The sequence below is a fragment of the Scyliorhinus torazame genome, chromosome 7, assembly GCF_047496885.1.
Source record: "Scyliorhinus torazame isolate Kashiwa2021f chromosome 7, sScyTor2.1, whole genome shotgun sequence".
Classification (NCBI taxonomy): domain Eukaryota; kingdom Metazoa; phylum Chordata; class Chondrichthyes; order Carcharhiniformes; family Scyliorhinidae; genus Scyliorhinus; species Scyliorhinus torazame.
This window is the reverse complement of record NC_092713.1, coordinates 1-1,017,054: the sequence shown is the minus strand read 5'-3', so window position 1 is coordinate 1,017,054 and position 1,017,054 is coordinate 1. Positions and strand designations below refer to the sequence as shown.

At 55.8% G+C, this 1,017,054-nt stretch overlaps 3 protein-coding genes across 6 annotated transcripts; 1 reads left to right on the top strand and 2 right to left on the bottom strand.

Annotated features, from left to right (window-relative positions):
- Positions 1-3,693: 3,693 nt before the first annotated feature.
- Positions 3,694-147,620, top strand: henmt1 (HEN methyltransferase 1). 2 transcript variants are annotated; one of them, XM_072510273.1, is made up of 7 exons: positions 3,694-3,780; positions 4,984-5,098; positions 39,236-39,348; positions 89,770-89,904; positions 99,877-100,059; positions 125,815-125,986; positions 146,863-147,620. In XM_072510273.1, the coding sequence occupies exons 2-7, from the start codon at positions 5,012-5,014 to the stop codon at positions 147,280-147,282; spliced, it is 1,110 nt and encodes a 369-aa protein (XP_072366374.1). In that variant the 5' UTR covers positions 3,694-3,780; positions 4,984-5,011; the 3' UTR covers positions 147,283-147,620. The 2 variants fall into 2 exon arrangements, with proteins under 2 accessions (XP_072366374.1, XP_072366375.1); XM_072510274.1 differs by lacking the exons at positions 3,694-3,780; positions 4,984-5,098 and adding an exon at positions 31,342-31,463.
- Positions 147,621-163,641: 16,021 nt separating this feature from the next.
- On the bottom strand, positions 163,642-278,111 carry LOC140426003 (mitochondrial adenyl nucleotide antiporter SLC25A24-A-like). The gene is made up of 10 exons (XM_072510272.1): positions 277,943-278,111; positions 269,775-269,901; positions 262,864-262,951; positions 227,091-227,202; positions 206,661-206,819; positions 203,267-203,419; positions 198,922-199,029; positions 191,927-192,094; positions 177,704-177,854; positions 163,642-168,236 (listed from the first exon to the last, which is right to left on the bottom strand). Exons 1-10 carry the CDS (start codon positions 278,081-278,083, stop codon positions 168,052-168,054), a joined length of 1,392 nt encoding a protein of 463 aa, XP_072366373.1. The 5' UTR covers positions 278,084-278,111; the 3' UTR covers positions 163,642-168,051.
- Positions 278,112-294,429: 16,318 nt separating this feature from the next.
- LOC140426002 (noelin-3-like) lies at positions 294,430-998,399 on the bottom strand. 3 transcript variants are annotated; one of them, XM_072510271.1, is made up of 7 exons: positions 998,310-998,388; positions 620,599-620,734; positions 617,744-617,887; positions 553,803-553,958; positions 540,451-540,670; positions 302,224-302,330; positions 294,430-295,773 (listed from the first exon to the last, which is right to left on the bottom strand). In XM_072510271.1, the coding sequence occupies exons 4-7, from the start codon at positions 553,947-553,949 to the stop codon at positions 295,078-295,080; spliced, it is 1,170 nt and encodes a 389-aa protein (XP_072366372.1). In that variant the 5' UTR covers positions 553,950-553,958; positions 617,744-617,887; positions 620,599-620,734; positions 998,310-998,388; the 3' UTR covers positions 294,430-295,077. The 3 variants fall into 3 exon arrangements, with proteins under 3 accessions (XP_072366372.1, XP_072366370.1, XP_072366371.1); XM_072510269.1 differs by lacking the exon at positions 620,599-620,734 and having other exon boundaries at positions 998,310-998,399; XM_072510270.1 differs by lacking the exons at positions 553,803-553,958; positions 620,599-620,734 and having other exon boundaries at positions 998,310-998,399.
- Between the last annotated feature and the right edge of the window lie 18,655 nt (positions 998,400-1,017,054).

Genomic DNA, 1,017,054 nt, shown 5'->3' with positions numbered 1-1,017,054 from the left:
CTCCAAATCAAGCCGGAGTGTCTGCAACTCAGCCCCCATGCGGCAAACTCAGCGGCAACCTTCAAGCACTGGCTAGCGTGTTTCAATGGATATCTCAGGACGGCCACGACTACACCCACGGAGGACCAGAAAATGCAAGTTCTGCACTCGAGGGTGAGCCCAGAGATCTACACTCTCATCGAGGACACGGACGATTTCGAGGCCGCAATGAACCTGCTGAAAGGACACCATATTCGCCCTGTAAACCAGGTCTACGCCCGACATCTAACTAGCGACGAGGCAACAAATCCCTGGGGAATCGCTGGAGGAGTTATACCGTGCGCTCCTGGTGTTGGGGAGGAACTATAACTGCCCGCAAGTTTCGGCCAGGGACCATACAGAACTTTTGATCCGGGACGCATTTGTTGCAGGTATGCTGTCCTCCCAAATCCGCCAGCGATTGCTGGAGAAAGAGACATGAGGCCTCAAGGAGGCACGGGCACTTGCTAGCTCCCTGGATGTGGCCTCCAGATACGCCCGCGCTTATGTCCCCGACCGCGCGGCAACCCCTTGGGCAGCATGGAACCCCCCCACGACTGACTCCGATGCATCCTCCCACAGGCTTGTGCTGCGAGACTGCCAGGCAACCCCAGGGGGCCCCGCTGCTATTTTTGCGGGCAAGCCAAGCCTCCCCGACAGCGCTGTCCGGCCCGCTCATCCCTCTGCAAAGGATGCAGCAAAAAGGGCCACTTTGTGTCGATATGCCAGGCCCGGGCGGTCGCTGCAGTCTCCGGAGGCGAATCGGGACCGCCACCACAACCCTCTCCACGGGCCACGTGCGGCCAGCTGACGCCACCATCTTCCTCCTTCAGGGTCACGTGTGGCCTCCGGGCGCCGCCATCTTGTCTCTCGGACACCACGTATGATGGATGGGCGCCGCCATCTTGTGCACTCCCAGCCATGTGCGACCAGTGGGCGCCGCCATCTTGGCTGGACTCTCAGGATCCCGACTCGGATGACCACACAACGCCCGAGGAGAACATCTAACTTCTGCCACGACTAGCCTCGGTGACCCTGGACCAGTCTCGGCCCCGAACACTCGACTGCAACGATGACCGTGCTCATCAGTGGGCACGAAACATCCTGTCTGATCGACTCTGGGAGCACGGAGAGCTTCATACACCCCAAGACGGTAAGGCGCTGTTCTCTCCCCGTTCACCCAGTTAACCAAAAAATCTCCCTGGCCTCCGGGACTCATTCAGTGGAGATCAAGGGGTTCTGCATAGCAAACCCCACGGTCCAGGGAAGGGAGATTAAAATTACCGGCTCTACGTCCTTCCCCACCTCTGCGCTGCCACACTCCTAGGGTTAGATTTTCAATGCAACCTCCAAAGCTTAACCTTTAAATTCGGCGGCCCTATACCCCCCTCACTGTCTGCAGCCTCGCAACCCCTCAAGGTCGATCCGCCTTCCCTGTTTGCGAACCTCACCCCAGATTGCAAACCAGGGGCAGACGGTACAGTGCCCAGGACCGGACCTTTATTAGGTCGGAGGTCCAGCGATTACTGAGGGAAGGTGTCATTGAGGCTAGCAACAGTCCCTGGAGAGCCCAAGTGGTGGTTGTAAAGACCGGGGAGAAGCATAGGATGGTCATCGATTATAGCCAGACCATCAACAGGTATACGCAGCTGGACGCGTACCCTCTCCCCCGCATATCAGATCTGGTCAATAGGATCGCACAATACAAGGTCTTTTCCACGGTGGATCTAAAGTCCGCCTACCACCAGCTCCCCATCCACCCTAGCGACCGCAAATACACTGCTTTCGAAGCAGATGGGTGGCTCTACCACTTCGTAAGGGTTCCCTTCGGTGTCACTAATGGAGTCTCAGTCTTCCAACGAGCGATGGATCAAATGGCTGACCAGTACGATTTGCGTGCCACGTTTCCGTACCTCGATAATGTCACCATCTGCGGCCACGACCAGCAGACCACGACACCACCTCCGAAAATTCCTCGATACCGCACAAATCCTTAATCTCACATATAACAAGGATAAATGCATGTTCAGCACCGACTGTCTAGCCATCCTCAGCTACGTAGTGCATGATGGAGTTATAGGCCCAGACCTTGAACGCATGCGCCCCCTCGTGGAGTTCGCCCTCCCTCACTGCTCCAAGGCCCTGAAACACTGCCTGGGATTTTTCTCTTATTGTGCCCAGTGGGTCCCCAACTACGCGGACAAGGCCCGCCCGCTAATCCAATCCACGTTTTTCCCCTGTTGACAGTGGCCCGCCAGGCCTTCAGCCGCATAAAAGTGGACATCCCAAAGGCCACGATGCACGCCATCGACTCTTCCAAGTTGAGAGCGACGTGTCCGACGTAGCTCTGGCGGCCACCCTCAACCAAGCGGGCAGACCCGTGGCTTTCTTCTCACGCACCCTCCACGCTTCAGAAATCCGCCACTCCTCAGCTGAAAAGGAGACCCAGGCCATTGGAGGCATTACGTGGCCAGCAGGAGATTCACTCTCACGGACCAACGGTCGGTGGCCTTCATGTTTGATAATGCGCAGCGGGGCAAGTTAAAGAACGACAAGATCTTATGGTGGAGGATCGAACTCTCCACCTACAACTATGAGATCTTGTATCGTCCCGGGAAGCTTAACGAGCCTCCTGATGCCCTATCATGTGCCAACGCACAAGTGGACCGTCTCCGAGCCCTCCACGAGGACCTCTGCCACCCTGGGGTCACTTGATTATTCCATTTCATTAAAACCCGCAACCTGCCCGACTCCATCGAAGGAGGTCAAGACGGCCACCAGGAATTGCCAAATCTGCGCGGAGTGCAAGCCGCACTTCTACAGGCCAGAGAAAGCACACCTGACAAAGTCTTCCCGTCCCTTTGAAAGCATCAGTATGGACTTCAAAGGGCCCCTCCCCTCCACCGACCGCAACACGTACTTCCTGAACGTGATTGACGAATATTCCTGGTTCCCATTCGCCATTCCCTGCCCCAACATAACCGCAGCCACCGTCATAAAAGCCCTCCACAGTATCTTTACGCTTCGGTTTCCCCGCCTACATACACAGCGATAGGGGGTCCTCCTTTATGAGCGATGAACTGCGTCAATTCCTGCTCAGCAAGGGCATTGCCTCGAGCAGGAGGACCACTTACAACCCCCGGGGAAACGAACAGGTAGAGAGGGAGAACGGAATGGTCTGGAAGACTGTCCTACTGGCCCTACGGTCCAGGAATCTCCCAGTCTCCCGCTGGCAGGAGGTCCTCCTGGATGCCCTCCACTCCATCCGGTCACTGCTGTGTACCACGACCAACCAAACACCTCACGAACGTCTCCTTGTCATCCCGAGGAAGTCCTCCGGGACCTCGCTCCCAACCTGGCTGGCAGCTCCTGGACCCATCCTGCTCCGCAAACACGTGCGGGCGCACAAGTCGGACCCATTGGTCAAGAGGGTCCATCTCCTCCACGCTAACCCTCTACGCCTACGTGGTGTACCCCGACGGCCGACAGGATACAGTCTCCCGACAGGACCTGGCGCCCACTGGATCCCCACACATACCCCCACCACCAATCCCACCCTCCCTCCCACCGGCGAACCCCACAGCCACCCCATTCCCAGGTGGATCGGTCCTCCCACCGGTCCCGTCTAAGGGTGATGAAGAAGCTGAAGCCACGCCCCCGGAGCCACAGATGTCCGAGTCGGCGCCTGCATCACCACCGAAGCTACGACGATCGCAGAGGACGACCATGGCTCCCGATCGACTAATTGCTTCATTCTGAACTGTAAATACATTTTGTAAATAGTTGCGATGTAACGAGGCAAAACCACTGTACTGATGTGTACCAGGTACCTCCTTAACCTCTACCACTGTGTAACGCGAGGCCACCACCCCCACGCGACTTTTTTTTTAAACGGGGTGAATGTGGTAGTCGGTATTAGAGGTATTATGGTACCCTGTAATGCTGTAAGACCATTGGTGTAGGAGGTACAGTTTTCATTGGTTAAGCCTGCCTGCTGGTTCCGCCCAGTAAGGCGGAGTATAAGAGCCCGTGTCTCCCCAGCAGCTGCCTTCTGTACCTGCGCTGCTGGGGGAAACATCTAGTGTAATAAAGCCTTCAATTGTCTCCAATCTCACTTCTGGAGTTATTGATCGAGCATCAGTGATACAAGGAAAGATGGGAGAAATTGGGCTTGTTTTCCTTGGAGCAGAGAGATTAAGAGACGACCTTATTGAGGTGTTCAAAATTCTGAACAATTTTGAAAGGGGAAAGCAGGATATTCTGCTTCCACTAGTTGGTATGTCAGTGACCAGGGGTCAGAATTTCAAGATGGTCAACAAGAGAGCTGGGAGTGAGATGAGGAGAAACCTCTTTACTCAGAGAGAGTTGTTGGGGTTTGGAATGCGCTGCCTGGGAGAGTGGTGGAGGCGGATTCCAAGGAGGTTTCAAAAGAACTGCATATATATTTGAAAGTGATGAATTTAGAGGTTTACAGAGATGGGGCTGGGGAATGGGACTAACCGGGTAGCTCTTTTGAGAGCTGATTAAGATTCTTTTATGGTATGCACAAATTGGCTGCCACACCTCTGCATTGCAACAGTGACCACACTTCAAAAGTACTTGATTGGCTGTAAAGTGCTTTAGGACATTCAGCAATTGTGAAAGGCACTGTAGAAATGCAAATCTTTCTCAAAATATGTGCATTTTTTCTGGATGTGAGGAACATTGTTATATAATGTGTGGTAATGACCTGGAACTCTCTGCCTGCGAGGGTGTTGGAAGCAGAGACAATAAATGATTTCAAAAGGAAGTTGGGTGGGCATTTGAGGGAAATAAACTTTCAGGGATATGAGGAAAGAATGGGGGAATGGGTCTGTTCATTGCTTGACAGAGAGCTGGCATGGACTCAATGGGCTGAATGGTTTTCTGTATCGTAGTGACTGACTCTAATGAACATATGGATGTTTGGCTTGTGTGATTGAACAGGTTTTCAACAGGTGATGAAACCAACAGAATGGAGACCATGAACTTCACACCACCATTGTATAAACAACGATACCAGCTGGTGTCTGAACTGGTGGAGAAATATAGAGCAAGGAAAGTAAGTGGATAATCACAATGTGGGAAAGACTTAATATCGTTATAACATGAAAAATGAAAATCGCTTATTGTCACAAGTAGGCTTCAATGAAGTCACTGTGAAAAGCCCCTAGTCGCCACATTCCAGCGCCTGTTCGGGGAGGCTGTTACGGGAACATGCATCAAAGGGTTATTTTGGTTGTACTAGTTATAAATTCTGGTTAAATGCAGTAGGTGCAGTGGAGGGTGCTTCAGTTAAAAACCTGGACGAATATGTTTTTAGAAGACTTGTAATCGCGATAAGTTATGTTCCCTTATCCATGACAAGTTGGAAATTTCATTTTCCTCGAGATTCTCTGAGGACTTTGAGAAATTAAAAATAAAACCAAAAAAACGCGGCAAATACTCTGCAGAATGGACAGTATCTGTGGGTGAGAAACAGAGGTGACATTTCTAGTTGATGAGAAGTGTGTTATGATTGAGGGTTGGAGACTTTCGGTGGCGGACATGGAGTAGGAGATTGCACATTTGGTAGCTCCCGCTTGTGACGAAACGTTTGGACCTTTTCTCCCGGTTTTTTGAAATTTTATTGGTTAAATCGGTGGAGAGTGAGACTGTGAGGATAAATCCCCCACCAGAGTATGGAGCAGTGGACTGGAAGTGGCTGTGTAAGGAGATATATTCAAGCAAGGAAGACGCGTGCAGAGCCGGTGATATGGTCAAATACGTTTCTGTGTTTTGAATATGCAGTGCTCTCTGTAACAAAGGGTTATTGTTGTTTCTTATTCCCTTTTTTTTCCTTTGGTTGCTTTTGCCCCTTCCTTTTTTCTTTGGTTTTCGCTGTGATAAGATGTTTGAGCAACTGCTCAGAAATGTAAAGATAACTCTGTTCCATTGGAAGTTGGTGGAGGGATTTTTTTCTCCTGTTTGTTTACTGGGGACTGTGATGCTTTGAATATGTATGTCCAAGCGGGGAGGAGGAGGGAGAACAATGGGGAGATAGGCTGTCTGGTGCCATGGGCGGGAGCTGCCAGGCTAGCTAGGTTAGCTAGCTCACGGAGGTGCAGTGGGGGGTGAGCAGGTGATAAGTTTGATATGGGGGGGTTGAGTTTCTGGTGCTGTTACTAGGGGGTATGGAGGAGTGTGGGGGAGCTGCTCTGCTGACGGGAGGAACTGTTGCGAGGGGACAAAGGGGAGGTCGAGGACGGCGGATGCCCGAGGGACGCGAGCTGGCGGCTGGCCTAAGAAGGATGATGGCTAATCGGTGGGGGGGGGGGGGGGGGGCGGGGGCAGGGGCAGGGGGGGGGGAAGAGAGAGAGAGAGAGCCCCCCCCCCCAACTAGGCTGATTACTTGGAACATCAGAGGGCTAAATGGACCGGTTAAGGTAGCTCATGTGTTCACGCATCTGAGGGGATTGAAGGTGGCAACGTTACAAGAGACACGCCTAAAGGTTAAAGACCAGACCAGATTGAGGAAGGGGTGGGTCGGCCAGGTATTTCATGCACAGCTGGACTAACAAACGAGTGGCATTTGAGGCAGTGTCAGACGTGGGGGGCACGTATATTATGGTGAGTGGGAAGCTTGAGGGGATGCGGATGGTACTCGTGAATGTATATGCACCAAACTGGGATGATGTGGAGTTTATCAGGCGGGTGTTCGGTAAGATCCCGGACCTAGAGTCACACAATCTGATCATGGGGGGAGATTTCAATACAGTCATTGATCCAGGATTAGAGCAGTCAAAATATAGGACAGGGAGGGTGCCAGCCGTAGCGAAGGAATTAAAGGGGTTTATGGAGCAGATGGGGGAAGTAGACCCATGGAGGTTTGGACGGCCAAGAGTGAAGGAGTTTTCTTTTTTCTCCCATGTCCACAAGGTATACTCTCAGATTGACTATTTTATCCTGAGCAGGGCTCTACTGCCGGGGTGGTTGATACCGAGTACTCGGCAATTGCGGTGTCGGATCATGCCCCACATTGGGTGGATCTACGGGCTAGTATGGAAAGAGGGCAGCGCCCGTTATGGAGGTTGGATGTGGGACTATCAGCAGATGAGAGGGTATGTGGGCGGCTGAGCAAGTCCATCCAGAACTATTTGAAAATAAATGATTCGGGCGAGGTCTCGGCAGCAACCGTGTGGGAAGCTCTGGAGGCAGTGGTTAGAGGGGAGTTAATTTTGATACGGGCCATAAGGAAAAGGTGGAATGAACAGAGGGATAGGTTGGTTGGCGGGATACTCCAGGTGGATAGGAGATATTCGGAAGCCCTGACGCGGGGCTACTGGAGTGAAAGGAGTGGCGGATGTTACAGGTGGAGTTTGGGCTGTTATCGACAGGGAAGGCGATGGAACATCTGAGGAAGGCAAGGGGAACGGGTGTATGAGTATGGGGAAAAGGCCAGTAAAATGCTAGCCCACTGGCTGAGGAAAAAGGTGGCCAGGGAGAGTAAAGAACAGAGATGGGAATGCGGTCCTGGACCCAGTGAGGATGAATGAGGTGTTTAAGGACTTTTATAGCAAGTGTCATGTGAGGGTACCTTTAAGACATGGATGTTTAAGCAATGTACCTTTAAGAAAACAGTGATGTCAAAGAGTGGGTGGAGCTGAGGTCAGGTCAGCCATTTTGCAGGTTGGTTTTGCAGTTTGAAAAGTGCCTGGCTGGTTTTGCTGAGAGCCGCTAAAAAGTGCCTGGCTGGTTTTGCTGAGAGCCGTTTAAAAGTAAAAAGCCAGTTTGAGACTGCAGCTTGAGAAGTTCTGGTTTGCTGTGATCTACTTGAAGGGAGAAAGCCAGGTTTGAGAAAGCAGCGTGGGTGTGTCTGTGGGTTTCCAGAGAGCTGCATGAAGAAAGCAAGGTGCTGGAGCTGAAGTCACCCAAGCTAATATATCTCTGCCATTCTACAGAAAATATATATATCCTTTAACCTGATGTGATTTTGTTTAAAGGTGTCAAGTCTCTTGGGAGTTTGAAGGAACATTTTAAGGAGTTATTTACTGTTGCAATATTTTCTGAATTATCTTTGAAGTAAGGGTGTTAAGAGATCCAATGTTTATTTCAGATGTTAAGTTGAGTTCATGGAATAAGCAGTGTTTTGTGTTTAAAAACCCACGTGTCCATAATTGTAATCCCACACCTACGGAAAAACCGTATGCTAGGAAAAGCAACAAATCCATTAAAGGGAGAGGTTGGTTGAACTCCATGATACATTTTGGAGTTCTGAAAACGCCTCGCCCATAACAATTGGGGGCTCGAGGGAGATAAAAGTCTTATCTATTGGATTGGCTTTTGTGAACAGTGAAGGATTGTTGCTTTTCCGGTGTGGTATTTTAGTTTAAGTGGGGAGAGTGTTGTGAACAATGGCTCTTTCAGGGGCTCAGAAGTTTTTGGGGGTGGAGAATGTTACACATAGTACCTTACGGACAGAAACGAAAAGCAGACTGTTAGATTTGGCAAGAACATTGCAGTTAACATCTGACAAAATGCGAAAAGATTAGGTAATTATGATGGTGGTTAAGCATTTAAAGTTGCCTGAGATAGAGTTTGACTCATTGGAAAAGGCAAAAATTCAGTTGCAAATTAAACAAATGGAACATGAGAAAGAATTAAAGCGGCTGGCATATGAAAGAGAGAGAGAGGAAAAAGAAAGAGAAAGAGAGAGAGAGGAAAAAGAAAAGGAGGGAGAAGAAAGGAGAAAAGAAAGAATAGCCCTAGCAGAAAAAAAAGAAAGGGAGATACAGATCAGGGAAAAAGATAAAGAGAGGGAGTTTGAACTTCAGAAAATAGCCATGAAACATGACAATCAGTTAAAATTGGCAGACGTAAAGGGAAACGTACAGTTGGATGATAGTGAGGATAGTGAGAAAGAGCGTCATAGTCGAAGGCTTGGTGGGAATCTATTTAAATATGTCCAAGCATTGCCAAGGTTTGACGAGAAGGAAGTGGAAGCCTTTTTCATTTAATTTGAGAAGGTAGCTAAACAAATGAAATGGCCACAGGACATGTGGGTGTTACTGATTCAAACAAAGCTGGTAGGTAGAGCTAGTGAAGTGTTTGCATCCCTACCGGAGGAGGTATCTGGAACGTATGAGGAGGTGAAGAAATCCATCTTAAGGGCTTATGAGCTAGTACCTGAAGCTTACAGACAAAGGTTTAGAAATTTAAGGAAAGAATTTGGTCAAACATACATGGAGTTTGAAAGGCTCAAACAGAGTAATTTTGATAGGTGGATAAGGGCTTTGAAAATAGACCAAACGTATGAAGCTCTCAGAGAAATTATACTTTTGGAGGAGTTTAAAAATTCAATTCTTGATGTAGTGAGAACTCGTGGAAGAACAGAGGGTTAAAACTGCGAGATTAGCAGCAGAAATGGCAGATGATTATGAATTAGTTCATAAATCAAAGATTGGTTTCCGACATCAGTTTCAGCCGGTGAGGGATAGAAACTGGGGACATGAGAAATACTCAAATGGTAAAGGTAAAGGTGATCTGATGGGAGACAATAAAGAGAGTGTACCTCAGATTAAAAAAGTAATCCAGGAGGGTGGAAAAGAAATGAAAAGTTTCAGATGTTTTCACTGTAATAAACTTGGCCATGTAAAATCACAGTGTTGGTGGTTGAAGAAAAGCACAGGGAAGGCTGATGTGGTAACACAGGATAAGACTGGGGTTTGTTAGAGTGGTAAAGGAAAGCCCAAGGGAAGCGAAGGAGGTGCAAATGATTGTACAGCCTGTTCAAGAAGTAATTGTTAAGAAGGTGCCAGATATCTTTAAAGAATTTACTTGTGTGGGTAAAGTTTACTCATGTGTATCAGGAGGAGCAGGTAAATAAGTCACAATTTTAAGAGATACAGGGGCTAGTCAATCTTTAATGGTAAGAGAATGGTAGTCCTTTAGAGGATGAGAAGGGAGATTTCGTAATGGGAGATGAGGAAATGGCTGAGGAACTGAACAGGTTTTTTGGGTCGGTCTTCACAGTGGAAGACACAAATAACATGCCAGTGACTGATGGAAATGAGGCTATGACAGGTGAGGACCTTGAGAGGATTGTTATCACCAAGGAGGTAGTGATGGGCAAGCTAATGGGGCTAAAGGTAGACAAGTCTCCTGGACCTGATGGAATGCATCCCAGAGTGCTAAAAGAGATGGCTAGGGAAATTGCAAATGCACTAGTGATAATTTACCAAAATTCACTAGACTCTGGGGTGGTCCCAGCGGATTGGAAATTAGCAAACGTGACACTACTGTTTAAAAAAGGAGGTAGGCAGAAAGCGGGTAATTATAGGCCAGTGAGCTTAACTTTGGTAGTAGGGAAGATGCTGGAATCTATTATCAAGGACGAAATAGCGAGGCATCTGGATGGAAATTGTCCCATTGGACAGACGCAGCATGGGTTCATAAAGGGCAGGTCGTGCCTAACTAATTTAGTGGAATTTTTTGAGGACATTAACAGTGCGGTAGATAACGGGGAGCCAATGGATGTGGTATATCTGGATTTCCAGAAAGCCTTTGACAAGGTGCCACACAAAAGGTTGTTGCATAAGATAAAGATGCATGGCATTAAGGGGAAAGTAGTAGCATGGATCGAGGATTGGTTAATTAATAGAAAGCAAAGAGTGGGGATTAATGGGTGTTTCTCTGGTTGGCAATCAGTAGCTAGTGGTGTCCCTCAGGGATCAGTGTTGGGCCCACAACTGTTCACAATTTACATAGCTGATTTGGAGTTGGGGACCAAGGGCAATGTGTCCAAGTTTGCAGATGACACGAAGATAAGTGGTAAAGCAAAAAGTGCAGAGGATACTGGAAGTCTGCAGAGGGATTTGGATAGGCTAAGTGAATGGGCTAGGGTCTGGCAGATGGAATACAATGTTGACAAATGTGAGGTTATCCATTTTGGTAGGAATAACAGCAAAAGGGATTATTATTTAAATGATAAAATATTAAAACATGCTGCTGTGCAGAGAGACCTGGGTGTGCTAGTGCATGAGTCGCAAAAAGTTGGTTTTCAGGTGCAACAGGTGATTAAGAAGGCAAATGGAATTTTGTCCTTCATTGCGAGAGGGATGGAGTTTAAGACTAGGGAGGTTCTGCTGCAATTGTATAAGGTGTTAGTGAGGCCGCACCTGGAGTATTGTGTTCAGTTTTGGTCTCCTTACTTGAGAAAGGACGTACTGGCACTGGAGGGTGTACAGAGGAGATTCACTAGGTTAATCCCAGAGCTGAAGGGGTTGGATTACGAGGAGAGGTTGAGTAGACTGGGACTGTACTCGTTGGAATTTAGAAGGATGAGGGGGAATCTTATAGAAACATAAGATTATGAAGGGAATAGATAGGATAGATGTGGGCAGGCTGTTTCCACTGGCGGGTGAAAGCAGAACTAGGGGGCATAGCCTCAAAATAAGGGGAAGTAGATTTAGGACTGAGTTTAGGAGGAACTTCTTCACCCAAAGGGTTGTGAATCTATGGAATTCCTTGCCCAGTGAAGCAGTAGAGGCTCATTCATTAAATGTTTTTAAGATAAAGATAGATAGTTTTTTGAAGAATAAAGGGATTAAGGGTTATGGCGTTCGGGCCGGAAAGTGGAGCTGAGTCCACGAAAGATCAGCCATGATCTCATTGAATGGCGGAGCAGGCTCGAGGGGCCAGATGGCCTACTCCTGCTCCTAGTTCTTATGAGGAATTATGGAGTTTGGGAAGAATGTTGCCAGAAAAGGTGGTGATATGTGGAATTCAGGGTGAGAGGAGTAGCGTTCCATTATATAAGGTAAGGTTGGAAAGTCCAGTTAAGAGTGGTGAAATGGTAGTAGGAGTAATAGATAAACTATCTTGTCCAGGCATACAGTTTATCTTGGATAATGATATAGCTGGATCGCAGGTGGGAGTGATGCCTACTGTGGTTGATAAGCCAGTGGAAAATCAGTCAACTGAAGTGTTGAAGGACGAATCTGGGATTTTTCTGGATTGTGTAGTAACAAGGTCGCAAAGTCATAGGTTAAGACAAGAGGAGAAATCAAAGAGTGAAGATGAAGTTGAAGTGCAATTATCAGAAACAATTTTTGATCAGATGGTTAAAAAAGAACAAGAACAGGTGGAGGATGAGGCGGATATTTTTAGTTCAGTGAAATTGGCGGAGTTACAACAGAAAGATGTAGAAATAAACCAGATATATCAGAAAGCATATACGGAAGAGGAATCTGAGAATATACCAGCGTGTTACTACCGTAAAAATGATGTCTTTATGAGAAAATGGAGACCTGTACGTATGCAGGCAGATGAAAAGTGGGCAGAAGTTCATCAAGTAGTATTGCCGGTAGGGTATAGAAAGGAGGTGTTGCGAGTTGCACATGAGGTACCAGTGGGAGGTCATTTTGGAATAAGGAAAACTCAAGCTAAAATCCAGAAACATTTTTATTGGCCTGGACTACATAAAGATGTAGTTACATTTTGTCAATCATGTCACACATGTCATGTGATAGGGAAACCTCAAGCAGTGATAAAACCAGCGCCCGTAATACCCATTCCAGCATTTGAGGAACCTTTTACGAGGGTCCTAATCGATTGTGTAGGACCGTTTCCTAAAACAAAAAGTGAGAATCAATATTTTTTGACTGTAATGGATGTGTCTGCTAGGTTTCCAGAGGCCATTCCAGTACGTAATATTACAGCTAAAAGGATTGTGGAGGAATTACTTAAATTCTTTACTAGATATGGGCTACACACAGAAATTCAATCGGATCAAGGAACAAATTTTACTTCAAAGTTATTCAAAGAAGTTATGAATAGCTTAGGAATAAAACAATTTAAGTCAACTGCGCACCATCCAGAATCGCAGCGAGCATTAGAAAGGTGGCATCAGACATTAATGACAATGTTGAGGGCGTATTGTCAAGATTATCCAGAAGATTGGGATAAAGGAATTCCATTTGTATTGTTTGCAATTAGGGATGCACCTAATGAGTGTACCAAATGTAGTCCTTTTGAACTCATTTTTGGTCATGAGGTAAGAGGACCACTTAAATTGATTAAGGAAAAATTGGGGGGTGAGAAATCGGAAATTACACTATTGGATTACGTGTGAAATTTTAGGGAACGATTAAATAGAGCAGGTGAATTGGCTAGACAACATTTGAAAGTTACACAAAATGTGATGAAACGGGTAGCGGACAAGAAATCCAAAGTTCGTAGTTTTGCCAGTGGGAATAAAGTTTTCGTGTTGTTACCAGTGGTAGGGGAGCTTTTAAAAACTAGGTTTTGTGGACCGTATCAGATTGAAAGGAAATTAAGTGAGGTGAATTATGTGGTAAAAACACCAGATAGAAGGAAGACTCACCGAGTGTGTCATGTGAATATGCTTAAAAGGTACTTTGAAAGGGAAGGAGAGAAAAAGGAGGTTTTAATGATTCTAACTCAAAGTGACAAACCAAATCCAGATGACTGTGAATTTGACATGCCTCAAATTAAATTGGAAAATGAGGATGTTCTTAAAAATTGGGATGAATTGTTAAGTTACCTTCCAGAGGAAAAACAAACTGACCTGAAAGAGTTATTGATATCAATGGGCAAGTTTGTAGAGATAAATTGGGAAGTACTAAAATGGCTATACCTGATGTAGATGTGCGAAATGCTGTTCCTATCAAACAACATCCATATAGACTTCATCCTTTAAAATTGGCACAGGTTAACAGGGAGATTGAGAGTATGCTGAAGAATGGCATAATTGAAGTGGGTTGCAGCCAATGGAGCTCACCCATAATGATGGTACCGAAACCAGAAGGTACCCTACTGGTTGTGTGTGGACTATAGAAAGGTGAATGCAATTATAGGAACGGACTCTTATCCTGTCCCACCACTGAAGGATTCCCAACTAGGGAAGGGGCGGTACTGGACCTGGTATTGGGGAATGAGCCCGGCCAGGTGGTAGATGTTTCAGTAGGGGAGCATTTCGGTAACAGTGACCACAATTCAGTAAGTTTTAAAGTACTGGTGGACAAGGATAAGAGTGGTCCTAGGATGAATGTGCTAAATTGGGGGAAGGCTAATTATAACAATATTAGGCGGGAACTGAAGAACATAGATTGGGGGCGGATGTTTGAGGGCAAATCAACATCTGACATGTGGGAGGCTTTCAAGTGTCAGTTGAAAGGAAGTCAGGGCCGGCATGTTCCTGTGAGGAAGAAGGATAAATACGGCAATTTTCGGGAACCTTGGATAACGAGAGATATTGTAGGCCTCGTCAAAAAGAAAAAGGAGGCATTTGTCAGGGCTAAAAGGCTGGGAACAGACAAAGCCTGCGTGGAATATAAGGAAAGTAGGAAGGAACTTAAGCAAGGAGTCAGGAGGGCTAGAAGGGGTCACGAAAAGTCATTGGCAAATAGAGTTAAGGAAAATCCCAAGGCTTTTTACACGTACATAAAAAGCAAGAGGGTAGCCAGGGAAAGGGTTGGCCCACTGAAGGATAGGCAAGGGAATCTATGTGTGGAGCCAGAGGAAATGGGCGAGGTACTAAATGAATACTTTGCATCAGTATTCACCAAAGAGAAGAAATTGGTAGATGTTGAGTCTGGAGAAGGGTGTGTAGATAGCCTGGGTCACATTGAGATCCAAAAAGACGAGGTGTTGGGTGTCTTAAAAAATATTAAGGTAGATAAGTCCCCAGGGCCTGATGGGATCTACCCCAGAATACTGAAGGAGGCTGGAGAGGAAATTGCTGAGGCCTTGACAGAAATTTTTGGATCCTCACTGTCTTCAGGGGATGTCCCGGAGGACTGGAGAATAGCCAATGTTGTTCCTCTGTTTAAGAAGGGTAGCAAGGATAATCCAGGGAACTACAGGCCGGTGAGCCTTACTTCAGTGGTAGGGAAATTACTGGAGAGAATTCTTCGAGACAGGATCTACTCCCATTTGGAAGCAAATGGACGTATTAGTGAGAGGCAGCGTGGTTTTGTGAAGGGGAGGTCGTGTCTCACTAACTTGATAGAGTTTTTCGAGGAGGTCACTAAGATGATTGATGCAGGTAGGGCAGTGGATGTTGTCTATATGGACTTCAGTAAGGCCTTTGACAAGGTCCCTCATGGTAGACTAGTACAAAAGGTGAAGTCACACGGGATCAGGGGTGAGCTGGCAAGGTGGATACAGAACTGGCTAGGTCATAGAAGGCAGAGAGTCGCAATGGAAGGATGCTTTTCTAATTGGAGGGCTGTGACCAGTGGTGTTCCACAGGGATCAGTGCTGGGACCTTTGCTCTTTGTAGTATATATAAATGATTTGGAGGAAAATGTAACTGGTCTGATTAGTAAGTTTGCAGACGACATAAAGGTTGGTGGAATTGCGGATAGCGATGAGGACTGTCAGAGGATACAGCAGGATTTAGATTGTTTGGAGACTTGGGCGGAGAGATGGCAGATGGAGTTTAATCTGGACAAATGTGAGGTAATGCATTTTGGAAGGGCTAATGCAGGTAGGGAATATACAGTGAATGGTAGAACCCTCAAGAGTATTGAAAGTCAAAGAGATCTAGGAGTACAGGTCCACAGGTCATTGAAAGGGGCAACACAGGTGGAGAAGGTAGTCAAGAAGGCATACGGCATGCTTGCCTTCATTGGCCGGGGCATTGAGTATAAGAATTGGCAAGTCATGTTGCAGCTGTATAGAACCTTAGTTAGGCCACACTTGGAGTATAGTGTTCAATTCTGGTCGCCACACTACCAGAAGGATGTGGAGGCTTTAGAGAGGGTGCAGAAGAGATTTACCAGAATGTTGCCTGGTATGGAGGGCATTAGCTATGAGGAGCGGTTGAATAAACTCGGTTTGTTCTCACTGGAACGAAGGATGTTGAGGGGAGACTTGATAGAGGTACACAAAATTATGAGGGGCATAGACAGAGTGGATAGTCAGAGGCTTTTCCCCAGGGTAGAGGGGTCAATTACTAGGGGGCATAGGTTTAAGGTGAGAGGGGCAAGGTTTAGAGTAGATGTACGAGGCAAGTTTGTTACGCAGAGGGTAGTGGGTGCCTGGAACTCGCTACCGGAGGAGGTGGTGGAAGCAGGGACGATAGTGACATTTAAGGGGCATCTTGACAAATCCATGAATAGGATGGGAATAGAGGGATACGGACCCAGGAAGTGTAGAAGATTGTAGTTTAGTCGGGCAGCATGGTCGGCACGGGCTTGGAGGGCCGAAGGGCCTGTTCCTGTGCTGTACATTTCTTTGTTCTTTGTTTGATTGCATGGAGAAAGTGGGACAATCTGCTTTTATTTCCAACTTCCAGACATGGAAAGAACATTTAAATCATCGTATGGAGTTCTTCGATCGACTTCAGGAAGCGGGTTTGGTGATGAACCTAGCCGAAAGTGAATTTAGAGAAGCTCGAATCACTTTCCGTGCGGAGTTTCCGTTATTCTCAAGACGAAGGGAGGCAATGCGATATCTTAACATGAGTGGCTTTGATCGAACAGTTGTGCAAAGGTTTTGTGGCGTGATTACTCCACTGATGGACTTGCTAAAGAAATGTCAAAAATTTCAATAGACAGCAGACAGGCATTTGACTGCCTGAAAGCTGTGATCACCAATGCTCCTGTATTGGAGAATTGCTAGGGACTCTGTGGTCAGATTGAACTAAAGTATCTCATTCTAAAGAGAAATGCCGAGGAGTAGAGGAATGGATGGATCGTGCAGAGACATTGTTCAAAGAGACTGTCAATCGAGAAGGATTTTGGTTGGAGGAAGAAGAACAAAGAAAAATGGACTATATTATTATACCTGTTTGCATGTGTTGGTTTTTTTAAAAAAACGAAAAGGCATATTTACTGTGTACATTTCTTAGTGGATGGTGCAAAAGTGAAAAATGAAACCATCTTGAAGTTGAAGGTTTATTTATTTTTCTTGGGGAGAGGTGTCATGTGAGGGGACCTTTAAGACATGGATGTTTAAGCAATGTACCTTTAAGAAAACAGTGATGTCAAAGAGTGGGTGGAGCTGAGGTCAGGTCAGCCATTTTGCAGGTTGGTTTTGCAGTTTGAAAAGTGCCTGGCTGGTTTTGCTGAGAGCCGCTAAAAAGTGCCTGCCTGGTTTTGCTGAGAGCAGTTTAAAAGTAGAAAGCCAGTTTGAGACTGCAGCTTGAGAAGTTCTGGTTTGCTGTGATCTGCTTGAAGGGAGAAAGCCAGGTTTGAGAAAGCAGCGTGGGTGTGTCTGTGGGTTTCCAAAGAGCTTCATGAAGAAAGCAAGGTGCTGGAGCTGATGTCACCCAAGCTAATATATCTCTGCCATTCTGCAGAAAATATATATATCCTTTAACCTGATGTGATTTTGTTTAAAGGTGTTAAGTCTCTTGGAAGTTTGAAGGAACATTTTAAGGAGTTATTTACTGTTGCAATATTTTCTGAGTTATCTTTGAAGTAAGGGGTGTTAAGAGATCCAATGTTTATTTAAGATGTTAAGTTGCGTTCATGGAATAAACAGTGTTTTGTTTTTTAAAACCCACGTGTCCATAATTGTAATCACACATCTCGGGAAAAGCCGTGTGCTCGGAAAAGCAACAAATCCATTAATGCGAGAGGTAGGTTGAACTCCACGATACCACAGCATAGAGGCGATCAGCTGGTTTATGATGAGAACTCGACCCCTGTGGGACAGCACCCGGAGCAGTCCTGTCCAGCGTCCCAGGCGAGTGGTGACCTTGGTCTCCAGCTCCTGCCAGTTCGCCGGCCAGGCTTCCTCTGCCGGGCAAAGATGGACTCCCAAGTAGAGGATGTTGGTCCGACTCCAGCTGAAGGGCGTGAGCTCCTCCGGGAGGGGGTCCATCTGCCACGGACTGACCAGGAGTCCGGAAAATTTAGCCCAGTTGATCCTAGCAGAGGACGCGGCCTCGTACACAGACTGGCACTCTTGCATCCTCTGCAGGTCACCGGGGTCAGTGAACGTGAGGAGCACGTCATCAGCGTAAGCCGAGAGGACCACCGCCATGCCCGGCTCACGCAGAACCAGCCCCGACAACCTCCTCCGCAGGAGGCGCAGGAAAGGCTCCACGCACACAGAATAAAGTTGGCCGGACAAGGGGCAGCCCTGACGCACCCCTCTCACAAAGCGAAGGGGTGCCGTCAGGGACCCGTTAACCTTAATCAGACACTCTGAGGCGGCGTACAATAATCGGAACCGGGCGACGAACTGCATCCCGTACCCAAAAGCTCCCAGAGTCCCGAGCAAATACTCGTGCCCCATCCTGTCGAACGCCTTCTCCTGGTCAAGAGACAGGAAGGTGCTCGACATACCAGTCCTCTGGGTAAAATGAATAATGCCCCGGACCAGATAGATGTTATCATAAATGGTTCGGTCCGGGACTGTGTCGGACTGGTCAGGGTGAATCATGTGGTCCAGCACGGGGCCAAGGCGTAAAGATATCGCCTTGGCAAAGATTTTGTAGTCCGTGCTGAGGAGGGAGACCGGTCGCCAATTTTTAAGTAGGCGGAGATCCCCCTTCTTGGGCAGCAGGGCAATGACGGCCCTGCGCCACGATAGGGGCATCTCCCCGGTCGCAATACATTCCCCCAGGACCCCCGCATAGTCGCTCCCCAGGACGTCCCAAAACGCCCTGAAGAACTCCACGGTCAGCCCGTCCAGCCCTGGGGATTTGCCACGTGAGAGGCTGTCCAGGGCACCGGTCAGCTCTTGGAGGTTGATGATTTGATCGAGCCTCCCGGCGTCCTCCGGGCCGACCTGCGGCAGGTCCTCCCACAGAACTCTGCAAGCGTCCTCGCTGGACGGATCCGGTGAGAAGAGGTCGGAGTAAAAATCCCTGATCAGGGTCCTGACCCCCTCCGGATCAGAGACAAGGGACCCGTCGTCAGCCAGCAGCATAGAAATCTGCCGACGGGCCCCGCGTCCTCTTTCCAGCGAGTAGAAGAAGGGGGAGCCGCGGTCCATGTCCGTCAGGAGACGGATGCGCGACCGCACGTATACGCCGCGGGACCCGGTAAGCTGCAGGTCCCGCAGCGCGCCCTTCTTCTCTCTGTACACCCGCCCCAGAGCCGGGTCCTCATCGGGCTGAGCAAGACGTGACTCCAGATCAAAGAGTTCCTCAGCCAATTTGGCGATCGTGGAGTTCCGCCCCGCCGTAGACCCCTTTGTGTACCCCTGACAGAAGGCACGGACGTGAGTCTTGCCCATGTCCCACCATAGCCTCAAGGAGGGGAAGCCACCCCGCTTCCTTCTCTAGCCGGCCCAGAAATGGCGAAACGAGTCCAGGAACCGCTCGTCCTCCAGCAGCAGGTTGTTAAAGTGCCAGTACGCGGACCGTGTCTGAGCGGGGACGGGGCGAGCCCCGCCCACACCAAGTGGTGATCTGAGCACGGCACCTGCTCCATGGAGGCCGTCGGAACGCTGGGCAAGTGCATCTTGGAAATGTAAAGACGATCGATTCTGGACGCTCTGAACGGAGGGCGCACAAAGGTGTACACCCGCAATTCAGGATGGAGAGTCCGCCAGACGTCCACCAAGTCGAAGAACCTAACCAGGTCCCTCAACTTCACCACCGCCGGCGAGCTGCGCTGGACTCCACAACGGTCCTTGTCCTGGCGGGTGCAATTAAAATCCCCTCCCAGGACGATGCACTCACCCACCGGGATTGTGCCTAGAAGAGTGGACACTTTTTCATAGAAAGTCGCCTGCTGCGGCCCGACCAGGGGAGCGTAGACCTTCACAAAGTGAAGCACCACATCCCCTGGCTCCTTGACCCCCAAGATCTCCGGCTGAAAATGTGGAGCCAACAAGATAGCCACCTCGCCCGAACGTGGGGCCAAGTGACTCATGAAGACTCCCCCTTGCCCCTCCAGGGTCCACTGAGCTTCGTCACCCGGAATGGCGTGGGTTTCCTGCAGGAAGCACACCCCGTACTTTCCGTCCCGAAGGATAGAGAAGGCGATGTGCGTCCTTGCTGCGTTGATGTTGAGGCTATGGTTACCTCCATGTCAGTAGTGGTGTGTATCCGTCACCAATCACCTCAGTGCACAGAGGGAGTGGAGGTTCAACTCCCTCAGGAGCCCCGCAAGGAACAGAACAGCTCGGCGCTGCTCCCCCTGGTCCTGATTGAACTCCCGCGCCTCTCTGGCATAGACGCGGGCCGACTCGAGGAGCAGTCCCAGATTTCCCCAGCTGTCCAGGGCCAGCCGCACACAGTCCTGGTGACCGTGATGCATTTACAAAACTGCTCAGAGTTCTCCCGAGGAGATGAGGGGAGACTTGGTGCCGGGTGTGAGGGCGCCCTCTGCCTCGCTGCAGAGAGCGTCTAAATCCTCCTCCTCACTGTCACCGAGCAGCCTTCCTCCTCCGAGCGGTCACCACCTGAGCCCGAGTCTCCCGCCACATGGAGTGTGGCGGGCAACACGGGTCCACCGGCTCGCCCCAGGCCCGAGTCGATCCCACCCCCAGGATCATCCTCAGGCGGGTCCTTCGCAGGCTCCCCCTGCGATTCAGGGTCCTCGGTGAGACCCGGGAAAACCCCCGGGAACAGCTCCGGGATGGAACCTGTGCTCCCTGGCATCGTCTGCTTGGGTGTTGTGAGCGGGGAGCCTTCCTCGCCGTCGCCCGCCCACGACCCGAATATATAGGGGATCTGGTGGCTGCCGCCGACTCCTTGCGATGAACAAAAGGAGATGACCGGGGAGTAAAACTCCACCGGGCAGAACGAGCCCTCGGGGGTAACGTCTCCGCCCGACAACGGGCCTCCCTGCTCGAGGGACGATGGCAGCTCGGACGCCTGGGCGGCCTTGGAGACCGCCCTGGCTTTCTTTTTAACGGGGTTGGGCGTCAGGGTGATGGGAATAAACACCGGAGACATCCAACCCCGCTCGCCCGGGGGCTTGAACTGTCGACGCTTGCGGGGTCAGTCTCATCTTGCTGCAGGGCCTCCACCGCTGGAAGGCCCTCGGCAGCGTCGCCCCCCCCCCCCCCCCCCCCCCCCCCCGCATCGCCCAGCTCCTGGGGCTGTGGCGAGGCCGGAACAGCCTCCAGCTCAGGGCCAAACACTTGCTCCGCACTGCCCCACGGAGCCCGTGAGGGGGTCTCTCCGGGCCCCTCGTGTTGCTGTGACGCGGCGATGGTATCCCTAGGTGAGGCTGCCGCCTCGGAATTGGGTGAAACGGGCACGGGATCAGTATCCGTGATGGGGCCAAGATGTGAATGGGCCCGGTCCCATCGCCGTGCCGTCTTTTTAGGCTGCCTCTGGTCCAGCGGAGGCTCCCTCTCCCCCCCCCCCGGCAGCCGCGGTGTTATTGGGGGCCGGCTGCTGGGCAGACGATGAGATGGCAGAGGAGAGGGGGGGCAGTGCCAGCCGCAGCCGCCGCGGAGGTGATGTTGGCGGCGGCCGTTAGAGTGGGGCAGTTCCGGCGAATATGCCCCAGCTCTCTGCAGGTCCGCCGACCAAAATACCTTGTGGTCCTCCCCTTGGTAGGAGACTTGGTAAGGGCAGCACGGTAGCATTGTGGTTAGCACAATTGCTTCACAGCTCCAGGGTCCCAGGTTCGATTCCGGCTTGGGTCACTGTCTGTGCGGAGTCTGCACGTTCTCCCCGTGTGTGCGTGGGTTTCCTCCGGCTCCTCCGGTTTCATCCCACAGTCCAAAGATGTGCAGGTTAGGTGGATTGGCCAATGATAAATTGCCCTTAGTGTTGGGTGGGGTTACTCGGTTATGGGGATAGGGTGGAGGTGTTGACCTTGGGTAGGGTGCTCTTTCCAAGAGACGGTGCAGACTCGATGGGCCGAATGGCCTCCTTCTGCACTGTAAATTCTATGATAATCTATGAAAACCTCCCTCCGTGGTCACCTCCCGGGTCAGGCGGATAAAAACCTGTCGCCGGAAGGAGTATACATGGCGGAGGGAGGGGTCCCGAAGGCCGAGCGTCAGCGGCGCCACCCCGGACCTGACCTCCCCCAATAGATTGAGATGGGGAGGAGGAATTCGGTGGGAAGGTAGGGTGTGACGTTTGAAAGAACGACAAGCTCGGCGGTGGCCTCCAGCGGGTCCACCGCCACGTGCGTCCCGCCCACCGTGAGCCCCGTTTCCAGGGCCCGGTGAACAGCCTGCTCGGCCCGCAGGAAGAACACGGCTTTGCCGTACATCCGCGAGGTGGCTACGATGGCCGAGGGGCCGACGACCCCAGCCATCGCACGAGTGCACGCCTCGATGGTCATGGTGGGGTGGGCATAACACTTGACCCCAAGTTGCCGCGTTAGTAAGCGGAAGGGCGTGGGGACCGCGGAGGCTGCGGAAGGTCGAGAGGCTGCCGTCCCCGCATAAATTTTTGGCCGCCCTGCCCCCGGCAGAGTGGAGGATGCCCTTGAGGTGCTGTCCATGCGCAACCCTGGTACGGCCCCGCCATGCAACTGAGATCGGGGTAGTAAGGGGAAGGGTAGGTGTCTGGGGGTTTGATGTATGTCGCACCACAACATTAGGTGCCACAAAGGAAAGGTGCTGCAGGGCAACAGCAGAGCGGGGCAGCGGTCTTCAGCCCTGTAGGGGCCCGAAACAAAGTCTTTTGCCGCAGTCCCAGGTGGTCCCACTCCCACCTCAGGCAGAGGGGTGGGAGGACAGAAGGCTGGCAGCAGGGTCTTCACCCCAGGAGGGGGGCACAGCACCAGGCCCCAGGTGGTCCCACTCCCAACTCAGGCAGAGGGGTGGGAGGACAGAAGGCTGGGCCTGCAGCCCTGGATGGTCCCACTCCCACCCAGGTAGAGGGGTGGGAGGACAGAGGCAGGCAGCAGGGTCTTCACCCCATGAGGGGGCCTGCAGCAATAGGCCTCAGGTGGTCCCACTCGCACCTCAAGCAGAGAGGTGAAAGGACAGAGGCAGGCAGCAGGACCTTCACCCCAGGAGGGGGCCTGCAGCAATAGGCCTCAGGTGGTCCCACTCCCGCCTCAGGCAGAGGGCTGGGAGGACAGAAGGTAGGGCAGGTAAAGGTTGGGGATTGGGAAAGGAGACTGTGGAGCTTCACCTACAAGTTGTTTGTTTAGGCGAGGTTAATTTTCAATCAGCTTTAAACAAAGGTTCTACTTGGTGCTGGAGCTTGTTAATTAGTTAATTGGATGAGGCCAGTTTTCAGAGGCTAGATTCACAGTATAAAAATAAGCCAGCTACAGTGCAGACTTTGTTTGCACTGAGTGCTGAATTTGGGTGCTATGTTGAGAGTTTGGTGACTGAGGGAGTTAGTTGAGGAGGGAGTAAGGTGCAACTTTAATTTCATTTCCTACATTTCCTCAAAGAGTGTGAAGGGAGCCGGGAGTTTACAGAGAGTGCAGCTGACTGGGAGCAGAGTCGGAGGGTGGAGTTCCAGTTGGCCCACAGTGCAGCTATATTCTGTAAGGTAAGAGGGGATGGAGGCTAGGGCAGTTGCATGCTCCTCCTGTAGGATGTGGGTGGTGAGGGATACCACCGGTGTCCCCGCTGACTATACCTGTGGGAAGTGCACCGAACTCCAGCTCCTCTGAGACCGTGTTAGGGAACTGGAGCTGGATGAACTTCGGATCATCCGGGAGGCAGAGGGGGTAATAGACAAAAGAGTTACAGGGAGGTAACCACACCCAAGGTACAGGACAAGAGTAGCTGGGTTACTGTCAGGGGAAAGAAAACGAATGTGCAGACAGTGCAGGGATCCCTCGTGGCCGTTCCCCTTCAAAACAAGTATACCGTTTTGGATGCTGTTGGGGGGGATGACCTACCGGGGGAAGGCCCGAGCGACCAGGTCTCTGGCACTGAGTCTGGCTCTGGGGTTCAGAAGGGAAGAGGGGAGAATAGAAAAGCAATAGTGATAGGAGAGTCAATGGTTAGAAGAAAGAACAAAGAAAATTACAGCACAGGAACAGGCCCTTCGGCCCTCCCAGCCTGCGCTGAACCAGATCCTTTATCTAAACCTGTCTTCTATTTTCCAAGGATCTACTTCCCCCTGTTCCCCACCCGTTCATATATCTGTCTAGATGCATCTCAAATGATGCTAACGTGCCCGCCTCTACCACCTTCGCTGGCAAAGCGTTCCAGGCACCCACCACCCTCTGCGTAAAAAACTTTCCACGCACATCTCCCTTAAACTTTCCCCCTCTCACCTTGAAATCGTGACCCCTTGTAATTGACACCCCCACTCTTGGAAAAAGCTTGTTGCTATCCACCCTGTCCATACCTCTCATAATTTTGCTCAGACCTCAATCAGGTCCCCCATCAACCTCCACCTTTCCAACCAAAACAATCCCGATCTAGTCAACCTTTCTTCATAGTTAGCACCCTCCACACCAGGCAACATCCTGGTGAACCTCCTCTGCACCCTCTCTAAAGCATCCACATCCTTCTGGTAATGTGGCGACCAGAACTGCACGCAGTATTCCAAATGTGGCCTAACCAAAGTCCTATACAACTGTAACATGACCTGCCGACTCTTGTACTCAATATCCCGTCCGATGAAGGCAAGCATGCTGTATGCCTTCCTGACCACCCTATCGACCTGAGTTGCCACCTTCAGGGTACAATGGACCTGAACTCCCAGATCTCTCTGTACATCAATTTTCCCCAGGACTCTTCCATTGACCGTATAGTCCGCCCTTGAATTAGATCTTCCAAAATGCATCACCTCGCATTTGCCTGGATTGAACTCCATCTGCCATTTCTCTGCCCAACTCTCCAATCTATCTATATTTTGTTGTATTCTCTTGACAGTCCTCCTCGCTATCTGCAACTCCACCAATCTTAGTATCATCTGCAAACTTGCTAATCAGACCACCTATACCTTCGTCCAGATCATTTATGTATATCACAAACAACAGTGGTCCGAGCATGGATCCCTGTGGAACACCACTAGTCACCTTTCTCCATTGTGAGACACTCCCTTCCACCACTACTCTCTGTCTCCTGTTGCCCAGCCAGTTCTTTATCCATCTAGCCAGTACACCCTGAACCCCATACGACTTCACTTTTTCCATCAACCTGCCATGGGAAACTTTATCAAACGCCTTACTGAAGTCCATGTATATGACATCTACAGCCCTTCCCTCATCAATTAACTTTGTCACTTCCTCAAAAAATTCTATTAAGTTTGTAAGACATGACCGTCCCTGCACAAAACCATGCTGCCTATCACTGATGTCTATTTTCTTCCAAATGTGAATAGATCCTATCCCTCAGTATCTTCTCCAACAGTTTGCCTACCACTGACGTCAAGCTCACAGGTCTATAATTCCCTGGATTATCCCTGCTACCCTTCTTAAACAAAGGGACAATATTAGCAATTCTCCAGTCCTCCGGGACCTCACCCGTGCTCAAGGATGCTGCAAAGATATCTGTTAAGGCCCCAGCTATTTCGTCCCACGCTTCCCTCAGTAACCTGGGATAGATCCCATCTGGACCTGGGGACTTGTCCACCTTAATGCCTTTTAGAATACCCAAAACTTCCCCCTTCCTTATGCCGACTTGACCTAGAGTATTTAAACATCCATCCCTAGCCTCAACATCCGTCATGTCCCTCTCCTTGGTGAATACCGATGCAAAGTACTCATTAAGAATCTCACCCATTTCCTCTGACTCCACGCATAAATTCCCTCTTTTGTCTTTGAGTGGGCCAATCCTTTCTCTAGTTACCCTCTTGCTCCTTCTATACGAATAAAAGGCTTTGGGATTTTCCTTAACCCTGTCAGCCAAAGATATTTCATGACCCCTTTTAGCCCTCTTTATTGCGCGTTTGAGATTTGTCCTACTTTCCTGATATTCCTCCAAAGCTTCATCAGTTTTAAGTCACCTAGATCTTATGTATGCTTCCTTTTTCATCTTAGCTAGTCTGACAATTCCACCCGTCATCCATGGTTCCCTAATCTTGCCATTTCTATCCCTCATTTTCACAGGGACATGTCTGTCCTGCACTCTAATCAACCTTTCCTTAAAAGACTCCCACATTTCAAACGTGGATTTACCCTTAAACAGCTGCTCCCAATCCACATTCCCTAGCTCCTGCCGAATTTTGTTATACTTGGCCTTTCCCCAATTTAGCACTTTTCCTTTAGGACCACTCTCGTCTTTGTCCATGAGTATTCTAAAACTTACGGAATTGTGATCGCTATTCCCAAAGTAATCACCTTTACTTTGATTAGTAAAGAAAATTACTTTACTAATTTTCTTTTAGTAAATTCTATGGGAAGCAAAAAATGAAATTGCAGAGCCGTTGGCAATGATCTTTTCGTCCTCACTGTCAACGGGTGGTACCAGGGGATTGGAGAGTGGCGAATGTCGTGCCCCTGTTCAAAAAAGGGAATAGGGATAACCCTGGGAATTACAGGCCAGTTAGTCTTACTTCGGTGGTAGGCAAAGTAATGGAAAGGGTACTGAAGGATAGGATTTCTGAGCATCTGGAAAGACACAGCTTGATTAGAGATAGTCAGCACGGATTTGTGAGGGGTAGGTCTTGCCTCACAAGTCTTATTGAATTCTTTGAGGAGGTGACCAAGCATGTGGATGAAGGTAAAGCAGTGGATTAGTGTACATGGATTTTAATAAGGCATTAGATAAGGTCCCCCATGGTAGGCTAATGCAGAAAGTAAGGAGGCATGGGATAGTGGGAAACTTGGCCAGTTGGATAACGAACTGGCTGACCGATAGAAGTCTAAGAGAGTGGTGGTGGATGGCAAATATTCAGCCTGGATCCCAGTTACCAGTGGCGTACCGCAGGGATCAGTTCTGGGTCCTCTGCTGTTTGTGATTTTCATTAATGACTTGGATGAGGGAGTTGAAGGGTGGGTCAGTAAATTGTAGACGATACGAAGATTGGTGGAGTTGTGGATAGTGAGGAGGGCTGTTATTGGCTGCAAAGAGACATAGATAGGATGCAGAGCTGGGCTGAGAAGTGGCAGATGGAGTTTAACCCTGAAAAGTGTGAGGTTGTCCATTTTGGAAGGACAAATATGAATGCGGAATACAGGGTTAACGGTCGGGTTCTTGGCAATGTGGAGGAGCAGAGAGATCTTGGGGTCTATGTTCATACATCTTTGAAAGTTGCCACTCAAATGGATAGAGCTGTGAAGAAGGCCTATGGTGTTTTGAGCGTTCATTAGCAGAGGGATTGAATTTAAGAGCCGTGAGGTGATGATGCAGCTGTACAAAACTTTGGTAAGGCCACATTTGGAGTACTGTGTACAGTTCTCGTCGCCTCATTTTAGGAAGGATGTGGAAGCTTTGGAAAAGGTGCAAAGAAGATTTACCAGGATGTTGCCTGGAATGGAGAGTAGGTCTTACGAGGAAAGGTTGAGGATACTAGGCCTTTTCTCATTAGAACAGAGAAGGATGAGGGGCGACTTGATAGAGGTTTATAAGATGATCAGGGGAATAGATAGAGTAGACAGTCAGACTTTTCCCCCGGGTGGAACAAACCATTACAAGGGGACATAAATTTAAGGTGAGTGGTGGAAGATATAGGGGGGATGTCAGAGGTAGGTTCTTTACCCAGAGCCTAGTGGGGGCATGGAATGCACTGCCTGTGGAAGTAGTTGAGTCGGAAACATTAGGGACCTTCAAGCGGCTATTGGATAGGCACATGGATTACGGTAGAATGATGGGTGTAGACTAATTTGTTCTTAATCTAGGGCAAAAGTTCGGCCAACATCGTGGGCTGAAGGGCCTGTTCTGTGCTGTATTTTTCTACGTTCTATGTTCTACTCACTTATATACACTTCAACAGGACCTGAATAAAACTTAGAAATGAAATATCAAACAATACATAAAAGTCAAGCACATGGCAAAAGTATAAAGCACAAAAAAAAAATCACAAAACACAAACAGATCGATAATTCAAGAATTCAGGAACAAAGAAACTTGCCACAATGTCCTATCTTTAAGGGAATTCTTATCTCTGGTTTAGGGCAGCATGGTAGCATAGTGGTTAGCACAGTTGCTTCACAGCTCCAGGGTCCCAAGTTTAATTTCCGGCTTGGGTCAGTGTCTGTGCGGAGTCTGCATGTTCTCCCCATGTCTTCATGGGTTCCTCCGGGTGCTCCGGTTTCCTCCCACAAGTCCAGAAAGACGTGCTTGTTAGGTGAATTTGACATTCTGAATTCTCCCTCTGTGTACCTGAACAGGCGCTGGAATGTGGCGATCAGGGGATTTTCACAGTAACTTTTGCAGTGTTAATGTAACCCACTTGTGACAATAATAAAGATTGTTACTATTATTTTTAAAAATTAATTTAGAGTCCCCAATTCAGTTTTCCAATAAGGGGCAATTTAGCGTGGCCAATCCACCTACCCTGCACATCTTTGTGTTGTGGAGGCGAAACCCACGCAAACACGGGGAGAAGGTGCAAAAAGATTATTATTATTAAGTGTGCATGGCCTTGCAGAAAATCATTTGTGGAACCATAGAAATGACAGCACAGAATAGGGCCATTCGGCCCATCTTGTCGATGTCGGTCCAAAGGCACCCAAGTGCCCTTTTTAATCGCACCTTCCTGCACAAGACCCATAGCCCTGAAGCTTGCAGCACTTTAGGTGCCGATCCAGGTACCTATTCCAGACACCACCACCCTCTGCTTAAAAACACCTTTCCTCGTGTCCCCTCTAATCCTGCCACTGAGCTTGAATCTATGATCCCTGGTTTTTGAATGCTTTGCCAAGGGAAACGGGTTCCTCCTATCTACTCTATCTCTACCCCTCACAATTTTGTAAACCTCAGTAATGTCACCCCTCAGCCTTCTCTGTTCCAAGAAAACAACCCCAACCTCTCCGATGACTCCTCGTAGCTACAATTCTCCTGGCAACATTCTAATTAATCATCTCTGCAGAGAAATTACGTCCTTCCTGTAATGTGGTGGCCAGAACTGCACACAATGTTCCAGTTCGGACCTCACCAGTGTTTTAAACAATTCTTTTTTAAATTCAGCTTATGGGATGTAGGTGTCACTGGGTAGGCCAGCATTTATTGCCCATCCCTAGTTGTCCTTCAGAAGGTAGTGGTGAGTTGCCTTCTTGAACAGCTGCAGTCTCTGAGGTGTAGGTACATCCACTGTGCTGTTAGGGAGGGAGTTCCAGGATGTTGCGCCAGCGACAGTGAAGGAACGGCCAATTATATTTCCAAGTCAGGGTGGTGAGTGACTTGGAGGGGAACCTCCAGGTGGTGGGGTTCCCAGGTATCTGCTACTCTTGTCCTTCCAGATGGTAGTGGTCATGGGTTCGGAAGGTGTTGTCTAAGGAACCTTGGTGAGTTACTCCATCATTATATCTCTACTTTTGTTTTCTATACCTCCGGTAATGACAGAGAACATTCTAATTTTGGATTTGGGTTGATTGTCATGTGTACCAAGGTGAAAAGAATTGTTCTGCGTTAAGTCCAAACAGATCGTTCCTTACAAGACAGGTTTAGATAAAGGATGTGGATCGGCGCAGGCTGGGAGGGCAGAAGGGCCTGTTCCTGTGCTGTAATTTTCTTTGTTCTTCTTTGTTCTTTGTACAAGAAAAAATAGGACATACGATAAATAGACAGACAATGTAAATACAAAGACGCAGACATCGGGTGAAGCATACGGAGTATAGTACTACTCAGTAGAGAAGATCTGTGGAGAGATCAGTTCAGTCGATAAGAGGGTCATTCGGGAGTCTGAAAACAGACTCTTTTTGAATCTACTGCCGATGAACGTGGTTAGGACTCTTTTCTGTTGGGTGGGAGGGTCTTTGATTATGCTGCCCGCTTTCCCAAGTCAATGGGAAGTGTAAACAGAGTCAATGGATGGGAGGCAGGTTTGTGTGATGGACTGGGCTGTGTTCACGACTCTCTGAAGTTTCTTATGGTCCTGGGCCGAGCAGTTGCCATACCAGGCTGTGATGCAGCCCGATAGGGTGCTTTCTATGGTGCATCTGTAAAAATCGGTAAGAGTCAATGTGGACATGCCGAATTTCCTTAGTTTCCTGAGGAAGAATAGGCCCTGTTGTGCTTTCTTGGTCGTAGCGTCGACGTGGGTGGACTAGGACAGATTGTTGACCGAAGAATTTGAAGCTGTCAAGCATCTCCATCTGGGCCCCGTTGATGCAGACAGGGGTGTGTATGGACAGGGATGTGTACGATACTTTTCTTCCTGAAGTCAATGGCCAGCTCCTTAGTTTGGCTGACGTTGAGGGAGAAATTGTTGTTTTTATACCATGCCACTAGATTCTCTAGCTCCCTCCTGTACTCTGACTCATCGTTGTTTGAGATCCGACCCACTATGGTCATGTCATCAGCAAACTTGTAGGTGGAGTTGGAGCCAGATTTTGCCACACATTTGTGTGTCTACAGGGAATATAGTAGGGGGCTAAGTACGCAGCCTTGCGGGGCCCGGGTATTGAGGACTATCATGGAGGAGGTGTTGTTGTTTAACCTTGCTGATTGTGATCTACAGGTCAGGAAGTCGAGGATCCAGTTGCACAGGGAGGAGCCAAGTCCTAGGTTTTGGAGTTTTGCTATGAGCTTGGCTGGGGTTATGGTGTTGAAGGCAGAGCTGTCGTCAATGAATAGGGATCTGACGGAGGAGTCCTTATTGCCAAGATGCTCCAAGGATGAGTGTTGGGCCAGGGAGATAGCGTCTGCTGTGGACCCTTCTTTACAACCTTATCGACCCATACTGCTACCTTTAGGGACCTGTATATATGCATGCAGGGCAGCACGGTAGCATAGTGGTTAGCACAATTGCTTTACAGCTCCAGAGTCCCAGGTTCGATTCCCGGCTGGGTTACTGTCTGTGCGGAGTCTGCACATCCTCCCCTTGTGTGCGTGGGTTTCCTCCGGGTGCTCCGGTTTCCTCCCACAGTCCAAAGATGTGCAGGTTAGGTGGATTGGCCATGCTAAATTGCCCTTAGTGTCCAAAATTGCCCTTCGTGTTGGTTGAATGGGGTTACTGGGTTATGGGGATAGGGTGGTGTGGGCTTGGGTAGGGTGCTCTTTCCAAGAGCCGGTGCAGACTCGATGGGCCAAATGGCTTCCTTTTGTACTGTAAATTCTATGATTCTATGCCAAGATCTCTCATTTAATTTACTCCTTTCAGTATATTCCCATTTATTGTGTGTTCTCTTTTACTGTTTGACCTCCCTAAATGTTTAACCTCACATTTATCAGAGTTTAACTCCATCTGCCACTTTCTTGCCCACTCCACCAATCATTCTGGAGCTTATTTCTAATTGGAGGGCTGTGACCAGTGGTGTTCCACAGGGATCAGTGCTGGGACCTTTGCTCTTTGTAGTATATATAAATGATTTGGAGGAAAATGTAACTGGTCTGATTAGTAAGTTTGCAGACGACACAAAGGTTGGTGGAATTGCGGATAGCGATGAGGACTGTCTGAGGATACAGCAGGATTTAGATTGGAGACTTGGGCGGAGAGATGGCAGATGGAGTTTAATCCGGACAAATGTGAGGTAATGCATTTTGGAAGGGCTAATGCAGGTAGGGAATATACAGTGAATGGTAGAACCCTCAAGAGTATTGAAAGTCAAAGAGATCGAGGAGTACAGGTCCACAGGTCATTGAAAGGGGCAACACAGGTGGAGAAGGTAGTCAAGAAGGCATACGGCATGCTTGCCTTCATTGGCCGGGGCATTGAGTATAAGAATTGGCAAGTCATGTTGCAGCTGTATAGAACCTTAGTTAGGCCACACTTGGAGATAGTGTTCAATTCTGGTCGCCACACTACCAGAAGGATGTGGAGGCTTTAGAGAGGGTGCAGAAGAGATTTACCAGAATGTTGCCTGGTATGGAGGGCATAAGCTATGAGGAGCGATTGAATAAACTCGGTTTGTACTCACTGGAACGAAGGAGGTTGAGGGGCGACCTGATAGAGGTATACAAAATTATGAGGGGCATAGACAGAGTGGATAGTCAGAGGCTTTTCCCCAGGGTAGAGGGGTCAATTACTAGGGGGCATAGGTTTAAGGTGAGAGGGGCAAGGTTTAGAGTAGATGTACGAGGCAAGTTTTTTACGCAGAGGGTAGTGGGTGCCTGGAACTCACTACCGGAGGAGGTAGTGGAAGCAGGGACGATAGGGACATTTAAGGGGCATCTTGACAAATATATGAATAGGATGGGAATAGAAGGATACGGACCCAGGAAGTGTAGAAGATTGTAGTTTAGTCGGGCAGTATGGTCGGCACGGGCTTGGAGGGCCGAAGGGCCTGTTCCTGTGCTGTACATTTCTTTGTTCTTTGTAAAGCTATCCTCTACACAATCAGGGCCAATTTTTGTGATAACTGCAAATTTCAAAACCACGTCCCACATTCCACTCCAAATCGTTCACATAAACACAAAGAGCAGAGGTCTGAACACCAAGCTCCGCGGAACACCTCTTTAAACGGCTTTCCATTTGTAAGGGCAGCCATCAACCGTTACACTTTGCTTCCTGTTACGAAGCCAACTTTGGATGCAATTTGCCACATTACCCTGTATCTGATGGACTTTTACTTTTTTGACCAGTCTGCCACGTGGAGCCTTGTCAAATGCCATAGTAGAATCATAGAATTTACAGTGCAGAAGGAGGCCATTCGGCCCATCGAGTCTACACCGGGTCTTGGAAAGAGCACCCTACTTAAGCCCAAACCTCCACCCTATCCCTGTAACCCAGTAACCCCACCTCACCTCACCTTTTTTGGACACTAAGGGCAATTTATCATGGCCAATCCACCTAATCTGCACATCTTTGGACTGTGGTAGAAAACCGGAGCACCCGGAGGAAACCCACGCAGACATGGGGTGAACGTGCAGAATCCTTGCACACAACATCCACTGCACCACCCTCATCGATCCTTCTTGTCACTTCCTCAAAGAATTCAATTAAATTTCTACGGTATGTCCTTCCCTTAACAAAGCCATGCTGACTATCCCTGCCTACTCCATACTATTCCAAGTGACAGATTATCTGATCTCTCAGGATTGATTCTAACAATTTTCCCATCACCAAAGTAAAACTAACTGGCCTATAATTGTTTGGTATTTCTTTTGTACCCTTTTTAAACAACAGAACCACATTTACAATCCTCCAGTCCTCCGGCATTTCCCCTGTATCTAGTGAAGATTGGAAAATAATCCTCAGAGCACCTGCTACTTCATCCCTGACCTCCTTCAACATCCTAGGAACAGTCCACCTGGCCCTGGCGATTTATCCATTTTCAAGGATGTCAACTTCTCTAACACTTCCTCTCTCATTATGATTATTTTATCCAATGTTGCACTGCTCCTCTTGGATTGCTATATCTGCATCATCCCTCTCCTTTTACAGCACAGAAGGAGGCCATTCGGCCCATTGTGCCCACACTGGCTCCTAAATCATAGAGGTATGTGATAGAAGTATTAGAATTGTCAAAATCTGACAACCTGGAAAATCGCTGAGTCTCCTCTTGCAATTTCAATGGGGGCAATTTGCAGTGTGGCGATGCTGCCGCTAGTGGTCACCATTGCGCATATTTGCTGAAAGTGCCACTTACTCCTGGTGGTAGTAAATATGTATTTCTTCTGCTCTTTTGAATAAAAAATTCGGTCTGCTCAAAGCTTTCCATTACTCTTACGTTTCTTGCTGGTGTACAGTTCCACGGCTAATGGTTACCCTCCAGTAAACCACCTAACTGGTCATAATTCACATCTGAACATGTTCCCTTTCCTACCGGGTGGCTATTCCTGGAAGGAGCAGTTACAAACAGGACCGGGCCAGAGCTGGACTTTGACCATTGCTGTGATCCTGGCCCAGTTTCACCCAAGTGACCTCTTCAGGCGTTGCTACCCCTGAAGGAGAGGTCGGGGCCACACGAGCCTGACGCTTTGAGCAGGTAAGCAAGCCATCAATCAGGACACTTGGTATGTGGGGAGATCTCTAGTCGGTTTCGTCCTCTACTTGTCTTCAGGCAGTCTCTTCGCTACCCACGCACAGCAGCAACTTGCACAACGCAATCTCAGAGCGGCAATCATAAAACGACAGGAAGCTGAGCCCCATTTCCCCCGCATCCCAGGCGGTATAGAGTGGAAGGAGACTGCAGGACTGAGTGGTTTTCTTCAGTCTCCGCAGATTTGGGACAGTATAACAGGAGAATCCAAGCCAGAATGTTCGCAGAGCCTAGCACATCTGAGCCTGATGTTAATCACTCAATCTCCAGCAACAGGAGGAAACATCACTGATTCTCTTTCATGATATACCCAGCTGGTCCCATTCCCCAGCCTTATCTCCAGAGCCCTCTGAATTAATCACTTTCAAATATATATCCAGCTTGCTTCTGAAACCTCATACATAATCCATCTCCACCACTCTCCCAGGCAGCACATTCCAAACCCCAACTCTGAGTAAAGAAGTTGCTCCTCATCTCACTCATAGCTCTCTTGCTGACTATCTCGAAGTTGTGACCCCTAGTCACTGACATACCAACTAGTGGAAACTGAAAATCCTTCTTTAACCTGTCAAAATTGAACACCTCAAAAAGGTCACCTCTTAACCTTCTCTGCTCCAAGGAGAAGCCCAATTTCTCCAATTTTTCCTTCCATCAAAAATTCTTCATTTCTAGTATCATTCTAGTGAATCTCCTCTGCACTCTCTCCAGGGCTTTAATATCCTCTTTTAAATAAGGTGCCCAGAACTGAACACATACTCCAAATGTGGTCTGACCAATGATTTGTAGAGGTGTGGCATCACTTCCTTGCTTTTATACACTATGCCTCTATTTATAAACCCAAGGATGCTATAAGCCTTCTTAACAACTGTTTCAACTTACCTGGCCACCTTCAGAGAATTGAACGCCGAGGCCCCTCTGCTCCTGTACTCCCCTCAAGGTTGTACCATTGAGCCTATATTGTCTCCCCATGTTTCATCTCCCAAAATGCATAACACCACATTTCGCTGCCTTGACATTCATCTGCCAGGTGTCTGCCCATTTGTCCAACTTGTTAATGTCCCTCTGAAGCCGCTCAGCGTCATCCTCACAATTCACTATTCTCCCTAGCTTAGTATCATCTGGAAATTTAGAGATTTTGCCCCCAACACCCACTTCTAAATCATTTATATAAATCAGAAAAAGCAAGGGTCCCAACACTGAGCCCTGGGGGACACCACTTTCAACTCGTCTCCAGTCTGAGAAATGCCCATCTATACCTACCCTCTGTTTAATATCTCTCAGCCAACTTCTAATCCATGCTGCCAAGAACCCATCAATCCCGAACAATTGTAATTTTCGAACCAACCCGCCATGTGGCACTGTATCAAATACTTTCTGAAAGACCAAATATACAACATCTACGGCACTACCCTCAACCACTGCCTGTGTCACCTCATCAAAGAACTCAATTAAATTTGTCAGGTATGACCTGCCCATGTTGTCTGTCTAGTATTAACTTATTTTTCTCTAAGTGTATATTTATCTCATCCCGTATTCTGGCCTCCATCAGTTTTCCCACTATTGATGTCAAGCTGACAGGTCTGTAGTTTCCTGGGTGATTCTTTGCCCCTTTCTTAGACAACAGCGTCACTTTTACAATCCTCCAGTCACCCGAGACTAATCCTGTGTTTAGAGAGGCCTGGAAAATTTCTGTCAACGGCTCTGCAATATGCTCCCTTACCTCTCTCAGTAATCTAGGATGCATCCCATCTGGGCCTGGCAACCTCTCTACCTGAAATGCTGCCAGCCTTTTTAGCACCTTTTCTTTATCGATCACTATACTACTCAGTTGCTCAACACCCACATTTTCAATTGGGCCATTTTCACTATCTTCTAATTTGGTAAAGACAGAAGCAAAGTACTCATTTAGTACCACTGTCATACCCTCCGCTTCAGTGAGCAGTTTATCCTCCTTGTCCTTTCTGGGCCCCACTCTATCCTTCATTAATCTTTTACCATTAATATGTTTGAAGAATATTCTGCTTTTTGTTTCAACACAACCTGCAATCCTTTCCTCATGTTTCCACTTAACCTTCCTTATCCCAGCCTTAGCCTCTCTCCTGCATTTACAAAGAGAACAAAGAACATTACAGCACAGGACCAGGCCCTTTGGCCCACCAAGCCTGCGCCGTTACACATTCCTTATTTAGACGTACTGCATTCCCCGCCCGTTCATGTGTCTATGAGCCTTCCGGTCTCAACATCGAATTCAACAATTTCAGATGATTAGCTCTACCCCACCTCGATCCATTTGTTTTCACCCATTTCATTTTAACTGTTTTTTACCATTTCTTTCTCTCTTCGCTTTCTTTTTAGATATTCACCCTTCCCATCTTATCCACCTTTCGTTACCCTTTCTCCCCTTTGCTTCTCCCTTCCCCTCCCCTCACAGCTACATCTGTCACAGTTTACCCTCTGACGTGAGTTTCTCTGCAGTTTGGCCTTTCGCACATTTGTTCTCTCTGGGGACTGCCAATAGCACTCTTTCCCCTTGCTTTCTGTGGTTATTAGCACCCCATTTTCCTGGGTTTCTGTGGCTATGGCTCATCTTTCAATCTCACTCCACAGTATAAATATTTCCCACTTTCTCTGTCTGTTAGCTTTGACAAAGGGTCATCTGGACTCGAAACGTTAGCTCTTTTCTCTCCCTACAGATGCTGCCAGACCTGCTGAGATTTTCCAGCACTTTCTTTTTGGTCCAGTGTATTCAATCTCTCCTCATAGCTAATACCCTCCATACCAGCCATCACCCTGGTAAAACGTTTCTGTACTCTGTCCAAAGCCTCCACGTCCTTCTGGTAGTGTAGTGACCAGAATTGGACACAGTATTCCAAATGTGGCCTAACCAACGTTTTGTATAATTGTAACATAATGTTCGAGCTTTTATACTCGATATTCCATCCTATGAAGGCAAGCATGCCATATGCTTTCTTTACCACCATTTCCACCTGTGCTGCCACTTTTAAGGATCTGTGGACCTGCACACCCAGATCTCTGTGTCTCTCTGCTCCTGATGGTTCTGACATTTATTTTATAGCTCCCACTTGAATTGGATCTATCAAAATGCATCATCTCTCATTTGTCCGGGTTAAATTCCATCTGCCATTTCTCTGCCCAATTTTGCAGCCTATCTATATCTGACAGTCTCTGTATTCTTTGACAGTCAATCTTCATCACTATCCGCAACTCCTGCAATCTTAATATCATCCAGAAACTTGCTAATCAGACCCGCTACATTTTGCTCCAAGTGATTTATATATATTACAAAGAGCAGAGGTCCCAAAACTGATCCCTGCGGAACACCCCTAGTTACAGACCTCCATTCGGAAAAACACCCTTCCACTGCTACCCTCTGTTTTCTATGGCCAAGCCCGTTCTGGATCCATCCAGCTAGTTCACCCTTGACCCCATGTGATTTAATCTTTTGCACCAGCCAGCCATGAGGGACCGTATCAAATGCTTTACTAAAGTCCATGTAGACAACATCCACAGCCCTTCCCTCATCAATCATTTTTGTCACCTCCTCAAAAAATTCAATCAAATTAGTGAGACATGACCTCCCTCGTACAAAACCATGCTGTCTGTCACTAATAAGACCATTTGTCGCTAATAAGACCATTCACTTCCAAATGTGCATAGATCCTATCTCTGAGAATCTTTTCCAACAATTTCACTATCACTGACGTCAAGCTCACTGGCCTATAATTACCCGGATTATCCTTGCAACCCTTCTTAAATAACGGTAAAACATTGGCTATCCTCCAATCCTCTGGGATCTCACCTGTGGCCAATGAGGACACAAAGATTTCTGTCAGAGGCCCAGTGATTTCATCTCTCATCTCCCTCAGTAATCTGGGATAGATGTCATCTGGTCCTGGGGATTTGTCTACATTAATGTTTTTTTTTTGTTTTAAAAAATAAATTTAGAGTACCCAATTCTTTTTTTCCAATTAAGGGGCAATTTAGCGTGGCCAATCGACCTACCCTGCCCATCTTTGGGTTGTGGGGGTGAGACCCACGCAGACACGGGGAGAATGTGCAAACTCCACACGGACAGTGACCCGGGGCCGGGATCGAATCTGGGTCCTCAGCGTCGTGAGGCAGCAGTGCTAACCACTGCACCACCGTGCTGCCCCTACCTTAATGCTTTTTAACACTGCAACACTTCCTCCCTCGTAATAACGATTTGTTCTAAAGTGTTTACACATCCCTCTGAGACACCACCAATCAACGTGTCCCTCTCCTTTGTGAATGCCGATGCAAAATACTCATTAAGGACTTCACTTACTTTCTCTGGTTCTACACATAATTTCTCTCCTCTGTCCTTGAGTGGGCCAACTCTTTCTCTAGCTACCCTCATGTTCCGAATATACGTATAAAATGCCTTATGATTCTCCTTAATCCTGTCTGCCAAGGATGTTTCGTGACCCCGTTTTGTCCTCCTAACTCCCTGCTTGAGCTCTTTTCTACTTTCCTTGTATTCCTCAAGTGCTTCACCTGTTTTTAGTTGCCTGTACCTTGCGGATGCATCTTTTTTCTTTTTGACAAGATTCTCAATTTCCCTGGTCATCCATAGTTCCCGAATCCTGCCTTTCCTGTCCTTCCTTTTTACCGGAACATGCCTATCTTGCACTCCCACCAATTACTCCTTAAAAGACTCCCACATGCCAAATGTGGATTTACCCTCAAACAGCCTCTCCCAAACACCAGCCTCCAAATCCAGCCTAATCTGGTTGTAGTTAGCCTTCCGTAGCCTTCCCCCAATTTAGCACCTTAACCCGAGGACAACACTCGTCCTTTACCATGAATATCTGAAAACTTAAGGAATTGTGGTCACTGTTCGCCACATGTTCTCCCACTGCAACTTTGATGACCTGGCCGGGCTCGTTCCCTAGTACTAAGTCCAATATAGCAACTTCTCTAGTCGCACTATCCACATATTGTTCCAAAAAACCTATGATTGTGTCTGGCCTGATTTTGCTGATAGTCATTGAGAAACTGTAAAATGTCTGTTCTTTTGACATGATGGAAACGTAAACATGCAGCAAGAAGATGCAAACCTTGTGTCTCTTCCATGGAGAGAAACAATATAAATACAGAACCTGGGGCAAACTCCGATATAACAACTTACATTTGTTACCGCTCGTAACAAAATAACTGATAGGAGAACCAGTTTTGCTTTTTGGAGTATGTAGGTGAAATGATTGATCTAATAATAGCTAGTTCTGTAAAATGTCAATTATGGGCAGTTAGTTAATAAATTGCTTCTTTATTATTTCCAGGTCGCAGATTTGGGATGTGCTGAATGCACACTACTGTCACGCTTAAAATTCTGCAGCTGCATTGAACTTCTTGTTGGAGTGGATACAGACCTGGAACTGCTGAAGGAAAATATGTAATGTATTTTAGATAAATGTTGATTTAAAAGTTTCCACCAATGGAGAGCTGTTGCAGAGACGATGGCCTGCCCTACAATGTAACAATCCTGAGATTCTATGTTAGGATAGGTATTCTGTTAATTCCCTTTGTCCTGTTTAGAAAATGCTTTGTATAACTTCTTAAACTTGGACCTGTGCCAGTTGTTTATAGGGGGTTTATGGTTTAGTGAATGATTCATGAAATTAGTGACTGTAGGATGTGGTAACTAATGAGTGCTGTGTCAGAATGATGAAATGGACCTCACTCTGACCCAAACATCTTAATGTATCTGTTGTGTTATGTACTCTGGGATAACACAGGCTGCAACTCGATGCAGCTTTGACCAAAAGATACTCCAGACTTTGAAGTAAGTTCAATGTGATTTATTGAACCATTAGCACAGTTCTCTATGAGTTCGACTCTCCTACTAATCTTGGTATAATAACTCAGTCTAACTAACCAGTCTGCTCTAAGCCACGTGTTGGATGTGATGTGTCTCAATCAACCCTGTCCTTACTCTCTAAATGTCGCCTGTGGAAAGAGAAAGAGCATGCGTGCCCTGTCCTTATATATGGGTTGTGTAAAGCCCCCTTGTGGTAGTGTCACCTCTGGGTGTTTTGACTGCCCATTGGTCGTGTCCTATTCTATGTGTTGATCAGCTGTATGTCTGCATGTAATGATTTCCCTGGTGCTCCCTCTAGTGTTTACTTAGTCATAGTGCATTTACATTAACCCCTTGTGTATTTACAGTGATGCATATCACCACAGTATCTTGACTTATTATTGAATATTTTGGATAGGTAATTGTTACAATTGTGAGATTTATAAGATCGTTGTGTTTTACGGTGTATTATTTGGTTTATAAAATTCCTATATTTTGGGATGTAGTTTCAATGTTAGGTGACAGGGGTCATGTGAACTGCACTGGAAGTTGCCTGATAGTCAGTCTGAGTAGTTTAATTGTTAGAGATCAGAGGAAGACTTGTTTATTGAGGGCGAAGTGCAAGGTATTTTGCTTGGAGACAGTGACAGCTGTCGACAATGAACAAACAAAGAACAAAGAAATGTACAGCACAGGAACAAGCCCTTCGGCCCTCCAAGCCCGTGCCGACCATACTGCCCGACTAAACTACAATCTTCTACACTTCCTGGGTCCGTATCCTTCTATTCCCATTCTATTCATATATTTGTCAAGATGCCCCTTAAATGTCCCTATCGTCCCTGCTTCCACTACCTCCTCCGGTAGCGAGTTCCAGGCACCCACTACCCTCTGCGTAAAAAACTTGCCTCGTACATCTACTCTAAACCTTGCCCCTCTCACCTTAAACCTATGCCCCCTAGTAATTGACCCCTCTACCCTGGGGAAAAGCCTCTGACTATCCACTCTGTCTATGCCCCTCATAATTTTGTATACCTCTATCAAGTCTCCCCTCAACCTCCTTCGTTCCAGTGAGAACAAACCGAGTTTATTCAATCGCTCCTCATAGCTTATGCCCTCCATACCAGGCAACATTCTGGTAAATCTCTTCTGCACCCTCTCTAAAGCCTCCACATCCTTCTGGTAGTGTGGCGACCAGAATTGAACACTATACTCCAAGTGTGGCCTAACTAAGGTTCTATACAGCTGCAACATGACTTGCCAATTCTTATACTCAATGCCCCGGCCAATGAAGGCAAGCATGCCGTATGCCTTCTTGACTACCTTCTCCACCTGTGTTGCCCCTTTCAATGACCTGTGGACCTGTACTCCTAGATCTCTTTGACTTTCAATACTCTTGAGGGTTCTACCATTCACTGTATATTCCCTACCTGCATTAGCCCTTCCAAAATGCATTACCTCACATTTGTCCGGATTAAACTCCATCTGCCATCTCTCCGCCCAAGTCTCCAGACAATCTAAATCCTGCTGTATCCTCCGACAGTCCTCATCGCTATCCGCAATTCCACCAACCTTTGTGTCGTCTGCAAACTTACTAATCAGACCAGTTACATTTTCCTCCAAATCATTTATATATACTACAAACAGCAAAGGTCCCAACACTGATCCCTGTGGAACACCACTGGTCACAGCCCTCCAATTAGAAAAGCATCCCTCCATTGCTACCCTCTGCCTTCTATGGCCTAGCCAGTTCTGTATCCACCTTGCCAGCTCACCCCTGATCCCGTGTGACTTCACCTTTTGTACTAGTCTACCATGAGGGACCTTGTCAAAGGCCTTACTGAAGTCCATATAGACAACATCTACTGCCCTACCTGCATCAATCATCTTAGTGACCTCCTCGAAAAACTCTATCAAGTTAGTGAGACACGACCTCCCCTTCACAAAACCGTGCTGCCTCTCACTAATACGTCCATTTGCTTCCAAATGGGAGTAGATCCTGTCTCGAAGAATTCTCTCCAGTAATTTCCCTACCACTGAAGTAAGGCTCACCGGCCTGTAGTTCCCGGGATTATCCTTGCTACCCTTCTTAAACAGAGGAACAACATTGGCTATTCTCCAGTCCTCCGGGACATCCCCTGAAGACAGCGAGGATCCAAAGATTTCTGTCAAGGCCTCAGCAATTTCCTCTCCAGCCTCCTTCAGTATTCTGGGGTAGATCCCATCAGGCCCTGGGGACTTATCTACCTTAATATTTTTTAAGACACCCAACACCTCGTCTTTTTGGATCACAATGTGACCCAGGCTATCTACGCACCCTTCTCCAGACTCAACATCTACCAATTCCTTCTCTTTGGTGAATACTGATGAAAAGATCCTGTGTCTTCCAAAGCCCAAGAAAGGTGATGCAGGTATCAAGCTGTAAACAGCTGTACTGTAAACTATCCATTTACTTATAAGGTGGAAGGTAGTTGGGATCAAGGATAATCAATGAGCATTTCTACTTGGATACAAGGCTAACTTGTTTACCGTTTCTAAGGGAAAGAGGGTAGAGGAAGACATTTTGGATTAATTTATAGGCTGCCCTATAAATCCAGGAATATTGTCTTCAAGAGTATGAGGGGCATGGATAGAGTGGATGGGCAGGCACTCTTTCCCAGGTTGGAGGGGTCAGTCACCAGGGGGCATAGGTTTGAGGTCCGTGGGGCAAAGTTTAGAGGAGATATGCGAGGCAGGTTTTTTACACAAAGGGTGGTGAGTGCCTGGAACGCGTTGCCAGGGGAGGTTGTGGAAGCAGATACATTAACGGAGCTCAAAAAGCATCTCGACAAACACATAGATAGGATGGGTATAGAGGGATACGGCACTAGGAAGTGCTGAGGGTTTTGGCAAAGGTTGGTATCATGACCGGTACAGGCTTGGAGGGCCGAAGGGCCTGTTCCTGTGCTGTATTGTTCTTTGTTGTATTACAGGTGGCATTTGCACTTTTCTATTCCATGGTCTGAGAGGTAGAAAGAGCAAAAGATAGAAGCAGCCAGTCTTACAGCTTAAGCAGAGAAAATGCAAACGTGGATGTCAGGTGGCTACAAAGCCACAGATGGGTTAAGTGAGTGGGCAAAAATCTAGCAAATGGAGAATAATGTGGAAAAATGTGAAATTGCCCATTTTGGCAGGAAGAATAATGAAGGCGTGTATTATATAAACGGTGAGAGATTGCAGAGCTTTGCGTCGCAGAGGGATTTGGGTGTCATAGCGCATGAATCACAAAAAGGTGAGTACACAGCTACAGCAAGTAATTCGGAAAGCTAATAGAATGCTTTTTATTATTTTCTGGGTATTTTGGCATGGCTGGTTAGGCCAGCATTTATTACCCATCACTCAGTCATTGCCCTTCAGAAGATGGGAGAGAAAAATAGGAGCCGAAGTGTTGTGTTATGTACTCTGGGATAACACAGGCTGCAACTGGATGCAGCTTTAACCAAAAGATACTCCAGACCTTGAAGTTAGTTGAATCTGATTTATTGAACCAGTAGCACAGTTAGCACAGTTCTCTATGAGTTCGACTCTCTGCTAACCTAAGTGTGGTTACTCTCTGTCTGACTGAACCAGACTAGCTCTTAGCCACGTGCTGGAGGTGTGATACTGTACATACACCCTGACTCACTCTGTAGATGTTTATCAGTGGACAGAGGCGGAGTGTGAGTGCCTCGTGCCTTTTATAGTGAAGTACCCCCGCTGAGTGTCCTGCCTGCTCATTGGTCATGTCCTGTTCTCTGTGTTCATTAGCTGCCTGTCTGTATATCATTATCTGCGTGTCAGCATATCATGACATCTCCCCTTTTTTTTCATGTTTTGTTGGCATATGGGAACATACTTACATGTGGTGGCATATATTAACATATTTACAAGCGGCAGCATATGTGAACGTATTTACATGTGAAGACAGCTGTCGAATGTGAGAAAACAGAACATAGCAAACAAAACAAATGTTCATAAGTCCAGTCTCTGGGGCTTGCGTCTGATCCTTGTCGACCACCGGAGAGGTGGTGGTGCCTTGACAGGTGGGATGGAAGCCTGACTGGTGGCCTCGTAGTTCGAGGTATCAGGAGGTGGCAAAACAACGGACGGAAAGGGAGAAGAAAGAAAGTGGTTGCGGGCAGGCAACTTTGCGCAGTGCCCGTCTGTTTCGTCGCACAACAGAACCATCAGCCATACGTACAACATATGAGCAGGGCACAGCCTGTCGAACAACGACAGCTGGAGCAGACCAGTCACCAGCCACGGTATCTTGATCCTGACAGTGTCTGCTGGGGATAACACGGGCAAATCGGTGGCATGAGCATCATAGCCCTGCTTTTGCTGGTTTTGGAGCTGCTGCACCTTCTGCAGCACCGGGAGGCGATCCAGGTTGGGCAAGTGTCTGGCTGGAAGTGTCGTCCGCAGGTCCCTGTTCATCAGGAGTTGAGCCGGCGACATGCCAGTGGACAGTGGGGTCGCCCTGTATGCAAGCAGTGCGAGATAGATGTCAGAAGCAGAAGCCTTGCAGATGAGCTGTTTCACAATGTGCACCCCTTTTTCACCTTTCCCATTGGACTGCGGATAGTGTGGGCTGGAAGTGACATGTTTGAAATGGTATGACTTGGCAAACATAGACCACTCGTGGCTGTTGAAGCACGGGCCATTGTGCACTGTAAATTCTATGAAAAAAGTCACTCATGACAGTGAGTGGGATACCATGCCTGGAGAATGTCTCCTTACAGGCCTTGATGACGGTCCGCGATGTGAGGTCTGAGAGCTTCACGACTTCAGGGTAGTTGGAGAAATAGTCAATAATCAACACGTAGTCACGACCATTCGCATGAAAGAGGTCGATGCCAACCTTGGGCCATGGGGAGGTCTCGATTTCATGCTGCTGGAGCGTCTCCTTGCTCTGCGCTGGCTGGAAGCGTTGACAGGTCGCACAGTTACATAGAACATAGAACGATACAGCGCAGTACAGGCCCTTCGGCCCACGATGTTGCACCGAAACAAAAGCCATCTAACCTACACTATGCCATTATCATCCATATGCTTATCCAATAAACTTTTAAATGCCCTCAATGTTGGCGAGTTCACTACTGTTGCCGGTAGGGCATTCCACGGCCTCACCACTCTTTGTATAAAGAACCTACCTCTGACCTCTGTCCTATATCTATTACCCCTCAGTTTAAAGCTATGTCCCCTCGTGCCAGCCATTTCCATCCGCGGGAGAAGGCTCTCACTGTCCACCCTATCTAACCCCCTGATCATTTTGTATGCCTCTATTAAGTCTCCTCTTAACCTTCTCTCCAACGAAAACAACCTCAAGTCCATCAGCCTTTCCTCATAAGATTTTCCCTCCATACCAGGCAACATCCTGGTAAATCTCCTCTGCACCCGCTCCAAAGCCTCCACGTCCTTCCTATAATGCGGTGACCAGAACTGTACGCAATACTCCAAATGCGGCCGTACCAGAGTTTTGTACAGCTGCAACATGGCCTCCTGACTCCGGAACTCAATCCCTCTACCAATAAAGGCCAACACTCCATTGGCCTTCTTCACAACCCTATCAACCTGGGTGGCAACTTTCAGGGATCTATGTACATGGACACCTAGATCCCTCAAACCATGTTCGAGATGTCCTGGCTAATACCGGGCCAGTAGACAGCCTGCCTGGCTCTGCGTCTGCACTTCTCAACGTCCAGGTGTCCCTCATGGATTTGTCGGAGTACCAAGCTCTGGAGACTGAGTGGAATGACAATCCGGTCCAGCTTGAGGAGGATACCATCAATCACCGTCAGGTCGTCCTTTACATTGTAAAATTGAGGGCACTGCCCTTTCTGTCAGCCATTGGTGAGGTGGAGCATGACACACTGCAAGAGGGGTTCTTTGGCTGTCTCCTCGCGGATACGAACCACCTTCTCATCAGACGCCGGGAGGGTGCTAGCACACAGCTGCACCTGTGATTCAATCTGCCGGATGATTTCCAGCGGTTCACTAGGCAAGGTGATGGAGCGGGACAATGCATCAGCGATGATGAGCTCCTTGCCAGGCGTGTACACAAAGTCAAAGTCATACCTTCTGAGTTTGAAGAGGATGCGCTGCAACCGAGGCGTCATGTCGTTCAGGTCCTTGTGGATAATGTGGACCAGAGGCCTATGATCCATCCCGACAGTGAATATCGGCAGGCCGTAGATATAGTCGTGAAACTTGAGAATGCCAGTGAGAAGACTCAGGCATCCCATCTCTGTTTGCGCATACCTTGTTTCGGTGGGCGACATTGCCCTCGATGCGTAGGCTACCGGTGCCCAGGATGAAGTGTCATCACGTTGAAGCAGCACCGCACCGATGCTATCCTGGCTCGCAACTGTCGAGATGTTTGTCTCCCTGTCTGGGTCGCAAAATGCCAAGACTGGTGCAGTGGTGAGCTTGGCTTTCAGCTCCAACCACGCTGCCTGATGAGCTGCCTTCCACTCAAAGGCAGTGGACTTTTTCACCAGGTTTCGTAGGGCCGTGGTGTGTGAGGCCATGTTTGGGATGAACTTGCCCAGAAAATTGACCATGCCCAGGAAGCGCAACACCGCCTTCATGTCTTCAGGGACCTTCATGGCTTCGATGGCCTTGACCTTGTCTGGGCGCACGCCCTGCTGAGAGATCTGGTCACCTAGGGACTTGAGTGTCGACATGCCAAAGCAACATTTGGATCTGTTCAGCTTCAGGCCATTGGCATGGACACGGCGGAATACTTGCTGGAGATGGGAAACATGCTCTTCAGGAGTCGTGGACCATATGTTGATGTCGTCCATGTACACACGAACCCCTTCAGTGCCCTCCATCATCTGCTCCATGATGCAATGGAAGATCTCCGATGCCGAGACAATGCCAAACGGCATGCGATTATAGCAGTATCTGCCAAACGGTGTGTTGAAGGTGCAGAGCCTTCTGCTGGACGCATCCAGCTGGATTTGCCAAAATCCATGTGACGCATCTAACTTGGTGAAGAAACGTGCGTGTGCCATCTCACTGGTGAGTTCCTCCCACTTCGGGATGGGGTAGTGTTCTCGCATTATATTCTTATTGAGATCCTTGGGATCAATGCAGATGCGCAAGTCTCCCGAAGGCTTTTTAACACATACCATCGAGCTGACCCAGTCAGTCGGTTCGGTTACCTTGGAAATGATGAAGATCCTTGAGCAGTGCCTTCAGGCGCTCCCTCAGCGAAGCCGGGACCCGGCGCGGTGCGTGGACCACTGGCTTGGCATCAGGTCATAGCAGAATCTTGTCTCGATATGGCAGCTTGCCCATCCCGTCGAACACATCCGGATACTGAGCGAGGATGTTGTCAATGCCGGCCTGAAGATCCACATTGGAGGATGTCGTTGTGTGGTTCAGCGGCTTGCAGGCATGCGCGCCAAATAGGGATGCCCTGTCTGGCTTGACAATTTCAAAACGTAACCGTGCATGGGTGCTCCGGTTGGAGACGAGTAGATGGCAGGATCCCAGTGCCGTGATGGCATTTCCGTTGTAGTCCAGGAGCCTGCAGACTGCTGGAAGGACCTTGGGGGGCATTTTGATGCGTTTGAAATCTGCCTGTGAGAGGAGGTTGGCAGAAGCACCTGTGTCCAGCTTAAACTGGATGGAGCAGTGGTTGACCTGCATCACCGCACGCCATTCATCCTCCGAATCCACAGCGAGGATGGATTGAATTTGTGATGAGTTGGATGTGGCATATTCACATTTGGTAACGATCCCCACACAGTAGGCGGAGTCCAGGCATCCTTCCTCTGGATCCGTTGTGCTGCCAGGATCAGAATCCTGTAATCGTTGTTGCACACTCTGAACGTGCCGCCGTCGGAATTGGGAGCGCTGGCTCCTGACTGGTGGTGCAGACCTGCACAAGGCTGCATAGTGTCCAGGCTTCCCGCAGTTTAAACATTGCAGGGCAGTGTTTTTTTAAGTGGGCGTTGCCACAGTTCAAGCACGACATGACGTCGGCATCGTCGCCGCACATGCGCAGTGCGGGTGTCAGCCGCTTTGTTATCTCGTTCGCATCGCGCATGCGTGGGTCCCCTGGAAAAGCGCGTGAAATGGCTGCTTTCATCAATGCTAAGGCGCTGCATCCGGGAGATGGCCTGCACATTCTCTGCCTCGTGGGAGGCAAGTTTCTCATTTTCAGCCGATTTGTACTGGGCATAACGATTTTTGGCGTGCTCATGCACTGTGCATGTTTCAATCGCGACTGGCAGGGTCATCTGCTTGATTTTCAGTAGCTGCTCTCTCAGAGGATCAGAGTGAACTCCAAAAACGATTTGGTCTCTGATCATGGAGTCAGCAATATCACCAAAGTTGCAGGACAGCGCTAGCAGGCGGAGGTTAGTTAAGAAGGAGTTGAAAGATTCATCTTTACCTTGTAGATGCTGTTTGAATATGTAGCGCTCGAAGATTTCATTGGTGTCCATTTCATAGTGACTGTCAAACTTGTCCAGGATGGTCTGAAACTTTGCCTTGTCCTGGCACAGTTCTCTATGAGTTCGACTCTCTGCTAACTTAAGTGTGGTTACTCTCTGTCTGACTGAACCAGACTAGCTCTTAGCCACGTGCTGGAGGTGTGATACTGTACATACGCCCTGACTCGCTCTGTAGATGTTCATCAGTGGAAAGAGGCGGAGTGTGAGTGCCTCGTGCCTTTTATAGTGAGATACCACCCTTGAGTGTCCTGCCTGCTCATTGGTCGTGTCCTGTTCTCTGTGTTCATTAGCTGCCTGTCTGTGCCTGTCTACATATCATTATCTGCATGTCTGCATATCATGACACGAAGGACGCCATCCGGCCCTACAAGGCGTTTTCTTTGTTCGGATTTCCCCCGTTATAAATGGTGGGGTATTTTCCACATCCCTTAAATTTGGAAATCTTCCAATCCTCGATTAATCTTCTTCTTCTTGGGCAGTTTCTCAGGGTCGAGGGTAACTTGCTTCCACTCGGGTGGTGAGTCCTGAGGTGACTGAATAGTCAGATCCTGGATCCGCAGACGCTGCCACTGGTTTGGCAGGTGGTGCTTGATGAGGTGGGTGGGTGGGATTCTCTGGATTCTGCGCTGTCCTTCCGCAGTTTACACTTGGCCTCCCCGTGCTCCAACCTGTGACGCTTGAGGTGATTGACATCGTCGTGATTGTTTTTTCTCCAATTTGTGCAGCGATTCCCACGTGTCAGCGGGGATGTTGCATTTATTTAGGGCGGCTTTCAGAGTGTCCTTGTTTTTTTCCTTTATATTTGTAAATTTAAATTACCTAATACGTTGTCCAATTAAGGGGCAATTTAGGCGCTGTGCGACAGCAGTGCTAACCACTGCGCCACCATGCTGCCTTTCAGAGTGTCCTTTTAGCGTTTCCTCTGCCCTCCTAGTGATCGGTTGTCATTGCGGAGCTCCGAGTAGAGCACTTGTCGGGCATGTGGGCAATGTGACCTGTCCATCACAGCTGGTCAAGCTTGACAGTGGCTCGATTGTGGGGATATTGGCCTGCGATAGGACACTCGCGTTGGTATGTCTATCCTGCCAGTGGATTTGCAAGATTTTGCGGAGGTTGCTTTGATGATATCACTCCAGGGGTTTGAGATGTCTGATGTACGTTGTCCATGTTTCTGATGCATACAGGAGGGCGGGGACCACGGCTGCTCTGGAGACCGTGAGCTTGGTGCTGGGTTTGAGGTCTCAGTCGTCGAATACTCTGCTCCTCAGGCGTCTGAAGACTGCACTGGCAGATTGGGGTTGATACTGGATTTCATCGTTAATGACTGCTTGCACAGAGAGGAGGTTCCCGAGGTCTGGGAAATGATCCACATTGTCCAGAGGCTCACAGTGGATCTTGATGGTCGGGGGTCAGTTTTGTGTGGCCGGAGCGAGCTGGTAGAGAACCTTTGTTTTCCAGATGTTTAGTCAGAGTTCCATTCCCTATATCTCTCGGTGAGTGTGGCGACGATGGTTTGTAGCTGGGCCTCTGAATGTGCGCACACACAGGCAACCGCGATAACAGAGGTCGGGGTGGTCTTGGTTCTGGCCAGGAGGTGCTGGAGGTTGAACAGTTTCCCACTTGTCCGGTAGGTTAGCTCCACTCTATCGGGAGTGACGGGATGGAGTGTTGCTGTGAGGAAGATGGAGAAGAGCGTTCGTGAGATGACGCAGCCCTGTTTGACCCCAGCTTGCACATATAGTGGGTCTGTGGTGGTTCCGTTGGTGAGGATCACGGCTTGCATGCCATCGTGGATCAGGCAGAGAATAGTGACGAATTTCTACGGGCAGCCGAATTTGAAGAGGATGTTCCACAATCCCTCACGGTTGACAGAGTCGATGGCATTTGCAAGATAGAAGAAGGCCATGTACAGCGGTTGATGCTGCTCCCTGAACTTTTCCTGGATTTGTCCCGTGCTAATGAATGTCCATTGAGCCTCTTGTTGGGCGGAAGCCGCACTGAGACTCAGGGAGGAGCTCTTCAGGCACTGCGAGGAGGCGGGTGAGGTGTATTCTCACAATGATCTGTCCCATGGCGGAGAGTAGGGAAATCCCTCTGTAATTTCCACAGTCGGATCTGTCTCCTTTCTTGAAGATGGTCACTATAAAAGCATCTCTGAGATCACCCAGCATGCTCTCTTCCTTCAGACAAAGAACAAAGAAAAGTACAGCACAGGAACAGGCCCTTCGGCCCGCCAGGCCTGCGCCGACCATGCTGCCTGACTAAACTACAATCTTCTACACTTCCTGGGTCTGTATCCGTCTATTCCCATCCTATTCATGTATTTGTCAAGATGCCCCTTAAATGTCACTATCGTCCCTGCTTCCACCACCTCCTCCGGTAGCGAGTTCCAGGCACCCACTACCCTCTGTGTAAAAAAACTTGCCTCGTACATCTCCTCTAAACCTTGCCCTCCATACCAGGCAACATTCTGGTAAATCTCTTCTGCACCCTCTCTAAAGCCTCCACATCCTTCTGGTAGTGTGGCGACCAGAATTGAACACTATACTCCAAGTGTGGCCTAACTAAGGTTCTGTACAGCTGCAACATGACTTGCCAATTCTTATACTCTAATGCCCCGACCAATGAAGGCAAGCATGCCGTATGCCTTCTTGACTACCTTCTCCACCTGTGTTGCCCCTTTCAGTGACCTGTGGACCAAGGGTGATGAAGTGGTGGATTATTGTCAAGAGTGCCTCTCTGCCGCATTTTTGTACTTCTGCAGGGATTCCATCGGCGGCAGAGGCCTTGTTGTTCAACTGTCAGGTGGCTTCTTTGACCTCACGATGAGCTGTGGTTGCACTGAGATGGTGGTGGCTAGCATATTGTGGGATGGTGTCGAGGGCACTTGCGTTGAAGCCCGTGTCTTGGTTGAGGAGGTCGGCGAAGTGCTCTCTCAAGCGGGCATTGGCTACCTCTCTATGTCTTTGATGAGCATCTCTGTTTCTCGCTCTCTGTGGGGTAGGTCTCTGGGTACTCGGACCGTAGATGGTTTTGAGCGTTGAAGAAGTCGCTGACATCGTGGTTGTCGGTGAGTTGCTGAGTTTCCTGCGCTCTTTCCACCCACCATCTATTTTTTAGGGCGGCACGGTAGCACAGTGGTTAGCACTGTTGCTTCACAGCGCAGGGTCCCGGCTTGGGTCACTGTCTGTGCGGCGTCTGTCCTCCCCGTGTGTGCGTGGGTTTCCTCCGGGTGCTCCGGTTTCCCCCCACAAATCCCGAAAGACGTGCTGTTAGGTGAATTGGCATTCTGAATTCTCCCTCCGTGTACCTGAACAGGCACCGGACTGTGGCGACTAGGGGCTTTTCACAGTAACTTCATTGCAGTGTTAATGTAAGCCTACTTGTGACAATAATAAAGATTGTTATCAAACCTGCCAATTACTGGAAGTTTGGAACTCGTACTTCCCGACTGACTCATTCTACGTGTCTGTCGTGCCAGCCCCTGGCCAACTCGCCTTTCAGGATCGGCTAGTGATGGGGCGGGACATTCTGGTGTCCCCCAGCCACAGCCGGACCCAGAGCCCGAGTGCTGAGCAGCGAGCATGTCCGAGCCTCAGGAGCCCCCCGGAGCTCGAGTCCGATGTTGACACAGATTTCCCATCACAGCTGTCTCCAACACCCTCCCCCATCCCAGAGACACTCACCGCGGTTGGGCATGTTAGTGAAAAGGCTCCTGGGACACCGTCTGGTGCGCCCCACACAGCTGCTCCAGTACAGCAGGTGGAGGTAGGAACCCCTGAGGGGGTGGACGGTTGGAGGGCGGCCTGGCCCCAGAGACTAGTTGTCTAGACTGGGTCGGGCTTCTGGAACGGTCAGTCCCATCGATTGTGGAGATGCAGTCGCAGAGCTAGGGGCTACAGGAGGGGTTGTCGGCGAACATCCAGCACCTGCAGGTGCAGCTGGAGGAGTCCAACCGCGTGCAGGAGCAGGAGGTGGTGCCGACGATGCCTGCGGCCAAGGCCACCCAGAACTCGAAGCGGCGATCCTGAGTGTGGCCAGTCACAGCGGGCCATGGCTGGGATCGTGGGTGGCATTACCCAGACACTGGCCGACGCGGTGCAGACACAGAGGGAGGAGGCCCAGTCCCAGAGGGAGATGGCCCACTCATTATGCTCCATGGCTGTGAGAATGCAGATCCTGTTCAAGATGGCAGTGGGACTCCAGGAATGGCTGCGGTAGGTGGCGGGGGTGCCTCAGGGGATATTTCCACACGCACCCCGTGCCAGTGACTCCTGCTGGGGAGTTGCCGGAACAGCGCAGCATATCAGACTTTTCCCCCACCCCACCCCTCCTCGTCCTGTCCCTTGTGCATCTGGTGGGCAGCGGGCGGAACAGGGTGGCACCACGCCACCTGGGACACCTGAGCAGCAGCTGGGCACATCCTGGCCCAGTCGCCCCAGAAGACGGCAGCCTTAGGGGATCCAGGTCGCAGGGCAGGAATCACAGCAGGCCACCTCCACTCCTGCTGTACCGTCTGGGGAACCACCAAGACTTAGCGTTGGGACCCGTAAGGCCAGAAAGTTACACACCAGTTAACTTGGTACGGGTGCAAGGCACAGTTTAGTTATAGGGGCTGGGACACGTAGCTGTACATGTGTTTGCACAGCAAACACCGCGGTGTTCTGTCAGAAGTATGTGAGAGTGGACTGGTCTGGGCTGACCGCAGAGGGAGCGCGGGTGGTGGGGAATTGCCGGACATTGGGGTGGGCTTGGCTCAGGGGCAGCAGTTCAGCCGCCCCTCACCGCGCCGCTGTCCCACCCCAATCCTGCCACCCCAGGGATCCGATGGGACCATGTACTGGAATGTCCAGCTCGCATGCAGGGATCACCCAGGTGGACGATGCTACTGTGGGCATGAGTCAGACATTGTCAAACGATGTGGAGCACCAGAGCTCATCGCATCTGGTGAGCGATGAGATGCTCAGCTGATGGTCATACCAGCTACACGATCGAGTGGAACCCCTTTCGGTTTGTGAAGACCGGCCTGTTATGTGCAGGTGCCCGTAGGGCGACATGCATCCCGTCGATCACCCCCTGGACCCGGGGCATCTCGTCGATGGCGGCGAATCCCGCTGCCCGGGCATCCTGGTGGGTTCGGTCCACACTGAAATGCCTGTATTGAGCCGCCTGGGCATGTAGGGCATCCTTGATGGCACGGATGCACCTGTGCACCGAGGTCTGTGAGATCCCGGACACGTCTCCACTCCACGACCGGAAGGACCCCGCCGCGTAGAGGTTCAGCTCGACTGTCACCTTGACGGCCATTGGGAGTGGGTGTCCTCCCCCATTCTCCCACGGTTTATATTTAGATTTATTGTCACGTGTACCGAGGTACAGTGAAAAGTATTGTCTGCGTACAGTCCAGACAGATCGCTCCATACATTAAAAACATAGGACTTACGATAAATACACAATGTAAATATATAGGCACAGCCATCGGGTGAAGCATACGGAGTGTAGTACTGCTCAGTAGAGAAGATGTGTGAAGAGATCAGTTCAGTCCAGAAGAGGGTCATTCAGGATCTGGTAACAATGGGGAAGAAGCTGTTTTTGAATCTGTTATTGTGTGTTCTCAGACTTTTGTATCTTCTGCCCGATGGAAGAGGATGTAAGAGAGAATAACCCGGCTAGAAGCGGTCTTTGATTATGCTGCCCACTTTCCCCAGGCAGCGGGAAGTGTAGACAAAGTCAATGGATGGAAGGCATGTTTGTGTGTTGGACTGGGCTGTGTTCACGACTCTCTGTAGTTTCTTACATCTTGAGCCGAGCAGTTGACATACCAGGCTGTGATGCAGACAGATAGGATGCTTTCTATGGTGTATCTGTAAAAATTGGTAAGAGTCAGTGTAGACATGCCGAATTTCCTTAGTTTCCTGAGGAAGTATAGGCGCTGTTGTGCTTTCTTGGTGGTAGCGTCGACGTGGGTGGACCAGGACAGATTATTGGTGATGTGCACCCCTAGGAATTTGAAGCTGTCAACTATCTCCACCTCTGCCTCGTTGATGCTGACAGGGGTGTGTACAGTACTTTGCTTCCTGAAGTCACTGACCAGCTCTTTAGTTTCGCTGACACTGAGGGAGAGATTGTTGTTGTTACACCACTCCACTAGGTTCTCTCTCCTGTACTCTGACTCATCGTTCTTCGAGATCCGACCCACTATAGTTGAGACACCAGCAAACCTGTAGATAGAGTTGGAGCCAAATTTTGCCATCCAGTCATGTGTTTATAGGGAGTATATTAGGGGGCTAAGTACGCAGCCTTGCGGGGCTGTGGTATTGAGGATATCGTGGAGGAGTTGTTACTTATTCTTACTGATTTTGGTCTTTGGGTCAGAAAGTCGAGGATCCAGTTGTGGAGTGAGGAGCCAAGTCCTCGGTTTTGGAGTTTGGATATGAGCTTTGTGATTTTCTTTGCTTTATGGATGGAGATGGCTTCGAAGTGTAGTGTCTCACAAAGAACATCAAGCTCTGTTTTTAACAAAGCTAATTTATTAATACTACAATTAAACAGGTTCAAATCACCACCGGCAGCAACCAAACCACCCCCGGTGCCACAGTAGAAAACAATACAGGGAAATCTATTGTCAACTTGTCAGACTACACCCTTCAACCAGACGAAATCGAAGTCCTCAGCAGAGGGCTCAATTTCTGCACCACCACCAAAATGGACCCCATCAGTCTCGCGGCAGACACGGAGGAATTCATCAGGCGAATGAGGCTCCGGGAATTCTTACACAGACCCCAAGAGGCCAACAGCGAACCCAAGCAGACTTCCAATGAACCGGAACAGCAGACCGAGAGATCTGCGGTGCGGCAACCGAAGAGGAAAGAGTCGAATTGGACCCCTCCGGAAGGCCGCTGCCTTAGACTCGACATGTATGCTCAAGCCGTCAGGAGTCGCGTCAATGCCAGATTCATCAGTCGCATTCACAAGACAACCCCGAACGTCACCCAAGCACAACGCAGTGCCATCCGCGCTCTCAAGACCAACCGCAGCATCATCATCAAACCAGCAGACAAAGAAAGGGGCCACTGTCGTACTGAACAGAACGGACTACTGCAAAGAAGTATACCGACAACTGAACAACCAAGAACACTACAGACAGTTACCCGCAGATCCGACCAAGGAACACATCTGCCAACTTAACAGACTGATCAAGACCTTGGATCCAGATCTTCAGAGTGCCCTAAGCGCTCTCATCCCACGTGCTCTCCGCATTGGAGATCTCTGCTGCCTCCCGAAAATACATAAGGCCAACACACCAGGCCGCCCTATCGTTTCAGGCAATGGGACCTTGTGTGAGAACCTCTCTGGCTACATCGAGGGCATCTTGAAACCCATCGTACAAGGTACGCCCAGCTTCTGTCACGACACGACGGACTTCCTACACAAACTCAGCAACCATGGACCAGTTGAACCAGGAACATTCCTCGTCACAATGGACGTCTCGGCACTCTACACCAGCATCCCCCATGACGACGGCATTGCTGCAACAGCCTCAGTACTCAACACCGATAACTGCCAATCTCCAGATGCAATTCTGCAACTCATCCGCTTCATTCTGGATCACAACGTCTTCACCTTCGACAACGAGTTCTTCATCCAGACGCACGGAACAGCCATGGGGACCAAATTCGCACCCCAATATGCCAACATCTTCATGCACAAGTTTGAACAGGACCTACTCACCACACAGGACCTTCAACCGACGTTATACACCAGATACATCGATGACATGTATTAGTGAGAGGCAGCACGGTTTTGTGAAGGGAAGGTCAAAGAACAAAGAACAAAGAAATGTACAGCACAGGAACAGGCCCTTCGGCCCTCCAAGCCCGTGCCGACCATACTGCCCGACTAAACTACAATCTTCTACACTTCCTGGGTCCGTATCCTTCTATTCCCATCCTATTCATATATTTGTCAAGATGCCCCTTAAATGTCCCTATCGTCCCTGCTTCCACTACCTCCTCCGGTAGTGAGTTCCAGGCACCCACTACCCTCTGCGTAAAAAACTTGCCTCGTACATCTACTCTAAACCTTGCCCCTCTCACCTTAAACCTATGCCCCCGAGTAATTGACCCCTCTACCCTGGGGAAAAGCCTCTGACTATCCACTCTGTCTATGCCCCTCATAATTTTGTATACCTCTATCAGGTCGCCCCTCAACCTCCTTCGTTCCAGTGAGAACAAACCGAGTTTATTCAATCGCTCCTCATAGCTTATGCCCTCCATACCAGGCAACATTCTGGTAAATCTCTTCTGCACCCTCTCTAAAGCCTCCACATCCTTCTGGTAGTGTGGCGACCAGAATTGAACACTATACTCCAAGTGTGGCCTAACTAAGGTTCTATACAGCTGCAACATGACTTGCCAATTCTTATACTCAATGCCCCGGCCAATGAAGGCAAGCATGCCGTATGCCTTCTTGACTACCTTCTCCACCTGTGTTGCCCCTTTCAATGACCTGTGGACCTGTACTCCTAGATCTCTTTGACTTTCAATACTCTTGAGGGTTCTACCATTCACTGTATATTCCCTACCTGCATTAGCCCTTCCAAAATGCATTACCTCACATTTGTCCGGATTAAACTCCATCTGCCATCTCTCCGCCCAAGTCTCCAGACAATCTAAATCCTGCTGTATCCTCCGACAGTCCTCATCGCTATCCGCAATTCCACCAACCTTTGTGTCGTCTGCAAACTTACTAATCAGACCAGTTACATTTTCCTCCAAATCATTTATATATACTACAAAGAGCAAAGGTCCCAGCACTGATCCCTGTGGAACACCACTGGTCACAGCCCTCCAAGTAGAAAAGCATCCCTCCATTGCTACCCTCTGCCTTCTATGGCCTAGCCAGTTCTGTATCCACCTTGCCGGTTCACCCCTGATCCCGTGTGACTTCACCTTTTGTACTATTCTACCATGAGGGACCTTGTCAAAGGCCTTACTGAAGTCCAAAAACTCTATCAAGTTAGTAAAATGGTGCCCGGTCCGTTAATAGGATGCACATGGGTCTGAATGACACATTTGCATCATCCCGCTGGTGCGGGGCACGAACCTCGATCCCGATGCCAGCGGGGGACCGGAGCATTGAAACCCGCCGATCCCATTTTTTGCCCAATGCTGGAATCTAAGCTACATCGTGTCTCACTAACTTGATAGAGTTTTTCGAGGAGGTCACTAAGATGATTGATGCAGGTAGGGCAGTGGATGTTGTCTATATGGACTTCAGTAAGGCCTTTGACAAGGTCCCTCATGGTAGACTAGTACAAAAGGTGAAGTCACACGGGATCAGGGGTGAGCTGGCAAGGTGGATACAGAACTGGCTAGGCCATAGAAGGCAGAGAGTAGCAATGGAAGGATGCTTTTCTAATTGGAGGGCTGCGACCAGTGGTGTTCCACAGGGATCAGTGCTGGGACCTTTGCTCTTTGTAGTATATATAAATGATTTGGAGGAAAATGTAACTGGTCTGATTAGTAAGTTTGCAGACGACACAAAAGTTGGTGGAATTGCGGATAGCGATGAGGACTGTCGGAGGATACAGCAGGATTTAGATTGTTTGGAGACTTGGGCGGAGAGATGGCAGATGGAGTTTAATCCGGACAAATGTGAGGTAATGCATTTTGGAAGGTCTAATGCAGGTAGGGAATATACAGTGAATGGTAGAACCCTCAAGAGTATTGAAAGTCAAAGAGATCTAGGAGTACAGGTCCACAGGTCATTGAAAGGGGCAACACAGGTGGAGAAGGTAGTCAAGAAGGCATACGGCATGCTTGCCTTCATTGGCCGGGGCATTGAGTATAAGAATTGGCAAGTCATGTTGCAGCTGTATAGAACCTTAGTTAGGCCACACTTGGAGTATAGTGTTCAATTCTGGTCGCCACACTACCAGAAGAATGTGGAGGCTTTAGAGAGGGTGCAGAAGAGATTTACCAGAATGTTGCCTGGTATGGAGGGCATTAGCTATGAGGAGCGGTTGAATAAACTCGATTTGTTCTCACTGGAACGAAGGAGGTTGAGGGGAGACCTGATAGAGGTATACAAAATTATGAGGGGCATAGACAGAGTGGATAGTCAGAGGCTTTTCCCCAGGGTAGAGGGGTCAATTACTAGGGGGCATAGGTTTAAGGTGAGAGGGGCAAGGTTTAGAGTAGATGTACGAGGTAAGTTTTTTACGCAGAGGGTAGTGGGTGCCTGGAACTCACTACCGGAGGAGGTGGTGGAAGCAGGGACGATAGTGACATTTAAGGGGCATCTTGACAAATACATGAATAGGATGGGAATAGAGGGATACGGACCCAGGAAGTGTAGAAGATTGTAGTTTAGTCGGGCAGCATGGTCGGCACGGTCTTGGAGGGCCGAAGGGCCTGTTCCTGTGCTGTACATTTCTTTGTTCTTTGACATTTTTTTCCTTTGGACCCACGGCGAAGAATCACTGAAACGACTACACGATGACGTTAATAAGTTCCATCCAACCATCAGACTCACCATGGACTACTCTCCAAAATCAGTTGCATTCTTGGACACACTCGTCTCCATCAAGGATGGTCACCTCAGCAATTCGCTTTACCGCAAACCCACGGATAACCTCACGATGCTCCACTTCTCCAGCTTCCACCCTAAACACATTAAAGAAGCCATCCCCTATGGACAAGCTCTCCGTATACACAGGATCTGCTCAGACGAGGAGGAGCGTAACAGACATCTACAGACGTTGAAAGATGCCCTCGTACGAACGGGATATGGCACTCGACTCAACGGTCGACAGTTCCAAAGCGCCACAGCGAAAAACCGCACCGACCTCCTCAGAAGACAAACATGGGACAAACCGACAGAATACCCTTCGTCGTCCAGTACTTCCCCGGAGCGGAGAAACTACGTCATCTTCTTCACAGCCTTCAACACGTCATTGATGACGATGAACATCTTGCCAAGGTCATCCCCACACCCCCACTACTTGCCTTCAAACAACCGCGCAACCTCAAACAAACCATTGTTTGCAGCAAACTACCCAGTATTCAGAACAGTGACCACGACACCACACAACCCTGCCATGGCAATCTCTGCAAGACGTGCCAGATCATCGACATGGGTACCACTATTACACGTGAGAACACCACCCACCAGGTACACGGTACATACTCGTGCGACTCGGCCAACGTTGTCTACCTCATACGCTGCAGGAAAGGATGTCCCGAAGCGTGGTACATTGGCGAGACCATGCAGATGCTGCGACAACGAATGAACGGACATCGCGCGACAATCACCAGGCAGGAATGTTCCCTTCCAGTCGGGGAACACTTCAGCAGTCAAGGGAATTCAGCCTCTGATCTCCGGGTAAGCGTTCTCCAAGGCGGCCTTCAGGACGCGCGACAACACAGAATCACCGAACAGAAACTTATAGCCAAGTTCCGCACACATGAGTGCGGCCTCAACCGGGACCTGGGATTCATGTCGCATTACATTCATCCCCCACCATCTGGCCTGCGAAATCCTACCAACTGTCCTGGCTTGACCCAATTCACACCTCTTTAACCTGGGGTTACCCCATCTCTGGATCTGTAAAGATTTAATCACCTGCTAATGGTCGCATTCCAAGCATTGTTTGGCATCTTTGAATTTGTCTATATATATGTTTCTGGAACATACCTCTTCATTCACCTGAGGAAGGAGCAGCGCTCAGAAAGCTAGTGACATCGAAACAAACCTGTTGGACTTTAACCTGGTGTTGTAAGACTTCGTACTGTGCTCAGCCCAGTCCAACGCCGGCATCTCTACATTATGATTGTATCTGCAGAGCTTCTGAACACATCACTAGTCTCTAACCCGCCTAATCACCTATTCTCCGAATCAAGGGTATCACGTGATCCACGTGTATCCTCTTGATCACCATCTAGTGGTTGGATGCATTCACATTAAATTGTTACCCCTTAATTTACCATACAATAGACATATTGTCACAAGCTTGACTGGGATTATGGTGTTAAAGGAGAAGCTGCCATTGAACAGGAGTCTTGACGTAGGAGTCCTTCTTGTTGAGATGCTCCAGGGACAGGGGGATGTGTAGGGCCAGGGAGATGGCATCTGCTGTGGACCAGTTGCAGCAGTATGCGAATTGCAGTGGATCAAGGTGTTCTGGGAGTATGGAGGTGATGCGCTTCATGACCAACCTCTTGAATCACTTCATTACGACTGAAGTCAGGGCCACCGGACGGTAGTTATTGAGGCACGTTGGTCTTATTGAAGCAGGTGGGAACCTCAGAACGGAGTCGGGACAGGTTAAAGATGTCCGTGAACACACCTGCCAGTTGGTCCGTGCAGGATCTGAGTGCATATCCAGGGACTCCGTCAGGACCTGTCGCTTTCCGTGGGTTCACTTTCAAGAAGGCCGATCTGACCTCTGAGGCTGTGACGGTCGGTATGGGTTGTCCAAGGTGCTGGGGCAGTTTGTTGGCTTCATGTTTGAAACGAGCAGAGAATGCATTGAGTTCATCAGGAGGGTGTTCTGTTGCCAGGGATCCAACTTGGCTCTGTTTTGTAGCCCATTTTATTGTTTAAGCCTTGCCACAACCGACGAGAGTCCGTGGTGTTAGTCTGGGACTCGAGCTCTGGTATTAGACCCGGGGGCTAGTTTAGTACAGGGCTAAATCGCTGGCTTTGAAAGCAGACCAAGGCAGGCCAGCAGCACGGTTCAATTCCCGTACCAGCCTCCCAGAACAGGCGCCGGAATGTGGCGACTAGGGGCTTTTCACAGTAACTTCATTTGAAGCCTACTTGTGACAATAAGCGATTTTCATTTCATTTCATTTCACTATGGGTGATGACAACTTTTTTTTTAAACTTAGAGTACCCAATTATTTTTTTTCCAATTAAGGGACAATTTAGCTTGGAAGTGCATGGTAAAATAGGACTGAGTCAGCACGGCTTCCTCAAGGGGAGGTAATGTCAGACAGGGCGGGGAACAGAGGGAAGTAGATCCTTGGAAAATAGGCGACAGGTTTAGATTCAGGATCTGGATCGGCGCAGACTGGGAGGGCCGAAGGGCCTGTTCCTGTGCTGAAATTTTTTTTGTTTTTGTTCTTTGTAAATCTGTTAGAGTTCTTTGAGGAGGTAACAAGCAAGGTAGACAAAGGAGAACCAGTGGATGTGATTTATTTAGATTTCCAGAAGGCCTTTGACAAGGTGCCGCATAAGAGACAGTTAAATCAGTTAAGAGCTCATGGTGTTCAGGGTAAGATCCTGGCATGGATAGAGGATTGGCTGACTGGCAGAAGGCAAAGAGTGGGGATAAAGGGGTCTTTTTCAGGATGGCAGCCCGTGACTAGTGGTGTGCCTCAGGGGTCTGTGCTGGGACCACAACTTTTTACAATATACATTAATGATCTGGAAGAAGGAACTGAAGGCACTGTTGCTAAGTTTGCAAATGATATAAAGATCTGTAGAGGGACAGATAGTATTGAGGAAGCAAGGGAGCTGCAGAAGACTAGGAGAGTGGGCAATGAAGTGGCAAATGAAATACAATGTGGAAAAGTGTGAGGTTATGCACTTTGGAAGGAGGAATCTAGGCATAGACTATTTTCTAAATGGGGAAATGCTTCGGAAAGCAGAAGCACAAAGGGACTTGGGAGTCCTTGTTCACGATTCTTTTAATGTGCAGGTTCAGTCGGCAGTTAAGAAGGCAAATGCAATGTTAGCATTCATGTCAAGAGGGCTAGAATACAAGACCAGGGATGTACTGCTGAGGCTGTAAAAGGCTCTGGTCAGACCCCATTTGGAGTATTGTGAGCAGTTTTGGGCCCATATGTAAGGAAGGATGTGCTGGCCTTGGAACGGGTCCAGAGGAGGTTCACAAGAATGATCCCTGGAATGAAGAACTTGTCATATGAGGAACGTTTGAGGACTCTGGGTCTGTACTCGTTGGAGTTTGGAAGGATGCGGGGGGATCTTATTGAAACTTACAGGATACTGCGAGGCCTGGATAGAGTGGACGTGGAGAGAATGTTTCCACTTGTGGGAAAAACTAGAACCAGAGGACACCATCTCAGACTAAAGGGACGATCCTTTAAAACAGAGATGAGGAGGAATTTCTTCAGCCGGAGGGTGGTGAATCTGTGGAACTCTTTGCCGCAGAAGGCTGTGGAGGCCAAATCACTGAGTGTCTTTAAGACAGAGATAGATAGGTTCTTGATTAATAAGGAGATCGGGGGTTATGGGGAGAAGGCAGGAGAATGGAGATGAGAAAATATCAGCCATGATTGAATGGCGGAGCAGACTCGATGGGCCGAGTGGACTAATTCTGCTCCTATGTCTTATGGTCTTAGCGTGGCCAATCCACCTAACCAGAACGTCTTTGGGTTGTGGGAGTGAAACCCACGCAGACACGTGAAGAACGTGCAAACTCCACACGGAAAGTGACCCAGGGCCGAGATTCGAACCCGGGTCCTCAGCGCCGTAGTCCCAGTGCTAACCACTGCGCCACCATGCTGCCCAGGTGATGACAGCTGTGAAGCGTTTCCTTTGTTCAGAGTTAATTGGACCAGACACCCCATTGTGATGATCATTGCTACCAGCATGATGGCATTGTGGTTAGCACAGTTGCTTCACAGCTCTAGGGTCCCAGGTTCGATTCCCGGCTGGGTCACTGGCTGTGCAAAGTCTGCATGTTCTCCCCGTGTGTGCGTGGGTTTCCTCCGGGTGCTCCAGTTTCCTCCCACAGTCCAAAGATGTGCAGGTTAGGCAGATTGGCCATGATAAATTGCCCTTAGTGTCCAAAAGCGCCCTTAGTGTTGGGTGGGGTTACTGGGTTATGGGGATATGGTGGAGGTGTTGACCTTGGGTAGGGTGCTCTTTCCAAGAGCCGGTGCAGACTCGATGGGCCGAATGGCCTCCTTCTGCACTGTAAATTCTATGATAATCTATGATAATCCACCCCGATACGGTAAGGCGCTGCTCCCTCACGGTACACCCCATTAACCAGAGAATCTCCCTGGCCTCCAGATCCCACTCCCTGGAGATCCGGGGGTACTGCACCGCCACCCTCACCATCCAGGGCGTAGAGTTTAGCGACTTCCAGCTCTACGTCCTCCCCAACCTCTGCGCCGCCTTGCTACTTGGCCTGGACTTCCAGTGCAACCTCCAAAGTCTCACCTTGAAATTCGGCGGGCCCCTACCACCCCTTACTGTTTGTGGTCTCACGACCCTTAAGGTCGACCCGCCTTCTTTGTTTGCAAACCTCACCCCGGATTGCAAACCCGTTGCCACCAGGAGCAGACGGTACAGTGTCCAGGACACCACCTTCATCAGGTCTGAGGTCCAGTGGCTGCTGCGGGAAGGCATCATCGAGGCCAGCAACTGCCCCTGGAGAGCCCAAGTGGTAGTTGTGAAAACTATGGAGAAAAACAGGATGGTCAGACCATCAATCGGTACATGCAGCTCGACGCGTACCCACTCTCACCCATATCTGATATGGTCAATCAGATTGCACAGTACCGGGTCTTCTTGACAGTGAACCTGAAATCTGCATCCCACCAGCTCCCCATCCGCCTTTACCACTTCCTTAGGGATCTCTTCGGTGTCACTAACGGAGTCTCGGTCTTCCAACGGGAGATGGACCGAATGGTGACTGGTATGGACTGCGGGCCACCTTCCCGTACCTGGATAACGTCACCATCTGCGGCCACGACCAGCAGGACCACGACGCTAGCCTTTCCAAATTCCTCCACACCGCCAAACTCCTTAACCTAACGTACAACAAGGAGACGAACGTGTTCAGCACCAACCGCTTAGCCATCCTCGGCTATGTGTTGCAAAATGGAGTCCTAGGGCCCGACCCCGACCGCATACGCCCCCTCATGGAACTCCCCCTCCCCCACTGCCCCAAGGCCCTCAAACGATGCTTGGGGTTCTTTTCATATTTCGGCCAGTGGGTCTCTAACTATGCGGACAAGGCCCGACCACTCATTCACTCCACCGTTTTCACCCTGACGGCCGAGGCTCACCAGGCCTTCAACCGTATCAAGGCCGACATCGCCATGGCTGTGATGCACACGGTCGATGAGACGCTCCCCTTCCAAGTCGAGAGCGATGCATCAGACGTCGCTCTGGCCGCCACCCTCAACCAGGCAGGCAGGCCCGTGGCATTCTTTTCACGCACCCTCCATGCCTCCGGAATTCGGCACTCCTCCATTGAAAAGGAGGCCCAAGCCATCGTAGAAGCTGTGTGGCATTGGAGACATTAACTGGCCGGCAGGAGATTCACTCTCCTCACTGACCAACAGTCGGTTGTCTTCATGTTCAATAATACACAGCGGGGCAAGATCAAAAATGATAAAATCTTGAGGTGGAAAATTGAGCTCTCCACCTACAATTACGAGATTTTGTATCACCCCAGTAAGCTCAACGAAACCCCCGATGCCCTCTCCCGAGGTACATGTGCTGTTGCTCGTTTTAGCCTTAGTTTGCTTATTCTTATTCTGTCACCTTTGCTCATGAGTCGCCAGGTATCTTTCTGATACCGCCACGTGGTTCAAGTCCAAGTAATGATTAATAATGCAACACACCGCTTAGTAAGAGTAAAATCAACGCTCATTTATTATATACAGCAATTAATACTTATACAATAATCCTACTTCTAGACTACTACCTACCACTAAAGGCCAATACTTAACTTTGGAAATGGCCCACCAGGTCAGGGAAATGAATGGTCTTTCGAATTGGTTCTGAGCCTGCGGGATTCAAAAGCTGGTACAAGTCGATAGTCAGGAGCGCCTATCTGGTAGCGATCGCTGGAGTAAGACTTCCAGTTTTCTTGTAGAATGGTCTCGAAGGTTGCGAGCAGGAAGAGAAGGGTCGAGTTGAACTTGTCCCCTATTCTTATGGTCCCCAGGGGCTTCCCGCCTCTCGGGGCGGACCTTGTACCTGGTTCCAAGTGATTGGACTTGGTGCCAATCACTGGGTTCGATATGCTCCAATAATGGGGCGATTCCTTGATCGGGGGGTGGTCGTCTACCTTCCTTTGTGTCAGCCTCTGCTGGCGCCGAGAGGTCTGGATCGGCTTTATGTTGCTAATGTGTAGCAATTGTTCCCGGGGATGGCTGCTTAATATGCAGATGGCTGGGGTGTTGTGATGTTGATGGCTGCAGGTATCGGTCTGGGCTGACTTACCCAGAGGCGAATACACTGTTTTACCTGCAGCTGTCCGTTTGAGTCCTGTTGGTTGATTTTCCCATCAGCCTCTTTCGTTCGCCATTTTAGATCGAGGTTTGACCATTCTAATCGGGAGTCAGCCATTTTAGGTGGCTACATTCCGTCCTTGTGATCCTAACGCGAAGCGTGAAGGATCACATAAATTTTGTTCTTTCCATTCCCTGACCTGGGTGGACACCTCCTACATGGCCTCTGCTCTGACCCTAGCTATGCACAAACATTTTTACCTATCAATTCTAAGGGCGCTATGTTAGGCAGGGACATGCATTTACAAAATAACAAACTTGGAACCTCTATTTTAACCTTATTACACTATATTCACTAAACATTGCATTATCCTATCTTCCTAAAACATACAACAAAATCACATTATTCCATCATCTTTCCTGGCTTGGCAGTCAAGCTCAGGATCATACAGTATTTTTTTTCATGAAAAATTTGTACATTTGTTTATTCACAGTAATAACGCAAGTGAATGCTCTTTATTATTTTGTTATAGATCGCGGGGGTCGGGGGTCTGGTCGTAACCGAATATAGGGGATCTGATCCGATATACCGGGGTTCGAGCGCGGTACACTCTCCTCCATTTACGTAGGCGCATAGTCTGCACTGCACAGCAGAGTATCGCCAACGCTAACAGTGCTTCTATCACGTAGGACAGGGAGTACCAGGTTATGAACCTGGCACACCAGGAAGATGCAGTTTCGCTGGTGACTGGGCTCTGGGTACTGCGGGTCAGTGAAACATTAACGGCAGGGAGGTTTGAAGTAATGGGGTTCGCGTTCCCGCGCAACCAAATGTCCACAAAAAGAATGTTGAGTACGATGAAGGAAGTCCTCATGGCTGTCCTGGCTGTCCTCTTTCCTTTTCGTTCTGTGTGTTATCTTGTATTTTCTCGTGTTCTGGAGTTCTGTAAAAACAAGCATAGTATCTGTAACTACCTTGGTTCAATATCCGGTATGCTGGTGTATCTGTCCTTTGGGGCCAATTATTCCCTTATAATTGGTCACTATGTGTGACTCCCTCATTTTTTTTCCAAAACAACTTTTAGGACACGGCACACTTCCCAATGACAGACCAGTGCTGATTTACCATCCGAATGTTCCAGGATGTAAATAGCAGATGGCAGCAACCTAAAGGTCGCCTAAACAAATAAAAACTTTTTGAAATGAAAGAATGTCAAATGAGGTGCGTATGGGCCGCGACGGGTAAGATTTGAATGGAGTCCCTGGGTAGGAAGGCTACCAATGCCGTATCTCCCCTACCCGAGCATGTTTGACCAATGGGGGTTCCCCAGGCAGGGCAGGTCTCACGCCGTTTCTCCACTGCCTGAGCAACCGACAAGAACGGGCAAAAATGTAGTCATTATGGTGGGGCTGCTATAGTGATTCTATCCTTGAATCAGAAGAGCAGTTACGATCGGGCGTCTGATACCCAGACCAGTATCATCTGAAAAGCTAGTTCCACTGAACAAGCGTGTGGTCTCTTGACCAGTGTCTGCAGACAAGCTAGTTCCGCTGAACAAGCGTCTGCTCTGTTGACCAGGTATCAGCAGATAAGTTGGTACCGCTGAACAAGCGGCTGGAAAAAAATTCTCCTGTCGGACGAACAACACAAAACAAACGTACGAACAACATAAACCATCCTGCAGGTTCCGTCAGGAAGGACAACACTTCTCTCAAGCGTTTCCTTTGAACATCATGTGGACACCTCAGTTCTCTGTTGTGAACAGGGTCGCAAAGGGGTTGGTGGCTTGGGAGTCAGACTCAAGGTCGTCCCCTTCTCCCGGGTGCCAAACTCTGGAGTGGGTTAGGGCTGAAAGGGCTCCTTGGTGTGAGTTGGGGTTGCTCTCGTCGTTGCGGCCGAGTCTGTAGGAGTTGTCGCGGTGCCAATGAGTTGTGTCGAGTTGTGTGGGGACAAAGTTGGGGTCGTCCGTGTGGTTCGGTGGTCGGTGGTGGGATTTATTTAGCAAAGTGATCAGGAAGGGATCACTGGGATCGTAGTCGGAGTCGCTGGGTGTGGGTCCGGTTGTATGGGGATAGTAGGGAGGCGTGCTGTGGCTATCGTCTGAGTCACAGTCGCTGTCTCTGCTGCTGCAGTCTGTGGGCGTTCCGGGGCGGAGTGTATATTTTGGGGGTGTAGTCGAGGTCGAGTCCGTGGCTGGGCTGGACGTGGTGGGGGTTGGTCGGGTTACGTTGGCTGTGGGCGGGGTGTGGTCTGCTGCGTCAAGCATGACGTGGTGGGCATGGTTTGACTGTGTTCCATAAGCCTTTAACTGGTTTATATGAAACCACGTAGTCTTACCATTTGGGTATTTTATTTTGTATACTGATGGGCTTACTTTATCCGGAATGGAGTACGGACCCGAGTATTTTGGAGACAGGAATGTGCTGTGGTTATATACAGACAACATCACTTGCTGTCTGATATCATACTCCGTTGCATGCACTGCCTTATCGAAACAGGCCTTGCTCTGTTTCTTTTTGGTGCCCAGTTTTACTGCAACTGCTAACTGAGCCGTTTTTACATTAGCAACTAATTGCTGCACGGCTTTCTCGTGAGTGAGGGCCGTAACTTCAGGGCTGGTCAGATCTAAACCTAACAAGTATTCTGTCCCTTTCATGGGGCGTCTGGTCATGAGAGTGTGTGGGGTGTAACCTGTGGAGGTGGAAACAGTGTTACGCAAAAACATCAGCGCAAAAGGGAGGATTGAGTCCCAAGTGGTGTTGTTCTGCTGGACCATTTTTCGGAGGGTGGTTTTTAGGGTCCGATTCATGTGCTCCACTATACCACTCGACTATGGGTGGGACGCAATGTGGAATTTTTGGGTGATGCCAAATATCGTGAGGACGTTCTGCATGACCCGTCCCGTAAAGTGAGAACCTTGGTCCGATTCAATACTGTGGGGGAGTCCCCATCTTGTAAAGATGTGGTGGGTTAGGAGTGTCTATGACCACCAGAACATATTTATAGCCATTCCTGCAAGGGGGCAATGGACCTATAAAATCAATCTGGAGGTTAGTCCAGGGGCCGTTAACGGGTCGGGTGTGGCTGAGTTGAGCCTTTTTGGCATATCTATCTGGGTTGTTCTGTGCGCAGATGAGGCAATTCTCAATGTAATAGCTTACATCTTCCTTGATATTTGGCCACCAACAAAGCTGTTTGAGGTGGGCTGTAGTGGGATCGATTCCTTGGTGTCCATGACCATCATGGAAAAAAAAAATTAATTGGTTCCTATCCTGCTCAGGAACTACATAAAGGGTGTCCTTTAACACCACACCGTCATGTGTGGTTAGTGTATTTCTGAACCTCTCGTAGGAGGCTGGAAACTTCCCTTTCACAATCTCAGTGAGAGCGCTATCCTGCTTCTGGGCCTCTACTAGATCCTCGATCCTAGTCTGCGTGACCTGAACTGCACTCACTGGCGCGCTTTCGGGGGCTTTCCAAAAGTACCCATGCCTGGATCCTGCCTTAGCCAGTGCGTCGGTTTTTACATTTCCAGGGGGGGAGGAACGATGGTGGCTGCGGACTTTTATGATGCCAAAAGTCCTGTTCTGGGCTTTTTGTAAAATGTGGTGGAGTAATGGGGCTGAGGGGCGGGGTTTACCATCCGCGGAAACAAATCCTCTTGTTTCCCACAGGGGCAGAAATTCTGTAAGGTTGTTACAGACATATAGGCTGTCTGAGTATATTTCTGCTGGGCTGGGGAAGGAATCTGGGTGCTCTACAATGTACGCGATGGCCGCAAGCTCTGCTGCCTGCGCGCCTAAGTGTCCGGGGAGTTTTAATGCTATTTCCTGGAGGGCGCGTCCCTGCGCGTCCTCAACATAAATCCCGCAACCTGTTATGCGTTGCCCATCTAAGACTGTGGAAGATCCATCCACATAAATCCTAATGGGTTCACACGTGTCCGAGGGAGGGGGGCTCTGAGATGAATTTCCTATTTTTCTGGGGGGTGTTTTTGCTATAAAGGGGCCTGTATTATGATGTGGAGAGATGATTTCACATTCATGGGGGGTTCCGGGGTACTGTAAATTGTCCGTGAAGTATGTGTGAGTCTTTGTCCGTTTTACTGTGATGTCCCGTCCTTGCAAGAGAAGGGTCCACCTAGCTGCGCGGATTTGGCTGACGGTACCGTCCTTAAGTCGTCCGTCCAGTAAAAGTTGGGTGGGGGTGTGCTCGGTCAGAATGGTGATGGGGTTCAGTCCGGTAATGTATGAAAAGTACTGGACTGCCCAGAAAACTGCGAGCAGGTGCCTCTCACAGGCTGAAAATCCCAGCTCCACAGCATCTAAAAGTCGGGAAGCATAAGCTACGGGTCTTAGCTGGTCGTGCCATTCCTGCAGGAGCACGGCTGAAAGGGTGCGGTCTGTGGTCGCTACCTCTATTGCGTAAGGGGAAAGCGGGTCTGGAACTTGTAGTGCGGGGGCGGCTATGAGCGCCTGTTTTAATGATTCCACAGCATCCGTATGCTGCGGAAGCCATTCCCAGGGGGCTCTTTTCTTTTGGAGGTCTGAGAGGGGCGCTGCCTTGCTGGCGAAACCCTCAATATGGTTTCGGCAGTAGCCAACCAGTCCTAAAAACGACCGGAGGGCTGAAACGTTCTGGGGAAGGGGCAATTTAGCGATCGAGTCAATTCTTTTATGCTCGATCTCGCGTTTGCCGTGTGCGATAATTGTACCCAAATATACCACTTTTTCTTCCAATACCTGGGCCTTTTTGGGGTTGACTTTACAACCAATGTAATGTAATAATTCCAGGAGTTCGGACAGAAGCTCAATGTGCTCTTCCTTTGTGTCTGTCTGCAGTAGTAGGCCGTCTACATACTGTACCAGACATTCGGGGCGAGAAAACTTTGCTAGTCCATTTGCCAGCTGTCGGTGGAAAATGGAGGGGAGTTGTGGAAGCCTTGTGGCAGGCATGTCCACGTGTACTGCTGCGCTCTAAAAGTGAAGGCAAATTTGTACTGGCACGCCTTTGCCAATGGAATGGACCAGAATCCATTACTGATGTCCAGAACTGTGAAATAGCGGGAATTGAGTCCCTGTTTGAGCATGGTCTCGGGACTTGTTGCTACGGTGGGGGCTGCTGCGGGGGTGACTTTATTGAGTTCCCGATAATCAATGGTCAGGCGCCATGATCCGTCGGGCTTTCTTACTGGCCAAATCGGGGCATTATTAGCAGAGGCTACTGATCTTAGTATGCCCTGCTCTAATAAGCTTTCTATAACTTTTAGGATTTCTCCCTCTGCTTCTAGGGGGAATCCTAGGGGGAATTCTTGAAATCCCTTCTGGACAGAAAGCAGTGACTGCAGGTCTGCAATTTGCTTCCGGCACTTCGCATGGTCTATTGTGCTCTGTCTTTGTTCTGTGGTTGCAGCGTGGAGCGCTCTCAAGGCTGCCTTGAGATCACTACATTGCTTCTGTAGCGTCTCCACCTGCTTCTCTGTTTCTTTCCTCAGCAGGACTGCACGCTGCGTGTCCTGATAAGCCTTTTCGTACTGGGCCTGGAAACTACTCAAATGCGCCAGACAAGAACATAGAACATAGAACAATACAGCGCAGTACAGGCCCTTCGGCCCACGATGTTGCACCGAAACAAAAGCCATCTAACCTACACTATGCCATTATCATCCCTATGTTTATCCAATAAACTTTTAAATGCCCTCAATGTTGGCGAGTTCACTACTGTAGCAGGTAGGGCATTCCACGGCCTCACTACTCTTTGCGTAAAGAACCTACCTCTGACCTCTGTCCTATATCTATTACCCCTCAGTTTAAAGTTATGTCCCCTCGTGCCAGCCATATCCATCCGCGGGAGAAGGCTCTCACTGGCCACCCTATCCAACCCCCTGATCATTTTGTATGCCTCTATTAAGTCTCCTCTTAACCTTCTTCTCTCCAACGAAAACAACCTCAAGTCCGTCAGCCTTTCCTCATAAGATTTTCCCTCCATACCAGGCAACATCCTGGTAAATCTCCTCTGCACCCGCTCCAAAGCCTCCACGTCCTTCCTATAATGCGGTGACCAGAACTGTACGCAATACTCCAAATGCGGCCGTACCAGAGTTCTGTACAGCTGCAACATGACCTCCCGACTCCGGAACTCAATCCCTCTACCAATAAAGGCCAACACTCCATAGGCCTTCTTCACAACCCTATCAACCTGGGTGGCAACTTTCAGGGATCTATGTACATGGACACCTAGATCCCTCTGCTCAGCCACACTTTCAAGAACTTTACCATTAGCCAAATATTCCGCATTCCTGTTATTCCTTCCAAAGTGAATCACCTCACACTTCTCTACATTAAACTCCATTTGCCACCTCTCAGCCCAGCTCTGCAGCTTATCTATATCCCTCTGTAACCTGCTACATCCTTCCACACTATCGACAACACCACCGACTTTAGTATCGTCTGCAAATTTACTCACCCACCCTTCTGCGCCTTCCTCTAGGTCATTGATAAAAATGACAAACAGCAACGGCCCCAGAACAGATCCTTGTGGTACTCCACTTGTGACTGTACTCCATTCTGAACATTTCCCATCAACCACCACCCTCTGTCTTCTTTCAGCTAGCCAATTTCTGATCCACATCTCTAAATCACCCTCAATCCCCAGCCTCCGTATTTTTTGCAATAGCCTACCGTGGGGAACCTTATCAAACGCTTTGCTGAAATCCATATACACCACATCAACTGCTCTACCCTCGTCTACCTGTTCAGTCACCTTCTCAAAGAACTCAATAAGGTTTGTGAGGCATGACCTACCCTTCACAAAGCCATGCTGACTATCCCTGATCATATTATTCCTATCTAGATGATTATAAATCTTGTCTCTTATAATCCCCTCCAAGACTTTACCCACTACAGACGTGAGGCTCACCGGTCTATAGTTGCCGGGGTTGTCTCTGCTCCCCTTTTTGAACAAAGGGACCACATTTGCTGTCCTCCAGTCCTCTGGCACTATTCCTGTAGCCAATGATGACATAAAAATCAAAGCCAAAGGTCCAGCAATCTCTTCCCTGGCCTCCCATAGAATCCTAGGATAAATCCCATCAGGTCCCGGGGACTTATCTATTTTCAGCCTGTCCAGAATTGCCAACACCTCTTCCCTACGTACCTCAATGCCATCTATTCTATTAGCCTGGGGCTCAGCATTCTCCTCCACAACATTATCTTTTTCCTGAGTGAATACTGACGAAAAATATTCATTTAGTATCTCGCCTATCTCTTCAGACTCCACACACAATTTCCCATCCCTGTCCTTGACTGGTCCTACTCTTTCCCTAGTCATTCGCTTATTCCTGACATACCTATAGAAAGCTTTTGGGTTTTCCTTGATCCTTCCTGCCAAATACTTCTCATGTCCCCTCCTTGCTCGTCTTAGCTCTCTCTTTAGATCCTTCCTCGCTACCTTGTAACTATCCATCGCCCCAACCGAAACCTCACACTTCATCTTCACATAGGCCTTCTTCTTCCTCTTAACAAGAGATTCCACTTCCTTGGTAAACCACGGTTCCCTCGCTCGACGCCTTCCTCCCTGTCTGACCGGTACATACTTATCAAGAACACGCAGTAGCTGATCCTTGAACAAGCCCCACTTATCCAGTGTGCCCAACACTTGCAGCCTACTTCTCCACCTTATCCCCCCCAAGTCACGTCTAATGGCATCATAATTGCCCTTCCCCCAGCTATAACTCTTGCCCTGCGGTGTATACTTATCCCTTTCCATCATTAACGTAAACGTCACCGAATTGTGGTCACTGTCCCCAAAGTGCTCTCCTACCTCCAAATCCAACACCTGGCCTGGTTCATTACCCAAAACCAAATCCAACGTGGCCTCGCCTCTTGTTGGCCTGTCAACATATTGTTTCAGGAAACCCTCCTGCACACACTGTACAAAAAACGACCCATCTATTGTACTCGAACTATATATTTTCCAGTCAATATTTGGAAAGTTAAAGTCTCCCACAATAACTACCCTGTTACTTTCGCTCATATCCAGAATCATCTTCGCCATCCTTTCCTCTACATCCCTAGAACTATTAGGAGGCCTATAAAAAACTCCCAACAGGGTGACCTCTCCTTTCCTGTTTCTAACTTCAGCCAATACTACCTCGGAAGAAGAGTCCCCATCTAGCATCCTCTCCGCCACCGTAATACTGCTCTTGACTAGCAGCGCCACACCTCCCCCTCTTTTGCCTCCTTCTCTGAGCTTACTAAAACACCTAAACCCCGGAACCTGCAACATCCATTCCTGTCCCTGCTCTATCCATGTCTCCGAAATGGCCACAACATCGAAGTCCCAGGTACCAACCCACGCTGCCAGTTCCCCTACCTTGTTTCGTATACTCCTGGCATTGAAGTAGACACACTTCAAACCACCTACCTGAACGCTGGCCCCCTCCTGCGACGTCAAATCTGTGCTCCTGACCTCTATACTCTCATTCTCCCTTACCCTAAAACTACAATCCAGGTTCCCATGCCCCTGCTGCATTAGTTTAAACCCCCCCAAAGAGCACTAACAAATCTCCCCCCCAGGATATTTGTGCCCCTCAGGTTCAGATGTAGACCATCCTGTCTGTAGAGGTCCCACCGTCCCCAGAAAGAGCCCCAGTTATCCAAAAATCTGAAACCCTCCCGCCTGCACCATCCCTGTAGCCACGTGTTTCAATGCTCTCTCTCCCTATTCCTCATCTCACTATCACGTGGCACGGGCAACAACCCAGAGATAACAACTCTGTTTGTTCTCGTTCTGAGCTTCCATCCTAGCTCCCTGAAAGCCTGCCTGACATCCTTGTCCCCTTTCCTACCTATGTCGTTGGTGCCAATGTGGACCACGACTTGGGGCTGCTCCCCCTCCCCCCTAAGGACCCGGAAAACACGATCCGAGACATCACGTACCCTTGCACCTGGGAGGCAACATACCAAACGTGAGTCTCTCACGCTCCCACAAAATCTCCTATCTGTGCCCCTGACTATAGAGTCCCCAATTACTAATGCTCTGCTCCTCTCCCCCCTTCCCTTCTGAGCAACAGGGACAGACTCCGTGCCAGAGGCCCGTACCCCATGGCTTACCCCTGGTAAGTCCCCCCCCCCACAAGTATCCAAAGCGGTATACTTGTTTCTCAGGGGAACGACCGCAGGGGATCCCTGCACTGACTGTTTTTTCCCAGTCCCTCTTACAGTTACCCACCTATCTCCAATCTTTGGTGTAACTAATTCCCTGAAGCTGTTATCTATGACCCCTTCTGCCTCCCGAATGATCCGAAGTTCTTCCAACTCCAGCTCCAGTTCCCTAACTCGGTCTTGGAGGAGCTGGAGATGGCAGCACTTCCTGCAGGTAAAATCAGCAGGGACACTAACTGCATCCCTCACCTCAAACATCCTGCAGGAGGAACATTGCACTCCCTTCCCTGCCATTCCTCTAACTTTCTACCAAAATCTGGCTAACAACTAAATTAAATTTTTATAAAAAATAATAATAATATAATAAAAATATGGTATTTACCTCAGACCAATGGGTTTTATTATTAGGTTAGAGGAGGAGAAGACTGGTGACCCCGTTTGGCGTCAGCCACCTCTTCGTCCTTTGCTGCTAATTTCCTCCTTAGTTCCAGATTCTCTTTATCAACCTCGCATACATCGACTTTACTCATACGATGTATGCCCTCTACTTCTTTGCGGAGCATCTTGACGACCTCCTCTGTGCCTCGCAATTGTGCCAGACAGGACACAATTGCCATCGGCTTGCGAGCTTTTGCTAAGTTCTTTTTATGGACCTCACTCGTGTTCTCCCACCAAGTATGCCCTATACTTCCGGGACCTGATTCTTCATTATCGCAGAAATCATTCCACATGGGCCATCCTTTGCCCTTGAGGTATTTCCGAATTTCCTCTTCCCAAATGGGACACTGTCCCACTCCACTGCTGCTGGTCGCTGCGACCGCAAATTCCTCGGGGTTCATGAGGCGCTGCATTGCCTGCATGGCCATCTTTCCTATCCGCTTGCTTCGTTTAAATTTGGACAGGGGGCTAAGGCGGTGTCGTAGATGTAGGTACGGCTTGCGCTAATTTCCGAAAATACAGACTTCCGACAGTTTTTACGCAAGAAAAATCTATCAGTTTTACCTTATAACCCTGTTAGTTACGCATGCATACACACACTTCCGAATTATGACTATTAATCAGAACCGCTTGAACACTTGTGGTTTTCTGTTTCCATTTGGATTCTAATTCAAAATTTCTTGGGTTCTCCCGGAGTGGTTTTCCACTTCTAGATCGGGTCCCGTCAGGAGGTCGCCAAAATGTTGTTCGTTTTAGCCTTAGTTTACTTATTCTTATTCTGTCACCTTTGCTCATGAGTCGCCAGGTATCTTTCTGATACCGCCACGTGGTTCAAGTCCAAGTAATGATTAATAATGCAGCACACCGCTTAGTAAGAGTTAAATCAACGCTCATTTATTATATACAGCAATTAATACTTATACAATAATCCTACTTCTAGACTACTACCTACCACTAAAGGCCAATACTTAACTTTGGAAATGGCCCGCCAGGTCAGGGAAACGAATGGTCTTTCGAATTGGTTCTGAGCCTGCGGGATTCAAAAGCTGGTACAAGTCGATAGTCAGGAGCGCCTATCTGGTAGCGATCGCTGGAGTAAGAACAAAGAACAAACAAAGAACAAAGAAATGTACAGCACAGGAACAGGCCCTTCGGCCCTCCAAGCCCATGCCGACCATGCTGCCCGACTAAACTACAATCTTCTACACTTCCTCGGTCCGTATCATAGAACATAGAACAATACAGCGCAGTACAGGCCCTTCGGCCCACGATGTTGCACCGAAACAAAAGCCATCCAACCTACACTATGCCATTATCATCCATATGTTTATCCAATAAACTTTTAAATGCCCTCAATGTTGGCGAGTTCACCACTGTAGCAGGTAGGGCATTCCACGGCCTCACTACTCTTTGCGTAAAGAACCTACCTCTGACCTCTGTCCTATATCTATTACCCCTCAGTTTAAAGTTATGTCCCCTCGTGCCAGCCATATCCATCCGCGGGAGAAGGCTCTCACTGTCCACCCTATCCAACCCCCTGATCATTTTGTATGCCTCTATTAAGTCTCCTCTTAACCTTCTTCTCTCCAACGAAAACAACCTCAAGTCCATCAGCCTTTCCTCATAAGATTTTCCCTCCATACCAGGCAACATCCTGGTAAATCTCCTCTGCACCCGCTCCAAAGCCTCCACGTCCTTCCTATAATGCGGTGACCAGAACTGTACGCAATACTCCAAATGCGGCCGTACCAGAGTTCTGTACAGCTGCAACATGACCTCCCGACTCCGGAACTCAATCCCTCTACCAATAAAGGCCAACACTCCATAGGCCTTCTTCACAACCCTATCAACCTGGGTGGCAACTTTCAGGGATCTATGTACATGGACACCTAGATCCCTCTGCTCATCCACACTTTCAAGAACTTTACCATTAGCCAAATATTCCGCATTCCTGTTATTCCTTCCAAAGTGAATCACCTCACACTTCTCTACGTTAAACTCCATTTGCCACCTCTCGGCCCAGCTCTGCAGCTTATCTATATCCCTCTGTAATCTGCTACATCCTTCCACACTATCGACAACACCACCGACTTTAGTATCGTCTGCAAATTTACTCACCCACCCTTCTGCGCCTTCCTCTAGGTCATTGATAAAAATGACAAACAGCAACGGCCCCAGAACAGATCCTTGTGGTATTCCACTTGTGACTGTACTCCATTCTGAACATTTCCCATCAACCACCACCCTCTGTCTTCTTTCAGCTAGCCAATTTCTGATCCACATCTCTAAATCACCCTCAATCCCCAGCCTCCGTATTTTTTGCAATAGCCTACCGTGGGGAACCTTATCAAACGCTTTGCTGAAATCCATATACACCACATCAACTGCTCTACCCTCGTCTACCTGTTCAGTCACCTTCTCAAAGAACTCAATAAGGTTTGTGAGGCATGACCTACCCTTCACAAAGCCATGCTGACTATCCCTGATCATGTTATTCCTATCTAGATGATTATAAGTATCCCTCTATTCCCATCCTATTCATGTATTTGTCAAGGTGCCCCTTAAATGTTACTATCGTCCCTGCTTCCACCACCTCCTCCAGTAGCGAGTTCCAGGCACCCACTACCCTCTGCGTAAAAAAACTTGCCTCGTACATCTACTCGAAACCTTGCCCCTCTTACCTTAAACCTATGCCCCCTAGTAATTGACCCCTCTACCCTGGGGAAAAGCCTCTGACTATCCACTCTGTCTATGCCCCTCATAATTTTGTATACCTCTATCAGGTCTCCCCTCAACCTCCTTCGTTCCAGTGAGAACAAACCGAGTTTATTCAACCGCTCCTCATAGCTTATGCCCTCCATACCAGGCAACATTCTGGTAAATCTCTTCTGCACCCTCTCTAAAGCCTCCACATTCTTCTGGTAGTGTGGCGACCAGAATTGAACACTATAATCCAAGTGTGGCCTAACTAAGGTTCTGTACAGCTGCAACATGACTTGCCAATTCTTATACTCAATGCCCCGGTCAATGAAGGCAAGCATGCCGTATGCCTTCTTGACTACCTTCTCCACCTGTGTTGCCCCTTTCAATGACCTGTGGACCTGTACTCCTAGATCTCTTTGACTTTCAATACTCTTGAGGGTTCTACCATTCACTGTATATTCCCTACCTGCATTAGACCTTCCAAAATGCATTACCTCACATTTGTCCGGATTAAACTCCATCTGCCATCTCTCCGCCCAAGTCTCCAAACAATCTAAACCCTGCTGTATCCTCAGACAGTCCTCATCGCTATCCGCAATTCCACCAACTTTTGTGTCGTCTGCAAACTTACTAATCAGACCAGTTACATTTTCCTCCAAATCATTTATATATACTACAAAGAGCAAAGGTCCCAGCACTGATCCCTGTGGAACACCACTGGTCACAGCCCTCCAATTAGAAAAGCATCCTTCCATTGCTACTCTCTGCCTTCTATGACCTAGCCAGTTCTGTATCCACCTTGCCAGCTCACCCCTGATCCCGTGTGACTTCACCTTTTGTACTAGTCTACCATGAGGGACCTTGTCAAAGGCCTTACTGAAGTCCATATAGACAACATCCACTGCCCTACCTGCATCAATCATCTTAGTGACCTCCTCGAAAAACTCTTATCAAGTTAGTGAGACACGACCTTCCCTTCACAAAACCGTGCTGCCTCTCACTAATACGTCCATTTGCTTCCAAATGGGAGTAGATCCTGTCTCGAAGAATTCTCTCCAGTAATTTCCCTACCACTGAAGTAAGGCTCACCGGCCTGTAGTTCCCTGGATTATCCTTGCTACCCTTCTTAAACAGAGGAAGAACATTGGCTATTCTCCAGTCCTCCGGGACATCCCCTGAAGACAGCGAGGATCCAAAGATTTCTGTCAAGGCCTCAGCAATTTCCTCTCCAGCCTCCTTCAGTATTCTGGGGTAGATCCCATCAGGCCCTGGGGACTTATCTACCTTAATATTTTTCAAGACACCCAACACCTCGTCTTTTTGGATCTCAATGTGACCCAGGCTATCTACACACCCTTCTCCAGACTCAACATCTACCAATTTCTTCTCTTTGGTGAAAAGTGATGCAAAGTATTCATTTAGTACCTCGCCCATTTCCTTTGGCTCCACACATAGATTCCCTTGCCTATCCTTCAGTGGGCCAACCCTTTCCCTGGCTACCCTCTTGCTTTTTATGTACGTGTAAAAAGCCTTGGGATTTTCCTTAACCCTATTTGCCAATGACTTTTCGTGACCCCTTCTAGCCCTCCTGACTCCTTGCTTAAGTTCCTTCCTACTTTCCTTATATTCCACGCAGGCTTCGTCTGTTCCCAGCCTTTTAGCCCTGACAAATGCCTCCTTTTTCTTTTTGACGAGGCCTACAATATCTCTCGTTATCCAAGGTTCCCGTAAATTGCCGTAGTTATCGTTCTTCCTCACAGGAACATGCCGGTCCTGAATTCCTTTCAACTGCCACTTGAAAGCCTCTCACATGTCAGATGTTGATTTGCCCTCAAACATCTGCCCCCAATCTATGTTCTTCAGTTCCCGCCTAATATTGTTATAATTAGCCTTCCCCCAATTTAGCACATTCATCCTAGGACCACTCTTATCCTTGTCCACCAGTACTTTAAAACTTACTGAATTGTGGTCACTGTTACCGAAATGCTCCCCTACTGAAACATCTGCCACCTGGCCGGGCTCATTCCCCAATACCAGGTCCAGTACCGCCCCTTCCCTAGTTGGACTGTCTACATATTGTTTTAAGAAGCCCTCCTGGATGCTCCTTACAAACTCCGCCCCGTCTAAGCCCCTGGCACTAAGTGAGTCCCAGTCAATATTGGGGAAGTTGAAGTCTCCCATCACCACAACCCTGTTGTTTTTACTCTTTTCCAAAATCTGTCTACCTATCTGCTCCTCTATCTCCCGCTGGCTGTTGGGAGGCCTGTAGTAAACCCCCAACATTGTGACTGCACCCTTCTTATTCCTGATCTCTACCCATATAGCCTCACTGCCCTCTGAGGTGTCCTCCCGCAGTACAGCTGTGATATTCTCCCGAACCAGTAGCGCAACTCCGCCTCCCCTTTTACATCTCCCTCTATTCCGCCTGAAACATCTAAATCCTGGAACGTTTAGCTGCCAATCCTGCCCTTCCCTCAACCAGGTCTCTGTAATGGCAACAACATCATAGTTCCAAGTACTAATCCAAGCTGTAAGTTCATCTGCCTTACCCGTAATACTTCTTGCATTGAAACATATGCACTTCAGGCCACCAGACCCGCTGTATTCAGCAACTTCTCCCTGTCTGCTCTGCCTCAGAGCCACACTGTCCCTATTCCCTAGTTCTCCCTCAATGCTCTCACCTTCTGACCTATTGCTCCCGTGCCCACCCCCCTGCCATACTAGTTTAAACCCTCCCGTGTGACACTAGCAAACCTCGCGGCCAGGGTATTTATGCCTCTCCGGTTTAGATGCAACCCGTCCTTCTTATACAGGTCACACCTGCCCCGGAAGAGCTCCCAGTGGTCCAGATAATGGAAACCCTCCCTCCTACACCAGCTGTTTAGCCACGTGTTTAGCTGCTCTATCTTCCTATTTCTAGCCTCACTGGCACGTGGCACAGGGAGTAATCCCGAGATTACAACCCTCGAGGTCCTGTCTTTTAACTTTTGCCTAGCTCCCTGAACTCCTGCTGCAGGACCTCATGCCCCTTCCTGCCTATGTCGTTAGTACCAATATGTACAACAACCTCTGCCTGTTTGCCCTCCCCCTTCAGGATGCCCTCTACCCGTTCGGAGACATCCTGGACCCTGGCACCAGGGAGGCAACATACCATCCTGGAGTCTCTTTCACGTCCACAGAAGCGCCTTACAGTAAGACTTACAGTTTTCTTGTAGAATGGTCTCGAAGGTTGCGAGCAGGAAGAGAAGGGTCGAGTTGAACTTGTCCCCTATTCTTATAGTCCCCAGTGGCTTCCCGCCTCTCGGGGCGGACCTTGTACCTGGTTCCAAGTGATTGGACTTGGTGCCAATCACTTGGTTCGATATGCTCCAATAATGGGGCGATTCCTTGATCGGGGGGTGGTCGTCTACCTTCCTTTGTGTCAGCCTCTGCTGGCGCCGAGAGGTCTGGATCGGCTTTATGTTGCTAATGTGTAGCAATTGTTCCCGGGGATGGCTGCTTAATATGCAGATGGCTGGGTTGTTGTGCTGTTGATGGCTGCAGGTATCGGTCTGGGCTGACTTACCCAGAGGCGAATACACTGTTTTACCTGCAGCTGTCCGTTTGAGTCCTGTTGGCTGATTTTCCCATCAGCCTCTTCCGTTCGCCATTTTAGATCGGGGTTTGACCATTCTAATCGGGAATCAGCCATTTTAGGTGGCTACAGTGCGAGCGCACAAGTGGACCAACTGCGGACCCTACACGACGCTCTCTGTCACCCAGGGGTCACACGGTTCTTTCACTTTATAAAGTCCCGCAATCTGCCCTACTCCATCCCTACTATCACCAGAGACTGCCAGGTCTGCGCGGAGTGCAAACCGCACTTCTACCGGCCAGACCGCGCATATCTAGTGAAGGCCTCCCGCCCCTTTGAACGCCTCAGCGTGGATTTCAAAGGGCCCCTCCCCTCCACCGACCGAAACACGTACTTCCTTAACGTGGTCGACGAATACTCCAGATTCCCCTTCGCCGTCCCATGCCCCGATATGACGTCTGCCACCGTCATCAAAGGACTCAACACCATTTTCGCCCTGTTCGGTTCCCCTGCCTGCATCCACAGCGACTGGGGATCCTCATTTATGAGCGATGAGCTGCATCAGTACCTGCTCAGCAAGGGCATTGCCTCGAGCAGGACGACCAGCTACAACCCCCGGGGAAATGGGCAGGTGGAGCGGGAGAATGGAACGGTCTGGAAGGCCGTCCAGCTGGCCCTACGGTCCAAAAATATCCCGGTCTCCCGCTGGCAGGAGGTCCTCTCCAATGCCCTTCACTCCATTGGGTCGCTACTTTGCATTGCGACTAATGCAACTCCCCATGAGCATCTTCTTTCCTTCCCCAGGAAGTCCACCTCCGGGATTTCGCTCCCAACGTGGCTGGCAGCTCCAGGACCCGTTCTCCTTCGAAAGCATGTGCGGCTCCACAAGGCGGACCCATTGGTCGAGAAGGTACAGCTACTCCATGCAAACCCGCAGTACGCCTATGTTCCGTACCCCGACGGCCGCCAAGACACAGTCCCCCTCAGGGACCTGGCACCAGCTGGGTCCCCCCCACCCCCCTCTGTGTCGGTGCCACCCTTCCTCCCCCCAGCACACCCCACCACAGCCCCCGCTCCAGGATGATCTGTCCTCCCTTTGGTCCCACCCGGGGATGAAGATGAGGTCTACACGCTCCCGGATTCACCGACGACCAAGCCAACGCCAGCATCGCCACCGGGACTGCGGCGCTCACAACGGAGGATCGAGGCACCCGGTCGGCTGAATTTGTGAACTTTCCCCAAAATGTTTACCTTAAAATGCATGTAAGTAGATTTCCACCACCCCCGCTGGACTCTTTTTTTAACAGGGGGTTAATGTGGTAGTCACCACTGTTGTATATATCACATACGAGATGTAATACGGTAAGGCTCCTGTACCACAGGTACGGGGGTAGATCCCTGCCTGCTGGCTCCGCCCAGTAGGCGGAGTATAAATGTGTGTGCTCACCGAGCTGCAGCCATTTCGGCAGCAGCTGTAGGAGGCCACACATCTCTGTGTAATAAAGCCTCGATTACTCTCTACTCTCATCTCATCGTAATTGATAGTGCATCAACCCATTTTAGCCCTCCTGACTCCTTGCTTAAGTTCCTTCCTACGTTCCTTATATTCCACACAGGCTTTGTCTGTTCCCAGCCTTCTAGCCCTGACAAATGCCTGCTTTTTATTTTTGACGAGGCTTACAATATCTCTCGTTATCCAAGGATCGAGAAATTTTACCATATTTATCCCTCTCCCTCACAGGAACATGCCGGTCCTGAATTTCTTTCAAATGACATTTGAAAGCCTCCCACATGTCAAATGTTGATTTACCCTCAAACATCCGCCCCCAATCTATGTTCTTCAGTTCCCACCTAATATTGTTATAATTAGCCTTCCCCCAATTTAGCACATTCACCCTAGGACCACTCTTATCCTTGTCCACCAGCACTTTGAAACTTGCTGAATTGTGGTCACTGTTCCCGAAATGCTCCCCTACTGAAACTTCTTGCCCCTGGCTGGGCTCATTCCCCAATACCAGATCCAGTATAGCCCCTTCCCTAGTTGGACTATCTACATATTGTTTTAAGTAGCCCTCCTGGATGCCCCTTACAAACTCTGCCTCGTCCAAGCCCTGAGCACTAAGTGAGTCCCAGTCAATATTGGGGAAGTTAAAGTCTCCCATCACAACAACCCTGTTGCTTTTACTCCTTTCCAAGACGGGGAGCATGGTCGGCGCAGGCGAGGAGGGCCGAAGGGCCTGTTCCTGTGCTGTACTTTTCTTTGTTCTTTGTTTTATGACGGGGATGGGAACCTCTGCAAGGAGTCAGAGGAGGAGGAAATAAGGACAAAAACAAAAGACAGAAAGGGGAACAAGAGAAGTGATAGGCAGATAAGCCAAGAGCCAGATTCAAACAGGGCCACAGTGAAAAATATTGGGAGAAGCACTATTAAAGTTAAAAAGATAAGCTTCAAGGCTTTATCCCTTAACGCGTGGAGCATTCGCAATAAAGTGGATGAATTAATCGCACAAATAGATGTCAACGGGTATGATATAGCCGGGATTATGGAGACATGGCTGCAGGGTGACCAGGGATGGGAACTGAATGTCCAGGGGTGTTCAGTATTTAGGAAAGACGGTCAAAAAGGAAAAGGCGGTGGGGTTGCATTGCTGGTCAAGGAGGAAATTAACACAATAGTGAGGGAGGATATTAGTTCCGACAATGTGGAATCTGTATGGGTCGAGCTGAGAAACAGCCTGGGACAAAAACCGTTTTTGGCCGTCATATATATACCTCCAAACTGCAGCGATGTTGTTGGGAATGGCATTAAACAGGAAATTAGAATTGCGCGTAATAAAAGAACAACTCTTAATTATGGGTGATTTTAATCTGTATATAGATTGGGAAAATCAAATTAGCCACAATACCGTAGAGGAGGAATTCCTGGAGTGTATGTGGAATGGTGTTCTGGAGCAATATGTTGAGGAGCCAACTAGAGAACAGGCCACCCTAGATTGGGTACTGTGTAATGAGAACGGAATCATTGGCAATCTAGCTGTCCTAGACCCCTTGGGGATGAGCGACCATAACATGATAGAATTTTTCATCAAGATGGAGAGTGATGGAGTTGATTCTGAGACTGGGGTCCTGAATCTTAACAAAGGAAATGAGGCGTGAGTTGTCTATGATCGATAGGGGGAATGTTGCTGAAAGGGATGACAGTGGATTGGCTATGGCAAACATTCTAAGAATGCTTGGAGGAACATAAGAACATAAGAACTGGGAGCAGGAGTCGGCCATCTGGCCCCTCGAGCCTGCTCCACCATTCAATGAGATCATGGCTGATCTTTTGTGGACTCAGCTCCACTTTCCGGCCCGAACACCATAACCCTTAATCCCTTTATTCTTCAAAAAACTATCTATCTTTATCTTAAAAACATTTAATGAAGGAGCCTCTACTGCTTCACTGGGCAAGGAATTCCATAGATTCACAACCCTTTGGGTGAAGAAGTTCCTCCTAAACTCAGTCCTAAATCTACTTCCTCTTATTTTGAGGCTATGGCCCCTAGTTCTGCTTTCACCCGCCAGTGGAAACAACCTGCCCGCATCTATCCTATCTATTCCCTTCGTAATCTTATATGTTTCTATAAGATCCCCCCTCATCCTTCTAAATTCCAATGAGTACAGTCCCAGTCTACTCAACCTCTCCTCGTAATCCAACCCCTTCAGCTCTGGGATTAACCTAGTGAATCTCCTCTGCACACCCTCCAGTGCCAGTACGTCCTTTCTCAAGTAAGGAGACCAAAACTGAACACAATACTCCAGGTGTGGCCTCACTAACACCTTATACAATTGCAGCAGAACCTCCCGAGTCTTAAACTCCATCCCTCTAGCAATGAAGGACAAAATTCCATTTGCCTTCTTAATCACCGGTTGCACCTGAAAACCAACTTTTTGCGACTCATGCACTAGCACACCCAGGTCTCTCTGCACAGCAGCATGTTTTAATATTTTATCATTTAAATAATAATCCCTTTTGCTGTTATTCCTACCAAAATGGATAACCTCACATTTGTCAACATTGTAATCCATCTGCCAGACCCTAACCCATTCACTTAGCCTATCCAAATCCCTCTGCAGACTTCCAGTATCCTCTGCACTTTTTGCTTTACCACTTATCTTAGTGTCGTCTGCAAACTTGGACACATTGCCCTTGGTCCCCAACTCCAAATCAGCTATGTAAATTGTGAACAGTTGTGGGCCCAACACTGATCCCTGAGGGACACCACTAGCTACTGATTGCCAACCAGAGAAACACCCATTAATCTCCACTCTTTGCTTTCTATTAATTAACCAATCCTCTATCCATGCTACTACTTTCCCCTTAATGCCATGCATCTTTATCTTATGCAACAACCTTTTGTGTGGCACCTTGTCAAAGGCTTTCTGGAAATCCAGATATACCACATCCATTGGCTCCCCGTTATCTACAGCACTTTTAATGTCCTCAAAAAATTCCACTAAATTAGTTTGGCACGACCTGCCCTTTATGAACCCATGCTGCGTCTGTCCAATGGGACAATTTCCATCCAGATGCCTCGCTATTTCGTCCTTGATGATAGATTCCAGCATCTTCCCTACTACCGAAGTTAAGCTCACTGGCCTATAATTACCCGCTTTCTGCCTACCTCCTTTTTTAAACAGTGGTGTCACGTTTGCTAATTTCCAATCCGCCGGGACCACTCCAGAGTCTAGTGAATTTTGGTAAATTATCACTAGTGCATTTGCAATTTCCCTAGCCATCTCTTTTAGCACTCTGGGATGCATTCCATCAGGTCCAGGAGACTTGTCTACCTTTAGCCCCATTAGCTTGCCCATCACTACCTCCTTGGTGATAACAATCCTCTCAAGGTCGTCACCTGTCATAGCCTCATTTCCATCAGTCACTGGCATGTTATTTGTGTCTTCCACTGTGAAGACCGACCCAAAAAACCTGTTCAGTTCCTCAGCCATTTCCTCATCTCCCATTATTAAATCTCCCTTCTCATCCTCTAAAGGACCAATATTTACCTTAGCCACTCTTTTTTGTTTTATGTAACTGCAACAATTGTTCATTCCTGTCTGGCACAAAGTAAAACGGGAAAGGTGGCCAATCCCTGGTTTACAAGAGAAATTACGGATAGTAGTCGATCTAAGGAAGTAGCATATAAATTGGCCAAGAAAAACAACAGGTCTGAGAATTGGGAGCTGTTTAGAATTCAGCAAAGAAGGACCAAGGGATTGATTAAGAAGGGAAAAGTAGAGTACGAAAGTAAGCTTGCAGGGAACATAAAAGCTGACTGTAAAAGTTTCTATAGTTACGTGAAGAGAAAAAGATTGGTGAAGACAAATGTAGGTCCCTTACAGTTAGAAACAGGGGAATGGCTGAGCAACTAAATACATACTTTGTTTCTGTCTTCACAAATGAGGACAAAAATAAGATACCAGAAATGTTGGGGAACGGAGGGTTTAGTGAGAAGGAGGAACTGAAGGAGATCAATATTAGTGGAACATAGAACAGTACAGCACAGTACAGGCCCTTCGGCCCATGATGTTGTGCCGACCATTTATCCTAATCTAAGATCAACCTAACCTACACCCCTTCAATTTACTGCTGTCCATTTGCCTGTCCAAGAGTCGCTTAAATGTCCCGAATGACTCTGACTCCACCACCTCCGCCGGCTGTGCATTCCACACACCCACCACTCTCTGTGTAAAGAACCTACCTCTGACATCTCCCCTATACCTTCCTCCAATCACCTTAAAATTATGTCCCCTCGTGACAGCCATTTGCACCATACAACATAGAAAAATACAGCACAGAACAGGCCCTTCGGCCCACAATGTTGTGCCGAACCTTTGTCCTAGATTAATCATAGATTATCATAGAATTTGCAGTGCAGAAGGAGGCCACTCGGCCCACCGAGTCTGCACCGGCCCTTGGAGAGAGCACCCTACCCAAGGTCAATACCTCCACCCAACACTAAGGGCAATTTTGGACACTAAGGGCAATTTATCATGGCCAATCCACCTAACCTGCACATCTTTGGACTGTGGGAGGAAACTGGAGCACTCGGAGGAAACCCACGCACACATGGGGAGGATGTGCAGACGCCGCACAGACAGTGACCCAAGCCGGAATCGAACCTGGGACCCTGGAGCTGTGAAGCAATTGTGCTATCCACAATGCTACCGTGCTGCCCTTAAGAACAAATTAATCTACACTACATCATTCTACCGTAATCCATGTACCTATCCAATAGCTGCTTGAAGGTCCCTAATGTTTCCGACTCAACTACTTCCACAGGCAGTGCATTCCATGCCCCCCACTACTCTCTGGGTAAAGAATCTACCTCTGACCTCCCCATTCTTCCACCATTCACCTTAAATTTATGTCCCCTTGTAATGGTTTGTTCCACCTGGGGAAAAAGTCTCTGACTGTCTACTCTATCTATACCCCTGATCATCTTATAAACCTCCATCAAGTCGCCCCTCATCCTTCTCCGTTCTAATGAGAAAAGGCCTAGCACCCTCAACCTTTCCTTGTAAGACCTACTCTCCATTCCAGGCAACATCCTGGTAAATCTCCTTTGCATCTTTTCCAAAGCTTCTACATCCTTCCTAAAATGAGGCGACCAGAACTGTACACAGTACTCCGAATGTGGCCTTACCAAAGTTTTGTACAGCTGCATCATCACCTCACGGCTCTTAAATTCAATCCCTCTGTTAATGAACGCTAGCACACCATAAGCCTTCTTCACAGCTCTATCCACTTGAGTGGCAACTTTCAAAGATGTATGAACATAGACCCCAAGATCTCTCTGCTCCTCCACATTGCCAAGCACTCTACCGTTAACCCTGTATTCCGCATTCATATTTGTTCTTCCAAAATGGATAACCTCACACTTTTCAGGGTTAAACTCCATCTGCCACTTCTCATCCCAGCTCTGCATCCTATCTATGTCTCTTTGCGGCCAATAACAGCCCTCCTCACTATCCACAACTCCACCAATCTTCGTATCGTCTGGAAATTTACTAACCCATCCTTCAACTCCCTCATCCAAGTCATTAATGAAAATCACAAACAGCAGAGGACCCAGAACTGATCCCTGCGGTACGCCACTGGTAACTGGGATCAAGACTGAATATTTGCCATCCACCACCACTCTCTGACTTCTATCGGTTAGCCAGTTCGTTATCCAACTGGCCAGATTTCCCACTATCCCATGCCTCCTTACTTTCTGCATAAGCCTACCATGGGGAACCTTATCAAATGCCTTACTAAAATCCATGTACACTACATCCACTGCTTTACCTTCATCCACATGCTTGGTCACCTCCTCAAAGAATTCAATAAGACTTGTAAGGCAAGACCTACCCCTCACAAATCCGTGCTGACTATTCCTAATCAAGCAGTGTCTTTCCAGATGCTCAGAAATCCTATCCTTCAGATCCCTTTCCATGACTTTGCCTACCACCGAAGTAAGACTAACTGGCCTGTAATTCCCAGGGTTATCCCTAGTCCCTTTTTTGAACAGGGGCACGACATTCGCCACTCTCCAATCCCCTGGTACCACCCCTGTTGACAGTGAGGACGAAAAGATCATTGCCAATGGCTCTGCAATTTCATCTCTTGCTTCCCATAGAATCGTTGGATATTTCCCGTCAGTCCCAGGGGATTTGTCTATCCTCAGGTTTTTCAAAATGCCCACCACATCTTCCTTCCTAACAAGTATTTCCTCGAGCTTACCAGTCTGTTTCACACTGTCCTCTCCAACAATATGGCCCCTCTCATTTGTAAATACAGAAGAAAAGTACTCGTTCAAGACCTCTCCTATCTCTTCAGACTCAATACACAATCTCCCGCTACTGTCCTTGATCGGACCTACCCTCTCTCTAGGCTTTTCCCCAGGGTAGAGGGGTCAATTACTAGGGGGCATAGGTTTAAGGTGAGAGGGGCAAGGTTTAGAGTAGATGTACGAGGCAAGTTTTTTACGCAGAGGGTAGTGGGTGCCTGGAACTCGCTACCGGAGGAGGTGGTGGAAGCAGGGACGATAGTGACATTTAAGGGGCATCTTGACAAATACATGAATAGGATGGGAATAGAAGGATACGGACCCAGGAAGTGTAGAAGATTGTAGTTTAGTCGGGCAGCATGGTCGGCACGGGCTTGGAGGGCCGAAGGGCCTGTTCCTGTGCTGTACATTTCTTTGTTCTTTGCACATTCAAATTTTACTTTTACTCAACAATTAAGCATCTGCAGCTCTGGTGTAAAGAAAATTCCAAATATCCATTTGTAATAGCAAAATAAAATTATTTGTTTGAAAATGGGGTGTTATCTTGTACTTTATATACTAATATCATCCTGCTCCTGAAACATGAGTAAAAGATTTACATGCACTTGCTTCCTTGGTAGGTATCGTCTTTCTCCCCTTCCGTGCGAGTATCTCCAACCCAGGCCTTCCCTGTTAACAGTGATGTTGTACCATGGATCAGCAACTGTAAAGGACCCTCGTATGTTGGATTGTGACTTTGTTTCCTGTGTTGAATTGTAAGTATTTATTGTAACAAAAGGAATAATGGTCACGTGACCTGGTTTTACTTGCTATAGTGTACGATAAAGGTTCACCAAACTAATTCCAGGGATTGAGGAATTCGATGAGGAGAGATTAATTAGGCTGGGTCTTTATTCTCTGGAACTCTTACAGGGCTCGAGAGAGAGAGAGAGAGTCGATGCTGGAAGGATGTTTCTCCTGTCCTTGGGGGGGTAGGGAGCGAGAGGGGGGTGGGGGGGCGCTAGAACCAGGGGACATTCCCAGAGTAAGGGCTAGGCCATTTAGGAGTGAGCTGAGGAGGAATTCCTTCTCTCAAAAGGTGGAGAATCTTTGGAATTCTCTGCCCCAGAGGGTTGTGGAGGTTCAGTAACTGAGTATGTTCTCGTCTGAAATCGATAGCTTTCAACAGATTAAAAATATTGAGGGATAATTCAGAAAATGATGTTGAAGAAGATCAGTCCGTGCATTGAGGAGAGGCTCGAGTGGCTGTGTGGCCCACTCATGCTCCTGTTTTCCATGTTCTTGATCTTTGTTTGTTTGTTTAGCAGTTGAAATGAATGGTGTGGTGAAATGGATGGCGCACAGGTGGAATGAAATGAGGGTGTACAAGTGCAATGAGTGGAATCGATGATGTACGAATGTCGTGTTACGATCCCAGCTGATGCTATAACTGGATAGGAAGATCCCAGAGTGGAACCCTGGATCAAAAGACAGTAAAAAAAATTAAAACACAGAGGAACAGAGTAACAGGACTGCGAATTAATTTCAACAAGAAAAAAAACATTTATTAAAAATGGAAAAATTGAATTAAAGTGCAATAATATAATACAATAATATAATGTAATACAATAATATAATGTAATACAATAATATAATGTAATACAATACTCCTTTACAGCCCGCTTGACCGCTGCCCCTTCCACAAACGTTCAAATCCTCCACTACTGGCGAATAGTGGCAGCCGTGTGTACCATCTACAAGATGCTCTGCAGGGACTCACCAAGGCTAACCAGCGATGCCCACATCCCATAAATTAATTACAAAAAACTCCCTTCCCTTAGCTTAACAAAGACACACAGATTTAAAGATTAATATGAATTACAAAGTACATCTTATTCCACAATGGTCTCATTAACACAAAAAGTCCCTTTTAAGCAGACAAAATGACTGGTGAAATAAAGCAGGATCCACTCTGAACTCAAGTTAGTGTCTGTGGATTTTGCCTCAGAACACCCCAGAAGTTGATTCCTTTTAAAAAAAAAGATATTTTACTGAGGCATTTATATATTTACACATCCAACATAACTACAAAACAGAACACGCCAACAGGGCTGCAAGTAACCTAATCAACTAAATACCCCACACACCCAGTTCCCCTACCTCCACAATTCCACCCCCCCCCACCTGCTGACATCCTAACTGTTCTCAAAGAAGTCGCTGAACACTGCCATCTCCGGGCATACCCCTCCACAGACCTCTCAAGGTGAACTTTATATTTTCCAGCCTGAGGAACTCTGCCAGGTCGCTCACCCACATCCCCGGTTTCGAGGGCCCCGGGTCCCTCCATTCACCAGGGTGGCAAAGGCCAGGACATCGGCCTCTCTCGTTCCCTGGACTCCCGGGTCTTCTGACAGTCCAAAGATCGCCACTTCTGGTCTTGCGACCACCTTCACCCTCAGAATCTCCAACATGACGTCAGCAAACCCCTGCCAGACTCCTCCAAGCTTCGGACAGGCCCAAAACATGTGGACATGATTTGCGCGCCCACCCACTCACCGCCACACCTACCCTCCCCCCCCCCCCCCCCCCCCCCCCCTTCCAAAAACCTGCTCATGTGCCCTGTGGATCACCTTAAACTGGATAAGGCTGAGCCTAGCGCAGGACGAGGATGCATTCACTCGCCTCAAAGCCTCTTCCCATAACCCAGCCTCCACCTCCCCAACTCTTCCTCCCACTTCCGCTTCACTATCCCTGTCGGGGCTCCCTCCCAACCCATCAGCTACTTGTAAATCTCTGACACTTTACCCTCTCCTACACCTGTTTTTCACACCACCTTGTCCTGCGGCCCCTGGGGCGGCAGGTGGTGAAAGGATGGTACCTGCTTCCTGACAAATACTCATCTACAAATACCGCAACCCATTCCTGGCGGATAACTTAAATTCCTCCACCGACACCTCCAAGCTCGAATAGACCCCCAAACCGCTCAATCCCCATCCATTGCCACCCCGGAAACACCCAGTCCAGACCCGCACGGGACAAACCGATGATTCCGCAGATCGGTGCCCAAACCGAGGCCCCCTCTAACCTCACTTGCTGCTGCCACTGTCCCCCCACCCTCAGGGCTGCCACGGGCTTGTGGAGTATCGAGCCGGCGAGAACAGTCCTCCCAAACTGGAGTCTTTACAAGAGGCTGCCCCCACCCGCTCCCAAACCGACCCCCTCCCCACCCACACCTCCCCCTCCCCCATCCACACCGACCCCTCCCCCATCCACACCGACCCCTCCCCACCCACACCGACCCCTCCCCACCCACACCGACCCCTCCCCACCCACACCGACCCCTCCCCACCCACACCGACCCCTCCCCCATCCACACCGACCCCTCCCCCATCCACACCGACCCCCCCCCATCCACACTGACCCCTCCCCCATCCACACTGACCCCTCCCCATCCACACGACCCCTCCCCCATCCACACCGACCCCTCCCCCATCCACACCGACCCCTCCCCATCCACGCCGACCCCTCCCCATCCACACTGACCCCCATCCCCATCCACACCGACTACTCCCCCACCCGCTCCCAAACCAACCCCTCCCCCACTGACCACTCCCCCATCCACACCGACCCCTCCCCCATCCACACCGACCCCTCCCCCATCCACACCGACCCCTCCCACACCTCCCCTCCCCCATCCACACCGACCCCTCCCCATCCACACCAGCCCCTCCCCCACCCGCTCCCACACCGACCCCTCCCCCATCCACACCGGCCCTTCCCCCATCCGCACCAACCCCTCCCCCATCCACACCGACTCCTCCCCCATCCACACCGGCCCCTCCCCATCCGCACCAACCCATCCCCCATCCACACCGACCCCTCCCCCATCCGCACCAACCCCTCCCCCATCCACACTGACCCCTCCCCCACCCGCTCCCAAACTGACCCCTCCCCACCGACACCGACCCCTCCTCCCCCACACCGACCCCTCCCCCATCCACACCGACCCCTCCCCCATCCACACCGACCCCTCCCCCGTCCACACCGACCCCATCCCCGTCCACACCGACCCCATCCCCGTCCACACTGACCCCTCCCCCACCCGCTCCCAAACCGACCCCTGCCCACCCACACCGACCCCTCCCCCAACCACACCGACTACTCCCCCACCCACTCCCAAACCAACCCCTCCCCCACTGACCACACCCCCATCCACACCGACCCCATCCCCGTCCACACCGACCCCTCCCCCATCCACACCGACCCCTCCCCCATCCACACCGACCCCTCCCCCATCCACACCGACCCCTCCCCATCCACACCAACCCTCTCCCACGCCTCCGCTCCCCCATCCACACCGACCCCTCCCCCATCCACACCAGCCCCTCCCCACCTGCTCCCACACCGACCCCTCCCCCATCCACACCGGCCCCTACCCCATCCGCTCCCACACCGACCCCTCCCCCATCCACACCGGCCCCTCCCCCATCCGCTCCCACACCGACCCCTCCCCCATCCGCTCCCAAACCGACCCCTCCCGCACCCAAACCGACCCCTCCCCCATCCGCTCCCAAACTGACCCCCTCCCCCACCCCCCCATCCACACCAACCCCTCCCCCACCTGCTCTCTCTGTCACTCTGCACTCGCTCCTCTCTCTCCGTCACTCGGCTCTCTCCGTCACTCCGTTCTCTCTCCATCACTCCGCGCTCGCTCCGCTCCCTCCGTCACTCCGCTCTCTCTCCGTCACTCCGTTGTCTCTCTGTCACTCCGCGCTCGCTCCGCTCTCTCTATCACTCCTCTCTCTCTCCGTCTCTCCGCGTTCCCCCTTCTCTCTCTGTCACTCCGTTCTCTCTCCGTCACTCCGCGCTCGCTCCGCTCTCTCCGTCACTCCATTCTCTCTCCGTCACTCCGTTCTCTCTCCATCACTCCGCGCTCGCTCCGCTCCCTCCGTCACTCCGCTCTCTCTCCGTCACTCCGTTGTCTCTCTGTCACTCCGCGCTCGCTCCGCTCTCTCTATCACTCCTCTCTCTCTCCGTCTCTCCGCGTTCCCCCTTCTCTCTCTGTCACTCCGTTCTCTCTCCGTCACTCCGCGCTCGCTCCGCTCTCTCCGTCACTCCATTCTCTCTCCGTCACTCCGTTGTCTCTCTGTCACTCCGCGCTCTCTCCGTCACTCCGCTCTCTCCGTCACTCCGCTCTCTCCGTCACTCCGCGCTCGCACCGCTCTCTCCATCACTCCGCTCTCTCCGTCACTCCGCACTCGCTCCGCTCTCTCCGCGCTCGCTCCGCTCTCTCCGTCACTCCGCGCTCGCTCCGCTCTCTCCGTCACTCCGCGCTCGCTCTGCTCTCTCCGTCACTCCGCGCTCGCTCCGCTCTCGCCGTCACCCCGCTCTTTCCGTCGCTCCGCTCTCTCCGTCACTCCGCGCTCGCTCCGCTCTCTCCGTTACTCCGCTCTCTCCGTCACTCCGCGCTCGCTCCGCTCTCTCTGTCACCCCGCTCTCTCTGTCACCCCACTCTCTCCGTCACCCCGCCCTCTCCGTTACTCCGCGCTCGCTCTGCTCTCTCCGTCGCTCCTTCGATCTCACTGGGTTGAAATCCTGGAATTCCCTCCTGTGGTAGTATGTATTGGGGGTCATGTGGGACTGGAAGCCCTAATGTCATTGGCTGACAGATCCCGGGTCCTGGTTGGCCGTTGACCTCATGCTCCGCCCTGAAGGCGAAGTATAAGAAGCCGGTGCCTTCCCCCGCAGGCCAGTTTACTATCGGGCTGCTGGGGAACAGACACGCTTAATAAAGCCTCATCGACTTCACTCTATTCGTCTCACGGAGTCTTTGTGCGCCACAATTTATTAAGCGTGCCTAAAAAGGACTATGGAGCTCAGGATCATTCCAGAATGCCTGAGGATCAGCCCCCACGCAGTGAATGCGGCAGCAGCCTTCAAACACTGGCAGACTTGCTTCGAGGCCTACATCAGATCGACCACAGGCCGAGTCTCAGACGAACAAAAACTGCAGGTCCTGCACTCGAGGGTGAGCACGGAGATTTTCACCCTCATTGAAGACACCCACGATTTCCAGGCGGCGTTCACAGCACTGAGAAGTCTCTACGTTCGCCCAGTTAACCAAATCTACGCTCGCTACCAGCTCGCGACAAGACGGCAAGCTCCCGGAGAATCGATGGACGAGTTCTACGCCGCGCTGCTGATTTTGGGAAGAGCCTGCAGCTGCCCGTCGGTGAATGCAAACGAACATACGGACATGTTAATGCGCGACGCTTTTGTGGCAGGTATGCAATCCTCCCAAATCCGCCAAAGACTTCTAGAAAAAGAGTCGCTAGGACTCTCAGAGGCACGGGCCCTGGCAGCCTCGCTGGACGTAGCCGCGCGTAATACCCGCGCCTACGGCCCCGACCGCGCGGCAGGCCATTGGGCCCCGTACGTACCCGCCGCGGCAAACCCCCTACCCCCCCCCCCCCGGACACCCCACAGGCTTGCGCAGTCCAAACGCCGAGTCCCACCAGGGGCGCCCGCTGTTATTTCTGCGGCCAGGCGAAGCACCCCCGACAACGCTGTCCGGCCCGCGCAGCCCTCTGCAAAAGCTGCGGGAAAAAGGGCCATTATGCGGTGGTGTGCCGATCCCGCGAGGTCGCCGCCGTCCCGGGGCCACAGGGAGCCCTACAGGCAGTCTATGCGTCCCAACCCCCCCAGCACGCCATGTGCGACCCGCAGACGCCGCCATTTTGGGTCCCGACCACCGCGGTCCCGGGAGAACTGGGAGCCCTGCACGCCGCCTACGCTCCCCAACCCCCCTCCCCGCAGCCCATGTACGACCCGCCGCCGGCGCTCCCGATTTGGGTGCCGGCCAACACTCTCCACGGAGAGGAGGGGGTTTTTCGCGTCCCGAACGCCACCCTCACCCCCCTCCCGCGCCCCACGCCTGACCCGCCGGCGCAACCTACCTGGACCCCGACCACCGCTGTCCCTGGCGAGGGAGCTCCGCACGGTCCCAGCGCTCGCGGCCCCACGACTGACCCGCTGGCCTGGGCCCCGACCACCGCTGTCCCCGGCGAGGGAGCTCCGCGCGGTCCTAGCGCCCGCGGCCCTGGCGCTCACAATGCAGGAACTCCGCGCGGTCCTAGCGCTCCCCAGACCCCCCAGCACACCATGTGCGACCCGCAGACGCCGCCATTTTGGGTCCCGACCACCACGAGGGGAGGAGGGGCGCCGCCATCTTGGACCGCCCCCGACCTGTACGATGCATGGGGGCGGCCATTTTGTCCACCCCCGACGCCATCTTGGACGGCAACAACGGACCCCACCCCACTACTACAACCACGGCTCGCTTCGGTTACGCTCGATCAGGCTCGGCCCCGGACTCTCCAGACGACGACGACAACGGTCCTAATTAACGGCCACGAGACGCCATGCCTAGTTGACTCCGGGAGCACGGAAAGTTTTATACATCCCGACACGGTAAGACGCTGTTCCTTAACTACCTTCCCCAGCGCACAAAAGATTTGCCTAGCTGCAGGATCCCACTCCGTACAGATCCAGGGATTCTGCATAGTTACCCTAACGGTACAGGGGAGGAAATTCAAAAACTACAAACTTAACGTCCTTCCCCAACTCTGTGCCCCCACCTTGCTGGGCTTAGATTTTCAATGTAACCTACAGAGCCTTACGTTTAAATTCGGCGGCCCCATACCCCCACTCACTATCTGCGGCCTCGCCACCCTCAAGGTGCAACCCCCGTCCTTGTTTGCGAACCTCACCCCGGATTGCAAACCCGTCGCCACTAGGAGCAGACGGTACAGCGCCCAGGACCGGACCTTCATTCGCTCCGAAGTCCAGCGGCTACTAAAGGAGGGCATAATCCAGGCCAGCAATAGTCCCTGGAGAGCGCAGGTGGTAGTAGTGAAGACGGGAGAAACAAAGGATGGTCATAGACTATAGCCAGACCATCAACAGGTACACACAACTAGACGCGTACCCTCTCCCCCGCATATCCGACATGGTCAATCGGATTGCCCAGTATAAAGTCTTCTCCACCGTGGACCTCAAGTCCGCCTACCATCAGCTCCCCATCCGCCCAAGTGACCGCAAGTACACAGCCTTCGAGGCAGACGGGCGATTATACCATTTCCTACGGGTCCCTTTTGGCGTCACAAACGGGGTCTCGGTCTTCCAACGGGAGATGGACCGAATGGTTGATCAACATGGGTTACGGGCCACGTTCCCGTACCTCGACAATGTAACCATCTGCGGCCACGATCAGCAGGACCACGACGCCAACCTCCAGAAATTCCTCCAGACTGCCAAAGCCTTGAACCTCACGTACGACGAGGACAAGTGCGTTTTTAGCACCGATCGGCTAGCCATTCTGGGCTACATAGTGCGCAATGGGATAATAGGCCCCGACCCCGAACGTATGCGCGCACTCATGGAATTTCCCCTCCCGCACTGCCCAAAAGCCCTGAAACGCTGCCTGGGGTTCTTTTCATACTACGCCCAGTGGGTCCCCCAGTACGCAGACAAGGCCCGCCCCCTAATACAGACCACGACTTTCCCGCTGTCGACAGAGGCTTGCCAGGCTTTCAGCCGCGTCAAAGCGGACATCGCAAAGGCCACGATGCGCGCCATCGACGAGTCCCTCCCCTTCCAGGTCGAGAGCGACGCCTCTGACGTAGCTCTAGCGGCCACCCTTAATCAAGCGGGCAGACCCGTGGCCTTCTTCTCCCGAACCCTCCACGCCTCAGAAATCCACCACTCCTCAGTGGAAAAGGAAGCCTAAGCCATAGTGGAAGCTGTGCGACATTGGAGGCATTACCTGGCCGGCAGGAGATTCACTCTCCTCACTGACCAACGGTCGGTAGCCTTCATGTTCGATAATGCACAGCGGGGCAAGATCAAGAACGACAAGATCTTGCGGTGGAGGATCGAACTCTCCACCTTCAACTATGAGATCTTGTAAAGCCCGGAAAGCTGAACGAGCCGTCCGATGCCCTATCCCGCGGCACATGTGCCAACGCACAAATTGACCGCCTCCAAGCCCTCCACGAGGACCTCTGCAACCCGGGGGTCACTCGGTTTTACCACTTCATCAAGTCCTGCAATCTCCCATACTCCTTAGAGGAGGTCCGTACAGTCACAAGGGACTGCCACATCTGCGCAGAATGCAAACCGCATTTTTTCAGGCCAGATGGAGCGCACCTGATTAAGGCTTCCCGCCCCTTTGAACGCCTCAGTCTCGATTTCAAAGGGCCCCTCCCCTCCACCGACCGCAACGCGTATTTCCTTAATGTAGTGGACGAATACTCCCGCTTCCCTTTTGCCATTCCCTGCTCCGACATGACCGCGGCCACAGTCATTAAAGCCCTGAACAGCATCTTCACGCTGTTCGGTTACCCCGCATACGTCCACAGCGACAGGGGGTCCTCTTTCATGAGAGACGAGCTGCGCCAGTTCCTGCTCAGCAAGGGCATAGCTTCAAGCAGGACGACCAGCTACAACCCCCGGGGGAACGGGCAAGTAGAAAGGGAGAACGGCACTGTCTGGAAGGCCGGCCTACTGGCCCTACGGTCCAGGGATCTCCCAGTTTCACGGTGGCAGGAGGTCCTCCCGGACGCTCTCCATTCCATCCGGTCGTTATTATGTACAAGCACTAATCAAACGCCTCACGAGCGTCTCCTTGTCTTCCCTAGGAGGTCCTCCTCTGGAACGTCGCTGCCGACCTGGCTGGCGGCCCCAGGATCCATCCTGCTCCGAAAGCACGTGCGGGCACATAAGGCGGACCCGTTGGTCGAAAGGGTTCACCACCTCCACGCAAACCCCCAGTACGCCTACGTGGAGTACCCCGACGGCTGACAGGACACGGTCTCCCTGCGGGATCTGGCGCCCACCGGCACCACGCACACCCCCCCGACACCATCAACCCAACCGCCCCCCTTCCTGCCACCGCCGCACCCCGCGACCGCCCCCTTCCCAGGAGGATCAGTCCCCCTCCCCTTTGCACCGACAGCTGAAACCGTGCGGCTCCCGGAGGCGACAATGCTGGTACAAGCACCACCACCACCGCCGGGGCCGAGGCGATCGACACGGACGACCAGACCGCCCAACCGACTCGTGACGTCGATGTAAAACAAAGATGGACTATCCAATGAACATTTTGTTTTTCCTATTTCCTCTGTAAATAGTTGTAACAGGACGATACTGTCCAATACTGTACTACCATGTAACTGTTCTATCCTCCCAGGACCAGCCCTGTAAACCCTTACCACCATACGAAGCATCACCCCGCCGGGTTCATTTTTGACAAGGGGTGAATGTGGTAGTATGTATTGGGGGTCATGTGGGACTGGAAGCCCTAATGTCATTGGCTGACAGATCCCGGGTCCTGGTTGGCCGTTGACCTCATGCTCCGCCCTGAAGGCGAAGTATAAGAAGCCGGTGCCTTCCCCCGCAGGCCAGTTTACTATCGGGCTGCTGGGGAACAGACACGCTTAATAAAGCCTCATCGACTTCACTCGATTCGTCTCACGGAGTCTTTGTGCGCCACACCTCACGAACAGCACTGTGGGTCTACCTACACCACGGGGCATGCAGCGGTTCAAGGGCAATTAGGGATGAGCAACAAATGTAATCCTCATATTCTATGAAGGAATAAAAAACACATTTCTTAGATTAACTGTTTACAAAGATATTTATGTTAAATATAAATTCAATTAGTCTGACATTTCCTGTTTCAATTTTAGAATAGAACATCTCGATGCGCCTGAACTCGAGAGGTTTCCAGAGGTGGTGTTTGGATATATGAATCCAGCAGTCGTTGTAATTACAACGCCAAATTCAGACTTCAATCCCTTACTTCCCGGAATAATCCGATTCAGACACTGGGACCATCGGTTTGAATGGAGCAGAGCAGAATTTGAAGCTTGGTGAGTGCAACAGACTGTTATTGTAAATTAACAAGTGGAGAATTGGGGAGAACATGCTGGGATAAGCAGCTGATAAGCTAGCTAGTAATATAAAGGAAGATAGGATGAGTTCTTTTCAATCCATAAAAGGTAAGAGAGAGGCAAAAATAGACATTGGACTACTGGAAAATGTGGCTGGAGAAGTAATAATAGGAAATACAGAAATGGCAGACGAACTGAATAGTTACTTTGCATTAGTCTTCACGGTGGAAGACACCAGTGGGATGCAAGAGCTCTAGGAGAACCAGGGGGCAGAGGTGAATGCAGTGACCATTACTAAGGAGAAGGTTCTGCGGACAATGAAAGGTCTGAAGGTGGATAAATCACCTGGACCGATGGACTACACCCCAGGGTCCTAAAAGAGATAGCTGAGGAAATTGTGAAGGCATTAGTGATGATCTTTCAGGAATCACTGGAGGCAGGAAGGGTCCCAGAGGACTGGAAAGTGGCTCATGTAACACCAATGTTTAAGAAGGGAGGAAGGCAGAAGAAGGGAAATTATTGGCCGGATAGCCTGACTTCGATCATTGGTAAGATTTTAGAGTCTGTTATTAAAGATGAGGGGTGAAATTCTCCGGTATCGGCGCGATGTCCGCCGACTGGCGCCCAAAACGGCGCAAATCAGTCGGGCATCGTGCCGCCCCAATGGTGCGGAATGCTCCGCATCTTTGGGGGCCGAGCCCCAACCTTAAGGGGCTAGGCCCGCGCCGGACGAAGTTCCGCCCCGCCAGCTGGCGCGGAAATGACATCTCCGGGCGGCGCGGGAGCGTTAGCGTCAGCTGACGGCATTCCCGCGCATGCGCAGTGGAGGGAGTCTCTTCCGCCTCCGTCATGGTGGAGACCGTGGCGAAGGCGGAAGGGAAAGAGTGCCCTCACGGCACAGGCCCGCCCGCGGATCGGTGGGCCCCGATCGCGGGCCAGGCCACCATGGGGGCACCCCCCGGGGCCAGATCGCCCCGCGCCCCCCCAGGACCCCGGAGCCCGCCCGCACCGCCTTGTCCCGCCAGTACGGTAGGTGGTTTAATCTACGCCGGCGGGACAGGCATTTTAGCAGCGGGACTTCGGCCCATCCAGGCCGGAGAATCGCACGGGGGGTCCGCCAACCGGCGCGGCGCGATTCCCGCCCCCGCCGAATATCCGGTGCCGGAGAATTCGGCAACCGGTGGGGGCGGGATTCACGCCAGCCACCGGTGATTCTCCGACCCGGCAGGGGGTCAGAGAATCTCGCCTGAGATCACTGAGTACTTGGAAGTGCATGGTAAAATAGGACTGAGTCAGCACGGCTTCGTCAAGGGACAAATTTGTTAGCGTTCTTCGAGGAGGTAACAAGGAAGTTAGACAAAGAAGAACCAGTGAACATGATTTATTTAGATTTCATGAAGGCCTTTGATAAGGTGCTACATAAGAGGCTGTTAAATAAGTTAAGAGCCCATGGTGTTAAGGGTAAGATCCTGGCATGGATAGAGGATTGGCTGACTGGCAGAAGGCAGAGAGCGGGGATAAAGGGGTCTTTTTCAGGATGGCAGCTGGTGATTAGTGGTGTGCCTCAGGGGTCGGTGCTGGGACCACAACTTTTCACAACATACATTAATGATCTGGAAGAAGGTACTGAAGGCACTGTTGCTAAGTTTGCAGATGATACAAAGATCTGTAGAGGGACAGGTAGTATTGAGGAAGCAAGGGGGCTGCAGAAGGACTTGGACAGGATAGGAGAGTGGGCAATGACGTGGCAGTTGGATTACATTGTGGAAAAGTGTGAGGTTATGCACTTTGGAAGGAGGCATAGAGGCATAGACTATTTTCTAAATGGGAAAATGCTTAGGAAATCAGAAGCACAAAGGGACTTGGGACCTTGTTCACGATTCTCTTCAGGTTAATGTGCAGGTTCAGTCGGCAGTTAGGAAGGCAATTGCAATGTTAGCATTCATGTCGAGAGGGCTAGAATACAAGACCAGGGATGTACTTCTGAGGCTGTATCAAGCTGTGGTCAGACCCCATTTGGAGTATTGTGAGCAGTTTTGGGCCCCGTATCTATGGAAGGATGTGCTGGCCTTGGAAAGGGTCCAGAGGAGGTTCACAAGAATGATCCCTGGAATGAAGAGCTTGTCGTATGAGGAGCGGTTGAAGACTCTGGGTCGGTACTCGGAGTTTAGAAGGATGAGGGGGGGGTCTTATTGAAACTTACAGGATACTGCGAGGCCTGGATAGAGTGGACGTGGAGAGGATGTTTCCACTAGTAGGAAAAACTAGAACCAGAGGAGACAATCTCAGACTAAAGGGACGATCCTTTAAAACAGAGATGAGGAGGAATTTCTTCAGCCAGAGGGTGGTGAATCTGTGGAACTCTTTGCCGCAGAAGGCTGTGGAGGCCAAATCACTGAGTGTCTTTAAGACAGAGATAGATAGGCTCTTGATTAATAAGGGGATCAGGGTTATGGGGAGAAGGCAGGAGAAGGGGCAGAGAAAGATATCAGCCATGATTGAATTGAGCAGACTCGATGGGCCGAGTGGCCTAATTCTGCTCCTATGTCTTATGGTCATAGAATCATAGAGTGGTCCGAGGATGAATGTGCTAAATTGGGGGAAGGCTAATTATAACAATATTAGGCGGGAACTGAAGAACATAGATTGGGGGCGGATGTTTGAGGGCAAATCAACATCTGACATGTGGGAGGCTTTCAAGTGTCAGTTGAAAGGAATACAGGACCGTCATGTTCCTGTGAGGAAGAAAGATAAATACGGCAATTTTCGGGAACCTTCTGTGCTGTATTTTCTAAAAAAAAAAACCTTGGATGACGAGTGATATTGTAGGCCTCGTCAAAAAGAAAAAGGAGGCATTGGTCAGGGCTAAGAGGCTGGGAACAGACGAAGCCTGTGTGGCATATAAGGAAAGTAGGAAGGAACTTAAGCAAGGAGTCAGGAGGGCTAGAAGGGGTCACGAAAAGTCATTAGCAAATAGGGTTAAGGAAAATCCCAAGGCTTTTTACACGTACATAAAAAGCAAGAGGGTAGCCAGGGAAAGGGTTGGCCCACTGAAGGATAGGCAAGGGAATCTATGTGTGGAGCCAGAGGAAATGGGCGAGGTACTAAATGAATACTTTGCATCAGTATTCACCAAAGAGAAGGAATTGGTAGATGTTGAGTCTGGAGAAGGGGGTGTAGATAGCCTGGGTCACATTGTGATCCAAAAAGACGAGGTGTTGGGTGTCTTAAAAAATATTAAGGTAGATAAGTCCCCAGGGCCTGATGGGATCTACCCCAGAATACTGAAGGAGGCTGGAGAGGAAATTGCTGAGGCCTTGACAGAAATCTTTGGATCCTCGCTGTCTTCAGGGGATGTCCCGGAGAATAGCCAATGTTGTTCCTCTGTTTAAGAAGGGTAGCAAGGATAATCCCGGGAACTACAGGCCGGTGAGCCTTACTTCAGTGGTAGGGAAATTACTGGAGAGAATTCTTAGAGACAGGATCTACTCCCATTTGGAAGCAAATGGACGTATTAGTGAGAGGCAGCACGGTTTTGTGAAGGGGAGATCGTGTCTCACTAACTTGATAGAGTTTTTCGAGGCGGTCACTAAGATGATTGATGCAGGTAGGGCAGTAGATGTTGTCTATATGGACTTCAGTAAGGCCTTTGACAAGGTCCCTCATGGTAGACTAGTACAAAAGGTGAAGTCACACGGGATCAGGGGTGAACTGGCAAGGTGGATACAGAACTGGCTAGGCCATAGAAGGCAGAGGGTAGCAATGGAGGGATGCTTTTCTAATTGGAGGGCTGTGACCAGTGGTGTTCCACAGGGATCAGTGCTGGGACCTTTGCTCTTTGTAGTATATATAAATGATTTGGAGGAAAATGTAACTGGTCTGATTAGTAAGTTTGCAGATGACACAAAGGTTGGTGGAATTGCGGATAGCGATGAGGACTGTCTGAGGATACAGCAGGATTTAGATTGTCTGGAGACTTGGGCGGAGAGATGGCAGATGGAGTTTAATCCGGACAAATGTGAGGTAATGCATTTTGGAAGGTCTAATGCAGGTAGGGAATATACAGTGAATGGTAGAACCCTCAAGAGTATTGAAAGTCAAAGAGATCTAGGAGTACAGGTCCACAGGTCATTGAAAGGGGCAACACAGGTGGAGAAGGTAGTCAAGAAGGCATACGGCATGCTTGCCTTCATTGGCCGAGGCATTGAGTATAAGAATTGGCAAGTCATGTTGCAGCTGTATAGAACCTTAATTAGGCCACACTTGGAGTATAGTGTTCAATTCTGGTCGCCACACTACCAGAAGGATGTGGAGGCTTTAGAGAGGGTGCAGAAGAGATTTACCAGAATGTTGCCTGGTATGGAGGGCATAAGCTATGAGGAGCGATTGAATAAACTCGGTTTGTTTTCACTGGAACGAAGGAGGTTGAGGGGCGACCTGATAGAGGTATACAAAATTATGAGGGGCATAGACAGAGTGGATAGTCAGAGGCTTTTCCCCAGGGTAGAGGGGTCAATTACTAGGGGGCATAGGTTTAAGGTGAGAGGGGCAAGGTTTAGAGTAGATGTACGAGGCAAGTTTTTTACGCAGAGGGTAGTGGGTACCTGGAACTCGCTACCGGAGGAGGTAGTGGAAGCAGGGACGATAGGGACATTTAAGGGGCATCTTGACAAATATATGAATAGGATGGGAATAGAAGGATACGGACCCAGGAAGTGTAGAAGATTGTAGTTTAGTCGGGCAGTATGGTCGGCACGGGCTTGGAGGGCTGAAGGGCCTGTTCCTGTGCTGTACATTTCTTTGTTCTTTGTTATTTGAATGTCCAGTGCAGAAGGAAGCCAATTGGCCCACCGGGTCTGCACTGGCCCTTGGAAAGTGCACCCTACTAAAGCCCATGTCTCCACCCTATCCCAGTAACCGCACTTAACCTTTTTGGACACGAAGTGCAATTTATCATGGCCAATAAACCTAACCTGCACATCTTTGGATTGTGGAAGGAAACCGGAGCACCCGGAGGGAACTGAGGAGAAACTGAAGGTGATCATAGATTGTCATAGAATTTACAGTGCAGAAGGAGGCCACCCGGCCCATCGAGTCTGCACCGGCTCTTGGAAAGAGCACCCTACCCAAGGTCAACACCTCCACCCTATCCCCATAACCCAGTAACCCCACCCAACACTAAGGGCAATTTATCACGGCCAATCCACCTAACCTGCACATCTTTGGACTGTGGGAGGAAACCGGAGCACCCGGAGGAAACCCACGCACACACGGGGAGGATGTGCAGACTCCGCACAGACAGTGACCCAGCCAGGAATCGAACCTGGGACCCTGGAGCTGTGAAGCAATTATGCTAGCCACAATGCTACCGTGCTGTATCAGTAGCGAAATGGTGTTGGGGAAAATGACGGGATTGAAGGCCGATAAATCCCCAGGGCCTGATTATCTACTTCCCGGGGTCCTGAAGGAAGTGGCTCTAGAAATAGTGGATGCATTGGTGGCCATCTTCCAGGATTCTATAGACTCTGGAACAGTTCCTGCAGATTGGAGGGTAGCTAATGTAACCCCACTATTTAAAAAGGGAGATAGAGAGAAAGCAGGGAATTATAGACCAGTAAGCCTAACATCGGTAGTGGGGAAAATTCTAGAATTCATTATCAAAGATTTTATAGCAGAACATTTAGAAAGCAGTAGCAGGATCGGACAGAATCAGCCTGGATTTATGGAGGGGAAAGCATGCTTGACAAATCTACTAGAATTCTTTGAGGATGTAACTAGTAGAAGTGATGAAGGGGAAGTCAGGATAGAAATGGGAGGGTAGTGCAGCTAAACATGAAAAATGAAAATGAAATGAAAATCGCTTGTTGTCACAAGTAGGCTTCAAATGAAGTTCCTGTGAAAAGCCCCTAGTCGCCACATTCCGGCGCCTGTTCGGGGAGGCTGGTATGGGAATTGAACCGTGCTGCTGGGCTGCCTTGATCTGCTTTCAAAGCCAACGATTTAGCCCTGTGCTAAACCAGCCCCTATGGCTAAACTGGTGGTATAGGAGGGAGGGTTTCAGATATCTGGACCAATGGGATCTCTTCCAGGGCAGGTGGGACCTGTACAAGAAGGACAGGTTGCATCTAAACTCGAGGGGACCAATACCCTGGCCGGGAGGTTTGCTAGTGTCACCTGGGAGGATTTAAACTAGTTTGGCAGGAGGGTGGGAACGGGAGCAATAGGTTAGATGGTGAAATAACTGAGGGGGAACTAAAGAATAAGGCCAGTAAGATTCAGAGGAAGAGCAGACATGGAGATGTTGCTGAACACAGCGGGACTGGTGGACTGAAGAGCATTTGTTTAAATGCGAGAAGTGTAACAGGTAAGGCAGATGAACTTAGAGCTTGGGTGTAACCACTCTCTAAAACTCCCGTCTATGGCGCTTTCTGCGACCTGCATGCTCCTAAGTTCATCAACTGCTGCTCCAACCGAACCACGTGGTCTGTGAGGATCTGCAAATGGGTGCACTTCCTGCAGATATTTTGTGGAATGCTGGAAGCTTCACCGACCTCCCACATCTCACAAGCGAAGCATTTTACCCCTCTAACTCCCATTTTGAGAACTAATTAATAAATTAATTAAAAAATAAATACTTATTAAATTAAAATAAGTTTAAGTTAACTATGTGCTTCCTAGCACTAGATTTCTACTACAAATGTAAAATGCTAAATGTAAAACTTAAAATGATTTTTCAAAGTTGCACAGATTTCTTATAAGCCAATCAAATTACAACCTTCCTGTGATGTCACTTTTCAGTGTTTTTCCCCCAGTCGGAACACTCGGTCAGTGAATCAGTGAAACAACTGACCTCTCCCGGCCTCCGTCCGAAAATCTCCCGCTCAGCCCTGCTCTCGTTCAGTGAATCAGTGAAACAACTAACCTCCCCCGGCCTCTGTCCGAAAATCTCCCGCTCAGCCCTGCACTCGGTCAGTGAATCAGTGATACCTTCCCGGCCTCTGTCCGAAAATCTCCCGCTCAGCCCTGCACTCGGTCAGTGAATCAGTGAAACCTTCCCTGGCCTCTGTCCAAAAATCTCCCGCTCTGCTCTGCTCCCGGTCAGTGAATCAGTGAAACCTTCCCTGGCCTCTGTCCGAAAATCTCCCGCTCAGCTCTGCTCTCGGTCAGTGAATCAGTGAAACCTTCCCCGGCCTCTGTCCGAAAATCTCCCGCTCTGCTCTGCTCCCGGTCAGTGAATCAGTGAAACCTTCCCCGGCCTCTGTCCGAAAATCTCCCGCTCTGCTCTGCTCCCGATGTTTCAGCTTCACCTTCTCCCAGTTTCACCTAAATCCCTGTTTTAACTCCAAAGCACTCTTGTCCAGCCAAGCAGTACTCACAGTGCTGGACTGCAATGTTTTCATTAGGACGCCTGCATCTTGGAAGCTCTCTTGTCCTGTCCAGTGTCTCTTGGCAGATGTGAGAGCTGTTCATTCCCAAGTGTCCTGTCTCGCACTGCTCCGGTTTACAGTTAAAAATAAGAACAAAGGGAAGCCCTTCCCTCTGGAAAGTGGCCTCCTGTTGCTAAGCAATGACTTACTTCTATTTACTCTTCACACCATAACCCTCTCTCAGCACAATAGAATTTAACCAACTCTCACACGTGCAAACATCTTTCTCCAGCCTGAATCTAACTAAAGGTTTTACCCATCCAGGCACAGAAACATTAAATTAAACCCACTTAAAACTGTACCTGATTTCCAAGATTTACCAATGCAAACATTAATCCCTGAAAACTACCTTTGTTTTCCCAACAATACTGCACCCCTCACAAGTGCCGAGGTTCTGTGGCCTCAGCTCACCTCAACGGATGGTTAGAAATGTAGAAAACAGGGGCAGACCATTCAGCTCATTGAGCCAGTGCCACTCATTATCATCATGGTTGATCATCCAACTCAGTGACAAGTTTCCACTTTCCCCGCATTTCCTTTGATCCCTTTAGGCCCGAGAGCGATATCTAACTGCTTCTTGGAAGTGTACAATGATTTGGCTTCAGATTGTTTCTGTGGTAGCGAATTCCACAGGCAGACCACTCTCTGGTGTGGAAAATTGTCTTCATCACAGTCCTAAAGGGTGATATAATAATAATAATCGCTTATTGTCATAAGTCGGCTTCAATGAAGTTACTGTGAAAAGCCCCTAGTCGCCACATTCCGGCGCCTGTTCGGGGAGGCCGGTACGGGAATTGAACCCGCGCTGCTGGCATTGTTCTGCATTACAAGCCAGCTGTTTAGCCCACTGTGCTAAACTAGCCCTGTATCCTCAGACTGTGCCCCCTGGTTCTAGACTCCCCACCTTCAGGAACATCGTTCCTGCATCTACCCTGTCTCGTCCTTTTAGAATTTTATAGATTGCTTGGTGACCAGGGCTATCCCTTGAAAAGGTGGCTGATGACGTGTCTCAGGCCCTCGAGGACAGAGGCAGGGGAGAGATGCAATCACTGCCATGTCTCCACACGTTCCGATGCTTGGACCACTCCGGGGAGCGTTGCTTTATCCGCCAGAGCAAGTGTCACTCATTATTGTTGGCTGCTCCTTTCTTGCACAATCTTGCTCTCTGTAAGTGGGAGCCACTTGACCAGGAGGCCCCTGAGGCAGGTGTACCTGTATCAGAGGAGGAATCCAATGAAGTGTAGCACAGTGGCACAGTGATAGCACTGCTGCCTCACAGTCCCAGGGACCCAGGTTTGATTCTGGCCTTGGGTGTCTGTGCGGAGTATGCACGTTCTCCTCGTGTGTGCGTGGGTTTCCTCCGGGTGCTCCGGCTTCCTCTCACAGTCCAGAGATGTACAGGTTAGGTTGATTGGCCATGCTAAATTGCCCTTCCTGTCCAAAAAGTTTAGATGGGGTTACTGGGTTACCGGGATAAGATGGAGGTGTGGGCTTAAGTGGGGTGCTCTTTCCAAGGGTCGGTACAGACTCAATGGATCGAATGGCCTCCTTCTGCATTCTAAATTCTATGACCAGGTAAGGACGGCAGATTTCCTTCCCTAAAGGACATTCGTGAACTAGATGGGATTTTACGATAATCGACAATGGTTTCATGGTCATCATTAGACTTTTAAAAAAATATATATTTTATTGAAATTTTTTTTCCCTGAGCAACATTTTTCCCGCTTACAAAGCAAGCGAAACGATAACAATAACAAAACAGAAATTTTTAAACTTTTTAACAATAATAATAATAATAATAATAATATACAAGTAACAAAACCTTGTACTCTATTGGCCTATACTCAACTAAGCCCCCCGCCCCCCCCCCCTCCCCCCTGGGTTGCTGCTGCTGGTCATCGTCTTCCCTCTAACGTTCCCCTAGGTGATCAAGAAATGGCTGCCACTGCCTGGTGAACCCTTGAGCCGATCCTCTCAGGGCAAACTTTATCTGCTCCAGTTTAATAAACCCCGCCATATCGTTTACCCAGGCCTCCAGTCCGGGGGGTTTCGCCTCCTTCCACATGAGTAGGATCCTGCGCCGGGCTACGAGGGACGCAAAGGCCACGACATCGGCCTCTTTCGCGTCCTGCACTCCCGGCTCTTCCGCAACTCCAAATAGAGCTAACCCCCAGCCTGGTTTGACCCGGGCCTTCACCACCTGCGAAATCACTCCCGTCACTCCCTTCCAATACCCTTCCAGTGCCGGGCACGCCCAAAACATATGTGCGTGGTTTGCCGGGCTCCCGCCACACCTCCCACATTTGTCCTCCACTCCAAAGAACCTGCTCAATCTTGCCCCCGTTATGTGTGCTCTATGTAGCACCTTAAATTGAATCAGGCTAAGCCTGGCGCATGAGGAAGAGGAATTTACCCTGCTTAGGGCATCCGCCCACATACCCTCCTCTATCTCCTCCCCTAATTCTTCTTCCCACTTTCTTTTTAGTTCGCCCACCGACTCCTCCCCCTCTTCCCTCATCTCTCTATAAATCTCTGACACCTTGCCCTCTCCGACCCACACCCCTGAAAGCACCCTGTCCTGTATCCCCTGTGTCGGGAGCCGTGGAAATTCCCTCACCTGTTGTCTAGTAAACGCCCTCACCTGCATATATCTCAAGAAATTCCCCCGGGGTATCTTATACTTTTCCTCCAGTGCTCCCAAGCTCGCAAAAGTCCCATCTATGAATAAATCTCCCACCTTCCTAATTCCCAACTGGTACCAGCTCTGAAATCCTCCATCCATTCTTCCTGGGGCGAACCTATGGTTGTTCCTGATAGGGGACCCCACCAGGGCTCCCCGCACCCCTCTCTGTCGCCTCCACTGTCCCCATATGTTCAGTGTTGCCGCCATCACCGGGTTCGTGGTGTACTTTTTCGGTGAGAACAGTAGCGGCGCCGTCACCAGCGCCTCTAGACTCGTCCCTTTACAGGACCTTCTCTCCAGCCTTTTCCACGCCGCTCCCTCACCCTCCATCATCCATCTACGTATCATTGCCACATTGGCGGCCCAATAATAATCTCCCAAGTTCGGTAGTGCCAGTCCTCCTCTGTCCCTACTGCGCTGAAGGAACCCCCTCCTTGCTCTCGGAACTTTCCTGCCCACACAAAGCTCGTAATGCTCCTATCTATTTTATTAAAAAAGGTCCTGGTGATTAAAATAGGGAGACATTGAAATACAAATAAGAACCTCGGGAGGACCATCATCTTAATTGCTTGCACCCTGCCCGCCAGCGATAAAGGCTGCATGTCCCACCTCTTAAAGTCCTCCTCCATTTGTTCTACCAGCCGTGTCAGATTAAGTCTGTGCAAGGTTCCCCAGCTCCTAGCGATCTGAATCCCCAAGTATCGGAAGTTTCTTTCCACTTTCCTTAGCGGTAAACCTTCTATCTCTCTACTCTGGTCCCCTGGATGTATCACATATAATTCACTCTTCCCCATGTTTAACCTATACCCCGAAAATTCCCCGAACCTCCTCAAGATTTGCATAACCTCTATCATCCCCCCCGCTGGGTCCGACACGTATAGCAATAGGTCATCCGCATATAACGAGACTCTGTGTTCTTCTCCCCCTCTAGTCACCCCTCTCCATTTCCTGGAGTCTCTCAGCGCCATGGCCAGAGGTTCAATTGCCAGCGCAAACACAATGGAGACAGCGGGCATCCCTGTCTTGTTCCCCTATATAATCGGAAATACTCCGATCTATGTCGACCTGTAACTACGCTTGCCGTTGGTGCCCCATAAAGTAGTCTAACCCAGCGAATAAATCCGTTCCCAAACCCAAACCTCCTTAACACTTCCCATAAATACTCCCACTCCACCCTATCAAATGCCTTCTCTGCGTCCATTGCCGCCACTATCTCTGCCTCCCCCTCCACTGAGGGCATCATTATCACCCCTAATAGCAGTCGCACGTTAACATTCAGTTGTCTCCCTTTTACGAACCCTGTCTGGTCTTCGTGCACCACCCCCGGGACACAGTCCTCTATCCTCGATGCCAGCACCTTTGCTAGCAGTTTGGCGTCCACATTCAATAGTGAAATAGGTCTATAGGACCCACACTGCATCGGATCTTTGTCCCTCTTCAAAATTAGCGATATCGTGGCCTCCGACATTGTCGGGGGTAGAGTCCCCCCTTTCCTGGCCTCATTGAACGTCCTCGCCAACAACGGGGCCAACAAGTCCACATATTTTCTGTAGAATTCCACCGGGAACCCGTCCGGCCCCGGGGCCTTCCCTGCTTGCATGCTTCCCAGTCCCTTAATAACCTCGTCCACCTCAATCGGCGCCCCCAGGCCTGCCACCGCCTGCTCCTCCACTTTCGGGAACCTCAACTGGTCCAGGAACTGCCGCATCCCCTCCTCTCCCTCAGGGGGCTGAGACCTATACAGTTCTTCATAAAAGGTCTTAAACACCTCATTTATCTTTCCTGCCCTTCGCACAGTGTCTCCCCTTTCACCCCTAATTCCTCCTATCTCCCTCGCTGCTGCCCTCCTTCGCAGTTGGTGCGCCAACAGGCGACTAGCCTTTTCCCCATATTCATACCTCCTCCCCTGTGCCTTCCTCCACAGTACCTCCGCCTTTCTGGTGGTCAGAAGGTCAAACTCGGCCTGGAGTCGTCTCCTCTCCCTGTACAGCTCCTCTTCCGGGGTCTCTGCAAATTCCCTGTCCACCCTTAAAATCTCCCCCAGTAGTCTATCCCTTTCCTTGGCCTCTGTTTTCCTTTTGTGGGCCCCAATAGAAATCAGCTCTCCTCTGACCACCGCTTTTAGTGCTTCCCAGACCACTCCCACAGGGACCTCGCCGTCGTCATTGACCTCCAGGTATCTCTCGATACACCCCCTCACTCTTGCACACACTCCCTCATCCGCCATCAGTCCCACATCTAATCGCCAGAGTGTTCTCTGCTCCCTGTCCTCTCCTACTTCCAGGTCCACCCAATGTGGGGCATGATCCGAAACCGCTATGGCTGAATACTCAGCTTCTTCCACCCTAGAGATCAGCGACCTTCCTAAAACAAAAAAATCTATCCGGGAGTACACTTTATGGACGTGGGAGAAGAAGGAATACTCCCTAGCCCTGGGTCTAAGAAATCGCCATGGATCCACTCCCCCCATTTGGTCCATAAACCCCTTAAGTACCTTGGCCGCTGCCAGCCTTCTTCCAGTCCTTGAGCTGGATCTATCTAGCCCCGGGTCCAGCACCGTATTGAAGTCCCCTCCTAAAATCAAATTTCCTGCCTCCAGGTCCGGAATACGCCCCAGCATCCGTCTCATGAACCCCGCATCGTCCCAATTTGGGGCATACACATTAACCTCCATTCCCTCCAGCCTACCACTCACCATTACATATCTACCTCCACTATCTGCTACGATGTTCTTTGCTTCAAATGCTACCCGTTTCCCCACCAAAATGGCCACCCCTCTGGTCTTTGCGTCCAGTCCTGAGTGGAACACCTGTCCCACCCATCCTTTCCTTAGCCTAACTTGGTCCGCCACCTTTAGGTGCGTCTCTTGGAGCATAACCACGGCTGCCCTTAGTCCTTTCAAATGCGCGAGCGCTCGGGCCCTTTTTATCGGTCCATTCAGGCCTCTCACGTTCCACGTGATCAGCCTCACTGGGGGGCTACCTGCCCCCCCTCCCGTGTCAACTAGCCATTACCTTCTCTAGGCCAGTCCCATATCCCGCCTCCGCGCTCCCGCTCGCTCCCCCAGCGTCGCATTCCGCCCCCGACCACCCTCTCTTTAGCCATTTCCTTTTGGATTTCCGCAGCAGCAACCCAGTTGTCCCCCCGCTAGATCCCTATCGAGCTTGATTGCTCCCCCCATATCACTTCCGTAAGTCAGCTGACTTCAACTGACCCCGGCTACTCCTGCTCGCTCCTCGACCCCCCCGGTGTGAGGGAACTCCCATCCGCCTTGCGCCTGTTTTCCCGCCTTATTCTTTCTGGCGCGGGAACATCCCTTTACCTGACCCGCCTCTTATGGCGCAGCTCCCTTTCCCCTCCCCCTCTCCTTCCCCATTCTCCGACTATGACCAGCCTCTCCCCCCTCACCGGCGCCCACATTTCCCCAGTGTCCCCCCCCTTCCCTGTTTACTTCTCGATTAACTTTCACCATCCCATTAACAAAAACAATAATAACAACAATAACAGTTCCCTGCAGCATCAGTCCCTCAGTTCCGGTCCAGTTTCTCTTCATTGATGAAGGACCATGCTTCCTCCGCCGTCTCAAAATAATAGTGTCTCTCCTGATGCGTGACCCATAGTCTTGCCGGCTGCAGCATCCCAAACTTCACCTTCCTTTTGTGCAAAACCTCTTTGGCTCGGTTGAAGCTCGCCCTCCTTCTCGCCACCTCCGCACTCCAATCCTGGTAGATCCTTACCACCGCATTCTCCCATCTGCTACTCCGCACCTTTTTAGCCCATCTCAGGACCTCTTCTCTGTCCTTAAGGCGGTAGAATCGCACGATTATCGCGCTCGGTGGTTCTCCCGCTTTTGGTCTTCTCGCCGGGATCCGATTTGCCCACTCCACCTCCATGGGGCCCGCAGGGGCCTCAGCACCCATCAGTGAGCTCAGCTTCTTACTTGCGTACGCTCTACAGTCCACTCCTTCCACACCCTCCGGGAGACCTAGTATGCTAAGGTTCTTCCTTCGCGCTCCATTTTCAAGGGCCTCAATCCTGTCAGCACACTTTTTATGAAGTGCCTCGTGCGTCTGAGTCTTGACCGCCAGGCCCAGGACCTCGTCCTCAATACCTGACACCTTCTGCTCCACCACGCGAAGTTCCGTCTCCTGGGTCTTTAAAGTCTCCTTAAGCCCCTCAATTGCCTGTAACAACGGGGTCATTACCTCCTTCTTCAGCAGGTCCACGCACCGTCTCACCACCTCGTCCTGCTCAGGCCCCCATGTCACCTGTGGTTTCTCCGCCGCCATTTTGTTCCACTCCCTCTGACCTTCTGGTTGCAGATTCTTCGGGCTGCAGCCGCCGCCGCCGGTTTTTCCCTCCGTCGTTCGGGGGGGACTCCCTTCCCTTGCGCCTCGCACCGGGTTTTTCGGCCGTCAAAGTCCCCGTTGGGGCTCTTAAAAGAGCCCGAAGTTCCGTCGGAGCTGGAGCCGCTGAAACGTGCGGCTAGCTCATCCCTGCCGCAACCGGAAGCGTGATCATTAGACTTTTAATTCCAGAGTTTTATTGAATTCAAATTTCACCATCTGCCGTGGTGGCATTTGAATCCAGGTCCCCAGAACATTACCCTGGGCCTCCGGATTACTAGCCTAGCGACAATACCACTACAGCACTGCCTCCCCCTGTGCTGTCCTGTTGGTGTGGATGACCTTGGTAGCTGTCCTCTGGCAGGCAGGGCCTGTGTAAGCTGCGCCTGAGAGGATGTTCTCAACGACATGACTGGATGCTCCCGAGTGGGCACAGACATTAAGGATGGCACAGTGACTGGCAGAGAGGCAAAGGAGCTGCTGCCCTTGTCTGGGCCACCTTGAGAGGAGCCCACACATACAACAGGAAGCTCATCACCATTACAAGGTGTGTCTGGGCCTCCGTGCTACCGTGCCCTTCTCCCACACTGGCAGTAACACGCTGAGGTCATTGCCTGTTTGAAGTCTTGCAGATCCAACCTTAACCCCTGGAACCCCTTATTCAGTCCCTGGGGCTGTCTCTCCATGAGAATTGCCACTCTCAAAGAATGAAGCTGTGCACTCATAGCTAAGGGTCAACGCAGTGCTCACATTCCGCCTGGGCCCTGCCTTCATGTCCGTTCAAACGATCGACATGTGCCCTCGCCGCTATGTATCACCAACTGAACTGACAGATTGTTGCCCAGTGTCTGCATTGTGCTGGTGCTGGGAGAGGGTGTGTTGTGAGTATCTGCTATTGGCGCCTGCTCTGGTGTTCATCGAGGCTGGTCATGTTCCCAGCTGGCTCTGATGGATGGCTCATCTAAACAATATTTGTTTTCAATCAGTCAGTACTATTAGTCATATCACAGAGTCAGTTGTCCATGATATGCGGCCCGTTATAAGTGGCTCAGTGATTGTTGCATCACCAAAGTCTTTGTGAGGGATAAGATGCCCTAACATTCTTTTATCCCTCCACCTGTCTTGCTTCTGCCAGTGGGCTGTTAACCTTCCTCAGAGATGCCAGCCTCTCTGTGACCTGAGGACACAATCTCAGACTAAAGGGACGATCATTTAAAACAGATGAGGAGGAATTTCTTCAGCCAGAGGGTGGTGAATCTGTGGAACTCTTTGCCGCAGAAGGCTGTGGAGGCCAAATCACTGAGTGTCTTTAAGACAGAGATAGATAGGTTCTTGATTAATAAGAGGATCAGGGGTTATGGGGAGAAGGCTGGAGAATGGGGATGAGAAAATATCAGCCATGATTGAATTGCGGAGCAGACTCGATGGGCCGAGTGGCCTAATTCTGCTCCAATGTCTTATGGTCTTATCTTCCTCCTCACTTGCGCTGGAGCTCCAGGGCTCCCAGCACATAGCTAGTAAGGAATTCCAGGTTAACCATCCTACCACGAGTGGTAGATCTTTCATTGTTGTCATTTCTACTGTAAATGCAAAGCTCCATTCAGTACTCAGCCCTCCACCTCCAGCACCAGATCTTGCTAGCCCCCATTCACTTCAGCTGGAAAACCATGTGCACGTCCCCTTTCACACCTGACCCTTTGATGGACCGAGGGCTTCAGATCTTCTTTCCAGCATAAACACATGTGATAGAGGGCTGTTTAGCACAGGGCTAAATCGCTGGCTTTGAAAGCAGACCAAGGCAGGCCAGCAGCACGGTTCGATTCCCATACCAGCCTCCCCGAACAGGTGCCGGAATGTGGCGACTAGGGACTTTTCACAGTAACTTCATTTGAAGCCTACTTGTGACAATAAGCGATTTTCATTTCATTTCATTTCATTTTTCATTCGAGACTCCCTGCATCCTACACCCATGAGCACAACTAAGGACAGCCAGCCTTCCTCAATTCTCCACAATGGACAATACCACCCTTGCTGAGGGTGGCATTGTCATTTTTGGGATGTGGGTTTCGCTGGCTAGGCCCAACATTTATTGCTCATCTCTAGTTGCCCTTGAGAAGGTGGTGGTGAGCTACCTTCTTGAACTTTTGCAGTCCCTAAGGTGTACAACCACAGTTAGGGAGGGAATTCCAGGATTTTGACTCAGCGACAGTGAAGGAATGGTGACTGCGCAGCTCGGTGGGAACCTCCAGGTGGTGGGGTTCCCACATATCCGCTGCTCTTGTCCTTCAACATGGTGGTGGTCGTGGGTTTGGAAGGTGCTGTCTAAGGAACCTTGGTCAGTTACTGCAGTGAATCTTGTAGATGGTACACACGGCTGCCACTGTTCATCAGTGATGGAGCTATTAATTTTGTTAAAATTCATTTTTTATGCGATGTGGGCTTCGCTGGGAGGCCTGTCCCTAATTTCCCTTGTAAAGGAGGTGGTGAGCTGCCTTCTTTAACCGTTGCAGCCCGTGCAGTATAGGTACACCCACTGTGCTGTTTATGGGGAAGCGGTGGAGTTGTGATGTTGTCACTGGACTAGAAATCCAGAGACCCAGGATAATGATCAGGGACCCGGGTTCTACCACAGCAGATGGTGTAATTTAAACACGATAAAATAGCTGGAATTAAAAACCTAATGATGGCCATGAAACCAGTCGATTGTCGTAAAGATCACTTATATTGAGGAAGCAGGCGGGCTGCAGAAGGACTTGGACAGGCTAGGAGAGTGGGCAATTATCCCTGCTTCTGTACTCGAAATCGCTCGCAATGAAGGCCAACATACCATTAGCCTTCTTTACCGCCTGCTGCACCTGCATGCTTACCTTCAGCGACTGGTGCACAAGGACACCCAGGACCCGCTGCACACTCCCCTCTCCCAATTTACAACCATTCAGGTAGTTTTTGCTTCCAAAGTAAATAAACTCACACTTATCCAAATTATACTGCATCTGCCATTGAGTTGCCCTCTCGCCCAACCTGTCCAGATCTTGCTGTAAGATGCTGTAAGATCTCTGCATCCTTGTCACAATTCACTCTCCCACCCAACTTGGTGTCATCTGCAAACTTTGAGATGCTATATTTTTTTCCCCTCATCCAAATCATTAATATATATTGTGAATAGCTGGGGTCCCAGCACAGATCCCTGTGGTACCCCACTGGTTACTGCCTGCCAATTTGAAAAGGACCCATTAACCCCTGTTTCCTCTCTGCCAATTGTGGTGGTATGTATTAGGGGTCATGTGGGACTGTGAAGCCGTGATGCTATTGGCTGACAGATCCCGGGTCCTGGTTGGCTGTTGACCCCTGGCTCCGCCCTGAAGGCGGAGTATAAGAACCCGTGCTTCTTCCCGCAGCTCCATTCTGTTGCTGAACTGCTGGGAACAAGTCACGCTTAATAAAGCCTCATCGACTTCATCTCTACTCGTCTCTCTCGTAAGTCATTGTGCGCTACAATTTATTAAGCGTGCTTAAAGGACTATGGAGCTCCGGATCGCCCCGGAATGCCTGCGGATCAGCCCCCACGCAGTGAACTCGGCAGCAGTCTTTAAACACTGGCAAGCTTGTTTCGAAGGCTACCTCCGAACGGCCCCCGGCCGGATCACAGAAGACCAGAAACTGCAGGTCCTACACTCAAGGGTAAGTCCGGAAATTTACCCTCTCATAGAAGACACAGAGGATTTCCCGACGGCGCTCGCAGCACTGAAGAGCATCTACGTTCGCCCCGTGAACCAGGTCTACGCACGCTACCAACTCGCAACGAGACGGCAAAGTCCCGGAGAATCGTTAGAGGAATTCTACGCCGCGCTGCTAATTTTGGGACGGGGCTGCAGCTGCCCGCCGGTGAACGCGATTAAACACACGGACATGTTAATTCGCGATGCGTTTGTGGCAGGTATGAACTCTCCCCAAATCCGCCAAAGACTTTTAGAAAAAGAGTCGCTAGGACTCTCAGAGGCACGGGCCTCCCTAGATGTGGCCTCGCAAAACGCCCGCGCCTACGGCCCCGACCGCGCGGCAGCCCCTTGGGCTCCGTGGACCCCCGTCGCGTCAATCCCCCCCCCTCCCTCCCTCACAGGCTTGCGCGGTTAAAGCGCCGGATCATCCCGGGGGGGCCCGCTGCTATTTCTGCGGGCAAGCGAAACACCCCCGGCAGCGCTGCCCGGCCCGCGCAGCTATTTGCAAGAGCTGCGGCAAAACGGGCCATTTCGCGGCTGTGTGCCGGTCCCGGGGGGTCGCCGCGATCCCCGGAGAAGAACGAGCCCAGCACATCCCAAACGTTCCCCAAACCCCCCCCCCCCCCCAGCGCCCCATGTGCAACCCGCGGGCGCCGCCATTTTGGGTCCCGGCCACCACGAGCGGAGGATGGCCGCCATCTTGTGACTCCCCAGTCACGTGCGATGCATGGGGCGGCCATTTTGTCCACCCCCGACCACGTGCGATCCATGGGGGCGGCCATTTTGTCCACCCCCGGCCGCGTGCGATTCATGGACGCCGCCATCTTGGTTGACAACAAAGGACCCCAGCATCGACGGCTCCACGGGGTCCGAAGAAGACGCCGAGACACTACGACCACGACTGGCCTCGGTGACGCTGGATCAATCACGGCCCCGGATGCTCCAGACGACGACAACAACGGTGCTGATCAACGGACACGAGACACCATGCCTGATCGACTCCGGGAGCACCGAAAGTTTCATCCACCCCGACACGGTAAGATGCTGTTTTTTGACCATCCATCCAAGTACGCAAAAGATTTCCCTAGCTGCAGGATCCCACTCTGTAGAGATCAAAGGGTTCTGCATCGCGAACCTAACGGTGCAAGGGAGGGAGTTTAAAAACTACAGGCTCTACGTCCTTCCCCAACTCTGCGCGCCCACATTACTGGGATTAGATTTCCAGTGCAACCTGCAGAGCCTAACGTTTCAATTCGGCGGCCCAATACCCCCACTCACTATCTGCGGCCTCGCAACTCTCAAAGTTGAACCGCCGTCCTTGTTTGCAAACCTCACCCCGGATTGCAAACCCGTCGCCACTAGGAGCAGACCGTACAACGCCCAGGACCGGATATTTATTCGGTATAATCCAGGCCAGCAATAGTCCCTGGAGAACGGGGAGAAGCAAAGGATGGTCATAGACTATAGCCAGACCTTCAACAGGTACACACAGCTGGATGCGTACCCTCTCCCCCGCATATCCGACATGGTAAATCGGATTGCCCAATATAAGGTTTTCTCCACCGTGGACCTCAAGTCCGCCTACCACCAGCTCCCCATCCGCCCAAGTGACCGCAAGTACACAGCCTTCGAGGCAGACGGGCGTCTATACCACTTCCTAAGGGTCCCATTTGGCGTCACGAACGGGGTCTCGGTCTTCCAATGGGAGATGGACCGAATGGTTGACCAACACGGGTTGCAGGCCACGTTCCCGTATCTCGACAACGTAACCATCTGCGGCCACGATCAGCAGGACCACGACGCCAACCTCCAAAAATTCCTCCAGACCGCAAACGCCTTGAACCTCACATACGACGAGGAAAAGTGCGTTTTTAGCACAAACCAGCTGGCCATTCTGGGATACGTAGTGCGCAATGGGATAATAGGCCCCGACCCCGAACGCATGCGCCCCCTTATGGAATTTCCCCTCCCCCACTGCTCCAAAGCCCTGAAACGTTGCCTGGGGTTCTTTTCATATTACGCCCAGTGGGTCCCCCAGTATGCAGACAAGACCCGCCCGCTAATACAGACCACTACCTTCCCCCTGTCGACAGAGGCTCGCCAGGCCTTCAGCCGCATCAAAGCGGATATCGCTAAGGCCACGATGCGCGCTATCGACGAGTCCCTCCCCTTCCAGGTCGAGAGCGACGTATCCGACGTCGCTCTGGCGGCCACCCTTAACCAAGCGGGCAGACCCGTGGCCTTTTTCTCCCGAACCCTCCACTCCTCAGAAATCCGCCACTCCTCAGTGGAAAAGGAAGCCCAAGCCATAGTGGAAGCCGTGCGACACTGGAGGCATTACCTGGCCGGCAGGAGATTCACTCTCCTCACTGACCAACGGTCGGTAGCCTTCATGTTCGATAATGCACCGCGGGGCAAAATTAAAAATGACAAGATCTTAAGGTGGAGGATCGAGCTCTCCACCTTCAACTACGAGATCTTGTACCGTCCCGGAAAGCTGAACGAGCCGTCCGATGCCCTATCCCGCGGCACACGTGCCAACGCACAAATAGACCGTCTCCAAGCCCTCCACGAGGACCTCTGCCACCCGGGGGTCACTCGGTTCTACCATTTTATAAAGTCCCGCAACCTCCCCTACTCTGTGGAGGAGGTTCGTACAGTCACCAGGAACTGCCACATCTGCGCAGAGTGCAAACCGCACTTTTTCAGGGCGGATAGAGCGCACCTGATCAAGGCTTCCCGCCCCATTGAACGCCTCAGTTTGGATTTCAAAGGGCCCCTCCCCTCCACCGACCGCAACACATACTTCCTGAACGTGGTGGACGAGTACTCCCGTTTCCCCTTCGCCATCCCCTGCCCCGACATGACAGCGGCCACAGTCATCAAAGCCCTTAGCACCATATTCACACTGTTCGGTTGCCCCGCATATATCCATAGCGACAGGGGGTCCTCCTTCATGAGTGACGAGCTGCGTCAGTTCCTGCTCAGCAAGGGTATAGCCTCGAGCAGGACGACCAGCTACAACCCCCGGGGCAACGGGCAAGTAGAGAGGGAGAACGGCACGGTCTGGAAAACCGTCCTACTGGCCCTACGGTCCAGGGATCTCCCAGTTTCCCGGTGGCAGGAGGTCAGGAGGCTCTCCACTCCATCCAGTCGCTGCTGTGTACCACCACTAACCAAACGCCTCATGAGCGCCTCCTTGTCTTCCCCAGGAAGTCCTCCTCCGGAACGTCGCTGCCGACCTGGCTGGCGGCCCCAGGACCCATCTTGCCCCGAAAACATGTGCGGGCGCACAAGTCGGACCTGTTGGTCGAGAAAGTTCACCTCCTCCACGCGAACCCGCAGTACGCCTACGTGGCGTACCCCGACGGCCGACAGGACACGGTCTCCCTGCGAGACCTGGCGCCCGCCGGCAACACACACACCCCCCCGACACCGATCATCCCCTCCCTGCCACCAGCGCACCCCGCGACCGCCCCCTTCCCGGGAGGATCGGTCCTCCTTCCGTGTCCGACCAGGAGTGAAACAGAAACAAACAACGAAACGCTCCCGGAGACGACAACGCGGGAACAAGCACCTGCACCACCACCGGGGCTGAGGCGATCGACGAGGAAGACCAGACCGCCCGCTCGACTCGTGGCATCGGTGTGACATCAAGAATGTTGTTGGGACTGTAACGAAAATGTTCTTTTCTCTTACGAATATTGTAAATAGTTCACAAACCTTGTACATAGCCCAGTGTAGGGCTAAAATTGTAATGACATGCCCTAAGTTTTCCTCCCAGGACCAGCCTTGTAAACCCCTACCACCATGCGAACCACCACCCCGCCGGGTTCATTTTTAACAAGGGGTGAATGTGGTGGTATGTATTAGGGGTCATGTGGGACTGTGAAGCCGTGATGCTATTGGCTGACAGATCCCGGATCCTGGTTGGCTGTTGACCCCTGGCTCCGCCCTGAAGGCGGAGTATAAGAACCCGTGCTTCTCCCCGCAGCTCCATTCTGTTGCTGAACTGCTGGGAACAAGTCACGCTTAATAAAGCCTCATCGACTTCATCGCTACTCGTCTCTCTCGTAAGTCATTGTGCGCTACACCAACCAGTTTTCTATCCACCTCAATACATTTCCCCCAACCCCATGCGCTTTAATTTTGCACAATAATCTCTTATGCAGGACTTTGTCAAACACCTCCTGAAAGTCCAAATCGACTGGCTCCCCCTTGTCGACTGTACTGGTTACCTCTTCAAAGAATTCCAACAGATTTGTCAAGCATGATTTTCCGTTCATAAATCCATGCTGACTCTGACTGATCCTGCCGCTGCTTTCCAAATGTTCCGCGATAAAGTCTTTGATAATGGATTCAAGAATTTTCCCCACTACCGATATTAGGCTTACTGGTCTATAATTCCCTGCTTTCTCCCTATCTCCCTTTTTGAATATCGGAGTGACGTGAGCTACCCTCCAATCTGCAGGGACAGTTCCAGAGTCTATAGAATCCCGGAAGATGACCACCAATGCATCCACTACTTCCAGAGCCACCTCCTTAAACACTCTGGGATGCAGATTCTCAGGCCCTGGGGATGTATCCGCCTTCAATCCCATCAATTTTCCCAGCAAAATTTCTCTACTAATATTGATCTCCCTCAGTTCTTCCCTCTCACTAAACCTTTCATTCTCCAACATTTCTGGTATCAGATTTGTGTCCTCATTTGTGAAGACAGAATGAAAGTATGTGTTCAATTGCTCAGCCATTTCTTTGTCCCTTATTATGCATTCCCCTGTTTCTGTCTGTATGGAGCCCACATTTCTCTTTACTAATCTCTTTCTCTTCACATATCTATAGAAACACTTAGTGTCAGTCTTTATGCCCCCTGTCATCATATTTTCCAGTCATATCTTTTACTTATTATTTTCACCTTGATGTGAGGTGATAGGTTCTGTGACCCCTGCCCTATTTCTCCTAGTCTGGGTCTCCTCACTGGATTGGCCTCGAGTTATCCTGCCAGGAGGGTTGTGGTGGAGATGCTCACATTGTTCAGCCTATTGTCTTCATGCTCAGAGCCTGAGGGTAAGAGCTGGTCCTACAAACAAGGGTGAGGGAGGGATGTGTGTGTTTGCTGCGACCTTAGCTGCAGTGTGATTTGGAGCCTGGTTTTATACACAGATTGTGACAGGGAGCTGGTCAGGTTTCCTGGCCAGGGGTGGGATGGACGAGATCACGGGTGCAGTGGACAGGCAGAGCTTGGGGACAGCTCCTTATTCTCAGCGGTGGGTTAGCTAATAGTCACTGGTGAGGCTTTTACTCAGAGAGGGCTGTCACCAGGGAGGGTTCAAATGGGCGTGCTGCATGTGGGATGAGCTCTGCTGTTCCTCTGCTTCCTCGGCTGTGGGGTTGAGCTCCTGAGGAGCGGCAATGCCTGGTAGGCCGGTGATTGAGGCTGGCCACACCCATCCCCTTGATGATGCTGCTGGGGTCTGGGGGTGTCCAGAGGGACGGGCTGGGTGGCGAGGCACGTGACCAGAAGCACTCCGCATATCCAGGATACAGTCAGCAGTGTGAACAGCAGGAGCCTGGGGGGGGGAAATTAATTTATGCAGCAATGGAGACTGAGCCCGGCCACCCCGATCCCGAGGGGGGTCCCCGGTCCCGAGGGGGGGACCCCGATCCCGAGGGGGGGACCCCGATCCCGAGGGGGGGGGGACACCCTGAGTCCAGGCACCTGCCACCAATTTGTTCCCTGCTACTCTGAAAGGCCCAGGCAGACACCCCCTAACAAGCCTGAAAAGTTTGTTTACCTCCTTGCTCCCCCTGAACGGCCATGACAGCTGGGCCCAGCTTGTGAATACGGCATCAAATCGTCCCGCGTAACTCCCGGCCTTGAGGGTTGGCGCAAGACGGGGGTCGGGATGGGGGGGCGGGGGGGCGGATTCTGGCCTCCAGCCCATCAATCATATTTAAATCCATGCAAATGGTGGTTCTGCTTCGCACCGCCGGCGCAAGGCGGGTAGTTCGCTGAGGTCAGTGGGGGGGAGATGGGCAGTGGGTCGGGGGGGATGGGCAGTGGGTCGGGGAGATGGGCAGTGGGTCGGGGGGGATGGGCAGTGGGTCGGGGGGATGGGCAGTGGGTCGGGGGGGGTGGGCAGTGGGTCGGGGGGGTGGGCAGTGGGTCGGGGGAGATGGGCAGTGGGTCGGGGGGATGGGCAGTGGGTCGGGGGGGATGGGCAGTGGGTCGGGGGGGATGGGCAGTGGGTCGGGGGGGATGGGCAGTGGGTCGGGGGGGATGGGCAGTGGGTCGGGGGAGATGGGCAGTGGGTCGGGGAGATGGGCAGTGGGTCGGGGGGATGGGCAGTGGGTCGGGGGGATGGGCAGTGGGTCGGGGAGATGGGCAGTGGGTCGGGGGGTGGGCAGTGGGTCGGGGGGATGGGCAGTGGGTCGGGGGGGTGGGCAGTGGGTCGGGGGGGTGGGCAGTGGGTCGGGGGGGTGGGCAGTGGGTCGGGGGGTGGGCAGTGGGTCGGGGGAGATGGGCAGTGGGTCGGGGGGGAGATGGGCAGTGGGTCGGGGGAGATGGGCAGTGGGTCGGGGGGGATGGACAGTGGGTCGGGGGGGTGGGCAGTGGGTCGGGGAGATGGACTGTGGGTCGGGGGGGATGGGCAGTGGGTCGGGGAGATGGACTGTGGGTCGGGGGGGGCAGTGGGTCGGAGGGGGTGGGCAGTGGGTCGGGGGGGGAGATGGGCAGTGGGTCGGGGGGAGATGGGCAGTGGGTCGGGGGGGAGATGAGCAGTGGGTCGGGGGGAGATGGGCAGTGGGTCGGGGAGAGATGGGCAGTGGGTCGGGGGGAGATGGGCAGTGGGTCGGGGAGAGATGAGCAGTGGGTCGGGGGGAGATGGGCAGTGGGTCGGGGGGAGATGGGCAGTGGGTCGGGGGGAGATGGGCAGTGGGTCGGGGGGATGGGCAGTGGGTCGGGGGGAGATGGGCAGTGGGTCGGGGGGATGGGCAGTGGGTCGGGGGGAGATGGGCAGTGGGTCGGGGGGGAGATGGGCAGTGGGTCGGGGAGAGATGAGCAGTGGGTCGGGGGGATGAGCAGTGGGTCGGTGGGGGAGATGGGCAGTGGGTCGGGGGGATGGGCAGTGGGTCGGGGAGATGGGCAGTGGGTCGGGGGGATGGGCAGTGGGTCGGTGGGGGAGATGGGCAGTGGGTCGGGGGGGAGATGGGCAGTGGGTCAGGGGGGGGAGATGGGCAGTGGGTCGGGGGGGAGATGGGCAGTGGGTCAGGGGGGGAGATGGGCAGTGGGTCGGGGGGGAGATGGGCAGTGGGTCGGGGGGGGAGATGGGCAGTGGGTCGGGGGGGTGGGCAGTGGGTCGGCGGGTGAGGCGACAGTCGCGGAGGGTACAGGACCTCCATCAGCGAGGGATTCCCTCCAGCCAAGCTTTACAAAAATGAAGGTTTGGTTTGACTTGTAAAAACTGTTATTGTGAAGTTGGAAGTTAAACTTTAACAAATTGAAATGAGAAGTTGTGTTTGTTGCAGCGTTTCATTGAAACTTTCTGTCTCACATTCAGGTCTTTGAACATTGGAAATAAATATGGTTACAGAGTGGAATTCACTGGTGTTGGGAAAGGACCTCCGGGGTCAGAGGACCTGGGTTTCTGCACACAAATTTCAATATTCCTGAGAGAACTTTCAAAAACAACTCAAACTGAGTCTAAAGATTCAGACACATTATATAAACTGGTGAGTGTTTTAATCAGGAACTATCACAAATTATTAAGAAATCAGTCTGTAAATGTTCTGTTTCATGTTAATTGTTCCCGGGCAGCAGTGCAGATTAATTGTGTAGAATTTTTATTTTATCATAATGCTTATTCATGAATTCCACAGTAATGAATCTTCATTAATCAATTCTGTATCAACATATGAATCAGCCCATCAACCCACGGTGTTCAATAAGATCATGGCTGGTGTGATTATAGCCTCAGCTCCACAACCCTGCCGACCCCTGATAACCTTCCACCCTCGTGTTTATCAAGAATCCAGCTACCTCTGCCTTAAAATATTGAAAGTCTCTGCTTCCACAATATTTTAATTCTGTTACAAAGAATATCCGTACAGACCATTAATGTAAAAATGTTGCCCCTTTTTCTCCCTCTCTCCTCCCCACCCCCATGACAAACAGTTCCTTAAACATGGATACGATACTATCGCTCACAAAACACTTCCTCAAACCCCCTTGGGGCAAAATTAATCTCCAGTCTCAGAAATCCCCGTACGTCCCCATCCTCGTTACCGCCACTGGCGGTGCTGCCGACTGCCAGTCCGGCATATCCCTTAGCCTGGCAATCGAGGAGGCGAGGCCACCACATCGTCCTCCTTCCCAACACATACACCCACCCCCCAACCCTACACCCCCCCCCACCCCTACACACACACACACCCCTACACCCCCCCCACCCCTACACACCCCCCCACCCCTACACCCCCCCTACCCCTACACCCCCCCCACCCCTACACACCCCCACCACCCCTACACACCCCCACACACCCCCACCCCTACACCCCCCCCCACCCCTACACACCCCCACCCCTACACCCCCCACCCACCCCTACACACCCCCACCCCTACACCCCCCACCCACCCCTACACACCCCCACCCCTACACACCCCTACACACACACACACACACACACACACACACCCACCCCTACACACACAAATTCCCCCCCCCCCCCCCCAACAGCTCCAGCATTCTGACACCCCAAATATCGCCCCCAAGGATACGGCACTACCCCAAACCCCAGTATCTCCAACAGAGCCTTAAATCCCCCTCCAAAACCCCTCCAGTCTCTCAGACACCCAGAACATATGGGCGGGGTTCACCAGCCCCCTCCCACACTGCTCACACCGACCTTCTAACCCCGGAAATAATCCATTCATCCCGACTCGCGTCATGTGCACCCTGTGCACCACCTTAAATGGTATCAGACTCTCCTCACGTACGAGGAGGTTGTGTTAACTCGGCGCAGAACCTCGCTCCATATTCCACTGGTTTTCACTGGAGTGCTGACTTTGGGTTGCATTAGAGTGCTAAAGTGGGAGTTTTGTGACTGAGAGAGTTCGGTGAGGAGGGAGGCAGGTGCTCTTTTCATTTCCCACCTGTCCTCAAAGAGCATGCAGGGAGCTGGGAGTTTACAAAGTGCTCAGCTAACTATTTCGGAGCGGTGAGTAAATAAAGAACAAAGAACAAAGAAATGTACAGCACAGGAACAGGCCCTTCGGCCCTCCAAGCCCGTGCCGACCATGCTGCCCGACTAAACTACAATCTTCTACACTTCCTGGGTCCGTATCCCTCTATTCCCATCCTATTCATGTATTTGTCAAGATGCCCCTTAAATGTCACTATCGTCCCTGCTTCCACCACCTCCTCCGGTAGCGAGTTCCAGGCACCCACTACCCTCTGTGTAAAAAAAACTTGCCCCGTACATCTACTCTAAACCTTGCCCCTCTCACCTTAATAATTGACCCCTCTACCCTGGGGAAAAGCCTCTGACTATCCACTCTGTCTATGCCCCTCATAATTTTGTATACCTCTATCAGGTCTCCCCTCAACCTCCTTCGTTCCAGTGAGAACAAACCGAGTTTATTCAATCGCTCCTCATAGCTAATGCCCTCCATACCAGGCAACATTCTGGTAAATCTCTTCTGCACCCTCTCTAAAGCCTCCACATCCTTCTGGTAGTGTGGCGACCAGAATTGAACACTATACTCCAAGTGTGGCCTAACTAAGGTTCTATACAGCTGCAACATGACTTGCCAATTCTTATACTCAATGCCCCGGCCAATGAAGGCAAGCATGCCGTATGCCTTCTTGACTACCTTCTCCACCTGTGTTGCCCCTTTCAATGACCTGTGGACCTGTACTCCTAGATCTCTTTGACTTTCAATACTCTTGAGGGTTCTACCATTCACTGTATATTCCCTACCTGCATTAGACCTTCCAAAATGCATTACCTCACATTTGTCCGGATTAAACTCCATCTGCCATCTCTCCGCCCAAGTCTCCAGACAATCTAAATCCTGCTGTATCCTCTGACAGTCCTCATCGCTATCCGCAATTCCACCAACCTTTGTGTCGTCTGCAAACTTACTAATCAGACCAGTTACATTTTCCTCCAAATCATTTATATATACTACAAAGAGCAAAGGTCCCAGCACTGATCCCTGTGGAACACCACTGGTCACAGCCCTCCAATTAGAAAAGCATCCCTCCATTGCTACTCTCGGCCTTCTATGGCCTAGCCAGTTCTGTATCCACCTTGCCAGCTCACCCCTGATCCCGTGTGACTTCACCTTTTGTACTAGTGTACCATGAGGGACCTTGTCAAAGGCCTTACTGAAGTCCATATAGACAACATCTACTGCCCTACCTGCATCAATCATCTTAGTGACCTCCTCGAAAAACTCTATCAAGTTAGTGAGACACGACCTCCCCTTCACAAAACCGTGCTGCCTCTCACTAATACGTCCATTTGCTTCCAAATGGGAGTAGATCCTGTCTCGAAGAATTCTCTCCAGTAATTTCCCTACCACTGAAGTAAGACTCACCGGCCTGTAGTAACTGTAACTTGGTGATTAGAACATAGAACAATACAGCGCAGTACAGGCCCTTCGGCCCACGATGTTGCACCGAAACAAAAGCCATCTAACCTACACTATGCCATTATCATCCATATGTTTATCCAATAAACTTTTAAATGCCCTCAATGTTGGCGAGTTCACTACTGTTGCAGGTAGGGCATTCCACGGCCTCACTACTTTGCGTAAAGAACCTACCTCTGACCTCTGTCCTATATCTATTACCCCTCAGTTTAAAGTTATGTCCCCTCGTGCCAGCCATTTCCATCCGCGGGAGAAGGCTCTCACTGTCCACCCTATCTAACCCCCTGGTCATTTTGTATGCCTCTATTAAGTCTCCTCTCAACCTTCTCTCCAATGAAAACAACCTCAAGTCCATCAGCCTTTCCTCATAAGATTTTCCCTCCATACCAGGCAACATCCTGGTAAATCTCCTCTGCACCCGCTCCAAAGCCTCCACGTCCTTCCTATAATGCGGTGACCAGAACTGTACGCAATACTCCAAATGCGGCCGAACCAGAGTTCTGTACAGCTGCAACATGACCTGACTCCGGAACTCAATCCCTCTACCAATAAAGGCCAACACTCCATAGGCCTTCTTCACAACCCTATCAACCTGGGTGGCAACTTTCAGGGATCTATGTACATGGACACCTAGATCCCTCTGCTCATCCACACTGTCAAGAACTTTACCATTAGCCAAATATTCCGCATTCCTGTTATTCCTTCCAAAGTGAATCACCTCACACTTCTCTACATTAAACTCCATTTGCCACCTCTCAGCCCAGCTCTACAGCTTATCTATATCCCTCTGTAACCCAAATTTACTCACCCACCCTTCTGCGCCTTCCTCTAGGTCATTGATAAAAATGACAAACAGCAACGGCCCCAGAACAGATCCTTGTGGTACTCCACTTGTGACTGAACTCCATTCTGAACATTTCCCATCAACCACCACCCTCTGTCTTCTTTCAGCTAGCCAATTTCTGATCCACGTCTCTAAATCACCCTCAATCCCCAGCCTCCGTATTTTCTGCAATAGCCTACCGTGGGGAACCTTATCAAACGCTTTGCTGAAATCCATATACACCACATCAACTGCTCTACCCTCATCTACCTGTTCAGTCACCTTCTCAAAGAACTCAATAAGGTTTGTGAGGCATGACCTACCCTTCACAAAGCCATGCTGACTATCCCTGATCATATTATTCCTATCTAGATGATTATAAATCTTGTCTCTTATAATCCCCTCCAAGACTTTACCCACTACAGACGTGAGGCTCACCGGTCTATAGTTGCCGGGGTTGTCTCTGCTCCCCTTTTTGAACAAAGGGACCACATTTGCTATCCTCCAGTCCTCTGGCACTATTCCTGTAGCCAATGATGACATAAAAATCAAAGCCAAAGGTCCAGCAATCTCTTCCCTGGCCTCCCAGAGATTCACGGCCTAGTCTCCAGGTAACAATCTTGGGCGGCGTATCGGAACGGTAAGTATCGGGGATGTCACAGGAAAGCTGTAACCTGATTGGCTGGTAGAAAATCTGTGCTAAATTTGAAAAAAGATTGCAAAACTAGAATAAAGTAATTAACTAAGTAGAGTTGGCTGGGCAGGCGAAGTGCTGTAGCTGCAGGATGTGGGAGCTGGGCAGACGATGTGCTGTAGCTGCAGGATGTGGGAGCTGGGCAGACGATGTGCTGTAGCTGTATGATGTGGGAGCAGAGCAGGTGATGTGCTGTAGCTGCAGGATGTGGGAGCTGGGCAGACGATGTGCTGTAGCTGTATGATGTGGGAGCAGAGCAGGTGATATGCTGTAGCTGCAGGATGTGGGAGCTGGGCAGAAGATGTGCTGTAGCTGTGTGATGTGGGAGCTGGGCGGGCGATGTGCTGCAGCTGCAGGATGTGGGAGCTGGGCAGGCGATGTGCTGTAGCTGCAGGATGTGGGAGCTGGGCAGGCGATGTGCTGCAGGATGTGGGAGCTGGGCAGGCAATGTGCTCCAGCTGTAGGATGTGGGAGCTGGGCAGGCGATGTGCTGTAGCTGCAGGATGTGGGAGCTGGGCAGGCGATCGACTGCAGCTGCAGGATGAGGGAGCTGGGCAGGCGAAGTGCTGTAGCTGCAGGATGTGGGAGCTGGGCAGGCGATGTGCTGTAGCTGCAGGATGTGGGAGCTGGGCAGGCGATGTGCTGTAGCTGCAGGATGTGGGAGCTGGGCAGGCGATGTGCTGTAGCTGTATGATGTGGGAGCTGGGCAGGCGATGTGCTGCAGCTGTATGATGTGAGAGCAGGGCAAGCGATGTGCTGCAGCTGCAGGATGTGGGAGCAGGGCAGGCGATCAACTGCAGCTGCAGGATGTGGCCGCTGGGCAGGCGATCGGCTGCAGCTGCAGGATGTGGGAGCTGGGCAGGTGATGTGCTGTAGCTGTATGATGTGGGAGCTGGGAAAGTGATGTGCTGTAGCTGCAGGATGTGGGAGCTGGGCGTGCGATGTGCTGTAGCTGCAGAATGTGAGAGCTGGGCAGGCGATGTGCTGCAGGGTGTTGGGCAGACGATGTGCTGTAGCTGTGGGATGTGGGAGCTGGGCAGGTGATGTGCTGTAGCTGTGGGATGTGGGAGCTGGGCATGCGATGTGCTGCAGCTGCAGGATGTGGGAGCTGGGCAGGCAATGTGCTCTAGCTGCAGGATGTGGGAGCTGGGCATGTGATGTGCTGCAGCTGCAGGATGTGGGAGCTGGGCAGGTGATGTGCTCTAGCTGCAGGATGTGGGAGCTGGGCATGCGATGTGCTGTAGCTGCAGGATGTGGGAGCTGGGCAGGTGATGTGCTGCAGCTGCAGGATGTGGGAGCTGGGCAGGTGATGTGCTCTAGCTGCAGGATGTGGGAGCTGGGCATGCGATGTGCTGTAGCTGCAGAATGTGAGAGCTGGGCAGGCGATGTGCTGCAGGGTGTTGGGCAGACGATGTGCTGTAGCTGTGGGATGTGGGAGCTGGGCAGGTGATGTGCTGTAGCTGTGGGATGTGGGAGCTGGGCATGCGATGTGCTGCAGCTGCAGGATGTGGGAGCTGGGCAGGCAATGTGCTCTAGCTGCAGGATGTGGGAGCTGGGCATGTGATGTGCTGCAGCTGCAGGATGTGGGAGCTGGGCAGGTGATGTGCTCTAGCTGCAGGATGTGGGAGCTGGGCATGCGATGTGCTGTAGCTGCAGGATGTGGGAGCTGGGCAGGCGATGTGCTGTAGCTGCAGTATGTGGCACATTGCCCGCCCAGCTCCCACACCTGCAGCTACAGCACATCGCCTGCCCAGCTCCCACATCATACAGCTACAATACTTCGCCTGCCCAGCTCACACATCCTGCAGCTACAGCACATCGCCTGCCCAGCTCACACATCCTGCAGCTACAGCACATCGCTTGCCCGGCTCCCACATCATACAGCTACAGCACATCACCTGCCCAGCTCCCACATCCTGCAGCTACAGCACATCGCTTGCCCAGCTCCCACATCCTGCAGCTACAGCACATCGCCTGCCCAGCGGCCACATCCTGCAGCTGCGGCACATTGCCTGCCCAGCTCCCACATCCTGCAGCAACAGCACATCGCCTGCCCAGCTCCCACATCCTGCAGCAACAACACTTCGTCTGCCCAGCTCCCACATCATACAGCTACAGCACATTGCCTGCCCAGCTCCCACATCCTGCAGCTAGAGCACATCACCTGCCCAGCTCCCACATCCTGCAGCTACAGCACATCACCTGCCCAGCTCCCACATCCTGCAGCTGCAGCACATCGCATGCCCAGCTCCCACATCCTGCAGCTAGAGCACATCACCTGCCCAGCACCCACATCATACAGCTACAGCACATCGTCTGCCCAACACCCAGATCCTGCAGCACATCGCCTGCCCAGCTCCCACATCCTGCAGCTACAGCACATCACCTGCCCAGCTCCCACATCCTGCAGCTGCAGCACATCGCCTGCCCAGCTCCCACATCCTGCAGCTACAGCACATCACCTGCCCAGCTCCCACATCCTGCAGCTGCAGCACATCGCATGCCCAGCTCCCACATCCTGCAGCTAGAGCACATCACCTGCCCAGCTCCCACATCATACAGCTACAGCACATCGTCTGCCCAACACCCAGATCCTGCAGCACATCGCCTGCCCAGCTCCCACATCCTGCAGCTACAGCACATCGCCTGCCCAGCTCCCACATCCTGCAGCTGCGGCACATCGCCTGCCCTGCTCCCACATCCTGCAGCTACAGCACATTGCCTGCCCAGCTCCCACATTATACAGCTGCAGCACATCGCATGCCCAGCTCCCACATCCTGCAGCTAGAGCACATTGCCTGCCCAGCTCCCACATCCTGCAGCTGCAGCATATCGCATGCCCAGCTCCCACATCCCACAGCTACAGCACATCACCTGCCCAGCTCCCACATCCCACAGCTACAGCACATCGTCTGCCCAGCTCCCATATCCTGCAGCTACAGCACATCACCTGCCCTGCTCCCACATCCTGCAGCTACAGCACATCGCCTGCCCTGCTCCCACATCCTGCAGCTGCAGCACATCGCTTGCCCAGCTCCCACATCATACAGCTGCAGCACATCGCCTGCCCAACTCCCACATCCTGCAGCTACAGCACATCGCCTGCCCAACTCCCACATACTGCAGCTACAGCACATCGCTTGCCCAGCTCCCACATCATACAGCTGCAGCACATCGCCTGCCCTGCTCCCACATACTGCAGCTACAGCACATCGCCTGCCCAACTCCCACATACTGCAGCTACAGCACATCGCCTGCCCAACTCCCACATACTGCAGCTACAGCACATCGCCTGCCCAGCTCCCACATCCTGCAGCTGCAGCCGATTGCCTGCCCAGTGGCCACATCCTGCAGCTGCAGTCGATCGCTTGCCCAGCTCCCACATCCTGCAGCTACAGCACATCGCCTGACCAGCTCCTACATCCTGCAGCTAGAGCACATCGCCTGCCCAGCTCCCACATCCTGCAGCTACAGCACATCGTCTGCCCAGCTCCCACATCCTGCAGCTGCAGCACATCGCCTGCCCAGCTCCCACATCCTGCAGCTACAGCACATCATCTGCCCAGCTCCCACACCTGCAGCTACAGCACATCGCCTGCCCAGCTCCCACATCCTGCAGCTACAGCACATCGCCTGCCCAGCTCCCACATCACACAGCGACAGCACATCGCCTGCCCAGTGCCCACATCATACAGCTACAGCACATCGCCTGCCCAGTGCCCACATCATACAGCTACAGCACATCGCCTGCCCAGTGCCCACATCATACAGCTACAATACTTCGCCTGCCCAGCTCACACATCCTGCAGCTACAGCACATTGCTTGCCCGGCTCCCACATCATACAGCTACAGCACATTGCCTGCCCAGCTCCCACATCCTGCAGCTACAGCACATCGCCTGCCCAGTGGCCACATCATACAGCTACAATACTTCGCCTGCCCAGCGGCCACATCCTGCAGCTGCGGCACATCGCCTGCCCAGCTCCCACAACCTACAGCTACAGCACATCGCCTGCCCAGTGCCCACATACTGCAGCTACAGCACATCACCTGCCCAGCTCCCACATCCTGCAGCTACAGCCCATCGCTTGCCCAGCTCCCACATCCTGCAGCTACAGCACATCGCCTGCCCAGCGGCCACATCCTGCAGCTGCGGCACATCGCCTGCCCAGCTCCCACAACCTACAGCTACAGCACATCGCCTGCCCAGTGCCCACATACTGCAGCTACAGCACATCACCTGCCCAGCTCCCACATCCTGCAGCTACAGCACATCGCTTGCCCAGCTCCCACATCCTGCAGCAACAGCACATCGCCTGCCCAGCTCCCACATCCTGCAGGAACAACACTTCGTCTGCCCAGCTCCCACATCATACAGCTACAGCACATTGCCTGCCCAGCTCCCACATCCTGCAGCTAGAGCACATCACCTGCCAAGCTCCCACATCCTGCAGCTGCAGCACATCGCCTGCCCAGCTCCCACATCCTGCAGGAACAACACTTCGTCTGCCCAGCTCCCACATCATACAGCTACAGCACATTGCCTGCCCAGCTCCCACATCCTGCAGCTAGAGCACATCACCTGCCCAGCTCCCACATCCTGCAGCTGCAGCACATCGCCTGCCCAGCTCCCACATCCTGCAGCTACAGCACATCACCTGCCCAGCTCCCACATCCTGAAGCTGCAGCACATCGCATGCCCAGCTCCCACATCCTGCAGCTAGAGCACATCACCTGCCCAGCTCCCACATCATACAGCTACAGCACATCGTCTGCCCAACACCCAGATCCTGCAGCACATCGCCTGCCCAGCTCCCACATCCTGCAGCTACAGCACATCATCTGCCCAGCTCCCACATCCTGCAGCTGCAGCACATCGCCTGCCCAGCTCCCACATCCTGCAGCTACAGCACATCACCTGCCCAGCTCCCACATCCTGAAGCTGCAGCACATCGCATGCCCAGCTCCCACATCCTGCAGCTAGAGCACATCACCTGCCCAGCTCCCACATCATACAGCTACAGCACATCGTCTGCCCAACACCCAGATCCTGCAGCACATCGCCTGCCCAGCTCCCACATCCTGCAGCTACAGCACATCGCCTGCCCAGCTCCCACATCCTGCAGCTGCGGCACATCGCATGCCCAGCTCCCACATCCTGCAGCTAGAGCACATTGCCTGCCCAGCTCCCACATCCTGCAGCTGCAGCATATCGCATGCCCAGCTCCCACATCCCACAGCTACAGCACATCACCTGCCCAGCTCCCACATCCCACAGCTACAGCACATCGTCTGCCCAACACCCTGCAGCACATCGCCTGCCCAGCTCCCACATCCTGCAGCTACAGCACATCGCGTGCCCAGCTCCCACATCATACAGCTACAGCACATCACCTGCCCAGCTCCCACATCCTGCAGCTACAGCACATCACCTGCCCTGCTCCCACATCCTGCAGCTACAGCACATCACCTGCCCAGCTCCCACATCCTGCAGCTACAGCACATCGCCTGCCCAGCTCCCACATCCTGCAGCTACAGCACATCGCATGCCCAGCTCCCACATCCTGCAGCTACAGCACATCACTTGCCCAGCTCCCACATCATACAGCTACAGCACTTTGCCTGCCCAGCTCCCACATCATACAGCTACATCACATCACCTGCCCAGCTCCCACATCCTGCAGCTACAGCACATCACCTGCCCAGCTCCCACATCCTGCAGCTACAGCACATCGCCTGCCCAGCTCCCACATCCTGCAGCTACAGCACATCGCATGCCCAGCTCCCACATCCTGCAGCTACAGCACATCACTTGCCCAGCTCCCACATCATACAGCTACAGCACATCACCTGCCCAGCTCCCACATCCTGCAGCTACAGCACATCACCTGCCCTGCTCCCACATCCTGCAGCTACAGCATATCGCCTGCCCTGCTCCCACATCCTGCAGCTGCAGCACATCGCTTGCCCAGCTCCCACATCATACAGCTGCAGCACATCGCTTGCCCAGCTCCCACATCATACAGCTGCAGCACATCGCTTGCCCAGCTCCCACATCATACAGCTGCAGCACATCGCCTGCCCAGCTCCCACATCCTGCAGCTGCAGCACATCGCCTGCCCAGCTCCCACATCCTGCAGCTGCAGCCGATTGCCTGCCCAGTGGCCACATCCTGCAGCTGCAGTCGATCGCTTGCCCAGCTCCCACATCATACAGCTAGAGCACATCGCTTGCCCAGCTCCCACATCCTGCAGCTACAGCACATCGCCTGACCAGCTCTTACATCCTGCAGCTAGAGCACATCGCCTGCCCAGCTCCCACATCCTGCAGCTACAGCACATCGCCTGACCAGCTCTTACATCCTGCAGCTAGAGCACATCGCCTGCCCAGCTCCCACATCCTGCAGCTACAGCACATCGTCTGCCCAGCTCCCATATCCTGCAGCTGCAGCACATCGCCTGCCCAGCTCCCACATCCTGCAGCTACAGCACATCATCTGCCCAGCTCCCACATCCTGCAGCTACAGCACATCGCCTGCCCAGCTCCCACATCACACAGCTACAGAACGTCGCCTGCCCAGCTCCCACATCCTGCAGCTACAGCACTTCGCCTGCTCTGCTCCCACATCCTGCAGCTACAGCACTTCGCCTGCCCAGCTCCCACATCCTGCAGCTACAGCACTTCCTGCTCTGCTCCCACATCCTGCAGCTACAGCACATCACCTGCCCAGCTCCCACATCCTGCAGCTACAGCACATCATCTGCCCAGCTCCCACATCCTGCAGCTACAGCACATCGCCTGCCCAGCTCCCACATCCTGCAGCTACAGCACATCACCTGCTCTGCTCCCACATCATACAGCTACAGAACTTCGCCTGCCCAGCTCCCACATCCTGCAGCTGCAGCACTTCGCCTGCCCAGCTCCCATATCCTGCAGCTACAGCAATTCGCCTGCCCAGCCAACTCTACTTAGTTAATTACTTAATTCTAGTTTTGCAATCTTTTTTCAAATTTAGCACAAATTTTCTACCAGCCAATCAGGTTACAGCTTTCCTGTGACATCCCCGATACTTACCGTTCCGATACTCCGCCCAAGATTGTTACCTGGAGACTAGGCCGTGAATCTCTGGGAGGCCAGGGAAGAGATTGCTGGACCTTTGGCTTTGATTTTTATGTCATCATTGGCTACAGGAATAGTGCCAGAGGACTGGAGGACAGCAAATGTGGTCCCTTTGTTCAAAATGGGGAGCAGAGACAACCCCGGCAACTATAGACCGGTGAGCCTCACGTCTGTAGTGGGTAAAGTCTTGGAGGGGATTATAAGAGACAAGATTTATAATCATCTAGATAGGAATAATATGATCAGGGATAGTCAGCATGGCTTTGTGAAGGGTAGGTCATGCCTCACAAACCTTATTGAGTTCTTTGAGAAGGTGACTGAACAGGTAGATGAGGGTAGAGCAGTTGATGTGGTGTATATGGATTTCAGCAAAGCGTTTGATAAGGTTCCCCACGGTAGGCTATTGCTGAAAATACGGAGGCTGGGGATTGAGGGTGATTTAGAGATGTGCATCAGAAATTGGCTAGCTGAAAGAAGACAGAGTGTGGTGGTTGATGGGTAATGTTCCGAATGGAGTTCAGTTACAAGTGGTGTACCACAAGGATCTGTTCTGGGGCCGTTGCTGTTTGTCATTTTTATCAATGACCTAGAGGAAGGCGCAGAAGGGTGGGTGAGTAAATTTGCAGACGATACTAAAGTCGGTGGTGTTGTCGATAGTGTGGAAGGATGTAGCAGGTTACAGAGGGATATAGATAAGCTGCAGAGCTGGGCTGAGAGGTGGCAAATGGAGTTTAATGTAGAGAAGTGTGAGGTGATTCACTTTGGAAGGAATAACAGGAATGCGGAATATTTGCCAATGGTAAAGTTCTTGGAAGTGTGGATGAGCAGAGGGATCTAGGTGTCCATGTACATAGATCCCTGGAAGTTGCCACCCAGGTTGATAGGGTTGTGAAGAAGGCCTATGAAGTGTTGGCCTTTATTGGTAGAGGGATTGAGTTCCGGAGTCAGGAGGTCATGTTGCAGCTGTACAGAACTCTGGTACGGCCGCATTTGGAGTATTGCGTACAGTTCTGGTCACCGCATTATAGGAAGGACGTGGAGGCTTTGGAGCGGGTGCAGAGGAGATTTACCAGGATGTTGCCTGGTATGGAGGGAAAATCTTATGAGGAAAGGCTGATGGACTTGAGGTTGTTTTCGTTGGAGAGAAGAAGGTTAAGAGGAGACTTAATAGAGGCATACAAAATGATCAGGGGGTTAGATAGGGTGGACAGTGAGAGCCTTCTCCCGCGGATGGAAATGGCTGGCACGAGGGGACATAGCTTTAAACTGAGGGGTAATAGATATAGGACAGATGTCAGAGGTAGGTTCTTTACGCAAAGAGTAGTGAGGCCGTGGAATGCCCTACCTGCAACAGTCGTGAACTCGCCAACATTGAGGGCATTTAAAAGTTTATTGGATAAACATATGGATGATAATGGCATAGTGTAGGTTAGATGGCTTTTGTTTCGGTGCAACATCGTGGGCCGAAGGGCCTGTACTGCGCTGTATCGTTCTATGTTCTATTGTCTAGGTACGGGGAAGTGGCCCGCACCCTGTACCGGTCGACCATTCAGTCCATTTCCCGTTTGAAATCCGAGACCCCGTTGGTGACGCCGAAGAGAACCCTAAGGAAATGGAAGAGGCGGCCATCTGCCTCGAAGGCAGTGTATGGGCGGTCCGCCTTATGGATGGGGAGCTGGTGGTAGGCGGATTTTAGGTCCACGGTTGAGAAGACCCGGTACTGTGCAATCTGATTGACCATATCAGATATGCGTGGGAGGGGGTACGCGTCGAGCTGCGTGTACCGATTGATGGTCTGGCTGTAGTCCACGACCATTCTGTGTTTCTCCTCGGTTTTCACCACTACCACTTGGGCTCCCCAGGGGCTGTTGCTGGCCTCGATGATGCCTTCCCGAAGCTGCCGCTGGACCTTGGACCTGATGAAGGTCCTGTCCTGGGCGCTGTACCGTCTGCTCCTGGTGGCGACGGGTTTGAAATCTGGGGTTAAGTTTGCGAATAGGGAAGGTGGGCCGACCTTTACGGTCGCGAGGCCGCACACAGTAAGGGGTGGTAGGGGCCCGCCGAATATCAATGTTGGGCTCTGGAGGTTGCACTGGAAGTCCAGGCCGAGTAGTAAGGCAGCGCAGAGGTTGGGGAGGACGTAGAGGCAGAAGCCGCTAAACTCCACGCCCCGGACAGTGAGAGTGGCGATGCAGTACCCCCGGATCGCCACGGAGTGGGACCCGGAGGCCAGGGAGATTCTCTGATTGGCGGGGTGTACCGCGAGGGAGCAGCACCTTACCGTATCGGGATGGCTGAAGCTCTCGGTGCTCCCAGAGTCCAGCAGGCAGGACATCTCGTGCTCATCGATTTTCACGCTTGTAGAGGCGGTTGCTAGGTTGTGTGGGCGAGACTGGTCAATCGTGACCAAGGCGAGATGCGGCTGGTCGTCGATTGTGGCAGACGATGGGGTGCCGGGGGGCACGGGTCCTGGTACGATGGCGGCGCCCATGGGCCGCGAGTGGTCCAAGGAGGGGAAGATGGCGGCACCCACTGGTCGTACGTGGGGGGGGGGGGGTCGGAACAATAGCGGCGACTGAGAGGGCCTGGCATACCGCAGCGAAGTGCCCCTTGCCACAGGCCTTGCAAAGGGCGCTCCGGGCCGGGCAGCGTTGGCGGGGGTGTTTTGGCTGCCCACAGAAGTAACATCTTGGGCCCCCGGGGTTGGTTGGCTGGCGTGCGGCACAGTGGGGTCCCCGATGGGGCGGCCGTCTGCGGAGTCCACGATGCGTAGGAGGGGTGGGCCGCGCGGCCGGGAGTGTAGGCCTGGATGTTGCGCGAGGCGACCGTCAGCGATAGCGATAGCTTTTTGGTTGCCGCATGGTCGAGCGTGGCCCCTTCTAAAAGGCGCTGGCGGATGTAATTTGACCCTATCCCCGTAACAAAAGCGTCTGTCATGAGCCAAGTTCGAGTGTTCCGTGGCCGTGAAGGCATGACAGTCACAGAGGGGAATTAGAGCACGCCAGAAATCTTCTACTGACTCACAAGGAAGTTGACTACGAGTGGAGACGAGTTTGGCATAAAGCCAGACACAGTTAGTCCGCTGAGCGCAGTTTTCTTTCAGTAGCGCCATGGCGTCATTGTAGTTCGGCGCGTCCTGGATAAGCGGAAAGACGTTGGAGCTCAGCCGCGTGCAGAGGATCTGGATCTTCTGAGCTTCCGGAATTGGGTCTGATGCAGACCTGATGTAAGCTTCGAAACAGGCTAGCAAATATTCAAAGTCCTTTTTGGCGTTGCCTGATTGCGGATCCAGCTGCAGGCGATCCGGCTCGATGCGGAGGTCCATTTCCTGAAAACTTTAGTGTAATAAATTGATGCATGATCAATTACACAAAGATGAGTGTTAAATGCAACTGAGGCTTTATTACACTCACTGTCAACAGGGGTGGTACCAGGGGATTGGAGAGTGGCGAATGTCATGCCCCTGTTAAAAAAAGGGAATTGGGATAACCCTGGGAATTACAGACCAGTTAGTCTTACTTTGGTGGTAGGCAAAGTAATGGAAAGGGTACTGAGGGATAGGATTTCTGAGCCTCTGGAAAGACACTGCTTGATTAGGGATAGTCAGCACGGATTTGTGAGGGGTAGGTCTTGCCTTACTAGTCTTATTGAATTCTTTGAGGAGGTGACCAAGCATGTGGATGAAGGTAAAGCAGTGGATGTAGTGTACATGGATTTTAGTAAGGCATTTGATAAAGTTCCCCATGGTAGGCTTCTGCAGAAAGTAAGGAGGCATGGGATAGTGGGAAATTTGGCCAGTTGGATAACGAACTGGCTAACCGATAGAAGTCAGAGAGTGGTGGTGGATGGCAAATATTCAGCCTGGATCCCAGTTACCAGTGGCGTACCGCAGGGATCAGTTCTGGGTCCTCTGCTGTTTGTGATGTTCATTAATGACTTGGATGAGGGAGCTGAAGGGTGGGTCAGTAAATTTGCAGACGATACGAAGATTGGTGGAGTTGTGGATAGTGAGGGGGGCTGTTGTCAGCTGTAAAGAGACATAGATAGGATGCAGAGCTGGGCTGAGAAGTGGCAGATGCAGTTTAACCCTGAAAAGTGTGAGGTTGTCCATTTTGGAAGGACAAATATGAATGCGGAATACAGGATTAACGGTAGGGTTCTTGGCAATGTGGAGGAGCAGAGAGATCTTGGGGTCTATGTTCATACATCTTTGAAAGTTGCCACTCAAGTGGATAGAGCTGTGAAGAATGCCTATGGTGTGCTAGCGTTCATTAACAGAGGGATTGAATTTAAGAGCCGTAAGGTGATGATGCAGCTGTACAAAACTTTGGTAAGGCCACATTTGGAGTTCTGGTCGCCTCATTTTAGGAAGGATGTGGAAGCTTTGGAAAAGGTGCAAAGGAGATTTACCAGGATGTTGGATTGCCTGGAATGGAGAGTAGGTCTTATGAGGAAAGGTTGAGGGTGCTAGGCCCTTTCTCATTAGAACGGAGAAGGATGAGGGGCAACTTGATAGAGATTTATAAGATGATCAGGGGAATAGATAGAGTAGACAGTCAGAGACTTTTTCCCCGGGTGGAACAAACCATTACAAGGGGACATAAATTTAAGGTGAATGGTGGAAGATATAGGGGGGATGTCAGAGGTAGGTTCTTTACCCAGAGAGTAGTGGGGGCATGGAATGCACTGCCTGTGGAAGTAGTTGAGTCGGAAACATTAGGGACCTTCAAGCAGCTATTGGATAGGTACATGGATTACGGTAGAATGATATAATGCAGATTAATTTGTTCTTAAGGGCGGCATGGTAGCATTGTGGATAGCACAATTGTTTCACAGCTCCAGGGTCCCAGGTTCGATTCCGGCTTGGGTCACTGTCTGTGTGGAGTCTGCACATCCTCCCCGTGTATGCGTGGGTTTCCTCCAGGTGCTCCGGTTTCCTCCCACAATCCAAAGATGTGCAGGTTAGGTGGATTGGCCATGATAAATTGCCCTTAGTGTCCAAAATTGCCCTTAGTGTTGGGTGGGGTTACTGGGTTATGGGGATAGGGTGGAGGTATTGACCTTGGGTAGGGTGCTCTTTCCAAGAGGCGGTACAGACTTGATGAGCCGAATGGCCTCCGTCTGCACTGTAAATTCTATGATAATCTATGATTAATCTAGGACAAAGGTTCGGCACAACATCGTGGGCCGAAGAGCCTGTTCTGTGCTGTATTTTTCTATGTTCTACACTAAGATGTGTGGCCTCCTACAGCAGCTGGCGAAATGACTGCTGTATGGGGAGCTCACATATTTATACCCCGCCTACAGAGCGGAACCAGCAGGCAGTGAACTACCCCCGTACCTGTCGTACAGAGCCTTACCACAAATCACCTAATATATCCATCAGTGATGACTACCACATTGGGTCCGTATCCCTCTATTCCCATCCTATTCATGTATTTGTCAAGATGCTCCTTAAACGTCACTATCGTCCCTGCTTCCACCACCTCCTCCGGCAGCGACTACCCTCTGTAAAAAAACTTGCCTCGTACATCTCCTCTACACCTTGCCCCTCGCACCTTAAACCTATGCCCCCTAGTAATTGACCCCTCTACCCTGGGAAAAAGCCTTGATTATCCACTCTGTCTATGCCCCTCATAATTTTGTAGACCTCTATCAGGTCACCCCTCAACCTCTGTCGTTCCAGTGAGAAAAAACCGAGTTTATTCAACCGCTCCTCATAGCTAATGCCCTCCTTACCAGGCAACATTCTGGTAAATCTCTTCTGCACAATCTCTAAAGCCTCTACATCCTTCTGGTAGTGTGGCGACCAGAATTGAACACTATACTCCAAGTGTGGCCTAACTAAGGTTCTATACAGCTGCAACATGACTTGCCAATTCCTATACTCAGTGCCCCAGCCAATGAAGGCAAGCATGCTGTATGCCTTCTTGACTACCTTCTCTACCTGTGTTGCCCCTTTCAGTGACCTGTGGACCTGTACACCTAGATCTCTCTGACTTTCAATACTCTTGAGGGTTCTACCATTCACTGTATATTCCCTACCTGCATTAGACATTCCAAAATGCATTACCTCACATTTGTCCGGATTAAACTCCATCTGCCATCTCTCCGCCCAAGTCTCTAAATGATCTAAATCCTGCTGTATCCTCTGACAGTCCTCATCGCTATCCGCAATTCCACCAACCTTTCTGTCGTCTGCAAACTTACTAATCAGACCAGTCACATTTTCCTTCAAATCATTTATATGTACTACGAACAGCAAAGGTCCCAGCACTGATCCCTGTGGAACACCACTAGTCACAGCCCTCCAACTAGAAAAGCATCCTTCCATTGCTACTCTCTGCCTTCTATGACCTAGCCAGTTCTGTATCCATCTTGCCAGCTCACCCCTGATCCCGTGTGACTTCACCTTTTGTACCAGTCTACCATGAGGGACCTTATCAAAGGCCTTACTGAAGTCCATATAGACAACATCCATTGCCCTACCTGCATCAATCATCTTTGTGACCTCTTCGAAAAACTCTATCAAGTTAGTGAGACACGACCTCCCCTTCACAAAACCATGCTGCCTCTCACTAATACGTCCATTTGCTTCCAAATGGGAGTAGATCCTGTCTCGAAGAATTCTCTCCAGTAATTTCCCTACCACTGATGTAAGGCCCACTGGCCTGTAGTTCCCTGGATTATCCTTGCTACCCTTCTTAAACAAAGGAACAACATTGGCTATTCTCCAGTCCTCCGGGACATCACCTGAAGACAGTGAGGATCCAAAGATTTCTGTCAAGGCCTCAACAATTTCCTCTCCAGCCTCCTTCAGTATTCTGGGGTAGATCCCATCAGGCCCTGGGGACTTATCCACCTTAATATTTTTTAAGACGCCCAACACCTCGTCTTTTTGGATCTCAATGTGACCCAGGCTATCTACACACCCTTCTCCAGACTCAACATCTACCAATTCCTTCTCTTTGGTGAATACTGATGCAAAGTATTCATTTAGTACCTCGCCCATTTCTTCTGACTCCACACATAGATTCCCTTGCCTGTCCTTCAGTGGGCCAACCCATTCCCTGGCTACCCTCTTGCTTTTTATGTACGTGATAAATCTAAATCTAATTTTCAGATCCATTGGCCCTCCCAAGTACAGTCTCTCGTCGGTCTTGCCCACCTCAAGATCCGCTCCTTTCCTGTAATCACTGTTCTCACAATCACTGCCCTCGTAGCTCCCCCGCTCTCGGCCTCTGCCTTCGTCATTGATGTGTCTGATCAACCGCGGGGCCTTTTCACAGACCCCCTCATCTACCAAATTCGCCAACATCTTCCACACACAGGCCGTGACACTCGTTCTCTCATTACCTCCAAGGCCGTGACACTCGTTCTCTCGTTACCTCCAAGGCCGTGACACTCGTTCCCTCCAAGGCCGTGACACTCGTTCCCTCGTTCCCTCCAAGGCCGTGACACTCGTTCCCTCCGAGGCCTAGACACCCGTTCCCTCCACTCCCTCCGAGGCCGTGGCTCTTGTTCCCCCCACTCCCTCCGAGGCAGTGGCACTCATTCCCACCACTCCATCCGAGGCTGTGACACTCATTCCCTCCGGGCCGTGGCTCTCGTTCCCTCCACTCTATCCGAGGCTGTGATACTCGTTCCCTCCACTCCCTCCGAGGCAGTGGCACTCGTTCCCTCCACCTCCCCGGTAGGCCTACAATACGTCGATTTTGTCGCCTGGACCGAATTACCTGGTCGGCCACCTTTATTTTCAGCTCCTTGCAGACCGCTCCCAGCATCCCCACCTCCGCCTCCAGCTTCACACTCCGATCACTGTGGCCTCTGCACACCCTTTCCACCTCTTGGATCATCACAACTTGCGACTCCAGGCAGTCCTCCACCTGCTCCATGACCTCACAAGGAGGGACAACCCCTTCCTCAATCACCCTCGACCAATCCTCCAACCCCTCCCTCAATCACCCTCGACCAATCCTCCAACCCCTCCCTCAATCACCTTCGACCAATCCTCCAACCCCTCCCTCAATCACCCTCGACCAATCCTCCAACCCCTCCCTCAATCACCCTCGACCAATCCTCCAACCCCTCCCTCAATCACCCTCGACCAATCCTCCTGCATTTCAAACTGATGCTGTTGAAGTTTGCCTTTATCAACCCCATCAATTGCTCCAGCGGCAATGGGGGTGCACGATGGTGACGCTTCAAACCTCCACCATATCTTCTGTAACTTCTGCCACGCAGACCCTCCACTCCCAACACCTTGCCTTATTCGACCTCTATGGGGTGCAGTAACCCACTGACATTCCATCTCAGGAGAATTCACTTCCCACCACTTATTCCACAAATTTTCCAACCAAAGCGCCTGTTAATGAGGCAGAAAGAGCCAAAACCGAAACCTTCAAGCAAGTGCTATTTGTGTATGCCCGATCAGCACAGGGCCCCCCCTGGATCAGCACAGGGCCCCCCCCCACAGATCAGCACAGGGCCCCCCCTGGATCAGCACAGGGCCCCCCCCCCCGGATCAGCACATAGCCCCCCCCTCCCCCCGGATCAGCACAGGGCCCCCCCTGGATCAGCACAGGGCCCCCCCCCCGGATCAGCACATAGCACCCCCCCCCCCCCCCCCGGATCAGCACAGTGCCCCCCCCCCCCCGGATCAGCACATAGCCCCCCCCCCCTGGATCAGCACAGGGCCCCCCCCCCCCCGGATCAGCACATAGCCCCCCCCCCCCCCCCCCGGATCAGCACAGGGCCCCCCCTGGATCAGCACAGCCCCCCCCCCCTGGAACAGCACAGGGCCCCCACTGGATCAGGACAGCCCCCCCCCCCCCTGGAACAGCACAGGGCCCCCTCCTGGAACAGCACAGGGCCCCCTCCTGGATCAGCACAGGCCCCCCCCTGGATCAGCCCAGCCACCACCCCCGCCCCCTGGATCAGCACAGGCCCCCCCGGATCAGCACAGGCCCCCCCCTCTGAATCAGCACAGCCCCCCCCCCCCCCCCCCCCCTGGATCAGCACAGCCCCCCCCCCCCCCGGATCAGCACATAGCCCCCTCCTGGATCAGCACATAGCCCCCCCCCGGATCAGCACAGCCCTCCCCCACCCCCCGGATCAGCACATAGCCCCCCCTGGATCAGCACAGCACCCCCGCTGGATCAGCACAGTCCCCCCCCGTAGATCAGCACAGGGCCCCCCTAGATCAGCACAGCCCCCCCCCCCGGTTCAGCACATGACCGTACTGGAATTCCGCACACTGCATAATTCCTCAACAGATTCTGTACCCATTTATAAATTTCCTTCCTTTATTTTCAAGGTGTATGAAATTGTTTACCCTAGTCTGAAAGATAAGAACATCCTACAGGATATTGTACTTAATGAAGTGATCTACGCAGCAGAATGTGAGAGAAGGCATCTTATCACCAGTCAGTGTGATGATATAGAGCAGGAAGCTGAGAATTGCAGCCACAATGAGAGGGAATCGCTGCCAACTGAGGACAACAAATCTGCAAAAGCCAGTTTTAAACCAAAAAAGAGTGAGAGGCTGGAAGTGTGCAAAATTGGTGGTAAACTTCGCATTCCCTTGATCAATTTATTCTCCATACCCAAAGTGCAGCAACTCAGTGGCTCCCTCCAACAGCTGCAAGACATCCTGCAGGCGACTGACCGAGTGATGCTCAGTGCCTGTGGCTCCTCAGTCCTGTATCCCGCCGACGACCACATCAATGATGATTAATTGATGGAGTCTTGCCAACAGTGGATAGCAGCCAAAATATCACAAAAATAAATGATAAACATATTGAAATCAAAGTGCAGAGCGTGTTACAGACTTAAAGAAGAGACTCAGTTCCAGCTGCTGAATAAAGAATCCGGACAATCAATAAAACATTGACAAGTTATTCAGTTTATAGCATCTTGTAAAATAGTCCTTACTTTGTTCTAACTGAACTTGGAGATTGTTTGTGTTTAACTAATACTGTGGTTTTGATGAAGGTTGATTGTGTTAAATAGTAAAATGGAACAGTAATGCTATCTCACTGTTGATGCAATTAAACCCTTTCTAATTCAGCCACATGCATTTGCTCAAACTTGTATCTTTGGAAAGTAAAAGAGGATTGAGTGCACGTTACGGACAGGGATGGGACTGGTTGAGGATTACAGTAATAGGATTGGAGGAAGGTTATAGCAACAGGGATGGGATTGGGGGAACAAGAATAATATTTCTGTAGTGTCTTTAATGCGATAAAACGTCCCAAGGTACTATATTGGTACTAACGACTTCGGCAGAAAGGGGGATGAGGTTCAGGGAGCTAGGCAGAAAGTTTTTAAAATAATTTTTATTAAAGTTTTCACAAAATATCAACAACAAATTGTAAAAGGAACCCAATAGAATTAAATACAAAACAAAACAACCCCGTGCCCCCCTCCCCCTATACATAAATAATAAATTAACACCCGCCGAAACACATAGCAAATATATACACCCCCTCCGATCCCCCAGTATAGACAAACAAAAATAAAATAGAATCCTCCCCCCGCCCCCCCGGGTTGCTCCTGGTGTCCAAGAACGCCTGAAATGCCCTTGCACCGATCCCCTTAAGGCAAATTTCACCCTCTCCAATTTAATAAACCCCGCCATATCGTTGATCCAGGATTCCACGCTTGGGGGCCTCGCATCCTTCCACTGAAGAAGAATCCTTCGCTGGGCTACCAGGGACGCAAAGGCCAGAATTCCGGCCTCTTTTGCCTCCTGCACTCCCGGCTCCTCTGCAACCCCAAATATTGCGAGCCCCCAGCCCGGTTTGACCCTGGATCCTACCACCCTCGACACCGTCCTCGCTACGCCCTTCCAAAATTCCTCCAGCGCTGGGCATGCCCAGAACATATGGGTGTGGTTTGCTGGGCTCCCTGAGCACCTAACACAGCTGTCCTCACCCCCAAAAAACTGGCTCATCCTTGTCCCGGTCATGTGTGCCCTGTGCAGCACCTTAAACTGTATGAGGCTGAGCCTCGCGCGCAAAGAGGAAGAGTTCATCCTCCCTAGGGCATCTGCCCACGTCCCCTCCTCGACCTCCTCCCCCAAATCCTTCCACTTGCCTTTCAGCACCTCCACCGAGGCCTCCTCCTCCTGCATCACCTGGTATGTTGCCGAGATCTTACCTCTCCAACCCATGCCCCCGAGAGCACCCTGTCCTGTACCATGCATGGCGGCAGCAGCGGGAATTCCACCACTTGCCGCCTGGCAAACGCCCTTACCTGTAGATACCCAAAGGTATTTCCCGGGGGGAGCCCGTACTTCTCCTCCAGCTCACCCAGGCTCGCGAACTTCCCATCCACAAACAGGTCCCCCAACATTCTTATCCCTGCCCTGTGCCACCCTGAAAACCCTCCATCTATTCTCCCTGGAACTAACCGGTGGTTCCCTCGTATCGGGGTCCACACCGAGGCCCCCACTTTCCCCCTGTGCCGCCTCCATTGCCCCCAAATTTTGAGGGCAACCGCCACCACCGGGCTCGTGGTATACCTCATTGGAGGGAGTGGCAGCGGCGCCGTTGCCAGCGCCTCCAGACTCGTACCCTCACAAGACGCTGTCTCCAGCCTCCCCTCCATCACCCACTTGCGCACCATCGCCGCATTGCTGGCCCAGTAGTACCCACAGAGGTTGGGCAGCGCCAGCCCCCCCCCCCCCCCCCCCCCATCCCTACTCCACTCCAGGAACACCCTTCTCATCCTCGGAGTCCCTCGCGCTCACACCCCGTTAAGCTCCTGTTGACCCGCCTAAGGAAGGCCTTCGGGATAAGAATGGGGAGGCACTGGAACAAGAACAAAATCATTGGGAGCACCGTCATCTTGACTGACTGCACCCTACCCGCCAGGGACAGCGGCAACACGTCCCACCTCCATTTGTTCCGCCAGCCTCGTGAAATTAAGGGCCCCCAGCTCCTGGCAACCTGGACCCCCAAATACCTGAAGCTCCTCTCTGCCTTTTTAGTGGGAGCTCACCAATCCCCCTCTCCTGGTCCCCTGGGTGAGCCACAAACAACTCGCTCTTCCCCATGTTGAGCTTGTACCCTGAGAAATCCCCGAACTCCCTGAGGATCCTCATTACCTCCGGCATTCCCCCCACCGGGTCCGCCACATATAGCAGCAAGTCGTCCGCATAAAGTGACACCCTATGCTCCTCCCCATCCCGCACCAGCCCGCTCCAGTTCCTCGACTCCCTCAGTGCCATAGCCAGGGGTTCAATCACCAGCGCGAAGAGCAGGGGGGACAAGGGATACCCCTGCCTCGTCCCTCGATGCAACTGAAAGTACTCAGACCTCCTCTTGTTCGTGGCCACACACGCCATCGGGACCTCGTACAACAGCCTAACCCACTTGACGAACCCCTCTCCAAACTCTAACCTCATCAGCACCTCCCACAAGTACCCCCACTCTAGCCTATCGAAGGCCTTCTCAGCGTCCATCGCCACCACTATCTCCGCCTCCCCCTCCCTCGCCGACATCATAATAACGTTCAGGAGTCTCCGCACATTCGCGTTCAACTGCCTCCCCTTCACGAACCCCGTCTGGTCTTCGTGGATGACCTGCGGCACACAATCCTCAACTCTCGTGGCTAAGACCTTCGCCAGCACCTTGGCATCTACATTTAACAACGAAATCGGCCTGTAAGACCCACACTGCAGGGGATCCTTGTCCCGCTTCAGGATCAAGGGGATCAGTGCCCGGGACATCGACAGGGGCAAAGCCCCCCCCCCCCCTCCCTTGCCTCATTGAACGTCCTAACCAGCAACGGGCCCACATTTTTTGTAAAATTTGACCGGGAAACCGTCCGGCCCGGTGCCTTCCCCGCCTGCATGCTCCCTATCCCTTTGGCCAGCTCCTCCAACCCAATTGGGGCTCCTAATCCCGCCACCAGTCACTCCTCCACCTTCGGGAACTTCAGTTGGTCCAGAAAGCGGCCCATCCCTCCCTCCTCCAGTGGGGGCTCGGACCGATAGTTCCTCATAAAAGTTCCTGAAGACTCCATTGATGCCAACCCCACTCCGCACCACACTCCCCCCTCTCCCCCCCCCCCCCCCCCCATCCTTAACTCACCCAATCTCCCTAGCTGCATCCCGCTTCCAAAGCTGATGCGCCAGCATCCAACTTGCCTTTTCCCCATGTTCATAAATCGCCCCCTGGGCCTTCCTCCACTGCGCCTCCACCGTCCTGGTGGTCAACAGGTCAAATTCAGTCTGGAGGCTACGCCTCTCCCTCAACAGTCCCTCCTCCGGCACCCCCGCATACCTCCTGTCTACCCTCACCATCTCCCCCACCAGCCTCTCCCTCTGCTCTCTCCTCTCCTTGTGGGCCCTAATGGAGATCAGCTCTCCCCTAACCACCGCCTTCAGTGCCTCCCAGACCATCTCCACTCGGACCTCCCTGTTATCGTTGGCCTCCAGGTATCTCTCTATGCTTCTTCGGACCCGCTCGCTCACCTCGTCCGCCAACAGCCCCACCTCCAAGCGCCACAACGGGTGCTGGTCCCTCTCCTCCCCCAGCTCTCGGTCTACCCAATGCGGGGCGTGATCCGAAATGGCTATCGCCGAGTACTCGGTATCCTCTACTCTCGCAATCAGCGCCCTGCTCAGAACAAAAAAGTCGATCTGGGAATAGGCCTTATGAACGTGCGAGAAGAATGAAAATTCCCTAGCCCCCGGACTTGCAAATCTCCAAGGGTCCACCCCTCCCATCTGGCCCATAAACCCCCTCAGCACTTTAGCCCCCGCCGGCCTCCTACCCGTTCTAGACCTGGAACGATCCAGTGCCGGATCCAACACCATGTTAAAGTCCCCCCCCTCCCATTATCAGGCCCCCCCACTTCCAAGTCTGGTATCCGACCCAACATGCGCCGCATAAAACCCGCATCGTCCCAGTTCGGGGCGTACACATTGACCAGCACCACCCTTTCCCCTTGCAGCTTCCCACTTACCATTACGTACCTGCCGCCATTGTCTGTCACAATGCTCGACACCTCGAACGACACCCTCTTTCCCACCAAGATCGCCACCCCCCGATTTTTGGCATCCAGCCCCGAATGAAACACCTGGCCTACCCACCCCTTCCTCAATCTTACCTGGTCTGCCACCTTCAGGTGTGTCTCCTGGAGCAGTGATGCACGATCAATTGCACAAAGACTAAAGTTGGGTACAACTGTAGCTTTATTACAGTCAGGTGCGAGGCCTCCTGCTGCAGCTGGTGAAATGGCAGGGCACTGGAGGTCATGCATATTTATACAGTTCTCCGTGGGCGGAGCCAGCCGGCAGGAGCTACCGGCGAACCTGTAGTGCAGGTCCTACCTTACATCCCCTATTACAGTGGTTCACCACATTCACCCCCTGTTAAAAATGAGTTTGGCGGGGGTGACGTGCAACTATATACAATTAATGCAATTATGTACAGTGGTAGGGAAAGAAAAGTCCATGTTGACGGTCCGGAGTCCGTCAAAGGTTCAGCTGATCCGGTGCTTTGGTGCTTCGTTGGGAGCGGCGTAACGGTGGCGGCGAAGTCGGTGCTGGCGGTGGTGGAGGTGGCACCGATGGCGGTGGTGGCGGTGCTGATGCTAGCCAGTCATCGGGGAACTCTTGTGCGCAAAAGGGGAGTGGGGGGTGCTCTGGTGGGGTCAATATTGGTGGCGCGGTGGGGGGGGGGGGTGTTGGGGTGGAACCTGACGGTGCCAGGTCCCTGAGTGAGACAGTATCTTGGCGGCCGTCGGGGAACTCAACGTAGGCATATTGAGGGTTGGCGTGGAGCAGGTGAACCCTGTCCACCAAGGGGTCCGCCTTGTGGAGTTGGACCTGTCTACGGAGAAGGACCGGTCCTGGAGCAGCGAGCCAAGTCGGGAGCGACACCCCGGATGTGGACTTCCTGGGGAAAGTAGAAACACGTCCATGGGGTGTGTTATTAGTGGCGGTGCACAATAGTGACCGGATGGAGTGCAGAGCGTCAGGGAGGACCTCCTGCCAGCGAGAGGCTGGGAGGTTCCTGGGCCGTAGGGCCAGCTGGACGGCCCTCCAAACCGTCCCATTCTCCCGTTGTACTTGCCCGTTCCCCCGGGGGTTGTAGCTGGTCGTCCTGCTGGAGGCTATACCCCTGCTGAGCAGGAACTGACGCAGCTCATCGCTCATGAATGAGGATCCCCTGTCACTGTGGATGTAGGCGGGGAAACCGAACAGAGCAAAGTTGGTGCTGAGGGTCTTGATGACGGTGGCAGACGTCATATCGGGGCATGGGATGGCGAAGGGGAATCTGGAGTACTCATCAACCACACTGAGAATGTCCGTGTTACGGTCGGTGGAGGGGAGGGGCCCTTTGAAATCCACGCTGAGGCGTTCAAAGGGGCGGGAAGCCTTCACCAGGCGCACACGGTCTGGCTGGTAGACGTGCGGCTTGCACTCCGCACAGACCTGGCAGTCCCTGGTGACTGTCCTTACTTCCGCGACGGAGTAGGGCAGATTGCGAGCTTTGACCAGATGGTACAATCATAGATTATCATAGAATTTACAGTGCAGAAGGAGGCCATTCGGCCCATCGAGTCTGCACCGGCTCTTGGAAAGAGCACCTTACCCAAGGTCAACATCTCCACCCCATCCCCATAACCCAGTAACCCCACCCAACACTAAGGGCAATTTTGGACACAAAGGGCAATTTAGCATGGCCAATCCACCTAACCTGCACAATCGAGTGACCCCCGGGTGACAAAGGCTGTCGTGTATGGCCTGGAGTTCGTCCACTTGTACACTGGCACATGTACCTCGGGAGAGGGCGTCTGGGGGCTCGCTGAGTTTACCGGGGTGATACAAGATCTCGTAATTATAGGTGGCGAGCTCGATTCTCCACCGCAAGATTTTATCATTTTTGATCTTGCCCCGCTGTGTGTTATTGAACATGAAGGCTACCGACCGTTGGTCCGTAAGGAGAGTGAATCTCTTACCGGCCAGGTAATGCCTCCAATGCCGTACAGCTTCAACGATAGCTTGGGCCTCCTTTTCGACGGATGAGTGTCGAATTTCAGAGGCATGAAGGGTGCAGGAAAAAAATGCCACGGGTCTGCCTGCCTGGTTTAGAGTGGCAGCAAGGGCGACGTCTCAAGCGTCGCTTTCTACTTGGAAAGGCAGTGACTCGTCCACTGCGCGCATCCCGGCCTTGGCGATGTCTGCTCTGATGCGGGCGAAAGCATGTTGTGCTTCGGCCGCGAGGGGAAATTGAGTGGACTGGGTGAGTGGGCGGGCCTTGTCCGCATAGTTTGGGACCGACTGAGTGTAGTAGGAAAAGATCCCCAGGCAGCGTTTGAGGGCCTTGGGGCAGTGGGGGAGCGGAAGTTCCATGCGGTCGGAGTCGGACCCGAGAAGTCCGTTTTGGACTATATAGCCGAGAATGGCTAACCGGGTCGTGCTGAACACACACTTCTTTTTGCTGTAGGTCAGGTTGAGAAGAGTGGCAGTGCGGAGGAATTTATCGAGGTTGGCATTGTTGTCCTGCTGGTCATGGCTGCAGATGGTGACATTATCTAAGTACGGAAAGGTGGCCTGCAAACTGTACTGCTCGACCATTTGGTCCATCTCTCTTTGGAAGACCAAGACCCCATTTGTGACACCGAAAGGAACCCGAAGGAAGTGGTAGAGGCGACCGTCCACCTCGAAGTGTATGGCCGATCCAACGTCCGGATGGGGAGCTGGTGGTAGGCGGATTTCAGGTCAATTGTACAAAAGCCTCGGATCAGGTCGGAGTGGGATCCGGAGGCGAGGGAGATCCTTTGATTGGCAGGATGGACCGCGAGGGAGCAGCGCCTTACCGTATCTGGGTGAACAAAGCTTTCGGTGCTCCCGGAGTCCAGCAGGCACGAGGTCGCGTGGCCGTTGATTTTAACCGTCGTCGACGCGGTGGCCAGGTTGTGCAGGCGAGATTGGTCCAGCGTCATCGAAGCGAGGTGCAGGTAGCCATCGGATGCTTCGGGTGGCGAGCGTGTGCGGTTCCGATGTTGGGAGGTCCGGGGACCCTGTGGGGAACAAGATGGCGGCGCCCATGTTGCGCACATTGCGAGGTCGGGAAAAGATGGCGGCACTCATTGGTCGAACATGGACCCGGGAGGAACATAGCACACAGAACACAGAACATAGAACATTACAGCGCAGTACAGGCCCTTCGGCCCTCGATGTTGCGCTGACCTGTGAAACCACTCTAAAGCCCATCTACACTATTCCCTTATCGTCCATATGTCTATCCAATGACCATTTGAATGCCCTTAGTGTTGGCGAGTCCACTACTGTTGCAGGCAGGGATTTCCACGCCCTCTGAGTAAAGAACCTACCTCTGACATCTGTCCTATATCTATCTCCCCTCAATTTGAAGCTATGTCCCTCGTGCTAGACATCACCATCTGAGGAAAAAGGTTCTCACTGTCCACCCTATCAAATCCTCTGATCATCTTGTATGCCTCAGTTAAGTCACCTCTTAACCTTCTTCTCTCTAACGAAAACAGCCTCAACTCTCTCAGCCTTTCCTCAGAAGATCTTCCCTCCATACCAGGCAACATTCTGGTGAATCTCCTCTGCACCCTTTCCAATGCTTCCACATCCTTCCTATAATGCGGCGACCAGAATTGGACGCAATACTCCAAATGCGGCCGCACCAGAGTTTTGTACAGCTGCATCATGACCTCATGGCCCCGAAACTCAATCCCTCTACCAATAAAAGCTAACACACCGTATGCCTTCTTAACAACCCTCTCAACCTGGGTGGCAACTTTCAGGGATCTATGTACATGGACACTGAGGTCTCTCTGCTCATCCACACTGCCAAGAATCTTACCATTAGCCCAGTACTCTGTCTTCCTGTTATTCCTTCCAAAATAAATCACCTCGCACTTTTCTGCATTAAACTCCATTTGCCACCTCTCAGCCCAGCGCTGCAGCTTATCTATGTCCTTCTGTAACTTGTAACATTCTTCCGCACTGTCCACAACTCCACCGACTTTAGTGTCATCTGCAAATTTACTCACCCACCCTTCTGCGCCCTCCTCTAGGTCATTGATAAAAATGACAAACAGCAACGGCCCCAGAACAGATCCTTGTGGTACACCACTTGTAACTGAACTCCATTCTGAACATTTCCCATCAATCACCACCCTCTGCCTTCTTTCAGCTAGCCAATTTCTGATCCACATCTCTAAATCACCCTCAATCCCCAGCCTCCGTATTTTCTGCAACAGCCTACCGTGGGGAACCTTATCAAACGCTTTACTGAAATCCACATACACCATATCAACTGCTCTACCCTCGTCTACCTGTTCAGTCACCTTCTCAAAGAACTCGATAAGGTTTGTGAGGCATGACCTACCCTTCACAAAGCCATGCTGACTATCCCGAATCATATTATTCCTATCTAGATGATTATAAATCTTGTCTCTTATAATCCCCTCCAAGACTTTACCCACAACAGACGTGAGGCTCACCGGTCTATAGTTGCCGGGGTTGTCTCTACTCCCCCTCTTGAACAAAGGGACCACATTTGCTATCCTCCAGTCCTCTGGCACTATTCCTGTAGCCAATGATGACATAAAAATCAAAGCCAAAGGCCCAGCAATCTCTTCCCTGGCTTCCCAGAAAATCCTAGGATAAATCCCATCAGGCCCTGGGGCTTATCTATTTTCAGCCTGTCCAGAATTGCCAACACCTCTTCCCTACATACCTCAATGCCATCTATTCTAATAGCCTGGGTCTCAGCATTCTCCTCCACAACATTATCTTTTTCCTGAGTGAATACTGATGACAAATATTCATTTAGTATCTCGCCTATCTCTTCAGACTCCACACACAACTTCCCATCCCTGTCCTTGACTGGTCCTGCTCTTACCCTAGTCATTCTTTTATTCCTGACATACCTATAGCAAGCTTTTGGATTTTCCTTGATCCTAGTTGCCAAATACTTCTCATGTCCCCTCCTTGCTCGCCTTAGCTCTCTCTTTAGATCCTTCCTCGCTACCTTGTAACTATCAAGCGCCCCAGCTGAAACTTCACTCCTCATCTTCACATAGGCCACCTTCTTCCTCTTAACAAGAGATTCCACTTCTTTGGTAAACCACGGTTCCCTTGCTCGACGCCTTCCTCCCTGCCTGATCGGTACATACTTATCAAGAACACGCAGTAGCTGTTCCTTAAACGAGCTCCACATATCCAGTGTGCCCAACACTTGCAGCCTACTTCTCCAACCTATCCCCCCCCAAGTCATGTCTAATGGCATCATAATTGCCCTTCCCCCAGCTATAACTCTTGCCCTGCGGGGTATACTTATCCCTTTCCATCACTAACGTAAATGTCACCGAATTGTGGTCACTGTCCCCAAAGTGCTCACCTACCTCCAAATCTAACACCTGGCCTGGTTCATTACCCAAAACCAAATCCAATGTGGCCTCCCCTCTTGTTGGCCTGTCAACATATTGTGTCAGGAAACCCTCCTGCACACATTGTACAAAAAACGATCCATCTAATGTACTCGAACTATATCTTTTCCAGTCAATATTTGGAAAGTTAAAGTCTCCCATAATAACTACCCTGTTACTTTCGCTCTTATCCAGAATCATCTTCGCCATCCTTTCCTCTACATCCCGATAACTATTTGGAGGCCTATAGAAAACTCCCAACAGGGTGACCTCTCCTTTCCTGTTTCTAACCTCAGCCCATACTACCTCGGAAGAAGAGTCCCCATCTAGCATCCTCTCCGCCACCGTAATACTGTTTTTGACTAGCAGCGCCACACCTCCCCCTCTTTTGCCTCCTTCTCTGAGCTTACTAAAAAACCTAAACCCCGGAACCTGCAACAACCATTCCTGTCCCTGCTCTATCCATGTCTCTGAAATGGCCACAACATCGAAGTCCCAGGTACCAACCCATGCTGCCAGTTCCCCTACCTTATTTCGTATACGTCTGGCATTGAAGTAGACACACTTCAAACCACCTACCTGAACACTGGCCCCCTCCTGCGAAGTCAATTCTGTGCTCCTGACCTCTATACTCTCAATCTCTCGTACCCTAAAACTACAATCCAGGTTCCCATGCCCCTGCTGTATTAGTTTAAACCCCCCCAAAGAGCACTAACAGATCTCCCCCCCAGGGTATTTGTGCCCCTCAAGTTCAGATGTAGTCCATCCTGTCTGTAGAGGTCCCACCTTCCCCAGAAAGAGCCCCAGTTATCCAGAAATCTGAATCCCTCCCGCCTGCACCATCCCTGTAGCCACGTGTTTAATTGCTCAACATTGTTGGACTTTACTACAGGCTACAATACTCATGGACAAAGACGAGAGTGGTCCTAAAGGAAGAGTGCTAAATTGGGGAAAGGCCAAGTATAACAAAATTCGGCAGGAGCTAGGGAATGTGGATTGGGAGCAGCTCTTTAAGGGTAAATCCACATTTGAAATGTGGGAGTCTTTTAAGGAAAGGTTGATTAGAGTGCAGGACAGACATGTCCCTGTGAAAATGAGGGATAGAAATGGCAAGATTAGGGAACCATAGATGATGGGTGGAATTGTGAGACTAGCTAAGATGAAAAAGGAAGCATACATAAGATCTAGGCAATTTAAATCTGATGAAGCTTTGGTGGAATATCGGGAAAGTAGGACAAATCTCAAACGCGCGATAAAGAGTGCTAAAACGGGGTCATGAAACAACTTTGGCTAACAGGGTTAAGGAAAATCCCAAAGCCTTTTATTCATATATAAGGAGCAAGACGGTAACTAGAGAAAGGATTGGCCCACTCAAAGACAAAAGGGAATTTATGCGTGGAGTCAGAGGAAATTGGTGAGATTCTTAACGAGTACTTTGCATCGGTATTCACCAAGGAGAGGGACATGATGGATATTGAGGCTAAGGATGGATGTTTAAATACTCTCAGTCAAGTCGGCATAAGGAAGGGGGAAGTTTTGGGTATTCCAAAAGGCATTAAGGTGGACAAGTCCCCAGGTCCGGATGGGATCTATCCCAGGTTACTGAGGGAAGCGAGGGAAGAAATAGCTGGGGCCTTAACAGATATCTTTGCAGCATCCTTGAGCACGGGTGAGGTCCCGGAGGACTGGAGAATTGCTAATGTTGTCCCTTTGTGTAAGAAGGGCAGCAGGGATAATCCAGGGAATTATAGACCTGTGAGCTTGACGTCAGCGGTAGGCAAACTGTTGGAGAAGATACTGAGAGATAGGATCTATTCACATTTGGAAGAAAATAGACTTATCAGTGATAGGCAGCATTCGTTTTGTGCAGGGAAGGTCATGTCTTACAAACCTAATAGAATTCTTTGAGGAAGTGACAACGTTAATTGAGGAGGGAAGGGCTGTAGATGTCATATACATGGACTTCAGTAAGGCGTTTGATAAAGTTTCTCAAGGCAGGTTGATGGAAAAAGTGAGGTCGTATGGGGTTCAGGGTGTACTGGCTAGATGGATAAAGAACTGGCTGGGCAGCAGGAGACAGAGAGTAGTAGTGGAAGGGAGTGTCTCAAAATGGAGAAAGGTGACTAGTGGTGTTCCACAGGGATCCGTGCTCGGACCACTGTTGTTTGTGATATACATAAATGATCTGGACGAAGGTATAGGTGGTCTGATTAGCAAGTTTGCAGATGATACTAAGATTGGTGGAGTTGCAGATAGCGAGGAGGACTGTCAGAGAATACAACAAAATATAGATAGATTGGAGAGTTGGACAGAGAAATGGCAGATGGAGTTCAATCCAGGCAAATGCGAGGTGATGCATTTTGGAAGATCCAATTCAAGAGCGGACTATACGGTTAATGGAAGAGTCCTGGGGAAAATTGACGTACAGAGAGATCTGGGAGTTCAGGTCCATTGTACCCTGAAGCTGGCAACGCAGGTCGATAGAGTGGTCAAGAAGGCATACAGCATCCTTGCCTTCATCGGACGGGGTACTGAGTACAAGACTCGGCAGGTCATGTTACAGTTGTATAGGACTTTGGTTAGGCCACATTCGGAATACTGCGTGCAGTTCTGGTCGCCACATTACCAGAAGGATGTGGATGCTTTCGAGAGGGTGCAGAGGAGGTGCACCAGGATGTTGCCTGGTGTGGCGGGTGCTAGCTATGAAGACAGGTTGAGTAGATTAGGATTGTTTTCGTTGGAAAGACGGAGGTTGAGGGGGGACCTGATTAAGGTCTACAAAATTATGAGAGGTATGGACAGGGTGGATAGCAACAAGCTTTTTCCAAGAGTGGGGGTGTCAATTACAAGGGGTCACGATTTCAAGGTGAGAGGGGGAAAGTTTAAGGGAGATGTGCGTGGAAAGTTTTTTACGCAGAGGGTGGTGGGTGCCTGGAACGCTTTGCCAGCGGAGGTGGTAGAGGCGGGCACGATAGCATCATTCAAAATGCATCTTGACAGATATATGAACGGGTGGGGAACAGAGGGAAGTAGATCCTTGGAAAATAGGTGACAGGTTTAGATAAAGGATCTGGATCGGCGCCGGCTGGGAGGGCCGAAGGGCCTGTTCCTGTGCTGTAATTTTCTTTGTTCTATACCTGTGTCTGTGAGTATGCGTCCATACCTGTGTATGAGTCTGCATTCATACCTGTGTGTATGAGTCTGCGTTCATACCTGTGTCTGTGAGTCTGCGTTCATACCTGTGTATGAGTCTGCATTCATACCTGTGTGTATGAGTCTGCGTTCATACCTGTATTGAGGAATGAGCCCGGCCAGGTGGTAGAAGTTTCAGTAGGGGAGCATTCCGGTAACAGTGACCACAATTCAGTAAGTTTTAAAGTGCTGGTGGACAAGGATAAGAGTGGTCCTAGGGTGAATGTGCTAAATTGGGGGAAGGCTAATTATAACAATATTAGGCGGGAACTGAAGAACCTAGATTGGGGGCAGATGTTTGAGGGCAAATCAACATCTGACATGTGGGAGGCTTTCAAGTGCCAGTTGAAAGGAATTCAGGACCGGCATGTTCCTGTGAGGAAGAAGGATAAATACGGCAATTTTCGGGAACCTTGGATAACGAGGGATATTGTAGGCCTCGTCAAAAAGAAAAAGAGGCATTTGTCAGGGCTAAAAGGCTGGGAACAGACGAAGCCTGTGTGGAATATAAGGAAAGTAGGAAGGAACTTAAGCAAGGAGTCAGGAGGGCTAGAAGGGGTCACGAAAAGTCATTGGCAAATTGGGTTAAGGAAAATCCCAAGGCTTTTTACACGTACATAAAAAGCAAGAGGGTAGCCAGGGAAAGGGTTGGTCCACTGAAGGATAGGCAAGGGAATCTATGTGTGGAGCATCAGTATTCACCAAAGAGAAGGAATTGGTAGATGTTGAGCCTGGAGAAGGGTGTGTTGATAGCCTGGGTCACATTGAGATCCAAAAAGACGAGGTGTTGGGCGGCTTAAAAAATATTAAGGTAGATAAGTCCCCAGGGCCTGATGGGATCTACCCCAGAATACTGAAGGAGGCTGGAGAGGAAATTGCTGAGGCCTTGACAGAAATCTTTGGATCCTCACTGTCTTCAGGTGATGTCCCGGAGGACTGGAGAATAGCCAATGTTGCTCCTCTGTTCAAGAAGGGTAGCAAGGGTAATCCAGGGAACTACAGGCCGGTGAACCTTACTTCAGTGGTAGGGAAATTACTGGAGAGAATTCTTCGAGACAGGATCTACTCCCATTTGGAAGCAAATGGACGTATTAGTGAGAGGCAGCATGGTTTTGTGAAGGGGAGGTCGTGTCTCACTAACTTGATAGAGTTTTTCAAGGAGGTCACAAAGATGATTGATGCAGGTAGGGCAGTGGATGTTGTCTATATGGACTTCAGTAAGACCTTTGACAAGGTCCCTCTTGGTAGACTAGTACAAAAGGTGAAGTCACACGGGATCAGGGGTGAGCTGGCAAGGTGGATACAGAACTGGCTAGGTCATAGAAGGCAGAGAGTAGCAATGGAAGGATGCTTTTCTAATTGGAGGGCTGTGACCAGTGGTGTTCCACAGGGATCAGTGCTGGGACCTTTGCTGTTTGTAGTATATATAAATGTTTTGGGGGAAAATGTAACTGGTCTGATTAGTAAGTTTGCAGACGACACAAAGGTTGGTGGAATTGCAGATAGCGATGAGGACTGTCAGAGGATACAGCAGGAATTAGATTGTTTGGAGGCTTAGGCGGAGAGATGGCAGATGGGAGTTTAATCTGGACAAATGTGAAGTAATGCATTTTGGAAGGTCTAATGCAGGTAGGGAATATACAGTGAATGGTAGAACCCTCAAGAGTATTGAAAGTCAAAGAGATCTAGGAGTACAGGTCCACAGGTCACTGAAAGGGGCAACACAGGTGGAGAAGGTAGTCAAGAAGGCATACGGCATGCTTGCCTTCATTGGCCGGGGCATTGAGTATAAGAATTGGCAAGTCATGTTGCAGCTGTATAGAACCTTAGTTAGGCCACACTTGGGGTATAGTGTTCAATTCTGGTCGCCACACTACCAGAAGGATGTGGAGGCTTAAGAGAGGGTGCAGAAGAGATTTACCAGAATGTTGCCTGGTATGGAGGGCATTAGCTATGAGGAGCGGTTGAATAAACTTGGTTTGTTCTCACTGGAACGACGGAGGTTGAGGAGCGACCTGATAGAGGTATACAAAATTATGAGGGGCATTGAGAGAGTGGATAGTCAGAGGCTTTTTCCCAGGATAGAGGGGTCAATTACTAGGTGGCATAGGTTTAAGGTGAGAGGGGCAAGGTTTAGAGTAGATGTACGAGGCAAGTTTTTTACGCAGAGGATAGTGGGTGCCTGGAACTCGCTACCGGAGGAGGTGGTGGAAGCAGGGACGATAGTGACATTTAAGGGGCATCTTTACAAATACATGAATAGGATGGGAATAGAGGGATACGGACCCAGGAAGTGTAGAAGATTGTAGTTTAGTCGGGCAGCATGGTCGGCACGGGCTTGGAGGGCCGAAGGGCCTGTTCCTGTGTTGTACATTTCTTTGTTCTTTGTTCTGTGTGTATGAGTCTGCGTTCATACCTGTGTGTATGTGATCATTCATAGGAGTGTAGCCACCTGAGTTGGCCACTTCCTGACTTAAAATGGAGAACCGCAAAGGCTGAAGGGAAATTCAGCCAACACAGGCAAAGACTAGCAAATACAGAGATCATGTATATTGGAACCTGCAAAACAACCAGGCAGCACCGAAACCAGCAGCCGTCTACATAGTAATGTAGCAGCCATCTGCATAGTAATGCATCAGCCATCTACATAGTAATGTGCGATCCCCAGGCACAATGGCAACAGTTCAGGTAAACAAAGCCAAGCCAGACTCCTCGGCGCCAGCAGGAGCCAAGACAAAGGAAGGCCAACGGACATTTAGGGCCCGTAGCGATCAGGGAACCGCTCCAGCATTGGAGAAATCGATCCAAGTGATCAGAAAGTAGTACAATCACTTGGAACCAGGTACGGGGTCCGCCCCGAAGGGCGGGAAGCCCCTGGGGACTATAAAGTAAGGCCCCCAAGTCCTTCTTTGGCAGGGTCACTCAGCAACTTGAACCAACCCTTGACAGTGACCTGCCTCGCTGCCATCAACCAAGTAAGTCTCGAGTCAACGCTCGCTACGAGATAGGCGCTCCGAGCTACCAGTCCATACCAGCTTTGAATCCTGCAGACTCAGGACCTGAACAAAAGGCCATTTGTCCCCCTGACCTGGTGGGCCAATTCCGAAGCTAAGTATAGGCCTTTTAGTGATAGGAATAGCCTAGAAAGTGGAGTTTATGCACGAGTAGTGATTTACTGTGCATAATAAATGTGCTTTGATTTGAATCTTACTAATTGGTGTGTTGAGTTATTGATCATTACTTGAACTTGAACCTCGTGGCAGTATCATAAAGATACCTGGTGACTCGAGAGCAAAGGTTAAACAAACAGAGCAAATTACGAATTAAGAGCCAACCAAAAGTTAGCAACAGGAACTGGGTCGATGAATTATACCTTTAACCTGTTAATTAGCTGATGTGCGATGACAGACTGGGCCCCTCCCTGTGTCACAGAGGGCAAGGATGAATAAACAGGGCTGACATATTAACACATTGCTACAAATTTACAAATGAATCATAGCAATTTATTGATTAAAAAATTCATGCAAGGCTTGTAAAATACAAGTACAGGAGGGAAACCGACTTAACTCAAAGCTGCTCATTAAACTTTAATCAGACTCAAAACATTCCTTAAACTAGACCCATTATTTATTTAAGACATAATTGGCGGAGTCACGTTCAAAGTACAACACAGCGATCATCAGCAGACTGTTCAGCGGCACGGTAATCACTCACAGTAATGTGACCCAATAGAAAGGCACAGGCTCCAGACAAGACACTGAGTAAATATAACAATTAGGGTTTGGACTTTATTTGGTAGAAGCAAAAGACATTTCGAACTTCCAGAACCAAAACTGCAAACAATTGATGAGCTTTATTCCCAGAGTCGGAATGATTTAGTAAATAATCGATCCGACTCCATGAAAATTTGTCTGTGGATAGAAGGTAAAAAATGTGCGTATTTCTCAAAACGTTTTTTTGTGTGAATCACACCTGAGACAGACCCAAAAATCACAGCCAAACCAGATTAATTCATGGCATGTTGGTTGGGTCAGCATTTATTATCCATCCCTGAGAGCATTTCAGAGTCAACCACATTGCAGTGGGTTTGGAGTCACAGGGAGGCCAGACCGGGGAAGGACGGCAGATTTCCTTCCCTCAAGGACATTAGTGAAACAGATGGTATTTTTTTACAACAATTGACACTGGTTTCATGGTCACCACTAGACTTTTAATTCCAGATTGTTTTTTATTGATTTCAAATTCCAACATCTGCCCTGGTGAGATTCAAACCCTGGGTCCCTGGTTTACTAGTCCAGTGACAATACCACTGCCACACCGTGAGCTTCTGTGTAAACTGGAGCAATTGAGCAGAATCATGCACATTTCAACAGCGTTGAGGTCATGCCCCAGGCCATTGAGGTCCAGGGCCACCCTGAGGTCAAAGCCCAATGTCAGGCTCACTCTGAGACAGTGATCAAGGCCGTGGGTCACGGAGATTGGGCTGGAAGCTGTACTCCAAACTTTGGGATTCAGGGATTTGTGTCACCAGTTTCGAGAATCAAGTTCTGTAATTCCCTAAATTTTATTTAGCCTTGGAATCGGGAATAGCAGAACAGGAGGCCATTCAGCCCCTCAAACCTCCACCAATCAATGAGATCATGGCTGATCTGTATTTTAACTCCATTTACCTGCTTCAGCATCATATTCTTCATACATAAAGGACAGAAGAATGACTAGGGAGAGGGAGGGGCCTCTGAAGGATAAACAAGGTCCACAGGGGATGGGAGAGGTCCTAAATGAATATTTCTCGTCAGTATTTACTGTTGAGAAAGGCACGAATGTTAGGCAAATTGGGGAAATAAAAAGTGATGTCTTGAGGAGCGTCCATATTACAGAGAAGGAGGCGCTGGAGGTATTAAAGCGAATCAAGATAGATAAATCCCCGGGACCTGATGAAATGTATCCCAGGACGTTGTGGGAGGCTAGGGAGGGAATTGCCAGCCCCCTAGCTGAGATATTTGAATCGTCGACAGCCACAGTCGAGGTGCCTGAAGATTGGAGGGTGGCGAATGTTGTGCCCATGTTTATGAAGGGCTGCAGGGATAAGCCTGGGAACTACAGACCGGTGAGCCTAACGTCTGTGGTGGGCACGTTGTTAGAAGGTATTCTGAGGGACAGGATCTACAGGCATTTAGACAGGTAAGGGCTAATTAGGGACAGTCAGCATGGCTTTGTAAGGGGAAAGTCACGTCTCACCAATGAGTTTTTTGATGGGGTAATCAAGTAGGTAGATGAGGGCAGTGCGGTCGATATTGTCTACATGGACTTTAGCAAGGCCTTTGACAAGGTACCGCATGGTAGGTTGTTGCAGAAGGTTAAATCTCACAGATTCCAGGGTGAAGTCGCCAATTGGCGACCGAAGCCAAAGGGAGGTTGTAGAGGGTTGTTTTTCAGACTGGAGGCCTGGGACCAGTGGTGTGCCTCGGGATCGGTGCTGGGTCCACTGTTATTTGTGATTTATATTAATGATTTGGATGAGAATGTAGGAGGCATGGTTAGTAAGTTTGCAGATGACACCAAGATTGGTGGCACAGTGGATAGTGAAGAAGGTTATCTAGGATTGCAACGGGATCTTGTTCAATTAGGCCAGTGGGCCGACGAATGGCAGATGGAGTTTAATTTGGATAAATGTGAGGTGATGCATTTTGGCAGATCGAATCAGGCCAGGACCTACTCAGTTAATGGTAGGGAGTTGGGGAGAGTTACAGAACAAAGAGATCTAGGGGTGCAGGTTCATAGCTCCTTGAAGGTGGAGTCGCAGGTGGACAGGGTGGTGAAGAAGGCATTCAGCATGCTTGGATTCATTGGTCAGAACATTGAATACAGGAGTTGGGACGTCTTGTTGAAGTTGTACAAAACATTGGTACGGCCACACATGGAATACTGTGTTCAGTTCTGGTCACCCTATGATATGGACGTGATTTATTTAGATTTCCAAAAAGCCTTTGACAAGGTGCCGCATAGGAGACTGTTCAATAAGTTCAGAGCCCACGGTGTTCAGGGTAAGATCCTGGCATGGATAGAGGATTGGCTGACTGGCAGAAGGCAGAGAGTGGGGACAAAGGGGTCTTTTTCATGGTGGCAGCTGGTGACTAGTGGTGTGCCTCAGGGGTCTGTGCTGGGACCACAACTTTTCACAATGTACATTAATGATCTGGAAGAAGGAACTGAAGGCACTGCTGCTAAGTTTGCAGATGATACAAAGGTCTGTCGAGGGACAGGTAGTATTGAACAAGCAAGGGGGCTGCAGAAGGATTTGGACAAGCTAGGAGAGTGGGCAATGAAGTGGCAGATGGAATACAATGTTGAAAAGTGTGAGGTTATGCACTTTGGAAGGAGGGATCTAGGCATAGACTATTTTCTAAATGGGGAAATGCTTAGGAAATCAGAAGCACAAAGGGACTTGGGAGTCCTTGTTCACGATTCTCTTAAGGTTAATGTCAGGAGTTAGGAAGGCAAATGCAATGTTAGCATTCATGTCAAGAGGGCTAGAATACAAGACCAGGGATGCACTTCCGAGGTTGTATAAGGCTCTGATCAGACCCCGTTTGGAGTATTGTGAGCAGTTTTGGGCCCCGTATCTAAGGAAGGATGTGCTGGCCTTGGAAAGGGCCCAGAGGAGGTTCCCAAGATTGACCCCTGGAATGAAGAACTTGTCGTATGAGGAACGGTTGAGGACTCTGGGTCTGTACTCCGAGTTTAGAAGGATGAGGGGGGATCTTATTGAAACTTACAGGATACTGCGAGGCCTGGATAGAGTGGACATGGAGAGAATGTTTCCACTTGTGGGAAAAACTAGACCCAGAGGACACCATCTCAGACTAAAGGGACGATCCTTTAAAACAGAGATGAGGAGGAATTTCTTCAGCCGGAGGGTGGTGAATCTGTGGAACTCTTTGCCGCAGAAGGCTGTGGAGGCCAAATCACTGAGTGTCTTTATATCAGAGATAGATAGGTTCTTGATTAATAAGGAGATCGGGGGTTATGGGGAGAAGGCAGGAGAATGGGGATGAGAAAATATCAGCCATGATTGAATGGCGGAGCAGACTCGATGGGCCGAGTGGCCTAATTCTGCTCCTATGTCTTATGGTCTATTTTGAAGGTCACTCTATTATAGGAAGGATATTGTTAAACTAGAAAGAGTGCAGAAGAGATTTACGAGGATGTTACCGGGATTCGATGGTCTGAGTTATAAGGAGAGTCTGGATAGGCTGGGACATTTTTCCCTGGAGTGTAGGAGGCTTAGGGGTGCTCTTAGAGAGGTCTATAAAATAATGAGGAGCATCGATAAGGTAGATAGTCAACATCTTTTCCCAAAGGTAGAGAAGTTTAGAACTAAAGGGCACAGGTTTAAGGTGAGAGGAGAGAGATACAATACAGACCAGAGGGGAAATGTTTTCACACAGAGGGTGGTGAGCGTCTGGAACGAGCTGCCAGAGGCAGTGGTAGAGACGGGTACAATTTCTTCCTTTAAAAAGCAGTTAGTTACATGGGCAGGGTGGGTATAGAGGGATACGGGCCAAATGCGGGCAAGTGGGACTAGTTTAGTGATAGAAACTGGGCAGCATGGATAAGCTGGGCCGAAGGGCCTGTTTCCATGCTGTAAACATCTCTGACTCTGTACATTGGTTAGCAAACATTTATCAATCTAGATTTAAAATCATTAATTCAGTCCAACATCTATGTCGCTTTGTGGGAGAGAGTTCCAAAGTTCTAACATCCTTTGTGTGAAATGTTTCCTCGCGTCACTGCTGAATGGACTCTGAGCCTGGGGCCTGGGTATTAATCTTCGCCAATCTGTATCGGAAGCGGGGTTCAGATCTGGATCCCGGAGTGGACGTGGCCAGTTTTAGCTGGATTGGATTCCCAGAGCCGTCTTCATGCGTTCATACACCACATAGCTGATGCTGACAGCAGGAATCACCTTCATGAAGTTGGGGGCCAGACCCCTGTAAAGACCAAACGGTCCCTCTTTCGCCACAATCTTTCGGAACAGACCCATCATGTTTAGCTGCTGCGATCCCTCCAGTGAAGCTGCAAAAACATCATTTTTCTGTTAATGTCAGAATCAAATGAAGCAAACTGTGAATCTCAGGTTAGGTGCCAAGCCTGTGGTGTGGGCATCACGAGCAAGGCTTGGGCATCTGTCCCCAGAGGGTGATCTGCTGAGTGGCAAAAGCCGCTGCCTGGGGCGTGCTCTGCTCTTTCCTTGCTCCCCCTGCGATGGGGTAGTGTGTCAGATGGGGGCAGTGAGGGGCATGTTTTGCACATTTATGGGTCACAGTGGGCAGGTGGCTGCCTTGCAGGCTGCGGACTGGTGGTCGGAGCCCTCTGCCCAAGGGCTGTCTTCTGGTCTGTCTTCTGTCTTCGGGGGTTCGGGGTGTGGGGGTTCGGGGTGCAGCGTGTGGGGGTTCGGGGTGTGGGGGTTCAGGTTGCGGGGGTGCGAGATGTGGGGGTTCGGGTTCGGGGTGTGGGGGTTCGGGTTCGGGGGTGCGGGGTTCGGGGTGTGGGGTTTGGGGAGCGAGGGTTCGGGGGGCGAGGGTTCGGGGGCGAGGGTTCGGGGGCGAGGGTTCGGGGGGCGAGGGTGTGTGGGTTTGGGGTGCAGGATTTCGGGTTTGTTGGGGTTCGGGGGTTAGGGGTGCGGGGGTGTGGGTTCGGGGTGCGGGGGTTCGGGGTGCGGGGGTTCGGGGTGCGGGGGTTAGGGGTGCGGGGGTTAGGGGTGCGGGGGTTAGGGGTGCGGGGGTTAGGGGTGCGGGGGTTAGGGGTGCGGGGGTGCGGGGGTTAGGGGTGCGGGGGTTAGGGGTGCGGGGGTTTGGGGTGCGGGGGTTTGGGGTGCGGGGGTTCGGGGGTGCGGGGGTTCGGGGTGCGGGGGTTCGGGGTGCGGGGGTTCGGGGTGCGGGGTGCGGGGGTTCGGGGGTTCGGGGTGCGGGGGTTCGGGGTGCGGGGGTTCGGGGTGCGGGGGTTCGGGGTGCGGGGGTTCGGTGGTGTGGGGGTTTGGGGTGCGGGGGTTCGGGGTGCGGGGGTTCAGGGGTTCGGGGTGCGGGGGTTCGGGGTGCGGGGTGAATGCCGTTCATGATCTGCTTCCACAACATCCCCTGGCAACGCGTTCCAGGCACTCACCACCCTCTGTGTAAAAAACCTGCCTCGCACATCTCCTCTAAACTTTGCCCCACGAACCTGAAACTTATGCCCCGGATGACTGACCCCTCCACCCTGGGAAAGAGTGCCTGCCCATTCACTCTATCCGTGCCCCTCATAATCTTGTAGACCTCTATCAGGTCACCCCTCAACCTCCGTCTTTCTAATGAAAACAGTCCGAGTCTATTCAGCCTCTCCACATAGCTAACATCCTCCAGACCAGGAAACATTCTGGTAAACCTCCTCTGCACCCTCTCCAAAGCCTCCACATATTTCTGGTAGTGTGGCGACCAGAATTGTGCGCAATATTCCAAGTGCGGCCTTACCAAGGTTCTATACAACTGTAGCATGACTTGCCAGTTTTTATACTCGATGCCCCCGTCCAATGAAGGCAAGCATTCCGTCTGCTTTCTTGACTACCTTGTCCACTTGTGTTGCCACTTTCAAAGATCTGTGGACCTGCACGCCCAGATCTCTCTGACTGTCTATATTCCTAAGAGTTTTGCCATTTACGGTATATTTCCGCTCTATGTCAGACCTACCAAAATGCATTACCTCACATTTGTCCGGATTAAACTCCATTTGCCATTTCTCTGCCCAAGTCTCCAACCTATCTATGTCCTGCTGTATCCTCTGACAATCCTCAACACTATCGGCCACTCCACCAACCTCGGTGTCATCCGTGAACTTACTAATCAGACCGGCTACATTTTCCTCCAAATCGTTTATGTACAAACAACAGAGGCCCCAGCACCGATCCCTGTGGAACACCACTCGTCACAACCTTCCATTCAGAAAAACACCCGTCTACTTTGCCTTCTGTGACCAAGTCAGTTCTGTATCAATCTTACCACCTCACATCTGATCCCGTCTGACTTCACCTTTTGTACCAGTCTGCCATGAGGCACCTTGGATTGGATTGGATTTGTTTATTGTCACGTGTACCGAGGTACAGTGAAAAGTATTTTTCTGCGAGCAGCTCAACAGATCATTAAGTACATGGGAAGAAAAGGGAATAAAAGAAAATACATAATAGGGCAACACAACATATACAATGTAACCTTGTCAAAGGCTTTACTTTGATGAAGTTGAAGATTGGGTGGGAAAATTTGCTGACGACACCAAGATTGGTGGAGTAGTGGATGAGGAGGAGGGCTGTTGTAGGCTGCAAAGAGACATTGATAGGATGCAGAGCTGGGCCGAAAAATGGCAGATGGAGTTTAACCCTGATAAGTGCGAGGTGATTCATTTTGGTAGAAAAAATTTGAATGCGGATTACAGGGTCAACGGCAGGGTTCTGAGGAATGTGGAGGAACAGAGAGATCTTGGAGTTCATGTCCACAGATCTCTGAAAGTTGCCACTCAAGTGGATAGAGCCGTGAAGAAAGCCTATAGTGTGTTAGCGTTTATTAACAGGGGGATTGAGTTTAAGAGCCGTGAGGTTATGCTGCAACTGTACAAGACCTTGGTTAGACCACATTTGGAGTATTGTGTGCAGTTCTGGTCACTTCATTATAGGAAGGATGTGGAAGCATTGGAAAGGGTTGAAAGGAGATTTACCAGGATGCTGCCTGGATTGGAGGGTAGGTCTTATGAGGAAAGGTTGAGGGAGCTAGGGCTTTTCTCATTGGAGCAAAGGAGGATGAGAGGCGACTTAGTAGAGGTTTATAAGATAATGAGGGGGATAGATAGAGTGGACGTTCAGCGACTTTTTCCTCGGGTGGATGTAGCCGTTACAAGGGGGCATAACTATAACACCCTCCAGACCAGGAAACAGATGGTGGAAGATATCGGAGGGATGTCCGAGGTAGGTTCTTTACTCAGAGAGTGGTTGGGTCGTGGAACGCACTCCCAGGTAAGGGAGTGGAGTCGGACACTTTAGGAACTTTCAAGTGGTTATTGGATAGGCATGTGGAGTGCACTAGAATGACAGGGAGTAGGTTGATTTGATCTTAGTTTCAGTCTAGTTCAGCACAACATCGTGGGCCGAAGGGCCTGTACTGTGCTCTATGTTCTTACTGAAGTCCATGTAAACAACATCCACTGCCCTCCCCGCATCAATCATCTTTGTCACCTCCTCAAAAACTCAATCAAGTTAGTGAGGCACGACCTCCCCTTCACAAAACCAAGCTGTCTATCGCTAATGAGTCCATTTGTTTCCAAATGGGTATAAATCCTGTCCTGAGAATTCTCTCCAATAATTTACCGACTACCGACGTGAGGCTCACTGGCCTATAGTTTCCTGGATTATCCCTGCTACCTTTCTTAAACAGCGGGACCACATTAGCTATTCTCCAGTCCTCCAGGATCTCACCGGTAACCAATGAGGATACAAAGATGTCAGTCAAGGCCCCAGCAATTTCCTCCCTTGTTTCCCTCAGACTCCTGGGATAAATCCCATCCGGCCCAGGAGACTTATCTACCCTAATATCTTCTAAAAGACCCAATACCGCCTCCTTTTCGATATTGACATGATCCAGTCTGTCCACACACCCTACCCAAGAGTCAACTTCCACAAAGTCCCTTTCTCTGGTGAACACTGATGCAAAGTATTCATTTAGTACCTCGCCCATTTCCTCTGGCTCAACACATAGATTCCCCCACTGTCCTTAAGTGGTCCAATCCTTTCCCTGGCCACCCTCTTGGTTTTTACATATGAATAAAAAGCTTTGGGATTCACCTTAATCCCACTTGCCAAGGACTTTTCATGACACCTCCTAATTTCTTGCTTCAGTACCTTCCCACTTTCTTTATACTCCTCAAGGTTTTGACTGTCCCCGCCCCTGTAGACCGTACAAAACCCTCCTTTTTCTTTTTGACAAGGTTCACAATATCCCTCATTGTCCAAGGCTCCCTAAACTTCCCATACTTATCCTTCGTTCTCTCTGGAATGTGACTTTCCTGAATCCTAATCAACTGTCGCTTTAAAGACTCCCACATTTCCGATGTTGATTTACCCTCCAACAGCCGCACCCAATCCAAATTCTTCAATTCCTGTCTAATGTTATCGGAATTTACCTTTCCCCAGTTTAGCACCTTAACACGAGGGTAACTCTCATCCCTGTCCATAAGTACCCTAAAACTTACAGAATTGTGGTCACTACACCCAAAATGTTCCCCTACTGAAACCTCAACCACCTGTCCAGGCCCCTTCCCTTGTTGGACTATCTTCACATTGCATCAAGAAGGCTTCCTGAATACACCTTACAAACTCTGCCCCATCCAAACCCCTAGCGCTAAGTGAGTCCCAGTCAATGTGAGGGGAAGTTAAAATCCCCGACCACAACAACTCTGTTACTTTTGCATCTTTCCAAAATCTCTCTACCTAGAGGCAGCTAGATATAGCACTTGGGAAGAATGGGACCAAAGGCTATGGGGAGGAAGCAGGATTAGGCTATTGAGTTGGATGATCAGCCATGATCGTGATGAATGGCGGAGCAGGCTCGAAGGGCCAAAAGGCGTCCTCCTGCTCCTATCTTCTATGTATCTATCTGCTCCTCTATCTCTCGCTGGTAGTTGGGGGGCCTGTAATAAACGCCAACATTGTGATGGCCCCCTTCCTGTTCCTGAGCTCTACCCAGATTGCCTCATCCTATGAGCAGTACGGCTATAATATTTTCCTTAATCAGTAATGCTACTCCCCCACACCTTTTACAATCCCCTCTATCTCTCCTAAAACATCTATATCCTCCAATGTCCAGCTGCCAATCTTGCCCTTTAACCATGTTTCTGTGATAGCCAAGTACTAATCAGTGCTCGAAGTTCATCTGCCTTACCCTTTATATTTCTGGCGTTGAACCAAATACACTTCAAACCGCTGCGTTTGAGCAGACAGGGTGATGTTGGTCTCTTATTTTGGATCTCTGTTTCTCCTTCAGTCATTACATCTTCTAAGCTAACACTCTGGTACCCACCCCCCTGCCATACTAGTTGAAATCCTCCCGAGTGACACTAGCAAACCTCCCAGCCAGGATATCGGTGCCCCTCCAGTTTAGATGTAACCCGTCCTTGTACAGATCACATCTGCCCCGGAAGAGATCCCAATGGTCCAGAAATCTGAAACCCTCACTCCTACACCACCAGTTTAGCCACGTGTTTAGCTGCTCTACCCTCCTATTTCTAGCCTCACTGGCACGTGGCACAGGGAGTAAGCCTGAGATTACAACCCTAGTGCTTTTGAGCTTACTGTCTAACTCCCTGAACTCCTTCTGCAGGACCTCATCACTCTTCCTGACTATGTCGTTAGTACCTATATGTACTACGACCTGTGGCTGTTCATCCTACCCCTTCAGGGTGTCCTGTGTTTGTTCAGAGACATCCTTGACCCTGGCACCAGGGAGGCAACACACCATCCTGGAGTCCCTTTCCCGTCCATAGAAGCGCCGATCTGTGCCCCTTACTTTAGAGTCCCCTGTAACTATCACTCTCCTGCACTTTTCCCTCCCCGCTGAGTAACAGAGCCAGTTGTGGTGCCACTGTTCTGGCTGCTGTTGTTTTCCACTGATAGGCTGTCCCCCCAACAGCATCGAAAACGGTATACCTGTTAGAGAGGGGGACAGCCACAGGGGATTCCTGCACTGCCTGCCTGCCCTTTCTTGCGGTCACCCATCTGTCTGCCTGCACCTTGGGTGTGACCACGTCTCTATATGTCCTATCTATGATGCTTTCCACCACCTGCATGCTCTTAAGTGCATCCAACTGCTGCTCCAACTGAACCACGTGGTCTGTGAGGAACTGTTCAGACTGGAGACCAGTTACTAGTGGTGTACCACAAGGATCGGTTTTGGGGCCACTGCTGTTTGTCATTTTTATAAATGACCTGGAGGAGGGCGTAGAAGGATGGGTGAGTAAATTTGCAGATGACACTAAAGTCGGTGGAGTTGTGGACAGTGCGGAAGGATGTTACAAGTTACAGAGGGACATAGATAAGCTGCAGCGCTGGGCTGAGAGGTGGCAAATGGAGTTTAATGCAGAAAAGTGTGAGGTGATACATTTTGGAAGGAATAACAGGAAGACAGAGTACTGGGCTAATGGTAAGATTCTTGGCAGTGTGGATGAGCCGAGAGATCTCGGTGTCCATGTACATAGATCCCTGAAAGTTGCCACCCAGATTGAGAGGGTTGTTAAGAAGGCGTACAGTGTGTTAGCTTTTATTGGTAGAGGGATTGAGTTTCGGAGCCATGAGGTCATGATGCAGCTGTACAAAACTCTGGTGCGGCCGTATTTGGAGTATTGCGTGCAATTCTGGTTGCCGCATTATGGGAAGGATGTGGAAGCATTGGAAAGGGTGCAGAGGAGATTTACCAGAATGTTGCCTGGTATGGAGGGAAGATCTTATGAGGAAAGGCTGAGGGACTGGAGGCTGTTTTCGTTAGAGAGAAGGTTAAGAGGTGACTTAATTGAGGCATACAAGATGATCAGAGGATTGGATAGGGTGGACAGTGAGAGCCTTTTTCCTCGGATGGTGATGTCTAGCACGAGGGGACATAGCTTTAAATTGAGGGGAGATAGATATAAGACAGTTGTCAGAGGTAGGTTCTTTACTCAGAGAGTAGTAAGGGCGTGGAATGCCCTGCCTGCAACAGTAGTGGACTCGCCAACACTAAGGGCATTCAAATGGTCATTGGATAGACCTATGGACGATAAGGGAATAGTGTAGATGGGCTTTAGGGTGGTTTCACAGGTTGGCGCAACATCAAAGAACAAAGAACAAAGAACAAAGAAATGTACAGCACAGGAACAGGCCCTTCGGCCCTCCAAGCCCGTGCCGACCATACTGCCCGACTAAACTACAATCCTCTACACTTCCTGGGTCCGTATCCTTCTATTCCCATCCTATTCATATATTTGTCAAGATGCCCCTTAAATGTCCCTATCGTCCCTGCTTCCACTACCTCCTCCGGTAGTGAGTTCCAGGCACCCACTACCCTCTGCGTAAAAAACTTGCCTCGTACATCTACTCTAAACCTTGCCCCTCTCACCTTAAACCTATGTCCCCTAGTAATTGACCCCTCTACCCTGGGGAAAAGCCTCTGACTATCCACTCTGTCTATGCCCCTCATAATTTTGTATACCTCTATCAGGTCGCCCCTCAACCTCCTTCGTTCCAGTGAGAACAAACCGAGTTTATTCAATCGCTCCTCATAGCTTATGCCCTCCATACCAGGCAACATTCTGGTAAATCTCTTCTGCACCCTCTCTAAAGCCTCCACATCCTTCTGGTAGTGTGGCGACCAGAATTGAACACTATACTCCAAGTGTTGCCTAACTAAGGTTCTATACAGCTGCAACATGACTTGCCAATTCTTATACTCAATGCCCCGGCCAATGAAGGCAAGCATGCCGTATGCCTTCTTGACTACCTTCTCCACCTGTGTTGCCCCTTTCAATGACCTGTGGACCTGTACTCCTAGATCTCTTTGACTTTCAATACTCTTGAGGGTTCTACCATTCACTGTATATTCCCTACCTGCATTAGCCCTTCCAAAATGCATTACCTCACATTTGTCCGGATTAAACTCCATCTGCCATCTCTCCGCCCAAGTCTCCAGACAATCTAAATCCTGCTGTATCCTCAGACAGTCCTCATCGCTATCCGCAATTCCACCAACCTTTGTGTCGTCTGCAAACTTACTAATCAGACCAGTTACATTTTCCTCCAAATCATTTATATATACTACAAAGAGCAAAGGTCCCAGCACTGATCCCTGTGGAACACCACTGGTCACAGCCCTCCAATTAGAAAAGCATCCCTCCATTGCTACCCTCTGCCTTCTATGGCCTAGCCAGTTCTGTATCCACCTTGCCAGTTCACCCCTGATCCCGTGTGACTTCACCTTTTGTACTAGTCTACCATGAGGGACCTTGTCAAAGGCCTTACTGAAGTCCATATAGACAACATCTACTGCCCTACCTGCATCAATCATCTTAGTGACCTCCTCGAAAAACTCTATCAAGTCTATCAAGCCCTCTATCATCGAGGGCCGAAGGGCCTGTACTGCGCTGTAATGTTCTATGTTCTAGCTGCCATTGGGTACACTTGCTGCAGATGTAGTTGACCGGAACGCTGGAAGCGTCACAGTTCTGCCACATCTCAGTTAGAGCACTGCACCCCGCTGAGTCACATTTAAGCTCTAGGTAAAATAAAGGAAAATCCTAAGTTATTTTACAAGCACATTAAGGGTGAAAGGATAACTAGGGAAAGAGTAAGACTCAAGGGCCAGAGCGGTAATTTGTGAGCTGAACCAGAGGATGTACGAGGGGTTCTAAATGTCTGCATGGGTTTCCTCCGGGTGCTCCAGTTTCTTCCCACAGTCCAATGATGTGCAGGTTAGGTGGATTGGTCATGCTAAATTGCCCCTAGGTGAGGTTACGGGGATAGGGTGAGGAGGTTTGGGCCTAGGTAAGATGTTCTTTCAGATGATTGGTGCAGAATCAATGGACCGAATAGCATCTTTCGGCACTGTAGGGATTCTGTGATTTGACATAGTCTACTTGAAATGAAATGAAAATCGCTTATTGTCACGAGTAGGCTTCAATGAAGTTACTGTGAAAAGCCCCTAGTCGCCACATTCCGGCGTCTGTTCAGGGAGGCTGGTACGGGAATTGAACCGTGCTGCTGGCCTGCCTTGGTCTGCTTTCAAAGTCAGCGATTTAGCCCAGTGTGCTAAACCAGACCTCAGCAAGGTTTTTGATAAGGTTCCATATGGGAGAGTGAGCATAGAATTTACAGTGCTGAAGGAAGCCATTCGGCCCATCGAGACTGCACCGGCCCTTGTAAAGAGAACCCCACCCAAGCCCACGCCTCCACCCTATCCCTGCAACCCAGTAACCCCACTTAACCTTTTTGGACACTAAGGGCAATTTAGCATGGCCAATCCACCTAACCCGCACATCTTTGGACTGTGGGAGGAAACCGGAGCACCCGGAGGAAACCCACGCAGACACGGGGAGAACGTGCAGACTCCGCACAGGCAGTGACCCAAGCCGGGAATCGAACCTGAGACCCTGGAGCTATGAAGCAACAGTGCTAACCACTGTGCTACCTGAAAGTAACAGCCTAATGGATCCAAGGAAATTTGGCAAATTGGATCCAGAATTGGCTGAGTGATAGGAAGCAGAGGGTGATGGTCGAGGGGTGTTTTTCTGACTGGAAGCCTGAGTCCAGTGGGGTCGCACAGGGATCAGTGTTGGGCCCTTGCTGTTTGTGGTTTACAGAAAGGATTTAAACATTAGTGTTGGATCAGTAAGTTTGTGAATGATGCTGGTAGCTGATACTGAGTGGAGTGAGGTACATAGGAGACAGTCTACACTCTTTAATTACAAAGGCATGAACAAGACAGTCTGAAATATTAGCATCTTACCCTGTGCCTGCATCCGTGTCCTGACCAGGGCCAGTGGGTAGCTGGCCAACTGCCCACACGTACTAGATATAGTGCCACAGGCCAACAGGACCAATATTCCGGGATTAGCAGAATCCTGGGCATATTTATTTAACCAGGCTTTCTTCAATGTCTGAAAGGGAACAAGAGAATTCAGAATAATGAGCAGAGATGACAAGCTCCAAGCAAGAAAGCAATCGCTAAACAGAAACAGGCCATTCAGCCCAACGAGCCCATGCTGCAGTTCCACCTCCACACAAGCCTCCTCCCATCCCTCTTCACCTCATCCTATCAACATATCCAATTTTCTCTCTCATGAGATTCTCTTTTCTCCGTGTCCTAGATTATTGTTTGGAAAAGTTTCCCCAAAGTCCAGGTTCAAGTGATGGGCCTGTTTCTGGCCGTTTCCTCGCACTCTTTTTAAACAAGGGTGTAATTCTGTACTCCTTTCCCACCTGTACCAAAGGAGGTTTGGAAAATTATGACTAGGGCTTTCCCCATTTTCACTCTTACTTCCCTCCGGATCTATGGATGCACCTCGCCTGATCCCGATGGCTGCTGAATTCTCCAGTTCCGTAGGCAGCGGGATTCTATCTTCCTGATGATTGTCAACGGAATTTTCCATTGTGACCATCCCACACTGCCAGGAAACCTGCTGGCGAGGGTACGCTGCCAGCAGGAAAATGGAATCTCAACGAGCGGAGTATTCCGACTCTCATCTTTCACCATAACTTTGGCATCTTCTTCCTCATTAAACACAGCTGCAAAGTATCGATTTAGTATCTCGCCCTCTGCCTCCACGTGTAAATCCCCTGTGATCCCGAATTGGCCCCACCGTTACCCTTCCCACCATTTGACTATCTGCCTATCGACGACTTGTGCAGATCTCCTTCCTAGTCAGCAGCAAGTCTCGCTCTCTCTCCTTCCCTTTTTCACTTCCCCACTTCCTGCTTAACTTTCCATATTCAGTCTGGTTGTCTTCAAATTGTAGAATTAGGACCAGGAGGGGAAACAGCATCTACCCTGCCCAGAATCTGATAGGTTTAATACGATCACCTCTCATTCTTCTAAACTCCAATGAGTAGATCCCACCCTGCTCACTCTTTCCTCGAAGACAACCCCTTCACCCCAGGAATCAGCATAGTGAACATTCTCTGAACTGCTTCCAATGTAAGTCTATCCTCTTTAAGTAAGGAGACCAGAACTGGTCACTGTACACTAGGTGTGGTCTCACCAATGCCATGTACAGTTGGAGTAAAACTTCATTATTTTATACTCCATCCCCCTAGTAACAGAGGCAGAGTGGAGCTTGCACACAGAGTGAGCAGATACAAATGTAGTCATTGGGATTTCAAATATCAATATATATATATTAAATATCTGGCCTACAGTTTGCATTTACCATAGAATCCCGACAGTGAAGACAGGTGCCATTCGGCCCATCGAGTCTGAATGTGCAAACACCACACGGACAGTGACCTGGGGCCAGGATCGAATCCGGGTCCTCGGTGCTGTGAGGTATCAGTGCCAACCAACCCGTCACTGTGCCGCCCTTCGTCGGAGAAGCTAGAACCCGAGGGCACTTTTCGGGTGAAGATCTGAAGGTATGCTTGGAAAATAACGCTGTATGTACGTGGCGATCCCAGGAAAGGTAGATCAGAAGGAGAAATTGAAACACTGGATATGGATTCTTGTTGAAGGGGTCTGACCAGAGCCTTATAAAGCCTCAGAACTACAACTCTGCTCTTGTATTCTAGCCCTCTTGACATGAATGCTAACATTGTATTTGCCTTCCTAACTGCCAACTGAACCTACACGTTAATCTTAAGAGAATCGTGAACAAGGACTCCCAAGTCCCTTTGTGCTTCTGATTTCCTAAGCGTTTCCCCATTTAGAAAATAGTCTATGCCCCATTTCTCGGAGTACAGACCCAGAGTCCTCAACCGTTCCTCATACGACAAGTTCTTCATTCCAGGAGTCAATCTTGGGAACCTCCTCTGGACCCTTTCGAAGGCCAGCACATCCTTCCATAGATACGGGGCCCAAAACTGCTCACAATACTCCAAACGGGGTCTGATCAGAGCCTTATACAACCTCGGAAGTGCATCCCTGGTCTTGTATTCTCGGCCTCTTGACATGAATGCTAACATTGCATTTGCCTTCCTAACTCCCAACATTAACCTTAAGAGAATCGTGAACAAGGACTCCCAAGTCCCTTTGTGCTTCTGATTTCCGAAGCATTTCCCCATTTAGAAAATAGTCTATGCCTAGATTCCTCCTTCCAAAGTGCATGACCTCACACTTTTCCACATTGTATTCCATCTGCCACTTCATTGCCCACTCTCCTAGCTTGTCCAAGTCCTTCTGCAGCCCCTTTGCTTCCTCAATACTACCTGCCCCTCTACAGATCTTTGTATCATCTGCAAACTTAGCAACAGTGCCTTCAGTTCCTTCTTCCAGATCATTTTGTGAAAAGTTGTGGTCCCAGCACCGACCCCTGAGGCACACCACTAGTCACCGGATGCCATCGTATTTTTTTTTTTTTCCTTTCTTTTAACATTTAGAGTACCCAATTATTTTTTTCCCCCAATTAAGGGACAATTTAGTGTGGTCAATCCACCTAATGTGGTTGTGGGGGTGAAATCCACGTAGACACGGGGAGAATGTGCAAACTCCACACGGACAGTGACCCATAGCCGGGATCGAACCTGGGACCTCGGTGGAATGAGGCAGCAGTGCTAACCACTGTGCCACCGTGCTGCCCTGTCTTCCTGAGCACCAAGCCAGTTTACTGCTTCAACATCTGACCAGCAGGCCACACAAAAGCTTCTCTGGCCAGTTTGGACACCTGGCCCCAACCAGCCTGCATCTGCTTAAGGTTCTGTACCATCGTCTCCAAACTGACATCTCCCTTTGTCTGGAACACCTCGGGAAGTCACCGCCACCAGAAAAAACAATTTTAATTCACCGATTTTCAGCCCACTGACTTCTGTGAAGGAATCCCTCCTGGGACTTTGATCCTAGAGCTCACACCAATCAACATTTATCTTCTCTGTGGACTCGGTCCAGTACAAAGAACAGAGACAAAGAACAATACAGCACAGAAACAGGCCCTTCGGCCCTCCAAGCCTGTACCGGTCATGATACCAACCTTGACCAAAACCCTCACCACTTCCTAGTGCCGTATCCCTCTATACCCATCCTATCCATGTGTTTGTCAAGATGCCTTTTGAGCTCCGTTAATGTATCTGCTTCCACAGCCTCCCCTGGCAACGCGTTCCAGGCACTCACCACCCTCTGTGTAAAAAAACCTGCCTCGCACATCTCCTCTAAACTTTGCCCCACGGACCTTAAACCTCTGCCCCCTGGTGACTGACCCCTCCACCCTGGGAAAGAGTGCCTGCCCAGCCACTCTATCCATGCCCCTCATAATCGTGTGGACCTCTATCAGGTCGCCCCTCAACCTCCGTCTTTCTAATGAAAACAGTCCGAGTCTATTCAGCCTCTCCACATAACTAACACCCTCCAGACCAGGCAACATCCTGGTAAACCTCCTCTGCACCCTCTCCAAAGCCTCCACATCCTTCTGGTAGTGTGGTGACCAGAATTGTGAAACAAATGAAATGAAAAATGAAATGAAAATTGTCACAAGTAGCGGGAGAGGCTGCGCCGATCGGTTCCGATCTAACCGGCCCCCTCCCGTTGGCGAGATGAGGATCCCGCCGCAATTGCGGGAAGGACCCCCTATCGAACGGCCTCCCGTGATCTAACCGCCTCCCAGCGAGCGATCACATGGACATTATTTAGTGCCCCTTTTTAAAATGTGACGCTGGCGGAGGAGCTTCTGTGGAGATCCAAGGAGGCGAGGGGCCAACTTCAGAATCGGGCAGTCAGGCTGGGCCTCGAGGCTGCTGCTCCAGGTTGGGAAGGGGGGAGTACTTCCCCGAGCAGGGGGCTGCACCCAGCATATCACCTCCCGGGTTGTGTCTACCCTATGGGCTCCAGCTGCTGCCCGTCCATCCCACCGGACACCCCTGTGACAGAGCCCCATCCATGGTGAGGCGGTGCTGGTCACGTTAACTCCCACTGACCGTGGCGGTCGCTGGATGGACAGCTGCAGACTATTGCCGATGGGGAATTGGCAATTTTAGCAACAGGAGCACCTCAGTCCCCAGTGGGTCGCCGTGGGGAGACTTGCCATGAAGCAGGCGGTTGTTAAAGCCTAGCTGCCCAATCAGATTGTGAAGCCTGGACACTCTGCCCAAACCAGAGGCAGCGGCCAACATCCCAACACCCAGGGGCTGGGCCTCAGCACCGGGACATACCCGGGACCAGAGGGTGGGTGTGTGTACCGGGAAGGGAACCCGGCCGGTCTAGGTCACGTTCCCAGCGGATGTCTGTGGTCAGGGGCCCGGAGGGACCCCGCTGCGGCCGGGATGTGCGTGCAGGGCAGATTGGGTGGCACCGTAAGGGATGGCAGGGAATGACGGTGGGGGAGGTCAAGGGGCCTGTGGAACCGGGGTGAAGCCTTAGCTGATAGTCTGTCCCGGTCTCCAATTCCTTACAGATATGACATTGTGGATGACATTGTGGATCCCGGTAAGCTGCCATCGCGGTGCAGCTGGCACGCCAGGCAGTCAGGCGCTGGAGAGGACGGTGGCAGCAGCATCGACAGAGGCTCGAGGCCCCCCCACATACCCTGAGGACCCGGCCTCAACAAGTGGACAGTGCGGCACCTTGCGGATATGGCACCACGTGGAGAGGAGGATACCTGCCCCTGGTGGCCTTCAAGGTCACTGCAGCCCTGAACTTCTACGATTCAGGGTCATTCTAGGGCTCGAGCGGGGACTTGTGTGGCATGGAACAGTCGCTGACGGTTGGCGTGCGTGTACAGCAGGTGGCGAGGAAAGCTAATGGCACGCTGGCCTTCATAGCGAGAGGATTTGAGTATAGGAGTGGGGATGTCTTGCTGCAGTTAGACAGGGCCTGGGTGAGGCCACACCTTGAGTATTGTGGCAGTTTTGGTCTCCTAGTTTGAGGAAGGACATTCTTGCTGTTGAGGGTGTCCAGCGAAGGTTCACCGGACTAATTCCTGGGGTGGCAGGACTGACACATGAAGAAAGATTGGATCGACTGGGCTTATACTCACTGGAGTTTAGAAGAATGAGAGGGGATCTCATAGAAACTTATAAAATCCTGATGGGTCTGGACAGCCTAGATGTGAGAATATTCCAGATACTGGGGACGTCCAGAACTAGGGGTCACAGCCGGAGAATAAGGGGTCAGCCATTCAGGACTGAGATGAGGAAGAACTTCTCTCAGAGAGTTGGGAACTTGTGGAATTCTCTCCCACAGGAAGCTGCTGGGGCCGGTTCGTTGGATATATTCAAGCGGGAACTGGACGTGGCCCTTGCGGCTAAAGGGATCAAGGAGTATGGCGAGAAAGCGGGAGTAGTACTGAATTTGCACGATCAGCCACGATCATATTGAATGGTGGTGCAGGCTCGAAGGGCCGAATGGCCTCCTGCACCTATTCTCTATGATTCTATGTTTCGAGAATCTCAACCAACAGCCCACAATTTTGATCAGGGAATCAATTACAGCAGCAAGGAGGGACGACATCTTAGAACACTCTTCAACTAAAGTCATATAGGTAGAAGCCAAAAAGGAGCAATCACATTGCTGGGAGTGTTCTATAGGCCCCCTAACAGTTTGAGAGAAATAGAAGAGCAGATATGGAGTCAAATTTCAGAGAAGTGTAAATGTAATGGGCCGGCGGTAGTGGGGATTTCAACTTTCCCAATGTTAACTGGGATAGCCATAGTTTGAAATCATAGAATTTACAATGCAGTAGGGGTCCATTCGGCCCATCACGTCTGCACCGGGAGTGTGACCAGCTGCATCTCCTCACAGACCGCAGTTCGATTGGAGCAGCGGCTGGACTCATTGCGGAGCATAAAGGGGGCAGAGAGTGTGATAGACACTAGCTTCAGGGAGGTGGTCACACCACAGGTTCAGACAGGTAGATGGGTGACCGCCAGGAGAGGCAGGCAGGTAAGGCAGGAGCCCCCTATGGCTATTCCCCTCTCAAACAGGTATACCGTTTTGGATACTGTTGCGGGGGGCGGGGGGCAGCCTCTCAGGGGAAGATGCCGGCAGCAGCCAGGCCTGTGGCACCACAACTGGTTCTGCTGGAGAGCAGGGTCAGGCCAAGTCCAAGCGAGTGATAGTAGTCGGAGACTTGATAGACAGGGGCACAGACGGGACTCTCACATGGTGTGTTGCCTTCCTGTTGCCATGGTCCTGGATATCTCTACCCAGCTGTGTTTGTGAACCTGCCTCCACCTCACCTGATGAAGGAGCAGCGCTCCAAAAGCTTGTGATTTCAAATAAACCTGTTGATCTTTAACCTGGTGTTGTCAGACTTCTTGCTGTCGAGCATCGGCACCTCCACATCACGTTTCCTTTTAGTTAGGGCACCATGATCGAGGGCTCGGAGGGCCGAAGGGCCTGTTCCTGTGCTGTACTTTTCTTTGTTCTTTGTGATTGTCATGGGTTGTTTTTCTGACTGGAAGCCTGTGTCCAGTGTGGTGTCGCAGGGATCAGTGTTGGGGCCCTTGCTATTTGTGGTTTATATAAATGGTTTAGATCTGAATGTAGGAGGGTTGATCAGTCGGATGATATGAAAATTGGTTGGGTGCACACATCCACTCACGATGCTGACATCGGGCTCCAGGCTCTCCACTGCGATCGCCACCCGACGAGTGTTGGCCTCAGTGCCACACATTGCCGGCACCACCTCCTGCGCCCTTAACCTTTGGACTTCTCCAATCGGCGATGGACCAGCCGGAGTGCGGCTGACATCCCCTCCTAATCTCACGGCCTCACCTTATCGTCTCCATCAGCTCCGGGTAAGGACTTTAGTAAGGCCTTTGACAAGGTCCCTCATGGCAGACTGGTACAAAAGGTGAAGTCACACGGGATCAGGGGTGAGCTGGCAAGGTGGATACAGAACTGGCTAGGTCATAGAAGGCAGAGAGTAGCAATGGAAGGATGCTTTTCTAATTGGAGGGCTGTGACCAGTGGTGTTCCACAGGGATCAGTGCTGGGACCTTTGCTGATTGTAGTATATATAAATGATTTTGAGGAAAGTGTAACTGGTTTGATTAGTAAGTTTGCGAATGACACAAAGGTTGGTGGAATTGCGGATAGCGATGAGGACTGTCGGAGGATACAGCAGGATTTAAATGGTTTGAAGACTTGGGCGGAGAGATGGCAGATGGAGTTTAATCCGGACAAATGTGAGGTAATGCATTTTGGAAGGTCTAATGCAGGTAGGGAATATACAGTGAATGGCAGAATCCTCAAGAGTATTGAAAGTCAGAGAGATCTAGGTGTACAGGTCCACAGGTCACTGAAAGGGGCAACACAGGTGGAGAAGGTAGTCAAGAAGGCATACGGCATGCTTGCCTTCATTGGCCGGGCATTGAGTATAAGAATTGGCAAGTCATGTTGCAGCTGTATAGAACCTTAGTTAGGCCACACTTGGAGTATAGTGTTCAATTCTGGTCGCCACACTACCAGACGGATGTGGAGGCTTTCGAGAGGGTGCAGAAGAGATTTACCAGGATGTTGCCTGGTATGGAGGGCATTAGCTATGAGGAGCGGTTGAATAAACTCGGTTTGTTCTCACTGGAACGACGGAGGTTGAGGGGCGACCTGATAGAGGTCTACAAAATTATGTGGGGCATAGACAGGGTGGATAGTCAGAGGCTTTTCCCCGGGGCAGAGGGGTCAATTACTAGGGGGCATAGGTTTAAGGTGAGAGGGGCAAGGTTTAGAGTAGATGTACGAGGCAAGTTTTTTACGCAGAGGGTAGTGGGTGCCTGGAACTCGCTACCGGAGGAGGTGGTGGAAGCAGGGACGATAGTGACATTTAAGGGGGCATCTTGACAAATACATGAATAGGATGGGAATAGAGGGATACGGACCCCAAAAATGTAGACGATTGTAGTTTAGACGGGCAGCATGGACGGCACGGGCTTGGAGGGCCTGTTCCTGTGCTGTACTTTTCTTTGTTCTTTGGGTAACCCTGGTTCCAGAGGCTCAGCATCTGACTGGGACCCAACAGACCTCCTGTCTCGTCTGGGGGTTCCTGCCTCCACCTGGTGTGCATCTGCAACTGTGTGGTGCTCACCCTCACCAGATTGTGCCCCAGAAGCCTAGCCACTACTTTCGCCCTGACTCTGTCTCTGCGCTGGTGGAGGTGGGGTGACAGCTGTGACGCCTTGACGGTGGCATCCTCGGAGCTCTCCTCCGAGGTGTTCTGATGGAAAGCTGGGGGGGAGGGGGGGGGGACCACCCCGGATAGGCCCCCACTGCCGGTTTGTGATCCTGCAGGAGAATGGACATGTGGTCAGTGACAGAGAAGGATCATCGTTCTGGCATCAACAACTCACATGTGACTGGTCATCTGGGTGGGGACTGGTGGGTCCTCACCTCCGCAGAGTAGGCCCATCACCCCTACTACCTCCCGTCGGTTGTGGGCCAACTTCTCCTGCAGGGACAGAGAGCCACATGCTTCATGCATACTGGGTGGGGGCGGGGATGACAGGGGAAGGCGTGGGCACTACTGGGCATGGGTGGGGGTGGTGGTGGAGGCCAGGATGTGCTGGGGTATCTGGCGGTGTTGTGCTGGGCGGGGCAGGTGCAGGCGTGAGGTCGTTGGGGCGTCCCGGGGCTGACAGGCAGGATCGGTGCCAGGGGGCTGGTGCCAACTCACCCAATGCGGCCCGGTTGAGGTCGTTGAGCTTCATGCAGCACTGGGTGACGGTCCTTGCCACTGCCTCCCAGGTCGCACTGGCTGCCCTGTGGCCTACCCTCCGACCCCCTCGGGCGAACAGGGTGTCCAGTCCCGACTCCATCCCATGAGCCTGGCCAGGTCGGTATCCCTGAATAGCAGCCCTGGTCTCAAAGAATCATAGAATTTATAGTGCGGAAGGAGGCCATTCGGCCCATCGAGTCTGCACCAGCTCTTGGAAAGAGCACCCTACCCAAGGTCAACACCTCCACCCCATCCCCATAACCCAGTAATCCCACCCAACACTAAGGGCAATTTATCATGGCCAATCCACCTAACCTGCACATCTTTGCACTGTGGGAGGAAACCGGAGCACCCGGAGGAAACCCACGCAGACACGGGGAGGATGTGCAGACTCCGCACAGACAGTGACCCAGCCGGGAATCGAACCTGGGACCCTGAAGCTGTGAAGCAATTGTGCTAACCACCATGCTACCGTGCTGCCCCTCCTTGGTGGCATGGTTGGGTGCTGCCTGGGGTTTGCTCTCAGGACTGGATTACACGCTGCTCCCCGGGTGCAGTCCCGGCAAATCAGCTGGCGAGACAGTCATTTGTGGCGAAAAGCCCGTGGGCCCTTGTTCAGTGGTCTAATTAACGTCAGATATCGGTGACGGCCTCGCCAGGCTGCCCGGCATTTCCCGCTCGCTGCCACACTGAGAACGAATTTGGTTAGATCACGCCCGTCATCTTTCGGTATGTCTGATGCTGCTCCTGGCCTGCCCTCCTGCTTCATTGAACCAGACCAGGGTCGGTTGCCTGATTTGATGGTCATGCTGAAGTGAGAGATTTGCCAGGCCATGAGGTTACAGACTGTGGTTGAATATAATTATGGCCACAGCATTTCACGGATGCCCAATTTTGAGTGGCTAGATTTGTTCCGCATCTATCCTATTTAGTTCACTGGTGATGCCACGATAGAGCGTATCCTCAGTGTGAAGATGAGGATTTGTCTCCACAAGGACTGTGCGGTGGTCACTAGAACTGGTACTCTCATGGACAGATGCATCTGCAACAGGTAGACTGGTGAGGACAAGGTCAAGTGCATTTTTCCTTCTTGTTGACTCACTTCCTACCTACTGCAGGCCCAGTATGGCAGGTAAGTCCTTTAGGACCTGGCCAGCTCGGTTAGTAAACATTCTACCATCGGGCAGGAGATTGCGCACAAGCAGATTCAAAAACAGCTTCTTCCCCGCTGTTACCAAACTCCTGAACGACTCTCTTATGGACTGAACTGATCTCTTCACACATCTTCTCTACTGAGTAGTACTACACTCCTGTAATGCTTCACCCGTGGCCTCTGCCATGTATTTACATTGTGTATTTATGTATTTTATGTTTGCCCTATTGTTGTTAAGTAATGGGTTAAGAGACATTGCAATTAAGTTGTCTCATTTATGTTAAGTATCCATTAATTGACACTGATATGTAAAGGGGCTTCAGGTGACCTCTGTCAGGTGGTGTGTTGATAAGAGTTTTGTGCAGAGGCTGTGGAAGTGAAATAAATGGGTTTTGGTGAAAAGGAACAAGAACTTTAGACTCTTCATTTCACAGCAACTAAAACGTCTATAACACTGGGAGCAGAGGGTGGTTGCTGTGCAAATGTGAAGGTTTGAAAGATGAAAAATGAAAAATGAAAATCGCTTATTGTCACAAGTAGGCTTCAAATGAAGTTACTGTGAAAAGCCCCTAGTCGCCACATTCCGGCGCCTGTTCGGGGAGGCTGGTACGGGAATTGAACCGTGCTGCTGGCCTGCCTTGGTCTGCTTTCAAAGCCAGCGATGTAGCCCAGTGTGCTAAACCAGCCCCTTTTCCTGATCAAACCAAGAAGTAGAGTGGTTAAGGATGTGTTAATGGCAGTTGAAAATGGGACTTTAGTTGATAAAAAGCTTGTGGTATTTAAACTGCATCGGCAATTTGTAACCCTACCTTTGGCCAGGGATTTTAACGACATTGTGGCCATGGACCTTAAAATCTGGGATAAAGCAAATAATATATTTATTTTGCATTTTGTAGATTTAGCAACCAGATTTAGTCAATCAACGATTGTACGAAGTAAAGAAAAGAGAGTAATTCTGGATCAAATCGTGGAAAAATGGATAGGGACAGGAATGGGTCCATCGGCAAAATTCCTTACGGACAATGGGGGAGAATTTGCTAATGATGAGTTTAGGGATATGTGTGAAAACATGAATATCAGAGTTATGAATACGGCTGCAGAAAGCCCATTTAGTAATGGTGTCTGTGAAAGAAATCATGCTGTCATCGATGACATACTTCGGAAAATTTTGGCAGATCGACCAAATTGCAGGCTAAATTCAGCTTTCGCATGGGCAGTACATGCAAAGAATTCATTGCAGATGGTTGGGGGCTATAGTCCTTATCAATTAGTGTTTGGTGGAAATCCTAAAATTCCGTCCATTTTGGATGACCAGCCTCCAGCTTAGGAGGGGACTACAATTAGCTCTGGTTTTGCTGAACATTTAAATGCATTACATAGTATTAGAAAAGCTTTTTTGGAAGCAGAAGTCTCTGAAAGAATTCGCAGAGCTTTAAGACATAATGTACGGCCACCAGATGCCATTTTTCAGCAAGGAGACATGGTATACTATAAGAGAGACAATTCTAATGAATGGAAAGGCCCAGGGAAGATCATAGGCATAGATGGCAAAACAATTATTTTGCAACATGGTAATCAAACTGTTAGGGTCCATTCATCAAGGATAATGGGTACAGATTACAATTTTTCAAATTTAGATAGAGCAGACATGACGAGGAACCAGAGTCATCTGGTACGCATGTGTTACAGAACTATGAGGACCAATTAACTGATATAGACAGGGTTTCTGTGGAGGAACACAACACTTCTGGTGAATTAAAACAGGCCATTTTTCCAAAAGGGCAACTGCCAAAAGTTGGTACAAAAGTGACATACTTGCCTGAAGGGTCTAGTCAATGGAAGGATGCAACTGTTATTAGTAGAGCAGGGAAGGCCACTGGAAAGTATAAACATTGGTTGAATGTACAGCATTCAGGGGAAGGAGTCAAGACAATGGATTGGGAAAACAAAGTTCAAAAATGGAGGGCACAGAAACACAGTGCCAGTTCAGATAGTACATTAGATAGTGAACAGGTCCGCAGGAAAAGGTCGAGAACTATTGAAAGGACATCCCACAGCAGAAAGGAAAGATCAAGCAGTAGCAGTACAGAACGAGATACCAGGCGGGAGTGGGGACGTAATTTGTCAAGATCTCGGAACATGAGTAAGACTACGAATACTAATAGGAGTAGAAGCCCACATGCACGTGAGATTTTGGTGGAAAAAGTTATTAAAGAAGCTAAACAGCAAGAATTGCATAGTTGGAGTGAATTTGGGGTATACACGGAAGTACCGGATAGGGGACAAAGAGCTCTATTCCGCAGATGGATTTGCACGGAAAAGGTTCTTCCGGATGGAACTTATAAGGCAAAGGCCAGGCTTGTGGCAAGGGGATTTGAAGAAAACTTAGAAGATCAGGATTTAAGGGTAGATTCACCTACAGCAGGAAAGGTTATTTTAAAGATCTTCTTGGCTCTATTAGCCACAAAGGCATGGGAATGAAAATCTATAGATATAAAAACTACCTTTTTGCAGGGGCATCAGCTTCAGAGAGACTTTTTTCTCCGTCCTCCTAAAGAAGCAGCTAACACAGAAGGGGTACTTTGGAAGTTGAACAAATGTGTATATGGATTAAATGATGCATCTAGAGTCTGGTATTTTTCGGTAAGGTCAGTTTTGTTAAAGTTAGGCTGTTGCCAGTTGAAAGCAGATCCTGCAATGTTTTACTGGCACCAAAAAGGAAATCTTTCTGGCATTTTTATGATGCATGTCGATGATTTTTTGTGGGGTGGGACTAGTGATTTTGAAGCTATTGTAATCTCTGGTTTGAGGAAAGAATTCAGGGTTGGAAGTCAGGCTTCCGGTGCATTTAAATATATTGGACTGGAAATTGGACAGACTAAGTTCGGGGCAACTTTACGTCAGTAATCTTATTTGGAAAGCATCACCCCAATAGCAATTAGTCGTGGCCGAGTTTCACAAAAAGACGCAATGGTTTCAAAGATAGAAAAAGAGCAACTGCGAAGTTTAATTGGGCAACTGAACTGGTTAGGTAGACAGACTAGACCGGACGTGAGTTTTGATGTCTTAGAGTTGAGTACAAAAATGAATGATCCCAAAGTGGAAGACATAATAAGCGCAAATAAAGCGTTGGCCAAACTAAAAATGCAGGAGTGTGTTTTGAAGTTCCCGGTTTTAGGTGACTGCAAGCACTTGAAACTCATAGTTTATAGTGATGCGTCCTACGCAAATTTATGTGATGGGGTTTCAAGCGCAGGAGGTTTTATAATTTTCCTTTTGGGGAACAATGGTAAATGTTGCCCACTTGTGTGGGGAACAAAAAAAATAAGGAGAGTGGTAAAAAGCACTTTGGCTGCTGAGACGTTAAGCCTTGTAGAGGCGGGGGATATGGCCTTTTATACAAGTATGATATTGACAGAAATTTTGGGATTAGGGGATTTGGGTAATATACCTATTGACTGTCACATTGACAATAAATCCCTGTGGGAAGATGTGCTCTCTACAAAAAGTGTCAATGAAAAGAGGTTACGGATAGACATCGCAAGTTTGAAGCAGATGTTGGACAGAGGGGATATAACAAAAATTAAATGGGTCGACAGAAGCTATCAACTGTCAGTCTGTTTTACGAAAAGAGGGGTGAGTTCACAGAAACTTTTGGATATTGTTAATGAAGGGCGCTTGTTTCCGTGGCTGATTTTTTTTCTTTCTCGTCCAAACAAAAAAAAAGGGGGGGACATCATGTGTGTGTTTTTGAGTTTCTTGAAATTTTGTTTTCACCCAATTATTTTTTTCTCCAAGGAAAGGGAGACTGTTCAGTAATGGGTTAAGAGACATTGCAATTAGTTGTCTCATTTATGTTACGTATCCATTAATTGACACTGATATGTAAAGGGGCTTCAGGTGGCCTCTGGCAGGTGGTGTGTTGTTAAGAGTTTTGTGCAGAGGCTGTGGAAGTGAAATAAATGGGTTTTGGTGATAAGGAATGAGAACTTTAGACTCTTTATTTCACAACAACTAAAACGTCTAACAATTGTGTATTTTCATGTATGGAATGATCTGTCTGGACTGTACACAGATCGATACTTTTCAATGTACCTCGGTACACGTGACAATAAACCAATCCAATCCAATCGGGTGTATGGAACAGTGAGGGACAGACAAGATTGATCACTGGCCCACCTCTCCTTAAACAACAAACAACATTCAAGGTTTTCTTTTAAGAACCTACCTCATAGATAGCAAGGTCAATTCCAGCGTATGGTATAATACCCAGAATGTTTGGAATGTAACCTTTGTAAAATGCAATCAATCCTTCGTGCTTGATAATTTTCTTGACGCAGTCCCCTACCCCCGAGTATTGTCCTGTCTTTCGCAAAGCCATTCTGGTCTTCATCACCTTGCAAACACCAGCGAAACAGAAGAAGAATAGTTAGCATTTAGACTGAAGCAGAGCTCAATCTCCCCACCATTAAATGGTGAATTCCTGAATAACTTCCCCACAGCAAGGCTCCACAGCTAAACACAGTGGTCAATGTTTGATCAGCGATCACGTTCTTCACACTCTGAGTGTTCACATGGTGTCAGGAGCATTATTCTGGCTAACTCATTGCTACAGGAGTGGCTAAGACCTCAAACCCATGGAATGTAACACTTCTTGCATTGTAGAAACATTCCAGCCAACACAAGAGATCAGCAGACGAAATGTCTGACCCAGCCAACTATGGACAAAGGCAGCTATTTGTGAACCCTAATCTCCAATGTGGTGCTAATGGCCCCATTGATAACTGCTCCAAAGCACAATGGGCGGGATTCTCCGCGGGCCGGATGCTCCATTTTGCCGGCAGCCCAGGCGTTGGGCTGCCCCACAATAGGAAATCCCATTGACCAGCTGGCGTACGGAGCATCCCGCCAGCGGGATGAAACAGAAATGAGGCAGGGCGGGGCAGAGAAATCAGCCCAATGAGTTTTGACCAGGGGCCTCGCGAGTTGAATAACTCTAAAGCCTCCACATCCTTCTGTAGTGTGGCGACCAGAATTGAACACAATACTCCAAGTGTGGCCTAAATAAGGTTCTATACAGCTGCAACATGACTTGCCAATTCTTATACTCAATGCCCCGGCCAATGAAGGCAAGCATGCCGTATGCCTTCTTGACTACCTTCTCCACCTGTGTTGCCACTTTCAGTGACCTGTCCCTCCACCTGTCAATACACTTAAGGGTTCTGCCATTTACGGTATATTTTCCACCTGTAATAGACCTTCCAAAATGCATTACCTCACATCTGTCTGGACTAAGCACCCTTCCTCCGCTACCCTGTCTTCTATGATCGAGCCAGTATCCACCTTGCCAGCTCATCTCCTTTTGGACCAGTCTGCCATGAGGGGCCTTGTCAAAGGCTTTACTGAAGTGCATGTAGACAACATCCATTGCCCTACCTTCCTCAATCATCCTAGACACCTCCTCAAAAGACCCAATCAAGTTAGTGAGACACAACCTCCCCTTCACAAAACCATGCTGTTCATCAAGATCAGATAGATGTAAAGGGATATGATATAGTTGGGATTACAGCGACATGGCTCCAAGGTGACCGAGGATGGGAACTAAACATTGAGGCTGTTCAGTTTTTAGGAAGGAAAGACAGAAAGGAAAAGGTGGTGGAGTTGCATTGCTGATTAAAGAAGATATTGATACAATATTGAGGAAAGATATTAGTGCAGATGATGTGGAATCTGTGTGGATTGCTTTATCCTGGATGGTGCGGGCATCTGGAGTGTTGTTGGAGCTGCACGCATCGAGGCAAATGAAATGAAATGAAAATCGCTTATTGTCACAAGTAGGCTTCAAATGAAATTACTGTGAAAAGCCCCTAGTCGCCGGATTCCGGCGCCTGTTCGGGGAGGCTGGTACGGGAATTGAACCGTGCTGCTGGCCTTGGTCTGCTTTACAAGCCAGCTATTTAGCCCACTGTGCTAAACCAGCCCCTAATGGAGAGTATTCCAACACACTCCTGACTTGTGTGTCTTGTCGATGGGAGACAGGCTTTGGGGAGTCAGGAGATGAGTCACTCACCACAGGATTCCCAGCCTTTGTCCTGATCTGATACCCACAGGATTTAGATGGCTATTCCAGCTCAGTTTCTAGTCAATGGTAACCCCAGTAAATTGATAGTAGGGGATTCAGCAATGGTAATGCCAATGAATGTCAAGGGGCAATGGTTAGATCTCTCTTCGTGGAGATGGTCACTGCCTGGCACTTGTGTGGCGTGAATGTTACTTGTCACTTGTCACCTCAAGCCTGGATATGGGCAGCATGGTAGCACAGTGGTTAGCACATTGCTTCACAGCGCCAGGGTCCCAGGTTCGATTCCCGCTGGGACACTGTCTGTGCGGAGTCTGCACGTTCTCCCCATGTCTGCGTGGGTTTCCTCTGGGTGCTCCGGTTTCCTCCCACAAGTCCCGAAAGATGTGATATTAGGTGAATTGGACATTCTGAATTCTCCCTGTGTACCTGAACAGGCGCCGATAAAGGATAAAATCTATTCTGTTTGAGTTAATAAACAATGGAGGTACCATTACAGCACTGGGTGTATTCTACTCGGCCATCAACTATTGGAAAAAGTATAGAGGAACAAATTTGCAGGGCAATTACAGAAAGAGACAACAACTAGGGCAGTTGTAATGTTGGACGTTCATTATCCTAATGGAGACCCAGATTGTAAAGGGCACAGAGATAAAGATTTTCTGAAGCATGTTCAGGAGAATTTTCTACATCAATATGTTTCCGGCCCAAAGAGGAAGGAGGCATTACAGTATTTGGTTCTGAGGTGGATCAAGTAAGTCAACAGGAGAACAGTTCGGGATAGTGATCATTGTATCAGAAGGTTCAGGTTAGATTTGGAAAAGACAACAAGCAACCTGAATACTAAAAATAATTAATTCGAGAAAGACCAACTTCAGTGGGGTGAGAATGGACCTGACCTGGGTAAACTGGAATGAAAGATTGGCAGGCAAAACTATCATTGAACAGCAGGCTCTCTTTAAAGAGAAGATAATTCAGGTACAGTCAAGGTACATTTCCACAAAGGGGAAAGTCAGGAAAACCAGAGCCAGAGCTCCCTGGATGGTGGATGAGGGCACCTCTGACCAAGCCAACATTTTTATGAATGTTTCCTCTTGTGGGAGAATCCAAAACTAGGGGGGGGGCTGTTTATTAATAAGGGGTTCCCATTCAAGGCAGATGAGGAGAATTTCTTTCCTCTCTGAGGGTTTTGTGGAGATCTCTTCCTCAAAAGGCAGTAGAAGCAGATTCTTTGAGTATTTATAAGGCAGAGCCCGATAGATTCTTTATTCACAAGGGGGGGGGTGAAAGGTTATTGGGGAGTCAGCAGGAATGTGGAGTGCAGGTTAGCCATGATCTTACTCAATGGCAGAGCAGGCTCCAGGGGTGAATGGTCTACTCCTGCTCCTTGTTCCTATGTTCGTGTTGGTGATGCTGGGGAGTTGCCTTCTGATGCAGTCCTTTTGGGTAGATACATCCACAATGCTGTTAGGGAGGGAGTTCCTGGATTCTGACCCAGTGACAGTGAAGGAAGAAGTCAGGATGATGTGTGGTTTGGAGGGGAACTTACAGGTGATGGTGTTCCCGTGCATCTGCCTTCTAGTTAGTAGAGATTGTGGGTTTAGAAGGTGCTGTTAAAGGAGACTTGGTGAATTGCTGATAAAAGAGTTAAAGTAAGATGAAGGAAAAAAAGGGTCAAATAATTATAATAGAGAACCAGGCTGAATATAGAACATTCAGACGACAGGAAGAGATTTGCAGTAAACAGAAAAGGGAATGCAAATGAACATATAAATAGTAAAAAGGTGTTTAGAGGTAGAGTGGGGTCAATTAAAGCCAAACTAATCAGATGTATGGGTGGAGGCATAGCTCAGGTATTAAATGAGTACTTTGCATCTGTCTTTATGAAAGAAAAGATGCTGCGCAAGTTGTTGTGAAAGAGGAGGTCGTAAAGACACTGGATGGAGTAAAGGTTTTACAAGTTGAGGTATTATAAAGGCTGTCTGTAATTCACGTGGATTATTGAACCAGGACCCAGATGTGGCGCGGCCCAGCATACCGAGGGGAGTAAGGGAGGAAATTGCGAAAGTACCGGTCATAATCTTCGATACTTCCTCACTCGGGCTAGAGGACTGGAGAATTGCATAAGTTACAGACTTGTTCAAAACGGATGCAAGATAAATCCAGCAACTACAGGCCCGCCAGGTGGGACAATAATCCGGAACAAAATTAGCAAATCACTTGTATAAGGATAGATTAATCTAGGAAAACCAGCACAAATTTCTTAATCAAGTTAGTTAAGCACAATTTTGCCTTTGCGTTTGTTGGTGAGGTGACAGAGAGGGTCCAGGGAGGTGGTGGCATCGTGATATTGTCACTGGATTAGTAAACCAGAGACCCAGTGTAGCAACATGGATACAAAACTGGCTGAGTGATCGGAAACAGAGTCATGGCAATGGCTGTTTTTCCAGTTGGAAGGAGGTTTACATGGAGCTTCTCAGGGGCTGGAACTAGCTATTATTGAACTCTATTAATGACCTTGCCGTGGGTGCACAGGGCACAATTAAAAAAATTGTAGATGATAGAAAACCTGGACAGTGAAGAGGGTGGTGAAAACATCAGGAAAACATCAGGCAAATTGGTGGAATTGGCAGATACGTGGCAATCAAATGCAGAGAAAAGTGAAGGAATGTATTTTAGCAAGAGCAACAAGAGCAAGGAAAAGCAATAAAAATAAAGGGTGTAACAGTAGAGGGGATGCAGGAACAGGGGGCTGGATTTTCCACAGACCCATGCAGAAATCGCGGGCCTGGCGTCGGTTCGGCGATTCTCCGGGACCCGAGAATCGGCGTTTCGCGGAGTACTCAGTACAGTTGGGGGCCCATTGCCAAAGGCCCGCCCAGCGATTCTCCGCCCCCAACCGGCCGAGATCCCGAAGGCGTGGTTCTAACCACTTACTGCCGTTCGGGAAGCTCATGTGGCGGCTGCGGACTCAGTCCACGGCCACCCTGGTGGGGGGCGGGGGTCAGACACCGGGGGGGGGGGGGGGGGGGGGGGGCTTATGGACGGCGGGGGACAGATCCGGGCTGGTCGGATCTTCAGGAGCGCGGCTGATCGGGGGGGGGGGGGGCTACTTCTTGCAGCTGCCTCCGCAGTCCGAGTCCGCCATGGAGCTCGGTGCGGCCGCTGGAGGCCTCTGCCATGCGCACGCGCAGATTCGAAACTGGAAGTGCGGGGGCCGTATCCGCAGCTAAAGCTGCGGGAATCACCCTTGGTCCCTGCTAGCCCCCTGCAGGGCACTGAATCGGCTCAAACTCTCTTCAGGAATCTGTGGAGTGAAGCGCCAGCGTTTTTACGTTGCCGTGGGGACATAGCCCCATTTTGGAGAATCCAACCAGGGAGTCTGCTATATATGTGCACAAGACACTGTCGGTAGCAGGGTAGGTTTAGGAAGGGGTCAATAAGCCATCTTGGCTTTAAAAATACAGGCAATAGATACAAATGCAAGGAAATGATAATGACCTTTCTAAAACAATGTTGTGGCCACAAGGGGGGCAGTGTGTCTAATTCTGGATACTGCACTTTTGGAAGAATGTGCAGGCTTTAGAGAGGGTGCAGAAAATATTGAGGAGAATGGTTGAAGGAATGTGGAAATTCAGTTACGTGGATAGAGTGGCAAAGCATGGTTTTGTGAAAGGAAAATTTATTAGAGTTCTTTGAGGAAGCAATGTGGATAAAGGGGAACCTGTGGATGTGCTGTACTTAGATTTCCAAAAGACATCTGACAAGGTCCCACATCACAGATCACACAGTGCAGAAGGGGCCCTTTGGCCCATGGATTCTGCTCCGCCGCATGAAAAACACCTGACCTGTGACCTCATTTTTATTTGCCAGCACTTGGCCATAGCCTTGAATGCGATGAACCCTAACCCTAACCCTAATCCAGGTACCTTTTAAAGGTTATTACATAAAATAGAGCTCATGGTTAGGTAGGAAGACTAAGGGGCAACTTTGGTAGGAAGACTAAGGGGCAACTTTGGTAGGAAGACTAAGGCGGCCATATATTCCTCAGAAAATTAGTGCCAAAATGTGCTTGAGGAATAGAGGGATCTGAGGATGTTAATACTCAAATTATTTAAAGTAGCAATACAGGTCAACAGGCTAAAACAAGCAGTGATTTAAGAGTGATAGAATTGATCAGCAAAACAGTTACATTTAACTTGAATAGAACTTCTATTTACTCTTGGACCACTGTGAAGTTCTTGTCTCCACACTATACAATACTGAGGCACTGGTGAAGATACAAAACATTCACAAGAATGAGACCAGGACTGAGAGTTAACCATCAGGAAAGATGGAGCAAGCGGTGACACTTTCCTCTTTTCCAGAGATTGACAGCTGAGCAGACAGAGGTCTTTAGACCATAAGACATAGGAGCAGAAGTAGGCCCATCGAGTCTGCTTGCCATTCAATTAAGCCATGACTGATCTGGTGTGAGAATCCTCAACTTCACTTTCCCAACTTATCCCCAAAGCCCTGGATTACCTCACTGAATACAAATCTGTCTGTCTCAGCCTTGAACATATTTAATGACTTAATCTCTACAGCTCTCTGCGGTAAAGAATTCTATTTACTACTCTCAGAGAAGGATTCTGGTAGGGTTCAGAGAGAGAAAATGCTTCCACTTTCAGGGGAAACCAGAACTATGGTGTCGCACATAAATCCAGTGTGGAATTCTGGAGAAATGTATTTATGTGGAACCTTCCAGAATAGGCAGTGGTTGAGATGTATACAAATACAGATGTATTTAAGTGGAACAAGGGAAAAGGGAATGGGAGGTTGTACTGACAAAGTCAGGTGCAGTGGAGGTGACAGGAGAAGATTTTCTAGAACATAATATTAATTTTTATTGTCACAAGCAGGCTTAGATTAACACTGCAATGAAGTTACTGTGAAAAGCCCCTAGTCGCCACATTCCGGCGCCTGTTCGGGTACACAGAGGGAGAATGCGGATGGCCAATTCACTGAACATCACGTCTTCGGGACTGTCAAGGGCCTGTTGAGCTGACGACTGATTCTCTGCAGTAAATGTTTGCTAACTGCCCTAGATTTAGCTCCTGAATATCAGTGCCGGATTTTGGGTGTTTCATTAAATCCAAACCTACCTCCATCGGATAAATAATGGTTTGAGCTGTGGCGCCAGCCAGGGATCCTGAGAGGAATCGCTCAGCAGTTGTGATGTTTTGCTTGTCCCTCGCAAACAATTTCTTATACTGCAGAAAATGGAAGAAAGGTCAAATGCTGGAAATTCAGAAGCAAGGAAACCATTTTCTATTACCTCACCCTGCGGAACCAACCCGACTCCCAGAACCAACACAGACCCGACTCCCAGAACCAACACAGACCCTCCCACAACCCACACAGACCCGACTCCCAGAACCAACACAGACCCGACTCCCAGAACCAACACAGACCCTCCCACAACCCACACAGACCCGACTCCCAGAACCAACACAGACCCGACTCCCAGAACCAACACAGACCCGACTCCCAGAACCAACACAGACCCGACTCCCAGAACCAACACAGACCCGACTCCCAGAACCAACACAGACCCTCCTGGAGCCAACACAGACCCGACTCCCAGAAACAACACAGACCCGACTCCCAGAACCAACACAGACCCTCCCGGAGCCAACACAGACCCGACTCCCAGAAACAACACAGACCCGACTCCCAGAACCAACACAGACCCTCCTGGAGCCAACACAGACCCTCCTGGAGCCAACACAGACCCGACTCCCAGAACCAACACAGACCCGACTCCCAGAACCAACACAGACCCGACTCCCAGAACCAACACAGACCCGACTCCCAGAACCAACACAGACCCTCCTAGAACCAACACAGACCCTCCCGGAACCAACACAGACCCGACTCCCAGAACCAACACAGACCCGACTCCCAGAACCAACACAGACCCGACTCCCAGAACCAACACAGACCCTCCCAGAACCAACACAGACCCTCCCGGAACCAACACAGACCCGACTCCCAGAACCAACACAGACCCGACTTCCAGAACCAACACAGAACTGACTCCCAGAACCAACACAGACCCGACTCCCAGAACCAACACAGACCCTCCCGGAGCCAACACAGACCCGACTCCCAGAACCAACACAGACCCTCCCAGAACCAACACAGACCCGACTCCCAGAACCAACACAGACCCGACTCCCAGAACCAACACAGACCCGACTCCCAGAACCAACACAGACCCTCCCAGAACCCACACAGACCCGACTCCCAGAACCAACACAGACCCGACTCCCAGAACCAACACAGACCCGACTCCCAGAACCAACACAGACCCGACTCCCAGAACCAACACAGACCCGACTCCCAGAACCAACACAGACCCGACACCCGACTCCCAGAACCAACACAGACCCGACTCCCAGAACCAACACAGACCCGACTCCCAGAACCAACACAGACTCGACTCCCAGAACCAACACAGACCCGACTCCCAGAACCAACACAGACTCGACTCCCAGAACCAACACAGACTCGACTCCCAGAACCAACACAGACCCGACTCCCAGAACCAACACAGACTCGACTCCCAGAACCAACACAGACCCGACTCCCAGAACCAACACAGACTCGACTCCCAGAACCAACACAGACCCGACTCCCAGAACCAACACAGACTCGACTCCCAGAACCAACACAGACCCGACTCCCAGAACCAACACAGACTCGACTCCCAGAACCAACACAGACCCGACTCCCAGAACCAACACAGACTCGACTCCCAGAACCAACACAGACTCGACTCCCAGAACCAACACAGACCCGACTCCCAGAACCAACACAGACTCGACTCCCAGAACCAACACAGACCCGACTCCCAGAACCAACACAGACTCGACTCTCGGAGCCAACACAGACCCGAATCCCAGAACCAACACAGACCCGACTCCCAGAACCAACACAGACCCGACTCCCAGAACCCACACAGACCCGACTCCCAGAACCCACACAGACAATCCCGGAATCCACACAGACCCGACTCCCAGAACCGGAGTTGACACCGATCCGGCTCTCAGAGCAGACGCCGATCCGGCTCCGGGAGTAGACACTGATCCGGATTCCAGAGCTGACACCGATCCATCTCCCAGAGTCGACGTTGATCCATCTCCTCGGAGTCGACGCCGATTCGTCTCCTCAGAGCCGACACCGAACCGACTCCCGGAGTTGACACCGAACCGACTCCCGGAGCCGACGCCGATCCGTCTCCTCGGAGTTGACGCCGATCCGTCTCCCGGAGTCGACGCCGATTCCGTCTCCCGGAGTCGACGCCGATCCCTCTCCCGGAGTCGACGCCGATCCATCTCCCGGAGCCGACGCCGATCCGTCTCCTCGGAGTTGACGCCGATCCGTCTCCCGGAATCGACGCCGATCCGTCTCCCGGAGCCGACGCCGATCCGTCTCCTCAGAGTCAACGCCGATCCGGCTCCCGGAGCCGACGCCGATCCGACTCCCGGAGTTGACACCGATCCGGCTCCCGGAGGAGACACTGATCCGGATTCCAGAGCCGACACCGATCCATCTCCCGGAGTCCACGCCGATCTGGCTCCCGGAGTCAACACCGATCCGGATTCCAGAGCCGACACCGATCCGTCTCCCGGAGTCGACGTGATCCGTCTCCCGGAGTCGACGCCGATCCGTCTCCCGGAGCCGACGCCGATCCGTCTCCCGGAGTCGACGTGATTCGTCTCCCGGAGTCGACACCGATCCGTCTCCAGGAGTCGACGTGATTCGTCTCCCGGAGTCGACGCCGATCCGTCTCCCGGAGTCGACGCCGATCCGTCTCCCGGAGTCGACGTGATTCGTCTCCCGGAGTCGACGCCGATCCGCCTCCTGGAGTCGACGCCGATCCGTCTCCCGGAGTCGACGCCGATCCGTCTCCCGGAGTCGACGCCGATCCGTCTCCCGGAGTCGACGTGATCCGTCTCCCGGAGTCGACGTGATCCGTCTCCCGGAGTCGACGTGATTCGTCTCCCGGAGTCGACGCCGAACCGTCTCCCGGAGTCGACGTGATTCGTCTCCCGGAGTCGACGTGATACGTCTCCCGGAGTCGACGTGATACGTCTCCCGGAGTCGACGTGATACGTCTCCCGGAGTCGACGTGATTCGTCTCCCGGAGTCGACGTGATTCGTCTCCCGGAGTCGACGCCGATCCGTCTCCCGGAGTCGACGTGATCCGTCTCCCGGAGTCGACGCCGATCCGTCTCCCGGAGTCGACGTGATCCGTCTCCCGGAGTCGACGCCGAACCGTCTCCCGGAGTCGTCGTGATTCGTCTCCCGGAGTCGACGTGATTCGTCTCCCGGAGTCGACGTGATTCGTCTCCCGGAGTCGACGCCGATCCGTCTCCCGGAGTCGACGTGATTCGTCTCCCGGAGTCGACGCCGAACCGTCTCCCGGAGTCGACGTGATTCGCCTCCCGGAGTCGATGTGATCAGTCTCCCGGAGTCGACGCCGATCCGTCTCCCGGAGTCGACGCCGATCCGTCTCCCGGAGTCGACGCCGTTCCGTCTCCCGGAGTCGACGCCGATCCGTCTCCTGGAGTCGACGCCGATCCGTCTCCCGGAGTCGACGCCGATCCGTCTCCCGGAGTCGACGCGATCCGTCTCCCGGAGTCGACGCCGATCCGTCTCCCGGAGTCGACGCCGATCCGTCTCCCGGAGTCGACGCCGATCCGTCTCCCGGAGTCGCGCCGATCCGTCTCCCGGAGTCGACGCCGATCCGTCTCCCGGAGTCGACGCCGATCCGTCTCCCGGAGTCGACGCCGATCCGTCTCCCGGAGTCGACGCCGATCCGTCTCCCGGAGTCGACGCCGATCCGTCTCCCGGAGTCGACGCCGATCCGTCTCCCGGAGTCGACGCCGATCCGTCTCCCGGAGCCGACGCCGATCCGTCTCCCGGAGTCGACGCCGATCCGTCTCCCGGAGTCGACGCCGATCCGTCTCACCGGAGCCGACGCCGATCCGTCTCCCGGAGTCGACGCCGATCCGTCTCCCGGAGTCGACGCGATTCGTCTCCCGGAGCCGACGCCGATCCGTCTCACCGGAGCCGACGCTGATCCGTCTCCCGGAGCCGACGCCGATCCGTCTCACCGGAGTCAACGCTGATCCGTCTCCCGGAGTCGACGCCGATCCGTCTCCCGGGGCCGACACCGATTGGAGTGTTGATCCTGTTCCTGGAACTGGCATCACTCCTAATACTGATCCAGATGTTAATGGCCGCTCACACTTGCCAATATTTCTGAACCCCTCTCTCTTGCTTTCCAGCGGCTGTGTCACTGCAACGATGAACCCTCATCCAGTGACAATCTCCACAAACACAAATTACTCGGTTATTATTCACTGAGCAACATTTACTCCCTCAGCAAAATCTGCTTTTATGCAAAATTAGAACAAGTCCTTCCAAACTCCCCCGTACCTGCTCATACGCCATGAATTTAATGGCTGTTTCTGGCGCTATTTTCACCACATTCATCCCATTTCCTCGCCACAAAGACACCACCCCTCCTTCTTTAAGCATCTGCTTGAATCCACTGAATATATTCATTTGGTTTGATTTGGAAGCATGGACCTAGTTTGAAAACAATATAAACTTGTTAAAATATCAAGTAAATACCCAAGTGTACAATACAATAGGCACAGTGCAGAAACAGGGATTTTGATTTTTAATCTTTCCTTGGCTATGGGCGTGGCAGAGTGTGGCTGAGACGTGGCTGGGAGTGGCTGGGAGTGGCTGAGACGTGGCTGAGACGTGGCTGGGAGTGGCTGAGACGTGGCTGAGGCGTGGCTGGGAGTGGCTGAGACGTGGCTGAGGCGTGGCTGGGAGTGGCTGAGGCATGGCTGAGACGTGGCTGAGGCGTGGCTGGGAGTGGCTGAGACATGGCTGAGACGTGGCTGAGGCGTGGCTGGGAGTGGCTGAGACGTGGCTGAGGCGTGGCTGGGAGTGGCTGAGGCGTGGCTGAGACGTGGCTGAGACGTGGCTGGGAGTGGCTGAGACGTGGCTGAGGCGTGGCTGGGAGTGGCTGAGACGTGGCTGGGGCGTGGCTGGGATTTGGCTGAGACGTGGCTGAGACGTGGCTGGGAGTGGCTGAGACGTGGGTGAGGCGTGGCTGAGACGTGGCTGGGGCGTGGCTGGGATTTGGCTGAGACGTGGCTGAGACGTGGCTGGGAGTGGCTGAGACGTGGGTGAGGCGTGGGTGAGGCGTGGCTGAGGCGTGGCTGGGAGTGGCTGAGGCGTGGCTGAGACGTGGCTGAGGCGTGGCTGGGAGTGGCTGGGCCAGCCTGTATTACTCATCTCTAACTGAGTGTCTCACTTGGCAATTTCAGAAAAGATTTAAGAGTCAACCACACTGCTGTGGGCCTGGAGTCACGTGGAGGCCAGGCTGGGGAAGGACGGCAGATTTCCTACCCTAAAGGGATGGATTTTTACAATAATCGACTCTGGTTTCATGGTCACATCACAAATAACCAGCTTTCAATTTGAGATTTATTGATTGAGTTTTGGGGAGGGGGTGGCGCAGAGGCATTGTGGTTGGAAGAGTAATCCAGTGACCCAGGGTAACGCTCTGAGACCCAGGGTAACACTCTGAGACCCAGGGTAACGCTCTGAGACCCAGGGTAACGCTCTGGGACCCAGGGTAACACTCTGAGACCCAGGGTAACGCTCTGAGACCCGGGGTAACGCTCTGGGACCCGGGGTAACGCTCTGGGGACCCAGGGTAACGCTCTGGGACCCAGGGTAACGCTCTGGGGACCCAGGGTAACGCTCTGGGACCCAGGGTAACGCTCTGAGACCCAGGGTAACGCTCTGGGGACCCAGGGTAACACTCTGGGACCCAGGGTAATGCTATGGGGACCCAGGGTAACGCTCTGGGACCCAGGGTAACGCTATGGGGACCCAGGGTAACGCTCTGGGGACCCAGGGTAACGCTCTGGGGACCCAGGGTAACGCTCTGGGACCCGCGGTAACGCTCTGGGACCCAGGGTAACGCTCTGGGACACAGGGTAACGCTCTGGGACCCTGGGTAACGCTCTGGGGACCCAGGGTAACGCTCTGAGACCCAGGGTAACGCTCTGGGACCCAGGGTAACGCTCTGGGACCCTGGGTAACGCTCTGGGGACCCAGGGTAACGCTCTGGGGACCCAGGGTAACGCTCTGGGGACCCAGGGTAATGCTCTGGGACCCGGGGTAACGCTCTGGGACCCGGGGTAAACCTCTGGGACCCGGGGTAAACCTCTGGGACCCGGGGTAACGCTCTGGGGACCCAGGGTAACGCTCTGGGACCCAGGGTAACGCTCTGGGGACCCAGGGTAACGCTCTGGGACCCAGGGTAACGCTCTGAGACCCAGGGTAACGCTCTGGGGACCCAGGGTAACACTCTGGGGACCCAGGGTAACACTCTGGGACCCAGGGTAACGCTATGGGGACCCAGGGTAACGCTCTGGGACCCAGGGTAACGCTATGGGGACCCAGGGTAACGCTCTGGGGACCCAGGGTAACGCTCTGGGGACCCAGGGTAACGCTCTGGGGACCCAGGGTAACGCTCTGGGACCCGCGGTAACGCTCTGGGACCCAGGGTAACGCTCTGGGACCCAGGGTAACGCTCTGGGACCCAGGGTAACGCTCTGGGACCCAGGGTAACGCTCTGAGACCCAGGGTAACGCTCTGAGACCCACACCCACATCTCGTGAACGAATAAAAAGAAAAGTTGCTGTGTTGGGATTTCAGACCATAGCCCCAGAGCCTGGGTTCCTGGATTCCAATACAGCTACACTCTGACCAGGCCTCCATCTCACTGCTGTTGGTATCTTTCTAAACTAGAATGTGGCACTTTATCAAATGGAAGGTGACACAATTTTTCAGAAACCTAAAGGCCCCACATGAGGAGAATGATAACAGACGGGCCGCGTATCTAAGGAAGGATGTGCTGGTCTTGGAAATGGTCCAGAGGAGGTTCACGAGAAAGTCCCAGGAATGAAGAGCTTGTCATGTGAGGAACGGTTGAGGACTCTGGGTCTGTACTTGTTGGAGTTTTGAAGGATGAGAGGGGATCTTATTGAAACTTACAGGATACTGGGAGGCCTGGATAGAGTGGGCGTGGAGAGGATGTTTCCACTTGTAGGAAAAACTAGATCCAGAGGAGACAATCTCAGACTAAAGGGACGATCCTTTAAAACAGAGATGAGGAGGAATTTCTTCAGCCAGAGGGTGGTGAATCTGTGGAACTCTTTGCCGCAGAATGCTATGGAGGCCAAAGCACTGAGTGTCTTTAAGACAGAGATAGATAGGTTCTTGATTAATAAGGGGATCAGGGGTTATGGGGAGAAGGCAGGAGAATGGGGATGAGAAAATACCAGCCATGATTGAATGGCGGAGCAGACTCGATGGGCCGAGTGGCCTAATTCTGCTCCTATGTCTCATGGTCTTATGAAATAGGTTGACTGGACAAACCGTGATGTTTCTTAAATGGCATTAACATGACCCAAGTAACTGAGTTTCCAGCCAGTAAGAACCTAACCACCTTTATTTAACCTGTGCATTGATCTCTATCACACACATACCCTCATTAAGCAAGAAGATTAATCCTGCCTTGAGTTGCGAGGCTAAATTACCTGTCGTACTTTACTGTCTAACAAAATACAGACACTTAGTTTACAGATTATTCTACAAAAACATTCAGTTATGATAGTCCAAAAGGTGTAGAGACAGATTTTACAAAATGAGAATTTAATTATCTATTGTGGGCAGTGTAGGCTTTGTTTAGCTTTACAGCTACCAGCAGACACAAAGCGGATTGTATTTTATGAAGTACCTGCATGAGGACTTTGAGTCGATCGAGAGGGGCAGTGCCAGTACGGGACACAGCACCAGCCATGGCTCCAGACAGCAGCTGTTTCCACCACATACCCGACATCCTCTCCTCCTCTGTGAACTCATCAGGAATGGTCAAACTGTCACCAATGTCCAAAACCTGCAGGTGGTAAGTGTGTTACATTTACAATGTCTAATTGTGGCAGCATTTCACAGCGAGTTTGTACCGTCCCTCCGGGGGTCTGACCCACTGACCCGGCTCTGACCCACTGACACCGCTCTGACCCACTGACCCCGCTCTGACCCACTGACCCCGCTCTGACCCATTGACCCCGCTCTGACCCACTGACCCCGCTCCAGCTAACTGACCCAGCTCTGACCCACTGACACCGCTCTGACCCACTGACCCCGCTCCGGCTAACTTACCCTGCTCTGACCCACTGACCCCGCTCTCACCAACTGGCCCTGCTCTGACCCACTGACCCTGCTCTGACCCGTTGACCATGCTCTGACCCGCTGACCCCGCTCTGACCGGCTGACCCCGCTCCGACCCACTGACCCCGCTCCGACCCACTGACCCCGCTCCGACCCACTGACCCCGCTCCGACCCACTGACCCCGCTCCGACCCACTGACCCCGCTCCGACCCACTGACCCCGCTCCGACCCACTGACCCCGCTCTGACCCACTGACCCCGCTCCAGCTAACTGACCCAGCTCTGACTCACTGACCCTGCTCTAGCTAACTGACCCCGCTCTGACCCACTGACCCCGCTCCAGCTAACTGGCCCAGCTCTGACCCCGCTCTGACCCACTGACCCTGCTCTGACCCACTGACCCTTCTCTGACCCACTGACCCCGCTCTGACCCACAGACCCCGCTCTGACCCGCTGACCCCGCTCTGACCCGCTGATCCCGCTCCGACCCGCTGATCCCGCTCCGACCCGCTGACCCCGCTCCGACCCACTGACCCCGCTCCGACCCACTGACCCCGCTCTGACCCGCTGACCCCGCTCTGACCCGCTGACCACGCTCCGACCCGCTGACCCCGCTCCGACCCGCTGACCCCGCTCCGACCCGCTCCGACCCACTGACCCCGCTCCGACCCACTGACCCCGCTCCGACCCACTGACCCCGCTCTGACCCACTGACCCCGCTCTGACCCACTGACCCCGCTCCAGCTAACTGACCCAGCTCTGACCCACTGACCCCGCTCTGACCCACTGACCCCGCTCCGGCTAACTGACCCAGCTCTGACCCACTGACCCCGCTCTGACCAACTGGCCCTGCTCTGACCAACTGACCCTGCTCTGACCAACTGACCCTGCTCTGACCCCGCTCTGACCGGCTGACCCCGCTCCGACCCGCTGACCCCGCTCCGACCCGCTGACCCCGCTCCGACCCACTGACCCCGCTCCGACCCACTGACCCCGCTCCGACCCACTGCCCCCGCTCCGACCCGCTGACCCCGCTCCGACCAGCTGACCCCGCTCCGACCCGCTGACCCCGCTCCGACCCGCTGACCCCGCTCCGACCCGCTGACCCCGCTCCGACCCACTGACCCCGCTCCGACCCACTGACCCCGCTCTGACCCACTGACCCCGCTCTGACCCACTGACCCCGCTCTGACCCACTGACCCCGCTCCAGCTAACTGACCCAGCTCTGACCCACTGACCACACTCTGACCCACTGCCCCCGCTCCGGCTAACTGACCCAGCTCTGACCCACTGACCCCGCTCTGACCAACTGGCCCTGCTCTGACCCACTGACCCTGCTCTGACCCGCTGACCCCGCTCTGACCGGCTGACACCGCTCCGACCCGCTGACCCCGCTCCGACCCACTGACCCCGCTCCGACCCACTGACCCCGCTCCGACCCACTGACCCCGCTCTGACCCACTGACCCCGCTCCAGCTTACTGACCCAGCTCTGACTCACTGACCCTGCTCTAGCTAACTGACCCCGCTCTGACCCACTGACCCCTCTCCAGCTAACTGGCCCAGCTCTGACCCCGCTCTGACCCACTGACCCTGCTCTGACCCACTGAACCTTCTCTGACCCACTGACCCCGCTCTGACCCACTGACCCCGCTCTGACCCGCTGATCCCGATCCGACCCGCTGACCCCGCTCCGACCCACTGACCCCGCTCCGACCCACTGACCCCGCTCCGACCCACTGACCCCGCTCCGACCCACTGACCCCGCTCTGACCCACTGACCCCGCTCCGGCTAACTGACCCAGCTCTGACCCACTGACCCCGCTCTGACCAACTGGCCCTGCTCTGACCCACTGACCCTGCTCTGACCCCGCTCTGACCGGCTGACCCTACTCCGACCCACTGACCCCGCTCCGACCCACTGGCCCCGCTCCGACCCACTGGCCCCGCTCCGACCCACTGGCCCCGCTCCGACCCACTGCCCCCGCTCCGACCCACTGCCCCCGCTCCGACCCACTGCCCCCGCTCCGACCCACTGCCCCCGCTCCGACCCGCTGACCCCGCTGACCCCGCTCCGACCCACTGACCCCGCTCCGACCCACTGACCCCGCTCCGACCCACTGACCCCGCTCTGACCCATTGACCCCGCTCTGACCCGCTGACCCCGCTCCGACCCACTGACCCCGCTCCGACCCACTGCCCCCGCTCCGACCCACTGACCCCGCTCTGACCAACTGGCCCTGCTCTGACACACTGACCCTGCTCTGACCCCGCTCTGACCCACTGACCCCGCTCTGACCAACTGGCCCTGCTCTGACACACTGACCCTGCTCTGACCCCGCTCTGACCGGCTGACCTCACTCCGACCCGCTGACCCCGCTCCGACACACTGACCCCGCTCCGACCCACTGACCCCGCTCCGACCCACTGCCCCCGCTCCGACCCACTGCCCCCGCTCCGACCCACTGCCCCCGCTCCGACCCACTGCCCCCGCTCCGACCCACTGCCCCCGCTCCGACCCACTGCCCCCGCTCCGACCCACTGACCCCGCTCCAACCCGCTGACCCCGCTCCGACCCGCTGACCCCGCTCTGACCCACTGACCCCGCTCTGACCCACTGACCCCGCTCCAGCTAACTGACCCAGCTCTGACCCACTGACCACGCTCTGACCCACTGACCCCGCTCCGGCTAACTGACCCAGCTCTGACCCACTGACCCCGCTCTGACCAACTGGCCCTGCTCTGACCCACTGACCCTGCTCTGACCCGCTGACCCAGCTCTGACCGGCTGACCCCGCTCCAACCCGCTGACCCCGCTCCGACCCACTGACCCCGCTCCGACCCACTGACCCCGCTCCGACCCACTGACCCCGCTCCGACCCACTGACCCCGCTCCGACCCACTGACCCCGCTCCGACCCACTGACCCCGCTCCGACCCACTGCCCCCGCTCCGACCCACTGCCCCCGCTCCGACACACTGACCCCGCTCCGACACACTGACCCCGCTCCGACCCACTGACCCCGCTCCGACCCACTGACCCCGCTCTGACCCACTGACCCCGCTCCAGCTAACTGACCCAGCTCTGACCCCGCTCTGACCCACTGACCCTGCTCTGACCCACTGACCCTTCTCTGACCCACTGACCCCGCTCTGACCCGCTGACCCCGCTCTGACCCGCTGATCCCAATCCGACCCGCTGACCCCGCTCCGACCCACTGACCCCGCTCCGACCCACTGACCCAGCTCTGACCCAGCTCTGACCCATTGACCCCGCTCCGACCCGCTGACCGCGCTCCGTCCCGCTGACCCCGCTCCGACCCACTGACCCCGCTCCGACCCACTGACCTCGCTCCGACCCACTGACCCCGCTCTGACCCCGCTCCAGCTAACTGACCCAGCTCTGACCAACTGACTGCTCTGACCCACTGACCCTGCTCTGACCCACTGACCCCGCTCTGAGCAACTGACCCCGCTCTGACCCCCTGACCCCGCTCTGACCCACTGACCCTGCTCTGACCCCGCTCTGACCTGCTGACCCCGCTCTGACCCGCTGACCCCGCTCCGACCCGCTGACCCCGCTCCGACCCGCTGACCCCGCTCTGACCCACTGACCCAGCTTTGACCCACTGGCCCCGCTCTGACCCCGCTCTGACCCACTGACCCCACTCTGACCCGCTGACCCCACTCCGACCCACTGACCCCGCTCTGACCCACTGACCCCACTCTGACCCACTGACCCCGCTCCGACCCACTGACCCCGCTCTGACCCAATTACCCCGCTCTGACCCACTTACCCCGCTCTAACCCGCTGACCCCGCTCCGACCCGCTGACCCCGCTCTGACCCACTGACCCGCTCTGACCCACTGAACCCGCTGACCAATTGACCCCGCTCTGGCTGACCCAGATCTGACCCCGCTCTGACCCACTGACACTGACCCGGCTCTGACCCACTGACACCGCTCTGACCCCGCTCTGACCCGCTGACCCCGCTCTGTCCCGCTGACACCACTCTGTCCCGCTGACACCGCTCTGACCCGCGGACCCCGCTCTGACCCGCTGACCCCGCTCTGACCCGCTGACCCCGCTCTGACCCGCTGACCCCGCTCCGACCCGCTGGCCCCGCTCCGACCCACTGGCCCCGCTCCGACCCACTGGCCCCACTCTGACCCACTGACCCCGCTCTGACCCACTGACCCCGCTTTGACCCACTGACCCCGCTCTGACCCACTGACCCCGCTCCAGCTAACTGACCCAGCTCTGACCCACTGACCCCGCTCTGACCCACTGACCCCGCTCCAGCTTACTGACCCCGCTCTGACTCACTGACCGTGCTCTAGCTAACTGACCCCGCTCTGACCCACTGACCCCTCTCCAGCTAACTGGCCCAGCTCTGACCCCGCTCTGACCCACTGACCCTGCTCTGACCCACTGACCCTTCTCTGACCCACTGACCCCGCTCTGACCCCGCTCTGACCCGCTGATCCCGCTCCGACTCGCTGACCCCGCTCCGACCCACTGACCCCGCTCCGACCCACTGACCCCGCTCCGACCCACTGACCCCGCTCTGACCCACTGACCCCGCTCTGACCCACTGACCCCGCTCCGGCTAACTGACCCAGCTCTGACCCACTGACCTCACTCTGACCAACTGGCCCTGCTCTGACCCACTGACCCTGCTCTGACCCCGCTCTGACCGGCTGACCCCACTCCGACCCACTGACCCCACTCCGACCCACTGGCCCCGCTCCGACTCACTGACCCCGCTCCGACCCACTGCCCCCGCTCCGACCTACTGCCCCCGCTCCGACCCACTGCCCCCGCTCCGACCCACTGCCCCCGCTCCGACCCGCTGACCCCGCTCCGACCCACTGACCCCGCTCCGACCCACTGACCCCGCTCCGACCCACTGACCCCGCTCTGACCCACTGACCCCGCTCTGACCCATTGACCCCGCTCTGACCCGCTGACCCCGCTCCGACCCACTTCCCCCGCTCCGACCCACTGACCCCGCTCTGACCCACTGACCCCGCTCCGGCTAACTGACCCAGCTCTGACCCACTGACCCCGCTCTGACCAACTGGCCCTGCTCTGACACACTGACCCTGCTCTGACCCCGCTCTGACCGGCTGACCCCGCTCCGACCCACTGACCCCGCTCCGACCCACTGACCCCGCTCCGACCCACTGACCCCGCTCCGACCCACTGACCCCGCTCCGACCCACTGACCCCGCTCCGACCCACTGACCCCGCTCCGACCCACTGACCCCGCTCCGACCCACTGACCCCGCTCCGACCCACTGACCCCGCTCCGACCCACTGACCCCGCTCCGAACCACTGCCCCCGCTCCGAACCACTGCCCCCGCTCCGACCCACTGACCCCGCTCCGACCCGCTGACCCCGCTCCGACCCACTGACCCTGCTCTGACCCACTGACCCCGCTCCAGCTAACTGACCCAGCTCTGACCCACTGACCACGCTCTGACCCACTGACCCCGCTCCGGCTAACTGACCCAGCTCTGACCCACTGACCCCGCTCTGACCAACTGGCCCTGCTCTGACCCACTGACCCTGCTCTGACCCGCTGATCCAGCTCTGACCGGCTGACCCCGCTCCGACCCACTGACCCCGCTCCGACCCACTGACCCCGCTCCGACCCACTGACCCCGCTCCGACCCACTGACCCCGCTCCGACCCACTGACCCCGCTCCGACCCACTGCCCCCGCTCCGACCCACTGACCCCGCTCCGACCCACTGACCCCGCTCCGACCCACTGACCCCGCTCCGACCCACTGACCCCGCTCCAGCTAACTGACCCAGCCCTGACTCACTGACCCTGCTCTAGCTAACTGACCCCGCTCTGACCCACTTACCCCTCTCCAGCTAACTGGCCCAGCTCTGACCCCGCTCTGACCCACTGACCCTGCTCTGACCCACTGACCCTTCTCTGACCCACTGACCCCGCTCTGACCCGCTGATCCCGATCTGACCCACTGACCCCGCTCCGACACACTGACCCCGCTCCGACACACTGACCCCGCTCTGACCCACTGACCCCGCTCTGACCCGCTGACCCCGCTCCGACCCGCTGACCCCGCTCCGACCCGCTGACCCCGCTCCGACCCACTGACCCCGCTCCGACCCACTGACCCCGCTCCGACCCACTGACCCCGCTCCGACCCACTGACCTCGCTCTGACCCACTGACCCCGCTCTGACCCCGCTCCAGCTAACTGACCCAGCTCTGACCAACTGACTCTGCTCTGACCCACTGACCCTGCTCCGACCCACTGACCCCGCTCTGACCCACTGACCCCGCTCTGACCCCGCTCTGACCCGCTGATCCCGATCCGACCCACTGACCCCGCTCCGACCCACTGACCCCGCTCCGACCCACTGACCCCGCTCTGACCCACTGACCCCGCTCTGACCCATTGACCCCGCTCCGACCCGCTGACCCCGCTCCGACCCGCTGACCCCGCTCCGACCCACTGACCCCGCTCCGACCCACTGACCTCGCTCTGACCCACTGACCCCGCTCTGACCCCGCTCCAGCTAACTGACCCAGCTCTGACCAACTGACTCTGCTCTGACCCACTGACCCTGCTCTGACCCACTGACCCCGCTCTGACCCACTGACCCCGCTCTGACCCCCTGACCCCGCTCTGACCCGCTGACCCCGCTCTGACCTGCTGACCCCGCTCTGACCCGTTGACCCCGCTCCGACCCGCTGACCCCGCTCTGACCCACTGACCCCGCTCTGACCCACTGACCCCGCTCTGACCCACTGACCCCGCTCTGACCCACTGACCCCACTCTGACCCGCTGACCCCGCTCCGACCGGCTGACCCCGCTCTGACCCACTGACCCCGTTCCGACCCACTGACCCCGCTCCGACCCACTGACCCCGCTCCGACCCACTGACCCCGGCCTGACCCATTGACCCTGCTCTGGCTAACTGTCCCAGCTCTGACCCCGCACTGACCCACTGACCCCGCTCTGACCCACTGACCCCGCTCTGACCTGCTGACCCCGCTCTTATCCGTTGACCCCGCTCCGACCCGCTGACCCCGCTCTGACCCACTGACCCCGCTCTGACCCACTGACCCCGCTCTGACCCACTGACCCCACTCTGACCCGCTGACCCTGCTCCGACCGGCTGACCCCGCTCTGACCCACTGACCCCGTTCCGACCCACTGACCCCGCTCCGACCCACTGACCCCGCTCCGACCCACTGACCCCGGCCTGACCCATTGACCCTGCTCTGGCTAACTGTCCCAGCTCTGACCCCGCACTGACCCACTGACCCCGCTCTGACCCACTGACCCTACTCTGACCCACTGACCCCGCTCTGACCCACTGACCCCGCTCTGACCCACTGACCCCGCTCTGACCCACTGACCCCGCTCTGACCCACTGACCCCGCTCTGACCCACTGACCCAGTTCCGACCCACTGACCCCGCTCCGACCCACTGACCTCGCTCTGACCCACTGACCCCGCTCTGACCCACTGACCCCGCTCTGACCCGCTGACCCCGCTCTGACCCCGCTCTGACCCGCTGACCCCGCTCCGACCCACTGACCCCGCTCTGACCCACTGACCCCGCTCTGACCCATTGACCCCGCTCTGGCTGACCCAGCTCTGACCCACTGACCCCGCTCTGACACTGACCCGGTTCTGACCCACTGACCCCGCTCTGACCCACTAACCCCGCTCTGATACACTAACCCCGCTCTGACCCACTGACCCTGCTCTGACCCTGCTCTGACCCACTTACCCTGCTCCAGCTAACTGACCCTGCTGACCTCACTCTGACCCAGCTCCAGCTAACTGACCCTGCTCTGACCCACTGACCCCGCTCCAGCTAACTGACCCTGCTCTGACCTGCTGACCCCGCTCGTGCCATTGCCCAATGTTGAACGTTCTGACCAATTGACCGGCCCAGTAAGATGGTCAGGGTGTCAGCAATACTGCACTTGTTTCCTCCAACACCTTACAGCTTCATAAGACTCATCTCCCCTCCCACTCCCTCCCTCGCCTCCCCCCATCCTCTCCAGCGCTCTGCGCTAGCCCACGCTGGTTGGGATCTGTACTTCTTGCTGAAGATACACAGAAACATACATAGAAAATATAAGCAGGAGGAGGCCATTAATAGAGAGGAGGAATTTCTTCAGCCAGAGGGTGGTGAATCTGTGGAACTCTTTGCCGCAGAAGGCTGTGGAGGCCAAATCACTGAGTGTCTTTAAGACAGAGATAGATAGGTTCTTGATTAATAAGGAGATCGGGGGTTATGGGGAGAAGGCAGGAGAATGGGGATGAGAAAATATCAGCCATGATGGAATGGCGGAGCAGACTCGATGGGCCGAGTGGCCTAATTCTGCTCCTAGGTCTATGGTCTCATGGCCATTCGAGCCTGTTCCGCCATTCATTATGATGAATGCTGATCATCACGTTCAATACCCTGATGCCGCCTTCCCCCCATATCCCTCGATCCCTTTAACCCCAAGAGCGATATCTAATTCCTTCTTGAAATTCCACAACGTTTTGGCATCAACTACCTTCTGTGGGAGAGAATTCCACAGATTCACCGCTCTCTGGGTGAAGACATTTCTCCTCACCTCAGTCCTAAAAGGTTTACCCCTTATCCTCAAACTGTGACCCCTAGTTCTGGACTCCCCCATCATCGGGGACATTCTTTCTGAATCTACCCTGTCCGATCCTGTTAGAATTTTATAAGTTCCATGAGATCCCCTCTCACTCTTCTAAAGTCCAATGAATATCATAGAATTTACATTCGGCCCATCGAGTCTGCACCGGCCCTTGGAAAGAGCACCCCACTTAAGTTTAAGCCCACACCTCCACCCTATCCCCGTAACCCCACCTAATCTTTGGACACTAAGGGCAATTTATCACGGCCAATCCACCTAACCTGCACGTCTTTGGATTGTGGGAGGAAACCGGAGCACCCGGAGGAAACCCACGCAGCCACGGGGAGAACGTGCCGACTCCGCACAGACAGTGACCCAATTGAACCCGGGACCCTGGAGCAATAATCCTGAGTGCTGAATTTGGTGCATTTTGAGTGCTATAGTAAGAGTTTGGTGACTGAGGGAGTTAGGTGAGGAGGGAGTAAGGTGCTGCTTTCATTTTGTTTCCGACATTTCCGCAAAGAGTGAGAAGAGAGCCAGGAGTTTACAGAAAGCGTAGCTGACTGGGAGCTGAGTCGGAGGGCGGAGATCTAGTTAGTCCACACGGCAGCTATATTCTGTCAGGTAAGAGGGGATGGAGGCTAGGCCAGTTGCATGCTCCTCCAGAGTCTGGCTCTGGGGCTCAGAAGGGAAGGGGGGAGAATAGAAAAGCAATAGTTGTAGGAGATTCAATGGTTAGGGGAATAGATAGGTGATTCTGTGGTCGCGAGCGAGACTCCCGGAAGGTATGTTGCCTCCCGGGTGCCAGGGTCAGGGATGTCTCGGATCGTGTCTTCAGGATCCTTAAGGGGGAGGGTGAGCAGCCAGAAGTCGTGGTGCACATTGGTACCAACGACATAGGTAGGAAAAGGGGTGTGGAGGTAATAAACAAGTTTAGGGAGTTAGGCTGGAAGTTAAAAGCCAGGACAGACAGAGTTGTCATCTCTGGCTTGTTGCCGGTGCCACGTGATAGCGAGGCTAGGAATAGGGAGAGAGTGCAGTTGAACACGTGGCTGCAGGAATGGTGTAGGAGGGAGGGCTTCAGGTATTTGGATAATTGGAGCGCATTCTGGGGAAGGTGGGACCTGTACAAGCAGGACGGGTTGCATCTGAACCAGAGGGGCACCAATATCCTGGGAGGGAGGTTTTCTAGTACTCTTCGGGAGGGTTTAAACTAATTTGGCAGGGGAATGGGAACCGGATTTGTAGTCCAGCAACTAAGGTAGCCGATATTCAGGACGCCAAAGCGTGTAATGAGGCAGTGGGGAAGGGAACACTGACAAAGGAGAGTACTTGCAGGCACGGAGATGGGTTGAAGTGTGTATACTTCAACGCAAGAAGCATCAGGAATAAGGTGGGTGAACTTAAGGCATGGATCGGTACTTGGGACTACGATGTGGTGGCCATCACGGAAACTTGGATAGAAGAGGGGCAGAAATGGTTGTTGGAGGTCCCTGGTTATAGATGTTTCAATAAGATTAGGGAGGGTGGTAAAAGAGGTGGGGGGGGTGGCATTGTTAATTAGAGATAGTATAACAGCTGCAGAAAGGCAGTTCGAGGAGTATCACCCTAATGAGGTAGTATGGGTTGAAGTCAGAAATAGGAAAGGAGCAGTCACCTTGTTAGGAGTTTTCTATAGGCCCCCCAATAGTAGCAGAGATGTGGAGGAACAGATTGGGAAACAGATTTTGGAAAGGTGCAGAAGTCACAGGGTAGTAGTCATGGGTGACTTTAACTTCCCAAATATTGAGTGGAAACTCTTTAGATCAAATAGTTTGGATGGGGTGGTGTTTGTGCAGTGTGTCCAGGAAGCTTTTCTAACACAGTATGTAGATTGTCCGACCAGAAGAGGGGCAATATTGGATTTAGTACTGGGTAATGAACCAGGGCAAGTGATAGATTTGTTAGTGGGGGAGCATTTTGGAGATAGTGACCACAATTCTGTGACTTTCACTTTAGTAATGGAGAGGGATAGGTGCGTGCAACAGGGCAAGATTTACAATTGGGGGAAGGGTAAATACGATGTTGTCAGACAAGAATTGAAGTGCATAAGTTGGGAACATAGGCTGTCAGGGAAGGACACAAGTGAAATGTGGAACTTGTTCAAGGAACAGGTACTACGTGTCCTTGATATGTATGTCCCTGTCAGGCAGGGAAGAGATGGTCGAGTGAGGGAACTATGGTTGACAAGAGAGGTTGAATGTCTTGTTAAGAGGAAAAAGGAGACTTATGTAAGGCTGAGGAAACAAGGTTCAGACAGGGCATTGGAGGGATACAAGATAGCCAGGAGGGAACTGAAGAAAGGGATTAGGAGAGCGAAGAGAGGGCATGAACAATCTTTGGCGGGTAGGATCAAGGAAAACCCCCAAGGCCTTTTACACATATGTGAGAAATATGAGAATGACTAGAGCGAGGGTAGGTCCGATCAAGGACAGTAGCGGGAGATTGTGTATTGAGTCTGAAGAGATGGGAGAGGTCTTGAACGAGTACTTTTCTTCTGTATTTACAAATGAGAGGGGCCATATTGTTGGAGAGGACAGTGTGAAACAGACTGGTAAGCTCGAGGAAATACTTGTTAGGAAGGGAGATGTGTTGGGCATTTTGAAAAACTTGAGGATAGACAAGTCCCCCGGGCCTGACGGGATATATCCAAGGATTCTATGGGAAGCAAGAGATGAAATTGCAGAGCCGTTGGCAATGATCTTTTTGTCCTCACTGTCAACAGGGGTGGTACCAGGGGATTGGAGAGTGGCGAATGTTGTGCCCGTGTTCAAAAAAGGGACTTGGGATAACCCTGGGAATTACAGGCCAGTTAGTCTTACTTCGGTGGTAGGTAAAGTAATGGAAAGGGTACTGAAGGATAGGATTCCTGAGCATCTGGAAAGACACTGCTTTATTAGGGATAATCAGCACGGATTTGTGAGGGGTAGGTCTTGCCTTACAAATCTTATTGAATTCTTTGAGGAGGTGACCAAGCATGTGGATGAAGGTAAAGCAGTGGATTTAGTGTACATGGATTTTAGTAAGGCATTTGATAAGGTTCCCCATGGTAGGCTTCTGCAGAAAGTGCACCCAACTGGAGCTCCTCACAGACCGCATGGTTCGGTTGGAGCAGCAATTGGATGCACTTAGGAGCATGCAGGTGGCGGAAAGCGTCATAGATCGCAGTTATGTAAATGTGGTCACACCCAAGGTGCAGGCAGAGAAATGGGTGACCACCAGAAAGGGCAGGCAGTCAGTGCAGGAATCCCCTGTGGTTGTCCCCCTCTCGAACAGATATACCCCTTTGGATACTGTCGGGGGGGATAGCCTATCAGGGGAAAACAGCAGCAGCCAGAGCAGTGGCACCACGGCTGGCTCTGATGTTCAGAAGGGAGGGTCAAAGCGCAGAAGAGTAATAGTAATAGGGGACTCTATAGTCAGGGGCACAGATAGGCGCTTCTGTGGACGTGAAAGAGACTCCAGGATGGTATGTTGCCTCCCTGGTGCCAGGGTCCAGGATGTCTCCGAACGGGTAGAGGGCATCCTGAAGGGGGAGGGCAAACAGGCAGAGGTCGTTGTACATATTGGTACTAACGACATAGGCAGGAAGGGGCATGAGGTCCTGCAGCAGGAGTTCAGGGGGCTAGGCAGAAAGTTAAAAGACAGGACCTCGAGGGTTGTAATCTCGGGATTACTCCCTGTGCCACGTGCCAGTGAGGCCAGAAATAGGAAGATAGAGCAGCTAAACACGTGGCTAAACAGCTGGTGTAGGAGGGAGGGTTTCCATTATCTGGACCACTGGGAGCTCTTCCGGGGCAGGTGTGACCTGTATAAGAAGGACGGGTTGCATCTAAACCGGAGAGGCATAAATATCCTGGCCGCGAGGTTTGCTAGTGTCACACGGGAGGGTTTGAACTAGTATGGCAGGGGGGTGGGCACGGGAGCAAAAGGTCAGAAGGTGAGAGCATTGAGGGAGAACTAGGGAATAGGGACAGTGTGGCTCTGAGGCAGAGCAGACAGGGAGAAGTTGCTGAACACAGCGGGTCTGGTGGCCTGAAGGGCATATGTTTTAATGCAAGGAGCATTACGGGTAAGGCAGATGAACTTAGAGCTTGGATTAGTACTTGGAACTATGATGTTGTTGCCATTACAGAGACCTGGTTGAGGGAAGGGCAGGATTGGCAGCTAAACGTTCCAGGATTTAGATGTTTCAGGCAGGATAGAGGGGGATGTAAAAGGGGAGGCGGAGTTGCGCTACTTGTTCGGGAGAATATCACAGCGGTACTGCGAGAGGACACCTCAGAGGGCAGTGAGGTTATATGGGTAGAGATCAGGAATAAGAAGGGTGCAGTCACAATGTTGGGGGTATACTACAGGCCTCCCAACAGCCAGCGGGAGATAGAGGAGCAGATAGGTAGACAGATTTTGGAAAAGAGTAAAAACAACAGGGTTGTGGTGATGGGAGACTTCAACTTCCCCAATATTGACTGGGACTCACTTAGTGCCAGGGGCTTAGACGGGGCGGAGTTTGTAAGGAGCATCCAGGAGGGCTTCTTAAAACAATATGTAGACAGTCCAACTAGGGAAGGGGCGGTACTGGACCTGGTATTGGGGAATGAGCCCGGCCAGGTGGTAGATGTTTCAGTAGGGGAGCATTTCGGTAACAGTGACCACAATTCAGTAAGTTTTAAAGTACTGGTGGACAAGGATAAGAGTGGTCCGAGGATGAATGTGCTAAATTGGGGGAAGGCTAATTATAACAATATTAGGCGGGAACTGAAGAACATAGATTGGGGGCGGATGTTTGAGGGCAAATCAACATCTGACATGTGGGAGGCTTTCAAGTGGCAGTTGAAAGGAATACAGGACCGGCATGTTCCTGCGAGGAAGAAAGATAAATACGGCAATTTTCGGGAACCTTGGATGACGAGTGATATTGTAGGCCTCGTCAAAAAGAAAAAGGAGGCATTTGTCAGGGCTAAAAGGCTGGGAACAGACGAAGCCTGCGTGGAATATAAGGAAAGTAGGAAGGAACTTAAGCAAGGAGTCAGGAGGGCTAGAAGGGGTCACGAAATGTCATTGGCAAATAGGGTTAAGGAAAATCCCAAGGCTTTTTACACGTACATAAAAAGCAAGAGGGTAGCCAGGGAAAGGGTTGGCCCACTGAAGGATAGGCAAGGGAATCTATGTGTGGAGCCAGAGGAAATGGGCGAGGTACGAAATGAATACTTTGCCTCAGTATTCACCAAAGCGAAGGAATTGGTAGATGTTGAGTCTGGAGAAGGGGGTGTAGATAGCCTGGGTCACATTGTGATCCAAAAAGACGAGGTGTTGGGTGTCTTAAAAAATATTAAGGTAGATAAGTCCCCAGGGCCTGATGGGATCTACCCCAGAATACTGAAGGAGGCTGGAGAGGAAATTGCTGAGGCCTTGACAGAAATCTTTGGATCCTCACTGTCTTCAGGGGATGTCCCGGAGGACTGGAGAATAGCCAATGTTGTTCCTCTGTTTAAGAAGGGTAGCAAGGATAATCCCGGGAACTACAGGCCGGTGAGCCTTACTTCAGTGGTAGGGAAATTACTGGAGAGAATTCTTCGAGACAGGATCTACTCCCATTTGGAAGCAAATGGACGTGAGAGGCAGCACGGTTTTGTGAAGGGGAGGTCGTGTCTAACTAACTTGATAGAGTTTTTCGAGGAGGTCACTAAGATTATTGATGCAGGTAGGGCAGTAGATGTTGTCTATATGGACTTCAGTAAGGCTTTTGACAAGGTCCCTCATGGTAGACTATTACAAAAGGTGAAGTCACACGGGATCAGGGGTGAGCTGGCAAGGTGGATACAGAACTGGCTAGGCCATAGAAGGCAGAGAGTAGCAATGGAGGGATGCTTTTCTAATTAGAGGGCTGTGACCAGTGGTGTTCCACAGGGATCAGTGCTGGGACCTTTGCTCTTTGTAGTATATATAAATGATTTTGAGGAAAATGTAACTGGTCTGATTAGTAAGTTTGCAGATGACACAAAGGTTGGTGGAATTGCGGATAGCGATGAGGACTGTCGGAGGATACAGCAGGATTTAGATTGTCTGGAGACTTGGGCGGAGAGATGGCAGATGGAGTTTAATCCGGACAAATGTGAGGTAATGCATTTTGGAAGGTCTAATGCAGGTAGGGAATATACAGTGAATGGTAGAACCCTCAAGAGTATTGAAAGTCAAAGAGATCTAGGAGTACAGGTCCACAGATCACTGAAAGGGGCTACACAGGTGGAGAAGGTAGTCAAGAAGGCATACGGCATGCTTGCCTTCATTGGCCGGGGCATTGAGTATAAGAATTGGCAAGTCATGTTGCAGCTGCATAGAACCTTAGTTAGGCCACACTTGGAGTATAGTGTTCAATTCTGGTCGCCACACTACCAGAAGGATGTGGAGGCTTTAGAGAGGGTGCAGAAGAGATTTACCAGAATGTTGCCTGGTATGGAGAGCATTAGCTATGAGGAGCGGTTGAATAAACTCGGTTTGTTCTCACTGGAACGAAGGAGGTTGAGGGGAGACCTGATAGAGGTATACAAAATTATGAGGGGCATAGACAGAGTGGATAGTCAGAGGCTTTTCCCCAGGGTAGAGGGGTCAATTACTAGGGGGCACAGGTTTAATGTGAGGGGGGCAAGGTTTAGAGTAGATGTACGAGGCAAGTTTTTTACGCAGAGGGTAGTGGGTGCCTGGAACTCGCTACTGGAGGAGGTAGTGGAAGCAGGGACGATAGGGACATTTAAGGGGCATCTTGACAAATATATGAATAGGATGGGAATAGAAGGATACGGACCCAGGATGTGTAGAAGATTGTAGTTTAGTCGGGCAGTATGGTCGGCACGGGCTTGGAGGGCCGAAGGGCCTGTTCTTGTGCTGTACATTTCTTTGTTCTTTGTTCTTTGTTCTTCTTTGCATGGGATAGTGGGAAATTTGGCCAGTTGGATAACGAACTGGCTAACCGATAGAAGTCAGAGAGTGGTGGTGGATGGCAAATATTCAGCCTGGATCCCAGTTACCAGTGGCGTACCGCAGGGATCAGTTCTGGGTCCTCTGCTCTTTGTGATTTTCATTGATGACTTGGATGAGGGAGTTGAAGGGTGGGTCAGTAAATTTGCAGACGATACGAAGATTGGTGGAGTTGTGGATAGTAAGGAGGGCTGTTGTCGGCTGCAAAGAGACATAGATAGGATGCAGAGCTGGGCTGAGAAGTGGCAGATGGAGTTTAACCCTGAAAAGTGTGAGGTTGTCCATTTTGGAAGGACAAATATGAATGCTGAATACAGGGTTAACGGTAGAGTTCTTGGCAATGTGGAGGAGCAGAGAGATCTTGGGGTCTATGTTCATACATCTTTGAAAGTTGCCACTCAAGTGGATAGAGCTGTGAAGAAGGTCTGTGGTGTGCTCGCGTTCATTAACAGAGGGATTGAATTTAAGAGCCGTGAGGTGATGATGCAGCTGTACAAAACTTTGATAAGGCCACATTTGGAGAACTGTGTACAGTTCTGGTCACCTCATTTTAGGAAGGATGTGGAAGCTCTGGAAAAGGTGCAAAGAAGATTTACCAGGATGTTGCCTGGAATGGAGAGTAGGTCTTACGAGGAAAGGTTGAGGGTGCTAGGCCTTTTCTCATTAGAACGGAGAAGGATGAGGGGCGACTTGATAGAGGTTTATAAGATGATCAGGGGAATAGATAGAGTAGACAGTCAGAGACTTTTTCCCCGGGTGGAACAAACCATTACAAGGGGACATAAATTTAAGGTGAAAGGTGGAAGATATAGGAGGGATATCAGAGGTAGGTTCTTTACCCAGAGAGTAGTGGGGGCATGGAATGCACTGCCTGTGGAAGTAGTTGAGTCGGAAACATTAGGGACCTTCAAGCTACTATTGGATAGGTACATGGATTACGGTAAAATGATATAGTGTAGATTTATTTGTTCTTAAGGGCAGCACGGTAGCATTGTGGATAGCACAATTGCTTCACAGCTCCAAGGTCCCAGGTTCGATTCCGGCTTGGGTCACTGTCTGTGCGGAGTCTGCACATCCTCCCCGTGTCTGCGTGGGTTTCCTCCGGGTGCTCCGGTTTCCTCCCACAGTCCAAAGATGTGCAGGGTAGGTGGATTGGCCATGATAAATTGCCCTTAGTGTCCAAATTTGCCCTTGGTGTTGGGTGGAGGTGTTGAGTTTGGGTAGGGTGCTCTTTCCAAGAGCCGGTGCAGACTCAGGGGGCCGAATGGCCTCCTTCTGCACTGTAAATTCAATGATAATCTATGATTAATCTAGGACAAAGGTTCGGCACAACATCGTGGGCCGAAGGGCCTGTTTCATAGATTATCATAGAATTTACAGAGCAGAAGGAGGCCATTCAGCCCATCGAGTCTGCACCGGCTCTTGGAAAGAGCACCCTACCCAAGGTCAACACCTCCACCCTATCCCCATAACCCAGTAACCCCACCCAACACTAAGGGCAATTTTGGACGCTAAGGGCAATTTATCACAGCCAATCCACCTAACCTGCACATCTTTGGACTGTGGGAGGAAACCGGAGCACCCGGAGGAAACCCACGCACACACGGGGAGGATGTGCAGACTCTGCACAGACAGTGACCCAAGCCAGAATCGAACCTGGGACCCTGGAGCTGTGAAGCAATTGTGCTATCCACAAGGCTACCGTGCTGCCCGTTCTGTGCTGTATTTTCTATGTTCTATGTTCTATGATTTAGTGTCTCCTCATATGACAGTCCCGCCATCCCAGGAATCAGCCTGGTAAACCTTCGCTGCACTCCCTCCAGAGCAAGAACATCCTTCCTCAGATAAGGACACCAAAACTGCCCACAATACTCCAGGTGCAGCGTCACCAATGCCCTGTACAATTGCAGTAAAACATCCCTATTCCTATACTCAAATCCTCTCGCTATGAAGGCCAACATACCATTTGCCTTCTTTACTGCCTGCTGCACCTGCGCGATTACTTTCAGCGACTGATGCACGAGGACACCAAGGTCTCACTGAGTATCCGCCTCTCTCAATTTACACTCATTCAATAATAATATGATTTCCTATTTTTGCTACTGAGGCGGATAACCTCACATTTATCCACATTATACTGCAGCTGCCATGTATGCGCCCACTCACTCAGCCTGTCCAAATCCCACTGAAGCATCTCTGCATCCTCCTCACAGCTCACCCTCCCACCCAACTTTGTATCATTTGCAAATCTGGAGATAATACAAAGGCTGTAATAGTCTGAGAGGGCCGGGGCCAGCCGCATGCAGAGGCACGGGGGGGGCAAGGAACAGGGGGTGGGGGGGGTAGATAGAAAGGTGGGTTTAAATTGGGGATTCCAACTGTTGGGGAAGTTGTTCCACAGTGAGCAGGCCGGTGTGCGGGGACACAGTAAGGAGATTACAGATAGCTGCAAGAAAATAGGGTGGTAATAGTAGGGGACTTTAACTTTCCCAACATTGACTGGGATAGCCATAGCATTAGGGGCTTGGATGGAGGGAAATTTGTTGAGTGTATTCAGGAGGAATTTCTCATTCAGTATGTGGATGGACCGACTAGAGAGGGGGCAAAACTTGACCTCGTCTTGGGAAATAAGGAAGGGCAAGTGACAGAAGTGTTAGTGAGGGATCACTTTGGGACAAGTGATCATAACTCCTTTAGTTTTAAGATAGCTATGGAGAATGATAGGTCTGGCCCAAGAGTTAAAATTCTTAATTGGGGCAAGGCCAATTTTGATGGTATCAGACAGGAACTTTCAGAGGTAGATTGGGGGAGACTGTTGGCAGGCAAAGGGACGGCTGGTAAATGGGAGGCTTTTAAAAATGTGTTAACCAGGGTTCAGGGTAAGCACATTCCCTTTAGAGTGAAGGGCAAGGCTGGTAGAAGAAGGGAACCCTGGATGACTCGAGATATTGAGACTCTGGTCAAAAAAAAGGAGGCATATGACGTACATAAACAACTGGGATCAAGTGGATCCCTTGAAGAGTATAGAGATTGTCGAAATAGAGTTAAGAGGGAAATCAGGAGGGCAAAAAGGGGACATGAAATTGCATTGGCAAATAATGCAAAGGAGAATCCAAAGAGCTTCTACAGATACATAAAGGGAAAAAGAGTAACGAGGGACAGAGTAGGGCCTCTTAAGGATCAACAAGGACATCTATGTGCAGAGCCACAAGAGTTGGGTGAGATCCTGAATGAATATTTCTCATCGGTATTCACGGTGGAGAAAGGCATGGATGTTAGGAAACTAAGGGAAATAAATAGTGATGTCTTGAGAAGTGTGCATATTACAGAGGAGGAGGTGCTGGAAGTCTTAAAGTGCATCAAGACATTGGTACGGCCACACTTGGAATACTGTGTGCAGTTCTGGTCACCCTATTATAGAAAGGATATTATTAAACTAGAAAGAGTGCAGAAAAGATTTACTAGGATGTTGCCGGGACTTGATGGTTTGAGTTATAAGGAGAGGCTGGATAGACTAGGACTTTTTTCCCTGGAGCGTAGGAGGCTTAGGGGTGATCTGATAGAGGTCGATAAAATAATGAGGGGCATAGATAAGGTAGATAGTCAACATCTTTTCCCAAAGGTAGGGGAGTCTAAAACTAGAGGGCATAGGTTTAAGGTGAGAGGGGAGAGATTCAGAAGGGCCCAGAGGGGCAATTTCTTCACTCAGAGGGTAGTGAGTGTCTGGAATGGGCTGCCAGAGGTAGTAGTAGAGGCGGGTACAATTGTGTCTTTTAAAAAGCATTTAGATAGTTACATGGGTAAGATGGGTATAGAGGGTTATGGGCCAAGTGCGGGCAACTGGGACTAGCTTAATGGTAAAAACTGGGCGGCATGGACTGGTTGGGCCGAAGGGCCTGTTTCCATGCTGTAAACTTCTATGATTCTATGAAATAAAAAACCACGTGAGGGTACAACACATGGATGTGAGAAAATGAAGTCAGTTCATTCCAAGTGGCTAAAAGTGAGAAACTTTTAAGAGGCGAAAAGTGGCAAAATTCCCCAAACCCGATGGGCTGAAAGGGATTGGAGCAGAGTGGTCAGGAATTTTCACAATTCAACTTTTTTCCCCAGGACCCATGTTTCGGCCGGACCCAGGCCGCTGACCTTCCCGGCCGACCTTCGCGACCCACACCTGGGTTGTGCGGGCACACGTAAAATTCTCCCTGGGTGTTTCGATTAATTTTGCTACCCAGAGTGATTTGACGGTGATTCCTGATTTGACGGTGATTCCTGATTTGATGTACTCTCAGTTTATAAATATGAAATACAATTTCCCACTGCTCACCGTTGAGTGTTTCCAGAAGTGGATGATTTGCTGCAGGTCCGTTGCTGGATTAAACAGGAAGTGATCCCGCCATTCGTTCCAGTCCACCGTCATCGTCCTGTCTTCATCCATACTGTACCAAGGAGAGCAAACAATACGGGTTAGAGGTGAAACTGTCCACCACATTCTCCATCTCCTTGCAGACAATAATATACTGACTAAACCTGGTTGCATTAACCTCTAGAAATATTTTTAAAATTATTCATGAATGGAATGTGACCATCGCTGGCGAGTCCAGCATTGATGGTCCATCTATAATACCCTTGAGAAGGCGGTGTTGACCATTGAATTCCATGTGGTGTAGGTCCACCCACAGTGCTATTAGGAAGGGAGTTTCAGGACTTTGAGCCAGTGGCAGTGAATGAATGGCAGCTATATTTCCAAGTCAGGATGGTGTGTGGCATAATAATAATAATCGCTTATTGTCACGAGTCGGCTTCAATGAAGTTACCAAATTCCGGCGCCTGTTCGGGGAGACTGGTACGGGAATTGAACCCGCGCTGCTGGCATTGTTCTGTATTACAAGCCAGCGATTTAGCCCACTGTGCTAAACCAGCCCCTAGCATGGATTGGAACATACAGCTCGTAGTTTTCTGATGGAAATGTCAGCATTGTCCTTTGTCATTGTGGAGGTTGCAGGTTTGGGAGGTGCTGTCACAGGAGCCTGGGTCAATTGTTGCACCACCCGCCAGATGTACAGCACTTGGCTGCTTCTGTGCATCGGTGGTGGAGGGAGTGAATTTAAAGGGTTGGCAAGGGGACAAATCAAGCAGGCTTCTTTGCCTTGTATGCTGTTGAGTTTCCTGCTGTTGGAGCTGCACTCATCCAGGCAAATGGAGACTAGTCCATTCTTAACTTGTGCCTTGTAGATGGTGGACAAGCGTTGGAAAGTCAGGAGGTGAGTTACTCGCCGCAGAATTCCCAGCCTCTGACCTGCTCGTGTCGCCACAGTGTGAATGGGGCTGGTTCAGTTCGGTTTCTGGTCAATGGCGACCCCAGGATGTTGGGGATTCAGTGATATTGGCAAAAATAAGAAGGGAGACTATTATCTGAATGGCCATAAATTAGGAGCGAGGAATGTGCAACAAAACCTGTGTAATCTCGTACACAATAATAATAATAATCTTTATAGTCACAAGTAGGCTTACATTAACACTGCAATGAAGTTACTGTGAAAATCCCCTAGTCGCCACACTCCACCTGTTCGTGTACACAGAGGGGGAATTCAGAATGTCCAAATTACCTCACAGCACGTCTTTTGTGACTTGTGGGAGGAAACCGGAGCACCCGGAGGAAACCGACGCAGACACGGGGAGAACGTGCAGACTCCGCACAGACAGTGACCAGGAATTGAACCTGGGACCATGGCGCTGTGAAGCAACAGTGCTAACCACTGTGCTACCGCGCTGCCCTAGGTTACAATCAAATCAGCCATGATCTTATTGAATGGCACTGACTCGAGGGGCCGAATGTCCTCCTCCTGCCCCTACTTCATCTGTTGGGATGTAAAAAGAAACAATCACTACTTGCAAATCCGCCAAATACATGGGTGGGATTCTCAGTCAGCTGACGCCGGATTCAGGAAATGCGATTGGGCGGAGAATCGCACGTCAGCCTATAGGGATAGGGCTGTGGTGTTGGGGTGACCCCGGGGACCGGACTGCCATTGCCGCAGCCTGCAAGTAGCCATCTTGCTGCCCACCCCACTGACTGCCCACCGTCGCCCGTGGGCGTATAGAGCAACACCGGCCGTGTGGGTGCCCCCCCCCCAAATCTCCCTCCACCCCACCAACCCGCCCCCCCCGCCAATGCACAAATGGGCACCACCCATCCGCAAGGCATCACATGGCCCATCCAAGGGCAACACCCATGTAAGCCCCTACAGGAGGGCCCCCGACGGGAGCCGCAGAGTGTATTCCTGCCATGGGTAGCGCCAGCCACTGGTGCCACTGACAGCAGGGACAGGTGCTGGCCCAGAGGCCCCCACCGTGCCGGCCACCAATGGGGGCAAGGGTACGGTACGGATGGCAGAGTGCGAGGGGGAATGGCCGTGGGGTGGGGTTGGGGATGTGGGAGGAGGGGGACATGCGGGGGCAGGGGCTGCAGGGCAGGCTGGGGCCACAGTGTAGCTCGGTGGACCGGGTTGGACATGGGGGTTACGCACCATGCTAACAGTCTGCTTTTCATCCCCTGCAGACAATTGCTATCGGAATGCAAGCCACCATCCTGGCCGCCGCAGCCCTGGGGGATGCACTGAGGCTGTGCGAGCAGGAGCTGCTCAGGGAGGACCCTGCAGCTGTGGAGGCTGTCCCAGAGGAACAGGAGAGCCGGCTACCCAACAGGCCAAGGAGGAGGTGGGAAGGAGGCGCTGAATTCGGCCTCGTGTGTACCCGCAGTGCCCGTCATTCGAGGACCTGCCAGAACAGGCTCGTCACGCTGAGCAGGGCGATCGTACGGCATATCTGCTGGTTACGGCACATCTGGAACTGCGGGGGTGTGGCCAGAGCGAGCTGCAGGGGGTTTCCCCGCCACCTCGACTAGAGTCTCGATGTGCGCGGAGCGGAGTGTGTGCGGAGCGGAGTGTGTGCGGAGCGGAGTGTGTGCGGGGAGTGTGTGTGTGGGGAGTGTGTGCGGGGAATGTGTATGTGGGGAGTGTGTGTGTGGGGCGGAGTGTGTGTGGGGCGGAGTGTGTGTGGGGCGGAGTGTGTGGGGAGCGGAGTGTGTGCGGAGCGGAGTGTGTGCGGGGACTGTGTGTGTGGGGAGTGTGTGTGCGGGGAGTGTGTGTGCGGGGAGTGTGTGTGCGGGGAGTGTGTGTGCGGGGAGTGTGTGTGTGGGGAGTGTGTGCGGGGAATGTGTATGTGGGGAGTGTGTGTGTGGGGCGGAGTGTGTGTGGGGCGGAGTGTGTGTGGGGCGGAGTGTGTGGGGAGCGGAGTGTGTGCGGAGCGGAGTGTGTGTGCGGGGAGTGTGTGTGCGGGGAGTGTGTGTGCGGGGAGTGTGTGTGCGGGGAGTGTGTGTGTGGGGAGTGTGTGTGTGGGGAGTGTGTGTGTGGGGAGTGTGTGCGGGGAGTGTGTGCGGGGAGTGTGTGTGTGGGGAGTGTGTGTGTGGGGAGTGTGTGTGTGGGGAGTGTGTGTGCGGGGAGTGTGTGTGTGGGGAGTGTGTGTGTGGGGAGTGTGTGCGGGGAGTGTGTGTGTGGGGAGTGTGTGTGTGGGGAGTGTGTGTGTGGGGAGTGTGTGTGTGTGTGGGGAGTGTGTGTGTGGGGAGTGTGTGCGGAGCGGAGTGTGTGCGGGGAGTGTGTGCGGAGCGGAGTGTGTGCGGGTAGTGTGTGCGGGGAGTGTGTGCGTGGGGAGTGGGGTGCTTATATGCGACTGCAGCTTGTCAGCCACTCCAGTGCCAATCCTGACCCCGGCTAATCGGACATCATTTTTCATTGGAATTGCTCTAGTTCTAGCCCATTAACGGATCGTGAATACCCGAGATCGTGCACAGTGCAGGATTAGGCCACTCGGCCCATCGAGTCTGCTCTGCCATTCATTCATGGCTGATATTTTCTCATCACCATTCTCCTGCCTTCTCCCCATAACAACAACAACAAACAAAGAACAAAGAAATGTACAGCACAGGAACAGGCCCTTCGGCCCTCCAAGCCCGTGCCGACCATACTGCCCGACTAAACTACAATCTTCTACACTTCCTGGGTCCGTATCCTTCTATTCCCATCCTATTCATATATTTGTCAAGATGCCCCTTAAATGTCCCTATCGTCCCTGCCTCCACTACCTCCTCCGGTAGTGAGTTCCAGGCACCCACTACCCTCTGCGTAAAAAACTTGCCTCGTACATCTACTCTAAACTTTGCCCCTCTCACCTTAAACCTATGCCCCCTAGTAATTGACCCCTCTACCCTGGGGAAAAGCCTCTGACTATCCACTCTGTCTATGCCCCTCATAATTTTGTATACCTCTATCAGGTCGCCCCTCAACCTCCTTCGTTCCAGTGAGAACAAACCGAGTTTATTCAATCGCTCCTCATAGCTTATGCCCTCCATACCAGGCAACATTCTGGTAAATCTCTTCTGCACCCTCTCTAAAGCCTCCACATCCTTCTGGTAGTGTGGCGACCAGAATTGAACACTATACTCCAAGTGTGGCCTAACTAAGGTTCTATACAGCTGCAACATGACTTGCCAATTCTTATACTCAGTAACCCCTAACAGCCTTCTGCGATAAAGTGTTCCACAGATTCACCACCCTCTGGCTGAAGAAATTCCTCCTCGTCTGTTTTGTTCCTTTAGTCTGAGGCTGTGCCCTCAGGTTCTAGTTTTTCCTACAAGTGGAAACATCCTCTCCACATCCACTCTATCCAGGCCTCGCAGTATCCTGTAAGGTTCAATAAGATCCCCCCTCATCCTTCTAAACTCCAACGAGTAAACACCCAGAGTCCTCAACCGTTCATCATACAACAAGCTCTTCATTCCAGGGCTCTTCATTCCAGGGATCATTCTTGTGAACCTCTGAACCAATGCCTCAGCGATCTCCTTCAGGACCCTGGGGTATAGTCCATCTGATCCAGGTGATTTATCCACCTTCAGACCTTTCAGTTTCCTCAGAACCTTCTCCTCAGGGTTGGCCACTTCACTCACCTCTGCCCCGGACTTTCCTGAAGTTGTGGTGTGCCACTGGGGTCTTCCCCCGTGAAGACTGATGCAGATACCGATTCAGTTCCTCTGCTATTTCTTTGTTCCCTATTACTACATCTCCAGCCTCATTTTCCAGTGATCCAATCTTCTGTGATGATTGTGGAAATCTCTGAGATATTGTATTGTATGTATTTGGTGCTCAAAGCCTGGGTTAGTGTGTTTAACTGCTGCAGTCATGTTTTAAAATAAATCCTAGTTAGAACATAGGACATTACAGCGCAGTACAGGCCCTTTGGCCCTCGATGTTGCGCCGACCTGTGAAACTCTAAACCCCATTTAGACTCTAAAGCCCATCTACACTATTCCCTTATCGTCCATATGTCTATCCAATGACCATTCGAATGCCCTTAGTGTTGGCGAGTCCACTACAGTTGCAGGCAGGGCATTCCACACCCTTACTACTCTCTGAGTAAAGAACCTACCTCTGACATCTGTCTTATATCTATCTCCCCTCAATTCAAAGCTATGTCCCCTCGTGCTAGACATCACCATCCGAGGAAAAAGGCTCTCACTGTCCACCCTATCCAATCCTCTGATCATCTTGTCTGCCTCAATTAAGTCACCTCTTAACCTTCTTCTCTCTAACGAAAACAGCCTCAAGTCCCTCAGCCTTTCCTCATAAGATCTTCCCTCCATACCAGGCAACATTCTGGTAAATCTCCTCTGCACCCTTTCCAACGCTTCCACATCCTTTGTACAATGTGGTGACCAGAATTGCACGCAATACTCCAAATGTGGCCGCACCAGAGTTTTATACAGCTGCATCATGACCTCATGGCTCCGAAACTCAATCCCTCCACCAATAAAAGCTATACACCGTACGCCTTCTTAACAACCCTCTCAATCTGGGTGGCAACTTTCAGGGATCTATGTACATGGACACTGAGATCTCTCTGCTCATCCACACTGCCAAGAATCTTACCATTAGCCCAGTACTCTCTTCCTGTTATTCCTTCCAAAATGAATCACCTCACACTTTTCTGCATTAAACTCCATTTGCCACCTCTCAGCCCAGCGCTGCAGCTTATCTATGTCCCTCTGTAACTTGTAACATCCGTCCGCACTGTCCACAACTCCACCGACTTTAGTGTCATCTGCAAATTTACTCACCCATCCTTCTACGCCCTCCTCCAGGTCATTTATAAAAATGACAAACAGCAATGGCCCCAAAACAGATCCTTGTGGTACACCACTAGTAACTGGACTCCAGGCTGAACATTTCCCATCAACCACCGCCCTTTGTCTTCTTCCAGCTAGCCAATCTCTGATCCAAACTGCTAAATCACCCTGAATCCCATGCCTCCGTGTTTTCTGCAGTAGCCTATCATGGGGAACCTTATCAAACGCTTTACTGAAATCCATATACACATCAACTGCTTTACCCTCATCCACCTGTTTGGTCACCTTCTCAAACAACTCAATAAGGTTTGTGAGGCACGACCTACCCTTCACAAAACCCTGGTGACTATCTCTAATCAAATTATTCCTTTCCAGATAGTTTGAAAGGCAAGTATATTTTGGGAGTCACGTGCAATTAAAGTATTGTAAAAAGTTGGGCGAATGGAATTTTGTTTTGATTCAAGGGATTCCCTGCGGAATTAATTAGATTTCAGCTGAGTAAGATGATGCTGTTGCCGGGTGGAGCTAAGGCATCAGGCATTTTATGTGAAAAGTGGGTCAGTGCAGTTCTGCCCCACATCCTGACTCCTGCTCGGGGGCCTGTACATAACTCCCATCAGGGTCTTTTTTCTTTTGCGATTCCTCAACTCTACCCACAGAGATTCTATGCCTTCTGATCCTATATCGCTCCTTGCTATCGATTTAACTTCATTCCTTACTAACAATGCAACCCCGCCCCCTTTGCCCATCTGCCTGTCCTTTCGATAGGACATATATCCTTGGATATTTAGATCCCAGCCCTGATCCCCTTACAGCCACGTCTCTGTGATGCTCTGTAGCCATGTAAAATGGCTAACTCCAGATTAGAATGGCCAAACCCCGATTTAAAATGGCGAACGAAAGAGGCTGATGGGAAAATCAGCCACCAGGACTCAAACAGACAGCTGCAGGTAAAACAGTGGATTCGCCTCTGGGGAAGCCAGACCGAATCGATACCCGCAGCCATCAACATAACAACACCCCAGCCTTCTGCATATTAATCAGCCATCCCCGGGAACAATTGATACAAAATAGACACACAAAGCCGACCCAGACCTTTCGGCGCCAGCAGGAGCTGACACAAAGAGAGGTAAACGACCACCCCTCGATCAAGGAATCGCTCCAGTATTGGAGCATATCGAACCAAGTGATTGGCACCAAGTCCAATCACTTGGAACCAGGTACAAGGTCCGCCCCGAGAGGCGGGAAGCCACTGGGGACTATAAGAATAGGGGCTAAGTTCAAATCGACCCTTCTTCTCCTCTCCGCACCCTTCGAGACCCTTCTGCAAGAGAACGTAAGTTTTACTCCAACGATCGCTACCAGATAGGCGCTCCTGACTATCGACCTGTACCAGCTTTTGAATCCCGCAGGCTCAGAACCCATTCGAAAGGCCATTCATTTCCCTGACCTGGTGGGCCATTTCCAAAGTTAAGTATTGGCCTTTAGTGGTAGGAAGTAGCTTAGAAGTAGAATTAATGGAAAAGTATTAATTGCTGTACATAATAAATGAGCGTTGATTTAACTCTTACTAAACGGTGTGTTGGATTATTGATCATTACTCGGACTTGAACCACGTGGCGGTATCAGAAAGATACCTGGCGACTCAAGAGCAAAGGTGACAGAACAAGAGCAATTAAACTAAGGCTAAAACGAGCAACAATTCCCTTCATGATTTTATATGTTTCTATAAGATCCCCCCTCATCCTTCTAAATTCCAACGAGTACAGTCCCAGTCTACTCAACTTATCCTCGTTCTCCAACCCCTTCAGCTCTGGGATTAACCTAGTGAATCTCCTCTGCACACCCTCCAGTGCCAGTACGTCCTTTCTCAAGTAAGGAGACCAAAACTGAACACAATACTCCAGGTGTGGCCTCACTAACACCTTATACAATTGCAGCATAACCTCTCTACTCTTAAACTCCATCCCTCTAGCAATGAAGGACAAAACTCCATTCGCATTCTTAATCACCTGTTGTACCTGTAAACCAGCTTTTTGCGACTGTATGAGGCTCTGGTCAGACCCCATTTGGAGTATTGTGAGCAGTTTTGGGCCCCATATCTAAAGAAGGATGTACTGGCCTTGGAAAAGGTCCAGAGGAGGTTCACAAGAATGAAACCTGGAACCTTTGTTGTATGAGGAGCGGTTGAAGACTCGGGTCTGTACTCGTTGGGAGTTTAGAAGGATGAGGGGGGGGGATCTTATTAAAACTTACAGGATAGTGCGAGGCCTGGATAGAGTGGACGTGGAGAGGATGTTTCCACTTGTAGGAAAAACTAGAAGCAGAGGACACAATCTCTGACTAAAGGGACAATATTTTAAAACAGAGATGAGGAGGAATTTCTTCAGCCAGAGGGTGGTGAATCTGTGGAACTCTTTGCCGCAGAAGGCTGTGGAGGCCAATTCACTGAGTGTCTTTAAGACAGAGATAGATAGGCTCTTGATTAATAAGGGGATCAGGGGTTATGGGGACAAGGCAGGAGAATGGAGATGAGAAAATATCAGCCATGATTGAATGGCGGAGCAGACTCGATGGGCCGAGTGGCCTAATTTTGCTCCTATATCTTCTGGTCTAATGGACTCTTAACTGCCCCCTCAAGGGCAATTATGGGTGGGAATAAGTGCTGGCACATCCTGATACACCTACAGCACTGACCGTCTGACAGTATAGCACTCCCTCAGTACTGACCCTCTGACAGTGCAGCACTCCCTCAGTACTGACCCTCTGACAGTGCAGCACTCCCTCAGTACTGAACCTCTGACAGTGCAGCACTCCCCTCAGTGCTGACCTTCGAACAGTGCAGCATTAGACGAGGAGAATGCTGAGCCCCAGGCTAATAGAACAGATGGCATTGAGGTACGTAGGGAAGAGGTGTTGGCAATTCTGGACAGGCTGAAAATAGATAAGTCCCCGGAACCTGATGGGATTTATCCTAGGATTCTCTGGGAGGCCAGGGAAGAGATTGCTGGACCTTTGGCTTTGATTTTTATGTCATCATTGGCTACAGGAATAGTGCCAGAGGACTGGAGGATAGCATATGTGGTCCCTTTGTTCAAGAAGGGGAGTAGAGACAACCCCGGCAACTATAGACCGGTGAGCCTCACGTCTGTAGTGGGTAAAGTCTTGGAGGGGATTATAAGAGACAAGATTTATAATCATCTAGATAGGAATAATATGATCAGGGATAGTCAGCATGGCTTTGTGAAGGGTAGGTCATGCCTCACAAACCTTATTGAGTTCTTTGAGAAGGTGACTGAACAGGTAGACGAGGGTAGAGCAGTTGATGTGGTGTATATGGATTTCAGCAAAGCGTTTGATAAGGTTCCCCACGGTAGGCTATTGCAAAAAATACGGAGGCTGGGGATTGAGGGTGATTTAGAGATGTGGATCAGAAATTGGCTAGCTGAAAGAAGACAGAGGGTGGTGGTTGATGGGAAATGTTCAGAATGGAGTACAGTCACAAGTGGAGTACCACAAGGATCTGTTCTGGGGCTGTTGCTGTTTGTCATTTTTATCAATGACCTAGAGGAAGGCGCAGAAGGGTGGTTGAGTAAATTTGCAGACGATACTAAAGTCGGTGGTGTTGTCGATAGTGTGGAAGGATGTAGCAGGTTACAGAGGGATATAGATGAGCTGCAGAGCTGGGCTGAGAGGTGGCAAATGGAGTTTAATGTAGAGAAGTGTGAGGTGATTCACTTTGGAAGGAATAACAGGAATGCGGAATATTTGGCTAATGGTAAAGTTCTTGAAAGTGTGGATGAGCAGAGGGATCTAGGTGTCCATGTACATAGATCCCTGAAAGTTGCCACCCAGGTTGATAGGGTTGTGAAGAAGGCCTATGGAGTGTTGGCCTTTATTGGTAGAGGGATTGAGTTCCGGTGTCGGGAGGTCATGTTGCAGCTGTACAGAACTCTGGTACGGCCGCATTTGGAGTATTGCGTACAGTTCTGGTCACCGCATTATAGGAAGGACGTGGAGGCTTTGGAGCGGGTGCAGAGGAGATTTACCAGGATGTTGCCTGGTATGGAGGGAAAATCTTACGAGGAAAGGCTGATGGACTTGAGGTTGTTTTCGTTGGAGAGAAGAAGGTTAAGGGGAGACTTAATAGAGGCATACAAAATGATCAGGGGGTTGGATAGGGTGGACAGTGAGAGCCTTCTCCCGCGGATGGATATGGCTGGCACGAGGGGACATAACTTTAAACTGAGGGGTAATAGATATAGGACAGAGGTCAGAGGTAGGTTCTTTACGCAAAGAGTAGTGAGGCCGTGGAATGCCCTACCTGCTACAGTAGTGAACTCGCCAACATTGAGGGCATTTAAATGTTTATTGGATAAACATATGGATGATAATGGCATAGTGTAGGTTAGATGGCTTTTGTTTCGGTGCAACATCGTGGGCCGAAGGGCCTGTACTGCGCTGTATTGTTCTATGTTCTATGACCTTCGAACAGTGCAGCAGTCCCTCAGTACTGACCCTCTGACAGTGCAGCACTCCCTCAGTACTGACCTTCGAACAGTGCAGCACTCCCTCAGTACTGAACCTCTGACAGTGCAGCACTCCCTCAGTACTGAACCTCTGACAGTGCAGCACTCCCACAGTACTGACCCTCTGACAGTGCAGCACTCCCTCAGTACTGACCCTCTGACAGTGCAGCACTCCCTCAGTACTGACCCTCTGACAGTGCAGCACTCCCTCAGTACTGAACCTCTGACAGTGCAGCACTCCCTCATTACTGACCCTCTGACAGTGCAGCGCTCCCTCAGTACTGACCCTCTGACAGTGCGGCACTCCCTCAGTACTGATCCTCTGACAGTGCGGCACTCCCTCAGTACTGATCCTCTGACAGTGCAGCACTCCCTTAGTAATTTAAATTTTCTTTTTACAGTACCCAATTGATATTATTCCCAATTAAGGGGCAATTTAGCGTGGCCAATCCACCTACCCTGCACATCTTTTGGTTTGTGCGGGCGAAACCCACGAAAACACAGGGAGAATGTGCAAACTCCACACGGACAGTGACGTAATCACTCCCTCAGTACTGATCCTCTGACAGTGCGGCACTCCCTCAGTACTGACCCTCTGACAGTTCAGCACTCCCTCAGTACTGACCCTCTGACAGTTCAGCACTCCCTCAGTACTGACCCTCTGACAGTGCGGCACTCCCTCAGTATTGACCCTCTGACAGTGCGGCACTCCCTCTGTACTGACCCTCTGACAGTGCAGCACTCCCTCTGTACTGACCTTCTGACAGTGCGGCATTCCCTCAGTACTGACCCTCTGACAGTGCCGCACTCCCTCAGTACTGACACTCTGACAGTGCGGAACTCCCTCAGTACTGACACTCTTGACAGTGCAGCACTCCCTCAGTACTGACCCTCTGACAATGCAGCACTCCCTCAGTACTGACCCTCTGACAGTGCAGCACTCCCTCAGTACTGACCCTCTGACAGTGCAGCACTCCCTCAGTACTCCTTGTTGCAGTAAGGCTACATTGCACTAACAGCTGTTCCAGTACAGCTACAAATGGCATTTACCAATAAAGTGGAAAATTGTCACATATCCTGCCCACAAAAAGCAAAACAAATTGAATCTGGACAATCAGTGCCCCATCAGTCTGCTCTCAATCATCAGCAAAGTGCTGGATAATGTCGATGGCGCTGTTATTAAGTCGCACTTACATAGCAATTATCTACTGATGAAAGCTCAGTCTGGGTTCTGACAGACCTTATTACAACCTTGATCAAAACATGGAGAAAAATGGTACATCCTGAGATGAGAGTGAGTGCCTTTCGGAACAGGAGGAGGCCCATTTAGCCCCTTGAACCTGTTTTACAACAGATGAGATCATGTCTGATCTGAATCTTAACTCTAATCACCTGCTTCAAATTCTGCTATATCCTTTTTCAGCAAAGATCAATGAATCTCTGATTTAAATTATTAATTGAGTGAGCATTTCTTGTTTTTATGTGAGAGTTTCCCATTTCTACCATTCTTTGTGCAAGGGAATATTTTCGAATTGCTCTCATGACGGTCCTGGCTCTGATTTTAAGCGTCTCTTCTCTTGTTCGAGTCTCCCCCCAACCAATGGAAATGCTTCTCACTCTCTACCCCATCAATTCATGTCAAAATCCTAAAATGCTCAATCAGATCATCACATAACATTTTTTATTCCGGGGGATACAACACAACTTGATGTAATCGCTCCACACAATCAAACGGTTTCATTCTGCTGATTCAGTACTGCACGCCTGGCAAGGTCAGAATATCCAATCAGAGGGACAGTTCCCAGAACTGTATAAAATATTCCAGATGTGGTCAAAAAACTGTTCGGATTCCGGACCTCGAATTATGTCAGGAAACCGGACGAGAAACCCCAACAATTTGCAAAACTGTAAGGAAACATTCTTCACCCTCGGAGTGTTGACTCTGAACAATGGGTATCTTTTATGTTAAAACAAACTTTAATTTAAACAGTATTATTCAAATTCACATCAAATAAATAGTTTTACAATTAACAGTTTAATCATTCTTAAATAAAAGGAAAACCTTTAACTTCTGCCCGACACCTTCACTATAACTATTCCAACCAAGCAACCCCAATACAGTTCAAATACCTCTTATAAATAAAGTTAACAAAACAGGTTTACTTGCTGTCCTCTGTGCAGACCTTTTGGAGAGAGACCCTTTCAAGAGCAGATCCAGAACACTTCGGTCTTGTCAGATCCTTCTGCTCAACCGAACAGTATTTGGCAAAACTGCAAACTACAGACAAACCTGGCTCCTTCCATTAATTACATCATCTGTATCCCACTAAGATGTCCCATGGCCTGCTCAGCTTGGACTAAACACAATCTTTCAAATTATCTATACGTGAAGAAATCTTCAGCAATCAAAACAATATCCCATTAGCCATCTATATGTGAACAAATAATTGGTTAGAAACCACGGTTACCTCAATTGTTAATGACACCTTAATTACAGCTTTAACAGGCACACGGTCCGAATACCTTAACCTCGATTCTTTAATGATATTACTGCAGCAAATATATACAAGGTGCCACACAAAAGGTTGCTGCATAAGATAAAGATGCATGGCATTAAGGGGAAAGTAGTAGCATGGATAGAGGATTGGTTAATTAATAGAAAGCAAAGAGTGGGGATTAATGGGTGTTTCTCTGGTTGGCAATCAGTAGCTAGTGGTGTCCCTCAGGGATCAGTGTTGGGCCCACAACTGTTCACAATTTACATAGCTGATTTGGAGTTGGGGGCCAAGGGCAATGTGTCCAAGTTTGCAGACGACACGAAGATAAGTGGTAAAGCAAAAAGTGCAGAGGATACTGGAAGTCTGCAGAGGGATTTGGATAGGCTAAGTGAATGGGCTAGGGTCTGGCAGATGGAATACAATGTTGACAAATGTGAGGTTATCCATTTTGGTAGGAATAACAGCAAAAGGGATTATTATTTAAATGATAAAATATTAAAACATGCTGCTGTGCAGAGAGACCTGGGTGTGCTAGTGCACGAGTCGCAAAAAGTTGGTTTACAGGTGCAACAGGTGATTAAGAAGGCAAATGGAATTTTGTCCTTCATTGCTAGAGGGATGGAGTTGAAGACTCGGGAGGTTATGCTGCAATTGTATAAGGTGTTAGTGAGGCCACACCTGGAGTATTGTGTTCAGTTTTGGTCTCCTTACCTGAGAAAGGACGTACTGGCACTGGAGGGTGTGCAGAGGAGATTCACTAGGTTAATCCCAGAGCTGAAGGGGTTGGATTACGAGGAGAGGTTGAGTAAACTGGGACTGTACTCGCTGGAATTTAGAAGGATGAGGGGGGAGCTTATAGAAACATATAAAATTATGAAGGGAATAGATAGGATGGATGCGGGCAGGTTGTTTCCACTGGCGGGTGAAAGCAGAACTAGGGGGCATAGCCTCAAAATAAGGGGAAGTAGATTTAGGACTGAGTTTAGGAGGAACTTCTTCACCCAAAGGATTGTGAATCTATGGAATTCGTTGCCCAGTGAAGCAGTAGAGGCTCCTTCATTCAATGTTTTTAAGATAAAGATAGATAGTTTTTTGAAGAATAAAGGGATTAAGGGTTATGGTGTTCGGGCCGGAAAGTGGAGCTGAGTCCACAAAAGATCAGCCATGATCTCATTGAATGGCGGAGCAGGCTCGAGGGGCCAGATGGCCGACTCCTGCTCCTAGTTCTTATACCGTAACCCAGGCTTTTAATAACATTCATACAACAGATATAAAATACAATATATATAACAATTTATTACACTTATCACACAAAGTTTAATGAGCTTGTCATCACCCGTTACAATGTGAAGAATCTTGGATGTAAGGTTCTGTTTTGTGCTATCACAGTCATTTGTAAATTCAGCCCTAGGCCAGATCCCGGACTTCACGGCAGCATTTGACTGAGTGTGGCACATGGGAACTGTAGCCACCTAAAATGGCTGATCCCCGAGTAAAATGGCCAACCCCCGATTTTAAATGGTGAACTAAAAAGGCTGATGGGAAAATCAGCCAACAGGACTCAAAACGGACAGCTGCAGGCAGAACAGTGTATTCGGCTCTGGGGAAGTCGGCCCAGACCGATACCTGCGACCATTAGCAGCACATCAACCCAGACATCGGCAGTTTAATCGGCTATCCCCGGGAACAATTGCTACAAATTAGCAATTGAATGCCGATCCAAACCTCTCGGCGCCAGCAGTGGCTGAGACAAAGAAAGGTGGACGTCCACCCCCCGATCAAGGAATCGCCCCATTATTGGAGCATATCGAACCCAGTGATTGGGACCAAGTCCAATCACTTGGGACCAGGGTCAAGGTCCGCCCCGAGAGGCGGGAAGCCCCTAGGGACTATAAAAATCGGGGCTAAGTTCAGATCGACCCTTCTTCTCCTACTCGCAACCTTCGAGAGACCCTTCGACGAAGAACCAAGTAAGTCTTACTCCAGCGATCGCTACCAGATAGGTGTTCCAAACTATCGACCCGTACCAGCCTTTTTGAATCCCGCAGGCCAGACCCCATTCGATAGACCATTCGTTTCCCTGACCTGGAGGGCCATCACCAAAGTTAAGTATTGGCGTTTAGTGATAGGTAATAGTCTAGAGGTAGTATTATTGTATAAGTATTTATTGCTGTATATAATAAATGATCGTTGATTTAACTCTTACTAAGCGGTGTGCTGCATTATTAATCATTACTTGAGCTTGAACCACGTGGCGGTATCAGAAAGATACCTGGCGACTCGTGAGCAAAGGTGACAGAATTAGAGCTAATAAAACTAAGGCTAATAAGAGCAACATTTTGGCGACATCCTGACGGGACCCGATCTAGAAGTGGAAAACCACTCCGGGAGAACCCAAGAAATTTTGAATTAGAATCCAATTGGAAACAAAAAAACCACAAGTGTTCAAGCGGTTCTGATTAATAATTCATAATTCGGAAGTGTGTGTATGCATGCGTAACTAACAGGGCTATAAGGTAAAACTGATAGATTCCTCTGTAATCTGCTACATCCTTCCACACTATCGACAACACCACCGACTTTAGTATCGTCTGCAAATTTACTCACCCACCCTTCTGCGCCTTCCTCTAGGTCATTGATAAAAATGACAAACAGCAACGGCCCCAGAACAGATCCTTGTGGTACTCCACTTGTGACTGTACTCCATTCTGAACATTTCCCATCAACCACCACCCTCTGTCTTCTTTCAGCTAGCCAATTTCTGATCCACATCTCTAAATCACCCTCAATCCCCAGCCTCCGTATTTTTTGCAATAGCCTACCGTGGGGAACCTTATCAAACGCTTTGCTGAAATCCATATACACCACATCAACTGCTCTACCCTCGTCTACCTGTTCAGTCACCTTATCAAAGAACTCAATAAGGTTTGTGAGGCATGACCTACCCTTCACAAAGCCATGCTGACTATCCCTGATCATATTATTCCTATCTAGATGATTATAAATCTTGTCTCTTATAATCCCCTCCAAGACTTTACCCACTACAGACGTGAGGCTCACCGGCCTATAGTTGCCGGGGTTGTCTCTGCTCCCCTTTTTGAACAAAGGTACCACATTTGCTGTCCTCCAGTCCTCTGGCACTATTCCTGTAGCCAATGATGACATAAAAATCAAAGCCAAAGGTCCAGCAATCTCTTCCCTGGCCTCCCATAGAATCCTAGGATAAATCCCATCAGGTCCCGGGGACTTATCTATTTTCAGCCTGTCCAGAATTGCCAACACCTCTTCCCTACGTACCTCAATGCCATCTATTCTATTAGCCTGGGGCTCAGCATTCTCCTCCACAACATTATCTTTTTCCTGAGTGAATACTGACGAAAAATATTCATTTAGTATCTCGCCTATCTCTTCAGACTCCACACACAATTTCCCATCCCTGTCCTTGACTGGTCCTACTCTTTCCCTAGTCATTCGCTTATTCCTGACATACCTATAGAAAGCTTTTGGGTTTTCATTGATCCTTCCTGCCAAATACTTCTCATGTCCCCTCCTTGCTCGTCTTAGCTCTCTCTTTAGAACCTTCCTCGCTACCTTGTAACTATCCATCGCCCCAACCGAAACTTCACACTTCATCTTCACATAGGCCTCCTTCTTCCTCTTAACAAGAGATTCCACTTCCTTGGTAAACCACGGTTCCCTCGCTCGACGCCTTCCTCCCTGTCTGACCGGTACATACTTATCAAGAACACGCAGTAGCTGATCCTTGAACAAGCCCCACTTATCCAGTGTGCCCAACACTTGCAGCCTACTTCTCCACCTGTTCCAAATTTAACCGAAGCAAGCAGATAGGAGAGATGGCCATGCAGGCAATGCAATGCCTCATGAACCCTGAGGAATTTGCGGTCGCAGCGACCAGCAGCAGTAGAGTGGGACAGTGCCCCACTTGGGAAGAGGAAATTCGGAAATACCTCAAGGGCAAAGGATGGCCCATGTGGAATGATTTCTGTAATAATGACGACTCAGGTCCCGGAAGTATAGGGCATACTTGGTGGGCGAACATGAGTGAAATCCACAAAAAGAATTTAGCAAAAGCTCGCAAGCCGATGGCAATTGTGTCCTGTTTGGCACAATTGCGAGGCACAGAGGAGGTTGTCAGGACGCTCCGCAAAGAAGTAGAGGGCATACATCGTATGAGTAAAGTCGATGTATGCGAGGTGGAGAAAGAGAATCTGGAATTAAGGCGGAAATTAGCAGCAAAGGACGAAGAGGTAGCTGACGCCAAACGGGGTCACCAGTCTTGTCTGGCGCATTTGAGTAGTTTCCAGTCCCAGTACGAAAAGGCTTATCAGGACACGCAGCGTGCAGTCCTGGTAAAGAAAGAGACAGAGAAGCAGGTGGAGACGCTACAGAAGCAATGTAGTGATCTCCAGGCAGCCTTGAGAGCGCTCCACGCTGCAACCACGGAACAAAGGCAGAGCACCATAGACCATGCAAAGTGCCGGAAGCAAATTGCAGACCTGCAATCACTGCTTTCTGTCCAAAAGGGATTCCAAGAAACCTTTGGGGAAAGTTTAGACCAGGAAGACGGCCCTGATTGGGAAGAATTACAGGAAACAGCGCAGAGATATGTTCAGGGAACATGTGCGCAGGGAAAGCCCCAAAGGAGAAAAGCACCCCCACCCCCCACACAGCAGGTAGTTCAGGCTCCGATGAACCCTGTAACAACCCACTGCACAACCACATCAGACGAGGCGGAATTCCTATATTCCACCCCCCTCACAGTGACCCAATTACGGGACGCGTGTGCAAAGATCACACCGTTCCTCCCCGCCGCAGACCCCCACCATTTCTTTGCCACCGTCAAACATCAGGCGACCATGTACGGCCTGGATGAGAGAGAGCATGTAAAGCTCATGGTTCTAAGCTTAGACCCATCGGTAGCAGCAGCCCTTCCCGACCCACAGAATGTAGGAGGAGGCACCCTTGCAGAAATGCATACCGTGATCCTGGATGCGATCGGGTATTACCAGGGTGACCCCGTAGATGGCCTAAATAAGTGTAGGCAGAAGAAGTCTGAACACCCCACAGCGTTCGCAGGACGCCTGTGGATTCACTTCGAAGCCGTTTTTGGAGACGTAGACCGTGCCCATTTGTCCCCAGACAATATGGCCAAATAGACCCGCACCCTTACCTCCCATGCCACAGAGGCAGGACAGAATGCCTGCAGTAGTTATGATCCCTCGGAGGAGGCTCATAACGAGAAGTGGGTGGTTAAAAGATTGTCCTGCGTTTGGGAGCAGTCTGTTCACAATCGACCCGCCGCTAAAACCACAGAGGAAAAGCAAGCCGCCATAGACATGCTGGCAGTAAAAGCCACACCTCACAAGCCCGCCTGGGTAAATGAGGGAAAGAACAGCCCTCCAACAAAACCGCAAGAATGTTACAACTGCGGACAGTTGGGACATTTTGCAAAAGAATGCAATGGCCCCTAAAAAGCCACCGAGAGCCCAACAGACAGGCACTCTGAGTAAGAAAAAGGCAGAGCCCATACATAGCGTTAGTGCCCGTTCGAATCAGACGGACTTGACCGGAACGGACTGACGGTGTGCAGTTGGGTCTGCGATACCCTTTGGGATAGGTCAGGACGACCCGTAGTCGCAGCGAAAATTCGGGAACAGCCTATCGAGTTTCTTTGGGACACAGGAGGGCCCCGCACCACCATAAACTCCTCCACCCTTTGTCAGGACACGTGGCCCACCACAACAGCCACTATCACCCTCAGCGGCTTTACAGGGCACTCTCAGCAGGGACACATCACAGCCCCTGTACCCATCCAAATTGGTAACATAACCACAAAACACCCCGTAGTTTTAGTCGACCTGCCCCACAGAGCAGAACACATTCTGGGAATCGACTTTATGAATTCCCACCACCTATTCTTCAATCCAGTCAACCAGTGTGTCTGGAAGATGGCGAAATCCGCTAGAGCCCCCGCAACGCTCAACATTGGGGACTATATGAACAAAATTAGCGCAGTAGGCAAGTTTTGGTTCAACCCCATCACACTCAGCACGGTCCGGCAGGTTAGGGCAGTCCTGCAAAAGAACAGGGCAGCATTCGCGACCCACAATCACGACTGTGGACGAATGACTGGATCGGGACCGGACCCTAGACCCCAGAAACAGTACGGATTCCCCCTAGAAGCAGAGGGACAAATCCTAAAAGTTATAGAGAGCTTATTAGAGCAGGGCGTACTAAGCCCGGTAGCCTCTACTAATAATGCCCTGATTTGGCCAGTGAGAAAGCCCGACGGATCATGGCTCTTGACCATTGATTATCGGGAACTCAATAAAGTCACCCCCGCAGCAGCCCCCACCGTAGCAACAAGTCCCGAGACCATGCTCAAACAGGGACTCCATGCCCGATATTTCACGGTTTTGGACGTCAGTAATGGGTTCTGGTCCATTCCATTGGCAAAGGCGTGCCAGTACAAATTTGCCTTCACTTTCCGAGCGCAGCAGTACACGTGGACATGCCTGCCACAAGGCTTCCACAACTCCCCCTCCATTTTCCACCGACAGCTGGCAAATGGATTAGCAAAATTTTCTTGCCCCGAATGTCTGGTACAGTATGTAGACGGCCTACTACTGCAGACAGACACTAAGGAAGAGCACATTGAGCTTCTGTCCGAACTCCTGGAATTATTACATTCCATTGGCTGTAAAGTAAACCCCAAAAAGGCCCAGATTTTGGAAGAAAAAGTGGTATATTTGGGTACAATTATCACACACGGCAAACGCGAGATCGGGCATAAAAGAATTGACTCGATCGCTAAATTGCCCCTTCCCCAGAACGTTTCAGCCCTCCGGTCGTTTTTAGGACTGGTTGGCTACTGCCGAAACCACATTGACGGTTTCGCCAGCAAGGCAGCGCCCCTCTCAGACCTCCAAAAGAAAGGAGCTCCCTGGGAATGGCTTCCGCAGCATACGGATGCTGTGGAATCATTAAAACAGGCGCTCATAGCTGCCCCCGCACTACAAGTTCCAGACCCGCTTTCCCCTTACGCAATAGAGGTAGCGACCGACCACAGACCGCACCCTTTCAGCCGTGCTCCTGCAGGAACGGCACGACCAGTTAAGACTCGTAGCTTATGCCTCCCGAATTTTAGATGCTGTGGAGCAGGGATTTTCAGCCTGTGAAAAGCACCTGCTCGGTTTTCTGGGCAGTCCAGTACTTTCCTATATTACCGGACTGAACCCCATCACCATTTTGACCGAACACCCCCCCACCCAACCTTTACTGGACGGACGACTTAAGGATGGTACCGTCAGCCAAATACGCGCAGCTAGATGGACCCTTCTCTTGCAAGGACGGGACATCACAGTCAAACGGACAAAGACCCACACATACATAGCGGACAATTTACAGTACCCCGGAACCCCCTATGAATGTGAAATCATCTCTCCACACCATAATACAGGCCCCTTTATAGCTAAAACACGCCCCAGAAAATTAGCAAATCCATCTCAGAGCCCCCCTCACCCGGACACGTGTGCCCCCATTAAGATTTATGTGAATGGATCTTCCACAGTCTTAGATGGGCAACGCATAACAGGTTGCAGGATTTATGTTGAGGACGCGCAGGGACGCGCCCTCGAGGAGATAGCATTAAAACTCCCCGGACACTTAGGCGCGCCGGCAGCAGAGCTTGCGGCCATCGCGTACATAGTAGAGCACCCAGATTCCTTCCCCAGCCCAGCAGAAATATACTCAGACAGCCTCTATGTCTGCAACAGCCTTACAGAATTTCTGCCCCTGTGGGAAACAAGAGGATTTGTTTCCACGGATGGGAAACCCCTCCCCTCAGCCCCATTACTCCGCCATATTTTACAAAAAGCCCAGAACAGGACTTTTGGCATTATAAAAGTCCGCAGCCACCATCGTTCCTCCCCCCCTGGAAATGTAAAAACCGACGCACTGGCGAAGGCAGGATCCAGACACGGGTATTTATGGAAACCCCCCGAAAGCGTGCCAGTGAGTGCGCCAGTGAGTGCAGTTCAGGTCACGCAGACTAGGATCGAGGATCTAGTAGAGGCCCAGAAGCAGGATAGCGCTCTCACTGAGATTGTGAAAGGGAAGTTTCCAGCCTCCTACGAGAGGTTCAGAAATACGCTGACCACACATGACGGTGTGGTGTTGAAGGACACCCTTTATGTAGTTCCTGAGCAGGATAGGAACCAATTAATTTGTCTATTCCATGATGATCATGGACACCAGGGAATCGATCCCACCACAGCCCACCTCAAACAGCTTTGTTGGTGGCCAAATATCAAGGAAGATGTAAGCCATTACATCGAGAATTGCCTTATCTGTGCGCAGAACAACCCAGATAGATATGCCAAAAAGGCCCAACTCAGCCACACCCGACCCGCTAACGGCCCCTGGACTAACCTCCAGATTGATTTTATAGGTCCATTGCCCCCTTGCAGGAATGGCTATAAATATGTTCTGGTGGTCATAGACACTTTTACAAAGTGGGTGGAAGCATTTCCAGCCCGCACCAACACCGCGAAAACCACAGCCACAATCCTAACCCACCACATCTTTACAAGATGGGGACTCCCCCGCAGTATTGAATCGGACCAAGGTTCTCACTTTACGGGACGGGTCATGCAGAACGTCCTCACGATATTTGGCATTACCCAAAAATTCCACATTGCATCCCACCCACAGTCGAGTGGTATAGTGGAGCGCATGAATCGGACCCTAAAAACCACCCTCCGAAAAATGGTCCAGCAGAACAACACCACCTCCCTTTTGCGCTGATGTTTTTGCGTAACACTGTTTCCACCTCCACAGGTTACACCCCACACACTCTTATGACCAGATGCCCCATGAAAGGGACAGATTACTTGTTAGGTTTAGACCTGACCAGCCTGAAGTTACGGCCCTCACCCACGAGAAAGCCATCGAGCAATTAGTTGCGAATGTAAAAACGGCTCAGTTAGCAGCCGCAGTTAAATTGGGCACCAAAAAGAAACAGAGCAAGGCCTGTTTTGATAAGGCAGTGCATGCAACGGAGTATGATATAGGACAACAAGTGATGTTGTCTGTGTATAACCCCAGCACATTCCTGTCTCCGAAATACTCGGGTCCGTACTCCATTACGGATCAAGTAAGCCCATCGGTATACAAAATAAAATACCCGAATGGTAAGACTGCGTGGTTTCATATAAACCAGTTAAAGGCTTATGGAGCCCAATCAAACCACGCCCACCACGTCATGCTTGACGCAGCAGACCACACCCCGCCCACAGCCAACGTAACCAGACCAACCCCACCACGTCCAGCCCCGACCAACCCCCACCACGTCCAGCCCAGACACGGACTCGCCCTCGACTCCGCCCCCAAAATCTACACTCCGCCCCGGAACGCCCACAGACTGCAGCAGCAGAGACAGTGACTGTGACTCGGACGATAGCCACAGCACGCCTCCCTACTATCCCCATACAACCGGACCCACACCCAGCGACTCCGATTTCGACTCCACTGATCCCTTCATGATCACTTTTCTAAACAAACCCCACCACCGACCACCGAACCACACGGACGACCCTGGCTGTCCCCACACAACTCGACACAACTCATTGGCACCGCGACAACTCCTACAGACTCGGCCGCAACGACGAGAGCAACCCCAACTCGCACCAAGGAGCCCTTTCAGCCTTAATTCACTCCAGAGTTTGGCACCCGGGAGAAGGGGACGACCTCGAGTCAGACCCCCAATCCGCCAACCCCTTTGCGACCCTGTTCGCACCAGAGAACTGAGGTGTCCACATGATGTTTAAAGGAAACGCTTGGGAGAAGTGTTGTCCTTCCTGATGGAACCTGCAGGATGGTTTATGTTGTTTGTACGTTTGTTTTGTGCTGTTCGTCCGACAGGAGAATTCTCTCACTGTCACACACCCATTCACCTGAAACTTCTGAGCTCTTGCCCTCAGAGACCCACCGCGGCCAGACGCTTGTTCAGCGGAACCAACTTGTCTACAGACACTGGTCAACAGACCACACGCTTGTTCAGTGGAACTAGCTTTTCGGCAGATACCTTCTCACCAGACGCATGATCATAACTGCTCTTCTGATTCAAGGATAGAATCACTGTAGCAGCCCCACCATGATGACTACATTTTTGCCCGTTCTTGTGCTCAGGCAGTGGAGAAACGGCGCGAGACCCGCCCTGCCTGGGGGCCCCCCCGTTGGTCAAACACGCTCGGGTAGGGGAGATACGGCATTGGTAGCCGTCCTACCCGGGGACTCCATCCAAATCTTACCCGTCACAGCCCATACGCACCTCATTTGGCATTTTTCATTTCAAAAAGTTTTTATTTGTTTAGGCGACCTTTAGGTTTCTGCCATCTGCTATTTATATCCTGGAACATTCGGATGGTAAATCAGCACTGGTCCGTCATTGGGAAGTGTGCCGTGTCCTAAAATTTGTTTTTGAAAAAAAAATGAGGGAGTCACTCATTGTGACCAATTATAAGGGAATAATTGGCCCCAAAGGACAGACACACTAACACACCGGATATTAAACCAAGGTAGTTACAGATACTATGCTTGTTTTTACAGAATTCCAGAGGCTCCAGAACCGGAGAAAACAAAAGACCACGAGAAGGAAAAGGAAAGAGGACAGCCAGGACAGCCATGAGGACTCCCTTCATCGTGCTCAACACTCTTTTTATGGACCTTTGGTTGCGCGGGAACACGGACCCCATTACTTCAAACCTCCCTGCCATTAATGTTTCACTGCCCCGCAGTACCCAAAGCCCAGTCACCAGCGACACTGCATCTTCCTGGTGTGCCAGGTTCATAACCTGGTACTCCCTGTCCTACGTGATCGAAGCACTGTTAGCGTTGGCGATACTCTGCTGTGTAGTGCAGACTATGCGCCTCCGCAAATGGAAAAGGAGAGCGTACCGCGCTCGAACCCCGGTATATCGGATCAGATCCCCTATATTTGGTTATGACCAGACCCCCGACACCTATAACACAATAATAAAGAACATGCACTTGCATTTTTACTATAAATAAAAAAGATGTACAAAACTTTTCATGAACAAAAAATGTATGATCCTGAGCTTGACTGCCAAGCCAGGAAAGAGTATATTAAATGTTGTGATTATTGTTGTATGTTTTAGGAAGATAGGATAATGCAATGTTTAGTGAGTATAGTGTATTTAGGTAAAATTAGAGGTTCCAAGTTTTTTTATTTTGTAAATGAGCATTTTGTAAATTTTGCCTGACATAGCACCCTTAGAATTGTTTAGGTAAAAAATGTTTGTGCATAGCTAGGGTCAGAGAAGTGGCCATGTAGGAGGTGTGTCCCCCGGTCAGGGAATGGAAAGAACAAAATTTATGTGATCCTTCACGCTTCGCGTTAGGATCACAAGGAGGGTGGGTAGCCACCTAAAATGGCTGATCCCAGAGTAAAATGGCTAAACCCCGATTTTAAATGGTGAACTAAAAAGGCTGATGGGAAAATCAGCCAACAGGACTCAAAACGGACAGCTGCAGGCAGAACAGTGTATTCGGCTCTGGGGAAGTCGGCGCAGACCGATACCTGCTACCATTAACAGCACACCAACCCAGCCATCAGCAGTTTAATCGGCTATCCCCGGGAACAATTGCTACAAATTAGCAATTGAAAGCCGATCCAGACCTCTCGGCGCCAGCAGTGGCTGAGACAAAGAAAGGTGGATGTCCACCCCCCGATCAAGGAATCGCCCCATTATTGGAGCATATCGAACCCAGTGATTGGGACCAAGTCCAATCACTTGGGACCAGGGTCAAGGTCCGCCCCGAGAGGCGGGAAGCCCCTAGGGACTATAAAAATAGGGGCCAAGTTCAGATCGACCCTTCTTCTCCTACTCGCAACCTTCGAGAGACCCTTCGACGAAGAACCAAGTAAGTCTTACTCCAGCGATCGCTACCAGATAGGTGTTCCAGACTATCGACCCGTACCAGCCTTTTGAATCCCGCAGGCCAGACCCCATTTGATAGACCATTTGTTTCCCTGACCTGGTGGGCCATCACCAAAGTTACGTATTGGCCTTTAGTGGTAGGTAATAGTCTAGAAGTAGGATTATTGTATAGGTATTTATTGCTGTATATAATAAATGATCGTTGATTTAACATTTACTAAGCGGTGTGCTGCATTATAAATCATTACTTGAGCTTGAACCACGTGGCGGTATCAGAAAGATACCTGGCGACTCGTGAGCAAAGGTGACAGAATTAGAGCTAATAAAACTAAGGCTAAGAAGAGCAACAGAACCAAAACAAAACTGGAGTCAATGGGAATCAGGGGAAAACACTGCTGGTTGGAGTCATTCCTGGCACAAAGGAAGATGGTTGTGGTGCTTTGAGGTCAATCATCTCAGTCACAGGACATCACTGCAGGAGTTGCTCAGGGTAGAGTCCTCGGACCAACCATCTTCAACTGATTCATCAATCACCGTCCTTCTATTATAAGTGGCAGATAACTGTACAATGTTCAGCACCATTTGCAATTCCTCAGATAATGTAGTTCATGTACAAATGCAGCAAGATCTTGCAACATTCTGGCGTAGCTCACAAGAAAACAACACAAGAACACACGTGCTGGGAGCATGAAGAAATCTTTAATTTATAGGGATCTTAACCTGTCGAACTACGCCAAGTTTGGGGGAAGCTTAGTTGATGAATCAAGTCCTGGCGCAATACGACAAGTTGTAAGATTTGTAATATTTGTAGACTGTGTTAAGTTGTTCGATTCCTTGTATTATTCGACTGTGTAAAGTTGAAGGAATTTATATAATCTCTGCTATTCGGTTATCAGTAGCACTTTGCGAATACTGGAACTCAGCAGAAATTTGCAGTATAAACTCCTCAGGTGCCAAAAATAATTGTTTTATTTGTAGTCGCTTGATTACAATTTGAAAGTCATTTAAAAGGCAATTCGTAGACAATTCGAAGCTTTCAGAGAATTACAGACATTATCTTTCTTTGCTTAGGCAGACAGCTCGAAAGTAACTTTTTAAAAGGTCAAAGTCTGGCAATGAAACATGAAGAGAGAGAGAGAGAGCTAATCTTCAGCTAAACTCAAACTCAAAGTCAAAAGTGGACTAACATCACTGACACAGACTGTTAAACTGACAACCCCCAAAAGACATAAACTAAAATGGAGACTAGAATCAAAGGCAAAAAACACTAAACTAACAGAAAGACAACACAGCACAACACACCCCCAAAGACAATACACCACAGACAACACATTTAAAACTAAACCTAACCTAAAATGGCCGGGAGAAACTTTTCAGTTATACACTTTCATATCTGTCTTAAGTCGTCTAATTACTCCCCAATATAATCCTAATTGGTTTGGGTTAGACTCAAACACATTTGATTTGATGGCAAGCCGTCCATCTTCAATGTGCAACATCAGCTTTTCTGACCTAGCTGTTATCTGCATTGTGAACAATGGTGCCTTCATGTTGCTGTGTATTCAATCCCTTGACCTTGACAATTAGCACAAGACAGTGTCAAATTATCTTGCAACTGTGCTTTTTTTTAATGTCACACTGTCTTTGAAAATATGCATTTGCCAGAACAACGGACTTCAGTATAAGTGAATTATGCTGTATAAATGGGTATTAAAACTGGGGCTCAACATTTATGCTTAAACAGCTATCTTTTACCCATACTAGTTGTATTCGAAATACCTGGCTTCTACAGAGCAGGAATGGATCTTATGGTCCTTTGAGTTGGCTCCGTCATTCCACTCGATCGTGGCTAAACGTGAGCTTCAGCTCCACTTTCCGGCTCATTCCTCAAATTCCTTGATGCCCGAGACCAGAGATTTGTCTGTCTCAGCCTGGAATCTACGCAATGATGATCACCCACAACTCTGTGGGGCAGAGAATCCAAATGATTTACAAACCTTTGAGTGAATAAATTTCTCTTTATCTCAGTGTAAACTACCCCCTCCTCTGAGTTTATGACCCTGTGTTCCAGACGCCCCAATCAGGGTAATTACCATCTGTGTCATGTCCCTTCAGAATCTTATATATTTCAATGTGATCACCTCTCATTTTACCAAAACTCCAGAGATTAGAAGCCCAATTTACTCAGCCGATCATCCTCTAAAGTCCGCTCATCCCAGGAACCACTTTTGACCCAGCTCTGTCCCCAGAGGCAGGTCCAGCTCAGAGGCAGGTCCATGCTCAGAGACAGGTCCAGCTCAGAGACAGGTCCAGCTCAGAGGCAGGTCCAGCTCAGAGGCAGGTCCAGCTCAGAGGCAGGTCCAGCTCAGAGGCAGGTCCATGCTCAGAGGCAGGTCCAGCTCAGAGGCAGGTCCAGCTCAGAGGCAGGTCCAGCTCAGAGGCAGGTCCAGCAATGCCAGCTTCCTTGGTGGGCCCAAACACCAAGAAAACGGCTCTGAACACATGTCAGAAACTGTATGCCCACATTTTCCTTTACACCATTACTATCCTAAATGGTTGTTGGAGGTCCCTGGTTATAGATGTTTCAATAAGATTAGGGAGGGTGGTAAAAGAGGTGGGGGGGTGGCATTATTAATTAGAGATAGTATAACAGCTGCAGAAAGGCAGTTCGAGGAGTATCACCCTATTGAGGTAGTATGGGTTGAAGTCAGAAATAGGAAAGGAGCAGTCACCTTGTTAGGAGTTTTCTATAGGCCCCCCAATAGTAGCAGAGATGTGGAGGAACAGATTGGGAAACAGATTTTGGAAAGGTGCAGAAGTCATAGGGTAGTAGTCATGCGTGACTTTAACTTCCCAAATATTGAGTGGAAACTCTTTAGATCAAATAGTTTGGATGGGGTGGTGTTTGTGCAGTGTGTCCAGGAAGCTTTTCTAACACAGTATGTAGATTGTCCGACCAGAGGAGGGGCAATATTGGATTTAGTACTGGGTAATGAGCCAGGGCAAGTGATAGATTTGTTAGTGGGGGAGCATTTTGGAGATAGTGACCACAATTCTGTGACTTTCACTTTAGTAATGGAGAGGGATAGGTACGTGCAACAGGGCAAGGTTTACAATTGGGGGAAGGGTAAATACGATGTTGTCAGACAAGAATTGAAGTGCATAAGTTGGGAACATAGGCTGGCAGGGAAGGACACAAGTGAAATGTGGAACTTGTTCAAGGAACAGGTGCTACGTGTCCTTGATATGTATGTCCCTGTCAGGCAGGGAAGAGATGGTCGAGTGAGGGAACCATGGTTGACAAGAGAGGTTGAATGTCTTCGGATCATCCGGGAGGCAGAGGGGGTGATTGAGAAGAGTTACAGGGAGGTAACCACACCCAAGGTACAGGACAAGAATAGCTGGGTTACGGTCAGGGGGAAAAAAACAAACAGGCAGACAGTGCAGGGATCCCTCGTGGCCGTTCCCCTTCAAAACAAGTATACCGTTTTGGATGCTGTTGGGGGGGATGACCTACCGGGGGAAGGCCCTAGCGGCCAGGTCTCTGGCACTGAGTCTGGCTCTGGGGCTCAGAAGGGAAGGGGGGAGAATAGAAAAGCAATAGTTGTAGGAGATTCAATGGTTAGGGGAATAGATAGGAGATTCTGTGGTCGCGAGCGAGACTCCCGGAAGGTATGTTGCCTTCCGGGTGCCAGGGCCAGGGATGTCTCGGATCGTGTCTTCAGGATCCTTAAGGGGGAGGGGGAGCAGCCAGAAGTCGTGGTGCACATTGGTACCAACGACATAGGTAGGAAAAGGGGTGTGGAGGTAATAAACAAGTTTAGGGAGTTAGGCTGGAAGTTGAAAGCCAGGACAGACAGAGTTGTCATCTCTGGTTTGTTGCCGGTGCCACGTGATAGCGAGGCTAGGAATAGGGAGAGAGTGCAGTTGAACACGTGGCTGCAGGAATGGTGTAGGAGGGAGGGCTTCAGGTATTTGGATAATTGGAGCGCATTCTGGGGAAGGTGGGACCTGTACAAGCAGGACGGGTTGCATCTGAACCAGAGGGGCACCAATATCCTGGGAGGGAGGTTTGCTAGTACTCTTCGGGGGGGTTTAAACTAATTTGGCAGGGGAATGGGAACCGGATTTGTAGTCCAGCAACTAAGGTAGCCGATATTCAGGACGCCAAAGCGTGTAATGAGGCAGTGGGGAAGGGAACACTGACAAAGGAGAGTATTTGCAGGCACGGAGATGGGTTGAAGTGTGTATACTTCAACGCAAGAAGCATCAGGAATAAGGTGGGTGAACTTAAGGCATGGATCGGTACTTGGGACTACGATGTGGTGGCCATCACGGAAACTTGGATAGAAGAGGGGCAGAAGTGGTTGTTGGAGGTCCCTGGGTATAGATGTTTCAATAAGATTAGGGAGGGTGGTAAAAGAGGTGGGGGGGTAGCATTATTAATTAGAGATAGTATAACAGCTGCAGAAAGGCAGTTCGAGGAGTATCACCCTATTGAGGTAGTATGGGTTGAAGTCAGAAATAGGAAAGGAGCAGTCACCTTGTTAGGAGTTTTCTATAGGCCCCCCAATAGTAGCAGAGATGTGGAGGAACAGATTGGGAAACAGATTTTGGAAAGGTGCAGAAGTCATAGGGTAGTAGTCATGGGCGACTTTAACTTCCCAAATATTGAGTGGAAACTCTTTAGATCAAATAGTTTGGATGGGGTGGTGTTTGTGCAGTGTGTCCAGGAAGCTTTTCTAACACAGTATGTAGATTGTCCAACCAGAGGAGGGGCAATATTAGATTTAGTACTGGGTAATGAACCAGGGCAAGTGATAGATTTGTTAGTGGGGGAGCATTTTGGAGATAGTGACCACAATTCTGTGACTTTCACTTTAGTAATGGAGAGGGATAGGTACGTGCAACAGGGCAAGGTTTACAATTGGGGGAAGGGTAAATACGATGTTGTCAGACAAGAATTGAAGTGCATAAGTTGGGAACATAGGCTGGCAGGGAAGGACACAAGTGAAATGTGGAACTTGTTCAAGGAACAGGTGCTACGTGTCCTTGATATGTATGTCCCTGTCAGGCAGGGAAGAGATGGTCGAGTGAGGGAACCATGGTTGACAAGAGAGGTTGAATGTCTTGTTAAGAGGAAAAAGGAGACTTATGTAAGGCTGAGGAAACAAGGTTCAGACAGGGCATTGGAGGGATACAAGATAGCCAGGAGGGAACTGAAGAAAGGGATTAGGAGAGCTAAGAGAGGGCATGAACAATCTTTGGCGGGTAGGATCAAGGAAAACCCCAAGGCCTTTTACACATATGTGAGAAATCTGAGAATGACTAGAGCGAGGGTAGGTCCGATCAAGGACAGTAGCGGGAGATTGTGTATTGCGTCTGAAGAGATAGGAGAGGTCTTGAATGAGTACTTTTCTTCTGTATTTACAAATGAGAGGGGCGATATTGTTGGAGAGGACAGTGTGAAACAGATTGGTAAGCTCGAGGAAATACTTGTTAGGAAGGAAGATGTGTTGGGCATTTTGAAAAACTTGAGGATAGACAAGAGCCCCGGGCCTGACGGGATATATCCAAGGATTCTATGGGAAGCAAGAGATGAAATTGCAGAGCCGTTGGCAATGATCTTTTCGTCCTCACTGTCAACAGGGGTGGTACCAGGGGATTGGAGAGTGGCGAATGTCGTGCCCCTGTTCAAAAAAGGAACTAGGGATAACCCTGGGAATTACAGGCCAGTTAGTCTTACTTCGGTGGTAGGCAAAGTAATGGAAAGGGTACTGAAGGATAGGATTTCTGAGCATCTGGAAAGACACTGCTTGATTAGGGATAGTCAGCACGGATTTGTGAGGGGTAGGTCTTGCCTTACAAATCTTATTGAATTCTTTGAGGAGGTGACCAAGCATGTGGATGAAGGTAAAGCAGTGGATGTAGTGTACATGGATTTTAGTAAGGCATTTGATAAAGTTCCCCATGGTAGGCTTCTGCACAAAGTAAGGAGGCATGGGATAGTGGGAAATTTGGCCAGTTGGATAACGAACTGGCTAACCGATAGAAGTCAGAGAGTGGTGGTGGATGGCAAATATTCAGCCTGGATCCCAGTTACCAGTGGTGTACCGCAGGGATCAGTTCTGGGTCCTCTGCTGTTTGTGATTTTCATTAATGACTTGGATGAGGGAGTTGAAGGGTGGGTCAGTAAATTTGCAGACGATACGAAGATTGGTGGAGTTGTGGATAGTAAGGAGGGCTGTTGTCGGCTGCAAAGAGACATAGATAGGATGCAGAGCTGGGCTGAGAAGTGGCAGATGGAGTTTAACCCTGAAAAGTGTGAGGTTGTCCATTTTGGAAGGACAAATATGAATGCGGAATACAGGGTTAACGGTAGAGTTCTTGGCATTGTGGAGGAGCAGAGAGACCTTGGGGTCTATGTTCATACATCTTTGAAAGTTGCCACTCAAGTGGATAGAGCTGTGAAGAAGGCCTATGGTGTGCTCGCGTTCATTAACAGAGGGATTGAATTTAAGAGCCGTGAGGTGATGATGCAGCTGTACAAAACTTTGGTAAGGCCACATTTGGAGTACTGTGTACAGTTCTGGTCGCCTCATTTTAGGAAGGATGTGGAAGCTCTGGAAAAGGTGCAAAGAAGATTTACCAGGATGTTGCCTGGAATGGAGAGTAGGTCTTACGAGGAAAGGTTGAGGGTGCTAGGCCTTTTCTCATTAGAGCGGAGAAGGATGAGGGGCGACTTGATAGAGGTTTATAAGATGATCAGGGGAATAGATAGAGTAGACAGTCAGAGACTTTTTCCCCAGGTGGAACACACCATTACAAGGGGACATAAATTTAAGGTGAAAGGTGGAAGATATAGGAGGGATATCAGAGGTAGGTTCTTTACCCAGAGAGTAGTGGGGGCATGGAATGCACTGCCTGTGGAAGTAGTTGAGTCAGAAACATTAGGGACCTTCAAGCAGCTGTTGGATAGGTACATGGATTACGGGAAAATGATATAGTGTAGATTTATTTGTTCTTAAGGGCAGCACGGTAGCATTGTGGATAGCACAATTGCTTCACAGATCCATGGTCCCAGGTTCGATTCCGGCTTGGGTCATTGTTTGTGCGGAGTCTGCACGTCCTCCCCGTGTCTGCGTGGGTTTCCTCCGGGTGCTCCGGTTTCCTCCCACAGTCCAAAGATGTGCGGGTTAGGTGAATTGGCCAATGATAAATTGCCCTTAATGTCCAAATTGCCCTTGGTGTTGGGTGGAGGTGTTGAGTTTGGGTAGGGTGCTCTTTCCAAGAGCTGGTGCAGACTCGGGGGGCCGAATGGCCTCCTTCTGCACTGTAAATTCAATGATAATCTATGATTAATCTAGGACAAAGGTTCGGCACAACATCGTGGGCCGAAGGGCCTGTTCTGTGCTGTATTTTCTATGTTCTATGTCTTGTTAAGAGGAAAAAGGTGACTTATGTAAGGCTGAGGAAACAAGGTTCAGACAGGGCATTGGAGGGATACAAGATAGCCAGGAGGGAACTGAAGAAAGGGATTAGGAGAGCTAAGAGAGGGCATGAACAATCTTTGGCGGGTAGGATCAAGGAAAACCCCAAGGCCTTTTACACATATGTGAGAAATCTGAGAATGACTAGAGCGAGGGTAGGTCCGATCAAGGACAGTAGCGGGAGATTGTGTATTGAGTCTGAAGAGATAGGAGAGGTCTTGAACGAGTACTTTTCTTCTGTATTCACAAATGAGAGGGGCGATATTGTTGGAGAGGACAGTGTGAAACAGATTGGTAAGCTCGAGGAAATACTTGTTAGGAAGGAAGATGTGTTGGGCATTTTGAAAAACTTGAGGATAGACAAGTCCCCCGGGCCTGACGGGATATATCCAAGGATTCTATGGGAAGCAAGAGATGAAATTGCAGAGCCGTTGGCAATGATCTTTTCGTCCTCACTGTCAACAGGGGTGGTACCAGGGGATTGGAGAGTGGCGAATGTCGTGCCCCTGTTCAAAAAAGGAACTAGGGATAACCCTGGGAATTACAGGCCAGTTAGTCTTACTTCGGTGGTAGGCAAAGTAATGGAAAGGGTACTGAAGGATAGGATTTCTGAGCATCTGGAAAGACACTGCTTGATTAGGGATAGTCAGCACGGATTTGTGAGGGGTAGGTCTTGCCTTACAAATCTTATTGAATTCTTTGAGGAGGTGACCAAGCATGTGGATGAAGGTAAAGCAGTGGATGTAGTGTACATGGATTTTAGTAAGGCATTTGATAAAGTTCCCCATGGTAGGCTTATGCAGAAAGTAAGGAGGCATGGGATAGTGGGAAATTTGGCCAGTTGGATAACGAACTGGCTAACCGATAGAAGTCAGAGAGTGGTGGTGGATGGCAAATATTCAGCCTGGATCCCAGTTACCAGTGGCGTACCGCAGGGATCAGTTCTGGGTCCTCTGCTGTTTGTGATTTGCATTAATGACTTGGATGAGGGAGTTGAAGGGTGGGTCAGTAAATTTGCAGATGATACGAAGATTGGTGGAGTTGTGGATAGTAAGGAGGGCTGTTGTCGGCTGCAAAGAGACATAGATAGGATGCAGAGCTGGGCTGAGAAGTGGCAGATGGAGTTTAACCCTGAAAAGTGTGAGGTTGTCCATTTTGGAAGGACAAATATGAATGCTGAATACAGGGTTAACGGTAGAGTTCTTGGCAATGTGGAGGAGCAGAGAGATCTTGTGGTCTATGTTCATACATCTTTGAAAGTTGCCACTCAAGTGGATAGAGCTGTGAAGAAGGCCTATGGTGTGCTCGCGTTCATTAACAGAGGGATTGAATTTAAGAGCCGTGAGGTGATGATGCAGCTGTACAAAACTTTGGTAAGGCCACATTTGGAGTACTGTGTACAGTTCTGGTCGCCTCATTTTAGCAAGGATGTGGAAGCTTTGGAAAAGGTGCAAAGAAGATTTCCCAGGATGTTGCCTGGAATGGAGAGTAGGTCTTACGAGGAAAGGTTGAGGGTGCTAGGCCTTTTCTCATTAGAACGGAGAAGGATGACTTGATAGAGGTTTATAAGATGATCAGGGGAATAGATAGAGTAGACAGTCAGAGACTTTTTCCCCGGGTGGAACAAACCATTACAAGGGGACATAAATTTAAGGTGAAAGGTGGAAGATATAGGAGGGATATCAGAGGTAGGTTCTTTACCCAGAGAGTAGTGGGGGCATGGAATGCACTGCCTGTGGAAGTAGTTGAGTCGGAAACATTAGGGACCTTCAAGCAGCTATTGGATAGGTACATGGATTACGGTTAAATGATATAGTGTAGATTTATTTGTTCTCAAGGGCAGCACGGTAGCATTGTGGATAGCACAATTGCTTCACAGCTCCAGGGTCCCAGGTTCGATTCCGGCTTGGGTCACTGTCTGTGCGGAGTCTGCACGTCCTCCCCGTGTCTGCGTGGGTTTCCTCCGGGTGCTCCGGTTTCCTCCCACAGTCCAAAGATGTGCGGGTTAGGTGAATTGGCCAATGATAAATTGCCCTTAATGTCCAAATTGCCCTTGGTGTTGGGTGGAGGTGTTGAGTTTGGGTAGGGTGCTCTTTCCAAGAGCCAGTGCAGACTCAAAGGGCCGAATGGCCTCCTTCTGCACTGTAAATTCAATGATAATCTATGATTAATCTAGGACAAAGGTTCGGCACAACATCGTGGGCCGAAGGGCCTGTTCTGTGCTGTATTTTCTATGTTCTATCCTATTTTGTGGCTGGAACATGCTTGAGGAGAATGCAATTTGTCATTGGCATGAATTCAATACTGGAAATCTAATGATAATGACGGAGGAAACCAGGCAGAAAGTAGAACTGCTGAAAGGAAATGAGCAACAGCACGGACTGCAGACCGTACCGGAACCAATCTCATTCACACAAACCGAGAAGGAAATAAGAACGGAGATCGATGTCACAGACTCACAGAATCATACAGCGCAGAAAAGGCCCTTCGGCCCATCCAGTCAGCACCGGCGCATGGAAGACACCTGACCTGCCGCCCTAATCCCATTGGCTAGCCCTTGGCCCATAGCCTTGAATGTTGCAAAATCAGGGCTGGTTTAGCTCAGTGGGCTAGACAGCTGGTTTGTGATGCACAACAAGGCCAGCAGCGCGGGTTCAATTCCCGTACCAGCTGAGAATTCGGAATTCTCCTTCTGCGTACACGAACAGGCGCCGGAATGTGGCGACTAGGGGCTTTTCACAGTAACTTCATACTTGTGACAATAAAAAAAAAGGTTATTTACATTGTGCTTCATCAGAGGTAAAGAGAATTTAATTTTACCCAGCAGGTGTGATCTGGAGCCGCTGTCTGAAGAAGTGATGGAAACAGGTTCATAAAAGCATTCAAAAAGGAACTGAATAAATATTTAAAGGAGGGAATATTGGAAGACTATGGGAAAGAGCAGGGGAGTGGCACTACATTGAATATTGGAAGACTATGGGAGAGAGGAGGGGAGTGGCACTATGGGAGGGCACTATGCGAGAGAGGAGGGGAGTGGCACTATGCGAGAGAGCAGGGGAGTGGCACTACATTGAATGGCTGCTACAGGAGGCTGACACGGGCACAAGGGACCAAGTGGCCTCTTTCTGTGTAGAGTGAATCTGTGCTCCAATCACCACAGTTCGAAAGACAGCTTCCCACAACTGATCAGTAAAACTTGAGATGGGCAACGAATGTTGGCATTGCTGATTTTCCCCAGATCCTGAGAATGAATAATAAATAATACAATCTTTTAACAAATAAAGATAAAATTTACCAATGATTAAAATAAGGGTGTGTTCCTGACTCATTGGAGAGCTCGCAAACAGGACTCAGTCATGAGGGAAATACAATGGGCACATCACATGAATAATTAGAAAGAGAATGTTTACCATACTGCTCACCTCTGAAGGATCTTTTCTGCTGCCTTAATGTCGATGCGCATTCCCAGTGATCGAAGAGACTCGACAATCTCATTGGCATCAATCCTGCCTAAAATAATAAAACTACGGTTCATTGAAATGCTCCGATAACAATAAGTGATCAACCACAATGAGCAGGACTGTGTGTACAACATGTGACACTGAGCAGGACTGTGTGTACAACATGTGACCCTGAGCAGGACTGTGTGTACAACGTGTGACCCTGAGCAGGACTGTGTGTACAACGTGTGACATTGCACAGGAGACTGTGTGTACAACGTGTGACATTGCGCAGGACTGTGTGTATAACGTGAGACCCTGAGCAGGACTGTGTGTACAACGTGTGACCCTGAGCAGGACTGTGTGTACAACGTGTGACATTGCACAGGAGACTGTGTGTACAACGTGTGACATTGCGCAGGACTGTGTGTATAACGTGAGACCCTGAGCAGGACTGTGTGTACAACATGTGACATTGCACAGGACCGTGTGTATAACGCGTGACATTGCGCAGGACTGTGTGTACAACATGTGACACTGAACAGGACTGTGTGTACACCGTGAGACACCGAGGACTGTGTGTACAACGATGTGGAGATGCCGGCGTTGGACTGGGGTGAGCACAGTAAGAAGTCTTACAACACCAGGTTAAAGTCCAACATGTTTGTTTCGATGTCACTAGCTTTCGGAGCACTGCTCCTTCCTCAGGTGAATGAAGAGGTCTGTTCCAGAAACACATATATAGACAAATTCAAAGATGCCAAACAATGCTAGGAATGCGAGCATTAGCAGGTGATTAAATCTTTACAGATCCAGAGATGGGGTAACCCCACTCATGTGTGCGGAACTTGGCTATAAGTTTCTGCTCGGCGATTCTGCGTTGTCGCGGGTCCTGAAGGCCGCCTTGGAGAACACTTACCCGGAGATCAGAGGCTGAATGCCCTTGACTGTTGAAGTGTTCCCCGACTGGAGGGGAACATTTCTGCCTGGTGATTGTTGCGCGATGTCCGTTCATTCGTTGTCGCAGCGTCTGCATGGTCTCGCCAATGTACCACGCTTCGGGACATCCTTTCCTGCAGCGTATGAGGTAGACAACGTTGGCTGAGTCACACGAGTATGTACCGCGTACCTGGTGGGTGGTGTTCTCACGTGTAATAGTGGTATCCATGTCGATGATCTGGCACGTCTTGCAGAGATTGCCATGACAGGGTTGTGTGGTGTCGTGGTCACTGTTCTGAAGACTGGGTAGTTTGCTGCAAACAATGGTTTGTTTGAGGTTGCGCGGTTGTTTGAAGGCAAGTAGTGGGGGTGTGGGGATGACCTTGGCAAGATGTTCATCGTCATCAATGACGTGTTGAAGGCTGTGAAGAAGATGACGTAGTTTCTCCGCTCCAGGGAAGTACTGGACGACGAAGGGTATTCTGTCGGTTGTGTCCCATGTTTGTCTTCTGAGGAGGTCGGTCCGGTTTCTCGCTGTGGCGCGTTGGAACTGTCGATCGATGAGTCGAGTGCCATATCCCGTTCGTACGAGGGCATCTTTTAACGTCTGTAGATGTCTGTTACGCTCCTCCTCGTCTGAGCAGATCCTGTGCATACGGAGCGCTTGTCCATAGGGGATGGCTTCTTTAATGTGTTTAGGGTGGAAGCTGGAGAAGTGGAGCATCATGAGGTTATCCGTGGGTTTGCGGTAAAGCGAAGTGCTGAGGTGACTGTCCTTGATGGAGTCTAGTGTGTCCAAGAATGCAACTGATTTTGGAGAGTAGTCCATGGTGAGTCTGATGGTTGGATGGAACTTATTAATGTCATCGTGTAGTCGTTTCAGTGATTCTTCGCCGTGGGTCCAAAGGAAAAAAATGTCATCGATGTATCTGGTGTATAACATCGGTTGAAGGTCCTGTGCGGTGAGTAGGTCCTGTTCAAACTTGTTCATGAAGATGTTGGCGTATTGGGGTGCGAATTTGGTCCCCATGGCTGTTCTGTGCGTCTGGATGAAGAACTTGTTGTCGAAGGTGAAGACGTTGTGATCCAGAATGAAGCGGATGAGTTGCAGAATTGCGTCTGGAGATTGGCAGTTGTCGGTGTTGAGTACTGAGGCTGTTGCAGCAATGCCGTCGTCATGGGGGATGCTGGTGTAGAGTGCCGAGACGTCCATTGTGACGAGGAATGTTCCTGGTTCAACTGGTCCATGGGTGCTGAGTTTCTGTAGGAAGTCCGTCGTGTCGCGACAGAAGCTGGGTGTACCTTGTACAATGGGTTTCAAGATGCCCTCGATGTAGCCAGAGAGGTTCTCACACAGGGTCCCATTGCCTGAAACGATAGGGCGGCCTGGTGTGTTGGCCTTATGTATTTTCGGGAGGCAGTAGAGATCTCCAATGCGGGGAGTACGTGGGATGAGAGCACGTAGGGTGCTCTGAAGATCTGGTTCCAAGGTCTTGATCAGTCTGTTAAGTTGGCGGATGTGTTCCTTGGTCGGATCTGCGGGTAACTGTCTGTAGTGTTCTTGGTTGTTCAGTTGTCGGTATACTTCTTTGCAGTAGTCCGTTCTGTTCAGTACGACAGTGGCCCCCCCTTTTGTCAACACCGACAACTGCCAATCTCCAGATGCAATTCTGCAACTCATCCGCTTCATTCTGGATCACAACGCCTTCACCTTCGACAACAAGTTCTTCATCCAGACGCACGGAACAGCCATGGGGACCAAATTCGCACCCCAATACGCCAACATCTTCATGCACAAGTTTGAACAGGACCTACTCACCGCACAGGACCTTCAACCGATGTTATACACCAGATACATCGATGACATTTTTTTCCTTTGGACCCACGGCGAAGAATCACTGAAACGACTACACGATGACATTAATAAGTTCCATCCAACCATCAGACTCACAATGGACTACTCTCCAAAATCAGTTGCATTCTTGGACACACTAGTCTCCATCAAGGACAGTCACCTCAGCACTTCGCTTTACCGCAAACCCACGGATAACCTCATGATGCTCCACTTCTCCAGCTTCCACCCTAAACACATTAAAGAAGCCATCCCCTATGGACAAGCGCTCCGTATACACAGGATCTGCTCAGACGAGGAGGAGCGTAACAGACATCTACAGGTGCTCAAATATGCCCTCTTCCGAACGGGATATGGCACTCGACTCATCGATCGACAGTTCCAACGCGCCACAGCGAAAAACCGGACCGACCTCCTCAGAAGACAAACATGGGACACAACCGACAGAATACCCTTCGTCGTCCAGTACTTCCCCGGAGCGGAGAAACTACGTCATCTTCTTCACAGCCTTCAACACGTCATTGATGACGATGAACATCTTGCCAAGGTCATCCCCACACCCCCACTACTTGCCTTCAAACAACCGCGCAACCTCAAACGAACCATTGTTTGCAGCAAACTACCCAGCCTTCAGAACAGTGACCACGACACCACACAACCCTGTCATGGCAATCTCTGCAAGACGTGCCAGATCATCGACATGGATACCACTATTACACGTGAGAACACCACCCACCAGGTACGCGGTACATACTCGTGCGACTCGGCCAACGTTGTCTACCTCATACGCTGCAGGAAAGGATATCCCGAAGCGTGGTACATTGGCGAGACCATGCAGACGCTGCGACAACGAATGAACGGACATCGCGCAACAATCACCAGGCAGGAATGTTCCCTTCCAGTCGGGGAACACCTCAGTAGTCAAGGGCATTCAGCCTCTGATCTCCGGGTAAGCGTTCTCCAAGGCGGCCTTCAGGACCCGCGACAACGCAGAATCGCCGAGCAGAAACTTATAGCCAAGTTCCGCACACGAGTGCGGCCTCAACCGGGACCTGGGATTCATGTCGCATTACATTCATCCCCCACCATCTGGCCTGCAAAATCCTACCAACTGTCCTGGCTTGGTACAATTCACACCTCTTTAACCTGGGGTTACCCCATCTCTGGATCTGTAAAGATTTAATCACCTGCTAATGCTCGCATTCCTAGCATTGTTTGGCATCTTTGAATTTGTCTATATATGTGTTTCTGGAACAGACCTCTTCATTCACCTGAGGAAGGAGTAGCGCTCCGAAAGCTAGTGACATCGCAACAAACCTGTTGGACTTTAACCTGGTGTTGTAAGACTTCGTACTGTGTGTACAACGTGTGACATTGCGCAGGACTGTGTGTATAACGTGTGACCCTGAGCAGGACTGTGTGTACAACGTGTGACACTGAGCAGGACTGTGTGTACACCGTATGGCACTGAACAGGACTGTGTGTACAACGTGTGACACTGAACAGGACTGTGCGTACAACATGTGGCACTGAACAGGACTGTGTGTACAACATGTGGCACTGAACAGGACTGTGTGTACAATGTGTGACACTGAACAGGACTGTGTGTACAACGTGTGACATTGCGCAGGACTGTGTGTATAACATGTGACCCTGAACAGGACTGTGTACAACGTGTGACACTGAACAGGACTGTGTGTACAACATGTGACACTGAACAGGACTGTGTGTACAACGTGTGACATTGCGCAGGACTGTGTGTATAACGTGTGACACTGAACAGGACTGTGTGTACAACGTGTGACATTGCGCAGGACTGTGTGTATAACGTGTGACCCTGAACAGGACTGTGTGTACAACGTGTGACACTGAACAGGGCTGTGTGTACAACGTGTGCCATTGCGCAGGACTGTGTGTACAACGTGTGACACTGAACAGGACTGTGTGTACAACGTGTGACACTGAACAGGACTGTGTGTACAATATGTGGCACTGAACAGGACTGTGTGTACAACGTGTGACACTGAACAGGACTGTGTGTACAATGTGTGACATTGCGCAGGATGTGTGTATAACGTGGGACCCTGAACAGGACTGTGTGTACACACTGTGACACTGAACAGGACTGTGTGTACAACGTGTGACATTGCGCAGGACTGTGTGTATAACGTGTGACCCTGAACAGGACTGTGTGTACAACGTGTGACACTGAACAGGACTGTGTGTACAACGTGTGACATTGCGCAGGACTGTGTGTATAACGTGTGACCCTGAACAGGACTGTGTGTACAACGTATGACACTGAACAGGACTGTGTGTACAACGTATGACACTGAACAGGACTGTGTGTACACACTGTGACACTGGACAGGACTGTGTACACACTGTGACACTGAACAGGACTGTGTGTACACCGTGTAACCATGAACAGGATTGTGTGTACACACTGTGACACTGGACAGGACTGTGTGTACACACTGTGACACTGGACAGGACTGTGTGTACACACTGTGACACTGAACAGGACTGTGTGAGCACCGTGTGCCCCTGAACAGGACTGTGGGTACAACGTGTGACATTGGGCTGGACTGTGGGTGCAACGTGACAAGTTGGATGGTATTTATTTTAAGGCAGGGAGTCTGACGAACAAATTAAACATGGGGTATGATGTCATTGCTGTCACTGAGACATGGTTGAGAAAGGGGCCGGATTGGCAGGTCAATATTCCAGGAATCTGGATCTTCAGGCAAGATGGGGAAGGAGGTAAAAGAGGAGGAAGTGTTGCAATTTGACCAGGGAATCAATTACAGCAGGAAGGTAGGATTACATCTTAGACGGCTTTTCAATTGAAGCCATATGCGGAGAACTTAAAAACCAAAAAGGAGCAATCACATTGCTGGGAGTGTGCTATAGGCCCCCTAACAGTCCGAGAGAACTAGAAGAGCAGATATGTAGGAAACTATCAGAGAAGTGTAGAAGTAATAGGGTAATGATAGTGGGGGGGGAATTTCAACTTCCCCAATATTAACTGGGGAAGCCATAGTGTGACAAGTTCAGAGGGAGTGAATTCTTAAACTGTATCCAGGAGAACATTTTACACCAATATATAGAAAGTCCTACAGGAGAAGGGGCTTAATTTTCGGTTACGAAGCTGGGCAAGTGGTTGAAGAATCAGCGGGGGAGCATTTTGCAGACAGTGATCGTAACTCCGTTAGATTCAAGATTGTTACGGAAAAGGGCAACGATGGGCCTGAGATCAAATTTCTAAACAGGGGGAAAGATGATTTTAATAAGATCAGATATGACTTGGCCAGAGTGGACTGGAAGCAGACACTTTTAGGTAAATTTGTGACAGAACAATGGGACGCATTCAAGAAGGAAACAGGGAGAGTGCAGGGCCAACATGTTCCAAGAAAAAGGGTGGGATCAACCAATCCAGTGAACCTTGGATAGCGAGGGATATGCAATCCCTGGGTGTTCACACCCAGTTGCTACACATGCACATGTACTACAGCGGTTCTGCTGTACAGAACTCTGGTCCGGCCGCATTTGGAGTATTGCGTACAGTTCTGGTCATCGCATTATAGGAAGGACGTGGAGGCTTTGGAGCGGGTGCAGAGGAGATTTACCAGGATGTTGCCTGGTATGGAGGGAAAATCTTATGAGGAAAGGCTGACGGACTTGAGGTTGTTTTCGTTGGAGAGAAGAAGGTTAAGAGGAGACTTAATAGAGGCATACAAAATGATCAGGGGGTTGGATAGGGTGGACAGTGAGAGCCTTCTCCCGCGGATGGATTTGGCTGGCACAAGGGGACATAACTTTAAACTGAGGGGTAATAGATATAGGACAGAGGTCAGAGGTAGGTTCTTTACGCAAAGAGTAGTGAGGCCGTGGAATGCCCTACCTGCTACAGTAGTGAACTCGCCAACATTGAGGGCATTTAAAAGTTTATTGGATAAACATATGGATGATAATGGCATAGTGTAGGTTAGATGGCTTTTGTTTCGGTGCAACATCGTGGGCCGAAGGGCCTGTACTGCGCTGTATTGTTCTATGTTCTATGTTCTATTTTAGATTATTGCTGAGGTCCGGTAATACTGACCATCGTTATTTTTATCCAGACTCTTGAAGGCCAGTTTAAGTTTCTTCTCGTGGTTTCGGAGGTATTCGCTAAACTCTCCGAAGTCCAGCTGCTCATTCTTGTCACTGTCCGCAGATTGAAATATTTTCTGTTTTAAGGCAAAATTTAATCAACTGGTAAATGAAAACTGTAAAATGAAATGTCTCACAGACAGTACAACATAGGAACAGTCATGCTTCCCAGTGTCTGTACAGATTTCTGGAGGGTAAATGATACAGCACACCCAAGAAACCATTAGGCCCATCATCTCCGTGCCAGCTCTTTGAAACAGCTGTCCCGTTAGACCCGGTCCTCTGCTCTTTCCTCAGTAGCCCTGGAAGAAGTCTTACAACATCAGGTTGGGGAGGAGTCTGGGGGAGGGAGGAACAGGCTCCAGTGATACAGGGTTGAGGGAGGGAAGGTCTTGGGTAGTTGGAGGATGAGGAGATGTTGGAAGGATAGAGGGTGAGCAAAGGTTTCGGGAGAGTGATGCAAGGGTTGGTGGAGGGAGGGCAAGGGGAATTTTTGGATTAGGGTTAGGGTTAGGGTTAGGCTAATGGTAAGTTAGGGTTAGAGTACTGGGCTAATGGTAAGATTCTTGGCAGTGTGGATGAGCAGAGAGATCTCGGTGTCCATGTACATAGATCCCTGAAAGTTGCCACCCAGGTTGAGAGGGTTGTTAAGAAGGCGTACGGTGTGTTAGCTTTTATTGGTAGAGGGATTGGGTTTCGGAGCCATGAGGTCATGTTGCAGCTATACAACATTCTGGTGCGGCCGCATTGGAAAGGGTGCAGAGGAGATTTACCAGAATGTTGCCTGGTATGAAGGGAAGATCTTATGAGGAAAGGCTGAGGGACTTGAGGCTGTTTTCGTTAGAGAGAAGAAGGTTAAGAGGTGACTTAATTGAGGCATACAAGATGATCAGAGGATTGGATAGGGTGGACAGTGAGAGCCTTTTTCCTCGGATGGTGATGTCTAGCACGAGGGGACATACTTTTAAATTGAGGGGAGATAAATATAAGACAGATGTCAGAGGTAGGTTCTTTACTCAGAGAGTAGTAAGGGTGTGGAATGCCCTGCCTGCAACAGTAGTGGATTTGCCAACACTAAGGACATTCAAATGGTCATTGGATAGACATATGTACGATAAGGGAATAGTGTAGATGGGTTTTAGGGTGGTTTCACAGGGCGGCGCAAAATCGAGGGCCGAAGGGCCTGTACTGCGCTGTAATGTTCTATGTTCTACATGAATAGGATGGGAATAGAGGGATACGGACCCAGGAAGTGTAGAAGATTGTAGTTTAGTCGGGCAGCATGGTCGGCACGGGCTTGGAGGGCCGAAGGGCCTGTTCCTGTGCTGTACTTTTCTTTGTTCCCCCTCATTCTTCTGAACTCCAGCGAGAACAAACCTAACCGATTCAATCTCTCCTCATATGACAGTCCCGCCATCCCAGGAGTCAGTCTGGTAAACCTTTGGTGCACTCGCTCTATAGCTACAACATCCTTCCTCAGATAAGGAGACCAAAAGGGGGATGGGAACCAAATGAGGAGGTTAGTGGACAGTAAGGAGGTAGTAACTAAAGCCTGTAAGGAACTAGATCATGAAGTCAGCGTGACTAAGGGGAAGAGTAGGCAGGGAGCAGAAGATGAACGCAAAGGGACTGGTGGTCTGAGGTGCATTTGTTTTAATGCAAGAAGCGTAGTAGGTAAGGCAGATGAACTTAGGGCTTGGATTAGTACCTGGGAGTATGATGTTATTGCTACTACTGAGACTTGTTGAGGGAAGGGCATGTTTGGCAACTAAATATCCCAGGATATCGATGCTTCAGGCGGGATAGAGAGGGGGGTAAAAGGGGTGGAGGAGTTGCATTACTGGTGAGAGAGAATATCACAGCTGTGCTGAAGGAGGGCACTATGGAGGACTCGAGCAGCGAGGCAATGTGGGCAGAGCTCAGAAATAGGAAGGGTGCGGTAACAATGTTGGGGCTGTACTATAGACCTCCCAACAGCGAGCGTGAGATAGAGGTACAAATATGTAAACAGATTATGGAAAGATGTAGGAGCAACAGGGTGGTGGTGATAGGAGCTTTTAATTTTCCCAACATTGACTGGGATACACTTAGTGCCAGAGGTCTAGATGGAGCAGAATTTGTAAGGAGCATCCAGGAGGGTTTTCTAGAGCAGTATGTAAATAGTCCAACTCGGGAAGGGGCCATACTGGACCTGGTGTTGGGGAATGAGCCCAGCCAGGTAGCTGAAGTTTCAGTTGGGGATTACTTTGGGAATAGTGATCACAATTCCGTAAGTTTTTGAATACTCATGGACAAAGACGAGAGTGGTCCTAAAGGAAAAGTGCTAAATTGGGGGAAGGCCAACTATACCAAAATTCAGGAGCTGGAGAATGTGGATTGGGAGCAACTGTTTGAAGGTAAATCTACATTTGATATGTGGGAGTCTTTTAAGGAAAGGTTGATTAGAGTGCAGGACAGACATGTCCCTGTGAAAATGAGGATAGAAATGGCAAGATTAAGGAACCATGGATGACAGGTGAAATTGTAAGACTATCTAAGAGGAAAAAGGAAGCATACATAAGGTCTAGGCCACTGAAGACAGAAGAAGCTTTGGAAGAATATGAGGAATGTAGGACCAATCTGAAACGAGGAATCAAGACGGCTAAAAGGGGTCATGAAATATCTTTAGCAAACAGTGTTAAGGAAAATCCCAAAGCCTTTTATTCATATATCAGGAGCAAGAGGGTAACTAGAGAAAGGGTTGGCCCACTCAAGGACAAAGGAGGAAAGTTATGCGTGGAGTCAGAGGAAATGGGTGAGATTCTTAATGAGTACTTTGCATCGGTATTCACCGAGGAGAGGGACATGACGGATGTTGAGGTTAGGGATAGATGTTTGATTACTCTAGGTCAAGTCGGCATAAGGAGGGAGGATGTGTTGGGTATTCTAAAAGGCATTAAGGTGGACAAGTCCCCAGGTCCCGATGGGATCTATCCCAGGTTACTGAGGGAAGTGAGAGAGGAAATAGCTGGGGCCTTAACAGATATCTTTGCAGCATCCTTGAACACGGGTGAGGTACTGGAGGACTGGAGAATTGCTAATGTTGTCCCCTTGTTTAAGAAGGGTAGTAGGGATAATTCAGATAATTATCAACCGGTGAGCCTGACATCAGTGGTAGGGAAGCTGCTGGAGAAGATGCTGAGGGATAGGATCTATTCACATTTGGAAGAAAATGGACTTATCAGTGACAGGCAACATGGTTTTGTGCAGGGAAGGTCATGTCTTACCAACTTAATAGAATTCCTTGAGGAAGTGATTGATGAGGTAAGGGCTGTAGATGTCATATACATGGACTTCAGTAAGGCATTTGATAAGGTTCCCCATGGTAGGCTGATGGAGAAAGTGAAGTTTCATGGGGTCCAGGGTGTACTAGCTAGATGGATAAAGAACTGGCTGGGCAACAGGAGACAGAGAGTAGTAGTGGAAGGGAGTTTCTCAAAATGGAGAACTGTGACCAGTGGTGTTCCACAGGGATCGGTGCTGGGACCACTGTTGTTTGTGATATACATAAATGATCTGGAGGAAGGTAGAGGTGGTCTGACCAGCACGTTTGCAGATGACACTAAGATTGGTGGAGTTGCAGATAGTGAAGGGGACTGTCAGAGAATACAGCAGAATACAGATAGATTGGAGAGTTGGGCAGAGAAATGGCAGATGGAGTGGCAAATACATGAATAGGATGGGAATAGAGGGATACGGACCCAGGAAGTGTAGAAGATTGTAGTTTAGTCGGGCAGCATGGTCGGCACGGGCTTGGAGGGCCGAAGGGCCTGTTCCTGTGCTGTACATTTCTTTGTTCTTTGTTTTGTTCAATCCGGGCAAATGCGAGGTGATGCATTTTGGAAGATCCAATTCAAGAGCAAACTATACGGTAAATGGAAGAGTCCTGGGGAAAATTGATGTGCAGAGAGATCTGGTTGTTCAGGTCCATTGTACCCTGAAGGTGGCTGTGCAGGTCGATAGAGTGGTCAAGAAGGCAGACGGCATGCTTTCCTTCATCGGAAGGGGTTTGGAGTACAAGAGTTGGCAGGTCATGTTACAGCTGTATAAGACTTTGGTTCGGCCACATTTGGAATACTGCGTAGTCTGGTCGCCACATTACCAAAAGGATGTGGATGCTTTGGAGAAGTTGTAGAGGAGGTTCAAAGAACAAAGAACAAAGAAATGTACAGCACAGGAACAGGCCTTTCGGCCCTCCAAGCCCGTGCCGACCATACTGCCCGACTAAACTACAATCTTCTACACTTCCTGGGTCCGTATCCTTCTATTCCCATCCTATTCATATATTTGTCAAGATGCCCCTTGAATGTCCCTATCGTCCCTGCTTCCACTACCTCCTCCGGTAGTGAGTTCCAGGCACCCACTACCCTCTGCGTAAAAAACTTGCCTCGTACATCTACTCTAAACCTTGCCCCTCTCACCTTAAACCTATGCCCCCTAGTAATTGACCCCTCTACCTTGGGGAAAAGCCTCTGACTATCCACTCTGTCTATGCCCCTCATAATTTTGTATACCTCTATCAGGTCGCCCCTCAACCTCCTTCGTTCCAGTGAGAACAAACCGAGTTTATTCAATCGCTCCTCATAGCTTATGCCCTCCATACCAGGCAACATTCTGGTAAATCTCTTCTGCACCCTCTCTAAAGCCTCCACATCCTTCTGGTAGTGTGGCGACCAGAATTGAACACTATACTCCAAGTGTGGCCTAACTAAGGTTCTATACAGCTGCAACATGACTTGCCAATTCTTATACTCAATGCCCCGGCCAATGAAGGCAAGCATGCCGTATGCCTTCTTGACTACCTTCTCCACCTGTGTTGCCCCTTTCAATGACCTGTGGACCTGTACTCCTAGATCTCTTTGACTTTCAATACTCTTGAGGGTTCTACCATTCACTGTATATTCCCTACCTGCATTAGCCCTTCCAAAATGCATTACCTCACATTTGTATGCATTACCTCACATTTGTATGCATTACCTCACATTCACCAGGATGTTCCCTGGTATGGAGGGCGCTAGCTATGAAGAGCGGTTGGGTAGATTAGGATTATTTTCATTAGAAAGACGGAGGTTGAGGGGGGACCTCATTGAGGTCTACAAAAATCATGAGAGGTATACAGGGTGGATAGCAAGAAGCTTTTTCCCAGAGCAGGGGACTCAATTACTCGGGGTCACGAGTTCAAGGTGAGAGGGGAAAAGTTTAAGGGAGATATGCGTGGAAAGTTCTTTACGCAGAGGGTGGTGGGTGCCTGGAATGCATTGCGGGCATGATCGCGTCATTTAAGATGTATCTAGACAGATACATGAATGGTCAGGGAGCAGAGGGATACAGATCCTTAGAAAATAGGCGACAGTTTTACAGAGAGGATCTGGATCGGCGCAGGCTTGGAGGTCCGAAGGGCCTGTTCCTGTGCTGTAATTTTTCTTTGTTCTTTGTTCAAAACTGCACACAATATTCTAGGTGTGACCTCACCAAGGCCCTGTATAATTGCAGCAAGACACCCCTGCTCCAGTACTCAAATCCTCTCGCAATGGAGGCCAACATCCATTTGCCTTCTTTACCATCTGCTGTACCTGCATGCTTACCTTCAGTGACTGGTGTACGAGGACACCCAGGTCTTGTTACACGTTCCCCTCTCCTAAATTATGGCCATTCAGATAATAGTATGCCTTCTCGTTTTTGCTACCAAATTCGATAACCTCGCATTTATCCAAATTATACCGCATCTGTGATTCATTTGCCCCTCACTCAACTTGCCCAGCCTTGCGTCATGTGCAAATTTGGAGGTGATGCGCTGCTTTCTCAAACTTTTACAGTCCGTGTGATGTAGGTACACCCACAGCGCTGTTAGGGAGGGAGTTCCAGATGTTGCCCCAGCGACAGTGAAGGATATATTTCCAAGTCAGGGTGGTGAGTGACTTGGAGGGGAACCTCCAGGTGGTGGGGTTCCCAGGTATCTGCTGCTCTTGTCCTTCGACATGGTGGTGGTCGTGGGTTTGGAAGGTGCTGTCTAAGGAACCTTGGTGAGTTCCTGCAGAGCATCTTGTAGACGGTGCACACGGCTGCCACTGTTCGGCAGTGGTGGAGGGTTTGAATGTTTGTGGAAGGGTTGTCAACCAAGCGGGGCTGCTTTGTCCTGGATGGTGTCCTGCTTCTTGAGTGTTGTTGGAGCTGAATTTAACCAGGCAAGTGAAGGCACTTCCCCCTATAGCCCACTGCTGGACACGAGCCCCACCCAGCCCACTGCACAACACTGACCCTGCCCAGTCCCGGGGCCGGACACGGGCCCCCAACCCGAACACGAGCCCCCACCCCAGATACGAGCCCCCACCCGAGACACGAGCCCCAGGCCTCGCCCCAGACACGAGCCCCCACCCCAGACACGAGCCCCAGGCCTCAGACACGAGCCCCTACCCCAGACACGAGCCCCAGGCCTCGCCCGACACGAGCCCCCGCCCCAGACACGAGCCCCCGCCCCAGACACGAGCCCCAGGCCTCAGACACGAGCCCTCGCCCCAGACACGAGCCCCAGGCCTCAGACACGAGCCCTCGCCCCAGACACGAGCCCCAGGCCTCAGACACGAGGCCCCACCCCAGACACGAGCCCCCACCCCAGACACGAGCCCCAGGCCTCAGACACGAGCCCCCGCCCCAGACACGAGCCCCCGCCCCAGACACGAGCCCCAGGCCTCAGACACGAGCCCCCGCCCCAGACACGAGCCCCCGCCCCAGACACGCCCATTGCTTTGCAGTGACTCCGCCCTATTCTGATTGGACAGGATAACGGACCAATCAGCATCAGCTCAATGCATTCAGCCCCAACTGTCAGAAACTGTCAAAAATTAGCTGCTGGTTTCCAGACCCCCCCTGCCCTGTTTCAAGGCCCCTCCAACCCCCCTGGTTTCAAGGTCACCCCCCCCTTCCCTGGTTTCCAGGCTCCCCCCCCACTGGTTTCAAGGACCCCTCACCTCTAGTTTCAAGGACCCCTCACCTCTAGTTTCAAGGCCCCCCTCACCTCTAGTTTCAAGGCACCCCTCACCTCTAGTTTCAAGGCACCCCTCACCTCTAGTTTCAAGGCCCCCCTCCCTCCGTGGTTTCAAGGCCCCTCCCTTAGTGGTTTCAAGGCCCCCCCCCCTCCCTTAGTGGTTTCAAGGCCCCCCCTCCCTCCGTGGTTTCAAGGCCCGCCCACCCACCCACCCCGGTTTCAAGGCCCCCCACCAAACCCCGGTTTCAAGGCCCCCCCACCCCGGTTTCAAGGCACACCCCCCCCCCGACGCACCCGGTTTCAAGCCCCCCCCCCACCCCGGTTTCAAGCCCCCCCCCCCCCCACCCCGGTTTCAAGCCCCCCCCCCCCCCACCCCGGTTTCAAGCCCCCCCCCCCCAACCCCGGTTTCAAGCCCCCCCCCCCCAACCCCGGTTTCAAGCCCCCCCCCCCACCCCGGTTTCAAGCCCCCCCCCCCCACCCCGGTTTCAAGCCCCCCCCCCCCACACACCCCGGTTTCAAGCCCCCCACACCCCGGTTTCAAGCCCCCCCCCCCCACACCCCGGTTTCAAGCCCCCCCCCCCCCCACACCCCGGTTTCAAGCCCCCCCCCCCCCCACACCCCGGTTTCAAGCCCCCCCCACAACACCCCGGTTTCAAGCCCCCCCCCCCAACACCCCGGTTTCAAGCCCCCCCCCCCAACACCCCGGTTTCAAGCCCCCCCCCCCAACACCCCGGTTTCAAGCCCCCCCCCCAACACCCCGGTTTCAAGCCCCCCCCCCCCCCCCAACACCCCGGTTTCAAGCCCCCCCCCCCCCCCCAACACCCCGGTTTCAAGCCCCCCCCCCCCAACACCCCGGTTTCAAGCCCCCCCCCCCCCCCAACACCCCGGTTTCAAGCCCCCCCCCCACACCCCGGTTTCAAGCCCCCCCCCCCACACCCCGGTTTCAAGCCCCCCCCCCCACACCCCGGTTTCAAGCCCCCCCCCCCCACACCCCGGTTTCAAGGCCCCCCCCCCACACCCCGGTTTCAAGGCCCCCCCCCACACCCCGGTTTCAAGGCCCCCCCCCCACACCCCGGTTTCAAGGCCCCCCCTACCTGCTGGGCCTCGGGCTGTAGTTGGAGGCCTCGGTCCCGCAGCGCCGCCCGGAGCTCGGCCACATCCAGGCGGCCGTCCCGGTTCACATCCAACTGGGAGAAAAGCTGCGAGTATCGGCGCTGCGCGTCCGGGCCCGACATCGGCGGCGGAGCGGGAGCGGGATCCGGGAATGGGAATGGGAGCGGGATCCGGGATCCGGGAGCCGGGAGGGAGCGGGGTGGGAGCGGGAATGGGAATGGGAGCGGGATCCGGGTGTCCGGGAGCCGGGAGGGAGCGGGAATGGGATCCGGGAGCCGGGAGGGAGCGGGAATGGGGAATGGGAGGGCGGGGCGGCGGGTTCCGCTCCCGGTTCCCGGGGACCTTTTTCCGGTTAAATTCCTCTCAACATTTTTACACAATTTACAAGAGGCCATTCAGCCCATCGAGTCCGCACCGACCCCTGGGACAGACCCGCTGACCCCTCAACCCCAACCCCATAACCCCCCCCCCCCAGTGAGAGGGTCTGGGTGTCGGGGATGAGGTCAGTGAGAGGGTCTGGGTGGTGGGGATGAGGTTAGTGAGAGGGTCTGGGTGGTGGCGATGAGGTCAGTGAGAGGGTCTGGGTGTTGGGGATGAGGTCAGTGAGAGGGTCTGGGTGGTGGGGATGAGGTCAGTGAGAGGGTCTGGGTGTCGGGGATGAGGTCAGTGAGAGGGTCTGGGTGGTGGGGATGAGGTTAGTGAGAGGGTCTGGGTGGTGTGGATGAGGTCAGTGAGAGGGTCTGGGTGTTGGGGATGAGGTCAGTGAGAGGGTCTGAGTGTTGGGGATGAGGTCAGTGAGAGGGTCTGGGTGGTGGCGATGAGGTCAGTGAGAGGGTCTGGGTGTTGGGGATGAGGTCAGTGAGAGGGTCTGGGTGTTGGGGATGAGGTCAGTGAGATGGTCTGGGTGTTGGGGATGAGGCCAGTGAGAGGGTCTGGGTGTTGGGGATGAGGTCAGTGAGAGTGTCTGGGTCGTGGCGATGAGGTCAGTGAGAGGGTCTGGGTGGTGTGGATGAGGTCAGTGAGAGGGTCTGGGTGGTGTGGATGAGGTCAGTGAGAGGGTCTGGGTGGTGGGGATGAGGTCAGTGTGAGGGTCTGGGTGGTGGGGATGAGGTCAGTGAGAGGGTCTGGGTGGTGGGGATGAGGTCAGTGAGAGGGTCTGGGTGGTGTGGATGAGGTCAGTGAGAGGGTCTGGGTGTTGGGGATGTGGTCAGTGACAGGGTCTGGGTGGTGGCGATGAGGTCAGTGAGAGGGTCTGGGTGGTGGGGATGAGGTCAGTGAGAGGGTCTGGGTGGTGGGGATGAGGTCAGTGAGAGGGTCTGGGTGGTGGGGACAAGGTCAGTGAGAGGGTCTGGGTGTCGGGGATGAGGTCAGTGAGAGGGTCTGGGTGGTGGGGATGAGGTTAGTGAGAGGGTCTGGGTGGTGTGGATGAGGTCAGTGAGAGGGTCTGGGTGTTGGGGATGTGGTCAGTGACAGGGTCTGGGTGGTGGCGATGAGGTCAGTGAGAGGGTCTGGGTGGTGGGGATGAGGTCAGTGAGAGGGTCTGGGTGGTGGGGATGAGGTCAGTGAGAGGGTCTGGGTGGTGGGGACAAGGTCAGTGAGAGGGTCTGGGTGTCGGGGATGAGGTCAGTGAGAGGGTCTGGGTGGTGGGGATGAGGTTAGTGAGAGGGTCTGGGTGGTGTGGATGAGGTCAGTGTGAGGGTCTGGGTGGTGGCGATGAGGTCAGTGAGAGGGTCTGGGTGTTGGGGATGAGGTCAGTGAGAGGGTCTGGGTGGTGGGGATGAGGTCAGTGAGAGGGTCTGGGTGTTGGGGATGAGGTCAGTGAGAGGGTCTGGGTGTTGGGGATGAGGTCAGTGAGAGGGTCTGAGTGTTGGGGATGAGGTCAGTGAGAGGGTCTGGGTGTCGGGGATGAGGTCAGTGAGAGGGTCTGGGTGTCGGGGATGAGGTCAGTGAGAGGGTCTGGGTGGTGGGGATGAGGTCAGTGAGAGGGTCTGGGTGTTGGGGATGAGGTCAGTGAGAGGGTCTGGGTGTCGGGGATGAGGTCAGTGAGAGGGTCTGGGTGTCGGGGATGAGGTCAGTGAGAGGGTCTGGGTGGTGGGGATGAGGTTAGTGAGAGGGTCTGGGTGGTGGGGATGAGGTCAGTGAGAGGGTCTGGGTGTTGGGGATGAGGTCAGTGAGAGGGTCTGGGTGTTGGGGATGAGGTCAGTGAGAGGGTCTGGGTGGTGGGGATGAGGTCAGTGAGAGGGTCTGGGTGTCGGGGATGAGGTCAGTGAGAGGGTCTGGGTGGTGGGGATGAGGTTAGTGAGAGGGTCTGGGTGGTGTGGATGAGGTCAGTGAGAGGGTCTGGGTGTTGGGGATGAGGTCAGTGAGAGGGTCTGAGTGTTGGGGATGAGGTCAGTGAGAGGGTCTGGGTGGTGGCGATGAGGTCAGTGAGAGGGTCTGGGTGTTGGGGATGAGGTCAGTGAGAGGGTCTGGGTGTTGGGGATGAGGTCAGTGAGATGGTCTGGGTGTTGGGGATGAGGCCAGTGAGAGGGTCTGGGTGTTGGGGATGAGGTCAGTGAGAGTGTCTGGGTCGTGGCGATGAGGTCAGTGAGAGGGTCTGGGTGGTGTGGATGAGGTCAGTGAGAGGGTCTGGGTGGTGTGGATGAGGTCAGTGAGAGGGTCTGGGTGGTGGGGATGAGGTCAGTGTGAGGGTCTGGGTGGTGGGGATGAGGTCAGTGAGAGGGTCTGGGTGGTGGGGATGAGGTCAGTGAGAGGGTCTGGGTGGTGTGGATGAGGTCAGTGAGAGGGTCTGGGTGTGGGGGATGAGGTCAGTGTGAGGGTCTGGGTGGTGGGGATGAGGTCAGTGAGAGGGTCTGGGTGTTGGGGATGAGGTCAGTGAGAGGGTCTGGGTGGTGGGGATGAGGTCAGTGAGAGGGTCTGGGTGTTGGAGATGAGGTCAGTGAGAGGGTCTGGGTGGTGGGGATGAGGTCACTGAGAGGGTCTGGGTGTTGGGGATGAGGTCAGTGAGAGGGTCTGGGTGGTGGCGATGAGGTCAGTGAGAGGGTCTGGGTGGTGGCGATGAGGTCAGTTAAAGGGTCTGAGTGGTGGGGATGAGGTCAGTGAGAGGGTCTGGGTGTTGGGGATGAGGTCAGTGCGAGGGTCTGGGTGTTGGCGATGAGGTCAGTGAGAGGGTCTGGGTGGTGGCGATGAGGTCAGTGAGAGGGTCTGGGTGTTGGGGATGAGGTCAGTGAGAGGGTCTGGGTGTTGGGGATGAGGTCAGTGAGAGGGTCTGGGTGTTGGAGATGAGGTCAGTGAGAGGGTCTGGGTGTCAGGGATGAGGTCAGTGAGAGGGTCTGGGTGGTGGCGATGAGGTCAGTGAGAGGGTCTGGGTGGTGGGGATGAGGTCAGTGAGAGGGTCTGGGTGTTGGGGATGTGGTCAGTGAGAGGGTCTGGGTGTTGGGGATGAGGTCAGTGAGAGGGTCTGGGTGGTGGGGATGAGGTCAGTGAGAGGGTCTGGGTGGTGGGGATGAGGTCAGTGAGAGGGTCTGGGTGGTGGCGATGAGGTCAGTGAGAGGGTCTGGGTGGTGGGGATGAGGTCAGTGAGAGGGTCTGGGTGTTGGGGATGAGGTCAGTGAGAGGGGCTGGGTGGTGGGGATGAGGTCAGTGAGAGGGTCTGGGTGTTGGGGATGAGGTCAGTGAGAGGGTCTGGGTGGTGGGGATGAGGTCAGTGAGAGGGTCTGGGTGTTGGGGATGAGGTCAGTGAGAGGGTCTGGGTGGTGGGGACAAGGTCAGTGAGAGGGTCTGGGTGTTGGGGATGTGGTCAGTGACAGGGTCTGGGTGGTGGGGATGAGGTCAGTGAGAGGGTCTGGGTGTTGGGGATGAGGTCAGTGAGAGGGTCTGGGTGGTGGGGATGAGGTCAGTGAGAGGGTCTGGGTGGTGGGGATGAGGTCAGTGAGAGGGTCTGGGTGTTGGGGATGAGGTCAGTGAGAGGGTCTGGGTGGTGGGGACAAGGTCAGTGAGAGGGTCTGGGTGTTGGGGATGAGGTTAGTGAGAGGGTCTGGGTGTTGGGGATGAGGTCAGTGAGAGGGTCTGGGTGGTGGCGATGAGGTCAGTGAGAGGGTCTGGGTGTTGGGGATGAGGTCAGTGCGAGGGTCTGGGTGTTGGGGATGAGGTTAGTGAGAGGGTCTGGGTGTTGGGGATGAGGTCAGTGAGAGGGTCTGGGTGTTGGGGATGAGGTCAGTGAGAGGGTCTGGGTGTTGGGGATGAGGTCACTGCGAGGGTCTGGGTGGTGGCGATGAGGTCAGTGAGAGGGTCTGGGTGTTGGGGATGAGGTCAGTGCGAGGGTCTGGGTGGTGGCGATGAGGTCAGTGAGAGGGTCTGGGTGTTGGGGATGAGGTTAGTGAGAGGGTCTGGGTGTTGGGGATGAGGTCAGTGAGAGGGTCTGGGTGGTGGGGATGAGGTCAGTGAGAGGGTCTGGGTGGTGGGGATGAGGTCAGTGAGAAGGTCTGGGTGGTGGGGATGACTGAAACATTCTGGCAGGAGGACCACCACTGGCAGTTGAATGTCCCAGTGTATTCCCTATTCCCAAAGGATAGACTGGATGGAGCAAAAGGCGAGTTCTTTATTAGTTAAAGATGTCATCAAGGCTGTATTAAGAAATGATATTGGCATTGAGGGCCAAGATGTCGAATCGAACTAGCGATATAAAAAACACGGGGAAAAACTCCTTGAGAGTAATTTACAGGCCCCCCCCAAGCAATACTTGCAAAGTGGGGCGTAATAAAACCAAATAATAATGAGTGCTTGTGAGCAGGATACAACGGTAATCATGGGTGATTTAAATATGCATATTGATTGATCAAATTGGCAAGTGTTGCCTCGAGGGAGATTTCATAGAGTGTAAGCTCAGAACAATGCATCATGGAGCCAATGAGGGAGCAGGATATCTTAGGTTCAGTATTATGTAACAAAGAAGGGTCATAAATAATCTTGTAGTTAAGGATCCTCTTGGAATGAGTGATCACAGCATGCTAGAGTTTAAAATTCAGATTGAGCGAGAGGACAGAGTGCCATACTCGGGTTTTAGTGTTGGGCAGAGGTAATAATAATAACCGCTTATTGTCACAAGTACGCTTCAATGAAGTTACTGTGAAAAGCCCCTAGTCGCCACATTCCGGCGCCTGTTCGGGGAGGCTGGAATGGGAATTGAACCCGTTGTACCATTGAGCCTGTATTGTCTCCGTGTTTCTTCTGCCAAAATGTATTACCTCACATTTCACTGCGTTGAAGTTCATCTGCCAGGTGTCTGCCCATTTGGCCAACTTGTCAATGTCCCTCTGAAGTCGCTCGGTGTCATCCTCACAATTCACTATTCTCCCTAGCGCAGTATCATCTGGAAATTTAGGGATTTTGCCCCCAACACCCACTTCTAAATCATTTCTATAAATCAGAAAAAGCAAGGGTCCCAACACTGAGCCCTGGGGGACACCACTTTCAACTCGTCTCCAGTCTGAGAAATAGCCATCTCTATACTGACCCTCTGTTTAATATCTCTCAGCCAACTTCTAATCCATGCTGCCAAGGACCCATCAATCCCAAACATTTTTAATTTGCTAACCAACCTACCTCTCAAATACTTTCTGAAAGTCTAAATATACAACATCCATGATGCCTGTGTCACCTCATCAAAGATCTCAATTAAATGAGTTCCCACACCCCCATTACTTGTCTTCAAACAATCGTGCAACCTCAAGCAAACCATTGTTTGCAGCAAACTACCCAGTCTTCAGAACAGTGACCACGACACCACACAACCCTGCCATGGCAATCTCTGCAAGACGTGCCAGATCACCGAAATGGGTACCACCATTACACGTGAGAACACCACCCACCAGGTACGCGGTACATATTTGTGCGACTCGGCCAACGTTGTCTACCTCATATGCTGCAGGAAAGGATGTCCCGAAGTGTGGTACATTGGCGAGACCATGCAGACGCTGCGACAATCACCAGGCAGGAATGTTCCCTTCCAGTCAGGGAACACTTCAGCAGTCAAGGGCATTCAGCCTCTGATCTCCGGGTAAGCGTTCTCCAAGGCGGCCTTCATGACATGCGACAACGCAGAATCGCTGAGCAGAAACTTATAGCCAGGTTCCGCACACATGAGTGCGGCCTCAACCGGGACCTGGGATTCATGTCGCATTACATTCACTTCCCACCATCTGGTCTGGCCTTGCGAAATCCTACCAGCTGTCCTGGTTTGAGACAATTCCCATCTCTTTAACCAGGGATTACCCCTCTCGCTGGATCTGTAAAGACTTAATTACCTGGAAATGCTCGCATTCAAAGTATCGTATTGTATCTTTGACTTTGTCTATATCTATGTTTCTGTAAGCTACCTCTTCATTCACCTGAGGAAGGAGCAGTGCTCCGAAAGCTAGTGATTTGAAACAAACCTGTTGGACTTTAACCTGGTGCTGTAAGACTTCTTACTCTGCCCACCCCAGTCCACCGCCGGCATCTCCACATCATGGCGACCATCGACACCGCAAACTGCCGGCTCAAAGTGGAGAGGATCTCTAGGAAGATCGCGCATATAGACACTGACATTAAGTTTCTACAAAGGTGCACGAAAGCAGACAAGATCCCGAAAGGCTACAGATCACAAACCCACTCAAGTCGACCTACGACACAGACTACGCTGAGAGACTCTGCCTTTGCACCTCTCTCACACTCCTCAACCACCTCGTACGCCAGCTCTACAGCAGACGACGCAACCTGGAAACCAAGATCGAGTCCATATTCTCAACTTGCGCTCAGGACGCAGCAGACCAGCTGCGGAACACCGCCAAACAGATGGGACAACAATACTGTGCCACCTATATGCACACCAAGAACAGGAAGCTTGAGAAACTCGGCATCACCACCAGCAGTAACCAAGCCTCCAACAGGGAAATCTGTTGTCAACTTGTCAGACTACACCCTTCAACCAGACGAAATCGAAGTCCTCAGCAGAGGGCTTAATTTCTGCACCACCACCAAAATGGACCCCATCAGTCTCGCGGCAGACACGGAGGAATTCATCAGGCGAATGAGGCTCCGGGAATTCTTCCACAGACCCCCCAAGAGGCTGACAGCGAACCCAATGAGACAAGCAATGAACCGGAACAGCAGACCGAGAGATCTGCGGTGCGGCAACCGAAGAGGAAAGAGTCGAATTGGACCCCTCCGGAAAACCGCTGCCTTAGACTCGACATGTATGCTCAAGCCGTCAGGAGTCGTGTCAATGCCAGATTCATCATTCGCATTCACAAGACAGCCCCGAACGTCACCCAAGCACAACGCAATGCCATCCGCGCTGTCAAGACCAATCGCAACATAGTTATCAAACCATCAGACAAAGAAAGGGACCACTGTCATACTGAACAGAACGGACTACTGCAAAGAAGTATACCGACAACTGAACAACCAAGAACCCTACAGACAGTTGCCAGCAGATCCGACCAATGAACACATCCGCCAACTCAACAGACTGATCAAGACCTTGGATCCAGACGTCAGAGCACCCTACGTGCTCTCATCCCACGTTATCCCCGCATTGGAGATCTCTACTGCCTCCCGAAAATACATAAGGCCAACACACCAGGCCGTCCTATCGTTGCAGGCAATGGGACCCTGTGTGAGAACCTCTCTGGCTACATCGAGGGCATCTTGAAACCATCGTAAAGGTACGCCCAGCTTATGTCGCAATACGACGGAATTCTTACAGAAACTCAGCACCCATGGACCAGTTGAACCAGGGACATTCCTCGTCACGATGGACGTCTCGGCACTCTACACCAGCATCCCCCATGACGACGGCATTGCTGCAACAGCCTCAGTACTCAACACCGACAACTGCCAATCTCCAGACGCAATTCTGCAACTCATCCGCTTCATTCTGGATCACAACAAAGAACAAAAGAACAAAGAAATGTACAGCACAGGAACAGGCCCTTCGGCCCTCCAAGCCCGTGCCGACCATACTGCCCGACTAAACTACAATCTTCTACACTTCCTGGGTCCGTATCCTTCTATTCCCATCCTATTCATATATTTGTCAAGATGCCCCTTAAATGTCCCTATCGTCCCTGCCTCCACTACCTCCTCCGGTAGTGAGTTCCAGGCACCCACTACCCTCTGCGTAAAAAACTTGCCTCGTACATCTACTCTAAACTTTGCCCCTCTCACCTTAAACCTATGCCCCCTAGTAATTGACCCCTCTACCCTGGGGAAAAGCCTCTGACTATCCACTCTGTCTATGCCCCTCATAATTTTGTATACCTCTATCAGGTCGCCCCTCAACCTCCTTCGTTCCAGTGAGAACAAACCGAGTTTATTCAATCGCTCCTCATAGCTTATGCCCTCCATACCAGGCAACATTCTGGTAAATCTCTTCTGCACCCTCTCTAAAGCCTCCACATCCTTCTGGTAGTGTGGCGACCAGAATTGAACACTATACTCCAAGTGTGGCCTAACTAAGGTTCTATACAGCTGCAACATGACTTGCCAATTCTTATACTCAATGCCCCGGCCAATGAAGGCAAGCATGCCGTATGCCTTCTTGACTACCTTCTCCACCTGTGTAGCCCCTTTCAGTGGTCTGTGGACCTGTACTCCTAGATCTCTTTGACTTTCAATACTCTTGAGGGTTCTACCATTCACTGTATATTCCCTACCTGCATTACCTACACTGTATATTCCCTACCTACAACGTCTTCACCTTCGACACAAAGTTCTTCACCCAGACGCACGGAACAGCCATTGGGACCAAATTCGCACCTTAATATGCCAACATCTTCATGCACAAGTTTGAACAAGACCTCCTCACCGCACAGGATCTTCAACCGACATTATACGCAAGATACATCGATGACATTTTTTTCCTTTGGACCCACAGTGAAGAATCACTGAAACGACTACACGATGACATTAATAAGTTCCATCCAACCATCAGACTCACCATGGACTACTCTCCAAAATCAGTTGCATTCTTGGGCACACTCATCTCCATCAAGGACGGTCACCTCAGCACTTCACTTTACCGCAAGCCCATGGATAACCTCATGATGTTCCACTTTTCCATCTTCCATCCTAAACACATTAAATAAGCCATCCCCAATGGAGAAGCCCTCTGTATACACAGGATCTGCTCAGAGGAGGAGGAGGAGCGTAACAGACATCTACAGACGCTGAAAGATGCTCTTGTGCGAACGGGATATGGCGCTCGACTCATCAATCGATAGTTCCAACGCGACACAGCAAAAAACGCACCGACCTCCTCAGAAGACAAACACGGGACACAACCGACAGAGTACCCTTCGTCATCCAGTACTTTCCCGGAGCGGAGAAACTACGACATCTTCTTTGCAGCCTTCAACACGTCATCGATGAAGACTAACATCTTGCCAAGGTCATCCCCACACCCCCACTAATTGTCTTCAAACAACCGCGCAACCTCAAACAAACCATTGTTTGCAGCAAACTACCCAGCCTTCAGAACAGTGACCACGACACCACACAACCCTGCCATGGCAATCTCTGCAAGACGTGCCAGATCACCGAAATGGGTACCACCATTACACGTGAGAACACCACCCACCAGGTACGCGGTACATACTCGTGCGACTCGGCCAATGTAGTCTACCTCATACGCTGCAGGAAAGGATGTCCCGAAGCGTGGTACATTGGCGAGACCATGCAGACGCTGCGACAACGAATGAACGGACATCGCGCAACAATCACCAGGCAGGAATGTTCCCTTCCAGCCGGGGAACACTTCAGCAGTCAAGGGCATTCAGCCTCTTATCTATGTCGCGTTTGATGAGGTTCCCCATGGTAGGCTTCTGCAGAAAATACGGTGGCATGCGATTCAGGGTGATTTAGCAGTTTAGATCAGAAATTGGCTAGCTGGAAGAAGACAAAGGGTGGTGGTTGATGGGAAATATTCAGACTGGAGTCCAGTTACTAGTGGTGCACCACAAGGATCTGTTTTGGGGCCACTGCTGTTTGTCATTTTTATAAATGACCTGGAGGAGGGCGTAGAAGGATGGGTGAGTAAATTTGCAGATGACACTAAAGTCGGTGGAGTTGTGGACAGTGCGGAAGTAACTTTTCCACCAGTAGTAACCGGACTCCAGTCTGAACATTTCCCATCAACCACCACCCTTTGTCTTCTTCCAGCTAGCCAATTTCTGATCCAAACTGCTAAATCTCTCTGAATCCCATGCCTCCGTATTTTCTGCAGTAGCCTACCGTGGGGAACCTTATCAAACGCTTTACTGAAATCCATAGACACCACATCAACTGCTTTTGCCCACAATAGAACTAAGGCTCACTGGTCTATAGTTACCGGGGTTGGCTCCACTCCCCTTCTTGAACAAAGGGGACAACATTTGCTATCCTCCAGTCTTCTGGCACTATTCCTGCAGACAAAAATGACTTAAAGATCAAAGTCAAAGGCTCAGCAATCTCCTCCCTAGTTTCCCAGAGAATCCTAGGGTAAGTCCCATCCGGCCCAGGGGACTTCTCTATTTCCACACTTTCCAGAATTGCTAACACCTCCTCCTTATTAACCTCAAGCCCTTCTTCTAGTCTAGTAGCCTGATTCTCAGTATTCACCTCGACAACATTGTCTTTTTCCTGTGTGATTACTGATGAAAAATATTCATTTAGCACCTCTCCTATCTCCTCGGACTCCAAGTACAACTCCCCACTACTGTCCTTGACTGGCCCTACTCTTACCCTAGTCATTCTTTTAGTCCTGACATATCTATAGAAAGCTTTAGGGTTATCCTTGATCCTACCTGTCAAAGACTTCTCATGTCCCCTCCTGGCTCTTTTTAGCTCTCTCTTTAGGTCCTTCCTAGCTAACTTGTAACTCTCGAGAGCCCTAACTGAACCTTCATGTCTCATCTTTACATAAGCCTCCTTCTTCCTCTTAACAAGTGTTTCGACTGCCTTAGTAAACCACGGTTCCCTTGCTCGACCACTTCCTCCCTGCCTGACAGGTACATACTTATCAAGGACACGCAGTAGCTGTTCCTTGAACAAGCTCCATATTTCCATTGTACCCATCCCCTGCAGTTTTCCTCTCCATCCGATGCAACCTAAGTCTTGCCTCATCACATCATAATTGCCTTTCCCCCAGATATAACTCTTGCCCTGCGGTATAAACCGATCCCTTTCCATCACTAAAGTAAACTTAATCGAATTGTGGTCACTATCACCAAAGTGCTCACCTACCTCCAAATCTAACACCTGTCCTGGTTCATTACCCAGTACTAAATCGAATATGGCCTCGCCTCTCGTTGGCCTATCTACGTACTGTGTCAAGTAACCCTCCTGCACACATTGGACAAAAACGGACCCATCTAAAGTACTCAAACTATAGCGTTTCCAGTCAATATTTGGAAAGGTAAAGTCCCCCATAACAACTACCCTGTTGCTTTAGCTCCTATCCAGAATCACCTTTGCAATACTTTCCTCTACATCTCTGGAACTTTTTGGAGGCCTATAGAAAACCCCTAACAGGGTGACCTCTCCTTTCCTGTTTCTAACCTCAGCCCATACTACCTCAGTAGACAAGTCCTTATCAAACGTCCTTTCTGACACCGTAATACTGTCCTTGACTAACAATGCCACCCCTCCCCCTCTTTTACCACCTTCCCTGAGCTTACTGAAATATCTAAACCCCGGCACCTGCAACAACCATTCCAGACCCTGCTCTATCCATGTCTCCGAAATGGCCACAACATCGAAGTCCCAGGTAGCAACCCATGCTGCAAGCTCACCCACCTTATTTCGGATGCTCCTGGCATTGAAGAAGACACACTTTAAACCACCTTCCTGCCTGCCGGTACACTCCTGCAACCTTGAAACGTTACTCATGACCTCACTACTCTCAAATTCCGGGACCCACTTTTACCAACTGACCTACCTTCGTGACCCACACCGATGACCTTTGCGACCCACGCGAAGTGCAGAGTAATGAGTGAATGGAGTGGAGTGCATCAGGGAGGATCTCCTGCCTGCGGGAGGCCGGGAGGTTTCTGGACCATAGGACCAGCTGGACAGCCCTCCATACTGTTCCATTCTCCCTTTCTCCCTGTCTGTTTCCCCGGGGGTTGTAGCTTGTTGTTCTGCTGGAGGCGATACCCCTGCTGAGCAGGAACTGACGCAGCTCATCACTCATGAATGAGGATCCCCAATCACTGTGGATGAAGGCGGGGAAACCGAACAGAGTGAAGATTGTGTTGAGGGTTTTAATGACGGTGGCAGACGTCATGTCGGGGCAAGGGATGGCAAAAGGGAATCTGGAGTATTCGTCGATCACACTGAGAAAATATGTGTGACGGTCGGTGGAGGGGAGGGGGCCTTTGAAGTCCACGCTGAGGCGTTCAAAGGGGCGGGAGGCCTTCAGGCGCGCGCGGTCCGGCCGGTAGAAGTGCGGCTTGCACTCCGCACAGACATGGCAGTCCCTGGTGATTGTCCTTACTTCCTCGACGGAGTACGGCAGATTTTGTGCCTTAACGAAGTGGTACAACCGAGTGACCCCTGGGTGACAAAGGCTGTCGTGTAGAGCCCGGAGTTGGTCCACTTGTGCGCTGGCACATGTACCTCGGGATAGGGCGTCTGGGGGCTCGTTGAGTTTGCCGGGGAGATACATAATCTCGTAATTGTAGGCGGAGAGCTCGATTCTTCACCGCAAGAGTTTATCATGTTTGATCTTGCCCCGCTGTGTGTTGTTGAACATGAAGGCTACCGACCGTTGGTCAGTGAGGAGAATTAATCTCCTGCTGGCCAGGTAATGCCTCCAATGCCGCACAGCTTCAACGATAGCTTGGGCCTCCTTTTCGACGGAGGAGTGCCAAATGTCTGAGGCATGAAGGGTGTGGGAAAAGAATGCCACGGGCCTGCCTGCCTGATTGAGGGTGGCGGCAAGGGTAACGTCTGATGCGTCGCTTTCTACTTGGAAAGGCAGCGTCTCGTCTACAGTGTGCATTGTGGCCTTGGCAATATCAGCTCTGATCCGGGCGAAGGCCTGTTGGGCCTCGGCCGCCAGGGGAAAGTGGGTGGACTGTATGAGTGGGCGGGCCTTGTCCGCATAGTTTGGGACCCATTGAGCGTAATACGAAAAGAACCCCAGACAGCGTTTGAGGGCCTTGGGGCAGTGGGGGAGGGGGAGCTCCATGAGGGGGCGCATGCGATCGGGATCGGGCCCCAGAACTCCGTTCTGGACCACATAGCCGAGAATGGCTAAGCGGTTCGTGCTGAACACGCACTTCTCCTTGTTGTAAGTGAGGTTTAGGAGAGTAGTGGTGTGGAGAAATTTAGCAAGGTTGGCGTCGTGGTCCTGCTGGTCATGGCCGCAGATGGTGACATTGTCTAGGTACGGGAAGGTGGCCCGCAAACCGTACTGGTTGACCATTCGGTCCATCTCCCTTTGGAAGACCGAGACCCCGTTTGTGATGCCGAAGGGGACCCTAAGGAAGTGGTATAGGCGGCCGTCTGCCTCGAAGGCGGTGTATGGCCGGTCCGATTTACAGATGGGGAGCTGGTGGTAGGCGGATTTCAGGTCTACCGTTGAGAAGACCCAGTACTACGCAATCTGGTTAACCATGTCAGATATGCGTGGGAGGGGGTACGCGTCGAGCTGCGTGTACCTGTTGATGGTCTGGCTGTAGTCCACGACCATTCAGTGTTTCTCCCCAGTTTTAACTACTACCACTTGGGCTCTCCAGGGGCTGTTGCTGGCCTCGATGATGCCTTCCCGAAGCAGCCGCTGGACTTTGGACCTGATGAAGGTCTTATCCTGGGTGCTGTACTGTCTGCTCCTGGTGGCGACGGGTTTGCAATCTGGAGTTAGATTGGCAAAGAGGGAAGGTGGGTCGACCTTTAGGGTCTCGAGGCCGCACAGAATAAGGGGTGGTAAGGGCCCGCCGAATTTCAGAGTTAGGCTCTGGAGGTTGCACTGGAAGTCCAGGCCGAGGATTAATGCAGCGCGGAGGTTAGGGAGGATGTAGAGGCGGAAGTCGCTGAATTCTACACCCTGGACCGTGAGCGTGACCGTACTGTACCCCCGGATCGCTGCGCAATGGGATCCGGAGGCCAGGGAGATTTTTTGGTTGGCGGGGTGTACCGCGAGGGAGCAGCGCCTTACCGTATCTGGGTGTATGAAGCTTTCGGTGCTCCCGGAGTCCAGCAGGCAGGAGGTTACATGTCCGTCGACTTTCACGCTGGTGGATGCATTTGTCAGGTTATGCGGACGAGACTGGTCGATTGACATGGAGGCGAGTCTTGGTTGGTCGTCGGGTAATGGGGCGGCTGGTGAGCCCGGGTCCTGGAACGCTGGTGGAGCCCATGTGCTGAGGGGTGGACAAGATGGCGGCGCCCGAAGATCTTGAGGGTTACAAAATGGCGGCACCCATGGAACGCACGTGTTGCACGGAGGGGAAGATGGCGGCACCCACTGGCCGCACGCGGTCTGAGGAGGGGGGGATGGCGGCACCCATTGTCCGTGACCGAGGGGGGTGGGGGCGATAGCGGCTACTGAGCGGGCCTGGCACACCACGGCGAAGTGGACCTTCTTCCCGCAAGCTTTACAAAGGGCAGCGCGGGCTGGGCAGCGTTGGCGGGGGTGCTTCTGTTGGCCACAAAAATAGCATCGGGGGCCCCCGGGGTTCGCTGGCTGGTGTGCAGCGCAGGCATATTGGGTGGGCAGTGCCCCCGCTGGGGCGGCTGCCTGGGGTCCACGAAGCATAGGAGGGGTGGGCCGCGTGGCTGGGGGTGTAGGACTGGACGTTGCGCAGGGTGACCGTCATGGAGAGCGCTAGCGTTTTAGTCTCTGCGAGGTCGCACGTGGCCTCTTCTAGGAGCCGCTGGCGTATGAGATCTGACCCAATTCCAGTCACAAAAGCGTCCCGCATAAGGAGGTCTCAGTGTTCCGTGGCCGTAACGCCCTGACAGTCACAGTCCCGGACTAGGGCCCGCCAGAGGTCTTCTATGGACTCACCAGGGAGTTGAGAGCGAATGGCGAGCGGGTGCCGGGCGAAGAGCGTGTTTGTCTTCTGCTCGTAGTTGTCCTTGAGTCGAGTCATGGCTTTGGCGTAATTCGGCGCGTCCTGGATTAACGGAAAGCGCAACCTGGAATATAAAATCTGAATCTTCTGAGCCTCCGGAACAGGGGTTGGTGCCGCGTTGATATACACTTCGAAGCAAGCTAGCCAGTGCTGGAAGTCCTTTCTGGCGTCGCTTGAGTGAGGATCCAGCTGCAGGCGATCCGGTTTGACACGGAGGTCCATCCTTAGAAACTGATAGCAATAGATTGAGGCACGATCAATTGGACAAAGACGATAGTTGAATCCAACTGAGGCTTTATTGCTATCAGGCGTGTGGCCTCCCACAGCAGCTGGCGAAATGGTTGCTGGCTGGAGGACACGCATATTTATACAGGCAGGGACTACCGGCAAACCTGTAGTACAGGTCCACCGTACATCACCTAATACAGGTGCAACAGTGGTTTACCACAACTTCTTAGTTAACCAGGGATGGGGCATTAAAGAGTAACGGGCAGATTCTCCTTTCCTGACGCCGGGGCAAAACTAGCGCTGCGCCTGGACCGATTCAGTGACCTTTATGGGGATAGCATTGGCACCACGAGGAATACAATCGATTCCAATGGGAAATGGTGCCGGATTCTCACGTTTTGGTTCTCATGGGGCTGGTTTAGCACACTGGGCTAAATCGCTGGCTTTTAAAGCAGACCAAGGCAGGCCAGCAGCACGGTTCGATTCCCGTACCAGCCTCCCCGAACAGGCGCTGGAATGTGGCGACTAGGGGCTTTTCACAGTAACTTCATTGAAGCCTACTCGTGACAATAAGTGATTTTCATTTTGTGATTGACACTCGGGAGGCTGACAAGCTGCAGCATCACATACACACTGCACTCCCCACACACACCATCCCAGCCAGCAAGATGGCAGCAAGGAGAGCGGTTCCACGCTTTACCAACGCTGAGCTGGAGACATTCCTGGACACAGTGGAGGAGAGGCGGGCGACCCTGTACCCCAGCCTGGGAAGGAGGCTGCCAATCGCCATCATCCACGGCGCCACAGCCAGTTTTGCTGTCGTGGAACTCCATGAATCTTGCATCGGCATCAACATTTAGTCAAATGAACGAGAATCCCGCCGATGGAATTACTCTCATACATAGTCTGACACACTTACTCTTACACACCTGCAGTGTTACCTATAGCCACACACACAATTTGTATAGATATTAATTTTAAAGAGCTTTTAAAAAGATCCCTCTGTTTCAGTGTGCTCAGTCACATCTCTCGCTTTCTCCCTCTGCTGGTATCCCTTTATCCAGAGTCAATAAGCCCATTATTCAGACCCTGCAAAATAGTCAGACAACAACCAAGATCTTGCACTCAAAACTCCAACACAGTTTTAGAACTTTTCTTTTTAATCTTGCCATTTAAGAAATATGATGATTGCTGATACATTTTTATCAAATAAATGAATTAACTCTGACACAACAATACAGTTACATCATAGTGCAGCGTTAGAACTTACACACATCAAATACACTGATCAAATACTGCGAAGAATTGAAATCTGCGTCTTCCTGGTCAAAATACTGATGGAATTAGACCAGAAATGTACAGGTTGCATTGGACCCAGTCTAAACAGCTGTGCAAGCAATGGATAAAGGAAAAAATACCTTTTACTAATAGCAATTTAACTCCAATGTCCAGTTCCCCCCACATAACTATTCTTTCTGTGATTATAAAGTTATACAAAAGTTAGTTTATATAAAGAAAACACTTGATTGTTTAAAAAAACAAAAGAACAAAGAGTAACAGATTCATGCAGCTCATTTTCCTGAAGCCTCTGATTTTGATGACAAGGCAAATGGACAGATTTTAGACAATAATTGGTTGTGCTGTATTTATGTACAGACTCAGACCAGAATCCTGGAACCATACAAGACCTGCATTACTTTCACTAGACACATGTCCCAAAAAGGAAGGTGAAAGAATCACTTCAAGAGGAAGTTTGTTGCTCAATAGACGGGTTGGAAGTTTGTCCATAACTATTGCTGTCCTGGAGATTCTGGGTCCTCTTGGGTCTGAATGACATGGAACAAGGTGACATTGAATAGGACTTGATGGCCGTTGTTCCAGGCATATAGCATCTGGTCTCTGGCATTGTAATCCAGCATAGAAATGTGAAAGTATTGGTTATGGAAAGGGATATCCGTGTACTCATAGCTCGAGGTCTTGGTGGAATAGGCAAAGTAGACCTTGGCCCCGGTCAGATGGGAGTTGGTGACATACAAGGTGCCACAAATCATGAAGGCCTCACCAGCACTTCTCTTGGGATAGCCGGTGTTCCAACTTCTCTGGACCTCCAGGGTCTGCTCATCCAGCTCGCTGATGACAATATTGCCTGCATTCTGATTGGTGGCATAGACAGCCCAGATTCCACCCTCATCAGCCATGAGGTCAATGTCGGAGAAACCGCCCCAGGTATAGGGGTAGATATTATTGAAGCCAGCATACTCCAGGCTGCGTTGGGCCATCACTGAGCCTGTCTCAAAGTTGTATTTGACCAGCGTGTTGCTCTGGTACTTGTTAAAATAGAGGGAGCCATTATACACCAGATGATTGGTTCCTGCCCAAGGGTAGGGCAGGCGGTACAGCCTGTAGTCCTCTCCACTCACAAAAGCTGCCACAGATTTGTACTCGCGGACCACTTTACTGCTCGTGTAACCATCCATATACCACACCTGTTGGAGAAAAATACAGGCGCGGTCAGGCTTCAGACACCAACACGAAATGTACAGAGTTCCTGAATGAGAGATTGGATTCGATTGGATTTGTTTATTGTCACGTGTACCGAGGTACAGGGAAAAGTATGTTTCTGCGAGCAGCTCAACAGATCATTAAGTACATGAAAAAAAAGGAAATAAAAGAAAATACATAATAGGGAAGATAAATAAAAAGAGGATGTGTTAGGGCGAGCTCGCAGGGAGTCACCTTGCTCTGGCGCCAACTTGCTGTATTTGAAATAAAGACAGGCTGGAATTCTCTGGTTATTGGGATTCACTTTTCCCTCCAGCAGTTCAGCCTCGCCCACGGGGTTCCTGGCTTTGTGGGAGGGGGGGGGGTTACAAGGGAAATCCCATTGACAAGCAGCAGGAAGAGAGAATCCCGCTGCCAGAGAATGGCGCGCGGCCGAGAGAGATGTGGCTGGGGAAGCGGAGAATCTTTCACAACCTCAGAACATCCTGAAGCACTTCACAGCCGCATGAACCTGGATGTGGCTGCTGTAACGAAGACTGGGACGAAAAGGGACAGGACTGGCAGCTAAATATTCCGGGATACAGGTGTTTTAGGCAATTCAGGGAGGAAGGTAAAAGAGGTGCGGGAGTTGCAATATTACATATTACAGCTGTACAGAGGGAGGACGCCATGGAAAAACCAAGTAACGAGGCACTGTGGGTAGAGGTCAGAAACAGGAAGGGGGCAGTCACTATGATGGGGGTGCACTACAGGCCTCCCAACAGCACACGGGAAGTTGAAGAACAAGTATGTGAGCAGATTCTGGATAGATATAGAAATAATAGGGTTGTTGCAGTGGGGGAGTTTAATTTTCCTCATATTGACTGGAAATCCCTTGAGGCTAAGGGTCTGGATGGTGAGGAATTTGTTTAAGTGTGTCCAGGAAGGTTTTTTGGAAAATATGTGGATAATTCAACTAGAGAGGGGGCTATATTGGACCTCGTACTAGGGAACGAGCCCAGCCAGGTCATCAAAGTTGCATTGGGGGAACATGGGGCGAACAGTGACCACAATTCTTTCGGATATTCATGGAAAAGGACAAGTGTTGTCCTCGGTTTAAGGTGCTAAATTGGGGGAAGGCTACGGAAGGCTAACTACAACCAGATTTGACAGGATTTGGAGGCTGGTGTTTGGGAGAGGCTGTTTGAGGGTAAATCCACATTTGGCATGTGGGAGTCTTTTAAGGAGCAGTTGATGGGAGTGCAGGACAGGCATGTGCTGGTAAAAAGGAAGGACAGGAAAGGCAAGTTTCGGGAACCATGGATGACCAGGGAAATTGTGAATCTTGTCATAAAGAAAAAAGATGCGTACGTGAGGTACAGGCAACTAAAAACAGATGAAGCACTTGAGGAATACAAGGAAAGTCGGAAAGAGCTCAAGCAGGGAGTTAGGAGGGCAAAACGGGGTCACAAAACATCCTTGGCAGACAGGATTAAGGAGAATTCCAAGGCATTTTAAACGTATATTAGGAACAAGTATTTTGCATTAGTATTCACAAAGGAGAGGGACATGTTGATTGGTGGTGTCTCAGAGGGATGTGGAAACACTAGGAGAGTGGGCAAAGAAGTGGCAGACAGAGTACAATATGAAAAAATGTGGAGTTATGCACTTTGGTAGGAAGAATGGAGGCATAGACTATTTTCTCAATGGGAAAAGGCTTAGGAAATCAGAAGCACAAAGGGACTTCGGAGTCTGAGTTCAAGATTCCCTGATTTTGAAAAATGAAATGAAAATCGCTTATTGTCACAAGTAGGCTTCAAATGAAGTTACTGTGAAAAGCCCCTAGTTGCCACATTCCGGCGCCTGTTCGGGGAGGCTGGTACAGGAATTGAACCGTGCTGCTGGCTTGCCTTGGTCTGCTTTCAAAGCCAGCGATTTAGCCCTGTGCTAAACAGCCCCAACGGTATTCACATAGGAGAGGGACATGTTGACTGGTGGTGTCTCAGAGGGATGCAAACACGTTAGAACAGGTCGTTATTATGAGGGAGGAAGTGTTAGGTGTGTTAAAAAGCATTAAGGTAGACAAATCCCCAGGGCCAGATAGCATCTATCTCAGATTACTGAGGGAGATAAGAGATGAAATCGTTGGCCCGCGAACAGAAATCTTTGTAAGAAGTCTTACCAAACCAGGTTTAGTCCAACAGGTTTGTTTCAAACACTAGCTTTCGGAGCACTGCTCCTTTCTCAGGTGAATGAAGAGATGGGTTCCAGAAACATTTATATAGACAGTCAAAGATGCAAGACGATACTTTGAATGCGAGTCTTTGCAGGTAATTAAGTCTTTACAGGTCCAAACGGAGCAACTGTAGAGAGGGGTAATCACAGGTTAAAGAGGTGTGAATTGTCTCAAGCCAGGACAGTTGGTAGGATTTTGCAAGCCCAGGGCAGATGGTGGGGGGTGAATGTAATGCAACATGAATCCAAGATCCCGGTCGAGGCCGTACTCATGTGTGAGGAACTTGGCTATAAGTTTCTGCTTGGCGATCCTGCGTTGTCGCGCGTCCAGCAAAACTAAAGAGCTGGTAATTGACTTCAGGAAGCAAAGTACTGTACACACCCCTGTCAGCATCAACGGGGCCGAGGTAGAGATGGTTAGCAGTTTCAAATTCCTAGGGGTGCACATCTCCAAAAATCTGTCCTGGTCCACCCACGTCGACGCTACCACCAAGAAAGCACAACGGTGCCTATATTTCCTCAGGAAACTAAGGAAATTTGGCATGTCCACATTGACTCTTACCAACTTTTACAGATGCACCATAGAAAGCATCCTATCAGGCTGCATCACAGCCTGGTATGGCAACTGCTCGGCCCAGGACCGCAAGAAACTTCAGAGAGTCGTGAACACCGCCCAGTCCATCACACGAACCTGCCTCCCATCCATTGACTCCATCTACATCTCCCGCTGCCTGGGGAAAGCGGGCAGTATAATCAAAGATCCCTCCCACCCGGCTTACTCACTCTTCCAACTTCCATCGGGCAGGAGATACAGAAGTCTGAGAACACGCACGGACAGACTCAAAAACAGCTTCTTCCCCACTGTCACCAGACTCCTAAATGACCCTCTTATGGACTGATTTCATTAACACTACACCCTGTATGCTTCATCCGATGCCAGTGCTTATGTAATTACATTGTATATGTTGTGTTGCCCTATTATGTATTTTCTTTTATTCCCTTTTCTTCTCATGTACTTAATGATCTGTTGAGCTGCTCGCAGAAAAATACTTTTCACTGTACCTCGGCACACGTGACAATAAACAAATCCAATCCAATCCAATCCTGAAGGCCGCTTTGGAGAGTGCTTACCCGGAGATCAGAGGCTGAATGCCCTTGACCGCTGAAGTGTTCCCCGACTGGAAGGGAACATTCCTGCCTGGCGATTGTAGCGTGATGTCCGTTCATTCGTTGTCGCAGCGTCTGCATGGTCTCGCCAATGTACCGTGCTTCGGGACATCCTTTCCTGCAGCGTATGAGGTTGACAACGTTGACCGAGTCGCACGAGTATGTACCGCGTACCTGGTGGGTGGAGTTCTCGCGTGTAATGGTGGTACCCATGTCGATGATCTGGAACGTCTTGCAGAGATTCCCACGGCAGGGCTGTGTGGTGTCGTGGTCACAGTTCTGAAGGCTGGGTAGTTTGCTGCAAACAGTGGTTTGTTTGAGGTTGCACGGTTGTTTGAAGGCAAGTAGTGGGGGTGTGGCGTTGACCGTGGCAAGATATTCGTCTTCATCGATGACATGTTGAAGGCTGTGAAGAAGATGTTGTAGTTTCTCCGCTCCGGGAAAGCACTGGATGACGAAGGGTATTCTGTCGGTTGTGTCCCGTGTTTGTCTTCTGAGGAGGTCGGTGCGGTTTTTTCTGTGGCGCAATGGAACTGTCGATCGTACAAGAGCATCTTTCAGCATCTGTACATGTCTGTTAAGCTCTTCCTCGCCTGAGCAGATCCTGTGTATAGAGAGGGCTTGTCCATTGGGGATGGCTTCTTTAATTTAGTGTACCCAATTAATTTTTTCCAATTAAGGTACAATTTAGCGTGGCCAATCCACCTAGCCTGCACATCTTTGGGTTGTGTGGGTGACAGTGACCCAGAGCCGGGATCAAACCTGGGACCTCGGCACCGTGAGACAGCAGGGCTAATCCACTGCGCCACCAAGCTGCCCTCGGATGGCTTCTTTGATGTGTTTAGGGTGGAAGCTGGAGAAGTGGAGCATCGTGAGGTTATCCGTGGGCTTGCGGTAAAGCGAAGTGCTGAGGTGACCGTCCTTGATGGAGATGAGTGTGCCCAAGAATGCAACCGATTCTGGAGAGTAGTCCATGGTGAGTCTGATGGTTGGATGGAACTTATTGATGTAATCGTGCAGTCGTTTCAGTGATTCTTCGCCGTGGGTCCAAAGGAAAAAAATGTCATCGATGTATCTGGTGTATAACGTTGGTTGAAGGTCCTGTGCCGTGAGGAGGTCCTGTTGAAACTTGTGCATGAAGATGTTGACATATTGAGGTGCGGATTTGGTCCCCATGGCTGTTCCGGGCGTCTGGATGAACAACTTGTTGTCGAAGGTGAAGACGTTGTGATCCAGAATGAAGCGGATGAGTTGCAGAACTGCAGCTGGAGATTGGCAGTTGTCGGTGTTGAGTACTGAGGCAGTTGCAGCAATGCCGTCGTCATGAGGGATGCTGGTGTAGAGTGCCGAGACGTCCATCGTGACGAGGAATGTTCCTGGTTCAACTGGTCCATGGGTGCTGAGTTTCTGTAAAAGGTTTCTGTCACGATACGACGTATCGTATTGCATCTTTGACTCTGTCTATATAAATGTTTCTGGAGCCCACCTCTTCATTCACCTGAGGAAGGAGCAGTGCTCCGAAAGCTAGTGATTCGAAACAAACCTGTTAGACTTTAACCTGGTGTTGTAAGACTTCTTACTGTGCTCACCCTAGTCCAACGCCGGCATCTCCATATCCGTCTCTCTGGGGAGAACAATCCCAGTTTATTCAATCTCTCCTCATAGCTAATATCCTCCATACCAGGTAACATCCTGATAAACCTTTTCTGTACTCCCTCCGAAGCCTCCACGACCTTCTGGTCGTGCGGTGACCAGAATTGGACTCAGTATTCTAAATGTGGCCTAACCAACGTTCTACATAATTCTAACATAATTTTCGAGCTTTTATACTCGATACCCCGTCCTATGAAGGCAAGCATGCCGTATGCTTTCTTTACCACCATTTCCACCTGTGCTGCCACTTTTAAGGATCTGTGGACCTGCACACCCAGATCTCTGTGTCTCTCTGCTCCTGATGGTTCTGACATTTATTTTATAGCTCCCACTTGAATTGGATCTACCAAAATGCATCACCTCACATTTGTCCGGGTTAAACTCCATCTGCCATTTCTCTGCCCAATTTTGCAGCCTATCTATATTCTGCTGTATTCTCTGACAATCTTCATCACTATCCGCAACTCCTGCAATCTTAGTATCATCCACAAACTTGCTAATCAGACCTGCTACGCTTTCTTCCAAGTTATTTATTTATTACATTTTTGAGTACCCAATTAATTTTTTTTCCAATTAAGGGGCAATCCACCTAACCTGCACATCTTTGGGTTGTGGGGGTGAAACCCATGCAGACAAGGGGAGGATGTGCAAACCCCACACGGACAGTGACCCAGGGCTGCGATTCGAACCCGGATCCTCAGTGCCATAGGCAGCAGTGCTAACCACTGTGTCACATGCCGCCCTCTTCCAAGTCATTTATATATATTACAAAGAGCAGAGGTCCCAGTACTGATCCCTGCGGAACACCGCTAGTTACAGATCTCCATTCGGAAAAACACCCTTCCACTGCTACCCTCTGTCTTCTATGGCCAAGCCAGTTCTGGATCCATCCAGCTAGTTCACCCCTGACCCCATGTGATCTAATCTTTTCCCAGGGTGGAAATGACAATTACAAGGAGACACAAGTTCAAGGTGAGGGGGAAAGGTTCAGTGGAGATGTGCGGGGGAAGGTTTTTACACAGAGGGTGGTGGTGGCCTGGAATGCACGGCCAAGTGAGGCGGTTGAGGCAGATACATTAGCCACCTTTAAGACGTATCTGGATAGGCACATGAACACACGGGGTATAGAGGATTCAGGAGCTTGGTCTGGATAGGACACGTGATCGGCGCAGACTTGGAGGGCCGAAGGGCCTGTTCCTGTGCTGTATTGTTCTTTGTTCTTTGTTCTTTGTTCTATCCTGATTTGGTGTCAATCACAGATTGCAAAATTGTTGTTTTTGTAAATGGTGAGCAACATCAATCCTTGTGGAACAAAACATCCCACTTTTGGACAATCCAACTAACCACCTTTAACCCCTTCCTACTTTGCAGGAGATTTGCACTCCCATGATCCCACAAACCTTGTTGTCTTTCTCTGTCGCAAGGGGGTCCACCATCCACGCTCCAAACCTGGTCCCCGAGGTCTTCACTGTGATGGGGAGGCTGATTTTCATCAATTTGCCACAGGCTGGAAGAACAATTAACCAACATATCACTGAGGGTTATCGTACAAATGGCTTCTGCTTTTCAAATGGGGGTAAATTCAAAATTCAATTAGTAAGTCATCAACCTTTAGAACAGGCTGGAGCTGGAGCTGGAGTTGGAGCTGGAGCTGGAGCTGGAGCTGGAGCTGGAGTTGGAGCTGGAGCTGGAGCTGGAGCTGGAGCTGGAGCTGGAGCTGGAGCTGGAGCTGGAGCTGGAGCTGGAGCTGGAGCTGGAGCTGGAGCTGGAGCTGGAGCTGGCAGTGGTATTGTTGCTGGATTAGTAATCCAGAGACCCAGGATAATGATCTGGGGACCCGGGCTCAAATCCCACCATGGTAGTAGGTGGAATTTAGGACATAATATCAGGAATTAAAAATCTAATGATGACCATGGGCAGCACGGTAGCCTTGTGGATAGCACAATTGCTTCACAGCTCCAGGGTGCCAGGTTCGATTCCCGGCTTGGGTGACTGTCTGTGCGGAGTTTGCACATCTTCCCCGTGTGTGCGTGGGTTTCCTCCGGGTGCTCAGGTTTCCTCCCACAGTCCAAAGACGTGCAGGTTAGGTGGATTGGCCATGCTAAATTGCCCTTAGTGTCCAAAAAGGTTGGGTAGGGTTGCTGGGTTATGGGGATAGGGTGAAGGTGTGGGTTTATAAATGACTTGGATGAGGAAGTGGAAGGGTGGGTGAGTAAGTTTATGGTGTGGGTTTAGTTGGGCTGCTCTTTCCAAGGGCTGGTGCAGACTCGATGGGCCGAATGGCCTCCTGCACTGTAAATTCTATGATTTATGATCATTGTTGATTGTTGTAAAACCCCATCTGATTCACAAGTGCTTTTCACAGTAACTTCATTGCAGTGTTAATGTAAGCCTACTTGTGATGATAAACATTATTAAGTTAGTGCCACTTGGGGAATCGGCCACACTGCTCTGGCCGACATGTGTCAATGCGATTGACTTTTAAATGGACTCAACTGTATTCAACTGCTACAAAAACACCAAACGGGACGGACCACCAGGTATTGACCCAGGCACTGGAAATTACAATGACAAACCCAGCCCTGCCAACACTGCAAACTCCTTCCTACTAACACCCGGGGGCTTGTGCCAAAGTTGGGCGAGCTGTCTCACAGACTGGTCCAGCAACAGCCTGACATAGCCACACTCACAGAATCATACATAGAACATAGCACAGTACAACACAGTACAGGCCCTTCAGCCCACAATGTTGTGCCGACCATTTATCCTAATCTAAGATCAACCTAACCTACACCCTTCCAATTTGAATGAGAATGACTAGAGCGAGGGTAGGTCCGATCAAGGACAGTAGCGGGAGATTGTGTATTGAGTCTGAAGAGATAGGAGAGGTCTTGAACGAGTACTTTTCTTCTGTATTTACAAATGAGAGGGACGATATTGTTGGAGAGGACAGTGTGAAACAGATTGGTAAGCTCGAGGAAATACTTGTTAGGAAGGAAGATGTGTTGGGCATTTTGAAAAACTTGAGGATAGACAAGTCCCCCGGGCCTGACGGGATATATCCAAGGATTCTATGGGAATCAAGAGATGAAATTGCAGAGCCGTTGGCAATGATCTTTTCATCCTCACTGTCAACAGGGGTGGTACCAGGGGATTGGAGAGTGGCGAATGTCGTGCCCCTGTTCAAAAAAGGGACTAGGGATAGCCCTGGGAATTACAGGCCAGTTAGTCTTACTTCGGTGGTAGGCAAAGTAATGGAAAGGGTACTGAGGGATAGGATTTCTGAGCATCTGGAAAGACACTGCTTGCTTATGGATAGTCAGCATGGATTTGTGAGGGGTAGGTCTTGCCTTACAAGTCTTATTGAATTCTTTGAGGAGGTGACCAAACAGGTGGATGAAGGTAAAGCAGTGGATGTAGTGTACATGGATTTTAGTAAGGCATTTGATAAGGTTCCCCATGGTAGGCTTCTGCAGAAAGTAAGGAGGCATGGGATAGTGGGAAATTTGGCCAGTTAGATAACAAACTGGCTAACCGATAGAAGTCAGAGAGTGGTAGTGGATGGCAAATATTCAACCTGGATCCCAGTTACCAGTGGCATACCGCAGGGATCAGTTCTGGGTCCTCTGCTGTTTGTGATTTTCATTAATGACTTGGATGAGGGAGTTGAAGGGTGGGTCAGTAAATTTGCAGACGATACGAAGATTGGTGGAGTTGTGGATAGTGAGGAGGGCTGTTATCGGCTGCAAAGAGACATAGATAGGATGCAGAGCTGGGCTGAGAAGTGGCAGATGGAGTTTAACCCTGAATAGTGTGAGGTTGTCCATTTTGGAAGGACAAATATGAATGCGGAATACAGGGTTAACGGTAGAGTTCTTGGCAATGTGGAGGAGCAGAGAGATCTTGGGGTCTATGTTCATACATCTTTGAAAGTTGCCACTCAAGTGGATAGAGCTGTGAAGAAGGCCTATGGTGTGCTCGCGTTCATTAACAGAGGGATTGAATTTAAGAGCCGTGATGTAATGATGCAGCTGTACAAAACCTTGGTCAGACCACATTTGGAGTACTGTGTACAGTTCTGGTCACCTCATTTTAGGAAGGATGTGGAAGCTTTGGAAAAGGTGCAAAGGAGATTTACCAGGATGTTGGATTGCCTGGAATGGAGAGTAGGTCTTATGAGGAAAGGTTGAGGGTGCTAGGCCCTTTCTCATTAGAACGGAGAAGGATGAGGGGCAACTTGATAGAGATTTATAAGATGATCAGGGGAATAGATAGAGTAGACAGTCAGAGACTTTTTCCCCGGGTGGAACAAACCATTACAAGGGGACATAAATTTAAGGTGAATGGTGGAAGATATAGGGGGGATGTCAGAGGTAGGTTCTTTACCCAGAGAGTAGTGGGGGCATGGAATGCACTGCCTGTGGAAGTAGTTGAGTCGGAAACATTAGGGACCTTCAAGCAGCTATTGGATAGGTACATGGATTACGGTAGAATGATATAGTGTAGATTAATTTGTTCTTAAGGGCAGCACAGTAGCATTGTGGATAGCATAATTGCTTCACAGCTCCAGGGTCCCAGGTTCGATTCCGGCTTGGGTCACTGTCTGTGCGGAATCTGCACATCCTCCCCGTGTATGCGTGGGTTTCCTCCGGGTGCTCCGGTTTCCTCCCACAGTCCAAAGATGTGCAGGTTAGGTGGATTGGCCATGATAAATTGCCCTTAGTGTCCAAAATTGCCCTTAGTGTTGGGTGAGGTTCCTCGGTTATGGGGATAGGTTGGAGGTGTTGACCTTGGGTAGGGTGCTCTTTCCAAGAGCCGGTGCAGACTCGATGGGCCGAATGGCCTCCTTCTGCACTGTAAATTCTATGATAATTCTATGATAATCTTCACCGACAATCCCAGATCATCCAATCCAGAATTCAGCCGTGATATTGGATAGGTCACACCAGAACTGCAAAGCCCCTGACTGACTTTCCGATAGTGAAGACATTATTTATATTGTATTCCTGTCCTGATTGGAACACTTCTCTCCCCTCAAATTTCAAACCCCAGAGTGTTCCTATCAGCCTTTTTCCCTTCTGAGCATGTGTGGGCTTGGGGGAGAGGTTTCAGAGAATCCTGCAAGGGCACCTCTGTCCTAGTGCTCCTGGTTTCCTTTGTTACGACTGTTTTGTCAAACTTTGTTATTTATTTGTACAAAAGAGTCCTTATTTTGACAACGTATTCAACCACCTTGTTTGTGGACTCAAGCTACCACAAACATGAAAATGTTATCATTGCTCAAAAGGGAATGAGAATTTGAGAACAAAAATTATAAAAAGATAAGGGGATTGACAAACAAATGGGATTAAACAGAGTGGTTATGGCTGACTTGATGGGCAAGTGGCCAATCCTGCGATTTCCAAGATTATGAAATGCCACAGAGACGCCACGGCACAGTGGAAATGCCACAGAGACGCCACGGCACAGAGGAAATGCCACAGACGCCACGGCACAGCGGAAATGCCACAGACGCCACGGCACAGCGGAAATGCCACAGAGACGCCACAGCACAGTGAAAACGCCACAGAGACGCCACGGCACAGTGGAAATGCCACAGATGCCACGGCACAGTGGAAATGCCACAGAGACGCCACGGCACAGTGGAAATGCCACACACGCGCCATGGCACAGTGGAAATGCCACAGAGATGCCATGGCACAGTGGAAATGGCACAGAGACGCCATGGCACAGTGGAAATGCCACAGAGACGCCACGGCACAGTGGAAATGCCACAGATGCCACGGCACAGTGGAAATGCCACAGACGCCACGGCACAGTGGAAATGCCACAGATGCCACGGCACAGTGGAAATGCCACAGAGACGCCACGGCACAGTGGAAATGCCACAGAGACGCCATGGCACAGTGGAAATGCCACAGAGATGCCATGGCACAGTGGAAATGGCACAGAGATGCCATGGCACAGTGGAAATGCCACAGAGACGCCACTGCACAGTGGAAATGCCACAGATGCCACGGCACAGTGGAAATGCCACAGACGCCACGGCACATTGGAAATGCCACAGAGACGCCACGTCACATTGGAAATGCCACAGAGACGCCATGGCACAGCGGAAATGCCACAGAGACGCCATGGCACAGCGGAAATGCCACAGACGCCACGGCACATTGGAAATGCCACAGAGACGCCACGGCACAGCGGAAATGCCACAGAGACACCATGGCACAGTGGAAATGCCACAGACGCCACGGCACAGCGGAAATGCCACAGACGCCACGGCACAGTGGAAATGCCACAGAGACGCCACGGCACAGTGGAAATGCCACAGACGCCACAGCACAGCGGAAATGCCACAGAGGGCACGGCACAGCGGAAATGCCACAGAGGCCACGGCACAGCGGAAATGCCACAGGCACCACGGCACAGCGGAAATGCCACAGAGACGCCACGGCACAGTGAAAATGCCACAGAGACGCCACGGCACAGTGGAAATGCCACAGACTCCACGGCACAGCGGAAATGCCACAGAGATGCCACGGCACAGTGGAAATGCTACAGAGATGCCACGGCACAGTGGAAATGCCACAGACTCCACGGCACAGTGGAAATGCCACAGACTCCACGGCACAGCGGAAATGCCACAGAGACGCCACGGCACAGCGGAAATGCCACAGACGCCACGGCTCACCGGAAATGCCACAGAGATGCCACGGCACAGCGGAAATGCCACAGACGCCATGGTACAGCGGAAATGCCACAGACTCCACGGCACAGTGGAAATGCCACAGACGCCACGGCACAGCGGAAATGCCACAGACGACACGGCACAGCGGAAATGCCACAGACGCCACGGCACAGCGGCAATGCCACAGAGACGCCACGGCACAGCGGAAATGCCACAGAGATGCCACGGCACAGCAGAAATGCCACAGATGCCACGGCACAGTGGAAATGCCACAGAGACGCCACGGCACAGTAGAAATGCCACAGGCACCACGGTACAGCGGAAATGCCACAGAGACGCCACGGCACAGTGGAAATGCCACAGAGACGCCACGGCACGGTGGAAATGCCACAGATGCCACGGCACAGCGGAAATGCCACAGACGCCACGGCACAGCGGAAATGCCACAGAGATGCCACGGCACAGTGGAAATGCCACAGAGACGCCACGGCACAGTGGAAATGCCACAGACTCCACGGCACAGCGGAAATGCCATCCGAGACGCCACGGCACAGCGGACATGCTACAGACGCCACGGCACAGCGGAAATGCCACAGAGATGACACGGCACAGCGGAAATGCCACAGAGATGCCACGGCACAGCGGAAATGCCACAGAGATGCCATCGCACAGCGGAAATGCCACAGAGACGCCAAGGCACAGTGGAAATGCCACAGACGCCACGGCACAGCGGAAATGCCACAGACACCACGGCACAGCAGAAATGCCACAGACGCCACGGCACAGCCGAAATGCCACAGAGACGCCACGGCACAGTGGAAATGCCACAGAGACGCCACGGCGCAGTGTAAATGCCACAGACGCCACGGCACAGTGGAAATGCCACAGACGCCACGGCACAGTGGAAATGCCACAGAGACGCCATGGCACAGTGGAAATGCCACAGAGATGCCATGGCACAGTGGAAATGGCACAGAGATGCCATGGCACAGTGGAAATGCCACAGAGACGCCACTGCACAGTGGAAATGCCACAGATGCCACGGCACAGTGGAAATGCCACAGACGCCACGGCACATTGGAAATGCCACAGAGACGCCACGTCACATTGGAAATGCCACAGAGACGCCATGGCACAGCGGAAATGCCACAGAGACGCCATGGCACAGCGGAAATGCCACAGACGCCACGGCACATTGGAAATGCCACAGAGACGCCACGGCACAGCGGAAATGCCACAGAGACACCATGGCACAGTGGAAATGCCACAGACGCCACGGCACAGCGGAAATGCCACAGACGCCACGGCACAGTGGAAATGCCACAGAGACGCCACGGCACAGTGGAAATGCCACAGACGCCACAGCACAGCGGAAATGCCACAGAGGGCACGGCACAGCGGAAATGCCACAGAGGCCACGGCACAGCGGAAATGCCACAGGCACCACGGCACAGCGGAAATGCCACAGAGACGCCACGGCACAGTGAAAATGCCACAGAGACGCCACGGCACAGTGGAAATGCCACAGACTCCACGGCACAGCGGAAATGCCACAGAGATGCCACGGCACAGTGGAAATGCTACAGAGATGCCACGGCACAGTGGAAATGCCACAGACTCCACGGCACAGTGGAAATGCCACAGACTCCACGGCACAGCGGAAATGCCACAGAGACGCCACGGCACAGCGGAAATGCCACAGACGCCACGGCTCACCGGAAATGCCACAGAGATGCCACGGCACAGCGGAAATGCCACAGACGCCATGGTACAGCGGAAATGCCACAGACTCCACGGCACAGTGGAAATGCCACAGACGCCACGGCACAGCGGAAATGCCACAGACGACACGGCACAGCGGAAATGCCACAGACGCCACGGCACAGCGGCAATGCCACAGAGACGCCACGGCACAGCGGAAATGCCACAGAGATGCCACGGCACAGCAGAAATGCCACAGATGCCACGGCACAGTGGAAATGCCACAGAGACGCCACGGCACAGTAGAAATGCCACAGGCACCACGGTACAGCGGAAATGCCACAGAGACGCCACGGCACAGTGGAAATGCCACAGAGACGCCACGGCACGGTGGAAATGCCACAGATGCCACGGCACAGCGGAAATGCCACAGACGCCACGGCACAGCGGAAATGCCACAGAGATGCCACGGCACAGTGGAAATGCCACAGAGACGCCACGGCACAGTGGAAATGCCACAGACTCCACGGCACAGCGGAAATGCCATCCGAGACGCCACGGCACAGCGGACATGCTACAGACGCCACGGCACAGCGGAAATGCCACAGAGATGACACGGCACAGCGGAAATGCCACAGAGATGCCACGGCACAGCGGAAATGCCACAGAGATGCCATCGCACAGCGGAAATGCCACAGAGACGCCAAGGCACAGTGGAAATGCCACAGACGCCACGGCACAGCGGAAATGCCACAGACACCACGGCACAGCAGAAATGCCACAGACGCCACGGCACAGCCGAAATGCCACAGAGACGCCACGGCACAGTGGAAATGCCACAGAGACGCCACGGCGCAGTGTAAATGCCACAGACGCCACGGCACAGTGGAAATGCCACAGACGCCACGGCACAGTGGAAATGCCACAGAGTCGCCACAGCACAGTGGAAATGCCACAGAGACGCCACGGCACAGCGGAATTGCCACAGAGACGCCACGGTACAGTGGAAATGCCACAGACACGCCACGGCACAGCGGACATGCCACAGAGACGCCACGGCACAGAGGAAATGCCACAGACGCCACGGCACAGCGGAAATGCCACAGACGCCACGGCACAGCGGAAATGCCACAGAGACGCCACAGCACAGTGAAAACGCCACAGAGACGCCACGGCACAGTGGAAATGCCACAGATGCCACGGCACAGTGGAAATGCCACAGAGACGCCACGGCACAGTGGAAATGCCACACACGCGCCATGGCACAGTGGAAATGCCACAGAGATGCCATGGCACAGTGGAAATGGCACAGAGACGCCATGGCACAGTGGAAATGCCACAGAGACGCCACGGCACAGTGGAAATGCCACAGATGCCACGGCACAGTGGAAATGCCACAGACGCCACGGCACAGTGGAAATGCCACAGATGCCACGGCACAGTGGAAATGCCACAGAGACGCCACGGCACAGTGGAAATGCCACAGAGACGCCATGGCACAGTGGAAATGCCACAGAGATGCCATGGCACAGTGGAAATGGCACAGAGATGCCATGGCACAGTGGAAATGCCACAGAGACGCCACTGCACAGTGGAAATGCCACAGATGCCACGGCACAGTGGAAATGCCACAGACGCCACGGCACATTGGAAATGCCACAGAGACGCCACGTCACATTGGAAATGCCACAGAGACGCCATGGCACAGCGGAAATGCCACAGAGACGCCATGGCACAGCGGAAATGCCACAGACGCCACGGCACATTGGAAATGCCACAGAGACGCCACGGCACAGCGGAAATGCCACAGAGACACCATGGCACAGTGGAAATGCCACAGACGCCACGGCACAGCGGAAATGCCACAGACGCCACGGCACAGTGGAAATGCCACAGAGACGCCACGGCACAGTGGAAATGCCACAGACGCCACAGCACAGCGGAAATGCCACAGAGGGCACGGCACAGCGGAAATGCCACAGAGGCCACGGCACAGCGGAAATGCCACAGGCACCACGGCACAGCGGAAATGCCACAGAGACGCCACGGCACAGTGAAAATGCCACAGAGACGCCACGGCACAGTGGAAATGCCACAGACTCCACGGCACAGCGGAAATGCCACAGAGATGCCACGGCACAGTGGAAATGCTACAGAGATGCCACGGCACAGTGGAAATGCCACAGACTCCACGGCACAGTGGAAATGCCACAGACTCCACGGCACAGCGGAAATGCCACAGAGACGCCACGGCACAGCGGAAATGCCACAGACGCCACGGCTCACCGGAAATGCCACAGAGATGCCACGGCACAGCGGAAATGCCACAGACGCCATGGTACAGCGGAAATGCCACAGACTCCACGGCACAGTGGAAATGCCACAGACGCCACGGCACAGCGGAAATGCCACAGACGACACGGCACAGCGGAAATGCCACAGACGCCACGGCACAGCGGCAATGCCACAGAGACGCCACGGCACAGCGGAAATGCCACAGAGATGCCACGGCACAGCAGAAATGCCACAGATGCCACGGCACAGTGGAAATGCCACAGAGACGCCACGGCACAGTAGAAATGCCACAGGCACCACGGTACAGCGGAAATGCCACAGAGACGCCACGGCACAGTGGAAATGCCACAGAGACGCCACGGCACGGTGGAAATGCCACAGATGCCACGGCACAGCGGAAATGCCACAGACGCCACGGCACAGCGGAAATGCCACAGAGATGCCACGGCACAGTGGAAATGCCACAGAGACGCCACGGCACAGTGGAAATGCCACAGACTCCACGGCACAGCGGAAATGCCATCCGAGACGCCACGGCACAGCGGACATGCTACAGACGCCACGGCACAGCGGAAATGCCACAGAGATGACACGGCACAGCGGAAATGCCACAGAGATGCCACGGCACAGCGGAAATGCCACAGAGATGCCATCGCACAGCGGAAATGCCACAGAGACGCCAAGGCACAGTGGAAATGCCACAGACGCCACGGCACAGCGGAAATGCCACAGACACCACGGCACAGCAGAAATGCCACAGACGCCACGGCACAGCCGAAATGCCACAGAGACGCCACGGCACAGTGGAAATGCCACAGAGACGCCACGGCGCAGTGTAAATGCCACAGACGCCACGGCACAGTGGAAATGCCACAGACGCCACGGCACAGTGGAAATGCCACAGAGTCGCCACAGCACAGTGGAAATGCCACAGAGACGCCACGGCACAGCGGAATTGCCACAGAGACGCCACGGTACAGTGGAAATGCCACAGACACGCCACGGCACAGCGGACATGCCACAGAGACGCCACGGCACAGTGGAAATGCCACAGAGACGCCACGGCACGGAGAAATGCCACAGATGCCACGGGACAGCGGAAATGCCACAGATGCCACGGCACAGTGGAAATGCCACAGAGACGCCACGGCACAGCGGAAATGCCACAGACGCCACGGCACAGCGGAAATGCCACAGACGCCACGGCACAGTGGAAATGCCATAGACGCCACGGCACAGCGGAAATGCCACAGACGCCACGGCACAGCGGAAATGTCACAGAGACGCCACGGCACAGCGGAAATGCCACTGATATGCCACGGCACAGCGGAAATGCCACAGAGATGCCACGGCACAGCGGAAATGCCACAGACGCCACGGCACAGCGGAAATGTCACAGAGACGCCACGGCACAGCGGAAATGCCACAGATATGCCACGGCACAGCGGAAATGCCACAGAGATGCCACGGCACAGTGGAAATGCCACAGAGACGCCACGGCACAGTGGAAATGCCACAGGCACCACGGTATCGCGGAAATGCCACAGAGACGCAACGGCACAGCGGAAATGCCACAGAGACGCCACGGCACAGTGGAAATGCCACAGACGCCACGGCGCAGCGGAAATGCCACAGACACCACGGCACAGCAGAAATGCCACAGACGCCACGGCACAGCCAAAATGCCAAAGAGACGCCACGGCACAGTGAAAATGCCACAGAGACGCCACGGCACAGTGTAAATGCCACAGACACGACGGTACAGCGGAAATGCCACAGCGACGCCACGGCACAGTGGAAATGCCACAGAGACACGACGGCACGGTGGAAATGCCACAGATGCCACGGGACAGCGGAAATGCCACAGATGCCACGGCACAGTGGAAATGCCACAGAGACGCCATGGCACAGCGGAAATGCCACAGACGCCACGGCACAGCGGAAATGCCACAGACGCCACGGCACAGTGGAAATGCCATAGACGCCACGGCACAGCGGAAATGCCACAGACGCCACGGCACAGCGGAAATGTCACAGAGACGCCACGGCACAGTGGAAATGCCACAGATATGCCACGGCACAGCGGAAATGCCACAGAGACGCCACGGCACAGTGGAAATGCCACAGAGACTCCACGGCACAGTGGAAATGCCACAGGCACCACGGTATCGCGGAAATGCCACAGAGACGCAACGGCACAGTGGAAATGCCACAGAGACGCCACGGCACAGCGGAAATGCCACGGACACCATGGCACAGTGGAAATGCCACAGAGACGCCACGGCACAGCTGAAATGCCACAGAGACGTCACGGCACAGCGGAAATGCCATCAGAGACGCCACGGCACAGCGGACATGCTACAGACGCCACGGCACAGCGGAAATGCCACAGAGATGACATGGCACAGCGGAAATGCCACAGAGACGCCACGGCACAGCGGAAATGCCACAGAGATGCCACTGCACAGCGGAAATGCCACAGAGACGCCACGGCACAGTGGAAATGCCACAGACGCCACGGCACAGTGGAAATGCCACAGACGCCACGGCGCAGCGGAAATGCCACAGACACCACGGCACAGCAGAAATGCCACAGACGCCACGGCACAGCCAAAATGCCACAGAGACGCCACGGCACAGTGAAAATGCCACAGAGACGCCACGGCACAGTGTAAATGCCACAGACGCCACGGCACAGTGGAAATGCCACAGACGCCACAGCACAGTGGAAATGCCACAGAGTCGCCACAGCACAGTGGAAATGCCACAGAGACGCCACGGCAGAGTGGAAATGCCACAGACGCCACGGCACAGTGTAAATGCCACAGGCGCCACGGCACAGCGGAAATGCCACAGAGACGCCACGGCACAGTGGAAATGCCACAGAGACGCCACGGCACAGCGGAAATGCCACAGAGACGCCATGGTACAGTGGAAATGCCACAGACACGCCACGGCACAGCGGAAATGCCACAGAGACGCCACGGCACAGTGGAAATGCCACAGAGACGCCACGGCACAGTGGAAATGCCACAGGCACGACGGTACAGCGGAAATGCCACAGCGACGCCACGGCACAGTGGAAATGCCACAGAGACACGACGGCACGGTGGAAATGCGACAGATGCCACGGCACAGTGTAAATGCCACAGAGATGCCACAGCACAGCGGAAATGCCACAGACGCCATGGCACAGTGGAAATGCCATAGACGCCACGGCACAGCGGAAATGCCACAGACGCCACGGCACAGCGGAAATGTCACAGAGACGCCACGGCACAGCGGAAATGCCACAGAGATGCCACGGCACAGCGGAAATGCCACAGAGACGCCACGGCACAGTGGAAATGCCACAGAGACGCCACGGTACAGTGGAAATGCCACAGGCACCACGGTATAGCGGAAATGCCACAGAGACGCAACGGCACAGCGGAAATGCCACGGACACCATGGCACAGTGGAAATGTCACAGAGACGCCACGGCACAGCTGAAATGCCACAGAGACGCCACGGCACAGCGGAAATGCCACAGAGACGCCACGGCACAGCGGAAATGCCACAGACGCCACGGCACAGTGGAAATGCCACAGACGCCACAGCACAGCGGAAATGCCACAGAGACGCCATGGCACAGTGGAAATGTCACAGAGACGCCAAGGCACAGCGGACATGCCACAGAGACGCCACGGCACTGTGGAAATGCCACAGAGATGCCACGGCACATTGCAAATGCCACAGAGATGCCACGGCACAGTGCAAATGCCACATAGACACCACGTCACAGTGGAAATGCCACAGACGCCACGGCACAGCGGAAATGCAACAGAGACGCCACTGCACAGCGGAAATGCCACAGATGCCATGGCACAGTGGAAATGCCACAGATGCCACGGCACAGTGGAAATGCCACAGACGCCACGGCACATTGGAAATGCCACAGAGACGCCACGGCACAGTGGAAATGCCACAGATGCCACGGCACAGTGGAAATGCCACAGACGCCACGGCACAGCGGAAATGCCACAGACGCCACGGCACATTGGAAATGCCACAGAGATGCCACGGCACAGTGGAAATGCCACAGACGCCACGGCACAGTGGAAATGCCACAGACACCATGGCACAGTGGAAATTCCACAGAGACGCCACGGCACAGCGGAATTGCCACAGACGTCACGGCACAGTGGAAATGCCATAGAGGCCACGGCACAGCGGAAATGGCACAGAGACGCTGCGGCACAGTGGAAATGCCACAGAGACGTCATGGCACAGCGGAAATGCCACAGAGACGCCACGGCACAGCGGACATGCTACAGACGCCATGGCACAGCGGAAATGCCATCAGTGACGCCACGGCACAGCGGAAATGCCACAGAGACGCCACGGCACAGCGGAAATGCCACAGAGATGCCACGGCACAGTGGAAATGCCACAGACGCCACGGCACAGTGGAAATGCCACAGACGCCACGGCACAGCGGAAATGTCACAGAGATGCCACGGCACAGCGGAAATGCCACAGAGATGCCACGGCACAGCGGAAATGCCACAGAGACGCCACGGCACAGTGGAAATGCCACAGAGACGCCACGGCACAGTGGAAATGCCACAGGCACCACGGTATAGCGGAAATGCCACAGAGACGCAACGGCACAGCGGAAATGCCACAGAGACGCCACGGCACAGCGGAAATGCCACGGACACCATGGCACAGTGGAAATGTCACAGAGACGCCACGGCACAGCTGAAATGCCACAGAGACGCCACGGCACAGCGGAAATGCCACAGAGACGCCACGGCACAGCGGAAATGCCACAGACGCCACGGCAGAGTGGAAATGCCACAGACGCCACAGCACAGCGGAAATGCCACAGAGACGCCATGGCACAGTGGAAATGTCACAGAGACGCCACTGCACAGCGGAAATGCCACAGATGCCATGGCACAGTGGAAATGCCACAGATGCCACGGCACAGTGGAAATGCCACAGACGCCACGGCACATTGGAAATGCCACAGAGACGCCACGGCACAGTGGAAATGCCACAGATGCCACGGCACAGTGGAAATGCCACAGACGCCACGGCACAGCGGAAAAGCCACAGACGCCACGGCACATTGGAAATGCCACAGAGATGCCACGGCACAGTGGAAATGCCACAGACGCCACGGCACAGTGGAAATGCCACAGACACCATGGCACAGTGGAAATTCCACAGAGACGCCACGGCACAGCGGAATTGCCACAGACGTCACGGCACAGTGGAAATGCCACAGAGGCCACGGCACAGCGGAAATGGCACAGAGACGCCGCGGCACAGTGGAAATGCCACAGAGACGCCATGGCACAGCGGAAATGCCACAGACGCCACGGCACAGCGAAAATGCCACAGATGCCATGGCACAGTTGAAATGCCACAGACGCCACGGCACAGCGGAAATGCCACAGAGATGCCACGGCACAGTGGAAATGCCACAGAGACGCCACGGCACAGCGGACATGCTACAGACGCCATGGCACAGCGGAAATGCCATCAGAGACGCCACGGCACAGCGGAAATGCCACAGAGATGCCACGGCACAGCGGAAATGCCACAGAGACACCACGGCACAGTGGAAATGCCACAGACGCCACGGCACAGTGGAAATGCCACAGACGCCACGGCGCAGCGGAAATGCCACAGACACCACGGCACAGCAGAAATGCCACAGACGCCACGGCACAGCCGAAATGCCACAGAGACGCCACGGCACAGTGGAAATGCCACAGAGACACCACGGCACAGTGTAAATGCCACAGACGCCACGGCACAGTGGAAATGCCACAGAGACGCCACGGCACAGAGGAAATGCCACAGACGCCACGGCACAGCGGAAATGCCACAGACGCCACGGCACAGCGGAAATGCCACAGAGATGCCACGGCACAGTGGAAATGCCACAGAGACGCCACGGCACAGTGTAAATGCCACAGGCGCCACGGCACAGCGGAAATGCCACAGAGACGCCACGGCACAGTGGAAATGCCACAGAGACACCACGGCACAGCGGAAATGCCACAGAGACGCCATGGTACAGTGGAAATGCCACAGACACGCCACGGCACAGCGGAAATGCCACAGAGACGCCACGGCACAGTGGAAATGCCACAGAGACGCCACGGCACAGTGGAAATGCCACAGGCATGACGGTACAGCGGAAATGCCACAGCGACGCCACGGCACAGTGGAAATGCCACAGAGACACGACGGCACAGTGGAAATGCGACAGATGCCACGGCACAGTGGAAATGCCACAGAGATGCCACAGCACAGCGGAAATGCCACAGACGCCATGGCACAGTGGAAATGCCATAGACGCCACGGCACAGCGGAAATGCCACAGACGCCACGGCACAGCGGAAATGTCACAGAGACGCCACGGCACAGCGGAAATGCCACAGAGATGCCACGGCACAGCGGAAATGCCACAGAGACACCACGGCACAGTGGAAATGCCACAGAGACGCCACGGTACAGTGGAAATGCCACAGGCACCACGGTATAGCGGAAATGCCACAGAGACGCAACGGCACAGCGGAAATGCCACGGACACCATGGCACAGTGGAAATGTCACAGAGACGCCACGGCACAGCTGAAATGCCACAGAGACGCCACGGCACAGCGGAAATGCCACAGAGACGCCACGGCACAGCGGAAATGCCACAGACGCCACGGCACAGTGGAAATGCCACAGACGCCACAGCACAGCGGAAATGCCACAGAGACGCCATGGCACAGTGGAAATGTCACAGAGACGCCACGGCACAGCGGACATGCCACAGAGACGCCACGGCACTGTGGAAATGCCACAGAGATGTCACGGCACATTGCAAATGCCACAGAGATGCCACGGCACAGTGCAAATGCCACATAGACACCACGTCACAGTGGAAATGCCACAGACGCCACGGCACAGCGGAAATGCAACAGAGACGCCACTGCACAGCGGAAATGCCACAGATGCCATGGCACAGTGGAAATGCCACAGATGCCACGGCACAGTGGAAATGCCACAGACGCCACGGCACATTGGAAATGCCACAGAGACGCCACGGCACAGTGGAAATGCCACAGATGCCACGGCACAGTGGAAATGCCACAGACGCCACGGCACAGCGGAAATGCCACAGACGCCACGGCACATTGGAAATGCCACAGAGATGCCACGGCACAGTGGAAATGCCACAGACGCCACGGCACAGTGGAAATGCCACAGACACCATGGCACAGTGGAAATTCCACAGAGACGCCACGGCACAGCGGAATTGCCACAGACGTCACGGCACAGTGGAAATGCCATAGAGGCCACGGCACAGCGGAAATGGCACAGAGACGCCGCGGCACAGTGGAAATGCCACAGAGACGTCATGGCACAGCGGAAATGCCACAGACGCCACGGCACAGCGGAAATGCCACAGAAATGCCACGGCACAGTGGAAATGCCACAGAGATGCCACGGCACAGTGGAAATACCACAGATGCCATGGCACAGTGGAAATGCCACAGAGACGCCATGACACAGCGGAAATGCCACAGACGCCACGGCACGGTGGAAATACCACTGATGCCACGGCACAGCGGAAATGCCACAGATGCCACGGCACAGTGGAAATGCCACAGAGACGCCACGGCACAGCGGAAATGCCACAGAGACGCCACGGCACAGTGGAAATGCCACAGACGCCACGGCACAGCGGAAATGCCACAGAGATGCCACGGCACAGTGGAAATGCCACAGAGACGCCACGGCACAGCAGACATGCTACAGACGCCATGGCACAGCGGAAATGCCATCAGTGACGCCACGGCACAGCGGAAATGCCACAGAGACGCCACGGCACAGCGGAAATGCCACAGAGATGCCACGGCACAGTGGAAATGCCACAGACGCCACGGCACAGTGGAAATGCCACAGAGACGCCACTGCACAGCGGAAATGCCACAGATGCCGTGGCACAGTGGAAATGCCACAGAGACGCCACGGCACAGTGGAAATGCCACAGAGACGCCACGGCACAGTGGAAATGCCACAGGCACCACGGTATAGCGGAAATGCCACAGAGACGCAACGGCACAGCGGAAATGCCACAGAGACGCCACGGCACAGCGGAAATGCCACGGACACCATGGCACAGTGGAAATGTCACAGAGACGCCACGGCACAGCTGAAATGCCACAGAGACGCCACGGCACAGCGGAAATGCCACAGAGACGCCACAGCACAGCGGAAATGCCACAGAGACGCCATGGCACAGTGGAAATGTCACAGAGACGCCACTGCACAGCGGAAATGCCACAGATGCCATGGCACAGTGGAAATGCCACAGATGCCACGGCACAGTGGAAATGCCACAGACGCCACGGCACATTGGAAATGCCACAGAGACGCCACGGCACAGTGGAAATGCCACAGATGCCACGGCACAGTGGAAATGCCACAGACGCCACGGCACAGCGGAAAAGCCACAGACGCCACGGCACATTGGAAATGCCACAGAGATGCCACGGCACAGTGGAAATGCCACAGACGCCACGGCACAGTGGAAATGCCACAGACACCATGGCACAGTGGAAATTCCACAGAGACGCCACGGCACAGCGGAATTGCCACAGACGTCACGGCACAGTGGAAATGCCACAGAGGCCACGGCACAGCGGAAATGGCACAGAGACGCCGCGGCACAGTGGAAATGCCACAGAGACGCCATGGCACAGCGGAAATGCCACAGACGCCACGGCACAGCGAAAATGCCACAGATGCCATGGCACAGTTGAAATGCCACAGACGCCACGGCACAGCGGAAATGCCACAGAGATGCCACGGCACAGTGGAAATGCCACAGAGACGCCACGGCACAGCGGACATGCTACAGACGCCATGGCACAGCGGAAATGCCATCAGAGACGCCACGGCACAGCGGAAATGCCACAGAGATGCCACGGCACAGCGGAAATGCCACAGAGACACCACGGCACAGTGGAAATGCCACAGACGCCACGGCACAGTGGAAATGCCACAGACGCCACGGCGCAGCGGAAATGCCACAGACACCACGGCACAGCAGAAATGCCACAGACGCCACGGCACAGCCGAAATGCCACAGAGACGCCACGGCACAGTGGAAATGCCACAGAGACACCACGGCACAGTGTAAATGCCACAGACGCCACGGCACAGTGGAAATGCCACAGAGACGCCACGGCACAGAGGAAATGCCACAGACGCCACGGCACAGCGGAAATGCCACAGACGCCACGGCACAGCGGAAATGCCACAGAGATGCCACGGCACAGTGGAAATGCCACAGAGACGCCACGGCACAGTGTAAATGCCACAGGCGCCACGGCACAGCGGAAATGCCACAGAGACGCCACGGCACAGTGGAAATGCCACAGAGACACCACGGCACAGCGGAAATGCCACAGAGACGCCATGGTACAGTGGAAATGCCACAGACACGCCACGGCACAGCGGAAATGCCACAGAGACGCCACGGCACAGTGGAAATGCCACAGAGACGCCACGGCACAGTGGAAATGCCACAGGCATGACGGTACAGCGGAAATGCCACAGCGACGCCACGGCACAGTGGAAATGCCACAGAGACACGACGGCACGGTGGAAATGCGACAGATGCCACGGCACAGTGGAAATGCCACAGAGATGCCACAGCACAGCGGAAATGCCACAGACGCCATGGCACAGTGGAAATGCCATAGACGCCACGGCACAGCGGAAATGCCACAGACGCCACGGCACAGCGGAAATGTCACAGAGACGCCACGGCACAGCGGAAATGCCACAGAGATGCCACGGCACAGCGGAAATGCCACAGAGACACCACGGCACAGTGGAAATGCCACAGAGACGCCACGGTACAGTGGAAATGCCACAGGCACCACGGTATAGCGGAAATGCCACAGAGACGCAACGGCACAGCGGAAATGCCACGGACACCATGGCACAGTGGAAATGTCACAGAGACGCCACGGCACAGCTGAAATGCCACAGAGACGCCACGGCACAGCGGAAATGCCACAGAGACGCCACGGCACAGCGGAAATGCCACAGACGCCACGGCACAGTGGAAATGCCACAGACGCCACAGCACAGCGGAAATGCCACAGAGACGCCATGGCACAGTGGAAATGTCACAGATACGCCACGGCACAGCGGACATGCCACAGAGACGCCACGGCACTGTGGAAATGCCACAGAGATGTCACGGCACATTGCAAATGCCACAGAGATGCCACGGCACAGTGCAAATGCCACATAGACACCACGTCACAGTGGAAATGCCACAGACGCCACGGCACAGCGGAAATGCAACAGAGACGCCACTGCACAGCGGAAATGCCACAGATGCCATGGCACAGTGGAAATGCCACAGATGCCACGGCACAGTGGAAATGCCACAGACGCCACGGCACATTGGAAATGCCACAGAGACGCCACGGCACAGTGGAAATGCCACAGATGCCACGGCACAGTGGAAATGCCACAGACGCCACGGCACAGCGGAAATGCCACAGACGCCACGGCACATTGGAAATGCCACAGAGATGCCACGGCACAGTGGAAATGCCACAGACGCCACGGCACAGTGGAAATGCCACAGACACCATGGCACAGTGGAAATTCCACAGAGACGCCACGGCACAGCGGAATTGCCACAGACGTCACGGCACAGTGGAAATGCCATAGAGGCCACGGCACAGCGGAAATGGCACAGAGACGCCGCGGCACAGTGGAAATGCCACAGAGACGTCATGGCACAGCGGAAATGCCACAGACGCCACGGCACAGCGGAAATGCCACAGAAATGCCACGGCACAGTGGAAATGCCACAGAGATGCCACGGCACAGTGGAAATACCACAGATGCCATGGCACAGTGGAAATGCCACAGAGACGCCATGACACAGCGGAAATGCCACAGACGCCACGGCACGGTGGAAATACCACTGATGCCACGGCACAGCGGAAATGCCACAGATGCCACGGCACAGTGGAAATGCCACAGAGACGCCACGGCACAGCGGAAATGCCACAGAGACGCCACGGCACAGTGGAAATGCCACAGACGCCACGGCACAGCGGAAATGCCACAGAGATGCCACGGCACAGTGGAAATGCCACAGAGACGCCACGGCACAGCAGACATGCTACAGACGCCATGGCACAGCGGAAATGCCATCAGTGACGCCACGGCACAGCGGAAATGCCACAGAGACGCCACGGCACAGCGGAAATGCCACAGAGATGCCACGGCACAGTGGAAATGCCACAGACGCCACGGCACAGTGGAAATGCCACAGAGACGCCACTGCACAGCGGAAATGCCACAGATGCCGTGGCACAGTGGAAATGCCACAGAGACGCCACGGCACAGTGGAAATGCCACAGAGACGCCACGGCACAGTGGAAATGCCACAGGCACCACGGTATAGCGGAAATGCCACAGAGACGCAACGGCACAGCGGAAATGCCACAGAGACGCCACGGCACAGCGGAAATGCCACGGACACCATGGCACAGTGGAAATGTCACAGAGACGCCACGGCACAGCTGAAATGCCACAGAGACGCCACGGCACAGCGGAAATGCCACAGAGACGCCACGGCACAGCGGAAATGCCACAGACGCCACGGCAGAGTGGAAATGCCACAGACGCCACAGCACAGCGGAAATGCCACAGAGACGCCATGGCACAGTGGAAATGTCACAGAGACGCCACTGCACAGCGGAAATGCCACAGATGCCATGGCACAGTGGAAATGCCACAGATGCCACGGCACAGTGGAAATGCCACAGACGCCACGGCACATTGGAAATGCCACAGAGACGCCACGGCACAGTGGAAATGCCACAGATGCCACGGCACAGTGGAAATGCCACAGACGCCACGGCACAGCGGAAAAGCCACAGACGCCACGGCACATTGGAAATGCCACAGAGATGCCACGGCACAGTGGAAATGCCACAGACGCCACGGCACAGTGGAAATGCCACAGACACCATGGCACAGTGGAAATTCCACAGAGACGCCACGGCACAGCGGAATTGCCACAGACGTCACGGCACAGTGGAAATGCCACAGAGGCCACGGCACAGCGGAAATGGCACAGAGACGCCGCGGCACAGTGGAAATGCCACAGAGACGCCATGGCACAGCGGAAATGCCACAGACGCCACGGCACAGCGAAAATGCCACAGATGCCATGGCACAGTTGAAATGCCACAGACGCCACGGCACAGCGGAAATGCCACAGAGATGCCACGGCACAGTGGAAATGCCACAGAGACGCCACGGCACAGCGGACATGCTACAGACGCCATGGCACAGCGGAAATGCCATCAGAGACGCCACGGCACAGCGGAAATGCCACAGAGATGCCACGGCACAGCGGAAATGCCACAGAGACGCCACGGCACAGTGGAAATGCCACAGACGCCACGGCACAGTGGAAATGCCACAGACGCCACGGCGCAGCGGAAATGCCACAGACACCACGGCACAGCAGAAATGCCACAGACGCCACGGCACAGCCGAAATGCCACAGAGACGCCACGGCACAGTGGAAATGCCACAGAGACACCACGGCACAGTGTAAATGCCACAGACGCCACGGCACAGTGGAAATGCCACAGATGCCATGGCACAGTGTAAATGCCACAGGCGCCACGGCACAGCGGAAATGCCACAGAGACGCCACGGCACAGTGGAAATGCCACAGAGACGCCACGGCACAGCGGAAATGCCACAGAGACGCCACGGTACAGTGGAAATGCCACAGACACGCCACGGCACAGCGGAAATGCCACAGAGACGCCACGGCACAGTGGAAATGCCACAGAGACGACACGGCACAGTGGAAATGCCACAGGCACGACGGTACAGCGGAAATGCCACAGCGACGCCACGGCACAGTGGAAATGCCACAGAGACACGACGGCACGGTGGAAATGCCACAGATGCCACGGGACAGCGGAAATGCCACAGATGCCACGGCACAGTGGAAATGCCACAGAGACGCCACGGCACAGCGGAAATGCCACAGTGACGCCACGGCACATTGGAAATGCCACAGACGCCACGGCACAGCGGAAATGCCACAGACGCCACGGCACAGCGGAAATGCCACAGACGCCACGGCACAGTGGAAATGCCATAGACGCCACGGCACAGCGGAAATGCCACAGACGCCACGGCACAGCGGAAATGTCACAGAGACGCCACGGCACAGCGGAAATGCCACAGAGATGCCACGGCACAGCGGAAATGCCACAGAGACGCCACGGCACAGTGGAAATGCCACAGAGACGCCACGGCACAGTGGAAATGCCACAGGCACCACGGTATAGCGGAAATGCCACAGAGACGCAACGGCACAGCGGAAATGCCACAGAGACGCCACGGCACAGCGGAAATGCCATGGACACCATGGCACAGTGGAAATGCCACAGAGACGCCACGGCACAGCTGAAATGCCACAGAGACACCACGGCACAGCGGAAATGCCACAGAGATGCCACGGCACAGCGGAAATGCCACAGACGCCACGGCACAGTGGAAATGCCACAGACGCCACAGCACAGCGGAAATGCCACAGAGACGCCATGGCACAGTGGAAATGTCACAGAGACGCCACGGCACAGCGGAAATGCCACAGAGACGCCACGGCACTGTGGAAATGCCACAGAGATGCCACGGCACAGTGTAAATGCCACAGAGACGCCACGGCACAGTGCAAATGCCACAGAGACACCACGTCACAGTGGAAATGCCACAGACGCCACGGCACAGCGGAAATGCAACAGAGACGCCACTGCACAGCGGAAATGCCACAGATGCCATGGCACAGTGGAAATGCCACAGATGCCACGGCACAGTGGAAATGCCACAGACGCCACGGCACATTGGAAATGCCACAGAGACGCCATGGCACAGTGGATATGCCACAGATGCCACGGCACAGTGGAAATGCCACAGACGCCACGGCACAGCGGAAATGCCACAGACGCCACGGCACATTGGAAATGCCACAGAGATGCCACGGCACAGTGGAAATGCCACAGACGCCACGGCACAGTGGAAATGCCACAGACACCATTGCACAGTGGAAATTCCACAGAGACGCCACGGCACAGCCGAATTGCCACAGACGTCACTGCACAGCGGAAATGCCACAGATGCCATGGCACAGTGGAAATGCCACAGATGCCACTGCACAGTGGAAATGCCACAGACGCCACGGCACATTGGAAATGCCACAGAGACGCCACGGCACAGCGGACATGCTACAGACGCCATGGCACAGCGGAAATGCCATCAGAGACGCCACGGCACAGCGGAAATGCCACAGAGACGCCACGGCACAGCGGAAATGCCACAGAGACGCCACGGCACAGTGGAAATGCCACAGACGCCACGGCACAGTGGAAATGCCACAGACGCCACGGCGCAGCGGAAATGCCACAGACACCACGGCACAGCAGAAATGCCACAGACGCCACGGCACAGCCGAAATGCCACAGAGACGCCACGGCACAGTGGAAATGCCACAGAGACACCACGGCACAGTGTAAATGCCACAGAGACGCCACGGCACAGAGGAAATGCCACAGACGCCACGGCACAGCGGAAATGCCACAGACGCCACGGCACAGCGGAAATGCCACAGAGATGCCACGGCACAGTGGAAATGCCACAGAGACGCCACGGCGCAGTGTAAATGCCACAGGCGCCACGGCACAGCGGAAATGCCACAGAGACGCCACGGCACAGTGGAAATGCCACAGAGACACCACGGCACAGCGGAAATGCCACAGAGACGCCATGGTACAGTGGAAATGCCACAGACACGCCACGGCACAGCGGAAATGCCACAGAGACGCCACGGCACAGTGGAAATACCACAGAGACGCCACGGCACAGTGGAAATGCCACAGGCACGACGGTACAGCGGAAATGCCACAGCGACGCCACGGCACAGTGGAAATGCCACAGAGACACGACGGCACGGTGGAAATGCAACAGATGCCACGGCACAGTGGAAATGCCACAGAGATGCCACAGCACAGCGGAAATGCCACAGACGCCATGGCACAGTGGAAATGCCATAGACGCCACGGCACAGCGGAAATGCCACAGACGCCACGGCACAGCGGAAATGTCACAGAGACGCCACGGCACAGCGGAAATGCCACAGAGATGCCACGGCACAGCGGAAATGCCACAGAGACACCACGGCACAGTGGAAATGCCACAGAGACGCCACGGTACAGTGGAAATGCCACAGGCACCACGGTATAGCGGAAATGCCACAGAGACGCAACGGCACAGCGGAAATGCCACGGACACCATGGCACAGTGGAAATGTCACAGAGACGCCACGGCACAGCTGAAATGCCACAGAGACGCCACGGCACAGCGGAAATGCCACAGAGACGCCACGGCACAGCGGAAATGCCACAGACGCCACGGCACAGTGGAAATGCCACAGACGCCACAGCACAGCGGAAATGCCACAGAGACGCCATGGCACAGTGGAAATGTCACAGAGACGCCACGGCACAGCGGACATGCCACAGAGACGCCACGGCACTGTGGAAATGCCACAGAGATGTCACGGCACATTGCAAATGCCACAGAGATGCCACGGCACAGTGCAAATGCCACATAGACACCACGTCACAGTGGAAATGCCACAGACGCCACGGCACAGCGGAAATGCAACAGAGACGCCACTGCACAGCGGAAATGCCACAGATGCCATGGCACAGTGGAAATGCCACAGATGCCACGGCACAGTGGAAATGCCACAGACGCCACGGCACAGTGGAAATGCCACAGATGCCACGGCACAGTGGAAATGCCACAGACGCCACGGCACAGCGGAAATGCCACAGACGCCACGGCACATTGGAAATGCCACAGAGATGCCACGGCACAGTGGAAATGCCACAGACGCCACGGCACAGTGGAAATGCCACAGACACCATGGCACAGTGGAAATTCCACAGAGACGCCACGGCACAGCGGAATTGCCACAGACGTCACGGCACAGTGGAAATGCCATAGAGGCCACGGCACAGCGGAAATGGCACAGAGACGCCGCGGCACAGTGGAAATGCCACAGAGACGTCATGGCACAGCGGAAATGCCACAGACGCCACGGCACAGCGGAAATGCCACAGAAATGCCACGGCACAGTGGAAATGCCACAGAGATGCTACGGCACAGTGGAAATACCACAGATGCCATGGCACAGTGGAAATGCCACAGAGACGCCATGACACAGCGGAAATGCCACAGACGCCACGGCACGGTGGAAATACCACTGATGCCACGGCACAGCGGAAATGCCACAGATGCCACGGCACAGTGGAAATGCCACAGAGACGCCACGGCACAGCGGAAATGCCACAGAGACGCCACGGCACAGTGGAAATGCCACAGACGCCACGGCACAGCGGAAATGCCACAGAGATGCCACGGCACAGTGGAAATGCCACAGAGACTCCACGGCACAGCGGACATGCTACAGACGCCATGGCACAGCGGAAATGCCATCAGTGACGCCACGGCACAGCGGAAATGCCACAGAGACGCCACGGCACAGCGGAAATGCCACAGAGATGCCACGGCACAGTGGAAATGCCACAGACGCCACGGCACAGTGGAAATGCCACAGACGCCACGGCACAGCGGAAATGTCACAGAGATGCCACGGCACAGCGGAAATGCCACAGAGATGCCACGGCACAGCGGAAATGCCACAGAGACGCCACGGCACAGTGGAAATGCCACAGAGACGCCACGGCACAGTGGAAATGCCACAGGCACCACGGTATAGCGGAAATGCCACAGAGACGCAACGGCACAGCGGAAATGCCACAGAGACGCCACGGCACAGCGGAAATGCCACGGACACCATGGCACAGTGGAAATGTCACAGAGACGCCACGGCACAGCTGAAATGCCACAGAGACGCCACGGCACAGCGGAAATGCCACAGAGACGCCACGGCACAGCGGAAATGCCACAGACGCCACGGCAGAGTGGAAATGCCACAGACGCCACAGCACAGCGGAAATGCCACAGAGACGCCATGGCACAGTGGAAATGTCACAGAGACGCCACTGCACAGCGGAAATGCCACAGATGCCATGGCACAGTGGAAATGCCACAGATGCCACGGCACAGTGGAAATGCCACAGACGCCACGGCACATTGGAAATGCCACAGAGACGCCACGGCACAGTGGAAATGCCACAGATGCCACGGCACAGTGGAAATGCCACAGACGCCACGGCACAGCGGAAAAGCCACAGACGCCACGGCACATTGGAAATGCCACAGAGATGCCACGGCACAGTGGAAATGCCACAGACGCCACGGCACAGTGGAAATGCCACAGACACCATGGCACAGTGGAAATTCCACAGAGACGCCACGGCACAGCGGAATTGCCACAGACGTCACGGCACAGTGGAAATGCCACAGAGGCCACGGCACAGCGGAAATGGCACAGAGACGCCGCGGCACAGTGGAAATGCCACAGAGACGCCATGGCACAGCGGAAATGCCACAGACGCCACGGCACAGCGAAAATGCCACAGATGCCATGGCACAGTTGAAATGCCACAGACGCCACGGCACAGCGGAAATGCCACAGAGATGCCACGGCACAGTGGAAATGCCACAGAGACGCCACGGCACAGCGGACATGCTACAGACGCCATGGCACAGCGGAAATGCCATCAGAGACGCCACGGCACAGCGGAAATGCCACAGAGATGCCACGGCACAGCGGAAATGCCACAGAGACGCCACGGCACAGTGGAAATGCCACAGACGCCACGGCACAGTGGAAATGCCACAGACGCCACGGCGCAGCGGAAATGCCACAGACACCACGGCACAGCAGAAATGCCACAGACGCCACGGCACAGCCGAAATGCCACAGAGACGCCACGGCACAGTGGAAATGCCACAGAGACACCACGGCACAGTGTAAATGCCACAGACGCCACGGCACAGTGGAAATGCCACAGATGCCATGGCACAGTGTAAATGCCACAGGCGCCACGGCACAGCGGAAATGCCACAGAGACGCCACGGCACAGTGGAAATGCCACAGAGACGCCACGGCACAGCGGAAATGCCACAGAGACGCCACGGTACAGTGGAAATGCCACAGACACGCCACGGCACAGCGGAAATGCCACAGAGACGCCACGGCACAGTGGAAATGCCACAGAGACGACACGGCACAGTGGAAATGCCACAGGCACGACGGTACAGCGGAAATGCCACAGCGACGCCACGGCACAGTGGAAATGCCACAGAGACACGACGGCACGGTGGAAATGCCACAGATGCCACGGGACAGCGGAAATGCCACAGATGCCACGGCACAGTGGAAATGCCACAGAGACGCCACGGCACAGCGGAAATGCCACAGTGACGCCACGGCACATTGGAAATGCCACAGACGCCACGGCACAGCGGAAATGCCACAGACGCCACGGCACAGCGGAAATGCCACAGACGCCACGGCACAGTGGAAATGCCATAGACGCCACGGCACAGCTGAAATGCCACAGACGCCACGGCACAGCGGAAATGTCACAGAGACGCCACGGCACAGCGGAAATGCCACAGAGATGCCACGGCACAGCGGAAATGCCACAGAGACGCCACGGCACAGTGGAAATGCCACAGAGACGCCACGGCACAGTGGAAATGCCACAGGCACCACGGTATAGCGGAAATGCCACAGAGACGCAACGGCACAGCGGAAATGCCACAGAGACGCCACGGCACAGCGGAAATGCCATGGACACCATGGCACAGTGGAAATGCCACAGAGACGCCACGGCACAGCTGAAATGCCACAGAGACACCACGGCACAGCGGAAATGCCACAGAGATGCCACGGCACAGCGGAAATGCCACAGACGCCACGGCACAGTGGAAATGCCACAGACGCCACAGCACAGCGGAAATGCCACAGAGACGCCATGGCACAGTGGAAATGTCACAGAGACGCCACGGCACAGCGGAAATGCCACAGAGACGCCACGGCACTGTGGAAATGCCACAGAGATGCCACGGCACAGTGTAAATGCCACAGAGACGCCACGGCACAGTGCAAATGCCACAGAGACACCACGTCACAGTGGAAATGCCACAGACGCCACGGCACAGCGGAAATGCAACAGAGACGCCACTGCACAGCGGAAATGCCACAGATGCCATGGCACAGTGGAAATGCCACAGATGCCACGGCACAGTGGAAATGCCACAGACGCCACGGCACATTGGAAATGCCACAGAGACGCCATGGCACAGTGGATATGCCACAGATGCCACGGCACAGTGGAAATGCCACAGACGCCACGGCACAGCGGAAATGCCACAGACGCCACGGCACATTGGAAATGCCACAGAGATGCCACGGCACAGTGGAAATGCCACAGACGCCACGGCACAGTGGAAATGCCACAGACACCATTGCACAGTGGAAATTCCACAGAGACGCCACGGCACAGCCGAATTGCCACAGACGTCACTGCACAGCGGAAATGCCACAGATGCCATGGCACAGTGGAAATGCCACAGATGCCACTGCACAGTGGAAATGCCACAGACGCCACGGCACATTGGAAATGCCACAGAGACGCCACGGCACAGCGGACATGCTACAGACGCCATGGCACAGCGGAAATGCCATCAGAGACGCCACGGCACAGCGGAAATGCCACAGAGACGCCACGGCACAGCGGAAATGCCACAGAGACGCCACGGCACAGTGGAAATGCCACAGACGCCACGGCACAGTGGAAATGCCACAGACGCCATGGCGCAGCGGAATTGCCACAGACACCACGGCACAGCAGAAATGCCACAGACGCCACGGCACAGCCGAAATGCCACAGAGACGCCACGGCACAGTGGAAATGCCACAGAGACACCACGGCACAGTGTAAATGCCACAGACGCCATGGCACAGTGGAAATGCCACAGATGCCATGGCACAGTGTAAATGCCACAGGCGCCACGGCACAGCAGAAATGCCACAGAGACGCCACGGCACAGTGGAAATGCCACAGAGACGCCACGGCACAGCGGAAATGCCACAGAGACGCCACGGTACAGTGGAAATGCCACAGACACGCCACGGCACAGCGGAAATGCCACAGAGACGCCACGGCACAGTGGAAATGCCACAGAGACGCCACGGCACAGTGGAAATGCCACAGGCACGACGGTACAGCGGAAATGCCACAGCGACGCCACGGCACAGTGGAAATGCCACAGAGACACGACGGCACGGTGGAAATGCCACAGATGCCACGGGACAGCGGAAATGCCACAGATGCCACGGCACAGTGGAAATGCCACAGAGACGCCACGGCACAGCGGAAATGCCACAGTGACGCCACGGCACATTGGAAATGCCACAGACGCCACGGCACAGTGGAAATGCCACAGACGCCACGGCACAGCGGAAATGCCACAGACGCCACGGCACAGTGGAAATGCCATAGACGCCACGGCACAGCGGAAATGCCACAGACGCCACGGCACAGCGGAAATGTCACAGAGACGCCACGGCACAGCGGAAATGCCACAGAGATGCCACGGCACAGCGGAAATGCCACAGAGACGCCACGGCACAATGGAAATGCCACAGAGACGCCACGGCACAGTGGAAATGCCACAGGCACCACGGTATAGCGGAAATGCCACAGAGACGCAACGGCACAGCGGAAATGCCACAGAGACGCCACGGCACAGCGGAAATGCCACGGACACCATGGCACAGTGGAAATGCCACAGAGACGCCACGGCACAGCTGAAATGCCACAGAGACACCACGGCACAGCGGAAATGCCACAGAGATGCCACGGCACAGCGGAAATGCCACAGACGCCACGGCACAGTGGAAATGCCACAGACGCCACAGCACAGCGGAAATGCCACAGAGACGCCATGGCACATTGGAAATGTCACAGAGACGCCACGGCACAGCGGAAATGCCACAGAGACGCCACGGCACTGTGGAAATGCCACAGAGATGCCACGGCACAGTGTAAATGCCACAGAGACGCCACGGCACAGTGCAAATGCCACAGAGACACGACGGCACGGTGGAAATGCCACAGATGCCACGGGACAGCGGAAATGCCACAGATGCCACGGCACAGTGGAAATGCCACAGAGACGCCACGGCACAGCGGAAATGCCACAGTGACGCCACGGCACATTGGAAATGCCACAGACGCCAAGGCACAGCGGAAATGCCACAGACGCCACGGCACAGCGGAAATGCCACAGACGCCACGGCACAGTGGAAATGCCATAGACGCCACGGCACAGCGGAAATGCCACAGACGCCACGGCACAGCGGAAATGTCACAGACGCCACGGCACATTGGAAATGCCACAGAGATGCCACGGCACAGTGGAAATGCCACAGACGCCACGGCACAGTGGAAATGCCACAGACACCATTGCACAGTGGAAATTCCACAGAGACGCCACGGCACAGCCGAATTGCTACAGACGTCACTGCACAGCGGAAATGCCACAGATGCCATGGCACAGTGGAAATGCCACAGATGCCACTGCACAGTGGAAATGCCACAGACGCCACGGCACATTGGAAATGCCACAGAGACGCCACGGCACAGCGGACATGCTACAGACGCCATGGCACAGCGGAAATGCCATCAGAGACGCCACGGCACAGCGGAAATGCCACAGAGACGCCACGGCACAGCGGAAATGCCACAGAGACGCCACGGCACAGTGGAAATGCCACAGACGCCATGGCGCAGCGGAATTGCCACAGACACCACGGCACAGCAGAAATGCCACAGACGCCACGGCACAGCCGAAATGCCACAGAGACGCCACGGCACAGTGGAAATGCCACAGAGACACCACGGCACAGTGTAAATGCCACAGACGCCATGGCACAGTGGAAATGCCACAGATGCCATGGCACAGTGTAAATGCCACAGGCGCCACGGCACAGCGGAAATGCCACAGAGACGCCACGGCACAGTGGAAATGCCACAGAGACGCCACGGCACAGCGGAAATGCCACAGAGACGCCACGGTACAGTGGAAATGCCACAGACACGCCACGGCACAGCGGAAATGCCACAGAGACGCCACGGCACAGTGGAAATGCCACAGAGACGCCACGGCACAGTGGAAATGCCACAGGCACGACGGTACAGCGGAAATGCCACAGCGACGCCACGGCACAGTGGAAATGCCACAGAGACACGACGGCACGGTGGAAATGCCACAGATGCCACGGGACAGCGGAAATGCCACAGATGCCACGGCACAGTGGAAATGCCACAGAGACGCCACGGCACAGCGGAAATGCCACAGTGACGCCACGGCACATTGGAAATGCCACAGACGCCACGGCACAGTGGAAATGCCACAGACGCCACGGCACAGCGGAAATGCCACAGACGCCACGGCACAGTGGAAATGCCATAGACGCCACGGCACAGCGGAAATGCCACAGACGCCACGGCACAGCGGAAATGTCACAGAGACGCCACGGCACAGCGGAAATGCCACAGAGATGCCACGGCACAGCGGAAATGCCACAGAGACGCCACGGCACAATGGAAATGCCACAGAGACGCCACGGCACAGTGGAAATGCCACAGGCACCACGGTATAGCGGAAATGCCACAGAGACGCAACGGCACAGCGGAAATGCCACAGAGACGCCACGGCACAGCGGAAATGCCACGGACACCATGGCACAGTGGAAATGCCACAGAGACGCCACGGCACAGCTGAAATGCCACAGAGACACCACGGCACAGCGGAAATGCCACAGAGATGCCACGGCACAGCGGAAATGCCACAGACGCCACGGCACAGTGGAAATGCCACAGACGCCACAGCACAGCGGAAATGCCACAGAGACGCCATGGCACATTGGAAATGTCACAGAGACGCCACGGCACAGCGGAAATGCCACAGAGACGCCACGGCACTGTGGAAATGCCACAGAGATGCCACGGCACAGTGTAAATGCCACAGAGACGCCACGGCACAGTGCAAATGCCACAGAGACACGACGGCACGGTGGAAATGCCACAGATGCCACGGGACAGCGGAAATGCCACAGATGCCACGGCACAGTGGAAATGCCACAGAGACGCCACGGCACAGCGGAAATGCCACAGTGACGCCACGGCACATTGGAAATGCCACAGACGCCAAGGCACAGCGGAAATGCCACAGACGCCACGGCACAGCGGAAATGCCACAGACGCCACGGCACAGTGGAAATGCCATAGACGCCACGGCACAGCGGAAATGCCACAGACGCCACGGCACAGCGGAAATGTCACAGAGACGCCACGGCACAGCGGAAATGCCACAGAGATGCCACGGCACAGCGGAAATGCCACAGAGACGCCACGGCACAGTGGAAATGCCACAGAGACGCCACGGCACAGTGGAAATGCCACAGGCACCACGGTATAGCGGAAATGCCACAGAGACGCAACGGCACAGCGGAAATGCCACAGAGACGCCACGGCACAGCTTAAATGCCACGGACACCATGGCACAGTGGAAATGCCACAGAGACGCCACGGCACAGCTGAAATGCCACAGACGCCACAGCACAGCGGAAATGCCACAGAGACGCCATGGCACAGTGGAAATGTCACAGAGACGCCACGGCACAGCGGAAATGCCACAGAGACGCCACGGCACTGTGGAAATGCCACAGAGATGCCACGGCACAGTGTAAATGCCACAGAGACGCCACGGCACAGTGCAAATGCCACAGAGACACCACGTCACAGTGGAAATGCCACAGACGCCACGGCACAGCGGAAATGCAACAGAGACGCCACTGCACAGCGGAAATGCCACAGATGCCATGGCACAGTGGAAATGCCACAGATGCCACGGCACAGTGGAAATGCCACAGACGCCACGGCACATTGGAAATGCCACAGAGACGCCATGGCACAGTGGATATGCCACAGATGCCACGGCACAGTGGAAATGCCACAGATGCCATGGCACAGTGGAAATGCCACAGACGCCACGGCACAGCGGAAATGCCACAGACGCCACGGCACATTGGAAATGCCACAGAGATGCCACGGCACAGTGGAAATGCCACAGACGCCACGGCACAGTGGAAATGCCACAGACACCATGGCACAGTGGAAATTCCACAGAGACGCCACGGCACAGCGGAATTGCCACAGATGTCACTGCACAGCGGAAATGCCACAGATGCCATGGCACAGTGGAAATGCCACAGATGCCACGGCACAGTGGAAATGCCACAGACGCCACGGCACATTGGAAATGCCACAGAGACACCATGGCACAGTGGATATGCCACAGATGCCACGGCACAGTGGAAATGCCACAGACGCCACGGCACAGCGGAAATGCCACAGACGCCTCGGCACATTGGAAATGCCACAGAGATGCCACGGCACAGTGGAAATGCCACAGACGCCACGGCACAGTGGAAATGCCACAGACACCATGGCACAGTGGAAATTCCACAGAGACGCCACGGCACAGCGGAATTGCCACAGACGTCACAGCACAGTGGAAAAGCCACAGAGGCCACGGCACAGCGGAAATGGCACAGAGGCGCCGCGGCACAGTGGAAATGCCACAGAGACGCCATGGCACAGCGGAAATGCCACAGACGCCACGGCACAGCGGAAATGCCACAGACGCCATGGCACAGTTGAAATGCCACAGACGCCACGGCACAGCGGAAATGCCACAGAGATGCCACGGCACAGTGGATATGCCACAGAGATGCCACGGCACAGTGGAAATGCCACAGATGCCATGGCACAGTGGAAATGCCACAGAGACGCCATGACACAGCGGAAATGCCACAGACGCCACGGCACGGTGGAAATACCACAGATGCCATGGCACAGCGGAAATGCCACAGATGCCACGGCACAGTGGAAATGCCACAGATACGCCACGGCACAGCGGAAATGCCACAGAGACGCCACGGCACAGTGGAAATGCCACAGACGCCACGGCACAGCGGAAATGCCACAGAGATGCCACGGCACAGTGGAAATGCCACAGAGACGCCACGGCACAGCGGACATGCTACAGACGCCATGGCACAGCGGAAATGCCATCAGAGATGCCACGGCACAGCGGAAATGCCACAGAGATGCCACGGCACAGCGGGAATGCCATAGAGACGCCACGGCACAGTGGAAATGCCACAGACGCCACGGCACAGTGGAAATGCCACAGACACCACGGCGCAGCGGAAATGCCACAGACACCACGGCACAGCAGAAATGCCACAGACGCCACGGCACAGCCGAAATGCCACAGAGACGCCACGGCACTGTGGAAATGCCACAGAGACACCACGGCACAGTGTAAATGCCACAGACGCCACGGCACAGTGGAAATGCCACAGATGCCACGGCACAGTGTAAATGCCACAGGCGCCACGGCACAGCGGAAATGCCACAGAGACGCCACGGCACAGTGGAAATGCCACAGAGACGCCACGGCACAGCGGAAATGCCACAGAGACGACACGGTACAGTGGAAATGCCACAGACATGCCACGGCACAGCGGAAATGCCACAGAGACGCCACGGCACAGTGGAAATGCCACAGAGACGCCACGGCACAGTGGAAATGCCACAGGCACGACGGTACAGCGGAAATGGCACAGCGACGCCACGGCACCGTGGAAATGCCACAGAGACACGACCGCACGGTGGAAATGCCACAGACGCCACGGGACAGCGGAAATGCCACAGATGCCACGGCACAGTGGAAATGCCACAGAGACGCCACGGCACAGCGGAAATGCTACAGTGATGCCACGGCACATTGGAAATGCCACAGACGCCACGGCACAGCGGAAATGCCACAGACGCCATGGCACAGTGGAAATGCCACAGAGACACCACGTCACAGTGGAAATGCCACAGATGCCACGGCACATTGGAAATGCCACAGAGACGCCACGGCACAGCGGAAATGCCACAGAGACGCCACGGCACAGCGGACATGCTACAGGCGCCATGGCACAGCGGAAATGCCATCAGAGATGCCACGGCACAGTGGAAATGCCACAGACGCCACGGCACAGTGGAAATGCCACAGACACCATGGCACAGTGGAAATTCCACAGAGACGCCACGGCACAGCGGAATTGCCACAGATGTCACGGCACAGTGGAAATGCCACAGAGGCCACGGCACAGCGGAAATGGCACAGAGACACCGCGGCACAGTGGAAATGCCACAGAGACGCCATGGCACAGCGGAAATGCCACAGACGCCACGGCACAGCGGAAATGCCACAGACGCCATGGCACAGTTGAAATGCCACAGACGCCACGGCACAGAGGAAACGCCACAGAGATGCCATGGCACAGTGGAAATGCCACAGAGATGCCACGGCACAGTGGAAATGCCACAGAGATGCCACGGCACAGTGGAAATGCCACAGATGCCATGGCACAGCGGAAATGCCACAGAGATGCCACGGCACAGTGGAAATGCCACAGAGACACCACGGCACAGCGGACATGCTACAGACGCCATGGCACAGCGGAAATGCCATCAGAGACGCCACGGCACAGCGGAAATGCCACAGAGACGCCACGGCACAGCGGAAATGCCACAGAGACGCCACGGCACAGTGGAAATGCCACAGACGCCACGGCACAGTGGAAATGCCACAGACGCCACGGCGCAGCGGAAATGCCACAGACACCACGGCACAGCAGAAATGCCACAGACGCCACGGCACAGCCGAAATGCCACAGAGACGCCACGGCACAGTGGAAATGCCACAGAGACACCACGGCACAGTGTAAATGCCACAGACGCCACGGCACAGTGGAAATGCCACCGATGCCACGGCACAGTGTAAATGCCACAGGCGCCACGGCACAGCGGAAATGCCACAGAGACGCCACGGCACAGTGGAAATGCCACAGAGACGCCACGGCACAGCGGAAATGCCACAGAGACGCCACGGTACAGTAGAAATGCCACAGACACGCCACGGCACAGCGGAAATGCCACAGAGACGCCACGGCACAGTGGAAATGCCACAGAGACGCCACGGCACAGTGGAAATGCCACAGGCACGACGGTACAGCGGAAATGCCACAGCGACGCCACGGCACAGTGGAAATGCCACAGAGACACGACGGCACGGTGGAAATGCCACAGATGCCACGGGACAGCGGAAATGCCACAGATGCCACGGCACAGTGGAAATGCCACAGAGACGCCACGGCACAGCGGAAATGCCACAGTGACGCCACGGCACATTGGAAATGCCACAGACGCCACGGCACAGCGGAAATGCCACAGACGCCACGGCACAGTGAAAATGCCACAGAGACACCACGTCACAGTGGAAATGCCACAGACGCCACGGCACATTGGAAATGCCACAGAGACGCCACGGCACAGCGGAAATGCAACAGAGACGCCACTGCACAGCGGAAATGCCACAGATGCCATGGCACAGTGGAAATGCCACAGACGCCACGGCACAGTGGAAATGCCACAGACGCCACGGCACATTGGAAATGCCACAGAGATGCCACGGCACAGTGGAAATGCCACAGACGCCACGGCACAGTGGAAATGCCACAGACACCATGGCACAGTGGAAATTCCACAGAGACGCCACGGCACAGCGGAAATGCCACAGACGTCACGGCACAGTGGAAATGCCACAGAGGCCACGGCACAGTGGAAATGCCACAGAGACACCACGTCACAGTGGAAATGCCACAGACGCCACGGCACATTGGAAATGCCACAGAGACGCCACGGCACAGCGGAAATGCAACAGAGACGCCACTGCACAGCGGAAATGCCACAGATGCCATGGCACAGTGGAAATGCCACAGATGCCACGGCACAGTGGAAATGCCACAGACGCCACGGCACATTGGAAATGCCACAGAGATGCCACGGCACAGTGGAAATGCCACAGACGCCACGGCACAGTGGAAATGCCACAGACACCATGGCACAGTGGAAATTCCACAGAGACGCCACGGCACAGCGGAAATGCCACAGACGTCACGGCACAGTGGAAATGCCACAGAGGCCACGGCACAGCGGAAATGGCACAGAGACGCCACGGCACAGTGGAAATGCCACAGAGACGCCACGGCACAGTGGATATGCCACAGAGACGCCACGGCACAGCGGAAATGCCACAGAGACGCCACGGCACAGTGGAAATGCCACAGACGTCACGGCACAGCGGAAATGCCACAGAGATGCCACGGCACAGTGGAAGTGCCACAGACGCCACGGCACAGTGGAAATGCCACAGACGCCACGGCACAGCGGAAATGCCACAGACGCCACGGCACAGCAGAAATGCCACAGACGCCACGGCACAGCGGAAATGCCACAGAGATGCCACGGCACAGCGGAAATGCCACAGAGATGCCACGGCACAGTGGAAATGCCACAGAGACGCCACGGCACAGTGGAAATGCCACAGACGCCACAGCACACTGGAAATGCCACAGACGCCACGGCGCAGCGGAAATGCCACAGACACCACAGCACAGCAGAAATGCCACAGACGCCACGGCACAGCCGAAATGCCACAGAGACGCCACGGCACAGTGGAAATGCCACAGAGACACCACGGCACAGTGTAAATGCCACAGACGCCACGGCACAGTGGAAATGCCACAGATGCCACGGCACAGTGTAAATGCCACAGGCGCCACGGCACAGCGGAAATGCCACAGAGACGCCACGGCACAGTGTAAATGCCACAGAGACGCCACGGCACAGCGGAAATGCCACAGAGACGCCACGGTACAGTGGAAATGCCACAGACACGCCACGGCAGAGCGGAAATGCCACAGAGACGCCACGGCACAGTGGAAATGCCACAGAGACGCCACGGCACAGTGGAAATGCCACAGGCACGACGGTACAGCGGAAATGCCACAGCGACGCCACGGCACAGTGGAAATGCCACAGAGACACGACGGCACGGTGGAAATGCCACAGATGCCACGGGACAGCGGAAATGCCACAGATGCCACGGCACAGTGGAAATGCCACAGAGACGCCACGGCACAGCGGAAATGCCACAGTGACGCCACGGCACATTGGAAATGCCACAGACGCCACGGCACAGCGGAAATGCCACAGACGCCACGGCACAGTGGAAATGCCACAGAGACACCACGTCACAGTGGAAATGCCACAGACGCCACGGCACAGCGGAAATGCCACAGAGACGCCACGGCACAGCGGAAATGCAACAGAGACGCCACTGCACAGCGGAAATGCCACAGATGCCATAGCACAGTGGAAATGCCACAGACGCCACGGCACAGTGGAAATGCCACGGACGCCACGGCACATTGGAAATGCCACAGAGATGCCACGGCACAGTGGAAATGCCACAGACGCCACGGCACAGTGGAAATGCCACAGACACCATGGCACAGTGGAAATTCCACAGAGACGCCACGGCACAGCGGAAATGCCACAGACGTCACGGCACAGTGGAAATGCCACAGAGGCCACGGCACAGCGGAAATGCCACAGAGACGCCACGGCACAGTGGAAATGCCACAGACGTCACGGCACAGCGGAAATGCCACAGAGATGCCACGGCACAGTGGAAGTGCCACAGACGCCACGGCACAGTGGAAATGCCACAGACGCCACGGCACAGCGGAAATGCCACAGACTCCACGGCACAGCAGAAATGCCACAGACGCCACGGCACAGCGGAAATGCCACAGAGATGCCACGGCACAGCGGAAATGCCACAGAGATGCCACGGCACAGTGGAAATGCCACAGAGACGCCACGGCACAGCGGACATGCTACAGACGCCATGGCACAGCGGAAATGCCATCAGAGACGCCACGGCACAGCGGAAATGCCACAGAGACGCCACGGCACAGCGGAAATGCCACAGAGACGCCACGGCACAGTGGAAATGCCACAGACGCCACGGCACAGTGGAAATGTCACAGACGCCACGGCGCAGCGGAAATGCCACAGACACCACAGCACAGCAGAAATGCCACAGACGCCACGGCACAGCCGAAATGCCACAGAGACGCCACGGCACAGTGGAAATGCCACAGAGACACCACGGCACAGTGTAAATGCCACAGACGTCACGGCACAGCGGAAATGCCACAGAGATGCCACGGCACAGTGGAAGTGCCACAGACGCCACGGCACAGTGGAAATGCCACAGACGCCACGGCACAGCGGAAATGCCACAGACTCCACGGCACAGCAGAAATGCCACAGACGCCACGGCACAGCGGAAATGCCACAGAGATGCCACGGCACAGCGGAAATGCCACAGAGATGCCACGGCACAGTGGAAATGCCACAGAGACGCCACGGCACAGCGGACATGCTACAGACGCCATGGCACAGCGGAAATGCCATCAGAGACGCCACGGCACAGCGGAAATGCCACAGAGACGCCACGGCACTGCGGAAATGCCACAGAGACGCCACGGCACAGTGGAAATGCCACAGACGCCACGGCACAGTGGAAATGCCACAGACGCCACGGCGCAGCGGAAATGCCACAGACACCACAGCACAGCAGAAATGCCACAGACGCCACGGCACAGCCGAAATGCCACAGAGACGCCACGGCACAGTGGAAATGCCACAGAGACACCACGGCACAGTGTAAATGCCACAGACGCCACGGCACAGTGGAAATGCCACAGAGATGCCATGGCTCAGTGGAAATGCCACAGAGACGCCATGACACAGCGGAAATGCCACAGAGATGCCACGGCACAGTGGAAATGCCACAGAGATGCCACGGCACAGTGGAAATGCCACAGATGCCATGGCACAGCGGAAATGCCACAGAGATGCCACGGCACAGTGGAAATGCCACAGAGACGCCACGGCACAGCGGACATGCTACAGACGCCATGGCACAGCGGAAATGCCATCAGAGACGCCACGGCACAGCGGAAATGCCACAGAGACGCCACGGCACAGCGGAAATGCCACAGAGACGCCACGGCACAGTGGAAATGCCACAGACGCCACGGCACAGTGGAAATGCCACAGACGCCACGGCGCAGCGGAAATGCCACAGACACCACGGCACAGCAGAAATGCCACAGACGCCACGGCACAGCCGAAATGCCACAGAGACGCCACGGCACAGTGGAAATGCCACAGAGACACCACGGCACAGTGTAAATGCCACAGACGCCACGGCACAGTGGAAATGCCACCGATGCGACGGCACAGTGTAAATGCCACAGGCGCCACGGCACAGCGGAAATGCCACAGAGACGCCACGGCACAGTGGAAATGCCACAGAGACGCCACGGCACAGCGGAAATGCCACAGAGACGCCACGGTACAGTAGAAATGCCACAGACACGCCACGGCACAGCGGAAATGCCACAGAGACGCCACGGCACAGTGGAAATGCCACAGAGACGCCACGGCACAGTGGAAATGCCACAGGCACGACGGTACAGCGGAAATGCCACAGCGACGCCACGGCACAGTGGAAATGCCACAGAGACACCACGGCACAGTGTAAATGCCACAGACGCCACGGCACAGTGGAAATGCCACAGATGCCACGGCACAGTGTAAATGCCACAGGCGCCACGGCACAGCGGAAATGCCACAGAGACGCCACGGCACAGTGTAAATGCCACAGAGACGCCACGGCACAGCGGAAATGCCACAGAGACGCCACGGTACAGTGGAAATGCCACAGACACGCCACGGCAGAGCGGAAATGCCACAGAGACGCCACGGCACAGTGGAAATGCCACAGAGACGCCACGGCACAGTGGAAATGCCACAGGCACGACGGTACAGCGGAAATGCCACAGCGACGCCACGGCACAGTGGAAATGCCACAGAGACACGACGGCACGGTGGAAATGCCACAGATGCCACGGGACAGCGGAAATGCCACAGATGCCACGGCACAGTGGAAATGCCACAGAGACGCCACGGCACAGCGGAAATGCCACAGTGACGCCACGGCACATTGGAAATGCCACAGACGCCACGGCACAGCGGAAATGCCACAGACGCCACGGCACAGTGTAAATGCCACAGAGACACCACGTCACAGTGGAAATGCCACAGACGCCACGGCACAGCGGAAATGCCACAGAGACGCCACGGCACAGCGGAAATGCAACAGAGACGCCACTGCACAGCGGAAATGCCACAGATGCCATGGCACAGTGGAAATGCCACAGACGCCACGGCACAGTGGAAATGCCACGGACGCCACGGCACATTGGAAATGCCACAGAGATGCCACGGCACAGTGGAAATGCCACAGACGCCACGGCACAGTGGAAATGCCACAGACACCATGGCACAGTGGAAATTCCACAGAGACGCCACGGCACAGCGGAAATGCCACAGACGTCACGGCACAGTGGAAATGCCACAGAGGCCACGGCACAGCGGAAATGCCACAGAGACGCCACGGCACAGTGGAAATGCCACAGACGTCACGGCACAGCGGAAATGCCACAGAGATGCCACGGCACAGTGGAAGTGCCACAGACGCCACGGCACAGTGGAAATGCCACAGACGCCACGGCACAGCGGAAATGCCACAGACTCCACGGCACAGCAGAAATGCCACAGACGCCACGGCACAGCGGAAATGCCACAGAGATGCCACGGCACAGCGGAAATGCCACAGAGATGCCACGGCACAGTGGAAATGCCACAGAGACGCCACGGCGCAGCGGACATGCTACAGACGCCATGGCACAGCGGAAATGCCATCAGAGACGCCACGGCACAGCGGAAATGCCACAGAGACGCCACGGCACAGCGGAAATGCCACAGAGACGCCACGGCACAGTGGAAATGCCACAGACGCCACGGCACAGTGGAAATGTCACAGACGCCACGGCGCAGCGGAAATGCCACAGACACCACAGCACAGCAGAAATGCCACAGACGCCACGGCACAGCCGAAATGCCACAGAGACGCCACGGCACAGTGGAAATGCCACAGAGACACCACGGCACAGTGTAAATGCCACAGACGTCACGGCACAGCGGAAATGCCACAGAGATGCCACGGCACAGTGGAAGTGCCACAGACGCCACGGCACAGTGGAAATGCCACAGACGCCACGGCACAGCGGAAATGCCACAGACTCCACGGCACAGCAGAAATGCCACAGACGCCACGGCACAGCGGAAATGCCACAGAGATGCCACGGCACAGCGGAAATGCCACAGAGATGCCACGGCACAGTGGTAATGCCACAGAGACGCCACGGCACAGCGGACATGCTACAGACGCCATGGCACAGCGGAAATGCCACAGAGACACCACGGCACAGTGTAAATGCCACAGACGTCACGGCACAGCGGAAATGCCACAGAGATGCCACGGCACAGTGGAAGTGCCACAGACGCCACGGCACAGTGGAAATGCCACAGACGCCACGGCACAGCGGAAATGCCACAGACTCCACGGCACAGCAGAAATGCCACAGACGCCACGGCACAGCGGAAATGCCACAGAGATGCCACGGCACAGCGGAAATGCCACAGAGATGCCACGGCACAGTGGTAATGCCACAGAGACGCCACGGCACAGCGGACATGCTACAGACGCCATGGCACAGCGGAAATGCCATCAGAGACGCCACGGCACAGCGGAAATGCCACAGAGATGCCATGGATCAGTGGAAATGCCACAGAGACGCCATGACACAGCGGAAATGCCACAGAGATGCCACGGCACAGTGGAAATGCCACAGAGATGCCACGGCACAGTGGAAATGCCACAGATGCCATGGCACAGCGGAAATGCCACAGAGATGCCACGGCACAGTGGAAATGCCACAGAGACGCCACGGCACAGCGGACATGCTACAGACGCCATGGCACAGCGGAAATGCCATCAAAGACGCCACGGCACAGCGGAAATGCCACAGAGACGCCACGGCACAGCGGAAATGCCACAGAGACGCCACGGCACAGTGGAAATGCCACAGACGCCACGGCACAGTGGAAATGCCACAGACGCCACGGCGCAGCGGAAATGCCACAGACACCACGGCACAGCAGAAATGCCACAGACGCCACGGCACAGCCGAAATGCCACAGAGACGCCACGGCACAGTGGAAATGCCACAGAGACACCACGGCACAGTGTAAATGCCACAGACGCCACGGCACAGTGGAAATGCCACCGATGCGACGGCACAGTGTAAATGCCACAGGCGCCACGGCACAGCGGAAATGCCACAGAGACGCCATGGCACAGTGGAAATGCCACAGAGACGCCACGGCACAGCGGAAATGCCACAGAGACGCCACGGTACAGTAGAAATGCCACAGACACGCCACGGCACAGCGGAAATGCCACAGAGACGCCACGGCACAGTGGAAATGCCACAGAGACGCCACGGCACAGTGGAAATGCCACAGGCACGACGGTACAGCGGAAATGCCACAGCGACGCCACGGCACAGTGGAAATGCCACAGAGACACGACGGCACGGTGGAAGTGCCACAGATGCCACGGGACAGCGGAAATGCCACAGATGCCACGGCACAGTGGAAATGCCACAGAGACGCCACGGCACAGCGGAAATGCCACAGTGACGCCACGGCACATTGGAAATGCCACAGACGCCACGGCACAGCGGAAATGCCACAGACGCCACGGCACAGTGAAAATGCCACAGAGACACCACGTCACAGTGGAAATGCCACAGAGACGCCACGGCACAGCGGAAATGCAACAGAGACGCCACTGCACAGTGGAAATGCCACAGATGCCATGGCACAGTGGAAATGCCACAGACGCCACGGCACAATGGAAATGCCACAGACGCCACGGCACATTGGAAATGCCACAGAGATGCCACGGCACAGTGGAAATGCCACAGACGCCACGGCACAGTGGAAATGCCACAGAGACGCCACGGCACAGCGGAAATGCCACAGATGCCACGGCACAGTGGAAATGCCACAGAGACGCCACGGCACAGCGGAAATGCCACAGTGACGCCACGGCACATTGGAAATGCCACAGACGCCACGGCACAGCGGAAATGCCACAGACGCCACGGCACAGTGGAAATGCCACAGAGACACCACGTCACAGTGGAAATGCCACAGACGCCACGGCACAGCGGAAATGCCACAGAGACGCCACGGCACAGCGGAAATGCAACAGAGACGCCACTGCACAGCGGAAATGCCACAGATGCCATGGCACAGTGGAAATGCCACAGACGCCACGGCACAGTGGAAATGCCACGGACGCCACGGCACATTGGAAATGCCACAGAGATGCCACGGCACAGTGGAAATGCCACAGACGCCACGGCACAGTGGAAATGCCACAGACACCATGGCACAGTGGAAATTCCACAGAGACGCCACGGCACAGCGGAAATGCCACAGACGTCACGGCACAGTGGAAATGCCACAGAGGCCACGGCACAGCGGAAATGCCACAGAGACGCCACGGCACAGTGGAAATGCCACAGACGTCACGGCACAGCGGAAATGCCACAGAGATGCCACGGCACAGTGGAAGTGCCACAGACGCCACGGCACAGTGGAAATGCCACAGACGCCACGGCACAGCGGAAATGCCACAGACTCCACGGCACAGCAGAAATGCCACAGACGCCACGGCACAGCGGAAATGCCACAGAGATGCCACGGCACAGCGGAAATGCCACAGAGATGCCACGGCACAGTGGAAATGCCACAGAGACGCCACGGCACAGCGGACATGCTACAGACGCCATGGCACAGCGGAAATGCCATCAGAGACGCCACGGCACAGCGGAAATGCCACAGAGACGCCACGGCACAGCGGAAATGCCACAGAGACGCCACGGCACAGTGGAAATGCCACAGACGCCACGGCACAGTGGAAATGTCACAGACGCCACGGCGCAGCGGAAATGCCACAGACACCACAGCACAGCAGAAATGCCACAGACGCCACGGCACAGCCGAAATGCCACAGAGACGCCACGGCACAGTGGAAATGCCACAGAGACACCACGGCACAGTGTAAATGCCACAGACGTCACGGCACAGCGGAAATGCCACAGAGATGCCACGGCACAGTGGAAGTGCCACAGACGCCACGGCACAGTGGAAATGCCACAGACGCCACGGCACAGCGGAAATGCCACAGACTCCACGGCACAGCAGAAATGCCACAGACGCCACGGCACAGCGGAAATGCCACAGAGATGCCACGGCACAGCGGAAATGCCACAGAGATGCCACGGCACAGTGGTAATGCCACAGAGACGCCACGGCACAGCGGACATGCTACAGACGCCATGGCACAGCGGAAATGCCATCAGAGACGCCACGGCACAGCGGAAATGCCACAGAGACGCCACGGCACAGCGGAAATGCCACAGAGACGCCACGGCACAGTGGAAATGCCACAGACGCCACGGCACAGTGGAAATGCCACAGACGCCACGGCGCAGCGGAAATGCCACAGACACCACAGCACAGCAGAAATGCCACAGACGCCACGGCACAGCCGAAATGCCACAGAGACGCCACGGCACAGTGGAAATGCCACAGAGACACCACGGCACAGTGTAAATGCCACAGACGCCACGGCACAGTGGAAATGCCACAGAGATGCCATGGATCAGTGGAAATGCCACAGAGACGCCATGACACAGCGGAAATGCCACAGAGATGCCACGGCACAGTGGAAATGCCACAGAGATGCCACGGCACAGTGGAAATGCCACAGATGCCATGGCACAGCGGAAATGCCACAGAGATGCCACGGCACAGTGGAAATGCCACAGAGACGCCACGGCACAGCGGACATGCTACAGACGCCATGGCACAGCGGAAATGCCATCAGAGACGCCACGGCACAGCGGAAATGCCACAGAGACGCCACGGCACAGCGGAAATGCCACAGAGACGCCACGGCACAGTGGAAATGCCACAGACGCCACGGCACAGTGGAAATGCCACAGACGCCACGGCGCAGCGGAAATGCCACAGACACCACGGCACAGCAGAAATGCCACAGACGCCACGGCACAGCCGAAATGCCACAGAGACGCCACGGCACAGTGGAAATGCCACAGAGACACCACGGCACAGTGTAAATGCCACAGACGCCACGGCACAGTGGAAATGCCACCGATGCGACGGCACAGTGTAAATGCCACAGGCGCCACGGCACAGCGGAAATGCCACAGAGACGCCATGGCACAGTGGAAATGCCACAGAGACGCCACGGCACAGCGGAAATGCCACAGAGACGCCACGGTACAGTAGAAATGCCACAGACACGCCACGGCACAGCGGAAATGCCACAGAGACGCCACGGCACAGTGGAAATGCCACAGAGACGCCACGGCACAGTGGAAATGCCACAGGCACGACGGTACAGCGGAAATGCCACAGCGACGCCACGGCACAGTGGAAATGCCACAGAGACACAACGGCACGGTGGAAGTGCCACAGATGCCACGGGACAGCGGAAATGCCACAGATGCCACGGCACAGTGGAAATGCCACAGAGACGCCACGGCACAGCGGAAATGCCACAGTGACGCCACGGCACATTGGAAATGCCACAGACGCCACGGCACAGCGGAAATGCCACAGACGCCACGGCACAGTGAAAATGCCACAGAGACACCACGTCACAGTGGAAATGCCACAGAGACGCCACGGCACAGCGGAAATGCAACAGAGACGCCACTGCACAGTGGAAATGCCACAGATGCCATGGCACAGTGGAAATGCCACAGACGCCACGGCACAATGGAAATGCCACAGACGCCACGGCACATTGGAAATGCCACAGAGATGCCACGGCACAGTGGAAATGCCACAGACGCCACGGCACAGTGGAAATGCCACAGACACCATGGCACAGTGGAAATTCCACAGAGACGCCACGGCACAGCGGAAATGCCACAGACGTCACGGCACAGTGGAAATGCCACAGAGGCCACGGCACAGTGGAAATGCCACAGAGACACCACGTCACAGTGGAAATGCCACAGATGCCACGGCACATTGGAAATGCCACAGAGACGCCACGGCACAGCGGAAATGCAACAGAGACGCCACTGCACAGCGGAAATGCCACAGATGCCATGGCACAGTGGAAATGCCACAGACGCCACGGCACAGTGGAAATGCCACAGACGCCACGGCACATTGGAAATGCCACAGAGATGCCACGGCACAGTGGAAATGCCACAGACGCCACGGCACAGTGGAAATGCCACAGACACCATGGCACAGTGGAAATTCCACAGAGACGCCACGGCACAGCGGAAATGCCACAGACATCACGGCACAGTGGAAATGCCACAGAGGCCACGGCACAGCGGAAATGGCACAGAGACGCCACGGCACAGTGGAAATGCCACAGAGACGCCACGGCACAGTGGATATGCCACAGAGACGCCACGGCACAGCGGAAATGCCACAGAGACGCCACGGCACAGTGGAAATGCCACAGACGTCACGGCACAGCGGAAATGCCACAGAGATGCCACGGCACAGTGGAAGTGCCACAGACGCCACGGCACAGTGGAAATGCCACAGACGCCACGGCACAGCGGAAATGCCACAGACGCCACGGCACAGCAGAAATGCCACAGACGCCACGGCACAGCGGAAATGCCACAGAGATGCCACGGCACAGCGGAAATGCCACAGAGATGCCACGGCACAGTGGAAATGCCACAGAGACGCCACGGCACAGTGGAAATGCCACAGACGCCACAGCACAGTGGAAATGCCACAGACGCCACGGCGCAGCGGAAATGCCACAGACACCACAGCACAGCAGAAATGCCACAGACGCCACGGCACAGCCGAAATGCCACAGAGACGCCACGGCACAGTGGAAATGCCACAGAGACACCACGGCACAGTGTAAATGCCACAGATGCCACGGCACAGTGGAAATGCCACAGATGCCACGGCACAGTGTAAATGCCACAGGCGCCACGGCACAGCGGAAATGCCACAGAGACGCCACGGCACAGTGGAAATGCCACAGAGACGCCACGGCACAGCGGAAATGCCACAGAGACGCCACGGTACAGTGGAAATGCCACAGACACGCCACGGCAGAGCGGAAATGCCACAGAGACGCCACGGCACAGTGGAAATGCCACAGAGACGCCACGGCACAGTGGAAATGCCACAGGCACGACGGTACAGCGGAAATGCCACAGCGACGCCACGGCACAGTGGAAATGCCACAGAGACACGACGGCACGGTGGAAATGCCACAGATGCCACGGGACAGCGGAAATGCCACAGATGCCACGGCACAGTGGAAATGCCACAGAGACGCCACGGCACAGCGGAAATGCCACAGTGACGCCACGGCACATTGGAAATGCCACAGACGCCACGGCACAGCGGAAATGCCACAGACGCCACGGCACAGTGGAAATGCCACAGAGACACCACGTCACAGTGGAAATGCCACAGACGCCACGGCACAGCGGAAATGCCACAGAGACGCCACGGCACAGCGGAAATGCAACAGAGACGCCACTGCACAGCGAAAATGCCACAGATGCCATGGCACAGTGGAAATGCCACAGACGCCACGGCACAGTGGAAATGCCACGGACGCCACGGCACATTGGAAATGCCACAGAGATGCCACGGCACAGTGGAAATGCCACAGACGCCACGGCACAGTGGAAATGCCACAGACACCATGGCACAGTGGAAATTCCACAGAGACGCCACGGCACAGCGGAAATGCCACAGACGTCACGGCACAGTGGAAATGCCACAGAGGCCACGGCACAGCGGAAATGGCACAGAGACGCCACGGCACAGTGGAAATGCCACAGAGACGCCACGGCACAGTGGATATGCCACAGAGACGCCACGGCACAGCGGAAATGCCACAGAGACGCCACGGCACAGTGGAAATGCCACAGACGTCACGGCACAGCGGAAATGCCACAGAGATGCCACGGCACAGTGGAAGTGCCACAGACGCCATGGCACAGTGGAAATGCCACAGACGCCACGGCACAGCGGAAATGCCACAGACTCCACGGCACAGCAGAACTGCCACAGACGCCACGGCACAGCGGAAATGCCACAAAGATGCCACGGCACAGCGGAAATGCCACAGAGATGCCACGGCACAGTGGAAATGCCACAGAGACGCCACGGCACAGCGGACATGCTACAGACGCCATGGCACAGCGGAAATGCCATCAGAGACGCCACGGCACAGCGGAAATGCCACAGAGACCACACGGCACAGCGGAAATGCCACAGAGACGCCACGGCACAGTGGAAATGCCACAGACGCCGCGGCACAGTGGAAATGCCACAGACGCCACGGCGCAGCGGAAATGCCACAGACACCACAGCACAGCAGAAATGCCACAGACGCCACGGCACAGCCGAAATGCCACAGAGACGCCACGGCACAGAGGAAATGCCACAGAGACACCACGGCACAGTGTAAATGCCACAGACGCCACGGCACAGTGGAAATGCCACAGATGCCACGGCACAGTGTAAATGCCACAGGCGCCACGGCACAGCGGAAATTCCACAGAGACGCCACGGCACAGTGGAAATGCCACAGAGACGCCACGGCACAGCGGAAATGCCACAGAGACGCCACGGTACAGTGGAAATGCCACAGACACGCCACGGCACAGCGGAAATGCCACAGAGACGCCATGGCACAGTGGAAATGCCACAGAGACGCCACGGCACAGTGGAAATGCCACAGGCACGACGGTACAGCGGAAATGCCACAGCGACGCCACGGCACAGTGGAAATGCCACAGAGACACGACGGCACGGTGGAAATGCCACAGATGCCACGGGACAGCGGAAATGCCACAGATGCCACGGCACAGTGGAAATGCCACAGAGACGCCACGGCACAGCGGAAATGCCACAGTGACACCACGGCACATTGGAAATGCCACAGACGCCACGGCACAGCGGAAATGCCACAGACGCCACGGCACAGCGGAAATGCCACAGACGCCACGGCACAGTGGAAATGCCATAGACGCCACGGCACAGCGGAAATGCCACAGACGCCACGGCACAGCGGAAATGTCACAGAGACGCCACGGCACAGCGGAAATGCCACAGAGATGCCACGGCACAGCGGAAATGCCACAGAGACGCCACGGCACAGTGGAAATGCCACAGAGACGCCACGGCACAGTGGAAATGCCACAGGCACCACGGTATAGCGGAAATGCCACAGAGACGCACCGGCACAGCGGAAATGCCACAGAGACGCCACGGCACAGCGGAAATGCCACGGACACCATGGCACAGTGGAAATGCCACAGAGACGCCACGGCACAGCTGAAATGCCACAGAGACTCCACGGCACAGCGGAAATGCCACAGAGACGCCACGGCACAGCGGAAATGCCACAGACGCCACGGCACAATGGAAATGCCACAGACGCCTCAGCACAGCAGAAATGCCACAGAGACGCCATGGCACAGTGGAAATGTCACAGAGACGCCACGGCAGAGCGGAAATGCCACAGAGATGCCACGGCACAGTGGAAATGCCACAGAGACGCCACGGCACAGCGGACATGCTACAGACGCCATGGCACAGCGGAAATGCCATCAGAGACGCCACGGCACAGCGGAAATGCCACAGAGACGCCACGGCACAGCGGAAATGCCACAGAGACGCCACGGCACAGTGGAAATGCCACAGGCGCCACGGCACAGTGGAAATGCCACAGACGCCACGGCGCAGCGGAAATGCCACAGACACCACAGCACAGCAGAAATGCCACAGACGCCACGGCACAGCCGAAATGCCACAGAGACGCCACGGCACAGTGGAAATGCCACAGAGACACCACGGCACAGTGTAAATGCCACAGACGTCACGGCACAGCGGAAATGCCACAGAGATGCCACGGCACAGTGGAAGTGCCACAGACGCCACGGCACAGTGGAAATGCCACAGACGCCACGGCACAGCGGAAATGCCACAGACTCCACGGCACAGCAGAAATGCCACAGACGCCACGGCACAGCGGAAATGCCACAGAGATGCCACGGCACAGCGGAAATGCCACAGAGATGCCACGGCACAGTGGAAATGCCACAGAGACGCCACGGCACAGCGGACATGCTACAGACGCCATGGCACAGCGGAAATGCCATCAGAGACGCCACGGCACAGCGGAAATGCCACAGAGACGCCACGGCACAGCGGAAATGCCACAGAGACGCCACGGCACAGTGGAAATGCCACAGACGCCACGGCACAGTGGAAATGCCACAGACGCCACGGCGCAGCGGAAATGCCACAGACACCACAGCACAGCAGAAATGCCACAGACGCCACGGCACAGCCGAAATGCCACAGAGACGCCACGGCACAGTGGAAATGCCACAGAGACACCACGGCACAGTGTAAATGCCACAGACGCCACGGCACAGTGGAAATGCCACAGAGATGCCATGGCTCAGTGGAAATGCCACAGAGACGCCATGACACAGCGGAAATGCCACAGAGATGCCACGGCACAGTGGAAATGCCACAGAGATGCCACGGCACAGTGGAAATGCCACAGATGCCATGGCACAGCGGAAATGCCACAGAGATGCCACGGCACAGTGGAAATGCCACAGAGACGCCACGGCACAGCGGACATGCTACAGACGCCATGGCACAGCGGAAATGCCATCAGAGACGCCACGGCACAGCGGAAATGCCACAGAGACGCCACGGCACAGCGGAAATGCCACAGAGACGCCACGGCACAGTGGAAATGCCACAGACGCCACGGCACAGTGGAAATGCCACAGACGCCACGGCGCAGCGGAAATGCCACAGACACCACGGCACAGCAGAAATGCCACAGACGCCACGGCACAGCCGAAATGCCACAGAGACGCCACGGCACAGTGGAAATGCCACAGAAACACCACGGCACAGTGTAAATGCCACAGACGCCACGGCACAGTGGAAATGCCACCGATGCGACGGCACAGTGTAAATGCCACAGGCGCCACGGCACAGCGGAAATGCCACAGAGACGCCACGGCACAGTGGAAATGCCACAGAGACGCCACGGCACAGCGGAAATGCCACAGAGACGCCACGGTACAGTAGAAATGCCACAGACACGCCACGGCACAGCGGAAATGCCACAGAGACGCCACGGCACAGTGGAAATGCCACAGAGACGCCACGGCACAGTGGAAATGCCACAGGCACGACGGTACAGCGGAAATGCCACAGCGACGCCACGGCACAGTGGAAATGCCACAGAGACACGACGGCACGGTGGAAATGCCACAGATGCCACGGGACAGCGGAAATGCCACAGATGCCACGGCACAGTGGAAATGCCACAGAGACGCCAGGGCACAGCGGAAATGCCACAGTGACGCCACGGCACATTGGAAATGCCACAGACACCACGGCACAGCGGAAATGCCACAGACGCCACGGCACAGTGAAAATGCCACAGAGACACCATGTCACAGTGGAAATGCCACAGAGACGCCACGGCACAGCGGAAATGCAACAGAGACGCCACTGCACAGCGGAAATGCCACAGATGCCATGGCACAGTGGAAATGCCACAGACGCCACGGCACAGTGGAAATGCCACAGACGCCACGGCACATTGGAAATGCCACAGAGATGCCACGGCACAGTGGAAATGCCACAGACGCCACGGCACAGTGGAAATGCCACAGACACCATGGCACAGTGGAAATTCCACAGAGACGCCACGGCACAGCGGAAATGCCACAGACGTCACGGCACAGTGGAAATGCCACAGAGGCCACGGCACAGTGGAAATGCCACAGAGACACCACTTCACAGTGGAAATGCCACAGACGCCACGGCACATTGGAAATGCCACAGAGACGCCACGGCACAGCGGAAATGCAACAGAGACGCCACTGCACAGCGGAAATGCCACAGATGCCATGGCACAGTGGAAATGCCACAGACGCCACGGCACAGTGGAAATGCCACAGACGCCACGGCACATTGGAAATGCCACAGAGATGCCACGGCACAGTGGAAATGCCACAGACGCCACGGCACAGTGGAAATGCCACAGACACCATGGCACAGTGGAAATTCCACAGAGACGCCACGGCACAGCGGAAATGCCACAGACGTCACGGCACAGTGGAAATGCCACAGAGGCCACGGCACAGCGGAAATGGCACAGAGACGCCACGGCACAGTGGAAATGCCACAGAGACGCCACGGCACAGTGGATATGCCACAGAGACGCCACGGCACAGCGGAAATGCCACAGAGACGCCACGGCACAGTGGAAATGCCACAGACGTCACGGCACAGCGGAAATGCCACAGAGATGCCACGGCACAGTGGAAGTGCCACAGACGCCACGGCACAGTGGAAATGCCACAGACGCCACGGCACAGCGGAAATGCCACAGACGCCACGGCACAGCAGAAATGCCACAGACGCCACGGCACAGCGGAAATGCCACAGAGATGCCACGGCACAGCGGAAATGCCACAGAGATGCCACGGCACAGTGGAAATGCCACAGAGACGCCACGGCACAGTGGAAATGCCACAGACGCCACAGCACAGTGGAAATGCCACAGACGCCACGGCGCAGCGGAAATGCCACAGACACCACAGCACAGCAGAAATGCCACAGACGCCACGGCACAGCCGAAATGCCACAGAGATGACACGGCACAGTGGAAATGCCACAGAGACACCACGGCACAGTGTAAATGCCACAGATGCCACGGCACAGTGGAAATGCCACAGATGCCACGGCACAGTGTAAATGCCACAGGCGCCACGGCACAGCGGAAATGCCACAGAGACGCCACGGCACAGTGGAAATGCCACAGAGACGCCACGGCACAGCGGAAATGCCACAGAGACGCCACGGTACAGTGGAAATGCCACAGACACGCCACGGCAGAGCGGAAATGCCACAGAGACGCCACGGCACAGTGGAAATGCCACAGAGACGCCACGGCACAGTGGAAATGCCACAGGCACGACGGTACAGCGGAAATGCCACAGCGACGCCACGGCACAGTGGAAATGCCACAGAGACACGACGGCACGGTGGAAATGCCACAGATGCCACGGGACAGCGGAAATGCCACAGATGCCACGGCACAGTGGAAATGCCACAGAGACGCCACGGCACAGCGGAAATGCCACAGTGACGCCACGGCACATTGGAAATGCCACAGACGCCACGGCACAGCGGAAATGCCACAGACGCCACGGCACAGTGGAAATGCCACAGAGACACCACGTCACAGTGGAAATGCCACAGACGCCACGGCACAGCGGAAATGCCACAGAGACGCCACGGCACAGCGGAAATGCAACAGAGACGCCACTGCACAGCGAAAATGCCACAGATGCCATGGCACAGTGGAAATGCCACAGACGCCACGGCACAGTGGAAATGCCACGGACGCCACGGCACATTGGAAATGCCACAGAGATGCCACGGCACAGTGGAAATGCCACAGACGCCACGGCACAGTGGAAATGCCACAGACACCATGGCACAGTGGAAATTCCACAGAGACGCCACGGCACAGCGGAAATGCCACAGACGTCACGGCACAGTGGAAATGCCACAGAGGCCACGGCACAGCGGAAATGGCACAGAGACGCCACGGCACAGTGGAAATGCCACAGAGACGCCACGGCACAGTGGATATGCCACAGAGATGCCACGGCACAGCGGAAATGCCACAGAGACGCCACGGCACAGTGGAAATGCCACAGACGTCACGGCACAGCGGAAATGCCACAGAGATGCCACGGCACAGTGGAAGTGCCACAGACGCCACGGCACAGTGGAAATGCCACTGACGCCACGGCACAGCGGAAATGCCACAGACTCCACGGCACAGCAGAAATGCCACAGACGCCACGGCACAGCGGAAATGCCACAGAGATGCCACGGCACAGCGGAAATGCCACAGAGATGCCACGGCACAGTGGAAATGCCACAGAGACGCCACGGCACAGCGGACATGCTACAGACGCCATGGCACAGCGGAAATGCCATCAGAGACGCCACGGCACAGCGGAAATGCCACAGAGACGCCACGGCACAGCGGAAATGCCACAGAGACGCCACGGCACAGTGGAAATGCCACAGACGCCACGGCACAGTGGAAATGCCACAGACGCCACGGCGCAGCGGAAATGCCACAGACACCACAGCACAGCAGAAATGCCACAGACGCCACGGCACAGCCGAAATGCCACAGAGACGCCACGGCACAGAGGAAATGCCACAGAGACACCACGGCACAGTGTAAATGCCACAGACGCCACGGCACAGTGGAAATGCCACAGATGCCACGGCACAGTGTAAATGCCACAGGCGCCACGGCACAGCGGAAATGCCACAGAGACGCCACGGCACAGTGGAAATGCCACAGAGACGCCACGGCACAGCGGAAATGCCACAGAGACGCCACGGTACAGTGGAAATGCCACAGACACGCCACGGCACAGCGGAAATGCCACAGAGACGCCACGGCACAGTGGAAATGCCACAGAGACGCCACGGCACAGTGGAAATGCCACAGGCACGACGGTACAGCGGAAATGCCACAGCGACGCCACGGCACAGTGGAAATGCCACAGAGACACGACGGCACGGTGGAAATGCCACAGATGCCACGGGACAGCGGAAATGCCACAGATGCCACGGCACAGTGGAAATGCCACAGAGACGCCACGGCACGGTGGAAATGCCACAGACACGCCACGGCACAGCGGAAATGCCACAGAGACGCCACGGCACAGTGGAAATGCCACAGAGACGCCACGGCACAGTGGAAATGCCACAGGCACGACGGTACAGCGGAAATGCCACAGCGACGCCACGGCACAGTGGAAATGCCACAGAGACACGACGGCACGGTGGAAATGCCACAGATGCCACGGCACAGCGGAAATGCCACAGACGCCACGGCACAGCGGAAATGCCACAGACGCCACGGCACAGTGGAAATGCCATAGACGCCACGGCACAGCGGAAATGCCACAGACGCCACGGCACAGCGGAAATGTCACAGAGACGCCACGGCACAGCGGAAATGCCACAGAGATGCCACGGCACAGCGGAAATGCCACAGAGACGCCACGGCACAGTGGAAATGCCACAGAGACGCCACGGCACAGTGGAAATGCCACAGGCACCACGGTATAGCGGAAATGCCACAGAGACGCACCGGCACAGCGGAAATGCCACAGAGACGCCACGGCACAGCGGAAATGCCACGGACACCATGGCACAGTGGAAATGCCACAGAGACGCCACGGCACAGCTGAAATGCCACAGAGACTCCACGGCACAGCGGAAATGCCACAGAGACGCCACGGCACAGCGGAAATGCCACAGACGCCACGGCACAATGGAAATGCCACAGACGCCTCAGCACAGCAGAAATGCCACAGAGACGCCATGGCACAGTGGAAATGTCACAGAGACGCCACGGCACAGCGGAAATGCCACAGAGACGCCACGGCACTGTGGAAATGCCACAGAGATGCCACGGCACAGTGTAAATGCCACAGAGACGCCACGGCACAGTGCAAATGCCACAGAGACACCACGTCACAGTGGAAATGCCACAGACACCACGGCACAGCGGAAATGCAACAGAGACGCCACTGCACAGCGGAAATGCCACAGATGCCATGGCACAGTGGATAATGCCACAGATGCCACGGCACAGTGGAAATGCCACAGACGCCACGGCACATTGGAAATGCCACAGAGACGCCACGGCACAGTGGAAATGCCACAGATGCCACGGCACAGTGGAAATGCCACAGACGCCACGGCACAGCGGAAATGCCACAGACGCCACGGCACATTGGAAATGCCACAGAGATGCCACGGCACAGCGGAATTGCCACAGACGTCACGGCACAGCGGAAATGCCACAGAGGCCACGGCACAGCGGAAATGGCACAGAGACGCCGCGGCACAGTGGAAATGCCACAGAGACACCATGGCACAGCGGAAATGCCACAGACGCCACGGCACAGCGGAAATGCCACAGACACCATGTCACAGTTGAAATGCCACAGACGCCACGGCACGGTGGAAATACCACAGATGCCACGGCACAGCGGAAATGCCACAGATGCCACGGCACAGTGGAAATGCCACAGACGCCACGGCACAGTGGAAATGCCACAGACACCATGGCACAGTGGAAATTCCACAGAGACGCCACGGCATATCGGAATTGCCACAGACGTCACTGCACAGCGGAAATGCCACTGATGCCATGGCACAGTGGAAATGCCACAGATGCCACGGCACAGTGGAAATGCCACAGACGCCACGGCACATTGGAAATGCCACAGAGACGCCACGGCACAGCGGACATGCTACAGACGCCATGGCACAGCGGAAATGCCATCAGAGACGCCACGGCACAGCGGAAATGCCACAGAGATGCCACGGCACAGCGGAAATGCCACAGAGACGCCACGGCACAGTGGAAATGCCACAGACGCCACGGCACAGTGGAAATGCCACAGACGCCACGGCGCAGCGGAAATGCCACAGACACCACGGCACAGCAGAAATGCCACAGACGCCACGGCACAGCCGAAATGCCACAGAGACGCCACGGCACAGTGGAAATGCCACAGAGACACCACGGCACAGTGTAAATGCCACAGACGCCACGGCACAGTGGAAATGCCACAGATGCCATGGCACAGTGGAAATGCCACAGGCGCCACGGCACAGCGGAAATGCCACAGAGACGCCACGGCACAGTGGAAATGCCACAGAGACGCCACGGCACAGCGGAAATGCCACAGAGACGCCACGGTACAGTGGAAATGCCACAGACACGCCACGGCACAGCGGAAATGCCACAGAGACGCCACGGCACCGTGGAAATGCCACAGAGACGCCACGGCACAGTGGAAATGCCACAGGCACGACGGTACAGCGGAAATGCCACAGCGACGCCACGGCACAGTGGAAATGCCACAGAGACACGACGGCACGGTGGAAATGCCACAGAGACGCCACGGCACAGCGGAAATGCCACAGTGACGCCACGGCACATTGGAAATGCCACAGACGCCACGGCACAGCGGAAATGCCACAGACGCCACGGCACAGCGGAAATGCCACAGACGCCACGGCACAGTGGAAATGCCATAGACGCCACGGCACAGCGGAAATGCCACAGACGCCACGGCACAGCGGAAATGTCACAGAGACGCCACGGCACAGCGGAAATGCCACAGAGATGCCACGGCACAGCGGAAATGCCACAGAGACGCCACGGCACAGTGGAAATGCCACAGAGACGCCACGGCACAGTGGAAATGCCACAGGCACCACGGTATAGCGGAAATGCCACAGAGACGCAACGGCACAGCGGAATTGCCACAGAGACGCCACGGCACAGCGGAAATGCCACGGACACCATGGCACAGTGGAAATGCCACAGAGACGCCACGGCACAGCTGAAATGCCACAGAGACACCACGGCACAGCGGAAATGCCACAGAGATGCCACGGCACAGCGGAAATGCCACAGACGCCACGGCACAGTGGAAATGCCACAGACGCCACAGCACAGCGGAAATGCCACAGAGACGCCATGGCACAGTGGAAATGTCACAGAGACGCCACGGCACAGCGGAAATGCCACAGAGACGCCACGGCACTGTGGAAATGCCACAGAGATGCCACGGCACAGTGTAAATGCCACAGAGACGCCACGGCACAGTGCAAATGCCACAGAGACACCACGTCACAGTGGAAATGCCACAGACGCCACGGCACAGCGGAAATGCAACAGAGACGCCACTGCACAGCGGAAATGCCACAGATGCCATGGCACAGTGGAAATGCCACAGATGCCACGGCACAGTGGAAATGCCACAGACGCCACGGCACATTGGAAATGCCACAGAGACGCCATGGCACAGTGGATATGCCACAGATGCCACGGCACAGTGGAAATGCCATAGACGCCACGGCACAGCGGAAATGCCACAGACGCCACGGCACATTGGAAATGCCACAGAGATGCCACGGCACAGTGGAAATGCCACAGACGCCACGGCACAGTGGAAATGCCACAGACACCATGGCACAGTGGAAATTCCACAGAGACGCCACGGCACAGCGGAATTGCCACAGGCGTCACTGCACAGCGGAAATGCCACAGATGCCATGGCACAGTGGAAATGCCACAGATGCCACGGCACAGTGGAAATGCCACAGACGCCACGGCACATTGGAAATGCCACAGAGACGCCATGGCACAGTGGATATGCCACAGATACTACGGCACAGTGGAAATGCCACAGACGCCACGGCACAGCGGAAATGCCACAGACGCCACGGCACATTGGAAATGCCACAGAGATGCCACGGCACAGTGGAAATGCCACAGACGCCACGGCACAGTGGAAATGCCACAGACACCATGGCACAGTGGAAATTCCACAGAGACGCCACGGCACAGCGGAATTGCCACAGACGTCACGGCACAGTGGAAATGCCACAGAGGCCACGGCACAGCGGAAATGGCACAGAGGCGCCGCGGCACAGTGGAAATGCCACAGAGACGCCATGGCACAGCGGAAATGCCACAGACGCCACGGCACAGCGGAAATGCCACAGACGCCATGGCACAGTTGAAATGCCACAGACGCCACGGCACAGCGGAAATGCCACAGAGATGCCACGGCACAGTGGATATGCCACAGAGATGCCACGGCACAGTGGAAATGCCACAGATGCCATGGCACAGTGGAAATGCCACAGAGACGCCATGACACAGCGGAAATGCCACAGACGCCACGGCACGGTGGAAATACCACAGATGCCACGGCACAGCGGAAATGCCACAGATGCCACGGCACAGTGGAAATGCCACAGAGACACCACGGCACAGCGGAAATGCCACAGAGACGCCACGGCACAGTGGAAATGCCACAGACGCCACGGCACAGCGGAAATGCCACAGAGATGCCACGGCACAGTGGAAATGCCACAGAGACGCCACGGCACAGCGGACATGCTACAGACGCCATGGCACAGCGGATATGCCATCAGAGATGCCACGGCACAGCGGAAATGCCACAGAGATGCCACGGCACAGCGGGAATGCCATAGAGACGCCACGGCACAGTGGAAATGCCACAGACGCCACGGCACAGTGGAAATGCCACAGACACCACGGCGCAGCGGAAATGCCACAGACACCACGGCTCAGCAGAAAAGCCACAGACGCCACGGCACAGCCGAAATGCCACAGAGACGCCACGGCACAGTGGAAATGCCACAGAGACACCACGGCACAGTGTAAATGCCACAGACGCCACGGCTCAGTGGAAATGCCACAGATGCCACGGCACAGTGTAAATGCCACAGGCGCCACGGCACAGCGGAAATGCCATAGAGACGCCACGGCACAGTGGAAATGCCACAGAGACGCCACAGCACAGCGGAAATGCCACAGAGACGACACGGTACAGTGGAAATGCCACAGACATGCCACGGCACAGCGGAAATGCCACAGAGACGCCACGGCACAGTAGAAATGGCACAGAGACGCCACGGCACAGTGGAAATGCCACAGGCACGACGGTACAGCGGAAATGGCACAGCGACGACACGGCACCGTGGAAATGCCACAGACACACGACGGCATGGTGGAAATGCCACAGATGCCACGGGACAGCGGAAATGCCACAGATGCCACGGCACAGTGGAAATGCCACAGAGACGCCACGGCACAGCGGAAATGCCACAGTGACGCCACGGCACATTGGAAATGCCACAGACGCCACGGCACAGCGGAAATGCCACAGACGCCACGGCACAGTGGAAATGCCACAGAGACACCACGTCACAGTGGAAATGCCACAGACGCCACGGCACATTGGAAATGCCACAGAGACGCCACGGCACAGCGGAAATGCAACAGAGACGCCACTGCACAGCGGAAATGCCACAGATGCCATGGCACAGTGGAAATGCCGCAGATGCCATGGCACAGTGGAAATGCCGCAGATGCCATGGCACAGTGGAAATGCCACAGACGCCACGGCACAGTGGAAATGCCACAGACACCATGGCACAGTGGAAATTCCACAGAGACGCCACGGCACAGCGGAAATGCCACAGGTGTCACGGCACAGTGGAAATGCCACAGAGGCCACGGCACAGCGGAAATGGCACAGAGATGCCACGGCACAGTGGAAATGCCACAGAGACGCCACGGCACAGTGGATATGCCACAGAGACGCCACGGCACAGCGGAAATGCCACAGAGACGCCACGGCACAGTGGAAATGCCACTGACGTCACGGCACAGCGGAAATGCCACAGAGATGCCACGGCACAGTGGAAGTGCCACAGACGCCACGGCACAGTGGAAATGCCACAGACGCCACGGCACAGCGGAAATGCCACAGACGCCACGGCACAGCAGAAATGCCACAGACGCCACGGCACAGCCGAAATGCCACAGAGACGCCACGGCACAGCGGAAATGCCACAGAGATGCCACGCCACAGTGGAAATGCCACAGAGACGCCACGGCACAGCGGACATGCTACAGACGCCATGGCACAGCGGAAATGCCATCAGAGATGCCACGGCACAGCGGAATTGCCACAGAGACGCCACGGCACAGCGGAAATGCCACGGACACCATGGCACAGTGGAAATGCCACAGAGACGCCACGGCACAGCTGAAATGCCACAGAGACACCACGGCACAGCGGAAATGCCACAGAGATGCCACGGCACAGCGGAAATGCCACAGACGCCACGGCACAGTGGAAATGCCACAGACGCCACAGCACAGCGGAAATGCCACAGAGACGCCATGGCACAGTGGAAATGTCACAGAGACGCCACGGCACAGCGGAAATGCCACAGAGACGCCACGGCACTGTGGAAATGCCACAGAGATGCCACGGCACAGTGTAAATGCCACAGAGACGCCACGGCACAGTGCAAATGCCACAGAGACACCACGTCACAGTGGAAATGCCACAGACGCCACGGCACAGCGGAAATGCAACAGAGACGCCACTGCACAGCGGAAATGCCACAGATGCCATGGCACAGTGGAAATGCCACAGATGCCACGGCACAGTGGAAATGCCACAGACGCCACGGCACATTGGAAATGCCACAGAGACGCCATGGCACAGTGGATATGCCACAGATGCCACGGCACAGTGGAAATGCCATAGACGCCACGGCACAGCGGAAATGCCACAGACGCCACGGCACATTGGAAATGCCACAGAGATGCCACGGCACAGTGGAAATGCCACAGACGCCACGGCACAGTGGAAATGCCACAGACACCATGGCACAGTGGAAATTCCACAGAGACGCCACGGCACAGCGGAATTGCCACAGGCGTCACTGCACAGCGGAAATGCCACAGATGCCATGGCACAGTGGAAATGCCACAGATGCCACGGCACAGTGGAAATGCCACAGACGCCACGGCACATTGGAAATGCCACAGAGACGCCATGGCACAGTGGATATGCCACAGATACTACGGCACAGTGGAAATGCCACAGACGCCACGGCACAGCGGAAATGCCACAGACGCCACGGCACATTGGAAATGCCACAGAGATGCCACGGCACAGTGGAAATGCCACAGACGCCACGGCACAGTGGAAATGCCACAGACACCATGGCACAGTGGAAATTCCACAGAGACGCCACGGCACAGCGGAATTGCCACAGACGTCACGGCACAGTGGAAATGCCACAGAGGCCACGGCACAGCGGAAATGGCACAGAGGCGCCGCGGCACAGTGGAAATGCCACAGAGACGCCATGGCACAGCGGAAATGCCACAGACGCCACGGCACAGCGGAAATGCCACAGACGCCATGGCACAGTTGAAATGCCACAGACGCCACGGCACAGCGGAAATGCCACAGAGATGCCACGGCACAGTGGATATGCCACAGAGATGCCACGGCACAGTGGAAATGCCACAGATGCCATGGCACAGTGGAAATGCCACAGAGACGCCATGACACAGCGGAAATGCCACAGACGCCACGGCACGGTGGAAATACCACAGATGCCACGGCACAGCGGAAATGCCACAGATGCCACGGCACAGTGGAAATGCCACAGAGACACCACGGCACAGCGGAAATGCCACAGAGACGCCACGGCACAGTGGAAATGCCACAGACGCCACGGCACAGCGGAAATGCCACAGAGATGCCACGGCACAGTGGAAATGCCACAGAGACGCCACGGCACAGCGGACATGCTACAGACGCCATGGCACAGCGGATATGCCATCAGAGATGCCACGGCACAGCGGAAATGCCACAGAGATGCCACGGCACAGCGGGAATGCCATAGAGACGCCACGGCACAGTGGAAATGCCACAGACGCCACGGCACAGTGGAAATGCCACAGACACCACGGCGCAGCGGAAATGCCACAGACACCACGGCTCAGCAGAAAAGCCAGAGACGCCACGGCACAGCCGAAATGCCACAGAGACGCCACGGCACAGTGGAAATGCCACAGAGACACCACGGCACAGTGTAAATGCCACAGACGCCACGGCTCAGTGGAAATGCCACAGATGCCACGGCACAGTGTAAATGCCACAGGCGCCACGGCACAGCGGAAATGCCACAGAGACGCCACGGCACAGTGGAAATGCCACAGAGGCGCCACGGCACAGCGGAAATGCCACAGAGACGACACGGTACAGTGGAAATGCCACAGACATGCCACGGCACAGCGGAAATGCCACAGAGACGCCACGGCACAGTAGAAATGGCACAGAGACGCCACGGCACAGTGGAAATGCCACAGGCACGACGGTACAGCGGAAATGGCACAGCGACGCCACGGCACCGTGGAAATGCCACAGAGACACGACGGCATGGTGGAAATGCCACAGATGCCACGGGACAGCGGAAATGCCACAGATGCCACGGCACAGTGGAAATGCCACAGAGACGCCACGGCACAGCGGAAATGCCACAGTGACGCCACGGCACATTGGAAATGCCACAGACGCCACGGCACAGCGGAAATGCCACAGACGCCACGGCACAGTGGAAATGCCACAGAGACACCACGTCACAGTGGAAATGCCACAGACGCCACGGCACATTGGAAATGCCACAGAGACGCCACGGCACAGCGGAAATGCAACAGAGACGCCACTGCACAGCGGAAATGCCACAGATGCCATGGCACAGTGGAAATGCCGCAGATGCCATGGCACAGTGGAAATGCCGCAGATGCCATGGCACAGTGGAAATGCCACAGACGCCACGGCACAGTGGAAATGCCACAGGCACCATGGCACAGTGGAAATTCCACAGAGACGCCACGGCACAGCGGAAATGCCACAGACGTCACGGCACAGTGGAAATGCCACAGAGGCCACGGCACAGCGGAAATGGCACAGAGATGCCACGGCGCAGTGGAAATGCCACAGAGACGCCACGGCACAGTGGATATGCCACAGAGACGCCACGGCACAGCGGAAATGCCACAGAGACGCCACGGCACAGTGGAAATGCCACTGACGTCACGGCACAGCGGAAATGCCACAGAGATGCCACGGCACAGTGGAAGTGCCACAGACGCCACGGCACAGTGGAAATGCCACAGACGCCACGGCACAGCGGAAATGCCACAGACGCCACGGCACAGCAGAAATGCCACAGATGCCACGGCACAGCCGAAATGCCACAGAGACGCCACGGCACAGCGGAAATGCCACAGAGATGCCACGCCACAGTGGAAATGCCACAGAGACGCCACGGCACAGCGGACATGCTACAGACGCCATGGCACAGCGGAAATGCCATCAGAGATGCCACGGCACAGCGGAAATGCCACAGAGATGCCACGGCACAGCGGGAATGCCATAGAGACGCCACGGCACAGTGGAAATGCCACAGACGCCACGGCACAGTGGAAATGCCACAGACACCACGGCGCAGCGGAAATGCCACAGACACCACGGCTCAGCAGAAAAGCCACAGACGCCACGGCACAGCCGAAATGCCACAGAGACGCCACGGCACAGTGGAAATGCCACAGAGACACCACGGCACAGTGTAAATGCCACAGACGCCACGGCTCAGTGGAAATGCCACAGATGCCACGGCACAGTGTAAATGCCACAGGCGCCACGGCACAGCGGAAATGCCACAGAGACGCCACGGCACAGTGGAAATGCCACAGAGACGCCACGGCACAGCGGAAATGCCACAGAGACGACACGGTACAGTGGAAATGCCACAGACATGCCACGGCACAGCGGAAATGCCACAGAGACGCCACGGCACAGTAGAAATGGCACAGAGACGCCACGGCACAGTGGAAATGCCACAGGCACGACGGTACAGCGGAAATGGCACAGCGACGCCACGGCACCGTGGAAATGCCACAGAGACACGACGGCATGGTGGAAATGCCACAGATGCCACGGGACAGCGGAAATGCCACAGATGCCACGGCACAGTGGAAATGCCACAGAGACGCCACGGCACAGCGGAAATGCCACAGTGACGCCACGGCACATTGGAAATGCCACAGACGCCACGGCACAGCAGAAATGCCACAGACGCCACGGCACAGTGGAAATGCCACAGAGACACCACGTCACAGTGGAAATGCCACAGACGCCACGGCACATTGGAAATGCCACAGAGACGCCACGGCACAGCGGAAATGCAACAGAGACGCCACTGCACAGCGGAAATGCCACAGATGCCATGGCACAGTGGAAATGCCGCAGATGCCATGGCACAGTGGAAATGCCGCAGATGCCATGGCACAGTGGAAATGCCACAGACGCCACGGCACAGTGGAAATGCCACAGACACCATGGCACAGTGGAAATTCCACAGAGACGCCACGGCACAGCGGAAATGCCACAGACGTCACGGCACAGTGGAAATGCCACAGAGGCCACGGCACAGCGGAAATGGCACAGAGATGCCACGGCACAGTGGAAATGCCACAGAGACGCCACGGCACAGTGGATATGCCACAGAGACGCCACGGCACAGCGGAAATGCCACAGAGACGCCACGGCACAGTGGAAATGCCACTGACGTCACGGCACAGCGGAAATGCCACAGAGATGCCACGGCACAGTGGAAGTGCCACAGACGCCACGGCACAGTGGAAATGCCACAGACGCCACGGCACAGCGGAAATGCCACAGACGCCACGGCACAGCAGAAATGCCACAGACGCCACGGCACAGCCGAAATGCCACAGAGACGCCACGGCACAGCGGAAATGCCACAGAGATGCCACGCCACAGTGGAAATGGCGCAGAGACGCCACGGCACAGCGGACATGCTACAGACGCCATGGCACAGCGGAAATGCCATCAGAGATGCCACGGCACAGTGGAAATGCCACAGACGCCACGGCACAGTGGAAATGCCACAGACACCATGGCACAGTGGAAATTCCACAGAGACGCCACGGCACAGCGGAATTGCCACAGATGTCACGACACAGTGGAAATGCCAGAGGCCACGGCACAGCGGAAATGGCACAGAGACGCCGCGGCACAGTGGAAATGCCACAGAGACGCCATGGCACAGCGGAAATGCCACAGACGCCACGGCACAGCGGAAATGCCACAGACGCCATGGCAAAGTTGAAATGCCACAGACGCCACGGCACAGCGGAAATGCCACAGAGATGCCACGGCACAGTGGAAATGCCACAGAGATGCCACGGCACAGTGGAAATGCCACAGATGCCATGGCTCAGTGGAAATGCCACAGAGACGCCATGACACAGCGGAAATGCCACAGAGATGCCACGGCACAGTGGAAATGCCACAGAGATGCCACGGCACAGTGGAAATGCCACAGATGCCATGGCACAGCGGAAATGCCACAGAGATGCCACGGCACAGTGGAAATGCCACAGAGACGCCACGGCACAGCGGACATGCTACAGACGCCATGGCACAGCGGAAATGCCATCAGAGACGCCACGGCACAGCGGAAATGCCACAGAGACGCCACGGCACAGCGGAAATGCCACAGAGACGCCACGGCACAGTGGAAATGCCACAGACGCCACGGCACAGTGGAAATGCCACAGACGCCACGGCGCAGCGGAAATGCCACAGACACCACGGCACAGCAGAAATGCCACAGACGCCACGGCACAGCCGAAATGCCACAGAGACGCCACGGCACAGTGGAAATGCCACAGAGACACCACGGCACAGTGTAAATGCCACAGACGCCACGGCACAGTGGAAATGCCACAGATGCCACGGCACAGTGTAAATGCCACAGGCGCCACGGCACAGCGGAAATGGCACAGAGACGCCACGGCACAGTGGAAATGCCACAGAGACGCCACGGCACAGCGGAAATGCCACAGAGACGCCACGGTACAGTAGAAATGCCACAGACACGCCACGGCACAGCGGAAATGCCACAGAGACGCCACGGCACAGTGGAAATGCCACAGAGACGCCACGGCACAGTGGAAATGCCACAGGCACGACGGTACAGCGGAAATGCCACAGACGCCACGGCACAGTGGAAATGCCACAGAGACACCACGTCACAGTGGAAATGCCACAGACGCCACGGCACAGCGGAAATGCAACAGAGACGCCACTGCACAGCGGAAATGCCACAGATGCCATGGCACAGTGGAAATGCCACAGACGCCACGGCACAGTGGAAATGCCACAGATGCCACGGCACATTGGAAATGCCACAGAGATGCCACGGCACAGTGGAAATGCCACAGACGCCACGGCACAGTGGAAATGCCACAGACACCATGGCACAGTGGAAATTCCACAGAGACGCCACGGCACAGCGGAAATGCCACAGACGTCACGGCACAGTGGAAATGCCACAGAGGCCACGGCACAGCGGAAATGGCACAGAGACGCCACGGCACAGTGGAAATGCCACAGAGACGCCACAGCACAGTGGATATGCCACAGAGACACCACGGCACAGCGGAAATGCCACAGAGACGCCACGGCACAGTGGAAATGCCACAGACGTCACGGCACAGCGGAAATGCCACAGAGATGCCACGGCACAGTGGAAGTGCCACAGACGCCACGGCACAGTGGAAATGCCACAGACGCCACGGCACAGCGGAAATGCCACAGACGCCACGGCACAGCAGAAATGCCACAGACGCCACGGCACAGCGGAAATGCCACAGAGATGCCACGGCACAGCGGAAATGCCACAGAGATGCCACGGCACAGTGGAAATGCCACGGCACAGTGGAAATGCCACAGAGACGCCACGGCACAGCGGACATGCTACAGACGCCATGGCACAGCGGAAGTGCCATCAGAGACGCCACGGCACAGCGGAAATGCCACAGAGACGCCACGGCACAGCGGAAATGCCACAGAGACGCCACGGCACAGTGGAAATGCCACAGACGCCACGGCACAGCCGAAATGCCACAGAGACGCCACGGCACAGCGGAAATGCCACAGAGATGCCACGCCACAGTGGAAATGGCGCAGAGACGCCACGGCACAGCGGACATGCTACAGACGCCATGGCACAGCGGAAATGCCATCAGAGATGCCACGGCACAGTGGAAATGCCACAGACGCCACGGCACAGTGGAAATGCCACAGACACCATGGCACAGTGGAAATTCCACAGAGACGCCACGGCACAGCGGAATTGCCACAGATGTCACGACACAGTGGAAATGCCAGAGGCCACGGCACAGCGGAAATGGCACAGAGACGCCGCGGCACAGTGGAAATGCCACAGAGACGCCATGGCACAGCGGAAATGCCACAGACGCCACGGCACAGCGGAAATGCCACAGACGCCATGGCAAAGTTGAAATGCCACAGACGCCACGGCACAGCGGAAATGCCACAGAGATGCCACGGCACAGTGGAAATGCCACAGAGATGCCACGGCACAGTGGAAATGCCACAGATGCCATGGCTCAGTGGAAATGCCACAGAGACGCCATGACACAGCGGAAATGCCACAGAGATGCCACGGCACAGTGGAAATGCCACAGAGATGCCACGGCACAGTGGAAATGCCACAGATGCCATGGCACAGCGGAAATGCCACAGAGATGCCACGGCACAGTGGAAATGCCACAGAGATGCCACGGCACAGCGGACATGCTACAGACGCCATGGCACAGCGGAAATGCCATCAGAGACGCCACGGCACAGCGGAAATGCCACAGAGACGCCACGGCACAGCGGAAATGCCACAGAGACGCCACGGCACAGTGGAAATGCCACAGACGCCACGGCACAGTGGAAATGCCACAGACGCCACGGCGCAGCGGAAATGCCACAGACACCACGGCACAGCAGAAATGCCACAGACGCCACGGCACAGCCGAAATGCCACAGAGACGCCACGGCACAGTGGAAATGCCACAGAGACACCACGGCACAGTGTAAATGCCACAGACGCCACGGCACAGTGGAAATGCCACAGATGCCACGGCACAGTGTAAATGCCACAGGCGCCACGGCACAGCGGAAATGGCACAGAGACGCCACGGCACAGTGGAAATGCCACAGAGACGCCACGGCACAGCGGAAATGCCACAGAGACGCCACGGTACAGTAGAAATGCCACAGACACGCCACGGCACAGCGGAAATGCCACAGAGACGCCACGGCACAGTGGAAATGCCACAGAGACGCCACGGCACAGTGGAAATGCCACAGGCACGACGGTACAGCAGAAATGCCACAGACGCCACGGCACAGTGGAAATGCCACAGAGACACCACGTCACAGTGGAAATGCCACAGACGCCACGGCACAGCGGAAATGCAACAGAGACGCCACTGCACAGCGGAAATGCCACAGATGCCATGGCACAGTGGAAATGCCACAGACGCCACGGCACAGTGGAAATGCCACAGACGCCACGGCACATTGGAAATGCCACAGAGATGCCACGGCACAGTGGAAATGCCACAGACGCCACGGCACAGTGGAAATGCCACAGACACCATGGCACAGTGGAAATTCCACAGAGACGCCACGGCACAGCGGAAATGCCACAGACGTCACGGCACAGTGGAAATGCCACAGAGGCCACGGCACAGCGGAAATGGCACAGAGACGCCACGGCACAGTGGAAATGCCACAGAGACGCCACAGCACAGTGGATATGCCACAGAGACACCACGGCACAGCGGAAATGCCACAGAGACGCCACGGCACAGTGGAAATGCCACAGACGTCACGGCACAGCGGAAATGCCACAGAGATGCCACGGCACAGTGGAAGTGCCACAGACGCCACGGCACAGTGGAAATGCCACAGACGCCACGGCACAGCGGAAATGCCACAGACGCCACGGCACAGCAGAAATGCCACAGACGCCACGGCACAGCGGAAATGCCACAGAGATGCCACGGCACAGCGGAAATGCCACAGAGATGCCACGGCACAGTGGAAATGCCACGGCACAGTGGAAATGCCACAGAGACGCCACGGCACAGCGGACATGCTACAGACGCCATGGCACAGCGGAAGTGCCATCAGAGACGCCACGGCACAGCGGAAATGCCACAGAGACGCCACGGCACAGCGGAAATGCCACAGAGACGCCACGGCACAGTGGAAATGCCACAGACGCCACGGCACAGTGGAAATGCCACAGACGCCACGGCGCAGCGGAAATGCCACAGACACCACAGCATAGCAGAAATGCCACAGATGCCACGGCACAGCCGAAATGCCACAGAGACACCACGGCACAGTGGAAATGCCACAGAGACACCACGGCACAGTGTAAATGCCACAGACGCCACGGCACAGTGGAAATGCCACAGATGCCACGGCACAGTGTAAATGCCACAGGCGCCACGGCACAGCGGAAATGCCACAGAGACGCCACGGCACAGTGGAAATGCCACAGAGACGCCACGGCACAGCGGAAATGCCACAGAGACGCCACGGTACAGTGGAAATGCCACAGACACGCCACGGCAGAGCGGAAATGCCACAGAGATGCCACGGCACAGTGGAAATGCCACAGAGACGCCACGGCACAGTGGAAATGCCACAGGCACGACGGTACAGCGGAAATGCCACAGCGACGCCACGGCACAGTGGAAATGCCACAGAGACACGACGGCACGGTGGAAATGCCACAGATGCCACGGGACAGCGGAAATGCCACAGATGCCACAGCACAGTGGAAATGCCACAGAGACGCCACGGCACAGCGGAAATGCCACAGTGAAGCCACGGCACATTGGAAATGCCACAGACGCCACGGCACAGCGGAAATGCCACAGACGCCACGGCACAGTGGAAATGCCACAGAGACACCACGTCACAGTGGAAATGCCACAGACGCCACGGCACATTGGAAATGCCACAGAGACGCCACGGCACAGCGGAAATGCAACAGAGACGCCACTGCACAGCGGAAATGCCACAGATGCCATGGCACAGTGGAAATGCCACAGACGCCACGGCACAGTGGAAATGCCACAGACGCCACGGCACATTGGAAATGCCACAGAGATGCCACGGCACAGTGGAAATGCCACAGACGCCACGGCACAGTGGAAATGCCACAGACACCATGGCACAGTGGAAATTCCACAGAGACGCCACGGCACAGCGGAAATGCCACAGACGTCACGGCACAGTGGAAATGCCACAGAGGCCACGGCACAGCGGAAATGGCACAGAGACGCCACGGCACAGTGGAAATGCCACAGAGACGCCACGGCACAGTGGATATGCCACAGAGACGCCACGGCACAGCGGAAATGCCACAGAGACGCCACGGCACAGTGGAAATGCCACAGACGTCACGGCACAGCGGAAATGCCACAGAGATGCCACGGCACAGTGGAAGTGCCACAGACGCCACGGCACAGTGGAAATGCCACAGACGCCACGGCACAGCGGAAATGCCACAGACGCCACGGCACAGCAGAAATGCCACAGACGCCACGGCACAGCGGAAATGCCACAGAGATGCCACGGCACAGCGGAAATGCCACAGAGATGCCACGGCACAGTGGAAATGCCACAGAGACGCCACGGCACAGCGGACATGCTACAGACGCCATGGCACAGCGGAAATGCCATCAGAGACGCCACGGCACAGCGGAAATGCCACAGAGACGCCACGGCACAGCAGAAATGCCACAGAGACGCCACGGCACAGTGGAAATGCCACAGACTCCACGGCACAGTGGAAATGCCACAGACGCCACGGCGCAGCGGAAATGCCACAGACACCACAGCACAGCAGAAATGCCACAGACGCCACGGCACAGCCGAAATGCCACAGAGATGCCACGGCACAGTGTAAATGCCACAGAGACACCACGGCACAGTGTAAATGCCACAGACGCCACGGCACAGTGGAAATGCCACAGATGCCACGGCACAGTGTAAATGCCACAGGCGCCACGGCACAGCGGAAATGCCACAGAGACGCCACGGCACAGTGGAAATGCCACAGAGACGCCACGGCACAGCGGAAATGCCACAGAGACGCCACGGTACAGTGGAAATGCCACAGACACGCCACGGCACATCGGAAATGCCACAGAGACGCCACGGCACAGTGGAAATGCCACAGAAACGCCACGGCACAGTGGAAATGCCACAGGCACGACGGTACAGCGGAAATGCCACAGCGACGCCACGGCACAGTGGAAATGCCACAGAGACACGACGGCACGGTGGAAATGCCACAGATGCCACGGGACAGCGGAAATGCCACAGATGCCACGGCACAGTGGAAATGCCACAGAGACGCCACGGCACAGCGGAAATGCCACAGTGACGCCACGGCACATTGGAAATGCCACAGACGCCACGGCACAGCGGAAATGCCACAGACGCCACGGCACAGCAGAAATGCCACAGACGCCACGGCACAGTGGAAATGCCATAGACGCCACGGCACAGCGGAAATGCCACAGATGCCACGGCACAGCGGAAATGTCACAGAGACGCCACGGCACAGCGGAAATGCCACAGAGATGCCACGGCACAGCGGAAATGCCACAGAGACGCCACGGCACAGTGGAAATGCCACAGAGACGCCACGGCACAGTGGAAATGCCACAGGCACCACGGTATAGCGGAAATGCCACAGAGACGCAACGGCACAGCGGAAATGCCACAGAGACGCCACGGCACAGCGGAAATGCCACGGACACCATGGCACAGTGGAAATGCCACAGAGACGCCACGGCACAGCTGAAATGCCACAGAGACTCCACGGCACAGCGGAAATGCCACAGAGACGCCACGGCACAGCGGAAATGCCACAGACGCCACGGCACAATGGAAATGCCACAGACGCCTCAGCACAGCGGAAATGCCACAGAGACGCCATGGCACAGTGGAAATGTCACAGAGACGCCACGGCACAGCGGAAATGCCACAGAGACGCCACGGCACTGTGGAAATGCCACAGAGATGCCACGGCACAGTGTAAATGCCACAGAGACGCCACGGCACAGTGCAAATGCCACAGAGACACCACGTCACAGTGGAAATGCCACAGACGCCACGGCACAGCGGAAATGCAACAGAGACGCCACTGCACAGCGGAAATGCCACAGATGCCATGGCACAGTGGATAATGCCACAGATGCCACGGCACACTGGAAATGCCACAGACGCCACGGCACATTGGAAATGCCACAGAGACGCCACGGCACAGTGGAAATGCCACAGATGCCACGGCACAGTGGAAATGCCACAGACGCCACGGCACAGCGGAAATGCCACAGACGCCACGGCACATTGGAAATGCCACAGAGATGCCACGGCACAGTGGAAATGCCACAGACGCCACGGCACAGTGGAAATGCCACAGACACCATGGCACAGTGGAAATTCCACAGAGACGCCACGGCACAGCGGAATTGCCACAGACGTCACGGCACAGTGGAAATGCCACAGAGGCCACGGCACAGCGGAAATGGCACAGAGACGCCGCGGCACAGTGGAAATGTCACAGAGACGCCATGGCACAGCGGAAATGCCACAGACGCCACGGCACAGCGGAAATGCCACAGACACCATGTCACAGTTGAAATGCCACAGACGCCACGGCACGGTGGAAATACCACAGATGCCACGGCACAGCGGAAATGCCACAGATGCCACGGCACAGTGGAAATGCCACAGACGCCACGGCACAGCGGAAATGCCACAGAGATGCCACGGCACAGTGGAAATGCCACAGAGACGCCACGCCAAGCGGACATGCTACAGACGCCATGGCACAGCGGAAATGCCATCAGAGACGCCACGGCACAGCGGAAATGCCACAGAGACGCCACGGCACAGCGGAAATGCCACAGAGACGCCACGGCACAGTGGAAACGCCACAGACGCCACGGCACAGTGGAAATGCCACAGACGCCACGGCGCAGCGGAAATGCCACAGACACCACGGCACAGCAGAAATGCCACAGACGCCACGGCACAGCCGAAATGCCACAGAGACGCCACGGCACAGTGGAAATGCCACAGAGACACCACGGCACAGTGTAAATGCCACAGGCGCCACGGCACAGTGGAAATGCCACAGAGGCCACGGCACAGTGTAAATGCCACAGGCGCCACGGCACAGCGGAAATGCCACAGAGACGCCACGGCACAGCGGAAATGCCACAGAGACGCCACGGTACAGTGGAAATGCCACAGACACGCCACGGCACAGCGGAAATGCCACAGAGACGCCACGGCACAGTGGAAATGCCACAGAGACGCCACGGCACAGTGGAAATGCCACAGGCACGACGGTACAGCGGAAATGCCACAGCGACGCCACGGCACAGTGGAAATGCCACAGAGACACGACGGCACGGTGGAAATGCCACAGATGCCACGGGACAGCGGAAATGCCACAGATGCCACGGCACAGTGGAAATGCCACAGAGACGCCACGGCACAGCGGAAATGCCACAGTGACGCCACGGCACATTGGAAATTCCACTGACGCCACGGCACAGCGGAAATGCCACAGACGCCACGGCACAGTGGAAATGCCACAGAAACACCACGTCACAGTGGAAATGCCACAGACGCCACGGCACATTGGAAATGCCACAGTGACGCCACGGCACAGCGGAAATGCAACAGAGACGCCACTGCACAGCGGAAATGCCACAGATGCCATGGCACAGTGGAAATGCCACAGATGCCACGGCACAGTGGAAATGCCACAGACGCCACGGCACATTGGAAATGCCACAGAGATGCCACGGCACAGTGGAAATGCCACAGACGCCACGGCACAGTGGAAATGCCACAGACACCATGGCACAGTGGAAATTCCACAGAGACGCCAGGGCACAGCGGAAATGCCACAGACGTCACGGCACAGTGGAAATGCCACAGAGGCCACGGCACAGCGGAAATGGCACAGAGACGCCACGGCACAGTGGATATGCCACAGAGACGCCACGACACAGCGGAAATGCCACAGAGACGCCACGGCACAGTGGAAATGCCACAGACGTCACGGCACGGCGGAAATGCCACAGAGATGCCACGGCACAGTGGAAGTGCCACAGACGCCACGGCACAGTGGAAATGCCACAGACGCCACGGCACAGCGGAAATGCCACAGACGCCACGGCACAGCAGAAATGCCACAGACGCCACGGCACAGCCGAAATGCCACAGAGACGCCACGGCACAGTGGAAATGCCACAGAGATGCCACGGCACAGCGGAAATGCCACAGACGCCACGGCACATTGGAAATGCCATTGACGTCACGGCACAGCGGAAATGCCACAGAGATGCCACGGCACAGTGGAAGTGCCACAGACGCCACGGCACAGTGGAAATGCCACAGACGCCACGGCACAGCGGAAATGCCACAGACGCCACGGCACAGCAGAAATGCCACAGAGACGCCACGGCACAGCGGAAATGCCACAGAGATGTCACGCCACAGTGGAAATGCCACAGAGACGCCACGGCACAGCGGACATGCTACAGACGCCATGGCACAGTGGAAATGCCATCAGAGATGCCACGGCACAGTGGAAATGCCACAGGCGCCACGGCACAGTGGAAATGCCACAGACACCATGGCACAGTGGAAATTCCACAGAGACGCCACGGCACAGCGGAATTGCCACAGATGTCACGGCACAGTGGAAATGCCACAGAGGCCACGGCACAGCGGAAATGGCACAGAGACGCCGCGGCACAGTGGAAATGCCACAGAGACGCCATGGCACAGCGGAAATGCCACAGATGCCACGGCACAGCGGAAATGCCACAGACGCCATGGCACAGTTGAAATGCCACAGACGCCACGGCACAGCGGAAATGCCACAGAGATGCCACGGCACAGTGGAAATGCCACAGAGATGCCACGGCACAGTGGAAATGCTACAGATGCCATGGCACAGTGGAAATGCCACAGAGACGCCATGACACAGCGGAAATGCCACAGAGATGCCACGGCACAGTGGAAATGCCACAGAGATGCCACGGCACAGTGGAAATGCCACAGATGCCATGGCACAGCGGAAATGCCACAGAGATGCCACGGCACAGTGGAAATGCCACAGAGACGCCACAGCACAGCGGACATGCTACAGACGTCACGGCACAGTGGAAATGCCACAGAGGCCACGGCACAGCGGAAATGGCACAGAGACGCCGCGGCACAGTGGAAATGCCACAGAGACGCCATGGCACAGCGGAAATGCCACAGATGCCACGGCACAGCGGAAATGCCACAGACGCCATGGCACAGTTGAAATGCCACAGACGCCACGGCACAGCGGAAATGCCACAGAGATGCCACGGCACAGTGGAAATGCCACAGAGATGCCACGGCACAGTGGAAATGCTACAGATGCCATGGCACAGTGGAAATGCCACAGAGACGCCATGACACAGCGGAAATGCCACAGAGATGCCACGGCACAGTGGAAATGCCACAGAGATGCCACGGCACAGTGGAAATGCCACAGATGCCATGGCACAGCGGAAATGCCACAGAGATGCCACGGCACAGTGGAAATGCCACAGAGACGCCACGGCACAGCGGACATGCTACAGACGCCATGGCACAGCGGAAATGCCATCAGAGACGCCACGGCACAGCGGAAATGCCACAGAGACGCCACGGCACAGCGGAAATGCCACAGAGAAGCCACGGCACAGTGGAAATGCCACAGACGCCACGGCAGAGTGGAAATGCCACAGACGCCACGGAGCTGCGGAAATGCCACAGACACCACGGCACAGCAGAAATGCCACAGACGCCACGGCACAGCCGAAATGCCACAGAGACGCCACGGCACAGTGGAAATGCCACAGAGACACCACGGCACAGTGTAAATGCCACAGACGCCACGGCACAGTGGAAATGCCACCGATGCCACGGCACAGTGTAAATGCCACAGGCGCCACGGCACAGCGGAAATGCCACAGAGACGCCACGGCACAGCGGAAATGCCACAGAGACGCCACGGTACAGTAGAAATGCCACAGACACGCCACGGCACAGCGGAAATGCCACAGAGATGCCACGGCACAGTGGAAATGCCACAGAGACGCCACGGCACAGTGGAAATGCCACAGGCATGACGGTACAGCGGAAATGCCACAGCGACGCCACGGCACAGTGGAAATGCCACAGAGACACGACGGCACGGTGGAAATGCCACAGATGCCACGGGACAGCGGAAATGCCACAGATGCCACGGCACAGTGGAAATGCCACAGAAACGCCACGGCACAGCGGAAATGCCACAGTGACGCCACGGCACATTGGAAATGCCACAGACGCCACGGCACAGCGGAAATGCCACAGACGCCACGGCACAGTGGAAATGCCACAGATGCCACGGCACATTGGAAATGCCACAGAGATGCCACGGCACAGTGGAAATGCCACAGACGCCACGGCATAGTGGAAATGCCACAGACACCATGCCACAGTGGAAATTCCACAGAGACGCCACGGCACAGCGGAAATGCCACAGACGTCACGGCACAGTGGAAATGCCACAGAGGCCACGGCACAGCGGAAATGGCACAGAGACGCCACGGCACAGTGGAAATGCCACAGAGACGCCACGGCACAGTGGATATGCCACAGAGACGCCACGGCACAGCGGAAATGCCACAGAGACGCCACGGCACAGTGGAAATGCCACAGACGTCACGGCACAGCGGAAATGCCACAGAGATGCCACGGCACAGTGGAAGTACCACAGACGCCACGGCACAGTGGAAATGCCACAGACGCCACGGCACAGCGGAAATGCCACAGACGCCACGGCACAGCCGAAATGCCACAGAGACGCCACGGCACAGCAGAAATGCCACAGAGATGCCACGGCACAGTGGAAATGCCACAGAGACGCCACGGCACAGCGGACATGCTACAGAACCATGGCACAGCGGAAATGCCATCAGAGACGCCACGGCACAGCGGAAATGCCACAGAGACGCCACGGCACAGCGGAAATGCCACAGAGACGCCACGGCACAGTGTAAATGCCACAGGCGCCACGGCACAGCGGAAATGCCACAGAGACGCCACGGCACAGTGGAAATGCCACAGAGACGCCACGGCACAGCGGAAATGCCACAGAGACGCCACGGTACAGTGGAAATGCCACAGACACGCCACGGCACAGCGGAAATGCCACAGAGACGCCACGGCACAGTGGAAATGCCACAGAGACGCCACGGCACAGTGGAAATGCCACAGGCACGACGGTACAGAGGAAATGCCACAGCGACGCCACGGCAGAGTGGAAATGCCACAGAGACGCCATGGCACAGCGGAAATGCCACAGATGCCACGGCACAGCGGAAATGCCACAGACGCCATGGCACAGTTGAAATGCCACAGACGCCACGGCACAGCGGAAATGCCACAGAGATGCCACGGCACAGTGGAAATGCCACAGAGATGCCACGGCACAGTGGAAATGCTACAGATGCCATGGCACAGTGGAAATGCCACAGAGACGCCATGACACAGCGGAAATGCCACAGAGATGCCACGGCACAGTGGAAATGCCACAGAGATGCCACGGCACAGTGGAAATGCCACAGATGCCATGGCACAGCGGAAATGCCACAGAGATGCCACGGCACAGTGGAAATGCCACAGAGACGCCACAGCACAGCGGACATGCTACAGACGTCACGGCACAGTGGAAATGCCACAGAGGCCACGGCACAGCGGAAATGGCACAGAGACGCCGCGGCACAGTGGAAATGCCACAGAGACGCCATGGCACAGCGGAAATGCCACAGATGCCACGGCACAGCGGAAATGCCACAGACGCCATGGCACAGTTGAAATGCCACAGACGCCACGGCACAGCGGAAATGCCACAGAGATGCCACGGCACAGTGGAAATGCCACAGAGATGCCACGGCACAGTGGAAATGCTACAGATGCCATGGCACAGTGGAAATGCCACAGAGACGCCATGACACAGCGGAAATGCCACAGAGATGCCACGGCACAGTGGAAATGCCACAGAGATGCCACGGCACAGTGGAAATGCCACAGATGCCATGGCACAGCGGAAATGCCACAGAGATGCCACGGCACAGTGGAAATGCCACAGAGACGCCACGGCACAGCGGACATGCTACAGACGCCATGGCACAGCGGAAATGCCATCAGAGACGCCACGGCACAGCGGAAATGCCACAGAGACGCCACGGCACAGCGGAAATGCCACAGAGACGCCACGGCACAGTGGAAATGCCACAGACGCCACGGCAGAGTGGAAATGCCACAGACGCCACGGAGCTGCGGAAATGCCACAGACACCACGGCACAGCAGAAATGCCACAGACGCCACGGCACAGCCGAAATGCCACAGAGACGCCACGGCACAGTGGAAATGCCACAGAGACACCACGGCACAGTGTAAATGCCACAGACGCCACGGCACAGTGGAAATGCCACCGATGCCACGGCACAGTGTAAATGCCACAGGCGCCACGGCACAGCGGAAATGCCACAGAGACGCCACGGCACAGCGGAAATGCCACAGAGACGCCACGGTACAGTAGAAATGCCACAGACACGCCACGGCACAGCGGAAATGCCACAGAGATGCCACGGCACAGTGGAAATGCCACAGAGACGCCACGGCACAGTGGAAATGCCACAGGCATGACGGTACAGCGGAAATGCCACAGCGACGCCACGGCACAGTGGAAATGCCACAGAGACACGACGGCACGGTGGAAATGCCACAGATGCCACGGGACAGCGGAAATGCCACAGATGCCACGGCACAGTGGAAATGCCACAGAAACGCCACGGCACAGCGGAAATGCCACAGTGACGCCACGGCACATTGGAAATGCCACAGACGCCACGGCACAGCGGAAATGCCACAGACGCCACGGCACAGTGGAAATGCCACAGAGACACCACGTCACAGTGGAAATGCCACAGATGCCACGGCACATTGGAAATGCCACAGAGACGCCACGGCACAGCGGAAATGCAACAGAGGCGCCACTGCACAGCGGAAATGCCACAGATCCCATGGCACAGTGGAAATGCCACAGACGCCACGGCACAGTGGAAATGCCACAGATGCCACGGCACATTGGAAATGCCACAGAGATGCCACGGCACAGTGGAAATGCCACAGACGCCACGGCATAGTGGAAATGCCACAGACACCATGCCACAGTGGAAATTCCACAGAGACGCCACGGCACAGCGGAAATGCCACAGACGTCACGGCACAGTGGAAATGCCACAGAGGCCACGGCACAGCGGAAATGGCACAGAGACGCCACGGCACAGTGGAAATGCCACAGAGACGCCACGGCACAGTGGATATGCCACAGAGACGCCACGGCACAGCGGAAATGCCACAGAGACGCCACGGCACAGTGGAAATGCCACAGACGTCACGGCACAGCGGAAATGCCACAGAGATGCCACGGCACAGTGGAAGTACCACAGACGCCACGGCACAGTGGAAATGCCACAGACGCCACGGCACAGCGGAAATGCCACAGACGCCACGGCACAGCCGAAATGCCACAGAGACGCCACGGCACAGCAGAAATGCCACAGAGATGCCACGGCACAGTGGAAATGCCACAGAGACGCCACGGCACAGCGGACATGCTACAGAACCATGGCACAGCGGAAATGCCATCAGAGACGCCACGGCACAGCGGAAATGCCACAGAGACGCCACGGCACAGCGGAAATGCCACAGAGACGCCACGGCACAGTGGAAATGCCACAGACGCCACGGCACAGTGGAAATGCCACAGACGCCACGGCGCAGCGGAAATGCCACAGACACCACAGCACAGCAGAAATGCCACAGACACCACGGCACAGCCGAAATGCCACAGAGACGCCACGGCACAGTGGAAATGCCACAGAGACACCACGGCACAGTGTAAATGCCACAGACGCCACGGCACAGTGGAAATGCCACAGATGCCACGGCACAGTGTAAATGCCACAGGCGCCACGGCACAGCGGAAATGCCACAGAGACGCCACGGCACAGTGGAAATGCCACAGAGACGCCACGGCACAGCGGAAATGCCACAGAGACGCCACGGTACAGTGGAAATGCCACAGACACGCCACGGCACAGCGGAAATGCCACAGAGACGCCACGGCACAGTGGAAATGCCACAGAGACGCCACGGCACAGTGGAAATGCCACAGGCACGACGGTACAGAGGAAATGCCACAGCGACGCCACGGCAGAGTGGAAATGCCACAGAGACACGACGGCACGGTGGAAATGCCACAGATGCCACGGGACAGCGGAAATGCCACAGATGCCACGGCACAGTGGAAATGCCACAGAGACACCACGGCACAGCGGAAATGCCACAGACACGCCACGGCACAGCGGAAATGCCACAGAGACGCCACGGCACAGTGGAAATGCCACAGAGACGCCACGGCACATTGGAAATGCCACAGATGCCACGGCACAGCGGAAATGCCACAGACGCCACGGCACAGCGGAAACGCCACAGATGCCACGGCACAGTGGAAATGCCATAGACGCCACGGCACAGCGGAAATGCCACAGACGCCACGGCACAGAGGAAATGTCACAGAGACGCCACGGCACAGCGGAAATGCCACAGAGATGCCACGGCACAGCAGAAATGCCACAGAGACGCCACGGCACAGTGGAAATGCCACAGAGACGCCACGGCACAGTGGAAATGCCACAGGCACCACGGTATAGCGGAAATGCCACAGAGACGCAACGGCACAGCGGAAATGCCACAGAGACGCCACGGCACAGCGGAAATGCCACGGACACCATGGCACAGTGGAAATGCCACAGAGACGCCACGGCACAGCTGAAATGCCACAGAGACTCCACGGCACAGTGGAAATTCCACAGAGACGCCACGGCACAGCGGAATTGCCACAGATGTCACGACACAGTGGAAATGCCAGAGGCCACGGCACAGCGGAAATGGCACAGAGACGCCGCGGCACAGTGGAAATGCCACAGAGACGCCATGGCACAGCGGAAATGCCACAGACGCCACGGCACAGCGGAAATGCCACAGACGCCATGGCAAAGTTGAAATGCCACAGACGCCACGGCACAGCGGAAATGCCACAGAGATGCCACGGCACAGTGGAAATGCCACAGAGATGCCACGGCACAGTGGAAATGCCACAGATGCCATGGCTCAGTGGAAATGCCACAGAGACGCCATGACACAGCGGAAATGCCACAGAGATGCCACGGCACAGTGGAAATGCCACAGAGATGCCACGGCACAGTGGAAATGCCACAGATGCCATGGCACAGCGGAAATGCCACAGAGATGCCACGGCACAGTGGAAATGCCACAGAGACGCCACGGCACAGCGGACATGCTACAGACGCCATGGCACAGCGGAAATGCCATCAGAGACGCCACGGCACAGCGGAAATGCCACAGAGACGCCACGGCACAGCGGAAATGCCACAGAGACGCCACGGCACAGTGGAAATGCCACAGACGCCACGGCACAGTGGAAATGCCACAGACGCCACGGCGCAGCGGAAATGCCACAGACACCACGGCACAGCAGAAATGCCACAGACGCCACGGCACAGCCGAAATGCCACAGAGACGCCACGGCACAGTGGAAATGCCACAGAGACACCACGGCACAGTGTAAATGCCACAGACGCCACGGCACAGTGGAAATGGCACAGAGACGCCGCGGCACAGTGGAAATGCCACAGAGACGCCATGGCACAGCGGAAATGCCACAGACGCCACGGCACAGCGGAAATGCCACAGACGCCATGGCAAAGTTGAAATGCCACAGACGCCACGGCACAGCGGAAATGCCACAGAGATGCCACGGCACAGTGGAAATGCCACAGAGATGCCACGGCACAGTGGAAATGCCACAGATGCCATGGCTCAGTGGAAATGCCACAGAGACGCCATGACACAGCGGAAATGCCACAGAGATGCCACGGCACAGTGGAAATGCCACAGAGATGCCACGGCACAGTGGAAATGCCACAGATGCCATGGCACAGCGGAAATGCCACAGAGATGCCACGGCACAGTGGAAATGCCACAGAGACGCCACGGCACAGCGGACATGCTACAGACGCCATGGCACAGCGGAAATGCCATCAGAGACGCCACGGCACAGCGGAAATGCCACAGAGACGCCACGGCACAGCGGAAATGCCACAGAGACGCCACGGCACAGTGGAAATGCCACAGACGCCACGGCACAGTGGAAATGCCACAGACGCCACGGCGCAGCGGAAATGCCACAGACACCACGGCACAGCAGAAATGCCACAGACGCCACGGCACAGCCGAAATGCCACAGAGACGCCACGGCACAGTGGAAATGCCACAGAGACACCACGGCACAGTGTAAATGCCACAGACGCCACGGCACAGTGGAAATGCCACAGATGCCACGGCACAGTGTAAATGCCACAGGCGCCACGGCACAGCGGAAATGGCACAGAGACGCCACGGCACAGTGGAAATGCCACAGAGACGCCACGGCACAGCGGAAATGCCACAGAGACGCCACGGTACAGTAGAAATGCCACAGACACGCCACGGCACAGCGGAAATGCCACAGAGACGCCACGGCACAGTGGAAATGCCACAGAGACGCCACGGCACAGTGGAAATGCCACAGGCACGACGGTACAGCGGAAATGCCACAGACGCCACGGCACAGTGGAAATGCCACAGAGACACCACGTCACAGTGGAAATGCCACAGACGCCACGGCACAGCGGAAATGCAACAGAGACGCCACTGCACAGCGGAAATGCCACAGATGCCATGGCACAGTGGAAATGCCACAGACGCCACGGCACAGTGGAAATGCCACAGACGCCACGGCACATTGGAAATGCCACAGAGATGCCACGGCACAGTGGAAATGCCACAGACGCCACGGCACAGTGGAAATGCCACAGACACCATGGCACAGTGGAAATTCCACAGAGACGCCACGGCACAGCGGAAATGCCACAGACGTCACGGCACAGTGGAAATGCCACAGAGGCCACGGCACAGCGGAAATGGCACAGAGACGCCACGGCACAGTGGAAATGCCACAGAGACGCCACAGCACAGTGGATATGCCACAGAGACACCACGGCACAGCGGAAATGCCACAGAGACGCCACGGCACAGTGGAAATGCCACAGACGTCACGGCACAGCGGAAATTCCACAGAGATGCCACGGCACAGTGGAAGTGCCACAGACGCCACGGCACAGTGGAAATGCCACAGACGCCACGGCACAGCGGAAATGCCACAGACGCCACGGCACAGCAGAAATGCCACAGACGCCACGGCACAGCGGAAATGCCACAGAGATGCCACGGCACAGCGGAAATGCCACAGAGATGCCACGGCACAGTGGAAATGCCACAGAGACGCCACGGCACAGCGGACATGCTACAGACGCCATGGCACAGCGGAAGTGCCATCAGAGACGCCACGGCACAGCGGAAATGCCACAGAGACGCCACGGCACAGCGGAAATGCCACAGAGACGCCACGGCACAGTGGAAATGCCACAGACGCCACGGCACAGTGGAAATGCCACAGACGCCACGGCGCAGCGGAAATGCCACAGACACCACAGCACAGCAGAAATGCCACAGATGCCACGGCACAGCCGAAATGCCACAGAGACACCACGGCACAGTGGAAATGCCACAGAGACACCACGGCACAGTGTAAATGCCACAGACGCCACGGCACAGTGGAAATGCCACAGATGCCACGGCACAGTGTAAATGCCACAGGCGCCACGGCACAGCGGAAATGCCACAGAGACGCCACGGCACAGTGGAAATGCCACAGAGACGCCACGGCACAGCGGAAATGCCACAGAGACGCCACGGTACAGTGGAAATGCCACAGACACGCCACGGCAGAGCGGAAATGCCACAGAGATGCCACGGCACAGTGGAAATGCCACAGAGACGCCACGGCACAGTGGAAATGCCACAGGCACGACGGTACAGCGGAAATGCCACAGCGACGCCACGGCACAGTGGAAATGCCACAGAGACACGACGGCACGGTGGAAATGCCACAGATGCCACGGGACAGCGGAAATGCCACAGATGCCACAGCACAGTGGAAATGCCACAGAGACGCCACGGCACAGCGGAAATGCCACAGTGAAGCCACGGCACATTGGAAATGCCACAGACGCCACGGCACAGCGGAAATGCCACAGAGATGCCACGGCACAGTGGAAATGCCACAGAGACGCCACGGCACAGTGGAAATGCCACAGGCATGACGGTACAGCGGAAATGCCACAGCGACGCCACGGCACAGTGGAAATGCCACAGAGACACGACGGCACGGTGGAAATGCCACAGATGCCACGGGACAGCGGAAATGCCACAGATGCCACGGCACAGTGGAAATGCCACAGAAACGCCACGGCACAGCGGAAATGCCACAGTGACGCCACGGCACATTGGAAATGCCACAGACGCCACGGCACAGCGGAAATGCCACAGACGCCACGGCACAGTGGAAATGCCACAGAGACACCACGTCACAGTGGAAATGCCACAGATGCCACGGCACATTGGAAATGCCACAGAGACGCCACGGCACAGCGGAAATGCAACAGAGGCGCCACTGCACAGCGGAAATGCCACAGATCCCATGGCACAGTGGAAATGCCACAGACGCCACGGCACAGTGGAAATGCCACAGATGCCACGGCACATTGGAAATGCCACAGAGATGCCACGGCACAGTGGAAATGCCACAGACGCCACGGCATAGTGGAAATGCCACAGACACCATGCCACAGTGGAAATTCCACAGAGACGCCACGGCACAGCGGAAATGCCACAGACGTCACGGCACAGTGGAAATGCCACAGAGGCCACGGCACAGCGGAAATGGCACAGAGACGCCACGGCACAGTGGAAATGCCACAGAGACGCCACGGCACAGTGGATATGCCACAGAGACGCCACGGCACAGCGGAAATGCCACAGAGACGCCACGGCACAGTGGAAATGCCACAGACGTCACGGCACAGCGGAAATGCCACAGAGATGCCACGGCACAGTGGAAGTACCACAGACGCCACGGCACAGTGGAAATGCCACAGACGCCACGGCACAGCGGAAATGCCAGAGACGCCACGGCACAGCCGAAATGCCACAGAGACGCCACGGCACAGCAGAAATGCCACAGAGATGCCACGGCACAGTGGAAATGCCACAGAGACGCCACGGCACAGCGGACATGCTACAGAACCATGGCACAGCGGAAATGCCATCAGAGACGCCACGGCACAGCGGAAATGCCACAGAGACGCCACGGCACAGCGGAAATGCCACAGAGACGCCACGGCACAGTGGAAATGCCACAGACGCCACGGCACAGTGGAAATGCCACAGACGCCACGGCGCAGCGGAAATGCCACAGACACCACAGCACAGCAGAAATGCCACAGACGCCACGGCACAGCCGAAATGCCACAGAGACGCCACGGCACAGTGGAAATGCCACAGAGACACCACGGCACAGTGTAAATGCCACAGACGCCACGGCACAGTGGAAATGCCACAGATGCCACGGCACAGTGTAAATGCCACAGGCGCCACGGCACAGCGGAAATGCCACAGAGATGCCACGGCACAGTGGAAATGCCACAGAGACGCCACGGCACAGCGGAAATGCCACAGAGACGCCACGGTACAGTGGAAATGCCACAGACACGCCACGGCACAGCGGAAATGCCACAGAGACGCCACGGCACAGTGGAAATGCCACAGAGACGCCACGGCACAGTGGAAATGCCACAGGCACGACGGTACAGAGGAAATGCCACAGCGACGCCACGGCAGAGTGGAAATGCCACAGAGACGCCATGGCACAGCGGAAATGCCACAGATGCCACGGCACAGCGGAAATGCCACAGACGCCATGGCACAGTTGAAATGCCACAGACGCCACGGCACAGCGGAAATGCCACAGAGATGCCACGGCACAGTGGAAATGCCACAGAGATGCCACGGCACAGTGGAAATGCTACAGATGCCATGGCACAGTGGAAATGCCACAGAGACGCCATGACACAGCGGAAATGCCACAGAGATGCCACGGCACAGTGGAAATGCCACAGAGATGCCACGGCACAGTGGAAATGCCACAGATGCCATGGCACAGCGGAAATGCCACAGAGATGCCACGGCACAGTGGAAATGCCACAGAGACGCCACAGCACAGCGGACATGCTACAGACGTCACGGCACAGTGGAAATGCCACAGAGGCCACGGCACAGCGGAAATGGCACAGAGACGCCGCGGCACAGTGGAAATGCCACAGAGACGCCATGGCACAGCGGAAATGCCACAGATGCCACGGCACAGCGGAAATGCCACAGACGCCATGGCACAGTTGAAATGCCACAGACGCCAGGGCACAGCGGAAATGCCACAGAGATGCCACGGCACAGTGGAAATGCCACAGAGATGCCACGGCACAGTGGAAATGCTACAGATGCCATGGCACAGTGGAAATGCCACAGAGACGCCATGACACAGCGGAAATGCCACAGAGATGCCACGGCACAGTGGAAATGCCACAGAGATGCCACGGCACAGTGGAAATGCCACAGATGCCATGGCACAGCGGAAATGCCACAGAGATGCCACGGCACAGTGGAAATGCCACAGAGACGCCACGGCACAGCGGACATGCTACAGACGCCATGGCACAGCGGAAATGCCATCAGAGACGCCACGGCACAGCGGAAATGCCACAGAGACGCCACGGCACAGCGGAAATGCCACAGAGACGCCACGGCACAGTGGAAATGCCACAGACGCCACGGCAGAGTGGAAATGCCACAGACGCCACGGAGCTGCGGAAATGCCACAGACACCACGGCACAGCAGAAATGCCACAGACGCCACGGCACAGCCGAAATGCCACAGAGACGCCACGGCACAGTGGAAATGCCACAGAGACACCACGGCACAGTGTAAATGCCACAGACGCCACGGCACAGTGGAAATGCCACCGATGCCACGGCACAGTGTAAATGCCACAGGCGCCACGGCACAGCGGAAATGCCACAGAGACGCCACGGCACAGCGGAAATGCCACAGAGACGCCACGGTACAGTAGAAATGCCACAGACACGCCACGGCACAGCGGAAATGCCACAGAGATGCCACGGCACAGTGGAAATGCCACAGAGACGCCACGGCACAGTGGAAATGCCACAGGCATGACGGTACAGCGGAAATGCCACAGCGACGCCACGGCACAGTGGAAATGCCACAGAGACACGACGGCACGGTGGAAATGCCACAGATGCCACGGGACAGCGGAAATGCCACAGATGCCACGGCACAGTGGAAATGCCACAGAAACGCCACGGCACAGCGGAAATGCCACAGTGACGCCACGGCACATTGGAAATGCCACAGACGCCACGGCACAGCGGAAATGCCACAGACGCCACGGCACAGTGGAAATGCCACAGAGACACCACGTCACAGTGGAAATGCCACAGATGCCACGGCACATTGGAAATGCCACAGAGACGCCACGGCACAGCGGAAATGCAACAGAGGCGCCACTGCACAGCGGAAATGCCACAGATCCCATGGCACAGTGGAAATGCCACAGACGCCACGGCACAGTGGAAATGCCACAGATGCCACGGCACATTGGAAATGCCACAGAGATGCCACGGCACAGTGGAAATGCCACAGACGCCACGGCATAGTGGAAATGCCACAGACACCATGCCACAGTGGAAATTCCACAGAGACGCCACGGCACAGCGGAAATGCCACAGACGTCACGGCACAGTGGAAATGCCACAGAGGCCACGGCACAGCGGAAATGGCACAGAGACGCCACGGCACAGTGGAAATGCCACAGAGACGCCACGGCACAGTGGATATGCCACAGAGACGCCACGGCACAGCGGAAATGCCACAGAGACGCCACGGCACAGTGGAAATGCCACAGACGTCACGGCACAGCGGAAATGCCACAGAGATGCCACGGCACAGTGGAAGTACCACAGACGCCACGGCACAGTGGAAATGCCACAGACGCCACGGCACAGCGGAAATGCCACAGACGCCACGGCACAGCCGAAATGCCACAGAGACGCCACGGCACAGCAGAAATGCCACAGAGATGCCACGGCACAGTGGAAATGCCACAGAGACGCCACGGCACAGCGGACATGCTACAGAACCATGGCACAGCGGAAATGCCATCAGAGACGCCACGGCACAGCGGAAATGCCACAGAGACGCCACGGCACAGCGGAAATGCCACAGAGACGCCACGGCACAGTGGAAATGCCACAGACGCCACGGCACAGTGGAAATGCCACAGACGCCACGGCGCAGCGGAAATGCCACAGACACCACAGCACAGCAGAAATGCCACAGACGCCACGGCACAGCCGAAATGCCACAGAGACGCCACGGCACAGTGGAAATGCCACAGAGACACCACGGCACAGTGTAAATGCCACAGACGCCACGGCACAGTGGAAATGCCACAGATGCCACGGCACAGTGTAAATGCCACAGGCGCCACGGCACAGCGGAAATGCCACAGAGACGCCACGGCACAGTGGAAATGCCACAGAGACGCCACGGCACAGCGGAAATGCCACAGAGACGCCACGGTACAGTGGAAATGCCACAGACACGCCACGGCACAGCGGAAATGCCACAGAGACGCCACGGCACAGTGGAAATGCCACAGAGACGCCACGGCACAGTGGAAATGCCACAGGCACGACGGTACAGAGGAAATGCCACAGCGACGCCACGGCAGAGTGGAAATGCCACAGAGACACGACGGCACGGTGGAAATGCCACAGATGCCACGGTACAGCGGAAATGCCACAGATGCCACGGCACAGTGGAAATGCCACAGAGACACCACGGCACAGCGGAAATGCCACAGACACGCCACGGCACAGCGGAAATGCCACAGAGACGCCACGGCACAGTGGAAATGCCACAGAGACGCCACGGCACATTGGAAATGCCACAGATGCCACGGCACAGCGGAAATGCCACAGACGCCACGGCACAGCGGAAACGCCACAGACGCCACGGCACAGTGGAAATGCCATAGACGCCACGGCACAGCGGAAATGCCACAGACGCCACGGCACAGAGGAAATGTCACAGAGACGCCACGGCACAGCGGAAATGCCACAGAGATGCCACGGCACAGCAGAAATGCCACAGAGACGCCACGGCACAGTGGAAATGCCACAGAGACGCCACGGCACAGTGGAAATGCCACAGGCACCACGGTATAGCGGAAATGCCACAGAGACGCAACGGCACAGCGGAAATGCCACAGAGACGCCACGGCACAGCGGAAATGCCACGGACACCATGGCACAGTGGAAATGCCACAGAGACGCCACGGCACAGCTGAAATGCCACAGAGACTCCACGGCACAGTGGAAATTCCACAGAGACGCCACGGCACAGCGGAATTGCCACAGATGTCACGACACAGTGGAAATGCCAGAGGCCACGGCACAGCGGAAATGGCACAGAGACGCCGCGGCACAGTGGAAATGCCACAGAGACGCCATGGCACAGCGGAAATGCCACAGACGCCACGGCACAGCGGAAATGCCACAGACGCCATGGCAAAGTTGAAATGCCACAGACGCCACGGCACAGCGGAAATGCCACAGAGATGCCACGGCACAGTGGAAATGCCACAGAGATGCCACGGCACAGTGGAAATGCCACAGATGCCATGGCTCAGTGGAAATGCCACAGAGACGCCATGACACAGCGGAAATGCCACAGAGATGCCACGGCACAGTGGAAATGCCACAGAGATGCCACGGCACAGTGGAAATTCCACAGATGCCATGGCACAGCGGAAATGCCACAGAGATGCCACGGCACAGTGGAAATGCCACAGAGACGCCACGGCACAGCGGACATGCTACAGACGCCATGGCACAGCGGAAATGCCATCAGAGACGCCACGGCACAGCGGAAATGCCACAGAGACGCCACGGCACAGCGGAAATGCCACAGAGACGCCACGGCACAGTGGAAATGCCACAGACGCCACGGCACAGTGGAAATGCCACAGACTCCACGGCGCAGCGGAAATGCCACAGACACCACGGCACAGCAGAAATGCCACAGACGCCACGGCACAGCCGAAATGCCACAGAGACGCCACGGCACAGTGGAAATGCCACAGAGACACCACGGCACAGTGTAAATGCCACAGACGCCACGGCACAGTGGAAATGGCACAGAGACGCCGCGGCACAGTGGAAATGCCACAGAGACGCCATGGCACAGCGGAAATGCCACAGACGCCACGGCACAGCGGAAATGCCACAGACGCCATGGCAAAGTTGAAATGCCACAGACGCCACGGCACAGCGGAAATGCCACAGAGATGCCACGGCACAGTGGAAATGCCACAGAGATGCCACGGCACAGTGGAAATGCCACAGATGCCATGGCTCAGTGGAAATGCCACAGAGACGCCATGACACAGCGGAAATGCCACAGAGATGCCACGGCACAGTGGAAATGCCACAGAGATGCCACGGCACAGTGGAAATGCCACAGATGCCATGGCACAGCGGAAATGCCACAGAGATGCCACGGCACAGTGGAAATGCCACAGAGACGCCACGGCACAGCGGACATGCTACAGACGCCATGGCACAGCGGAAATGCCATTAGAGACGCCACGGCACAGCGGAAATGCCACAGAGACGCCACGGCACAGCGGAAATGCCACAGAGACGCCACGGCACAGTGGAAATGCCACAGACGCCACGGCACAGTGGAAATGCCACAGACGCCACGGCGCAGCGGAAATGCCACAGACACCACGGCACAGCAGAAATGCCACAGACGCCACGGCACAGCCGAAATGCCACAGAGACGCCACGGCACAGTGGAAATGCCACAGAGACACCACGGCACAGTGTAAATGCCACAGACGCCACGGCACAGTGGAAATGCCACAGATGCCACGGCACAGTGTAAATGCCACAGGCGCCACGGCACAGCGGAAATGGCACAGAGACGCCACGGCACAGTGGAAATGCCACAGAGACGCCACGGCACAGCGGAAATGCCACAGAGACGCCACGGTACAGTAGAAATGCCACAGACACGCCACGGCACAGCGGAAATGCCACAGAGACGCCACGGCACAGTGGAAATGCCACAGAGACGCCACGGCACAGTGGAAATGCCACAGGCACGACGGTACAGCGGAAATGCCACAGACGCCACGGCACAGTGGAAATGCCACAGAGACACCACGTCACAGTGGAAATGCCACAGACGCCACGGCACAGCGGAAATGCAACAGAGACGCCACTGCACAGCGGAAATGCCACAGATGCCATGGCACAGTGGAAATGCCACAGACGCCACGGCACAGTGGAAATGCCACAGACGCCACGGCACATTGGAAATGCCACAGAGATGCCACGGCACAGTGGAAATGCCACAGACGCCACGGCACAGTGGAAATGCCACAGACACCATGGCACAGTGGAAATTCCACAGAGACGCCACGGCACAGCGGAAATGCCACAGACGTCACGGCACAGTGGAAATGCCACAGAGGCCACGGCACAGCGGAAATGGCACAGAGACGCCACGGCACAGTGGAAATGCCACAGAGACGCCACAGCACAGTGGATATGCCACAGAGACACCACGGCACAGCGGAAATGCCACAGAGACGCCACGGCACAGTGGAAATGCCACAGACGTCACGGCACAGCGGAAATGCCACAGAGATGCCACGGCACAGTGGAAGTGCCACAGACGCCACGGCACAGTGGAAATGCCACAGACGCCACGGCACAGCGGAAATGCCACAGACGCCACGGCACAGCAGAAATGCCACAGACGCCACGGCACAGCGGAAATGCCACAGAGATGCCACGGCACAGCGGAAATGCCACAGAGATGCCACGGCACAGTGGAAATGCCACAGAGACGCCACGGCACAGCGGACATGCTACAGACGCCATGGCACAGCGGAAGTGCCATCAGAGACGCCACGGCACAGCGGAAATGCCACAGAGACGCCACGGCACAGCGGAAATGCCACAGAGACGCCACGGCACAGTGGAAATGCCACAGACGCCACGGCACAGTGGAAATGCCACAGACGCCACGGCGCAGCGGAAATGCCACAGACACCACAGCACAGCAGAAATGCCACAGATGCCACGGCACAGCCGAAATGCCACAGAGACACCACGGCACAGTGGAAATGCCACAGAGACACCACGGCACAGTGTAAATGCCACAGACGCCACGGCACAGTGGAAATGCCACAGATGCCACGGCACAGTGTAAATGCCACAGGCGCCACGGCACAGCGGAAATGCCACAGAGACGCCACGGCACAGTGGAAATGCCACAGAGACGCCACGGCACAGCGGAAATGCCACAGAGACGCCACGGTACAGTGGAAATGCCACAGACACGCCACGGCAGAGCGGAAATGCCACAGAGATGCCACGGCACAGTGGAAATGCCACAGAGACGCCACGGCACAGTGGAAATGCCACAGGCACGACGGTACAGCGGAAATGCCACAGCGACGCCACGGCACAGTGGAAATGCCACAGAGACACGACGGCACGGTGGAAATGCCACAGATGCCACGGGACAGCGGAAATGCCACAGATGCCACAGCACAGTGGAAATGCCACAGAGACGCCACAGCACAGCGGAAATGCCACAGTGAAGCCACGGCACATTGGAAATGCCACAGACGCCACGGCACAGCGGAAATGCCACAGACGCCACGGCACAGTGGAAATGCCACAGAGACACCACGTCACAGTGGAAATGCCACAGACGCCACGGCACAGCGTAAATGCCACAGAGACGCCACGGCACAGCGGAAATGCAACAGAGACGCCACTGCACAGCGGAAATGCCACAGATGCCATGGCACAGTGGAAATGCCACAGACGCCACGGCACAGTGGAAATGCCACAGACGCCACGGCACATTGGAAATGCCACAGAGATGCCACGGCACAGTGGAAATGCCACAGACGCCACGGCACAGTGGAAATGCCACAGACACCATGGCACAGTGGAAATTCCACAGAGACGCCACGGCACAGCGGAAATGCCACAGACGTCACGGCACAGTGGAAATGCCACAGAGGCCACGGCACAGCGGAAATGGCACAGAGACGCCACGGCACAGTGGAAATGCCACAGAGACGCCACGGCACAGTGGATATGCCACAGAGACGCCACGGCACAGCGGAAATGCCACAGAGACGCCACGGCACAGTGGAAATGCCACAGACGTCACGGCACAGCGGAAATGCCACAGAGATGCCACGGCACAGTGGAAGTGCCACAGACGCCACGGCACAGTGGAAATGCCACAGACGCCACGGCACAGCGGAAATGCCACAGACGCCACGGCACAGCAGAAATGCCACAGACGCCACGGCACAGCGGAAATGCCACAGAGATGCCACGGCACAGCGGAAATGCCACAGAGATGCCACGGCACAGTGGAAATGCCACAGAGACGCCACGGCACAGCGGACATGCTACAGACGCCATGGCACAGCGGAAATGCCATCAGAGACGCCACGGCACAGCGGAAATGCCACAGAGACGCCACGGCACAGCAGAAATGCCACAGAGACGCCACGGCACAGTGGAAATGCCACAGACTCCACGGCACAGTGGAAATGCCACAGACGCCACGGCGCAGCGGAAATGCCACAGACACCACAGCACAGCAGAAATGCCACAGACGCCACGGCACAGCCGAAATGCCACAGAGATGCCACGGCACAGTGTAAATGCCACAGAGACACCACGGCACAGTGTAAATGCCACAGACGCCACGGCACAGTGGAAATGCCACAGATGCCACGGCACAGTGTAAATGCCACAGGCGCCACGGCACAGCGGAAATGCCACAGAGACGCCACGGCACAGTGGAAATGCCACAGAGACGCCACGGCACAGCGGAAATGCCACAGAGACGCCACGGTACAGTGGAAATGCCACAGACACGCCACGGCACATCGGAAATGCCACAGAGACGCCACGGCACAGTGGAAATGCCACAGAAACGCCACGGCACAGTGGAAATGCCACAGGCACGACGGTACAGCGGAAATGCCACAGCGACGCCACGGCACAGTGGAAATGCCACAGAGACACGACGGCACGGTGGAAATGCCACAGATGCCACGGGACAGCGGAAATGCCACAGATGCCACGGCACAGTGGAAATGCCACAGAGACGCCACGGCACAGCGGAAATGCCACAGTGACGCCACGGCACATTGGAAATGCCACAGACGCCACGGCACAGCGGAAATGCCACAGACGCCACGGCACAGCAGAAATGCCACAGACGCCACGGCACAGTGGAAATGCCATAGACGCCACGGCACAGCGGAAATGCCACAGATGCCACGGCACAGCGGAAATGTCACAGAGACGCCACGGCACAGCGGAAATGCCACAGAGATGCCACGGCACAGCGGAAATGCCACAGAGACGCCACGGCACAGTGGAAATGCCACAGAGACGCCACGGCACAGTGGAAATGCCACAGGCACCACGGTATAGCGGAAATGCCACAGAGACGCAACGGCACAGCGGAAATGCCACAGAGACGCCACGGCACAGCGGAAATGCCACGGACACCATGGCACAGTGGAAATGCCACAGAGACGCCACGGCACAGCTGAAATGCCACAGAGACTCCACGGCACAGCGGAAATGCCACAGAGACGCCACGGCACAGCGGAAATGCCACAGACGCCACGGCACAATGGAAATGCCACAGACGCCTCAGCACAGCGGAAATGCCACAGAGACGCCATGGCACAGTGGAAATGTCACAGAGACGCCACGGCACAGCGGAAATGCCACAGAGACGCCACGGCACTGTGGAAATGCCACAGAGATGCCACGGCACAGTGTAAATGCCACAGAGACGCCACGGCACAGTGCAAATGCCACAGAGACACCACGTCACAGTGGAAATGCCACAGACGCCACGGCACAGCGGAAATGCAACAGAGACGCCACTGCACAGCGGAAATGCCACAGATGCCATGGCACAGTGGATAATGCCACAGATGCCACGGCACACTGGAAATGCCACAGACGCCACGGCACATTGGAAATGCCACAGAGACGCCACGGCACAGTGGAAATGCCACAGATGCCACGGCACAGTGGAAATGCCACAGACGCCACGGCACAGCGGAAATGCCACAGACGCCACGGCACATTGGAAATGCCACAGAGATGCCACGGCACAGTGGAAATGCCACAGACGCCGCGGCACAGTGGAAATGCCACAGACACCATGGCACAGTGGAAATTCCACAGAGACGCCACGGCACAGCGGAATTGCCACAGACGTCACGGCACAGTGGAAATGCCACAGAGGCCACGGCACAGCGGAAATGGCACAGAGACGCCGCGGCACAGTGGAAATGCCACAGAGACGCCATGGCAGAGCGGAAATGCCACAGACGCCACGGCACAGCGGAAATGCCACAGACACCATGTCACAGTTGAAATGCCACAGACGCCACGGCACGGTGGAAATACCACAGATGCCACGGCACAGCGGAAATGCCACAGATGCCACGGCACAGTGGAAATGCCACAGACGCCACGGCACAGCGGAAATGCCACAGAGATGCCACGGCACAGTGGAAATGCCACAGAGACGCCACGCCAAGCGGACATGCTACAGACGCCATGGCACAGCGGAAATGCCATCAGAGACGCCACGGCACAGCGGAAATGCCACAGAGACGCCACGGCACAGCGGAAATGCCACAGAGACGCCACGGCACAGTGGAAACGCCACAGACGCCACGGCACAGTGGAAATGCCACAGACGCCACGGCGCAGCGGAAATGCCACAGACACCACGGCACAGCAGAAATGCCACAGATGCCACGGCACAGCCGAAATGCCACAGAGACGCCACGGCACAGTAGAAATGCCACAGAGACACCACGGCACAGTGTAAATGCCACAGACGCCACGGCACAGTGGAAATGCCACAGAGGCCACGGCACAGTGTAAATGCCACAGGCGCCACGGCACAGCGGAAATGCCACAGAGACGCCACGGCACAGTGGAAATGCCACAGAGACGCCACGGCACAGCGGAAATGCCACAGAGACGCCACGGTACAGTGGAAATGCCACAGACACGCCACGGCACAGCGGAAATGCCACAGAGACGCCACGGCACAGTGGAAATGCCACAGAGACGCCACGGCACAGTGGAAATGCCACAGGCACGACGGTACAGCGGAAATGCCACAGCGACGCCACGGCACAGTGGAAATGCCACAGAGACACGACGGCACGGTGGAAATGCCACAGATGCCACGGGACAGCGGAAATGCCACAGATGCCACGGCACAGTGGAAATGCCACAGAGACGCCACGGCACAGCGGAAATGCCACAGTGACGCCACGGCACATTGGAAATTCCACTGACGCCACGGCACAGCGGAAATGCCACAGACGCCACGGCACAGTGGAAATGCCACAGAAACACCACGTCACAGTGGAAATGCCACAGACGCCACGGCACATTGGAAATGCCACAGTGACGCCACGGCACAGCGGAAATGCAACAGAGACGCCACTGCACAGCGGAAATGCCACAGATGCCATGGCACAGTGGAAATGCCACAGATGCCACGGCACAGTGGAAATGCCACAGACGCCACGGCACATTGGAAATGCCACAGAGATGCCACGGCACAGTGGAAATGCCACAGACGCCACGGCACAGTGGAAATGCCACAGACACCATGGCACAGTGGAAATTCCACAGAGACGCCAGGGCACAGCGGAAATGCCACAGACGTCACGGCACAGTGGAAATGCCACAGAGGCCACGGCACAGCGGAAATGGCACAGAGACGCCACGGCACAGTGGATATGCCACAGAGACGCCACGACACAGCGGAAATGCCACAGAGACGCCACGGCACAGTGGAAATGCCACAGACGTCACGGCACGGCGGAAATGCCACAGAGATGCCACGGCACAGTGGAAGTGCCACAGACGCCACGGCACAGTGGAAATGCCACAGACGCCACGGCACAGCGGAAATGCCACAGACGCCACGGCACAGCAGAAATGCCACAGACGCCACGGCACAGCCGAAATGCCACAGAGACGCCACGGCACAGTGGAAATGCCACAGAGATGCCACGGCACAGCGGAAATGCCACAGACGCCACGGCACATTGGAAATGCCATTGACGTCACGGCACAGCGGAAATGCCACAGAGATGCCACGGCACAGTGGAAGTGCCACAGACGCCACGGCACAGTGGAAATGCCACAGACGCCACGGCACAGCGGAAATGCCACAGACGCCACGGCACAGCAGAAATGCCACAGAGACGCCACGGCACAGCGGAAATGCCACAGAGATGTCACGCCACAGTGGAAATGCCACAGAGACGCCACGGCACAGCGGACATGCTACAGACGCCATGGCACAGTGGAAATGCCATCAGAGATGCCACGGCACAGTGGAAATGCCACAGACGCCACGGCACAGTGGAAATGCCACAGACACCATGGCACAGTGGAAATTCCACAGAGACGCCACGGCACAGCGGAATTGCCACAGATGTCACGGCACAGTGGAAATGCCACAGAGGCCACGGCACAGCGGAAATGGCACAGAGACGCCGCGGCACAGTGGAAATGCCACAGAGACGCCATGGCACAGCGGAAATGCCACAGATGCCACGGCACAGCGGAAATGCCACAGACGCCATGGCACAGTTGAAATGCCACAGACGCCACGGCACAGCGGAAATGTCACAGAGATGCCACGGCACAGTGGAAATGCCACAGAGATGCCACGGCACAGTGGAAATGCTACAGATGCCATGGCACAGTGGAAATGCCACAGAGACGCCATGACACAGCGGAAATGCCACAGAGATGCCACGGCACAGTGGAAATGCCACAGAGATGCCACGGCACAGTGGAAATGCCACAGATGCCATGGCACAGCGGAAATGCCACAGAGATGCCACGGCACAGTGGAAATGCCACAGAGACGCCACAGCACAGCGGACATGCTACAGACGTCACGGCACAGTGGAAATGCCACAGAGGCCACGGCACAGCGGAAATGGCACAGAGACGCCGCGGCACAGTGGAAATGCCACAGAGACGCCATGGCACAGCGGAAATGCCACAGATGCCACGGCACAGCGGAAATGCCACAGACGCCATGGCACAGTTGAAATGCCACAGACGCCACGGCACAGCGGAAATGCCACAGAGATGCCACGGCACAGTGGAAATGCCACAGAGATGCCACGGCACAGTGGAAATGCTACAGATGCCATGGCACAGTGGAAATGCCACAGAGACGCCATGACACAGCGGAAATGCCACAGAGATGCCACGGCACAGTGGAAATGCCACAGAGATGCCACGGCACAGTGGAAATGCCACAGATGCCATGGCACAGCGGAAATGCCACAGAGATGCCACGGCACAGTGGAAATGCCACAGAGACGCCACGGCACAGCGGACATGCTACAGACGCCATGGCACAGCGGAAATGCCATCAGAGACGCCACGGCACAGCGGAAATGCCACAGAGACGCCACGGCACAGCGGAAATGCCACAGAGACGCCACGGCACAGTGGAAATGCCACAGACGCCACGGCAGAGTGGAAATGCCACAGACGCCACGGAGCTGCGGAAATGCCACAGACACCACGGCACAGCAGAAATGCCACAGACGCCACGGCACAGCCGAAATGCCACAGAGACGCCACGGCACAGTGGAAATGCCACAGAGACACCACGGCACAGTGTAAATGCCACAGACGCCACGGCACAGTGGAAATGCCACCGATGCCACGGCACAGTGTAAATGCCACAGGCGCCACGGCACAGCGGAAATGCCACAGAGACGCCACGGCACAGCGGAAATGCCACAGAGACGCCACGGTACAGTAGAAATGCCACAGACACGCCACGGCACAGCGGAAATGCCACAGAGACGCCACGGCACAGTGGAAATGCCACAGAGACGCCACGGCACAGTGGAAATGCCACAGGCATGACGGTACAGCGGAAATGCCACAGCGACGCCACGGCACAGTGGAAATGCCACAGAGACACGACGGCACGGTGGAAATGCCACAGATGCCACGGGACAGCGGAAATGCCACAGATGCCACGGCACAGTGGAAATGCCACAGAAACGCCACGGCACAGCGGAAATGCCACAGTGACGCCACGGCACATTGGAAATGCCACAGACGCCACGGCACAGCGGAAATGCCACAGACGCCACGGCACAGTGGAAATGCCACAGAGACACCACGTCACAGTGGAAATGCCACAGATGCCACGGCACATTGGAAATGCCACAGAGACGCCACGGCACAGCGGAAATGCAACAGAGGCGCCACTGCACAGCGGAAATGCCACAGATCCCATGGCACAGTGGAAATGCCACAGACGCCACGGCACAGTGGAAATGCCACAGATGCCACGGCACATTGGAAATGCCACAGAGATGCCACGGCACAGTGGAAATGCCACAGACGCCACGGCATAGTGGAAATGCCACAGACACCATGCCACAGTGGAAATTCCACAGAGACGCCACGGCACAGCGGAAATGCCACAGACGTCACGGCACAGTGGAAATGCCACAGAGGCCACGGCACAGCGGAAATGGCACAGAGACGCCACGGCACAGTGGAAATGCCACAGAGACGCCACGGCACAGTGGATATGCCACAGAGACGCCACGGCACAGCGGAAATGCCACAGAGACGCCACGGCACAGTGGAAATGCCACAGACGTCACGGCACAGCGGAAATGCCACAGAGATGCCACGGCACAGTGGAAGTACCACAGACGCCACGGCACAGTGGAAATGCCACAGACGCCACGGCACAGCGGAAATGCCACAGACGCCACGGCACAGCCGAAATGCCACAGAGACGCCACGGCACAGCAGAAATGCCACAGAGATGCCACGGCACAGTGGAAATGCCACAGAGACGCCACGGCACAGCGGACATGCTACAGAACCATGGCACAGCGGAAATGCCATCAGAGACGCCACGGCACAGCGGAAATGCCACAGAGACGCCACGGCACAGCGGAAATGCCACAGAGACGCCACGGCACAGTGGAAATGCCACAGACGCCACGGCACAGTGGAAATGCCACAGACGCCACGGCGCAGCGGAAATGCCACAGACACCACAGCACAGCAGAAATGCCACAGACGCCACGGCACAGCCGAAATGCCACAGAGACGCCACGGCACAGTGGAAATGCCACAGAGACACCACGGCACAGTGTAAATGCCACAGACGCCACGGCACAGTGGAAATGCCACAGATGCCACGGCACAGTGTAAATGCCACAGGCGCCACGGCACAGCGGAAATGCCACAGAGACGCCACGGCACAGTGGAAATGCCACAGAGACGCCACGGCACAGCGGAAATGCCACAGAGACGCCACGGTACAGTGGAAATGCCACAGACACGCCACGGCACAGCGGAAATGCCACAGAGACGCCACGGCACAGTGGAAATGCCACAGAGACGCCACGGCACAGTGGAAATGCCACAGGCACGACGGTACAGAGGAAATGCCACAGCGACGCCACGGCAGAGTGGAAATGCCACAGAGACACGACGGCACGGTGGAAATGCCACAGATGCCACGGGACAGCGGAAATGCCACAGATGCCACGGCACAGTGGAAATGCCACAGAGACACCACGGCACAGCGGAAATGCCACAGACACGCCACGGCACAGCGGAAATGCCACAGAGACGCCACGGCACAGTGGAAATGCCACAGAGACGCCACGGCACATTGGAAATGCCACAGATGCCACGGCACAGCGGAAATGCCACAGACGCCACGGCACAGCGGAAACGCCACAGACGCCACGGCACAGTGGAAATGCCATAGACGCCACGGCACAGCGGAAATGCCACAGACGCCACGGCACAGAGGAAATGTCACAGAGACGCCACGGCACAGCGGAAATGCCACAGAGATGCCACGGCACAGCAGAAATGCCACAGAGACGCCACGGCACAGTGGAAATGCCACAGATGCCACGGCACAGTGGAAATGCCACAGACGCCACGGCACATTGGAAATGCCACAGAGATGCCACGGCACAGTGGAAATGCCACAGACGCCACGGCACAGTGGAAATGCCACAGACACCATGGCACAGTGGAAATTCCACAGAGACGCCAGGGCACAGCGGAAATGCCACAGACGTCACGGCACAGTGGAAATGCCACAGAGGCCACGGCACAGCGGAAATGGCACAGAGACGCCACGGCACAGTGGATATGCCACAGAGACGCCACGACACAGCGGAAATGCCACAGAGACGCCACGGCACAGTGGAAATGCCACAGACGTCACGGCACGGCGGAAATGCCACAGAGATGCCACGGCACAGTGGAAGTGCCACAGGCGCCACGGCACAGTGGAAATGCCACAGACGCCACGGCACAGCGGAAATGCCACAGACGCCACGGCACAGCAGAAATGCCACAGACGCCACGGCACAGCCGAAATGCCACAGAGACGCCACGGCACAGTGGAAATGCCACAGAGATGCCACGGCACAGCGGAAATGCCACAGACGCCACGGCACATTGGAAATGCCATTGACGTCACGGCACAGCGGAAATGCCACAGAGATGCCACGGCACAGTGGAAGTGCCACAGACGCCACGGCACAGTGGAAATGCCACAGACGCCACGGCACAGCGGAAATGCCACAGACGCCACGGCACAGCAGAAATGCCACAGAGACGCCACGGCACAGCGGAAATGCCACAGAGATGTCACGCCACAGTGGAAATGCCACAGAGACGCCACGGCACAGCGGACATGCTACAGACGCCATGGCACAGTGGAAATGCCATCAGAGATGCCACGGCACAGTGGAAATGCCACAGACGCCACGGCACAGTGGAAATGCCACAGACACCATGGCACAGTGGAAATTCCACAGAGACGCCACGGCACAGCGGAATTGCCACAGATGTCACGGCACAGTGGAAATGCCACAGAGGCCACGGCACAGCGGAAATGGCACAGAGACGCCGCGGCACAGTGGAAATGCCACAGAGACGCCATGGCACAGCGGAAATGCCACAGATGCCACGGCACAGCGGAAATGCCACAGACGCCATGGCACAGTTGAAATGCCACAGACGCCACGGCACAGCGGAAATGTCACAGAGATGCCACGGCACAGTGGAAATGCCACAGAGATGCCACGGCACAGTGGAAATGCTACAGATGCCATGGCACAGTGGAAATGCCACAGAGACGCCATGACACAGCGGAAATGCCACAGAGATGCCACGGCACAGTGGAAATGCCACAGAGATGCCACGGCACAGTGGAAATGCCACAGATGCCATGGCACAGCGGAAATGCCACAGAGATGCCACGGCACAGTGGAAATGCCACAGAGACGCCACAGCACAGCGGACATGCTACAGACGTCACGGCACAGTGGAAATGCCACAGAGGCCACGGCACAGCGGAAATGGCACAGAGACGCCGCGGCACAGTGGAAATGCCACAGAGACGCCATGGCACAGCGGAAATGCCACAGATGCCACGGCACAGCGGAAATGCCACAGACGCCATGGCACAGTTGAAATGCCACAGACGCCACGGCACAGCGGAAATGCCACAGAGATGCCACGGCACAGTGGAAATGCCACAGAGATGCCACGGCACAGTGGAAATGCTACAGATGCCATGGCACAGTGGAAATGCCACAGAGACGCCATGACACAGCGGAAATGCCACAGAGATGCCACGGCACAGTGGAAATGCCACAGAGATGCCACGGCACAGTGGAAATGCCACAGATGCCATGGCACAGCGGAAATGCCACAGAGATGCCACGGCACAGTGGAAATGCCACAGAGACGCCACGGCACAGCGGACATGCTACAGACGCCATGGCACAGCGGAAATGCCATCAGAGACGCCACGGCACAGCGGAAATGCCACAGAGACGCCACGGCACAGCGGAAATGCCACAGAGACGCCACGGCACAGTGGAAATGCCACAGACGCCACGGCAGAGTGGAAATGCCACAGACGCCACGGAGCTGCGGAAATGCCACAGACACCACGGCACAGCAGAAATGCCACAGACGCCACGGCACAGCCGAAATGCCACAGAGACGCCACGGCACAGTGGAAATGCCACAGAGACACCACGGCACAGTGTAAATGCCACAGACGCCACGGCACAGTGGAAATGCCACCGATGCCACGGCACAGTGTAAATGCCACAGGCGCCACGGCACAGCGGAAATGCCACAGAGACGCCACGGCACAGCGGAAATGCCACAGAGACGCCACGGTACAGTAGAAATGCCACAGACACGCCACGGCACAGCGGAAATGCCACAGAGACGCCACGGCACAGTGGAAATGCCACAGAGACGCCACGGCACAGTGGAAATGCCACAGGCATGACGGTACAGCGGAAATGCCACAGCGACGCCACGGCACAGTGGAAATGCCACAGAGACACGACGGCACGGTGGAAATGCCACAGATGCCACGGGACAGCGAAAATGCCACAGATGCCACGGCACAGTGGAAATGCCACAGAAACGCCACGGCACAGCGGAAATGCCACAGTGACGCCACGGCACATTGGAAATGCCACAGACGCCACGGCACAGCGGAAATGCCACAGACGCCACGGCACAGTGGAAATGCCACAGAGACACCACGTCACAGTGGAAATGCCACAGATGCCACGGCACATTGGAAATGCCACAGAGACGCCACGGCACAGCGGAAATGCAACAGAGGCGCCACTGCACAGCGGAAATGCCACAGATCCCATGGCACAGTGGAAATGCCACAGACGCCACGGCACAGTGGAAATGCCACAGATGCCACGGCACATTGGAAATGCCACAGAGATGCCACGGCACAGTGGAAATGCCACAGACGCCACGGCATAGTGGAAATGCCACAGACACCATGCCACAGTGGAAATTCCACAGAGACGCCACGGCACAGCGGAAATGCCACAGACGTCACGGCACAGTGGAAATGCCACAGAGGCCACGGCACAGCGGAAATGGCACAGAGACGCCACGGCACAGTGGAAATGCCACAGAGACGCCACGGCACAGTGGATATGCCACAGAGACGCCACGGCACAGCGGAAATGCCACAGAGACGCCACGGCACAGTGGAAATGCCACAGACGTCACGGCACAGCGGAAATGCCACAGAGATGCCACGGCACAGTGGAAGTACCACAGACGCCACGGCACAGTGGAAATGCCACAGACGCCACGGCACAGCGGAAATGCCACAGACGCCACGGCACAGCCGAAATGCCACAGAGACGCCACGGCACAGCAGAAATGCCACAGAGATGCCACGGCACAGTGGAAATGCCACAGAGACGCCACGGCACAGCGGACATGCTACAGAACCATGGCACAGCGGAAATGCCATCAGAGACGCCACGGCACAGCGGAAATGCCACAGAGACGCCACGGCACAGCGGAAATGCCACAGAGACGCCACGGCACAGTGGAAATGCCACAGACGCCACGGCACAGTGGAAATGCCACAGACGCCACGGCGCAGCGGAAATGCCACAGACACCACAGCACAGCAGAAATGCCACAGACGCCACGGCACAGCCGAAATGCCACAGAGACGCCACGGCACAGTGGAAATGCCACAGAGACACCACGGCACAGTGTAAATGCCACAGACGCCACGGCACAGTGGAAATGCCACAGATGCCACGGCACAGTGTAAATGCCACAGGCGCCACGGCACAGCGGAAATGCCACAGAGACGCCACGGCACAGTGGAAATGCCACAGAGACGCCACGGCACAGCGGAAATGCCACAGAGACGCCACGGTACAGTGGAAATGCCACAGACACGCCACGGCACAGCGGAAATGCCACAGAGACGCCACGGCACAGTGGAAATGCCACAGAGACGCCACGGCACAGTGGAAATGCCACAGGCACGACGGTACAGAGGAAATGCCACAGCGACGCCACGGCAGAGTGGAAATGCCACAGAGACACGACGGCACGGTGGAAATGCCACAGATGCCACGGGACAGCGGAAATGCCACAGATGCCACGGCACAGTGGAAATGCCACAGAGACACCACGGCACAGCGGAAATGCCACAGACACGCCACGGCACAGCGGAAATGCCACAGAGACGCCACGGCACAGTGGAAATGCCACAGAGACGCCACGGCACATTGGAAATGCCACAGATGCCACGGCACAGCGGAAATGCCACAGACGCCACGGCACAGCGGAAACGCCACAGACGCCACGGCACAGTGGAAATGCCATAGACGCCACGGCACAGCGGAAATGCCACAGACGCCACGGCACAGAGGAAATGTCACAGAGACGCCACGGCACAGCGGAAATGCCACAGAGATGCCACGGCACAGCAGAAATGCCACAGAGACGCCACGGCACAGTGGAAATGCCACAGAGACGCCACGGCACAGTGGAAATGCCACAGGCACCACGGTATAGCGGAAATGCCACAGAGACGCAACGGCACAGCGGAAATGCCACAGAGACGCCACGGCACAGCGGAAATGCCACGGACACCATGGCACAGTGGAAATGCCACAGAGACGCCACGGCACAGCTGAAATGCCACAGAGACTCCACGGCACAGCGGAAATGCCACAGAGACGCCACGGCACAGCGGAACTGCCACAGACGCCACGGCACAATGGAAATGCCACAGACGCCTCAGCACAGCGGAAATGCCACAGAGACGCCATGGCACAGTGGAAATGTCACAGAGACGCCACGGCACAGCGGAAATGCCACAGAGACGCCACGGCACTGTGGAAATGCCACAGAGATGCCACGGCACAATGTAAATGCCACAGAGACGCCACGGCACAGTGCAAATGCCACAGAGACACCACGTCATAGTGGAAATGCCACAGACGCCACGGCACAGCGGAAATGCAACAGAGACGCCACTGCACAGCGGAAATGCCACAGATGCCATGGCACAGTGGAAATGCCACAGATGCCACGGCACAGTGGAAATGCCACAGACGCCACGGCACATTGGAAATGCCACAGAGACGCCACGGCACAGTGGAAATGCCACAGATGCCACGGCACAGTGGAAATGCCACAGACGCCACGGCACAGTGGAAATTCCACACAGACGCCACGGCACAGCGGAAATGCAACAGAGACGCCACTGCACAGCGGAAATGCCACAGATGCCATGGCACAGTGGAAATGCCACAGAGACGCCACGGCACAGTGGATATGCCACAGAGACGCCACGGCACAGCGGAAATGCCACAGAGACGCCACGGCACAGTGGAAATGCCACAGACGTCACGGCACAGCGGAAATGCCACAGAGATGCCACGGCACAGTGGAAGTACCACAGACGCCACGGCACAGTGGAAATGCCACAGACGCCACGGCACAGCGGAAATGCCACAGACGCCACGGCACAGCCGAAATGCCACAGAGACGCCACGGCACAGCGGAAATGCCACAGAGATGCCACGGCACAGTGGAAATGCCACAGAGACGCCACGGCACAGCGGACATGCTACAGAACCATGGCACAGCGGAAATGCCATCAGAGACGCCACGGCACAGCGGAAATGCCACAGAGACGCCACGGCACAGCGGAAATGCCACAGAGACGCCACGGCACAGTGGAAATGCCACAGACGCCACGGCACAGTGGAAATGCCACAGACGCCACGGCGCAGCGGAAATGCCACAGACACCACAGCACAGCAGAAATGCCACAGACGCCACGGCACAGCTGAAATGCCACAGAGACGCCACGGCACTGTGGAAATGCCACAGAGACACCACGGCACAGTGTAAATGCCACAGACGCCACGGCACAGTGGAAATGCCACAGATGCCACGGCACAGTGTAAATGCCACAGGCGCCACGGCACAGCGGAAATGCCACAGAGACGCCACGGCACAGTGGAAATGCCACAGAGACGCCACGGCACAGCGGAAATGCCACAGAGACGCCACGGTACAGTGGAAATGCCACAGAGATGCCACGGCACAGTGGAAATGCTACAGATGCCATGGCACAGTGGAAATGCCACAGAGACGCCATGACACAGCGGAAATGCCACAGAGATGCCACGGCACAGTGGAAATGCCACAGAGATGCCACGGCACAGTGGAAATGCCACAGATGCCATGGCACAGCGGAAATGCCACAGAGATGCCACGGCACAGTGGAAATGCCACAGAGACGCCACAGCACAGCGGACATGCTACAGACGTCACGGCACAGTGGAAATGCCACAGAGGCCACGGCACAGCGGAAATGGCACAGAGACGCCGCGGCACAGTGGAAATGCCACAGAGACGCCATGGCACAGCGGAAATGCCACAGATGCCACGGCACAGCGGAAATGCCACAGACGCCATGGCACAGTTGAAATGCCACAGACGCCACGGCACAGCGGAAATGCCACAGAGATGCCACGGCACAGTGGAAATGCCACAGAGATGCCACGGCACAGTGGAAATGCTACAGATGCCATGGCACAGTGGAAATGCCACAGAGACGCCATGACACAGCGGAAATGCCACAGAGATGCCACGGCACAGTGGAAATGCCACAGAGATGCCACGGCACAGTGGAAATGCCACAGATGCCATGGCACAGCGGAAATGCCACAGAGATGCCACGGCACAGTGGAAATGCCACAGAGACGCCACGGCACAGCGGACATGCTACAGACGCCATGGCACAGCGGAAATGCCATCAGAGACGCCACGGCACAGCGGAAATGCCACAGAGACGCCACGGCACAGCGGAAATGCCACAGAGACGCCACGGCACAGTGGAAATGCCACAGACGCCACGGCAGAGTGGAAATGCCACAGACGCCACGGAGCTGCGGAAATGCCACAGACACCACGGCACAGCAGAAATGCCACAGACGCCACGGCACAGCCGAAATGCCACAGAGACGCCACGGCACAGTGGAAATGCCACAGAGACACCACGGCACAGTGTAAATGCCACAGACGCCACGGCACAGTGGAAATGCCACCGATGCCACGGCACAGTGTAAATGCCACAGGCGCCACGGCACAGCGGAAATGCCACAGAGACGCCACGGCACAGCGGAAATGCCACAGAGACGCCACGGTACAGTAGAAATGCCACAGACACGCCACGGCACAGCGGAAATGCCACAGAGACGCCACGGCACAGTGGAAATGCCACAGAGACGCCACGGCACAGTGGAAATGCCACAGGCATGACGGTACAGCGGAAATGCCACAGCGACGCCACGGCACAGTGGAAATGCCACAGAGACACGACGGCACGGTGGAAATGCCACAGATGCCACGGGACAGCGAAAATGCCACAGATGCCACGGCACAGTGGAAATGCCACAGAAACGCCACGGCACAGCGGAAATGCCACAGTGACGCCACGGCACATTGGAAATGCCACAGACGCCACGGCACAGCGGAAATGCCACAGACGCCACGGCACAGTGGAAATGCCACAGAGACACCACGTCACAGTGGAAATGCCACAGATGCCACGGCACATTGGAAATGCCACAGAGACGCCACGGCACAGCGGAAATGCAACAGAGGCGCCACTGCACAGCGGAAATGCCACAGATCCCATGGCACAGTGGAAATGCCACAGACGCCACGGCACAGTGGAAATGCCACAGATGCCACGGCACATTGGAAATGCCACAGAGATGCCACGGCACAGTGGAAATGCCACAGACGCCACGGCATAGTGGAAATGCCACAGACACCATGCCACAGTGGAAATTCCACAGAGACGCCACGGCACAGCGGAAATGCCACAGACGTCACGGCACAGTGGAAATGCCACAGAGGCCACGGCACAGCGGAAATGGCACAGAGACGCCACGGCACAGTGGAAATGCCACAGAGACGCCACGGCACAGTGGATATGCCACAGAGACGCCACGGCACAGCGGAAATGCCACAGAGACGCCACGGCACAGTGGAAATGCCACAGACGTCACGGCACAGCGGAAATGCCACAGAGATGCCACGGCACAGTGGAAGTACCACAGACGCCACCGCACAGTGGAAATGCCACAGACGCCACGGCACAGCGGAAATGCCACAGACGCCACGGCACAGCCGAAATGCCACAGAGACGCCACGGCACAGCAGAAATGCCACAGAGATGCCACGGCACAGTGGAAATGCCACAGAGACGCCACGGCACAGCGGACATGCTACAGAACCATGGCACAGCGGAAATGCCATCAGAGACGCCACGGCACAGCGGAAATGCCACAGAGACGCCACGGCACAGCGGAAATGCCACAGAGACGCCACGGCACAGTGGAAATGCCACAGACGCCACGGCACAGTGGAAATGCCACAGACGCCACGGCGCAGCGGAAATGCCACAGACACCACAGCACAGCAGAAATGCCACAGACGCCACGGCACAGCCGAAATGCCACAGAGACGCCACGGCACAGTGGAAATGCCACAGAGACACCACGGCACAGTGTAAATGCCACAGACGCCACGGCACAGTGGAAATGCCACAGATGCCACGGCACAGTGTAAATGCCACAGGCGCCACGGCACAGCGGAAATGCCACAGAGACGCCACGGCACAGTGGAAATGCCACAGAGACGCCACGGCACAGCGGAAATGCCACAGAGACGCCACGGTACAGTGGAAATGCCACAGACACGCCACGGCACAGCGGAAATGCCACAGAGACGCCACGGCACAGTGGAAATGCCACAGAGACGCCACGGCACAGTGGAAATGCCACAGGCACGACGGTACAGAGGAAATGCCACAGCGACGCCACGGCAGAGTGGAAATGCCACAGAGACACGACGGCACGGTGGAAATGCCACAGATGCCACGGGACAGCGGAAATGCCACAGATGCCACGGCACAGTGGAAATGCCACAGAGACACCACGGCACAGCGGAAATGCCACAGACACGCCACGGCACAGCGGAAATGCCACAGAGACGCCACGGCACAGTGGAAATGCCACAGAGACGCCACGGCACATTGGAAATGCCACAGATGCCACGGCACAGCGGAAATGCCACAGACGCCACGGCACAGCGGAAACGCCACAGACGCCACGGCACAGTGGAAATGCCATAGACGCCACGGCACAGCGGAAATGCCACAGACGCCACGGCACAGAGGAAATGTCACAGAGACGCCACGGCACAGCGGAAATGCCACAGAGATGCCACGGCACAGCAGAAATGCCACAGAGACGCCACGGCACAGTGGAAATGCCACAGAGACGCCACGGCACAGTGGAAATGCCACAGGCACCACGGTATAGCGGAAATGCCACAGAGACGCAACGGCACAGCGGAAATGCCACAGAGACGCCACGGCACAGCGGAAATGCCACGGACACCATGGCACAGTGGAAATGCCACAGAGACGCCACGGCACAGCTGAAATGCCACAGAGACTCCACGGCACAGCGGAAATGCCACAGAGACGACACGGCACAGCGGAACTGCCACAGACGCCACGGCACAATGGAAATGCCACAGACGCCTCAGCACAGCGGAAATGCCACAGAGACGCCATGGCACAGTGGAAATGTCACAGAGACGCCACGGCACAGCGGAAATGCCACAGAGACGCCACGGCACTGTGGAAATGCCACAGAGATGCCACGGCACAATGTAAATGCCACAGAGACGCCACGGCACAGTGCAAATGCCACAGAGACACCACGTCATAGTGGAAATGCCACAGACGCCACGGCACAGCGGAAATGCAACAGAGACGCCACTGCACAGCGGAAATGCCACAGATGCCATGGCACAGTGGAAATGCCACAGATGCCACGGCACAGTGGAAATGCCACAGACGCCACGGCACATTGGAAATGCCACAGAGACGCCACGGCACAGTGGAAATGCCACAGATGCCACGGCACAGTGGAAATGCCACAGACGCCACGGCACAGTGGAAATTCCACACAGACGCCACGGCACAGCGGAAATGCAACAGAGACGCCACTGCACAGCGGAAATGCCACAGATGCCATGGCACAGTGGAAATGCCACAGAGACGCCACGGCACAGTGGATATGCCACAGAGACGCCACGGCACAGCGGAAATGCCACAGAGACGCCACGGCACAGTGGAAATGCCACAGACGTCACGGCACAGCGGAAATGCCACAGAGATGCCACGGCACAGTGGAAGTACCACAGACGCCACGGCACAGTGGAAATGCCACAGACGCCACGGCACAGCGGAAATGCCACAGACGCCACGGCACAGCCGAAATGCCACAGAGACGCCACGGCACAGCGGAAATGCCACAGAGATGCCACGGCACAGTGGAAATGCCACAGAGACGCCACGGCACAGCGGACATGCTACAGAACCATGGCACAGCGGAAATGCCATCAGAGACGCCACGGCACAGCGGAAATGCCACAGAGACGCCACGGCACAGCGGAAATGCCACAGAGACGCCACGGCACAGTGGAAATGCCACAGACGCCACGGCACAGTGGAAATGCCACAGACGCCACGGCGCAGCGGAAATGCCACAGACACCACAGCACAGCAGAAATGCCACAGACGCCACGGCACAGCTGAAATGCCACAGAGACGCCACGGCACTGTGGAAATGCCACAGAGACACCACGGCACAGTGTAAATGCCACAGACGCCACGGCACAGTGGAAATGCCACAGATGCCACGGCACAGTGTAAATGCCACAGGCGCCACGGCACAGCGGAAATGCCACAGAGACGCCACGGCACAGTGGAAATGCCACAGAGACGCCACGGCACAGCGGAAATGCCACAGAGACGCCACGGTACAGTGGAAATGCCACAGACACGCCACGGCACTGCGGAAATGCCACAGAGACGCCACGGCACAGTGGAAATGCCACAGAGACGCCACGGCACAGTGGAAATGCCACAGGCACGACGGTACAGAGGAAATGCCACAGCGACGCCACGGCAGAGTGGAAATGCCACAGAGACACGACGGCACGGCGGAAATGCCACAGATGCCACGGGACAGCGGAAATGCCACAGATGCCACGGCACAGTGGAAATGCCACAGAGACACCACGGCACAGCGGAAATGCCACAGACACGCCACGGCACAGCGGAAATGCCACAGAGACGCCACGGTACAGTGGAAATGCCACAGAGACGCCACGGCACATTGGAAATGCCACAGATGCCACGGCGCAGCGGAAATGCCACAGACGCCACGGCACAGCGGAAACGCCACAGACGCCACGGCACAGTGGAAATGCCATAGACGCCACGGCACAGCGGAAATGCCACAGACGCCACGGCACAGAGGAAATGTCACAGAGACGCCACGGCACAGCGGAAATGCCACAGAGATGCCACGGCACAGCGGAAATGCCACAGAGACGCCACGGCACAGTGGAAATGCCACAGAGACGCCACGGCACAGTGGAAATGCCACAGGCACCACGGTATAGCGGAAATGCCACAGAGACGCAACGGCACAGCGGAAATGCCACAGAGACGCCACGGCACAGCGGAAATGCCACGGACACCATGGCACAGTGGAAATGCCACAGAGACGCCACGGCACAGCTGAAATGCCACAGAGACTCCACGGCACAGCGGAAATGCCACAGAGACGCCACGGCACAGCGGAAATGCCACAGACGCCACGGCACAATGGAAATGCCACAGACGCCTCAGCACAGCGGAAATGCCACAGAGACGCCATGGCACAGTGGAAATGTCACAGAGACGCCACGGCACAGCGGAAATGCCACAGAGACGCCACGGCACTGTGGAAATGCCACAGAGATGCCACGGCACAATGTAAATGCCACAGAGACGCCACGGCACAGTGCAAATGCCACAGAGACACCACGTCATAGTGGAAATGCCACAGACGCCACGGCACAGCGGAAATGCAACAGAGACGCCACTGCACAGCGGAAATGCCACAGATGCCATGGCACAGTGGAAATGCCACAGATGCCACGGCACAGTGGAAATGCCACAGACGCCACGGCACATTGGAAATGCCACAGAGACGCCACGGCACAGTGGAAATGCCACAGATGCCACGGCACAGTGGAAATGCCACAGACGCCACGGCACAGTGGAAATTCCACACAGACGCCACGGCACAGCGGAAATGCAACAGAGACGCCACTGCACAGCGGAAATGCCACAGATGCCATGGCACAGTGGAAATGCCACAGATGCCACGGCACAGTGGAAATGCCACAGACGCCACGGCACATTGGAAATGCCACAGAGATGCCACGGCACAGTGGAAATGCCACAGACGCCACGGCACAGTGGAAATGCCACAGACACCATGGCACAGTGGAAATTCCACAGACACGCCACGGCACAGCGGAAATGCCACAGAGACGCCACGGCACAGTGGAAATGCCACAGAGATGCCACGGCACAGTGGAAATGCCACAGGCACGACGGTACAGAGGAAATGCCACAGCGACGCCACGGCAGAGTGGAAATGCCACAGAGACACGACGGCACGGTGGAAATGCCACAGATGCCACGGGACAGCGGAAATGCCACAGATGCCACGGCACAGTGGAAATGCCACAGAGACACCACGGCACAGCGGAAATGCCACAGACACGCCACGGCACAGCGGAAATGCCACAGAGACGCCACGGCACAGTGGAAATGCCACAGAGACGCCACGGCACATTCGAAATGCCACAGATGCCACGGCACAGCGGAAATGCCACAGACGCCACGGCACAGCGGAAACGCCACAGATGCCACGGCACAGTGGAAATGCCATAGACGCCACGGCACAGCGGAAATGCCACAGACGCCACGGCACAGAGGAAATGTCACAGAGACGCCACGGCACAGCGGAAATGCCACAGAGATGCCACGGCACAGCGGAAATGCCACAGAGACGCCACGGCACAGTGGAAATGCCACAGAGACGCCACGGCACAGTGGAAATGCCACAGGCACCACGGTATAGTGGAAATGCCACAGGGACGCAACGGCACAGCGGAAATGCCACAGAGACGCCACGGCACAGCGGAAATGCCACGGACACCATGGCACAGTGGAAATGCCACAGAGACGCCACGGCACAGCTGAAATGCCACAGAGACTCCACGGCACAGCGGAAATGCCACAGAGACGCCACGGCACAGCGGAAATGCCACAGACGCCACGGCACAATGGAAATGCCACAGACGCCCCAGCACAGCGGAAATGCCACAGAGACGCCATGGCACAGTGGAAATGTCACAGAGACGCCACGGCACAGCGGAAATGCCACAGAGACGCCACGGCACTGTGGAAATGCCACAGAGATGCCACGGCACAATGTAAATGCCACAGAGACGCCACGGCACAGTGCAAATGCCACAGAGACACCACGTCATAGTGGAAATGCCACAGACGCCACGGCACAGCGGAAATGCAACAGAGACGCCACTGCACAGCGGAAATGCCACAGATGCCATGGCACAGTGGAAATGCCACAGATGCCACGGCACAGTGGAAATGCCACAGACGCCACGGCACATTGGAAATGCCACAGAGACGCCACGGCACAGTGGAAATGCCACAGATGCCACGGCACAGTGGAAATGCCACAGACGCCACAGCACAGTGGAAATTCCACACAGACGCCACGGCACAGGTGAAATGCAACAGAGACGCCACTGCACAGCGGAAATGCCACAGATGCCATGGCACAGTGGAAATGCCACAGATGCCACGGCACAGTGGAAATGCCACAGACGCCACGGCACATTGGAAATGCCACAGAGATGCCACGGCACAGTGGAAATGCCACAGACGCCACGGCACAGTGGAAATGCCACAGACACCATGGCACAGTGGAAATTCCACAGAGACGCCAGGGCACAGCGGAAATGCCACAGACGTCACGGCACAGTGGAAATGCCACAGAGGCCACGGCACAGCGGAAATGGCACAGAGACGCCACGGCACAGTGGATATGCCACAGAGACGCCACGACACAGCGGAAATGCCACAGAGACGCCACAGCACAGTGGAAATGCCACAGACGTCACGGCACGGCGGAAATGCCACAGAGATGCCACGGCACAGTGGAAGTGCCACAGACGCCACGGCACAGTGGAAATGCCACAGACGCCACGGCACAGCGGAAATGCCACAGACGCCACGGCACAGCAGAAATGCCACAGACGCCACGGCACAGCCGAAATGCCACAGAGACGCCACGGCACAGTGGAAATGCCACAGAGATGCCACGGCACAGCGGAAATGCCACAGACGCCACGGCACATTGGAAATGCCATTGACGTCACGGCACAGCGGAAATGCCACAGAGATGCCACGGCACAGTGGAAGTGCCACAGACGCCACGGCACAGTGGAAATGCCACAGACGCCACGGCACAGCGGAAATGCCACAGACGCCACGGCACAGCAGAAATGCCACAGAGACGCCACGGCACAGCGGAAATGCCACAGAGATGTCACGCCACAGTGGAAATGCCACAGAGACGCCACGGCACAGCGGACATGCTACAGACGCCATGGCACAGTGGAAATGCCATCAGAGATGCCACGGCACAGTGGAAATGCCACAGACGCCACGGCACAGTGGAAATGCCACAGACACCATGGCACAGTGGAAATTCCACAGAGACGCCACGGCACAGCGGAATTGCCACAGATGTCACGGCACAGTGGAAATGCCACAGAGGCCACGGCACAGCGGAAATGGCACAGAGACGCCGCGGCACAGTGGAAATGCCACAGAGACGCCATGGCACAGCGGAAATGCCACAGATGCCACGGCACAGCGGAAATGCCACAGACGCCATGGCACAGTTGAAATGCCACAGACGCCACGGCACAGCGGAAATGCCACAGAGATGCCATGGCACAGTGGAAATGCCACAGAGATGCCACGGCACAGTGGAAATGCTACAGATGCCATGGCACAGTGGAAATGCCACAGAGACGCCATGACACAGCGGAAATGCCACAGAGATGCCACGGCACAGTGGAAATGCCACAGAGATGCCACGGCACAGTGGAAATGCCACAGATGCCATGGCACAGCGGAAATGCCACAGAGATGCCACGGCACAGTGGAAATGCCACAGAGACGCCACAGCACAGCGGACATGCTACAGACGTCACGGCACAGTGGAAATGCCACAGAGGCCACGGCACAGCGGAAATGGCACAGAGACGCCGCGGCACAGTGGAAATGCCACAGAGACGCCATGGCACAGCGGAAATGCCACAGATGCCACGGCACAGCGGAAATGCCACAGACGCCATGGCACAGTTGAAATGCCACAGACGCCACGGCACAGCGGAAATGCCACAGAGATGCCACGGCACAGTGGAAATGCCACAGAGATGCCACGGCACAGTGGAAATGCTACAGATGCCAGGGCACAGTGGAAATGCCACAGAGACGCCATGACACAGCGGAAATGCCACAGAGATGCCACGGCACAGTGGAAATGCCACAGAGATGCCACGGCACAGTGGAAATGCCACAGATGCCATGGCACAGCGGAAATGCCACAGAGATGCCACGGCACAGTGGAAATGCCACAGAGACGCCACGGCACAGCGGACATGCTACAGACGCCATGGCACAGCGGAAATGCCATCAGAGACGCCACGGCACAGCGGAAATGCCACAGAGACGCCACGGCACAGCGGAAATGCCACAGAGACGCCACGGCACAGTGGAAATGCCACAGACGCCACGGCAGAGTGGAAATGCCACAGACGCCACGGAGCTGCGGAAATGCCACAGACACCACGGCACAGCAGAAATGCCACAGACGCCACGGCACAGCCGAAATGCCACAGAGACGCCACGGCACAGTGGAAATGCCACAGAGACACCACGGCACAGTGTAAATGCCACAGACGCCACGGCACAGTGGAAATGCCACCGATGCCACGGTACAGTAGAAATGCCACAGACACGCCACGGCACAGCGGAAATGCCACAGAGACGCCACAGCACAGTGGAAATGCCACAGAGACGCCACGGCACAGTGGAAATGCCACAGGCATGACGGTACAGCGGAAATGCCACAGCGACGCCACGGCACAGTGGAAATGCCACAGAGACACGACGGCACGGTGGAAATGACACAGATGCCACGGGACAGCGGAAATGCCACGGCACAGTGGAAATGCCACAGAAACGCCACGGCACAGCGGAAATGCCACAGTGACGCCACGGCACATTGGAAATGCCACAGACGCCACGGCACAGCGGAAATGCCACAGACGCCACGGCACAGTGGAAATGCCACAGAGACACCACGTCACAGTGGAAATGCCACAGATGCCACGGCACATTGGAAATGCCACAGAGACGCCACGGCACAGCGGAAATGCAACAGAGGCGCCACTGCACAGCGGAAATGCCACAGATGCCATGGCACAGTGGAAATGCCACAGACGCCACGGCACAGTGGAAATGCCACAGATGCCACGGCACATTGGAAATGCCACAGAGATGCCACGGCACAGTGGAAATGCCACAGACGCCACGGCATAGTGGAAATGCCACAGACACCATGGCACAGTGGAAATTCCACAGAGACGCCACGGCACAGCGGAAATGCCACAGACGTCACGGCACAGTGGAAATGCCACAGAGGCCACGGCACAGCGGAAATGGCACAGAGACGCCACGGCACAGTGGAAATGCCTAAGAGACGCCACGGCACAGTGGATATGCCACAGAGACGCCACGGCACAGCGGAAATGCCACAGAGACGCCACGGCACAGTGGAAATGCCACAGACGTCACGGCACAGCGGAAATGCCACAGAGATGCCACGGCACAGTGGAAGTACCACAGACGCTACGGCACAGTGGAAATGCCACAGACGCCACGGCACAGCAGAAATGCCACAGACGCCACGGCACAGCCGAAATGCCACAGAGACGCCACGGCACAGCGGAAATGCCACAGAGATGCCACGGCACAGTGGAAATGCCACAGAGACGCCACGGCACAGCGGACATGCTACAGAACCATGGCACAGCGGAAATGCCATCAGAGACGCCACGGCACAGCGGAAATGCCACAGAGACGCCACGGCACAGCGGAAATGCCACAGAGACGCCACGGCACAGTGGAAATGCCACAGACGCCACGGCACAGTGGAAATGCCACAGACGCCACGGCGCAGCGGAAATGCCACAGACACCACAGCACAGCAGAAATGCCACAGACGCCACGGCACAGCCGAAATGCCACAGAGACGCCACGGCACAGTGGAAATGCCACAGAGACACCACGGCACAGTGTAAATGCCACAGACGCCACGGCACAGTGGAAATGCCACAGATGCCACGGCACAGTGTAAATGCCACAGGCGCCACGGCACAGCGGAAATGCCACAGAGACGCCACGGCACAGTGGAAATGCCACAGAGACGCCACGGCACAGCGGAAATGCCACAGAGACGCCACGGTACAGTGGAAATGCCACAGACACGCCACGGCACAGCGGAAATGCCACAGAGACGCCACGGCACAGTGGAAATGCCACAGAGGCACGACGGTACAGAGGAAATGCCACAGCGACGCCACGGCAGAGTGGAAATGCCACAGAGACACGACGGCACGGTGGAAATGCCACAGATGCCACGGGACAGCGGAAATGCCACAGATGCCACGGCACAGTGGAAATGCCACAGAGACACCACGGCACAGCGGAAATGCCACAGACACGCCACGGCACAGCGGAAATGCCACAGAGACGCCACGGCACAGTGGAAATGCCACAGAGACGCCACGGCACATTGGAAATGCCACAGATGCCACGGCACAGCGGAAATGCCACAGATGCCACGGCACAGCGGAAATGCCACAGAGATGCCACGGCACAGCGGAAATGCCACAGAGACGCCACGGCACAGTGGAAATGCCACAGAGACGCCACGGCACAGTGGAAATGCCACAGGCACCACGGTATAGCGGAAATGCCACAGAGACGCAACGGCACAGCGGAAATGCCACAGAGACGCCACGGCACAGCGGAAATGCCACGGACACCATGGCACAGTGGAAATGCCACAGAGACGCCACGGCACAGCTGAAATGCCACAGAGACTCCACGGCACAGCGGAAATGCCACAGAGACGCCACGGCACAGCGGAAATGCCACAGACGCCACGGCACAATGGAAATGCCACAGGCGCCTCAGCACAGCGGAAATGCCACAGAGACGCCATGGCACAGTGGAAATGTCACAGAGACGCCACGGCACAGCGGAAATGCCACAGAGACGCCACGGCACTGTGGAAATGCCACAGAGATGCCACGGCACAATGTAAATGCCACAGAGACGCCACGGCACAGTGCAAATGCCACAGAGACACCACGTCATAGTGGAAATGCCACAGACGCCACGGCACAGCGGAAATGCAACAGAGACGCCACTGCACAGCGGAAATGCCACAGATGCCATGGCACAGTGGAAATGCCACAGATGCCACGGCACAGTGGAAATGCCACAGACGCCACGGCACATTGGAAATGCCACAGAGACGCCACGGCACAGTGGAAATGCCACAGATGCCACGGCACAGTGGAAATGCCACAGATGCCACGGCACAGTGGAAATGCCACAGACGCCACGGCACAGCGGAAATGCCACAGACGCCACGGCACATTGGAAATGCCACAGAGATGCCACGGCACAGTGGAAATGCCACAGACGCCACGGCACAGTGGAAATGCCACAGACACCATGGAACAGTGGAAATTCCACAGAGACGCCACGGCACAGCGGAATTGCCACAGACGTCACGGCACAGTGGAAATGCCACAGAGGCCACGGCACAGCGGAAATGGCACAGAGACGCCGCGGCACAGTGGAAATGCCACAGAGACGCCATGGCACAGCGGAAATGCCACAGACGCCATGTCACAGTTGAAATGCCACAGACGCCACGGCACAGCAGAAATGCCACAGAGATGCCACGGTACAGTGGAAATGCCACAGAGATGCCACGGCACAGTGGAAATGCCACAGATGCCATGGCACAGTGGAAATGCCGCAGAGACGCCATGACACAGCGGAAATGCCACAGACGCCACGGCACGGTGGAACTACCACAGATGCCACGGCACAGCGGAAATGCCACAGATGCCACGGCACAGTGGAAATGCCACAGAGACGCCAAGGCACAGCGGAAATGCCACAGAGATGCCACGGCACAGTGGAAATGCCACAGACGCCACGGCACAGCGGTAATGCCACAGAGATGCCACGGCACAGTGGAAATGCCACAGAGACGCCACGGCACAGCGGACATGCTACAGACGCCATGGCACAGCGGAAATGCCATCAGAGACGCCACGGCACAGCGGAAATGCCACAGACACCACGGCACAGCAGAAATGCCACAGAGACGCCACGGCACAGCCGAAATGCCACAGAGACGCCACGGCACAGTGGAAATGCCACAGAGACACCACGGCACAGTGTAAATGCCACAGACGCCACGGCACAGTGGAAATGCCACAGATGCCACCTCACAGTGTAAATGCCACAGGCGCCACGGCACAGCGGAAATGCCACAGAGACGCCACGGCACAGTGGAAATGCCACAGAGACGCCACGGCACAGCGGAAATGCCACAGAGACGCCACGGTACAGTGGAAATGCCACAGACACGCCACGGCACAGCGGAAATGCCACAGAGACGCCACGGCACAGTGGAAATGCCACAGAGACGCCACGGCACAGTGGAAATGCCACAGGCACGACGGTACAGCGGAAATGCCACAGCGACGCCACGGCACAGTGGAAATGCCACAGAGACACGACGGCACGGCGGAAATGCCACAGATGCCACGGGACAGCGGAAATGCCACAGATGCCACGGCACAGTGGAAATGCCACAGAGACGCCACGGCACAGCGGAAATGCCACAGTGACGCCACGGCACAGCGGTAATGCCACAGACGCCACGGCACAGTGGAAATGCCACAGACGCCACGGCACAGTGGAAATGCCACAGAGACACCACGTCACAGTGGAAATGCCACAGACGCCACGGCACATTGGAAATGCCACAGAGACGCCACGGCACAGCGGAAATGCAACAGAGACGCCACTGCACAGCGGAAATGCCACAGATGCCATGGCACAGTGGAAATGCCACAGATGCCACGGCACAGTGGAAATGCCACAGACGCCATGGCACATTGGAAATGCCACAGAGATGCCACGGCACAGTGGAAATGCCACAGACGCCATGGCACAGTGGAAATGCCACAGACACCATGGCACAGTGGAAATTCCACAGAGACACCACGGCACAGCGGAAATGCCACAGACGTCACGGCACAGTGGAAATGCCACAGAGGCCACGGCACAGCGGAAATGGCACAGAGACGCCACGGCACAGTGGAAATGCCACAGAGACGCCACGGCACAGTGGAAATGCCACAGGGACGCCACGGCACAGCGGAAATGCCACAGAGACGCCACGGCACAGTGGAAATGCCACAGACGTCACGGCACAGCGGAAATGCCACAGAGATGCCACGGCACAGTGGAAATGCCACAGACGCCACGGCACAGTGGAAATGCCACAGACGCCACGGCACAGCGGAAATGCCACAGACGCCACGGCACAGCCGAAATGCCACAGAGACGCCACGGCACAGTGGAAATGCCAGAGACGCGACGGCACAGTGGAAATGCCACAGGCACCACGGTACAGTGGAAATGCCACAGAGACGCAACGGCACAGTGGAAATGCCACAGTGACGCCACGGCACGGTGGAAATGCCACAGATGCCACGGCACAGCGGAAATGCCACAGAGACGCCACGGCACAGCGGAAATGCCACAGAGATGCCACGGCACAGTGGAAATGCCACAGAGATGCCACGGCACAGTGGAAATGCCACAGATGCCATGGCACAGTGGAAATGCCACAGAGACGCCATGACACAGCGGAAATGCCACAGACGCCACGGCACGGTGGAACTACCACAGATGCCACGGCACAGCGGAAATGCCACAGATGCCACGGCACAGTGGAAATGCCACAGAGACGCCACGGCACAGCGGAAATGCCACAGAGATGCCACGGCACAGTGGAAATGCCACAGACGCCACGGCACAGCGGTAATGCCACAGAGATGCCACGGCACAGTGGAAATGCCACAGACGCCACGGCACAGTGGAAATGCCACAGAGACACCACGTCACAGTGGAAATGCCACAGACGCCACGGCACATTGGAAATGCCACAGAGACGCCACGGCACAGCGGAAATGCAACAGGGACGCCACTGCACAGCGGAAATGCCACAGATGCCATGGCACAGTGGAAATGCCACAGATGCCACGGCACAGTGGAAATGCCACAGACGCCATGGCACATTGGAAATGCCACAGAGATGCCACAGCACAGTGGAAATGCCACAGACGCCACGGCACAGTGGAAATGCCACAGACACCATGGCACAGTGGAAATTCCACAGAGACGCCACGGCACAGCGGAAATGCCACAGACGTCACGGCACAGTGGAAATGCCACAGAGGTCACGGCACAGCGGAAATGGCACAGAGACGCCACGGCAGAGTGGAAATGCCACAGAGACGCCACGGCACAGTAGATATGCCACAGAGACGCCACGGCACAGCGGAAATGCCACAGAGACGCCACGGCACAGTGGAAATGCCACAGACGTCACGGCACGGCGGAAATGCCACAGAGATGCCACGGCACAGTGGAAGTGCCACAGACGCCACGGCACAGTGGAAATGCCACAGACGCAACGGTACAGCGGAAATGCCACAGACGCCACGGCACAGCAGAAATGCCAAAGACGCCACGGCACAGCCGAAATGCCACAGAGACGCCACGGCACAGTGGAAATTCCACAGAGATGCCACGGCACAGCGGAAATGCCACAGATGCCACGGCACATTGGAAATGCCACAGAGATGCCACGGCACAGTGGAAATGCCACAGACGCCATGGCACAGTGGAAATGCCACAGACACCATGGCACAGTGGAAATTCCACAGAGACACCACGGCACAGCGGAAATGCCACAGACGTCACGGCACAGTGGAAATGCCACAGAGGCCACGGCACAGCGGAAATGGCACAGAGACGCCACGGCACAGTGGAAATGCCACAGAGACGCCACGGCACAGTGGAAATGCCACAGGGACGCCACGGCACAGCGGAAATGCCACAGAGACGCCACGGCACAGTGGAAATGCCACAGACGTCACGGCACAGCGGAAATGCCACAGAGATGCCACGGCACAGTGGAAATGCCACAGACGCCACGGCACAGTGGAAATGCCACAGACGCCACGGCACAGCGGAAATGCCACAGACGCCACGGCACAGCCGAAATGCCACAGAGACGCCACGGCACAGTGGAAATGCCAGAGACGCCACGGCACAGTGGAAATGCCACAGGCACCACGGTACAGTGGAAATGCCACAGAGACGCAACGGCACAGTGGAAATGCCACAGTGACGCCACGGCACGGTGGAAATGCCACAGATGCCACGGCACAGCGGAAATGCCACAGATGCCACGGCACAGTGGAAATGCCACAGAGACGCCACGGCACAGCGGAAATGCCACAGAGACGCCACGGCACAGAGGAAATGCCACAGACGCCACGGCACAGCGGAAATGCCACAGAGATGCCACGGCACAGTGGAAATGCCACAGAGACGCCACGGCACAGTGGAAATGCCACAGGCGCCACGGCACAGCGGAAATGCCACAGAGACGCCACGGCACAGTGGAAATGCCACAGAGACGCCACGGCACAGCGGAAATGCCACAGAGACGCCACGGTACAGTGGAAATGCCACAGACACGCCACGGCACAGCGGAAATGCCACAGAGATGCCACGGCACAGCAGAAATGCCACAGACGCCACGGCACGGTAGAAATGCCACAGACGCCACGGCACAGCGGAAATGCCACAGAGACGCCACGGCACAGTGGAAATGCCACAGATGCCACGGCACAGTGGAAATGCCACAGAGACGCTACGGCACAGTGGAAATGCCACAGAGACGCCACGGCACAGCGGAAATGCCAAAGACGCCACGGCACAGCCGAAATGCCACAGAGACGCCACGGCACAGTGGAAATGCCACAGAGATGCCACGGCACAGCGGAAATGCCACAGACGCCACGGCACATTGGAAATGCCACAGAGATGCCACGGCACAGTGGAAATGCCACAGACGCCATGGCAGAGTGGAAATGCCACAGACACCATGGCACAGTGGAAATTCCACAGAGACACCACGGCACAGCGGAAATGCCACAGACGTCACGGCACAGTGGAAATGCCACAGAGGCCACGGCACAGCGGAAATGGCACAGAGACGCCACGGCACAGTGGAAATGCCACAGAGACGCCACGGCACAGTGGAAATGCCACAGAGACGCCACGGCACAGCGGAAATGCCACAGAGACGCCACGGCACAGTGGAAATGCCACAGACGTCACGGCACAGCGGAAATGCCACAGGCACCACGGTACAGTGGAAATGCCACAGAGACGCAACGGCACAGTGGAAATGCCACAGTGACGCCACGGCACGGTGGAAATGCCACAGATGCCACGGCACAGCGGAAATGCCACAGATGCCACGGCACAGTGGAAATGCCACAGAGACGCCACGGCACAGCGGAAATGCCACAGAGACGCCACGGCACAGAGGAAATGCCACAGACGCCACGGCACAGCGGAAATGCCACAGAGATGCCACGGCACAGTGGAAATGCCACAGAGACGCCACGACACAGTGGAAATGCCACAGGCGCCACGGCACAGCGGAAATGCCACAGAGACGCCACGGCACAGTGGAAATGCCACAGAGACGCCACGGCACTGCGGAAATGCCACAGAGACGCCACGGTACAGTGGAAATGCCACAGACACGCCACGGCACAGCGGAAATGCCGCAGAGATTCCACGGCACAGCGGAAATGCCACAGACGCCACGGCACGGTAGAAATGCCACAGACGCCACGGCACAGCGGAAATGCCACAGAGACGCCACGGCACAGTGGAAATGCCACAGATGCCACGGCACAGTGGAAATGCCACAGAGACGCCACGGCACAGCGGAAATGCCACAGAGATGCCACGGCACAGCGGAAATGCCACAGACGCCACGGGACACCGGAAATGCCACAGAGATGCCACGGCACAGCGGAAATGCCACAGACGCCATTATACAGCGGAAATGCCACAGACTCCACGGCACAGTGGCAATGCCACAGATGCCACGGCACAGCGGAAATGCCACAGATGCCACGGCACAGCGGAAATGCCACTGATGCCACGGCACAGTGGAAATGCCACAGAGACGCCACGGCACAGCGGAAATGCCACAGAGACGCCACGGCACAGAGGAAATGCCACAGACGCCACGGCACAGCGGAAATGCCACAGAGATGCCACGGCACAGCGGAAATGCCACAGACGCGACGGCACGGTAGAAATGCCACAGACGCCACTGCACAGCGGAAATGCCACAGAGACGCCACGGCACAGCGGAAATGCCACAGAGACGCCACGGCACAGCGGAAATGCCACAGAGACGCCACGGCACAGCGGAAATGCCACAGACGCCACGGCACACCGGAAATGCCACAGAGATGCCACGGCACAGCGGAAATGCCACAGACGCCATTATACAGCGGAAATGCCACAGACTCCACGGCACAGTGGCAATGCAACAGACGCCATGGCACAGTGGAAATGCCACAGGCACCACGGTACAGTGGAAATGCCACAGAGACGCAACGGCACAGTGGAAATGCCACAGTGACGCCACGGCACGGTGGAAATGCCACAGATGCCACGGCACAGCGGAAATGCCACAGATGCCACGGCACAGTGGAAATGCCACAGAGACGCCACGGCACAGCGGAAATGCCACAGAGACGCCACGGCACAGAGGAAATGCCACAGACGCCACGGCACAGCGGAAATGCCACAGAGATGCCACGGCACAGTGGAAATGCCACAGAGACGCCACGGCACAGTGGAAATGCCACAGACACGCCACGGCACAGCGGAAATGCCACAGAGATGCCACGGCACAGCGGAAATGCCACAGACGCCACGGCACGGTAGAAATGCCACAGACGCCACGGCACAGCGGAATTGCCACAGAGACGCCACGGCACAGTGGAAATGCCACAGATGCCACGGCACAGTGGAAATGCCACAGAGAGGCCACGGCACAGCGGAAATGCCACAGAGACGCCACGGCACAGCGGAAATGCCACAGAGATGCCACGGCACAGCGGAAATGCCACAGACGCCATTATACAGCGGAAATGCCACAGACTCCACGGCACAGTGGCAATGCCACAGATGCCACGGCACAGCGGAAATGCCACAGATGCCACGGCACAGCGGAAATGCCACTGATGCCACGGCACAGTGGAAATGCCACAGAGACGCCACGGCACAGCGGAAATGCCACAGAGACGCCACGGCACAGAGGAAATGCCACAGACGCCACGGCACAGCGGAAATGCCACAGAGATGCCACGGCACAGCGGAAATGCCACAGACGCGACGGCACGGTAGAAATGCCACAGACGCCACGGCACAGCGAAAATGCCACAGAGACGCCACGGCACAGCGGAAATGCCACAGAGACGCCACGGCACAGCGGAAATGCCACAGAGACGCCACGGCACAGCGGAAATGCCACAGACGCCACGGCACATCGGAAATGCCACAGAGATGCCACGGCACAGCGGAAATGCCACAGACGCCATTATACAGTGGAAATGCCACAGACTCCACGGCACAGTGGCAATGCAACAGACGCCACGGCACAGCGAAAATGCCACAGACGCCACGGCACAGCGGAAATGCCACAGACGCCACGGCACAGCGGCAATGCCACAGAGAGGCCACGGCACAGCGGAAATGCCACAGAGATGCCACGGCACAGCGGAAATGCCACAGACGCCACGGCACGGTAGAAATGCCACAGACGCCACGGCACAGCGGAAATGCCACAGAGACGCCACGGCACAGTGGAAATGCCACAGATGCCACGGCACAGCGGAATTGCCACAGATGCCACGGCACAGTGGAAATGCCACAGAGACGCCACGGCACAGCGTAAATGCCACAGAGATGCTACGGCACAGTGGAAATGCCACAGATGCCACGGCACAGTGGAAATGCCACAGAGACGCCACGGCACAGCGGAAATGCCAAAGACGCCACGGCACAGCCGAAATGCCACAGAGACGCCACGGCACAGTGGAAATGCCACAGAGATGCCACGGCACAGCGGAAATGCCACAGACGCCACGGCACATTGGAAATGCCACAGAGATGCCACGGCACAGTGGAAATGCCACAGACGCCATGGCACAGTGGAAATGCCACAGACACCATGGCACAGTGGAAATTCCACAGAGACACCACGGCACAGCGGAAATGCCACAGACGTCACGGCACAGTGGAAATGCCACAGAGGCCACGGCACAGCGGAAATGGCACAGAGACGCCACGGCACAGTGGAAATGCCACAGAGACGCCACGGCACAGTGGAAATGCCACAGAGACGCCACGGCACAGCGGAAATGCCACAGAGACGCCACGGCACAGTGGAAATGCCACAGACGTCACGGCACAGCGGAAATGCCACAGAGATGCCACGGCACAGTGGAAATGCCACAGACGCCACGGCACAGTGGAAATGCCACAGACGCCACGGCACAGCGGAAATGCCACAGACGCCACGGCACAGCCGAAATGCCACAGAGACGCCACGGCACAGTGGAAATGCCAGAGACGCCACGGCACAGTGGAAATGCCACAGGCACCACGGTACAGTGGAAATGCCACAGAGACGCAACGGCACAGTGGAAATGCCACAGTGACGCCACGGCACGGTGGAAATGCCACAGATGCCACGGCACAGCGGAAATGCCACAGATGCCACGGCAGAGTGGAAATGCCACAGAGACGCCATGGCACAGCGGAAATGCCACAGAGACGCCACGGCACAGAGGAAATGCCACAGACGCCACGGCACAGCGGAAATGCCACAGAGATGCCACGGCACAGTGGAAATGCCACAGAGACGCCACGGCACAGTGGAAATGCCACAGGCGCCACGGCACAGCGGAAATGCCACAGAGACGCCACGGCACAGTGGAAATGCCACAGAGACGCCACGGCACAGCGGAAATGCCACAGAGACGCCACGGTACAGTGGAAATGCCACAGACACGCCACGGCACAGCGGAAATGCCACAGAGATGCCACGGCACAGCGGAAATGCCACAGACGCCACGGCACGGTAGAAATGCCACAGACGCCATGGCACAGCGGAAATGCCACAGAGACGCCACGGCACAGTGGAAATGCCACAGATGCCACGGCACAGTGGAAATGCCACAGAGACGCCACGGCACAGTGGAAATGCCACAGAGACGCCACGGCACAGCGGAAATGCCAAAGACGCCACGGCACAGCCGAAATGCCACAGAGACGCCACGGCACAGTGGAAATGCCACAGAGATGCCACGGCACAGCGGAAATGCCACAGACGCCACGGCACATTGGAAATGCCACAGAGATGCCACGGCACAGTGGAAATGCCACAGACGCCATGGCACAGTGGAAATGCCACAGACACCATGGCACAGTGGAAATTCCACAGAGACACCACGGCACAGCGGAAATGCCACAGACGTCACGGCACAGTGGAAATGCCACAGAGGCCACGGCACAGCGGAAATGGCACAGAGACGCCACGGCACAGTGGAAATGCCACAGAGACGCCACGGCACAGTGGAAATGCCACAGAGACGCCACGGCACAGCGGAAATGCCACAGAGACGCCACGGCACAGTGGAAATGCCACAGACGTCACGGCACAGCGGAAATGCCACAGAGATGCCACGGCACAGTGGAAATGCCACAGACGCCACGGCACAGTGGAAATGCCACAGACGCCACGGCACAGCGGAAATGCCACAGACGCCACGGCACAGCCGAAATGCCACAGAGACGCCACGGCACAGTGGAAATGCCAGAGACGCCACGGCACAGTGGAAATGCCACAGGCACCACGGTACAGTGGAAATGCCACAGAGACGCAACGGCACAGTGGAAATGCCACAGTGACGCCACGGCACGGTGGAAATGCCACAGATGCCACGGCACAGCGGAAATGCCACAGATGCCACGGCAGAGTGGAAATGCCACAGAGACGCCACGGCACAGCGGAAATGCCACAGAGACGCCACGGCACAGAGGAAATGCCACAGACGCCACGGCACAGCGGAAATGCCACAGAGATGCCACGGCACAGTGGAAATGCCACAGAGACGCCACGGCACAGTGGAAATGCCACAGGCGCCACGGCACAGCGGAAATGCCACAGAGACGCCACGGCACAGTGGAAATGCCACAGAGACGCCACGGCACAGCGGAAATGCCACAGAGACGCCACGGCACAGCGGAAATGCCACAGAGATGCCACGGCACAGCGGAAATGCCACAGATGCCACGGCACGGTAGAAATGCCACAGACGCCACGGCACAGCGGAAATGCCACAGAGACGCCACGGCACAGTGGAAATGCCACAGATGCCACGGCACAGTGGAAATGCCACAGAGACGCCACGGCACAGCGGAAATGCCACAGAGGCGCCACGGCACAGCGGAAATGCCACAGAGATGCCACGGCACAGCGGAAATGCCACAGACGCCACGGCACACCGGAAATGCCACAGAGATGCCACGGCACAGCGGAAATGCCACAGACGCCACGGCACGGTAGAAATGCCACAGACGCCACGGCACAGCGGAATTGCCACAGAGACGCCACGGCTCAGTGGAAATGCCACAGATGCCACGGCACAGTGGAAATGCCACAGAGACACCACGGCACAGCGGAAATGCCACAGAGACGCCACGGCACAGCGGAAATGCCACAGAGATGCCACGGCACAGCGGAAATGCCACAGACGCCATTATACAGCGGAAATGCCACAGACTCCACGGCACAGTGGCAATGCCACAGATGCCACGGCACAGCGGAAATGCCACAGATGCCACGGCACAGCGGAAATGCCACTGATGCCACGGCACAGTGGAAATGCCACAGAGACGCCACGGCACAGCGGAAATGCCACAGAGACGCCACGGCACAGAGGAAATGCCACAGACGCCACGGCACAGCGGAAATGCCACAGAGATGCCACGGCACAGCGGAAATGCCACAGACGCGACGGCACAATAGAAATGCCACAGACGCCACGGCACAGCGAAAATGCCACAGAGACGCCACGGCACAGCGGAAATGCCACAGAGACGCCACGGCACAGCGGAAATGCCACAGAGACGCCACGGCACAGCGGAAATGCCACAGACGCCACGGCACAGTGGAAATGCCACAGAGATGCCACGGCACAGCGGAAATGCCACAGACGCCACGGCACATTGGAAATGCCACAGAGATGCCACGGCACAGTGGAAATGCCACAGACGCCATGGCACAGTGGAAATGCCACAGACACCATGGCAAAGTGGAAATTCCACAGAGACACCACGGCACAGCGGAAATGCCACAGACGTCACGGCACAGTGGAAATGCCACAGAGGCCGCGGCACAGCGGAAATGGCACAGAGACGCCACGGCACAGTGGAAATGCCACAGAGACGCCACGGCACAGTGGAAATGCCACAGAGACGCCACGGCACAGCGGAAATGCCACAGAGACGCCACGGCACAGTGGAAATGCCACAGACGTCACGGCACAGCGGAAATGCCACAGAGATGCCACGGCACAGTGGAAATGCCACAGACGCCACGGCACAGTGGAAATGCCACAGACGCCACGGCACAGCGGAAATGCCACAGAGATGCCACGGCACAGCGGAAATGCCACAGAGACGCCACGGCACAGTGGAAATGCCACAGAGACGCCACGGCACAGTGGAAATGCCACAGAGAGGCCACGGCACAGCGGAAATGCCACAGATGCCACGGCAGAGTGGAAATGCCACAGAGACGCCACGGCACAGCGGAAATGCCACAGAGACGCCACGGCACAGAGGAAATGCCACAGATGCCACGGCACAGCGGAAATGCCACAGATGCCACGGCAGAGTGGAAATGCCACAGAGACGCCACGGCACAGCGGAAATGCCACAGAGACGCCACGGCACAGAGGAAATGCCACAGACGCCACGGCACAGCGGAAATGCCACAGAGATGCCACGGCACAGTGGAAATGCCACAGAGACGCCACGGCACAGTGGAAATGCCACAGGCGCCACGGCACAGCGGAAATGCCACAGAGACGCCACGGCACAGTGGAAATGCCACAGATGCCATGGCACAGTGGAAATGCCACAGATGCCACGGCACAGTGGAAATGCCACAGACGCCACGGCACAGCGGAAATGCCACAGAGACGCCACGGCACAGTGGAAATGCCACAGATGCCACGGCACAGCGGAATTGCCACAGATGCCACGGCACAGTGGAAATGCCACAGAGACGCCACGGCACAGCGTAAATGCCACAGAGATGCTAAGGCACAGTGGAAATGCCACAGATGCCACGGCACAGTGGAAATGCCACAGAGACGCCACGGCACAGCGGAAATGCCAAAGACGCCACGGCACAGCCGAAATGCCACAGAGACGCCACGGCACAGTGGAAATGCCACAGAGATGCCACGGCACAGCGGAAATGCCACAGACGCCACGGCACATTGGAAATGCCACAGAGATGCCACGGCACAGTGGAAATGCCACAGACGCCATGGCACAGTGGAAATGCCACAGACACCATGGCACAGTGGAAATTCCACAGAGACACCACGGCACAGCGGAAATGCCACAGACGTCACGGCACAGTGGAAATGCCACAGAGGCCACGGCACAGCGGAAATGGCACAGAGACGCCACGGCACAGTGGAAATGCCACAGAGACGCCACGGCACAGTGGAAATGCCACAGAGACGCCACGGCACAGCGGAAATGCCACAGAGACGCCACGGCACAGTGGAAATGCCACAGACGTCACGGCACAGCGGAAATGCCACAGAGATGCCACGGCACAGTGGAAATGCCACAGACGCCACGGCACAGTGGAAATGCCACAGACGCCACGGCACAGCGGAAATGCCACAGACGCCACGGCACAGCCGAAATGCCACAGAGACGCCACGGCACAGTGGAAATGCCAGAGACGCCACGGCACAGTGGAAATGCCACAGGCACCACGGTACAGTGGAAATGCCACAGAGACGCAACGGCACAGTGGAAATGCCACAGTGACGCCACGGCACGGTGGAAATGCCACAGATGCCACGGCACAGCGGAAATGCCACAGATGCCACGGCAGAGTGGAAATGCCACAGAGACGCCATGGCACAGCGGAAATGCCACAGAGACGCCACGGCACAGAGGAAATGCCACAGACGCCACGGCACAGCGGAAATGCCACAGAGATGCCACGGCACAGTGGAAATGCCACAGAGACGCCACGGCACAGTGGAAATGCCACAGGCGCCACGGCACAGCGGAAATGCCACAGAGACGCCACGGCACAGTGGAAATGCCACAGAGACGCCACGGCACAGCGGAAATGCCACAGAGACGCCACGGTACAGTGGAAATGCCACAGACACGCCACGGCACAGCGGAAATGCCACAGAGATGCCACGGCACAGCGGAAATGCCACAGACGCCACGGCACGGTAGAAATGCCACAGACGCCATGGCACAGCGGAAATGCCACAGAGACGCCACGGCACAGTGGAAATGCCACAGATGCCACGGCACAGTGGAAATGCCACAGAGACGCCACGGCACAGTGGAAATGCCACAGAGACGCCACGGCACAGCGGAAATGCCACAGACGCCACGGCACAGTGGAAATGCCACAGACGCCACGGCACAGCGGAAATGCCACAGACGCCACGGCACAGCCGAAATGCCACAGAGACGCCACGGCACAGTGGAAATGCCAGAGACGCCACGGCACAGTGGAAATGCCACAGGCACCACGGTACAGTGGAAATGCCACAGAGACGCAACGGCACAGTGGAAATGCCACAGTGACGCCACGGCACGGTGGAAATGCCACAGATGCCACGGCACAGCGGAAATGCCACAGATGCCACGGCAGAGTGGAAATGCCACAGAGACGCCACGGCACAGCGGAAATGCCACAGAGACGCCACGGCACAGAGGAAATGCCACAGACGCCACGGCACAGCGGAAATGCCACAGAGATGCCACGGCACAGTGGAAATGCCACAGAGACGCCACGGCACAGTGGAAATGCCACAGGCGCCACGGCACAGCGGAAATGCCACAGAGACGCCACGGCACAGTGGAAATGCCACAGAGACGCCACGGCACAGCGGAAATGCCACAGAGACGCCACGGCACAGCGGAAATGCCACAGAGATGCCACGGCACAGCGGAAATGCCACAGACGCCACGGCACGGTAGAAATGCCACAGACGCCACGGCACAGCGGAAATGCCACAGAGACGCCACGGCACAGTGGAAATGCCACAGATGCCACGGCACAGTGGAAATGCCACAGAGACGCCACGGCACAGCGGAAATGCCACAGAGGCGCCACGGCACAGCGGAAATGCCACAGAGATGCCACGGCACAGCGGAAATGCCACAGACGCCACGGCACACCGGAAATGCCACAGAGATGCCACGGCACAGCGGAAATGCCACAGACGCCACGGCACGGTAGAAATGCCACAGACGCCACGGCACAGCGGAATTGCCACAGAGACGCCACGGCTCAGTGGAAATGCCACAGATGCCACGGCACAGTGGAAATGCCACAGAGACGCCACGGCACAGCGGAAATGCCACAGAGACGCCACGGCACAGCGGAAATGCCACAGAGATGCCACGGCACAGCGGAAATGCCACAGACGCCATTATACAGCGGAAATGCCACAGACTCCACGGCACAGTGGCAATGCCACAGATGCCACGGCACAGCGGAAATGCCACAGATGCCACGGCACAGCGGAAATGCCACTGATGCCACGGCACAGTGGAAATGCCACAGAGACGCCACGGCACAGCGGAAATGCCACAGAGACGCCACGGCACAGAGGAAATGCCACAGACGCCACGGCACAGCGGAAATGCCACAGAGATGCCACGGCACAGCGGAAATGCCACAGACGCGACGGCACAATAGAAATGCCACAGACGCCACGGCACAGCGAAAATGCCACAGAGACGCCACGGCACAGCGGAAATGCCACAGAGACGCCACGGCACAGCGGAAATGCCACAGAGACGCCACGGCACAGCGGAAATGCCACAGACGCCACGGCACAGTGGAAATGCCACAGAGATGCCACGGCACAGCGGAAATGCCACAGACGCCACGGCACATTGGAAATGCCACAGAGATGCCACGGCACAGTGGAAATGCCACAGACGCCATGGCACAGTGGAAATGCCACAGACACCATGGCAAAGTGGAAATTCCACAGAGACACCACGGCACAGCGGAAATGCCACAGACGTCACGGCACAGTGGAAATGCCACAGAGGCCACGGCACAGCGGAAATGGCACAGAGACGCCACGGCACAGTGGAAATGCCACAGAGACGCCACGGCACAGTGGAAATGCCACAGAGACGCCACGGCACAGCGGAAATGCCACAGAGACGCCACGGCACAGTGGAAATGCCACAGACGTCACGGCACAGCGGAAATGCCACAGAGATGCCACGGCACAGTGGAAATGCCACAGACGCCACGGCACAGTGGAAATGCCACAGACGCCACGGCACAGCGGAAATGCCACAGAGATGCCACGGCACAGCGGAAATGCCACAGAGACGCCACGGCACAGTGGAAATGCCACAGAGACGCCACGGCACAGTGGAAATGCCACAGGCACCACGGTATAGCGGAAATGCCACAGTGACGCAACGGCACAGCGGAAATGCCACAGAGACGCCACGGCACAGCGGAAATGCCACGGACACCATGGCACAGTTGAAATGCCACAGAGACGCCACGGCACAGCTGAAATGCCACAGAGACTCCACGGCACAGCGGAAATGCCACAGAGACGCCACGGCACAGCGGAAATGCCACAGACGCCACGGCACAATGGAAATGCCACAGACGCCTCAGCACAGCGGAAATGCCACAGAGACGCCATGGCACAGTGGAAATGTCACAGAGACGCCACGGCACAGCGGAAATGCCACAGAGACGCCACGGCACTGTGGAAATGCCACAGAGATGCCACGGCACAGTGTAAATGCCACAGAGACGCCACGGCACAGTGCAAATGCCACAGAGACACCACGTCACAGTGGAAATGCCACAGACGCCACGGCACAGCGGAAATGCAACAGAGACGCCACTGCACAGCGGAAATGCCACAGATGCCATGGCACAGTGGAAATGCCACAGATGCCACGGCACAGTGGAAATGCCACAGACGCCACGGCACAGCGGAAATGCCACAGAGACGCCACGGCACAGTGGAAATGCCACAGATGCCACGGCACAGCGGAATTGCCACAGATGCCACGGCACAGTGGAAATGCCACAGAGACGCCACGGCACAGCGTAAATGCCACAGAGATGCTACGGCACAGTGGAAATGCCACAGATGCCACGGCACAGTGGAAATGCCACAGAGACGCCACGGCACAGCGGAAATGCCAAAGACGCCACGGCACATTGGAAATGCCACAGAGACGCCACGGCACAGTGGAAATGCCACAGAGATGCCACGGCACAGCGGAAATGCCACAGACGCCACGGCACATTGGAAATGCCACAGAGATGCCACGGCACAGTGGAAATGCCACAGACGCCATGGCACAGTGGAAATGCCACAGACACCATGGCACAGTGGAAATTCCACAGAGACACCACGGCACAGCGGAAATGCCACAGACGTCACGGCACAGTGGAAATGCCACAGAGGCCACGGCACAGCGGAAATGGCACAGAGACGCCACGGCACAGTGGAAATGCCACAGAGACGCCACGGCACAGTGGAAATGCCACAGAGACGCCACGGCACAGCGGAAATGCCACAGAGACGCCACGGCACAGTGGAAATGCCACAGACGTCACGGCACAGCGGAAATGCCACAGAGATGCCACGGCACAGTGGAAATGCCACAGACGCCACGGCACAGTGGAAATGCCACAGACGCCACGGCACAGCGGAAATGCCACAGACGCCACGGCACAGCCGAAATGCCACAGAGACGCCACGGCACAGTGGAAATGCCAGAGACGCCACGGCACAGTGGAAATGCCACAGGCACCACGGTACAGTGGAAATGCCACAGAGACGCAACGGCACAGTGGAAATGCCACAGTGACGCCACGGCACGGTGGAAATGCCACAGATGCCACGGCACAGCGGAAATGCCACAGATGCCACGGCAGAGTGGAAATGCCACAGAGACGCCATGGCACAGCGGAAATGCCACAGAGACGCCACGGCACAGAGGAAATGCCACAGACGCCACGGCACAGCGGAAATGCCACAGAGATGCCACGGCACAGTGGAAATGCCACAGAGACGCCACGGCACAGTGGAAATGCCACAGGCGCCACGGCACAGCGGAAATGCCACAGAGACACCACGGCACAGTGGAAATGCCACAGAGACGCCACGGCACAGCGGAAATGCCACAGAGACGCCACGGTACAGTGGAAATGCCACAGACACGCCACGGCACAGCGGAAATGCCACAGAGATGCCACGGCACAGCGGAAATGCCACAGACGCCACGGCACGGTAGAAATGCCACAGACGCCATGGCACAGCGGAAATGCCACAGAGACGCCACGGCACAGTGGAAATGCCACAGATGCCACGGCACAGTGGAAATGCCACAGAGACGCCACGGCACAGTGGAAATGCCACAGAGACGCCACGGCACAGCGGAAATGCCAAAGACGCCACGGCACAGCCGAAATGCCACAGAGACGCCACGGCACAGTGGAAATGCCACAGAGATGCCACGGCACAGCGGAAATGCCACAGACGCCACGGCACATTGGAAATGCCACAGAGATGCCACGGCACAGTGGAAATGCCACAGACGCCATGGCACAGTGGAAATGCCACAGACACCATGGCACAGTGGAAATTCCACAGAGACACCACGGCACAGCGGAAATGCCACAGACGTCACGGCACAGTGGAAATGCCACAGAGGCCACGGCACAGCGGAAATGGCACAGAGACGCCACGGCACAGTGGAAATGCCACAGAGACGCCACGGCACAGTGGAAATGCCACAGAGACGCCACGGCACAGCGGAAATGCCACAGAGACGCCACGGCACAGTGGAAATGCCACAGACGTCACGGCACAGCGGAAATGCCACAGAGATGCCACGGCACAGTGGAAATGCCACAGACGCCACGGCACAGTGGAAATGCCACAGACGCCACGGCACAGCGGAAATGCCACAGACGCCACGGCACAGCCGAAATGCCACAGAGACGCCACGGCACAGTGGAAATGCCAGAGACGCCACGGCACAGTGGAAATGCCACAGGCACCACGGTACAGTGGAAATGCCACAGAGACGCAACGGCACAGTGGAAATGCCACAGTGACGCCACGGCACGGTGGAAATGCCACAGATGCCACGGCACAGCGGAAATGCCACAGATGCCACGGCAGAGTGGAAATGCCACAGAGACGCCACGGCACAGCGGAAATGCCACAGAGACGCCACGGCACAGAGGAAATGCCACAGACGCCACGGCACAGCGGAAATGCCACAGAGATGCCACGGCACAGTGGAAATGCCACAGAGACGCCACGGCACAGTGGAAATGCCACAGGCGCCACGGCACAGCGGAAATGCCACAGAGACGCCACGGCACAGTGGAAATGCCACAGAGACGCCACGGCACAGCGGAAATGCCACAGAGACGCCACGGCACAGCGGAAATGCCACAGAGATGCCACGGCACAGCGGAAATGCCACAGACGCCACGGCACGGTAGAAATGCCACAGACGCCACGGCACAGCGGAAATGCCACAGAGACGCCACGGCACAGCGGAAATGCCACAGACGACACGGCACAGTGGAAATGCCACAGAGATGCCACGGCACAGCGGAAATGCCACAGACGCCACGGCACATTGGAAATGCCACAGAGATGCCACGGCACAGTGGAAATGCCACAGACGCCATGGCACAGTGGAAATGCCACAGACACCATGGCAAAGTGGAAATTCCACAGAGACACCACGGCACAGCGGAAATGCCACAGACGTCACGGCACAGTGGAAATGCCACAGAGGCCACGGCACAGCGGAAATGGCACAGAGACGCCACAGCACAGTGGAAATGCCACAGAGACGCCACGGCACAGTGGAAATGCCACAGAGACGCCACGGCACAGCGGAAATGCCACAGAGACGCCACGGCACAGTGGAAATGCCACAGACGTCACGGCACAGCGGAAATGCCACAGAGATGCCACGGCACAGTGGAAATGCCACAGACGCCACGGCACAGTGGAAATGCCACAGACGCCACGGCACAGCGGAAATGCCACAGAGATGCCACGGCACAGCGGAAATGCCACAGAGACGCCACGGCACAGTGGAAATGCCACAGAGACGCCACGGCACAGTGGAAATGCCACAGGCACCACGGTATAGCGGAAATGCCACAGTGACGCAACGGCACAGCGGAAATGCCACAGAGACGCCACGGCACAGCGGAAATGCCACGGACACCATGGCACAGTTGAAATGCCACAGAGACGCCACGGCACAGCTGAAATGCCACAGAGACTCCACGGCACAGCGGAAATGCCACAGAGACGCCACGGCACAGCGGAAATGCCACAGACGCCACGGCACAATGGAAATGCCACAGACGCCTCAGCACAGCGGAAATGCCACAGAGACGCCATGGCACAGTGGAAATGTCACAGAGACGCCACGGCACAGCGGAAATGCCACAGAGACGCCACGGCACTGTGGAAATGCCACAGAGATGCCACGGCACAGTGTAAATGCCACAGAGACGCCACGGCACAGTGCAAATGCCACAGAGACACCACGTCACAGTGGAAATGCCACAGACGCCACGGCACAGCGGAAATGCAACAGAGACGCCACTGCACAGCGGAAATGCCACAGATGCCATGGCACAGTGGAAATGCCACAGATGCCACGGCACAGTGGAAATGCCACAGACGCCACGGCACATTGGAAATGCCACAGAGACGCCACGGCACAGTGGAAATGCCACAGATGCCACGGCACAGTGGAAATGCCACAGACGCCACGGCACAGCGGAAATGCCACAGACGCCACGGCACATTGGAAATGCCACAGAGATGCCACGGCACAGTGGAAATGCCACAGACGCCACGGCACAGTGGAAATGCCACAGACACCATGGCACAGTGGAAATTCCACAGAGACGCCACGGCACAGCGGAATTGCCACAGACGTCACGGCACAGTGGAAATGCCACAGAGGCCACGGCACAGCGGAAATGGCACAGACGCCATGTCACAGTTGAAATGCCACAGACGCCACGGCACAGCGGAAATGCCACAGAGATGCCACGGCACAGTGGAAATGCCACAGAGATGCCACGGCACAGTGGAAATGCCACAGATGCCATGGCACAGTGGAAATGCCACAGAGACGCCATGACACAGCGGAAATGCCACAGACGCCACGGCACGGTGGAACTACCACAGATGCCACAGCACAGCGGAAATGCCACAGATGCCACGGCACAGTGGAAATGCCACAGAGACGCCACGGCACAGCGGAAATGCCACAGAGATGCCACGGCACAGTGGAAATGCCACAGACGCCACGGCACAGCGGAAATGCCACAGAGATGCCACGGCACAGTGGAAATGCCACAGAGACGCCACGGCACAGCGGACATGCTACAGACGCCATGGCACAGCGGAAATGCCATCAGAGACGCCACGGCACAGCGGAAATGCCACAGAGACGCCACGGCACAGCGGAAATGCCACAGAGACGCCACGGCACAGTGGAAATGCCACAGACGCCACGGCGCAGCGGAAATGCCACAGACACCACGGCACAGCAGAAATGCCACAGACGCCACGGCACAGCCGAAATGCCACAGAGACGCCACGGCACAGTGGAAATGCCACAGAGACACCACGGCACAGTGTAAATGCCACAGACGCCACGGCACAGTGGAAATGCCACAGATGCCACGGCACAGTGTAAATGCCACAGGCACCACGGCACAGCGGAAATGCCACAGAGACGCCACGGCACAGTGGAAATGTCACAGAGACGCCACGGCACAGCGGAAATGCCACAGAGACGCCACGGTACAGTGGAAATGCCACAGACACGCCACGGCACAGCGGAAATGCCACAGAGACGCCACGGCACAGTGGAAATGCCACAGAGACGCCACGGCACAGTGGAAATGCCACAGGCACGACGGTACAGCGGAAATGACACAGCGACGCCACGGCACAGTGGAAATGCCACAGAGACACGACGGCACGGTGGAAATGCCACAGATGCCACGGGACAGCGGAAATGCCACAGATGCCACGGCACAGTGGAAATGCCACAGAGACGCCACGGCACAGCGGAAATGCCACAGTGACGCCACGGCACATTGGAAATGCCACTGACGCCACGGCACAGCGGAAATGCCACAGACGCCACGGCACAGTGGAAATGCCACAGAGACACCACGTCACAGTGGAAATGCCACAGACGCCACGGCACATTGGAAATGCCACAGAGACGCCACGGCACAGCGGAAATGCAACAGAGACGCCACTGCACAGCGGAAATGCCACAGATGCCATGGCACAGTGGAAATGCCACAGATGCCACGGCACAGTGGAAATGCCACAGACGCCATGGCACATTGGAAATGCCACAGAGATGCCACGGCACAGTGGAAATGCCACAGACGCCACGGCACAGTGGAAATGCCACAGACACCATGGCACAGTGGAAATTCCACAGAGACGCCACGGCACAGCGGAAATGCCACAGACGTCACGGCACAGTGGAAATGCCACAGAGGCCACGGCACAGCGGAAATGGCACAGAGATGCCACGGCACAGTGGAAATGCCACAGAGACACCACGGCACAGTAGATATGCCACAGAGACGCCACGGCACAGCGGAAATGCCACAGCGACGCCACGGCACAGTGGAAATGCCACAGACGTCACGGCACGGCGGAAATGCCACAGAGTTGCCACGGCACAGTGGAAGTGCCACAGACGCCACGGCACAGTGGAAATGCCACAGACGCCACGGTACAGCGGAAATGCCACAGACGCCACGGCACAGCAGAAATGCCAAAGACGCCACGGCACAGCCGAAATGCCACAGAGACGCCACGGCACAGTGGAAATGCCACAGAGATGCCACGGCACAGCGGAAATGCCACAGATGCCACGGCACATTGGAAATGCCACAGAGATGCCACGGCACAGTGGAAATGCCACAGACGCCATGGCACAGTGGAAATGCCACAGACACCATGGCACAGTGGAAATTCCACAGAGACACCACGGCACAGCGGAAATGCCACAGACGTCACGGCACAGTGGAAATGCCACAGAGGCCACGGCACAGCGGAAATGGCACAGAGACGCCACGGCACAGTGGAAATGCCACAGAGACGCCACGGCACAGTGGAAATGCCACAGAGACGCCACGGCACAGCGGAAATGCCACAGAGACGCCACGGCACAGTGGAAATGCCACAGACGTCACGGCACAGCGGAAATGCCACAGAGATGCCACGGCACAGTGGAAATGCCACAGACGCCACGGCACAGTGGAAATGCCACAGACGCCACGGCACAGCGGAAATGCCACAGACGCCACGGCACAGCCGAAATGCCACAGAGACGCCACGGCACAGTGGAAATGCCAGAGACGCCACGGCACAGTGGAAATGCCACAGGCACCACGGTACAGTGGAAATGCCACAGAGACGCAACGGCACAGTGGAAATGCCACAGTGACGCCACGGCACGGTGGAAATGCCACAGATGCCACGGCACAGCGGAAATGCCACAGATGCCACGGCACAGTGGAAATGCCACAGAGGCGCCACGGCACAGCGGAAATGCCACAGAGACGCCACGGCACAGAGGAAATGCCACAGACGCCACGGCACAGCGGAAATGCCACAGAGATGCCACGGCACAGTGGAAATGCCACAGAGACGCCACGGCACAGTGGAAATGCCACAGGCGCCACGGCACAGCGGAAATGCCACAGAGACGCCACGGCACAGTGGAAATGCCACAGAGACGCCACGGCACAGCGGAAATGCCACAGAGACGCCACGGTACAGTGGAAATGCCACAGACACGCCACGGCACAGCGAAAATGCCACAGAGATGCCACGGCACAGCGGAAATGCCACAGACGCCACGGCACGGTAGAAATGCCACAGACGCCACGGCACAGCGGAAATGCCACAGAGACGCCACGGCACAGTGGAAATGCCACAGATGCCACGGCACAGTGGAAATGCCACAGAGACGCCACGGCACAGCGGAAATGCCACAGAGACGCCACGGCACAGCGGAAATGCCACAGAGATGCAACGGCACAGCGGAAATGCCACAGACGCCACGGCACACCGGAAATGCCACAGACGCCATTATACAGCGGAAATGCCACAGACTCCATGGCACAGTGGCAATGCCACAGATGCCACGGCACAGTGGAAATGCCACAGATGCCACGGCACAGCGGAAATGCCACTGATGCCACGGCACAGTGGAAATGCCACAGAGACGCCACGGCACAGCGGAAATGCCACAGAGACGCCACGGCACAGAGGAAATGCCACAGAGACGCCACGGCACAGTGGAATTGCCACAGAGATGCCACGGCACAGCGGAAATGCCACAGATGCCACGGCACATTGGAAATGCCACAGAGACGCCACGGCACAGCGGAAATGCCACAGACGCCACGGCACACCGGAAATGCCACAGACGCCACGGCACACCGGAAATGCCACAGACGCCATTATACAGCGGAAATGCCACAGACTCCATGGCACAGTGGCAATGCCACAGATGCCACGGCACAGTGGAAATGCCACAGATGCCACGGCACAGCGGAAATGCCACTGATGCCACGGCACAGTGGAAATGCCACAGAGACGCCACGGCACAGCGGAAATGCCACAGAGACGCCACGGCACAGAGGAAATGCCACAGACGCCACGGCACAGCCGAAATGCCACAGAGACGCCACGGCACAGTGGAATTGCCACAGAGATGCCACGGCACAGCGGAAATGCCACAGATGCCACGGCACATTGGAAATGCCACAGAGACGCCACGGCACAGCGGAAATGCCACAGACGCCACGGCACACCGGAAATGCCACAGAGATGCCACGGCACAGCGGAAATGCCACAGACGCCATTATACAGCGGAAATGCCACAGACTCCACGGCACAGTGGCAATGCCACAGACGCCATGGCACAGTGGAAATGCCACAGACACCATGGCACAGTGGAAATTCCACAGAGACACCACGGCACAGCGGAAATGCCACAGACGTCACGGCACAGTGGAAATGCCACAGACGTCACGGCACAGTGGAAATGCCACAGAGGCCACGGCACAGCGGAAATGGCACAGAGACGCCACGGCACAGTGGAAATGCCACAGAGACGCCACGGCACAGTGGAAATGCCACAGAGACGCCACGGCACAGCGGAAATGCCACAGAGACGCCACGGCACAGTGGAAATGCCACAGACGTCACGGCACAGCGGAAATGCCACAGAGATGCCACGGCACAGTGGAAATGCCACAGATGCCACGGCACAGTGGAAATGCCACAGACGCCACGGCACAGCGGAAATGCCACAGACGCCACGGCACAGCCGAAATGCCACAGAGACGCCACGGCACAGTGGAAATGCCAGAGACGCCACGGCACAGTGGAAATGCCACAGGCACCACGGTACAGTGGAAATGCCACAGAGACGCAACGGCACAGTGGAAATGCCACAGTGACGCCACGGCACGGTGGAAATGCCACAGATGCCACGGCACAGCGGAAATGCCACAGATGCCACGGCACAGTGGAAATGCCACAGAGGCGCCACGGCACTGCGGAAATGCCACAGAGACGCCACGGCACAGAGGAAATGCCACAGACGCCACGGCACAGCGGAAATGCCACAGAGATGCCACGGCACAGTGGAAATGCCACAGAGACGCCACGGCACAGTGGAAATGCCACAGGCGCCACGGCACAGCGGAAATGCCACAGAGACGCCACGGCACAGTGGAAATGCCACAGAGACGCCACGGCACAGCGGAAATGCCACAGAGACGCCACGGTACAGTGGAAATGCCACAGACACGCCACGGCACAGCGAAAATGCCACAGAGATGCCACGGCACAGCGGAAATGCCACAGACGCCACGGCACGGTAGAAATGCCACAGACGCCACGGCACAGCGGAAATGCCACAGAGACGTCACGGCACAGTGGAAATGCCACAGATGCCACGGCACAGTGGAAATGCCACAGAGACGCCACGGCACAGCGGAAATGCCACAGAGATGCCACGGCACAGCGGAAATGCCACAGAGATGCCACGGCACAGCGGAAATGCCACAGACGCCACGGCACACCGGAAATGCCACAGACGCCATTATACAGCGGAAATGCCACAGACTCCATGGCACAGTGGCAATGCCACAGATGCCACGGCACAGCGGAAATGCCACAGATGCCACGGCACAGCGGAAATGCCACTGATGCCACGGCACAGTGGAAATGCCACAGACGCCACGGCACAGCCGAAATGCCACAGAGACGCCATGGCACAGTGGAATTGCCACAGAGATGCCACGGCACAGCGGAAATGCCACAGATGCCACGGCACATTGGAAATGCCACAGAGACGCCACGGCACAGCGGAAATGCCACAGACGCCACGGCACAGCGGAAATGCCACAGACGCCATTATACAGCGGAAATGCCACAGACTCCACGGCACAGTGGCAATGCAACAGACGCCACGGCACAGCGGAAATGCCACAGACGCCACGGCACAGCGGAAATGCCACAGACGCCACGGCACAGCGGCAATGCCACAGAGAGGCCACGGCACAGCGGAAATGCCACAGAGATGCCACGGCACAGCGGAAATGCCACAGACGCCACGGCACGGTAGAAATGCCACAGACGCCACGGCACAGCGGGAATGCCACAGAGACGCCACGGCACAGTGGAAATGCCACAGATGCCACGGCATAGCGGAATTGCCACAGATGCCACGGCACAGTGGAAATGCCACAGAGACGCCACGGCACAGCGGAAATGCCACAGAGACGCTACGGCACAGTGGAAATGCCACAGATGCCACGGCACAGTGGAAATACCACAGACGCCACGGCACAGCGGAAATGCCACAGTGACGCCACGGCACGGTTGAAATGCCACAGATGCCACGGCACAGCGGAAATGCCACGGATGCCACGGCACAGTGGAAATGCCACAGAGACGCCACGGCACGGCGGAAATGCCACAGAGACGCCACGGCACAGAGGAAATGCCACAGACGCCACGGCACAGCGGAAATGCCACAGAGACGCCACGGCACAGCGGACATGCTACAGACGCCATGGCACAGCGGAAATGCCATCAGAGACGCCACGGCACAGTGGAAATGCCACAGATGCCATGACACAGCGGAAATGCCACAGACGCCACGGCACGGTGGAAATACCACAGATGCCACGGCACAGCGGAAATGCCACAGATGCCACGGCACAGTGGAAATGCCACAGTGACGCCACGGCACAGCGGAAATGCCACAGAGATGCCACGGCACAGTGGAAATGCCACAGACGCCACGGCACAGCGGAAATGCCACAGAGATGCCACGGCACAGTGGAAATGCCACAGAGACGCCACGGCACAGCGGACATGCTACAGACGCCATGGCACAGCGGAAATGCCATCAGAGACGCCACGGCACAGCGGAAATGCCACAGAGACGCCACGGCACAGCGGAAATGCCACAGAGACGCCACGGCACAGTGGAAATGCCACAGACGCCACGGCACAGTGGAAATGCCACAGACGCCACGGCGCAGCGGAAATGCCACAGACACCACGGCACAGCAGAAATGCCACAGACGCCACGGCACAGCCGAAATGCCACAGAGACGCCACGGCACAGTGGAAATGCCACAGAGACACCATGGCACAGTGTAAATGCCACAGACGCCACGGCACAGTGGAAATGCCACAGATGCCACGGCACAGTGTAAATGCCACAGGCGCCACGGCACAGCGGAAATGCCACAGAGACGCCACGGCACAGTGGAAATGCCACAGAGACGCCACGGCACAGCGGAAATGCCACAGAGACGCCACGGTACAGTGGAAATGCCACAGACAAGCCACGGCACAGCGGAAATGCCACAGAGACGCCACGGCACAGTGGAAATGCCACAGAGACGCTACGGCACAGTGGAAATGCCACAGGCACGACGGTACAGCGGAAATGCCACAGCGACGCCACGGCACAGTGGAAATGCCACAGAGACACGACGGCACGGTGGAAATGCCACAGATGCCACGGGACAGCGGAAATGCCACAGATGCCACGGCACAGTGGAAATGCCACAGAGACGCCACGGCACAGTGGAAATGCCACAGAGACACCACATCACAGTGGAAATGCCACAGACGCCGCGGCACATTGGAAATGCCACAGAGACGCCACGGCACAGCGGAAATGCAACAGAGACGCCACTGCACAGCGGAAATGCCACAGATGCCATGGCACAGTGGAAATGCCACAGATGCCACGGCACAGTGGAAATGCCACAGACGCCACGGCACATTGGAAATGCCACAGAGATGCCACGGCACAGTGGAAATGCCACAGACGCCACGGCACAGTGGAAATGCCACAGACACCATGGCACAGTGGAAATTCCACAGAGACGCCACGGCACAGCGGAAATGCCACAGACGTCACGGCACAGTGGAAATGCCACAGAGGCCACGGCACAGCGGAAATGGCACAGAGACGCCACGGCACAGTGGAAATGCCACAGAGACGCCACGGCACAGTGGATATGCCACAGAGACGCCACGGCACAGCGGAAATGCCACAGAGACGCCACGGCACAGTGGAAATGCCACAGACGTCACGGCACGGCGGAAATGCCACAGAGATGCCACGGCACAGTGGAAGTGCCACAGACGCCACGGCACAGTGGAAATGCCACAGACGCCATGGCACAGCGGAAATGCCACAGACGCCACGGCACAGCAGAAATGCCACAGACGCCACGGCACAGCCGAAATGCCACAGAGACGCCACGGCACAGTGGAATTGCCACAGAGATGCCACGGCACAGCGGAAATGCCACAGATGCCACGGCACATTGGAAATGCCACAGAGATGCCACGGCACAGTGGAAATGCCACAGACGCCATGGCACAGTGGAAATGCCACAGACACCATGGCACAGTGGAAATTCCACAGACACACCACGGCACAGCGGAAATGCCACAGACGTCACGGCACAGTGGAAATGCCACAGAGGCCACGGCACAGCGGAAATGGCACAGAGACGCCACGGCACAGTGGAAATGCCACAGAGACGCCACGGCACAGTGGAAATGCCACAGAGACGCCACGGCACAGCGGAAATGCCACAGAGACGCCACGGCACAGTGGAAATGCCACAGACGTCACGGCACAGCGGAAATGCCACAGAGATGCCACGGCACAGTGGAAATGCCACAGACGCCACGGCACAGTGGAAATGCCACAGACGCCACGGCACAGCCGAAATGCCACAGAGACGCCACGGCACAGTGGAAATTCCAGAGACGCCACGGCACAGTGGAAATGCCACAGGCACCACGGTACAGTGGAAATGCCACAGAGACGCAACGGCACAGTGGAAATGCCACAGTGACGCCACGGCACGGTGGAAATGCCACAGATGCCACGGCACAGCGGAAATGCCACAGATGCCACGGCACAGTGGAAATGCCACAGAGACGCCACGGCACGGCGGAAATGCCACAGAGACGCCACGGCACAGAGGAAATGCCACAGACGCCACGGCACAGCGGAAATGCCACAGAGATGCCACGGCACAGTGGAAATGCCACAGAGACGCCACGGCACAGTGGAAATGCCACAGGCGCCACGGCACAGCGGAAATGCCACAGAGACGCCACGGCACAGTGGAAATGCCACAGAGACGCCACGGCACAGCGGAAATGCCACAGAGACGCCACGGTACAGTGGAAATGCCACAGACACGCCACGGCACAGCGGAAATGCCACAGAGATGCCACAGCACAGCGGAAATGCCACAGACGCCACGGCACGGTAGAAATGCCACAGACGCCACGGCACAGCGGAAATGCCACAGAGACGCCACGGCACAGTGGAAATGCCACAGATGCCACGGCACAGCGGAATTGCCACAGATGCCACGGCACAGTGGAAATGCCACAGAGACGCCACGGCACAGCGCAAATGCCACAGAGACGCCACGGCACAGCGGAAATGCCACAGAGATGCCACGGCACAGCGGAAATGCCACAGACGCCACGGCACACCGGAAATGCCACAGAGATGCCACGGCACAGCAGAAATGCCACAGACGCCATTATACAGCGGAAATGCCACAGACTCCACGGCACAGTGGCAATGCCACAGATGCCACGGCACAGCGGAAATGCCACAGATGCCACGGCACAGCGGAAATGCCACTGATGCCACCGCACAGTGGAAATGCCACAGACTCCACGGCACAGTGGAAATGCCACAGAGATGCCACGGCACAGCGGAAATGCCACAGAGATGCCACGGCACAGCGGAAATGCCACAGACGCCACGGCACGGTAGAAATGCCACAGACGCCACGGCACAGCGGAAATGCCACAGAGACGCCACGGCACAGTGGAAATGCCACAGATGCCACGGCACAGCGGAATTGCCACAGATGCCACGGCACAGTGGAAATGCCACAGAGACGCCACGGCACAGCGGAAATGCCACAGAGACGCCACGGCACAGCGGAAATGCCACAGACGCCATTATACAGCGGAAATGCCACAGACTCCACGACACAGTGGCAATGCCACAGACGCCACGGCACAGCGGAAATGCCACAGACGCCACGGCACAGCGGAAATGCCACAGACGCCACGGCACAGCGGCAATGCCACAGAGAGGCCACGGCACAGCGGAAATGCCACAGAGATGCCACGGCACAGCGGAAATGCCACAGACACCACGGCACGGTAGAAATGCCACAGACGCCACGGCACAGCGGAAATGCCACAGAGACGCCACGGCACAGTGGAAATGCCACAGATGCCACGGCACAGCGGAATTGCCACAGATGCCACGGCACAGTGGAAATGCCACAGAGACGCCACGGCACAGCGGAAATGCCACAGAGACGCTACGGCACAGTGGAAATGCCACAGATGCCACGGCACAGTGGAAATGCCACAGGCGCCACGGCACAGCGGAAATGCCACAGAGACGCCACGGCACAGTGGAAATGCCACAGAGACGCCACGGCACAGCGGAAATGCCACAGAGACGCCACGGTACAGTGGAAATGCCACAGACACGCCACGGCACAGCGGAAATGCCACAGAGATGCCACGGCACAGCGGAAATGCCACAGACGCCACGGCACGGTAGAAATGGCACAGACGCCACGGCACAGCGGAAATGCCACAGAGACGCCACGGCACAGTGGAAATGCCACAGATGCCACGGCACAGCGGAATTGCCACAGATGCCACGGCACAGTGGAAATGCCACAGAGACGCCACGGCACAGCGGAAATGCCACAGAGACGCCACGGCACAGCGGAAATGCCACAGAGACGCCACGGCACAGCGGAAATGCCACAGACGCCACGGCACACCGGAAATGCCACAGAGATGCCACGGCACAGCGGAAATGCCACAGACGCCATTATACAGCGGAAATGCCACAGACTCCACGGCACAGTGGCAATGCCACAGACACCATGGCACAGTGGAAATTCCACAGAGACGCCACGGCACAGCGGAAATGCCACAGACGTCACGGCACAGTGGAAATGCCACAGAGGCCACGGCACAGCGGAAATGGCACAGAGACGCCACGGCACAGTGGAAATGCCACAGAGACGCCACGGCACAGTGGATATGCCACAGAGACGCCACGGCACAGCGGAAATGCCACAGAGACGCCACGGCACAGTGGAAATGCCACAGACGTCACGGCACGGCGGAAATGCCACAGAGATGCCACGGCACAGTGGAAGTGCCACAGACGCCACGGCACAGTGGAAATGCCACAGACGCCATGGCACAGCGGAAATGCCACAGACGCCACGGCACAGCAGAAATGCCACAGACGCCACGGCACAGCCGAAATGCCACAGAGATGCCACGGCACAGTGGAATTGCCACAGAGATGCCACGGCACAGCGGAAATGCCACAGATGCCACGGCACATTGGAAATGCCACAGAGATGCCACGGCACAGTGGAAATGCCACAGACGCCATGGCACAGTGGAAATGCCACAGACACCATGGCACAGTGGAAATTCCACAGACACACCACGGCACAGCGGAAATGCCACAGACGTCACGGCACAGTGGAAATGCCACAGAGGCCACGGCACAGCGGAAATGGCACAGAGACGCCACGGCACAGTGGAAATGCCACAGACGTCACGGCACAGCGGAAATGCCACAGAGATGCCACGGCACAGTGGAAATGCCACAGACGCCACGGCACAGTGGAAATGCCACAGACGCCACGGCACAGCCGAAATGCCACAGAGACGCCACGGCACAGTGGAAATGCCAGAGACGCCATGGCACAGTGGAAATGCCACAGGCACCACGGTACAGTGGAAATGCCACAGAGACGCAACGGCACAGTGGAAATGCCACAGTGACGCCACGGCACGGTGGAAATGCCACAGATGCCACGGCACAGCGGAAATGCCACAGATGCCACGGCACAGTGGAAATGCCACAGAGACGCCACGGCACGGCGGAAATGCCACAGAGACGCCACGGCACAGAGGAAATGCCACAGACGCCACGGCACAGCGGAAATGCCACAGAGATGCCACGGCACAGTGGAAATGCCACAGAGACGCCACGGCACAGTGGAAATGCCACAGGCGCCACGGCACAGCGGAAATGCCACAGAGACGCCACGGCACAGTGGAAATGCCACAGAGACGCCACAGCACAGCGGAAATGCCACAGAGACGCCACGGTACAGTGGAAATGCCACAGACACGCCACGGCACAGCGGAAATGCCACAGAGACGCCACGGCACAGTGGAAATGCCACAGATGCCACGGCACAGCGGAATTGCCACAGATGCCACGGCACAGTGGAAATGCCACAGAGACGCCACGGCACAGCGGAAATGCCACAGAGACGCCACGGCACAGCGGAAATGCCACAGAGATGCCACGGCACAGCGGAAATGCCACAGACGCCACGGCACACCGGAAATGCCACAGAGATGCCACGGCACAGCGGAAATGCCACAGACGCCATTATACAGCGGAAATGCCACAGACTCCACGGCACAGTGGCAATGCCACAGATGCCACGGCACAGCGGAAATGCCACAGATGCCACGGCACAGCGGAAATGCCACTGATGCCACCGCACAGTGGAAATGCCACAGACTCCACGGCACAGTGGAAATGCCACAGAGACGCCACGGCACAGCGGAAATGCCACAGAGATGCCATGGCACAGCGGAAATGCCACAGACGCCACGGCACGGTAGAAATGCCACAGACGCCACGGCACAGCGGAAATGCCACAGAGACGCCACGGCACAGTGGAAATGCCACAGATGCCACGGCACAGCGGAATTGCCACAGATGCCACGGCACAGTGGAAATGCCACAGAGACGCCACGGCACAGCGGAAATGCCACAGAGACGCCACGGCACAGCGGAAATGCCACAGACGCCATTATACAGCGGAAATGCCACAGACTCCACGGCACAGTGGCAATGCCACAGACGCCACGGCACAGCGGAAATGCCACAGACGCCACGGCACAGCGGAAATGCCACAGACGCCACGGCACAGCGGCAATGCCACAGAGAGGCCACGGCACAGCGGAAATGCCACAGAGATGCCACGGCACAGCGGAAATGCCACAGACACCACGGCACGGTAGAAATGCCACAGACGCCACGGCACAGCGGAAATGCCACAGAGACGCCACGGCACAGTGGAAATGCCACAGATGCCACGGCACAGCGGAATTGCCACAGATGCCACGGCACAGTGGAAATGCCACAGAGACGCCACGGCACAGCGGAAATGCCACAGAGACGCTACGGCACAGTGGAAATGCCACAGATGCCACGGCACAGTGGAAATGCCACAGGCGCCACGGCACAGCGGAAATGCCACAGAGACGCCACGGCACAGTGGAAATGCCACAGAGACGCCACGGCATAGCGGAAATGCCACAGAGACGCCACGGTACAGTGGAAATGCCACAGACACGCCACAGCACAGCGGAAATGCCACAGAGATGCCACGGCACAGCGGAAATGCCACAGACTCCACGGCACGGTAGAAATGGCACAGACGCCACGGCACAGCGGAAATGCCACAGAGACGCCACGGCACAGTGGAAATGCCACAGATGCCACGGCACAGCGGAATTGCCACAGATGCCACGGCACAGTGGAAATGCCACAGAGACGCCACGGCACAGCGGAAATGCCACAGAGACGCCACGGCACAGCGGAAATGCCACAGAGACGCCACGGCACAGCGGAAATGCCACAGACGCCACGGCACACCGGAAATGCCACAGAGATGCCACGGCACAGCGGAAATGCCACAGACGCCATTATACAGCGGAAATGCCACAGACTCCACGGCACAGTGGCAATGCCACAGATGCCACGGCACAGCGGAAATGCCACAGATGCCACGGCACAGCGGAAATGCCACTGATGCCACGGCACAGTGGAAATGCCACAGAGACGCCACGGCACAGCGGAAATGCCACAGAGACGCCACGGCACAGTGGAAATGCCACAGAGACGCTACGGCACAGTGGAAATGCCACAGGCACGACGGTACAGCGGAAATGCCACAGCGACGCCACGGCACAGTGGAAATGCCACAGAGACACGACGGCACGGTGGAAATGCCACAGATGCCACGGGACAGCGGAAATGCCACAGATGCCACGGCACAGTGGAAATGCCACAGAGACGCCACGGCACAGCGGAAATGCCACAGTGACGCCACGGCACATTGGAAATGCCACTGACGCCACGGCACAGCGGAAATGCCACAGACGCCACGGCACAGTGGAAATGCCACAGAGACACCACATCACAGTGGAAATGCCACAGACGCCACGGCACATTGGAAATGCCACAGAGACGCCACGGCACAGCGGAAATGCAACAGAGACGCCACTGCACAGCGGAAATGCCACAGATGCCATGGCACAGTGGAAATGCCACAGATGCCACGGCACAGTGGAAATGCCACAGACGCCACGGCACATTGGAAATGCCACAGAGATGCCACGGCACAGTGGAAATGCCACAGATGCCACGGCACAGTGGAAATGCCACAGATGCCACGGCACAGTGGAAATGCCACAGACGCCACGGCACATTGGAAATGCCACAGAGACGCCACGGCACAGCGGAAATGCCACAGACGCCACGGCACACCGGAAATGCCACAGAGATGCCACGGCACAGCGGAAATGCCACAGACGCCATTATACAGCGGAAATGCCACAGACTCCACGGCACAGTGGCAATGCAACAGACGCCACGGCACAGCGGAAATGCCACAGACGCCACGGCACAGCGGAAATGCCACAGACGCCACGGCACAGCGGCAATGCCACAGAGAGGCCACGGCACAGCGGAAATGCCACAGAGATGCCACGGCACAGCGGAAATGCCACAGACGCCACGGCACGGTAGAAATGCCACAGACGCCACGGCACAGCGGGAATGCCACAGAGACGCCACGGCACAGTGGAAATGCCACAGATGCCACGGCATAGCGGAATTGCCACAGATGCCACGGCACAGTGGAAATGCCACAGAGACGCCACGGCACAGCGGAAATGCCACAGAGACGCTGCGGCACAGTGGAAATGCCACAGATGCCACGGCACAGTGGAAATACCACAGACGCCACGGCACAGCGGAAATGCCACAGTGACGCCACGGCACGGTTGAAATGCCACAGATGCCACGGCACAGCGGAAATGCCACGGATGCCACGGCACAGTGGAAATGCCACAGAGACGCCACGGCACGGCGGAAATGCCACAGAGACGCCACGGCACAGAGGAAATGCCACAGACGCCACGGCACAGCGGAAATGCCACAGAGACGCCACGGCACAGCGGACATGCTACAGACGCCATGGCACAGCGGAAATGCCATCAGAGACGCCACGGCACAGTGGAAATGCCACAGATGCCATGACACAGCGGAAATGCCACAGACGCCACGGCACGGTGGAAATACCACAGATGCCACGGCACAGCGGAAATGCCACAGATGCCACGGCACAGTGGAAATGCCACAGTGACGCCACGGCACAGCGGAAATGCCACAGAGATGCCACGGCACAGTGGAAATGCCACAGACGCCACGGCACAGCGGAAATGCCACAGAGATGCCACGGCACAGTGGAAATGCCACAGAGACGCCACGGCACAGCGGACATGCTACTGACGCCATGGCACAGCGGAAATGCCATCAGAGACGCCACGGCACAGCGGAAATGCCACAGAGACGCCACGGCACAGCGGAAATGCCACAGAGACGCCACGGCACAGTGGAAATGCCACAGACGCCACGGCACAGTGGAAATGCCACAGACGCCACGGCGCAGCGGAAATGCCACAGACACCACGGCACAGCAGAAATGCCACAGACGCCACGGCACAGCCGAAATGCCACAGAGACGCCACGGCACAGTGGAAATGCCACAGAGACACCATGGCACAGTGTAAATGCCACAGACGCCACGGCACAGTGGAAATGCCACAGATGCCACGGCACAGTGTAAATGCCACAGGCGCCACGGCACAGCGGAAATGCCACAGAGACGCCACGGCACAGTGGAAATGCCACAGAGACGCCACGGCACAGCGGAAATGCCACAGAGACGCCACGGTACAGTGGAAATGCCACAGACAAGCCACGGCACAGCGGAAATGCCACAGAGACGCCACGGCACAGTGGAAATGCCACAGAGACGCTACGGCACAGTGGAAATGCCACAGGCACGACGGTACAGCGGAAATGCCACAGCGACGCCACGGCACAGTGGAAATGCCACAGAGACACGACGGCACGGTGGAAATGCCACAGATGCCACGGGACAGCGGAAATGCCACAGATGCCACGGCACAGTGGAAATGCCACAGAGACGCCACGGCACAGTGGAAATGCCACAGAGACACCACATCACAGTGGAAATGCCACAGACGCCACGGCACATTGGAAATGCCACAGAGACGCCACGGCACAGCGGAAATGCAACAGAGACGCCACTGCACAGCGGAAATGCCACAGATGCCATGGCACAGTGGAAATGCCACAGATGCCACGGCACAGTGGAAATGCCACAGACGCCACGGCACATTGGAAATGCCACAGAGATGCCACGGCACAGTGGAAATGCCACAGACGCCACGGCACAGTGGAAATGCCACAGACACCATGGCACAGTGGAAATTCCACAGAGACGCCACGGCACAGCGGAAATGCCACAGACGTCACGGCACAGTGGAAATGCCACAGAGGCCACGGCACAGCGGAAATGGCACAGAGACGCCACGGCACAGTGGAAATGCCACAGAGACGCCACGGCACAGTGGATATGCCACAGAGACGCCACGGCACAGCGGAAATGCCACAGAGACGCCACGGCACAGTGGAAATGCCACAGACGTCACGGCACGGCGGAAATGCCACAGAGATGCCACGGCACAGTGGAAGTGCCACAGACGCCACGGCACAGTGGAAATGCCACAGACGCCATGGCACAGCGGAAATGCCACAGACGCCACGGCACAGCAGAAATGCCACAGACGCCACGGCACAGCCGAAATGCCACAGAGACGCCACGGCACAGTGGAATTGCCACAGAGATGCCACGGCACAGCGGAAATGCCACAGATGCCACGGCACATTGGAAATGCCACAGAGATGCCACGGCACAGTGGAAATGCCACAGACGCCATGGCACAGTGGAAATGCCACAGACACCATGGCACAGTGGAAATTCCACAGACACACCACGGCACAGCGGAAATGCCACAGACGTCACGGCACAGTGGAAATGCCACAGAGGCCACGGCACAGCGGAAATGGCACAGAGACGCCACGGCACAGTGGAAATGCCACAGAGACGCCACGGCACAGTGGAAATGCCACAGAGACGCCACGGCACAGCGGAAATGCCACAGAGACGCCACGGCACAGTGGAAATGCCACAGACGTCACGGCACAGCGGAAATGCCACAGAGATGCCACGGCACAGTGGAAATGCCACAGACGCCACGGCACAGTGGAAATGCCACAGACGCCACGGCACAGCCGAAATGCCACAGAGACGCCACGGCACAGTGGAAATTCCAGAGACGCCACGGCACAGTGGAAATGCCACAGGCACCACGGTACAGTGGAAATGCCACAGAGACGCAACGGCACAGTGGAAATGCCACAGTGACGCCACGGCACGGTGGAAATGCCACAGATGCCACGGCACAGCGGAAATGCCACAGATGCCACGGCACAGTGGAAATGCCACAGAGACGCCACGGCACGGCGGAAATGCCACAGAGACGCCACGGCACAGAGGAAATGCCACAGACGCCACGGCACAGCGGAAATGCCACAGAGATGCCACGGCACAGTGGAAATGCCACAGAGACGCCACGGCACAGTGGAAATGCCACAGGCGCCACGGCACAGCGGAAATGCCACAGAGACGGCACGGCACAGTGGAAATGCCACAGAGACGCCACGGCACAGCGGAAATGCCACAGAGACGCCACGGTACAGTGGAAATGCCACAGACACGCCACGGCACAGCGGAAATGCCACAGAGATGCCACGGCACAGCGGAAATGCCACAGACGCCACGGCACGGTAGAAATGCCACAGACGCCACGGCACAGCGGAAATGCCACAGAGACGCCACGGCACAGTGGAAATGCCACAGATGCCACGGCACAGCGGAATTGCCACAGATGCCACGGCACAGTGGAAATGCCACAGAGACGCCACGGCACAGCGGAAATGCCACAGAGACGCCACGGCACAGCGGAAATGCCACAGAGATGCCACGGCACAGCGGAAATGCCACAGACGCCACGGCACACCGGAAATGCCACAGAGATGCCACGGCACAGCGGAAATGCCACAGACGCCATTATACAGCGTAAATGCCACAGACTCCACGGCACAGTGGCAATGCCACAGATGCCACGGCACAGCGGAAATGCCACAGATGCCACGGCACAGCGGAAATGCCACTGATGCCACCGCACAGTGGAAATGCCACAGACTCCACGGCACAGTGGAAATGCCACAGAGACGCCACGGCACAGCGGAAATGCCACAGAGATGCCACGGCACAGCGGAAATGCCACAGACGCCACGGCACGGTAGAAATGCCACAGACGCCACGGCACAGCGGAAATGCCACAGAGACGCCACGGCACAGTGGAAATGCCACAGATGCCACGGCACAGCGGAATTGCCACTGATGCCACGGCACAGTGGAAATGCCACAGAGACGCCACGGCACAGCGGAAATGCCACAGAGACGCCACGGCACAGCGGAAATGCCACAGACGCCATTATACAGCGGAAATGCCACAGACTCCACGGCACAGTGGCAATGCCACAGACGCCACGGCACAGCGGAAATGCCACAGACGCCACGGCACAGCGGAAATGCCACAGACGCCACGGCACAGTGGCAATGCCACAGAGAGGCCACGGCACAGCGGAAATGCCACAGAGATGCCACGGCACAGCGGAAATGCCACAGACACCACGGCACGGTAGAAATGCCACAGACGCCACGGCACAGCGGAAATGCCACAGAGACGCCACGGCACAGTGGAAATGCCACAGATGCCACGGCACAGCGGAATTGCCACAGATGCCGCGGCACAGTGGAAATGCCACAGAGACGCCACGGCACAGCGGAAATGCCACAGAGACGCTACGGCACAGTGGAAATGCCACAGATGCCACGGCACAGTGGAAATGCCACAGGCGCCACGGCACAGCGGAAATGCCACAGAGACGCCACGGCACAGTGGAAATGCCACAGAGACGCCACGGCACAGCGGAAATGCCACAGAGACGCCACGGTACAGTGGAAATGCCACAGACACGCCACGGCACAGCGGAAATGCCACAGAGATGCCACGGCACAGCGGAAATGCCACAGACGCCACGGCACGGTAGAAATGGCACAGACGCCACGGCACAGCGGAAATGCCACAGAGACGCCACGGCACAGTGGAAATGCCACAGATGCCACGGCACAGCGGAATTGCCACAGATGCCACGGCACAGTGGAAATGCCACAGAGACGCCACGGCACAGCGGAAATGCCACAGAGACGCCACGGCACAGCGGAAATGCCACAGAGACGCCACGGCACAGCGGAAATGCCACAGACGCCACGGCACACCGGAAATGCCACAGAGATGCCACGGCACAGCGGAAATGCCACAGACGCCATTATACAGCGGAAATGCCACAGACTCCATGGCACAGTGGCAATGCCACAGACACCATGGCACAGTGGAAATTCCACAGAGACGCCACGGCACAGCGGAAATGCCACAGACGTCACGGCACAGTGGAAATGCCACAGAGGCCACGGCACAGCGGAAATGGCACAGAGACGCCACGGCACAGTGGAAATGCCACAGAGACGCCACGGCACAGTGGATATGCCACAGAGACGCCACGGCACAGCGGAAATGCCACAGAGACGCCACGGCACAGTGGAAATGCCACAGACGTCACGGCACGGCGGAAATGCCACAGAGATGCCACGGCACAGTGGAAGTGCCACAGACGCCACGGCACAGTGGAAATGCCACAGACGCCATGGCACAGCGGAAATGCCACAGACGCCACGGCACAGCAGAAATGCCACAGACGCCACGGCACAGCCGAAATGCCACAGAGATGCCACGGCACAGTGGAATTGCCACAGAGATGCCACGGCACAGCGGAAATGCCACAGATGCCACGGCACATTGGAAATGCCACAGAGATGCCACGGCACAGTGGAAATGCCACAGACGCCATGGCACAGTGGAAATGCCACAGACACCATGGCACAGTGGAAATTCCACAGACACACCACGGCACAGCGGAAATGCCACAGACGTCACGGCACAGTGGAAATGCCACAGAGGCCACGGCACAGCGGAAATGGCACAGAGACGCCACGGCACAGTGGAAATGCCACAGAGACGCCACGGCACAGTGGAAATGCCACAGAGACGCCACGGCACAGCGGAAATGCCACAGAGACGCCACGGCACAGTGGAAATGCCACAGACGTCACGGCACAGCGGAAATGCCACAGAGATGCCACGGCACAGTGGAAATGCCACAGACGCCACGGCACAGTGGAAATGCCACAGACGCCACGGCACAGCCGAAATGCCACAGAGACGCCACGGCACAGTGGAAATGCCAGAGACGCCACGGCACAGTGGAAATGCCACAGGCACCACGGTACAGTGGAAATGCCACAGAGACGCAACGGCACAGTGGAAATGCCACAGTGACGCCACGGCACGGTGGAAATGCCACAGATGCCACGGCACAGCGGAAATGCCACAGATGCCACGGCACAGTGGAAATGCCACAGAGACGCCACGGCACGGCGGAAATGCCACAGAGACGCCACGGCACAGAGGAAATGCCACAGACGCCACGGCACAGCGGAAATGCCACAGAGATGCCACGGCACAGTGGAAATGCCACAGAGACGCCACGGCACAGTGGAAATGCCACAGGCGCCACGGCACAGCGGAAATGCCACAGAGACGCCACGGCACAGTGGAAATGCCACAGAGACGCCACGGCACAGCGGAAATGCCACAGAGACGCCACGGTACAGTGGAAATGCCACAGACACGCCACGGCACAGCGGAAATGCCACAGAGATGCCACGGCACAGCGGAAATGCCACAGACGCCACGGCACGGTAGAAATGCCACAGACGCCACGGCACAGCGGAAATGCCACAGAGACGCCACGGCACAGTGGAAATGCCACAGATGCCACGGCACAGCGAAATTGCCACAGATGCCACGGCACAGTGGAAATGCCACAGAGACGCCACGGCACAGCGGAAATGCCACAGAGACGCCACGGCACAGCGGAAATGCCACAGAGATGCCACGGCACAGCGGAAATGCCACAGACGCCACGGCACACCGGAAATGCCACAGAGATGCCACGGCACAGCGGAAATGCCACAGACGCCATTATACAGCAGAAATGCCACAGACTCCACGGCACATTGGCAATGCCACAGATGCCACGGCACAGCGGCAATGCCACAGATGCCACGGCACAGCGGAAATGCCACTGATGCCACCGCACAGTGGAAATGCCACAGACTCCACGGCACAGTGGAAATGCCACAGAGACGCCACGGCACAGCGGAAATGCCACAGAGATGCCACGGCACAGCGGAAATGCCACAGACGCCACGGCACGGTAGAAATGCCACAGACGCCACGGCACAGCGGAAATGCCACAGAGACGCCACGGCACAGTGGAAATGCCACAGATGCCACGGCACAGCGGAATTGCCACAGATGCCACGGCACAGTGGAAATGCCACAGAGACGCCACGGCACAGCGGAAATGCCACAGAGACGCCACGGCACAGCGGAAATGCCACAGACGCCATTATACAGCGGAAATGCCACAGACTCCACGGCACAGTGGCAATGCCACAGACGCCACGGCACAGCGGAAATGCCACAGACGCCACGGCACAGCGGAAATGCCACAGACGCCACGGCACAGCGGCAATGCCACAGAGAGGCCACGGCACAGCGGAAATGCCACAGAGATGCCACGGCACAGCGGAAATGCCACAGACACCACGGCACGGTAGAAATGCCACAGACGCCACGGCACAGCGGAAATGCCACAGAGACGCCACGGCACAGTGGAAATGCCACAGATGCCACGGCACAGCGGAATTGCCACAGATGCCACGGCACAGTGGAAATGCCACAGAGACGCCACGGCACAGCGGAAATGCCACAGAGACGCTACGGCACAGTGGAAATGCCACAGATGCCACGGCACAGTGGAAATGCCACAGGCGCCACGGCACAGCGGAAATGCCACAGAGACGCCACAGCACAGTGGAAATGCCACAGAGACGCCACGGCACAGCGGAAATGCCACAGAGACGCCACGGTACAGTGGAAATGCCACAGACACGCCACGGCACAGCGGAAATGCCACAGAGATGCCACGGCACAGCGGAAATGCCACAGACGCCACGGCACGGTAGAAATGGCACAGACGCCACGGCACAGCGGAAATGCCACAGAGACGCCACGGCACAGTGGAAATGCCACAGATGCCACGGCACAGCGGAATTGCCACAGATGCCACGGCACAGTGGAAATGCCACAGAGACGCCACGGCACAGCGGAAATGCCACAGAGACGCCACGGCACAGCGGAAATGCCACAGAGACGCCACGGCACAGCGGAAATGCCACAGACGCCACGGCACACCGGAAATGCCACAGAGATGCCACGGCACAGCGGAAATGCCACAGACGCCATTATATAGCGGAAATGCCACAGACTCCACGGCACAGTGGCAATGCCACAGATGCCACGGCACAGCGGAAATGCCACAGATGCCACGGCACAGCGGAAATGCCACTGATGCCACGGCACAGTGCAAATGCCACAGAGACGCCACGGCACAGCGGAAATGCCACAGAGATGCCACGGCACAGTGGAAATGCCACAGAGACGCTACGGCACAGTGGAAATGCCACAGGCACGACGGTACAGCGGAAATGCCACAGCGACGCCACGGCACAGTGGAAATGCCACAGAGACACGACGGCACGGTGGAAATGCCACAGATGCCACGGGACAGCGGAAATGCCACAGATGCCACGGCACAGTGGAAATGCCACAGAGACGCCACGGCACAGCGGAAATGCCACAGTGACGCCACGGCACATTGGAAATGCCACTGACGCCACGGCACAGCGGAAATGCCACAGACGCCACGGCACAGTGGAAATGCCACAGAGACACCACATCACAGTGGAAATGCCACAGACGCCACGGCACATTGGAAATGCCACAGAGACGCCACGGCACAGCGGAAATGCAACAGAGACGCCACTGCACAGCGGAAATGCCACAGATGCCATGGCACAGTGGAAATGCCACAGATGCCACGGCACAGTGGAAATGCCACAGACGCCACGGCACATTGGAAATGCCACAGAGATGCCACGGCACAGTGGAAATGCCACAGACGCCACGGCACAGTGGAAATGCCACAGACACCATGGCACAGTGGAAATTCCACAGAGACGCCATGGCACAGCGGAAATGCCACAGACGTCACGGCACAGTGGAAATGCCACAGAGGCCACGGCACAGCGGAAATGGCACAGAGACGCCACGGCACAGTGGAAATGCCACAGAGACGCCACGGCACAGTGGATATGCCACAGAGACGCCACGGCACAGCGGAAATGCCACAGAGACGCCACGGCACAGTGGAAATGCCACAGACGTCACGGCACGGCGGAAATGCCACAGAGATGCCACGGCACAGTGGAAGTGCCACAGACGCCACGGCACAGTGGAAATGCCACAGACGCCATGGCACAGCGGAAATGCCACAGACGCCACGGCACAGCAGAAATGCCACAGACGCCACGGCACAGCCGAAATGCCACAGAGACGCCATGGCACAGTGGAATTGCCACAGAGAGCCACGGCACAGCGGAAATGCCACAGATGCCACGGCACATTGGAAATGCCACAGAGATGCCACGGCACAGTGGAAATGCCACAGACGCCATGGCACAGTGGAAATGCCACAGACACCATGGCACAGTGGAAATTCCACAGACACACCACGGCACAGCGGAAATGCCACAGACGTCACGGCACAGTGGAAATGCCACAGAGGCCACGGCACAGCGGAAATGGCACAGAGACGCCACGGCACAGTGGAAATGCCACAGAGATGCCATGGCGCAGTGGAAATGCCACAGAGACGCCACGGCACAGCGGAAATGCCACAGAGACGCCACGGCACAGTGGAAATGCCACAGACGTCACGGCACAGCGGAAATGCCACAGAGATGCCATGGCGCAGTGGAAATGCCACAGAGACGCCACGGCACAGCGGAAATGCCACAGAGACGCCACGGCACAGTGGAAATGCCACAGACGTCACGGCACAGCGGAAATGCCACAGAGATGCCACAGCACAGTGGAAATGCCACAGACGCCACGGCACAGTGGAAATGCCACAGACGCCACGGCACAGCCGAAATGCCACAGAGACGCCACGGCACAGTGGAAATGCCAGAGACGCCACGGCACAGTGGAAATGCCACAGGCACCACGGTACAGTGGAAATGCCACAGAGACGCAACGGCACAGTGGAAATGCCACAGTGACGCCACGGCACGGTGGAAATGCCACAGATGCCACGGCACAGCGGAAATGCCACAGATGCCACGGCACAGTGGAAATGCCACAGAGACGCCACGGCACGGCGGAAATGCCACAGAGACGCCACGGCACAGAGGAAATGCCACAGACGCCACGGCACAGCGGAAATGCCACAGAGATGCCACGGCACAGTGGAAATGCCACAGAGACGCCACGGCACAGTGGAAATGCCACAGGCGCCACGGCACAGCGGAAATGCCACAGAGACGCCACGGCACAGTGGAAATGCCACAGAGACGCCACGGCACAGCGGAAATGCCACAGAGACGCCACGGCACAGTGGAAATGCCACAGATGCCACGGCACAGCGGAATTGCCACAGATGCCACGGCACAGTGGAAATGCCACAGAGACGCCACGGCACAGCGGAAATGCCACAGTGACGCCACGGCACATTGGAAATGCCACTGACGCCACGGCACAGTGGAAATGCCACAGAGACGCCACGGCACAGCGGAAATGCCACAGAGACGCCACGGCACAGTGGAAATGCCACAGACGTCACGGCACAGCGGAAATGCCACAGAGATGCCACGGCACAGTGGAAATGCCACAGACGCCACGGCACAGTGGAAATGCCACAGACGCCACGGCACAGCCGAAATGCCACAGAGACGCCACGGCACAGTGGAAATGCCAGAGACGCCACGGCACAGTGGAAATGCCACAGGCACCACGGTACAGTGGAAATGCCACAGAGACGCAACGGCACAGTGGAAATGCCACAGTGACGCCACGGCACGGTGGAAATGCCACAGATGCCACGGCACAGCGGAAATGCCACAGATGCCACGGCACAGTGGAAATGCCACAGAGACGCCACGGCACGGCGGAAATGCCACAGAGACGCCACGGCACAGAGGAAATGCCACAGACGCCACGGCACAGCGGAAATGCCACAGAGATGCCACGGCACAGTGGAAATGCCACAGAGACGCCACGGCACAGTGGAAATGCCACAGGCGCCACGGCACAGCGGAAATGCCACAGAGACGCCACGGCACAGTGGAAATGCCACAGAGACGCCACGGCACAGCGGAAATGCCACAGAGACGCCACGGTACAGTGGAAATGCCACAGACACGCCACGGCACAGCGGAAATGCCACAGAGATGCCACGGCACAGCGGAAATGCCACAGACGCCACGGCACGGTAGAAATGCCACAGACGCCACGGCACAGCGGAAATGCCACAGAGACGCCACGGCACAGTGGAAATGCCACAGATGCCACGGCACAGCGAAATTGCCACAGATGCCACGGCACAGTGGAAATGCCACAGAGACGCCACGGCACAGCGGAAATGCCACAGAGACGCCACGGCACAGCGGAAATGCCACAGAGATGCCACGGCACAGCGGAAATGCCACAGACGCCACGGCACACCGGAAATGCCACAGAGATGCCACGGCACAGCGGAAATGCCACAGACGCCATTATACAGCAGAAATGCCACAGACTCCACGGCACATTGGCAATGCCACAGATGCCACGGCACAGCGGCAATGCCACAGATGCCACGGCACAGCGGAAATGCCACTGATGCCACCGCACAGTGGAAATGCCACAGACTCCACGGCACAGTGGAAATGCCACAGAGACGCCACGGCACAGCGGAAATGCCACAGAGATGCCACGGCACAGCGGAAATGCCACAGACGCCACGGCACGGTAGAAATGCCACAGACGCCACGGCACAGCGGAAATGCCACAGAGACGCCACGGCACAGTGGAAATGCCACAGATGCCACGGCACAGCGGAATTGCCACAGATGCCACGGCACAGTGGAAATGCCACAGAGACGCCACGGCACAGCGGAAATGCCACAGAGACGCCACGGCACAGCGGAAATGCCACAGACGCCATTATACAGCGGAAATGCCACAGACTCCACGGCACAGTGGCAATGCCACAGACGCCACGGCACAGCGGAAATGCCACAGACGCCACGGCACAGCGGAAATGCCACAGACGCCACGGCACAGCGGCAATGCCACAGAGAGGCCACGGCACAGCGGAAATGCCACAGAGATGCCACGGCACAGCGGAAATGCCACAGACACCACGGCACGGTAGAAATGCCACAGACGCCACGGCACAGCGGAAATGCCACAGAGACGCCACGGCACAGTGGAAATGCCACAGATGCCACGGCACAGCGGAATTGCCACAGATGCCACGGCACAGTGGAAATGCCACAGAGACGCCACGGCACAGCGGAAATGCCACAGAGACGCTACGGCACAGTGGAAATGCCACAGATGCCACGGCACAGTGGAAATGCCACAGGCGCCACGGCACAGCGGAAATGCCACAGAGACGCCACAGCACAGTGGAAATGCCACAGAGACGCCACGGCACAGCGGAAATGCCACAGAGACGCCACGGTACAGTGGAAATGCCACAGACACGCCACGGCACAGCGGAAATGCCACAGAGATGCCACGGCACAGCGGAAATGCCACAGACGCCACGGCACGGTAGAAATGGCACAGACGCCACGGCACAGCGGAAATGCCACAGAGACGCCACGGCACAGTGGAAATGCCACAGATGCCACGGCACAGCGGAATTGCCACAGATGCCACGGCACAGTGGAAATGCCACAGAGACGCCACGGCACAGCGGAAATGCCACAGAGACGCCACGGCACAGCGGAAATGCCACAGAGACGCCACGGCACAGCGGAAATGCCACAGACGCCACGGCACACCGGAAATGCCACAGAGATGCCACGGCACAGCGGAAATGCCACAGACGCCATTATATAGCGGAAATGCCACAGACTCCACGGCACAGTGGCAATGCCACAGATGCCACGGCACAGCGGAAATGCCACAGATGCCACGGCACAGCGGAAATGCCACTGATGCCACGGCACAGTGCAAATGCCACAGAGACGCCACGGCACAGCGGAAATGCCACAGAGATGCCACGGCACAGTGGAAATGCCACAGAGACGCTACGGCACAGTGGAAATGCCACAGGCACGACGGTACAGCGGAAATGCCACAGCGACGCCACGGCACAGTGGAAATGCCACAGAGACACGACGGCACGGTGGAAATGCCACAGATGCCACGGGACAGCGGAAATGCCACAGATGCCACGGCACAGTGGAAATGCCACAGAGACGCCACGGCACAGCGGAAATGCCACAGTGACGCCACGGCACATTGGAAATGCCACTGACGCCACGGCACAGCGGAAATGCCACAGACGCCACGGCACAGTGGAAATGCCACAGAGACACCACATCACAGTGGAAATGCCACAGACGCCACGGCACATTGGAAATGCCACAGAGACGCCACGGCACAGCGGAAATGCAACAGAGACGCCACTGCACAGCGGAAATGCCACAGATGCCATGGCACAGTGGAAATGCCACAGATGCCACGGCACAGTGGAAATGCCACAGACGCCACGGCACATTGGAAATGCCACAGAGATGCCACGGCACAGTGGAAATGCCACAGACGCCACGGCACAGTGGAAATGCCACAGACACCATGGCACAGTGGAAATTCCACAGAGACGCCATGGCACAGCGGAAATGCCACAGACGTCACGGCACAGTGGAAATGCCACAGAGGCCACGGCACAGCGGAAATGGCACAGAGACGCCACGGCACAGTGGAAATGCCACAGAGACGCCACGGCACAGTGGATATGCCACAGAGACGCCACGGCACAGCGGAAATGCCACAGAGACGCCACGGCACAGTGGAAATGCCACAGACGTCACGGCACGGCGGAAATGCCACAGAGATGCCACGGCACAGTGGAAGTGCCACAGACGCCACGGCACAGTGGAAATGCCACAGACGCCATGGCACAGCGGAAATGCCACAGACGCCACGGCACAGCAGAAATGCCACAGACGCCACGGCACAGCCGAAATGCCACAGAGACGCCATGGCACAGTGGAATTGCCACAGAGAGCCACGGCACAGCGGAAATGCCACAGATGCCACGGCACATTGGAAATGCCACAGAGATGCCACGGCACAGTGGAAATGCCACAGACGCCATGGCACAGTGGAAATGCCACAGACACCATGGCACAGTGGAAATTCCACAGACACACCACGGCACAGCGGAAATGCCACAGACGTCACGGCACAGTGGAAATGCCACAGAGGCCACGGCACAGCGGAAATGGCACAGAGACGCCACGGCACAGTGGAAATGCCACAGAGATGCCATGGCGCAGTGGAAATGCCACAGAGACGCCACGGCACAGCGGAAATGCCACAGAGACGCCACGGCACAGTGGAAATGCCACAGACGTCACGGCACAGCGGAAATGCCACAGAGATGCCATGGCGCAGTGGAAATGCCACAGAGACGCCACGGCACAGCGGAAATGCCACAGAGACGCCACGGCACAGTGGAAATGCCACAGACGTCACGGCACAGCGGAAATGCCACAGAGATGCCACAGCACAGTGGAAATGCCACAGACGCCACGGCACAGTGGAAATGCCACAGACGCCACGGCACAGCCGAAATGCCACAGAGACGCCACGGCACAGTGGAAATGCCAGAGACGCCACGGCACAGTGGAAATGCCACAGGCACCACGGTACAGTGGAAATGCCACAGAGACGCAACGGCACAGTGGAAATGCCACAGTGACGCCACGGCACGGTGGAAATGCCACAGATGCCACGGCACAGCGGAAATGCCACAGATGCCACGGCACAGTGGAAATGCCACAGAGACGCCACGGCACGGCGGAAATGCCACAGAGACGCCACGGCACAGAGGAAATGCCACAGACGCCACGGCACAGCGGAAATGCCACAGAGATGCCACGGCACAGTGGAAATGCCACAGAGACGCCACGGCACAGTGGAAATGCCACAGGCGCCACGGCACAGCGGAAATGCCACAGAGACGCCACGGCACAGTGGAAATGCCACAGAGACGCCACGGCACAGCGGAAATGCCACAGAGACGCCACGGCACAGTGGAAATGCCACAGATGCCACGGCACAGCGGAATTGCCACAGATGCCACGGCACAGTGGAAATGCCACAGAGACGCCACGGCACAGCGGAAATGCCACAGTGACGCCACGGCACATTGGAAATGCCACTGACGCCACGGCACAGCGGAAATGCCACAGACGCCACGGCACAGTGGAAATGCCACAGAGACACCACATCACAGTGGAAATGCCACAGACGCCACGGCACATTGGAAATGCCACAGAGACGCCACGGCACAGCGGAAATGCAACAGAGACGCCACTGCACAGCGGAAATGCCACAGATGCCATGGCACAGTGGAAATGCCACAGATGCCACGGCACAGTGGAAATGCCACAGACGCCACGGCACATTGGAAATGCCACAGAGACGCCACGGCACAGTGGAAATGCCACAGATGCCACGGCACAGTGGAAATGCCACAGATGCCACGGCACAGTGGAAATGCCACAGACGCCACGGCACATTGGAAATGCCACAGAGACGCCACGGCACAGCGGAAATGCCACAGACGCCACGGCACACCGGAAATGCCACAGAGATGCCACGGCACAGCGGAAATGCCACAGACGCCATTATACAGCGGAAATGCCACAGACTCCACGGCACAGTGGCAATGCAACAGACGCCACGGCACAGCGGAAATGCCACAGACGCCACGGCACAGCGGAAATGCCACAGACGCCACGGCACAGCGGCAATGCCACAGAGCGGCCACGGCACAGCGGAAATGCCACAGAGATGCCACGGCACAGCGGAAATGCCACAGACGCCACGGCACGGTAGAAATGCCACAGACGCCACGGCACAGCGGGAATGCCACAGAGACGCCACGGCACAGTGGAAATGCCACAGATGCCACGGCATAGCGGAATTGCCACAGATGCCACGGCACAGTGGAAATGCCACAGAGACGCCACGGCACAGCGGAAATGCCACAGAGACGCTACGGCACAGTGGAAATGCCACAGATGCCACGGCACAGTGGAAATACCACAGACGCCACGGCACAGCGGAAATGCCACAGTGACGCCACGGCACGGTTGAAATGCCACAGATGCTACGGCACAGCGGAAATGCCACGGATGCCACGGCACAGTGGAAATGCCACAGAGACGCCACGGCACGGCGGAAATGCCACAGAGACGCCACGGCACAGAGGAAATGCCACAGACGCCACGGCACAGCGGAAATGCCACAGAGACGCCACGGCACAGCGGACATGCTACAGACGCCATGGCACAGCGGAAATGCCATCAGAGACGCCACGGCACAGTGGAAATGCCACAGATGCCATGACACAGCGGAAATGCCACAGACGCCACGGCACGGTGGAAATACCACAGATGCCACGGCACAGCGGAAATGCCACAGATGCCACGGCACAGTGGAAATGCCACAGTGACGCCACGGCACAGCGGAAATGCCACAGAGATGCCACGGCACAGTGGAAATGCCACAGACGCCACGGTACAGCGGAAATGCCACAGAGATGCCACGGCACAGTGGAAATGCCACAGAGACGCCACGGCACAGCGGACATGCTACTGACGCCATGGCACAGCGGAAATGCCATCAGAGACGCCACGGCACAGCGGAAATGCCACAGAGACGCCACGGCACAGCGGAAATGCCACAGAGACGCCACGGCACAGTGGAAATGCCACAGACGCCACGGCACAGTGGAAATGCCACAGACGCCACGGCGCAGCGGAAATGCCACAGACACCACGGCACAGCAGAAATGCCACAGACGCCACGGCACAGCCGAAATGCCACAGAGACGCCACGGCACAGTGGAAATGCCACAGAGACACCATGGCACAGTGTAAATGCCACAGACGCCACGGCACAGTGGAAATGCCACAGATGCCACGGCACAGTGTAAATGCCACAGGCGCCACGGCACAGCGGAAATGCCACAGAGACGCCACGGCACAGTGGAAATGCCACAGAGACGCCACGGCACAGCGGAAATGCCACAGAGACGCCACGGTACAGTGGAAATGCCACAGACAAGCCACGGCACAGCGGAAATGCCACAGAGACGCCACGGCACAGTGGAAATGCCACAGAGACGCTACGGCACAGTGGAAATGCCACAGGCACGACGGTACAGCGGAAATGCCACAGCGACGCCACGGCACAGTGGAAATGCCACAGAGACACGACGGCACGGTGGAAATGCCACAGATGCCACGGGACAGCGGAAATGCCACAGATGCCACGGCACAGTGGAAATGCCACAGAGACGCCACGGCACAGTGGAAATGCCACAGAGACACCACATCACAGTGGAAATGCCACAGACGCCACGGCACATTGGAAATGCCACAGAGACGCCACGGCACAGCGGAAATGCAACAGAGACGCCACTGCACAGCGGAAATGCCACAGACGCCATGGCACAGTGGAAATGCCACAGATGCCACGGCACAGTGGAAATGCCACAGACGCCACGGCACATTGGAAATGCCACAGAGATGCCACGGCACAGTGGAAATGCCACAGACGCCACGGCACAGTGGAAATGCCACAGACACCATGGCACAGTGGAAATTCCACAGAGACGCCACGGCACAGCGGAAATGCCACAGACGTCACGGCACAGTGGAAATGCCACAGAGGCCACGGCACAGTGGAAATGGCACAGAGACGCCACGGCACAGTGGAAATGCCACAGAGACGCCACGGCACAGTGGATATGCCACAGAGACGCCACGGCACAGCGGAAATGCCACAGAGACGCCACGGCACAGTGAAAATGCCACAGACGTCACGGCACGGCGGAAATGCCACGGAGATGCCACGGCACAGTGGAAGTGCCACAGACGCCACGGCACAGTGGAAATGCCACAGACGCCATGGCACAGCGGAAATGCCACAGACGCCACGGCACAGCAGAAATGCCACAGACGCCACGGCACAGCCGAAATGCCACAGAGACGCCACGGCACAGTGGAATTGCCACAGAGATGCCACGGCACAGCGGAAATGCCACAGATGCCACGGCACATTGGAAATGCCACAGAGATGCCACGGCACAGTGGAAATGCCACAGACGCCATGGCACAGTGGAAATGCCACAGACACCATGGCACAGTGGAAATTCCACAGACACACCACGGCACAGCGGAAATGCCACAGACGTCACGGCACAGTGGAAATGCCACAGAGGCCACGGCACAGCGGAAATGGCACAGAGACGCCACGGCACAGTGGAAATGCCACAGAGACGCCACGGCACAGTGGAAATGCCACAGAGACGCCACGGCACAGCGGAAATGCCACAGAGACGCCACGGCACAGTGGAAATGCCACAGACGTCACGGCACAGCGGAAATGCCACAGAGATGCCACGGCACAGTGGAAATGCCACAGACGCCACGGCACAGTGGAAATGCCACAGACGCCACGGCACAGCCGAAATGCCACAGAGACGCCACGGCACAGTGGAAATTCCAGAGACGCCACGGCACAGTGGAAATGCCACAGGCACCACGGTACAGTGGAAATGCCACAGAGACGCAATGGCACAGTGGAAATGCCACAGTGACGCCACGGCACGGTGGAAATGCCACAGATGCCACGGCACAGCGGAAATGCCACAGATGCCACGGCACAGTGGAAATGCCACAGAGACGCCACGGCACGGCGGAAATGCCACAGAGACGCCACGGCACAGAGGAAATGCCACAGACGCCACGGCACAGCGGAAATGCCACAGAGATGCCACGGCACAGTGGAAATGCCACAGAGACGCCACGGCACAGTGGAAATGCCACAGGCGCCACGGCACAGCGGAAATGCCACAGAGACGCCACGGCACAGTGGAAATGCCACAGAGACGCCACGGCACAGCGGAAATGCCACAGAGACGCCACGGTACAGTGGAAATGCCACAGACACGCCACGGCACAGCGGAAATGCCACAGAGATGCCACGGCACAGCGGAAATGCCACAGACGCCACGGCACGGTAGAAATGCCACAGACGCCACGGCACAGCGGAAATGCCACAGAGACGCCACGGCACAGTGGAAATGCCACAGATGCCACGGCACAGCGGAATTGCCACAGATGCCACGGCACAGTGGAAATGCCACAGAGACGCCACGGCACAGCGGAAATGCCACAGAGACGCCACGGCACAGCGGAAATGCCACAGAGATGCCACGGCACAGCGGAAATGCCACAGACGCCACGGCACACCGGAAATGCCACAGAGATGCCACGGCACAGCGGAAATGCCACAGACGCCATTATACAGCGTAAATGCCACAGACTCCACGGCACAGTGGCAATGCCACAGATGCCACGGCACAGCGGAAATGCCACAGATGCCACGGCACAGCGGAAATGCCACTGATGCCACCGCACAGTGGAAATGCCACAGACTCCACGGCACAGTGGAAATGCCACAGAGACGCCACGGCACAGCGGAAATGCCACAGAGATGCCACGGCACAGCGGAAATGCCACAGACGCCACGGCACGGTAGAAATGCCACAGACGCCACGGCACAGCGGAAATGCCACAGAGACGCCACGGCACAGTGGAAATGCCACAGATGCCACGGCACAGCGGAATTGCCACAGATGCCACGGCACAGTGGAAATGCCACAGAGACGCCACGGCACAGCGGAAATGCCACAGAGACGCCACGGCACAGCGGAAATGCCACAGACGCCATTATACAGCGGAAATGCCACAGACTCCACGGCACAGTGGCAATGCCACAGACGCCACGGCACAGCGGAAATGCCACAGACGCCACGGCACAGCGGAAATGCCACAGACGCCACGGCACAGTGGCAATGCCACAGAGAGGCCACGGCACAGCGGAAATGCCACAGAGATGCCACGGCACAGCGGAAATGCCACAGACACCACGGCACGGTAGAAATGCCACAGACGCCACGGCACAGCGGAAATGCCACAGAGACGCCACGGCACAGTGGAAATGCCACAGATGCCACGGCACAGCGGAATTGCCACAGATGCCGCGGCACAGTGGAAATGCCACAGAGACGCCACGGCACAGCGGAAATGCCACAGAGACGCTACGGCACAGTGGAAATGCCACAGATGCCACGGCACAGTGGAAATGCCACAGGCGCCACGGCACAGCGGAAATGCCACAGAGACGCCACGGCACAGTGGAAATGCCACAGAGACGCCACGGCACAGCGGAAATGCCACAGAGACGCCACGGTACAGTGGAAATGCCACAGACACGCCACGGCACAGCGGAAATGCCACAGAGATGCCACGGCACAGCGGAAATGCCACAGACGCCACGGCACGGTAGAAATGGCACAGACGCCACGGCACAGCGGAAATGCCACAGAGACGCCACGGCACAGTGGAAATGCCACAGATGCCACGGCACAGCGGAATTGCCACAGATGCCACGGCACAGTGGAAATGCCACAGAGACGCCACGGCACAGCGGAAATGCCACAGAGACGCCACGGCACAGCGGAAATGCCACAGAGACGCCACGGCACAGCGGAAATGCCACAGACGCCACGGCACACCGGAAATGCCACAGAGATGCCACGGCACAGCGGAAATGCCACAGACGCCATTATACAGCGGAAATGCCACAGACTCCATGGCACAGTGGCAATGCCACAGACACCATGGCACAGTGGAAATTCCACAGAGACGCCACGGCACAGCGGAAATGCCACAGACGTCACGGCACAGTGGAAATGCCACAGAGGCCACGGCACAGCGGAAATGGCACAGAGACGCCACGGCACAGTGGAAATGCCACAGAGACGCCACGGCACAGTGGATATGCCACAGAGACGCCACGGCACAGCGGAAATGCCACAGAGACGCCACGGCACAGTGGAAATGCCACAGACGTCACGGCACGGCGGAAATGCCACAGAGATGCCACGGCACAGTGGAAGTGCCACAGACGCCACGGCACAGTGGAAATGCCACAGACGCCATGGCACAGCGGAAATGCCACAGACGCCACGGCACAGCAGAAATGCCACAGACGCCACGGCACAGCCGAAATGCCACAGAGATGCCACGGCACAGTGGAATTGCCACAGAGATGCCACGGCACAGCGGAAATGCCACAGATGCCACGGCACATTGGAAATGCCACAGAGATGCCACGGCACAGTGGAAATGCCACAGACGCCATGGCACAGTGGAAATGCCACAGACACCATGGCACAGTGGAAATTCCACAGACACACCACGGCACAGCGGAAATGCCACAGACGTCACGGCACAGTGGAAATGCCACAGAGGCCACGGCACAGCGGAAATGGCACAGAGACGCCACGGCACAGTGGAAGTGCCACAGAGACGCCACGGCACAGTGGAAATGCCACAGAGACGCCACGGCACAGCGGAAATGCCACAGAGACGCCACGGCACAGTGGAAATGCCACAGACGTCACGGCACAGCGGAAATGCCACAGAGATGCCACGGCACAGTGGAAATGCCACAGACGCCACGGCACAGTGGAAATGCCACAGACGCCACGGCACAGCCGAAATGCCACAGAGACGCCACGGCACAGTGGAAATGCCAGAGACGCCACGGCACAGTGGAAATGCCACAGGCACCACGGTACAGTGGAAATGCCACAGAGACGCAACGGCACAGTGGAAATGCCACAGTGACGCCACGGCACGGTGGAAATGCCACAGATGCCACGGCACAGCGGAAATGCCACAGATGCCACGGCACAGTGGAAATGCCACAGAGACGCCACGGCACGGCGGAAATGCCACAGAGACGCCACGGCACAGAGGAAATGCCACAGACGCCACGGCACAGCGGAAATGCCACAGAGATGCCACGGCACAGTGGAAATGCCACAGAGACGCCACGGCACAGTGGAAATGCCACAGGCGCCACGGCACAGCGGAAATGCCACAGAGACGCCACGGCACAGTGGAAATGCCACAGAGACGCCACGGCACAGCGGAAATGCCACAGAGACGCCACGGTACAGTGGAAATGCCACAGACACGCCACGGCACAGCGGAAATGCCACAGAGATGCCACGGCACAGCGGAAATGCCACAGACGCCACGGCACGGTAGAAATGCCACAGACGCCACGGCACAGCGGAAATGCCACAGAGACGCCACGGCACAGTGGAAATGCCACAGATGCCACGGCACAGCGAAATTGCCACAGATGCCACGGCACAGTGGAAATGCCACAGAGACGCCACGGCACAGCGGAAATGCCACAGAGACGCCACGGCACAGCGGAAATGCCACAGAGATGCCACGGCACAGCGGAAATGCCACAGACGCCACGGCACACCGGAAATGCCACAGAGATGCCACGGCACAGCGGAAATGCCACAGACGCCATTATACAGCAGAAATGCCACAGACTCCACGGCACAGTGGCAATGCCACAGATGCCACGGCACAGCGGCAATGCCACAGATGCCACGGCACAGCGGAAATGCCACTGATGCCACCGCACAGTGGAAATGCCACAGACTCCACGGCACAGTGGAAATGCCACAGAGACGCCACGGCACAGCGGAAATGCCACAGAGATGCCACGGCACAGCGGAAATGCCACAGACGCCACGGCACGGTAGAAATGCCACAGACGCCACGGCACAGCGGAAATGCCACAGAGACGCCACGGCACAGTGGAAATGCCACAGATGCCACGGCACAGCGGAATTGCCACAGATGCCACGGCACAGTGGAAATGCCACAGAGGCGCCACGGCACAGCGGAAATGCCACAGAGACGCCACGGCACAGCGGAAATGCCACAGACGCCATTATACAGCGGAAATGCCACAGACTCCACGGCACAGTGGCAATGCCACAGACGCCACGGCACAGCGGAAATGCCACAGACGCCACGGCACAGCGGAAATGCCACAGACGCCACGGCACAGCGGCAATGCCACAGAGAGGCCACGGCACAGCGGAAATGCCACAGAGATGCCACGGCACAGCGGAAATGCCACAGACACCACGGCACGGTAGAAATGCCACAGACGCCACGGCACAGCGGAAATGCCACAGAGACGCCACGGCACAGTGGAAATGCCACAGATGCCACGGCACAGCGGAATTGCCACAGATGCCACGGCACAGTGGAAATGCCACAGAGACGCCACGGCACAGCGGAAATGCCACAGAGACGCTACGGCACAGTGGAAATGCCACAGATGCCACGGCACAGTGGAAATGCCACAGGCGCCACGGCACAGCGGAAATGCCACAGAGACGCCACAGCACAGTGGAAATGCCACAGAGACGCCACGGCACAGCGGAAATGCCACAGAGACGCCACGGTACAGTGGAAATGCCACAGACACGCCACGGCACAGCGGAAATGCCACAGAGATGCCACGGCACAGCGGAAATGCCACAGACGCCACGGCACGGTAGAAATGGCACAGACGCCACGGCACAGCGGAAATGCCACAGAGACGCCACGGCACAGTGGAAATGCCACAGATGCCACGGCACAGCGGAATTGCCACAGATGCCACGGCACAGTGGAAATGCCACAGAGACGCCACGGCACAGCGGAAATGCCACAGAGACGCCACGGCACAGCGGAAATGCCACAGAGACGCCACGGCACAGCGGAAATGCCACAGACGCCACGGCACACCGGAAATGCCACAGAGATGCCACGGCACAGCGGAAATGCCACAGACGCCATTATATAGCGGAAATGCCACAGACTCCACGGCACAGTGGCAATGCCACAGATGCCACGGCACAGCGGAAATGCCACAGATGCCACGGCACAGCGGAAATGCCACTGATGCCACGGCACAGTGGAAATGCCACAGAGACGCCACGGCACAGCGGAAATGCCACAGAGATGCCACGGCACAGTGGAAATGCCACAGAGACGCTACGGCACAGTGGAAATGCCACAGGCACGACGGTACAGCGGAAATGCCACAGCGACGCCACGGCACAGTGGAAATGCCACAGAGACACGACGGCACGGTGGAAATGCCACAGATGCCACGGGACAGCGGAAATGCCACAGATGCCACGGCACAGTGGAAATGCCACAGAGACGCCACGGCACAGCGGAAATGCCACAGTGACGCCACGGCACATTGGAAATGCCACTGACGCCACGGCACAGCGGAAATGCCACAGACGCCACGGCACAGTGGAAATGCCACAGAGACACCACATCACAGTGGAAATGCCACAGACGCCACGGCACATTGGAAATGCCACAGAGACGCCACGGCACAGCGGAAATGCAACAGAGACGCCACTGCACAGCGGAAATGCCACAGATGCCATGGCACAGTGGAAATGCCACAGATGCCACGGCACAGTGGAAATGCCACAGACGCCACGGCACATTGGAAATGCCACAGAGATGCCACGGCACAGTGGAAATGCCACAGACGCCACGGCACAGTGGAAATGCCACAGACACCATGGCACAGTGGAAATTCCACAGAGACGCCACGGCACAGCGGAAATGCCACAGACGTCACGGCACAGTGGAAATGCCACAGAGGCCACGGCACAGCGGAAATGGCACAGAGACGCCACGGCACAGTGGAAATGCCACAGAGACGCCACGGCACAGTGGATATGCCACAGAGACGCCACGGCACAGCGGAAATGCCACAGAGACGCCACGGCACAGTGGAAATGCCACAGACGTCACGGCACGGCGGAAATGCCACAGAAATGCCACGGCACAGTGGAAGTGCCACAGACGCCACGGCACAGTGGAAATGCCACAGACGCCATGGCACAGCGGAAATGCCACAGACGCCACGGCACAGCAGAAATGCCACAGACGCCACGGCACAGCCGAAATGCCACAGAGACGCCATGGCACAGTGGAATTGCCACAGAGAGCCACGGCACAGCGGAAATGCCACAGATGCCACGGCACATTGGAAATGCCACAGAGATGCCACGGCACAGTGGAAATGCCACAGACGCCATGGCACAGTGGAAATGCCACAGACACCATGGCACAGTGGAAATTCCACAGACACACCACGGCACAGCGGAAATGCCACAGACGTCACGGCACAGTGGAAATGCCACAGAGGCCACGGCACAGCGGAAATGGCACAGAGACGCCACGGCACAGTGGAAATGCCACAGAGATGCCATGGCGCAGTGGAAATGCCACAGAGACGCCACGGCACAGCGGAAATGCCACAGAGACGCCACGGCACAGTGGAAATGCCACAGACGTCACGGCACAGCGGAAATGCCACAGAGATGCCACAGCACAGTGGAAATGCCACAGACGCCACGGCACAGTGGAAATGCCACAGACGCCACGGCACAGCCGAAATGCCACAGAGACGCCACGGCACAGTGGAAATGCCAGAGACGCCACGGCACAGTGGAAATGCCACAGGCACCACGGTACAGTGGAAATGCCACAGAGACGCAACGGCACAGTGGAAATGCCACAGTGACGCCACGGCACGGTGGAAATGCCACAGATGCCACGGCACAGCGGAAATGCCACAGATGCCACGGCACAGTGGAAATGCCACAGAGACGCCACGGCACGGCGGAAATGCCACAGAGACGCCACGGCACAGAGGAAATGCCACAGACGCCACGGCACAGCGGAAATGCCACAGAGATGCCACGGCACAGTGGAAATGCCACAGAGACGCCACGGCACAGTGGAAATGCCACAGGCGCCACGGCACAGCGGAAATGCCACAGAGACGCCACGGCACAGTGGAAATGCCACAGAGACGCCACGGCACAGCGGAAATGCCACAGAGACGCCACGGTACAGTGGAAATGCCACAGACACGCCACGGCACAGCGGAAATGCCACAGAGATGCCACGGCACAGCGGAAATGCCACAGACGCCACGGCACGGTAGAAATGCCACAGACGCCACGGCACAGCGGAAATGCCACAGAGACGCCACGGCACAGTGGAAATGCCACAGATGCCACGGCACAGCGGAATTGCCACAGATGCCACGGCACAGTGGAAATGCCACAGAGACGCCACGGCACAGCGGAAATGCCACAGAGACGCCACGGCACAGCGGAAATGCCACAGAGATGCCACGGCACAGCGGAAATGCCACAGACGCCACGGCACACCGGAAATGCCACAGAGATGCCACGGCACAGCGGAAATGCCACAGACGCCATTATACAGCGTAAATGCCACAGACTCCACGGCACAGTGGCAATGCCACAGATGCCACGGCACAGCGGAAATGCCACAGATGCCAGGGCACAGCGGAAATGCCACTGATGCCACCGCACAGTGGAAATGCCACAGACTCCACGGCACAGTGGAAATGCCACAGAGACGCCACGGCACAGCGGAAATGCCACAGAGATGCCACGGCACAGCGGAAATGCCACAGACGCCACGGCACGGTAGAAATGCCACAGACGCCACGGCACAGCGGAAATGCCACAGAGACGCCACGGCACAGTGGAAATGCCACAGATGCCACGGCACAGCGGAATTGCCACAGATGCCACGGCACAGTGGAAATGCCACAGAGACGCCACGGCACAGCGGAAATGCCACAGAGACGCCACGGCACAGCGGAAATGCCACAGACGCCATTATACAGCGGAAATGCCACAGACTCCACGGCACAGTGGCAATGCCACAGACGCCACGGCACAGCGGAAATGCCACAGACGCCACGGCACAGCGGAAATGCCACAGACGCCACGGCACAGTGGCAATGCCACAGAGAGGCCACGGCACAGCGGAAATGCCACAGAGATGCCACGGCACAGCGGAAATGCCACAGACACCACGGCACGGTAGAAATGCCACAGACGCCACGGCACAGCGGAAATGCCACAGAGACGCCACGGCACAGTGGAAATGCCACAGATGCCACGGCACAGCGGAATTGCCACAGATGCCGCGGCACAGTGGAAATGCCACAGAGACGCCACGGCACAGCGGAAATGCCACAGAGACGCTACGGCACAGTGGAAATGCCACAGATGCCACGGCACAGTGGAAATGCCACAGGCGCCACGGCACAGCGGAAATGCCACAGAGACGCCACGGCACAGTGGAAATGCCACAGAGACGCCACGGCACAGCGGAAATGCCACAGAGACGCCACGGTACAGTGGAAATGCCACAGACACGCCACGGCACAGCGGAAATGCCACAGAGATGCCACGGCACAGCGGAAATGCCACAGACGCCACGGCACGGTAGAAATGGCACAGACGCCACGGCACAGCGGAAATGCCACAGAGACGCCACGGCACAGTGGAAATGCCACAGATGCCACGGCACAGCGGAATTGCCACAGATGCCACGGCACAGTGGAAATGCCACAGAGACGCCACGGCACAGCGGAAATGCCACAGAGACGCCACGGCACAGCGGAAATGCCACAGAGACGCCACGGCACAGCGGAAATGCCACAGACGCCACGGCACACCGGAAATGCCACAGAGATGCCACGGCACAGCGGAAATGCCACAGACGCCATTATACAGCGGAAATGCCACAGACTCCACGGCACAGTGGCAATGCCACAGATGCCACGGCACAGCGGAAATGCCACAGATGCCACGGCACAGCGGAAATGCCACTGATGCCACGGCACAGTGGAAATGCCACAGACGCCACGGCACGGTAGAAATGCCACAGACGCCACGGCACAGCGGAAATGCCACAGAGACGCCACGGCACAGTGGAAATGCCACAGATGCCACGGCACAGCGGAATTGCCACAGATGCCACGGCACAGTGGAAATGCCACAGAGACGCCACGGCACAGCGGAAATGCCACAGAGACGCCACGGCACAGCGGAAATGCCACAGACGCCATTATACAGCGGAAATGCCACAGACTCCACGGCACAGTGGCAATGCCACAGACGCCACGGCACAGCGGAAATGCCACAGACGCCACGGCACAGCGGAAATGCCACAGACGCCACGGCACAGTGGCAATGCCACAGAGAGGCCACGGCACAGCGGAAATGCCACAGAGATGCCACGGCACAGCGGAAATGCCACAGACACCACGGCACGGTAGAAATGCCACAGACGCCACGGCACAGCGGAAATGCCACAGAGACGCCACGGCACAGTGGAAATGCCACAGATGCCACGGCACAGCGGAATTGCCACAGATGCCGCGGCACAGTGGAAATGCCACAGATGCCACGGCACAGTGGAAATGCCACAGGCGCCACGGCACAGCGGAAATGCCACAGAGACGCCACGGCACAGTGGAAATGCCACAGAGACGCCACGGCACAGCGGAAATGCCACAGAGACGCCACGGTACAGTGGAAATGCCACAGACACGCCACGGCACAGCGGAAATGCCACAGAGATGCCACGGCACAGCGGAAATGCCACAGACGCCACGGCACGGTAGAAATGGCACAGACGCCACGGCACAGCGGAAATGCCACAGAGACGCCACGGCACAGTGGAAATGCCACAGATGCCACGGCACAGCGGAATTGCCACAGATGCCACGGCACAGTGGAAATGCCACAGAGACGCCACGGCACAGCGGAAATGCCACAGAGACGCCACGGCACAGCGGAAATGCCACAGAGACGCCACGGCACAGCGGAAATGCCACAGACGCCACGGCACACCGGAAATGCCACAGAGATGCCACGGCACAGCGGAAATGCCACAGACGCCATTATACAGCGGAAATGCCACAGACTCCACGGCACAGTGGCAATGCCACAGATGCCACGGCACAGCGGAAATGCCACAGATGCCACGGCACAGCGGAAATGCCACTGATGCCACGGCACAGTGGAAATGCCACAGAGACGCCACGGCACAGCGGAAATGCCACAGAGATGCCACGGCACAGTGGAAATGCCACAGAGACGCCACGGCACAGTGGAAATACCACAGACTCCATGGCACAGTGGAAATGCCACAGAGACGCCACGGCACAGCGGAAATGCCACAGAGATGCCACGGCACAGCGGAAATGCCACAGACGCCACGGCACGGTAGAAATGCCACAGACACCACTGCACAGCGGAAATGCCACAGAGACGCCACGGCACAGTGGAAATGCCACAGATGCCACGGCACAGCGGAATTGCCACAGATGCCACGGCACAGTGGAAATGCCACAGAGACGCCACGGCACAGCGGAAATGCCACAGAGACGCCACGGCACATCGGAAATGCCACAGACGCCATTTTACAGCGGAAATGCCACAGACTCCACGGCACAGTGGCAATGCCACAGACGCCACGGCACAGCGGAAATGCCACAGATGCCACGGCACAGCGGAAATGCCACAGACGCCACGGCACAGCGGCAATGCCACAGAGAGGCCACGGCACAGCGGAAATGCCACAGAGATGCCACGGCACAGCGGAAATGCCACAGACGCCACGGCACGGTAGAAATGCTACAGACGCCACGGCACAGCGGAAATGCCACAGAGACGCCACGGCACAGTGGAAATGCCACAGATGCCACGGCACAGCGGAATTGCCACAGATGCCACGGCACAGTGGAAATGCCACAGAGACGCCACGGCACAGCGGAAATGCCACAGAGACGCTACGGCACAGTGGAAATGCCACAGATGCCACGGCACAGTGGAAATACCACAGACGCCACGGCACAGCGGAAATGCCACAGACGCCACGGCACATTGGAAATGCCACAGAGATGCCACGGCACAGTGGAAATGCCACAGACGCGACGGCACAGTGGAAATGCCACAGACACCATGGCACAGTGGAAATTCCACAGACACCATGGCACAGTGGAAATGCCACAAAGACGCCACGGCACAGCGGACATGCTACAGACGCCATGGCACAGCGGAAATGCCATCAGAGACGCCACGGCACAGCGGAAATGCCACAGAGACGCCACGGCGCAGCGGAAATGCCACAGAGACGCCACGGCACAGTGGAAATGCCACAGACGCCACGGCACAGTGGAAACGACAGACGCCACGGCGCAGCGGAAATGCCACAGACACCACAGCACAGCAGAAATGCCACAGACGCCACGGCACAGCCGAAATGCCACAGAGACGCCACGGCACAGTGGAAATGCCACAGAGACGCCACGGCACAGTGGAAATGCCACAGAGACGCCACGGCACAGTGGAAATGCCACAGAGACGCCACGGCACAGTGGAAATGCCATAGGCACCACAGTACAGTGGAAATGCCACAGAGACGCAACGGCACAGTGGAAATGCCACAGAGACGCCACGGCACGGTGGAAATGCCACAGATGCCACGGCACAGCGGAAATGCCACAGATGCCATGGCACAATGGAAATGCCACAGAGACGCCACGGCACAGCGGAAATGCCACAGAGACGCCACGGCACAGAGGAAATGCCACAGACGCCACGGCACAGCGGAAATGCCACAGAGATGCCACGGCACAGTGGAAATGCCACAGAGACACCACGTCACAGTGGAAATGCCACAGACGCCACGGCACATTGGAAATGCCACAGAGACGCCACGGCACAGCGGAAATGCAACAGAGACGCCACTGCACAGCGGAAATGCCACAGATGCCATGGCACAGTGGAAATGCCACAGATGCCACGGCACAGTGGAAATGCCACAGACGCCACGGCACATTGGAAATGCCACAGAGACGCCACGGCACAGTGGAAATGCCACAGATGCCACGGCACAGTGGAAATGCCACAGAGACGCCACGGCACAGTGGAAATGCCACAGATGCCACGGCACAGTGGAAATGCCACAGAGATGCCACGGCACAGTGGAAATGCCACAGACGCCATGGCACAGTGGAAATGCCACAGACACCATGGCACAGTCGAAATTCCACAGAGACGCCACGGCACAGCGGAAATGCCACAGACGCCACGGCACAGTGGAAATGCCACAGAGGCCACAGCACAGCGTAAATGCCGCAGAGACGCCATGGCACAGTGGAAATGTCACAGAGACGCCACGGCACAGCGGAAATGCCACAGAGACGCCACGGCACTGTGGAAATGCCACAGAGACGCCACGGCACAGTGTAAATGCCACAGAGACGCCACGGCACAGTGGAAATGCCACAGAGACGCCACGGCACAGTGGAAATGCCACAGACGCCACGGCACATTGGAAATGCCACAGAGACGCCACGGCACAGCGGAAATGCCACTGAGACGCCACTGGACAGCGGAAATGCCACAGACGCCGCGGCATGGTGGAAATACCACAGATGCCACGGCACAGCGGAAATGCCAAAGATGCCACAGCACAGCGGAAATGCCACAGGCGCCACGGCACAGTGGAAATGCCACAGAGACACCACGTCACAGTGGAAATGCCACAGACGCCACGGCTCATTGGAAATGCCACAGAGACGCCACTGCACAGCGGAAATGCCACAGATGCCATGGCACAGTGGAAATGCCACAGATGCCACGGCACAGTGGAAATGCCACAGACGCCACGGCACATTGGAAATGCCACAGAGACGCCACGGCACAGTGGAAATGCCACAGATGTCACGGCACAGTGGAAATGCCACAGACGCCACGGCACAGCGGAAATGCCACAGACGCCACGGCACATTGGAAATGCCACAGAGATGCCACGGCACAGTGGAAATGCCACAGACGCCATGGCACAGTGGAAATGCTACAGAGGACACGGTACAGCGGAAATGGCACAGAGACGCCACGGCACAGTGGAAATGCCACAGAGACGCCATGGCACAGTGGAAATGCCACAGAGACGCCACGGCACAGCGGAAATGCCACAGACGTCACGGCACAGTGGAAATGCCACAGAGGACACGGCACAGCGGAAATGGCACAGAGACGCCACGGCACAGTGGAAATGCCACAGAGACGCCATGGCACAGTGGAAATGCCACAGAGACGCCACGGCACAGCGGAAATGCCACAGAGACGCCACGGCACAGTGGAAATGCCACAGACGTCACGGCACAGCGGAAATGCCACAGAGATGCCACGGCACAGTGGAAATGCCACAGACGCCACGGCACAGTGGAAATGCCACAGATGCCACAGCACAGCGGAAATGCCACAGACGCCACGGCACAGCCGAAATGCCACAGAGACGCCACGGCACAGTGGAAATGCCAGAGATGCCACGGCACAGTGGAAATGCCACAGGCACCACGGTACAGTGGAAATGCCACAGAGACGCAACGGCACAGTGGAAATGCCACAGAGATGCCACGGCACGGTGGAAATGCCACAGATGCCACGGCACAGCGGAAATGCCACAGATGCCACGGCACAGTGGAAATGCCACAGAGACGCCACGGCACAGCGGAAATGCCACAGAGACGCCACGGCACAGAGGAAATGCCACAGACGCCACGGCACAGCGGAAATGACACAGAGATGCCACGGCACAGTGGAAATGCCACAGAGACGCCACGGCACAGTGGAAATGCCACAGGCGCCACGGCACAGCGGAAATGCCACAGAGACACCACGGCACAGTGGAAATGCCACAGAGACGCCACGGCACAGCGGAAATGCCACAGAGACGCCACGGTACAGTGGAAATGCCACAGACACGCCACGGCACAGCGGAAATGCCACAGAGATGCCACGGCACAGCGGAAATGCCACAGACGCCACGGCACGGTAGAAATGCCACAGACGCCACGGCACAGCGGAAATGCCACAGAGACGCCACGGCACAGTGGAAATGCCACAGATGCCATGGTACAGCGGAATTGCCACAGATGCCACGGCACAGTGGAAATGCCACAGAGACGCCACGGCACAGCGGAAATGCCACAGAGACGCCACGGCACAGCGGAAATGCCACAGAGACGCCACGGCACAGTGGAAATGCCACAGACGCCACGGCACACCGGAAATGCCACAGAGATGCCACGGCACAGCGGAAATGCCACAGACGCCATTATACAGCGGAAATGCCACAGACTCCACGGCACAGTGGCAATGCCACAGATGCCACGGCACAGCGGAAATGCCACAGATGCCACGGCACAGTGGAAATGCCACAGAGACGCCACGGCACAGCGGAAATGCCACAGACGCCACGGCACAGCGGAAATGCCACAGAGATGCCACGGCACAGTGGAAATGCCACAGAGACGCCACGGCACAGTGGAAATGCCACAGACTCCACGGCACAGTGGAAATGCCACAGAGACGCCACGGCACAGCGGAAATGCCACAGAGATGCCACGGCACAGCGGAAATGCCACAGACGCCACGGCACGGTAGAAATGCCACAGACGCCACGGCACAGCGGAAATACCACAGAGACGCCACGGCACAGTGGAAATGCCACAGATGTCACGGCACAGCGGAATTGCCACAGATGCCACGGCACAGTGGAAATGCCACAGAGATGCCACGGCACAGCGGGAATGCCACAGAGACGCCACGGCACAGCGGAAATGCCACAGAGACGCCACAGCACAGCGGAAATGCCACAGACGCCACGGCACACCGGAAATGCCACAGAGATGCCACGGCACAGCGGAAATGCCACAGACGCCATTATACAGCGGAAATGCCACAGACTCCACGGCACAGTGGCAATGCCACAGATGCCACGGCACAGCGGAAATGCCACAGATGCCACGGCACAGTGGAAATGCCACAGAGACGCCACGGCACAGCGGAAATGCCACAGGCGCCACGGCACAGCGGAAATGCCACAGAGATGCCACGGCACAGTGGAAATGCCACAGAGACGCCACGGCACAGTGGAAATGCCACAGACTCCACGGCACAGTGGAAATGCCACAGAGACGCCACGGCACAGCGGAAATGCCACAGAGATGCCACGGCACAGCGGAAATGCCACAGACGCCACGGCACGGTAGAAATGCCACAGACGCCACGGCACAGCGGAAATACCACAGAGACGCCACGGCACAGTGGAAATGCCACAGATGCCACGGCACAGCGGAATTGCCACAGATGCCACGGCACAGTGGAAATGCCACAGAGATGCCACGGCACAGCGGAAATGCCACAGAGACGCCACGGCACAGCGGAAATGCCACAGAGACGCCACAGCACAGCGGAAATGCCACAGACGCCACGGCACACCGGAAATGCCACAGAGATGCCACGGCACAGCGGAAATGCCACAGACGCCATTATACAGCGGAAATGCCACAGACTCCATGGCACAGTGGCAATGCCACAGACGCCACGGCACAGCGGAAATGCCACAGACTCCACGGCACAGTGGAAATGCCACAGAGACGCCACGGCACAGCGGAAATGCCACAGAGATGCCACGGCACAGCGGAAATGCCACAGACGCCACGGCACGGTAGAAATGCCACAGACGCCACGGCACAGCGGAAATGCCACAGAGACGCCACGGCACAGCGGAAATGCAACAGAGACGCCACTGCACAGCGGAAATGCCACAGATGCCATGGCACAGTGGAAATGCCACAGATGCCACGTCACAGTGGAAATGCCACAGACGCCACGGCACATTGGAAATGCCACAGAGACGCCACGGCACAGCGGAAATGCAACAGAGACGCCACTGCACAGCGGAAATGCCACAGATGCCATGGCACAGTGGAAATGCCACAGATGCCACGGCACAGTGGAAATGCCACAGACGCCACGGCACATTGGAAATGCCACAGAGACGCCACGGCACAGTGGAAATGCCACAGATGCCACGGCACAGTGGAAATGCCACAGAGACGCCACGGCACAGTGGAAATGCCACAGATGCCACGGCACAGTGGAAATGCCACAGAGATGCCACGGCACAGTGGAAATGCCACAGACGCCATGGCACAGTGGAAATGCCACAGACACCATGGCACAGTGGAAATTCCACAGAGACGCCACGGCACAGCGGAAATGCCACAGATGCCACGGCACAGTGGAAATGCCACAGAGGCCACAGCACAGCGTAAATGCCGCAGAGACGCCATGGCACAGTGGAAATGTCACAGAGACGCCACGGCACAGCGGAAATGCCACAGAGACGCCACGGCACTGTGGAAATGCCACAGAGACGCCACGGCACAGTGGAAATGCCACAGACGCCACGGCACATTGGAAATGCCACAGAGACGCCACGGCACAGCGGAAATGCCACTGAGACGCCACTGGACAGCGGAAATGCCACAGACGCCACGGCATGGTGGAAATACCACAGATGCCACGGCACAGCGGAAATGCCAAAGATGCCACAGCACAGCGGAAATGCCACAGACGCCACGGCACAGTGGAAATGCCACAGAGACACCACGTCACAGTGGAAATGCCACAGACGCCACGGCACATTGGAAATGCCACAGAGACGCCACTGCACAGCGGAAATGCCACAGATGCCATGGCACAGTGGAAATGCCACAGATGCCACGGCACAGTGGAAATGCCACAGACGCCACGGCACATTGCAAATGCCACAGAGACGCCACGGCACAGTGGAAATGCCACAGATGTCACGGCACAGTGGAAATGCCACAGACGCCACGGCACAGCGGAAATGCCACAGACGCCACGGCACATTGGAAATGCCACAGAGATGCCACGGCACAGTGGAAATGCCACAGACGCCATGGCACAGTGGAAATGCTACAGAGGACACGGCACAGCGGAAATGGCACAGAGACGCCACGGCGCAGTGGAAATGCCACAGAGACGCCACGGCACAGTGGAAATGCCACAGAGACGCCACGGCACAGCGGAAATGCCACAGACGTCACGGCACAGTGGAAATGCCACAGAGGACACGGCACAGCGGAAATGGCACAGAGACGCCACGGCACAGTGGAAATGCCACAGAGACGCCATGGCACAGTGGAAATGCCACAGAGACGCCACGGCACAGCGGAAATGCCACAGAGACGCCACGGCACAGTGGAAATGCCACAGACGTCACGGCACAGCGGAAATGCCACAGAGATGCCACGGCACAGTGGAAATGCCACAGACGCCACGGCACAGTGGAAATGCCACAGATGCCACGGCACAGCGGAAATGCCACAGACGCCACGGCACAGCCGAAATGCCACAGAGACGCCACGGCACAGTGGAAATGCCAGAGATGCCACGGCACAGTGGAAATGCCACAGGCACCACGGTACAGTGGAAATGCCACAGAGACGCAACGGCACAGTGGAAATGCCACAGAGATGCCACGCCACGGTGGAAATGCCACAGATGCCACGGCACAGCGGAAATGCCACAGATGCCACGGCACAGTGGAAATGCCACAGAGACGCCACGGCACAGCGGAAATGCCACAGAGACGCCACGGCACAGAGGAAATGCCACAGACGCCACGGCACAGCGGAAATGACACAGAGATGCCACGGCACAGTGGAAATGCCACAGAGACGCCACGGCACAGCGGAAATGCCACAGACGTCACGGCACAGTGGAAATGCCACAGAGGACACGGCACAGCGGAAATGGCACAGAGACGCCACGGCACAGTGGAAATGCCACAGAGACGCCATGGCACAGTGGAAATGCCACAGAGACGCCACGGCACAGCGGAAATGCCACAGAGACGCCACGGCACAGTGGAAATGCCACAGACGTCACGGCACAGCGGAAATGCCACAGAGATGCCACGGCACAGTGGAAATGCCACAGACGCCACGGCACAGTGGAAATGCCACAGATGCCACGGCACAGCGGAAATGCCACAGACGCCACGGCACAGCCGAAATGCCACAGAGACGCCACGGCACAGTGGAAATGCCAGAGATGCCACGGCACAGTGGAAATGCCACAGGCACCACGGTACAGTGGAAATGCCACAGAGACGCAACGGCACAGTGGAAATGCCACAGAGATGCCACGCCACGGTGGAAATGCCACAGATGCCACGGCACAGCGGAAATGCCACAGATGCCACGGCACAGTGGAAATGCCACAGAGACGCCACGGCACAGCGGAAATGCCACAGAGACGCCACGGCACAGAGGAAATGCCACAGACGCCACGGCACAGCGGAAATGACACAGAGATGCCACGGCACAGTGGAAATGCCACAGAGACGCCACGGCACAGTGGAAATGCCAGAGGCGCCACGGCACAGCGGAAATGCCACAGAGACACCACGGCACAGTGGAAATGCCACAGAGACGCCACGGCACAGCGGAAATGCCACAGAGACGCCACGGTACAGTGGAAATGCCACAGACACGCCACGGCACAGCGGAAATGCCACAGAGATGCCACGGCACAGCGGAAATGCCACAGACGCCACGGCACGGTAGAAATGCCACAGACGCCACGGCACAGCGGAAATGCCACAGAGACGCCACGGCACAGTGGAAATGCCACAGATGCCATGGCACAGCGGAATTGCCACAGATGCCACGGCACAGTGGAAATGCCACAGAGACGCCACGGCACAGCGGAAATGCCACAGAGACGCCACGGCACAGCGGAAATGCCACAGAGACGCCACGGCACAGCGGAAATGCCACAGACGCCACGGCACACCGGAAATGCCACAGAGATGCCACGGCACAGCGGAAATGCCACAGACGCCATTATACAGCGGAAATGCCACAGACTCCACGGCACAGTGGCAATGCCACAGATGCCACGGCACAGCGGAAATGCCACAGATGCCACGGCACAGCGGAAATGCCACTGATGCCACGGCACAGTGGAAATGCCACAGACGCCACGGCACAGCGGAAATGCCACAGAGATGCCACGGCACAGTGGAAATGCCACAGAGACGCCACGGCACAGTGGAAATGCCACAGACTCCACGGCACAGTGGAAATGCCACAGAGACGCCACGGCACAGCGGAAATGCCACAGAGATGCCACGGCACAGCGGAAATGCCACAGACGCCACGGCACGGTAGAAATGCCACAGACGCCACGGCACAGCGGAAATGCCACAGAGACGCCACGGCACAGTGGAAATGCCACAGATGCCACGGCACAGCGGAATTGCCAGAGATGCCACGGCACAGTGGAAATGCCACAGAGATGCCACGGCACAGCGGAAATGCCACAGAGACGCCACGGCACAGCGGAAATGCCACAGAGACGCCACGGCACAGCGGAAATGCCACAGACGCCACGGCACACCGGAAATGCCACAGAGATGCCACGGCACAGCGGAAATGCCACAGACGCCATTATACAGCGGAAATGCCACAGACTCCATGGCACAGTGGCAATGCCACAGACGCCACGGCACAGCGGAAATGCCACAGACTCCACGGCACAGTGGAAATGCCACAGAGACGCCACGGCACAGCGTAAATGCCACAGAGATGCCACGGCACAGCGGAAATGCCACAGACGCCACGGCACGGTAGAAATGCCACAGACGCCACGGCACAGCGGAAATGCCACAGAGACGCCACGGCACAGCGGAAATGCCACAGACGCCACGGCACACCGGAAATGCCACAGAGATGCCACGGCACAGCGGAAATACCACAGACGCCATTATACAGCGGAAATGCCACAGACTCCACGGCACAGTGGCAATGCCACAGATGCCACGGCACAGCGGAAATGCCACAGATGCCACGGCACAGCGGAAATGCCACTGATGCCACGGCACAGTGGAAATGCCACAGAGACGCCACGGCACAGCGGAAATGCCACAGAGACGCCACGGCACAGAGGAAATGCCACAGACGCCACGGCACAGCGGAAATGCCACAGAGATGCCACGGCACAGTGGAAATGCCACAGAGACGCCACGGCACAGTGGAAATGCCACAGACTCCACGGCACAGTGGAAATGCCACAGAGACGCCACGGCACAGCGGAAATGCCACAGAGATGCCACGGCACACCGGAAATGCCACAGACGCCACGGCACGGTAGAAATGCCACAGACGCCACGGCACAGCGGAAATGCCACAGAGATGCCACGGCACAGTGGAAATGCCACAGATGCCACGGCACAGCGGAATTGCCACAGATGCCACGGCACAGTGGAAATGCCACAGAGATGCCACGGCACAGCGGAAATGCCACAGAGACGCCACGGCACAGCGGAAATGCCACAGAGACGCCACGGCACAGCGGAAATGCCACAGACGCCACGGCACACCGGAAATGCCACAGAGATGCCACGGCACAGCGGAAATGCCACAGACGCCATTATACAGCGGAAATGCCACAGACTCCATGGCACAGTGGCAATGCCACAGACGCCACGGCACAGCGGAAATGCCACAGACGCCACGGCACAGCGGCAATGCCACAGAGAGGCCACGGCACAGCGGAAATGCCACAGAGATGCCACGGCACAGCGGAAATGCCACAGACGCCACGGCACGGTAGAAATGCCACAGACGCCACGGCACAGCGGAAATGCCACAGAGACGCCACGGCACAGTGGAAATGCCACAGATGCCACGGCACAGCGGAATTGCCACAGATGCCACGGCACAGTGGAAATGCCACAGAGACGCCACGGCACAGTGGAAATGCCACAGATGCCACGGCACAGCGGAATTGCCACAGATGCCACGGCACAGTGGAAATGCCACAGAGACGCCACGGCACAGCGGAAATGCCACAGAGACGCCACGGCACAGCGGAAATGCCACAGAGACGCCACGGCACAGCGGAAATGCCACAGACGCCACGGCACACCGGAAATGCCACAGAGATGCCACGGCACAGCGGAAATGCCACAGACGCCATTATACAGCGGAAATGCCACAGACTCCACGGCACAGTGGCAATGCCACAGATGCCACGGCACAGCGGAAATGCCACAGATGCCACGGCACAGCGGAAATGCCACTGATGCCACGGCACAGTGGAAATGCCACAGAGACGCCACGGCACAGCGGAAATGCCACAGAGATGCCACGGCACAGTGGAAATGCCACAGAGACGCCACGGCACAGTGGAAATACCACAGACTCCATGGCACAGTGGAAATGCCACAGAGACGCCACGGCACAGCGGAAATGCCACAGAGATGCCACGGCACAGCGGAAATGCCACAGACGCCACGGCACGGTAGAAATGCCACAGACACCACTGCACAGCGGAAATGCCACAGAGACGCCACGGCACAGTGGAAATGCCACAGATGCCACGGCACAGCGGAATTGCCACAGATGCCACGGCACAGTGGAAATGCCACAGAGACGCCACGGCACAGCGGAAATGCCACAGAGACGCCACGGCACATCGGAAATGCCACAGACGCCATTTTACAGCGGAAATGCCACAGACTCCACGGCACAGTGGCAATGCCACAGACGCCACGGCACAGCGGAAATGCCACAGATGCCACGGCACAGCGGAAATGCCACAGACGCCACGGCACAGCGGCAATGCCACAGAGAGGCCACGGCACAGCGGAAATGCCACAGAGATGCCACGGCACAGCGGAAATGCCACAGACGCCACGGCACGGTAGAAATGCTACAGACGCCACGGCACAGCGGAAATGCCACAGAGACGCCACGGCACAGTGGAAATGCCACAGATGCCACGGCACAGCGGAATTGCCACAGATGCCACGGCACAGTGGAAATGCCACAGAGACGCCACGGCACAGCGGAAATGCCACAGAGACGCTACGGCACAGTGGAAATGCCACAGATGCCACGGCACAGTGGAAATACCACAGACGCCACGGCACAGCGGAAATGCCACAGACGCCACGGCACATTGGAAATGCCACAGAGATGCCACGGCACAGTGGAAATGCCACAGACGCGACGGCACAGTGGAAATGCCACAGACACCATGGCACAGTGGAAATTCCACAGACACCATGGCACAGTGGAAATGCCACAAAGACGCCACGGCACAGCGGACATGCTACAGACGCCATGGCACAGCGGAAATGCCATCAGAGACGCCACGGCACAGCGGAAATGCCACAGAGACGCCACGGCACAGCGGAAATGCCACAGAGACGCCACGGCACAGTGGAAATGCCACAGACGTCACGGCACAGTGGAAACGACAGACGCCACGGCGCAGCGGAAATGCCACAGACACCACAGCACAGCAGAAATGCCACAGACGCCACGGCACAGCCGAAATGCCGCAGAGACGCCACGGCACAGTGGAAATGCCACAGAGACGCCACGGCACAGTGGAAATGCCACAGAGACGCCACGGCACAGTGGAAATGCCACAGAGACGCCACGGCACAGTGGAAATGCCATAGGCACCACAGTACAGTGGAAATGCCACAGAGACGCAACGGCACAGTGGAAATGCCACAGAGACGCCACGGCACGGTGGAAATGCCACAGATGCCACGGCACAGCGGAAATGCCACAGATGCCATGGCACAATGGAAATGCCACAGAGACGCCACGGCACAGCGGAAATGCCACAGAGACGCCACGGCACAGAGGAAATGCCACAGACGCCACGGCACAGCGGAAATGCCACAGAGATGCCACGGCACAGTGGAAATGCCACAGAGACACCACGTCACAGTGGAAATGCCACAGACGCCACGGCACATTGGAAATGCCACAGAGACGCCACGGCACAGCGGAAATGCAACAGAGACGCCACTGCACAGCGGAAATGCCACAGATGCCATGGCACAGTGGAAATGCTACAGATGCCACGGCACAGTGGAAATGCCACAGACGCCACGGCACATTGGAAATGCCACAGAGACGCCACGGCACAGTGGAAATGCCACAGATGCCACGGCACAGTGGAAATGCCACAGAGACGCCACGGCACAGTGGAAATGCCACAGATGCCACGGCACAGTGGAAATGCCACAGAGATGCCACGGCACAGTGGAAATGCCACAGACGCCATGGCACAGTGGAAATGCCACAGACACCATGGCACAGTGGAAATTCCACAGAGACGCCACGGCACAGCGGAAATGCCACAGACGCCACGGCACAGTGGAAATGCCACAGAGGCCACAGCACAGCGTAAATGCCGCAGAGACGCCATGGCACAGTGGAAATGTCACAGAGACGCCACGGCACAGCGGAAATGCCACAGAGACGCCACGGCACTGTGGAAATGCCACAGAGACGCCACGGCACAGTGTAAATGCCACAGAGACGCCACGGCACAGTGGAAATGCCACAGAGACGCCACGGCACAGTGGAAATGCCACAGACGCCACGGCACATTGGAAATGCCACAGAGACGCCACGGCACAGCGGAAATGCCACTGAGACGCCACTGGACAGCGGAAATGCCACAGACGCCGCGGCATGGTGGAAATACCACAGATGCCACGGCACAGCGGAAATGCCAAAGATGCCACAGCACAGCGGAAATGCCACAGGCGCCGCGGCACAGTGGAAATGCCACAGAGACACCACGTCACAGTGGAAATGCCACAGACGCCACGGCTCATTGGAAATGCCACAGAGACGCCACTGCACAGCGGAAATGCCACAGATGCCATGGCACAGTGGAAATGCCACAGATGCCACGGCACAGTGGAAATGCCACAGACGCCACGGCACATTGGAAATGCCACAGAGACGCCACGGCACAGTGGAAATGCCACAGATGTCACGGCACAGTGGAAATGCCACAGACGCCACGGCACAGCGGAAATGCCACAGACGCCACGGCACATTGGAAATGCCACAGAGATGCCACGGCACAGTGGAAATGCCACAGACGCCATGGCACAGTGGAAATGCTACAGAGGACACTGTACAGCGGAAATGGCACAGAGACGCCACGGCACAGTGGAAATGCCACAGAGACGCCATGGCACAGTGGAAATGCCACAGAGACGCCACGGCACAGCGGAAATGCCACAGACGTCACGGCACAGTGGAAATGCCACAGAGGACACGGCACAGCGGAAATGGCACAGAGACGCCACGGCACAGTGGAAATGCCACAGAGACGCCATGGCACAGTGGAAATGCCACAGAGACGCCACGGCACAGCGGAAATGCCACAGAGACGCCACGGCACAGTGGAAATGCCACAGACGTCACGGCACAGCGGAAATGCCACAGAGATGCCACGGCACAGTGGAAATGCCACAGACGCCACGGCACAGTGGAAATGCCACAGATGCCACGGCACAGCGGAAATGCCACAGACGCCACGGCACAGCCGAAATGCCACAGAGACGCCACGGCACAGTGGAAATGCCAGAGATGCCACGGCACAGTGGAAATGCCACAGGCACCACGGTACAGTGGAAATGCCACAGAGACGCAACGGCACAGTGGAAATGCCACAGAGATGCCACGGCACGGTGGAAATGCCACAGATGCCACGGCACAGCGGAAATGCCACAGATGCCACGGCACAATGGAAATGCCACAGAGACGCCACGGCACAGCGGAAATGCCACAGAGACGCCACGGCACAGAGGAAATGCCACAGACGCCACGGCACAGCGGAAATGACACAGAGATGCCACGGCACAGTGGAAATGCCACAGAGACGCCACGGCACAGTGGAAATGCCACAGGCGCCACGGCACAGCGGAAATGCCACAGAGACACCACGGCACAGTGGAAATGCCACAGAGACGCCACGGCACAGCGGAAATGCCACAGAGACGCCACGGTACAGTGGAAATGCCACAGACACGCCACGGCACAGCGGAAATGCCACAGAGATGCCACGGCACAGCGGAAATGCCACAGACGCCACGGCACGGTAGAAATGCCACAGACGCCACGGCACAGCGGAAATGCCACAGAGACGCCACGGCACAGTGGAAATGCCACAGATGCCATGGTACAGCGGAATTGCCACAGATGCCACGGCACAGTGGAAATGCCACAGAGACGCCACGGCACAGCGGAAATGCCACAGAGACGCCACGGCACAGCGGAAATGCCACAGAGACGCCACGGCACAGTGGAAATGCCACAGACGCCACGGCACACCGGAAATGCCACAGAGATGCCACGGCACAGCGGAAATGCCACAGACGCCATTATACAGCGGAAATGCCACAGACTCCACGGCACAGTGGCAATGCCACAGATGCCACGGCACAGCGGAAATGCCACAGATGCCACGGCACAGTGGAAATGCCACAGAGACGCCACGGCACAGCGGAAATGCCACAGACGCCACGGCACAGCGGAAATGCCACAGAGATGCCACGGCACAGTGGAAATGCCACAGAGACGCCACGGCACAGTGGAAATGCCACAGACTCCACGGCACAGTGGAAATGCCACAGAGACGCCACGGCACAGCGGAAATGCCACAGAGATGCCACGGCACAGCGGAAATGCCACAGACGCCACGGCACGGTAGAAATGCCACAGACGCCACGGCACAGCGGAAATACCACAGAGACGCCACGGCACAGTGGAAATGCCACAGATGCCACGGCACAGCGGAATTGCCACAGATGCCACGGCACAGTGGAAATGCCACAGAGATGCCACGGCACAGCGGGAATGCCACAGAGACGCCACGGCACAGCGGAAATGCCACAGAGACGCCACAGCACAGCGGAAATGCCACAGACGCCACGGCACACCGGAAATGCCACAGAGATGCCACGGCACAGCGGAAATGCCACAGACGCCATTATACAGCGGAAATGCCACAGACTCCACGGCACAGTGGCAATGCCACAGATGCCACGGCACAGCGGAAATGCCACAGATGCCACGGCACAGTGGAAATGCCACAGAGACGCCACGGCACAGCGGAAATGCCACAGACGCCACGGCACAGCGGAAATGCCACAGAGATGCCACGGCACAGTGGAAATGCCACAGAGACGCCACGGCACAGTGGAAATGCCACAGACTCCACGGCACAGTGGAAATGCCACAGAGACGCCACGGCACAGCGGAAATGCCACAGAGATGCCACGGCACAGCGGAAATGCCACAGACGCCACGGCACGGTTGAAATGCCACAGACGCCACGGCACAGCGGAAATACCACAGAGACGCCACGGCACAGTGGAAATGCCACAGATGCCACGGCACAGCGGAATTGCCACAGATGCCACGGCACAGTGGAAATGCCACAGAGATGCCACGGCACAGCGGAAATGCCACAGAGACGCCACGGCACAGCGGAAATGCCACAGAGACGCCACAGCACAGCGGAAATGCCACAGACGCCACGGCACACCGGAAATGCCACAGAGATGCCACGGCACGGCGGAAATGCCACAGACGCCATTATACAGCGGAAATGCCACAGACTCCATGGCACAGTGGCAATGCCACAGACGCCACGGCACAGCGGAAATGCCACAGACTCCACGGCACAGTGGAAATGCCACAGAGACGCCACGGCACAGCGGAAATGCCACAGAGATGCCACGGCACAGCGGAAATGCCACAGACGCCACGGCACGGTAGAAATGCCACAGACGCCACGGCACAGCGGAAATGCCACAGAGACGCCACGGCACAGCGGAAATGCAACAGAGACGCCACTGCACAGCGGAAATGCCACAGATGCCATGGCACAGTGGAAATGCCACAGATGCCACGTCACAGTGGAAATGCCACAGACGCCACGGCACATTGGAAATGCCACAGAGACGCCACGGCACAGCGGAAATGCAACAGAGACGCCACTGCACAGCGGAAATGCCACAGATGCCATGGCACAGTGGAAATGCCACAGATGCCACGGCACAGTGGAAATGCCACAGACGCCACGGCACATTGGAAATGCCACAGAGACGCCACGGCACAGTGGAAATGCCACAGATGCCACGGCACAGTGGAAATGCCACAGAGACGCCACGGCACAGTGGAAATGCCACAGATGCCACGGCACAGTGGAAATGCCACAGAGATGCCACGGCACAGTGGAAATGCCACAGACGCCATGGCACAGTGGAAATGCCACAGACACCATGGCACAGTGGAAATTCCACAGAGACGCCACGGCACAGCGGAAATGCCACAGATGCCACGGCACAGTGGAAATGCCACAGAGGCCACAGCACAGCGTAAATGCCGCAGAGACGCCATGGCACAGTGGAAATGTCACAGAGACGCCACGGCACAGCGGAAATGCCACAGAGACGCCACGGCACTGTGGAAATGCCACAGAGACGCCACGGCACAGTGGAAATGCCACAGACGCCACGGCACATTGGAAATGCCACAGAGACGCCACGGCACAGCGGAAATGCCACTGAGACGCCACTGGACAGCGGAAATGCCACAGACGCCACGGCATGGTGGAAATACCACAGATGCCACGGCACAGCGGAAATGCCAAAGATGCCACAGCACAGCGGAAATGCCACAGACGCCACGGCACAGTGGAAATGCCACAGAGACACCACGTCACAGTGGAAATGCCACAGACGCCACGGCACATTGGAAATGCCACAGAGACGCCACTGCACAGCGGAAATGCCACAGATGCCATGGCACAGTGGAAATGCCACAGATGCCACGGCACAGTGGAAATGCCACAGACGCCACGGCACATTGCAAATGCCACAGAGACGCCACGGCACAGTGGAAATGCCACAGATGTCACGGCACAGTGGAAATGCCACAGACGCCACGGCACAGCGGAAATGCCACAGACGCCACGGCACATTGGAAATGCCACAGAGATGCCACGGCACAGTGGAAATGCCACAGACGCCATGGCACAGTGGAAATGCTACAGAGGACACGGCACAGCGGAAATGGCACAGAGACGCCACGGCACAGTGGAAATGCCACAGAGACGCCATGGCACAGTGGAAATGCCACAGAGACGCCACGGCACAGCGGAAATGCCACAGACGTCACGGCACAGTGGAAATGCCACAGAGGACACGGCACAGCGGAAATGGCACAGAGACGCCACGGCACAGTGGAAATGCCACAGAGACGCCATGGCACAGTGGAAATGCCACAGAGACGCCACGGCACAGCGGAAATGCCACAGAGACGCCACGGCACAGTGGAAATGCCACAGACGTCACGGCACAGCGGAAATGCCACAGAGATGCCACGGCACAGTGGAAATGCCACAGACGCCACGGCACAGTGGAAATGCCACAGATGCCACGGCACAGCGGAAATGCCACAGACGCCACGGCACAGCCGAAATGCCACAGAGACGCCACGGCACAGTGGAAATGCCAGAGATGCCACGGCACAGTGGAAATGCCACAGGCACCACGGTACAGTGGAAATGCCACAGAGACGCAACGGCACAGTGGAAATGCCACAGAGATGCCACGCCACGGTGGAAATGCCACAGATGCCACGGCACAGCGGAAATGCCACAGATGCCACGGCACAGTGGAAATGCCACAGAGACGCCACGGCACAGCGGAAATGCCACAGAGACGCCACGGCACAGAGGAAATGCCACAGACGCCACGGCACAGCGGAAATGACACAGAGATGCCACGGCACAGTGGAAATGCCACAGAGACGCCACGGCACAGCGGAAATGCCACAGACGTCACGGCACAGTGGAAATGCCACAGAGGACACGGCACAGCGGAAATGGCACAGAGACGCCACGGCACAGTGGAAATGCCACAGAGACGCCATGGCACAGTGGAAATGCCACAGAGACGCCACGGCACAGCGGAAATGCCACAGAGACGCCACGGCACAGTGGAAATGCCACAGACGTCACGGCACAGCGGAAATGCCACAGAGATGCCACGGCACAGTGGAAATGCCACAGACGCCACGGCACAGTGGAAATGCCACAGATGCCACGGCACAGCGGAAATGCCACAGACGCCACGGCACAGCCGAAATGCCACAGAGACGCCACGGCACAGTGGAAATGCCAGAGATGCCACGGCACAGTGGAAATGCCACAGGCACCACGGTACAGTGGAAATGCCACAGAGACGCAACGGCACAGTGGAAATGCCACAGAGATGCCACGCCACGGTGGAAATGCCACAGATGCCACGGCACAGCGGAAATGCCACAGATGCCACGGCACAGTGGAAATGCCACAGAGACGCCACGGCACAGCGGAAATGCCACAGAGACGCCACGGCACAGAGGAAATGCCACAGACGCCACGGCACAGCGGAAATGACACAGAGATGCCACGGCACAGTGGAAATGCCACAGAGACGCCACGGCACAGTGGAAATGCCAGAGGCGCCACGGCACAGCGGAAATGCCACAGAGACACCACGGCACAGTGGAAATGCCACAGAGACGCCACGGCACAGCGGAAATGCCACAGAGACGCCACGGTACAGTGGAAATGCCACAGACACGCCACGGCACAGCGGAAATGCCACAGAGATGCCACGGCACAGCGGAAATGCCACAGACGCCACGGCACGGTAGAAATGCCACAGACGCCACGGCACAGCGGAAATGCCACAGAGACGCCACGGCACAGTGGAAATGCCACAGATGCCATGGCACAGCGGAATTGCCACAGATGCCACGGCACAGTGGAAATGCCACAGAGACGCCACGGCACAGCGGAAATGCCACAGAGACGCCACGGCACAGCGGAAATGCCACAGAGACGCCACGGCACAGCGGAAATGCCACAGACGCCACGGCACACCGGAAATGCCACAGAGATGCCACGGCACAGCGGAAATGCCACAGACGCCATTATACAGCGGAAATGCCACAGACTCCACGGCACAGTGGCAATGCCACAGATGCCACGGCACAGCGGAAATGCCACAGATGCCACGGCACAGCGGAAATGCCACTGATGCCACGGCACAGTGGAAATGCCACAGACGCCACGGCACAGCGGAAATGCCACAGAGATGCCACGGCACAGTGGAAATGCCACAGAGACGCCACGGCACAGTGGAAATGCCACAGACTCCACGGCACAGTGGAAATGCCACAGAGACGCCACGGCACAGCGGAAATGCCACAGAGATGCCACGGCACAGCGGAAATGCCACAGACGCCACGGCACGGTAGAAATGCCACAGACGCCACGGCACAGCGGAAATGCCACAGAGACGCCACGGCACAGTGGAAATGCCACAGATGCCACGGCACAGCGGAATTGCCAGAGATGCCACGGCACAGTGGAAATGCCACAGAGATGCCACGGCACAGCGGAAATGCCACAGAGACGCCACGGCACAGCGGAAATGCCACAGAGACGCCACGGCACAGCGGAAATGCCACAGACGCCACGGCACACCGGAAATGCCACAGAGATGCCACGGCACAGCGGAAATGCCACAGACGCCATTATACAGCGGAAATGCCACAGACTCCATGGCACAGTGGCAATGCCACAGACGCCACGGCACAGCGGAAATGCCACAGACTCCACGGCACAGTGGAAATGCCACAGAGATGCCACGGCACAGCGGAAATGCCACAGAGATGCCACGGCACAGCGGAAATGCCACAGACGCCACGGCACGGTAGAAATGCCACAGACGCCACGGCACAGCGGAAATGCCACAGAGACGCCACGGCACAGCGGAAATGCCACAGACGCCACGGCACACCGGAAATGCCACAGAGATGCCACGGCACAGCGGAAATACCACAGACGCCATTATACAGCGGAAATGCCACAGACTCCACGGCACAGTGGCAATGCCACAGATGCCACGGCACAGCGGAAATGCCACAGATGCCACGGCACAGCGGAAATGCCACTGATGCCACGGCACAGTGGAAATGCCACAGAGACGCCACGGCACAGCGGAAATGCCACAGAGACGCCACGGCACAGAGGAAATGCCACAGACGCCACGGCACAGCGGAAATGCCACAGAGATGCCACGGCACAGTGGAAATGCCACAGAGACGCCACGGCACAGTGGAAATGCCACAGACTCCACGGCACAGTGGAAATTCCACAGAGACGCCACGGCACAGCGGAAATGCCACAGAGATGCCACGGCACAGCGGAAATGCCACAGACGCCACGGCACGGTAGAAATGCCACAGACGCCACGGCACAGCGGAAATGCCACAGAGACGCCACGGCACAGTGGAAATGCCACAGATGCCACGGCACAGCGGAATTGCCACAGATGCCACGGCACAGTGGAAATGCCACAGAGATGCCACGGCACAGCGGAAATGCCACAGAGACGCCACGGCACAGCGGAAATGCCACAGAGACGCCACGGCACAGCGGAAATGCCACAGACGCCACGGCACACCGGAAATGCCACAGAGATGCCACGGCACAGCGGAAATGCCACAGACGCCATTATACAGCGGAAATGCCACAGACTCCATGGCACAGTGGCAATGCCACAGACGCCACGGCACAGCGGAAATGCCACAGACGCCACGGCACAGCGGCAATGCCACAGAGAGGCCACGGCACAGCGGAAATGCCACAGAGATGCCACGGCACAGCGGAAATGCCACAGACGCCACGGCACGGTAGAAATGCCACAGACGCCACGGCACAGCGGAAATGCCACAGAGACGCCACGGCACAGTGGAAATGCCACAGATGCCACGGCACAGCGGAATTGCCACAGATGCCACGGCACAGTGGAAATGCCACAGAGACGCCACGGCACAGCGGAAATGCCACAGAGATGCTACGGCACAGTGGAAATGCCACAGATGCCACGGAACAGTGGAAATACCACAGACGCCACGGCACAGCGGAAATGCCACAGATGCCACGGCACATTGGAAATGCCACAGAGATGCCACGGCACAGTGGAAATGCCACAGACGCCACGGCACAGTGGAAATGCCACAGACACCATGGCACAGTGGAAATTCCACAGACACCATGGCACAGTGGAAATGCCACAGAGATGCCACGGCACAGTGGAAATGCCACAGAGACGCCACGGCACAGCGGACATGCTACAGACGCCATGGCACAGCGGAAATGCCATCAGAGACGCCACGGCACAGCGGAAATGCCACAGAGACGCCACGGCACAGCGGAAATGCCACAGAGACGCCACGGCACAGTGGAAATGCCACAGACGCCACGGCACAGTGGAAATGCCACAGACGCCACGGCGCAGCGGAAATGCCACAGACACCACAGCACAGCAGAAATGCCACAGACGCCACGGCACAGCCGAAATGACACAGAGATGCCACGGCACAGTGGAAATGCCACAGAGACGCCACGGCACAGTGGAAATGCCACAGAGACGCCACGGCACAGTGGAAATGCCATAGGCACCACAGTACAGTGGAAATGCCACAGAGACGCAACGGCACAGTGGAAATGCCACAGAGACGCCACGGCACGGTGGAAATGCCACAGATGCGACGGCACAGCATAAATGCCACAGATGCCATGGCACAGTGGAAATGCCACAGAGACGCCACGGCACAGCGGAAATGCCACAGAGACGCCACGGCACAGAGGAAATGCCACAGACGCCACGGCACAGCGGAAATGCCACAGAGATGCCACGGCACAGTGGAAATGCCACAGAGACACCACGTCACAGTGGAAATGCCACAGACGCCACGGCACATTGGAAATGCCACAGAGACGCCACGGCACAGCGGAAATGCAACAGAGACGCCACTGCACAGCGGAAATGCCACAGATGCCATGGCACAGTGGAAATGCCACAGATGCCACGTCACAGTGGAAATGCCACAGACGCCACGGCACATTGGAAATGCCACAGAGACGCCACGGCACAGCGGAAATGCAACAGAGACGCCACTGCACAGCGGAAATGCCACAGATGCCATGGCACAGTAGAAATGCCACAGATGCCACGGCACTGTGGAAATGCCACAGACGACACGGCACATTGGAAATGCCACAGAGACGCCACGGCACAGTGGAAATGCCACAGATGCCACGGCACAGTGGAAATGCCACAGACGCCACGGCACAGCGGAAATGCCACAGACGCCACGGCACATTGGATATGCCACAGAGATGCCACGGCACAGTGGAAATGCCACAGGCACCACGGTACAGTGGAAATGCCACAGAGTCGCAACGGCACAGTGGAAATGCCACAGAGACGCCACGGCACGGTGGAAATGCCACAGATGCCACGGCACAGCGGAAATGCCACAGACGTCACGGCACAGTGGAAATGCCACAGAGGCCACGGCACAGCGGAAATGGCACAGAGACGCCGCGGCACAGTGGAAATGCCACAGAGACGCCACGGCACAGCGGAAATGCCACGGACACCATGGCACAGTGGAAATGCCACAGAGACGCCACGGCACAGCAGAAATGCCACAGAGACGCCACGGCACAGTGGAAATGCCACAGATGCCACGGCACAGCGGAATTGCCACAGATGCCATGGCACAGTGGTAATGCCACAGAGACGCCACGGCACAGCGGAAATGCCACAGAGACGCCACGGTACAGCAGAAATGCCACAGACGCCACGGCACAGTGGAAATGCCACAGACACCACAGCACAGCGTAAATGCCGCAGAGACGCCATGGCACAGTGGAAATGTCACAGAGACGCCACGGCACAGCGGAAATGCCACAGAGACGCCACGGCACTGTGGAAATGCCACAGAGACGCCACGGCACAGTGTAAATGCCACAGAGACGCCACGGCACAGTGGAAATGCCACAGAGACGCCACGGCACATTGGAAATGCCACAGAGACGCCACGGCACAGCGGAAATGCCACTGAGACGCCACTGGACAGCGGAAATGCCACAGATGCCATGGCACAGTGGAAATGCCACAGATGCCACGGCACAGTGGAAATGCCACAGACGCCACGGCACATTGGAAATGCCACAGAGACGCCCTGACACAGCGGAAATGCCACAGACGCCACGGCACAGTGGAACAGAGACTCCATGGCACAGTGGAAATGCCACAGAGACGCCACGGCACAGTGTAAATGCCACAGACGCCACGACACAGTGGAAATGCCATAGACGCCACGGCACAGTGGGAATGCCATAGAGACGCCACGCCACAGTGGAAATGCCACAGAGACGCCACGGCACAGTGGAAATGCCACAGACGCCACGGCACAGTGTAAATGCCACAGGCGCCACGGCACAGCGGAAATGCCACAGGCACCACGGTACAGCGGAAATGCCACAGAGACGCCACGGCACAGTGGGAATGCCAAAGAGACGCCACAGCACAGCGGAAATGCCACAGAGAGGCCACGGCACAGTGGAAATGCCACAGAGACGCCACGGCACAGCGGAAATGCCACAGAGACGCCACGGCACAGTGGAAATGCCACAGAGACGCCACGGCACAGTGGAAATGCCACAGGCACCACGGTACAGCGGAAATGCCACAGAGATGCCACGGCACAGTGGAAATGCCACAGAGACACCACGGCACGGTGGAAATGTCACAGATGCCACGGCACAGCGGAAATGCCACAGATGCCACGGCACAGTGGAAATGCCACAGAGACGCCATGGCACAGCGGAAATGCCACAGACGCCACGGCACAGTGGAAATGCCACAGGCACCACGGTATAGCGGAAATGCCACAGAGACGCAACGGCACAGTGGAAATGCCACAGAGACGCCACGGCACAGCGGAAATGCCACGGACACCATGGCACAGTGGAAATGCCACAGGCACCACGGTATAGCGGAAATGCCACAGAGACGCAACGGCACAGCAGAAATGCCACAGAGACGCCACGGCACAGTGGAAATGCCACAGATGCCACGGCACAGCGGAAATGCCACAGAGACGCCACGGTACAGCGGAAATGCCACAGACGCCACGGCACAGCGGAAATGCCACAGACGCCACGGCACAGCGGAAATGTCACAGAGACGCCACGGCACAGCGGAAATGCCACAGAGATGCCACGGCACAGCGGAAATGCCACAGAGATGCCACGGCACAGTGGAAATGCCACAGAGACGCCACGGCACAGCGGAAATGCCACAGAGACGCCACGGCACATCGGAAATGCCACAGAGACACCACCGCACAGTGGAAATGCCACAGAGATGCCACGGCACAGCGGAAATGCCACAGATGCCACGGCACAGCGGAATTGCCACAGATGCCACAGCACAGTGGAAATGCCACAGAGACGCCACGGCACAGCGGAAATGCCACAGATGCCACGGCACAGTGGAAATGCCACAGACGCCACAGCAGAGCGGAAATGCCACAGAGACGCCATGGCACAGTGGAAATGTGACAGAGACGCCACGGCACAGCGGAAATGCCACAGAGATGCCACGGCACAGCGGAAATGCCACAGAGATGCCACGGCACAGTGGAAATGCCACAGAGACGCCACGGCACAGTGCAAATGCCACAGATGCCACGGCACAGTGGAAATGCCACAGATGCCATGGCACAGTGGAAATGCCACAGAGACGCCCTGACACAGCGGAAATGCCACAGACGCCACGGCACAGTGGAACAGAGACTCCATGGCACAGTGGAAATGCCACAGAGACGCCACGGCACAGTGTAAATGCCACAGACGCCACGACACAGTGGAAATGCCATAGACGCCACGGCACAGTGGGAATGCCATAGAGACGCCACGCCACAGTGGAAATGCCACAGAGACGCCACGGCACAGTGGAAATGCCACAGACGCCACGGCACAGTGTAAATGCCACAGGCGCCACGGCACAGCGGAAATGCCACAGGCACCATGGTACAGCGGAAATGCCACAGAGACTCCACGGCACAGTGGAAATGCCACAGAGACGCCACGGCACAGCGGAAATGCCACAGAGACGCCACGGCACAGTGGAAATGCCACAGAGACGCCAGGGCACAGTGGAAATGCCACAGGCACCACGGTACAGCGGAAATGCCACAGAGACGCCACGGCACAGTGGAAATGCCACAGAGACACCACGGCACGGTGGAAATGTCACAGATGCCACGGCACAGCGGAAATGCCACAGATGCCACGGCACAGTGGAAATGCCACAGAGACGCCACGGCACAGCGGAAATGCCACAGGCGCCACGGCACAGTGGAAATGCCACAGGTACCACGGTATAGCGGAAATGCCACAGAGACGCAACGGCACAGCGGAAATGCCACAGAGACGCAACGGCACAGCGGAAATGCCACGGACACCATGGCACAGTGGAAATGCCACAGAGACGCAACGGCACAGCGGAAATGCCACAGAGACGCCACGGCACAGTGGAAATGCCACAGATGCCACGGCACAGCGGAATTGCCACAGATGCCACGGCACAGTGGAAATGCCACAGAGACGCCACGGCACAGCGGAAATGCCACAGAGACGCCACGGTACAGCGGAAATGCCACAGACGCCACGGCACAGCGGAAATGCCACAGACGCCACGGCACAGCGGAAATGTCACAGAGACGGCACGGCACAGCGGAAATGCCACAGAGATGCCACGGCACAGCGGAAATGCCACAGAGACGTCACGGCACAGTGGAAATGCCATAGAGACGCCAAGGCACAGTGGAAATGCCACAGGCACCACGGTATAGCGGAAATGCCACAGAGACGCAACGGCACAGCGGAAATGCCACAGACGCCATTATACAGCGGAAATGCCACAGACTCCACGGCACAGTGGCAATGCCACAGACGCCACGGCACAGCGGAAATGCCACAGACGCCACGGCACAGCGGCAATGCCACAGATAGGCCACGGCACAGCGGAAATGCCACAGAGATGCCACGGCACAGCGGAAATGCCACAGACGCCACGGCACGGTAGAAATGCGACATACGCCACGGCACAGCGGAAATGCCACAGAGACGCCACGGCACAGTGGAAATGCCACAGATGCCATGGCACAGTGGAAATTCCACAGACACCATGGCACAGTGGAAATGCCACAGAGATGCCACGGCACAGTGGAAATGCCACAGAGACGCCACGGCACAGCGGACATGCTACAGACGCCATGGCACAGCGGAAATGCCATCAGAGACGCCACGGCACAGCGGAAATGCCACAGAGACGCCACGGCACAGTGGAAATGCCACAGACGCCACGGCACAGTGGAAATGCCACAGACGCCACGGCGCAGCGGAAATGCCACAGACACCACAGCACAGCAGAAATGCCACAGACGCCACGGCACAGCCGAAATGCCACAGAGACGCCACGGCACAGTGGAAATGCCACAGAGACGCCACGGCACAGTGGAAATGCCACAGAGACGCCACGGCACAGTGCAAATGCCACAGAGACGCCACGGCACAGTGGAAATGCCACAGGCACCACAGTACAGTGGAAATGCCACAGAGACGCAACGGCACAGTGGAAATGCCACAGAGACACCACGGCACGGTGGAAATGCCACAGATGCCACGGCACAGCGGAAATGCCACAGATGCCATGTCACAGTGGAAATGCCACAGAGACGCCACGGCACAGCGGAAATGCCACAGAGATGCCACGGCACAGAGGAAATGCCACAGACGCCACGGCACAGCGGAAATGCCACAGAGATGCCACGGCACAGTGGAAATGCCACAGACGCCACGGCACAGCGGAAATGCCACAGAGACACCACGTCACAGTGGAAATGCCACAGACGCCACGGCACATTGGAAATGCCACAGAGACGCCACCGCACAGCGGAAATGCAACAGAGACGCCACTGCACAGCGGAAATGCCACAGATGCCATGGCACAGTGGAAATGCCACAGATGCCACGTCACAGTGGAAATGCCACAGACGCCACGGCACATTGGAAATGCCACAGAGACGCCACTGCACAGCGGAAATGCCACAGATGCCATGGCACAGTGGAAATGCCACAGATGCCACGGCACAGTGGAAATGCCACAGACGACACGGCACATTGGAAATGCCACAGAGACGCCACGGCACAGTGGAAATGCCACAGATACCACGGCACAGTGGAAATGCCACAGGTGCCACGGCACAGCGGAAATGCCACAGACGTCACGGCACAGTGGAAATGCCACAGAGGCCATGGCACAGCGGAAATGGCACAGAGACGCCGCGGCACAGTGGAAATGCCACAGAGACGCCACGGCACAGCGGAAATGCCACGGACACCATGGCACAGTGGAAATGCCACAGAGACGCCACGGCACAGCAGAAATGCCACAGAGACGCCACGGCACAGCGGAAATGCCACAGAGACACCACGGCACAGTGGAAATGCCACAGATGCCACGGCACAGTGGAAATGCCACAGAGACGCCACGGCACAGCGGAAATGCCACAGAGACGCTACGGCACAGTGGAAATGCCACAGATGCCACGGCACAGTGGAAATACCACAGACGCCACGGCACAGCGGAAATGCCACAGATGCCACGGCACATTGGAAATGCCACAGAGATGCCACGGCACAGTGGAAATGCCACAGACGCCACGGCACAGTGGAAATGCCACAGACACCATGGCACAGTGGAAATTCCACAGACACCATGGCACAGTGGAAATGCCACAGAGATGCCACGGCACAGTGGAAATGCCACAGAGACGCCACGGCACAGCGGACATGCTACAGACGCCATGGCACAGCGGAAATGCCATCAGAGACGCCACGGCACAGCGGAAATGCCACAGAGACGCCACGGCACAGTGGAAATGCCACAGACGCCACGGCACAGTGGAAATGCCACAGACGCCACGGCGCAGCGGAAATGCCACAGACACCACAGCACAGCAGAAATGCCACAGACGCCACGGCACAGCCGAAATGCCACAGAGACGCCACGGCACAGTGGAAATGCCACAGAGACGCCACGGCACAGTGGAAATGCCACAGAGACGCCACGGCACAGTGGAAATGCCACAGAGACGCCACGGCACAGTGGAAATGCCACAGGCACCACAGTACAGTGGAAATGCCACAGAGACGCAACGGCACAGTGGAAATGCCACAGAGACGCCACGGCACGGTGGAAATGCCACAGATGCCACGGCACAGCGGAAATGCCACAGATGCCATGTCACAGTGGAAATGCCACAGAGACGCCACGGCACAGCGGAAATGCCACAGAGATGCCACGGCACAGAGGAAATGCCACAGACGCTACGGCACAGCGGAAATGCCACAGAGATGCCACGGCACAGTGGAAATGCCACAGACGCCACGGCACAGCGGAAATGCCACAGAGACACCACGTCACAGTGGAAATGCCACAGACGCCACGGCACATTGGAAATGCCACAGAGACGCCACCGCACAGCGGAAATGCAACAGAGACGCCACTGCACAGCGGAAATGCCACAGATGCCATGGCACAGTGGAAATGCCACAGATGCCACGTCACAGTGGAAATGCCACAGACGCCACGGCACATTGGAAATGCCACAGAGACGCCACTGCACAGCGGAAATGCCACAGATGCCATGGCACAGTGGAAATGCCACAGATGCCACGGCACAGTGGAAATGCCACAGACGACACGGCACATTGGAAATGCCACAGAGACGCCACGGCACAGTGGAAATGCCACAGATACCACGGCACAGTGGAAATGCCACAGATGCCACGGCACAGCGGAAATGCCACAGACGTCACGGCACAGTGGAAATGCCACAGAGGCCATGGCACAGCGGAAATGGCACAGAGACGCCGCGGCACAGTGGAAATGCCACAGAGACGCCACGGCACAGCGGAAATTCCACGGACACCATGGCACAGTGGAAATGCCACAGAGACGCCACGGCACAGCAGAAATGCCACAGAGACGCCACGGCACAGCGGAAATGCCACAGAGACACCACGGCACAGTGGAAATGCCACAGATGCCACGGCACAGCGGAATTGCCACAGATGCCACGGCACAGTGGTAATGCCACAGAGACGCCACGGCACAGCGGAAATGCCACAGAGCCGCCACGGTACAGCAGAAATGCCACAGACGCCACGGCACAGTGGAAATGCCACAGACACCACAGCACAGCGTAAATGCCGCAGAGACGCCATGGCACAGTGGAAATGTCACAGAGATGCCACGGCACAGCGGAAATGCCACAGAGACGCCACGGCACTGTGGAAATGCCACAGAGACGCCACGGCACAGTGTAAATGCCACAGAGACGCCACGGCACAGTGGAAATGCCGCAGAGATACCACGGCACAGTGGAAATGCCATCGACGCCACGGCACATTGGAAATGCCACAGAGACGCCACGGCACAGCGGAAATGCCACTGAGACGCCACTGGACAGCGGAAATGCCACAGATGCCATGGCACAGTGGAAATGCCACAGATGCCACGGCACAGTGGAAATGCCACAGACGCCACGGCACATTGGAAATGCCACAGAGACGCCACGGCACAGCGGAAATGCCACAGACGCCATGGTACAGCGGAAATGCCACAGACTCAACGGCACAGTGGAAATGCCACAGAGGCCACGGCACAGTGGAAATGCCACAGACGCCACGGCACAGCGGAAATGCCACAGACGCCACGGCACAGTGTAAATGCCACAGAGACGCCACGGCACAGCGGAAATGCCACGGACACCATGGCACAGTGGAAATGCCACAGAGACGCCACGGCACAGCAGAAATGCCACAGAGACGCCACGGCACAGCGGAAATGCCACAGAGACGCCACGGCACAGTGGAAATGCCACAGATGCCACGGCACAGCGGAATTGCCACAGATGGCACGGCACAGTGGTAATGCCACAGAGACGCCACGGCACAGCGGAAATGCCACAGAGACGCCACGGTACAGCAGAAATGCCACAGACGCCACGGCACAGCGGAATGCCGCAGAGACGCCATGGCACAGTGGAAATATCACAGAGACGCCACGGCACTGTGGAAATGCCACAGAGACGCCACGGCACAGTGTAAATGCCACAGAGACGCCACGGCACAGTGGAAATGCCACAGAGACGCCACGGCACAGTGGAAATGCCACAGACGCCACGGCACATTGGAAATGCCACAGAGACGCCACGGCACAGCGGAAATGCCACAGAGACGCCACGGCACAGTGGAAATGCCACAGATGCCACGGCACAGCGGAATTGCCACAGATGGCACGGCACAGTGGAAATGCCACAGACGCCACAGCACAGCGGAATGTCACAGAGACGCCATGGCACAGTGGAAATATCACAGAGACGCCACGGCACTGTGGAAATGCCACAGAGACGCCACGGCACAGTGTAAATGCCACAGAGACGCCACGGCACAGTGGAAATGCCACAGAGACGCCACGGCACAGTGGAAATGCCACAGACGCCACGGCACATTGGAAATGCCACAGAGACGCCACTGGACAGCGGAAATGCCACAGATGCCATGGCACAGTGGAAATGCCACAGATGCCACGGCACAGTGGAAATGCCACAGACGCCACGGCACATTGGAAATCCCACAGAGACGCCACGGCACAGTAGAAATGCCACGGGACAGTGGAAATGCCACAGACGCCACGGCACAGTGGAAATGCCACAGACACCATGGCACAGTGGAAATTCCACAGAGCCGCCATGGCACAGCGGAAATGTCACAGACGTCACGGCACAGTGGAAATGCCACAGAGGCCACGGCACAGCGGAAATGGCACAGAGACGCCACGGCACAGTGGAAATGCCACAGAGACACCATGGCACAGCAGAAATGCCACACACGCCACGGCACAGCGAAAATGCCACAGACGCCATGGCACAGTTGACATGCCACTGACGCCACGGCACAGCGGAAATGCCACAGAGACGCCACGGCACAGTGGAAATGCCACAGAGACGCCCTGACACAGCGGAAATGCCACAGACGCCACGGCACAGTGGAACAGAGAATCCATGGCACAGTGGAAATGCCACAGAGACGCCACGGCACAGTGTAAATGCCACAGACGCCACGACACAGTGGAAATGCCATAGACGCCACGGCACAGTGGGAATGCCATAGAGACGCCACGCCACAGTGGAAATGCCACAGAGACGCCACGGCACAGTGGAAATACCACAGACGCCACGGCACAGTGTAAATGCCACAGGCGCCACGGTACAGCGGAAATGCCACAGAGACGCCACGGCACAGTGGGAATGCCAAAGAGACGCCACAGCACAGCGGAAATTCCACAGAGATGCCACGGCACAGTGGAAATGCCACAGAGACGCCACGGCACAGCGGAAATGCCACAGAGACGCCACGGCACAGTGGAAATGCCACAGAGACGCCACGGCACAGCGGAAATGCCACAGAGACGCCACGGCACAGTGGGAATGCCAAAGAGACGCCACAGCACAGCGGAAATTCCACAGAGATGACACGGCACAGTGGAAATGCCACAGAGACGCCACGGCACAGCGGAAATGCCACAGAGACGCCACGGCACAGCGGAAATGCCACAGATGCCACGGCACAGTGGAAATGCCACAGAGACGCAACGGCACAGCGGAAATGCCACAGACGCCACGGCACAGTGGAAATGCCACAGGCACCACGGTATAGCGGAAATGCCACAGAGACGCAACGGCACAGCGGAAATGCCACAGAGACGCCACGGCACAGCGGAAATGCCACGGACACCATGGCACAGTGGAAATGCCACAGAGACGCAACGGCACAGCGGAAATGCCACAGAGACGCCACGGCACAGTGGAAATGCCACAGATGCCACGGCACAGCGGAAATGCCACAGAGACGCCACGGTACAGCGGAAATGCCACAGACGCCACGGCACAGCGGAAATGCCACAGACGCCACGGCACAGCGGAAATGTCACAGAGACGCCACGGCACAGCGGAAATGCCACAGAGATGCCACGGCACAGCGGAAATGCCACAGAGATGCCACGGCACAGTGGAAATGCCATAGAGACGCCACGGCACAGTGGAAATGCCACAGGCACCACGGTATAGCGGAAATGCCACAGAGACGCAACGGCACAGCAGAAATGCCACAGAGACGCCACGGCACAGCGGAAATGCCACGGACACCATGGCACAGTGGAAATGCCACAGAGACGCCACGGCACAGCGGAAATGCCACAGAGACGCCACGGCACAGCGGAAATGCCACAGAGACACCACCGCACAGTGGAAATGCCACAGAGATGCCACGGCACAGCGGAAATGCCACAGATGCCACGGCACAGCGGAATTGCCACAGATGCCACAGCACAGTGGAAATGCCACAGAGACGCCACGGCACAGCGGAAATGCCACAGATGCCACGGCACAGTGGAAATGCCACAGACGCCACAGCACAGCAGAAATGCCACAGAGACGCCATGGCACAGTGGAAATGTGACAGAGACGCCACGGCACAGTGGAAATGCCACAGATGCCACGGTACAGCGGAAATGCCACAGAGACGCCACGGTACAGCGGAAATGCCACAGGCGCCACGGCACAGCGGAAATGCCACAGACGCCACGGCACAGCGCAAATGTCACAGAGACGCCACGGCACAACGGAAATGCCACAGAGATGCCACGGCACAGCGGAAATGCCACAGAGATGCCACGGCACAGTGGAAATGCCATAGAGACGCCACGGCACAGTGGAAATGCCACAGGCACCACGGTATAGCGGAAATGCCACAGAGACGCAACGGCACAGCGGAAATGCCACAGAGACGCCACGGCACAGCGGAAATGCCACGGACACCATGGCACAGTGCAAATGCCACAGAGACGCCACGGCACAGCGGAAATGCCACAGAGACGCCACGGCACAGCGGAAATGCCACAGAGATGCCACGGCACAGCGGAAATGCCACAGATGCCACGGCACAGCGGAATTGCCACAGATGCCACAGCACAGTGGAAATGCCACAGAGACGCCACGGCACAGCGGAAATGCCACAGATGCCACGGCACAGTGGAAATGCCACAGACGCCACAGCACAGTGGAAATGTGACAGAGACGCCACGGCACAGCGGAAATGCCACAGAGACGCCACGGCACAGCGGAAATGCCACAGAAACGCCCTGACACAGCGGAAATGCCACAGACGCCACGGCACAGTGGAACAGAGACTCCATGGCACAGTGGAAATGCCACAGAGACGCCACGGCACAGTGTAAATGCCACAGACGCCACGACACAGTGGAAATGCCATAGACGCCACGGCACAGTGGGAATGCCATAGAGACGCCACGCCACAGTGGAAATGCCACAGAGACGCCACGGCACAGTGGAAATGCCACAGACGCCACGGCACAGTGTAAATGCCACAGGCGCCACGGCACAGCGGAAATGCCACAGGCACCATGGTACAGCGGAAATGCCACAGAGACGCCACGGCACAGTGGGAATGCCAAACAGACGCCACATCACAGCGGAAATGCCACAGAGATGCCACGGCACAGTGGAAATGCCACAGAGACGCCACGGCACAGCGGAAATGCCACAGAGACGCCACGGCACAGTGGAAATGCCACAGAGACGCCACGGCACAGTGGAAATGCCACAGGCACCACGGTACAGCGGAAATGCCACAGAGACGCCACGGCACAGTGGAAATGCCACAGAGACACCACGGCACGGTGGAAATGTCACAGATGCCACGGCACAGCGGAAATGCCACAGATGCCACGGCACACTGGAAATGTCAATGAGACGCCACTGCACAGCGGAAATGCCACAGGCGCCACGGCACAGTGGAAATGCCACAGGCACCACGGTATAGCGGAAATGCCACAGAGACTCAACGGCACAGCGGAAATGCCACAGAGACGCCACGGCACAGCGGAAATGCCACGGACACCATGGCACAGTGGAAATGCCACAGAGACGCAACGGCACAGCGGAAATGCCACAGAGACGCCACGGCACAGTGGAAATGCCACGGCACAGCGGAATTGCCACAGATGCCACGGCACAGTGGAAATGCCACAGAGACGCCACGGCACAGCGGAAATGCCACAGAGACGCCACGGTACAGCGGAAATGCCACAGACGCCACGGCACAGCGGAAATGCCACAGACGCCACGGCACAGCGGAAATGTCACGGAGACGGCACGGCACAGCGGAAATGCCACAGAGATGCCACGGCACAGCGGAAATGCCACAGAGACGCCACGGCACAGTGGAAATGCCATAGAGACGCCAAGGCACAGTGGAAATGCCACAGGCACCACGGTATAGCGGAAATGCCACAGAGACGCAACGGCACAGCGGAAATGCCACAGAGACGCCACGGCACAGCGGAAATGCCACGGACACCATGGCACAGTGGAAATGCCACAGAGACGCCACGGCACAGCGGAAATGCCACAGAGACGCCACGGCACAGCGTAAATGCCACAGAGACGCCACGCACAGCGGAAATGCCACAGAGACGCCACGGCACAGTGGAAATGCCACGGGACAGTGGAAATGCCACAGAGATGCCACGGCACAGCGGAAATGCCACAGACGCCATGGTACAGCGGAAATGCCACAGACGCCACGGCACAGTGGAAATGCCACAGACGCCACGGCACAGTGGAAATGCCACAGATGCCACGGCACAGCGGAATTGCCACAGACGCCACGGCACAGTGGAAATGCCACAGAGACGCCACGGCACAGCGGAAATGCCACAGAGACGCCACGGTACAGCAGAAATGCCACAGACGCCACGGCACAATGGAAATGCCACAGACGCCACAGCACAGCGGACTGCCACAGAGACGCCACGGCACAGTGGAAATGTCACAGAGACGCCACGGTACTGTGGAAATGCCACAGAGACGCCACGGCACAGTGTAAATGCCACAGAGACGCCACGGCACAGCGGAAATGCCACAGAGACGCCACGGCACAGCGGAAATGCCACAGAGACGCCACTGGACAGCGGAAATGCCACAGATGCCATGGCACAGTGGAAATGCCACAGATGCCACGGCACAGTGGAAATGCCACAGACGCCACGGCACATTGGAAATGCCACAGAGACGCCACGGCACAGCGGAAATGCCACAGACGCCACGGCACAGTGTAAATGCCACAGAGACGCCACGGCACAGCGGAAATGCCACGGACACCATGGCACAGTGGAAATGCCACAGAGACGCCACGGCACAGCAGAAATGCCACAGAGACGCCACGGCACAGCGGAAATGCCACAGAGACGCCACGGCACAGTGGAAATGCCACAGATGCCACGGCACAGCGGAATTGCCACAGATGGCACGGCACAGTGGTAATGCCACAGAGACGCCACGGCACAGCGGAAATGCCACAGAGACGCCATGGTACAGCAGAAATGCCACAGACGCCACGGCACAGCGGAATGCCGCAGAGACGCCACGGTACAGCGGAAATGCCACAGAGACGCCACGGCACAGTGGGAATGCCAAACAGACGCCACATCACAGCGGAAATGCCACAGAGATGCCACGGCACAGTGGAAATGCCACAGAGACGCCACGGCACAGCGGAAATGCCACAGAGACGCCACGGCACAGTGGAAATGCCACAGAGACGCCACGGCACAGTGGAAATGCCACAGGCACCACGGTACAGCGGAAATGCCACAGAGACGCCACGGCACAGTGGAAATGCCACAGAGACACCACGGCACGGTGGAAATGTCACAGATGCCACGGCACAGCGGAAATGCCACAGATGCCACGGCACACTGGAAATGTCAATGAGACGCCACTGCACAGCGGAAATGCCACAGGCGCCACGGCACAGTGGAAATGCCACAGGCACCACGGTATAGCGGAAATGCCACAGAGACTCAACGGCACAGCGGAAATGCCACAGAGACGCCACGGCACAGCGGAAATGCCACGGACACCATGGCACAGTGGAAATGCCACAGAGACGCAACGGCACAGCGGAAATGCCACAGAGACGCCACGGCACAGTGGAAATGCCACGGCACAGCGGAATTGCCACAGATGCCACGGCACAGTGGAAATGCCACAGAGACGCCACGGCACAGCGGAAATGCCACAGAGACGCCACGGTACAGCGGAAATGCCACAGACGCCACGGCACAGCGGAAATGCCACAGACGCCACGGCACAGCGGAAATGTCACGGAGACGGCACGGCACAGCGGAAATGCCACAGAGATGCCACGGCACAGCGGAAATGCCACAGAGACGCCACGGCACAGTGGAAATGCCATAGAGACGCCAAGGCACAGTGGAAATGCCACAGGCACCACGGTATAGCGGAAATGCCACAGAGACGCAACGGCACAGCGGAAATGCCACAGAGACGCCACGGCACAGCGGAAATGCCACGGACACCATGGCACAGTGGAAATGCCACAGAGACGCCACGGCACAGCGGAAATGCCACAGAGACGCCACGGCACAGCGTAAATGCCACAGAGACGCCACGCACAGCGGAAATGCCACAGAGACGCCACGGCACAGTGGAAATGCCACGGGACAGTGGAAATGCCACAGAGATGCCACGGCACAGCGGAAATGCCACAGACGCCATGGTACAGCGGAAATGCCACAGACGCCACGGCACAGTGGAAATGCCACAGACGCCACGGCACAGTGGAAATGCCACAGATGCCACGGCACAGCGGAATTGCCACAGACGCCACGGCACAGTGGAAATGCCACAGAGACGCCACGGCACAGCGGAAATGCCACAGAGACGCCACGGTACAGCAGAAATGCCACAGACGCCACGGCACAATGGAAATGCCACAGACGCCACAGCACAGCGGACTGCCACAGAGACGCCACGGCACAGTGGAAATGTCACAGAGACGCCACGGTACTGTGGAAATGCCACAGAGACGCCACGGCACAGTGTAAATGCCACAGAGACGCCACGGCACAGCGGAAATGCCACAGAGACGCCACGGCACAGCGGAAATGCCACAGAGACGCCACTGGACAGCGGAAATGCCACAGATGCCATGGCACAGTGGAAATGCCACAGATGCCACGGCACAGTGGAAATGCCACAGACGCCACGGCACATTGGAAATGCCACAGAGACGCCACGGCACAGCGGAAATGCCACAGACGCCACGGCACAGTGTAAATGCCACAGAGACGCCACGGCACAGCGGAAATGCCACGGACACCATGGCACAGTGGAAATGCCACAGAGACGCCACGGCACAGCAGAAATGCCACAGAGACGCCACGGCACAGCGGAAATGCCACAGAGACGCCACGGCACAGTGGAAATGCCACAGATGCCACGGCACAGCGGAATTGCCACAGATGGCACGGCACAGTGGTAATGCCACAGAGACGCCACGGCACAGCGGAAATGCCACAGAGACGCCATGGTACAGCAGAAATGCCACAGACGCCACGGCACAGCGGAATGCCGCAGAGACGCCATGGCACAGTGGAAATATCACAGAGACGCCACGGCACTGTGGAAATGCCACAGAGACGCCACGGCACAGTGTAAATGCCACAGAGACGCCACGGCACAGTGGAAATGCCACAGAGACGCCACGGCACAGTGGAAATGCCACAGACGCCACGGCACATTGGAAATGCCACAGAGACGCCACGGCACAGCGGAAATGCCACAGAGACGCCACGGCACAGTGGAAATGCCACAGATGCCACGGCACAGCAGAATTGCCACAGATGGCACGGCACAGTGGAAATGCCACAGACGCCACAGCACAGCGGAATGTCACAGAGACGCCATGGCACAGTGGAAATATCACAGAGACGCCACGGCACTGTGGAAATGCCACAGAGACGCCACGGCACAGTGTAAATGCCACAGAGACGCCACGGCACAGTGGAAATGCCACAGAGACGCCACGGCACAGTGGAAATGCCACAGACGCCACGGCACATTGGAAATGCCACAGAGACGCCACTGGACAGCGGAAATGCCACAGATGCCATGGCACAGTGGAAATGCCACAGATGCCACGGCACAGTGGAAATGCCACAGACGCCACGGCACATTGGAAATCCCACAGAGACGCCACGGCACAGTAGAAATGCCACGGGACAGTGGAAATGCCACAGACGCCACGGCACAGTGGAAATGCCACAGAAACCATGGCACAGTGGAAATTCCACAGAGCCGCCATGGCACAGCGGAAATGTCACAGACGTCACGGCACAGTGGAAATGCCACAGAGGCCACGGCACAGCGGAAATGGCACAGAGACGCCACGGCACAGTGGAAATGCCACAGAGACACCATGGCACAGCAGAAATGCCACACACGCCACGGCACAGCGAAAATGCCACAGACGCCATGGCACAGTTGACATGCCACTGACGCCACGGCACAGCGGAAATGCCACAGAGACGCCACGGCACAGTGGAAATGCCACAGAGACGCCCTGACACAGCGGAAATGCCACAGACGCCACGGCACAGTGGAACAGAGAATCCATGGCACAGTGGAAATGCCACAGAGACGCCACGGCACAGTGTAAATGCCACAGAGCCACGACACAGTGGAAATGCCATAGACGCCACGGCACAGTGGGAATGCCATAGAGACGCCACGCCACAGTGGAAATGCCACAGAGACGCCACGGCACAGTGGAAATACCACAGACGCCACGGCACAGTGTAAATGCCACAGGCGCCACGGCACAGCGGAAATGCCACAGGCACCACGGTACAGCGGAAATGCCACAGAGACGCCACGGCACAGTGGGAATGCCAAAGAGACGCCACAGCACAGCGGAAATTCCACAGAGATGCCACGGCACAGTGGAAATGCCACAGAGACGCCACGGCACAGCGGAAATGCCACAGAGACGCCACGGCACAGTGGAAATGCCACAGAGACGCCACGGCACAGCGGAAATGCCACAGAGACGCCACGGCACAGTGGGAATGCCAAAGAGACGCCACAGCACAGCGGAAATTCCACAGAGATGACACGGCACAGTGGAAATGCCACAGAGACGCCACGGCACAGCGGAAATGCCACAGAGACGCCACGGCACAGCGGAAATGCCACAGATGCCACGGCACAGTGGAAATGCCACAGAGACGCAACGGCACAGCGGAAATGCCACAGACGCCACGGCACAGTGGAAATGCCACAGGCACCACGGTATAGCGGAAATGCCACAGAGACGCAACGGCACAGCGGAAATGCCACAGAGACGCCACGGCACAGCGGAAATGCCACGGACACCATGGCACAGTGGAAATGCCACAGAGACGCAACGGCACAGCGGAAATGCCACAGAGACGCCACGGCACAGTGGAAATGCCACAGATGCCACGGCACAGCGGAAATGCCACAGAGACGCCACGGTACAGCGGAAATGCCACAGACGCCACGGCACAGCGGAAATGCCACAGACGCCACGGCACAGCGGAAATGTCACAGAGACGCCACGGCACAGCGGAAATGCCACAGAGATGCCACGGCACAGCGGAAATGCCACAGAGATGCCACGGCACAGTGGAAATGCCATAGAGACGCCACGGCACAGTGGAAATGCCACAGGCACCACGGTATAGCGGAAATGCCACAGAGACGCAACGGCACAGCAGAAATGCCACAGAGACGCCACGGCACAGCGGAAATGCCACGGACACCATGGCACAGTGGAAATGCCACAGAGACGCCACGGCACAGCGGAAATGCCACAGAGACGCCACGGCACAGCGGAAATGCCACAGAGACACCACCGCACAGTGGAAATGCCACAGAGATGCCACGGCACAGCGGAAATGCCACAGATGCCACGGCACAGCGGAATTGCCACAGATGCCACAGCACAGTGGAAATGCCACAGAGACGCCACGGCACAGCGGAAATGCCACAGATGCCACGGCACAGTGGAAATGCCACAGACGCCACAGCACAGCAGAAATGCCACAGAGACGCCATGGCACAGTGGAAATGTGACAGAGACGCCACGGCACAGTGGAAATGCCACAGATGCCACGGTACAGCGGAAATGCCACAGAGACGCCACGGTACAGCGGAAATGCCACAGACGCCACGGCACAGCGGAAATGCCACAGACGCCACGGCACAGCGCAAATGTCACAGAGACGCCACGGCACAACGGAAATGCCACAGAGATGCCACGGCACAGCGGAAATGCCACAGAGATGCCACGGCACAGTGGAAATGCCATAGAGACGCCACGGCACAGTGGAAATGCCACAGGCACCACGGTATAGCGGAAATGCCACAGAGACGCAACGGCACAGCGGAAATGCCACAGAGACGCCACGGCACAGCGGAAATGCCACGGACACCATGGCACAGTGGAAATGCCACAGAGACGCCACGGCACAGCGGAAATGCCACAGAGACGCCACGGCACAGCGGAAATGCCACAGAGATGCCACGGCACAGCGGAAATGCCACAGATGCCACGGCACAGCGGAATTGCCACAGATGCCACAGCACAGTGGAAATGCCACAGAGACGCCACGGCACAGCGGAAATGCCACAGATGCCACGGCAAAGTGGAAATGCCACAGACGCCACAGCACAGTGGAAATGTGACAGAGACGCCACGGCACAGCGGAAATGCCACAGAGACGCCACGGCACAGCGGAAATGCCACAGAGACGCCCTGACACAGCGGAAATGCCACAGACGCCACGGCACAGTGGAACAGAGACTCCATGGCACAGTGGAAATGCCACAGAGACGCCACGGCACAGTGTAAATGCCACAGACGCCATGACACAGTGGAAATGCCATAGACGCCACGGCACAGTGGGAATGCCATAGAGACGCCACGCCACAGTGGAAATGCCACAGAGACGCCACGGCACAGTGGAAATGCCACAGACGCCACGGCACAGTGTAAATGCCACAGGCGCCACGGCACAGCGGAAATGCCACAGGCACCATGGTACAGCGGAAATGCCACAGAGACGCCACGGCACAGTGGGAATGCCAAACAGACGCCACATCACAGCGGAAATGCCACAGAGATGCCACGGCACAGTGGAAATGCCACAGAGACGCCACGGCACAGCGGAAATGCCACAGAGACGCCACGGCACAGTGGAAATGCCACAGAGACGCCACGGCACAGTGGAAATGCCACAGGCACCACGGTACAGCGGAAATGCCACAGAGACGCCACGGCACAGTGGAAATGCCACAGAGACACCACGGCACGGTGGAAATGTCACAGATGCCACGGCACAGCGGAAATGCCACAGATGCCACGGCACACTGGAAATGTCAATGAGACGCCACTGCACAGCGGAAATGCCACAGGCGCCACGGCACAGTGGAAATGCCACAGGCACCACGGTATAGCGGAAATGCCACAGAGACTCAACGGCACAGCGGAAATGCCACAGAGACGCCACGGCACAGCGGAAATGCCACGGACACCATGGCACAGTGGAAATGCCACAGAGACGCAACGGCACAGCGGAAATGCCACAGAGACGCCACGGCACAGTGGAAATGCCACAGATGCCACGGCACAGCGGAATTGCCACAGATGCCACGGCACAGTGGAAATGCCACAGAGACGCCACGGCACAGCGGAAATGCCACAGAGACGCCACGGTACAGCGGAAATGCCACAGACGCCACGGCACAGCGGAAATGCCACAGACGCCACGGCACAGCGGAAATGTCACGGAGACGGCACGGCACAGCGGAAATGCCACAGAGATGCCACGGCACAGCGGAAATGCCACAGAGACGCCACGGCACAGTGGAAATGCCATAGAGACGCCAAGGCACAGTGGAAATGCCACAGGCACCACGGTATAGCGGAAATGCCACAGAGACGCAACGGCACAGCGGAAATGCCACAGAGACGCCACGGCACAGCGGAAATGCCACGGACACCATGGCACAGTGGAAATGCCACAGAGACGCCACGGCACAGCGGAAATGCCACAGAGACGCCACGGCACAGCGGAAATGCCACAGAGACGCCACGCACAGCGGAAATGCCACAGAGACGCCACGGCACAGTGGAAATGCCACGGGACAGTGGAAATGCCACAGAGATGCCACGGCACAGCGGAAATGCCACAGACGCCATGGTACAGCGGAAATGCCACAGACGCCACGGCACAGTGGAAATGCCACAGACGCCACGGCACAGTGGAAATGCCACAGATGCCACGGCACAGCGGAATTGCCACAGACGCCACGGCACAGTGGAAATGCCACAGAGACGCCACGGCACAGCGGAAATGCCACAGAGACGCCACGGTACAGCAGAAATGCCACAGACGCCACGGCACAATGGAAATGCCACAGACGCCACAGCACAGCGGACTGCCACAGAGACGCCACGGCACAGTGGAAATGTCACAGAGACGCCACGGTACTGTGGAAATGCCACAGAGACGCCACGGCACAGTGTAAATGCCACAGAGACGCCACGGCACAGCGGAAATGCCACAGAGACGCCACGGCACAGCGGAAATGCCACAGAGACGCCACTGGACAGCGGAAATGCCACAGATGCCATGGCACAGTGGAAATGCCACAGACGCCACGGCACAGCGGAAATGCCACAGACGCCACGGCACAGCGGAAATGTCACAGAGACGGTACGGCACAGCGGAAATGCCACAGAGATGCCACGGCACAGCGGAAATGCCACAGAGACGCCACGGCACAGTGGAAATGCCATAGAGACGCCAAGGCACAGTGGAAATGCCACAGGCACCACGGTATAGCGGAAATGCCACAGAGACGCAACGGCACAGCGGAAATGCCACAGAGACGCCACGGCACAGCGGAAATGCCACGGACACCATGGCACAGTGGAAATGCCACAGAGACGCCACGGCACAGCGGAAATGCCACAGAGACGCCACGGCAAATCGGAAATGCCAAAGAGACGCCACGGCACAGCGGAAATGCCACAGAGACGCCACGGCACAGTGGAAATGCCACAGACACGCCACGGCACAGCGGAAATTCCACAGAGGCGCCACGGCACAGTGGAAATGCCACAGATGCCACGGCACAGTGGAAATGCCACAGAGATGCCACGGCACAGCGGAAATGCCACTGAGACGCCACGGTACATCGGAAATGCCACAGACGCCACGGCACAGTGGAAATGCCACAGACGCCACAGCACAGCGGAAATGCCACAGAGACGCCATGGCACCGTTGAAATGTCACAGAGACGCCACGGCACAGTGGAAATGCCACAGAGACGCCACGGCACAGTGGAAATGCCACAGAGACGCCACGGCACAGTGGAAATGCCACAGACGCCACGGCACATTGGAAATGCCACAGAGACGCCACGGCACAGCGGAAATGCCACAGAGACGCCACTCCACAGCGGAAATGCCACAGACGCATGGCACAGTGGAAATGCCACAGATGCCACGGCACAGTGGAAATGCCACCGACGCCACGGCCCATTGGAAATGCCACAGAGACGCCACGGCACAGTGGAAATGCCACAGATGCCACGGCACAGTGGAAATGCCACAGACGCCATGGCACAGCAGAAATGCCACAGACCCCACGGCACAGTGGAAATGCCACAGAGATGCCACGGCACAGCGGAAATGCCACGGAGATGCCACGGCACAGTGGAAATGCCACAGAGATGCCACGGCACAGTGGAAATGCCACAGATGCCACGGCACAGTGGAAATGCCACAGAGACGCCATGGCACAGCGGAAATGCCACAGATGCCACTGCACAGTGGAAATGCCACAGAGACTCCATGACACAGCGGAAATGCCACAGAGATGCCATGGCACAGTGGAAATGCCACAGAGACGCCACGGCACAGTGGAAATGCCACAGACTCCACGGCACAGCGGAAATGCCACAGAGACGCCACGGCACAGCGGAAATGCCACAGACGCCACGGCACAGCGGAAATGCCACAGAGATGCCACGGCACAGCGGAAATGCCACAGACGCCACGGCACAGTGGAAATGCCACAGACGCCACGGCACAGCGGAAATGCCACAGAAACGCCACGGCACAGTGGAAATGCCACAGAGACGCCGCGGCACAGTGGAAATGCCACAGAGACGCCACAGCACAGCGGAAATGCCACAGAGACGCCACGGCACAGTGGAAATGCCACAGAGATGCCACGGCACATTGGAAATGCCACAGAGACGCCACGGCACAGTGGAAATGCCACAGGCACCACGGTACAGCGGAAATGCCACAGAGACGCCACGGCACAGTGGAAATGCCACAGAGATGCCACGGCACATTGGAAATGCCACAGAGACGCCACGGCACAATGGAAATGCCACAGGCACCACGGTACAGCGGAAATGCCACAGAGACGCCACGGCACAGTGGAAATGCCACAGAGATGCCACGGCACATTGGAAATGCCACAAAGACACCACGGCACTGTGGAAATGCCACAGAGACGCCACGGCACAGCGGAAATGCCACAGACACCACGGCACAGCGGAAATGCCACAGACGCCATGGCACAGTTGAAATGCCACAGACGCCACGGCACAGCGGAAATGCCACAGAGATGCCACGGCACAGTGGAAATGCCACAGAGATGCCACGGCACAGTGGAAATGCCACAGATGCCACGGCACAGTGGAAATGCCATAGAGATGCCATGGCACAGTGGAAATGCCACAGATGCCACGGCACAGTGGAAATGCTACAGAGACTCCATGACACAGCGGAAATGCCACAGAGATGCCATGGCACAGTGGAAATGCCACAGAGACGCCACGGCACAGTGGAAATGCCACAGACGCCACGGCACAGTGGAAATGCCACAGACGCCACGGCACAGTGGAAATGCCACAGAGACGCCACGGCACAGTGGAAATGGCTCAGAGACGCCACGGCACAGCGGAAATGCCACAGACGCCATGGCACAGTTGAAATGCCATAGACGCCACGGCTCAGCGGAAATGCCACAGAGATGCCACGGCACAGTGGAAATGCCACAGAGATGCCACGGCACAGTGGAAATGCCACAGATGCCACGGCACAGTGGAAATGCCATCGAGATGCCATGGCACAGCGGAAATGCCACAGATGCCACGGCACAGTGGAAATGCCACAGAGACTCCATGACACAGTGGAAATGCCACAGAGACGCCATGGCACAGTGGAAATGCCACAGAGATGCCATGGCACAGTGGAAATGCCACAGAGACGCCATGGCACAGTGGAAATGCCACAGACGCCACGGCACAGTGGAAATGCCACAGACGCCACGGCACAGTGGAAATGCCACAGAGACGCCACGGCACAGTGGACATGCCACAGAGACGCCACGGCACAGTGGAAATGCCACAGACGCCACGGCACAGTGTAAATGCCACAGGCGCCACGGCACAGCGGAAATGCCACAGAGACGCCACGGCACAGCGGAAATGCCACAGAGACGCCATGGTGCAGTGGAAATGCCACAGACGCCACGGCACAGTGGAAATGCCACAGACGCCATGGCACAGTGGAAATGCCACAGACGCCACGGCACAGCAGAAATGCCACAGAGACGCCACGGCACAGTGGAAATGCCACAGGTGCCACGGCACAGCGGAAATGCCACAGACGCCATGGCTCAGTGGAAATGCCACAGATGCCACGGCACAGCGGAAATGCCACAGAGACGCCACGGCACAGCGGAAATGCCACAGACGCCACGGCACAGCGGAAATGCCACAGAGACGCCACGGCACAGTGCAAATGCCACAGACGACACGGCACAGCGGAAATGCCACAGAGACGCCACGGCACATCGGAAATGCCACAGAGACGCCACGGCACAGCGGAAATGCCACAGAGACGCCACGGCACAGCGGAAATGCCACAGAGACGCCACGGTGCAGTGGAAATGCCACAGACACCACGGCACAGTGGAAATGCCACAGATGCCACGGCACAGCAGAAATGCCACAGAGACGCCACGGCACAGCGGAAATGCCACAGACGCCACGGCACAGCGGAAATGCCACAGACGCCATGGCACAGTGGAAATGCCACAGACGCCACGGCACAGCGGAAATGCCACAGACGCCACGGCACAGCGGAAATGCCACAGACGCCACGGCACAGCGGAAATGCCACAGAGACGCCACTGCACAGCGGAAATGCCACAGAGACGCCACGGCACAGCGGAAATGCCACAGAGACACCACGGCACAGCGGAAATGCCACAGAGACGCCATGGTGCAGTGGAAATGCCACAGATGCCCCGGCACAGTGGAAATGCCACAGACGCCACGGCACAGCAGAAATGCCACAGAGACGCCACGGCACAGTGGAAATGCCACAGACGCCACGGCACAGCGGAAATGCCACAGAGATGCCATGGCACAGTGGAAATGCCACAGATGCCACGGCACAGCGGAATTGCCACAGATGCCACGGCACAGTGGAAATGCCACAGAGATGCCACGGCACAGCGGAAATGCCACTGAGACGCCACGGTACATCGGAAATGCCACAGACGCCACGGCACAGTGGAAATGCCACAGACGCCACAGCACAGCGGAAATGCCACAGAGACGCCATGGCACCGTTGAAATGTCACAGAGACGCCACGGCACAATGGAAATGCCACAGAGACGCCACGGCACAGTGGAAATGCCACAGAGACACCACGGCACAGTGGAAATGCCACAGACGCCACGGCACATTGGAAATGCCACAGAGACGCCACGGCACAGCGGAAATGCCACGGACACCATGGCACAGTGGAAATGCCACAGAGACGCAACGGCACAGCGGAAATGCCACAGAGACGCCACGGCACAGTGGAAATGCCACAGATGCCACGGCACAGAGGAATTGCCACAGATGCCACGGCACAGTGGAAATGCCACAGAGACGCCACGGCACAGCGGAAATGCCACAGAGACGCCACAGTACAGCGGAAATGCCACAGACGCCACGGCACAGCGGAAATGCCACAGACGCCACGGCACAGCGGAAATGTCACAGAGACGGTACGGCACAGCGGAAATGCCACAGAGATGCCACGGCACAGCGGAAATGCCACAGAGACGCCACGGCACAGTGGAAATGCCATAGAGACGCCAAGGCACAGTGGAAATGCCACAGGCACCACGGTATAGCGGAAATGCCACAGAGACGCAACGGCACAGCGGAAATGCCACAGAGACGCCACGGCACAGCGGAAATGCCACGGACACCATGGCACAGTGGAAATGCCACAGAGACGCCACGGCACAGCGGAAATGCCACAGAGACGCCACGGCACAGCGGAAATGCCACAGAGACGCCACGGCACAGCGGAAATGCCACAGAGACGCCACGGCACAGTGGAAATGCCACAGACACGCCACGGCACAGCGGAAATTCCACAGAGGCGCCACGGCACAGTGGAAATGCCACAGATGCCACGGCACAGTGGAAATGCCACAGAGATGCCACGGCACAGCGGAAATGCCACTGAGACGCCACGGTACATCGGAAATGCCACAGACGCCACGGCACAGTGGAAATGCCACAGACGCCACAGCACAGCGGAAATGCCACAGAGACGCCATGGCACCGTTGAAATGTCACAGAGACGCCACGGCACAGTGGAAATGCCACAGAGACGCCACGGCACAGTGGAAATGCCACAGAGACGCCACGGCACAGTGGAAATGCCACAGACGCCACGGCACATTGGAAATGCCACAGAGACGCCACGGCACAGCGGAAATGCCACAGAGACGCCACTCCACAGCGGAAATGCCACAGACGCATGGCACAGTGGAAATGCCACAGATGCCACGGCACAGTGGAAATGCCACCGACGCCACGGCCCATTGGAAATGCCACAGAGACGCCACGGCACAGTGGAAATGCCACAGATGCCACGGCACAGTGGAAATGCCACAGACGCCATGGCACAGCAGAAATGCCACAGATGCCACGGCACAGTGGAAATGCCACAGAGATGCCACGGCACAGCGGAAATGCCACGGAGATGCCACGGCACAGTGGAAATGCCACAGAGATGCCACGGCACAGTGGAAATGCCACAGATGCCACGGCACAGTGGAAATGCCACAGAGACGCCATGGCACAGCGGAAATGCCACAGATGCCACTGCACAGTGGAAATGCCACAGAGACTCCATGACACAGCGGAAATGCCACAGAGATGCCATGGCACAGTGGAAATGCCACAGAGACGCCACGGCACAGTGGAAATGCCACAGACTCCACGGCACAGCGGAAATGCCACAGAGACGCCACGGCACAGCGGAAATGCCACAGACGCCACGGCACAGCGGAAATGCCACAGAGATGCCACGGCACAGCGGAAATGCCACAGACGCCACGGCACAGTGGAAATGCCACAGACGCCACGGCACAGCGGAAATGCCACAGAAACGCCACGGCACAGTGGAAATGCCACAGAGACGCCGCGGCACAGTGGAAATGCCACAGAGACGCCACGGCACAGCGGAAATGCCACAGAGACGCCACGGCACAGTGGAAATGCCACAGAGATGCCACGGCACATTGGAAATGCCACAGAGACGCCACGGCACAGTGGAAATGCCACAGGCACCACGGTACAGCGGAAATGCCACAGAGACGCCACGGCACAGTGGAAATGCCACAGAGATGCCACGGCACATTGGAAATGCCACAGAGACGCCACGGCACAATGGAAATGCCACAGGCACCACGGTACAGCGGAAATGCCACAGAGACGCCACGGCACAGTGGAAATGCCACAGAGATGCCACGGCACATTGGAAATGCCACAAAGACACCACGGCACTGTGGAAATGCCACAGAGACGCCACGGCACAGCGGAAATGCCACAGACACCACGGCACAGCGGAAATGCCACAGACGCCATGGCACAGTTGAAATGCCACAGACGCCACGGCACAGCGGAAATGCCACAGAGATGCCACGGCACAGTGGAAATGCCACAGAGATGCCACGGCACAGTGGAAATGCCACAGATGCCACGGCACAGTGGAAATGCCATAGAGATGCCATGGCACAGCGGAAATGCCACAGATGCCACGGCACAGTGGAAATGCTACAGAGACTCCATGACACAGCGGAAATGCCACAGAGATGCCATGGCACAGTGGAAATGCCACAGAGACGCCACGGCACAGTGGAAATGCCACAGACGCCACGGCACAGTGGAAATGCCACAGACGCCACGGCACAGTGGAAATGCCACAGAGACGCCACGGCACAGTGGAAATGGCTCAGAGACGCCACGGCACAGCGGAAATGCCACAGACGCCATGGCACAGTTGAAATGCCATAGACGCCACGGCTCAGCGGAAATGCCACAGAGATGCCACGGCACAGTGGAAATGCCACAGAGATGCCACGGCACAGTGGAAATGCCACAGATGCCACGGCACAGTGGAAATGCCACAGAGACTCCATGACACAGTGGAAATGCCACAGAGACGCCATGGCACAGTGGAAATGCCACAGAGATGCCATGGCACAGTGGAAATGCCACAGAGACGCCATGGCACAGTGGAAATGCCACAGACGCCACGGCACAGTGGAAATGCCACAGACGCCACGGCACAGTGGAAATGCCACAGAGACGCCACGGCACAGTGGACATGCCACAGAGACGCCACGGCACAGTGGAAATGCCACAGACGCCACGGCACAGTGTAAATGCCACAGGCGCCACGGCACAGCGGAAATGCCACAGAGACGCCACGGCACAGCGGAAATGCCACAGAGACGCCATGGTGCAGTGGAAATGCCACAGACGCCACGGCACAGTGGAAATGCCACAGACGCCATGGCACAGTGGAAATGCCACAGACGCCACGGCACAGCAGAAATGCCACAGAGACGCCACGGCACAGTGGAAATGCCACAGGCGCCACGGCACAGCGGAAATGCCACAGACGCCATGGCTCAGTGGAAATGCCACAGACGCCACGGCACAGCGGAAATGCCACAGAGACGCCACGGCACAGCGGAAATGCCACAGACGCCACGGCACAGCGGAAATGCCACAGAGACGCCACGGCACAGTGCAAATGCCACAGACGCCACGGCACAGCGGAAATGCCACAGAGACGCCACGGCACATCGGAAATGCCACAGAGACGCCATGGCACAGCGGAAATGCCACAGAGACGCCACGGCACAGCGGAAATGCCACAGAGACGCCACGGTGCAGTGGAAATGCCACAGACACCACGGCACAGTGGAAATGCCACAGATGCCACGGCACAGCAGAAATGCCACAGAGACGCCACGGCACAGCGGAAATGCCACAGACGCCACGGCACAGCGGAAATGCCACAGACGCCATGGCACAGTGGAAATGCCACAGACGCCACGGCACAGCGGAAATGCCACAGACGCCACGGCACAGCGGAAATGCCACAGACGCCACGGCACAGCGGAAATGCCACAGAGACGCCACTGCACAGCGGAAATGCCACAGAGACGCCACGGCACAGCGGAAATGCCACAGAGACACCACGGCACAGCGGAAATGCCACAGAGACGCCATGGTGCAGTGGAAACGCCACAGATGCCCCGGCACAGTGGAAATGCCACAGACGCCACGGCACAGCAGAAATGCCACAGAGACGCCACGGCACAGTGGAAATGCCACAGACGCCACGGCACAGCGGAAATGCCACAGAGATGCCATGGCACAGTGGAAATGCCACAGACGCCACGGCACAGCGGAAATGCCACAGACGCCATGGCACAGTGGAAATGCCACAGACGCCACGGCACAGCAGAAATGCCACAGAGACGCCACGGCACAGTGGAAATGCCACAGACGCCACGGCACAGCGGAAATGCCACAGAGATGCCATGGCACAGTGGAAATGCCACAGACGCCACGGCACAGCGGAAATGCCACAGACGCCATGGCACAGTGGAAATGCCACAGACGCCGCGGCACAGCGGAAATGCCACAGAGATGCCACGGCACAGCGGAAATGCCACTGACGCCACGGCGCAGCGGAAATGCCACAGAGACGCCACGCACAGTGGAAATGCCACAGATGCCACGGCACAGCGGAAATGCCACAGACGCCATGGCACAGTGGAAATGCCACAGACGCCACGGCACAGTGGAAATGCCACAGACGCCACGGCACAGCGGAAATGCCACAGACGCCACGGCACAGCGGAAATGCCACAGACGCCATGGCATAGTGGAAATGCCACAGACGCCACGGCACAGCGGAAATGCCACAGACGCCACGGCACAGCGGAAATGCCACAGACGCCATGGCACAGCGGAAATGCCACAGATGCCACGGCACAGTGGAAATGCCACAAGACGCCATGGCACAGTGGAAATGCCACAGAGATGCCACGGAGCAGTGGAAATGCCACAGACGCCACGGCACAGCGGAAATGCCACAGACGCCATGGCACAGTGGAAATGCCACAGACGCCACGGCACAGCGGAAATGCCACAGACGCCACGGCACAGCGGAAATGCCACAGAGACACCACGGCACAGCGGAAATGCCACAGAGATGCCACGGCACAGCGGAAATGCCACAGAGACGCCACGGCACAGCGGAAATGCCACAGAGACGCCACGGCACAGTGGAAATGCGACAGAGACGCCACGGCACAGCGGAAATGCCACAGAGATGCCACGGCACAGCGGAAATGCCACAGAGACGCCACGGCACAGCGGAAATGCCACAGAGACGCCACGGCACAGCTGATTCCACATTGAAGTTCGGGTTGACTGTTAGACATTCAAAGGTTTCGGGTTTGTGTCCTGGCAGGATCATTAATTTGGAGGGGCGGCACAGTGGTTAGCACTGTTGCCTCACAGAGCCAGGGATGCGGGATCAATTCCGGCCTTGGGGGTCATTGTCTATGCGGATTTTGCACTTTCTCCCCCTGTCTGTTTGGATTTCCTCCCAGTGCTCCGGTTTAAGAGCATAGAACATAGAAAATACAGCACAGAACAGACTCTTCGGCTCACGATGTTGTGCCAAACTTTTGTCCTAGATTAAGAACAAATAAATCTTCACTATATCATTCCACCGTTATCCATGTACCTATCCAATAGCTGCTTGAAGGTCCCTAATGTTTCTGACTCAACTACTTCCACAGGCAGTGCATTCCATGCCCCCACTACTCTCTGGGTAAAGAACCTACCTCTGATATCCCTCCTATATCTTCCACCATTCACCTTAAATTTATGTCCCCTTGTAATGGTTTGTTCCACCCGGTTTCCTCCCACAGTCCAAGTGTGTGCAGGTTAGGTGGATTGGCCATGATCAAGGGATCAAGGGGAAGGGTGGGAGATTGGGCCTATGTAAACCGCTCTGTCAGAGCGTCATTGTGGACTCGACGGGCTGAATGGTGTCCTCCGGGCTGCAGTGATTCTGTACTGTATGGCTATATTTAGCAGTCACGTTAGGGTCAGTTACTTTTTCTCAGAAATTCAAGTTGCAACATTATTCCAAATATTATAAACTTACAGAGTTTCTTCATGCAGTCGTGCAGTCTGCTCTCCAGGTTAAGGACTCTCTGCTGTAGCTCGTCATAGTCATAAGCCCCGATTTCCTCCTGGATCTCAGTCAGCACTGCAGACAGATTCCTCACCTCATCTTTGAACTGAATGATCAGTTTGCTGTCAGTTTTGTATTGTTCCAGGACAGGGATCAGTGGGAGTAACTCTTCCATCTTTTCTTTCAGCTCCTAAAAAGTTCCACAAGTCAAAGTCCCAGATTCACCTTTTGTTTTTCACTCAAGGGAAATAGAGAACAAAAATAAGAGACCAACATCACCCTGTCTGCTCAAACGCAGCGGTTTGAAGTGTATTTGTTTCAATGCCAGAAGTATAATGGGTAAGGCAGATGAACTTAGAGCACTGTGGCAGGGGGATGGGAACCAAATGAGGAGGTTAGTGGACAATAAGGAGGTAGTAACTAAAGCCTGTAAGGAACTAGATCATGATGTCAGCGTGGCTAAGGGGAAGAGTAGGCAGGGAGCAGAGGATGAACGCAAAGGGACTGGTGGTCTGAGGTGCATTTGTTTTAATGCAAGAAGTGTAGTAGGTAAGGCAGATGAACTTAGGGCTTGGATTAGTACCTGGGAGTATGATGTTATTGCTATTACTGAGACTTGGTTGAGGGAAGGGCTTGATTGGCAACTAAATATCCCAGGATATCGATGCTTCAGGCGGGATAGAGAGGGGGGTAAAAGGGATGGAGGAGTTGCATTACTGGTGAGAGAGAATATCACAGCTGTGCTGAAGGAGGGCACTATGGAGGACTCGAGCAGCGAGGCAATGTGGGCAGAGCTCAGAAATAGGAAGGGTGCGGTAACAATGTTGGGGCTGTACTACAGGCCTCCCAACAGCGAGCGTGAGATAGAGGTACAAATATGTAAACAGATTATGGAAAGATGTAGGAGCAACAGGGTGGTGGCGATAGGAGATTTTAATTTTCCCAACATTGACTGGGATACACTTAGTGTCAGAGGTCTAGGTGGAGCAGAATTTGTAAGGAGCATCCAGGAGGGTTTTCTAGAGCAGTGTGTAAATAGTCCAACTCGGGAAGGGGCCATACTGGACCTGGTGTTGGGGAATGAGCCCGGCCAGGTGGTTGAAGTTTCAGTCGGGGATTACTTTGGGAATAGTGATCACAATTCCGTAAGTTTTAGAATACTTATGGACAAAGACGAGAGTGGTCCTAAAGGAAGAGTGCTAAATTGGGGGAAGGCCAACTATACCAAAATTCGGCAGGAGCTAGGGAATGTGGATTGGGAGCAGCTGTTTAAGGGTAAATCCACATTTGATATGTGGGAGGCTTTTAAAGAGAGGTTGATTAGAGTGCAGGACAGACATATCCCTGTGAAAATGAGGGATAGAAATAGCAAAATTAGGGAACCATGGATGACAGGTGAAATTGTGAGATTAGCTAAGAGGAAAAAGGAAGCATACATAAGGTCTAGGCGACTGAAGACAGAAGAAGCTTTGGAAGAATATCGGGAATGTAGCAACCAATCTGAAACGAGGAATCAAGAGGGGTAAAAGGGGTCATGAAATATCTTTAGCAAACAGGGTTAAGGAAAATCACAAAGCCTTTTATTCATATATAAGGAGCAAGAGGGTAACTAGAGAAAGAGTTGGCCCACTCAAGGACAAAGGAGGAAAGTTATGCGTGGAGTCAGAGAAAATGGGTGAGGTTCTTAACGAGTACTTTGCATCGGTATTCACCGAGGAGAGGGACATGACGGATGTTGAGGTTAGGGATAGATGTTTGATTACTCTAGGTCAAGTTGGCATAAGGAGGGAGGATGTGTTGGGTATTCTAAAAGGCATTAAGGTGGACAAGTCCCCAGGTCCGGATGGAATCTATCCCAGGTTACTGAGGGAAGTGAGAGAGGAAATAGCTGGGGCCTTAACAGATATCTTTGCAGCATCCTTGAACATGGATGAGGTACCGGAGGACTGGAGAATTGCTAATGTTGTCCCCTTGTTTATGAAGGGTAGCAGGGATAATCCAGGTAATTATAGACCTGTGAGCCTGATGTCAGTGGTAGGGAAGCTGCTGGAGAAGATACTGAGGGATAGGATCTCGTCCCATTTGGAAGAAAATGGGCTTATCAGTGATAGGCAGCATGGTTTTGTGCAGGGAAGATCATGTCTTACCAACTTAATAGAATTCTTTGAGGAAGTGACATAGTTGATTGATGAGGGAAGGGATGTAGATGTCATATGGAGTCCAGTAAGGTGTTTGATAAGGTTTCCCATGGTAGGCTGATGGAGAAAGTGCCAACCATGCTGCCCGACTAAACTACAATCTTCTACACTTCCTGGGTCCGTATCCCTCTATTCCCATCCTATTCATGTATTTCTCAAGATGCCCCTTAAATGTCAAAATCGTCCCTGCTTCCACCACCTCCTCCGGTAGCGAGTTCCAGGCACCCACTACCCTCTGTGTAAAGAAACTTGCCTCGTACATCTACTCTAAACCTTGCCCCTCACACCTTAAACCTATGCCCCCTAGTAATTGACCCCTCTACACTGGGGAAAAGCCTCTGACTATCCACTCTGTCTATGCCCCTCATAATTTTGTAGACCTCTATCAGGTCGCCCCTCAACCTCCTTCGTTCCAGTGAGAACAAACCGAGTTTATTCAACCGCTCCTCATAGCTAATGCCCTCCATACCAGACAACATTCTGGTAAATCTCTTCTGCACCCTCTCTAAAGCCTCCACATCCTTCTGGTAGTGTGGCGACCAGAATTAAACACTATACTCCAAGTGTGGCCTAACTAAGGTTCTATACAGCTGCAACATGACTTGCCAATTCGTATACTCAATGCCCCGGCCAATGAAGGCAAGCATGCCGTATGCCTTCTTGACTACCTTCTCCACCTGTGTTGCCCCTTTCAGTGACCTGTGGACCTGTACTCCTAGATCTCTCTGACTTTTAATACTCTTGAGGGTTCTACCATTCACTGTATATTCCCTACCTGCATTAAACCTTCCAAAATGCATCACCTCACATTTGTCCGGATTAAGCTCCATCTGCCACCTCTCCGCCCAAGTCTCCAAACAATCTAAATCCTGCTGTATCCTCAGACAGTCCTCATCGCTATCCGCAATTCCACCAACCTTTGTGTCGTCTGCAAACTTACTAATCAGACCAGTTACATTTTCCTCCAAATCATTTATAAAAACTACAAACAGCAAAGGTCCCAGCACTGATCCCTGTGGAACACCACTGGTCACAGCCCTCCAATTAGAAAAGCATCCTTCCATTGCTACTCTCTGCCTTCTATGACCTAGCCAGTTCTGTATCCACCTTGCCAGCTCACCCCTGATCCCGTGTGACTTCACCTTTTGTACTAGTATACCATGAGGGACCTTGTCAAAGGACTTACTGAAGTCCATATAGACAACATCCACTGCCCTACCTGCATCAATCATCTTAGTGACCTCCTCGAAAAACTCTATCAAGTTAGTGAGACATGACATCCCCTTCACAAAACCGTGCTGCCTCTCACTAATACGTCCATTTGCTTCCAAATGGGAGTAGATCCTGTCTCGAAGAATTCTCTCCAGTAATTTCCCTACCACTGACGTAAGGCTCACCGGCCTGTAGTTCCCTGGATTATCCTTGCTACCCTTCTTAAACAGAGGAACAACACTGGCTATTCTCCAGTCCTCCGGGACATCACCTGAAGACAGTGAGGATCCAAAGATTTCTGTCAATAGAGATAGAGGAGCAGATAGGTGGAGATTTTGGATAGGTGCAAAGATAACAGGGTTGTTGTGGTCAGGGATTTTAGCTTCCCCTATATTGACTGAGACTCAGCTAGTGCTCGGGGCTTGGATGGGGCAGAGTTTGTCAGGTGTATCCATGAAGCCCCTCTTGATGCAATGTGTAGATAGTCCAACAAGGGAAGGGGCAGTACTGGACCTGGTATTGGGGAATGAGCCTGGACAGGTGGTTGAGATTTCTGTAGGGGAACATTTTGGGAGTAGTGACCACAATTCCGTAGGTTTTGGGGTACTTTTGGACAGGGATGAGGGTAACCCTTGGGTTTAGGTGCTAACCTGGGGAAAGGCAAATTCCAATAACATTAGACAGGAATTGAAGAATTTGGATTGGGTGCGGCTGTTGGAGGGTAAATCATCATCGGAAATGTGGGAGTCTTTCAAGCGACAGTTGATTAGGATTCAGGAAAGTCACGTTCCTGAGAGAACAAAGGATAAGGATGGGAAGTTTAGGGAGCCTTGGATAACGAGGGATATTGTGAACCTCGTCAAAAAGAAAAAGGAGGCGTTTGAACGGTCTAGAAAGGTGGGGACAGTGGAAACCCTTGAGGAATATAAAGAAAATAGGAAGGTACTGAAGCGGGAAATTAGGAGAGCGAGGAGGGGTCATGAAAAGTCATTGGCAGGTAATATTAAGGTGAATCCCAAAGCTTTTTATTCATATGTAAAAATCAAGAGGGTGGCCAGGGAAAGGATTGGACCACTTAAGGACAGTGGGGGGAATCTATGTGTTGAGCCAGAGGAAATGGGCGAGGTACTAAATGAATACTTTGCATCAGTGTTCACCAAAGAATGGAGGAGGTACTGGGAGTTTTAAAAGACATTCAGGTAGACAGGTCTCCTGGGTCAGATGGGATTTATCCCAGAATACTGAGGGAAGCAAGGGAGGAAATTGCTGGGACCTTGACTGACATCTTTATATCCTCATTGGCTACAGGTGAGATCCCAGAGGACTGGAAAATAGCCAATGTGATACCGCTGTTTCTGAAAGGTAGCAGGGATAATCCTGGAAACTGTTGGCTAGTGAGTCTCACGTCGGTAGTCGGTAAATTATTGGAGAGAATTCTCAGGGACAGGATTTATACCCATTTGGAAACAAATGGACTGATTAGCGATAGACAGCATGGTTTTGTGAAGGGGAGGTCGTGCCTCACTAACTTGATTGAGTTTCTTGAGGAGGTGACAAAGATGATTGATATTGGGAGGGCAGTGGATGTTGTTTACATGGACTTCAATGAAGCCTTTGACAAGCTAGAGGTCAACAGCCAACCAGGACCCGGGATCTGTCAGCCAATGACATCACGGCTTCACAGTCCCACATGACCCCTAATGCATACTACCACATTCACCCCTTGTTAAAAATGAACCCGGCGGGGTGGTGCTTCGTATGGTGGTAAGGGTTTACAAGGCTGGTCCTGGGAGGAAAACTTTTGCATGTACAGAGGTTTTTTTTTTTTGTTTTGAACTATTTACAGTAAAAGGAGGAAAACGAAAACGTTCTCGTTACAGTCCACAATATAGTAGTGTTACATTGATGCCACAAGTCGGTCGGTCGGTCTGGTCGTCCTCGTCGGTCGCCTCGGCCCCGGTGGTGGTGCTTGTTCCTGTGTTGTCGTCTCCGGGAGCCTTACGGTTTCTGCTTCCGCTTCACTTCTGGTCGGACCTGGGAGGAGGACCGATCCCCCCGGGAAGGGGGCGCTCGCGGGGTGCGCCGGTGGTAGGGAGGGGGTGATTGGTGTTGGGGGGGTGTGCGTGTTGCCGGCGGGCACCAGATCTCACAGGGAGACCGTGTCCTGTCGGCCGTCGGGGTACTCCACGTAAGCGTACTGCGGGTTTGCGTGGAGGAGGCGAACCCTCTCGACCAACGGGTCCGACTTGTGCGCCCGCACATGTTTTCGGAGCAGGATGGGTCCTGGGACCGCCAGCCAGGTCGGCAGCGACGTTCCAGAGGAGGACTTCCTGGGGAAGACAAGGAGGCGCTCATGAGGCGTTTGGTTGGTGCTAGTACACAGTAGCGACCGGATGGAGTGGAGAGCGTCCGGGAGGACCTCCTGCCACCGTGAAACTGGGAGATCCCTGGACCGTAGGGCCAGTAGGACGGTCTTCCAGACCGTGCCGTTCTCCCTCTCTACTTGCCCGTTCCCCCGGGGGTTGTAGCTGGTCGTCCTGCTCGAGGCTATACCGTTGCTGAGCAGGAACTGGCGCAGCTCGTCACTCATAAAGGAGGATCCCCTGTCGCTATGGACGTATGCGGGGCAACAGTATGAATATGGTGTTAAGGGCTTTAATGACTGTGGCCGCTGTCATGTCAGGGCAGGGGATGGCGAAGGGGAAACGGGAGTACTCATCCACCACGTTCAGGAAGTATGTGTTGCGGTCGGTGGAGAGGAGGGGCCCTCTGAAATCCAGCCCAAGGCGTTCAAAGGGACGGGAAGCCTTGATCAGGTGCGCACCATCCGGCCTGAAAAAGTGCGGTTTGCACTCTGCGCAGATGTGGCAGTTCCTTGTGACTGTACGGACCTCCTCCACAGAGTAGGGGAGGTTGCGGGACTTTATAAAGTGGTAGAACCGAGTGACCCCCGGGTGGCAGAGGTCCTCGTGGAGGGTTTGGAGGCGGTTAATTTGTGCGTTGGCACATGTGCCGCGGGATAGGGCGTCGGACGGCTCGTTCAGCTTTCCGGGACGGTACATGATCTCATAGTTGAAGGTGGAGAGCTCGATCCTCCACCTTAAGATCTTGTCATTCTTAATTTTGCCCCGCTGTGCATTATCGAACATGAAGGCTACCGACCGTTGGTCCGTGAGGAGAGTGAATCTCCTGCCGGCCAGGTAATGCCTCCAATGTCGCACAGCTTCCACTATGGCTTGGGCTTCCTTTTCCACTGAGGAGTGGTGGATTTCTGAAGCGTGGAGGGTTCGGGAGAAAAAGGCCACGGGCCTGCCCGCTTGGTTAAGGGTAGCCGGTTTGTGCTAAACACGCACTTGTCCTCGTTGTATGTGAGGTTCAAGGCTTTAGCTGTCTGGTGGACTTTTTGGAGGTTGGCGTCGTGGTCCTGCTGATCGTGGCCGCAGATGGTCACGTTGTCGAGGTACGGGAACGTGGCCTGCAACCAGTGTTGATCAACCATTCGGTCCATCTCTCGTTGGAAGACCGAGACCCCGTTTGTGACGCCAAATGGGACCCTTAGGAAGTGGTATAATCGCCCGTCTGCCTCGAAGGCTGTGTACTTGCGGTCACTTGGGCGGATGGGGAGCTGATGGTAGGCGGACTTGAGGTCCACGGTGGAGAAGACCTTATATTGGGCAATCCGATTGACCATGTCGGATATGCGGGGGAGAGGGTACGCATCTAGTTGTGTGTACCTGTTGATGGTCTGGCTATAGTCTATGACCATCCTTTGCTTCTCCCCTGTCTTTACTACTACCACTTGTGCTCTCCAGGGACTATTGCTGGCCTGGATTATGCCTTCCTTCAGTAGCCGCTGGACTTCGGACCGAATGAATGTCCGGTCCTGGGCGCTGTACCATCTGCTCCTAGTGGCGACGGGTTTGCAATCCGGGGTGAGGTTTGCAAACAAGGATGGGGGCTCAACCTTGAGGGTTGCGAGGCCGCAGATAGTGAGTGGGGGTATTGGGCCGCCGAATTGAAACGTTAGGCTCTGCAGGTTGCACTGGAAATCTAATCCCAGTAATGTGGGCGCGCAGAGTTGGGGAAGGACGTAGAGCCTGTAGTTTTTGAACTCCCTCCCTTGCACCATTAGGGTCACTATGCAGAAGCCTTTAATCTGTACGGAGTGGGATCCTGCAGCTAGGGAGATCTTTTGCGCACTGGGACGGATGGTCAAAAAACAGCGTCTTACCGTGTCGGGGTGGATGAAGCTTTCTGTGCTCCCGGAGTCGACCAGGCATGGTGTCTCCTGCCTGTTTATCAGCACCGTTGTTGTCGTCGTCTGGAGCGTCCGGGGCCGTGCTTGGTCCAGCGTCATTGAGGCCAGACGTGATCGTAGTGTTTGAGCGTCTTCCTCGAACCCTGTGGAGCTGTCGACACTGGGGTCCGTTGTTGCCGTCCAAAATGGCGGCGGGGGTGAACAAAATGGCCGTCCCCATGCGTCGCACAGGTCTGGGGGATCCCAAGATGGCGGCGCCCCTCCTCCCCTCGTGGTGGCCGGGACCCAGAATGGCGGCGCCTGCGGGTCGCACATGGGGCGCTGGGGGGGTTGGGGAGCGTTAGAAGCGCGCAGGAATCCTTGTTCGCCGGGGACAGCGGCGATCTCCCGGGACCGGCACACAGCCGCGAAATGGCCCTTTTTCCCGCAGCTCTTACAAGTCGCTGCGCGGGCCGGGCAGAAATAGCAGCGGGTTCCCCCGGGACGACTTGGTGTCTGAACCGCGCAAGCCTGTGGGGTGGGGGGGAGGGGGGGGTTTGTCGCGACGGGGGTCCACGGAGCCCAAGGGGCTGCCGCGCGGTCGGGGCCGTAGGCGCGGGCGTTTTGCGCGGCCACATCTAGTGAGGCTGCAAGGGCCCGTGCCTCTGAGAGTCCTAGCGACTCTTTTTCTAAAAGTCTTTGGCGGATTTGGGAAGAGTTCATACCAGCCACAAAAGCACCACGCATCAACATAGATTATCATAGATTTTACAGTGCAGAAGGAGGCCATTCGGCCCATCGAGTCTGCACCGGCTCTTGGAAAGAGCACCCTACCCAAGGTCAACACTGCCACCCTATCCCCATAACCCAGTAACCCCACCCAACACTAAGGGCAATTTTGGACACTAAGGGCAATTTTGGACACTAAGGGCAATTTATCATGGCCAATTCACCTAACCTGCACATCTTTGGACTGTGGGAGGAAACCGGAGCACCCGGAGGAAACCCATGCACACACGGGGAGGATGTGCAGACTCCGCACAGACAGTGACCCAAGCTGGAATCGAACCTGGGACCCTGGAGCTGTGAAGCAATTGTGCTATCCACAAGGCTACCGTGCTGCCCCGTGTGTTCCATCGCGTTTACCGGCGGGCAGCTGCAGGCCCGTCCCAAAATTAGTCGCGCGGCGTAGAATTCATCTATCGATTCTCCGGGACTTTGCCGTCTCATTGCGAGTTGGTAGCGTGCGTAAATCTGGTTCACTGGGCGAACATAGATGCTTTTTAGTGCTGCGAACGCTGTCTGGAAATCCTCTGTGTCTTCGATGAGAGGGAAAATTTCCGGGCTTACCCTCGAGTGCAGAACCTGTAGTTTCTGGTCTTCTGTTACCCGGCCGGGGGCCGTTCTGAGGTAGGCCTCGAAACAAGTCTGCCAGTGTTTGAAAACTGCTGCTGAGTTCACTGCGTTGGGGCTGATCCGCAGGCATTCTGGGATGATCCTGAGCTCCATAGTTCTTTTAAGCACGCTTAATAAATTGTAGCGCACAAAGACTCACGAGAGACGAATAGAGATGAAGTCGATGAGGCTTTATTAAGCGTGACTTGTTCCCCGCAGTTCAGTAGCTGACTGGCCTGCGGGGGAGAACTCCAGGTTCTTATACTCCGCCTTCAGGGTGGAGCTGGAGGTCAACAGCCAACCAGGACCCGGGATCTGTCAGCCAATGACATCACGGCTTCACAGTCCCACATGACCCCTAATGCATACTACCACACAAGGTGCCTCATGGCAGACTGGTATGAAAGGTGAAGTCACACGGGATCAGAGGTGAGGTGGTAAGATGGATACAGAACTGGCTCGGGCACAGAAGGCAAAGGGTAGCAGTAGAAGGGTGTTTGTCTGAATGGAAGGTTGTGATTGGTGGGGTTCCACAGATTTCGGTGCTGGGGCCTCTGTTGTTTGTACACAAACGATTTGGAGGAAAATGTAACTGGTCTGATTAGTAAGTTCGCGGATGACACCAAGGTGGGTGGAGTGGCAGATAGTGTTGAGGATTGTCAGAGGATACAGCAGGACAGAGATAGGTTGGAGACTTGGGCAGAGAAATGGCAAATGGCGTTTAATCTGGAAAAATGTGAGGTAATGCTGTTTGGTAGGTCTAACATAGAGGGGAAATATATCGTAAATGGTAAAACTCTTCGGAATTTAGAAAGTCAGAGAGATCTGGGCGTGCAGGTCCACAGATCTTTGAAAGTGGCAACACAAGTGGACAAGGTAGTGAAGAAAGCAGACGGAATGCTTGCCTTCATTGGACAGGGTATCGAGTATAAACACTGGCAAGTCATGCTACAGTTGTATAGAACCTTGATAAGGCCGCACTTGGAATATTGCGCACAATTCTGGTCGCCACACTACCAGAAGGTTGTGGAGGCTTTGGAGAGAGTGCAGAGGAGGTTTACGAGGATGTTGTCTGGTCTGGAGGATGTTAGCTATGTGGAGAGGCTGAATAGACTCAGACTGTTTTCATTAGAAAGACGGAGGTTGAGGGCTAACCTGATAGAGGTCTACAAGATTATGTGGGGCATGGATAGAGTGGCTGGGCAGGCACTCTTTCCCAGGGTGGAGGAGTCAGTCACCAGGGGGCAGAGGTTTAAGGTCCGTGGGGCAAAGGTTATCAGGCGGGATAGAGGGGGATGTAAAAGGGGAGGCGGAGTTGCGCTACTGGTTCGGGAGAATATCACAGCTGTACTGCGGGAGGACACCTCAGAGGGCAGTGAGGCTATATGGGTAGAGATCAGGAATAAGAAGGGTGCAGTCACAATGTTGGGGGATTACTACAGGCCTCCCAACAGCCACCACCGGGAGATAGAGGAGCAGATAGGTAGACAGATTTTGGAAAAGAGTAAATACAACAGGGTTGTGGCGATGGGAGACTTCAACTTCCCCAATATTGACTGGGACTCACTTAGTGCCAGGGGCTTAGACGGGGCTGAGTTTGTAAGGAGCATCCAGGAGGGCTTCTTAGAACAATATGTAGACAGTCCAACTAGGGAAGGGGCGGTACTGGACCTGGTATTGGGGAATGAGCCCGGCCAGGTGGTAGATGTTTCAGTAGGGGAGCATTTCGGTAACAGTGACCACAATTCAGTAAGTTTTAAAGTACTGGTGGACAAGGATAAGAGTGGTCCTAGGATGAATGTGCTAAATTGGGGGAAGGCTAATTATAACAATATTAGGCGGGAACTGAAGAACCTAGATTGGGGGCGGATGTTTGAGGGCAAATCAACATCTGACATGTGGGAGGCTTTCAAGTGTCAGTTGAAAGGAATTCAGGACCGGCATGTTCCTGTGAGGAAGAAAGATAAATACGGCAATTTTCGGGAACCTTGGATAACGAGAGATATTGTAGGCCTCGTCAAAAAGAAAAAGGAGGCATTTGTCAGGGCTAAAAGGCTGGGAACAGACGAAGCCTGCGTGGAATATAAGGAAAGTAGGAAGGAACTTAAGCAAGGAGTCAGGAGGGCTAGAAGGGGTCACGAAAAGTCATTGGCAAATAGGGTTAAGGAAAATCCCAAGGCTTTTTACACGTACATAAAAAGCAAGAGGGTAGCCAGGGAAAGGGTTGGCCCACTGAAGGATAGGCAAGGGAATCTATGTGTGGAGCCAGAGGAAATGGGCGAGGTACTAAATGAATACTTTGCATCAGTATTCACCAAAGAGAAGAAATTGGTAGATGTTGAGTCTGGAGAAGGGGGTGTAGATAGCCTGGGTCACATTGAGATCCAAAAAGACGAGGTGTTGGGTGTCTTAAAAAATATTAAGGTAGATAAGTCCCCAGGGCCTGATGGGATCTACCCCAGAATACTGAAGGAGGCTGGAGAGGAAATTGCTGAGGCCTTGACAGAAATCTTTGGATCCTCACTGTCTTCAGGGGATATCCCGGAGGACTGGAGAATAGCCAATGTTGTTCCTCTGTTTAAGAAGGGTAGCAAGGATAATCCAGAGAACTACAGGCCGGTGAGACTTACTTCAGTGGTAGGGAAATTACTGGAGAGAATTCTTCGAGACAGGATATACTCCCATTTGGAAGCAAATGGACGTATTAGTGAGAGGCAGCATGGTTTTGTGAAGGGGAGGTCGTGTCTCACTAACTTGATAGAGTTTTTCGAGGAGGTCACTAAGATGCTTGATGCAGGTAGGGCAGTGGATGTTGTCTATATGGACTTCAGTAAGGCCTTTGACAAGGTCCCTCATGGTAGACTAGTACAAAAGGTGAAGTCACACGGGATCAGGGGTGAGCTGGCAAGGTGGATACAGAACTGGCTAGGTCATAGAAGGCAGAGAGTAGCAATGGAAGGATGCTTTTCTAATTGGAGGGCTGTGACCAGTGGTGTTCCACAGGGATCAGTGCTGGGACCTTTGCTCTTTGTAGTATATATAAATGATTTGGAGGAAAATGTAACTGGTCTGATTAGTAAGTTTGCAGACGACACAAAGGTTGGTGGAATTGCGGATAGCGATGAGGACTGTCAGAGGATACAGCAGGATTTAGATTGTTTGGAGTCTTGGGCGGAGAGATGGCAGATGGAGTTTAATCCAGACAAATGTGAGGTAATGCATTTTGGAAGGTCTAATGCAGGTAGGGAATATACAGTGAATGGTAGAACCCTCAAGAGTATTGAAAGTCAAAGAGATCTAGGAGTACAGGTCCACAGGTCATTGAAAGGGGCAACACAGGTGGTGAAGGTAGTCAAGAAGACATACGGCATGCTTGCCTTCATTGGCCTGGGCATTGAGTATAAGAATTGGCAAGTCATGTTGCAGCTGTATAGAACCTTAGTTAGGCCACACTTGGAGTATAGTGTTCAATTCTGGTCGCCACACTACCAGAAGGATGTGGAGGCTTTAGAGAGGGTGCAGAAGAGATTTACCAGAATGTTGCCTGGTATGGACGCATTAGCTATGAGGAGCGGTTGAATAAACTCGGTTTGTTCTCACTGGAACGAAGGAGGTTGAGGGGCGACCTGATAGAGGTCTACAAAATTATGAGGGGCATAGACAGAGTGGATAGTCAGAGGCTTTTCCCCAGGGTAGAGGGGTCAATTACTAGGGGGCATAGGTTTAAGGTGAGAGGGGCAAGGTTTAGAGTATATGTACGAGGCACGTTTTTTACGCAGAGGGTAGTGGGTGCCTGGAACTCGCTACCGGAGGAGGGACGATAGTGACATTTAAGGGGCATCTTGACAAATACATGAATAGGATGGGAATAGAGGGATAAGGACCCAGGAAGTGTAGAAGATTGTAGTTTAGTCGGGCAGTATGGTCGGCACGGGCTTGGAGGGCCGAAGGGCCTGTTCCTGTGCTGTACATTTCTTTGTTCTTTGTTTGTTCTTTAGAGGAGATGTGCGAGGCAGGTTTTTTACACAGAGGGTGGTGAGTGCCTGGAACGCGTTGCCAGGGGAGGCTGTGGAAGCAGGTACATTAACGGCGTTCAAAAGGCACCTTAACAAATACATGGATAGGACGGGTATAGAGGGATACGGCACAAGGAAGTGCTGAGGAGTTTGGCAAAGGCTGGTATCATGACCGGTGCAGGCTTGGAGGCCGAAGGGCCTGTGCCTGTGCTGTATTGTTCTTTGTTCTTCTTTGTACACTGATAGTGAAATATTGAGTCCTACCTGGAAATGTTTTGTGAGGAGTGTCTTCCGGTCATCTTCAATTTGTCGAAATTTCCCCTTCAGACCCTTCATTTGTGTTTCCATTTTTAACACATACTGAAAGTCTCTCTGTGTCCTCAGGTTCAGCACCTCAATAGATTGGGACATGTTCTGCACCTTTGGCCAACAATAAACAAGGAGAAGCTCACCACAACACAAACTTTAAAAAGAGGGTCAATGCCAAAGATCCCACCGCACTGGAGTTTTTCCCAGTGTCTGACCAATGTGACTGAACGAGAACAAGCTCAGAACGAGAACAAACAGAGTTGTTATCTCTGGGTTGTTGCCCGTGCCACGTGATAGTGAGATGAGGAATAGGGAGAGAGAGCATTTAAACACGTGGCTACAGGGAAGGTGCAGGCGGGAGGGATTCAGATTTCTGGATAACTGGGGCTCTTTCTGGGGAAGGTGGGACCTCTACAGACAGGATGGTCTACATCTGAACATGAGGGGCACAAATATCCTGGGGGGGAGATTTGTTAGTGCTCTTTGGGGGGGTTTAAACTAATACAGCAGGGGCATGGGAACCTGGATTGTAGTTTTAGGGTACAAGAGATTGAGAGTATAGAGGTCAGGAGCACAGAATTGACTTCGCAGGAGGGGGCCAGTGTTCAGGTAGGTGGTTTGAAGTGTGTCTACTTCAATGCCAGGAGTATACGAAAAAAGGTAGGGGAACTGGCAGCATGGGTTGGTACCTGGGACTTCGATGTTGTGGCCATTTCGGAGACATGGATAGAGCAGAGACAGGAATGGTTGTTGCCGGTTCCAGGGTTTAGGTGTTTTAGTAAGCTCAGAGAAGGAGGCAAAAGAGGGGGAGGTGTGGCGCTGCTAGTCAAGAGCAGTATTACGGTGGCGGAGAGGATGATAGATGGGGACTCATCTTCCGAGGTAGTATGGGCTGAGGTTAGAAACATGAAAGGAAAGGTCACATTGTTGGGAGTCTTCTATAGGCCTCCTAATAGTTCTAGGGATGTAGAAGAAAGGATGGCGAAGATGATTCTGGATAAGAGCGAAAGTAACAGGGTAGTTATTATGGGAGACTTTAACTTTCCAAATATTGACTGGAAAAGATATAGTTCGAGTACATTAGATGGGTCATTTTTTGTACAATGTGTGCAGGAGGGTTTCCTGACACAATATGTTGACAGGCCAACAAGAGGAGAGGCCACATTGGATTTGGTTTTGGGTAATGAACCAGACCAGGTGTTAGATTTGGAGGTAGGTGAGCACTTTCGGTGACGTTTACGTTAGTGATGGAAAGGGATAAGTATACCCCGCAGGGCAAGAGTTATAGCTGGGGGAAGGGCAATTATGATGCCATTCGACATGACTTGGGGGGGATAGGTTGGAGAAGTAGGCTGCAAGTGTTGGGCACACTGGATATGTGGAGCTTGTTTAAGGAACAGCTACTGCGTGTTCTTGATAAGTACGTACCGGTCAGGCAGGGAGGAAGGCGTCAAGCGAGGGAACCGTGGTTTACCAAAGAAGTGGAATCTCTTGTTAAGAGGAAGAAGGAGGCCTATGTGAAGATGAGGAGTGAAGTTTCAGTTGGGGCGATGGATAGTTACAAGGTAGCGAGGAAGGATATAAAGAGAGAGCTAAGACGAGCAAGGAGGGGACATGAGAAGTATTTGGCAGGTAGGATCAAGGAAAACCCAAAAGCTTTCTATAGGTATGTCAGGAATAAGCGAATGACTAGGGTAAGAGTAGGACCAGTCAAGGACAGGGATGGGAAGTTGTGTGTGGAGTCTGAAGAGATAGGCGAGATACTAAATGAATATTTTTCGTCAGTATTCACTCAGGAAAAAGATAATGTTGTGGAGGAGAATGCTGAGACCCAGGCTATTAGAATAGATGGCATTGAGGTACGTAGGGAAGAGGTGTTGGCAATTCTGGACAGGCTGAAAATAGATAAGTCCCCGGGGCCTGATGGGATTTATCCTAGGATTCTCTGGGAGGCCAGGGAAGAGATTGCTGGGCCTTTGGCTTTGATTTTTATGTCATCATTGGCTACAGGAATAGTGCCAGAGGACTGGAGGATAGCAAATGTGGTCCCTTTGTTCAAGAAGGGGAGTAGAGACAACCCCGGCAACTATAGACCGGTGAGCCTCACATCTGTTGTGGGTAAAGTCTTGGAGGGGATTATAAGAGACAAGATTTATAATCATCTAGATAGGAATAATATGATTAGGGATAGTCAGCATGGCTTTGTGAAGGGTAGGTCATGCCTCACAAACCTTATCGAGTTCTTTGAGAAGGTGACTGAACAGGTAGACGAGGGTAGAGCAGTTGATGTGGTGTATATGGATTTCAGTAAAGCGTTTGATAAGGTTCCCCACGGTAGGCTATTACAGAAAATACGGAGGCTGGGGATTGAGGGTGATTTAGAGATGTGGATCAGAAATTGGCTAGCTGAAAGAAGACAGAGGGTGGTGGTTGATGGGAAATGTTCAGAATGGAGTTCAGTTACAAGTGGCGTACCACAAGGATCTGTTCTGGGGCCATTGCTGTTTGTCATTTTTATCAATGACCTAGAGGAGGGCGGATGAGTAAATATGCAGACGACACTAATGTCGGTGGTGTTGTCGACAGTGCGGAAGGATGTAGCAGGTTACAGAGGGACATAGATAAGCTGCAGAGCTGGGCTGAGAGGTGGCAAATGGAGTTTAATGTAGAGAAGTGTGAGGTGATTCACTTTGGAAGGAATAACAGGAATGCGGAATATTTGGCTAATGGTAAAGTTCTTGGAAGTGTGGATGAGCAGAGGGATCTAGGTGTCCATGTACATAGATCCCTGAAAGTTGCCACCCAGGTTGATAGGGTGGTGAAGAAGGCCTATGGAGTGTTGGCCTTTATTGGTAGAGGGATTGAGTTCCGGAGTCGGGAGGTCATGTTGCAGCTGTACAAAACTCTGGTACGGCTGCATTTGGAGTATTGCGTACAGCTCTGGTCACCGCATTATAGGAAGGACGTGGAAGCTTTGGAGCGGGTGCAGAGGAGATTTACCAGGATGTTGCCGGGTATGGAGGGAAAATCTTATGAGGAAAGACTGATGGATTTGAGGTTGTTTTCGTCAGAGAGAAGAAGGTTAAGAGGAGACTTAATAGAGGCATACAAAATGATCAGGGGGTTAGATAGGGTGGACAGTGAGAGCCTTCTCCCGCGGATGGAAATGGCTAGCACGAGGGGACATAGCCTTAAACTGAGGGGTAATAGATATAGGACAGAGGTCAGAGGTAGGTTCTTTACGCAAAGAGTAGTGAGGCCGTGGAATGCCCTACCTGCTACAGTAGTGAACTCGCCAACATTGAGGGCATTAAAAAGTTTATTGGATAAACATATGGATGATAATGGCATAGTGTAGGTTAGATGGCTTTTGTTTTGGTGCAACATCGTGGGCCGAAGGGCCTGTACTGCGCTGTATCGTTCTATGTTCTATGTTCTATTTGGAAATACAAAGCTCAATCCACCATTGTCAGCCTGGTTTGATGAAGGGTAAGTTATTCTTGACAAACTTGCTTGGGTTCTTTGAGGATGTAACTAGCAAGGTGGATAATGGGGAACCTGTGGATGTGGTGTATCTAGACTTCCAGAAGGCATTTGTCAAGGTGCCGCATAAAAGACTGATCCAGAAGGTGAGATCGCAGGGGATTAGGGTAGAGTACTAGATTGGATTGTGGATTGGTTGACTGACAGAGAGTAGAGGGTCAGGTTAAATCATAGAATTTACAGTGCAGAAGGAGGCCATTCGGCCCATCGAGTCTGCACCAGCTCTTGGAAAGTGCACCCTACCCAAGCCCACACCTCCACACTATCCCCGTAACTCAGTAACCCCACCCAACACTAAGGGCAATTTTGGACACTAAGGGCAATTTAACATGGCCAATCCACCTAACCTGCACATCTTAGGACTGTGGGAGGAAACCGGAGCACCCGGAGGAAACCCACGTAGACACGGGGAGAACGTGCAGACTCCGCACAGACAGTGACCCAAGCCGGGAATCGAACCTGGGACCCTGGAGCTGTGAAGCAATTGTGCTAACCACTGTGCTACCATGCAGCCCACGGTCCTTCTCTGGCTGGCGAACGGTAACTAGCGGGGTGTCGCAGTGGTCAGTCCTCGGACCCCAACTGTTTACAATTTATATATAAATGATTTGCAAGCAGGGACAGAGCGTAACATAGCAAAATTTCCGGATGATACTAAAATAGATGGGAAAGCAGGCAGTGAAGAGGAGAGTGCTGGTTGGCTGAGTGAGAGTGCTTTCGGAGTTGGGTGGAAACAGGGAGTTAGGTGGAACTGGGAGAAGAAGCAAGAAGAGAGAGAGAGCTGATTGGTAAGTAGTGGGTAAGGTTGATGAATCTTTACAACTTCTATCACTTTTATGGTTTGAAAATCCGTTGTGTGGTTCATAATCTGCAAGGGCTATAATTGGTAGTCACGAGGATAAGGAAAGAAGGGCCGGAGAGAATTGGATATAATCTGATAGTAGCATCTTCCAAAGGTTTAATTTAAGGGTTACGTCGTGGCAGCAGATCGCCAAGCTTCAGTTTGCTCCTCTTACTGTATGTGGGAGATTGGGAACATTTCCAGTACACAGGACCAGCATCTGTGCAGGAAATGCTCCAGTTCCTGGAAGCCCGGGTTTCGGAGCTGGAACGGCGGCTGGGGACACTGTGGAGCATCCGTGAGGCAGAGAGTGTCATGGACAGCACGGAGAGAGAGGCGGTCACACCGCAGGCTCAGGCTCCGCAGGCAGGAAGGGAATGGGTGACCACCAGACAGAGCAAGAGAGCGAGGCAGCTAGTGCAGGAATCTCCTGTGGCCATTCCCCTGCAGAACAGATATACCGCTTTGGATACTGTTGAGGGGAATGGCCTCTCAGGGGAAAACAGCAACAGCCAAACTCGTGGCACCACGGTTGGTTCTGCTGCAGAGGGGAGGGGGGATAAGTGTGACAGTGCAATAGTTATCGGGGATTCAATTGTAAAGGGAATAGACAGGCGTTTCTGTGGACTCAAACGAGACTCCAGGATGGTGTGTTGCCTTCCTGGTGCTAGGGTCAAGGATGTCTTGGAGCGGGTACAGGACATTCTGGAGGGGGAAGGTGAACGGCCAGTGGTCGTGGTGCACATCGGTACAAACGACATAGGGAACAAAAGGGATGAGGTTCTAAAAGCAGAATACAGGGAGCTAGGAAGGAAGTTAAGAAATCGGACCTCGAAGGTTGTGATCTCAGGATTACTACCAGTGCCACGTGCTGGTCAGAGTAGAAATGACAGGATATATAGGATGAATACGTGGCTGAAGGGATGGTGTGAGGGGGAGAGTTTCAGATTCCTGGGGCATTGGGACCAGCTCTGGGGGAGGTGGGACCTGTACAAACTGGACGGGTTATGTCATGATAGCCACATCAGCGTATCACGGTGCGATCACACACACACTGATGGACAGGTCGACGGACCAACCAACACACACACAACATCGCAGCCAATCACCAGTGAGAGCACACGCACTATAAAACAGGGAACACCACAGCTCCCGCTCATTCTACCAGGAGATAGCTCAGAGCTCAGAGCTCACAGCGTGCCACTCAGACATACACCATGTGCTGAGTGCCTCACCAAGAAAGTGCAAGGGCTGGGTCCACAGGTTAGCTGGTGAAGCACAAACCTCAGCCAGCAGTTATTAGTTGTTATTGTTCAAGACAATAAAACAGAGTTGTACCATCTACAACCGTGTTGGTTCATTTGTGCATCGGAACCCCCAACACGACAGGTTACACCTGGGCAGGACTGGAATTGGTGTCCTCGGGGGGAGGGGGGGGGTGGGGGGGAGAGGTATTTATTAGAGTGGTTGGGGCGGGTAATATGGCCGGGGGATGGGAACCTTTGCAAGGAGTCAGAGGAGGAGGAAATAATGACAAAAACAAAAGACAGAAAGGGGAACAAGAGAAGTGATAGGCAGATAAGCCAAGAGCCAGATTCAAACAGGGCCACAGTGAAAAATATTGGGCGTGGGACAAGCAATGTTAAAAAGACAAACTTAGTGCAGCACGTGGCCCAGTGCTTAGCACTGCTGCCTACGGCGCTGAGGACCCGGGTTCGAATCCAGGCTCTGGGTCGCTGTCCATGTGGAGTTTGCACATTCTCCCCGTTTTTGTGTGGGTTTCGCCCCCACAACCCAAAGATGTGCAGGTTAGGTAGATTGGCCGCGCTAAATTGCCCCTTAATTGAAAACAAAATAATTGGGTACTCTAAATTTTAAAAAAGACAAACTTTAAAGGCTTTGTGCCTTAATCCAGCCCCATATCTCCAAATTTGCAGATGACATCAGGTTGTGTGGGAGGGTGAGCTGTGAGGAGGATGCAGAGATCGTTCAGTGTAATTTGGACAAGTTGAGTGAGTGGGTAAATAAATGGCAGATGCAGTATAATTTGGATAAATGTGAGGTTATCCACTTTGGCAGCAAAAACAAGAAGGCAGACTGTTATCTGAATGGCCATAAATTAGGAGAGGGGAATGTGCAACAAAACCTGTGTGTCCTCGTACACCAGTCGCTGAAGGTAAGCATGCAGGTACAGCAGGCGGTAAAGAAGGCAAATGGTATACTGGCCTTCATTGCGAGAGGTTTCGAGTACAGAAGCAGGGATGTGTTGCTGCAATTGTACAGGGTCTTGGTGAGGTCACACCTGGGGTATTGTGGGCAGTTTTGGTCTCCTTCTCTGAGGAAGGATGTTCTTGCTCTCGAGGGAGAGCAGCGAAGGTTTACCAGACTGATTCCAGGGATGGCGGGACTGACGTATGAGGAGAGATTGAATGGGTTGGGATTGTTCTCGCTGGAGTTCAGAAGAGTGAGCGAGGATCTCATAGAAACCTATAAAATTCTAACAGGACTGGACAGGGTCGATGCAGGAAGGATGTTCCCGATGGTGGGAGTGTCCAGAACTAGGGGTCACAGTTTGAGGATACGGGGGAGACCATTTAGAACTGAGATGAGGAGAAAGTTCTTCACCCAGAGAGTGGTCGGCCTGTGGAAAGTAGTTGAGTCCAAAACATTGTATGTTTTCAAGAAGCAGTTAGAAATAGCACTGAGGGTGAAGGGGATCAAAGGATATGGGGGGAAGGCGGGATTAGGCTATTGAGTTGGGATGATCAGCCATGATCATAATGAATGGCAGAGCGGGCTCGAAGGGCCGAATGGCCTCCCCCTGCTCCTATTTTCTATGTTTCTATAACGATTTTACAGGAGGTTATAAACAAGCTAGGAGAATGGACCAAAGTTTGGCAGATGGAGTTTAGTGTGGATAAATGTGAAGTTATCAATTTTGGCCAAACAAATAGTCAGGCAAATTATTATCTAAATAAAAAGCAGATTCAGAATGTATCTGGACAGAGGGATCTAAGCGACTTTGTTCATGGATCACAGAAAGTCAGTCTGCAGCTACAGCATAAACAAAGAACAAAGAACAGTACAGCGCAGAAACAGGCCCTTCGGCCCTCCAAACCGGCACCGACTATGCTGCCCGTCGAACCTAAAACCTCTACCCTTCTGGGGTTTAGCACAGTGGGCTAAACATCTGGCTTGTAATGCAGAACAATGCCAGCAGTGTGGGTTCAATTCCCGGAGCGGCCTCTCCGAATAGGTGCCAGAATGTGGCGACTAGCGGCTTTTCACAGTAACTTCATTGAAGCCTACTTGTGACAATAAGCGATTATTATTATTATCATTGTACCAGTCTGCCATGAGGGACTTTGTCAAAGGCCTTACTGAAGTCCGTTTAGACAGCATCCACTGCCCTACCTTCATAAATCATCTTAGTGACCTCCTCGAAAAACTCTATCAAGTTAGTGAGACACGACCTCCCCTTCACAAAACCGTGCTGCCTCTCACTAATACGTCCATTTGCTGCCAAATGGGAGTAAATCCTGTCTCGAAAAATCCTCTCCAGTAATTTCCCTACCACTGACCTAAGGCTCACCGGCCTGTAACTTCCTGGATTATCCTTGCTACTCTTCATAAGCAAAGGAACAACATTAGCTATTCTCCAGTCCTCTGTAATTAATGTAATTTAAAAGGCAAATGGAATGTTAATGATTAGTCCAAAAAAATTGGCGTATAAAAGTAGAGAAGTGTTGTTGTAATTGTATAGGGTGTTGGTGAGACCACATCTGGAGTATTGTGTCCAGTTTTGGTCTCCTTATTGAGGAAGGATGTGGTGGCATCGGAGGCAGTTCAGAGGAGGTTCACCAGATTGATTCCGGGGGTGAAAGGGTTGACGTGTGAGGAGAGATGAAACAGTTTGGGCTCAGACTCGCTGGAGAAGGATGAGAGGGGATCTGATTGGGATGTACAAGACACTAACAGGGATTCACCGGTCATGATACCAACCTTTGCCAAAACCCAATTCTCTCTATTCCCGTCCTATCCATGTGTTTGTCAAGATGCCTTTGAGCTCCGTTAATGTATCTGTTTCCACAGCCTCCCCTGGCAACGCGTTCCAGGCACTCACTACCCTCTGTGTAAAAAACCTCCCTCGCACATCTCCTCTAACCTTTGCTCCACGGACCTTAAACCTCTGCCCCCTGGTGACTGACCCCTCCACCCTGGGAAAGAGTGCCTGCCCATCCACTCTCTCAATGCCCCTCATAATCCTGCAGACCTCTATCAGGTCACCCCTCAACCTCCATCTTTCTAATGAAAACAGTCCGAGTCTATTCAGCCTCTCCACACAGCCAACACCCTCCAGACCAGGCAACATCCTGGTAAACCTCCTCTGCACCCTCTCCAAAGCCTCCACATCTTTCTGGTAGTGTGGTGACCAGAATTGTGCGCAATATTCCAAGTGCGGCCATACCAAGGTTCTATACAACTGTAGCATGACTTGCCAGTTTTTATACTCGATGCCCTGTCCAATGAAGGCAAGCATTCCGTATGCTTTCTGACTACCTTGTCCACTTGTGTTGCCACCTTCAAAGATCTGTGGACCTGCACGCCCAGATCTCTCTGACTTTCTATATTCCGAAGAGTTTTACCATTTATGGTAATTTTCCCCTCTTTGTTAGACCTACCAAACAGCATTACCTCACATTTGCCTGGATTAAACACCATTTGCCATTTCTCTGCCCAAGTCTCCAACCTATCGATGTCCTGCTGTATCCTCAGACAATCCTCAACACTATCGGCCACTCCACCAACCTTGGAGTCATCCGTGAACTTACTAATCAGACCGGCGACATTTTCCTCCAAATCGTTTATGTACAAACAACAGAGGCCCCAGCACAGATCCCTGTGGAACACCACTCGTCACAACCTTCCATTCAGAAAAACACCCGTCTATTGCTACCCTTTGTCTTCTGTGACTGAGCCAGTTCTGTATCCATCTTACTACCTCACCTCTGATCCCGTGTGACTTCACCTTTTGTACCAGTCTGCCATGAGGCACCTTGACAAAGGCTTTACTGAAGTCCATGTAAACAACATCCATTGCCCTCCCCTCATCAATCATCTTTGTCACCTCCACAAAAAACGTGATCAAGTTAGTGAGACAAGATCTCACAATCGTACACACTCATAATTGTATACCCTCACAATCAAAGAACAAAGAACAATACAGCACAGGAACAGGCCCTTCGGCCCTCCAAGCCTGCGCCGATCATGGTATCTGCCTAAACTGCACTTACGGAGTGTGGTAGTATGTATTGGGGGTCATGTGGGACTGGAAGCCCTAATGTCATTGGCTGACAGATCCCGGGTCCTGGTTGGCCGTTGACCTCTAGCTCCGCCCTGAAGGCGGAGTATAAGAAGCCGGAGTCCTCCCCCGCAGGCCATTCTACTATCGAGCTGCGGGGGAACAGACACGCTTACTAAAGCCTCATCGACTTCACTCTGTTTGTCTCACGGAGTCTTTGTGCGCTACAATTTATTAAGCGTGCCTAAAAAGGACTATGGAGTTCAGGATCATTCCGGAATGCCTGAGGATCAGCCCCCACGCAGTGAACGCGGCAGCAGCCTTCAAGCACTGGCAGACTTGTTTCGAGGCCTACCTCAGAACGGCCACCGGCCGGGTCACAGAAGACCAAAAACTACAGGTCCTGCACTCGAGGGTGAGCACGGAGATCTTCTCCCTCATCGAAGACGCGGAGGATTTCCAGACGGCGTTCGCAGCACTGAAAAGTCTCTATGTCCGCCCAGTTAACCAAATCTACGCTCGCTACCAGCTCGCGACGAGACGGCAAGGTCCCGGAGAATCGATGGACGAATTCTACGCTGCGCTGCTGATTTTGGGACGAGCCTGCAGCTGCCCGTCGGTGAACGCAAATGAACACACGGACATGTTAATGCGCGATGCTTTTGTGGCAGGTATGATTCCTCCCAAATCCGCCAAAGACTTCTAGAAAGAGAGTCGCTAGGACTCTCAGAGGCCCGGGCCCTAGCAGCCTCCCTAGACGTGGCCACGCGTAATACCCGCGCCTACGGCCCCGACCACGCGGCAGCCCATTGGGCTCCGTACGTACCCGTCGCGACAAACCCACCCCCCCCCCGGACACCCCACAGGCTTGCGCGGTCCAAACGCCAAGTCGCACCGGGGGCGCCCGCTGCTTTTTCTGCGGCCAGGCGAAACACCCCCGGCAGCGCTGCCCGGCCCACGCAGCAATCTGTAAGAGCTGCGGGAAAAAGGGCCATTTCGCGGTTGTGTGCCGGTCCCGCGAGGTCGCCGCTGTCCCGGGAGAACAGGGAGCCCTGCAAGCCGTTTACGCTCCCCAACCCCCCCCCCAGCGCCCCATGTACGACCCGCATCCGCAGCCGCTCTGGGTCCCGACCACCGCGGTCCCGGGAGAACAGGGAGCCCTGCACGCCGCTTACGCTCCCCAACCCCCCCCCCGTCCCCACGTATGACCCGCCGGCGCTTCCACTTTGGGTCCCGACCACCACTCTCCCCAGAGAAGAGGGAGTTCTGCGCGTCTCTAACGCCCCCCAAACACCCCCCCCCGCGCCCCACGTCTGACCCGCCGGCGCTACCAACTTGGGTCCCGACCACCGCTGTCCCCAGAGATGAGGGAGCCCCGCGCAGTCCTAACGCTCCCCAACCCCCCCAGCGCCCCATGTGCGACCCGCAGACGCCGCCATTTTGGGTCCCGGCCACCACGAGGGGAGGAAGGGCGCCGCCATCTTGGACCACCCCAGACCTGTACGACGCGTGGGGGCGGCCATTTTGTCCACCCCCGCCGCCATCTTGTGACCCCCCAGACATGTGCGATGTATGGGGGCGGCCATTTTGTTCATCCCCGACGGCATCTTGGACGGCAACAACGGACCCCACTCCACTACTACAACCACGTCTCGCTTCAATTACACTCGATCAAGCTCGGCCCCGGACACTCCAGACGACGACGACAACGGTGCTAATAAACGGCCACGAGACACCATGCCTAGTCGACTCCGGGAGCACGGAGAGCTTTATCCACCCCGACACGGTAAGACGCTGTTCCTTGACCACCTATCCCAGCGCACAAAAGATTTCCCTAGCTGCAGGATCCCACTCCGTACAGATCCAAGGATTATGCATAGTTACCCTAACGGTGTAGGGGAGGGAGTTCAAAAACTACAAACTAAACGTCCTTCCCCAACTCTGCGCCCCCACCTTACTGGGATTAGATTTCCAATACAATCTACAGAGCCTTACGTTCAAATTCGGCGGCCCAATACCCCCACTCACTATCTGCGGCCTCGCAACCCTCAAGGTGCAACCCCCGTCCTTGTTTGCGAACCTCACCCCGGATTGCAAACCCGTCGCCACTAGGAGCAGATGGTACAGCGCCCAGGACCGGACCTTCATTCGGTCCGAAGTCCAGCGGCTACTAAAGGAAGGCATAATCCAGGCCAGCAATAGTCCCTGGAGAGCGCAGGTGGTAGTAGTGAAGGCCGGGGAGAAACAAAGGATGGTCATAGACTATAGCCAGACCATCAACAGGTACACACAACTAGGCGCGTACCCTCTCCCCCGCATATCCGACATGGTCAATCGGATTGCCCAATATAAAGTCTTCTCCACCGTGGACCTCAAGTCCGCCTACCATCAGCTCCCCATCCGCCCAAGTGACCGCAAGTACACAGCCTTCGAGGCAGACGGGCGATTATACCATTTCCTAAGGGTCCCATTTGGCGTCACAAACGGGGTCTCGGTCTTCCAACAGGAGATGGACCGAATGGTTGATCAACATGGGTTGCGGCCACGTTCCCGTATCTCGACAATGTAACCATCTGCGGCCACGACCAGCAGGAGCACGACGCCAACCTCCAAAAATTCCTCCAGACCGCCAAAGCCTTGAACCTCACGTACAACGAGGACAAGTGCGTTTTTAGCACCAATCGGCTAGCCATTCTGGGCTACGTAGTGCGCAATGGGATAATAGGCCCCGACCCCGAACATATGCGCGCCATCATGGAATTCCCCCTCCCGCACTGCCCAAAAGCCCTGAAACGCTGCCTGGGGTTTTTTTCATACTACGCCCAGTGGGTCCCCCAGTACGGAGACAAGGCCCGCCCCCTAATACAGACCACGACCTTCCCTCTGTCGACAGAGGCTTGCCAGGCCTTCAGCCGCATCAAAGCGGATATCGCAAAGGCCACGATGCGCGCCATCGACGAGTCCCTCCCCTTCCGGGTCGAGAGCGACGCCTCCGACGTAGCTCTAGCGGCCACCCTTAACCAAGCGGGCAGACCCGTGGCCTTTTTCTCCCGGACCCTCCACGCCTCAGAAATCCGCCACTCCTCAGTGGAAAAGGAAGTCCAAGCCATAGTGGAAGCTGTGTGACATTGGAGGCATTACCTGGCCGGCAGGAGATTCACTCTCCTCACTGACCAACGGTCGGTAGCCTTCATGTTCGATAATGCACTGCGGGGCAAAATCAAAAACGACAAGATCTTAAGGTGGAGGATCGAGCTCTCCACCTTCAACTACGAGATTTTGTATCGTCCCGGAAAGCTGAACGAGCCGTCCGATGCCCTATCCCGCGGCACATGTGCCAACGCACAAATTAACCGCCTCCAAACCCTCCACGAGGACCTCTGCCACCCGGGGGTCACTCGGTTTTTCCACTTTATCAAGTCCCGCAATCTCCCATACTCTTTAGAGGAGGTCCGTACAGTCACAAGGGAATGCCACATCTGCGCAGAATGCAAACCGCATTTTTTCAGGCCGGATGGTGCGCACCTGATTAAGGCTTCCCGCCCCTTTGAACGCCTTAGTCTCGATTTCAAAGGGCCCCTCCCCTCCACCGACCGCAACACATACTTTCTTAGTGTGGTGGACGAATACTCCCGCTTCCCATTCGCCATTACCTGCTCTGACATGACCGCGGCCACAGTCATTAAAGCCCTGAACACCATCTTCACACTGTTCGGTTGCCCCGCATACGTCCACAGCGACAGGGGGTCCTCATTCATGAGTGACGAGCTGCGCCAGTTCCTGCTCAGCAAGGGCATAGCCTCAAGCAGGACGACCAGCTACAACCCCCGGGGGAACGGGCAAGTAGAGCGGGAGAACGGCACGGTCTGGAAGGCCGTCCTACTGGCCCTACGGTCCAGGGATCTCCCAGTTTCACGGTGGCAGGAGGTCCTCCTGGACGCTCTCCACTCCATCCGGTCGTTATTATGTACGAGCACTAATCAAACGCCTCATGAGCGTCTCCTTGTCTTCCTTAGGAGGTCCTCCTCTGGAACGTCGCTACCGACCTGGCTGGCGGCCCCAGGACCCATCTTGCTCCGAAAGCATGTGCGGGCACATAAGGCGGACCCGTTGGTCGAAAGGGTTCACCTCCTCCACGCGAACCCGCAGTACGCTTACGTGGGGTACCCCGACGGCCGACAGGACACGGTCTCCCTGCGGGATCTGGCTCCCGCCGGCAACACACCCCCCCCCCCCCGACACCATTCACCCAACCCCCCCCCTTCCTGCCACCGCCGCACCCCGCGACCGCCCCCTTCCCAGGAGGATCGGTTCCCCTCCCCTCAGGCCCGACCAAGAATAAAGCCCAAGCTGAAACCGTAAGGCTCCCGGAGACGACAACACCGGTACAAGCACCACCACCACCGCCGGGGCCGAGGCGATCGACACGGACGACCAGACCGCCCGACCGACTCATGGCGTCGATCTAAATCAAAATATGGACTTTTCACAAGAACATTTTGCTTTTCTCCCGATACCTTCTGTAAATAGTTGAAACAGGACAAAATTGTACAATACTGTATTGCCATGTGAATGTTTTCCTCCCAGGACCAGCCCTGTAAACCCTTACCACCATACGAAGCATCACCCCGCCGGGTTCATTTTTGACAAGGGGTGAATGTGGTAGTATGTATTGGGGGTCATGTGGGACTGGAAGCCCTAATGTCATTGGCTGACAGATCCCGGGTCCTGGTTGGCCGTTGGCCTCTAGCTCCGCCCTGAAGGTGGAGTATAAGAAGCCGGAGTCCTCCCCCGCAGGCCATTCTACTATCGAGCTGCGGGGGAACAGACACGCTTAATAAAGCCTCATCGACTTCACTCTATTCGTCTCACGGAGTCTTTGTGCGCTACACGGAGTCCATACCCTTCCATTCCCACCCTATTCACATATTTGTCTAGATGCCCCTTAAATGCCGCTATCGTACCTGCTCCCACCCCCTCCCCAGGCAGCACGTTCCATATATTTACCGCCCTCTGCGTAAAAAACTTGCCGGGAGATTTTAATACGGTGTTGGAACCAGGGCTGGATAGGTCGAAGTCCAGGACTGGAAGGAGGCCGGCAGCAGCCAAGGTGCTTAAAGATTTTATGGAGCAGATGGGAGGTGTAGACCCGTGGAGATTTAGCAGACCTAGGAGTAAGGAGTTCTCGTTTTTCTCCTATGTCCATAAAGTCTACTCGCGAATAGACTTTTTTGTGCTGGGTAGGGCATTGATCCCGAAGGTGAGGGGAACGGAGTATACGGCTATAGCCATTTCGGATCACGCTCCACACTGGGTGGACTTGGAGATAGGGGAGGAAACAGGAGGGCGCCCACCCTGGAGAATGGACATGGGACTAAAGGCAGATGAGGGGGTGTGTCTAAGGGTGAGGGGGTGCATTGAAAAGTACTTGGAACTCAATGATAATGGGGAGGTCCAGGTGGGAGTGGTCTGGGAGGCGTTGAAGGCGGTGGTTAGAGGGGAGCTGATATCAATAAGGGCACATAAAGGGAAGCAGGAGAGTAAGGAACGGGAGCGGTTGCTGCAAGAACTTTTGAGGGTGGACAGACAATATGCGGAAGCACCGGAGGAGGGACTGTACAGGGAAAGGCAAAGGCTACATGTAGAATTTGACTTGCTGACTACAGGCACTGCAGAGGCACAATGGAGGAAGGCACAGGGTGTACAGTACGAATATGGGGAGAAGGCGAGCAGGTTGCTGGCACACCAATTGAGGAAAAGGGGAGCAGCGAGGGAAATAGGGGGAGTGAGGGATGAGGAAGGAGAGATGGAGCGGGGAGCGGAGAGAGTGAATGGAGTGTTCAAGACATTTTATAAAAAATTATATGAAGCTCAACCCCCGGATGGGAGGGAGAGAATGATGGGCTTCTTGGATCGGCTGGAATTTCCCAAGGTGGAAGAGCAGGAAAGGGTGGGACTGGGAGCACAGATCGAGGTAGAAGAAGTGGTGAAAGGAATTAGGAGCATGCAGGCGGGAAAGGCCCCGGGACCGGATGGATTCCCAGTCGAATTCTATAGAAAATATGTGGACTTGCTCGCCCCGGTACTGACGAGGACCTTTAATGAGGCAAAGGAAAGGGGACAACTGCCCCCGACTATGTCTGAAGCAACGATATCGCTTCTCTTAAAGAAGGCAAAGGACCCGCTACAATGCGGGTCCTATAGACCTATTTCCCTCCTAAATGTAGATGCCAAGGTCCTGGCCAAGGTAATGGCAATGAGAATAGAGGAATGTGTCCCGGGGGTGGTCCACGAGGACCAAACTGGGTTTGTGAAGGGGAGACAGCTGAACACGAATATACGGAGGTTGTTAGGGGTAATGATGATGGCCCCACCAGAGGGAGAAACGGAGATAGTAGTGGCGATGGATGCCGAGAAAGCATTTGATAGAGTGGAGTGGGATTATTTGTGGGAGGTGTTGAGGAGATTTGGTTTTGGAGAGGGGTATGTTAGATGGGTGCAGCTGTTGTATAGGGCCCCAGTGGCGAGCGTGGTCACGAATGGACGGGGATCTGCATATTTTCGGCTCCATAGAGGGACAAGGCAGGGATGCCCTCTGTCCCCATTATTGTTTGCACTGGCGATTGAGCCCCTGGCGATAGCATTGAGGGGTTCCAAGAAGTGGAGGGGAGTACTTAGGGGAGGAGAAGAGCACCGGTATCTTTGTATGCGGACGATTTGCTACTATACGTGGCGGACCCGGCGGAGGGGATGCCAGAAATAATGCGGATACTTGGGGAGTTTGGGGATTTTTCAGGGTATAAATTGAACATGGGGAAAAGTGAGTTGTTTGTGGTGCATCCAGGGGAGCAGAGTAGAGAAATAGAGGACCTACCGTTGAGGAAGGTAACAAGGGACTTTCGTTACCTGGGGATCCAGATAGCTAAGAATTGGGGCACATTGCATAGGTTAAATTTAACGCGGTTGGTGGAACAGATGGAGGAGGATTTCAAGAGATGGGATATGGTATCCCTGTCAATGGCAGGGAGGGTGCAGGCGGTTAAGATGGTGGTCCTCCCGAGATTCCTCTTTGTGTTTCAGTGCCTCCCGGTGGTGATCACGAAGGCTTTTTTTAAAAGGATTGAAAAGAGCATCATGGGTTTTGTGTGGGCCGGGAAGACCCCGAGAGTGAGGAAGGGATTCTTACAGCGTAGCAGGGATAGGGGGGGGCTGGCACTACCGAGCCTAAGTGAGTATTATTGGGCCGCTAATATTTCAATGGTGAGTAAGTGGATGGGAGAGGAGGAGGGAGCGGCGTGGAAGAGATTAGAGAGGGCGTCCTGTAGAGGGACTAGCCTACAGGCTATGGTGACAGCCCCATTGCCGTTCTCACCGAGGAACTACACCACAAGCCCGGTGGTGGTGGCTACACTGAAGATTTGGGGACAGTGGAGACGGCATAGGGGAAAGACTGGAGCCTTGGGGGGGTCCCCGATAAGAAACAACCATAGGTTTGCCCCGGGGGGAATGGATGGGGGATATGGAATGTGGAAAAGAGCAGGAATAACGCAACTGAAAGATCTGTTTGTGGATGGGAAGTTTGCGAGTCTGGGAGCGCTGACCGAGAAATATGGGTTGCCCCAAGGGAATGCATTCAGGTATATGCAACTGAGGGCTTTTGCGAGGCAACAGGTGAGGGAATTCCCGCAGCTCCCGACACAAGAGGTGCAGGACAGAGTGATCTCAAAGACATGGGTGGGGGATGGTAAGATGTCAGATATATATAGGGAAATGAGGGACGAAGGGGAGACTATGGTAGATGAACTAAAAGGGAAATGGGAAGAAGAGCTGGGGGAGGAGATCGAGGAGGGGCTGTGGGCAGATGCCCGAAGCAGGGTAAACTCGTCGTCCTCGTGTGCCAGGCTAAGCCTGATTCAGTTTAAGGTATTACACAGGGCACATATGACTGGAGCACGGCTCAGTAAATTTTTTGGGGTGGAGGATAGGTGTGCGAGGTGCTCGAGAAGCCTAGCGAATCATACCCATATGTTTTGGTCATGCCCGGCACTACAGGGGTTTTGGATGGGGGTGACAAAGGTGCTTTCAAAAGTAGTAGGAGTCCGGGTCGAACCAAGCTGGGGGTTGGCTATATTTGGGGTTGCACAAGAGCCGGGAGTGCAGGAGGCGAGAGAGGCCGATGTTTTGGCCTTTGCGTCCCTAGTAGCCCGGCGCAGGATATTGCTAATGTGGAAAGAAGCCAAGCCCCCGGGGGTGGAGACCTGGATAAATGACATGGCGGGGTTTATAAAGCTAGAGCGGATTAAGTTCGTCCTAAGGGGGTCGGCTCAAGGGTTCACCAGGCGGTGGCAACCGTTCGTCAAATACCTCGCAGAAAGATAGACGGAATGGGAAAAAGAAGGCAGCAGCAGCAGCCCAGGATCGGGGGGGGGGGGGGGGGGGGGGAGAGGTGGGGGGGGGGGGGGGAGGAGGAACCAGAAGGACTCTCAGGGTTGTTAATATATACTGTATAGTATGTATAGGTCGTTGCTACAGATAATTATATATTGGACTGTTAAATTATATTTTTGGAGAGTGTTACTTGTGACAAGGCAGTTGCCAATTAGGGCTAGTTTCCATTTTTGTTATTTATTATTTATTCATTTTTTGTTTATAAAATAGGTCATTGTTATTTGTGTTGTTATAATATTGTGTAAAGAATGCACAATGTACTGTGTTGGTTGACCAAAAATTTTCAATAAAATATTTAATTAAAAAAAAACTTGCCTCGCACATCTGTTCTAAACTTTTCCCCATGCACTTTAAACCTATGTTCCCGAGTACTTGACTCTCCTACCCCAGGAAAGAGCATCTGACTGTCCACTCTGTCCAGGCCATTCATAATCTTGTAGACCTCTATCAGGTCGCCCCTCAACCTCCGTCATTCCAGTGAGAACAAACCAAGTTTATTCAAACGCTCCTCATCGCTAATGCCCTCCATACCAGGCAACATCCTAATAAATCGCTTCTGTACCCTCTCCAAAGCATCCACATCCTTCTGGTAATGTGGCGACCAGAATTGTGCGCAATATTCCAGATGAGGCCTAACTAAGGTCCTGTACAGCTGCAACATGACTTTCCAATTTTTATATTCAGTGCCCCGACCGATGAAGGTCAGTGTGCCGTTTGCCTTCTTGACCACGATTACGGCGGCGCGGCGTACTCCCCAGTGACGCCGGTTTTCGGTGCCTGGAGAATCTGCGAGCCGGCGCCGAGCCCGATTTCGGGGTCGGGCTGCGGATAATCCAGCCCAGGCTCTATGCATATTTGGAAGTGAATGGTCTTATTAGCGACACACAGTTCCCATGTGACTTCATCTTTTGTACCAGTCTGTCATGGGGTACCTTGTCAAAGGCTTTGCTGAAGTCCATGTAAACAACATCTACCACCTCTCCCTCATCTATCATCTTTGTCATTTTCTTGAAAAACTCAATCAAATTAGGAGGCACGATCTCCCCTTCACAAAACCACGCTGTCTATCACTAATAAGTCCATTTGTTTCCAAATCTGAGTAAATCCTGTCTCTAAGAAACTTTTCCAATAATTTCCCCACCACTGACGTAAAGCTCACCGGCCTATAATTTCCTGGATTATCTCTGCTGCCCTTCTTAAACAATGGAACAACATTGGCTACTTTCCAGTTCTCTGGAACTTCCCTGCAGCCAATGAGGATACAAAGATTACTGTCAAGGCCCCAGCAATTTCCTCCCTTGCCTCCCGCAGTATTCCGGGATACACCCCATCAGGCCCTGGGCACCTATCTACTTTAATGCTTTTTAACACCTCCTCTTTATTAATATCAACATGACTCAGAATATTAAATAATCGCATACCCTCACAATCCTATATCCTCATAATCGTAAACCCTCACAATCCTATATCCTCATAATCGTAAACCCTCACAATCGTATACCCTGACAATCGTATACACTGACAATCATATACCCTGACAATCGTATACCCTGACAATCGTACACCCTCACAATCGTATACCCTGACAATCGTATACACTGACAATCATATACCCTCACAATCGTATACCCTGACAATCGTATACCCTGATAATCGTATACACTGACAATCATATACCCTCACAATCGTATACCCTGACAATCGTATACCCTGACAATCGTATACCCTGACAATCGTACACCCTCACAATCGTATACCCTGACAATCGTATACCCTGACAATCGTACACCCTCACAATCGTATACCCTGACAATCGTATACACTGCCAGCTGTATACCTTCATAATTGCATACTTTCACAATCATAAACCCTCACAATCGTAAATTCTCACAATCATAAACCCTCACAATCGTAAATTCTCACAATCGTAAACCCTCACAATCGTAAACCCTCACAATCATAAACTCTCACAATCGTAAACTCTCAATCGTAAACCCTCACAGCTATATACCTTCATTAAAAAAAAAATTTAAATATATTTTATTAAATTTTTCAAACAAAATTTTTCCATTTTTATAAATCAACATAAAAATAATACAATAACTGGTAAATAACATTATTTAAATAATATAGTGAACTAACAAAGTGACAAAATATAGTGCCCCCCCCTCTCCCCCCCCTCCCCCCATTTCCCTCCCCCCTTTCCCTCCCACCCCCTCCCCCCCTCCCCCTCCCCCTCCCCCCTCCTCCCCCCTTCCCTCCCCTCCCCCCCCTCCCCCCCCCCCCCCCCCCCCCCTGGGTTGCTGCTGCTGTCAATCTATTTTCCCTTAACGTTCCACGAGATAGTCGAGGAACGGTTGCCACCGCCTGGAGAACCCCTGAGCCGATCCTCTCAGTGCAAATTTTATTCGTTCCAGCTTTATGAACCCTGCCATGTCGTTTATCCAGGCCTCCACGCCCGGGGGGTTTCGCTTCCTTACCACATAAGTAGGATCCTTCGCCGGGCTATCAGGGACGCAAAGGCCAGAACATCGGCCTCTTTCGCCTCCTGCACTCCCGGCTCTTCCGCTATCCCAAATATCGCTAACCCCCAGCCTGGCTTGACCCGGACCTTCACCGCCTTTGAGATCACCTTTGCCACTCCCCACCAGTACTCATCCAGTGCCGGACACGACCAGAACATGTGTGTGTGGTTCGCCGGGCTTCCCGAGCACCTCCCGCACCTGTCCTCCACCCTGAAGAACCTGCTCATTCTTGCTCCCGTCATATGTGCTCTGTGTAGAACCTTAAATTGAATCAGGTTAAGCCTGGCACACGAAGACGAGGAATTTACCCTACTTAGGGCATCAGCCCACAGCCCCTCCTCAATCTCCTCTCCCAGCTCTTCTCATTTTCCCTTCAGCTCCTCTACCAGCTCCTCCCCCTCGTCTCTCATCTCCTGATATATTTCGGACACTTTGCCCTCCCCGACCCATACCCCCGAAATCACTATCCTGGATCCCCTGTGTCGGGAGCAGTGGAAATTCCCTCACCTGTTGCCTCGTAAACGCCCTCACTTGCATATATCTGAAGATACTCCCCTGGGGCAACTCATATTTTTCCTCCAGCGCTCCCAGGCTCGCAAACGTCCCGTCTATAAACAGGTCCCTCAGTTTCCTAATTCCTGCCCGTTGCCAGCTCTGGGACCCTCCGTCCATCCTTCCTGGGACAAACCTGTGGTTATTCCTGATCAGGGACCACACCGAGGCACCCGTCACCCCCCTGTGTCGCCGCCACTGCCCCCAGATCCTCAAGGTTGCCACCACTACTGGGTTTGTGGTGTACCTTTTCGGGGAGAACGGTAGCGGCGCCGTCACCAGCGCCTTTCGGCTCGTTCCTTTACAGGACGCCATCTCCAGCCTCTTTCACGCCGCCCCCTCTCCCTCCCTCATCCACTTACGAACCATCGCCACATTGGCGGCCCAGTAGTAGTCGTTCAGGCTCGGCAGCGCCAGTCCCCCTCTATCCCTACTGCGCTGCAGGAACCCCCTCTTTACCCTCGGGGTCTTCCCTGCCCACACAAAGCTCATAATGCTCCTGTCTATTTTTTTGAAAAAGGCCTTTGTGATCAGAATGGGGAGACACTGAAACACGAAAAGAAACCTCGGGAGGACCATCATTTTTACCGCCTGCACTCTGCCCGACAATGAGAGTGGCAATTATCCCACCTCTTGAAGTCCTCCTCCATCTGCTCCACCAGTCGCGTCAGATTAAGTCTGTGTAGAGTTCCCCAGTTCCTGGCTACCTGGATCCCCAAGTATCGGAAGCTCCTTTCCACTTTCCTTGACGGCAGGGCGTCTATTCCTCTTCTCTGGTCCCCGGGGTGTAATACAAAAAGCTCGCTCTTCCCCATATTTAGCCTGTATCCCGAGAAATCTCCAAACTCCCTCAGTATCTGCATAACCTCTGTCATCCCCTCTACAGGGTCCGCAACATATAGCAGTAAGTCATCAGCGTAGAGTGACACTCGATGTTCCTCTCCCCCTCTAACCACCCCCCTCCATTTCTTAGAGTCCCTCAATGCTATGGCCAGTGGTTCAATTGCCAACGCGAATAGTAATGGGGACAGGGGACACCCCTGCCTTGTTCCCCTGTGTAGCCAAAAATACCCCGATCTTTGCCGGTTTGTGACTACACTTGCCACTGGGGCCCCATAGAGGAGTCTGACCCATCTGACAAGCCCCTCCCCGAACCCAAACCTCCCTCAGCACCTCCCACAAATACTCCCACTCCACCCTATCTCTGCCTTCTCCGCATCCATTGCCGCCACTATCTCTGCCTCCCCCTCCGCTGGGGCCGTCATCATCACCCCCAGCAGCCGTCGAACGTTGACATTCAGTTGTCTCCCCTTTACAAACCCTGTCTGCTCTTCATGCACCAACCCCGGGACGCAATCTTCTATCCTCGTCGCCAGCACTTTTGCCAGCAGCTTGGCGTCTACATTTAGGAGTGAGATAGGCCTGTATGACCCGCATTGCAGCGGATCTTTTTCCCGCTTCAGAATTAATGATATCGTCGCCTCCGACATTGTCGGGGGTAGTATCCCCCCTTCCCTCGTTAAAGGTTCTCGCCAGCAGCGGGGCCAACAGGTCCACATATTTCCTGTAGAATTCCACCGGCAACCCGTCTGGTCCCAGGGCCTTCCCTGCCTGCATGTTCCCCAGTCCCTTAGTCACCTCGTCCACCTCGATTGATGCCCCCAGACCTGCCACCTCCTGCTCCTCCACCCTCGGGAACCTTAGTTGGTCCAGAAAATGTAGCATTCCCTCTTTTCCCCCCCGGGGGTTGGGACTTATATAGCCTCTCATAAAAGGTCTTAAACACCTCATTTACCTGCCCTGCTCTCTGCTCCATAGTTCCCGTTTATCCCTAACTCCCCCAATCTCTCTCGACGCTATCCTCTTACGGAGTTGGTGGGCCAGCAGCCGGCTCGCCTTTTCCCCATACTCATATCGCATCCCCTGTGCCTTCCTCCACTGTGCCTCTGCCTTTACTGTGGTCAGCAGGTCAAACTCCGTCTGAAGTCTTCGCCTTTCTCTACATAGTCCTTCGTCTGGGGCCTCCGCATATCTTTTATCCACCCTCAAAATCTCCCCCACTAATCTCTCCCTTTCTTTGCCCTCTTGTTTCTCCTTCTGGGCTCTAATGGAGATCAGCTCTCCTCTAACCACCGCCTTCAGCGCTTCCCATACTACCCCCACCTGAACCTCACCATCGTCATTGACCTCCAGGTATCTCTCAAACACCCCCGCACCCTTCCACAGACCCCCTCATCCGCCAATAGTCCCACATCCAGTCGCCAGAGTGGGCGCTGCTCCCTCTCCTCTCCTAATTCCAGATCCACCCATTGCGGGGCGTGGTCTGAAACGGCTATGGCCGAGTACTCCGTTCCTGCCACCTTCGAGATCAGTGCCCTACTCAGAACAAAGAAATCTATTCGGGAGTATACCTTGTGGACGTGGGAGAAAAAGGAGAACTCTTTGGCCAACGGCCTGGCAAACCTCCACGGATCCACTCCCCCCATTTGTTCCATAAATCCCCTAAGCACCTTGGCCGCTGCCAGCCTTCTTCCGGTCCTGGATCTAGACCGGTCTAGCCCTGGATCCAGCACAGTATTGAAGTCCCCCCCCCCCCTATTACCAGGCTTCCCACCTCCAGGTCCGGGATACGTCCCAGCATCCGCTTCATAAATCCTGCACCATCCCAGTTCGGGGCATATACATTTACCAGCACGACCGCCTCTTCCTGCAATCTACCACTCACCATCACATATCTGCCCCCGTTATCCACCACTATATTCCTAGCCTCGAACGACACCCATTTCCCCACCAGTATCGCCGCCCCCCTGTTTTTCGCATCCAACCCTGAGTGGAATACCTGTCCCACCCATCCTTTTCTTAACCTAACCTGATCCGCCACCTTCAGGTGCGTCTCCTGGAGCATGACTACGTCCGCCTTCAGTCTTTTTAAGTGTGCAAACACCCGGGCCCTCTTAATCAGCCCATTTAGGCCTCTCACATTCCACGTGATCAGCCGGATTGGGGGGGGGGCACTCGCCGCCCCCCCCCCCGACTAGCCATCCCCTTTTCTGGGCCAGCCCCCCATCCAGGTCCCGCGCACCAACCTGTTGGGGGGCCGCCCGCCCCCCCCCCCCCCCGCCCCCCCGACTAGCCATCCCCTTTTCTGGGCCAGCCCCCCGTCCAGGTCCCGCGCACCAACCTGTTGGGGGGGCCGCCCGCCCCCCCCCCCCGACTAGCCATCCCCTTTTCTGGGCCAGCCCCCCATCCAGGTCCCGCGCACCAACCTGTTGGGGGGCCGCCCGCCCCCGCCCCCCCCCCATCCCCCCCCGACTAGCCATCCCCTTTTCTGGGCCAGCCCTCCGTTCAGGTCCCGCGCACCAACCTGTCCCCCAGGCGGCGCCTTCCCATCCCGACCACATCTACTTTTGCCAGCTCCCCCTTGCACTCAGCAGCAGCAACCCAGTTAATCCCCCCCCTCCCCGGCTAGATCCCCCTCTAGCATGGTTACTCCCCCCATAATGCTTCCGAAAGTCAGCTTACTCTGGCTGACCCCGGTTCCCCCATTCTCTCTTTGACCCCCCTGCGTGTGGGGCTCTCTTCCTTCCTGCGCCTATCTTCCCGCCATCATGGGTAGCACGGTAGCATTGTGGATAGCACAATTGCTTCGCGGCTCCAGGGTCCCAGGTTCGATCCCGGCTTGAGTCACTGTCTGTGCGGAGTCTGCACATCCTCCCCGTGTCGGCGTGGGTTTCCTCCGGGTGCTCCGGTTTCCTCCCACAGTCCAAAGATGTGCAGGTTAGGTGGATTGGCCATGATAAATTGCCCTTAGTGTCCAAAATTGCCATTAGGGGTGGGGTTACTGGGTTATGGGGATGGGGTGCAGGTGTTGACCTTGGGTAGGGTGCTCTTTCCAAGAGCCGGTGCAGACTCAATGGGCCGAATGGCCTCCTTCTGCATTGTAAATTCTATAATCTCCATAGCGCGGGAAAACCGCATGCTTTCCTATCGGCCCCACCCCCCATGGCGCAGCTCCCTCATTCCCCATCCCCCCTCTCAGTCCCTTTTCCCACCGACGCCCACATTTCTTCGTGTCCCCCCATCAAGGGGAGAGAAATTCCCCATCCAACATTGCTGTATAATAAACCTCCCATTTCCCAATTTACATTCCTGTACCACCACCTCGTTGTTTCCCCCCCAACATCAAACTCTCAGTTCTAGTCCAGTTTCTCTTCTTGAATGAAGGTCCATGCCTCATCCGCCGTTTCGAAGTAGTGGTGCTTGCCCTGATGCGTGACCCACAATCGCGCCGGCTGCAGCCTCCCGAATTTTATTTTCTTCCTGTGTAGCACCGCCTTGGCCCGATTAAAGCTCGCCCTCCTTCTCGCCACCTCCGCACTCCAGTCCTGATACACTCGTATCACCGCATTCTCCCACTTGCTACTCCGTACCTTCTTGGCCCAGCTCAAAACAGCCTCTCTGTCCGTGAAGCGGTGAAATCTCACCACTATCGCCCTTGGTATTTCACCCGCCTTTGGTCTTCTCACAAGGACCCGGTACGCTCCTTCCACCTCCAGGGGGCCCGTTGGGGCCTCAGCTCCCATTAGCGTATGGAGCATCGTGCTCACATAAGCCCCAGCATCAGCTCCCTCTGTTCCTTCGGGGAGACCCAGAATCCAGAGGTTCTTTCTCCTCAAGCTGTTCTCCAGGACTTCCAGCCTTTCGATACACCTCTTATGTAGCGCCTCATGCGTCTCCATTTTTACCACCAGGCCCTGTATCTCATCCTCATTTTCGGCTGCCTTTGCCTTCACCCCACGGAGCTCTATCGCTTGGACCTTTTGTGTTTCCTTCAGTCCATCGATTGCCAATAGCATCAGCGCCAGCACCTCCTTCTTTAGTTCCTCCACACACCGTCGGAGGAATTCCTGCTGGTCCGGGCCCCATGTCGTCAGGGCTCCATCCGCCGCCATCTTGCTTCTTCCTTCTCTTCTCTGCCGCTGCTCCAGAGGATCCTTCGCAATCTGGCCACTACCACTGGTCCTTTCCATGCACACCCGGGGGGGCACCTTCCTTCGTCACCCCACACTGGGTTTGGTCTGAAAAAATTTCCGTTGGGGCTCCCGAAAAGAGCCCAAAGGTCCGTTAGAACGGGAGTTGCCGAAACGTGCGCGTTGGCAATGCATCGTCGCAACCAGAAGTCTCGCTGTATACCTTCATAATTGCATACTCTCACAATCATAAACTCTCACAATCATAAACTCTCACAATCATAAACTCTCACAATCATAAACTCTCACAATCGTAAACTCTCACAATCATAAACTCTCACAATCATAAACTCTCACAATCATAAACTCTCACAATCGTAAACTCTCACAATCGTAAACTCTCACAATCATAAACTCTCACAATCATAAACTCCCACAATCATAAACTCTCACAATCGTAAACTCTCACAATCATAAACTCTCACAATCATAAACTCTCACAATCGTAAACTCTCACAATCGTAAACTCTCACAATCATAAACTCCCACAATCATAAACTCTCACAATCGTAAACTCTCACAATCGTAAACCCTCACAATCGTAAACTTTCACAATCATAAACTCTCACAATCGTAAACTCTCACAATCGTAAACTCTCAAAATCGTAAACTCTCACAATCGTAAACTCTCACAATCGTAATCCCTCACAATCGTAAACTCTCACAATCATAAACTCTCACAATCGTAATCCCTCACAATCGTAAACTCTAACAATCGTAAACTCTCAAAATCGTAAACCCTCACAATCGTAAACTCTCACAATCGTAAACCCTCACAATCAGAAACTCTCACAATCATAAACCCTCACAATCATAAACCCTCACAATCAGAAACTCTCACAATCATAAACTCTCACAATCATAAACCCTCACAACCGTAAACTCTCACAATCGTAAACTCTCACAAGCATAAACCCTGACAATCGTAAACCCTCACAATCATAAACACTCACAATCATAAACCCTCACAATCATAAACTCTCACAATCATAAACTCTCACAATCATAAACCCTCACAATCATAAACTCTCACAATCATAAACCCTCACAATCATAAACTCTCACAATCATAAACCCTCACAATCGTAAACTCTCACAATCGTAAACCCTCACAATCGTAAACTCTCACAATCATAAACCCTCACAATCGTAAACCCTCACAATCGTAAACCCTCACAATCTTAAACTCTCACAATCGTAAACTCTCACAATCATAAACACTCACAATCGTAAACTCTCACAATCGTAAACTCTCACAATCGTAAACTCTCACAATCACAAACTCTCACAATCGTAAGGTCTCACAATCGTAAACTCTCACAATCGTAAACCCTCACAATCATAAACTCTCACAATCGTAAACCCTCACAATCATAAACTCTCACAATCGTAAACTCTCACAATCATAAACTCTGACAATCGTAAACCCTCACAATTGTAAACTCTCACAATCGTAAACTCTCACAACCATAAACCCTCACAATCGTAAACTCTCACAATCATAAACCCTCACAATCATAAACACACACAATCATAAACTCTCACAATCATAAACCCTCACAATCATAAACTCTCACAATCATAAACCCTCACAATCATAAACTCTCACAATCATAAGCCCTCACAATCGTAAACTCTCACAATCGTAAACCCTCACAATCGTAAACTCTCACAATCATAAACCCTCACAATCGTAAACCCTCACAATCGTAAACCCTCACAATCTTAAACTCTCACAATCGTAAACTCTCACAATCATAAACACTCACAATCGTAATCTCTCACAATCGTAATCCCTCACAATCGTAAACTCTCACAATTGTAAACTCTCACAATCGTAAACTCTCACAATCGTAATCCCTCACAATCGTAATCTCTCACAATCGTAATCCCTCACAATCGTAAACTCTCACAATCGTAAACTCTCACAATCGTAAACCCTCACAATTGTAAAATCTCTCAATCGTAAACTCTCACAATCATAAACCCTCACAATCGTAAACTCTCACAATCATAAACCCTCACAATCATAAACCCTCACAATCATGAACTCTCACAATGATAAACCCTCACAATCGTAAACTCTCACAATCATAAACACTCACAATCATAAACCCTCACAATCATAAACTCTCACAATCCTAAACTCTCACAATCATAAACCCTCACAATCCTAATCTCTCACAATCATAAACCCTCACAATCATAAACCCTCACAATCGTAAACTCTCACAATCATAAACCCTCACAATCGTAAACTCTCACAATGGGAAACCCTCACAATCGTAAACTCTCACAATTGTAAACCCTCACAATCGTAAACTCTCACAATCGTAAACCCTCACAATCGTAAACTCTCACAATCATAAACCCTCACAATCATAAACTCTCACAATCATAAACCCTCACAATCATAAACTCTCACAATCATAAGCCCTCACAATCGTAAACTCTCACAATCGTAAACCCTCACAATCGTAAACTCTCACAATCATAAACCCTCACAATCGTAAACCCTCACAATCGTAAACCCTCACAATCTTAAACTCTCACAATCGTAAACTCTCACAATCATAAACACTCACAATCGTAATCTCTCACAATCGTAATCCCTCACAATCGTAAACTCTCACAATTGTAAACTCTCACAATCGTAAACTCTCACAATCGTAATCCCTCACAATCGTAATCTCTCACAATCGTAATCCCTCACAATCGTAAACTCTCACAATCGTAAACTCTCACAATCGTAAACCCTCACAATTGTAAACTCTCTCAATCGTAAACTCTCACAATCATAAACCCTCACAATCGTAAACTCTCACAATCATAAACCCTCACAATCATAAACCCTCACAATCATGAACTCTCACAATGATAAACCCTCACAATCGTAAACTCTCACAATCATAAACACTCACAATCATAAACCCTCACAATCATAAACTCTCACAATCCTAAACTCTCACAATCATAAACCCTCACAATCCTAATCTCTCACAATCATAAACCCTCACAATCATAAACCCTCACAATCGTAAACTCTCACAATCATAAACCCTCACAATCGTAAACTCTCACAATGGGAAACCCTCACAATCGTAAACTCTCACAATCGTAAACCCTCACAATCGTAAACTCTCACAATCGTAAACCCTCACAATCGTAAACTCTCACAATCATAAACCCTCACAATCGTAAACTCTCACAATCGTAAACCCTCACAATCGTAAACTCTCACAATCGTAAACCCTCACAATCATAAACTCTCACAATGATAAACCCTCACAATCGTAAACTCTCACAATCATAAACACTCACAATCATAAACCCTCACAATCGTAAACTCTCACAATCGTAATCCCTCACAATCGGAAACTCTCACAATCATAAACTCTCACAATCGTAAACCCTCACAATCGTAAACCCTCACAATCGTAAACCCTCACAATCGTAAACTCTCACAATCGTAATCCCTCACAATCGGAAACTCTCACAATCATAAACTCTCACAATCGTAAACTCTCACAATCGTAATCCCTCACAATCGGAAACTCTCACAATCATAAACCCTCACAATCGTAAACCCTCACAATCGTAAACTCTCACAATCGTAATCCCTCACAATCGGAAACTCTCACAATCATAAACTCTCACAATCGTAAACTCTAACAATCGTAAACTCTCAAAATCGTAAACCCTCACAATCGTAAACTCTCACAATCGTAAACCCTCACAATCAGAAACTCTCACAATCATAAACCCTCACAATCGTAAACCCTCACAATCAGAAACTCTCACAATCATAAACCCTCACAATCATAAACCCTCACAATCAGAAACTCTCACAATCATAAACTCTCACAATCATAAACCCTCACAACCGTAAACTCTCACAATCGTAAACTCTCACAAGCATAAACCCTGACAATCGTAAACCCTCACAATCATAAACACTCACAATCATAAACCCTCACAATCATAAACTCTCACAATCATAAACTCTCACAATCATAAACCCTCACAATCATAAACTCTCACAATCATAAACCCTCACAATCATAAACTCTCACAATCATAAACCCTCACAATCGTAAACTCTCACAATCGTAAACCCTCACAATCGTAAACCCTCACAATCGTAAACTCTCACAATCATAAACCCTCACAATCGTAAACCCTCACAATCGTAAACCCTCACAATCTTAAACTCTCACAATCGTAAACTCTCACAATCATAAACACTCACAATCGTAAACTCTCACAATCGTAAACTCTCACAATCGTAAACTCTCACAATCACAAACTCTCACAATCGTAAGGTCTCACAATCGTAAACTCTCACAATCGTAAACCCTCACAATCATAAACTCTCACAATCGTAAACCCTCACAATCATAAACTCTCACAATCGTAAACTCTCACAATCATAAACTCTGACAATCGTAAACCCTCACAATCATAAACACACACAATCATAAACTCTCACAATCATAAACCCTCACAATCATAAACTCTCACAATCATAAGCCCTCACAATCATAAACTCTCACAATCATAAGCCCTCACAATCGTAAACTCTCACAATCATAAACCCTCACAATCATAAACACACACAATCATAAACTCTCACAATCATAAACCCTCACAATCATAAACTCTCACAATCATAAACCCTCACAATCATAAACTCTCACAATCATAAGCCCTCACAATCGTAAACTCTCACAATCGTAAACCCTCACAATCGTAAACTCTCACAATCATAAACCCTCACAATCGTAAACCCTCACAATCGTAAACCCTCACAATCTTAAACTCTCACAATCGTAAACTCTCACAATCATAAACACTCACAATCGTAATCTCTCACAATCGTAATTCCTCACAAACGTAATCTCTCACAATCGTAATCGCTCACAATCGTAAACTCTCTCAATCGTAAACTCTCACAATCGTAAACTCTCACAATCGTAATCCCTCACAAACGTAATCTCTCACAATCGTAATCCCTCACAATCGTAAACCCTCACAATCGTAAACTCGCACAATCATAAACCCTCACAATCGTAATCCCTCACAATCGTAAACTCTCACAATCGTAAACTCGCACAATCGTAAACTCTCACAATCGTAATCCCTCACAAACGTAATCTCTCACAATCGTAATCCCTCACAATCGTAAACCCTCACAATCGTAAACTCTCTCAATCGTAAACTCTCACAATCATAAACCCTCACAATCGTAAACTCTCACAATCATAAACCCTCACAATCATAAACCCTCACAATCATGAACTCTCACAATGATAAACCCTCACAATCGTAAACTCTCACAATCATAAACACTCACAATCATAAACCCTCACAATCATAAACTCTCACAATCCTAAACTCTCACAATCATAAACCCTCACAATCCTAATCTCTCACAATCATAAACCCTCACAATCATAAACCCTCACAATCGTAAACTCTCACAATCATAAACCCTCACAATCGTAAACTCTCACAATGGTAAACCCTCACAATCGTAAACTCTCACAATCGTAAACCCTCACAATCGTAAACTCTCACAATCGTAAACTCTCACAATCGTAATCCCTCACAATCGTAAACTCTCACAATCGTAAACTCTCACAAGCGTAAACTCTCACAATCGTAAACCCTCACAATCGTAATCTCTCACAATCGTAATCCCTCACAATCGTAAACTCTCACAATCGTAAACTCTCACAATCATAAACCCTCACAATCATAAACCCTCACAATCATGAACTCTCACAATGATAAACCCTCACAATCGTAAACTCTCACAATCATAAACACTCACAATCATAAACCCTCACAATCATAAACTCTCACAATCCTAAACTCTCACAATCATAAACCCTCACAATCCTAATCTCTCACAATCATAAACCCTCACAATCATAAACCCTCACAATCGTAAACTCTCACAATCATAAACCCTCACAATCGTAAACTCTCACAATGGTAAACCCTCACAATCGTAAACTCTCACAATGGTAAACCCTCACAATCGTAAACTCTCACAATCGTAAACTCTCACAATCGTAATCCCTCACAATCGTAAACTCTCACAATCGTAAACTCTCACAAGCGTAAACTCTCACAATCGTAAACCCTCACAATCGTAATCTCTCACAATCGTAATCCCTCACAATCGTAAACTCTCACAATCGTAAACTCTCACAATCGTAAACCCTCACAATTGTAAACCCTCACAATCGTAAACTCTCACAATCATAAACCCTCACAATCGTAAACTCTCACAATCATAAACCCTCACAATCGTAAACTCTCACAATCGTAAACCCTCACAATCGTAAACTCTCACAATCATAAACCCTCACAATCATAAACTCTCACAATGATAAACCCTCACAATCGTAAACTCTCACAATCATAAACACTCACAATCGTAAACCCTCACAATCGTAAACTCTCACAATCGTAAACTCTCACCATCATAAACCCTCACAATCGTAAACCCTCACAATCATAAACCCTCACAATCGTAAACTCTCACAATCGTAAACTCTCACAATCGTAAACTCTCACAATCGTAATCCCTCACAATCATAAACTCTCACAATCAGAAACTCTCACAATCATAAACCCTCACAATCATAAACTCTCACAATCAGAAACTCTCACAATCATAAACTCTCACAATCATAAACCCTCACAACCGTAAACTCTCACAATCGTAAACTCTCACAAGCATAAACCCTGACAATCGTAAACCCTCACAATCATAAACACTCACAATCATAAACCCTCACAATCATAAACTCTCACAATCATAAACTCTCACAATCATAAACCCTCACAATCATAAACTCTCACAATCATAAACCCTCACAATCATAAACTCTCACAATCATAAACCCTCACAATCGTAAACTCTCACAATCGTAAACCCTCACAATCGTAAACTCTCACAATCATAAACCCTCACAATCGTAAACCCTCACAATCGTAAACCCTCACAATCTTAAACTCTCACAATCGTAAACTCTCACAATCATAAACACTCACAATCGTAAACTCTCACAATCACAAACTCTCACAATCGTAAGGTCTCACAATCGTAAACTCTCACAATCGTAAACCCTCACAATCATAAACTCTCACAATCGTAAACCCTCACAATCATAAACTCTCACAATCGTAAACTCTCACAATCATAAACTCTGACAATCGTAAACCCTCACAATTGTAAACTCTCACAATCGTAAACTCTCACAACCATAAACCCTCACAATCGTAAACTCTCACAATCATAAACCCTCACAATCATAAACACACACAATCATAAACTCTCACAATCATAAACCCTCACAATCATAAACTCTCACAATCATAAACCCTCACAATCATAAACTCTCACAATCATAAGCCCTCACAATCGTAAACTCTCACAATCGTAAACCCTCACAATCGTAAACTCTCACAATCATAAACCCTCACAATCGTAAACCCTCACAATCGTAAACCCTCACAATCTTAAACTCTCACAATCGTAAACTCTCACAATCATAAACACTCACAATCGTAATCTCTCACAATCGTAATCCCTCACAATCGTAAACTCTCACAATCGTAAACTCTCACAATCGTAAACTCTCACAATCGTAATCCCTCACAATCGTAATCTCTCACAATCGTAATCCCTCACAATCGTAAACTCTCACAATCGTAAACTCTCACAATCGTAAACCCTCACAATTGTAAACTCTCTCAATCGTAAACTCTCACAATCATAAACCCTCACAATCGTAAACTCTTACAATCATAAACCCTCACAATCATAAACCCTCACAATCATGAACTCTCACAATGATAAACCCTCACAATCGTAAACTCTCACAATCATAAACACTCACAATCATAAACCCTCACAATCATAAACTCTCACAATCCTAAACTCTCACAATCATAAACCCTCACAATCCTAATCTCTCACAATCATAAACCCTCACAATCATAAACCCTCACAATCGTAAACTCTCACAATCATAAACCCTCACAATCGTAAACTCTCACAATGGTAAACCCTCACAATCGTAAACTCTCACAATCGTAAACCCTCACAATCGTAAACTCTCACAATCGTAAACCCTCACAATCGTAAACTCTCACAATCGTAAACCCTCACAATCATAAACTCTCACAATGATAAACCCTCACAATCGTAAACTCTCACAATCATAAACACTCACAATCATAAACCCTCACAATCATAAACTCTCACAATCGTAAACTCTCACAATCATAAACCCTCACAATCGTAAACCCTCACAATCATAAACCCTCACAATCGTAAACTCTTACAATCGTAAACTCTCACAATCGTAAACTCTCACAATCGTAATCCCTCACAATCGTAAACTCTCACAATCGTAAACCCTCACAATCGTAATCTCTCACAATCGTAATCCCTCACAATCGTAAACTCTCACAATCGTAAACTCTCACAATCGTAAACCCTCACAATTGTAAACCCTCACAATCGTAAACTCTCACAATCATAAACCCTCACAACCGTAAACTCTCACAATGGTAAACCCTCACAATCGTAAACTCTCACAATCGTAAACCCTCACAATCGTAAACTCTCACAATCATAAACCCTCACAATCGTAAACTCTCACAATCATAAACCCTCACAATCGTAAACTCTCACAATCGTAAACCCTCACAATCGTAAACTCTCACAATCATAAACCCTCACAATCATAAACTCTCACAATGATAAACCCTCACAATCGTAAACTCTCACAATCATAAACACTCACAATCATAAACCCTCACAATCGTAAACCCTCACAATCGTAAACTCTCACCATCATAAACCCTCACAATCGTAAACCCTCACAATCATAAACCCTCACAATCGTAAACTCTCACAATCGTAAACTCTGACAATCGTAATCCCTCACAATCATAAACTCTCACAATCGTAAACACTCACAATCGTAAACTCTCACAATCGTAAACCCTCACAATCGTAATCTCTCACAATCGTAATCCCTCACAATCGTAAACTCTCACAATCGTAAACTCTCACAATCGTAAACCCTCACAATTGTAAACTCTCACAATCGTAAACTCTCACAATCATAAACCCTCACAATCTTAAACTCTCACAATCATAAACCCTCACAATCATAAACCCTCACAATCATGAACTCTCACAATGATAAACCCTCACTATCGTAAACTCTCACAATCATAAACACTCACAATCATAAACCCTCACAATCATAAACTCTCACAATCCTAAACTCTCACAATCATAAACCCTCACAATCCTAATCTCTCACAATCATAAACCCTCACAATCATAAACCCTCACAATCGTAAACTCTCACAATCATAAACCCTCACAATCGTAAACTCTCACAATGGTAAACCCTCACAATCGTAAACTCTCACAATCGTAAACCCTCACAATCGTAAACTCTCACAATCATAAACCCTCACAATCGTAAACTCTCACAATCATAAACCCTCACAATCGTAAACTCTCACAATCGTAAACCTTCACAATCGTAAACTCTCACAATCATAAACCCTCACAATCATAAACTCTCACAATGATAAACCCTCACAATCGTAAACTCTCACAATCATAAACACTCACAATCATAAACCCTCACAATCATAAACTCTCACAATCCTAAACTCTCACAATCATAAACCCTCACAATCCTAATCTCTCACAATCGTAAAGTCTCACAATCGTAAACCCTCACAATCGTAAACTCTACAATCATAAACCCTCACAATCGTAAACCCTCACAATCATAAACTCTCACAATCATAAACCCTCACTATCGTAAACCCTCACAATCGTAAACTCTCACAATCGTAAACCGTCACAATCATATACCCTCACAATCGTAAACCCTGACAATCGTAAACTCTCACAATCGTAAACTCTCACAATCGTAAACCCTCACAATCATAAACCCTCACAATCGTAAACCCTCACAATCGTAAACTCTCACATTCGTGAACACTCACAATCGTAAACCCTCACAATCGTAAACCCTCACAATCGTAAACTCTCACAATCGTAAACTCTCACAATCGTAAACTCTCACAATCGTAAACCCTCACAATCGTAAACTCTCACAATCGTAAACTCTCACAATCGTAAACTCTCACATTCGTGAACACTCACAATTATAAACCCTCACAATCGTAAACCCACACAATCATAAACTCTCACAATCGTAAACCCTCACAATCGTAAACTCTCACATTCGTGAACACTCACAATCGTAAACCCTCACAATCGTAAACCCTCACAATCGTAAACTCTCACAATCGTAAACTCTCACAATCGTAAACTCTCACAATCGTAAACCCTCACAATCGTAAACCCTCACAATCGTAAACCCTCACAATCGTAAACCCTCACAATCATAAACTCTCACAATCGTAAACCCTCACAATCGTAAACCCTCACAATCTTAAACCCTCACAATCGTAAACCCTCACAATCGTAAACTCTCACAATCATAAACCCTCACAATCGTAATCCCTCACAATCGTAAACTCTCACAATCGTAAACTCTCACAATCGTAAACTCTCACAATCGTAATCCCTCACAATCGTAATCTCTCACAATCGTAATCCCTCACAATCGTAAACTCTCACAATCGTAAACTCTCACAATCGTAAACCCTCACAATTGTAAACTCTCTCAATCGTAAACTCTCACAATCATAAACCCTCACAATCGTAAACTCTTACAATCATAAACCCTCACAATCATAAACCCTCACAATCATGAACTCTCACAATGATAAACCCTCACAATCGTAAACTCTCACAATCATAAACACTCACAATCATAAACCCTCACAATCATAAACTCTCACAATCCTAAACTCTCACAATCATAAACCCTCACAATCCTAATCTCTCACAATCATAAACCCTCACAATCATAAACCCTCACAATCGTAAACTCTCACAATCATAAACCCTCACAATCGTAAACTCTCACAATGGTAAACCCTCACAATCGTAAACTCTCACAATCGTAAACCCTCACAATCGTAAACTCTCACAATCGTAAACCCTCACAATCGTAAACTCTCACAATCGTAAACCCTCACAATCGTAATCTCTCACAATCGTAATCCCTCACAATCGTAAACTCTCACAATCGTAAACTCTCACAATCGTAAACCCTCACAATTGTAAACCCTCACAATCGTAAACTCTCACAATCATAAACCCTCACAACCGTAAACTCTCACAATGGTAAACCCTCACAATCGTAAACTCTCACAATCGTAAACCCTCACAATCGTAAACTCTCACAATCATAAACCCTCACAATCGTAAACTCTCACAATCATAAACCCTCACAATCGTAAACTCTCACAATCGTAAACCCTCACAATCGTAAACTCTCACAATCATAAACCCTCACAATCATAAACTCTCACAATGATAAACCCTCACAATCGTAAACTCTCACAATCATAAACACTCACAATCATAAACCCTCACAATCGTAAACCCTCACAATCGTAAACTCTCACCATCATAAACCCTCACAATCGTAAACCCTCACAATCATAAACCCTCACAATCGTAAACTCTCACAATCGTAAACTCTCACAATCGTAAACTCTGACAATCGTAATCCCTCACAATCATAAACTCTCACAATCGTAAACACTCACAATCGTAAACTCTCACAATCGTAAACCCTCACAATCGTAATCTCTCACAATCGTAATCCCTCACAATCGTAAACTCTCACAATCGTAAACTCTCACAATCGTAAACCCTCACAATTGTAAACTCTCACAATCGTAAACTCTCACAATCATAAACCCTCACAATCTGAAACTCTCACAATCATAAACCCTCACAATCATAAACCCTCACAATCATGAACTCTCACAATGATAAACCCTCACTATCGTAAACTCTCACAATCATAAACACTCACAATCATAAACCCTCACAATCATGAACTCTCACAATGATAAACCCTCACTATCGTAAACTCTCACAATCATAAACACTCACAATCATAAACCCTCACAATCATAAACTCTCACAATCCTAATCTCTCACAATCATAAACCCTCACAATCATAAACCCTCACAATCGTAAACTCTCACAATCATAAACCCTCACAATCGTAAACTCTCACAATGGTAAACCCTCACAATCGTAAACTCTCACAATCGTAAACCCTCACAATCGTAAACTCTCACAATCATAAACCCTCACAATCGTAAACTCTCACAATCATAAACCCTCACAATCGTAAACTCTCACAATCGTAAACCTTCACAATCGTAAACTCTCACAATCATAAACCCTCACAATCATAAACTCTCACAATGATAAACCCTCACAATCGTAAACTCTCACAATCATAAACACTCACAATCATAAACCCTCACAATCATAAACTCTCACAATCCTAAACTCTCACAATCATAAACCCTCACAATCCTAATCTCTCACAATCGTAAAGTCTCACAATCGTAAACCCTCACAATCGTAAACTCTACAATCATAAACCCTCACAATCGTAAACCCTCACAATCATAAACTCTCACAATCATAAACCCTCACTATCGTAAACCCTCACAATCGTAAACTCTCACAATCGTAAACCGTCACAATCATAAACCCTCACAATCGTAAACCCTGACAATCGTAAACTCTCACAATCGTAAACTCTCACAATCGTAAACCCTCACAATCATAAACCCTCACAATCGTAAACCCTCACAATCGTAAACTCTCACATTCGTGAACACTCACAATCGTAAACCCTCACAATCGTAAACCCTCACAATCGTAAACTCTCACAATCGTAAACTCTCACAATCGTAAACTCTCACAATCGTAAACCCTCACAATCGTAAACTCTCACAATCGTAAACTCTCACAATCGTAAACTCTCACAATTATAAACCCTCACAATCGTAAACCCACACAATCATAAACTCTCACAATCGTAAACCCTCACAATCGTAAACTCTCACATTCGTGAACACTCACAATCGTAAACCCTCACAATCGTAAACCCTCACAATCGTAAACTCTCACAATCGTAAACTCTCACAATCGTAAACTCTCACAATCGTAAACCCTCACAATCGTAAACCCTCACAATCGTAAACCCTCACAATCGTAAACCCTCACAATCATAAACTCTCACAATCGTAAACCCTCACAATCGTAAACCCTCACAATCTTAAACCCTCACAATCGTAAACCCTCACAATCGTAAACTCTCACAATCATAAACCCTCACAATCATAAACCCTCACAATCGTAAACTCTCACAATCATAAACCCTCACAATCGTAAACTCTCACAATCGTAAACCTTCACAATCGTAAACTCTCACAATCATAAACCCTCACAATCATAAACTCTCACAATGATAAACCCTCACAATCGTAAACTCTCACAATCATAAACACTCACAATCATAAACCCTCACAATCATAAACTCTCACAATCCTAAACTCTCACAATCATAAACCCTCACAATCCTAATCTCTCACAATCGTAAAGTCTCACAATCGTAAACCCTCACAATCGTAAACTCTACAATCATAAACCCTCACAATCGTAAACCCTCACAATCATAAACTCTCACAATCAAAAACCCTCACTATCGTAAACCCTCACAATCGTAAACTCTCACAATCGTACACCCTCACAATCGTAAACCCTCACAATCGTAAACCCTCACAATCGTAAACCCTCACAATCATAAACTCTCACAATCGTAAACCCTCACAATCGTAAACCCTCACAATCGTAAACTCTCACAATCGTACACTCTCACAATCTTAAACCCTCACAATCGTAAACCCTCACAATCGTAAACTCTCACAATCATAAACCCTCACAATCATAAACCCTCACAATCGTAAACTCTCACAATCATAAACCCTCACAATCGTAAACTCTCACAATGGTAAACCCTCACAATCGTAAACTCTCACAATCGTAAACCCTCACAATCGTAAACTCTCACAATCGTAAACCCTCACAATCGTAAACTCTCACAATCGTAAACCCTCACAATCGTAAACCCTCACAATCATAAACTCTCACAATCGTAAACCCTCACAATCGTAAACCCTCACAATCGTAAACCCTCACAATCGTAAACTCTCACAATCATAAACCCTCACAATCATAAACCCTCACAATCGTAAACTCTCACAATCGTAAACCCTCACAATCGTAAACTCTCACAATGGTAAACCCTCACAATCGTAAACTCTCACAATCGTAAACCCTCACAATCGTAAACTCTCACAATCATAAACCCTCACAATCGTAAACTCTCACAATCGTAAACCCTCACAATCGTAAACCCTCACAATCGTAAACCCTCACAATCGTAAACCCTCACAATAGTAAACCCTCACAATCGTAAACCCTCACAATCGTAAACTCTCACAATCGTAAACTCTCACAATCGTAAACCCTCACAATCATAAACCCTCACAATTGTAAACTCTCACAATCGTAAACCCTCACAATTGTAAACTCTCACAATCGTAAACCCTCACAATCGTAAAGTCTCACAATCGTAAACCCTCACAATCGTAAACTCTACAATCATAAACCCTCACAATCGTAAACCCTCACAATCATAAACTCTCACAATCATAAACCCTCACAATCGTAATCTCTCACAATCGTAAACTCTCACAATCGTAAACCCTCACAATCATAAACCCTCACAATCGTAAACCCTCACAATCGTAAACCCTCACAATCGTAAACTCTACAATCATAAACCCTCACAATCGTAAACCCTCACAAGCATAAACTCTCACAATCATAAACCCTCACAATCGTAAACTCTCACAATCATAAACCCTCACAAACATAAACCCTCACAATCGTAAACTCTCACAATCATAAACCCTCACAATCGTAAACTCTCACAATGGTAAACCCTCACAATCGTAAACTCTCACAATCGTAAACCCTCACAATCGTAAACTCTCACAATCATAAACCCTCACAATCGTAAACTCTCACAATCATAAACCCTCACAATCGTAAACTCTCACAATCGTAAACCCTCACAATCGTAAACTCTCACAATCATAAACCCTCACAATCGTAAACCCTCACAATCGTAAACGCTCACAATCGTAAACTCTCACAATCGTAAACCCTCACAATCGTAAACCCTCACAATCGTAAACTCTCACAATCGTAAACTCTCACAATCGTAAACCCTCACAATCGTAAACTCTCACAATCATAAAACCTCACAATCATAAACCCTCACAATCGTAAACTCTCACAATCATAAACCCTCACAATCGTAAACTCTCACAATCGTAAACCCTCACAATCGTAAACTCTCACAATCGTAAACCCTCACAATCGTAAACTCTCACAATCGTAAACCCTCACAATCGTAAACCCTCACAATCATAAACTCTCACAATCGTAAACCCTCACAATCGTAAACTCTCACAATGGTAAACCCTCACAATCGTAAACTCTCACAATCGTAAACCCTCACAATCGTAAACTCTCACAATCAGAAACCCTCACAATCGTAAACTCTCACAATCGTAAACCCTCACAATCGTAAACTCTCACAATCATAAACCCTCACAATCATAAACTCTCACAATGATAAACCCTCACAATCGTAATCTCTCACAATCATAAACTCTCACAATCGTAAACTCTCACAATCGTAAACCCTCACAATCATAAACCCTCACAATCGTAAAGTCTCACAATCGTAAACCCTCACAATCGTAAACTCTACAATCATAAACCCTCACAATCGTAAACCCTCACAATCATAAACTCTCACAATCATAAACCCTCACAATCGTAAATCCTCACAATCGTAAACTCTCACAATCGTAAACCGTCACAATCATAAACCCTGACAATCGTAAACCCTGACAATCGTAATCTCTCACAATCGTAAACTCTCACAATCGTAAACCCTCACAATCATAAACCCTCACAATCGTAAACCCTCACAATCGTAAACCCTCACAATCGTAAACCCTCACAATCGTAAACTCTACAATCATAAACCCTCACAATCGTAAACCCTCACAAGCATAAACTCTCACAATCATAAACCCTCACAATCGTAAACTCTCACAATCATAAACCCTCACAAACATAAACCCTCACAATCGTAAACTCTCACAATCATAAACCCTCACAATCGTAAACTCTCACAATGGTAAACCCTCACAATCGTAAACTCTCACAATCGTAAACCCTCACAATCGTAAACTCTCACAATCATAAACCCTCACAATCGTAAACTCTCACAATCATAAACCCTCACAATCGTAAACTCTCACAATCGTAAACCCTCACAATCGTAAACTCTCACAATCATAAACCCTCACAATCGTAAACCCTCACAATCGTAAACGCTCACAATCGTAAACTCTCACAATCGTAAACCCTCACAATCGTAAACCCTCACAATCGTAAACTCTCACAATCGTAAACTCTCACAATCGTAAACCCTCACAATCGTAAACTCTCACAATCATAAAACCTCACAATCATAAACCCTCACAATCGTAAACTCTCACAATCATAAACCCTCACAATCGTAAACTCTCACAATCGTAAACCCTCACAATCGTAAACTCTCACAATCGTAAACCCTCACAATCGTAAACTCTCACAATCGTAAACCCTCACAATCGTAAACCCTCACAATCATAAACTCTCACAATCGTAAACCCTCACAATCGTAAACTCTCACAATGTTAAACCCTCACAATCGTAAACTCTCACAATCGTAAACCCTCACAATCGTAAACTCTCACAATCATAAACCCTCACAATCGTAAACTCTCACAATCGTAAACCCTCACAATCGTAAACTCTCACAATCATAAACCCTCACAATCATAAACTCTCACAATGATAAACCCTCACAATCGTAATCTCTCACAATCATAAACACTCACAATCATAAACCCTCACAATCATAAACTCTCACAATCGTAAACTCTCACAATCATAAACCCTCACAATCGTAAACCCTCACAATCATAAACCCTCACAATCGTAAACTCTTACAATCGTAAACTCTCACAATCGTAAACTCTCACAATCGTAATCCCTCACAATCGTAAACTCTCACAATCGTAAACTCTCACAAGCGTAAACTCTCACAATCGTAAACCCTCACAATCGTAATCTCTCACAATCGTAATGCCTCACAATCGTAAACTCTCACAATCGTAAACTCTCACAATCGTAAACCCTCACAATTGTAAACCCTCACAATCGTAAACTCTCACAATCATAAACCCTCACAACCGTAAACTCTCACAATGGTAAACCCTCACAATCGTAAACTCTCACAATCGTAAACCCTCACAATCGTAAACTCTCACAATCATAAACCCTCACAATCGTAAACTCTCACAATCATAAACCCTCACAATCGTAAACTCTCACAATCGTAAACCCTCACAATCGTAAACTCTCACAATCATAAACCCTCACAATCATAAACTCTCACAATGATAAACCCTCACAATCGTAAACTCTCACAATCATAAACACTCACAATCATAAACCCTCACAATCGTAAACTCTCACAATCGTAAACTCTCACCATCATAAACCCTCACAATCGTAAACCCTCACAATCATAAACCCTCACAATCGTAAACTCTCACAATCGTAAACTCTCACAATCGTAAACTCTCACAATCGTAATCCCTCACAATCATAAACTCTCACAATCGTAAACACTCACAATCGTAAACTCTCACAATCGTAAACCCTCACAATCGTAATCTCTCAGAATCGTAATCCCTCACAATCGTAAACTCTCACAATCGTAAACTCTCACAATCGTAAACCCTCACAATTGTAAACTCTCACAATCGTAAACTCTCACAATCATAAACCCTCACAATCTTAAACTCTCACAATCATAAACCCTCACAATAGTAAACTCTCACAATCGTAAACCCTCACAATCGTAAACTCTCACAATCATAAACGCCCACAATCATAAACTCTCACAATGATAAACCCTCACAATCGTAAACTCTCACAATCATAAACACTCACAATCATAAACCCTCACAATCATAAACACTCACAATCCTAAACTCTCACAATCATAAACCCTCACAATCCTAATCTCTCACAATCGTAAAGTCTCACAATCGTAAACCCTCACAATCGTAAACCCTCACAATCATAAACTCTCACAATCATAAACCCTCACAATCGTAAACTCTCACAATCGTAAACCGTCACAATCATAAACCCTCACAATCGTAAACCCTGACAATCGTAAACTCTCACAATCGTAAACTCTCACAATCGTAAACCCTCACAATCATAAACCCTCACAATCGTAAACCCTCACAATTATAAACCCTCACAATCGTAAACCCTCACAATCATAAACTCTCACAATCGTAAACCCTCACAATCGTAAACTCTCACATTCGTGAACACTCACAATCGTAAACCCTCACAATCGTAAACCCTCACAATCGTAAACTCTCACAATCGTAAACTCTCACAATCGTAAACTCTCACAATCGTAAACTCTCACAATTATAAACCCTCACAATCGTAAACCCTCACAATCATAAACTCTCACAATCGTAAACCCTCACAATCATAAACTCTCACATTCGTGAACACTCACAATCGTAAACCCTCACAATCGTAAACTCTCACAATCGTAAACTCTCACAATCGTAAACTCTCACAATCGTAAACCCTCACAATCGTAAACTCTCACAATCGTAAACCCTCACAATCGTAAACCCTCACAATCATAAACTCTCACAATCGTAAACCCTCACAATCGTAAACCCTCACAATCTTAAACCCTCACAATCGTAAACCCTCACAATCGTAAACTCTCACAATCATAAACCCTCACAATCATAAACCCTCACAATCGTAAACTCTCACAATCGTAAACCGTCACAATCGTAAACTCTCACAATCGTAAACCCTCACAATCGTAAACTCTCACAATCGTAAACCCTCACAATCGTAAACCCTCACAATCATAAACTCTCACAATCGTAAACCCTCACAATCGTAAACCCTCACAATCGTAAACCCTCACAATAGTAAACCCTCACAATCGTAAACTCTCACAATCATAAACCCTCACAATCATAAACCCTCACAATCGTAAACTCTCACAATCATAAACCCTCACAATCGTAAACTCTCACAATGGTAAACCCTCACAATCGTAAACTCTCACAATCGTAAACCCTCACAATCATAAACTCTCACAATCATAAACCCTCACAATCGTAAACTCTCACAATCGTAAACCCTCACAATCGTAAACTCTCACAATCATAAACCCTCACAATCGTAAACCCTCACAATCGTAAACCCTCACAATCGTAAACCCTCACAATAGTAAACCCTCACAATCGTAAACCCTCACAATCGTAAACTCTACAATCATAAACCCTCACAATCGTAAACCCTCACAATCATAAACTCTCACAATCATAAACCCTCACAATCGTAAACCCTCACAATCGTAAACTCTCACAATCGTAAACCGTCACAATCATAAACCCAGACAATCGTAAACCCTGACAATCGTAAACTCTGACAATCGTAAACTCTCACAATCGTAAACCCTCACAATCATAAACCCTCACAATCGTAAACCCTCACAATCGTAAACCCTCACAATCGTAAACCCTCACAATCGTAAACTCTCACAATCGTAAACCCTCACAATCGTAAACTCTCACAATCGTAAACTCTCACAATCGTAAACCCTCACAATCATAAACCCTCACAATCGTAAAGTCTCACAATCGTAAACCCTCACAATCGTAAACTCTACAATCATAAACCCTCACAATCGTAAACCCTCACAATCATAAACTCTCACAATCATAAACCCTCACAATCGTAAACTCTCACAATCATAAACCCTCACAAACATAAACCCTCACAATCGTAAACTCTCACAATCATAAACCCTCACAATCGTAAACTCTCACAATGGTAAACCCTCACAATCGTAAACTCTCACAATCGTAAACCCTCACAATCGTAAACTCTCACAATCATAAACTCTCACAATCGTAAACCCTCACAATCGTAAACTCTCACAATCGTAAACCCTCACAATCGTAAACTCTCACAATCGTAAACCCTCACAATCGTAAACCCTCACAATCATAAACTCTCACAATCGTAAACCCTCACAATCGTAAACCCTCACAATCGTAAACCCTCACAATAGTAAACCCTCACAATCGTAAACTCTCACAATCATAAACCCTCACAATCATAAACCCTCACAATCGTAAACTCTCACAATCATAAACCCTCACAATCGTAAACTCTCACAATGGTAAACCCTCACAATCGTAAACTCTCACAATCGTAAACCCTCACAATCGTAAACTCTCACAATCATAAACCCTCACAATCGTAAACTCTCACAATCGTAAACCCTCACAATCGTAAACTCTCACAATCATAAACCCTCACAATCGTAAACCCTCACAATCGTAAACCCTCACAATCGTAAACTCTCACAATCGTAAACTCTCACAATCGTAAACCCTCACAATCATAAACCCTCACAATCGTAAAGTCTCACAATCGTAAACCCTCACAATCGTAAACTCTACAATCATAAACCCTCACAATCGTAAACCCTCACAATCATAAACTCTCACAATCATAAACCCTCACAATCGTAAACTCTCACAATCATAAACCCTCACAAACATAAACCCTCACAATCGTAAACTCTCACAATCATAAACCCTCACAATCGTAAACTCTCACAATGGTAAACCCTCACAATCGTAAACTCTCACAATCGTAAACCCTCACAATCGTAAACTCTCACAATCATAAACCCTCACAATCGTAAACCCTCACAATCGTAAACCCTCACAATCGTAAACTCTCACAATCGTAAACCCTCACAATCGTAAACCCTCACAATCGTAAACCCTCACAATCGTAAACTCTCACAATCATAAACCCTCACAATCATAAACCCTCACAATCGTAAACTCTCACAATCGTAAACTCTCACAATGGTAAACCCTCACAATCGTAAACTCTCACAATCGTAAACCCTCACAATCGTAAACTCTCACAATCGTAAACCCTCACAATCGTAAACTCTCACAATCGTAAACCCTCACAATCGTAAACCCTCACAATCATAAACTCTCACAATCGTAAACCCTCACAATCGTAAACCCTCACAATCGTAAACTCTCACAATCGTAAACCCTCACAATCGTAAACCCTCACAATCATAAACTCTCACAATCGTAAACCCTCACAATCGTAAACCCTCACAAGCGTAAACCCTCACAATCGTAAACCCTCACAATCGTAAACTCTCACAATCATAAACCCTCACAATCATAAAACCTCACAATCGTAAACTCTCACAATCATAAACCCTCACAATCGTAAACTCTCACAATGGTAAACCCTCACAATCGTAAACTCTCACAATCGTAAACCCTCACAATCGTAAACTCTCACAATCATAAACCCTCACAATCGTAAACTCTCACAATCGTAAACTCTCACAATCGTAAACCCTCACAATCGTAAACTCTCACAATCGTAAACCCTCACAATCGTAAACCCTCACAATCATAAACTCTCACAATCGTAAACCCTCACAATCGTAAACTCTCACAATGGTAAACCCTCACAATCGTAAACTCTCACAATCGTAAACCCTCACAATCGTAAACTCTCACAATCATAAACCCTCACAATCGTAAACTCTCACAATCGTAAACCCTCACAATCGTAAACTCTCACAATCATAAACCCTCACAATCATAAACTCTCACAATGATAAACCCTCACAATCGTAAACTCTCACAATCATAAACACTCACAATCATAAACCCTCACAATCATAAACTCTCACAATCGTAAACTCTCACAATCATAAACCCTCACAATCGTAAACCCTCACAATCATAAACCCTCACAATCGTAAACTCTTACAATCGTAAACTCTCACAATCGTAAACTCTCACAATCGTAATCCCTCACAATCGTAAACTCTCACAATCGTAAACTCTCACAAGCGTAAACTCTCACAATCGTAAACCCTCACAATCGTAATCTCTCACAATCGTAATGCCTCACAATCGTAAACTCTCACAATCGTAAACTCTCACAATTGTAAACCCTCACAATCGTAAACTCTCACAATCATAAACCCTCACAACCGTAAACTCTCACAATGGTAAACCCTCACAATCGTAAACTCTCACAATCGTAAACCCTCACAATCGTAAACTCTCACAATCATAAACCCTCACAATCGTAAACTCTCACAATCATAAACCCTCACAATCGTAAACTCTCACAATCGTAAACCTTCACAATCGTAAACTCTCACAATCATAAACCCTCACAATCATAAACTCTCACAATGATAAACCCTCACAATCGTAAACTCTCACAATCATAAACACTCACAATCATAAACCCTCACAATCGTAAACTCTCACAATCGTAAACTCTCACCATCATAAACCCTCACAATCGTAAACCCTCACAATCATAAACCCTCACAATCGTAAACTCTCACAATCGTAAACTCTCACAATCGTAAACTCTCACAATCGTAATCCCTCACAATCATAAACTCTCACAATCGTAAACGCTCACAATCGTAAACTCTCACAATCGTAAACCCTCACAATCGTAATCTCTCACAATCGTAATCCCTCACAATCGTAAACTCTCACAATCGTAAACTCTCACAATCGTAAACCCTCACAATTGTAAACTCTCACAATCGTAAACTCTCACAATCATAAACCCTCACAATCTTAAACTCTCACAATCATAAACCCTCACAATAGTAAACTCTCACAATCGTAAACCCTCACAATCGTAAACTCTCACAATCATAAACGCCCACAATCATAAACTCTCACAATGATAAACCCTCACAATCGTAAACTCTCACAATCATAAACACTCACAATCATAAACCCTCACAATCATAAACACTCACAATCCTAAACTCTCACAATCATAAACCCTCACAATCCTAATCTCTCACAATCGTAAAGTCTCACAATCGTAAACCCTCACAATCGTAAACTCTACAATCATAAACCCTCACAATCGTAAACCCTCACAATCATAAACTCTCACAATCATAAACCCTCACAATCGTAAACCCTCACAATCGTAAACTCTCACAATCGTAAACCGTCACAATCATAAACCCTCACAATCGTAAACCCTGACAATCGTAAACTCTCACAATCGTAAACTCTCACAATCGTAAACCCTCACAATCATAAACCCTCACAATCGTAAACCCTCACAATTATAAACCCTCACAATCGTAAACCCTCACAATCATAAACTCTCACAATCGTAAACCCTCACAATCGTAAACTCTCACATTCGTGAACACTCACAATCGTAAACCCTCACAATCGTAAACCCTCACAATCGTAAACTCTCACAATCGTAAACTCTCACAATCGTAAACTCTCACAATCGTAAACCCTCACAATCGTAAACTCTCACAATTATAAACCCTCACAATCTTAAACCCTCACAATCATAAACTCTCACAATCGTAAACCCTCACAATCATAAACTCTCACATTCGTGAACACTCACAATCGTAAACCCTCACAATCGTAAACTCTCACAATCGTAAACTCTCACAATCGTAAACCCTCACAATCGTAAACTCTCACAATCGTAAACCCTCACAATCGTAAACCCTCACAATCATAAACTCTCACAATCGTAAACCCTCACAATCGTAAACCCTCACAATCGTAAACTCTCACAATCATAAACTCTCACAATGATAAACCCTCACAATCGTAAACCCTCACAATCGTAAACCCTCACAATCATAAACCCTCACAATCGTAAACTCTCACAATCGTAAACCCTCACAATCGTAAACTCTCACAATCGTAAACCCTCACAATCGTAAACTCTCACAATCATAAACCCTCACAATCGTAAACCCTCACAATCGTAAACCCTCACAATCGTAAACCCTCACAATAGTAAACCCTCACAATCGTAAACCCTCACAATCGTAAACTCTCACAATCGTAAACTCTCACAATCGTAAACCCTCACAATCATAAACCCTCACAATCGTAAAGTCTCACAATCGTAAACTCTCACAATCGTAAACCGTCACAATCATAAACCCAGACAATCATAAACTCTCACAATGGTAAACCCTCACAATCGTAAACTCTCACAATCGTAAACCCTCACAATCGTAAACTCTCACAATCATAAACCCTCACAATCGTAAACTCTCACAATCGTAAACCCTCACAATCGTAAACTCTACAATCATAAACCCTCACAATCGTAAACCCTCACAATCATAAACTCTCACAATCATAAACCCTCACAATCATAAACCCTCACAATCGTAAACCCTCACAATCGTAAACTCTCACAATCGTAAACCCTCACAATCGTAAACTCTCACAATCGTAAACCCTCACAATCGTAAACTCTCACAATCGTAAACTCTCACAATCGTAAACTCTCACAATCATAAACCCTCACAATCGTAAACCCTCACAATCGTAAACTCTCACAATCGTAAACCCTCACAATCGTAAACCCTCACAATCATAAACCCTCACAATCGTAAAGTCTCACAATCGTAAACCCTCACAATCGTAAACTCTACAATCATAAACCCTCACAATCGTAAACCCTCACAATCATAAACTCTCACAATCATAAACCCTCACAATCGTAAACTCTCACAATCATAAACCCTCACAAACATAAACCCTCACAATCGTAAACTCTCACAATCATAAACCCTCACAATCGTAAACTCTCACAATGGTAAACCCTCACAATCGTAAACTCTCACAATCGTAAACCCTCACAATCGTAAACTCTCACAATCATAAACCCTCACAATCGTAAACTCTCACAATCATAAACCCTCACAATCGTAAACTCTCACAATCGTAAACCCTCACAATCGTAAACTCTCACAATCATAAACCCTCACAATCGTAAACCCGCACAATCGTAAACCCTCACAATCGTAAACCCTCACAATCATAAACTCTCACAATCGTAAACCCTCACAATCGTAAACTCTCACAATCGTAAACCCTCACAATCGTAAACTCTCACAATCATAAACCCTCACAATCGTAAACCCGCACAATCGTAAACCCTCACAATCGTAAACCCTCACAATCATAAACCCTCACAATCGTAAACCCTCACAATCGTAAACCCTCACAATCGTAAACTCTCAGAATTGTAAACTCTCACAATCGTAAACCCTCACAATCGTAAACTCTCACAATCATAAACCCTCACAATCATAAACCCTCACAATCGTAAACTCTCACAATCGTAAACTCTCACAATGGTAAACCCTCACAATCGTAAACTCTCACAATCGTAAACCCTCACAATCGTAAACTCTCACAATCGTAAACCCTCACAATCGTAAACTCTCACAATCGTAAACCCTCACAATCGTAAACCCTCACAATCATAAACTCTCACAATCGTAAACCCTCACAATCGTAAACCCTCACAATCGTAAACTCTCACAATCGTAAACCCTCACAATCGTAAACCCTCACAATCATAAACTCTCACAATCGTAAACCCTCACAATCGTAAACCCTCACAAGCGTAAACCCTCACAATCGTAAACCCTCACAATCGTAAACTCTCACAATCATAAACCCTCACAATCATAAACCCTCACAATCGTAAACTCTCACAATCATAAACCCTCACAATCGTAAACTCTCACAATGGTAAACCCTCACAATCGTAAACTCTCACAATCGTAAACCCTCACAATCGTAAACTCTCACAATCATAAACCCTCACAATCGTAAACTCTCACAATCGTAAACCCTCACAATTGTAAACTCTCACAATCATAAACCCTCACAATCATAAACCCTGACAATCGTAAACCCTGACAATCGTAAACTCTCACAATCGTAAACTCTCACAATCGTAAACCCTCACAATCATAAACCCTCACAATCGTAAACCCTCACAATCGTAAACCCTCACAATCGTAAACCCTCACAATCGTAAACTCTCACAATCGTAAACCCTCACAATCGTAAACTCTCACAATCGTAAACTCTCACAATCGTAAACCCTCACAATCATAAATCCTCACAATCGTAAAGTCTCACAATCGTAAACCCTCACAATCGTAAACTCTACAATCATAAACCCTCACAATCGTAAACCCTCACAATCATAAACTCTCACAATCATAAACCCTCACAATCGTAAACTCTCACAATCATAAACCCTCACAAACATAAACCCTCACAATCGTAAACTCTCACAATGGTAAACCCTCACAATCGTAAACTCTCACAATCGTAAACCCTCACAATCGTAAACTCTCACAATCATAAACCCTCACAATCGTAAACTCTCACAATCATAAACCCTCACAATCGTAAACTCTCACAATCGTAAACCCTCACAATCGTAAACCCTCACAATCGTAAACTCTTACAATCGTAAACTCTCAATCGTAAACCCTCACAATCAGAAACTCTCACAATCATAAACTCTCACAATCATAAACCCTCACAACCGTAAACTCTCCCAATCGTAAACTCTCACAAGTATAAACCCTGACAATCGTAAACTCTCAATCGTAAACCCTCACAATCGTAAACCCTCACAATCATAAACACTCACAATCATAAACCCTCACAATCATAAACCCTCACAATCGTAAACTCTACAATCATAAACCCTCACAATCGTAAACCCTCACAATCGTAAACTCTACAATCATAAACCCTCACAATTATAAACCCTCACAATCGTAAACCCTCACAATCGTAAACCCTCACAATCGTAAACTCTCACAATCGTAAACCGTCACAATCATAAACCCTGACAATCGTAAACCCTGACAATCGTAAACTCTCACAATCATAAACCCTCACAATCGTAAACCCTCACAATCATAAACTCTCACAATCATAAACCCTCACAATCGTAAACTCTCACAATCGTAAACCCTCACAATCATAAACCCTCACAATCGTAAACCCTCACAATCATAAACTCTCACAATCGTAAACTCTCACAATCGTAAACCCTCACAATCATAAACCCTCACAATCGTAAACCCTCACAATCGTAAACTCTCACAATCGTGAACACTCACAATCGTAAACCCTCACAATCGTAAACTCTCACAATCGTAAACCTTCACAATCGTAAACCCTCACAATCACAAACCCTGACAATCGTAAACCCTCACAATCGTAAACTCTACAATCATAAACCCTCACAATCGTAAACCCTCACAATCGTAAACCCTCACAATCGTAAACCCTCACAATCATAAACCCTCACAATCGTAAACTCTCACAATCGTAAACCCTCACAATCGTAAACTCTCACAATCGTAAACCCTCACAATCGTAAACTCTCACAATCGTAAACCCTCACAATCATAAACTCTCACAATCGTAAACCCTCACAATCGTAAACTCTCACAATCGTAAACCCTCACAATCGTAAACCCTCACAATCGTAAACTCTCACAATCGTAAACCCTCACAATCGTAAACCCTCACAATCATAAACTCTCACAATCGTAAACCCTCACAATCGTAAACCCTCACAATCGTAAACCCTCACAATTGTAAACCCTCACAATCATAAACCCTCACAATCGTAAACTCTCACAATCGTAAACCCTCACAATCGTAAACTCTCACAATCGTAAACCCTCACAATCGTAAACTCTCACAATCGTAAACCCTCACAATCATAAACTCTCACAATCGTAAACCCTCACAATCGTAAACTCTCACAATCGTAAACTCTCACAATCATAAACCCTCACAATCGTAAACTCTCACAATCGTAAACCCTCACAATCGTAAACTCTCACAATCGTAAACCCTCACAATCATAAACTCTCACAATCGTAAACCCTCACAATCGTAAACTCTCACAATCGTAAACCCTCACAATCGTAAACCCTCACAATCGTAAACTCTCACAATCGTAAACCCTCACAATCGTAAACCCTCACAATCATAAACTCTCACAATCGTAAACCCTCACAATCGTAAACCCTCACAATCGTAAACCCTCACAATTGTAAACCCTCACAATCATAAACCCTCACAATCGTAAACTCTCACAATCGTAAACCCTCACAATCGTAAACTCTCACAATCGTAAACCCTCACAATCGTAAACTCTCACAATCGTAAACCCTCACAATCATAAACTCTCACAATCATAAACCCTCACAATCGTAAACTCTCACAATCGTAAACCCTCACAATCGTAAACTCTCACAATCGTAAACCCTCACAATCGTAAACTCTCACAATCGTAAACCCTCACAATCATAAACTCTCACAATCGTAAACCCTCACAATCGTAAACTCTCACAATGGTAAACCCTCACAATCGTAAACTCTCACAATCGTAAACTCTCACAATCGTAAACCCTCACAATCGTAAACTCACAATCGTAAACCCTCACAATCGTAAACCCTCACAATCGTAAACCCTCACAATCGTAAACTCTCACAATCGTAAACCCTCACAATCGTAAACCCTCACAATCGTAAACTCTACAATCGTAAACTCTCACAATCGTAAACCCTCACAATCGTAAACTCTCACAATCGTAAACCCTCACAATCGTAAACTCTCACAATCGTAAACCCTCACAATCGTAAACTCTCACAATCGTAAACTCTCACAATCGTAAACCCTCACAATCGTAAACTCTCACAATCGTAAACCCTCACAATCGTAAACTCTCACAATCGTAAACTCTCACAATCGTAAACCCTCACAATCGTAAACTCTCACAATCGTAAACTCTCACAATCGTAAACCCTCACAATCGTAAACTCTCACAATCGTAAACCCTCACAATCGTAAACCCTCACAATCGTAAACCCTCACAATCGTAAACCCTCACAATCGTAAACCCTCACAATTATAAACCCTCACAATCGTAAACCCTCACAATCGTAAACTCTCACAATCGTAAACCCTCACAATCATAAACTCTCACAATCGTAAACCCTCACAATCGTAAACCCTCACAATTGTAAACCCTCACAATCATAAACCCTCACAATCGTAAACTCTCACAATCGTAAACCCTCACAATCGTAAACCCTCACAATCGTAAACTCTCACAATCGTAAACCCTCACAATCGTAAACTCTCACAATCGTAAACTCTCACAATCGTAAACTCTCACAATCATAAACCCTCACAATCGTAAACCCTCACAATCGTAAACCCTCACAATCGTAAACTCTCACAATCATAAACTCTCACAATCGTAAACCCTCACAATCGTAAACCCTCACAATTGTAAACCCTCACAATCATAAACCCTCACAATCGTAAACTCTCACAATCGTAAACCCTCACAATCGTAAACTCTCACAATCGTAAACCCTCACAATCGTAAACCCTGACAATCGTAAACTCTCACAATCGTAAACTCTCACAATCGTAAACTCTCACAATCATAAACTCTCACAATCATAAACCCTCACAATCGTAAACCCTCACAATCGTAAACCCTCACAATCATAAACTCTCACAATCATAAACCCTCACAATAGTAAACTCTCACAATCGTAAACTCTCACAATCGTAAACTCTCACAATCATAAACCCTCACAATCGTAAACTCTCACAATCATAAACTCTCACAATCATAAACCCTCACAATAGTAAACTCTCACAATCGTAAACTCTCACAATCGTAAACTCTCACAATCGTAAACTCTCACAATCGTAAACCCTCACAATCGTAAACTCTCACAATCATAAACCCTCACAATCGTAAACTCTCACAATCGTAAACTCTCACAATCGTAAACTCTCACAATCGTAAACCCTCACAATCGTAAACTCTCACAATCGTAAACCCTCACAATCGTAAACTCTCACAATCGTAAACCCTCACAATCGTAAACCCTCACAATCATAAACCCTCACAATCATAAACCCTCACAATCGTAAACTCTCACAATCATAAACTCTCACAATCATAAACCCTCACAATCATAAACACTCACAATCATAAACCCTCACAATCGTAAACCCTCACAATCATAAACCCTCACAATCATAAACCCTCACAATCGTAAACCCTCACAATCGTAAACCCTCACATTCGTGAACACTCACAATCGTAAACCCTCACAATCGTAAACATACGACTATTAGGCAGAAGAGGCTGGTTATCTTGACTTCGGTCATTGATAAGATTTGGAGTCCGTTATTAAAGATGAGATCGCGGAGTACTTGGAAGTGCATGATAGATAAAATAGGACTGAGTCAGCACGGCCGCGTCAAGGGGAGGTCACGTCTGACAAATCTGTTAGAGTTCTTTGAGGAGATAACAAAGAAGCTAGACAAAGGAGAACCAATGGACGTGATTTATTTAGATTACCAGGAGGCCTTTGACAAGGTGCCAAATAGGAGACTATTAAATAAGTTAAGAGCCCATGGTGTTCAGGGTAAGATCCTGGCATGGATAGAGGATTGGCTGACTGGCAGAAGGCAGAGAGTGGTCTCTTTTGGCGTCAGGCTGCGGAGAATCCCGCCCAGGATCTATGCACATTTGGAAGTGAATGGTCTTATTAGTGACAGACTGCATGGTTTTGTACGAGGGAGGTCATGTCTCACTAATCTGATTGGCGTTTTTGAGGAGGTGACAAAAATGATTGACGAGGGAAGGGCTGTGGATGTTGTCTACGTGGACTTTAGTAATGCATCTGATCAGGTCCCTCGTGGCAGGCTGGTGCAAAAGATTAGATCACATGGGGTCAGGGGTGAACTAGCTGGATGGATCCAGAACTGGCTTGGACATAGAAGACAGAGGGTAGCAGTGGAAGGGAGTTTTTCCGAATGGAGGTCTGTAACTAGTGGTGTTCCACAGGGATCAGTACTGGGATCTCTGCTCTTTGGAATATATATAAATGACTTGGAATAAAACGTAGTGAGTCTGATGAAGATTGTCAGAGAATACAACAGGATATAGATAGGCTGCAAAATTGGGCAGAGAAATGGCAGATGGAATTTAACCCGGACAAATGCGAGGTGATGCATTTTGGTCGATCCAATTCAGGTGGGAGCTATAAAATAAATGGCAGAACCATCAGGAGCATAGAGACACAGAGAGATTATCACAGAATTTACAGTGCAGAAGGAGGCGATTCGGCCCATTGAGTCTGCACCGGCTCTTGGAAAGAGCACCCTACCCAAACTCAACACCTTCACCCAACACTAAGGGCAATTTTGGACACTAAGGGCAATTTATCATGGCCAATCCACCTAACCTGCACATCTTTGGACTGTGGGAGGAAACCGGAGCACCCGGAGGAAACCCACGCACACACGGGGAGGATGTGCAGACTCCGCACAGACAGAGACCCAAGCTGGAATCGAACCTGGGACCCTGGAGCTGTGAAGCAATTGTGCTATCCACAATGCTACCGTGCTGCCCTCTGGGTGTGCAGGTCCACATATCCTTAAAAGTGGCAGCACAGGTGGAAATGGCGGGAAAGAAAGCATACGGCATGCTTGCCTTCATAGGACGGGGTATCGAATATAAAAGCTCGAAAATTATGTTACAGTTATATGGAACGTTGGTGGGGCCACATTTGGAATACTGTGTCCAATTCTGGTCACCACACTACCAGAAGGACGTGGAGGCTTTAGAGAGAGTGCAGAAAAGGTTCACCAGGATGTTGCCTGGTATGGAGGGTATTAGCTAGGAGGAGAGATTGAATAAACTGGGATTGTTCTCCCTAGAGGGGCGACTTAGAACATAGAACATAGAACATAGAACGATACAGCGCAGTACAGGCCCTTCGGCCCACGATGTTGCACCGACATGGGGAGTCAAAAAACAAAAGCCATCTAACCTACACTATGCCATTATCATCCATATGCTTATCCAATAAACTTTTAAATGCCCTCAATGTTGGCGAGTTCACTACTGTTGCAGGTAGGGCAATCCACGGCCCCACTACTCTTTGCGTAAAGAACCTACCTCTGACCTCTGTCCTATATCTATTACCCCTCAGTTTAAGGCTATGTCCCCTCGTGCTAGCCATTTCCATCCGCGGGAGAAGGCTCTCACTGTCCACCCTATCTAACTCCCTGATCATTTTGTATGCCTCTATTAAGTCTCCTCTTAACCTTCTTCTCTCTAACGAAAACAACCTCAAGTCCATCAGCCTTTCCTCATAAGATTTTCCCTCCATACCAGGCAACATCCTGGTAAATCTCCTCTGCACCCGCTCCAAAGCTTCCACGTCCTTCCTCTAATGCGGTGACCAGAACTGTACACAATACTCCAAATGCGGCCGTACCAGAGTTTTGTACAGCTGTAACATGACCTCATGACTCCGGAACTCAATCCCTCTACCAAAAAACAAAATACAAAGAACAAAGAACAAAGAACAAAGACATGTACAGCACAGGAACAGGCCCTTCGGCCCTCCAAGCCCGTGCCGACCATGCTGCCCGACTAAACTACAATCTTCTACACTTCCTGGGTCCGTATCCCTCTATTCCCATCCTATTCATGTATTTGTCAAGATGCCCCTTAAATGTCCCTATCGTCCCTGCTTCCACTACCTCCTCCGGTAGTGAGTTCCAGGCACCCACTACCCTCTGCGTAAAAAACTTGCCTCGTACATCTACTCGAAACCTTGCCCCTCTCACCTTAAACCTATGCCCCCTAGTAATTGACCCCTCTACCCTGGGGAAAAGCCTCTGACTATCCACTCTGTCTATGCCCCTCATAATTTTGTAGACCTCTATCAGGTCTCCCCTCAACCTCCTTCGTTCCAGTGAGAACAAACCGAGTTTATTCAACCGCTCCTCATAGCTAATGCCCTCCATACCAGGCAACATTCTGGTAAATCTCTTCTGCACCCTCTCTAAAGCCTCCACATCCTTCTGGTAGTGTGGCGACCAGAATTGAACACTATACTCCAAGTGTGGCCTAACTAAGGTGCTATACAGCTGCAACATGACTTGCCAATTTTTATACTCAATGCCCCGGCCAATGAAGGCAAGCATGCCGTATGCCTTCTTGACTACCTTCTCCACCTGTGTTGCCCCTTTCAATGACCTGTGGACCTGTACTCCTAGATCTCTTTGACTTTCAATACTTACTAATCAGACCAGTTACATTTTCCTCCAAATCATTTATATATCCTACAAAGAGCAAAGGTCCCAGCACTGATCCCTGTGGAACACCACTGGTCACAGCCCTCCAATTAGAAAAGCATCCTTCCATTGCCACTCTCTGCCTTCTATGACCTAGCCAGTTCTGTATCCACCTTGCCAGCTCACCCCTGATCCCGTGTGACTTCACCTTTTGTACTAGTCTACCATGAGGGACCTTGTCAAAGGCCTTACTGAAGTCCATATAGACAACATCCACTGCCCTACCTGCATCAATCATCTTATTGACCTCCTCGAAAAACTCTATCAAGTTAGTGAGACACGACCTCCCCTTCACAAAACCATGCTGCCTCTCACTAATACGTCCATTTGCTTCCAAATGGGAGTAGATCCTGTCTCGAAGAATTCTCTCCAGTAATTTCCCTGCCATTGAAGTAAGGCTCACCGGCCTGCAGTTCCCTGGATTATCCTTGCTACCCTTCTTAAACAGAGGAACAACATTGGCTATTCTCCAGTCCTCTGGGACACCCCCTGAAGACAGTGAGGATCCAAAGATTTCCGTCAAGGCCTCAGCAATTTCCTCTCCAGCCTCCTTCAGTATTCTGGGGAAGATCCCATCAGGCCCTGGGGACTTATCTACCTTAATATTTTTTAAGACACCCAACACCTCGTCTTTTTGGATCTCAATGTGACCCAGGCTATCTACACACCCTTCTCCGGACTCAACATCTACCAATTTCTTCTCTTTGGTGAATACTGATGCAAAGTATTCATTTAGTACCTCGCCCATTTCCTCTGGCTCCACACATAGATTCCCTTGCCTATCCTTCAGTGGGCCAACCCTTTGCCTGGCTACCCTCTTGCTTTTTATGTACGTGTAAAAAGCCTTGGGATTTCCTTAACCCTATTTGCCAATGACTTTTCGTGACCCCTTCTAGCCCTCCTGACTCCTTGTTTAAGTTCCTTCCTACTTTCCTTATATTCCACGCAGGCTTCGTCTGTTCCCAGCCTTTTAGCCCTGACAAATGCCTCCTTTTTCTTTTTGACGAGGCCTACAATATCTCTCGTTATCCAAGGTTCCTGAAAATTGCCGTATTTATCCTTCTTCCTCACAGGAACATGACGGTCCTGAATTCCTTTCAACTGACACTTGAAAGCCTCCCACATGTCAGATGTTGATTTGCCCTCAAACATCCGCCCCCAATCTATGTTCTTCAGTTCCCGCCTAATATTGTTATAATTAGCCTTCCCCCAATTTAGCACATTCATCCTAGGACCACTCTTATCCTTGTCCACCTGTACTTTAAAACTTACTGAATTGTGGTCACTGTTACCGAAATGCTCCCCTAATGAAACATCTACCACCTGGCCGGGCTCATTCCCCAATACCAGGTCCAGTACCGCCCCTTCCCTAGTTGGACTGTCTACATATTGTTTTAAGAAGCCCTCCTGGATGCTCCTTACAAACTCCGCCCCGTCTAAGCCCCTGGCACTAAGTGAGTCCCAGTCAATATTGGGGAAGTTGAAGTTTCCCATCACCACAACCCTGTTGTTTTTACTCTTTTCCAAAATCTGTCTCCCTATCTGCTCCTCTATCTCCCGCTGGCTGTTGGGAGGCCTGTAGTAAACCCCCAACATTGTGACTGCACCCTTCTTATTCCTGATCTCTACCCATATAGCCTCACTGCCCTCTGAGGTGTCCTCCCGCAGTACAGCTGTGATAGGCCTTCTTCACAACCCTATCAACCTGGGTGGCAACTTTCAGGGATCTATGTACATGGACACCTAGATCCCTCTGCTCATCCACACTTCCAAGAACTTTTACATTAGCCAAATATTCCGCATTCCTGCTATTCCTCCCAAAGTGAATCACCTCACACTTCTCTACATTAAACTCCATTTGCCACCTCTCAGCCCAGCTCTGCAGCTTATCTATGTCCCTCTGTAGCCTGCTACATCCTTCCGCACTGTCGACAACACCACCGACTTTAGTGTCGTCTGCAAATTTACTCACCCACCCTTCTGCGCCCTCCTCTAGGTCATTGATAAAAATGACAAACAGCAACGGCCCCAGAACAGATCCTTGTGGTACGCCACTTGTAACTGAACTCCATTCTGAACATTTCCCATCAACCACCACTCTCTGTCTTCTTTCAGCTAGCCAATTTCTGACCCACATCTCTAAATCACCCTCAATCCCCAGCCTCCGTATTTTCTGCAATAGCCTACCATGGGGAACGTTATCAAACGCTTTACTGAAATCCATATACACCACATCAACTGCTCTACCCTCGTCTACCTGTTCAGTCACCTTCTTAAAGAGCTCGATAAGGTTTGTGAGGCATGACCTACCCTTCACAAAGCCATGCTGACTATCCCTAATCATATTATTCCTATCTAGATGATTATAAATCTTGTCTCTTATAATCCCCTCCAAGACTTTACCCACAACAGACGTGAGGCTCACCGGTCTATAGTTGCCGGGGTTGTCTCTACTCCCCTTCTTGAACAAAGGGACCACATATGCTATCCTCCAGTCCTCTGGCACTATTCCTGTAGCCAATGATGACATAAAAATCAAAGCCAAAGGCCCAGCAATCTCTTCCCTGGATTCCCAGAGAATCCTAGGATAAATCCCATCAGGCCCCGGGGACTTATCTATTTTCAGCCTGTCCAGAATTGCCAACACCTCTTCCCTACGTACCTCAATGCCATCTATTCTAATAGCCTGGGTCTCAGCATTCTCCTCCACAACATTATCTTTTTCCTGAGTGAATACTGACGAAAAATATTCATTTAGTATCTCGCCTATCTCTTCAGACTCCACACGCAACTTCCCATCCCTGTCCTTGACTGGTCCTACTCTTTCCCTAGTCATTCGCTTATTCCTGACATACCTATAGAAAGCTTTTGGGTTTTCCTTGATCCTTCCTGCCAAATACTTCTCATGTCCCCTCCTTGCTCGTCTTAGCTCTCTCTTTAGATCCTTCCTCGCTACCTTGTAACTATCCATCGCCCCAACTGAAACTTCACACCTCATCTTCACATAGGCCTCCTTCTTCCTCTTAACAAGAGATTCCACTTCCTTGGTAAACCACGGTTCCCTCGCTCGACGCCTTCCTCCCTGCCTGACCGGTACATACTTATCAAGAACACGCAGTAGCTGATCCTTGAACAAGCCCCACTTATCCAGTGTGCCCAACACTTGCAGCCTACTTCTCCACCTTATCCCCCCCAAGTCACGTCTAATGGCATCATAATTGCCCTTCCCCCAGCTATAACTCTTGCCCTGCGGGGTATACTTGATAGAAGTGTATAAAATTATGAGGGGTATAGAGAGGGTGGACAGTTGGAGGCTTTTTCTCAGGGCGGAAATGATAATTACAACAGGGCACAGGTTCAAGGTGAGGGGGGAAAGATTCAGTGGAGATGTGCGGGGGAAGTTTTTTACACAGAGGGTGGTGGTGGCCTGGAATGCACGGCCCAGTGAGGTGGGTGGGGCAGATACGTTAGCGACCTTTAAGACTTATCTGGATAGGCACATGAACAGACAGGGATACAGGCGGTTGGTCTGGATAGGACACGTGATCGGCGAAGGCTGGCAGGGGCGAAGGACCGGTTCCTGTGCTGTATTGTGTATCTGCAGATTTCCTCCGGGTGCTCCGGTTTCTTCCCACAGTCCAAAGATGTGCAGGCTAGGTGGGGTTACGGGGATAGTGGTGGAGTGGGTACAGGTAGGTTGCTGTTGCAGAGGGTCAGTGCAGACATGATGGGCCGAAAGGCCTCCTTCTACACCATAGGGATTCTATTTGAATTCTGTACACATTCAATGTGAGTTGGAGCTGTTCTCTATAATTTCCAGCCCCTCGGTGAACTATGACTGAGAGGTCTTCGACAGAAAACATACCCCATCCCCCCCACCCCATCCCCGAAGATAATTGGTTTCAAACAACCACAATCTGTGTTGAAATGAGTAGCAAAATTCACTGCAGGAACTCACCAAGGTTCCTCAGACAACACCTTCCAAACCCACGACCACTGCCATCTAGAAGGACAAGAGCAGCAGATACCTGGGAACCCCACCAGCTGGAGGTTCCCCTCCAACTCACTCACCACCCTGACTTGGAAATATATCGGCCGTTCCTTCACTGTCGCTGGGGCAACATCCTGGAACTCCCTCCCTAACAGCACTGTGGGTGTACCTACACCTCAGGGACTGCAGCGGCTCAAGAAGGCAGCTCACCACCACCTGCCGAAGAGTAATTAGGGATGGGCAATTGATGCTGGCCTAACCAGCGACACGCACATCCTGTGAATCAACAAAAGAATATTTACCTTCTCCAGTAGCTGTCGGAGTTGTCTACTCCGAGCATCCCTTGAACACAGATTCTGCTCAGGAGCCACCACTGTACAAATGCATCGCCCATCGGGATCCTGGGCAGAGCTGTACACTTGCCAGCCATCCTTCGGACTGATGGCCTGAGGGAACAAAGGATAAAGGTTGGAGAAACTACCAAAATTCAACATTCCTCATAGAGCTTATCTGACATGATGCTGTTAATGTTTCATTTAATTCCTGAGGAGTTCACAGGAGCCATTCAGCCCCTCATTCTGTGAGATCATGGTCTATCTGTCGATGAACTCCAATGCCCACAATTCTCCAGTCCCCGAAATACCCATTACCCAATTGTAGTTTAGTCGGGCAGCACAGTCGGCATGGGCTTGGAGGGCCGAAGGGCCTGTTCCTGTGCTGTACTTTTCTTTGTTCTTTGTTAACTAGGAATCTTTCTGTAGTTTTTGAAAGTTTGCTGATGTTGGAAAATATGAGACTTCAAACCCTCTCACTGATCAATTTTGATAAAATGCTGCTATAAATATGGAGATATTAGATTAACAAAAATGATTTTCATATGAAGTTGGGATGAAACATTAAAAACACTGAACAAAAATTCAAGAACTTTATGAACATAAATAAAAACAGAAAATGCTGTGTAAATGTAGCGGGTCGGCAGCATCTGTGGAGAGAATCAGAGGCTGAATTCTCCGCTTGTAAAGCGGCAAAATCGTGAAACACGATTGGCCGGAGAATAGCTTCCAACGCCGAAATCGGGGTAGACGCCGGTACGATGCCAAATTGGGATTCTCCAGCCCGTTTCCCCAAAACGGCGTGAATGCACAGCCTGAAAGCAGAATAGACACTTCGTTAGTGGCCCTGACGGCCGATACTCCGGTCCGATAGGCCGAGTTCCCGACAGCGCGGTTCACTTGTGGTTATAAACATTTTGAAGCTGGCACCCCGGCTGCTGAGCGAGAGAGAGGAGGTAGGAAATGGTGTGGAGCGACTGAGGGATGCCGGCTTGGAAACATGTTGGCCGTTCACCCCCTGCAGACAATGGCATTCGGACACCAACCCGCAATGCTGGCCACCGTGGTGATGGCCACAGCCCTGCAAGGTACCCTGCAGTCATGTGAGCGAAGGCCGCTCAGAGAGGAGGCGGAGGCTGCAACAGCAGAGGAGTGGGCTGCAGAGGGGCGGGCTGCAGAGGAGGGGGCTGCAGAGGGGCGGGCTGCAGAGGACCGGGCTGCAGAGTGGCGGGCTGCAGTGTACCGGGCTGCAGAGGGGCGGGCTGCAGAGGAGGGGGCTGCAGAGGGGCGGGCTGCAGAGGACTGGGCTGCAGAGGAGGGGGCTGCAGAGGAGGGGGCTGCAGAGGGGCGGGCTGCAGAGGGGCGGGCTGCAGAGGAGGGGGCTGCAGAGGGGCGGGCTGCAGAGGGGCGGGCTGCAGAGGAGGGGGCTGCAGAGGAGGGGGCTGCAGAGGAGGGGGCTGCAGAGGGGCGGGCTGCAGAGGGGCGGGCTGCAGAGGAGGGGGCTGCAGAGGAGGGGGCTGCAGAGGAGGGGGCTGCAGAGGAGGGGGCTGCAGAGGAGGGGGCTGCAGAGGGGCAGGCTGCAGAGGAGGGGGCTGCAGTGTACCGGGCTGCAGAGTGGCGGGCTGCAGTGTACCGGGCTGCAGAGGGGCGGGCTGCAGAGGAGGGGGCTGCAGAGGAGGGGGCTGCAGAGGAGGGGGCTGCAGAGGGGCAGGCTGCAGAGGAGGGGGCTGCAGTGTACCGGGCTGCAGTGTACCGGGCTGCAGAGTGGCGGGCTGCAGTGTACCGGGCTGCAGAGGGGCGGGCTGCAGAGGACCGGGCTGCAGAGGGGCGGGCTGCAGAGGGGCAGGCTGCAGAGGAGGGGGCTGCAGAGGAGGGGGCTGCAGAGGAGGGGGCCGCCCGCCCAATAGGCCGAGGAGGAGGAGGAACGGGACGGGAAGGAGGAGGTGCCAAGGGGGCGCCGAGTGAGGCCTCGAATGTACCGCAACCGCATGTCGTTCGAGAACCTGCTGGACCGGGCATGGCGACGGAGAATGAGGATGATGATCTGCCATATGGTGGCACACCTGGCACTGCAGGGGTAAGGGGGAGGACACCCGCTCCTGGTGGCCATCAAGGTGACGGTCGCCCTCAACGTTCATGCCACGGGGTCCTTCCAGTCGCCGAGTGGGGACCACTGGTACATCCAGTACCATGCGGACCGAGCCCACCTGGTGCCTGGGGTTCGCGGCCATCGCCGGGGTGACCCCGGGTCCAGGGGGTGATCGATGGGATGCATGACCGAGGGGGGAGCCCGAGGTGCTGCGCTGTTCCGGCACCTTCCCTGCGGGAGTCACCGGCACGGGCCCATCACCTCCTCCCTCGGGGTGTCCAATGGTCCTCAGGCTAGTCTATGGGACGCGGGTGTGAGCGGAGCCATCCCGAGGCCCCCCCGCCACCTGAAGCTGCCAGTCCTGGAGGCCGTTCTGGTCTTGACCAAGGTCCATGGAGCACAGGGAGTGGGCCATCTCCCTCTGATCCTGTGCAATGCCAGCCAGCGGCTGGGAAACGCTGACGACATTCTCAGCCTTGGCCTGCTGTGACTGAGGACTGTGACTGTGTTCGGGCTGCTCTCCCCGTCAGTACTCGGCTGTCTGGGGGGCACCGGCTCTGGCTGGAGCCGTGGGGCCCCGGAGGGGGGTGAGGGTGGGGGAGGGGGTTGTGGGCGGGGTAAGGGGGTGAAGGGTTTGGGGGGGGTGAGGGGGTGATGGGGTGAGGGGCATGGAGGGTGTGGGGTGGGAGGTCCACACTTGTGTCATGAGGATCCGCAACTAGGCAGGGGGTCTCACAGGCTTGTCCGCCGGACCGCTCGTCCGGGCCGCCGACCACGTCCAGTGCCCTCTGCTCGGGCACGGTGAGGGGCCGCAGGTCTGGTGGTCCCGCTCCGATCATCTACCGCTCCCGGCGGTTGTTTGCGACCTTTTCCTGGGCGGGGCAAAACACAAACAACGACAGTGTTAGACGTTCTGACGCATGCAGCCCAGGGGTTAGGTAGATGATGGCATCAGTGGCCGGGCATCCGACCATTGCAGCTGGCATGGGTGCTGGCATGTGGGGCAGGGTTGGGGTCTGGTCGTCCCCCGGGGAAGAGGGTCTGGGTTACGGGTGTGTGGGGGCATCGGGGCACAGCGCTGCCCACTCACCCTGCAGCCCTGAGGAGATGCTGGAGTTTCTGCCTGCACTGGTTGCCAGTCCAGACGACATTGCCCACGGTGCTGACCACGTCTGCCACCTGCGCCCAGGCACAGCGAACGGCGGTGCCTGGTGACCTTCCTCCCGGGTTGGGGTACAGAGTCATCCGCCTCTCCTCCACGGCGCCCAGGAGGGTGTCCAGCTCAGCGTCCCTGAACATTGTTTTTCAAACTGGAGGCCTGGGACCAGTGGTGTGCCTCAGGGATCGGTGCTGGGTCCACTGTTATTTGTGATTTATATTAATGATTTGGATGAGAATTTAGGAGGCATGGTTAGTAAGTTTGCAGATGACACCAAGATTGGTGGCACAGTGGATAGTGAAGAAGGTTATCTAGGATTGCAACGGGATCTTGATCAATTAGTCCAGTGGGCCGACGAATGGCAGATGGAGTTTAATTTAGATAAATGTGAGGTGATGCATTTTGGCAGATCGAATCAGGCCAGGATCTACTCAGTTAATGGTATGGCGTTGGGGAGAGTTATAGAACAAAGAGATCTAGGAGTACAGGTTCATAGCTCCTTGAAGGTGGAGTCGCAGGTGGACAGGGTGGTGAAGAAGGCATTCGGCATGCTTGGTTTCATTGGTCAGAACATTGAATACAGGAGTTGGGACGTCTTGTTGAAGTTGTACAAGACATTGGTACGGCCACACTTGGAATACTGTGTGCAGTTCTGGTCACCCTATTATAGAAAGGATATTATTAAACTAGAAAGAGTGCAGAAAAGATTTACTAGGATGTTACCGGGACTTGATGGTTTGAGTTATAAGGAGAGGCTGGATAGACTGGGACTTTTTTCCCTGGAGCGTAGGAGGCTTAGGGGTGATCTTATAGAGGTCTATAAAATAATGAGGGGCATAGATAAGGTAGATAGTCAACATCTTTTCCCAAAGGTAGGGGAGTCTAAAACTAGAGGGCATAGGTTTAAGGTGAGAGGGGAGAGATTCAGAAGGGCCCATAGGGGCAATTTCTTCACTCAGAGGGTAGTGAATGTCTGGAATGGGCTGCCAGAGGTAGTAGTAGAGGCAGGTACAATTGTGTCTTTTAAAAAGCATTTAGATAGTTACATGGGTAAGATGGGTATAGAGGGTTATGGGCCAAGTGCGGGCAACTGGGACTAGCTTAATGGTAAAAACTGGGCGGCATGGACTGGTTGGGCCGAAGGGCCTGTTTCCATGCTGTAAACTTCTATGATTCTATGATTCTATGATTGTGTTGGCTGGGACGGTGTGTGTGGCGGATGGATCGTTTTAAGTGCGGCTGCGGCGTGTGAGTCTCATGTGCGCCAATCACGGTCCCGGCAAATCCGGCGCGGTTTTGCATGGAATCGGTTGCGAACCGCATGGCGATGCTGCGAGCCCATTTAGAGTTGCTGAATCGGGGCAGCTGTAAAACACCACTGTTCCCACGCCAGCACTTGGTCGCAAAATCGGGTAATCCAGCCCCATGTTTCACATCTAATTATTCTTCTACAGACGTTTACAAAGATGCCTGGGATTAATTCAGGACAACAACTTTGACATAGAAAATGGTACATCCTCTAACACGGGCAGTTCCTGAAAAATATTGTTAAAAACCATAATCTAACATAATCTAAAATATCCTGTAATCAGAATCCTGGAAACTGTATAGTGACCAATCGCGGCACCTTTCATTATCCTGTTTGCTTGAAGGATGTTGACTTAAATGAAGGATGTTGACAAAAAGAGTGGATGTCATCCAGCATAAGTGCTCAACATGCTTCCTGCTGGGTCAGTTCTTTAATGGTATAAATACTGGATTTTCAGATTTGGGGGATTCACTTTAGCGTCTCTCAAGGTAAAGACAAAGATGCCCGGATGGGACAGATGAAAGTTCTTCTCTTCAATGGAATAGAGGTAACTTTCCATTCTGAGATTTAAGGTAAATATTACTTTAAATATTGATTAATATCTTAAATATCCCTCTATAACATTAATAACACTTGGGTTCGCTATTAGAAACAAGATTAACTTATGTTTCCTCGAATCATCAATGAGTAATTCACACCAAAACGGAATTGAAAACTCAGGGGCTGGATTCTCTGCACCCTGATGCCGAAATTGTGGCCGGCGCCGGGGCAGAGAATCCAGTTTGACGCCGAAATCGGCGATTCTCCAGGCACCGAAAAGTGGTGTCACCGGGGGGGGGGGGGGCCATTGCGAGAGGCCCGCTCTGACATTCTCCGCCTCTGACCGGCCGAAATCCCAACGGCGTGGAACTAACCACCTATTGCCGGTCGGGACGCTGGCGTGGAGGCTGCGGACTCAGTCCGCGACCGCCCTGGTTGGGGGCGGGTCGATCGGAGGCCGGGGGGGGGGCCTTATAGGCGGCCGGGGAGTGATCGTGTGGGGGTTGAGGGTCGGGCACGCGGCCGTACGGGGACCTTTTTTTCGGGTTGAGCTCTGCGGTCCGAGTCCGCCAGGGAGCTCGGCGTGCCCACTGGAGGCCACCGCCCTGCACGGCCTCGGACCCAAAAGTGCGGGGCCCGTATCTGCAGTAAAAGCTGCGAGATTTACTCCGGGACCCTGCTCGCCCCCTGCAGGGCTGGGAATTCGTATCCCTTTAATCCAGGATTTTCAGGAGTATAACTCCACGGTTTTGACGCTGGCGTGGGGGCATGGTCCCAATAACCGAGAATCCAGCCCCTGTTCTCTTATATCATTTAGAAAATATATAATCTCATCCAGTCTTCTGTATCCAAACCCAAAAACCCAATTCCATCCACTCCTAAACGGGGCAGGAGGGGGCACATTGTTGAGGAGAGATGTCCGGATTCTTACATTTTTCCGGGTTATTCTAATGTCGCTAAAACTTGTTAAAAGTGCTAAATGGAGGATGTTAATATTCTCCGATGGCTCCTTTCCTTCAGGAAGAGGGAGATTAATTCTCGGGACCTATTTGAGTGTCTGTGAGGTCCGCCTTTCTCAATGTTAGAGACAGATCATCCAAGTATCCGGAATTGTCCCAAAAAGGGACTTGGCTTATAATCCACTTCACAATGTCACAGAAATAACTAATAGAGAAATATTTACACTTTTGTTCCATTAGCTGCAGGGCCTGATGGTGTTGCTATAATTAGTGGCTAATTTCTCACAACTTCCCTTCAAATATCCAGCCTCTCAGCTCCCAAACCCCATCGAGGATCAATTAACTCTCGCATCATTAATTTGGGGCAATTTTGTTCTCATCTAAATCACATGAAAAAATTCAAATTGTTTTGTTCTTTAATCTATTCACATCGATCCACGCCCAAGTCAGGAATTCAATCTGAACAAACAATACAATACGCGACAAGTTACGATCAGCTTGTTCAAAGCTGAAAGCAGATGGATTATAAAGGGTTAAAGATGCCATGTGTCAGCACGGCAGCACGGTAGCACAGTGGTTAGCACAGCTGCCTCACAGCTCCTGGGTCCCAGGTTCGATTCCGGCTTGGGTCACTGTCTGTGCGGAGTCTGCACATCCTCCCCGTGTGTGCGTGGGTTTCCTCCGGGTGCTCCGGTTTCCTCCCACAGTCCAAAGATGGGCGGGTTAGGTGGATTGGCCATTCCAAATTGCCCTTAGTGTCCAAAAAGGTTGGGTGGGGTTACTGGTTTAGGGTGGAGGTGTGGGCTTGGATGGGGTTCCTGGGTTAGGGTGGAGGTGTGGGCTTGGGTGGGGTTCCTGGGTTAGGGTGGAGGTGTGGGCTTGGGTGGGGTGCTCGTTCCAAGGGTCGCTGCAGACTCGATGGGGACTATTATTCACTGAAAATGTACCCGTGGCTGCCACAAGGCTGCAGCATTGCAGCTAAACCAGCAACACGGCAAATCCAGCCTCGCATTTCCACTGCCAGATAGATCCTAGGACGAAGTCACTTGGCGCCTGTGCAAACTCAGGTTTCTATTACCCAGCCAGATAGATTGAAGGACAAATTGTGAAATAATCTTTAAATGCATTTGCTCGTCCACTTTAAAATATCGATTTGATCGGATGTCATTAACCGTTGTTAACAATCTTTATTATCACAAGTAGGCTCACATTAACACTGCAATGAGGTTACTGTGAAAAGCCCCTAGTCGCCACATTCCGGCGCCTGTTCGGGTCACAGAGGGAGAATTCAGAATGTGCAATTCACCCAACACGCATGTCTTTCAGGACTTGTGGGAGGAAACCGGAGCACCCGGAGGAACCCCACGCACACACGGGGAGAACGTGCAGACTCCGCACAGACAGTGACCCAAGCCGGAATCGAACCTGGGACCCTGGAGCTGTGAAGATTGGCAGCACTGACCGCCTCAGCCACCTCCTCCCAGGCCTGGCTCATGATGGCACACTGGAGCCTCCAGACACCCTGTGGAATTGGGTGCCCCGCATTCCACTCACTTCATCCAACATTCCATCCAGACCAGTGTCCAGAAATCATGACGCTGGTCTCCACAGGGCCATCATCATGGCTGCAATGAGGGTGTGTGGGAGTGGAGGGTTGGAGTGAGGGAGTGGGAGTGGAGGGTTGAGTGAGGGAGTGGGAGTGGAGGGTTGGAGTGAGGAAGTGGGAGTGGAGTGAGGGAGTGGGGGTGGAGGGTTGGAGTGAGGGAGTGGGAGTGGAGGGTTGGAGTGAGGAAGTGGGAGTGGAGGGTTGGAGTGAGGAAGTGGGAGTGGAGTGAGAGAGTGGGGGTGGAGGGTTGGAGTGAGGGAGTGGGAGTGGAGGGTTGGAGTGAGGAAGTGGAGTGGAGGGTGGGAATGAGGGAGTGGGAGTGGAGGGTTGGAGTGAGGGAGTGGGAGTGGAGGGTTGGAGTGAGGAAGTGGGAGTGGAGTGAGGGAGTGGGGGTGGAGGGTTGGAGTGAGGGAGTGGGAGTGGAGGGTTGGAGTGAGGAAGTGGAGTGGAGGGTGGGAGTGAGGGAGTGGGGGTGGAGGGTTGGAGTGAGGGAGTGGGAGTGGAGGGTGGGAGTGAGGAAGTGGAGTGGAGGGTGGGAGTGAGGGAGTGGGAGTGGAGGGTTGGAGTGAGGGAGTGGGAGTGGAGGGTTGGAGTGAGGAAGTGGGAGTGGAGTGAGGGAGTGGGGGTGGAGGGTTGGAGTGAGGGAGTGGGAGTGGAGGGTAGGAGTGAGGAAGTGGAGTGGAGGGTGGGAGTGAGGGAGTGGGGGTGGAGGGTTGGAGTGAGGGAGTGGGAGTGGAGGGATGGAGTGAGGGAGTGGGAGTGGTGGGTGGGAGTGAGGGAGTGGGAGTGGAGGGTGGGAGTGAGGAAGTGGAGTGGAGGGTGGGAGTGAGGAATTGGAGTGGAGGGTTGGAGTGAGGGAGTGGGAGTGGAGGGTGGGAGTGAGGTAGTGGGAGTGGAGGGTGGGAGTGAGAGAGTGGGAGTGGAGGGTTGAGTGAGGGAGTGGGAGTGGAGGGTGGGAGTGATGTAGTGGGAGTGGAGGGTTGAGTGAGGGAGTGGGAGTGGAAGGTGGGAGTGAGGGAGTGGGAGTGGAGGGTTGGAGTGAGGAAGTGGAGTGGAGGGTGGGAGTGAGGGAGTGGGAGTGGAGGGTTGGAGTGAGGGAGTGGGAGTGGAGGGTTGGAGTGAGGAAGTGGGAGTGGAGTGAGGGAGTGGGGGTGGAGGGTTGGAGTGAGGGAGTGGGAGTGGAGGGTTGGAGTGAGGAAGTGGGAGTGGAGGGTTGGAGGGAGGAAGTGGGAGTGGAGTGAGAGAGTGGGGGTGGAGGGTTGGAGTGAGGGAGTGGGAGTGGAGGGTTGGAGTGAGGAAGTGGAGTGGAGGGTGGGAATGAGGGAGTGGGAGTGGAGGGTTGGAGTGAGGGAGTGGGAGTGGAGGGTTGGAGTGAGGAAGTGGGAGTGGAGTGAGGGAGTGGGGGTGGAGGGTTGGAGTGAGGGAGTGGGAGTGGAGGGTTGGAGTGAGGAAGTGGAGTGGAGGGTGGGAGTGAGGGAGTGGGGGTGGAGGGTTGGAGTGAGGGAGTGGGAGTGGAGGGTGGGAGTGAGGAAGTGGAGTGGAGGGTGGGAGTGAGGGAGTGGGAGTGGAGGGTTGGAGTGAGGGAGTGGGAGTGGAGGGTTGGAGTGAGGAAGTGGGAGTGGAGTGAGGGAGTGGGGGTGGAGGGTTGGAGTGAGGGAGTGGGAGTGGAGGGTAGGAGTGAGGAAGTGGAGTGGAGGGTGGGAGTGAGGGAGTGGGGGTGGAGGGTTGGAGTGAGGGTGTGGGAGTGGAGGGATGGAGTGAGGGAGTGGGAGTGGAGGGTGGGAGTGAGGTAGTGGGAGTGGAGGGTGGGAGTGAGAGAGTGGGAGTGGAGGGTTGAGTGAGGGAGTGGGAGTGGAGGGTGGGAGTGATGTAGTGGGAGTGGAGGGTTGAGTGAGGGAGTGGGAGTGGAGGGTTGGAGTGAGGGAGTGGGAGTGAGGGTTGAGTGAGGGAGTGGAAGTGGAGGGTTGGAGTGAGGGAGTGGGAGTGGAGGGTTGAGTGAGGGAGAGGGAGTGGAGGGTTGAGTGAAGGAGTGGGAGTGAGGGTTGGAGTTAGGGAGTGGGAGTGGAGGGTGGGAGTGAGGGTGTGGGAGTGGAGGGTTGAGTGAGGGAGTGGGAGTGGAGGGTGGGAGTGAGGGTGTGGGAGTGGAGGGTGGGAGTGAGGTAGTGGGAGTGGAGGGTGGGAGTGAGGTAGTGGGAGTGGAGGGTGGGAGTGAGGGAGTGGGAGTGGAGGGTGGGAGTGAGGGAGTGGGAGTGGAGGGTGGGAGTGAGGTAGTGGGAGTGGAGGGTGGGAGTGAGGGTGTGGGAGTGGAGGGTGGGAGTGAGGGAGTGGGAGTGGAGGGCTGAGTGAGGGAGTGGGAGTGAGGGTTGGAGTGAGGGAGTGGGAGTGGAAGTCTGGCAATATCTGGTCTGAGAGAGATTCCACAAAGGGTTAACAGCAGCTCAGACAGCGAGTTCCTGATTCCCACCACCCTCTCAGACAGCGAGTTCCCGATTCCCACCCTCTCGGACAGTGAGTTCCTGATTCCCACCCTCTCAGACAACGAGTTCCCGATCCCCACCCTCTCAGACAGCGAGTTCCCAACTCCCACCCTCTCAGACAGCGAGTTCCCAACTCCCACACTCTCAGACAGCGAGTTCCCGACTCCCACCCTCTCAGACAGCGAGTTCCCGATTCCCACCCTCTCAGACAGCGAGTTCACGATTCCCACCCTCTCAGACAGCGAGTTCCCGATTCCCACCCTCTCAGACAGCGAGTTCCCGATTCCCACCCTCTCAGACAGCGAGTTCCCGATTCTCACCCTCTCAGACAGCGAGTTCCCCATTCCCACCCCCCTCTCAGACAACGAGTTCCCGATTCCCACCCTCTCAGACAGCGAGTTCCCGATTCCCACCACCCTCTCAGACAGCGAGTTCCCCATTCCCACCCCCCTCTCAGACAGCGAGTTCCCGATTCCCACCCCCCTCTCAGACAGCGAGTTCCCCATTCCCACCCCCCTCTCAGACAGCGAGTTCCCCATTCCCACCACCCTCTCAGACAGCGAGTTCCCCATTCCCACCACCCTCTCAGACAGCGAGGTCCCGATTCCCATCACCCTGTCAGACAGCGAGGTCCCGATTCCCATCACCCTGTCAGACAGCGCGTTCCCGATTCCCACCACCCTCTCAGACAGCGAGTTCCCGATTCCCACCCTCTCAGACAGCGAGTTCCCGATTCCCATCCTCTCAGACAGCGAGTTCCCGATTCCCACCCTCTCAGACAGCGAGTTCCCGATTCCCACCCTCTCAGACAGCGAGTTCCCGATTCCCACCCTCTCAGACAGCGATTTCCCGATTCCCACAACCGTCTCAGGCAGCGAGTTCCCGTTTCCCAGCCTCTCAGACAGCGAGTTCCCGATTCCCACCACCGTCTCAGACAGCGAGTTCCCGATTCCCACCACCCTCTCAGACAGCGAGTTCCCGATTCCCACCCTCTCACACAGCGAGTTCCCCATTCCCACCCTCTCAGACAGCGCGTTCCCGATTCCCACCCTCTCAGACAGCGAGTTCCTGATTCCCACCCTCTCAGACAGCGAGTTCCCGATTCCCACCCTCTCATACAGCGAGTTCCCGATTCCCACCCTCCCAGACAGCGAGTTCCCGATTCCCACCCTCTCACACAGCGAGTTCCCCATTCCCACCCTCTCAGACAGCGCGTTCCCGATTCCCACCCTCTCAGACAGCGAGTTCCTGATTCCCACCCTCTCAGACAGCGAGTTCCCGATTCCCACCCTCTCAGACAGCGAGTTCCCGATTCCCACCCTCTCAGACAGCGAGTTCCCGATTCCCACCCTCTCAGACAGCGAGTTCCCAATTCCCACCACCCTCTCAGACAGCGAGTTCCCGATTCCCAACCTCTCTCAGACAGCGAGTTCCCGAGTCCCACCCCCCTCTCAGACAGCGAGTTTCCGATTCCCACCCCCCTCTCAGACAGCGATTTCCCCATTCCCACCCCCTCTCAGACAGCGAGTTCATGATTCCCACACTCTCAGACAGCGAGTTCCCGATACTCACCCTCTCAGACAGCGAGTTCCCGATTCCCACCCCCCTCTCAGACAGCGAGTTCCCCATTCCCACCCCCCTCTCAGACAACGAGTTCCCGATTCCCACCCTCTCAGACAGCGAGTTCCCGATTCCCACCCCCTCTCAGACAGCGAGTTCCCGATTCCCACCACCCTCTCAGACAGCGAGTTCCCCATTCCCACCCCCCTCTCAGACAGCGAGTTCCCGATTCCCACCCTCTCAGACAGCGAGTTCCCGATTCCCACCCTCTCAGACAGCGAGTTCCCGATTCCCACCACCCTCTCAGACAGCGAGTTCCCGATTCCCAGCATCTCAGACAGTGAGTTCCCGATTCCCACCCCCCTCTCAGACAGCGAGTTCCCGATTCCCACCACCCTCTCTGACAACGAGTTCCCGATTCCCACCCTCTCAGACAGCGAGTTCCCGATTCCCACACTCTCAGACAGCGAGTTCCCGATTCTCACCCTCTCAGACAGCGAGTTCCCCATTCCCACCACCCTCTCAGACAGCGAGTTCCCCATTCCCAACCCCCTCTCAGACAGCGAGTTCCCGATTCCCACCCTCTCAGACAGCGAGTTCCAGATTCCCACCCTCTCAGACAGCGAATTCCCGATTCCCACCCTCTCAGACAGCGAGTTCCCGATTCCCACCCTCTCAGACAGCGAGTTCCCGATTCCCACCCCCCTCTCAGACAGCGAGTTCCCGATTCCCACCACCCTCTCAGACAGCGAGTTCCCCATTCCCACCCCCCTCTCAGACAGCGAGTTCCCGATTCCCACCCTCTCAGACAGCGAGTTCCCGATTCCCACCCTCTCAGACAGCGAGTTCCCGATTCCCAGCCTCCTAGACAGCGAGTTCCCGATTCCCACCACCCTCTCTGACAGCGAGTTCCCGATTGCCACCCTCTCAGACAGCGATTTCCCGATTCCCACCCTCTCAGACAGCGAGTTCCCGATTCCCCCCCTCTCAGACAGCGATTTCCCGATTCCCACAACCGTCTCAGGCAGCGAGTTCCCGTTTCCCAGCCTCTCAGACAGCGAGTTCCCGATTCCCACCACCGTCTCAGACAGCGAGTTCCCGATTCCCACCCTCCCAGACAGCGAGTTCCCGATTCCCACCCTCTCACACAGCGAGTTCCCCATTCCCACCCTCTCAGACAGCGCGTTCCCGATTCCCACCCTCTCAGACAGCGAGTTCCTGATTCCCACCCTCTCAGACAGCGAGTTCCCGATTCCCACCCTCTCAGACAGCGAGTTCCCGATTCCCACCCTCTCAGACAGCGAGTTCCCGATTCCCACCCTCTCAGACAGCGAGTTCCCGATTCCCACCACCCTCTCAGACAGCGAGTTCCCGATTCCCAACCCCTCTCAGACAGCGAGTTCCCGAGTCCCACCCCCCTCTCAGACAGCGAGTTTCCGATTCCCACCCCCCTCTCAGACAGCGATTTCCCCATTCCCACCCCCTCTCAGATAGCGAGTTCATGATTCCCACACTCTCAGACAGCGAGTTCCCGATACTCACCCTCTCAGACAGCGAGTTCCCGATTCCCACCCCCCTCTCAGACAGCGAGTTCCCCATTCCCACCCCCCTCTCAGACAACGAGTTCCCGATTCCCACCCTCTCAGACAGCGAGTTCCCGATTCTCACCCTGTCAGACAGCGAGTTCCCCATTCCCACCACCCTCTCAGACAGCGAGTTCCCCATTCCCAACCCCCTCTCAGACAGCGAGTTCCCGATTCCCACCCTCTCAGACAGCGAGTTCCTGATTCCCACACTCTCAGACAGCGAGTTCCAGATTCCCACCCTCTCAGACAGCGAATTCCCGATTCCCACCCTCTCAGACAGCGAGTTCCCGATTCCCACCCTCTCAGACAGCGAGTTCCCGATTCCCACCCCCCTCTCAGACAGCGAGTTCCCGATTCCCACCACCCTCTCAGACAGCGAGTTCCCCATTCCCACCCCCCTCTCAGACAGCGAGTTCCCGATTCCCACCCTCTCAGACAGCGAGTTCCCGATTCCCACCCTCTCAGACAGCGAGTTCCCGATTCCCAGCCTCCTAGACAGCGAGTTCCCGATTCCCACCACCCTCTCAGACAGCGAGTTCCCGATTCCCAGCATCTCAGACAGCGAGTTCCCGATTCCCACCCCCCTCTCAGACAGCGAGTTCCCGATTCCCACCACCCTCTCTGACAACGAGTTCCCGATTCCCACCCTCTCAGACAGCGAGTTCCCGATTCTCACCCTCTCAGACAGCGAGTTCCCCATTCCCACCACCCTCTCAGACAGCGAGTTCCCCATTCCCAACCCCCTCTCAGACAGCGAGTTCCCGATTCCCACCCTCTCAGATAGCGAGTTCCCGATTCCCACCCTCTCAGACAGCGAGTTTCAGATTCCCACCCTCTCAGACAGCGAATTCCCGTTTCCCACCCTCTCAGACAGCGAGTTCCCGATTCCCACCCTCTCAGACAGCGAGTTCCCGATTCCCACCCCCCTCTCAGACAGCGAGTTCCCGATTCCCACCACCCTCTCAGACAGCGAGTTCCCCATTCCCACCCCCCTCTCCGACAGCGAGTTCCCGATTCCCACCCTCTCAGACAGCGAGTTCCCGATTCCCACCCTCTCAGACAGCGAGTTCCCGATTCCCAGCCTCCTAGACAGCGAGTTCCCGATTCCCACCACCCTCTCAGACAGCGAGTTCCCGATTCCCAGCATCTCAGACAGCGAGTTCCCGATTCCCACCCTCTCAGACAGCGAGTTCCCGATTCCCACACTCTCAGACAGCGAGTTCCCGATTCTCACCCTCTCAGACAGCGAGTTCCCCATTCCCACCACCCTCTCAGACAGCGAGTTCCCCATTCCCAACCCCCTCTCAGACAGCGAGTTCCCGATTCCCACCCTCTCAGACAGCGAGTTCCCGATTCCCACCCTCTCAGACAGCGAGTTCCAGATTCCCACCCTCTCAGACAGCGAATTCCCGATTCCCACCCTCTCAGACAGCGAGTTCCCGATTCCCACCCTCTCAGACAGCGAGTTCCCGATTCCCACCCTCTCAGACAGCGAGTTCCCGATTCCCACCCCCCTCTCAGACAGCGAGTTCCCGATTCCCACCACCCTCTCAGACAGCGAGTTCCCCATTCCCACCCCCCTCTCAGACAGCGAGTTCCCGATTCCCACCCTCTCAGACAGCGAGTTCCCGATTTCCACCCTCTCAGACAGCGAGTTCCAAATTCCCAACCTCCTAGACAGCGAGTTCCCGATTCCCACCACCCTCTCAGACAGCGAGTTCCCGATTCCCAGCATCTCAGACAGCGAGTTCCCGATTCCCACCCTCTCAGACAGCGAGTTCCCGATTCCCACCACCCTCTCTGACAACGAGTTCCCGATTCCCACCCTCTCAGACAGCGAGTTCCCGATTCCCACCCTCTCAGACAGCGTGTTCCCGATTCCCACCCTCTCAGACAGCGAGTTCCCGATTCCCACCACCCTCTCAGACAGCGAGTTCCCGATTCCCAACCCCTCTCAGACAGCGAGTTCCCGAGTCCCACCCCCCTCTCAGACAGCGAGTTTCCGATTCCCACCCCCCTCTCAGACAGCGATTTCCCCATTCCCACCCCCTCTCAGACAGCGAGTTCATGATTCCCACACTCTCAGACAGCGAGTTCCCGATACTCACCCTCTCAGACAGCGAGTTCCCGATTCCCACCCCCCTCTCAGACAGCGAGTTCCCCATTCCCACCCCCCTCTCAGACAACGAGTTCCCGATTCCCACCCTCTCAGACAGCGAGTTCCCGATTCTCACCCTATCAGACAGCGAGTTCCCCATTCCCACCACCCTCTCAGACAGCGAGTTCCCCATTCCCAACCCCCTCTCAGACAGCGAGTTCCCGATTCCCACCCTCTCAGACAGCGAGTTCCCGATTCCCACCCTCTCAGACAGCGAGTTCCAGATTCCCACCCTCTCAGACAGCGAATTCCCGATTCCCACCCTCTCAGACAGCGAGTTCCCGATTCCCACCCTCTCAGACAGCGAGTTCCCGATTCCCACCCCCCTCTCAGACAGCGAGTTCCCGATTCCCACCACCCTCTCAGACAGCGAGTTCCCCATTCCCACCCCCCTCTCAGACAGCGAGTTCCCGATTCCCACCCACTCAGACAGCGAGTTCCCGATTCCCACCCTCTCAGACAGCGAGTTCCCGATTCCCAGCCTCCTAGACAGCGAGTTCCCGATTCCCACCACCCTCTCAGACAGCGAGTTCCCGATTCCCAGCATCTCAGACAGCGAGTTCCCGATTCCCACCCCCCTCTCAGACAGCGAGTTCCCGATTCGCACCACCTTCTCTGACAACGAGTTCCCGATTCCCACCCTCTCAGACAGCGAGTTCCCGATTCCCACCCTCTCAGACAGCGAGTTCCCGATTCCCACCACCCTCTCAGACAGCGAGTCCCGATTCCCACCACCCTCTCAGACAGCGAGTTTCCGATTCCCACCCTCTCTGACAGCGAGTTCCCGATTCCCACCCTCTCAGACAGCGAGTTCCCGATTCCCACCCCCCTCTCAGACAGCGAGTTCCCGATTCCAACCCTCTCAGACAGCAAGTTCCCGATTCCCACCCTCTCAGACAGCGAGTTCCCCATTCCCACCCCCCTCTCAGACAACGAGTTCCCGATTCCCACCCTCTCAGACAGCGAGTTCCCGATTCTCACCCTATCAGACAGCGAGTTCCCCATTCCCAACCCCCTCTCAGACAGCGAGTTCCCGATTCCCACCCTCTCAGACAGCGAGTTCCCGATTCCCACCCTCTCAGACAGCGAGTTCCAGATTCCCACCCTCTCAGACAGCGAATTCCCGATTCCCACCCTCTCAGACAGCGAGTTCCCGATTCCCACCCTCTCAGACAGCGAGTTCCCGATTCCCACCCCCCTCTCAGACAGCGAGTTCCCGATTCCCACCACCCTCTCAGACAGCGAGTTCCCCATTCCCACCCCCCTCTCAGACAGCGAGTTCCCGATTCCCACCCTCTCAGACAGCGAGTTCCCGATTCCCACCCTCTCAGACAGCGAGTTCCCGATTCCCAGCCTCCTAGACAGCGAATTCCCGATTCCCACCACCCTCTCAGACAGCGAGTTCCCGATTCCCAGCATCTCAGACAGCGAGTTCCCGATTCCCACCCCCCTCTCAGACAGCGAGTTCCCGATTCCCACCACCCTCTCTGACAACGAGTTCCCGATTCCCACCCTCTCAGACAGCGAGTTCCCGATTCCCACCCTCTCAGACAGCGAGTTCCCGATTCCCACCCCCCTCTCAGACAGCGAGTTCCCGATTCCCACCCTCTCAGACAGCAAGTTCCCGATTCCCACCCTCTCAGACAGCGAGTTCCCGATTCCCACCACCCTCTCAGACAGCGAGTTTCCGATTCCCACCCTCTCTGACAGCGAGTTCCCGATTCCCACCCTCTCAGACAGCGAGTTCCCGATTCCCACCCCCCTCTCAGACAGCGAGTTCCCGATTCCCACCCTCTCAGACAGCAAGTTCCCGATTCCCACCCTCTCAGACAGCGAGTTCCCGATTCCCACACTCTCAGACAGCGAGTTCGCGATTCACACCACCCTCTCAGACAGCGAGTTCGCGATTCACACCACCCTCTCAGACAGCGAGTTCCTGATTCCCACCCTCTCAGACAGCGAGGTCCCGATTCCCACCCTCTCAGACAGCGAGTTCCCGATTCCCACCCTCTCAGACAGCGAGTTCCCGATTCCCACCACCCTCTCTGACAGCGAGTTCCCGATTGCCACCCCCCTCTCAGACAGCGAGTTCCCGATTCCCCCCCTCTCAGACAGCGATTTCCCGATTCCCACAACCGTCTCAGGCAGCGAGTTCCCGTTTCCCAGCCTCTCAGACAGCGAGTTCCCGATTCCCACCACGTCTCAGACAGCGAGTTCCCGATTCCCACCCTCCCAGACAGCGAGTTCCCGATTCCCACCCTCTCAGACAGCTAGTTCCCGATTCCCACCCTCTCAGACAGCGAGTTCCCGATTCCCACCCTCTCAGACAGCGAGTTCCTGATTCCCACCCTCTCAGACAGCGAGTTCCCGATTCCAACCACCCTCTCAGACAGCGAGTTCCCGATTCCCACCCTCTCAGACAGCCAGCTCCTGATTCCCACCCTCTCAGACAGCGAGGTCCCTATTCCCACCACCCTCTCTGACAGCGAGTTCCTGATTCCCACCCCCCTCTCAGACAGCGAGTTCCCGATTCCCAACCTCTCAGACAGCGAGCTCCGGATTCCCACCCCCTCAGACAGCGAGTTCCCGATTCCCACCACCCTCTCAGACAGCGAGTTCCCGATTCTCACCCTCTCAGACAGCGAGTTCCCGATTCCCACCCTCTCAGATAGCGAGTTCCCGATTCCCACCCTCTCAGACAGCGAGTTCCCGATTCCCACCCTCTCAGACAGCGAGTTCCCGATTCCCACCACCCTCTCAGACAGGGAGTTCCCGATTCCCACTCTCTCAGACAGCGAGTTCCCGATTCCCACCCTCTCAGACAGCGAGTTCCCGATTCCCACCCTCTCAGTCAGCGAGTACCCGTTTTGCACCCTCTCAGACAGCGAGTTCCCGATTCCCACCCTCTCAGACAGCGAGTTCCCGATTCCCTCCACCCTCTCAGACAGCGAGTTCCCGATTCCCACCCTCTCAGACAGCGAGTTCCCGATTCCCACCACCCTCTCAGGCAGCGAGTTCACGATTCCCACCACCCTCTCAGACACCAAGTTCCCGATTCCCACCCTCTCAGACAGCGAGTTCCCGATTCCCATCCTCTCAGACAGCGAGTTCCCGATTCCCAACTCCCTCTCAGACAGCGAGTTCCCGATTCCCACCACCCTCTCAGACAGCGAGTTCCCGATTCCCACCCTCTCAGACAGCGAGTTCCCGATTCCCACCCTCTCAGACAGCGAGTTCCCGATTCCCACCCTCTCAGACAGCGAGTTCCCGATTCCCACCACCCTCTCAGACAGCGAGTTCCCGATCCCCACCCTCTCAGACTGCGAGTTCCCGAATCCCACCCTCTCAGACAGCGAGTTCCTGATTCCCACCCTCACAGACAGCGAGTTCCCGATTCCCACCACCCTCTATGACAGCGAGTTCCCGATTCCCAACCCCCTCTCAGACAGTGAGCTCCCGATTCCCCCCCTCTCAGACAGCGATTTCCCGATTCCCACCACCGTCTCAGACAGCGAGTTCCCGATTCCCACCCTCTCAGACAGCGAGTTCCAGATTCCCAGCCTCTCAGACAGCGAGTTCCCGATTCCCACCACCGTCTCAGACAGCGAGTTTCCGATTCCCACCCTCTCAGACAGCGAGTTTCCGATTCCCACCCTCTCACACAGCGAGTTCCCCATTCCCACCCTCTCAGACAGCGGGTTCCCGAATCCCACCCTCTCAGGCAGCGAGTTCCCGATTCCCACCCTCTCAGACAGCGAGTTACCGATTCCCACCCTCTCAGACAGCGAGTTCCTGATTCCCACCCTCACAGACAGCGAGTTCCCGATTCCCACCACCCTCTCTGACAGCGAGTTCCCGATTCCCAACCCCCTCTCAGACAGTGAGCTCCCGATTCCCCCCCTCTCAGACAGCGATTTCCCGATTCCCACCACCGTCTCAGACAGCGAGTTCCCGATTCCCACCCTCTCAGACAGCGAGTTCCCCATTCCCACACTCTCAGACAGCGAGTTCGCGATTCACACCACCCTCTCAGACAGCGAGTTCGCGATTCACACCACCCTCTCAGACAGCGAGTTCCTGATTCCCACCCTCTCAGACAGCGAGTTCCCGATTCCCACCCTCTCAGACAGCGAGTTCCTGATTCCAACCACCCTCTCAGACAGCGAGTTCCCGATTCCCACCCTCTCAGACAGCCAGCTCCTGATTCCCACCCTCTCAGACAGCGAGTTCCCTATTCCCACCACCCTCTCTGACAGCGAGTTCCTGATTCCCACCCCCCTCTCAGACAGCGAGTTCCCGATTCCCACCCTCTCAGACAGCGAGCTCCTGATTCCCACCCTCTCAGACAGCGAGTTCCCGATTCCCACCCTCTCAGACAGCGAGTTCCCGATTCCCACCCTCTCAGACAGCGAGTTCCCGATTCTCACCCTCTCAGACAACGAGTTCCCGATTCCCACCCTCTCAGATAGCGAGTTCCCGATTCCCACCCTCTCAGACAGCGAGTTCCCGATTCTCACCCTCTCAGACAGCGAGTTCCCGATTCCCACCCTCTCAGATAGCGAGTTCCCGATTCCCACCCTCTCAGACAGCGAGTTCCCGATTCCCACCCTCTCAGACAGCGAGTTCCCGATTCCCACCACCCTCTCAGACAGGGAGTTCCCGATTCCCACTCTCTCAGACAGCGAGTTCCCGATTCCCACCCTCTCAGACAGCGAGTTCCCGATTCCCACCCTCTCAGTCAGCGAGTACCCGTTTCCCACCCTCTCAGACAGCGAGTTCCCGATTCCCACCCTCTCAGACAGCGAGTTCCCGATTCCCACCACCCTCTCAGACAGCGAGTTCACGATTCCCACCACCCTCTCAGACACCAAGTTCCCGATTCCCACCCTCTCAGACAGCGAGTTCCCGATTCCCACCCTCTCAGACAGCGAGTTCCCGATTCCCACCACCCTCTCAGACAGCGAGTTCCCGATCCCCACCCTCTCAGACTGCGAGTTCCCGAATCCCACCCTCTCAGACAGCGAGTTCCTGATTCCCACCCTCTCAGACAGCGAGTTCCCGATTCCCACCACCCTCTCTGACAGCGAGTTCCCGATTCCCAACCCCCTCTCAGACAGTGAGCTCCCGATTCCCCCCCTCTCAGACAGCGATTTCCCGATTCCCACCACCGTCTCAGACAGCGAGTTCCCGATTCCCACCCTCTCAGACAGCGAGTTCCAGATTCCCAGCCTCTCAGACAGCGATTTCCCGATTCCCACCACCGTCTCAGACAGCGAGTTTCCGATTCCCACCCTCTCAGACAGCGAGTTTCCGATTCCCACCCTCTCACACAGCGAGTTCCCCATTCCCACCCTCTCAGACAGCGCGTTCCCGATTCCCACCCTCTCAGGCAGCGAGTTCCCGATTCCCACCCTCTCAGACAGCGAGTTACCGATTCCCACCCTCTCAGACAGCGAGTTCCCGATTCCCACCCTCTCAGACAGCGAGTTCCCGATTCCCACCATCCTCTCAGACAGCGAGTTCCCGATTCCCACCCTCTCAGACAGCGAGTTTCCGATTCCCACCACCCTGTCAGGCAGCGAGTTCCCGATTCCCACCCTCTCAAACAGCGAGTTCCAGATTCCCAGCCTCTCAGACAGCGAGTTCCCGATTCCCACCACCGTCTCAGACAGCGAGTTTCCGATTCCCACACTCTCAGACAGCGAGTTTCCGATTCCCACCCTCTCACACAGCCAGCTCCTGATTCCCACCCTCTCAGACAGCGAGTTCCCTATTCCCACCACCCGCTCTGACAGCGAGTTCCTGATTCCCACCCCCCTCTCAGACAGCGAGTTCCCGATTCCCACCCTCTCAGACAGCGAGCTCCTGATTCCCACCCTCTCAGACAGCGAGTTCCCGATTCCCACCCTCTCAGACAGCGAGTTCCCGATTCCCACCCTCTCAGACAGCGAGTTCCCGATTCTCACCCTCTCAGACAACGAGTTCCCGATTCCCACCCTCTCAGATAGCGAGTTCCCGATTCCCACCCTCTCAGACAGCGAGTTCCCGATTCTCACCCTCTCAGACAGCGAGTTCCCGATTCCCACCCTCTCAGACAGCGAGTTCCCGATTCCCACCACCCTGTCAGGCAGCGAGTTCCCGATTCCCACCCTCTCAAACAGCGAGTTCCCAATTCCCACCGTCTCAGACAGCGAGTTCCCGATTCCCACCCTCTCAGACAGCGAGTTCCCGATTCCCACCCTCTCAGACAGCGGGTTCCCGATTCCCACCCTCTCAGACAGTGAGTTCCCGATTCCCACCACCCTGTCAGACAGCGAGTTCCCCATTCCCACCCCCTCTCAGACAGCAAGTTCCCGATTCCAACCCTCTCAGACAGCGAGTTCCCCATTCCCACCACCCTCTCAGACAGCGAGTTCCTGATTCCCACCCTTTCAGACAGCTAGTTCCCGATTCCCACCCTCTCAGACAGCGAGTTCCCGATTCCCACCCTCTCAGACAGCGAGTTCCTGATTCCCACCCTCTCAGACAGCGAGTTCCCGATTCCAACCACCCTCTCAGACAGCGAGTTCCCGATTCCCACCCTCTCAGACAGCCAGCTCCTGATTCCCACCCTCTCAGACAGCGAGTTCCCTATTCCCACCACCCTCTCTGACAGCGAGTTCCTGATTCCCACCCCCCTCTCAGACAGCGAGTTCCCGATTCCCACCCTCTCAGACAGCGAGCTCCTGATTCCCACCCTCTCAGACAGCGAGTTTCCGATTCCCACCACCCTGTCAGGCAGCGAGTTCCCGATTCCCACCCTCTCAAACAGCGAGTTCCAGATTCTCACCCTCTCAGACAACGAGTTCCCGATTCCCACCCTCTCAGATAGCGAGTTCCCGATTCCCACCCTCTCAGACAGCGAGTTCCCGATTCTCACCCTCTCAGACAGCGAGTTCCCGATTCCCACCCTCTCAGATAGCGAGTTCCCGATTCCCACCCTCTCAGACAGCGAGTTCCCGATTCCCACCCTCTCAGACAGCGAGTTCCCGATTCCCACCACCCTCTCAGACACGGAGTTCCCGATTCCCACTCTCTCAGACAGCGAGTTCCCGATTCCCACCCTCTCAGACAGCGAGTTCCCGATTCCCACCATCCTCTCAGACAGCGAGTTCCCGATTCCCACCCTCTCAGACAGCGAGTTTCCGATTCCCACCACCCTGTCAGGCAGCGAGTTCCCGATTCCCACCCTCTCAAACAGCGAGTTCCAGATTCCCAGCCTCTCAGACAGCGAGTTCCCGATTCCCACCACCGTCTCAGACAGCGAGTTTCCGATTCCCACCCTCTCAGACAGCGAGTTTCCGATTCCCACCCTCTCACACAGCGAGTTCCCCATTCCCACCCTCTCAGACAGCGCGTTCCCGATTCCCACCCTCTCAGGCAGCGAGTTCCCGATTCCCACCCTCTCAGACAGCGAGTTACCGATTCCCACCCTCTCAGACAGCGAGTTCCCGATTCCCACCCTCTCAGACAGCGAGTTCCCGATTCCCACCATCCTCTCAGACAGCGAGTTCCCGATTCCCACCCTCTCAGACAGCGAGTTCCCGATTCCCACCACCCTGTCAGGCAGCGGGTTCCCGATTCCCACCCTCTCAAACAGCGAGTTCCCAATTCCCACCGTCGCAGACAGCGAGTTCCCGATTCCCACCCTCTCAGACAGCGAGTTCCCGATACCCACCCTCTCAGACAGCGGGTTCCCGATTCCCACCCTCTCAGACAGTGAGTTCCCGATTCCCACCACCCTGTCAGACAGCGAGTTCCCCATTCCCACCCCCTCTCAGACAGCGAGTTCCCGATTCCAACCCTCTCAGACAGCGAGTTCCCCATTCCCACCACCCTCTCAGACAGCGAGTTCCTGATTCCCACCCTCTCAGACAGCTAGTTCCCGATTCCCACCCTCTCAGACAGCGAGTTCCCGATTCCCACCCTCTCAGACAGCGAGTTCCTGATTCCCACCCTCTCAGACAGCGAGTTCCCGATTCCAACCACCCTCTCAGACAGCGAGTTCCCGATTCCCACCCTCTCAGACAGCCAGCTCCTGATTCCCACCCTCTCAGACAGCGAGTTCCCTATTCCCACCACCCTCTCTGACAGCGAGTTCCTGATTCCCACCCCCCTCTCAGACAGCGAGTTCCCGATTCCCACCCTCTCAGACAGCGAGCTCCTGATTCCCACCCTCTCAGACAGCGAGTTCCCGATTCCCACCCTCTCAGACAGCGAGTTCCCGATTCCCACCCTCTCAGACAGCGAGTTCCCGATTCTCACCCTCTCAGACAACGAGTTCCCGATTCCCACCCTCTCAGATAGCGAGTTCCCGATTCCCACCCTCTCAGACAGCGAGTTCCCGATTCTCACCCTCTCAGACAGCGAGTTCCCGATTCCCACCCTCTCAGACAGCGAGTTCCCGATTCCCACCACCCTCTCAGACAGCGAGTTCCCGATTCCCACACTCTCAGACAGCGAGTTCCCGATTCCCACCACCCTCTCAGACAGGGAGTTCCCGATTCCCACTCTCTCAGACAGCGAGTTCCCGATTCCCACCCTCTCAGACAGCGAGTTCCCGATTCCCACCCTCTCAGTCAGCGAGTACCCGTTTCCCACCCTCTCAGACAGCGAGTTCCCGATTCCCACCCTCTCAGACAGCGAGTTCCCGATTCCCACCACCCTCTCAGACAGCGAGTTCACGATTCCCACCACCCTCTCAGACACCAAGTTCCCGATTCCCACCCTCTCAGACAGCGAGTTCCCGATTCCCACCCTCTCAGACAGCGAGTTCCCGATTCCCACCACCCTCTCAGACAGCGAGTTCCCGATCCCCACCCTCTCAGACTGCGAGTTCCCGAATCCCACCCTCTCAGACAGCGAGTTCCTGATTCCCACCCTCTCAGACAGCGAGTTCCCGATTCCCACCACCCTCTCTGACAGCGAGTTCCCGATTCCCAACCCCCTCTCAGACAGTGAGCTCCCGATTCCCCCCCTCTCAGACAGCGATTTCCCGATTCCCACCACCGTCTCAGACAGCGAGTTCCCGATTCCCACCCTCTCAGACAGCGAGTTCCAGATTCCCAGCCTCTCAGACAGCGAGTTCCCGATTCCCACCACCGTCTCAGACAGCGAGTTTCCGATTCCCACCCTCTCAGACAGCGAGTTTCCGATTCCCACCCTCTCACACAGCGAGTTCCCCATTCCCACCCTCTCAGACAGCGCGTTCCCGATTCCCACCCTCTCAGGCAGCGAGTTCCCGATTCCCACCCTCTCAGACAGCGAGTTACCGATTCCCACCCTCTCAGACAGCGAGTTCCCGATTCCCACCCTCTCAGACAGCGAGTTCCCGATTCCCACCATCCTCTCAGACAGCGAGTTCCCGATTCCCACCCTCTCAGACAGCGAGTTTCCGATTCCCACCACCCTGTCAGGCAGCGAGTTCCCGATTCCCACTCTCTCAAACAGCGAGTTCCAGATTCCCAGCCTCTCAGACAGCGAGTTCCCGATTCCCACCACCGTCTCAGACAGCGAGTTTCCGATTCCCACCCTCTCAGACAGCGAGTTTCCGATTCCCACCCTCTCACACAGCGAGTTCCCCATTCCCACCCTCTCAGACAGCGCGTTCCCGATTCCCACCCTCTCAGGCAGCGAGTTCCCGATTCCCACCCTCTCAGACAGCGAGTTACCGATTCCCACCCTCTCAGACAGCGAGTTCCCGATTCCCACCCTCTCAGACAGCGAGTTCCCGATTCCCACCATCCTCTCAGACAGCGAGTTCCCGATTCCCACCCTCTCAGACAGCGAGTTCCCGATTCCCACCACCCTGTCAGGCAGCGAGTTCCCGATTCCCACCCTCTCAAACAGCGAGTTCCCAATTCCCACCGTCTCAGACAGCGAGTTCCCGATTCCCACCCTCTCAGACAGCGAGTTCCCGATTCCCACCCTCTCAGACAGCGGGTTCCCGATTCCCACCCTCTCAGACAGTGAGTTCCCGATTCCCACCACCCTGTCAGACAGCGAGTTCCCCATTCCCACCCCCTCTCAGACAGCGAGTTCCCGATTCCAACCCTCTCAGACAGCGAGTTCCCCATTCCCACCACCCTCTCAGACAGCGAGTTCCTGATTCCCACCCTCTCAGACAGCTAGTTCCCGATTCCCACCCTCTCAGACAGCGAGTTCCCGATTCCCACCCTCTCAGACAGCGAGTTCCTGATTCCCACCCTCTCAGACAGCGAGTTCCCGATTCCAACCACCCTCTCAGACAGCGAGTTCCCGATTCCCACCCTCTCAGACAGCCAGCTCCTGATTCCCACCCTCTCAGACAGCGAGTTCCCTATTCCCACCACCCTCTCTGACAGCGAGTTCCTGATTCCCACCCCCCTCTCAGACAGCGAGTTCCCGATTCCCACCCTCTCAGACAGCGAGCTCCTGATTCCCACCCTCTCAGACAGCGAGTTCCCGATTCCCACCCTCTCAGACAGCGAGTTCCCGATTCCCACACTCTCAGACAGCGAGTTCCCGATTCTCACCCTCTCAGACAACGAGTTCCCGATTCCCACCCTCTCAGATAGCGAGTTCCCGATTCCCACCCTCTCAGACAGCGAGTTCCCGATTCTCACCCTCTCAGACAGCGAGTTCCCGATTCCCACCCTCTCAGATAGCGAGTTCCCGATTCCCACCCTCTCAGACAGCGAGTTCCCGATTCCCACCCTCTCAGACAGCGAGTTCCCGATTCCCACCACATTCTCAGACACGGAGTTCCCGATTCCCACTCTCTCAGACAGCGAGTTCCCGATTCCCACCCTCTCAGACAGCGAGTTCCCGATTCCCACCCTCTCAGTCAGCGAGTACCCGTTTCCCACCCTCTCAGACAGCGAGTTCCCGATTCCCACCCTCTCAGACAGCGAGTTCCCGATTCCCACCTCCCTCTCAGACAGCGAGTTCCCGATTCCCACCCTCTCAGACAGCGAGTTCCCGATTCCCACCACCCTCTCAGGCAGCGAGTTCCCGATTCCCACCACCCTCTCAGACACCAAGTTCCCGATTCCCACCCTCTCAGACAGTGAGTTCCCGATTCCCATCCTCTCAGACAGCGAGTTCCCGATTCCCAACTCCCTCTCAGACAGCGAGTTCCCGATTCCCACCACCCTCTCAGACAGCGAGTTCCCGATTCCCACCCTCTCAGACAGCGAGTTCCCGATTCCCACCCTCTCAGACAGCGAGTTCCCGATTCCCACCCTCTCAGACAGCGAGTTCCCGATTCCCACCACCCTCTCAGACAGCGAGTTCCCGATCCCCACCCTCTCAGACAGCGAGTTCCCGATTCCCACCCTCTCAGATAGCGAGTTCCCGATTCCCACCCTCTCAGACAGCGAGTTCCCGATTCCCACCACCCTCTCAGACACGGAGTTCCCGATTCCCACTCTCTCAGACAGCGAGTTCCCGATTCCCACCCTCTCAGATAGCGAGTTCCCGATTCCCACCCTCTCAGACAGCGAGTTCCCGATTCCCACCCTCTCAGACAGCGAGTTCCCGATTCCCACCACCCTCTCAGACACGGAGTTCCCGATTCCCACTCTCTCAGACAGCGAGTTGCCGATTCCCACCCTCTCAGACAGCGAGTTCCCGATTCCCACCCTCTCAGTCAGCGAGTACCCGTTTCCCACCCTCTCAGACAGCGAGTTCCCGATTCCCACCCTCTCAGACAGCGAGTTCCCGATTCCCACCACCCTCTCAGACAGCGAGTTCCCGATTCCCACCCTCTCAGACAGCGAGTTCCCGATTCCCACCACCCTCTCAGGCAGCGAGTTCCCGATTCCCACCACCCTCTCAGACACCAAGTTCCCGATTCCCACCCTCTCAGACAGCGAGTTCCCGATTCCCATCCTCTCAGACAGCGAGTTCCCGATTCCCAACTCCCTCTCAGACAGCGAGTTCCCGATTCCCACCACCCTCTCAGACAGCGAGTTCCCGATTCCCACCCTCTCAGACAGCGAGTTCCCGATTCCCACCCTCTCAGACAGCGAGTTCCCGATTCCCACCCTCTCAGACAGCGAGTTCCCGATTCCCACCACCCTCTCAGACAGCGAGTTCCCGATCCCCACCCTCTCAGATTGCGAGTTCCCGAATCCCACCCTCTCAGACAGCGAGTTCCTGATTCCCACCCTCACAGACAGCGAGTTCCCGATTCCCACCACCCTCTCTGACAGCGAGTTCCCGATTCCCAACCCCCTCTCAGACAGTGAGCTCCCGATTCCCCCCCTCTCAGACAGCGATTTCCCGATTCCCACCACCGTCTCAGACAGCGAGTTCCCGATTCCCACCCTCTCAGACAGCGAGTTCCAGATTCCCAGCCTCTCAGACAGCGAGTTCCCGATTCCCACCACCGTCTCAGACAGCGAGTTTCCGATTCCCACCCTCTCAGACAGCGAGTTTCCGATTCCCACCCTCTCACACAGCGAGTTCCCCATTCCCACCCTCTCAGACAGCGCGTTCCCGATTCCCACCCTCTCAGGCAGCGAGTTCCCGATTCCCACCCTCTCAGACAGCGAGTTACCGATTCCCACCCTCTCAGACAGCGAGTTCCCGATTCCCACCCTCTCAGACAGCGAGTTCCCGATTCCCACCATCCTCTCAGACAGCGAGTTCCCGATTCCCACCCTCTCAGACAGCGAGTTTCCTATTCCCACGACCCTGTCAGGCAGCGAGTTCCCGATTCCCACCCTCTCAAACAGCGAGTTCCCGATTCCCACCGTCTCAGACAGCGAGTTCCCGATTCCCACCCTCTCAGATAGCGAGTTCCCGATTCCCACCCTCTCAGACAGCGAGTTCCCGATTCCCACCCTCTCAGACAGCGAGTTCCCGATTCCCACCACCCTCTCAGACACGGAGTTCCCGATTCCCACTCTCTCAGACAGCGAGTTCCCGATTCCCACCCTCTCAGACAGCGAGTTCCCGATTCCCACCCTCTCAGTCAGCGAGTACCCGTTTCCCACCCTCTCAGACAGCGAGTTCCCGATTCCCACCCTCTCAGACAGCGAGTTCCCGATTCCCACCACCCTCTCAGACAGCGAGTTCCCGATTCCCACCCTCTCAGACAGCGAGTGCCCGATTCCCACCACCCTCTCAGGCAGCGAGTTCCCGATTCCCACCACCCTCTCAGACACCAAGTTCCCGATTCCCACCCTCTCAGACAGCGAGTTCCCGATTCCCATCCTCTCAGACAGCGAGTTCCCGATTCCCAACTCCCTCTCAGACAGCGAGTTCCCGATTCCCACCACCCTCTCAGACAGCGAGTTCCCGATTCCCACCACCCTCTCAGGCAGCGAGTTCCCGATTCCCACCACCCTCTCAGACACCAAGTTCCCGATTCCCACCCTCTCAGACAGCGAGTTCCCGATTCCCATCCTCTCAGACAGCGAGTTCCCGATTCCCAACTCCCTCTCAGACAGCGAGTTCCCGATTCCCACCACCCTCTCAGACAGCGAGTTCCCGATTCCCACCCTCTCAGACAGCGAGTTCCCGATTCCCACCCTCTCAGACAGCGAGTTCCCGATTCCCACCCTCTCAGACAGCGAGTTCCCGATTCCCACCACCCTCTCAGACAGCGAGTTCCCGATCCCCACCCTCTCAGACAGCGAGTTCCCGATTCCCACCCTCTCAGATAGCGAGTTCCCGATTCCCACCCTCTCAGACAGCGAGTTCCCGATTCCCACCACCCTCTCAGACACGGAGTTCCCGATTCCCACTCTCTCAGACAGCGAGTTCCCGATTCCCACCCTCTCAGATAGCGAGTTCCCGATTCCCACCCTCTCAGACAGCGAGTTCCCGATTCCCACCCTCTCAGACAGCGAGTTCCCGATTCCCACCACCCTCTCAGACACGGAGTTCCCGATTCCCACTCTCTCAGACAGCGAGTTGCCGATTCCCACCCTCTCAGACAGCGAGTTCCCGATTCCCACCCTCTCAGTCAGCGAGTACCCGTTTCCCACCCTCTCAGACAGCGAGTTCCCGATTCCCACCCTCTCAGACAGCGAGTTCCCGATTCCCACCACCCTCTCAGACAGCGAGTTCCCGATTCCCACCCTCTCAGACAGCGAGTTCCCGATTCCCACCACCCTCTCAGGCAGCGAGTTCCCGATTCCCACCACCCTCTCAGACACCAAGTTCCCGATTCCCACCCTCTCAGACAGCGAGTTCCCGATTCCCATCCTCTCAGACAGCGAGTTCCCGATTCCCAACTCCCTCTCAGACAGCGAGTTCCCGATTCCCACCACCCTCTCAGACAGCGAGTTCCCGATTCCCACCCTCTCAGACAGCGAGTTCCCGATTCCCACCCTCTCAGACAGCGAGTTCCCGATTCCCACCCTCTCAGACAGCGAGTTCCCGATTCCCACCACCCTCTCAGACAGCGAGTTCCCGATCCCCACCCTCTCAGATTGCGAGTTCCCGAATCCCACCCTCTCAGACAGCGAGTTCCTGATTCCCACCCTCACAGACAGCGAGTTCCCGATTCCCACCACCCTCTCTGACAGCGAGTTCCCGATTCCCAACCCCCTCTCAGACAGTGAGCTCCCGATTCCCCCCCTCTCAGACAGCGATTTCCCGATTCCCACCACCGTCTCAGACAGCGAGTTCCCGATTCCCACCCTCTCAGACAGCGAGTTCCAGATTCCCAGCCTCTCAGACAGCGAGTTCCCGATTCCCACCACCGTCTCAGACAGCGAGTTTCCGATTCCCACCCTCTCAGACAGCGAGTTTCCGATTCCCACCCTCTCACACAGCGAGTTCCCCATTCCCACCCTCTCAGACAGCGCGTTCCCGATTCCCACCCTCTCAGGCAGCGAGTTCCCGATTCCCACCCTCTCAGACAGCGAGTTACCGATTCCCACCCTCTCAGACAGCGAGTTCCCGATTCCCACCCTCTCAGACAGCGAGTTCCCGATTCCCACCATCCTCTCAGACAGCGAGTTCCCGATTCCCACCCTCTCAGACAGCGAGTTTCCTATTCCCACCACCCTGTCAGGCAGCGAGTTCCCGATTCCCACCCTCTCAAACAGCGAGTTCCCGATTCCCACCGTCTCAGACAGCGAGTTCCCGATTCCCACCCTCTCAGATAGCGAGTTCCCGATTCCCACCCTCTCAGACAGCGAGTTCCCGATTCCCACCCTCTCAGACAGCGAGTTCCCGATTCCCACCACCCTCTCAGACACGGAGTTCCCGATTCCCACTCTCTCAGACAGCGAGTTCCCGATTCCCACCCTCTCAGACAGCGAGTTCCCGATTCCCACCCTCTCAGTCAGCGAGTACCCGTTTCCCACCCTCTCAGACAGCGAGTTCCCGATTCCCACCCTCTCAGACAGCGAGTTCCCGATTCCCACCACCCTCTCAGACAGCGAGTTCCCGATTCCCACCCTCTCAGACAGCGAGTGCCCGATTCCCACCACCCTCTCAGGCAGCGAGTTCCCGATTCCCACCACCCTCTCAGACACCAAGTTCCCGATTCCCACCCTCTCAGACAGCGAGTTCCCGATTCCCATCCTCTCAGACAGCGAGTTCCCGATTCCCAACTCCCTCTCAGACAGCGAGTTCCCGATTCCCACCACCCTCTCAGACAGCGAGTTCCCGATTCCCACCCTCTCAGACAGCGAGTTCCCGATTCCCACCCTCTCAGACAGCGAGTTCCCGATTCCCACCCTCTCAGACAGCGAGTTCCCGATTCCCACCACCCTCTCAGACAGCGAGTTCCCGATCCCCACCCTCTCAGACTGCGAGTTCCCGAATCCCACCCTCTCAGACAGCGAGTTCCTGATTCCCACCCTCACAGACAGCGAGTTCCCGATTCCCACCACCCTCTCTGACAGCGAGTTCCCGATTCCCAACCCCCTCTCAGACAGTGAGCTCCCGATTCCCCCTCTCTCAGACAGCGATTTCCCGATTCCCACCACCGTCTCAGACAGCGAGTTCCCGATTCCCACCCTCTCAGACAGCGAGTTCCAGATTCCCAGCCTCTCAGACAGCGAGTTCCCGATTCCCACCACCGTCTCAGACAGCGAGTTTCCGATTCCCACCCTCTCAGACAGCGAGTTCCCGATTCCCACCACCCTCTCAGACAGTGAGTTCCCGATTCCCACCCTCTCAGACAGCGCGTTCCCGATTCCCACCCTCTCAGGCAGCGAGTTCCCGATTCCCACCCTCTCAGACAGCGAGTTACCGATTCCCACCCTCTCAGACAGCGAGTTCCCGATTCCCACCCTCTCAGACAGCGAGTTCCCGATTCCCACCATCCTCTCAGACAGCGAGTTCCCGATTCCCACCCTCTCAGACAGCGAGTTTCCTATTCCCACCACCCTGTCAGGCAGCGAGTTCCCGATTCCCACCCTCTCAAACAGCGAGTTCCCGATTCCCACCGTCTCAGACAGCGAGTTCCCGATTCCCACCCTCTCAGACAGCGAGTTCCCGATTCCCACCCTCTCAGACAGCGGGTTCCCGATTCCCACCCTCTCAGACAGTGAGTTCCCGATTCCCACCACCCTGTCAGACAGCGTGTTCCCGATTCCCACCCTCTCAGACAGCGGGTTCGCGATTCCCATCCTCTCAGACAGTGAGTTCCCGATTCCCACCACCCTGTCAGACAGCGAGTTCCCGATTCCCACCCTGTCAGACAGCGAGTTCCTGATTCCCACCCTCTCAGACAGCGAGTTCCCGATTCCCACCGTCTCAGACAGCGAGTTCCCGATTCCCAGCCTCTCAGACAGCGAGTTCCCGATTCCCACCCTCTCAGACAGCGAGTTCCCGATTCCCATCCTCTCAGACAGCGAGTTCCCCATTCCCAACCCCCTCTCAGACAGCGAGTTCCCGATTCCCACCCTCTTAGACAGCGAGTTCCCGATTCCCACCCTCTCAGACAGCGAGTTCCAGATTCCCACCCTCTCAGACAGCGAATTCCCGATTCCCACCCTCTCAGACAGCGTGTTCCCGATTCCCACCCTCTCAGACAGCGAGTTCCCGATTCCCACCCCCCTCTCAGACAGCGAGTTCCCGATTCCCACCACCCTCTCAGACAGCGAGTTCCCCATTCCCACCCCCCTCTCAGACAGCGAGTTCCCGATTCCCACCCTCTCAGACAGCGAGTTCCCGATTCCCACCCTCTCAGACAGCGAGTTCCCGATTCCCAGCCTCCTAGACAGCGAGTTCCCGATTCCCACCACCCTCTCAGACAGCGAGTTCCCGATTCCCAGCATCTCAGACAGCGAGTTCCCGATTCCCACCCCCTCTCAGACAGCGAGTTCCCGATTCCCACTACCCTCTCTGACAACGAGTTCCCGATTCCCACCCTCTCAGACAGCGAGTTCCCGATTCCCACACTCTCAGACAGCGAGTTCCCGATTCTCACCCTCTCAGACAGCGAGTTCCCCATTCCCACCACCCTCTCAGACAGCGAGTTCCCCTTTCCCAACCCCCTCTCAGACAGCGAGTTCCCGATTCCCACCCTCTCAGACAGCGAGTTCCCGATTCCCACCCTCTCAGACAGCGAGTTCCAGATTCCCACCCTCTCAGACAGCGAATTCCCGATTCCCACCCTCTCAGACAGCGAGTTCCCGATTCCCACCCTCTCAGACAGCGAGTTCCCGATTCCCACCCCCCTCTCAGACAGCGAGTTCCCGATTCCCACCACTCTCTCAGACAGCGAGTTCCCGATTCCCACCCCCCTCTCAGACAGCGAGTTCCCGATTCCCACCCTCTCAGACAGCGAGTTCCCGATTCCCACCCTCTCAGACAGCGAGTTCCCGATTCCCAGCCTCCTAGACAGCGAGTTCCCGATTCCCACCACCCTCTCAGACAGCGAGTTCCCGATTCCCAGCATCTCAGACAGCGAGTTCCCGATTCCTACCCCCCTCTCAGACAGCGAGTTCCCGATTCCCACCACCCTCTCTGACAACGAGTTCCCGATTCCCACCCTCTCAGACAGCGAGTTCCCGATTCCCACACTCTCAGACAGCAAGTTCCCGATTCTCACCCTCTCAGACAGCGAGTTCCCCATTCCCACCACCCTCTCAGACAGCGAGTTCCCCATTCCCAACCCCCTCTCAGACAGCGAGTTCCCGATTCCCACCCTCTCAGACAGCGAGTACCCGATTCCCACCCTCTCAGACAGCGAGTTCCAGATTCCCACCCTCTCAGACAGCGAATTCCCGATTCCCACCCTCTCAGACAGAGAGTTCCCGATTCCCACCCTCTCAGACAGCGAGTTCCCGATTCCCACCCCCCTCTCAGACAGCGAGTTCCCGATTCCCACCACCCTCTCAGACAGCGAGTTCCCCATTCCCACCCCCCTCTCAGACAGCGAGTTCCCGATTCCCACCCTCTCAGACAGCGAGTTCCCGATTCCCACCCTCTCAGACAGCGAGTTCCCGATTCCCAGCCTCCTAGACAGCGAGTTCCCGATTCCCACCACCCTCTCAGACAGCGAGTTCCCGATTCCCCCCTCTCAGACAGCGATTTCCCGAATCCCACAACCGTCTCAGGCAGCGAGTTCCCGTTTCCCAGCCTCTCAGACAGCGAGTTCCCGATTCCCACCACCGTCTCAGACAGCGAGTTCCCGATTCCCACCCTCCCAGACAGCGAGTTCCCGATTCCCACCCTCTCACACAGCGAGTTCCCCATTCCCACCCTCTCAGACAGCGCGTTCCCGATTCCCACCCTCTCAGACAGCGAGTTCCTGATTCCCACCCTCTCAGACAGCGAGTTCCCGATTCCCACCCTCTCAGACAGCTAGTTCCCGATTCCCACCCTCTCAGACAGCGAGTTCCCGATTCCCACCCTCTCAGACAGCGAGTTCCCGATTCCCACCACCCTCTCAGACAGCGAGTTCCCGATTCCCAACCCCTCTCAGACAGCGAGTTCCCGAGTCCCACCCCCCTCTCAGACAGCGAGTTTCCGATTCCCACCCCCCTCTCAGACAGCGATTTCCCCATTCCCACCCCCTCTCAGACAGCGAGTTCATGATTCCCACACTCTCAGACAGCGAGTTCCCGATACTCACCCTCTCAGACAGCGAGTTCCCGATTCCCACCCTCTCAGACAGCGAGTTCCCCATTCCCACCCCCCTCTCAGACAACGAGTTCCCGATTCCCACCCTCTCAGACAGCGAGTTCCCGATTCTCACCCTGTCAGACAGCGAGTTCCCCATTCCCACCACCCTCTCAGACAGCGAGTTCCCCATTCCCAACCCCCTCTCAGACAGCGAGTTCCCGATTCCCACCCTCTCAGACAGCGAGTTCCCGATTCCCACCCTCTCAGACAGCGAGTTCCAGATTCCCACCCTCTCAGACAGCGAATTCCCGATTCCCACCCTCTCAGACAGCGAGTTCCCGATTCCCACCCTCTCAGACAGCGAGTTCCCGATTCCCACCCCCCTCTCAGACAGCGAGTTCCCGATTCCCACCACCCTCTCAGACAGCGAGTTCCCCATTCCCACCCCCCTCTCAGACAGCGAGTTCCCGATTCCCACCCTCTCAGACAGCGAGTTCCCGATTCCCACCCTCTCAGACAGCGAGTTCCCGATTCCCAGCCTCCTAGACAGCGAGTTCCCGATTCCCACCACCCTCTCAGACAGCGATTTCCCGATTCCCAGCATCTCAGACAGCGAGTTCCCGATTCCCACCCCCCTCTCAGACAGCGAGTTCCCGATTCCCACCACCCTCTCTGACAACGAGTTCCCGATTCCCACCCTCTCAGACAGCGAGTTCCCGATTCCCACACTCTCAGACAGCGAGTTCCCGATTCTCACCCTCTCATACAGCGAGTTCCCCATTCCCACCACCCTCTCAGACAGCGAGTTCCCCATTCCCAACCCCCTCTCAGACAGCGAGTTCCCGATTCCCACCCTCTCAGACAGCGAGTTCCCGATTCCAACCCTCTCAGACAGCGAGTTCCAGATTCCCACCCTCTCAGACAGCGAATTCCCGATTCCCACCCTCTCAGACAGCGAGTTCCCGATTCCCACCCTCTCAGACAGCGAGTTCCCGATTCCCACCCCCCTCTCAGACAGCGAGTTCCCGATTCCCACCACCCTCTCATACAGCGAGTTCCCCATTCCCACCCCCCTCTCAGACAGCGAGTTCCCGATTCCCACCCTCTCAGACAGCGAGTTCCCGATTCCCACCCTCTCAGACAGCGAGTTCCCGATTCCCAGCCTCCTAGACAGCGAGTTCCCGATTCCCACCACCCTCTCAGACAGCGAGTTCCCGATTCCCACCACCCTCTCTGACAACGAGTTCCCGATTCCCACCCTCTCAGACAGCGAGTTCCCGATTCCCACACTCTCAGACAGCGAGTTCCCAATTCTCACCCTCTCAGACAGCGAGTTCCCCATTCCCACCACCCTCTCAGACAGCGAGTTCCCCATTCCCAACCCCCTTTCAGACAGCGAGTTCCCGATTCCCACCCTCTCAGACAGCGAGTTCCCGATTCCCACCCTCTCAGACAGCGAGTTCCAGATTCCCACCCTCTCAGACAGCGAATTCCCGATTCCCACCCTCTCAGACAGCGAGTTCCCGATTCCCACCCTCTCAGACAGCGAGTTCCCGATTCCCACCCCCCTCTCAGACAGCGAGTTCCCGATTCCCACCACCCTCTCAGACAGCGAGTTCCCCATTCCCACCCCCCTCTCAGACAGCGAGTTCCCGATTCCCACCCTCTCAGACAGCGAGTTCCCGATTCCCACCCTCTCAGACAGCGAGTTCCCGATTCCCAACCTCCTAGACAGCGAGTTCCCGATTCCCACCACCCTCTCAGACAGCGAGTTCCCGATTCCCAGCATCTCAGACAGCGAGTTCCCGATTCCCACCCCCGTCTCAGACAGCGAGTTCCCGATTCCCACCACCCTCTCTGACAACGAGTTCCCGATTCCCACCCTCTCAGACAGCGAGTTCCCGATTCCCACCCTCTCAGACAGCGAGTTCCCGATTCCCACCCTCTCAGACAGCGAGTTCCCGATTCCCACCACCCTCTCAGACAGCGAGTTCCCGATTCCCAACCCCTCTCAGACAGCGAGTTCCCGAGTCCCACCCCCCTCTCAGACAGCGAGTTTCCGATTCCCACCCCCCTCTCAGACAGCGATTTCCCCATTCCCACCCCCTCTCAGACAGCGAGTTCATGATTCCCACACTCTCAGACAGCGAGTTCCCGATACTCACCCTCTCAGACAGCGAGTTCCCGATTCCCACCCCCCTCTCAGACAGCGAGTTCCCCATTCCCACCCCCCTCTCAGACAACGAGTTCCCGATTCCCACCCTCTCAGACAGCGAGTTCCCGATTCTCACCCTATCAGACAGCGAGTTCCCCATTCCCACCACCCTCTCAGACAGCGAGTTCCCCATTCCCAACCCCCTCTCAGACAGCGAGTTCCCGATTCCCACCCTCTCAGACAGCGAGTTCCCGATTCCCACCCTCTCAGACAGCGAGTTCCAGATTCCCACCCTCTCAGACAGCGAATTCCCGATTCCCACCCTCTCAGACAGCGAGTTCCCGATTCCCACCCTCTCAGACAGCGAGTTCCCGATTCCCACCCCCCTCTCAGACAGCGAGTTCCCGATTCCCACCACCCTCTCAGAAAGCGAGTTCCCCATTCCCACCCCCCTCTCAGACAGCGAGTTCCCCATTCCCAACCCCCTCTCAGACAGCGAGTTCCCGATTCCCACCCTCTCAGACAGCGAGTTCCCGATTCCCACCCTCTCAGACAGCGAGTTCCAGATTCCCACCCTCTCAGACAGCGAATTCCCGATTCCCACCCTCTCAGACAGCGAGTTCCCGATTCCCACCCTCTCAGACAGCGAGTTCCCGATTCCCACCCCCCTCTCAGACAGCGAGTTCCCGATTCCCACCACCCTCTCAGACAGCGAGTTCCCCATTCCCACCTCCCTCTCAGACAGCGAGTTCCCGATTCCCACCCTCTCAGACAGCGAGTTCCCGATTCCCACCCTCTCAGACAGCGAGTTCCCGATTCCCAGCCTCCTAGACAGCGAGTTCCCGATTCCCACCACCCTCTCAGACAGCGAGTTCCCGATTCCCAGCATCTCAGACAGCGAGTTCCCGATTCCCACCCCCCTCTCAGACAGCGAGTTCCCGATTCCCACCCCCCTCTCAGACAGCGAGTTCCCGATTCCCACCACCCTCTCTGACAACGAGTTCCCGATTCCCACCCTCTCAGACAGCGAGTTCCCGATTCCCACACTCTCAGACAGCGAGTTCCCGATTCCCACCCTCTCAGACAGCGAGTTCCCCATTCCCAACCCCCTCTCAGACAGCGAGTTCCCGATTCCCACCCTCTCAGACAGCGAGTTCCCGATTCCCACCCTCTCAGACAGCGAGTTCCAGATTCCCACCCTCTCAGACAGCGAATTCCCGATTCCCACCCTCTCAGACAGCGAGTTCCCGATTCCCACCCTCTCAGACAGCGAGTTCCCGATTCCCACCCTCTCAGACAGCGAGTTCCAGATTCCCACCCTCTCAGACAGCGAATTCCCGATTCCCACCCTCTCAGACAGCGAGTTCCCGATTCCCACCCTCTCAGACAGCGAGTTCCCGATTCCCACCCCCCTCTCAGACAGCGAGTTCCCGATTCCCACCACCCTCTCAGAAAGCGAGTTCCCCATTCCCACCCCCCTCTCAGACAGCGAGTTCCCCATTCCCAACCCCCTCTCAGACAGCGAGTTCCCGATTCCCACCCTCTCAGACAGCGAGTTCCCGATTCCCACCCTCTCAGACAGCGAGTTCCAGATTCCCACCCTCTCAGACAGCGAATTCCCGATTCCCACCCTCTCAGACAGCGAGTTCCCGATTCCCACCCTCTCAGACAGCGAGTTCCCGATTCCCACCCCCCTCTCAGACAGCGAGTTCCCGATTCCCACCACCCTCTCAGACAGCGAGTTCCCCATTCCCACCTCCCTCTCAGACAGCGAGTTCCCGATTCCCACCCTCTCAGACAGCGAGTTCCCGATTCCCACCCTCTCAGACAGCGAGTTCCCGATTCCCAGCCTCCTAGACAGCGAGTTCCCGATTCCCACCACCCTCTCAGACAGCGAGTTCCCGATTCCCAGCATCTCAGACAGCGAGTTCCCGATTCCCACCCCCCTCTCAGACAGCGAGTTCCCGATTCCCACCCCCCTCTCAGACAGCGAGTTCCCGATTCCCACCACCCTCTCTGACAACGAGTTCCCGATTCCCACCCTCTCAGACAGCGAGTTCCCGATTCCCACACTCTCAGACAGCGAGTTCCCGATTCCCACCCTCTCAGACAGCGAGTTCCCCATTCCCAACCCCCTCTCAGACAGCGAGTTCCCGATTCCCACCCTCTCAGACAGCGAGTTCCCGATTCCCACCCTCTCAGACAGCGAGTTCCAGATTCCCACCCTCTCAGACAGCGAATTCCCGATTCCCACCCTCTCAGACAGCGAGTTCCCGATTCCCACCCTCTCAGACAGCGAGTTCCCGATTCCCACCCCCCTCTCAGACAGCGAGTTCCCGATTCCCACCACCCTCTCAGACAGCGAGTTCCCCATTCCCACCCCCCTCTCAGACAGCGAGTTCCCGATTCCCACCCTCTCAGACAGCGAGTTCCCGATTCCCACCCTCTCAGACAGCGAGTTCCCGATTCCCAACCTCCTAGACAGCGAGTTCCCGATTCCCACCACCCTCTCAGACAGCGAGTTCCCGATTCCCAGCATCTCAGACAGCGAGTTCCCGATTCCCACCCCCCTCTCAGACAGCGAGTTCCCGATTCCCACCACCCTCTCTGACAACGAGTTCCCGATTCCCACCCTCTCAGACAGCGAGTTCCCGATTCCCACCCTCTCAGACAGCGAATTCCCGATTCCCACCCTCTCAGACAGCGAGTTCCCGATTCCCACCCTCTCAGACAGCGAGTTCCCGATTCCCACCCCCCTCTCAGACAGCGAGTTCCCGATTCCCACCACCCTCTCAGAAAGCGAGTTCCCCATTCCCACCCCCCTCTCAGACAGCGAGTTCCCCATTCCCAACCCCCTCTCAGACAGCGAGTTCCCGATTCCCACCCTCTCAGACAGCGAGTTCCCGATTCCCACCCTCTCAGACAGCGAGTTCCAGATTCCCACCCTCTCAGACAGCGAATTCCCGATTCCCACCCTCTCAGACAGCGAGTTCCCGATTCCCACCCTCTCAGACAGCGAGTTCCCGATTCCCACCCCCCTCTCAGACAGCGAGTTCCCGATTCCCACCACCCTCTCAGACAGCGAGTTCCCCATTCCCACCTCCCTCTCAGACAGCGAGTTCCCGATTCCCACCCTCTCAGACAGCGAGTTCCCGATTCCCACCCTCTCAGACAGCGAGTTCCCGATTCCCAGCCTCCTAGACAGCGAGTTCCCGATTCCCACCACCCTCTCAGACAGCGAGTTCCCGATTCCCAGCATCTCAGACAGCGAGTTCCCGATTCCCACCCCCCTCTCAGACAGCGAGTTCCCGATTCCCACCCCCCTCTCAGACAGCGAGTTCCCGATTCCCACCACCCTCTCTGACAACGAGTTCCCGATTCCCACCCTCTCAGACAGCGAGTTCCCGATTCCCACACTCTCAGACAGCGAGTTCCCGATTCCCACCCTCTCAGACAGCGAGTTCCCCATTCCCAACCCCCTCTCAGACAGCGAGTTCCCGATTCCCACCCTCTCAGACAGCGAGTTCCCGATTCCCACCCTCTCAGACAGCGAGTTCCAGATTCCCACCCTCTCAGACAGCGAATTCCCGATTCCCACCCTCTCAGACAGCGAGTTCCCGATTCCCACCCTCTCAGACAGCGAGTTCCCGATTCCCACCCCCCTCTCAGACAGCGAGTTCCCGATTCCCACCACCCTCTCAGACAGCGAGTTCCCCATTCCCACCCCCCTCTCAGACAGCGAGTTCCCGATTCCCACCCTCTCAGACAGCGAGTTCCCGATTCCCACCCTCTCAGACAGCGAGTTCCCGATTCCCAACCTCCTAGACAGCGAGTTCCCGATTCCCACCACCCTCTCAGACAGCGAGTTCCCGATTCCCAGCATCTCAGACAGCGAGTTCCCGATTCCCACCCCCCTCTCAGACAGCGAGTTCCCGATTCCCACCACCCTCTCTGACAACGAGTTCCCGATTCCCACCCTCTCAGACAGCGAGTTCCCGATTCCCACCCTCTCAGACAGCGAGTTCCCGATTCCCACCCTCTCAGACAGCGAGTTCCCGATTCCCACCACCCTCTCAGACAGCGAGTTCCCGATTCCCAACCCCTCTCAGACAGCGAGTTCCCGAGTCCCACCCCCCTCTCAGACAGCGAGTTTCCGATTCCCACCCCCCTCTCAGACAGCGATTTCCCCATTCCCACCCCCTCTCAGACAGCGAGTTCATGATTCCCACACTCTCAGACAGCGAGTTCCCGATACTCACCCTCTCAGACAGCGAGTTCCCGATTCCCACCCCCCTCTCAGACAGCGAGTTCCCCATTCCCACCCCCCTCTCAGACAACGAGTTCCCGATTCCCACCCTCTCAGACAGCGAGTTCCCGATTCTCACCCTATCAGACAGCGAGTTCCCCATTCCCACCACCCTCTCAGACAGCGAGTTCCCCATTCCCAACCCCCTCTCAGACAGCGAGTTCCCGATTCCCACCCTCTCAGACAGCGAGTTCCCGATTCCCACCCTCTCAGACAGCGAGTTCCAGATTCCCACCCTCTCAGACAGCGAATTCCCCATTCCCACCCTCTCAGACAGCGAGTTCCCGATTCCCACCCTCTCAGACAGCGAGTTCCCGATTCCCACCCCCCTCTCAGACAGCGAGTTCCCGATTCCCACCACCCTCTCAGACAGCGAGTTCCCCATTCCCACCCCCCTCTCAGACAGCGAGTTCCCGATTCCCACCCTCTCAGACAGCGAGTTCCCGATTCCCAACCTCCTAGACAGCGAGTTCCCGATTCCCACCACCCTCTCAGACAGCGAGTTCCCGATTCCCAGCATCTCAGACAGCGAGTTCCCGATTCCCACCCCCCTCTCAGACAGCGAGTTCCCGATTCCCACCACCCTCTCTGACAACGAGTTCCCGATTCCCACCCTCTCAGACAGCGAGTTCCCGATTCCCACCCTCTCAGACAGCGAGTTCCCGATTCCCACCCTCTCAGACAGCGAGTTCCCGATTCCCACCACCCTCTCAGACAGCGAGTTCCCGATTCCCAACCCCTCTCAGACAGCGAGTTCCCGAGTCCCACCCCCCTCTCAGACAGCGAGTTTCCGATTCCCACCCCCCTCTCAGACAGCGATTTCCCCATTCCCACCCCCTCTCAGACAGCGAGTTCATGATTCCCACACTCTCAGACAGCGAGTTCCCGATACTCACCCTCTCAGACAACGAGTTCCCGATTCCCACCCTCTCAGACAGCGAGTTCCCGATTCTCACCCTATCAGACAGCGAGTTCCCCATTCCCACCACCCTCTCAGACAGCGAGTTCCCCATTCCCAACCCCCTCTCAGACAGCGAGTTCCCGATTCCCACCCTCTCAGACAGCGAGTTCCCGATTCCCACCCTCTCAGACAGCGAGTTCCAGATTCCCACCCTCTCAGACAGCGAATTCCCGATTCCCACCCTCTCAGACAGCGAGTTCCCGATTCCCACCCTCTCAGACAGCGAGTTCCCGATTCCCACCCCCCTCTCAGACAGCGAGTTCCCGATACCCACCACCCTCTCAGACAGCGAGTTCCCCATTCCCACCCCCCTCTCAGACAGCGAGTTCCCGATTCCCACCCTCTCAGACAGCGAGTTCCCGATTCCCACCCTCTCAGACAGCGAGTTCCCGATTCCCAGCCTCCTAGACAGCGAGTTCCCGATTCCCACCAACCTCTCAGACAGCGAGTTCCCGATTCCCAGCATCTCAGACAGCGAGTTCCCGATTCCCACCCCCCTCTCAGACAGCGAGTTCCCGATTCGCACCCCCCTCTCAGACAGCGATTTCCCCATTCCCACCCCCTCTCAGACAGCGATTTCATGATTCCCACACTCTCAGACAGCGAGTTCCCGATACTCACCCTCTCAGACAGCGAGTTCCCGATTCCCACCCCCCTCTCAGACAGCGAGTTCCCCATTCCCACCCCCCTCTCAGACAACGAGTTCCCGATTCCCACCCTCTCAGACAGCGAGTTCCCGATTCTCACCCTATCAGACAGCGAGTTCCCCATTCCCACCACCCTCTCAGACAGCGAGTTCCCCATTCCCAACCCCCTCTCAGACAGCGAGTTCCCGATTCCCACCCTCTCAGACAGCGAGTTCCCGATTCCCACCCTCTCAGACAGCGAGTTCCAGATTCCCACCCTCTCAGACAGCGAATTCCCGATTCCCACCCTCTCAGACAGCGAGTTCCCGATTCCCACCCTCTCAGACAGCGAGTTCCCGATTCCCACCCCCCTCTCAGACAGCGAGTTCCCGATTCCCACCACCCTCTCAGACAGCGAGTTCCCCATTCCCACCCCCCTCTCAGACAGCGAGTTCCCGATTCCCACCCTCTCAGACAGCGAGTTCCCGATTCCCACCCTCTCAGACAGCGAGTTCCCGATTCCCAGCCTCCTAGACAGCGAATTCCCGATTCCCACCACCCTCTCAGACAGCGAGTTCCCGATTCCCAGCATCTCAGACAGCGAGTTCCCGATTCCCACCCCCCTCTCAGACAGCGAGTTCCCGATTCCCACCACCCTCTCTGACAACGAGTTCCCGATTCCCACCCTCTCAGACAGCGAGTTCCCGATTCCCACCCTCTCAGACAGCGAGTTCCCGATTCCCACCCTCTCAGACAGCGAGTTCCCGATTCCCACCACCCTCTCAGACAGCGAGTTCCCGATTCCCACCACCCTCTCAGACAGCGAGTCCCGATTCCCACCACCCTCTCAGACAGCGAGTTTCCGATTCCCACCCTCTCTGACAGCGAGTTCCCGATTCCCACCCTCTCAGACAGCGAGTTCCCGATTCCCACCCCCCTCTCAGACAGCGAGTTCCCGATTCCCACCTTCTCAGACAGCGAGTTCCTGATTCCCACCACCCTCTCAGACAGCAAGTTCCCGATTCCCACCCTCTCAGACAGCGAGTTCCCGATTCCCACCCTCTCAGACAGCGAGTTCCCGATTCCCACCCTCTCAGACAGCGAGTTCCCGATTCCCACCACCCTCTCAGACAGCGAGTTCCCGATTCCCACCCTCTCAGACAGCGAGGTCCCGATTCCCATTCTCTCAGACAGCGAGTTCCCGATTCCCACCCTCTCAGACAGCGAGTTCCCGATTCCCACCCTCTCAGACAGCGAGTTCCCGATTCCCACCCTCTCAGACAGCGATTTCCCGATTCCCACAACCGTCTCAGGCAGCGAGTTCCCGTTTCCCAGCCTCTCAGACAGCGAGTTCCAGATTCCCACCCTCTCAGACAGAGAATTCCCGATTCCCACCCTCTCAGACAGCGAGTTCCCGATTCCCACCCTCTCAGACAGCGAGTTCCCGATTCCCACCGCCCTCTCAGACAGCGAGTTCCCGATACCCACCACCCTCTCAGACAGCGAGTTCCCCATTCCCACCCCCCTCTCAGACAGCGAGTTCCCGATTCCCACCCTCTCAGACAGCGAGTTCCCGATTCCCACCCTCTCAGACAGCGAGTTCCCGATTCCCAGCCTCCTAGACAGCGAGTTCCCGATTCCCACCACCCTCTCAGACAGCGAGTTCCCGATTCCCAGCATCTCAGACAGCGAGTTCCCGATTCCCACCCCCCTCTCAGACAGCGAGTTCCCGATTCGCACCACCTTCTCTGACAACGAGTTCCCGATTCCCACCCTCTCAGACAGCGAGTTCCCGATTCCCACCCTCTCAGACAGCGAGTTCCCGATTCCCACCACCCTCTCAGACAGCGAGTCCCGATTCCCACCACCCTCTCAGACAGCGAGTTTCCGATTCCCACCCTCTCTGACAGCGAGTTCCCGATTCCCACCCTCTCAGACAGCGAGTTCCCGATTCCCACCCCCCTCTCAGACAGCGAGTTCCCCATTCCCACCCTCTCAGACAGCAAGTTCCCGATTCCCACCCTCTCAGACAGCGAGTTCCCGATTCCCACCCTCTCAGACAGCGAGTTCCCGATTCCCACCACCCTCTCAGACAGCGAGTTCCCGATTCCCAACCCCTCTCAGACAGCGAGTTCCCGAGTCCCACCCCCCTCTCAGACAGCGAGTTTCCGATTCCCACCCCCCTCTCAGACAGCGATTTCCCCATTCCCACCCCCTCTCAGACAGCGATTTCATGATTCCCACACTCTCAGACAGCGAGTTCCCGATACTCACCCTCTCAGACAGCGAGTTCCCGATTCCCACCCCCCTCTCAGACAGCGAGTTCCCCATTCCCACCCCCCTCTCAGACAACGAGTTCCCGATTCCCACCCTCTCAGACAGCGAGTTCCCGATTCTCACCCTATCAGACAGCGAGTTCCCCATTCCCACCACCCTCTCAGACAGCGAGTTCCCCATTCCCAACCCCCTCTCAGACAGCGAGTTCCCGATTCCCACCCTCTCAGACAGCGAGTTCCCGATTCCCACCCTCTCAGACAGCGAGTTCCAGATTCCCACCCTCTCAGACAGCGAATTCCCGATTCCCACCCTCTCAGACAGCGAGTTCCCGATTCCCACCCTCTCAGACAGCGAGTTCCCGATTCCCACCCCCCTCTCAGACAGCGAGTTCCCGATTCCCACCACCCTCTCAGACAGCGAGTTCCCCATTCCCACCCCCCTCTCAGACAGCGAGTTCCCGATTCCCACCCTCTCAGACAGCGAGTTCCCGATTCCCACCCTCTCAGACAGCGAGTTCCCGATTCCCAGCCTCCTAGACAGCGAATTCCCGATTCCCACCACCCTCTCAGACAGCGAGTTCCCGATTCCCAGCATCTCAGACAGCGAGTTCCCGATTCCCACCCCCCTCTCAGACAGCGAGTTCCCGATTCCCACCACCCTCTCTGACAACGAGTTCCCGATTCCCACCCTCTCAGACAGCGAGTTCCCGATTCCCACCCTCTCAGACAGCGAGTTCCCGATTCCCACCCTCTCAGACAGCGAGTTCCCGATTACCACCACCCTCTCAGACAGCGAGTTCCCGATTCCCACCACCCTCTCAGACAGCGAGTCCCGATTCCCACCACCCTCTCAGACAGCGAGTTTCCGATTCCCACCCTCTCTGACAGCGAGTTCCCGATTCCCACCCTCTCAGACAGCGAGTTCCCGATTCCCACCCCCCTCTCAGACAGCGAGTTCCCGATTCCCACCCTCTCAGACAGCAAGTTCCCGATTCCCACCCTCTCAGACAGCGAGTTCCCGATTCCCACCCTCTCAGACAGCGAGTTCCCGATTCCCACCCGCTCAGACAGCGAGTTCCCGATTCCCACCCTCTCAGACAGCGAGTTCCCGATTCCCACCACCCACTCAGACAGCGAGTTCCCGATTCCCACCACCCTCTCAGACAGCGAGTTCCCGATTTCCACCCTCTCAGACAGCGAGGTCCCGATTCCCATCCTCTCAGACAGCGAGTTCCCGATTCCCACCCTCTCAGACCGCGAGTTCCCGATTCCCACCCTCTCAGACAGCGAGTTCCCGATTCCCACCCTCTCAGACAGCGAGTTCCCGATTGCCACCCTCTCAGACAGCGATTTCCCGATTCCCACAACCGTCTCAGGCAGCGAGTTCCCGTTTCCCAGCCTCTCAGACAGCGAGTTCCCGATTCCCACCACCGTCTCAGACAGCGAGTTCCCGATTCCCACCCTCCCAGACAGCGAGTTCCCGATTCCCACCCTCTCACACAGCGAGTTCCCCATTCCCACCCTCTCAGACAGCGCGTTCCCGATTCCCACCCTCTCAGACAGCGAGTTCCTGATTCCCACCCTCTCAGACAGCGAGTTCCCGATTCCCACCCTCTCAGACAGCGAGTTCCCGATTCCCACCCTCTCAGACAGCGAGTTCCCGATTCCCACCCTCTCAGACAGCGAGTTCCCGACTCCCACACTCTCAGACAGCGAGTTCCCGATTCCCACCCTCTCAGACAGCGAGTTCCCGATTCCCACCCTCTCAGACAGCGAGTTCCCGATTCCCACCCTCTCAGACAGCGAGTTCCCGACTCCCACCCTCTCAGACAGCGAGTTCCCGATTCCCAACACCCTCTCAGACAGCGAGTTTCCGATTCCCACCCCCCTCTCAGACAGCGAGTTTCCGATTCCCACCCCCCTCTCAGACAGCGAGTTCCCCATTCCCACCCCCCTCTCAGACAGCGAGTTCCCGATTCCCACCCTCTCAGACAGCGAGTTCCCGATTCCCACCCTCTCAGACAGCGAGTTCCCGATTCCCAGCCTCCTAGACAGCGAATTCCCGATTCCCACCACCCTCTCAGACAGCGAGTTCCCGATTCCCAGCATCTCAGACAGCGAGTTCCCGATTCCCACCCCCCTCTCAGACAGCGAGTTCCCGATTCCCACCACCCTCTCTGACAACGAGTTCCCGATTCCCACCCTCTCAGACAGCGAGTTCCCGATTCCCACCCTCTCAGACAGCGAGTTCCCGATTCCCACCCTCTCAGACAGCGAGTTCCCGATTACCACCACCCTCTCAGACAGCGAGTTCCCGATTCCCACCACCCTCTCAGACAGCGAGTCCCGATTCCCACCACCCTCTCAGACAGCGAGTTTCCGATTCCCACCCTCTCTGACAGCGAGTTCCCGATTCCCACCCTCTCAGACAGCGAGTTCCCGATTCCCACCCCCCTCTCAGACAGCGAGTTCCCGATTCCCACCCTCTCAGACAGCAAGTTCCCGATTCCCACCCTCTCAGACAGCGAGTTCCCGATTCCCACCCTCTCAGACAGCGAGTTCCCGATTCCCACCCTCTCAGACAGCGAGTTCCCGATTCCCACCCTCTCAGACAGCGAGTTCCCGATTCCCACCACCCACTCAGACAGCGAGTTCCCGATTCCCACCACCCTCTCAGACAGCGAGTTCCCGATTTCCACCCTCTCAGACAGCGAGGTCCCGATTCCCATCCTCTCAGACAGCGAGTTCCCGATTCCCACCCTCTCAGACAGCGAGTTCCCGATTCCCACCCTCTCAGACAGCGAGTTCCCGATTCCCACCCTCTCAGACAGCGAGTTCCCGATTGCCACCCTCTCAGACAGCGATTTCCCGATTCCCACAACCGTCTCAGGCAGCGAGTTCCCGTTTCCCAGCCTCTCAGACAGCGAGTTCCCGATTCCCACCACCGTCTCAGACAGCGAGTTCCCGATTCCCACCCTCCCAGACAGCGAGTTCCCGATTCCCACCCTCTCACACAGCGAGTTCCCCATTCCCACCCTCTCAGACAGCGCGTTCCCGATTCCCACCCTCTCAGACAGCGAGTTCCTGATACCCACCCTCTCAGACAGCGAGTTCCCGATTCCCACCCTCTCAGACAGCGAGTTCCCGATTCCCACCCTCTCAGACAGCGAGTTCCCGATTCCCACCCTCTCAGACAGCGAGTTCCCGACTCCCACACTCTCAGACAGCGAGTTCCCGATTCCCACCCTCTCAGACAGCGAGTTCCCGATTCCCACCCTCTCAGACAGCGAGTTCCCGATTCCCACCCTCTCAGACAGCGAGTTCCCGACTCCCACCCTCTCAGACAGCGAGTTCCCGATTCCCAACACCCTCTCAGACAGCGAGTTTCCGATTCCCACCCCCCTCTCAGACAGCGAGTTTCCGATTCCCACCCCCCTCTCAGACAGCGAGTTCCCGAGTCCCACCCCCCTCTCAGACAGCGAGTTTCCGATTCCCACCCCCCTCTCAGACAGCGATTTCCCCATTCCCACCCCTTCTCAGACAGCGAGTTCATGATTCCCACACTCTCAGACAGCGAGTTCCCGATGCTCACCCTCTCAGACAGCGAGTTCCCGATTCCCAACCCCCCTCTCAGACAGCGAGTTCCCCATTCCCACCCCCCTCTCAGACAACGAGTTCGCGATTCCCACCCTCTCAGACAGCGAGTTCCCGATTCTCACCCACTCAGACAGCGAGTTCCCCATTCCCACCACCCTCTCAGACAGCGAGTTCCCCATTCCCAACCCCCTCTCAGACAGCGAGTTCCCGATTCCCACCCTCTCAGACAGCGAGTTCCCGATTCCCACCCTCTCAGACAGCGAGTTCCAGATTCCCACCCTCTCAGACAGCGAATTCCCGATTCCCACCCTCTCAGACAGCGAGTTCCCGATTCCCACCCTCTCAGACAGCGAGTTCCCGATTCCCACCCCCCTCTCAGACAGCGAGTTCCCGATTCCCACCACCCTCTCAGACAGCGAGTTCCCCATTCCCACCCCCCTCTCAGACAGCGAGTTCCCGATTCCCACCCTCTCAGACAGCGAGTTCCCGATTCCCACCCTCTCAGACAGCGAGTTCCCGATTCCCAGCCTCCTAGACAGCGAGGTCCCGATTCCCACCACCCTCTCAGACAGCGAGTTCCCGATTCCCAGCATCTCAGACAGCGAGTTCCCGATTCCCACCCCCCTCTCAGACAGCGAGTTCCCGATTCCCACCACCATCTCTGACAACGAGTTCCCGATTCCCACCCTCTCAGACAGCGAGTTCCTGATTCCTACCCTCTCAGACAGCGAGTTCCCGATTCCCACCCGCTCAGTCAGCGAGTTCCCGATTCCCACCCTCTCAGTCAGCGAGTTCCCGATTCCCACCCTCTCAGACAGCGAGTTCCCGATTCCCACCACCCTCTCAGACAGCGAGTTCCCGATTCCCACCCTCTCAGACTGCGAGTTCCCTATTCCGACCCCCCTCTCAGATAGCAAGTTCCCGATTCCCACCACCCTCTCTGACAGCGAGTTCCCGATTCCCACCACCCTCTCAGACAGCGAGATCCCGATTCCCACCCTCTCAGACAGCGAGTTCCCGACTCCCACCCTCTCAGACAGCAAGTTCCTGACTCCCACCCTCTCAGACAGGGAGTTCCCGATTCCCACTCTCTCAGTCAGCGAGTTGCTGATTCCCACCCTCTCAGTCAGCGAGTTCACGATTCCCACCCTCTCAGTCAGCGAGTTCACGATTCCCACCCTCTCAGACAGCGAGTTCCCGATTCCCACCCTCTCAGACAGCGAGTTCCCGATTCGCACCCTCTCAGACAGCGAGTTCCCGATTCCCACCCTCTCAGTCAGCGAGTTCACGATTCCCACCCTCTCAGTCAGCGAGTTCCCGATTCGCACCCTCTCAGACAGCGAGTTCCCGATTCCCACCACCCTCTCAGACAGCGAGTTCCCGATTCCCACCCTCTCAGACAGCGAGTTCCCAATTCCGACCACCCTCTCAGACAGCGAGTTCCCGATTCCCACCACCCTCTCAGACAGGGAGTTCCCGATTCCCACTCTCTCAGTCAGCGAGTTGCTGATTCCCACCCTCTCAGTCAGCGAGTTCACGATTCCCACCCTCTCAGTCAGCGAGTTCACGATTCCCACCCTCTCAGTCAGCGAGTTCCCGATTCGCACCCTCTCAGACAGCGAGTTCCCGATTCCCACACTCTCAGGCAGCGAGTTCCCGATTCCCACCCTCTCAGACAGCGAGTTCCCGATTCCCACCACCCTCTCAGACAGCCAGTTCCCGATTCCCACCACCCTCTCAGACAGCGAGTTCCCGATTCCCACCCTCTCAGACAGCGAGTTCCCAACTCCCACCCTCTCAGACAGCGAGTTCCCAACTCCCACACTCTCAGACAGCGAGTTCCCGACTCCCACCCTCTCAGACAGCGAGTCCCCGATTCCCACCCTCTCAGACAGCGAGTTCCCGATTCCCACCCTCTCAGACAGCAAGTTCCCGATTCCCACCCTCTCAGACAGCGAGTTCCCGATTCCCACCCTCTCAGACAGCGAGTCCCCGATTCCCACCCTCTCAGACAGCGAGTTCCCGATTCCCACCACCCTCTCAGACAGCGAGTTCCCGATTCCCACCCTCTCAGACAGCGAGTTCCCGATTCCCACCCTCTCAGACAGCGAGTTCCCGATTCCCACCACCCTCTCAGACAGCGAGTTCCCGATTCCCACCACCCTCTCAGACAGCGAGTTCCCGATTCCCAACCCCCCTCTCAGACAGCGAGTTCCCCATTCCCACCCCCCTCTCAGACAACGAGTTCGCGATTCCCACCCTCTCAGACAGCGAGTTCCCGATTCTCACCCACTCAGACAGCGAGTTCCCCATTCCCACCACCCTCTCAGACAGCGAGTTCCCCATTCCCAACCCCCTCTCAGACAGCGAGTTCCCGATTCCCACCCTCTCAGACAGCGAGTTCCCGATTCCCACCCTCTCAGACAGCGAGTTCCAGATTCCCACCCTCTCAGACAGCGAATTCCCGATTCCCACCCTCTCAGACAGCGAGTTCCCGATTCCCACCCTCTCAGACAGCGAGTTCCCGATTCCCACCCCCCTCTCAGACAGCGAGTTCCCGATTCCCACCACCCTCTCAGACAGCGAGTTCCCCATTCCCACCCCCCTCTCAGACAGCGAGTTCCCGATTCCCACCCTCTCAGACAGCGAGTTCCCGATTCCCACCCTCTCAGACAGCGAGTTCCCGATTCCCAGCCTCCTAGACAGCGAGGTCCCGATTCCCACCACCCTCTCAGACAGCGAGTTCCCGATTCCCAGCATCTCAGACAGCGAGTTCCCGATTCCCACCCCCCTCTCAGACAGCGAGTTCCCGATTCCCACCACCCTCTCTGACAACGAGTTCCCGATTCCCACCCTCTCAGACAGCGAGTTCCTGATTCCTAACCTCTCAGACAGCGAGTTCCCGATTCCCACCCGCTCAGTCAGCGAGTTCCCGATTCCCACCCTCTCAGTCAGCGAGTTCCCGATTCCCACCCTCTCAGACAGCGAGTTCCCGATTCCCACCACCCTCTCAGACAGCGAGTTCCCGATTCCCACCCTCTCAGACTGCGAGTTCCCTATTCCGACCCCCCTCTCAGATAGCAAGTTCCCGATTCCCACCACCCTCTCTGACAGCGAGTTCCCGATTCCCACCACCCTCTCAGACAGCGAGATCCCGATTCCCACCCTCTCAGACAGCGAGTTCCCGACTCCCACCCTCTCAGACAGCAAGTTCCTGACTCCCACCCTCTCAGACAGGGAGTTCCCGATTCCCACTCTCTCAGTCAGCGAGTTGCTGATTCCCACCCTCTCAGTCAGCGAGTTCACGATTCCCACCCTCTCAGTCAGCGAGTTCACGATTCCCACCCTCTCAGACAGCGAGTTCCCGATTCCCACCCTCTCAGACAGCGAGTTCCCGATTCGCACCCTCTCAGACAGCGAGTTCCCGATTCCCACCCTCTCAGTCAGCGAGTTCACGATTCCCACCCTCTCAGTCAGCGAGTTCCCGATTCGCACCCTCTCAGACAGCGAGTTCCCGATTCCCACCACCCTCTCAGACAGCGAGTTCCCGATTCCCACCCTCTCAGACAGCGAGTTCCCAATTCCGACCACCCTCTCAGACAGCGAGTTCCCGATTCCCACCACCCTCTCAGACAGGGAGTTCCCGATTCCCACTCTCTCAGTCAGCGAGTTGCTGATTCCCACCCTCTCAGTCAGCGAGTTCACGATTCCCACCCTCTCAGTCAGCGAGTTCACGATTCCCACCCTCTCAGTCAGCGAGTTCCCGATTCGCACCCTCTCAGACAGCGAGTTCCCGATTCCCACACTCTCAGGCAGCGAGTTCCCGATTCCCACCCTCTCAGACAGCGAGTTCCCGATTCCCACCACCCTCTCAGACAGCCAGTTCCCGATTCCCACCACCCTCTCAGACAGCGAGTTCCCGATTCCCACCCTCTCAGACAGCGAGTTCCCAACTCCCACCCTCTCAGACAGCGAGTTCCCAACTCCCACACTCTCAGACAGCGAGTTCCCGACTCCCACCCTCTCAGACAGCGAGTCCCCGATTCCCACCCTCTCAGACAGCGAGTTCCCGATTCCCACCCTCTCAGACAGCAAGTTCCCGATTCCCACCCTCTCAGACAGCGAGTTCCCGATTCCCACCCTCTCAGACAGCGAGTCCCCGATTCCCACCCTCTCAGACAGCGAGTTCCCGATTCCCACCACCCTCTCAGACAGCGAGTTCCCGATTCCCACCCTCTCAGACAGCGAGTTCCCGATTCCCACCCTCTCAGACAGCGAGTTCCCGATTCCCACCACCCTCTCAGACAGCGAGTTCCCGATTCCCACCACCCTCTCAGACAGCGAGTTCCCGATTCCCACCCTCTCAGACAGCGAGTTCCCAATTCCGACCACCCTCTCAGACAGCGAGTTCCCGATTCCCACCACCCTCTCAGACAGGGAGTTCCCGATTCCCACTCTCTCAGTCAGCGAGTTGCTGATTCCCACCCTCTCAGTCAGCGAGTTCACGATTCCCACCCTCTCAGTCAGCGAGTTCACGATTCCCACCCTCTCAGTCAGCGAGTTCCCGATTCGCACCCTCTCAGACAGCGAGTTCCCGATTCCCACACTCTCAGGCAGCGAGTTCCCGATTCCCACCCTCTCAGACAGCGAGTTCCCGATTCCCACCACCCTCTCAGACAGCGAGTTCCCGATTCCCACCACCCTCTCAGACAGCGAGTTCCCGATTCCCACCCTCTCAGACAGCGAGTTCCCAACTCCCACCCTCTCAGACAGCGAGTTCCCAACTCCCACACTCTGAGACAGCGAGTTCCCGACTCCCACCCTCTCAGACAGCGAGTCCCCGATTCCCACCCTCTCAGACAGCGAGTTCCCGATTCCCACCCTCTCAGACAGCAAGTTCCCGATTCCCACCCTCTCAGACAGCGAGTTCCCGATTCCCACCCTCTCAGACAGCGAGTCCCCGATTCCCACCCTCTCAGACAGCGAGTTCCCGATTCCCACCACCCTCTCAGACAGCGAGTTCCCGATTCCCACCCTCTCAGACAGCGAGTTCCCGATTCCCACCCTCTCAGACAGCGAGTTCCCGATTCCCACCACCCTCTCAGACAGCGAGTTCCCGATTCCCACCCTCTCAGACAGCGAGTTCCCGATTCACATCACCCTATCAGACAGCGCGTTCCCGATTCCCACCACCCTCTCAGACAGCGAGTTCCCGATTCCCACCCTCTCAGACAGCGAGTTCCCGATTCCCATCCTCTCAGACAGCGAGTTCCCGATTCCCACCCTCTCAGACAGCGAGTTCCCGATTCCCACCCTCTCTGACAGCGAGTTCCCGATTCCCACCCTCTCAGACAGCGAGTTCCCGATTCCCATCCTCTCAGACAGCGAGTTCCCGATTCCCCCCCTCTCAGACAGCGATTTCCCGATTCCCACAACCGTCTCAGGCAGCGAGTTCCCGTTTCCCACAACCGTCTCAGGCAGCGAGTTCCCCATTCCCACCCTCTCAGACAGCGAGTTCCCGATTCCCACAACCGTCTCAGGCAGCGAGTTCCCCATTCCCACCCTCTCAGACAGCGAGTTCCCGATTCCCACCCCCTCTCAGACAGCGAGTTCCCCATTCCCACCCCCCTCTCAGACAACGAGTTCCCGATTCCCACCCTCTCAGACAGCGAGTTCCCGATTCTCACCCTCTCAGACAGCGAGTTCCCCATTCCCACCACCCTCTCAGACAGCGAGTTCCCCATTCCCAACCCCCTCTCAGACAGCGAGTTCCCGATTCCCACCCTCTCAGACAGCGAGTTCCCGATTCCCACCCTCTCAGACAGTGAGTTCCAGATTACCACCCTCTCAGACAGCGAATTCCCGATTCCCACCCTCTCAGACAGCGAGTTCCCGATTCCCACCCTCTCAGACAGCGAGTTCCCGATTCCCACCCCCCTCTCAGACAGCGAGTTCCCGATTCCCACCACCCTCTCAGACAGCGAGTTCCCCATTCCCACCCCCCTCTCAGACAGCGAGTTCCCGATTACCACCCTCTCAGACAGCGAGTTCCCGATTCCCACCCTCTCAGACAGCGAGTTCCCGATTCCCAGCCTCCTAGACAGCGAGTTCCCGATTCCCACCACCCTCTCAGACAGCGAGTTCCCGATTCCCAGCATCTCAGACAGCGAGTTCCCGATTCCCACCCCCCTCTCAGACAGCGAGTTCCCGATTCCCACCACCCTCTCTGACAACGAGTTCCCGATTCCCACCCTCTCAGACAGCGAGTTCCTGATTCCTACCCTCTTTGACAGGGAGTTCCCGATTCCCACACTCTCAGTCAGCGAGTTGCTGATTCCCACCCTCTCAGACAGCGAGTTCCCGATTCCCACCCGCTCAGTCAGCGAGTTCCCGATTCCCACCCTCTCAGTCAGCGAGTTCCCGATTCCCACCCTCTCAGACAGCGAGTTCCCGATTCCCACCACCCTCTCAGACAGCGAGTTCCCGATTCCCACCCTCTCAGACTGCGAGTTCCCTATTCCGACCCCCCTCTCAGATAGCAAGTTCCCGATTCCCACCACCCTCTCAGACAGCGAGTTCCCGATTCCCACCACCCTCTCAGACAGCGAGTTCCCGATTCCCACCCTCTCAGACAGCGAGTTCCCGATTCACATCACCCTATCAGACAGCGCGTTCCCGATTCCCACCACCCTCTCAGACAGCGAGTTCCCGATTCCCACCCTCTCAGACAGCGAGTTCCCGATTCCCATCCTCTCAGACAGCGAGTTCCCGATTCCCACCCTCTCAGACAGCGAGTTCCCGATTCCCACCCTCTCTGACAGCGAGTTCCCGATTCCCACCCTCTCAGACAGCGAGTTCCCGATTCCCATCCTCTCAGACAGCGAGTTCCCGATTCCCCCCCTCTCAGACAGCGATTTCCCGATTCCCACAACCGTCTCAGGCAGCGAGTTCCCGTTTCCCACAACCGTCTCAGGCAGCGAGTTCCCCATTCCCACCCTCTCAGACAGCGAGTTCCCGATTCCCACAACCGTCTCAGGCAGCGAGTTCCCCATTCCCACCCTCTCAGACAGCGAGTTCCCGATTCCCACCCCCTCTCAGACAGCGAGTTCCCCATTCCCACCCCCCTCTCAGACAACGAGTTCCCGATTCCCACCCTCTCAGACAGCGAGTTCCCGATTCTCACCCTCTCAGACAGCGAGTTCCCCATTCCCACCACCCTCTCAGACAGCGAGTTCCCCATTCCCAACCCCCTCTCAGACAGCGAGTTCCCGATTCCCACCCTCTCAGACAGCGAGTTCCCGATTCCCACCCTCTCAGACAGTGAGTTCCAGATTACCACCCTCTCAGACAGCGAATTCCCGATTCCCACCCTCTCAGACAGCGAGTTCCCGATTCCCACCCTCTCAGACAGCGAGTTCCCGATTCCCACCCCCCTCTCAGACAGCGAGTTCCCGATTCCCACCACCCTCTCAGACAGCGAGTTCCCCATTCCCACCCCCCTCTCAGACAGCGAGTTCCCGATTACCACCCTCTCAGACAGCGAGTTCCCGATTCCCACCCTCTCAGACAGCGAGTTCCCGATTCCCAGCCTCCTAGACAGCGAGTTCCCGATTCCCACCACCCTCTCAGACAGCGAGTTCCCGATTCCCAGCATCTCAGACAGCGAGTTCCCGATTCCCACCCCCCTCTCAGACAGCGAGTTCCCGATTCCCACCACCCTCTCTGACAACGAGTTCCCGATTCCCACCCTCTCAGACAGCGAGTTCCTGATTCCTACCCTCTTTGACAGGGAGTTCCCGATTCCCACACTCTCAGTCAGCGAGTTGCTGATTCCCACCCTCTCAGACAGCGAGTTCCCGATTCCCACCCGCTCAGTCAGCGAGTTCCCGATTCCCACCCTCTCAGTCAGCGAGTTCCCGATTCCCACCCTCTCAGACAGCGAGTTCCCGATTCCCACCACCCTCTCAGACAGCGAGTTCCCGATTCCCACCCTCTCAGACTGCGAGTTCCCTATTCCGACCCCCCTCTCAGATAGCAAGTTCCCGATTCCCACCACCCTCTCTGACAGCGAGTTCCCGATTCCCACCACCCTCTCAGACAGCGAGATCCCGATTCCCACCCTCTCAGACAGCGAGTTCCCGACTCCCACCCTCTCAGACAGCAAGTTCCTGACTCCCACCCTCTCAGACAGGGAGTTCCCGATTCCCACTCTCTCAGTCAGCGAGTTGCTGATTCCCACCCTCTCAGTCAGCGAGTTCACGATTCCCACCCTCTCAGTCAGCGAGTTCCCGATTCCCACCCTCTCAGTCAGCGAGTTCCCAATTCGCACCCTCTCAGACAGCGAGTTCCCGATTCCCACCCTCTCAGTCAGCGAGTTCACGATTCCCACCCTCTCAGTCAGCGAGTTCCCGATTCGCACCCTCTCAGACAGCGAGTTCCCGATTCCCACCACCCTCTCAGACAGCGAGTTCCCGATTCCCACCCTCTCAGACTGCGAGTTCCCAATTCCGACCCCCCTCTCAGACAGCAAGTTCCCCATTCCCACCACCCTCTCAGACAGCGAGTTCCCGATTCCCACCACCCTCTCAGACAGCGAGTTCCCGATTCCCACCCTCTCAGACAGCGAGTTCCCAACTCCCACCCTCTCAGACAGCGAGTTCCCAACTCCCACACTCTCAGACAGCGAGTTCCCGACTCCCACCCTCTCAGACAGCGAGTTCCCGATTCCCACCCTCTCAGACAGCGAGTTCACGATTCCCACCCTCTCAGACAGCGAGTACCCGATTCCCACCCTCTCAGACAGCGAGTACCCGATTCCCACCCTCTCAGACAGCGAGTTCCCGATTCTCACCCTCTCAGACAGCGAGTTCCCGATTCCCACCCTCTCAGACAGCGAGTTCCCGATTCCCACCCTCTCAGACAGCGAGTTCCCGATTCCCACCACCCTCTCAGACAGCGAGTCCCGATTCCCACCACTCTCTCAGACAGCGAGTTTCCGATTCCCACCCTCTCTGACAGCGAGTTCCCGATTCCCACCCTCTCAGACAGCGAGTTCCCGATTCCCACCCCCCTCTCAGACAGCGAGTTCCCGATTCCCACCCTCTCAGACAGCAAGTTCCCGATTCCCACCCTCTCAGACAGCGAGTTCGCGATTCAGACCACCCTCTCAGACAGCGAGTTCCCGATTCCCACCACCCTCTCAGACAGCGAGTTCCCGATTCCCACCCTCTCAGACAGCGAGTTCCCGATTCCCACCCTCTCAGACAGCGAGTTCCCGATTCCCACCACCCTCTCAGACAGCGAGTTCCCGATTCCCACCCTCTCAGACAGCGAGTTCCCGATTCCCATCACCCTGTCAGACAGCGCGTTCCCGATTCCCACCACCCTCTCAGACAGCGAGTTCCCGATTCCCACCCTCTCAGACAGCGAGTTCCCGATTTCCATCCTCTCAGACAGCGAGTTCCCGATTCCCACCCTCTCAGACAGCGAGTTCCCGATTCCCACCCTCTCAGACAGCGAGTTCCCGATTCCCACCACCCTCTCAGACAGCGAGTTCCCGATTCCCACTCTCTCAGGCAGCGATTTCCCGATTCCCCCCCTCTCAGACAGCGAGTTCCCGATTCCCCCCCTCTCAGACAGCGATTTCCCGATTCCCACAACCGTCTCAGGCAGCGAGTTCCCGTTTCCCAGCCTCTCAGACAGCGAGTTCCCGATTCCCACCACCGTCTCAGACAGCGAGTTCCCGATTCCCACCCTCCCAGACAGCGAGTTCCCGATTCCCACCCTCTCACACAGCGAGTTCCCCATTCCCACCCTCTCAGACAGCGCGTTCCCGATTCCCACCCTCTCAGGCAGGGAGTTCCCGATTCCCACCCTCTCAAACATCGAGTTCCCGATTCCAACCACCCTGTCAGACAGCGAGTTCCCGATTCCCACCCTCTCAGACAGCGAGTTCCCAACTCCCACCCTCTCAGACAGCGAGTTCCCCACTCCCACCCTGTCAGACAGCGAGTTCCCGATTCCCACCCTCTCAGACAGCGAGTTCCTGATTCCCACACTCTCAGACAGCGAGTTCCCGATTCCCACCCTCTCAGACAGCGAGTTCCCGATTCCCACCCTCTCAGATAGCGAGTTCCCGATTCCCACCCTCTCAGACAGCGAGTTCCCGATTCCCACCACCCTCTCAGACAGCGAGTTCCCGATTCCCAACCCCTCTCAGACAGCGAGTTCCCGAGTCCCACCCCCTCTCAGACAGCGAGTTTCCGATTCCCACCCCCCTCTCAGACAGCGATTTCCCCATTCCCACCCCCTCTCAGACAGCGAGTTCATGATTCCCACCCTCTCAGACACCGAGTTCCCGATACTCACCCTCTCAGACAGCGAGTTCCCGATTCCCACCCCCCTCTCAGACAGCGAGTTCCCCATTCCCACCCCCCTCTCAGACAACGAGTTCCCGATTCCCACCCTCTCAGACAGCGAGTTCCCGATTCTCACCCTCTCAGACAGCGAGTTCCCCATTCCCACCACCCTCTCAGACAGCGAGTTCCCCATTCCCAACCCCCTCTCAGACAGCGAGATCCCGATTCCCACCCTCTCAGACAGCGAGTTCCCGATTCCCACCCTCTCAGACAGCGAGTTCCAGATTACCACCCTCTCAGACAGCGAATTCCCGATTCCCACCCTCTCAGACAGTGAGTTCCCGATTCCCACCCTCTCAGACAGCGAGTTCCCGATTCCCACCCCCCTCTCAGACAGCGAGTTCCCGATTCCCACCACCCTCTCAGACAGCGAGTTCCCCATTCCCACCCCCCTCTCAGACAGCGAGTTCCCGTTTCCCACCCTCTCAGACAGCGTGTTCCCGATTCCCACCCTCTCAGACAGCGAGTTCCCGATTCCCAGCCTCCTAGACAGCGAGTTCCCGATTCCCACCACCCTCTCAGACAGCGAGTTCCCGATTCCCAGCATCTCAGACATCGAGTTCCCGATTCCCACCCCCCTCTCAGACAGCGAGTTCCCGATTCCCACCACCCTCTCTGACAGCGAGTTCCCGATTCCCACCCTCTCAGACAGCGAGTTCCTGATTCCTACCCTCTTAGACAGGGAGTTCCCGATTCCCACACTCTCAGTCAGCGAGTTGCTGATTCCCACCCTCTCAGACAGCGAGTTCCCGATTCCCACCACCCTCTCAGACAGCGAGTTCCCGATTCCCACCCTCTCAGACTGCGAGTTCCCTATTCCGACCCCCCTCTCAGTTAGCAAGTTCCCGATTCCCACCACCCTCTCTGACAGCGAGTTCCCGATTCCCACCACCCTCTCAGACAGCGAGATCCCGATTCCCACCCTCTCAGACAGCGAGTTCCTGACTCCCACCCTCTCAGACAGCAAGTTCCTGACTCCCACCCTCTCAGACAGGGAGTTCCCGATTCCCACTCTCTCAGTCAGCGAGTTGCTGATTCCCACCCTCTCAGACAGCGAGTTCCCGTTTCCAACCCTCTCAGTCAGCGAGTTCACGATTCCCACCCTCTCAGTCAGCGAATTCCCGATTCGCACCCTCTCAGACAGCGAGTTCCCGATTCCCACCACCCTCTCAGACAGCGAGTTCCCGATTCCCACCCTCTCAGACAGCGAGTTCCCGATTCCCACCCTCTCAGACAGCGAGTTCCCCATTCCCACCACCCTCTCAGACAGCAAGTTCCCAATTCCGACCCCCCTCTCAGACAGCAAGTTCCCCATTCCCACCACCCTCTCAGACAGCGAGTTCCCGACTCCCACCACCCTCTCAGACAGCGAGTTCCCGATTCCCACCCTCTCAGACAGCGAGTTCCCAACTCCCACCCTCTCAGACAGCGAGTTCCCGATTCCCACCCTCTCAGACAGCGAGTTCCAGATTCCCACCCTCTCAGACAGCGAATTCCCGATTCCCACCCTCTCAGACAGCGAGTTCCCGATTCCCACCCTCTCAGACAGCGAGTTCCCGATTCCCACCCCCCTCTCAGACAGCGAGTTCCCGATTCCCACCACCCTCTCAGACAGCGAGTTCCCCATTCCCAACCCCCTCTCAGACAGCGAGTTCCCGATTCCCACCCTCTCAGACAGCGAGATCCCGATTCCCACCCTCTCAGACAGCGAGTTCCAGATTCCCACCTTCTCAGACAGCGAATTCCCGATTCCCACCCTCTCAGACAGCGAGTTCCCGATTCCCACCCTCTCAGACAGCGAGATCCCGATTCCCACCCCCCTCTCAGACAGCGAGTTCCCGATTCCCACCACCCTCTCAGACAGCGAGTTCCCCATTCCCACCCCCCTCTCAGACAGCGAGTTCCCGATTCCCACCCTCTCAGACAGCGAGTTCCCGATTCCCACCCTCTCAGACAGCGAGTTCCCGATTCCCAGCCTCCTAGACAGCGAGTTCCCGATTCCCACCACCCTCTCAGACAGCGAGTTCCCGATTCCCAGCATCTCAGACAGCGAGTTCCCGATTCCCACCCCCCTCTCAGACAGCGAGTTCCCGATTCCCACCACCCTCTCTGACAGCGAGTTCCCGATTCCCACCCTCTCAGACAGCGAGTTCCTGATTCCTACCCTCTTAGACAGGGAGTTCCCGATTCCCACACTCTCAGTCAGCGAGTTGCTGATTCCCACCCTCTCAGACAGCGAGTTCCCGATTCCCACCCGCTCAGTCAGCGAGTTCCCGATTCCCACCCTCTCAGTCAGCGAGTTCCCGATTCCCACCCTCTCAGACAGCGAGTTCCCGATTCCCACCACCCTCTCAGACAGCGAGTTCCCGATTCCCACCCTCTCAGACTGCGAGTTACCTATTCCGACCCCCCTCTCAGATAGCAAGTTCCCGATTCCCACCACCCTCTCTGACAGCGAGTTCCCGATTCCCACCACCCTCTCAGACAGCGAGATCCCGATTCCCACCCTCTCAGACAGCGAGTTCCCGACTCCCACCCTCTCAGACAGCAAGTTCCTTACTCCCACCCTCTCAGACAGGGAGTTCCCGATTCCCACTCTCTCAGTCAGCGAGTTGCTGATTCCCACCCTCTCAGTCAGCGAGTTCACGATTCCCACCCTCTCAGTCAGCGAGTTCCCGATTCGCACCCTCTCAGACAGCGAGTTCCCGATTCCCACCACCCTCTCAGACAGCGAGTTCCCAATTCCCACCCTCTCAGACTGCGAGTTCCCAATTCCGACCCCCCTCTCAGACAGCAAGTTCCCCATTCCCACCACCCTCTCAGACAGCAAGTTCCCGATTCCCACCCTCTCAGACAGCGAGTTCCCAACTCCCACCCTCTCAGACAGCGAGTTCCTAACTCCCACCCTCTCAGACAGCGAGTTCCCGACTCCCACCCTCTCAGACAGCGAGTTCCCGCTTCCCACCCTCTCAGACAGCGAGTTCACGCTTCCCACCCTCTCAGACAGCGAGTTCCCGATTCCCACCCTCTCAGACAGCGAGTTCCCGATTCCCACCCTCTCAGACAGCGAGTTCCCGATTCCCAGCCTCCTAGACAGCGAGTTCCCGATTCCCACCACCCTCTCAGACAGCGAGTTCCCGATTCCCAGCATCTCAGACAGCGAGTTCCCGATTCCCACCCCCCTCTCAGACAGCGAGTTCCCGATTCCCACCACCCTCTCTGACAGCGAGTTCCCGATTCCCACCCTCTCAGACAGCGAGTTCCTGATTCCTACCCTCTTAGACAGGGAGTTCCCGATTCCCACACTCTCAGTCAGCGAGTTGCTGATTCCCACCCTCTCAGACAGCGAGTTCCCGATTCCCACCCGCTCAGTCAGCGAGTTCCCGATTCCCACCCTCTCAGTCAGCGAGTTCCCGATTCCCACCCTCTCAGACAGCGAGTTCCCGATTCCCACCACCCTCTCAGACAGCGAGTTCCCGATTCCCACCCTCTCAGACTGCGAGTTACCTATTCCGACCCCCCTCTCAGATAGCAAGTTCCCGATTCCCACCACCCTCTCTGACAGCGAGTTCCCGATTCCCACCACCCTCTCAGACAGCGAGATCCCGATTCCCACCCTCTCAGACAGCGAGTTCCCGACTCCCACCCTCTCAGACAGCAAGTTCCTTACTCCCACCCTCTCAGACAGGGAGTTCCCGATTCCCACTCTCTCAGTCAGCGAGTTGCTGATTCCCACCCTCTCAGTCAGCGAGTTCACGATTCCCACCCTCTCAGTCAGCGAGTTCCCGATTCGCACCCTCTCAGACAGCGAGTTCCCGATTCCCACCACCCTCTCAGACAGCGAGTTCCCAATTCCCACCCTCTCAGACTGCGAGTTCCCAATTCCGACCCCCCTCTCAGACAGCAAGTTCCCCATTCCCACCACCCTCTCAGACAGCGAGTTCCCGATTCCCACCCTCTCAGACAGCGAGTTCCCAACTCCCACCCTCTCAGACAGCGAGTTCCTAACTCCCACCCTCTCAGACAGCGAGTTCCCGACTCCCACCCTCTCAGACAGCGAGTTCCCGCTTCCCACCCTCTCAGACAGCGAGTTCACGCTTCCCACCCTCTCAGACAGCGAGTTCCCGATTCCCACCCTCTCAGACAGCGAGTTCCCGATTCCCACCCTCTCAGACAGCGAGTTCCCGATTCTCACCCTCTCAGACAGCGAGTTCCCGATTCCCACCCTCTCAGACAGCGAGTTCCCGATTCCCACCCTCTCAGACAGCGAGTTCCCGATTCCCACCACCCTCTCAGACAGCGAGTCCCGATTCCCACCACCCTCTCAGACAGCGAGTTTCCGATTCCCACCCTCTCTGACAGCGAGTTCCCGATTCCCACCCTCTCAGACAGCGAGTTCCCGATTCCCACCCCCCTCTCAGACAGCGAGTTCCCGATTCCCACCCTCTCAGACAGCAAGTTCCCGATTCCCACCCCCCTCTCAGACAGCGAGTTCCCGATTCCCACCCTCTCAGACAGCAAGTTCCCGATTCCCACCCTCTCAGACAGCGAGTTCCCGATTCCCACCCTCTCAGACAGCGAGTTCGCGATTCACACCACCCTCTCAGACAGCGAGTTCCCGATTCCCACCCTCTCAGACAGCGAGTTCCCGATTCCCACCCTCTCAGACAGCGAGTTCCCGATTCCCACCACCCTCTCAGACAGCGAGTTCCCGATTCCCACCACCCTCTCTGACAGCGAGTTCCCGATTCCCACCCTCTCAGACAGCGAGTTCCTGATTCCTACCCTCTTAGACAGGGAGTTCCCGATTCCCACACTCTCAGTCAGCGAGTTGCTGATTCCCACCCTCTCAGACAGCGAGTTCCCGATTCCCACCCGCTCAGTCAGCGAGTTCCCGATTCCCACCCTCTCAGTCAGCGAGTTCCCGATTCCCACCCTCTCAGACAGCGAGTTCCCGATTCCCACCACCCTCTCAGACAGCGAGTTCCCGATTCCCACCCTCTCAGACTGCGAGTTCCCTATTCCGACCCCCCTCTCAGATAGCAAGTTCCCGATTCCCACCACCCTCTCTGACAGCGAGTTCCCGATTCCCACCAGCCTCTCAGACAGCGAGATCCCGATTCCCACCCTCTCAGACAGCGAGTTCCCGACTCCCACCCTCTCAGACAGCAAGTTCCTGACTCCCACCCTCTCAGACAGGGAGTTCCCGATTCCCACTCTCTCAGTCAGCGAGTTGCTGATTCCCACCCTCTCAGACAGGGAGTTCCCGATTCCCACTCTCTCAGTCAGCGAGTTGCTGATTCCCACCCTCTCAGACAGCGAGTTCCCGTTTCCCACCCTCTCAGTCAGCGAGTTCCCGATTCCCACCACCCTCTCAGACAGCGAGTTCCCGATTCCCACCCTCTCAGACAGCGAGTTCCCGATTCCCACCCTCTCAGACAGCGAGTTCCCCATTCCCACCACCCTCTCAGACAGCGAGTTCCCAATTCCGACCCCCCTCTCAGACAGCAAGTTCCCCATTCCCACCACCCTCTCAGACAGCGAGTTCCCGATTCCCACCACCCTCTCAGACAGCGAGTTCCCGATTCCCACCCTCTCAGACAGCGAGTTCCCAACTCCCACCCTCTCAGACAGCGAGTTCCCGACTCCCACCCTCTCAGACAGGGAGTTCCCGATTCCCACTCTCTCAGTCAGCGAGTTGCTGATTCCCACCCTCTCAGTCAGCGAGTTCACGATTCCCACCCTCTCAGACAGCGAGTTCCCGATTCGCACCCTCTCAGACAGCGAGTTCCCGATTCCCACCACCCTCTCAGACAGCGAGTTCCGAATTCCCACCCTCTCAGACTGCGAGTTCCCAATTCCGACCCCCCTCTCAGACAGCAAGTTCCCCATTCCCACCACCCTCTCAGACAGCGAGTTCCCGATTCCCACCACCCTCTCAGACAGCGAGTTCCCGATTCCCACCCTCTCAGACAGCGAGTTCCCAACTCCCACCCTCTCAGACAGCGAGTTCCCAACTCCCACCCTCTCAGACAGCGAGTTCCCGACTCCCACCCTCTCAGACAGCGAGTTCCCGCTTCCCACCCTCTCAGACAGCGAGTTCACGATTCCCACCCTCTCAGACAGCGAGTTCCCGATTCCCACCCTCTCAGACAGCGAGTTCCCGATTCCCACCCTCTCAGACAGCGAGTTCCCGATTCTCACCCTCTCAGACAGCGAGTTCCCGATTCCCACCCTCTCAGACAGCGAGTTCCCGATTCCCACCCTCTCAGACAGCGAGTTCCCGATTCCCACCACCCTCTCAGACAGCGAGTTTCCGATTCCCACCCTCTCTGACAGCGAGTTCCCGATTCCCACCCTCTCAGACAGCGAGTTCCCGATTCCCACCCCCCTCTCAGACAGCGAGTTCCCGATTCCCACCCTCTCAGACAGCAAGTTCCCGATTCCCACCCTCTCAGACAGCGAGTTCCCGATTCCCACCCTCTCAGACAGCGAGTTCGCGATTCACACCACCCTCTCAGACAGCGAGTTCCCGATTCCCACCACCCTCTCAGACAGCGAGTTCCCGATTCCCACCCTCTCAGACAGCGAGTTCCCGATTCCCACCCTCTCAGACAGCGAGTTCCCGATTCCCACCACCCTCTCAGACAGCGAGTTCCCGATTCCCACCACCCTCTCTGACAGCGAGTTCCCGATTCCCACACTCTCAGACAGCGAGTTCCTGATTCCTACCCTCTTAGACAGGGAGTTCCCGATTCCCACACTCTCAGTCAGCGAGTTGCTGATTCCCACCCTCTCAGACAGCGAGTTCCCGATTCCCACCCGCTCAGTCAGCGAGTTCCCGATTCCCACCCTCTCAGTCAGCGAGTTCCCGATTCCCACCCTCTCAGACTGTGAGTTCCCTATTCCGACCCCCCTCTCAGATAGCAAGTTCCCGATTCCCACCACCCTCTCTGACAGCGAGTTCCCGATTCCCACCACCCTCTCAGACAGCGAGATCCCGATTCCCACCCTCTCAGACAGCGAGTTCCCGACTCCCACCCTCTCAGACAGCAAGTTCCTGACTCCCACCCTCTCAGACAGGGAGTTCCCGATTCCCACTCTCTCAGTCAGCGAGTTGCTGATTCCCACCCTCTCAGACAGCGAGTTCCCGTTTCCCACCCTCTCAGTCAGCGAGTTCACGATTCCCACCCTCTCAGTCAGCGAGTTCCCGATTCGCACCCTCTCAGACAGCGAGTTCCCGATTCCCACCCTCTCAGGCAGCGAGTTCCCGATTCCCACCACCCTCTCAGACAGCGAGTTCCCCATTCCCACCACCCTCTCAGACAGCGAGTTCCCGATTCCCACCACCCTCTCAGACAGCGAGTTCCCGATTCCCACCCTCTCAGACAGCGAGTTCCCAACTCCCACCCTCTCAGACAGCGAGTTCCCGATTCCCACCCTCTCAGACAGCGAGTTCCAGATTCCCACCCTCTCAGACAGCGAATTCCCGATTCCCACCCTCTCAGACAGCGAGTTCCCGATTCCCACCCTCTCAGACAGCGAGTTCCCGATTCCCACCCCCCTCTCAGACAGCGAGTTCCCGATTCCCACCACCCTCTCAGACAGCGAGTTCCCCATTCCCAACCCCCTCTCAGACAGCGAGTTCCCGATTCCCACCCTCTCAGACAGCGAGATCCCGATTCCCACCCTCTCAGACAGCGAGTTCCAGATTCCCACCTTCTCAGACAGCGAATTCCCGATTCCCACCCTCTCAGACAGCGAGTTCCCGATTCCCACCCTCTCAGACAGCGAGTTCCCGATTCCCACCCCCCTCTCAGACAGCGAGTTCCCGATTCCCACCACCCTCTCAGACAGCGAGTTCCCCATTCCCACCCCCCTCTCAGACAGCGAGTTCCCGATTCCCACCCTCTCAGACAGCGAGTTCCCGATTCCCACCCTCTCAGACAGCGAGTTCCCGATTCCCAGCCTCCTAGACAGCGAGTTCCCGATTCCCACCACCCTCTCAGACAGCGAGTTCCCGATTCCCAGCATCTCAGACAGCGAGTTCCCGATTCCCACCCCCCTCTCAGACAGCGAGTTCCCGATTCCCACCACCCTCTCTGACAGCGAGTTCCCGATTCCCACCCTCTCAGACAGCGAGTTCCTGATTCCTACCCTCTTAGACAGGGAGTTCCCGATTCCCACACTCTCAGTCAGCGAGTTGCTGATTCCCACCCTCTCAGACAGCGAGTTCCCGATTCCCACCCGCTCAGTCAGCGAGTTCCCGATTCCCACCCTCTCAGTCAGCGAGTTCCCGATTCCCACCCTCTCAGACAGCGAGTTCCCGATTCCCACCACCCTCTCAGACAGCGAGTTCCCGATTCCCACCCTCTCAGACTGCGAGTTACCTATTCCGACCCCCCTCTCAGATAGCAAGTTCCCGATTCCCACCACCCTCTCTGACAGCGAGTTCCCGATTCCCACCACCCTCTCAGACAGCGAGATCCCGATTCCCACCCTCTCAGACAGCGAGTTCCCGACTCCCACCCTCTCAGACAGCAAGTTCCTGACTCCCACCCTCTCAGACAGGGAGTTCCCGATTCCCACTCTCTCAGTCAGCGAGTTGCTGATTCCCACCCTCTCAGTCAGCGAGTTCACGATTCCCACCCTCTCAGTCAGCGAGTTCCCGATTCGCACCCTCTCAGACAGCGAGTTCCCGATTCCCACCACCCTCTCAGACAGCGAGTTCCCAATTCCCACCCTCTCAGACTGCGAGTTCCCAATTCCGACCCCCCTCTCAGACAGCAAGTTCCCCATTCCCACCACCCTCTCAGACAGCGAGTTCCCGATTCCCACCCTCTCAGACAGCGAGTTCCCAACTCCCACCCTCTCAGACAGCGAGTTCCTAACTCCCACCCTCTCAGACAGCGAGTTCCCGACTCCCACCCTCTCAGACAGCGAGTTCCCGCTTCCCACCCTCTCAGACAGCGAGTTCACGCTTCCCACCCTCTCAGACAGCGAGTTCCCGATTCCCACCCTCTCAGACAGCGAGTTCCCGATTCCCACCCTCTCAGACAGCGAGTTCCCGATTCTCACCCTCTCAGACAGCGAGTTCCCGATTCCCACCCTCTCAGACAGCGAGTTCCCGATTCCCACCCTCTCAGACAGCGAGTTCCCGATTCCCACCACCCTCTCAGACAGCGAGTCCCGATTCCCACCACCCTCTCAGACAGCGAGTTTCCGATTCCCACCCTCTCTGACAGCGAGTTCCCGATTCCCACCCTCTCAGACAGCGAGTTCCCGATTCCCACCCCCCTCTCAGACAGCGAGTTCCCGATTCCCACCCTCTCAGACAGCAAGTTCCTGATTCCCACCCCCCTCTCAGACAGCGAGTTCCCGATTCCCACCCTCTCAGACAGCAAGTTCCCGATTCCCACCCTCTCAGACAGCGAGTTCCCGATTCCCACCCTCTCAGACAGCGAGTTCCCGATTCACATCACCCTATCAGACAGCGCGTTCCCGATTCCCACCACCCTCTCAGACAGCGAGTTCCCGATTCCCACCCTCTCAGACAGCGAGTTCCCGATTCCCATCCTCTCAGACAGCGAGTTCCCGATTCCCACCCTCTCAGACAGCGAGTTCCCGATTCCCACCCTCTCTGACAGCGAGTTCCCGATTCCCACCCTCTCAGACAGCGAGTTCCCGATTCCCATCCTCTCAGACAGCGAGTTCCCGATTCCCCCCCTCTCAGACAGCGATTTCCCGATTCCCACAACCGTCTCAGGCAGCGAGTTCCCGTTTCCCACAACCGTCTCAGGCAGCGAGTTCCCCATTCCCACCCTCTCAGACAGCGAGTTCCCGATTCCCACAACCGTCTCAGGCAGCGAGTTCCCCATTCCCACCCTCTCAGACAGCGAGTTCCCGATTCCCACCCCCTCTCAGACAGCGAGTTCCCCATTCCCACCCCCCTCTCAGACAACGAGTTCCCGATTCCCACCCTCTCAGACAGCGAGTTCCCGATTCTCACCCTCTCAGACAGCGAGTTCCCCATTCCCACCACCCTCTCAGACAGCGAGTTCCCCATTCCCAACCCCCTCTCAGACAGCGAGTTCCCGATTCCCACCCTCTCAGACAGCGAGTTCCCGATTCCCACCCTCTCAGACAGTGAGTTCCAGATTACCACCCTCTCAGACAGCGAATTCCCGATTCCCACCCTCTCAGACAGCGAGTTCCCGATTCCCACCCTCTCAGACAGCGAGTTCCCGATTCCCACCCCCCTCTCAGACAGCGAGTTCCCGATTCCCACCACCCTCTCAGACAGCGAGTTCCCCATTCCCACCCCCCTCTCAGACAGCGAGTTCCCGATTACCACCCTCTCAGACAGCGAGTTCCCGATTCCCACCCTCTCAGACAGCGAGTTCCCGATTCCCAGCCTCCTAGACAGCGAGTTCCCGATTCCCACCACCCTCTCAGACAGCGAGTTCCCGATTCCCAGCATCTCAGACAGCGAGTTCCCGATTCCCACCCCCCTCTCAGACAGCGAGTTCCCGATTCCCACCACCCTCTCTGACAACGAGTTCCCGATTCCCACCCTCTCAGACAGCGAGTTCCTGATTCCTACCCTCTTTGACAGGGAGTTCCCGATTCCCACACTCTCAGTCAGCGAGTTGCTGATTCCCACCCTCTCAGACAGCGAGTTCCCGATTCCCACCCGCTCAGTCAGCGAGTTCCCGATTCCCACCCTCTCAGTCAGCGAGTTCCCGATTCCCACCCTCTCAGACAGCGAGTTCCCGATTCCCACCACCCTCTCAGACAGCGAGTTCCCGATTCCCACCCTCTCAGACTGCGAGTTCCCTATTCCGACCCCCCTCTCAGATAGCAAGTTCCCGATTCCCACCACCCTCTCTGACAGCGAGTTCCCGATTCCCACCACCCTCTCAGACAGCGAGATCCCGATTCCCACCCTCTCAGACAGCGAGTTCCCGACTCCCACCCTCTCAGACAGCAAGTTCCTGACTCCCACCCTCTCAGACAGGGAGTTCCCGATTCCCACTCTCTCAGTCAGCGAGTTGCTGATTCCCACCCTCTCAGTCAGCGAGTTCACGATTCCCACCCTCTCAGTCAGCGAGTTCCCGATTCCCACCCTCTCAGTCAGCGAGTTCCCAATTCGCACCCTCTCAGACAGCGAGTTCCCGATTCCCACCCTCTCAGTCAGCGAGTTCACGATTCCCACCCTCTCAGTCAGCGAGTTCCCGATTCGCACCCTCTCAGACAGCGAGTTCCCGATTCCCACCACCCTCTCAGACAGCGAGTTCCCGATTCCCACCCTCTCAGACTGCGAGTTCCCAATTCCGACCCCCCTCTCAGACAGCAAGTTCCCCATTCCCACCACCCTCTCAGACAGCGAGTTCCCGATTCCCACCACCCTCTCAGACAGCGAGTTCCCGATTCCCACCCTCTCAGACAGCGAGTTCCCAACTCCCACCCTCTCAGACAGCGAGTTCCCAACTCCCACACTCTCAGACAGCGAGTTCCCGACTCCCACCCTCTCAGACAGCGAGTTCCCGATTCCCACCCTCTCAGACAGCGAGTTCACGATTCCCACCCTCTCAGACAGCGAGTACCCGATTCCCACCCTCTCAGACAGCGAGTACCCGATTCCCACCCTCTCAGACAGCGAGTTCCCGATTCTCACCCTCTCAGACAGCGAGTTCCCGATTCCCACCCTCTCAGACAGCGAGTTCCCGATTCCCACCCTCTCAGACAGCGAGTTCCCGATTCCCACCACCCTCTCAGACAGCGAGTCCCGATTCCCACCACTCTCTCAGACAGCGAGTTTCCGATTCCCACCCTCTCTGACAGCGAGTTCCCGATTCCCACCCTCTCAGACAGCGAGTTCCCGATTCCCACCCCCCTCTCAGACAGCGAGTTCCCGATTCCCACCCTCTCAGACAGCAAGTTCCCGATTCCCACCCTCTCAGACAGCGAGTTCGCGATTCAGACCACCCTCTCAGACAGCGAGTTCCCGATTCCCACCACCCTCTCAGACAGCGAGTTCCCGATTCCCACCCTCTCAGACAGCGAGTTCCCGATTCCCACCCTCTCAGACAGCGAGTTCCCGATTCCCACCACCCTCTCAGACAGCGAGTTCCCGATTCCCACCCTCTCAGACAGCGAGTTCCCGATTCCCATCACCCTGTCAGACAGCGCGTTCCCGATTCCCACCACCCTCTCAGACAGCGAGTTCCCGATTCCCACCCTCTCAGACAGCGAGTTCCCGATTTCCATCCTCTCAGACAGCGAGTTCCCGATTCCCACCCTCTCAGACAGCGAGTTCCCGATTCCCACCCTCTCAGACAGCGAGTTCCCGATTCCCACCACCCTCTCAGACAGCGAGTTCCCGATTCCCACTCTCTCAGGCAGCGATTTCCCGATTCCCCCCCTCTCAGACAGCGAGTTCCCGATTCCCCCCCTCTCAGACAGCGATTTCCCGATTCCCACAACCGTCTCAGGCAGCGAGTTCCCGATTCCCATCACCCTCTCAGACAGCGAGTTCCCGATTCCCACCACCCTCTCAGACAGCGAGTTCCCGATTCCCACTCTCTCAGGCAGCGATTTCCCGATTCCCCCCCTCTCAGACAGCGAGTTCCCGATTCCCACCCCCCTCTCAGACAGCGAGTTCCCGATTCCCACCCTCTCAGACAGCAAGTTCCTGATTCCCACCCCCCTCTCAGACAGCGAGTTCCCGATTCCCACCCTCTCAGACAGCAAGTTCCCGATTCCCACCCTCTCAGACAGCGAGTTCCCGATTCCCACCCTCTCAGACAGCGAGTTCCCGATTCACATCACCCTATCAGACAGCGCGTTCCCGATTCCCACCACCCTCTCAGACAGCGAGTTCCCGATTCCCACCCTCTCAGACAGCGAGTTCCCGATTCCCATCCTCTCAGACAGCGAGTTCCCGATTCCCACCCTCTCAGACAGCGAGTTCCCGATTCCCACCCTCTCTGACAGCGAGTTCCCGATTCCCACCCTCTCAGACAGCGAGTTCCCGATTCCCATCCTCTCAGACAGCGAGTTCCCGATTCCCCCCCTCTCAGACAGCGATTTCCCGATTCCCACAACCGTCTCAGGCAGCGAGTTCCCGTTTCCCACAACCGTCTCAGGCAGCGAGTTCCCCATTCCCACCCTCTCAGACAGCGAGTTCCCGATTCCCACAACCGTCTCAGGCAGCGAGTTCCCCATTCCCACCCTCTCAGACAGCGAGTTCCCGATTCCCACCCCCTCTCAGACAGCGAGTTCCCCATTCCCACCCCCCTCTCAGACAACGAGTTCCCGATTCCCACCCTCTCAGACAGCGAGTTCCCGATTCTCACCCTCTCAGACAGCGAGTTCCCCATTCCCACCACCCTCTCAGACAGCGAGTTCCCCATTCCCAACCCCCTCTCAGACAGCGAGTTCCCGATTCCCACCCTCTCAGACAGCGAGTTCCCGATTCCCACCCTCTCAGACAGTGAGTTCCAGATTACCACCCTCTCAGACAGCGAATTCCCGATTCCCACCCTCTCAGACAGCGAGTTCCCGATTCCCACCCTCTCAGACAGCGAGTTCCCGATTCCCACCCCCCTCTCAGACAGCGAGTTCCCGATTCCCACCACCCTCTCAGACAGCGAGTTCCCCATTCCCACCCCCCTCTCAGACAGCGAGTTCCCGATTACCACCCTCTCAGACAGCGAGTTCCCGATTCCCACCCTCTCAGACAGCGAGTTCCCGATTCCCAGCCTCCTAGACAGCGAGTTCCCGATTCCCACCACCCTCTCAGACAGCGAGTTCCCGATTCCCAGCATCTCAGACAGCGAGTTCCCGATTCCCACCCCCCTCTCAGACAGCGAGTTCCCGATTCCCACCACCCTCTCTGACAACGAGTTCCCGATTCCCACCCTCTCAGACAGCGAGTTCCTGATTCCTACCCTCTTTGACAGGGAGTTCCCGATTCCCACACTCTCAGTCAGCGAGTTGCTGATTCCCACCCTCTCAGACAGCGAGTTCCCGATTCCCACCCGCTCAGTCAGCGAGTTCCCGATTCCCACCCTCTCAGTCAGCGAGTTCCCGATTCCCACCCTCTCAGACAGCGAGTTCCCGATTCCCACCACCCTCTCAGACAGCGAGTTCCCGATTCCCACCCTCTCAGACTGCGAGTTCCCTATTCCGACCCCCCTCTCAGATAGCAAGTTCCCGATTCCCACCACCCTCTCTGACAGCGAGTTCCCGATTCCCACCACCCTCTCAGACAGCGAGATCCCGATTCCCACCCTCTCAGACAGCGAGTTCCCGACTCCCACCCTCTCAGACAGCAAGTTCCTGACTCCCACCCTCTCAGACAGGGAGTTCCCGATTCCCACTCTCTCAGTCAGCGAGTTGCTGATTCCCACCCTCTCAGTCAGCGAGTTCACGATTCCCACCCTCTCAGTCAGCGAGTTCCCGATTCCCACCCTCTCAGTCAGCGAGTTCCCAATTCGCACCCTCTCAGACAGCGAGTTCCCGATTCCCACCCTCTCAGTCAGCGAGTTCACGATTCCCACCCTCTCAGTCAGCGAGTTCCCGATTCGCACCCTCTCAGACAGCGAGTTCCCGATTCCCACCACCCTCTCAGACAGCGAGTTCCCGATTCCCACCCTCTCAGACTGCGAGTTCCCAATTCCGACCCCCCTCTCAGACAGCAAGTTCCCCATTCCCACCACCCTCTCAGACAGCGAGTTCCCGATTCCCACCACCCTCTCAGACAGCGAGTTCCCGATTCCCACCCTCTCAGACAGCGAGTTCCCAACTCCCACCCTCTCAGACAGCGAGTTCCCAACTCCCACACTCTCAGACAGCGAGTTCCCGACTCCCACCCTCTCAGACAGCGAGTTCCCGATTCCCACCCTCTCAGACAGCGAGTTCACGATTCCCACCCTCTCAGACAGCGAGTACCCGATTCCCACCCTCTCAGACAGCGAGTACCCGATTCCCACCCTCTCAGACAGCGAGTTCCCGATTCTCACCCTCTCAGACAGCGAGTTCCCGATTCCCACCCTCTCAGACAGCGAGTTCCCGATTCCCACCCTCTCAGACAGCGAGTTCCCGATTCCCACCACCCTCTCAGACAGCGAGTCCCGATTCCCACCACTCTCTCAGACAGCGAGTTTCCGATTCCCACCCTCTCTGACAGCGAGTTCCCGATTCCCACCCTCTCAGACAGCGAGTTCCCGATTCCCACCCCCCTCTCAGACAGCGAGTTCCCGATTCCCACCCTCTCAGACAGCAAGTTCCCGATTCCCACCCTCTCAGACAGCGAGTTCGCGATTCAGACCACCCTCTCAGACAGCGAGTTCCCGATTCCCACCACCCTCTCAGACAGCGAGTTCCCGATTCCCACCCTCTCAGACAGCGAGTTCCCGATTCCCACCCTCTCAGACAGCGAGTTCCCGATTCCCACCACCCTCTCAGACAGCGAGTTCCCGATTCCCACCCTCTCAGACAGCGAGTTCCCGATTCCCATCACCCTGTCAGACAGCGCGTTCCCGATTCCCACCACCCTCTCAGACAGCGAGTTCCCGATTCCCACCCTCTCAGACAGCGAGTTCCCGATTTCCATCCTCTCAGACAGCGAGTTCCCGATTCCCACCCTCTCAGACAGCGAGTTCCCGATTCCCACCCTCTCAGACAGCGAGTTCCCGATTCCCACCACCCTCTCAGACAGCGAGTTCCCGATTCCCACTCTCTCAGGCAGCGATTTCCCGATTCCCCCCCTCTCAGACAGCGAGTTCCCGATTCCCCCCCTCTCAGACAGCGATTTCCCGATTCCCACAACCGTCTCAGGCAGCGAGTTCCCGTTTCCCAGCCTCTCAGACAGCGAGTTCCCGATTCCCACCACCGTCTCAGACAGCGAGTTCCCGATTCCCACCCTCCCAGACAGCGAGTTCCCGATTCCCACCCTCTCACACAGCGAGTTCCCCATTCCCACCCTCTCAGACAGCGCGTTCCCGATTCCCACCCTCTCAGGCAGGGAGTTCCCGATTCCCACCCTCTCAGACAGCGAGTTCCTGATTCCCACACTCTCAGACAGCGAGTTCCCGATTCCCACCCTCTCAGACAGCGAGTTCCCGATTCCCACCCTCTCAGATAGCGAGTTCCCGATTCCCACCCTCTCAGACAGCGAGTTCCCGATTCCCACCACCCTCTCAGACAGCGAGTTCCCGATTCCCAACCCCTCTCAGACAGCGAGTTCCCGAGTCCCACCCCCTCTCAGACAGCGAGTTTCCGATTCCCACCCCCCTCTCAGACAGCGATTTCCCCATTCCCACCCCCTCTCAGACAGCGAGTTCATGATTCCCACCCTCTCAGACACCGAGTTCCCGATACTCACCCTCTCAGACAGCGAGTTCCCGATTCCCACCCCCCTCTCAGACAGCGAGTTCCCCATTCCCACCCCCCTCTCAGACAACGAGTTCCCGATTCCCACCCTCTCAGACAGCGAGTTCCCGATTCTCACCCTCTCAGACAGCGAGTTCCCCATTCCCACCACCCTCTCAGACAGCGAGTTCCCCATTCCCAACCCCCTCTCAGACAGCGAGTTCCCGATTCCCACCCTCTCAGACAGCGAGTTCCCGATTCCCACCCTCTCAGACAGCGAGTTCCAGATTACCACCCTCTCAGACAGCGAATTCCCGATTCCCACCCTCTCAGACAGTGAGTTCCCGATTCCCACCCTCTCAGACAGCGAGTTCCCGATTCCCACCCCCCTCTCAGACAGCGAGTTCCCGATTCCCACCACCCTCTCAGACAGCGAGTTCCCCATTCCCACCCCCCTCTCAGACAGCGAGTTCCCGTTTCCCACCCTCTCAGACAGCGTGTTCCCGATTCCCACCCTCTCAGACAGCGAGTTCCCGATTCCCAGCCTCCTAGACAGCGAGTTCCCGATTCCCACCACCCTCTCAGACAGCGAGTTCCCGATTCCCAGCATCTCAGACATCGAGTTCCCGATTCCCACCCCCCTCTCAGACAGCGAGTTCCCGATTCCCACCACCCTCTCTGACAGCGAGTTCCCGATTCCCACCCTCTCAGACAGCGAGTTCCTGATTCCTACCCTCTTAGACAGGGAGTTCCCGATTCCCACACTCTCAGTCAGCGAGTTGCTGATTCCCACCCTCTCAGACAGCGAGTTCCCGATTCCCACCACCCTCTCAGACAGCGAGTTCCCGATTCCCACCCTCTCAGACTGCGAGTTCCCTATTCCGACCCCCCTCTCAGTTAGCAAGTTCCCGATTCCCACCACCCTCTCTGACAGCGAGTTCCCGATTCCCACCACCCTCTCAGACAGCGAGATCCCGATTCCCACCCTCTCAGACAGCGAGTTCCTGACTCCCACCCTCTCAGACAGCAAGTTCCTGACTCCCACCCTCTCAGACAGGGAGTTCCCGATTCCCACTCTCTCAGTCAGCGAGTTGCTGATTCCCACCCTCTCAGACAGCGAGTTCCCGTTTCCCACCCTCTCAGTCAGCGAGTTCACGATTCCCACCCTCTCAGTCAGCGAATTCCCGATTCGCACCCTCTCAGACAGCGAGTTCCCGATTCCCACCACCCTCTCAGACAGCGAGTTCCCGATTCCCACCCTCTCAGACAGCGAGTTCCCGATTCCCACCCTCTCAGACAGCGAGTTCCCCATTCCCACCACCCTCTCAGACAGCAAGTTCCCAATTCCGACCCCCCTCTCAGACAGCAAGTTCCCCATTCCCACCACCCTCTCAGACAGCGAGTTCCCGACTCCCACCACCCTCTCAGACAGCGAGTTCCCGATTCCCACCCTCTCAGACAGCGAGTTCCCAACTCCCACCCTCTCAGACAGCGAGTTCCCGATTCCCACCCTCTCAGACAGCGAGTTCCAGATTCCCACCCTCTCAGACAGCGAATTCCCGATTCCCACCCTCTCAGACAGCGAGTTCCCGATTCCCACCCTCTCAGACAGCGAGTTCCCGATTCCCACCCCCCTCTCAGACAGCGAGTTCCCGATTCCCACCACCCTCTCAGACAGCGAGTTCCCCATTCCCAACCCCCTCTCAGACAGCGAGTTCCCGATTCCCACCCTCTCAGACAGCGAGATCCCGATTCCCACCCTCTCAGACAGCGAGTTCCAGATTCCCACCTTCTCAGACAGCGAATTCCCGATTCCCACCCTCTCAGACAGCGAGTTCCCGATTCCCACCCTCTCAGACAGCGAGATCCCGATTCCCACCCCCCTCTCAGACAGCGAGTTCCCGATTCCCACCACCCTCTCAGACAGCGAGTTCCCCATTCCCACCCCCCTCTCAGACAGCGAGTTCCCGATTCCCACCCTCTCAGACAGCGAGTTCCCGATTCCCACCCTCTCAGACAGCGAGTTCCCGATTCCCAGCCTCCTAGACAGCGAGTTCCCGATTCCCACCACCCTCTCAGACAGCGAGTTCCCGATTCCCAGCATCTCAGACAGCGAGTTCCCGATTCCCACCCCCCTCTCAGACAGCGAGTTCCCGATTCCCACCACCCTCTCTGACAGCGAGTTCCCGATTCCCACCCTCTCAGACAGCGAGTTCCTGATTCCTACCCTCTTAGACAGGGAGTTCCCGATTCCCACACTCTCAGTCAGCGAGTTGCTGATTCCCACCCTCTCAGACAGCGAGTTCCCGATTCCCACCCTCTCAGACAGCGAGTTCCCGATTCCCACCCTCTCAGACAGCGAGTTCCCGATTCCCACCACCCTCTCAGACAGCGAGTCCCGATTCCCACCACTCTCTCAGACAGCGAGTTTCCGATTCCCACCCTCTCTGACAGCGAGTTCCCGATTCCCACCCTCTCAGACAGCGAGTTCCCGATTCCCACCCCCCTCTCAGACAGCGAGTTCCCGATTCCCACCCTCTCAGACAGCAAGTTCCCGATTCCCACCCTCTCAGACAGCGAGTTCGCGATTCAGACCACCCTCTCAGACAGCGAGTTCCCGATTCCCACCACCCTCTCAGACAGCGAGTTCCCGATTCCCACCCTCTCAGACAGCGAGTTCCCGATTCCCACCCTCTCAGACAGCGAGTTCCCGATTCCCACCACCCTCTCAGACAGCGAGTTCCCGATTCCCACCCTCTCAGACAGCGAGTTCCCGATTCCCATCACCCTGTCAGACAGCGCGTTCCCGATTCCCACCACCCTCTCAGACAGCGAGTTCCCGATTCCCACCCTCTCAGACAGCGAGTTCCCGATTTCCATCCTCTCAGACAGCGAGTTCCCGATTCCCACCCTCTCAGACAGCGAGTTCCCGATTCCCACCCTCTCAGACAGCGAGTTCCCGATTCCCACCACCCTCTCAGACAGCGAGTTCCCGATTCCCACTCTCTCAGGCAGCGATTTCCCGATTCCCCCCCTCTCAGACAGCGAGTTCCCGATTCCCCCCCTCTCAGACAGCGATTTCCCGATTCCCACAACCGTCTCAGGCAGCGAGTTCCCGATTCCCATCACCCTCTCAGACAGCGAGTTCCCGATTCCCACCACCCTCTCAGACAGCGAGTTCCCGATTCCCACTCTCTCAGGCAGCGATTTCCCGATTCCCCCCCTCTCAGACAGCGAGTTCCCGATTCCCACCCCCCTCTCAGACAGCGAGTTCCCGATTCCCACCCTCTCAGACAGCAAGTTCCTGATTCCCACCCCCCTCTCAGACAGCGAGTTCCCGATTCCCACCCTCTCAGACAGCAAGTTCCCGATTCCCACCCTCTCAGACAGCGAGTTCCCGATTCCCACCCTCTCAGACAGCGAGTTCCCGATTCACATCACCCTATCAGACAGCGCGTTCCCGATTCCCACCACCCTCTCAGACAGCGAGTTCCCGATTCCCACCCTCTCAGACAGCGAGTTCCCGATTCCCATCCTCTCAGACAGCGAGTTCCCGATTCCCACCCTCTCAGACAGCGAGTTCCCGATTCCCACCCTCTCTGACAGCGAGTTCCCGATTCCCACCCTCTCAGACAGCGAGTTCCCGATTCCCATCCTCTCAGACAGCGAGTTCCCGATTCCCCCCCTCTCAGACAGCGATTTCCCGATTCCCACAACCGTCTCAGGCAGCGAGTTCCCGTTTCCCACAACCGTCTCAGGCAGCGAGTTCCCCATTCCCACCCTCTCAGACAGCGAGTTCCCGATTCCCACAACCGTCTCAGGCAGCGAGTTCCCCATTCCCACCCTCTCAGACAGCGAGTTCCCGATTCCCACCCCCTCTCAGACAGCGAGTTCCCCATTCCCACCCCCCTCTCAGACAACGAGTTCCCGATTCCCACCCTCTCAGACAGCGAGTTCCCGATTCTCACCCTCTCAGACAGCGAGTTCCCCATTCCCACCACCCTCTCAGACAGCGAGTTCCCCATTCCCAACCCCCTCTCAGACAGCGAGTTCCCGATTCCCACCCTCTCAGACAGCGAGTTCCCGATTCCCACCCTCTCAGACAGTGAGTTCCAGATTACCACCCTCTCAGACAGCGAATTCCCGATTCCCACCCTCTCAGACAGCGAGTTCCCGATTCCCACCCTCTCAGACAGCGAGTTCCCGATTCCCACCCCCCTCTCAGACAGCGAGTTCCCGATTCCCACCACCCTCTCAGACAGCGAGTTCCCCATTCCCACCCCCCTCTCAGACAGCGAGTTCCCGATTACCACCCTCTCAGACAGCGAGTTCCCGATTCCCACCCTCTCAGACAGCGAGTTCCCGATTCCCAGCCTCCTAGACAGCGAGTTCCCGATTCCCACCACCCTCTCAGACAGCGAGTTCCCGATTCCCAGCATCTCAGACAGCGAGTTCCCGATTCCCACCCCCCTCTCAGACAGCGAGTTCCCGATTCCCACCACCCTCTCTGACAACGAGTTCCCGATTCCCACCCTCTCAGACAGCGAGTTCCTGATTCCTACCCTCTTTGACAGGGAGTTCCCGATTCCCACACTCTCAGTCAGCGAGTTGCTGATTCCCACCCTCTCAGACAGCGAGTTCCCGATTCCCACCCGCTCAGTCAGCGAGTTCCCGATTCCCACCCTCTCAGTCAGCGAGTTCCCGATTCCCACCCTCTCAGACAGCGAGTTCCCGATTCCCACCACCCTCTCAGACAGCGAGTTCCCGATTCCCACCCTCTCAGACTGCGAGTTCCCTATTCCGACCCCCCTCTCAGATAGCAAGTTCCCGATTCCCACCACCCTCTCTGACAGCGAGTTCCCGATTCCCACCACCCTCTCAGACAGCGAGATCCCGATTCCCACCCTCTCAGACAGCGAGTTCCCGACTCCCACCCTCTCAGACAGCAAGTTCCTGACTCCCACCCTCTCAGACAGGGAGTTCCCGATTCCCACTCTCTCAGTCAGCGAGTTGCTGATTCCCACCCTCTCAGTCAGCGAGTTCACGATTCCCACCCTCTCAGTCAGCGAGTTCCCGATTCCCACCCTCTCAGTCAGCGAGTTCCCAATTCGCACCCTCTCAGACAGCGAGTTCCCGATTCCCACCCTCTCAGTCAGCGAGTTCACGATTCCCACCCTCTCAGTCAGCGAGTTCCCGATTCGCACCCTCTCAGACAGCGAGTTCCCGATTCCCACCACCCTCTCAGACAGCGAGTTCCCGATTCCCACCCTCTCAGACTGCGAGTTCCCAATTCCGACCCCCCTCTCAGACAGCAAGTTCCCCATTCCCACCACCCTCTCAGACAGCGAGTTCCCGATTCCCACCACCCTCTCAGACAGCGAGTTCCCGATTCCCACCCTCTCAGACAGCGAGTTCCCAACTCCCACCCTCTCAGACAGCGAGTTCCCAACTCCCACACTCTCAGACAGCGAGTTCCCGACTCCCACCCTCTCAGACAGCGAGTTCCCGATTCCCACCCTCTCAGACAGCGAGTTCACGATTCCCACCCTCTCAGACAGCGAGTACCCGATTCCCACCCTCTCAGACAGCGAGTACCCGATTCCCACCCTCTCAGACAGCGAGTTCCCGATTCTCACCCTCTCAGACAGCGAGTTCCCGATTCCCACCCTCTCAGACAGCGAGTTCCCGATTCCCACCCTCTCAGACAGCGAGTTCCCGATTCCCACCACCCTCTCAGACAGCGAGTCCCGATTCCCACCACTCTCTCAGACAGCGAGTTTCCGATTCCCACCCTCTCTGACAGCGAGTTCCCGATTCCCACCCTCTCAGACAGCGAGTTCCCGATTCCCACCCCCCTCTCAGACAGCGAGTTCCCGATTCCCACCCTCTCAGACAGCAAGTTCCCGATTCCCACCCTCTCAGACAGCGAGTTCGCGATTCAGACCACCCTCTCAGACAGCGAGTTCCCGATTCCCACCACCCTCTCAGACAGCGAGTTCCCGATTCCCACCCTCTCAGACAGCGAGTTCCCGATTCCCACCCTCTCAGACAGCGAGTTCCCGATTCCCACCACCCTCTCAGACAGCGAGTTCCCGATTCCCACCCTCTCAGACAGCGAGTTCCCGATTCCCATCACCCTGTCAGACAGCGCGTTCCCGATTCCCACCACCCTCTCAGACAGCGAGTTCCCGATTCCCACCCTCTCAGACAGCGAGTTCCCGATTTCCATCCTCTCAGACAGCGAGTTCCCGATTCCCACCCTCTCAGACAGCGAGTTCCCGATTCCCACCCTCTCAGACAGCGAGTTCCCGATTCCCACCACCCTCTCAGACAGCGAGTTCCCGATTCCCACTCTCTCAGGCAGCGATTTCCCGATTCCCCCCCTCTCAGACAGCGAGTTCCCGATTCCCCCCCTCTCAGACAGCGATTTCCCGATTCCCACAACCGTCTCAGGCAGCGAGTTCCCGTTTCCCAGCCTCTCAGACAGCGAGTTCCCGATTCCCACCACCGTCTCAGACAGCGAGTTCCCGATTCCCACCCTCCCAGACAGCGAGTTCCCGATTCCCACCCTCTCACACAGCGAGTTCCCCATTCCCACCCTCTCAGACAGCGCGTTCCCGATTCCCACCCTCTCAGGCAGGGAGTTCCCGATTCCCACCCTCTCAGACAGCGAGTTCCTGATTCCCACACTCTCAGACAGCGAGTTCCCGATTCCCACCCTCTCAGACAGCGAGTTCCCGATTCCCACCCTCTCAGATAGCGAGTTCCCGATTCCCACCCTCTCAGACAGCGAGTTCCCGATTCCCACCACCCTCTCAGACAGCGAGTTCCCGATTCCCAACCCCTCTCAGACAGCGAGTTCCCGAGTCCCACCCCCTCTCAGACAGCGAGTTTCCGATTCCCACCCCCCTCTCAGACAGCGATTTCCCCATTCCCACCCCCTCTCAGACAGCGAGTTCATGATTCCCACCCTCTCAGACACCGAGTTCCCGATACTCACCCTCTCAGACAGCGAGTTCCCGATTCCCACCCCCCTCTCAGACAGCGAGTTCCCCATTCCCACCCCCCTCTCAGACAACGAGTTCCCGATTCCCACCCTCTCAGACAGCGAGTTCCCGATTCTCACCCTCTCAGACAGCGAGTTCCCCATTCCCACCACCCTCTCAGACAGCGAGTTCCCCATTCCCAACCCCCTCTCAGACAGCGAGTTCCCGATTCCCACCCTCTCAGACAGCGAGTTCCCGATTCCCACCCTCTCAGACAGCGAGTTCCAGATTACCACCCTCTCAGACAGCGAATTCCCGATTCCCACCCTCTCAGACAGTGAGTTCCCGATTCCCACCCTCTCAGACAGCGAGTTCCCGATTCCCACCCCCCTCTCAGACAGCGAGTTCCCGATTCCCACCACCCTCTCAGACAGCGAGTTCCCCATTCCCACCCCCCTCTCAGACAGCGAGTTCCCGTTTCCCACCCTCTCAGACAGCGTGTTCCCGATTCCCACCCTCTCAGACAGCGAGTTCCCGATTCCCAGCCTCCTAGACAGCGAGTTCCCGATTCCCACCACCCTCTCAGACAGCGAGTTCCCGATTCCCAGCATCTCAGACATCGAGTTCCCGATTCCCACCCCCCTCTCAGACAGCGAGTTCCCGATTCCCACCACCCTCTCTGACAGCGAGTTCCCGATTCCCACCCTCTCAGACAGCGAGTTCCTGATTCCTACCCTCTTAGACAGGGAGTTCCCGATTCCCACACTCTCAGTCAGCGAGTTGCTGATTCCCACCCTCTCAGACAGCGAGTTCCCGATTCCCACCACCCTCTCAGACAGCGAGTTCCCGATTCCCACCCTCTCAGACTGCGAGTTCCCTATTCCGACCCCCCTCTCAGTTAGCAAGTTCCCGATTCCCACCACCCTCTCTGACAGCGAGTTCCCGATTCCCACCACCCTCTCAGACAGCGAGATCCCGATTCCCACCCTCTCAGACAGCGAGTTCCTGACTCCCACCCTCTCAGACAGCAAGTTCCTGACTCCCACCCTCTCAGACAGGGAGTTCCCGATTCCCACTCTCTCAGTCAGCGAGTTGCTGATTCCCACCCTCTCAGACAGCGAGTTCCCGTTTCCCACCCTCTCAGTCAGCGAGTTCACGATTCCCACCCTCTCAGTCAGCGAATTCCCGATTCGCACCCTCTCAGACAGCGAGTTCCCGATTCCCACCACCCTCTCAGACAGCGAGTTCCCGATTCCCACCCTCTCAGACAGCGAGTTCCCGATTCCCACCCTCTCAGACAGCGAGTTCCCCATTCCCACCACCCTCTCAGACAGCAAGTTCCCAATTCCGACCCCCCTCTCAGACAGCAAGTTCCCCATTCCCACCACCCTCTCAGACAGCGAGTTCCCGACTCCCACCACCCTCTCAGACAGCGAGTTCCCGATTCCCACCCTCTCAGACAGCGAGTTCCCAACTCCCACCCTCTCAGACAGCGAGTTCCCGATTCCCACCCTCTCAGACAGCGAGTTCCAGATTCCCACCCTCTCAGACAGCGAATTCCCGATTCCCACCCTCTCAGACAGCGAGTTCCCGATTCCCACCCTCTCAGACAGCGAGTTCCCGATTCCCACCCCCCTCTCAGACAGCGAGTTCCCGATTCCCACCACCCTCTCAGACAGCGAGTTCCCCATTCCCAACCCCCTCTCAGACAGCGAGTTCCCGATTCCCACCCTCTCAGACAGCGAGATCCCGATTCCCACCCTCTCAGACAGCGAGTTCCAGATTCCCACCTTCTCAGACAGCGAATTCCCGATTCCCACCCTCTCAGACAGCGAGTTCCCGATTCCCACCCTCTCAGACAGCGAGATCCCGATTCCCACCCCCCTCTCAGACAGCGAGTTCCCGATTCCCACCACCCTCTCAGACAGCGAGTTCCCCATTCCCACCCCCCTCTCAGACAGCGAGTTCCCGATTCCCACCCTCTCAGACAGCGAGTTCCCGATTCCCACCCTCTCAGACAGCGAGTTCCCGATTCCCAGCCTCCTAGACAGCGAGTTCCCGATTCCCACCACCCTCTCAGACAGCGAGTTCCCGATTCCCAGCATCTCAGACAGCGAGTTCCCGATTCCCACCCCCCTCTCAGACAGCGAGTTCCCGATTCCCACCACCCTCTCTGACAGCGAGTTCCCGATTCCCACCCTCTCAGACAGCGAGTTCCTGATTCCTACCCTCTTAGACAGGGAGTTCCCGATTCCCACACTCTCAGTCAGCGAGTTGCTGATTCCCACCCTCTCAGACAGCGAGTTCCCGATTCCCACCCGCTCAGTCAGCGAGTTCCCGATTCCCACCCTCTCAGTCAGCGAGTTCCCGATTCCCACCCTCTCAGACAGCGAGTTCCCGATTCCCACCACCCTCTCAGACAGCGAGTTCCCGATTCCCACCCTCTCAGACTGCGAGTTACCTATTCCGACCCCCCTCTCAGATAGCAAGTTCCCGATTCCCACCACCCTCTCTGACAGCGAGTTCCCGATTCCCACCACCCTCTCAGACAGCGAGATCCCGATTCCCACCCTCTCATACAGCGAGTTCCCGACTCCCACCCTCTCAGACAGCAAGTTCCTTACTCCCACCCTCTCAGACAGGGAGTTCCCGATTCCCACTCTCTCAGTCAGCGAGTTGCTGATTCCCACCCTCTCAGTCAGCGAGTTCACGATTCCCACCCTCTCAGTCAGCGAGTTCCCGATTCGCACCCTCTCAGACAGCGAGTTCCCGATTCCCACCACCCTCTCAGACAGCGAGTTCCCAATTCCCACCCTCTCAGACTGCGAGTTCCCAATTCCGACCCCCCTCTCAGACAGCAAGTTCCCCATTCCCACCACCCTCTCAGACAGCAAGTTCCCGATTCCCACCCTCTCAGACAGCGAGTTCCCAACTCCCACCCTCTCAGACAGCGAGTTCCTAACTCCCACCCTCTCAGACAGCGAGTTCCCGACTCCCACCCTCTCAGACAGCGAGTTCCCGCTTCCCACCCTCTCAGACAGCGAGTTCACGCTTCCCACCCTCTCAGACAGCGAGTTCCCGATTCCCACCCTCTCAGACAGCGAGTTCCCGATTCCCACCCTCTCAGACAGCGAGTTCCCGATTCCCAGCCTCCTAGACAGCGAGTTCCCGATTCCCACCACCCTCTCAGACAGCGAGTTCCCGATTCCCAGCATCTCAGACAGCGAGTTCCCGATTCCCACCCCCCTCTCAGACAGCGAGTTCCCGATTCCCACCACCCTCTCTGACAGCGAGTTCCCGATTCCCACCCTCTCAGACAGCGAGTTCCTGATTCCTACCCTCTTAGACAGGGAGTTCCCGATTCCCACACTCTCAGTCAGCGAGTTGCTGATTCCCACCCTCTCAGACAGCGAGTTCCCGATTCCCACCCGCTCAGTCAGCGAGTTCCCGATTCCCACCCTCTCAGTCAGCGAGTTCCCGATTCCCACCCTCTCAGACAGCGAGTTCCCGATTCCCACCACCCTCTCAGACAGCGAGTTCCCGATTCCCACCCTCTCAGACTGCGAGTTACCTATTCCGACCCCCCTCTCAGATAGCAAGTTCCCGATTCCCACCACCCTCTCTGACAGCGAGTTCCCGATTCCCACCACCCTCTCAGACAGCGAGATCCCGATTCCCACCCTCTCAGACAGCGAGTTCCCGACTCCCACCCTCTCAGACAGCAAGTTCCTTACTCCCACCCTCTCAGACAGGGAGTTCCCGATTCCCACTCTCTCAGTCAGCGAGTTGCTGATTCCCACCCTCTCAGTCAGCGAGTTCACGATTCCCACCCTCTCAGTCAGCGAGTTCCCGATTCGCACCCTCTCAGACAGCGAGTTCCCGATTCCCACCACCCTCTCAGACAGCGAGTTCCCAATTCCCACCCTCTCAGACTGCGAGTTCCCAATTCCGACCCCCCTCTCAGACAGCAAGTTCCCCATTCCCACCACCCTCTCAGACAGCGAGTTCCCGATTCCCACCCTCTCAGACAGCGAGTTCCCAACTCCCACCCTCTCAGACAGCGAGTTCCTAACTCCCACCCTCTCAGACAGCGAGTTCCCGACTCTCACCCTCTCAGAAAGCGAGTTCCCGCTTCCCACCCTCTCAGACAGCGAGTTCACGCTTCCCACCCTCTCAGACAGCGAGTTCCCGATTCCCACCCTCTCAGACAGCGAGTTCCCGATTCCCACCCTCTCAGACAGCGAGTTCCCGATTCTCACCCTCTCAGACAGCGAGTTCCCGATTCCCACCCTCTCAGACAGCGAGTTCCCGATTCCCACCCTCTCAGACAGCGAGTTCCCGATTCCCACCACCCTCTCAGACAGCGAGTCCCGATTCCCACCACCCTCTCAGACAGCGAGTTTCCGATTCCCACCCTCTCTGACAGCGAGTTCCCGATTCCCACCCTCTCAGACAGCGAGTTCCCGATTCCCACCCCCCTCTCAGACAGCGAGTTCCCGATTCCCACCCTCTCAGACAGCAAGTTCCCGATTCCCACCCCCCTCTCAGACAGCGAGTTCCCGATTCCCACCCTCTCAGACAGCAAGTTCCCGATTCCCACCCTCTCAGACAGCGAGTTCCCGATTCCCACCCTCTCAGACAGCGAGTTCGCGATTCACACCACCCTCTCAGACAGCGAGTTCCCGATTCCCACCCTCTCAGACAGCGAGTTCCCGATTCCCACCCTCTCAGACAGCGAGTTCCCGATTCCCACCACCCTCTCAGACAGCGAGTTCCCGATTCCCACCACCCTCTCTGACAGCGAGTTCCCGATTCCCACCCTCTCAGACAGCGAGTTCCTGATTCCTACCCTCTTAGACAGGGAGTTCCCGATTCCCACACTCTCAGTCAGCGAGTTGCTGATTCCCACCCTCTCAGACAGCGAGTTCCCGATTCCCACCCGCTCAGTCAGCGAGTTCCCGATTCCCACCCTCTCAGTCAGCGAGTTCCCGATTCCCACCCTCTCAGACAGCGAGTTCCCGATTCCCACCACCCTCTCAGACAGCGAGTTCCCGATTCCCACCCTCTCAGACTGCGAGTTCCCTATTCCGACCCCCCTCTCAGATAGCAAGTTCCCGATTCCCACCACCCTCTCTGACAGCGAGTTCCCGATTCCCACCAGCCTCTCAGACAGCGAGATCCCGATTCCCACCCTCTCGGACAGCGAGTTCCCGACTCCCACCCTCTCAGACAGCAAGTTCCTGACTCCCACCCTCTCAGACAGGGAGTTCCCGATTCCCACTCTCTCAGTCAGCGAGTTGCTGATTCCCACCCTCTCAGACAGGGAGTTCCCGATTCCCACTCTCTCAGTCAGCGAGTTGCTGATTCCCACCCTCTCAGACAGCGAGTTCCCGTTTCCCACCCTCTCAGTCAGCGAGTTCCCGATTCCCACCACCCTCTCAGACAGCGAGTTCCCGATTCCCACCCTCTCAGACAGCGAGTTCCCGATTCCCACCCTCTCAGACAGCGAGTTCCCCATTCCCACCACCCTCTCAGACAGCGAGTTCCCAATTCCGACCCCCCTCTCAGACAGCAAGTTCCCCATTCCCACCACCCTCTCAGACAGCGAGTTCCCGATTCCCACCACCCTCTCAGACAGCGAGTTCCCGATTCCCACCCTCTCAGACAGCGAGTTCCCAACTCCCACCCTCTCAGACAGCGAGTTCCCGACTCCCACCCTCTCAGACAGGGAGTTCCCGATTCCCACTCTCTCAGTCAGCGAGTTGCTGATTCCCACCCTCTCAGTCAGCGAGTTCACGATTCCCACCCTCTCAGACAGCGAGTTCCCGATTCGCACCCTCTCAGACAGCGAGTTCCCGATTCCCACCACCCTCTCAGACAGCGAGTTCCGAATTCCCACCCTCTCAGACTGCGAGTTCCCAATTCCGACCCCCCTCTCAGACAGCAAGTTCCCCATTCCCACCACCCTCTCAGACAGCGAGTTCCCGATTCCCACCACCCTCTCAGACAGCGAGTTCCCGATTCCCACCCTCTCAGACAGCGAGTTCCCAACTCCCACCCTCTCAGACAGCGAGTTCCCAACTCCCACCCTCTCAGACAGCGAGTTCCCGACTCCCACCCTCTCAGACAGCGAGTTCCCGCTTCCCACCCTCTCAGACAGCGAGTTCACGATTCCCACCCTCTCAGACAGCGAGTTCCCGATTCCCACCCTCTCAGACAGCGAGTTCCCGATTCCCACCCTCTCAGACAGCGAGTTCCCGATTCTCACCCTCTCAGACAGCGAGTTCCCGATTCCCACCCTCTCAGACAGCGAGTTCCCGATTCCCACCCTCTCAGACAGCGAGTTCCCGATTCCCACCACCCTCTCAGACAGCGAGTTTCCGATTCCCACCCTCTCTGACAGCGAGTTCCCGATTCCCACCCTCTCAGACAGCGAGTTCCCGATTCCCACCCCCCTCTCAGACAGCGAGTTCCCGATTCCCACCCTCTCAGACAGCAAGTTCCCGATTCCCACCCTCTCAGACAGCGAGTTCCCGATTCCCACCCTCTCAGACAGCGAGTTCGCGATTCACACCACCCTCTCAGACAGCGAGTTCCCGATTCCCACCACCCTCTCAGACAGCGAGTTCCCGATTCCCACCCTCTCAGACAGCGAGTTCCCGATTCCCACCCTCTCAGACAGCGAGTTCCCGATTCCCACCACCCTCTCAGACAGCGAGTTCCCGATTCCCACCACCCTCTCTGACAGCGAGTTCCCGATTCCCACACTCTCAGACAGCGAGTTCCTGATTCCTACCCTCTTAGACAGGGAGTTCCCGATTCCCACACTCTCAGTCAGCGAGTTGCTGATTCCCACCCTCTCAGACAGCGAGTTCCCGATTCCCACCCGCTCAGTCAGCGAGTTCCCGATTCCCACCCTCTCAGTCAGCGAGTTCCCGATTCCCACCCTCTCAGACTGTGAGTTCCCTATTCCGACCCCCCTCTCAGATAGCAAGTTCCCGATTCCCACCACCCTCTCTGACAGCGAGTTCCCGATTCCCACCACCCTCTCAGACAGCGAGATCCCGATTCCCACCCTCTCAGACAGCGAGTTCCCGACTCCCACCCTCTCAGACAGCAAGTTCCTGACTCCCACCCTCTCAGACAGGGAGTTCCCGATTCCCACTCTCTCAGTCAGCGAGTTGCTGATTCCCACCCTCTCAGACAGCGAGTTCCCGTTTCCCACCCTCTCAGTCAGCGAGTTCACGATTCCCACCCTCTCAGTCAGCGAGTTCCCGATTCGCACCCTCTCAGACAGCGAGTTCCCGATTCCCACCCTCTCAGGCAGCGAGTTCCCGATTCCCACCACCCTCTCAGACAGCGAGTTCCCCATTCCCACCACCCTCTCAGACAGCGAGTTCCCGATTCCCACCACCCTCTCAGACAGCGAGTTCCCGATTCCCACCCTCTCAGACAGCGAGTTCCCAACTCCCACCCTCTCAGACAGCGAGTTCCCGATTCCCACCCTCTCAGACAGCGAGTTCCAGATTCCCACCCTCTCAGACAGCGAATTCCCGATTCCCACCCTCTCAGACAGCGAGTTCCCGATTCCCACCCTCTCAGACAGCGAGTTCCCGATTCCCACCCCCCTCTCAGACAGCGAGTTCCCGATTCCCACCACCCTCTCAGACAGCGAGTTCCCCATTCCCAACCCCCTCTCAGACAGCGAGTTCCCGATTCCCACCCTCTCAGACAGCGAGATCCCGATTCCCACCCTCTCAGACAGCGAGTTCCAGATTCCCACCTTCTCAGACAGCGAATTCCCGATTCCCACCCTCTCAGACAGCGAGTTCCCGATTCCCACCCTCTCAGACAGCGAGTTCCCGATTCCCACCCCCCTCTCAGACAGCGAGTTCCCGATTCCCACCACCCTCTCAGACAGCGAGTTCCCCATTCCCACCCCCCTCTCAGACAGCGAGTTCCCGATTCCCACCCTCTCAGACAGCGAGTTCCCGATTCCCACCCTCTCAGACAGCGAGTTCCCGATTCCCAGCCTCCTAGACAGCGAGTTCCCGATTCCCACCACCCTCTCAGACAGCGAGTTCCCGATTCCCAGCATCTCAGACAGCGAGTTCCCGATTCCCACCCCCCTCTCAGACAGCGAGTTCCCGATTCCCACCACCCTCTCTGACAGCGAGTTCCCGATTCCCACCCTCTCAGACAGCGAGTTCCTGATTCCTACCCTCTTAGACAGGGAGTTCCCGATTCCCACACTCTCAGTCAGCGAGTTGCTGATTCCCACCCTCTCAGACAGCGAGTTCCCGATTCCCACCCGCTCAGTCAGCGAGTTCCCGATTCCCACCCTCTCAGTCAGCGAGTTCCCGATTCCCACCCTCTCAGACAGCGAGTTCCCGATTCCCACCACCCTCTCAGACAGCGAGTTCCCGATTCCCACCCTCTCAGACTGCGAGTTACCTATTCCGACCCCCCTCTCAGATAGCAAGTTCCCGATTCCCACCACCCTCTCTGACAGCGAGTTCCCGATTCCCACCACCCTCTCAGACAGCGAGATCCCGATTCCCACCCTCTCAGACAGCGAGTTCCCGACTCCCACCCTCTCAGACAGCAAGTTCCTGACTCCCACCCTCTCAGACAGGGAGTTCCCGATTCCCACTCTCTCAGTCAGCGAGTTGCTGATTCCCACCCTCTCAGTCAGCGAGTTCACGATTCCCACCCTCTCAGTCAGCGAGTTCCCGATTCGCACCCTCTCAGACAGCGAGTTCCCGATTCCCACCACCCTCTCAGACAGCGAGTTCCCAATTCCCACCCTCTCAGACTGCGAGTTCCCAATTCCGACCCCCCTCTCAGACAGCAAGTTCCCCATTCCCACCACCCTCTCAGACAGCGAGTTCCCGATTCCCACCCTCTCAGACAGCGAGTTCCCAACTCCCACCCTCTCAGACAGCGAGTTCCTAACTCCCACCCTCTCAGACAGCGAGTTCCCGACTCCCACCCTCTCAGACAGCGAGTTCCCGCTTCCCACCCTCTCAGACAGCGAGTTCACGCTTCCCACCCTCTCAGACAGCGAGTTCCCGATTCCCACCCTCTCAGACAGCGAGTTCCCGATTCCCACCCTCTCAGACAGCGAGTTCCCGATTCTCACCCTCTCAGACAGCGAGTTCCCGATTCCCACCCTCTCAGACAGCGAGTTCCCGATTCCCACCCTCTCAGACAGCGAGTTCCCGATTCCCACCACCCTCTCAGACAGCGAGTCCCGATTCCCACCACCCTCTCAGACAGCGAGTTTCCGATTCCCACCCTCTCTGACAGCGAGTTCCCGATTCCCACCCTCTCAGACAGCGAGTTCCCGATTCCCACCCCCCTCTCAGACAGCGAGTTCCCGATTCCCACCCTCTCAGACAGCAAGTTCCTGATTCCCACCCCCCTCTCAGACAGCGAGTTCCCGATTCCCACCCTCTCAGACAGCAAGTTCCCGATTCCCACCCTCTCAGACAGCGAGTTCCCGATTCCCACCCTCTCAGACAGCGAGTTCGCGATTCACACCACCCTCTCAGACAGCGAGTTCCCGATTCCCACCACCCTCTCAGACAGCGAGTTCCCGATTCCCACCCTCTCAGACAGCGAGTTCCCGATTCCCACCCTCTCAGACAGCGAGTTCCCGATTCCCACCACCCTCTCAGACAGCGAGTTCCCGATTCCCACCACCCTCTCTGACAGCGAGTTCCCGATTCCCACCCTCTCAGACAGCGAGTTCCTGATTCCTACCCTCTTAGACAGGGAGTTCCCGATTCCCACACTCTCAGTCAGCGAGTTGCTGATTCCCACCCTCTCAGACAGCGAGTTCCCGATTCCCACCCGCTCAGTCAGCGAGTTCCCGATTCCCACCCTCTCAGTCAGCGAGTTCCCGATTCCCACCCTCTCAGACAGCGAGTTCCCGATTCCCACCACCCTCTCAGACAGCGAGTTCCCGATTCCCACCCTCTCAGACTGCGAGTTCCCTATTCCGACCCCCCTCTCAGATAGCAAGTTCCCGATTCCTACCACCCTCTCTGACAGCGAGTTCCCGATTCCCACCACCCTCTCAGACAGCGAGACCCCGATTCCCACCCTCTCAGACAGCGAGTTCCCGACTCCCACCCTCTCAGACAGCAAGTTCCTGTCTCCCACCCTCTCAGACAGGGAGTTCCCGATTCCCACTCTCTCAGTCAGCGAGTTGCTGATTCCCACCCTCTCAGACAGGGAGTTCCCGATTCCCACTCTCTCAGTCAGCGAGTTGCTGATTCCCACCCTCTCAGACAGCGAGTTCCCGTTTCCCACCCTCTCAGTCAGCGAGTTCCCGATTCCCACCACCCTCTCAGACAGCGAGTTCCCGATTCCCACCCTCTCAGACAGCGAGTTCCCGATTCCCACCCTCTCAGACAGCGAGTTCCCCATTCCCACCACCCTCTCAGACAGCGAGTTCCCAATTCCGACCCCCCTCTCAGACAGCAAGTTCCCCATTCCCACCACCCTCTCAGACAGCGAGTTCCCGATTCCCACCACCCTCTCAGACAGCGAGTTCCCGATTCCCACCCTCTCAGACAGCGAGTTCCCAACTCCCACCCTCTCAGACAGCGAGTTCCCGACTCCCACCCTCTCAGACAGGGAGTTCCCGATTCCCACTCTCTCAGTCAGCGAGTTGCTGATTCCCACCCTCTCAGTCAGCGAGTTCACGATTCCCACCCTCTCAGTCAGCGAGTTCCCGATTCGCACCCTCTCAGACAGCGAGTTCCCGATTCCCACCACCCTCTCAGACAGCGAGTTCCCAATTCCCACCCTCTCAGACTGCGAGTTCCCAATTCCGACCCCCCTCTCAGACAGCAAGTTCCCCATTCCCACCACCCTCTCAGACAGCGAGTTCCCGATTCCCACCACCCTCTCAGACAGCGAGTTCCCGATTCCCACCCTCTCAGACAGCGAGTTCCCAACTCCCACCCTCTCAGACAGCGAGTTCCCAACTCCCACCCTCTCAGACAGCGAGTTCCCGACTCCCACCCTCTCAGACAGCGAGTTCCCGCTTCCCACCCTCTCAGACAGCGAGTTCACGATTCCCACCCTCTCAGACAGCGAGTTCCCGATTCCCACCCTCTCAGACAGCGAGTTCCCGATTCCCACCCTCTCAGACAGCGAGTTCCCGATTCTCACCCTCTCAGACAGCGAGTTCCCGATTCCCACCCTCTCAGACAGCGAGTTCCCGATTCCCACCCTCTCAGACAGCGAGTTCCCGATTCCCACCACCCTCTCAGACAGCGAGTTTCCGATTCCCACCCTCTCTGACAGCGAGTTCCCGATTCCCACCCTCTCAGACAGCGAGTTCCCGATTCCCACCCCCCTCTCAGACAGCGAGTTCCCGATTCCCACCCTCTCAGACAGCAAGTTCCCGATTCCCACCCTCTCAGACAGCGAGTTCCCGATTCCCACCCTCTCAGACAGCGAGTTCGCGATTCACACCACCCTCTCAGACAGCGAGTTCCCGATTCCCACCACCCTCTCAGACAGCGAGTTCCCGATTCCCACCCTCTCAGACAGCGAGTTCCCGATTCCCACCTTCTCAGACAGCGAATTCCCGATTCCCACCCTCTCAGACAGCGAGTTCCCGATTCCCACCCTCTCAGACAGCGAGTTCCCGATTCCCACCCCCCTCTCAGACAGCGAGTTCCCGATTCCCACCACCCTCTCAGACAGCGAGTTCCCCATTCCCACCCCCCTCTCAGACAGCGAGTTCCCGATTCCCACCCTCTCAGACAGCGAGTTCCCGATTCCCACCCTCTCAGACAGCGAGTTTCCGATTCCCAGCCTCCTAGACAGCGAGTTCCCGATTCCCACCACCCTCTCAGACAGCGAGTTCCCGATTCCCAGCATCTCAGACAGCGAGTTCCCGATTCCCACCCCCCTCTCAGACAGCGAGTTCCCGATTCCCACCACCCTCTCAGACAGCGAGTTCCCGACTCCCACCCTCTCAGACAGCGAGTTCCCGCTTCCCACCCTCTCAGACAGCGAGTTCACGCTTCCCACCCTCTCAGACAGCGAGTTCCCGATTCCCACCCTCTCAGACAGCGAGTTCCCGATTCCCACCCTCTCAGACAGCGAGTTCCCGATTCTCACCCTCTCAGACAGCGAGTTCCCGATTCCCACCCTCTCAGACAGCGAGTTCCCGATTCCCACCACCCTCTCAGACAGCGAGTCCCGATTCCCACCACCCTCTCAGACAGCGAGTTTCCGATTCCCACCCTCTCTGACAGCGAGTTCCCGATTCCCACCCTCTCAGACAGCGAGTTCCCGATTCCCACCCCCCTCTCAGACAGCGAGTTCCCGATTCCCACCCTCTCAGACAGCAAGTTCCTGATTCCCACCCCCCTCTCAGACAGCGAGTTCCCGATTCCCACCCTCTCAGACAGCAAGTTCCCGATTCCCACCCTCTCAGACAGCGAGTTCCCGATTCCCACCCTCTCAGACAGCGGGTTCGCGATTCACACCACCCTCTCAGACAGCGAGTTCCCGATTCCCACCACCCTCTCAGACAGCGAGTTCCCGATTCCCACCCTCTCAGACAGCGAGTTCCCGATTCCCACCCTCTCAGACAGCGAGTTCCCGATTCCCACCACCCTCTCAGACAGCGAGTTCCCGATTCCCACCACCCTCTCAGACAGCGAGTTCCCGATTCCCACCACCCTCTCAGACAGCGAGTTCCCGATTCCCACCCTCTCAGACAGCGAGTTCCCGATTCCCACCACCCTCTCAGACAGCGAGTTCCCGATTCCCACCACCCTCTCTGACAGCGAGTTCCCGATTCCCACCCTCTCAGACAGCGAGTTCCTGATTCCTACCCTCTTAGACAGGGAGTTCCCGATTCCCACACTCTCAGTCAGCGAGTTGCTGATTCCCACCCTCTCAGACAGCGAGTTCCCGATTCCCACCCGCTCAGTCAGCGAGTTCCCGATTCCCACCCTCTCAGACAGCGAGTTCCCGATTCCCACCACCCTCTCAGACAGCGAGTTCCCGATTCCCACCCTCAGACTGCGAGTTCCCTATTCCGACCCCCCTCTTAGATAGCAAGTTCCCGATTCCCACCACCCTCTCTGACAGCGAGTTCCCGATTCCCACCACCCTCTCAGACAGCGAGATCCCGATTCCCACCCTCTCAGACAGCGAGTTCCCGACTCCCACCCTCTCAGACAGCAAGTTCCTGTCTCCCACCCTCTCAGACAGGGAGTTCCCGATTCCCACTCTCTCAGTCAGCGAGTTGCTGATTCCCACCCTCTCAGACAGGGAGTTCCCGATTCCCACTCTCTCAGTCAGCGAGTTGCTGATTCCCACCCTCTCAGACAGCGAGTTCCCGTTTCCCACCCTCTCAGTCAGCGAGTTCCCGATTCCCACCACCCTCTCAGACAGCGAGTTCCCGATTCCCACCCTCTCAGACAGCGAGTTCCCGATTCCCACCCTCTCAGACAGCGAGTTCCCCATTCCCACCACCCTCTCAGACAGCGAGTTCCCAATTCCGACCCCCCTCTCAGACAGCAAGTTCCCCATTCCCACCACCCTCTCAGACAGCGAGTTCCCGATTCCCACCACCCTCTCAGACAGCGAGTTCCCGATTCCCACCCTCTCAGACAGCGAGTTCCCAACTCCCACCCTCTCAGACAGCGAGTTCCCGACTCCCACCCTCTCAGACAGGGAGTTCCCGATTCCCACTCTCTCAGTCAGTGAGTTGCTGATTCCCACCCTCTCAGTCAGCGAGTTCACGATTCCCACCCTCTCAGTCAGCGAGTTCCCGATTCGCACCCTCTCAGACAGCGAGTTCCCGATTCCCACCACCCTCTCTGACAGCGAGTTCCCAATTCCCACCCTCTCAGACTGCGAGTTCCCAATTCCGACCCCCCTCTCAGACAGCAAGTTCCCCATTCCCACCACCCTCTCAGACAGCGAGTTCCCGATTCCCACCACCCTCTCAGACAGCGAGTTCCCGATTCCCACCCTCTCAGACAGCGAGTTCCCAACTCCCACCCTCTCAGACAGCGAGTTCCCAACTCCCACCCTCTCAGACAGCGAGTTCCCGACTCCCACCCTCTCAGACAGCGAGTTCCCGCTTCCCACCCTCTCAGACAGCGAGTTCACGATTCCCACCCTCTCAGACAGCGAGTTCCCGATTCCCACCCTCTCAGACAGCGAGTTCCCGATTCCCACCCTCTCAGACAGCGAGTTCCCGATTCTCACCCTCTCAGACAGCGAGTTCCCGATTCCCACCCTCTCAGACAGCGAGTTCCCGATTCCCACCCTCTCAGACAGCGAGTTCCCGATTCCCACCACCCTCTCAGACAGCGAGTTTCCGATTCCCACCCTCTCTGACAGCGAGTTCCCGATTTCCACCCTCTCAGACAGCGAGTTCCCGATTCCCACCCCCCTCTCAGACAGCGAGTTCCCGATTCCCACCCTCTCAGACAGCAAGTTCCCGATTCCCACCCTCTCAGACAGCGAGTTCCCGATTCCCACCCTCTCAGACAGCGAGTTCGCGATTCACACCACCCTCTCAGACAGCGAGTTCCCGATTCCCACCACCCTCTCAGACAGCGAGTTCCCGATTCCCACCCTCTCAGACAGCGAGTTCCCGATTCCCACCTTCTCAGACAGCGAATTCCCGATTCCCACCCTCTCAGACAGCGAGTTCCCGATTCCCACCCTCTCAGACAGCGAGTTCCCGATTCCCACCCCCCTCTCAGACAGCGAGTTCCCGATTCCCACCACCCTCTCAGACAGCGAGTTCCCCATTCCCACCCCCCTCTCAGACAGCGAGTTCCCGATTCCCACCCTCTCAGACAGCGAGTTCCCGATTCCCACCCTCTCAGACAGCGAGTTCCCGATTCCCAGCCTCCTAGACAGCGAGTTCCCGATTCCCACCACCCTCTCAGACAGCGAGTTCCCGATTCCCAGCATCTCAGACAGCGAGTTCCCGATTCCCACCCCCCTCTCAGACAGCGAGTTCCCGATTCCCACCACCCTCTCTGACAGCGAGTTCCCGATTCCCACCCTCTCAGACAGCGAGTTCCTGATTCCTACCCTCTTAGACAGGGAGTTCCCGATTCCCACACTCTCAGTCAGCGAGTTGCTGATTCCCACCCTCTCAGACAGCGAGTTCCCGATTCCCACCCGCTCAGTCAGCGAGTTCCCGATTCCCACCCTCTCAGTCAGCGAGTTCCCGATTCCCACCCTCTCAGACAGCGAGTTCCCGATTCCCACCACCCTCTCAGACAGCGAGTTCCCGATTCCCACCCTCTCAGACTGCGAGTTACCTATTCCGACCCCCCTCTCAGATAGCAAGTTCCCGATTCCCACCACCCTCTCTGACAGCGAGTTCCCGATTCCCACCACCCTCTCAGACAGCGAGATCCCGATTCCCACCCTCTCTGACAGCGAGTTCCCGACTCCCACCCTCTCAGACAGCAAGTTCCTGACTCCCACCCTCTCAGACAGGGAGTTCCCGATTCCCACTCTCTCAGTCAGCGAGTTGCTGATTCCCACCCTCTCAGTCAGCGAGTTCACGATTCCCACCCTCTCAGTCAGCGAGTTCCCGATTCGCACCCTCTCAGACAGCGAGTTCCCGATTCCCACCACCCTCTCAGACAGCGAGTTCCCAATTCCCACCCTCTCAGACTGCGAGTTCCCAATTCCGACCCCCCTCTCAGACAGCAAGTTCCCCATTCCCACCACCCTCTCAGACAGCGAGTTCCCGATTCCCACCCTCTCAGACAGCGAGTTCCCAACTCCCACCCTCTCAGACAGCGAGTTCCTAACTCCCACCCTCTCAGACAGCGAGTTCCCGACTCCCACCCTCTCAGACAGCGAGTTCCCGCTTCCCACCCTCTCAGACAGCGAGTTCACGCTTCCCACCCTCTCAGACAGCGAGTTCCCGATTCCCACCCTCTCAGACAGCGAGTTCCCGATTCCCACCCTCTCAGACAGCGAGTTCCCGATTCTCACCCTCTCAGACAGCGAGTTCCCGATTCCCACCCTCTCAGACAGCGAGTTCCCGATTCCCACCCTCTCAGACAGCGAGTTCCCGATTCCCACCACCCTCTCAGACAGCGAGTCCCGATTCCCACCACCCTCTCAGACAGCGAGTTTCCGATTCCCACCCTCTCTGACAGCGAGTTCCCGATTCCCACCCTCTCAGACAGCGAGTTCCCGATTCCCACCCCCCTCTCAGACAGCGAGTTCCCGATTCCCACCCTCTCAGACAGCAAGTTCCTGATTCCCACCCCCCTCTCAGACAGCGAGTTCCCGATTCCCACCCTCTCAGACAGCAAGTTCCCGATTCCCACCCTCTCAGACAGCGAGTTCCCGATTCCCACCCTCTCAGACAGCGAGTTCGCGATTCACACCACCCTCTCAGACAGCGAGTTCCCGATTCCCACCACCCTCTCAGACAGCGAGTTCCCGATTCCCACCCTCTCAGACAGCGAGTTCCCGATTCCCACCCTCTCAGACAGCGAGTTCCCGATTCCCACCACCCTCTCAGACAGCGAGTTCCCGATTCCCACCACCCTCTCTGACAGCGAGTTCCCGATTCCCACCCTCTCAGACAGCGAGTTCCTGATTCCTACCCTCTTAGACAGGGAGTTCCCGATTCCCACACTCTCAGTCAGCGAGTTGCTGATTCCCACCCTCTCAGACAGCGAGTTCCCGATTCCCACCCGCTCAGTCAGCGAGTTCACGATTCCCACCCTCTCAGTCAGCGAGTTCCCGATTCCCACCCTCTCAGACAGCGAGTTCCCGATTCCCACCACCCTCTCAGACAGCGAGTTCCCGATTCCCACCCTCTCAGACTGCGAGTTCCCTATTCCGACCCCCCTCTCAGATAGCAAGTTCCCGATTCCCACCACCCTCTCTGACAGCGAGTTCCCGATTCCCACCACCCTCTCAGACAGCGAGATCCCGATTCCCACCCTCTCAGACAGCGAGTTCCCGACTCCCACCCTCTCAGACAGCAAGTTCCTGTCTCCCACCCTCTCAGACAGGGAGTTCCCGATTCCCACTCTCTCAGTCAGCGAGTTGCTGATTCCCACCCTCTCAGACAGGGAGTTCCCGATTCCCACTCTCTCAGTCAGCGAGTTGCTGATTCCCACCCTCTCAGACAGCGAGTTCCCGTTTCCCACCCTCTCAGTCAGCGAGTTCCCGATTCCCACCACCCTCTCAGACAGCGAGTTCCCGATTCCCACCCTCTCAGACAGCGAGTTCCCGATTCCCACCCTCTCAGACAGCGAGTTCCCCATTCCCACCACCCTCTCAGACAGCGAGTTCCCAATTCCGACCCCCCTCTCAGACAGCAAGTTCCCCATTCCCACCACCCTCTCAGACAGCGAGTTCCCGATTCCCACCACCCTCTCAGACAGCGAGTTCCCGATTCCCACCCTCTCAGACAGCGAGTTCCCAACTCCCACCCTCTCAGACAGCGAGTTCCCGACCTCCACCCTCTCAGACAGGGAGTTCCCGATTCCCACTCTCTCAGTCAGCGAGTTGCTGATTCCCACCCTCTCAGTCAGCGAGTTCACGATTCCCACCCTCTCAGTCAGCGAGTTCCCGATTCGCACCCTCTCAGACAGCGAGTTCCCGATTCCCACCACCCTCTCAGACAGCGAGTTCCCAATTCCCACCCTCTCAGACTGCGAGTTCCCAATTCCGACCCCCCTCTCAGACAGCAAGTTCCCCATTCCCACCACCCTCTCAGACAGCGAGTTCCCGATTCCCACCACCCTCTCAGACAGCGAGTTCCCGATTCCCACCCTCTCAGACAGCGAGTTCCCAACTCCCACCCTCTCAGACAGCGAGTTCCCAACTCCCACCCTCTCAGACAGCGAGTTCCCGACTCCCACCCTCTCAGACAGCGAGTTCCCGCTTCCCACCCTCTCAGACAGCGAGTTCACGATTCCCACCCTCTCAGACAGCGAGTTCCCGATTCCCACCCTCTCAGACAGCGAGTTCCCGATTCCCACCCTCTCAGACAGCGAGTTCCCGATTCTCACCCTCTCAGACAGCGAGTTCCCGATTCCCACCCTCTCAGACAGCGAGTTCCCGATTCCCACCCTCTCAGACAGCGAGTTCCCGATTCCCACCACCCTCTCAGACAGCGAGTTTCCGATTCCCACCCTCTCTGACAGCGAGTTCCCGATTCCCACCCTCTCAGACAGCGAGTTCCCGATTCCCACCCCCCTCTCAGACAGCGAGTTCCCGATTCCCACCCTCTCAGACAGCAAGTTCCCGATTCCCACCCTCTCAGACAGCGAGTTCCCGATTCCCACCCTCTCAGACAGCGAGTTCGCGATTCACACCACCCTCTCAGACAGCGAGTTCCCGATTCCCACCACCCTCTCAGACAGCGAGTTCCCGATTCCCACCCTCTCAGACAGCGAGTTCCCGATTCCCACCCTCTCAGACAGCGAGTTCCCGATTCCCACCACCCTCTCAGACAGCGAGTTCCCGATTCCCACCACCCTCTCTGACAGCGAGTTCCCGATTCCCACCCTCTCAGACAGCGAGTTCCTGATTCCTACCCTCTTAGACAGGGAGTTCCCGATTCCCACACTCTCAGTCAGCGAGTTGCTGATTCCCACCCTCTCAGACAGCGAGTTCCCGATTCCCACCCGCTCAGTCAGCGAGTTCCCGATTCCCACCCTCTCAGTCAGCGAGTTCCCGATTCCCACCCTCTCAGACTGTGAGTTCCCTATTCCGACCCCCCTCTCAGATAGCAAGTTCCCGATTCCCACCACCCTCTCTGACAGCGAGTTCCCGATTCCCACCACCCTCTCAGACAGCGAGATCCCGATTCCCACCCTCTCAGACAGCGAGTTCCCGACTCCCACCCTCTCACACAGCAAGTTCCTGACTCCCACCCTCTCAGACAGGGAGTTCCCGATTCCCACTCTCTCAGTCAGCGAGTTGCTGATTCCCACCCTCTCAGACAGCGAGTTCCCGTTTCCCACCCTCTCAGTCAGCGAGTTCACGATTCCCACCCTCTCAGTCAGCGAGTTCCCGATTCGCACCCTCTCAGACAGCGAGTTCCCGATTCCCACCCTCTCAGGCAGCGAGTTCCCGATTCCCACCACCCTCTCAGACAGCGAGTTCCCGATTCCCACCCTCTCAGACAGCGAGTTCCCGATTCCCACCCTCTCAGACAGCGAGTTCCCCATTCCCACCACCCTCTCAGACAGCGAGTTCCCAATTCCGACCCCCCTCTCAGACAGCAAGTTCCCCATTCCCACCACCCTCTCAGACAGCGAGTTCCCGATTCCCACCACCCTCTCAGACAGCGAGTTCCCGATTCCCACCCTCTCAGACAGCGAGTTCCCGATTCCCACCACCCTCTCTGACAGCGAGTTCCCGATTCCCACCCTCTCAGACAGCGAGTTCCTGATTCCTACCCTCTTAGACAGGGAGTTCCCGATTCCCACACTCTCAGACAGCGAGTTCCCGATTCCCACCCTCTCAGACAGCGAGTTCCCGATTCCCACCCCCCTCTCAGACAGCGAGTTCCCGATTCCCACCACCCTCTCAGACAGCGAGTTCCGCATTCCCAACCCCCTCTCAGACAGCGAGTTCCCGATTCCCACCCTCTCAGACAGCGAGATCCCGATTCCCACCCTCTCAGACAGCGAGTTCCAGATTCCCACCCTCTCAGACAGCGAATTCCCGATTCCCACCCTCTCAGACAGCGAGTTCCCGATTCCCACCCTCTCAGACAGCGAGTTCCCGATTCCCACCCCCCTCTCAGACAGCGAGTTCCCGATTCCCACCACCCTCTCAGACAGCGAGTTCCCCATTCCCACCCCCCTCTCAGACAGCGAGTTCCCGATTCCCACCCTCTCAGACAGCGAGTTCCCGATTCCCACCCTCTCAGACAGCGAGTTCCCGATTCCCAGCCTCCTAGACAGCGAGTTCCCGATTCCCACCACCCTCTCAGACAGCGAGTTCCCGATTCCCAGCATCTCAGACAGCGAGTTCCCGATTCCCACCCCCCTCTCAGACAGCGAGTTCCCGATTCCCACCACCCTCTCTGACAGCGAGTTCCCGATTCCCACCCTCTCAGACAGCGAGTTCCTGATTCCTACCCTCTTAGACAGGGAGTTCCCGATTCCCACACTCTCAGTCAGCGAGTTGCTGATTCCCACCCTCTCAGACAGCGAGTTCCCGATTCCCACCCGCTCAGTCAGCGATTTCCCGATTCCCACCCTCTCAGTCAGCGAGTTCCCGATTCCCACCCTCTCAGACAGCGAGTTCACGATTCCCACCACCCTCTCAGACAGCGAGTTCCCGATTCCCACCCTCTCAGACTGCGAGTTCCCTATTCCGACCCCCCTCTCAGATAGCAAGTTCCCGATTCCCACCACCCTCTCTGACAGCGAGTTCCCGATTCCCACCACCCTCTCAGACAGCGAGATCCCGATTCCCACCCTCTCAGACAGCGAGTTCCCGACTCCCACCCTCTCAGACAGCAAGTTCCTGTCTCCCACCCTCTCAGACAGGGAGTTCCCGATTCCCACTCTCTCAGTCAGCGAGTTGCTGATTCCCACCCTCTCAGACAGGGAGTTCCCGATTCCCACTCTCTCAGTCAGCGAGTTGCTGATTCCCACCCTCTCAGACAGCGAGTTCCCGTTTCCCACCCTCTCAGTCAGCGAGTTCCCGATTCCCACCACCCTCTCAGACAGCGAGTTCCCGATTCCCACCCTCTCAGACAGCGAGTTCCCGATTCCCACCCTCTCAGACAGCGAGTTCCCCATTCCCACCACCCTCTCAGACAGCGAGTTCCCAATTCCGACCCCCCTCTCAGACAGCAAGTTCCCCATTCCCACCACCCTCTCAGACAGCGAGTTCCCGATTCCCACCACCCTCTCAGACAGCGAGTTCCCGATTCCCACCCTCTCAGACAGCGAGTTCCCAACTCCCACCCTCTCAGACAGCGAGTTCCCGACTCCCACCCTCTCAGACAGGGAGTTCCCGATTCCCACTCTCTCAGTCAGCGAGTTGCTGATTCCCACCCTCTCAGTCAGCGAGTTCACGATTCCCACCCTCTCAGTCAGCGAGTTCCCGATTCGCACCCTCTCAGACAGCGAGTTCCCGATTCCCACCACCCTCTCAGACAGCGAGTTCCCAATTCCCACCCTCTCAGACTGCGAGTTCCCAATTCCGACCCCCCTCTCAGACAGCAAGTTCCCCATTCCCACCACCCTCTCAGACAGCGAGTTCCCGATTCCCACCACCCTCTCAGACAGCGAGTTCCCGATTCCCACCCTCTCAGACAGCGAGTTCCCAACTCCCACCCTCTCAGACAGCGAGTTCCCAACTCCCACCCTCTCAGACAGCGAGTTCCCGACTCCCACCCTCTCAGACAGCGAGTTCCCGCTTCCCACCCTCTCAGACAGCGAGTTCACGATTCCCACCCTCTCAGACAGCGAGTTCCCGATTCCCACCCTCTCAGACAGCGAGTTCCCGATTCCCACCCTCTCAGACAGCGAGTTCCCGATTCTCACCCTCTCAGACAGCGAGTTCCCGATTCCCACCCTCTCAGACAGCGAGTTCCCGATTCCCACCCTCTCAGACAGCGAGTTCCCGATTCCCACCACCCTCTCAGACAGCGAGTTTCCGATTCCCACCCTCTCTGACAGCGAGTTCCCGATTCCCACCCTCTCAGACAGCGAGTTCCCGATTCCCACCCCCCTCTCAGACAGCGAGTTCCCGATTCCCACCCTCTCAGACAGCAAGTTCCCGATTCCCACCCTCTCAGACAGCGAGTTCCCGATTCCCACCCTCTCAGACAGCGAGTTCGCGATTCACACCACCCTCTCAGACAGCGAGTTCCCGATTCCCACCACCCTCTCAGACAGCGAGTTCCCGATTCCCACCCTCTCAGACAGCGAGTTCCCGATTCCCACCCTCTCAGACAGCGAGTTCCCGATTCCCACCACCCTCTCAGACAGCGAGTTCCCGATTCCCACCACCCTCTCTGACAGCGAGTTCCCGATTCCCACCCTCTCAGACAGCGAGTTCCTGATTCCTACCCTCTTAGACAGGGAGTTCCCGATTCCCACACTCTCAGTCAGCGAGTTGCTGATTCCCACCCTCTCAGACAGCGAGTTCCCGATTCCCACCCGCTCAGTCAGCGAGTTCCCGATTCCCACCCTCTCAGTCAGCGAGTTCCCGATTCCCACCCTCTCAGACTGTGAGTTCCCTATTCCGACCCCCCTCTCAGATAGCAAGTTCCCGATTCCCACCACCCTCTCTGACAGCGAGTTCCCGATTCCCACCACCCTCTCAGACAGCGAGATCCCGATTCCCACCCTCTCAGACAGCGAGTTCCCGACTCCCACCCTCTCAGACAGCAAGTTCCTGACTCCCACCCTCTCAGACAGGGAGTTCCCGATTCCCACTCTCTCAGTCAGCGAGTTGCTGATTCCCACCCTCTCAGACAGCGAGTTCCCGTTTCCCACCCTCTCAGTCAGCGAGTTCACGATTCCCACCCTCTCAGTCAGCGAGTTCCCGATTCGCACCCTCTCAGACAGCGAGTTCCCGATTCCCACCCTCTCAGGCAGCGAGTTCCCGATTCCCACCACCCTCTCAGACAGCGAGTTCCCGATTCCCACCCTCTCAGACAGCGAGTTCCCGATTCCCACCCTCTCAGACAGCGAGTTCCCCATTCCCACCACCCTCTCAGACAGCGAGTTCCCAATTCCGACCCCCCTCTCAGACAGCAAGTTCCCCATTCCCACCACCCTCTCAGACAGCGAGTTCCCGATTCCCACCACCCTCTCAGACAGCGAGTTCCCGATTCCCACCCTCTCAGACAGCGAGTTCCCGATTCCCACCACCCTCTCTGACAGCGAGTTCCCGATTCCCACCCTCTCAGACAGCGAGTTCCTGATTCCTACCCTCTTAGACAGGGAGTTCCCGATTCCCACACTCTCAGACAGCGAGTTCCCGATTCCCACCCTCTCAGACAGCGAGTTCCCGATTCCCACCCCCCTCTCAGACAGCGAGTTCCCGATTCCCACCACCCTCTCAGACAGCGAGTTCCGCATTCCCAACCCCCTCTCAGACAGCGAGTTCCCGATTCCCACCCTCTCAGACAGCGAGATCCCGATTCCCACCCTCTCAGACAGCGAGTTCCAGATTCCCACCCTCTCAGACAGCGAATTCCCGATTCCCACCCTCTCAGACAGCGAGTTCCCGATTCCCACCCTCTCAGACAGCGAGTTCCCGATTCCCACCCCCCTCTCAGACAGCGAGTTCCCGATTCCCACCACCCTCTCAGACAGCGAGTTCCCCATTCCCACCCCCCTCTCAGACAGCGAGTTCCCGATTCCCACCCTCTCAGACAGCGAGTTCCCGATTCCCACCCTCTCAGACAGCGAGTTCCCGATTCCCAGCCTCCTAGACAGCGAGTTCCCGATTCCCACCACCCTCTCAGACAGCGAGTTCCCGATTCCCAGCATCTCAGACAGCGAGTTCCCGATTCCCACCCCCCTCTCAGACAGCGAGTTCCCGATTCCCACCACCCTCTCTGACAGCGAGTTCCCGATTCCCACCCTCTCAGACAGCGAGTTCCTGATTCCTACCCTCTTAGACAGGGAGTTCCCGATTCCCACACTCTCAGTCAGCGAGTTGCTGATTCCCACCCTCTCAGACAGCGAGTTCCCGATTCCCACCCGCTCAGTCAGCGAGTTCCCGATTCCCACCCTCTCAGTCAGCGAGTTCCCGATTCCCACCCTCTCAGACAGCGAGTTCCCGATTCCCACCACCCTCTCAGACAGCGAGTTCCCGATTCCCACCCTCTCAGACTGCGAGTTACCTATTCCGACCCCCCTCTCAGATAGCAAGTTCCCGATTCCCACCACCCTCTCTGACAGCGAGTTCCCGATTCCCACCACCCTCTCAGACAGCGAGATCCCGATTCCCACCCTCTCAGACAGCGAGTTCCCGACTCCCACCCTCTCAGACAGCAAGTTCCTGACTCCCACCCTCTCAGACAGGGAGTTCCCGATTCCCACTCTCTCAGTCAGCGAGTTGCTGATTCCCACCCTCTCAGTCAGCGAGTTCACGATTCCCACCCTCTCAGTCAGCGAGTTCCCGATTCGCACCCTCTCAGACAGCGAGTTCCCGATTCCCACCACCCTCTCAGACAGCGAGTTCCCAATTCCCACCCTCTCAGACTGCGAGTTCCCAATTCCGACCCCCCTCTCAGACAGCAAGTTCCCCATTCCCACCACCCTCTCAGACAGCGAGTTCCCGATTCCCACCACCCTCTCAGACAGCGAGTTCCCGATTCCCACCCTCTCAGACAGCGAGTTCCCAACTCCCACCCTCTCAGACAGCGAGTTCCCAACTCCCACCCTCTCAGACAGCGAGTTCCCGACTCCCACCCTGTCAGACAGCGAGTTCCCGCTTCCCACCCTCTCAGACAGCGAGTTCACGATTCCCAACCTCTCAGACAGCGAGTTCCCGATTCCCACCCTCTCAGACAGCGAGTTCCCGATTCCCACCCTCTCAGACAGCGAGTTCCCGATTCTCACCCTCTCAGACAGCGAGTTCCCGATTCCCACCCTCTCAGACAGCGAGTTCCCGATTCCCACCCTCTCAGACAGCGAGTTCCCGATTCCCACCACCCTCTCAGACAGCGAGTCCCGATTCCCACCACCCTCTCAGACAGCGAGTTTCCGATTCCCACCCTCTCTGACAGCGAGTTCCCGATTCCCACCCTCTCAGACAGCGAGTTCCCGATTCCCACCCCCCTCTCAGACAGCGAGTTCCCGATTCCCACCCTCTCAGACAGCAAGTTCCCGATTCCCACCCTCTCAGACAGCGAGTTCCCGATTCCCACCCTCTCAGACAGCGAGTTCGCGATTCACACCACCCTCTCAGACAGCGAGTTCCCGATTCCCACCACCCTCTCAGACAGCGAGTTCCCGATTCCCACCCTCTCAGACAGCGAGTTCCCGATTCCCACCCTCTCAGACAGCGAGTTCCCGATTCCCACCACCCTCTCAGACAGCGAGTTCCCGATTCCCAACCTCTCAGACAGCGAGTTCCCGATTCCCACCACCCTGTCAGACAGCGCGTTCCCGATTCCCACCACCCTCTCAGACAGCGAGTTCCCGATTCCCACCCTCTCAGACAGCTAGTTCCCGATTCCCATCCTCTCAGACAGCGAGTTCCCGATTCCCAACTCCCTCTCAGACAGCGAGTTCCCGATTCCCACCCTCTCAGACAGCTAGTTTCCCATTCCCACCACCCTCTCAGACAGCGATTTCCCCATTCCCACCCTCTCAGACAGCGAGTTCCCGATTCCCACCCCACTCTCTGACAGCGAGTTCCCGACTCCCACCCTCTCAGACTGCGAGTTCCTGATTCCCACCCTCTCAGTCAGCGAGTTCCCGATTCCCACCCTCTCAGACAGCGAGTTCCCGATTCCCACCCTCTCAGACAGCGAGTTCCCGATTCCCACCACCCCCTCAGACAGCGAGTTCCCGATTCCCACCACCCTCTCAGACAGCGAGTTTCCGATTCCCACCCTCTCAGACAGCGAGTTCCCGATTCCCACCCTCTCAGACAGCGAGTTCCCGATTCCCACCCTCTCAGACAGCGAGTTCCCGATTCCCACCACCCTCTCAGACAGCGAGTTCCCGATTCCCACCACCCTCTCAGACAGCGAGTTCCCGATTCCCACCCTCTCAGACAGCGAGCTCCCGATTCCCACCCTCTCAGACAGCGAGTTCCCGATTCCCACCCTCTCAGACAGCGAGTTCCCGATTCCCACCCTCTCAGACAGCGAGTTCGCGATTCACACCACCCTCTCAGACAGCGAGTTCCCGATTCCCACCACCCTCTCAGACAGCGAGTTCCCGATTCCCACCCTCTCAGACAGCGAGTTCCCGATTCCCACCCTCTCAGACAGCGAGTTCCCGATTCCCACCACCCTCTCAGACAGCGAGTTCCCGATTCCCACTCTCTCAGACAGCGAGTTCCCGATTCCCACCCTCTCAGACAGCGAGTTCACGATTCCCAACCTCTCAGACAGCGAGTTCCCGATTCCCACCCTCTCAGACAGCGAGTTCCCGATTCCCACCCTCTCAGACAGCGAGTTCCCGATTCTCACCCTCTCAGACAGCGAGTTCCCGATTCCCACCCTCTCAGACAGCGAGTTCCCGATTCCCACCCTCTCAGACAGCGAGTTCCCGATTCCCACCACCCTCTCAGACAGCGAGTCCCGATTCCCACCACCCTCTCAGACAGCGAGTTTCCGATTCCCACCCTCTCTGACAGCGAGTTCCCGATTCCCACCCTCTCAGACAGCGAGTTCCCGATTCCCACCCCCCTCTCAGACAGCGAGTTCCCGATTCCCACCCTCTCAGACAGCAAGTTCCCGATTCCCACCCTCTCAGACAGCGAGTTCCCGATTCCCACCCTCTCAGACAGCGAGTTCGCGATTCACACCACCCTCTCAGACAGCGAGTTCCCGATTCCCACCACCCTCTCAGACAGCGAGTTCCCGATTCCCACCCTCTCAGACAGCGAGTTCCCGATTCCCACCCTCTCAGACAGCGAGTTCCCGATTCCCACCACCCTCTCAGACAGCGAGTTCCCGATTCCCAACCTCTCAGACAGCGAGTTCCCGATTCCCACCACCCTGTCAGACAGCGCGTTCCCGATTCCCACCACCCTCTCAGACAGCGAGTTCCCGATTCCCACCCTCTCAGACAGCTAGTTCCCGATTCCCATCCTCTCAGACAGCGAGTTCCCGATTCCCAACTCCCTCTCAGACAGCGAGTTCCCGATTCCCACCCTCTCAGACAGCGATTTCCCCATTCCCACACTCTCAGACAGCGAGTTCCCGATTCCCACCCCACTCTCTGACAGCGAGTTCCCGACTCCCACCCTCTCAGACAGCGAGTTCCTGATTCCCACCCTCTCAGTCAGCGAGTTCCCGATTCCCACCCTCTCAGACAGCGAGTTCCCGATTCCCACCCTCTCAGACAGCGAGTTCCCGATTCCCACCACCCCCTCAGACAGCGAGTTCCCGATTCCCACCACCCTCTCAGACAGCGAGTTTCCGATTCCCACCCTCTCAGACAGCGAGTTCCCGATTCCCACCCTCTCAGACAGCGAGTTCCCGATTCCCACCCTCTCAGACAGCGAGTTCCCGATTCCCACCACCCTCTCAGACAGCGAGTTCCCGATTCCCACCACCCTCTCAGACAGCGAGTTCCCGATTCCCACCCTCTCAGACAGCGAGCTCCCGATTCCCACCCTCTCAGACAGCGAGTTCCCGATTCCCACCCTCTCAGACAGCGAGTTCCCGATTCCCACCCTCTCAGACAGCGAGTTCGCGATTCACACCACCCTCTCAGACAGCGAGTTCCCGATTCCCACCACCCTCTCAGACAGCGAGTTCCCGATTCCCACCCTCTCAGACAGCGAGTTCCCGATTCCCACCCTCTCAGACAGCGAGTTCCCGATTCCCACCACCCTCTCAGACAGCGAGTTCCCGATTCCCACTCTCTCAGACAGCGAGTTCCCGATTCCCACCACCCTCTCAGACAGCGCGTTCCCGATTCCCACCACCCTCTCAGACAGCGAGTTCCCGATTCCCACCCTCTCAGACAGCGAGTTCCCGATTCCCATCCTCTCAGACAGCGAGTTCCCGATTCCCAACTCCCTCTCAGACAGCGAGTTCCCGATTCCCACCCTCTCAGTCAGCGAGTTCCCCATTCCCACCCTCTCAGACAGCGAGTTCCCGATTCCCACCCTCTCAGACAGCGAGTTCCCGATTCCCACCCACTCAGACAGCGAGTTCCCTATTCCCACCACCCACTCAGACAGCGAGTTCCCGATTCCCACCACCCTCTCAGACAGCGAGTTCCCGATTCCTACCCTCTCAGACAGCGAGTTCCCGATTCCCACCCTCTCAGACAGCGAGTTCCCGATTCCCACCCTCTCAGACAGCGAGTTCCCGATTCCCACCACCCTCTCAGACAGCGAGTTCCCGATTCCCACCACCCTCTCAGACAGCGAGTTCCCGATTCCCACCCCCCTCTCAGACAGCGAGTTCCCGATTCCCACCCCCCTCTCAGACAGCGAGTTCCCCATTCCCACCCCCCTCTCAGACAGCGAGTTCCCGATTCCCACCCTCTCAGACAGCGAGTTCCCGATTCCCACCCTCTCAGACAGCGAGTTCCCGATTCCCACCACCCTCTCAGACAGCGAGTCCCGATTCCCACCACCCTCTCAGACAGCGAGTTTCCGATTCCCACCCTCTCTGACAGCGAGTTCCCGATTCCCACCCTCTCAGACAGCGAGTTCCCGATTCCCACCCCCCTCTCAGACAGCGAGTTCCCGATTCCCACCCTCTCAGACAGCAAGTTCCCGATTCCCACCCTCTCAGACAGCGAGTTCCCGATTCCCACCCTCTCAGACAGCGAGTTCGCGATTCACACCACCCTCTCAGACAGCGAGTTCCCGATTCCCACCACCCTCTCAGACAGCGAGTTCCCGATTCCCACCCTCTCAGACAGCGAGTTCCCGATTCCCACCCTCTCAGACAGCGAGTTCCCGATTCCCACCACCCTCTCAGACAGCGAGTTCCCGATTCCCAACCTCTCAGACAGCGAGTTCCCGATTCCCACCACCCTGTCAGACAGCGCGTTCCCGATTCCCACCACCCTCTCAGACAGCGAGTTCCCGATTCCCACCCTCTCAGACAGCTAGTTCCCGATTCCCATCCTCTCAGACAGCGAGTTCCCGATTCCCAACTCCCTCTCAGACAGCGAGTTCCCGATTCCCACCCTCTCAGACAGCTAGTTTCCCATTCCCACCACCCTCTCAGACAGCGATTTCCCCATTCCCACCCTCTCAGACAGCGAGTTCCCGATTCCCACCCCACTCTCTGACAGCGAGTTCCCGACTCCCACCCTCTCAGACTGCGAGTTCCTGATTCCCACCCTCTCAGTCAGCGAGTTCCCGATTCCCACCCTCTCAGACAGCGAGTTCCCGATTCCCACCCTCTCAGACAGCGAGTTCCCGATTCCCACCACCCCCTCAGACAGCGAGTTCCCGATTCCCACCACCCTCTCAGACAGCGAGTTTCCGATTCCCACCCTCTCAGACAGCGAGTTCCCGATTCCCACCCTCTCAGACAGCGAGTTCCCGATTCCCACCCTCTCAGACAGCGAGTTCCCGATTCCCACCACCCTCTCAGACAGCGAGTTCCCGATTCCCACCACCCTCTCAGACAGCGAGTTCCCGATTCCCACCCTCTCAGACAGCGAGCTCCCGATTCCCACCCTCTCAGACAGCGAGTTCCCGATTCCCACCCTCTCAGACAGCGAGTTCCCGATTCCCACCCTCTCAGACAGCGAGTTCGCGATTCACACCACCCTCTCAGACAGCGAGTTCCCGATTCCCACCACCCTCTCAGACAGCGAGTTCCCGATTCCCACCCTCTCAGACAGCGAGTTCCCGATTCCCACCCTCTCAGACAGCGAGTTCCCGATTCCCACCACCCTCTCAGACAGCGAGTTCCCGATTCCCACTCTCTCAGACAGCGAGTTCCCGATTCCCACCCTCTCAGACAGCGAGTTCACGATTCCCAACCTCTCAGACAGCGAGTTCCCGATTCCCACCCTCTCAGACAGCGAGTTCCCGATTCCCACCCTCTCAGACAGCGAGTTCCCGATTCTCACCCTCTCAGACAGCGAGTTCCCGATTCCCACCCTCTCAGACAGCGAGTTCCCGATTCCCACCCTCTCAGACAGCGAGTTCCCGATTCCCACCACCCTCTCAGACAGCGAGTCCCGATTCCCACCACCCTCTCAGACAGCGAGTTTCCGATTCCCACCCTCTCTGACAGCGAGTTCCCGATTCCCACCCTCTCAGACAGCGAGTTCCCGATTCCCACCCCCCTCTCAGACAGCGAGTTCCCGATTCCCACCCTCTCAGACAGCAAGTTCCCGATTCCCACCCTCTCAGACAGCGAGTTCCCGATTCCCACCCTCTCAGACAGCGAGTTCGCGATTCACACCACCCTCTCAGACAGCGAGTTCCCGATTCCCACCACCCTCTCAGACAGCGAGTTCCCGATTCCCACCCTCTCAGACAGCGAGTTCCCGATTCCCACCCTCTCAGACAGCGAGTTCCCGATTCCCACCACCCTCTCAGACAGCGAGTTCCCGATTCCCAACCTCTCAGACAGCGAGTTCCCGATTCCCACCACCCTGTCAGACAGCGCGTTCCCGATTCCCACCACCCTCTCAGACAGCGAGTTCCCGATTCCCACCCTCTCAGACAGCTAGTTCCCGATTCCCATCCTCTCAGACAGCGAGTTCCCGATTCCCAACTCCCTCTCAGACAGCGAGTTCCCGATTCCCACCCTCTCAGACAGCGATTTCCCCATTCCCACACTCTCAGACAGCGAGTTCCCGATTCCCACCCCACTCTCTGACAGCGAGTTCCCGACTCCCACCCTCTCAGACAGCGAGTTCCTGATTCCCACCCTCTCAGTCAGCGAGTTCCCGATTCCCACCCTCTCAGACAGCGAGTTCCCGATTCCCACCCTCTCAGACAGCGAGTTCCCGATTCCCACCACCCCCTCAGACAGCGAGTTCCCGATTCCCACCACCCTCTCAGACAGCGAGTTTCCGATTCCCACCCTCTCAGACAGCGAGTTCCCGATTCCCACCCTCTCAGACAGCGAGTTCCCGATTCCCACCCTCTCAGACAGCGAGTTCCCGATTCCCACCACCCTCTCAGACAGCGAGTTCCCGATTCCCACCACCCTCTCAGACAGCGAGTTCCCGATTCCCACCCTCTCAGACAGCGAGCTCCCGATTCCCACCCTCTCAGACAGCGAGTTCCCGATTCCCACCCTCTCAGACAGCGAGTTCCCGATTCCCACCCTCTCAGACAGCGAGTTCGCGATTCACACCACCCTCTCAGACAGCGAGTTCCCGATTCCCACCACCCTCTCAGACAGCGAGTTCCCGATTCCCACCCTCTCAGACAGCGAGTTCCCGATTCCCACCCTCTCAGACAGCGAGTTCCCGATTCCCACCACCCTCTCAGACAGCGAGTTCCCGATTCCCACTCTCTCAGACAGCGAGTTCCCGATTCCCACCACCCTCTCAGACAGCGCGTTCCCGATTCCCACCACCCTCTCAGACAGCGAGTTCCCGATTCCCACCCTCTCAGACAGCGAGTTCCCGATTCCCATCCTCTCAGACAGCGAGTTCCCGATTCCCAACTCCCTCTCAGACAGCGAGTTCCCGATTCCCACCCTCTCAGTCAGCGAGTTCCCCATTCCCACCCTCTCAGACAGCGAGTTCCCGATTCCCACCCTCTCAGACAGCGAGTTCCCGATTCCCACCCACTCAGACAGCGAGTTCCCTATTCCCACCACCCCCTCAGACAGCGAGTTCCCGATTCCCACCACCCTCTCAGACAGCGAGTTCCCGATTCCTACCCTCTCAGACAGCGAGTTCCCGATTCCCACCCTCTCAGACAGCGAGTTCCCGATTCCCACCCTCTCAGACAGCGAGTTCCCGATTCCCACCACCCTCTCAGACAGCGAGTTCCCGATTCCCACCACCCTCTCAGACAGCGAGTTCCCGATTCCCACCCCCCTCTCAGACAGCGAGTTCCCGATTCCCACCCCCCTCTCAGACAGCGAGTTCCCCATTCCCACCCCCCTCTCAGACAGCGAGTTCCCGATTCCCACCCTCTCAGACAGCGAGTTCCCGATTCTCACCCTCTCAGACAGTGAGTTCCCGATTCCCACCCCCCTCTCAGACAGTGAGTTCCGCATTCCCACCCCCTTCTCAGACAGCGAGTTCCCGATTCCCACCCTCTCAGACAGCGAGTTCCCGATTCCCACCCTCTCAGACAGCGAGTTCCCGATTCCCACCCTCTCAGACAGCGAGTTCCTGATTCCCACCCTCTCAGACAGCGAGTTCCCCTTTCCCACTACCCTCTCAGACAGCGAGTTCCGCATTCCCACCCCCCTCTCAGACAGCGAGTTCCTGATTCCCACCCTCTCAGACAGCGAGTTCCCGATTCCCACCCTCTCAGACAGCGAGTTCACCTTTCCCACCACCCTCTCAGACAGCGAGTTCCCCATTCCCACCCCCCTCTCAGACAGCGAGTTCCCGATTCCCACCCTCTCAGATAGCGAGTTCCAGATTCCCACCCTCTCAGACAGCGAGTTCCCGATTCCCACCCTCTCAGACAGCGAGTTCCCGATTCTCACCCTCTCAGACAGCGAGTTCCCGATTCCCACCCCCCTCTCAGACAGCGAGTTCCCGATTCCCACCCCCTTCTCAGACAGCGAGTTCCCGATTCCCACCCTCTCAGACAGCGAGTTCCCGATTCCCACCCTCTCAGACAGCGAGTTCCCGATTCCCACCCTCTCAGACAGCGAGTTCCTGATTCCCACCCTCTCAGACAGCGAGTTCCCCTTTCCCACTACCCTCTCAGACAGCGAGTTCCGCATTCCCACCCCCCTCTCAGACAGCGAGTTCCTGATTCCCACCCTCTCAGACAGCGAGTTCCCGATTCCCACCCTCTCAGACAGCGAGTTCACCTTTCCCACCACCCTCTCAGACAGCGAGTTCCCCATTCCCACCCCCCTCTCAGACAGCGAGTTCCCGATTCCCACCCTCTCAGATAGCGAGTTCCAGATTCCCACCCTCTCAGACAGCGAGTTCCCGATTCCCACCCTCTCAGACAGCGAGTTCCCGATTCCCACCCTCTCAGACAGCGAGTTCCCGATTCCCACCACCCTCTCTGACAGCGAGTTCCCGATTCCCACCCCCCTCTCAGACAGCGAGTTCCCGATTCCCCCCCTCTCAGACAGCGATTTCCCAATTCCCACAACCGTCTCAGACAGCGAGTTCCCGATTCCCACCACCGTCTCAGACAGCGAGTTCCCGATTCCCACCCTCCCAGACAGCGAGTTCCCGATTCCCACCCTCTCACACAGCGAGTTCCCCATTCCCACCCTCTCAGACAGCGCGTTCCCGATTCCCACCCTGTCAGGCAGCGACTTCCCGATTCCCACCCTCTCAAACATCGAGTTCCCGATTCCCACCACCCTGTCAGACAGCGAGTTCCCGATTCCCACCCTCTCAGACAGCGAGTTCCCGATTCCCACCCTCTCAGACAGCGAGTTCCCGATTCCCACCACCCTCTCAGACAGCGAGTTCCCCATTCCCACCCCCCTCTCAGACAGCGAGTTCCCGATTCCAACCCTCTCAGACAGCGAGTTCCCCATTCCCACCACCCTCTCAGACAGCGAGTTCCTGATTCCCACCCTCTCAGACAGCGAGTTCCCGATTCCCACCCTCTCAGACAGCGAGTTCCCGATTCCCACCCTCTCAGACAGCGAGATCCCGATTCCCACCCTCTCAGACAGCGAGTTCCCGATTCCAACCACCCTCTCAGACAGCGAGTTCCCGATTCCCACCCTCTCAGACAGCGAGCTCCTGATTCCCACCCTCTCAGACAGCGAGTTCCCGATTCCCACCACCCTCTCTGACAGCGAGTTCCCGATTCCCACCCCCCTCTCAGACAGCGAGTTCACGATTCCCACCCTCTCAGATAGCGAGTTCCCGATTCCCACCCTCTCAGACAGCGAGTTCCCGATTCCCACCCTCTCAGACAGTGAGTTCCCGATTCCCACCACCCTCTCAGACAGCGAGTTCCCGATTCCCACCCTCTCAGTCAGCGAGTTCCCGTTTCCCACCCTCTCAGACAGCGAGTTCCCGATTCCCACCCTCTCAGACAGCGAGTTCCCGATTCCCACCACCCTCTCAGACAGCGAGTTCCCGATTCCCACCCTCTCAGACAGCGAGTTCCCGATTCCCACCACCCTCTCAGACAGCGAGTTCACGATTCCCACCACCTTCTCAGACACCGAGTTCCCGATTACCACCCTCTCAGACAGCGAGTTCCCGATTCCCATCCTCTCAGACAGCGAGTTCCCGATTCCCAACTCCCTCTCAGACAGCGAGTTCACGATTCCCACCACCCTCTCAGACAGCGAGGTCCCGATTCCCACCCTCTCAGACAGCGAGTTCCCGATTCCCACCCTCTCAGACAGCGAGATCCCGATTCCCACCCTCTCAGACAGCGAGTTCCCGATTCCAACCACCCTCTCAGACAGCGAGTTCCCGATTTCCACCCTCTCAGACAGCGAGCTCCTGATTCCCACCCTCTCAGACAGCGAGTTCCCGATTCCCACCACCCTCTCTGACAGCGAGTTCCCGATTCCCACCCCCCTCTCAGACAGCGAGTTCACGATTCCCACCCTCTCAGATAGCGAGTTCCCGATTCCCACCCTCTCAGACAGCGAGTTCCCGATTCCCACCCTCTCAGACAGCGAGTTCCCGATTCCCACCCTCTCAGACAGCGAGTTCCCGATTCCCACCACCCTCTCAGACAGCGAGTTCCCGATTCCCACCACCCTCTCAGACAGCGAGTTCCCGATTCCCACCCTCTCAGACAGCGAGCTCCCGATTCCCACCCTCTCAGACAGCGAGTTCCCGATTCCCACCCTCTCAGACAGCGAGTTCCCGATTCCCACCCTCTCAGACAGCGAGTTCGCGATTCACACCACCCTCTCAGACAGCGAGTTCCCGATTCCCACCACCCTCTCAGACAGCGAGTTCCCGATTCCCACCCTCTCAGACAGCGAGTTCCCGATTCCCACCCTCTCAGACAGCGAGTTCCCGATTCCCACCACCCTCTCAGACAGCGAGTTCCCGATTCCCACTCTCTCAGACAGCGAGTTCCCGATTCCCACCCTCTCAGACAGCGAGTTCACGATTCCCAACCTCTCAGACAGCGAGTTCCCGATTCCCACCCTCTCAGACAGCGAGTTCCCGATTCCCACCCTCTCAGACAGCGAGTTCCCGATTCTCACCCTCTCAGACAGCGAGTTCCCGATTCCCACCCTCTCAGACAGCGAGTTCCCGATTCCCACCCTCTCAGACAGCGAGTTCCCGATTCCCACCACCCTCTCAGACAGCGAGTCCCGATTCCCACCACCCTCTCAGACAGCGAGTTTCCGATTCCCACCCTCTCTGACAGCGAGTTCCCGATTCCCACCCTCTCAGACAGCGAGTTCCCGATTCCCACCCCCCTCTCAGACAGCGAGTTCCCGATTCCCACCCTCTCAGACAGCAAGTTCCCGATTCCCACCCTCTCAGACAGCGAGTTCCCGATTCCCACCCTCTCAGACAGCGAGTTCGCGATTCACACCACCCTCTCAGACAGCGAGTTCCCGATTCCCACCACCCTCTCAGACAGCGAGTTCCCGATTCCCACCCTCTCAGACAGCGAGTTCCCGATTCCCACCCTCTCAGACAGCGAGTTCCCGATTCCCACCACCCTCTCAGACAGCGAGTTCCCGATTCCCAACCTCTCAGACAGCGAGTTCCCGATTCCCACCACCCTGTCAGACAGCGCGTTCCCGATTCCCACCACCCTCTCAGACAGCGAGTTCCCGATTCCCACCCTCTCAGACAGCTAGTTCCCGATTACCATCCTCTCAGACAGCGAGTTCCCGATTCCCAACTCCCTCTCAGACAGCGAGTTCCCGATTCCCACCCTCTCAGACAGCGATTTCCCCATTCCCACCCTCTCGGACAGCGAGTTCCCGATTCCCACCCCACTCTCTGACAGCGAGTTCCCGACTCCCACCCTCTCAGACAGCGAGTTCCTGATTCCCACCCTCTCAGTCAGCGAGTTCCCGATTCCCACCCTCTCAGACAGCGAGTTCCCGATTCCCACCCTCTCAGACAGCGAGTTCCCGATTCCCACCACCCCCTCAGACAGCGAGTTCCCGATTCCCACCACCCTCTCAGACAGCGAGTTTCCGATTCCCACCCTCTCAGACAGCGAGTTCCCGATTCCCACCCTCTCAGACAGCGAGTTCCCGATTCCCACCCTCTCAGACAGCGAGTTCCCGATTCCCACCACCCTCTCAGACAGCGAGTTCCCGATTCCCACCACCCTCTCAGACAGCGAGTTCCCGATTCCCACCCTCTCAGACAGCGAGCTCCCGATTCCCACCCTCTCAGACAGCGAGTTCCCGATTCCCACCCTCTCAGACAGCGAGTTCCCGATTCCCACCCTCTCAGACAGCGAGTTCCCGATTCACACCACCCTCTCAGACAGCGAGTTCCCGATTCCCACCACCCTCTCAGACAGCGAGTTCCCGATTCCCACCCTCTCAGACAGCGAGTTCCCGATTCCCACCCTCTCAGACAGCGAGTTCCCGATTCCCACCACCCTCTCAGACAGCGAGTTCCCGATTCCCACTCTCTCAGACAGCGAGTTCCCGATTCCCACCACCCTCTCAGACAGCGCGTTCCCGATTCCCACCACCCTCTCAGACAGCGAGTTCCCGATTCCCACCCTCTCAGACAGCGAGTTCCCGATTCCCATCCTCTCAGACAGCGAGTTCCCGATTCCCAACTCCCTCTCAGGCAGCGAGTTCCCGATTCCCACCCTCTCAGTCAGCGAGTTCCCCATTCCCACCCTCTCAGACAGCGAGTTCCCGATTCCCACCCTCTCAGACAGCGAGTTCCCGATTCCCACCCTCTCAGACAGCGAGTTCCCTATTCCCACCACCCCCTCAGACAGCGAGTTCCCGATTCCCACCACCCTCTCAGACAGCGAGTTCCCGATTCCTACCCTCTCAGACAGCGAGTTCCCGATTCCCACCCTCTCAGACAGCGAGTTCCCGATTCCCACCCTCTCAGACAGCGAGTTCCCGATTCCCACCACCCTCTCAGACAGCGAGTTCCCGATTCCCACCACCCTCTCAGACAGCGAGTTCCCGATTCCCACCCCCCTCTCAGACAGCGAGTTCCCGATTCCCACCCCCCTCTCAGACAGCGAGTTCCCCATTCCCACCCCCCTCTCAGACAGCGAGTTCCCGATTCCCACCCTCTCAGACAGCGAGTTCCCGATTCTCACCCTCTCAGACAGCGAGTTCCCGATTCCCACCCCCCTCTCAGACAGTGAGTTCCGCATTCCCACCCCCTTCTCAGACAGCGAGTTCCCGATTCCCACCCTCTCAGACAGCGAGTTCCCGATTCCCACCCTCTCAGACAGCGAGTTCCCGATTCCAACCCTCTCAGACAGCGAGTTCCTGATTCCCACCCTCTCAGACAGCGAGTTCCCCTTTCCCACTACCCTCTCAGACAGCGAGTTCCGCATTCCCACCCCCCTCTCAGACAGCGAGTTCCTGATTCCCACCCTCTCAGACAGCGAGTTCCCGATTCCCACCCTCTCAGACAGCGAGTTCCCCTTTCCCACCACCCTCTCAGACAGCGAGATCCCCATTCCCACCCCCCTCTCAGACAGCGAGTTCCCGATTCCCACCCTCTCAGATAGCGAGTTCCAGATTCCCACCCTCTCAGACAGCGAGTTCCCGATTCCCACCCTCTCAGACAGCGAGTTCCCGATTCCCACCACCCTCTCTGACAGCGAGTTCCCGATTCCCACCCCCCTCTCAGACAGCGAGTTCCCGATTCCCACCCTCTCAGACAGCGATTTCCCAATTCCCACAACCGTCTCAGACAGCGAGTTCCCGATTCCCACCACCGTCTCAGACAGCGAGTTCCCGATTCCCACCCTCCCAGACAGCGAGTTCCCGATTCCCACCCTCTCACACAGCGAGTTCCCCATTCCCACCCTCTCAGACAGCGCGTTCCCGATTCCCACCCTGTCAGGCAGCGACTTCCCGATTCCCACCCTCTCAAACATCGAGTTCCCGATTCCCACCACCCTGTCAGACAGCGAGTTCCCGATTCCCACCCTCTCAGACAGCGAGTTCCCGATTCCCACCCTCTCAGACAGCGAGTTCCCGATTCCCACCACCCTCTCAGACAGCGAGTTCCCCATTCCCACCCCCCTCTCAGACAGCGAGTTCACGATTCCCAACCTCTCAGACAGCGAGTTCCCCATTCCCACCCTCTCAGACAGCGAGTTCCCGATTCCCACCCTCTCAGACAGCGAGTTCCCGATTCTCACCCTCTCAGACAGCGAGTTCCCGATTCCCACCCTCTCAGACAGCGAGTTCCCGATTCCCACCCTCTCAGACAGCGAGTTCCCGATTCCCACCACCCTCTCAGACAGCGAGTCCCGATTCCCACCACCCTCTCAGACAGCGAGTTTCCGATTCCCACCCTCTCTGACAGCGAGTTCCCGATTCCCACCCTCTCAGACAGCGAGTTCCCGATTCCCACCCCCCTCTCAGACAGCGAGTTCCCGATTCCCACCCTCTCAGACAGCAAGTTCCCGATTCCCACCCTCTCAGACAGCGAGTTCCCGATTCCCACCCTCTCAGACAGCGAGTTCGCGATTCACACCACCCTCTCAGACAGCGAGTTCCCGATTCCCACCACCCTCTCAGACAGCGAGTTCCCGATTCCCACCCTCTCAGACAGCGAGTTCCCGATTCCCACCCTCTCAGACAGCGAGTTCCCGATTCCCACCACCCTCTCAGACAGCGAGTTCCCGATTCCCAACCTCTCAGACAGCGAGTTCCCGATTCCCACCACCCTGTCAGACAGCGCGTTCCCGATTCCCACCACCCTCTCAGACAGCGAGTTCCCGATTCCCACCCTCTCAGACAGCTAGTTCCCGATTACCATCCTCTCAGACAGCGAGTTCCCGATTCCCAACTCCCTCTCAGACAGCGAGTTCCCGATTCCCACCCTCTCAGACAGCGATTTCCCCATTCCCACCCTCTCGGACAGCGAGTTCCCGATTCCCACCCCACTCTCTGACAGCGAGTTCCCGACTCCCACCCTCTCAGACAGCGAGTTCCTGATTCCCACCCTCTCAGTCAGCGAGTTCCCGATTCCCACCCTCTCAGACAGCGAGTTCCCGATTCCCACCCTCTCAGACAGCGAGTTCCCGATTCCCACCACCCCCTCAGACAGCGAGTTCCCGATTCCCACCACCCTCTCAGACAGCGAGTTTCCGATTCCCACCCTCTCAGACAGCGAGTTCCCGATTCCCACCCTCTCAGACAGCGAGTTCCCGATTCCCACCCTCTCAGACAGCGAGTTCCCGATTCCCACCACCCTCTCAGACAGCGAGTTCCCGATTCCCACCACCCTCTCAGACAGCGAGTTCCCGATTCCCACCCTCTCAGACAGCGAGCTCCCGATTCCCACCCTCTCAGACAGCGAGTTCCCGATTCCCACCCTCTCAGACAGCGAGTTCCCGATTCCCACCCTCTCAGACAGCGAGTTCCCGATTCACACCACCCTCTCAGACAGCGAGTTCCCGATTCCCACCACCCTCTCAGACAGCGAGTTCCCGATTCCCACCCTCTCAGACAGCGAGTTCCCGATTCCCACCCTCTCAGACAGCGAGTTCCCGATTCCCACCACCCTCTCAGACAGCGAGTTCCCGATTCCCACTCTCTCAGACAGCGAGTTCCCGATTCCCACCACCCTCTCAGACAGCGCGTTCCCGATTCCCACCACCCTCTCAGACAGCGAGTTCCCGATTCCCACCCTCTCAGACAGCGAGTTCCCGATTCCCATCCTCTCAGACAGCGAGTTCCCGATTCCCAACTCCCTCTCAGACAGCGAGTTCCCGATTCCCACCCTCTCAGTCAGCGAGTTCCCCATTCCCACCCTCTCAGACAGCGAGTTCCCGATTCCCACCCTCTCAGACAGCGAGTTCCCGATTCCCACCCTCTCAGACAGCGAGTTCCCTATTCCCACCACCCCCTCAGACAGCGAGTTCCCGATTCCCACCACCCTCTCAGACAGCGAGTTCCCGATTCCTACCCTCTCAGACAGCGAGTTCCCGATTCCCACCCTCTCAGACAGCGAGTTCCCGATTCCCACCCTCTCAGACAGCGAGTTCCCGATTCCCACCACCCTCTCAGACAGCGAGTTCCCGATTCCCACCACCCTCTCAGACAGCGAGTTCCCGATTCCCACCCCCCTCTCAGACAGCGAGTTCCCGATTCCCACCCCCCTCTCAGACAGCGAGTTCCCCATTCCCACCCCCCTCTCAGACAGCGAGTTCCCGATTCCCACCCTCTCAGACAGCGAGTTCCCGATTCTCACCCTCTCAGACAGCGAGTTCCCGATTCCCACCCCCCTCTCAGACAGTGAGTTCCGCATTCCCACCCCCTTCTCAGACAGCGAGTTCCCGATTCCCACCCTCTCAGACAGCGAGTTCCCGATTCCCACCCTCTCAGACAGCGAGTTCCCGATTCCCACCCTCTCAGACAGCGAGTTCCTGATTCCCACCCTCTCAGACAGCGAGTTCCCCTTTCCCACTACCCTCTCAGACAGCGAGTTCCGCATTCCCACCCCCCTCTCAGACAGCGAGTTCCTGATTCCCACCCTCTCAGACAGCGAGTTCCCGATTCCCACCCTCTCAGACAGCGAGTTCCCCTTTCCCACCACCCTCTCAGACAGCGAGATCCCCATTCCCACCCCCCTCTCAGACAGCGAGTTCCCGATTCCCACCCTCTCAGATAGCGAGTTCCAGATTCCCACCCTCTCAGACAGCGAGTTCCCGATTCCCACCCTCTCAGACAGCGAGTTCCCGATTCCCACCCTCTCAGACAGCGAGTTCCCGATTCCCACCACCCTCTCTGACAGCGAGTTCCCGATTCCCACCCCCCTCTCAGACAGCGAGTTCCCGATTCCCACCCTCTCAGACAGCGATTTCCCAATTCCCACAACCGTCTCAGACAGCGAGTTCCCGATTCCCACCACCGTCTCAGACAGCGAGTTCCCGATTCCCACCCTCCCAGACAGCGAGTTCCCGATTCCCACCCTCTCACACAGCGAGTTCCCCATTCCCACCCTCTCAGACAGCGCGTTCCCGATTCCCACCCTGTCAGGCAGCGACTTCCCGATTCCCACCCTCTCAAACATCGAGTTCCCGATTCCCACCACCCTGTCAGACAGCGAGTTCCCGATTCCCACCCTCTCAGACAGCGAGTTCCCGATTCCCACCCTCTCAGACAGCGAGTTCCCGATTCCCACCACCCTCTCAGACAGCGAGTTCCCCATTCCCACCCCCCTCTCAGACAGCGAGTTCCCGATTCCAACCCTCTCAGACAGCGAGTTCCCCATTCCCACCACCCTCTCAGACAGCGAGTTCCTGATTCCCACCCTCTCAGACAGCGAGTTCCCGATTCCCACCCTCTCAGACAGCGAGTTCCCGATTCCCACCCTCTCAGACAGCGAGATCCCGATTCCCACCCTCTCAGACAGCGAGTTCCCGATTCCAACCACCCTCTCAGACAGCGAGTTCCCGATTCCCACCCTCTCAGACAGCGAGCTCCTGATTCCCACCCTCTCAGACAGCGAGTTCCCGATTCCCACCACCCTCTCTGACAGCGAGTTCCCGATTCCCACCCCCCTCTCAGACAGCGAGTTCACGATTCCCACCCTCTCAGATAGCGAGTTCCCGATTCCCACCCTCTCAGACAGCGAGTTCCCGATTCCCACCCTCTCAGACAGTGAGTTCCCGATTCCCACCACCCTCTCAGACAGCGAGTTCCCAATTCCCACCCTCTCAGTCAGCGAGTTCCCGTTTCCCACCCTCTCAGACAGCGAGTTCCCGATTCCCACCCTCTCAGACAGCGAGTTCCCGATTCCCACCACCCTCTCAGACAGCGAGTTCCCGATTCCCACCCTCTCAGACAGCGAGTTCCCGATTCCCACCACCCTCTCAGACAGCGAGTTCACGATTCCCACCACCCTCTCAGACACCGAGTTCCCGATTACCACCCTCTCAGACAGCGAGTTCCCGATTCCCATCCTCTCAGACAGCGAGTTCCCGATTCCCAACTCCCTCTCAGACAGCGAGTTCACGATTCCCACCACCCTCTCAGACAGCGAGGTCCCGATTCCCACCCTCTCAGACAGCGAGTTCCCGATTCCCACCCTCTCAGACAGCGAGATCCCGATTCCCACCCTCTCAGACAGCGAGTTCCCGATTCCAACCACCCTCTCAGACAGCGAGTTCCCGATTTCCACCCTCTCAGACAGCGAGCTCCTGATTCCCACCCTCTCAGACAGCGAGTTCCCGATTCCCACCACCCTCTCTGACAGCGAGTTCCCGATTCCCACCCCCCTCTCAGACAGCGAGTTCACGATTCCCACCCTCTCAGATAGCGAGTTCCCGATTCCCACCCTCTCAGACAGCGAGTTCCCGATTCCCACCCTCTCAGACAGTGAGTTCCCGATTCCCACCACCCTCTCAGACTGCGAGTTCCCAATTCCGACCCCCCTCTCAGACAGCAAGTTCCCCATTCCCACCACCCTCTCAGACAGCGAGTTCCCGATTCCCACCACCCTCTCAGACAGCGAGTTCCCGATTCCCACCCTCTCAGACAGCGAGTTCCCAACTCCCACCCTCTCAGACAGCGAGTTCCCAACTCCCACCCTCTCAGACAGCGTGTTCCCGACTCCCACCCTCTCAGACAGCGAGTTCCCGCTTCCCACCCTCTCAGACAGCGAGTTCACGATTCCCACCCTCTCAGACAGCGAGTTCCCGATTCCCACCCTCTCAGACAGCGAGTTCCCGATTCCCACCCTCTCAGACAGCGAGTTCCCGATTCTCACCCTCTCAGACAGCGAGTTCCCGATTCCCACCCTCTCAGACAGCGAGTTCCCGATTCCCACCCTCTCAGACAGCGAGTTCCCGATTCCCACCACCCTCTCAGACAGCGAGTTTCCGATTCCCACCCTCTCTGACAGCGAGTTCCCGATTCCCACCCTCTCAGACAGCGAGTTCCCGATTCCCACCCCCCTCTCAGACAGCGAGTTCCCGATTCCCACCCTCTCAGACAGCAAGTTCCCGATTCCCACCCTCTCAGACAGCGAGTTCCCGATTCCCACCCTCTCAGACAGCGAGTTCGCGATTCACACCACCCTCTCAGACAGCGAGTTCCCGATTCCCACCACCCTCTCAGACAGCGAGTTCCCGATTCCCACCCTCTCAGACAGCGAGTTCCCGATTCCCACCCTCTCAGACAGCGAGTTCCCGATTCCCACCACCCTCTCAGACAGCGAGTTCCCGATTCCCACCACCCTCTCTGACAGCGAGTTCCCGATTCCCACCCTCTCAGACAGCGAGTTCCTGATTCCTACCCTCTTAGACAGGGAGTTCCCGATTCCCACACTCTCAGTCAGCGAGTTGCTGATTCCCACCCTCTCAGACAGCGAGTTCCCGATTCCCACCCGCTCAGTCAGCGAGTTCCCGATTCCCACCCTCTCAGTCAGCGAGTTCCCGATTCCCACCCTCTCAGACTGTGAGTTCCCTATTCCGACCCCCCTCTCAGATAGCAAGTTCCCGATTCCCACCACCCTCTCTGACAGCGAGTTCCCGATTCCCACCACCCTCTCAGACAGCGAGATCCTGATTCCCACCCTCTCAGACAGCGAGTTCCCGACTCCCACCCTCTCAGACAGCAAGTTCCTGACTCCCACCCTCTCAGACAGGGAGTTCCCGATTCCCACTCTCTCAGTCAGCGAGTTGCTGATTCCCACCCTCTCAGACAGCGAGTTCCCGTTTCCCACCCTCTCAGTCAGCGAGTTCACGATTCCCACCCTCTCAGTCAGCGAGTTCCCGATTCGCACCCTCTCAGACAGCGAGTTCCCGATTCCCACCCTCTCAGGCAGCGAGTTCCCGATTCCCACCACCCTCTCAGACAGCGAGTTCCCGATTCCCACCCTCTCAGACAGCGAGTTCCCGATTCCCAACCTCTCAGACAGCGAGTTCCCCATTCCCACCACCCTCTCAGACAGCGAGTTCCCAATTCCGACCCCCCTCTCAGACAGCAAGTTCCCCATTCCCACCACCCTCTCAGACAGCGAGTTCCCGATTCCCACCACCCTCTCAGACAGCGAGTTCCCGATTCCCACCCTCTCAGACAGCGAGTTCCCGATTCCCACCACCCTCTCAGACAGCGAGTTCACGATTCCCACCACCCTCTCAGACACCGAGTTCCCGATTACCACCCTCTCAGACAGCGAGTTCCCGATTCCCATCCTCTCAGACAGCGAGTTCCCGATTCCCAACTCCCTCTCAGACAGCGAGTTCACGATTCCCACCACCCTCTCAGACAGCGAGGTCCCGATTCCCACCCTCTCAGACAGCGAGTTCCCGATTCCCACCCTCTCAGACAGCGAGATCCCGATTCCCACCCTCTCAGACAGCGAGTTCCCGATTCCAACCACCCTCTCAGACAGCGAGTTCCCGATTTCCACCCTCTCAGACAGCGAGCTCCTGATTCCCACCCTCTCAGACAGCGAGTTCCCGATTCCCACCACCCTCTCTGACAGCGAGTTCCCGATTCCCACCCCCCTCTCAGACAGCGAGTTCACGATTCCCACCCTCTCAGATAGCGAGTTCCCGATTCCCACCCTCTCAGACAGCGAGTTCCCGATTCCCACCCTCTCAGACAGTGAGTTCCCGATTCCCACCACCCTCTCAGACTGCGAGTTCCCAATTCCGACCCCCCTCTCAGACAGCAAGTTCCCCATTCCCACCACCCTCTCAGACAGCGAGTTCCCGATTCCCACCACCCTCTCAGACAGCGAGTTCCCGATTCCCACCCTCTCAGACAGCGAGTTCCCAACTCCCACCCTCTCAGACAGCGAGTTCCCAACTCCCACCCTCTCAGACAGCGAGTTCCCGACTCCCACCCTCTCAGACAGCGAGTTCCCGCTTCCCACCCTCTCAGACAGCGAGTTCACGATTCCCACCCTCTCAGACAGCGAGTTCCCGATTCCCACCCTCTCAGACAGCGAGTTCCCGATTCCCACCCTCTCAGACAGCGAGTTCCCGATTCTCACCCTCTCAGACAGCGAGTTCCCGATTCCCACCCTCTCAGACAGCGAGTTCCCGATTCCCACCCTCTCAGACAGCGAGTTCCCGATTCCCACCACCCTCTCAGACAGCGAGTTTCCGATTCCCACCCTCTCTGACAGCGAGTTCCCGATTCCCACCCTCTCAGACAGCGAGTTCCCGATTCCCACCCCCCTCTCAGACAGCGAGTTCCCGATTCCCACCCTCTCAGACAGCAAGTTCCCGATTCCCACCCTCTCAGACAGCGAGTTCCCGATTCCCACCCTCTCAGACAGCGAGTTCGCGATTCACACCACCCTCTCAGACAGCGAGTTCCCGATTCCCACCACCCTCTCAGACAGCGAGTTCCCGATTCCCACCCTCTCAGACAGCGAGTTCCCGATTCCCACCCTCTCAGACAGCGAGTTCCCGATTCCCACCACCCTCTCAGACAGCGAGTTCCCGATTCCCACCACCCTCTCTGACAGCGAGTTCCCGATTCCCACCCTCTCAGACAGCGAGTTCCTGATTCCTACCCTCTTAGACAGGGAGTTCCCGATTCCCACACTCTCAGTCAGCGAGTTGCTGATTCCCACCCTCTCAGACAGCGAGTTCCCGATTCCCACCCGCTCAGTCAGCGAGTTCCCGATTCCCACCCTCTCAGTCAGCGAGTTCCCGATTCCCACCCTCTCAGACTGTGAGTTCCCTATTCCGACCCCCCTCTCAGATAGCAAGTTCCCGATTCCCACCACCCTCTCTGACAGCGAGTTCCCGATTCCCACCACCCTCTCAGACAGCGAGATCCCGATTCCCACCCTCTCAGACAGCGAGTTCCCGACTCCCACCCTCTCAGACAGCAAGTTCCTGACTCCCACCCTCTCAGACAGGGAGTTCCCGATTCCCACTCTCTCAGTCAGCGAGTTGCTGATTCCCACCCTCTCAGACAGCGAGTTCCCGTTTCCCACCCTCTCAGTCAGCGAGTTCACGATTCCCACCCTCTCAGTCAGCGAGTTCCCGATTCGCACCCTCTCAGACAGCGAGTTCCCGATTCCCACCCTCTCAGGCAGCGAGTTCCCGATTCCCACCACCCTCTCAGACAGCGAGTTCCCGATTCCCACCCTCTCAGACAGCGAGTTCCCGATTCCCAACCTCTCAGACAGCGAGTTCCCCATTCCCACCACCCTCTCAGACAGCGAGTTCCCAATTCCGACCCCCCTCTCAGACAGCAAGTTCCCCATTCCCACCACCCTCTCAGACAGCGAGTTCCCGATTCCCACCACCCTCTCAGACAGCGAGTTCCCGATTCCCACCCTCTCAGACAGCGAGTTCCCAACTCCCACCCTCTCAGACAGCGAGTTCCCGATTCCCACCCTCTCAGACAGCGTGTTCCAGATTCCCACCCTCTCAGACAGCGAATTCCCGATTCCCACCCTCTCAGACAGCGAGTTCCCGATTCCCACCCTCTCAGACAGCGAGTTCCCGATTCCCACCCCCCTCTCAGACAGCGAGTTCCCGATTCCCACCACCCTCTCAGACAGCGAGTTCCGCATTCCCAACCCCCTCTCAGACAGCGAGTTCCCGATTCCCACCCTCTCAGACAGCGAGATCCCGATTCCCACCCTCTCAGACAACGAGTTCCAGATTCCCACCCTCTCAGACAGCGAATTCCCGATTCCCACCCTCTCAGACAGCGAGTTCCCGATTCCCACCCTCTCAGACAGCGAGTTCCCGATTCCCACCCCCCTCTCAGACAGCGAGTTCCCGATTCCCACCACCCTCTCAGACAGCGAGTTCCCCATTCCCACCCCCCTCTCAGACAGCGAGTTCCCGATTCCCACCCTCTCAGACAGCGAGTTCCCGATTCCCAGCCTCCTAGACAGCGAGTTCCCGATTCCCACCACCCTCTCAGACAGCGAGTTCCCGATTCCCAGCATCTCAGACAGCGAGTTCCCGATTCCCACCCCCCTCTCAGACAGCGAGTTCCCGATTCCCACCACCCTCTCTGACAGCGAGTTCCCGATTCCCACCCTCTCAGACAGCGAGTTCCTGATTCCTACCCTCTTAGACAGGGAGTTCCCGATTCCCACACTCTCAGTCAGCGAGTTGCTGATTCCCACCCTCTCAGACAGCGAGTTCCCGATTCCCACCCGCTCAGTCAGCGAGTTCCCGATTCCCACCCTCTCAGTCAGCGAGTTCCCGATTCCCACCCTCTCAGACAGCGAGTTCCCGATTCCCACCACCCTCTCAGACAGCGAGTTCCCGATTCCCACCCTCTCAGACTGCGAGTTACCTATTCCGACCCCCCTCTCAGATAGCAAGTTCCCGATTCCCACCACCCTCTCTGACAGCGAGTTCCCGATTCCCACCACCCTCTCAGACAGCGAGATCCCGATTCCCACCCTCTCAGACAGCGAGTTCCCGACTCCCACCCTCTCAGACAGCAAGTTCCTGACTCCCACCCTCTCAGACAGGGAGTTCCCGATTCCCACTCTCTCAGTCAGCGAGTTGCTGATTCCCACCCTCTCAGTCAGCGAGTTCACGATTCCCACCCTCTCAGTCAGCGAGTTCCCGATTCGCACCCTCTCAGACAGCGAGTTCCCGATTCCCACCACCCTCTCAGACAGCGAGTTCCCAATTCCCACCCTCTCAGACTGCGAGTTCCCAATTCCGACCCCCCTCTCAGACAGCAAGTTCCCCATTCCCACCACCCTCTCAGACAGCGAGTTCCCGATTCCCACCACCCTCTCAGACAGCGAGTTCCCGATTCCCACCCTCTCAGACAGCGAGTTCCCAACTCCCACCCTCTCAGACAGCGAGTTCCCAACTCCCACCCTCTCAGACAGCGAGTTCCCGACTCCCACCCTCTCAGACAGCGAGTTCCCGCTTCCCACCCTCTCAGACAGCGAGTTCACGATTCCCAACCTCTCAGACAGCGAGTTCCCGATTCCCACCCTCTCAGACAGCGAGTTCCCGATTCCCACCCTCTCAGACAGCGAGTTCCCGATTCTCACCCTCTCAGACAGCGAGTTCCCGATTCCCACCCTCTCAGACAGCGAGTTCCCGATTCCCACCCTCTCAGACAGCGAGTTCCCGATTCCCACCACCCTCTCAGACAGCGAGTCCCGATTCCCACCACCCTCTCAGACAGCGAGTTTCCGATTCCCACCCTCTCTGACAGCGAGTTCCCGATTCCCACCCTCTCAGACAGCGAGTTCCCGATTCCCACCCCCCTCTCAGACAGCGAGTTCCCGATTCCTACCCTCTCAGACAGCAAGTTCCCGATTCCCACCCTCTCAGACAGCGAGTTCCCGATTCCCACCCTCTCAGACAGCGAGTTCGCGATTCACACCACCCTCTCAGACAGCGAGTTCCCGATTCCCACCACCCTCTCAGACAGCGAGTTCCCGATTCCCACCCTCTCAGACAGCGAGTTCCCGATTCCCACCCTCTCAGACAGCGAGTTCCCGATTCCCACCACCCTCTCAGACAGCGAGTTCCCGATTCCCAACCTCTCAGACAGCGAGTTCCCGATTCCCACCACCCTGTCAGACAGCGCGTTCCCGATTCCCACCACCCTCTCAGACAGCGAGTTCCCGATTCCCACCCTCTCAGACAGCTAGTTCCCGATTCCCATCCTCTCAGACAGCGAGTTCCCGATTCCCAACTCCCTCTCAGACAGCGAGTTCCCGATTCCCACCCTCTCAGACAGCTAGTTTCCCATTCCCACCACCCTCTCAGACAGCGATTTCCCCATTCCCACCCTCTCAGACAGCGAGTTCCCGATTCCCACCCCACTCTCTGACAGCGAGTTCCCGACTCCCACCCTCTCAGACAGCGAGTTCCTGATTCCCACCCTCTCAGTCAGCGAGTTCCCGATTCCCACCCTCTCAGACAGCGAGTTCCCGATTCCCACCCTCTCAGACAGCGAGTTCCCGATTCCCACCACCCCCTCAGACAGCGAGTTCCCGATTCCCACCACCCTCTCACACAGCGAGTTTCCGATTCCCACCCTCTCAGACAGCGAGTTCCCGATTCCCACCACCCTCTCAGACAGCGAGTTCCCCATTCCCACCCCCCTCTCAGACAGCGAGTTCCCGATTCCCACCCTCTCAGACAGCGAGTTCCCGATTCCCAGCCTCCTAGACAGCGAGTTCCCGATTCCCACCACCCTCTCAGACAGCGAGTTCCCGATTCCCAGCATCTCAGACAGCGAGTTCCCGATTCCCACCCCCCTCTCAGACAGCGAGTTCCCGATTCCCACCACCCTCTCTGACAGCGAGTTCCCGATTCCCACCCTCTCAGACAGCGAGTTCCTGATTCCTACCCTCTTAGACAGGGAGTTCCCGATTCCCACACTCTCAGTCAGCGAGTTGCTGATTCCCACCCTCTCAGACAGCGAGTTCCCGATTCCCACCCGCTCAGTCAGCGAGTTCCCGATTCCCACCCTCTCAGTCAGCGAGTTCCCGATTCCCACCCTCTCAGACAGCGAGTTCCCGATTCCCACCACCCTCTCAGACAGCGAGTTCCCGATTCCCACCCTCTCAGACTGCGAGTTACCTATTCCGACCCCCCTCTCAGATAGCAAGTTCCCGATTCCCACCACCCTCTCTGACAGCGAGTTCCCGATTCCCACCACCCTCTCAGACAGCGAGATCCCGATTCCCACCCTCTCAGACAGCGAGTTCCCGACTCCCACCCTCTCAGACAGCAAGTTCCTGACTCCCACCCTCTCAGACAGGGAGTTCCCGATTCCCACTCTCTCAGTCAGCGAGTTGCTGATTCCCACCCTCTCAGTCAGCGAGTTCACGATTCCCACCCTCTCAGTCAGCGAGTTCCCGATTCGCACCCTCTCAGACAGCGAGTTCCCGATTCCCACCACCCTCTCAGACAGCGAGTTCCCAATTCCCACCCTCTCAGACTGCGAGTTCCCAATTCCGACCCCCCTCTCAGACAGCAAGTTCCCCATTCCCACCACCCTCTCAGACAGCGAGTTCCCGATTCCCACCACCCTCTCAGACAGCGAGTTCCCGATTCCCACCCTCTCAGACAGCGAGTTCCCAACTCCCACCCTCTCAGACAGCGAGTTCCCAACTCCCACCCTCTCAGACAGCGAGTTCCCGACTCCCACCCTCTCAGACAGCGAGTTCCCGCTTCCCACCCTCTCAGACAGCGAGTTCACGATTCCCAACCTCTCAGACAGCGAGTTCCCGATTCCCACCCTCTCAGACAGCGAGTTCCCGATTCCCACCCTCTCAGACAGCGAGTTCCCGATTCTCACCCTCTCAGACAGCGAGTTCCCGATTCCCACCCTCTCAGACAGCGAGTTCCCGATTCCCACCCTCTCAGACAGCGAGTTCCCGATTCCCACCACCCTCTCAGACAGCGAGTCCCGATTCCCACCACCCTCTCAGACAGCGAGTTTCCGATTCCCACCCTCTCTGACAGCGAGTTCCCGATTCCCACCCTCTCAGACAGCGAGTTCCCGATTCCCACCCCCCTCTCAGACAGCGAGTTCCCGATTCCTACCCTCTCAGACAGCAAGTTCCCGATTCCCACCCTCTCAGACAGCGAGTTCCCGATTCCCACCCTCTCAGACAGCGAGTTCGCGATTCACACCACCCTCTCAGACAGCGAGTTCCCGATTCCCACCACCCTCTCAGACAGCGAGTTCCCGATTCCCACCCTCTCAGACAGCGAGTTCCCGATTCCCACCCTCTCAGACAGCGAGTTCCCGATTCCCACCACCCTCTCAGACAGCGAGTTCCCGATTCCCAACCTCTCAGACAGCGAGTTCCCGATTCCCACCACCCTGTCAGACAGCGCGTTCCCGATTCCCACCACCCTCTCAGACAGCGAGTTCCCGATTCCCACCCTCTCAGACAGCTAGTTCCCGATTCCCATCCTCTCAGACAGCGAGTTCCCGATTCCCAACTCCCTCTCAGACAGCGAGTTCCCGATTCCCACCCTCTCAGACAGCTAGTTTCCCATTCCCACCACCCTCTCAGACAGCGATTTCCCCATTCCCACCCTCTCAGACAGCGAGTTCCCGATTCCCACCCCACTCTCTGACAGCGAGTTCCCGACTCCCACCCTCTCAGACAGCGAGTTCCTGATTCCCACCCTCTCAGTCAGCGAGTTCCCGATTCCCACCCTCTCAGACAGCGAGTTCCCGATTCCCACCCTCTCAGACAGCGAGTTCCCGATTCCCACCACCCCCTCAGACAGCGAGTTCCCGATTCCCACCACCCTCTCACACAGCGAGTTTCCGATTCCCACCCTCTCAGACAGCGAGTTCCCGATTCCCACCCTCTCAGACAGCGAGTTCCCGATTCTCACCCTCTCAGACAGCGAGTTCCCGATTCCCACCACCCTCTCACACAGCGAGTTCCCGATTCTCACCCTCTCAGGCAGCGAGTTCCCGATTCCCACCCTCTCACACAGCGAGTTTCCGATTCCCACCCTCTCAGACAGCGAGTTCCCGATTCCCACCCTCTCAGACAGCGAGTTCCCGATTCCCACCACCCTCTCAGACAGCGAGTTCCCGATTCCCACCACCCTCTCAGACAGCGAGTTCCCGATTCCCACCCTCTCAGACAGCGAGCTCCCGATTCCCACCCTCTCAGACAGCGAGTTCCCGATTCCCACCCTCTCAGACAGCGAGTTCCCGATTCCCACCCTCTCAGACAGCGAGTTCGCGATTCACACCACCCTCTCAGACAGCGAGTTCCCGATTCCCACCACCCTCTCAGACAGCGAGTTCCCGATTCCCACCCTCTCAGACAGCGAGTTCCCGATTCCCACCCTCTCAGACAGCGAGTTCCCGATTCCCACCACCCTCTCAGACAGCGAGTTCCCGATTCCCACTCTCTCAGACAGCGAGTTCCCGATTCCCACCCTCTCAGACAGCGAGTTCACGATTCCCAACCTCTCAGACAGCGAGTTCCCGATTCCCACCCTCTCAGACAGCGAGTTCCCGATTCCCACCCTCTCAGACAGCGAGTTCCCGATTCTCACCCTCTCAGACAGCGAGTTCCCGATTCCCACCCTCTCAGACAGCGAGTTCCCGATTCCCACCCTCTCAGACAGCGAGTTCCCGATTCCCACCACCCTCTCAGACAGCGAGTCCCGATTCCCACCACTCTCTCAGACAGCGAGTTTCCGATTCCCACCCTCTCTGACAGCGAGTTCCCGATTCCCACCCTCTCAGACAGCGAGTTCCCGATTCCCACCCCCCTCTCAGACAGCGAGTTCCCGATTCCCACCCTCTCAGACAGCAAGTTCCCGATTCCCACCCTCTCAGACAGCGAGTTCCCGATTCCCACCCTCTCAGACAGCGAGTTCGCGATTCACACCACCCTCTCAGACAGCGAGTTCCCGATTCCCACCACCCTCTCAGACAGCGAGTTCCCGATTCCCACCCTCTCAGACAGCGAGTTCCCGATTCCCACCCTCTCAGACAGCGAGTTCCCGATTCCCACCACCCTCTCAGACAGCGAGTTCCCGATTCCCAACCTCTCAGACAGCGAGTTCCCGATTCCCACCACCCTGTCAGACAGCGCGTTCCCGATTCCCACCACCCTCTCAGACAGCGAGTTCCCGATTCCCACCCTCTCAGACAGCTAGTTCCCGATTCCCATCCTCTCAGACAGCGAGTTCCCGATTCCCAACTCCCTCTCAGACAGCGAGTTCCCGATTCCCACCCTCTCAGACAGCTAGTTCCCCATTCCCACCACCCTCTCAGACAGCGATTTCCCCATTCCCACCCTCTCAGACAGCGAGTTCCCGATTCCCACCCCACTCTCTGACAGCGAGTTCCCGACTCCCACCCTCTCAGACAGCGAGTTCCTGATTCCCACCCTCTCAGTCAGCGAGTTCCCGATTCCCACCCTCTCAGACAGCGAGTTCCCGATTCCCACCCTCTCAGACAGCGAGTTCCCGATTCCCACCACCCCCTCAGACAGCGAGTTCCCGATTCCCACCACCCTCTCAGACAGCGAGTTTCCGATTCCCACCCTCTCAGACAGCGAGTTCCCGATTCCCACCCTCTCAGACAGCGAGTTCCCGATTCCCACCCTCTCAGACAGCGAGTTCCCGATTCCCACCACCCTCTCAGACAGCGAGTTCCCGATTCCCACCACCCTCTCAGACAGCGAGTTCCCGATTCCCACCCTCTCAGACAGCGAGCTCCCGATTCCCACCCTCTCAGACAGCGAGTTCCAGATTCCCACCCTCTCAGACAGCGAGTTCCCGATTCCCACCCTCTCAGACAGCGAGTTCGCGATTCACACCACCCTCTCAGACAGCGAGTTCCCGATTCCCACCACCCTCTCAGACAGCGAGTTCCCGATTCCCACCCTCTCAGACAGCGAGTTCCCGATTCCCACCCTCTCAGACAGCGAGTTCCCGATTCCCACCACCCTCTCAGACAGCGAGTTCCCGATTCCCACTCTCTCAGACAGCGAGTTCCCGATTCCCACCACCCTCTCAGACAGCGCGTTCCCGATTCCCACCACCCTCTCAGACAGCGAGTTCCCGATTCCCACCCTCTCAGACAGCGAGTTCCCAATTCCCATCCTCTCAGACAGCGAGTTCCCGATTCCCAACTCCCTCTCAGACAGCGAGTTCCCGATTCCCACCCTCTCAGTCAGCGAGTTCCCCATTCCCACCCTCTCAGACAGCGAGTTCCCGATTCCCACCCTCTCAGACAGCGAGTTCCCGATTCCCACCCTCTCAGACAGCGAGTTCCCGATTCCCACCCTCTCAGACAGCGAGTTCCCGATTCCCACCACCCTCTCAGACAGCGAGTTTCCGATTCCCACCCTCTCTGACAGCGAGTTCCCGATTCCCACCCTCTCAGACAGCGAGTTCCCGATTCCCACCCCCCTCTCAGACAGCGAGTTCCCGATTCCCACCCTCTCAGACAGCAAGTTCCCGATTCCCACCCTCTCAGACAGCGAGTTCCCGATTCCCACCCTCTCAGACAGCGAGTTCGCGATTCACACCACCCTCTCAGACAGCGAGTTCCCGATTCCCACCACCCTCTCAGACAGCGAGTTCCCGATTCCCACCCTCTCAGACAGCGAGTTCCCGATTCCCACCCTCTCAGACAGCGAGTTCCCGATTCCCACCACCCTCTCAGACAGCGAGTTCCCGATTCCCACCACCCTCTCTGACAGCGAGTTCCCGATTCCCACCCTCTCAGACAGCGAGTTCCTGATTCCTACCCTCTTAGACAGGGAGTTCCCGATTCCCACACTCTCAGTCAGCGAGTTGCTGATTCCCACCCTCTCAGACAGCGAGTTCCCGATTCCCACCCGCTCAGTCAGCGAGTTCCCGATTCCCACCCTCTCAGTCAGCGAGTTCCCGATTCCCACCCTCTCAGACTGTGAGTTCCCTATTCCGACCCCCCTCTCAGATAGCAAGTTCCCGATTCCCACCACCCTCTCTGACAGCGAGTTCCCGATTCCCACCACCCTCTCAGACAGCGAGATCCCGATTCCCACCCTCTCAGACAGCGAGTTCCCGACTCCCACCCTCTCAGACAGCAAGTTCCTGACTCCCACCCTCTCAGACAGGGAGTTCCCGATTCCCACTCTCTCAGTCAGCGAGTTGCTGATTCCCACCCTCTCAGACAGCGAGTTCCCGTTTCCCACCCTCTCAGTCAGCGAGTTCACGATTCCCACCCTCTCAGTCAGCGAGTTCCCGATTCGCACCCTCTCAGACAGCGAGTTCCCGATTCCCACCCTCTCAGGCAGCGAGTTCCCGATTCCCACCACCCTCTCAGACAGCGAGTTCCCGATTCCCACCCTCTCAGACAGCGAGTTCCCGATTCCCAACCTCTCAGACAGCGAGTTCCCCATTCCCACCACCCTCTCAGACAGCGAGTTCCCAATTCCGACCCCCCTCTCAGACAGCAAGTTCCCCATTCCCACCACCCTCTCAGACAGCGAGTTCCCGATTCCCACCACCCTCTCAGACAGCGAGTTCCCGATTCCCACCCTCTCAGACAGCGAGTTCCCAACTCCCACCCTCTCAGACAGCGAGTTCCCGATTCCCACCCTCTCAGACAGCGAGTTCCAGATTCCCACCCTCTCAGACAGCGAATTCCCGATTCCCACCCTCTCAGACAGCGAGTTCCCGATTCCCACCCTCTCAGACAGCGAGTTCCCGATTCCCACCCCCCTCTCAGACAGCGAGTTCCCGATTCCCACCACCCTCTCAGACAGCGAGTTCCGCATTCCCAACCCCCTCTCAGACAGCGAGTTCCCGATTCCCACCCTCTCAGACAGCGAGATCCCGATTCCCACCCTCTCAGACAACGAGTTCCAGATTCCCACCCTCTCAGACAGCGAATTCCCGATTCCCACCCTCTCAGACAGCGAGTTCCCGATTCCCACCCTCTCAGACAGCGAGTTCCCGATTCCCACCCCCCTCTCAGACAGCGAGTTCCCGATTCCCACCACCCTCTCAGACAGCGAGTTTCCCATTCCCACCCCCCTCTCAGACAGCGAGTTCCCGATTCCCAGCCTCCTAGACAGCGAGTTCCCGATTCCCACCACCCTCTCAGACAGCGAGTTCCCGATTCCCAGCATCTCAGACAGCGAGTTCCCGATTCCCACCCCCCTCTCAGACAGCGAGTTCCCGATTCCCACCACCCTCTCTGACAGCGAGTTCCCGATTCCCACCCTCTCAGACAGCGAGTTCCTGATTCCTACCCTCTTAGACAGGGAGTTCCCGATTCCCACACTCTCAGTCAGCGAGTTGCTGATTCCCACCCTCTCAGACAGCGAGTTCCCGATTCCCACCCGCTCAGTCAGCGAGTTCCCGATTCCCACCCTCTCAGTCAGCGAGTTCCCGATTCCCACCCTCTCAGACAGCGAGTTCCCGATTCCCACCACCCTCTCAGACAGCGAGTTCCCGATTCCCACCCTCTCAGACTGCGAGTTACCTATTCCGACCCCCCTCTCAGATAGCAAGTTCCCGATTCCCACCACCCTCTCTGACAGCGAGTTCCCGATTCCCACCACCCTCTCAGACAGCGAGATCCCGATTCCCACCCTCTCAGACAGCGAGTTCCCGACTCCCACCCTCTCAGACAGCAAGTTCCTGACTCCCACCCTCTCAGACAGGGAGTTCCCGATTCCCACTCTCTCAGTCAGCGAGTTGCTGATTCCCACCCTCTCAGTCAGCGAGTTCACGATTCCCACCCTCTCAGTCAGCGAGTTCCCGATTCGCACCCTCTCAGACAGCGAGTTCCCGATTCCCACCACCCTCTCAGACAGCGAGTTCCCAATTCCCACCCTCTCAGACTGCGAGTTCCCAATTCCGACCCCCCTCTCAGACAGCAAGTTCCCCATTCCCACCACCCTCTCAGACAGCGAGTTCCCGATTCCCACCACCCTCTCAGACAGCGAGTTCCCGATTCCCACCCTCTCAGACAGCGAGTTCCCAACTCCCACCCTCTCAGACAGCGAGTTCCCAACTCCCACCCTCTCAGACAGCGAGTTCCCGACTCCCACCCTCTCAGACAGCGAGTTCCCGCTTCCCACCCTCTCAGACAGCGAGTTCACGATTCCCAACCTCTCAGACAGCGAGTTCCCGATTCCCACCCTCTCAGACAGCGAGTTCCCGATTCCCACCCTCTCAGACAGCGAGTTCCCGATTCTCACCCTCTCAGACAGCGAGTTCCCGATTCCCACCCTCTCAGACAGCGAGTTCCCGATTCCCACCCTCTCAGACAGCGAGTTCCCGATTCCCACCACCCTCTCAGACAGCGAGTCCCGATTCCCACCACCCTCTCAGACAGCGAGTTTCCGATTCCCACCCTCTCTGACAGCGAGTTCCCGATTCCCACCCTCTCAGACAGCGAGTTCCCGATTCCCACCCCCCTCTCAGACAGCGAGTTCCCGATTCCTACCCTCTCAGACAGCAAGTTCCCGATTCCCACCCTCTCAGACAGCGAGTTCCCGATTCCCACCCTCTCAGACAGCGAGTTCGCGATTCACACCACCCTCTCAGACAGCGAGTTCCCGATTCCCACCACCCTCTCAGACAGCGAGTTCCCGATTCCCACCCTCTCAGACAGCGAGTTCCCGATTCCCACCCTCTCAGACAGCGAGTTCCCGATTCCCACCACCCTCTCAGACAGCGAGTTCCCGATTCCCAACCTCTCAGACAGCGAGTTCCCGATTCCCACCACCCTGTCAGACAGCGCGTTCCCGATTCCCACCACCCTCTCAGACAGCGAGTTCCCGATTCCCACCCTCTCAGACAGCTAGTTCCCGATTCCCATCCTCTCAGACAGCGAGTTCCCGATTCCCAACTCCCTCTCAGACAGCGAGTTCCCGATTCCCACCCTCTCAGACAGCTAGTTTCCCATTCCCACCACCCTCTCAGACAGCGATTTCCCCATTCCCACCCTCTCAGACAGCGAGTTCCCGATTCCCACCCCACTCTCTGACAGCGAGTTCCCGACTCCCACCCTCTCAGACAGCGAGTTCCTGATTCCCACCCTCTCAGTCAGCGAGTTCCCGATTCCCACCCTCTCAGACAGCGAGTTCCCGATTCCCACCCTCTCAGACAGCGAGTTCCCGATTCCCACCACCCCCTCAGACAGCGACTTCCCGATTCCCACCACCCTCTCACACAGCGAGTTTCCGATTCCCACCCTCTCAGACAGCGAGTTCCCGATTCCCACCCTCTCAGACAGCGAGTTCCCGATTCCCACCCTCTCAGACAGCGAGTTCCCGATTCCCACCACCCTCTCAGACAGCGAGTTCCCGATTCCCACCACCCTCTCAGACAGCGAGTTCCCGATTCCCACCCTCTCAGACAGCGAGCTCCCGATTCCCACCCTCTCAGACAGCGAGTTCCCGATTCCCACCCTCTCAGACAGCGAGTTCCCGATTCCCACCCTCTCAGACAGCGAGTTCGCGATTCACACCACCCTCTCAGACAGCGAGTTCCCGATTCCCACCACCCTCTCAGACAGCGAGTTCCCGATTCCCACCCTCTCAGACAGCGAGTTCCCGATTCCCACCCTCTCAGACAGCGAGTTCCCGATTCCCACCACCCTCTCAGACAGCGAGTTCCCGATTCCCACTCTCTCAGACAGCGAGTTCCCGATTCCCACCCTCTCAGACAGCGAGTTCACGATTCCCAACCTCTCAGACAGCGAGTTCCCGATTCCCACCCTCTCAGACAGCGAGTTCCCGATTCCCACCCTCTCAGACAGCGAGTTCCCGATTCTCACCCTCTCAGACAGCGAGTTCCCGATTCCCACCCTCTCAGACAGCGAGTTCCCGATTCCCACCCTCTCAGACAGCGAGTTCCCGATTCCCACCACCCTCTCAGACAGCGAGTCCCGATTCCCACCACTCTCTCAGACAGCGAGTTTCCGATTCCCACCCTCTCTGACAGCGAGTTCCCGATTCCCACCCTCTCAGACAGCGAGTTCCCGATTCCCACCCCCCTCTCAGACAGCGAGTTCCCGATTCCCACCCTCTCAGACAGCAAGTTCCCGATTCCCACCCTCTCAGACAGCGAGTTCCCGATTCCCACCCTCTCAGACAGCGAGTTCGCGATTCACACCACCCTCTCAGACAGCGAGTTCCCGATTCCCACCACCCTCTCAGACAGCGAGTTCCCGATTCCCACCCTCTCAGACAGCGAGTTCCCGATTCCCACCCTCTCAGACAGCGAGTTCCCGATTCCCACCACCCTCTCAGACAGCGAGTTCCCGATTCCCAACCTCTCAGACAGCGAGTTCCCGATTCCCACCACCCTGTCAGACAGCGCGTTCCCGATTCCCACCACCCTCTCAGACAGCGAGTTCCCGATTCCCACCTTCTCAGACAGCTAGTTCCCGATTCCCATCCTCTCAGACAGCGAGTTCCCGATTCCCAACTCCCTCTCAGACAGCGAGTTCCCGATTCCCACCCTCTCAGACAGCTAGTTCCCCATTCCCACCACCCTCTCAGACAGCGATTTCCCCATTCCCACCCTCTCAGACAGCGAGTTCCCGATTCCCACCCCACTCTCTGACAGCGAGTTCCCGACTCCCACCCTCTCAGACAGCGAGTTCCTGATTCCCACCCTCTCAGTCAGCGAGTTCCCGATTCCCACCCTCTCAGACAGCGAGTTCCCGATTCCCACCCTCTCAGACAGCGAGTTCCCGATTCCCACCACCCCCTCAGACAGCGAGTTCCCGATTCCCACCACCCTCTCAGACAGCGAGTTTCCGATTCCCACCCTCTCAGACAGCGAGTTCCCGATTCCCACCCTCTCAGACAGCGAGTTCCCGATTCCCACCCTCTCAGACAGCGAGTTCCCGATTCCCACCACCCTCTCAGACAGCGAGTTCCCGATTCCCACCACCCTCTCAGACAGCGAGTTCCCGATTCCCACCCTCTCAGACAGCGAGCTCCCGATTCCCACCCTCTCAGACAGCGAGTTCCAGATTCCCACCCTCTCAGACAGCGAGTTCCCGATTCCCACCCTCTCAGACAGCGAGTTCGCGATTCACACCACCCTCTCAGACAGCGAGTTCCCGATTCCCACCACCCTCTCAGACAGCGAGTTCCCGATTCCCACCCTCTCAGACAGCGAGTTCCCGATTCCCACCCTCTCAGACAGCGAGTTCCCGATTCCCACCACCCTCTCAGACAGCGAGTTCCCGATTCCCACTCTCTCAGACAGCGAGTTCCCGATTCCCACCACCCTCTCAGACAGCGCGTTCCCGATTCCCACCACCCTCTCAGACAGCGAGTTCCCGATTCCCACCCTCTCAGACAGCGAGTTCCCAATTCCCATCCTCTCAGACAGCGAGTTCCCGATTCCCAACTCCCTCTCAGACAGCGAGTTCCCGATTCCCACCCTCTCAGTCAGCGAGTTCCCCATTCCCACCCTCTCAGACAGCGAGTTCCCGATTCCCACCCTCTCAGACAGCGAGTTCCCGATTCCCACCCTCTCAGACAGCGAGTTCCCGATTCCCACACTCTCAGACAGCGAGTTCCCTATTCCCACCACCCCCTCAGACAGCGAGTTCCCGATTCCCACCACCCTCTCAGACAGCGAGTTCCCGATTCCTACCCTCTCAGACAGCGAGTTCCCGATTCCCACCCTCTCAGACAGCGAGTTCCCGATTCCCACCCTCTCAGACAGCGAGTTCCCGATTCCCACCACCCTCTCAGACAGCGAGTTCCCGATTCCCACCACCCTCTCAGAAAGCGAGTTCCCGATTCCCACCCCCCTCTCAGACAGCGAGTTCCCGATTCCCACCCCCCTCTCAGACAGCGAGTTCCCCATTCCCACCCCCCTCTCAGACAGCGAGTTCCCGATTCCCACCCTCTCAGACAGCGAGTTCCCGATTCTCACCCTCTCAGACAGCGAGTTCCCGATTCCCACCCCCCTCTCAGACAGTGAGTTCCGCATTCCCACCCCCCTCTCAGACAGCGAGTTCCCGATTCCCACCCTCTCAGACAGCGAGTTCCCGATTCCCACCCTCTCAGACAGCGAGTTCCCGATTCCCACCCTCTCAGACAGCGAGTTCCTGATTCCCACCCTCTCAGACAGCGAGTTCCCCTTTCCCACCACCCTCTCAGACAGCGAGTTCCGCATTCCCACCCCCCTCTCAGACAGCGAGTTCCTGATTCCCACCCTCTCAGACAGCGAGTTCCCGATTCCCACCCTCTCAGACAGCGAGTTCCCCTTTCCCACCACCCTCTCAGACAGCGAGTTCCCCATTCCCACCCCCCTCTCAGACAGCGAGTTCCCGATTCCCACCCTCTCAGATAGCGAGTTCCAGATTCCCACCCTCTCAGACAGCGAGTTCCCGATTCCCACCCTCTCAGACAGCGAGTTCCCGATTCCCACCCTCTCAGACAGCGAGTTCCCGATTCCCACCACCCTCTCTGACAGCGAGTTCCCGATTCCCACCCCCCTCTCAGACAGCGAGTTCCCGATTCCCCCCCTCTCAGACAGATATTTCCCAATTCCCACAACCGTCTCAGACAGCGAGTTCCCGATTCCCACCACCGTCTCAGACAGCGAGTTCCCGATTCCCACCCTCCCAGACAGCGAGTTCCTGATTCCCACCCTCTCACACAGCGAGTTCCCCATTCCCACCCTCTCAGACAGCGCGTTCCCGATTCCCACCCTGTCAGGCAGCGACTTCCCGATTCCCACCCTCTCAAACATCGAGTTCCCGATTCCCACCACCCTGTCAGACAGCGAGTTCCCGATTCCCACCCTCTCAGACAGCGAGTTCCCGATTCCCACCCTTTCAGACAGCGAGTTCCCGATTCCCACCACCCTCTCAGACAGCGAGTTCCCAATTCCCACCCCCCTCTCAGACAGCGAGTTCCCGATTCCAACCCTCTCAGACAGCGAGTTCCCCATTCCCACCACCCTCTCAGACAGCGAGTTCCTGATTCCCACCCTCTCAGACAGCGAGTTCCCGATTCCCACCCTCTCAGACAGCGAGTTCCCGATTCCCACCCTCTCAGACAGCGAGATCCCGATTCCCACCCTCTCAGACAGCGAGTTCCCGATTCCAACCACCCTCTCAGACAGCGAGTTCCCGATTCCCACCCTCTCAGACAGCGAGCTCCTGATTCCCACCCTCTCAGACAGCGAGTTCCCGATTCCCACCACCCTCTCTGACAGCGAGTTCCCGATTCCCACCCCCCTCTCAGACAGCGAGTTCACGATTCCCACCCTCTCAGATAGCGAGTTCCCGATTCCCACCCTCTCAGACACCGAGTTCCCGATTCCCACCCTCTCAGACAGTGAGTTCCCGATTCCCACCACCCTCTCAGACAGCGAGTTCCCGATTCCCACCCTCTCAGACAGCGAGTTCCCGATTCCCACCCTCTCAGACAGCGAGTTCCCGATTCCCACCCTCTCAGTCAGCGAGTTCCCGTTTCCCACCCTCTCAGACAGCGAGTTCCCGATTCCCACCCTCTCAGACAGCGAGTTCCCGATTCCCACCACCCTCTCAGACAGCGAGTTCCCGATTCCCACCCTCTCAGACAGCGAGTTCCCGATTCCCACCACCCTCTCAGACAGCGAGTTCACGATTCCCACCACCCTCTCAGACACCGAGTTCCCGATTACCACCCTCTCAGACAGCGAGTTCCCGATTCCCATCCTCTCAGACAGCGAGTTCCCGATTCCCAACTCCCTCTCAGACAGCGAGTTCACGATTCCCACCACCCTCTCAGACAGCGAGGTCCCGATTCCCACCCTCTCAGACAGCGAGTTCCCGATTACCACCCTCTCAGACAGCGAGATCCCGATTCCCACCCTCTCAGACAGCGAGTTCCCGATTCCAACCACCCTCTCAGACAGCGAGTTCCCGATTCCCACCCTCTCAGACAGCGAGCTCCTGATTCCCACCCTCTCAGACAGCGAGTTCCCGATTCCCACCACCCTCTCTGACAGCGAGTTCCCGATTCCCACCCCCCTCTCAGACAGCGAGTTCCCGATTCCTACCCTCTCAGATAGCGAGTTCCCGATTCCCACCCTCTCAGACAGCGAGTTCCCGATTCCCACCCTCTCAGACAGTGAGTTCCCGATTCCCACCACCCTCTCAGACAGCGAGTTCCCGATTCCCACCCTCTCAGACAGCGAGTTCCCGATTCCCACCCTCTCAGACAGCGAGTTCCCGATTCCCACCCTCTCAGTCAGCGAGTTCCCGTTTCCCACCCTCTCAGACAGCGAGTTCCCGATTCCCACCCTCTCAGACAGCGAGTTCCCGATTCCCACCACCCTCTCAGACAGCGAGTTCCCGATTCCCACCCTCTCAGACAGCGAGTTCCCGATTCCCACCACCCTCTCAGGCAGCGAGTTCACGATTCCCACCACCCTCTCAGACACCGAGTTCCCGATTACCACCCTCTCAGACAGCGAGTTCCCGATTCCCATCCTCTCAGACAGCGAGTTCCCGATTCCCAACTCCCTCTCAGACAGCGAGTTCCCAATTCCCACCACCCTCTCAGACAGCGAGGTCCCGATTCCCACACTCTCAGACAGCGAGTTCCCGATTCCCACCCTCTCAGACAGCGAGTTCCCGATTCCCACCCTCTCAGACAGCGAGTTCCCGATTCCCAACACCCTCTCAGACAGCGAGTTCCCGATTCCCACCCTCTCAGACAGCGAGTTCCCGATTCCCACCACCCTCTCTGACAGCGAGTTCCCGATTCCCAACCCCCTCTCAGACAGTGAGCTCCCGATTCCCCCCCTCTCAGACAGCGATTTCCCGATTCCCACCACCGTCTCAGACAGCGAGTTCCCGATTCCCACCCTCTCAGACAGCGAGTTCCCGATTCCCACCCTCTCAGACAGCGAGTTACCGATTCCCACCCTCTCAGACAGCGAGTTCCCGATTCCCACCCTCTCAGACAGCGAGTTCCCGATTCCCACCATCCTCTCAGACAGCGAGTTCCCGATTCCCACCCTCTCAGACAGTGAGTTCCCGATTCCCACCACCCTCTCAGACAGCGAGTTCCCGATTCCCACCCTCTCAGACAGCGGGTTCCCGATTCCCACCCTCTCAGACAGCGAGTTCCCGATTCCCACCCTCTCACACAGCGGGTTCCCGATTCCCAACCTCTCAGACAGCGAGTTCCCGATTCCCACCACCCTGTCAGACAGCGAGTTCCTGATTCCCACCCACTCAGACAGCGAGTTCCTGATTCCCACCCTCTCAGACAGCGAGTTCCCGATTCCCACCATCTCAGACAGCGAGTTCCCGATTCCCACCACCCTCTCTGACAGCGAGTTCCCGATTCCCACCACCCTCTCAGACAGCGAGTTCCCGATTCCCACCTCTCAGACAGCTAGTTCCCGATTCCCATCCTCTCAGACAGCGAGTTCCCGATTCCCAACTCCCTCTCAGACAGCGAGTTCCCGATTCCCACCCTCTCAGACCGCTAGTTCCCCATTCCCACCACCCTCTCAGACAGCGATTTCCCCATTCCCATCCTCTCAGACAGCGAGTTCCCGATTCCCACCCCACTCTCTGACAGCGAGTTCCCGACTCCCACCCTCTCAGACAGCGAGTTCCCGATTCCCACCCTCTCAGACAGCGAGTTCCCGATTCCCACCCTCTCAGACAGCGAGTTACCGATTCCCACCCTCTCAGACAGCGAGTTCCCGATTCCCACCCTCTCAGACAGCGAGTTCCCGATTCCCACCATCCTCTCAGACAGCGAGTTCCCGATTCCCACCCTCTCAGACAGTGAGTTCCCGATTCCCACCACCCTCTCAGACAGCGAGTTCCCGATTCCCACCCTCTCAGACAGCGGGTTCCCGATTCCCACCCTCTCAGACAGCGAGTTCCCGATTCCCACCCTCTCACACAGCGGGTTCCCGATTCCCAACCTCTCAGACAGCGAGTTCCCGATTCCCACCACCCTGCCAGACAGCGAGTTCCTGATTCCCACCCTCTCAGACAGCGAGTTCCTGATTCCCACCCTCTCAGACAGCGAGTTCCCGATTCCCACCATCTCAGACAGCGAGTTCCCGATTCCCACCACCCTCTCTGACAGCGAGTTCCCGATTCCCACCCCCCTCTCAGACAGCGAGTTCCCGATTCCCCCCCTCTCAGACAGCGATTTCCCAATTCCCACAACCGTCTCAGACAGCGAGTTCCCGATTCCCACCACCGTCTCAGACAGCGAGTTCCCGATTCCCACCCTCCCAGACAGCGAGTTCCCGATTCCCACCCTCTCACACAGCGAGTTCCCCATTCCCACCCTCTCAGACAGCGCGTTCCCGATTCCCACCCTGTCAGGCAGCGAGTTCCCGATTCCCACCCTCTCAAACATCGAGTTCCCGATTCCCACCACCCTGTCAGACAGCGAGTTCCCGATTCCCACCCTCTCAGACAGCGAGTTCCTGATTCCCACCCTCTCAGACAGCGAGTTCCCGATTCCCACCAACTCAGACAGCGAGTTACCGATTCCCACCCTCTCAGACAGCGAGTTCCCGATTCCCACCCTCTCAGACAGCGAGTTCCCGATTCCCACCATCCTCTCAGACAGCGAGTTCCCGATTCCCACCCTCTCAGACAGTGAGTTCCCGATTCCCACCACCCTGTCAGGCAGCGAGTTCCCGATTCCCACCCTCTCAAACAGCGAGTTCCCGATTCCCACCGTCTCAGACAGCGAGTTCCCGATTCCCACCCTCTCAGACAGCGAGTTCCCGATTCCCACCCTCTCAGACAGCGGGTTCCCGATTCCCACCCTCTCAGACAGCGAGTTCCCGATTCCCACCCTCTCACACAGCGGGTTCCCGATTCCCAACCTCTCAGACAGCGAGTTCCCGATTCCCACCACCCTGTCAGACAGCGAGTTCCTGATTCCCACCCTCTCAGACAGCGAGTTCCTGATTCCCACCCTCTCAGACAGCGAGTTCCCGATTCCCACCATCTCAGACAGCGAGTTCCCGATTCCCACCACCCTCTCTGACAGCGAGTTCCCGATTCCCACCCCCCTCTCAGACAGCGAGTTCCCGATTCCCACCCTCTCACACAGCGAGTTCCCGATTCCCACCCTCTCAGACAGCGAGTTACCGATTCCCACCCTCTCAGACAGCGAGTTCCCGATTCCCACCCTCTCAGACAGCGAGTTCCCGATTCCCACCATCCTCTCAGACAGCGAGTTCCCGATTCCCACCCTCTCAGACAGTGAGTTCCCGATTCCCACCACCCTGTCAGGCAGCGAGTTCCCGATTCCCACCCTCTCAAACAGCGAGTTCCCGATTCCCACCGTCTCAGACAGCGAGTTCCCGATTCCCACCCTCTCAGACAGCGAGTTCCCGATTCCCACCCTCTCAGACAGCGGGTTCCCGATTCCCACCCTCTCAGACAGCGAGTTCCCGATTCCCACCCTCTCACACAGCGGGTTCCCGATTCCCAACCTCTCAGACAGCGAGTTCCCGATTCCCACCACCCTGTCAGACAGCGAGTTCCTGATTCCCACCCTCTCAGACAGCGAGTTCCTGATTCCCACCCTCTCAGACAGCGAGTTCCCGATTCCCACCATCTCAGACAGCGAGTTCCCGATTCCCACCACCCTCTCTGACAGCGAGTTCCCGATTCCCACCCCCCTCTCAGACAGCGAGTTCCCGATTCCCACCCTCTCACACAGCGAGTTCCCGATTCCCACCCTCTCAGACAGCGAGTTACCGATTCCCACCCTCTCAGACAGCGAGTTCCCGATTCCCACCCTCTCAGACAGCGAGTTCCCGATTCCCACCATCCTCTCAGACAGCGAGTTCCCGATTCCCACCCTCTCAGACAGTGAGTTCCCGATTCCCACCACCCTCTCAGACAGCGAGTTCCCGATTCCCACCCTCTCAGACAGCGGGTTCCCGATTCCCACCCTCTCAGACAGCGAGTTCCCGATTCCCACCCTCTCACACAGCGGGTTCCCGATTCCCAACCTCTCAGACAGCGAGTTCCCGATTCCCACCACCCTGCCAGACAGCGAGTTCCTGATTCCCACCCTCTCAGACAGCGAGTTCCTGATTCCCACCCTCTCAGACAGCGAGTTCCCGATTCCCACCATCTCAGACAGCGAGTTCCCGATTCCCACCACCCTCTCTGACAGCGAGTTCCCGATTCCCACCCCCCTCTCAGACAGCGAGTTCCCGATTCCCCCCCTCTCAGACAGCGATTTCCCAATTCCCACAACCGTCTCAGACAGCGAGTTCCCGATTCCCACCACCGTCTCAGACAGCGAGTTCCCGATTCCCACCCTCCCAGACAGCGAGTTCCCGATTCCCACCCTCTCACACAGCGAGTTCCCCATTCCCACCCTCTCAGACAGCGCGTTCCCGATTCCCACCCTGTCAGGCAGCGAGTTCCCGATTCCCACCCTCTCAAACATCGAGTTCCCGATTCCCACCACCCTGTCAGACAGCGAGTTCCCGATTCCCACCCTCTCAGACAGCGAGTTCCTGATTCCCACCCTCTCAGACAGCGAGTTCCCGATTCCCACCCTCTCAGACAGCGAGTTCCCGATTCCCACCCTCTCAGACAGCGAGTTCCCGATTCCCACCCTCTCAGACAGCGAGTTCCCGATTCCCACCATCCTCTCAGACAGCGAGTTCCCGATTCCCACCCTCTCAGACAGTGAGTTCCCGATTCCCACCACCCTGTCAGGCAGCGAGTTCCCGATTCCCACCCTCTCAAACAGCGAGTTCCCGATTCCCACCGTCTCAGACAGCGAGTTCCCGATTCCCACCCTCTCAGACAGCGAGTTCCCGATTCCCACCCTCTCAGACAGCGGGTTCCCGATTCCCACCCTCTCAGACAGCGAGTTCCCGATTCCCACCCTCTCACACAGCGGGTTCCCGATTCCCAACCTCTCAGACAGCGAGTTCCCGATTCCCACCACCCTGTCAGACAGCGAGTTCCTGATTCCCACCCTCTCAGACAGCGAGTTCCTGATTCCCACCCTCTCAGACAGCGAGTTCCCGATTCCCACCATCTCAGACAGCGAGTTCCCGATTCCCACCACCCTCTCTGACAGCGAGTTCCCGATTCCCACCCCCCTCTCAGACAGCGAGTTCCCGATTCCCCCCCTCTCAGACAGCGATTTCCCAATTCCCACAACCGTCTCAGACAGCGAGTTCCCGATTCCCACCACCGTCTCAGACAGCGAGTTCCCGATTCCCACCCTCCCAGACAGCGAGTTCCCGATTCCCACCCTCTCACACAGCGAGTTCCCCATTCCCACCCTCTCAGACAGCGCGTTCCCGATTCCCACCCTGTCAGGCAGCGAGTTCCCGATTCCCACCCTCTCAAACATCGAGTTCCCGATTCCCACCACCCTGTCAGACAGCGAGTTCCCGATTCCCACCCTCTCAGACAGCGAGTTCCTGATTCCCACCCTCTCAGACAGCGAGTTCCCGATTCCCACCCTCTCAGACAGCGAGTTCCCGATTCCCACCCTCTCAGACAGCGAGTTCCCGATTCCCACTCTCTCAGACAGCGAGTTCCCGATTCCCACCACCCTCTCAGACAGCGTGTTCCCGATTCCCAACCCCTCTCAGACAGCGAGTTCCCGATTCCCACCCCCCTCTCAGACAGCGAGTTCCCGATTCCCACCACCCTGTCAGACAGCGCGTTCCCGATTCCCACCACCCTCTCAGACAGCGAGTTCCCGATTCCCACCTCTCAGACAGCTAGTTCCCGATTCCCATCCTCTCAGACAGCGAGTTCCCGATTCCCAACTCCCTCTCAGACAGCGAGTTCCCGATTCCCACCCTCTCAGACAGCTAGTTCCCCATTCCCACCACCCTCTCAGACAGCGATTTCCCCATTCCCACCCTCTCAGACAGCGAGTTCCCGATTCCCACCCCACTCTCTGACAGCGAGTTCCCGACTCCCACCCTCTCAGACAGCGAGTTCCCGATTCCCACCCTCTCAGACAGCGAGTTCCCGATTCCCACCCTCTCAGACAGCGAGTTACCGATTCCCATCCACTCAGACAGCGAGTTCCCGATTCCCACCCTCTCAGACAGCGAGTTTCCGATTCCCACCACCCTCTCAGACAGCGAGTTCCCGATTCCCACCGTCTCATACAGCGAGTTCCCGATTCCCACCCCCTCTCAGACAGCGGGTTCCCGATTCCCACCCTCTCAGACAGCGAGTTCCCGATTCCCACCCTCTCAGTCAGCGAGTTCACGATTCCCACCACCTTCTCAGACAGCGAGTTCCCGATTCCCACCCTCTCAGACAGCGAGTTCCCGATTCCCATCCTCTCAGACAGCGAGTTCCCGATTCCCAACTCCCTCTCAGACAGCGAGTTCCTGATTCCCACCACCCTCTCAGACACCGAGCTCCCGATTCCCACCCTCTCAGACAGCGAGTTCCCAATTCCCACCCTCTCAGACAACGAGTTCCTGATTCCCCCCCTCTTAGACAGCGAGTTCCCGATTCCCACCACCCTCTCAGACACCGAGCTCCCGATTCCCATCCTCTCAGACAGCGAGTTCCCAATTCCCACCCTCTCAGACAGCGAGTTCCGGATTCCCACCCTTTCAGACAGCGCGCTCCCGATTCCCACCCTCTCAGACAGCGAGTTCCCGATTCCCACCCTCTTAGACAGCGAGTTCCCGATTCCCACCCTCTCAGACAGCGAGTTCCCGATTCCCACCGTCTCAGAAAGCGAGTTCCCGATTCCCAACTTCTCAGACAGCGAGTTCTTGATTCCCACCCTCTCAGACAGCGAGTTCCCAATTCCCACCCTCTCAGACAGCGAGTTCCCGATTCCCACCCTCTCAGACAGCGAGTTCCTGATTCCCACCCTCTCAGACAACGAGTTCCCGATTCCCCCCCTCTTAGACAGCGAGTTCCCGATTCCCACCACCGTCTCAGACAGCGAGTTCCCGATTCCCAGCCTCTCAGACAGCGAGTTCCCGCTTCCCACCCTCTCAGACAGCGAGTTCCCGATTCCCACCCTCTCAGACAGCGCGTTCCCGATTCCCACCCTCTCAGACAGTGAGTTCCCGATTCCCACCCTCTTAGACAGCGAGTTCCCGATTCCCACCCTCTCAGACAGCGAGTTCCCGATTCCCACCGTCTCAGGCAGCGAGTTCCCGATTCCCAACTTCTCAGACAGCGAGTTCTTGATTCCCACCCTCTCAGACAGCGAGTTCCCAATTCCCACCCTCTCAGACAGCGAGTTCCCGATTCCCACCCTCTCTGACAGCGAGTTCCCGATTCCCACCACCCTCTCAGACAGCGAGTTCCCCATTCCCACCCCCCTCTCAGACAGCGAGTTCCCGATTGCAACCCTCTCAGACAGCGAGTTCCCCATTCCCACCACCCTCTCAGACAGCGAGTTCCTGATTCCCACCCTCTCAGACAGCGAGTTCCCGATTCCCACCCTCTCAGACAGCGAGTTCCCGATTCCCACCCTCTCAGACAGCGAGTTCCCGATTCCAACCACCCTCTCAGACAGCGAGTTCCCGATTCCCACCCTCTCAGACAGCGAGCTCCTGATTCCCACCCTCTCAGACAGCGAGTTCCCGATTCCCACCACCCTCTCTGACAGCGAGTTCCCGATTCCCACCCCCCTCTCAGACAGCGAGTTCACGATTCCCACCCTCTCAGATAGCGAGTTCCCGATTCCCACCCTCTCAGACAGCGAGTTCCCGATTCCCACCCTCTCAGACAGTGAGTTCCCGATTCCCACCACCCTCTCAGACAGCGAGTTCCCGATTCCCACCCTCTCAGACAGCGAGTTCCCGATTCCCACCCTCTCAGACAGCGAGTTCCCGATTCCCACCCTCTCAGTCAGCGAGTTCCCGTTTCCCACCCTCTCAGACAGCGAGTTCCCGATTCCCACCCTCTCAGACAGCGAGTTCCCGATTCCCACCACCCTCTCAGACAGCGAGTTCCCGATTCCCACCCTCTCAGACAGCGAGTTCCCGATTCCCACCACCCTCTCAGACAGCGAGTTCACGATTCCCACCACCCTCTCAGACACCGAGTTCCCGATTACCACCCTCTCAGACAGCGAGTTCCCGATTCCCATCCTCTCAGACAGCGAGTTCCCGATTCCCAACTCCCTCTCAGACAGCGAGTTCCCGATTCCCACCACCCTCTCAGACAGCGAGGTCCCGATTCCCACCCTCTCAGACAGCGAGTTCCCGATTCCCACCCTCTCAGACAGCGAGTTCACGATTCCCACCACCCTCTCAGACACCGAGTTCCCGATTACCACCCTCTCAGACAGCGAGTTCCCGATTCCCATCCTCTCAGACAGCGAGTTCCCGATTCCCAACTCCCTCTCAGACAGCGAGTTCCCGATTCCCACCACCCTCTCAGACAGCGAGGTCCCGATTCCCACCCTCTCAGACAGCGAGTTCCCGATTCCCACCCTCTCAGACAGCGAGTTCCCGATTCCCACCCTCTCAGACAGCGAGTTCCCGATTCCCAACACCCTCTCAGACAGCGAGTTCCCGATTCCCACCCTCTCAGACAGCGAGTTCCCGATTCCCACCACCCTCTCTGACAGCGAGTTCCCGATTCCCAACCCCCTCTCAGACAGTGAGCTCCCGATTCCCACCACCCTCTCAGACAGCGATTTCCCGATTCCCACCACCGTCTCAGACAGCGAGTTCCCGATTCCCACCCTCTCAGACAGCGAGTTCCAGATTCCCAGCCTCTCAGACAGCGAGTTCCCGATTCCCACCACCGTCTCAGACAGCGAGTTCCCGATTCCCACCCTCTCAGACAGCGAGTTCCAGATTCCCAGCCTCTCAGACAGCGAGTTCCCGATTCCCACCACCGTCTCAGACAGCGAGTTCCCCATTCCCACCCTCTCAGACAGCGCGTTCCCGATTCCCACCCTCTCAGGCAGCGAGTTCCCGATTCCCACCCTCTCAGACAGCGAGTTACCGATTCCCACCCTCTCAGACAGCGAGTTCCCGATTCCCACCCTCTCAGACAGCGAGTTACCGATTCCCACCATCCTCTCAGACAGCGAGTTCCCGATTCCCACCCTCTCAGACAGCGAGTTCCCGATTCCCACCATCCTGTCAGGCAGCGAGTTCCCGATTCCCACCCTCTCAAACAGCGAGTTCCCGATTCCCACCGTCTCAGACAGCGAGTTCCCGATTCCCACCCTCTCAGACAGCGAGTTCCCGATTCCTACCCTCTCAGACAGCGGGTTCCCGATTCCCACCCTCTCAGACAGCGAGTTCCCGATTCCCACCCTCTCACACAGCGGGTTCCCGATTCCCAACCTCTCAGACAGCGAGTTCCCGATTCCCACCACCCTGTCAGACAGCGAGTTCCTGATTCCCACCCTCTCAGACAGCGAGTTCCTGATTCCCACCCTCTCAGACAGCGAGTTCCCGATTCCCACCATCTCAGACAGCGAGTTCCCGATTCCCAGCCTCTCAGACAGCGAGTTCCCGATTCCCACCCTCTCAGACAGCGAGTTCCCGATTCCCACCCCCCTCTCAGAATACGTGTTCCCGATTCCCACCCTCTCAGACAGCGAGTTCACGATTCACACCCTCTCAGACAGCGAGTTCCCGATTCCCACTCTCTCAGTCAGCGAGTTGCTGATCCCCACCCTCTCTGACAGCGAGTTCCCGATTCCCACTCTCTCAGTCAGCGAGTTCCCGAATCCCACCCTCTCAGACAGCGAGTTCCCGATTCCCAGCCTCTCAGACAGCGAGTTCCCGATTCCCACCCTCTCACACAGCAAGTTCCCCATTCCCACCCTCTCAGACAGCAAGTTCCCAATTCAAACCCCCTTCTCAGACACCGAGTTCCCGATTCCCACACGCTCAGACAGCGAGTTCCCGATTCCCACCCTCTCAGACAACGAGTTCCCGATTCCCCCCCTCTTAGACAGCTAGTTCCCGATTCCCACCACCCTCTCAGACAGCGAGTTCCCGATTCCCAGCCTCTCAGACAGCGAGTTCCCGCTTCCCACCCTCTCAGACAGCGAGTTCCCGATTCCCACCCTCTCAGACAGCGCGTTCCCGATTCCCACCCTCTCAGACAGCGAGTTCCCGATTCCCACCCTCTTAGACAGCGAGTTCCCGATTCCCACCCTCTCAGACAGCGAGTTCCCGATTCCCACCCTCTCAGACAGCGAGTTCCCGATTCCCACCCTCACAGACAGCGAGTTCCCGATTCCCACCCTCTCAGACAACGAGTTCCCGATTCCCCCCCTCTTAGACAGCGAGTTCCCGATTCCCACCACCGTCTCAGACAGCGAGTTCCCGATTCCCAGCCTCTCAGACAGCGAGTTCCGGCTTCCCACACTCTCAGACAGCGAGTTCCCGATTCCCACCATCCTCTCAGACAGCGAGTTCCCGATTCCCACACTCTCAGACAGCGAGTTCCCGATTCCCACCACCCTGTCGGGCAGCGAGTTCCCGATTCCCACCCTCTCAAACAGCGAGTTCCCGATTCCCACCGTCTCAGACAGCGAGTTCCCGATTCCCACCCTCTCAGACAGCGAGTTCCCGATTCCCACCCTCTCAGACAGCGGGTTCCCGATTCCCACCCTCTCAGACAGCGAGTTCCCGATTCCCACCCTCTCACACAGCGGGTTCCCGATTCCCAACCTCTCAGACAGCGAGTTCCCGATTCCCACCACCCTGTCAGACAGCGAGTTCCTGATTCCCACCCTCTCAGACAGCGAGTTCCTGATTCCCACCCTCTCAGACAGCGAGTTCCCGATTCCCACCATCTCAGACAGCGAGTTCCCGATTCCCAGCCTCTCAGACAGCGAGTTCCCGATTCCCACCCTCTCAGACAGCGAGTTCCCGATTCCCACCCCCCTCTCAGAATACGTGTTCCCGATTCCCTCCCTCTCAGACAGCGAGTTCACGATTCACACCCTCTCAGACAGCGAGTTCCCGATTCCCACTCTCTCAGTCAGCGAGTTGCTGATCCCCACCCTCTCAGACAGCGAGTTCCCGAATCCCACCCTCTCAGACAGCGAGTTCCCGATTTCCAGCCTCTCAGACAGCGAGTTCCCGATTCCCACCACCGTCTCAGACAGCGAGTTCCCGATTCCCACCCTCTCAGACAGCGAGTTCCCGATTCCCACCCTCTCACACAGCAAGTTCCCCATTCCCACCCTCTCAGACAGCAAGTTCCCAATTCCGACCCCCTTCTCAGACACCGAGTTCCCGATTCCCACACTCTCAGACAGCGAGTTCCCGATTCCCACCCTCTCAGACAACGAGTTCCCGATTCCCCCCCTCTTAGACAGCGAGTTCCCGCTTCCCACCCTCTCAGACAGCGAGTTCCCGATTCCCACCCTCTCAGACAGCGCGTTCCCGATTCCCACCCTCTCAGACAGCGAGTTCCCGATTCCCACCCTCTTAGACAGCGAGTTCCCCATTCCCACCCTCTCAGACAGCGAGTTCCCGATTCCCACCCTCTCAGAGAGCGAGTTCCCGATTCCCACCCTCACAGACAGCGAGTTCCCGATTCCCACCCTCTCAGACAACGAGTTCCCGATTCCCCCCCTCTTAGACAGCGAGTTCCCGATTCCCACCACCGTCTCAGACAGCGAGTTCCCGATTCCCAGCCTCTCAGACAGCGAGTTCCGGCTTCCCACACTCTCAGACAGCGAGTTCCCGATTCCCACCCTCTCAGACAGCGCGTTCCCGATTCACACCCTCTCAGACAGCGAGTTCCCGATTCCCACCCTCTTAGACAGCGAGTTCCCGATTCCCACCCTCTCAGACAGCGAGTTCCCGATTCCCACCGTCTCAGACAGCGAGTTCCCGATTCCCAACTTCTCAGAATGCGAGTTCTTGATTCCCACCCTCTCAGACAGCGAGTTCCCAATTCCCACCCTCTCAGACAGCGAGTTCCCGATTCCCACCCTCTCAGACAGCGAGTTCCCGATTCCCACCCTCTCAGACAGCGAGTTCCCAATTCCCACCATCCTCTCAGACAGCGAGTTCCCGATTCCCACCACCCTCTCAGACAGCGAGTTCCCCATTCCCACCCCCCTCTCAGACAGCGAGTTCCCGATTCCAACCCTCTCAGACAGCGAGTTCACCATTCCCACCACCCTCTCAGACAGCGAGTTCCTGATTCCCACCCTCTCCGACAGCTAGTTCCCGATTCCCACCCTCTCAGACAGCGAGTTCCCGATTCCCAACTTCTCAGACAGCGAGTTCTTGATTCCCACCCTCTCAGACAGCGAGTTCCCAATTCCCACCCTCTCAGACAGCGAGTTCCCGATTCCCACCACCCTGTCAGACAGCGAGTTCCTGATTCCCACCCTCTCAGACAGCGAGTTCCTGATTCCCACCCTCTCAGACAGCGAGTTCCCGATTCCCACCATCTCAGACAGCGAGTTCCCGATTCCCAGCCTCTCAGACAGCGAGTTCCCGATTCCCACCCTCTCAGACAGCGAGTTCCCGATTCCCACCCCCCTCTCAGAATACGTGTTCCCGATTCCCACCCTCTCAGACAGCGAGTTCACGATTCACACCCTCTCAGACAGCGAGTTCCCGATTCCCACTCTCTCAGTCAGCGAGTTGCTGATCCCCACCCTCTCTGACAGCGAGTTCCCGATTCCCACTCTCTCAGTCAGCGAGTTCCCGAATCCCACCCTCTCAGACAGCGAGTTCCCGATTCCCAGCCTCTCAGACAGCGAGTTCCCGATTCCCACCACCGTCTCAGACAGCGAGTTCCCGATTCCCACCCTCTCAGACAGCGAGTTCCCGATTCCCACCCTCTCACACAGCAAGTTCCCCATTCCCACCCTCTCAGACAGCAAGTTCCCAATTCAAACCCCCTTCTCAGACACCGAGTTCCCGATTCCCACACGCTCAGACAGCGAGTTCCCGATTCCCACCCTCTCAGACAACGAGTTCCCGATTCCCCCCCTCTTAGACAGCTAGTTCCCGATTCCCACCACCCTCTCAGACAGCGAGTTCCCGATTCCCAGCCTCTCAGACAGCGAGTTCCCGCTTCCCACCCTCTCAGACAGCGAGTTCCCGATTCCCACCCTCTCAGACAGCGCGTTCCCGATTCCCACCCTCTCAGACAGCGAGTTCCCGATTCCCACCCTCTTAGACAGCGAGTTCCCGATTCCCACCCTCTCAGACAGCGAGTTCCCGATTCCCACCCTCTCAGACAGCGAGTTCCCGATTCCCACCCTCACAGACAGCGAGTTCCCGATTCCCACCCTCTCAGACAACGAGTTCCCGATTCCCCCCCTCTTAGACAGCGAGTTCCCGATTCCCACCACCGTCTCAGACAGCGAGTTCCCGATTCCCAGCCTCTCAGACAGCGAGTTCCGGCTTCCCACACCCTCAGACAGCGAGTTCCCGATTCCCACCATCCTCTCAGACAGCGAGTTCCCGATTCCCACCCTCTCAGACAGCGAGTTCCCGATTCCCACCACCCTGTCGGGCAGCGAGTTCCCGATTCCCACCCTCTCAAACAGCGAGTTCCCGATTCCCACCGTCTCAGACAGCGAGTTCCCGATTCCCACCCTCTCAGACAGCGAGTTCCCGATTCCCACCCTCTCAGACAGCGGGTTCCCGATTCCCACCCTCTCAGACAGCGAGTTCCCGATTCCCACCCTCTCACACAGCGGGTTCCCGATTCCCAACCTCTCAGACAGCGAGTTCCCGATTCCCACCACCCTGTCAGACAGCGAGTTCCTGATTCCCACCCTCTCAGACAGCGAGTTCCTGATTCCCACCCTCTCAGACAGCGAGTTCCCGATTCCCACCATCTCAGACAGCGAGTTCCCGATTCCCAGCCTCTCAGACAGCGAGTTCCCGATTCCCACCCTCTCAGACAGCGAGTTCCCGATTCCCACCCCCCTCTCAGAATACGTGTTCCCGATTCCCTCCCTCTCAGACAGCGAGTTCACGATTCACACCCTCTCAGACAGCGAGTTCCCGATTCCCACTCTCTCAGTCAGCGAGTTGCTGATCCCCACCCTCTCAGACAGCGAGTTCCCGAATCCCACCCTCTCAGACAGCGAGTTCCCGATTCCCAGCCTCTCAGACAGCGAGTTCCCGATTCCCACCACCGTCTCAGACAGCGAGTTCCCGATTCCCACCCTCTCAGACAGCGAGTTCCCGATTCCCACCCTCTCACACAGCAAGTTCCCCATTCCCACCCTCTCAGACAGCAAGTTCCCAATTCCGACCCCCTTCTCAGACACCGAGTTCCCGATTCCCACACTCTCAGACAGCGAGTTCCCGATTCCCACCCTCTCAGACAACGAGTTCCCGATTCCCCCCCTCTTAGACAGCGAGTTCCCGCTTCCCACCCTCTCAGACAGCGAGTTCCCGATTCCCACCCTCTCAGACAGCGCGTTCCCGATTCCCACCCTCTCAGACAGCGAGTTCCCGATTCCCACCCTCTTAGACAGCGAGTTCCCGATTCCCACCCTCTCAGACAGCGAGTTCCCGATTCCCACCCTCTCAGACAGCGAGTTCCCGATTCCCACCCTCACAGACAGCGAGTTCCCGATTCCCACCCTCTCAGACAACGAGTTCCCGATTCCCCCCCTCTTAGACAGCGAGTTCCCGATTCCCACCACCGTCTCAGACAGCGAGTTCCCGATTCCCAGCCTCTCAGACAGCGAGTTCCGGCTTCCCACACTCTCAGACAGCGAGTTCCCGATTCCCACCCTCTCAGACAGCGCGTTCCCGATTCACACCCTCTCAGACAGCGAGTTCCCGATTCCCACCCTCTTAGACAGCGAGTTCCCGATTCCCACCCTCTCAGACAGCGAGTTCCCGATTCCCACCGTCTCAGACAGCGAGTTCCCGATTCCCAACTTCTCAGAATGCGAGTTCTTGATTCCCACCCTCTCAGACAGCGAGTTCCCAATTCCCACCCTCTCAGACAGCGAGTTCCCGATTCCCACCCTCTCAGACAGCGAGTTCCCGATTCCCACCCTCTCAGACAGCGAGTTCCCAATTCCCACCATCCTCTCAGACAGCGAGTTCCCGATTCCCACCACCCTCTCAGACAGCGAGTTCCCCATTCCCACCCCCCTCTCAGACAGCGAGTTCCCGATTCCAACCCTCTCAGACAGCGAGTTCACCATTCCCACCACCCTCTCAGACAGCGAGTTCCTGATTCCCACCCTCTCCGACAGCTAGTTCCCGATTCCCACCCTCTCAGACAGCGAGTTCCCGATTCCCAACTTCTCAGACAGCGAGTTCTTGATTCCCACCCTCTCAGACAGCGAGTTCCCAATTCCCACCCTCTCAGACAGCGAGTTCCCGATTCCCACCCTCTCAGACTGCGAGTTCCCGATTCCCACCCTCTCAGACAGCGAGTTCCTGATTCCCACCCTCTCAGACAACGAGTTCCCGATTCCCCCCCTCTTAGACAGCGAGTTCCCGATTCCCACCACCGTCTCAGACAGCGAGTTCCCGATTCCCAGCCTCTCAGACAGCGAGTTCCCGCTTCCCACCCTCTTTGACAGCGAGTTCCCGATTCCCACCCTCTCAGACAGCGAGTTCCCAATTCCCACCCTCTCAGACAGCGAGTTCCCGATTCCCACCCTCTCAGACAGCGAGTTCCCGATTCCCAGCCTCTCAGACAGCGAGTTCCCGATTCCCACCATCCTCTCAGACAGCGAGTTCCCGATTCCCACCACCCTCTCAGACAGCGAGTTCCCCATTCCCACCCCCCTCTCAGACAGCGAGTTCCCGATTCCAACCCTCTCACACAGCGAGTTCCCCATTCCCACCACCCTCTCAGACAGCGAGTTCCTGATTCCCACCCTCTCAGACAGCTAGTTCCCGATTCCCACCCTCTGAGACAGCGAGTTCCCGATTCCCAATTTCTCAGACAGCGAGTTCCCGATTCCCACCCTCTCAGACAGCGAGTTCCCGATTCCCACCCTCTCAGACAGCGAGTTCCCGATTCCCACCCTCTCAGACAGCGAGTTCCCGATTCCCACCCTCTCAGACAGCGAGTTCCCGATTCCCACCCTCTCAGACAGCGAGTTCCTGATTCCCACCCTCTCAGACAACGAGTTCCCGATTCCCCCCCTCTTAGACAGCGAGTTCCCGATTCCCACCACCGTCTCAGACAACGAGTTCCCGATTCCCCCCCTCTTAGACAGCGAGTTCCCGATTCCCACCACCGTCTCAGACAGCGAGTTCCCGATTCCCAGCCTCTCAGACAGCGAGTTCCGGCTTCCCACACTCTCAGACAGCGAGTTCCCGATTCCCACCCTCTCAGACAGCGCGTTCCCGATTCACACCCTCTCAGACAGCGAGTTCCCGATTCCCACCCTCTTAGACAGCGAGTTCCCGATTCCCACCCTCTCAGACAGCGAGTTCCCGATTCCCACCGTCTCAGACAGCGAGTTCCCGATTCCCAACTTCTCAGAATGCGAGTTCTTGATTCCCACCCTCTCAGACAGCGAGTTCCCAATTCCCACCCTCTCAGACAGCGAGTTCTCGATTCCCACCCTCTCAGACAGCGAGTTCCCGATTCCCACCCTCTCAGACAGCGAGTTCCCAATTCCCACCATCCTCTCAGACAGCGAGTTCCCGATTCCCACCACCCTCTCAGACAGCGAGTTCCCCATTCCCACCCCCCTCTCAGACAGCGAGTTCCCGATTCCAACCCTCTCAGACAGCGAGTTCACCATTCCCACCACCCTCTCAGACAGCGAGTTCCTGATTCCCACCCTCTCCGACAGCTAGTTCCCGATTCCCACCCTCTCAGACAGCGAGTTCCCGATTCCCAACTTCTCAGACAGCGAGTTCTTGATTCCCACCCTCTCAGACAGCGAGTTCCCAATTCCCACCCTCTCAGACAGCGAGTTCCCGATTCCCACCCTCTCAGACTGCGAGTTCCCGATTCCCACCCTCTCAGACAGCGAGTTCCTGATTCCCACCCTCTCAGACAACGAGTTCCCGATTCCCCCCCTCTTAGACAGCGAGTTCCCGATTCCCACCACCGTCTCAGACAGCGAGTTCCCGATTCCCAGCCTCTCAGACAGCGAGTTCCCGCTTCCCACCCTCTTTGACAGCGAGTTCCCGATTCCCACCCTCTCAGACAGCGAGTTCCCAATTCCCACCCTCTCAGACAGCGAGTTCCCGATTCCCACCCTCTCAGACAGCGAGTTCCCGATTCCCAGCCTCTCAGACAGCGAGTTCCCGATTCCCACCATCCTCTCAGACAGCGAGTTCCCGATTCCCACCACCCTCTCAGACAGCGAGTTCCCCATTCCCACCCCCCTCTCAGACAGCGAGTTCCCGATTCCAACCCTCTCACACAGCGAGTTCCCCATTCCCACCACCCTCTCAGACAGCGAGTTCCTGATTCCCACCCTCTCAGACAGCTAGTTCCCGATTCCCACCCTCTGAGACAGCGAGTTCCCGATTCCCAACTTCTCAGACAGCGAGTTCCCGATTCCCACCCTCTCAGACAGCGAGTTCCCGATTCCCACCCTCTCAGACAGCGAGTTCCCGATTCCCACCCTCTCAGACAGCGAGTTCCCAATTCCCACCCTCTCAGACAGCGAGTTCCCGATTCCCACCCTCTCAGACAGCGAGTTCCTGATTCCCACCCTCTCAGACAACGAGTTCCCGATTCCCCCCCTCTTAGACAGCGAGTTCCCGATTCCCACCACCGTCTCAGACAGCGAGTTCCCGATTCCCAGCCTCTCAGACAGCGAGTTCCCGATTCCCACCACCGTCTCAGACAGCGAGTTCCCGCTTCCCACCCTCTCAGACAGCGAGTTCCCGATTCCCACCCTCTCAGACAGCGCGTTCCCGATTCCCACCCTCTCAGACAGTGAGTTTCCGATTCCCACCCTCTTAGACAGCGAGTTCCCGATTCCCAGCCTCTCAGACAGCGAGTTCCCGATTCCCACCGTCTCAGGCAGCGAGTTCCCGATTCCCAACTTCTCAGACAGCGAGTTCTTGATTCCCACCCTCTCAGACAGCGAGTTCCCAATTCCCACCCTCTCAGACAGCGAGTTCCCGATTCCCACCCTCTCAGACAGCGAGTTCCCGCTTCCCACCCTCTCAGACAGCGAGTTCCCGATTCCCACCACCCTCTCAGACAGCGAGTTCCCCATTCCCACCCCCCTCTCAGACAGCGAGTTCCCGATTCCAACCCTCTCACACAGCGAGTTCCCCATTCCCACCACCCTCTCAGACAGCGAGTTCCTGATTCCCACCCTCTCAGACAGCTAGTTCCCGATTCCCAGCCTCTGAGACAGCGAGTTCCCGATTCCCAACTTCTCAGACAGCGAGTTCCCGATTCCCACCCTCTCAGACAGCGAGTTCCCGATTCCCACCCTCTCAGACAGCGAGTTCCCGATTCCCACCCTCTCAGACAGCGAGTTCCCGATTCCCACCCTCTCAGACAGCGAGTTCCTGATTCCCACCCTCTCAGACAACGAGTTCCCGATTCCCCCCCTCTTAGACAGCGAGTTCCCGATTCCCACCACCGTCTCAGACAGCGAGTTCCCGATTCCCAGCCTCTCAGACAGCGAGTTCCCGATTCCCACCACCGTCTCAGACAGCGAGTTCCCGCTTCCCACCCTCTCAGACAGCGAGTTCCCGATTCCCACCCTCTCAGACAGCGCGTTCCCGATTCCCACCCTCTCAAAGAACAAAGAACAAAGAAATGTACAGCACAGGAACAGGCCCTTCGGCCCTCCAAGCCCGTGCCGACCATACTGCCCGACTAAACTACAATCTTCTACACTTCCTGGGTCCGTATCCTTCTATTCCCATCCTATTCATATATTTGTCAAGATGCCCCTTAAATGTCCCTATCGTCCCTGCCTCCACTACCACCTCCGGTAGTGAGTTCCAGGCACCCACTACCCTCTGTGTAAAAAACTTGCCTCGTACATCTACTCTAAACTTTGCCCCTCTCACCTTAAACCTATGCCCCCTAGTAATTGACCCCTCTACCCTGGGGAAAAGCCTCTGACTATCCACTCTGTCTATGCCCCTCATAATTTTGTATACCTCTATCAGGTCGCCCCTCAACCTCCTTCGTTCCAGTGAGAACAAACCGAGTTTATTCAATCGCTCCTCATAGCTTATGCCCTCCATACCAGGCAACATTCTGGTAAATCTCTTCTGCACCCTCTCTAAAGCCTCCACATCCTTCTGGTAGTGTGGCGACCAGAATTGAACACTATACTCCAAGTGTGGCCTAACTAAGGTTCTATACAGCTGCAACATGACTTGCCAATTCTTATACTCAATGCCCCGGCCAATGAAGGCAAGCATGCCGTATGCCTTCTTGACTACCTTCTCCACCTGTGTAGCCCCTTTCAGTGATCTGTGGACCTGTACTCCTAGATCTCTTTGACTTTCAATACTCTTGAGGGTTCTACCATTCACTGTATATTCCCTACCTGCATTAGCCCTTCCAAAATGCATTACCTCACATTTGTCCAGGTTAAACTCCATCTGCCATCTCTCCGCCCAAGTCTCCAGACAATCTAAATCCTGCTGTATCCTCAGACAGTCCTCATCGCTATCCGCAATTCCACCAACCTTTGTGTCGTCTGCAAACTTACTAATCAGACCAGTTACATTTTCCTCCAAATCATTTATATATACTACAAAGAGCAAAGGTCCCAGCACTGATCCCTGTGGAACACCACTGGTCACAGCCCTCCAATTAGAAAAGCATCCCTCCATTGCTACCCTCTGCCTTCTATGGCCTAGCCAGTTCTGTATCCACCTTGCCAGTTCACCCCTGATCCCGTGTGACTTCACCTTTTGTACTAGTCTACCATGAGGGACCTTGTCAAAGGCCTTACTGAAGTCCATATAGACAACATCTACTGCCCTACCTGCATCAATCATCTTAGTGACCTCCTCGAAAAACTCTATCAAGTTAGTGAGACACGACCTCCCCTTCACAAAACCGTGCTGCCTCTCACTAATACGTCCATTTGCTTCCAAATGGGAGTAGATCCTGTCTCGAAGAATTCTCTCCAGTAATTTCCCTACCACTGAAGTAAGGCTCACCGGCCTGTAGTTCCCGGGATTATCCCTGCCACCCTTCTTAAACAGAGGAACAACATTGGCTATTCTCCAGTCCTCCGGGACATCCCCTGAAGACAGCGAGGATCCAAAGATTTCTGTCAAGGCCTCAGCAATTTCCTCTCCAGCCTCCTTCAGTATTCTGGGGTAGATCCCATCCGGCCCTGGGGACTTATCTACCTTAATATTTTTTAAGACACCCAACACCTCGTCTTTTTGGATCACAATGTGACCCAGGCTATCTACACCCCCTTCTCCAGACTCAACATCTACCAATTCCTTCTCTTTGGTGAATACTGATGCAAAGTATTCATTTAGTACCTCGCCCATTTCCTCTGGCTCCACACATAGATTCCCTTGCCTATCCTTCAGTGGGCCAACCCTTTCCCTGGCTACCCTCTTACTTTTTATGTAAGTGTAAAAAGCCTTGGGATTTTCCTTAACCCTATTTGCCAATGCCTTTTCATGACCCCTTCTAGCCCTCCTGACTCCTTGCTTAAGTTCCTTCCTACTTTCCTTATATGCCACACAGGCTTCGTCTGTTCCCAGCCTTTTAGCCCTGACAAATGCCTCCTTTTTCTTTTTGACGAGGCCTACAATATCACTCGTCATCCAAGGTTCCCGAAAATTGCCGTATTTATCTTTCTTCCTCACAGGAACATGCCTGTCCTGTATTCCTTTCAACTGACACTTGAAAGCCTCCCACATGTCAGATGTTGATTTGCCCTCAAACATCCGCCCCCAATCTATGTTCTTCAGTTCCCGCCTAATATTGTTATAATTAGCCTTCCCCCAATTTAGCACATTCATCCTCGGACCACTCTTATCCTTGTCCACCAGTACTTTAAAACTTACTGAATTGTGGTCACTGTTACCGAAATGCTCCCCTACTGAAACATCTACCACCTGGCCGGGCTCATTCCCCAATACCAGGTCCAGTACCGCCCCTTCCCTAGTTGGACTGTTTACATATTGTTTTAAGAAGCCCTCCTGGATGCTCCTTACAAACTCTGCCCCGTCTAAGCCCCTGGCACTAAGTGAGTCCCAGTCAATATTGGGGAAGTTGAAGTCTCCCATCACCACAACCCTGTTGTTTTTACTCATTTCCAAAATCTGTCTACCTATCTGCTCCTCTATCTCCCGCTGGCTGTTGGGAGGCCTGTAGTATACCCCCAACATTGTGACTGCACCCTTCTTATTCCTGATCTCTACCCATATAGCCTCACTGCCCTCTGAGGTGTCCTCTCGCTGTATAGCTGTGATACTCGACAGTGAGTTCCCGATTCCCACCCTCTCAGACAGCGAGTTCCCGATTCCCACCGTCTCAGGCAGCGAGTTCCCGATTCCCAACTTCTCAGACAGCGAGTTCTTGATTCCCACCCTCTCAGACAGCGAGTTCCCAATTCCCACCCTCTCAGACAGCGAGTTCCTGATTCCCACCCTCTCAGACAGCGAGTTCCCGATTCCCACCACCCTCTCAGACAGCGAGTTCCCCATTCCCACCCCCTTCTCAGACAGTTCCCGATTCCAACCCTCTCAGACAGCGAGTTCACCATTCCCACCACCCTCTCAGACAGCGAGTTCCTGATTCCCACCCTCTCAGACAGCGAGTTCCCGATTCCCACCCTCTCAGACAGCGAGTTCCCGATTCCCACCCTCTCAGACAGCGAGATCCCGATTCCCACCCTCTCAGACAGCGAGTTCCCGATTCCAACCACCCTCTCAGACAGCGAGTTCCCGATTCCCACCCTCTCAGACAGCGAGCTCCTGATTCCCACCCTCTCAGACAGCGAGTTCCCGATTCCCACCACCCTCTCTGACAGCGAGTTCCCGATTCCCACCCCCCTCTCAGACAGCGAGTTCACGATTCCAACCCTCTCAGATAGCGAGTTCCCGATTCCCACCCTCTCAGACAGCGAGTTCCCGATTCCCACCCTCTCAGACAGTGAGTTCCCGATTCCCACCACCCTCTCAGACAGCGAGTTCCCGATTCCCACCCTCTCAGACAGCGAGTTCCCGATTCCCACCCTCTCAGACAGCAAGTTCCCGATTCCCACCCTCTCAGTCAGCGAGTTCCCGTTTCCCACCCTCTCAGACAGCGAGTTCCCGATTCCCACCCTCTCAGACAGCGAGTTCCCGATTCCCACCACCCTCTCAGACAGCGAGTTCCCGATTCCCACCCTCTCAGACAGCGAGTTCCCGATTCCCACCACCATCTCAGACAGCGAGTTCACGATTCCCACCACCCTCTCAGACACCGAGTACCCGATTCCCACCCTCTCAGACAGCGAGTTCCCGATTCCCATCCTCTCAGACAGCGAGTTCCCGATTCCCAACTCCCTCTCAGACAGCGAGTTCCCGATTCCCACCACCCTCTCAGACAGCGAGGTCCCGATTCCCACCCTCTCAGACAGCGAGTTCCCGATTCCCACCCTCTCAGACAGCGAGTTCCCGATTCCCACCCTCTCAGACAGCGAATTCCCGATTCCCACCACCCTCTCAGACAGCGAGTTCCCGATCCCCACCCTCTCAGACTGCGAGTTCCTGATTCCCACCCTCTCAGACAGCGAGTTCCTGATTCCCACCCTCTCAGACAGCGAGTTCCCGATTCCCACCACCCTCTCTGACAGCGAGTTCCCGATTCCCAACCCCCTCTCAGACAGTGAGCTCCCGATTCCCCCCCTCTCACACAGCGATTTCCCGATTCCCACCACCGTCTCAGACAGCGAGTTCCCGATTCCCACCCTCTCAGACAGCGAGTTCCAGATTCCCAGCCTCTCAGACAGCGAGTTCCCGATTCCCACCACCGTCTCAGACAGCGAGTTTCCGATTCCCACCCTCTCAGACAGCGAGTTTCCGATTCCCACCCTCTCACACAGCGAGTTCCCCATTCCCACCCTCTCAGACAGCGCGTTCCCGATTCCCACCCTCTCAGGCAGCGAGTTCCCGATTCCCACCCTCTCAGACAGCGAGTTACCGATTCCCACCCTCTCAGACAGCGAGTTCCCGATTCCCACCCTCTCAGACAGCGAGTTCCCGATTCCCACCATCCTCTCAGACAGCGAGTTCCCGATTCCCACCCTCTCAGACAGCGAGTTCCCGATTCCCACCACCCTGTCAGGCAGCGAGTTCCCGATTCCCACCCTCTCAAACAGCGAGTTCGCGATTCCCACCGTCTCAGACAGCGAGTTCCCGATTCCCACCCTCTCAGACAGCGAGTTCCCGATTCCCACCCTCTCAGACAGCGGGTTCCCGATTCCCACCCTCTCAGACAGTGAGTTCCCGATTCCCACCACCCTGTCAGACAGCGAGTTCCTGATTCCCACCCTCTCAGACAGCGAGTTCCTGATTCTCACCCTCTCAGAGAGCGAGTTCCCGATTCCCACCATCTCAGACAGCGAGTTCCCGATTCCCAGCCTCTCAGACAGCGAGTTCCCGATTCCCACCCTCTCAGACAGCGAGTTCCCGATTCCCACCCCCCTCTCAGAATACGTGTTCCCGATTCCCACCCTCTCAGACAGCGAGTTCACGATTCACACCCTCTCAGACAGCGAGTTCCCGATTCCCACTCTCTCAGTCAGCGAGTTGCTGATCCCCACCCTCTCAGTCAGCGAGTTCCCGATTCCCAGCCTCTCAGACAGCGAGTTCCCGATTCCCACCACCGTCTCAGACAGCGAGTTCCCGATTCCCACCCTCTCAGACAGCGAGTTCCCGATTCCCACCCTCTCACACAGCAAGTTCCCCATTCCCACCCTCTCAGACAGCAAGTTCCCAATTCCGACCCCCTTCTCAGACACCGAGTTCCCGATTCCCACACTCTCAGACAGCGAGTTCCCAATTCCCACCCTCTCAGACAGCGAGTTCCCGATTCCCACCCTCTCAGACAGCGAGTTCCCGATTCCCACCCTCTCAGACAGCGAGTTCCCGATTCCCACCATCCTCTCAGACAGCGAGTTCCCGATTCCCACCACCCTCTCAGACAGCGAGTTCCCCATTCCCACCCCCCTCTCAGACAGCGAGTTCCCGATTCCAACACTCTCAGACAGCGAGTTCCCCATTCCCACCACCCTCTCAGACAGCGAGTTCCTGATTCCCACCCTCTCAGACAGCTAGTTCCCGATTCCCACCCTCTGAGACAGCGAGTTCCCGATTCCCAACTTCTCAGACAGCGAGTTCCCGATTCCCACCCTCTCAGACAGCGAGTTCCCGATTCCCACCCTCTCAGACAGCGAGTTCCCGATTCCCACCCTCTCAGACAGCGAGTTCCCGATTCCCACCCTCTCAGACAGCGAGTTCCAGATTCCAACCCTCTCAGACAACGAGTTCCCGATTCCCCCCCTCTTAGACAGCGAGTTCCCGATTCCCACCACCGTCTCAGACAGCGAGTTCCCGATTCCCAGCCTCTCAGACAGCGAGTTCCCGATTCCCACCACCGTCTCAGACAGCGAGTTCCCGCTTCCCACCCTCTCAGACAGCGAGTTCCCGATTCCCACCCTCTCAGACAGCGCGTTCCCGATTCCCACCCTCTCAGACAGTGAGTTCCCGATTCCCACCCTCTTAGACAGCGAGTTCCCGATTCCCACCCTCTCAGACAGCGAGTTCCCGATTCCCACCGTCTCAGGCAGCGAGTTCCCGATTCCCAACTTCTCAGACAGCGAGTTCTTGATTCCCACCCTCTCAGACAGCGAGTTCCCAATTCCCACCCTCTCAGACAGCGAGTTCCCGATTCCCACCCTCTCAGACAGCGAGTTCCCGATTCCCACCACCCTCTCAGACAGCGAGTTCCCCATTCCCACCCCCCTCTCAGACAGTTCCCGATTCCAACCCTCTCAGACAGCGAGTTCACCATTCCCACCACCCTCTCAGACAGCGAGTTCCTGATTCCCACCTTCTCAGACAGCGAGTTCCCGATTCCCACCCTCTCAGACAGCGAGTTCCCGATTCCCACCCTCTCAGACAGCGAGTTCCCGATTCCCACCCTCTCAGACAGCGAGCTCCTGATTCCCACCCTCTCAGACAGCGAGTTCCCGATTCCCACCACCCTCTCTGACAGCGAGTTCCCGATTCCCACCCTCTCAGACAGCGAGTTCCCGATTCCCACCCTCTCAGTCAGCGAGTTCCCGTTTCCCACCCTCTCAGACAGCGAGTTCCCGATTCCCACCACCCTCTCAGACAGCGAGTTCACGATTCCCACCACCCTCTCAGACACCGAGTACCCGATTCCCACCCTCTCAGACAGCGAGTTCCCGATTCCCATCCTCTCAGACAGCGAGTTCCCGATTCCCAACTCCCTCTCAGACAGCGAGTTCCCGATTCCCACCACCCTCTCAGACAGCGAGGTCCCGATTCCCACCGTCTCAGACAGCGAGTTCCCGATTCCCACCCTCTCAGACAGCGAGTTCCCGATTCCCACCCTCTCAGACAGCGAGTTCCCGATTCCCACCACCCTCTCAGACAGCGAGTTCCCGATCCCCACCCTCTCAGACTGCGAGTTACTGATTCCCACCCTCTCAGACAGCGAGTTCCTGATTCCCACCCTCTCAGACAGCGAGTTCCCGATTCCCACCACCCTCTCTGACAGCGAGTTCCCGATTCCCAACCCCCTCTCAGACAGTGAGCTCCCGATTCCCCCCCTCTCAGACAGCGATTTCCCGATTCCCACCACCGTCTCAGACAGCGAGTTCCCGATTCCCACCCTCTCAGACAGCGAGTTCCAGATTCCCAGCCTCTCAGACAGCGAGTTCCCGATTCCCACCACCGTCTCAGACAGCGAGTTTCCGATTCCCACCCTCTCAGACAGCGAGTTTCCGATTCCCACCCTCTCACACAGCGAGTTCCCCATTCCCACCCTCTCAGACAGCGCGTTCCCGATTCCCACCCTCTCAGGCAGCGAGTTCCCGATTCCCACCCTCTCAGACAGCGAGTTACCGATTCCCACCCTCTCAGACAGCGAGTTCCCGATTCCCACCCTCTCAGACAGCGAGTTCCCGATTCCCACCATCCTCTCAGACAGCGAGTTCCCGATTCCCACCCTCTCAGACAGCGAGTTCCCGATTCCCACCACCCTGTCAGGCAGCGAGTTCCCGATTCCCACCCTCTCAAACAGCGAGTTCGTGATTCCCACCGTCTCAGACAGCGAGTTCCCGATTCCCACACTCTCAGACAGTGAGTTCCCGATTCCCACCCTCTCAGACAGCGGGTTCCCGATTCCCACCCTCTCAGACAGTGAGTTCCTGATTCCCACCACCATGTCAGACAGCGAGTTCCTGATTCCCACCCTCTCAGACAGCGAGTTCCTGATTCCCACCCTCTCAGAGAGCGAGTTCCCGATTCCCACCATCTCAGACAGCGAGTTCCCGATTCCCAGCCTCTCAGACAGCGAGTTCCCGATTCCCACCCTCTCAGACAGCGAGTTCCCGATTCCCACCCCCCTCTCAGAATACGTGTTCCCGATTCCCACCCTCTCAGACAGCGAGTTCACGATTCACACCCTCTCAGACATCGAGTTCCCGATTCCCACTCTCTCAGTCAGCGAGTTGCTGATCCCCACCCTCTCAGACAGCGAGTTCCCGATTCCCACCATCGTCTCAGACAGCGAGTTCCCGATTCCCACCCTCTCAGACAGCGAGTTCCCGATTCCCACCCTCTCACACAGCAAGTTCCCCATTCCCACCCTCTCAGACAGCAAGTTCCCAATTCCGACCCCCTTCTCAGACACCGAGTTCCCGATTCCCACACTCTCAGACAGCGAGTTCCCGATTCCCACCCTCTCAGACAACGAGTTCCCGATTCCCCCCCTCTTAGACAGCGAGTTCCCGATTCCCACCACCCTCTCAGACAGCGAATTCCCGATTCCCATCCTCTTAGACTGCGAGTTCCCGCTTCCCACCCTCTCAGACAGCGAGTTCCCGATTCCCACCCTCTCAGACAGCGCGTTCCCGATTCCCACCCTCTCAGACAGCGAGTTCCCGATTCCCACCCTCTTAGACAGCGAGTTCCCGATTCCCACCCTCTCAGACAGCGAGTTCCCGATTCCCACCCTCTCAGACAGCGAGTTCCCGATTCCCACCCTCTCAGACAGCGAGTTCCCGATTCCCACCCTCTCAGACAACGAGTTCCCGATTCCCCCCCTCTTAGACAGCGAGTTCCCGATTCCCACCACCGTCTCAGACAGCGAGTTCCCGATTCCCAGCCTCTCAGACAGCGCGTTCCCGATTCACACCCTCTCAGACAGCGAGTTCCCGATTCCCACCCTCTTAGACAGCGAGTTCCCGATTCCCACCCTCTCAGACAGCGAGTTCCCGATTCCCACCGTCTCAGACAGCGAGTTCCCGATTCCCAACTTCTCAGAATGCGAGTTCTTGATTCCCACCCTCTCAGACAGCGAGTTCCCAATTCCCACCCTCTCAGACAGCGAGTTCCCGATTCCCACCCTCTCAGACAGCGAGTTCCCGATTCCCACCCTCTCAGACAGCGTGTTCCCGATTCCCACCATCCTCTCAGACAGCGAGTTCCCGATTCCCACCACCCTCTCAGACAGCGAGTTCCCCATTCCCACCCCCTCTCAGACAGCGAGTTCCCGATTCCAACCCTCTCAGACAGCGAGTTCCCCATTCCCACCACCCTCTCAGACAGCGAGTTCCCGATTCCCACCCTCTCAGACAGCGAGTTTCCGATTCCCACCCTCTCACACAGCGAGTTCCCCATTCCCACCCTCTCAGACAGCGCGTTCCCGATTCCCACCCTCTCAGGCAGCGAGTTCCCGATTCCCACCCTCTCAGACAGCGAGTTACCGATTCCCACCCTCTCAGACAGCGAGTTCCCGATTCCCACCCTCTCAGACAGCGAGTTCCCGATTCCCACCATCCTCTCAGACAGCGAGTTCCCGATTCCCACCCTCTCAGACAGCGAGTTTCCGATTCCCACCACCCTGTCAGGCAGCGAGTTCCCGATTCCCACCCTCTCAAACAGCGAGTTCCCGATTCCCACCGTCTCAGACAGCGAGTTCCCGATTCCCACCCTCTCAGACAGCGAGTTCCCGATTCCCACCCTCTCAGACAGCGGGTTCCCGATTCCCACCCTCTCAGACAGTGAGTTCCCGATTCCCACCACCCTGTCAGACAGCGAGTTCCCGATTCCCACCCTGTCAGACAGCGAGTTCCTGATTCCCACCCTCTCAGACAGCGAGTTCCCGATTCCCACCGTCTCAGACAGCGAGTTCCCGATTCCCAGCCTCTCAGACAGCGAGTTCCCGATTCCCACCCTCTCAGACAGCGAGTTCCCGATTCCCATCCTCTCAGACAGCGAGTTCCCGATTCCCAACTCCCTCTCAGACAGCGAGTTCCCGATTCCCACCACCCTCTCAGACAGCGAGTTCCCGATTCCCACCCTCTCAGACAGCGAGTTCCCGATTCCCACCCTCTCAGACAGCGAGTTCCCGATTCCCACCCTCTCAGACAGCGAGTTCCCGATTCCCACCACCCTCTCAGACAGCGAGTTCCCGATCCCCACCCTCTCAGACTGCGAGTTCCCGAATCCCACCCTCTCAGACAGCGAGTTCCTGATTCCCACCCTCACAGACAGCGAGTTCCCGATTCCCACCACCCTCTCTGACAGCGAGTTCCCGATTCCCAACCCCCTCTCAGACAGTGAGCTCCCGATTCCCCCTCTCTCAGACAGCGATTTCCCGATTCCCACCACCGTCTCAGACAGCGAGTTCCCGATTCCCACCCTCTCAGACAGCGAGTTCCAGATTCCCAGCCTCTCAGACAGCGAGTTCCCGATTCCCACCACCGTCTCAGACAGCGAGTTTCCGATTCCCACCCTCTCAGACAGCGAGTTTCCGATTCCCACCCCCTCACACAGCGAGTTCCCCATTCCCACCCTCTCAGACAGCGCGTTCCCGATTCCCACCCTCTCAGGCAGCGAGTTCCCGATTCCCACCCTCTCAGACAGCGAGTTACCGATTCCCACCCTCTCAGACAGCGAGTTCCCGATTCCCACCCTCTCAGACAGCGAGTTCCCGATTCCCACCATCCTCTCAGACAGCGAGTTCCCGATTCCCACCCTCTCAGACAGCGAGTTTCCGATTCCCACCACCCTGTCAGGCAGCGAGTTCCCGATTCCCACCCTCTCAAACAGCGAGTTCCCGATTCCCACCGTCTCAGACAGCGAGTTCCCGATTCCCACCCTCTCAGACAGCGAGTTCCCGATTCCAACCCTCTCAGACAGCGGGTTCCCGATTCCCACCCTCTCAGACAGTGAGTTCCCGATTCCCACCACCCTGTCAGACAGCGAATTCCCGATTCCCACCCTGTCAGACAGCGAGTTCCTGATTCCCACCCTCTCAGACAGCGAGTTCCCGATTCCCACCGTCTCAGACAGCGAGTTCCCGATTCCCAGCCTCTCAGACAGCGAGTTCCCGATTCCCACCCTCTCAGACAGCGAGTTCCCGATTCCCATCCTCTCAGACAGCGAGTTCCCGATTCCCAACTCCCTCTCAGACAGCGAGTTCCCGATTCCCACCACCCTCTCAGACAGCGAGTTCCCGATTCCCACCCTCTCAGACAGCGAGTTCCCGATTCCCACCCTCTCAGACAGCGAGTTCCCGATTCCCACCCTCTCAGACAGCGAGTTCCCGATTCCCACCACCCTCTCAGACAGCGAGTTCCCGATCCCAACCCTCTCAGACTGCGAGTTCCCGAATCCCACCCTCTCAGACAGCGAGTTCCTGATTCCCACCCTCTCAGACAGCGAGTTCCCGATTCCCGCCACCCTCTCTGACAGCGAGTTCCCGATTCCCAACCCCCTCTCAGACAGTGAGCTCCCGATTCCCCCCCTCTCAGACAGCGATTTCCCGATTCCCACCACCGTCTCAGACAGCGAGTTCCCGATTCCCACCCTCTCAGACAGCGAGTTCCAGATTCCCAGCCTCTCAGACAGCGAGTTCCCGATTCCCACCACCGTCTCAGACAGCGAGTTTCCGATTCCCACCCTCTCAGACAGCGAGTTTCCGATTCCCACCCTCTCACACAGCGAGTTCCCCATTCCCACCCTCTCAGACAGCCCGTTCCCGATTCCCACCCTCTCAGGCAGCGAGTTCCCGATTCCCACCCTCTCAGACAGCGAGTTACCGATTCCCACCCTCTCAGACAGCGAGTTCCCGATTCCCACCCTCTCAGACAGCGAGTTCCCGATTCCCACCATCCTCTCATACAGCGAGTTCCCGATTCCCACCCTCTCAGACAGCGAGTTCCCGATTCCCACCACCCTGTCAGGCAGCGAGTTCCCGATTCCCACCCTCTCAAACAGCGAGTTCCCGATTCCCACCGTCTCAGACAGCGAGTTCCCAATTCCCACCCTCTCAGACAGCGAGTTCCCGATTCCCACCCTCTCAGACAGCGGGTTCCCGATTCCCAAACTCTCAGACAGTGAGTTCCCGATTCCCACCACCCTGTCAGACAGCGAGTTCCCGATTCCCACCCTGTCAGACAGCGAGTTCCCGATTCCCACCCTCTCAGACAGCGAGTTCCCGATTCCCACCCTCTCAGACAGCGAGTTCCCGATTCCCACCATCCTCTCAGACAGCGAGTTCCCGATTCCCACCCTCTCAGACAGCGAGTTCCCGATTCCCACCACCCTGTCAGGCAGCGAGTTCCCGATTCCCACCCTCTCAAACAGCGAGTTCCCGATTCCCACCGTCTCAGACAGCGAGTTCCCGATTCCCACCCTCTCAGACAGCGAGTTCCCGATTCCCACCCTCTCAGACAGCGGGTTCCCGATTCCCACCCTCTCAGACAGTGAGTTCCCGATTCCCACCACCCTGTCAGACAGCGAGTTCCCGATTCCCACCCTGTCAGACAGCGAGTTCCCGATTCCCACCACCCTCTCAGACAGCGAGTTCCCGATTCCCACCCTCTCAAACAGCGAGTTCCCGATTCCCACCGTCTCAGACAGCGAGTTCCCGATTCCCACCCTCTCAGACAGCGAGTTCCCGATTCCCACACTATCAGACAGCGAGTTCCCGATTCCCACCCTCTCAGACAGCGAGTTCCCGATTCCCACCCTCTCAGACAGCGAGTTCCCGATTCCCACCATCCTCTCAGACAGCGAGTTCCCGATTCCCACCCTCTCAGACAGCGAGTTTCCGATTCCCACCACCTTGTCAGGCAGCGAGTTCCCGATTCCCACCCTCTCAAACAGCGAGTTCCCGATTCCCACCGTCTCAGACAGCGAGTTCCCGATTCCCACCCTCTCAGACAGCGAGTTCCCGATTCCCACCCTCTCAGACAGCGGGTTCCCGATTCCCACCCTCTCAGACAGTGAGTTCCCGATTCCCACCACCCTGTCAGACAGCGAGTTCCCGATTCCCACCCTGTCAGACAGCGAGTTCCTGATTCCCACCCTCTCAGACAGCGAGTTCCCGATTCCCACCGTCTCAGACAGCGAGTTCCCGATTCCCAGCCTCTCAGACAGCGAGTTCCCGATTCCCACCCTCTAAGACAGCGAGTTTCCGATTCCCATCCTCTCAGACAGCGAGTTCCCGATTCCCAACTCCCTCTCAGACAGCGAGTTCCCGATTCCCACCACCCACTCAGACAGCGAGTTCCCGATTCCCACCCTCTCAGACAGCGAGTTCCCGATTCCCACCCTCTCAGACAGCGAGTTTCCGATTCCCACCACCCTGTCAGGCAGCGAGTTCCCGATTCCCACCCTCTCAAACAGCGAGTTCCCGATTCCCACCGTCTCAGACAGCGAGTTCCCGATTCCCACCCTCTCAGACAGCGAGTTCCCGATTCCCACCCTCTCAGACAGCGGGTTCCCGATTCCCACCCTCTCAGACAGTGAGTTCCCGATTCCCACCACCCTGTCAGACAGCGAGTTCCCGATTCCCACCCTGTCAGACAGCGAGTTCCTGATTCCCACCCTCTCAGACAGCGAGTTCCCGATTCCCACCGTCTCAGACAGCGAGTTCCCGATTCCCAGCCTCTCAGACAGCGAGTTCCCGATTCCCACCCTCTCAGACAGCGAGTTCCCGATTCCCATCCTCTCAGACAGCGAGTTCCCGATTCCCAACTCCCTCTCAGACAGCGAGTTCCCGATTCCCACCACCCTCTCAGACAGCGAGTTCCCGATTCCCACCCTCTCAGACAGCGAGTTCCCGATTCCCACCCTCTCAGACAGCGAGTTCCCGATTCCCACCCTCTCAGACAGCGAGTTCCCGATTCCCACCACCCTCTCAGACAGCGAGTTCCCGATCCCCACCCTCTCAGACTGCGAGTTCCCGAATCCCACCCTCTCAGACAGCGAGTTCCTGATTCCCACCCTCACAGACAGCGAGTTCCCGATTCCCACCACCCTCTCTGACAGCGAGTTCCCGATTCCCAACCCCCTCTCAGACAGTGAGCTCCCGATTCCCCCCCTCTCAGACAGCGATTTCCCGATTCCCACCACCGTCTCAGACAGCGAGTTCCCGATTCCCACCCTCTCAGACAGCGAGTTCCAGATTCCCAGCCTCTCAGACAGCGAGTTCCCGATTCCCACCACCGTCTCAGACAGCGAGTTTCCGATTCCCACCCTCTCAGACAGCGAGTTTCCGATTCCCACCCTCTCACACAGCGAGTTCCCCATTCCCACCCTCTCAGACAGCGCGTTCCCGATTCCCACCCTCTCAGGCAGCGAGTTCCCGATTCCCACCCTCTCAGACAGCGAGTTACCGATTCCCACCCTCTCAGACAGCGAGTTCCTGATTCCCACCCTCTCAGACAGCGAGTTCCCGATTCCCACCATCCTCTCAGACAGCGAGTTCCCGATTCCCACCCTCTCAGACAGCGAGTTTCCGATTCCCACCACCCTGTCAGGCAGCGAGTTCCCGATTCCCACCCTCTCAAACAGCGAGTTCCCGATTCCCACCGTCTCAGACAGCGAGTTCCCGATTCCCACCCTCTCAGACAGCGAGTTCCCGATTCCCACCCTCTCAGACAGCGGGTTCCCGATTCCCACCCTCTCAGACAGTGAGTTCCCGATTCCCACCACCCTGTCAGACAGCGAGTTCCCGATTCCCACCCTGTCAGACAGCGAGTTCCTGATTCCCACCCTCTCAGACAGCGAGTTCCCGATTCCCACCGTCTCAGACAGCGAGTTCCCGATTCCCAGCCTCTCAGACAGCGAGTTCCCGATTCCCACCCTCTCAGACAGCGAGTTCCCGATTCCCATCCTCTCAGACAGCGAGTTCCCGATTCCCAACTCCCTCTCAGACAGCGAGTTCCCGATTCCCACCACCCTCTCAGACAGCGAGTTCCCGATTCCCACCCTCTCAGACAGCGAGTTCCCGATTCCCACCCTCTCAGACAGCGAGTTCCCGATTCCCACCCTCTCAGACAGCGAGTTCCCGATTCCCACCACCCTCTCAGACAGCGAGTTCCCGATCCCAACCCTCTCAGACTGCGAGTTCCCGAATCCCACCCTCTCAGACAGCGAGTTCCTGATTCCCACCCTCTCAGACAGCGAGTTCCCGATTCCCGCCACCCTCTCTGACAGCAAGTTCCCGATTCCCAACCCCCTCTCAGACAGTGAGCTCCCGATTCCCCCCCTCTCAGACAGCGATTTCCCGATTCCCACCACCGTCTCAGACAGCGAGTTCCCGATTCCCACCCTCTCAGACAGCGAGTTCCAGATTCCCAGCCTCTCAGACAGCGAGTTCCCGATTCCCACCACCGTCTCAGACAGCGAGTTTCCGATTCCCACCCTCTCAGACAGCGAGTTTCCGATTCCCACCCTCTCACACAGCGAGTTCCCCATTCCCACCCTCTCAGACAGCGCGTTCCCGATTCCCACCCTCTCAGGCAGCGAGTTCCCGATTCCCACCCTCTCAGACAGCGAGTTACCGATTCCCACCCTCTCAGACAGCGAGTTCCCGATTCCCACCCTCTCAGACAGCGAGTTCCCGATTCCCACCATCCTCTCAGACAGCGAGTTCCCGATTCCCACCCTCTCAGACAGCGAGTTCCCGATTCCCACCACCCTGTCAGGCAGCGAGTTCCCGATTCCCACCCTCTCAAACAGCGAGTTCCCGATTCCCACCGTCTCAGACAGCGAGTTCCCGATTCCCACCCTCTCAGACAGCGAGTTCCCGATTCCCACCCTCTCAGACAGCGGGTTCCCGATTCCCACCCTCTCAGACAGTGAGTTCCCGATTCCCACCACCCTGTCAGACAGCGAGTTCCCGATTCCCACCCTGTCAGACAGCGAGTTCCCGATTCCCACCACCCTCTCAGACAGCGAGTTCCCGATTCCCACCCTCTCAGACAGCGAGTTTCCGATTCCCACCCTCTCACACAGCGAGTTCCCCATTCCCACCCTCTCAGACAGTGAGTTCCCGATTCCCACCACCCTGTCAGACAGCGAGTTCCCGATTCCCACCCTGCCAGACCGCGAGTTCCCGATTCCCACCACCCTCTCAGACAGCGAGTTCCCGATTCCCACCCTCTCAGACAGCGAGTTCCCGATTCCCACCCTCTCAGACAGCGAGTTCCCGATTCCCACCCTCTCAGACAGCGAGTTCCCGATTCCCACCACCCTCTCAGACAGCGAGTTCCCGATCCCCACCCTGTCAGACTGCGAGTTCCCGAATCCCACCCTCTCAGACAGCGAGTTCCTGATTCCCACCCTCTCAGACAGCGAGTTCCAGATTCCCAGCCTCTCAGACAGCGAGTTCCCGATTCCCACCACCGTCTCAGACAGCGAGTTTCCGATTCCCACCCTCTCAGACAGCGATTTCCCGATTCCCACCACCGTCTCAGACAGCGAGTTCCCGATTCCCACCCTCTCAGACAGCGAGTTCCAGATTCCCAGCCTCTCAGACAGCGAGTTCCCGATTCCCACCACCGTCTCAGACAGCGAGTTTCCGATTCCCACCCTCTCAGACAGCGAGTTTCCGATTCCCACCCTCTCACACAGCGAGTTCCCCATTCCCACCCTCTCAGACAGCGCGTTCCCGATTCCCACCCTCTCAGGCAGCGAGTTCCCGATTCCCACCCTCTCAGACAGCGAGTTCCCGATTCCCACCATCCTCTCAGACAGCGAGTTCCCGATTCCCACTCTCTCAGACAGCGAGTTCCCGATTCCCACCACCCTGTCAGGCAGCGAGTTCCCGATTCCCACCCTCTCAAACAGCGAGTTCCCGATTCCCACCGTCTCAGACAGCGAGTTCCCAATTCCCACCCTCTCAGACAGCGAGTTCCCGATTCCCACCCTCTCAGACAGCGGGTTCCCGATTCCCACCCTCTCAGACAGTGAGTTCCCGATTCCCACCACCCTGTCAGACAGCGAGTTCCCGATTCCCACCCTGTCAGACAGCGAGTTCCCGATTCCCACCCTCTCAGACAGCGAGTTCCCGATTCCCACCCTCTCAGACAGCGAGTTCCCGATTCCCACCATCCTCTCAGACAGCGAGTTCCCGATTCCCACCCTCTCAGACAGCGAGTTCCCGATTCCCACCACCCTGTCAGGCAGCGAGTTCCCGATTCCCACCCTCTCAAACAGCGAGTTCCCGATTCCCACCGTCTCAGACAGCGAGTTCCCGATTCCCACCCTCTCAGACAGCGAGTTCCCGATTCCCACCCTCTCAGACAGCGGGTTCCCGATTCCCACCCTCTCAGACAGTGAGTTCCCGATTCCCACCACCCTGTCAGACAGCGAGTTCCCGATTCCCACCCTGTCAGACAGCGAGTTCCCGATTCCCACCACCCTCTCAGGCAGCGAGTTCCCGATTCCCACCCTCTCAGACAGCGAGTTCCCGATTCCCACCCACTCAGACAGCGAGTTCCCGATTCCCACCACCCTCTCAGACAGCGCGTTCCCGATCCCCACCCTGTCAGACTGCGAGTTCCAGAATCCCACCCTCTCAGACAGCGAGTTCCTGATTCCCACCCTCTCAGACAGCGAGTTCCCGATTCCCACCACCCTCTCTGACAGCGAGTTCCCGATTCCCAACCCCCTCTCAGACAGTGAGCTCCCGATTCCCCCCCTCTCAGACAGCGATTTCCCGATTCCCACCACCCTCTCAGACAGCGAGTTCCTGATTCCCACCCTCTCAGACAGCGAGTTCCAGATTCCCAGCCTCTCAGACAGCGAGTTCCCGATTCCCACCACCGTCTCAGACAGCGAGTTTCCGATTCCCACCCTCTCAGACAGCGAGTTTCCGATTCCCACCCTCTCACACAGCGAGTTCCCCATTCCCACCCTCTCAGACAGCGCGTTCCCGATTCCCACCCTCTCAGGCAGCGAGTTCCCGATTCCCACCCTCTCAGACAGCGAGTTACCGATTCCCACCCTCTCAGACAGCGAGTTCCCGATTCCCACCCTCTCAGACAGCGAATTCCCGATTCCCACCATACTCTCAGACAGCGAGTTCCCGATTCCCACCCTCTCAGACAGCGAGTTCCCGATTCCCACCACCCTGTCAGGCAGCGAGTTCCCGATTCCCACCCTCTCAAACAGCGAGTTCCCGATTCCCACCCTCTCAGACAGCGAGTTCCCGATTCCCACCCTCTCAGACAGCGGGTTCCCGATTCCCACCCTCTCAGACAGTGAGTTCCCGATTCCCACCACCCTGTCAGACAGCGAGTTCCCGATTCCCACCCTGTCAGACAGCGAGTTCCCGATTCCCACCACCCTCTCAGACAGCGAGTTCCCGATTCCCACCCTCTCAGACAGCGAGTTCCCGAATCCCACTCTCTCAGACAGCGAGTTCCTGATTCCCACCCTCTCAGACAGCGAGTTCCCGATTCCCACCACCCTCTCTGACAGCGAGTTCCCGATTCCCAACCCCCTCTCAGACAGTGAGCTCCCGATTCCCCCCCTCTCAGACAGCGATTTCCCGATTCCCACCACCGTCTCAGACAGCGAGTTCCCGATTCCCACCCTCTCAGACAGCGAGTTCCAGATTCCCAGCCTCTCAGACAGCGAGTTTCCGATTCCCACCACCGTCTCAGACAGCGCGTTCCCGATTCCCACCCTCTCAGGCAGCGAGTTCCCGATTCCCACCCTCTCAGACAGCGAGTTACCGATTCCCACCACCCTCTCTGACAGCGAGTTCCCGATTCCCAACCCCCTCTCAGACAGTGAGCTCCCGATTCCCCCCCTCTCAGACAGCGATTTCCCGATTCCCACCACCGTCTCAGACAGTGAGCTCCCGATTCCCCCCCTCTCAGACAGCGATTTCCCGATTCCCACCACCGTCTCAGACAGCGAGTTCCCGATTCCCACCCTCTCAGACAGCGAGTTCCAGATTCCCAGCCTCTCAGACAGCGAGTTCCCGATTCCCACCACCGTCTCAGACAGCGAGTTTCCGATTCCCACCCTCTCAGACAGCGAGTTTCCGATTCCCACCCTCTCACACAGCGAGTTCCCCATTCCCACCCTCTCAGACAGCGCGTTCCCGATTCCCACCCTCTCAGGCAGCGAGTTCCCGATTCCCACCCTCTCAGACAGCGAGTTACCGATTCCCACCCTCTCAGACAGCGAGTTCCCGATTCCCACCCTCTCAGACAGCGAGTTCCCGATTCCCACCATCCTCTCAGACAGCGAGTTCCCGATTCCCACCCTCTCAGACAGCGAGTTCCCGATTCCCACCATCCTCTCAGACAGCGAGTTCCCGATTCCCACCACCCTCTCAGACAGCGAGTTCCCGATTCCCACCCTCTCAGACAGCGAGTTCCCGATTCCCACCCACTCAGACAGCGAGTTCCCGATTCCCACCACCCTCTCAGACAGCGCGTTCCCGATCCCCACCCTGTCAGACTGCGAGTTCCCGAATCCCACCCTCTCAGACAGCGAGTTCCTGATTCCCACCCTCTCAGACAGCGAGTTCCCGATTCCCACCACCCTCTCTGACAGCGAATTCCCGATTCCCAACCCCCTCTCAGACAGTGAGCTCCCGATTCCCCCCCTCTCAGACAGCGAGTTCCCGATTCCCACCACCCTCTCAGACAGCGAGTTCCTGATTCCCACCCTCTCAGACAGCGAGTTCCAGATTCCCAGCCTCTCAGACAGCGAGTTCCCGATTCCCACCACCGTCTCAGACAGCGAGTTTCCGATTCCCACCCTCTCAGACAGCGAGTTTCCGATTCCCACCCTCTCACACAGCGAGTTCCCCATTCCCACCCTCTCAGACAGCGCGTTCCCGATTCCCACCCTCTCAGGCAGCGAGTTCCCGATTCCCACCCTCTCAGACAGCGAGTTACCGATTCCCACCCTCTCAGACAGCGAGTTCCCGATTCCCACCCTCTCAGACAGCGGGTTCCCGATTCCCACCCTCTCAGACAGTGAGTTCCCGATTCCCACCACCCTGTCAGACAGCGAGTTCCCGATTCCCACCCTGTCAGACAGCGAGTTCCCGATTCCCACCACCCTCTCAGACAGCGAGTTCCCGATTCCCACCCTCTCAGACAGCGAGTTCCCGAATCCCACTCTCTCAGACAGCGAGTTCCTGATTCCCACCCTCTCAGACAGCGAGTTCCCGATTCCCACCACCCTCTCTGACAGCGAGTTCCCGATTCCCAACCCCCTCTCAGACAGTGAGCTCCCGATTCCCCCCCTCTCAGACAGCGATTTCCCGATTCCCACCACCGTCTCAGACAGCGAGTTCCCGATTCCCACCCTCTCAGACAGCGAGTTCCAGATTCCCAGCCTCTCAGACAGCGAGTTCCCGATTCCCACCACCGTCTCAGACAGCGCGTTCCCGATTCCCACCCTCTCAGGCAGCGAGTTCCCGATTCCCACCCTCTCAGACAGCGAGTTACCGATTCCCACCACCCTCTCTGACAGCGAGTTCCCGATTCCCAACCCCCTCTCAGACAGTGAGCTCCCGATTCCCCCCCTCTCAGACAGCGATTTCCCGATTCCCACCACCGTCTCAGACAGTGAGCTCCCGATTCCCCCCTCTCAGACAGCGATTTCCCGATTCCCACCACCGTCTCAGACAGCGAGTTCCCGATTCCCACCCTCTCAGACAGCGAGTTCCAGATTCCCAGCCTCTCAGACAGCGAGTTCCCGATTCCCACCACCGTCTCAGACAGCGAGTTTCCGATTCCCACCCTCTCAGACAGCGAGTTTCCGATTCCCACCCTCTCACACAGCGAGTTCCCCATTCCCACCCTCTCAGACAGCGCGTTCCCGATTCCCACCCTCTCAGGCAGCGAGTTCCCGATTCCCACCCTCTCAGACAGCGAGTTACCGATTCCCACCCTCTCAGACAGCGAGTTCCCGATTCCCACCCTCTCAGACAGCGAGTTCCCGATTCCCACCATCCTCTCAGACAGCGAGTTCCCGATTCCCACCCTCTCAGACAGCGAGTTCCCGATTCCCACCATCCTCTCAGACAGCGAGTTCCCGATTCCCACCACCCTCTCAGACAGCGAGTTCCCGATTCCCACCCTCTCAGACAGCGAGTTCCCGATTCCCACCCACTCAGACAGCGAGTTCCCGATTCCCACCACCCTCTCAGACAGCGCGTTCCCGATCCCCACCCTGTCAGACTGCGAGTTCCCGAATCCCACCCTCTCAGACAGCGAGTTCCTGATTCCCACCCTCTCAGACAGCGAGTTCCCGATTCCCACCACCCTCTCTGACAGCGAATTCCCGATTCCCAACCCCCTCTCAGACAGTGAGCTCCCGATTCCCCCCCTCTCAGACAGCGATTTCCCGATTCCCACCACCGTCTCAGACAGCGAGTTCCTGATTCCCACCCTCTCAGACAGCGAGTTCCAGATTCCCAGCCTCTCAGACAGCGAGTTCCCGATTCCCACCACCGTCTCAGACAGCGAGTTTCCGATTCCCACCCTCTCAGACAGCGAGTTTCCGATTCCCACCCTCTCACACAGCGAGTTCCCCATTCCCACCCTCTCAGACAGCGCGTTCCCGATTCCCACCCTCTCAGGCAGCGAGTTCCCGATTCCCACCCTCTCAGACAGCGAGTTACCGATTCCCACCCTCTCAGACAGCGAGTTCCCGATTCCCACCCTCTCAGACAGCGAGTTCCCGATTCCCACCATCCTCTCAGACAGCGAGTTCCCGATTCCCACCCTCTCAGACAGCGAGTTCCCGATTCCCACCACCCTGTCAGGCAGCGAGTTCCCGATTCCCACCCTCTCAGACAGCGGGTTCCCGATTCCCACCCTCTCAGACAGTGAGTTCCCGATTCCCACCACCCTGTCAGACAGCGAGTTCCCGATTCCCACCCTGTCAGACAGCGAGTTCCCGATTCCCACCACCCTCTCAGACAGCGAGTTCCCGATTCCCACCCTCTCAGACAGCGAGTTCCCGATTCCCACCCTCTCAGACAGCGAGTTCCCGATTCCCACCCTCTCAGACAGCGAGTTCCCGATTCCCACCACCCTCTCAGACAGCGAGTTCCCGATCCCCACCCTGTCAGACTGCGAGTTCCCGAATCCCACCCTCTCAGACAGCGAGTTCCTGATTCCCACCCTCTCAGACAGCGAGTTCCCGAATCCCACCCTCTCAGACAGCGAGTTCCTGATTCCCACCCTCTCAGACAGTGAGTTCCCGATTCCCACCATCCTCTCAGACAGCGAGTTCCCGATTCCCACCCTCTCAGACAGCGAGTTCCCGATTCCCACCACCCTGTCAGGCAGCGAGTTCCCGATTCCCACCCTCTCAAACAGCGAGTTCCCGATTCCCACCGTCTCAGACAGCGAGTTCCCAATTCCCACCCTCTCAGACAGCGAGTTCCCGATTCCCACCCTCTCAGACAGCGGGTTCCCGATTCCCACCCTCTCAGACAGTGAGTTCCCGATTCCCACCACCCTGTCAGACAGCGAGTTCCCGATTCCCACCCTGTCAGACAGCGAGTTCCCGATTCCCACCCTCTCAGACAGCGAGTTCCCGATTCCCACCCTCTCAGACAGCGAGTTCCCGATTCCCACCATCCTCTCAGACAGCGAGTTCCCGATTCCCACCCTCTCAGACAGCGAGTTCCCGATTCCCACCACCCTGTCAGGCAGCGAGTTCCCGATTCCCACCCTCTCAAACAGCGAGTTCCCGATTCCCACCGTCTCAGACAGCGAGTTCCCGATTCCCACCCTCTCAGACAGCGAGTTCCCGATTCCCACCCTCTCAGACAGCGGGTTCCCTATTCCCACCCTCTCAGACAGTGAGTTCCCGATTCCCACCACCCTGTCAGACAGCGAGTTCCCGATTCCCACCCTGTCAGACAGCGAGTTCCCGATTCCCACCACCCTCTCAGACAGCGAGTTCCCGATTCCCACCCTCTCAGACAGCGAGTTCCCGATTCCCACCCACTCAGACAGCGAGTTCCCGATTCCCACCACCCTCTCAGACAGCGCGTTCCCGATCCCCACCCTGTCAGACTGCGAGTTCCCGAATCCCACCCTCTCAGACAGCGAGTTCCTGATTCCCACCCTCTCAGACAGCGAGTTCCCGATTCCCACCACCCTCTCTGACAGCGAGTTCCCGATTCCCAACCCCCTCTCAGACAGTGAGCTCCCGATTCCCCCCCTCTCAGACAGCGATTTCCCGATTCCCACCACCCTCTCAGACAGCGAGTTCCTGATTCCCACCCTCTCAGACAGCGAGTTCCAGATTCCCAGCCTCTCAGACAGCGAGATCCCGATTCCCACCACCGTCTCAGACAGCGAGTTTCCGATTCCCACCCTCTCAGACAGCGAGTTTCCGATTCCCACCCTCTCACACAGCGAGTTCCCCATTCCCACCCTCTCAGACAGTGAGTTCCCGATTCCCACCACCCTGTCAGACAGCGAGTTCCCGATTCCCACCCTGTCAGACCGCGAGTTCCCGATTCCCACCACCCTCTCAGACAGCGAGTTCCCGATTCCCACCCTCTCAGACAGCGAGTTCCCGATTCCCACCCTCTCAGACAGCGAGTTCCCGATTCCCACCCTCTCAGACAGCGAGTTCCCGATTCCCACCACCCTCTCAGACAGCGAGTTCCCGATCCCCACCCTGTCAGACTGCGAGTTCCCGAATCCCACCCTCTCAGACAGCGAGTTCCTGATTCCCACCCTCTCAGACAGCGAGTTCCAGATTCCCAGCCTCTCAGACAGCGAGTTCCCGATTCCCACCACCGTCTCAGACAGCGAGTTTCCGATTCCCACCCTCTCAGACAGCGATTTCCCGATTCCCACCACCGTCTCAGACAGCGAGTTCCCGATTCCCACCCTCTCAGACAGCGAGTTCCAGATTCCCAGCCTCTCAGACAGCGAGTTCCCGATTCCCACCACCGTCTCAGACAGCGAGTTTCCGATTCCCACCCTCTCAGACAGCGAGTTTCCGATTCCCACCCTCTCACACAGCGAGTTCCCCATTCCCACCCTCTCAGACAGCGCGTTCCCGATTCCCACCCTCTCAGGCAGCGAGTTCCCGATTCCCACCCTCTCAGACAGCGAGTTCCCGATTCCCACCATCCTCTCAGACAGCGAGTTCCCGATTCCCACCCTCTCAGACAGCGAGTTCCCGATTCCCACCACCCTGTCAGGCAGCGAGTTCCCGATTCCCACCCTCTCAAACAGCGAGTTCCCGATTCCCACCGTCTCAGACAGCGAGTTCCCAATTCCCACCCTCTCAGACAGCGAGTTCCCGATTCCCACCCTCTCAGACAGCGGGTTCCCGATTCCCACCCTCTCAGACAGTGAGTTCCCGATTCCCACCACCCTGTCAGACAGCGAGTTCCCGATTCCCACCCTGTCAGACAGCGAGTTCCCGATTCCCACCCTCTCAGACAGCGAGTTCCCGATTCCCACCCTCTCAGACAGCGAGTTCCCGATTCCCACCATCCTCTCAGACAGCGAGTTCCCGATTCCCACCCTCTCAGACAGCGAGTTCCCGATTCCCACCACCCTGTCAGGCAGCGAGTTCCCGATTCCCACCCTCTCAAACAGCGAGTTCCCGATTCCCACCGTCTCAGACAGCGAGTTCCCGATTCCCACCCTCTCAGACAGCGAGTTCCCGATTCCCACCCTCTCAGACAGCGGGTTCCCGATTCCCACCCTCTCAGACAGTGAGTTCCCGATTCCCACCACCCTGTCAGACAGCGAGTTCCCGATTCCCACCCTGTCAGACAGCGAGTTCCCGATTCCCACCACCCTCTCAGACAGCGAGTTCCCGATTCCCACCCTCTCAGACAGCGAGTTCCCGATTCCCACCCACTCAGACAGCGAGTTCCCGATTCCCACCACCCTCTCAGACAGCGCGTTCCCGATCCCCACCCTGTCAGACTGCGAGTTCCCGAATCCCACCCTCTCAGACAGCGAGTTCCTGATTCCCACCCTCTCAGACAGCGAGTTCCCGATTCCCACCACCCTCTCTGACAGCGAGTTCCCGATTCCCAACTCCCTCTCAGACAGTGAGCTCCCGATTCCCCCCCTCTCAGACAGCGATTTCCCGATTCCCACCACCGTCTCAGACAGCGAGTTCCTGATTCCCACCCTCTCAGACAGCGAGTTCCAGATTCCCAGCCTCTCAGACAGCGAGTTCCCGATTCCCACCACCGTCTCAGACAGCGAGTTTCCGATTCCCACCCTCTCAGACAGCGAGTTTCCGATTCCCACCCTCTCACACAGCGAGTTCCCCATTCCCACCCTCTCAGACAGCGCGTTCCCGATTCCCACCCTCTCAGGCAGCGAGTTCCCGATTCCCACCCTCTCAGACAGCGAGTTCCCGATTCCCACCCTCTCAGACAGCGAGTTCCCGATTCCCACCATCCTCTCAGACAGCGAGTTCCCGATTCCCACCCTCTCAGACAGCGAGTTCCCGATTCCCACCACCCTGTCAGGCAGCGAGTTCCCGATTCCCACCCTCTCAAACAGCGAGTTCCCGATTCCCACCGTCTCAGACAGCGAGTTCCCGATTCCCACCCTCTCAGACAGCGAGTTCCCGATTCCCACCCTCTCAGACAGCGGGTTCCCGATTCCCACCCTCTCAGACAGTGAGTTCCCGATTCCCACCACCCTGTCAGACAGCGAGTTCCCGATTCCCACCCTGTCAGACAGCGAGTTCCCGATTCCCACCACCCTCTCAGACAGCGAGTTCCCGATTCCCACCCTCTCAGACAGCGAGTTCCCGATTCCCACCCACTCAGACAGCGAGTTCCCGATTCCCACCACCCTCTCAGACAGCGCGTTCCCGATCCCCACCCTGTCAGACTGCGAGTTCCCGAATCCCACCCTCTCAGACAGCGAGTTCCTGATTCCCACCCTCTCAGACAGCGAGTTCCCGATTCCCACCACCCTCTCTGACAGCGAGTTCCCGATTCCCAACTCCCTCTCAGACAGTGAGCTCCCGATTCCCCCCCTCTCAGACAGCGATTTCCCGATTCCCACCACCGTCTCAGACAGCGAGTTCCTGATTCCCACCCTCTCAGACAGCGAGTTCCAGATTCCCAGCCTCTCAGACAGCGAGTTCCCGATTCCCACCACCGTCTCAGACAGCGAGTTTCCGATTCCCACCCTCTCAGACAGCGAGTTTCCGATTCCCACCCTCTCACACAGCGAGTTCCCCATTGCCACCCTCTCAGACAGCGCGTTCCCGATTCCCACCCTCTCAGGCAGCGAGTTCCCGATTCCCACCCTCTCAGACAGCGAGTTACCGATTCCCACCCTCTCAGACAGCGAGTTCCCGATTCCCACCCTCTCAGACAGCGAGTTCCCGATTCCCACCATCCTCTCAGACAGCGAGTTCCCGATTCCCACCCTCTCAGACAGCGAGTTCCCGATTCCCACCACCCTGTCAGGCAGCGAGTTCCCGATTCCCACCCTCTCAAACAGCGAGTTCCCGATTCCCACCCTCTCAGACAGCGAGTTCCCGATTCCCACCCTCTCAGACAGCGGGTTCCCGATTCCCACCCTCTCAGACAGTGAGTTCCCGATTCCCACCACCCTGTCAGACAGCGAGTTCCCGATTCCCACCCTGTCAGACAGCGAGTTCCCGATTCCCACCACCCTCTCAGACAGCGAGTTCCCGATTCCCACCCTCTCAGACAGCGAGTTCCCGAATCCCACTCTGTCAGACAGCGAGTTCCTGATTCCCACCCTCTCAGACAGCGAGTTCCCGATTCCCACCACCCTCTCTGACAGCGAGTTCCCGATTCCCAACCCCCTCTCAGACAGTGAGCTCCCGATTCCCCCCCTCTCAGACAGCGATTTCCCGATTCCCACCACCGTCTCAGACAGCGAGTTCCCGATTCCCACCCTCTCAGACAGCGAGTTCCAGATTCCCAGCCTCTCAGACAGCGAGTTCCCGATTCCCACCACCGTCTCAGACAGCGCGTTCCCGATTCCCACCCTCTCAGGCAGCGAGTTCCCGATTCCCACCCTCTCAGACAGCGAGTTACCGATTCCCACCACCCTCTCTGACAGCGAGTTCCCGATTCCCAACCCCCTCTCAGACAGTGAGCTCCCGATTCCCCCCCTCTCAGACAGCGATTTCCCGATTCCCACCACCGTCTCAGACAGTGAGCTCCCGATTCCCCCCCTCTCAGACAGCGATTTCCCGATTCCCACCACCGTCTCAGACAGCGAGTTCCCGATTCCCACCCTCTCAGACAGCGAGTTCCAGATTCCCAGCCTCTCAGACAGCGAGTTCCCGATTCCCACCACCGTCTCAGACAGCGAGTTTCCGATTCCCACCCTCTCAGACAGCGAGTTTCCGATTCCCACCCTCTCACACAGCGAGTTCCCCATTCCCACCCTCTCAGACAGCGCGTTCCCGATTCCCACCCTCTCAGGCAGCGAGTTCCCGATTCCCACCCTCTCAGACAGCGAGTTACCGATTCCCACCCTCTCAGACAGCGAGTTCCCGATTCCCACCCTCTCAGACAGCGAGTTCCCGATTCCCACCATCCTCTCAGACAGCGAGTTCCCGATTCCCACCCTCTCAGACAGCGAGTTCCCGATTCCCACCATCCTCTCAGACAGCGAGTTCCCGATTCCCACCACCCTCTCAGACAGCGAGTTCCCGATTCCCACCCTCTCAGACAGCGAGTTCCCGATTCCCACCCACTCAGACAGCGAGTTCCCGATTCCCACCACCCTCTCAGACAGCGCGTTCCCGATCCCCACCCTGTCAGACTGCGAGTTCCCGAATCCCACCCTCTCAGACAGCGAGTTCCTGATTCCCACCCTCTCAGACAGCGAGTTCCCGATTCCCACCACCCTCTCTGACAGCGAATTCCCGATTCCCAACCCCCTCTCAGACAGTGAGCTCCCGATTCCCCCCCTCTCAGACAGCGATTTCCCGATTCCCACCACCGTCTCAGACAGCGAGTTCCTGATTCCCACCCTCTCAGACAGCGAGTTCCAGATTCCCAGCCTCTCAGACAGCGAGTTCCCGATTCCCACCACCGTCTCAGACAGCGAGTTTCCGATTCCCACCCTCTCAGACAGCGAGTTTCCGATTCCCACCCTCTCACACAGCGAGTTCCCCATTCCCACCCTCTCAGACAGCGCGTTCCCGATTCCCACCCTCTCAGGCAGCGAGTTCCCGATTCCCACCCTCTCAGACAGCGAGTTACCGATTCCCACCCTCTCAGACAGCGAGTTCCCGATTCCCACCCTCTCAGACAGCGAGTTCCCGATTCCCACCATCCTCTCAGACAGCGAGTTCCCGATTCCCACCCTCTCAGACAGCGAGTTCCCGATTCCCACCACCCTGTCAGGCAGCGAGTTCCCGATTCCCACCCTCTCAAACAGCGAGTTCCCGATTCCCACCCTCTCAGACAGCGAGTTCCCGATTCCCACACTCTCAGACAGCGGGTTCCCGATTCCCACCCTCTCAGACAGTGAGTTCCCGATTCCCACCACCCTGTCAGACAGCGAGTTCCCGATTCCCACCCTGTCAGACAGCGAGTTCCCGATTCCCACCACCCTCTCAGACAGCGAGTTCCCGATTCCCACCCTCTCAGACAGCGAGTTCCCGAATCCCACTCTCTCAGACAGCGAGTTCCTGATTCCCACCCTCTCAGACAGCGAGTTCCCGATTCCCACCACCCTCTCTGACAGCGAGTTCCCGATTCCCAACCCCCTCTCAGACAGTGAGCTCCCGATTCCCCCCCTCTCAGACAGCGATTTCCCGATTCCCACCACCGTCTCAGACAGCGAGTTCCCGATTCCCACCCTCTCAGACAGCGAGTTCCAGATTCCCAGCCTCTCAGACAGCGAGTTCCCGATTCCCACCACCGTCTCAGACAGCGAGTTTCCGATTCCCACCCTCTCAGACAGCGAGTTTCCGATTCCCACCCTCTCACACAGCGAGTTCCCCATTCCCACCCTCTCAGACAGCGCGTTCCCGATTCCCACCCTCTCAGGCAGCGAGTTCCCGATTCCCACCCTCTCAGACAGCGAGTTACCGATTCCCACCCTCTCAGACAGCGAGTTCCCGATTCCCACCCTCTCAGACAGCGAGTTCCCGATTCCCACCATCCTCTCAGACAGCGAGTTCCCGATTCCCACCCTCTCAGACAGCGAGTTCCCGATTCCCACCATCCTCTCAGACAGCGAGTTCCCGATTCCCACCACCCTCTCAGACAGCGAGTTCCCGATTCCCACCCTCTCAGACAGCGAGTTCCCGATTCCCACCCACTCAGACAGCGAGTTCCCGATTCCCACCACCCTCTCAGACAGCGCGTTCCCGATCCCCACCCTGTCAGACTGCGAGTTCCCGAATCCCACCCTCTCAGACAGCGAGTTCCTGATTCCCACCCTCTCAGACAGCGAGTTCCCGATTCCCACCACCCTCTCTGACAGCGAATTCCCGATTCCCAACCCCCTCTCAGACAGTGAGCTCCCGATTCCCCCCCTCTCAGACAGCGATTTCCCGATTCCCACCACCGTCTCAGACAGCGAGTTCCTGATTCCCACCCTCTCAGACAGCGAGTTCCAGATTCCCAGCCTCTCAGACAGCGAGTTCCCGATTCCCACCACCGTCTCAGACAGCGAGTTTCCGATTCCCACCCTCTCAGACAGCGAGTTTCCGATTCCCACCCTCTCACACAGCGAGTTCCCCATTCCCACCCTCTCAGACAGCGCGTTCCCGATTCCCACCCTCTCAGGCAGCGAGTTCCCGATTCCCACCCTCTCAGACAGCGAGTTACCGATTCCCACCCTCTCAGACAGCGAGTTCCCGATTCCCACCCTCTCAGACAGCGAGTTCCCGATTCCCACCATCCTCTCAGACAGCGAGTTCCCGATTCCCACCCTCTCAGACAGCGAGTTCCCGATTCCCACCACCCTGTCAGGCAGCGAGTTCCCGATTCCCACCCTCTCAAACAGCGAGTTCCCGATTCCCACCCTCTCAGACAGCGAGTTCCCGATTCCCACACTCTCAGACAGCGGGTTCCCGATTCCCACCCTCTCAGACAGTGAGTTCCCGATTCCCACCACCCTGTCAGACAGCGAGTTCCCGATTCCCACCCTGTCAGACAGCGAGTTCCCGATTCCCACCACCCTCTCAGACAGCGAGTTCCCGATTCCCACCCTCTCAGACAGCGAGTTCCCGAATCCCACTCTCTCAGACAGCGAGTTCCTGATTCCCACCCTCTCAGACAGCGAGTTCCCGATTCCCACCACCCTCTCTGACAGCGAGTTCCCGATTCCCAACCCCCTCTCAGACAGTGAGCTCCCGATTCCCCCCCTCTCAGACAGCGATTTCCCGATTCCCACCACCGTCTCAGACAGCGAGTTCCCGATTCCCACCCTCTCAGACAGCGAGTTCCAGATTCCCAGCCTCTCAGACAGCGAGTTCCCGATTCCCACCACCGTCTCAGACAGCGCGTTCCCGATTCCCACCCTCTCAGGCAGCGAGTTCCCGATTCCCACCCTCTCAGACAGCGAGTTACCGATTCCCACCACCCTCTCTGACAGCGAGTTCCCGATTCCCAACCCCCTCTCAGACAGTGAGCTCCCGATTCCCCCCCTCTCAGACAGCGAGTTCCAGATTCCCAGCCTCTCAGACAGCGAGTTCCCGATTCCCACCACCGTCTCAGACAGCGAGTTTCCGATTCCCACCCTCTCAGACAGCGAGTTTCCGATTCCCACCCTCTCACACAGCGAGTTCCCCATTCCCACCCTCTCAGACAGCGCGTTCCCGATTCCCACCCTCTCAGGCAGCGAGTTCCCGATTCCCACCCTCTCAGACAGCGAGTTACCGATTCCCACCCTCTCAGACAGCGAGTTCCCGATTCCCACCCTCTCAGACAGCGAGTTCCCGATTCCCACCATCCTCTCAGACAGCGAGTTCCCGATTCCCACCCTCTCAGACAGCGAGTTCCCGATTCCCACCACCCTGTCAGGCAGCGAGTTCCCGATTCCCACCCTCTCAAACAGCGAGTTCCCGATTCCCACCGTCTCAGACAGCGAGTTCCCAATTCCCACCCTCTCAGACAGCGAGTTCCCGATTCCCACCCTCTCAGACAGCGGGTTCCCGATTCCCACCCTCTCAGACAGTGAGTTCCCGATTCCCACCACCCTGTCAGACAGCGAGTTCCCGATTCCCACCCTGTCAGACAGCGAGTTCCCGATTCCCACCCTCTCAGACAGCGAGTTCCCGATTCCCACCCTCTCAGACAGCGAGTTCCCGATTCCCACCATCCTCTCAGACAGCGAGTTCCCGATTCCCACCCTCTCAGACAGCGAGTTCCCGATTCCCACCACCCTGTCAGGCAGCGAGTTCCCGATTCCCACCCTCTCAAACAGCGAGTTCCCGATTCCCACCCTCTCAGACAGCGGGTTCCCGATTCCCACCCTCTCAGACAGTGAGTTCCCGATTCCCACCACCCTGTCAGACAGCGAGTTCCCGATTCCCACCCTGTCAGACAGCGAGTTCCCGATTCCCACCACCCTCTCAGACAGCGAGTTCCCGATTCCCACCCTCTCAGACAGCGAGTTCCCGATTCCCACCCACTCAGACAGCGAGTTCCCGATTCCCACCACCCTCTCAGACAGCGAGTTCCCGATCCCCACCCTGTCAGACTGCGAGTTCCCGAATCCCACCCTCTCAGACAGCGAGTTCCTGATTCCCACCCTCTCAGACAGCGAGTTCCCGATTCCCACCACCCTCTCTGACAGCGAGTTCCCGATTCCCAACCCCCTCTCAGACAGTGAGCTCCCGATTCCCCCCCTCTCAGACAGCGATTTCCCGATTCCCACCACCGTCTCAGACAGCGAGTTCCCGATTCCCACCCTCTCAGACAGCGAGTTCCAGATTCCCAGCCTCTCAGACAGCGAGTTCCCGATTCCCACCACCGTCTCAGACAGCGAGTTTCCGATTCCCACCCTCTCAGACAGCGAGTTTCCGATTCCCACCCTCTCACACAGCGAGTTCCCCATTCCCACCCTCTCAGACAGCGCGTTCCCGATTCCCACCCTCTCAGGCAGCGAGTTCCCGATTCCCACCTTCTCAGACAGCGAGTTACCGATTCCCACCCTCTCAGACAGCGAGTTCCCGATTCCCACCCTCTCAGACAGCGAGTTCCCGATTCCCACCATCCTCTCAGACAGCGAGTTCCCGATTCCCACCCTCTCAGACAGCGAGTTCCCGATTCCCACCACCCTGTCAGGCAGCGAGTTCCCGATTCCCACCCTCTCAAACAGCGAGTTCCCGATTCCCACCCTCTCAGACAGCGAGTTCCCGATTCCCACCCTCTCAGACAGCGGGTTCCCGATTCCCACCCTCTCAGACAGTGAGTTCCCGATTCCCACCACCCTGTCAGACAGCGAGTTCCCGATTCCCACCCTGTCAGACAGCGAGTTCCCGATTCCCACCACCCTCTCAGACAGCGAGTTCCCGATTCCCACCCTCTCAGACAGCGAGTTCCCGAATCCCACTCTCTCAGACAGCGAGTTCCTGATTCCCACCCTCTCAGACAGCGAGTTCCCGATTCCCACCACCCTCTCTGACAGCGAGTTCCCGATTCCCAACCCCCTCTCAGACAGTGAGCTCCCGATTCCCCCCCTCTCAGACAGCGATTTCCCGATTCCCACCACCGTCTCAGACAGCGAGTTCCCGATTCCCACCCTCTCAGACAGCGAGTTCCAGATTCCTAGCCTCTCAGACAGCGAGTTCCCGATTCCCACCACCGTCTCAGACAGCGCGTTCCCGATTCCCACCCTCTCAGGCAGCGAGTTCCCGATTCCCACCCTCTCAGACAGCGAGTTACCGATTCCCACCCTCTCAGACAGCGAGTTCCCGATTCCCACCCTCTCAGACAGCGAGTTCCCGATTCCCACCATCCTCTCAGACAGCGAGTTCCCGATTCCCACCCTCTCAGACAGCGAGTTTCCGATTCCCACCACCCTGTCAGGCAGCGAGTTCCCGATTCCCACCATCTCAAACAGCGAGTTCCAGAATCCCAGCCTCTCAGACAGCGAGTTCCCGATTCCCACCACCGTCTCAGACAGCGAGTTTCTGATTCCCACCCTCTCAGACAGCGAGTTTCCGATTCCCACCCTCTCACACAGCGAGTTCCCCATTCCCACCCTCTCAGACAGCGCGTTCCCGATTCCCACCCTCTCAGGCAGCGAGTTCCCGATTCCCACCCTCTCAAACAGCGAGTTCCCGATTCCCACCCTCTCAGACAGCGAGTTCCCGATTCCCACACTCTCAGACAGCGGGTTCCCGATTCCCACCCTCTCAGACAGTGAGTTCCCGATTCCCACCACCCTGTCAGACAGCGAGTTCCCGATTCCCACCCTGTCAGACAGCGAGTTCCCGATTCCCACCACCCTCTCAGACAGCGAGTTCCCGATTCCCACCCTCTCAGACAGCGAGTTCCCGAATCCCACTCTCTCAGACAGCGAGTTCCTGATTCCCACCCTCTCAGACAGCGAGTTCCCGATTCCCACCACCCTCTCTGACAGCGAGTTCCCGATTCCCAACCCCCTCTCAGACAGTGAGCTCCCGATTCCCCCCCTCTCAGACAGCGATTTCCCGATTCCCACCACCGTCTCAGACAGCGAGTTCCCGATTCCCACCCTCTCAGACAGCGAGTTCCAGATTCCCAGCCTCTCAGACAGCGAGTTCCCGATTCCCACCACCGTCTCAGACAGCGCGTTCCCGATTCCCACCCTCTCAGGCAGCGAGTTCCCGATTCCCACCCTCTCAGACAGCGAGTTACCGATTCCCACCACCCTCTCTGACAGCGAGTTCCCGATTCCCAACCCCCTCTCAGACAGTGAGCTCCCGATTCCCCCCCTCTCAGACAGCGAGTTCCAGATTCCCAGCCTCTCAGACAGCGAGTTCCCGATTCCCACCACCGTCTCAGACAGCGAGTTTCCGATTCCCACCCTCTCAGACAGCGAGTTTCCGATTCCCACCCTCTCACACAGCGAGTTCCCCATTCCCACCCTCTCAGACAGCGCGTTCCCGATTCCCACCCTCTCAGGCAGCGAGTTCCCGATTCCCACCCTCTCAGACAGCGAGTTACCGATTCCCACCCTCTCAGACAGCGAGTTCCCGATTCCCACCCTCTCAGACAGCGAGTTCCCGATTCCCACCATCCTCTCAGACAGCGAGTTCCCGATTCCCACCCTCTCAGACAGCGAGTTCCCGATTCCCACCACCCTGTCAGGCAGCGAGTTCCCGATTCCCACCCTCTCAAACAGCGAGTTCCCGATTCCCACCGTCTCAGACAGCGAGTTCCCAATTCCCACCCTCTCAGACAGCGAGTTCCCGATTCCCACCCTCTCAGACAGCGGGTTCCCGATTCCCACCCTCTCAGACAGTGAGTTCCCGATTCCCACCACCCTGTCAGACAGCGAGTTCCCGATTCCCACCCTGTCAGACAGCGAGTTCCCGATTCCCACCCTCTCAGACAGCGAGTTCCCGATTCCCACCCTCTCAGACAGCGAGTTCCCGATTCCCACCATCCTCTCAGACAGCGAGTTCCCGATTCCCACCCTCTCAGACAGCGAGTTCCCGATTCCCACCACCCTGTCAGGCAGCGAGTTCCCGATTCCCACCCTCTCAAACAGCGAGTTCCCGATTCCCACCCTCTCAGACAGCGGGTTCCCGATTCCCACCCTCTCAGACAGTGAGTTCCCGATTCCCACCACCCTGTCAGACAGCGAGTTCCCGATTCCCACCCTGTCAGACAGCGAGTTCCCGATTCCCACCACCCTCTCAGACAGCGAGTTCCCGATTCCCACCCTCTCAGACAGCGAGTTCCCGATTCCCACCCACTCAGACAGCGAGTTCCCGATTCCCACCACCCTCTCAGACAGCGAGTTCCCGATCCCCACCCTGTCAGACTGCGAGTTCCCGAATCCCACCCTCTCAGACAGCGAGTTCCTGATTCCCACCCTCTCAGACAGCGAGTTCCCGATTCCCACCACCCTCTCTGACAGCGAGTTCCCGATTCCCAACCCCCTCTCAGACAGTGAGCTCCCGATTCCCCCCCTCTCAGACAGCGATTTCCCGATTCCCACCACCGTCTCAGACAGCGAGTTCCCGATTCCCACCCTCTCAGACAGCGAGTTCCAGATTCCCAGCCTCTCAGACAGCGAGTTCCCGATTCCCACCACCGTCTCAGACAGCGAGTTTCCGATTCCCACCCTCTCAGACAGCGAGTTTCCGATTCCCACCCTCTCACACAGCGAGTTCCCCATTCCCACCCTCTCAGACAGCGCGTTCCCGATTCCCACCCTCTCAGGCAGCGAGTTCCCGATTCCCACCTTCTCAGACAGCGAGTTACCGATTCCCACCCTCTCAGACAGCGAGTTCCCGATTCCCACCCTCTCAGACAGCGAGTTCCCGATTCCCACCATCCTCTCAGACAGCGAGTTCCCGATTCCCACCCTCTCAGACAGCGAGTTCCCGATTCCCACCACCCTGTCAGGCAGCGAGTTCCCGATTCCCACCCTCTCAAACAGCGAGTTCCCGATTCCCACCCTCTCAGACAGCGAGTTCCCGATTCCCACCCTCTCAGACAGCGGGTTCCCGATTCCCACCCTCTCAGACAGTGAGTTCCCGATTCCCACCACCCTGTCAGACAGCGAGTTCCCGATTCCCACCCTGTCAGACAGCGAGTTCCCGATTCCCACCACCCTCTCAGACAGCGAGTTCCCGATTCCCACCCTCTCAGACAGCGAGTTCCCGAATCCCACTCTCTCAGACAGCGAGTTCCTGATTCCCACCCTCTCAGACAGCGAGTTCCCGATTCCCACCACCCTCTCTGACAGCGAGTTCCCGATTCCCAACCCCCTCTCAGACAGTGAGCTCCCGATTCCCCCCCTCTCAGACAGCGATTTCCCGATTCCCACCACCGTCTCAGACAGCGAGTTCCCGATTCCCACCCTCTCAGACAGCGAGTTCCAGATTCCTAGCCTCTCAGACAGCGAGTTCCCGATTCCCACCACCGTCTCAGACAGCGCGTTCCCGATTCCCACCCTCTCAGGCAGCGAGTTCCCGATTCCCACCCTCTCAGACAGCGAGTTACCGATTCCCACCCTCTCAGACAGCGAGTTCCCGATTCCCACCCTCTCAGACAGCGAGTTCCCGATTCCCACCATCCTCTCAGACAGCGAGTTCCCGATTCCCACCCTCTCAGACAGCGAGTTTCCGATTCCCACCACCCTGTCAGGCAGCGAGTTCCCGATTCCCACCATCTCAAACAGCGAGTTCCAGAATCCCAGCCTCTCAGACAGCGAGTTCCCGATTCCCACCACCGTCTCAGACAGCGAGTTTCCGATTCCCACCCTCTCAGACAGCGAGTTTCCGATTCCCACCCTCTCACACAGCGAGTTCCCCATTCCCACCCTCTCAGACAGCGCGTTCCCGATTCCCACCCTCTCAGGCAGCGAGTTCCCGATTCCCACCCTCTCAGACAGCGAGTTACCGATTCCCACCCTCTCAGACAGCGAGTTCCCGATTCCCACCCTCTCAGACAGCGAGTTCCCGATTCCCACCATCCTCTCAGACAGCGAGTTCCCGATTCCCACCCTCTCAGACAGCGAGTTCCCGATTCCCACCACCCTGTCAGGCAGCGAGTTCCCGATTCCCACCCTCTCAAACAGCGAGTTCCCAATTCCCACCGTCTCAGACAGCGAGTTCCCGATTCCCACCCTCTCAGACAGCGAGTTCCCGATTCCCACCCTCTCAGACAGCGGCTTCCCGATTCCCACCCTCTCAGAGAGTGAGTTCCCGATTCCCACCACCCTGTCAGACAGCGAGTTCCCCATTCCCACCCCCTCTCAGACAGCGAGTTCCCGATTCCAACCCTCTCAGACAGCGAGTTCCCCATTCCCACCACCCTCTCAGACAGCGAGTTCCTGATTCCCACCCTCTCAGACAGCTAGTTCCCGATTCCCACCCTCTCAGACAGCGAGTTCCCGATTCCCACCCTCTCAAACAGCGAGTTCCTGATTCCCACCCTCTCAGACAGCGAGTTCCCGATTCCAACCACCCTCTCAGACAGCGAGTTCCCGATTCCCACCCTCTCAGACAGCCAGCTCCTGATTCCCACCCTCTCAGACAGCGAGTTCCCTATTCCCACCACCCTCTCTGACAGCGAGTTCCTGATTCCCACCCCCCTCTCAGACAGCGAGTTCCCGATTCCCACCCTCTCAGACAGCGAGCTCCGGATTCCCACCCTCTCAGACAGCGAGTTCCCGATTCCCACCACCCTCTCAGACAGCGAGTTCCCGATTCTCACCCTCTCAGACAGCGAGTTCCCGATTCCCATCCTCTCAGATAGCGAGTTCCCGATTCCCACCCTCTCAGACAGCGAGTTCCCGATTCCCACCCTCTCAGACAGCGAGTTCCCGATTCCCACCACCCTCTCAGACAGGTAGTTCCCGATTCCCACTCTCTCAGACAGCGAGTTCCCGATTCCCACCCTCTCAGACAGCGAGTTCCCGATTCCCACCCTCTCAGTCAGCGAGTACCCGTTTCCCACCCTCTCAGACAGCGAGTTCCCGATTCCCACCCTCTCAGACAGCGAGTTACCGATTCCCACCCTCTCAGACAGCGAGTTCCCGATTCCCACCCTCTCAGACAGCGAGTTCCCGATTCCCACCATCCTCTCAGACAGCGAGTTCCCGATTCCCACCCTCTCAGACAGCGAGTTCCCGATTCCCACCACCCTGTCAGGCAGCGAGTTCCCGATTCCCACCCTCTCAAACAGCGAGTTCCCGATTCCCACCCTCTCAGACAGCGAGTTCCCGATTCCCACCCTCTCAGACAGCGGGTTCCCGATTCCCACCCTCTCAGACAGTGAGTTCCCGATTCCCACCACCCTGTCAGACAGCGAGTTCCCGATTCCCACCCTGTCAGACAGCGAGTTCCCGATTCCCACCACCCTCTCAGACAGCGAGTTCCCGATTCCCACCCTCTCAGACAGCGAGTTCCCGAATCCCACTCTCTCAGACAGCGAGTTCCTGATTCCCACCCTCTCAGACAGCGAGTTCCCGATTCCCACCACCCTCTCTGACAGCGAGTTCCCGATTCCCAACCCCCTCTCAGACAGTGAGCTCCCGATTCCCCCCCTCTCAGACAGCGATTTCCCGATTCCCACCACCGTCTCAGACAGCGAGTTCCCGATTCCCACCCTCTCAGACAGCGAGTTCCAGATTCCTAGCCTCTCAGACAGCGAGTTCCCGATTCCCACCACCGTCTCAGACAGCGCGTTCCCGATTCCCACCCTCTCAGGCAGCGAGTTCCCGATTCCCACCCTCTCAGACAGCGAGTTACCGATTCCCACCCTCTCAGACAGCGAGTTCCCGATTCCCACCCTCTCAGACAGCGAGTTCCCGATTCCCACCATCCTCTCAGACAGCGAGTTCCCGATTCCCACCCTCTCAGACAGCGAGTTTCCGATTCCCACCACCCTGTCAGGCAGCGAGTTCCCGATTCCCACCATCTCAAACAGCGAGTTCCAGATTCCCAGCCTCTCAGACAGCGAGTTCCCGATTCCCACCACCGTCTCAGACAGCGAGTTTCCGATTCCCACCCTCTCAGACAGCGAGTTTCCGATTCCCACCCTCTCACACAGCGAGTTCCCCATTCCCACCCTCTCAGACAGCGCGTTCCCGATTCCCACCCTCTCAGGCAGCGAGTTCCCGATTCCCACCCTCTCAGACAGCGAGTTACCGATTCCCACCCTCTCAGACAGCGAGTTCCCGATTCCCACCCTCTCAGACAGCGAGTTCCCGATTCCCACCATCCTCTCAGACAGCGAGTTCCCGATTCCCACCCTCTCAGACAGCGAGTTCCCGATTCCCACCACCCTGTCAGGCAGCGAGTTCCCGATTCCCACCCTCTCAAACAGCGAGTTCCCAATTCCCACCGTCTCAGACAGCGAGTTCCCGATTCCCACCCTCTCAGACAGCGAGTTCCCGATTCCCACCCTCTCAGACAGCGGCTTCCCGATTCCCACCCTCTCAGAGAGTGAGTTCCCGATTCCCACCACCCTGTCAGACAGCGAGTTCCCCATTCCCACCCCCTCTCAGACAGCGAGTTCCCGATTCCAACCCTCTCAGACAGCGAGTTCCCCATTCCCACCACCCTCTCAGACAGCGAGTTCCTGATTCCCACCCTCTCAGACAGCTAGTTCCCGATTCCCACCCTCTCAGACAGCGAGTTCCCGATTCCCACCCTCTCAGACAGCGAGTTCCTGATTCCCACCCTCTCAGACAGCGAGTTCCCGATTCCAACCACCCTCTCAGACAGCGAGTTCCCGATTCCCACCCTCTCAGACAGCCAGCTCCTGATTCCCACCCTCTCAGACAGCGAGTTCCCTATTCCCACCACCCTCTCTGACAGCGAGTTCCTGATTCCCACCCCCCTCTCAGACAGCGAGTTCCCGATTCCCACCCTCTCAGACAGCGAGCTCCGGATTCCCACCCTCTCAGACAGCGAGTTCCCGATTCCCACCACCCTCTCAGACAGCGAGTTCCCGATTCTCACCCTCTCAGACAGCGAGTTCCCGATTCCCATCCTCTCAGATAGCGAGTTCCCGATTCCCACCCTCTCAGACAGCGAGTTCCCGATTCCCACCCTCTCAGACAGCGAGTTCCCGATTCCCACCACCCTCTCAGACAGGTAGTTCCCGATTCCCACTCTCTCAGACAGCGAGTTCCCGATTCCCACCCTCTCAGACAGCGAGTTCCCGATTCCCACCCTCTCAGTCAGCGAGTACCCGTTTCCCACCCTCTCAGACAGCGAGTTCCCGATTCCCACCCTCTCAGACAGCGAGTTCCCGATTCCCACCACCCTCTCAGACAGCGAGTTCCCGATTCCCACCCTCTCAGACAGCGAGTTCCCGATTCCCACCACCCTCTCAGGCAGCGAGTTCACGATTCCCACCACCCTCTCAGACACCAAGTTCCCGATTCCCACCCTCTCAGACAGCGAGTTCCCGATTCCCATCCTCTCAGACAGCGAGTTCCCGATTCCCAACTCCCTCTCAGACAGCGAGTTCCCGATTCCCACCACCCTCTCAGACAGCGAGTTCCCGATTCCCACCCTCTCAGACAGCGAGTTCCCGATTCCCACCCTCTCAGACAGCGGGTTCCCGATTCCCACCCTCTCAGACAGTGAGTTCCCGATTCCCACCACCCTGTCAGACAGCGAGTTCCCAATTCCCACCCCCTCTCAGACAGCGAGTTCCCGATTCCAACCCTCTCAGACAGCGAGTTCCCCATTCCCACCACCCTCTCAGACAGCGAGTTCCTGATTCCCACCCTCTCAGACAGCGAGTTCCCGATTCCCACCCTCTCAGACAGCGAGTTCCCGATTCCCACCCTCTCAGACAGTGAGTTCCCGATTCCCACCACCCTGTCAGACAGCGAGTTCCCGATTCCCACCCTGTCAGACAGCGAGTTCCTGATTCCCACCCTCTCAGACAGCGAGTTCCCGATTCCCACCGTCTCAGACAGCGAGTTCCCGATTCCCAGCCTCTCAGACAGCGAGTTCACGATTCCCACCCTCTCAGACAGCGAGTTCCCGATTCCCATCCTCTCAGACAGCGAGTTCCCGATTCCCAACTCCCTCTCAGACAGCGAGCTCCCGATTCCCACCCTCTCAGACAGCGAGTTCCCGATTCCCACTCTCTCAGACAGCGAGTTCCCGATTCCCATCCTCTCAGACAGCGAGTTCCCGATTCCCAACTCCCTCTCAGACAGCGAGTTCCCGATTCCCACCACCCTCTCAGACAGGGAGTTCCCGATTCCCACTCTCTCAGACAGCGAGTTCCCGATTCCCACCCTCTCAGACAGCGAGTTCCCGATTCCCACCCTCTCAGTCAGCGAGTACCCGTTTCCCACCCTCTCAGACAGCGAGTTCCCGATTCCCACCCTCTCAGACAGCGAGTTCCCGATTCCCACCACCCTCTCAGACAGCGAGTTCCCGATTCCCACCCTCTCAGACAGCGAGTTCCCGATTCCCACCACCCTCTCAGGCAGCGAGTTCACGATTCCCACCACCCTCTCAGACACCAAGTTCCCGATTCCCACCCTCTCAGACAGCGAGTTCCCGATTCCCACCACCCTCTCAGGCAGCGAGTTCACGATTCCCACCACCCTCTCAGACACCAAGTTCCCGATTCCCACCCTCTCAGACAGCGAGTTCCCGATTCCCAACTCCCTCTCACACAGCGAGTTCCCGATTCCCACCACCCTCTCAGACAGCGAGTTCCCGATTCCCACCCTCTCAGACAGCGAGTTCCCGATTCCCACCCTCTCAGACAGCGGGTTCCCGATTCCCACCCTCTCAGACAGTGAGTTCCCGATTCCCACCACCCTGTCAGACAGCGGGTTCCCCATTCCCACCCCCTCTCTGACAGCGAGTTCCCGATTCCAACCCTCTCAGACAGCGAGTTCCCCATTCCCACCACCCTCTCAGACAGCGAGTTCCTGATTCCCACCCTCTCAGACAGCGAGTTCCCGATTCCCACCCTCTCAGACAGCGAGTTCCCGATTCCCACCCTCTCAGACAGTGAGTTCCCGATTCCCACCACCCTGTCAGACAGCGAGTTCCCGATTCCCACCCTGTCAGACAGCGAGTTCCTGATTCCCACCCTCTCAGACAGCGAGTTCCCGATTCCCACCGTCTCAGACAGCGAGTTCCCGATTCCCAGCCTCTCAGACAGCGAGTTCACGATTCCCACCCTCTCAGACAGCGAGTTCCCGATTCCCATCCTCTCAGACAGCGAGTTCCCGATTCCCAACTCCCTCTCAGACAGCGAGTTCCCGATTCCCACCCTCTCAGACAGCGAGTTCCCGATTCCCACCATCCTCTCAGACAGCGAGTTCCCGATTCCCACCCTCTCAGACAGCGAGTTCCCGATTCCCACCACCCTGTCAGGCAGCGAGTTCCCGATTCCCACCCTCTCAAACAGCGAGTTCCCAATTCCCACCGTCTCAGACAGCGAGTTCCCGATTCCCACCCTCTCAGACAGCGAGTTGCCGATTCCCACCCTCTCAGACAGCGGCTTCCCGATTCCCACCCTCTCAGAGAGTGAGTTCCCGATTCCCACCACCCTGTCAGACAGCGAGTTCCCCATTCCCACCCCCTCTCAGACAGCGAGTTCCCGATTCCAACCCTCTCAGACAGCGAGTTCCCCATTCCCACCACCCTCTCAGACAGCGAGTTCCTGATTCCCACCCTCTCAGACAGCTAGTTCCCGATTCCCACCCTCTCAGACAGCGAGTTCCCGATTCCCACCCTCTCAGACAGCGAGTTCCTGATTCCCACCCTCTCAGACAGCGAGTTCCCGATTCCAACCACCCTCTCAGACAGCGAGTTCCCGATTCCCACCCTCTCAGACAGCCAGCTCCTGATTCCCACCCTCTCAGACAGCGAGTTCCCTATTCCCACCACCCTCTCTGACAGCGAGTTCCTGATTCCCACCCACCTCTCAGACAGCGAGTTCCCGATTCCCACCCTCTCAGACAGCGAGCTCCGGATTCCCACCCTCTCAGACAGCGAGTTCCCGATTCCCACCACCCTCTCAGACAGCGAGTTCCCGATTCCCATCCTCTCAGATAGCGAGTTCCCGATTCCCACCCTCTCAGACAGCGAGTTCCCGATTCCCATCCTCTCAGATAGCGAGTTCCCGATTCCCACCCTCTCAGACAGCGAGTTCCCGATTCCCACCCTCTCAGACAGCGAGTTCCCGATTCCCACCACCCTCTCAGACAGGTAGTTCCCGATTCCCACTCTCTCAGACAGCGAGTTCCCGATTCCCACCCTCTCAGACAGCGAGTTCCCGATTCCCACCCTCTCAGTCAGCGAGTACCCGTTTCCCACCCTCTCAGACAGCGAGTTCCCGATTCCCACCCTCTCAGACAGCGAGTTACCGATTCCCACCCTCTCAGACAGCGAGTTCCCGATTCCCACCCTCTCAGACTGCGAGTTCCCGATTCCCACCATCCTCTCAGACAGCGAGTTCCCGATTCCCACCCTCTCAGACAGCGAGTTCCCGATTCCCACCACCCTGTCAGGCAGCGAGTTCCCGATTCCCACCCTCTCAAACAGCGAGTTCCCGATTCCCACCCTCTCAGACAGCGAGTTCCCGATTCCCACCCTCTCAGACAGCGGGTTCCCGATTCCCACCCTCTCAGACAGTGAGTTCCCGATTCCCACCACCCTGTCAGACAGCGAGTTCCCGATTCCCACCCTGTCAGACAGCGAGTTCCCGATTCCCACCACCCTCTCAGACAGCGAGTTCCCGATTCCCACCCTCTCAGACAGCGAGTTCCCGAATCCCACTCTCTCAGACAGCGAGTTCCTGATTCCCACCCTCTCAGACAGCGAGTTCCCGATTCCCACCACCCTCTCTGACAGCGAGTTCCCGATTCCCAACCCCCTCTCAGACAGTGAGCTCCCGATTCCCCCCCTCTCAGACAGCGATTTCCCGATTCCCACCACCGTCTCAGACAGCGAGTTCCCGATTCCCACCCTCTCAGACAGCGAGTTCCAGATTCCTAGCCTCTCAGACAGCGAGTTCCCGATTCCCACCACCGTCTCAGACAGCGCGTTCCCGATTCCCACCCTCTCAGGCAGCGAGTTCCCGATTCCCACCCTCTCAGACAGCGAGTTACCGATTCCCACCCTCTCAGACAGCGAGTTCCCGATTCCCACCCTCTCAGACAGCGAGTTCCCGATTCCCACCATCCTCTCAGACAGCGAGTTCCCGATTCCCACCCTCTCAGACAGCGAGTTTCCGATTCCCACCACCCTGTCAGGCAGCGAGTTCCCGATTCCCACCATCTCAAACAGCGAGTTCCAGATTCCCAGCCTCTCAGACAGCGAGTTCCCGATTCCCACCACCGTCTCAGACAGCGAGTTTCCGATTCCCACCCTCTCAGACAGCGAGTTTCCGATTCCCACCCTCTCACACAGCGAGTTCCCCATTCCCACCCTCTCAGACAGCGCGTTCCCGATTCCCACCCTCTCAGGCAGCGAGTTCCCGATTCCCACCCTCTCAGACAGCGAGTTACCGATTCCCACCCTCTCAGACAGCGAGTTCCCGATTCCCACCCTCTCAGACAGCGAGTTCCCGATTCCCACCATCCTCTCAGACAGCGAGTTCCCGATTCCCACCCTCTCAGACAGCGAGTTCCCGATTCCCACCACCCTGTCAGGCAGCGAGTTCCCGATTCCCACCCTCTCAAACAGCGAGTTCCCAATTCCCACCGTCTCAGACAGCGAGTTCCCGATTCCCACCCTCTCAGACAGCGAGTTCCCGATTCCCACCCTCTCAGACAGCGGCTTCCCGATTCCCACCCTCTCAGAGAGTGAGTTCCCGATTCCCACCACCCTGTCAGACAGCGAGTTCCCCATTCCCACCCCCTCTCAGACAGCGAGTTCCCGATTCCAACCCTCTCAGACAGCGAGTTCCCCATTCCCACCACCCTCTCAGACAGCGAGTTCCTGATTCCCACCCTCTCAGACAGCTAGTTCCCGATTCCCACCCTCTCAGACAGCGAGTTCCCGATTCCCACCCTCTCAGACAGCGAGTTCCTGATTCCCACCCTCTCAGACAGCGAGTTCCCGATTCCAACCACCCTCTCAGACAGCGAGTTCCCGATTCCCACCCTCTCAGACAGCCAGCTCCTGATTCCCACCCTCTCAGACAGCGAGTTCCCTATTCCCACCACCCTCTCTGACAGCGAGTTCCTGATTCCCACCCCCCTCTCAGACAGCGAGTTCCCGATTCCCACCCTCTCAGACAGCGAGCTCCGGATTCCCACCCTCTCAGACAGCGAGTTCCCGATTCCCACCACCCTCTCAGACAGCGAGTTCCCGATTCTCACCCTCTCAGACAGCGAGTTCCCGATTCCCATCCTCTCAGATAGCGAGTTCCCGATTCCCACCCTCTCAGACAGCGAGTTCCCGATTCCCACCCTCTCAGACAGCGAGTTCCCGATTCCCACCACCCTCTCAGACAGGTAGTTCCCGATTCCCACTCTCTCAGACAGCGAGTTCCCGATTCCCACCCTCTCAGACAGCGAGTTCCCGATTCCCACCCTCTCAGTCAGCGAGTACCCGTTTCCCACCCTCTCAGACAGCGAGTTCCCGATTCCCACCCTCTCAGACAGCGAGTTCCCGATTCCCACCACCCTCTCAGACAGCGAGTTCCCGATTCCCACCCTCTCAGACAGCGAGTTCCCGATTCCCACCACCCTCTCAGGCAGCGAGTTCACGATTCCCACCACCCTCTCAGACACCAAGTTCCCGATTCCCACCCTCTCAGACAGCGAGTTCCCGATTCCCATCCTCTCAGACAGCGAGTTCCCGATTCCCAACTCCCTCTCAGACAGCGAGTTCCCGATTCCCACCACCCTCTCAGACAGCGAGTTCCCGATTCCCACCCTCTCAGACAGCGAGTTCCCGATTCCCACCCTCTCAGACAGCGGGTTCCCGATTCCCACCCTCTCAGACAGTGAGTTCCCGATTCCCACCACCCTGTCAGACAGCGAGTTCCCAATTCCCACCCCCTCTCAGACAGCGAGTTCCCGATTCCAACCCTCTCAGACAGCGAGTTCCCCATTCCCACCACCCTCTCAGACAGCGAGTTCCTGATTCCCACCCTCTCAGACAGCGAGTTCCCGATTCCCACCCTCTCAGACAGCGAGTTCCCGATTCCCACCCTCTCAGACAGTGAGTTCCCGATTCCCACCACCCTGTCAGACAGCGAGTTCCCGATTCCCACCCTGTCAGACAGCGAGTTCCTGATTCCCACCCTCTCAGACAGCGAGTTCCCGATTCCCACCGTCTCAGACAGCGAGTTCCCGATTCCCAGCCTCTCAGACAGCGAGTTCACGATTCCCACCCTCTCAGACAGCGAGTTCCCGATTCCCATCCTCTCAGACAGCGAGTTCCCGATTCCCAACTCCCTCTCAGACAGCGAGCTCCCGATTCCCACCCTCTCAGACAGCGAGTTCCCGATTCCCACTCTCTCAGACAGCGAGTTCCCGATTCCCATCCTCTCAGACAGCGAGTTCCCGATTCCCAACTCCCTCTCAGACAGCGAGTTCCCGATTCCCACCACCCTCTCAGACAGGGAGTTCCCGATTCCCACTCTCTCAGACAGCGAGTTCCCGATTCCCACCCTCTCAGACAGCGAGTTCCCGATTCCCACCCTCTCAGTCAGCGAGTACCCGTTTCCCACCCTCTCAGACAGCGAGTTCCCGATTCCCACCCTCTCAGACAGCGAGTTCCCGATTCCCACCACCCTCTCAGACAGCGAGTTCCCGATTCCCACCCTCTCAGACAGCGAGTTCCCGATTCCCACCACCCTCTCAGGCAGCGAGTTCACGATTCCCACCACCCTCTCAGACACCAAGTTCCCGATTCCCACCCTCTCAGACAGCGAGTTCCCGATTCCCATCCTCTCAGACAGCGAGTTCCCGATTCCCAACTCCCTCTCAGACAGCGAGTTCCCGATTCCCACCACCCTCTCAGACAGCGAGTTCCCGATTCCCACCCTCTCAGACAGCGAGTTCCCGATTCCCACCCTCTCAGACAGCGGGTTCCCGATTCCCACCCTCTCAGACAGTGAGTTCCCGATTCCCACCACCCTGTCAGACAGCGAGTTCCCCATTCCCACCCCCTCTCAGACAGCGAGTTCCCGATTCCAACCCTCTCAGACAGCGAGTTCCCCATTCCCACCACCCTCTCAGACAGCGAGTTCCTGATTCCCACCCTCTCAGACAGCGAGTTCCCGATTCCCACCCTCTCAGACAGCGAGTTCCCGATTCCCACCCTCTCAGACAGTGAGTTCCCGATTCCCACCACCCTGTCAGACAGCGAGTTCCCGATTCCCACCCTGTCAGACAGCGAGTTCCTGATTCCCACCCTCTCAGACAGCGAGTTCCCGATTCCCACCCTCTCAGTCAGCGAGTACCCGTTTCCCACCCTCTCAGACAGCGAGTTCCCGATTCCCACCCTCTCAGACAGCGAGTTCCCGATTCCCACCACCCTCTCAGACAGCGAGTTCCCGATTCCCACCCTCTCAGACAGCGAGTTCCCGATTCCCACCACCCTCTCAGGCAGCGAGTTCACGATTCCCACCACCCTCTCAGACACCAAGTTCCCGATTCCCACCCTCTCAGACAGCGAGTTCCCGATTCCCATCCTCTCAGACAGCGAGTTCCCGATTCCCAACTCCCTCTCAGACAGCGAGTTCCCGATTCCCACCACCCTCTCAGACAGCGAGTTCCCGATTCCCACCCTCTCAGACAGCGAGTTCCCGATTCCCACCCTCTCAGACAGCGGGTTCCCGATTCCCACCCTCTCAGACAGTGAGTTCCCGATTCCCACCACCCTGTCAGACAGCGAGTTCCCCATTCCCACCCCCTCTCAGACAGCGAGTTCCCGATTCCAACCCTCTCAGACAGCGAGTTCCCCATTCCCACCACCCTCTCAGACAGCGAGTTCCTGATTCCCACCCTCTCAGACAGCGAGTTCCCGATTCCCACCCTCTCAGACAGCGAGTTCCCGATTCCCACCCTCTCAGACAGTGAGTTCCCGATTCCCACCACCCTGTCAGACAGCGAGTTCCCGATTCCCACCCTGTCAGACAGCGAGTTCCTGATTCCCACCCTCTCAGACAGCGAGTTCCCGATTCCCACCGTCTCAGACAGCGAGTTCCCGATTCCCAGCCTCTCAGACAGCGAGTTCACGATTCCCACCCTCTCAGACAGCGAGTTCCCGATTCCCATCCTCTCAGACAGCGAGTTCCCGATTCCCACCCCCCTCTCAGACAGCGAGTTCCCGATTCCCACCCTCTCAGACAGCGAGCTCCGGATTCCCACCCTCTCAGACAGCGAGTTCCCGATTCCCACCACCCTCTCAGACAGCGAGTTCCCGATTCTCACCCTCTCAGACAGCGAGTTCCCGATTCCCATCCTCTCAGATAGCGAGTTCCCGATTCCCACCCTCTCAGACAGCGAGTTCCCGATTCCCACCCTCTCAGACAGCGAGTTCCCGATTCCCACCACCCTCTCAGACAGGTAGTTCCCGATTCCCACTCTCTCAGACAGCGAGTTCCCGATTCCCACCCTCTCAGACAGCGAGTTCCCGATTCCCACCCTCTCAGTCAGCGAGTACCCGTTTCCCACCCTCTCAGACAGCGAGTTCCCGATTCCCACCCTCTCAGACAGCGAGTTCCCGATTCCCACCACCCTCTCAGACAGCGAGTTCCCGATTCCCACCCTCTCAGACAGCGAGTTCCCGATTCCCACCACCCTCTCAGGCAGCGAGTTCACGATTCCCACCACCCTCTCAGACACCAAGTTCCCGATTCCCACCCTCTCAGACAGCGAGTTCCCGATTCCCATCCTCTCAGACAGCGAGTTCCCGATTCCCAACTCCCTCTCAGACAGCGAGTTCCCGATTCCCACCACCCTCTCAGACAGCGAGTTCCCGATTCCCACCCTCTCAGACAGCGAGTTCCCGATTCCCACCCTCTCAGACAGCGGGTTCCCGATTCCCACCCTCTCAGACAGTGAGTTCCCGATTCCCACCACCCTGTCAGACAGCGAGTTCCCAATTCCCACCCCCTCTCAGACAGCGAGTTCCCGATTCCAACCCTCTCAGACAGCGAGTTCCCCATTCCCACCACCCTCTCAGACAGCGAGTTCCTGATTCCCACCCTCTCAGACAGCGAGTTCCCGATTCCCACCCTCTCAGACAGCGAGTTCCCGATTCCCACCCTCTCAGACAGTGAGTTCCCGATTCCCACCACCCTGTCAGACAGCGAGTTCCCGATTCCCACCCTGTCAGACAGCGAGTTCCTGATTCCCACCCTCTCAGACAGCGAGTTCCCGATTCCCACCGTCTCAGACAGCGAGTTCCCGATTCCCAGCCTCTCAGACAGCGAGTTCACGATTCCCACCCTCTCAGACAGCGAGTTCCCGATTCCCATCCTCTCAGACAGCGAGTTCCCGATTCCCAACTCCCTCTCAGACAGCGAGCTCCCGATTCCCACCCTCTCAGACAGCGAGTTCCCGATTCCCACTCTCTCAGACAGCGAGTTCCCGATTCCCATCCTCTCAGACAGCGAGTTCCCGATTCCCAACTCCCTCTCAGACAGCGAGTTCCCGATTCCCACCACCCTCTCAGACAGGGAGTTCCCGATTCCCACTCTCTCAGACAGCGAGTTCCCGATTCCCACCCTCTCAGACAGCGAGTTCCCGATTCCCACCCTCTCAGTCAGCGAGTACCCGTTTCCCACCCTCTCAGACAGCGAGTTCCCGATTCCCACCCTCTCAGACAGCGAGTTCCCGATTCCCACCACCCTCTCAGACAGCGAGTTCCCGATTCCCACCCTCTCAGACAGCGAGTTCCCGATTCCCACCACCCTCTCAGGCAGCGAGTTCACGATTCCCACCACCCTCTCAGACACCAAGTTCCCGATTCCCACCCTCTCAGACAGCGAGTTCCCGATTCCCATCCTCTCAGACAGCGAGTTCCCGATTCCCAACTCCCTCTCAGACAGCGAGTTCCCGATTCCCACCACCCTCTCAGACAGCGAGTTCCCGATTCCCACCCTCTCAGACAGCGAGTTCCCGATTCCCACCCTCTCAGACAGCGGGTTCCCGATTCCCACCCTCTCAGACAGTGAGTTCCCGATTCCCACCACCCTGTCAGACAGCGAGTTCCCCATTCCCACCCCCTCTCAGACAGCGAGTTCCCGATTCCAACCCTCTCAGACAGCGAGTTCCCCATTCCCACCACCCTCTCAGACAGCGAGTTCCTGATTCCCACCCTCTCAGACAGCGAGTTCCCGATTCCCACCCTCTCAGACAGCGAGTTCCCGATTCCCACCCTCTCAGACAGTGAGTTCCCGATTCCCACCACCCTGTCAGACAGCGAGTTCCCGATTCCCACCCTGTCAGACAGCGAGTTCCTGATTCCCACCCTCTCAGACAGCGAGTTCCCGATTCCCACCCTCTCAGTCAGCGAGTACCCGTTTCCCACCCTCTCAGACAGCGAGTTCCCGATTCCCACCCTCTCAGACAGCGAGTTCCCGATTCCCACCACCCTCTCAGACAGCGAGTTCCCGATTCCCACCCTCTCAGACAGCGAGTTCCCGATTCCCACCACCCTCTCAGGCAGCGAGTTCACGATTCCCACCACCCTCTCAGACACCAAGTTCCCGATTCCCACCCTCTCAGACAGCGAGTTCCCGATTCCCATCCTCTCAGACAGCGAGTTCCCGATTCCCAACTCCCTCTCAGACAGCGAGTTCCCGATTCCCACCACCCTCTCAGACAGCGAGTTCCCGATTCCCACCCTCTCAGACAGCGAGTTCCCGATTCCCACCCTCTCAGACAGCGGGTTCCCGATTCCCACCCTCTCAGACAGTGAGTTCCCGATTCCCACCACCCTGTCAGACAGCGAGTTCCCCATTCCCACCCCCTCTCAGACAGCGAGTTCCCGATTCCAACCCTCTCAGACAGCGAGTTCCCCATTCCCACCACCCTCTCAGACAGCGAGTTCCTGATTCCCACCCTCTCAGACAGCGAGTTCCCGATTCCCACCCTCTCAGACAGCGAGTTCCCGATTCCCACCCTCTCAGACAGTGAGTTCCCGATTCCCACCACCCTGTCAGACAGCGAGTTCCCGATTCCCACCCTGTCAGACAGCGAGTTCCTGATTCCCACCCTCTCAGACAGCGAGTTCCCGATTCCCACCGTCTCAGACAGCGAGTTCCCGATTCCCAGCCTCTCAGACAGCGAGTTCACGATTCCCACCCTCTCAGACAGCGAGTTCCCGATTCCCATCCTCTCAGACAGCGAGTTCCCGATTCCCAACTCCCTCTCAGACAGCGAGTTCCCGATTCCCACCACCCTCTCAGACAGCGAGTTCCCGATTCCCACCCTCTCAGACAGCGAGTTCCCGATTCCCACCCTCTCAGACAGCGAGTTCCCGATTCCCACCCTCTCAGACAGCGAGTTCCCGATTCCCACCACCCTCTCAGACAGCGAGTTCCCGATCCCAACCCTCTCAGACTGCGAGTTCCCGAATCCCACCCTCTCAGACAGCGAGTTCCTGATTCCCACCCTCTCAGACAGCGAGTTCCCGATTCCCAACCCCCTCTCAGACAGTGAGCTCCCGATTCCCCCCCTCTCAGACAGCGATTTCCCGATTCCCACCACCGTCTCAGACAGCGAGTTCCCGATTCCCACCCTCTCAGAAAGCGAGTTCCAGATTCCCAGCCTCTCAGACAGCGAGTTCCCGATTCCCACCACCGTCTCAGACAGCGAGTTTCCGATTCCCACCCTCTCAGACAGCGAGTTTCCGATTCCCACCCTCTCACACAGCGAGTTCCCCATTCCCACCCTCTCAGACAGCGCGTTCCCGATTCCCACCCTCTCAGGCAGCGAGTTCCCGATTCCCACCCTCTCAGACAGCGAGTTACCGATTCCCACCCTCTCAGACAGCGAGTTCCCGATTCCCACCCTCTCAGACAGCGAGTTCCCGATTCCCACCATCCTCTCAGACAGCGAGTTCCCGATTCCCACCCTCTCAGACAGCGAGTTCCCGATTCCCACCCTCTCAGACAGCGGGTTCCCGATTCCCACCCTCTCAGACAGTGAGTTCCCGATTCCCACCACCCTGTCAGACAGCGAGTTCCCGATTCCCATCCTCTCAGACAGCGAGTTCCCGATTCCCAACTCCCTCTCAGACAGCGAGTTCCCGATTCCCACCACCCTCTCAGACAGCGAGTTCCCGATTCCCACCCTCTCAGACAGCGAGTTCCTGATTCCCACCCTCTCAGACAGCGGGTTCCCGATTCCCACCCTCTCAGACAGTGAGTTCCCGATTCCCACCACCCTGTCAGACAGCGAGTTCCCCATTCCCACCCCCTCTCAGACAGCGAGTTCCCGATTCCAACCCTCTCAGACAGCGAGTTCCCCATTCCCACCACCCTCTCAGACAGCGAGTTCCTGATTCCCACCCTCTCAGACAGCGAGTTCCCGATTCCCACCCTCTCAGACAGCGAGTTCCCGATTCCCACCCTCTCAGACAGTGAGTTCCCGATTCCCACCACCCTGTCAGACAGCGAGTTCCCGATTCCCACCCTGTCAGACAGCGAGTTCCTGATTCCCACCCTCTCAGACAGCGAGTTCCCGATTCCCACCGTCTCAGACAGCGAGTTCCCGATTCCCAGCCTCTCAGACAGCGAGTTCACGATTCCCACCCTCTCAGACAGCGAGTTCCCGATTCCCATCCTCTCAGACAGCGAGTTCCCGATTCCCAACTCCCTCTCAGACAGCGAGTTCCCGATTCCCACCACCCTCTCAGACAGCGAGTTCCCGATTCCCACCCTCTCAGACAGCGAGTTCCCGATTCCCACCCTCTCAGACAGCGAGTTCCCGATTCCCACCCTCTCAGACAGCGAGTTCCCGATTCCCACCACCCTCTCAGACAGCGAGTTCCCGATCCCAACCCTCTCAGACTGCGAGTTCCCGAATCCCACCCTCTCAGACAGCGAGTTCCTGATTCCCACCCTCTCAGACAGCGAGTTCCCGATTCCCACCACCCTCTCTGACAGCGAGTTCCCGATTCCCAACCCCCTCTCAGACAGTGAGCTCCCGATTCCCCCCCTCTCAGACAGCGATTTCCCGATTCCCACCACCGTCTCAGACAGCGAGTTCCCGATTCCCACCCTCTCAGAAAGCGAGTTCCAGATTCCCAGCCTCTCAGACAGCGAGTTCCCGATTCCCACCACCGTCTCAGACAGCGAGTTTCCGATTCCCACCCTCTCAGACAGCGAGTTTCCGATTCCCACCCTCTCACACAGCGAGTTCCCCATTCCCACCCTCTCAGACAGCGCGTTCCCGATTCCCACCCTCTCAGGCAGCGAGTTCCCGATTCCCACCCTCTCAGACAGCGAGTTACCGATTCCCACCCTCTCAGACAGCGAGTTCCCGATTCCCACCCTCTCAGACAGCGAGTTCCCGATTCCCACCATCCTCTCAGACAGCGAGTTCCCGATTCCCACCCTCTCAGACAGCGAGTTCCCGATTCCCACCACCCTGTCAGGCAGCGAGTTCCCGATTCCCACCCTCTCAAACAGCGAGTTCCCGATTCCCACCGTCTCAGACAGCGAGTTCCCGATTCCCACCCTCTCAGACAGCGAGTTCCCGATTCCCACCCTCTCAGACAGCGGGTTCCCGATTCCCACCCTCTCAGACAGTGAGTTCCCGATTCCCACCACCCTGTCAGACAGCGAGTTCCCGAATCCCACCCTGTCAGACAGCGAGTTCCCGATTCCCACCACCCTCTCAGACAGCGAGTTCCCGATTCCCACCCTCTCAGACAGCGAGTTCCCGATTCCCACCCTCTCAGACAGCGAGTTCCCGATTCCCACCCTCTCAGACAGCGAGTTCCCGATTCCCACCACCCTCTCAGACAGCGAGTTCCCGATCCCCACCCTGTCAGACTGCGAGTTCCCGAATCCCACCCTCTCAGACAGCGAGTTCCTGATTCCCACCCTCTCAGACAGCGAGTTCCCGATTCCCACCACCCTCTCTGACAGCGAGTTCCCGATTCCCAACCCCCCCTCAGACAGTGAGCTCCCGATTCCCCCCCTCTCAGACAGCGATTTCCCGATTCCCACCACCGTCTCAGACAGCGAGTTCCCGATTCCCACCCTCTCAGACAGCGAGTTCCAGATTCCCAGCCTCTCAGACAGCGAGTTCCCGATTCCCACCACCGTCTCAGACAGCGAGTTTCCGATTCCCACCCTCTCAGACAGCGAGTTTCCGATTCCCACCCTCTCACACAGCGAGTTCCCCATTCCCACCCTCTCAGACAGCGCGTTCCCGATTCCCACCCTCTCAGGCAGCGAGTTCCCGATTCCCACCCTCTCAGACAGCGAGTTACCGATTCCCACCCTCTCAGACAGCGAGTTCCCGATTCCCACCCTCTCAGACAGCGAGTTCCCGATTCCCACCATCCTCTCAGACAGCGAGTTCCCGATTCCCACCCTCTCAGACAGCGAGTTCCCGATTCCCACCACCCTGTCAGGCAGCGAGTTCCCGATTCCCACCCTCTCAAACAGCGAGTTCCCGATTCCCACCGTCTCAGACAGCGAGTTCCCGATTCCCACCCTCTCAGACAGCGAGTTCCCGATTCCCACCCTCTCAGACAGCGGGTTCCCGATTCCCACCCTCTCAGACAGTGAGTTCCCGATTCCCACCACCCTGTCAGACAGCGAGTTCCCGATTCCCACCCTGTCAGACAGCGGGTTCCCGATTCCCACCCTCTCAGACAGCGAGTTCCCGATTCCCACCCTCTCAGACAGCGAGTTCCCGATTCCCACCATCCTCTCAGACAGCGAGTTCCCGATTCCCACCCTCTCAGACAGCGAGTTCCCGATTCCCACCACCCTGTCAGGCAGCGAGTTCCCGATTCCCACCCTCTCAGACAGCGAGTTCCCGATTCCCACCACCCTCTCAAACAGCGAGTTCCCGATTCCCACCCTCTCAGACAGTGAGTTCCCGATTCCCACCACCCTGTCAGACAGCGAGTTCCCCATTCCCACCCCCTCTCAGACAGCGAGTTCCCGATTCCAACCCTCTCAGACAGCGAGTTCCCCATTCCCACCACCCTCTCAGACAGCGAGTTCCTGATTCCCACCCTCTCAGACAGCGAGTTCCCGATTCCCACCCTCTCAGACAGCGAGTTCCCGATTCCCACCCTCTCAGACAGTGAGTTCCCGATTCCCACCACCCTGTCAGACAGCGAGTTCCCGATTCCCACCCTGTCAGACAGCGAGTTCCTGATTCCCACCCTCTCAGACAGCGAGTTCCCGATTCCCACCGTCTCAGACAGCGAGTTCCCGATTCCCAGCCTCTCAGACAGCGAGTTCACGATTCCCACCCTCTCAGACAGCGAGTTCCCGATTCCCATCCTCTCAGACAGCGAGTTCCCGATTCCCAACTCCCTCTCAGACAGCGAGTTCCCGATTCCCACCACCCTCTCAGACAGCGAGTTCCCGATTCCCACCCTCTCAGACAGCGAGTTCCCGATTCCCACCCTCTCAGACAGCGAGTTCCCGATTCCCACCCTCTCAGACAGCGAGTTCCCGATTCCCACCACCCTCTCAGACAGCGAGTTCCCGATCCCAACCCTCTCAGACTGCGAGTTCCCGAATCCCACCCTCTCAGACAGCGAGTTCCTGATTCCCACCCTCTCAGACAGCGAGTTCCCGATTCCCAACCCCCTCTCAGACAGTGAGCTCCCGATTCCCCCCCTCTCAGACAGCGATTTCCCGATTCCCACCACCGTCTCAGACAGCGAGTTCCCGATTCCCACCCTCTCAGAAAGCGAGTTCCAGATTCCCAGCCTCTCAGACAGCGAGTTCCCGATTCCCACCACCGTCTCAGACAGCGAGTTTCCGATTCCCACCCTCTCAGACAGCGAGTTTCCGATTCCCACCCTCTCACACAGCGAGTTCCCCATTCCCACCCTCTCAGACAGCGCGTTCCCGATTCCCACCCTCTCAGGCAGCGAGTTCCCGATTCCCACCCTCTCAGACAGCGAGTTACCGATTCCCACCCTCTCAGACAGCGAGTTCCCGATTCCCACCCTCTCAGACAGCGAGTTCCCGATTCCCACCATCCTCTCAGACAGCGAGTTCCCGATTCCCACCCTCTCAGACAGCGAGTTCCCGATTCCCACCCTCTCAGACAGCGGGTTCCCGATTCCCACCCTCTCAGACAGTGAGTTCCCGATTCCCACCACCCTGTCAGACAGCGAGTTCCCGATTCCCATCCTCTCAGACAGCGAGTTCCCGATTCCCAACTCCCTCTCAGACAGCGAGTTCCCGATTCCCACCACCCTCTCAGACAGCGAGTTCCCGATTCCCACCCTCTCAGACAGCGAGTTCCTGATTCCCACCCTCTCAGACAGCGGGTTCCCGATTCCCACCCTCTCAGACAGTGAGTTCCCGATTCCCACCACCCTGTCAGACAGCGAGTTCCCCATTCCCACCCCCTCTCAGACAGCGAGTTCCCGATTCCAACCCTCTCAGACAGCGAGTTCCCCATTCCCACCACCCTCTCAGACAGCGAGTTCCTGATTCCCACCCTCTCAGACAGCGAGTTCCCGATTCCCACCCTCTCAGACAGCGAGTTCCCGATTCCCACCCTCTCAGACAGTGAGTTCCCGATTCCCACCACCCTGTCAGACAGCGAGTTCCCGATTCCCACCCTGTCAGACAGCGAGTTCCTGATTCCCACCCTCTCAGACAGCGAGTTCCCGATTCCCACCGTCTCAGACAGCGAGTTCCCGATTCCCAGCCTCTCAGACAGCGAGTTCACGATTCCCACCCTCTCAGACAGCGAGTTCCCGATTCCCATCCTCTCAGACAGCGAGTTCCCGATTCCCAACTCCCTCTCAGACAGCGAGTTCCCGATTCCCACCACCCTCTCAGACAGCGAGTTCCCGATTCCCACCCTCTCAGACAGCGAGTTCCCGATTCCCACCCTCTCAGACAGCGAGTTCCCGATTCCCACCCTCTCAGACAGCGAGTTCCCGATTCCCACCACCCTCTCAGACAGCGAGTTCCCGATCCCAACCCTCTCAGACTGCGAGTTCCCGAATCCCACCCTCTCAGACAGCGAGTTCCTGATTCCCACCCTCTCAGACAGCGAGTTCCCGATTCCCACCACCCTCTCTGACAGCGAGTTCCCGATTCCCAACCCCCTCTCAGACAGTGAGCTCCCGATTCCCCCCCTCTCAGACAGCGATTTCCCGATTCCCACCACCGTCTCAGACAGCGAGTTCCCGATTCCCACCCTCTCAGAAAGCGAGTTCCAGATTCCCAGCCTCTCAGACAGCGAGTTCCCGATTCCCACCACCGTCTCAGACAGCGAGTTTCCGATTCCCACCCTCTCAGACAGCGAGTTTCCGATTCCCACCCTCTCACACAGCGAGTTCCCCATTCCCACCCTCTCAGACAGCGCGTTCCCGATTCCCACCCTCTCAGGCAGCGAGTTCCCGATTCCCACCCTCTCAGACAGCGAGTTACCGATTCCCACCCTCTCAGACAGCGAGTTCCCGATTCCCACCCTCTCAGACAGCGAGTTCCCGATTCCCACCATCCTCTCAGACAGCGAGTTCCCGATTCCCACCCTCTCAGACAGCGAGTTCCCGATTCCCACCACCCTGTCAGGCAGCGAGTTCCCGATTCCCACCCTCTCAAACAGCGAGTTCCCGATTCCCACCGTCTCAGACAGCGAGTTCCCGATTCCCACCCTCTCAGACAGCGAGTTCCCGATTCCCACCCTCTCAGACAGCGGGTTCCCGATTCCCACCCTCTCAGACAGTGAGTTCCCGATTCCCACCACCCTGTCAGACAGCGAGTTCCCGAATCCCACCCTGTCAGACAGCGAGTTCCCGATTCCCACCACCCTCTCAGACAGCGAGTTCCCGATTCCCACCCTCTCAGACAGCGAGTTCCCGATTCCCACCCTCTCAGACAGCGAGTTCCCGATTCCCACCCTCTCAGACAGCGAGTTCCCGATTCCCACCACCCTCTCAGACAGCGAGTTCCCGATCCCCACCCTGTCAGACTGCGAGTTCCCGAATCCCACCCTCTCAGACAGCGAGTTCCTGATTCCCACCCTCTCAGACAGCGAGTTCCCGATTCCCACCACCCTCTCTGACAGCGAGTTCCCGATTCCCAACCCCCCCTCAGACAGTGAGCTCCCGATTCCCCCCCTCTCAGACAGCGATTTCCCGATTCCCACCACCGTCTCAGACAGCGAGTTCCCGATTCCCACCCTCTCAGACAGCGAGTTCCAGATTCCCAGCCTCTCAGACAGCGAGTTCCCGATTCCCACCACCGTCTCAGACAGCGAGTTTCCGATTCCCACCCTCTCAGACAGCGAGTTTCCGATTCCCACCCTCTCACACAGCGAGTTCCCCATTCCCACCCTCTCAGACAGCGCGTTCCCGATTCCCACCCTCTCAGGCAGCGAGTTCCCGATTCCCACCCTCTCAGACAGCGAGTTACCGATTCCCACCCTCTCAGACAGCGAGTTCCCGATTCCCACCCTCTCAGACAGCGAGTTCCCGATTCCCACCATCCTCTCAGACAGCGAGTTCCCGATTCCCACCCTCTCAGACAGCGAGTTCCCGATTCCCACCACCCTGTCAGGCAGCGAGTTCCCGATTCCCACCCTCTCAAACAGCGAGTTCCCGATTCCCACCGTCTCAGACAGCGAGTTCCCGATTCCCACCCTCTCAGACAGCGAGTTCCCGATTCCCACCCTCTCAGACAGCGGGTTCCCGATTCCCACCCTCTCAGACAGTGAGTTCCCGATTCCCACCACCCTGTCAGACAGCGAGTTCCCGATTCCCACCCTGTCAGACAGCGGGTTCCCGATTCCCACCCTCTCAGACAGCGAGTTCCCGATTCCCACCCTCTCAGACAGCGAGTTCCCGATTCCCACCATCCTCTCAGACAGCGAGTTCCCGATTCCCACCCTCTCAGACAGCGAGTTCCCGATTCCCACCACCCTGTCAGGCAGCGAGTTCCCGATTCCCACCCTCTCAGACAGCGAGTTCCCGATTCCCACCACCCTCTCAAACAGCGAGTTCCCGATTCCCACCACCCTCTCAAACAGCGAGTTCCCGATTCCCACCGTCTCAGACAGCGAGTTCCCGATTCCCACCCTCTCAGACAGCGAGTTCCCGATTCCCACCCTCTCAGACAGCGAGTTCCCGATTCCCACCACCCTCTCAGACAGCGAGTTCCCGATTCCCACCCTGTCAGACAGCGAGTTCCCGATTCCCACCACCCTCTCAGACAGCGAGTTCCCGATTCCCACCCTCTCAGACAGCGAGTTCCCGATTCCCACCCTCTCAGACAGCGAGTTCCCGATTCCCACCACCCTCTCAGACAGCGAGTTCCCGATCCCCACCCTGTCAGACTGCGAGTTCCCGAATCCCACCCTCTCAGACAGCGAGTTCCTGATTCCCACCCTCTCAGACAGCGAGTTCCCGATTCCCACCACCCTCTCTGACAGCGAGTTCCCGATTCCCAACCCCCTCTCAGACAGTGAGCTCCCGATTCCCCCCCTCTCAGACAGCGATTTCCCGAATCCCACCACCGTCTCAGACAGCGAGTTCCCGATTCCCACCCTCTCAGACAGCGAGTTCCAGATTCCCAGCCTCTCAGACAGCGAGTTCCCGATTCCCACCACCGTCTCAGACAGCGAGTTTCCGATTCCCACCCTCTCAGACAGCGAGTTTCCGATTCCCACCCTCTCACACAGCGAGTTCCCCATTCCCACCCTCTCAGACAGCGCGTTCCCGATTCCCACCCTCTCAGGCAGCGAGTTCCCGATTCCCACCCTCTCAGACAGCGAGTTACCGATTCCCACCCTCTCAGACAGCGAGTTCCCGATTCCCACCCTCTCAGACAGCGAGTTCCCGATTCCCACCATCCTCTCAGACAGCGAGTTCTCGATTCCCACCCTCTCAGACAGCGAGTTCCCGATTCCCACCACCCTGTCAGGCAGCGAGTTCCCGATTCCCACCCTCTCAAACAGCGAGTTCCCGATTCCCACCCTCTCAGACAGCGAGTTCCCGATTCCCACCCTCTCAGACAGCGGGTTCCCGATTCCCACCCTCTCAGACAGTGAGTTCCCGATTCCCACCACCCTGTCAGACAGCGAGTTCCCGATTCCCACCCTGTCAGACAGCGAGTTCCCGATTCCCACCACCCTCTCAGACAGCGAGTTCCCGATTCCCACCCTCTCAGACAGCGAGTTCCCGAATCCCACTCTCTCAGACAGCGAGTTCCTGATTCCCACCCTCTCAGACAGCGAGTTCCCGATTCCCACCACCCTCTCTGACAGCGAGTTCCCGATTCCCAACCCCCTCTCAGTGAGCTCCCGATTCCCCCCCTCTCAGACAGCGATTTCCCGATTCCCACCACCGTCTCAGACAGCGAGTTCCCGATTCCCACCCTCTCAGACAGCGAGTTCCAGATTCCCAGCCTCTCAGACAGCGAGTTCCCGATTCCCACCACCGTCTCAGACAGCGCGTTCCCGATTCCCACCCTCTCAGGCAGCGAGTTCCCGATTCCCACCCTCTCAGACAGCGAGTTACCGATTCCCACCCTCTCAGACAGCGAGTTCCCGATTCCCACCCTCTCAGACAGCGAGTTCCCGATTCCCACCATCCTCTCAGACAGCGAGTTCCCGATTCCCACCCTCTCAGACAGCGAGTTTCCGATTCCCACCACCCTGTCAGGCAGCGAGTTCCCGATTCCCACCCTCTCAAACAGCGAGTTCCAGATTCCCAGCCTCTCAGACAGCGAGTTCCCGATTCCCACCACCGTCTCAGACAGCGAGTTTCCGATTCCCACCCTCTCAGACAGCGAGTTTCCGATTCCCACCCTCTCACACAGCGAGTTCCCCATTCCCACCCTCTCAGACAGCGCGTTCCCGATTCCCACCCTCTCAGGCAGCGAGTTCCCGATTCCCACCCTCTCAGACAGCGAGTTACCGATTCCCACCCTCTCAGACAGCGAGTTCCCGATTCCCACCCTCTCAGACAGCGAGTTCCCGATTCCCACCATCCTCTCAGACAGCGAGTTCCCGATTTCCACCCTCTCAGACAGCGAGTTCCCGATTCCCACCACCCTGTCAGGCAGCGAGTTCCCGATTCCCACCCTCTCAAACAGCGAGTTCCCAATTCCCACCGTCTCAGACAGCGAGTTCCCGATTCCCACCCTTTCAGACAGCGAGTTCCCGATTCCCACCCTCTCAGACAGCGGGTTCCCGATTCCCACCCTCTCAGACAGTGAGTTCCCGATTCCCACCACCCTGTCAGACAGCGAGTTCCCCATTCCCACCCCCTCTCAGACAGCGAGTTCCCGATTCCAACCCTCTCAGACAGCGAGTTCCCCATTCCCACCACCCTCTCAGACAGCGAGTTCCTGATTCCCACCCTCTCAGACAGCTAGTTCCCGATTCCCACCCTCTCAGACAGCGAGTTCCCGATTCCCAACCTCTCAGACAGCGAGTTACTGATTCCCACCCTCTCAGACAGCGAGTTCCCGATTCCAACCACCCTCTCAGACAGCGAGTTCCCGATTCCCACCCTCTCAGACAGCCAGCTCCTGATTCCCACCCTCTCAGACAGCGAGTTCCCTATTCCCACCACCCTCTCTGACAGCGAGTTCCTGATTCCCACCCCCCTCTCAGACAGCGAGTTCCCGATTCCCACCCTCTCAGACAGCGAGCTCCGGATTCCCACCCTCTCAGACAGCGAGTTCCCGATTCCCACCACCCTCTCAGACAGCGAGTTCCCGATTCTCACCCTCTCAGACAGCGAGTTCCCGATTCCCACCCTCTCAGATAGCGAGTTCCCGATTCCCACCCTCTCAGACAGCGAGTTCCCGATTCCCACCCTCTCAGACAGCGAGTTCCCGATTCCCACCACCCTCTCAGACAGGGAGTTCCCGATTCCCACTCTCTCAGACAGCGAGTTCCCGATTCCCACTCTCTCAGACAGCGAGTTCCCGATTCCCACCCTCTCAGTCAGCGAGTACCCGTTTCCCACCCTCTCAGACAGCGAGTTCCCGATTCCCACCCTCTCAGACAGCGAGTTCCCGATTCCCACCACCCTCTCAGACAGCGAGTTCCCGATTCCCACCCTCTCAGACAGCGAGTTCCCGATTCCCACCACCCTCTCAGGCAGCGAGTTCACGATTCCCACCACCCTCTCAGACACCAAGTTCCCGATTCCCACCCTGTCAGACAGCGAGTTCCCGATTCCCACCCTGTCAGACAGCGAGTTCCCGATTCCCACCACCCTCTCAGACAGCGAGTTCCCGATTCCCACCCTCTCAGACAGCGAGTTCCCGAATCCCACTCTCTCAGACAGCGAGTTCCTGATTCCCACCCTCTCAGACAGCGAGTTCCCGATTCCCACCACCCTCTCTGACAGCGAGTTCCCGATTCCCAACCCCCTCTCAGTGAGCTCCCGATTCCCCCCCTCTCAGACAGCGATTTCCCGATTCCCACCACCGTCTCAGACAGCGAGTTCCCGATTCCCACCCTCTCAGACAGCGAGTTCCAGATTCCCAGCCTCTCAGACAGCGAGTTCCCGATTCCCACCACCGTCTCAGACAGCGCGTTCCCGATTCCCACCCTCTCAGGCAGCGAGTTCCCGATTCCCACCCTCTCAGACAGCGAGTTACCGATTCCCACCCTCTCAGACAGCGAGTTCCCGATTCCCACCCTCTCAGACAGCGAGTTCCCGATTCCCACCATCCTCTCAGACAGCGAGTTCCCGATTCCCACCCTCTCAGACAGCGAGTTTCCGATTCCCACCACCCTGTCAGGCAGCGAGTTCCCGATTCCCACCCTCTCAAACAGCGAGTTCCAGATTCCCAGCCTCTCAGACAGCGAGTTCCCGATTCCCACCACCGTCTGAGACAGCGAGTTTCCGATTCCCACCCTCTCAGACAGCGAGTTTCCGATTCCCACCCTCTCACACAGCGAGTTCCCCATTCCCACCCTCTCAGACAGCGCGTTCCCGATTCCCACCCTCTCAGGCAGCGAGTTCCCGATTCCCACCCTCTCAGACAGCGAGTTACCGATTCCCACCCTCTCAGACAGCGAGTTCCCGATTCCCACCCTCTCAGACAGCGAGTTCCCGATTCCCACCATCCTCTCAGACAGCGAGTTCCCGATTCCCACCCTCTCAGACAGCGAGTTCCCGATTCCCACCACCCTGTCAGGCAGCGAGTTCCCGATTCCCACCCTCTCAAATAGCGAGTTCCCAATTCCCACCGTCTCAGACAGCGAGTTCCCGATTCCCACCCTCTCAGACAGCGAGTTCCCGATTCCCACCCTCTCAGACAGCGGGTTCCCGATTCCCACCCTCTCAGACAGTGAGTTCCCGATTCCCACCACCCTGTCAGACAGCGAGTTCCCCATTCCCACCCCCTCTCAGACAGCGAGTTCCCGATTCCAACCCTCTCAGACAGCGAGTTCCCCATTCCCACCACCCTCTCAGACAGCGAGTTCCTGATTCCCACCCTCTCAGACAGCTAGTTCCCGATTCCCACCCTCTCAGACAGCGAGTTCCCGATTCCCACCCTCTCAGACAGCGAGTTACTGATTCCCACCCTCTCAGACAGCGAGTTCCCGATTCCAACCACCCTCTCAGACAGCGAGTTCCCGATTCCCACCCTCTCAGACAGCGAGTTCCCGATTCCCACCACCCTGTCAGGCAGCGAGTTCCCGATTCCCACCCTCTCAAACAGCGAGTTCCCAATTCCCACCGTCTCAGACAGCGAGTTCCCGATTCCCACCCTCTCAGACAGCGAGTTCCCGATTCCCACCCTCTCAGACAGCGGGTTCCCGATTCCCACCCTCTCAGACAGTGAGTTCCCGATTCCCACCACCCTGTCAGACAGCGAGTTCCCGATTCCCACCCCCTCTCAGACAGCGAGTTCCCGATTCCAACCCTCTCAGACAGCGAGTTCCCCATTCCCACCACCCTCTCAGACAGCGAGTTCCTGATTCCCACCCTCTCAGACAGCTAGTTCCCGATTCCCACCCTCTCAGACAGCGAGTTCCCGATTCCCAACCTCTCAGACAGCGAGTTACTGATTCCCACCCTCTCAGACAGCGAGTTCCCGATTCCAACCACCCTCTCAGACAGCGAGTTCCCGATTCCCACCCTCTCAGACAGCCAGCTCCTGATTCCCACCCTCTCAGACAGCGAGTTCCCTATTCCCACCACCCTCTCTGACAGCGAGTTCCTGATTCCCACCCCCCTCTCAGAAAGCGAGTTCCCGATTCCCACCCTCTCAGACAGCGAGCTCCGGATTCCCACCCTCTCAGACAGCGAGTTCCCGATTCCCACCACCCTCTCAGACAGCGAGTTCCCGATTCTCACCCTGTCAGGCAGCGAGTTCCCGATTCCCACCCTCTCAGACAGCGAGTTCCCGATTCCCACCACCCTCTCAAACAGCGAGTTCCCGATTCCCACCACCCTCTCAAACAGCGAGTTCCCGATTCCCACCGTCTCAGACAGCGAGTTCCCGATTCCCACCCTCTCAGACAGCGAGTTCCCGATTCCCACCCTCTCAGACAGCGAGTTCCCGATTCCCACCACCCTCTCAGACAGCGAGTTCCCGATTCCCACCCTGTCAGACAGCGAGTTCCCGATTCCCACCACCCTCTCAGACAGCGAGTTCCCGATTCCCACCCTCTCAGACAGCGAGTTCCCGATTCCCACCCTCTCAGACAGCGAGTTCCCGATTCCCACCACCCTCTCAGACAGCGAGTTCCCGATCCCCACCCTGTCAGACTGCGAGTTCCCGAATCCCACCCTCTCAGACAGCGAGTTCCTGATTCCCACCCTCTCAGACAGCGAGTTCCCGATTCCCACCACCCTCTCTGACAGCGAGTTCCCGATTCCCAACCCCCTCTCAGACAGTGAGCTCCCGATTCCCCCCCTCTCAGACAGCGATTTCCCGAATCCCACCACCGTCTCAGACAGCGAGTTCCCGATTCCCACCCTCTCAGACAGCGAGTTCCAGATTCCCAGCCTCTCAGACAGCGAGTTCCCGATTCCCACCACCGTCTCAGACAGCGAGTTTCCGATTCCCACCCTCTCAGACAGCGAGTTTCCGATTCCCACCCTCTCACACAGCGAGTTCCCCATTCCCACCCTCTCAGACAGCGCGTTCCCGATTCCCACCCTCTCAGGCAGCGAGTTCCCGATTCCCACCCTCTCAGACAGCGAGTTACCGATTCCCACCCTCTCAGACAGCGAGTTCCCGATTCCCACCCTCTCAGACAGCGAGTTCCCGATTCCCACCATCCTCTCAGACAGCGAGTTCTCGATTCCCACCCTCTCAGACAGCGAGTTCCCGATTCCCACCACCCTGTCAGGCAGCGAGTTCCCGATTCCCACCCTCTCAAACAGCGAGTTCCCGATTCCCACCCTCTCAGACAGCGAGTTCCCGATTCCCACCCTCTCAGACAGCGGGTTCCCGATTCCCACCCTCTCAGACAGTGAGTTCCCGATTCCCACCACCCTGTCAGACAGCGAGTTCCCGATTCCCACCCTGTCAGACAGCGAGTTCCCGATTCCCACCACCCTCTCAGACAGCGAGTTCCCGATTCCCACCCTCTCAGACAGCGAGTTCCCGAATCCCACTCTCTCAGACAGCGAGTTCCTGATTCCCACCCTCTCAGACAGCGAGTTCCCGATTCCCACCACCCTCTCTGACAGCGAGTTCCCGATTCCCAACCCCCTCTCAGTGAGCTCCCGATTCCCCCCCTCTCAGACAGCGATTTCCCGATTCCCACCACCGTCTCAGACAGCGAGTTCCCGATTCCCACCCTCTCAGACAGCGAGTTCCAGATTCCCAGCCTCTCAGACAGCGAGTTCCCGATTCCCACCACCGTCTCAGACAGCGCGTTCCCGATTCCCACCCTCTCAGGCAGCGAGTTCCCGATTCCCACCCTCTCAGACAGCGAGTTACCGATTCCCACCCTCTCAGACAGCGAGTTCCCGATTCCCACCCTCTCAGACAGCGAGTTCCCGATTCCCACCATCCTCTCAGACAGCGAGTTCCCGATTCCCACCCTCTCAGACAGCGAGTTTCCGATTCCCACCACCCTGTCAGGCAGCGAGTTCCCGATTCCCACCCTCTCAAACAGCGAGTTCCAGATTCCCAGCCTCTCAGACAGCGAGTTCCCGATTCCCACCACCGTCTCAGACAGCGAGTTTCCGATTCCCACCCTCTCAGACAGCGAGTTTCCGATTCCCACCCTCTCACACAGCGAGTTCCCCATTCCCACCCTCTCAGACAGCGCGTTCCCGATTCCCACCCTCTCAGGCAGCGAGTTCCCGATTCCCACCCTCTCAGACAGCGAGTTACCGATTCCCACCCTCTCAGACAGCGAGTTCCCGATTCCCACCCTCTCAGACAGCGAGTTCCCGATTCCCACCATCCTCTCAGACAGCGAGTTCCCGATTTCCACCCTCTCAGACAGCGAGTTCCCGATTCCCACCACCCTGTCAGGCAGCGAGTTCCCGATTCCCACCCTCTCAAACAGCGAGTTCCCAATTCCCACCGTCTCAGACAGCGAGTTCCCGATTCCCACCCTCTCAGACAGCGAGTTCCCGATTCCCACCCTCTCAGACAGCGGGTTCCCGATTCCCACCCTCTCAGACAGTGAGTTCCCGATTCCCACCACCCTGTCAGACAGCGAGTTCCCCATTCCCACCCCCTCTCAGACAGCGAGTTCCCGATTCCAACCCTCTCAGACAGCGAGTTCCCCATTCCCACCACCCTCTCAGACAGCGAGTTCCTGATTCCCACCCTCTCAGACAGCTAGTTCCCGATTCCCACCCTCTCAGACAGCGAGTTCCCGATTCCCACCCTCTCAGACAGCGAGTTACTGATTCCCACCCTCTCAGACAGCGAGTTCCCGATTCCAACCACCCTCTCAGACAGCGAGTTCCCGATTCCCACCCTCTCAGACAGCCAGCTCCTGATTCCCACCCTCTCAGACAGCGAGTTCCCTATTCCCACCACCCTCTCTGACAGCGAGTTCCTGATTCCCACCCCCCTCTCAGACAGCGAGTTCCCGATTCCCACCCTCTCAGACAGCGAGCTCCGGATTCCCACCCTCTCAGACAGCGAGTTCCCGATTCCCACCACCCTCTCAGACAGCGAGTTCCCGATTCTCACCCTCTCAGACAGCGAGTTCCCGATTCCCACCCTCTCAGATAGCGAGTTCCCGATTCCCACCCTCTCAGACAGCGAGTTCCCGATTCCCACCCTCTCAGACAGCGAGTTCCCGATTCCCACCACCCTCTCAGACAGGGAGTTCCCGATTCCCACTCTCTCAGACAGCGAGTTCCCGATTCCCACTCTCTCAGACAGCGAGTTCCCGATTCCCACCCTCTCAGTCAGCGAGTACCCGTTTCCCACCCTCTCAGACAGCGAGTTCCCGATTCCCACCCTCTCAGACAGCGAGTTCCCGATTCCCACCACCCTCTCAGACAGCGAGTTCCCGATTCCCACCCTCTCAGACAGCGAGTTCCCGATTCCCACCACCCTCTCAGGCAGCGAGTTCACGATTCCCACCACCCTCTCAGACACCAAGTTCCCGATTCCCACCCTGTCAGACAGCGAGTTCCCGATTCCCACCCTGTCAGACAGCGAGTTCCCGATTCCCACCACCCTCTCAGACAGCGAGTTCCCGATTCCCACCCTCTCAGACAGCGAGTTCCCGAATCCCACTCTCTCAGACAGCGAGTTCCTGATTCCCACCCTCTCAGACAGCGAGTTCCCGATTCCCACCACCCTCTCTGACAGCGAGTTCCCGATTCCCAACCCCCTCTCAGTGAGCTCCCGATTCCCCCCCTCTCAGACAGCGATTTCCCGATTCCCACCACCGTCTCAGACAGCGAGTTCCCGATTCCCACCCTCTCAGACAGCGAGTTCCAGATTCCCAGCCTCTCAGACAGCGAGTTCCCGATTCCCACCACCGTCTCAGACAGCGCGTTCCCGATTCCCACCCTCTCAGGCAGCGAGTTCCCGATTCCCACCCTCTCAGACAGCGAGTTACCGATTCCCACCCTCTCAGACAGCGAGTTCCCGATTCCCACCCTCTCAGACAGCGAGTTCCCGATTCCCACCATCCTCTCAGACAGCGAGTTCCCGATTCCCACCCTCTCAGACAGCGAGTTTCCGATTCCCACCACCCTGTCAGGCAGCGAGTTCCCGATTCCCACCCTCTCAAACAGCGAGTTCCAGATTCCCAGCCTCTCAGACAGCGAGTTCCCGATTCCCACCACCGTCTGAGACAGCGAGTTTCCGATTCCCACCCTCTCAGACAGCGAGTTTCCGATTCCCACCCTCTCACACAGCGAGTTCCCCATTCCCACCCTCTCAGACAGCGCGTTCCCGATTCCCACCCTCTCAGGCAGCGAGTTCCCGATTCCCACCCTCTCAGACAGCGAGTTACCGATTCCCACCCTCTCAGACAGCGAGTTCCCGATTCCCACCCTCTCAGACAGCGAGTTCCCGATTCCCACCATCCTCTCAGACAGCGAGTTCCCGATTCCCACCCTCTCAGACAGCGAGTTCCCGATTCCCACCACCCTGTCAGGCAGCGAGTTCCCGATTCCCACCCTCTCAAATAGCGAGTTCCCAATTCCCACCGTCTCAGACAGCGAGTTCCCGATTCCCACCCTCTCAGACAGCGAGTTCCCGATTCCCACCCTCTCAGACAGCGGGTTCCCGATTCCCACCCTCTCAGACAGTGAGTTCCCGATTCCCACCACCCTGTCAGACAGCGAGTTCCCCATTCCCACCCCCTCTCAGACAGCGAGTTCCCGATTCCAACCCTCTCAGACAGCGAGTTCCCCATTCCCACCACCCTCTCAGACAGCGAGTTCCTGATTCCCACCCTCTCAGACAGCTAGTTCCCGATTCCCACCCTCTCAGACAGCGAGTTCCCGATTCCCACCCTCTCAGACAGCGAGTTACTGATTCCCACCCTCTCAGACAGCGAGTTCCCGATTCCAACCACCCTCTCAGACAGCGAGTTCCCGATTCCCACCCTCTCAGACAGCGAGTTCCCGATTCCCACCACCCTGTCAGGCAGCGAGTTCCCGATTCCCACCCTCTCAAACAGCGAGTTCCCAATTCCCACCGTCTCAGACAGCGAGTTCCCGATTCCCACCCTCTCAGACAGCGAGTTCCCGATTCCCACCCTCTCAGACAGCGGGTTCCCGATTCCCACCCTCTCAGACAGTGAGTTCCCGATTCCCACCACCCTGTCAGACAGCGAGTTCCCGATTCCCACCCCCTCTCAGACAGCGAGTTCCCGATTCCAACCCTCTCAGACAGCGAGTTCCCCATTCCCACCACCCTCTCAGACAGCGAGTTCCTGATTCCCACCCTCTCAGACAGCTAGTTCCCGATTCCCACCCTCTCAGACAGCGAGTTCCCGATTCCCAACCTCTCAGACAGCGAGTTACTGATTCCCACCCTCTCAGACAGCGAGTTCCCGATTCCAACCACCCTCTCAGACAGCGAGTTCCCGATTCCCACCCTCTCAGACAGCCAGCTCCTGATTCCCACCCTCTCAGACAGCGAGTTCCCTATTCCCACCACCCTCTCTGACAGCGAGTTCCTGATTCCCACCCCCCTCTCAGAAAGCGAGTTCCCGATTCCCACCCTCTCAGACAGCGAGCTCCGGATTCCCACCCTCTCAGACAGCGAGTTCCCGATTCCCACCACCCTCTCAGACAGCGAGTTCCCGATTCTCACCCTCTCAGACAGCGAGTTCCCGATTCCCACCCTCTCAGATAGCGAGTTCCCGATTCCCACCCTCTCAGACAGCGAGTTCCCGATTCCCACCCTCTCAGACAGCGAGTTCCCGATTCCCACCACCGTCTCAGACAGGGAGTTCCCGATTCCCACTCTCTCAGACAGCGAGTTCCCGATTCCCACCCTCTCAGACAGCGAGTTCCCGATTCCCACCCTCTCAGTCAGCGAGTACCCGTTTCCCACCCTCTCAGACAGCGAGTTCCCGATTCCCACCCTCTCAGACAGCGAGTTCCCGATTCCCACCACCCTCTCAGACAGCGAGTTCCCGATTCCCACCCTCTCAGACAGCGAGTTCCCGATTCCCACGACCCTCTCAGGCAGCGAGTTCACGATTCCCACCACCCTCTCAGACACCAAGTTCCCGATTCCCACCCTCTCAGACAGCGAGTTCCCGATTCCCATCCTCTCAGACAGCGAGTTCCCGATTCCCAACTCCCTCTCAGACAGCGAGTTCCCGATTCCCACCACCCTCTCAGACAGCGAGTTCCCGATTCCCACCCTCTCAGACAGCGAGTTCCCGATTCCCACCCTCTCAGACAGCGGGTTCCCGATTCCCACCCTCTCAGACAGTGAGTTCCCGATTCCCACCACCCTGTCAGACAGCGAGTTCCCCATTCCCACCCCCTCTCAGACAGCGAGTTCCCGATTCCAACCCTCTCAGACAGCGAGTTCCCCATTCCCACCACCCTCTCAGACAGCGAGTTCCTGATTCCCACCCTCTCAGACAGCTAGTTCCCGATTCCCACCCTCTCAGACAGCGAGTTCCCGATTCCCACCCTCTCAGACAGCGAGTTCCTGATTCCCACCCTCTCAGACAGCGAGTTCCCGATTCCAACCACCCTCTCAGACAGCGAGTTCCCGATTCCCACCCTCTCAGACAGCCAGCTCCTGATTCCCACCCTCTCAGACAGCGAGTTCCCTATTCCCACCCCCCTCTCAGACAGCGAGTTCCCGATTCCCACCCTCTCAGACAGCGAGCTCCGGATTCCCACCCTCTCAGACAGCGAGTTCCCGATTCCCACCACCCTCTCAGACAGCGAGTTCCCGATTCTCACCCTCTCAGACAGCGAGTTCCCGATTCCCATCCTCTCAGATAGCGAGTTCCCGATTCCCACCCTCTCAGACAGCGAGTTCCCGATTCCCACCCTCTCAGACAGCGAGTTCCCGATTCCCACCACCCTCTCAGACAGGGAGTTCCCGATTCCCACTCTCTCAGACAGCGAGTTCCCGATTCCCACCCTCTCAGACAGCGAGTTCCCGATTCCCACCCTCTCAGTCAGCGAGTACCCGTTTCCCACCCTCTCAGACAGCGAGTTCCCGATTCCCACCCTCTCAGACAGCGAGTTCCCGATTCCCACCACCCTCTCAGACAGCGAGTTCCCGATTCCCACCCTCTCAGACAGCGAGTTCCCGATTCCCACCACCCTCTCAGGCAGCGAGTTCACGATTCCCACCACCCTCTCAGACACCAAGTTCCCGATTCCCACCCTCTCAGACAGCGAGTTCCCGATTCCCATCCTCTCAGACAGCGAGTTCCCGATTCCCAACTCCCTCTCAGACAGCGAGTTCCCGATTCCCACCACCCTCTCAGACAGCGAGTTCCCGATTCCCACCCTCTCAGACAGCGAGTTCCCGATTCCCACCCTCTCAGACAGCGAGTTCCCGATTCCCACCCTCTCAGACAGCGAGTTCCCGATTCCCACCACCCTCTCAGACAGCGAGTTACCGATTCCCACCCTCTCAGTCAGCGAGTACCCGTTTCCCACCCTCTCAGACAGCGAGTTCCCGATTCCCACCCTCTCAGACAGCGAGTTCCCGATTCCCACCACCCTCTCAGACAGCGAGTTCCCGATTCCCACCCTCTCAGACAGCGAGTTCCCGATTCCCACCACCCTCTCAGGCAGCGAGTTCACGATTCCCACCATCCTCTCAGACACCAAGTTCCCGATTCCCACCCTCTCAGACAGCGAGTTCCCGATTCCCATCCTCTCAGACAGCGAGTTCCCGATTCCCAACTCCCTCTCAGACAGCGAGTTCCCGATTCCCACCACCCTCTCAGACAGCGAGTTCCCGATTCCCACCCTCTCAGACAGCGAGTTCCCGATTCCCACCCTCTCAGACAGCGGGTTCCCGATTCCCACCCTCTCAGACAGTGAGTTCCCGATTCCCACCACCCTGTCAGACAGCGAGTTCCCCATTCCCACCCCCTCTCAGACAGCGAGTTCCCGATTCCAACCCTCTCAGACAGCGAGTTCCCCATTCCCACCACCCTCTCAGACAGCGAGTTCCTGATTCCCACCCTCTCAGACAGCTAGTTCCCGATTCCCACCCTCTCAGACAGCGAGTTCCCGATTCCCACCCTCTCAGACAGCGAGTTCCTGATTCCCACCCTCTCAGACAGCGAGTTCCCGATTCCAACCACCCTCTCAGACAGCGAGTTCCCGATTCCCACCCTCTCAGACAGCTAGCTCCTGATTCCCACCCTCTCAGACAGCGAGTTCCCTATTCCCACCCCCCTCTCAGACAGCGAGTTCCCGATTCCCACCCTCTCAGACAGCGAGCTCCGGATTCCCACCCTCTCAGACAGCGAGTTCCCGATTCCCACCACCCTCTCAGACAGCGAGTTCCCGATTCTCACCCTCTCAGACAGCGAGTTCCCGATTCCCATCCTCTCAGATAGCGAGTTCCCGATTCCCACCCTCTCAGACAGCGAGTTCCCGATTCCCACCCTCTCAGACAGCGAGTTCCCGATTCCCACCACCCTCTCAGACAGGGAGTTCCCGATTCCCACTCTCTCAGACAGCGAGTTCCCGATTCCCACCCTCTCAGACAGCGAGTTCCCGATTCCCACCCTCTCAGTCAGCGAGTACCCGTTTCCCACCCTCTCAGACAGCGAGTTCCCGATTCCCACCCTCTCAGACAGCGAGTTCCCGATTCCCACCACCCTCTCAGACAGCGAGTTCCCGATTCCCACCCTCTCAGACAGCGAGTTCCCGATTCCCACCACCCTCTCAGGCAGCGAGTTCACGATTCCCACCACCCTCTCAGACACCAAGTTCCCGATTCCCACCCTCTCAGACAGCGAGTTCCCGATTCCCATCCTCTCAGACAGCGAGTTCCCGATTCCCAACTCCCTCTCAGACAGCGAGTTCCCGATTCCCACCACCCTCTCAGACAGCGAGTTCCCGATTCCCACCCTCTCAGACAGCGAGTTCCCGATTCCCACCCTCTCAGACAGCGAGTTCCCGATTCCCACCCTCTCAGACAGCGAGTTCCCGATTCCCACCACCCTCTCAGACAGCGAGTTCCCGATCCCCACCCTCTCAGACTGCGAGTTCCCGAATCCCACCCTCTCAGACAGCGAGTTCCTGATTCCCACCCTCACAGACAGCGAGTTCCCGATTCCCACCACCCTCTCTGACAGCGAGTTCCCGATTCCCAACCCCCTCTCAGACAGTGAGCTCCCGATTCCCCCCCTCTCAGACAGCGATTTCCCGATTCCCACCACCGTCTCAGACAGCGAGTTCCCGATTCCCACCCTCTCAGACAGCGAGTTCCAGATTCCCAGCCTCTCAGACAGCGAGTTCCCGATTCCCACCACCGTCTCAGACAGCGAGTTCCCCATTCCCACCACCCTCTCAGACAGCGAGTTCCTGATTCCCACCCTCTCAGACAGCTAGTTCCCGATTCCCACCCTCTCAGACAGCGAGTTCCCGATTCCCACCCTCTCAGACAGCGAGTTCCTGATTCCCACCCTCTCAGACAGCGAGTTCCCGATTCCAACCACCCTCTCAGACAGCCAGCTCCTGATTCCCACCCTCTCAGACAGCGAGTTCCCTATTCCCACCACCCTCTCTGACAGCGAGTTCCTGATTCCCACCCCCCTCTCAGACAGCGAGTTCCCGATTCCCACCCTCTCAGACAGCGAGCTCCGGATTCCCACCCTCTCAGACAGCGAGTTCCCGATTCCCACCACCCTCTCAGACAGCGAGTTCCCGATTCTCACCCTCTCAGACAGCGAGTTCCCGATTCCCACCCTCTCAGATAGCGAGTTCCCGATTCCCACCCTCTCAGACAGCGAGTTCCCGATTCCCACCCTCTCAGACAGCGAGTTCCCGATTCCCACCACCCTCTCAGACAGGGAGTTCCCGATTCCCACTCTCTCAGACAGCGAGTTCCCGATTCCCACCCTCTCAGACAGCGAGTTCCCGTTTCCCACCCTCTCAGACAGCGAGTTCCCGATTCCCACCCTCTCAGACAGCGAGTTCCCGATTCCCACCACCCTCTCAGACAGCGAGTTCCCGATTCCCACCCTCTCAGACAGCGAGTTCCCGATTCCCACCACCCTCTCAGGCAGCGAGTTCACGATTCCCACCACCCTCTCAGACAGCGAGTTCCCGATTCCCACCCTCTCAGACAGCGAGTTCCCGATTCCCATCCTCTCAGACAGCGAGTACCCGATTCCCAACTCCCTCTCAGACAGCGAGTTCCCGATTCCCACCACCCTCTCGGACAGCGAGTTCCCGATTCCCACCCTCTCAGACAGCGAGTTCCCGATTCCCACCCTCTCAGACAGCGAGTTCCCGATTCCCACCCTCTCAGACAGCGAGTTCCCGATTCCCACCACCATCTCAGACAGCGAATTCCCGATCCCCACCCTCTCAGACTGCGAGTTCCCGAATCCCACCCTCTCAGACAGCGAGTTCCTGATTCCCACCCTCACAGACAGCGAGTTCCCGATTCCCACCACCCTCTCTGACAGCGAGTTCCCGATTCCCAACCCCCTCTCAGACAGTGAGCTCCCGATTCCCCCCCTCTCAGACAGCGATTTCCCGATTCCCACCACCGTCTCAGACAGCGAGTTCCCGATTCCCACCCTCTCAGACAGCGAGTTCCAGATCCCCAGCCTCTCAGACAGCGAGTTCCCGATTCCCACCACCGTCTCAGACAGCGAGTTTCCGATTCCCACCCTCTCAGACAGCGAGTTTCCGATTCCCACCCTCTCACACAGCGAGTTCCCCATTCCCACCCTCTCAGACAGCGGGTTCCCGATTCCCACCCTCTCAGGCAGCGAGTTCCCGATTCCCACCCTCTCAGACAGCGAGTTACCGATTCCCACCCTCTCAGACAGCGAGTTCCTGATTCCCACCCTCACAGACAGCGAGTTCCCGATTCCCACCACCCTCTCTGACAGCGAGTTCCCGATTCCCAACCCCCTCTCAGACAGTGAGCTCCCGATTCCCCCCCTCTCAGACAGCGATTTCCCGATTCCCACCACCGTCTCAGACAGCGAGTTCCCGATTCCCACCCTCTCAGACAGCGAGTTCCCCATTCCCACCACCCTCTCAGACAGTGAGTTCCCGATTCCCACCACCCTGTCAGACAGCGAGTTCCCGATTCCCACCCTGTCAGACAGCGAGTTCCCGATTCCCACCACCCTCTCAGACAGCGAGTTCCCGATTCCCACCCTCTCAGACAGCGAGTTCCCGATTCCCACCCTCTCAGACAGCGAGTTCCCGATTCCCACCCTCTCAGACAGCGAGTTCCCGATTCCCACCACCCTCTCAGACAGCGAGTTCCCGATCCCCACCCTCTCAGACTGCGAGTTCCCGAATCCCACCCTCTCAGACAGCGAGTTTCCGATTCCCACCCTCTCAGACAGCGAGTTTCCGATTCCCACCCTCTCACACAGCGAGTTCCCCATTCCCACCCTCTCAGACAGCGGGTTCCCGATTCCCACCCTCTCAGGCAGCGAGTTCCCGATTCCCACCCTCTCAGACAGCGAGTTACCGATTCCCACCCTCTCAGACAGCGAGTTCCTGATTCCCACCCTCACAGACAGCGAGTTCCCGATTCCCACCACCCTCTCTGACAGCGAGTTCCCGATTCCCAACCCCTGTCTCTATACTACAGGCCTCCCAACAGCCAGCGGGAGATAGAGGAGCAGATAGGTAGACAGATTTTGGAAAAGAGTGAAAACAACAGGGTTGTGGTGATGGGAGACTTCAACTTCCCCAATATTGACTGGGACTCACTTAGTGCCAGGGGCTTAGACGGGGCAGAGTTTGTAAGGAGCATCCAGGAGGGCTTCTTAAAACAATATGTAAACAGTCCAACTAGGGAAGGGGCGGTACTGGACCTGGTATTGGGGAATGAGCCCGGCCAGGTGGTAGATGTTTCAGTAGGGGAGCATTTCGGTAACAGTGACCACAATTCAGTAAGTTTTAAAGTACTGGTGGACAAGGATAAGAGTGGTCCGAGGATGAATGTGCTAAATTGGGGGAAGGCTAATTATAACAATATTAGGCGGGAACTGAAGAACATAGATTGGGGGCGGATGTTTGAGGGCAAATCAACATCTGACATGTGGGAGGCTTTCAAGTGTCAGTTGAAAGGAATACAGGACAGGCATGTTCCTGTGAGGAAGAAAGATAAATACGGCAATTTTCGGGAACCTTGGATGACGAGTGATATTGTAGGCCTCGTCAAAAAGAAAAAGGAGGCATTTGTCAGGGCTAAAAGGCTGGGAACAGACGAAGCCTGTGTGGCATATAAGGAAAGTAGGAAGGAACTTAAGCAAGGAGTCAGGAGGGCTAGAAGGGGTCATGAAAAGGCATTGGCAAATAGGGTTAAGGAAAATCCCAAGGCTTTTTACACTTACATAAAAAGTAAGAGGGTAGCCAGGGAAAGGGTTGGCCCACTGAAGGATAGGCAAGGGAATCTATGTGTGGAGCCAGAGGAAATGGGCGAGGTACTAAATGAATACTTTGCATCAGTATTCACCAAAGAGAAGGAATTGGTAGATGTTGAGTCTGGAGAAGGGGGTGTAGATAGCCTGGGTCACATTGTGATCCAAAAAGACGAGGTGTTGGGTGTCTTAAAAAATATTAAGGTAGATAAGTCCCCAGGGCCGGATGGGATCTACCCCAGAATACTGAAGGAGGCTGGAGAGGAAATTGCTGAGGCCTTGACAGAAATCTTTGGATCCTCGCTGTCTTCAGGGGATGTCCCGGAGGACTGGAGAATAGCCAATGTTGTTCCTCTGTTTAAGAAGGGTGGCAGGGATAATCCCGGGAACTACAGGCCGGTGAGCCTTACTTCAGTGGTAGGGAAATTACTGGAGAGAATTCTTCGAGACAGGATCTACTCCCATTTGGAAGCAAATGGACGTATTAGTGAGAGGCAGCACGGTTTTGTGAAGGGGAGGTCGTGTCTCACTAACTTGATAGAGTTTTTCGAGGAGGTCACTAAGATGATTGATGCAGGTAGGGCAGTAGATGTTGTCTATATGGACTTCAGTAAGGCCTTTGACAAGGTCCCTCATGGTAGACTAGTACAAAAGGTGAAGTCACACGGGATCAGGGGTGAACTGGCAAGGTGGATACAGAACTGGCTAGGCCATAGAAGGCAGAGGGTAGCAATGGAGGGATGCTTTTCTAATTGGAGGGCTGTGACCAGTGGTGTTCCACAGGGATCAGTGCTGGGACCTTTGCTCTTTGTAGTATATATAAATGATTTGGAGGAAAATGTAACTGGTCTGATTAGTAAGTTTGCAGACGACACAAAGGTTGGTGGAATTGCGGATAGCGATGAGGACTGTCTGAGGATACAGCAGGATTTAGATTGTCTGGAGACTTGGGCGGAGAGATGGCAGATGGAGTTTAACCTGGACAAATGTGAGGTAATGCATTTTGGAAGGGCTAATGCAGGTAGGGAATATACAGTGAATGGTAGAACCCTCAAGAGTATTGAAAGTCAAAGAGATCTAGGAGTACAGGTCCACAGATCACTGAAAGGGGCAACACAGGTGGAGAAGGTAGTCAAGAAGGCATACGGCATGCTTGCCTTCATTGGCCGGGGCATTGAGTATAAGAATTGGCAAGTCATGTTGCAGCTGTATAGAACCTTAGTTAGGCCACACTTGGAGTATAGTGTTCAATTCTGGTCGCCACACTACCAGAAGGATGTGGAGGCTTTAGAGAGGGTGCAGAAGAGATTTACCAGAATGTTGCCTGGTATGGAGGGCATAAGCTATGAGGAGCGATTGAATAAACTCGGTTTGTTCTCACTGGAACGAAGGAGGTTGAGGGGCGACCTGATAGAGGTATACAAAATTATGAGGGGCATAGACAGAGTGGATAGTCAGAGGCTTTTCCCCAGGGTAGAGGGGTCAATTACTAGGGGGCATAGGTTTAAGGTGAGAGGGGCAAAGTTTAGAGTAGATGTACGAGGCAAGTTTTTTACGCAGAGGGTAGTGGGTGCCTGGAACTCACTACCGGAGGAGGTAGTGGAGGCAGGGACGATAGGGACATTTAAGGGGCATCTTGACAAATATATGAATAGGATGGGAATAGAAGGATACGGACCCAGGAAGTGTAGAAGATTGTAGTTTAGTCGGGCAGTATGGTCGGCACGGGCTTGGAGGGCCGAAGGGCCTGTTCCTGTGCTGTACATTTCTTTGTTCTTTGTTCTTTGTTCTTTGAGTTCCTGATTCCCACCCTCTCAGACAGCGAGTTCCCGATTCCCACCACCCTCTCTGACAGCGAGTTCCCGATTCCCAACCCCCTCTCAGACAGTGAGCTCCCGATTCCCCCCCTCTCAGACAGCGATTTCCCGATTCCCACCACCGTCTCAGACAGCGAGTTCCCGATTCCCACCCTCTCAGACAGCGAGTTCCAGATTCCCAGCCTCTCAGACAGCGAGTTCCCGATTCCCACCACCGTCTCAGACAGCGAGTTTCCGATTCCCACCCTCTCAGACAGCGAGTTTCCGATTCCCACCCTCTCACACAGCGAGTTCCCCATTCCCACCCTCTCAGACAGCGCGTTCCCGATTCCCAACCTCTCAGGCAGCAAGTTCCCGATTCCCACCCTCTCAGACAGCGAGTTACCGATTCCCACCCTCTCAGACAGCGAGTTCCCGATTCCCACCCTCTCAGACAGCGAGTTCCCGATTCCCACCATCCTCTCAGACAGCGAGTTCCCGATTCCCACCCTCTCAGACAGCGAGTTTCCGATTCCCACCACCCTGTCAGGCAGAGAGTTCCCGATTCCCACCCTCTCAAACAGCGAGTTCCAGATTCCCAGCCTCTCAGACAGCGAGTTCCCGATTCCCACCACCGTCTCAGACAGCGAGTTTCCGATTCCCACCCTCTCAGACAGCGAGTTTCCGATTCCCACCCTCTCACACAGCGAGTTCCCCATTCCCACCCTCTCAGACAGCGCGTTCCCGATTCCCACGCTCTCAGGCAGCGAGTTCCCGATTCCCACCCTCTCAGACAGCGAGTTACCGATTCCCACCCTCTCAGACAGCGAGTTCCCGATTCCCACCCTCTCAGACAGCGAGTTCCCGATTCCCACCATCCTCTCAGACAGCGAGTTCCCGATTCCCACCCTCTCAGACAGCGAGTTCCCGATTCCCACCACCCTGTCAGGCAGCGAGTTCCCGATTCCCACCCTCTCAAACAGCGAGTTCCCAATTCCCACCGTCTCAGACAGCGAGTTCCCGATTCCCACCCTCTCAGACAGCGAGTTCCCGATACCCACCCTCTCAGACAGCGGGTTCCCGATTCCCACCCTCTCAGACAGTGAGTTCCCGATTCCCACCACCCTGTCAGACAGCGAGTTCCCCATTCCCACCCCCTCTCAGACAGCGAGTTCCCGATTCCAACCCTCTCAGACAGCGAGTTCCCCATTCCCACCACCCTCTCAGACAGCGAGTTCCTGATTCCCACCCTCTCAGACAGCTAGTTCCCGATTCCCACCCTCTCAGACAGCGAGTTCCCGATTCCCACCATCTCAGACAGCGAGTTCCTGATTCCCACCCTCTCAGACAGCGAGTTCCCGATTCCAACCACCCTCTCAGACATCGAGTTCCCGATTCCCACCCTCTCAGACAGCCAGCTCCTGATTCCCACCCTCTCAGACAGCGAGTTCCCTATTCCCACCACCCTCTCTGACAGCGAGTTCCTGATTCCCACCCCCCTCTCAGACAGCGAGTTCCCGATTCCCACCCTCTCAGACAGCGAGCTCCTGATTCCCACCCTCTCAGACAGCGAGTTCCCGATTCCCACCCTCTCAGACAGCGAGTTCCCGATTCCCACCCTCTCAGACAGCGAGTTCCCGATTCTCACCCTCTCAGACAACGAGTTCCCGATTCCCACCCTCTCAGATAGCGAGTTCCCGATTCCCACCCTCTCAGACAGCGAGTTCCCGATTCTCACCCTCTCAGACAGCGAGTTCCCGATTCCCACCCTCTCAGATAGCGAGTTCCCGATTCCCACCCTCTCAGACAGCGAGTTCCCGATTCCCACCCTCTCAGACAGCGAGTTCCCGATTCCCACCACCCTCTCAGACAGGGAGTTCCCGATTCCCACTCTCTCAGACAGCGAGTTCCCGATTCCCACCCTCTCAGACAGCGAGTTCCCGATTCCCACCCTCTCAGTCAGCGAGTACCCGTTTCCCACCCTCTCAGACAGCGAGTTCCCGATTCCCACCCTCTCAGACAGCGAGTTCCCGATTCCCACCACCCTCTCAGACAGCGAGTTCACGATTCCCACCACCCTCTCAGACACCAAGTTCCCGATTCCCACCCTCTCAGACAGCGAGTTCCCGATTCCCACCCTCTCAGACAGCGAGTTCCCGATTCCCACCACCCTCTCAGACAGCGAGTTCCCGATCCCCACCCTCTCAGACTGCGAGTTCCCGAATCCCACCCTCTCAGACAGCGAGTTCCTGATTCCCACCCTCTCAGACAGCGAGTTCCCGATTCCCACCACCCTCTCTGACAGCGAGTTCCCGATTCCCAACCCCCTCTCAGACAGTGAGCTCCCGATTACCCCCCTCTCAGACAGCGATTTCCCGATTCCCACCACCGTCTCAGACAGCGAGTTCCCGATTCCCACCCTCTCAGACAGCGAGTTCCAGATTCCCAGCCTCTCAGACAGCGAGTTCCCGATTCCCACCACCGTCTCAGACAGCGAGTTTCCGATTCCCACCCTCTCAGACAGCGAGTTTCCGATTCCCACCCTCTCACACAGCGAGTTCCCCATTCCCACCCTCTCAGACAGCGCGTTCCCGATTCGCACCCTCTCAGGCAGCGAGTTCCCGATTCCCACCCTCTCAGACAGCGAGTTACCGATTCCCACCCTCTCAGACAGCGAGTTCCCGATTCCCACCCTCTCAGACAGCGAGTTCCCGATTCCCACCATCCTCTCAGACAGCGAGTTCCCGATTCCCACCCTCTCAGACAGCGAGTTTCCGATTCCCACCACCCTGTCAGGCAGCGAGTTCCCGATTCCCACCCTCTCAAACAGCGAGTTCCAGATTCCCAGCCTCTCAGACAGCGAGTTCCCGATTCCCACCACCGTCTCAGACAGCGAGTTTCCGATTCCCACCCTCTCAGACAGCGAGTTTCCGATTCCCACCCTCTCACACAGCGAGTTCCCCATTCCCACCCTCTCAGACAGCGCGTTCCCGATTCCCACCCTCTCAGGCAGCGAGTTCCCGATTCCCACCCTCTCAGACAGCGAGTTACCGATTCCCACCCTCTCAGACAGCGAGTTCCCGATTCCCACCCTCTCAGACAGCGAGTTCCCGATTCCCACCATCCTCTCAGACAGCGAGTTCCCGATTCCCACCCTCTCAGACAGCGAGTTCCCGATTCCCACCACCCTGTCAGGCAGCGAGTTCCCGATTCCCACCCTCTCAAACAGCGAGTTCCCAATTCCCACCGTCTCAGACAGCGAGTTCCCGATTCCCACCCTCTCAGACAGCGAGTTCCCGATTCCCACCCTCTCAGACAGCGGGTTCCCGATTCCCACCCTCTCAGACAGTGAGTTCCCGATTCCCACCACCCTGTCAGACAGCGAGTTCCCCATTCCCACCCCCTCTCAGACAGCGAGTTCCCGATTCCAACCCTCTCAGACAGCGAGTTCCCCATTCCCACCACCCTCTCAGACAGCGAGTTCCTGATTCCCACCCTCTCAGACAGCTAGTTCCCGATTCCCACCCTCTCAGACAGCGAGTTCCCGATTCCCACCCTCTCAGACAGCGAGTTCCTGATTCCCACCCTCTCAGACAGCGAGTTCCCGATTCCAACCACCCTCTCAGACAGCGAGTTCCCGATTCCCACCCTCTCAGACAGCCAGCTCCTGATTCCCACCCTCTCAGACAGCGAGTTCCCTATTCCCACCACCCTCTCTGACAGCGAGTTCCTGATTCCCACCCCCCTCTCAGACAGCGAGTTCCCGATTCCCACCCTATCAGACAGCGAGCTCCTGATTCCCACCCTCTCAGACAGCGAGTTCCCGATTCCCACCCTCTCAGACAGCGAGTTCCCGATTCCCACCCTCTCAGACAGCGAGTTCCCGATTCTCACCCTCTCAGACAACGAGTTCCCGATTCCCACCCTCTCAGATAGCGAGTTCCCGATTCCCACCCTCTCAGACAGCGAGTTCCCGATTCTCACCCTCTCAGACAGCGAGTTCCCGATTCCCACCCTCTCAGATAGCGAGTTCCCGATTCCCACCCTCTCAGACAGCGAGTTCCCGATTCCCACCCTCTCAGACAGCGAGTTCCCGATTCCCACCCCCCTCTCAGACAGGGAGTTCCCGATTCCCACTCTCTCAGACAGCGAGTTCCCGATTCCCACCCTCTCAGACAGCGAGTTCCCGATTCCCACCCTCTCAGTCAGCGAGTACCCGTTTCCCACCCTCTCAGACAGCGAGTTCCCGATTCCCACCCTCTCAGACAGCGAGTTCCCGATTCCCACCACCCTCTCAGACAGCGAGTTCCCGATTCCCACCCTCTCAGACAGCGAGTTCCCGATTCCCACCACCCTCTCAGGCAGCGAGTTCACGATTCCCACCACCCTCTCAGACACCAAGTTCCCGATTCCCACCCTCTCAGACAGCGAGTTCCCGATTCCCATCCTCTCAGACAGCGAGTTCCCGATTCCCAACTCCCTCTCAGACAGCGAGTTCCCGATTCCCACCACCCTCTCAGACAGCGAGTTCCCGATTCGCACCCTCTCAGACAGCGAGTTCCCGATTCCCACCCTCTCAGACAGCGAGTTCCCGATTCCCACCCTCTCAGACAGCGAGTTCCCGATTCCCACCACCCTCTCAGACAGCGAGTTCCCGATCCCCACCCTCTCAGACTGCGAGTTCCCGAATCCCACCCTCTCAGACAGCGAGTTCCTGATTCCCACCCTCACAGACAGCGAGTTCCCGATTCCCACCACCCTCTCTGACAGCGAGTTCCCGATTCCCAACCCCCTCTCAGACAGTGAGCTCCCGATTCCCCCCCTCTCAGACAGCGATTTCCCGATTCCCACCCCCGTCTCAGACAGCGAGTTCCCGATTCCCACCCTCTCAGACAGCGAGTTCCAGATTCCCAGCCTCTCAGACAGCGAGTTCCCGATTCCCACCACCGTCTCAGACAGCGAGTTTCCGATTCCCACCCTCTCAGACAGCGAGTTTCCGATTCCCACCCTCTCACACAGCGAGTTCCCCATTCCCACCCTCTCAGACAGTGCGTTCCCGATTCCCACCCTCTCAGGCAGCGAGTTCCCGATTCCCACCCTCTCAGACAGCGAGTTACCGATTCCCACCCTCTCAGACAGCGAGTTCCTGATTCCCACCCTCACAGACAGCGAGTTCCCGATTCCCACCACCCTCTCTGACAGCGAGTTCCCGATTCCCAACCCCCTCTCAGACAGTGAGCTCCCGATTCCCCCCCTCTCAGACAGCGATTTCCCGATTCCCACCACCGTCTCAGACAGCGAGTTCCCGATTCCCACCCTCTCAGACAGCGAGTTCCAGATTCCCAGCCTCTCAGACAGCGAGTTCCCGATTCCCACCACCGTCTCAGACAGCGAGTTTCCGATTCCCACCCTCTCAGACAGCGAGTTCCCGATTCCCACCATCCTCTCAGACAGCGAGTTCCCGATTCCCACCCTCTCAGACAGCGAGTTTCCGATTCCCACCACCCTGTCAGGCAGCGAGTTCCCGATTCCCACCCTCTCAAACAGCGAGTTCCCGATTCCCACCGTCTCAGACAGCGAGTTCCCGATTCCCACCCTCTCAGACAGCGAGTTCCCGATTCCCAACCTCTCAGACAGCGGGTTCCCGATTCCCATCCTCTCAGACAGTGAGTTCCCGATTCCCACCACCCTGTCAGACAGCGAGTTCCCGATTCCCACCCTGTCAGACAGCGAGTTCCTGATTCCCACCCTCTCAGACAGCGAGTTCCCGATTCCCACCGTCTCAGACAGCGAGTTCCCGATTCCCAGCCTCTCAGACAGCGAGTTCCCGATTCCCACCCTCTCAGACAGCGAGTTCCCGATTCCCATCCTCTCAGACAGCGAGTTCCCGATTCCCAACTCCCTCTCAGACAGCGAGTTCCCGATTCCCACCACCCTCTCAGACAGCGAGTTCCCGATTCCCACCCTCTCAGACAGCGAGTTCCCGATTCCCACCCTCTCAGACAGCGAGTTCCCGATTCCCACCCTCTCAGACAGCGAGTTCCCGATTCCCACCACCCTCTCAGACACCAAGTTCCCGATTCCCACCCTCTCAGACAGCGAGTTCCCGATTCCCATCCTCTCAGACAGCGAGTTCCCGATTCCCACCCTCTCAGACAGCGAGTTCCCGATTCCCACCCTCTCAGACAGCGTGTTCCCGATTCCCACCCTCTCAGACAGCGAGTTCCCGATTCCCACCACCCTCTCAGACAGCGAGTTCCCGATCCCCACCCTCTCAGACTGCGAGTTCCCGAATCCCACCCTCTCAGACAACGAGTTCCTGATTCCCACCCTCACAGACAGCGAGTTCCCGATTCCCACCACCCTCTCTGACAGCGAGTTCCCGATTCCCAACCCCCTCTCAGACAGTGAGCTCCCGATTCCCCCCCTCTCAGACAGCGATTTCCCGATTCCCACCACCGTCTCAGACAGCGAGTTCCCGATTCCCACCCTCTCAGACAGCGAGTTCCAGATTCCCAGCCTCTCAGACAGCGAGTTCCCGATTCCCACCACCGTCTCAGACAGCGAGTTTCCGATTCCCACCCTCTCAGACAGCGAGTTCCCGATTCCCACCCTCTCACACAGCGAGTTCCCCATTCCCACCCTCTCAGACAGCGCGTTCCCGATTCCCACCCTCTCAGGCAGCGAGTTCCCGATTCCCACCCTCTCAGACAGCGAGTTACCGATTCCCACCCTCTCAGACAGCGAGTTCCTGATTCCCACCCTCACAGACAGCGAGTTCCCGATTCCCACCACCCTCTCTGACAGCGAGTTCCCGATTCCCAACCCCCTCTCAGACAGTGAGCTCCCGATTCCCCCCCTCTCAGACAGCGATTTCCCGATTCCCACCACCGTCTCAGACAGCGAGTTCCCGATTCCCACCCTCTCAGACAGCGAGTTCCAGATTCCCAGCCTCTCAGACAGCGAGTTCCCGATTCCCACCACCGTCTCAGACAGCGAGTTTCCGATTCCCACCCTCTCAGACAGCGAGTTTCCGATTCCCACCCTCTCACACAGCGAGTTCCCCATTCCCACCCTCTCAGACAGCGCGTTCCCGATTCCCACCCTCTCAGGCAGCGAGTTCCCGATTCCCACCCTCTCAGACAGCGAGTTACCGATTCCCACCCTCTCAGACAGCGAGTTCCCGATTCCCACCCTCTCAGACAGCGAGTTCCCGATTCCCACCATCCTCTCAGACAGCGAGTTCCCGATTCCCACCCTCTCAGACAGCGAGTTTCCGATTCCCACCACCCTGTCAGGCAGCGAGTTCCCGATTCCCACCCTCTCAAACAGCGAGTTCCCGATTCCCACCGTCTCAGACAGCGAGTTCCCGATTCCCACCCTCTCAGACAGCGAGTTCCCGATTCCCACCCTCTCAGACAGCGGGTTCCCGATTCCCACCCTCTCAGACAGTGAGTTCCCGATTCCCACCACCCTGTCAGACAGCGAGTTCCCGATTCCCACCCTGTCAGACAGCGAGTTCCTGATTCCCACCCTCTCAGACAGCGAGTTCCCGATTCCCACCGTCTCAGACAGCGAGTTCCCGATTCCCAGCCTCTCAGACAGCGAGTTCCCGATTCCCACCCTCTCAGACAGCGAGTTCCCGATTCCCATCCTCTCAGACAGCGAGTTCCCGATTCCCAACTCCCTCTCAGACAGCGAGTTCCCGATTCCCACCACCCTCTCAGACAGCGAGTTCCCGATTCCCACCCTCTCAGACAGCGAGTTCCCGATTCCCACCCTCTCAGACAGCGAGTTCCCGATTCCCACCCTCTCAGACAGCGAGTACCCGATTCCCACCACCCTCTCAGACAGCGAGTTCCCGATCCCCACCCTCTCAGACTGCGAGTTCCCGAATCCCACCCTCTCAGACAGCGAGTTCCCGATTCCCACCCTCTCAGACAGCGAGTTCCCGATTCCCACCATCCTCTCAGACAGCGAGTTCCCGATTCCCACCCTCTCAGACAGCGAGTTTCCGATTCCCACGACCCTGTCAGGCAGCGAGTTCCCGATTCCCACCCTCTCAAACAGCGAGTTCCAGATTCCCAGCCTCTCAGACAGCGAGTTCCCGATTCCCACCACCGTCTCAGACAGCGAGTTTCCGATTCCCACCCTCTCAGACAGCGAGTTTCCGATTCCCACCCTCTCACACAGCGAGTTCCCCATTCCCACCCTCTCAGACAGCGCGTTCCCGATTCCCACCGTCTCAGACAGCGAGTTCCCGATTCCCACCCTCTCAGACAGCGAGTTCCCGATTCCCACCCTCTCAGACAGCGGGTTCCCGATTCCCACCCTCTCAGACAGTGAGTTCCCGATTCCCACCACCCTGTCAGACAGCGAGTTCCCGATTCCCACCCTGTCAGACAGCGAGTTCCTGATTCCCACCCTCTCAGACAGCGAGTTCCCGATTCCCACCGTCTCAGACAGCGAGTTCCCGATTCCCAGCCTCTCAGACAGCGAGTTCCCGATTCCCACCCTCTCAGACAGCGAGTTCCCGATTCCCATCCTCTCAGACAGCGAGTTCCCGATTCCCAACTCCCTCTCAGACAGCGAGTTCCCGATTCCCACCACCCTCTCAGACAGCGAGTTCCCGATTCCCACCCTCTCAGACAGCGAGTTCCCGATTCCCACCCTCTCAGACAGCGAGTTCCCGATTCCCACCCTCTCAGACAGCGAGTACCCGATTCCCACCACCCTCTCAGACAGCGAGTTCCCGATCCCCACCCTCTCAGACTGCGAGTTCCCGAATCCCACCCTCTCAGACAGCGAGTTCCCGATTCCCACCCTCTCAGACAGCGAGTTCCCGATTCCCACCATCCTCTCAGACAGCGAGTTCCCGATTCCCACCCTCTCAGACAGCGAGTTTCCGATTCCCACGACCCTGTCAGGCAGCGAGTTCCCGATTCCCACCCTCTCAAACAGCGAGTTCCAGATTCCCAGCCTCTCAGACAGCGAGTTCCCGATTCCCACCACCGTCTCAGACAGCGAGTTTCCGATTCCCACCCTCTCAGACAGCGAGTTTCCGATTCCCACCCTCTCACACAGCGAGTTCCCCATTCCCACCCTCTCAGACAGCGCGTTCCCGATTCCCACCCTCTCAGGCAGCGAGTTCCCGATTCCCACCCTCTCAGACAGCGAGTTACCGATTCCCACCCTCTCAGACAGCGAGTTCCCGATTCCCACCCTCTCAGACAGCGAGTTCCCGATTCCCACCACCCTCTTAGACAGCGAGTTCCCGATTCCCACCCTCTCAGACAGCGAGTTCCCGATTCCCACCACCCTGTCAGGCAGCGAGTTCCCGATTCCCACCCTCTCAAACAGCGAGTTCCCAATTCCCACCGTCTCAGACAGCGAGTTCCCGATTCCCACCCTCTCAGACAGCGAGTTCCCGATTCCCACCCTCTCAGACAGCGGGTTCCCGATTCCCACCCTCTCAGACAGTGAGTTCCCGATTCCCACCACCCTGTCAGACAGCGAGTTCCCCATTCCCACCCCCTCTCAGACAGCGAGTTCCCGATTCCAACCCTCTCAGACAGCGAGTTCCCCATTCCCACCACCCTCTCAGACAGCGAGTTCCTGATTCCCACCCTCTCAGACAGCTAGTTCCCGATTCCCACCCTCTCAGACAGCGAGTTTCCGATTCCCACCCTCTCAGACAGCGAGTTCCTGATTCCCACCCTCTCAGACAGCGAGTTCCCGATTCCAACCACCCTCTCAGACAGCGAGTTCCCGATTCCCACCCTCTCAGACAGCCAGCTCCTGATTCCCACCCTCTCAGACAGCGAGTTCCCTATTCCCACCACCCTCTCTGACAGCGAGTTCCTGATTCCCACCCCCCTCTCAGACAGCGAGTTCCCGATTCCCACCCTATCAGACAGCGAGCTCCTGATTCCCACCCTCTCAGACAGCGAGTTCCCGATTCCCACCCTCTCAGACAGCGAGTTCCCGATTCCCACCCTCTCAGACAGCGAGTTCCCGATTCTCACCCTCTCAGACAACGAGTTCCCGATTCCCACCCTCTCAGATAGCGAGTTCCCGATTCCCACCCTCTCAGACAGCGAGTTCCCGATTCTCACCCTCTCAGACAGCGAGTTCCCGATTCCCACCCTCTCAGATAGCGAGTTCCCGATTCCCACCCTCTCAGACAGCGAGTTCCCGATTCCCACCCTCTCAGACAGCGAGTTCCCGATTCCCACCACCCTCTCAGACAGGGAGTTCCCGATTCCCACTCTCTCAGACAGCGAGTTCCCGATTCCCACCCTCTCAGACAGCGAGTTCCCGATTCCCACCCTCTCAGTCAGCGAGTACCCGTTTCCCACCCTCTCAGACAGCGAGTTCCCGATTCCCACCCTCTCAGACAGCGAGGTCCCGATTCCCACCACCCTCTCAGACAGCGAGTTCCCGATTCCCACCCTCTCAGACAGCGAGTTCCCGATTCCCACCACCCTCTCAGGCAGCGAGTTCACGATTCCCACCACCCTCTCAGACACCAAGTTCCCGATTCCCACCCTCTCAGACAGCGAGTTCCCGATTCCCATCCTCTCAGACAGCGAGTTCCCGATTCCCAACTCCCTCTCAGACAGCGAGTTCCCGATTCCCACCACCCTCTCAGACAGCGAGTTCCCGATTCGCACCCTCTCAGACAGCGAGTTCCCGATTCCCACCCTCTCAGACAGCGAGTTCCCGATTCCCACCACCCTCTCAGACAGCGAGTTCCCGATCCCCACCCTCTCAGACTGCGAGTTCCCGAATCCCACCCTCTCAGACAGCGAGTTCCTGATTCCCACCCTCACAGACAGCGAGTTCCCGATTCCCACCACCCTCTCTGACAGCGAGTTCCCGATTCCCAACCCCCTCTCAGACAGTGAGCTCCCGATTCCCCCCCTCTCAGACAGCGATTTCCCGATTCCCACCACCGTCTCAGACAGCGAGTTCCCGATTCCCACCCTCTCAGACAGCGAGTTCCAGATTCCCAGCCTCTCAGACAGCGAGTTCCCGATTCCCACCACCGTCTCAGACAGCGAGTTTCCGATTCCCACCCTCTCAGACAGCGAGTTTCCGATTCCCACCCTCTCACACAGCGAGTTCCCCATTCCCACCCTCTCAGACAGCGCGTTCCCGATTCCCACCCTCTCAGGCAGCGAGTTCCCGATTCCCACCCTCTCAGACAGCGAGTTACCGATTCCCACCCTCTCAGACAGCGAGTTCCTGATTCCCACCCTCACAGACAGCGAGTTCCCGATTCCCACCACCCTCTCTGACAGCGAGTTCCCGATTCCCAACCCCCTCTCAGACAGTGAGCTCCCGATTCCCCCCCTCTCAGACAGCGATTTCCACCACCGTCTCAGACAGCGAGTTCCCGATTCCCACCCTCTCAGACAGCGAGTTCCAGATTCCCAGCCTCTCAGACAGCGAGTTCCCGATTCCCACCACCGTCTCAGACAGCGAGTTTCCGATTCCCACCCTCTCAGACAGCGAGTTTCCGATTCCCACCCTCTCACACAGCGAGTTCCCCATTCCCACCCTCTCAGACAGCGCGTTCCCGATTCCCACCCTCTCAGACAGCGAGTTCCCGATTCCCACCCTCTCAGACAGCGAGTTACCGATTCCCACCCTCTCAGACAGCGAGTTCCCGATTCCCACCCTCTCAGACAGCGAGTTCCCGATTCCCACCATCCTCTCAGACAGCGAGTTCCCGATTCCCACCCTCTCAGACAGCGAGTTTCCGATTCCCACCACCCTGTCAGGCAGCGAGTTCCCGATTCCCACCCTCTCAAACAGCGAGTTCCCGATTCCCACCGTCTCAGACAGCGAGTTCCCGATTCCCACCCTCTCAGACAGCGAGTTCCCGATTCCCAACCTCTCAGACAGCGGGTTCCCGATTCCCATCCTCTCAGACAGTGAGTTCCCGATTCCCACCACCCTGTCAGACAGCGAGTTCCCGATTCCCACCCTGTCAGACAGCGAGTTCCTGATTCCCACCCTCTCAGACAGCGAGTTCCCGATTCCCACCGTCTCAGACAGCGAGTTCCCGATTCCCAGCCTCTCAGACAGCGAGTTCCCGATTCCCACCCTCTCAGACAGCGAGTTCCCGATTCCCATCCTCTCAGACAGCGAGTTCCCGATTCCCAACTCCCTCTCAGACAGCGAGTTCCCGATTCCCACCACCCTCTCAGACAGCGAGTTCCCGATTCCCACCCTCTCAGACAGCGAGTTCCCGATTCCCACCCTCTCAGACAGCGAGTTCCCGATTCCCACCCTCTCAGACAGTGAGTTCCCGATTCCCACCACCCTCTCAGACACCAAGTTCCCGATTCCCACCCTCTCAGACAGCGAGTTCCCGATTCCCATCCTCTCAGACAGCGAGTTCCCGATTCCCACCCTCTCAGACAGCGAGTTCCCGATTCCCACCCTCTCAGACAGCGTGTTCCCGATTCCCACCCTCTCAGACAGCGAGTTCCCGATTCCCACCACCCTCTCAGACAGCGAGTTCCCGATCCCCACCCTCTCAGACTGCGAGTTCCCGAATCCCACCCTCTCAGACAACGAGTTCCTGATTCCCACCCTCACAGACAGCGAGTTCCCGATTCCCACCACCCTCTCTGACAGCGAGTTCCCGATTCCCAACCCCCTCTCAGACAGTGAGCTCCCGATTCCCCCCTCTCAGACAGCGATTTCCCGATTCCCACCACCGTCTCAGACAGCGAGTTCCCGATTCCCACCCTCTCAGACAGCGAGTTCCAGATTCCCAGCCTCTCAGACAGCGAGTTCCCGATTCCCACCACCGTCTCAGACAGCGAGTTTCCGATTCCCACCCTCTCAGACAGCGAGTTTCCGATTCCCACCCTCTCACACAGCGAGTTCCCCATTCCCACCCTCTCAGACAGCGCGTTCCCGATTCCCACCCTCTCAGGCAGCGAGTTCCCGATTCCCACCCTCTCAGACAGCGAGTTACCGATTCCCACCCTCTCAGACAGCGAGTTCCTGATTCCCACCCTCACAGACAGCGAGTTCCCGATTCCCACCACCCTCTCTGACAGCGAGTTCCCGATTCCCAACCCCCTCTCAGACAGTGAGCTCCCGATTCCCCCCCTCTCAGACAGCGATTTCCCGATTCCCACCACCGTCTCAGACAGCGAGTTCCCGATTCCCACCCTCTCAGACAGCGAGTTCCAGATTCCCAGCCTCTCAGACAGCGAGTTCCCGATTCCCACCACCGTCTCAGACAGCGAGTTTCCGATTCCCACCCTCTCAGACAGCGAGTTTCCGATTCCCACCCTCTCACACAGCGAGTTCCCCATTCCCACCCTCTCAGACAGCGCGTTCCCGATTCCCATCCTCTCAGGCAGCGAGTTCCCGATTCCCACCCTCTCAGACAGCGAGTTACCGATTCCCACCCTCTCAGACAGCGAGTTCCCGATTCCCACCCTCTCAGACAGCGAGTTCCCGATTCCCACCATCCTCTCAGACAGCGAGTTCCCGATTCCCACCCTCTCAGACAGCGAGTTTCCGATTCCCACCACCATGTCAGGCAGCGAGTTCCCGATTCCCACCCTCTCAAACAGCGAGTTCCCGATTCCCACCGTCTCAGACAGCGAGTTCCCGATTCCCACCCTCTCAGACAGCGAGTTCCCGATTCCCACCCTCTCAGACAGCGGGTTCCCGATTCCCACCCTCTCAGACAGTGAGTTCCCGATTCCCACCACCCTGTCAGACAGCGAGTTCCCGATTCCCACCCTGTCAGACAGCGAGTTCCTGATTCCCACCCTCTCAGACAGCGAGTTCCCGATTCCCACCGTCTCAGACAGCGAGTTCCCGATTCCCAGCCTCTCAGACAGCGAGTTCCCGATTCCCACCCTCTCAGACAGCGAGTTCCCGATTCCCATCCTCTCAGACAGCGAGTTCCCGATTCCCAACTCCCTCTCAGACAGCGAGTTCCCGATTCCCACCACCCTCTCAGACAGCGAGTTCCCGATTCCCACCCTCTCAGACAGCGAGTTCCCGATTCCCACCCTCTCAGACAGCGAGTTCCCGATTCCCACCCTCTCAGACAGCGAGTACCCGATTCCCACCACCCTCTCAGACAGCGAGTTCCCGATCCCCACCCTCTCAGACTGCGAGTTCCCGAATCCCACCCTCTCAGACAGCGAGTTCCTGATTCCCACCCTCTCAGACAGCGAGTTCCCGATTCCCACCACCCTCTCTGACAGCGAGTTCCCGATTCCCAACCCCCTCTCAGACAGTGAGCTCCCGATTCCCCCCCTCTCAGACAGCGATTTCCCGATTCCCACCACCGTCTCAGACAGCGAGTTCCCGATTCCCACCCTCTCAGACAGCGAGTTCCAGATTCCCAGCCTCTCAGACAGCGAGTTCCCGATTCCCACCACCGTCTCAGACAGCGAGTTTCCGATTCCCACCCTCTCAGACAGCGAGTTTCCGATTCCCACCCTCTCACACAGCGAGTTCCCCATTCCCACCCTCTCAGACAGCGCGTTCCCGATTCCCACCCTCTCAGGCAGCGAGTTCCCGATTCCCACCCTCTCAGACAGCGAGTTACCGATTCCCACACTCTCAGACAGCGAGTTCCTGATTCCCACCCTCTCAGACAGCGAGTTCCCGATTCCCACCATCCTCTCAGACAGCGAGTTCCCGATTCCCACCCTCTCAGACAGCGAGTTCCCGATTCCCACCACCCTGTCAGGCAGCGAGTTCCCGATTCCCACCCTCTCAGACAGCGGGTTCCCGATTCCCACCCTCTCAGACAGTGAGTTCCCGATTCCCACCACCCTGTCAGACAGCGAGTTCCCGATTCCCACCCTGTCAGACAGCGAGTTCCCGATTCCCACCACCCTCTCAGACAGCGAGTTCCCGATTCCCACCGTCTCAGACAGCGAGTTCCCGATTCCCAGCCTCTCAGACAGCGAGTTCCCGATTCCCACCCTCTCAGACAGCGAGTTCCCGATTCCCATCCTCTCAGACAGCGAGTTCCCGATTCCCAACTCCCTCTCAGACAGCGAGTTCCCGATTCCCACCACCCTCTCAGACAGCGAGTTCCCGATTCCCACCCTCTCAGACAGCGAGTTCCCGATTCCCACCCTCTCAGACAGCGAGTTCCCGATTCCCACCCTCTCAGACAGTGAGTTCCCGATTCCCACCACCCTCTCAGACACCAAGTTCCCGATTCCCACCCTCTCAGACAGCGAGTTCCCGATTCCCATCCTCTCAGACAGCGAGTTCCCGATTCCCACCCTCTCAGACAGCGAGTTCCCGATTCCCACCCTCTCAGACAGCGTGTTCCCGATTCCCACCCTCTCAGACAGCGAGTTCCCGATTCCCACCACCCTCTCAGACAGCGAGTTCCCGATCCCCACCCTCTCAGACTGCGAGTTCCCGAATCCCACCCTCTCAGACAACGAGTTCCTGATTCCCACCCTCACAGACAGCGAGTTCCCGATTCCCACCACCCTCTCTGACAGCGAGTTCCCGATTCCCAACCCCCTCTCAGACAGTGAGCTCCCGATTCCCCCCTCTCAGACAGCGATTTCCCGATTCCCACCACCGTCTCAGACAGCGAGTTCCCGATTCCCACCCTCTCAGACAGCGAGTTCCAGATTCCCAGCCTCTCAGACAGCGAGTTCCCGATTCCCACCACCGTCTCAGACAGCGAGTTTCCGATTCCCACCCTCTCAGACAGCGAGTTTCCGATTCCCACCCTCTCACACAGCGAGTTCCCCATTCCCACCCTCTCAGACAGCGCGTTCCCGATTCCCACCCTCTCAGGCAGCGAGTTCCCGATTCCCACCCTCTCAGACAGCGAGTTACCGATTCCCACCCTCTCAGACAGCGAGTTCCTGATTCCCACCCTCACAGACAGCGAGTTCCCGATTCCCACCACCCTCTCTGACAGCGAGTTCCCGATTCCCAACCCCCTCTCAGACAGTGAGCTCCCGATTCCCCCCCTCTCAGACAGCGATTTCCCGATTCCCACCACCGTCTCAGACAGCGAGTTCCCGATTCCCACCCTCTCAGACAGCGAGTTCCAGATTCCCAGCCTCTCAGACAGCGAGTTCCCGATTCCCACCACCGTCTCAGACAGCGAGTTTCCGATTCCCACCCTCTCAGACAGCGAGTTTCCGATTCCCACCCTCTCACACAGCGAGTTCCCCATTCCCACCCTCTCAGACAGCGCGTTCCCGATTCCCACCCTCTCAGGCAGCGAGTTCCCGATTCCCACCCTCTCAGACAGCGAGTTACCGATTCCCACCCTCTCAGACAGCGAGTTCCCGATTCCCACCCTCTCAGACAGCGAGTTCCCGATTCCCACCATCCTCTCAGACAGCGAGTTCCCGATTCCCACCCTCTCAGACAGCGAGTTTCCGATTCCCACCACCATGTCAGGCAGCGAGTTCCCGATTCCCACCCTCTCAAACAGCGAGTTCCCGATTCCCACCGTCTCAGACAGCGAGTTCCCGATTCCCACCCTCTTAGACAGCGAGTTCCCGATTCCCACCCTCTCAGACAGCGGGTTCCCGATTCCCACCCTCTCAGACAGTGAGTTCCCGATTCCCACCACCCTGTCAGACAGCGAGTTCCCGATTCCCACCCTGTCAGACAGCGAGTTCCTGATTCCCACCCTCTCAGACAGCGAGTTCCCGATTCCCACCGTCTCAGACAGCGAGTTCCCGATTCCCAGCCTCTCAGACAGCGAGTTCCCGATTCCCACCCTCTCAGACAGCGAGTTCCCGATTCCCATCCTCTCAGACAGCGAGTTCCCGATTCCCAACTCCCTCTCAGACAGCGAGTTCCCGATTCCCACCACCCTCTCAGACAGCGAGTTCCCGATTCCCACCCTCTCAGACAGCGAGTTCCCGATTCCCACCCTCTCAGACAGCGAGTTCCCGATTCCCACCCTCTCAGACAGCGAGTACCCGATTCCCACCACCCTCTCAGACAGCGAGTTCCCGATCCCCACCCTCTCAGACTGCGAGTTCCCGAATCCCACCCTCTCAGACAGCGAGTTCCTGATTCCCACCCTCTCAGACAGCGAGTTCCCGATTCCCACCACCCTCTCTGACAGCGAGTTCCCGATTCCCAACCCCCTCTCAGACAGTGAGCTCCCGATTCCCCCCCTCTCAGACAGCGATTTCCCGATTCCCACCACCGTCTCAGACAGCGAGTTCCCGATTCCCACCCTCTCAGACAGCGAGTTCCAGATTCCCAGCCTCTCAGACAGCGAGTTCCCGATTCCCACCACCGTCTCAGACAGCGAGTTTCCGATTCCCACCCTCTCAGACAGCGAGTTTCCGATTCCCACCCTCTCACACAGCGAGTTCCCCATTCCCACCCTCTCAGACAGCGCGTTCCCGATTCCCACCCTCTCAGGCAGCGAGTTCCCGATTCCCACCCTCTCAGACAGCGAGTTACCGATTCCCACACTCTCAGACAGCGAGTTCCTGATTCCCACCCTCTCAGACAGCGAGTTCCCGATTCCCACCATCCTCTCAGACAGCGAGTTCCCGATTCCCACCCTCTCAGACAGCGAGTTCCCGATTCCCACCACCCTGTCAGGCAGCGAGTTCCCGATTCCCACCCTCTCAGACAGCGGGTTCCCGATTCCCACCCTCTCAGACAGTGAGTTCCCGATTCCCACCACCCTGTCAGACAGCGAGTTCCCGATTCCCACCCTGTCAGACAGCGAGTTCCCGATTCCCACCACCCTCTCAGACAGCGAGTTCCCGATTCCCACCGTCTCAGACAGCGAGTTCCCGATTCCCAGCCTCTCAGACAGCGAGTTCCCGATTCCCACCCTCTCAGACAGCGAGTTCCCGATTCCCATCCTCTCAGACAGCGAGTTCCCGATTCCCAACTCCCTCTCAGACAGCGAGTTCCCGATTCCCACCACCCTCTCAGACAGCGAGTTCCCGATTCCCACCCTCTCAGACAGCGAGTTCCCGATTCCCACCCTCTCAGACAGCGAGTTCCCGATTCCCACCCTCTCAGACAGCGAGTTCCCGATTCCCACCACCCTCTCAGACAGCGAGTTCCCGATCCCCACCCTCTCAGACTGCGAGTTCCCGAATCCCACCCTCTCAGACAGCGAGTTCCTGATTCCCACCCTCTCAGACAGCGAGTTCCCGATTCCCACCACCCTCTCTGACAGCGAGTTCCCGATTCCCAACCCCCTCTCAGACAGTGAGCTCCCGATTCCCCCCCTCTCAGACAGCGATTTCCCGATTCCCACCACCGTCTCAGACAGCGAGTTCCCGATTCCCACCCTCTCAGACAGCGAGTTCCAGATTCCCACCCTCTCAGACAGCGAGTTCCCGATTCCCACCACCGTCTCAGACAGCGAGTTTCCGATTCCCACCCTCTCAGACAGCGAGTTTCCGATTCCCACCCTCTCACACAGCGAGTTCCCCATTCCCACCCTCTCAGACAGCGCGTTCCCGATTCCCACCCTCTCAGGCAGCGAGTTCCCGATTCCCACCCTCTCAGACAGCGAGTTACCGATTCCCACCCTCTCAGACAGCGAGTTCCCGATTCCCACCCTCTCAGACAGCGAGTTACCGATTCCCACCCTCTCAGACAGCGAGTTCCTGATTCCCACCCTCACAGACAGCGAGTTCCCGATTCCCACCACCCTCTCTGACAGCGAGTTCCCGATTCCCAACCCCCTCTCAGACAGTGAGCTCGCGATTCCCCCCCTCTCAGACAGCGATTTCCCGATTCCCACCACCGTCTCAGACAGCGAGTTCCCGATTCCCACCCTCTCAGACAGCGAGTTCCAGATTCCCAGCCTCTCAGACAGCGAGTTCCCGATTCCCACCACCGTCTCAGACAGCGAGTTTCCGATTCCCACCCTCTCAGACAGCGAGTTTCCGATTCCCACCCTCTCACACAGCGAGTTCCCCATTCCCACCCTCTCAGACAGCGCGTTCCCGATTCCCACCCTCTCAGGCAGCGTGTTCCCGATTCCCACCCTCTCAGACAGCGAGTTACCGATTCCCACCCTCTCAGACAGCGAGTTCCCGATTCCCACCCTCTCAGACAGCGAGTTCCCGATTCCCACCATCCTCTCAGACAGCGAGTTCCCGATTCCCACCCTCTCAGACAGCGAGTTTCCGATTCCCACCACCATGTCAGGCAGCGAGTTCCCGATTCCCACCCTCTCAAACAGCGAGTTCCCGATTCCCACCGTCTCAGACAGCGAGTTCCCGATTCCCACCCTCTCAGACAGCGAGTTCCCGATTCCCACCCTCTCAGACAGCGGGTTCCCGATTCCCACCCTCTCAGACAGTGAGTTCCCGATTCCCACCACCCTGTCAGACAGCGAGTTCCCGATTCCCACCCTGTCAGACAGCGAGTTCCTGATTCCCACCCTCTCAGACAGCGAGTTCCTGATTCCCACCGTCTCAGACAGCGAGTTCCCGATTCCCAGCCTCTCAGACAGCGAGTTCCCGATTCCCACCCTCTCAGACAGCGAGTTCCCGATTCCCATCCTCTCAGACAGCGAGTTCCCGATTCCCAACTCCCTCTCAGACAGCGAGTTCCCGATTCCCACCACCCTCTCAGACAGCGAGTTCCCGATTCCCACCCTCTCAGACAGCGAGTTCCCGATTCCCAACTCCCTCTCAGACAGCGAGTTCCCGATTCCCACCACCGTCTCAGACAGCGAGTTCCCGATTCCCACCCTCTCAGACAGCGAGTTCCAGATTCCCAGCCTCTCAGACAGCGAGTTCCCGATTCCCACCACCGTCTCAGACAGCGAGTTTCCGATTCCCACCCTCTCAGACAGCGAGTTTCCGATTCCCACCCTCTCACACAGCGAGTTCCCCATTCCCACCCTCTCAGACAGCGCGTTCCCGATTCCCACCCTCTCAGGCAGCGTGTTCCCGATTCCCACCCTCTCAGACAGCGAGTTACCGATTCCCACCCTCTCAGACAGCGAGTTCCCGATTCCCACCCTCTCAGACAGCGAGTTCCCGATTCCCACCATCCTCTCAGACAGCGAGTTCCCGATTCCCACCCTCTCAGACAGCGAGTTTCCGATTCCCACCACCATGTCAGGCAGCGAGTTCCCGATTCCCACCCTCTCAAACAGCGAGTTCCCGATTCCCACCGTCTCAGACAGCGAGTTCCCGATTCCCACCCTCTCAGACAGCGAGTTCCCGATTCCCACCCTCTCAGACAGCGGGTTCCCGATTCCCACCCTCTCAGACAGTGAGTTCCCGATTCCCACCACCCTGTCAGACAGCGAGTTCCCGATTCCCACCCTGTCAGACAGCGAGTTCCTGATTCCCACCCTCTCAGACAGCGAGTTCCTGATTCCCACCGTCTCAGACAGCGAGTTCCCGATTCCCAGCCTCTCAGACAGCGAGTTCCCGATTCCCACCCTCTCAGACAGCGAGTTCCCGATTCCCATCCTCTCAGACAGCGAGTTCCCGATTCCCAACTCCCTCTCAGACAGCGAGTTCCCGATTCCCACCACCCTCTCAGACAGCGAGTTCCCGATTCCCACCCTCTCAGACAGCGAGTTCCCGATTCCCACCCTCTCAGACAGCGAGTTCCCGATTCCCACCCTCTCAGACAGCGAGTACCCGATTCCCACCACCCTCTCAGACAGCGAGTTCCCGATCCCCAACCTCTCAGACTGCGAGTTCCCGAATCCCACCCTCTCAGACAGCGAGTTCCTGATTCCCACCCTCTCAGACAGCGAGTTCCCGATTCCCACCACCCTCTCTGACAGCGAGTTCCCGATTCCCAACCCCCTCTCAGACAGTGAGCTCCCGATTCCCCCCCTCTCAGACAGCGATTTCCCGATTCCCACCACCGTCTCAGACAGCGAGTTCCCGATTCCCACCCTCTCAGACAGCGAGTTCCAGATTCCCAGCCTCTCAGACAGCGAGTTCCCGATTCCCACCACCGTCTCAGACAGCGAGTTTCCGATTCCCACCCTCTCAGACAGCGAGTTTCCGATTCCCACCCTCTCACACAGCGAGTTCCCCATTCCCACCCTCTCAGACAGCGCGTTCCCGATTCCCACCCTCTCAGGCAGCGAGTTCCCGATTCCCACCCTCTCAGACAGCGAGTTACCGATTCCCACACTCTCAGACAGCGAGTTCCCGATTCCCACCCTCTCAGACAGCGAGTTCCCGATTCCCACCATCCTCTCAGACAGCGAGTTCCCGATTCCCACCCTCTCAGACAGCGAGTTCCCGATTCCCACCACCCTGTCAGGCAGCGAGTTCCCGATTCCCACCCTCTCAGACAGCGGGTTCCCGATTCCCACCCTCTCAGACAGTGAGTTCCCGATTCCCACCACCCTGTCAGACAGCGAGTTCCCGATTCCCACCCTGTCAGACAGCGAGTTCCCGATTCCCACCACCCTCTCAGACAGCGAGTTCCCGATTCCCACCGTCTCAGACAGCGAGTTCCCGATTCCCAGCCTCTCAGACAGCGAGTTCCCGATTCCCACCCTCTCAGACAGCGAGTTCCCGATTCCCATCCTCTCAGACAGCGAGTTCCCGATTCCCAACTCCCTCTCAGACAGCGAGTTCCCGATTCCCACCACCCTCTCAGACAGCGAGTTCCCGATTCCCACCCTCTCAGACAGCGAGTTCCCGATTCCCACCCTCTCAGACAGCGAGTTCCCGATTCCCACCCTCTCAGACAGCGAGTTCCCGATTCCCACCACCCTCTCAGACAGCGAGTTCCCGATCCCCACCCTCTCAGACTGCGAGTTCCCGAATCCCACCCTCTCAGACAGCGAGTTCCTGATTCCCACCCTCTCAGACAGCGAGTTCCCGATTCCCACCACCCTCTCTGACAGCGAGTTCCCGATTCCCAACCCCCTCTCAGACAGTGAGCTCCCGATTCCCCCCCTCTCAGACAGCGATTTCCCGATTCCCACCACCGTCTCAGACAGCGAGTTCCCGATTCCCACCCTCTCAGACAGCGAGTTCCAGATTCCCAGCCTCTCAGACAGCGAGTTCCCGATTCCCACCACCGTCTCAGACAGCGAGTTTCCGATTCCCACCCTCTCAGACAGCGAGTTTCCGATTCCCACCCTCTCACACAGCGAGTTCCCCATTCCCACCCTCTCAGACAGCGCGTTCCCGATTCCCACCCTCTCAGGCAGCGAGTTCCCGATTCCCACCCTCTCAGACAGCGAGTTACCGATTCCCACCCTCTCAGACAGCGAGTTCCCGATTCCCACAATCCTCTCAGACAGCGAGTTCCCGATTCCCACCCTCTCAGACAGCGAGTTCCCGATTCCCACCACCCTGTCAGGCAGCGAGTTCCCGATTCCCACCCTCTCAGACAGCGGGTTCCCGATTCCCACCCTCTCAGACAGTGAGTTCCCGATTCCCACCACCCTGTCAGACAGCGAGTTCCCGATTCCCACCCTGTCAGACAGCGAGTTCCCGATTCCCACCACCCTCTCAGACAGCGAGTTCCCGATTCCCACCCTCTCAGACAGCGAGTTCCCGATTCCCACCCTCTCAGACAGCGAGTTCCCGATTCCCACCCTCTCAGACAGCGAGTTCCCGATTCCCACCACCCTCTCAGACAGCGAGTTCCCGATCCCCACCCACTCAGACTGCGAGTTACCGAATCCCACCCTCTCAGACAGCGAGTTCCTGATTCCCACCCTCTCAGACAGCGAGTTCCCGATTCCCACCACCCTCTCTGACAGCGAGTTCCCGATTCCCAACCCCCTCTCAGACAGTGAGCTCCCGATTCCCCCCCTCTCAGACAGCGATTTCCCGATTCCCACCACCGTCTCAGACAGCGAGTTCCCGATTCCCACCACCGTCTCAGACAGCGAGTTTCCGATTCCCACCCTCTCAGACAGCGAGTTTCCGATTCCCACCCTCTCACACAGCGAGTTCCCCATTCCCACCCTCTCAGACAGCGCGTTCCCGATTCCCACCCTCTCAGGCAGCGAGTTCCCGATTCCCACCCTCTCAGACAGCGAGTTACCGATTCCCACCCTCTCAGACAGCGAGTTCCCGATTCCCACCCTCTCAGACAGCGAGTTCCCGATTCCCACCATCCTCTCAGACAGCGAGTTCCCGATTCCCAGCACCGTCTCAGACAGCGAGTTTCCGATTCCCACCCTCTCAGACAGCGAGTTTCCGATTCCCACCCTCTCACACAGCGAGTTCCCCATTCCCACCCTCTCAGACAGCGCGTTCCCGATTCCCACCCTCTCAGGCAGCGAGTTCCCGATTCCCACCCTCTCAGACAGCGAGTTACCGATTCCCACCATCTCAGACAGCGAGTTCCCGATTCCCACCCTCTCAGACAGCGAGTTCCCGATTCCCACCATCCTCTCAGACAGCGAGTTCCCGATTCCCAGCCTCTCAGACAGCGAGTTTCCGATTCCCACCACCCTGTCAGGCAGCGAGTTCCCGATTCCCACCCTCTCAAACAGCGAGTTCCAGATTCCCAGCCTCTCAGACAGCGAGTTCCCGATTCCCACCACCGTCTCAGACAGCGAGTTTCCGATTCCCACCCTCTCAGACAGCGAGTTTCCGATTCCCACCCTCTCACACAGCGAGTTCCCCATTCCCACCCTCTCAGACAGCGCGTTCCCGATTCCCATCCTCTCAGACAGCGAGTTCCCGATTCCCAACTCCCTCTCAGACAGCGAGTTCCCGATTCCCACCACCCTCTCAGACAGCGACTTCCCGATTCCCACCCTCTCAGACAGCGAGTTCCCGATTCACACCCTCTCAGACAGCGAGTTCCCGATTCCCACCCTCTCAGGCAGCGAGTTCCCGATTCCCACCCTCTCAGACAGCGAGTTACCGATTCCCACCCTCTCAGACAGCGAGTTCCCGATTCCCACCCTCTCAGACAGCGAGTTCCCGATTCCCACCATCCTCTCAGACAGCGAGTTCCCGATTCCCAGCACCGTCTCAGACAGCGAGTTTCCGATTCCCACCCTCTCAGACAGCGAGTTTCCGATTCCCACCCTCTCACACAGCGAGTTCCCCATTCCCACCCTCTCAGACAGCGCGTTCCCGATTCCCACCCTCTCAGGCAGCGAGTTCCCGATTCCCACCCTCTCAGACAGCGAGTTACCGATTCCCACCATCTCAGACAGCGAGTTCCCGATTCCCACCCTCTCAGACAGCGAGTTACCGATTCCCACCATCCTCTCAGACAGCGAGTTCCCGATTCCCAGCCTCTCAGACAGCGAGTTTCCGATTCCCACCACCCTGTCAGGCAGCGAGTTCCCGATTCCCACCCTCTCAAACAGCGAGTTCCAGATTCCCAGCCTCTCAGACAGCGAGTTCCCGATTCCCACCACCGTCTCAGACAGCGAGTTTCCGATTCCCACCCTCTCAGACAGCGAGTTTCCGATTCCCACCCTCTCACACAGCGAGTTCCCCATTCCCACCCTCTCAGACAGCGCGTTCCCGATTCCCATCCTCTCAGACAGCGAGTTCCCGATTCCCAACTCCCTCTCAGACAGCGAGTTCCCGATTCCCACCACCCTCTCAGACAGCGACTTCCCGATTCCCACCCTCTCAGACAGCGAGTTCCCGATTCACACCCTCTCAGACAGCGAGTTCCCGATTCCCACCCTCTCAGACAGCGAGTACCCGATTCCCACCACCCTCTCAGACAGCGAGTTCCCGATCCCCACCCTCTCAGACTGCGAGTTCCCGAATCCCACCCTCTCAGACAGCGAGTTCCTGATTCCCACCCTCTCAGACAGCGAGTTCCCGATTCCCACCACCCTCTCTGACAGCGAGTTCCCGATTCCCAACCCCCTCTCAGACAGTGAGCTCCCGATTCCCCCCCTCTCAGACAGCGATTTCCCGATTCCCACCACCGTCTCAGACAGCGAGTTCCCGATTCCCACCCTCTCAGACAGCGAGTTCCAGATTCCCAGCCTCTCAGACAGCGAGTTCCCGATTCCCACCACCGTCTCAGACAGCGAGTTTCCGATTCCCACCCTCTCAGACAGCGAGTTTCCGATTCCCACCCTCTCACACAGCGAGTTCCCCATTCCCACCCTCTCAGACAGCGCGTTCCCGATTCCCACCCTCTCAGGCAGCGAGTTCCCGATTCCCACCCTCTCAGACAGCGAGTTACCGATTCCCACACTCTCAGACAGCGATTTCCCGATTCCCACCCTCTCAGACAGCGAGTTCCCGATTCCCACCATCCTCTCAGACAGCGAGTTCCCGATTCCCACCCTCTCAGACAGCGAGTTCCCGATTCCCACCACCCTGTCAGGCAGCGAGTTCCCGATTCCCACCCTCTCAGACAGCGGGTTCCCGATTCCCACCCTCTCAGACAGTGAGTTCCCGATTCCCACCACCCTGTCAGACAGCGAGTTCCCGATTCCCACCCTGTCAGACAGCGAGTTCCCGATTCCCACCACCCTCTCAGACAGCGAGTTCCCGATTCCCACCGTCTCAGACAGCGAGTTCCCGATTCCCAGCCTCTCAGACAGCGAGTTCCCGATTCCCACCCTCTCAGACAGCGAGTTCCCGATTCCCATCCTCTCAGACAGCGAGTTCCCGATTCCCAACTCCCTCTCAGACAGCGAGTTCCCGATTCCCACCACCCTCTCAGACAGCGAGTTCCCGATTCCCACCCTCTCAGACAGCGAGTTCCCGATTCCCACCCTCTCAGACAGCGAGTTCCCGATTCCCACCCTCTCAGACAGCGAGTTCCCGATTCCCACCACCCTCTCAGACAGCGAGTTCCCGATCCCCACCCTCTCAGACTGCGAGTTCCCGAATCCCACCCTCTCAGACAGCGAGTTCCTGATTCCCACCCTCTCAGACAGCGAGTTCCCGATTCCCACCACCCTCTCTGACAGCGAGTTCCCGATTCCCAACCCCCTCTCAGACAGTGAGCTCCCGATTCCCCCCCTCTCAGACAGCGATTTCCCGATTCCCACCACCGTCTCAGACAGCGAGTTCCCGATTCCCACCCTCTCAGACAGCGAGTTCCAGATTCCCAACCTCTCAGACAGCGAGTTCCCGATTCCCACCACCATCTCAGACAGCGAGTTTCCGATTCCCACCCTCTCAGACAGCGAGTTTCCGATTCCCACCCTCTCACACAGCGAGTTCCCCATTCCCACCCTCTCAGACAGCGCGTTCCCGATTCCCACCCTCTCAGGCAGCGAGTTCCCGATTCCCACCCTCTCAGACAGCGAGTTACCGATTCCCACACTCTCAGACAGCGAGTTCCCGATTCCCACCCTCTCAGACAGCGAGTTCCCGATTCCCACCATCCTCTCAGACAGCGAGTTCCCGATTCCCACCCTCTCAGACAGCGAGTTCCCGATTCCCACCACCCTGTCAGGCAGCGAGTTCCCGATTCCCACCCTCTCAGACAGCGGGTTCCCGATTCCCACCCTCTCAGACAGTGAGTTCCCGATTCCCACCACCCTGTCAGACAGCGAGTTCCCGATTCCCACCCTGTCAGACAGCGAGTTCCCGATTCCCACCACCCTCTCAGACAGCGAGTTCCCGATTCCCACCACCCTCTTAGACAGCGAGTTCCCGATTCCCACCCTCTCAGACAGCGAGTTCCCGATTCCCACCCTCTCAGACAGCGAGTTCCCGATTCCCACCCTCTCAGACAGCGAGTTCCCGATTCCCACCACCCTCTCAGACAGCGAGTTCCCGATTCCCACCACCCTCTCAGACAGTGAGTTCCTGATTCCCACCCTCTCAGACAGCGAGTTCCCGATTCCCACCACCCTCTCTGACAGCGAGTTCCCGATTCCCCCCCTCTCAGACAGCGATTTCCCGATTCCCACCACCGTCTCAGACAGCGAGTTCCCGATTCCTACCACCGTCTCAGACAGCGAGTTCCCGATTCCCACCCTCTCAGACAGCGAGTTCCAGATTCCCACCACCGTCTCAGACAGCGAGTTTCCGATTCCCACCCTCTCAGACAGCGAGTTTCCGATTCCCACCCTCTCACACAGCGAGTTCCCCATTCCCACCCTCTCAGACAGCGCGTTCCCGATTCCCACCCTCTCAGGCAGCGAGTTCCCAATTCCCACCCTCTCAGACAGCGAGTTACCGATTCCCACCCTCTCAGACAGCGAGTTCCCGATTCCCACCCTCTCAGACAGCGAGTTCCTGATTCCCACCCTCTCAGACAGCGAGTTCCCGATTCCCACCACCCTCTCTGACAGCGAGTTCCCGATTCCCAACCCCCTCTCAGACAGTGAGCTCCCGATTCCCCCCCTCTCAGACAGCGATTTCCCGATTCCCACCGCCGTCTCAGACAGCGAGTTCCCGATTCCCACCCTCTCAGACAGCGAGTTCCAGATTCCCAGCCTCTCAGACAGCGAGTTCCCGATTCCCACCACCGTCTCAGACAGCGAGTTTCCGATTCCCACCCTCTCAGACAGCGAGTTTCCGATTCCCACCCTCTCACACAGCGAGTTCCCCATTCCCACCCTCTCAGACAGCGCGTTCCCGATTCCCACCCTCTCAGGCAGCGAGTTCCCGATTCCCACCCTCTCAGACAGCGAGTTACCGATTCCCACACTCTCAGACAGCGAGTTCCCGATTCCCACCCTCTCAGACAGCGAGTTCCCGATTCCCACCATCCTCTCAGACAGCGAGTTCCCGATTCCCACCCTCTCAGACAGCGAGTTCCCGATTCCCACCACCCTGTCAGGCAGCGAGTTCCCGATTCCCACCCTCTCAGACAGCGGGTTCCCGATTCCCACCCTCTCAGACAGTGAGTTCCCGATTCCCACCACCCTGTCAGACAGCGAGTTCCCGATTCCCACCCTGTCAGACAGCGAGTTCCCGATTCCCACCACCCTCTCAGACAGCGAGTTCCCGATTCCCACCCTCTCAGACAGCGAGTTCCCGATTCCCACCCTCTCAGACAGCGAGTTCCCGATTCCCACCCTCTCAGACAGCGAGTTCCCGATTCCCACCACCCTCTCAGACAGCGAGTTCCCGATCCCCACCCACTCAGACTGCGAGTTACCGAATCCCACCCTCTCAGACAGCGAGTTCCTGATTCCCACCCTCTCAGACAGCGAGTTCCCGATTCCCACCACCCTCTCTGACAGCGAGTTCCCGATTCCCAACCCCCTCTCAGACAGTGAGCTCCCGATTCCCCCCCTCTCAGACAGCGATTTCCCGATTCCCACCACCGTCTCAGACAGCGAGTTCCCGATTCCCACCCTCTCAGACAGCGAGTTCCAGATTCCCAACCTCTCAGACAGCGAGTTCCCGATTCCCACCACCGTCTCAGACAGCGAGTTTCCGATTCCCACCCTCTCAGACAGCGAGTTTCCGATTCACACCCTCTCACACAGCGAGTTCCCCATTCCCACCCTCTCAGACAGCGCGTTCCCGATTCCCACCCTCTCAGGCAGCGAGTTCCCGATTCCCACCCTCTCAGACAGCGAGTTACCGATTCCCACCCTCTCAGACAGCGAGTTCCCGATTCCCACCCTCTCAGACAGCGAGTTCCCGATTCCCACCATCCTCTCAGACAGCGAGTTCCCGATTCCCAGCCTCTCAGACAGCGAGTTTCCGATTCCCACCACCCTGTCAGGCAGCGAGTTCCCGATTCCCACCCTCTCAAACAGCGAGTTCCAGATTCCCAGCCTCTCAGACAGCGAGTTCCCGATTCCCACACTCTCAGACAGCGAGTTTCCGATTCCCACCCTCTCACACAGCGAGTTCCCCATTCCCACCCTCTCAGACAGCGCGTTCCCGATTCCCACCCTCTCAGGCAGCGAGTTCCCGATTCCCACCCTCTCAGACAGCGAGTTACCGATTCCCACCCTCTCAGACAGCGAGTTCCCGATTCCCACCCTCTCAGACAGCGAGTTCCCGATTCCCACCATCCTCTCAGACAGCGAGTTCCCGATTCCCAGCCTCTCAGACAGCGAGTTTCCGATTCCCACCACCCTGTCAGGCAGCGAGTTCCCGATTCCCACCCTCTCAAACAGCGAGTTCCAGATTCCCAGCCTCTCAGACAGCGAGTTCCCGATTCCCACCACCGTCTCAGACAGCGAGTTTCCGATTCCCACCCTCTCAGACAGCGAGTTTCCGATTCCCACCCTCTCACACAGCGAGTTCCCCATTCCCACCCTCTCAGACAGCGCGTTCCCGATTCCCACCCTCTCAGGCAGCGAGTTCCCGATTCCCACCCTCTCAGACAGCGAGTTACCGATTCCCACCCTCTCAGACAGCGAGTTCCCGATTCCCACCCTCTCAGACAGCGAGTTCCCGATTCCCACCATCCTCTCAGACAGCGAGTTCCCGATTCCCACCCTCTCAAACAGCGAGTTCCCAATTCCCACCGTCTCAGACAGCGAGTTCCCGATTCCCACCACCCTCTTAGACAGCGAGTTCCCGATTCCCACCCTCTCAGACAGCGAGTTCCCGATTCCCACCCTCTCAGACAGCGAGTTCCCGATTCCCACCCTCTCAGACAGCGAGTTCCCGATTCCCACCACCCTCTCAGACAGCGAGTTCCCGATTCCCACCACCCTCTCAGACAGTGAGCTCCCGATTCCCCCCCTCTCAGACAGCGAGTTCCCGATTCCCACCGTCTCAGACAGCGAGTTCCAGATTCCCACCCTCTCAGACAGCGAGTTTCCAATTCCCACCCTCTCACACAGCGAGTTCCCCATTCCCACCCTCTCAGACAGCGCGTTCCCGATTCCCACCCTCTCAGGCAGCGAGTTCCCGATTCCCACCCTCTCAGACAGCGAGTTCCCGATTCCCACCCTCTCGGACAGTGAGTTACCGATTCCCACCCTCTCAGACAGCGAGTTCCCGATTCCCACCCTCTCAGACAGCGAGTTCCCGATTCCCACCATCCTCTCAGACAGCGAGTTCCCGATTCCCACCTTCTCAGACAGCGAGTTTCCGATTCCCACCACCCTGTCAGGCAGCGAGTTCCCGATTCCCACCCTCTCAAACAGCGAGTTCCCGATTCCCACCGTCTCTGACAGCGGGTTCCCGATTCCCACCCTCTCAGACAGTGAGTTCCCGATTCCCACCACCCTGTCAGACAGCGAGTTCCCGATTCCCACACTGTCAGACAGCGAGTTCCCGATTCCCACCACCCTCTCAGACAGCGAGTTCCCGATTCCCACCCTCTCAGACAGCGAGTTCCCGATTCCCACCCTCTCAGACAGCGAGTTCCCGATTCCCACCCTCTCAGACAGCGAGTTCCCGATTCCCACCACCCTCTCAGACAGCGAGTTCCCGATCCCCACCCACTCAGACTGCGAGTTACCGAATCCCACCCTCTCAGACAGCGAGTTCCCGATTCCCACCACCCTCTCTGACAGCGAGTTCCCGATTCCCAACCCCCTCTCAGACAGTGAGCTCCCGATTCCCCCCCTCTCAGACAGCGATTTCCCGATTCCCACCACCGTCTCAGACAGCGAGTTCCCGATTCCCACCCTCTCAGACAGCGAGTTCCAGATTCCCAACCTCTCAGACAGCGAGTTCCCGATTCCCACCACCGTCTCAGACAGCGAGTTTCCGATTCCCACCCTCTCAGACAGCGAGTTTCCGATTCCCACCCTCTCACACAGCGAGTTCCCCATTCCCACCCTCTCAGACAGCGCGTTCCCGATTCCCACCCTCTCAGGCAGCGAGTTCCCAATTCCCACCCTCTCAGACAGCGAGTTACCGATTCCCACCCTCTCAGACAGCGAGTTCCCGATTCCCACCCTCTCAGACAGCGAGTTCCCGATTCCCACCATCCTCTCAGACAGCGAGTTCCCGATTCCCAGCCTCTCAGACAGCGAGTTTCCGATTCCCACCACCCTGTCAGGCAGCGAGTTCCCGATTCCCACCCTCTCAAACAGCGAGTTCCAGATTCCCAGCCTCTCAGACAGCGAGTTCCCGATTCCCACCACCGTCTCAGACAGCGAGTTTCCGATTCCCACCCTCTCAGACAGCGAGTTTCCGATTCCCACCCTCTCACACAGCGAGTTCCCCATTCCCACCCTCTCAGACAGCGCGTTCCCGATTCCCACCCTCTCAGGCAGCGAGTTCCCGATTCCCACCCTCTCAGACAGCGAGTTACCGATTCCCACCCTCTCAGGCAGCGAGTTCCCGATTCCCACCCTCTCAGACAGCGAGTTCCCGATTCCCACCATCCTCTCAGACAGCGAGTTCCCGATTCCCAGCCTCTCAGACAGCGAGTTTCCGATTCCCACCACCCTGTCAGGCAGCGAGTTCCCGATTCCCACCCTCTCAAACAGCGAGTTCCAGATTCCCAGCCTCTCAGACAGCGAGTTCCCGATTCCCACCACCGTCTCAGACAGCGAGTTTCCGATTCCCACCCTCTCAGACAGCGAGTTTCCGATTCCCACCCTCTCACACAGCGAGTTCCCCATTCCCACCCTCTCAGACAGCGCGTTCCCGATTCCCACCCTCTCAGGCAGCGAGTTCCCGATTCCCACCCTCTCAGACAGCGAGTTACCGATTCCCACCCTCTCAGACAGCGAGTTCCCGATTCCCACCCTCTCAGACAGCGAGTTCCCGATTCCCACCATCCTCTCAGACAGCGAGTTCCCGATTCCCACCACCCTGTCAGCCAGCGAGTTCCCGATTCCCACCCTCTCAAACAGCGAGTTCCCAATTCCCACCGTCTCAGACAGCGAGTTCCCGATTCCCACCCTCTCAGACAGCGAGTTCCCGATTCCCACCCTCTCAGACAGCGGGTTCCCGATTCCCACCCTCTCAGACAGCGAGTTCCCGATTCCCACCACCCTCTCAGACAGCGAGTTCCCGATTCCCACCCTCTCAGACAGCGAGTTCCCGATTCCCACCCTCTCAGACAGCGAGTTCCCGATTCCCACCCTCTCAGACAGCGAGTTCCCGATTCCCACCACCCTCTCAGACAGCGAGTTCCCGATTCCCACCACCCTCTCAGACAGTGAGCTCCCGATTCCCCCCCTCTCAGACAGCGAGTTCCCGGTTCCCACCGTCTCAGACAGCGAGTTCCAGATTCCCACCCTCTCAGACAGCGAGTTTCCAATTCCCACCCTCTCACACAGCGAGTTCCCCATTCCCACCCTCTCAGACAGCGCGTTCCCGATTCCCACCCTCTCAGGCAGCGAGTTCCCGATTCCCACCCTCTCAGACAGCGAGTTCCCGATTCCCACCCTCTCGGACAGTGAGTTACCGATTCCCACCCTCTCAGACAGCGAGTTCCCGATTCCCACCCTCTCAGACAGCGAGTTCCCGATTCCCACCATCCTCTCAGACAGCGAGTTCCCGATTCCCACCCTCTCAGACAGCGAGTTTCCGATTCCCACCACCCTGTCAGGCAGCGAGTTCCCGATTCCCACCCTCTCAAACAGCGAGTCCCCGATTCCCACCGTCTCTGACAGCGAGTTCCCGATTCCCACCCTCTCAGACAGCGAGTTCCCGATTCCCACCACCCTGTCAGACAGCGAGTTCCTGATTCCCACCCTCTCAGACAGCGAGTTCCCGATTCCCACCGTCTCAGACAGCGAGTTCCCGATTCCCAGCCTCTCAGACAGCGAGTTCCCGATTCCCACCCTCTCAGACAGCGAGTTCCCGATTCCCATCCTCTCAGACAGCGAGTTTCCGATTCCCAACTCCCTCTCAGACAGCGAGTTCCCGATTCCCACCACCCTCTCAGACAGCGAGTTCCCGATTCCCACCCTCTCAGACAGCGAGTTCCCGATTCCCACCCTCTCAGACAGCGAGTTCCCGATTCCCACCCTCTCAGACAGCGAGTTCGCCGATTCCCACCACCCTCTCAGACAGCGAGTTCCCGATCCCCACCCTCACAGACTGCGAGTTCCCGAATCCCACCCTCTCAGACAGCGAGTTCCTGATTCAAACCCTCTCAGACAGCGAGTTCCCGATTCCCACCACACTCTCAGACAGTGAGTTCCCGATTCCCACCGTCTCAGACAGCGAGTTCCCGATTCCCACCCTCTCAGACAGCGAGTTCCCGATTCCCACCCTCTCAGACAGCGGGTTCCCGATTCCCACCCTCTCAGACAGTGAGTTCCCGATTCCCACCACCCTGTCAGACAGCGAGTTCCCGATTCCCACCCTGTCAGACAGCGAGTTCCTGATTCCCACCCTCTCAGACAGCGAGTTCCCGATTCCCACCTTCTCAGACAGCGAGTTCCCGATTCCCAGCCTCTCAGACAGCGAGTTCCCGATTCCCACCCTCTCAGACAGCGAGTTCCCGATTCCCACCCCCCTCTCAGAATACGTGTTCCCGATTCCCACCCTCTCAGACAGCGAGTTCCCGATTCCCACCCTCTCAGACAGCGAGTTCCCGATTCCCACCCTCTCACACAGCAAGTTCCCCATTCCCACCCTCTCAGACAGCAAGTTCCCAATTCCGACCCCCTTCTCAGACACCGAGTTCCCGATTCCCACCCTCTCAGACAGCGAGTTCCCGATTCCCACCACCCTCTCAGGCAGCGAGTTCACGATTCCCACCACCCTCTCAGATAGCGAGTTCCCGATTCCCACCCTCTCAGACAGCGAGTTCCCGATTCCCACCCTCTCAGACAGCGAGTTCCCGATTCCCACCACCCTCTCAGACAGGGAGTTCCCGATTCCCACTCTCTCAGACAGCGAGTTCCCGATTCCCACCCTCTCAGACAGCGAGTTCCCGATTCCCACCCTCTCAGTCAGCGAGTACCCGTTTCCCACCCTCTCAGACAGCGAGTTCCCGATTCCCACCCTCTCAGACAGCGAGTTCCCGATTCCCACCACCCTCTCAGACAGCGAGTTCCCGATTCCCACCCTCTCAGACAGCGAGTTCCCGATTTCCACCACCCTCTCAGGCAGCGAGTTCACGATTCCCACCACCCTCTCAGACACCAAGTTGCCGATTCCCACCCTCTCAGACAGCGAGTTCCCGATTCCCATCCTCTCAGACAGCGAGTTCCCGATTCCCAACTCCCTCTCAGACAGCGAGTTCCCGATTCCCACCACCCTCTCAGACAGCGAGTTCCCGATTCACACCCTCTCAGACAGCGAGTTCCCGATTCCCACCCTCTCAGACAGCGAGTTCCCGATTCCCACCCTCTCAGACAGCGAGTGCCCGATTCCCACCACCCTCTCAGACAGCGAGTTCCCGATCCCCACCCTCTCAGACTGCGAGTTCCCGAATCCCACCCTCTCAGACAGCGAGTTACTGATTCCCACCCTCACAGACAGCGAGTTCCCGATTCCCACCACCCTCTCTGACAGCGAGTTCCCGATTCCCAACCCCCTCTCAGACAGTGAGCTCCCGATTCCCCCCCTCTCAGACAGCGATTTCCCGATTCCCACCACCGTCTCAGACAGCGAGTTCCCGATTCCCACCCTCTCAGACAGCGAGTTCCAGATTCCCAGCCTCTCAGACAGCGAGTTCCCGATTCCCACCACCGTCTCATACAGCGAGTTTCCGATTCCCACCCTCTCAGACAGCGAGTTTCCGATTCCCACCCTCTCACACAGCGAGTTCCCCATTCCCAACCTCTCAGACAGCGCGTTCCCGATTCCCACCCTCTCAGGCAGCGAGTTCCCGATTCCCACCCTCTCAGACAGCGAGTTACCGATTCCCACCCTCTCAGACAGCGAGTTCCTGATTCCCACCCTCACGGACAGCGAGTTCCCGACTCCCACCATCCTCTCTGACAGCGAGTTCCCGATTCCCAACCCCCTCTCAGACAGTGAGCTCCCGATTCCCCCCCTCTCAGACAGCGATTTCCCGATTCCCACCACCGTCTCAGACAGCGAGTTCCCGATTCCCACCCTCTCAGACAGCGAGTTCCAGATTCCCAGCCTCTCAGACAGCGAGTTCCCGATTCCCACCACCGTCTCAGACAGCGAGTTTCCGATTCCCACCCTCTCAGACAGCGAGTTTCCGATTCCCACCCTCTCACACAGCGAGTTCCCCATTCCCACCCTCTCAGACAGCGCGTTCCCGATTCCCACCCTCTCAGGCAGCGAGTTCCCGATTCCCACCCTCTCAGACAGCGAGTTACCGATTCCCACCCTCTCAGACAGCGAGTTCCCGATTCCCACCCTCTCAGACAGCGAGTTCCCGATTCCCACCATCCTCTCAGACAGCGAGTTCCCGATTCCCACCCTCTCAGACAGCGAGTTTCCGATTCCCACCACCCTGTCAGGCAGCGAGTTCCCGATTCCCACCCTCTCAAACAGCGAGTTCCCGATTCCCACCGTCTCGGACAGCGAGTTCCCGATTCCCACCCTCTCAGACAGAGAGTTCCCGATTCCCACCCTCTCAGACAGCGGGTTCCCGATTCCCACCCTCTCAGACAGTGAGTTCCCGATTCCCACCACCCTGTCAGACAGCGAGTTCCCGATTCCCACCCTGTCAGACAGCGAGTTCCTGATTCCCACCCTCTCAGACAGCGAGTTCCCGATTCCCACCGTCTCAGACAGCGAGTTCCCGATTCCCAGCCTCTCAGACAGCGAGTTCCCGATTCCCACCCTCTCAGACAGCGAGTTCCCGATTCCCATCCTCTCAGACAGCGAGTTCCCGATTCCCAACTCCCTCTCAGACAGCGAGTTCCCGATTCCCACCACCCTCTCAGACAGCGAGTTCCCGATTCCCACCCTCTCAGACAGCGAGTTCCCGATTCCCACCCTCTCAGACAGCGAGTTCCCGATTCCCACCCTCTCAGACAGCGAGTTCCCGATTCCCACCACCCTCTCAGACCGCGAGTTCCCGATCCCCACCCTCTCAGACTGCGAGTTCCCGAATCCCACCCTCTCAGACAGCGAGTTCCTGATTCCCACCCTCTCAGACAGCGAGTTCCCGATTCCCACCACCCTCTCTGACAGCTAGTTCCCGATTCCCAACCCCCTCTCAGACAGTGAGCTCCCGATTCCCCCCCTCTCAGACAGCGATTTCCCGATTCCCACCACCGTCTCAGACAGCGAGTTCCCGATTCCCACCCTCTCAGACAGCGAGTTCCAGATTCCCAGCCTCTCAGACAGCGAGTTCCCGATTCCCACCACCGTCTCAGACAGCGAGTTTCCGATTCCCACCCTCTCAGACAGCGAGTTTCCGATTCCCACCCTCTCACACAGCGAGTTCCCCATTCCCACCCTCTCAGACAGCGCGTTCCCGATTCCCACCCTCTCAGGCAGCGAGTTCCCGATTCCCACCCTCTCAGACAGCGAGTTACCGATTCCCACCCTCTCAGACAGCGAGTTCCCGATTCCCACCCTCTCAGACAGCGAGTTCCCGATTCCCACCATCCTCTCAGACAGCGAGTTCCCGATTCCCACCCTCTCAGACAGCGAGTTTCCGATTCCCACCACCCTGTCAGGCAGCGAGTTCCCGATTCCCACCCTCTCAAACAGCGAGTTCCCGATTCCCACCGTCTCGGACAGCGAGTTCCCGATTCCCACCCTCTCAGACAGAGAGTTCCCGATTCCCACCCTCTCAGACAGCGGGTTCCCGATTCCCACCCTCTCAGACAGTGAGTTCCCGATTCCCACCACCCTGTCAGACAGCGAGTTCCCGATTCCCACCCTGTCAGACAGCGAGTTCCTGATTCCCACCCTCTCAGACAGCGAGTTCCCGATTCCCACCGTCTCAGACAGCGAGTTCCCGATTCCCAGCCTCTCAGACAGCGAGTTCCCGATTCCCACCCTCTCAGACAGCGAGTTCCCGATTCCCATCCTCTCAGACAGCGAGTTCCCGATTCCCAACTCCCTCTCAGACAGCGAGTTCCCGATTCCCACCACCCTCTCAGACAGCGAGTTCCCGATTCCCACCCTCTCAGACAGCGAGTTCCCGATTCCCACCCTCTCAGACAGCGAGTTCCCGATTCCCACCCTCTCAGACAGCGAGTTCCCGATTCCCACCACCCTCTCAGACCGCGAGTTCCCGATCCCCACCCTCTCAGACTGCGAGTTCCCGAATCCCACCCACTCAGACAGCGAGTTCCTGATTCCCACCCTCTCAGACAGCGAGTTCCCGATTCCCACCACCCTCTCTGACAGCTAGTTCCCGATTCCCAACCCCCTCTCAGACAGTGAGCTCCCGATTCCCCCCCTCTCAGACAGCGATTTCCCGATTCCCACCACCGTCTCAGACAGCGAGTTCCCGATTCCCACCCTCTCAGACAGCGAGTTCCAGATTCCCAGCCTCTCAGACAGCGAGTTCCCGATTCCCACCATCGTCTCAGACAGCGAGTTTCCGATTCCCACCCTCTCAGACATCGAGTTTCCGATTCCCACCCTCTCACACAGCGAGTTCCCCATTCCCACCCTCTCAGACAGCGCGTTCCGATTCCCACCCTCTCAGGCAGCGAGTTCCCGATTCCCACCCTCTCAGACAGCGAGTTCCCGATTCCCACCCTCTCAGACAGCGGGTTCCCGATTCCCACCCTCTCAGACAGTGAGTTCCCGATTCCCACCACCCTGTCAGACAGCGAGTTCCCGATTCCCACCCTGTCAGACAGCGAGTTCCCGATTCCCACCACCCTCTCAGACAGCGAGTTCCCGATTCCCACCCTCTCAGACAGCGAGTTCCCGATTCCCACCCTCTCAGACAGCGAGTTCCCGATTCCCACCCTCTCAGACAGCGAGTTCCCGATTCCCACCACCCTCTCAGACAGCGAGTTCCCGATCCCCACCCACTCAGACTGCGAGTTACCGAATCCCACCCTCTCAGACAGCGAGTTCCTGATTCCCACCCTCCCAGACAGCGAGTTCCCGATTCCCACCACCCTGTCAGGCAGCGAGTTCCCGATTCCCACCCTCTCAAACAGCGAGTTCCCGATTCCCACCGTCTCAGACAGCGAGTTCCCGATTCCCACCCTCTCAGACAGCGAGTTCCCGATTCCCACCCTCTCAGACAGCGGGTTCCCGATTCCCACCCTCTCAGACAGTGAGTTCCCGATTCCCACCACCCTGTCAGACAGCGAGTTCCCGATTCCCACCCTGTCAGACAGCGAGTTCCCGATTCGCACCACCCTCTCAGACAGCGAGTTCCCGATTCCCACCCTCTCAGACAGCGAGTTCCCGATTCCCACCCTCTCAGACAGCGAGTTCCCGATTCCCACCCTCTCAGACAGCGAGTTCCCGATTCCCACCACCCTCTCAGACAGCGAGTTCCCGATCCCCACCCACTCAGACTGCGAGTTACCGAATCCCACCCTCTCAGACAGCGAGTTCCTGATTCCCACCCTCTCAGACAGCGAGTTCCCGATTCCCACCACCCTCTCTGACAGCGAGTTCCCGATTCCCAACCCCCTCTCAGACAGTGAGCTCCCGATTCCCCCCCTCTCAGACAGGGATTTCCCGATTCCCACCACCGTCTCAGACAGCGAGTTACCGATTCCCACCCTCTCAGACAGCGAGTTCCAGATTCCCAACCTCTCAGACAGCGAGTTCCCGATTCCCACCACCGTCTCAGACAGCGAGTTTCCGATTCCCACCCTCTCAGACAGCGAGTTTCCGATTCCCACCCTCTCACACAGCGAGTTCCCCATTCCCACCCTCTCAGACAGCGCGTTCCCGATTCCCACCCTCTCAGGCAGCGAGTTCCCGATTCCCACACTCTCAGACAGCGAGTTACCGATTCCCACCCTCTCAGACAGCGAGTTCCCGATTCCCACCCTCTCAGACAGCGAGTTCCCGATTCCCACCATCCTCTCAGACAGCGAGTTCCCGATTCCCAGCCTCTCAGACAGCGAGTTTCCGATTCCCACCACCCTGTCAGGCAGCGAGTTCCCGATTCCCACCCTCTCAAACAGCGAGTTCCAGATTCCCAGCCTCTCAGACAGCGAGTTCCCGATTCCCACCACCGTCTCAGACAGCGAGTTTCCGATTCCCACCCTCTCAGACAGCGAGTTTCCGATTCCCACCCTCTCACACAGCGAGTTCCCCATTCCCACCCTCTCAGACAGCGCGTTCCCGATTCCCACCCTCTCAGGCAGCGAGTTCCCGATTCCCACCCTCTCAGACAGCGAGTTACCGATTCCCACCCTCTCAGACAGCGAGTTCCCGATTCCCACCCTCTCAGACAGCGAGTTCCCGATTCCCACCATCCTCTCAGACAGCGAGTTCCCGATTCCCACCAGCCTGTCAGGCAGCGAGTTCCCGATTCCCACCCTCTCAAACAGCGAGTTCCCAATTCCCACCGTCTCAGACAGCGAGTTCCCGATTCCCACCCTCTCAGACAGCGAGTTCCCGATTCCCACCCTCTCAGACAGCGGGTTCCCGATTCCCACCCTCTCAGACAGCGAGTTCCCGATTCCCACCACCCTCTCAGACAGCGAGTTCCCGATTCCCACCCTCTCAGACAGCGAGTTCCCGATTCCCACCCTCTCAGACAGCGAGTTCCCGATTCCCACCCTCTCAGACAGCGAGTTCCCGATTCCCACCACCCTCTCAGACAGCGAGTTCCCGATTCCCACCACCCTCTCAGACAGCGAGTTCCCGATTCCCACCCTCTCAGACAGCGAGTTCCCGATTCCCACCCTCTCAGACAGCGAGTTCCCGATTCCCACCCTCTCAGACAGCGAGTTCCCGATTCCCACCACCCTCTCAGACAGCGAGTTCCCGATTCCCACCACCCTCTCAGACAGTGAGCTCCCGATTCCCCCCCTCTCAGACAGCGAGTTCCCGATTCCCACCGTCTCAGACAGCGAGTTCCAGATTCCCACCCTCTCAGACAGCGAGTTTCCGATTCCCACCCTCTCACACAGCGAGTTCCCCATTCCCACCCTCTCAGACAGCGCGTTCCCGATTCCCACCCTCTCAGGCAGCGAGTTCCCGATTCCCACCCTCTCAGACAGCGGGTTCCCGATTCCCACCCTCTCAGACAGTGAGTTCCCGATTCCCACCACCCTGTCAGACAGCGAGTTCCCGATTCCCACCCTGTCAGACAGCGAGTTCCCGATTCCCACCACCCTCTCAGACAGCGAGTTCCCGATTCCCACCCTCTCAGACAGCGAGTTCCCGATTCCCACCCTCTCAGACAGCGAGTTCCCGATTCCCACCCTCTCAGACAGCGAGTTCCCGATTCCCACCACCCTCTCAGACAGCGAGTTCCCGATCCCCACCCACTCAGACTGCGAGTTACCGAATCCCACCCTCTCAGACAGCGAGTTCCTGATTCCCACCCTCTCAGACAGCGAGTTCCCGATTCCCACCACCCTCTCTGACAGCGAGTTCCCGATTCCCAACCCCCTCTCAGACAGTGAGCTCCCGATTCCCCCCCTCTCAGACAGGGATTTCCCGATTCCCACCACCGTCTCAGACAGCGAGTTACCGATTCCCACCCTCTCAGACAGCGAGTTCCAGATTCCCAACCTCTCAGACAGCGAGTTCCCGATTCCCACCACCGTCTCAGACAGCGAGTTTCCGATTCCCACCCTCTCAGACAGCGAGTTTCCGATTCCCACCCTCTCACACAGCGAGTTCCCCATTCCCACCCTCTCAGACAGCGCGTTCCCGATTCCCACCCTCTCAGGCAGCGAGTTCCCGATTCCCACACTCTCAGACAGCGAGTTACCGATTCCCACCCTCTCAGACAGCGAGTTCCCGATTCCCACCCTCTCAGACAGCGAGTTCCCGATTCCCACCATCCTCTCAGACAGCGAGTTCCCGATTCCCAGCCTCTCAGACAGCGAGTTTCCGATTCCCACCACCCTGTCAGGCAGCGAGTTCCCGATTCCCACCCTCTCAAACAGCGAGTTCCAGATTCCCAGCCTCTCAGACAGCGAGTTCCCGATTCCCACCACCGTCTCAGACAGCGAGTTTCCGATTCCCACCCTCTCAGACAGCGAGTTTCCGATTCCCACCCTCTCACACAGCGAGTTCCCCATTCCCACCCTCTCAGACAGCGCGTTCCCGATTCCCACCCTCTCAGGCAGCGAGTTCCCGATTCCCACCCTCTCAGACAGCGAGTTACCGATTCCCACCCTCTCAGACAGCGAGTTCCCGATTCCCACCCTCTCAGACAGCGAGTTCCCGATTCCCACCATCCTCTCAGACAGCGAGTTCCCGATTCCCACCAGCCTGTCAGGCAGCGAGTTCCCGATTCCCACCCTCTCAAACAGCGAGTTCCCAATTCCCACCGTCTCAGACAGCGAGTTCCCGATTCCCACCCTCTCAGACAGCGAGTTCCCGATTCCCACCCTCTCAGACAGCGGGTTCCCGATTCCCACCCTCTCAGACAGCGAGTTCCCGATTCCCACCACCCTCTCAGACAGCGAGTTCCCGATTCCCACCCTCTCAGACAGCGAGTTCCCGATTCCCACCCTCTCAGACAGCGAGTTCCCGATTCCCACCCTCTCAGACAGCGAGTTCCCGATTCCCACCACCCTCTCAGACAGCGAGTTCCCGATTCCCACCACCCTCTCAGACAGCGAGTTCCCGATTCCCACCCTCTCAGACAGCGAGTTCCCGATTCCCACCCTCTCAGACAGCGAGTTCCCGATTCCCACCCTCTCAGACAGCGAGTTCCCGATTCCCACCACCCTCTCAGACAGCGAGTTCCCGATTCCCACCACCCTCTCAGACAGTGAGCTCCCGATTCCCCCCCTCTCAGACAGCGAGTTCCCGATTCCCACCGTCTCAGACAGCGAGTTCCAGATTCCCACCCTCTCAGACAGCGAGTTTCCGATTCCCACCCTCTCACACAGCGAGTTCCCCATTCCCACCCTCTCAGACAGCGCGTTCCCGATTCCCACCCTCTCAGGCAGCGAGTTCCCGATTCCCACCCTCTCAGACAGCGAGTTACCGATTCCCACCCTCTCAGACAGCGAGTTCCCGATTCCCACCCTCTCAGACAGCGAGTTCCCGATTCCCACCATCCTCTCAGACAGCGAGTTCCCGATTCCCAGCCTCTCAGACAGCGAGTTTCCGATTCCCACCACCCTGTCAGGCAGCGAGTTCCCGATTCCCACCCTCTCAAACAGCGAGTTCCAGATTCCCAGCCTCTCAGACAGCGAGTTCCCGATTCCCACCACCGTCTCAGACAGCGAGTTTCCGATTCCCACCCTCTCAGACAGCGAGTTTCCGATTCCCACCCTCTCACACAGCGAGTTCCCCATTCCCACCCTCTCAGACAGCGCGTTCCTGATTCCCACCCTCTCAGGCAGCGAGTTCCCGATTCCCACCCTCTCAGACAGCGAGTTACCGATTCCCACCCTCTCAGACAGCGAGTTCCCGATTCCCACCCTCTCAGACAGCGAGTTCCCGATTCCCACCATCCTCTCAGACAGCGAGTTCCCGATTCCCACCCTCTCAAACAGCGAGTTCCCAATTCCCACCGTCTCAGACAGCGAGTTCCCGATTCCCACCACCCTCTTAGACAGCGAGTTCCCGATTCCCACCCTCTCAGACAGCGAGTTCCCGATTCCCACCCTCTCAGACAGCGAGTTCCCGATTCCCACCCTCTCAGACAGCGAGTTCCCGATTCCCACCACCCTCTCAGACAGCGAGTTCCCGATTCCCACCACCCTCTCAGACAGTGAGCTCCCGATTCCCCCCCTCTCAGACAGCGAGTTCCCGATTCCCACCGTCTCAGACAGCGAGTTCCAGATTCCCACCCTCTCAGACAGCGAGTTTCCAATTCCCACCCTCTCACACAGCGAGTTCCCCATTCCCACCCTCTCAGACAGCGCGTTCCCGATTCCCACCCTCTCAGGCAGCGAGTTCCCGATTCCCACCCTCTCAGACAGCGAGTTCCCGATTCCCACCCTCTCGGACAGTGAGTTACCGATTCCCACCCTCTCAGACAGCGAGTTCCCGATTCCCACCCTCTCAGACAGCGAGTTCCCGATTCCCACCATCCTCTCAGACAGCGAGTTCCCGATTCCCACCTTCTCAGACAGCGAGTTTCCGATTCCCACCACCCTGTCAGGCAGCGAGTTCCCGATTCCCACCCTCTCAAACAGCGAGTTCCCGATTCCCACCGTCTCTGACAGCGGGTTCCCGATTCCCACCCTCTCAGACAGTGAGTTCCCGATTCCCACCACCCTGTCAGACAGCGAGTTCCCGATTCCCACACTGTCAGACAGCGAGTTCCCGATTCCCACCACCCTCTCAGACAGCGAGTTCCCGATTCCCACCCTCTCAGACAGCGAGTTCCCGATTCCCACCCTCTCAGACAGCGAGTTCCCGATTCCCACCCTCTCAGACAGCGAGTTCCCGATTCCCACCACCCTCTCAGACAGCGAGTTCCCGATCCCCACCCACTCAGACTGCGAGTTACCGAATCCCACCCTCTCAGACAGCGAGTTCCCGATTCCCACCACCCTCTCTGACAGCGAGTTCCCGATTCCCAACCCCCTCTCAGACAGTGAGCTCCCGATTCCCCCCCTCTCAGACAGCGATTTCCCGATTCCCACCACCGTCTCAGACAGCGAGTTCCCGATTCCCACCCTCTCAGACAGCGAGTTCCAGATTCCCAACCTCTCAGACAGCGAGTTCCCGATTCCCACCACCGTCTCAGACAGCGAGTTTCCGATTCCCACCCTCTCAGACAGCGAGTTTCCGATTCCCACCCTCTCACACAGCGAGTTCCCCATTCCCACCCTCTCAGACAGCGCGTTCCCGATTCCCACCCTCTCAGGCAGCGAGTTCCCAATTCCCACCCTCTCAGACAGCGAGTTACCGATTCCCACCCTCTCAGACAGCGAGTTCCCGATTCCCACCCTCTCAGACAGCGAGTTCCCGATTCCCACCATCCTCTCAGACAGCGAGTTCCCGATTCCCAGCCTCTCAGACAGCGAGTTTCCGATTCCCACCACCCTGTCAGGCAGCGAGTTCCCGATTCCCACCCTCTCAAACAGCGAGTTCCAGATTCCCAGCCTCTCAGACAGCGAGTTCCCGATTCCCACCACCGTCTCAGACAGCGAGTTTCCGATTCCCACCCTCTCAGACAGCGAGTTTCCGATTCCCACCCTCTCACACAGCGAGTTCCCCATTCCCACCCTCTCAGACAGCGCGTTCCCGATTCCCACCCTCTCAGGCAGCGAGTTCCCGATTCCCACCCTCTCAGACAGCGAGTTACCGATTCCCACCCTCTCAGGCAGCGAGTTCCCGATTCCCACCCTCTCAGACAGCGAGTTCCCGATTCCCACCATCCTCTCAGACAGCGAGTTCCCGATTCCCAGCCTCTCAGACAGCGAGTTTCCGATTCCCACCACCCTGTCAGGCAGCGAGTTCCCGATTCCCACCCTCTCAAACAGCGAGTTCCAGATTCCCAGCCTCTCAGACAGCGAGTTCCCGATTCCCACCACCGTCTCAGACAGCGAGTTTCCGATTCCCACCCTCTCAGACAGCGAGTTTCCGATTCCCACCCTCTCACACAGCGAGTTCCCCATTCCCACCCTCACAGACAGCGCGTTCACGATTCCCACCCTCTCAGGCAGCGAGTTCCCGATTCCCACCCTCTCAGACAGCGAGTTACCGATTCCCACCCTCTCAGACAGCGAGTTCCCGATTCCCACCCTCTCAGACAGCGAGTTCCCGATTCCCACCATCCTCTCAGACAGCGAGTTCCCGATTCCCACCACCCTGTCAGCCAGCGAGTTCCCGATTCCCACCCTCTCAAACAGCGAGTTCCCAATTCCCACCGTCTCAGACAGCGAGTTCCCGATTCCCACCCTCTCAGACAGCGAGTTCCCGATTCCCACCCTCTCAGACAGCGGGTTCCCGATTCCCACCCTCTCAGACAGCGAGTTCCCGATTCCCACCACCCTCTCAGACAGCGAGTTCCCGATTCCCACCCTCTCAGACAGCGAGTTCCCGATTCCCACCCTCTCAGACAGCGAGTTCCCGATTCCCACCCTCTCAGACAGCGAGTTCCCGATTCCCACCACCCTCTCAGACAGCGAGTTCCCGATTCCCACCACCCTCTCAGACAGTGAGCTCCCGATTCCCCCCCTCTCAGACAGCGAGTTCCCGATTCCCACCGTCTCAGACAGCGAGTTCCAGATTCCCACCCTCTCAGACAGCGAGTTTCCAATTCCCACCCTCTCACACAGCGAGTTCCCCATTCCCACCCTCTCAGACAGCGCGTTCCCGATTCCCACCCTCTCAGGCAGCGAGTTCCCGATTCCCACCCTCTCAGACAGCGAGTTCCCGATTCCCACCCTCTCGGACAGTGAGTTACCGATTCCCACCCTCTCAGACAGCGAGTTCCCGATTCCCACCCTCTCAGACAGCGAGTTCCCGATTCCCACCATCCTCTCAGACAGCGAGTTCCCGATTCCCACCCTCTCAGACAGCGAGTTTCCGATTCCCACCACCCTGTCAGGCAGCGAGTTCCCGATTCCCACCCTCTCAAACAGCGAGTCCCCGATTCCCACCGTCTCTGACAGCGAGTTCCCGATTCCCACCCTCTCAGACAGCGAGTTCCCGATTCCCACCACCCTGTCAGACAGCGAGTTCCTGATTCCCACCCTCTCAGACAGCGAGTTCCCGATTCCCACCGTCTCAGACAGCGAGTTCCCGATTCCCAGCCTCTCAGACAGCGAGTTCCCGATTCCCACCCTCTCAGACAGCGAGTTCCCGATTCCCATCCTCTCAGACAGCGAGTTTCCGATTCCCAACTCCCTCTCAGACAGCGAGTTCCCGATTCCCACCACCCTCTCAGACAGCGAGTTCCCGATTCCCACCCTCTCAGACAGCGAGTTCCCGATTCCCACCCTCTCAGACAGCGAGTTCCCGATTCCCACCCTCTCAGACAGCGAGTTCGCCGATTCCCACCACCCTCTCAGACAGCGAGTTCCCGATCCCCACCCTCACAGACTGCGAGTTCCCGAATCCCACCCTCTCAGACAGCGAGTTCCTGATTCCCACCCTCTCAGACAGCGAGTTCCCGATTCCCACCACACTCTCAGACAGTGAGTTCCCGATTCCCACCGTCTCAGACAGCGAGTTCCCGATTCCCACCCTCTCAGACAGCGAGTTCCCGATTCCCACCCTCTCAGACAGCGGGTTCCCGATTCCCACCCTCTCAGACAGTGAGTTCCCGATTCCCACCACCCTGTCAGACAGCGAGTTCCCGATTCCCACCCTGTCAGACAGCGAGTTCCTGATTCCCACCCTCTCAGACAGCGAGTTCCCGATTCCCACCTTCTCAGACAGCGAGTTCCCGATTCCCAGCCTCTCAGACAGCGAGTTCCCGATTCCCACCCTCTCAGACAGCGAGTTCCCGATTCCCACCCCCCTCTCAGAATACGTGTTCCCGATTCCCACCCTCTCAGACAGCGAGTTCCCGATTCCCACCCTCTCAGACAGCGAGTTCCCGATTCCCACCCTCTCACACAGCAAGTTCCCCATTCCCACCCTCTCAGACAGCAAGTTCCCAATTCCGACCCCCTTCTCAGACACCGAGTTCCCGATTCCCACCCTCTCAGACAGCGAGTTCCCGATTCCCACCACCCTCTCAGGCAGCGAGTTCACGATTCCCACCACCCTCTCAGATAGCGAGTTCCCGATCACCACCCTCTCAGACAGGGAGTTCCCGATTCCCACTCTCTCAGACAGCGAGTTCCCGATTCCCACCCTCTCAGACAGCGAGTTCCCGATTCCCACCCTCTCAGTCAGCGAGTACCCGTTTCCCACCCTCTCAGACAGCGAGTTCCCGATTCCCACCCTCTCAGACAGCGAGTTCCCGATTCCCACCACCCTCTCAGACAGCGAGTTCCCGATTCCCACCCTCTCAGACAGCGAGTTCCCGATTTCCACCACCCTCTCAGGCAGCGAGTTCACGATTCCCACCACCCTCTCAGACACCAAGTTGCCGATTCCCACCCTCTCAGACAGCGAGTTCCCGATTCCCATCCTCTCAGACAGCGAGTTCCCGATTCCCAACTCCCTCTCAGACAGCGAGTTCCCGATTCCCACCACCCTCTCAGACAGCGAGTTCCCGATTCACACCCTCTCAGACAGCGAGTTCCCGATTCCCACCCTCTCAGACAGCGAGTTCCCGATTCCCACCCTCTCAGACAGCGAGTGCCCGATTCCCACCACCCTCTCAGACAGCGAGTTCCTGATCCCCACCCTCTCAGACTGCGAGTTCCCGAATCCCACCCTCTCAGACAGCGAGTTACTGATTCCCACCCTCACAGACAGCGAGTTCCCGATTCCCACCACCCTCTCTGACAGCGAGTTCCCGATTCCCAACCCCCTCTCAGACAGTGAGCTCCCGATTCCCCCCCTCTCAGACAGCGATTTCCCGATTCCCACCACCGTCTCAGACAGCGAGTTCCCGATTCCCACCCTCTCAGACAGCGAGTTCCAGATTCCCAGCCTCTCAGACAGCGAGTTCCCGATTCCCACCACCGTCTCATACAGCGAGTTTCCGATTCCCACCCTCTCAGACAGCGAGTTTCCGATTCCCACCCTCTCACACAGCGAGTTCCCCATTCCCAACCTCTCAGACAGCGCGTTCCCGATTCCCACCCTCTCAGGCAGCGAGTTCCCGATTCCCACCCTCTCAGAGAGCGAGTTACCGATTCCCACCCTCTCAGACAGCGAGTTCCTGATTCCCACCCTCACGGACAGCGAGTTCCCGACTCCCACCATCCTCTCTGACAGCGAGTTCCCGATTCCCAACCCCCTCTCAGACAGTGAGCTCCCGATTCCCCCCCTCTCAGACAGCGATTTCCCGATTCCCACCACCGTCTCAGACAGCGAGTTCCCGATTCCCACCCTCTCAGACAGCGAGTTCCAGATTCCCAGCCTCTCAGACAGCGAGTTCCCGATTCCCACCACCGTCTCAGACAGCGCGTTCCCGATTCCCACCCTCTCAGGCAGCGAGTTCCCGATTCCCACCCTCTCAGACAGCGAGTTACCGATTCCCACCCTCTCAGACAGCGAGTTCCCGATTCCCACCCTCTCAGACAGCGAGTTCCCGATTCCCACCATCCTCTCAGACAGCGAGTTCCCGATTCCCACCCTCTCAGACAGCGAGTTTCCGATTCCCACCACCCTGTCAGGCAGCGAGTTCCCGATTCCCACCCTCTCAAACAGCGAGTTCCCGATTCCCACCGTCTCGGACAGCGAGTTCCCGATTCCCACCCTCTCAGACAGAGAGTTCCCGATTCCCACCCTCTCAGACAGCGGGTTCCCGATTCCCACCCTCTCAGACAGTGAGTTCCCGATTCCCACCACCCTGTCAGACAGCGAGTTCCCGATTCCCACCCTGTCAGACAGCGAGTTCCTGATTCCCACCCTCTCAGACAGCGAGTTCCCGATTCCCACCGTCTCAGACAGCGAGTTCCCGATTCCCAGCCTCTCAGACAGCGAGTTCCCGATTCCCACCCTCTCAGACAGCGAGTTCCCGATTCCCATCCTCTCAGACAGCGAGTTCCCGATTCCCAACTCCCTCTCAGACAGCGAGTTCCCGATTCCCACCACCCTCTCAGACAGCGAGTTCCCGATTCCCACCCTCTCAGACAGCGAGTTCCCGATTCCCACCCTCTCAGACAGCGAGTTCCCGATTCCCACCCTCTCAGACAGCGAGTTCCCGATTCCCACCACCCTCTCAGACCGCGAGTTCCCGATCCCCACCCTCTCAGACTGCGAGTTCCCGAATCCCACCCTCTCAGACAGCGAGTTCCTGATTCCCACCCTCTCAGACAGCGAGTTCCCGATTCCCACCACCCTCTCTGACAGCTAGTTCCCGATTCCCAACCCCCTCTCAGACAGTGAGCTCCCGATTCCCCCCCTCTCAGACAGCGATTTCCCGATTCCCACCACCGTCTCAGACAGCGAGTTCCCGATTCCCACCCTCTCAGACAGCGAGTTCCAGATTCCCAGCCTCTCAGACAGCGAGTTCCCGATTCCCACCACCGTCTCAGACAGCGAGTTTCCGATTCCCACCCTCTCAGACAGCGAGTTTCCGATTCCCACCCTCTCACACAGCGAGTTCCCCATTCCCACCCTCTCAGACAGCGCGTTCCCGATTCCCACCCTCTCAGGCAGCGAGTTCCCGATTCCCACCCTCTCAGACAGCGAGTTACCGATTCCCACCCTCTCAGACAGCGAGTTCCCGATTCCCACCCTCTCAGACAGCGAGTTCCCGATTCCCACCATCCTCTCAGACAGCGAGTTCCCGATTCCCACCCTCTCAGACAGCGAGTTTCCGATTCCCACCACCCTGTCAGGCAGCGAGTTCCCGATTCCCACCCTCTCAAACAGCGAGTTCCCGATTCCCACCGTCTCGGACAGCGAGTTCCCGATTCCCACCCTCTCAGACAGAGAGTTCCCGATTCCCACCCTCTCAGACAGCGGGTTCCCGATTCCCACCCTCTCAGACAGTGAGTTCCCGATTCCCACCACCCTGTCAGACAGCGAGTTCCCGATTCCCACCCTGTCAGACAGCGAGTTCCTGATTCCCACCCTCTCAGACAGCGAGTTCCCGATTCCCACCGTCTCAGACAGCGAGTTCCCGATTCCCAGCCTCTCAGACAGCGAGTTCCCGATTCCCACCCTCTCAGACAGCGAGTTCCCGATTCCCATCCTCTCAGACAGCGAGTTCCCGATTCCCAACTCCCTCTCAGACAGCGAGTTCCCGATTCCCACCACCCTCTCAGACAGCGAGTTCCCGATTCCCACCCTCTCAGACAGCGAGTTCCCGATTCCCACCCTCTCAGACAGCGAGTTCCCGATTCCCACCCTCTCAGACAGCGAGTTCCCGATTCCCACCACCCTCTCAGACCGCGAGTTCCCGATCCCCACCCTCTCAGACTGCGAGTTCCCGAATCCCACCCTCTCAGACAGCGAGTTCCTGATTCCCACCCTCTCAGACAGCGAGTTCCCGATTCCCACCACCCTCTCTGACAGCTAGTTCCCGATTCCCAACCCCCTCTCAGACAGTGAGCTCACGATTCCCCCCCTCTCAGACAGCGATTTCCCGATTCCCACCACCGTCTCAGACAGCGAGTTCCCGATTCCCACCCTCTCAGACAGCGAGTTCCAGATTCCCAGCCTCTCAGACAGCGAGTTCCCGATTCCCACCATCGTCTCAGACAGCGAGTTTCCGATTCCCACCCTCTCAGACATCGAGTTTCCGATTCCCACCCTCTCACACAGCGAGTTCCCCATTCCCACCCTCTCAGACAGCGCGTTCCGATTCCCACCCTCTCAGGCAGCGAGTTCCCGATTCCCACCCTCTCAGACAGCGAGTTCCCGATTCCCACCCTCTCAGACAGCGGGTTCCCGATTCCCACCCTCTCAGACAGTGAGTTCCCGATTCCCACCACCCTGTCAGACAGCGAGTTCCCGATTCCCACCCTGTCAGACAGCGAGTTCCCGATTCCCACCACCCTCTCAGACAGCGAGTTCCCGATTCCCACCCTCTCAGACAGCGAGTTCCCGATTCCCACCCTCTCAGACAGCGAGTTCCCGATTCCCACCCTCTCAGACAGCGAGTTCCCGATTCCCACCACCCTCTCAGACAGCGAGTTCCCGATCCCCACCCACTCAGACTGCGAGTTACCGAATCCCACCCTCTCAGACAGCGAGTTCCTGATTCCCACCCTCCCAGACAGCGAGTTCCCGATTCCCACCACCCTGTCAGGCAGCGAGTTCCCGATTCCCACCCTCTCAAACAGCGAGTTCCCGATTCCCACCGTCTCAGACAGCGAGTTCCCGATTCCCACCCTCTCAGACAGCGAGTTCCCGATTCCCACCCTCTCAGACAGCGGGTTCCCGATTCCCACCCTCTCAGACAGTGAGTTCCCGATTCCCACCACCCTGTCAGACAGCGAGTTCCCGATTCCCACCCTGTCAGACAGCGAGTTCCCGATTCGCACCACCCTCTCAGACAGCGAGTTCCCGATTCCCACCCTCTCAGACAGCGAGTTCCCGATTCCCACCCTCTCAGACAGCGAGTTCCCGATTCCCACCCTCTCAGACAGCGAGTTCCCGATTCCCACCACCCTCTCAGACAGCGAGTTCCCGATCCCCACCCACTCAGACTGCGAGTTACCGAATCCCACCCTCTCAGACAGCGAGTTCCTGATTCCCACCCTCTCAGACAGCGAGTTCCCGATTCCCACCACCCTCTCTGACAGCGAGTTCCCGATTCCCAACCCCCTCTCAGACAGTGAGCTCCCGATTCCCCCCCTCTCAGACAGGGATTTCCCGATTCCCACCACCGTCTCAGACAGCGAGTTACCGATTCCCACCCTCTCAGACAGCGAGTTCCAGATTCCCAACCTCTCAGACAGCGAGTTCCCGATTCCCACCACCGTCTCAGACAGCGAGTTTCCGATTCCCACCCTCTCAGACAGCGAGTTTCCGATTCCCACCCTCTCACACAGCGAGTTCCCCATTCCCACCCTCTCAGACAGCGCGTTCCCGATTCCCACCCTCTCAGGCAGCGAGTTCCCGATTCCCACACTCTCAGACAGCGAGTTACCGATTCCCACCCTCTCAGACAGCGAGTTCCCGATTCCCACCCTCTCAGACAGCGAGTTCCCGATTCCCACCATCCTCTCAGACAGCGAGTTCCCGATTCCCAGCCTCTCAGACAGCGAGTTTCCGATTCCCACCACCCTGTCAGGCAGCGAGTTCCCGATTCCCACCCTCTCAAACAGCGAGTTCCAGATTCCCAGCCTCTCAGACAGCGAGTTCCCGATTCCCACCACCGTCTCAGACAGCGAGTTTCCGATTCCCACCCTCTCAGACAGCGAGTTTCCGATTCCCACCCTCTCACACAGCGAGTTCCCCATTCCCACCCTCTCAGACAGCGCGTTCCCGATTCCCACCCTCTCAGGCAGCGAGTTCCCGATTCCCACCCTCTCAGACAGCGAGTTACCGATTCCCACCCTCTCAGACAGCGAGTTCCCGATTCCCACCCTCTCAGACAGCGAGTTCCCGATTCCCACCATCCTCTCAGACAGCGAGTTCCCGATTCCCACCAGCCTGTCAGGCAGCGAGTTCCCGATTCCCACCCTCTCAAACAGCGAGTTCCCAATTCCCACCGTCTCAGACAGCGAGTTCCCGATTCCCACCCTCTCAGACAGCGAGTTCCCGATTCCCACCCTCTCAGACAGCGGGTTCCCGATTCCCACCCTCTCAGACAGCGAGTTCCCGATTCCCACCACCCTCTCAGACAGCGAGTTCCCGATTCCCACCCTCTCAGACAGCGAGTTCCCGATTCCCACCCTCTCAGACAGCGAGTTCCCGATTCCCACCCTCTCAGACAGCGAGTTCCCGATTCCCACCACCCTCTCAGACAGCGAGTTCCCGATTCCCACCACCCTCTCAGACAGCGAGTTCCCGATTCCCACCCTCTCAGACAGCGAGTTCCCGATTCCCACCCTCTCAGACAGCGAGTTCCCGATTCCCACCCTCTCAGACAGCGAGTTCCCGATTCCCACCACCCTCTCAGACAGCGAGTTCCCGATTCCCACCACCCTCTCAGACAGTGAGCTCCCGATTCCCCCCCTCTCAGACAGCGAGTTCCCGATTCCCACCGTCTCAGACAGCGAGTTCCAGATTCCCACCCTCTCAGACAGCGAGTTTCCGATTCCCACCCTCTCACACAGCGAGTTCCCCATTCCCACCCTCTCAGACAGCGCGTTCCCGATTCCCACCCTCTCAGGCAGCGAGTTCCCGATTCCCACCCTCTCAGACAGCGGGTTCCCGATTCCCACCCTCTCAGACAGTGAGTTCCCGATTCCCACCACCCTGTCAGACAGCGAGTTCCCGATTCCCACCCTGTCAGACAGCGAGTTCCCGATTCCCACCACCCTCTCAGACAGCGAGTTCCCGATTCCCACCCTCTCAGACAGCGAGTTCCCGATTCCCACCCTCTCAGACAGCGAGTTCCCGATTCCCACCCTCTCAGACAGCGAGTTCCCGATTCCCACCACCCTCTCAGACAGCGAGTTCCCGATCCCCACCCACTCAGACTGCGAGTTACCGAATCCCACCCTCTCAGACAGCGAGTTCCTGATTCCCACCCTCTCAGACAGCGAGTTCCCGATTCCCACCACCCTCTCTGACAGCGAGTTCCCGATTCCCAACCCCCTCTCAGACAGTGAGCTCCCGATTCCCCCCCTCTCAGACAGGGATTTCCCGATTCCCACCACCGTCTCAGACAGCGAGTTACCGATTCCCACCCTCTCAGACAGCGAGTTCCAGATTCCCAACATCTCAGACAGCGAGTTCCCGATTCCCACCACCGTCTCAGACAGCGAGTTTCCGATTCCCACCCTCTCAGACAGCGAGTTTCCGATTCCCACCCTCTCACACAGCGAGTTCCCCATTCCCACCCTCTCAGACAGCGCGTTCCCGATTCCCACCCTCTCAGGCAGCGAGTTCCCGATTCCCACACTCTCAGACAGCGAGTTACCGATTCCCACCCTCTCAGACAGCGAGTTCCCGATTCCCACCCTCTCAGACAGCGAGTTCCCGATTCCCACCATCCTCTCAGACAGCGAGTTCCCGATTCCCAGCCTCTCAGACAGCGAGTTTCCGATTCCCACCACCCTGTCAGGCAGCGAGTTCCCGATTCCCACCCTCTCAAACAGCGAGTTCCAGATTCCCAGCCTCTCAGACAGCGAGTTCCCGATTCCCACCACCGTCTCAGACAGCGAGTTTCCGATTCCCACCCTCTCAGACAGCGAGTTTCCGATTCCCACCCTCTCACACAGCGAGTTCCCCATTCCCACCCTCTCAGACAGCGCGTTCCCGATTCCCACCCTCTCAGGCAGCGAGTTCCCGATTCCCACCCTCTCAGACAGCGAGTTACCGATTCCCACCCTCTCAGACAGCGAGTTCCCGATTCCCACCCTCTCAGACAGCGAGTTCCCGATTCCCACCATCCTCTCAGACAGCGAGTTCCCGATTCCCACCAGCCTGTCAGGCAGCGAGTTCCCGATTCCCACCCTCTCAAACAGCGAGTTCCCAATTCCCACCGTCTCAGACAGCGAGTTCCCGATTCCCACCCTCTCAGACAGCGAGTTCCCGATTCCCACCCTCTCAGACAGCGGGTTCCCGATTCCCACCCTCTCAGACAGCGAGTTCCCGATTCCCACCACCCTCTCAGACAGCGAGTTCCCGATTCCCACCCTCTCAGACAGCGAGTTCCCGATTCCCACCCTCTCAGACAGCGAGTTCCCGATTCCCACCCTCTCAGACAGCGAGTTCCCGATTCCCACCACCCTCTCAGACAGCGAGTTCCCGATTCCCACCACCCTCTCAGACAGCGAGTTCCCGATTCCCACCCTCTCAGACAGCGAGTTCCCGATTCCCACCCTCTCAGACAGCGAGTTCCCGATTCCCACCCTCTCAGACAGCGAGTTCCCGATTCCCACCACCCTCTCAGACAGCGAGTTCCCGATTCCCACCACCCTCTCAGACAGTGAGCTCCCGATTCCCCCCCTCTCAGACAGCGAGTTCCCGATTCCCACCGTCTCAGACAGCGAGTTCCAGATTCCCACCCTCTCAGACAGCGAGTTTCCGATTCCCACCCTCTCACACAGCGAGTTCCCCATTCCCACCCTCTCAGACAGCGCGTTCCCGATTCCCACCCTCTCAGGCAGCGAGTTCCCGATTCCCACCCTCTCAGACAGCGAGTTCCCGATTCCGACCCTCTCGGACAGTGAGTTACCGATTACCACCCTCTCAGACAGCGAGTTTCCGATTCCCACCACCCTGTCAGGCAGCGAGTTCCCGATTCCCACCCTCTCAAACAGCGAGTTCCCGATTCCCACCGTCTCGGACAGCGAGTTCCCGATTCCCACCCTCTCAGACAGAGAGTTCCCGATTCCCACCCTCTCAGACAGCGGGTTCCCGATTCCCACCCTCTCAGACAGTGAGTTCCCGATTCCCACCACCCTGTCAGACAGCGAGTTCCCGATTCCCACCCTGTCAGACAGCGAGTTCCTGATTCCCACCCTCTCAGACAGCGAGTTCCCGATTCCCACCGTCTCAGACAGCGAGTTCCCGATTCCCAGCCTCTCAGACAGCGAGTTCCCGATTCCCACCCTCTCAGGCAGCGAGTTCCCGATTCCCATCCTCTCAGACAGCGAGTTCCCGATTCCCACCACCGTCTCAGACAGCGAGTTTCCGATTCCCACCCTCTCAGACAGCGAGTTTCCGATTCCCACCCTCTCACACAGCGAGTTCCCCATTCCCACCCTCTCAGACAGCGAGTTCCCGATTCCCACCCTCTCAGACAGCGAGTTCCCGATTCCCACCCTCTCAGACAGCGAGTTCCCGATTCCCACCACCCTCTCAGACAGCGAGTTCCCGATCCCCACCCTCTCAGACTGCGAGTTCCCGAATCCCACCCTCTCAGACAGCGAGTTCCTGATTCCCACCCTCTCAGACAGCGAGTTCCCGATTCCCACCACCCTCTCTGACAGCTAGTTCCCGATTCCCAACCCCCTCTCAGACAGTGAGCTCCCGATTCCCCCCCTCTCAGACAGCGATTTCCCGATTCCCACCACCGTCTCAGACAGCGAGTTCCCGATTCCCACCCTCTCAGACAGCGAGTTCCAGATTCCCAGCCTCTCAGACAGCGAGTTCCCGATTCCCACCACCGTCTCAGACAGCGAGTTTCCGATTCCCACCCTCTCAGACAGCGAGTTTCCGATTCCCACCCTCTCACACAGCGAGTTCCCCATTCCCACCCTCTCAGACAGCGCGTTCCGATTCCCACCCTCTCAGGCAGCGAGTTCCCGATTCCCACCCTCTCAGACAGCGAGTTCCCGATTCCCACCCTCTCAGACAGCGGGTTCCCGATTCCCACCCTCTCAGACAGTGAGTTCCCGATTCCCACCACCCTGTCAGACAGCGAGTTCCCGATTCCCACCCTGTCAGACAGCGAGTTCCCGATTCCCACCACCCTCTCAGACAGCGAGTTCCCGATTCCCACCCTCTCAGACAGCGAGTTCCCGATTCCCACCCTCTCAGACAGCGAGTTCCCGATTCCCACCCTCTCAGACAGCGAGTTCCCGATTCCCACCACCCTCTCAGACAGCGAGTTCCCGATCCCCACCCACTCAGACTGCGAGTTACCGAATCCCACCCTCTCAGACAGCGAGTTCCTGATTCCCACCCTCTCAGACAGCGAGTTCCCGATTCCCACCACCCTGTCAGGCAGCGAGTTCCCGATTCCCACCCTCTCAAACAGCGAGTTCCCGATTCCCACCGTCTCAGACAGCGAGTTCCCGATTCCCACCCTCTCAGACAGCGAGTTCCCGATTCCCACCCTCTCAGACAGCGGGTTCCCGATTCCCACCCTCTCAGACAGTGAGTTCCCGATTCCCACCACCCTGTCAGACAGCGAGTTCCCGATTCCCACCCTGTCAGACAGCGAGTTCCCGATTCCCACCACCCTCTCAGACAGCGAGTTCCCGATTCCCACCCTCTCAGACAGCGAGTTCCCGATTCCCACCCTCTCAGACAGCGAGTTCCCGATTCCCACCCTCTCAGACAGCGAGTTCCCGATTCCCACCACCCTCTCAGACAGCGAGTTCCCGATCCCCACCCACTCAGACTGCGAGTTACCGAATCCCACCCTCTCAGACAGCGAGTTCCTGATTCCCACCCTCTCAGACAGCGAGTTCCCGATTCCCACCACCCTCTCTGACAGCGAGTTCCCGATTCCCAACCCCCTCTCAGACAGTGAGCTCCCGATTCCCCCCCTCTCAGACAGCGATTTCCCGATTCCCACCACCGTCTCAGACAGCGAGTTACCGATTCCCACCCTCTCAGACAGCGAGTTCCAGATTCCCAACCTCTCAGACAGCGAGTTCCCGATTCCCACCACCGTCTCAGACAGCGAGTTTCCGATTCCCACCCTCTCAGACAGCGAGTTTCGAATTCCCACCCTCTCACACAGCGAGTTCCCCATTCCCACCCTCTCAGACAGCGCGTTCCCGATTCCCACCCTCTCAGGCAGCGAGTTCCCGATTCCCACACTCTCAGACAGCGAGTTACCGATTCCCACCCTCTCAGACAGCGAGTTCCCGATTCCCACCCTCTCAGACAGCGAGTTCCCGATTCCCACCATCCTCTCAGACAGCGAGTTCCCGATTCCCAGCCTCTCAGACAGCGAGTTTCCGATTCCCACCACCCTGTCAGGCAGCGAGTTCCCGATTCCCACCCTCTCAAACAGCGAGTTCCAGATTCCCAGCCTCTCAGACAGCGAGTTCCCGATTCCCACCACCGTCTCAGACAGCGAGTTTCCGATTCCCACCCTCTCAGACAGCGAGTTTCCGTTTCCCACCCTCTCACACAGCGAGTTCCCCATTCCCACCCTCTCAGACAGCGCGTTCCCGATTCCCACCCTCTCAGGCAGCGAGTTCCCGATTCCCACCCTCTCAGACAGCGAGTTACCGATTCCCACCCTCTCAGACAGCGAGTTCCCGATTCCCACCCTCTCAGACAGCGAGTTCCCGATTCCCACCATCCTCTCAGACAGCGAGTTCCCGATTCCCACCAGCCTGTCAGGCAGCGAGTTCCCGATTCCCACCCTCTCAAACAGCGAGTTCCCAATTCCCACCGTCTCAGACAGCGAGTTCCCGATTCCCACCCTCTCAGACAGCGAGTTCCCGATTCCCACCCTCTCAGACAGCGGGTTCCCGATTCCCACCCTCTCAGACAGCGAGTTCCCGATTCCCACCACCCTCTCAGACAGCGAGTTCCCGATTCCCACCCTCTCAGACAGCGAGTTCCCGATTCCCACCCTCTCAGACAGCGAGTTCCCGATTCCCACCCTCTCAGACAGCGAGTTCCCGATTCCCACCACCCTCTCAGACAGCGAGTTCCCGATTCCCACCACCCTCTCAGACAGCGAGTTCCCGATTCCCACCCTCTCAGACAGCGAGTTCCCGATTCCCACCCTCTCAGACAGCGAGTTCCCGATTCCCACCCTCTCAGACAGCGAGTTCCCGATTCCCACCACCCTCTCAGACAGCGAGTTCCCGATTCCCACCACCCTCTCAGACAGTGAGCTCCCGATTCCCCCCCTCTCAGACAGCGAGTTCCCGATTCCCACCGTCTCAGACAGCGAGTTCCAGATTCCCACCCTCTCAGACAGCGAGTTTCCGATTCCCACCCTCTCACACAGCGAGTTCCCCATTCCCACCCTCTCAGACAGCGCGTTACCGATTCCCACCCTCTCAGGCAGCGAGTTCCCGATTCCCACCCTCTCAGACAGCCAGTTCCCGATTCCGACCCTCTCGGACAGTGAGTTACCGATTCCCACCCTCTCAGACAGCGAGTTCCCGATTCCCACCCTCTCAGACAGCGAGTTCCCGATTCCCACCATCCTCTCAGACAGCGAGTTCCCGATTCCCACCCTCTCAGACAGCGAGTTTCCGATTCCCACCACCCTGTCAGGCAGCGAGTTCCCGATTCCCACCCTCTCAAACAGCGAGTTCCCGTTTCCCACCGTCTCAGACAGCGAGTTCCCGATTCCCACCCTCTCAGACAGCGAGTTCCCGATTCCCACCACCCTGTCAGACAGCGAGTTCCTGATTCCCACCCTCTCAGACAGCGAGTTCCCGATTCCCACCGTCTCAGACAGCGAGTTCTCGATTCCCAGCCTCTCAGACAGCGAGTTCCTGATTCCCACCCTCTCAGACAGCGAGTTCCCGATTCCCACCACCCTCTCAGACAGCGAGTTCCCGATCCCCACCCACTCAGACTGCGAGTTACCGAATCCCACCCTCTCAGACAGCGAGTTCCTGATTCCCACCCTCTCAGACAGCGAGTTACCGATTCCCACCCTCTCAGACAGCGAGTTCCCGATTCCCACCCTCTCAGACAGCGAGTTCCCGATTCCCACCATCCTCTCAGACAGCGAGTTCCCAATTCCCACCCTCTCAGACAGCGAGTTCCCGATTCCCACCACCCTGTCAGGCAGCGAGTTCCCGATTCCCACCCTCTCAAACAGCGAGTTCCCGATTCCCACCGTCTCAGACAGCGAGTTCCCGATTCCCACCCTCTCAGACAGCGAGTTCCCGATTCCCACCCTCTCAGACAGCGGGTTCCCGATTCCCACCCTCTCAGACAGTGAGTTCCCGATTCCCACCCTCTCAGACAGCGAGTTCCCGATTCCCACCACCCTGTCAGGCAGCGAGTTCCCGATTCCCACCCTCTCAAACAGCGAGTTCCCGATTCCCACCGTCTCAGACAGCGAGTTCCCGATTCCCACCCTCTCAGACAGCGAGTTCCCGATTCCCACACTCTCAGACAGCGGGTTCCCGATTCCCACCCTCTCAGACAGTGAGTTCCCGATTCCCACCACCCTGTCAGACAGCGAGTTCCCGATTCCCACCCTGTCAGACAGCGAGTTCCCGATTCCCACCACCCTCTCAGACAGCGAGTTCCCGATCCCCACCCACTCAGACTGCGAGTTACCGAATCCCACCCTCTCAGACAGCGAGTTCCTGATTCCCACCCTCTCAGACAGCGAGTTCCCGATTCCCACCACCCTCTCTGACAGCGAGTTCCCGATTCCCAACCCCCTCTCAGACAGTGAGCTCCCGATTCCCCCCCTCTCAGACAGCGATTTCCCGATTCCCACCACCGTCTCAGACAGCGAGTTACCGATTCCCACCCTCTCAGACAGCGAGTTCCAGATTCCCAACCTCTCAGACAGCGAGTTCCCGATTCCCACCACCGTCTCAGACAGCGAGTTTCCGATTCCCACCCTCTCAGACAGCGAGTTTCCGATTCCCACCCTCTCACACAGCGAGTTCCCCATTCCCACCCTCTCAGACAGCGCGTTCCCGATTCCCACCCTCTCAGGCAGCGAGTTCCCGATTCCCACACTCTCAGACAGCGAGTTACCGATTCCCACCCTCTCAGACAGCGAGTTCCCGATTCCCACCCTCTCAGACAGCGAGTTCCCGATTCCCACCATCCTCTCAGACAGCGAGTTCCCGATTCCCAGCCTCTCAGACAGCGAGTTTCCGATTCCCACCACCCTGTCAGGCAGCGAGTTCCCGATTCCCACCCTCTCAAACAGCGAGTTCCAGATTCCCAGCCTCTCAGACAGCGAGTTCCCGATTCCCACCACCGTCTCAGACAGCGAGTTTCCGATTCCCACCCTCTCAGACAGCGAGTTTCCGATTCCCACCCTCTCACACAGCGAGTTCCCCATTCCCACCCTCTCAGACAGCGCGTTCCCGATTCCCACCCTCTCAGGCAGCGAGTTCCCGATTCCCACCCTCTCAGACAGCGAGTTACCGATTCCCACCCTCTCAGACAGCGAGTTCCCGATTCCCACCCTCTCAGACAGCGAGTTCCCGATTCCCACCATCCTCTCAGACAGCGAGTTCCCGATTCCCACCAGCCTGTCAGGCAGCGAGTTCCCGATTCCCACCCTCTCAAACAGCGAGTTCCCAATTCCCACCGTCTCAGACAGCGGGTTCCCGATTCCCACCCTCTCAGACAGTGAGTTCCCGATTCCCACCACCCTGTCAGACAGCGAGTTCCCGATTCCCACCCTGTCAGACAGCGAGTTCCCGATTCCCACCACCCTCTCAGACAGCGAGTTCCCGATTCCCACCCTCTCAGACAGCGAGTTCCCGATTCCCACCCTCTCAGACAGCGAGTTCCCGATTCCCACCCTCTCAGACAGCGAGTTCCCGATTCCCACCACCCTCTCAGACAGCGAGTTCCCGATCCCCACCCACTCAGACTGCGAGTTACCGAATCCCACCCTCTCAGACAGCGAGTTCCTGATTCCCACCCTCTCAGACAGCGAGTTCCCGATTCCCACCACCCTCTCTGACAGCGAGTTCCCGATTCCCAACCCCCTCTCAGACAGTGAGCTCCCGATTCCCCCCCTCTCAGACAGCGATTTCCCGATTCCCACCACCGTCTCAGACAGCGAGTTACCGATTCCCACCCTCTCAGACAGCGAGTTCCAGATTCCCAACCTCTCAGACAGCGAGTTCCCGATTCCCACCACCGTCTCAGACAGCGAGTTTCCGATTCCCAACCTCTCAGACAGCGAGTTTCCGATTCCCACCCTCTCACACAGCGAGTTCCCGATTCCCACCACCGTCTCAGACAGCGAGTTTCCGATTCCCACCCTCTCAGACAGCGAGTTTCCGATTCCCACACTCTCACACAGCGAGTTCCCCATTCCCACCCTCTCAGACAGCGCGTACCCGATTCCCACCCTCTCAGGCAGCGAGTTCCCGATTCCCACCCTCTCAGACAGCGAGTTACCGATTCCCACCCTCTCAGACAGCGAGTTCCCGATTCCCACCCTCTCAGACAGCGAGTTCCCGATTCCCACCATCCTCTCAGACAGCGAGTTCCCGATTCCCACCAGCCTGTCAGGCAGCGAGTTCCCGATTCCCACCCTCTCAAACAGCGAGTTCCCAATTCCCACCGTCTCAGACAGCGAGTTCCCGATTCCCACCCTCTCAGACAGCGAGTTCCCGATTCCCACCCTCTCAGACAGCGGGTTCCCGATTCCCACCCTCTCAGACAGCGAGTTCCCGATTCCCACCACCCTCTCAGACAGCGAGTTCCCGATTCCCACCCTCTCAGACAGCGAGTTCCCGATTCCCACCCTCTCAGACAGCGAGTTCCCGATTCCCACCCTCTCAGACAGCGAGTTCCCGATTCCCACCACCCTCTCAGACAGCGAGTTCCCGATTCCCACCACCCTCTCAGACAGTGAGCTCCCGATTCCCCCCCTCTCAGACAGCGAGTTCCCGATTCCCACCGTCTCAGACAGCGAGTTCCAGATTCCCACCCTCTCAGACAGCGAGTTTCCGATTCCCACCCTCTCACACAGCGAGTTCCCCATTCCCACCCTCTCAGACAGCGCGTTCCCGATTCCCACCCTCTCAGGCAGCGAGTTCCCGATTCCCACCCTCTCAGACAGCGAGTTCCCGATTCCGACCCTCTCGGACAGTGAGTTACCGATTCCCACCCTCTCAGACAGCGGGTTCCCGATTCCCACCCTCTCAGACAGTGAGTTCCCGATTCCCACCACCCTGTCAGACAGCGATTCCCGATTCCCACCCTGTCAGACAGCGAGTTCCCGATTCCCACCACCCTCTCAGACAGCGAGTTCCCGATTCCCACCCTCTCAGACAGCGAGTTCCCGATTCCCACCCTCTCAGACAGCGAGTTCCCGATTCCCACCCTCTCAGACAGCGAGTTCCCGATTCCCACCACCCTCTCAGACAGCGAGTTCCCGATTCCCACCCTCTCAGACAGCGAGTTCCCGATTCCCACCACCCTCTCTGACAGCGAGTTCCCGATTCCCAACCCCCTCTCAGACAGTGAGCTCCCGATTCCCCCCCTCTCAGACAGCGATTTCCCGATTCCCACCACCGTCTCAGACAGCGAGTTACCGATTCCCAACCTCTCAGACAGCGAGTTCCCGATTCCCACCACCGTCTCAGACAGCGAGTTTCCGATTCCCACCCTCTCAGACAGCGAGTTTCCGATTCCCAACCTCTCACACAGCGAGTTCCCCATTCCCACCCTCTCAGACAGCGCGTTCCCGATTCCCACCCTCTCAGGCAGCGAGTTCCCGATTCCCACCCTCTCAGACAGCGAGTTACCGATTCCCACCCTCTCAGACAGCGAGTTCCCGATTCCCACCCTCTCAGACAGCGAGTTCCCGATTCCCACCATCCTCTCAGACAGCGAGTTCCCGATTCCCAGCCTCTCAGACAGCGAGTTTCCGATTCCCACCACCCTGTCAGGCAGCGAGTTCCCGATTCCCACCCTCTCAAACAGCGAGTTCCAGATTCCCAGCCTCTCAGACAGCGAGTTCCCGATTCCCACCACCGTCTCAGACAGCGAGTTTCCGATTCCCACCCTCTCAGACAGCGAGTTTCCGATTCCCACCCTCTCACACAGCGAGTTCCCCATTCCCACCCTCTCAGACAGCGCGTTCCCGATTCCCACCCTCTCAGACAGCGAGTTCCCGATTCCCACCCTCTCAGACAGCGAGTTACCGATTCCCACCCTCTCAGACAGCGAGTTCCCGATTCCCACCCTCTCAGACAGCGAGTTCCCGATTCCCACCATCCTCTCAGACAGCGAGTTCCCGATTCCCACCAGCCTGTCAGGCAGCGAGTTCCCGATTCCCACCCTCTCAAACAGCGAGTTCCCAATTCCCACCGTCTCAGACAGCGAGTTCCCGATTCCCACCCTCTCAGACAGCGAGTTCCCGATTCCCACCCTCTCAGACAGCGAGTTCCCGATTCCCACCCTCTCAGACAGCGAGTTCCCGATTCCCACCCTCTCAGACAGCGAGTTCCCGATTCCCACCACCCTCTCAGACAGCGAGTTCCCGATTCCCACCACCCTCTCAGACAGTGAGCTCCCGATTCCCCCCCTCTCAGACAGCGAGTTCCCGATTCCCACCGTCTCAGACAGCGAGTTCCAGATTCCTACCCTCTCAGACAGCGAGTTTCCGATTCCCACCCTCTCACACAGCGAGTTCCCCATTCCCACCCTCTCAGACAGCGCGTTCCCGATTCCCACCCTCTCAGGCAGCGAGTTCCCGATTCCCACCCTCTCAGACAGCGAGTTCCCGATTCCGACCCTCTCGGACAGTGAGTTACCGATTCCCACCCTCTCAGACAGCGAGTTCCCGATTCCCACCCTCTCAGACAGCGAGTTCCCGATTCCCACCATCCTCTCAGACAGCGAGTTCCCGATTCCCACCCTCTCAGACAGCGAGTTTCCGATTCCCACCACCCTGTCAGGCAGCGAGTTCCCGATTCCCACCCTCTCAAACAGCGAGTTCCCGTTTCCCACCGTCTCAGACAGCGAGTTCCCGATTCCCACCCTCTCAGACAGCGAGTTCCCGATTCCCACCACCCTGTCAGACAGCGAGTTCCTGATTCCCACCCTCTCAGACAGCGAGTTCCCGATTCCCACCGTCTCAGACAGCGAGTTCTCGATTCCCAGCCTCTCAGACAGCGAGTTCCCGATTCCCACCCTCTCAGACAGCGAGTTCCCGATTCCCACCACCCTCTCAGACAGCGAGTTCCCGATCCCCACCCACTCAGACTGCGAGTTACCGAATCCCACCCTCTCAGACAGCGAGTTCCTGATTCCCACCCTCTCAGACAGCGAGTTACCGATTCCCACCCTCTCAGACAGCGAGTTCCCGATTCCCACCCTCTCAGACAGCGAGTTCCCGATTCCCACCATCCTCTCAGACAGCGAGTTCCCGATTCCCAGCCTCTCAGACAGCGAGTTTCCGATTCCCACCACCCTGTCAGGCAGCGAGTTCCCGATTCCCACCCTCTCAAACAGCGAGTTCCAGATTCCCAGCCTCTCAGACAGCGAGTTCCCGATTCCCACCACCGTCTCAGACAGCGAGTTTCCGATTCCCACCCTCTCAGACAGCGAGTTTCCGAATCCCACCCTCTCACACAGCGAGTTCCCCATTCCCACCCTCTCAGACAGCGCGTTCCCGATTCCCACCCTCTCAGGCAGCGAGTTCCCGATTCCCACCCTCTCAGACAGCGAGTTACCGATTCCCACCCTCTCAGACAGCGAGTTCCCTATTCCCACCCTCTCAGACAGCGAGTTCCCGATTCCCACCATCCTCTCAGACAGCGAGTTCCCGATTCCCACCAGCCTGTCAGGCAGCGAGTTCCCGATTCCCACCCTCTCAAACAGCGAGTTCCCAATTCCCACCGTCTCAGACAGCGAGTTCCCGATTCCCACTCTCTCAGACAGCGAGTTCCCGATTCCCACCCTCTCAGACAGCGGGTTCCCGATTCCCACCCTCTCAGACAGCGAGTTCCCGATTCCCACCACCCTCTCAGACAGCGAGTTCCCGATTCCCACCCTCTCAGACAGCGAGTTCCCGATTCCCACCCTCTCAGACAGCGAGTTCCCGATTCCCACCCTCTCAGACAGCGAGTTCCCGATTCCCACCACCCTCTCAGACAGCGAGTTCCCGATTCCCACCACCCTCTCAGACAGTGAGCTCCCGATTCCCCCCCTCTCAGACAGCGAGTTCCCGATTCCCACCGTCTCAGACAGCGAGTTCCAGATTCCCACCCTCTCAGACAGCGAGTTTCCGATTCCCACCCTCTCACACAGCGAGTTCCCCATTCCCACCCTCTCAGACAGCGCGATCCCGATTCCCACCCTCTCAGGCAGCGAGTTCCCGATTCCCACCCTCTCAGACAGCGAGTTCCCGATTCCGACCCTCTCGGACAGTGAGTTACCGATTCCCACCCTCTCAGACAGCGAGTTCCCGATTCCCACCCTCTCAGACAGCGAGTTCCCGATTCCCACCATCCTCTCAGACAGCGAGTTCCCGATTCCCACCCTCTCAGACAGCGAGTTTCCGATTCCCACCACCCTGTCAGGCAGCGAGTTCCCGATTCCCACCCTCTCAAACAGCGAGTTCCCGTTTCCCACCGTCTCAGACAGCGAGTTCCCGATTCCCACCCTCTCAGACAGCGAGTTCCCGATTCCCACCACCCTGTCAGACAGCGAGTTCCTGATTCCCACACTCTCAGACAGCGAGTTCCCGATTCCCACCGTCTCAGACAGCGAGTTCTCGATTCCCAGCCTCTCAGACAGCGAGTTCCCGATTCCCACCCTCTCAGACAGCGAGTTCCCGATTCCCACCACCCTCTCAGACAGCGAGTTCCCGATCCCCACCCACTCAGACTGCGAGTTACCGAATCCCACCCTCTCAGACAGCGAGTTCCTGATTCCCACCCTCTCAGACAGCGAGTTCCCGATTCCCACCACCCTCTCTGACAGCGAGTTCCCGATTCCCAACCCCCTCTCAGACAGTGAGCTCCCGATTCCCCCCCTCTCAGACAGCGATTTCCCGATTCCCACCACCGTCTCAGACAGCGAGTTACCGATTCCCACCCTCTCAGACAGCGAGTTCCAGATTCCCAACCTCTCAGACAGCGAGTTCCCGATTCCCACCACCGTCTCAGACAGCGAGTTTCCGATTCCCACCCTCTCAGACAGCGAGTTTCCGATTCCCACCCTCTCACACAGCGAGTTCCCCATTCCCACCCTCTCAGACAGCGCGTTCCCGATTCCCACCCTCTCAGGCAGCGAGTTCCCGATTCCCACCCTCTCAGACAGCGAGTTACCGATTCCCACCCTCTCAGACAGCGAGTTCCCGATTCCCACCCTCTCAGACAGCGAGTTCCCGATTCCCACCATCCTCTCAGACAGCGAGTTCCCGATTCCCAGCCTCTCAGACAGCGAGTTTCCGATTCCCACCACCCTGTCAGGCAGCGAGTTCCCGATTCCCACCACCGTCTCAGACAGCGAGTTTCCGATTCCCACCCTCTCAGACAGCGAGTTTCCGATTCCCACCCTCTCACACAGCGAGTTCCCCATTCCCACCCTCTCAGACAGCGCGTTCCCGATTCCCACCCTCTCAGGCAGCGAGTTCCCGATTCCCACCCTCTCAGACAGCGAGTTACCGATTCCCACCCTCTCAGACAGCGAGTTCCCGATTCCCACCCTCTCAGACAGCGAGTTCCCGATTCCCACCATCCTCTCAGACAGCGAGTTCCCGATTCCCACCAGCCTGTCAGGCAGCGAGTTCCCGATTCCCACCCTCTCAAACAGCGAGTTCCCAATTCCCACCGTCTCAGACAGCGAGTTCCCGATTCCCACCCTCTCAGACAGCGAGTTCCCGATTCCCACCCTCTCAGACAGCGAGTTCCCGATTCCCACCATCCTCTCAGACAGCGAGTTCCCGATTCCCACCAGCCTGTCAGGCAGCGAGTTCCCGATTCCCACCCTCTCAAACAGCGAGTTCCCAATTCCCACCGTCTCAGACAGCGAGTTCCCGATTCCCACTCTCTCAGACAGCGAGTTCCCGATTCCCACCCTCTCAGACAGCGGGTTCCCGATTCCCACCCTCTCAGACAGCGAGTTCCCGATTCCCACCACCCTCTCAGACAGCGAGTTCCCGATTCCCACCCTCTCAGACAGCGAGTTCCCGATTCCCACCCTCTCAGACAGCGAGTTCCCGATTCCCACCCTCTCAGACAGCGAGTTCCCGATTCCCACCACCCTCTCAGACAGCGAGTTCCCGATTCCCACCACCCTCTCAGACAGTGAGCTCCCGATTCCCCCCCTCTCAGACAGCGAGTTCCCGATTCCCACCGTCTCAGACAGCGAGTTCCAGATTCCCACCCTCTCAGACAGCGAGTTTCCGATTCCCACCCTCTCACACAGCGAGTTCCCCATTCCCACCCTCTCAGACAGCGCGATCCCGATTCCCACCCTCTCAGGCAGCGAGTTCCCGATTCCCACCCTCTCAGACAGCGAGTTCCCGATTCCGACCCTCTCGGACAGTGAGTTACCGATTCCCACCCTCTCAGACAGCGAGTTCCCGATTCCCACCCTCTCAGACAGCGAGTTCCCGATTCCCACCATCCTCTCAGACAGCGAGTTCCCGATTCCCACCCTCTCAGACAGCGAGTTTCCGATTCCCACCACCCTGTCAGGCAGCGAGTTCCCGATTCCCACCCTCTCAAACAGCGAGTTCCCGTTTCCCACCGTCTCAGACAGCGAGTTCCCGATTCCCACCCTCTCAGACAGCGAGTTCCCGATTCCCACCACCCTGTCAGACAGCGAGTTCCTGATTCCCACACTCTCAGACAGCGAGTTCCCGATTCCCACCGTCTCAGACAGCGAGTTCTCGATTCCCAGCCTCTCAGACAGCGAGTTCCCGATTCCCACCCTCTCAGACAGCGAGTTCCCGATTCCCACCACCCTCTCAGACAGCGAGTTCCCGATCCCCACCCACTCAGACTGCGAGTTACCGAATCCCACCCTCTCAGACAGCGAGTTCCTGATTCCCACCCTCTCAGACAGCGAGTTCCCGATTCCCACCACCCTCTCTGACAGCGAGTTCCCGATTCCCAACCCCCTCTCAGACAGTGAGCTCCCGATTCCCCCCCTCTCAGACAGCGATTTCCCGATTCCCACCACCGTCTCAGACAGCGAGTTACCGATTCCCACCCTCTCAGACAGCGAGTTCCAGATTCCCAACCTCTCAGACAGCGAGTTCCCGATTCCCACCACCGTCTCAGACAGCGAGTTTCCGATTCCCACCCTCTCAGACAGCGAGTTTCCGATTCCCACCCTCTCACACAGCGAGTTCCCCATTCCCACCCTCTCAGACAGCGCGTTCCCGATTCCCACCCTCTCAGGCAGCGAGTTCCCGATTCCCACCCTCTCAGACAGCGAGTTACCGATTCCCACCCTCTCAGACAGCGAGTTCCCGATTCCCACCCTCTCAGACAGCGAGTTCCCGATTCCCACCATCCTCTCAGACAGCGAGTTCCCGATTCCCAGCCTCTCAGACAGCGAGTTTCCGATTCCCACCACCCTGTCAGGCAGCGAGTTCCCGATTCCCACCCTCTCAAACAGCGAGTTCCAGATTCCCAGCCTCTCAGACAGCGAGTTCCCGATTCCCACCACCGTCTCAGACAGCGAGTTTCCGATTCCCACCCTCTCAGACAGCGAGTTTCCGATTCCCACCCTCTCACACAGCGAGTTCCCCATTCCCACCCTCTCAGACAGCGCGTTCCCGATTCCCACCCTCTCAGGCAGCGAGTTCCCGATTCCCACCCTCTCAGACAGCGAGTTACCGATTCCCACCCTCTCAGACAGCGAGTTCCCGATTCCCACCCTCTCAGACAGCGAGTTCCCGATTCCCACCATCCTCTCAGACAGCGAGTTCCCGATTCCCACCAGCCTGTCAGGCAGCGAGTTCCCGATTCCCACCCTCTCAAACAGCGAGTTCCCAATTCCCACCGTCTCAGACAGCGAGTTCCCGATTCCCACCCTCTCAGACAGCGAGTTCCCGATTCCCACCCTCTCAGACAGCGGGTTCCCGATTCCCACCCTCTCAGACAGCGAGTTCCCGATTCCCACCACCGTCTCAGACAGCGAGTTTCCGATTCCAACCCTCTCAGACAGCGAGTTTCCGAATCCCACCCTCTCACACAGCGAGTTCCCCATCCCCACCCTCTCAGACAGCGCGTTCCCGATTCCCACCCTCTCAGGCAGCGAGTTCCCGATTCCCACCCTCTCAGACAGCGAGTTACCGATTCCCACCCTCTCAGACAGCGAGTTCCCGATTCCCACCCTCTCAGACAGCGAGTTCCCGATTCCCACCATCCTCTCAGACAGCGAGTTCCCGATTCCCACCAGCCTGTCAGGCAGCGAGTTCCCGATTCCCACCCTCTCAAACAGCGAGTTCCCAATTCCCACCGTCTCAGACAGCGAGTTCCCGATTCCCACCCTCTCAGACAGCGAGTTCCCGATTCCCACCCTCTCAGACAGCGGGTTCCCGATTCCCACCCTCTCAGACAGCGAGTTCCCGATTCCCACCACCCTCTCAGACAGCGAGTTCCCGATTCCCACCCTCTCAGACAGCGAGTTCCCGATTCCCACCCTCTCAGACAGCGAGTTCCCGATTCCCACCCTCTCAGACAGCGAGTTCCCGATTCCCACCACCCTCTCAGACAGCGAGTTCCCGATTCCCACCACCCTCTCAGACAGTGAGCTCCCGATTCCCCCCCTCTCAGACAGCGAGTTCCCGATTCCCACCGTCTCAGACAGCGAGTTCCAGATTCCCACCCTCTCAGACAGCGAGTTTCCGATTCCCACCCTCTCACACAGCGAGTTCCCCATTCCCACCCTCTCAGACAGCGCGTTCCCGATTCCCACCCTCTCAGGCAGCGAGTTCCCGATTCCCACCCTCTCAGACAGCGAGTTCCCGATTCCGACCCTCTCGGACAGTGAGTTACCGATTCCCACCCTCTCAGACAGCGAGTTCCCGATTCCCACCCTCTCAGACAGCGAGTTCCCGATTCCCACCATCCTCTCAGACAGCGAGTTCCCGATTCCCACCCTCTCAGACAGCGAGTTTCCGATTCCCACCACCCTGTCAGGCAGCGAGTTCCCGATTCCCACCCTCTCAAACAGCGAGTTCCCGTTTCCCACCGTCTCAGACAGCGAGTTCCCGATTCCCACCCTCTCAGACAGCGAGTTCCCGATTCCCACCACCCTGTCAGACAGCGAGTTCCTGATTCCCACCCTCTCAGACAGCGAGTTCCCGATTCCCACCGTCTCAGACAGCGAGTTCTCGATTCCCAGCCTCTCAGACAGCGAGTTCCCGATTCCCACCCTCTCAGACAGCGAGTTCCCGATTCCCACCACCCTCTCAGACAGCGAGTTCCCGATCCCCACCCACTCAGACTGCGAGTTACCGAATCCCACCCTCTCAGACAGCGAGTTCCTGATTCCCACCCTCTCAGACAGCGAGTTCCCGATTCCCACCACCCTCTCTGACAGCGAGTTCCCGATTCCCAACCCCCTCTCAGACAGTGAGCTCCCGATTCCCCCCTCTCAGACAGCGATATCCCGATTCCCACCACCGTCTCAGACAGCGAGTTACCGATTCCCACCCTCTCAGACAGCGAGTTCCAGATTCCCAACCTCTCAGACAGCGAGTTCCCGATTCCCACCACCGTCTCAGACAGCGAGTTTCCGATTCCCACCCTCTCAGACAGCGAGTTTCCGATTCCCACCCTCTCACACAGCGAGTTCCCCATTCCCACCCTCTCAGACAGCGCGTTCCCGATTCCCACCCTCTCAGGCAGCGAGTTCCCGATTCCCACCCTCTCAGACAGCGAGTTACCGATTCCCACCCTCTCAGACAGCGAGTTCCCGATTCCCACCCTCTCAGACAGCGAGTTCCCGATTCCCACCATCCTCTCAGACAGCGAGTTCCCGATTCCCAGCCTCTCAGACAGCGAGTTTCCGATTCCCACCACCCTGTCAGGCAGCGAGTTCCCGATTCCCACCCTCTCAAACAGCGAGTTCCAGATTCCCAGCCTCTCAGACAGCGAGTTCCCGATTCCCACCACCGTCTCAGACAGCGAGTTTCCGATTCCCACCCTCTCAGACAGCGAGTTTCCGATTCCCACCCTCTCACACAGCGAGTTCCCCATTCCCACCCTCTCAGACAGCGCGTTCCCGATTCCCACCCTCTCAGGCAGCGAGTTCCCGATTCCCACCCTCTCAGACAGCGAGTTACCGATTCCCACCCTCTCAGACAGCGAGTTCCCGATTCCCACCCTCTCAGACAGCGAGTTCCCGATTCCCACCATCCTCTCAGACAGCGAGTTCCCGATTCCCACCAGCCTGTCAGGCAGCGAGTTCCCGATTCCCACCCTCTCAAACAGCGAGTTCCCAATTCCCACCGTCTCAGACAGCGAGTTCCCGATTCCCACCCTCTCAGACAGCGAGTTCCCGATTCCCACCCTCTCAGACAGCGGGTTCCCGATTCCCACCCTCTCAGACAGCGAGTTCCCGATTCCCACCACCCTCTCAGACAGCGAGTTCCCGATTCCCACCCTCTCAGACAGCGAGTTCCCGATTCCCACCCTCTCAGACAGCGAGTTCCCGATTCCCACCCTCTCAGACAGCGAGTTCCCGATTCCCACCACCCTCTCAGACAGCGAGTTCCCGATACCCACCACCCTCTCAGACAGTGAGCTCCCGATTCCCCCCCTCTCAGACAGCGAGTTCCCGATTCCCACCGTCTCAGACAGCGAGTTCCAGATTCTGACCCTCTCAGACAGCGAGTTTCCGATTCCCACCCTCTCACACAGCGAGTTCCCCATTCCCACCCTCTCAGACAGCGCGTTCCCGATTCCCACCCTCTCAGGCAGCGAGTTCCCGATTCCCACCCTCTCAAACAGCGAGTTCCCGTTTCCCACCGTCTCAGACAGCGAGTTCCCGATTCCCACCCTCTCAGACAGCGAGTTCCCGATTCCCACCACCCTGTCAGACAGCGAGTTCCTGATTCCCACCCTCTCAGACAGCGAGTTCCCGATTCCCACCGTCTTAGACAGCGAGTTCTCGATTCCCAGCCTCTCAGACAGCGAGTTCCCGATTCCCACCCTCTCAGACAGCGAGTTCCCGATTCCCATCCTCTCAGACAGCGAGTTCCCGATTCCCAACTCCCTCTCAGACAGCGAGTTCCCGATTCCCACCACCCTCTCAGACAGCGAGTTCCCGATTCCCACCCTCTCAGACAGCGAGTTCCCGATTCCCACCCTCTCAGACAGCGAGTTCCCGATTCCCACCCTCTCAGACAGCGAGTTCCCGATTCCCACCACCCTCTCAGACAGCGAGTTCCCGATCCCCACCCTCTCAGACTGCGAGTTCCCGAATCCCACCCTCTCAGACAGCGAGTTCCTGATTCCCACCCTCTCAGACAGCGAGTTACCGATTCCCACCACCCTCTCAGACAGTGAGTTCCCGATTCCCACCGTCTCAGACAGCGAGTTCCCGATTCCCACCCTCTCAGACAGCGAGTTCCCGATTCCCACCCTCTCAGACAGCGGGTTCCCGATTCCCACCCTCTCAGACAGTGAGTTCCCGATTCCCACCACCCTGTCAGACAGCGAGTTCCCGATTCCCACCCTGTCAGACAGTGAGTTCCTGATTCCCACCCTCTCAGACAGCGAGTTCCCGATTCCCACCTTCTCAGACAGCGAGTTCCCGATTCCCTGCCTCTCAGACAGCGAGTTCCCGATTCCCACCCTCTCAGACAGCGAGTTCCCGATTCCCACCCCCCTCTCAGAATACGTGTTCCCGATTCCCACCCTCTCAGACAGCATGTTCCCGATTCCCACCCTCTCAGACAGCGAGTTCCCGATTCCCACCCTCTCACACAGCAAGTTCCCCATTCCTACCCTCTCAGACAGCAAGTTCCCAATTCCGACCCCCTTCTCAGACACTGAGTTCCCGATTCCCACCCTCTCAGACAGCGAGTTCCCGATTCCCACCCTCTCAGACAACGAGTTCCCGATTCCCCCCCTCTTAGACAGCGAGTTCCCGATTCCCACCACCCTCTCAGACAGCGAGTTCCCGATTCCCAGCCTCTCAGACAGCGAGCTCCCGCTTCCCACCCTCTCAGACAGCGAGTTCCCGATTCCCACCCTTTCAGACAGCGAGTTCCCGATTCCCACCCTCTCAGACAGCGAGTTCCCGATTCCCACCCTCTCAGACAGCGAGTTCCCGATTCCCACCACCCTCTCAGACAGCGAGTTCCCGATCCCCACCCTCTCATACTGCGCGTTCCCGATTCCCACCCTCTCAGACAGCGAGTTCCTGATTCCCACCCTCTCAGACAGCGAGTTCCCGATTCCCAGCACCCTCTCTGGCAGCGAGTTCCCGATTCCCAACCCCCTCTCAGACAGTGAGCTCCCGATTCCCCCCTCTCAGACAGCGATTTCCCGATTCCCAGCATCGTCTCAGACAGCGAGTTCCCGATTCCCACCCTCTCAGACAGCGAGTTCCAGATTCCCAGCCTCTCAGACAGCGAGTTCCCGATTCCCACCACCGTCTCAGACAGCGAGTTTCCGATTCCCACCCTCTCAGACAGCGAGTTTCCGATTCCCACCCTCTCACACAGCGAGTTCCCCATTCCCCCCCTCTCAGACAGCGCGTTCCCGATTCCCACCCTCTCAGGCAGCGAGTTACCGATTCCCACCCTCTCAGACAGCGAGTTCCCCATTCCCACCCTCTCAGACAGCGAGTTCCCGATTCCCACCATCCTCTCAGACAGCGAGTTCCCGATTCCCACCATCCTCTCAGACAGCGAGTTCCCGATTCCCACCCTCTCAGACAGCGAGTTCCCGATTCCCACCACCCTGTCAGGCAGCGAGTTCCCGATTCCCACCCTCTCAAACAGCGAGTTCCCGATTCCCACCGTCTCAGACAGCGAGTTCCCGATTTCCACCCTCTCAGACAGCGAGTTCCCGATTCCCACCCTCTCAGACAGCGGGTTCCCGATTCCCACCCTCTCAGACAGTGAGTTCCCGATTCCCACCACCCTGTCAGACAGCGAGTTCCCGATTCCCACCCTCTCAGACAGCGAGTTCCCGATTCCCACCCTCTCAGACAGCGAGTTCCCGATTCCCACCGTCTCAGACAGCGAGTTCCCGATTCCCAGCCTCTCAGACAGCGAGTTCCCGATTCCCACCCTCTCAGACAGCGAGTTCCCGATTCCCACCCCCCTCTCAGAATACGTGTTCCCGATTCCCACCCTCTCAGACAGCGAGTTCCCGATTCCCACCCTCTCAGACAGCGAGTTCCCGATTCCCACTCTCTCAGTCAGCGTGTTGCTGATCCCCACCCTCTCAGACAGCGAGTTCCCGATTCCCACTCTCTCAGTCAGCGAGTTCCCGAATCCCACCCATCAGACAGCGAGTTCCCGATTCCCAGCCTCTCAGACAGCGAGTTCCCGATTCCCACCACCGTCTCAGACAGCGAGTTCCCGATTCCCACTCTCTGAGACAGCGAGTTCCCGATTCCCACCCTCTCACACAGCAAGTTCCCCAATCCCACCCTCTCAGACAGCAAGTTCCCAATTCCGACCCCCTTCTCAGACACCGAGTTCCGGATTCCCACCCTCTCAGACAGCGAGTTCCCGATTCCCACCCTCTCAGACAGCGGGTTCCCGATTCCCACCCTCTCAGACAGCGCGTTCCCGATTCCCACCCTCTTAGACAGCGAGTTCCCGATTCCCACCCTCTCAGACAGCGAGTTCCCGATTCCCACCGTCTCAGACAGCGAGTTCCCGATTCCCAACTTCTCAGACAGCGAGTTCTTGATTCCCACCCTTCAGACAGCGAGTTCCCAATTCCCACCCTCTCAGACAGCGAGTTCCCGATTCCCACCATCCTCTCAGACAGCGAGTTCCCGATTCCCACCCTCTCAGACAGCGAGTTCCCGATTCCCACCACCCTCTCAGACAGCGAGTTCCCGATTCCCACCATCCTCTCAGACAGCGAGTTCCCGATTCCCACCCTCTCAAACAGCGAGTTCCCGATTCCCACCGTCTCAGACAGCGAGTTCCCGATTCCCACCCTCTCAGACAGCGAGTTCCCGATTCCCACCCTCTCAGACAGCGGGTTCCCGATTCCCACCCTCTCAGACAGCGAGTTCTTGATTCCCACCCTCTCAGACAGCGAGTTACCGATTCCCAACTTCTCAGACAGCGAGTTCCCAATTCCCACCCTCTCAGACAGCGAGTTCCCGATTCCCACCATCCTCTCAGACAGCGAGTTCCCGATTCCCACCCTCTCAGACAGCGAGTTCCCGATTCCCACCACCCTCTCAGACAGCGAGTTCCCGATTCCCACCATCCTCTCAGACAGCGAGTTCCCGATTCCCACCCTCTCAAACAGCGAGTTCCCGATTCCCACCGTCTCAGACAGCGAGTTCCCGATTCCCACCCTCTCAGACAGCGAGTTCCCGATTGCCACCCTCTCAGACAGCGAGTTCCCGATTCCCACCCTCTCAGACAGCGAGTTCCCGATTCCCACCGTCTCAGACAGCGAGTTCCCGATTCCCAGCCTCTCAGAATACGTGTTCCCGATTCCCACCCTCTCAGACAGCGAGTTCCCGATTCCCACCCTCTCAGACAGCGAGTTCCCGATTCCCACTCTCTCAGTCAGCGTGTTGCTGATCCCCACCCTCTCAGACAGCGAGTTCCCGATTCCCACTCTCTCAGTCAGCGAGTTCCCGAATCCCACCCATCAGACAGCGAGTTCCCGATTCCCAGCCTCTCAGACAGCGAGTTCCCGATTCCCACCACCGTCTCAGACAGCGAGTTCCCGATTCCCACCCTCTGAGACAGCGAGTTCCCGATTCCCACCCTCTCACACAGCAAGTTCCCCATTCCCACCCTCTCAGACAGCAAGTTCCCAATTCCGACCCCCTTCTCAGACACCGAGTTCCGGATTCCCACCCTCTCAGACAGCGAGTTCCCGATTCCCACCCTCTCAGACAGCGAGTTCCCGATTCCCACCCTCTCAGACAGCGCGTTCCCGATTACCACCCTCTCAGACAGCGAGTTCCCGATTCCCACCCTCTTAGACAGCGAGTTCCCGATTCCCAACTTCTCAGACAGCGAGTTCTTGATTCCCACTCTCTCAGACAGCGAGTTCCCAATTCCCACCCTCTCAGACAGCGAGTTCCCGATTCCCAGCCTCTCAGACAGCGAGTTCCCGATTCCCACCACCGTCTCAGACAGCGAGTTTCCGATTCCCACCCTCTCAGACAGCGAGTTTCCGATTCCCACCCTCTCACACAGCGAGTTCCCCATTCCCCCCCTCTCAGACAGCGCGTTCCCGATTCCCACCCTCTCAGGCAGCGAGTTCCCGATTCCCACCCTCTCAGACAGCGAGTTACCGATTCCCACCCTCTCAGACAGCGAGTTCCCCATTCCCACCCTCTCAGACAGCGAGTTCCCGATTCCCACCATCCTCTCAGACAGCGAGTTCCCGATTCCCACCCTCTCAGACAGCGAGTTCCCGATTCCCACCACCCTGTCAGGCAGCGAGTTCCCGATTCCCACCCTCTCAAACAGCGAGTTCCCGATTCCCACCGTCTCAGACAGCGAGTTCCCGATTTCCACCCTCTCAGACAGCGAGTTCCCGATTCCCACCCTCTCAGACAGCGGGTTCCCGATTCCCACCCTCTCAGACAGTGAGTTCCCGATTCCCACCACCCTGTCAGACAGCGAGTTCCCGATTCCCACCCTCTCAGACAGCGAGTTCCCGATTCCCACCCTCTCAGACAGCGAGTTCCCGATTCCCACCGTCTCAGACAGCGAGTTCCCGATTCCCAGCCTCTCAGACAGCGAGTTCCCGATTCCCACCCTCTCAGACAGCGAGTTCCCGATTCCCACCCCCCTCTCAGAATACGTGTTCCCGATTCCCACCCTCTCATACAGCGAGTTCCCGATTCCCACCCTCTCAGACAGCGAGTTCCCGATTCCCACTCTCTCAGTCAGCGTGTTGCTGATCCCCACCCTCTCAGACAGCGAGTTCCCGATTCCCACTCTCTCAGTCAGCGAGTTCCCGAATCCCACCCATCAGACAGCGAGTTCCCGATTCCCAGCCTCTCAGACAGCGAGTTCCCGATTCCCACCACCGTCTCAGACAGCGAGTTCCCGATTCCCACCCTCTGAGACAGCGAGTTCCCGATTCCCACCCTCTCACACAGCAAGTTCCCCAATCCCACCCTCTCAGACAGCAAGTTCCCAATTCCGACCCCCTTCTCAGACACCGAGTTCCGGATTCCCACCCTCTCAGACAGCGAGTTCCCGATTCCCACCCTCTCAGACAGCGGGTTCCCGATTCCCACTCTCTCAGACAGCGCGTTCCCGATTCCCACCCTCTTAGACAGCGAGTTCCCGATTCCCACCCTCTCAGACAGCGAGTTCCCGATTCCCACCGTCTCAGACAGCGAGTTCCCGATTCCCAACTTCTCAGACAGCGAGTTCTTGATTCCCACCCTTCAGACAGCGAGTTCCCAATTCCCACCCTCTCAGACAGCGAGTTCCCGATTCCCACCATCCTCTCAGACAGCGAGTTCCCGATTCCCACCCTCTCAGACAGCGAGTTCCCGATTCCCACCACCCTCTCAGACAGCGAGTTCCCGATTCCCACCATCCTCTCAGACAGCGAGTTCCCGATTCCCACCCTCTCAAACAGCGAGTTCCCGATTCCCACCGTCTCAGACATCGAGTTCCCGATTCCCACCCTCTCAGACAGCGAGTTCCCGATTCCCACCCTCTCAGACAGCGGGTTCCCGATTCCCACCCTCTCAGACAGTGAGTTCCCGATTCCCACCACCCTGTCAGACAGCGAGTTCCCGATTCCCACCCTCTCAGACAGCGAGTTCCCGATTCCCACCCTCTCAGACAGCGAGTTCCCGATTCCCACCGTCTCAGACAGCGAGTTCCCGATTCCCAGCCTCTCAGAATACGTGTTCCCGATTCCCACCCTCTCAGACAGCGAGTTCCCGATTCCCACCCTCTCAGACAGCGAGTTCCCGATTCCCACTCTCTCAGTCAGCGTGTTGCTGATCCCCACCCTCTCAGACAGCGAGTTCCCGATTCCCACTCTCTCAGTCAGCGAGTTCCCGAATCCCACCCATCAGACAGCGAGTTCCCGATTCCCAGCCTCTCAGACAGCGAGTTCCCGATTCCCACCACCGTCTCAGACAGCGAGTTCCCGATTCCCACCCTCTGAGACAGCGAGTTCCCGATTCCCACCCTCTCACACAGCAAGTTCCCCATTCCCACCCTCTCAGACAGCAAGTTCCCAATTCCGACCCCCTTCTATGACACCGAGTTCCGGATTCCCACCCTCTCAGACAGCGAGTTCCCGATTCCCACCCTCTCAGACAGCGAGTTCCCGATTCCCACCCTCTCAGACAGCGCGTTCCCGATTACCACCCTCTCAGACAGCGAGTTCCCGATACCCACCCTCTTAGACAGCGAGTTCCCGATTCCCAACTTCTCAGACAGCGAGTTCTTGATTCCCACTCTCTCAGACAGCGAGTTCCCAATTCCCACCCTCTCAGACAGCGAGTTCCCGATTCCCACCCTCTCAGACAGCGAGTTCCCGATTCCCACCCTCTCAGACAACGAGTTCCCGATACCCACCCTCTTAGACAGCGAGTTCCCGATTCCCAACTTCTCAGACAGCGAGTTCTTGATTCCCACTCTCTCAGACAGCGAGTTCCCAATTCCCACCCTCTCAGACAGCGAGTTCCCGATTCCCACCCTCTCAGACAGCGAGTTCCCAATTCCCACCCTCTCAGACAGCGAGTTCCCGATTCCCACCATCCTCTCAGACAGCGAGTTCCCGATTCCCACCCTCTCAGACAGCGAGTTCCCGATTCCCACCACCCTCTCAGACAGCGAGTTCCCGATTCCCACCATCCTCTCAGACAGCGAGTTCCCGATTCCCACCCTCTCAAACAGCGAGTTCCCGATTCCCACCGTCTCAGACATCGAGTTCCCGATTCCCACCCTCTCAGACAGCGAGTTCCCGATTCCCACCCTCTCAGACAGCGGGTTCCCGATTCCCACCCTCTCAGACAGTGAGTTCCCGATTCCCACCACCCTGTCAGACAGCGAGTTCCCGATTCCCACCCTCTCAGACAGCGAGTTCCCGATTCCCACCCTCTCAGACAGCGAGTTCCCGATTCCCACCGTCTCAGACAGCGAGTTCCCGATTCCCAGCCTCTCAGAATACGTGTTCCCGATTCCCACCCTCTCAGACAGCGAGTTCCCGATTCCCACCCTCTCAGACAGCGAGTTCCCGATTCCCACTCTCTCAGTCAGCGTGTTGCTGATCCCCACCCTCTCAGACAGCGAGTTCCCGATTCCCACTCTCTCAGTCAGCGAGTTCCCGAATCCCACCCATCAGACAGCGAGTTCCCGATTCCCAGCCTCTCAGACAGCGAGTTCCCGATTCCCACCACCGTCTCAGACAGCGAGTTCCCGATTCCCACCCTCTGAGACAGCGAGTTCCCGATTCCCACCCTCTCACACAGCAAGTTCCCCATTCCCACCCTCTCAGACAGCAAGTTCCCAATTCCGACCCCCTTCTCAGACACCGAGTTCCGGATTCCCACCCTCTCAGACAGCGAGTTCCCGATTCCCACCCTCTCAGACAGCGAGTTCCCGATTCCCACCCTCTCAGACAGCGCGTTCCCGATTACCACCCTCTCAGACAGCGAGTTCCCGATACCCACCCTCTTAGACAGCGAGTTCCCGATTCCCAACTTCTCAGACAGCGAGTTCTTGATTCCCACTCTCTCAGACAGCGAGTTCCCAATTCCCACCCTCTCAGACAGCGAGTTCCCGATTCCCACCCTCTCAGACAGCGAGTTCCCGATTCCCACCCTCTCAGACAACGAGTTCCCGATTCCCACCCTCTCAGACAGCGAGTTCCCGATTCCCACCACCCTCTCAGGCAGCGAGTTCACGATTCCCACCACCCTCTCAGACACCAAGTTCCCGATTCCCACCCTCTCAGACAGCGAGTTCCCGATTCCCATCCTCTCAGACAGCGAGTTCCCGATTCCCAACTCCCTCTCAGACAGCGAGTTCCCGATTCCCACCACCCTCTCAGACAGCGAGTTCCCGATTCCCACCCTCTCAGACAGCGAGTTCCCGATTCCTACCCTCTCAGACAGCGAGTTCCCGATTCCCACCCTCTCAGACAGCGAGTTCCCGATTCCCACCACTCTCTCAGACAGCGAGTTCCCGATCCCCACCCTCTCAGACTGCGAGTTCCCGAATCCCACCCTCTCAGACAGCGAGTTCCTGATTCCCACCCTCTCAGACAGCGAGTTCCCGATTCCCACCACCCTCTCTGACAGCGAGTTCCCGATTCCCAACCCCCTCTCAGACAGTGAGCTCCCGATTCCCCCCCTCTCAGACAGCGATTTCCCGATTCCCACCACCGTCTCAGACAGCGAGTTCCCGATTCCCACCCTCTCAGACAGCGAGTTCCAGATTCCCAGCCTCTCAGACAGCGAGTTCCCGATTCCCACCACCGTCTCAGACAGCGAGTTTCCGATTCCCACCCTCTCAGACAGCGAGTTTCCGATTCCCACCATCTCACATAGCGAGTTCCCCATTCCCACCCTCTCAGACAGCGCGTTCCCGATTCCCACCCTCTCAGGCAGCGAGTTCCCGATTCCCACCCTCTCAGACAGCGAGTTACCGATTCCCACCCTCTCAGACAGCGAGTTCCCGATTCCCACCCTCTCAGACAGCGAGTTCCCGATTCCCACCATCCTCTCAGACAGCGAGTTCCCGATTCCCACACTCTCAGACAGCGAGTTTCCGATTCCCACCCTCTCAGACAGCGAGTTCCCGATTCCCACCCTCTCAGACAGCGAGTTCCCGATTCCCACCCTGTCAGGCAGCGAGTTCCCGATTCCCACCCTGTCAGGCAGCGAGTTCTCGATTCCCACCCTCTCAAACAGCGAGTTCCCGATTCCCACCGTCTCAGACAGCGAGTTCCCGATTCCCACCCTCTCACACAGCAAGTTCCCCAATCCCACCCTCTCAGACAGCAAGTTCCCAATTCCGACCCCCTTCTCAGACACCGAGTTCCGGATTCCCACCCTCTCAGACAGCGAGTTCCCGATTCCCACCCTCTCAGACAGCGAGTTCCCGATTCCCACCCTCTCAGACTGCGCGTTCCCGATTCCCACCCTCTTAGACAGCGAGTTCCCGATTCCCACCCTCTCAGACAGCGAGTTCCCGATTCCCACCGTCTCAGACAGCGAGTTCCCGGTTCCCAACTTCTCAGACAGCGAGTTCTTGATTCCCACCCTCTCAGACAGCGAGTTCCCAATTCCCACCCTCTCAGACAGCGAGTTCCCGATTCCCACCATCCTCTCAGACAGCGAGTTCCCGATTCCCACCCTCTCAGACAGCGAGTTCCCGATTCCCACCACCCTCTCAGACAGCGAGTTCCCGATTCCCACCATCCTCTCAGACAGCGAGTTCCCGATTCCCACCCTCTCAAACAGCGAGTTCCCGATTCCCACCGTCTCAGACAGCGAGTTCCCGATTCCCACCGTCTCAGACAGCGAGTTCCCGATTCCCAGCCTCTCAGAATACGTGTTCCCGATTCCCACCCTCTCAGACAGCGAGTTCCCGATTCCCACCCTCTCAGACAGCGAGTTCCCGATTCCCACTCTCTCAGTCAGCGTGTTGCTGATCCCCACCCTCTCAGACAGCGAGTTCCCGATTCCCACTCTCTCAGTCACCGAGTTCCCGAATCCCACCCATCAGACAGCGAGTTCCCGATTCCCAGCCTCTCAGACAGCGAGTTCCCGATTCCCACCACCGTCTCAGACAGCGAGTTCCCGATTCCCACCCTCTGAGACAGCGAGTTCCCGATTCCCACCCTCTCACACAGCAAGTTCCCCATTCCCACCCTCTCAGACAGCAAGTTCCCAATTCCGACCCCCTTCTCAGACACCGAGTTCCGGATTCCCACCCTCTCAGACAGCGAGTTCCCGATTCCCACCCTCTCAGACAGCGAGTTCCCGATTCCCACCCTCTCAGACAGCGCGTTCCCGATTCCCACCCTCTCAGACAGCGAGTTCCCGATTCCCACCCTCTTAGACAGCGAGTTCCCGATTCCCAACTTCTCAAACAGCGAGTTCTTGATTCCCACCCTCTCAGACAGCGAGTTCCCAATTCCCACCCTCTCAGACAGCGAGTTCCCGATTCCCACCCTCTCAGACAGCGAGTTCCCGATTCCCACCCTCTCAGACAACGAGTTTCCGATTCCCACCACCCTGTCAGACATCGAGTTCCCGATTCCCACCCTGTCAGGCAGCGAGTTCTCGATTCCCACCCTCTCAAACAGCGAGTTCCCGATTCCCACCGTCTCAGACAGCGAGTTCCCGATTCCCACCCTCTCAGACAGCGAGTTCCCGATTCCCACCCTCTCAGACAGCGGGTTCCCGATTCCCACCCTCTCAGACAGTGAGTTCCCGATTCCCACCACCCTGTCAGACAGCGAGTTCCCGATTCCCACCCTGTCAGACAGCGAGTTCCTGATTCCCACCCCCTCAGACAGCGAGTTCCCGATTCCCACCCTCTCAGACAGCGAGTTCCCGATTCCCACTCTCTCAGTCAGCGTGTTGCTGATCCCCACCCTCTCAGACAGCGAGTTCCCGATTCCCACTCTCTCAGTCAGCGAGTTCCCGAATCCCACCCATCAGACAGCGAGTTCCCGATTCCCAGCCTCTCAGACAGCGAGTTCCCGATTCCCACCACCGTCTCAGACAGCGAGTTCCCGATTCCCACCCTCTGAGACAGCGAGTTCCCGATTCCCACCCTCTCACACAGCAAGTTCCCCAATCCCACCCTCTCAGACAGCAAGTTCCCAATTCCGACCCCCTTCTCAGACACCGAGTTCCGGATTCCCACCCTCTCAGACAGCGAGTTCCCGATTCCCACCCTCTCAGACAGCGAGTTCCCGATTCCCATCCTCTCAGACAGCGCGTTCCCGATTCCCACCCTCTTAGACAGCGAGTTCCCGATTCCCACCCTCTCAGACAGCGAGTTCCCGATTCCCACCGTCTCAGACATCGAGTTCCCGATTCCCAACTTCTCAGACAGCGAGTTCTTGATTCCCACCCTCTCAGACAGCGAGTTCCCAATTCCCACCCTCTCAGACAGCGAGTTCCCGATTCCCACCATCCTCTCAGACAGCGAGTTCCCGATTCCCACCCTCTCAGACAGCGAGTTCCCGATTCCCACCACCCTCTCAGACAGCGAGTTCCCGATTCCCACCATCCTCTCAGACAGCGAGTTCCCGATTCCCACCCTCTCAAACAGCGAGTTCCCGATTCCCACCGTCTCAGACAGCGAGTTCCCGATTCCCACCCTCTCAGACAGCGAGTTCCCGATTCCCACCCTCTCAGACAGCGGGTTCCCGATTCCCACCCTCTCAGACAGTGAGTTCCCGATTCCCACCACCCTGTCACACAGCGAGTTCCCGATTCCCACCCTCTCAGACAGCGAGTTCCCGATTCCCACCCTCTCAGACAGCGAGTTCCCGATTCCCACCGTCTCAGACAGCGAGTTCCCGATTCCCAGCCTCTCAGAATACGTGTTCCCGATTCCCACCCTCTCAGACAGCGAGTTCCCGATTCCCACCCTCTCAGACAGCGAGTTCCCGATTCCCACTCTCTCAGTCAGCGTGTTGCTGATCCCCACCCTCTCAGACAGCGAGTTCCCGATTCCCACTCTCTCAGTCAGCGAGTTCCCGAATCCCACCCATCAGACAGCGAGTTCCCGATTCCCAGCCTCTCAGACAGCGAGTTCCCGATTCCCACCACCGTCTCAGACAGCGAGTTCCCGATTCCCACCCTCTGAGACAGCGAGTTCCCGATTCCCACCCTCTCACACAGCAAGTTCCCCATTCCCACCCTCTCAGACAGCAAGTTCCCAATTCCGACCCCCTTCTCAGACACCGAGTTCCGGATTCCCACCCCCTCAGACAGCGAGTTCCCAATTCCCACCCTCTCAGACAGCGAGTTCCAGATTCCCACCCTCTCAGACAGCGCGTTCCCGATTCCCACCCTCTCAGACAGCGAGTTCCCGATTCCCACCCTCTTAGACAGCGAGTTCCCGATTCCCAACTTCTCAGACAGCGAGTTCTTGATTCCCACCCTCTCAGACAGCGAGTTCCCAATTCCCACCCTCTCAGACAGCGAGTTCCCGATTCCCACCCTCTCAGACAGCGAGTTCCCGATTCCCACCCTCTCAGACAACGAGTTCCCGATTCCCACCCTCTCAGACAGCGAGTTCCCGATTCCCACCACCCTCTCAGGCAGCGAGTTCACGATTCCCACCACCCTCTCAGACACCAAGTTCCCGATTCCCACCCTCTCAGACAGCGAGTTCCCGATTCCCATCCTCTCAGACAGCGAGTTCCCGATTCCCAACTCCCTCTCAGACAGCGAGTTCCCGATTCCCACCACCCTCTCAGACAGCGAGTTCCCGATTCCCACCCTCTCAGACAGCGAGTTCCCGATTCCCACCCTCTCAGACAGCGAGTTCCCGATTCCCACCCTCTCAGACAGCGAGTTCCCGATTCCCACCACTCTCTCAGACAGCGAGTTCCCGATCCCCACCCTCTCAGACTGCGAGTTCCCGAATCCCACCCTCTCAGACAGCGAGTTCCTGATTCCCACCCTCTCAGACAGCGAGTTCCCGATTCCCACCACCCTCTCTGACAGCGAGTTCCCGATTCCCAACCCCCTCTCAGACAGTGAGCTCCCGATTCCCCCCCTCTCAGACAGCGATTTCCCGATTCCCACCACCGTCTCAGACAGCGAGTTCCCGATTCCCACCCTCTCAGACAGCGAGTTCCAGATTCCCAGCCTCTCAGACAGCGAGTTCCCGATTCCCACCACCGTCTCAGACAGCGAGTTTCCGATTCCCACCCTCTCAGACAGCGAGTTTCCGATTCCCACCCTCTCACATAGCGAGTTCCCCATTCCCACCCTCTCAGACAGCGCGTTCCCGATTCCCACCCTCTCAGGCAGCGAGTTCCCGATTCCCACCCTCTCAGACAGCGAGTTACCGATTCCCACCCTCTCAGACAGCGAGTTCCCGATTCCCACCCTCTCAGACAGCGAGTTCCCGATTCCCACCATCCTCTCAGACAGCGAGTTCCCGATTCCCACACTCTCAGACAGCGAGTTTCCGATTCCCACCACCCTGTCAGGCAGCGAGTTCCCGATTCCCACCCTGTCAGGCGGCGAGTTCTCGATTCCCACCCTCTCAAACAACGAGTTCCCGATTCCCACCGTCTCAGACAGCGAGTTCCCGATTCCCACCCTCTCAGACAGCGAGTTCCCGATTCCCACCCGCTCAGACAGCGGGTTCCCGATTCCCACCCTCTCAGACAGTGAGTTCCCGATTCCCACCACCCTGTCAGACAGCGAGTTCCCGATTCCCACCCTGTCAGACAGCGAGTTCCTGATTCCCACCCTCTCAGACAGCGAGTTCCCGATTCCCACCGTCTCAGACAGCGAGTTCCCGATTCCCAGCCTCTCAGACAGCGAGTTCCCGATTCCCACACTCTCAGACAGCGAGTCCCCGATTCCCATCCTCTCAGACAGCGAGTTCCCGATTCCCAACTCCCTCTCAGACAGCGAGTTCCCGATTCCCACCACCCTCTCAGACAGCGAGTTCCCGATTCCCACCCTCTCAGACAGCGAGTTCCCGATTCCCACCCTCTCAGACAGCGAGTTCCCGATTCCCACCCTCTCAGACAGCGAGTTCCCGATTCCCACCACCCTCTCAGACAGCGAGTTCCCGATCCCCACCCTCTCAGACTGCAAGTTCCCGAATCCCACCCTCTCGGACAGCGAGTTCCTGATTCCCACCCTCTCAGACAGCGAGTTCCCGATTCCCACCACCCTCTCTGACAGCGAGTTCCCGATTCCCAACCCCCTCTCAGACAGTGAGCTCCCGATTCCCCCCCTCTCAGACAGCGATTTCCCGATTCCCACCACCGTCTCAGACAGCGAGTTCCCGATTCCCACCCTCTCAGACAGCGAGTTCCAGATTCCCAGCCTCTCAGACAGCGAGTTCCCGATTCCCACCACTGTCTCAGACAGCGAGTTTCCGATTCCCACCCTCTCAGACAGCGAGTTCCCGATTCCCAACCCCCTCTCAGACAGTGAGCTCCCGATTCCCCCCCTCTCAGACAGCGATTTCCCGATTCCCACCACCGTCTCAGACAGCGAGTTCCCGATTCCCACCCTCTCAGACAGCGAGTTCCAGATTCCCAGCCTCTCAGACAGCGAGTTCCCGATTCCCACCACTGTCTCAGACAGCGAGTTTCCGATTCCCACCCTCTCAGACAGCGAGTTTCCGATTCACACCCTCTCACACAGCGAGTTCCCGATTCCCACCCTCTCAGACAGCGAGTTCCCGATTCCCACCCTCTTAGACAGCGAGTTCCCGATTCCCACCCTCTCAGACAGCGAGTTCCCGATTCCCACCGTCTCAGACAGCGAGTTCCCGATTCCCAACTTCTCAGACAGCGAGTTCTTGATTCCCACCCTCTCAGACAGCGAGTTCCCAATTCCCACCCTCTCAGACTGCGAGTTCCCGATTCCCACCCTCTCAGACAGCGAGTTCCCGATTCCCACCCTCTCAGACAACGAGTTCCCGATTCCCACCCTCTCAGACAGCGAGTTCCCGATTCCCACCACCCTCTCAGGCAGCGAGTTCACGATTCCCACCACCCTCTCAGACACCAAGTTCCCGATTCCCACCCTCTCAGACAGCGAGTTCCCGATTCCCATCCTCTCAGACAGCGAGTTCCCGATTCCCAACTCCCTCTCAGACAGCGAGTTCCCGATTCCCACCACCCTCTCAGACAGCGAGTTCCCGATTCCCACCCTCTCAGACAGCGAGTTCCCGATTCCCACCCTCTCAGACAGCGAGTTCCCGATTCCCACCCTCTCAGACAGCGAGTTCCCGATTCCCACCACTCTCTCAGACAGCGAGTTCCCGATCCCCACCCTCTCAGACTGCGAGTTCCCGAATCCCACCCTCTCAGACAGCGAGTTCCTGATTCCCACCCTCTCAGACAGCGAGTTCCCGATTCCCACCACCCTCTCTGACAGCGAGTTCCCGATTCCCAACCCCCTCTCAGACAGTGAGCTCCCGATTCCCCCCCTCTCAGACAGCGATTTCCCGATTCCCACCACCGTCTCAGACAGCGAGTTCCCGATTCCCACCCTCTCAGACAGCGAGTTCCAGATTCCCAGCCTCTCAGACAGCGAGTTCCCGATTCCCACCACCGTCTCAGACAGCGAGTTTCCGATTCCCACCCTCTCAGACAGCGAGTTTCCGATTCCCACCCTCTGACATAGCGAGTTCCCCATTCCCACCCTCTCAGACAGCGCGTTCCCGATTCCCACCCTCTCAGGCAGCGAGTTCCCGATTCCCACCCTCTCAGACAGCGAGTTACCGATTCCCACCCTCTCAGACAGCGAGTTCCCGATTCCCACCCTCTCAGACAGCGAGTTCCCGATTCCCACCATCCTCTCAGACAGCGAGTTCCCGATTCCCACACTCTCAGACAGCGAGTTTCCGATTCCCACCACCCTGTCAGGCAGCGAGTTCCCGATTCCCACCCTGTCAGGCAGCGAGTTCCCGATTCCCACCCTCTCAAACAGCGAGTTCCCGATTCCCACCGTCTCAGACAGCGAGTTCCCGATTCCCACCCTCTCAGACAGCGAGTTCCCGATTCCCACCCTCTCAGACAGCGGGTTCCCGATTCCCACCCTCTCAGACAGTGAGTTCCCGATTCCCACCACCCTGTCAGACAGCGAGTTCCCGATTCCCACCCTGTCAGACAGCGAGTTCCTGATTCCCACCCTCTCAGACAGCGAGTTCCCGATTCCCACCGTCTCAGACAGCGAGTTCCCGATTCCCAGCACTCAGACATCGAGTTCCCGATTCCCACACTCTCAGACAGCGAGTCCCCGATTCCCATCCTCTCAGACAGCGAGTTCCCGATTCCCAACTCCCTCTCAGACAGCGAGTTCCCGATTCCCACCACCCTCTCAGACAGCGAGTTCCCGATTCCCACCCTCTCAGACAGCGAGTTCCCGATTCCCACCCTCTCAGACAGCGAGTTCCCGATTCCCACCCTCTCAGACAGCGAGTTCCCGATTCCCACCCTCTCAGACAGCGAGTTCCCGATTCCCACCACCCTCTCAGACAGCGAGTTCCCGATCCCCACCCTCTCAGACTGCGAGTTCCCGAATCCCACCCTCTCAGACAGCGAGTTCCTGATTCCCACCCTCTCAGACAGCGAGTTCCCGATTCCCACCACCCTCTCTGACAGCGAGTTCCCGATTCCCAACCCCCTCTCAGACAGTGAGCTCCCGATTCCCCCCCTCTCAGACAGCGATTTCCCGATTCCCACCACCGTCTCAGACAGCGAGTTCCCGATTCCCACCCTCTCAGACAGCGAGTTCCAGATTCCCAGCCTCTCAGACAGCGAGTTCCCGATTCCCACCACTGTCTCAGACAGCGAGTTTCCGATTCCCACCCTCTCAGACAGCGAGTTTCCGATTCACACCCTCTCACACAGCGAGTTCCCGATTCCCACCCTCTCAGACAGCGCGTTCCCGATTCCCACCCTCTCAGGCAGCGAGTTCCCGATTCCCACCCTCTCAGACAGCGAGTTACCGATTCCCACCCTCTCAGACAGCGAGTTCCCGATTCCCACCATCCTCTCAGACAGCGAGTTCCCGATTCCCACCCTCTCAGACAGCGATTTCCCGATTCCCACCACCGTCTCAGACAGCGAGTTCCCGATTCCCACCCTCTCAGACAGCGAGTTCCAGATTCCCAGCCTCTCAGACAGCGAGTTCCCCATTCCCACCACTGTCTCAGACAGCGAGTTTCCGATTCCCACCCTCTCAGACAGCGAGTTTCCGATTCACACCCTCTCACACAGCGAGTTCCCGATTCCCACCCTCTCAGACAGCGAGTTCCCGATTCCCACCCTCTTAGACAGCGAGTTCCCGATTCCCACCCTCTCAGACAGCGAGTTCCCGATTCCCACCGTCTCAGACAGCGAGTTGCCGATTCCCAACTTCTCAGACAGCGAGTTCTTGATTCCCACCCTCTCAGACAGCGAGTTCCCAATTCCCACCCTCTCAGACTGCGAGTTCCCGATTCCCACCCTCTCAGACAGCGAGTTCCCGATTCCCACCCTCTCAGACAACGAGTTCCCGATTCCCACCCTCTCAGACAGCGAGTTCCCGATTCCCACCACCCTCTCAGGCAGCGAGTTCACGATTCCCACCACCCTCTCAGACACCAAGTTCCCGATTCCCACCCTCTCAGACAGCGAGTTCCCGATTCCCATCCTCTCAGACAGCGAGTTCCCGATTCCCAACTCCCTCTCAGACAGCGAGTTCCCGATTCCCACCACCCTCTCAGACAGCGAGTTCCCGATTCCCACCCTCTCAGACAGCGAGTTCCCGATTCCCACCCTCTCAGACAGCGAGTTCCCGATTCCCACCCTCTCAGACAGCGAGTTCCCGATTCCCACCACTCTCTCAGACAGCGAGTTCCCGATCCCCACCCTCTCAGACTGCGAGTTCCCGAATCCCACCCTCTCAGACAGCGAGTTCCTGATTCCCACCCTCTCAGACAGCGAGTTCCCGATTCCCACCACCCTCTCTGACAGCGAGTTCCCGATTCCCAACCCCCTCTCAGACAGTGAGCTCCCGATTCCCCCCCTCTCAGACAGCGATTTCCCGATTCCCACCACCGTCTCAGACAGCGAGTTCCCGATTCCCACCCTCTCAGACAGCGAGTTCCAGATTCCCAGCCTCTCAGACAGCGAGTTCCCGATTCCCACCACCGTCTCAGACAGCGAGTTTCCGATTCCCACCCTCTCAGACAGCGAGTTTCCGATTCCCACCCTCTGACATAGCGAGTTCCCCATTCCCACCCTCTCAGACAGCGCGTTCCCGATTCCCACCCTCTCAGGCAGCGAGTTCCCGATTCCCACCCTCTCAGACAGCGAGTTACCGATTCCCACCCTCTCAGACAGCGAGTTCCCGATTCCCACCCTCTCAGACAGCGAGTTCCCGATTCCCACCATCCTCTCAGACAGCGAGTTCCCGATTCCCACACTCTCAGACAGCGAGTTTCCGATTCCCACCACCCTGTCAGGCAGCGAGTTCCCGATTCCCACCCTGTCAGGCAGCGAGTTCCCGATTCCCACCCTCTCAAACAGCGAGTTCCCGATTCCCACCGTCTCAGACAGCGAGTTCCCGATTCCCACCCTCTCAGACAGCGAGTTCCCGATTCCCACCCTCTCAGACAGCGGGTTCCCGATTCCCACCCTCTCAGACAGTGAGTTCCCGATTCCCACCACCCTGTCAGACAGCGAGTTCCCGATTCCCACCCTGTCAGACAGCGAGTTCCTGATTCCCACCCTCTCAGACAGCGAGTTCCCGATTCCCACCGTCTCAGACAGCGAGTTCCCGATTCCCAGCACTCAGACATCGAGTTCCCGATTCCCACACTCTCAGACAGCGAGTCCCCGATTCCCATCCTCTCAGACAGCGAGTTCCCGATTCCCAACTCCCTCTCAGACAGCGAGTTCCCGATTCCCACCACCCTCTCAGACAGCGAGTTCCCGATTCCCACCCTCTCAGACAGCGAGTTCCCGATTCCCACCCTCTCAGACAGCGAGTTCCCGATTCCCACCCTCTCAGACAGCGAGTTCCCGATTCCCACCCTCTCAGACAGCGAGTTCCCGATTCCCACCACCCTCTCAGACAGCGAGTTCCCGATCCCCACCCTCTCAGACTGCGAGTTCCCGAATCCCACCCTCTCAGACAGCGAGTTCCTGATTCCCACCCTCTCAGACAGCGAGTTCCCGATTCCCACCACCCTCTCTGACAGCGAGTTCCCGATTCCCAACCCCCTCTCAGACAGTGAGCTCCCGATTCCCCCCCTCTCAGACAGCGATTTCCCGATTCCCACCACCGTCTCAGACAGCGAGTTCCCGATTCCCACCCTCTCAGACAGCGAGTTCCAGATTCCCAGCCTCTCAGACAGCGAGTTCCCGATTCCCACCACTGTCTCAGACAGCGAGTTTCCGATTCCCACCCTCTCAGACAGCGAGTTTCCGATTCACACCCTCTCACACAGCGAGTTCCCGATTCCCACCCTCTCAGACAGCGCGTTCCCGATTCCCACCCTCTCAGGCAGCGAGTTCCCGATTCCCACCCTCTCAGACAGCGAGTTACCGATTCCCACCCTCTCAGACAGCGAGTTCCCGATTCCCACCATCCTCTCAGACAGCGAGTTCCCGATTCCCACCCTCTCAGACAGCGAGTTCCCGATTCCCACCACCCTGTCAGGCAGCGAGTTCCCGATTCCCACCCTCTCAAACAGCGAGGTCCCGATTCCCACCGTCTCAGACCGCGAGTTCCCGATTCCCACCCTCTCAGACAGCGAGTTCCCGATTCCCACCCTCTCAGACAGTGAGTTCCCGATTCCCACCACCCTGTCAGACAGCGAGTTCCCGATTCCCACCCTGTCAGACAGCGAGTTCCCGATTCCCACCACCCTCTCCGACAGCGAGTTCCCGATTCCTACCCTCTCAGACAGCGAGTTCCCAATTCCCACCCTCTCAGACAGCGAGTTCCCGATTCCCACCCTCTCAGACAGCGAGTTCCCGATTCCCACAACCCTCTCAGACAGCGAGTTCCCGATCCCCACCCTCTCAGACTGCGAGTTCCCGAATCCCACCCTCTCAGACAGCGAGTTCCTGATTCCCACCCTCTCAGACAGCGAGTTCCCGATTCCCACCACCCTCTCTGACAGCGAGTTCCCGATTCCCAAACCCCTCTCAGACAGTGAGCTCCCGATTCCCCCCCTCTTAGACAGCGATTTCCCGATTCCCACCACCGTCTCAGACAGCGAGTTCCCGATTCCCACCCTCTCAGACAGCGAGTTCCAGATTCCCAGCCTCTCAGACAGCGAGTTCCCGATTCCCACCACCGTCTCAGACAGCGAGTTTCCGATTCCCACCCTCTCAGACAGCGAGTTTCCGATTCCCACCCTCTCACACAGCGAGTTCCCCATTCCCACCCTCTCAGACAGCGCGTTCCCGATTCCCACCCTCTCAGGCAGCGAGTTCTCGATTCCCACCCTCTCAGACAGCGAGTTACCGATTCCCACCCTCTCAGACAGCGAGTTCCCGATTCCCACCCTCTCAGACAGCGAGTTCCCGATTCCCACCATCCTCTCAGACAGCGAGTTCCCGATTCCCACCCTCTCAGACAGCGAGTTTCCGATTCCCACCACCCTGTCAGGCAGCGAGTTCCCTATTCCCACCCTCTCAGACAGCGAGTTCCCGATTCCCACCACCCTCTCAGACAGCGAGTTCCCGATCCCCACCCTCTCAGACTGCGAGTTCCCGAATCCCACCATCTCAGACAGCGAGTTCCTGATTCCCACCCTCTCAGACAGCGAGTTCCCGATTCCCACCACCCTCTCTGACAGCGAGTTCCCGATTCCCAACCCCCTCTCAGACAGTGAGCTCCCGATTCCCCCCCTCTCAGACAGCTATTTCCCGATTCCCACCACCGTCTCAGGCAGCGAGTTCCCGATTTCCACCCTCTCAGACAGCGAGTTCCAGATTCCCAGCCTCTCAGCCAGCGAGTTCCCGATTCCCACCACCGTCTCAGACAGCGAGTTTCCGATTCCCACCCTCTCAGACAGCGAGTTTCCGATTCCCACCCTCTCACACAGCGAGTTCCCCATTCCCACCCTCTCAGACAGCGCGTTCCCGATTCCCACCCTCTCAGACAGCGAGTTACCGATTCCCACCCTCTCAGACAGCGAGTTCCCGATTCCCACCCTCTCAGACAGCGAGTTCCCGATTCCCACCATCCTCTCAGACAGCGAGTTCCCGATTCCCACCCTCTCAGACAGCGAGTTCCCGATTCCCACCACCCTGTCAGGCAGCGAGTTCCCGATTCCCACCCTCTCAAACAGCGAGTTCCCGATTCCCACCGTCTCAGACAGCGAGTTCCCGATTCCCACCCTCTCAGACAGCGAGTTCCCGATTCCCACCACCCTGTCAGGCAGCGAGTTCCCGATTCCCACCCTCTCAAACAGCGAGTTCCCGATTCCCACCGTCTCAGACAGCGAGTTCCCGATTCCCACCCTCTCAGACAGCGAGTTCCCGATTCCCACCCTCTCAGACAGCGGGTTCCCGATTCCCACCCTCTCAGACAGTGAGTTCCCGATTCCCACCACCCTGTCAGACAGCGAGTTCCCGATTCCCACCCTGTCAGACAGCGAGTTCCTGATTCCCACCCTCTCAGACAGCGAGTTCCCGATTCCCACCGTCTCAGACAGCGAGTTCCCGATTCCCAGCCTCTCAGACAGCGAGATCCCGATTCCCACCCTCTCAGACAGCGAGTTCCCGATTCCCACCCTCTCAGACAGCGAGTTCCCGATTCCCACCCTCTCACACAGCAAGTTCCCCATTCCCACCCTCTCAGACAGCAAGTTCCCAATTCCGACGCCCTTCTCAGACACCGAGTTCCCGATTCCCACCCTCTCAGACAGCGAGTTCCCGATTCCCACCCTCTCAGACAACGAGTTCCCGATTCCCCCCCTCTTAGACGGCGAGCTCCCGATTCCCACCACCCTCTCAGACAGCGAGTTCCCGATTCCCAGCCTCTCAGACAGCAAGCTCCCGCTTCCCACCCTCTCAGACAGCGAGTTCCCGATTCCCACCCTCTCAGACAGCGAGTTCCCGATTCCCACCCTCTCAGACAGCGAGTTCCCGATTCCCACCCTCTCAGACAGCGAGTTCCCGATTCCCACCACCCTCTCAGACAGCGAGTTCCCGATCCCCACCCTCTCAGACTGCGAGTTCCCGATTCCCACCCTCTCAGACAGCGAGTTCCTGATTCCCACCCTCTCAGACAGCGAGTTCCCGATTCCCACCACCCTCTCTGACAGCGAGTTCCCGATTCCCAACCCCCTCTCAGACAGTGAGCTCCCGATTCCCCCCCTCTCAGACAGCGATTTCCCGATTCCCAGCACCGTCTCAGACAGCGAGTTCCCGATTCCCACCCTCTCAGACAGCGAGTTCCAGATTCCCAGCCTTTCAGACAGCGAGTTCCCGATTCCCACCACCGTCTCAGACAGCGAGTTTCCGATTCCCACCCTCTCAGACAGCGAGTTTCCGATTCCCACCCTCTCACACAGCGAGTTCCCCATTCCCAACCTCTCAGACAGCGCGTTCCCGATTCCCACCCTCTCAGGCAGCGAGTTCCCGATTCCCACCCTCTCAGACAGTGAGTTACCGATTCCCACCCTCTCAGACAGCGAGTTCCCGATTCCCACCCTCTCAGACAGCGAGTTCCCGATTCCCACCATCCTCTCAGACAGCGAGTTCCCGATTCCCACCCTCTCAGACAGCGAGTTCCCGATTCCCACCACCCTGTCAGGCAGCGGGTTCCCGATTCACACCCTCTCAAACAGCGAGTTCCCGATTCCCACCGTCTCAGACAGCGAGTTCCCGATTCCCACCCTCTCAGACAGCGAGTTCCCGATTCCCACCCTCTCAGACAGCGGGTTCCCGATTCCCACCCTGTCAGACAGTGAGATCCCGATTCCCACCACCCTGTCAGACAGCGAGTTCCCGATTCCCACCCTCTCAGACAGCGAGTTCCCGATTCCCACCCTCTCAGACAGCGAGTTCCCGATTCCCACCGTCTCAGACAGCGAGTTCCCGATTCCCAGCCTCTCAGACAGCGAGTTCCCGATTCCCACCCTCTCAGACAGCGAGTTCCCGATTCCCACCCCCCTCTCAGAATACGTGTTCCCGATTCCCACCCTCTCAGACAGCGAGTTCCCGATTCCCACCCTCTCAGACAGCGAGTTCCCGATTCCCACTCTCTCAGTCAGCGAGTTCCCGATTCCCACCCTCTCAGACAGCGAGTTCCCGATTCCCACTCTCTCAGTCAGCGAGTTCCCGAATCCCACCCTCTCAGACAGCGAGTTCCCGATTCCCACCCTCTCAGACAGCGAGTTCCCGATTCCCACCCTCTCAGACAGCGAGTTCCCGATTCCCACCACCCTCTCAGACAGCGAGTTCCCGATTCCCACCCTCTCAGGCAGCGAGTTCCCGATTCCCACCCTCTCAGACAGTGAGTTACCGATTCCCACCCTCTCAGACAGCGAGTTCCCGATTCCCACCCTCTCAGACAGCGAGTTCCCGATTCCCACCATCCTCTCAGACAGCGAGTTCCCGATTCCCACCCTCTCAGACAGCGAGTTCCCGATTCCCACCACCCTGTCAGGCAGCGGGTTCCCGATTCACACCCTCTCAAACAGCGAGTTCCCGATTCCCACCGTCTCAGACAGCGAGTTCCCGATTCCCACCCTCTCAGACAGCGAGTTCCCGATTCCCACCCTCTCAGACAGCGGGTTCCCGATTCCCACCCTGTCAGACAGTGAGATCCCGATTCCCACCACCCTGTCAGACAGCGAGTTCCCGATTCCCACCCTCTCAGACAGCGAGTTCCCGATTCCCACCCTCTCAGACAGCGAGTTCCCGATTCCCACCGTCTCAGACAGCGAGTTCCCGATTCCCAGCCTCTCAGACAGCGAGTTCCCGATTCCCACCCTCTCAGACAGCGAGTTCCCGATTCCCACCCCCCTCTCAGAATACGTGTTCCCGATTCCCACCCTCTCAGACAGCGAGTTCCCGATTCCCACCCTCTCAGACAGCGAGTTCCCGATTCCCACTCTCTCAGTCAGCGAGTTCCCGATTCCCACCCTCTCAGACAGCGAGTTCCCGATTCCCACTCTCTCAGTCAGCGAGTTCCCGAATCCCACCCTCTCAGACAGCGAGTTCCCGATTCCCACCCTCTCAGACAGCGAGTTCCCGATTCCCACCCTCTCAGACAGCGAGTTCCCGATTCCCACCACCCTCTCAGACAGCGAGTTCCCGATCCCCACCCTCTCAGACTGCGAGTTCCCGATTCCCACCCTCTCAGACAGCGAGTTCCTGATTCCCACCCTCTCAGACAGCGAGTTCCCGATTCCCACCACCCTCTCTGACAGCGAGTTCCCGATTCCCAACCCCCTCTCAGACAGTGAGCTCCCGATTCCCCCCCTCTCAGACAGCGATTTCCCGATTCCCAGCACCGTCTCAGACAGCGAGTTCCCGATTCCCACCCTCTCAGACAGCGAGTTCCAGATTCCCAGCCTTTCAGACAGCGAGTTCCCGATTCCCACCACCGTCTCAGACAGCGAGTTTCCGATTCCCACCCTCTCAGACAGCGAGTTTCCGATTCCCACCCTCTCACACAGCGAGTTCCCCATTCCCAACCTCTCAGACAGCGCGTTCCCGATTCCCACCCTCTCAGGCAGCGAGTTCCCGATTCCCACCCTCTCAGACAGTGAGTTACCGATTCCCACCCTCTCAGACAGCGAGTTCCCGATTCCCACCCTCTCAGACAGCGAGTTCCCGATTCCCACCATCCTCTCAGACAGCGAGTTCCCGATTCCCACCCTCTCAGACAGCGAGTTCCCGATTCCCACCACCCTGTCAGGCAGCGGGTTCCCGATTCACACCCTCTCAAACAGCGAGTTCCCGATTCCCACCGTCTCAGACAGCGAGTTCCCGATTCCCACCCTCTCAGACAGCGAGTTCCCGATTCCCACCCTCTCAGACAGCGGGTTCCCGATTCCCACCCTCTCAGACAGTGAGTTCCCGATTCCCACCACCCTGTCAGACAGCGAGTTCCCGATTCCCACCCTCTCAGACAGCGAGGTCCCGATTCCCACCCTCTCAGACAGCGAGTTCCCGATTCCCACCGTCTCAGACAGCGAGTTCCCGATTCCCAGCCTCTCAGACAGCGAGTTCCCGATTCCCACCCTCTCAGACAGCGAGTTCCCGATTCCCACCCCCCTCTCAGAATACGTGTTCCCGATTCCCACCCTCTCAGACAGCGAGTTCCCGATTCCCACCCTCTCAGACAGCGAGTTCCCGATTCCCACTCTCTCAGTCAGCGAGTTCCCGATTCCCACCCTCTCAGACAGCGAGTTCCCGATTCCCACTCTCTCAGTCAGCGAGTTCCCGAATCCCACCCTCTCAGACAGCGAGTTCCCGATTCCCAGCCTCTCAGACAGCGAGTTCCCGATTCCCACCACCGTCTCAGACAGCGAGTTCCCGATTCCCACCCTCTGAGACAGCGAGTTCCCGATTCCCACCATCTCACACAGCAAGTTCCCCATTCCCACCCTCTCAGACAGCAAGTTCCCAATTCCGACCCCCTTCTCAGACACCGAGTTCCCGATTCCCACCCTCTCAGACAGCGAGTTCCCGATTCCCACCCTCTCAGACAGCGAGTTCCCGATTCCCACCCTCTCAGACAGCGCGTTCCCGATTCCCACCCTCTCAGACAGCGAGTTCCCGATTCCCACCCTCTTAGACAGCGAGTTCCCGATTCCCACCCTCTCAGACAGCGAGTTCCCGATTCCCACCGTCTCAGACAGCGAGTTCCCGATGCCCAACTTCTCAGACAGCGAGTTCTTGATTCCCACCCTCTCAGACAGCGAGTTCCCAATTCCCACCCTCTCAGACAGCGAGTTCCCGATTCCCACCCTCTCAGACAACGAGTTCCCGATTCCCCCCCTCTTAGACAGCGAGTTCCCGATTCCCACCACCGTCTCAGACAGCGAGTTCCCGATTCCCAGCCTCTCAGACAGCGAGTTCCCGCTTCCCACCCTCTCAGACAGCGAGTTCCCGATTCCCACCCTCTCAGACAGCGCGTTCCCGATTCCCACCCTCTCAGACAGCGAGTTCCCGATTCCCACCCTCTTAGACAGCGAGTTCCCGATTCCCACCCTCTCAGACAGCGAGTTCCCGATTCCCACCGTCTCAGACAGCGAGTTCCCGATTCCCAACTTCTCAGACAGCGAGTTCTTGATTCCCACCCTCTCAGACAGCGAGTTCCCGATTCCCACCCTCTCAGACAGCGAGTTCCCAATTCCCACCCTCTCAGACAGCGAGTTCCCGATTCCCACCCTCTCAGACAGCGAGTTCCCAATTCCCACCCTCTCAGACAGCGAGTTCCCGATTCCCACCACCGTCTCAGACAGCGAGTTCCCGATTCCCACCCTCTCAGACAGCGAGTTCCCGATTCCCACGCTCTCACACAGCAAGTTCCCCATTCCCACCCTCTCAGACAGCAAGTTCCCAATTCCGACCCCCTTCTCAGACACCGAGTTCCCGATTCCCACCCTCTCAGACAGCGAGTTCCCGATTCCCACCCTCTCAGACAACGAGTTCCCGATTCCCCCCCTCTTAGACAGCGAGTTCCCGATTCCCACCACCCTCTCAGACAGCGAGTTCCCGATTCCCAGCCTCTCAGACAGCGAGTTCCCGCTTCCCACCCTCTCAGACAGCGAGTTCCCGATTCCCACCCTCTCAGACAACGAGTTCCCGATTCCCACCCTCTCAGACAGCGAGTTCCCGATTCCCACCACCCTCTCAGACAGCGAGTTCCCGATCCCCACCCTCTCAGACTGCGAGTTCCCGATTCCCACCCTCTCAGACAGCGAGTTCCTGATTCCCACCCTCTCAGACAGCGAGTTCCCGATTCCCACCACCCTCTCTGACAGCGAGTTCCCGATTCCCAACCCCCTCTCAGACAGTGAGCTCCCGATTCCCCCCCTCTCAGACAGCGATTTCCCGATTCCCAGCACCGTCTCAGACAGCGAGTTCCCGATTCCCACCCTCTCAGACAGCGAGTTCCAGATTCCCAGCCTTTCAGACAGCGAGTTCCCGATTCCCACCACCGTCTCAGACAGCGAGTTTCCGATTCCCACCCTCTCAGACAGCGAGTTTCCGATTCCCACCCTCTCACACAGCGAGTTCCCCATTCCCAACCTCTCAGACAGCGCGTTCCCGATTCCCACCCTCTCAGGCAGCGAGTTCCCGATTCCCACCCTCTCAGACAGTGAGTTACCGATTCCCACCCTCTCAGACAGCGAGTTCCCGATTCCCACCCTCTCAGACAGCGAGTTCCCGATTCCCACCATCCTCTCAGACAGCGAGTTCCCGATTCCCACCCTCTCAGACAGCGAGTTCCCGATTCCCACCACCCTGTCAGGCAGCGGGTTCCCGATTCACACCCTCTCAAACAGCGAGTTCCCGATTCCCACCGTCTCAGACAGCGAGTTCCCGATTCCCACCCTCTCAGACAGCGAGTTCCCGATTCCCACCCTCTCAGACAGCGGGTTCCCGATTCCCACCCTCTCAGACAGTGAGTTCCCGATTCCCACCACCCTGTCAGACAGCGAGTTCCCGATTCCCACCCTCTCAGACAGCGAGTTCCCGATTCCCACCCTCTCAGACAGCGAGTTCCCGATTCCCACCGTCTCAGACAGCGAGTTCCCGATTCCCAGCCTCTCAGACAGCGAGTTCCCGATTCCCACCCTCTCAGACAGCGAGTTCCCGATTCCCACCCCCCTCTCAGAATACGTGTTCCCGATTCCCACCCTCTCAGACAGCGAGTTCCCGATTCCCACACTCTCAGACAGCGAGTTCCCGATTCCCACTCTCTCAGTCAGCGAGTTGCTGATCCCCACCCTCTCAGACAGCGAGTTCCCGATTCCCACTCTCTCAGTCAGCGAGTTCCCGAATCCCACCCTCTCAGACAGCGAGTTCCCGATTCCCAGCCTCTCAGACAGCGAGTTCCCGATTCCCACCACCGTCTCAGACAGCGAGTTCCCGATTCTCACCCTCTGAGACAGCGAGTTCCCGATTCCCACCCTCTCAGACAGCGAGTTCCCGATTCCCACCCTCTTAGACAGCGAGTTCCCGATTCCCACCCTCTCAGACAGCGAGTTCCCGATTCCCACCGTCTCAGACAGCGAGTTCCCGATGCCCAACTTCTCAGACAGCGAGTTCTTGATTCCCACCCTCTCAGACAGCGAGTTCCCAATTCCCACCCTCTCAGACAGCGAGTTCCCGATTCCCACCCTCTCAGACAACGAGTTCCCGATTCCCCCCCTCTTAGACAGCGAGTTCCCGATTCCCACCACCGTCTCAGACAGCGAGTTCCCGATTCCCAGCCTCTCAGACAGCGAGTTCCCGCTTCCCACCCTCTCAGACAGCGCGTTCCCGATTCCCACCCTCTCAGACAGCGAGTTCCCGATTCCCACCCTCTTAGACAGCGAGTTCCCGATTCCCACCCTCTCAGACAGCGAGTTCCCGATTCCCACCGTCTCAGACAGCGAGTTCCCGATTCCCAACTTCTCAGACAGCGAGTTCTTGATTCCCACCCTCTCAGACAGCGAGTTCCCGATTCCCACCCTCTCAGACAGCGAGTTCCCAATTCCCACCCTCTCAGACAGCGAGTTCCCGATTCCCACCCTCTCAGACAGCGAGTTCCCAATTCCCACCCTCTCAGACAGCGAGTTCCCGATTCCCACCACCGTCTCAGACAGCGAGTTCCCGATTCCCACCCTCTCAGACAGCGAGTTCCCGATTCCCACCCTCTCACACAGCAAGTTCCCCATTCCCACCCTCTCAGACAGCAAGTTCCCAATTCCGACCCCCTTCTCAGACACCGAGTTCCCGATTCCCACCCTCTCAGACAGCGAGTTCCCGATTCCCCCCCTCTTAGACAGCGAGTTCCCGATTCCCACCACCCTCTCAGACAGCGAGTTCCCGATTCCCAGCCTCTCAGACAGCGAGTTCCCGCTTCCCACCCTCTCAGACAGCGAGTTCCCGATTCCCACCCTCTCAGACAACGAGTTCCCGATTCCCCCCCTCTTAGACAGCGAGTTCCCGATTCCCACCACCCTCTCAGACAGCGAGTTCCCGATTCCCAGCCTCTCAGACAGCGAGTTCCCGCTTCCCACCCTCTCAGACAACGAGTTCCCGATTCCCCCCCTCTTAGACAGCGAGTTCCCGATTCCCACCACCGTCTCAGACAGCGAGTTCCCGATTCCCAGCCTCTCAGACAGCGAGTTCCCGCTTCCCACCCTCTCAGACAGCGAGTTCCCGATTCCCACCCTCTCAGACAGCGCGTTCCCGATTCCCACCCTCTCAGACAGCGAGTTCCCGATTCCCACCCTCTTAGACAGCGAGTTCCCGATTCCCACCCTCTCAGACAGCGAGTTCCCGATTCCCACCGTCTCAGACAGCGAGTTCCCGATTCCCAACTTCTCAGACAGCGAGTTCTTGATTCCCACCCACTCAGACAGCGAGTTCCCGATTCCCACCCTCTCAGACAGCGAGTTCCCAATTCCCACCCTCTTAGACAGCGAGTTCCCGATTCCCACCCTCTCAGACAGCGAGTTCCCAATTCCCACCCTCTCAGACAGCGAGTTCCCGATTCCCACCACCGTCTCAGACAGCGAGTTCCCGATTCCCACCCTCTCAGACAGCGAGTTCCCGATTCCCACCCTCTCACACAGCAAGTTCCCCATTCCCACCCTCTCAGACAGCAAGTTCCCAATTCCGACCCCCTTCTCAGACACCGAGTTCCCGATTCCCACCCTCTCAGACAGCGAGTTCCCGATTCCCACCACCGTCTCAGACAGCGAGTTCCCGATTCCCACCCTCTCAGACAACGAGTTCCCGATTCCCCCCCTCTTAGACAGCGAGTTCCCGATTCCCACCACCATCTCAGACAGCGAGTTCCCGATTCCCAGCCTCTCAGACAGCGAGTTCCCGCTTCCCACCCTCTCAGACAGCGAGTTTCCGATTCCCACCCTCTCAGACAGCGCGTTCCCGATTCCCACCCTCTCAGACAGCGAGTTCCCGATTCCCACCCTCTTAGACAGCGAGTTCCCGATTCCCACCCTCTCAGACAGCGAGTTCCCGATTCCCACCGTCTCAGACAGCGAGTTCCCGATTCCCAACTTCTCAGACAGCGAGTTCTTGATTCCCACCCACTCAGACAGCGAGTTCCCGATTCCCACCCTCTCAGACAGCGAGTTCCCCCACCCTCTTAGACAGCGAGTTCCCGATTCCCACCCTCTCAGACAGCGAGTTCCCAATTCCCACCCTCTCAGACAGCGAGTTCCCAATTCCCACCCTCTCAGACAGCGAGTTCCCGATTCCCACCACCGTCTCAGACAGCGAGTTCCCGATTCCCACCCTCTCAGACAGCGAGTTCCCGATTCCCACCCTCTCACACAGCAAGTTCCCCATTCCCACCCTCTCAGACAGCAAGTTCCCAATTCCGACCCCCTTCTCAGACACCGAGTTCCCGATTCCCACCCTCTCAGACAGCGAGTTCCCGATTCCCACCCTCTCAGACAACGAGTTCCCGATTCCCCCCCTCTTAGACAGCGAGTTCCCGATTCCCACCACCCTCTCAGACAGCGAGTTCCCGATTCCCAGCCTCTCAGACAGCGAGTTCCCGCTTCCCACCCTCTCAGACAGCGAGTTCCCGATTCCCACCCTCTCAGACAACGAGTTCCCGATTCCCCCCCTCTTAGACAGCGAGTTCCCGATTCCCACCACCCTCTCAGACAGCGAGTTCCCGATTCCCAGCCTCTCAGACAGCGAGTTCCCGCTTCCCACCCTCTCAGACAGCGAGTTCCCGATTCCCTCCCTCTTAGACAGCGAGTTCCCGATTCCCACCCTCTCAGACAGCGAGTTCCCGATTTCCACCGTCTCAGACAGCGAGTTCCCGATTCCCAACTTCTCAGACAGCGAGTTCTTGATTCCCACCCTCTCAGACAGCGAGTTCCCAATTCGCACCCTCTCAGACAGCGAGTTCCCGATTCCCACCCTCTCAGACAGCGAGTTCCCGATTCCCACCCTCTCAGACAACGAGTTCCCGATTCCCCCCCTCTTAGACAGCGAGTACCCGATTCCCACCACCGTCTCAGACAGCGAGTTCCCGATTCCCAGCCTCTCAGACAGCGAGTTCCCGCTTCCCACCCTCTCAGACAGCGAGTTCCCGATTCCCACCCTCTCAGACAACGAGTTCCCGATTCCCCCCCTCTTAGACAGCGAGTTCCCGATTCCCACCACCGTCTCAGACAGCGAGTTCCCGATTCCCAGCCTCTCAGACAGCGAGTTCCCGCTTCCCACCCTCTCAGACAGCGAGTTCCCGATTCCCACCCTCTCAGACAGCGCGTTCCCGATTCCCACCCTCTCAGACAGCGAGTTCCCGATTCCCACCCTCTTAGACAGCGAGTTCCCGATTCCCACCCTCTCAGACAGCGAGTTCCCGATTCCCAGCCTCTCAGACAGCGAGTTCCCGCTTCCCACCCTCTCAGACAGCGAGTTCCCGATTCCCACCCTCTCAGACAACGAGTTCCCGATTCCCCCCCTCTTAGACAGCGAGTTCCCGATTCCCACCACCCTCTCAGACAGCGAGTTCCCGATTCCCAGCCTCTCAGACAGCGAGTTCCCGCTTCCCACCCTCTCAGACAACGAGTTCCCGATTCCCCCCCTCTTAGACAGCGAGTTCCCGATTCCCACCACCGTCTCAGACAGCGAGTTCCCGCTTCCCACCCTCTCAGACAGCGAGTTCCCGATTCCCACCCTCTCAGACAGCGCGTTCCCGATTCCCACCCTCTCAGACAGCGAGTTCCCGATTCCCACCCTCTTAGACAGCGAGTTCCCGATTCCCACCCTCTCAGACAGCGAGTTCCCGATTCCCACCGTCTCAGACAGCGAGTTCCCGATTCCCAACTTCTCAGACAGCGAGTTCTTGATTCCCACCCACTCAGACAGCGAGTTCCCGATTCCCACCCTCTCAGACAGCGAGTTCCCAATTCCCACCCTCTTAGACAGCGAGTTCCCGATTCCCACCCTCTCAGACAGCGAGTTCCCAATTCCCACCCTCTCAGACAGCGAGTTCCCGATTCCCACCACCGTCTCAGACAGCGAGTTCCCGATTCCCACCCTCTCAGACAGCGAGTTCCCGATTCCCACCCTCTCACACAGCAAGTTCCCCATTCCCACCCTCTCAGACAGCAAGTTCCCAATTCCGACCCCCTTCTCAGACACCGAGTTCCCGATTCCCACCCTCTCAGACAGCGAGTTCCCGATTCCCACCACCGTCTCAGACAGCGAGTTCCCGATTCCCACCCTCTCAGACAACGAGTTCCCGATTCCCCCCCTCTTAGACAGCGAGTTCCCGATTCCCACCACCATCTCAGACAGCGAGTTCCCGATTCCCAGCCTCTCAGACAGCGAGTTCCCGCTTCCCACCCTCTCAGACAGCGAGTTTCCGATTCCCACCCTCTCAGACAGCGCGTTCCCGATTCCCACCCTCTCAGACAGCGAGTTCCCGATTCCCACCCTCTTAGACAGCGAGTTCCCGATTCCCACCCTCTCAGACAGCGAGTTCCCGATTCCCACCGTCTCAGAGAGCTAGTTCCCGATTCCCAACTTCTCAGACAGCGAGTTCTTGATTCCCACCCACTCAGACAGCGAGTTCCCGATTCCCACCCTCTCAGACAGCGAGTTCCCCCACCCTCTTAGACAGCGAGTTCCCGATTCCCACCCTCTCAGACAGCGAGTTCCCAATTCCCACCCTCTCAGACAGCGAGTTCCCAATTCCCACCCTCTCAGACAGCGAGTTCCCGATTCCCACCACCGTCTCAGACAGCGAGTTCCCGATTCCCACCCTCTCAGACAGCGAGTTCCCGATTCCCACCCTCTCACACAGCAAGTTCCCCATTCCCACCCTCTCAGACAGCAAGTTCCCAATTCCGACCCCCTTCTCAGACACCGAGTTCCCGATTCCCACCCTCTCAGACAGCGAGTTCCCGATTCCCACCCTCTCAGACAACGAGTTCCCGATTCCCCCCCTCTTAGACAGCGAGTTCCCGATTCCCACCACCCTCTCAGACAGCGAGTTCCCGATTCCCAGCCTCTCAGACAGCGAGTTCCCGCTTCCCACCCTCTCAGACAGCGAGTTCCCGATTCCCACCCTCTCAGACAACGAGTTCCCGATTCCCCCCCTCTTAGACAGCGAGTTCCCGATTCCCACCACCCTCTCAGACAGCGAGTTCCCGATTCCCAGCCTCTCAGACAGCGAGTTCCCGCTTCCCACCCTCTCAGACAGCGAGTTCCCGATTCCCTCCCTCTTAGACAGCGAGTTCCCGATTCCCACCCTCTCAGACAGCGAGTTCCCGATTTCCACCGTCTCAGACAGCGAGTTCCCGATTCCCAACTTCTCAGACAGCGAGTTCTTGATTCCCACCCTCTCAGACAGCGAGTTCCCAATTCGCACCCTCTCAGACAGCGAGTTCCCGATTCCCACCCTCTCAGACAGCGAGTTCCCGATTCCCACCCTCTCAGACAACGAGTTCCCGATTCCCCCCCTCTTAGACAGCGAGTACCCGATTCCCACCACCGTCTCAGACAGCGAGTTCCCGATTCCCAGCCTCTCAGACAGCGAGTTCCCGCTTCCCACCCTCTCAGACAGCGAGTTCCCGATTCCCACCCTCTCAGACAACGAGTTCCCGATTCCCCCCCTCTTAGACAGCGAGTTCCCGATTCCCACCACCGTCTCAGACAGCGAGTTCCCGATTCCCAGCCTCTCAGACAGCGAGTTCCCGCTTCCCACCCTCTCAGACAGCGAGTTCCCGATTCCCACCCTCTCAGACAGCGCGTTCCCGATTCCCACCCTCTCAGACAGCGAGTTCCCGATTCCCACCCTCTTAGACAGCGAGTTCCCGATTCCCACCCTCTCAGACAGCGAGTTCCCGATTCCCACCGTCTCAGACAGCGAGTTCCCGATTCCCAACTTCTCAGACAGCGAGTTCTTGATTCCCACCCTCTCAGACAGCGAGTTCCCGATTCCCACCCTCTCAGACAGCGAGTTCCCAATTCCCACCCTCTCAGACAGCGAGTTCCCGATTCCCACCGTCTCAGACAGCGAGTTCCCGATTCCCACCCTCTCAGACAGCGAGTTCCCGATTCCCACCCTCTCAGACAGCGGGTTCCCGATTCCCACCCTCTCAGACAGTGAGTTCCCGATTCCCACCACCCTGTCAGACAGCGAGTTCCCGATTCCCACCCTCTCAGACAGCGAGTTCCCGATTCCCACCCTCTCAGACAGCGAGTTCCCGATTCCCACCGTCTCAGACAGCGAGTTCCCGATTCCCAGCCTCTCAGACAGCGAGTTCCCGATTCCCACCCTCTCAGACAGCGAGTTCCCGATTCCCACCCCCCTCTCAGAATACGTGTTCCCGATTCCCACCCTCTCAGACAGCGAGTTCCCGATTCCCACCCTCTCAGACAGCGAGTTCCCGATTCCCACTCTCTCAGTCAGCGAGTTGCTGATCCCCACCCTCTCAGACAGCGAGTTCCCGATTCCCACCGTCTCAGACAGCGAGTTCCCGATTCCCAACTTCTCAGACAGCGAGTTCTTGATTCCCACCCTCTCAGACAGCGAGTTCCCGATTCCCACCCTCTCAGACAGCGAGTTCCCAATTCCCACCCTCTCAGACAGCGAGTTCCCGATTCCCACCCTCTCAGACAGCGAGTTCCCAATTCCCACCCTCTCAGACAGCGAGTTCCCGATTCCCACCACCGTCTCAGACAGCGAGTTCCCGATTCCCACCCTCTCAGACAGCGAGTTCCCGATTCCCACCCTCTCACACAGCAAGTTCCCCATTCCCACCCTCTCAGACAGCAAGTTCCCAATTCCGACCCCCTTCTCAGACACCGATTTCCCGATTCCCACCCTCTCAGACAGCGAGTTCCCGATTCCCCCCCTCTTAGACAGCGAGTTCCCGATTCCCACCACCCTCTCAGACAGCGAGTTCCCGATTCCCAGCCTCTCAGACAGCGAGTTCCCGCTTCCCACCCTCTCAGACAGCGAGTTCCCGATTCCCACCCTCTCAGACAACGAGTTCCCGATTCCCCCCCTCTTAGACAGCGAGTTCCCGATTCCCACCACCCTCTCAGACAGCGAGTTCCCGATTCCCAGCCTCTCAGACAGCGAGTTCCCGCTTCCCACCCTCTCAGACAACGAGTTCCCGATTCCCCCCTCTTAGACAGCGAGTTCCCGATTCCCACCACCGTCTCAGACAGCGAGTTCCCGATTCCCAGCCTCTCAGACAGCGAGTTCCCGCTTCCCACCCTCTCAGACAGCGAGTTCCCGATTCCCACCCTCTCAGACAGCGCGTTCCCGATTCCCACCCTCTCAGACAGCGAGTTCCCGATTCCCACCCTCTTAGACAGCGAGTTCCCGATTCCCACCCTCTCAGACAGCGAGTTCCCGATTCCCACCGTCTCAGACAGCGAGTTCCCGATTCCCAACTTCTCAGACAGCGAGTTCTTGATTCCCACCCTCTCAGACAGCGAGTTCCCGATTCCCACCCTCTCAGACAGCGAGTTCCCAATTCCCACCCTCTCAGACAGCGAGTTCCCGATTCCCACCCTCTCAGACAGCGAGTTCCCAATTCCCACCCTCTCAGACAGCGAGTTCCCGATTCCCACCACCGTCTCAGACAGCGAGTTCCCGATTCCCACCCTCTCAGACAGCGAGTTCCCGATTCCCACCCTCTCACACAGCAAGTTCCCCATTCCCACCCTCTCAGACAGCAAGTTCCCAATTCCGACCCCCTTCTCAGACACCGAGTTCCCGATTCCCACCCTCTCAGACAGCGAGTTCCCGATTCCCACCCTCTCAGACAACGAGTTCCCGATTCCCCCCCTCTTAGACAGCGAGTTCCCGATTCCCACCACCCTCTCAGACAGCGAGTTCCCGATTCCCAGCCTCTCAGACAGCGAGTTCCCGATTCCCAGCCTCTCAGACAGCGAGTTCCCGCTTCCCACCCTCTCAGACAACGAGTTCCCGATTCCCCCCCTCTTAGACAGCGAGTACCCGATTCCCACCACCGTCTCAGACAGCGAGTTCCCGATTCCCAGCCTCTCAGACAGCGAGTTCCCGCTTCCCACCCTCTCAGACAGCGAGTTCCCGATTCCCACCCTCTCAGACAACGAGTTCCCGATTCCCCCCCTCTTAGACAGCGAGTTCCCGATTCCCACCACCGTCTCAGACAGCGAGTTCCCGATTCCCAGCCTCTCAGACAGCGAGTTCCCGCTTCCCACCCTCTCAGACAGCGAGTTCCCGATTCCCACCCTCTCAGACAGCGCGTTCCCGATTCCCACCCTCTCAGACAGCGAGTTCCCGATTCCCACCCTCTTAGACAGCGAGTTCCCGATTCCCACCCTCTCAGACAGCGAGTTCCCGATTCCCAGCCTCTCAGACAGCGAGTTCCCGCTTCCCACCCTCTCAGACAGCGAGTTCCCGATTCCCACCCTCTCAGACAACGAGTTCCCGATTCCCCCCCTCTTAGACAGCGAGTTCCCGATTCCCACCACCCTCTCAGACAGCGAGTTCCCGATTCCCAGCCTCTCAGACAGCGAGTTCCCGCTTCCCACCCTCTCAGACAACGAGTTCCCGATTCCCCCCCTCTTAGACAGCGAGTTCCCGATTCCCACCACCGTCTCAGACAGCGAGTTCCCGCTTCCCACCCTCTCAGACAGCGAGTTCCCGATTCCCACCCTCTCAGACAGCGCGTTCCCGATTCCCACCCTCTCAGACAGCGAGTTCCCGATTCCCACCCTCTTAGACAGCGAGTTCCCGATTCCCACCCTCTCAGACAGCGAGTTCCCGATTCCCACCGTCTCAGACAGCGAGTTCCCGATTCCCAACTTCTCAGACAGCGAGTTCTTGATTCCCACCCACTCAGACAGCGAGTTCCCGATTCCCACCCTCTCAGACAGCGAGTTCCCAATTCCCACCCTCTTAGACAGCGAGTTCCCGATTCCCACCCTCTCAGACAGCGAGTTCCCAATTCCCACCCTCTCAGACAGCGAGTTCCCGATTCCCACCACCGTCTCAGACAGCGAGTTCCCGATTCCCACCCTCTCAGACAGCGAGTTCCCGATTCCCACCCTCTCACACAGCAAGTTCCCCATTCCCACCCTCTCAGACAGCAAGTTCCCAATTCCGACCCCCTTCTCAGACACCGAGTTCCCGATTCCCACCCTCTCAGACAGCGAGTTCCCGATTCCCACCACCGTCTCAGACAGCGAGTTCCCGATTCCCACCCTCTCAGACAACGAGTTCCCGATTCCCCCCCTCTTAGACAGCGAGTTCCCGATTCCCACCACCATCTCAGACAGCGAGTTCCCGATTCCCAGCCTCTCAGACAGCGAGTTCCCGCTTCCCACCCTCTCAGACAGCGAGTTTCCGATTCCCACCCTCTCAGACAGCGCGTTCCCGATTCCCACCCTCTCAGACAGCGAGTTCCCGATTCCCACCCTCTTAGACAGCGAGTTCCCGATTCCCACCCTCTCAGACAGCGAGTTCCCGATTCCCACCGTCTCAGACAGCGAGTTCCCGATTCCCAACTTCTCAGACAGCGAGTTCTTGATTCCCACCCACTCAGACAGCGAGTTCCCGATTCCCACCCTCTCAGACAGCGAGTTCCCCCACCCTCTTAGACAGCGAGTTCCCGATTCCCACCCTCTCAGACAGCGAGTTCCCAATTCCCACCCTCTCAGACAGCGAGTTCCCAATTCCCACCCTCTCAGACAGCGAGTTCCCGATTCCCACCACCGTCTCAGACAGCGAGTTCCCGATTCCCACCCTCTCAGACAGCGAGTTCCCGATTCCCACCCTCTCACACAGCAAGTTCCCCATTCCCACCCTCTCAGACAGCAAGTTCCCAATTCCGACCCCCTTCTCAGACACCGAGTTCCCGATTCCCACCCTCTCAGACAGCGAGTTCCCGATTCCCACCCTCTCAGACAACGAGTTCCCGATTCCCCCCCTCTTAGACAGCGAGTTCCCGATTCCCACCACCCTCTCAGACAGCGAGTTCCCGATTCCCAGCCTCTCAGACAGCGAGTTCCCGCTTCCCACCCTCTCAGACAGCGAGTTCCCGATTCCCACCCTCTCAGACAACGAGTTCCCGATTCCCCCCCTCTTAGACAGCGAGTTCCCGATTCCCACCACCCTCTCAGACAGCGAGTTCCCGATTCCCAGCCTCTCAGACAGCGAGTTCCCGCTTCCCACCCTCTCAGACAGCGAGTTCCCGATTCCCTCCCTCTTAGACAGCGAGTTCCCGATTCCCACCCTCTCAGACAGCGAGTTCCCGATTTCCACCGTCTCAGACAGCGAGTTCCCGATTCCCAACTTCTCAGACAGCGAGTTCTTGATTCCCACCCTCTCAGACAGCGAGTTCCCAATTCGCACCCTCTCAGACAGCGAGTTCCCGATTCCCACCCTCTCAGACAGCGAGTTCCCGATTCCCACCCTCTCAGACAACGAGTTCCCGATTCCCCCCCTCTTAGACAGCGAGTACCCGATTCCCACCACCGTCTCAGACAGCGAGTTCCCGATTCCCAGCCTCTCAGACAGCGAGTTCCCGCTTCCCACCCTCTCAGACAGCGAGTTCCCGATTCCCACCCTCTCAGACAACGAGTTCCCGATTCCCCCCCTCTTAGACAGCGAGTTCCCGATTCCCACCACCGTCTCAGACAGCGAGTTCCCGATTCCCAGCCTCTCAGACAGCGAGTTCCCGCTTCCCACCCTCTCAGACAGCGAGTTCCCGATTCCCACCCTCTCAGACAGCGCGTTCCCGATTCCCACCCTCTCAGACAGCGAGTTCCCGATTCCCACCCTCTTAGACAGCGAGTTCCCGATTCCCACCCTCTCAGACAGCGAGTTCCCGATTCCCACCGTCTCAGACAGCGAGTTCCCGATTCCCAACTTCTCAGACAGCGAGTTCTTGATTCCCACCCTCTCAGACAGCGAGTTCCCGATTCCCACCCTCTCAGACAGCGAGTTCCCAATTCCCACCCTCTCAGACAGCGAGTTCCCGATTCCCACCGTCTCAGACAGCGAGTTCCCGATTCCCACCCTCTCAGACAGCGAGTTCCCGATTCCCACCCTCTCAGACAGCGGGTTCCCGATTCCCACCCTCTCAGACAGTGAGTTCCCGATTCCCACCACCCTGTCAGACAGCGAGTTCCCGATTCCCACCCTCTCAGACAGCGAGTTCCCGATTCCCACCCTCTCAGACAGCGAGTTCCCGATTCCCACCGTCTCAGACAGCGAGTTCCCGATTCCCAGCCTCTCAGACAGCGAGTTCCCGATTCCCACCCTCTCAGACAGCGAGTTCCCGATTCCCACCCCCCTCTCAGAATACGTGTTCCCGATTCCCACCCTCTCAGACAGCGAGTTCCCGATTCCCACCCTCTCAGACAGCGAGTTCCCGATTCCCACTCTCTCAGTCAGCGAGTTGCTGATCCCCACCCTCTCAGACAGCGAGTTCCCGATTCCCACCGTCTCAGACAGCGAGTTCCCGATTCCCAACTTCTCAGACAGCGAGTTCTTGATTCCCACCCTCTCAGACAGCGAGTTCCCGATTCCCACCCTCTCAGACAGCGAGTTCCCAATTCCCACCCTCTCAGACAGCGAGTTCCCGATTCCCACCCTCTCAGACAGCGAGTTCCCAATTCCCACCCTCTCAGACAGCGAGTTCCCGATTCCCACCACCGTCTCAGACAGCGAGTTCCCGATTCCCACCCTCTCAGACAGCGAGTTCCCGATTCCCACCCTCTCACACAGCAAGTTCCCCATTCCCACCCTCTCAGACAGCAAGTTCCCAATTCCGACCCCCTTCTCAGACACCGATTTCCCGATTCCCACCCTCTCAGACAGCGAGTTCCCGATTCCCCCCCTCTTAGACAGCGAGTTCCCGATTCCCACCACCCTCTCAGACAGCGAGTTCCCGATTCCCAGCCTCTCAGACAGCGAGTTCCCGCTTCCCACCCTCTCAGACAGCGAGTTCCCGATTCCCACCCTCTCAGACAACGAGTTCCCGATTCCCCCCCTCTTAGACAGCGAGTTCCCGATTCCCACCACCCTCTCAGACAGCGAGTTCCCGATTCCCAGCCTCTCAGACAGCGAGTTCCCGCTTCCCACCCTCTCAGACAACGAGTTCCCGATTCCCCCCTCTTAGACAGCGAGTTCCCGATTCCCACCACCGTCTCAGACAGCGAGTTCCCGATTCCCAGCCTCTCAGACAGCGAGTTCCCGCTTCCCACCCTCTCAGACAGCGAGTTCCCGATTCCCACCCTCTCAGACAGCGCGTTCCCGATTCCCACCCTCTCAGACAGCGAGTTCCCGATTCCCACCCTCTTAGACAGCGAGTTCCCGATTCCCACCCTCTCAGACAGCGAGTTCCCGATTCCCACCGTCTCAGACAGCGAGTTCCCGATTCCCAACTTCTCAGACAGCGAGTTCTTGATTCCCACCCTCTCAGACAGCGAGTTCCCGATTCCCACCCTCTCAGACAGCGAGTTCCCAATTCCCACCCTCTCAGACAGCGAGTTCCCGATTCCCACCCTCTCAGACAGCGAGTTCCCAATTCCCACCCTCTCAGACAGCGAGTTCCCGATTCCCACCACCGTCTCAGACAGCGAGTTCCCGATTCCCACCCTCTCAGACAGCGAGTTCCCGATTCCCACCCTCTCACACAGCAAGTTCCCCATTCCCACCCTCTCAGACAGCAAGTTCCCAATTCCGACCCCCTTCTCAGACACCGAGTTCCCGATTCCCACCCTCTCAGACAGCGAGTTCCCGATTCCCACCCTCTCAGACAACGAGTTCCCGATTCCCCCCCTCTTAGACAGCGAGTTCCCGATTCCCACCACCCTCTCAGACAGCGAGTTCCCGATTCCCAGCCTCTCAGACAGCGAGTTCCCGATTCCCAGCCTCTCAGACAGCGAGTTCCCGCTTCCCACCCTCTCAGACAGCGAGTTCCCGATTCCCACCCTCTCAGACAACGAGTTCCCGATTCCCCCCCTCTTAGACAGCGAGTTCCCGATTCCCACCACCCTCTCAGACAGCGAGTTCCCGATTCCCAGCCTCTCAGACAGCGAGTTCCCGCTTCCCACCCTCTCAGACAGCGAGTTCCCGATTCCCACCCTCTCAGACAGCGAGTTCCCGATTCCCTCCCTCTTAGACAGCGAGTTCCCGATTCCCACCCTCTCAGACAGCGAGTTCCCGATTTCCACCGTCTCAGACAGCGAGTTCCCGATTCCCAACTTCTCAGACAGCGAGTTCTTGATTCCCACCCTCTCAGACAGCGAGTTCCCAATTCGCACCCTCTCAGACAGCGAGTTCCCGATTCCCACCCTCTCAGACAGCGAGTTCCCGATTCCCACCCTCTCAGACAACGAGTTCCCGATTCCCCCCCTCTTAGACAGCGAGTTCCCGATTCCCACCACCGTCTCAGACAGCGAGTTCCCGATTCCCACCCTCTCAGACAGCGAGTTCCCGATTCCCACCCTCTCAGACAACGAGTTCCCGATTCCCCCCCTCTTAGACAGCGAGTTCCCGATTCCCACCACCGTCTCAGACAGCGAGTTCCCGATTCCCAGCCTCTCAGACAGCGAGTTCCCGATTCCCACCCTCTCAGACAGCGAGTTCCCGATTCCCACCACCCTCTCAGACAGCGAGTTCACGATTCCCACCACCCTCTCAGACACCGAGTTCCCGATTCCCACCCTCTCAGACAGCGAGTTCCCGATTCCCATCCTCTCAGACAGCGAGTTCCCGATTCCCAACTCCCTCTCCGACAGCGAGTTCCCGATTCCCACCACCCTCTCAGACAGCGAGTTCCCGATTCCCACCCTCTCAGACAGCGAGTTCCCGATTCCCACCCTCTCAGACAGCGAGTTCCCGATTCCCACCCTCTCAGACAGCGAGTTCCCGATTCCCACCCTCTCAGACAGCGAGTTCCCGATTCCCACCCTCTCAGACAGCGAGTTCCCGATTCCCACCACCCTCTCAGACAGCGAGTTCCCGATCCCCACCCTCTCAGACTGCGAGTTCCCGATTCCCACCCTCTCAGACAGCGATTTCCCGATTCCCACCACCGTCTAAGACAGCGAGTTCCCGATTCCCACCCTCTCAGACAGCGAGTTCCCGATTCCCACCCTCTCAGACAGCGAGTTCCCGATTCCCACCCTCTCAGACAGCGAGTTCCCGATTCCCACCCTCTCAGACAGCGAGTTCCCGATTCCCACCCTCTCAGACAGCGAGTTCCCGATTCCCACCACCCTCTCAGACAGCGAGTTCCCGATCCCCACCCTCTCAGACTGCGAGTTCCCGATTCCCACCCTCTCAGACAGCGATTTCCCGATTCCCACCACCGTCTAAGACAGCGAGTTCCCGATTCCCACCCACTCAGACAGCGAGTTCCCAATTCGCACCCTCTCAGACAGCGAGTTCCCGATCCCCACCCTCTCAGACTGCGAGTTCCCGATTACCACCCTCTCAGACAGCGATTTCCCGATTCCCACCACCGTCTAAGACAGCGAGTTCCCGATTCCCACCCACTCAGACAGCGAGTTCCAGATTCCCAGCCTCTCAGACAGCGAGTTTCCGATTCCCACCCTCTCAGACAGCGAGTTTCCGATTCCCACCCTCTCAGACAGCGAGTTCCCGATTCCCACCCTCTCAGACAGCGAGTTCCCGATTCCCACCCTCTCAGACAGTGAGTTCCCGATTCCCACCATCCTCTCAGACAGCGAGTTCCCGATTCCCACCCTCTCAGACAGCGAGTTCCCGATTCCCACCACCCTCTCAGACAGCGAGTTCCCGATTCCCACCCTCTCAGACAGCGAGTTCCCGATTCCCATCCTCTCAGACAGCGAGTTCCCGATTCCCACCCTCTCAGTCAGCGAGTTCCCGTTTCCCACCCTCTCAGACAGCGAGTTCCCGATTCCCACCCTCTCAGACAGCGAGTTCGCGATTCCCACCACCCCCTCAGACAGCGAGTTCCCGATTCCCACCCTCTCAAACAGCGAGTTCCCGATTCCCACCACCCTCTCAGACAGCGAGTTCCCGATTCCCACCACCCTCTCAGACAGCGAGTTCCCGATTCCCACCCTCTCAGACAGCGAGTTCCCGATTCCCACCCTCTCAGACAGCGAGTTCCCGATTCCCACCCTCTCAGACAGCGAGTTCCCGATTCCCACCACCCTCTCAGACAGCGAGTTCCCGATCCCCACCCTCTCAGACTGCGAGTTCCCGATTCCCACCCTCTCAGACAGCGAGTTCCTGATTCCCACCCTCTCAGACAGCGAGTTCCCGATTCCCACCACCCTCTCTGACAGCGAGTTCCCGATTCCCAATCCCCTCTCAGACAGTGAGCTCCCGATTCCCCCCCTCTCAGACAGCGATTTCCCGATTCCCACCACCGTCTCAGACAGCGAGTTCCCGATTCCCACCCTCTCAGACAGCGAGTTCCAGATTCCCAGCCTCTCAGACAGCGAGTTCCCGATTCCCACCACCGTCTCAGACAGCGAGTTTCCGATTCCCACCCTCTCAGACAGCGAGTTTCCGATTCCCACCCTCTCACACAGCGAGTTCCCCATTCCCACCCTCTCAGACAGCGCGTTCCCGATTCCCACCCTCTCAGGCAGCGAGTTCCCGATTCCCACCCTCTCAGACAGCGAGTTACCGATTCCCACCCTCTCAGACAGCGAGTTCCCGATTCCCACCCTCTCAGACAGCGAGTTCCCGATTCCCACCATCCTCTCAGACAGCGAGTTCCCGATTCCCACCCTCTCAGACAGCGAGTTCCCGATTCCCACCACCCTGTCAGGCAGCGAGTTCCCGATTCCCACCCTCTCAAACAGCGAGTTCCCGATTCCCACCGTCTCAGACAGCGAGTTCCCGATTCCCACCCTCTCAGACAGCGAGTTCCCGATTCCCACCCTCTCAGACAGCGGGTTCCCGATTCCCACCCTCTCAGACAGTGAGTTCCCGATTCCCACCACCCTGTCAGACAGCGAGTTCCCGATTCCCACCCTCTCAGACAGCGAGTTCCTGATTCCCACCCTCTCAGACAGCGAGTTCCCGATTCCCACCCTCTCAGACAACGAGTTCCCGATTCCCCCCCTCTTAGACGGCGAGCTCCCGATTCCCACCACCCTCTCAGACAGCGAGTTCCCGATTCCCAGCCTCTCAGACAGCGAGCTCCCGCTTCCCACCCTCTCAGACAGCGAGTTCCCGATTCCCACCCTCTCAGACAGCGAGTTCCCGATTCCCACCCTCTCAGACAGCGAGTTCCCGATTCCCACCCTCTCAGACAGCGAGTTCCCGATTCCCACCACCCTCTCAGACAGCGGGTTCCCGATCCCCACCCTCTCAGACTGCGAGTTCCCGATTCCCACCCTCTCAGACAGCGAGTTCCTGATTCCCACCCTCTCAGACAGCGAGTTCCCGATTCCCACCACCCTCTCTGACAGCGAGTTCCCGATTCCCAACCCCCTCTCAGACAGTGAGCTCCCGATTCCCCCCCTCTCAGACAGCGATTTCCCGATTCCCAGCACCGTCTCAGACAGCGAGTTCCCGATTCCCACCCTCTCAGACAGCGAGTTCCAGATTCCCAGCCTTTCAGACAGCGAGTTCCCGATTCCCACCACCGTCTCAGACAGCGAGTTTCCGATTCCCACCCTCTCAGACAGCGAGTTTCCGATTCCCACCCTCTCACACAGCGAGTTCCCCATTCCCAACCTCTCAGACAGCGCGTTCCCGATTCCCACCCTCTCAGGCAGCGAGTTCCCGATTCCCACCCTCTCAGACAGTGAGTTACCGATTCCCACCATCTCAGACAGCGAGTTCCCGATTCCCACCCTCTCAGACAGCGAGTTCCCGATTCCCACCATCCTCTCAGACAGCGAGTTCCCGATTCCCACCCTCTCAGACAGCGAGTTCCCGATTCCCACCACCCTGTCAGGCAGCGGGTTCCCGATTCACACCCTCTCAAACAGCGAGTTCCCGATTCCCACCGTCTCAGACAGCGAGTTCCCGATTCCCACCCTCTCAGACAGCGAGTTCCCGATTCCCACCCTCTCAGACAGCGAGTTCCCGATTCCCACCCTCTCAGACAGCGAGTTCCCGATTCCCACCCCCATCTCAGAATACGTGTTCCCGATTCCCACCCTCTCAGACAGCGAGTTCCCGATTCCCACCCTCTCAGACAGCGAGTTCCCGATTCCCACTCTCTCAGTCAGCGAGTTCCCGATTCCCACCCTCTCAGACAGCGAGTTCCCGATTCCCACTCTCTCAGTCAGCGAGTTCCCGAATCCCACCCTCTCAGACAGCGAGTTCCCGATTCCCACCCTCTCAGACAGCGAGTTCCCGATTCCCACCCTCTCAGACAGCGAGTTCCCGATTCCCACCACCCTCTCAGACAGCGAGTTCCCGATCCCCACCCTCTCAGACTGCGAGTTCCCGATTCCCACCCTCTCAGACAGCGAGTTCCTGATTCCCACCCTCTCAGACAGCGAGTTCCCGATTCCCACCACCCTCTCTGACAGCGAGTTCCCGATTCCCAACCCCCTCTCAGACAGTGAGCTCCCGATTCCCCCCCTCTCAGACAGCGATTTCCCGATTCCCAGCACCGTCTCAGACAGCGAGTTCCCGATTCCCACCCTCTCAGACAGCGAGTTCCAGATTCCCAGCCTTTCAGACAGCGAGTTCCCGATTCCCACCACCGTCTCAGACAGCGAGTTTCCGATTCCCACCCTCTCAGACAGCGAGTTTCCGATTCCCACCCTCTCACACAGCGAGTTCCCCATTCCTAACCTCTCAGACAGCGCGTTCCCGATTCCCACCCTCTCAGGCAGCGAGTTCCCGATTCCCACCCTCTCAGACAGTGAGTTACCGATTCCCACCCTCTCAGACAGCGAGTTCCCGATTCCCACCCTCTCAGACAGCGAGTTCCCGATTCCCACCATCCTCTCAGACAGCGAGTTCCCGATTCCCACCCTCTCAGACAGCGAGTTCCCGATTCCCACCACCCTGTCAGGCAGCGGGTTCCCGATTCACACCCTCTCAAACAGCGAGTTCCCGATTCCCACCGTCTCAGACAGCGAGTTCCCGATTCCCACCCTCTCAGACAGCGAGTTCCCGATTCCCACCCTCTCAGACAGCGGGTTCCCGATTCCCACCCTCTCAGACAGTGAGTTCCCGATTCCCACCACCCTGTCAGACAGCGAGTTCCCGATTCCCACCCTCTCAGACAGCGAGTTCCCGATTCCCACCCTCTCAGACAGCGAGTTCCCGATTCCCACCGTCTCAGACAGCGAGTTCCCGATTCCCAGCCTCTCAGACAGCGAGTTCCCGATTCCCACCCTCTCAGACAGCGAGTTCCCGATTCCCACCCCCCTCTCAGAATACGTGTTCCCGATTCCCACCCTCTCAGACAGCGAGTTCCCGATTCCCACCCTCTCAGACAGCGAGTTCCCGATTCCCACCATCCTCTCAGACAGCGAGTTCCCGATTCCCACCCTCTCAGACAGCGAGTTCCCGATTCCCACCACCCTGTCAGGCAGCGGGTTCCCGATTCACACCCTCTCAAACAGCGAGTTCCCGATTCCCACCGTCTCAGACAGCGAGTTCCCGATTCCCACCCTCTCAGACAGCGAGTTCCCGATTCCCACCCTCTCAGACAGCGGGTTCCCGATTCCCACCCTCTCAGACAGTGAGTTCCCGATTCCCACCACCCTGTCAGACAGCGAGTTCCCGATTCCCACCCTCTCAGACAGCGAGTTCCCGATTCCCACCCTCTCAGACAGCGAGTTCCCGATTCCCACCGTCTCAGACAGCGAGTTCCCGATTCCCAGCCTCTCAGACAGCGAGTTCCCGATTCCCACCCTCTCAGACAGCGAGTTCCCGATTCCCACCCCCTCTCAGAATACGTGTTCCCGATTCCCACCCTCTCAGACAGCGAGTTCCCGATTCCCACCCTCTCAGACAGCGAGTTCCCGATTCCCACTCTCTCAGTCAGCGAGTTCCCGATTCCCACCCTCTCAGACAGCGAGTTCCCGATTCCCACTCTCTCAGTCAGCGAGTTCCCGAATCCCACCCTCTCAGACAGCGAGTTCCCGATTCCCAGCCTCTCAGACAGCGAGTTCCCGATTCCCACCACCGTCTCAGACAGCGAGTTCCCGATTCCCACCCTCTGAGACAGCGAGTTCCCGATTCCCACCCTCTCACACAGCAAGTTCCCCATTCCCACCCTCTCTGACAGCAAGTTCCCAATTCCGACCCCCTTCTCAGACACCGAGTTCCCGATTCCCACCCTCTCAGACAGCGAGTTCCCGATTCCCACCCTCTCAGACAGCGAGTTCCCGATTCCCACCCTCTCAGACAGCGCGTTCCCGATTCCCACCCTCTCAGACAGCGAGTTCCCGATTCCCACCCTCTTAGACAGCGAGTTCCCGATTCCCACCCTCTCAGACAGCGAGTTCCCGATTCCCACCGTCTCAGACAGCGAGTTCCCGATGCCCAACTTCTCAGACAGCGAGTTCTTGATTCCCACCCTCTCAGACAGCGAGTTCCCAATTCCCACCCTCTCAGACAGCGAGTTCCCGATTCCCACCCTCTCAGACAACGAGTTCCCGATTCCCCCCCTCTTAGACAGCGAGTTCCCGATTCCCACCACCGTCTCAGACAGCGAGTTCCCGATTCCCAGCCTCTCAGACAGCGAGTTCCCGCTTCCCACCCTCTCAGACAGCGAGTTCCCGATTCCCACCCTCTCAGACAGCGCGTTCCCGATTCCCACCCTCTCAGACAGCGAGTTCCCGATTCCCACCCTCTTAGACAGCGAGTTCCCGATTCCCACCCTCTCAGACAGCGAGTTCCCGATTCCCACCGTCTCAGACAGCGAGTTCCCGATTCCCAACTTCTCAGACAGCGAGTTCTTGATTCCCACCCTCTCAGACAGCGAGTTCCCGATTCCCACCCTCTCAGACAGCGAGTTCCCAATTCCCACCCTCTCAGACAGCGAGTTCCCGATTCCCACCCTCTCAGACAGCGAGTTCCCAATTCCCACCCTCTCAGACAGCGAGTTCCCGATTCCCACCACCGTCTCAGACAGCGAGTTCCCGATTCCCACCCTCTCAGACAGCGAGTTCCCGATTCCCACCCTCTCACACAGCAAGTTCCCCATTCCCACCCTCTCAGACAGCAAGTTCCCAATTCCGACCCCCTTCTCAGACACCGAGTTCCCGATTCCCACCCTCTCAGACAGCGAGTTCCCGATTCCCACCCTCTCAGACAACGAGTTCCCGATTCCCCCCCTCTTAGACAGCGAGTTCCCGATTCCCACCACCCTCTCAGACAGCGAGTTCCCGATTCCCAGCCTCTCAGACAGCGAGTTCCCGCTTCCCACCCTCTCAGACAGCGAGTTCCCGATTCCCACCCTCTCAGACAACGAGTTCCCGATTCCCACCCTCTCAGACAGCGAGTTCCCGATTCCCACCACCCTCTCAGACAGCGAGTTCCCGATCCCCACCCTCTCAGACTGCGAGTTCCCGATTCCCACCCTCTCAGACAGCGAGTTCCTGATTCCCACCCTCTCAGACAGCGAGTTCCCGATTCCCACCACCCTCTCTGACAGCGAGTTCCCGATTCCCAACCCCCTCTCAGACAGTGAGCTCCCGATTCCCCCCCTCTCAGACAGCGATTTCCCGATTCCCAGCACCGTCTCAGACAGCGAGTTCCCGATTCCCACCCTCTCAGACAGCGAGTTCCAGATTCCCAGCCATTCAGAAAGCGAGTTCCCGATTCCCACCACCGTCTCAGACAGCGAGTTTCCGATTCCCACCCTCTCAGACAGCGAGTTTCCGATTCCCACCCTCTCACACAGCGAGTTCCCCATTCCCAACCTCTCAGACAGCGCGTTCCCGATTCCCACCCTCTCAGGCAGCGAGTTCCCGATTCCCACCCTCTCAGACAGTGAGTTACCGATTCCCACCCTCTCAGACAGCGAGTTCCCGATTCCCACCCTCTCAGACAGCGAGTTCCCGATTCCCACCATCCTCTCAGACAGCGAGTTCCCGATTCCCACCCTCTCAGACAGCGAGTTCCCGATTCCCACCACCCTGTCAGGCAGCGGGTTCCCGATTCACACCCTCTCAAACAGCGAGTTCCCGATTCCCACCGTCTCAGACAGCGAGTTCCCGATTCCCACCCTCTCAGACAGCGAGTTCCCGATTCCCACCCTCTCAGACAGCGGGTTCCCGATTCCCACCCTCTCAGACAGTGAGTTCCCGATTCCCACCACCCTGTCAGACAGCGAGTTCCCGATTCCCACCCTCTCAGACAGCGAGTTCCCGATTCCCACCCCCCTCTCAGAATACGTGTTCCCGATTCCCACCCTCTCAGACAGCGAGTTCCCGATTCCCACCCTCTCAGACAGCGAGTTCCCGATTCCCACTCTCTCAGTCAGCGAGTTGCTGATCCCCACCCTCTCAGACAGCGAGTTCCCGATTCCCACTCTCTCAGTCAGCGAGTTCCCGAATCCCACCCTCTCAGACAGCGAGTTCCCGATTCCCAGCCTCTCAGACAGCGAGTTCCCGATTCCCACCACCGTCTCAGACAGCGAGTTCCCGATTCCCACCCTCTGAGACAGCGAGTTCCCGATTCCCACCCTCTTAGACAGCGAGTTCCCGATTCCCACCCTCTCAGACAGCGAGTTCCCGATTCCCACCGTCTCAGACAGCGAGTTCCCGATGCCCAACTTCTCAGACAGCGAGTTCTTGATTCCCACCCTCTCAGACAGCGAGTTCCCAATTCCCACCCTCTCAGACAGCGAGTTCCCGATTCCCACCCTCTCAGACAACGAGTTCCCGATTCCCCCCCTCTTAGACAGCGAGTTCCCGATTCCCACCACCGTCTCAGACAGCGAGTTCCCGATTCCCAGCCTCTCAGACAGCGAGTTCCCGCTTCCCACCCTCTCAGACAGCGAGTTCCCGATTCCCACCCTCTCAGACAGCGCGTTCCCGATATCCCACCCTCTCAGACAGCGAGTTCCCGATTCCCACCCTCTTAGACAGCGAGTTCCCGATTCCCACCCTCTCAGACAGCGAGTTCCCGATTCCCACCGTCTCAGACAGCGAGTTCCCGATTCCCAACTTCTCAGACAGCGAGTTCTTGATTCCCACCCTCTCAGACAGCGAGTTCCCGATTCCCACCCTCTCAGACAGCGAGTTCCCAATTCCCACCCTCTCAGACAGCGAGTTCCCGATTCCCACCCTCTCAGACAGCGAGTTCCCAATTCCCACCCTCTCAGACAGCGAGTTCCCGATTCCCACCACCGTCTCAGACAGCGAGTTCCCGATTCCCACCCTCTCAGACAGCGAGTTCCCGATTCCCACCCTCTCACACAGCAAGTTCCCCATTCCCACCCTCTCAGACAGCAAGTTCCCAATTCCGACCCCCTTCTCAGACACCGAGTTCCCGATTCCCACCCTCTCAGACAGCGAGTTCCCGATTCCCCCCCTCTTAGACAGCGAGTTCCCGATTCCCACCACCCTCTCAGACAGCGAGTTCCCGATTCCCAGCCTCTCAGACAGCGAGTTCCCGCTTCCCACCCTCTCAGACAGCGAGTTCCCGATTCCCACCCTCTCAGACAACGAGTTCCCGATTCCCCCCCTCTTAGACAGCGAGTTCCCGATTCCCACCACCCTCTCAGACAGCGAGTTCCCGATTCCCAGCCTCTCAGACAGCGAGTTCCCGCTTCCCACCCTCTCAGACAACGAGTTCCCGATTCCCCCCCTCTTAGACAGCGAGTTCCCGATTCCCACCACCGTCTCAGACAGCGAGTTCCCGATTCCCAGCCTCTCAGACAGCGAGTTCCCGCTTCCCACCCTCTCAGACAGCGAGTTCCCGATTCCCACCCTCTCAGACAGCGCGTTCCCGATTCCCACCCTCTCAGACAGCGAGTTCCCGATTCCCACCCTCTTAGACAGCGAGTTCCCGATTCCCACCCTCTCAGACAGCGAGTTCCCGATTCCCACCGTCTCAGACAGCGAGTTCCCGATTCCCAACTTCTCAGACAGCGAGTTCTTGATTCCCACCCTCTCAGACAGCGAGTTCCCGATTCCCACCCTCTCAGACAGCGAGTTCCCAATTCCCACCCTCTTAGACAGCGAGTTCCCGATTCCCACCCTCTCAGACAGCGAGTTCCCAATTCCCACCCTCTCAGACAGCGAGTTCCCGATTCCCACCACCGTCTCAGACACCGAGTTCCCGATTCCCACCCTCTCAGACAGCGAGTTCCCGATTCCCACCCTCTCAGACAACGAGTTCCCGATTCCCCCCCTCTTAGACAGCGAGTTCCCGATTCCCACCACCCTCTCAGACAGCGAGTTCCCGATTCCCAGCCTCTCAGACAGCGGGTTCCCGCTTCCCACCCTCTCAGACAGCGAGTTCCCGATTCCCACCCTCTCAGACAACGAGTTCCCGATTCCCCCCCTCTTAGACAGCGAGTTCCCGATTCCCACCACCCTCTCAGACAGCGAGTTCCCGATTCCCAGCCTCTCAGACAGCGAGTTCCCGCTTCCCACCCTCTCAGACAGCGAGTTCCCGATTCCCACCCTCTCAGACAGCGAGTTCCCGATTCCCTCCCTCTTAGACAGCGAGTTCCCGATTCCCACCCTCTCAGACAGCGAGTTCCCGATTTCCACCGTCTCAGACAGCGAGTTCCCGATTCCCAACTTCTCAGACAGCGAGTTCTTGATTCCCACCCTCTCAGACAGCGAGTTCCCAATTCGCACCCTCTCAGACAGCGAGTTCCCGATTCCCACCCTCTCAGACAGCGAGTTCCCGATTCCCACCCTCTCAGACAACGAGTTCCCGATTCCCCCCCTCTTAGACAGCGAGTTCCCGATTCCCACCACCGTCTCAGACAGCGAGTTCCCGATTCCCAGCCTCTCAGACAGCGAGTTCCCACTTCCCACCCTCTCAGACAGCGAGTTCCCGATTCCCACCCTCTCAGACAACGAGTTCCCGATTCCCCCCCTCTTAGACAGCGAGTTCCCGATTCCCACCACCGTCTCAGACAGCGAGTTCCCGATTCCCAGCCTCTCAGACAGCGAGTTCCCGCTTACCACCCTCTCAGACAGCGAGTTCCCGATTCCCACCCTCTCAGACAGCGCGTTCCCGATTCCCACCCTCTCAGACAGCGAGTTCCCGATTCCCACCCTCTTAGACAGCGAGTTCCCGATTCCCACCCTCTCAGACAGCGAGTTCCCGATTCCCACCGTCTCAGACAGCGAGTTCCCGATTCCCAACTTCTCAGACAGCGAGTTCTTGATTCCCACCCTCTCAGACAGCGAGTTCCCGATTCCCACCCTCTCAGACAGCGAGTTCCCAATTCCCACCCTCTCAGACAGCGAGTTCCCGATTCCCACCCTCTCAGACAGCGAGTTCCCAATTCCCACCCTCTCAGACAGCGAGTTCCCGATTCCCACCACCGTCTCAGACAGCGAGTTCCCGATTCCCACCCTCTCAGACAGCGAGTTCCCGATTCCCACCCTCTCACACAGCAAGTTCCCCATTCCCACCCTCTCAGACAGCAAGTTCCCAATTCCGACCCCCTTCTCAGACACCGAGTTCCCGATTCCCACCCTCTCAGACAGCGAGTTCCCGATTCCCCCCCTCTTAGACAGCGAGTTCCCGATTCCCACCACCCTCTCAGACAGCGAGTTCCCGATTCCCAGCCTCTCAGACAGCGAGTTCCCGCTTCCCACCCTCTCAGACAGCGAGTTCCCGATTCCCACCCTCTCAGACAACGAGTTCCCGATTCCCCCCCTCTTAGACAGAGAGTTCCCGATTCCCACCACCCTCTCAGACAGCGAGTTCCCGATTCCCAGCCTCTCAGACAGCGAGTTCCCGCTTCCCACCCTCTCAGACAACGAGTTCCCGATTCCCCCCTCTTAGACAGCGAGTTCCCGATTCCCACCACCGTCTCAGACAGCGTGTGCCCGATTCCCAGCCTCTCAGACAGCGAGTTCCCGCTTCCCACCCTCTCAGACAGCGAGTTCCCGATTCCCACCCTCTCAGACAGCGCGTTCCCGATTCCCACCCTCTCAGACAGCGAGTTCCCGATTCCCACCCTCTTAGACAGCGAGTTCCCGATTCCCACCCTCTCAGACAGCGAGTTCCCGATTCCCACCGTCTCAGACAGCGAGTTCCCGATTCCCAACTTCTCAGACAGCGAGTTCTTGATTCCCACCCTCTCAGACAGCGAGTTCCCGATTCCCACCCTCTCAGACAGCGAGTTCCCAATTCCCACCCTCTCAGACAGCGAGTTCCCGATTCCCACCCTCTCAGACAGCGAGTTCCCAATTCCCACCCTCTCAGACAGCGAGTTCCCGATTCCCACCACCGTCTCAGACAGCGAGTTCCCGATTCCCACCCTCTCAGACAGCGAGTTCCCGATTCCCACCCTCTCACACAGCAAGTTCCCCATTCCCACCCTCTCAGACAGCAAGTTCCCAATTCCGACCCCCTTCTCAGACACCGAGTTCCCGATTCCCACCCTCTCAGACAGCGAGTTCCCGATTCCCACCCTCTCAGACAACGAGTTCCCGATTCCCCCCCTCTTAGACAGCGAGTTCCCGATTCCCACCACCCTCTCAGACAGCGAGTTCCCGATTCCCAGCCTCTCAGACAGCGAGTTCCCGCTTCCCACCCTCTCAGACAGCGAGTTCCCGATTCCCACCCTCTCAGACAACGAGTTCCCGATTCCCCCCTCTTAGACAGCGAGTTCCCGATTCCCACCACCGTCTCAGACAGCGAGTTCCCGATTCCCAGCCTCTCAGACAGCGAGTTCCCGCTTCCCACCCTCTCAGACAGCGAGTTCCCGATTCCCACCCTCTCAGACAGCGCGTTCCCGATTCCCACCCTCTCAGACAGCGAGTTCCCGATTCCCACCCTCTTAGACAGCGAGTTCCCGATTCCCACCCTCTCAGACAGCGAGTTCCCGATTCCCACCGTCTCAGACAGCGAGTTCCCGATTCCCAACTTCTCAGACAGCGAGTTCTTGATTCCCACCCTCTCAGACAGCGAGTTCCCGATTCCCACCCTCTCAGACAGCGAGTTCCCAATTCCCACCCTCTCAGACAGCGAGTTCCCGATTCCCACCCCTCAGACAGCGAGTTCCCAATTCCCACCCTCTCAGACAGCGAGTTCCCGATTCCCACCACCGTCTCAGACAGCGAGTTCCCGATTCCCACCCTCTCAGACAGCGAGTTCCCGATTCCCACCCTCTCACACAGCAAGTTCCCCATTCCCACCCTCTCAGACAGCAAGTTCCCAATTCCGACCCCCTTCTCAGACAACGAGTTCCCGATTCCCCCCCTCTTAGACAGCGAGTTCCCGATTCCCACCACCCTCTCAGACAGCGAGTTCCCGATTCCCAGCCTCTCAGACAGCGAGTTCCCGCTTCCCACCCTCTCAGACAGCGAGTTCCCGATTCCCACCCTCTCAGACAACGAGTTCCCGATTCCCCCCCTCATAGACAGCGAGTTCCCGATTCCCACCACCCTCTCAGACAGCGAGTTCCCGATTCCCAGCCTCTCAGACAGCGAGTTCCCGCTTCCCACCCTCTCAGACAGCGAGTTCCCGATTCCCACCCTCTCAGACAGCGAGTTCCCGATTCCCTCCCTCTTAGACAGCGAGTTCCCGATTCCCACCCTCTCAGACAGCGAGTTCCCGATTTCCACCGTCTCAGACAGCGAGTTCCCGATTCCCAACTTCTCAGACAGCGAGTTCTTGATTCCCACCCTCTCAGACAGCGAGTTCCCAATTCGCACCCTCTCAGACAGCGAGTTCCCGATTCCCACCCTCTCAGACAGCGAGTTCCCGATTCCCACCCTCTCAGACAACGAGTTCCCGATTCCCCCCCTCTTAGACAGCGAGTTCCCGATTCCCACCACCGTCTCAGACAGCGAGTTCCCGATTCCCAGCCTCTCGGACAGCGAGTTCCCGCTTCCCACCCTCTCAGACAGCGAGTTCCCGATTCCCACCCTCTCAGACAGCGCGTTCCCGATTCCCACCCTCTCAGACAGCGAGTTCCCGATTCCCACCCTCTTAGACAGCGAGTTCCCGATTCCCACCCTCTCAGACAGCGAGTTCCCGATTCCCACCCTCTCAGACAGCGCGTTCCCGATTCCCACCCTCTCAGACAGCGAGTTCCCGATTCCCACCCTCTTAGACAGCGAGTTCCCGATTCCCACCCTCTCAGACAGCGAGTTCCCGATTCCCACCGTCTCAGACAGCGAGTTCCCGATTCCCAACTTCTCAGACAGCGAGTTCTTGATTCCCACCCTCTCAGACAGCGAGTTCCCGATTCCCACCCTCTCAGACAGCGAGTTCCCAATTCCCACCCTCTCAGACAGCGAGTTCCCGATTCCCACCCCTCAGACAGCGAGTTCCCAATTCCCACCCTCTCAGACAGCGAGTTCCCGATTCCCACCACCGTCTCAGACAGCGAGTTCCCGATTCCCACCCTCTCAGACAGCGAGTTCCCGATTCCCACCCTCTCACACAGCAAGTTCCCCATTCCCACCCTCTCAGACAGTGAGTTCCCGATTCCCACCCTCTCAGACAGCGAGTTCCCGATTCCCACCCTCTTAGACAGCGAGTTCCCGATTCCCACCCTCTCAGACAGCGAGTTCCCGATTCCCACCCTCTCAGACAGCGAGTTCCCGATTCCCACCCTCTTAGACAGCGAGTTCCCGATTCCCACCCTCTCAGACAGCGAGTTCCCGATTCCCAACTTCTCAGACAGCGAGTTCTTGATTCCCACCCTCTCAGACAGCGAGTTCCCAATTCCCACCCTCTCAGACAGCGAGTTCCCGATTCCCACCCTCTCAGACAGCGAGTTCCCGATTCCCACCCTCTCAGACAGCGAGTTCCCGATTCCCACCACCCTCTCAGACAGCGAGTTCCCGATTCCCACCACCCTCTCAGACAGCGAGTTCCCCATTCCACCCCCCTCTCAGACAGCGAGTTCCCGATTCCAACCCTCTCAGACAGCGAGTTCCCCATTCCCACCACCCTCTCAGACAGCGAGTTCCTGATTCCCACCCTCTCAGACAGCGAGTTCCCGATTCCCACCCTCTCAGACAGCGAGTTCCCGATTCCCACCCTCTCAGACAGCGAGTTCCCGATTCCCACCCTCTCAGACAGCGAGTTCCCGATTCCAACCACCCTCTCAGACAGCGAGTTCCCGATTCCCACCTTCTCAGACAGCGAGCTCCTGATTCCCACCCTCTCAGACAGCGAGTTCCCGATTCCCACCTTCTCAGACAGCGAGCTCCTGATTCCCACCCTCTCAGACAGCGAGTTCCCGATTCCAACCACCCTCTCAGACAGCGAGCTCCTGATTCCCACCCTCTCAGACAGCGAGTTCCCGATTCCCACCACCCTCTCTGACAGCTAGTTCCCGATTCCCACACCCCTCTCAGACAGCGAGTTCCCGATTCCCACCCTCTCAGATAGCGAGTTCCCGATTCCCACCCTCTCAGACAGCGAGTTCCCGATTACCACCCTCTCAGACAGCGAGTTCCCGATTCCCACCACCCTCTCAGACAGCGAGTTCCCGATTCCCACCCTCTCAGACAGCGAGTTCCCGATTCCCACCCTCTCAGACAGCGAGTTCCCGATTCCCACCCTCTCAGTCAGCGAGTCCCCGTTTCCCACCCTCTCAGACAGCGAGTTCCCGATTCCCACCCTCTCAGACAGCGAGTTCCCGATTCCCACCACCCTCTCAGACAGCGAGTTCCCGATTCCCACCCTCTCAGACAGCGAGTTCCCGATTCCCACCACCCTCTCAGACAGCGAGTTCACGATTCCCACCACCCTCTCAGACACCGAGTTCCCGATTCCCACCCTCTCAGACAGCGAGTTCCCGATTCCCATCCTCTCAGACAGCGAGTTCCCGATTCCCAACTCCCTCTCCGACAGCGAGTTCCCGATTCCCACCACCCTCTCAGACAGCGAGTTCCCGATTCCCACCCTCTCAGACAGCGAGTTCCCGATTCCCACCCTCTCAGACAGCGAGTTCCCGATTCCCACCCTCTCAGACAGCGAGTTCCCGATTCCCACCCTCTCAGACAGCGAGTTCCCGATTCCCACCCTCTCAGACAGCGAGTTCCCGATTCCCACCACCCTCTCAGACAGCGAGTTCCCGATCCCCACCCTCTCAGACTGCGAGTTCCCGATTCCCACCCTCTCAGACAGCGAGTTCCTGATTCCCACCCTCTCAGACAGCGAGTTCCCGATTCCCACCACCCTCTCTGACAGCGAGTTCCCGATTCCCAACCCCCTCTCAGACAGTGAGCTCCCGATTCCCCCCCTCTCAGACAGCGATTTCCCGATTCCCACCACCGTCTCAGACAGCGAGTTCCCGATTCCCACCCTCTCAGACAGCGAGTTCCAGATTCCCAGCCTCTCAGACAGCGAGTTCCCGATTCCCACCACCGTCTCAGACAGCGAGTTTCCGATTCCCACCCTCTCAGACAGCGAGTTTCCGATTCCCACCCTCTCAGACAGCGAGTTCCCGATTCCCACCCTCTCAGACAGCGAGTTCCCGATTCCCACCCTCTCAGACAGTGAGTTCCCGATTCCCACCATCCTCTCAGACAGCGAGTTCCCGATTCCCACCCTCTCAGACAGCGAGTTCCCGATTCCCACCACCCTCTCAGACAGCGAGTTCCCGATTCCCACCCTCTCAGACAGCGAGTTCCCGATTCCCATCCTCTCAGACAGCGAGTTCCCGATTCCCACCCTCTCAGTCAGCGAGTTCCCGTTTCCCACCCTCTCAGACAGCGAGTTCCCGATTCCCACCCTCTCAGACAGCGAGTTCGCGATTCCCACCACCCTCTCAGACAGCGAGTTCCCGATTCCCACCCTCTCAAACAGCGAGTTCCCGATTCCCACCACCCTCTCAGACAGCGAGTTCACGATTCCCACCACCCTCTCAGACACCGAGTTCCCGATTCCCACCCTCTCAGACAGCGAGTTCCCGATTCCCATCCTCTCAGACAGCGAGTTCCCGATTCCCAACTCCCTCTCAGACAGCGAGTTCCCGATTCCCACCACCCTCTCAGACAGCGAGTTCCCGATTCCCACCCTCTCAGACAGCGGGTTCCCGATTCCCACCCTCTCAGACAGCGAGTTCCCGATTCCCACCCTCTCAGACAGCGAGTTCCCGATTCCCACCACCCTCTCAGACAGCGAGTTCCCGATCCCCACCCTCTCAGACTGCGAGTTCCCGATTCCCACCCTCTCAGACAGCGAGTTCCTGATTCCCACCCTCTCAGACAGCGAGTTCCCGATTCCCACCACCCTCTCTGACAGCGAGTTCCCGATTCCCAATCCCCTCTCAGACAGTGAGCTCCCGATTCCCCCCCTCTCAGACAGCGATTTCCCGATTCCCACCACCGTCTCAGACAGCGAGTTCCCGATTCCCACCCTCTCAGACAGCGAGTTCCAGATTCCCAGCCTCTCAGACAGCGAGTTCCCGATTCCCACCACCGTCTCAGACAGCGAGTTTCCGATTCCCACCCTCTCAGACAGCGAGTTTCCGATTCCCACCCTCTCACACAGCGAGTTCCCCATTCCCACCCTCTCAGACAGCGCGTTCCCGATTCCCACCCTCTCAGGCAGCGAGTTACCGATTCCCACCCTCTCAGACAGCGAGTTACCGATTCCCACCCTCTCAGACAGCGAGTTCCCGATTCCCACCCTCTCAGACAGCGAGTTCCCGATTCCCACCATCCTCTCAGACAGCGAGTTCCCGATTCCCACCCTCTCAGACAGCGAGTTCCCGATTCCCACCACCCTGTCAGGCAGCGAGTTCCCGATTCCCACCCTCTCAAACAGCGAGTTCCCGATTCCCACCGTCTCAGACAGCGAGTTCCCGATTCCCACCCTCTCAGACAGCGAGTTCCCGATTCCCACCACCCTCTCTGACAGCGAGTTCCCGATTCCCAACCCCCTCTCAGACAGTGAGCTCCCGATTCCCCCCCTCTCAGACAGCGAGTTCCCGATTCCCACCACCGTCTCAGACAGCGAGTTCCCGATTCCCACCCTCTCAGACAGCGAGTTCCAGATTCCCAGCCTCTCAGACAGCGAGTTCCCGATTCCCACCACCGTCTCAGACAGCGAGTTTCCGATTCCCACCCTCTCAGACAGCGAGTTTCCGATTCCCACCCTCTCAGACAGCGAGTTCCCGATTCCCACCCTCTCAGACAGCGAGTTCCCGATTCCCACCCTCTCAGACAGTGAGTTCCCGATTCCCACCATCCTCTCAGACAGCGAGTTCCCGATTCCCACCCTCTCAGACAGCGAGTTCCCGATTCCCACCACCCTCTCAGACAGCGAGTTCCCGATTCCCACCCTCTCAGACAGCGAGTTCCCGATTCCCATCCTCTCAGACAGCGAGTTCCCGATTCCCACCCTCTCAGTCAGCGAGTTCCCGTTTCCCACCCTCTCAGACAGCGAGTTCCCGATTCCCACCCTCTCAGACAGCGAGTTCGCGATTCCCACCACCCTCTCAGACAGCGAGTTCCCGATTCCCACCCTCTCAAACAGCGAGTTCCCGATTCCCACCACCCTCTCAGACAGCGAGTTCACGATTCCCACCACCCTCTCAGACACCGAGTTCCCGATTCCCACCCTCTCAGACAGCGAGTTCCCGATTCCCATCCTCTCAGACAGCGAGTTCCCGATTCCCAACTCCCTCTCAGACAGCGAGTTCCCGATTCCCACCACCCTCTCAGACAGCGAGTTCCCGATTCCCACCCTCTCAGACAGCGGGTTCCCGATTCCCACCCTCTCAGACAGCGAGTTCCCGATTCCCACCCTCTCAGACAGCGAGTTCCCGATTCCCACCACCCTCTCAGACAGCGAGTTCCCGATCCCCACCCTCTCAGACTGCGAGTTCCCGATTCCCACCCTCTCAGACAGCGAGTTCCTGATTCCCACCCTCTCAGACAGCGAGTTCCCGATTCCCACCACCCTCTCTGACAGCGAGTTCCCGATTCCCAATCCCCTCTCAGACAGTGAGCTCCCGATTCCCCCCCTCTCAGACAGCGATTTCCCGATTCCCACCACCGTCTCAGACAGCGAGTTCCCGATTCCCACCCTCTCAGACAGCGAGTTCCAGATTCCCAGCCTCTCAGACAGCGAGTTCCCGATTCCCACCACCGTCTCAGACAGCGAGTTTCCGATTCCCACCCTCTCAGACAGCGAGTTTCCGATTCCCACCCTCTCACACAGCGAGTTCCCCATTCCCACCCTCTCAGACAGCGCGTTCCCGATTCCCACCCTCTCAGGCAGCGAGTTACCGATTCCCACCCTCTCAGACAGCGAGTTACCGATTCCCACCCTCTCAGACAGCGAGTTCCCGATTCCCACCCTCTCAGACAGCGAGTTCCCGATTCCCACCATCCTCTCAGACAGCGAGTTCCCGATTCCCACCCTCTCAGACAGCGAGTTCCCGATTCCCACCACCCTGTCAGGCAGCGAGTTCCCGATTCCCACCCTCTCAAACAGCGAGTTCCCGATTCCCACCGTCTCAGACAGCGAGTTCCCGATTCCCACCCTCTCAGACAGCGAGTTCCCGATTCCCACCCTCTCAGACAGCGGGTTCCCGATTCCCACCCTCTCAGACAGTGAGTTCCCGATTCCCACCACCCTGTCAGACAGCGAGTTCCCGATTCCCACCCTCTCAGACAGCGAGTTCCTGATTCCCACCCTCTCAGACAGCGAGTTCCCGATTCCCACCCTCTCACACAGCAAGTTCCCCATTCCCACCCTCTCAGACAGCAAGTTCCCAATTCCGACCCCCTTCTCAGACACCGAGTTCCCGATTCCCACCCTCTCAGACAGCGAGTTCCCGATTCCCACTCTCTCAGTCAGCGAGTTGCTGATTCCCACCCTCTCAGACAGCGAGTTCCCGATTCCCACTCTCTCAGTCAGCGAGTTGCTGATTCCCACCCTCTCAGACAGCGAGTTCCCGATTCCCACTCTCTCAGTCAGCGAGTTCCCGAATCCCACTCTCTCAGACAGCGAGTTCCCGATTCCCACTCTCTCAGTCAGCGAGTTGCTGATTCCCACCCTCTCAGACAGCGAGTTCCCGATTCCCACCCTCTCAGACAGCGAGTTCCCGATTCCCACCCTCTCAGACAGCGGGTTCCCGATTCCCACCCTCTCAGACAGTGAGTTTCCGATTCCCACCACCCTGTCAGACAGCGAGTTCCTGATTCCCACCCTCTCAGACAGCGAGTTCCTGATTCCCACCGTCTCAGACAGCGAGTTCCCGATTCCCAGCCTCTCAGACAGCGAGTTCCCGATTCCCACCCTCTCAGACAGCGAGTTCCCCATTCCCACCCTCTCAGACAGCAAGTTCCCAATTCCGACCCCCTTCTCAGACACCGAGTTCCCGATTCCCACCCTTTCAGACAGCGAGTTCCCGATTCCCACTCTCTCAGTCAGCGAGTTGCTGATTCCCACCCTCTCAGACAGCGAGTTCCCGATTCCCACTCTCTCAGTCAGCGAGTTCCCGAATCCCACTCTCTCAGACAGCGAGTTCCCGATTCCCACTCTCTCAGTCAGCGAGTTGCTGATTCCCACCCTCTCAGACAGCGAGTTCCCGATTCCCACCCTCTCAGACAGCGAGTTCCCGATTCCCACCCTCTCAGACAGCGGGTTCCCGATTCCCACCCTCTCAGACAGTGAGTTCCCGATTCCCACCACCCTGTCAGACAGCGAGTTCCTGATTCCCACCCTCTCAGACAGCGAGTTCCTGATTCCCACCGTCTCAGACAGCGAGTTCCCGATTCCCAGCCTCTCAGACAGCGAGTTCCCGATTCCCAGCCTCTCAGACAGCGAGTTCCCGATTCCCACCCCCCTCTCAGAATACGAGTTCCCGATTCCCACCCTCTCAGACAGCGAGTTCCCGATTCCCACTCTCTCAGTCAGCGAGTTGCTGATCCCCACCCTCTCAGACAGCGAGTTCCTGATTCCCACTCTCTCAGTCAGCGAGTTCCCGAATCCCACCCTCTCAGACAGCGAGTTCCCGATTCCCAGCCTCTCAGACAGCGAGTTCCCGATTCCCACCACCGTCTCAGACAGCGAGCTCCTGATTCCCACCCTCTCAGACAGCGAGTTCCCGATTCCCACCCTCTCACACAGCAAGTTCCCCATTCCCACCCTCTCAGACAGCAAGTTCCCAATTCCGACTCCCTTCTCAGACACCGAGTTCCCGATTCCCACCCTCTCAGACAGCGAGTTCCCGATTCCCACTCTCTCAGTCAGCGAGTTGCTGATTCCCACCCTCTCAGACAGCTAGTTCCCGATTCCCACTCTCTCAGTCAGCGAATTGCTGATTCCCACCCTCTCAGACAGCGAGTTCCCGATTCCCACTCTCTCAGTCAGCGAGTTCCCGAATCCCACTCTCTCAGACAGCGAGTTCCCGATTCCCACTCTCTCAGTCAGCGAGTTGCTTATTCCCACCCTCTCAGACAGCGAGTTCCCGATTCCCACCCTCTCAGACAGCGAGTTCCCGATTCCCACCCTCTCAGACAGCAGTTCCCGATTTCCACCCTCTCAGATACCGAGTTCCCGATTCCCACCCTCTCAGACAGCGAGTTCCCGATTCCCACCCTCTCAGACAGCGAGTTCCCGATTCCCACCACCCTCTCAGACAGCGAGTTCCCGATTCCCACCACCCTCTCAGACAGCGAGTTCCCGTTTCCCACCACCCTCCCAGACAGCGAGTTCCCCATTCCCACCCTCTCAGACAGCGAGTTCCCGATTCCCACCCTCTCACACTCCCCACACACACCATCCCAGACAACAAGGTGGCAGTGAGGGGAGCGCTTCCCAGAGTCACGGATGCCGAGCTGGAGGCCCTCCTGGACGCGGTGGGGGAGATGCGGGTGACCCTGTACCCGGCTCGGGAAGGCCGTCCTTCTGGCCCATAGGTCTAGAAGTCTCCCAATCCCCCGCTGGCAGGACGTCCTCCCCGACCCCCTCCACTCCATTAGATCGCTCCTCTGCACAGCCATGAATGAGACCCCTCGCAACCGTTTGTTTGTCTTCCCGAGGAAGTCCATCTCCGGGGTCTCGCTTCCATCCTGGCTGACAACTCCGGGACCTGTCCTTCTCCGGAAGCACGCGAGGAGCCATAAGACCGACCCCCTGATCGAGAGGGTCCAGCTGCTCCACGCCAACCCCCGATACACCTACATCGGCACCAAGGCAGACGGCAAGATACGGTCACCCTACGGGACCTAGCGCCCGCTGGTTCCCCGGCCAACGCGCTCCCTCCCCCACAGCCTACCACCACCCCCCGCGCTCCTTGTGCCCACCTGGGGCTCCTGTACTGTCCCGCGCCTACACTGCCGCCGTCCACCACCCTCCTGTCTACCCCGTCCCCTCAACCGTCGCCGACACGCCGGACTGAAGCTCCAGACAACACGCTCTCGGAGTCAACAACTACAACGCCCGTACCCGCCGCACCGCCAGAGCTGAGGAGGTCCAAACGAACAATCTGAAAATATGATGACCCCACTTCATCCCCGCCGGACTTCATTTTTTAACAGGGGGTGAATGTGGTGAATGTATTTACCATAGTATAAACTGTCTGTTTAGTACTGTGGCCTATGGCCAGGAAATGGTAATACGATCTACCACCATGTATTGTACAGGAGGCCCGGTGGGCTCCGCCCCCCCCTCCCCCCCCCCTGGGGGGGCTGTATATAGACCTGGCCACCTGTCGGTGGCATGCATTGTTACTGAACTCACAGGCAGGCACGTTCTCGGTTAATAAAGCCTCTGTTCACTCGTTCTCATCGTCTTGCAGTGAATTGATGGTACAACAGGTTTGCTCCGCGTCCCCATCTGGCGCCCCCTATAGGTGCTACTGTGGATTCTTCCCTTGGGTGGGCCGTGTGATGACCCGCCAGTGGCTGGTGGCTGGTTTGGGGGGGGGGGGGGGGAAGTGTTATGACGGAGGGTGGTGTGAAGGAATGGTGAGGTGTGAGAGTGGGGGCTGGGGTGTGGGGATGGGGGCACCCATACGGCTGGTGCCAGTGTGCAGAACCCAGGCCAAGGCGGGTGGTCAGCAAGATGGCCGCCTTGCAGGCCGCGGTAACAGGTGTTTGTGCCTGGACACTGCCCGAGTCCTGTGGGGGATCACCCCGGCCCCACAGGCTGTCCCCTGGTCACCCACCCCCCCAGCCCGGGTAGGGCACCCCCATCCCAGCCAGCCCGGCCAGTGTCCAGCCCGACAGCCCGGCCAGTGTCCAGCCCGGCCAGTGTCCAGCCCGGCCAGTGTCCAGCCCGGCAGCACGGCCAGTGTCCAGCCCGACAGTCCGGCCAGTGTCCAGCCCGGCAGCCTGGCCAGTGTCCAGCCCGGCCAGTGTCCAGCCCGACAGCCCGGCCAGTGTCCAGCCCGGCCAGTGTCCAGCCCGGCCAGTGTCCAGCCCGGCAGCCCGGCCAGTGTCCAGCCCGGCAGCACGGCCAGTGTCCAGCCCGGCCAGTGTCCAGCCCGGCAGCCCGGCCAGTGTCCAGCCCGACAGTCCGACCAGTGTCCAGCCCGACAGTCCGGCCAGTGTCCAGCCCGGCAGCCCGGCCAGTGTCCAGCCCGGCCAGTGTCCAGCCCGGCAGCCCGGCCAGTGTCCAGCCCGGCCAGTGTCCAGCCAGGTAGCCCGGCCAGTGTCCAGCCCGGCCAGTGTCCAGCCCGGCCAGTGTCCAGCCCGGCAGCCCGGCCAGTGTCCAGCCCGGCAGCCCGGCCAGTGTCCAGCCCGGCCAGTGTCCAGCCCGGCCAGTGTCCAGCCCGGCCAGTGTCCAGCCCAGCAGCCCGGCCAGTGTCCAGCCCGGCCAGTGTCCAGCCCGGCAGCCCGGCCAGTGTCCAGCCCGGCAGCCCGGCCAGTGTCCAGCCCGGCCAGTGTCCAGCCCGGCAGCCCGGCCAGTGTCCAGCCCGGCAGCCCGGCCAGTGTCCAGCCCGGCAGCCCGGCCAGTGTCCAGCCCGGCCAGTGTCCAGCCCGGCAGCCCGGCCAGTGTCCAGCCCGGCCAGTGTCCAGCCCGGCAGCCCGGCCAGTGTCCAGCCCGGCAGCCCGGCCAGTGTCCAGCCCGGCCAGTGTCCAGCCCGGCCAGTGTCCAGCCCGGTAGCCCGGCCAGTGTCCAGCCCGGCCAGTGTCCAGCCCGGCCAGTGTCCAGCCCGGCAGCCCGGCCAGTGTCCAGCCCGGCCAGTGTCCAGCCCGGCAGCCCGGCCAGTGTCCAGCCCGACCAGTGTCCAGCCCGGCAGCCCGGCCAGTGTCCAGCCCGGCCAGTGTCCAGCCCGGCCAGTGTCCAGCCCGGCAGCCCGGCCAGTGTCCAGCCCGGCCAGTGTCCAGCCCGGCCAGTGTCCAGCCCGGCCAGTGTCCAGCCCGGCCAGTGTCCAGCCCGGTAGCCCGGCCAGTGTCCAGCCCGGTAGCCCGCAGTCACTCCTCTCGGTGACCTACCCCCTCCCTTGCCTTCAGCAGCCATGGCGCCTGCATCCCAATTTTTAAAACACAAGTGGACCTCGCCGTCAGGAACCCCCCCCCCCCCCACACACACCGCTGGAGGCGGAGAATCGCTTTGGTCCTGGAGAATACGGTCGTGCCCGCTAATGATATGAAAACGGTATTTACTGTACGTGCGTTTGGGAACACATTAACGCCGCTGTCGAGGTGACGGAGAATTGTGATTTGGCGTGAAACCGGTGCCGGCTCTGATTTTGGCGTTTGAACCGACTCTCCGCCCAATCGCGTTTCCTGATTCCCGGGTCAGCCGACATGAGCGGCTGCACCATGTGGGCCCAGTCTGTAAACTTCCTGAAACGTCCTGAAATTCCCTCTGAAAATCTCGCTGCTCCTTTAAGGTTACCCTCGTATCCCAATATCCTCTTTGCCTTGACATTATATTTGTCTGTGGAAGACTTTGGGGCATCATGGAGGCACTAAATAAATGCAAGTTGTTGCTGTTTAACAAATCAATGGGGCAGCAGCCTGACCAATGGAGTCAGACTCCACCTCAGTGACTGACTGAAGTGGGAAATGAAGGTTCGATTCCCAGGAACTGGGCGTCTCAAACGGGATGAACATTTGAAGACAAAATACCTTCTCCTTTTTAAAGCCGTTTCTCGAAGAAAATAGTTGTGTTTGTGAGATTGAAATAAAAGATGGGACTGAAAGCAGCTGTTCCCAAACTGAGTGGGGGGTGTGAGGAGACCCCAGTGCGCAGGGTCGCGCTGAACATCAGCCAGGTTTCAATGTCCAGGACACTGACCCCAGCCACATCTCAACTCTGCTCATTCTCCTGCTGCTTACCCTGACCTTTGTGCGTTTTATTGAAATGCAAATATCTCGGGCAGCTCCACACTGACAAATGCAGGTCGCAAAGCACGGACACTTTCTCTGAGCTACATTATAAGGATTATTCCAATCACAGCCCATCGATAAGCAATTTATCGGAGTCTGTGCTTCCGATCAAACTGGAATGGTCAACATGGAGAGGGAAGGAAATGACGGTGAAATAAAATCACAGAGACACACACACACACACAGACAGAGACACGCTCACAGACACAGAGAGACACACACACAGACAGAGAGAGACAGACACACACAGACAGAGACACGCTCACACACAGACAGAGACACACACAGACAGAGAGAGAGAGAGACACACACACACACACACAGACAGAGACACGCTCACAGACAGACAGAGAGAGACACACACACAGACAGAGAGACACACACACACACAGACAGAGACACGCTCACACACAGGCAGAGAGAGACACACACAGGCAGAGAGAGAGAGAGGCACACACACACACACAGACAGAGACACGCTCACAGACACAGAGAGACACACACAGACAGAGAGAGACAGACACACACACACTCACACAGACACACACAAACAGAGACACAGACACTCACACACAGAGGGAGAGAGAGACACAAACACACACAGACACACACACTCACACAGACAGAGACAGACACACACAGATAGAGACAGAGACACACACACACAGAGGGAGAGAGAGACACAAACACACACAGACACACACACTCACACAGACAGAGACAGACACACACACAGATAGAGACAGAGACACACACACAGAGGGAGAGAGAGACACAAACACACACAGACACACACACCGACACAGACAGACACACACAGACAGAGAGACAGACACACACAAGCAGACACAAAGACAGAGAGAGACAGACACAGATAGAGAGACACACACACAGGAAGACACACAGACACACACACAGACACACAGACAGAGACACACACACACAGACACACACACACACACACACACACATACACAGACAGAAACACACACAGACACACACACACATACACAGACAGAGACAGACACACACACAGACAGAGACAGACACAGACAGACAGACACTGACAGAGACACACACACACACAGACACTCACACAGACACACAGTCAGTGACAGAGACAGACAGACACACACACACAGTGACAGTGACAGAGAGAAACACACACACACACATACAGATACAGACAGACACACACATAGACACAGAGAGAGAGACACACAGACACACACACAGCTTTCTCTCACTCAGACACTGGACTATTGACAGCGCAGCCACTTACCCCGGAGCCAGCCACCCTCAGCAGCATCAGCAGCTCCGCAGCCCCGCACACAGACAACAGCCACATCCTCAGCTCCGCTCAGCAGCTCCGGACACCCGCCTCTCTGCTCACCATGGGCAGGGGGAGGGGGCAGGACTGACCTCCCTCACTCGCTCACTCTCTCCCCCTCTCTCTCCCCCCCCCATCTCCCCCCCCCTCTCCCCCCCCCCCTCTCTCCCCCCCTCACTCCACTCCTCCCCCTCACTCCCCTCCCCTCACCCCTCTCACCCTCCCTCCTCCCCACTCCCTCCCACTCCCTCCCCACTCTCCCCCTCTCCCCCACTCAACCCCCCACTCACCCCTCACTCCACCCCCTCATCCCCCCACTCACCTCTCACTCCCCCACTCCCTCACCCCCTCTCCCCTCCCTCACTCTCTCCCCCCTCACCCCCTCTCTCCCCTCTCCCCTCACTCTCTCCCCTCACCCCTCACTCTCCTCCCCCTCTCCCCCTCACTCACTCCCCCTCTCCCCCTCACCCTCACTCCCCCTCTCCCCCTCACACCTCACTCTCTCCCCCTCTCCCTCACTCCACCTCACTCACTCCCCCTCCCCTCACTCACCACTCTCTCCCCCTCCCCTCACCCTCACCTCACTCACTCCCTCACTCTCTCCCCCTCCCCTCCCCACTCACTCTCTCCCCCTTCCCCCTCACTCACTCACTCTCTCCCCCTCTCCCCTCACTCTCTCCCCCTCCCCCTCACTCTCCCTCCCCCTCACTCTCACTCACCTCTCCCTCACCTCACTCTCACCTCTCCCCTCTCCCCTCACTCACTCTCCCTCACTCCCCCCACTCACCCCCTCTCCACTCTCACCCTCTCCCCTCACTCCCTCACCCCTCTCCCCCTCACTCCCCTCACTCACTCCCTCTCCCCCTCCCTCACTCACTCCCTCACTCTCTCCCCCTCCCACCACTCCACTCCCCCTCTCCCCCTCACCCTCTCTCCCTCCCTCACTCCTCCCCCTCTCCTCCCCCTCTCCCCCTCACACTCACTCCCCCTCTCCACTCACCCCTCTCACCCCTCTCTCCCTCACTCCCTCCCCCTCACCCTCCCCCTCACCCTCCCCACTCACCTCACTCTCTCCCCCTCACCCCTCACTCACCCTCTCTCCCCACTCCCCCTCACTCACCCCTCCACCCCTCACCCTCACTCCCTCCCACTCTCCCCCTCCTCCCCTCACTCACTCTCCCCCTCACCCCTCACTCCCTCTCTCCCTCCCCCTCACTCCTCCCCTCTCCCTCCTCCCCCCCTCTCCACTCTCCCCCCTCTCCCTCCCACTCCCTCCCCTCTCCCTCACCTCCCTCCCTCCTCCCCCCACTCCCTCCCTCCCCCCTCCCCCACTCCCTCTCCCCACTCCTCCCCCTCTCTCACTCCCTCCCTCTCTCCCCCTCTCCTCCTCACTCACTCCTCTCCCCCCTCTCACTCCTCTCCCCCTCTCACTCTCTCCCCCTCTCCACCTCACTCATTCCCTCTCTCCCCCCTCTCACTCTCTCCCCTCTCCCCCTCACTCTCTCCCCCTCTCCCCCTCACTCACTCCCTCTCTCCCCCCTCTCTCACTCTCTCCCCTCTCGCTCTCTACCTCACTCCCTCCCTCTCCTCCCCCTCTCCCCCTCACTCCCTCCCTCTCTCCCCCCTCTCACTCTCTCCCCCCTCTCACTCTCTCCCCCTCTCCACCTCACTCATTCCCTCTCTCCCCCCTCTCACTCTCTCCCCCTCTCCTCTCACTCACTCCTCTCTCCCCCCTCTCACTCTCTCCCCCTCTCACTCTCTCCCCCTCTCCACCTCACTCATTCCCTCTCTCCCCCCTCTCACTCTCTCCCCCTCTCCCTCACTCACTCACTCTCTCCCCCTTTCCCCCTCACTCACTCACTCTCTCCCCCTCTACCCCTCACTCTCTCCCCCTCTCCCCTCACTCACTCACTCTCTCCCCCCACTCACTCACTCACTCACTCTCAGCCCCCTCTCCCTCACTCCCGCACTCCCTCCCTACTCTCCCCCTCTCCCCCTCACTCACTCCCCCTCTCCCCCTCACTCACTCTCTGCCCCTCTCCCTCACTCCCTCCCCCTCTCCTCCTCTCCCCCCTCACTCACTCACTCTCTCCCCCTCTCCCCTCACTCACTCCCTCTCTCCCCCCCTCTCTCACTCCCTCTCTCTCACTCCCTCCCTCTCTCACTCTCTCCCCCTCTCCCCCTCACTCACTCCCTCCCTCCCCACTCCCTCCCTCCCCCCACTCCCCTCCCTCCCCCACTCCCTCCCTCTCTCACTCACTCCTCCCTCTCTCCCCCTCTCCTCCTCACTCACTCCTCTCTCCCCCCTCTCACTCTCTCCCCCTCTCACTCTCTCCCCCTCTCCACCTCACTCATTCCCTCTCTCCCCCCTCTCACTCTCTCCCCCTCTCCCCCTCACTCTCTCCCCCTCACTCACTCCCTCTCTCCCCCCTCTCTCACTCTCTCCCCCTCTCGCTCTCTACCTCACTCCCTCCCTCTCTCCCCTCTCCCCCTCACTCCCTCCCTCTCTCCCCCACTCCCTCCCTCCCCCACTCCCTCCCTCTCTCACTCACTCCCTCCCTCTCTCCCCCTCTCCCCCTCACTCACTCCCTCTGTCTCCCCCTCACTCACTCCCTCCCTCTCTCCCCGTCTCCCGCTCACTCACTCCATCCCTCTCTCCCCCTCTCCCCCTCACTCACTCCCTCTCTCCCCCTCACTCACTCCCTCTCTCCCCCTCACACACTCCCTCTCTCCCCCCTCTCACTCTCTCCCCCTCTCCACCTCACTCACTCCCTCTCTCCCCCACTCCCTCCCTCCCCCCCACTCCTCCCCCCCCACTCCCTCCCTCCCCCCCACTACCCTCCCTCCCCCCCACTCCCTCCCTCCCCCCCCCACTCCCCCTCCCTCCCCCCCCACTACCTCCCTCCCCCCCACTACCTCCCTCCCCCCCCACTCCCTCCCTCCCCCCACTCCCTCCCTCCCCCCCACTCCCTCCCTCCCCCCCACTCCCTCCCTCCCTCCCCCACCCCCCTCTTCCCCCTCTTCCCCCCTCTCCCCCCCTCTTCCCCCCCTCTTTCCCCCCCTCTTCCCCCCTCTTTCCCCCCCTCTTCCCCCCCTCTTCCCCCCCTCTTTCCCCCCCTCTTTCCCCCCTCTTTCCCCCCCTCTTTTCCCCCCCTCTTTCCCCCCCCTCTTCCCCCCTCTTTCCCCCCTCCTCTTTTCCCCCCTCTTTTCCCCCTCTTTCCCCCCCTCTTTCCCCCCTCTTTCCCCCCCTCTCCTCCCCCTCTCCTCCCCCCTCTCCTCCCCCCCTCTCCTCCCCCCTCTTCTCCCCCCCTTCTCTCCCCCCCTATTCTCCCCCCTCTTGCCCCCCTCTTCAACCTCCCCCTCTCTTCCCCCCTCTCTTCCCCTCCCCCCCCTCTTCCCCCTCCCCCTCTCTTCCCCCTCCCCCTCTCTTCCTCTCTCCCTCTCTTTCTCCTCCCCCCTCTCTTCCTCCACCCCACTATCCCCCACCCCCCTCCTTCCCCCTCCCCTCCCCCTCCCCCCTCTTTCCCCCTCCCCGCACTTTTCCCCCTCCCCCTCCTTCCCCCCTCTTTCCCCCGCTCTCTTCCCCCTCCCCCTCTCTTCCCTCCTCCCCCTCTCTTCCTCCTCCCCCTCTCTTTCCCGCCCCCTCTCTCCCCCCCTCTTCCCCCCTCTTCCCCCCTCCTCCCCCCTCTTCCCCCCCTCCTCCCCCACTTCCCCCCCTCCTCCCCCTCTTCCCCCCCTCCTCCCCCACTCCCCCCCCTCCTCTACCTCCCCCCTCCTCCCCTTCTCTTCTCCCCCCTCTTCTCCCCCCTCTTCTCCCCCCCCTCTTCTCCCCCCTCTTCTCCCCCTCTTCTCCCCCCTCTTCCCCATCTCCCCCCTCCCCCCTCTCTCCCCCCTCCCCCCCTCTTCTCCCCTCTCCCCCCTCTTCTCCCCCCTCTCCCCCCTCTTCTCCCCCCTCTCCCCCCTCTTCTCCCCCCTCTCCCCCCTCCCCCTCTTCTCCCCCCTCCCCCCTCTTTCCCCCTCCCCCCTCTTTCCACCTCCCCCACCTCCCCCCAACTCACCCCCCTCCACCACTCCCCCTCCCCTCTCCCACTTCCCCCCTCCTCCCCCCATCTCCCCCTCTTCCCCCCTCTTTCCCCCCTCTTTCCCCCCCTCTTCCCCCCTCCTCCTCTCCCCCTCTTTCCCCCTCTTCCCCCCCCACTTCCCCCCCTCTTTCCCCCCTCTTCCCCCCTCCCCTCCCATCACCCCCTCCCTCCCTCTCTCCCTCCCCTCTCTCCCCCCTCTCCCCCTCCTCCCCCCTCTCTCTCCCTCTTCTCCCCCCTCTTCTCCCCCCTCTCCCCTCTACCCCCCTCCTCCTCCCCCCCCCTCTCCCTCCCCCTCCTCTCCCTCCCCCCTCTTCCCCCCTCTTCCCCCCCATCCTCCCCCTTCTCCCCCCTCCCCCCCTCTTCTCCCCCCTCTCCCCCCTCCCCCTCTTCTCCCCCCCTCCCCCTCTTCTCCCCCTCCCCCTCTTTCCCCCTCCCCCCTCTTTCCCCCTCCCCCTCTTTCCTCCACCCCCCCTCCTCCCCCCCTCCTCCCCCCTCTTCTCCCCCCCCTCCTCCCCCCTCTCTCCCCCCTCCTCCTCTCCCCCTCCCCCTCTCCCTCTTCCCCCCCTCCTCCGCCCTCCTCCCCCTCTTCCCCCCCTCTTTCCCCCCCTCTTTCCCCCCTCTTCCCCCCTCCTCCTCTCCCCCCTCTTTCCCCCCTCTTCCCCCCCCTCTTCCCCCCTCTTTCCCCCCTCTTCCCCCCTCCCCCTCCCCTCATCCCCCTCCCTCCCTCTCCCTCCCCTCTCTCCCCCCTCTCCCCCTCCTCCCCCCTCTTCTCTCCCTCTTCTCCCCCCTCTTCTCCCCCCTCCTCCCCCCTCTTATCCCCCCCTCCTCCTCTCCCCCCTCTCCTTCCCCCTCCTCTCCCTCCCCCCTCTTCCCCCCCCTCTTCCCCCCCATCCTCCCCCTTCTCCCCCCTCCCCCCTCTTCTCCCCCTCCCCCCTTCTCCCCCGCCCTCACCCCCCCTCTCACCCCCCCTCTCACCCCTCTCCCCACCCTCTTCCCCCCCTTCCCGCCCCCTCCCCCTCCTCTTCCCCCCCTCCTCTTCCTCCCCCCTCTTCCCCCCTCTTCTCCCCCTCTCCCCCCTCTCCCTCCTCTCACCCCCCTCTCCGCCCCCTCCCCCCCACCTCTCACCCCCCCACTTACCCCCTCCTCTTACCCCCTCCTCTTACCCCCTCCTCCTCTCCCCCCTCTCCTACCCCTTCTCCCCCCTTAACCCCCATCCCCCTCCCTCCTCCCCTCCCCGTCCCCTCCCCCACCTCCCCCACCTCCTCCCCCCCTCCCCCCTCTCCCCCCTCTCCCCCTCTCCCCCCTCTCCGCCTCTCTCCCCCTCTCTCCCCCTCTCTCTCCCTCCCTCTCTCCCTCCCTCTCTCCCTCCCTCTCCCTCCCCCCTCCCTCCCCCTCTCTCCCCCTCTCTCCCCTCTCTCCCCCTCTCCCCTCCCTCCCCTCCCACCCTCACCCCCACACCCTCCCACTCCCTCCCTCTCCCTCCCTCCCCCACTCTCCCCCTCTCTCCCCCTCTCCCTCCCCCTCTCCCCCCACTCCCCCCCCTCTCTCCCCTCTCCCTCCCTCTCTCCCACCCTCTCTCCCCTCTCCCTCCCTCTCTCCCCCTCTCCCTCCCTCTCTCCCCCTCTCCCTCCCTCTCTCCCTCCCTCTCACCCCTCTCACTTCCTCTCACCCCCTCTCCCTCCCTCTCCCTCCCTCTCCTCCCTCTCTCCACTCTCTCCCCCTCTCTCCCCCTCCTCTCTCCCCCCTTTCTCACTCTCTCCCTCTCCCTCCCTCTCTCCCCCTCTCCATCCCTCTCTCCCCCTCTCCCTCCCACGCTCCCCCTCTCCCTCCCACTCTCCCCCCCTCCCACTCCCCACTCTCCCCCACACCTCCCCTCTCCCCTCCACCCTCCACACTCCCCTCCCCTCACCCCCCTCACCCTCCCCCCCCACCCCCCTCACCCTCCCTCTCACCCTCCCTCTCACCCCTCACCCCCTCCACTCCCCTCTCCCTCCCTCTCTCCCCCTCTCCCTCCCTCTCCTCCCTCCCTCTCACCCCTCTCCCTCCCTATCACCCCTCTCCCTCCCTCCTCCCTCCCTCTCACCCCTCCCACCCTCCCTCCCCTCCCTCCCTCTCCCTCCCTCTCCCTCCCTCTCTCCCCCTCTCTCCCCCTCTCTCCCCCTCTCTCCCCTCTCCCTCCCTCTCTCCCACCCTCTCACCCCTCTCCCTCCTCTCTCCCCCTCTCTCCCCCTCTCTCCCCCTCTCTCCCCCTCTCCCTCCCTCTCTCCCCCCTCTCCCCTCCCTCCCTCTCTCCCCCTCTCCCCCCTCTCACCCCCTCTGTCCCCCTCTTCCCCCCTCTTCTCCCCCCTCTCTCCCCCTCTCTCCCCCCCTCTCCCCCCTCTCTCCCCTCTCCTCTCTCCCCCCTCTCTCACTCCGTCTCTCCCCCTCTCCCTCCCTCTCTCCCCTCTCCCTCCCTCTCTCCCCCTCTCCCTCCCACTCCCCCCTCTCCCTCCCACTCTCCCCTTCTCCCTCCCACTCTCCCCCTCTCCCTCCCACTCTCCCCCTCTCCCTCCCTCTCTCCCCCTTTCCCTACCTCTCTCCCCCTCTCCCTTCCTCTCTCCCCCTCTCCCTCCCTCTCTCCCCCTCTCCCCCTCTCCCTCCCTCTCTCACTCTCTCTCTCCCTCCCTCTCTCCCCCTCTCCCCTCCCTCTCTCACACTCTCCCCCCCTCTCTCACTCTCTCCCCCGCTCCCTCCCTCTCTCACTCTCTCCCCCGCTCCCTCCCTCTCTCACTCTCTCTCTCCCTCCCTCTCTCCCCCTCTCCCCTCCCTCTCTCACTCTCTCCCCCTCTCCCTCCCACTCTCCCCCTCTCCCTCCCACTCTCCCCCCTCTCCCTCCCATTCTCCCCCTCTCCCTTCCACTCTCCCCCTCTCCCTCCCTCTCTCCCCCTCTCCCTCTCCCTCCCTCTCTCCCTCCCTCTCACCCTCCCTCTCACCCCTCTCCCTCCCTCTCTCCCCCTCTCCCTCCCTCTCTCCCCCTCTCCCTCCCTCTCTCCCTCCCTCTCACCCCTCTCCCTCCCTCTCACCCCTCTCCCTCCCTCTCTCCCTCCCTCTCACCCCTCTCCCTCCCTCTCTCCCCCTCTCCCTCCCTCTCCCTCCCTCTCCCTCCCTCTCTCCCCCTCTCTCCCCCTCTCCCCCCTCTCTCCCCCTCTCTCCCCCTCTCCCTCCCTCTCTCCCACCCTCTCACCCCTCTCTCCCCCTCTCTCCCCCTCTCTCCCCTCTCTCCCCCCTCTCTCCCCCTCTCCCTCCCTCTCTCCCTCCCTCTCACCCCTCTCCCTCCCTCTCTCCCCCTCTCCCCCCCTCTCACCCCCTCTCACCCCCTCTTCCCCCCCTCTTCTCCCCCTCTCTCCCCCTCTCTCCCCCTCTCTCCCCCTCTCTCCCCCCTCTTTCCCCCCTCTCTCCCCTCTCCTCTCTCCCCCCTCTCTCACTCCGTCTCTCCCCCTCTCCCTCCCTCTCTCCCCCTCTCCCTCCCTCTCTCCCCCTCTCCCTCCCACTCTCCCCCTCTCCCTCCCACTCTCCCCCTCTCCCTCCCACTCTCCCCTCTCCCTCCCACTCTCCCCCTCTCCCTCCCTCTCTCCCCCTTTCCCTACCTCTCTCCCCCTCTCCCTTCCTCTCTCCCCCTCTCCCTCCCTCTCTCCCCCTCTCCCCCTCTCCCTCCCTCTCTCACTCTCTCTCTCCCTCCCTCTCTCCCCCTCTCCCCTCCCTCTCTCACACTCTCCCCCCTCTCTCACTCTCTCCCCCGCTCCCTCCCTCTCTCACTCTCTCCCCCGCTCCCTCCCTCTCTCACTCTCTCTCTCCCTCCCTCTCTCCCCCTCTCCCCTCCCTCTCTCACTCTCTCCCCCCCTCTCTCACTCTCTCCCCCCGCTCCCTCCCTCTCTCACTCTCTCCCTCACTCTCTCCCTCACTCCCTCCCTCTCTCCCTCCCTCTCTCCCTCCCTCTCTCCCTCCCTCCCGCTCCCTCCCTCCCGCTCCCTCCCTCCCGCTCCCTCCCGCTCCCTCCCGCTCCTCTCGCTCCCTCTCGCTCCCTCTCGCTCCCCCTCTCTCCCCCTCTCTCCCCCTCTCTCCCCCTCTCTCCCTCCACCTCTCTCCCCCTCTCCCTCCCCCTCTCCCCCTCTCACTCCCTCTCCCCCCCTCTCCCCCTCTCCCTCCCTCTCTCCCCCTCTCCCTCCCTCTCTCCCCCTCTCCCTCCCTCTCTCACTCTCTCCCCCGCTCCCTCACTCCCTCCCTCTCTCCCTCTGTACCTCCCTCCCTCTCTCTCTCTCTCCCTCCCTCCCTCTCTCCCTCCCTCTCGCTGCCTCTCTCCCCCTATCCCTCCCCCTCTCTCTCCCCCTCTCTCTCCCCCTCTCCCTCCCTCTCTCCCCCCTCTCCCTCCATCTCTCCCCTCTCCCTCCCTCTCTCCCCCTAACTGTGAGATGTGGGAGAGCTGTGACACTTCCAACGTTCCGGTCGACTATGCCTGCAGCAAGTGTAACCAATGACAGCTCCTCATAGACCACATAGAATATAGAAAATACAGCACAGAACAGGCCCTTCGGCCCCCTATGTTGTGCCGAACTTTTGTCCTAGATTAAGAACAAATTAATCTACACCCATCATTCTACCGTAATCCATGTACCTGTCCAATAGCTGCTTGAAGGTCCCTAATGTTTCTGACTCAACTACTTCCACAGGCAGTGCATTCCATGCCCCCACTACTCTCTGGGATGGTCTACATCTGAACCTGAGGGGCACAAATATCCTGGGGGGAGATTTGTTAGTGCTCTTTGGGGGGGGTTTAAACTAATGCAGCAGGGGCATGGGAACCTGGATTATAGTTTTAGGGTAAGGGAGAATGAGAGTAGAGAGGTCAGGAGCACATATTTGACATCGCAGGAGGGAGCCAGTGTTCAGGTAGGTGGTTTGAAGTGTGTCTACTTCAATGCCAGGAGTATACGAAACAAGGTAAGGGAACTGGCAGCATGGGTTGTTACCTGGGACTTCGATGTTGTGGCCATTTCGGAGACATGGATAGAGCAGGGACAGGAATGGATGTTGCAGGTTCCGGGGTTTAGGTGTTTTAGTAAGCTCAGAGAAGGAGGCAAAAGAGGGGGAGGTGTGGCGCTGCTAGTCAAGAGCAGTATTACGGTGGCGGAGAGGATGCTAGATGGGGACTCTTCTGCCGAGGTAGTATGGGCTGAAGTTAGAAACATGAAAGGAGAGGTCACCCTGTTGGGAGTTTTTTATAGGCCTCCTAATAGTTCTAGGGATGTAGAGGAAAGGATGGCGAAGATGATCCTGGATATGAGCGAAAGTAACAGGGTAGTTATTATGGGAGACTTTAACTTTCCAAATATTGACTGGAAAAGATATAGTTCGAGTACAATAGATGGGTCGTTTTTTGTACAGTGTGTGCAGGAGGGTTTCCTGAAACAATATGTTGACAGGCCAACAAGAGGCGAGGCCACGTTGGATTTGGTTTTGGGTAATGTACCAGGCCAGGTGTTGGATTTGGAGGTAGGAGAGCACTTTGGGGACAGTGACCACAATTCGGTGACGTTTACGTTAATGATGGAAAGGGATAAGTATACACCGCAGGGCAAGAGTTATAGCTGGGGGAAGGGCAATTATGATGCCATTAGACGTGACTTGGGGGGGGATAAGGTGGAGAAGTAGGCTGCAAGTGTTGGGCACACTGGATAAGTGGGGCTTGTTCAAGGATCAGCTACTGCGTGTTCTTGATAAGTATGTACCGGTCAGACAGGGAGGAAGGCGTCGAGCGAGGGAACCGTGGTTTACCAAGGAAGTGGAATCTCTGGTTAAGAGGATGAAGGAGGCCTATGTGAAGATGAAGTGTGAAGTTTCAGTTGGGGCGATGGATAGTTACAAGGTAGCGTGGAAGGATCTAAAGAGAGAGCTAAGACGAGCAAGGAGGGGACATGAGAAGTATTTGGCAGGAAGGATCAAGGAAAACCCAAAAGCTTTCTATAGGTAATGTCAGGAATAAGCGAATGACTAGGAAAAGAGAAGGACCAGTCAAGGACAGGGATGGGAAGTTGTGTGTGGAGTCTGAAGAGATAGGCGAGATAATAAATGAATATTTTTCGTCAGTATTCACTCAGGAAAAAGATAATGTTGTGTAGGAGAGTGCTGAGCCCCAGGCTAATAGAATAGATGGCATTGAGGTACGTAGGGAAGAGGTGTTGGCAATTCTGGACAGGCTGAAAATAGATAAGTCCCCGGGACCTGATGGGATTTATCCTAGGATTCTCTGGGAGGCCAGGGAAGAGATTGCTGGACCTTTGGCTTTGATTTTTATGTCATCATTGGCTACAGGAATAGTGCCAGAGGACTGGAGGACAGCAAATGTGGTCCCTTTGTTCAAAAAGGGGAGCAGAGACAACCCCGGCAACTATAGACCGGTGAGCCTCACGTCTGTAGTGGGTAAAGTCTTGGAGGGGATTATAAGAGACAAGATTTATAATTATCTAGATAGGAATAATATGATCAGGGATAGTCAGCATGGCTTTGTGAAGGGTAGGTCATGCCTCACAAACCTTATTGAGTTCTTTGAGAAGGTGACTGAACAGGTAGACGAGGGTAGAGCAGTTGATGTGGTGTATATGGATTTCAGCAAAGCATTTGATAAGGTTCCCCACGGTAGGCTATTGCAAAAAATACGGAGGCTGGGGATTGAGGGTGATTTAGAGATGTGGATCAGAAATTGGCTAGCTGAAAGAAGACAGAGGGTGGTGGTTGATGGGAAATGTTCAGAATGGAGTACAGTCACAAGCGGAGTACCACAAGGATCTGTTCTTGGGCCGTTGCTGTTTGTCATTTTTATCAATGACCTAGAGGAAGGCGCAGAAGGGTGGGTGAGTAAATTTGCAGACGATACTAAAGTCGGTGGTGTTGTCGATAGTGTGGAAGGATGTAGCAGGTTACAGAGGGATATAGATAAGCTGCAGAGCTGGGCTGAGAGGTGGCAAATGGCGTTTAATGTAGAGAAGTGTGAGGTGATTCACTTTGGAAGGAATAACAGGAATGCGGAATATTTGGCTAATGGTAAAGTTCTTGAAAGTGTGGATGAGCAGAGGGATCCAGGTGTCCATGTACATAGATCCCTGAAAGTTGCCACCCAGGTTGATAGGGTTGTGAAGAAGGCCCATGGAGTGTTGGCCTTTATTAGTAGAGGGATTGAGTTCCGGAGTCAGGAGGTCATGTTGCAGCTGTACAGAACTCTGGTACGGCCGCATTTGGAGTATTGCGTACAGTTCTGGTCACCGCATTATAGGAAGAACGTGGAGGCTTTGGAGCGGGTGCAGAGGAGATTTACCAGGATGTTGCCTGGTATGGAGGGAAAATCTTATGAGGAAAGGCTGATGGACTTGAGGTTGTTTTCGTTGGAGAGAAGAAGGTTAAGAGGAGACTTAATAGAGGCATACAAAATGATCAGGGGGTTGGATAGGGTGGACAGTGAGAGCCTTCTCCCGCGGATGGATATGGCTAGCACGAGGGGACATAACTTTAAACTGAGGGGTAATAGATATAGGACAGAGGTCAGAGGTAGGTTCTTTACGCAAAGAGTAGTGAGGCCGTGGAATGCCCTACCTGCTACAGTAGTGAACTCGCCAACATTGAGGGCATTTAAAAGTTTATTGGATAAACATATGGATGATAATGGCATAGTGTAGGTTAGATGGCTTTTGTTTCGGTGCAACATCGTGGGCCGAAGGGCCTGTACTGCGCTGTATTGTTCTATGTTCTATGTTAACACGTGGCTGCAGGAATGGTGTAGGAGGGAGGGTTCAGGTATTTGGATAATTGGAGCGCATTCTGGGGAAGGTGGGACCTGTACAAGCAGGACGGGTTGCATCCTCCCCCTCTTCTCCCCTCTTCCTCTCCCCCTCTTTCCCCCCCTCTTTCCCCCCCTCCTCTCCCCCCTCTTCCCCCCTCTTCCTCTCCCCCTCTTTCCCCCCCTCTTTCCCCCTCTCCTTCCCCCCTCTTCCCCCCCTCTCCCCCCCTCTTTCCCCCCCCTCTTCCCCCCCTCACCCCCCTCCCTCCCTCTCCCTCCCCTCTCCCCCCTCTTTCCCCCCCTCTATCCCCCCCTCTTTCCCCCCCTCTTTCCCCCCCTCTTTCCCCCCCCTCTTCCCCCCCTCACCCCCCCTCCCTCCCTCTCCCTCCCCTCTCTCCCCCTCTCCCCCCTCTCCCCCCTCCCTCTTCTCTCCCTCTTCTCCCCCCTCTCTCCACCCTCCTCTCCCCTCTTATCCCCCCTCCTCCTCTCCCCCTCTCCCTCCCCCTCCTCTCCCTCCCCCCTCTTCCCCCCCTCCCTCCCCCTCCTCTCCCTCCCCCCTCTTCCCCCCCATCCTCCCCCTTCTCCCCCTCTTCTCCCCCCTCTTCTCCCCCTCCCCCCTCTCTCCCCCATCCCCCCCTTCTCCCCCGCCCTCTCCCCCCCTCTCACCCCCCTCTCACCCCCCTCTCACCCCCTCTCCCCCCCTTTCCCCCTCTTCCCTCCCTCCTCTTCCCCCTCCTCTTCCTCCCCCTCTTCCCCCTCTTCTCCCCCCTCTACCCCCTCTCACCCCCCCTCTCACCCCCCTCTCCGCCCCCTCACCCCACCTCTTACCCCCTCCTCTTACCCCCTCCTCCCCCCCCTCCTCTCCCCCCCTCCTCTCCCCCCTCCTCTCCCCCTCCCCCTCCCCGTCCATCTCCCCCTCCCTCCCCCCTCTCCCCCCCCTCACCCCTCCCCCCTCTTCCCACCCCCCTCTTCCCCTCCTCTTCCCCCCCTCCTCTTCCCCCCTCTTCACCCCCCTCTTCTCCCTCTCCCCCTCTACCCACCCTCCCCCCTCCCTCCCCCCTCTTCTTCCCCCCCTCTTCCCCCCTCTTCCCCCCCTCTTCCCCCCCCCTCTTCCCCCCTCCTCTACCTCCCCCTCTTCCTCCTCCTCTAACCTCCCCCTCCTCCCCTTCTCTTCTCCCCCTCTTCTCCCCCCCTCTTCTCCCCCCTCTTCTCACCCCTCTTCTCCCCCCTCTTCTCTCCCCCTCTTCTCCCCCCCTTCTCACCCCATCTTCTCCCCCCTTCTTCTCCCCCTCTCTTCCCCCCTCTCTTCCCCCATCTTCCCCCCTCCCCCCTCTCTCCCCACTCTCCCCCCTCTTCTTCCCCCTCTCCCCCTCTTCTCCCCCTCTTTCCCCCCTCTTCACCGTCCGCCCCTCTCTTCCGCCCTCTCTTCCCCCTCCCCCTCTCTTCCCCCTCCCCCCTCTCTTCCCCCTCCCCCCTCTTTTCCCCCTCCCCCCTCTTTTCCTCCTCCCCCTCCTCCCCCCTCTTCTCCCCCCTCCTCCTCTCCCCCTCCCCTCTCCCTCTTCCCCCCCTCCTCCCCCTCCTCCCACTCTTTTCCCCCTCTTTCCCCCCTCTTCCCCCCTCCTCCTCTCCCCCTCTTTCACCCCTCTTACCCCCCCCCTCTTCCCCCCTCTTTCCCCCCCTCTTCCCCCCTCCCCTCCCCTCACCCCCTCCCTCCCTCTCCCTCCCCTCTCTCCCCCCTCTCCCCCTCCTCCCCCTCTTCTCTCCCTCTTCTCCCCCCTCTTCTCCCCCCCTCCTCCCCCCTCTTATCCCCCTCCTCCTCTCCCCCCCTCTCCCTCCCCTCCTCTCCCTCCCCCCCTCTTCCCCCCCTCTTCCCCCCCATCCTCCCCCTTCTCCCCCCTCCCCCCTCTTCTCCCCCCTCCCCCCCTTCTCCCCCGCCCTCACCCCCCCTCTCACCCCCCCTCTCACCCCCCCTCTCACCCCTCTCCCCCCCTCTTCCCCCCTTCCCCCCCTCCCCCTCCTCTTCCCCCCTCCTCTTCCTCCCTCTCTTCCCCCCTCTTCTCCCCCTCTCCCCCCTCTCCCCCCTCTCACCCGCTTCTCCGCCCCCTCCCCCCAACCTCTCACCCCCCCTCTTACCCCCTCCTCTTACCCCCTCCTCTTACCCCCTCCTCCTCTCCCCCCTCTCCTACCCCTTCTCCCCCCTTCCCCCCATCCCCCTCCCTCCTCCCCTCCCCCTCCCCTCCCCCACCTCCCCCACCTCCTCCCCCCCTCTCCCCCCTCTCCCCCCCCTCTCCCCCCTCTCCCCCCTCTCTCCCCCCTCTCTCCTCCCCTCTCCCCACTCTCCCCCCTCCCCCCTCTCCCACCCCTCTCTCCCACCCTCTCCCTCCCCCCTCCCTCCCCACTCCCTCCCTCTCCTCCCTCTCCCTCCCTCCCTCTCCCCTCCCCTCTCCCTCTCCCCCTCCCCCCACCCCCCTCACTCCCCACCCTCCCTCTCCCACCCTCCTCTCCCCCCTCTCCTCCCCTCTCCCCCCTCACCCTCCCCCCTCTCCCTCCCTCTCACCCCTCCCTCTCCACCCCCACACCCCTCTCCCCCCTCTCCCCCCTCTCTCCCTCTCCCTCCCCTCTCCCCCCCTCTCTCCCCACTCTCCCCTCCTCCCCCTCTCCCTCCCTCACCCCCCTCTCTCCCCTCTCCCCTCTCCCCCCACTCTCCCCCTCTCCCCCACTCCTCCCCCTCCCCCTCTCCCCTCCTCTCCCCCTCCCACTCTCCCCTCTCCCCCCTCTCCCCTCTCTCCCCCTCTCCTCCTCTCCCCTCTCCCTCCCTCTCTCTCCCCCTCTCCCTCCCCTCACCCCTCTCCTCCCTCTCCCTCCCCCTCACCCTCACCCACCCACACCCCCTCCCCTCCCACCCACTCTCCCCCCTCCCTCCCCTCTCCACCTCACCCTCCCTCTCCCACCCACTCCCACCCCTCTCCCACCCCTCCCCCTCACCCCCTCTCCTCCCTCTCTCCCCCCCCCTCTCCTCCCCTCTCACCCCTCTCCCCCTCCCCACCCTCCCCTCTCACCCCTCTCCCCTCCCTCCCACTCCCACCCCTCCCCTCCCTCCCCCCTCCACCCCTCTCCCCCCTCCCACCCCTCACCCCCTCCTCCCACCCCCTCTCCCCCACTCCCTCTCCCCCTCTCCCCCCCTCTCCCCCTCTCCCCCCTCTCTCCCCCTCTCTCCCCCTCTCTCCCCCTCTCCCTCCCCCCCTCTCCTCCCTCTCCCCCTCCCTCCCCTCTCCCCCCTCTCCTCCCTCTCTCCCCCTCTCCCTCTCCCTCCCTCTCCCTCCCCCCCTCTCCCTCCCTCTCCCCTCCCCCTCACCCCCTCTCCCCCCCTCTCCCCCCTCTCCCCCCTCTCCCTCTCTCCCCCTCTCTCCCCCTCTCTCCCCCTCTCTCCCCTCACCCTCTCTCCCCCCTCTCACCCTCCCTCTCTCCCCCTCTCCCTCCCTCTCACCCCCTCTCCCTCCCTCTCTCCCCCCCTCCCTCTCCCCTCTCCCTCCCTCTCTCCCTCCCCTCACCCCTCTCCCTCCCTCTCCCCCCTCCCTCCCTCTCTCCCCCTCTCACCCCTCTCCCTCCCTCTCCCCCCTCTCACCTCCCTCTCCCTCCCTCCTCCCTCCTCTCCCTCCCTCTCTCCCCCTCTCCCCCTCTCTCCCCCTCTCTCCCTCCCCTCTCCCCTCCCCTCCTCTCTCCCCTCTCTCCCCCTCTCCTCCCTCCCTCCCTCACCCCTCTCCCTCCCTCTCACCCCCTCTCCCTCCCTCTCCCCCTCTCCCTCCCTCTCCCCCCTCTCACCCCCTCTCTCCCCCTCTTCCCCCCCTCTTCTCCCCTCTCTCCCCCTCTCTCCCCTCTCTCCCCCTCTCTCCCCCCTCTCTCCCTCTCCTCTCTCCCCCCTCTCTCACTCCGTCTCTCCCCCTCTCCCTCCCTCTCTCCCCTCTCCCACCCTCTCCCCTCTCCCCCTCTCTCCCCTCTCCCTCCCCCTCTCCCCCCACACCCCCTCTCTCCCCTCTCCCTCCCTCTCTCCCACCCTCTCTCCCCTCTCCCTCCCTCTCTCTCCCCTCTCCCTCCCTCTCTCCCCCTCTCCTCCCTCTCTCCCTCCCTCTCACCCCTCTCCCTTCCTCTCACACCCTCCCTCCTCTCTCCCCCCCTCTCTCCCCTCTCTCCCCTCTCTCCCCCTCCTCTCTCCCCCCTCTCTCACTCTCTCCCCCTCTCCCTCCCTCTCTCCCCCTCTCCCTCCCTCTCTCCCCCTCTCCCTCCCACGCACCCCCTCTCCCTCCCACTCTCCCCCTCTCCCTCCCTCTCTCCCCCTCTGCCTCCCACTCTCCCCCTCTCCCTCCCACTCTCCCCCTCTCCCTCCCTCCCTCCCTCCCTCTCTCCCTCCCTCTCCCCCTCTCCCTCCTCTCCCCTCTCCCTCCTCTCCCCCTCTCCCTCCCTCTCTCCCCTCCCCCTCACCCTCTCCCTCCTCTCACCCCTCTCCCTCCCTCTCTCCCTCCCTCTCACCCCTCTCCCTCCCTCTCTCCCCTCTCCCCACCCTCTCCCCCTCCCTCTCCCTCCCTCTCCCTCCCTCTCCCCCCCTCTCCCTCCCCCTCTCTCCCCCTCTCCCTCTCCCTCTCACCCTCTCCCCTCTATCTCCCCCTCTCTCCCCCTCTCCTCCCCTCTCTCCCCCTCTCCCCCCTCTCTCCCTCCCTCTCACCCCTCTCCCCTCCCTCTCCCTCCTCTCACCCCTCCCTCCCTCCCTCTCTCCCCCTCTCCCTCCCTCTCCCCCCTCTCACCCCCTCTCCCCCTCTTCCCCCCTCTTCTCCCCCTCTCCCCTCTCTCCCCCCTCTCTCCCCCTCTCTCACTCCGTCTCTCCCCCTCTCCCTCCCTCTCTCCCCTCTCCCTCCCTCTCTCCCCCTCTCCCTCCACTCTCCCCCTCTCCCTCCCACTCTCCCCCTCTCCCTCCCTCTCTCCCTCCCCCTCACCCTCTCCCTCCTCTCTCCCCCTCTCCCTCCTCTCTCCCCTCTCACCCCTCTCCCTCCCTCTCTCCCTCTCCCTCCCTCTCTCCCCCTCTCCCTCCCTCTCCCCCCCCCTCACCCCCTCTCTCCCCCTCTTCCCCCCCTCTTCTCCCCTCTCTCCCCCTCTCTCCCCCTCTCTCCCCCCTCTCTCCCCCCTCTCTCCCCTCTCCTCTCTCCCCCCTCTCTCACTCCGTCTCTCCCCTCTCCCTTACTCTCTCCCCCTCTCCCTCCCTCTCTCACCCCTCTCCCTCCCTCTCTCCCCCCTCCCTCCCTCTCTCCCCCTCTCCCTCCCTCTCTCCCTCCCCCTCACCCCTCTCCCTCCCTCTCACCCCTCTCCCTCCCTCTCTCCCTCCCTCTCACCCCTCTCCCTCCCTCTCTCCCCCTCTCCCTCCCTCTCCCTCCCTCTCCCTCCCTCTCCCTCCCTCTCTCCCCCTCTCTCCCCCTCTCTCCCCCTCTCTCCCTCCCTCTCACCCCCTCTCCCTCCCTCTCTCCCCTCTCTCCCCCTCTCCCTCCCTCTCTCCCTCCCCCTCACCCCTCTCCCTCCCTCTCACCCCTCTCCCTCCCTCTCTCCCCCTCTCCCTCCCTCTCTCTCCCCCCTCTCCCCCCTCTCTCCCCCTCTCCCCCCCTCTCTCCCCCTCTCTCCCCCTCTCTCCCCCCTCTCTCCCCCTCTCTCCCCTCTCTCCCCCTCTCCCCCCTCTCTCCCTCTCCTCTCTCCCCCTCTCTCACTCCGTCTCTCCCCCTCTCCTCCCTCTCTCCCCTCTCCCACCCTCTCTCCCCCTCTCCTCCCACTCTCCCCCTCTCCCTCCCACTCTCCCCCTCTCCCTCCCACTCTCCCCTCTCCCTCCCACTCTCCCCTCTCCCTCCCTCTCTCCCCCTTTCCCTACTTCTCTCCCCCCTCTCCCTTCCTCTCTCCCCCTCTCCCTCCCTCTCTCCCCCTCTCCCCCTCTCCCTCACTCTCTCACTCTCTCTCTCCCTCCCTCTCTCCCCCTCTCCCCTCCCTCTCTCACCACTCTCCCCCCCTCTCTCACTCTCTCCCCCGCTCCCTCTCTCTCTCACTCTCTCCCCCGCTCCCTCCCTCTCTCACTCTCTCTCTCCCTCCCTCTCTCCCCCTCTCCCCTCCCTCTCTCACTCTCTCCCCCCTCTCTCACTCTCTCCCCCGCTCCCTCCCTCTCTAACTCTCTCTCTCCCTCCCTCTCTCCCCCTCTCCCCTCCCTCTCTCACACTCTCCCCCCCTCTCTCACTCTCCTCCCCAGCTCCCTCTCTCTCTCACTCTCTCCCCCGCTCCCTCCCTCTCTCACTCTCTCTCTCCCTCCCTCTCTCCCCCTCTCCCCTCCCTCTCTCACTCTCTCCCCCCTCTCTCACTCTCTCCCCCGCTCCCTCCCTCTCTCACTCTCTCTCTCCCTCCCTCTCTCCCCCTCTCCCTCCCTCTCTCACTCTCTCCCCCCCTCTCTCAATCTCTCCCCCGCTCCCTCCCTCTCTCACTCTCTCCCTCACTCTCTCCCTCACTCCCTCCCTCTCTCCCTCCCTCTCTCCCTCCCTCTCTCCCTTCCCTCTCTCCCTCCCTCCCGCTCCCTCCCTCCCGCTCCCTCCCTCCCGCTCCCTCCCGCTCCCTCCCGCTCCCTCTCGCTCCCTCTCGCTCCCTCTCGCGCCCCCTCTCTCCCCCCCTTCTCACCCCATCTTCTCCCCCCTTCTTCTCCCCCCTCTCTTCCCCCCTCTCTTCCCCCATCTTCCCCCCTCCCCCCTCTTCTCCCCACTCTCCCCCCTCTTCTTCCCCCTCTCCCCCCTCT

What these genes read in the sequence shown, in the direction of transcription:
- LOC140426003 (XM_072510272.1), bottom strand. Translation starts at nt 278,083, where the DNA reads ATGTCGGGCCCGGACGCGCAGCGCCGATACTCGCAGCTTTTCTCCCAG. An exon ending in TCTGGATAAAAATAACGATG is followed by an intron (nt 262,952 to 269,774) that starts GTCAGTATTACC and finishes TTATTATTTTAG; the next exon opens with GCAGGATTGATGCCAATGAG. An exon ending in GACTCAAAGTCCTCATGCAG is followed by an intron (nt 203,420 to 206,660) that starts GTACTTCATAAA and finishes TTTTCAAACTAG; the next exon opens with GTCCATGCTTCCAAATCAAA.
- henmt1 (XM_072510273.1), top strand. Translation starts at nt 5,012, where the DNA reads ATGGAGACCATGAACTTCACACCACCATTGTATAAACAACGATACCAG. An exon ending in GAACTGCTGAAGGAAAATAT is followed by an intron (nt 39,349 to 89,769) that starts GTAATGTATTTT and finishes CTTCCTTGGTAG; the next exon opens with GTATCGTCTTTCTCCCCTTC. An exon ending in CAGACACATTATATAAACTG is followed by an intron (nt 125,987 to 146,862) that starts GTGAGTGTTTTA and finishes TTTATTTTCAAG; the next exon opens with GTGTATGAAATTGTTTACCC.
- LOC140426002 (XM_072510269.1), bottom strand. Translation starts at nt 998,375, where the DNA reads ATGTGGCTGTTGTCTGTGTGCGGGGCTGCGGAGCTGCTGATGCTGCTG. An exon ending in TGAGGGTGGCTGGCTCCGGG is followed by an intron (nt 617,888 to 998,309) that starts GTAAGTGGCTGC and finishes TTGTTCCCTCAG; the next exon opens with GCCATCAGTCCGAAGGATGG. An exon ending in TCCTCACAAAACATTTCCAG is followed by an intron (nt 540,671 to 553,802) that starts GTAGGACTCAAT and finishes GGAACTTTTTAG; the next exon opens with GAGCTGAAAGAAAAGATGGA.